The 1,153,433-nt window shown below is 43.6% G+C and overlaps 4 protein-coding genes, 6 long non-coding RNA genes, 2 other non-coding genes and 1 pseudogene across 32 annotated transcripts; 7 read left to right on the forward strand and 6 right to left on the reverse strand.

Annotated features, from left to right (window-relative positions):
* The first annotated feature begins 2,848 nt into the window (after window positions 1–2,848).
* On the forward strand, window positions 2,849–105,324 carry GFOD1 (Gfo/Idh/MocA-like oxidoreductase domain containing 1). Of its 5 annotated transcripts, none has more exons than XM_012101273.5 (2): window positions 2,849–3,841; window positions 97,637–105,324. In XM_012101273.5, exons 1-2 carry the CDS (start codon window positions 3,589–3,591, stop codon window positions 98,554–98,556), a joined length of 1,173 nt encoding a protein of 390 aa, XP_011956663.1. In that variant the 5' UTR covers window positions 2,849–3,588; the 3' UTR covers window positions 98,557–105,324. The 5 variants fall into 5 exon arrangements, with proteins under 5 accessions (XP_011956663.1, XP_042093410.1, XP_042093408.1 ...); XM_042237476.2 differs by lacking the exon at window positions 2,849–3,841 and adding an exon at window positions 28,229–46,030; XM_042237474.2 differs by lacking the exon at window positions 2,849–3,841 and adding an exon at window positions 52,546–68,567.
* Window positions 105,325–121,328: 16,004 nt separating this feature from the next.
* Window positions 121,329–150,893, forward strand: TBC1D7 (TBC1 domain family member 7). 6 transcript variants are annotated; one of them, XM_042237595.2, is made up of 9 exons: window positions 121,329–122,132; window positions 123,613–124,321; window positions 127,233–127,389; window positions 128,650–128,730; window positions 134,566–134,753; window positions 138,545–138,682; window positions 147,602–147,747; window positions 148,950–149,079; window positions 150,106–150,893. In XM_042237595.2, exons 3-9 carry the CDS (start codon window positions 127,278–127,280, stop codon window positions 150,190–150,192), a joined length of 882 nt encoding a protein of 293 aa, XP_042093529.1. In that variant the 5' UTR covers window positions 121,329–122,132; window positions 123,613–124,321; window positions 127,233–127,277; the 3' UTR covers window positions 150,193–150,893. The 6 variants fall into 6 exon arrangements, with proteins under 6 accessions (XP_042093529.1, XP_042093528.1, XP_011956665.2 ...); XM_042237594.2 differs by lacking the exons at window positions 121,329–122,132; window positions 123,613–124,321 and adding an exon at window positions 125,409–125,700; XM_012101275.5 differs by lacking the exons at window positions 121,329–122,132; window positions 123,613–124,321 and adding an exon at window positions 125,409–125,656.
* Window positions 141,735–141,841, reverse strand: LOC114109775 (U6 spliceosomal RNA). Its single transcript, XR_003586350.1, has one exon. It is a non-coding gene; the product is annotated as a U6 spliceosomal RNA (small nuclear RNA).
* An 8,511-nt stretch (window positions 150,894–159,404) lies between the features above and the next one.
* On the forward strand, window positions 159,405–173,611 carry LOC121817406 (uncharacterized). Its single transcript, XR_006057298.2, has 3 exons — window positions 159,405–168,535; window positions 172,476–172,571; window positions 173,236–173,611. It is a non-coding gene; the product is annotated as an uncharacterized LOC121817406 (long non-coding RNA).
* Window positions 173,612–174,210: 599 nt separating this feature from the next.
* On the reverse strand, window positions 174,211–696,902 carry PHACTR1 (phosphatase and actin regulator 1). Of its 10 annotated transcripts, none has more exons than XM_060403782.1 (15): window positions 696,660–696,902; window positions 694,748–694,902; window positions 670,908–671,054; window positions 370,464–370,628; window positions 270,565–270,645; window positions 247,748–247,915; window positions 245,663–245,869; window positions 233,756–234,077; window positions 215,645–215,895; window positions 213,355–213,511; window positions 188,077–188,132; window positions 183,400–183,461; window positions 178,988–179,128; window positions 178,110–178,186; window positions 174,211–177,283 (listed from the first exon to the last, which is right to left on the reverse strand). In XM_060403782.1, exons 2-15 carry the CDS (start codon window positions 694,848–694,850, stop codon window positions 177,268–177,270), a joined length of 1,953 nt encoding a protein of 650 aa, XP_060259765.1. In that variant the 5' UTR covers window positions 694,851–694,902; window positions 696,660–696,902; the 3' UTR covers window positions 174,211–177,267. The 10 variants fall into 10 exon arrangements, 8 of the variants coding, with proteins under 8 accessions (XP_060259765.1, XP_060259766.1, XP_042093186.1 ...); XM_060403783.1 differs by having other exon boundaries at window positions 695,298–696,902; XR_006057296.2 differs by lacking the exons at window positions 670,908–671,054; window positions 694,748–694,902; window positions 696,660–696,902 and adding an exon at window positions 411,839–412,123 and having other exon boundaries at window positions 174,211–176,097; window positions 176,727–177,283.
* LOC114109730 (uncharacterized) lies at window positions 179,087–182,593 on the forward strand. 2 transcript variants are annotated; one of them, XR_006057297.1, is made up of 5 exons: window positions 179,087–179,200; window positions 180,074–180,262; window positions 181,149–181,323; window positions 181,507–181,694; window positions 181,775–182,593. It is a non-coding gene; the product is annotated as an uncharacterized LOC114109730 (long non-coding RNA). The 2 variants fall into 2 exon arrangements; XR_003586310.2 differs by having other exon boundaries at window positions 181,507–182,593.
* TRNAC-GCA (transfer RNA cysteine (anticodon GCA)) lies at window positions 464,854–464,925 on the forward strand. The gene has a single exon. It is a non-coding gene; the product is annotated as a tRNA-Cys (tRNA).
* On the reverse strand, window positions 584,459–590,580 carry LOC121817408 (uncharacterized). The gene is made up of 2 exons (XR_006057300.2): window positions 586,252–590,580; window positions 584,459–584,650 (listed from the first exon to the last, which is right to left on the reverse strand). It is a non-coding gene; the product is annotated as an uncharacterized LOC121817408 (long non-coding RNA).
* On the forward strand, window positions 670,916–720,382 carry LOC121817407 (uncharacterized). Its single transcript, XR_006057299.2, has 4 exons — window positions 670,916–671,023; window positions 693,578–700,747; window positions 704,867–704,994; window positions 705,846–720,382. It is a non-coding gene; the product is annotated as an uncharacterized LOC121817407 (long non-coding RNA).
* Window positions 702,398–729,481, reverse strand: LOC105603863 (uncharacterized). Its single transcript, XR_003586311.3, has 3 exons — window positions 729,336–729,481; window positions 702,661–702,693; window positions 702,398–702,449 (listed from the first exon to the last, which is right to left on the reverse strand). It is a non-coding gene; the product is annotated as an uncharacterized LOC105603863 (long non-coding RNA).
* Window positions 729,482–906,024: 176,543 nt separating this feature from the next.
* Window positions 906,025–909,259, reverse strand: LOC132658275 (uncharacterized). The gene is made up of 2 exons (XR_009597662.1): window positions 909,019–909,259; window positions 906,025–907,649 (listed from the first exon to the last, which is right to left on the reverse strand). It is a non-coding gene; the product is annotated as an uncharacterized LOC132658275 (long non-coding RNA).
* Window positions 909,260–1,064,178: 154,919 nt separating this feature from the next.
* On the reverse strand, window positions 1,064,179–1,071,169 carry EDN1 (endothelin 1). Of its 2 annotated transcripts, none has more exons than XM_012100436.4 (5): window positions 1,070,791–1,071,169; window positions 1,069,061–1,069,226; window positions 1,067,556–1,067,714; window positions 1,067,290–1,067,403; window positions 1,064,179–1,065,391 (listed from the first exon to the last, which is right to left on the reverse strand). In XM_012100436.4, the coding sequence occupies exons 1-5, from the start codon at window positions 1,070,852–1,070,854 to the stop codon at window positions 1,065,289–1,065,291; spliced, it is 606 nt and encodes a 201-aa protein (XP_011955826.2). In that variant the 5' UTR covers window positions 1,070,855–1,071,169; the 3' UTR covers window positions 1,064,179–1,065,288.
* A 69,601-nt stretch (window positions 1,071,170–1,140,770) lies between these two features.
* LOC101115581 (filamin-binding LIM protein 1-like) lies at window positions 1,140,771–1,143,183 on the forward strand (annotated as a pseudogene).
* The last annotated feature ends 10,250 nt before the right edge of the window (window positions 1,143,184–1,153,433 follow it).

A 1,153,433-nucleotide genomic window follows, 5' to 3' on the forward strand; every position in this document is an offset into this window, starting at 1 on the left:
GGACATCTGAGCAGAGACCTGGGTAAAGTCAGTGAGTGGGCCACACGGATACGTGGCGGAGTGGGGGGTGCGAGTGGGCAGAGGAGTGGCGAGTTCAAAGGCCTCAGGGAAGAGGACAGGCTGTCTGTGGAGTGCACAGTGAGGCAGCCAGTGTGCTAGGGTGTAGGGTGTGGGGCAGAAACTGGGAGGAGACAGATGAGGTGGGGTTGAGGGGGTAGGGGGGATAGGGGGCGGGAGGATGGGTGAGTCCAGTAGAGCTTTTCAGGCCATCCTGAGGCCATGGGAGATGATGAGGCCATGGGAGATGTTAAGCCTGGTGGGAAACGGTCTGACTCATCTTTTAAAAGATCACTCTGGCTGCTAAGTGGCGCATACAATGAGGAGCAAGAGTGTAAGCAGGTAGAGCATTGAGGAGGCAGATGGCGTGGTCCAGGTAGTGATGATGATGAGGAATCAGGTTCCCCGTGATGGCAGAGGTACGGTCAGACTCTTAAGTGCTGTGTAAGAAGGGCAGACATGTGCTGATGCTTGGCTGTAGAGCGTGTAAGAGAGGAGTCCTGAATGGTTCCAAGGCTTTTGGCCAACTGGTGGGCTGGCAGTGCCATTTATGGAGATGGGGATAATTGAAGGAGCAATAGTTTGGGAGGTGGGTTGGAAACGAAGCCTTCTGTTTTAGACTGTTAAGCTTGAGTTGCTGCCGGGATTCAGTTTTATCTTCTGTGAAATGGGGGTCGTGTTTATTTTACACGTTTCTTATGAGAATCAAATGTGATCATTTTCTTTTCATATCATGTAGATGGAAGGTTTATTTTTATTCACACAGCAGCTAGGGATAGACTTCCCTTTAAAAGAACAGAATCACAACTTTTTTTATTGGCTAGATGTTGCTGCTCATGTACAAGCATGTCTCACATCACATCAAGGAACGATGTTGATAAAAGACCACTCTCCACATTCCTTTAACATTTATGTAGCGCTTATTATGTGCCAGGCAAAATTCTAAGGACTTTATAAAACTAGCTCATATAATCCTCCCAAATCCTTAGTAGTCTATACCATGATTTCTCCCATTTCACAGAATCTGGCCCAGAGAGGTGAACACCTTTGCTTCATAGCTAATTAATACTCTAGCCAGGCACCAACCCCGGGTGCTCCAGCTCTGTTTCCAGCCCCAATGCCAAGCCCCATGTCCCCTGTTGCCTATGAGTGGTGCCATCTTTGATGAGTGACCTGGCCTCTGGGTACTCAGCTGCCAGATCACTCAGTCTGTCTCCTGTCTAACCTCAGTGCCTGCCCCCCTGCCACCCCCTGCACCTCCCCCTCCCCCGCCCCCTCGGGCTTGCCTGCCTTGTTCTTGGAAAACCTCTGCTCTCAAGAAGCCTGACAGTATTGATGGCCACACCGCTTTCTTCTCAGCCGCCCCAGTCCTGTGCCCTGCGTGCATTTCTTCTAATGCCCTGAGGTCAGCCTCCTCCCAGCATTGTTACAAGCTTTTTTTTTTTTTTTTGGTATCCTGCTCTCTCCAAGGCACCCGGCCTCATTGCCAGTTGTTACAAGCTGTTTTTAAAGCTTCCGAGTATTATGCTTTTCACTCATGCGTTCAGGCGGACCTTGTGCCACGTTGAATGCTGAAGACGAAATTGACAGGATGCCCGACCTTTCCAGAGACTTTGAACTAGAGGCCAGGTCCCATGCCTTTCAGCTTGAGTCAACCCTCCTAGCACCAGGTGGGCGCAAAGTGGGTATTCAGTGAGCATTCACTCATTCATTTACCAAATGTTTATGGAGCGCTTACCACCAGCCAGGCAGGCCGAGTGAGGGGTGTCGAAGATAGGGCCTGAAACCACACACGCGCAGGGTCCCCACCGCTCATGGGGCGCGGGGTCAGCCTCGGCCTGCCCGCCACGGCTATTCCACGAGGGCTCCGGGAGGCAGCTGAGGGTTGAGGTGGGGGGGGGGGGGGGACAAGCGAGCGGAGGGCCCGGAAAGGAGCCAAAGCGCGAGGCGAGAGGCTGGCGAGGCCTCTGGCCGAGCGACCCACTCTTGTCTCCAAACCCAGACGCGACATACAAGTGCCGCAGCCGTTTCGGGGACCCTTTTTTTCCCACGGCGGGCCGCCGGCCCCCCAGGGAAGCAGAACTTATCAAGTCGAGACTGTCTGGGAGGCAGGTGGCTGGACCTTGCGTGTGCGGCCTGGAGAGGGTGGCGCACGATCAGAGGCCCTGTTGGAGAGGAGGAGAACGCCCCCGGCTCGCCGCCCAAGCTCCGGAGCCAGGATTCCATCTCCAGGCCTGTGGTTTACCTGTTGTGCAACCTTGCGCGAGTCCTTGATTCTTCCCAGGACTCAGTTACATCATCGGTTTTATGGGTTTCCCTATAATCTTAGGGTCGGTGTGGGGATTAAGGGAGCATGCGAGGAGAGCTTGTCCGGCGTGGTTCCCGGAGCGGAGGTAGTAATGACTCGCTGCTCACACCTGACCGCCTCCCCTGGCCTCCCCTCGGGGCTCCGGCGCCCTCTGCTCTCTTCCAAGGCACCGACGACTAGCCTGATGGGGCGCGCCCTGCCTCGATACACTTATTTTGGCTTGTTCGGGGCGGGGTTTGGGAAGAGGCGAGGATAGGATGAAAGAGGTGGCGGAGGGTGAAGAAAGCGGAGATGAGCGAGGCTGGAGGCGAGCGAGGCGGGGCCGGGGAGGAGCCGCGCGAGTGCTGGCCAGGGCGCAGCGCGCACCCGGGGCCCCGGCGGCGCGGGGGCGGGGGCGGAGCGCGGCGGCCAATGGCGAGCGGCGCTGTGGCGGGGGCGGGGCAGGCACCCCCAGGGCCCCGCCTCCCTCGGCCGCTGACAGCCAAACTCACCAACTCCGCCCTCGCGCCCGCGGGAGCCGGGAGCCCGGAGCCCGGCCCCGACCAGCGAACATGGCAGCAGCGTGAGAAGGCTGGCGCCGGGTCGTGGCCGCCGCTGCTCTGCCGTTCCGCATCCGCGCCCGGCGCCCTCCGAGCCTCCTGCTTAGCCGGCCTGCCGGTGGCCGCCGGTTTATTTCCTTTGGAGCGGCGGGCAGCGAGGACTGGGACCCCCACCCCCCCCGCAGCCTGGCCGGTCCGGTCGAGGCTTGTGCGTGCGACTCGCCGGCTGCGGTAAACTACGCGCGCGGGGGAGAGAGCCGGTCCCCGGCTGCGGCGGCGCGGGCGCGCGGGGATGAGCCGGCCATGGAGCGGCCTCGGCGGGGCGCACGCAACCGGCCGGCGCTGCCACGGGGGAGCCGCCTGAGCCCGGGTTCCGCGGGGCTTCGGGGCCTCTGGCGTCCCGGCGGGGTGCCTGCCGCCGCCTCTGGGAAGGACCGGAGCCTCGCGTGGCTGACACAGCAGCGGTCACCGAGCTGAGACGCCCGAGCCCGCTCCTTCTGCAGCTCGGTGCGTTCTTGGGCACCCGGGCGCCCTGCCCGGTGCACGGTGGCTGGCGCACCGCGGCGAGCCGGGTGCCAGACTGTCTAGAGGGGTGTGTGTGTGTGTATTTGTGTGCGGTGTGTGCGCGCGCGTGTTCGAGCGGAGATCCCGAGCTAACGCCGAACCAGGCGGATCGGAGCAGCCATGCTTCCCGGGGTAGGCGTGTTCGGCACTAGCCTCACGGCCCGTGTCATCATCCCGCTGCTGAAAGACGAGGGCTTCGCGGTGAAGGCGCTGTGGGGCCGCACGCAGGAGGAAGCGGAGGAGCTGGCCAAGGAGATGAGCGTCCCCTTCTACACCAGCCGCATTGACGAAGTGCTCCTGCATCAGGACGTGGACTTGGTGTGCATCAACCTTCCGCCGCCCCTCACCAGGCAGATCGCCGTCAAGACTCTGGGTGAGCGACCCCTCCCCACCTCCCTCCAGCCCCTTCTCGCCTTCCCTCCCCCGCTGCTTTTCTCCCCCTCGCCCCCTCTTCATCCCGGAAGCTTACATGGCACCTACAGCGCCCTCGGGGACCCGAGATCCCACATCCCACTCGGAGCTTTCGCCGCCGTCATCCCTGGCCTTCCCCACACCTACGCTTCCCTCCTCCCTTCTGGCACCACTCGGGCGCGCTTTCCCACGTGCGTGGCGCGGAGGCTGGAGGAGGCGCGGGTTCCGGGGAACTCGATCAGGCGGAGGAAATGCTTAGGACTGGGGATGAGCCGCTCGCAGGAAGACAAAACTAAGTCGCCAGCTGTGTGTGTGTAGCGCCCGAATGTGTGTGTTTGCGTGCGCGCCTGCGAGAGGCGGGTGCGCGCCCAGGAACGCCTGAATAAAGGGCCGCACACGTGTCTCGGGTTTTCCTGCGGGCAATAGATTACCTGACTGTCGGTAGCTGTGGCGCCCTGCTAGGATAGTTTGTTTCTTTCTGCGGCGTTGTTAGTTTAGAGGGAGATTAGAGATGTGACAATCAGAGAATTATTTCCTCTTTGCTAGGATGGTGGGAGTGGTGGGATGGGGGTGGGGCGCGTATCTTTTAGGACGTCTGGGAGTTACTTGATAAAACCAGAAAGACTTAACTTTCAGGTGCTGCTGCCCAATAACTGACTTCCGCGCTGTTTTGGAGTAGGATCTTAGTAATTTAGGGCTTCCTAGGTGGCTCAGTGGTAAAGAATCCGCCTGCCTATGCAGGAGACTTGGGTTCGATGGAGGAGGAAATGGCACCCCACTCCAGTATTCTTGCCTGGAAAATCCTTTGGACAGAGGAACCTGGTAGGATGCAGTCAGTTCAGTTCAGTCGCTCAGTCGTGTCTGGCTCTTTGTGACCCCATGGACTGCCAGCACGCCAGGCCTCCCTGTCCATCACCAACTCTCCGAGCTTGCTCAAACTCACGTCCATCCAGTCGGTGATGCCATCCAACCATCTCATCCTCTGCTGTCCCCTTCTTCTCCCGCCTTCAATCTTTCCCAGCATCAGGGTCTTTTCTAGTGAGTCAGTTCTTCGCATCAGGTGGTTAAGTCCGCGGGATGGCAAAAGAGTCAGACAGGACTTAGCGACTCAACAGTAACAGCTTAGTAATTTAGGGATGAATGCAGTAGTTCCAGAGGCTGCCAGCGTCACGTGGGAACATGCAAGGGGCCCTCCTTAATTCCTGGCAAGAGTAGTTCCAGGGCCTGGTGACAGGCAGGTTGGGGATGAGCTTAACAGCCATCACCGCTGGTTTCCCCCACCTAATCCAGGCAGACTGGACCACCTCCGAGCAGAGTATCAGAGTCCCTGACGTGCCCAGAGGAAGAAGTGCATGTTTTGCTGTCCATCAGCAGTTCTTATATGAACCTGGATGGTTGCTCACTCCTTTGTTGTTCTTCAGTCGTGTCCGACTCTGCTCGCTCCTTAGGGCCTGAGAAGATGTCATTGCCCACCCTTGAAAGTTGGAATTTTTGTTGGCCAGGAAAAGAGACGCAGCTTAGAGCCCAGGATGCCATGTTAGGGAAGAGCTGGAGGAGCAGCCCTGGGAAGGAGCAGAGACAGCATCCAGAGACCAGTGGGAATTTATGCAATCTTGGAAAGAATGTTTTATTTTTAAAAACAGGCATGGATTTAGGGTTGGTGACATGTACATATATTTTAATTCTATCTTTCCAGAACTATGATCAGATGTAGAACACGCTCTCCCTAGAAAACCATGTTTATCAGGCCATTCCGTTGTTGACTCAGATGGGACATCTGATAGGATATCTAAGGAGGCTGTCCACGGCTGTCAGTTTTCACGTAAATTTTATTAAGTTTCTGACTTTTGTTGCCTGGTTTCTTTGGTTTTGAATGTAATGTCATTGGGTTCTGGCCAATATTCCTTTTCTGTTTGATCTAATATATATGTTGGGTAGCTAGCCTCTGTGGTCACGATGGAGCTGTGCATATTCAATGGATGATAACTGTCTTATAGCATAAATCTGTAAGAGCAATACATACAAAACAGATCCGTCTTGAGCCCTGTCTCTGTTCAAGGGCTTATGACTGATCACATCAGAAAGACCTTGTTGTAACACTGTGCCCCTGCCCCCCCGCACCCCATGGCAGCTCAGCACTGAAGGTCAGGCCCACAGAGCAACTGCAGAGCATGGCTCCTGGAGGGCGGCAGTTTGGGGAACAGGGATGTTCTGGTTTTCTGGCTTTGAGAGAAGTGGCACAAATGATACATTTCTGGATACTTCTTCTGTTCTTATTTTTAAAAATCCCTGTGATTTTTTTTTTTTTCCTTGATGAGACAGAGATGGGTTACCTTTTCAGAATGAAGTGTCAGAGGCGAAAGAAGTAGACTTGGTTTAATCATGCCTAAGGAAGAGGGGTGTGTTCATATTTTCATGGTAAGTCTTGGCCATTTAAATTATTTAAAATTCCTGATTTCACAGGTAATCAGACCACCTGCTTTTGATTGTAGGCAATGTGGAGGCTCTGGATTTAGAGATGATTGGATTGGGCTCATTCGAGGCTTCATCTTCACTGGAAAATCGCTAGACTTGACTTCTTTCCATTGTACCTGCGTGTGCCCGATGGGTTGGTCATCTCGGTTTGCTGCACTGTCACAGTTGGAGGTTGAACGCATGCAACACAGGAAGTGAAAAACCCCAAACAGCTATGGGGCCAGCCTGGCCATTGAGGGTTTGTAGACACTAGTGTTTGCCTGGAATTGAAACAAGCCAAGCTTGGTTGGTCCTGGCCTCCTCTTCTTATCCTTCTTTGAGTTGCTTGCCCAGCAATGGCAAGAGATCTGTGCCCTCCATCCATACTGGTCAGAGGTGAGGGGCAGTGGCCAGGATGGAGACGCAAAACTTGCAATTGATTGAACCACAGCATCCTCCACTGATTTCCAAAAACTGACCTGAAATCCCTACCTTAGCGAACTTAGCGTTTCTCTGTTGGAGACATTTTTCTACAACGTATAATTTCTACAGCGTCCGGGCTGCCTCTTGTCACATGCCTACTATGTGCAATGGGGTAGGTGTGGTCTATGACGTGTTTCATTTCATGACTAAAATAATCCTCTAGCTTGACTATTGGCCCTACTTTACAGAAGAGGCTGGAGTCGAATTTCTCAAGGACATACAGCTAGAGATGTGAACCTCCCACTGTGCTTCCCCCACCTCCCCAGAAGTAGTCATGCCTTCCTCTCCCATCTCCTAAATTTGCTCCTTTGCCTCACTTCCTTCTTAGAGAGTGGCAGCCCAGGTGAGATGGTTGGCATTATCCTTTATTTGTGTCTACCCCTCTGATGGAATCAGTTCCTAAGTCTGGTTGATGCCGACTCCCCACTGTTCTCACGTCTGTTGCCTCGTCTACGTCATTGCTTCCCCTGAAGAAGGAACTAGCCCCTTATCTCATCTGAATTAGGCTCCAGTCTGCCCACCTCCACCCCTGCCTCTGTCCACCTTCCACGCTGCTGCTGGAATAACCTCGAAGAGGTGCAAACTCCCCGCTTTCATCACTTCGAAGAAAAGCCCCAACTTCTTGGCACAGCAGGCAAGACCTTGCCTCTGTCCAGCCTCATGTCCTGCTGGTGGTTCTGGAACCCCATGCCCTGCAACTAAACCAAACTGCGGGTTTCCTGGAAAGATCCTCTTTTGTTCCTGCGTCCACGCCTCTGTCAGGAACTCCCTTCTGCCTCATGTGTGTGATGGATGCCTGTTTCACCCTTCCAGGTTCAGCCCCGGTGGTACCTCTTCCTGAAATCCTGCCCCTTCCTCAATCTTGACCCAACCCCCACTCCCCGAGTCTCAGCACTGTGTACCTCCATCTTTTCTTGCACTCACATTAAAGCATCTGTGTAAAAACTAGCCTTAATTCAGTTATTTTAAGTAGGTTATGTATTCAGATGGCACAAATTTGAAAAGCTCTAACACATTCAAAATAGTACACAATGAGGAGGAAGTGTCCTGTAATCCCTGTCATTCAACTGGTGGTAATCATGGTTATAAGTTTTTATGTCCCTTTTGAAGATTTTGAAAGTCTACACTAGACTTCCCAGGTGGCTCGTGGTAGAGAATCCACCTGCCAATGTAGGAGACACCAGTTCAATCCCTGGGTGGGGAAGATCCCCTGGAGTAGGAAATGGAACCCCACTCCCGTTCTTGCCTAGAAAATTCCATGGACAGAGGAGCCTAGTGGGCTACAGTCCATGGAGTCGAAAAGAGTAGGATATGACTGAGCAACTGAGCGTGCACACATACATACATATATGGGAAACTCGGTAAAAGTCCTGGTCTTCCTGTTTTTGGCTGCATGGCATTTCACTGTATGGATAAACCAGAATTTATTTAAGCAGTTCCCTGTGACTCAGGAGAAGGCAATGGCACCCCACTCCAGTACTCTTGCCTGGAAAATCCCATGGACGGAGGAGCCCGGTAGGCTACAGTCCATGGGGTTGCTAGGAGTCGGACACGACTAAGTGACTTCACTTTCACACATTGGAGAAGGAAATGGCAACCCACTCCAGTGTTCTTGCCTGGAGAATCCCAGGGATGGGGGAGCCTGGTGGGCTGCCGTCTCTGGGGTCGCACAGAGTCAGACATGACTGAAGTGACTTAGCAGCAGCAGCAGCGTGACTCAACATTTCAGTTGTTTCCTACCTTTTGCTTATACAAATCTGTAATGAATAATCTAGTGCATATGGCATTTTGCTTGCAGGCCAGTGTGCTCAAAGGATAAATACATGGATTCTTTATCAAAGGTGGTGATAATCTCTTTTACGTGTTTGCTTATTCTTCTATTTGCTATTTGTCTGCGCAGTTAGAATGTAAGTTCTTCGAGGTGGTAGGGCCTTTGTCTGCTTGACTCACCGGGTTGCCTTATCTCCCCTAGACGGTGCCAGGCACTGAGTCACATCATAGGCATGCTATAAATATTTCTTGATTGCCAAATGAATGCCTTTCATCGAATGAATGAATGCTCTGCTTATCAACAGGATGTGTCGGTAAATACAGAACATTTTTGTCCGGTGTGCAGTAGCCTGGTACCTTGCAAACATTAATTTGTGGTTGGGGATCTTGTCAAAATGCAGATTCCAGGGTGGGACCCAAGATGCAAAATTTCCATCCAGCTCTCAGGTGGCACGGATGCTGTAGCAGCCAGACACAGAAGTGTGATGGTTCTCTGCCTTTGGGAAAACAAGGCGTCCCCCACCATGAGTTGTTAAGCTGGCAGGGGAACTGTGTTAAAATACCTGTTGCCTTTACGTGTCACAAGGCAACATCTGTTCTCATGGTCCCTGCCCCGATTTTTAGAGAAAACAGTGCAGGCTCCTTTGGGGAGGTCTCCCCCTGGGATGGATGCTGCTTTAAATAAGGCTGTAGGGTTTCATTGAGCCTTGAACTTGCTCCACTCTGATCTTGCCCCAACTTGTTTGGCATCATTAGCTGCGGACTGGGAGCACTGTGTCCTTTTCTGCCCTACTTCACAGTGTCAGCAAATTGCTCAAGGTTGAGGAGGGCTGCGGGGACAGGCCTGAGAGAGTGGGGAGGAAACAGGGCCCCCTCGGTCACCGTTGCCACACGAGCAGAGATACGGCTGCAGATAACCACACGGTGTACTTGGAGTTGATAGTAACCGTTCTGAAACTCCAGCAAACCCTCCATTTCCTGTTTTTCCTTCAGGGTCTGTTCTCCATCTATTCCTGTCTGAAGACTGTAGTAAAGGCAATTGCATTTTCCTCTGAGTGTCTGCCCCTGAGCACAGAGAGAAATTATTTCGGTCTATTGATTTGGTGTAGAGTTGAGAAAGCTCTGGGGCTTTATGTAAATGAAAGAAATGACTCTATTTACTGTTAGGAAAAGTCAAGCATCACCAGCCTCATTTCATCTAACTGAAATTAGGCTCAGGTGAATGATTGTTGATGGTATCTGGCTTTGCAAACGTACAACTCTGCAGAAGTTTATTTTGGAGCGGGGAGAAGCCAAATGAAGTTGGACATTTTGATACCTGAAACTGGGAAAGAACCTCGCATCCCCCCCCAAAAAAAGTGAAAGTAAATAGCGTGTTTTAAAGGTTTCACTGAGAAAGAAATAGGCAATTAGTTCTCTATTTTGATTCAAGGACATCCTGATCCATCAAAGAGCCTTATGATTTAAGATGTGGTGATACATAAAAGTAACCAATGTTGGGAAAGGTTGGCAGGTTACAACTGTGTGGCTTTGGCAGAGGTAACACCCTTTGTGAGCCTCAGTTTTTTCATCAATAAAATGGAGTTAAGGATACTATCATATAGAGTTGGTGTGGCAGTTTAAATGTGGGAGGCAAGATAAAGACTTAGTCCATGCTCACTGCACCCCCCCACCTCCCTTTGTCTGCGTCAGCTCAGTAAATGTTGGTTCTACCTCACCCCAGTGTGGTCAGTAATTTAGACAGTCCCACGTGGTATTTCTGGAGATACTTTCCCCCTCATTTTCTGATGAGATGACTCCTTCCTGCTAGATTCAGAAAGTAGAGTTTGAAGTTTCCTTATTTTAAAAAGGGAATGTGCATAAACTAGGCTTCCGATGGCGTCCGTGCTGAAAATCCAGTCCTGGCTTCACAGATATGTGGTCTCCAAAGTGCTGATGGTGTGTTTCCAGGCGCTCACCGTCCTCCGGGAAGATTTAGCATCACTTGTGGGAAGGATGCAGGGCACCTCATGGAGTTCGGGGCAGGGATGTTGCTGGGTCTCCGTAGGTACCTGGAACCCACGAACTCCTGGAATTTCACCATTTTGAGTTCTGCTCTTCTCTGTGTGTTGCCTTTATCAAGCATTTCTCTCTCAAGCAGCCTCCTCTGCCTCCTGCGCCCATGTAGTGGGTGCAACACTGTCCACATGCAGCTCCCAAACACAAAAACTACTTGTCTCGCCGCCTGAAAAGGGAAGTCCTCCCCGCCCCCAGGTGTTCCTGTTCCTGCCTGATGCTTTCTCCTGACCCAGCCTTTTTGGCGGTTCTCTCACGATGTGGAGGCTGCACCACAAAATGCTGCAGGGACCAGTCTACTGAAGGGCAGAGGTGGAGGGATTATGAGTGGTCATTCTGAGCCAGTCCACACTCCACACAGGTGCTGGTGATAAGAACACAGATTTGGTTAAAGATTTTACAGCTGTGGATGTTTCTTGATGATGGAGGTTCTTTATCTACTTTGTCAAATTGCATATTTGGCATTTTGGTGCTGTTGCAATGACCATGGTAAAACAGTAGAGAGAAAAATATATATGGGGATCAAATGATGCCAACCTTGTCATTATCACTAAATTTAGGATGCACATGGGTTTAGGTAGGTAATGGGAGAGTAGATGAACATGACCATCTCCATGGAGTTTTATGTAGGTTTGCAGGTCTTCACGGAGCACCTCTTGCATGGCGTGTATCAGCAGAGGACCACCAGGAGGCAGAGACCCTTTGAGTTCAAGTATTAGCTTAAGGCCTCGAAGGAGTCAGGAGTCAGGAAAGACTGAGGCCCCCGAGAAAGGAGCATTTCTGCTTTCAGACCGCTTTCCTACTGGAAATGGCAACATCAGCTCTTCCCCAGTTTCCAGCCTGCTGGCCTGTCCTGTAAATTTTAGAACTTGCCAGTCCTCTTCATGGCATGAGCCAATTCCTTAAAATTAAACCTCGCTCTCTATTTATCCATATTCTATTGATCCTGTTTCTCTGGAGAATTCGGACAAGTACAGATTTCAGCTGGACCAAGGCCACCTGGCCAGGGTATTTGGGCAAGGAGATGCCTGGCAGACCTGGCCAGAATGTGGGTCTAGAAAGACTAGGAGAAGCTGCTGTGGGGAACTCGGCTGATAGGTGTGGATCCCTGGGGCTTCCCAGGTGACGCTAGTGGTAAAGAACCCATTTGCTAATGCAGGAGACATAAAAGATGCAGGTTTGATCCCTGGGTTGGGAAGATCCCCTGAAAGAGGGCATGGCAACCCACTCCAGTAGTCTTGCTTGGAGAGTCCCAGGGACAGAGGAGCCTGGCCGGCTGCAGTCCATAGAGTCACAAAGAGTCGGACACGACTGAAGAGACTCAGCACACACGCACTCACTGAGCCTTGCTCAGAAGCTGGAAGATGTTGGGTGGGTGCGGGGGAGTTCCTTGCTGTGAAAAGACTTTTCCCACACTCCCGGCTGGGAGTCTCGTGGACCCCTCGCCCTAACAGCCCTCGACCTGTCAGCAGGGCTGTGGGGGAACTGGTCTGTCAGGTTTGGGCAAGTCTGGGATGCCTTGGGGTTTAGACTTTATTTTAAAAAAAGTTTATTTATTTATTTGGCTGCTCTAGGTCTTAGTTGCGTCATGTGGGATCCAGTTCCCCAACCAGAGATCAAACCCAGGGCTCCCTGCATTGGGAGTGTGGAATCTTAGCCACTGGACCACCAGGGAAGCCTCTAGACTTTCCCTGAGAATTGTTAGTGAGTATGAAAAATTGCGGGAAAGTAACTTTACATTAAATGATATGAATTGTTTTTTAAATTTCCAATTTCCAACTAGAATAGCCCTTAGGGTACTGAGATGCTCTCTTAGTTAGCTTTAATATCCATAAACTGAAACTATCCAGTTTTGAAGCCCCAAATTAAGTTGGTTTGCAGCTTTAGCATTACTTAAAAAAAAAAAAAAGGCAAAACAGCTTTACTGAGACGTGCTTTATATTTAATCATAAATTCACCGTTGTAAATGATTTTATGATTTTTAGTAAACGCAGGTTTTAGTAAATGTAGGTTTGCTTGTGAAACTATCACTACCAAAAGCTTCAAACACTTCAACATCCCCCGACATTTCCTCATACTTGTTTTTGGCCAGTCCCCCTTTCCCACCCCTAGCACCAGGCAACCACTGATCTAACAGTTTGCCTTTCCTAGGAATTTCGTATAAATGGAATCATATAAGTGTAGTCTTTTAAGCCTGGCTTTGTTCACCTTGCATGTTTTTGATATCCATCATTCTGTTGCATGTATCAGGAGTTCATTGTTTTTTCTAATTGCCGAATTATATTGTATTATATACGTAGAACACATTTTGTTTTATCCATTCACCATTTGATGGGTATTTGTATTTCTAGTTTTTAGCTATTATAAATAATGCTGCGATGAACATTTGCATAAAAGTCTTTTATAGACCCATGTTTTCATTTCTTTTGACTAGATATCTAGGAGTGAAATTGATGGGTTACATGGTGGCTCAGACAGTAAAGAATCTTCGTGCAATGCAGAAGACCTGGGTTCCACTCCTGGGTCAGGAATATGCCCTGGAGAAGGGAATGGCAGCCCCCTCTGGTGTTCTTGCATGGGAAATCCCATGGACAGAGGAACCTGAAGGGCTGCAGTCCATGGGGTCTCAAAGAGTCAGACACCACTGAGTGACTAAGCATATGTGCATAGTATGTATATTTAACTTAAGAAACTGCCAAAGTATTTTCTAAAGTAGCTGCACTATTTTATATTCCTACCAGCTAGGTGGGAGAATTCTAATTTCCATACATCATCACCAACATTGATATTGTCAGTCTTTCCACTTGTCGCTGTTATAGTCAGTACATAATGGTATCTCGTGATTTTGATTTGCATTTTCCTAATGACTAATAATGTCCGGCACTTATTCATGTGCTTATTAGTCATATGTCTTCTTTGGTGAAATGTCTATTCAAATCTCTTGACCATTTTTAAATTGGGTTGTTATCTTATTATTGAGGTGGAAGCAATGGTTTTATGATTTTGTTGTTAACTTAGGGTAGGTTTTGGGGAGTTTTAAATGCTACTCTTTATTTTTGATTTTGAAACTAGATACAGCTGAACTAATTCTCCAACCCAAGTGAAATTAGCTTTGCCAAATATTCATTGAAATGGTTCATTATTGAAAATAGCGAGACAGTCATGTGAGCAGATGCTGATGATGAGGGCTCCTGAGCTGCCCAGGGCCCTGATGGTACTCTAAACATCCTTTGAGGACCTTTCCGAATTCAAAGATTTTTTTTTTTTTTTTTTTTGAGAGGTGCGCCAGGAACTTTCAATCATTTATTTTGCCCAGTGTCTGGAGAGAGAGTCCTCCCCCCAACCATTTCTATTTAATAAGTGCCTTTGAATGGCTGTAGCTGTGGTGAGCAATACTCGAGATAGTAAGATACAATCTTTGTTCTTGAGAGAAGATAAGCCTTTGCAAGGACACAGAAATGCAACGAAGTATGTGATTAAGTACAGAACGAATCGTTACCCTGCAGCAGCAGGGAATGTTTCCTTCAGGCCCGTGAGTAACCCCAAAATATCAGCACTGGATTAAGGGCTGGCCACCTGGGTAGCTTGCCGGTGCCAGTCTATAAAGAGTGCTAGAAGAAAGGGGAAAAGCAGAGGACGTGTTTGAAGAGGATTCTCTTCATAGAACGTGCGGTGTGGGTGGAATAGGAGATGCAACAGAGTGGGACTTGGGAGGGGCTTCCTCTCATCCGGGCTGAAGTCCTGCCGTCTTCTAGAAGCGCTGGCCCCAGTTCACTGATGAGCTTTTGTTTGGCTGAGGGAGGAGCTTGAGTTTGAGGTTAGAGATCAAATGCATGGGGCGGTGAGAATAGACCACACTGGTCCCCAGTGCCCTTCCCCTTGGGCAGCCTGGGCCCCTGAGGAGGTGGCCTTGCAGATAATGGATGCTGCCTGAGAGCTGAGAACTCCAGATTACTCCTGAGGGTGAGATGGTTTGGAAGAACCTTTGGAGGAGGTGGGGCTTATCCTGGACCAAGAAGAGGGTGTTAATTGCTCAGTCGTGTCTGACTCTTTGTGACCCCAAGGACTGTAGCCCGCCAGGCTTCTCTGTCCACGGGATTTCCCAGGCAAGAATTCTGGAGTGGGTTGCCGTGCCCTCTTCCATGGGATCTTCCCGACCCAGGGATCAAACTGGGCCTCCTGCATTGCAGGCAGATTCATTACCGTCTGACGTAAATAACTGAAAGGAAGTTGTAGAACGCTCTATGAAAATCCTCTTCAAGGAATCGCTTGGCCCTGTAGCAGCACTCTGGGAAAAATTGTTTCCTATGAATTGATTTGCCTCGGAGAAAGAGTGGCTTAAAAATGTCCAGAATTTAAAAAATTTTCTTACCTAGAGTTAAATATATATATAGTCAGCAAGTCTTCCCCTCCCACTGTCAGGAGTAAGTGCCACTTTCCTCTTGCCCTCGGATTCCAAATGGTGACAGTCACAGATGATACAGCTCTGGGGGAGGCAGAGGAAGCAGCTTGGTGGGGGGCCACTGGGAAAAACCCCATTGAGAGAGACCCAAGGGGCCTTAAGAGGTGGGAAGCAGCTGGAACTGTTGCGAGCCTGGGTGCTCCCAGTGTGATGGGACTCTCCCTGTGATGGAGTGGGGCGGGGCCTTGCTGTGAGGGAGGGGAGGGTCAGCAGAGAGGAGGACGGAGCTGGCCGAGCCCCTCTTCTGGTTTTGTGCTTGCGTCGGATGGTGATGTCTGTCTTCTTCACTTTCTTCTTCACAAGCTCTAACTTGCTTTAGTTTTATTTTTTTTTAATTGGTATATAATTGCTGTTACAATGTTCTGTTAGTTTTCATAACCATGTGAATCAGCTGTATGAACACATCTGTCCCTTCCCTCTTGACCCTCCCATCCCACCCATATCGGTCATCACAGAGCACCAGGCTGAGCTCCCTGCGCTATACAGCAGCTTTGTGCTACCTGTGTGTTACACACGTGGTAGGTAGTGTATAGATGTCAGTGTTCTTTCCACCCCTATAGTTAAGAGCTTCCCTGGTGGCTCAGATGGTAAACCACCTGCCTACAATGCAGGAGACCTGGGTTCAATCTCTGGGTCTGGAAGACCCCCTGGAGAAGGAAATGGCACACCACTCCAGTACTCTTGCCTGGAAAATCCCATGGATGGAGGAGCCTGGTGGGCTACAGTCCATGGGGCTGCAAAAGAGTTGGACACGACCGAGTAACTTCACGTTCTTTCTTTATGGCCCAAGGGGTGAGGCAGGCCTGGGGCTGTGAGTCACTGGGTGAGAGGGGATGAGTGATCTCCTTGGAGAAGGACACTTCAGTGCTTGAGAGGTGGATGTGCCTATCAGCCTTAGGAGGTGAGAACCTCCTGTGATGACCTACATAAGGACCAGGAGGCAACTGCAGAGGAGTCGGCTGTCGTGGGAATTGATTTCACGGAGCAGCCCCAGTGGTGGGATGCACCGTTAATTCTTGACTGGGGACCCAGGAGGTCCTTGCTCGGTCAGTGCACTGTCTGGCTAGGCTCTTAAAAGGTCCCCAAATGTGAAACACTGTGTATTCGTTGCTCTCTTTCAAAAGGAAAAATTCTTTCCAAGTTTCCAAAAAAAAAAAAAAAAATCATTGAATCTGGTGTCATCCTGTTGAAATTAAAGTGCAGTATCGGAATGCTTTTGTCATCAGTGGAAAAGTTGACTAGTTTTTTAAGAGGCTGCCTGTCCTCCTGTGTGGGGTTGAGTCTTGGCTTTACTACATTTTATGTGGCTGGGGCTCCTGCACTTTTCTGAGCCTCCTTTTCTTTATCTGTAAAACAGAGATGATAAACATACCTAACTCAGAAGGTCATAGACTTAAACAGGGATTTGTTTAAAGTGGGTGCTCAAAAAGCGTGGGAATCCTGCTTAATCAGGACTTAGGATGGTGAGTTAGTGTCCATTCATTCTTCCCTTGAGCCAGTCTGTATTGAGCACCAGCTGTATATCAGGTGGGGCTTCCCTGGTAGCTTCAGATGGTAAAGAATCAGCCTGCAACGCAGAAGGCCCAGGTTTGATCCCTGGGTTGGGAAGATCCTCTGGAGAAGGAAATGGCTACTGGCTCCAGTATTCTTGCCTGGAGAATCCCAGAGCTTGGTGGGCTAAGTCTGTGGAGTTGCAGAGAGTGAGACATGACTGAGCGACTAACATGATATACCAGGCACTCTCAAGGTCTTTGCATTACTGTAGTCACTAACCATACATGGCTCTTTAACTTTGTATAAATTACAACTAAATAAAGAATCCAGGTCCTCAATTGCTGTAGCCACGTTTCAAGTGCTCAAAGGCCACAAGTGGCTGGCCTGTGCAGTGTAGAACATTTCCATCACTGTAGAAACTTCTGTTGGACTGGGAAATTTGGCTGTGAGCAAAGCAGTCATATATTCTTGATCTGAACAGGGATTTTTGAGAAATCCAAACTTTTGCCTCTGTTTCCTTTTCTCCTAGGAATGAGGTGCTAATGATTAGTGGATGCTTAATGATGTGTAGGTACTACCTCCCATATTTGTTAGTAAGGACTCTGTCATTAATAAGAAGTCCTGGGGTATGTCTCCTAAAATCCTCTTTAGAGGTCAGAAATGGGCAACCAGAGGTAAGTGACGTAACTCCCCCGGGGACTTTGGGTGGCAGGTGGCCCCAGAGGAGGCTGAGTGACACCAGGGCAGGAATGCAGGTTCCCCTTGCAGGAGACGCTTCCTTAAGCCTCTCAGCAGCCCTCTGAGGTTTTTCTCGCCTTTGGCCAATGAAGAGCCCAAAGCACAAAGCAGCAGAGGGACTTTGGAGTCTGCATCGAGGGGCTGGGGGAGGGCCGAGATTGATGCCCCTCGATCTCGCGAGAACCGTGCAGGCCGGCCTGGGACTGGGTGGGAGAGTATCCTTCCTTCCCCCTGCACAGCCTCTGCTCTGCAGCTCTGGTGGGGACGTGGTTTCTGACTCTATCCCTCCTCTCCCTGCTCCCTCTGTCCTATCTCCATCCGAGGGCAAAGGCCACACAAGCGCTCAAGCAGATACGCCTCCACGAATAGGTAATTGCTATTTCGGTAATTTTTATTGCTTTCTTCCCCTTTCAAGTCCCATTAACTTTGTGAAAGCAATACCCATCTGTGTGAGCGTTCCTTAGGGAACCGAGACTGTGAAATTCCAACTAATTGGAGCTTGGAGGCAGCAGTGGGTGGCTTTGTGATGTCTCTTGATTCAAGTCAAGGGCGGCATCAGGATTTCGGATGACTTGTCATTTAAATTTGTTATTGGCAGTGCCTCTCTTCTCCTACCTGACTATGAATAATCAAAAGTGGGTGGTAGGAAATGAGATTGTTTCCCTGCCCTTTTCCAGAGGCACTAGAGGAGAAAACAGGAGCTGTAAACATTTTTGGGGAAAATCCCTCCATGCTACGCAGTCCTGTTTGTCTGAACTGTTCTCCTTCCAGCATCAGCCACGTGGGACGTTTGTTTACATGGCACAGTGCAGTCTCAGGCCTGGGGACAGGTTGAGAGCCCCTGGGGACATGGCCTGTCTGACTTCATACGCACAGCCGTTCACATCCACGGCGCACAGGCAGCCCAGTTTTCGCTGGGAGGCCGAGGTACCACAAGTGCTGTGCTGGTCTGTGGACCTGAGATGTGGCCACAAGTGCTGACCCCAGTACAGTGGGCTGCTGTCCACAGCCGGCCCGCGTGCGAGTTCCATGGAGGATGTATACCTGCCATCTGCTTTTCTCCTTTCCAGCCCCCATGACCCAGGATGATACTGAGAGACGCGCTAGACACTGACAGGTCCTGGGGGAGCCAGGGGACTTGCAGCGGCCACACCCTCCCACAGGGGTGCTGCACGTGGGCATACATCAGCTTTCAAACTAGTTTACGCTGTATTCACTATTCATCTATTGGATGCCTAGAATGTGTACGGCCTTGTTCTAGGTCATGGAGGGCTTTGAGAAGAGGTCAAAGACGTGTGAGATACGCTCACTGTTCTGAAAAGAACATCTAACCTATCTAGAACCTACCCACCCCTTTTGGAACGAGAAGAGGAGCTGACATTTTCTTTTTTTGAAATTTGAAATGTTTTGTATTTTTTTAAACTATGAAGGTATGATAACAGATTTGCAGGAGTCTTGGAAAATACAGGACAAAGTTACGTATGAGGAGCTCACATGTTCTCAAGTACTTTGGATCAGGTCCAGGGCACAAGTGTCACTTCATTCCCACCGTACAACCAGGCTTCCCGGTCGGGCATGCAACGTCTCCGTCTTACAAGTGAGAAGTTGCACTGGAGAGAGCTTGAATATCATGCCTCGTTGACGTACCTAGGACACATTTTTTTTTTCCCCACACTTATCATCTAAAATAGGGAACTGACTTATAATTGATGTCAGGTCATAGTTTAATTGGCACCAGCTTTTCTTTCTTGGTAGTAAGTAAAATCACCATTGGTCTTCGCAGCAGTGTCTTCGAGTCCGTGAAAACAGGCTATTTTGTCAGGCTTCACCCAGCAGAGAAGTGGAATTGCAATTCAGCGTGGGAGCGCCTGACTCCAAAGCTGGCGTATCTACCAACACAATGTGCTGCAAAATCCATGGGCCATAGGGCTTTCACAGCCGAAGGATGAAAAGGGGGAAACAGTGACTAAATTGGAGTGCACGTCATCTGATTCCATCCCTGGGGGGACAATAGCTGGGGAGCTGCAGGTGTTAAGCAGGATGCTGAGAGCCTGAGAAATGCTGGTCTCATTGTCTTCCCTTCTCTCCTGGTTATTTTTTATTGTTTAAATAGGACAGAAATAAATGCAAACTCCGGTGTAGACAAGATGCAAACAGGAGTGCTGGTCCTCCATCGGTTCCGCGTACTCTGGGCTGAGGGCCATGTTTGCACCTGCATGGATCCCCTGGGGGTGTGACTAGGGGTCGCAGGCTCAGTGGCCTCTGCTGTCCTCGAGAAGTCTGATAGGAGACTCAGGCCAGCTCCACCACCCGAATGGCAGAATTCTGGGAAGCCCCCAAGTGCAGGCCTGTGTGTGTTTACTGTCAACACAGCGCCCTCTGGTCAGCACACTCAGGTATGAAGCGAGGGCTGTCAGAGTCCATGGCTGACCTGGATTCAGCGCCAAGGACTCGGGGGCGGAGGGAGAAACAGCCACTGCAGCTGCCACAGTTTGCAAGGCCTAGGCTTGGACTGCAAGGTCCCTGCCTGTTTAAACAATTCTGATCTCACGATGAGTGTAGACCAGGTCATTCTCCTGAGCAGCTGATGTGAAAAGAAGGGAGACAGGTGGGTGATTTGGTGTCTCCTGGGAGGCCGTGTGGAATGGTGGACAGAGACACTGATAGGCTTGGAGGGACTGATCCCCTAACACCCAAGGGAAACTGAGTCTCAGAGGAGTTGAGCTGCTGGTTGCTATTCTCACGGCTAATCGCTGACAGCTGAGTCAGGATGGAACCGGGGTCCCTAGAGGCTGTTCGTTTTGCCTTATCAGACATTTAATCACTCCAGGCCTGTGTTTCTCCAACAATTAAAAAAAAAAAAAAAGGGGAGATTGACTTCTGGTAAGCTCTTTGAAGGAAATAACTTCAAATAATAACTCTGAAAAAACCTGCACACACAATAGGGTTCAGTGAAGCCTTATTTGTGTCATGAAACACTAGGAACAAATGTAAATGTCCCACAGTAGGAGAGCAGTTAGGTAAATATAGTTGATTAAATACTAAATAGCCTTTGGAATTATGTATGGGAAGACTAGCAGCATGGGGAATTTTTTTGATACAACCATAGGTTAAGAAAAAGCATATGAAAGTAATTGTATATGATGATGATAACCTTGCTTAAAATACACACTGGCCCAGAAAATTAAAGCCTGGTAGGTAATCAGCCAAAATCCTAAGGATGGTTATTATGGGCCCATGGGATTATGGATTTTAAATTTTCAGTTTTTCAATGGTCTTAATAGAAAAAAAGTACATTGATTTTTTTTTTTTTCCTCCCCCAAGAGGAAAGAGACCATAACATGGGGAAGATGTTTGGCTGAATTGACTCTCCAGTTCTTATATTCCGTGATCCTTAAAATCTGGGACAGTTGTCCCCAGGCACGTGCAGATGTTTGTGATGTGTAAAAACTAGTCCAGCATTGCCCAAAGGGGAGAGATGGTCTTTCAGGAAGTGGAAATGGATGCTTGAGGGCCTAGGAGCTCTGCTGCTGTTCAGGAAGGTACTCGGAAGTGACTCTGAATCCGGGGAGAAGCCACAGGCTCTTGGTTGTAGGGTGATTTCTTTGTAATTCTAACCTTGTGCAGCCAAAGCCCAAACACTGTGGGAAAGAACTGAGGCAGCTCCTTCGTTTTCCTCTTCCTGCTGACCTGGCCCCGGAGTGGGAAGTGAAGCTCCTGTTGGCTTCAGCCTTCTAGAGAAACACAGAGGTGGTGCGGTGAAAATATTTCCAGTTTTCACTTCCCCTTTTCTTTGCAGAAGTCATGCCTTTTAGGCAAACCTGAGCTGGTGTAGCTGGTGCACAGCTTCAGAACCTTTGTTCTGGGAGCTTCCTCACAGTCTATGGGAATCCCTTCCTGGGCTGTGGTTGGAGATGTGAGCAACCAGAGGGTGTTGGCCTGGGGGCCTGGACAGGTGGTTCTTATCCCGGCAGCTCAACTAATTAGCTGTGACCTTGGGCAAGTGATGTCACCTCTCTAGGCCTTTCATTAGCTTCATGGTAAAATGCAGACGCTGGAGTCAGTTTATTAAGTTTCTGCAACACTTGCGTTCTAAGAACTCACTTTAAAAGCTTGGCACTGACCAGACAAAGTGATCTGTATCCGTGTTAGTTGCTCAGTCGTGTCCAAGTCTTTGTGACCCCATGGATTGCAGCCCTTCAGGTTCCTCTGTCCATGGGATTTCCCAGGCAAGAATACTGGAGTGGGTTGCCATTTCCTTCTCCAGGGGATCTTCCTGACCCAGGGTTCGAACCCAGGTCTCCTGCATTGCAGGCAGATTCTTTACCATCTGAGCCACCAGGGAAGCCCTGTGACTTCCTGGTGGAAGTGATCTGGGTCTGGTAGATATTTTTAAGTGCTGTTTTATTCCTACTGCGGTCATGTGGTTGGTTACCCTGACCTATTGTTGTTTTGTAATCTGTTAGACAAACACAGCTCTCTTTTATACCAGGAAGATAAAGTCTCCCCTTTATCTGCAAGGGAGGAAATGTGTTCTGCGGGGCAAAGTGGCCTGACTGGTGTGGCTTGGTGGGAAGGCTATTTGCCTAGGTTTTTGTGTGTGCACACGTGCGTGCCTGCCTGCCTGCCCGCCCACATGCGTTGTGCCGTTGATGGTGTGGGTTCCCCCCCCCGCCTTTAATACCACTGCTGAGAGCTCATCTGCAGGGGTGGCTGCCACTACCAGCTGTCAAGCTAGTAATGCAGTGGGGTTTGGTATGATTTCTGAGCACAAATTTATCGACACAGTGGGTGTTTGGGGTTAGCTTTGTCTGCAGGTGCCTCACTAAGCAGATCGTCCTCCATGGCACTAAGGAAAGATGTAGTTTTGTGCAAGAAGAGCTCCTGCGTTGTCAGCAACAGATCAAAGACATATTTACTCTATCAAGCAGATTCATGTCTCTTCTCCAAAGACATATTCACTCCAGGTCAGAACTTGTTCGGGGGACAGTTTATAGGAGGCGGTGACAGAGAATGTCACCCTGTCACATGTGAGCAGTCGTCTGGATGCAGCCACTTTTCATTCGAGGGTCCGCCCGGGTCTGCGCCCACTGCACGTTAGGCACCCTTCCTAAAACATAAAGTGTATGATGGGAGTGACTGGGCGGAAAACCTGGTGTAACTGATCATAACCCTGGCAGGGGAGTTAGTGGGCTTCACCTGTCCGCGTAAAGTTAAATGCAGAGAGGGTTTGAAAGGAAAAACTCTGTTTACTCTTTTCTCTGTCCCATCTTTTCTCCCTGTTATCTCCTATCTTCAGATGAAAAGTCCGTGCCATGGTAACACTGAGCAGCACAATAATATCAGCTTGAGACTTCCACAGGAATTACACAAGCAAAGAACCAGGGGCCAGGAGAAGATCAAGGCACCAATAGAGGTGGGATCTGTGTCTACATAGGATGTTTTTGGGTCACCCTAGCCCACGGTGGCTCCTGGTCTTTCCCAGCACTAATTTTATACCTGGTTTCAATGTTTGACAGTCATTAAAAATGGGAAGGGTTCCTAAGATCCAGCCTAGACTGAGTGGTTCTTTGTGTTCATAGAACCTGTTCCTACTGGTTCGCTCTATAGAGGAGACGCTTGGTGTCATGACCGCGTTGTGCATTGGCTGTATGTTGGATGACCTAGGTTTTGTTTAAAATTTGCTGAGAGTGCCTATGGATTTTTTCCCTCCCTCCTTAACATTTTTAGGGAGACAGGAAACTTTGGTGGGGTCTGATATTAACTCACTTTGTAGCTTGACCTTCTCTTCACTGGTCTCAATTTCGCTTATAAAATGAAGGGTTCATTTACAGTGGTTCTCAAGCTTAGCTGTACAGTCAGAACCCCTGGGAAGATTTTCAGCATCCTGATACCTAGCCTGCATCCCAGACCAACGACATCAGAATCTCTAAGGGTGGCAACTGAGTGTTGATATTTTCACAAGCTCCTTGGAGTTCAGGAGCTTTGTTCAGAAACAGTGCTTCTCAAACTTTAATGTGATATGAACCTCCTGAGTATCTTTTCAGACTTTCAGATTCCAGTTCCCTAGGTCTGGGATGGGGGTTATGCATTTCTTCTTCTTCTTTTTTTTTAAACTTTTCATTTGTTTTAATTCATTTTTGGCTCCGCTGGATCTTCATTGCTGTGCACGGGCTTTCTCTAGTTGCTGTGAGTGGGGGCTGCTTTTCATTGCAGGCTTCTCATTGAGGTGGCTTCTCTTGTTGCAGAGCATTGGCTCTCGGCTCGTAGGCTTCAGGATTTGTGACCCGTAGGCTCTAGAGCACTGGCTCAGTTCAATTCAGTCGCTCATTCGTGTCCGACTCTTTGCCACCCCATGGACTGCAGCACACCAGGCCAACTCCTGGAGTTTACTCAAATTCATGTCCATTGAGTCGGTGATGCCATCCAGCCATCTCATCCTCTGTCATCCCCTCCTCCTCCTGCCTTCAATCTTTCCCACCATCAGGGTATTTGAAATGAGTCAGTTCTTTGCATCAGGTGGCCAAAGTATTGGAGCTTCAGCTTCAACATCAGTCCTTGCAATGAACATTCAGGACTGATCTTGGTTGGACTGGTTGGATCTCCTTGCAGTCTAAGGGACTCTCAACAGTCTTCTCCAACACCACAGTTCAAAAGCAAGAGCACTGGTTCAGTCATGTGCTTAGTTGCTCCGTCGGCATGTGGAATCTTTCTGGATCAGAAATCGAACCCATGTCCCCTGCGTTAGCAGGCATGTTCTTAGCCAGTGGACCACCAGGGAAGCCTGGGATTCTGCATTTCTAACAAGTTTCCAGAGGATGCTGATGCTGCCAGTTCATGGACCAAACTTTGAATAACAAGATTTAGAATCTAAATCTTAATCATGGTACGAGGCCCAAGAATTATGTTTGCAAAAATGTGGCACAAGGAATAGGCTACAGAAACGAGCAAAGAAGAAGCAATCAGTTTGGAAGAAGAAATCGGGGGTTGCTGCACAGAGGAGGTGGCATTTGAGAGAAGAGAATGCCTTGAACCATGAGGAGGCTTTCTTGGGATAGAATATGAGTGTATGTTAGTCTGAGAAACTTGTTTCTCTAGAGAAGCAAAGAATAGGATGTGTGTGTGTGTGCATGTGTGCAGTTGCTGCTTGAACAGCATGGGGTTTAAGGGTACCAACTCTCCCACAGAGTCAAAAAAATCTGTATATAACTTATAGTCAGCCCTCCATATCCACAGTTCCTCCGTATCTACAGTTTTATCTGCATAGATTCAACCGACAGTGGATTGTGTGGTACTGTAGTAGTAACTGTTGGGAGAAAAACCCAAAAAACTGCCTGTAAGTGGACTCACACAGTTCAAACCTGTGATGATCAAGGGTCATGTATGTGTGTGTGTATTTATGTATGTGTGTATATTCACATATGTATATATGAATGAGAGATTGATTTTAAGAAATTATCTTCTGCAGTTGTGGACATTGGCGAGTCTGAAACCTGCAGGGCAGGAAAGCAGGCTGGAGACCCAGAGAAGAGCCAGTGTTGCAGCTCAAGTCTGAAGGCCATCTGCTGGCAGAATTCCCTCTTTTTAAGAGGAGATCAGTCTTTTTCTAGTAAAGGTCTTCAACTGATTAGACAAGGCCCACCCACATTATGGAGAGTATTGTGCTTTCCTCAGTCTGCTGATTTAAATGTTAATCTCACCTAAAAAATACCTTCTCAGAAACTTTTAGAATAATGTTTGTTCAAATAACTGGGTGTTGTTTCCTAGCCAGGTTGTTTACCACCCCAGTAAGGGAAAGTGAAAGTCGTGTCTGACTCTTGGTGACCCCATGGACTGTAGCCCTCCAGGCTGCTCTGTCCATGGAATTCTCCAGGCCGCAATACTGGAGTGGGTTGCCATTTCCATTCTCCAGGGGATCTTCCCAACCCAGAGACTGAACCCAGGTCGCCTACATTGTGGGCCGATTCTTTAACATCAGAGCCACCAGGGAAGTCCAATCAGGGAAAGGGTGTTCCAGTTTCTTTAGGCCTCCGGGCACAATAGAACTAACAGCCGGAGCAGGAGGAGTGCATGGTCCAAGGCAGCAAGGGTGATTTCTGGGCGTTTCTTCATCTTTACTCTGTTCGGCTCTGTTTGGCTATAGATGTAGCAGAGCCGGACTCCACAAGCCACAGAATCAGTGTTGGCCGGGCTGTGGGTCTCTCTGCCCAGCCTCCCCTCTGCCTCTGCCCACGTGTGGGTCCCGGAGCCCAGACAAGTGTCTCGGTCCTTTCAGTTGCCTGGCTGTGCCCAGGGGTAATGAATTAACAGGGAAGAGCACACAGGGGAAACCAGGTGTGCAGGAAAACCCACGTATGATGCTATGGCACAGACGCTCGGCCTCACTCCCTCGTGATTTGAGTTGTCCTAGAAGAGGGGAAGTTGAGCAGGGTCAAAGGCACATACACACACAGAGTGTCTACAGGCCAGAAGCACACTGTGGTGCAGAGGGTCTAAGTTTTTCTGACCCTGACCACAGGAAGAAATACGTTGTACATCATGGCCAAGTAGATACATAACTATGTTGTTCAGGTGCTCAGTCGTGTCTGACTCTTTGTGACCCCATGGCCTGCAGCACATCAGGCTTCCCTGTCCATCACCGTCTCCCGGAGTTTGCTCAAACTCACGTCCATCGAGTCAGTGATGCCATCCAACCATCTCGTCCTCCGTCGTCCCCTTAGATATATAACTATAAATATATCGATATAGAGAAGATGCATGTATGTGTCTCAATAAAGTGGCATCAAATTGAAACAGTTTTATCCCATGACGCTTCCCCTTATGTCACTGGCACATGATGTTTTCTATTCTCTGCTGTTTCATGAAGAAGAAAAGCTGGTCTGTCCCACTGACCCAGTTTTACAGCGCTCGATAGAGGCACCTGCAGTAAAAGTGAGACCGAAACCTGGGTGGAATGGAAAGAGCTTGGGGAGTCTTGTGACCTGAAGGGATGCCGTCCAGTAGAATTTCTGTGCTGATGGAAACATTGTGTGCTGTCCGATGTAGCAGACGCTGGCCCCATGTGGCTTTTGAGCACGTGAGATGCAGCCGGTGCAAATGAGGCACTGAATTTTACATTTTATTCCATTTTAATTAATTGAAATGAGAATCTTCTCATGTAGCTGGTGGCTCCAGTGGTGGACAGCACAGATCTGGGGGACTGCCCTGCCCCTGCCTCTCACTAGCTCTGTGGCAGTGAGTCTCCATGATCACTGCACCCCTAGGACACCCACCCCCACAGGCTGGCCACCTGCAGCTTTCTGGAGTCTAGTGGGCAGGAGAGCCCGGCTTGATGGGGGCACACGGTTAATTAAGTGCCCGAGGCGGTGTTACAGATAACATGCTTTGCATTTTTAAATGGTCCTTAGGAGACCTTTCCCTTCTTCCCTTTCAGCTGCTTGATTGCTCACCTGTGTGACTTGCTGGTTTGAAAAGAGAGATGCTTTCTGCTTAATGAAATCTTAGCCCATCTTCACCGACTTGGTGGCATTTGCGACCTGAACACAAGGTGCTTTTCTTCCATTGCTTGCTTTCTTGACTTTCTTCTTCCCAAACAGGTGTAATAGCCCAAAGGAAGAGGCCAGTGGGAACTGGGAGGCAGAGGTTAACCATCAGACTGGGTTCTTTTGCTGCTGTTGTTATATGTAGTTTGCAAAGCTGGTGATGACATTTGAGGTTTGCTGGACCGATTTTGTTTAAATTCTAGCAGTTAGAATTGGAAAACATCCATTACTCCACTGACCTCAGGGCTCTGCTGGAAAAGATTAGGGGACCCAGGAAAGGATAGGGGAAGGGTGACTTCATCCTCACTCTCCAAAAAGTTCTGGTAATAAGAATCAACCGTGACTGAGCTGGGGTTTGGCAGGATACATATGTCAGCTTATTTTACTTCATAGCATCAGTTTCTTCTCAAGCAGGGCCTCACAGTTGACCAGACTGAAGGTGAGTTGGGTGAGAAGCTCAAGCCTATTGCTTAGTGTTGAACCCAGAAGTGAGCTGAGATGCTCTGCCAATTCATTTTGGCTCCAAAGGGAGGGGTACAAAGAGGGATAGAAATTCTAAGTGCTTGTTGCTCAGTCGTGTCTGACTCTCTGTGACCCCTTGGACTGTAGCCTGCCAGGCTCCTCTGTCCACATGATTTCCTAGGCAAGAATCCTGGAGTGGATTGCCATTTTCTCCTCCAGGGGATCTTACTGACTCAGAGACTGAAGCCAGGTCTTCTGCAGTGCAGGCAGATTCTTTACTGTCTGAGCCACCATCAGTATAGAAATTCTAGGAAGAGCCTTAACTCAAGACTTTCAAAAACTGGGAACAAAATAGCCAGCCCCTCAATTGGAATTATTGTAAATGGCCCAGGCCCCTAAGAGTTTTTATCTTATTTACTTGTTGGTAAATAATATAATGTTTGCATTTTTAAATGGTCCTTAAGAGACCATTTATACAGAGACTCTCTGTATAAATAATGTTAAGTGTTAGTCGCTCAGTCGTGTCCAACTCTTTGCGATCTCGTGAACTATTGCCCACCAGGCTCCTCTGTCCATGAAATTCTCCAGGCAAGAATACTGGAGTGGGTTGCCATGCCCTCCTCCAGGGGATCTTCCTGACCCTGGGATTGAACCTGGGTCTCCTCCACTGCACGCAGATTCTTTACCATCTGAGCCACCAGGGTGTAGATAATGAGAGGAGTTTTAAACGGGTCCAACGATAGCAGTGAAGATGAGCGATGTCAGAAGCCACTGCACAGAAATGCAGCCCTTTTTGTTAAAAGTACCTTTGTCGTGTGCCAGCCATCTCACTTAATTCTTACCACTGCCTTCTGAAGAAGTGACGGTTTTTATTTCTAGATGGAGAAACAGAGGGGTTAAGTCACTTGCCCGATGTTACACAGCTAGGAATTGGCAGTCGGCCCCTGGGTCTGCTGTTGGGACTTTAAGCTTCAGGCCTGACAGGCTGAAAGTGGCCCCACTGTGTCCCAGAGTTTTGGTGACTCATTGGTACACACAGATGCCCCGATGGCATACAAGAGGCGTCCTGGGTGACCATCACTCCCGGAGCTGGGAAGACCGGTCCTCCGCTCGCTGGCTGTCTTGGTGGAGACGGCCCGGCTCCCATGTGTTCTGAGAATAGCCGATTCTGGGGTGAGGTGGGGCGATGGACTTCTCTCTAAAGTCAGAGAGAGGGAACGCGTGGTGAAGGAGAGCGTGCACCCTACGCATACCAGATGCGGTGGGAGAGAGCCGCTGGCCCTCGCGGATTCAGCTGACCGGAAGCAACTGCCAAAGGAGGGCTGGCAGTTCAAGGGCAGAGTGGCACTGCCCTGCCCTGGAGGGTGGAAGGTGTGAGCGGACACAGGATGGAAAAACAAAACGGGGAGGCGGCCCTGGTTCGCTCACCGACTGCTGGAGGAATCGCAGCTGTGGCGGCTGACTCAGGAGACCCAGGGCGCTTCCCACGGCCTCGTGGCGAGGGTCTGTGCAGGGCCGTGCCTGTGAGGGCAGGTGCTTCCCGCCCCCTCGGAACCGGGGCATCCTCCCCTCTCCCCAGCGGCTCTGGCTTGGAGACAGAGATGCCAGCCTGTGGGGCAGGGGGCAAAGGGGGCTGTCTGTCGTCATCATCACGGGAGCAGCGTTGATGGAGCTTGCCTTGTACCTACAAGCTACTCAGCCAGCGGCTGCAAAGGAGACTCAGAGTGTGATGAGATGGAGCCCCTGCTTCCAAAGAACCAAGTTGGGAAATGAAAAATAGACTCGACACAAAAACAAAGGGCTTCCCTCGTAGCGCAGTCAGTTGAGTCTGCCGGCAATGTAGGAGACCTGGGTCGGATTCCTGGGTTGGGAATATCCCCTGTAGAAGGAAATGGCACCCCACTCCAATATTCTTGCCCAGAAAATCCCATGGACAGAGGAGCCTGGTGGGCTACAGTCCATGGGGTTGCAAGAGTCGGACACAACTGAGTGATTAAACCATCACATACAAAAACAGGTCACACACACAAAAAAACAGAACAAGACAGAAACTCAGAGACACAATTTGAACTTGCCCTTTGGCCCCTAACACAGCTCTTCTGAGTTGCCTCTCAGCTTCAAGCATGACACATTCAAGGGGACTTGCTGTGCCCCACAGGATTTGTCACCCCTGACGTCCCTGGAACCCATTGATGTGGGCGGCATCGGTGTCCCCCATCCAGAGAGGCGGGAAACGAAACCTAAGGCAGATTCTGGTTGAATTCCCAGGACTGATAGAATTCCCATTTTCTTTCCAAAAACTCTTCATTCAACACTGGTCATCTGTGGCCTCTGGGGAGGCCCACTGGAATTGCTGAAGTTCAGCTCAGCGACAACTCAACAAAGGTTTATTTTGAAGCTATTGGAAGCAAGGGAGTGGGGTCCCTGTCTTCCAGGAGCTTGCAGTCTCTTGGCTTCCAGAACGGGGTAGGCTGCTGGGAAGGAGAGAAGCCACCCCCAGTTGAACCACTCACCTCAGTCTGAGCTCCAGGAATCTCATCTGGAGCCTCTGCTCTTGCCTGGATAGAAAATGCTCCTTGCTTATGACTGAAGGCTGTCGCTAAAGGAGCCCAAGTAAATGGTGCAAGGGCACTGAGGACAGGGCCTGCGAAAGCTCCGAGCTCACTTTTCTAGTGACAGCCACTTCCAAAGAACACACGTTGTAGAGTCCAGTTTAGAACTGCGTTGAGGATGTCTTGCTGACCTTGAATCACAGCCAGCTGCAGGCATTTGTTACAGATGGTTGCTGACAGTGGGAAATAGCTACTCTCCATCAATAATCAATAATGCTCCTGGCATAAGGGAAGTATCAACTGTAACGTCATCCAGGCTCTAGTTCCCGCTCCAGCATTCCCTAGGCTTGTGTCTTTTTCTTTTTCTGCATTAGTTTCTCAGTGTTTCTATGGATCTGTTGGGGGTGCATGAGGGACTCATTAAAAGTGGAGACCCTTGGGACTTCCCTGGTGGTTCAGTGGTTAAGAATCTGCCTGCCAATGCAGTTGGTGTTCAGTTGCTCGGTTATGTCGGACTCTTTGTGACCCCATGGACTGCTGCACACCACGCTTCCCTGTCCTTCACCGTCTCCCGGAGCTTGCTCAAACTCATGTCCATTGAGTCAGTGATGCCATCCAACCATCTCATCCTCTGTCGTCCCCTTCTCCTCGTGCCTTCAGTCTTTCCCAGCATCAGGGTCTTTTCCAGTGATTTGGCTCTTTGCATCAGGTGGCCTAAGTATCGGAGCTTCAGCATCAGTCCTTCCAATGAATATTCAGGACTGATTTCTTTTAGGATTGTCTGGTTGGATCTCCTTGAAGTCCAAGGAACTCTCAAGAGTCTTCAACACCACAGTTCAAAAGCATCCATTCGTTGGCTCTCAGCCTTCTTTATAGTCCAACTCTCACATCTGTATGTGACTACTGGATAAACCATAGCCTTGACTATACGGACCAATGTGCCAATGCAGGGCACACGGGTTTGATCCCTAGTGTGGGAAGATCCCACATGCCAAGGAGCCACTAAGCCCGAGAGTCCCGTGGTGTCTGTCTGGAAATGTCCGCAGAAGGCTGACCAGGCAGATGTTACATGATGACCGTCTCGGGGAGCAGGTGAGGCTGCCTGGGAGAGTCAGGGTCCCTTCCCCATGAGAGCAGGTTCCAGCAGGCGGGTGGACAGACGCAGATGTGCAGAAAGGCCACGGGGCAGTTTGACCTGTGCTCTTCCTGATCTAATGTGGTGCTTTGTGTGGGTGTCTACTGACGCCGGAGAAGGCAGTGGCAACCCACTCCAGTACTCTTGCCTGGAAAATCCCAGGGATAGCAGAGCCTGCTGGCCTGCCGTCTATGGGGTCGCACAGAGTCGGACATGAATGAAGCGACTTAGCAGCAGCAGCTGTGGTGAATGCAGCTGAGAAGTTTCTGCACGGGTTTCCCTGCTTCCAGCAGGATGCGAGGTGGCCCAGGCAGGGCCCTGCTGACTGGCAGTTAGCAGGACCTCTAGTTTGTCCTGTTGGGGCTGAAGGAGACCCCTTTGTCTTCAGTTTCAGCAATTTCCCGTCAGTCTGTGGTGTATTATCATAAGGATTTTCTCTTGACAAATAACCTGTGTTATCATCTCTGGGGTTTCTACAACCATTTTCAGTCCAGAGACAAGGTTGCTTTCCCTACCTGTGGCAGCCTGCCTGCCTGGGACAATTCTCCACGGCTTCTGTGAGCTGGGGCAGCAGGAAACAAAACCCTGATGGGTGTCTGGAATTACCACGGTGATGTAGTGATAGGGACCTCTGAGAGAACCAACCCTCAGCATAAAACTCAGTCTGGATGGAGTCAGAAACCTGACCACTATCTCGGGGTGTACATGCTCACTGCCAAGCTTCCAGAATCCCTAAGGATGCTGGCAGGGGCAGGGGCCTGGGCGGAAGGCGGGGTGGGGGTGGGGGGCGTGTGTGCGTGCGTGCAGGACCCCAGTGTGATGGGTGCACATGCCCAGAGATTCTGATCAGGGAGCCTCAGATGACTGAACCCTAAACTCCACCAGGAGCTGCAGTATTGGATGGTATAAAATCTCACCCCAGTGCACGGATACTCTACTTGAGGCTTTGTGTCGGGGTAGCAGATAGGAGTGACAATCAGAGGACAAAGCCAGGTCCTGGGGTCTCCCATCTCCCTCTTCCCCAACTCTGTTCTGGTGTCCCATGTGGGGGCTACCTCTGTCTCTGCCAGGCAACCCCCAGAGGGACCGGGAGGTGTCAGCATCTGTCCCCAGCTGTCACTTGTCACCTCTGAATCACCGCAGGCCGAGCTCCGTGGGAGCTGGAGAGTGAGGCAGTGTCTTATGCAGTGGGGAGGGAAGAGCTGCTTTGTGACGGGGGGTGGGTGCGTGGGTGTGTGCAATGATGTGCTCATGGGCGGGGTGGGCGTGGGTGAAGGGGTGGCTGTGCTGTTGCTCATTCTGGGGAGCGACTGGGTAGCACAGAAGAGTCTTCTCTTGGTTTGATTTTAGAAGAAGTAGTCACTGCGAGGCCAGGAAATAGGATTCAGGGACATGCCTGTAAACAAGAAACCGCACGAGCATCCTGTATCTGTCGCTGTCTGGTCCAACATGTGTGCATCATGGTGTCAGCAACTGTTACTGCAGGACAGTCTCTGAGAACGAGACGTCAGCCTTGCTGGCTCCAGCCTCGTTTTATTAGCTTGATGGGCTTCTATTAGCTTCCCGGACCTGCCCTTCCAAGGCTCAGCTGGGCGGTGTAAACAACAGAACGTAATTTTCTCACAGGCTTTAGAGGCTGGAAGACTGAGATCAAAGGTGCCGGCAGGGCTGGTTGCTTCCAAGGGCCCCGGGGAGCACCCATTCCAGCTCTGTCCCTCAGCTTCTGGTGGGTCGCTGGCCATCTTTGTCATTCCTTGGCTTCGCGAGCATCCACCCATCTCCGCGTTCATGTTCAGCGGCGTTCTCCCTGCATCTGAGTCTGTGTCTATGTCCCCCTTTTGATCAGGACACCAGTCATGTTGGGGTAACCCACTCAGTTACCCCATTTTAACCTGATGGTCTGTGAAGACCCCCCTTCCCAATAAAGTCACCTTCGCAGGTACGGGGTTGGGACTGTGTCTTTTGTGGGTGTGGGGGACACAGGTCAGCCTGTAACAGGGGCAAAAGGGGTTTTGTGCTCACCTTACAGGCGAGGCCATGGGAATGTGTGTTATAGGGTTTGATAGCCTGCGATTGACAGCTGCCACTTGGTAGCTGTGTGTTCCTGAGCAAGTTATTGGCTTGCTTCCTTTTAGTAAATTGGGCGACTTAAAAAAAATGGTTGATGGATCAGATAAGTTAATACACGTAAGGTTCTTTAAACAAGACTTGGCACATTTAGCTCTCACTAAATATAAGTTGCTTCTGCTATTACCTCTGCTATTCACTTGCTTGTTTTAAAGTTGCAAGCCTTTTGTGTTATTGAAGATGTTTTCAAAAGGGTGAATTGAAAGTGTTACAGATGTTAGCACCTGAATTTCTAGGTTCTCACATCTTCAGATGATGAAGTAATTGTCCCCTCCAGGGAATTTGCAAAGATCCATTGTGTTTTGAATACTGAAAAAAAAGCTGTCTTTGAAACTAGGTTTATTCACTTAACAAACATTTATTCAAGCCTTGCTATGCGCAAAACACTTTGCTACGTGCTAAGGTGGATGAAACATGACTAAGATGCTATCTGCGTTTTAAGGAGCTTGCAGCCAGTGAGAGAGACATGGAGCAAGGTAGTCAGGCGGGTGCAGGCCTTCTGCAGAGCACTGTGCCTGGATTAACCGAGTTATCCACCCAGTTAGCTGATGAGATGGATTTAGGACTATGATCCCTAATCCTCAATTCTAGGGGGAAAAAAAAAACAAAAAACCCAAACCCAAAACTCAACTCCAAAAATCGAATGTTTTCTTTGGTTGGTGTAAACTCTCTTGATTACAGTACCTGAGCTGAACGCGTGTGAAGCCATTCATTTATTTTCTCCCATCATGTGCATATTTGCACGTTTTGGGGCAAAAAAGCATGGGGGTGATATGTGACTTCCAGCAAACACATCATATTACCTTTTTAAAATCTGGGAATCTGGGACCACTGATTTTGGGAAAGGCTGGTGGGCCTGTTATAGTCAGACATTTTATAGACAAGGAATGCAGAGGGTTGGTTAACTGTGTGGTCAGGTCTGAAAACTCTAAAGGGATGCAGTCTGTCTTCAGCCTGGCTCCAGCACCCGAGCTGAGGACCAGGCCTGGGGAGGTGCTGAGGGTACACGTCTCATCCGACGGGCCCGGCCATCCCTGCCCTTGGGTCTCCAGACGCCTTTCATCTGGACCATTCCCACAGCCTTCCTTTATCATAGTGAAGGAGCAAAGTCTGGTCAGCTGTTGCTACCTGCATTCCTTAAGCCTGTGTTTCTTGCAGGTCCCAGAAACCATCTCCAGGAGTGGATCTAACGGGGCTGGGTGGGAGAGCTGTGATTCGGGGATACGGTGTCTGCAGAGCCCCAGACGGAGGGGCCGTGGCTCAGCCTTGGGAAGGATTCCAGCCAGGGCCCTAGGGGGCTCTCTGTCTCATTTCCCATCAGAGCTTCTTTTTTTACTGTTGCTTTTCCTGTTTCCCAGTCTGCACATTAGAAAGCAGCTACCACCACCCGAACCTGCCTTTGTTGTTGTTGTTTAATCACTCCGTTTTGTCAGACTCTTTTTTTGATTTCATGAACTGTAGCCCACCAGGCTCCTTGGTCCATGGAATTTCCCAGGCAAGGATACTGGAGTGGATTGCCATTTCCTTCTTCAGGGGATCCTCCTGACCCAGGAATCTGACCCATGTCTCCTGCGTCTCCTGCACTGCAGGCAGATTCTCTACCACTGAGCCACCATGAAGTCCAAACCTGCCTTTCTATTGCCTCCTCGATTTAAGAGAGCAGCCAGGCAGAGCCAGGGTCTCTTTAGCCTTTCTCACATTCCCACGTGTCTGCCTCTCTTCTGTGAGTGAGAATGAATTGAGGTTTAAGAAAGCAGCACATAGGCGCCCTCCCTCCAGGTGGATTTGATCTGGGATGATCATCAATGACCTTGGGGGACCACCCCCTGACCTTGCTCCTTACTGCTCCAGTCTGGTGCCGGTCCATTGCTGATTCGCATTTCAGCTGCTTTGGGATGACAGTCCGTTTGTTTGGAGCCAAGGGACGCTGCTTGGCCTTTGGCTGCCCTTGACCCCCAAGCTCCTGGCCTCAAGCCAAGGATCCCCTGGAGCTGTCAAACCACTGCCTGCCTGATAGCTGCTCGGAGGACTCCGCTGATAAAATCTCAGGACACTTGCAGGCAGGCCTCGTGTGGATGGGGATGCACTGGACTTCATGAGCTGCATGCCCCGTGTTCACCAGGACTGAACTGCTAGGCAGCCCTCCCCAGGCCCCGTCACACAGCCAGGCCGCTCCCTGGGCCCAGCCCGCCGCGTTGCTCATCTGTTTCTCGTCTCTTCGGCCTGTGGGTCGTGGCTGAAGGCCGTGGATCAGGGCCTGCTTAGTGTCAGAGGCTGGGAGAGTCTGGCAGAAGACAGGCTTTCAGAGGCAGGCTTGATCTGGGCACTTACCCTCCCTAAGGGTCCCTTTCCTCATCTGTATCCTGAGGGGAATGAACCAGTGTTCTTTCAGGGCCCTTCTGGTTCTGAGAAACTTTGTGATGTCCATCAGGGACTCTGGCCAGAGCTGCCAAGGCTGCACAAAGTGACCATCACAGCCGATGGAGAGGAAGGCCTGTGCGTGGAAGCAGCCGGCCTGCAGGTGTGAACCACACTGACATCAAGGCGGGTGGGAACCTTAACAAAGAGGATCCTGGGTTGCTGGGGTCTGGGATGCACGTCCCTTGGGCTGAGTCTTGGTTTACTCGCTGCACAGACCTGAGTCTGCTCCGCTGAGAAGGGCTGGGTGGGGAGACTGACCCTTGGCCGGTATCTGGAAGCTTGACTGGTAAACACTTCGCTGTGCTATTATAAAACCTTCCCTAAGAAGTAATCAGGGCCTACTGCCTGTTTGTGCAAACAGTGTAGTTTATACTGAACACCAGCTTGTCTCCTGGGAGTCTGGGATGTTGGCACATGCCAGGCAGAGGGTGCCTATGTGACCAGTCTCCAATAAAACCCTGGACACTGAGTCTCTGCTGGGTTTTCCTCCCTGTGGTCACAGTTGGCTGCTGGAGGAATCAAGGGCATCCCATGTGGCTTCACTGGGAGAGGACTCTCGGAGGCTTGAGCCTGGTGTCCCCCAGATGTCACTCCACGTGCCTTTGCTTTGTGCTGTTGCTTGGTACTCTTTTGCCACAGCTGTGGGTATAACTATATGCTGAGTTCTGGGGATCTTCCTACCAGTTCACTTCCTTCCAAGCCTGGGAGTGGCCTTGAGGAGTCCCGCACTCATGGACTTTTAAGTGATTGAAAGCCAGTGAAGGAAAGCCCCACACGGCAGTGTCGCCCCCAGTGCTAACTCATGGCATCTGGGTTCTGGGTTCCTCTGCTTGCCCTAAGAGCAGCTTCAGGTAAGTTAAAATCGCTGAACGTTGCCTCCTTAGCACCGATGTCCCACCAGCCGCACAGAGAATCTGGTCGTTGCCAGAGCACTTCTAGTCCAGGTGTAAAAATCAGCTTGACTTTCCAGAATAAAGAGGGAATTTTCTGAAACAGTTTGGCTGGCATGCCTGCTCATCAGGGCAACTCTGGCAGCAAGATTCGTTATCAAATAAGGTTATAGATTCTCTGGAGCCAAGTCAGGAAAGCCAGTTAGTCTGATATAAGTGAGAAAAAATTTATGGATGGGGAAAGATCATTGGAGAGGAAATGCAAGGTCTTAACCTTAACATATTTAGACTGTTGATGTGAACTTTGAATAGAAGCCACATGGCTTTTCCTGAATGCTGTAGGAAAGCATTCCGTTGAGAATAGACTTCTCTTCTGGGGAGGTCACATCTTACACCCTTTGTGGCAAGAACCGAAAGTGGAGGAGAGTATGAACTCTTGTGTTTGGCTGTTGTATCTTTCACGAGCCATGAGAACCCAAACACAGATTTGTTTGTCTAAGCGTCTGTGTTTTCTGCTTGCAGGTGGCCTGGGTGGTTGGGTATTTGGCTCTCTAAGGGCAGAAGATCACTCTACCATGTTTCATGTTCCAGCATTTAAAATTAGCCCCTGCGTCCAAAGCCCTTTTGGCTCTGTCTCTAGAGGCAGAGTTGGAAGTCAGCAGCTGCAGGCACAGAGCTGTCTCAGGAGGGACTCCAGGCCTCCAGCCCCTGGAGGGCAGTTACTAGAAGCATGGCTGTCCGAGGCTGTTCTGAGAGCCTGTAAATCCCCTGACAGTTCAGTGGGGTGAGATGCTGCCTTTACCTACATGTGGCCTAAGTGTGTTTCTCCTTATCTTTCAAGAGCCACTGCAAAGCCATGAGTCCTGCAAATAACATGCGAGGAGTAGGCAGACCTTCTGCTCCTCGTGGCTTTGGTGAGGAAGTCTGAGTGTTGCTATGGCATTTGGAAACTTGTTTTCTTTTCAGAATTGTTCACAAGATCCCTCTTTGGTAGAAGACCAATAAGAACACCCTTTCCTTGGGGCTAAAATGGCAGAAAAGAAGGGAAACCGCTGGCCAGTGCTTTTTACGGAGCATCTCCTTTGAGCGGAGAGCTGGCTGTGTCACATGCCTGCTGGGGTGGGCGACGGGCTCTGCGGAGACCAGTCTTCTCCTCTGCCCTCTAGGGCTTCCCTTTGGGCTGAGTGAGGGGGCAGCCTTTACCTGAGTGCAACGATTGGGCACTTGCAAAGCAAAAGTGTCAATTAATGGAAAATACCTGTGTATGTGAACGTGTTCCCCCGTGTAGATTGGCTTGTGGCCAGAGTCAGGTGTGGCCAATTAGAAAAGTTGTTAAGACATTTTTGAAGGAACCATTAAAACCATACCTTTATTCAGAGGCATCTCCTGTTTCCTGCTAGGCCAGCTTCCTTCCCTGCCTCTGTTCAGTTCAGTTGCTCAATCGTGTCCTACTCTTTGTGACCCCATGGACTGTAGCATGCCAGGCCTCCCTGTCTATCACCAACTCCCAGAGTTTGCTCAAACTGATGTCCATTGAGTCAGTGATGCCATCCAGCCATCTCATCCTCTGTCATCCCCTTCTCCTCCTACTTTCAATCTTTCCCAGCATCAGGGGCTTTTCAGATGAGTCAGTTCTTCACATCGGGTGGCCAAAGTATTAGAATTTCAGCTTCAACATCAGTCCTTCCAGTGAACACCCAGGACTGATCTCCTTTAGGATGGACTGGTTGGATCTCTTTGCAGTCCAAGGGACTCTCAAGAGTCTTCTCCACAGTTCAAAAGCATCAATCCTTTGGCACCACAAGCCCCTCAGGCTCACACTCTTGAGACTTGGAAGCCACCCTAGGTATCTCTCTCCCATATCCCCCCATATCCTACCAGTCACCCCAGAGTTTACTCTCCTCCGTGCTTCATTGCAGCCAGTGCTGTTCCAGTTCAGGCCCTCAGCATCACTTGCCTGACTTTTTATTTAGAATTAATTTCAAGCTTACAGAAGAGTTACAGGAATAAGAAATAGTGCAAAAAACACCATTGATCTTTTACCCCAATTCATCTGCTGTTAACATTTATCGCTTGTGTGTTCTTGCTTGTGCTCTTTGTCTACACACCTTCCCATGCCTCTTTTTCTCGTTTTAATCGTTTAAGGGTAAGTTGCGTACATCGTGGCTCTAACTTCCTAAGTATTTCAGTATGTATTTCCTAAGAACTGGGGTGTTCTCTTCCGTAACCCCCACACATGGATCAACTTTGGTGACTTTAATCTTTGATACAGTGCTTTCATCTGCCTCCCATACTCCAGTTCTGCCAGGGGATCTGGTCACGTCTCCTGTGGCTTTTCCCCCACTAACCCGGATCCAGCTGAGGGTCAGGCACTGCGTTTAGTTGTTACGTCTCTTTGCTGCTGCTGCGTCGCTTCAGTCGTGTCCGACTCTGTGCAGCCCCACAGATGGCAGCCCACGAGGCTCTGCCGTCTGTAGGATTCTCCAGGCAAGAACACTGGAGTGGGTTGCCACTTCCTTCTCCAATGCATGACAATGAAAAGTGAAAGTGAAGTCGCTCAGTCGTATCCGACTCTTTGCGACCCCATGGACTGCAGCCCACCAGGCTCCTCTGTCCATGGGATTTTCCAGGCAAGACTACTGGAGTGGGGTGCCATATGTCTCTTTAGCCAGTGTCAATTGCAATGTCTGGAACATGCTCAAGCCTTTCTTGGGCTTTTGTGATGTGACATTTTAGAAGAATATGGTTTCTTCATCTTTAAAAAGAATGTCTCTCATGTGGGGTTTGACTGGGTCTCCTCGTTGTTAAATTCAGGTTACACATTCTCGGTGGAATCACGTCAGCAGATCTCTGTCCAGCGTTGGTGGTCTTAGTTTTGATCACGTGGTAAATGTGAACCCTGTGCATTTCTTTGAATAAGGCTGCCATACTCACCTGGGTCCCTGGAGTGGTGCTGTGTTAAGCGATCGGACCTCACTGTGGTGTCCAGCCCGAGAGGCGTAGGATGGACAAGGATGGATGTGCAGACCATGTAACTCAGCCGGACGGACTGTGTCACGTGTGGCCTAAGGCTAACGGTCTCTTAAAGATGACATGCGCCGTTATTACATTGGCGCATCCTCTGGGCTGCAGCATTAGAGTGTTTCCCAGAGCACACCTCTTGTGTGCCGGATTAAGGGAGAAATGTTACCTTTCTTTTGAAAGCAAACTTGTTAGGGATAACAGAGATGGCAGACCCAGCGGTCATTCCTGATGGTTCTGTAGGCAGAGGAGTCATCTGTGAGCTTCAGACTGTGGTTTTGAGAGGATGGAACCCAGGCACTGCCAGGGGACATGATCTGCTTGTCTTGGCCTTTGAGAAAAATGTCAAAGGAGAGTTTTGTTTTCCTAAATCGTTTGAATTCTATGGCTATTCTGGCAGGGCGGGTGGGTTTGGAGCTTGGCCTTCTTAAATTCAGGGCCTGATACAAGTGCAGAGCATTAACCATAGTGAACAAACAGGGGGTTGTGACCGGGCAGTCTTGAGATCTCAGTGAGACGCGTATTAGCTCCTCGATATTCACATGTGAATAAAGTGGTGCTCCAGGAACCTCAGGAGATCTGGCCCTTTACAGAGATGGAGTGACGAGAGTTTGGATGGCTGCCTGCTGTCGCCTCCACCAGAATTCTGCTTCCCTCCCCGGTCTCCCTCCATTTCGCCTTCTGCCAGAGGCTGAAGGGCTGCTCTGCCGTGTTTAGTCCCCTCGCCGTGTGCAGAAGACGGGATGTCAGCATGCTACTGGTGAGATGAACGGGCTGTTCTAGGCGGACTGTTGTTTGTGTTATTAACTTAGTGACCTTTGGGGGAGGGCCTCACTCAATAATTAGAGATTGCTTTCTGTAGGGGAGCTGAGAAGATTCAAAGGTAAAGTCTTTGCCTAAAGTATAAAATTGAAGCGAACTCTGAAACATTTGCCCCTTTGTCCTTGGATACACATGCGTCTGTGATGAGGGCTGAATTTTGCTTGAGAGACACCCATCGTTTCCAGAGATCTCAGATTTGCTGTTTTCCAGGAAGCTTTTCACCAGAAGCCTCACTGGTTCAGAAAGAGGAGGTTGAAGCCTGTAGGATGTGGCGGCAACAGGCATGTCGGGTGGACACAGGAGGAGAGGGGACACCCATGCTGGTGCCCACGGACCAGTGGAGCTGGAGGGGGTCTCGGAGTGCTTCCAGAAACTTGGGCTTTGGGTCTTAGGTAGCTTGCCTGAGGTCACAGTGGGTGAAAACCCACAATAGTTGGTGAGATAAAGGTCCTGGCTTCTCAGCCCTGTGGAGTCCATGACGCCATGGGGTTGGCTGGCTCCCTGTGAACAGGACGGAGCATATGAACCCAGGAACGCACAGTACTAGTCTGGGCTACATCCCCAACTCACCTCCGCATCCAAGGAACTGACATCAAGTGTGTTTCTCTTCAACACTGAGGGCACATTGCTGCCCTCACTCTGGAGGAGGAGGGCTTAACGCTAAATGCTTACCATGCAATGAAATAATATTAACATTGGCCGTCGTGGATTGTGGAAGGACTTCCCTGTGATGGTCTGATTACTTTCTGAATAGCTGATGCAGTCATCAGTGTGCCAGGCCAAATTCCACTCTTTACTCCTGTCCATCTGAAAATCCAGAAGATTGCCGTGGTCCTCGTCTGTCATGTGGGGAAGATCTGTAGAGAGGAGAAAAGGAGAGAATGTTTTGAGAACAGGACGGACGTATGCTGGGACCGGTTTGGCAAAACTGAAGCTTTGTTAGTAGATGACATAAGTGCTTATTTTAAAGTATTTAAAGGGCTTTGCATTTTTTACAAACGAAGTAGAGTTGTTTGGGTAATAACCCAAGGACTGTTGACATAGAAAGCTGTTCTCTAATTTAATAGGAAACAGATCTGGTTTTGATTTTTGAAAACATTTGTTGGTAGAATTGCTTCCAGAAGACCAAGCCAGTCCGGGGATGGGAAGAAGTCTCAGCTCTTGGTTTTCTAGAAATGAGGAGAGCTGCCCAGGGAGAGCTCTGAGAGCAGGTGTCTGAAGACTGACTGATTCCAGTCTAGGAGGGAGGCATGGTTCACGGAACTCGTGCTGATCCTTCAGTTGGAAGGCCTGAAGCTGGATAGAAGACCTGGGCAGCCTGGATGGGAAGAGTCGGTCTTGTTTAGATTTCTTGTGACAATTATTATTGTTACACATAATGGTCTTCATTTCAGTTCATTTCCCTGGTGGCTCAGATGGTAAAGATTCTGCAATGCAGAAGACCTGGGTTCAATCCCTGGGTCAGGAAGATCCCCTGGAGAAGGGAATGGCTACCCACACCAGTATTCTTGCCTGGAGAATTACATGGACAGTGGAGCCTGATGGGGAGTCCATGGGGTCACAAAGAGTCGGACACGACTGAGTGACAGACGCTTTCACCGTGGACGGTCCTATAGGAAAACAGGCTCTAGAATCAGAGAGAATGGGGTTTGAATCCTTCCTCCTCCATTTACTTGCCCTGGTGCTGTTGTTCTGTCTTGACTGTGTGTTAGAATTGCCTGGGGAGCTCTTAAAACTCTGGATGTCCAGGGTACATCCTAGATCATAAATAGGCATGGAACATAGGCACAGATTTTTTTTTTTTTTTTAAGTATTCTCCTTCTCCCTGTCGTGGGTAGCCTTGTTGAGAACCATGGCTCAAATAAGACTGTGGAGAAGTTTGAGAGCTAAGTAGCTTTGTGTTCTTGCCTATGAAGTGGGGCTAACATTATCTAACATGTATGGCTCCTGGGAAGATAAAGAGAGATAACACAGCCCGGTGCCCAATATATCATTGGAGCTCAGTAAAGGACAACTTGTATCACTAGCTCAGCCATTCTGCTTGCCAAGAGAACTCTTGAGATGCCGATGGGACATTTCTCAAATCCATAGAGGAAGGCTCAGAATGACAAGTCTTGCACTTATTTGAGACAGGCAGGCGTCCTCTAAGCTGGCAGCGGTTGCTGGGGATGGTTGAGCACCAGAGCCCTTGGGTTAGGTGTGCACAGGACAGCCATACTTCTGTGGTCTGACTTTCTCAGAACTGCAGGCAAACCAGCTCCATTTGAAATCACAGAAACCCATATTCTTCTTTGATTTCCAGTTGTTTATTCTCTTCCCTCTTCTCTGCCTCGGTCTGCGATGACTGCTTAAAAACCAATCCTGTGATGTGTTTGACTGGCAGTAGTCTCCAAAGGCCAAATATAAGGCGAACATCTTAACCTCTTTAAGCTTCAGCTTCCTTAAGTGTGTTAGTCAGGTTGTGAATATTAAGCAGAGTTAAGCACATACAAGGTTTTAGTGCAATGACTGGAAGTAACTTTTTGAAAAAGTTGGAAATCGAGACTCCTTAGGGTGGATGTTCTGATGGAAGGGAGGGGTCCTCTTTGGAGAGGAGAAGGTGGCGTTGGTGGAGTTTGTAGCCATCCTGGAAGGTGATGAACTAAATACATAGGATAACTCTTTTCTGTTCCGCTCTTTGAAGAAAGATGCTCTGTACTAACCCACTCAGTCCATTTCATGACACACTATTGTGCTGTGCTCGGGTCTGGTTCTTCCAGAAAGTTCTGGGCAGAGAGCTGTTTTTAAGAAGCCCAGTGTCTGAGTTAAGGGCCCAGGGCAGCAGCTGATTACATTTCTAGCCAAGCTTTTTGTATCAGCAGTACCTGAGTGACTCCAAGATCTTGGCCAGCAGGAAATATCCATCTTTCTGCTTGTTAGTTCCCTTGTAGTGTCTGAAACCTTCCTCCTTTGCATCACAGAGGCAGTTGGGCAGTTTTTGAAACATCAGCAAGCTAGCTGAATGTCCTGGTTGATGGTATGCAAAGGGACCAGCTCCCGAATGCAGCCACCCTTTCATTTCGGTGCAATGCAGCCCTTTGGGAGTGCAGTGCCTGCCATGCAGGGATCAGCTTTACCCTGCAGACTTTTTGTCACTTCCCGGCCTAGGCCAGTGACTGGGAGGCGGGTTGTGGCCGGCCAGGGCCTCTCATTTTGCATGGAGATGCCCTTGCTTTTGTTTCTTTCCTGGAATGAACAGACCCTCCCTCCGCCTCAGTCCCTCCTGGGTCTTTCCTCCGTGTTTCATTTGTGAGGCACCCATGAGCACTTCTTTGTATGGTCACGTCTGGGCTCATGTTCTTGGGATCTTGTCTGGGTTTCTACCGAGCTGGCATCCCACACTCTTTACCAACCCACTCAGTCCATTTCATGACACACTATTGTGTTGGGCTTGGGTCTGGTTCTTCCAGAAAGTTCTGGGCAGAGAGTTGTTTCTAAGAAGCCCAGTGTCTGAGTGAGGGGCCCAGGGCAGCAGCTGACTACATTTCTCACCAAGCTTTTTGTATCAGCCGTACCCTAGTGACTCCACCAGGGACCCTGGTGCTCATTAGAATGTTTGTTTCCACGTTTGGGATGATCGAGAAGATGGATGTCTTAACGTGGTGCTTATGAGCCAGGTCAGGGAAAAAGCAGAGACGTGGCCCCTGGTGGACCTTGTGTATTAAGTAAATAATTGGAGAGTCCTCTGCTTCTGATGGTGGACGGCAGGGACCCTTGCAGCTCAGAGCTGTTGCAAGAGGCATGCATAGACGGTGCAGATAATGGAGGGCAGGGCCCCTTTCCCTGCCCTGGGAGGAGGCCCGAGGATTCCCTCAGAGAAGGTTCTTGGCTCTTCTGTTGGATGTAGAGAGAGAATTCTGCTGGTTCATCAGCTTCTTGATTTAAACACTGGAGTCGTTTTTTCCTTTTCCTTGAAGTGGTCTTGCACGTACGGGTGTGAAAGGCGGGGGAAAGAAGAAGCTGGCGCTGTCACCCTGGGTACCGGAGATCAGAAGGTGACAGGAACATGACAACGTCAAGTTTGCGTTTCCACCGCTGGCCGTGGGCTCCCGCGGCACCTCCTCCCCCTCTGCTTTCGCACGCTCCCCACTTCCTCCCCAGCCCCCGGCTTTCACACTGCTCACTGATGAGCGTCACCCCGGACCGGGGCTCACCTTCTAGCCCAACAGGCACTAAAACCAGAGCCAGGACGTTCAGCCGGGCTCGAGAGCTGGGGAAGGGACCAGCCGTCTATAGACACATGGTGGGCTGGTTGCCTTCTTCTAACACTAAGAAGAAAAGGGAGTTCAGCGCTAAAACTTGGCTGGTAGCAAGGGCAGTCTGTTTCCACCTGGGTTTCCCGCCTGTTTGGTGCTCCAGAATTCTCAGCCCCGTGCGTGTAAATGTCGATCACGCTGCTGTAGGTTCGTGCACTCCCAGGCCTCTGCTCTCGGTCCGGCCAGAAGCTGTCATCAGCTTTCCATTAGGGACCAGTCATTGTTCTCTTGGGGCAGAGCTGAGCTCCAAATGTCCCTTCCCAGGCTCGGGGGCTGCAGCATCCTGAGGCTCGTCTGGTGTCCAGAGATGGAGAGGTGCCCCTCAAGGCCCCCAGCATCCCCGAGGTGTGTGGTCCAAGGGCTCCTGGCCAGGCAGGTGGTGGCACCTGCCTTCCTTTATTATCAAACGTGATGGTGACATCTGTGAAATGCAAGTAGCTCACGCATGTGTCAACTGAGTGTCCCAAGGACATCAGAGGAGTTTGCTGAGGAGCAGTACTTTGTGTGTGTGTGTGTTGGAGTATAGCCCATTAACAATGTTGTGATAGCTTCAGGAGAGCAGCGAAGGGACTCAGCCATACATAGACATGTCTCCATTCTCCCCCAGACTCCCCTCCCATCCAGGCTGCCACACAACACTGAGCAGCGTTCCACGTGCTGTACAGGAGGTCCTGTTGGTTATCCATTTTAAATAGAGCAGCGTGTACATGTCCATCCCCAACTCCCTACCTATCCCTTCCCCTGTTTTTCCCCTGGCAACCACAAGTCCATTCCCTAAGTCTGTCTCTTTCTGGAGAAACAGTACTTTTAAAAATCGTGTTTTTAACTCTTCTCAGCTCACTCTGGTCTGTTCCCTCCCTTGAGCCTTGCAGTTTGTAATGTGGATTTTTGCAGTTATCGGGTTTTCTGATGGCTGAAGTCTCCTCCTTGTACTTCCCAGGCTCGTTTTCTCTTCCAAGGCTTGAGGTTGTGGGAGACCCATGGCCTGGGTCCTGGGCAGCCCCTGCAGAGTGTAATGTCAGGATGATGAAGGCAAACTGGAGAAACTAAATGCGCTGTGAGCCCTTGCTGTTGTGAGCGTGTTCTGTGGGTTCCCACATCACACGACATCAGGGCCATTTCCAGCTTGCTGTGGTTTCAAACCCTGCTTTCCCAGGGTCTGCTCCTCACAACAACCGCACAAAGTAAATATTCTCGTCCTGCTTTGCAGGGGAGAAACCTGAGGCCCAGAGACGGTAAATAATCTGCTCTGAGACACGGAATAAAAAGAAATTGTTGAACTTAAACCGCAGCCCCTGGCACCAGTCTCCCTAGGAGACTCAGCCGCCTTCCCCAGAGCAGGAGAAAGATCCAGAGAACTTGTTGCCTTCAGTGGAGGGCTCTCGGCCCCCGACTCAAGCTTACTTCCAGTCCCGTCCAGCTTGTCAGGTGAGGAGTGGTCCCTCTGGGGTCTGCCGTGCCCGTCCCCCCGGAGCTTTGGGGGCGCTCCCCTGCCTGCTCTGGGCTCTCACTGTGACCTGCCCTCTTGTGTGCCTGCAGAACATGAGCTGGATGTTCATTCAGCATCGGGCCAGGGATGGGGGTGGTATGCAGTACGCAGCTTCCTGTGCTCTAAAGGGGCAGACAGTGCCCCAGCGACCCTTGGCTGCTTCAGTAGGTCAGAGGAGAGGTGGCAGTCATTTTACTGGGAGCTGGCGGGTCTGTGTCTTGCCCCTAGTTGGAGCTTCCATGCCAGTTGTCACACAGGAGACACAGTAGGAGCTGGGGAGGAAGGACCAGGGGTCTGTCGGACTCTGAGCCTCATCTGTGGCCGTTTCTGTGGCTTCCTGGTGCTCATACCTCCTGTCTCTTAGGAGCAGGCAGGGCGGGCCTGAGGCTTGCCTTGTGTGGGGCCTTCTTGGTCCGGAAGCCTCATGCAGGAGGCAGGTGGGCAGGAGAGGGCTGGGTGCCAGCTGCAGCCTGACTCAGCTGCCCCCCTCATCAGATGGTGCCCCTCAGACTTGGTGCCTGTGCCCACAGCTGTGTGAGCATGGTGGCCCAGACCCTTTTCCTCTTTTCCAGGAAGACGTGGTGAACATGGAGTTCTTTTTTATTTCAATTTCTAGAAGAGCCACATGGAGCCTCTTTCTAGTTGGCTTTCTCTTGGTAGGGGCCAGGGCAGGTGTGCTCAGGTCGTGTGTACTGGTCAGGAGGACGCATAGCATGGAGATCTGCAAGCTTTCGGACCCAAAGCAGGACTGCAGCCTAGTTCTCTCTTGGAGCAGCCCCACAGGCTCACACTCTTCAGATGGTTTTTATCCATTTTGATTTTTTTCCCCAGATATTTAAAAACTGTAGTAAATACGGTTTTTCCAGTGGTCATGTATGGATGTGAGAGTTGGACTGTGAAGAAAGCTGAGCGCCGAAGAATTGATGCTTTTGAACTGTGGTGCTGGAGAAGACTCTTGAGAGTCCCTTGGACTGCAAGGAGATTCAACCAGTCCATCCTAAAGGAGACCAGTCCTGGGTGTTCATTGAAAGGACTGATGCTGAGGCTGAAACTCCAATATTTCGGCCACCTCATGCAAAGAGTTGACTCATTGGAAAAAACCCTGATGCTGGGAGGGATTGGGGGCAGGAGGAGAAGGGAATGACAGAGGATGAGATGGCTGGATGGGATTACTGACTCGATGCACATGACTTTGGGTGAACTCTGGGAGCTGGTGATGGACAGGGAGGCCTGGCGTGCTGTGATTCATGAACTGAACTGAACTGATGCATAATATAAAAATTACCATCTTAACCGATTTAAGGGTACTGTTCAGTGATATTCACTATATTCATAATGTACAACCATTACCACCAACCATCTCCAGAACTCTTTCATCTTGTAAAACTAAAGCTCAGTTCAGTTCAGTCGCTCAGTCATGTCCAACTCTTTGCGACCCCGTGGACTGCAGCATGCCAGGCTTCCTTGTTCATCACCAACTCCTGCAACTTGCTCAAACTCATATCCATCGAGTTGGTGATGCCATCCAACCATCTCATCCTCTGTCGTCTCCTTCTCCTCCCACCTTCAATCTTTCCCAGCATCAGGGTGTTTTCAAATGAGTCAGTTCTTCATATCAGGTGGCCAAAGTGTTGGAATTTCAGCTTCAGCATCAGTCCTTCCAATGAATATTCAGGGCTGATTTCTTTTAGAATTGACTGGTTTGATCTCCTTGCAGTTCAAAGGACTCTCAAGAGTCTTCTCCAACACCACAGTTGAAAAAAATCAGTTCTTTGGTGCTCAGCTTTCTTCATAGTCCAATTCTCACATCTGTACATGAAAACCATAGAAACTACTAGAAAACCATAGCTTTGACTAGACAGACCTTTGTTGGCCAGTAATGTCTCTTTTAATATGCTAAGTTGTTAAACTAAAGCTCTGCCCCTAGTAAACAATAACTCTCCATTTCCCTCTCTCTCCAGCCCCTGGCAACTACTAGTCTACTTTTTCTCTGGTTTTGCCTACTTTAAGCAGCTCACATAAGTGGAATTGTATAACATTTGTGCTTTTGTGACAGGCTTGCTTCACTTAGCAGGATGCCCTCCAGGTGCCTCCATGAGGACATCTCATGCTGTAGCATGTGTCAGAATTCCATCTCTTTTTCAGACTAAATAATATTTTGTGTGTGTGTGTGTATGTCACATTTTAAAAATCCATTCATCTGTTGATGGGTATGTAGCTTGCTTGTACGGGTGAAATCAGTCTGTACAAGTCACTTCAGTCGTGTCCAGCTCTTTGCGAGCCTATAGACCACAGGCTGCCAGGCTCCTCTGTTCATGGGATTCTCCAGGCAAGAATACTGGAGTGCGTTGCCATTTCCTTCTCCTGAAGAGCAACAGGTTGCTTGTACCTCTTATGAGTAATGCTGCAGTGAATATCAATGCACAAATACCTCGTCAAGACCTGGTTTTCCATAATTTTGACTATATACCCAGAAGTGGGTCAGATGCTTTTCTGCTCCTCTGAATCCTATCTTAGCTCAGCTCTGGTGTAACATGAGCCTTCAAGTCATGGCCAACAGCCTGACCCCTGACGCCAGACTGCCTGCATTTTAATCTCGGCCCTGTCTCTTATGAGTTTTGGGGCTTTTGGCAAGTGACTTCATCTTTCCAACCTCAGTTTTCCCGTCTGTAATGTGGTGACAATGTCAGGGTTGTGAAGAGGATTGAATGTGTTAATAAGCATCAAGTCCCAAGAATGCTGCTTGGCCTGCCGTAAGTTATTTAAGTTTTAGAGCTGCCACATTATTGTTGTTATTACACTTGTTATTAATATTATAATCTTCATATGGGTGTGCTCACAGGCAGTTCCCTAGATTGGATGGTGAAGTCCAAAACATTTAAAAAAGAAAAACTTGGTAAAACTTCAAAATGATGCAGATATATGAAAGGAAGACATTTTTCTAACACTGTCTGCATTAATCAGAGGTGATCACAATTTTCCAGCGGCTCAGTGGTAAAGAATCCACCTGCGATGCAGGAGACCCAGGTTTGATCCCTGGGTCGGGAAGATACCTGACCTAAGAAATGGCAACCCACTCCAGTATTCTTGCCTGGAAAATCCCATGGACAGAGGAGCCTGGTGGGCTACAGTCCATGGGGCTGCAAAAGAGTCGAGCATGACTTAGGGACTAAAAACAAAAAAGGATCACAGTTCTTCTTTGTATTTCCTTCTATACATTTTCAAGACTGCTTTCAGCAGACCTTCTGTGAGAGGAGTGGTGGCCCCTCAGACACCACTTTTTTGTGAGAATCACATTTGTTCCCATGCATGTGCTTCATCTAGGAGAATCTATTATTTAAAACCGCATTAGATGTAGGGGAAATAGCCAGTTAAAGCAAGTTGTATTTAAACTAGTTCCTTGGGTAAAATCTCTAGTCACACTCATTCACACAGTTCGTCCTGCGAGCTGACTGTCCGGAACTGTCAAATCAGGGTATGGTCTTCCCACCAGAGCACCTCCTGTTTCCACCAAGAAGAAAATTCTTGCTAAGAACCCTTGGCCTCAGCTTTCAGGAAAGCCTTTTGTTTAAACAAAGGAACCAGCCCACTGGTATCTGGGTGAACACCTGCTTCCTTCTGGGATGGAAATGATCTGAATTGAAAGGAAGGGGGCTTTCTTTTCTCTTTCTATGTTCGCATCCACCTGGAGCAGCGCGTGACTTCCTTGTGAAAGGCCGCCGTGTATATCTGTATGAGTTGCTGCTTTCTGGGGAGTGTCTGGTTCTGTCCAGGGAAGACATTTAAACTAAGTTCTGAGCAAGTAGGGAAGTGAGAGGATGAAGCGGGATGTTTATTGGGTGGCTTCTGGGGTGGGAGCTCGGGAGGACATGGGGACTCTGTGTTGTATCTTGGGGACACTGAGCATCACTTGCTAAACCTCAGCACCCTCCTCTGTGTTGGGGGCTGGTCTCTCTGGTCCCTTCTAGCTATGACATTCTCTGCTGTCTTTTACTCTTCAGAGCATCTCACCGGGCGGCATGAGTTCCATGGACCTCTGGTTCCACCTGGGGTTTTCACAGCATCACAAACCATAAAGATGAACTTAATGTTCTTTTTGTCGTCATTTCAACCTAAGGACTGACTCACAGCCTTAACTGCAGGAGGGCATGGTTAGTGAAAGTGGAGACTGTGCGTGTGTATCTGTGTGTCTGTGCACATTGTGTGTTCAGCTGTGTGCTTGTGTGTGTGTTTGCGGGTGTGTGATTGGCGTGTTGGTGAGCAGGTCTGTGTGTATGTGTGTGCGTGTTCTGTGTGTATGTGCAGAGGCGACGGAGGAGGGTCCCAGCCAACGCCTAGTTTTCTGAAAGCCTATTGATCTGTGCTTTTCCTTCCTTGGGCAAGAATACTGGAGTAGGTAGCCATTCCCTTCTCCAGGGGGATCTTCCCAATCCAGGCATTGAACCCAGGTCTCCCACATTGCAGGCGGACTCTTTACCATCTGAACCACTAGGGAAGCCCATTTCTCCTCAAGGAAAGTATAGCTTATAATTTCAGATTTTGCCCCCTGATATTTCCCAGAGGAAGAAACCTGTCGTTGATTGTCTCACCACAGGTTGCTATGTCTGATTGATTGACAGCCCTGGAGAAAGGCTATACTTACCCAGCAGACCTTCTGGACTCTCACTGGAGACCCTCTGCAGACAGGAAGGGCTTCTGACCCAGTAACCTAAATAGTCGCTCCTGTGACTTTCATCTCAGTGAAGGCACAAATGTGTTAGATGCTAAAAATGCCAGTTGAATTGTGGAATGATTTTTTTTTTTAATCTGCCTCTCAGAGGGAAGGCTAACGAAGACTGATAAGGCAGAAGCACAGGTAGAAGGGACAGAACTTGTGGGTGGACAGCCTTTTGTGCACTTGCAAATACAGGGCTGGGGGAGGTAGGAGAAGATAGATGGGGCGTCTCTGAAAACACAGATGCATGGACTGTCTCCTGCTGAAGAGTAACTGTCTAGTTTTCTTTTCCTTGGATTTTTATAGGCATGTGACTGCACTAATATGGGGAGGGAAAAGAAAGCTTAAAGTATCCATCCTACAGTGTACCACACTTTATTTACTCACAATAAAATGTTACATATATATTCCTTATGGAGCACTTCCTGTGTGCCAGGCACTGGGCTAAGAATTTTTGCTTTTATGATTTTTGAAAAATGTTTATTTTGTATTAGTTAATGGGTGTTTTTATGTGTCTTTGGTCACGTCCAACTCTTTGGAGCCCATGGACTGTGGCCTGCTCGGCAACTCTGTCCATGGGATTCTTGAGGCAAGAATACTGGAGTGGGTTGCCATGCCCTCCTCCAGGGGATCTTCCCGACCCAGGGATTAGACCCATGTCTCCTTTGGTCAATGCAGGAGCATCCTTTACCACTGAGTCACCTGGGAAGCCCTATTTTGAATTAGACTATCATTGATTTACTACGCTGTGTTACTTTCAGGTGTATAGCAGAGTGATTCAGTTAGACATAAATTGTATCTATTCTTTTTCAAGAGCTGTCCCCATTCGAGTCATTACAGAATGCTGAGCAGAGTTCGCTGCTGGGCTGAGAATTCTATGTGAGTTATCAGTCCTAGGTTGTCTCCAGCTTTTTTCTATTCTAAATTGTACTTAGATGAATATCTAAGCAAAGAGCTTTTTGCCTGGTTTGTACATCCTGTTTAGAGTGAATTCTTCTAAACACAATTACTGGGCGTGGGATTTTAAAAAAACTACTCTTAAAACACACTGCTGTGTTGCTGTGGTACCATGTCACACTTCCACATGGAGGAGGGTGGCCCCGTGCCTGCTTCCTCCTAAAGACTCGGAAAGTCGGCCCCTTGGTTGAAGGAGAGGTGTGTCAGCCTGCTGTGTAAACTCCTAAAAGTTTAGATACCTGACCAAGTTTATTCCAGAGACTTAGAGAGACGGACACGGCTGAGCGACTTCACTTTCACTTTTCATTTTCATGCATTGGAGAAGGAAATGGCAACCCACTCCAGTGTTCTTGCCTGGAGAATCCCAGGGACCGGGGAGGCTGGTAGGCTGCCTTCTATGGGGTCGCACAGAGTTGGACATGACTGAAGCGACTTAGCAGCAGCAGCAGCAGCAGCAGCAGCGAGAGCGCGCAGCTCTTTAATTCCATTTCTATGTGATACAAATCAGTGGCATGCGCTTTTCTGGTGGCCCAGTGGTTAAGAAGCTGCTTGCTAGTACAGGGGATGCGGGTTCGGTCCTGGGTTGGGAAGATCCCCTGGAGAAGGAAATGCAACCCACTCCAGCACTCTTGCCTGGGAAGTCCCATGGACCGAGGTGTCTAGCGGGCTACAGTCCATGGGGTCACAAAGAGTGAGCTCCACTGAGTGACTGAGCACAGCCACATTGCAACGAGAAAACACACACACCCTTGCTCTCATGGAGCTGGGATGTGGAGCCCCGGAGGCCCTGCCCCTCCGGGAAGTTAAGGTCTGATCTTATCCCCTCGGCCTCCCCACCAGGCCTTGCAGCCGTGTTCCCTGAGGCTTGGCTGTCACCCTTCAGATGCAGGGCTGTGTGGACAGATGGAAGGGTCTTTATTCGGAAACAGGTCTATGAACCCAGAGGACCCAACTGGCCTTGGATTCTCTAGTGAAAAATGGTCTTTTCTTCATCCAGACCTAGTTTTTTTTTTTAAGGTGTGGGTTCAGTTCCATGCAGGCCAACAAGCCTTCTGCGTGCCCGTTGTCACTGGAGACAAGACAGCAGACAGACCAAGTCCTGCCCACCTGGAGCTGAGAGCTGCCAGGGGGGAGGAGGAGCCCCGAAGGGGTGATTGCAGCCCCTCAGCTGGCATGGGCGCCTTGTCTGAGAGTGGCACGGGGAGGGGTCAGTGATGGGGCCCCTCAGGCCCTCCGACCCTCGAGTGGAGATCTGCAGGAAGCCAGACCTGCGACTGCCTGGGTACGTTCACAGGTTGGATGCCGCGGGTGGGGCACAGTGAGCACAGAGGGGTGGGAGCCAGTTTCAGATGCTCCATGACAGGGGAGCCCAGGGGGCACCAAGGGAGTGAGCGGGGGAGAGTCAGAGGAGGAGGGTGGGCTCTGGGGGAGGGAGGCACCGTGGACGCCCGGGAAGCACGGTGGCGAGCACTCAGATTCCGCATTAGCCGCGCTGCAAAGCCGCCGGAGGGTCAGTAGCAGGATGGTGACGTGACCTGGTGCCCTGCTTCGTGCCCTGGGTTAGCAGAGGGCAGGGGTGGAAGCGAGGAGAGCGACAGCTCCCGGGGGGCAGAGGATGGTGGCAGAGTGGGACGTGAGGAGTGGTCCCCGGCAGCACACCGAGGAGGAGCGAGTTCAGACGTCTCTTGCCTTCACGCCATCCCTCGGAGTAGACCTCCGGAAGCTTTCCCTCCCCGCCCCGGGGAAGAGCAGGGACTTCTAAAACCGTCTGTTCCCTCTTTGGAATCATCATCTTAAAACCTCAGCCACATCCATCGCCTTTTGGAAGGACACCTTTCTCTCAAATTGTCACGAATCTTTCTTTCCAAGTTCTTTCTTCAACAGGAAATGCAGGAGAAGTCCAACACGGCAGGCCAGGCTTGAGTCTGAACCATCTGTCTGTTTCCCCCCACGCCAAGCCTTCTGCTGGATGGGAACTTAAGAAAACACCCCACAAAACCAGGAACCACCTGCCAGAGCTCCGTAACTATATAGTCCGGCCAGGAAACACACAACAGACAATCGTTGGGACGCATTTTGAATGCCCCGTGAGCTTCAGCACCTGTCGGGCTTCCTCCTAGGGCTCTGCATTATTGATGAGCTTAGTAGAAAGGGCTGAGAAACAGTTCCCAGTATTCAGGAAGATGTCGTAGAACAGGGCTCAGGAGTCCTTGCTGTTCTTTCCAGCTCTGCCAGATGTGTGCCTTTCGAGCATCATCCTTGCTGGGTCTGCTCCTTCATCTTGAATAGGAGCCCCGGACAGCTTGGTTTCTAAAATACCTTTCAGCTTTAACATCTTTTGATTCCAAGGAAGCGCTGAATAAGAAACAAGAAGAGGTGGTGACTGAGGAACCCAGTACTGTGGGCTTTAGGAGAGAGAGTCCTTCCAGTGGTGGTGTGGGTTTGAATTTAGGCAAACTTCTCTGTGCTACTTTTTAGGGCATCTGCATTAATGATTTTCAAGATGTCAGGGGCTGCCTGACTTGGCTTATTCTGTTAAAGGAAGGATGAGCAAACTGAGCACAAGGGTTAAAAAAAAAAATTTCTTCTATGCTAGGGGAATCATTCACATGGCTGCATATTCCGCAGAAAGACCTAATTTGATCAGCTTTGTGTCAGTCAGATTCTGTATCTGGGTTGGACTTCTGCATCTCAGAAGAGAAAGTAATGAGACAGGGACAATTATCCACCCAAGAAGTGACAGTTTCCTGCAGTTCCAGCCTTCTTTTTTTTTTTTCTGTTCAATTCACTATTTCCTTATTTATAGTCTTGCCTGTCTCCTGCAGTGGCTTTGGTGTAGATTTTAGAGTAGGTGAGTGGCTGGCTTCTAAAAATGACAGCCTTAGTCCAGGCCTGTGGCTGCAGCCAGATCAGGAAGCCTGACTGATGCCTTTCTGTCTCCTTGCCTACAAGTCAGACCATCCTCCCAGGCTCGAGAGGATGGGGTACCCAAGGCATTTGTAGGAAGTCCCTTTCTCTTCTCCCTTTTTTTTCATTTCCTCATTGTGCCCGCTGCTTACTGTTATAAAATTCACCTGTACATTGACAAGTGTGGTCCACCTTTTCCTGAATGTATCCTTACTAAAATGAGTGTGTGTGCTCTCCACTGAGGGTAGATTATACTCTTTCAACTTAATCATCTCCCGGCAGGCTCCCAAACCAGACACATGTTATTGTTTCAACAGTGATATGGCGACGGGTGGCATTATTCAAGCTGTGCTGGAAAGAACTCCATGTCCCAGGATTTCTTTACCTGCTGCATTTATGAGAAGCTGTCCCTGGCCTGACAGCTTTGTTGCTGTTTTGAGCTGACCTTGTCCTGGGTCTTTGTCTGATGGGCTGCTTGACACCATAAGGACCCTTCCAGGCTGAGTAACGCCATCTGTGCTGGTGGCATCGCTGCATTGGTAACAGCACTGGTACTTGGTGCCTCTAGGTTTGTCTCCTGGCTTTGTTCTTGGTTGTTGTTGATGAGTCATTAAATCATGTCCAACTCTTTGCAACCCCACAAACTGCAGCATGCCAGGCTCCTCTGTCCTTCACTATCTCCCAAAGTTCGCTCAGATTCACATCTGTTGAGTCGGTGGTGCTATCTAACCATCTCATCCTCTGCTGCCCCCCTTCTTCTTTTGCCTTCAATCTTTGCCAGCATCAGGGCTTTTTCCAATGAATTGGCTCTTTTCATGAGGTGGCCAAAGTATTGGAGATTCAGCATCAGTCCTTTCAATGAATGTACAGGGGTTGATTTCCTTTAGAATTGATTGGTTTGATCTCCTTGCAGTCCAAGGGACTCTCAAGAGTCTTCTCTAGCACTACAGTTCAAAAACATCAATTCTTTGGTGCTCAGCCTTCTTTGTGGTCCAACTCTCACATCCATACATGATTCCTGGAAAAACAATAGCATTGACTATGTGGACCTTGGTCAGACTTGCCCTTGGAGCTGCCTTAAATCAGTTGGACTACTGGGCAGTTGTCAGGTTGTTTTGGAAACTATTTCTAGTCTCAGCCATTGGCAGTAGGAATACCTAGCATGGAGTCCTAGAGTATGCTGGAGTGCAGGGTAACCCAGCACATGCTTCATTTTGAACATATTGTCCTTCAGAGTGTCACGTTTATAGTTGGTGCTTTATAAACAAGCTGACTAATTGAGTTAATCTTGTCCTTTGGTTAAATGACAATCGTGGAGATGATAATTACGATTGTGGAAGTAGTTGGAGAACTACTGCAGTGGCCGTGTCTGAGCTGGTTCTTCCCTGGACCCCATTCATCCTACCAGCAAAGCCTAACCACTCTTGACTCTCATGTACATCTCCAGCCTGTCCACCTTTCTGTCCCCTAGTACCCATCATTGCCGTATTGCTTAGATAATGCACGTAAAACTCTTACTGCAAAGCCTGGCACATGTGGAGTACTCAATAATGGATAGATAGAAATGTTTGCTGTGAATAATTGAAGAAAGTATAATACAGCTATTAAAACCTTTCAGAACCTTCCCATCACCCTTAGGATCAGAATCAAACCTCCTTCTGTGACCGACAGCTCTATCTGCTGCCCGCTCTCCCCCTTCACTTAGGGACACTTGCCTCTGTGATGACTTACCGGCCAGACTGACTTACTGTCATTTTTTGGACCCGCCACGCTTTCACACAACCCAGGACCATCCTGTGTGCTGTCTCTCCTCTCTCACTTTTTCTCATCCTTAAGATTTTAGCTTAAATGTCACTTCAGCGAGGGCTTCCCTGGTCTCACTATTGACAGTACGTCCCCTCTCATTATTCTCTGTCACAAACTGCGTTTGATTACTTCCCAGACCTTCCACGACCTGAAATGCCATCTCCTTCTGTTCACTTGTTTCTCAACTGACTCCCCAACGAGACCCTAAGTTCCAGGAGGAAGGACAGGCACATGTTTGCCTGGCACATGGTTGATGCTAGAAACACAGGGTCAGTGTTTTTGAATGAATGAATGAATAGAAAACTGAACATTGATCCTAATAAATGACGCTAATGATGGGGTAGACGAGTGGCCTTCATGTGCCAAACACTAAACCACGTGCTTCGCGTTCATCATCTCGTTTAGCCCTTTCCATGGTCCAAAACAGATCTTCGCCTCCTGAGGAAGTGAGCCATCAAATCAGTCAACTTGCCCAGGTATTGAAGCCAAACCCCACAGGTTCTGGTCTGTTACTTAAAGCCACATCCTCCCTACTCCATTGTGGTCCCAGACATGGACAGATGCCCCTCCTCGAGGGAAGATGAGGATGGGAAGGTATCCAAGGTCTGCAGGGCTGGACCACCCCTGGTGGCATCCAGGTGCTGAGAGCTTTGTGTTGTGTTCTGAGCTTGGGTGGCCAAGACAAGGTGGGTAGAGGGGGTGGGCTGACTCTACCAGGCTGCCTTTATGCCCATAGAGAGAACACCCCCCCGTGGAGGGGATGTCAGGGATGAAAGTTCTCAGTGGGTGGAAGAGCAGGGCAGACAGGCTGCAAAGAAAGGTCACGTTTCCCGTAAGCGGGCATGTGCTAGAGCGATCTCGTGAGGAGACATGTGTATTCAGGTTCTGGGAAGAGTGGAAGAGGGGCAGGGGATCAACTCTTAAGAGGACATGAGAAGGGAGGTTGTCTGGGTCCAGCCCCTGAGGCATGCTTTAAGTGTCCTTCCCAAGAAGGGCCACAGCACTGGGGAGCGACCTGAATCCAGGCCGTGAAGAGCGAGTCCTTGTAGTAGACAGGTGGGCTCCTTCCCTGCCGCTGGGTGCCCTGGGACATCATCCCGGTGCCCTTTCCCTTCAAGGCTGAGTCTGTTCCCTGCCTGGACACTGCAGCCGCTGGTCACCCGCAGGCACAGCAGGTGGCCTTCTGCTTCTAACCACGTGAGCTGGGATGACAATGGCCGACACTGAGTTACGGCCTTTTCTGGCTAACACCTTATTCATGGCATTCTAGGGCCTCTCCCTCCCTTGCCTTTTTTTTAAAAAGAGAACTGTAGTTAATTTACGATATCACGTTAGTTTCAGGTGTACAGCAAAGTGATTCAGTTATACATATATATATTTATTCTTCTCCATTGTAGGTTATTATAACAGACTGAATATAGTTCCCTGTGCTATTCAGTAGGTCCTTGTTTATTTGATACCTAGTGGTGTGTATCTGTTAATCCCAAGCTCCCAGGTTATCCCTCCCGACTCCCTTTCCCTCTGGTAACCCTGGTTTATCTTCTTGACTTGGTTTTCTATGTCTGTGAGTCTGTTTGTGTTACGTAAATAACCTCCCTCCCTTGTCTTGTTTAAAATTAAAATTCCTTGCTCTTACTGAATCTATCTCCTGCCTCAGACTGAATATCCTGATTGCTGGCATCAGCTGAGTGACACCCTGTACAAGTCCAGGCCCGTGGTCTTGACAGCTGACGTGTATCAGGCGCTTCCTGCGTGCCAGGCCCTCTCCACGACCACCAGTGACGTGGATGCTGTTTATCCGTCTCCACGGACAGCTGAGGTTGGGGAGGCCCCGGGGATCCTGTGAGAAGGGCCTGAGGTCACGCACGTGGCAAGTGGTGATGTCAGAGTTTGCTCTCAGGCTGGCTCTCCCCGACCCCGTGCTGGGAAGGGTGTCAGGCCAGAGACAGCCGTGACCACGCTGGGCTGCCAGACGCCCCTCCCACCCCGTTTCAGAGCAGCGGCTTGGCTGGTCGGCCTGTCCAGTCTCTGCTGGCTAGCTGTGTTTAGCTGGGTGGATGTGCGGCGGGGCTGGCTGACTCCGGCGCTCTCCAAATTCTTAAGCACTGATGGCGGTGTCACGCGATCTGGGCCTCCTTCCTGTGTGACCGCACTGCCATCTCCAGTCATTCCCAAATATGCACATGCCTTCTTCCCGTCCACAGGGCAAGATGCTAATGAACAGGGTCATGCTTTGTCTTTCTCTGCTGGTCTCCCCAGAGCCCCTGGCATATTAGGGTGTGCTTAGAAATAGTTTAATGCCAGTTAGCCTGACCTGGGGACAGAGAAGACTCCTCTTAGGTGGAAGGCTTCTACAGGTAGACAAAAGCTGCATCAGACTGGTATTAACAAGTCCAGTGATATTAACAAGTATTGGGACTGGTATTAACAAGTCCTTCTCTGTCTGTAGAACAAATGTGGTTTGCTTTGGCAACTGTTAAGCAGAGGAAAACATCACCTGTAGACCCCAGAACCTGATTTCTGGGATGTTTTAGGGGCTGATCCATCTCATGCCTTTTCTTTTTTTAATTAAAAAAAAAAATAACTTATTTGGCCACACTGGGTCTTAGTTGTGGCACCCGAGATCTCATTTCCTGACCAGGGATGGAACCTGGGCCCCTGCATTGGGAGCGTGGAATCTTAGCCACTGGACCACCAGGAAAGTTCCTCTTACACCTTTCCTACTGGCCTCTTTGTAGTGAGCATCTCTGTGCTGCTTAACTCCCAAAGGCACTTCTGTTCTCAGTAATCTGTTTGAAAGACAGAGCCAAACTGAACTCTGAGATTGAACCTGGTTTGCTCAGTGCAGTCTTGGGGGCTGATCTGCCAGGTTGTTTGTTTGCTTCTGCAGTGGGTTGGTTCACCCACGTGCTTGTTTGAGGGGAGTGTAGGCTGTCGGACAGGCTGGGCGGTGGGAGCCGGTGTGGCCTTGGTGAGAGTGGACAGTTGCATGCTTCAGGGTGGTGTTTTCCTTCCCACCCTCAGTTTGGCCAAAGAATGCTCAGACATTCTTTTCAGGTTGCCTCACCCTTGGCTTACTTTGGATAACAAGAGTAAAGAGCTGAATTCCAGCCATGTGGGAGCTCCCAGCGCTTCTGGACTCAATGCCTCCGTGGGTACCTTCCATTAGAAAAGATTTTGATCGTTTGTCTTGGACCAGACCTCCTCTTTTGATTATCCTTGGCTGACGAATGCATGGTTGTTACTCTTCATTGTCCTGGCCGATTCCGGCCAGACTCGTGTACCTTGGTGGAAGGAGAGAGAGTGGAGACCACTGACAGCTAAACAGTCCCCAGCAAGCGGTGACCTACACCCCCACCGCCTGTCCCTGGGAAGATTTGTGAGCTTGAAAGTTCACCTCTGGTTCCCTTCTCCAGCTGCCCGAGGGAGTGTGAAAGGGTCAGGGCACCATGGGCCAACGCCCCACCAAACCATGTGGCTGGAAACCTACGAGAGAGAGAGCGTGCCAGGAGACAGCAGAACGTAGTCTCGGGGGCAGACTTTGAGGGGACGTGATGGCCAAGGCTAATGGGATGGCAGAGCCTGGGCGGAGGCATCAGCCTGGGTGCACTCGGGGCTCTAGTACAACGTCTGCCCAGTTCAGATTTTCCTGGGCTTCTCGTGCATACTGTGGCTGCCACTGAGGCTGCCTAGAGGACTGAACGGTGCTGAGCAAACAGAGCGTGCTTGTCGTCATAGCAACTGCGTCACATCTCTCAGATGCTCCGCTCTCCGAGGCAGACAGGATCCCAAGGGCTTCTCAGATGCAGGTTTGGTGGTGGCCTTGCTCGGAGGAGCCCCCTTCACCTCTTCACTGCTGCAACTTTCATGCTTCAAAGACAGGAGGCAGAGGTACTCAGATGTTGCGGGGCTCTGGACTGTGTGAGCCCAGAAGAGGGGGTAAGATGAGGGGAGTGGAAGGCAGACACGTTCTCATTGATTGTGCATCCAAAGGCTGATTCTCTCACCCAAGGCCTGGCACCACTGGTATAAGACTAACAAGAGGTGGGGAGGGGGCAAATGTTAAAAATACTTTATATCTGATATCACCAATCAGATGCAATGCTGGCTGTGCTTCCACATGGATTCACACTGGCTGAACATCAGTTCTGCTAAAATAACAGTCAACCTTTGTGTGTCTTAGTTTGCCAGGGTTGCCATGACAGAGTCCCGTAGATGGAGTTGCTTCAGCAACAGTTACTTCCTCACGGCCTGGAGGCTATAAATCTGAGATCAAGGTGTTGGCATGGTTGGTTTCTTCTGAGGCCTCTGCTCTTGGCTTGTAGACAGCCACCATCTCCCCGTGTCTTCACGTGGACTTCCTTCTTTACACGCCTGTGTCCTAATCACTCCATCTTTTAAGGACACAAGTCATGCTGGGTTAGGGCCCACCCTCGTGACCAATTACCTCTTGAAAGACCCTGTCTCCAAGTGCAGTCGCATTCTGGGGTCCTGGGAGTGAGGACGTCTGCATCTGAATTTCCAGGGACACAGTTTGGCCCCTAACACACATTATGGGCTCAGTGATATTAGTGGTATTAGTGGTCCTTTTGGCCCTTCCTGGGTCCTGGCACTGTGCTCGGCACTCCTTGAGGACCTTCTCCTCTAATCCCTGCAATAGCTCTAAGGTAGCTATGAGTATTCGCCCCATTTTACAGAGGAGGAAACAAGGGCACGGAGAACTTGAGAACGCGGCAGAGCCAGAACTGGGCATCCTGGTTCTAAAGTCCGTGTGCTGAGCATTTCTGTGCAGCCTTAGAAACAAAGGCTTAGCCCAGCTCTCTGACCAGAGGCTGTCGGGGGGAGGTCTCACTTTAATTTGTTGGGAGAAGAAAACACCGAGATGCTCTTTCACCCGCAAGCATGGTTCCTCCTGCAGGCTGGGAGGACAAGCCTTTATCCGTGGGGCCATCTGCTGACCTTTCTGTATGGCAGGAGGTCAGAGGAGAACTGTAGTCTGTGCATCCTCACCCTGTGGAGGACGAGGCGGGCCGATGGCCAGAGGTGGGCCCGGAGCTGTTCTCACAGCTGACTTCTCTGGTCCTAGGTGTCCCTTTGCCTGGAACCTTCCATCTGTTGCTCCTTGCTTCTTCTGGCAGGGCTGGAAGGGAAGGGCAGTGGCTGAGAGGGCTACACGTGAGCTTGGCTGCTGGGAGGGTCCTAGCTATGCCTGGTGAGAGCTTGAGGCCTTATTGTGCCAGAGGGTATGAGGTCCTGGTTACTTTGAAAGCATTTCCGCTGTTGCCTTCAAGTCAAGGTGCTTTGAAGAAAGATGGGCGCTTAGTTGCCCAGACAGAGGGTGAGGGATGGGGTTGGGGGGGTAGGTAAGGTTTATAATTCTCAGTGTCAGGGCAGCCAGACATGTCTTTTCTTCCCAACCTTCTCTTCCTCCTTCTCTCTTTCTCTTCTTTTTCATCCAGACTGGTCAGACCTCAGCTGGTCTCTCCCGGGAGCCTCCTGACATGAATCCTGAGCTTTCGCACTGCTCCCCACTTTCCTCCTGCCAGCATCCTCGGTGACCAGCACCCTCCTCTCCATATTCCTTGTTACTGTCAGAATTTACCAGCACTGTGTACATGCTCCCTTCTTCAGAGGTCAGCTAATCCACCCAAATGCAGGGTGAACCACTGTGGGTATTAGAGCCTAGCCCTGGGCAACTGAATCCAGAGCACACCTCCCTTATCTCGACCAAAGGGATGTCTCCAGAATGTCAGGGAAAAGAGTTCAGACCTCTTAGGCCCCGGGATTTTATTTTCCTGAGTTACCTGCCTTTTAAAAGAAGCCCCTGATGGCTCAGTGGGTAAAGAATCTGCCTACAATGCGGGAGACAGTTTTGATCCCTGGGTCAGGAAGATCCCCTGGAGGAGGAAATGGCAACTCACTCCAGCATCGTTGCATAGAGAATCCCTTGGCTAGAGGATCCTGGCAGACTGTAGTCCAAAAGGTCACAAAGAGTCGGACATGACTGAGTGGCTAACCACACACCTGCCTTTCTGACGTCATTTGCCTCAGTTGGCCTTGGACGCCCATCCTGCCTTCAGAATCTCGCCAGTCTCAAAACGTGAATCTTTTCAGGAACTCAGCAGGTTCTGTTTCATTTCAGTTTCTTTCTTATCTGTCGAGTTCCAGTACTGGAATCCTTTTTACTAAAGCTGCTGTATGGTAAACTCCACTCTTAAGCTATTTCTTACCTATAAATCTACCCCTCTTCCTACATAAAAACACCACTGGATAGCAGTCATGTAACTTAGTGATAGGTGTTTGATGGGACTCAGAGTTTCATTTTCTTCTTTGGGTGTTTCTGGGTTGTTGACAAAAACAAATTAATAAATATGTGTCATTGCACCAAAAGCCTTAAAAAGCCCCTGATGCTGGGAAAGATTGAAGGCAAAAGCCAATAAAGTCATCCCCAGATAAGTGAACATTTCAGTAAGCAAATGTCTCAGCCCAACCCAGGCGGACACTGAAGACGCTGAAGGTGAAGAGCCCAAGGTCTGTGCCGGCCTCACACTGTCTGCCATTGATGACATCTCTCATTTGCTTGTGGCAGGATTTCATTCTGACCCACTGTCCTAGTTCCCTTCATTTCCTGAGTTACTCTTCTGAGCTCCTTCTCGTGGCTGCCTTCTCTTTCCTCCCTGCCAGGTTCACATGGGCAACTCTCACAGGCAAATATAAACCTTTACTGGAAGAAAAAGTAGCAGTAGACAAAATACCTTCTCGTCACAATTAACAGTGGTTTTTCTTCTTCTTTTTTTTTTTTTTTCTGTAAGCAAAATGTGCCCCTTATCAAACTTCTGCTTCAAACCAGAGGGAGAAACTAGAGGAAGCTGGCCTCAATGCCCGAGATAAGGTCCTTGCTGTATTGTGCGGAAAATGTAATTAGGCACAAGTAGATGATGGGCCCTGCCTGCCTCCAGCCCGAGGAGGAAAGGCAGTTAACCTCCGCCTGCCTAACTGGGGCCCAAGGTCATGTTCAATTGTGTTCTGACCGGGCAGCTATTTCCCCAGCTGGAGAGCGAAACTGTCAGTTCAGAAACATTCTCTACCTGGAGACAAACGCTCCTGGGGGGCGCTTGGCGGCTCTCCCTTCTGTGGCGTCGGGTAGCGAAGGGCACGCTTCTCGCATACCTTCCCCGGATTACAGTTTATCTGGGAGCAAAGCCAAGCACTCCATCCTTTGGGAGCTGACCCAAGAAGAGAGCTTCTGTGAACTTCTGCTCTCTGGTTGGGCAATCTTGGAGAGTCAGTTGGGAGGGTGTGAGGAGGGAGTCGAGTCAGAGTCACCCTATCTGTTTCATCACCAGCCACGTTAGACAAAGGGTTTGTGTCTGCAGTTCTCTCCTGGTGGAGCTCAGTGACTCAGGAAGAGCCGTCTGACTAAATCCTGTTGCAATAACTTATCCTCTGAACCCCATTGGTTTCATCATAATTTTCCTCCAAATTAATGTCCCCCCAGTTTTCCTTTTGCTACATAGAGCCTCCTGGCTACACTGAAGGTATTTATTCAAAACCCAACCTCTGCTTTGAGAAGGTTTTGATGCTAAGATAAGCCATCTGAACTTGGCCATCTTGGACAGTATTCTTGGCCATTGCAACAGGGTGTTGCAAAGACACTCCAAAGAGAGGGGACAAACGGCTTTGTTTTTAATATGATCCTTTAATCAAGTGTTTAAGTCAGTCTGGCCAAGAAGTGCTTCTCTGTGTCCAGCCTGGAGTAAGCAGCGTATAGAGGGAGGTGGAGACAAAAGTAAGTGAGGGAAAAAGATGTATCTCCGCATCCCAGGGGCCTGTAATCTTGTCAGGGATGTGGGATTCTTCAGCAGTAAGAGAGGTAGGAAGAGCCAGAGGCTGGCTTCTCAGAATGAGAGCCAAATAGTAGCTGTATGAGGGTTCTCTGAAGAATCAGAACTGATTGGAGATAGATTTATATCTGTGTCTATATCCATCTATATCTCATAGTATGGTGGAATTAGACAACGCCTTGTCTGTTTCTGCATTGACCATTGACAGGATCACTTATTACACACCACTTTTATCTCCAGCTTCTGGAGATAAAACCCTGTCTCAGCCCATGGGTCTCAGCAAATATTATAGGTGTAGCACAGACTCCTGGTTATCCCTCTCCTCCCCCAAGTCAGTTCTCTCCTTCTTCTCTAGTCACAGAACCATAAACTTTAAGCCGGACCCATGGTTGCCAAGAGTTAAGAAAGAGATAGCTCATAGGAGATTAGGATACGCAATTACAGAGGCCGAGTCCCAAAGCTGCAGTCAGTAAGCTGGAAACCTGGCAGAGGCAATGATGTAGTTCCAGTCCAAGTCCAGTGTAAATTTTAATCTGAAAGCCAACAGGCTTGAGACTCAAGAAACATTGACATTTGAGTCCAAAGGCAGGGAAAACTGAGGTCTCAGCTCAGAGAGTCAGGCAGGAGGAGATCCCTCTTACCCAGCATTCAGACTGAGGACTTCAGTTCATTAGATGAGGCCCACGCACATTAGGGAGGACAATCTACTTTGCCCAGTCCAGTTTAGAGGTTAATCTCATCTGGAAACACCCTCCCAGATACCTCAGAATAGAGTTTGCCCTTATGTCTAGGTGCCCTGTAGCCCAGTCAAGTTGCCACATAAAATAACCATTGCAGCCGGTTCTCTGTTTTAGGGATATTGTCCTTTCTTCTCTTCAACAAATCTAAGCATGTAATTTTAGCTGCTGCTGCTGCTAACTCATTTCAGTCATGTCCAACTCTGCGCGACCCCATAGATGGCAGCCCACCAGGCTCCCCTGTCCCTGGGATTCTCCAGGCAAGAGTACTGGAGTGGGGTGCCATTGCGTTCTCTGGTAACTTTAGCTACCATAACCCAGTTTTCCAAAATAACAGTTTGTTCTTACACAGCAGCCCCTCTGAAAGAGGTCTGATGTTCCATGCTGTCTAGGATCCAGGAGCCTCTGTCTTGTTGCACCATCATCCCTGGGGAGTTGTCTTTGGCTTCGAGGCCCAAGATGGCCTCTCCTCTGTCAGTATTCACACAGGAAGGGGAGAGGTAGAGAATTGTACCATGGGAAATTTACACTTTGCTTCTACTCATATCCTATTGGCTGGAACTTAGTCACATGGCCAAGTTCCAATTTACTGCAAGGGATACTGGGAAACAGTTTTTATTCTTGGCAACAGAGGAATCTGGCAGGCTACAGTCCAAGGGGTCACAAGGAGTTGGACACGACTAAGCAGTGCACACAGGCTTTGCTGAGACCTGTGCTTGGGGCTGGAGATGGAGGGGTGAGTGAGATACAGTCCTGCCAGTGGTCAGCGGGGAGATAGAGCATGTTGTGTAATAAGTCCAACCACAGGGGTAGACTCAGGCAACCCAGCTAGAACATGGCAGTTGAAGAATGCTTCCTGGTGAGCCGCTGCATGTCGTTTTAAAGGGCAATTGTGTTAGGCCCGATGGGTTGAGAGTTCATTTTCTTAAACCCCAATTTCAGATGGATGTGTATTTTTCCCTTCTTTGCCAGTCACAAGTCTGAATTCAGAAGGTGAGGTTCAGATCTTGGCACGTCTTGTCAAATAAGGGGGTCAGAAATATTCCTGGAAGTGGGAATCAAAAAGAAGTAGGGTTCCTTCCTTTTTCCATCTGTGTCTGTCTCCTTGCTGCCTCCCCCGACCCCCTGCATGGGTTTAGTCTGGGATGAGGGAGTTCTGCAGTCCCAGCAGGAATGCAGGGGTCCTCTCTGTGCATGGGGGGCTTCTGCTGGCTTTGTGCAAGATGCCCTGTAAAGGGTTTCAAGGTGGGGGCTGGGGTAGGAGTGGTGGGAGTGAGAATTCTTACATAACGTGGCAAACAAACAGCAAGTGGACGTTTTGTTTTCCATTAGCCAGGGAGGCGTTCTGTTTCCACTAGAAATGGGAGCAGACGTGAAAGCAATTAGTGTTAGTGGCTTTACCGTGATGTCCCTGGAGCCAGCAAAATCCTGGGGCCAGATGTCTGTATTTTCCTGATTCTTTGTTCAGAGAACATTCGTGAGTTATTTCCGCCCCTGCCCAGCCCACCTCCTGCCAAAAAGACCCAAAATATCACAGTTGGGAGAACATAATATTCCTTGAAGAGCAGAGGCAGAAGGCCTGTCTTTGGAGCTAGAGAAGGTACCTCAGAAGCTGGGGAGGGGAGGTCAGGATCGGTAGGAAGATCCTCACCCCCAGCCTGTTCAGGCACTGCTGAGTGGGGCCCCAAACTTGAAGCGGAGATGAATAATGGGAGTGGTGATCGCTCAGCCTCACCTACTCTTTGCTTTTCTTTCGACCCTGTCCTGTTCCATCCCTGACATGCATGGAGTTGTTGTTTATTTAGTCGCTAAGTCATGTGTGACTCTTCAGCGACCCCATGGACTGTAGCCCACCAGGCTCCTCCGTCCATGGGATTTCCCAGGCAAGAATACTGGAGTGGGTTACCATTTCCTTTCTCCAGGGGATCTTCCCAACCCAGAGATTGAACCCTGAATTGGCAGGTGGATTTTTTACCACTGGGTCACCTGGGAAGCCCATGCATGGAGTAGGGAGGATGGAAGTAGAAACCATAGCAGAAAAGAAAGCTCTGAATATCATCTCTTCTCCTGTGCACTGGAATCATATGATCTCAGGTTCACTCCATCTCAGACTTCAACATGACCCTTGTCACCGCCGTGACCACCAAAGCCCTAGAATCTGCCACTTAAATAGTTTCTAATGTTGATGTTCTTTTCCTGTATAACCCCACTTCTTCTTTTAAGATCTCACAGTGCGTGGTTTGTCATTGGTTTTTTGTACCTGTGCCATCCAGTTCGCAAGCCACTGACCATGTGTGGCTGCTGAGCACTTGAAATGAAGCCATTCCAATGAAGATGTACTATAAGTGTAAAATATGCACCAGATTTCAGGCACTTCATTTGGAAGAAGACTATAAAACATGTTTCTTTTTAGCTTTTTTCATGAGACTATTAGAAAATTTAAAATTCCACAAGTGGCTTGCGCTTGTAACTTGTGTGATACTTCCATTGGGACAGGGCTGGTCTGTGTTATCTTTTAAAATATTTTAGAAACATATTTTTTAAGTTATTGAAAGTATTAAAAAGAACTTTAAAGTCTTCCAAAACTTTAAAAGTCTTTAAAAAAAAAAAAGAGGCTCTCCAGACATTTGTAAGAAGAAAGTTGGACAGTCAACAAAAATTTCTCTGCATTTGAGATAGAGCATAGAAACTTAATCACCCTGAAGGACCAGACAGTGATGTAAACAAGTGAGATATGCAATAAAGGAGGGCTTCCCAGTGGCGCAGTGGTAAAGAATCTCCCTGCCAGTGCAGAGACGCAAGAGATATGGGTTCGATCCCTGGGTCGGGAAGATCCCCTGGAGAAGGAAATGGCAACCCACTCCAGTATTCTTGCCTGGGAAATCCCATGGACAGAGGGGCCTGGTGGGCTACAGTCCATGGGGTTGCAAAGAGTCAGACCCAGCTGAACGTGCACACACACATACATTAAGGAATGGTGGGGCTTGTGGTTCGCTGGGATGAGGTACCTGATGTGAAAGCATCCAGATTCGAACATGTTAAGTGCTGGTCGCTCCATAGGCAATGTCTTCAGGTAGAATTTGGCTCAGAGGACTCCAGGATGCTATTTTTGGGCCCTTCGAAACAAGCTGTTTTACACGACAGATTCCATCAGAATTATCCATTGTGGAGAATTCAAACCAAGTTTTGTACATTGGAATTTCTCTTTTAAATCTTGAAGTGGCCTTTTACATTTTGCACCCAAGTCCAGACGTACACTCAGTAGCTTACGTGTTCTTGTTCCAAGAACATGGCTGACAGTGAACTCACATGGCCTGAGTTCATGTTTTGGGAGATGCCAGGGTTGCCTCATATAGTTTTTTTTAACATCCCCATGAGGCTGATTGTATCTTCATTTTCAGTGAAATTCAGCCAAATTAAGCCATCTACTTGGCCATAACAAGGAAGTGGCAGAACCGAGGTTTAAGTCCATGGAGTTTGGATGCCACGGTCATATCCTGCTAACACAAGGGTGAGTTTTAGCTTGTATACTTAGGGCTTTGATTCATTTTGAGTTAATTTTTGCATGAGGTAAATGTCCAACTTCATTCTTTCGCATAAGTATATCTAGTTTCAACATCACTTGTTGAAAAGACTGTTCTTTCCCCATTGAATGGTTTTGGCATCACTGTTGAAAACCAGTTAACCATAAATGTGAGGGTTTCTTTCTGAATTCTCAATTCCATTTCGTTGATCTGTTTGACTGTCCTCATGACAGTACCACACCATCATCATTACTGTAGTCTCAAGTTTAAAATCAGTGTATGTCTTCCAACTTTTTTTTTCTTTTAAGATTGTTTTTGCTCTTCTGGGTGTATTTTCATATGAGTTTTAGGATCAGCTTATAAATTTTTTAAAAAAGAGGGAGATTTTGATACAAATTGTGTTGAATCTATAGATCAGTTTGGATCTACAGTATTGCATCTCAGTAATATTAGGTCTTCTGATCCATGAACATAGGATATCTTTCTAATTACATAGGTAATTTCTAATTTCTTTCAGTAGTTTTTTTTTTTTTTGAGTTTTCAGAGTACAAGGTTTGCATTTCTTAAATGTATTTCTGAGTATTTTATCCTTTTTAATGCTGTTATTAAGACTTGTTTTCCTAATACAATATTCAGATCATTCATTTTTCAGTAAAATTTTAACTATTTAAGTAACATCCAAAGTACTGATGTGACATTCTACCTATAAATACCTAAGTTAGCATCTGTTAGTTCCCTCCTTCCCTCACTTTCCAGTTAGCCACCAGGCCACTATTAGACCGATAATAATTAAGAATTGCTTGCTCTCATTCACTACGCAACCCAGATTGACATTTCTTTGATTCTCCCTAGAACGTCTCCTCATGGCTGGCCTTTTCAAATGAGGATTCAAACAAGTCCTCCTCTTAAACGTGGCAGTCATATCTTTCAAGTCTCCGTCCTTCTCGAATGGCTCCCCTTTTCTCTTTTTCTGGAACTGAGGATTTAAGTCTATCTAATTCAGGCACAGTGAGTCTCTGACCTCATACAAAGCTAATATCTACAGTCAGATTGCTGTTGTTCAGTCACTTAGTTGTGTCTGACTCTTCGGGACCCCACGGGCTGTAGCCCACCAGGCTCCTCAGTCCCTGGGAATTTCCTGGGCAAGAATACTGGAGTGGGTCACCGTTTCCTTCTCTGGGGAATCTCCTCCCCACAGGGATCAAACCTGCTTTAGGTGGATTCTTTTCCACTGAGCCGCCAGGGAACCCTAACATCTATAGTCAAATAATCCTCATTAAATAGAACCAGAACCCTCCTGCTTCATTGCAGATAAAGAAACTTGAAACAGAATGATTTCCTCTGGCAGTAGGTCCATGGGTCTGCACAAGTGTGTGATGTTGTTGTTGGCTCTCCAAGCACCTGTTGAGAAATAATCCCTACTGAAGATACTGGACACACCACCATTGTTTCCTATCCCTCCCCCCATACTTGAGCAACAAAGCCTAATTGTTCTAGGGGGTGATACAGAAGGCTGTCGCTCATCTCACTTTACTTACTAGGATGGAGAGTTAGAGTTCCCCTTCCCTGGGAAAGAGTTTCTTACTCAGGGCCTCTTGTGTTCCCACTTCTCCTCCCTGGCCTCCAGTTACCAAATGTGGTTTTCTCTCTGTTCTTCCAAGTTTCTTCCCTTTTCTCATCATTTAAAATATTGGTCTAGAAGGGATTTCCCTGGTGGTCCAGTGGTTTAGAATCTGTCTTCTAATGCAGGGAAGGTAGGTTCAATCCCTGGTCAGGGAACTAAGATCTCACGTGCTCCGTGGCGTGGCCAAAAAGTAAAAATTAAAATATTGATCTGGGAGTAAGATACAAGTCTGCATTTAGGGTCAAAGCAGGGCTCACAAGTGGAAAAATCCCTTAAGAGTACGGCATGTGGCTAAAAAAAAAAAAATCCTGCTTTTGTGTTTTTCCATTGGCAGCATTCCATTCTGACCAGATGTGTATGCTTTTAATCACTGTATGTTGGTGGATTACTCCTGACTCATACCATTCCTGTGGGGGAGCCATTAAAATATTTCCCCATCCAAAGTAGTCAGGCACCAGTCCATCAGCACAGAAGCTACCTTGGAGCTTGGCCGTGGAGCTGCCAAGCCTTCCACTTGCTGGACCTTCAGAAGGTGGGAAAGGGTCCTACAGATGGGGAGATACTCAGAAATCTCAAGGCAGAGGCTAAATTTGCATGACTGTGTGCTCAGTCATGTCCGACTCTTTGAGACCCCATGGACTGAAGCCTGCCAGGCTCCTCTTTCCAGGGAATTATCCAGGCAAGAATACTGGCGTGGGTTGCTTGGGGATCTTTCTGACCCAGAGATCAAACCCTTGTCTCCTGTGTCTCTTGCATTGGTAGGTGGATTCTTTACCACCATACTACTTGGGAAGCCAACTGATAAATACATGTTTTAATTTCTTTCTACCTCTAATTGGCCGAGTACTGGCAAAATATTGGCCCCAGCATTGTGGCCACTTCTATGTCCTAGCTTGTGCTGTGTCTATTCTAGAGCCTCCACTTTTTATCAAGTCTTCACACTCTCTGCGGTAGATTAGGAGACCAGAGGTCTCTCCTCTGCATGAAAATCTGCATTCTCACGGTTTCATAGATGATAATGCCTTTAGGGTGAAACTCAGCTTCTTAATGATTACTTGATTTACTGTGTAGAGGATTTTAGAAGAAAGAGAAATGATGCCTTGGCCTACCCGACGGGGAAAATGCTAAAGACATTACACACACACATCCTTCTCTTTCTTTGTCCCTCTGTTTCTCTCTTTACTTAATGGATGTATGCTTTACATACAATAAAATGCATTCATCTCAAGTGTGTAGTTTGAGTTTTAATAAATGTATGTGCCTATGTAACACCACCCCAGTCTCAGAATATAGAATATTTCCATCACTCCAGAAAGCTTCAAGTGACCTTGGAGTCCATATTCCACCCTCCCAGCCCCAGCCTGGTACCCATTGCTGTGCTTTCTGTCATGACAGCTTACTTTGCCGATTGAACAGGCTCAGATAAATAGTCCTAGAGTGTGGACCCTTTTCCATCTAGCTTCTTCCACTCAGCCTAGTGTGTCTGACATTTCTCCATCTTTTTCCATGTCTCGGGAGCTCATTTGTTTTTGTTTTTTTTTTGCTGAGTTGATTCCGTTTTATGGGTGTACCACAATTTCTTTATCCATTCAGCCACTAGATGGACATTGAGTCGTTTCCAGTTTGGGGCTTTTGTGAATAAAATTGCTATGAATGTTCATGTTCAGGTCTTTTGTGTTGCTGCTGCTGCTGCTAAGTTGCTTCAGTCGTGTCCAACTCTGTGCGACCCCGTAGACAGCAGCCCACCATGGTTTTATTTCTCTTTGGTACATTCCTGGGGGTGGAGTTGCTGGGCTTTAGGACTGATGTATGTTTTACATTCTTAAAAATCTGCCTGCTTTCCAAAGTGCCTGTGCAGCCCTTTTCTTTCAAATGCCTGACATTATTACTCACTGGCTCATGCTTTGCGCTAGAAAGAAATAAAGAGAATGAGCAGAATCGACTAATGTCTGCAGCTTTTTTGTCAATGAAGAGATTTTTTAAAAAGATTCTGAGCCCCTGAATGCCCCTTGATGGTTCTTGTTCTGGGGCGCTGGTCTGAACTCTGGCTCATCTGAACCCTGGCTGGCAGGAAAGTGAGAAGTTTCCATTAACTGAGAACCTGAGGAGGGCTAATGTTTTATATAGATATATGTGTGTATGTATGTTTATATATATATATATATATATATATAAACACATACATATGTATATTATATATAATACATAATACTACATATTATGTGTGTTATATATACTGTATATATTATATAATGCATATTGTATATACTATGTATTATAGGTACAATAAATATTATATCACATAATTTATAACAATACAGTAGCTAGCGTGATACAGCTAGTGGCTGCCTATGCCAGGAGTCAAAAACAGCTGTGAAGACTCTAGTGCTGGCAGGTTTTCCTAAACCCAGCTTCTCGGGCTTTCTCTGAAATGTTTAAGAAAAGGGAATGCATCCTTAAGGAGACAGAGGGAGTATTTGGGGACGTGATTTCTAGGAAGACATTTCTTCTTCTAAAAATTAATACAAAGTGTGTATTTGTTTCCACATGTCTGTGTTTATTTTAATATAAGATATACTTAATATACAAATGTTCATACCCCACCTCCCCCCACAAATGGTCCAGTCAGAGTGCTCCAGGGAGAGGCCCATGGCCAGTGTGTCCTGGCATGTCCCCCTCATCTTCTTGCGATGCGTCCCGCTCAGGCTGAGTTGTGCTTTGGCCAAGTGTGTTTCCTGTTCCCCACCTGTTCTCCTGGTCTGCCTTGTGGCTTCTGACGTGGCGGGTGGAGGTGAACATTTGCCCTGCCAGGTGCTGTCAAGGCCTGCAGTCTCTCCTGGGTCCCCTCTGGGTTTTATGATCTGTTCTGCCTCCCAGCCTGCGGGCTATGGCAGGGGCTGCCCCGAGATGATGGAGGGCCTGGGAAGTGAGGAAGTGAAAGCAGGCAGTGGCAGGGTGGGTGAATTTCTCACAACGGGCTGGCTATCCTCCAGTGGAGAGCAGAGAGGCCTGAAGCCGGACACCCCTCTTTCCCTTTGAGGCCAGCTTCTGCAGGGCCCACAGTCCCCAGTCACTGCTGGGTTCTCCTCTGGAGAATTCTTCCTGGTCAGTGCCCCGAGCTGCTGATATGATGGCTGCAGGTGCCCTCGTCCTTGTTTCAGCTCTTTTCTCAGTGGGCCTCTCTTGAGCTCTGAAGGTGGGGTCTCCCAGTGCATCACTGCACCCCTGTGATCACTGCCCATCCAGAGCGTTTCCCCTCCTTCTGGGAGGTAAGTCCTTCCTCTGACATGAAACACTGGGTGTGTGCTTCCTATGGCTGCTGTAACAAAGAGTCCCAGGGACTCAAAACAATAGGGATTACTCTCAGAAGTGAGACATCTGAATTCAAAGTGCTGACAGGGCTGCGTTCCTGCTAGAAGCTGCGGGGAGAATCCTTTTATCCAGCTTCTAAATGCTGCCTTGGTCGTATTCCTTGGTAATGACTTTCTCACATCCCTCCGACCTCTTGATTCTGTGACATGTCTCCCACCACGCATTCTGATCTCTTTCCTCCTACAGATAAGGACCCTATGATGACATCAGGCCCACCTGGATAATCCAAGCTAGTCTCCCATATCTAGATTCTTCCCTTTGTCCTGTCTGTCAAGTCCCTTTTGCCATCCTATAAGGGAACGTTCATAGATGCTGGGGATTCAGATGTTGACCTTTAACCTATCACAACAAGAGACACAGCATCTTTGGTACTAACTCCTGGGAAAGGCTACGTGTCCTGTAGGAGACTGCTCCTGGTACACCCTGCAGACTCTCAGGGTGGCATGCACTTTGAGAGGAGCATTTGAAAGCAGGTGGCCACTCAGACTGGAGTTGACATCCTGACCTGTGACCTCTCTCAGGTGAAATAGACTGTCTCTGAGCCTCCACTTCCTCATCTGTAAAATGGAGGCAGTCACCTAACTTTGCAGGGAAAAGTAAAGATAAACACCTTTACTGTGGCCAGCAAACAGTAGGTGCTCAATAAAAGATGCCTAAATTCATCTGGAGAATTTCTAGTGAACTGCCTAGAACAGGGACCGATACTGCTCCTCAGCTTGGTTTGCATGTTGAGGAGTTTCCTAGGTATGTCCGTCTGTGGTTGTGAAAAACGTACTAAACATATAAATGCTGTTCCCCAGGCTCCCGAATTCTTAAATCCACTTCTGCACGTTTGAAGCGGGCAGGCGATGGTGACACTCTAGGATGACCTTCCTGCATTCCCCGCTGCCCGCCCTTATTCACCCTAGGGTCAGCAGCTGGCACATTTAGTCCCAGAGTCAGATTTTTCTAGAATAAATGAACCCCAAGCTCGGCCTGGAATTGTCCCACCGCGCCCCCTCCACCCTCCACCCCCGTGCCTAGATGCCAGGGATAACGCAAGCCAGAGAGGGCCCGCCCCAGGGAAGGTCCCCGGCTTCCCCTGCTTGTGACTGTGGACTTGCTCAGCTGGGAGTGGCGCTGGCTGGTATTTACACCCAGAAGTTTCTTTTTGGGGGAGCACAGCCTAGGGACCTCAGGATGGCTCCCCCCGTGGTGGTGGCTTCTGGGTGCTTTGTCGCTCATTCACGAGTGAAGACTGGTAGCAGGGCACTTTCCACGACTGTCTTTATTTGCTCCTCGGGGTATTACTGCCTGCATTTTACTGATGAGGAAGCTAAACTCCTGGGAGGCTGACGCTCTTATCTGAGTTTGCACAGCCACTAAAGGGCAGGCCTGGCGTCTACCCAATGCCTAAGCCTGTCAAGCCTGTAACACCGCTTGCAATCTGAATTTCTGGATAACTCCTGAATCTCTTCTATTACAGGGAAGGAAAAACAAAATTCCTCTATCAGAGGCCAGGCCATGATATGTGAGTTTTATCAAGTGATTTATAGGCTCCTTATCACATGCCCCGTGCCTCTTGGCAGAGGGCCATGGCCAAGGCCACGGCTGGATGTGCCAACTGCTGGGTGAATCCCAGTCGAATCTCTCCTGACCCTCCTTCTGGAGCTTAGGCCCCCAACTCCATCCAAAGGATATTGAAAGGCTTATTTTTTTCCTTTTCAAACAAAAATTGTAATTTTATCTAGTCCTCTTAAAATTTGTGATGCACTTAAAATTCAGAGAGAACAAAAGCCAACACTCTGAGAAGCTGCCCTCCCATTTCCTGCCCACAGGCCCCCAGGTCAGGGTTCCCTTCCAGAGATATTTTACATAAATACAAGCAAATATATATAGTTATCTATGTCTTTCTATACAGATGATATTATACCAGGCTTATTTTTCTGCATCTTGTCCTTTTTGTATAACTTTCCATATCCTGCATGAAGAGCTATCTCATTTTTATGTGAAATACAAAATTTACATAAAAATTGTGAAAAAGATCATATTTAATGATAAACTAAGTCTTTTAAAAATAGGTTACATGTTTATCAGTTAGCCAGCTAGCAAAATACCTATATATTATTCCTTTAAGAAACTGGCCAAGGAAATTTACGTACTATTTTGTAGAGTCCAAATTAATTGAATAAGTAATGATGCCCACAACACGAAAAAGTTGTTTTGAGTCAATTTTTTAAAAAAAATTTGAAATTCAAGCAGCACAACTTGGTGCTTATTATTAAAAAGAAATGCTTCAATAAGTGTTAGTGTCATTAGATTCCAGAGAAACAAGAGAGGGAGAAGATGGTGTTTTGGGGGAGCCCCATTCTCCACCTGGATGGAGAGCTGCGATGCAGCTGTGTTCCCGCAGGGCTGCACAGGACTGGTCCATGGGGGCCTTTCCACAAGGATGCTGAGCCAGGGAGTATGGGCACAGAAAGCCCGTGTGGCTTCTTTACTTGCCTGAAAAGCTCTCTGACTTCTTTGTTCCTATTGGTGGCTCAGACGGTAAGAATCTACTTGCAATGCGGGAGACCTGGGTTCAATCCCTGGGTGGGGAAGATCCCCTGGAGAAGGAAATGGCAACCCACTCCAGTATTCTGGCCTGGAGAATCCCATGGACTGAGGATCCTGGCAGGCTACAGTCTACGGGATCACAAAGAGTCAGTGACTAACATACTCACCACTTTATCTACTCACCCCCTCCCCAGTATGAAATGAGTCAATTGTCTGAGAGAACCTGGGGCAAAGTGCACTGACCAGTGTCCACGCAAACATTAATGGCTCATAGAAGTACTGCATCAGAGAAAACTTTTGCTGATGGAGAGGGTGATTGCAACTTCTCCGTATTATTGTGTGCAGTGCCTGGGTAACAGGGTGCTTAATGTTTTAAAAACCATCAAAACTGAACCACACGCCAGTACTCGGGATGAGGGGTGGTGACTGGCACATTGAACCTCTGCTAGGACAGTGGGCAGTGAGATCTAGGCTGGACGTGAGGATGGAACACAGGATGAAACTGTTTCATGTTTTTAACAAGCACTTCTTGCCCCTAGAATCCTTTTCTCTTGCTCAGCTCGGACATGAGGCAGATGAGGAAATGCACAGGGGCTGGGCTGGGGTCTGGGAACAGGATCCGCATGAAGTCTCCACCCACCCCTGTCCCCCGCCTCGTACCCACAGACACTGACTACTCACCCCTGAGAGCAAGGTGTGTGTGGAAGGGGACGCTGCCTGTGAAAGCCATTGGGCAGAGCAGCAGAAGGTATTCGGTGAGAAGGGCTTTCTGGGGCTGGCACACTAGTGGGGGAGTGTGTGATAGCCCCCAAGAGTGGCTTCTGCCAGGTGAATGATGCTTCTACTGGCTCTGGGTGGCAGGGGACAGCCCCGTGTTCCCCAAGGAGTATAAGGCTCCTCTGCAGTCTGGCCGGGGCCACTGTAAGTCAGGTCTCCAGACAGTGGCCCTGGAACTGCTGATTCTCGGGTGTGTGTCCAGCACAAACACAATGCAAGTTTGTTTGAGCTTAAAAATGGGAATTGGGGTGAGATGGAGGCTCCCTGGGACATCAATGTAATGACCTTTTGGGGCCTGGGAATAAAAGGAGGACAGAGATCCATAAACACAAAGCTCTTGTTTGAAAAAATTAAAGGATAATGGCGCAAACTCACTCCCCTAAGGTAACTGATAAGAGCAGTCTTATAAACTGCTGTTTGATGGGAATGGGGCATGAAAAAATCTAAAGGAGACATCAGCTGCATAGATGGGGCAGACATGACTAAGGGGGGAATAGTTCATGACTTTATTCTTGCATATTATTATTTATTGTTGTATTTGCTACTTATTATCATTATGCTCTGTGAGTGCTTTAACTTCACAGAGACCATTCTTCAGGCTTTAAGCCTTTGAAGAGGCTGACTGGCTCTTGTCTTAGACCCAGTTCTTTCCCTGCCCCTCACCTAGATGACTACTTAATACAATTCTTCCCTCTCTTCCCACTCACCCCCAACAGAAATTGACCTGCTTTCAAAAGTCTCTCAACTATACAATGAGCTAACAGGACAGTTCACAAGTTCTACTCAGAAGCCCCTTGATGACTATTTAACCTACACCTAAAGGAAAGAAAAACTCTGTTATTTCCTTTTCCAGCCTGGCAGGAATGCATGATTGGAGACTTCTCTGAGCCCCATCCCGCTATCTTCCTGTCTCTAGCGCCAAGCAGGACTTAGCCACTTTCCTTGTTGCAGAGTGATCGGTCTTAACAGAAGGTCCCCACCATCACCACTTGCCAGTTTTGTTATTGTTGTTCAGTTGATAAGTTGTGTCCGGCTCTTTGTGACCCTATGGACTGCAGCATGCCAGGCTTCCCTGTTCTTCACTATTTCCCGGTGTTTGCTCAAACTCATGTCCATTGAGTCAGTGATGCCATCCAACCATCTTCATTCTCTGTCTCCCCCTTCTTCTTCTGCCCTCAGTCTTTCCCAGCATCAGGGTCTTTTCCAGTGAGTCAACTCTTTGCATCAGGTGGCCAAAGTATCAGAGCTTCAGCTTCAACATCTGTCCTCTAATGAATATTCAGGGTTGATTTCCTTTAGGGTTGACTGGTCTGATCTCCTAGCAGTCCAAGTTTTAAAGACCATTTAAAGATAGTTCCATGTGCTCCAAGGGGGCATTTTTAGCTTGGTGATGTCATCCACAGTTAGTTAGGACCAGAGTCCTGTGGGAGTGCATGCCTGGGTGAGTCCCCTCCTGCCAGGCCTCTCTGGAGATGCTGGCGTAGGCCTGAGATGGTAATGTCAGCCTCACCGTGGGCCCACGCCTCCTCTGCTCTACCCCCACCCCCACCCGTGAAGTGGCTGCAGCTGTTGCTAAGCAACCAGTTTATCTGTGCTGTACTGGTCAGCAGATACAGAAGCAACTCCTGCTAGAGAGTTCCAGCTGGGAGACACCCAGGCGCTGGAACGTGAACTCTGCTAATACCCACCACCTCTGACCCTCCCCTCTGTGCTGAGAGCCCCTCCTTCCTGGAGGTGTGAGTTTGCCTTTGGAGACTGGAAAAAAAAAAAAAAGATCTAGATCATTGATGTGCTAATAAATTCAGCTTTATCTCAGAAGTTTAAAGTGATTTATACCTTAAGTTTATATCTTCACGTGTCTTCAAAACCCTTAAGAGGCAGTTGATTGTATTACCCTGCATCAGAGAGTTCAGAAAATTGTGTTTATTCTCTAAGATCAAGAAGGTGCCATGCACGACGCTGCCCGCCCCAGCTGGTGGGACCAGCTTGACGTATCCGTAGCCCCCATTTCACTCATGCTTGGCTGGACCTCTGGATCTTTAAGGGCTTCTTCAGGTCAGGTCCAGATTCTTCAGAGTCAAAGTTTTGTGAGGATCGGTGCTAAAAAGTATCTACAGCAAGCCACTTCTATGCCAAGGAGAAACCAAAGTATTAATAAGATGGCCTCTGCCTTTAAAGAACTTTTTTTTTTTTTTTTCCTTTTTCAAACTTTAAACTTCTTATTTTGTATTGGGGTCTAGGTGGTTAATAATGTAGTGGTAGTTTCAGGCGAACAGCAGAGGGACTCAGCCATCCACACGCATGTGTCCATTCTCCCCCCAAACCCCCACTCCCATCCAGGCTGCCGCGTAATACTGACCAGAGTTCCATGTGCTATCCGGTAGGTCCTTACTGGTTTTCCATTTTGGATATAGCAGAGAACTTCTAATCATGAGTTGAGGAGGGGCTCTACAGAATGCTCTGAAACAAAAGTTCCCCAACATTCTCCATTCATGGTGCCCTTAATGTCTCAGTAGTTTTTTCATGGTGCTCCTAGATCTGGCAATTCCATTTAGTAAGTCCAAATAATAAGACAGATTTGTCCCAGATGCTTGAAAAAAAATAGCACCTAAATTGAAGGAGTAAAAATATTTGCACTTCATTCTTAAATGATCAGAATCAGTTACACTGGGATACGAATGCATCAGGTACCACACAGCTTCTCAAACCACAGAACCAGCTAGAACACTACACCCTCATTTCCCATCCTGCCTTGAGTTTTGCCTGATATTTTTGACTGATTGTTCAGCTTTTATCACTGCGACTGTTGAAAGCCAAGCTTCACAGAGATGGGATGCCATCAAAAGGCAGATAGTGTAATTCAGGATTGAAACTGTGAACCTTCTGAGGAGTAGCTCCCGCAGCGTCCAACAGATGTCAAGTACCGTTATTATGTTTTCCTCAAAAATTAAAAATACACTGCCGTTCCCCAGCAAGTTTGGTCTGGGACCCCTGGATACCTTGGGTGAAACTAGTCGTGGAAACTACAAGACCAGGCAGAGCCTGGGCACCTCCTCCCATTGCTTCCTCAGGAAAGCCTTCAATAAGTGTTCGTGGATTAAATGAATAATTACATGACAATCCATGCCGACAACTGGATTCCTTTGCAGTCACATTTTACTGCCTGTGAAGTTGGCTTTAGAATTATAATGTACTTATCTTTTTCCTTTTTTTCCAGTTTATGAATTTTTAATGTGTTTATTTTAATTGAAGGATCATTGCTTTCCAATATTGTGCTGGTTTCTGCCATGCATCAGCATGAATCAGCCATACATATACATATGTCCCCTGCCTCTTGAAACCCCCTCCTGCTTCCCACCCCATCCCACCCTCTAGGTTGTCAGAGAGCCCAGTTAGAGTTTCCCGAGTCATGCAGCCAGTTCCCGCTACTCTCTCCATTTGTCCCATCCTCCCCTCCCCGCCGACCCACTTGCCCCAGGCCCACAAGTCTGCTTTCTGTGTCTGCATCTCCTCTGCTGCCCTGAGAACAGGTTCATCAGTACCATCTTTCTAAATTCCATGTATATGTGCTAATGTACGATATTTGTTGTTCACCTTCTGACTTAGTTCACTCTGTATGTTAGGCTCTAGGTTCATCCACCTCATTAGCACTGACTCAACTGCGTTCCTTTTTATGGCTGAGTAATATTCCATTGTATGTATGTACCACAGCTGCTTTATCCATTCATCTGTTGATGGACATCTAAGTTGCTTCCATGTCCTAGCTATTGTAAATAGTGCTGCAATGAACATTGGGGTACATGTGTCTTTTTCTATTATACAGCGTATATGCCCCGTAAGTAATGGGATTGTTGGGTCATATGGTAGTTTTATTCCTAGTTTTTAAGGAATCTGCATACTGTCTTCCGCAGTGGCTATATCAATTTACATTCCCACCAACAGTGCAAGAGGGTTCCCTTTTCTCTGCATCCTCTCCCAGCATTTATTGTTTGTAGATTTTTTGGTGATGGCCATTCTGAGAAGTGTGAGGTGATATCTCATGCAATGTACTTTTTCAAGATGAGTCACAGGCACGTGGAGGGAACCAGAATATGGTTTGAATCCTGGCTTTACCACTTACTGGGGTGTGAATTTGGGCATCGATTCTTGAGGGTTTGGCTTTGCGGTTTGTGACACGGTGATGACAGCGACTCTCCAGGGTGTGGGGAGGAATTGATGAGCGTGGCTGCGCCTCACCAGGTGCTTTGTACCTCGGAATCCTTTCAATCAGTGTAGTTGTTTCTATAATCCTTCTTCCTGGGATGGACAAGCAGACTTCAGTGTGATCAAGCGTGACAAGCTTTTCTCAGGAGAGGTGTGTGAGAGTTGACTTGGAGGAGGGAAGGGAACAACCCACAGCTGTCTGCTCTCTAGGGGTCTTAATGACACCCTGCCCCACTGTGGAACAGAGCGAACCAAGCCTGGGTCTCTGTCCCTGTTCTCTGTCTGCATCTGGCACGTCTTTAGGGCTTCTGCTCTGTCTTAGCATCTGGGCATCCCCCGCAGTCCGGTGCAAGTCTGCTGAATGGCCAGGTATTTAGGAGCCCCAGGCCAGCCTTATTCCAGCGCTGTGCCCTGCAGAGCCCTCTCTGGGGGTCAGTAAGAATCCCTTCCACTCAGGAGCATCCTCAGGATGTATGGAGAGCCTTCAGAGCCTTTATCACCCGTCTGCCTGTATCCCTGCCTCCTTCAGAGTCTCCCAGTGTTACGTGGAAGAGAGTATTAAGACTTGACTCAGCCCACTCTTTCTTCTGTAAAATGAGCTTCCCTGGTGGCTCAGAGGTTAAAGCATCTGCCTGCAAGGCAGGAGACCTGGGTTCAATCCCTGGGTTGGGAAGATCCCCTGGAGAAGGAAATGGCAACCCACTCCAGTATTCTTGCCTGGAGAATCCCATGGACAGAGGAGCCTGGTAGGTTACAGTCCATGGGGTTGCAAAGAGTCGGACACAACTGAGGAACTTCACTTTCACTTTCCACCTGACATCACCAGGCAGCCCACGAAACTTCTAGCTTCTCAGGCTTCCAACTAGCATTGCTCAGGCAGACACAGACCCAGATGCACCCAGTTTTCTGGAAGTTGTTGCCAACTAGGTTTTTGCCTTTAAAAGAGTCTGCATTGTTTACAACTTGTTGCCAAAACAAAACAACAAGACCTCCAAAGCTCTAAGACTCACCCTAGCCAGCACCTGGGCCTTTCAGCCATGGTTGGCTAAACCTGCTGAAACCTTCATGGGCTCAGTTGCAGGGGGTTGTTGACTGGTCCAGAGATGAGAAATTGAACACTGTCTCTTTAGGAGAAAAGGCTGGGGCAGGGAGGATGTGGCTGGCATCTGGGTTGCTCCAGGGTGGCCTGGATCTCTGGGCCCAATTAAGAGCGTTGTAAACTTTCCCCTGCCACCCTCACCCTCTCCAAGTCTTGCCCATTTCTAAGTTTCTGAGCTATGTGGACAAGACCGTCATCCTAGTGATGATGGGAACACAGATGTGTGCAAACATCAGCGGCAACCAAGGGTGAGGGGCGGTTCTTGGGAAAGAAGGGTTCTGATCCCCAGCCTAGATCACTGGCTGAGCTTCAGTTATTTACAGGAGCAGCTGCTAAGGTACTCAGCTGAATGTCTCACACTGGCTTTGCCTTTCCGTTTCCCTGTCCTTGTCTCCCTGGGCCTCACACAGAGCCAGTAATGCCAGGGATGTGCCCAATGTCAAGTGAATCAGCACCCCAGCCGGTGCCTGTCGGCTCTGCCCTTTGTTTTCATTCATGAGAGTGCCCAGCATCCAGCCCTGGGATTCCAGGCAGAGAACAATGCAGCAGATTTGGTTTTTCAGGGGACACTTTACTGCATCTCAGCAGTACCTTCATTCTTGAATTAGATTTATTTCTTTCTGCAGACTTTCCTAAGTACTGTTCATTTCATGTTCTCATCAGTCCTCTCAAACTGGAAGGGCCAGATGCTGGTTGTTCAATCACCAGGTCGTGTCTGACTCTTTATGGCCCCATGGACTGCAGCATGCCAGGCCTCCCCGTCCCTCACCATCTCCCGAAGTTTGCCCAAGTTCATGCCCATTGCATTGGTGGCGCTGTCCAACCATCTCATCATCTGTCACCCTCTTCTTCTCCTGCCTTCAACGGGGCCAGATATCAGCCCCATTTCAAGATGGTTTGCACATGGCATCAGGGGCAAAGCCAGACTTAGGACACATTTTGATTTCAAGTCTTGGCACCTTACCCGCCCCCTTGGCTGCCCTGTACTTATCTCCCTGCCCACCCCATCTCTTTTGAATTTTTGTTGCTCTCAGAGCTGACATGGGCAGCTTTTATCTGGATGCATTATTAAATTCAGCTGACATTTATGAGCACTTTTCATCTGTCAGGATAGTACCTATATGTCCTTTCACCCTCAAGGCAGCCTTGTGAAGAAGGCGTTATTATTCCAATTTCATAATAAGGGAACCGAGCTCCCTCAGTGTCAGATGGCTTGGGTCACACCGTTCCAAATGCCAGAATCTGAACTTCAGTCTGCATCCCCCGACCCCCATTCCATTTCCTCGCTCCAATAAATCACATGGGATCTTGGGCTGCTTTATTTATAGACTCTCAGTGCCTCCTCTGCACTGAAATCAATCTCAGAAAGAAGTCCAGAAAGCTTGTAAACCTGTTGTACTAGGGAAGCATGTTAACTGCCAACCACAGAAACTGCCTGGCTGATTTTATCAGAATGGAATTTTTCTAAAGGACATTAATGCATCACAGAAATGTTCAGGAGCTCGAGGAGACAGCCTTGGAAAACAAGAAGAACAAAGACAGACTATGGCAGCTGGAATCAGGCCAGATGAGACAGAGGAACCCCCGAATGTGGAGGGACCTGGTTGCTTGCATTGATGCTGGTCCTGGGCTGCAGGGGCCATCCTTGGTGTCACTGTCACTGCTTTGGAAGTTGAGGTTGCTACCCCTCCTGCTGGCCTGGACTCTCCACACTTCAGCTTCTTTGGGTACCAGGCCCAGGTAGTATCCCTGGCTGGCCAAACCCAAGTGTGCTTGTGCTTTAGCTGCAAAGGCTGCTGGGAAACAACCCCCGGCTTGGCTTCCCTAATGGGAAGATGCTCTGCTTCCTGCCGAGATGCCCAAAGCGGGAAATTCCCACGTGGAGCAGGCTGATGCGGGTGCATGACAGCCCCTGAACGTCACAAATCTGTACCACTCCGCCCTAAACGCACACAAACACCCTAGTTCATTCTAGGTTGCTTTTCTTTGTCTAATCCTCACTACCCTCCCCACCCCTTGTCACAGACTTGGTCTAAGACCTGGAGAGTGCTCTGGGAAGTGGTTTGTTAATGATTATGCTGACCTGCTAGTACTCAGCCCTGGCTCTGGATTGCCTTCTGGCTGTGGGAGGGGTTTCTTTGTCTGGTCCCATCAGCAGAAACAGGAGCTCTTGAATTAAAGATGGTCCCACAGCTGACTTGTTCCCTCTGCTTTTGGCCAAGGGGTGAGATCCATTGTTTCAGGGTATTGGGCTGCTTTCCTTTCCTGGGAAGCTTTCTGGCTATGTTTATTGTTTATTTCTGGAGGTGTTTATTTCTCCAAGGGTCTGTGTTCCTGGACTTCATGGCAGGGCGGGAGTGTAGCCCCACAGTGGTTTGGCTGCTGCCTCTGTAAAGTGTATGGCAGGTGCCTGCGTGCAGAAGGCTGGGGCCCTTGAGGGCTTCCTTTGTTCAGTGTGGGAACCCAGTCACCACGCCTGTTCCCTCCTCCTCTCTCCTGATATCCTTCAGTTGCTCTGCGAGTTCACTGCTGTCGACTAAAAAAAAAATGTCTAACTCGAGAGTTGTGAGTTAAGCTTTATTTGGGGCAAAATGAGGACTGCAGCCCGGGAGGCAGCATCTCAGATAGCTCTGAGAGACTGCTCCAAAGCGGCAGTGGGGGAAAGTCAATATATAAGGTTTTGGAGAAGGGGGAGAGTTCAATACCATGAAGCGCTCATTTTACAAAAGGGTTTCTGTTAGTCATGAGGATCTGATGTCACCAGGAAGGGATTGAGTGCTTCTCTAGATATGAGGAGATGCAAGGATTGAGATCATACATCCAACTATCTAAAGACCTGTCCTATCAGATTCCCTGGAGCACAGAGTGCCTCACTCCACCCTGAACTCCCTCAGGACTTGTTGAAGGTCAACAGCTTTAGCAGCTGTTCAATCTCCGCAGAGGCAGATGGCAAATGCCTTTGTTGTTCAGTCATTGGCAACGCTCTTGGTAAGGGCCAGTTTGTAGCTGACACTGCCCAGGTGTGTCTACCTGTCCAGGACGACAGTGGCTGTGGTCCTCCCAGGCAGAGCCACCAGCCCTCCCCCTCCAAGCAGTCACTGGCTTCTGCCATCCCCCCATTGCCTTCCCTGATGGCTTCTCAGCTCTGTGCTGGGCTCTAGCTGGGCCCAGAGGGCTTGGGCTTCTTTTCTCAACCCACTTGGTGCTCTGAGGTTCAGTCCTTTAAAGCTGCTCCCACCCTCCCATCGGTGGCAATTCCCAACATGGAAAATAAAAGACAGAGAGCCTTGGGATCACAGAACTGAATTTGCAGGCAGACCTGCCACCTGTCTCTGGTCTTGGGCGATCCCTCTTAGCCTCTGTCCTCTATTCTGGACAAATGGGGATAATGATGCCCGTGTGATGCTTAACTGAGCTGACAGGAAGCCTGAGCACCTGGTGGGTTCATAACTGTTTCAGCTCTCCTTCCCTTCCTTGTGCTTTTTCCAGCCCCACAGAGACCACGTCTGCCACCTTCCTGGCACTGTTCCTGTTACCGCTGTCTACAGGGAGCCCTGAATTGAGGACACAATCTCCGTGGTAATGAGGAGACTAATAATAGATTGTAAAAAGCCTAGAGTAGCTCACCGAGTCCTATTTGATGGAGTAAAAACTACTGCAAGAGCATAAAAGCAAAGGGAGGTCTGGAAGGAATGTTGGCACGTGTCTGAAGCCCTTTGCTTGGAAAATACTTGAGAATCTTTCTCTACTTGGGTCTTTCTTGGGCTTGCAGGCAAATTAAGGAACTGGGATGGAGTCATTTGAGTATGACATTCGCCCTGATCCGGGTGGACCTAATCTCATTACAGAAGTCCTTTAAGGACAGAGTTCCCTCTAGCTGGTGGCCGAAGGGGAAGCCAGAGAGATGCCAAGCGTGGGAAGAATTTGCTTCCACGTGGTACTGTTACTGGCCTGACGATGGTGCCTCTAGAGGCTGCAAGGAAAGCAGCAGTGACCTCAGGCTTGCAGCCCCAAGGAACTGAATTTGGCAGACAGTCTGAGCTGGGAAGCCTGTTCTTTCCAGGAGCAGCCTTATGAAACCCTAAGCAGAGGCCCAGCTGCGCCCGCCTGGACTTCTGATCTAGAAAACTGAAAGACAGCAAATAGGAGCTGCATTCAGCTGCCACGTGTGTGGTCACTTCTTGGGCAGCAGTAGAAAGCTAATATAGCCCAGCTATAGGGATTGGTAGGGACTGTGGTCTATTGCACGTGAACAACCACTGTTCAGCTCCAACTGCTTATTGGTGTGCAGGAGACTCTGGGGGAAGAAATCCAGTGTTTCTGGATCTTTTTATCTTTAAAACAGTGTGAAGTATACTGTTTTTTTAAAGTGAAAAAACATCTGCTGGGTGAATATACCTCTGATCCCTTCACTAAAGCATAACTCCTCTTAGATGGAAAGCGTTCGCTACTTTTTTTTCTTTGAGAAGTTGCCTAGTTTAAAGTCTTGTCTTCCATTCATATTACATATACAGGGAGGACAGTATTTCTCTGAAGAGTGTTGACTTGCTGTCGACAATTAGGGATGGAGGTTTTGTCGGGGACTCGGGGGAGGTGGCTTTGGGAGCTAACAGGCATGTCCCATGGTTTCGGGTGTGTGGAGAGAACTCCCACTATAATTAGGAAAGGGAAGTACAGATTCCTTTATTTCTCTGCAGCTGTCCTGATTACCATTCTTTAGGGAGGGAGGTAGGAATTAGAATGATAGTGAATCTGGTCATCTCACCCAACCTGATCACTTATATTTTCTTTTAAGTACCTTGGTCTCTTTACATGAATCGGGTGGCCCAGTAGTTCAGCCCTCTGCCCTTTGCCCGCCACTAACTGCAGAATGGGACTGCTTCTATGGTGAAAGTGAGGCTTAGGTAACTGGCTGTGTTCCCTGGATCCAGATGGTGCCTCTGACTCCTGGCTTGTCCACATGTGTGGTGGTGGTGGTGGTACAGGCCACCCCCCAGGATAATAACCACTGACGTGCGGTATGTGTCATTTGGCTCTTTGGGACCAGCACAGCAGGACCTACGGTCCTGGCTGTTTCCCTTTGTCCCCAAGTCCTGACCATTGCAGCCACTGCATCCAGCCCCAGACCTCTGTCCCCCCAGGGACCCTCTTACCGCCTCCCTGCCTCTCTCACATGGGTGTCTGCACGTGCCACCTCTAGGCAGGGAGGTTGGGAAACTTGCGTCTAGCCTAGAAGGTCTCAAGCTCCCGCCTACCTACCTGCTGTTTCTAAACCTCTCCTCTTGGTCCCCTTGGGCTAGAAGTGGTAAGCTTTTCTTTTCTCCTCTGGGGATGTCCAGGCTGGAAGGAGCTAGAAGGAGCTGGCTAGAAACTTCCTGAGGTTATCTCCTCAACCTGTATTAGCCATAGTGTTGGTGTACACGTGCGTGCTCAGTCCCTTGATCATGTCTGACTCTTTGTGACCCCATGGACTGTAGCCCACCAGGCTCCTCTGTTCATGGGATTTTCCAGGCAAGAATACTGGAGTGCGTTGCCATTTCCTTCTCCAAGGGATCTTCCCAACCTAGGGACTGAACCCCCATCTCCAGAGTCTCCTGCATTCGCAGGTGGATTTTTCACCACTGCACCACCTGGGAAGAGATGTGTGCAACTGACCAATGAAAGTGAAAGTCGCTCAGTCATGTGCGACCCTTTGCGACCCCATGGACTATACAGTCCATGGAATTCTCCAGGCCAGAATACTGGAGTGGATAGCTGTTCCCTTCTCCAGGGGATCTTCCCAACCCAGGGACTGAACCCATGTCTCCCACACTGCAGGCGGATTCTTTACCATCTGAGCCACCAGGGAAGCCCAAGAATACTGGAGTGGGTAGCCTAGTCCCTTCTCCAGTGGATCTTCCCAACCCAGAAGTCAAACAGGGGTCTTCTGCATTGCAGGCAGATTCTTCACCAGCTGAGCTACCAGGGACTAATAAGGAAACCCCAAATTAGAAGTGTGTCAGGAGCGCTCTCCCTGTTGTGGGTATTATAGGAGCTATAATTAGAATATACCATTGTATGTGAAACCATCTGAGAAAATCTAACCCCTGACAGGGGTTCCTGTGCAAGAGGAAGACTGACGACAAGCCAGAGTAGTGGGGGAAAAGTCCATAGAGGTTGGTGGAATGTGGGGTGGGCTGCAAGGGCAGGTTATATACAGAACAGCACGTAAACGTCTAATTCAGTTCAGTATCAAGTCCCATCCTTATTAACCCCCATTGACCTCCTTTCCTTGGCTTCCCCCAACTCTTTCAGAGCCCACTGACAGCATCCTTGACAAAAGGAGCTGAAGACGCACCACCCTGACCCCTTTCCCTCTCAGGTGTGAAATTAGAAGTTGCTGTGGGAGACTTTGCATCGTCATCCGGCTGGGCATTGGGCGCCCTCGGCAGCCCCACCACTGTTTCCCAGTTTCTGGTGCTCACCACGGCCAGTTGCACCACCTCCTGGGAGCCCCCCTGTGGTGCCCTGGGCATTGCCCCTCTGTGACAGGCACGTGGGGCCAGCTGGCCCGGATGGGAACACATGTCTGGGATCAGATCCCAGCTGTCCTTACCACTGAGTTGCGGTGCCGCGGGCAAGTAGCTTCCCCTTGCAGAAGCTCGGTTTCTGCGTCTGTGAGGTGGGGACAGTGTTCGTTTCTGCCTCATGGGGTTGTGTCCATGAGAAAAAAAGAAAGGGTGTGTAGAATACACAGCCTCTGCTGGCACAGAGCCAGTGTTCTGTGAAAGGTGGTGGTTGCTATTTTAAATTCTGTCGGGAGTATTGAGAACGCGTCAGATTAGGGCTGTGAGTTGGGAAGTTGTTTGTCAGGAACTGTCATGGGGATTGAAGATGAAAGATTTAACCTCTCCAAGGGGGTTCTGCTCCCAATTTATACAGAGGAAGGCCTAGAGGGCAGAGTGGGGTTTAGATAGGTCATTTCTGCTGATGTGCATTCTCAGCGAAAAGAAAACGTGTGTGTGTGTGTGTGTCTGTGTGTCTGTGTGTCTGTGTGTGTGTCTGTGTGTCTGTGTGTGTTGGGGAAGGAGATATGGCCGTAGGATGGGAATAAGGAAGGAAGGGACTGAACTGGACTAAGTGGAGTGTCGCAGTCAGAGGGTGAACCTGACCAAAGGCCCCGTGTCTCTGAGTACAGGAAGGTAGGATTTCAAGTAGCCCTGTCTGTTCAAATACCTAGTTCTGTTGAAACCAGAGATTTAATCTTGGTCTTTAAAAACTTTTTTCGTCACTCTAAACGTTAGCTCTGCTTGATTTCCTTTGAATTAGAGACCCTTTTAAGACTCCATTGACCCTCTTATTCAGAAAATTTAATCTCAGGATACACACAGTTTTTTGTAAGTAGTCCAAGTTTTGTGATTTCTCAGACCCAGGTTAAACATACTTTAACAGTGCAAATCTTGTTTAATTCAAATTGCATCTCAAAAGAATATTTTTAAAAAACACTGTTATTTTAGACCATTTTCTAAATGAGACCTGAAGCTGCTGAACAAACAGGTGAACTCTTACATATGCTTCAGAACCCTGCCCAAATGTTACCTCTCCAGCAGAGCTTTGTGTCATATCCAAGTCAGTTGGGCAGCCCCTCCTTCTGCTCTCTGTCCATCCCTCTATTAGATCCTATAATCTATTAGATCGCATAACCACTCATTTCCTGGTTGGTTTCTTCTACTAAACTGTGAGCTCCTTTTCATCTTTTTCACTCTTTTTCTGTGTGTGCCTAACACAGAAATATTGAAGGAATGGAATATAAAGGAAGAGAATGAGTTCCCCACTGGAAATGCAGGGAAAGCCCTCTCTTATCTTGTGTGAAGGGGAGAGAGAATTAGGAAGCCGTATCCTATGGGACTTCTCGTGGGGGCTCTGCCAGCCTGTAGGACCAGCATCCACTCTGGCTTTCAGAAGATTAGGGGCTGTCAACAGAAGTGGAATCACCAGGAAGAACTGGTGGGAAAGGAGCACTGGCCTCAAAGATCAGATAAGATAAGGGAGTGTGTGATTGGAAATGTGCTGGGAGAGAGGGATGTTTTAAAGTTCCAGGCTGATTATGCTAAAGAAGGGCTCCAAGTGGCCGGATGGCAGTGATTCTCTGGGCATCCTGGGATAACCTACCCGATCCAGGGCAAGAGAGCACAGCTGCTCTGTGGGTAGAAGAAAGCATGTGTCTTTCCCCAGAAGTGTCAATGGGGAACCCCTTACCCTACTCCTGGGGGCAGTTTCCCTGGGATGGAGTATCAGCTCCCATAAAAACTCTGGTCTCTGGAAAGAGAGACAGGTGAGTTCTCAGCCATAGTGTGGAGACCCTGGGCTTGGAGGGCGTGATGGCGCAGCTGCCCGAATTCTACTTTAGGGTCCTTTGGTTGGAAACTCCTTCCCTGTGGCACTGAGTCTTTCCAGGGTGTGGATGTTTAGGATTGGTTACATAGCACACATGGGGGCTTCCCAGGTGGCACTAGTGGTAAAGAATCCACCTTTGGATTCCATGCAAGGCAGGGAACTCAGGAGACTTGGGTTCGGTCCCTGATTCTGGAAGATCCCTTGGAGGAGGGCAAGGCAACCCACTCCAGTATTCTTGTCTGGAGAATCCATGGATAGGGGAGACTGGCTGGTTATAGTCCATAGGGTTGCAAAGAGTCGGCATGACTGAAGCGACTTAGCACACACGCACACACTCAGAAGAAAAACTCTGTCTCCCCACGAAGGACTTCAGGATGGCAGTAAAATGCCCTCAGTGATTTCATGTAAAAGCTCCTAACAAAGAGCAGGCGTACTGCCTTGCACATGGAACCTTCACCTTCCAGAAATTTACCATCATCTCATTTTCTCCTCAGCTTTAGCTCCGTGACTTGGGTGAGAAGGCATTAATCTTACCACCTTAAGCACTGGGAGCTCTTGCTTTATTTGCTGACAAGGGGACCTTGAACTTGATAAAGTAAGTTGGTTCCCATCCGAAGGCTTCCAAAAGACCCAACTTAAGTTCTCTGTCGTCATGCAAAGGGGCAGATGGTCTTCGTGGAGGTGGGTTAGGAAGACTTCCCCACAACATCCGGACCAGTGCTGCGTATCTTCTGCCACCCACCAGAGTCACGTTGTACCCCCTGACAAATGCAGCAAGGTTCTTAGACAGCTGCTTTTGGTGTCGCCACAGAGCCCTGTGTGGAGCGGGCTGAGCATGGGGCCCTGGTGTTGCTGGAGGGAACAGCAGGGTGACCTCCGACTGCTACAGTCACGAGTGTCAAGAAAGCTACCGCTGTTCCTCTACATCACTTTGAGCACAAATGTTGTTGTTCAGTCATGTCCGACTCTGCAACCTCATGGACCGCAGCACACCAGGCTTCCCTGTCCTTCACATCTCCTGGAGCTTGCTCAAACTCATGTCCATCGAGTCAGTGATGCCATCCAACCATCTCATCTTCTCTCATCCCCTTCTCTTCCCTTCAGTCTTTGCCAGCATCAGGGCCTTTTGCAATGAGTAGGCTCTTCTCATCAGATGGCCAAAATATTGGAGCTTCAGCTTCAGCATCAGTCTTTCCAGTGAATATTCAGGGTTGAAACTCTTCCGCTGCTCAGCAAATGTCTGGGCTTTGGCCAAGTACACAGTGGTTTTTTTCCCTGGGCACTCGGGATTGCCCCCAGTCCATTTCACACCTCCTGTTTATTCGGAGTGGAATCGGGTCCATGTGTCTCAAGTCCCTTTGTTTGATTCTCTGCTGCATGCTTTTTTTTTTTTTTAATGTTTGTTTTTGTTGTGGTAAAGCTCAATATAAAACATTTTAACCATATTTAACTGTACAGTTCAGTGGGGCTAAATACATTCACATTATTGCGCAACTCTCCTCATTATTCTCTCTCAAATTTTCCACTTTCCTAAACCGAAACTCTGTCTCCAGTAAACACTGAGTCTTCGTTCCCTCTCCCCACCCCCGGGCCTCTGTCTGTTGCGTGATTTTTTCTAAGATTGTTTGAGGCCCTAAAGTTTTGGATGTTTTGCTTTAGAAGGACACATCTTGCCACAAGACAATAGGAACCCCAAACCTAAAGGAAGTGTGTCTGTGGTGCTCTGAGATACGTGTGGATGCAGGGCTGTGGGGTTTATAAAACGGAGCCCAGGCGGGTGATCTTCCCCTGTTAGGAGTCAGCATGGCTGCCTTGGTGGCGGGCAGCCTTTGAGGGCAGGCAGCCCTATGCCTCTTCCTGACCTCCTCAGTTCCTGTCTCCCTGGGAGAATCTACTTACTTTCACAGCAAAGGAAGGTCAGAGCCTCGGGCTTAGGGAGGTGCCTCTACTTATTATTTCCTTTCTAACACAAAATGGGGAAGGCTTTTCTCTCAAGAGCCCACCCCAGCACTTTCCCTGGGAGTGGCAAGAAGGGAGAGGTGCTAAGTCATGAAAATCAGGAAGGCACCAGGGACCTACGGTATTTCCGGAGAACCAGACCCAAAGCCCAGGCTGACAAAGGTGATTTGGAGGGCAGGGACCTGTCTGCTTTCTTTGGGAAAAACCCCTACACACAGTCAGTGGCATCTGACACACCAGACTATGGGCCCTGCCTCCACTCTGCATAGATAACAAGGCTCCCTTCACATGGCACATGATTCTGGGGGTGAGAGGAACGCTCTGTGCCACATAGATGCACACGCAGTACACACACACACGTGCACACACACGTGTACACACACGTGCGCGCGCACACACGTGCACACACACACAGTATCTGATGACTGCAAGTCCACGGTTAGAGTGGTATTCCTTCAGCCTATGTCCTCGATTCTTGTTAAACTGCTAAGGACATTGGAGTTTCAGGTTCTGGGCATTTTGGAAGGGCAGACTTTGATGGGGAAGAAAAGAAGGCCAAGAAAACCTAAGGACTTTGAGGGTGGGGTCCAAGGAGTAGGGTTGAGGAAAGATTGTATAAAAGAGAGAAAATAAACTGTGCTTTATAGATATGTGAGGGGTCTGCTGGCTCTGAGTTAGGGGTTCCCTTGAAGTTGGAAGCAATATCTTATTTTTTTAACAATACATTAATCCAGAAAAGAAGGGATATATGTATACGTATAGCTGATGCACTTTGTACAATAGAAACTAACAATACTGTAAAGCAACTATAGTCCAATAAAAAGAACCCAGTACGTTATAAGGGTTTCCACAGGGCTTCCTGGGTAGCTTATTTGGTGAAGAATCCACCTGCAATGCAGCTTCAATCCCTGGGTCAGGAAGATTCCCTGGAGAAGGGACTAGGCTACCCACTCCAGTATTCTTGGGCCTCCCTGGTGGCTCAGATGGTAAAGAATCCACCTGCAATGTAGGAGATCTGGGTTCAGTCCCTGGGTCGGAAAGATCCCCTGGAGGAGAGCGTGGTAACCCACTCCAATGTTCTTGCCTGGAGAATCCCATGGGCGAAAGAGCCTGGTGGGCTACAGTCCATGGGGTCGCAAAGAGTTAGAGGCAACTAAGCAGAGCACAGGAGTTATCTTATGACTTACGGTGGAGATACCTATCCTGCAGAACCCTAGGGGGCCATCCATGAGCTAGGGATATGGGTACAGTTTTGTGAATTGATCTTATTGAGAGAGTACATAGCCATCACCAGAATCATGGAGTCTTGGGGAAATGGATGGGAAGACCTGGCAGTGGAGCCTGAGCCTCAGCAGCATCACAGGTTCAGGGTTGGTGGGGCCTCTCCCAGCTCCCTGGGCACAACGGGGGCAGGTCCGAGAGCTCTGGGACCTTGGCTTTGAAGGGCCCTTCTGCCATCACATGAAGTCTTTATGACTCCTTTGGCCCTAAAAAAACCCCAGTGTTTCTCTGACCATAAGAATACAAACTTAGAAAATGGTAGTGAAGAAAATAAAGATCAGTCTTGATTGTATTAATTAATTAACCACTGTAAACATTTTGATGTATTCTCTTTTTTTTCTCGTCCTTTTAAGAGAGAGTTGAGATCATAGTATGTCTATGAATAGAGCCCTTTCACTTAACATGACCTCATAATCATTTTGCTTGTCACTAAAAAGTCTTTATGAGCATCGCTTTCAATGGTTGCACAATCTTCCATTATGCGGCTGTATCACAGCCTACTTATACATTCTTCTATCGTGGGGCACTTGCATGGTTGTTAGCTTTTCACTTTAATAAATAATACAGTGAGAGGCATCTTTGGGCAAGAAGCTGTGATCGCATTTTAGAAGATTTCTTTACAACAGATTCCTAGAAGTCTCTTCTGATTTTTGAAGATACAGTATTGTGTGTCAAGACATTGTCAAGACCCATCTGTAAAGTCTGGACATTGAAAAGGACAGTAGGCAGAGACATGGGGCCAGACAGCAATGCTCACTGGTTTCTGGCACACACATGCATGCCGCTAAAGTGCTGTGGGCATCGTGGAGACCTAAGAAATTAGAATGCCCAACCTTGTTCCCTGAGGAAGCTGCTGTCTCTTGTGGGACTACAATATACTTAAACAGTGCAAAGGAAGAGATGCCTATATCTCAGAATCTTGGGACACCCATGCATGCATTTTTCTGGAAAGGGAGTCAATAGTTTTCATCAGTATCTTTTCATCTACAAAGCTTCAAAGAATTACCCATGAGTTGATTGCTTTGGGTATGTGGAGGGGAGTGGATTATTTTTCTCAATTTGTGTTTTCTTTTACTATTTTATCTTATAGTTCTAATAGTAGAAAAATCAGGTAAACTTCTTTTTTCATGTGTCATTAATATGACCGGTAGCTGAGAAGATGGCCATCAGGGATCCTGGTTTTGCAGACCATGAGGTAGGGTATAGGAGCGGCCACAGCCTGTACCCAGCAGGTGTGAGGCAGATTTGGGCAACATTGTGTCACCTGTACCTGTGGTGGCCCACTAATCTGTTTACATAGAAATCTGCTCCCGCCAGCAGGAGTCCAGTGCCGATAGGATCATATTATCAGAACACGATGTCACACAAGTGCACAGGGCTTTTGGTAACACAACCCAGTGTTGCCTTATCTCTCTGCTGGAGCCTCAGTCTTCACCTGGTTGCTCAGAGTTCAAGAAGCTTCTTGCTGCTCATTCACAGTCATCAGGAAAGCCAGCCCAACTCTGCTAATATAGAGGAGGCCAAGAGATGGGGTTGGTGTGTGGGCTCCATGCCTTTCACTTGGGGCCAGAATTTGATGTACACTTGGAAACTGACAGCCACCGATTGTATTTATTTTCTCCAATCTGTGCTGGACACTTCCATTGCTCCACTTGCTCTTCCAGTGGGAAAATGAGAGCCCCATGTGCCTATAACCTTGCCCAGGCATTTCCACCAGACAGACACGCACAGTCATAGGTCTTCCACAGGACCCTCTTAGCTCAGATGGAGGGCAGTGTTCATGGATTTTGTCAAGTCAGATTCCCGTGGTCAAGACAACCGGGATGGGTGTGGGTCTCATTGTGCCATCTGCCTTGTGGCCTGTCCCTTGTCTGTGGCTGGCGTGCTCCATAGTGGGGGTCTAGGTGCAGAACATGGCTGCACAGCAGAGACCTCATAGGAGGCAAGGTGCCTTGTTTCAGAAGCTCCCCAATCTGGCTTGCTAACAAATCTGTATAATTTTTTAAATTATTACTTTATTTTTTTAAGTCCCAGATGACTATTTCTCCAGGTTCAGCTGAATTTTTCTTCCCTGACCTTTGACTTTCTCTTGGAGTAAATTCTCTTCTCCCTTCACTCTCCTAGCCTTTGATCCTTTGTCTTCTCTTGATCCAGAACAGCTTAGTTTCCTAAAGGGCATCATCTCCCTGGAACTCACGTATCCAGTATAGTCATGGTGCATGCGTGCTAAGTCACTATAAGCATAATTCTTACTTAGTCTCAACTCCATTGCCAGAGGCGCCAACACCCCCAGTCTCCCCGCAACCAGACAAGATGAGGGCTGAGTCACCACCACCCATGTCTCAGATAGAAGGAATATCCGCTCTTCCCATAAGGAACTGGAAAACATTAAACAAACACATCTGTGACGGCTGCCAGCCCTAACCCATAATGCAAAATAAACAAGAAAACACACAAAACATAATCCCTTGTTGGTGGTTGTAGGAGAGACAGGTAAAAACTTAGACTTTTGAAGTATACGATTAAGAAATTCTTCCTCATACTTTATCAGACTCACATTGGTCGTGATTTCATCTTTATTCCAGTTCTGTCCAGATAAAAATACTATTTGCTACATGTATTTTTAATAAAAATTATATTTTACAAATAAAAATATATAAAACATTGCACATATAACTTTTGACAAAATATATTTTATATGTAAAACCCATATTGTGTACTCTAATAGAACATTTTATATTTAAATATTTTAATTTTACAAATAAAACTATATATGAAATGTTACAGATTAATATAAATAAAATATTAAGTGAAACACCTGATATTGGCAAATATTTAAAAATATTTGTAAAGTATAGGCTAGTTAAATGTATGAAAATAAATCTTAATATTTAAATCACTGTGATAGTTTAATACTAAAGTAATTTGACTTTAATATTTAAAGTAATGCTGAAATATATAGAATGTTACTTTTGTATAAATAAAAGGTATAAGAAGATGTTTTAAAATTGTAATAAGAGTAGTTAGTCATACAGGGAGGTCAACCCCAGTGCTCTCTGTCAACCTAGGGGGGTGGGATGGGGTGGGAGGCGGGAGGGAGGTTCAAGGAGGGGGCATATATATACCTATGGCTGATTCATGTCGATGTTTGGCAGAAAGCAACACAACTGTTGTAAAGCAATTCTCCGCCAATTAAAAACAATAAAAATTTAAAAGATAAATAAAACTTTTAAAAAGGATAATAGTAGCTCAGCTGGTAAAGAATCTGCCTGCAATGCAGGAGACCCCAGTTGGATTCCTGGGTGGGGAAGATCCCCTAGAGAAGGGATAGGCTACCCACTCCAGTATTCTTGGGCTTCCCTGGTGGCTCAGATGGTAAAGAATCCGCCTGCAATGCGGGAGACCTGGGCCCGATCCCTGGGTCAGGAAGATTCCCCTGGAGGAGAGCATGGCAACCCACTCCAGTATATTTGCCTGGAGAATGCCATGGACTAAGGAGCCTGGCGGGCTACAGTCCATGGGGTCGCAAAGAGTCAGACACGACTGAGCGACTAAGTGCGTGCGCGCACACATACACAGAGACACACACACACACACACACACACATACACACAGACACACACACACCCACCCACACCCACCCACCCAGACCCAGGCAAGAGTGCTGGAGTGGGTTGCCATTGCCTTCTCCAGACACACAATAGCGACTACCAAAAAAGAGTAGTCCCTTTCGCTTCCTGGTGCATGAACGCGGACGGGGGCCCACAGCGCCCCTGTCTGCCGCTCGGCGCCAGCGTCCTCACGTGCTGTTTCTGCTCCGCCCACAGGCATCGGCAAGAACGTCATCTGCGACCGCGCGGCCACACCGCTAGACGCCTTCCGCATGATGTCGGCCGCCCACTACTACCCGAAGCTCATGAGCGTCATGGGCAACGTGCTGCGCTTCCTGCCGGCCTTCGTGCGCATGAAGCAGCTCATCGAGGAGGGCTACGTGGGCGAGCTGCTGGTGTGCGAGGTGCAGGTGCACGGCGGCAGCCTGCTGGGCAAGAAGTACAACTGGAGCTGCGACGATCTGATGGGCGGCGGCGGGCTGCACTCGGTGGGCACCTACATCATCGACCTGCTGACCTTCCTCACCGGCCAGAAGGCCGTCAAGGCCCACGGGCTGCTCAAGACCTTCGTGAAGCAGACCGACCACATCAAGGGCATCCGTCAGATCACCAGCGACGACTTCTGCACCTTCCAGATGGTGCTGGAGGGTGGGGTGTGCTGTGCCGTCACCCTCAACTTCAACGTGCCCGGCGAGTTCAAGCAGGACGTGACCGTGGTGGGCTCGGCCGGGCGCCTCCTGGCCGTGGGCACGGACCTGTACGGCCAGCGCAACAGCGCCCCGGAGCAGGAGTTGCTGGTGCAGGACGCCACGCCGGTCAGCAACTCCCTGCTGCCCGAGAAGGCCTTCAGTGACATCCCCTCGCCCTACCTGCGCGGCACCATCAGGATGATGCAGGCCGTGCGCCAGGCCTTCCAGGACCAGGACGATCGGCGCACTTGGGACGGCCGGCCGCTCACCATGGCTGCCACCTTCGACGACTGCCTGTACGCCCTGTGCGTGGTGGACACCATCAAGCGGTCCAGCCAGACGGGCGAGTGGCAGAACATCGCGGTGATGACCGAGGAGCCCGAGCTGAGCCCCGCCTACCTGATCAGCGAGGCCATGCGCCGCAGCAGGATGTCCCTGTACTGCTAGCCCGGACTGGGGGGACCCGGACTGGGGACCCGGCGTGACCCAGGCCTCCAGCCAGAGGATGGGGGTGGGGGACACTGGGGGGCGGGGTGGGGGGAAGGGAGAGGTGGCCTCGAGGAGTCTGGGGTCTGGGAAGCGGAAAGGGGGAGTGTGTGGGAATGGGGTCTGGGAGGCCAAGCCCCTACCCGGATGAGGGGCCCCAATCAAGAATGAGTTGGGAGGCTGCCTCTCCCTGCCCTTCAACTGTGAGCAGCCAGGAGGGATGGCTGGCCTCTGTACTACATCCATCGCGCCACCAGCTCCCCCCCCACCCCTAACCCCATCTTGGCCTCCTTTGCAAGCCAAATGCCCCTTTGCAATCAGAGCCCCTGAATCCAACAAGTGAGCTCAGCGGGCAGGAGAAGGTGCATCGTTAGGTGGCCACGCCAGCCCCTTGGTCTGGGGAGAGGCAGGATCAGTGGCTAAAGAGAAAGTTCAGATTCCAGGAAGCCACTTACAGGGTCTGCGGGGAGATAAAGTACTTGTAGCAAAGTATACAGCTTTCTTGAAGGTTGGGCCCCCTGAAGCTGAAGGGAGGAGATGTCTTCCTAATTGACTTATTGCCCTTTTCCTGGCCTGAGGCCAGGTCAAGGAGTGCCAAGAAGGGCCAGCCGAGAATCGTGCTCCCTGGAGCCAAAAGGTGAGGGCAAGGGCCCCAAAATAGACAAGGCAGAGAAGAAAATTTCCCTTTGGATGTGTCAGGATTAAAAGCCCACAAGGAGCCACCTTGTAACTATTTCCAGTGCAGTATAGACATGGTCCTTTCAGAGGACCGAGGAGACAGCCAGATGGACCCAGGACCATAAGCTCCTGGGCTGTTGTCCAGGCCCCGGGGCAGCTGTGAGCCCCAGGCTTGCAGGGACAAGTCCCTAGCAGAAGGGAAAGTGAGCCACCCCTGTGCCCATCTCTCCTGGCAAGCTGGGGAAGGGCTCCTAGGAGAGTCCCCCACTTTGTGGATTTTAAAAGGGAAGCCTTCAGGTTCACACAGATATAATCATCTTCCCTTTGGGGGAGAAAAATGTCAAGGCTCTTTTCCTTAGTTTGGACCTTTGTTCTCATGCATCAAAAAAGTGAAAACTTTTGACTAGGTATTAAAACAAAAGGACAGCAAGGAACATTATCTTCAGTATTTCTAAATGGGGTTTTAGAACCCTCTGAGGTGTATAGTTTGCTTAGGCTTGAGAAAGCTAATATAGGAAGAAACATCTTCTCCCTCCTCTGGCCTCCTATCCCTCTTATCTTAACGCCCTCTGCTTATTGAGCTTTTACTGGAGATGGCAAACTGTAGGCTTGGAGCAGGCGGTGCCAGAGGGAACGGCCAGAGACAGACAGACAGACACACATGTTTATAAATGCTCTCTACCACCTTGTCACTAAAATCCCTCTTGGGAATTCAGACCTGGTCTTGAAAGAAAGCTTAAGTCAAATACATTTTGAAAATGAGGGCTTATCCTATTGTTTCCTTTTCTTAATTCTTCACCACACATAGGATGTTTGTTGAGGTTGGCTGTTGAGAGGATTACTTGTAAGTCTACGGAGTCTGTTCACAGTCACAGAAACCCAGCTGTTGTCTTTGGCACACAAGTAACATTTGGAGTCTTTTCAGACGGCCCGCAGTGGAACTGGAAGGGAATTTAAGGGGCTGAGAGTGCACCCCAGGCTCTGAGCAGGCAAAGTCTCAAAACGAACTAACTGTCCGATCAGTTGCTCCTCCATCCTCATAAGCTATGCATCCCAGGCTGACCCTGGGTGCGGCAGTGCTATGTCCAAACACCCCTGGAATGTTGGTATTTTCTAGCACAGAGGAGTAGGAATCATCTTCCTAGAAAGAATTTCTCTGCTTCCCGGGCCTTCCTGCCATGTGGGAAGGTTAGTCGGCTACAACTCTCCATCATATCATTTGTTCCTTCTCCATTGACAGAATCAGCATGCCAGCTTTTGTAGCTAACAGCTCAAAACTAGAAGTTTGGTGGTATGGAAGCCTTCCAGTGAGAGTTTGAGTGGAAGGCCATGCCATGGACTTTTGAGGTTCCGATTCTCCTAAATTTCTCTCTGGATAAATAGTTTTTGTAGAAACTGAGTGGAAAGAATTTTTTTTTTTTCTAGTTAGCCCAAAGGGTTGGGATCGAGGATGAAAAGAAAGGAAACTAGTGACCCTATGGGTCTCGTTTTTCTAAGTCATTTATAATCTAAGTAGGGCTGTTCCTGGGGGTTCAATTTTGTTTCTGTACTTTAAATACTTGAAAGTTCTTTGCCCCACAAAGATCTCTGAGTTCTGTGATGAATATTTAGTGTCTAAAGCAAAAATTCTCATTTGAGGCTGGGGTATATGGAAGAATATATATTCTTAAAAAGCAGCATGAAAAATAGTACATGTACTCAAATTTTATCGACTGAAATGCATGTGATAGGTAGATGCAGGAACAGGTAGAAGAAAAGGCCTAAACGGTTCATTTTGTTAATAGAAAAGCTACAGTACATGGCTTCGTTAGTGCTCCTTTGGCCCCAGACCTGTCACTTGCAAAGACTTTGTTAGGAGCCACAATATAAACTTGAAATCTCCAGCTCTCAACAACATTCTCTAGGACTTTGCCCCAGCCCAGCACCCCTAGTAGTACCTGCAGGGGACTGGGTGGGTACCCTTGGCTGGATTGGAGCTTAGATGAAGCTTCTGGAGTCATCCAGCCCCCTTTCTCTCTGCCTTGTTGAATGTTTCAAGGGTCCAGCATGATGGAGGCTCCATCTCAGGGTCATCATAGTTGGTCCCCACTTGCCTGGTTTGTCCCCATCATTGTTCTGGGGGGCCTCTGATGTTTGGCTCATGCCACTGGTGGCCTCAAAAGATGTTCCAGATTCTGAGAGAGGGAGTGTAAGGGGTGCTCACCTGGTGCCCACAAGTGTTTGGGAATGCCCTGTGCTTATTTGGAAGGTTTGGATTCTCTGAGTTTTCTCTTGGAGAGTTGGTGACCCCTGTCAGCTCCCCCTATGACTCCTCCTCACCCCCCTGGGAGAGGTGTGGCAGGGGACCTCAGGGCCTCCTCAGCCCACCTTGGGCCTCTAAGGGCAGTCTTGGCCGACTCCAGCTGAAGCGGAAGTTCTCCCAGGCCCTTTTTCCCTCTGCAGAGAGCCATCTCAGTCCTCTCTATGTGCCCACATTTCCTGATCATCTGCTGTGTTTAAGGTATTTTAAGTGTGGTGGTTTAGTTGCTCAGTCGTATCTAACTTTTGCAACCCCATAGACTGTAGCCCACCAGGCTCCTCTGTCTGTGGGATTTTCCAAGCAAGAATACCGGAGTGGGTTGCCATTCCTTTCTCCAGGGGATCTCCGGCTCAGGGATTGAACCGGGGTCGCCTGCATTGCAGGTGGATTCTTTGCCAACTGAGCTAAGTACATTCTCTTACTTAATCCATAAAACCACCCTATAGTATTGGGTATTGTTAGTCCCATTTTATACATGAGAAAATTGAGGCTGAGAGGATGAGTTACCTGCCCCAGGGTCACAAAACTATGAAGTACAAGAGCGAGGGTCACCTGAATCCAAAAACCTTCCTTCTCTTCCAAACCTCATGGCCTCCCACAAAGGAAGGTGTGTACCTCTGCAGTTCTTTGCTGGGCAAGAAAGCACTCCTTGTTGAACCCTGTCGGGGACTGTGGGGCCACAGTGATTCGACACTGTGCCCTGTGTGGGGCTCCCCTCTGTGGCTGTCAACACCTCCCCGTGGAGCTGGGTGTCACATTTGCTATTGTGCCAGAAGTTTCCTTGTAGAGCTGCAAATAGAAGAGTTGATTTTTCTTCCTCTTCCAAACTGGAAATATCACTCAGCTTCTTTTAAAATCAACTTCCTAAGTTGATTCTGATGGTAGGCGATGCAGCCAACCGCAGAGCTGGGGACTTTTAAGAAGTTGTTGGCTGATTATTACAGGGTTGTGCTCTTGCTGATCCTAATAACATAGGAAAATGTCTCTTCTCAGGGAGCGGGGCATTGACAGTGCATCTGACTTGGATGTTAGCTGTGCATGGCATTTGTGCCTTTAGACTCTCTTAGTTCTTGATCTTGTCCCGTAGCCGCAGCTGTTGAATTGGACCTGTGGTCAAAGATGAGGTTTCTAATTGCATCACCTTTATCCTGGTGGGTATGGTGGAATGGGGGAAATTTAGCATTGGTAGGGGTACCCTGGGGAGAAAGTAACTCCAGCTGCAACTGAAGGGACTTCAGAGCCAATATATTCAATAGTTCCTTTTGGATCTCCAAGAGGTGGTGGTTGTTGCTATTCAATTGCTAAGGCATGTCCAACTCTTTGCAACCCCATGGACTGCAGCACACCAGGCATCCCTGTCCTTAGCTATCTCCCTGAGTTTGCTCAAACTCATGTCTGTTGAGTCGATGATGCCATCCAATCATTTTGTCCTCGGGTCAACCCCTTCTCCTTCTGCCCTCATTCTTTCCCAGCATCAGGGTCTTATCCAATGAGTCAGCTCTTGGCATTAGGGGCCATAGTGTTGGAGCTTCAGCACCAGTCCTTCCAATGAATATGCGGGGTAGATTTCCTTTGGGATCGATTGGTTGATCTTCTTGCTGTCCAAGGGACTCCCAAGAGTCTTCTCTAGCACCCCAAGAGGCTAAAGTGAAAGTGAAGTCGCTCAGTCGTGTCTGACTCATTGCGACCCCATGCACAGTAGCCTGCACCAGGCTCCTCCATCCATGGGATTTTCTAGGCAAGAGTACGGAAGTGGGTTGCCATTTCCTTCTCCAGGCTAAGTAATGTAAAAATAAAAGAACTGAATATGCCATTTCTCAGCCAGGACTGAAACCCCAGTTTTCTGACTTAGAGCCCCATCCTGCCTTCCTCAGCATCTCAGAGCTTTCAGATGGGGAGAGGGAGGCCCACAGGAGTGACAAGACATGCCCGAGGTCCCAGGGCTAGTTGGTAGAAGAGTTGCACTGAGAACTGGGGCCTGCAGCTGACCGTATTCCCTGAGCTCTTAAGCTGAATTCACCTTAAAAAAATTATGTCTCAAATGTAGTCAGAAGACTAGCTGTTTAGAATTTCCCACTGTGACTGTAATGTGAACAATGGTCTATAATTTGTATTGTATCTGGCGAGGATGGGGAACATACATTCAGATGCTCACCACTGAGATTCCCTGAGGCCATCTCTCCTAGGCCCCGCCCCGTGGGTCCAGATCTAGGCCTTGACCAGCTTAGGCCTCCTGTTCCACCACCGTCTCTCTGTTTTCAGGCTTCCAAAGCCTGCGGGTCACGGGGCAGAGGCCACGACCCTGGAGAGTTTTTTTTTTTTTAAATCAACTCTCAGAGCCCCGCACTTCAGTTCCCTTTGGGGACAGTGAGACAGGTAATGAGATAATGCTTGTCTGCAGCCCCCAGGCGCCCGCCCAGCCTGCCACAGCCCCGGCAGAGTATCATGCAGGGCAGCGCCCCAGGTTTGAGGGGACAACCCTGAACTGGCGTTTAGGACTTCTCCCAGGAGGTGTGCAAACCTTCAGTGCTGCTCTCAGAGGCGATGGGCTCAGTGGTGTCGTCAGAGTTTGGAGGTGAAGTCAGTAAGCACCGCGGACCTGAGTGACCACACCAGTTTCAGCAGCAGAAGGTGGTGGCCTACTGACTTTTTCTCTGCTACATCGCGGTTCCTATTTGCTGGAGCCCTTGAGAGGGCCACCCGAGTGTCTGGCTCTCAGTCAGGCTCCTAGAGCACTGCACTACTGAATGCTCTTGAATCCGTCGCCCTCGTGTGTGCACGGCAATAGTGAGTAGAGGGATGACAAGACCATGTCACGGGTAGGGGCTCTGTGCTTGGCGTGGTAGCCAAGCTTGCCGGGGTGGTGTGAACAGGGCTCTCAGAGCAACCCTGGTGTCTGCGGTCTTTCCCCGTCTGGGTCTCTGCTGGCCCCTGCAGCCATCACAAGGGCTATTTTGCTGTTGGCGGAGCCCTGAGGTTTCTCCCCATAAACCTGATGACTGCTTGGTAGTTCTTGTCCGCGGCTGGGAAACAAAACCCAAGCTGGCGACCTACCCTGTTCCTTTGCTGCCCTTTTCTCTGTCCGGCGTCCAGCCGTGTTTAGTATTCTGGCCCTGTGCCTTGCCCAAGGGAGGCAGAAGTTTCTAGTGATTACGGCTTTCTGTTTGTTGCCTGGTGCTTTTACTGTGTTTTATTTTTTAACCAAAATTGCATCTGTTTGGTTGTCAGTGTTGAGTATGTATTTATTGTGTTTTACAAACATGAGAATATATATATGTATGTATATGTATAAAAAACTTATCTATGAAAAGTCAAGGCATGTAAACTAGATATTTTAAAGAGCTATTTATCAAGGGGAAAAGATGTGTGTTATAAAGTAAACAGAGTCTATATTTTATATATAATGTAGATAGCAAAACATAGCTTATAAATTATAGAAGGTTTGGGTTTTCTTTTTTTATTATTAAAGCAAAAAGAAAAAAAAAAAAGACAATGAATGCAACTGTTCTTAGTGTTTTACAAGCTCAACTGCTGTGGGTGGTGGCCTTCCCTCCTGGGCCCTCGAGATGAACAGTCTGTGCCCCTGGCCTGATGCCTGTGTTATGTCTGTGATGCTCTGGGGGCCACGGCTTACCATCACCCCGCCAGCTGGCATGTGCCACTTCAAATGTGGCTTCCTGCTGTCCTTCCCAATTGACGTTGGTGGGATAAAGGAATGGAAGTAGCAAATAAAGATTGAAGAGAAGATGTAACTCCAGCTGCTTTACTGTTTATTAGATGCGGGTCCTCTAGCTGATGACCTAGGTACCCGGTCAAATTGTGGGCTGTGAGGCAAGAATGGGGGTGGGAATGATGATGGTGCATCTGGGTTGTGGGTGTGTGTCTAGTCGGGGAGGGGGGATCTGTTCTGGTGTCAGCACCCATGAGACTGAGCAGTGGAATCCACTCTGCCTTTTTGATGGTAGATGTATTGGAAGTTAGAACTGGAGGCACTTTGGAACATCTGGCTCAAATCCTGATTCTAATTTTGAAAACGTGGACATGGAAGGGAAATAACCTGCCTAAGGCCACTCAGAGTGTGTGTGTGTGGTGTGTGTGAAAGCTCAAACCAGGCAAACAAGATGACAACAGAGACCTTAGACTGGGGAGCAAATTTTAGGATTCTAGGATTCTCTGGTTTACCAAGATCTTAACCTAACACCTCCCACCAAGCTCTATAAGACACATTCAAACAGGCTCCGTTGACTCTTTACAAGAGCATCTTTGCTTTGTTCTTGGCAGCATTTAAGGGCCACCATCGTGGACTGAGGTCAGCCGAATCTGAGATTTGTGTGGATGAGGTCTCTTGTGGCTAGGCTGGCCTTCCCACCCTCTACTGTCTTAGAGAACACACAGGTAATTCTTCTGGTCGATGCTTTCCCTTCACGTAAAAACAGGAAATAGGAAGAAATTGACAGAAGCTGAGATCTCATTGTTCATTTCTTCATGAGCAGGTAGTGATGTTAATGCATTCAGAACACAGCCCATCCATTAAGATAAAAAGGTACAGCGAATGCCTCTGTTCACATGGATCCTGACAATACACGTGTAACATCTCATCCCTTGGACAGTGCAGTAAGTCTGAGATCGGTTCTGAAGAAGGCAGTGAGAGGGACTTCTTTATCAAAGCTGCAAGTGCCATGTGCCCAGCTGTAAACTATTGTGCTGTGGGGTCCAGTTCTCTGAGCTTCTTCTAGCCACGTGGCCTGGGAACCAGCCCCTGGTGAAAGACTCCACGCTCCTGAGCATTTATGTACATTTTCAATCCAAGAGCACGTTGTTCCTTCACAGGTTTGGAATTTCTTTGTGATGCTGGTTTCTCTCAATTTAAGCTGATTTCTTGTTACAGAAACGGGATTATGCTGTGTCCTACTGAACCACAGGATGTGATCACAGTGCTTTCATAGTCTCTGGACTGCGGTTTAAAAAGAATAGTTGTAATTACATTGCAAGTCATTCAGGTTGTAGTTGATGGAACAAACAAAGAGAACTCTGTGTCCCCCTGTGCCTGTCAGCCTCCCCTCCCCCCGCTGCCCCACCACACACACACACACACACACACTCACACACACACACACACAGAACCATTTTCTGTTTTGATCTCCTGCTTCTTTAATCTTGTGTATTTTTAGTGCCTGTTGTGACAAGTTTGTGTGATACAACCTGAAAGGCAGGATGACTGCTACAATTGTTATGAGAATACGCATCTACAAAGTATGCAGAAGTTTGTATAGAGATGAAAAAATAACAATTCCACCTCACTCTAAGTTGTGTGCTCCCATTTTATCTTCCTGTGTGCATGCTAAGTCACTTCAGTTATGTCCAACTCTGTGCAACCCTATGGACTATAGCCCTCCAGGATCCTCTGTCCATGGGGATTCTCCAGGCAAGAATACTGGAGTGGGTTGCCATGCCCTCCTCCAGAGGATCCTTCTGACCCAGGGATCGAACCCACATCTCTTACGTCTCCTGCATTGGCAGGCGTGTTCTTTACCAGTAGCACCACCTGGGAAGCCCTTTATCAACCCACACTTAACCTTAATCTTGCCTAAGTAGAAAAGATCCCTCTGCCTAGATAGATATTCCTGGCCAGTGCCTACATGCACTGGTCAGTAGCAGTGCCCCCTGCTGGAAGGTTGGCCAGGAGGTGCAGAGAATAGAAATGGAACCAGACACCACCTCATAGAGTTTGAGCCATGTTACAACCACTTAAGACAGCGTGACAGCTTACTTGAACCAAAACTTTGACAAAGAAGCTGATGCGAAACATTCAGAATTCTTTGCCTTGTTCATTCAAGGTCAGGGTTCCTTTCGAATCCTGTCTCTGAGTCTCCAGCTGCTGGTGAATTGCTGAGAGGTGACTTGCACTAGAACAGCCTTTGCAGGTTTGCTGTGGTCCAAGCACAGCCCTGCAGGAGGAACTCACATCTAAGCTGGTGGTTGGACTTTCTCCAGAAACACCCCAATGCAGGGAGCACCCTTCTCTCCTAAAGTTACACAGATTGTGATCACCTGGGGTCCAACCAGACTCTCCCTTTTAGCCACAAGGGAGGATGAAGGACTAACTTTAGGAGCAACTTCTTGGGCAGTTACAGATTCATTCCTTTCTTGATTGATGGTGTGCACATGGATGGGGCTCAATCCCAGAATTACCGTCTGGGGTGTACACGTTCGGAAGTCCCATTGTCTCTGACCCATTCATCACTGGCCATCAGCGCCTTGGAAGAAGAACGCCCTGGGGAGGAGGAACCCTAAGAGGGCTGTGAGCAGCTGCAGTGGATGTGGAGATGATGTCTACAAGCCCACGAGGCCCCAGGGAGTCCCCAGTGTGGCAATTTGCCCCCGAAAGTCACTACCTCCCTTTTAGAGTGCATTGAGAGGTCTAAATCAGGCAGAAGCCAGACCAAAGCTGTTTGAAGCTTCCTGGGGAGTCACTCCAGACTCTTCAAAACCAGAGACCAGGCAGGCATAATAGCTGGCAAAACTACAGGCAGGGAAGCAAGGCCAGAGGCCCTGCCATCTTTCCAGACCTTATGAGGCAGCTTGTTGGGGATGCGGTGGCTAACAGGCGAGCCTGAAGCACCAGCCCCCTTATGGTGCTGAACTCAGGGATCTGCCTTGGCACTCAAGTTCTGCCGTGAAGCAGAAGGAAGCCAGCCTGGGACAAGCAGGTCTGCGTAGGCTGTGAGATGCTAACAAGCCTGGATCACTGAGGAAGCAAGTGGGTGGGGAGGTATGGGGAAAAAAGAGAAGGAACTGGGGTTATGGGATTGGCTGGGGAACAGGGGGAGTACAGGGCAGAAGCAAGAGTGGATATTGATGCCAAGGGTAAAAAGAGAGGAAGAGGGAAGAACTGGAGACAGATCAGAGGCATGCATTTGAGATATGGAAAGTTCTGGAGATAAGTAAAGGGTACACGAGATATCTGAAACGCAGTTGCTCTGTGGCTGACAGGCCTGATCTGTGCTCTGAGAACAGCTTGGATGAGGAGGAGGACAGCGGATGAGAAAGCATGAGGGCGGAATTCTTCCAGAACTTGGCAGCGTCCGGCTGACTCACTTCTGGAGCTGTGCACGGCGATCCAACCGTCAGCATTTGCTGGAACAATTTCCATACCAGCCTCTGTGTTAAGTGAGCACGAGACCCCAAGTGCACCCTGCACCCCTCCTCCACTCATGTTGCTGTTCCTGTTTGCAGTCCCCATGCCCCCCTGCCTCAAACCTGAAGTTTTCAAGGATTCACCAACTACCATTTCACCCTGTCCTTTGATACATTCAGGAATCTTCCAGATAGCTTTTTCTTTTTCTTTTTTTTGAACACACAGAATCTCTCATCCCTCTTCAGCTTTGAGTCCCTGCCCACCAGACCATCACTACAGCCTGCTTTCTCCTCTCCCACTGGAGCTTTTCTGATGACAGTCTCCCGAGGGAGCAGACTTGCTCCAGGAGGACTGATAGTTGTCAACTGCACCCAGCCCTGACCTATGCTGTCTTGAGCCCCACCTCAGTCCTCGGATCTCTCCCGGGTCTCGTCATGTGGACGGGGACATCCAGGCAAAGGCTGATTCCTTTCCCTCCTCTGGCTGTGTCTCAGCCCTTCCCAGCCTGCTCTCATTCCCCAGCTGGACTCTCTCCCTGTCCACTGAGCTCTCCCTTCATCCTTCAGTTGGGCCAGAGTCTTTGAACTTGGATAGAAAGGAAAAACAAACAAACAAACAAACAAAATCAGCAAAATGCATCTTCATCTCCACTAACTCTAACTGAAACTTGGCATCTTCTTCAACTGTGGCATCAAATTCCAGTCGGAGAAGCAGTGCCTGTGACTTTACCCACACTGAGAATCACACTTATTTTCAGATCTCATCATTGGATTTTGCAGATATCTTGAAACACCATGTATCCTCGTCACTTCTCTAAAATTATGGAAATCATTAGACTATCACCAGATCTTTTTATTTATTAACAATACTTCAATAAAAAGCTCATACCTTGGCCTAGCACAAGTTTTAAAAATTGGGGGGATAACTATGATAACATAATTTGTTACTTTGTAGGCATAGGTACCTTATTTTATACATTCAAAAGCATTATTCCAGGGGTTAAACACATTATCCCAAAAAGGGATCCATCGGCTTCACCAGATTGCCAAAGATACGTGAGACACGGAAACGCTGAGAACCCCCGAGTGTGGCAGAAATAGCCTTGGCATGGCCCTTATTCTCAACTATAAAATCTTTCCATTGAATATTATTGAATATGATTTAAATAATACACAATTAATTGAAAAGAGATGCTCTGAAATCTGAAGACCCCTTCCGGGTGTCTAAACTCTTTTCTTTAGGAAGTTCTTGCTTCAAAGCCCTGTTTCCCAGACAAAGCAGAGCATCAGAACCAGAAGGGTTCCCTGCACAAAAAACCACCTGAACTGGTCTGGGGGCAGAAGAGATTTTTAAAAATGTGAATGACACAGGCATCTATTAAACAGCCCACTCTGTTCAAGGAGGTATTATACAATGAAAGTTCAAATCCGTTTCATCCCAGGCCCTCATTCCACTTTCTAGAGGTAACCCCCATTCACAGGGCTCCCCCAGCGGCTCAGTGGTAAAGAACCTGCCTGCCAGTGCAGGAGACATGGGTTTGATCCCTGGGTCGGGAAGATCCCCTGGAGAAGGAAATGGCAACCCACGCCAGTAATCTTGCCTGGAGAATCCCATGGACAGAGGAGCCTGGCGGGCTGCAGTCCACGGGTTTGCAGAAGAGTTAGTCATGACTTAGCAACTAAACAACAACCTATTCACAATTTATACCTTTCCCTGGAATTATCCCAATACATATACCAATATGTGTGCTGTACACACGGTGGCATCTTGTTCTTTTTTTCTTAATGTATTTTTGACCTCTTTCCACAGTAGCCTGTATCATTGACTTCATTCTTTTTCATGGCTTTGTCGAAAAACTCTACATGAAAAATTCTAACTAAAAAATTTTAAGGCTCTGAAGACAGATGGTGATGGTTACATAATCATGCGAATTTCTGAGAACCAATGACCCACCCACTTAAAGATGGTTAAGATGGTAAGTTCTGTGCTTTGTCGAGGCTTCCCTGGTGGCTCAGTGGTAAAGTGTCCACCTGCCAATGTAAGGGACATGGGTTTGATCCCGGGGTCAGGAAGGTCGTGTGGAGGAGGAAATGGCTACCCGCTTCAGTATTCTTGCCTAAAAAACTCTCATGGAGAGAGGAGCCTGGGGTCCATGGGGTCACAAAGAGTCAGACATGCCTGAGTGATTCGGCATGGCACAAATATTTAACCACAATATATATAAAAAAGTTAAGCTCTGCAGGTAACGGAGCCGCAGCCCCCCAGTTCCTATCCCACCGCCCCTCAGGTCAGCTAGCTCGACATCTTGGAAACGCCTCCTCTTTTTCGCCTCTTTGCTGCCATCCAGAGTCCCCTTGTCCCTATTTCTTTTCGGAAGCAAAAGCTCCCTTTTCCACAGGTGCCTGTTACCGGAGTGAAAGTGGATGAAAGTTTCTGTCCTAATCTTGTCAGAAGTCAGCAGACAGCTGGCATGGCCACGGACAGTCCAGGCTCTGGTGGGGACCGAATCCTTTTCAGCTCTGGAATGCCTTTCATCCTCTGTGTTGAAAGCTTTGCGGAAATGAGGCCAGGGCTTGTGAAACAATTCAAGCCTGGTTGCAAACCAGCCCCAGAGTCTATGCTAACGCTTCCTCGTATTTTTTTCCAGTGGCGTTTTGACATCCTTCACCCAGCTAAAGGGTTCGGAAAAAGCCTTTTCATGAGGAGCCTATGCAAATAAATTCAGTTCAGTACAGCCACTCAGTCGTGTCAGACTATTTGTGATCCCATGGACTGCAGCACTCCAGGCTTCTCTGTCCTTCACCAGCCCCCAGAGCTTGTTCAAACTCATGTCCATCGAGTCAGTGATGCCATCCAACCAACTCATCCTCTGTCGTCCCCTTCTCCTCCTGCCTTCAATCTTTCCCAGCAACAGGGTCTTTTCCAACAAGCCGGTTCTTCGCATCAGGTGGCCAAAGTATCGGAGTTTCGGCTTTAGCATCAGTCCTTCCAATGAATGTTCAGGACTGATAGCCTTTAGGATGGACTGGTTGGATCTCCTTGCAGTCCAAGGGACTCTCAAGAGTCTTCTCCAATACCACAGTTCAAAAGCATCAATTCTTCGGCGCTCAGCTTTCTTTATAGTCCAACTCTCACATCCATACAAAACTACTGCAAAAACCATAGCCTTGATTAGATGGACCTTTGTTGGCAAAGTAATGTCTCTGCTTTTTAATATGCTGTCTAGGTTGGTTACAGCTTTTCTTCCAAGGAGCAAGAGTCTTTTAATTTCATGGCTGCAGTCACCATCTGCAGTGATTTTGGAGCCCCCCCCCCCCAAATAGTCTCTCATTGTTTCCCCATCTATTTGCTACGAAGGGATGGGACTGGATGCCATGATCTTAGTTTTACACGCCCTGAAATTCAGCACCATGTGGGGGATCTGTAGGGTTTACGGTACTCCCATTGATTCGTGGACGCTGGAGCAGTTCAGATGAGAGGGAACAAGAGCTGGCCCAGAGCACAGCCTCACGGACCTGTCACCCCAGGCAGGTTCTCCCAGAGGCTCCGTCCATCAGTGTGACATCAAGTCCGTGGGGAGTATTGCCTTGGCTACAGACAGACTCAGGGTACCAAGGTGCACAACTTATTTTAGTCACCTGGAGGAGTTACTGAGGCACCGAATTCTTGTCTCTTCCTGTGAAGGGATCACTTAAACTCCCGTTTTTATTGTAAAAGCCTCCATGCCTCCTTCCCACATTCAGGTGGCCTGGCTCAGGGAGTTTGACCCAGCCTCATCAATAGGTCCTGCTGTGAGGTGACTCCAGTGAAGAGGAGGGTTTTCCCACGGCTCTGTCCCTCCCTGGAGGGCTTGACTGAGTTGCTGCAGACACCAGCATTTCAACCTTTTGGAGAAGGAGGCTTTGGTTTGGTGAGGCTTGGCCCTGAACTTGTAACTTCATTGGAGATGCTTTGCAATTTTCGACTCCCTACGTTATTACTAACACCTGCTTCTCTGGAAGGTCTCATTGGGCATCACTCCACCTGACCACCCCACAACGCCCCCAGCACGGCCTGTCCACCCGTTCATGAACTCTGTGCCCCCTCTATCAGACTTTTACCAGCTCACACGTCCTTTCTATGAGCCACTGTGGCCTCTCCTGGTCTGGGCATAGATCGTCTTCAAGACAGAGAATCCATGGAGCCTCAGAGGTCTGGCTGGAAGGCTGGCCCCATCCATGGTGTTTTCATTTCACTGCTGCCTTTCCTCTGAGATCAGATGGTTCTCAGACCTCATTCTGTGACTGAGGTCCCGGCCATTACCCTATAAGGTGAAGTAAAGGAGTCAGGGCAAGCCCCACAGAGGTCAAAAGTCATCCTCCTGGCAAGCTGGGGTTTTTGAGATAAAGCCCTTGCTCACAGTTGCTGGCTTGCCTGAGTGCCTGATAACAGACCATTTCGAGCCATTTTAGAACTATCTCCTGAAAATTAACTAGTTCTAGGATGAGTTTCAAGAGACTTGATTTTCAGCTAAGGAAAGAAATATAATCGGCATTCGATTCTGCTTTGTGTGTTCTGGGTTGTTAGTTGGCAGCATTTTTCTGCAGGACTCCTGAGAGATGACACCAACTACAATGGGAGCTCTATGATCATTTTTGCTGGGATTTTAAATCAGAACCACCCTGTCCCTGTCCTGTGCTCCCTGAGCCCACTCTAGGGGGTACAACAACTCGCTCAGGCTGGGGAGAGTTTGCAAAGTTACCTGTAGAACAGTGGCTCTCAAAGTGTATTCCCTGACTCAGCAGCATCACAGGGTGGGAGGGGAGCTTGTTAAAAACACAACTCCTTGGTCCCATCCCAAACCCTAGAAACACTGGGCCTGAGCCCAGCAAGCCCTCTAGGCCAGTGTGGGGCATGCTCACTGCATCGCTGCCCTTGGTGACTCTTTGTTTTCCATTATCCCCATTAAGAATCATGGTTCCAGACAATGGGTCTCAGCCCTGGCTGCATCTTAGAATCACCCCCTCCCATGCCCAACACATCTCCCCAAGGTTCTGATTTAACTCACCTGCCAGAGGACTCAATCACAGCTCTTTGAGTGATTCTAATGGCCAGCTGGGTCTTAAGAACCATTCCTGCTGTTCTCCTTGTAGATTTCAGCAGCCTTGTGGGTGACCACCTGTCTATTCCCCACGCCCTCCTCCCAGCACAGAAGGAATTCATTCCTCCTAATTCATCGTGATCACTCATCTGCCAAAGAGACAACAGGAGGTAAGACAGAGCATTGCCAGAAGGGGACACTTGGATTTCTAAGCCCTGCTCCACCTCACTTGCTGCTGGACTTCAGTAAAGTTAAATCCTTTCATCTTTCTAGGGCTCAGTTCCCTCATCTCTCAAATGAGATTCAAAATTCCTTCCTTTCTTCAAGTCAGAGAGCTAGTTGATAGTCTCTTAAAGCCTTTCCCAGCTCCCCCCACCCCCAAATTATCTTAGATTCTAAGAGCTTTTAAAAGGTTGGAACTGCTCTTCAGCATAGAATTGCTAATATTAATGTTTTGATTTTACTTCCTCCAGGATGAACCAACTCCAGACTGTGAGCTGTTCAATTTTGTATTTGTAGTATTTACAAATATGAGTCAAGCCTAAAAGGACCTGTTACTCAGACAAACAGATGCCAAAAAGGAAGCACTATGGTGATCTGCATTCTTTCTTTGCCCTGTAGTGCTCCAGTGGGCACTCAGAAGTCCATCTTGGAGGGCAGCCCACTTGCAGGTTCAGCCCAGTGCCCCCACGTTCACGGACCTCTGATTCTTTTCACTTCTCCTTAGCTGCTCACCTTTCCTCCCGACTCCTTCTCCCAATCCCCACTTTTTTTTCCTGACTCTGCACAGATAGTACAACAACCAGCCTGCGATGAATCTTTACGGGGCTCATCCACCCCACCATGCTGATGTAAAGACTCCTGTAAAAAAGAAAAACCAACAGAGTGAGCCAGGATGGAGACAGTGTTTCCTGAGTCAGTTGCTTATTTATTTATTTTGGTATGCTCACTTTCTTCTTCCCAGAAAACAAGGCAAGTGTTTTTCTCTCTCTCCCTCTCACCCTCCGTCCCTAACAGTGAGTGATGAGATTAGGTGGCTGAGGGAAGATGGGGAAATGGTTGCCAGGTGATACCAGTATATCAGCAGTACTATGTAAACAGTGGCAGAGCTGCACAAAACGGCCCTGGAGGAAGCCATCTGTGAGGGGGTGTCTGGTGCTGCTACCTGCCAGGCGCTGGCACTGGCTGTCATCCGCTGCAGGAGCCGAGCTCTGTAGATGGCACGTACAGTACAACTTACTGTTCAGAAATGCTCACCAAAATCAGCAGAAGAAACCCTTTTGTGGTGGTGGTGTTGATGCAGCGTCCTGCCAGGGCTCTCTGCTAAGAACACTCAGTATCATGCCAGAGAGCAAAATAAAAATGTTTACAGGGTTCAGCTCCATTATCACAGAGCAGACACTGAAAAGTGGATTTGGAGCTGAGAGGAGCGTCTCTGACATCTCCAGACTTGTGATCAATCATCTACGTGACATTGCCGCTTGGATGTCTGAGAGACGTCTCAGAATCACTAGGTCCAAAATTGACCAGGGTTCAGATTCTCCCCCCAAGTCTCTACCTGCCCTCTTCCCCATTCTTGCAGGTGCTCAGGCTCAAACCTCCAAGTCATTGCTGACTCTCACTTCTTGAAAATCTTATGACATGGATGGGTGTCTCTCTCTGCAAGTCCGGGCAGGTACTCCCGAGTCAAGGCAGAGCTGAGCATTTTCCCCCTTGATCTCCTTAAAGAAGGAAGACATCTGCCAGTGAACAAAGGACATTGTGTTTTTCTCCCTCTTTCCCTCTAACACATTCCATGGCGCCATTTAAAAGCGTTATGTCTCCCTTAACAAGCTCTTGTTTGTCTCTGTTTTCATTTTCCTCTGAGAAATGCCATTTCTCCTAGAACTCTTCTCCCCCACATTCCTAGATAGCAACTTTTTGATGCTGAAGCTTGAAAGAGGCCAAGGGCTGTTCTTTCACCTGAAAACCAAGTATTTTTCATGCTATGTGACTAGGGATAAATCAGTGTGAAACCTGGTTATTTCATGGATGTCTGGATCTTCTGCTGTATCAAATGTACGTGCGAAAGATGCTTCGGCAACACCTAAGGGCAGGTGTTGAACAAAAAGATTCCACGCGCCATCTGTTTCTTTATAATTTTGGGGTTTTTCCTGGGTCCTTATCAGAAATGGGGAGGATCCTGTTCCTCATTATGAAGACTTAATAATAAAAGTCTTATTAAGGAGCGTTTTCCTCCCCTCCTTCTCTCCATGTTCATTATTCTCCTCCCTCCTCTACTTCTACCTCCTCCTTCATTGTATTTTAATCATGACCATCAGGGGAGCTGCTGGAGCATTTACCGGAATAACTCCTCCATGTTCCATGTTTTAATCCTTGCGCTGTGTGTTCACTTCCCCGGGTAAAAGGAACAGATCTAAAATCCTACAGACTTTTATGCCCGTGTTATGAACTCCACTGCTCTCTTGCAGTCTTGTGGCAAAGAACCAGTTTTTGTTTTTTTTTTTTAATTCCTATCTGTTGTGGACTTACGTCTTCTCAAATGCAATAAACATGGGTTACTATAAAATATGAAATATAAAATAAAAATGAAAATGAAATTTAAAAGACATACAAATACAAGCCTTCAATTTTTATTATTAGATTCAACAGGCGTAAAACGACTCTCTCAGACTGGTGTCAGTGTCTGAGGGTATGCTCTGAATTGCTGTACTTACTGGGTTGCAGACCATCACACACAGTCTGCAGACCAGCACTAGTCAGAGGACCGCCCTTAAAGTAACTCTGGTCCAGCAATCTTGTTACTGCCTTACAGGATTTTAATAAGAAAGATCAAAAATACCTGCAAGTTCCTCACCTTACCCTAAATCTAAACAGCTGACGAAAACTATGCACCAAAGAGCAAACACACCACACACACACACCCACACACACACCAGTACTACTTCAGAGAGAGGTTAACACAATGTAGGTTAAGTGTGAGAATTCTAGAGCCAGATAGCAACCATTTACAAGCTGCATCCACTTGAATTTATTTCCTATAAGATATGGAAGGTAATAATAACACCAATTGCTTCCTTTTTTAAAGATACTAGTTATTGGACATAGGAGGCATACAGCTCTCAGAACATGAGGCACCCAATGCATTTAGCTATGATTCTTTTTACTTGAAGGAGTAAAGAGGTCTTTGTTGCCTTGTTCAACCTTTCCATCAACACGAAGATAGATCTGCGGTCTGCCTGACAAGTGGGGATCCATCTTGCCTTCCTCAACCCCTGGAAAGCTAGACTTTGGTGGAAACCCAGCAGAACCCCAGCAGCTGCTTAGGCATGAAGTTCCCCTCAGCTCAGAGTGAAACAAGTATCCCAACCGCCTGCTCTTGCTGCCCTCTGCTGTTTCTACTGAGAATTGCATTGAGCAGAGTTTTCACTGCAGAAGACTGGCAACACCTCACCCTGAGTGGGGGGGAGTTGTCCTTCTCTACCTTGTGCAGGACTTGATTGAATGTCTTAGAGTTTGTTCTTCATGGTGCCTTTAACCTCATGGCTTTGCATTTTCATATGGCATGCAACCCACTCCAGTATTCTTGCCTGGAGAATCCCATGGGCAGAGGAGCCTGGCGGGCTATAGTCCTTGGGGTTTCAAAGAGTTGGACAAGACTGAAACGACTTAGCACGCACACATAGAGTCTATAACTGCTTCTGGACTTTCCATCAAATGCAGACTTGTGTTGCCTCAAGCTCTGCCAATTTGCAAGCAAGTGTGGCCAGTTGGCTAATCTGCTCCTGGCTGACTCCCTCATTTTGCTTCTTCATGCGCCCGTATCCAGGTTCACTCTTGAGCTCCAGGCTAGCTGTGGCCTCTCCGATCCTCTCAGCTGCTCTGCACCTCCAGAGAGAGGCCCTCCTGCCTCCAGCTCTCTCCCCCTCCAGGTCTCTGACGCCCATGGTTACCAAGTCTTTCTCATCTGGCCACACTTGGTCCCAGCTCTTGGACCTTCTCCATCTGACCCTTCCTGCCCTCAAGCCGTATCTCTTATGACACCCACACAACTACCTCAGGTGTTGAGTCCTGCCCCCAAGGCCACCTCTGAAGCTGACTTCTGAAGCTGACCCTTTGTACCTGTTGCCAAAGACCCCTGATCATTACAAACTTCCTGACCCCCAATTAGGCAAAGATGCCCACTCCCGCAAACATTCTATAGTGCCCCAACCAATCAATCATCTAACGCCAACCTTCCAGCAGGAGTTTTCTGTCTTGAGGCTTTAAAACTTGGCTATTAACCCATGAAAACTGTTGACCCTCCTTGGTCTGTCGGGAGATCGGCTCACTGTGCTCACCATGCCCACGTTATTTCTGCTCTTTGTTCTTAATAAACTCACTCCCTTCTGAAATGCTCTATATCTGGAAATTCTTTTCCGACCTGCGTTGGGACTGCCTCAACGTTAGGCCGGCTCCCATTCTCCACAGACACACTGTCATTTCCTTTGTGGTTAGTGGGTACTGTTTGTTTTGTCAAAAATACCCTCATTTCTACAAAAATACTACTCAGCTCAAACGTCCTTCCCTCCACGGTGTCTTCACCTACCACTGCAGGCAACAGCACTCAAGTGCTACGGCCTTTCTTCCATGCTGCTCAGGCTACCTTATCAAATGCACTGATGCTTGGGTAAATTTCTTCTTAAACTATTTTTCTAACAAAACTTTTTGTGGAAATTTGGAGACTTAATCAAGAAAGTGATAAGATTAGAAATAATTTGGGGCCCTTTGCCTCCAACCGAGACATGGAACAAGAAGGACAGGTTTATCTCCCAGCCATGATCTTTTCTGACCACAGTGGTATGAAACTAGAAATCAATAACAAGAGGAAAACAGGAAAAAAAAAAAAAGGCACAGTTATATGGAAATTCAGCAACACACACTCCTTAATAATCAATGAGTCGAAAGTGAAAGTGAAGTCGCTCAGCCGTGTCCGACTCTTTGCGACCCCCGTGGACTGTAGCCCACCAGGCTCCTCTGTCCATGGGATTCTCCAGGCCAGAATACTGGAGTGGGTTGCCATTTCCTTCTCCAGGGCATCTTCCCGACCCAGGGATCGAACCCAGGTCTCCCGCATTGCAGGCAGATACTTTAACCTCTGAGCCACCAGGGAAGTCGAAGAAAAACTCAAAAGGGAAATCAAGGAATATCTTGAAACACATGAAGATAAAAACAGCATACCAAAACCTATGAGATTCAGCAAAAGTAGTTCTAATAAAGAAGTTTACACTGATGAAGATCTACACTGAGAAAAAGAAAGATCTTAAATAAACAACCTAGTTTTACACCTATTTCAGTTCAGTTCAGTTCAGTTGCTCAGTCGTGTCCGACTCTTTGTGACCCCATGAGTCGCAGCACACCAGGCCTCCCTGTTCATCACCAACTCCCGGAGTTCACTCAGACTCGTGTCTATCTAGTTGGTGATGCCATCCAGCCATCTCATCCTCTGTCGTCCCCTTCTCCTCCTGCCCCCAATCCCTCCCAGCATCAGAGTCTTTTCCAATGAGTCAACTCTTCACATGAGGTGGCCAAAGTACTGGAGTTTCAGCTTTAGCATCATTCCTTCCAAAGAAATCCCAGGGATCATCTCCTTCAGAATGGACTGGTTGGATCTCTTTGCAGTTCAAGGGACTCTCAAGAGTCTTCTCCAACACCACGGTTCAAAAGCATCAATTCTTCGGTGCTCAGCCTTGGACTAGCAAAAAAAAAAAAAAAAAAAAAAAAAACCACACACACCAAAAAACCAGAACAAATCCAAGGTTAACAGAAGAAAGGAAACAATAGAGATAAGAATAGAAATTAATGAAATAGAGACCAGAAAGACAGTAGAAAAGATCAATAAAACTAAGATCTATGTTTTTTTAAAGATAAAACTGCCAAAACTTTAGCTAGACTAACAGTAAAAGAGAGAGGACACAAATATTATAAAATCAGAAATGAAAGAGAATATGAACAATTATATGGCAACAAATTGGACAGCATAGAAGAAATGAGTTCCTAGAAATATACAACCTACCAACCTATGAAGCATAAAGAAAAAGAAAATCTGACTTTATGTGCCATCTTGACACAAAAGGGCCAAAGATTCATGCAAAATATAAAAGAGGGCAAAGGCCAAATAATCACCAGTGGTTAATGGATTCATTATTTGTTAAATAAAACCATAGCAATATCTGACTTCTTACCAGGGGTTTCCATATACCAGGAAGTCTATAATCACATCTATGTAATAATATGCTACGTTTTGACAGGTAAAGTAATATCCCTGCCCTCTAACAAAACAGTTCTGTATACAGTTATATATCCCAAAAAAAGGGTCATGAAACCACACCACCAGAGCCAAATGATGCAAGAATAAGGTAGGCAAAAAAAGAACAACAACAAAAAAAAAATAAGTAGGCTTGTGTGTGTTAGTCGCTCAGGCATGTCTGACTCTTTGCAACCCCATGGACTGTAGCCACCAGGCTCCTCTGTCCATGGAATTCTCCAGGCAAGAATACTGGGGTGGGTTGCCATTTCCTACCCCAAGGGATCTTCCTGACCCAGGGATTGAACTCGGGTTTCCAGCATTGGCAGGTGGATTCTTTACTGTCTTAGAGCCACCAGTGTGGGAAAAGCAGACTTTATTAGAGGAAAATTTTACAAGTAGAAAATAGTGCAGCATATGCAATTCTATTCCAGTTTAGGTGAGGCTTAGAGGGTGAACAGGCACTGTGGCCAAGATTGCAATCAAGCAAGGAGGGTGGGTGTGGGGAGCTGTGCCCTTAATTTTTCACATATTTATAGTGATGGGGTTGGGGTGAAGCACAGATCTGCTCTGACACTAAGGGGAGCTCCCTGGTCAGACAGGGGAGCCTCCGGGCCCTTTAGCTGGTATCTGTCTATGTGATTAGCTAACACAAAACTGCTGAACAAATTCTCCACCCAGTAGCCAAAATGAAGGCGAAAATGAGCCTCCAGAACCACCCAGATTCGTCCCTCTTCAGATGCTTTGGAGATGTGATTTGATATGTCAGTTACCTGAATTCATATGTTCCCTAATCATGCTTTAATGGACTTTTTTTTTACTATGTTAATTTTGGTTACTGCTCAAAATGAAGACAGTTGTCTTAGATCTATGACCTCACTGGGTCTCCATTGCCTTAGCTCTTAAAAAAAGAGGGGCAGGTGGTTGAGGTTGACGGTAACTGCTAATTGCTGCCCTACCACAGGTGAATTTAAAATGATGCAATGCTGTTCCTGAACACTTTCTGCTGCTTCTGTACCCTGAAGTCTTAACTCTCAGGCCCATCATATTGAATGGAACGGGCTGACCTCCAAGTCCCTTTTGATCTTGAAGCTGGATTGTTCTGTGCAATTATTTTCATCTTCTTAGTAAGAATAATTAACCACCAGAGGGCAGTCACGTTACAAGGCAGTAAAGGGTGAGGCTGGCAAGGGATCCATTCAAACGAAGTGCACCTGTGACTTTTAAAATTCTTCCAATCCCACAAAATCTTACTGCATTGCTTGTGAAGATAAAGATCAGTGCGGCAGAAGAAAGGAAGAGTGGAGGTGAGTGTGGGGAGCTTGAGATTCTGGTAATGGGTTTGCCATTTGGGGGTAGGGTGGTTGGCATGGGACTTTGGAGGGGACGTTTGATCAAAATTGAAGTGAGGGAACAGGCTGCTGTGGCTCTCTGGGGACACAGCATTTGCCCAAGGAAGAATGGATGTGAGAAGGTCCTAACACAGTAGGGTCCCCAGTATTCAATAGGGTAAGAGGAGGAAGATGCAGAGAGGACTGGTCTTTGCTCTGAGCCAAATGGGGCTAGCACAGGATACTGAGCAGGGGAGGGCTGTTTTTAAAGGGTCACTCTGGCTGCCGGGTAAGCATAGCCTTCAAGGGACTTAGTTCCTATGTATGTGTGCGTGGTCGGTCGTTCAGTTATGTCTGACTGAGGCCCCATGGACTGTAGCCCGCCAGGCTCCTGTGTCCACGAAATTTTCCAAGCAATTAGACTGGAGTGGGTTGCCATTTCCTATTCTAGGGGATCTTCCCAACCCAGGGAATGAACCGGCGTCTCCTGCAGCTCCTGCCTCAGCAGGCGGATTCTTTACCACTAGCGCCACCTGGGAAACGCATACATTCCGCTTATCAGCAAACAGCGCAGCAAATAGACCGTTCAAGGCCACCAGGTTCTGTCACCACTTAACTAATAGCAGGTGATTCCCAGGCACCGTGCCAAGCATCTCACACACCTTCTCATTTCATCCTTTCAATGCCTCTATGATGTCATCACCACTGTCGGCTCTATTTTAAAGGTAAGAAAAAGAAGATTGTAAAAGTTAGTGACAGGTCCAAGGTTGAGATGAAGTACATGGAATTCTTAAAAGCTAAGACTTGAAGGAGCAAAGCTCCTTCTACTTGTTAATGTGAAGAAGCACTGCCTAAGCAAGGGTTAGGACCCCAGAGCTGAAGAACTGGTGATGGTGGAGGGTGGAGTATCAACGTGTGCATTCAATCATCACACGCTTCTTTAAAGTTCTGTGTAGCCCTTACACTACAAGCTGGCTGACCCCGTAACTGGACTGACTTTTGCGCTGATGATTTCTAAGATGCCCTCTAGAGCTTCTAATCTAATCTTTTATCTAATCTTCCCTCCTAGCTGTCAGTAAAGAATCTTCCTGCAATGCAGGAGACTTGGGTTTGATTCCTGGGTCAGGAAGATTCCCTGGAGAAGGGAACGGCAACCCACTCCAGTGTTCTTGCCTAGAGAATCCCATGGACAGAGGAGCCTGGCGGGCTACAGTCCATGGGGTTGCAAAGAGTCAGGCATGACTTAGCGACCTCTAGAGCTTGGCCCCTGTGTGCTCTGCTGCGTACATATTTGGGCTCTTAGGGAAGCGGCTCCCTTCATGGGACTGACTTCTCTTTAGTAGTAGTGAAGTTGCTCAGTGGTGTCCGACTCTTTGCGACCCCATGGACTATATATAGCCTACCAGGCTCCTCAGTCCATGGAAACTTCCAGGCAATAGTACTGGAGTGGGTTGCCATTTCCTTCTCCAGGGGATCTTCCCAACCCAGGGATCGAACCCAGGTCTCCCGCACTGCAGGCAGATGCTTTACTGTCTGAGCCACCAGGGAAGCCTGACTTCTCTTTAGTTGGACTGAAATCACGGGTCAAGTCTGTTTCACCTGTCTTCACGTTTCAAGGTCGTTTTAAGGCCTGTGCATCCTCCGAGCATCACGTGGCCCAAATGATGACCTACTGGGGCAGGGCTGGCACGTGGTACTTCATGCAGGCGCAAGACTGCCAGTGAGCGGCTGTTAGAGGTTCCGCTCTGCCAACCGTCAGCATTGCGGTGGTCCCTGGGGCAGCAGTCACCCTGAGTCTCAGTCCACAGGACAAGGTCCCCTGTTTAGGGGTCCTAAGGAGTCTGAGGGCTGGCTGGGTGCTGGGCACCTGGCTCCCTCAGAGATGACAGCTGGGCAGGGCCTGGGGACCTCGTCACGGGGGCACCATCAGCTGAAAGCTGCCCCCTTAGCTAGGCCTGGGGACTGGCAGGACCCAGACTGGGTGCTAGACAAATGCTCCCAGGCAGGGTACACAACCACGCAGGGACCCCCTCCTCTTAGCCAGGACCTGGACTTCAGACTGCGAAAGTGGAGCCTTGGGACCTTGAACAAGTAAAATGCAGGGTAATGATGCTGCTTTACTCACGGGTCTTGTTACCTTTAAGAGTGTTATACCTTTAGATAAAAAGCTGTAGGACAGGATGACTTTTGTTACCTGCCTGATAGAGGTTTACAGGAACATCAAGACCTGACCTGCACGGACAACTGCAGGAACTAAGGACCCCACACCAAGAAGCTTTCCACGAGCTTCGTCCCTCCCTCACCTTCCCTCTAAAAGCACTTTTTAAGGTATGAGCCACCTGTCTCTTTGCATGGCCCTGCAATAAACCTTTCTCTGCTTCAAACACTAAGATCTCTGTGTTGTCTGGCCTCACCGTGTACTGTTCAGCACACTGACTTGTGTTGTAATAATAAGACGTTTGCCCGAGTTGTTTTGTAGGAACTTGGAGTCAGCTGTGTCTACTTTGAGCTGAGCTGGTTAAGACTGGATGGGACCACCGACCCTTCAACTGGGCTTGTGTGTGTCCGCCCTTTTGAATGTGCAAAGGCCTATAGCTTAATTACACCTGGGCAGAATGACCACTCCACACCTTTTCCCAATCACCTTTCCCTACGTTCCCCGCCTCAGTCCACCTTGACTCTCTATTTTTTAGCCCCAGGCACCCCAAGCCTCTTGCCTTCAGGGAAGGAGTCTGACACTGGTGGTCCCTCTCCCAGCTGCACACCTAGGTGTCTCAGTGTTTGGCTTGATGAGTGTTGAGCAAAACAAACCTGGCTCAGTAACAGTTCCTCTCAAACCCAAAGAGTTGAAAAACCCACTCAGCAGATGCTGCTTACAGGGGTGTCCCAGAAATCAGTGCTGGACTGTGACAAGGTAAGCAGAGAACGTGTTTATGAACTTTAATAGCTATATTAAAGAGTAATTTTGTCTGTGGAGTCTAAAACGTTGGCGTTAGTTTACCTTGTTTATTAAACTTCATTTTTCATATAATTCATTTTTATAGTGTTTTATCTTAGAGGCAGAATATACAGACTGTGGTCCACCATATATAAAAGCAGAAAGTGAAAGTGAAGTCGCTCAGTCTTGTCCGACTCTTTGCGACCCCATGGACTGTAGCTCACCAGGCTTCTGGGTCCATGGGATTCTCCAGCCAAGAATACTGGAGTGGGTTACCGTTTCCTTCTCCAGAAGGAAACCAGCCCCTTAACTACAACAAACCTAGGAAGTCAGCCTGACTGGTAGCTTTCCTCACAACCCAGGAAGCTTAACAATAACTACTGTTAACAACTGACCTGGGCTTGATTAATAACTTACAGCTTCCCTAACCTGTATCCTTGCTTTCAATTTAGTAACTAGGGAAAGCCAGGTACGGCTAACGGGGGATCACACAGGAGGCCCGGCTTCTCATCTACTTGCAGCTCCCCTGTGCCTACAGCCTCCAACGAGAGCACACCTGGAGTCTTCCCCTTTCCCCATTATCAGCCTTTCCCCTCCTGCCTTTGTGTTTCTGCCAAGGGAAAAACGGCAGTGGGGACTCCCTTGTGTAGCAAATTCTCAGGAAGCTGCTTTGCACGTCTCATTTGGCGAGTCATTTTATTTCCAGATACAGGGAAGGTGGTGACAACAAGGCAGAGTCTGCCGCTGCAGACAGATTAAGGAGCACCCTCCTGGGGTTCTGTGATCACCTCCAGAGCAGGGTTAGAAAGAAGCATCCCCGGCACGCACAGACCGGTACAGCGGGAGAAAGGCAGACGCCAAATTCTCCGGACTAGAAATGAGTCGGGGGAGCAGAGCGGTGCCGTAGCGGGCGAGGGGCTTGAATTATTAGTCGTACTTGCCCCTACTCTTTTCCGGGTCTGGGACGCAGTCGACTGCCCTAAGGTGTAGGAGGAGCGACGGCGGTGCTCTCGGCGCATGCGCGCTCTCGGCACTGCCCTCTGACGCCGAGGTAACGTCACGTCCGGAGCGGCGGCGGCGTTCTCGGCGCACGCGCACTCTCGTCACCGCCCCTGACGTCAAAGTGACGTCACACCGGCGGCGGCGGCGGCGTCTCTCAGGCGCGGGAGTTCCTGACGTCTCCCTCCGCCCGGCTGCCGGCCCCCTCAGGTCGCCGCTTACCTGCCGGCCAGTCAGCGTGTCGGGCTTGGGTTCCGCGGCCTCCCCGGACCTCTTAAGTCTCAACCCGGGTGTGTGTTTCTACTCCTAGAGGTGAAGCATGTTAGGGAGAGTGGGACCCGCGGTCTTGGCCTAGGGTGTGTTTCTTTCATCTCCTGTCAGGTGGGCGCCCCTGGGCGGGAAGGAAACTTAAAAATTATGCCTTCCCGGAGGACGCGTTTGCTGTTGCATTGCAGTCGGAGGATGGGGGTCCTTAGATGGCAGACACCGAATCGCCTTGCAGCTGTTTGGATGCTGCTTTTAAATAAATCCCACCTTGTGTAGCGTTTTAATGCTTTGGAATTAAGCTCTTAAAAAACATTTATTTGATCTTAAATGTTCAGAGCCATTTAGACGTATTCAATTTGCGCGCACGCCAAGTTGCTTCAACCGTGTCCGATTCTGTGCGACCCTGTGGCCTGTCGCCTGCCAGGGGATTCTCCAGGCAAGAACACGAGTGGGTTGCTGTTTCCTTCTGCAGGGGAGCTTCCCGACCCAGGGATCGAACTTTCATCTCTTATATCTGCATTGGCAGGCGGGTTGTTTTGTTTTGTTTTGTTTTTAATAACCACAAGTGCCTCCTGGGAAGCCCAATTTAAACGAATTCTATTTTTTACTGTGCCCCAGGCGACTCAGTGGGTATCTTGTCAGTAAGGAAAAACTTGACTGTCTAGCAATTCAACGCTCCCCTGGTCACATCTAAAAGTTTCTCAAACCTGAGGGTTGTAGTCTTTGCACCAGTGCTTTAAGCTCTTGGGTCGTGCAGTGCTACACGTTTTGGAAACTGTGTTACATCCACTCTGTTCTTAAAACACAGACCTAATTTATTAGACCATTTCTTGATGACTTCAATCTACTGAAGGTTATTGTGGAAGAACCTGGAGACTCCTGGACTTTTTGAGTTCTAGTGTCAGATTTTAAGTTATTTTGTCTCCAACTGTGTGGAATTGCTTGTCAACCAGGCTACATTCCTGCCCCTCTTCTGGTTTATAATTTAATGCTTAATCTGTTGTGGGTTTTTAATTTTGACAATTACATTTGATAGAATTGTGTTTAAAGGAAAAGTGAGTGAGGAACTTAGGTTTTTCGGGTTTTTTTTTTTTCCTCTTTTTGTAACTTAGTTTCTTGTTTCACAAAACACCCAGTTTAGAAAACATGGCTAAGCCAAAGAAAATTAAAATCATCTGGAATCCTGCTGCCTAAAGATAACCACTGTTAACATTTCAGAATAGTTTACTTTTTTAAAATACATACTATTTTTAAAACAAAACCAATTGTATATATTTGGTAGTACACTTTGTGTGACATTTTGTCTGTTTTCCTATTTCACTTTTTTCTTTGAACACGTTTAATGGCTGCAGAATATACCATTGTGCTAGGTTCTCTAAGTTATGTAGGAATGCTAGGGCATGAACCTTGTGCCATCTGTTTGAGCAGCTCGGGGGACTTCTGTTTCATATCTTGGTTTTGGGCCAAGGTGCATAGGTGAGGTAGTATTAGGGTTATGTAAACAGGAAGGTTTAATATTGAGTCCTATGCAAGGGCAGACCATTTGTCATAGTGTATAAGATTCATGGAAGAGTTGGAGAAAATCATGGAATTTTTCTCAATTCTTATTTTTTGTTTCTAGGCTCACTTTTTTCCACTCCCTATTCTGTCTCTCCAAAAATGAAACATGACTGAGGACTCCCAGAGAAACTTTCGTTCAGTGTATTATGAGAAAGTGGGGTTTCGTGGAGTTGAAGAGAAGAAATCATTAGAAATTCTCCTAAAAGATGACCGTCTAGGTGAGTTTTATAAGTTAAACCTATTGATTCTCAGTCATCCCAGATGTTCTGAAGTATTAACTTATAAGATGGCCAAGGACTTGAGTCCCTCACCTTTTGTCAGCTTCCCCGGTGGCTTGTATGGTAGTCCAGTGTTTAAGATTTTGCCTTCCAGTGCACCGGTTGTGGGTTTGATCTGTAGTTGGGGGGTGGGGGGGGGTGGGGTTAGGATTCCATGTGCCTTGTGGCCAAAAAACCAAAATGTTAAAAAAAAAGGAAGCAATATTGTACCAAATTTAAGAAAAACTTAAAAAGTTAAAAAAATTTCCAAAGGTATGTTACCTGCTGTATATGTATTATATATGTATATTTATTTTAGTGATAGAATGATAGAATGGTATATTTTGGGAGGAGCTAAGGTCTTTTCAAGTTTATACTTCGCTGAGTCAGAGTCAGACCTTTTTGAAAGGCCTCTTAAGTTAGTAATATTTTTTCTCTTATTAGACCCATATAATTTCTTAATTTTTAGAGGTGTCATCCTAGCTTCTGGGTAAATTTGTAGCAACTCTTGCTGTAATTTTCTCTTATGGAAATACTGAGACTGCATGATGGATTAACATTTTTATTTCTTCTAAGCCAATCGTAATAAGGTCTTTAATGTGTCTAATTAAAGTAGGATAAACTGAACCATAGTTAAAAATAGTAGTTTACATGCACAGTGTTTTTTAAAGTTTCAAAAACACTTCCCACCTGATCTTTGATCCTCACTATTCAGGCTGTGCTTTTTACGTATTACAGTTCTCACTTGACAAGTAGGGGAATTGAGGTCCAAGATGTGGTTGAATGTGGTTTATTGGTGAATATGGGAGTTTGCAGGCTGACTGTGCTCCTTGCCAGCGATGTTAACTCAGTCCAGTCACTTAATCTCCTCTGAGCTTCAGTTTCTGCATCTTTAAAACGACAACTACCCAACAAGCTTGCGGTATGAATAAATGAAGTAAGTTCTATAAATAGTAAATACCACTGATGTTATGGTGAATGTAGTAATAAATATGCAAAGTACATCTCCTCCGCTGTGAAACACTGATTGTTTTTGAATAGCTAGTTGGAACACCTGGGCTGGAAATCAGTCTAGTGTTGCCTTTTCTGGATTTGCTCACTGTGCAGCAGCCTTCCTCTGAAGAGATGTCTTACTCTAATTTCAGTGTTAAAAGATAAAATGCGTTTTTACATATCATGATCAGCATGAAAAGCATCTATTTTTTTTTTTTCTTCCTCCAGATATCGAGAAACTTTGTACTTTCAGTCAGAGGTTCCCTCTCCCATCCATGTACCGTGCGTTGGTCTGGAAGGTGTTACTCGGTATGATTCCCAAGAGTTGGGAACTTTTATCTTCAAAAATGTCGAATTGATGGGGTCATTGATATCTTATCAGTCAGAAATAGGATTTTTTTTAGGACGTTTACTGGGCGCTAACCTCAGAGCCTGAATCCCCACTCACTTTGGAAACTCTGGAAGAATGTGACTTCAGCACAGAGCCCTGAGTGTCTCTCTCAGAGCATCAGGGCAGCAGTTCCCAGCCTTTTTGGCACCAGGGACTGGTTTCGTGGGACACAGTTTTTTTTCCACAGACTGGGGTAGGGAGGCTGGCTTCTTGATGATTCAGGTACATTACTTTAATTGTGCACTTTATTTCTAATCAGATGCCGCTGCTGATCTGACAGGAGGTATGGGTCCATGGCCTGGAGGTTGGGGACCCTTGATTTAGGGGCGTTAGAAGAGACAGTGAGGCAGACTTGTTTCCCTGAAACAAGTTACGGGAAGAGCATTGAGCTGGGAGAAAGGAGAACTGGTCTGAGCTTTATTGTCAACTGGGTCACCTTGAAGACCCCACTAGCCCTTTCTCGCTCTTTTTTTTTTTTTTGCGTCTGTAAATGAGAATATTGAGTTAATTAACTCCTAGGGTTGAGCTCTTGATTTGTTATTCTATGACTCCCAGCTGCAGAGGTATAACTTCCTAATGAGTGCTATCAGAGTCAAAAAAGGAAGTGTTTGCTTTGAGAGTGTTTACTTTGTTGAAGCACAAATAACTTCCAGTGAAGATGCCTGAGAGAGAAGGAAAAATGACCTTGCTTGGTTTCTTGTGAAAGAAAAAGTATATTAGGTGCCTGAAGTGACTGGCAGCATCCCTTCTGAGTCAAGGATCTTTTTTTTTCCTGTTATCTCTGAGCCTGTTAACACCAAAAATACCTATCCATTACCACCCTCCTTTTCTTTCTTCAAAAAAAAAAAAAATCCTGGAATTCCCTTGTGCGGCAAGTATTAGTATTCCAATTTTACCAACGGGGGAAAAAGACTGAGGCTAAATAATTTTCCTGAGGGCTTGTAGCCTGTAAATGGCAGAGCTCAGGTTTGTAGAAGCCTTTTGAAGTTAGGCTGGATTATAGACCTTGTTTTTTTTCCACAATGTACTGTATTTTCAGGACTTGAAAAATCCTTAGAACCAAGTCTGATTATGTAATGAGGCGGTGAGGGAATGCATGCCATGCTGGAGACCACTGACTGCACAGTGCCTTTTCTGTTGTGTATCTTGTCCGTCTTTGTATACTTACATTTCTAGTAGGTGACTGTACAGTTAAAATATAGAGAATTTGTAAAAAAAAAGATCTGTTTTTCCCAGAGCATTTCTTAAATCTTACTGTTTCCAGTATCCAGCGAAATAAATGCCTTCTAAGGGTGCCTTTTGGGTGGCAGTGCCTGTAGTGTTTATTTCTGCTGGGAAATAGTGCATCTTAATAACCAATAATGCCTGTGGATTTGTGTGAGATGGACAGTAATACTTTGCAACTGAGCACAAGGCCTGTCGGGCTGCTCATCAACTCTTTTTTTCCTGGCTTGGTTTATTAGGTTCAATTCAGTTCAGTCACTCAGTTGTGTCCGACTCTTTGCAACCCCATGGACTGCAGCATGCCAGGCCTCCCTGTCCATCACCAACTCCCGGAGTTTACTTGAACTCATGTCCATGAGTCAATGATGCCATCCAACCATCTCATCCTCTGTTGTCACCTTCATCTCCTGCCCTCAATCTTTCCCAGCATCAGAGTCTTTTCCAGTGAGTCAGCTCTTTGAATCAGATGGCCAAAATATTGGAGTTTCAGCTTCAACATCAGTCCTTCCAGTGAACACCCAGGACTGATCTCCTTTAGGATGGACTGGTTGGATCTCCTTGCAGTCCAAGGGATTCTCAAGAGGTTAAGTCTTCCTTCTTTAGTTACGGTGCAGGGGTTTAGTTGCCTTGTGGCTTGTGGGATCTTAGTTCACCGACCAGGGATCAAACCCACATTCCCTGCATTGGAAAGTGATTCTTAACCACTGGACCACCAGGGATGTCCTGTCTTCCCTGCTCCTGAGGTTAATGCACTGGAGATTTAGAGCTGCCATGCTGTGGTGGAGTTCTGGTTCTAACATTAAACTGGCACGAAGCTTATCCAAGTTGTGTTTCCCAGAATGTTCTTTAGAATACAGGATCTGTGGTTGTTTGCACCAAAGAGAGCTCCATGATCAAATATACTAGCTAATACTTACACGAGCTTAGTATGTGCTGTGTACTGTGAGTGTTTTATGTATATTAATTTGTTTATTCATCATTACAACTGTGTGACATGGGTGTTACTCTTCCCATTCTTCGGGTGGAAAAACTGAGGCACAGGAAGAGCAAGTAAGTTACTGAGGTTCACCCAGCCAGTTCACTATAGATTCAAACCTGGGAACTTTGACTCCGGAGCTTGTGCTGCAAAATAGTTTCTTTAGGTTTGGTGAAGCCAGAATAAATAAAGATGTTTTTCTTTAGAGCAAAACTTAAAGCCTTAAATTCATTGTTACCGCTTCACAAATCTGTTCAACTCTGGTACCCTTTTTATCACACAGACCTCAAGGGCTCATATTCTGTGCAGAACATTTGGGGAAATGTATAATCATCCCATTTCCCACCTCTGGCAGAGGAGGAAACAAGTGCCAGGAGAGACATCTGAGAGTCCGGGTGTTCTAGTTGATTGAAGCCCCTTCCACTGCTCTTTCCTCTGTGTTTTCTCCATGCCTTTGTTTGTTCTTGCCCCAAAGTCTAAATATATTAATGACTATAGAATGGCATTGAAATGTAAGGTCATTTCATCAGTGAAAATTGGAGGTGTTTGTTCTCGTAAAGGTAGGGTACTTTGTGACCAAGTTTTAGTTGTTGGCAAAGGAAAGGATTTGTCCAGTTCGTGGTGGTTCTGAGATGAAAGGGGCTTGTTGTCAGCCAGGGCTGCCTTGAAACACCACAGACTGAGTGGCTTAAACAACAGTTTACATTCTCACAGTTGTGGAGGCTGGGAAGTCCAAGACCAAGGTGCTGGCTGATTTTGTTCCTAGTGAAGCGTCACCTCCTGGCTTGCATGTGGCCATCTTCTTGCTATGTCTTTACATGGCAGAGAGAGAGAGCTCAGTTCAGTTGCTCAGTTGTGTCCAACTCTTGGCAACCCCGTGGACTGCAGCACGCCAGGCCTCCCTGTCCATCACCAACTCCCGGAGCTTGCTCAAACGCATGTCCATCGAGTCGGGGATGCCATCCAAACATCTCATCCTCTCTCATCCCCTTCTCCTCCTGCCTTTAGTCTTTCCCAGCATCAAGGTCTTTTCCAGTGAGTCAGTTTTTCACATCAGGTGGCCAAAGTATTGGAGTTTCAGTTTCAGCATCAGTCCTTCCAGTGAATATTCAGGACTGATTTCCTTTAGGATTGATGGGTTTGATCTCCTTGCAGTCCGAGGGACTCTCAAAAGTCTTCTCCAATACCACAGTTCAAAAGCATCAATTGTTCAGTACTCAGCTTTCTTTATAGTCCAACTCTCACATCCATACATGATCACTGGAAAAACCATAGCTTTGACTAGATGGACCTTGTTGGCAGAGTAATGTCTCTGCTTTTTGACAGAGAGCATGCTAATTCCTATGTTCATTTTCCTATAAGGACACCAACCCTATTGTATTAGGGCCTCACCTTGTGATCTCATTTAACCTTAATCATGTCCTAAAGGCCCTGCCTCCAAATACGATCCCATTGGGGATGAACTGTGAGGGGGACAATTAGCAGATAAGCACAGAATCTGGAGATCGGCTTCTAGGAGCTGAGGGTGGCCCCAGGATGACAACCATAAACTTGAATTAAATCATGCTAGTTACAATAATGATTTATCTTGAATTTATGTGGCATATTTATTCAAAGGCTTTATGATGTCATTTCATGCAAAGATGGGCACAATAAAAGACAGAAATGGTATGGACCTAACAGAAGCAAAAGATATAAGAAGAAGTGGCAAGGATACACATAAGAACTATCCAAAAAAGATGTTCATGACCCAGATAACCACAATGGTGTGATCAGTCACCTAGAGCCAGACATCCTCAGATGCGAAGTCAAGTGGGCCTTAGCAACCATCACTACAAACAAAGCTAATGGAGGTGATGGAATTCCAGTTGAGCTATTTCAAATCATAAAAGATGATGCTGTGAAAGTACTGCACTTAATATGTCATCAAATTTGGAAAATTCAGCAGTGGCCACAGGACTGGAAAAGGTCAGTTTTCATTCCAATCCCAAAGAAAGGTAATGCCAAAGAATGTTCAAACTACCACATAATGGCACTCATCTCACACACTGGCAAAGTAATGCTCAAAATTCTCCAAGCCAGGCTTCAACAGTATGTGAGCCGAGAACTTCCAGATGTTCCAGCTGGATTTAGAAAAGGCAGAGAAACACAGAGATCAAACTGCCAACATCCGTTGGATCATCGAAAAAGCAAGAGAGTTCCAGAAAAACATCTACTTCTGCTTTATTGACTATGCCAAAGCCTTTGACTGTGTGGATCACAACAAACTATGGACAATTCTTGAAGAGATGGGAATACTAGACCACCTTACCTGCCTCCTGAGAAATCTGTATGTAGATCAAGAAGGAACAGTTAGAACTGGACATGGAACAACAGACTGGTTCCAAATCGGGAAAGGAGTATGTCAAGGCTGTGTACTGTCACCCTGCTTATTTAACTTCTATGCAGAGTACATCATGAGAAATACTGGGCTGGATGAAGCACAAGCTGGAATCAAGATTGCTGGGAGAAATATCAAGAACCTCAGATATACAGATGACACAACCCTTATGGCAGAAAGTGAAGAAGAACTAAAGAGCCTCTTGATGAAAGTGAAAGAGATGAGTGAAAAAGTTGGCTTAAAACTCAACATTCAGAAAACCAAGATTATGGCATCTGGTCCTATCACTTCATGGCAAATAGATGGGGAAACGATGGAAACAGTGAGACTTTATTTTTGGAGGCTCCAAAATCTCTGCAGATGGTGACTGCAGCCGTGAAATTAAAAGACGCTTGCTCCTTGGAAGAAAAGTTATGACCAAGATAGACAGTATATTAAAAAGCAGGGACATTACTTTGTCAACAAAGGTCCGTCTAGTTAAGGCTATGGTTTTTCCAGTAGTCATGTATGGATATGAGAGTTGGACTATAAAGATGAGTGCTGAAGAATTGATGCTTTTGAACTGTGGTGTTGGAGAAGACTCTTGAGAGTCCCTTGGACTGCAAAAAGATCAAACCAGTCAATCCTAAAGAAAATCAGTCCTGAATATTCATTGGAAGGACTGATGCTGAAACTGAAACTCCAATATTTTGGCCACCTGATGCAAAGAACTGACTGACTGGAGAAGACCCTGTTGCTGGGAAAGATTGAAGGCAGGAGGAGAAGGGGATGACAGAGGATGAGATGGTTGGATAGCATCACCAACTTGATGGACATGAGTTTGAGTAAGCTCTGGGAGTTGGTGATGGATTGGGAAGCCTGGCATTCTGCAGTCCATGGGGTTGCATAGAGTCAGACTCAACTGAGCGACTGAACTGAATTGATGATGTCATTTTATTTCTCATTGATATCAGTGATGCAGTTGCCATCCAGTTATTGATTGTATTGATATTTAAAACTTATTTTATAGTGTAAATTTCTAGAACTATGTGTATAGTAACTAAATACTTGTGATTTCTACTCTAATTGTGGTAGGTAGCATCTCATAGGGTTCTTTCATACAGGAGGGGTTCAGATTGGTGCCTCTGTATTTTACTATCTTTATTCCCTGTCCCCCACCCCGGGGCTCTATAGGAATCTTGCCTCCACACCATGAGTCCCATGCCCAGGTGATGATGTATCGCAAGGAGCAGTACTCTGATGTCCTTCACGCCTTGGAAGTCATCCGCTTCATCAGTGATGCCACCCCTCAGGTTGAAGTCTATCTCTACATGCACCGGTTGGAGTCTGGGAAGTTGCCTCGAAGTCCCTCGTTTCCACTGGTCAGTGGTGCTTTTGTTGGACCCTTGGCTCGACTCCTGACTGCTCCATTGGCCAGCCTTTGATCACGTCATGTTTTGCCTTTGAACCTTTCAGTGGCTCTTCTTTGTAGAATGAAAGCATAGCCCTATACAACCTGACCCAGTCTCCCTAATTTTTTAAAATTTTATTTTGAAGAAGTAATTTCAAAGTTACAGAAAAGTTGCAAGATTACTACCAAGAATTCCCATTTAACCTTTATCACAGTTCCCTAGTCATTAACATTTTACCCCACTTGCTTTTGTCATTTTTCCTATATGTGTAGACCTGTTTTTCCCCCAAAGTATTTGAGAATAAGGTGTAAATGTAGCATCCCATTATTTCAGATTCTTGCAGTATATGCTTGCTAAAGATGAGAACACTTCCCTTGGTGACCATAGTTCTGTCATCAACACCAAGAAGTTGACATTGATACAGTACTAACATCTTCACTCCATTTCCACTTGACCAGTTGTCCCAATAATGCCCTTTATCATAAACAATAAATTGGTTCAGAACTTATCAAACTTTCAGCCACTAGTTTACCATTTGTTGATTATTTTTTAAAAAATTTCCTTATGTTTGAACTCTTCAATTTAAAATCATTTTAGATGTTGAGAAAACTTCCATAAAGAGTAGTGTTCACATTTACCTTCACCTAGCATCCTCTATGGAGAAGGCAATGGCACCCCACTCCAGTGTTCTTGCCTGGAGAATCCCAGGGACGGGGGAGCCTGGTGGGCTGCCGTCTGTGGGGTCGCACAGAGTCGGACATGACTGAAGCAGCAACAGTGTCCTCAAATGTTAGGTCTCAGTTGTACTCTGGTTATTTATCAAAACCAGAAACATTCATACAATGCCATGAGCTAATAATCTGTAGCTATTTCGGAAATTTTGCTGACTCACACCAGTGTCCTTTTCCTGGTCCACGATCCAATCGGGGATCTTGCATTACACTTACTTTTAGTTGCCTATAGTCTGGATCAGTCCCTCAGTCTTTGTCTGTCTTTCATGACCTTGCCAGTTTGGAAGAGTACTGGCCAGTAGGGTTTCTCATTTATTTCCTCATGATTGAAGTCTAGTTGTGAATTTTTGGATACTTAACTGCTTTTGCTGCTTTGATCACTCAGTTAAGGCTATGTCTGGGAGGCTTCTCCTGCATGGTTGCTATTTTTCTCTTTGTAATTAATGAGTGACTTGTCGGGAAGGTACTTTGAGGCTGTGTAAATATCAATCCTTGAATAGTTTTCGCTCTGCTGATTGCCAGATGGTGACCTTCTGACGCCTTCATTCCTTCTGCATTTATTAGATGGCTTTTTGATAAGGAAGAGTTTTCCCTTCTCTCTTATCAGTATGAATTTACAGATTTCTCTTTTATTCAGTGGCCTATAAGTCATTACTGCCACTATTTTGATGTTAACGTTGTCCCAGATTGGCCTAGTGGGAGCCGCGACAGGCTGACTTCTGTGTCGTCTGGACAAATTCCCATCATTTTGAGCCCTTCCTTACTTTCTGGAGCAAAAAGATACTCCAGGTTCATCTTATACTATTCCCCAAACCTGGGATAATCATCCTTTTATCTTTTTATTTTAATTTTTAAAAATTGTTGTTAGAAACCAAGCACAGGGGGCTAGATGTGCTCTTTGTCCTTGGTGTGTCATTGCTTGTAGGCTCCTTCAGGAGACAGAGCTGGGAAATATACACACACACATATGCTTATCACTGTATTAAAAACCGTTAATGCTAATTAATGCTAGTTAATTAATGTTAATGCTAATACTGCCAGTAATCACAAGTTCATTCTAGCTCTCACCCTTTCTATACTTGCAGCTTCCTTCTCTGGCAGTTACAATGAAGCTAATGGAAACCTCTTATTTGTATTTATTTCTTTGCTCCTTCCTCTGTAACCAACATAGTCAGCCACATCTTTGGCCCCAGCTTGCAGGCACCAGAGGCCTTGTGGTCATTGACTGCCACTTGGCCTCAGCTTCACAGGCTCCAGCCTGCTTTATAGGCTTGATCTTTGACAGACTGCTCACTCTAGTTACTAGGATTGCTTATTGTTTATAAAGGGAAGAGAAGGGGTAAGTGGAGGAGGGCAGGCAAAGTAATGACTATAGCTCTTGGGTTTTGGCTGCAATTCACATAGGCATTGTAACTTTTGGCTAAAACAGAGTGAATTGTTATGAATAGGGATTTGTCTGCAAACTATGCTATTCTATATTTTTTTCATGGTGGAGGTAGATTTCAACCTGCTAACAGCAGTGTGAAGCTTTGACTTGCTCTCTCTCTCTTTAAAAGCATTTGTTTTTATTTATTTGGCTATGCTGAGTCTTGGTTGCGGCATGTAGGATCTAGTTCCCTGACCAGGGATCAAACCCGGGCCCCTTGCATTGGAAGCAAGGAGTCTTAGCCACTGGACCACCAGGGAAGTCCCTTTTTCTTTAACTTTTTGAGGTTGCTGTGGGTCCCATGGACAGATCTTATGTTGTTCACTTTGATAAAGTTTATCAAGAGAGAACATCCCAGGAAATAGTTGGAACCCTTGAACGTCTTTAAATCTTATTTCTCATTGACAAAATACAGTTAGTTGATGGTACTACACAAGTTCCTGAACTATGTATGAAGTTAAGTTAGATTATCCATTAGCTCAAGGTCTAAATGTTTCCAGTGGCCTTGGGCAGACATGCTGTCCCAAGTGTTCATTTTAGGTGTGTGTCTCCTTGGCCTCCAAACCCCAGTCAGCTGTATTTTTCTTATCTTTTAATAAGACTGTGTAGCAGTGCTGTACCCACGGCTGGGAACATAGAAGCTGACTTCAGCTGAAGGGCGCTGGTCCTCTTAGCTGCATCTCAGAGTAGCTGGGAGTAGCACTGAGCTGCTGGATTCAGGACCACGAGCCCAGGGCCAGGCGGGAGTCCACGAAAGGAGCCTTTCTGCTGCTCTTGACATGTTGTGGAAAGTTAATAAGTGGAAAGGAGGCCTAAAATGCAATTCTTCTATTAAAATAGGAAGTTTGATTTAACTTGTGACTTCTTAAGAGGAGTAGAAAGAAACTTTTTCTTTTCAATGTTAAAATCCTTTAGCTGTTAAATCCTAGATGAAAACGTAAAGCTTTTAGTATAAGGTGCAGTGATTGAAAACAGATTTTTCAAGTGGATTCCAGTTTTTATGAGACTTCTTTTGAAATTTACTTGGTTTACTTTCATGTTCTGAGTGTTGACACAAGGTTTGAGAAATGCCATTCTTCTGATTCCTAAAATTCTGATTCTAGGGGCAGTTTTAGCTTTATAAGTGCTTAAAGATAGAGCAAAAATTTAAAGATGTGCATGAATACTTTGAAATAAAATGCTTACTAGTCCTTTTGTGGTCATTTTTGCAAATTACCATAGTGACAATAATTGTCTATATTATTTGTGCTGTTTTATCACATCTGTTTGAAAGGAATTCTCTTCCAGCACTGAGAATACTTTTGGGTGGAGAGTCGTCCTTTGCTTCAGGTTTATGTTGACTCTTTGGGCTTAGCGTTAGAAGCTAGGAAATCCATGAATGTTCAGCCTGAAGCCTGAGTGTTCAGAAGCCACACTGCCTCAGATTCCCTGGTTACTCTTCATCTCCCGTCGGTTGTCTTTTTAGTGATGGACTGGGTGCTTTTGGTCCCACTTTGACTTATTTTGGCTCCTTCAGAATTTAGGCAGTAAGGCTTCATTTTTATTAAAGAATCCTCTATTTTTCTCTTTTGCCTCCTTCTTGAGAGTTATTATTAATTTTTCAGGAGCCAGAAGATGAAGTATTTCTTGCCATTGCGAAGGCCATGGAAGAGATGGTGGAAGATAGCGTCGACTGTTACTGGATCACGCGATGCTTTGTGAACCAGCTGAATAGCAAGTACCGGGACACTCTGCCCCAGCTGGTGAGGGGTGACATTGTGGCTGTTGTGGGCTGGGGCTGAGCAGTGGTGGTGGGGGTCTTCAGGAAATGCCTTTACCTCCTGGTGGCGCTACAGCCACGAGCGGACCCTCTGGTGGGGGTCAGTAGTAAGAAGCCAGGAAGTGAATATCTCCAGCTTGCTGGGCCAGGCGGTCTCTGTGTGCCTGCTGCAATCACACAGCTTTCCAGGCAGCACAGTGGTAAAAAATCCACCTGCCGACGCAGGAGACCCAAGAGACTTGGGTTTGATCTCTGGCTTGGGAAGATCCCCTGGAGAAAGAGGTGGTCAACCCACTTCAGCAGTTTTCCCTGTAAAATCCCACGGACAGAGAAGCCTGGAGGGCTACAGTCCATGGGGTCACAGAGTCAGACACGACTGAGCGACCGAGTGTATACACACACACACCCTGGTCACACAAAACAGTAATGCATAAATGCATGGCCACAGCTGGATTTGGCCACTGCAGGCTGTGGCTTGCCCACCCCGGCTCTAGTATTCTCTATCTGATCTAGAATTTTCGCTTAGTACTAAGGTTTAAGTTCGGCTGTATGTAATGGGAAGCCCAAACAATAGACGCTTTACTGTCTTCTCTCATGTAAGCAGAAGTCCAGGGGCAAGGCAGCCCAGCGCTGGGACATCCCCCGTGGTATGGGCAGGGACCCGGGTCCCCGTCCTGCTCCAGCGCTCCTAAGGGTGACGGTCCTCTTGTGATCACGTGATGGTGCTGGAGAGACAGCCCTGACATCCGTGCTCTGGACAGGAAGGGAAGGTAGAGAAGTGCCAAGCCTGGCCAGCCTGCCCCCCTTTACAGACTTCATTTTGCATGACTGTTAGTGACGAGGGTGTCCCCAGGTTGCCCCGGTCTGCAGGGGAGCCTGGGGAATGTGGTTGGTTGGTTTTGAGCCGGGCACGCTGTAGTCTCACATTGGAACAGGGACTCCGTTCCTGAGGAAGGAGAGGGGAGTGGACATGAGCTGGGCAGCCGGTGGTCTGCCGCGCTGACTGGGGAATCGAGAGAACCAGCACTTGGGTCATCCTCGTATCAGGGGTCCTTTGCCATTCTCTCTCCTCAGCTTCCCCCCCCCCCCATTTCTCTCATTTTATAAAAATGAGTCTTTTTTCTTAAGTCATTGAACTGTCTCATTTGGAAATTCTGCTGAAAGCAGTAACCACGGTACAGAGTGCAGGGTCAGGTACAGGGCGCAGGCTGGCCACGCCCTGGGGAGCCCCGCTCTACCCCTGTGGCGGGCCAGGCACTGCAGCCCTCAGCTTCCCCGAGCCCTGAACAGGAGTGTTTTTTATGTGTTTCCATTAGGTAAAGTTCGATTCTTAGAATTTTAAAACTTCACTTAATGAAGCATGGCGTTGGAGCATATGTGAATGGAATGTTAGCTGCCTAATTCAGTCAGGAGGTCCAAACTTGTACCATGGTTTCATCAGCCTTTCTTAATATTGGAGTGAATGCTATCACATATTGATGGATTGTTTAAAAAATTCATTATTTTTAAGAACACAAGTAACAGATACATTCTGGGAGGATGAAATAATCCAAATGAATCCACAGTTGCTGTCGACCTGCCCCCATGCTTCCCCGTCCCCCACTTTCTAAGGTGTAAGGTCACCAGCTTGGTGTGTGTTCGTCTAGACTATTTTTTTTTTTTTAAATGCATGCAGTTTATTCTCTGAAATTTTATCCCCATGAAGTTGTTATTAAGGTTGTATTTTATTTTATTTTATTATTTTTATTATTTTTTTATTTTATTTTATTTTTTTAATTTTAAAATCTTTAATTCTTACATGCACTCCCAAACATGACCCCCCCTCCCACCTCCCTCCCCACAACATCTCTCTGGGTCATCCCCATGCACCAGCCCCAAGCATGCTGCACCCTACGTCAGACATGGACTGGCGATTCAATTCTTACATGATAGTATGCATGTTAGAATTCCCATTCTCCCAAATCATCCCACCCTCTCCCTCTCCCTCTGAGTCCAAAAGTCCATTATACACATCTGTGTCTTTTTTCCTGTCTTGCATACAGGGTCGTCATTGCCATCTTCCTAAATTCCATATATATGTGTTAGTATACTGTATTGGTGTTTTTCTTTCTGGCTTACTTCACTCTGTATAATTGGCTCCAGTTTCATCCATCTCATCAGAACTGATTCAAATGAATTCTTTTTAACGGCCGAGTAATACTCCATTGTGTATATGTACCACAGCTTTCTTATCCATTCATCTGCTGATGGACATCTAGGTTGTTTCCATGTCCTGGCTATTATAAACAGTGCTGCGATGAACATTGGGGTACATGCGTCTCTTTCAATTCTGGTTTCCTCGGTGTGTATGCCCAGCAGTGGGATTGCTGGGTCATAAGGTAGTTCTATTTGCAATTTTTTAAGGAATCTCCACACTGTTCTCCATAGTGGCTGTACTAGTTTGCATTCCCACCAACAGTGTAGGAGGGTTCCCTTTTCTCCACACCCTCTCCAGCATTTATTGCTTGCAGATTTTTGGATCGCAGCCATTCTGACTGGTGTGAAGTGGTACCTCATTGTGGTTTTGATTTGCATTTCTCTAATAATGAGTGATGTTGAGCATCTTTTCATGTGTTTGTTAGTCATCCGTATGTCTTCTTTGGAGAAATGTCTATTTAGTTCTTTGGCCCATTTTTTGATTGGGTCGTTTATTTTTCTGGAGTTGAGCTGCATAAGTTGCTTGTATATTTTTGAGATTAGTTGTTTGTCAGTTGCTTCATTTGCTATTATTTTCTCCCATTCCGAAGGCTGTCTTTTCACCTTGCTTATATTTTCCTTTGTTGTGCAGAAGCTTTTAATTTTAATTAGATCCCATTTGTTTATTTTTGCTTTTATTTCCAGAATTCTGGGAGGTGGATCATAGAGGATCCTGCTGTGATTTATGTCTGAGAGTGTTTTGCCTATATTCTCCTCTAGGAGTTTTATAGTTTCTGATCTTACATTTAGATCTTTAATCCATTTTGAGTTTATTTTTGTGTACGGTGTTAGAAAGTGAAAAAAATATGGAACGCTTCACGAATTTGCGTGTCATCCTTGCGCAGGGGCCATGCTAATCTTCTCTGTATCGTTCCAATTTTAGTATATGTGCTGCCGAAGCGAGCACCGTCTAGACTATTTTTTAAAAATATGTGCTAGGTCTTTATTGCTGTGCCTAGACTTTCTCTAGTTGTGGCAAGCAGAGGTTCCTCTCTAGTTGTGGTGCTGGGACGTCTCATCTGGGTGGCTTCTCTTGTTGTGGAGCACGGGCTTCCATGCTTGTGGCACTTGGGCCCTAAAGCACTGGCTCAGCGGTTGTCCCGGGCTCAGTTGCTCTGTGGCATGTGGAATCTTCGAGGACCAGGGATTGAACCTGTGTCCCCTGCATTGGTGAGTGGATTCTTAGCCACTGAACCATCCAGAAGTCCCTTGTCTAAATCATTTCATGTGCATTAGAGTGGATGGGGGTGTGAGTGCATACCCATGGCCATGTGTGTGTGTGTGTATATATATCTTATACATATTTTTACATATATAATTTTTTAATGTATTATACTGTTCATACGGCCCTATGATTCTTCTTAAAACTTCATGTGTTGAAGTTTTTCCACGTCACTACACATGGGTGGTTTTCAACCCTGACTTCCTGTTAGTACCACCTGAGAGTTCTTAACAATGACCAGAGCAGTGAAATCAGAGTCTCCCAGGGTGGGGCCTCAGAATTCTAATTTTTTAAAACTCAGTGACTCTGAAATGAGGCTAGGGTTGAGAGTCATTCATTTAGAACCACTGAAAAAATTCTCATGGGGTGGCAAAGAGTCGGACACAACTGAACGACTGAACTGAACTGAAAAAGTTCTCATAGTCTTTCTTGTTAAGAATTTGCCCTAATTTAGTGTAATGGCTCCATGATGACAGCACTCTCCATGTATGTGACATGTTCCTGTGTGTGTGTGTATGTGTTTCTCTAGGGTGGATTACCTATACATTAAATGCTCTAACGCAACAGACGTATTTAAATGTGTTCACTACCAGGTTACTCACCCAGAGGTTGGACCAATTTTGCTTCCCCCACCAGTTTGAGATTTCCTGTTTTCCACCCCATTGCCAATAATTGATAGTATCAATCTCTTAAAATTTTGCTGACCTGATACTGAAATGGTAGCCTGTTTTAATTTCCATTGCCTTAATTTTGAGGGAAGCTAAGCAGCTTTGGAGGTATGTTTCTTGGTCATATTTGTCTACCTTTCTATTTTGTGTGCATCTTTCCATTTTGGGTAAGAATTATTGCTATATGCTGCATGTTTATGTAAGTTAAATATTTTCTCTGAAAATATTTCTTACTGTTATATAAAGATATGAAGGTGATACTATTGGTTTTATCAGTATTTTTTTTTCTTTTGTATCTTCGTTAGAAAGGCCTTTCTAATGCCAAGGTTTTTTTTTTTAGAAAGCTTCTAACTTTTAAAAAATTTTTGAACATTTTAAATTTTAGTCCTTTAGCTGGTGAGGGGCTGAATCTTTGTGACTGGTATGAGATGCAGACATGACTGTTCGTTTTGTTGTGAACTGCAACGTAACTTCAGCCAGCAAGCGCCCCACTGCCCTCTCCCCTCTCCCTGCTCTGGTTAAGCTCTAACAGCTTTGCACAGTGATGTTAATCAGTTCAGTTGCTCAGTTGTGTCTGACTCTTTGAGACCCCATGTACTGCAGCACTCCAGGCTTCCCTGTCCTTCACCATGTCCCAGAGTTTGCTTAAACTCATGTCCATTGAGTTGGTGATGCCATCCAACCATCTCATCCTCTGTCATCCCCTTCTCCTCCTGCCCTCAGTCTTTCCCAGCATCAGGGTCTTTTCTAGTGAGTTGACTCTTCACATCAGGTGACCAAAGTATTGGCCGTTCTGATGAATATTCAGGGTCGATTTCCTTCAGGATTGACTGGTTTGATCTCCTTGCAGTCCACGGGACTCAAGAGTCTTCCCCAACACCACAGTTCTGTATCACTCTCTAAAAACTTATTGATATGTCATAGGTCAATAACGTTTGCATAAGAAAAGACGTACTGATGATACCTCCAATCAATAACGTGTGAAGAAAAGAATTTTAGAACCAGCAAGATACTCAGTGTCCTTATGTCCCCTAAACCTTAATTTCATCATCATAAAAAATGATTTTTCACAAGTACATTATTGTGTCTAGGACATAGTTTTTAATAGTTGCAAAAGTTCTTTTTAAAAGTTCAGAATGTATTAATATAAGAAAAGCTACATTTCCTTTGTATTGCTATTTCATGTAGCCATCAAGTGACTTAAAAAAACTTTTAATATTTTTTAAAAATTTATTTGGCTGTGCAGGGTCTTTAGTTGTGGGGTTATGGGGTCTTTTAGAGCCTTTTAGGAGATATTTTCATACCATTTTTTTTCCCCTGCCCTTATTTAGGTGGTTATATGCTTTTTCTCCTTAGGTTGTTAATGTTATTGCATTGTTTCTATACATAAATTTTCTTTCATTTCTTTTTTAAAAAAACTACTTGGCTGTGCCAGGCATTAGTTGTGGCGTGTGTGATTCTAGTTCCCTGACCAGGGATTGAACCCTAGCCCCCTGCATTGGAAGTGCAGGCTTGGCTGCTGGGCCATCATGGAAGTCCCAACTTAATGCTTAAAGTCAGGTTTTTAAAAAAATTCTTTAGTTAAACCTTGTTAAATCTAGCTTGAAATTTTTGTTGTTGTTGTTGTATATTAGATCTCTTCTGCCCAGTTTTTTGTTAGAGTTTCTGTAATCTTGTCTGTCATCTTTTCAGATGTTTGTGGTTTTTACCAAGTTTGTTATCGCAAAGCATATGTTGCTTCATAATCCTAGGGAAATGTGCATGTGATGCGCAGTGATAGACTTTTGACATCCAAAGAATATTTCTGGCGATGACGCCTTTATGTTGTAGTGTTCTGATTTATAGGAGAGGAGAGCTTTCCTCTCCATCAAGCTTTCCTCTCCAAGACCTTTTGGAAGGTCTTTTTGATGAGGCCCCTGATTGCCAACGAAAGTGGAGGCCAGCTTCAGTGGTGTGATGTGGGAAGCCTCTGTTAATCTCTCTTCAGATCAGACTGTCTTTAAGCCATCTCAGTCTTGGCTGTATTCTGTCATTAAAGGGTTTTTTTTTTTTCCTCGCCAATGACACAATTTTTAAAAGCTGTCCTAAAGAGAGGGTTTTTTTGTTTTTTTTTTTCTTCCTCTTAAACAACACTATTAGCAGCCTCTTTCTAAGTTTAGTATAAATTCCTCGGTTAAATCTCTTTTGTCAGATTTTGCCTTTTGTTGAGGTGTGCTTTCTTTTCTTTTTTTGTAAAGATTTATTCATTTATGCCTGCGCTGGGTCTTGTTCCTGCATGCAGGCCCTCACTAGCTGCAGTAAGCGGGGGCTACTCTTCGCTGCGGTGTGCAGGCTTCTCATTGTGGTGGCTTCTCTGGTTGCAGAGCACGAGCTCTAGGTGCGTGGGCTTCAGTAGTTGCAGCATGCCGGCTCAGTTAGCGTGGTGCATGGGCTTAGTTGCCCCGTGGCACGTGGAATCTTCCCAGACCAGGGATCGAACCGTGTCCCCCGCATTAGCAAGTGAACTCTTTACCATTGAGCAACCAGGGAAGGCCACTTTATTTTCTTAAAGTAAGAATTGAAGGTCATGGAAATATTGGAAATAACCTAAAAGTTTTACAGGAAAGTGTAAAATCGGCTGCTTCCCAGGTGACGCTAGTGGTAAAGAACCCGCCTGCCAATAGGTGAGAAACGTGAGTTCAGTCCCTGAATGGGGAAGATCCCCTGGAGGGGGGCATGGCAGCCCACTCCAGTGTTCTTGCCCGGAAAATCCCAGGGACAGAGGAGCCTGGTGGGCTACAGTCCATGGGATCACAAAGAGTCGGACATGACTGAAGCAACTTAGCATACACACAAAAATAAAATTATCACATCTACCATTTGCTGTGTCCTCAAAATGTCAGTGTAAATGTCATCTTCCACTAAAAGAAAAAAGCACACGTGGATATGTATTTATAGTCACGCTGTCAGATTTAGCACTCACATCTGACACACATTTCTCTTCACCCTGCTTTTTTTTTAACCTGATTATGCCATGAGCAGTATATAGAGACATTCCTTATTCTGTTCGTGGCTGCATACCACTCCATTCTAGATTATTCAGCCCTTCTTTAGTGTTGGCTGTTTGAGCTGTTTCCAGTCTTTTGTTGTTACACCATGTTACAGGTGAATAGCTTTGTGCATGTATCCTTTAGTATATCTGGGGGGTAGACTCTGTGGAAATGAATTGACTAGATCACACGTTACTAAGTAACACGTTACTTAGGTTTTTTCAGATTCCCCTCTGTAGCACTCATACCACCCTTTTGCATCCTCCTGACCAACAGATGCGGACGCCTGTTTCCCTGTAGCCCCGCTGACCTGATGGTGTTCTTGCCAGCCTGATAGGTGAGAAGAGATGCCTCAGGATAGTGTGAGGTCGTGTTTGTTTTGTTCTGGCCAGCTTGAGCATCTTTTTATATGGGTTAGAGCCATTTGCATTTTTTCTTGTAGAGTTTTTGGCTTTTTTCTTTTTTAGAAGCTCCTTTATGTAGGGCTTTTGACCCTTTAAGCGGGATCAGATATTACTCTGTGGCCCTTTTTGCTCAGCCAAGTCGTGTCCCTGCTCATCATGGGCCAGTCAATCATCAGCTCTCTTGGGAAACTGGTTCTGGGTTAAGATTTCCACCTGGATGTGCCCAGCGTCTCCTGCTCATTCCCATGGTAGCTTTATTGCAGCGTGTTGTAGTCAGCCCTTTGCAGGTCTGTCCCAACCAGCTTGGAAGCTCCTTGGAGGCAGGGATGCTGCCTTTACATTTCACTCCCTTTCTCTATGGAGCACAGTGTCCGGCTGCAGTGGATATTGTAAGGGTCATGAATTGCCTCTTCGGTGGAAGTAGAGGTGCAGATGTTAGGTTGGCTGAAAAGTTTGGGTTTTTCCATAAGCCTGAACGAGCTTTTGGCCAACCCAATATTTAGTTAAAAACTAACAAAATATTTGCGTTTGCGTGGGTGATACATTGATCTGGTTCTGTCCTTCTGGATGGAGAGTGCAGGCTTGAGGGTTTGACCTGTAGGGTCCATGCTTTGCCAGAGGACCCTGTGAGTACAGCAGTCCTGTCTGGGAGCCAGCTCTGGTAGCTCCCAGTCTTCCAGTGTTGGCTGCTGTGGAACCTTCCGTGGGAGAGGCCTCCAAATGGGACCCTGGAGCTTTGTTCCCCTGTGTTCCTCCTGTCTGCCTGGAGTTCTCATGCACACCTTGCTGGGGACAGCGCTCCTCCTCCGGATGCGCCTGTTGTCTGACCCTCCCTGCCAAGTGCAGTGTGCTCCATGGGGTCAGCCAGGGTTGTGACTGGTGACTGCTGGGTCCTGTTCATTTCCTCTCTCCCTAGTTCCCTCTCTGCACCTAGTCCCACCATGTGTTTTTGGTCTTAGCCTGCTTCTTTCTGTGAACCTATAATCTGCCCTGGAGTAGCCAGCACATGGACCTTTCTTGGCCCTCCAGATCAACTGAATTTTGCTCTGGACTTTTGTCTTAGGTTGTTGAATCTGCTTAGCACAATTAGGACTAACCAGCGTGACTTAACTGTTCCTTAGCTGGAGACTGCCCCAGAAAAACCACTCCGTCCTGGACAGTTGGTTACTCTGGTTAGTTAGTGCTGATCTGGAGACTGTGGCATCACCAGTGGCTTGAATGAGTCTGAAGCTTTGTTTCCTAGCACTTCTTGCTTTCAGTATGTATACTTTTTCATCACAGCCTATAAGGTATGGTAACATTAAGTCACAGGAAGTGAGTAATCTCTTCCTCTTCGATCATTAGCCAAAGGCTTTTGAACAATACTTGAATCTGGAGGATAGCCGACTGCTGAGTCACCTGAAGGCCTGCTGTGCAGTGTCCACACTTCCCTACGAGCTGTGGTTCAAGAAGTGCTTTGCCGGGTGCTTGCCTGAGTCCAGCTTACAGAGGCAAGTGTTTCTTTCAAATATGACTGAAAGCACAGAGTCAGAAAAATCCCATTTTTGTTGTTGTTGTTGTTGTTTTTAACGTGATCATCTCGGAAGATAAATTTGCTTTAGAACCATGCAGTCATTTGATGCTAACTTCTCCAGCAGCTGACATAGCAACTGGTGATTTTGCGTATTATGTATACAATTAGAAGTGTTAGAAATATTGAGTATTAAATATAAAAAATGTTAGGATATATGGTTAGAGAAATTGAAGGGCCTCAATGTGTTAGATGCTGTTGAATATTCACATCTGAAGTAGTCTCCAGGAGTATATATGGATGTGGACTTTTCCAGAAATGGAGCAGATCCTAGAGAAAGATGTTTATTTCTTAGACCCCTTATGACATCATTAAACTAGCTGAAGGTTAGACTGTAGACTCAGACTCAGCTCTTCCATCAATTTCAGGTGTGTTATGGGTATTTTGGAGTCCCGTCTTGCTCCCTCCAGGACTTAACACTTGAGGAAAAAGGCAAGACATAAAGAATATTACAGGACAGTGCTTAGTTAGCGTATTAAGAATGATATTGACTATAAGAGCTATTGGAGTTATCAGAACAATGATTTTAGAGTATATTTAATTTAGAGTATATTTAATAGCTAGCTCCTTAATTAAGGAATTTACTGGAAAATGAAATTGAATTTCATATTTCATTTCCTCTTTTGGTCTTGTTCCCTAGTATGTAACGGTTATCTTAGCATTACAGAATGTTAAACTTGAAGCTTTGGTTTTTAGGAACTTCCTGCCCTAAAATGTCAATTTTGAGATATTAATTGGAGGATGTCTTCCCGGAGGACAATGTCCTCATTAGCTCTTCTCTGAAGCTTATGTAGTCAGCCATCTGTCTCCACAGTTGCGCATCTCTGGAGTTAGCCAATCCCAGATCCTGGGCTGTGTTTACACTTGTGGCTGGTCGAATCCTTGGTTGTAGAATCTGTGGATGCAGGGGGCTGACTGCACCACCTCACTTTATATGAGGGACTTGAGCCTCCACGGATCTTGGTATGCACAGCAAGTGAGCCCATGAACCACTTCCCTGGGGATAGTAAGGGATGATGGTACATAAAAGAAAATGTAATTTGATTTAATTTTGAAACTTGAGCTGTTTAGGTGTAAACATCAACTTCAGACTTGTAATTTGATTACATCTTTCTTTCATAGGATTTGGGATAAAGTTGTAAGTGGATCCTGTAAGATACTAGTTTTTGTAGCTGTGGAAATTCTTTTAACCTTTAAAATTAAAGTAATGGCGCTGAACAGTGCAGAGAAGATAACGAAGTTTCTGGAAAACGTAAGTGTGCTTTGCTTCACTTGAACTTTGACTCTAGAAAGGAATTCAGTTTACCAAGCCAGATTTTTCTATGGCATTAAATTATTTCAGAGACAGTATAATATATTTTTGCATTATAAGAAACGATTTTTCCGTGGTATAAGTTTCAGCTTGGTCGGTGGGTTATAGCCCACATCCTTTGTTTGGGGGTCACTGTTCTGAGCAGCAGGTCTGTCTCCATGAGTGTGTGTACCTGGGACCAGAGTGACCACTAGCAGGCCGTCAGGAAACAAGGAGGTGAGATCTGTCGCTTTAGGACGAGCGATCCCCGTTAGTGGAAAAGGAATGTTCTCGGGGATTTTGCTCATAAGCCCTTTTATTTCTGTTCCTGTGTCTGGTGGAGTCCCAGCTGAATTTGTTAATGTGCTGAAGTGTAAACTTGAGCATGTTGAAAAAGGTCTGAATGAATCTGTTTTTCCCTATCTTTGTATCTTAGAATACCCTTAACCAGGCAAGAAGAGGTCAAAATAGAGAGAGACTCAAGCTTGACTAAATTTCACTGGACCCCAAATCTATTTTAATCAGTCAGTGTTAACAGTTGAACAGTGGCCCAGTAGATAAGTGCTTAGTGAGTGTGTGTTGGATCAAAGAGCCCTCTTTGTTGTAATAAATAGTGGCACACACTGCCAGGGCCCCTGCTAAATACTTTTTTGTGAATTACCTCCTGTAACCCTGTAAAGAGCACTGTGAAGTGGGGCTATCATTTGCCTCATCCCAGATATGGGGATCTGAACCCAGGGAGTGTAGGTAGCCTGCCCAGGGCTCCACAGGGAGTGGGCAGGGCAGGATTCGAACCCAGGTGGGTGACACCACACCCCTCAGTGTGGCCTCGGGGGGTACGTGACACGCATCTGGCAGCAGCCGCCCATGCAATCACTTTCTGAAAAGCAGCGAAAACTCCAGTGGACACGAGTTTTATGCCACAGTGAATGAGAGAGAGGATGAAGTCAGAATCATGCCTTTCAGAGTCTGTCTGCTTGTTCACAGATCCCCCAGGACAGCTCGGACGCTATCGTGAGCAAGGCCATCGACTTATGGCACAAACACTGCGGGACCCCAGTCCACTCTTCCTGAACATTCCCGACGTTGTGGACAGCAGCCAGGCCTGCTCAGCGCCTTTATTTTTTCCCCCTTGGGACGTGACCTACTGAACTGATAATAGGGTTCTTGCTTTGGTGCTCGAAGTGTAATTGTTTTTCCAGTAAAATTGCTTAAGATAATGTCACTGTGGAGTCACTGTGTTGTGGAATGGCATCTTCTGGTTATATAGAAATACAGGATTCAACTCTGAATAGCATTTAGGAAAACGTTTATGGAGGTGTAGTCTATTTACAATGTTGTGTTAATTTCTGCTGTATAACAAAGTGATTCAGTTGTATATACGTATATATTCTTTCTCGTAATCTTTTCCTTTATGACTTAGCACACGATATTAAAGATAGTGCTATGCAATAGGACCTTCTTGTTCTGAATAGTACTTCAAAAGGGTTGTTGGAAATAGCTCTCAGCTTGTAAAGCAGTTGAGTCAGGGTGGGTGGGTGCTTCAGTGAGCTGTGTGTAACCAGGCCTGCCCTGCTGCACTTTAATTAGCACCAAGCTAGTTACTTTCTAAGGTCCATTTCTGGAACAAAGAACAACTTCCTTTTATTGATGACTTTTGTTGATGCAGTACCTGTTGAAATCTAAGCTGACTTTCTAAATCTTTTGAAATCTAAATCCACTTTCTGATACTTTTGCTAGATTGGTTTAAATAAAGGCCTTATTATGTTTTTTTCCCTCTTTGTGCTAGTTGGGATGAAATATTACTGAACATAAATGTGTCTACATATACCTGCTGAGAGAGGGCTTGTTGATGCTTTGCTGGAACCATGCTTTTTCTTGATGGGTCATTAGATGTAGGGTGGGCGTCAGAGGACTCTGCCACCCCTGCAGGCACAGTGGAAAGGGCAGGTTCCGGTATATAGCTGGGTGGGCGTCAGAGAGGACTCTGCCACCCCCGCAGGCACGGTGGAATGGAGCAGGCTCCAGTTAATAGCTTAACGCCTCCCCCACAGCCATGGTGTCCCCTGATGGTAACTTGATGGTTGGACAGTTGCAAGGCTTTGAGATGGGGCCCTTTGTCTGAGACTGACTCATTCAGCTGCCAGACCTGCAGGAGCCCGAGTGGTGAGTTGGGTCCTCCACCCCCACAAGGAGGAGGAGATGAAACTATGAAGCCGTCACTCTGAGAGTTGAGTCCCTGCCTGACGTGTTCAGAGTTGTTCAAACCGAGTGGCGCTTGTGACAGTAACATATTCAAGAGTATTGAATTTCTTTTTTCTTTTGAACTTTTTATTTTGTGTTGGGGTATAGCCAGTTAATATTATGTTGTGACCGTTTCAGGTGAACAGCAAAGGGCCTCAGCCATACATGCACGTGGGTCCACTCCCCGCAGCCTCTGTCCCCTCCAGGCTGCCATGTAATGCTGAGCAGAGTCCCCTGTGCTCTCCTCTAGGTCCTTGCTGGTCATCCAATCCTCATATAGCAGTGTGTACGTGTCCGTCCCAAATGCCATACCTATCCCTTCCTGCATCCTTACTCCCCTGGCAACCGTAAGTTCGTTTCATAAGTCTGTGAGTCTTAAGAGTATTTAATTTTTTAAAAACACTCATAAGAAAACTTCCTGAAGCAAACTCTGCTTACAGCTAATACTTTACATTTATCCAGTGATCGCCTCTGCCCCTGAAGAACTTTGACTCCAGCAGGGGACGTGAGCAAAAGTGCGTGAGAAGGAGTTCCTGCCGTCGTCGTCTGCTGGCTAGTGAGTGAACGTGGGGCTTGAGTGGAATCCACGGAAAAGTCATAGACGTTTCACTTCCGTCTCATTCATGAGCCCCGTACCATTACAAACCATATAAGTTTGTACAACTTTTCAGTAGAATAAAGATTATAAATAAAGTTGAGTGATGTCAGTGAGTCCCAGCTCCAGAAAGGAGGAGCGTCCTCCCCACAGGAGCGTGGTCGAGGTAAGTGCTCCTGCCTCCTCACCGCAGCGCTGGGAGAAGGGGGCGCAGGCCCGCAGAGCAGGGGGCGCGGTGGGGAAGGGGGTGCCTGGGGCTCTGGGGAAGGAGGGGGCTCCAGGGGCTGGGGTTCCTCTGAAAATTCTGGTGAGAGTCTCAACAAGTGGAAAGGGAAGACAATGGCCCTACTGCTAAGCGGTCAAAATTAAATGCTCTGCAGGTATATTCTGTCCAGCCCTGTTTGGTAAAGCCTTGCCTGCTATATAGGGTGTCATTTTGGGCTGTAGGGTTTGGTTTGTTTTTTGAATCAATCGGATTATCAAGAGTTTTCCTTATTAGAAACTGCTCCCTCTGGAAACAGCAGGGTTTAAGGCCGACTAGGGGGACACAGAGTCAGTGAGGATCCAATTTCCTTTTAATATCAGAATTTTATATTACTGAAAGCTCAGTATTTTGAAAATGTTTCTGTCCACCACGTCCTGTGAGAAGCACAGCCCCCAATGAAAACACCCACTGAAAATATCGCTCTGTTCCCTTTTTTCAAGACGTTTTGTCGAGATCGTGCAGAAACCTGGGGTTTGGGTTGTGACTAGTATATGAGGTTCTCCCCCTGCCTTGGAAAACCGGGATTTAATGTTATTACACTGAGTTCCTACTTGGTCCCTCCTACAGTGTTGCCTGAACACCTGGAGGTGTCCTCCAGGTCTGAGGAGGGGGTACCGCTGGAGTGGGCGTGTGTGGCTTTTGCCTGATGACAAGGGGAACTGACAGATGGTGCCTACGCGGGCGTGTGTGTGTGTGTGTCTGAGACCACTTCGGGAAATGAGGTCAGGGTTCAAGAGAATAAAGGGCTTTTTTTGTTGTTGTTAACGGAAAGTTTGCCTGCAAACTGTTGTAAACCCTTGACTCACATGGTGTGTGGAAGGAGCTCTGAGGCCTGCGTCCTTTTTCGCTCCGGGTGTGAGACACTGGCCTGGTGTGAGATGCTGGCCTGGTCTTGAGTTGCTGAGTGTCCGCCCTTGACTCTGACTGGCCCGGTCATGTGGTCAGCAGGTCCCCCTGGGACTGTGGTTCGGTTTCCCCGCCCAGAAAATGTGGGACGCGGAAGGACGTCTGTGCAGGCGGGAGGGTAATGACAGAGCCTACGTGCCCGGGACTGGGTCCCAAGTGGCAGCCTCTGCGGGCGGGTGGGCACCACGAGGTCTGGGCAGGAGTGGGGAGGGGGGCTTCGGGGAGGGGCGGAGGGTGTGGACGGCCCGCCAGAGGTCCCAGAGAAGTAGTTTTTGTCATCAGCTGGGTGCTCTAGAACTAGAAGGGCCAAAAGCCACTTTTTTCTGCCTTGACGGGGAAGAGGGCATTTTTGCAGTGGGACCTGGTGGCCTTGCCTCTGGTGGATGGAACAAAGCCCTGTTTCTGCTTTAGAACCGGTGCCAAGTGAGACTGCCCGTGGCTACTGGCGGGAGGCCAGGTGGAGGGGGCGAGGAGGGCAGAGGGGAGGAACTGTCCTGGAGGCCTGCAGGCCAGGGTGGGGCCGCGTTTCCTTCTTCCTCAGCAGACTCTCCCTTTCCTCTCTGGTCTGCCAGCCTTTCCTTCTGGAGGTTGTAGAGTGAGTGGACAGTTCATCACTAGGCGAGGTGACAATTCCTCACTCCTGGGAGCTGGCCTTATTGCAGGGCCACCACCTGGGGTGGGGGTGGAAAATATGTTTGTGAGGACATGGGAAAAATCCTTCCAGAAGCTTGTCCTGACCGAAGAGAACTCCCAGTAGAATATCAGTGTTCAGACCTCAAAATCACCCCTACAACATAGGGATCACTTGGGAGTTTACCAGGAACTTACACACACATGCTCGGGCCTGCTGGAGCTCACGCTGACCTCTCATTTGGACTCTCTTTGGTCATCTCTCCCATCACCCTTCTTTCCCTGGAGTGTTAACAAGGAGCAGCCGGATGTTGCTGGAAATGTTAGCACCTCTGCCTTAACCACCTGCTGCCCTCTGGATTTAACGGCATGAGGCTTGTGAGGGCGGCAGCGAGGAGGAGAGCTTTGGGTGGTTTGCTTCCCACTGTCAGAAGACAGCATCCTCACCTTCCATCTCTTCCCCCTTGCTTTCTGTCTGGTTCACTGGTTCTGTTTATTCTCATTCGGTCGTGAAGTCCATTTGAGCACCCTCCCAATTATGGCCCAAATACGAGCACCTTCCCAATTAGAGGCCCAGCTTAATTGTTGAGGAAGCCGTATCTGCTCCACTGGAGCTCGTAAGCCCACAGGGAAGACAAATTTGGAACAATACATGTTTTGTCTTCTCCATCTTGAGGCCCTCTCACTCCTGAGCTGCCGCGCAGGGTGGAGGTGGCCTGGGTTCGCCCAGAAGGTCCCGAGGAAAGTTACTCTGCGATGCATGGATCTTCATTCCCTCCTCTTATCTGTAGAAGAGGTAACGAAGGAGCCTTGGCAGGGAGAGTGTTGGGGAGGCTCTGAACCTCTGCCAACTCGTCAGTTCTGTGACCGAAGGAGACCACGCAGTCTGTGTCTTGTTTCCCCATCACCAGGCAGGAAAGCACTAGAATGGCTGTAGTCCTCACCTTGCTTGTGAGCATCAGATGAGTTCAGTGTGAAAGCACTTCAAGAAGCACAGAGCTTTTTGACATTTTGACAACGTGGCTCAGGTTCCGCTTCCGTCTGTGTCGGCTCTGTGCTTCCAGGCCTGTCTCTGCTCTGCCCGCTCTGAAAAGCGCCCCCTCGTCCGTGTCCTGGCTGCAGGTGTCTTTTCCTGCCTCTGAGCTTCTGTAGTCTTTCACGTGTGGTTGTTCAGAAGTCCTGGGTTAGATCTTGAACTTGGATTCTCCTCCATGTGGTTTCTCTCTAAAAAGCCGGCTTCTTGCTTGCAAAAGGGCTGCGTCCCCTTTTGCACACGTCTGCTTCACCTAGTAGAGTTCCTCACGGGTGTTTTCTCCCTGAAACCATGCTGTGTCCCCTCCCCTGAGTCCCCAGCAGCAGCGGGGCATGCCGCTGTCCTCGTGGTCGGAAACACAGTCTCCCCACTGCAGGGCTGCATCCTTCCATTTCTGTGATTGAGCTCAAGCACCCCCTCCTCCAGGAAGCCCTCCTGGCTCTCTGCCCCTTGGCTTCGGCCCCAGGCTTGTTTGCTTCCGTGGTACCCTGTGCCCTTTTCAGCACATTTAATACATTGATTTATTATAACCTGTTTATATCCCACACTTAGCTTCCCTGGTGGCTCAGTTGGTAAAGAATATGTCTGCAATACAGGAGATTGCCTGAAGGAGACCTGGGTTCAGTCCCTGGGTCAGGTGGAAATGGCAACCCACTCCAGTATTCTTGCCTGGAGAATCTCACGGACAGAGGAGCCTGGTGGGCTACAGTCTATGGGGTTGCAAGAGTTGGACAGGACTGAGCGGCTAAACCACCGCCACATATCCCACACTAGCCCATGAGTCCCCCGAGGGTACAGATTGTGTCTTATTCTTTTCTTTTCTTTTGGTGCCAAGCACATCTCGGCCTGCCTGACCTTCCCCTGAGTGACCAGGTGAATACACGAATGTCTGACTCCTCTGGTGACAAGTGACAGAATCTTGGTTCTGGAGCTAGCTCACTTAAGGGGACTTGATTACAAGGCACAGGCGTGAGGCCCAGAGCCTGCTGGGGGTGGGGCAGGGACCTGGGCCGGGACTCCAGCACACACTGGCTATGTGTGTGCTCACTTCTCTCTCTGCAGTTGAGAGTACTCTGGTGGAAGATGCCTCCCACTGTGGTCCTAAGTGTGTGTGGTACCGTCCAGCCTTGGAGACAGGATCCTGGCCCCAATTCATAAATCCCTGGGAAAGGGCCTGTCTCTGCCTTGGGTCTGGTGCTGGCTGTGGATCAGTCCTCCGTCACTATGGAGACAGACTCATAGCCACCAGGAGCCTCGGGTGTCCGTGGCAGTCTAGGGTTTGTGAGTGAGGGATGCTGCCCGGGGCCACTGTGACGGGGAGACACTCCTTGGCAAGTCTGCCAACCAGGCTGTGTGCCCTGCAGAGGTGCCAGGAGCGTACAGGCGCCTTCCACTGTGAGCTGAGTCTGAGCGGTCTTCCTTCATTGCTTACTGCTGGGTTCTGCCAACCAGTCTGAGGGTGGCAAGGTCAGCCCTCTCAGATGAGGTGGGCAGATTGGTAATAACCCCACAGGCAGCTTTGGCAAATAATGTCTGGCATGGCCAGGTGTTTCCTTGGGAACATCTCCTATCAAGTCTATTTCTGGAGGTCTACAGGAAGTCGGCTTTGCCCACCTCCTTCCCCTGTACCTTGAGTCCAGTCAGCAGGGGGTGGTGAGAGTGGCTGGCAGCAACTGTGTTTATTTGCCTCTGATTGCTCAGGAGGAGGTATGTGGGTCTTTGGAGCATCTGGGTCTCTGGACCCAGTTGGGCTCCGGCCAGGCCTGGCGGCCCTTGGATGAACCTGATAAAGTCAGGGTTGGTGGCTGCTAAGGCCGACTGACTTCAGGATCAGGGTGGCGGGGGGTCGTGCTTAGACTTGAGGAATGCCAGCTGGAGGAAAGCCTGCCAGTTATCTGGTCGACTCCCATCCCTGATACGCAGATAAGAAAAGTGAGGTTCCGGGTGGTGACGGGGCGGTGGGGAGGGGGAGGGGTGCGTGTCATGCAAGGTCACCACTGGTAGCCGAGCAGCCTTTAGAAAGAAAGATCCCAGGCATCCTGGCTCCATCTCTGTCTAGAGTGTGCTTCACTGATCCAAGCTTCTCCCTCCTAAACACTGCCCCTCCCTGTCCTCTTAACACCCCTTCGGTGCCTCCCGGGTGGGTACCACGGGGCAGTCTCCTCCTGTGCAGCGTGGGAGTGACAGCGGCCACTGTACAGAACTGTTCAGAGCAGTAAGTGCAGGACACACAGGCCCCTCGCCTAGGGTCTGCACAGGAAGCACCTGGTAAGTGATAGGTGTTACTGCATCATGAGCATTAATAGAACGTGAGCTCTCGTTGGAGAGGTGACACTGACTTACAGTCTCACTAAACACTCAGCATCTTAGAGGCGATGCTTCCTGGGAAATGTTCTAGGAGATCAGAGGGCCCATTGCAAGAACTTTAAGTCATATGTTTGAGTGTGGCTTCTTAAACTTTAACGTGCACGGGAACCCCCTGGGGCCCCTGTTAAAATCCTGATTCTGCTTTAGTAGCTCCAGGGTGGGGCCTGAGTCGTGCGTTTCTAATATGCTCCATGATGATACCAGTCCTTGGGGACCAGAGCTTGAGTAGTAAGGACCCCAGGGAATGTAGATTTCAGGTTGCAGCTAGTTCGAGGCCTAAACCTGTTTGCTGAAGAAAGAAGCCACAGGCATGCTGCCTGCCTGTGCCATTTTATCATTTTAGATTAGTCTGACTTCATTTCTAGGTGATGGGGATATTGCTAAAAGTTTAAAAAGCACATGATCAAAACCTCAATGTAATTTATCAAAATCCGAATCTCAGTACTGAGATGCAGATTTCTTCTGTGAGTAGTTCCCTCTCCTTGCTGGGTCAGAAGTGGTTTCACTAACCTTACCACAAATCAGTACCAAGAATAGCTCTGTGGCAGCCAACCAACCATATCCACCCTCCCCTTCCCTACTAACCAAACCTTAATTTTATTTGAGGCAGGAGTATATTAATAACACTTCATTTCCCAGTCTCTTGAGCAGAGAGAAATACACAATAAGAAGCCAAAGTCATTAGTTAGAACTTACATAAAAGGTTTTTATTTAAAGTGGATTTACTCAGCTGGCAGGTTACCTTTTCTTTTTACTTCTGCCTGGAATACATAAATAATGACTGGCACTCCAGCAGCTATCTTGGAACATGAGGCAACCTCAAGGATGAAGTCACATGGTGAGGATGATGGTGCAAAAAAATAGAGCTGTGTCACATCTCTGGTGACGCAAGCTCTTTCCTGCTTTACTCCAGACTTCCTTTATGTTAAAAACCAACCAAACAAAAAAACACCCAGCTGTTTCAGTGACTATTTGGCAGGTTTCTTACTGTGTGAAGGCTGCTGAACCCAATGTTAACTGACCCCACCAGAGCAGGTGCAGTTTAGCAGAGCAATGCTAAGTTGCTTCAGTCATGTTCAACCCTTTGTGACCCCAAGGACTGTAGCCCACTAGGCTCCTCTGTCCATGGGTATTCTGCAGGCAAGAATACTGGAGTGGGTTGCTATGCTCTCTTCTAGGGGGTCTTCCTGACCCAGAGATCAAGCCCACGTCTCTTATGTCTCCTGCATTGGCAGGCAGGTTTCTTTACCACTAGAGCCACCTGGGAAATCCTTTGCAGGGCAGACGTGTTTAAATCTGGCTACAGCTGTCATCTTGAGCACCTTCCTGGAATTCCCTAGTCATGTAGAGGCAAGGGAACTGGATTGAGGGTTTAGAAGCGTGGGGAGTCTCTTAGTAGCTTTGCCATTTCCTAATGGTTTGATCCTGTTCCTTCAACCTCAGTCCCCACACCTGTAAAATGGGGATGACGGATTAGAGAGTCCAACTTAGTGTGAGGTGCAGAACTCATTCTGCTGGTGTTGGGGTAGAATGGGGCTCAAGGATGATGGGAAGGTTGCAAAGATGCTGGTGTGAGCAGCAAGGGGCTGTGGGGGGTGAAGCTTGGAGACAGGCACTGATGCCCCTTTCAGTGCTCCCATTAGAGGTGCCCCGAGGGCAGCACCACAGCTGCTGCTGGAACCAGAAGGGCTTGGACTCAGGGCCCGAGCAGCATCAGCGAGAGTCTGGTTTTGTTGACAGGAAGGGCGACAGCAGAACTAGCTTTCAGCTGGGCCCTGAGAAGCCTGCCTCAGCTTTCCTCTGCCAGCTTGTGACCTCTGAGCTGAGGCCTGCGAGGTGGCCCGGCAGCATCTCTGCACCCCCACTGCTTTGCAGTTGAAACCCGGATAACGGCACTCCAGCTCCTTGCTTGGAGCAGCCAGCTGGGCTGGGGGGGCAGTGGTCAGTGTGTGTTCTCTCTCCCGCTGCCTGGAGCCTGCAGGGAGGCGTTTCCAGCCACAGCACAGCTGTCCACTCCGCTTTCATCCAAATCAGAGCCCCTCATGGCTGTAGATTTCTCTCAACCATCTTCCAAACCTGAAGCCAGCGCTCTGTCTTCCCGATCCCAGTTCCCTAGTTCAGCACCTGCTCCGTGTACACTCAGTGGGGCCAGCTGGTCCCGGGAGGGCACAGACCAGGTCCTGACAGTGAACTGAAGCTCTCAAGACACATCCTCTCTGCCAGCGCGGAGAGCAGAGGCCCAAACAGGAGTGCGCGGGGGGAACCTTTCACTGCTGGGCCCTGGGCGGGGGGGTCCACTCCTCCGACCAGCTGCTAGACAGTCTGAAAATGCCTGCATTTCCTCACTGTGGCCTGTCCCTAGATTTTTAAATTTGATATGATTGAAATAAGGTCTGTCTGGGTGGATATGGAACTCATGGGTCAGTTCCCTTGTTCTGGGATGAGAAAGGTAACCAGCACGGTATGTACTTAAAATCCCCCGCCCCTCTGTAAAACAATGTAATTGTAACCAAAGTAAGGGGACAGGGCTATGTGCCTGTGAGGATAGAAGGCAAGCAGGACAGGAAGGTATGGGACACACGGCCAGTGTCCCCCACCCTAGCCCCAAGTCCCTTCTTCGGAAGCAGCTTAGACGTGAGTGTGGTGTTGCATGCACTTTCTGGTGAAAGGGACACCACAGGGGTGAGTCCTGCCTGGCGTGGGGCTATGATAGCCAGGTTTAGGGGAGAGAACTGAGGAAGACCTGAGACATTTAAACTGTGATGAGGGGCTTTTTCCTCTGTTGCCCTGGCTGGGAGGGTCTGAAGCAGAGAGGTGAGGCAAGAGTTGTGGAGGTGACGGGAAGCATGTAAATGCTGGCTTGGAACAGTGTCCCGGCCTCCCAGCATCAAGGCAGCACATAGTGTGTGAACGAGGCCAGCCCCCAAGGCCTTTTTATCCTCTTTGTGTTGTGTGCGGAGTTTCTGAGATAATTAGCTCATGTGTAAAACATTTTTTATTTGTGTAGCTGAAGAGACGGGCTTGCCCTCTCCTGGGTGGAGACTGCTGAATCACAGGCCCTGTAAGGATGTACCCTCTCAGGGACCTGTGAGATGCCTGCTGGACAAGGTGTCAGTGACGATCATCCTGCTCCAGGCTGGTAGTATAAACAAACAGAAGGGAGTTTTCTCCCTCCCTCCCCTCATTTGGTCTTCGCTGTTTTTTCAATTTAACAACAGCAACGACATGGTATCACCGTGTGGGAAACAGAACCTCTGAGATCATGAGATGCAAAGTCTATTTGGAGAAAAGCAATGGGCATGTGGAAGTCCAGCTCAGAGCAGCACGCGTCTTAGCTGGTTGTCACAGCCTGGGAGGAGAGTCGGTAAAATTCTGCCTTTGGGATTTACTCTTTCTCTGCAAACGGGATTCAGGAGTTTGGCGTTAACCTGCGGTGTTGCCCCACGAATGGATGATCATGGCTTCCTATTATGAAATGAGAGCATTTTTTGTTTGATGGCACATAAAGAGCTGAACCATTTTCTTTAAAATCAAGCGTGGCGCACAGGAGAGGGCCTGGCTGCCCACCCATGAGTGATTTAAGGGTCCGATGTGTTCTCTCTCTGTGGAGCAGGCGGCACGCTGATCTCACCCTTCGCCACAGCTCGAGGTGAACCTGTGCTGTGCAGGGACCTCGTTCGACGTTAATTCCCTTGCAAGAAGTCATAAACACTGGCTGACCATCTCACCAGGGGAGGTCCCCACTGGTGCGCACAGACAGGCAGTGCAAGGCAGTGGGGAGGGAGGGGCCGCGTTAAGGAAACAGTGTCTCCCGACCTGACGGCTGGGAGGCAGTTGCCTATCTTTCCTGGTCTGTGATGTCACCTGTGTCAGGGAACTGGAGTGATCGGATGGAAGCTGAGGAAGTGTGAACTCAGCAAAGTGGCAAAGCGGTGTGCGCATTGGCCCAGCAGGGGAGGGTGGGTGATGCTTTCGAGTCAAACACACTCAGCTTTGGAAGCCGTGAGGCATCGTGAGGATTAAATAAAACTGTGCGTGAACGGGGAGCTGAGCTCGGTGCTCTGTGAAGACCTAGAGGGGAGGGATGGGGTGGGAGGGAGGTGATATATGTGTACCTATGGCTGATCCACGTTGTCGTACAGCAGAAACTAACACAAGTTGTAAAGGAGTTGTGTCCCAATAAGACAATAACACACAAAATTGTGCGTGAAAATTGTGCAATGTGGTGGAGCCAGGGGTGTAGTGAGTGTATTTGGGAGCTGCAGGAGGTGGCGGCAATCAGGAATCAAGCGCCCAGACAGTTGGAGTTGGAAACGAGGTACCACAGGGCACAACTGGCGGTGCACACGGCTTGTTGTTCTGTTGGTGGTGGTTACGCGTGAGTCGTCTGGCTCCTCCTCATGGTTCCCAGTCACCAAAGTGAGACCTCTCTTGGACTCCATTCAGGGAAGCTCCAGTCCACATCAACACCTGCCTCAAAGGGCTCCTGAGTCACACACCCCATGGGGGTCGGCTCCCGGACCCCTAAGCAGGAGAGCTGGCCACGCTGATTCCAAGGATGGTGGGCTGGAAAACAGGACTTTACTGCTAAGACAGCGGGCCCCTGCAGACGTCAGACAGGAGAGTGGTGCCCAGAAGCTCGTGTTTGGCCAGGGGGCTTGCAGCAGGACTCCAGACAGTGGCTGTGCACGCCCCGGCATTGGAGCAGTGGAATAGCTTCTAGAACTAGTCAGCAGGTGTTCACGGTCCACTGGAAGGTAATACCATTCACTGAGAAAGGAAGTAAGACAGGAGGAAGTGGCCTGGGGCAGAGAGGGGTGGGGTTTAGAAAGCAGGAAAACAGGAGCCTGGGACAAACGGAGTTAGAGGCGTTCTGAGACAGATGTGTCAAGCAGTGAAGTGAAAGTCACTTGGTTGTGTCTGACACTGTGCGACCCCATGGGCTATACAGTCCATGAAATTCTCCAGGCCAGAATACTGGAGTGGAGTAGCCTTTCCCTTCTCCAGGGGATCTTCCCAACTTGCAGGTGGATTCTTTACCAGCTGAGCCACAAGGGAAGCCCTATGTCAAGCATTAGAGCTGGCATTTAAAGTGTTTTGGTGCCCTGTGTTAAGTTGCTTCAGTCCTGTCTGACTCTGGGCAGCCCTATGGACTATAGCCTGCCAGGCCCCTCTGTCCATGGCATTCTCCAGGCAAGTATACTGGAGTAGGTTGCTCTGCCCTCTTCCGGGGGACCTTCCTGATCCAGAAATCGAACCTGGGTCTTTTACGCCTACCTGCCTTGGCAGAAACGTCTACCAGTTTCTTTACCACTGGCATCATCTGGGAAGCCCCTGGAAGTTTTTTTATGGAATATCAATTCATTGGAAGATTGTATAAGATGAAAAAATTAAGAAACTGTTCATGTAAGAAGGCTCACTGGAAAAGTAGAATGTAAGTGTAAGCACATTGGAATTAATAGTTTTGAAAAATAGAGATGGTAAAACTTGGTAGACAATCAACCTTCCTGACTTCAGACTATACTACAAAGCTACAGTCATCAAGACAATGTGGAACTGGCACGGAAGTAGACATATAGACCAGTGGAACAAGATAGAGAACCCAGAGATAGACCCATGCACCTATGGGTACCTTGTTTTTGACAAAGGAGGCAAGAATATACAACAGGGCAGAGACAGCCTCTTCAATAAGTGGTACTGGGAAAACTGGACAGCTACCTGCAAAAGAGTGAAATTAGATCGCTCATAATGCCATACAAAAAGATAAACTCAAAGTGGACTAAAGACCTAAATGTAAGACCAGAAACGATTAAACTCTTAGAGGAGAACACAGGCAGAACACTCAACATAAAGCAAGATCTTCTATGACCCACCTCCTAGAGGAATGGAAATAACAAAAATAAACAAGTGGGACCTAATTAAAAGCTTTTGCACAGCAAAGGAAACTACAAGCAAGGTGAAAAGACAGCCCTCAGAATGGGAGAAAATAATAGCAAGGGAAACAACTGACAAAGGATTAATTTCCAAATCATACAAGCAGCTTATACAACTCAATACTAGAAAAATAAACAACCCAATCAAAAAGTGGGAAAGGGACCTGAAGAGACATTTCTCCAGGGAAGACATACAGATGGCTAACAAGCACATGAAAAGATGCTCAACATCATTTGTTATCAGAGAAATGCAAATCAAAACTACGATGAGATACCACCTCAACACCAGTCAGAATGGCCATCATCAAAAAGTCTACAGGCAATAAATGCTGGAGAGGGTGTGGAGAAAAGGGAACTCTCTTGCATTGCTGGTGGGAATGTAAACTGATACAGCCACTATGGAAGACGGTCTAGAGACTCCTTAAAAAGCTAGGAATAAAACCACCATATGACCCAGCAATCCCACTCCTAGGCATATACCCCGAGGAAACCAAAACTGAAAGACACATGTGCCCCAGTGTTCACTGCAGCAGTATTGACAATAGCCAGGACACAGAAGCAACCCGGATGTCCATCAACAGACACATAGATAAAGAAGCTGTGGTACATATATACGATGGAATACTACTCAGCCATAAAAAGGAACACATTTGAATCTGTTCTAATGAGGTGGATGAAGCTAGAGCCCATTATTCAGAGTGAAGTCAGAGAAATATCGTATACTGACACACATATATGGAATCTGAGAGATGGCACTGATGAATTTATTTTCAGGGCAGCAGTGGAGAAACAGAGGACAGACCCATGGGCAAGGTGGGAGGATAGGAGGGAGAAGGGGGAGAGGTATGGAGAGAGTAACATAGAAATCTACAATACCATGTGTAAAACAGATAGCCAATGGGAATTTGCTGTATGACCCAGGGAACTCAAACAGGGGCTCTGTGGCAGGTGGGGTGGGAGGGAGATGGGAGGGACGGGACATGGGTGTACCTGTGGCTGATTCTTGTTGATGTATGACAGAAAACCACAAAATTCCATAAAGCAGTTATCCTTAAATTAAAAATAAAATCTAACGGGAAACTACAGATAATTGTTTTCTGGTAGGTTTGCTTAGTGTTAGAAATTTTACATTATTTTGTAAGGAAGTCATAAACCACAGTTGCTAAATATAAGATAATCAAGTTTGAAATTTAAAATCTAAAGACTTTTCTTTTTATAGTCAAGAGACTCATGTCTTTGAAGATTAATTAATTTTTGGTACCTCTCAACCTCCCAGTTGCTCCTCTTCCCTCTCCCCACTGGTAACTGCTGCTGCTAAGTCACTTCAGTCGTGTCTGACTCTGTGTGATCCCATAGACAGCAGCCCTGCTAGTGTGCTAACTCACTTCCGTTAGTCTGTTCTCTATATCTGAGCCTATTTGTGTTTTGTTGTAATATAAAGATTTTACATTAAGTCATAACATATATTTGTCTCTTATTTCATACTACCTTTTGGGTCCATCCATCCACGTTGTTACAAATGGCAAAACGTCACTCTTTTTTTATGGCTAAGTAGTAGTCTATTATATGTGTATACATATACATATAGTATATATATAATATATATACATGTATGTATATAAAAATATACATATATATGCATACATATACACATATATTTACATATTATATCATCTTTACCCATTCATCTATTGATGGATATTTACATCGCTTCCATATCTTTGCTATTGTTAATGATGCTGCTGTGAACATTGATTGGGGTACATGGATCTTTTCAAATTAGCATTTTCATTTTCTTCATATAATTATTTCATATAATTTAATATATGATAATTTCAATTATTTTATATGATAATATCAATTATTATTATTCCATTTCAATCATATAATTTTGATTATTTCATATAGTTCCCTACCTGGGAGTGGAATTCCTGGATCATATGGTAGTTACATTTTTAGTTTTTTGAAGAACCTCCATGCCACAACACAAAATACTGGCATTTTACCACAGTGGCTACACCAATTAAAATTCCCACCAACCATGGACTAGGGTTCCCTTTCCTCTACATGCTTGCCAGCATTTGTTATGTGTGGTCTTTTTGATGGTAGCCACTCTGACATGTGTGAGGGGATATCTCATTGTGTTTTTGATTTGCATTTCTCTGAGGATTAGCAATGCTGAGCGTCTTTTCTTGTGCCTGTTGGCCATTTGTATGTCTTATTTAGAAAAATGCCTATTCAGGTTGTTTGCTCATCTTTTAATCAGGTTGTTTCATTGATCTTGAGCTGTATGAACTGTGTACATATTTTGGATATTAACCCTGGACCAGTCATATCATTTGCAAATATCCTCTCCCCCATTCCTTCCTTAGGTTGCCTTTCTGCTTTGTCAGTGGTTTCCTTTGTTGTATAAAAGCTTTTAAGCTTAATTGGGTCCCAGTGGTTTATGTTTGCCTTTGTTTCCTTTACCTTAGGAGACAGATCCAAAAAATTATGCCCCTTTTATATTGAAGAGTGTCGTGCCTATGTTTTCTTCTAGTTTTACGGTTTCTGGTCTTACATTTAGGTTTTTTAATCGATTTTGAGTTAATTTTTGGAGGTAGTGTGAGAAAATGTTTTCATTTCATTCTTTTACATGTGGCCATCCTGTTTTCCCAGCACCGTTTATTGAAAAGACTGTCTCTTCCCTGCTGTATATTCTTGCCTCATTTGTCAGAGATTGACCGTAATGTATGGGTTTATTTCTGGGCTCTCTTTTCTGTGTCTGTTTTTGTGTCAGTCCCATGCTGTTTTGATTACTGTAGCTTTGTAGTATATCCTGAGATCAGGGAGTATGATACCTCTAGCTCTGTTGTTCTTTCTCAAGATTTCTTGGATTATTCAGGGTCTTTAATATTTCCATTCAAATTTTAGGTCTTTTCCCAGTTCTGTGAAAAATGTCTTTGGTATTTTGATAATGATTGTATTTGATCTGTAGATTACCTTTGGTACTTTGATTATCTTAACAATGTACTTCCAGTCCATGAACACAGTATAGTCTTTCCATCTGTTTGTGTCTTCAGTTTCTTTTTTCAGTGTTGTATGATTTTCCAAGTACATGTGTTTTACTCCCTTGGATCAGTTTATTACTAAGTATTTTATTCTTTTTGATGCAATGGTAGATCGGATTGTTGTCTCAATTTCTCTTTGATAGTTTGTTGTTAGTGTACGTAAATTCAGAAGATTTCTGTATATTAATCTTGTACCCTGTAGCTTTACTGAATTAATTGATGAGTTGTAGTAATTTTTTTGTTTCTTTGGTGGCATCTTTAGGATTTTCTAAGTATAGTGTCCTATCATCTGCAAAACAGTTTTAGTGCTTCCTTTCCAATTTGGATTTCTTTTATCTTTATTGTCTGATTGCTTGGCTAGGACTTTCAATACTATGTTGAATAAAAATAGAGTGGGCATTCTTGTCTTGATCTCAGAGGAAATGCTTTCAGCCTTTTACTGTTGAGTATGATGTCAACTGTGGATTTGTCATGTATATCCTTTATTATGTTGAGGTATGTTCCCTTTATACTCACTTTGAGAGTTTTTAATAATAAATGAATGATGAAGAAGTAAATGGTGAATTTTATGCATCTATTGAGATGATCATATGATTTTTATTTAGTTTCTTGATTTTATGAACAGTTTCCTGATTGGTTATAGGATCATCTATTGAGGTGATGATGTGATTTTTTATTCAGTTTTCTAATTGATTTTAGGATATTGAACCATTCCTGCATTCTTGGGATTCTTGCAAATCCCACTTCATCATGATGTATGATCCTTTTAATGTTATTGATTCAGTTTGCTAATATTTTGTTGAGGATTTTTTGCATGTGTTCATCCGTGATATTGGCCTGTACTTTCCTTGTTTGTGTGTGGTATTTTTGGCTTTCATATTGGGATGATGGTTGCCTCATAGAAAGTTCAGAAGCATTCTTTCCTCTGCAATATTTTGGAAAATTTGAGAAGGATAGGTGTTAATTTTTCTCAAGATATTTGTAGAGTTATCTGGCCCTGGACTTTTGTTTACTGGGAGTTTGTTACTCAATTTCATTTCTAATAATTGTTCTGTTCATATTTTCTATTTCTTGTTCACTGTTAGAGTGTATATTTCTGGGAGTTTGTCCATTTCTTCTAGGTTGTGTTATTGTCATGTAGTTGTTTGTAGTAATCTCTTATGAGCATTCGCATTTTTGTCATATAGGTGGTAACTTCTCCTTTTTCATTTCCGATTGAATAACTTTGGCTAAAGGTTTAGCCATTTTATCTTTTCAAAGAACCAGCTGTTAGTTTCATTGGTCTCGTCTGTTGTAGTCTGTCTTTATTTCTGCTCTGATCTTTGATTTCTTTTCCCCTTCTACTAGCTTTCAGTTTTGATTGTTCTTTTTCTAGTTCCTTTGGGTGTAAGGCTAGGTTGTTTGAGATTTTTGTTTCTTGAGGTAGGTTTCTATCACTATAAACTTCCCTCTTAAACTGCTTTTGCTGTATCGCATAGATTCTGGATTGCTATATTTTGATTTGTCTCAGTAATTTTATTTGATTTTCTTCAGTGATCCACTGTTTAGTAGCATATTGTTTTAGACTCCACATATTTGTGTTTTTTTGCATTTTTTCTTGTAGTTGATTTCTTATTTCATAACATTATGGTCAGAAAAAATGTTTGATATGAATTTCATTTTTCTTAAATTTATCAAAACTTATTTTGTGGCCAAGCATGTCATCTGTCCTGGAAAATGGTCCATGTGCATTTGAAAAGAATGTGGATTCTGCTGCCTTTGGATGGCATCTATAAAGTCTTACCTGTTTTAATGTGTCATTTAAGGTCAGTGTTTCCTTATTTTCTTCTAAAAAATTTTTATTGGAATGTAATTGCTTTACAATGTTTTAGTTTCTGCTGTACAATGAAGTGAATCACTATATGTGATTCACATACATCCCCACCCTCTTGGACCTCCCTCCCACTCCTCACCCCATCCCACCCTTGCAGGTCATCTCAGAGCACCGAGCTGAACGTCCTCTGCTTTACAGCAGCTTCCACTGTCTGACACTTGGTAGTGTGTATATGTCAACCCTAATCTCCCAGTTCCTCCCACTCTCCCTTTCCCCTCCTGCACACATTGTTCTCTATGTCTGCGTCAGCATTCCTGCCTTGGAAATAGGTTCATCTGTACAGTTTTGCTAGGTTCCACATATATACATTAATGTACAATATGTGTTGTTCTCTTTGACTTACCTCACTCTGTATGACAGACTCTGGCTCCATCCACACCTCTACAAATGACCCTGTTTCCTTTCTCTTAGTGGCTGAGTCATATTCCGCCGTGTATCTGAGCCCCATCTTCTTGATCGATTCCTCTGTGGTTGGACACTTAGGTTGTTTCTGTGTCCTGGCTACTGTGAACAGTGTGGCAGTAAGTATTGGGGTCCATGTGTGCTTCTGAGTTACAGTTTTCTCAGGGTATATGCCCAGAAGTGGGACTGCTGATTACTGGTAATTACTAGTAATTACAAAGGGATTACTGTACCTTTGTAGTATAGTTTGAAGTTGGGGGTGCCTGATTACTCCAGATTACTGTAGCTATTCGGGGTCTTTTGTGTTTCTGTGCAAATTGTAAACATTTTTGTTCTAATTCTGTGAAGAATGTCATTTGTAATTTGATAGGGATTGCATTGAATCTGTGGAGAAGGCAATGATACCCCAACTCCAGTACTCTTGCCTGGAAAATCCCATGGACAGAGGAGCCTGGTGGGCTGCAGTCCATGGGGTCGCTAAGAGTTGGACATGACTGAGCGACTTCACTTTCACTTTTCACTTTCATGCATTGGAGAAGGCAATGGCACCCCACTCCAGTACGCTTGCCTGGAAAATCCCATGGGCGGAGGAGCCTGGTGGGTTGCAGTCCATGGGGTTGCTAAGAGTTGGACATGACTGAGCGACTTCACTTTCACTTTTCACTTTCACGCACTGGAGAAGGAAATGGCAACCCACTCCAGTGTTCTTGCCTGGAGAATCCGAGGGACAGGGGAGCCTGGTGGGCTGCCATCTGTAGGGTTGCACAGAGTTGGACACGACTGAAGTGACTTAGCAGCAGCAGCATTGAATCTGTAGATTACTTTGGGTAGTATATTCATTTTCCCAGTATTGATTTTTCCAATCCAAGAACATGGTATATTTCTCCATCTATTTGTGTCATCTTTTATTTATCAGTGTTTTATAGTTTTCTGAGACTACAGGTCTTTTGCCTCCTTAGGTAGTTTTATTCCAAGGTATTTTATTCTTTTTGTTGCAGTGGTAAATGGGATTGTTTCCTTCATTTCGCTTTCTCATTTTTTGTTGTTAGTGTATAGAAATGCATGAGGTTTCTGTGCATCAATTTTGTATCCTGCAACTTTACCAGATTCATTGATTACCTCTAGTAGTTTTCTGGTGGCATCTTTAGGATTTTCTATGCATAGTATGTCATCTGCAGACAGTGACAGTTTTATTTCTTCTTTTCCAATTTGTATTCCTTTTCTTTTTCTTCTCTGACTGCTGTGGCTAGAACTTCCAAAACTATGTTGAGTAACAGTGGCAAGAGAAGACATCCTTGTCTTATTCCTGACCTTACAGGAAATGCTTTCAGTTTTTCACCATTGAGAATGATGTACGCTGTGGGTCATTCATGGCCTTTGTTATGTTGAGCTAGGTTCCCTCTATGCCCACTTTCTGAAAAAAATTCTGAAGTTTTTAAAAAATCATAAATGGTTATTGAATTGTGTCAATAGCTTTTCCTGCATCTATTGAGATGATCACATGGTTTTTATTCTTTAACTTGATAATATGGTGTATCACACTGATTGATTTGCATATATTGAAGAATCCTTGCCTCCTTGGGATAAATCCCACTTAATCATGCTATGTGATCACTTTAATATGTTGCTGGATTCTGTTTGCTACTGTTTTGTTGAACAGATTCTTGTCTGTGTTCATCAGTGATATTGTTCTATAACTTTGTGTGATATCTTTGCCTGGTTTTGGTATTAGTGATGGTGGCCTTGTAAAATGAGCTTGGGAATGTTCCTTCCTCTGCAGTTTTTTGGAAGTGTTTCAGAAGGTTAGGTGTTAGCTCTTCTCTAAATGTTTGATAGAATCCTGTGAAGCCATCTGGTCCTGGACATTTGTTTGTTGGAAGACTTTTAATTGCAGTTTCAATTTCATTACTTGTGATTGGTCTATTTATATTTTCTATTTCTTCTTAGTTCAGTCTAAGAATTTGTCCATTTCTTCCAGGTTGTCCATTTTATTTGGCATGTAGTTTTTGTAGTAGTCTCTTATAGATCCTTTGTATTTCTGTGGTGTCAGTTGTTTAATTTTATTGATTTGTATCCTCTTTTTTTCTTGATGAGTCTGGCTAAAGGTTTATCAGTTTTATCTTCTCAAAGAATAAGCTTTTAGTTCATTGGTTTTTGCTATTGTTTTTCTTTGTTTTTCTTTCTTTCTGCTCTGATTTGTATGATTTCTTTCCTTCTACTAACTTTGGGTAGGTATATATTGTACTTATTGGCATTCTTTTAATCATTTTGAGGCATTTTTGTAGTTCTTTTTTTGTTCCTTCTTTTCCCTTGTGATTTGATGATTATCTTTAGGGTTGTGTTTAGATTCCTTTCTCTTGTGTGTATCTGTTACAGAGTTTTGGTTCAATGGTTAGTTACCATGTGGTTTATATATAGCAATCTATATATATATATATATGTAATTAAGTTGCTGATCTCTTAATTTCAAATACATTTAACAACCCAGCATTTTTACTCCCCTCTCTCACATTTGCTGTTTTTTGGCATCATATTTTACAACTTTTGTGTCCCCTTAACTACCTATTGCAAATGGTTACTTATAGACGATTTTACTGTACTTCTCTTAATCTTCCTACTAGTTTTATATGTGATTGATTCACTACCTTTACTGCAAGTAACTGCCTTTACCAGTGAGTGTTTCCTTTCTTAATTTTCATGTTTTTAGGTGTGGCTTTTTCTTTTTCGCTTATAGAAGTCCTTTAATATTTCTTGTAAGGTTGGTAGGGTGGTGCTGAACTCTTAGCTTTTGCTTTTTTGTGTAACTTTTGATCTCTCCATCAGATGTGAATAAAAGCCTTGCTGGGTAGAGTATTCTTGGTTAATAGATTTTTTTTCCCCTTTCATCACTCTAAAAATATTATGCCACTATCTTCTGGCATGCAGAGTTTCTGCTGAAAATTCAGCCCCATAGGCTCATGGGAATTCCCTTGTACATAACCTGTTTTATTTCCCTCCTTTTAGTATTCTCTTTCTCTTCAATTTTTGGTGTTTTAATTACAACATATCTTGATATGATCCTCTTTTGGTCCTGTTTGGAACTCTTTGTGCTTTTTGAAGGTAAGAGGCCTGTTTCCTTTCCAAGTTAGAGAAGTTTTTAGTTATTACGTCTTCAAATGTGTTCTCTGCCCGCCCCGCCCCCTTCCTTCTATCATACAAATGTTAGCTTATTACTGACTGGGGGGATTTTTGCAGAAACTAATGGCTGTGGCCAGTGATTTTATTTTGGCCGGCCCTAAATTCTGTCATTTCGGTGACGTTTTGTGGGTCGTTGCATTTGACAGGTATACCTGACACCCCTGGAAAGTCTTCTCCAGCACTGTGAGTTTCACTTTTACTTCCTGTAGCAGAATCAATGACCTTTTTTGGAGCCCCTCAGGCTCTTCTGTCCTTGGGGTTTCCCAGGTAACAATACTGGTGTGGGTTGCTATTTCCTTCTCCAGGGGATCTTCCCAACCCAGGGATTGAACCCACTTTTCCCACTTGGCAGGTGGATTCTTTGCCACTGAACCACCTGGGAAGACCCTTTGGGGTATGAGTCTTGACTAAACCAGACTCTGTCCCTCCTAACCATCTTGTGCTTCTTTCTTTATATTTTTAGTTGTAGAAAATCTTTTCCTCTAGATGCCAGCCTTTCTCATCAATAGTTGCTCTGTACAGAGCTGTAATTTTTGGTGTGCCCGTGGGAGGTGGTCAGGGTCTTCCTACTCCACTATTTGGCCAAGTCTTCAAGAGCTAAAGTTTAGTAAGGCCTAACTCTTATGTCAGACCCTGTGCTGAGCACTTAACACATTTTATTTAATCCTATCAGGCTTATAAAACAGGTGCCATCATTCCCATTTTAGAGATGAGAAAGCTGAGGCACAGTGAGATTAAGTAACTTGTCCGAAGTTGCTCAGCTGGTAGGGGCTGGAAGAGCCAGGGTTTCCGCCCAGGGCAGCAGTTTGACCCATACTGCTGCTTTGTGACACCTGGACACCTGGGGCAGGAGCTCAGGTGGGATCTGGGTTTTAACTGTAGATATGGAGTCATCTGAGGCTGGGATAGCACTGAGGCCTGTGGAGCCAGCCAGGGACCATTCCGGGTGTCAAACTTGTCCTTGGATGAATATCAGGGGTAAGTACCCACATCACTGAGGTGTCCTTGAATTTGGGGTGCTATAGGGGACAACAAACTGTTATCTTAAGCATCACAGCTCAAAGCTCCAAGGCCCCTCCAGGGTCCTTGACCCAGAGGAAGGGGGAGGTGGGATGGTGTAATATGGTTGAGAGCAGCTTTAGGACGAGCCCCCACGAAGACACCTGAGCACGCCAAGCAGCCCCCCAGGAGCCCAGCTCCAGGCAGGGAGGCATAGCAAGTGTGGCATCCAAGCTGTTCCCCAAGAGCCTTTCCCAGCAGCACTTACACAGAGCTCACTGGTCCCAAAGGAGTAAGCGTTTTAAAAATTCAGGTAACCCAAATCTTAGATAGCTGATATCCTTAAGGACACTACAGGACCCCTAGAGTTCAGTGTCCCCACTTTCCAGATGAGGATATCGAGGCCCAGAGAAATTAAGTGACTCGGCCAAAACTGTCCAGTTAGAGGTAATGGCGGGGCAATAATTTCTGTCCTATGATGACCAGAGGGTGGACACAGCAGGCCCTCTACCTATTGAGAATGTGTAGCCACGACCTTCTTTACTGCGTAAAGGGCTTTCTCAGGATGATGGCCCTTCTCCTTCTGTCCTACAGGACAAAGCCTGTTGGAGCTTTTCTTACTCTAGTCCTTTGGCTCCCCTAGGTAACTACCACCAAGTTCTGACTTGTTAAGGTCAGAGAATTCTGGAGTGAGGAAGACCGCAGAATGACACAGAACTTGGCCTGCAGTGCTTTCTGTAGACCACTCAGCACCGCTGTCTGCTGGGGCCTTGGCGTTCCTCTTCCCACACAGGTGAGGGCTTGTCCAGACCCCTGCCATGATCCCGCTGACCTCCGGCAGGGCTTCGCCACTGCTGCTCAGCAAAGAAACGAGCAGTGCGCCTGGTCCCCTGGCCCACTGAGGATGGAGGCTCCCTCTGGATAGATCTCCTAAGCACTCGCTGCTCAGCAGCACGATGCCCGGACCAGCAGCATCAGCATCTGCACTAGGAAAGGACACCCCGGTGATCCCTGGCAGTGGCGCAGGGGGCGGCACCGTGCTGGGTCTTCTTCCCCACACCACCTTCCTTTGTTAGCAGACCAAGGGCGTCTTCAGTAGTGTCACCACCTGAAACGCAGCCAGCACGCCCTGCAGCACTTTGTGCTTCCCATAAAACCTCCAGAAAGACACATTGGGACCAAAAGGTTAAGCGATAAAAGGTCTTGGCTTTTTTACAGGATGAACACTCAGGTTGCTCAAGAAAGGAGACAGATGTATGTATGCCCAAGAGCAAAGTCTTCTGGGGCTTTTGCTTGGGGACAGTAATTTATATCATTCCCAGATTACTAAAGGACAGAAAACTGGAAATACATTTAGATATTCTTTAAAATATGTTTAGAAGAAAAAAAAAACTTTTGTATGCTAGAACTTACCTAGAAAGTTCATTTATGTATGTGCAGCAGTCTTTCCCTTCCCCATCAGTACCAGTTACATGAGGTGGTTCTGTGTTTTCATAACTCTTGTTCTTTTGCTGATGAGCTGACCTACCACCTGCCCCCCCCCCACCCCCACAACCAATCTAAGAATTTTCGGTGGTTCCTGCTGGTTGTCAGTAAAAACACACAGGAGTCAAGGAAATGTTTTTTTTAAGACTTTTTTTTTTTTGGTTTGTTTTTAAAGAAACTGCATACATCATCAGAGACAAACAATAATTTAAATACCATGCAGTTTCTGTCTGTACAAAACCTAGGCCATAGAGCTCCAGTTTAATTTGTATTCTATTTACACTGTCTTCCTCATACAGCCGTCGTCGGTTAAAGCAGAACACAGGAGTGCGCTCCGGTGCAAAGACAAACTATGGACAGACACCCGGGAAGCAACCAGAGAAAAGCAACCATTTGGGGGATCAACAGACAAATGGGAGGAAAAAGTCGTTTAAGGTGACCTTCGCCCACTGACTGTGCACAGGGGGAGCCTGAAATTCCATTCACCGCAGCACACATCACGGTTTTCATTCGGCAAGTATAAATACACGTTCATAGGCAGGAGAAAAATAAGCTCGGAGGTTTTCATCACATCCACCGTCACATCGTTTGGTTTTTCTAATCTGACATAAAGGCTAAAGTTTTACAGAGCTTTGAGGGCCTTTGGGGAGGAATAGGTCAGCGATTTCCAAGGAGCAGGTAGGCCCAGGGCAGTCTCCTCAGTCCTGGATAGGGTGGGGACCTTGGGCAGTGTTTGATTGATCAGAGGGAAACATTTTGATTTGAGAAATCTCAGGTGGTTCTTGTGCTAATGCAAATGACAAGCTCAAACTGTAGCTTTTTCAGAAAAAGCGGCACACTGTAAACCAGCTAGCCTGCCTTTTTCCCACCGCCACCCGCCCCCCCCATCAAATCGTCGTTTTGGAAAGAAACACATTTTTTTCAGTTGTTTTAACAATGTGGCAAAAAGGAAATTTGGATAGATTTATGTAAATACCTCAAGATTTCAAGAAAGGAAAGACAGCAGAGGGTCCATCCTGTGACCTACAGAGGTTGCTGAGCCACTTCCAATGGGCTCAGGAGAGCCCAGCTTGGGACAGTGACACGGGAGGGACACCTTCAATTTGCAGGGAGTTACTTCCAGAAAAAGCTACTCTGCAGGAGAAGCAGAAACTGCATTCAGTTTCTTCCATGTGCAAAGTGGCTGCAACAATGGGGCACTTTGGGTGGGAACCCCGCGACCCCTGGCAGGTGGGCTGCAGGGAACTTGATTGAGGCATCATGTTCCCAAGAATCTGAAAGGCCTGGAACCCAGGCCAGCAGAGAAGCCCCTGGCCTGTGTGGTAGGCGTCCAGGCAGTGGAATGAGGTCCCTTAGGACTCGCTCTTGGGCCAGGAGAAGGCTGACCATCACAACACTAGAAGCCCAGGCTCAGACCCCGGCCAGGCGGGCACCTCGGCAGGGAACACGTGCCACGCAGAGGAGTTACACGGAAGAGCCCCGCATCCTTCATCACACCATTTGCACATTCAAACGTCAGTAAGTCTTTCGGGAAGACACTGTTTACAGCCACGCTAAAATCCTGGCCACATTTTCCCTGAACAACGCCTCCACCCACGGCGGTTAACTATCCGGATTCAACATTCAAAGAAGAGAGGAAGGGGGTGACGCGTCTTCCCAGGGCTGGGCGCCAGGTGCTGTGAGGAAAGCGTGCGCCAGCTTGGCACCAGCCGGCGGGCACCACCTGGAACACCGCCCGAGCTCCCCTGCCAGGTGCATGGTGACACCGCCCAGGGGAGCCGTGAGCGCCAGCAGAGGAGCCCGCCCTCACCCATGGTGATGGCGGGGCAGCCCCAGAGTAATGTGATCCCACGCGGCTTGGGGTGGGAACTGGTTACCTCTTTTTTTTTTTTTTTGGTGAAGGCCAAGCTGGCATCTTCCTAAAGCCTGGGCCTGTGTGGTAGGGCTCTAGCCATCACCGGGAGAGCTGGTGGAACAACCGAGATCACGGCAGGAGGCCAGGCGGAGCTTCGCGGCCAGCCTGGAGGGGAAGGAAACCGGAAGCAGCTCAGGCGGCCCCCTGCAGAGAGCGGTCAGGGTCTGGAGCGGCCCTTCCTCTGCCACACCCTGTCCCCACCGCTCTCCTGTGATCACAGGTGAGGATGGACAGAGATCCGACCTCTGTCACCCTCACCAGCCTCCAGACGGAGGAGGAGGGATGCTCCCTGGAGAAGCAGGTACCTCCCGGTGGGCGGGGCCGGCGCCTGCCCCCACCCTGGGGCTTCTGCAAGGACACCTCCGGGCGCAGCCAGCCTGGAAGGGCCTCGGGTGGTTGTGGAGGACCTGCTGGGGGAAGCCAGCCCTCCAGGAATGGATCCTGGCCTGGTCCTCAACTCGGCCGTTAAGGGCCCTGCCACCCGGTCCCCAGCCCCGGGGTACACGCAGAGAGAATGAACATCAGCCAGGCGGTTGGTCACCCCAGCCTGGGTGCCTTCCACAGCGGCCTTATGCTCGCACGCATGATGCCACTGAGACAGCAGAGGCTGCTGGCATGCGTAAGATCCCCTGTGACTCTGGGCTCGTCTAATGACAGCCTTTCCCTGCGATACGAGAGCTTCCTGGAGGGCAGCTGGCTTGGCCCGAGAGGATAGGACAGGCACTCATGCCCACCTTCTGCACCTGGAGCGCGCGCACGCACTCTGAGGATGGCCCGGCGACCACAGGCTGCCCTAGGGAAGGGCTCTCCCCTTAGTTCACCACGTGGGTGGTGCAGCCTCCTTCAGCAGCCTCCTGATCGGGCGCCACCCCCGGGCCGCCTGCTTCTGCACAGTCGTCCCAGGACAGATCCACCGGCTCGGCAGTCTCTGGACTCAGGTGACAGACACTTTGGCGGTACAGGCTGGAGGGAGCCTCAGCGAACGCAGTACCTGCCGGCCTGAGGCCCAGGGCCGCTCTGAGCACAGGCAAGTCTTCAGTGCCCCTGGCCTGGGATGGGGCACAGTCCCTTATCCGCGGCGGTGCCGGCAGCTGAACTGTAACCATCGTGTTTTTGCAAACAGAATCCTGTTTCCTTTTCTTTTTCTTCTTCTTTTAAAAAAAAGGCAGTTCATAAGATTTACATCGTAATGGGGAAGTGAATAAATACCAGCACTTATGGTTCTTATAAATTTATGTTTTGAAGACAGCATAGCACTCAAGAGGAATTCGACTGTTAAGGTCGGTGAAACCTAGGAATACAAAACAACTCAGTCAAGACCCAGTGGCTGCCCATGGTGTTGGACCTGATAAGGCCAAGCTCTCCAGCCTCCATCCTTGTTTGTGACAGCCACAGGGAGGCTTAAATCTCCAACCAAAGGCAAATAAATCTCCACAGGACCCCTGGAGAACTTGAGGCCCATCCAGTGCACCCCTAGTTTTGGAGAAGTTTAGTCTTGAGCTCCCCACGGGGGCCGCAGCCCAGGTAAGGACTCAGCAGCAAGGCAGGGACCCCCAAGCTCCTGTCCCCGAGTCAGGTACTGTTTCTCCCAACGTTCAACCAAGGAGAGAGGCAGGAGGAGGGAGCTAATGGCCTGTCACTAACCAGCCCTGTGACCTTGTGTAAGCCCCTCCACTCTCTGTCTGATTCAGTTTTGCCAAGAAGCACCACACAGGACTGTCTGGGAAAAGTACACCGAACCACAGGCGTGACCCCCACATAGAAGTACCACGTGGATCTGGTACCCTGCCCCGGTTTGGTCTCTGCTGTAATCAGCAATGACCTTTCCTCCTCAGCTTATGTTTTCATAAATACCCACTCCGTCGTCCAGCACTCAGCAGATCTTTAGTCTGCAGGCTCTGAGAAGGCTGCATTCAGCCCAGACCTCACACACACTCCTCTGCTTTCAGTAACCACGGTGAAACCTGTGGATCCTTCCATTTGGATCTTTCGTTTATCTTCCCCCCTCACCGCACCCACCACTGCACTGCTGCTCCAGAAGCAGCGAGGACAGTTCAGTCCAGGGGTAAATATAATTTGAAGCAGGGAAGAAAAAAAAGAAACCTCTTGATACTAACCTTGTTAAATGTCTACTCAATTCATGAACTTCCATTTCAGTGCTTTTAAATTCGTTGAGCTCCTTCCGAATGGCAGCCTAGAAGAAGGAGAAGCCCGTGAGTGTGCGGAGGAAGCAGACAGACAGCAGCTCACCTTCTATTTTATTCCTGAAAACATCAGGAAACCTCTTCAACAAAGTCAGATAGGTGCGTCAAGTAGATTCTTGCCACTGGGAGAAACAGTCACCCTGAGATACTCTTTAAAAAGTGGAAATGTTAGTCACTCGGTTGTGTCCAACTCTTTACACCCATGTGGACTCTAGCCCACCAGGCTCCTCCTCTGTCCATTGAATTTTCCAGGTAGGAATACTGGAGTGGGTAATCAGTCCCTTCTCCAGGGGATCTTCCTGACTCAGGGATCGAACCCGGGTCTCCTGCATTGCAGGCAGATTCTTTACCATCTGAGCCACCAGGGAAGCCCCTTTAGAACCTACGAAGAATCCCCTCCCCACCAAATCTAAGATGCAAACAGTTCGATTTGGGGTTCTGCCCGGATCTGTTCATCTGGGCAGCGAGAGGGCCCGTCCACCTGGCCCACATCCTGGCGTCCCTGGTGCACACTGAAAGGTCAGCCCCTGGTCTTGCTGCGGTGGATCTAAGCTCAGAATGCACAGTGACGCCTCAGGATGGGTCCTTCCAGAGCTGGTGGGTCAGATTCCCCAATCAAACTAAGGGAAGGAGTATGGCCCTTCGCTGGAGCCTGCCTGCCAGGCCGTCCGCCTTCAGTGCCCACCCAGGCACCGCGGCTCTGCTCCAGGGCTCCGTGCAGGCTCCCAGCAGCATGCTAGAGACCCAGCGCCCAGCCGCGAGGCCCGGGCAGCTCTCCCCACCCCTCTCACTTTGTCGGCAGCAGTGAGGCGGGTCCAGGGCTTATCAGCCCTGCGGTCATAGTCCTGAGCATCGGCCACCTCCACGTAGTCGCTGAAGCGGATAAGGATCTTCCGTTCCCGAAGCTCCTCCACTGTGGGCCTCTGGCTGAGCTGTGGGAGAAAGACATGGACGCGGTCAACCAGCCATGTTTTAGATCACTTGGTCCACCCGTGACTATACAGGTGAGAACCCGAGGTGGAGAGGCGCAGCTGACGCATCACATACCGGGGAGGGTAGGGCCCGGGGGACCCAGGGCTCCTGATTCCTGGCCCCGGGGCTTCTCCAGACTCTGTGACGGAGTTGACTGTCTCGTGAGCCGCCTCCAGGACTATGCAGACAAGCAGCCAGGCTGCTCAACAACGCTGCAGTGTGTCTTTCTGTGTGGGTGTGGTGGGTCTTCCCACATGTACCTGCCTTTCCCATCAGGCGAACCGAAACCTTACACAACAGGTTTGTATTATTCTGGATTCATGAACTGACCTGTGTGTGTCAAATTTAGTGCTCTCTGCAAGAAGGGTTTGTAATCTTTGCGTTTCAGACACACAAAAGTACATGCAAACTCTGGGGTGTGCAGGAATTAGGAGTATGTTGGTTTTTGGGGTCATGGAGACCCTGCCCCTCACTAGCTCAGATGAAAGGTGCGCCCACAAAGGCAGAGCGAGGCCGCGTTGATGCTGAGGAAGACTTGGGACAGGTTCTCTGGAGAAGTCTGCGGTGAAGGAGTGAAGCAACTGAGTCACTTCGCCATCTCCCGTGTCACCCACTAGCATCCTCCCTTTGTACTTTCACAGCTCGAGGCTGACGTTCCTATTATCTCTTCCTGTCACTAGGTTTACTTCTTCTGGAGCAACACAGTTGCTCTCTCTGTAGGATGCTGTCAATTCATGTTCAGCCAATGTTATTTAAAAGCAGTTTTTCTCTAAGCCCTAGACTGTGTTTAATTCTATTAATAGAAGATGTAGTCAAATAGAATCTTAGCACAAAGGCCTATAAAACAAACACGGGCAAGCAAATCCAAACCACCTCTGGCTGTTCTGACTCTCTATCTTATGCAGCTGCCATACACCTTAGGCTGGTGCCAGAATGTTCCAGCTTGCTACCACATGGCCTACAATCGAAGAACATTAGATGACTGCCTGGCCAGCACTGAACAGAATGGTGACACCGACTGCCAGGCTCCAGATGGGACCCAAGCAGCCTACTGCTACCCCTCGGCCAAGGGAGGAGAGACCTGGGGATCACAGGTATGTTGGGTGTGACTGGTCCCCTGTCTAGACCCTGTGCAGCTCCCCCTGCGAGTGGCTCCAGTCTCTCCTGGGTTTCCCAGGCATTTTGGTGTCAGCGGTGGCCTCTTGCAGGAAACCAGAGGTTTCCCGGGCTCGATGGTCAGGGTTTGCTGTCGGCAAAAATGGGGGTCTGTCCTGACTCAGAAATGAGTGCAGGGAGCTTCGTAGTGTCATTATAATACAAAGAGACATTTACCATAATACGCTCAGTTGTGTCCGACTCTTTGCAACCCCATGGACTGTAGCCCGCCAGGCTCCTCTGACCATGGGATTCTCCAGGCAGAACAGTGGAGTGAGTAGCTATGCCCTCCTCCAGGGGATCTTCCCGACCTAGAGATCGAACCGGTGTCCTGCATTGGCAGGCAGATTCTTTACCATCTGAGCCAACTGAGTACTTCGTTATCATGATAAATGTCTGTCTGCATTATAAAGACTCCTACTCACAGCCTGGTTTGTGTTTCTGACTGGTAAGGTTTACCCTGGGGTGGCAGACAAACAGTACTGTTTGTTCAGTGTGCCATGCAAGCATGGAATTTCTAATTTAAATTTCTGGAAATTATGGTCTGGATTTTGCTCATAGCCTGTCTATGGTAGAGTCTGGAGTGAACAGAAATCTAGAGATTGGCTCTGAAGGTAAGGGACTCTTTTTCATGCCTGAATCTGATGGGGATGAGGAACTGGGCCCAGGTGCTACCAGGGAGTGAGCGAGGAGGGCCCTGGGTTTTCCTGCTGGGAGAGTCTGACTAACCACCACTGGGATTCCGTCATGAGCAAGGGCTCACAAGCCTAGCCATGTGGGCTGAGGAGAGGCGCCTTTGGCTCACAACTGGCTCTCACTTTCCAGGTAAAGTGAACCCCGGTTACCTGCCTGGATGCTAAGGAAATAGTCTCTGCAGCCAGAGTTGGTTTTCCGGGAATGACAGGCTGCAGAGGTTGGCAGCAAAAGTGTCACTTGCAAGCGCTCAACAAAGGGGTACACGTCAAGACCCAGATTCCACTACTAATACGACCTGACCCAGGTAAAGTTCTTCCCTCCCTTATTCTCACCCATCCATCAAGCTAGCCGGCAGTTTTTTGGAAGTGGGAAACAGGCCTCTACTAAAAGATGAAGCATATGGTTTCTTAGGTCCGTCTCAGTTTGGCAGAAGAGAATGCCTGGTCTGTGGCGATCAGCATCTGCTACTGTGTTTTCTTTCTCTCAGGTCTTGACAGAAGGATATGGAGGCAATCCTGGGGCTGAGGGAAGGTACGTGCCCCCCGCCCTCTGGCATCTGGTCTTGCTGTGATAAAGGCTCCTGAGGAGCAGAACGTGTCCAGGGCCAGGAGGTGGTACAGCTTCCCTACCAGCTGCCAGGCCCCACACCTCTGTTCACAGAGCCAGATGTGAAAGGTACTTTCAGTCTCTCTCTCCCTTATAAAAAGCAGCCTGTCCCTTCCCTCAAGCTCATTATCTCTAATTCCCCGAGCCAGTCCCAGGGGATGGCAGATGCTGAAATTACAAGGCACTTTTTCTGGGAGAAGAGAGAGGTAACTGAGAGGAGGAAGAGGCATTTATCTTGAAGACTTGCAAGAACTATGGGTATTTGGGGACCCCACCCCCTTGCTCTCCCAGGGGAGATGGGTGTGGGAGGAAACCCTCTTCTCTCACCCCTTCCTGCCAAATTATGCAGTTAGTCAAGTTTTCCCCTGCAAGATCATATACTTATTATTTTTTTTTTTTTAAGGAGAATTAACTTCATGTCCAAATCTTTCCGTTACTAGCTTTCAGCAAGAAACCCTCAAGTTTAGGAGAATTGGGGGTGGGTACCAGCAGTCAACTCCCATGAACGTTACAAAAATCTGATTAAACGTTTGTATTAGAAACATGGGGTCATTACCAGTCTCCTTTTGACACCCTCATCATTTCCAGGACCCACTTAGAACAATCTAGTATATCTCCCCTCGTCCCTGGTCCCCTTCGCTGCTCAGTCTCAGGAAACACAGTGCCCTGCGTCCAAAGGCTAGGTGATCTTAAGGATGTAAGAACCAGACCTGGACTCGGGAGAGGGCACCTGGGTGAAGTGAGGGCCCGAGCTCTCGTGGCTCTCAGACCCTTGCTTATCTTACTCCTTTTAACTGGGATGGCCTTTGGCTTGTCACCAGATGTTTGGGGTGCTCTAAGGGTGAGAAAGCACTGAGAAACAAATCATCACCTTAGTAACTGGTATGGTATTTCAGGATCTCTGAATTTCTTCCTTTGCATAATATGTCCATAGAGAAAAATCCATTAATAAAAACTTTAAAAATTAATTTTGATGTGCCTCTTGTCTTTAAGCTTTGAGTATCTTTCTCTCAAGATGGTCACTGTAGGAGAGTGATTAAAAACACTCTAGTCAGACAGAATAAAGTATTTTCTGTACCATCAATTATTAAATTTCTCAACATCCCCCAAGAATAGCCTCAAATAAAGAGCTTCGTATCAGAGAGGTTACTCCAAATTAGATCTGTGTGGGTCTACACTGCATTGCCAAGCCATCTATTTTGGGGGTTTTTATGGAAAAATATATAAAAATTCTATCTTCCTGAATTTTATCTAAGTGCTTTTCAAACATCTCCATTAGTTTATCAGTATATTTGACATTTTCCTAATTAATTGGATTTAGCATAATAAATAGTTCTTGAGTAGTAGGTCAGGAGCAGTTATCAGGGGAGACAAGGAAAACTTGTATTTTCCAGGGTCATAGCAAATAACTGATACATTTTGAACTACTGATGTTGATAGTGAATTTCCAATTGAGAGATGGAATTACAGTGAATTTTTAACCACAGAATATTTACTGTAACTGCAAATATAATACACCTGCCATCAAGTTGCTTGGAGGGGTAGGCCGCTGTCACAAAACGAAGCAACATAGGATGTCACCAGCCAACAGGACTGAGGGTTGTGAAGCTGTGTGACCACTGGCCCCCGGAGAGTCTAGAGAGCCATGTGTCCCGACACCCGAGGAATAGAACCACTGATGTCACCTCCAACAGGCCAGGCAGTGGGGAAGGCCTGCACCCGAGGGGCAGGCGGCCTGCTGTCCCAGCCCCATTGGCACAGAGAACCCTCTCACCTTTCGAGTTAACCTCCTCTTGATCTCTCTCTTCTCCTCTTGTTCCTCTTGTTCATTCCGAGCTGAAAGAAACAAAGAAGCTTTAGGTTTTGGTTGCAGCGTCCCCCAAGGAGGCGCCCTCTGAATCTCCGCAGGTTCTAGGCCAAGCAGCTCACAGTCTTAGGAGGAGAGTTCCCCGTCCGGACCGCAGCCACCCTTCTACTCCTGGGGACACTCTCCAAGCGCCTGCACTGTTTCAAACGGGGGGGTGAGCGGGTCAACCTTACTTCACTTTCTTCATGTCACACGGGGTTCCTTCGGAGTCTGCAGGCAGAGATGCTGGATCAGGAGGTGGGTCCTGAAACAGTGGGTGCTGCTCACAGTGACAGGTATGTCCTCGGAGCAGGGAGGCGCCCTTCTCTGGACAAGACCTGGGCCTCACTCAGCTCTGCCTTAGGCCTCACAGTGACCTAAGGGGTCTCATTGTGAGGTGGTCCGGGGCACCCGGTGCCCCGCCTGGAAGGAACAGAGGCCAGACCCCCACAGAAACAACACAAGGCATGGCTGATGCCAAACACAGAGGCTGGATCTGCAAAACGCTCACCTTTCGTAAGGCCTGATTCCATCAATTCTTTGAATCTTCCAAGAAGTCCACAGAGCATGTGGGAGGCCACAGTGTGGGGTACAATGGCCTGCATTTCGACTTTTAAGGAGTGTCTTAGGGCAGACTTGAGAGCTTAAATGTTCTCAGCGCAATATGGGGGCGGGGGGGCTTAGCATTAGGTGTGTGCAGGTAAGAGGGCCTGGGGAAATGAGCAGAGACGTGGTGGGCAGAGAATGTGGGCACATCTAAGTAGCCGGATGGTGGGGGTACCTCACTTTCCTCCCAGGCCTTGGGACGGACGCCCAGATCGCAGCCCAGTACTGTCTGATTCGAGGGAAACCATGAACGTCAGCTTGGGCCCAGTGCCCCATGTCTCGTCTACTGAATTGAGGATGCCTTCAGACAGAGGCCACCACGGCGACTTGACTTCAGCACCGTCTGCATCAAGAGGGCCCATTTGAAACCACTGACGTAAATGACGTTTCCATAACTCCACTGACTTATCGTATCAGGACGCATTTGTCAGTCAGTGGTCTCAGTAGAGCCCAGATTTTTAAAAGTGCGACCCCCTCGTGCCTAGAAGTGGGGTCCCCCCACCCCTCCTTGCCAGCAACCACAGCCTTCAGCCAACTCACACTGCAAGTGGCAATGCCTCCCGCCAGGAGGAACAAGGGTGAGTCAGAGCACGACTCAGGCCCTCACGCGACACCCCCCTCTCCCCGGGGACACGGTGTGGACACTCTGACCGCCTGTGAGGATCGGGATTGTGGACTGGGCAGCACCAGAAATGCCGACATCTGGCCCTTGGCTGAGGTCCCCAGGGGCCCCCGCGGTCCCAAACTCTACACGAGAGTGCCTTCCTTTGAAGTGAAAGGTCTTCCCTCCCCTTCCAGAGTTCCTTTGAAAAATGTGAATTGCTTCAGGATTAAAAACCCATTCAACTAGTCTTACCACCTTTGTACGAACGAATCTCTCCGAGATAAACTGGGAGTCAGCCAGTTAGACCCAGAAGAAGGGTGTCCCTCCCCCTCGTCCCCCCGACAGCTGCATTTGCAGATGGCAGGGACAGACGGAAAGGTCTAGAGTGGGTGGTGAGCACCCAGGAGGCAGCTCAAGGGCCCTGGGTTAAAATGGACAGACTCACAGTGTATTAGAGCCAGCAGAGGCCCAAGAGACCACCTAAGCTACTGCTCTTTGGCTTGGAAATTGACAGACAGGCCCAAGGGAACTGAGGGGTGGGCTGCAAATTCCATGGCTAATACGTTAGACACACGGTCCAGCTCTTTCTCTTGCTCAAACACACCGCCTCTTCCCAATCCGATTTTGCTTGGGGGCCAGCCCTCCTCATTACTGGTTACTTGCCTCGGACTCCACTCGGGGGCCTCCTCATCCTACAGGCCCCCTCCTGGGCCATGAAAGTCAGTACCCTGCCCTCTCATCTCCTACATGTGTTCCTGAGGTCCCTCTGATGGGCGTGGGCCCTAACCTATCACCAGTGGAATCTAGACTTTTAGTTCAAAGCCATTTATAAACTCAGGGTCATGAATTCTCAGACAGTGGGTACCAAGACAACCTCATTAGGCAAGTGGAAAAAGGGAGACCAGGAAAAGCCCTCGAGGTCATCACTGCCGCCACCACCAGACAGCTCATTGTGTGCTCAGACAGGCCTGAAGTCTCATTGGCTGCCCCCGGTGGAGCAAGTATCACCCACAGGGCTGGGCAGGCGGGGGCTCTCAAAGCTCCAGCACCATCCCCACCCCAGGCTGCCCACGCTGGTGGCCCACCCTCCTGCAACCTTAGAGACATGCTGCCTCCCGTGACTGAAAGCCCAGATGATAACTCTCAGAATACACCATTTGAGGGTATCTTCTGATGCCACAAAACATTTTTTGTTTTACAATCATGATAGATTTTAAAAAAGAGAAAAAAATACACACACACCTATTTCAGAAAACAGAGTTTCAGAACGTGGGAGAAAACAAAGAACCAGCAGGAAAAATAAATCTTTCCAAAAAGTTTTGAAACTGCAAAATGATGACCCTGTTTGAATTTGGTCAAATGGTCCTTCAATTTGCAGCTATTCACACAGGACACGACGGAAGAGGCCAGAGAATGAAAAGGAACCATGGGGGCAGCTGGGTACTCTTTACTTCCCTGAACCTGAGCCCACAGGCTTACACGACACAAGCAACCAACTCTACAACCCCAGCATCTTTCTGGAGGGTGAAAAGAAAGCAACTCGAGGGCCTGCTTATCGTCTATCGGGGATCTGGGCAGATGAGACGCGGGAGCTGGTGCCTCTAGGGAGCCAGGTGAGCTGGGGACTCCCTGCCTTCTCTTTCCAAAACCTCTGTCGGCAGGTTCTGAACACATCTTCTGAAACCTGAACAAGTCCCCAGAAGGGTTCAGCTTCTTCACAAGTAAGAGTCAGGTTAGGACCAAGGTACAACGTAGCCCGTCAGAACACAGAGTCCTTCGGTAACCACGGAGGTGTGTGAGGCGGGTGGCGGGGCAGAGGAAGGAGCAAGCACGCTCACCGGATCTCTGCGTTTAGAAATCAACGGCCACCTGTTTGTTCTTCCCTCTGATGTGGACAGTTTTTAGTGGGTCAGGATTTAGTGGGGACAGAAAGGGAGACACAGAAGCCAAACGTTTCCCCAACCAGGGAAGTCACCTGAAAGAGTTCTCAATCTGTTTCAGCTCAAAGTAAACTCTGGAGAAACTCTGAAAGGCACCCCTGGATTAGGAAGAACATAATCACATACACAACCTCCTAGAGATCTGGGGAATAGATCAGGTGCCCTGAGGCCCGAGGAAGGTCAGGGCTGAAGGTGCCACCCCGGAGGGGTGAGGGAGTGGCCACAGCTGAGAGCAAGGGGCAGGATGTGGGCACAAGGGGGATGCTCTGGGCCACACCCCCACCTCAACAACACAGCCTCCCCAGGGGAAACGCAACAGCCAGCCACACGATACTGACCAAGTCACAGGACCACGATGAGGAAGGAAGAAAAGGAAAATCAAGAACATTTTTGTTTGGTTGCGGTGGAAATACCCAGTCACTCATGCAGAGGCCTCACGTGACACGTGTGTGTGTGTGGTGTGTATGTGTGTGTGGGGTGTGTGTGTGGGGTGTATGTGTGTGTGTGTGGGGTGTGTGTGCTTTGTAAAACTGCATAGCATAAATTTCTCTTTTCTGGAGAGAGAAAGGGATGGGTGTGTGGGGAGAACGGGTCTGAATTAAACTAAAAACATCTGTTGACCATCTAGAGGGCAGTGTTGATGACAGTATCCTGCAATGAAGCAGAGGGGTTTTATTTTTCAACTATTGAATATCTCCCCCCCTAAACTGAGGAATGCTTGTTGGTGTCCGTGAGATGATTCCTTTTAGCATTTTTAAAACAAATATTTTAAGCACCACATGGATTTTCTCTACATACTCAAATTATCTCTGTGTCCTAAACTAAACAAGAGGCTCGTTCATTTTTTTCTGTCCACAGATAAGAGTGACAGCGAGACTTTCTGAAAAGAGAGCTTCAGCAGCTATTCCAGCAGCTGGCTATGGGAGGCCCAAGAGGAGGCCAGAAAGGATTTCCACTGGAAAATGCTTTCTTAGACTTTCAACTGACTGCTCAGAGGGAGGGGGGATTTTATCAGCAGCAGCCAGCTGCAGCAGAAAGTCATATCCTCTGGTTCTAGTTTTCAAATGGCTATCTGCCCTATTTTAGCCATCAGTATCATATTTGCAGTTTTTAAGCCAATTTGGCTTTAAGGCAACCCCAGCTCTCATTCAACAAGAAGTTATCTTGCTCGAACTTTCCAGCTTCTCTGACTCTGCAGCCCACTCAAGGGCAGGTTTTTTCTTGGAGACCCTGAGCTCCTCATGAACCAAGTGGATTCAAAGTTGCTTTCTCTGTGGGGAGGCTGTCTTGGGGGGTGTCTAACACACAGGGGTGAAGCCTGCAGCACCAGAGAGGGTCTCGATCCTTTCCACACACACACACACACACACGGGAGAAGCCCAGCGGCTTGCTGTGATATACCATCACCAAAGCGATCATGAAACCTCAGCATTTGCCACAGGCTCTGTCACTTACGTTTCAAAATGTTCCTCTGCTCCAGTTCCTCCGCGGTCGGCCTCTGGCTCAGTCGCCTGCGGAAAAAATCCAGGAAAAGTTTTTGGACCATGTCATAGCCTCCCTGGGTCATTAATCTCCCCGGCCGTCGCAGATGCAGGAGGCAGAGTCAGAGGCTGGGGTGCCTGTTCCATCCTGCGCTCTCAGAGACTGACGCTCACCACCAACGGCTCCTCAGTTCCTCAATTTCAAGCCCAGGAAAGCCACTCGGTGTGATGTCACGTGGAGCTGACCCTCCTCCCTCTGGCGGCCCCTCCCCTGCCCTGTTCCCCCGGCCTCTAGGCCCGTGAACTCTCATCACAGAAGTCTCATTCTTTCGCTGGGGCCTCCTAACTTTGAGATCATGGCCTCTGCCTTTCTCCCCTGACCCTGAGGCTAGAGCTTGCCTCTTGCCATGTCTGTGCAGACTCAAAATACAAAGAGGCCCATGGCCCCGGGGAGTCGGGAGAAAGCAAGTCTGTCTGCAGAGAACAATAGCTGCTCTTCTGATCCCCACCCATCGCCACCAGAGCCTCATTAGACACGGGATGACAAATGAAGAGGAACAGGGGTGACGCTTGGTGCCCGCATGTAATTTAGCCATAGCAAGTGAAGCGTCACAGCCGGGATGTGAACTGGCTATGATGCCACAGCAGGGGGCGGGGGCGGGCAACAGGCGGGTCCCATGCAGGACGGAGACTGGGAAGGACACCCAAGAGCAGACACATGTCCTCAGAGACGCTTTAGTGGATCTGACTCCAGAGGCAAGGGACACAAAAGCAAAAACAAGTGGGACTACCTCATCCTAGAAAGCTTCTGCACAGCCAAGGAAACCATCATCAAAACAAAAGGCAACCTACTGAGCGGGAGAAGACAACTGCAGATCACATACCTGATGGGGGTTAAAATCCAAAATATATAAAGATCTAACACACATCAACAACCAAAAAATCAAGTGATTAAAAAATGAGCAGAGGAGCTGAACATTTTTCCAAGAAGTCACATGGACGGTCAGCAGGTACATGAAAAGATGCTCAACATCAGTGATTACCAGGGAAAGGCAAAGGAGAACCACACGGAGCCATCACCTCACACACGTCCGAACGGCTGTCACCGAAGAGACCACACAGGACAAACGTTGGCAACCACATGGAGGAAAGGGACGGTGGCACCCTGTTGGTGGGAATGTAAACCGGGGCAGCCATTGTGCAGAACAGTATGGAGAGTCCTCAGAAAGTTAAGAATGGAACTACCATACGACCCAGCTAGCCCACTCATGGGTCTTTGTCTGAAGAACACCAAAACACTAACTCAAAAAGATAATCTGTGCCCCTCCGCTCACTGCCCTATTATTTACAGTAGCTAAGTGGTGTTGGAGAAGACTCTTGAGAGTCCCTTGGACTGCAAGGAGATCCAACCAGTCCATTTTGAAGGAGATCAGCCCTGGGTGTTCTTTGGAAGGACTGATGCTAAAGCTGAAACTCCAGTACTTTGGCCACCTCATGCGAAGAGTTGACTCACTGGAAAGGACTTTGATGCTGGGAGGGATTGGGGGCAGGAGGAGAAGGGGACGACCAAGGATGAGATGGCTGGATGGCATCACTGACTCGATGGACGTGAGTCTGAGTGAACTCCGGGAGATGGTGATGGACAGGGAGGCCTGGCGTGCTGCGATTCATGGGGTCGCAAAGAGTCGGACACGACTGAGCGACTGAACTGAACTGAAGATACGGAGACAACCTCAGCGTCCACTGATGGGCGACTGGATGAAGAAGGTGCGGCCCATCCACAGTGGAATATTATCCAGCCTTAAAAAGTATGAGACCTCGCCATTCATGACATCACGAAGGTAGTATTCTAAGTGAAATAAGTCACACACAGGCAAACACTGTGACTTCACTCCTACGTGGAATCTAAAAGACTCCCAAACAAATGAAGACACACAATAAAAACAAAACCAAACAGATACAGAGATCAGAATAATGGTTACTGGGGGGAAGGGGACTGGGGGTGGGCAGAATGGTGAAGGGGGTCAACTGTACTGTGACAGGTGGTCACCAGACTTGTGGTGGTGATCACTCTGCAGTATATACAGATGTTGGATTATAATGCCGTATGCCTGAAACTTACATTAAAAAAAAAAAAAGAAAGAGGAGGACTACATGTCCAGATGAAGTTCCAGGAAAGATCACACAATGGGCTTCAGCATCACAGATATGTTGGTATTTTTGAGACTCTTGGAAACTATTTAACAATCCTGCAATTAATTATTCAGTTTTCCACATCCCTCGTTGGGATGAGGTATGTGTGAGGTGAGAACACTGTGGAAGGAGTCTGAGGGGCCCCCGAGTCCTTCCAGGAGAACTAAGGGGTAGACAACAGTGCTGTTCTAGCAGCAGAGGTCACAGTCCCTCCCGAAACATCAGCAACCGGCGTCTAGAGCTGGCAAGATGTTTACATCACGGGGGCTTCCCTGGAGGCTCAGGCAGTAAAGAATCCATCTGCAATGTAGGGGCCCTAGGTTCGATCCCTAGGTGGGGAAGAACCCCTGGAGAAGGGCATGGCAACCCACTCCAGTATTCTTGCCTGGAGAATTCCAGGGACAGAGCAGCCTGGCGGGCTACGCTCCAGGGAGTCACAAAGAGTCAGACATGACTGAGCGACTAACATTTTCACTTACATCATGGATACTAAGAGAGACCAGATTCAAAATAAAGTCCATGGAGTTGCCAAGTATAACTGTTTTAAACCCAGTGCTGACAGCTGATTCTATGATGTTCCAATATCGTTGCCATATAGGCTGCACACAGGGAGTGGGCCTCAATGACAGAGAAAGGAGTTTTGATAGGATATCTGTCTTCAAGGCGCTTGGGAGCACCTTGGAGACGGCTGGAAATGGTTAATCCCAAAGTGTTCTCAAGTTTATAAGAACATTTTCGCATCTATTCTTCATTTTCTAAAACATCCCATGAAGGTATTATTTATCTGCATTGATAAGGGCCAGCTGGGTATCTGGAAATTCACAATTCTCGAGGCTCTAAATTTGGACCCCACAGTCTTCCCGTCCTTTCTAAAACAGCATTCTCCAACTGCAGGGGGGAAGCTGAGATTACACAAGTGAGCAAGTCAGTGTCATAGGTCTGGGATGTAATTCCTGACTCCACTTAGAGTGAGCTTCTTAGAGTCTCTCCCTCACTTTTCCATTTATTTTTCTGCCAAATACGAGTTCCTTTTGTAGGGATGCACAGCCACCTTTGTGGGACCATTTTGGAAAATCAAGGTTTCACAGGAAGCTAGGGTTTGGGGATAGTATGTTTTGAAGAAGCCCTTCCAGATTCAAAAGTGGGGGTCAGTGTTTTAGAATCTTATGCCCTAAAGTGTCTGCAGAAGGTTCGCTCACTGGCTTGTGCTAAGCAGCCCATGGATCCCACGAGCAGATGCCTTGCCTGGTTCTTTGCTGGCCTTTCTGCTTTTGTTTTTCTTACACATCATGTTTGGAGGGGACGAAACAATGAGTGACTGAACTCTAACCAGAGAAAATTCTGCTATTAACTAGGCAGCCTTATCGTTAAATACACATGATTTCACATGAGGCCCTCTATTTATGTTTCATTTCTCTTGAAAGGGTCTGAGAATAATATCCAGGCTAATCACAGCTATAAAATGCAGCTAAGTCCTCCCAAAGGGCATGTGCTATAGTTAGTTGTTTTGACTTTGAAAATGAGATTTGGTAGGAGAATGATATTGTGGCTTAATGACAAAGTGCTAAACAGCTCAGGAGTTAGGGGACCAGGGTTCTACTCCGGGCTCCACCCTGAAGCCACCTGGACAAGGTAATGGACCTATTCAACTCTCTGTTTCTCTCTCTGCAAACAACAGGAGTAACTGAATAAGCTAATGCTGACTTAACGCCTAACATGTACAGGCATGCTCTAAGAAGCACACACACCAATTCGTTTAATCCTCAGGTCAGCCCCTTGAGATAGCACTACCAGCATTTCCACTGTACAAAGTGGGAAACTGAGGCACAGAGAGCTGCGTACCTTGCCCTGGCTGGGTGAGGGGATGAACGTTTCAGATTTACAACATATCACACTGTTTGCTGTACAGAGAATGGGCTGGGAGATGCAAGAGGCAGTCTGAGGAGGAGCCCTGGAGGCTACTGCACGCCTGGTATTGGACGATGGGCACCTGGGCTAGGCTATGGAGGTGGACGTGCAAGCTCTCTAGGGGTCGAGTTGACAGGCCATGGAGATACAGCGTCTGTGGACACTGGGGAAGGACGTATGCCACATAGCTCTCAAGTTCCATAACTTACGCGGCTTGACGGACGGTTATGCCATTCACTGAGAAGGTGGGGAACACTGGAAGGAAACCGGGGCATTTGAGGATGGGGTGAAGGATGGAAGGGGACCATGAATCTGAGTGTAGACCTGTTGAGTCAGAATGACTGCACATCACAGTGGACGTGTCCAGTAGGCAGCTGGGTCTACTGAGCTTGGTGGAGAGGAGAGGGTTAGGCCAGCGACAGAAATTTCTGGCTAGTCTGCAAAACAGATATTCTCTGAAGCCAGGGGAATGGAGAGAGCATAACATTAGGAGAGGAGAGGGCCTGGGATGAAGCCTTACAGAATTCCAATAATTTAATGCTAAGATGAAGGCAGACAAATCTGCCAGGGGGTTTGAGGAGGGGCAGTGCACAGAGGCAGAATGCAAACTAGAAACGTGGCACCATGGAAGCGGAGGAAGGAGACGGGCATGGCCAACCAAGTGGCTGGCACGCTGAGAGGTCAGAAGAGGCCTGAGGAGCCTGCCCTCGGGGCGGAGCACCAGGGAGGCGATGAGCAAGCTCACCCAGAGCTCTTTCGGGGGCAGTGGGGACGGAAGCCGGGCTGCAGTGGGTGAGAACAGGGTGAGGAAACGGACCCAAGAGGCACGGGGGACTCTGCCACGAAGCCGGCTTTGAAGGGACCAGAGCGCGGGAGGGGAAGGGGGCTCAGAGGATGTTTATAGTTTCTAGTGACTAGAGACTGCCTGTATTTAATGGAAAGAATCCAGGTTAAGAGGGAGTGGTGGTGACAGTGAGGAGTTAAATAGATACGGAGGGAGAAGGCTCTCTGGACAGTGCAGGAGTTCTGGGAAGGCAGGAAGGGCTGGGGTTCTAGGGGCAGAAAAGACCTTATCTTTCAGACGGAGGAGGGACAGCTCTTCGCTGTGATAGCAGGAGGTAGGAAGGAGGGTGATGTACGGAGGTCTGCATGTTTCGTATCAGAATTAAAAAGGGCGTTGCCAATTGACAGCTTTGACTTACTCTTTCAAGTTGGACAACAATAAGGATGACTTGCAATAGTTTAAAATATTACTTTTCCTTGAAGGGTTTGTCTTTGATCAGAGCCAAACTCACAAAGCAAAGGGATAAAGTTCTAGCTTCAGAATTCACCATCGGAATTTTAGGGGAGTCCCCCGGGCAGCCCACCATCTTTACCAAGTAAAGCACCCATCTGCTTGGTTCCTCTTAAGCTTGTGCAGAAGTGTTGGTTAGTAGCTGAGCACAGTTACTGTGCTAATGAAGAGGTCAATTTTACGAATAATCCTGAGGAGCTAATTTCGAGAATATAAGTAGAGATGCCCTCTGAATGCATTAGAACTCTTACACTATCCTCACCTTGACAGACTCAAGTAATTTTATCTAATTTTAGACTAACATTAAATTAAAATTCCTCCTGATATCTAGACACGACCCTTCATATGCTAGATGACACAGAAAAACTCCTACTTGGGGAGTTTAACTTTTATACAAAATGAATCACCCAAAAGTAAAACTTTAATGTCCTTTTCAGTGATCTATTTAATCAGCTCTATTATATAGGTGACCCTGGTTTATACAACATCTCTGAGCAGCGACACTGTTTCCACACCTCAGATGACTTCCTCTTTGCCATGGACCACAGCTTAGAGATCTCCACTTACTGTGAACCGAAAAATCACCAACAGAAAGTGAAAGTAAAAGTGACTCAGTCGTGTCCGACTCTTCGTGACCCCATGGACTATATAGTCCATGGAATTCTCCAGGCCAGAATACTGGAGTGGGTAGCCTTTCCCTTCTCCAGGGGATCTTCCCAACCCAGGGAACGAACCCAGCCCTCTCACATTGCAGGCAGATTCTTTACCAGCTGAGCCACAAGAGAAACCCACTTGAAAAATCACTGATTCCCATTTTAATGCCATTTGCCATCCATTGCCATGTATGAGCCTTCTATTTTTCTTCAAAATGTAAAAATGGATATTATTGTTATTTTTTATCAGTCTGAACAATTCCATCTTTATCACCAACCACAAGAGAAGAGCAAACAAACTAACATTTTCCTGTGAACTAAACACACCCATCCCCAAACAAAGGGCGTTCGGTGCTGGCCTGGAAGGAGGAGGCTGCCAGCAAACAGCGGCGAGATGCTTTAACACACGCAGAGCAGCATGACAGCGTCCCCAGAGAGGTGACACGGGTGCTGGCGGCTTGGCCGGTCTGACGCCAGCAAGGGTTCGTCCTGCCTCCCAGAGCTAATGGGTTTTCCACAAGCTTTGGAATGGCAAGGTCACAGCTTTCATTAGTCTTTACAACCGCTTATTGTTCTGAGGGCCCTGATTTTCAAGCCTGGATTTCTAAAACTGTGTCTGCATTTCAGGGCAGGGGGCAGGGTGAGGGGGTGGAAGCTGAATTGACTTTGGTTTCTTCGCCGCATCTCAGCCACGGAGGGAGGCAGCTGCCTTTTCAGATGGATGGAAAGAGAAAAGCGCAGAGGTGCTTGTGGAGAAGGACAGAAAGCAGGGCCCTCTTTCCTGAGGCAGGAAGGAAGAGATGGGGTTTCCCGAGATGGGACACAGGACAAGTGGAGACAGGCGGGGTGGGGCCAGGGGCAGGGGAGGAGCTCTGAATCCTGTCCCCTTGGAATCTGTCTCTCGGAACCTTTCTCTAGCACTTGTCAGGGCCATGTGGGCTGGGGCATTTCTGTCTGGGCCCTGATCATCACTCCGTCCCCAGTCCCTAGGCAAGGACCGAGAACATAATAGGTGCTCATTTAGTCATTATTAAACCCAGATCTGCCCACACACGCTCCCTGGATGATGTCCTCAACACTCATGACGTCAGTTAGCGTCCACACGCCAATGACTCCAGATTCGACATCCCTAGCCATGTTTCTGAGCTTCAGATCACCTTTTCAATCACCATTTTAGACTCCTACAGGCTGTCAAAAGTAACGGGTCCCCAAAGAATTAATTTACCTTCCTCTTCTGGGTAGGTAGTTTTGCCAGCTGGATAAATTATTTTGTCCACCAATAAAATCCCCTCTCCTGCCACAGTGAGCCACCCAGGAAACTAGGAACTATCCCCTCCTCTGCACTTCACTCTTGGTGGCCACTCAAGCACCAAGTCCAAATCATCTCTCATCCCATCCCACCACTGGCCCCTCCAGAAAGCATGCTGCCAGCCTATCGAGAATGGTCTTTGTGAGGGGTAAATCTGATCACCCCACTCCCTGTGTGAAAGCTATGCACGCCTTCCTGGAGTCTGAAGGAAGGACTCAGAACATGCAACGTCCCATAAAATTCTTTATGATCTTCCCACTTGCGGAGAATCTCCCCCATCCTGTCCTTTAGACATAACCACCTCCTCTTGGATTTGCAGATTTGCATGCCTTTCCTTATGTTTGAGCATTCTTTCTCTTCCTCTTTGTCTGGCTAACTGGCAGTAATCCCCAAGACTGCAGCTTAAACCTCAAATGTCACTTCCTCTGTTCACCAGCCTTTTGGTTAAGGTGCTTCCACAGCGTGTGACAATAGTCTTGCATCTCCTGCTATATCCTGGTCCTTGTGATTCTTCCATTTATGCCCATCTTGTCCCCTGCAGCCCAGGGAAGGTGGGACCACACGCCCCACTCACCAGCTGGGCTGCGTCATGAGAGCATAACCTCGAAGGGGCACAGAAGCCCCCACTCAGAAGGGTCCTGTGCTAGTCAAGACAGACCTAAGAATACAGACTTCTTCATCCACTCATTCATTCACAAAATACCGAGGGTCCGGATTCCCCCAATGCTCTGCTTTGGTGGGCCTCAATATACAACATATACAACACCTGGTTACTCTTCAAAGCGAGGTGACGGACGCGAAGCTGGAGGTCGGCCCAGGACGCCTCGGCTCGTGCCTGCTCTGATGAGACACCTGAGTGACTCCAGGACCCACAAGGGTCTGTGCAGCTCACGCTCTTTTCCTGTTCCCCGCAAAAGCCTCCCGGCATCTGGGGGCCATCAGCACCTCCCAGGAAGGGGAGGCTGAAGGGCCTGGCTGACACAGAAGCTGAGAGGCAGGCGCCAAGCACCCCTGACCTCCTCTCTCTTCCTTCTCCAGGACCACAACTATTTTCTCACAGCTGCTCTTGGGGCCCCTTCTGAGCTCCTATTTCTGGAAAAAAATCACAACTCGAGTTCAGATGAGACTTCATGCTGTTTAGAAACCTGGAGATGGAAACACAAAAACTCCCCAGGGAATCTCAAACGTTCACGTGGAGGGGATTTCGGTCACCTGATTCTGCCAAGTCTTCTGTAATTCCCCCTTTGTTCAAAGTCTCATTTCCATACTGTTTCCTGGTCTGTGATGCTACAATTTTAATGTATAGCTTCATTTTAAACCAATAGCTCTGTTGAATGAAAGACTGGTAAAGAATGTAGGTATTCTTATTAAATTATAAGTGCTTTCCTAAGGCTTGATAATATTTCACAAAATACTACGACTTCCACATCTACCTATCTTTTCCAATCTGTCTCATATATGTATATGTATTTATATAAAAAAGTATATATATACCCTGTCTTTTTTCTCCCAGCAGCATGGTAGATTTCAGGAACGTCGAACCACTTTGGATTTGCCTTTTTGCACTTTTGGAAAATCTATTTGCTAATTCAGAAAGAATCAGAAAAGACGGAGTTCTAATCATATGTATGCGTGTTCAGTCACTCAGCTGTGTTCAGCTCTGTGCAACCCCATGGACTGTAGCCCACCAGGCTCCTCTCTCTGTCCATGGGATTTCCTGGGCAACAATACTGGCATAGGTTGCCATGTCCTCCTCCAGGCGATCTTCCTGACCCAGGGACTGAACCCAGGTCTCCTGTTTCCTGCACTGGCAGGCGGGTTCTTTACCACTGCACCACTTGGGAAGCCCAAGTTCTAATCAAGGAAAGGGTTTATTTTTCTAGGAATGGATCTACCAAATGGGAAAGGCAAAGAGGAAAGAGAATGCAAAAATGGAATGTGATATGGTTGCTTCAACAGGCTTGACCTTCACCATACAGGAAATGAATATCATCGCCTTTACTCATTTCTTGGCCTGATCTATGCAGCGGATTGGGAGATAGATCACTTGTAAGAAGAGACTATATCCCATCCAGTATGTTCCCAAAAACAGACCATGAGTTCATAGCACATATCGACCACAGCATCCTCAGCTCCCAGCCTGGGGGACAGCAGGCCTGTCTTCTCTCTCACTGTTGTGTGTGTGTTACACACACACATACACATCCTGTTTTTTTATTTCCTTGCATTCTGTCCACATCAGATATTCAGCATACACACACATCACCCACACGTGCAGCTTTACTCGCTTCACGTGCACTTGGGCATGTGAGAGCGGAGGGAAATCACAAGCTCACAGCAGCACCAGCCAACAGGCAGGGAGCTTCTCAACACCAGCAGGCATGGGGGAAGCCCGGGCAGAATCCGCCAGCAGCGTTGCCCATGAAGGCAGGTCTGTCACCGGAAGTGCCAGCAAAACCAGCTCCTGGGGCACAAGAGCGGCTCCCACGTCCATCCGGAGGGAACCGGCTGACGTAGACCCGCCCCCTCAGGGAGGCCTGATCTCCTCCTCCCAGCAGAGCCTGACCGTGGCCAGCAGCCTGACCAGCGTGTCTTTAAAGAGCGCTAGCTGTACTTTCTGAGCTTGTCTGGAAGCAGAATCCTATACACGGTGGACAGGAACACTCGGTCACTCAGAGCCCTGAAAGCCATCCTTCCCAGCCAGACCAGCCTCCCCGGAGAAGCAGGTGGAAGGTTCTCAACCAGAGCCACAGTACCCTCTCCAGAAGACGGACATTCCTGACACTGTGTGTCTGTGTGTGCGTGTAGAATACAGGTGTCTTTCCTTCGCGCAGTAAGTGTTGTGTTTACACACACCCCACACATCCACAGTTCTGAAATCTGCTGGGACCGCGGCCACAATATCCCTTCATACCCGCGTGAAGCTCGGTTCAGGTACCACCCTGTCACCTGTCCTGAGGCTAGCGATGGGTGAGGCCGGCCCGGCACCCCAGGAGTCTGTGCTACTAGTCGACTTTCATTGGTGTTCCTCTCACTAGCCCCCAGCTCCTCCTGTGGGGCTTGGAGTTTAGCTACAACAGCGAAAACAAGAAGACACTCACCACCCCTGTTGCTACTGATGTCCAAACTAGGCTGGCCTGGCAGGGCGTGTGGCCTTCCTTTCTTGAGGACAACGCCCATCTTCTGCTATAAAATGATTCCCTCTGAACCCTGTCTGTGGGGCCAGGCCCTTCCACACTGGCCACCAGCAGAGCGACACTGCTTTTGATGCTACCTGGGTGTCCTGCAAGTAGCTTTTCTACTTGCTCCAGTTGCTGCTGCTGCTGCTAAGCTGCTTCAGTCGTGTCCGACTCTGTGCGACCCCACAGATGGCAGCCCACCAGGCTCCCCCATCCCTGGGATTCTTCAGGCAAGAACACTGGAGTGGGTTGCCATTTCCTTCTCCAATGCATGAAAGTGAAAAGGGAAAGTGAAGTTGTTCAGTAAGTGTCCGACTCTTCATGACCTCATGGACTGCAGCCTACCAGGCTCCTCCGTCCATGGGATTTTCCAGGCAAGAGCACTGGAGTGGCATCCCTGGTATAATTTCTAGCATAATATGATGCTTCAGGGGCTTCCCTTGTGGCTCAGCTGGTAAAGAATCCACCTGCAATGCGGGAGACCTGGGTTGGGAAGATCCCCTGGAGAAGGGAAAGGCTGCCCCATTCCAGTATTCTGGCCTAGAGAATTCCATGGACTGTATAGTCCATGGGGTTGCAAAGAGTTGAACACAACTGAGCGACTTTCACGGTGCTTCAGACTTGGACAAGGTTGTATGAATTTACAGCTTCTTCATGGGAAACACCTGAGCATTCTGAGTGATGCTGTTGACTGTGGGGTGAGAATCAGATTTCACGGGTTGTGGCCCCAAATGGCCATGTGTGGTTGAACACTGTCAGGAGGGAGCGCAACACGACAGGAATGAGATGGAGTGATGCTCTGAGGATGCGGCAGGCTCCACCGCACTCAGCTCCCACAAACCTCAAGGAAGCACCTCCCAGGTCACTCAAGAGGGCGTGCCCAGGGCTTCCCTCGGATGGGACATTGCCTGGGCCGTGCAGGGTGGAATATGCAGATGGCAGGCTCATTGGTTCAACCAAATTTGGGGAGGGGAGCTCTGCAGGGTCTCATTTTAATGAACCTGTCTCAGCATCTTTTAAGAGGGAGCCTAATAAGTTATAACATGAAGATAAGCATCCCCCATGGCTCAGTGGTAAAGAATCCGCCTGCCAATGCAGGAGACATGGGTCTGCTCCCTGGCCCAGGAAGATCCCCTGGAGAAGGAAACGGTAACCCCCTCTAGTATTCTCGCCTGGGAAATCCCATGAACAGAGCAGCCTGGTGGGCTACAGTCCACGGGGTCGGAAAGAGTCAGACTCAAGACACTAAACGACAACAACACAAGGGCTCACAACTGTCCAGAGGAGGGCTGCATTTACTGCGGGCAAAATTCTCAACATCCTGATTACCTGTCAGCACCGTGCTTATCTGTCTGCCTACTTTTTTCCCAAAGGCACTAACAAGGCTGCCCGTTTTGAAGAACTATTGTTTTAATGGTTCAGTGGGCATAGAACATAAAATTTTCATGATCACACTTCCTAAAATAGAAGCGCATTCACTTGTATTTCAAAGGAATTGCCTTCAGAATCAGAGGGAAAAGTGATTTTCCAGGGTTTGGGTCTTTGGATGGTGATTTTTCCTGTTTATATTCTGTTCAAATTACTATTTCGTTATTAGCATATATGCAATTTTCAAGGCTATTATAAAAAATCTTTGCATTCTAAACCAAGAAGAGGGAAATGGATATAATGCAGATAAATAAAATGAATTACTCTTATTAGCATTTTGCATGAGAGTTTTTTTGTTGTTGTTGTTCAGTAAACAAAGATGGTTCAGGGACCCATGAAAAACTGGTATACTGCAAACATCTTAGTTGTAATCCAGTTCTGCTATTTAAATATTCAGGATTACATGCCAGCACTAATAGGAGAGCTGCAGAAAAGTCACTGACAGCCAAACCGGTGGCTAGATTTGGTGGATGAGGCAGAAAGAGGGCTACACACCATGGAGATTATTCTGGAGACCAGAAATGTCAACTTCACCAAAGAACGAAGAAGTCTTCTTAAGTATAAATGACTAGAGCTTCATTTATCATCTGAATGACAGAATCGCTAGAATATAGCAACCCCAAACTAAGGCATCAGCTAGAGAGTCTTCTCAAGTGCCTGCTCAATCTTCAAAGTTACTAATGAGACTTTCCCAGCTGTGAGTAACTATGAAGACAGGACCTCTCTCACACATGGGCACTTTATTTAAATGTTCCTGTAGCAATATGGGACAGACCAGGAAACGATGTCCGTGAAAGAAACTACCTGGAGAGAATTCAAGGATGCCTTACTCATGGGCTTTTTGATTTCTGAAGATGTTTCTTAAAGATTTACTCCAAAACTTTTGAATCATTTCTCTTTCAGACAGGAATTGAGAAAATCAGCTAAGGCCTATGACTTGTTATATTTTCCAACAAATAACTGGCTTGTTTCTTCCAGTTTGAAGTGAATTTATTTCTCCTCTTCCTGATGGTATTAATTTTAGCACTGGCTGGGGTCAAAGGTCTTGGATTCAGATCCCAGTATAACCAGGTTAACTATGTGAACTTGGCTAGCAGCTTAATTTCTTCTGATCTCAGTTTAACTGTAAATTGAAGGATGTTAGAGGTGTGATATGTGAATGTCTGCTGCAGCTCTAAAGTGCTCTAATTCTATATTTCTTCACATCCAGAAAATGCAGTTGTGAAAGGAGTGAAGAAACTCACAAACAGCCTGCTTGTGATACAGGTACAAAGCCCACTGTGGAAAAAAAATGAGCCTTGATCTGCTTATTGGACTAGGGGAAGTGATGGGTGTATTGACGACACCGTCTCCCCCAGCTATGGAGCTGCTGGAGGCATGGATTCTAGACGCACGTGATGACTATATGGATAGAAGCTACCTGACCCACATTAGGCTTTACTCCAGTGAAACATACACTTTTAATGGCTTAAACCACTGGAATTCAGGCTTGTCTGTTAGGGCAGCGAGCATTACTTATTCTGAATAACAAGTCTGGCAGAATACGGCATTCAGCTTCACAATGAGAGACAAGGGACTAGCATTCGTTATCTGCCACAGTGTGGAGAATTACTCATCTAGTGCTCCTAGATGACGGCGAGTGCAAAGTCAGTCTTACAGGGAGAGAAACGAAGGCTCGCCACAAGCCTGACTAGTTAAAAGACGGATGGAGCTGTCCCTCTCAGGCCTGGCTTCACAGTCTTTGATTGCTCTCTATTGTACCACTGCTTCCCAGACTGCAGTGTGCACCAGAATCAAGCTTGTTAAAAAGCTGATTTCTGGGCCCCACCTTCTGATTCAGAGTCTGGAACCTGAAAACCTGCATTTTACCAGGTGATGCTGATGAGCCAGGGACCACGTTGTGGGAACCACACACACTACTTCTCACACTGCATCAAGTACCACTGTCTTGACAGCCAAACCTCGGTGTTAAGTGTTTCAGGGCTTCCTACTCATTTCAGGGAAGCCCCAGGAATCCTGGAGAGGGTAGCCGTTTCCTTCTCCAGGGGATCTTCCTGCCCAGGGATTGAACCTGGATCTCCTGAGTTGGTAGGCAGATTCTTTACCATCTGGGCCATCAAGGAAGCGCACTTATTATGGACAGAGCTACTGAAATGCAAGACAAAGCCCAGTTCAATCCAAGATGGAAGAATATCTCCTATTCCTTCTTCTTTCCATGGCTTATCTCTCCCGTGAGCACATTTGCTCCCATGAGCCTAGCCACTAGTTCAGGACTCCACTCTCCCACACAATCCCCACCCAACCACAGGCACCCACCGCTACACAAAAACGAAACCAAAATAAATGTCAGCGTGTTGGCTTAAAATAGAAGGTTCTGGATTTGGAAGGTGTGTTTCTCTTTGCTGCTCTCTATCTCTAAGGGTCACAGCTCAGCTTCCTCACCTACAATGACGAGTCCCAACTGCAGCCACCTTGGCAGGGTTGGCGAGGAGGTGGTCAGATGAAGTGAGGCTGGAAGAGCATTTTCTCAACAGCAAAGGTTCCAAAGTCTTAGACAATGTTATGTCAGGACCAGCACCCCGAGGGTAGTCTCTAAACATACAGATCTCTTTCTCAGCCAAATATTCTAAGAAACAGGATCTTTCTTTCTGACACTGGCTAAGATGAACAACAAACAGGAATCATCATTGCAGATGACCCCAGCAGGAGGAAAACCTGTGGAGAACTAAAAGCTCTTCCTTTATCTAACTCTTCCGGGTGAAGAGAAACCTCTTAAAATGTGGCCATCAGCAGCCTATTGGAAATATTAACATGGCTGCAATCCAAAGTCTACAAGCAATAAATGCTGGAGAGGGTGTGGAGAAAAGGGAACCCTCCTACACTGTTGGTGGGAATGCAAACTAGTATAGCCACTATGGAGAACAGTGTGGAGATTCCTTAAAAAACCGGAAATAGAACTGCCTTATGACCCAGCAATCCCACTGCTGGGCATACACACCAAGGAAATCAGAATTGAAAGAGACACATGTGCCTCAATGTTCATTGCAGCACTGTTTATAATAGCCAGGACATGGAAGCAACCTAGATGTCCATCAGCAGATGAATGGATAAGAAAGCTGTGGTACATATACACAATGGAGTATCACTCAGCCATTAAAAAGAAAACATTTGAATCAGTTCTAATGAGGTGGATGAAACTGGAGCCGATTATACAGAGTGAAGTCAGCCAGAAAGAAAAACACCAAGACAGTATACTAACACGTATATATGGAATTTAGAAAGATGGTAACGATAACCCTGTTTGCGAGACAGCAAAAGAGACACAGATGTATAGAACAGTCTTTTGGGCTCTGTAGGAGAGGGAGAGGGTGGGATGATTTGGGAGAATGGCATTGAAACATGTATAATATCATATAAGAAATGAATTGCCAGTCTAGGTTCGATGCAGGATACAGGATGCTTGGGGCTGGTGCACTGGGATGACCCAGAGAGATGGTATGAGGAGGGAGGTGGGAGGGGGCTTCAGGATTGGGAACACATGTACACCCGTGGCAGATTCATGCTGATATATGGCAAAACCAATACAGTATTGTAAAGTAAAATAAAGTAAAATAAATAAATAAATAAAAGAAATATCAACAAAATGCAAATGACACCACTCTAATGGCAGAAAGCAAAGAGGAACTAAAGAGCTTCTTGATAAAGGTGAAAGAGGAAAGTGAATAAAGCTGGTTTAAAACTCAGCATTCAAAAAACTAAGATCATGGCACCTAGTCTTATCACTTTACGGCAAATAGATGGAGAAAATGTGGAAACAGTATCAGATTTCATTTTCTTGGGCTTCAAAATCAATGTGGATGGTGACTGCAGCGATGAAATTATAAGACTCTTGCTCCTTGGAAGAATAGCTATGACAAACCTAGACAGTGTATTAAAAAGCAGAGACATCACTTTGCTGACAAAGGTCCATACTATAGACAAAGCTATGGTTTTTCCAGTAGTCATGTATGGATGTGAGAGTTGGACTGTAAAGAAGGTTGAGTGTCAAAGAATTGATGCTTTTGAACTATGGTGCTGAAGAAGACTCTGGAGAGTCCCTTGGACTGAAAGGAGATCAAACCAGTCAATCCTAAAGGAAATCAACACTGAATATTCATTGGAAGGACTGACGCTGAAGCTCCAATCCTTTGGCCACCTGATGCAAAGAACTGACTCAATGGAAAAGAACCTGATGCTGGGAAAAATTGAGGGCAAGAGGAGAAGGGGATGACAGAAGATGGGATGGTTGGATGGCATCACTGACTCAATGGACACCACTTTGAACAAACTCAGGGAAGTAATGAAGGACAGAGAAGCCTGGCGTGCTGCAGTTCCTGGCGTCACAGAGTTGGACATGACTGAGCGACTGAACAGCAACAAAGCCGCCTACTCAGGGCTCGCCCATTCTCTGCTTGGTCTGCAGCTGAAGACAGCTGTACTCTTCCTGCCCCTCTATGCCCTGAATTTGAAAAGCCACTAGAATAATCAGCCATTTAAAAAATGTATTAAAAAAAAAAAAACAACCAGGGACTTCCCTGGTGAACCAGTGGTTAAGACTCTGAGCTTCCAATGCAGGGGTGCAGGTTCAAGCCCTGGTCGGGGAACTAAGATCCCACGTGCTGCATGGTGTGGCCAACACCCACCACCTCCCCCCACAAATAACCAACAACGAAACAAACAGAGAAACCTAAGACTCCCCATCCTCCAATGATTGCCACTTTTTTAAAAAAACCCTTTGCAAGTTTTAAACACGCATTCGGATTCTATTTCTGCTGGACAAAAAGCAGCTCCTTGGTCCTGCACAGTTGTCGTATCACTGGAAACTGCACAGGTGAGCAGGGCAGCCGCGAGTCCGAAGTGCAGAGCACCGGAAGGGCCCGCAGACGTGGCTTTATTCCTTGACATCCAGTGCGGAGCTTGCAAACTGACTCTTCCCCTACACCACACACACACACACGCACGCACGCACGCACGCACACTGTCGGGGCTCATCGCTGGCGACAGGATGGCAAGAACTCAGTCTTCACTGCATTTCTTAACAGCTGGAGGCTGAGACAAGAGGGCAAGGCTGCAGAAGTCTCTGCAAGGCTCTGAGACACGTTCATCAGCTGTGGGTCCCTGTGAGACGGGCTGGGACCTGCGACCCTGTAACCGAGCGCTTGCGCTTACACCTGGACAAACATCTCCTCCAGCAACAGCATACAAAGAAACTATCAGGGGCTCAAAGTAACTGCACGCGTGCTCAGTTGGGGCAACTATGAACAAGATGCAAAAGGGCCACAAATCAACATCCATCTCAGAGGTGCTAGGAGCCCAAGCAGGGTCTGGGCATGATCCCTGCACACAGCACCACCAAGAGGGTAAGTAAACCACCTAAACCACTCCTCTCGTCCAACCTACCCATCTGCCCTACCCTCATCCCATTTAAGGAACCAGCTCGGCCCCCACCTTGGCACCTGTTTCTTGTTTTCGCTCCCGTGGGTGCAGCATGAGTCCCAGTAAAGCCTTGCCTGAACCTCTCAGCTGGCCTCTTAATCAGCTTCTATTGATTACAGAATTCAAGGACCCAAGTTGGCAGTATCTATGATAGGCGTGGCTTCCCTTGTGGCTCAGCTGGTAAAGAATGTGCCCGCAATGCAGGAGACCTGGGTTTGATCCCTGGGTTGGGAAGATCCCCTGGCAAAGGAAACGGCTACCCACTCCAGTATTCTGGCCTGGAGAATTCCATGGACTGTATAGTCTATGGGGTTGCAAAGAGTCAGACAAGACAGAGTGACTTTCACTTTTCATGATGGGTGTGGCTCACGCCTCAATGCCACAACCTTTACCCACATGGTCCTGAAGTTTTATTCCACCTCCTCCTAACACACCTCACTTAAATCTTTCTCAGGACAATGTCTGAACCATTCGTTGAAATGAACATAAAACCAGCGTGTAGCTTCCCTTAACTTTCCATTGTCAGGTCGTGCTGTAGCCTTGACTCAACTCAGCACCTTTCAGAAGATGTCAGCCTTTCTGAAGGGCTTTTAGAGAAGATTTTCTATTTTGCACAGTGAGTTAATGGGAGGTGTCGAATGATCTGAAAGCAGCTGAGCTGCTCAAAGATTCCACGAGTTTGTTATGCAAATACTTCAGGATTCAATAACTCCATTCCCGTCATATTTTGCTCAGATTTAGCTTATTCCAATCACTCAGTTGCAGCTTGGTGGCTGGTATCTAATTTCAGTTTTGTTTACAGGAGGGCTCAGAATCCACAGAAAAAGCCCACCAACCTGAGCCATTCCCACCCATGCGCTGCGGATGTGAAGGCGAGCGGATATCCATGCCCTCTTCCCGCTCCCCTGTGGTCCCCTGGCTACTCTGTCCCTCATCACAGCCCAAGTAGTGAAGAGGAGGATGCGAATGCTGCTGCAAGGCTGCAAAGCCAGACACATGAGGAAGCTCCTTCAAAACTTCACGCAAGTCTATTTTCCTCCCCTCTTTCTACCAAGTGAGTCACAGGGGTGTGTGTTTAGGGCACCCTCAAGTCAGCCAAAGTTGAACTGAATTCCTAGCGTCTTTGATTGTTATTCTTAATTTTAGAAGGTGCTTTTTTTTTTTTTTTTTTTTTTTTGCAGCAGAAATTACCTGGCCTGGGAAGGTACCAGCTTACACTCGGCATCAGCCCTTAGGTCTGGGGGAGATGCCATTTGCCACCTTGGAACTAGACTCCTAATGCTGATTTTCCCAAACCGCAAACCGTATGCAAGCTCTAGTCAGAAGACAGGATTTAATACTGCTTTTATTGCCTGTGCTACGAGCATGAAAAATGGATTTCAAGTTTCTCCCTTGAACATTATATGACGATTTAAAGCCGCACATAATCCTCTGTATATATTATTTTATATTCTGCCTGTAGTGTGAACTACTTAGGAGCATAAAATACAGATTTAGAATACTGTCTCTTTCTAGCATATTAAATTCTATATAAGAGAAAATAACACATTAGGTTTCATGGGAACGACCAGGGCATCATTCCCCACCTCCCCTATCTCATTCCCCACACCCCTGTCAGTGTAAAGACAACAGATTTTAAAAGAGAGCAAGGACTTCGCTGGTGGTCCAGTGGCTAAGACTCTGAGCTCCCAATGCAGCGGGCCTGGGTTCAATCCCTTCTCTGGGAACCAGATCCCACATTATTCACACAACTAAAGATTCTGCAACAAAGATCAAAGATTCTGCATGCTGCAACCAAGACCTGGGGCAGCCAAATAAATAAAAAAAAGGAAATAGTGAAAAAGAGAGAGAGAGAGAGAGAGAGAGATGACAATGATAAGTATCAAGGAGGAGGCAAGAGGGAGAGTTCTGGTAATTTTCAGAGGGGGGCGCCTACATCTGATGCCCCGTGATGCATGGTGCTGGATCTCAGGCCGCAGGTACAGAATCAAACTATCAACAATGACCAGTGCTTTACCCTCACATCCTTCTGATTCTGAGACTCATACACATTAAAAAAAGCAGCTACAGCTATTTCAACCAATTTCTTCATTCATCTTAATGTATTCTTCCACAGTCAATGACAAATATTCTGAAAACCAACTGACTATAAAGTCCTGAAAGAGAGCTGGGTCAAAAGTTTTTTTTAGGGATACAGTATATTTCTTTAATGATTAATCCCCATAACCCCATTCAAATTAATTGGAATCCTAGAAGATGCTAATTCCCAGTTGCTACAGATTTGGAACAATGAACTAGTTCATAATTGGGAAAGGAGTATGTCAAGGCTGTATATTGACACCCTGCTTATTTAACTTATATGCAGAGTACATCATGTGAAATGCTGGGCTGGAAGAAGCACAAGCTGGAATCAAGATTGCTGGGAGAAATATCAATAACCTCAGGTATGCAGATGACACCACCCTAATGGCAGAAAGGAAGAGGAACTAAAGAGCCTCTTAATGAAAGTGAAAGAGGAGAGTGAAAAAAAAAACTGGTTTAAAACTCAACATTCAAAAAACTAAGATCATGACATCCAGTTCTATCACTTCAAGGCACATAGATGGGTAAAAAATGGAAACAGAGACAGACTATTTTGTTGGGCTCAAAAATCACTGTGGACAATGACTGCAGCCATGAAATTAAAAGACACTTGCTCCTTGGAAGAAAAGCTATGACAAACCTCGACAGCATATTAAAAAGCAGTGAAAGTGAAAGTCACTCAGTTGTGTCTGACTCTTTGCAACCTCATGGTCTATACAGTCCATGGAACTTTCCAGGCTAGAATACCAGAGTGGGTAGTCTTTCCCTTCTCTGGGGGATCTTCCTAACCAAGGGATCGAACCCAGGTCTCCCACGTTGTAGGCAGATTCTTTACCCAGCTGAGCCACAAGGGAAGCCCAAGAATACTGCAGTGGGTAGCCTATCCCTTCTCCAGCGGATCCTTCCGACAAATCGGGGTCTCCTGTGTTGCAGGCAGATTCTTTACCAACTGAGCTACAGGGAAGCCCATTAAAAAGCAGAGACATCACTTTACTGACAAAAGTCCGTCTAGTCAAAGCTATGGCTTTTTCCAGTAGTTATGTATGGATGTCAGATTTGGACCATAAAGAAGGCTGAGCACCAAAGAATTTATGCTTTCCAACTGTGGTGCTGCAGAAGACTCTTGACAGTCCCTTGGACTGCAAGGAGATCAAACCAGTCAATCCTAAAAGAAGTGAGTGAAAGTCGCTCAGTTGTGTCCAGCTCTTTGCGACCCCATGGACTATACAGTCCATGAAATTCTCCAGGCCAGAATACTAGAGTAGATAGTCTTTCCCTTCTCCAGGGGATCTTCCCAACCAAGGGATAACACCCAGCTCTCCCACATTGCAGGCGGATTCTTTACCAGCTGAGCCACAAGAGAAACCCAAGAATACTGGAGTGGGTAGCCTTTCCTGTCTCCAGGGGATCTTCCCAACCTAGGAATCGAACCATGGTCTCCTGCATTGCATGTGGATTCTTTACCACTCAGCTACAAGGGAAGCCCATCCTAAAAGAAATCAGACCTACATCTTCATTGAAAGAACTGATGCTGAAGCTGAACCACCAGTAGATTGGCCACCTGATTTGAAGAGCTAACTCACTGGAAAAGACTCTGATGCTGGGAAAGATTAAAGGCAGGAGGAGAAGGGAACAACAGAGGATGCGATGGTTGGATGGCATCACTAATTCAATGGACATGAGTCTGCACAAACTCTAGGACATAGCGAAGGACAGGGAGGCCTGGCATGCTGCAGCCTATCGGGTCGCCAAGAGATGGACATGACTGAGTGACTGAACAACAGACAGACACACAGACATGTCCACATTTATCACCCACTGAAGAATTCAATCTCATGTCACCAAAGCGTACAGTGCATGCCCACGGCATTTATGATATCCTGTAGACAGGAAAAACTATGATTTCCAGGTCAGAAATTCAATCCAGGGGCACAGGCTGAGACATGATCCCGGGGCTAAATTTAGTCCATAATTATATTCTGCTTGGTCTGTACAATGTTAAAAAACTTGAAATTTTCATTAAAAAGAATTCAGATGTTCTTTCATAATATCAGATAAACGGTTCTTCATTTCTCCACAACAACCGGGGGCTGAAGCTGAAGAGAGGTGACCCCTTTTGATAAAGAGTGGACTTTTCATCTCACCCCAGTTTCCAGCACACCATGATAATATTAGAACTGCCTGCTTTCCTTATGTTCAATACCCACCTGGCTCCGGGCATGCATTTGAGTTTCTGGCTCCTTTTCTAGGTAGACATACCTTATGCTTCCCCAATTGGTATGGTTTGAATTGCATTTCCCCAAAATACAAATGCTGAGGTTCTGGGACTTCTCTAGTAGTCTAGTGGTTAAGATTCCACCCTGTAGTGCAGGGGACTTGGGTTCAATCCCTGGTCGGGGAACTAAGATCTCACATGCTGTGTAGAAATTAAGTCCACAGGATACAACTGCCGAGCCCAAGCACTCCGGAGCCCACGTGCCACAACTGAAGAGTCCACGTGCTGCAACTGCTGAACTACCGAGCCTACACACAGCTAGAGACCGCAAGCTGCAACTGGAGAGGCTGTGTGCTGCAAGGAAAGCTCCAGCACGAGGCAATGAAGATCCTGCGTGCTGCAGCGGAGACCCAGCGCAGCCAGATAAACACACTGAAAACACAGCGTGAGGTCCAAGTCCTAATCTCCAACACCTCAGAGTGTGAGCCTATTTGGAGACAGGGTCTTTTTAGAGATAATCAAGTTAAAACAAGTTGACGAGGGTTGGGTCTGAATCTAAGATGACTGGTTTCCTTCTAAAGAGGCGAAATGTGGACAGACACACACAGCAAGGGAGAAAGCTGATGGAAGATGAAGGCAGAGATTAGGATGATCCATCTACAAGCTGAGGAAGGCTAAAGACTGTCTGTAGCCACCAGAAGCCAGGGAGGGGCCTGGAATGGATTCTCCCTTGCAGCCCTTAGAAGGAACCAACCCTGCTGACACTCTGATTTCAGACATGCAGGCTCCAGATGGTGAGACCATACCTTTTTTATGGGTAAGTCACTCGCTAGTGGTACTTTGTTATGGCGGCCCTAGAAAGTGAATACTCTCAGTGGCTGAAATAAAGGCAGTATCTCCTTTGATCATGGGGAAGAAGCATAGGTGAGTGGCCTGAATCACCAGCTACTCTGGTCTAGGAAAAGCACATCACAGGGAGAAACATCCCTTCCAAACCCAAGCAAGGTTTCTAAGGCTTCCCTAAAGGGATATTCCCTAATGGTGATATTGTAAGGGTGAAGAGATGTTTTAGAGGAACAAGTGTCAGAGAGGCAGATTGCCCAAATCTTCATTTATTCTTGAGGTTGATTTCGGGCCTACGTATACTGCAAGGCACCTCCCATTTTATTCTCTTTCCTAGGCTGTTTCTCCCCTTATATGATCCAAAGCTTGCAGAGGTGCTGGAGGGGACTGAGGAAGGGATCTCAGTTGGAGAGCAATGGGCAGCTGGGTCTGAAAAGCTGACTGTTCCCCAGAGGAGGCCCTGAGTAACTGAACAGATCCTGTTTCAGAGTCTGAGCTCCTTTCTCTTAAAATCAGTAGTCCTTATACGAGGTACCTAGAATAGTCAAATTCACCCAGTCAGAAAGTACACTGGTAGACGCCAGGAGCAAGGGGGGAGGGGAGAATGCGGAGTTAGTTTTTAAGGGGGTCAGAGATTCAGTTTAGGAGGGTGAAAAAGTCAGGAGATGGATGATGGAGAGAGTTATACAACAATGTGCCAGTTAAATATGGCTAAAATAATATATGATTCACCTTCTAAAGGATGTTTCTGAAGCAAAAGTATGACTCTTTCAGGCATCAGACTTCTACTTGGTCCCTCAAAATCCCATTCCAATGGGCCCAAGAACCACCTTCTAGGTGGCAGAGGAGGGGAGGTTTACTTTAATGCTCCAAGCTGGGAAGTGAAGCAGGGCCAGATCAGCTGTCCTCTGGCTGATCGAGAGGTCACCCTCACTATGAACTCAGAGAAGCATGGCTCCGTGTCTGATTTTTTAAATTATGATTTTTTTTTTGGTATGGAGTGGGGCAAGACGGATTTCAAATAAATAAGATGGAACTATGTGGGCTGACTACTAATCTTAGGGGAGTAAAATGCTTGGTAAATGAAGGGAACTAAAGGTGGGTTGGATAGCCAAGATCACACAGCCTGACCACCTCCTGGGGTTCATGTTGAAGCGCCCAGACCCAGAGAAAGCAGTGGCATCTTGCATCTGGGGGGCTCTGGAGGGGTGAGGCAGTGTCCTGAGGTCTCTACATTTCCACGGACTAGAGGTTCCTGGAGAAAAAAAGACCTGCTCATGTGGCTATGAGATGGGACCCTCAGACCTGTGGATTTGAAGCTTTCGGAGAACTCAATTTACTTTTTAAAGCACATACCCCCACATATGCCATTTCTTTATCAATAAGTTATGTATAAGCACTGCTGCATGACATTTCCGGAGAAGGCAATGGCACCCCACTCCAGTACTCTTGCCTGGAAAATCCCATGGATGGAGGAGCCTGGTAGGCTGCAGTCCATGGAGTCACAAAGAATCGGACATGACTGAAGGACTTTACTTTCACTTTTCACTTTCATGCACTGGAGAAGGAAATGGCAACCCACTCCAGTGTTCTTGCCTGGAGAATCCCAGGGACGGGGGAGTCTGATGGGCTGCCGTCTATGGGGTCGCACAGAGTTGGCCATGACTGAAGCGACTTAGCAGCAGCATGGTATATATGTATAATACAGACATGATTGACTCAAAAGAAGAATGATGTAAAATAAATTTAAGTTCCAGCTCTATTTCATCTACCACATACCCCAGTGGATGGCCAAGTTGGCCCCGATTCTCTGTACCTGCCCCGAGTCTGTATACATAAGGCAGAGCAACACACACCCAGCTGATTGTGTTCATGTCTGAAGGGCAGCCCACACCTCTCAAATAACGGTTAGTTGAAATAGTTATTCATTATCAAAGCATTCAAATGACTGAGGTTTAGGAGAGTCTGACCAATAGCATCAATGAGAAAACATTTTTAGAAGAATACTATTTTTGCATTTTTAGGTGGAAACTCACGTACAGATGTGAGAGTTGGACCATAAAGAAGGCTGAGTGTCAAAGAATTGATGCTTATGAATTGTGGTGCTGGAGAAGACTCTAGAGAATCCCTTCAACTGCAAGGAGATCAAACCAGTCAATCCAAAGAAAATCAATCCTGAATATTCATTGGAAGGACTGATGCTGAAGCTCCAGTGCTACAGTCACCGGATGTGAAGGGCCAAGTCACTGGAAAAGACCCTGATGCTGGGAAAGACTGAGGGCAGGAGGAGAAGGGGACAACAGAGGATGAGATGGTTGGATGGCATCAGTGACTCAATGGACATGAGTCTGAGCAAGTTCTGGGAGACAGTGAAAGACTGGGAAGCCTGGCGGGCTGCAGTCCACAGGGTTGCAAAGAGTCACACATGACTTAGTGACTAAACAACAACAGCCTTAACACTAGACATCATTTTACTTGTTTCTGCTCCCTTCCTCCAATTTGGGATTATTCTTAGAGTGCCATGTTATATTTTTATGCTATTAAAACCATCAGGATAAAATTATGTTTTACATTGTGCTCACTCCATGAGGACCGCAAACATGGTCATAGGCTTTTCAAAGAGAATGAGATTTCGAGTACACCTCAAACAGTCCAAGGAAGCCACTGACCTACCTGGTGAGCTTGGTGCCAATCTGCTGTCGCAGCTCCAGTCGCTCCTCATCCGTCTGCCGGGGGAGGATGTTCTTTTCTTCCAGCTCTCGCTTGGAGGGCCTGTTGCTGAGCTTGATGGCTAAGGAGTCCTTCCTGCACACCTTCATGGCCAGGGAGCCTGCAGGAGGGGAGAGATGAGTTAATAAAGTCATTGCCAATCTGAGGTCCGGGCTCCCCTAGAGTCAGCTGTGGCCCACAGGGTGCAAGACAGGGAGACGGATATAATAGCCGAACTCCTGAGAGAGGTCAAGACCTCAGTCCAAGGAGGAAAGTGACTGTATGTCACTTTCATAGTTTCTGCCATCGGCATGTCCTGTCTGCCTCTTAGTGTGCTGGGCACGTGAGGAGCACATGGGCAATCTGTGACGGGATCTCTGCTTCCCCAGGAACTCCCCACCTGGTGGGAACATCACAAAGGAGGCCAGGACAGACTATGCAGCATAAAGCAGACTGTGAAGGACGGAGGACGAGGGGCTGGCATGTGCAGGATACATGAGACTGACAGGCAGCCGGCTGGAGTGCATCTGCCTGTATGAAGGCTCAGAGATGATGTGTGATAAGCCAGGGAATCACAAAGAGAGATCAGCTACAGTGGGGCTGGGGGTGCGGAGCAAGGTAAGGCTGGGCAACTTGGGGTCAGCGTCGGGTGGGAGGGAGAACAAGCTCATGGAAAGGCAATATTTGGGCACTGCTTTTCAACACAGGAGGTTCTGAGCACCTTCCATCTGGAATAAATCCATGCTTCTCAACCAGGAGAGATTTTTGCCCCCCAGGGGACATTTGGCAAAGTCTAGAGACATTTTTGGTTGTCAAACTGGGGTCTGATGGGGAGGCTGCTACTGGTATCCAGTGGGTAGAGGCTATGCAACACCCTACGATGCACAGGGCAGCTGCCATGACAATCAGTCATCTGGCCCAAGATGTTACGAGTGCTGAGGCTGGGAAACCCTGATATAAAATGCTCCGTCATCTGGGCAGAAAGTGATGGGCAGAGGCTGGACAGCATGGGCCCGTGGCTGCCCCTTTGTGGTTCTCTCCTCAACAGCAGCACTGTTTCCGGTTCTCAAGTTTAGTTTGCTACCTGAAGCCCAGTATGTGAGACAAGAGGAAAGGCCTGGGAAGCACCAAGTTTGGGGGATCCCTTTGGATTCTGCATAGTAAGTGCTTGTCTTCTTTCTTCTGCTGCTGGTTTTAGAACATGGGCTTTGGAGTAAGGCCCAGGCAGCTTCAGCTCTCAGCGCTGCCTCTTAGCAGATGTGAAGCTCTGGGCAAGCTCCTGGCTGCTTCATTTCCTTCCGCCCCGCACCGACGAACCCCCCTCCCCCAACCTCCCCCATAAAAGGAATTTATGCCCCTGGGGGTTGTGAGATGTAGATAAGAATGAAATCTTAGTCTATTGTCAGGCACACAGTAAAAGTTTGCCATTATTTAAGTTCATGCATTAAAGGTTGATCAAATATCAGTCAATATTCATTCAATTGAAACATTCATTTTTTGTACCCAGAATGACAGATTTTGAACTTTGCTTTCTTAGTTTTTTCCCTTCTTAGCACACTGAAAGGCCTTAGAGAAGAAATTTAAATTCAGGACTTCTGAAGTGGTTGAGGTATGCTTAAAAATGAATTTGTTCCATATACAACAGTTAGTACTTTAGTGTATTCTGTAGACTGGAACTGAATTTTAAAGTGCTTTCTTCTCTTTGCTTTTTTTTTTTTTTTTTGGATGGGGCTTTCCCTGGTGGCTCAGATGGCAAAGAATCTGCCTGCAATGCAGGAGGCCTGGATTCGATCTCTGGGTTGGGAAGCTCCTCTGGAGGAGGGCATGGCAACCCACTCCAGTATTCTTGCCTGGAGAATCCCCATGGACAGAGGAGCCTGGTGGGCTACTGTTCGGGGGTCACAAGGAGTCCGACACGACTAAGCGACTAAGCACAACACTGCACATGGCACCCCACAGGAAGCAATCAGAGAAAGAACATCTAAAGAGGTAAGAGATGGCAGCATGGTGCTGCAGTTTCTAGAGTTGTGATGTTCTTCAGAAGACCCTTACCCTTTCATTTTACTAATGAATAAATAACACTGGACCTCAGATTTGAATCTACAGAGGTGAGCAGCTCCTCGCTCCCACCACAACCCCCCCGCCCCGCCCCTGCCCCCGCCATGCCACGCCCCCGTGCCCGCCATGCCCCGCCCACCCGCGCCCGCCATGCTCCCCTGCACCCGCCACGCCCCAAGAGTTTAGAAGTACCTACTGGTATACAATGAACTGTCGTCATCCTCATCCTCTTCCTCCTCCTCCTCCTCTTCTCTTGTGTACAGGCAAGAAGAGTCTTCGTAGTCTGACTCATGAGGCACATTTTCTTTATTGTCATCACATTCAATCACAACAGTTGGCACTTGTCTGATATCCGGAAGGCCCAGAGGCCCTGCTTTTGTGACACTGTCACCCGAGTGCAAACCAGAGCTGTGGTAAGAAGCAGAACAGGGGACCCGCTGCTCAGAGCTGTTTAAAAAGAAAGAAAAGAGGGCATTCATTCCGGCTAAGGTGTCGTATAAATGCCTGGGAATACCTTTTAAAACCCTGGCTGTCCTGCACTCGGAAGCGAAAGGTCTACGGGGCAATTTGAGTCCCATTTCTCACCTCCAGCTCAACGTGCTGGGACCCCAGAGTGACCTGGTGGTGTCAGCATCTGCTCTCTTCTGACTGTGGGCAGACTGTTAACTTTTCTGAGCCTGTTTCCTTGGATGAAACTGGGTAAATCCTATCTTTTTAGCAGGCCTGGTGCATGTGTGCCCCACCAGCAGGGCCTCAAAGGAGCCCCATACTTGTTATTTCTAAAAAGGGCCCTCCAAGTGGTTTCTAGACATTATCCATATCAGTCTGTTCTCCAGGACAGCTTTTGGAAACTCAGATGTGGCTATCTCGTCTGTTAGAACCCTGAGTGTCTTCCTAGTCTACAAAACCAGTGCTCCAAGACTGATACAGAAAAGTTGTCAAAAAATCCACACCGCAGGCTATACCATTCATAACAAAGAACTAAATTAACTGAAACGTAGCTTCTTATTACATCTTGCCTCCACCTCTGATGGCCAAGGGCAGGAAGGGAAAAACCTTCTGGAATGGTGTGGTCACTTAGAAGATGTGCTCTAACTAAATAAAAGGTCTCACTGCCAGAGGAGAGAGAACCATTAGCCTGGAAGCAGCAGTTTAAGCACAGCCTGACGTGTAATACCTCGTATCGTCTGCCCCAGCCTTGTCCCCCTACCCTTGTCCCCACACAATTCACCTCCTTCACATGCAACTACGCAGTGCACACTCCTGGCCTGGGATGTGCTCCCACCTCACCTTCACCTTGCTCATCTCTGTCTACCTTTCAATACTCATCTGAGGCAACACTTTGCCCAGGTTCTCGGGAGATTCCACAATTTTGAAAACTGGGAACATCCATTTGCTTACTGGATGGGGAGGAGTTGCCCCCGCCAGCCAAGTGCTAGATGTCTGCAGGGGCAGGGACTGTGCCCTCTTCACATCTGCAGCAGGTGCCTGGCACCGTGGCTGACAGTAAACGAGCACTCGGTCAGTGCTGATTGTCTTTGCTGGGCTGGAATCCCTGACATTTAGGTGCATTTAAAATGGCTGATGAGTCATACTCAAAAGTATTAGTGAAGAGATCAGTCCTTAATTTTCAGGGAGTATTTTTAGTGTACTGCAGAGCTATACATGCCCCTGACCTGACTGGCACTTTTAGTAATGGCTTAATGACCAAGTCAAATATGTGGGAGAACTGAGGCAGAAAAGCAAAAAGCGAACAGTTATTGAATGTGTCACCCACTGTGCTGCAGACTTCCACATCCAGTATCTCACTACCTTGTTAATAACAACCCTGCAGGAGAGGTGTCAGTTATCCTCCTTTTAATAAGCAGGAAATGGAGGCTCTGAGAGGGTAATTAATAAGCCCATGATGGCACAGGTGGTCAAGGAGCCAGTTAGAATTTGAACTTGCTCTGTTTCAATATGCTGTATCCAAACACTGAATTGTGATACTTGTAAGATTGTGTATTTTGGTTGAACGCAAACCCTACTAACCATGCACAAATATGCACGCAAGGCGGAGGAAACATCACGCTCTGTCAACAACACGTGTACCAAACACACATCGTGACTCTGTAAATGTTTTAGATGTTACTAACCAGGGTAAATAATAGTGTCCCCTCTCCTGTCACGGTCAGGTCACAGGGCATTGAGTTTAAAGGATACGTCTTAGACGCTGGGTTTAGAATGGTCAGGACGGGGAAAGGACTCGAGTGTTTACCTATTGTCACAACGACCTTTGCACCAGAATGGCAGTGTTGAGAAGCTGTAATAGAGCCTCATATCTTCAGTATCCATTCCCCACACCGGCAGCCCCCAACCCGGTGGTTGTGCAGCATGTGAGATCTTAGTTCCCTGAAGTGAAGTGAAGTTGCTCAGTCCTGTCTGACTCTTTGTGACCCTATGGACTGTAGCCTACCAGGCTCCTCCCTCCATGGGATTCTCCAGGCAAGAGTACTGGAGTGGGTTGCCATTTCCTTCTCCAGGGGATCTTCCCGATCCAGGGATGGAACCCAGGTCTCCCACATTCCAGGCAGACGCTTTAACCTCTGAGCCACCAGGGAAGCCTAGGAATAAAACCCATGCCCCCTGCATTGGAAGCATGAAGTCTCAACCCCTGAACCATCAGGGAAGTACCAACTGTTCAGTTCTTTACAGAAAGAGTTTCCTGACCCCTGATCCAAATGAATATTTCTAACCTCTATCATAAGGGGACAACAGAGGATGAGATGGTTGGATGGCATCACTGACTCAATGTACATGAGTTTGAGCAAGCTCTGGTGATGGACAGGGAAGCCTGGCGTGCTGCAGTCCATGGGGTTGCAAAGAGTCGGACATGACTGAGCGACTGAACTGAACTGATCATCCCTCACCCCTTAGCTTTTCTGTGTGAGCTATATTTGAAGTCCACTAGTTTTATGTTAATTATGTGTTTACAACTTATGTTAAAATAAATATGCACCTATTAAAACTTTACATGGCACTGGGTAGCATGGTCTAGTGGTCTAAGGTGCTGGATTAAGGCATCAGGTTGTTTGGGGGCATAGGTTCGAATCCCACTGCTGCCAAGGAGCATTTTCCCCTTCAAGGATCACAGTCTTGTCGTGGTGAAGGGACTTGCTTAACTCAATGAAGCTATGAGACATGCCATGCAGAGCCATCCAAGATGGACAGGTCACAGTGGAGAATTCTCACAAAATGTGGACCACTGGAGGAGGGAATAGCAAACCAGTGTTCTTGCTGAGAGAATCCCATGAACAGTATGATAAGGCAAAAAGATACGACGCTGGAAGACGAGCCTCCCCCCACCCCCCAGTTGGAAGGTGTCCAATATGTTACTGGGGAAGAGTGGAAGGCAATAGCGTAGGTACGCCATGTGAGATGCCTGGCTGGATGAATCAGAAGCTGGAATCAAGACTGACCAGAGAAATATCAATGACCTGATATGCAGATGACATCACCCTTATGGCAGAAAGTGAAGAGCTAAAGAGCCTCTTGATGAGGGTGAAAGAGGAGAGTGAAAAAGCTGGCTTAAAACTCAACATGCAAAAAATGAAGATCATAGCATCTGGTCCCATCACTTCATGGCAAATAGAAGGGGAAACACTGGAAGCAATGACAGTTTTTATTTTCTTGGGCTCCAAAATCACTGTGGACAGTGACTGCAGCCATGAAATCAGAGCAGGCTTGCTCCTTGGAAGGAAAGCTATGACCAACCTAGACAGTGTATTAAAAAGCAGAGATATTGCTTTGCTGACAAAAGTCCATCTAGTCAAAGCTATGGTTTTTCTAGTAGCCATGTATGGATGTGAGAATTGAACCATAAAGAAGGCTAAGTGCCGAAGAACTGGTTCAAACTGTGGTGCTGGAGAAGACTCTTGAGAGTCCCTTGGACTAGCAAGGAGATCAAACCAATCAATCGCAAAGGAAATCAACCCTGAATATTCATTGGAAGGACTGATGCTGAAGCTGAAACTCCAATACTCTGGCCACCTGATATGAAGAATTGACTAATTGGAAAAGACTCCGATGCTGGGAAAGATTGAAGGTAGGAGGAGAAGGGGACGACAGAGGATGAGACGGTTGGACAACATCACTGACTCGATGGACATGAGTTTGAGCAAGCTCTGGGAGTTGGTGATGGACAGGGAAGCCTGGCGTGCTACAGTCCATGGGGTCACAAAGAGTCAGATAAGACTGAGCGACTGAACTGAACTGATGCTGAAGCTCCAATACTTTGGCCACCTGATGCGAAGAGCCAACTCACTGGAAAAGACAGTGATGCTGGGAAAGTCTGAAGGCAAAAGGAGAAGGAGACAGCAGAGGATGAGATGGTTAGATAACATCGCCAATTCAATGGACATGAATTTGAGCAAACTCCGGGAGATAGTGGAAGACAGAGGAGCCTGGTGGGCTATAGTCCACGGGGTCACAGAGAGTCAGATGCGGCATAGTGACTGAACAAAAACAATAATAACAACAATTAAAACTTTTAAAAAGCTTGTCTTAAACTCCATTAAGGTACCACCAATGATGTGTGCATATATATATATATATACACACACACACCACATTTTGATTAAATCAATCTTGGCATGGTTGACCTTTTGGCCTGGGTCCTTCTTTGTGGTAGGGGGTTGTCCTGTGTATTGTAGGATGTCTAGCAGCAAACCTGGTCTCTACCCACTAGATGCTAGTGGCATCTCCTCTGGTGGTGACAACCCCGAGTATCATCAGATATGGTCCAATGTCCTCTGGGGGGAAAAGCTGCCCATTTGGGAACTAGTGTCCTAGAGTATAGGGCTTCCCTGGTGGCTCAGACGGTAAAGAATCTCCTGCAATGCAGGAGACCGGGGTTCGATCCCTGGTCTAGAGTATGCAGACAGCTCCGCTACCTGCCGCATCCTCAGAGTTGTACCACATGAGTCTCCTCTAATGCAGCCTGGGTATTAGTGCTCAGGAATCTGCAGTATTCACTGAAGGGTGAACTGCTCAGATCCCTTGACCTGCTGTGTATCAGGGTGGCACGCTGGGGGCGGTACCAGCCATCTGACATCGGGACAGTTTGGCTGAGTGCATTATCTCTGCTCCTGCTGTGGTCCCAAAGCAGTTACCCTGTTAACACAGGTGCTCTGAACCCATCGGAGGGAAGCAGTTTGGCTTGTTATGTGGCCCAGATGGGTGAGTTACAAAATGATACTCTAGCAGCCTGAAAGAGTCCCCACACCTTCTGGAGTACCTGTCAACGTTCCTGAGGCAAAGCTGACTCATGTAAGCAGATCTATTCTAGACCACTCAGGTCAACACTCTGGGGATTAAGCACTGAATTTGCTCCCAAGTCAAATGGATCTCATTTTGAAATAGAAACATGTATTTTAAGTGCTAATGAAAGGTAAATGAAAAGCACTTTTAAAATGTGTGCAGTATACTTATTTTCTCTAAAAGAATCATCAAATAAATAAATTGCCTATAATGGAAGTGATTTATGAGCAAGCTAGTTTGGTCAGACATTATACAGATTTTGGGTTTCCCAAGTGGCGCAGATGGTAAAGAATCTGCCTGCAATGGGGGGAGACCTGGGTTCGATCTCTGGGTCGGGAAGATCTGCTGGAGAAGGGATTGGTTACCCATTCCAGTATTCTTGCCTGGAGAATTCCATGGACAGAGGAGCCTGGCAGGCTATAGTCCACGGAGTCGCACAGAATTGGACACAACTGAGCGACTAACACTTTGTAGGAACTTTGATATACACAGAATGCTTTGTTGTACTTGTGAAATTCTCTTGTCGAACCTGAATTTACACTCCATGGTGATAACATGGTAAAGTGAAAGTGAAGTCGCTCAGTCGTGTCTGACTCTTTGCGACCCCATGGGCTGTAGCCTACCAGGCTCCTCTGTCCATGGGATTTTCCAGGCAAGAGTGCTGGAGTGGATTGCTATTGCCTTCTCCAGGGGATCTTCCCAACCTAGGGATTGAACCCGGGTCTCCCGCATTGTAGACAGATGCTTTACCGTCTGAGCCACCAGGGATGTCAACGTGGTAAACACAGTGTCATTAAAGTAGGTGAACATACACAGAAGAGAAAAATCACACCTGGGTTGTGTCACTGTTTTTCCTCCAGGTGAGCAATTAAGGAGCTAACTAACACTCGAGGTAACCATGGAGCCCTTCACCCTGACCTCATAGAGGGAGTCTCCCTAACTCTTCCTGGGCCACTGCCTGTAACGGTGATGAGAGCTGATGCTTTCAATGCTCACACAGCACCAGAATAAATCCATGTAAGCCTCACAGCCACCCTGTGAGATCAGAATTACTGTTATACTCCAATTTCAGAAAGGTAACGTGAGGCCGCCGGGCACGGTCACAGCGAGAGGGGTGCAGGCCTTACTGAGCTCAGACAGTAGGGCTGGTAGAGCCTGGTCTCGCACTGATGTCACCTGGGCAGCAGCAGAGCCCTGCAATGGCTTCAAGATTTGCTTTTTTCAGAACTTTCTCTCCTTCTCACCACCACCCACACAACTCTTTGCTGCTGTCAGACAGGTCTGAACATGACATTCCCTCAGTTAAAAGACCTTTCAAGGGTCTCATTGTCAACTGGACAAACCTCACCCTCTGGAATCCGACAAGGGGGTGCCTTGCCATCTGTGGCCCTCATTCCTTCCAATCTGATTTGTTACTGTTCTTTACCATGTACCCCAAGTTCCAGCCACAGAGGCCATTTGGCTTCCAAAGCACACTGTCTGGTTCCAAATGTTGCTTCTTGACCTGCATACAGATTTCTCAGGAGGCAGGTGGTCTGATAATCCCATCTCCTTAAGAATTTTCCACAGTTTATTGTGATCCACACAGTGAAAGACATTGGCATGGTCAATGAAGCAGAGACAGATGTTTTCCTGGAATTCTCTCGCTTTTTCTATATTGTCAGTTAGAACGGGACATGGAACAATGGGCTGGTTCTAAATTGGGAAAGGAGTATGTCAAGGCTGAATATTGTCACCCTGCTTATTTAACTTATATGGAGAGTACATCATGTGAAATGCCAGGCTGGATGAAACACAAACTGGAATCAAGATTGCCGGGAGAAATATCAGTAACCTCAGATATGCAGATGACACCACCCTAATGGCAGAAAGGAAGAGGAACTAAAGAGCCTCTTGATGAGGGTGAAAGAGGAGAGTTAAAAAGCCGGCTTAAAACTCAACATTCAAAAAACTAAGATCATGGTATCTGATCCCATCATTTCATGGCAAATAGACAGAGAAACAATGGAAATAGTGACAGACTTTATTTTCTTGGGCTCTAAAATCACTGCAGATGGTGACTGCAGCCATGAAATTGAAAGACGCTCCTTGGAAGAAAAGCTATGACCAACCTAGACAGCATATTAAAAAGCAGAGACATTACTTTGCTAACAAATGCCCATCTAGTCAAAGCTATGGTTTTTCCAGTAGTTATGTACGGATGTGAGAGTTCAACTGTAAAGAAAGCTGAGGGCCAAAGAATTGATGCTTTTGAACTGTGGTGTTGGAGAAGACTCTAGAGAGTTCCTTGGACTGCATGCAAGGAGAGCCAACCAATCAATCCTAAAGGAAATCAACCCTGAATATTCATTGGAAGGACTGATGCTGTAGCTGAAGCTCCAATACTTTGGCCACCTGATGTGAAGAACTGACTTATTGGAAAAGACCCAGAAAATGGGAAAGATTGAAGGCAGGAGGAGAAGGGGACGACAGAGGTGAGATGGTTGGACGGCATCACCGACTTGATGGACATGAGTTTGAGCAAGATCTGGGAATTGGTGAAGGACAGGGAGGCCTGGTGAGCTGCAGTCCATGGGGTCGCAGAGGCGGACATGACTGAGCGACTGAACTGAACTGTGAGCTCTCCTGCCATCACTGCACCGCAGAACTAGGCCCTCAGCGTTTGGCTGCAGCAGCCCACCCAACCTCAGGGAGAGCCCTGATGCCGTTTCTTTTGAGCAGCCTTTCCTGATTTTTCAGTGGAAACCAGCCCCTTCTGTATCCACAGCCTCTGTTCCAACCTCTTTTTAAGCACCTGTCGGGTTATATTATAATCACATATCTAAGCATTTACTCCCTGCCCCCAATGACTACAAGCCTTTCAAAGACAGAGGCTGATTATCATTCTCTTCATATCCTAGCCTCGTTTTTGTCCACATTTTAGGAACTGATGGAAAAGTCAATCAAATATTTGAAGTCTCTAGGAATCAGAGTAGTCATAATACAGTTCCCATCATTTAATTCACTCAAATAATCATCCTTGACCCTTAGATAGTCTTCCTGTGTAGAGAAAGTGTCCTATGAACAGAGAATTAAAGATGTGGAAATAGCGAACTAGGGTTCTTAAGAAGTTAATGCAGAGAGATAAGGCAGAGAGATCTGTGCAAGGAAGGAGGCCAGGGTACCCAGGACAATGTGAGCACAGAAGGTATAACAGAGAGCTTATTTTTCCACCACATTTTTCCCAACTCTACGCTCACAGGCTCTCAGGCCCCTTCAGTAAGATTGTTCAGAGTTTCAGGCTGCTTTGTATGGTGAGCTAGTTGGGCCAGGAGGTTTCTTCTCATGTGACATTCTACAATGAATTGATATTAACACCAAAGGGCCTACATTATTCTCCAGGGGCGGAAAAAAGAGATTCTGTTCCCTCATCTCGAAGGCTCCAAATGATGTAACTCTCCTGAGACGTGTTACGAGTAAGAAGAAGAGATGCAGTGGGTTTCTTGTTGCTGCAGTGAGGGTGCAGCTCCCGGAGGATGGAAGGGCGCCACTATCGTAGGCGATGCTCACTCCCCTGCTTCGTACCTCCTCCAGTGGACAGATGTGGGTACACAGCATCTAACACATTCACAGGCGCATCACCTGCCTCCTCCAGTGAAAGGGAAGCCTGGGAGGATGTCCACTTTGCTTTGTCCTCACTTTCTCCCCAGAGGATGGAAGTGCCTGAATACCTTCCTTCAGGAAACAACTGAATAAGCCAGGAGGAACAAACAGAAGTTTACCTAAAATAGGAGGCCTGCCATTCAGAGACACACGAAAATAGGATTCAGGAAGCTTGAGAGTAAAACGGCAGTCCTAAGTCAGTAAAAAGCACGCGCTGCAAACTCTCTTCGCCTTCACTCTGTCCCCGCGACATGTCAGGGAAGTCCAAAGCTGTCTCTTCTCCCCTTGGTGCTATCTCCATCCAAAACAACACTGAGCCAGTCTTCTTTTTGGGAAATCCAACTCTCCAAGCGGGCTACTGAAAGAAGTAGGGGGCTTCCCTGGTGGCTCAGTGGTAAAGCATCTGCCTGCAGATGCAGGAGATGTGGGTTCAATCCCTGGGTCAGGAAGATCCCCTGGAGAAGGAAGCAACAACCCACTCCACTAAGTATCCTTGCCTGGGAAATCCCACAGACAGAGGAGCCTGGTGGGCTACAGTCCATGGGGTTGCAGAGAGTCAGACATGATTTAGTGATGGAACAACAGCAAGCCAAATAGGAGACACGTAAACTGAGAGCACAGGGAGCTTCCCTGATGGTCCAGTGGCTAAAACTTCACACTTCCAACACAGGGGGCCTGAGTTCAATCCCTGGTCAGGGAACTAAATCCCCCATGCCACAGCCAAGAGTTCTCATGATGCAAGTAAAGACCTCACATGCCACAACAAAGACTGAAGACCTCGTGTGCCATGACCAAGCCCTGCTGCAGCCAAGTGTAAAAAAGACAAAGAACACAATGGCACCCCATCAGGCCCCCATCCCACTCATCACTCTTTCCTATCACTTAAACAGTCACATGTTTCTAAGAAATCCACAGACTTTGAAAACTGAGACTGTTTCACCTTTCCTGTTCATGACTGGGTGAGGGAGAGGCAGCTTATTTTTAATAATTCTTTAAGAAATGCATGCCAAGACATCCGTGACAACCAGGGTCATTACATAGCTGGCCCCCTTTCAAGGGAGCTTAATAACCATCACTGTATCTCAATCACATGAATAGGGAGATGCATATGGAGCTCTGTGAATAATCCTGGGCATGGGATTACCCGCCATCAAGCACCTTTGATACTCTCCTAGGAAATCAGGGGCAGGTTTTGAAATTAAAAATCACTGACTATTTTAAATCCTTCATCTTCCCTGAAAATACCTGGGAATCATTTCACCACTATTTTTAAGGAAAAATGTGTCATAAAGGGACATTGCTTTCTGGCATCTGATTTCATATGCAACCATTGTTAAAATGCCAAAGGGAAAAAAAAAAAAAAAAGACGATGACATTAACGTCCTGAAAGGACAGAGAAAATTTATTCCCCTCCAATAGGATGCTGAAAATGACATCAAACTTCAACAGGAACGGCTTTTGTCATTCAGACTGCACAGAGTCATAAAGAGAATTTTCAGAGAGAGTTTTCAGTAGGACGTTTCTTCTTGGAGCCCAAAAACGTGTGAGAAATTATGCTACAGATTGCAGTGCCTGAGGCTGGAAGATGACAGAAGTAACCACTAACATCCTACTGCGGCTGCTGCTAAGTCACTTCAGTCGTGTCTGACTCTGTGCAAACTCATAGATGGCAGCCCACCAGGCTCCTCCGTCCATGGGATTTTCCAGGCAAGAGTACTGGAGTGGGGTGCCACTGCCTTCTCTGACTAACACCCTAGAAAACAGTTAATCAGCTTCCCCGGAGGAAAGCAACCACGCATCGTGGTGCTTATCACAGCCTTCTAAGATAAGCAACTCGACACTGGAGATCTTGTGTTTCTGTTGGACTTTAGTCAGCAGGAAATGATGCCATTCTATATACAGAGCAGGGGACTGAGCTTTCCTGAGTGGAGAATGTGTTTTCAGTCTTTTTCTCCAGTGGTGGTAATGAATGCAAATGAATGCATTTACATCCCTTTTTCTGTCCTTCTAGGGACCAATGGAGAGAAGGCAATCGCACCCCACTTCAGTACTCCTGCCTGGAAAATCCCATGGATGGAGGAGCCTGGAAGGCTGCAGTCCACGGGGTCGCTAAGAGCCAGACACGACTGAGTGACTTCACTTTCACTTTTCCCTTTCATGCATTGGAGAAGGAAATGGCAACCCACTCCAGTGTTCTTGCCTGGAGGATCCCAGGGACGGGGGAGCCTGGTGGGCTGCCATCTCTGGGGTCGCACAGAGTCGGACACGACTGAAGTGACTTAGAAGCAGCAGCAGCAGGGACCAATGACCCACATTTCTGAGATGGTGTCTGGGGTCAGGATGTGGTGAATAAAACCATGTGACACCCAGAGTCTGACCGAGAGCATTCTTCATCTCTCACGGAGGAACCAGACAGCGGTGGCTCTTCCACATGACTTTGTCCCTAGACGTCAGCCAACATCCCAGGTCATGCTTGTCTGGATGTGGGGTCAGGAGGGCGAGACCTGGAGGGAGGACCATGTTTGGGTCCCAGCTGAGCCACTCATTCGTAGAGCATTTTGCCTTTTCAGTTCCTCATCAGGTAAATGGAGAAATCCTTCTACCAAACCCAGGCTGCTGCAAGAGCGGAGAGCAACGACTTGTAAACGTCAATATCGGTAGTTGCTGTTTCAGCAAGGGATGTACTTAAAGCTCAGCAGTTTATCATAAACCAATCATTATGGATATTATCCATTAGTTTATTGAAACACTTCCTTTAGCCTTTTCAATAACTTTGGCCTGCACAATCTTTCTGGATAAATGGTTTCCAAGAGGATCAAAGAATCGTTACTTTATCATCAGGCAAGGGTGAGATTTCTACTGAGGCACACATAAGAAAATTCAGTCGCAGATTCACTTCTGAAAAACATACTTCCTTTTTTAAATCCCTTTAAGACTTCGAAAGATGTTAATGAATCATCTAGTCTCATTTTAACCTTCCTCTGACCAGCTGGCTCACCAGCCTTGCAGGAAAGGATTTGTCTTGCTCAAAGTGACATTACCTTGCTCTGAAATCTCATCCTACCCCTTAAAATAGCAATTATACTGCAAAACATGATCTACATGCAGCCACTTACAGATGATAAATATATGCTGTAAAACTGAAGTACTGGCCTAAAGTAAGAGATTGATAACTCTGGCCTCAAAGGGTCAGAGACAAATGTCTCACCAGAATCGCAAAAGATTTTGAAGAGATGGTCATCAGTGTAAGAAAGAGATGCTTTCCCTGGAAACACATTTCATTTGAAAATATATGCCATTTGCTAAACGATGAGCAAAATACCAAACTTCTTCAAATAAACGCCACTTCACAAATCAGATAACACGGGTATTCTAGGTTCATTTTTGCTTGGTACCAAGGCATACCTGCTCACCATCACATGAACGCTCCGACTCGCAGGTGGAAACTCTGACAGAAATTCGTGCAGTAATTATGTCAGACTGATAAAGCCAGAAGAAACCCAAGGGCCCATCTAGTTCAGGACCAAGAGTTATTCTTTTCCCATGACCCTGGAGGCCACATAAAGAAAAGTAATTGTCACCTCGAAATGTTTTAATACTGATTGTAAACGAACTGTGATCTTTGAAAAGTCTATAGATAATGATAGAATAATAGAATTAATGAAGATCGAAGGGATTTTTTTTGGGGGGGTTACTGATTTCAATTTCTTCTGTCCAATGTTGAAACTGTCCCTTTTTCAATAATCTGGACAGGCAGTAATGTAATCCCTAGCTAATGTATGCAGTACTCAGTATTTTACTGAGTAATAATTTTACATTATTATTGTCCTCATTAATAAGAGTTCAAGATGGTTCTGGAAGCCTTTCTGGGTCTGGTTGGTCATTGTTGGTCTGGACTATCTATAATTAACACAGATATACAACTCCTCTGGGAAAGCCATTCCATTTCTAAAAATATTCACATTAGGGTTAATTTCATGACATGGAATTAGAGGGTTGACCAGGACATCAGCAGACGATCTCACCTGCAGGGTTTTTCTTCATGGAGCACATGAGTAAACCGCTTGGAACAGCGGCCAGCCTGATGTTTTAAAAAGATCTCCTGTATTCTCTCCAAAGGTTCCTAGGCTCTCCTTACGCCAGATGACAATCTTCTGTCATTTCCCTTATTCTCTGTGATTGGTCCTCTAAAAACCTGGCGAATAACTGTCAACTTCCTGCCTTTTCTTATTAAAAATCTCATCGCCCAGCTTGGAGTATCACTCCTTCCTTTAATATGCCTAGCATATTCATTCACTCATTCTTTTCCCCATCTTCTCCCAGTTCATTTCAGTTTGAATGCAGCTCTCCAGAGAAGCCCACCGGTGGACCCCCTGCCCTGCTCCCTGGGACGCCCCCACCTCCTGCACCCTTACAGGTACTGGCCGCCCAGTGTGTGCTCCCAGCAGACTCCAAGCCACTCTGAGGGCAGCACCCTTTATGTTTCGTGCAGGGCGGTACCACCAGCAGGGCAGCAAGCTCTGAAGATTTTGAGGGTAAGGAGCTCCAGGAACACTGGAGGTGGAGGAGGGAGGGAAAGAGACCCAGAGGACCTCCTGCAGCACCACGGTCACCAAGGTCTGGATGCTCAGCGGCTCCTGGCTCCCGGGGCAGGATGGGGCACTCTGAGCAGGGCTGGGCGTAGCGGCGGCCTGCTGTCCCTGACTCACTGGGCAGGCTCACCATGTGCCCCAGCAGCACCTCTCCATCCCCGCCAGGGCAGGGGTATCACGGGTGGGCAGCAGCAGTGGGAGCAGGGCCTCTCACACCACATCCACCACCATCCTCCCCAGCTCCCCTGGGATGGGCTCAAGCTCTTTCCTTGCGGGGAGGAAAAGCAGCTGACAGTGAGGCTCCTGGCCAGGCTCACGCCTCAGTCCCTGTCGAAGAAAGAGAACTAGGACAGAAGGGGTGGACCTGGGAGGCAACCACGCTGCTGTGGAAGGAGGCCCTGGGGCCACCCTGTGGAGTCACCTTCAGAAACGGTCTGACTCACCAGTGAAGAGAAAATAAACAAAGATGATCTAACGCTGGGACACCAACTCAAAATTTCCAACGAGATTGGATCAATCTGCAATATGCCTTCTAGGGGCACTCAAGGTTGACTTTGTGTGTTGGAGAAGGCAATGGCACCCCACTCCAGTACTCCCGCCTGGAAAATCCCATGGACAGAGGAGCCTGGAAGGCTGCAGTCCATGGGGTCGCTGAGGGTCGGACACGACTGAGTGACTTCACTTTCACTTTTCACTTCCATGCATTGAAGGAAATGGCAACCCACTCCAGTGTTCTTGCCTGGAGAGTGCCAGGGAATGGGGGAGCCTGGTGGGCTGCCGTCTATGGGGTCGCACAGAGTCAGACACAACTGAAGTGACTTAGCAGTAGCAGCTTAGCAGAATTTTGCTTAACTTTCACTATCATTTATTTACAGACATTTACTGTATGCTATGTAATAAGACGACTGACGTGGACCGATTGTCATTTGTTCCTCATGAACAACCCTATCGAGGTTGGTGGTATTATTATTAACCCTGTTCTAAAGATGAATCAAAGGCAAAAGGAAGTGTGATCTCTCAGACTGAAACCCGGCGTTTAGATTCTGGAGCCCATGTACTTAGTCGTGATGCAGGAACTGCCTCCAGCCTGGCCAAGCCGCCCAGTAACTTTGATAAACACAGAAGATGGTCTCCAGTTGCCTCCCCCAAATCTAGTGAGCCAGCACCACATCACTTTGCTTACAAAGATCCATCTAGTCAAAGCTCTGGTTTTTCCAGTAGTCATGTATGGATGTGAGAGCTGGCCCATAAAGAAAGCTGAGTGCTAAAGAACGGATACTTTTGAACTGTGGTGTTGAACAAGACTCTTGAGAGTCCCTTAGACTGAAAGGAGATCAAACTAGTCAATCCTAAAGGAAATCAACCCTAACTATTCGTTGGAAGGACTGATGCCAAAGCTGAAGCTCCAATACTTTGGCCACCTGATGCCAATGAGTGGCTCACTGGAAAAGACCGTAGGAAAGACTGAGGGCAGGAGGAGAAAGAGGCGACAGAGGGTGAGATGATTAGATACCATCACTGACTCAGTGGATATGTGTTTGGGCAAACTCTGGGAGATAGTGGAGAACGAGGAAGCCTGGCATGCTCAGTCCGTGGGGTCACGAAGAGCTGGACACGACTTAGCGGCTGAAGAGCCACCAAGCACTGTAACTAACTAAAGTGACTTTAGTGTCATCAGGCACAGGTTAGGGTAACGGAAGAATCTTCACTCAAATCAAAACAGATTCAGAGTAATTTTCGGAGAACAAGACTAAGACAGAAAAGGGTCTAGAAACCATCTCAATACATGATCAATGAAATTATTAGCCTGAAAGGGACAAACCACTGGATAAAGGGAATATTATCTATCTTCAAAGATTTAAAAGTCTCTCATAGGAAAGGAAGATGAGAAATAAGACTGGGACAAGGGAATTATAAGAAGAAAGATATCTGCAGTAATCAGATCTTCTGGACAATGAGGTGAGTTATACTGGAATCCGTTCTTCTGATCTCATCCACCTGCAAAATCCCAATATCTGCCTCCTTCCCCACTTGCTCTCTGATTCATTTCAATAAAGAACTTGATCTGGTATAGGTCCAACAGACCTATTCATTGGCCTCCACGCGAATGGAATATTCTACAAAGACACAGGGAACTCAGGAATACCTTGTAACTTATTGGTTAGTACTTTTAATGGAGACATTTCAAATGGCATGCTTTAAGTGGAAATGTACCTAGTGACATCCTATTATTATGCTGGGTGACCATCTTTTTCAGACGTCAGATATTTCCAGAAGAGATGCAAAAATGTTCTCGGGGTTACAGGAGATATGAGGAAACTGTATTCACTGCTAGTGGTCTGTTTTTTTTTAAAATTTTTTGATGTGGGCCATTTTAAAAGTCTTTATTGAATTTGTTACAATAGTGGTTCTGTTTTATATGTTTCCGTTTTTGACCCCAAGGCATGTGGGATCTTAACTCCCTGACCAGGAATCGAACCTGTACCGCCTGCTCGCGAAGTCTCAACTACTGGGTCACTAGTCTTCTTTACGAAAGCAGTTGCCAAATTGCTATGAAACTATATACAAGTTTGGTCTCAATTTCTGTACAATTTCTGCAGATGGGCACTGAGTTTGTGACTACTCTTTTGAGTAGCTGGTATGAGGGAACCCAGTATTCCTTAGGTTCTTTGCTGACTAAGTCTCCCTAAGTGGTGTGAGGGTTAAGATGATAATAAAGTATGTAAAATAAATGACTAAAAAATGCCATCCAAATTTTACATTACTATTGTCCTCATTAACAACAATAGCAGTAGTTGAGGGACTTCCCTGGGGGTCCAGTGGATAAGACTCCACACTCCCAATGCAGGGAGCCCAGGTTCGAACTTTGGTCAGGGAGGTAGATTCCACTTGTCGCAACTAAAGATCCTGCAGGCTGCAACTAAGACCCGGTGCAGCCAAATAAATAAGCAAAGACTTTAAAAATATGAGACTCATTCATTAAAAACAAAAAAGAACAGTAGTTAAAAATGCTGGCAATGGGCCAAATATAATTTTTTTCCCTAGTGAGGGGTGATATTAATGTGAACCAATCAAGTCAGAATTCTCAGTGATAACAACTTCCCTGGGAGTCATTAATATCCCAAATGTAGACTACTTGGCTGAGACAGAGGGAGGGAAAAAGCCACTGAGAGGCAGGGAAATCTGAGAAGTGAAAGTTGCTCAGTTGTGTCCGACGCTTTGAGACCTCATGGACTGTGGCTCCCCAGACTCCTCTGTCCAGGGAATTCTCCAGGCAAGAATATCGAGTGGGTTGCCATTCTCGTCCCATGGGGATCTTCCTGACCCAGGGACTGAACGGGGCTCTCCTGCACTGCAGGCGGATTCTTCACCGTCCGAGGTACCAGGGCAACTGTGACAGAAAGCTCCCAACGGTGTCCATCTCGTCCCCAGCTCTCTGCCTGGCAACTGACCGAGCTCTTGAGGCTGAGGCTCAGTTGCAGCCCGTCTGCAGGACCCAGGTGACTAGCCTGGGGCAGGCACCCAGGACCCCAGCCCAGGCACAGCCTCATGCGAGACCACAACACTTCCTTCTGGTCACGCCACAGAACAAAGTCAAGCAACACGCCTTGGAATCACACTGGGAAACGGCCACCTCTTGGGCACAAGCAAAATAGTATTTGAACACACACACGACCAATTCAGAACCAACACAAGAGCTCTCCCTGGGTGGAGGGGGGTTAGGGCCGCTTCTACAGGCCTGTCCTTGGATTCCCCCCGGAGGCAGAATCTGATGAAAGAGGAGACTTTGGTGGTTGTAGGTACTGATTCAAGGCTCAAGCTCGGATAATCAGACTTCATCTGCCGCTTCCTCTATCAGTGAGAACAAGGCGCAGCTCTTCCCCTTTCTTTGCTTTTCTAGCACTGCTCTAGCCGTGATCATCTTTTCTTATCCTACATCTGCATTGCTTTTCACATCATAAAAGTAATATACAAAAAATAAAAAATTAGGCAGTACAGAAAGAGACGAAATACAAAAGATTTTCTCCCATCTCCCCGACCTTGGGGTTACCACATTAATAATGATGTGTATACATTTCCAAAACATGTTAATGCCTACAGAAGGACAATACGTACTATCCATCCATCCGTGCGTGCATCTATTCACCTATCCACTCACCCACATACACACACACACACATATACACACACTACCTCTTGATAAATGTGATTGTTCTAGTCTGGCAACTGGCAGAATGGTTTTTTTCTCCAAACTTCTCTTGACATTCAGATTTTGGTCTGATTTCACTTTCAAGCTGCCCTGCCCCTGACCTCCTGCCCCATGCTGGCAGGAGTGCCAGCCCTTGAGCTGGTCTTCCTACCCCTTGGCTGTGGTCAGGTGCCTCAATCCCCCCCAACCCCCGCTACCCCCTCCTGCCCCCCCCCGCCCCTTGCCCTTCCCCTGACCTCCTGCCCCATGCTGGCAGGAGTGCCAGCCCTTGAGCTGGTCTTCCTACCCCTTGGCTGTGGTCAGGTGCCTCAATCCCCCCCCACCCACCGCTGCCCCCTCCTGCCCCCCCCCTTGCCCTATCCCTGACCTCCTGCCCCATGCTGGCAGGAGTGCCAGCCCTTGAGCTGGTCTTCCTACCCTCTGGCTGTGGTCAGATGCCGCAATCCCACTTGGCCACCTCAGACAAGCCCCCCCTCCCACCCTTCCACCTGCCCCCCCGCCCCCCCTCCCGCCCCCCCTTCCCCCTCCCATCCCCCGCTCCGGTCCCCCCACCCACCCCCCTCACCTTTCCAGCCTCTGCATGGTCATGGCCAGCGTTTTGTTCAGCTCCTCGATCATCCTGCAGCCTGAGGGGTGCAGGGGCAGGGAGCCGGTGGCGGAGGGCAGGTGCTGGCCCAGGCTGCCATACTGCAGCTGATGCTGGATCTGGGAGGGCAGGACGGTGTGGTGGTGCTGGGCCCCGCCCTGCGGGCCGCTCTTCTGGGCAGCGTAGGATGCCAGGGAGAGCTCCGGCCCCCCCACAGGCATACAGATCATGACTTTCTTTGGAGGTAGCGGAGGCGACAGCTTCACTGGCAAGCAAGGCAATTTCACGGGGGCACCAGGATCTGCGGCGGAAGGAAGGCGAGAGGCAGATGTGAGGTCAGGGGCATCAGGAGAAACCTAGAACACCATGAGTGCCCACCTGGGCCTGTGGCCCTCGGGATGGGGTCCTGAGATGAAATGCATCAGCTGAAGAACCGGCAGGTGAGTGTCACTCAGCGCACTGTGTGAGTGGCACTCAACTGCCGGCTCTCACTTCCTGCTCGAAGCACGCTGGGACTCAGGTGCTGGGGGCAGGTGCCACCCCGCTGTCAGACTGAGGCTCACCAGCAGAAAGGGGGGACATGCTCTCCTGCGTATGGAAACCCAAGGATCTTCAAATAGACTTTTTTTCAGGATATGTGCAATGCCAACAATTTTGCCACTGTAATGGGAAAATAGCCTCTTGGCTGGCACTTTCTAATAGGCATGGGATTAGAAGCCAGGCTGAGGTTCAAGTCCACTAAGAGTGTGTCCCTCCAGAGGTAACTGTAATGCCACTAGCTTTAATTCCCTCATCATCCCATGCTTTTTAGGATTCAGGGTCACAGAGTGTGACCAAGAAGCCCTGCTGCTCTGCTAAGACATCCCCTGAGCCTCAGTTTTCCCACCCATAGAAAGGGAGTACTGTCTACCCTCTAGGTCCATTATGAGAAGTAAATAGATTCACGTCTACACCATCTCCATGTGACGGGATGAGAGGGTTGAGTCATCCCAGAAGAAGGGGCAGCTCTGTGTAATCAGTTCCTCCAAAGGACACTTAAGAATTTTACAAAACCTCCAAACAAGTTAGCAGAGGGCTTGAGTATAAAATACACCCAATATAGTCCTTGATAGGTAATATCTGCTTGCTTGCTTAGTCATGTCTGACTCTGCAACCCCATGGACTAAAGCCCATCAGGTTCCTCTGTCCATGGAATTTTCCAGGAAAGGATACTGGAGTGGGTTGCCATGATAGGTAACAAATGTTGTCTTAATTCATTCTGAAAAAAATAATATATACTAGGATTCTCCCATGGGTTGTTGTGAGGGTCAGACAAGATAATGTGGACATGCTTTGTAAACTGCAAAGCATGACATACATCTGAGTCCTGTCGTGAATAGGATTCTGGCCTGATCTTTCCCAGCCTGGGAGGCAGAAGATAGAAGCTGAGAAAGCAACAGAGTGCGTGGTGTTTCCTTATAGGTAGTTCAGTTCAGTGGCTCAGTCGTGTCCGACTCTGAGACTCCATGGACTGCAGCACGCCAGGCTTCCCTGTCCATCACCATTATAAGTGACTTCCCGGACACCCACTGTGAGTAAGTGGGCGAAAAAACCTGGTGACAGTAAGTCAGGGAGCACAGAGGCTTCCAAGGCACCATCCTAGAAGTTTGCCAAGTCTAACATGGCCCTATGGGAAGGGAAAATGGCAAGGTCCTCCAGCTTCCAGCATGCCATTCCAATGTGCACAGCCCTGCGTTAGTACTGAGACCCCGTGGAGAGGATGCAGAACCAGGAGTTAGAAAACCTAGATGCTCTGCTATTAACTGTGCGTGTGTGGGGGTCGTTGCTCAGTCATGTCCGACTCTTTTTGACCCCATAGACTGTAGCCTGCCAGGTTCCACTGTCCATGGAATTCTCCAGGCAAGAATACTGGAGTGGATTGCCATGCCCTCCTCCAGGGGATCTTCCCGACCCAGGGATTGAACCCTGGTCTCCTGCACTGCAGGCGGATTCTTTATCGCCTGAGCCACCAGGGAAGTGCTCTGCTATTAATTAGCTATGAAATACATCTATGCTTCCAGGGACCCAGGCACTTTTATATCTAAAAATTCAGGGGTTAAAAATGCCTCCGTTACCTTGACAGCATCTCCCTGAACACGACACTCTGCATCTTCCTCATGCATGATATTCACGGGTGATGGGAGGACACACAAGACCTCCTGCATTGGTAACAATAAATGGGGTACAGGCAAAGCTCTCTGCTTGCTGACTTAGAAATGGATGGGTCTTCTGCAGCCAGACTGATCGAGACGCAGTATATTCATAAATCTGTCTCCGCTGATGGAGTGGAAAGAGCAAAAACCAGTTCCAGAGAACAAGAAAAATAAACCCCAGCTATGCCACAGAGCTATAAAACCCAAGAGGACTGTATTTCCAAACCTGACACAGCTCTGGCTTATGACTTCAGACAAGAAAATGAAAACCCCAGATGACTTCTGTAGTGGAGCCTGGAGACAGAGCACTGGAGTCTATGCATAGAACGAGTCTGAGCTAAGTGGATACACCCTGAGCCTCTCTCCTCACCTTTTCAGTTAGCACCAGCTGTAGCACCTACAGAGGCATTTGTAACTGCTTCTGTATCAGACAGTGTCATCAATGATAGTAGCACTTAGCATCCTAATGAACAAAAGTGATGTAAGAATTTCTCAGTCATCTGCCACCTGGTTCCAGTGAGTCAGAATCTCCGACCTCCTTTCGTGAATACAGGCATCCATTCAAAAACATGAAGAGTTTATAAGAGGCATACTTAAGTTTATAAGAAGAGTTCAGAATCCATTATCACAAACTGGAAGGCAGAGCACCAAAGAATTGATGCTTTCGAATTGTGGTGCTGGAGAAGAGTCTTGAGAGTCCCTTGGACTGCAAGGAGATCCAACCAGTCAATTCTAAAGGAAATCAGTCCTGAATATTCATTGGAAGGACTGATGCTGAAGCTCCAATACTTTGGCTACCTGATGTGAAGAACTGACTCATTAGAAAAGACCCTGATGCTGGGAAAGATTGAAGGGAGGAGGAGAAGGGGGCGACAGAGGATGAGACGGTTGGATGACATAGTTAACGACTCAATGAACATGAGTTTGAGCCAACACCAGGAGACAGTGAGGGACAGGCAGGCCTGGCGTGCTGCAGTCCACGGGGCTGCAAATGGTCAGACACGACTGAGCAACTGAACAACACCACAAACTACTGAATCAGATTCCCTGGGCTGCAAGAATGGCTCCACTCACCCCTTTGGGCCACCTTAGGGATTGTAAGGTAGTCTGGGCCTTTTTTGGTCAAATGCCTGGAAAGGCAAAAATGTGTTGACTGACCCCTCATGGTGAGAGGGACAGAAGAGAAACAAGTGATTAGGTTTCAATGTCATCGGCCTGCCTAGATCTCCTGAACTAGCCTAGTATACGGAGACCACAGTGGATACCTGACGTGGTGAGGACCAAGTCCAGAGCCTGCCGAAATCCTTAAAGAAGGGCCATTATCACATAGGCACCCCCAGGCCCCGACTTTGTTTCAGAGCCACTTTGCAAAGATACAATTTTGTTTTTAAGTGGACCCTTCCTGTCATCTCTCCAGGTGGCCTCGCTGAGATGCTGGTGACACTGGGCAGTGGAGGGGCTGTTCACCAGCCAACTGGGTCACTTGGGCACATCACCTCTCCTGCAACTATAAAATCGATCTTGTAAAAGTCAAATGACATGTCAGGAAAGTGCTCTCAGAATCAGAACTGCAGATGTCTCTATAATCATGAGAACACACATTTGTTCCTAAGATCAGTATTCTGTTAAGAAATGATTTTTAAGTTATGGACAAAAACACATCCTCTGGTCTATTTTTGCACCAATGCTGACTTGTGCTATTGCTCCCAGGGAGACCAGGCAACGAGAGGGCCAGGAAATTGCTATCTGGGTGGTTGAACCCGAGCTTTCCACATGACAGGTGTAAAGGAAGGTGAGAGGGTCCGGAGGTGGGCAGCGGAAAGGAGCCTGCGTTGGCTGTGCCCACCAGGGAGGACTGCTGTTTGTGACCATCCAGGCAGAGGCTAGGAGGGAGTCAAATCAAAACCACAAAGTCCTGGAATGAAACACACACATTCGGGTCTGGTCTCAGAACCCTGCAACCAGGGGCTCTCTCTGTGAGGTTCAAAGGCAATAAATTTAGATCCCAGACAACAAAAAACTACATAGACTATCTCCCTATTAAGAGGTAGTACAGCAGAAAGTAACCCCAGTCCCTGACAGTTCAGATGGGAAAGAATCCGCTTGCAACGCAGGAGACACAGGTTCTATCCTCGGGGCAGGAAGATCCCCTGGAGAAAGGAATAGCAACCCACTCCAGCATTCTTGCCTAGGAAATCCCATGTACAGAGGAGCCTGGTGGACCACAGTCCATGGGATCTCAAAGAGTTGGACATGACTAAGCAACTGACTACACACTACACATCAGATACTAACATAACACTGTGAATCAATTATACTCCCATTAAAACATATGTATTTGTGGATGGAAGATATCTGGGGTTTGATTCAAAATAATCCCATGGGAGAAGACTGTCAGAGGGTTAAAGATGAAACAAGACTGGTCTAACCAAGGGGTACACAGAGGTTAACCATAATAACCTCTTTACCTATGTATATGTTTGGAAGTTTCCATTATAGAAACATTTTTAATAAAGGAAAAAATAAACACTGCTTGAAACACACACAAAAAAAGAGGTAGTACATTCATGGTTGAACTAAGAGGTTCAAGCTAGATCCATGTTTTAAGAAGGAGAGAAGGGGATGGCCACAGTTCATCTCTAACTCTCCATCCATCTGCTGCTCAGTATTTATTCACTGTTGGAGGACATGCTCAGATTTCTTCCATTTATAGTGATGGCAGTGGCTGGTCTAACCATCTGCAGAGCATCCCCACTCCCCCATGTGATTCCCAGCGTACTTGCTGACACCTAAGGCCGGACTGCAGGTTTGCCTGATGGATGACTCTGATGTTTAATTGCTGCTCTCATGAGGGGTGGCCTTTCTACCTAGGCTATCACATTTCCTTTAAATACTACAGAACCTATGAGAATTAGATCTCATTTTCAGCAGCACTCAGAGATGGAGAACAATGTGCACAGATTCTCCTAAAGAAGCAAATAACCTGCTATGAACTCTTGGGCAAACGATCATCGAGCTCCTCCTTCATCACCGCTGCAGTGGGGCACTTTGCCTCTCGCAGCCTGTTGTCCTGCTGCTGAGGGGCAACGGCCAAGGACCCTCAGGGAACAGAGCAGACCAAATCCCCACTCCGAAGGGAAACCTGCCCCTGGGACATTTGAACAATGTCCAAGAGGAAGAGCCAAGGGCAGTAACTCGGTGCCCTCTTCATTTTCAGGGAGCCTCAGTCACATTCGTCCATGCAGTTGTAAATCCACCCAACAGCAGCAGCATCCATTTTATCCAAGCAACGTCAAGGGGACAGGCTTGGATGAAGTCAAGCAATTGCAGCTAACAGTCCTCAAAAGAGGTCCACTTCCTCCTCCAAAAAGTTACATCCCTCACCACAGCTTTCAAGGTTCTCCAGTTTCCTTTCAACCCATTGCTGGCCCAATCTTTCTTGATTTCCCTAGCAGAATTGCACTTTCCTGCCAAGCTGAGCCATTTGCCATGTTGTGAACATCCTATGCCTCGCCTGCATGAGCCTCTCTGAACCCTGCTTCCTACCTCCTGGCAACCTTCCCTCTGATCCCTACTTGTCTTGTTCATCTCTAAGGCCTGTCTCAAATACATCCTTTTCTACCATGCTTTTCCTGACTCTTTCAAAAGGATTTGATCTCTTACTATTTGAATTTCTTTAGAACCATGTTTATGCATCTTCAGATTAAACATTTTCTGTAGCTTACAACCATCTACAACTCTGAGAGCTGGTAACAGAGCACTTTTTGTAAACTGTGTCAGGGTTGGACGAGTACTTTGCTCATAGTGCAAAAAACACACAAAGTATAAGCACCATTCAGACTTAACAAAGGACAGAAATCCACGTGAGCCACAAAGTGGATTAACCTTGAGGATAACATGCTAAATGAAAAAGGCCAGCCACAGAAAGACAAATCGGGCTTCCCTGGTAGCTCAGATGGTAAAGAATTTGCCCACAGTGCAGGCGACCCAGGTTCGATCCCTGGGTGAGGAAGATCCCCTGGAGAAGGAGATAGCAACTCACTCCAGTATTCTTGCCTGGAGAATCCCATGGACAGAAGCGCCTAGCAGGCTACAGTCCATGGGGTTGCAAAGTATCAGGCACAACTGAGCAACTAACCATAGCGAAATTCACAGAAACAAGGAGTAAAAAGGTGGTGACCAGAGTTAAGGAGAGATAAAGGGGAGACTGTTTAATAGGCAGAATTTCAGTTTTGCAAGATGAAGAAGTCCTGGAAATCCACTGGGCAATGTGATTATATATAACATTACTGACTATACATTTAAAAATGGTTAAGGTGGTAAATTTTATATGTTTTCAACACAAAAAGGAAACTGCCGAGTGAATTAAATCTGCACCCTAACAGCACTACCAAAAAACAAAAGGTACTCTGCTGCAATCTCTGCCTTCATCACAGAGGTCAGAGCAGAAAGCATCCTTTTAAACATGTTTCATCAACAGACAGCCCTTAGCTTCACTAAGAAAAGAATTTCTGTATTTTGAGAAAAGACAACCAGGACCAGAATACTAGGGAGAAATGGGTATAAAGATTAAACTCAGGTAAATTTCCCAGTTCTTCAAAGTATCAGGTATCCAGAGACTGTGACCCCTAAACTTCTTCAGGAGGCTTCTGAGTCACTATCTATTTTTTTCTGTTTAAAAGCACAGTTGAGGTCCAGGGTCCCGATGCTCTAGTCATCCGTTTTCTTGCACTTTCTGAGTAGAAAGCCAGGAAGGCAGGCAGGGACAGAGATGAAAGGAGCTGGGGGATTTGGGAGAGTTGGAGAGGAAGCTGAAAGAGGAGAACAAGGAGGGTGGGATGGGATATTCTGGGGCAGAAATGGGGCCAGAGGATCAGACAGCAACAGAGACACCCCGTGAACTGACAGATCAGAATTTGATTGTAGAACAACCCACTGTGGACACTCTCCTCAAAACGAGAGAGACAGGCTCTAAATAGAAATACTGGTTTCACCTTGACAAGCTCTGGAGAGAGGATTCTCATTAGACACCTGCTGGGGCTGAAAAAATACCACAGGGCATGGATGCTGTCTGGCAGGGAAATTTGCAGCTACAAATACTTCGTAACATTGAAGCTAGCAACCAACCAGTTCTGGTAATACAGTTAAGTTTCCCTGTGTTTCAGGCTCTCAAGACAGTGCCACAAAGTCACACTGGCAGAAGGACCTGTTTTTGAGGATCAGTGAGAGTTCCCTTTCTTTGCTGAACTGTACATTTCCAACGATGGTCAAGTGCTTCCCATGCGATCTGCCCCATTCTTGATCCTGACTGTCTCTTTCTAGTATGTGCTTTGAAACCCAACTCGACTACTTTTTCTCTTTATAGTCAACTGCCTTTAAAAAGTTATTTATTTTCAAAGGACTGAATTTGTCTTTGAGTTATTAAAAAAAAGCAGATTTTCTAATTTCTTAAATAGATTAAAAAGCAAGGAGCCAAAAACAGCCAACCAAAACAAACAAAACCCGAAGAAGACTAATGATTCCATTGTCACAAATTTTAAGAATAGGTATCTTAGTGGAGATAGCATAAACTGATGGTGACAAGTGAGGATTCTGGAATAAGACAAAACGGATGGAGTCTATCTAGCTATGTCACCATGACTAAGTTATTTAACTTCTCTGAATTTCCTTTTCCTCCTCTATGAAAAAGAAAGAATAAAGATGCTAGCACTGTAAATTTTTCCAAAAATGGCACCTGCCATTATTACCTAAGTGTGATTGTCAGACTGTGAAACTCAGCTATCACATAAACTGATTATCCTTCATTGCAGTGGCTCCGGTGGGGTACCTAATCACAAGTACCTTATGCAGAAGGAATAGATTATTCAGGCAAGTTTAACATTTGATTTCTGGAGCCAGGATGGCAGGAGAGGTGACTGCCAAAGCCTCAGAAAAGTAGGAGACAATATTTTTTTGCTTCTACCCCCCTTTTCTTCTGGGGTCAGCCATCCTTCTAAGGATACATTGGGAAAATTATTCATCTCAGATCATATTGGTTATGCAATGAGCTCTGCTGGGCACTGTCCTTCCAGAATGGAAAGGAAGTTAATGCCCAGCAACTCCTGATCCTATATTACATCCGCTGCGTGCATACTGATGTTGGAGATAAGCTGGATGAGGACAACAAGAGAAAAAGAAAGATAGTTTGGGGGAGCGAGCGGGCTTCTATCCACTGGCTGAAGAACAGAGAAAATGCATGAGGCAATCTCCAAGTTAATTATGGTTTTCTGGATTAAATGGAAGCAAATGCCAAAGCAGAGGTGTTTCTGCATATCTCTCCCTGCATGGACCTAGCTGTAGTCCACGCCCAGGTTCATGCTTCCTCCAGCATCCACCGGACCATTAACCACTGTCACTTTCTATTATTCATGCATGGTGTCTTTCAAACTGTCGTCTGTTTCCTTTTAAAAATGTCAACAGAACAACAGATACTGAGAACACGCTAAAACTCCTAAGTCTCAATTTAGAGTTCTGCTAGAATTCTCAGTTTATTAATTCCTTCTGACACAGCCCAGATGTCTCTAGAGTAATTAGTAACAGAACAGGGTTAATGTGGCTGCTTCGTGGTGATGCAGATTCACTGTGACGGATGGTTCACTTACAGAAATGAAGCAAGTTCCGTCAAGTTTAATCCCCAAGGGGAAGCACCACCCTTGCCCCCCGTACACATCTGTGCCTATCTCGTCATCGTATTTAAGTGGCTACCAGGTACAATACGGTAAGAGATCATCAGCTTTCACATATTTTTTTTATCCATTTGGCCCAAGCTCTATGGACGTGAGATGTACAGATAATGGGTAAAATTCATTCTCTTGGGGAAAGAACAAGGGGAGCCAGAGAGACAAGGCTAACAGAGCAAGAGAGTCCTGGTAATGCCAGGCTTGTGGCTGAAGTTCTTAATTAGGTAAATAAATTATAGGGCAGTGTTTGTTTGAAAAAAAAATACTGTCAATTCTTTTATATATATATATATTTTTTGTAAAGACTTCTGCTGTGGACCGTGTTTAAAGTCTTCACTAAATTTGTTACAATATGACTTCTGTTTTCATGTTTTGGTTTTTTGGCCAAGAGGCATGTGGGATCTTAGTTCCCTGACCAGAGATTGAACTCACACCCTGTGCCCTGGAAGGCAAAGTCTCAACCACTGGACAGCCAGGGAAGTCCCTGTTAATTCTTCTTTTAAAATGTCTTCTCTACTCATCCGTTCTCTCTTTTCCCATTGCCATCAGTTGATAATTTTAGCTTCTGTTTCAACAAATGGAGCGGGCTCTGAAAGTGTCTCCGTGCCTCAAATTGTTCGATTTAATTCAATTAGTGCTTCTGGAGAATGAGGCATACAGGCGGCTTCCCTGGCTTCTCAGTTCGGCTGTCAACCTTCTCTTCTGGTTCATTTTACACAATGACCCAGGAATGTATTTTAAAGTCTAGTTTTCACCCTATCACTTACTCCCCAGCTCACAAACCTCCAAAGGCTCCCAACTGCCTAAAATCTAAATCCTCACATGGTAGACAGGCCTAGTAAACCCCCTCCCTCAACACAGCCCAAGAGGGCCCCTCCATCCCAGCTCTGCCTCCTTGTCACTGGCCCGAAGCAGGGCCACCTGCGAGCCTTTCCTCATTCTCTAAGTCCTTCATGCCTTCAGGGTGGGCTCAAGTTTCAGGCTCTCCAGGAGACTTTTTATCAGACTGTGCTGAACTGCAAGGATTACACCTAACAGTAGTTATTCTGGCATTCTACTTCTGGAAACTTAATGAGGATATATTCATAATTGCATATATAATCATATACATGTATACTAAACTGTCATATTTTGATACCTAGCTTTGATACCTAGCACAGTGTTCTGCCTACAGTTAGGTGTGCTGAATAAATATGTACTATATATGAGTTTATTTTTTTCAATATTGAAGCTTTCTCAAGGGAAATTTGGCATCTCAGTCTTAAAATGTACATAGACCTTAAAAGTACATAATTTAGTTCTAGAATCAGAAAGAGCAATTCTCATACCAGGAATAAGTGAGGAAAAACTCAGAAATGCTTACAAAAATATATGCACATTGTTGAGATATTGAGTTTTTTTATAATAAGGAAGATAGAAACCCCTTAAGGGGTCCCTCATTTAATTGGGATCCCCTACAATGTAGCTAACAAAATCACTTTGTGGAATATTTTAGTAACATGAGTACCAGTTCATTAGACATCAGTAAGGGCGAACAAAAAGTAAACTTGTATTTCACTTTTTCTGTTAGATAAATGATAGACAGTGGTTATCTTTACAGGGAGGCTTAAGAAATCTCTTTTCCTTTGTGGTTTTCTCTGCCTTTAAATTTGGGAACACTAAAGCATTACTACTGTGTTGAATGGCTTCTTTAATTGGAAACTTGCTCTTTTGAACCACAAACACTGACTTGGATGGGTATGTACTTTGATAGAGGAGCTTGACACAAACTCCTATTTGAATTGTAATCTAATAAGCCTCCGCATCATGTGAGAGTCATCCTGTGACCCTGGAAACAACAGTGATTGATTTAGGAATCAGGAAACAGGGTCTAATGTTGGCTTTACTGCAGAATTCCCACCAGCCCTGGAAAAGTCACTTCTTTTCTTGAAACTCAGTTTTTTAATGATAAAATAAATGGATATTCTTGCACCCTCATTCTACCTTACAAAAATGTATAGAGAGCAATTAGGAACTATTTATAAAATAGCAAATATATTATAAAAAGGAAGTCAATCAGCATTGAGTGGGATTATTATCAAGGTTGGAGAAACATCCCTCTGAAATCCTGAATCTCTGGTTACACCACAACTTTAAATCACAAAGTGGTACCCAATTCATGTGCTAATGTACAGCATAGTGCAATTCCACTAAACACCCAAATTTAATAACTGTAGCTGCATTTATTAACATTGAACAATGAATTTTAAAGTCATTTCAGGTTATTACAAAATATTGAACACAGTCCCTTGTGCTATACAGTAAATCCTTGATGCTTATCAAGCTTATTTATTTTCTGTAGAGGTTTGTATCTGTTAATCCCACTGATAATCTGAAAATATATATACAACTGAATCATTTTGCCATACACCCGATTTACAACAGTATCATAAATCAACCACACTTCAATTAAAAAGCAGTCATTTAAAGACAACATTCCCCTTTCCACAATATTTTGCAAATTACTATCTTTGCTTTTTTTTTTTTCCTCCCAAAGAGAACAGCACAGGTATACATTTTAAAAGAAGAAATACACTGGGCTTCAGATCAAGTACTCAGAGACCAAAAATTGAACACTTTAGCAAACTCATGATGAAGAGAATGGGAGCTCCTCCATTTCTATGAAGATTTGGACAGTGAATCTACCCCACCTAGACGGGCAAACACTCTTGACTTAGCGACATCAATGCAACGGGCATACTTACCGGTGCACACGACTGGAGGCTCTGAGCATGTGGCTGGCAGGTGTATACTGCATGCCTCCAAACACACACACACACACAAACCCAGGTCACAACGGCGTGTACCAAGACACACACAGAAACACCCAAGTGTCCCACAGGGCGACCTCGCCAAAGGTTCTCAGGTAAAAAGCAAGAAAGGATCCCGTGAAGGGAAGGCAGGGTGGCGGGCCCCCAGAAGGCGTGCTGACTCACCTGGTAAGTGGTTGCCAATCCTGGCAGTGGGTTTGGGAGGCAGGGCGGGGGGCTGCTTGAGGAGAGAGAGCTGCTTCACGGGGGTGTCCTCGTGGTCTCCGGGGGAAGCAGCAGGTTTTTTTGGGGGCAGGAACAGGACTGGTTTGGCTGAAGGATCTTGGGACAGGAGGGCTCCAGACTCACTGGCAGAGGGACTCTCTTCGGACACTGAGGGCACAACCACATGACACACGAGGACATTACACACACGCGGCGCAGGCGGGCCTGGTGGCAGCCGCGGGGCGCAGCGCAGGCTGGCGACACGGCAGAGCGCTTACGGCGCGCGTTCCAGGGGCGCGCCAGCACCGACTCACGGACCACGGCGACAAGCAACAGATGCGCAGGCGCAGGGGAGCAAGGACCAGGACTTGGGGTGTGTCTGCCCTTTGCTCCCGGGTCTGAGGGCAGCCTAGGGGCTGACACTGGACAGGCGACCCCCACATCCTGGGGCGGCTGCTCCTCCAGGTTCGGGGCCGTCCAAGCTGTGCATCAGTGTTCAGGGGGCACGCTGCAGTTTCAGGGGCACTGGCTCCTATACACCCGGACAAGGTAAAGGATGCTCCAAATGATCATTCTTTTTGTTTTCTCTGCTCCTCTTTCCTACCCTCACCAGAAGCATGGTTTTCTCATTTGGATTCTGCCCATTCCTTATTGCTCCAGGCCCGCCTCTTCCTCTTCCCCTGAGGGTTAGGGGGGCAGGACCCAGACCAGCTCCAGTTAAGAGCTGTCCTGGGCAGTAGCAGAGGCCCTCTCATCAGACTGGTGACCTGGCCGAAGACTGAAGGAGACTACGACTTCCTAAGGGCGACAGATCTCAGAACGACAAATCAAATCCGTCTGATCCCATGTCACAAGGAAGGCTGGAGAGAAAGCTCAGTTTACTGCTTTAGTTGGGACAATCTCTCCAGCTGGGAGGAGGGGAGGTTGGGAGGGAAATGCAACTCAGATGCATACTTCCCCCTACCATCACTGCTCCAGTAAGAAAGCCTGTACACGAATCCTCCCCTGCCTCCTCCTTCCTCCCTAATCCGGGCAGCAGTGCTCCCGGCAGCACCAAAGCCTTGCACATCATCCGCAGGAGAACCAGGTTCTCCCCTGGCTCAAGGAACAGTGGTGTTACCAGTGCTGGACTCACTGATGGAGCAGTGACTCACAGGGTCCCAAAGTGAAGCAGGGCACCGACTCTGTGAACTGCCATCACTCCCACCTCCTGCCTGAGCTCCATGTTGCAGACTTTTGCACACGGGGTAGACAGAGGAAGGACGTGGCCTCCTTCCCCAGACTCCAGATATTCCCAGAGGTCCCTCCCCGGAGGCTGGTCTCCTGATAGCAAGGACCTCTCCTTACTGGCTGTCAGGAGCGCGCCACCATCTGGCTAAAGAGGACCACTCTGCAGTCCTTCTGAGGGACTGAATATTGGCGAATCTGGACCAAAAAGGGAGTGACGATCAGATGGCATCACAAATCATCTGTCAGCAGGATACAACTTAACTGGTTAAGTTGTAGACAATTAATACATCAATTTTATATGGTAAATTGGTACAGTTTTCTAAAGTGATGTAACAGTTAACTGTTATATTGGGATGAGGATTCAAAGGCATACCAGGGCTTTGTGACCAGGTGACTTAGACAGACATCCTACAGAAGCATGTGGCTCAGCGTTAGCAGAAACGAATGTTAGAAAACAAAACGATGACATTTTAAATCGTCTATATTACAAAACAAGACCTATCTTCTTTAAAGAGATTAAGGTTTTTAAAGTGTTTTTAAAAGATTGTAGAAAAATAATGGCTATTTCCTCCATGTTTTTATACTCAGCATGTACTGGGTTGGCCGAAAAGCTTGTTCAAGTTTTCTATAACGTTTTATGGAAAAACCCAAAGGAACTTTCATGACCAACCCAATACTAAACTGGTCACTTCCATCCTCATTTCCAGGAGATCCTTATGTTCAGGGGGCTTCAGAACAGAAGCCCAAGTCCATCCAGTCTGAAGGCCCACCACACTGCATGCTGGGGACCAATTCAACGTCTATCGGGGTCATTACCTGTCCCATCCATGATGTCGGCAGGCTGGAGCACCTCATACGAGCAGGGATCCCTGGGCATCGGGACTGGCTCCATTTCGGACAGGGCAGGCAGAGACAGCTGGCTGGAGCTCAGGGACTGCCCATTTTCCAGGGAGTCATCTTCATTCGATATGGAGAGCTCCCCGTCTGTCGGAGGGAGAAAGAGACGACCGCAGAGTTAGATACGCCTGCCTTGCAGGAAAGAGTGACACTTATTGCCTGCTACCCGAGTCTAGACGCTTTTGAACAATCTTCATCAAGACCAGAACATAAAGTCTACTCTCGTTATTTTGCTTTTAAGGCATCTAACCACCAGGGAAACTATTTCCAGTGATCTGCAGGAGTGTGCCTGTTTTCTCTCCATCTTTCTAATCATCGACAGATGAATGGATAAAAAAGATGTGCCGTGTGTGTGTGTGTGTATGTATGCATGTGTATATACATCTATATGGAATACTGTGAAAGTGAAAAGTCGCTCAGTCGTGTCTGACTCTTTGCAACCCCATGAACTGTAGCCTTCCAGACTCCTCTGTCCATGGAATTTTCTAGGCCAGAATACTAGAGTGGGTAACCATTGCCTTCTCTAGGGGATCTTCCCAACCCAGGGATCGAACCCAGATCTCCTGCATTACAGACAGATTCTTTACTGTCTGAACCAGCAGGGAAGCCCATATGGAATATTACTCAGCCATAAAAAAGAATGTGGGAACGCCACACACAGCAACATGAACCTAGACAAAACCTAGACATTGTCACACTAAGTTCAGTAAGCCAGACTGGGAAAGACAAGTCTGATAATGCTTATGTGGAATTAAAAAGAAAAAGATACGAATGAACTTTTTTTTTTTTTACAAAACAGAGACTCACAGACATAGAATGCAAACTTATCATTACCAATGGGAAAAGGGAGCAGAGAGGAATACATTAGGAGGTTAGTATTAACATATACATTCTACTATATATAAAATATGTAAATAACAAATAAGAACCTACAGTATAGCACAGGCAACTATATTTTTGCAGTAAACTATAAGAGAAAAGAATCTGAAAAAGAGTATATGTATATACACACACACACACACACACACACACATATATGTATCACTTTATGTCTGTGCTGTATACCTGAAACTTACACAATATTGTTAATCAACTATAATTTAAAATTTAAAAATATTTACAAAATTTTTAACATTTTAAAAGTGTTAAAAAAATCATAATATACCATGTTTTATATTTGTTCTTTAAACAAAAATGAAAATCAAATTTTCTTCATAATATTTGAAAACCTGGAAACACTGAGCAGGACTCAGAGATGGAAAACAAGGTCAGGAATTCCTACTCTGGGGAGCAAAAGGCTTCAAGCACTCAAAAAGCATGGGGACCTGGGACGTCAAGGCACTAGGAAAGACTCACCCTGTCTTCTCGGCACCTCTGCCCATATCCAATCTCTCAAGCAGACACATGTTTAGGGGTCTCTGAGCTCCAGCTGCAGGGCTGCAGCGGTGCAGAGTCACTGGGAGGTGCCAGGATTCTCCTGGTGCCCATCAGTGATTCTGCCGGGCAGGGTACACACTTTGATCTTGTCAAAGCTCAGCAAGACAAGGAGCAGCCAGTTAACACCACGGTGGAGGATCAAAGGCTCCTACACAATGGCCGTTTGTCAAATCAAAACTCCCTGGGTGTGATTTCCTCCTAGCCCAGGGGAGTCCTAGATAGCTAGACATTAAAGTCAAATTAATTTTTAAAGAGGACTGAAAGCTGTTCCAGCCAGATGAATAAATATCCAGATGAAAGGCTCTAAGTTATGTTTGGGCAGAAACACAGAAACCAGCAAAGCAATTACCTGCCTTACAACGAGAAGATAGATGATTTACTTGCAGAAATACAACAGTGAAATGACTCCATGGTTAATCATGGATAAATAAGCTTTTCCTTTTGCTGTGTTCCTCCCAAGGCTTTAATTTTCTACACAATGATGATACGGCAGCAAAAGATTCCTCTACCTACCCCCTCTTCATTTAGAACTGGCCTGATGAAATGCATGCTCAACAGAGCAATTTATAAACTGACAGGCTTTAGGCAGCATATGGTTCAAGGGCTTATGATATTTGACCTGAAATTTTATACACACAGAAAAAAAAATATAATGGACACCAAAAAGTCATTTAAAGCAGATAATTTAAAGCACTAATCTTTGAAGACTGTGGGTTTATTTTTTCTTTCTTTTCACTTGGCCTTAAAAAAATTTTTTTAAATTGGTTTTTGTTTGCTGTTGGTCATGCTGCTTAGCACGTGCGATGTTAGTTCCCCTGCCAGGGATGGAACCCATGCCCCGTGCAGTGGAAGCGCAGAGTCTTAGCCCCTAGATGGCCAGGAAAGCCCCTCATGCGGCCTTTTTATATATCTCAAACGGAAGCAGTAGTCACTATAATCGTGATTAACAATATGGCTATGACGTCTCATTCCTAAGAGAAGAGCAGACTGCCAGGCCAAGGCTATGGGAAACACTCAGCTGAACTGAGAGTACCCAGGATGGGAAGAGCCGTGGTTGTGAGCATTAACGCAGCACCATCCCGTAGCAGGCAGTTCCCGTGTCCTTTGTTTACTTTGGCTTGTTCAAACTGGCAACATGGGAAGCACCTCTGCTTCAGGTTCCCAGCTGGTGGAATAATGATGGAATGCCATCAGGTTTACTACATCTCTGAGAAACCATTCTGATTTTGGATGTTCTGGCACCCCACTCCAGTACTCTTGCCTGGAAAATCCCATGGATGGAGGAGCCTGATAGGTTGCAGTCCATGGGGTCGCGAAGAGTCGGACACGACTGAGTGACTTCACTTTCCCTTTTCACTTTCATGCATTGGAGAAGGAAATGGCAACCCACTCCAGTGTTCTTGCCTGGAGAATCCCAGGGACGGGGGAGCCTGGTGGGCTGCCGTCTATGGGATCGCACAGAGTCCCATCGACTGAAGCGGCAGCAGCAGTGTAGTAAAAGTACTGGCTTAAAACAGCCAGAGGAGGAGGGGTTTCAGGGTTGTTGCCATGTTTTGCTTCTTTGGGGCAAAGATGTGATGGAATGATCACTATATATTTTAGCTACTTAGACTACTTATGTCTAAGAACTGTAGATGCAACATTAGGGGAAAGAAAAGATACAACAAAAATTTACCTCCCTATGGATTAAAAAGTACCTTTGCGAAATCACAAAGGCCCAAATCATTTGGGAGAGGAAACAATCTGGTGAATTCCACCACTGCAACTTCTAAATACACATCTCATTAAAAAATGAAATTAGAAAAAAGGAGAAATACGACATGAATCATATTTCTACCCCAACAGAAAAGTTCTTTTTCCATACTTAGTTGTATGTATTAAATTTTATTTTGTCTTGTTTTTTTTTTTAATTTTATAAGCATTATAATTCACATAGTTATCATCTTAATGATTATATTTAATCTCTCTGTGGTTGGTCACAAACGGATTTCCAATGTTTTATGCTATTATGAAAACAGAAATCTCTGCCGATTACCTTCTGGTATAAATCTTCTCTGCAGTTAGAATTCTCCCCCTTTAGAAGAGAGTCCAAAAAAGACATTTACGTGTATTAATATTTTAATGTCTACTGCCACAGACCTGGATATCATTAAGTCATTTTTCTATAGGGTTTGTCAATTTACATAGCAGCAATGTACAGACCACACAGATTTCTGGGCTTTTGGTCATTTCTCCAATATTAACATTGATAATCATGTTTTATCTATCGACACAGCTACTTGCTAAGTCACTTCAGTCGTGTCTGACTCTGTGCGACCCCAGAGGGCAGCCCACCAGGCTCCCCCATCCCTGGGATTCTCCAGGCAAGAACACTGGAGTGGGTTGCCATTTCCTTCTCCAGACATAGCTACTTACCTACATATATATGCACACATCTGGTAGAAATAAATTAAGACCATGCAATAAGTACACATTATTGATATCACTTATGACTAAGATAGATGATGACAAAAATGAAATCTGACTTGGATTCATATAATACGGGGATTAAAAAGATGCCACTGTTAAAGTAACTGTTATTTTTTAAATTCTTATGATGTTTTCAAATGTACACAAAAGTGGAAGCATGGATGTAATGAACTCCATGTACTCATCATCAAGCTATGAGGAATTAGCTGGGGATTCCTAATGCTCAGTAACTTCAAGTTTGACTCATCTAAAGACTAATTTATTGATGAATAGTGGATTCACAATGTTGTATTAACTTCTACTGTAAAGTGATTCAGTTATTATATATAATATATATACACACATGTGCATATATACACATATATGCGTGGACACACACACGTATGTATATATACATATACACAGGTATATATACACATTCTTTTTTCATATTCTTTTCCATTATGGTTTAGCACAGAATACTGAATATAGTTCCCTGTGCTATTAGACAGTAGGACTCTGTTGTCTGTACATCTTATACATAACAGCTTGTATCTCTGAAGACTGTTTAGGCTCTCCATGCCTTTTTACTATTTACCAGTCCTGTTATCAGCACATTACTAGCATTTTTAAAATAAGCATCATTAGAAAAAACCGTTTTCCCTCCCAGGAAGAATTTAACTCTCCTGAACAAAATGAGTCTTACGGACTATTTCTGCTTTCACCTATCAAGATCTTCGCAGTTTCTTAGGTATTTTACTCTTTTTGATGCAACGGTGAATGGAATGGCTTCCTGAATATCTCTTTCTGATCTTTCATTGCAGTCTCTTGTTACTACAATCGAGCAAAAGCTCATTGAGTATTGGAAATCATTTTGATGTTTCTCATACAATAATTTTCAAAATGGTACAATTACCTCCAGGTATTAAGACATTTCCTACTAGAATCAATAAAGTGTGGAAAGGAGGAAGGGAGAAGGCAGGAGGAGACCAGACAAGTTAAGGCAGTGGTTCTCAGACTTTCATGGGCTTCACAATTTCCTGGTGGGCAGTGATAACACAGATGCCAGGGCCTCACTCCCAGAGTCTCCGACCCAGGAGGTTTGGCGTGGAACTGAGAATATGCATGTCTCATAAACTCTTGGATGATGCCAAAGCTGCTTTTGCTGCTCAGGGTTCCACACTTTGAGAACTACTGGACTGGAGGTAAGGAACCCAAGCAAGAGAACCCAGAATAGCAAAAGTGCCTTTTCATAGTGAGGTTTAGGGCAGGAAATGTCGTTCATGGGGCTAACACGGAACAGAGGCAGTTGGTTTAAATCTCAAAGAGAAAGCTGGAGGTTGCGTGGTTTAACCATGGATTATGAACTTGTCACGAAGGGTGATGGGACTGGAGAGAGCACCAGGGCGGGGAAGAAAAGTAACAGATGAGCCAGGTGCAGACGTGCCTAACGGGAGCATCCAGTCACAGAAGCGCAGAGAAAAGAATGCAGAGGTGAGTGCAAGTCAGAGTCAGACAAATGGTGAGACGTAGAAAGCAACGGATTGAGATGGAGACCTGGCCAGCCACTGTCTTCTCTTCCCTGTGAGGCACAAGAACTGAAAGATGCTGGTAAGTCAGGCTTACACCAAGTTAAGGAGAGGGAGGAGAGAGGTGAGAGTGAACGAATTCATTGACAAACACCTACTTGGACTCTACTGTGAACAATGTGGGACACACCCACCGAGCCTCACAAACAGATCTGCTGGTAGCTCCTTCCCATACCTGGAGAAACGACCGTCAGGGCGGCTGCCTCCAAAGGCCTGGAGCTGAACCATACTCTGCCCTGCCCCTCCTGCCACAGGCCAGGCATTGCGCTAAATGTTAAGGAGGAAACAGACACGCCTTGGGGAAAGATGAGGCAAGACGGGGTGCAGAAATGCAGACAGGGAGGAATGTGGCATACGTGAGCTGGGGTGAAAGGTGAGGAAAAGAAGCGTGAGAAGTTAAGTCCCAAGAAACAGAAGAAAAATGAGAGGCGAAGGAAGGGAGTAGACGTGTGTTCGGAACAGATGGAGATTCACCTCTTATCTTGCATAAAATTTTTCTTAATGTTCTAAGAGTACAAACTACTGGTTGGTCAAAAAGTTCATTTGAGTTTTCCCATAAGATGGTACGAGAAACTGGGATGAACTCTGTGGCTAACCCAATATATAAAAGCTGTGTTCCAGAGAGTTGGCTTGAAAGATGTTTCTAAAAATATATACTTTTTTGTTCTAATTCAGTTTATTTAGGAATGATATCTACCTATAACTGGATGTCACCTATGCGACAATATTCCAAAAAATTTTGTTATTGTTGCTTGTTTTGCTTTAAGACACCCTCTGGTTTTAGGGTGATTGACACGTATATACTCACAGACACATTTATTTATTTAGGGTGCATAAGAAGGAAGCCAGAAATGTGTTAACTTACTCATAAACTGTTAGGTTGTTAATTCACAAAATAAAACACTGTACAACCAGTATAAGGGAGAAAAACCAACATGATGGGGGAAATATGAACCAAACATAGCTAATAAAAGAATGGCTATTCCAAGTATGTGGAGTATTTGTACAAATAAATAAAAATTCAGTTCCAGGTGCCACTTGTGAAATGCACAGCCTGGCTGGGAACGAAAGAAATGCAAATGAAATGACCCTGTGGGTGACGCTGACCCCTAACCGTGTGCTTGAAACAATGTCAAGTGCAAAAGCAGGAATGGAGAACGAGAGGCACATGTTGATTATGATGCCCTCAGGAGGAAATATGCAGGCACGCTGGCAAAGTTCTAAAGTGAACCTGGCATGATACGAGTACAGCTTGCTGCTGCTGCTGCTGCTGGTAGCTTCAGTCGTGTCCGACCCTGTGCGACCCCATAGATGGCAGCCCACCAGGCTCCCCCGTCCCTGGGATTCTCCAGGCAAGAACACTCGAGTGGGTTGCCATTTCCTTCTCCAATGCATGAAAGTGAAAAGTGAAAGTGAAGTTGCTCAGTTGTGTCCGACTCTTAGCGATCCCATGGACTGTAGCCTACCAGGCTCCTCCGTCCATGGGATTCTCCAGGCAACAGCACTGGAGCGGGGTGCCATTGCCTTCTCCACGAGCAGAGCTTCAGTTTAGTTCAGTTCAGTTCAGTCGCTCAGTCATGTCCGACTCTTTGCAACCCCATGAATCGCAGCAAGCCAGGCCTCCCTGTCCATCACCAACTCTTAATGGTCATTAATGTTTTTTCCAATGGCGATGCTTACATGTACAAAAAAATATAACAAGCACTGGCATGTTGCCTTGTTCAGTTAAATGAAAACCTAATAATTCTTGTTGGGAGGGGAAAACCCCTTCCTTACTCCTCAGGTTTCTTGAATAGCTATTTTCTCTGAGCCCAACTTTTTACCCCTTCTCCACAGTTACCGCATTGCTAGGATGCAAATTCTGAATAAAAGACTTGCGGTAGAGGAGAATAATGAATGTCATGAAATCACGGTTACATTGATGCTTCCAACTAGAAGGAAAAATGATTACGAAAGTGAAGCACCCTGGAGAATTCTAGACTCAAAACATTAGGAAGTGTTAGCTACACTGTATCCCCGTTGGTAACGCAGTGTGTAGAATTCACACATGCAGACCTATGAAAACTAGCAATCGCCAATAGCTATAATTAGAGCAAAAAGTGCAGCCACCTATGTTAAAGCAAATACTCATCTTTGTGAAGACATGGAAGAAGAGCTCTACTGCGAGTATTTGCTAACTGTTTTTTCCCTTTGAGACAGAACTGCTGTTGTAGCTTTCAATATGTGTCCTTTGACCAAAAAGGGCATCTCCGCTGAGTGGCTGATGGGGACCCCATAGAGCCGAAGGTGTTTTCCCAACAAGTGTCACTGGTGATGGGGAGCTATGAAACAGGACTTCATCTGATGTCTTTTTTTTTTGTTTTCTTTCTTGACATTGATATACTTTTTCCATTAGAGTAGGAAAAAAGTTCATCCACTAAGGGGGCACTGCTGCTGCTGCTGCTGCTAAGTCGCTTCAGTCATGTGCGACTCTGTGCGATCCCATAGACGGCAGCCCACCAGACTCCCCCATCCCTGGGATTCTCCAGGTAAGAACACTGGGGTGGGCTGCCATTTCCTCCTTCAAAGCATGAAAGTGAAAAGTAAAAGTGAAGTCGCTCAGTAGTGTCCGACTCTTCGCGACCCCATGGACTGCAGCCTACCAGGCTCCTCCATCCATGAGATTTTCCAGGCAGAGTACTGTAGTGGGTTGCCATTGCCTAACCCACATAGGTGTCATTTCCACAACAATATAGACAGCTTTGAAAAGCTTCTCTTAATCCCAGTAATCTTCTAAATCACCGTCCTCAAAGCCACTGGCTGCTCTCATTGTCAGCCAAATGATGTGCCATCAACCACAGCTCTAAGGATTTCACTGAAAGATGAAAAGCTCTCAATCTAAGTCGGAAATGGCTCCATGGTCATTGGAGTTTGCTTGAATTCAAGGAGCTGAAGTCATTAGACTAAATGGTGCTACAGATGTCATTGTGTAGAATTTTAAACATATATTGAAAGCAACACATTTCTATTAACACTGCAGATTTACTAATTATTCTTAATGTTTTTGAATCTTGGGCATTGAAAAAGACAAACTGAGAGTCTTATTCACAAAAACTAAAACTACAGTGTGTATGTGTGTGTCTCTCTCTCATGTCTGGTACATTTTCTTTTCCAGTGAAGAAAAGGCATTGTCAGTGTGTGATCCTGTATCTAAAAGTATCTATATGCCACCAGAATTGTGAGCAGACATTGCAGGACTTTGCAGGATCACTAAACCTGTATTTTCGGAATCCATATCTCAGAGATTCTTCTAGTTTATCTTTCATGCCTATTTGCGGCCAGAAGTCTTTGGATTATTCAGACTAGTCTATACGGAAGAATGAATGTGCAAGGGGCATGAGGTTTCTTTGCGTCTGACACAGGCATCTTGGTAACTCACAGAATCCTTTCGACCCTAATAGCTTGAAAACCTATGCAAGATGGATTTCAATCTCAGAATGTAACTGATTCTGTGATACTGAGATTGGATGACTTTAAACATGGAATGGAATGGTATATGTTTTCCTGCTTGGAGAATCACCTTACTTTTTTTTAAAAAAAATAGCTGCTATTGTTCTGGATTTAATATCCCATTTTGATGCTAATAGTTCCTGTCTTGTACAAAGGACTTTGCTGAAAACCCTGAAGTGTGTGAGTTGCAGTGACTTCCTATCACAAAAGTGGCACTGACTAAAACAAGTGCGTAGCTTTAGTTGCAGTTCCCTGTAGCTGTTCCCTGATGGATTTATCAGCATTTTCTGCCTTTAACTGGACTGCACAGTCAGCAAACCACAGCTCACATGGCTTCTCGGTGGCTTCCTCATTGCAAACACCTCCTCATATCAAACCGTGGTGTCTGTCTCCCAGAGGTGTTTCTTTCATCTGCCTGGGTACAGTTATGCTTCCTCAGCAGTCTTTATACCCGAGCCCATTGGTTCTTACATGATCTATCCTGATGAGGTATGATGGCTCTGACCACTATTTCCAGATAATGTCTCTTGACTCCAAGGTTTTCCGCAGAAAGAGGATTTACCATCTTGCTATTCCTAAGCATTCTGATATCAAAAATGCAACTGGGGCAGAGACGGAATATAAAATGAATGGGATGACACAGTTTCTCCCCTACGCTATTACGCAAGAGTGGAACTCTCACAGAACCATATATCGCTGTGCAGTGGGCCCTTCACAGTTAATAGAGAATCCAAGATTTTTTAAAAAAATCTTTAATGGCTAGAGTAGGAGAAAGAAAGTCATAGGGACTTGTCACTGCAGAATGTAAGCAGTTCTGTTTCTCTAGCTGAGCTGCTCTCCAACATACGGTTATGAATTAAATTAGTTAAAACTAAACAAAAACTAAAACAGTTCCTCAGTCAGCCTAACCACATCTGAGGTGCTCGATAACCACACGTAGCTGATGGCTACGATGCCCATTGCTGGCTGGCAAATACGATGGAATGTTCTTGTTATTGCTGAAAATTCTGCTGGACAGCCCCGCTCAAAATAGACTTAAAACTCACAATAATGAGCCTAATGAATATGCAAAAATGAACCCATTTCTGGCACTGGGAGATTCAGATGGCATTGCTAACCTGGTCCACATCACAACAAATGGTCGGTTCAGTGGATAATATTTGCTTTAAAGAAGCTGCAGTGGTGAGAAGGAGGGGACACAGGGACAAAAGATGTATCTGGGGCACGTGTGGATGGTGGGACCCAGACAGCAGCAAGACATAGCTCCAGAAGTGGGCGTGGCCTGTGGAGAAGCCCTGATCGAATCTCAGCTCTTCTGGGTAGAAGCAGAGAGTCTAGACTTGGGTAAAGGGGAACCAGGAAAGGGAGACAGGCATCAAAGAACAGCAGAGGAGAAGTCCAGGTCACATGTCTGGTGGAGACCCTCGCTGACATTTACTGAGCGCTTTCTCTGGGCAGAAAAGGCTGTAAAGCCCCAAATGGATTATGTCCCCTGATCCTCCAGCAACCCTCTGGGAGGACAAGCCAGGGCAGAATGGAGTTGAAGAGTACGAATCCAGGGGTGTTCCCAGAGACTCCAGGAGGACCAGCTGCTTGGTAACAGACTGTCTTCAAGCAAGCAGGCTGGAGGCTCGGAGCAATAAGAGGGATGAAAGGCAAGCATGGCTTTGCCAGCTGGAGCCAACTAGGATCCTGGGGTTCATTCAAGCAGAAAGCAGAGTCCAGGGAGATAAGAAGCTGCCCTGTACCTTCTACAGACAGAAGACAAGGGAGCTGGGACCAGCGCTTAGGGCTCTGAGGAGAATGTGGTTGTTTTACAGATTTGCGTGGGGCTTAAGGCTTCAATACACCTGCAATGCAGAAGACCCAGGTTTGATCCCTGGGTCGGGAAGATCCTCTAGAGAAGGGAATGGCTGCCCACTCCAGTACTATTGCCTGGAGAATTCCATGAATTGCCTGGTGGGCTACAGTCCATGGGGTGCAAAGAATCAGACATGACTGACCAACTAACACTTTCACTTAAGGCTTCAGTGCCCTGCCGACTTGCCTAACTCTACACGAGTCCTAGGCAAACGTATGAAGTCAGGAAAGCTTTTCTAAGTGTGATTAGCATCCCCTCTATTAGCTGTTACCTTCCAGAGTTTGACTTGTTTCCTCCTTATAAACGTCAGTGCAGGTCGGCGGCTGAGGCATGATCAGGCATCAAAAGTGGGCAAGGATGTTCATCATGCCCAGGGTACTGTGCCCCACCCCGGTTTCACTGGTGGGGTCGAAGAGAGGCAGTTAGAAGGGCGGTATTGTGGTGGGTCTTCCAAGGATAACTTATACTAGGTAGCAGCTCTTGGGAGCTGACTGTACTTACGACCCACTGGCTTATGGAAACATCTGTCAAAATGAGGGGAAAAGGTAAGGAGTTATCTCCTAAGAATTCTGGTCAATGAGAAACAAGAGTAATTCTGGAGAACCTCTGGGGCAAGGTTTTCTTGCTCTTAGAAAGCAATACCAAGAAGGGAAACAGGCTTGTCTCTCCCCTCTGGATGTTGTGTCGGCATGTAATGCTGGAACTACTGCAGCCACCCTGTTACCATGAGGGGTTAGAGCCTGAGGATGGCATCCTTTTGCCTGGTTATTGAGTTACTGAACTAACCAGTTCTGGTGCTGCCCCACCACTAGATTTTACGATGTGGGATTCATTCATTCACTCACTCACTCATTTATGCAATACATATTAAATGAGCACTGATAAATGCCGAGCATTGCCTAAAAGGCATGTGGGATCCTTTAGAGGATAAAACACAGGAAGATCTTTGGCCTAAATTTTACTAGTTTAGCCTCCTTGAATTAAGTTTTTTGTTTTCTGAAACCTTAAGAAACTTATGGTTTAAGAACCATTAGTTCTTGAGAACCATGTTAACTTACACCCTGATGACTGCACACTGGCTTCACAGGGAGCTCAAGAGCCTACAATTAATAGCGTAAAAATAATCAAAAGGACATGCCTTATGTGATGTGTCTGTAATCGGTGCTTTGGAATCATTTTTCTCCCTGATCTGAACCACTGTCTCTCGGCTGCCACAATGCTACACATTTTTGGCTTACTTCCTATTTTCCTGTCCACGTCTTAATTCTTGAGTGCTTTCTTATTCCCAGATTATTTTAACTTCCAGATCACTCAGGGTGGGAGTACCGAGGGGTTTTCTATCAGGGGCGCTTACTTTCTCATGCTATATCTTCTCGGAGAAATACCATCAATCCTCATATCTTCATGACCCTGTATCCACGGACAATTCCAAACCTGCCATCTCCAACCCAGCTCTCCCTCTTGAGTTTCAAATCTGTACAGTGAGCGCTCTGCTTAGACATTTGGATATCTCACACACAGTGTGGTCAAACCATCGTGATATTCCCTTCTCTATACTTGCTTCTCTTCCATCCCCAGCTTAGGAGACAGGCACCTGCCCTTCGTCCCTGTCCACCAAGACTCCAAGCCAGAGTGCTGAGTGTCAGCCTTCACCCTCCCCTTCACTGCCCAAACCTAAGCGGTCACGGGCCCTCCTGACTCCATCTCCACCTCCTGTAATTCTCCAGCCTCTCCTCCCCGCCCCCACATTCCTATTTCCCTCATTCTTGCTCTCTGCCATCACACCATCCAAATCCCAGCGACAGTCCACTAGCTGGACTCCCTGACTCGGGCCTTGGTCTCCCTCCAAGACCTTCTCCCCTGTAGGCACAGTGATGAGGCTGCATATCTGATCACGCAGAAAACCCTTCCAGAACTCCTCGCTGCTCTCGGGACAAAGAACAAGCAGCTAACATCATTTTCCTGCCTGCAAGCTCTGCCCCGACTCCCCCGATCATACAGACACGCTCTTTCTTGCATTATCCCCAACCTGTGCCTCCTCATGTGAGGGTCCCTCTACTTAGAACACTCCCCCAATGCATCCCACCTTCTCCATGACAATCCTCACCATCCTTCAGGTTTCCTCTAAGACATCATGCCTTCCAAGATGCTATCCCTGAGTCTCCAGGCCTGGATAACGTGTCCAAGACACCCCACCCCTGAAATATCTTGTACTTTCCTTGTCGCAACCATCAAGCACCTGAACTCATTCTGGGACTGTAAGTTCTATTAATCAGGGGAGCTCACTTGCCCCTCCTGGTATTCATGACGCCCAGAATGATGCCTTCAACATAACAAGCATTCATTCAACAAACACACAAGAGATGAATCCACTTGCTGGGGAATGTCTGCTCACAGCTATAATAAAAACTACTTTCTTAATTTTGTTCACTTGGGATAGTGATTTCCCGAAAGAACAGTGATATCTGAAAGAGAATCTAGAGCACAATTTCTCTTCATTCTTTATCATTTAATCTGCTTTCCATTTACCCCACTAGGGCTATCTACCACATTAGGTGCCAAGGTGCTATATAAATGATTTTATGTCATTGAGGCCAAAGTAAACATTCTTTTCATTTTCACACAGTTACTCCAAATCACAGCTTCCAGAAGATGCCATCTCTAGGTGAGACATCAGAAACAGCTAAAAATGCGACAAAATAACAGTGCCTGGGAAAGGCTGTGAAAAGCACTACTTCCCATAAACTTCACGGCTTTAAGAATCTATGCACCTGGGACGCCAGATAGACAACGAGACTTAAAAGGCTCAGGTGGACAAATTCGTCTCCTCTGATATAGGAGAGAATTGTTATTTTTATTTTTAAAAGACGACGACCTTTTCATTTAAATACCAGGCTTTTTCGTCATGAATGTCTGAGAGTGGGGGGGTGGGGTGGATATAGACTCCGCATAAGAGAGTCATCCATTTCAAGGAGGTTCTGTTTGTGTTGATAATTAAAAATAACACCTTCCAAAATGCTGCTCCAACTCGATGAAGGGGGGGAAAAAGCACACCTCAATGCACTTTCTTATTTGTCGTGAAATGTTATCGCTAATTCCCAGCACACAGGGGAAAGGGAAGACTCTCGTTGGCACACGGTCACACTTCCCCTACACCCCATCCCACCTACCCTCCCTTCTTTCTGCGCTGGTGGGATTATGGATCTCCTCCCCACAGGTCTTGGTGTGACTGTAGCAAGCAGTCCCCTAGTGACCAGGGAACTGCATCGGCCTCAACTCCATCCCTGCACACAGCCGCACATGCCAGCTCCCTGCTCCTGTTTGGGGACTGAATGCATGTAATATACAGGGGCAAGAGCATGTCATTTCATGGAGAGAGAGGGTCTTCTTTCCCTCTCCTCCCCTCCTGATCAGTGATACAAACTCACTGATTGAGTGAGTGAAACACACTCATCCATTACAAAGCACGTGACAGGACTATCATAGAACTGAGGTTTCATCGCAAAACCCAGTGTTGAAAAATACAGACCATTTGCCACTGTTATCCTGAATGTTCTTCATGTACAGCATCATGCTTATTTGTAGAGACCATTTGCAATAACCACTAGGAGCAGTACTTATCAGTATCCTCTGATAACCAATAGGTAATATATTACAAAGTTTTGTGTGTGTTCCTGTAAGTTCCAAGTGCTTCCCAAATGGCTCAGTGGTAAAGAATCCGCCCGCCAATGCAGGAGATGCAGGTTCAATCTCTCGGGTTGGGAAAGTCTCCTGGAGAAGGAAATGGTGACCCACTCCAGAATTCTTGCTTGGGAAATCCCAGAGACAGAGGAGCCTGGTGGGCTATAGTCCATTGGGTTGCAAAGAGTTGGACATGACTTAGTGACTAAATAACAGCAACATAAATTCCAAACAAAGGACAGAAGGTCTAGGCAGAGTTTTCCAGAGTCTACATTCACTGGCTGTGAGCCCTTAGGCAAGGCTGTAACCTCACTGGGCCACAGCTGCTTCATTTCCACGTTAGAAAAACAACAGAGGCCAGGCCAGGTGACCTCATGAGATTCTTGCTAAGTCTGAGAAAAATTGGCACTATTTTACTAACAGCCAAACAGCTCACTGTTTTCAGGATATTCTTCTCTGTAACACTTAGAAGGCACTATTTGTATGTAGAGTATTTGGCATCCATATACATGAATATAGGAGCTTCCTTGGTAGCTCAGATGATAAAGAATCAGCCTGCAACGCAGGAGACTTCAGTTGGATCCCTGGGTTGGGAAGATCCCCTGGAGGAGGGAATGGCAACCCAAACCAGTATTCTTGCCTAGAGAATCCCACGGTCACAAAGAATCAGATAATCAGATACGACTGAGCGACTAACACTTTCTTTCTATACATGAATATATACCCAAGATAATGTTTCCTATTTAAATAATTGGCAATAAAGTTTCATGTATCATCAGTTCAGTTGTGTCCAACTCTTTGCAACCCCATGGACTACAGTACTCCAGGCCTCCCTGTCCATCACCAACTCCCGAAGTTTACTCAAACTCATGTCCATCGAGTCAGTGATACCATCCAACCATCTCATTCTCTGTCATTCCCGTCTCCTCCTGCCTTCCATCTTTCCCAGCATTAGGGTCTTTTCAAATGAGTCAGTTCTTCGCATCAGGTGGCCAAGGTATTGGAGTTTCAGCTTCAACATCAGTCCTTCCAGTGAATAACAAGGGGGATCAGAGCTCTAGTGTTCTGGATTTTGCCAACACGGATTAACAGACCAAGTCACATATATGTGCAGACAGTCTCAAGCTGGCATTTGTTGTTCTTTTCAGGAAACCTACACCGAGCATCGACTATGTCCCGGCACTACTGCGGGCAGCAGGACGCCTGTAAGGTCCATGAACAAATCAGACAGAGATGCTGTCCTACCTGCTGGAGCTCACATTTCAGTGTGGAGAGACCGATGAGGAAAAGGCTAACACAATATATATGTAATTTACAGACTGCAGGTGACAACAGACAGAAGAAAAAAAGGAGAGAAAGAACACAGTGGCGCAGGGTCAGGGGACTATGGACCTATGGAAGGAGGCAACAATTTAAAATCCAGAGCTTCCAGGGAAGGTTCGTTGAGAAGGTGGCATCTGAGCAAAGAATTAAAAGAGCAGTGAACCATGTGAACGATGTCTCGGGGAAGAGGGTGCTGGGAAGACAGCGCAGCCAGTGCCAATGTCAGGGGCTGGAAAGCAGGTGAGATGTCACAAGAGGAAGTTATGAGGAGGCACTGCCCAGGAACTGAAGCAAACTTAGGGGATGGAGGGCAGGTTGCAGAGGGTTTGGGAGGCTGCTGGAGAAACCTGGAACTTCTCTGAGTAGGGGGTGACATGTTCGGATTTACAGAGAACCAAGCGAGAAGCAAATGCAGCCCAGAGGCTTTAATGCACATACCAAGACAACTTAAGGGTCCAAGAATTAGGTTACACGTTGTTTAGAGTTAGCAGTAGGACCGATGCTCCTGTTTCACGGCATTTAGGTCTCTGTGTAAAATATCACCTCCTCCAGAGGGCCTCCATGACTGCGTTGATAAAAAATCACGCCCCCAACCCTGAGTTTATCTCCTTACACTACTGCTTTGTTTGCCTGCAGAGAATTCATCACTCCTTGACAGGATATCCTATGCTTATTTAATTATCTCCTGACTCCTTTGGAAGAATGTAAACTGAGAATGTGAGGGTTTTACTCTTGGTTATCACTATAGCTTGACACCTGACCACCTGGCCCAGAGTGGGGAGTCAGTATCAATTTCCTGAATGAATGAACATTCCAGGAGTTTAGGAGAACCCTTAAGTTCTCACTAAAAAAAAAAAAAAAAGATTACGAAATTGGTGAATAGTTAAAAATAAGCTGTCTACAAAATGATAGGTTATTTTCCATCATTAGTTGGTTTCACATTTTTATTCTTCAGACTGATGATGGTCCACTGTAATGTTTACGCTGTGCTTTTCACAAAATTGCTATATCCATATTGTGAGAAATGTGGGAAACGGAGGAAAAAGCATTTAAAATGTTATGTTCCTACTCCATCATGATTAAACAGTTTAAATTTTTCTTCATAGTTTTCAAAGTTTGCTGCATTTTTATATGGCCTTGATAAATCCAGAGATCAAACACTTTTCTGATTTTTAAGGTTTTATCTAAACTTTCTTCTGAACTCTATACTTCCATGATTTGATAGGGAAGCCAATAAAAAATATGAGCCATCCAGCAGCTCCTGCTCATCACACCTGCATTCCATTAAGTGAAGGATTCCTGAGCTAGTTTCTACAGATATTGATAAAATCTCTGCTCTTCAATCTAAGCTCTCATTTTGCCTGACTTAAATTTAGTGACCATTTTGGGATTTTAACCTGCTAAGAAAAATATACTCCAGTATTATATATGCAGTATAAAAAGAATACTCCAGTATTCTTGCCTGGAAAGTCCTATGGACAGAGGAGCCTGGGGGGCTACAGTCCATGGGGTCACAATAGTCAGACATGATTTAGCGACTAAATCAACCAAGAATAAGATAAGCAATTTCTAGGAGAACTGTCAGAATAATCCAAAGTGTTAGTTGCTCAGTCGTATTCAACTCTTTGCAACCCCATGGACTGTAGCCTGCTAGGCTCCTCTATCCATGGAATTATCCAGGCAAGAATACCAGACTGGCTTGCTATTCCCTTTTCTAGGAAATCTTCCTGACCCAGGGATCAACCTGGGTCTCCTGCATTGCAGGCAGATTCTTAACTATCTGAGCCCAGGGAAGCCATAAGAAAACCTCAGTAATTCTGAGTTCGCTTTGCCTAAACAGGTGCACTTCTCACATCCCTACAGCTTATCTTTACACTTTCTATAAACAAGTAAGGCGTTATTAAGCAAAATCAATAACAAAGAGCTGGAAGAGAAAAGCTCACCTACTAAAGATAAACTGCTTTCCGCATTAGCAATATCATATCCAAAACACTGTAACTGCAGCGTGAACCCAGGCCGGCCCTGGCAGACGGGCTGACAGTCGCTACAGACCACTGGGCAGCTGTCAGGGACTGAATCTGTGCTGGACAGCGCTTTGCTGCCAGATGACCAGACTCAGGTGCTAACAGACTCGGTGCCAAATGAGGACTGACCAGCCAGGCGACAAGGAAGGACGGCCGAAAACCTATGAAATTTATCTCTGAAACGAACAACTTGGAAAAGGATGCAAGGCTCTTGGCCCCTTGCTGTTCACTCAGGTTGTGGCAATCAAAGTTTGTCTGTTCTACTCCCTAGGCTCTCAGACACAGCCGCTGACTGATGCTGTAGAGAAGGGAAGGATGATAACAAGCAAACAGCGTATTTAGAGGCTAAGAGGACGAGAGGGGAAGGACGAGAAGGCGATGAAGTCAGACATCGAGGGGCTGGGTTCTCTGCTACCCACATGGTAAGACAGTCGTGAAGGGGGCTGAAGATTCCTGAACCTGAAAAGGGACAACGATGTCCCTTCGTAACCCTGAAGGGGGCCTGAGCTAGAACAGGAATGTCAAGGGTTTCAAAAAATACGTACGATGATGACGATGAGATTATTACCAATAGAGGTTTGTTAACAATTTCTCAAGGATTTATGGAATGACTGCCACCAGTGCACTCTGCACGTTGTTACAGACGGAACTGTGTCCGTCCCCGCCAACTGTCCACATTTACATGTGAAGCCCAAACCCCCAACGGGACTGTATTTGGAGATGAGGCTTTTAAGGAAGTAATGAGGTTAAATGAGGTCCGAAGAGTGGGCCTTGGTCCAACAGGACTGATTTTCTTGTGAAAAGAGGAAGACACACCAGGACTGCACGCACGGAAGACCACGTGAGGTCACAGGGAGCCAGCAGCCGTCTGCAAGCTGACAGGCGGCCACACCAGAAACCAACCCTGCTGGCACCCGGATCCTGGACTTCCAGCCTCCAAAACCACGGGGAAATGCATTTCTGTAGTTTAAGTCACCAGCCTCTGGTTGTTATGGCAGCTTTGGCAATCTAAGGCAGATATGTGATCTCACGTCATCCACATTATATTATCATCCACACTTTTAAATACAGAAACAGAAGCACCAGAGGTGTTCAGCAAGTTGACTAAAGTTGCACAGCTCTTGCGAAGTGGAACTAGAACTGAATCCAAGCAATGACTTCAGGACTCATGTTCCTAACAGCTGATGAAACAGAATACAAGGTCATATGATTAATATCTACAGTGACAAAAAAGAAAGAAAAACAACGCTTTTATCAGAAAAATCTACAGTAAATACAATTTACTTTGCAATTTTACTTCTCCCCTTCTCATCATCCAAACAGTAAGTATTCTGGTGAGTAAGCCTGTCTCAAGCTTCTCTATCTGAGGTTTGGGGGGGTCTGGCAGCAAGCCTACAAGGTCCATGTTCTCTTGGAGTTAACAGGCCAGTGAGGAAGCCCAGTCAACCACCGAATGGAAAAAAGCAGACACTGATAAGCGCAAAGACAGAAATAAAACTGGAAGTTGTGGTGACAGGTGGGGGCCAGACCGGTCCTTTTCTCCACAGCCAGTGACTGAATGCATGCCATGAGATGACCTCAAACAGGACCCAGCTCCTAATTCTGGGGCAGCTCCTAGTGTGGGCTGGCAGCCCCCAGACTCAATGCACCCCCCGTTTCTTCCCCTATAAAGTAGGCCTTTTGCTCTAATGGTCTCAGTTCAGTTCAGTGGCTCAGTCGTGTCCAGCTCTTTGCGACCCCATGGAATGCAGGACGCCAGGCCTCCCTGTCCATAACCATCTCCCAGAGTTTACTCAAACTCATGTCCTTTGAGTCAGTGATGCCATCCAACCATCTCATCCTCTGTCATCCCCTTCTCCTCCCGCCTTCTATCTTTCCCAGCATTAGGGTCTTTCTTCTCTAATGGTCTACGGCTTCCTTGATTAAGTCAGAAAGTTATTTAGGCAATATTTACCCTAACTCAGTTATTAAGCTAGAGAAGGCAATGGCAACCCACTCCAGTACTCTTGCCTGGAAAATCCCATGGATGGAGGAGCCTGGTGGGCTGCTGTCTACGGGGTTGCACTGAGTCGGACACGACTGAAGCACCTTAGCAGCAGCATCAGCAGCAGCAGCAGTTATTAAGCATAATGGAAATTATAAAGACTATAAAATGTATTCTCTCCTTCAGAGGATTCCTGAAGTTTTCCAGTGAGAGACTCAGAGGTTGCAGGAAGAACGGAGGGAAGGGGAGGGATCACTGAACTGGATTGAACAGGCTTTAGTGCTGACAGTAATAGCCCCTGGATGCTGACTCTGGAATACCATACCTGCAGTCAGACGCTTCCCATCTTCACTGGAGAGGGAATGTGGAGAAAGGAGTTTGAGATGAAAGAGGCAAAGTTAAGATCAACAAAAGGGTATGTTTGGGGGACCTTAAAGAAGGCTGTGTGCTGAAGAATTGATGCTTTTCAAATTGTGGAGAAGACTCTTGAGAGTCCCTTGGACTGCAAGGAGATCAAACCAGTCAATCGTAAAGGAAATCAACCCTGAATATTCACTTCAAAGACTGATGCTGAAGCTCCAATACTTTGGCCACCTGATGCAAAGAGCCAACTCATTGGAAAAGACCCTGATGTTGGGAAAGACTGAGGGCAAAACAAGAGGGCGATGGAGGATGAGATGGTTAGATACCATCACTGACTCTACAGACATGAGTTTGAGCAAACTCCTGGAGACAGTGAAGGACAGGCAAGGCTGGAGTGCTGCAGTCCATGGGGCTGCAAAGAGCTGGACATTACTGAGCAACTGAACAACAACAGAAAGTAAGACGTTGGATAAAAGTGACAAACTTATGGATTCTTTTTCTCTGGAGAGCCTATTCAGCCAAAGAAACTGTCTCTTGGCGTGGCTTGCTCAGAAGTAGAAGGCCGGCATGGCTCACCCATGAGGTGCCAGAAGGCTATAATTAATGAAGAATTAGTCACTCAGTCAAGTCCAACTCTTTGCTGTCCCATGGATGGTAGCCTGTCAGGCTCCTCTGTCCATGGAATTATCCAGGCAAACATACTAGAGTGGCTTGCCATTTCCTATGCCAGGGGATCGTCCCGACCCAGGGATTGAACCTGGGTCTTCTGCACAGCAGGCAGATTCTTCACCACCTGAGGCACCAACTAATCCAGGAAACTTGAAATAATACAACTTCACACCCTACCAGTGAGTGGTGGTGAAGATTTTTTGTGTATTTAGTGAAATATACATGGGAAGATCATGTGTGTGTTTGGGGCTGTGGTATGACTGTTGACAGGGTACACTTGAACTCCTGGTTTGCCTGACCGAAAATATTCCAGAGGCCTTTCCAATACATTCATGATACATGACAACTTAGTTTTATTCAATAAACTTTACTAATTCAGATTCATTTTTTAAAACCCTTAAGAGCTGGCTAAAAATAAAGATTGAACTTTAAAATGTGTTAAAAATAGACTGGGTTTTATTTCATTAGTTTTAGAACACTCTAAATTGACACAGATTTTTCACTCTAATTGTTGCCTAGGAGATCTTATTACATACAAGGCCCTTACAACTTGCAGCATTTCAGAGTGGCAAAGTGTTGTAAAAATACTTTAAAAGTGCCATCAGGATGCTCCATGACAGGGGTGAATGCGGTGAGTCGTACCAGAGGAATAAGGACCAACTCACTGAGGACAGCAGAATCAGAGGAAAACACCCAGGTTAGAAACACACCTGCCTTTCGGTGTCAGGACACAAACTCACTGCGCAGAGGACCTATGAAAACGTGGTGAACTGTCAGAATTACAAGATCCCTTTGATGGTTAGAGTGGACCTTTAAAGGAGAGTGTGTGATTTAATAGTCTGGCCCAACAAACAACACTGGCATCAAATAGTAAGACCTGAAGAGTACTGACGGCCGTAACAAAGCTGGAATAAGAGTATGTCATTTCTCCTAAAGGACTTCCCTGGTGGCTCAGAGGTAAAGAATCTACTTGCCAATGCAGGAGATGCAGGTTTGATTCCTGGGTCAGGAGGATACCCAGGAGAAGGAGACAGCAACTTACTCCAGTATTCTTGCCTAGGAAATCCCACAGAGGGAGCTGGTGGGCATCAGTCCATGGGGTCGCAGAGAGTCAGACACGACTGAGTGACTAAGCACAGGCAAGAGACTAAACAACATTTCTCGTAAAGCTTTAAGTGAAGGGTGATGAGGGGAAGGGTGGAGAGGAAGGAGACGGGTTGGTGGGGGGCCGGTGATGACTAGTTAATATGCTGTGTAAACCATTGTGTAGCTTTGTATTTAAAGGCAGTAGTTCAACCAGCAAACGACACATGATAAGTCACTGGCGAACACTTGTGGACACATTCACAGAGCATTTGTAATCATTGTAAATATCATTTGAAATCTCTTACGTGTACATTTATATTTTATCATTTTCTTCACTTTGATTCTCCTACTGCTGGGAGAGGAACTGCCCAAAAAAAGCTGTTCGGGATATTCTAGAGCTTGTGGATTTTTAACATTTGTCTTGGGAATCCCTGGTGCCTGAAAGAACCGAAGCAATTAAATTCACCCCAGCTGTGTGTGTTCAGACACCAACAGGCTCACCCCCAGTACTGACACCATTCCTGGGGCCCTATCACTTTTCTTAGCATCCCGTGGTTTGATTCCAAAGCTGAGAAAAAGGGAGGGTTCACCTTCGCGACAATACCAATCACTTCAGCGCTGTCAGCTCCATTCTCTGATCTCTCCAGAAGTGTCTGGAGTTTTACAGGTTCAAACTCTGACAAAGCAATGCAGAGAACGAAATCCTGCTCTGAGAAACACACACACACAGATTCCAAGCATGGCTTCTTTCTGGCCCGTGGAGCCTGGAGTGGTCCCCTTACCTTTATCATAGATTTCCTTCAAGACCCCTCGTTTTATCAGCTCCTCTCTGCTTTGCCTCATGGATATTTTCCTTTCCAGGGCTGTAAGCAACACACAGAGAAGCAGGTGTGAGTCGGTAACAAAGACCATTTAAAAAAAAAAGCATATTTTAAGATGTACTAAAATATAATGCATGGGAAAGCTTCTGTAAATCATACATGACTAATGTAAGCTAATGATACCAGTGACCAGCTACTATGATCAGCATCTTAATCTGCTTATTTCATTTTATCTTCAAGACAATCCAATTACCTATGACGCAGGCATTTTCACTTCACTTTATTTAATCGTGATGTATGGTTGAGAAAACTGAACCACAGGGCAGCTCGACCACCTCTCAGAACCACACTGGGAAGAGGGTCTAGCATCCGAAGCCAGAAACGCTAACTTCATCCTCGGTTTAACTTCTGCATCACATAGCATCTTCTAGAGTGTGACCCTTCCTCAGAAAGGGATTCCTCAAAAGGGGTTCCTCTTTTAATTACCTAGTTCATACAGATCATGTCTTACTGTCTTCTTGAGGATTTAGTCGCTTCTCAACTATTAAAAGGTGGTATGAAAACATCTCTTCTAAAGCTCCCTGGATTGGTACCCAGGTTCCCGAGGAGAGACTGAAGGGGCAGGGGGAGACCTCCGAGGGACACCCACCTGTCTCTCTCGGGTCCCAGTGAGGAATGAAGGAATTATTCAGTTGCCAAACGTCCCTCTACGAGGACCCAGCCACTCACCTGAGCCAACCGCTCGGGCAAGCAGGGGCTGGGGGAGGGAAGAGGAAGCATTTCCTCGGATCAGTGGTGTGATGGAGGGCAAGTCAAGTGGGAACAGAGCCCACGAGTGGGGAAGGGGGGCGCGGTACACAGGGCAGGCCAGTGGCTCCAGGCAGGATGGGGGTAGGGGGGATTGGCAGGGCCTATAGAGGAAACAAAGCTATTCCAGCAAAGCTATTACATCTAGGAAGTACTGAGAGGAGGAAGTGAGAAGTGGTTGTGGTCCCTTCGGTCAGCTTGAGATTCTTTGCCTGCTTTGGTTACACAGTCATCCAGGTTGCGGGGGCGGGGGGTCAGAAACATCAGTTATAAAATATGAAAACAATTTTATGTAGATAAATTTAGATACAGTTTAATTAAACACACACAAGTCTCAACAGAATTTAATGCAAAAAATATATGAGTAAGAACTAGAAAGAAAGCAAGGAAACAAGAATTGTGATTGAACTCTGTTACCCACTAGCTGTCCGATCTTCACCAAGTCACTCTGCCAGTCTGGAAAGACACTGATGCCTCCCCTGCCAACATTTAACAGGTCCAGCCTGGGACCCGACAACTATATGACAGTAAAAAGCTCTCTGGGTTATCCTCAAGCATATCAGGACCGAAAATCCCTGATTATCCATTTTGAAACTTATTATTTTAAAGATGTATTCTAATGCCCTCCCTTAGATTACCAAGAATTCAGTGGTATGAGAAGGAAAAATAAATGTTAGCCCAGGCAGACAGCTTACTGAGAACATGTTAATAAGAAGATGGATGTATATAAACCTATAGCCCCCAGAAGTGAGGGCAGGAAGGCTGTATGGAAGGATAAGGGTTAGAAGTGAATGGGGAAACTATTAGGCAGTGTTCGCTTTGGGAGGTAAAGGAGTTTTATGTCCTGAACCAAAGGACAAGATATGGTGGGAAGAGGGCAGAATGTGCTCTCGTACAGAAGGGGGATGCCCGGGGAAGGGGAAGAGAAGTGTGTGCCGTTAGGTCAGAAAGTTCTGCCTGATTTTAAAAAACATTTGCTCAGCAGCACAATAGGAAAGACTGAATAGGCAAGATGAAGTGGGGGTTTTCAAGGTAAAAGTTTATTAGCAACCTTCCTGATGAATAAAGTGTCGCCCTGTCCTGAACCATGTAAATGAACAGATTTCCCTTCAACAAAACAAGTTTCCCAGGGGCTTTTCAAAACCGTGGAGTAAAGCAAGTGAAGCAGAGCCACAGACAGAAACGAAGGACCTGCAGGTAGGTGGGCAGAGCCCTGGACACGGAGGTCCGAGAGCTCCAGCACCAGCAGAATATGGACACTCTCAGGCCAACCACTGTTATCCGGACCTCAGCTGTCTCTCCACACTCAGGCAACAACTGAGGACTAGCTGCCCACAGTGCAAGGGACTCCATCTGGGCTGGGGATGATGGTAAGCAGAGGGACAGCCCCTCCCTCCCAGAGATCACAGGCTAAAGTGTGATTCAGTCATCAAAGGAGACGCCACCTCATCTATGATTGCAAACTGAGATGGGCCTCTGCTTCCATCAGAGCATATGCCAAATAACCTCCTCCACGGGGGAGCTGGGGCTTCCCTGGTGGCTCAGCAGTAAAGAACCCGCCTGCCAATGCAGGAGACTCGGGTTCAACCCCTGAGTTGGGAAGATCCCCTGGAGAAGGAAATGGCAACCCACTCTAGTATTCCTGCCTAGGAAATCCCACAGACAGAAGAGCCTGGCGGGTTATAGTCCATGGGGCTGCAAAAGAGTCGGACACGACTGAGTGCCTGAACAACAGCAACAACTGGGGAATTAGAGAAGGCTTTTCTCAGGAAGAGACCCCCAAGTTGGGTCTAAAAGCTGAATATATGTTATCTTAGCTCAGGGCAGTCAGGGAGGAAGTGGAAAACACTCCAGACAGAGCAAGCAGGGGGGATCAGGGTGCCGTGGACAAGCAGAGAGGAAGCCAGTGTGACTCACAGCCAACACCAGCTGGAGGACGATGGTTTGAGATGGCAGTCAGAGGGGAAGGGGGCGCTGGGCCATGCAGGGACTTCCTGACCACATTCTCCTAAGGGAAACGTGAAGAAACTGGTCAGGTTTCAGTTATTTGACAGACCAATGTCCACTTCAGCATGGAGGATGGACTGGACAGAGGCCAATTACTGGATGATTGCAGAAGTCTGGGCAGAAGATGAAGGCAGCTACACAAGGATGCTGAAGATAAACATGGAGTGGTTAAGAAATGAAAAAAAAAAAATAGTGACCACAAGAGCAAAACCATCAGTTAAAAACAAAAATAGTAAATCTAAGCAGATGATTAAATTAAACTTTAGCCCACAGTAAACGAGAGGGCAGCATTAAAATACAAGGATTAGATATAAAGCATATATCTAAAGATATATGGTGAAGATATCTTAAGATATAAAGGTGAAGGGGCTTCCCCAGTGGCTCAGTGGTAAAGAATCTATCTGCCTGTGACACAGGAGATGCGGGTTTGATCCCTGGGTTGGGAAGATTCCCTGGAGGAAGAAATGGCAATCCACTCCAGTATTCTTGCCAGAAAATCTCACGGACAGAGGAGCCTGGCGGACTACAGTCCCCAGTGTCACAGAGTCAGACATGACTCAGCAACTGAGCATGAGCATGGGCACATAAAGGTGAATTTCTAAAACCAATTATTTTAACCTCTAACACAATAGAACCAAAACAGAAAAAGCAGGAAGCTGACTTCCCCTGCCAAAAGGAAAATACAGGTTAGGTAGCAACAATGCAATTCCTTGGATCTTCAGAAAAGAACCAAATCTCTGGGCTGCAGTAAGTGTAAAACACTGTAAAAGGCTTTCAAGATAGTCGTGTGGCAACTGAGACACCAAAATAAAGTTGCATAAACAAGCAAGTGTGCAAATGCTAAAGCAGTGATATCCAGTCTAAAATTCCACACCAACACATGAAACAGCCTAAGAAGGACAAGGGGGGAAACGACTGATTGCCTTTTATAGACCAACAAAGAATCAGAAGAGTAGATCCAAACAGCTTTTAAAAAGCTTCACATATCCCCCTCTTTCTTGCCTAAAATGAGTGAGAGAAGGACTTCTCAATTACTGTACCCAATACAGCTCCCAAAACATATGAAAAGGTTAGCCCATCTAAGGAAGGCTCTCTAAGCTTGTCATTAAACAAAATATTAATGTAAAAGTCATCCAGGAAACCTTGAAAAGCATAGTTATTCTTGCACTTTTATCAACATCTTTTTATTTTCCATTTTTTTGATCTGTTGACATCTTGGGGCCACGCTGATCCTAGACTGGGCCCCTCGCGGGGAGCCTGCCTTTCCTATGCAAACCGACCTATCCAGAGCCCCACCCTCAACCACCTCCTTCACAGAGTCCTTACAGCAAATAGGCCATTCTTCCTCTGCCCTAATCACCACAGGGCCAGGTGCCAGACAACTGGAGACACTCCTTAAGCCCCAGAGTCCACTACAATGAGTCAAACCAGCCGGGTAAGCCCATTTACCCTGTCCTGCCCATTGCTTCTTGTGGAAACCACAAAAAAAGGCTCTTGCCCACCTTTTCCTCCCATTCTTTCTGCCTCCTGAACAACCCGTTTTGGCCCTCTATGGCCTGGCATGCCCTTTCTCTTGCAAGCTGTGAGGATAACAAACTCTTCAATGGCAATCGTCTCGATCTGTTGGCTTCACTATACCTGAATAATGAGAAAACCTACATTTAAAAACATGCCTATCATTGCACTGGTTTGTAAACAAAGGTAAAAAACTAAGGTTATTTTTTTCCCACAGCTTTATGTTCCATTTTATTGCTCGGAAGTCTGTTTACAATTGAGTGAAAGCTTTATAAATAGGAAGCCTGGTGAAAGAAGGACTCTCAACAGTAAATTCTATCAAAGCCCAGAGACCAGCTCTGGTAACGGAATAACAGCAGTTTTAATCACTTTTGTAAAAATTTTTTGAGCCAGTACTGCAGTTTATGCCATGTTTACTAAAAGCCAGTTCCTCATCACCTCCAATTAATTTTTTCAGTTTCCCTATACATTTGGATTTGTGCTAAGCCAAGGAATCCTATGCTTCTTTGACATCGAAGAATTAAAACTGGCATCTTGGAAGGGCTTGTTCTTGTTTAGTGAATGCCTGGGCTGGATAAATTTGTTAAAAATAGCTAGAACATTCTCTTTTTATTTTCTGCATGTGCAAACATGCATGCTTTTTTGAAAATTTATGGAAATAGATGAAGCATTTTAACAGTAAATAATTTAAGAAATGGAAAACAAACTTCTTTTTCATTGTCCCTCCTTACAAACACCCAGCTCATCACTTCTCACCACTGCCTTTCTTTGGTAATGTCCTTCTCTCTTTCCTCCGTCTCTCTCTGCTCCTTCTCCACACACTCCCACATGATATAAACACAGTTTTTAAAACCACAAATGGGAGCATTCTGCTCACATTATTCCACAACTCTTTTTTTCTCCTCTCATTTATGAATATGTTTTGGAAATCTTCCCGTTGGTACATACAAGAAAACACCTCATTCTTTTTGAGTACCGCCTACCATTACATGGATCTAAGTGCCAAATTCAGATTTAAATTGAAGAAAGTAGGGAAAACCATTAGATCATTCAGGTGTGACCTAAATCAAATCCCTTACGCTTATACAGTGGAAGTAACAAATTCAAGGGATTAGATCTGATAGACAGAGTGTCTGAAGAACTATGGAAGGAGGTTCGTGACATTGTACAGGAGGCAGGGATCAAGATCATCCCCAAGGAAAAGAAATGTAAAAAGGAAAAATGGTTGTCTTAGAAGGCCTTACAAATAGCTGTGAATAGAAGAGAAGTGAAAGGCAAAGGAGAAAAGGAAAGATATACTCATTGGAATGCAGAGTTCCAAAGAATAGCAAGGAGAGAAAAGAAAGCTTTCCTCAGCGACCAATGCAAAGAAATAGAGGAAAACAATAGAATGGGAAAGACTAGAGATCTCTTCAAGAAAATTAGAGATACCAAGGGAACATTTCATGCAAAGATGGGCTCGATAAAGGACAGAAATGGTATGGACCTAACAGAAGCAGAAGATATTAAGAAGAGGTGGCAAGAATACACAGAAGAACTACACAAAAAAGCTCTTCATGATCCAGATAATTGTGATGGTGTGATCACCAGCCTAGAGCAAGACATCCTGGAATGTGAAGTCAAGTGGGCCTTAGGAAGCATCACTACCAACGAAGCTAGTGGAGGTGATGGAATTCCAGTTAAGCCATTTCAAATCCTGAAAGATGATGCTGTGAAAGTGCTGCACTCAATATGAAAACAAATTTGGAAAACTCAGCAGTGGCCACAGGACTAGAAAAGGTCAGTTTTCATTTCAATCCCAAAGAAAGGCAATGCCAAAGAATGCTCAAACTACCGCACAACTGCACTCATCTCACATGCTAGCAAAGTAATGCTCAAAATTCTGCAAGCCAGGCTTCAACAGTACATGAACCATGAACTTCCAGATGTTCAAGCTGGTTTTAGAAAAGCAGAGGAACCAGAGATCAAATTGCCAACATCCACTGGATCATCGAGAAAGCAAGAGAGTTCCAGAAAAACATCTATTTCTGCTTTATTGACTATGCCAAAGCCTTTGACTGTATGGACCACAACAAACTGTGGACAATTCTTAAAGACATGGGAATACCATGAGAATACTTGAGAAATCTGCATGCAGGTCAGAAAGCAACAGTTAGAACTGGACATGGAACAACAGACTGGTTCCAAATAGGGAAAGGAGTATGTCAAGGCTGTATATTGTCACTCTGCTTATTTAGCTTATATGCAGAGTATACCATGAGAAACACTGGGCTGAATGAAGCACATGCTGGAATCAAGATTGCCGAAATACCAGTAACCTCAGACATGCAGATGACACCACCTTTATGACAGAAAGCGAAGAGGAACTAAAGAGCCTCTTGATGAAAGTGAAAGAGGAGAGTGAAAAATTTGGCTTAAAACTCAACATTCAGAAAACTAAGATCATGCGTCTGGTCCCATCACTTCATGGCAAATAAATGGGGAAATAGTGACAGACTTTATTTTTGGGGCTCCAAAATCACTGCAGGTGGTGATTATAGTCATGAAATTAAAAGACTCTTGCTCCTTTGAAGAAAAGCTATGACCAACCTAGACAGCATGTCAAAAAGCTGAAACATTACTTTGCCAACAAAGGTCCATCTAGTCAAAGCTATGGTTTTTCCAGTGGTCATGTATGGATGTGAGAGTTGGACTACAAAGAAAGCTGAGCACCGAAGAATTGATGCTTTTGAACTGTGGTGTTGAAGAAGACTCTTGAGAGTCCCTTGGACTGCAAGGAGATCCAACCAGTCCATCCTAAAGGAAATCAGTCCTGACTATTCATTGGAAGGACTGACGTTGAAGCTGAAACTTCAATACTTTGGCCACCTAATGCAAAGAACTGACTCCCTGGAAAAGACCCAGAAAATGGGAAAGATTGAAGGCAGGAGGAGAAGGGGACAACAGGGGATGAGATGGTTGGATGGCATCACCGGCTTGATGGACATGAGTTTGAGCAAGCTCCGCGAACTGGTGATAGACAGGGAGGCCTGGAGTGCTGCAGTCTATGGGGCTGCAAAGAGTTGAACACGACTTAGTGACTGAACTGAAGTGGCAGAACTAATTTCACCATCCGAAACTGAAGGAAGTTTAAGTTGCTTCACCTTTTTGGGCCTATAATAAACATTGCCAGTGTGATTATATCTGTTCAGGCACCCACATGAACAGGGATAAGAATTTTTCTAGTATGTATCACTAGACTTACTGGGCAGAGGGTGCTTTTGATGTGCTCCAGTACTGATGGAAGAAAGAAACTCTTATATTTCATAAAATGAGGAAATGGGGAAAAAAGCAATATCAATTCTTTTTAGTCATCTGCTTCTTCTCAGAGTACCAGGGCAGGGAGCTATTCATGTATTTCTCTAGGATAATCTATCTTTGTTTAATTCTCTGCACAACTGCCTTAAATTACACTCTGTATGGGATAGAAGTTTGAAGGGGAAAAAACAATTGATAAATGATGAAATCTACAGTAGCTTACTGCAGAGCCTTATGCCTTCAGCAGTTAAAATAGTCAGCCTGCAAGTACTGGGTTGGCCAAAAAGCTCATTTGGGTTTTTCTGTAAGATGGTGTGGGGAGACCTGACTGAACTGTTTGGTTAATCCAGTAAAATCTGTAGCCTTCATCCCTTTAAAATTGGACAGCTCCAGTGAAAGTGGATTTAGGCTAGAGACCTACAAGCAACAAATGGAATGAGCCTCCGGAACCCGGAATCTACCTCTACTTCCCATGTGACATCGTAAAAAGGAGGATTATTAATATGCTGCAACAATTACAGCCTAGGAAAACCCAACATGAAACAATCAGCCCACAGTTACATTATTTCCATCTTCTTTAAGATGAAGAGAGTCTCCAAGTTAAGTGCATACAAACAATATATAAAAGAGAAAGAAAAGCAAAGATTTGGAGGAACAGAATAAACCCAGAAGTCTTCCATTTCAAAAGATTAGAGAGACAATGCCATTTATCTCTTATTTTGTAAGAAAATAAATGAGAAAAGCAACAACACTGTTGATCTAAGTGGAGGAGGAAATGGCAACCCACTCCAGGATTCTTGCCTGAAAAAGTCCACGGTAAGAGGAGTGTGGTATACAGTCCATGGGTTGCAAGGAGTTGGATACAACTGAGCATGCATGTCAATCTAAATGCCGTGTTGAAGAAAGAAGTAAAAAAAAATTCAATCCTAAATGCTTAGTTTTAGACAGAATCGTATGATAAACACACTCAAGAATTTCTGTTAATCTAGAAGCTATCTGTGTAAGCACCAAATTTTTACCAACTCAGATGATTTCAGGAGTCCTATGCATATCTAAACATTTTGCTAAGTGTAGAGTCACTAGGCAAGAAGGTTTTTCCATTGATTATCCAAAGAAAAGCTTACTGAACCTAATTCAAGATGCAAAACATCTTTTAAAATATTTCATAATTAACATCAAATGATCCTCAATATCAGAGACTGAACAACAAGGTCTTACTGTATAGCACATGGCAATAAATCCAATACCCTGTGATAAACCCCAGAGGAAAAGAATATGAAAAAGAATGTGCGTATATATATATAAATGAATCACTTTGTTGTACAGCAGAAATCAACACAACATTGTAAATCAATTATATCTCAATAAAATTAAAAACAAAACAAAACAGAGGCACTGTTGAAAACTCTTTTCCCTCTAAAAATCTAAAGCATGTGGAAATTCCACCTAAAGGTTAGAAACTAGCAGTTCAGTGTCTTCATCACGTAGGCATAGCTCCATACTTCCCCCATTGTTACAATATGAACTTCAGCGACGGTGCAAGTGGAGTGAGTACGTGAATGAAGTTCCTCATTTCCAGCACGGCAACCCACCCACTGTACTTGGCCAACGCTGGTAGCTAGCTTAGATAAACTCTTCACAGCCCGTGAGGCAGGAGATGAGATTATTTGTTTACTGTTGCTTGTGATCACACCCAAGTCATCTAGATCAGCACTTCCCCCAGTCTGTTCTGCAGAATAGTAACCCCCAGAGATGCTCTGTGGAAAGGGTTTGAGGACAGTAATTTTGGGACATGCCATGTACCACTAGAGAACCACTGTATTCATTAGCAGGAGAGGACCTACAGAAACCAGTTTAACCCAGTGTTTCTCTCAAATTCATTTGACAATATAACCCTTTCATAGAGGACCATGGGGACTTTTATTCTGAGGAAAATCTTTTGGGAAACACCGATCTAAATGTCAGGCTGGGACTTCCCTGGTGGTCCAGGGGTTAAGAATCCGCCTTCCAAGGCGGCGGATGTGGGTTTGATCCCTGGTCCGGAAACTAAGGGGTTTCCCAGGTGGCTTAGCGGTAAAGATTTCACCTGCCAATGTAGGAGCCGCAGGTGCGACCCCTGGGTCAGGAAGATCCCCTAGAGGAGGAAATGGCAACCCCTCCAGTATTCCTGCTGGGATAATCCTGCAGACAGAGGAGCCTGGATGGCTACAGTCCATGGGGTCACAAAGAGTCAGAGGCGACTGAGCACGCATGCAGGGAACTAAGATCCCACATGCCAAGAGGCAGCTGAGCCTGCGTGCCACAACTAGAGAGTCTGAGCCACAGTGAAGGACCACCCATGATACAACGAAGATCCTTCATGCCACGGCTGGGACCCAATGCAGCCAGAAAAATAAATGTTAAAAAAAAAATAGATGCCAGGTTGCAGGAAGCGTATATTGTAAAAAGGAGCCAGGGAGGTCAGCTCTTCCAACACAGCAGGGACACAGAGGGGTCAAGATTTTTTACAAAGACCTTTCTGGTCAAAGTTTGAGTCAAACAGAACTGAAAACCCGAAATCCTGCCATATTAAATGAGCAAGGCATGACCAACCAGAAAAATCCGCATGGAGCAGAGTGACCAGGCATCCACCTGTTTGTCTTGCGGTTCTGGTAGGAATTTCATTTGGCAGACATCTGTATTCCAGCGGTCTCCCTGGATGGGCAGCCTACTATCCATCCCCCAAATAAGTAAAGACTAGACATAGCCTTGATCAGCTCCATACTAAAGTGAAGTCTCTCAGTCGTGTCCGACTCTTTGCGACCCCATGGACTGTAGCCTACCAGGCTCCACTGTCCATGGGATTTTCCAGGCAAGAATACTGGAGTGGGCTGCCATTTCCTTCTCCAGGGGATTTTCCCAACCCAGGGATCGAACCCGGGTCTCCTGCATTGCAGACAGACGCTTTACCATCTGAGCCACCAGGGAAGCCCAAAATAACAGCTTGGCTTTGGACATAATTGGTTTTCTGACAGTAATGCAGACAGTATAATTTCCTCTGGAGTCAAAGAGCATGAAAGTTGGACATGTCATTAGCACAGATGAGGCAATTTATTTTCCTCTTACTGTTGGAGAAGTGCCTGCAGCCAGGCCCCACCGGAGCCTTATCTACCCATGAAGTGTAGGAGAAAAAGGATGACAGGCTTGTTTTTAAGCTGTAAGTTGTGTTGTTAACAGCACGTTTCTCATGAATCTTGATTTGGATCCTGGTTTGAACAAACTAGCTGTAAAAGTGTTTGGGGGAGTCAGTTGGGAAAATGTGAATATTAGATGATATCGTGTTGTGCTTAGTTGCTCAGTCATGTCCGACTCTTTGTGACCCCCATGGACTGTAGCCCGCCAGGCTCCTCTGTCCAAGGGATTCTCCAGGCAAGAATACCGGAGTGGGTTGCCATGCCCTCCTCCAGGGGATTTTCCCAACTCAGGGAGTGAACCCAGGTCTCCCTCATTGCAGGCAGATTCTCCACCATCTGAGCCACCACGGAAGTTCTAGACGATATTAGGGAATTACTATTAGTTTTGCTACCTATGATAATGGTCTTGGAGTGATATAGGACATTTTCCTGAGTTTTTAGAGATGAATGATTAGAGATGTCTGTTATTTATTTTGATTAAAAAAACCCATGAATATGGCCATATCTTAGTAACTCTTAGGCTATATAACTACACAATTGTACAATGATATCATCATATGATTCTCTCATGTTTGAAAATTCTCAAAATAAAAAGTTAACACACAAAAATGAATGAATCCTACAAGTAATGCTGAGTTAAAAGAGAAAGACAAATGAACACACATACTGTGATTCCATTTACATACAGTTTAAATGCTGGAAAAACTAAATGTATGGTTTAGAGATGTATGTTCTCTAAACTCAAAACTACAAAGAAAGACATGATGAAAATACAGGACAGTGACCACCTTTGATGGGGAGGAAACCTGCAATCAGAAGGCACATTAAGGGATTCCCAGATGCTGTCTCTCTAGCTTTCTCTCTCTCTCTCTCTCTCTATATATACACACACACACACACACACACACACACACACACACACACACACACACACACACACACACAGACTTGGCAGCAGTTATATGACGTTCGCTTTAAAACCATCTGTTAAACTATACATTGAGGTTTAATGAATTTTCTCAATGTATGTTTTATTTTCCAAAGCAAAAACATTCAAAGGACCTTCTTACTAACTCTGCTTCTCTTTTTACTGATCCACTAGTCTCTGAAGGGGAATAAGAACCCCAGCCACCATATAATGCAATTATACAGCTGGCCAGCAGACTAGAAAGAAAAGATGATCGTAAGACAATAAAAGCCACAGGTTCTTTCCTGGTCATTTCTTTAAATAGTTCAGATATTAACACAGATGATTTCTCCTAATGCCTTTCAGTATCTGGACAGCAGGTGAGAGACCGTAAGTTTTGGGGGGAAGAAAGCTGACAGAAAGTTTTAGAGGTGAGTAGTTTTGCAGAACTAAGAATTCAGATTTTTGAAAACAGGATAGACTATTCTTGAGGTCCATGTGCTCTTGGAGAAGGACATGGCAACCCACTCCAGTGTTCTTGCCTGGAGAATCCCAGGGATGGGGGAGCCTGGTGGGCTGCCATCTATGGGGTCGCACAGGGTTGGACATGACTGAAGCGACTTAGAAGCATTCTTGAGGTCCATCCTGGAAGCAACATGTAAGAAGCCATTTAGGGGAGTGTTGCAATGTATGGATGTGAGAGTTGGACTGTGAAGAAGGCTGAGCGCTGAAGAATTGATGCTTTTGAACTATGGTGTTGGAGAAGACTCTTGAGAGTCCCTTGGACTGCAAGGAGATCCAACCAGTCCATTCTAAAGGAGATCAGCCCTGGGATTTCTTTGGAAGGAATGATGCTAAAGCTGAAACTCCAGTACTTTGGCCACCTCATGCAAAGAGCTGACTCACTGGAAAAGATTGATGCTGGGAGGGATTGGGGGCAGGAGGAGAAGGGGACGACAGAGGATGAGATGGCTGGATGGCATCACTGACTCGATGGATGCAAGTCTGAGTGAACTCTGGGTGTTGGTGATGGACAGGGAGGCCTGGCGTGCTGCAATTCATGGGGTCCCATACAACTGAGCAACTGAACTGGACTGAACTGCCAGGCTTAGGCTCAAAGCTCTGGGGAGGGTGCTAAGGAAAGTTTGTTACAGTTTGTAGATTCCACGTGCTCTCTCTCGCTCTACTCTAATTTGCTCTACTCCAATTTGCAGAGGAAAAGTTCAGACCAAATTGTAACAGAATATCCATCAGTTTTGTCTTCTGAGATTTATAAGACACAGCAGAAATAATTCTTTCTCCATTTAAAACTAAGATCTGAAAAATAATGTATGTTAAGCCCTGTTTACAACCTTCACTTCATTCTTTCACCTATAGATCACCCACTATAAGGGACCTTTCTCATTAAATGTGGAAGAGGTGGCCCAACAGTGATCGAGAATGCAGTGGAATGAAAGTATTTATGTTAGAAATAAAGGTTTGATGCTTTAGGGTTTGTTTCTATTACTCAGAGGGAAGTATGTCCTAAAATCTAATTTTTTTGATTGTGTAAGCTAAGCTAAGTCACTTCAGTCATGTCCAAGTCTGTGTGACCCCATAGACGGCAGCCCACCAGGCTCCCCCATCCCTGGGATTCTCCAGGCAAGAACATGAGTGGGTTGTCATTTCCTTCTCCAAAGCTACAATTCACTTTTCCACTGGGTTCTCTGCTACCTCTAACACTTCCCTTGCCCTCCCAGGAATAAAAAGAAAATCCATTGATTTTGAGTTAGTTAAGTGAGTTTCTCTTCCGGATGCAGGGAGCGTAATGCTACACTGTATTTCATTTCAGACACCTAATTATTATTGATCGCTTTATGATTGAAGAGTGCTGCCCAAAGCACTGAAGAAGGAAATCTGAAATTCTGCCCAGAACAGTTTAACACCCCCCAGCAACCACCTGTTACCTAAAAGATAAGAGGGCACTTGTTCAAAGGGCTGTGTAGTGCCAAGTTAGCTTGTTTTTCCACTCATGGTCTGATCAACTCTGATGCAATGAAGTTTCCAGAAGGCAGTGCTGCGATGTAAATCTTCCTTCTCTAATGCTTTCTAAGACAGAGACGACAGTGTTAGATTGAGGGCTTTTATTTGTTCTTATTATCTAGTCAGAACTAAAGTCAACATTTTTGAACAAAAATTTTGAAAATACTATGTATAGTTATGTCAAATGTCTATTCAGATGAATATTTTGCCTGAAAGGGATATTTTTATGAAGACTCGATTTCTCCTTTCCATTGCCATGGTAACACTCACACTGTATAATATTAGGAACTACTCATTTCCATGTAGTACTTCATTGTAAGTCTCACAACAACTCTAGAGACTTCGGACTATTATCACTATTTTGCAGATAAAGATGTTAAGCAACTTGCCCAAGGTGAAAAACTGCACTTGAACCCAAGCTGCATGATTCCAGTGTGTGGAAGCTTAAGTGTGGTATTAAACTACCCATCTACGGCTCTCAAAGCCAGGAATATGCCTGTCAACTTATCCAGACTATCTGTAAATAAACAACCGTGTACAGACAGGCTACAGTGCATACATAAAGAACGAAAGATGTAACATTCACTCACTTCTGGCCAAAACTTTGTCGCTTGTAAGATCATTTCTCAAATCATCTTATTAAAGCTTAGCTGTGATTTAGCTGTCACCAGATGAGGTTTCACAAAAGAAGACAAAGCATCCGGTCTTGCACATAAAACTTGATAAACTATGATTGTTTTTAGAATCCCACTGAACTTTAGGAAAAAGTTAAACCAGCCAAAGGAAATACAGGGTCACACAAAAACTTATCATTTCACTCTTTTCTTTGATATGAGTATGATAAACGATGTTCATGTTTAGGAAAGTCAGCATTGACTCAGTTACTTCTCATTGATCACTTCTGATGGGGAGAACTATACAGGTAAGAAATGTGCGGTTTGCTATGTCCTTGAAAAACTGAGTTACATAAAGACTTTTATGCCAAAGCAAAACAGAAGTGCTCATGAAGAAGAAATGCATAATAATCACATGTATTAAATAATAAAACCTTGCAAATCTAAGAGAAAGTCCCAGTAACTTAGGACTCTCCTTTCCTTTTCTGCACACCAAACGTACTTTTTCATTTCCATTTCAATCTTCTCCTCTTGCAAGGTAAGATGCTTCACCCAGAAACAAACGGTTTGGGTATCCTTTTTCCAAGCATTGACCAGCTAATGATAAAAACAATGTGGCCAAATAGCCATGACCTTCAAATAGGAGAAGAGAATTATTCATCTGTATTAGGAGGGGAAAAAAAAAATCAACCTTCAGTAGCTAGCTACTATTCCCTAAAAAAAAATCCCAAAATATCTGAATAGCAGGTGTGTGAATTGAACATTTACCCAGGCAGCAACTGGAAAAATTGAAAAACATAAACACTGCCAAAAGAAGAAATCTCAAAATAAATGCAATGAAGAAGAAAGGTCCAGAAGCATGGGGCTATTCAGAGCTCTCCCTGAGGCTCTGCTTGTTCTTACAGACGCTATTAGTCCCCCCCCCCCCCCCGTAATGACAAGGCAGTGAGATGACAAGCAGCACGGTGTGCCCTTAAATGAATGCTCAGCTCTCCATTCATCTTTTGTGGTTGCAACTTCTGAGTTTTGTTTCTGATGGGTATTTTTGCACTCCTTTGGAAGTAACTGTTATATGCACAGTGAAAGCTGACAAACGAGCAACCTTTAATTCACCAATGAAAATAGCAGAATTCAATTTCCTTCTTTGCTTGGGAATGATTCTTTATGACATCATGTGTGGATCTTTTTTTCCACATAACACTGTCTAGCAGTTTCTCATTTCTAGGGATTGACTCTCAATGATGAGCTGATTTGAGGAAATGTCTGGACCAGGGCAGCAATTTATTTTTTATTATTTATTTTTATTTTATTAATCGGCTGCACCAGGTCTTAATCGTGGCATGCAAACTCTTCCTTGCAGCATAAGGGATCTATTTCCCTGACCAGGGATCAAACACTGGCCCCCTGCATTAGAAGCGTGGAGTCTTAGCTCCTGGACCGCCAGGAAAGTCCCCTAGAATTCAGATTTAATGATCATTAGTACCATCTCGGGCTTCCCAGGTGGCGCTAGTGGTGAAGAACCTGTCTGCCACAGTGGGAGACATAAGAGATGCCGGTTCGATCCCTGAGTCAGGAAGATCTCCTGGAGGGGGGTTCCAGTATATTTTGCCTGGAGAATCCCATGGACAGAGGAGCCTGGTGGGCTATAGTCCACAGGGTTGCAAAAAGTTGGACACGACTGAAATGACTTAGGATGCACATACGCAGTACCATCTCAGCTTGAGTGAGTGAGCGGATGTAGTGTTTGATCGCCGTGGTCTTGCCAGGAATCCAGCTGACCTCAACCGTGCTCACAGGCCAAGTAAATCATCAACCCCTTTTCTTTCTTCCTCACAAGCCCACAAAGTGGCTTCCCTGGCCTTGTCGGCAAGTTAATAGAAAATCTTGCCCAAGGTTGTGTCTAAACAATATTACAGGAGTGAGTGCTGAAAACAGATCAGTCAGCTTGATTTGATTTCTTTCCCTGTTAAAACATCCTGTCACCTCACAGAGCTAACGCGATGAATTAACTGCTGTGAAAGCATGAAGACAGGGCCAGAACAAACACTTTCCGTCAGAACTCTCAGCTCAGGGACTCCATCAGCTTAGCCTTATTTAAATTGTGGTAACATACATAAAATCAACCATCATAACCACTTTCAAGGGTACGGTTTGGCAGTGTTAAGTATATTCACATGGCTGTGTGACCAATATTTTCATCTTGTGGAAACGAAACTCTGTACCCACTGAACAGTAACTCCCCCTTCTTCTCCCTGCTGCACAGCCCTTAGGAACCATCCTTCTACTTTCTGTATCTGTCAGTCTGACTACTCTGGGTACCTCGTATGCGTGAAATCAGACAATTTGTCTTTTCTCTGTGACTGGCTTGTTTCACTTAGCAAGGTCCATCCATGTGGTAGCATCTGTTGGGACTTCTTTCTTACAGCTGAATAAATATTCCGTTTTATTTGTATAACAGTGTATTCTGCTTATCCATTCATCTGTCGACGGGCCCTTGGGGTTGCTTCCACTTCCTGGCTATGGTGAATAACCCTGCCATGAGCATGCGTGTGCAAATATCCTTTGAGATCTTGCTTTAGTTCTTGTGGGTGCATACTCAGAAGTGGAATGGCTGCACCATGTAGGCAGAGGTTCTGTTTACTATTTTTAGGAACCACCATACTGTCCTCCAGAGTTACTGCAACATTTTACATCCCCAGCAAAAGTGCACAGGGCTCCAATCTTTCCACATTCTCACCATTTTTGCTTTTTTAAAAGCAGCCATCCAAATGAGTGTGAGGAGATGAGCTTAGTTTGAAGAGGTCAAAACTCAGGGGCAGGAAAATTATAAGAATCTAGTATCTAATATCTGGCTATGAGCTTAAATGCTTTTAAAAGTTGCCATTTATTCACCTCAGGGCACAGAAATATTACAAGCTAAAGGCCTCCTTTGACCCTCTGGGATTATAAGACTTGATTTCTTTACAGGGGAAAAGTAAGGATACATTTTATGGCAAAGATGAATAAGTTAAGAAGGAAGGTTATATTTTTCAGAGAAAGAGATAAAGGTTTCATTGTTATTGTCACTTTTATTTTCAAAATAGAAACTTATCCAGAAATTTCTTCACAATTCATGAAGGACAGTAACTTCACTGCAAATTCTTGTATCTCTCCACTGTGTGTGATTAAAGTCTTTCTACAGAGTCAACATTTCCAGTTTATGAGGAAACCTGGCTACTTGGTATGTACTTATTCTCTTTGAAACTTCTATGGGGCTTGAAACAATGCTGTCTACTCAACCTGAGTTCCTCAAATGAAAATTTAGGAGGAAATACAATTGCGTCCAAAGGTAGTAAGTATAGACTTTGTAAGGTTTTCTACTCTACGCTTCAAACAGATGGAGAATATATTTATAATGAAAAAAAAGAATCTGTGACTATGTAAAACAGGTATTGACAGACTTTTTCTGTAAAGGGCCAGAGAGCCACTGTCTTTATGGAAACTATAATACTCAACTCTGTCACAGCAGCTCTAGACAGCATACAAATGAATAAGGCAGCTGTGTTCCAATAAAGCTTTATTTACAAACACAGGACTGGAGCTGGATTTGCCCTGTGGGTCATAGTTTGCTAACCCCTGCTCCAGAAGACCCAAGAAAAGGAACTTTACAGAGTTTTCCTGTCAGTTGAAAGAGGAAGAACAAATCTTCAAGCATTGTGGCAAAAAAAAAAAAAGGACAAACAGCAAAAGAAACCTTGACAACATTTCTTTCAAAACTAAGTACAAAACTGTGGCTTTCCCGTAAAAAAAAAAAAAAAAAAAAAAAAACATACCTCAGGGCTCCAATGTTACTTTCACGCCTTTGATCCTTGATCTAAAGAAGCTTATAATACATGAGAATCGATATAACCTCAGATGTAGAAACCTGGGATCCTAAGTCGCTCGAAAGCTAGAGTTTAGCTTTACAAAGAAGAAAATCTCAGGTAGAAATGGCCCGATTCATCACAAGTAACTTAAATTCTTGCTGTCAGGAGAAGGAAATGACATTTTCCTCATTAAATGCAATTGGAGGCTCCCAGGTAACCACTGGAAGGGAATGCTGGACCAATCCCTCTCACGTCCACCCATTTCCCCCTTGTGCTTGGCCCAAAGTGGTGACAAAGACTCTCTCCTTGACCAAACTCAAGTCTAAGTCTAGAGGTTTTCTCTGAACCTCTTGTTGACCTGGCCTCCACCTGGGCCTGTGTGTGTGTGTGTGTGTTACGTCACTCAGTCATGTCCAGCTCTTTGCGACCCCCGTGGACTATAGCCCACCAGGCTCCTCTGTCCATGAGATTTCCCAGGCAAGAATACTGAGGCGGATTGCCATTTCCTTCTCTAGTGGATCTTCCCCACCCAGCATCGAACTGGGTACCCCTTATTGCAGGCGGATTCTTCACTGTCTGAGCCTCCAGGGAAGCCCCACCTTGGCCTGGAAGAAATCAATTTTCAACACAAACGATTTTATCCATCCCTCCCCCGCCCCATCCCCCACACTAGGAGGCTTGAAGAAACACAGTTTCCAGCAGCTCAAGACTGTGTCCCTGGGGTGATGACTCTAGTCCCCCGAAAGTACCTGACTGAAGCTCAGTGCTGCCAAATGAAGGGGCTGCTTGTTCCAGGCAAAACCCGACACAGGCTCCTGGCTCCCTTTTCTTAGGGCATTTACTTTAGAAAACTGGTAGGAGTAGGTCCTTTCTCTGTCCCTTCAAGACAGACACAGATGTTCATGTGCCTTCTACAACCCAGGAGCATCTTTCTCAGGGATGTGGAAGCCAGGCCTTTGAAGCCTAATCATGAAAAACGACAGAACCCCTGTCTCTGAGGCTCTGTGGGAGGCTGGGAGCCAAACTTCAATAACAGCCTGCGAATAGACACAGACGGCCTGCTCACAGCGCTGACCGGCTCCGGGACCTTTAGCAAACCCAGAGTTTAAAGGCGTCTAGCCTTTTGTTTGCATGAAGCTGAGCTCAGGTCACACGGGGTACTACCACTGAATAGTAAGGACTAACATCTGTCTCACTGCCTGCAACTAATGTCCAGCTTTCTCTGTGACTATGGTTATTGCTCCACATTGCCTTCAAGAGACACGGTTCCATCTTCAATGCTCAGGCCCTAAGAAGGACAAAACTCCCTCCTCTTTTTTTTCGTTAGCAGGTGGGAGACACATCGCCTCTTCAATCTTAAGGGGCCCAATCAGCCTCTGATGCTTCACAGGCGAATCCAAGAGACGCATTTTCCTCTCCCACCACCTGGAGCCTGCTTGACCCCTTTCAGGTTTCTAGAGAGCCTGGCCTCCTTGTCCAGGTGGATGACAACAGGAACGGGCTCACTCAGTCCCAGTCCCCACGTGCACGGACCATCTGTGCAATACAACCATATCTCAGTACAATACAGCAGCAGAGAAGCCAAACCACAGGAATTCCCAAATACAGAAACCAGAGTTACTTTATTTTCATTTTGGACAAATAAGAGGAGGGGGAAAGGCATACGGATGCCTTAATCCCAATGATTTAAACCTACCAGTGAGACAACTCTTGAAAGTACCACTGTATGTAGCACCTCTGAATTCAGATGGTTTGTGCCCAAATCTAGTTTACACGGTTATTCATTTATTCAGTTACCAAAAACTGAATATCTTTATAGTTAAGGTACGGGACTAGCTTCAGATGGTGGGCACATTCCATTAACATTCCTCAGTACACCTTGAAAAATTAATTTTTGTCTTCTGTACTTTATGTGTGTATATATATGTAGTGTTATTGATATACTGTTTAAATCAACTTCATTTCTTTTTTTTGTCTGCTTGGTTTAGTTTATGGGAAATTCTGAAATCCCTGAACTTGTCAAATTTTGTTTTTTCATAAGTACTTTAAAAGTACTTATGGCCTGTTTTATAAGTATTTATAAATTCATAGTCAATAATATCTTCTTGATTAATATCTCTTCATTGCTATACATGCTTTTACATTGAATGTAGTTTTGTCCTTTTAGTTAATAGTTGCTGGATAGTCTTTTCCTTTTTTTCTTAATTCACTACTCTTTTTTTATATGTTATAAAATACAACACATATGCTAAGTACGGTAAAAACCATAAATTTCAAGTATAATAAATGATTATAAAGTGAACACCCATGCAACATCCAAGAAATAGAACATCACCAGCACTCCGAAATGCCTTCCCCACACACCATATGTGTCTTCCCCCAAGAGATAATCATTAGCTTGGCTTATGTTAATCATTTACTTGTTTTTTCTTTTTTTAAAAAATAGTTTTGCCAGTTTTGTGTGTATGTCTAACCCAAGATAGTTGAGTTTTGCCAGTTTTGAGCTTTATAAGAATAGAATCATGCTGTATGTTCTTAATTCTGTTGTTCAATATCATGTTTGTACTGTTTATCTATATTGTTTTATGTAGGTCCAGGTTATTTGTTTTCATTGGTGTCTAGTGTTCTTCTATGAATGTTCCATAATCCATTTGTTTGTTGTTCTAGTGGGCTTCCCTGGTGGCTCAGAGGTTAAAGCATCTGCCTCCAATGCAGGAGACCTGGGTTCGATCCCTCGGTCGGGAAGATCCCCTGGAGAAGGAAATGGCAACCCACTCCAGTATTCTTGCCTGGAGAATCCCATGGACAGAGGAGGCTGGTAGGCTACAGTCCATGGGGTCGCAAAGAGTCGGACATGACTGAGCGACTTCACCTTCACCTTCTGTACTTTCTAAAGAAAAACAGAGTATATACACTGGGGTGCAGACACATGTACCCCAATACCACTGCAGCAGTATTTACAATAGCCAAGACATGGAAGCAACCTTTCATCAACAGATGAAAGGACGAAGAAAATGTGGTACAAATACGCAACAGAATACTGCTCAGCCATACAAAAAGAATGAAATAATGCCACTTGCAGCAACACGGATGGAACTAGAAGTATCATATTAAGCGAAGTAAGTCAGAAGGAGAAAGACAAATATATATGTAGAATCTAAAAAAATAATACAAAAGAACTTATTTACAAAACAGAAGCAGATTCACAGATAGGGAAAACAGACTTATAGTTACCAAAGGGGAAAACTGGAAGGGGAGGGATAAATTAGGAATTTGGGATTAACATAGACACACTACTATATATTAAATAGATAACCAACAAGGATCTACTGTATAACACAGGGAAGTATACTCAATATTTAGTAATAACCTATTACTGGAAAAAAATCTGAAAAAGAATATTTATATATATATATATATAAATACATATAGAACTGAATCATTTTGCTGCACAGCTGAAACTAACAGCATTGTAAATCAACTATACTTCAAAAAAAAGGGAACTCAAACCAGGGCTCTGTGACAACGTAGAGGGTTGGGATGGGGTGGGAGGTTTAAGAATGAGGGGACATATGTATACCTATGGGCGATTCATGTTGATGTATGGCAGACACCAACATAATATTGAAAAACAATTATTCCTCAATTAAAAATAAATTAAGAAAAAAATAAAAAAAGAGAGGAAGACAAAACCAAGCCAAAATCTATCATCTCATACTTCCAGAAGTATTTCACATCCAGAGTGCCAAAGACTGTCCACTGATTACCTTGGCAGCCTCAACTGCTAATTTTCTGTAGTGCTTCCCAAAGACAGTGATTCCCTTTTAATAAAATAGATTGTAATCAACATTACTACGTTATCGGCCACGATGTCATGGACACCTGTCAATATTACTACGCGTGGGCTGTGGAAGGTAGTGGGAGGCCTCAATGTTTGCAGATCGTGCAGGGCAGATAAGGGCACAGGTCTCTGGGCAGAGTTTTCAAGCTCAGGGCCGAGTGAAGGGGGGAGACAGCAGGGAATGCTGTGCGTTCAGAGGAAGGACGAGTCACCAGGTAGGCGATCCAGGTGGGACCTTGGCTGGGATCAGACGGGAAGGCAGAAGTCAGCTCTGTGAGAACCTGAGCCGGGAAGGCCCGCTCGTTAATCAGAACTAGAACAGAGATCTCAACCAATTCGCCCACCAACTGATTGTAACCTCTTCTGAGTTAATGATTCGAGAGGTTCTTTGCAGAGGGTTACCCACATGAACCTCTACTTTAATAGAAGAAACTGATGCATGCGATGAGGGGCCATTTGAATTTATTTTCTAGTTTCTAATTGTAGTTGATTTACACTGTTGTGTTCGTTTCAGATGTACAGCAAAATGATTCAGTTATACATATATCCATATCTGTTTCTTCAGATTCCTTTCCCTTATAGATTATTACAAAATACTGAGTATAGTTCCCTGTGACACACAGTAGGACTTTGTTGGTTATCTATCTTATATTGAATTTCCTTCCTTAAAAGGGAGTCTAGCATACTATTTTACTTATAGTGGTTCTTGGAAAGGATATTAGAAGAAAGGAGATTAGGGAATTTCAAGAAACTCAAATTTTGAATGACATCTGAGTTTAAGCTTCTTTTTCTAAACTTCTTGCTTTTTAAAAGCTCCTTCAAATATTATTAAAGCAACAGGGGAGGCTGTATGTTTGTATGTGAGGTTCAGTCACATAATTGAAATGAATCCCTAAAAAAAAAAAAAAACACAGGTCTACACAACAGATCTAACAAGCTGAGGAAGCTTTTAAACTATTTTAATTATCATTTTAAAAGCAGAATGCTACATGTTACCAAATTAAATGAAGTTAAAATTCCACAAAAATTTGAATAGGCTTTTGAAATGGAAATATTAACTGGCGGGATTTTAAAATAAAACTTGTTCTTGACTTAATTGAGAGTTATAGGAATTAAACAGAGCATCTACACAGCTTGTGACTGGTGTCATTTTTAGAGAAATGCAAGGTGCCGTACATCTCACTGAATGTGCTCAATCTCAATGGAAGATTTACCCCAACCAGAAGGCAGATTCTGCTCGGCCTTCCATGCCCAGAGACTTCATAGGATTCTACACTAACAGGAAGGACAACCAAACCTCAACTGTCTCCTCTGCTTCAGGTCAATGAGCAATTTTTGAATATTTTATCCATGGATTTCATTCATCTTTTTTTCCAATAATGTTTCTTGTTATGTTTTGATTTTAACCCATCCTATGTTCCAGGCATACAGGTAGGCATTGGAAACGGAGTGGAGAATAAGACATCTAATCTGGTCTTAAAAACCGTGGCTAATCCTGCTCTGCCCAAGTACTCTGATTTTGGAACCCCAGTTTTAGTAACTAAGTCCTTTTCTCAGTTTCCTCTTTGAACTCTGTTCTAAGGGACTAAGAGTCTCCTGTTTCTTCCACTTTTGGTAAGTTGCTGTTGTTGTTTTTCCCCTGAGTATTTCTGCTTGGGAATGCAATGCTGAGTTTGAATCAACAAGCCTGCTCCTATCTAACTGTATTCAGATAACTTTCCATTACCTTTTCATTCTCCAAGTGATGTAAGTGCCTCATTTCTTATATCAAATCCCTTCCTGCACTGAACTCAACTGATGCCCCAATCCTGATAGGGAGGTAAGGAAGGGGTCTGACTTTGGGCTGGGAGTGAGATAGATTCGTCTTTTGAATGAGTTAGGATATCCCAATGAAAATGTCTTACGGTCAAATCAAACATATGCAAACTGGAGAACTGACAAGAAATCTGAAGCAAAGGGACAACCAAACAAGTCTCAGTATAAAATCAAGGGAGAGAACAGGCTTCCCGGGGAAATGAAATTGGACGAGAAACCACAAAAGGACAATGAGTGAGCCTTAGAGACAAGACATAGTGATGAAGCTGGAAGGAACACATTCAGAGAAGAGAGAGGGAAAAGGCAAAGCTGTTGGGAAGTGGGCAGTAACAAATTTTAGGTATTTTGAAAGTTATACGTAAGAAGTAGTACTGCTTTATTTCCCAGAGGTCCTCTATTTCATGCAAGGGTTGTGTAACTATTGCTTGAACAATACCTTAAGGATTTCCTATGTCAATTCTAATTAAAGTAGAATTTTTACCTTCTTAAATATTCATGATAAAGTTACCCTCATTTCTTAATTTGCATAGCTGAGAGAAAAGCACCTTAACTTTACCAATAAGAAAATTACACCTTCAAAACTTTTATGTATCCACCTATGAATGGGCTTCCCTGGTGGCTCAGACGTTAAAAAATCTGCCTGCAATGCAGGAGACCTGGCTTCAATCCCTGGGTCGGAACGACCCCCTGGAGAAGGGAATGGCTACCCATTCAAGTCAATTCTAAAGGAAATCACTGGAATGATTCCTGAATATTCATTGGAAGGACTGATGCTGAAGCTGAAGCTCTAATACTCTGGCCACCTGATGAGAAGAGCCGACTTACTGGAAAAGATCCTGATGCTGAGAAAGATTGAGGGCAGGAGGAGTAGGGGGGTGACAGACCATGAGATGGTTGGATGGTATTAGCGACTGAATGGACGTGAGTCTGAGCAAACTCTGGAAGACAGTAAAGGACAGGGAAGACTCGTGTGCTGCAGTCCACGGGGGTCACACTGAATTGGACTCAACTTAGGGGCTGAACAACAACAACCTGAAAGTGTTTTAATCACTAAGTTGTGTTAGACTTTGCAACCCCATGCACCATAGCCTGCCAGGATCCTCTGTCCGTGGCATTCTCTAGGCAAGAATACTGGAGTGAGTTGCTATTCATTTCTCTAGGGGATCTTCCCGACCTAGAGATTGAACCCGGGTTTCCCGCATTGCAGGCAGATTCTTTACCATCTGCGCCACTGAGCATTAGCCTACAACTGATTTATTCAGTTACAAAGAAAATTCAGAGTTGCATTCTCCTACCAAGAACCCCTCAAAATAAGAAACTGATTTGAAGAGTAAAAAAGGGTTTTAAAAAAATCTAAGTCTCAGCTTACAAATTTGAGGTGGGAATTTTATAGAACTAGCTTAGAGCATACCAGGCTTTGATCATTTAGAATACACCTACAAGGTTATTTTCAAATGCACCTACCTAAAATCACAGGTTGGATGAATTTCCTAATGAGGTCATTAAACTATTTTCAAGTCTCATGTTGCCACTTTATGAGAAGGTTCAGCTAAAATTTTAACTTGCCTCAATGGAATTGCAAAATTTATACTGGGCTCACGGTTGCTCAGCAAAAATATGCAAGAAGAGAAAGGCTTTCAGGTTGGGAGCTGAAGCTAAATCTTCCATACCTGTCAATTCCTTCCCAGTTTAAAAAAACCACTGGAATAGCAGGCGAGCCAATTAAATGGGTATGAATCTGAAACTCAGGTAATACTTTTTCCTTTATTTTGATGTATTTTAACTTAGAGAACTTTCACCTTTACTAATGATTCGAAACAAATTCAACGAATTGTCCTCTCGAGAATCCAGGCATTACTTTGAAATAGTTGCTAGAGTTTTAAGTCACCACAGCATTCACAAATCTAAATTGAAGTCAACTTTCTAGCCAGCAAGAAGCCAAAAAAGCAATGCAGCCAGCAGAATGGATGGCACAAATCCATGCATTAAAACTCACGCAGTTAAATCATTCTGAGGGCTCCCCAAGCTCCCACTCCCAGCTAGTTTCCTTTAATTTTAGTTACAATCTGAATGGGCTTGGTAGTCTGGTTTTCTAGACCACAGAAACATAAATCAGAAAGCAAGAAGCAGCCGGACAGAAGTAGCATCATAGAGAAATGGAGATGGGGGAGGGGATTTTAAAGCAAAAAAAGACCAAATGGCTCTATACCCTTTAATAGCCCCTGTGAGCATCATTATTCAGGGCATGCATAGTAAGAAATGTTTTAATAAGGACCCTGAAGCATCCCGAAAGTATCAAATTAGGTTTACTGTACTCTGAGGAGAAATGGGAAAGCACATATTTCGAAGAGAAATTGATTTTTTAAATTCTCTAAGGCATCGAAGAGAGAGACTCTTTTGGTAAAATGACTAATACAGAACACCTAATTTCCTAATGCTTAACAAAGTGTTACACTATTTCCATAATGATGTCAACTGACATAAATCACAGGGAGACAGGGTTATGTACACAGCTCAAGGAGGCTGTGGGCCTGTGCTTGGCTAAAAATACCGAAGAAATTAACAATGCAGTAAAGGTATACTGATGTTATTGTTTTCTAAGCACTTCAACAACCTTAATCTGTATTTCTGAAGTTCAGAAAATACACATTACACCTTCTAAGTGACAAAGCCAGGACACGGTTCTAATTCTACAGTATCACGCTTATCAAGCCTAGTTTGTTTAAATCTAGATTCCTAGAGGCCAGTGGGAATTAAAATTTCTGGGAGCTGTCACTAAAGCCATCTACCATTTAGAAAGTAAGAAGATGTTTTGCAGGGTCCCACTGGTCTCTGATTCTGAGGACTATCTTCTTTGGTCAAACACAAAAGAATGCAAAAACGGCTCCAAATGAGCCATAATTCATATAAGCCATTCAACCCAAAGATGGGACGAAGTCTAGCGCAGAAAAAAAAAAAAAAACCCTAAAACCATCGCCTTCAAGCATAATGAATCATCCACACAATACATCAGAAGTACACCTACATTTATATTCTCATACACATACATTACTTTCCATTTTTTCTATAGGTTATAAACTAGTGTCTGTATTTTCAAGTGGTATGCTGCTGCTGCTGCGCTGCTTCAGTCGTGTCCGACTCTGTGCGACCCCATAGACGGCAGCCCACCAGACTCCCCCATCCCTGGGATTCTCCAGGCAAGAACACTGGAGTGGGTTGCCATTTCCTTCTCCAATGCATGGAAGTGAAAAGTGAAAGGAAGTCGCTCAGTCGTGCCCGACTCTTCACGACCTCATGGACTGCAGCCCACCAGGCTCTCCCATCCACGGGATTTTCTAGGCAAGAGTACAGGAGTGGGTGAAGTTGTACGAATATATGACAAATATCAAAGAGCTAAGGAATCAAATATTTTTATAAATGGATGAGAACTCAAGGACTTTCTAATCTTCTAAGAGACAGAAGCCGGAAGAGATTCCAGTGATGTATGCACTCAATGTTCACAGTCAGTCACTAAATCCAAAAGCTGAACTCTAGGATACTTTCAGTCACGTGGAGAATCAGTATCAGGAAGATCAGACGCATGTCATACACAAACCTCTCTTACTTTGCATTTTCATTCCTTGAGTCTTATTCCCTCAAAACAGCCAGATACGCACTTCATATTGACCTTCTATCAAGGAGTCAGGTGGGAGAAATGGAAAAAGAAGAAGGATTTTCCAACGGTTAACAGTTAAAATTTCTGCAGGTAGTCAATATGTGCCAAAATTTAAAAACTTCTGGTCAGACGATTCACTTCTATAGTCAACTTCTATATGATTCTTTAGAAATAGTGTCAATTGTTTGCACTGTATAAAACATTAAAAAATATACACATCAATTTATATGTCAGCACCTACTAGAGAGAGAAAAGGCAAATAAGAATATTGATGCTTATCTCCAACAATTCAGACTCAAACCCAGAAATACAGGTTGATGCATAAAGTTTTAACATTTGGTAGGGAATACAGATTTTGGAGTCCAACAGACCTGAGCTCAAATTGCATTTCCACTGTTTACTAGCTGTGTGACCCTAGACAAGTTACTGGGCCTCTCTGAGCCTCACCTTCCTTGTTGGTAGATCAGAAATGATGATGTGAGCCACATAATGTGGCTGTGATGTTTAATGAGCAGGTAGATACCAAACACATGCTGGACATTCAGCTTAGATACTACAGTGGGTTACACATTTTGGTTCTAGGGCGAAAAGGCTTATTCAAGGCCGTTCCAATCTTTAGTGGGAACCAGCCCTCAGTCTCTAGGTATAAACCAGTCATTCATTCTCTTACCTTGAAGTCTAACCAGCATTTAATACACTTAAAATTAGCAAGTAGTCTTTTATAGGCATCTGTGGTTATTTTCTTTCCTGCTCATTTGAAGAATTGAGTAGTTTTATTCCTTTTTTTTATTGTCTCCCTTCTCCCCCCTTTTTTTTAACCTCCCCCATCCTGCCCAAAACACTGATCTGGTACTTACTAGATTCAGGATACATTGATATTTATTATTACTTAAACATAAACACAATAATGTATCTTTACCATTTAGTAGATTGAGATAATTTCTAATTCACATACACATATAAACAGAACTAACTCAGTCATAGCATTATGCTCCTTTTGTGTCTTTTTTTCCTTCCTGCATGGTTATACGGTGGTATGAATCTCGAAAAGGAAGTCTTACTTGAATACGAAAAATGTTTCTTAAATATTATTAAATTCATATTAGACATTAACCAGACACAGATGCAGAATCTGGACATTTTCCACGTAGAAATATCTTCACATGAAAAGCATTTATTTAACCTGGACTATGTTCAATGTAATATTTTTTAAAATACAAGAACTATGCCTCTAAATATCGGGATTTTTCTCATTTAAATCCTTAGTCACAGACTCAAATTTTCATGAACGTTTAGGAATGATATATTTCTCTCTTTGTTGGATGGAGATAGTCCTATGAATCCATAGGACTAGCAATTATAAATGATTTTTCAGTGGGTTACTTCCATTGATGGAGAAAGAAGATGAAGCCATAGGACTAACCATGATAAATGATTTTTCAGTGGGTTTCTTCCATTGACGACAGTAACATTAAAAACGACTCAAAGGTGGATTTCCCTGGTGGTCCGGTCATGAACAATCTGCCTGCCAGTGCAGAGGACACGGGTTCAATCCCTGGTCTGGGAAGATTCACATGCTATGAGGCAACTAAGCCCGTGCACTACAATACTGAAGTCCACCTGCCTGGAGCCAGTGCTCCACAACAGAAGCCCCTGCAATGAGAAGCCAGGACACCACAAGAGGCAGCCCCCGCTCGCTGCAAGCTAAGAAACCCGCGCACAGCAACCAAGACCCAGCACAGCAAAAATAAATAGTCAACTTTTTTAAAGAAAACTGCAAAGTAAACGTGAACACCTCAAAAAGCTGCCGGCCTTGAAAACAAAATAAAATCAAGGTATGAAGATAATCATACTAGAAAGACTGCCACTGAGGTTACTAGTTACTAAGAATACAAATAAAAATCAGAGCAAGTACATAAGAATGTTCAAGAAGACTACTCCTAAAAGTACCTAAAACTAGAACAGCAGGAAGTAATTACAGTCAATGCCCGCTACTTGCTATGTTCTCCAACACTGGTAAGAATACTGGATTAACGAACACTCGACCATTCTTTCCAGGGGAAACACAGGGTTAGGCTCCTTCAAGCCTCGGGTCACAGTACTTTTGTCAAAGGATCAACACATAATTTTCTTTCACACGTTTTTTTTTTTTTTTTTCCTCCCCCAGTTTTATGGATGTGTAATTGACAAATAAAATTTTAAGATATTTAAAGTGTACAAAGTGGTTGATAACATGTACATATAGTGAGAAGATTTCTCCATTGCATTAATTAACACATCTATCACCTCACATATTTATTTCATGTTGACTCATTAACCTTGAACTCTGCCAACAGCACTGTGACTCACGCCTGAACAAAAGCTTATCAAACACATGCATTTCCTCCATAAGGCACAGCACAACCTTCCCGCAGTAAGAAACACCAGACAGTGCTTCAACACTGCGTGTGGGCATCATTTTAAACAGAGAAACCACCAACAAAGAGCCTGAAAACACAAAAAACACGGCACTACGTAGACTGAAAAAGGGCACTTAGTTACACACGAGAACCGAAATAAGACGGCAGATGATTGCCTTGTTTTGTCTCAGCAAGGAAGGCGCGCTTTGTCAGCGAGCTCAAGCACTTCCCTGCTCTGCAGATGACTGCAAATGCGCCGCAAGCCCTGATGTTGGGGTTACAAGTACATGTCAGCAAGCAGGTGAATTCGGAGACGTCAAATCTGTGAACAGTTCTTAACTCTACTCTTGTTTACAGATGAAGCCACAGCAGATTGATAATCACATTGCCCTAGTGCCTTAATTATAGTACCTGCCTATAGGAACAAGATTTGGAAGGAACTGTGCCTTTTTTAAATGTGTAAGATGAAGCCCAAATCTATACCCACATAAATATTAACACATGGAATTGGCAACCCAGATGCAGGATTACTTACTTACTCATGGACGACGTTACACTGATGCAAAAACATGGAAATCCAGCTGTGGGGGCCCGGGTTTGAACATAAGGAATTAGAATAAGATCACTGATCTGCACAGTAAGTGTTTGTCTGGCAGAAAGGAAATTCCTTAGGAATTGTCTGGTGGGTATAAAACTTAATACCACTGCTTCAGTGAAAATTGAGGCCAGAACCTTTAGAAAAACAAAGTCAAATTCTCAGTTTTCCTGGCTCATGCCACCCATTATGGTAGCCCCTACCCACCCCACCCCCAACCCCCCACCCACCCCCCACCCCCATGACTATTTAAGTTCATAAAGTGAAGTGAAAGTCGCTCAGTCGTGTCCAGCTCTTTGTGACCCCAAGTTCTATACAGGCCATGGAATTCTCCAGGCCAGAATACCAGAGTGGGTAGCCTATCCCTTCTCCAGGGCATCTTCCCAATCCAGGGATCAAACCCAGGTCTCCTGCATTGCAGGCAGATTCTTTACCAGCTGAGCCACCAGGGAAGCCCAAGTTCATTAAAGTCGAACACAAATATAAACCCAGCTCCTCAGTCTTACCACCCACATCTCAAGTGCTCTGTGGCTGGGGTCGCATGTGCCCAGGGTCACTGTACTGAATGGTACACAGTGAGGTATCAGGTGAGGGGCTTCAGGTGGAGACCCTTCTGTTTAGTGGAGGATCCTAGACTGTCCATATCTGGGAGCTTTTCCAAAGCCTGAACACATTCCCTAGTTAAGAGTCCTCTAGTCTCCTTGGAAAACACCAGCCTTGGCTGCTGGCATGCCTAGCTCTCAGGGCAGGGATGGGAGAAAAGATGGGCCTCATCACAGGTCCGCAAGCAGTCATACATTATTCATTACGGAGCCCCGCTCCCCCAGTGGGTATGGTCCCCATGGCCATAACCACATCGGTTCAGGCTCCACAATGGCTGAGCTCCACTTCTTTTGCCAGGATTTGAAGCAGGGAGCAGTTGCTTCTGGGCATGGGGTGAATGAGGGGATCAGAGATCTAATTGCTTCTTACATGATCTTTTAAAGCATCCACCTATTCCAGCCCCACCTGCACCCCCCACCCTGTCTTTAGAGCTGCCTGAAGCCTCTGGCTCCTGAAACTTTCTGGGGTTCTGTAGCATAAATTTTCTGGCCCATGGCTCGCAAACTGTGAAGAGTTCGTTTTTAGCGTTCTCTGGTCTGTTCAATCTGTTGATCTGCTTTCCAGCTTTGAAAGTTCTGCTGAATTTTATTTCTGTTATTCTGCTGTTATTTCCTTTGTCCTAGTAGCTTCATATGTCTATTGCCCTTTAATATCACTCACTGGTGTTTCAGGAGGGCGTGGTGACACAGTCATGGACTCAGTCCACCATATTACCTGAACGCCCTCAAGGTGCACTTCCAGATCTGGGTCTTGATGTGGACGAATATTTGTGTCTCCTCCATCCGTCCGCAAGTTCATCAATGTGATGGTATTTGGAGGTGGGCCTCTGGGAGGTAACGAGGAATAGATGAGGTCATGTGGGCAGGGACGGTCCCCATGATGGGGTTAATGTCCTTACAAAAAGAGGCACCAGGAACTTAGTCGCTCTCTCTCTCCACCACATGAGAACACACTGCGAAGGTGGCCGTCTGTAAGCCAGGAAGACAGTCCTCATCAGAACCCAACCATGCTGGTACCTGGATCTCCGACTTCTAGCCTCCGGAATTGTGAGAAAGTAAATTTCTGTCCGAGTCACCCAGTGTGTGACATTTTGTTACAGCAACTGGAGCTGCCAAATATAAGATCCTGTCTTTCATCAAAAGGTCTCTCTAGATATACATGAGACAGAACACGGAACTGCATTAGTGGCCACGAGGCACAGAGGTGACTGGAGTCCCAGTGACAATAAACTGACCGAGAGACGGCGTTCGTAAAGAGCCTGCACGCTGGACTAGCACGGACATGTGCCTGAATGGCCTCAAGCGGTTTCATTTCACAGAGAACACACAACTATTTCATTAATTTAAGAAAACACATGGAAACAGGCATTACAAATGCCTTTAATGAACTGAACCCCAGGAAATACTACTGGTCAGGGAATTCCATGGGATGGGGAGCCATGCTCTGATTCTTCCAAGTTGGCTGGAGGAAGCCCTGCCCAGGCATGCACACCTCCAGGTCCCAGTGGTAATGTGTCTGGTTAAAACTTGGGGAGAGGGAGACCTCACAGATGCTCACAAATGAGCTCTCTGTGGCTCAACATCCCCAGACCCTTTGATGAAAACCCTGCTCAGCCTTTTAAATCCTGGGGCATTTCCTTGGGTTATTTGAAGATGTGAGGACCGGTTCCCCGTCTTGAACCTGAGACAGCAAGCTCTCTTGCCCCTTTGAGATTTGGGCTATCTGACCTTTAAGCACTGCCTTCATTGGCAAATCTGCAATTTACAACACGGCCCCTCAGGGCTATCTGAGCCCCCCAGTCCCTGACCACATGTCACTGTGATGGCCTGAATACAAAGTGACCTCTACCCAGTGTGGGATGAAAGTAACGAAGGGGATGTGATGAGGGCCAGCGTTTCTAGCAACACCTACAGACGTCATTCATAACTGTTTTCTTGATTTCGACTTGATATTCTTTTATCTGTTTTAGAGGAATGGCTAGGGATGCTGGAACTCTTGTCAAAACTTCAGCGATGAACAACAGAACACCCCACCTAGGTCCAACCAACCCTCCTCAAACCGCCAAGGACAGACAGAGGTTGGCCAATGTGATGTTCCCCCACCAGAGCTGGCTGTAGGATTTAAATTTAAGTGGCCTTCCAGTTCTCATTTTAAGAGACATGCACCCGTTATAAGCGCCTAAATATTTCCTGCTTTGCACCTGGGGAGAGAGAGGCACAAGCTATTAAGCTTCCCTCTCCTTGTCCTTCATTTAATTTCTGGTGACAGCTCTCTCCAGGGCTCGCTATTCTTCCAATCATGAGAATATGCAGATTTGGATTCTCCCAACATCTTTAGAATGTTCCCACTACTAAATCGGATCCCTTGGGAGCTCAGCTGTAATCTGGCCACTCAACAAAAAAGCAGTAAAGCTCTCTTCTAAATCATCATCCACACCCAGGAGCTGGGGACAGGCTGAGTTGGCTTTAGGTGAAATTAAGTATCAAAACTACTTATTCTTTCACCTTTTTAGGTCCTTTTTTTCTCCTTCCAAGATCTGGGAGCCACTGTCCTCAGGCAGCTTGCTAAGTTCTTTATCTTTAGGTCACTTTTTCAATGTTCATCCCATGAGTTGTTTCTTGAGAGGCCTAAACGTCACACCTCTGGCTTCTAAAGGAGTCTGTTCATTAAACAAGTGAAGCAAACCAAAGCAAACTGCTGCTGTCTAATGAATACTTCTGGAGCACTGTGTAACTCACAGGTTCATTTTCAAAAGGGCTCAAGGCATGACTTTCACTGATGGAGTCGCTCAGCCTGGTGGGGACATCACTAGGCTGAAAGGATAAACTGTCTTTTCCAGTGGCCTTAAACCATGCCACATTCTCTCTTAAGAATGGTTCCTAACAGCATCTTCTAATTCCTCTCAGTGTAATTCTCCTTAGAAACCAAAGGAAAAATGAGAGCTTTTAAAAGTATTTTAAAGTGGAGAAATTAGTACCATGTAGCCGCATTCTAGACTTCCCTGGTGGCTCAGGCAATAAAGCGTCTGCCTACAATGCAGGAGACCCGTGCTCAATCCCTGGGTCGGGAAGATCTCCTGGAGAAGGGAATGGCAACCCACTCCAGTATCCTTGCCTGGAAAATTCCATGGACCAAGGAGCCTGGTGGGCTACAGTCCATGGAGTTGCAGAGAGTCGGAAATGACTGAGCGACTTTACTCACTCACTCAGCCCCATCTATGCATTCCCTGTCTTCAACAAGTGTCACTAAAATTCTTACCAGGTTGCTAAACAGGTTAGCACATCTCTAGAGTAAAAGCCCCATACCTGAGTAGAGAAACAGTTTAACACTGTCAGGATGTCTTAACCTGTAAGCTCTATGTTGATGTACATGAGTGTACAAGTTGTTAAAGCTTGCCTGCTTTCTTCTGACAATTATAAAGTTCTTTTTAGATCAGGTGTGGAGGAAGCTCATCACACCTTCTCTTCATTAGTCTAATTAGAGATGGAACTGGAATATGTATTTGGGGGTTAAATCAGTCACAGGTCATGCAACTCTAATTAAAACTAACTCATACAAGGCACCAAGATGCAAAAAACAAGTCCTTATGCACTGAAACTTTTCAAAGTGATTTTTAAGGCATCATTTTAATTGTCACTAGATTTTTATTTTTCTTTACTATTTGGAAAAAGCTGGCAAACGCTTCAACGGGAGATGAGTTCTTACGGAAGAGGGGTGGCCCCAGTAACAGGCTGCTCCTCGATCACACTGAAGCAAACACAGGATCACACCATAGACACACGGCGGGCCATAACACTGCCCATAACTTTTCTTACAACACTGACTCTGTATATGGATACATATATACACAGACACAAATGTAGACACATGCATAGATGCCCATGGGCTTCCCAGGTTGCGCTAGTGGTAAAGAACCCACCTGCCAATGTAGGTAGATGTAAGGGACTCGAGTTCAATCCCTGAATCAGGACGACCCCCTGGAGGAGGGCATGGCAACCCACTCCAGTATTCTTGCCTGAGCACCCATGGATAGAGGAACCTGGTGGGCTACAGTCCATGGGGTCTCACAGAGTCAGACACGACTTAAGTGATGAAGCATGCACGCACACAGGTGCACACACACACACATACAGGCGTGTGTGTTAGTCACTCAGTTGTGTCCAACTCTTTGTGACCCCATGGACTGGGGCCCGCCAGGCTTCTCCATCCATGGGTTTTCCAGGCAAAAAGACTGGAGTGGGTTGCCATTTCCTTCTCCAATGCAGGCATGTAAATATACATATTTAAAGCCCAGAGTTGCCTTGAACTTCATGCTGCTGGATATAAATCTGAATCCACTAAGTTCCCCTCTGCCCGCTTCCCTCATCTGCTCGCTGTGGAATCCTGTGATCTCCATCACTTTAGCCATAGCCCCGTTCCAGGCAGCTTTGATTACCAACCTTTTCACACCCTGTCTGGACAGAAAGAGACATTTGACGTGTCTTCCTGTCCCCATTCTCACCCTCACACTGCTGCCAGAATTATCTTTTAAAAATCATGTCAGACCACATAAAATACACCTCGAGCCCCTTTTGAGTCTCCCCACTGCTTACAGAATAAATCGACATGCATCAGATTAGCATATTAGGCCCTATGCCATGGAACCTGAAGTTATAATTACAAACTGTTATAATGTATGTGAGGAGGGCACGGCAACCCACTCCAGTCTTCTTGCCTGGAGAATCCCTGTGCACAGAGGAGCCTGCGGGCTACAGTCCATGGTGTCACAAAGAGTCAGACACGACTGAGCGACTAAGCACAGCACATACTATATGTGCGTTTCATAAAATTATAATTATTACATATCATATAATCAATAAAGTAAGATCCATGACACATTAGAGTGCTGACTCTACAACAACTCTATGAAGGAGGTACTATTATGTCCATCTTACTGATAGGGAAACAAGCACAGAGAGGTTGAGTAACTTTCCGAAGGTCACCCAGCTATGAAGTGACAGAACCAGGGGCTGAGCCCAGGCTGTCCAGCTCTGGGGTCCCGGTTCTAACCACCACTCTCTCCTGTCTCCCCACCCAAGTCTTCCTCTTGGTGCCTCCACCCCTAAGCCAGTCATTCTCTCTGAGCACAAGGATCTTCTCTGTTGGCACTGCCTCTCTCACCTGGGAAACATCCAGTGTGAGTAAGATTTCTCTGGCCAGGCTCCCGCAGACCTGAGTAAGCCTCATCCTCTCCCACTGAGAGCTCCCCAGCTCCTCTGAACCTTCTCTGCTTCTGCCCTGCGTTGCCGTCCACTGCACACCTGTCTGAACACTCCACAACGATCCGTCCTTTAGTCTAGGGGAAGCTTGACTTATTCTTTATCACTTGGAAGACTGGCTCTCAACTACTGGTTACTGATTTGAATTACAAAAAGGGGAAGAAATGGGATGACCTCACAGGCCACAATGCTGGGTAAGTTTTGTCCCAAAGCAGCAAACGCAGACTTTAAAGTCACGTGGATAACAGGGGCTACATCTGTCCTGACAGAATGTGTCTTATCTTTCCTCCAGCCCTGACTGCCCCACAAATGACCTGATGGTGCCAGGGAGACAGGCCGGGTAGCATGTCCTGGGCTATCAAGGCCATCCATGTCCTGCAGGGTTAAACGAGAGACGCACACAGGAAGGCCACGCCACCCTCCCACATCCCTACCCCATGAGGACAGAAGCCAGCCAGCAGTCCTGACTGCGCTGAACGCACTTCACGTTGGTATTTTCCTAGGAACCCCCTACATGAAGGAACATCTCTTGTTTCTCAGAGGCATGGGTGTAGCATGCGCCAATGGGGACACCTCATCACTCAGCTTTGCCGGGTCTTCCGTTTCCCTAGTTTGTGTAAACGGGTTGATTTCCTTTCAGGAAAGGAGGCCAGAATAGAGGGAGGGAGGGAGAGGTTCTTTGAAGGCACTAGACTGTAGACCGCGAGAAGAGCCCTTTATTCTATTTCTGCATTTACCCTTTATATGTGGGAACAATTCTTAAAAGATCTGTACAGCCCTGAGGCACTGCCGGGGGCAAGTGCTTCCCCCACGGGGAATGGGAGAAAGAACCAAAACTAAACAGGAGCTAGGGTTAGAGACGGGTCACGTGCCCTGGGCCCCAAGTCAGTGTTAGCTGCAGACCACGTGCACTGTCACTAAGCAACCTCCTCATCAAACGGAGGTGGGGTTTGACTTGGGTGACTCCGTACAAGAAAGATCCTTCAGCACACTTTCCCACTTGGGGTTTCTGTCTCTGAGTCTAGATTCCTGAGATGACACAGGCAATAATGAGAGGGGAAATGAAAAACATAGTCAGCTTTTCAGGGAAATGTCAGTTCTGCTGGAAGTGTTCCTGTAGCTCAGGGTGTGGTATCTGAGGTCACAGGCGCTAAAACTCTAGCACACGCAGTCATCTGAGACTTCTCTGTGGGAAGCAGAGACAAGAATGCAGCCAACCATGTGCTCCAAGCTGTTGCTCCTGCCTTGATCCAGGGACCAGAGGAGCTGCCGTGTGCGTCAGACAGCATCAACTTCCTCTGATGTGAGGACCATTCACTTTAGCATAAGATAGGCAGGACTCTCCTGGAGCCTCCCAGCGTTAGGAGAAAAGTGACAGATGATCGTGAAACTGCTCATCTTTATCACTGAAAAAGCTCAAGTCATTTCCAAAGTCAACTGGTGTTTTCCAACCAGCAGCCCAAGCTTAACCTAATCTCATCGGGTTATCACAGACACACTGCAGGACACTGGCCTTTCACTACAAGAGACATTCTTCCTCCCATGCACCAGGCCCCATCTGCTGTCTTCTCCTATATGGATAATAAGCTGTGGAAGAATAAGGGATGTTGAAAAGAAGCGCCTCACTCTTCCTAGTGACTCAGAAAAAAAAAAAAAAGAGAAAGCCTGAAAAGGAAAAACAGGGAAAGGAAGTTTGTTATAAACTCTCTAATAAGGGGAGAAGAACAATTTGTTCAGAGCCTATTTATGTTGTGTGTGTGTGTGTGCTTAGTCATGTCTGCCTCTTTGCAACCCTATGGGCTGTAGCCCACAAGACTCCCCTGTCCATGGAATTTTCCAGGCAAGAACACCGGAGTGGGTTGCCATTTCCTTCTGCAGAGGATCTTCCCCACCCAGGGATCGAACCTGCTTCTCTTGCGTCTCCTGTATTGGCAGGTGGATTTGTTACCGCTGAGCCACCTGGGAAGCCCTATTTGGGGCCAGGTGCCTTTAGTTCACAGGTACCCACAGTACCACCATTGTAAGTGCTCTAGCTCCCACTTGATGGACGGGGCATCTAAGGCTCAGCCCTGCAGGAAAGGCGACAAAAAGACTGAGTCTGGAATGTGGCTGGCCAGAGGGCCACCCTGGTGGTTCCAGCTCCAGCGCATGGGCTCTTTGCTCTGTACCACTGTCCTCTCTGAGAAGGGGCCCTGCTGGGGCATGTATCCGAGCAATGACCTCTTGGAGAAGTACAAAAAGCCACCAGGACTTGGGTAAAAAACCCAGGCAAGTGGCTTCTCGGGTTCTTGCTTCCATGAGGCCAAACGCCTGAGTTCCGGCCTTCCAGAAGAATGGAAAGGAGCCGCAGTGCTTGAGCGTAACTGATGGAGAACATGTAACTCTTCATCCACATTCAGGAAGCCTAGGTGCTTCCGGGCAATAAAAATGGACAGAACAGAACAATCTATCATATCTTCAGGTCATTTTTTTCTTTTCCATGTTAGAAAAGTTTAAAATACTTCTCTGAAGTTCTGATGCATAGGTGGAAACTGACTGAATCTTGAATTTGATTCCGTCCAGCTTCGAGGACCGGCACTGAGGGCTGCAACCTGGTCTAAGGAAGAGGGTAATATGAGATTCTACACACAACATCAATATTTAAAATTCTCCTCCTGTTCATATAAAAATCAAGCATTGAGTGGAGAGGCTCTGGTGTGCATTAATATATTTGAGACATCTGTTGAGTGCTTACCAGGTGCAAAGCTCAGTGTGAGCTGTTAAAAGGGTGAGGAGAAAAGGTAGGGAAAAAGAAAGTAGCTAAAAATGATTACAATACCCAAAGGGTGACAGAAGGATTAGAGTGCTAGAATCATCAGTGACAACAATCGAGAAGCGCTGTGATTTGCGTGGGCTAAGATTACAAGGTGAATTACTGAAAATTCTGTTATATGTCAATTTCAAAGCCCACCCCGGTAGGATTTCAAATACATTTGCACATTCACACATACCCCATCCTCCCAACTAAAGGCCACATTTTTGTTAAACTTACACACTACCTAGTCACCAGACAGATGCCAAATACAAGCTTGCTTGATTGCATAAGCATGTCAGATGTGACTGGCATTCAAATTTTAGCCTTTTAAGAGCTAAGGATGTATTTTAATTTGATATTTAAACTGCCCTTTATTAACAGTCATCTGAGATTATTCAGATACACATTTCACAAACACAGCCACGTGACATCAGTATGAAAGAAGAGATCATGTGAAAAAAATGATCAGACCTGACACAGGACAGAAAGGTTATCAACTGAAACCAAATCCCAGACCCATTCAATATGGCACCCTGCTCGGGAAGGGGGTCAAGTCTGGAGAAACTCGATTAAGGGGTCTCTTGTCTTTGCAACTACAATTAACTAGTGGCTTTTAATTTAAAGGAAACCCAAGAGATGGAGAAGAGTGGCTGGTTTCTGCAGAAAAATATCAGAGGCTCTGAAAGAACATGGTGACAACTTCTTCCATGGGGCACTGAGGCCCTTTGCTCTTGTCCCAGTGGAGCTTTGAATACAAGCTACCTGCTCTCTTTGCTTGGTCCTGCAATAAACCTTTCTTTGCTCCAAACCCTGTCTCAGTTTGCTTGACCTCACTGCGCTTTGGGCACATGAACCGTATTCAGCAGTGTGACTTAAGTAATTTGATCTTTGTGCGCCTTGGTTTTCTTACTGGACAACAGGTATAATAATACTGTCACCTACTTCATAGGAAGTCCCAAGGATGAAGTGAGATAACGCAAACAGTAGCCTTACCTGTTTCTTACTATTATTCTCTCCTCCACAGAAGCTATAATTTTTGTATCTAGTCATTAAACAAATGTTTAATATTTTAACCTTTCAATTGCAAAAGGTCATGCGTTTTAATAAAAGGTACATACAGCATGAATGTACTGCATATTATGCAGAGCACATCTCAATAACCACCACTTGGAAATAAGAAATAGAGCCTTGTCAGCTCCACAGGAGATCCTCACATGGCTCTCCCCCAGCCCAAGTGCCTCTATGCTCCCTGAATATACATTTTCTAACCATACTCTCTCAAGGTGGCCTTAAAAGACTTAATGCACGGTAAGTGCTCAATAAATGTTGGTCACTGGTTTTTAAAGAAAATACGAGCAGTTTTCTGCTTCCTTCTATCTCATTCCAAAATTGCACTGTGTAATGCCTCTCACCCAGCCTGTCTCAGGGAATAACCAGGTTGCATCTGTCATTCTGGATATGGCTTTCAGACTTCACAGCACACCAGGTTTGTAAAACTGTGTTAATTTAAAGCACATCCCTCCAATTTCGGTCTAGTTAAGTATGATCCTCAAGAGCAGCCACGAGGAAATGGAATCTTAATGATTGCCTTTTGTTCTTGGATTTGTCCAGAACTTTTTCAGAAAAACCAGATAATTCCAGGAGCGTTTTGAAAGAAAAAGGAGAAGAGATAATGTATCCAGAAGAAAGTCTGCCTGCAGTACACCAACCACACAGGGACCCATCTGATCATATAACCCTGAGCGCTCCCTGGTACACCAGCAGGCCTTTTTCTATTTATCAGAAGCAGAAGAATAATCAGGACTTAGTGGAGAAAGTACTGTGCCTCCGCTGCTCTGTCACTGCACTTGGTGAGCCTTTCAGACAAAACGGGTTCATAGCCTTGGGCCCAATTCTGAATTCAGCTATAGCTGCAGAGTGCAGTTCCATGTGAACTCGGGCCCAATGTCACTGAAACAATCCCTTCTCAAGGGTACACACTCATCTGCATCGTCACACTCTCTGTCCCAAGCCATTTATGTTCAGCCCAAGTACAAGTGCAGCTTGAAATGGGTGGACCTAAAGCAACGGGTACAGGAGCTCCCAGTGCCCACACTGGCAACCCAGTTCAGTGAAGTTGCTGTCATTTCCGACTCCTTGTGACCCCATGGACTGCAGCAGGCCAGGCCTCCCTGTCTTTCACCAAATCCTGCAGTTTACCCAAACTCATGTCCATTGAGTCGGTGATGCCATCCAGCCATCTCATCCTCTGCCGTCCCCTTCTCCTCCTGCCTTCCATCTTGCCCAGCACCAGGGTCTTTTCCAGTAAGTCAGTTCTTCACATGAGGTGGCCACAGTATTGCAGTTTCTGCTTCAGCATCAGTCCTTCCAATGAATATTTAGGACTGATTTCCTTCAGGATGGACTGGCAGTCCAAGGGACTCTCAAGAGTCTTCTCCAACACCACAGTTCTAAAGCATCAATTCTTCAACACTCAGCTTTCTTTATAGAAAGAAACTCTCACATCCATACATGACTACTGGAAAACCATAGCTTTGACTAGATGGACCTTTGTTGGCAAAGCAATGTCTCTGCTTTTTAATATGCTGTCTAGGTTGGTCATCTTTTCTTCCAAGGAGCAAGCATCTTTTAATTTCATGGCTACAGTCACCATCTGCAGTGATTTTGGAGCCCCCAAAGAAATAAAGTCTGTCACTGTTTCCCCATCTATTTGCCATGAAGTGATGGGACCATGCCATGATCTTAGTTTTCTGAACGTTGACTTTTAAGCCAACTGCTTCACTCTCCTCTTTCACTTTCATCAAGAGGCTCTTCAGTTCTTCTTCAGTCTCTGCCATAAGGGTGGTGTCATCTGCATGTCTGAGGTTATTGAGATTTCTCCCGGCAATCTTGACTCCAGCTTGTGCTTCTTCCAGTAGCGTTTCTCATGATGTACTCTGCATAGAAGCTAAATAAGCAGGTTGACAAAACACAGCCTTGACGCACTCCTTGGCACCCCAGTAACATGCCTTAATATTGGCTTTTCTTCCTGACTTTGCCTCATTCCTGAGCTCACCTCCCAAATGGAATATCTGCACCCAAACCCCTGCCTCAGGCTCTGCTCTCGAGTTATCCCAAACTAAGAAATGGGTGGAAGGGGAAAGGAGGAAAAGCTTCAAGGATATTCCTTTGTGGTGACGGAATCAAGTTTCATAAGGACGGATACTTGGGCATGTGTGATGGGGTGGGGGAACTTTCTCAGTTCCACCTTTAACCAGCCTCGTGGCCTTACAGGGGTCACTGTAGGTTAAGCCAAGTATTAGGACAACAAGATCTTCCATCAAACAGATCTCCGGCGGCATAAAAAGAACAACTCCTGGTAAACCTGTCCCGTGTCATGAGAACATTTAACTACAGCGACTGACCAAGAAGCAAGCTTACATTAGAATCCCACACTGGCCCTAACCCAGGAGGCAAGCAAGCCTCCTTAGAAGTTCTGGCCATGGGGTTAGACATATCAGTTTGAATTTCACCTTTATCTTTTAGTCATTGGGTAATCTCACAAAAGTTTTTAAACCTCTTTAAGCTTCAGTATTCTCATATGTAAAACAGGAATAGCATCCTCCTCACAGGACTAGCTGCAGAAGTTCCAGGAGAATATATACAGGATTTACTTAGCATGTGTCTGGGATATATAGTAAGTGCTTAATACATGTTCACAGTTATTATGGTGAAGATGGTTTAGATTTATAACTTTTGGAGGAACTGAATTATAGCAGGGTTTCTCAACCTCAGCACTATTGACATTTTGAGGAATATCATTGCTTGTCAAGGTCTTGTGTTGTAGGATGTTTAGCAAGATTCCTGGCCTCTATCCATCAGATGCTAGACGCACCAACACCTACCGCCACCACCCTCTTGAACTGTGACAGCTAACAGTGTCTCCAGACATTGCCAAGTGTCCCCTGGGGGCAAAAATGCCTCAGTTGAGAACTAGAGCTAGAGAAATTAGATTCTAATTCTAAATCTGTTGATTGGACTTCCCTGATGGTCCACTGGTTGGGAATCTGCCTGCCAATGCAGGAGAGAGGGGATCAAACCCTGGTCTAGGGAGATTCCACGTGCGGAAGCTCACGCACCACAACTACTGAGCCTGCTTGTTGCAACTACTGAAGCCCATGTGACCTAGAGCTGATGCTCTGCAACAAGAGAAGCCGCCGCAGGAGAAGCCTGTGCACTGCAACTCGAGAGTATCCGCCACTCGCCGCAACTAGAGGAAGTCCAACGCAGCAATAAAGAACCAGCACAGCCAAAAATTAACTAAAAAAGTAAGCCTGTTGACTACTGATTCTGCAATTAATCATGTAACAAAATGTCTTCTTGCTATGTGCGGCTGTATATATACATATGTCTATGTTTGTTTCTTAACACTTTAGTATTCAGCTTTCCAAATACTGTACAAATGTCAATTTCTATTGAAATATACCTGACACGAAACATTGTATAAGTAACAACATATAGATTTGATTATTTAGATTGCAATATGATTGCCCTTGTAGCCTCAGCTAACAACAGAATCGAGTCACATCATTTCATTTGTTCTTGAGGTTGCTGTTGTTTAGTCATTAAGTCATGTCTGACTCTGCGACCCCATGGACTGCAGCCTGCCAGGCTCCTCTGTCCATGGGATTCTCCAGGCAAGAATACTGGAGAGGGCTGTCATGCCTTCCTCCAGGGGATCTTCCCAACCCAGGGGTCAAACCCGGTCTCTTATGTCTCCTGCATTGGCAGGCGGGAACTACTAAGAGCCACCTGGGAACAGCTAAGATCTAGTCTCTTGCATGTGTGTGAAGTCGCATCAGTTGTGTCCAACTCTTTGCAACCCCATGGACCATACTCTTGGCAAGCTTAATGTTCATAATACATTTTAATATTTACAGTGTCTTGATTCTCTCATCCTCTAATAAGATATTATTTCCCAGGGGTAAGGGATTTAGGTAGATGCTCTAGATCAAGTCAGAAAGGAGCACCTGGGCCCGGAAAGACCAAGCAATTACTCTTGCGCACCTATCAATACCAGGAGCTTTAGGGATGAACACAGACCAGATGCTTTCCCCACTCCAGAGGCCGCTCTGAGATGTCTCAAGGGAGCAAGAGGTTTTGGAAAGAACTGTAGTCTTTCCTGTTCTTCAGCTAATCCAGAAGAGTAGCTAAAGCAGGTCCTGAAAGAGGGAAGAGAAACTGAAGCCATCAGGAAGACTCTGCTGATGGAACTACTGGGGCTTTCCTGGTAGCTTAGATGATAAAGAATCTGCCTGCAATGCAGGAGACCCAGGTTTGATCCCTGGGGGTCCCAAAGACCTCCTGGAGAAGGGAATGGCAACCCACTCTGGTATTCTTGCCTGGAGAATCTCATGGACAGAGGAGCCTGGAGGGCTACTCATGGGGTCACAAAGAGTCAGACATGACTGACTGACTAACAGTTTCACTTTAACGGAACTAGAGGACACGAAAGCCAAGCCTGGTGATACCAGCAACCTCTGCTTGGACTCAGCTACCTTCAGGATCAGACATTTGTGTTGTGTGTGGCTGTTAATGAAATGTTTTTGTATATCTTTTTATTTCCATTTTTTATTTTCTTAATATTTTTGTTTTTCTAAAATTAACGGAGTTTTAAATTGCTTTTTATCTAGCTGAAACCTGGTTACTTACAGCTTCTCTTGGCTCAAAACTTTTATAATTTCTAGTAATTAGTCTAGAAACTTCATGTCTGTATGTGCGCTTACCTAAACTATCGTATAATCTACAAACAATGACAGTTTGCAGCCTTTTTATCCTCATAATTTTAATATAATATTCTTACTACAGTGACTGAGGCCACTGGCACAATGATGAGATAGAAGCCTGAACAGTGGGCATCCTTGCCTTTTTCCTGATTTTAAATGCTTTTTAACATTTCAGCAAAGGAGAAGCACATAATTGAATATGCAGAGAGTGGCTGTTTTCATTTTAAGAACTTCTCCACTATTTGATGCTTTAAAACATGTAGAGAATTTAACTTGATGGGATTTAAATTAACAAATGGCCAATAGGTATTATGCAAATTCAAGCATAGCAATAATAAAATAATGAATGTCCAGATGAGTGACTTTTCAATAATAAGATATCAATTTTTACTTAAACTGAAGATTAAAAAAAAACATTTTAATATCCAGCACTAACAATGTCATGGGGATATGCACAATCTCATATAGAGGTGCTGAGTGTAAGCTAAAATAACCTTTGTGGATGGAAATTTCATAATCTGTGCAAAGAACCATGCAAATATCTACTTCTTTTGACATAATTTCATTTTATCCTATGGAAATAATAGAAAAAATGTACATTAATATTAAGTACTACAATTGGGGCCATTGTTTTTATGTAAATTATGGGGGATTCTAATGTAAATGATGGTATATCCACTAGAAAAACTGTTCTCCAGTCAAAAGAGAATTTCTGAAAAGCATGGAAAATATTTCAAAATATAAAGGGAGAGAGAGAAAAAAATAGGATACAAAACTCTGCAGAAAGGGCAGAATTTCAGCTTTTAGACAAGACAGAGAAATCCAACTTGACCTCTGACAGTAAAAAAACCGGAAATCTGCACGGAATTTATAAAATAAATGTTTCAGATAGTTAAAACATGTTACACTGGGATCTATGAGAAAAGGAAAAAACTCCCAATGAGATGAGCCCTGTGATCTCCCTGGCTTCCTGTCTGGAAGCATTTTACATATGTGATACTGAGATGTGGTATCAAGTATTGCTCAGCGGTCCTGTTGAGTTGAAGAGAGAAATTGAGGCAGATGGAATATGGAATTAGAGTACCAGAGATGAAAGAGCTACAGAGTAGAGGTGCAGAAATTCTCCTGAGTTTTTAGCTGATATTCAAAGCTCTGTGCAAACTACAATTTCTGGGGAAAGAAAAATGACTGGAAAACCAGATTCATTTAAATTCTGATCATTAAGAATAGGGAAAATTCATTGAACACTGGCTGCATTCTGTATATACTCCAGAATGCTGTAGTAGAAGGGCTAAACAAGCCCTGGAGAGGAAAAAAAAACACCCTAGAATCATCCAAAACACACTGTGAAAACTGTGCAAATGACTGCGAGCTAGCGCAAAATTCAATACTCTGTAATGGCGTAAAACAAAATCCAGAGTCTACACAATGCTCAGTATTCAATCAAAAATTACCGGGCAAAAGAAAAAGGGAGAGAATGTAAAGTAAGGCCAGGAGAAAGATCAATCAACAGACAGACCTAGAAATAATGGAGATAATGGGATATACAGACAAGTACCCAGGTGATACTACTTGTAAAGAAGCCACCTGTCAATGTAGGAGACGTAAAAGACACAGGTTCGATTCCTGGGTTGGGAAGATCCCCCAGAGGAGGGCAGGGCAACGCCCTCCAGTGTTCCTGCCTGGAGAACCCCATGGATAGAGGAGCCTGGCGGGCTGCAGTCCTTGGGGTCATAAGGAGTCGGACACAACTGAAGGACTGAGCACACGTGCACAAACTTACAACTGTTTTATTTACGCCAAGAATTGAAAAGGAAGTATGAATATATAAGAAACTGAGAAAAGAAAACTTAAGATCTAAAAAAGAACCCATAAAACTTGTAAGTTAAAAATACAATATCTGAATGGAAAGTCTCACTGACTGGCTTTAACAGAAGATTAAACAAATGCAGAAGAAAATATCAGTTAACTTGAAGACACAGAAATAGAAATTATCCAAACTGAAAAAAAGAAAAGAGATTAAAAAAAAAACTTGAACAGAGCTTAGAAGTCCTATGGAGTGATTTGAAATGTCCTAGTATACATATGAATTCCAAAAGACAAAAATAAAGGAGAAGGCAGAGATAATTTTTATAAAAATAAGGTTAAATTCTTCCAAATTTGATTTTAACAACTATAAAATATTTAAAAACTTAACAGCCCAAGCAGGGTAAAATAAGGTAACACCAAAATACATCACGATCAAATTATTGAAAATTAATTATCAGGATAAAGTCTTTTAAAAGTAGCCACCTAAGGAGATATATCACATACAGGCAAACAAAAATAAGAATAACCCTTAACTTCTCACCAGAAACAATGCCATCTAGAATTAGACAATGGATTAATACCTTTAAATTTAAAAAAAGAAAAATATTCTACAGAACTGAAGGTAAAATAAATTTTCAAATAAGTAAAAGTTGTATAAATTCATTGCACGCAGGCCTCCACTATAAAACATATTCAAGGAAATTCTTCAGGATGAAGAATATCAATATCAGATAAAAATTTAGATTTGCACAAAAGAACAGAGTGGCAAAATGGAAAAGATTTCTTGTTCTCAGTTTTAAATTATTTAAAAGGTAAATACCTATGAAAAACTAATAAAAATATATTGCGGGGTTTATAATATATGTAAGAATAAAATGTACTTCAACAATAGCATGAGGATTAAGGAGAGAAATGACAATTTACTATTTTAAGGTTCTTACATTACACATAAAGTAGCATAAAGGTAGTTTGTAAATATACTAAATCCTAGGGCATTCAAAAATAATAAAACAAGGAAATATAGCTAGTCAGCAAAATTAATGTTAGAAACAAACTCAATCCCAAAAAAGGCATAAAAATGGGACAGAGAACAGATGGGAAATAAGCAGCAAGAATGGTAGATTAAATCCAACCATAATGATAATTCCACTAAAATAACATGCTAATTAACATGCTAATTAAGAGGCAGAGACCCACTATACGCCATCAACTACAAACAAAACACACTTTAAATGTAAAGACAAAGATTGGCCAAAAGTAAAAAAATGAAAGAAAGATATATTATTCTGACACAAATAGTAGGAAGCTGGACCAGCTACATTGCAGCAAATAACATCCATGACAAGGAAGAGTGTCAGGTATAAAGAATGCCCTTACATTACAATACGAGTCAATGTTTGAAGACAACATGTTTAACAATCCTAAACAGCAGAGTCCCAAATTACATCATCAAAAGTTGACACTATGACAGACAAATTCATAATTTTTTTGAAAATTTCAAAACTCCAGTGGCCTTATTTCCTAGAATAGTGGATTTACAAAGCAAGCAAAATATGAACAACACTATCAACCAGCTTGACCTGTCATTTATAAGATAATTTGCCCCAGACTGCAAAATGCACATTCTTTTCAAGGGTATGTGAAACATTCTCCAAGGTATTCTATATATGGGACTATAAAGCAAGTCTCAGTAAATGTAAATCAGCTGAACTCCGACAGAATGTGTTCTGTGATCACCATGAAACTAAATTTTCAGTCAAAACCAAAGATATTTTAAAGTAGTTTTTATACAAAATTAATACCAATATATATAACTGATAGGCCCAAGAAAAAACCATAAGGAAAACCAGGAAATGTTAGAAAGTAGGTAACGATGAAAACACAGCCTGTCAATCTTGTGGGATGCAGCTGACACAGTGCTTAAAGGGAAAAGAATGAAACTTAAAAAACTTAAACTATAGAAAAAAATCAATGACATAAACTTCACATTTTAAAGGAACTGGGGGAGCAAAACTGAACTGAAAAAGTAGAGGAAAGGAAACAATAAAGACTGGAAATCAGTGAGGAAAAAAATGAACAAGACAAAAATCAAAACTAAAATCCAATTCTTTGAATAGACTGGTAAAATGGATAAGTCTCTAGTAAAACTGATTAAGAATAAAAGAGAATTTATAAGTTATCAATATCAGGGATGAAAGAAAAATTAAGGGACATCAGTACAGATACTATAGACATTAAAATACCCAAAGAATATTATGAACAATTTTAGGCCAATAAATTCAACAACTTGCATGAAACAGATAAACTGCTTGAAAGACCAGTCATAACATATAAGAAGATAGGAAAAAATGCAAACAGCCCTATATCTATTAAAGACTCAATTTGAAACTGAAATCTTTCCTACAAAGAAAACTCTGGTCCAAATAGCTTTACGGCTGAATTCTCTAAGACATTTAAAAAGGAAATTAATAGTAATTTTAAAAAATCATAAAATAGAGAAGGAAACCTTTTTCAACTCATTTTACAAGATCAGCTCGATGCTGATAATAAAACCAAACAAAGACATTTCAGGAAAAATACAGACTAATATCTCTCAGGAACATAAACATGAAGATGCTTAGTAAGTACAGGAGTATCTAAAAAGTACAATAGAGCATGACCAAGTGATATTTATCCTAGGAAATGTGAGGCTGCTCTAACATTCAAAAGCCTTTAAAGTGCAATCTATCATATTAACAGAACAAAGAGGAAAAATCAAATAATTATCTCAAAAGATGAAAAAAAAAGTGACAAGAAGCATCCATTTATGATTTTTTAAAAAAGCTCACACAAAATTATGGCTAGAAGGAAACTTCCCTAATAAAGGGCACTTAGGAATAAGTTACAGCTAACATCACAGTTAATAAAGACTAAACATATCTCCTCTAAGGTCAGAAACAGACAAGGATGTCCACTGTCACTATTTCTATTTAACACTGTACTGTATTATAAAATGTGCTTCAAAATATCCTAGGTAGCCAGTACCACAAAGGACAAAAAAACTAAAAGGAGTACAGACTGGAAAGGAAGAAATAAACCTTATTTGCAGGTAATATGATTGTATATTTAGAATATCCTAAGGACAAGGTCAACATGTAGAAATTATTTGCATTCCTATATACTAAAAATGAATGGTTGGGAAATGAAGTTTCAAAAACATGATCTGCAACAGTATCAACATTAAGTACTTGGGGTAATTTAACAAACTATTAAAAAACTATAAATTAAGCTCCAATACTGTTTAAAATGCAGAGAAAAACGATAAAAATGTATACAAGACTATTTAGTGGTATTGTCATTGTGTGAGCAGGACCCTGTGGGGCTCTTGGGCATGGAAGCCCTTCTGTGCCCCGTTTCTTGTCTGCAAGGAATAGATTTCAGCCTCCATGACGTTCCTGGAGTTCCAACGAGCAGGTTCAAACAGCTGTTATCAGGGAAGAGAGGATGCAGAGACAAGGGAGGAGCAAAGACAGCAAGGAGATCCAACCAGTCCATCCTAAAGGAAATCAACCCTGACTATTCACTGGAAGAACTGATGCTGAAGCTCCAGTACTCTGGCCACCTGATGCGAAGAGCTGACTCACTGGAAAAGACCCTGATGCTGGGAAAGACTGAAGGCAGGAGGAGACGGGGACGACAGAGCCTGAGATGGTTGGGTGGCATCACTTACTCAATGGACATGAGTTTGAGATAGTGAAGGACAGGGCAGCCTGGTGTGCTGCAGTCCACAGGGCTGCAAAGAGTCAGACACGACCGAGTGAATGAACAACAAGGTGGGTGCCTGTGCCCAGTTGCTCAGTCATGTCCGACACTTTGCAGTCCTATGGACTGTAGCCCGCCAGGCTCCTCTGCTCGTGGGGTTTCCTGGGCAAGAATGCTGTAGTGGGTTGCCACTTCCTACTCCAGGGGATCTTCCTGATCCAGGGATCAAACACACGTCTCCTGTGTCTCCTGCACTGGCAGGCAGATTCTTCACTACTGCACCACCTGGGAGCCCTAATTCTCATAGGACCGTAGTCATAAGTGCTTTCCTGAGCTCTGGAATCCTTCAGGAAAATTACTAAACTACAGAGGGGCACCCCTGGATTTGCAGGCACTCGGTCAAAAGTACAGGTGGCGGGTCCCACTTGCTGCTGGCCTCTGAAATCAGGCCAACTGGGTGGATTCTGCCCTTAATTTGTGGGGTCAGAGGTAACTTTGGGGGGTTAATTTAGACCTGAATTGGAGTACACTCAGTTGGCATCAGAATAGTTCAAACAGAATGGAAGAATCAAACAATGTCTGTGGAACTGGGGTGTGTGCGTGTATCTCCATTCAACAATTGTTTACTAGAAGAGGTGCAACATCCTGAATTCCTCCAAGTTTACCCACTGGGCTATGTTCATAATCCTCGTGTGTACACGTGACTGTGGTGGGAGCAAACAGGCTAGGCTAAGAGGAACAGCTTACGAACGGTTCAACTGCTCTCCAAAATTGTATTTTAGTAACAACTTTAAGCTTCTCATACAATAAAAACCTATCAATTTGAATCACTAATTTGAAATTTGTAGAATATGGGCAAGATTCTGTTGTGGTTTATCTTTGCTTAGCCAACACTTTTTTCACTTTTCTATAATTAAAAAAAGGTAAGATACTCTTAGGGAGAATATTTAAGAAAAAAATTATTTTTTGAAGCTGAAGTAATCTACTACATATAAATAACACTTCTGCTAATTATAAATTAGCCTTTCCTGTAATAAAAAGATCCCCTAGACAACAATTAGAATGAAAAATTTGTATCAACTTAGAGCTTTCTAAAACTAGTGAAATAAAACCCAATCTATCTTAAATATATTTTAAAATTAAAATTCAATCTTTATTTTTAGCCAAACCTTAGTGGGTTTTTAAAAAATTAATCTGAATCAGTAAAGTTTATTGAATAAAACTAAGTTATCATATCATTAACATTTTAGAAAGGCCCCTGGAATATTTTTGTTCAAGCAAAACAGAAGTTCAAGTGTTTCCTACTCAATGATCATACCCACCATCGAAAGAAAACACACACACGATCTTCCTGTGTATATGTCACTAAATACACAAAAAAATCTGCTTTAAGATACATTTTTATGAAAAACACAAATGAAATGCTATAGATTACAGGAGACTAAAAGAAATATCAACTCAATTCAACTTGACGGCCTAGACAGAATCCAGAAAAGAAAATCAAAATAATGGAAAAGTAGGTGAATTTCAATAACCTGTAGCTTGATTAACAACATGACACCAATGTTAATATCCTCTCCCTGATTATGTACTATGGTTATATAGCAAGTGAGTGAAAGTGCTATTCTCTCAGCTGTGTCTGACTCTGTGACCCTGGAGATTGTAGCCTGCCAGGCTCCTCTGTCCACGGAGTGGGTAAGCCATTCCCTTCTCTGGGGAATCTTCCTGACCCAGAGATTGAACCTGGGTCTCCCACATGGCGGGCAGATTCTTTACTGTCTGAGCCACTAGGGAAGCCCCATGGTTATATAAAATGCCAACATTAAGTAAAGCAAGGAAGGATAAGATATAAGGAATCTCTGCAAGTGCTATTTTTGCAACTTTTCTTGAAGCCTAAAATTAGTTCGAAATTAAAAGTTCAAAGCAAAGAAGCATTTCCACCCCATATTAACATTTTTTACAGCTTAAAAAAGCTCAGTTGGTCTGGAATGAGAAAAATCCATTTTAGGAAGCTACTATAGGTCCTGGGGGTGTCAGGAAAATAATAGTAGTCCTATAAATTGTATCACTTGCTATTTCTACCATGATTTATTACGAAAGTCATATAATCACCCTTCCAACTTAGTGAAAAGTATTTGTAAGTTCTCGCAACAATTAACCAACCACTGCTAGGGTTTGTGCTTGCATCCCTCCAGTTTTTCCCTGGAAAAGAACTCAGACACTACCTCTATCTAAAGCTGGTATAGATCTCAGGTTCACAGTGGTCACGTCTAAATTATAGTATGCAGCCAATTAGGTCTACTGCTTAACACTAATACGTTTGCCAGAAAAGTAATAAAATTAACAGCATGGCACTTTTTCCCAACAGGGCAAAATAATTTACATAGAATGTTTCCAAGCCATGTGTGTGCTAAACCTTAATAGGCAGAGTTAAGTAGAAATTTATATTTCTTTGGTTTTGATGGTATCATAAAATGAATTCCAGCCACATTTGAGGCTGGGCAGACTGAGCCGCTCCATGAAGACATAGCATAGCACAGCGTGGACCGGCCGGCTCTGCAGAGAGAAGTTAAGGTCACGAGCTCATTTAGCGAGTACCCTTCTTGGATAGAGGCTGACTGGCCAAAAACTAGGCAGTGGGTGTCCATCCATCTGTCACTTTAGAGATTGCTTTAAAAGGCACGGTTTGCTTATGAGTCATGTATAATGAAACATCAATTACATTCTTGGGGTAGTATACACTGCTATTACATCAGGATGTTGTGTGAATTTTTCAAAATAGGTTTTTGCTGCTAAATGCAAATATATATAAGGAAACTTTATTTTTCCGCCTCCAACCCAATTCTGTACAAACTCAAGGCTGCACTCAGTCTATCCAGACATCTACGACACATGTGGCAACAGCTTTGGCTGCTCTGCAATGTTCTCAAGCCAAAAAAAAAAAAAAAAGAAGAAGAAAATACACATACTTCTTCATGTAAATACGGTAAATGAACAGGCTATGCTGTTAAATACTAAAATTCTCCCTGCTTTCCCATTCTAATTACAAAACCTACTGCAGAGATTACAATTTTTATTCATTCCATTTTTGATCCTTTGAGAATAAGAAAATATTCCAAATTGCTGAACCATGGTTTTTCACACTGCTGATGACCCTCACCACCAAACCCAGAAACTCCCATACTCCAAGCCAAGGAGAGCAGTTTTAATGAATCACTGGAACAATTCAGTCAATGTTGAATTCTGATGATTAGTTTGAGGCTTAATTATACTTGCTTTTTCCTCCAGCCCAATCAATAGCTCCTTGCATGGGGCTTGTTAGAGGCTGCTTGTTAAAGACTTGGCAACTGTTTCACCCCCAGGGAAAACAAAGGAAAGCGCTAGTCTAATTGCAGAGGTGCAGGCCTGGGTCAATGAGCAATACCAATGTTTTCCCAGCTAGCCCAAGTTTGACAAGCATCCTCTAGCTGGTATGCAAAGCCTTTGCAAAGGCTCTCTGGGGTATCGAGGGAGTGGACATCCATCTCTTTGAAACATGGTGGTAATAACCCATGGGTAGCAGGGAACCCCCTCCCCAAGTAAACTGAGCATTCTAAGCATCTGACTTTACCCAAGGAAGACCCTTCAAGGATAGGGTGATCCTCCAGTGGGTCGAGAACTCTTCATTGATTTTAAGCATCATCACTGAGCCTTACCAAGGAGTTTGTGATTGGCATTCTTATTGCAAAAGTTAAGCGACATGTTTTGTTTTGTTTTTTAAATCTTTTCAGAGATATCTTGTGCTTTTCCACCTACTCAGATTCTGGCAACATACTTTCTGCATCTGGATACACAACGTAGTTTCCTAGAGATCACCAGGAAATAGCATTGTTACTCAATGAAGTGAAAGTGAATGTGTAAGTTGCTCAGTCATGTCCAGCTTTTTGCGATCCCATTGACTACAGGCCACGAGGCTCCTCTATCCATGGGGATTCTCCAAGCAAGAAAACTGAAGGGGTCTGCCATTTCCTTCTCCAGGGGATCTTCCCGACTCAGGGATCGAACCTGGGCCTCCTGGATGACAGGCAGATTCTTTACCATCTGAGCCACTGATAAACTCATCACTACTCAATACACTGTTTTAAATTCCATGCCCACCATATTCTGAGCACACAACTCTGTGAGTTATATGACTGGAGGTTCTCCTAAATTTTCTCAGCTCTTCCTCTTCCTCTTTTTAACACAAACGGATTGCAAAGGTAGCAAAAAGAATGGAGAGAGGATCATCATGTGTCGATTGCTCCTGCTGTTGGCTAAACTAAACCAGCTCTACTCAAAGTGTGATCAGACCACCAGCAGCAGCAGCATCTGGAAGCTTTCAAACATGACCATATACGGGCCCTAGGTAGTATTTACTGAGTCAGGACCTTTACTGGGTTGGGGGATGATGAAGCCCAGGAACAAGCGTTTTTAACAAGATCTTCAAAAGATTCAGATGTACACTAAAGTTTGGGAGGAACTGGGTTAAACAAGCTAGAACCATTGCAACTGCAATCTGGAAAGCATCTCTTCACCTACCCTTTTCTTTATCCCAGTGACCTGAGCCTTAGTAAGTAACTGGGGAGGTGTAAACAGTGTTCAAGCATGTTATCTTCCGCAGAGGCCTTCCCGACAATAAACAGCTGCACAGAAAGTGCTTGACAATTGATGAGTTCAATCTACAGAGGGTTTCCTTCAGTTGGTAATCACACACTGTAGAAGAACAATTATGTTAAAACACCAACCAGCTAGCTAGTTCACTATGCAGGATTTAAGACGCTGAGAAAAAGGAATGTTAAGAGTACCACTGTAGAGTAGAAGAGGAATCTGTGAATAAATACACAGTGCATACATACGGGGCTAGGGTGCAGGGACATAGAGTTTTGAAGGTGAGTATGTAGAACTGGAAAAAGAATTTTCTCTCCAAACTTTACAGAATAGTGTGTCTCCATTGTTTTGTGATTTATCTACCATAAGCAGACAGTGTCAGGTTTCAGGGCTGGGAATTAAACCACTGGCCAGGTCTTTTATTGAGGGTAGTAGTTCTTTTTTTGCAAATCCTAGAAAAACATTTTATTCCAAGATCCTGAGATTTCTAATGTGACTGTTCAGAGGTTAAACATGGTATCTTGGCTCAATTCCTCGTATTAAATGAGACAGGTGGAAAAAAGATTCAGAAAAGAAACAGTCTGAAATTGTCACAACCTTGCTTAATCAAGGAAAATGAAATATTCTGCTGGTGAGTGGCCTTGAGTATAGTGATATTGCCAGTGGCTTCAGTCTCCTCCATTAGTGAGTGAGTGAGTGAGTGTGTGTGTGAGTGTGTGTGTGTGTGTGTGTGTGTGTGTGTGTGTGTGTGCGCGCGCGCGCGCGCACTAAGACGCTTCCGTCATGTCCAGCTTTTTGCAACCTTGTGAACTGTAGCCTGCCAGGCTCCTCTGTGCATGGGATTCTCCAGGCAAGAATACTGCAGTGGGTTGCCACGTCCTCCTCCAGGGGATCTTCCCGACCCAGGGATGGAACCTGCGTCCCTTACGTCTCCTCCTGGCAGGCAGATTCTTTACCACAAGCTCCATCTGGGAAAACCTGCATTAGTGTAGCTTCCTTTTATTAATTTTATTTTGATTCCCTCATCATCAGGATTTTATGGCACAATGTTCACTTGTGTAAATATAATTGGTTATTATATAGAGTAAAACTGACCCTGATTGTGACATTAAATCAGCCACCCTTCCTAATTTACCATCTTCCATAAGACTGAGAAATTACAGGAGACATTCACTGGGGCGGGTGCTAATTTTCAAGTGTCTGTTTTATTTCTTTTCCCAATTGAAAAAAAAAAGATCATGATAAAGTAAAAGCTGAAAAATGTGTTTGCACATGAATAGCTTTTGTTGAAAGCTATTGCCATTTTACTGGGTCAATATACCTATGTTTGGATTTTAGCAGATAAGTTATCTTGCATGCCTATTTAGAAATCCTTAAACCCTCTTCAGAGGCAGAAGGTAAAAGGGTTCGCATGTAATATATAAACAGATTGTCTCTATCAGGAGTGATTTTTGATGAGAAGCAGGAACCCTCACAACTATACCTCAGACACAGCCTCATGAGAACAGGACTTGTTCCGTCACCAGCAGCTCCCAAGGCTCCAGTGTGAACCCCTGGTGTCTAGGTCACTTCCGTGGGGATGTTTCTATTCATCACTCACTGATTCATTCAACAACTATCACTGGGCACCTATTACAGGCCAGGAACATCTAGGACTGAGGAGACAGAGGGCCTATAGCTTGTAGTCTACTGGGGGTGACAACTGTTAGGTCCTTAGCAGGGGAGACATGGCAGCGAGCTGAAAAAGCTCCCTTGAAACAGAAGGGTATGATGAAGTGCCTGATGTAGGCTGGAGGATATCTGAGCGAGGCACACGAGACGAGACTAAAGGGATACCTAAGAGCTCACTCGGATGAAGACCAGAATAACATGTGCCAAGGTGATGGGAGAGAAACCAAGAGCACACGGTAGGCTGTGTAGCTGCAGTGATCGAGTGAAGGGGTGCAGAAGGCTTGCAGGCATGGTGAGCTCGAGCAGGGCCTTCTGGCCACACCCAGGACTCAGGTCTCTATAAGTGTATTAGAAGCTACCAAGATGTATTAAGGAGGGAATCTGACCATATTTTTTACTTTTATATCATCGCTGTAGTTAGAGGGCAGAGTTGTTGTTCAGTCGCTAAGTCTTGTCCCATTCTTTGAGAACTCCATGAACTACAGCATGTCAGCCTCTTCTTTCACCATCTCCTGGAGTTTCTCAAACCCATGTCCATTGAGTCGGTGATGCCATCCAACCATCTCATCCTCTGTCAGCCCCTTCTCCTCCTGCCCTCAATCTTTCCCAGCATGAGTCTTTTCCAGTGAGCTGGCTCTTTGCATCAGGTGACCCAAGTACTGAAGCTTCACCTTTAGGGTCAGTCTCTCTAATGAACAGTCAAGGCTTGATTTCCTTCAGGGTTGACTGGTTTGGTCTCCGTGCCATCCGAGGGACTCTCAAGAGTCTTCTCCAACACCACAGTTTGAAAGTATCAATTCTTCGGCGCTCAGCCTTCTTTATGGTCCAACTCTCACATCTGTATGTGACTACTGAAAAAAATCATGGCTTTGACTATATGGACCTGACTACTGAGTGCCAAAGTGCACGCAGAAATAGATCATAGGAGGGTATTGTGAAATTCCAGGCAGAACACAGTGGTTGACCTAGGAAGCAGCCACTGGAACTAAATAAAAGCGAACATGACCTTCAAATAAACAGGAGCTGAAATCAACCGGATTTACAGATTGACAACGTGAGAGCATTGTACTTATTAATTCCCATCAACCTGGATACAATTTTCTTAGAAACAAATTCATCTGTAATAGGTACAATGCTTCCCATTCTCTATGGAAAACATAAAAAGAAATCCAGTAGAACATTTGGAGATTTAGAAACAGCATTCCTTGGCTAGAATCCCAGCAGAGCTCAGGGGAACTCAAATTGACCCTATCTGCAACCTTGTGGATTGCAAAGAGTTAATACCTTTGTTCTGGAAAAATAGTATGTATGCCTCACTTGTCTAAATTTGCATTGATAGGAAACACAGTTTCCAAGTATGAATGCTAATGACAATGCAGAGGCTGTCTTTTCTACTGCATAATATCGCATTAGTTCTTCCCTATGCATCTACAACTTATGCTATCCTGCCTTTATCTGCCATCCCTGTTTTTTCTTTTGGAGCACAAATGTAAGAAAGGGCCTTTTCACTATTCCAGAGGTCATGCATGACATCAGGGAGAAACCACATGCCTCTTGAAACTATTCACAGAAGAGATCCAACCTCCTTGTTATGTTTCCTGGCACCTCTATGTCTGCAGCCCTTCCCTAAAAGTAACATAAAATCTACACTTAATAAACAAATCTGTCACAACACTGACTTATACCCCAGATCAGAATATTTTAGAAACAAATAAAAATGACCAACCTGTACAAGCTTCAATTCTCTCCGTTTTGACATGTCCTCATATCTTTGTACTTGTTCTTTTCCATGCAGTGATCATCTTTTTTTTTTTTTTTACAATGTCCACAACCTCACAAGTCTAATTACTCACATTAATTTACACCCACAGTGTCATCATTTGATCTGCTTTCCCAAGAAACTTCCTAAACAGGATCTGCCTATGTTCAAGAGTAAAAATGATGATACATGCGTAAGCAGCCTTCCCTCTTCAGGTTATGCTTTCTAAGGGCTAACGAGTTCTAATAACCTGAGTACTTGAAGGATCTGACACGTTAATCTCCAGCCAGAAGAGGAATTTTCACTTTAGAGTCTTGTGAAGGAACCCATCACTTACTTTCTCTTTGGATAACAGCATTAATATCAGGGGAGCGGGAAAGACATGGCTATACTTATTTCTTTAACTTACCAATTGATTTCTGTCCAGAAAAGCATGTTGGTAGAAAGAGGGGGAAATAAAAATGTGGGTCAGAAACACTCTCATTTTAACCTCTGGAGGTAGCCTAATCCACTGGCTGACTGTGGAGTGGCATAAAAAACCTCAAACGTTCACATCATTTGTGGGGGTGAGTTTTAAAACAGAGAGAGCACAAAGGAAAAGAATGTCACCTGCCTCTGTGATTATTTCAGACACTGGCTATTAGAAGGCACACGGTTCAAAGAAAGGACACGCAGGTCAGAGGAGTTGGCCCTTCAATATACCTCTTGAGTTTCAAAAACTGTAATTGTTCCTGCCCACTCAATTTCTTGTACTTACATGACTTAACGCACAGACACGAAAGAAGATATACCAATAGATAAAACCTAATTCTTCTTGATAAGTCATCCAGTTACGTTTTAAGTCTTTGATCTAAAAGAAAGCTTCAATATGATCCATTTGAACTGTTAACGTTTAGTATCAAGCATATTTCCAAGTTAAGTTCAAGGTCAGATCTTTTTCTCTACTCTTCACCTGCATCCTCCACACATGGAAATCTTTGGAAGACCTTCCCCCTTGGGGGTATGTTTATTTATTTGTTAGTCTCTCTATTCCTGCATAGGAATGCCACAAAGTCAGGATATTCTGGAGACCCTATACCTAGGATCTCCTGTGTATTCAATGACTAAAATAAACCAAAACTCAAAGAAGGCAGAGCCCATGCCTGTTCTAACTTACATCCCGAAGACTGAGCAGAGCATCACCCAAACGGAGCCAGTGTCGAGGGTGGTATGAGGGTTACCGCAGACATACAACTTAGACCACACACGCTGAAATATGCTCAGTTCTTTGTTTGCTTATTTCAGGACTTCAGTATATGAATTTGGAGGGACACAACATTCAGTCCACACGGAGAAGAGAGAAGGGATGAAGCAACGCTGCAGACCTCTGTGGTACATAATCATCAGATGTATATAACTTTACACTCTCATCTGCGTCAAAACTTCGCAGTTGATCTGTGTTCTCCAATACACATTATCAATTTGGTGCTTCATCTCTCTTATCTTTAGACTTTTTTTTTCTGGGCTCCTTACCTCATCCTGATCCCTTCTCTAAACCACAAAGCTACATTACCATTTTAAAAATACAATCATGGGGAACATGTGTATACCCGTGGCGGACTCATGCTGATGCATGGCAAAACCAATACAATATTGTAAAGTAATTAACCTCCAATTAAAACAAATAAATTTATATTAAAAAATACAATCATGGGGAACGTATGATGCAGTTAATACGTTTTAATTTTATTTATTTTTTTCTTTTTTTTAATTTTAGTTTTTATTTTTAAATTTTAAAATCTTTAATTCTTACATGCATTCCCAAACATGAACCCCCCTCCCACCTCCCTCCCCATAACAACTTTCTGGGTCATCCCCATGCACCAGCCCCAAGCATGCTGCATCCTGCGTCAGACATAGACTGGCGATTCAATTCACATGATAGTATACATGTTAGAATGTCATTCTCCCAAATCATCCCACCCTCTCCCTCTCCCTCTGAGTCCAAAAAGCTTGCTCAGCTAACTTGAATCTAAAATAAAAACAGCAGTACCTGCTGGAAGAATCGCTCTTCAAAAGCAGATTCCGCCTTGCCCCCAAGCCCATTTACTGGGGCATTTTAATTTCCTTTCTGGTTTTCAGTCCCCAGTTTGTCCTTGCCTCACAGAAGTGCTATTCATCAATGTAACATTAACAGAAGAACCTGACTGTTACAGACTAGTCAGGATACTGACTGGAACACACTCAGTGTTAAGACTGAAACACATTTTAGCCACAACTGAATTAATCTGAGGCATAGAGACCCCTGTTTTCAGTCTGTTAGTTTAATGTCTTATTTCCACTAAGTTGGACAAATTAGCATTGAGGGTATAAAGTGAAGTCGCTCAGTCATGTCCGACCCTTTGTGGCCCCATGCCATGGACTGTAACCTACCAGGCTCCTCTGTCCACGGGATTCTCCGGGCAAGAATATTGGAGTGGGTTGCCATTTCCTTCTCCAGGGGATCTTCCCGACCCAGGGATTGAACCTGGGACTCCTGCATTGCACGCAGATGCTTTACCCTCTAAGCCAGAGTAAACTCTTCACCATTGAGGGTATAACTGCTAATAACTAAATTGACCTAAAACATGTACATAACTGTGGTTTCCCTGTCTTGGTGCTTGGTGTGCTGTGCTGGCTGGAAGGGCAATAACGGGGGTGTGTGTGTGTGTGTGTGTGTGTGTCAATTGCTCAGTCAGGTCCGACTTTGTGACCCCATGGACTCTAGCCTCCAGGCTCCTCTGTCCACGGGATTCTCCAGGCAAGAATGCTGAAGCGGGTTGCCAGTTCCTTCTCCAGGGGCCCTTCCCAACCCAGGGATCTAACCTGGGTATCCCACACTGCAGGCAGATTCTTTACCATCTGAGCCACCGAGATAAGGTGAATGAATGATTGTAACAATTGGGTACTGACCATTTCTAATAACTGGAAAGACAATTTGTTCACATAACTTTTAGCTTCACTGTCTCTTTATGGACTTGGATACATTTGGTATTCTTCTGGCTAAATATACCTAGATACTAAACATTTTCTTAAGCTGTTGCAAAAAATATAAAAACATAAGACCACATGGCTGGCTCAGAAAATATCTCCTCTTTGTAATTCATATGAATATACTCTGAAGTAAGTGTAATAAAAGTGAGCTGCTTTTGATTTACTTATTAATATATCTCAACCAGAGTTCCACAAAAATCTCACATTTTTCAGCACTGTACCACCAGTTTCTGACAAAGAGGATGCATATTACTCAGTATCACCAAGCACTGTCAATCATAAAAAGGTGAATCAAGCTAGGACAGACCCTGAGGGGTTTCCTAAGTTATCACTCAGAGATACAAACAAGATCCTGGCTAAACCACCTTAGGCTAAAGGGTCTATTTTAAAGCTCAGCAGCTTTAGAATCGGAGACTATTCCATAATTTCCTCTAGATTTCTATTTCTAAAGCCTTTTAAATATGGAAATGTTACTTCTCATGTGAGCCTTCAGGCTGTAGTTCACCATTTTCTTAATGAAGATGTAAACCGTTTGCCATATTCAGTGACGAAGCATCCAGCATCTCCACCGTGGTTTGCCCAGTAGAGTGCATTTGTTTACTCAGTCATCCCTTTTCTCTCTCTCTCTACAACTTTATTTATTAAAGTACAGCTGGTTTACAATACTGTGTCAGTTTCAGGTAAACAGCTCCAGATTCTTTTCCACTACAGCCTATTAAAGATACCAGTTTCCCATGTGCTATACAGTAAACAGCACAGTTGCATTTATTTGTATTATTTATTACAGTAAATGTTTGTTGTTTATTCTATATTGTGGTGTGTATCTAATAATTCCACAATCCTAATTTATCCTTCTTCCTCCCCTTTCCCCTTTGGTAATCACAAGACATGGAAGTAATCTAAATGTCCATCAACAGATGAATGGAGAAAGGAATATTCTACCGCACGCGCGCGCACACACACACACACACACACACACACACACACACACACACACACACACACACACAGGAATACTACTCAGCCATAAAAACGAAGGAAATATGCCATCTGTGCAACAAGGATGGACACAGAGATTATCACACTAAATGAAGTAAGTCAGGTAGAGAAAGACAAATGGCTGTTATCACTAATATGCGGAACCTAAAAAAGTAATACAAATCAACTTATTTACAAAATAGACACAGACTCAAAGACACAGAGTTCCCTTTTGTTTCTTGGTCTACCAGGGGCTTCCTAGATCTCAGTTCAGTTTTTCACACACCTCCCTACCCTCTCGAAGGTCTCATATAATTCGCCCCAACAGACTGGAAGCTGCTTAAGAGCAGGGACTGTATCTGCCTTGGTTACCTCTATATTCCTAGTTCCTAAGACAGGACCTAGCATATACCAAATTATTTAATAAATATTTGTTGAAAGAACAATCAATATAAAATGAAAAGAGATTCAAGCTATCTTCGTCCTTCTCTTCTCACTTGGCTAAAAATACACTCAGGAAACTACAGCTATAGCTTTCAAGAATGAGCAATGGCTGATCTGTGATGCCAAGCTGGATCCAGTATAGGATCCATGGGGATGTTACTCTGGAGGGCTCTCTGAAGGGATAAGATGGATTTTAAAAGAAGTCAACAACGCAAAGCTATTTCCTTCCACTGTATTACGTGGTTTCTGGCATTTCAGCCCATCAGATAGTCCACTGGTGCCCACTTCTGATTCTGAAAGACATAACCCATTCATCCCATGGGAATTTATTATTTCACAATTAGGAGAAACTTAAACTCTGTAGATGCTTCAGGACATATGGGTGCATCTTCCTCTGCCCTTCCCACATGAGTCCCTTCCACTGTGGTTACAATATACAAATTTTGTTCACTAGCAACACAGTTTTTGCTAAAAGCAAAACTATTTGGAAAGCATTTGGAAACTATAGTGATAGGCACTGAACACAGAGCTAGAAGGACAGGAACGAGAAATACACCATCTGGTCTCTGGAGAAAGACCTGAGTTTCTAATACATGTTTAATGCTGACCCATTATATGACTACCGGCAAGTCAGCTCATTTCTCTGGCCTTGGTTTCCTCGGTTAATGAAAAGTTTGGATAAGAAGGTCTCTTCAAGTTCTTACATGTTATGATTATACCTAGAAAGATGGCAATGCATTGAGTCAGAATTCTTCAGGAAACAAGTTGATGTATGCTTGTTGTAGAAAGCAGAGAAAGCCTGTCCTAAGCCTGGTGCCCAAGAAGAACAACTCTGCTCCTCCATACAAGCTGTCGGGGCCAAGGGAGTATGTCCACCTGAAACCTGCATCACCATTTAAACCCCACTCTGGATATTGGGTACTTGGGAGCATTTATTTCCTCATCCAGATGGCCAAGATCTTCTAGAAGATGGGTCTTGAACAGGTGTGCTGGTGGGTGTCCACACATATGCCTCAGAGGCTCCTTGCGGCTGGGGGGATGGGCCTTAGGTAGGAAGAGATGCTGTCAAACTAAGGGCCAAGGGGGAGGGCGGCGGCATTTGCACTCTTATCCAGTCCTGGTAAATTTCAGTGGAGGTCACTTTATGACTGAACAGTGACCGCGAAGGGAAAACAGAAGGGATAAAGCAGCCCCTTCCCTACCTGCTTGTGGAGAATCTAAAAGAAATCACTCTGTTTTCTGGTTCTCTGAAGCTCTGTATAATCCGCTTGAAAATATAATTGGCACCATGTTTTCACAAGACTCTCTGTTAGGCTCAAGCGACGCAGAGATGAATGGTGTCACGCTGTCCTGGCTCTGTGAGCACATGAGGAAGTATTTTATTATCTATTATGTTGTGTCCTCTGTCCTCCTGCAGACAAGGCAGTCATTTAAATGTCGAGTTGAGCTTAGAGGCCTTTTTCAGGATTACTGTGGGGACAATATTATGATATCCAAAAGGCTCAGAGTCAAAGATGGGCAAAGTTTGGGAGGAAAGACTGTTATACACAGAAAGTGGGGTCACAACAATGACTATCTGATCCATGTTTAGAAGGCTCCAGAGAACCGACGTAGAGAGGAACTTTTCTAGATCTAAAAAAGTGAACTTCTTAAATAGGTGCTAGATAAAAGTAAGCAACATAGTGAAAGGGACGTCGCTCAGTTGTGTCCGACTCTTTGCGACCCTGTGGACAGCAGCCTACCAGGCTCCTCGTCCATAGGATTTTCCAGACAAGAAAGATAGCAGTGGGGTCCCATTTTCTTCTCCAGGGGATCTTCCCAACCCAGGGATCGAACCCGGGTCTCCCGCACTGTAGGCAGACGCTTTACCCTCTGGCCACCAGGGAAGTCACAAGTAACATCGTAATCACTTTATAAAGGTTTGGGAATAAAATGAAAGGAGTCAATATATCCACATACAGAGCACAGAACCTGGAAACAGGTTATCTGTAAAGTCAAAAGATTCAGGTCCTTTAGGGGTGAACTAGAGAATCAACTATAGAAACCAGAATCACAGCTCCCAGTGGTTCTGAACCCTGCAAAGAATAGTCTTTTTAAAAATTATCATTGTATTTTCTTATTACTTTTAGCTGGCATGTATGACCTCTATTGATTACATAGTGATATTATATGACCTCTATTAAATACACACCTTACTAATCTTATATTCAGCAATCTCACCAAATCTTCCAATCAGTTCTGAGTGCTCTAGAGTCTCTTCCACATAGATTCTCTGTAGAACTCATCTTCTCATTTCTCTAGGTAGGACCCCTAGGCTAGGTTAAATAGAAGCAGTGAGAGTGAATAGTCTCCTCTTAGCTATTATCATAAAAAATTCTTCCCGTGTTTCACCATCAGCATGGTGTGTCGTGTAGGTGCAGTTTACCAGGTTAAAAAAGTCAGCTTTTATTTGTAACATGCTACCTTTTTTCTTTAATATCATGAATAGATATTAAATTTCATCAAATGTTTTGCTTCTTCTTTTGAGCTAATTATAAGATTTTCTTTTTAATATGCTCATATAACAAATTACATTAATACATGTTAACCAATGTATCTAATGTTAACCCATCCTGGGATAGGTAAGCCCTAGGACGTGATTGTTTTCCTCAATTACTGGTTTTTGTTTGGTGATATTTATACCAAACCTTAGTCTGGTAATATGTATTCCAATAAAGTAAATTTATTTACTTTAACTTGCAAGTAAAGGTGACCTACAAATTTCCCTTTCTTACAATGTGTTCTTAGCTCTGTTCGTGATTATACCACGAAATGACTGGGAGCTTTCTCTCCTCTCTGTGTTCTGAATAATTTGCAGTTGTTTCTTGAGAGTTTGGTAGAATTTATCTAAATAACCATCTAGGTCTAAAGATCTTTTCTATAGTTTAAAGAAAGGTAACTATAAACCACTGTATATAAACTTTTAACTGTAACAAATTCAATAAAGACTTTAAAATGGTCTACATAAAAAAATCTTTAAAGAACAAATCATTCTGTATCCTCAGCAGTCAAAAGAAGTTTACTGTAATCTAACTTTTTTAATTTTTAATTTTGTATTGGGGTATAGCCAATTAACAAACAATACTGTGATAGTTTCAGGTAAACTGCAAAAGGCCTCAGCCATACACAGACATGTATTCATTGTCCCCCAGACTACTGCATGAAATTTCTATCCAGAATATATAAAGCAACCTGAAAATTCAGTAATAGAAAAACAAACGGCACAAATGGTTACAAGATTTGAACAAAGATATAAAAATGGTAAGTAAATAAGAAGATGCTTAACATCATTAATCAGGGAAATGCAAATTTAAACCACAGTGAGATGTCATTCATGCCTATTAGCAGGGCTTAAGCAAGAGAAGGGCTTCCCTGGAGGTTCAGACGATAAAGAATCTGTCTGCAGTGTAGGAGACTCCTGGGTGGGGGAAGATCCCCTGGAGAAGGAAATGGCAACCCACTCCAGTCTTCTTGCTCAGGAGAATTCCACGGACTGAGAAGCCTGGTGGGGCTACAGTCCATGGGGTCTCAAAGAGTCGGACACGACTGAGCGACTACCAAACCAAAGAATGGACAATACCAAGTGCCAGTGACAATGCAAAGCAGCCAGAACTCATTACTTTGCGAATGGTTAAGGCAAAATGGCACAGCCCCTTTAGAAAACAGGGTGGCAGTATCGTATGGAATTAAACTCACCCTCAGCATACAGTCCAGCAGCCGCACAGCCAGTCTGCACATCCACGGACCCGTCTCCGCGTCCCAGGCGACATGGAGACACGTTTATATGTAACTGTCAAAAACTCGAAAAACAAAACCCAAAAGCCCTCCAACTGGTTCAGTGAATAAAGTGTGGCAAGACCATGTAATGGAATACTGCTAATAAGGAGGAAGAAAAAGATCACCGGGACACAGCACGAGAGAAATGAATCCGAATGCACTTTGAAAAAGCTACAAACTTTCTGATTCTATTTATGTAACATTCTGAAAAGGATAAAACCATGAGGACAGAAAACAAATCCAACCATTGTTGGGCCTGGGGTGGGAGAGAGAACCCTCTAAAAAAGGGCAAGAGGAAAATTTTTAACAGCAATAAAGCTGCTCTATGTCTTAATTGTGATGGGGTTTATATTTCTATACATAATTAACTAAACTCATTGAACTGTACACGAAAAGGGCTGAAACTTACTGTATGTAAACTATATCTCAATAAAAAAAGTTTTAGAAAAGGATGATTTTTAAACCACTGATTTAATTTGGATACTGGTTATTTTGATAGTTTATTCAGATTTTCTATTTCTACTAGCTCCCATTTCAGTAATATATATTATCTTCTAGGAAGTCTCTTTAATTTAGGTTTAAAATTTTTAGTATGAAATAGTTCAGTTTTTTCTTCTGAATAAAAAGCTCTAGAGTTATGTTCTTTTTATTTCTGATATTTTAAAAAATTTGTCTTTATTTTATATAATTACTTTTGTTAGATTTTTTATCTATTTCAGAGGTCTTTTGTTTTTAGGTTTTACAGATCTTTTTACTGTTTCATTGTTTTCTGATTCACTGACTTTTCAACCTTTCTTCTTTTCTAAAGTTTGCAATTAAGGTTATATATTTCCTTTCACTGCTTTAGCATTGTTTCACATATATCTGTGCAATATATTTTCAGTCAATTCCAAATATCTGGGATTCCCTGGTGGCTCAGATGGTAAAGAATCTGCCTGCAATGCAGGAGACCTGGGTTCAATCCTTTGGCCAGGAAGACCCCCTGGAGAAGGGAATATGGCTACCCACTCCAGTATTCTTGCCTGGGAAATCTCATGGACAGAGGAGCCTGGCGGGCTACAGTCCATGGGGTTGCAAAGAGTCGGACACAACTGAGCAACTAACACAAATATTTAATAGAGTAATTTATTTTTTCATCTATAAAATTTTATTTAATCCAAAAAATATAACTCATAAAACATCTAATCCATAAAATAATCCATGAAATATATTAATTTTCAATTTCTAAACTTAAGATGGGCTTTGGCCATCTTACAGCTTGTTAATAGTGTATTTTTGTTTTCTACATCCTCCTTTTTTGTTGGCCTAACCTATCAATTACTGATAAGTTTATTCATTTATCTTTTTGTTTGACCAACTTTTGCTGTATATATTTTGTGACTATGAGGTTAAATATATATTTTAAATTGTTATATCTCCCGAACAATTCCTTTCATCAATACATAATGATCCAACTTTATACATGTTTCTTGACTTAAAATATTTTTGCCTGATATTAATGTATATAAATAAGCAGGGTGACAATATATAGTCTTGATGTACTCCCTTTCCTATTTGGAACCAGTCTGTTGTTCCATGCCCAGTTCTAACTGTTGCTTCCTGACCTGCATACAGGTTTCTCAAGAGGCAGGTCAGGTGGTCTGGTATTCCCATCTCTCTCAGAATTTTCCACAGTATTGTGATCCACACAGTCAAAGGCTTTGGCATAGTCAATAAACCAGAAATAGATGTTTTTCTGGAACTCTCTTGCTTTTTCCATGATCCAGAAGATGTTGGCAATTTGATCTCTGGTTCCTCTGCCTTTTCTAAAACCAGCTTGAACATCAGGGGGTTCACAGTTCACGTATTGCTGAAGCCTGGCTTGGAGAATTTTGAGCATTACTTTACTAGCATGTGAGATGAGAGCAATTGTGCAGCAGTTTGAGCATTCTTTGGCATTGCTTTTCTTTGGGATTGGAATGAAAATTGACCTTTTCCAGTCCTGTGGCCACTGCTGAGTTTTCCAAATTTGCTGGCATATTGAGTGAAGCACTTTCACAGCATCATCTTCCAGGATTTGAAACAACTGGAATTCCATGACCTCCACTAGCTTTGTTAGTAGTGATGCTTTCTAAGGCCCACTCAATAACCTCAGATATGCAGATGACACCACCCTTATGGCAGAAAGTGAAGAGGAACTAAAAAGCCTCTTGATGAAAGTGAAAGAAGAGAGTGAAAAAGTTGGCTTAAAGCTCATCATTCAGAAAACGAAGATCATGGCATCTGGTCCCATCACTTCACGGGAAATAGATGGGGGAACAGTGGAAACAGTGTCAGGCTTTATTTTTTTGGGCTCCAAAATCACTGCAGATGGTGACTGCAGCCATGAAATTAAAAGACGCTTACTCCTTGGAAGGAAAGTTATGACCAACCTAGATAGCATATTGAAAAGCAGAGACACTACTTTGCCAACAAATGTCCGTCTATTCAAGGCTATGGTTTTCCAGTGGTCATGTATGGATGTGAGAGTTGGACTGTGAAGAAAGCTGAGCACTGAAGAATTGATGCTTTTGAACTGTGGTGTTGGAGAAGACTCTTGAGAGTCCCTTGGACTGCAAGGAGATCCAACCAGTCCATCCTAAAGGAGATCAGTCTGGGTGTTCTTTGGAAGGACTGATGCTGAAGCTGAAACTCCAGTCCTTTGGCCACCTCATGGGAAGAGTTGACTCATTGGAAAAGACTCTGTTGCTGGGAGGGATTGAGGGTAGGAGGAGAACGGGACGACAGAGGATGAGATGGCTGGATGGCATCACTGACTCGATGGACATGAGTTTGGGTGAACTCTGGGAATTGTTGATGGACAGGGAGGCCTGGTGTGCTGCAGATCATGGGGTCGCGAAGAGTCGGACATGACTGAGTGACTGAACTGAACTGAATGTATACAAGGGCTTCCCTAGTGGCTCAGACAGTAAAGCATCTGTCTGCAATGCACGAGACCCGGGTTAAACATTCTTTTTAAAAAATAACTGATTGGTGTATCTTTTTGTGTCCTTTTATTATAAACTCTTTCATATCTTTATGTTTGAGGTATATTTCATAAAGAACTTATATCTTGATGTTGTTATATACTTTTTAGCAACCCCAATCTTTAACTAGTATATATAGACCATTAATGTTTACTGTAATCGCTGATATTTGGGTTTATTTCTACTCTTATTTGTACTAAGTATCATGATTTTTCACTTTTCCTTCTTTTAAACCATGAGGTTTCTTTTCTTTTTCCTTTTCCCTCTAAACTATTTTACGCTATGTATCTACTTCTATTCTTTTAATGGTTAGCCTTGAATATTTAATATGCTTCCTTGACTTTGAAAGTTCAAAATAAATCCTTATCCTCGCCTTCCAAATAATACAGTGAGGTTAGACATCTTCACTCAGCTCTTATCCTCCTGCTCTATATGTTGCTATCTAATATACAAGATATAGTAGACAGATTTTATTTTCTTGGATTCCAACATCACTGCTGATGGTGACTCTAGCCATGAAATTAAAAGACACTTGCTCCTTGGAAGGAAAGCTATGATAAACCTAGACAGTGTATTAAAACACAGAGATATCACTTTGCCAACAAAGATCCATAGAGCCAAAGCTATTATCATGTACAGATGTTGAGAGATGGACCATAAAGAAGGCTGAGTACCAAAGTACAGATGTTTTCAAATTGTGGTGTTGGAGAAGACTTGACTGCAAGGAGATCAAACCATTCAATCCGAAAGGAAATCAAACCCAAATATTGGAAGGACTGATCCAGAAGCTGAAGCTGAAGCTCCAATACGTTGGCCACCTAATGCAAAGAACTGACTCATTGGAAATGACCCTGTTGCTGGGAAAGATTGAAGGCAAAAAGAGGATGGGGCAGTAGAGGATGAGATAACATCACTGACTCAATGGACATGAATCTGAGCAAACTCCAGGAGACAGTGAAGGACAGGGAAGCCTGGCATGCTGCAGCCCATGGGTTTGCGAAGAGTCAAATGCGACTTAGTGACTGACCACCAACAGCAATCTAGTATACTAGTTCTGCTTTTATCTAATTAACCCTCCAACGATTAAGACTTTTTATTATTTTATAAATAATAGGCACTTAAAAGTTTGACCAATTTTTGATCCAAAAAATTTATGATAAATCAATGATTTATTTGATCATTATTGCTTCCAACATTCTATTCTTTTACTTTCTTTTTCCTAAATTATATCTTTTTCATTTCTTTTGAGATTATCTGTTTGTGGTAAACTCTTTTAGATTTTTATCGCTCAAAATATTTTAATTTCACTAGTTCACCCAAGCACAAAATCGCTGGTTAACAGTATTCCTCCTCAGGACTCTAAAGATACTATTGAAAACTGTATACTCTAAAGATACAATTTTCAATAGTCAGACATTTCCAGCATGTTGACATAAAGCAAATTGATGCTTTCTGAGAGCCATCGGTGACTGGTGGAGGAGAAAGAAAACGTGGAGAGGATGGCAGATGAAGAGGAGGGGAGGAAGGGAAAGAAGGGCAACCTTATGATAAACAGGGACAAGAGGCAGAATAATGTGGGGTGCATGCAGACGGCTGTCAGCGGTATCCCCACAAGTCTGTGCCTGGGCCTAAAACAACTCTTTCTTGGCTCCTAAGGGTTCTTTTTAAATAACATCTGCTGTGGCTCAAAAGCAAAGGTGGTAAGAATGATCTTACCTGCAATTCTTTATGAATTGTCAGTTACTCTCGGAAAAGAACTGCAAGGACAAGTGGGCCATCAGGTGTTGTCACATTTCTGAATTCCCTGTAAGGGAAGTTACCTGCTACAGCATTTACAGGGCCAAACCACACTTCTTTTCGGCTTATTTATGGAAGTCTTCAGATAACATCATACAGCCTTTTCCAGCAATTATAGCCTGAAACAGTGGCTGGGGAGGGCATTGTGCAGGAGAGATATTTTGCTAACAGAACAGGTAAATACTCTGTTCATCATTTCTCCTGTTACTATATTTGACTGCAACAGAAAACTTAATAAAATTTGACATGTTTTTTCCCGTATGTGCTGATTTAAAACCAAAGAACATGAGGGCTGGCAGGGGCCTCAGGGACTGTCTATTTTGAATCCTTCACTTTATGAACTCTTTCATCCAGGAAAAAAAAAATCTCATTCAGGAAGGAAAATGGGGATACACCAAGGACATCAAATACTGGCAGAGCTTCACTCAGAATAATTACTGCTATATATATTTTTTTAATTTTCAACACTTTTGGGGCACATGAAAAGTGACACTCAGGACTTTCTTACCCAGCTATTTTAAATACTGCACGCTATCCTACCCTCTCCTCGGGGGGAGAAATAATCCATTGCTATTCAACACATTCTGATTTAATGTTGATGTAACAAATTCTCTGTACTCCCTGTGCTTGCTGTATTTTTCTAAAAATATTCTCATTTTTAGCTCAGCTTGAAAACTCCTCTGGTTTTCTATTAGTCCGGGAAGCAAGCCATTAAAAACTTTTTTCTTTCACAAAAAGTTCTAACCTAAGAGGACATAAAATTTAAGTGGAGACAGTTCTAACATCACTGAGCTACCCAATCCCTAATACTTCCTTATCCTCTTTCTACCAGGTTTTCTGTTGATGTTTTCTCTCTCGTGACACATTGTTTATTGTTCTCAAGGACAATATAAGGGAATTTGTTTTCAGACAGCATTTCTGGTTCCTGATCAAAGGTTTATTCCCAAGATAATTACTTCTAGATATCAGATATAGGCAGTGCACGGTGACGAAAATAGTGGGGGGAAAAAGCAGTTATCCTATTTCATTCACTGAGCATTTGAATTATTAGTTCTTAGAGGACTACCTATATATTCAGAAGGTTGTCTCATTTTAGAGGACTTTGCAGAAAGAAACCACAAGCATTAGAGTTAGTTAGTTTAGCATCCTGAAAGCCTTGTCCGTTTGGACCCTGAACACACCCCAGTTTCAACGAAGGCAGTTGGTAAAATTTCCAATAAGGTTAATTTTACCAGTGTAGCGAGTTCGTGCTTACTAAGACTGCAGGCTTATTACAGAGGTCTCTGGCCCACTCCTGTCCCATAGAACCTTAAATTCTAGCATTTTATCTGCCTTTTAAAAAAGTCCCTAAAGAAAAGTGTTCAGTCTTCTAAATCAGGAGGGAAGGCTGTGTGGGCTCCAGTGGGGAGGAGGGCAGGGAGGGTCAGGATTCTCAAGACAGCTGGCGATGGAGCAGTTCTAACAGAACGGTTTCCATGGGGCATGTTTCTTACATAAAGCTGGATGCCAGAGAATATTTTAGCCTTCTAACACATAGATTCTGTTCTTGGCTAGAGTAATGGTGACAGGGAGAGAAACTGGTGAAATGATTTTCTTTATACTCAGAGAGAAGAATGCCCAGCTGCTGTCAAAGTGGGAGAAGGCTTAGATGTAACAGACGCCTGGATGTGGTCCAATCTAGCCTCACACATTGAAGATGAACTTGTCTGTGGTCACACAGTTAGTAACAGTTAGATCAGTGACCTTGCTAATATAGGGCACTGCTACTCTTTCGTTAACTTTTTATTTCGTATTGGGTTATAGCTGATTGACAATATTGTGAGAGTTTCACATGAACAGTGAAGAGACTCCGCTATACATATACGTGTATCCATTTTCCCCTAAGCTCCCCTCCCATCCAGGCTGCCATATAACATTGAGCAGAGGTCCCTGTGCTATATACACTGGGTCCTTGTTGGCTATCCATTCAGCACTGTTACCCTTAACAATCAATGTTTTAAAAAAGAGCAAATTAGTGCACACCGTAATACTGGGATATAGTGCAACTTTCCCAAGGACTAATGGGAACCCCATAATTAGAGTGCAACCAGGTCCTGGGCATTTCACTTATCAAAAGTCTCTGAAGGTATGTTGCTGAAACTTATTGCTGGTGCAGAAGTAACTCGCCAAGCATTTGCTGGCTTGCAACCCCAATGCTGTGTATCTGTGCGTCTCCCGCAGGGAGAGGAGTGAAAAATTAATGAGGAGCTCAGAAAAGCTCATTTTCAGGGCTACAGAGATTGGAAGGGTAATGAAAATTGGACGTAAAGGGAAAGGTTTAAGCTATCAGCCTCAAGCTCTGGCAAATCATATAAATGGAGAGTAAATGTAAATATACCAACAGAAAAATAGAAACCCACCAGAGTCATTTAGGGAAGGACTGGATTGGAATTACAAACACCCAGGGTAGAGTTCTTTGAGATTCATTCCTGGGTGTCCATCCATCTGAGATGCCCAAACTTATAGCCATTGGACATACAGAGCACAGCCCAGGTCTCCTTGGGTTGGCATTTCATGAGGAAGGACCATGCATGTTGATCCAAACGTGTTTTCCCTCTGATCCTGCTTGGGTACAACAGCCTATAAGTCTGATGAGGATGAGGGTCAACTTGGGAAATCCAGGTACCTTAAAAACTTTTTGGAGGATTTTTTTTTCCCAACAAGGCGATATAATTCATTTTCCAAGGAGAAAAAAATCTGAGTTAAAAGCTATACGTGATTTTGTTGACAAAGTTTGATGTCCAAAGCAGAACAAAATGGGCAGAAACCACTTCCTACTGGGACTAACTGTGGGGCTCTCTTTACACCTGAACACCCCAAGCCCTCCCAGCTGGGGCTCTGGTTCTCCCCTGTCCTTTTCCTGGAGCAGTTTATTCCCAAGTGAGAATACTGTAACCATCAGTCTTGTGCTCCTTGCAATGAACTACTCTTCCTGCAGAAGGACTTGGAAGAAGGACTGTCACTGCTCAGAAGGGCTTTAGAGCTGAGAAACCAGGAGGATGCTGATTCATGAGAATAACTAACATTCTTCTGCTGAATAAAAATATTTGCAAGCCCAGTAAGGAGTTGCCACGAGACCTCAGCTCTGATTGACATGGCCAAAAATAAAAAAAATTCAAGCCAATAATAACTTGCTCACAGACCTCCAGAAGAAGAGAAACCTGGTTATCCTTTGAGAGCAAGAAGGCCTTCATCTCATGCACTGTTGATGTGGGTTTAATTGTTATTCCCGCCCCTCACTCCAACCAAATTCACATGTCGAAGTCCTAATTCAGTATCTCAGAATGTGACATTATTTGGAAATAAGTCCATTAAAGATGTAACGAGTTAGATTAGGATGAGAAGATGCTGGAGGTAGGATGGGCCTCTAATCCCATCTACCCAGAGTCCTTGTAAATAGAGGAAATTTGGACACACACGCACGGGGACAGCATCACGTGAGGATGAAGCAGAGGACAGGGTGATGTACCTGTAAGCCAAGGAATGACAAAGGTGGCCAGTAAACCTCCAGGACTAGAGGATAGGCAATGGGCCAGAGCCTCTTTCACAACCTCAGGAGGAACCGACCTTCTTGTTGGTTGCGTTGACACCTTGATCTCGGTCTTCCAACCTCTAGAAACTGTAGGACCATAATTCTGTCATTTAAACTCACTTTGTTGTGGGAGCCCTAGTAAACACACACCACTGCCTCGTGCGATTAAAACTGTGCTCTCTTTCAAGACACAACAGAACCCAGCCTGGGCTCCGCGTAGTCCCCGGAGATGGCCCCTCCCTCCATGTGTGACGGGGGCCTCAAGGGGTCTGTCAAAAACAGAATGCCCAGGGACTTCCTTGGTGGTCCAGTGGCTAAGACTCCGTGTTCCCAAAGCAGGGGACCCAGACTGATCCCTGGTCAGGGAACCAGATGCCACATGCTGCAACTAAGACGCAGGGCAGCCAAATAAATAAATATTTTTTTAAAAAAAAATAAAAACATAATTGTTAACAAAACAAAAAACCCAGAATGCCCCTTCTCTCATCTCCTAATCTGAACTCTTACCCATTCCTGTTAAAAAAAAAAAACAAAAAACAAAAGAAAACAAACAACGTAGTCATGAGTCACCCAGGGTCAAAGCTTCAGTGCTACCTCTGATCGCTCCTTCTCCCTCAGCCTCACATCCTGTCTCCCAAGTCTTGTCATTTCTGCTTCCTCTGTGTCTCTCAAATCCCTCCTCTCCTTTACCTCCTGATGCCACCACCCCCTGCAGGCTCCAATTATCTTTTGACTAGCCTGTTACTAACTGGCCAGCCCTCACCAGGCTCTCGACTGTCCTGATTGGTTATATCTGTAACTGCCAGTGAGTCACTCAAAGGCCAGCTGTGACTGTGTCACCTCCTTGCTCAAAAGTCTGCAAGGGAAAAAAAGCTCAGCTCTGCAGTCTTGACTCTTTTCCACAATCTAATCTTAGCTACATCCCAGCACCTGCCTATTATGAGCCCATGCTCCAACTAAGTCAAACTTCCAGAATGCACTTTTGATTTTCCACTGCAGTGCTTCTGTTTAATCCCATCTGCTCTGTTTGGAGTAGTCTCTTGCTTCATTCCCTCTATCCAAAGTCTAGTCATTGTTGAAGGACTGTGGCTGCACTGCTACGGTTAAGTTTTCAGGCTCTGGAAGACGAAGAGCCAGCTCGATCTTGGCCCCATACTCACGGAGATGTGACATCAGCAAGATATTCAACTTCCTCCTGCTTCACTTTCCACAAATTCAAAATGAGGATGTAATGCCTTGTGGGGCTACATCGAGAACTAAACAAGACAATGCACAAACCACATTTAGAACAGTAGCTTGCAGATTAAGTACTCACTGAAGTTCATCTAGGATTCACAAACACTTTGGCGGGAGTTAAAGGTAACAGCATTCTCCCCTGACCTTGCTGAGCATTCCACCTAATCTGCTCTTGGGACACTGAAGTTTCTTTTATCATTTCTTTTGGACCTGCCTCTCCACAACTTTGCAGCATTTCTTCCTGTATCTGGAAAATCTCTTCTCTCTTACAGAACTTCAACACCAGTTCCAAAGTCCTTGAAGAATCTCTCTGTCTTCTTGGCTCCTCTGTGTTCATTATAATTTCTCCTCCTGTACCAGCGGGGCGAGGCCTGAGGCTCTAGGGGTAGGAACCAAATTTTTCCATCTTTCTGTCCAAGTCAGCACTTAACAGTAAGTACAAAATAAATGCTCATAAAACAAACACAAGACCAGATGCTGAGCGCCTTGAAGAGTGAACATCCCAATGGGCTGTTTTCTATCATACTCTTCTCATGTAGCTATCAGTGCTTACATTTTTAGATGCTACATAAGTGTTTGCTGCACACATGCACGCAGAGGTAAAGGGCTGAAATAACCCAAGTATTTCCCAATGGAAACTTCTGGTCATTTCCCCAAGCAGTAATTCTCAACTGGAACTAAATTAAGAGCCAAGGAACTACTTCTTTTGTGCTTCCAAGCACTGTGTATATCTCATGATCACTAATCTGGCAGCCTTGGAATTACTGGTTGCCAATTCTCTTTCTTCCACAGGGTGTGTTCAGCGTGGGCAGATTTTTGCCTTATTTAACTCTCAATTTTCTATGCCTGGCATTTAGGAGATCTTAGGTAAGTATCTGTTGAACAAAGGAATTTTCAGGAGAAACCTTAGCTACACAACGATGGGGCACCGTGAGCCACTGAGTGAAAGTGAAAGTTGCTCAGTTGTGTCTGACTCTTTGTGACCCCATGGACTATACAGTCCATGGAATTCTCCAGGACAGAATACTGGAGTGGGTAGCCTTTCCCTTCTCCAGAGGATCTTCCCAATCCAGGGATCAAACCCAGGTCTCCCACATTGCAGGCAAATTGCTTACCAGCTGAGCCACAAGGGAAGCCTAAGAATACTGGAGTAGGTAGCCTAGCCCTTCTCCAGCAGATCTTCCTGACCCAGGAATCGAACCGGGGTCTCCTGTGTTGCAGGCGGATTCTTTACCTACTGAGTTATCAGGGAGGCCTGAGCCATTGAGTAGCACTGGACGAAAAGAGAAAAAACTCTTAAGATGTATTTTTCTTATCTTGCTGGCCCTGGACCTAGCTTAACTTACAGTATTTTGTTTTCTAAGCCTGAAGTAGGCAGTCAGAGAGCGGAAAGACCCTTTGGCATATGACCTTGAGTTTTTAAAGCTATGGGGCAGCCAGGAAGCTGAGGCTGGGAGCCTGCAGCTTTAGATGATAGAAGACAGATGTGAATGTGTCCTAGCCCATCTGTTACTGGGGACTCACAGCATGTCTGGAGGGGATCACTCTGTGGATTTCCCTTTCGGAGAGCAAAACCAGGGTTGATAAAGAGGAAGGAGGGGCTTCCCACCTTATGTGGTGGCCTCAGTGCAGCAGATGAAGGCTGAACAAATCCTGCATCTGAAAAAGAGGCACGTGTTGGAACAGAGGCCAGAAATGACTTTAATCTCTTAACAAATAAAACTGTTTATAGGGACTGAACAAAAACAATTTCAGTTTGGTAACAATCAATGGTATCTATGGGTTCCCAGGGGCTCAGTGGTAAAAGAATCCGCCTGTCAATGTAGGATTTGGTAGGAATTTGGTAGGAATATATCCTTTGTAATTATCCTCTGTAAAAGTAATATATACCTGTGGCAATCAGTCAAATGCAAAAAAAGGAATACAATGAAATGCCAAGTTCACCTCTTTCATCTAGCCACAATATCCAGTTCTATTCCCCAAAGTCCATTACACTTCTGCTGCTTCCGTATTTTTGGCAGAAAAAAATTTTATTCAGAAACCAACCTGTCTACATATAATCTATCCCTTAACAATACCATATTGAATACTGAAAATTTGCTCACAGTAAATTTTTGGCACTCTCATCACACAAACAAAAAAATGGTAACTATGTGAGATAAGTTAACTAGCTTGATTGAAATAATCACCTCGTTACACGCAAATCATGTCGTACACCTTAAATATGTATAATTTTAAATCTTGAAAATAAAATTAAGATGAAATGTAGCGGCTTCCCAGGTGGTGTTAGTAGTAAAGAACCTGCCTGCCAACGCAGGAGACAGAGACACAGGTTTGATCCCTGGGATCGAGAAGATCCCCTGGAGGAAGAAATGGCAACCCACTTTCAGTATTCTTGCATGGGAAATCCCATGGACAGAGGCTCTGATGGCCTACAGTCCACAGAGTCGCAAAGAGTCAGACACAATGAAACAACTTAGCATGCATGCAAGACAAAAACAAAAGTAAAAAAAATCAAAATAGAAGTAAAAAGACAAAATAATCATGAATAAGATAATACACCTATTGTTTGCATCTCACATGGCTTTTTGTACTTAACTGTACATCCTAAGGTTCCCTTCATATCTCGTCAAAGATGTGGTTTTTTTTTTGTGTGTGTGGCTCATTGGCACTTTTTGTAAAAAGACCCTGATTTATATAACCAGCCCTCCACTGAAGGCTTTTGTCTTATTTCCAGTTTTCTGATATGATAAACAATCTGTAACCAACAACCTTACATATCCACCCTACTGCAAGCATACACGTGGGTTAAACCCTTGGAAAAGTACAGTTCCTTCCGTGCCTGCCCCTCCTCGAATCTGTGACTCGGTAGCATCTTCTGTCTGGAGTGTTCTTCCTTGCTTCACCATCCTCTGTTAGGATGATGAATTGTAAGGTCAAGGGTAAGTGTGTTTAGAGCCCAAAATGTCCTCTAAAAAGCGCGCACTGATACATCCTTTCACCCACAGCACACGGGAGTGTCTGTTCCATACTCTACTCTCGTACCAGCTGACCCCGTGTGGTTATCAATTTCTTCTCTTTGCCAACATTATAAGTGAAAAATGGTAGTATCTCACTCATTTCAATTTGTGTTTCTTTAATTATGAGTGAGTTCAGTTCAGTTCAGTTGCTCAGTCGTGTCCAACTCTTTGCGACCCCATGAATCGCAGCACGCCAGGCCTCCCTGTCCATCACCAACTCCCGGAGTTCACTCAGACTCATGTCCATCGAGTCCGTGATGCCATCCAGCCGCCTCATCTTCTGTCGTCCCCTTCTCCTCCTGCCCCCAATCCCTCCCAGCATCAGAGTCTTTTCCAGTGGGTCAACTCTTCCCATGAGGTGGCCAAAGGACTAGAGTTTCAGCTTTAGCATCATTCCTTCCAAGGAAATCCCAGGGCTGATCTCCTTCAGAATGGATTGGTTGGATCTCCTTGCAGTCCAAGGGACTCTCAAGAGTCTTCTCCAACATCACAGTTCAAAAGCATCAGTTCTTCGGTGCTCAGCCTTCTTCACAGTCCAACTTTCACATCCATACGTGACCACTGGAAAAACCATAGCCCTGACTAGATGGCTTAAAGCTCAACATTCAGAAAACAAAGATCATGGCATCTGGCCCCATCACTTCATGGGAAATAGATGGGAAACAGTGGAAACAGTGTCAGACTTTATTGTTTTGGGCTCCAAAATCACTGCAGATGGTGACTGCAGCCATGAAATTAAAAGATGCTTACTCCTTGGAAGAAAAGTGATGACCAACCTAGATACCATATTCAAAAGCAGAGATATTACTTTGCCGACTAAGGTCCATCTAGTCAGGGCTATGGTTTTTCCAGTGGTCACGTATGGATATGAGAGTGGGACTGGATGCCATGATCTTCGTTTTCTGAATGTTGAGTTTTAAGCCAACTTTTTCACTCTCCTCTTTCACTTTCATCAAGAGGCTCTGCAGTTCCTCTTCACTTTCTGCCATAAGGGTGGTGTCATCTGCATATGAGTGAGAGTGATATGCTTTTATATTTATGGGACATTTATATTCTTCTTTGATTCGCGAGTTACTTCCTTTGCCTAGTTTGTTAAGTTGAAAATACAAACAGTGTTTAAAACCCTGATTAAACCCTTTAATGGTGACCCATTGCCTACAGGATAAAGTCTGGAATCCCTATTGTAACACAAAGGAGGCTGTGTTCTGGTCCCTCAGAAGCCGCCTCTCTCATGTACTTGCTCCTCTTGCCTAAAAATTGAAGATCTAGTAACACCCAGTTGCTTGTGGTTCCAAACCTGTATCATATCTTCTTTGATAAAGACTCCTGTGACTGGCTGAAGGAATTCCACTTTTCATACAATCCACCTTAGATAAAGGACTATTACAAAACATCCAACTATTTCCTGGCGCATTTTTTTTCCTTATTAATCCCATTATCAGAGACCATTTGTAAATAATATGTCTGTCACGGTTTCTGCTGTTTAGACTGGTAATATCTAGATATCTTCCAGCAGGCTCTCACTAGATTCTCACCAAAGTTCCATCATTCTGATGGGAAGATACGCAACCACAAGTGGAGCGCAACATTCACGCCAGGAGTTTAAAATTAACCATAAAAGAAATTGGTGCAAACGGAGGCCAAAGATCACAACAGCTTACCCGAGGGCCACTCTGGACACACTGTCCCGTGCTAGAATATCCTAGATACACATCCTAGCATACTCTTCCCTGCCTGATTTCTCCCTGACCACACTTAAAACTTAACACCCCTACACATCCTTATATTCCAGCCCTGCTTAGGGCAAAGTCATTACCCTCCACACCACATTACAACCTTTCTGGAATGCAAGAGACAAAAAATATTTACCCACAACACACTGTGCCCCAGAACCAATTCTCTACCCTAAAGAAAAAGGTACAAAATAAAGAAATGCTACACAGATTATCGGTGGCAGGGTTATTTATAACAGCACACACCCAGGGAAATGTTTTACAGTCATTAGGAAGCTGACATAGCTATGAGCAAGAGTTCTACGATGACCCAACATTAAGTTTAAAAATTGAGAGTGAGATACAAATTAACTCCATATTAGATTTTTTTCTTTAAACTTCGCATTCTATTGCTTTTGCTTTAAGGATGTTGCCTGAAATACACATAACATTTCTTTCCAATCATATAGAGATAAAAAGTTGCAGTGCAGAGAATAACGTTTGTCCTCTTGGAGGTTTACAAGACCTATGTGGACAGCTGCAAGAACAAAGGAGTCCCACACCAAGAAGTTTGGGGCAACCAACCACACCCCTCCCTCACCTTGCCTTTAAAAATGCTTTGCTGAAATCCTAAAAGAGTGTGAGATTTGGGGGGCACGAGCCACCCATTCTCCTTGAATGGCCCTGCAATAAACCTTTCTCTGTTCCAAAATCTTATGTTTCGGTTTGTCTGGCCTCACTGTGCATCGGGCACGTGACACTGAGTTCGGTAACATTTGTATTTTGATTTCACCTTTGTGAAGTTACTTTGAATGAATGTGAGCAGATATATATATGTAAATGAACATAACTGATAAGCATGTAGGATACAGGGTGAATTTTGTATTTTCAAACTTTAATGGAAATTTTTATTAAAAAAAAAAAACTCTCAAGCTGTCTTATTTAGAATCTAGACACAAAATTACAACACTAATTTCCTTACATGGGGAGACAGTTTGTGATAATACCATGTCGACGACTCTTTTTAGAGATATTTATATATCTTCCATTAGCACTCAACACACGAGAGCCCACTGGTCTTTACAGAACAACCAGCAACGGATGTGACTGCGGCCATCAGGAAGGTCCGTTATCATGAGCACCTCTGTAAATACTGACCTGACCCAAATCTATGAAGTGAAGTTTTAGCCATTCATGCAGCAGGCAAGAAGGATCCTCATTGTAATGGCAAATTTTCTGTTAATAAATCTTTCCAGTTGTCCATGCATGAAATAAGAGTTTTGTGCCACGGTGGAGAAATTGTATAATTTTTTTCCCCCCACTTAGGAATACATTATTGTAAAATGCCAGTTCATAATCGCTTCATAGAATCTTCACAGAAACACCTGGAAATGTAATTAGCATGCTGTTCAAACTACTGCATTATACAAGCCCTTCCTGGAGGCTGGGAAGCATTCAAAGACCCTTTACATGGGTGCCCTTGACAGCCAGGTGCAGGGGTAGCAGGCAGCTTCGTAAAATTGCAGAGCCTCTCAAGGCTCCCAAGAAGCCAGGCACTATAAACCCCAGACCAACAAACAGAGCAGCCTTTCCAAGGACACAGCGAAGCTGCTAAGACCACAGAAGGGACATTCATTCTCTTTAGAAGCTCACACTGGGATAACTGGAGGACAAAAATAGATGAAATGTTACAATAGTCTTCTTCTATACTGAAACGACATCTGCATCTGAACATCATCGGCTCTCTGCTCTGACTTCTATCCCACAAAGCCCTCTCAGAGCGCTGCTGACTAATAACTCACGGGGACTAGACAGGGAAGTCCTCTGTGGCATCTGAGGTTATCACCCATGGCCTCCTTCCCCAGGTCAGACTCAAGGCAGGTTCTTGGTACACACTTCTTCCTTTCATTCACAGGATTTCATGAATAGTTAACACACATTATATTCTTGCAATGCCCCCACCCCAACTCACCCCTGAGCTAACAGAGAGAAGGAAGACCTTTAAAACTGACCTTCAGAAATGATTCGATTCATGTGTGGGCTTACCATCTATTTTCCTATTAAGGTTATTTGAAATTTGTTTTAGTCAAATGAGCCCCAAATCATAATTGATTCACTGCCTAATGTCATTCCTCTATTTCCTCTAACTGTACAAGGAAAACCAAACACCAGTACAAATCAACAAACACATAAGTCATTTTTTTTTTGAGACAAGTTAATATATATCATGTAAGTATCATTCCCTGCTTAGGAATGCCAGCATTAATCACTGAATCATCAAGTCTTCTTTCTCATATTATTTTGTTTTCTTAATGGGTTCTGCTTCCTGAATTCAAGAGTGTTTAACATATCTACCTAGATATACACACATCTCAACCTTTTCACTCTTTTGACTGCTTCAAGTCACATGTAACAGTGATATTTCTGAGCAAAGAAAGCCTAGACGACTTTGGCATTAGATGGACTTGCATTCAAACCCTTTCAGTTCAGTTCAGTTGCTCAGTAGTGTTCAACTCTTTGTGACCCCATGAATTGCAGCATGACAGGCCTCCCTGTCCATCACCAACTTCCGGAGCTTACTCAAACTCATGTCCATTGAGTCGGTGATGCCATCCAACCGTCTCATCTTCTGTCATCCCCTTCTCCCACCTTCAGTCTTTCCCAGCATTAGGGTCTTTTCAAATGAATCAGTTCTTCACATCAGGTGGCCAAAGGATTGGAGTTTCAGCTTCAGCATCAGTCCTTCCAATGAATATTCAGGACTGACTTCCTTTAGGGTAGACTGGTTGGATCTCCTTGCAGTCCAAGAGACTCTCAAGAGTTCTCCAACACCCTTAAGGGCTTTAGCATTAACCAGCCAAGTGGCCAGGGGAAGTCACTGACCCTAGACCTCATATTGTCTTTATCTATAAGACAGGTATTAGCAGTAACTGTTCAGTAACTGCTCAAACAGATATTAGGAGGAACTGTTGAGGCTCTAAGAGCTATATCACAGCTCGTTGAGTGCCATGCAGTGGGCACTCAATTACCCTCTGTTACCACTGTTATTGCTAGTGCTAACACATTATTACTATGTTTATAGTGAATAAAAGTCCAAGAAGAAAAGGTTAAAGAATTCTGGGGAAACACAGAAGATGAGTATCTACAGGCAGACCTCAGAGACATTGTGGGTTTGGTTCCACACCACCGCAGTCAAGGGACTATCACAAGAAAGCAAGCCACATGAATTTTTTTGGTTTCCAAGTGCATATAAAAGTTATGCTTACACTATATTGTGGTCTATTAAGTGTCCAATACCATTCGGTCTAGGAAACAACCTACATACCTTAAAGATATTTTATTGCTAATAAAATGCTATCATCTGAGTCTTCAGCAAGTTGCAGCATAACATCGAAGATTCCTGATCACTATAACAGATTAAAAAATGCTTGAAATACTGTACAAATGAGCAAAGTGTGACACAGAGATGCAAAATGAGCAAATGCTATCGGAAAAATGGCGCCGATAAGACTTGCTCGATGCAGGGCTACCACAAACCTTCAACCCGCAGAAAATGCATCATCCTCAACGCACAATAAAGCAAAGGATGATGAAACAAGGCACATATTAAAGCGACGGTGCAGAAAGGAGAAACACATCATAATGGGAACGGGTAAGGAACTAACATACAGGCTGGATTCAAAGTGTCCCCAAACTGAATGGTGATTCGTCGCATAGTCAAGGTACTTCTGGACTGGAAGCCTGTTAGGGCAGAAATGAGGCATCTGGTGCCCACGTACTTATTTGGGAATAAAAGTGGGATGGTCCAGCTGAGGGCTGGCCTCATCAGGGTGGAGGCTGGACCCGCCAATGGAGATGTGAGTCCATGGAGCCAGCAAATGTCTGAGAATGTAACTGAACTTAGGAGGCATCAGAGCTTCAGAGGGGACAAACGAAAGCTTCCAGAGGAAAGGATGAGGAGGGAATAGAGCTGAGGAAGGGGAATAAAGAAAGAAGGATGTTCTGAGCACAAAGGGGAAGTTCTCAGGGCCAGGGGAGCTCGCTGTCTGGTCCAGCGAGAGGCTGCAGCACAGCATGAGATGCCTGGAGGGGCTGGAGGTGGGAAAAGCGTCCTTGCGCCTGCTGGCCCAGGAGCTGACGACAGGCACAGTCAAGAACTGTGGGGAGAGGTGCTGAAGGACGAGAGAATCCATGATTAGTGGAAAAAACTGGCCCTGGGACAAAATTTCCAATCAAGACATTCAGCAGAAGTGCTGAAGAAAAGAGACACAGTTGAGGGCTGCAGACAGACATTGAACTCTGCAAAGATGTAGAGACTCCATGACGCTGATGAATTCAACTGAGCTGGCAGACAACGAGGGCCGTGTGAGTGTTCTTAAGAGTTTCAGTCCCAGTGGCCCCTTCCACTCTCCCTTGCAAGTTAACTGGTATGTCTGCTGTGTTTGCACAGCGGAACTGGTCTCAGGGCCTGTAGCTTCTGTCCAGGTGGCTTTGCACAGAGTCACCATGCTCCCCGCCTTGCTTGGCACAGACCCATTTCATGCTTGTTGTCCTGCCTGAAGTAGTAATGACATCTCATTTTACTGTTAAAGATGTCCAGGTTTGGAAAATAAAGTACACGGTCGGTTATCCTGCCTATGTCTGTGTCTACTTTTGAGCGTCTGGACTTGCCACAGAGATCTGATTTTCAGGAGATTACACCTTCATTGTTTTTCCCCCAAGAGTACCTCATTATAATCAGTATTTCTGCCTGTGATGTAGCAAAGAAGAAACCGGATGAAGCACTTCCTCGGGGGCCACTGTGTGTGTTCACTTGATTGTAAATTCACAGAGAAGAGGAAATACTTTAGTGAACTAACTTGTGGGCACCTAGGAAAACGCGGGGTAAACTTCAGCTGTGTGGAACTGTACAAGGTGTCTGAAAGCAAACTCTTACACCCAGTACCCAGACAAACATTCCCTGGTGGTTCAGTGGTAAAGAATCCTCCTGCCAACGCAGGAGATGAAAGAGACGTGGGTTCGATTACTAGGTGGGGAAGATATCCTGGAGAAGGAAATGGCAATCCACTCCAGTATTCTTGCCCGGGAAATCCCATGGACAGAGAAGCCTGGCAGGTTACAATCCATGGGGTCGCAAAAGTTCAGACACGACTGAACACACACACACACACACACCTAAGAGGAGCTCATCACAACTGTCTTCTGATACATACATCATTCAAAACTGAAACTATGAAATAAGTATTTCATTACTCTTGGATGTTTCTTTGCTTTCTAAAGCACTTCTAGGAAAAAAAAATAATGGCAGGTAAACTTACAAAATACTTACTATGTTCAAGGTATTATCCTAAGAGCTTCCACAACTCCTTTTTCAATCTTCACAGCTTTATGAAGTGTTGGTTTTATTCCTATTTTAGCTGAGGGAACTGAGGTCAGAGACTACAATGTACTTTCTTGAGATACCTGAGTAGAGAGGCTACAGGGTCTGTGCCGTAATCACTGCTTCACACCACCTCGTCACAGGGAACTTCTGATTGCCTTGGAAGTCAGTGGCCAGGCAGACACCTTATCACAAATGCTGTAAAGCTGTGTCCTTCCAGAATCAGTTCTGCGGGTGTCCAGCCCTAAAACAAGCACTTGCTCCAGAGCCTGTGCTGTCAATGACTGCTTACCTAATCTAGGCATCTTTTGTTTCTACGTGCCATATAGCAGAAAGATGCCATGTTCCAGGGCAAACAGAAATGCGATGGTTTTGAATGGTATTTGCTTGGAGCCAGTTCAGTTTATTCTTTCTTAGGCAATAAACAAACAAACCATCTGCCATGTACATGACACTGAGCTAGATACTGTGTGATGCAAAGATGGGTAAGCTGTTAACCCCTGCCTCTAAGGGCATTCAAGAAAGAAATAATCATTTCCAGTGTCTGTTTATTGGTGAGATTCTCTCCCTTCACATTTCAGCTTTCTAGAGATAAGTAGGAAAAGGAAAGGATCCTGTAACATCCCTTTAGTGCAAATGAATGGTATGTTTTAGCATCTAAATTATGAGTTCCCATATTCATGGATCCAAAATGCAACATAAGTGACAAGATGCCAGGCTTAAGTTCCTACTTTGCCATTTCTAACTGAAAAATATTTAGCTGCTTTAAGCATCAGTTTCTCCACCTGGCAAATGGGCCTAATAACGGCATGTAAGTCTGTTGTGAGAGTAAAGTAATACGGCATGGAAAGGGCCATGCATATTTCACATTCACAGAAAACCCAATAGATTATAACAATTTCTCTTGTTATCAACAAAACTGTTACAGCACATTATACATGGAAAGAAGGAAATAAGTAGCACTTGCAGTTTTCTTACACCTTGACAATGGAGGTTGCTGGCTTCCAAAAACAGCACCCCATGAACCATGCTCCTGGTACTCACACTCTTGCTCGGTTTGCTTCAACAAAGAGTCTGGGCTGTTCCAGTGACTCGTTTTTAAGCAACAGAACCCTGCAAATGGGATACTGGGCCAACTCTGGACAAGAGTCTTAACTGGCCTGGCAGCTTTTATGTTTGCGTTCTTAGGGGCCCTGAGTCATCCTGCTGGACAAACCACAGGAAGAGACCTCGTAGAATGGCTCTGAGAGGACCCGGAGAAGGAGGGAGGCCCCAGAAGCCTCCAGTCCCATCTGTCTGCAAACATGTGAGAGGCCCTGGGGGAGACCGGCTGAAGAACCATCCAGCTGAGCCCAGTCACAGGATGTAATACAACTGAGTTTGTTGCTTTAAGCCACTAAGTTTTGGGGGTGTTTCATTCCAAGCAACAGATAACCCAAGCAACAGTACTGCCCAGATAACCTGACCTATGAACTCTGGTAAACTGAAAAGCAATCATGGAAGTTCTTCCAGGGCTGGCACCTTCTGGCTTATGCTTCAATCGCTGCCCTCACCTCTCCACTTTCAGACTATTAGAGGACCTCAACAATACAGCTGGCCAGCCACTGCACTTGGGTACTCAGTATGTGAGGTGCTCTACCTAATGCTGGGGGTCAGAGGGGCAAAGGTATGCAGGACTGCCATCATCAAAGACTTCACAGTCTTGACATGTAAGCAAAGCACGCTGCATAAAGCTCACTTCAACAGGAAACAATGATTTCCATACAGTCTCCACTCCAGGTGGGGGCTGATTTTCACAACCTTTAGCCTGTCCCTCCTCGAGCTGTCCTTTAAAAACAGGACCACTAAGTCTACTTTGCCTTCTAACCCCTAGATGTTCCCTCTCTGGGCCATGATGGGTAGGCGGGAAAGAAGATTCTGTACCTGTCCATGCTCAGCCTTTTTGCTGCTGTTGTTGAAGAAACTGAATTTTCCAGTCATTCAAGGAGAACCGTGATCCAGCCAGGTGCTGAGAGCAGCACAACTTGATGATTTCTTATTAAAATCAGATGCTCAATAGTGCTCTGATTATTTGCATGTTTGTTTTTCCTCGTCAGGAGACTTGTCATCACTGAAAACATGTGTGGAGACACACTTAATCTGCCTCCACGGTCACTGCGCTGACGTTTCCGTTTCCCCTGGAACGCTAAAGCCATGTGAAGGCGAAGTTCACATCTTGACACCATCCAATCAATCTCAAAACACGCTTCCCTTAAGCTCATACCCCTTCTGGTGATTACTCTGTATTTCTCCTCCCTTCTAGCCAAACTCCTTAAAAGAAGTCTGCTTCCTCAACGCTCATTTACACCTTAACCATATGCTTTCTAAACTCCAAGCCATATGGATTTTCTGAAACTGTTCTTCCCAAAGACACCAGGGATGAGTTGTTACTGAACACAACAGGCACTTTTCAGTCCTGACTATCTCGTCAGGTCCTGGCAGACTGGAGCCCCCTCCTTTCTTGAGATCTGGACAAGGAAGCCAATGACCCCTTCTGGTTTTCCTCCCAACTCTAGCGGGCCTCATCGACCTTCTCCATAGACTCCTCTGCCTGTGTTCCTGACTTACAGGTCAGGGGACCTCAGGGGGCTCCAAAAGCCCCTCCTTGCTTCCCATGGGACATTCTCCTTTGGACTTCTCATTCCATGGCTTCAACAAATATCCAGGTCCACAACTTGCAGATCAGCATTTCCAGCCAGACCTCTCTTGATTCCAGTCCTCTGTATTCAGTATCTTCCATCTATATTTAATATCCCTCCAGCATGCCTCTAAATATATGCTCAATTTTCCCCATAAACCCCATGTAGTAAGTGGTACCTCCATCCATCTGACTGGCATGTCACTGCTCAAGGGAGAAACCAGAGCATGCTCTTTACGCTTCCTTTACTCTCCACATCCAAGCTGTAATCAAGCCCTGCTCATCCTGTCTCCTAAATTATCTCCAGCAACTGTCTCAGTCATCTTCATTTCTCGCTCACAGTATAATCAACCACTTGCTAACCAGTTTCCTTGTTACCAGAACTGGAGACACTTCATATTCCTTTGGCTGTGATAGCAATGAGGTCTCTTAATTCTCTGGCAAGGATATCTTCTCTCATTACAAACACAAATATAGAGAAGCTACATTAACAACATTGGGTACCTCTGCAAACTTTCCCCATCATATAGAAAAGGAGCTTTCAAAAAGGCAGGTCTTCCGATAGCTTCCTTAGGATAATGCATCAGGAACAAGCCTGATGAGAACTCCATGACGTTCTCATGAGAAGCTCTAAGAGCAGACCCTTGCCCACCTCGTCTTCCTCTTCTCCCATTGCTCTGAACACCTCTCAGCCAACAGTCCTTTCCCAACCACCACCTCTCTGCCAGCTGTAGACAGCCAATCTCTTCTGTCCTCTTTTCCAGGCTTCCTTCCACTGGGAGAGAAGATTCCCTCACCCCTGTTGCCTAACTCCTTAGTTAAATGCCCCTTTCTTACTTTCCTGGTAAGTTAAGAGTGCAGTTGGCTCTGTCTCCTTTGAGTTCCTGGAGCTCTTGTGCGTCTCCCATCACTTTTACTGGGCTGGCCGAAACATTCATTTGGATTTTCCCATACCATTTTATGGAAAAACCGGAACAGACTTTTTGGCCAACCCAATGCTTTGTTGTAACTACTGGCTTCATTACTTGATTTTCCCCTAAGGCCATAACCTTTGGGAGACAGGGGGACACGTCTGTCGTCACCGTTGCCTTCTTTAGGGACAGTGGCAGTGCTTGGGACATATACATAGGTGCAACACGCCAAGCTGGTATTATTTCTGGACCTGCTATGGTTTACAGAAGTCTGAAATTCTAACCTCTGGCCAGGTAGATAACATTACCTTGTCAGCTGGGAAAGCGTGGCTCCAAGAGAACATTAAAGTTAGGGCATAAAGTCCTAAACCAGCTCTCTTCCAAGCACACGTGTCTATTCATGACCACTGATGTTTTCAACCTATCAGTTTCAGCTCTCGGCCTGAATGGGAAGAAAAAAAACCTTCCAACTCAAGAGTGCCAGTGATGATCCAGAGGGTCTTCGTAGTGAACATAGCCAGTCTCGTGCTGGATCTGAGGCAATGATTCCACTTATGAAAGGGATTTTCAGTTCTATACCAGAAAAGGATGTCACGATAAGCCTGGAGGAAAAGTTTAGGGTTTCATTCTCTCTTCCAGGAATTGCAGGTCTTCCCTGGAGACTCAGATGGTAAAGAATCTGCCTACAACTCAGGAGACTGGGCTTCGATCCCTGGGTCAGGAAGATCCCCTGGAGAAGGGAATGGCAACCCACTCCAGTATTCTGGCCTGGAGAATTTCATGGACAGGGGAGCTTGGCAGCAGTCCATGGGGTTGCAGAAGAGTCAGAGACGACTGAGCGACTAACACTTTGCCTCAATCACACAGCATGCTAGGGATCCCTAATAGACAGGAATCAGCAGGTGGGGCTAGCAGGGGGGGCAACTGTCCTGGGTATCAGTGACAGACTCTCCCTTCAGAGCCAGGAAGCCAACACACCAGGTCCAAAGGCAGAATCCAATCTATACTGTCTTCACTATCTTCCCTGGTGGCTCAGAGGTTAAAGCGTCTGCCTGCAATGCAGGAGACCTGGGTTCGATCCCTGGGTCAGGAAGATCCCTCTGGAGATGGAAATGGCAACCCACTCCAGTATTCTTGCCTGGAGAATCCCATGGACAGAGGAGCCTGGTGGGCTACAGTTCATGGGGTCGCAAAGAGTTGAACACAACTGAGTGACTTCACTTTCACTTTCACTATCTAAGCAGTTTTATTTGAAGAAGAACAATTCTAGAGACATGGGCTACCCAGGAAGGGACTCTTTGAAGCCAGTGGTTGCTAAAGATATCAGTAACTCTGCATGAATGGATGGAAGAAATAAAGGAAGTAGAGTCTGGCCCTGAGGGAAAGGGGCGGCTAGAAAGCAGCTGAAGTAGGGTTGGCTCCTGCTCTGGGGCGGGGCAGTGTGAAATAAGCAAAATCTACAGCTGAAGGGCAATCAGTCTGGGGACCTGATGAGAAGGCTGGAGTTCCATACTCACGTGACTCCCTAAGCATCTCCTACCCACAGTTGTATTCATGTATACAGAAAAACACTGGGTAAATCACGCAGACTGTTCTTGGATCCTGTTATTAATATGAACGGAGCTCCCAACACATTTCAGGCCTGGCCTTTCCTCACTGCTGGCAGTTGGGTGGGGCTGGAGCCAAGTAAGGTGGCGCTGTGAAAAAAACCCGTCTGCCAGGAGACATAAGAGACGTGTTCTCAATCCCTGGGTTGGGAAGATCACCTGAAGAAGGAAATGGCAACCCACTCCAGTATTCTTGCCTGGAGAATCCCATGGACAGAGGAGCCTGGCGGGCTACAGTCCACGGGGTCACAAAGAGTTGGACAGGACCGAACGACTTAGCACTCACGGAGCAAACAAAACCCAAGGGTTGGTTGGTGCTCAGGCTCCCAACTGTGCGGCAGGCAGATGGACCACCCACCACTCCTGCTTGACAGTTTCTGCCTTATTGCGACACAGCTTGACCTGTGCTAGATGAGGGTTTGTTAATAGCAGGAGTAAACGTTTAAAAAGCAAACTTTGATTTTCTGTGAATTAAACTGCAGTACTTTATTGGCCTGGAATTATGGGCTGAATCATCTAAACTGGAATAAAAGAAACAGAATCTTTCCAAGAATGTATCAATGAGCAATTAGTTGAACAGTAGAATCAAAGGACAGTTCCTTTCATTACTTGATTGAAAACAGGAAATTAAATTGGCACAAGATTTTGTGATAAGAGAGATATATAGGGTGTTTGCCCTACGTCTGGGACTGGATCATTTCTCACATTCTAAATAACTTCCTGACCTATGCCTCCACCTCAGCCACCCACTTCCAAAGCTTCAGTCTGCCTTTTGTCTCCATAACTTTGAAGATGGCAAGTTCATCAACGCCGTTCTGAACGCACGAGCTCCTGTCCTTCCAGCTTCCTTCTGGCAACCGATCCCACTGACCATCTTAAAATTCTTTGACTTCTTTGGAACTTAAAGTCAAGTTTTTATTAGAATTATTTCTTTTGTTTAAATTACACAAATTTCAAATATATAGAAACAGCAGAGAATAACTCATGAATCCACCACCCAGGACACACATTAATACTGGACCTTTTTGCCTCATACTGTTTAAAAGAAATAAAATGTTACAGTTTCTGTTGAAGTTACCAGGAATCCTTCCCATTCCCATTCACTGTTTTCAGGGCATATATACTGCCAGTAAAAACTATAACATATCTTATTCTGTGCATCCTTCTATAACTTGGTTTCATTCATCAGTGTTTTCAAGATGGATTTTTTAAAAATTCTTTTCAACCCACTGGACCTCTCCTTTCCTATCCAATGTAAATTCCAGGAGCACATTGGGATGAATTGTATCCCCTCAAAAGATCTTCAAGACCTAACCTTCATCAATGGAAGCTTACTGAGAAATATGGTCTTTGCACATGTAACTAAGTTAAGGATCTCTGGATACAGTCATCTGTCTCAGACAGTCGAAAGCATCAGCTCTTCCGCCCCCAGCCTTTTTACGGTCACACTTTCACATCCATACATGACTACAGGAAAAACCACAGCGTTGACTATGTGAACCTTTGTTGATGAAGTGATGTTTCTGCTTTTTAATATGCTGTCTAGGTTTGTCATAGCTTTTCTTCCAAGCAGCAAGCATCTTTTAATTTTGTGGCTACAGTCTATGCTTTTGAACTGTAATGTTGGAAAAGATCCTTGACAGTCCCTTGGAAATCAATACTAAAGGAAATCAACCCTGAATACTCACTGGAAGGACTGATGCTGAAGATCCAACAATTTGGTCACCTGATGTGAAGAGCTGATTCATTGGAAAAGATCCTGATGCTGGGAAAGATTGAGGGTGGGAGGAAAAAGGGAATGACAGAGGATAAGATGGCTGGATGGCATCACCGACTCAATGGACATGAGTTTGAGCAAGCTCCGGGAGATAGTGAAGGACAGGGAAGCCTGGTGTGTTGCAGTCCACGGGGTCACAGAGAGTTGGACAGGACTGAGAGACTGAACAACAGCAATCCTGGAGATGGAATGGATTCTTTATGCAATGTCTGCGTCCTCCTAAGAGAAAGGAGCCTGAGATTTGAGACAGAGAGACCAGGTGGGATGAAGACCATGTGAAGACTGAGATTCAAGTCTGGCAGCTACAAGCCAGGAAACACTTAGGGCTGCCCAGTAGCCACCAGAAGCTACAAGAGGCATGGGATAACTCTCCCTGAAAGCTTCTGGGAAGAACCAACCTGCCAACACCTTGATATTGGACTTCTGGCCTCCAGAATTATAACAGAAGAGTTTTCTGCTCTTCTCAGCCTCCAAACTTGCAGTGATTTGTTACAGCAGCCGCCGGAAACTGACATAAATAATCCCCTTTGTCTATCTTGCCCTTTTATCCATTTGGCAAAACTCCAGCCATGGACAGACCCAGCTATCTGCTTTGTCCATAGCTGTGCTCAGAGAGCCATGCAGACTCACCACCATCGACCTGAAGTGGGCCTAACTATGCACGTCTTCTCGTCTCCTCCCTGGTAGGAGATGATCTTCTTTATCACCTCGGAAGACTCAGGGTCACTTCCAACTTCCTACCTGACCAGGAAACCAGGCCCTCTGACTCCCTCACTTCACTGGAGGGGGCTGTTTAGCCCTTTGCGGATGCTAACTCTCCCATCGGTGCTCTATATCCCAACTAGCCCTGTCATCTCAGTCCTCTCACCGTTTTGGTTTCATATTTTCTAACTCTTTCTACTCGATTCCTCACACTGGCTCCTCCCACTTCTGTCCCCTTCATCATAAAATGCCAGCAACAGATTAGAAGGCACACACACAGTCCCTCCCAAGCAAAATGCACACACACAAGGCCCTGAAGACACATTCGTGTTCTCCACCATCCACTCTGGTCTTGTCTGTCTTCTCCACTTGACAGCCATTGTGAGAACCTATTCTTCCTCATTTCCTGCTAAATTCTCACTCCACACTCATTTGGCACCTACTCCCAAAGAATCCACCTCTCGCTAAGTTCATCCAGTGAACTCTAGACAACCAGAACCACTGATGCCGATGGGCATTTTTCTGTACCTCTTTCATTTGACTTCTTCATGGCAATGAACACAGGGCATCATTCCCACGCCTTGAAACGTTTCTTGTCTCCTGGCTCCTGTCTCCACATCCTTCTGGTTTTCCTCCCTCTTTCTTCCCCCTGCACAGGTTCAGGCCGCTCTGTCTAGTCACTAGCAATGACATTCTTTCTCTGTCTACAAGACAGTCTTCAGCCCCGTTTTCTTCCCTTTCCCTACTCACACCCTCGCCAAGCTCATATATGGTCATCGCTCTAATCAACACACGATCCCAAAGTAAATCCAGAGCAGACCTCTCCTGTCTTCTGTATATTCAACACCAACACTGGGTATCACAAAGTCCACTTGAACACAGACCTAAAATTAGAACCGTTTCTCCTGCACTCCCCCGCCCTGCCTCCGCTCCTCCAAACCTGTCACTCTCCCAAAGGACTCATTTTTAAGGCCACACCATATACCCTAGATCAACATTGGAGTGTCAAATGTGACCCTTCTCTCTTCTTCCACCAACTGATCCGTTGCTAATTCCTGTCACTAGTTTCTTATGACATCTCCTAAATCCACCCATTATTCTATCACCAAATATCACCAACCTACCAGCACCTGTATAGCAACCTCCTAACTGGTCTTCCTGCAGCCCTGCCGACTCTTGTCTAATTTTTTCCTACAGGATACAGGACCAGTGAGGCTCCCGTCTCTGTAACCATTCCAGCCTCAGTCCATCCCACACGCCTTGCTTCCCATTCTCTAGCCACTGTTCTCGCTTTCCTAGCTTGCTCACGCCTGCTCTGTCCACCACAGGTCCTTTGCGCATGTCATTTCTGCTACCTGGAATGCTAATTTTCTAAATTCTTACTCCTCCTTCAGATCCCAGCTCAAATTTATCTTTCTCAGGAAAGTCTCCGTGCTCCCTCAAGCTCCCCCTCTCCATCATTCTTTTGAGTACCTTCCCTTCACTGTCCTATCACAGGTGTGATCTCAACCTTTGCTCCTGTGATCTGATCATCTGCCTCTTCCAGCGACACCACGCATGCCAAACCCACAAGGTCCGGTTTCGGCTCAGGCTCATACTCCACGGCCGGTGTCAGCATGTGGATGGCACTCAGGACAAGGTTTTTATTATTATTTTTTTTATTGTTGTTCAAGCCCTAGGGATGCAGGAAAGCTTCAGAAGCACAAAGGGAATGTTGGCACATGGTAGACTTCCAGGGCCAACTCCTGCAGCTTATGATTTTCTGTCAAGAGGAAACAAAAGCGTAATTCGGTGGCATCTTCACAGTCTATTCCTGCCAGTTCTGCTTTTCTATAAATACAGTCCTCATTTTCAAGCAATCTGGAGACGATGGCTGCGGTTGACTATTTTGGGGGGAGGCCCTCTCAATTTTGGATGGGATGCTGTCATCTGTCTCTGCTCCTGGGGCAGGTGTGGAGTGAGTGGTGGACACCTGTTGCTGATTCTACAGAAGCCAGACGTGTCGGGCTGAGTGCTTCGCAGGACCTGGGCAGGGCATCTGAGGGCAGGTCAAAAGGCATGTCAAGATCATCTCCATGAGGACCCATTATTTGGTGTTCTATCCATTCCTGTTTTATTCCTACCATCGTGTAATGCCAGATGCTTCTGAGAGAAGCTCCCTGTCCTGTTGGGCTTTCACCACCATCCAAAGTTCATGCTGAAGACCTTTTAAGGATATCAGCCTTCAGCCTGGAATACAAAGATGTTTGAGCAGCATGGAGTGCGGAAATAGGTCTTTGATAAACTCATGTAATTGTTGATGCCAAGACTGAGGAAAATGTTGAGATCATCATTTTCCAATGTGGTTCTCTTATTGCTAATACAAAGCAAGATTTCTGGGTGCACCTTTGAAAATGCTGGATACACAGACACATGCATTCTTGAACCTGAGTTACAGGGTAACTACAGTATAGCTAATTCTAGTAAATTAGAAATGTAACTCACCATGGAAATAACAATAGGCCAAGTATACATTGTATTAATGTCCTTTTGTGTAATCAAGAAAGCACACAAGTTTAAATGCAAATACATAATATAAATGTAATCAGTTCAGTTCAGTTGCTCAGTCATGTCCGACTCTTTGTGACCCCATGATTTGCAGCACGCCAGGCCTCCCTGTCCATCACCAACTCCCGGAGTTCAGTCAAACTCACATCCACCGAGTCGGTGATGCCATCCAGCGATCTCATCCTCTGTCGTCCCCTTCTCCTCCTGCCCGTAATCCCTCCCAGCATCAGAGTCTTTTCTAATGAGTCAACTCTTCATGGCATGAGGTGGCCAAAGGACTGGAGTTTCAACTTTAATATCTAGGCTTATTCTGTGTATTTAAAATTGTGGAAATTGTTGTACATATGAAAATATGTTACATACACATATACACACACACGACAAATATTTGCATAATGGTTAAAATTGATCAACCAATTAACATTCCCACAATCAGTCAGTTCTCTTGTATATTTAATACTTGATGCTTAGCCATGCATAGGAAAGTTTGTACTTCAAAGTACTACTTGATCATATGCACAAATTTATCATGTTAAACATCCTTTAGTTGTCAATAATTTTTTTCTCTGTGAAGCTAAGAACTAGCATAGGAAGGCTCTCCTTATTTACAAAAATCGGGAACAATATTTCTTAATCCAGTTAAGAACAAAATATACTACAGTGCCCACCACTGACTTAAACTAAAAAACCAGATTAGCTGGTTGCAGCATATAAGCCATCCATTTATCATGATTTACAGAGAGCCCATAGCCTATCTTCTATTTTCTCTAATCCAGCAGCTGATTGTCCTTTAAAATAAAGACACACAGGGACTTCACTGGTAGACCAGGGGCTAAGACGCCACGCTCCCAATTCAGCGGGCTGGGGTAGGGTCGATCCCTGGCCAGGGAACTAGATCTCATATGCCACAAGTAAGATCCCACACACTGCAATGAAGATAGAAGGGCCCACGTGCCATGACCAAAACTTGGCACAGCCAAATAATAAAACATATTTTTAAAAAATAAATAAAATAAAACACACAGAAATATTACACTCATCTGCCAAATTAATCAGTTTGGCCACTGAGGTTATAATAACTTGCTAAGAAGAGTTAATACTAAGAAAGATTAAAGTTGCAACTTTGCCTATCTCAGGTCTTAATTCTCTCTCTCTCAAGTTTTTTTTTTCTTTTTCTTTTTACTTTATTTTACTTTACAATACTGTATAGGTTTTGCCATACATTGACATGAACCTCTCTCAAGTTTTAAACGAAAACATTTTCAGACTTTAATGGTTCATGAGTAGTTTGATGCCACTGGATTCGCACCCATCAAAGGACGAGTTCTCTGACACCTTAAAGAAGTCAGCACAGCGGTTCAGGTGCATTTTTGCACAAGAAGCATCGGAGCTTCGTCTTACGGTCTTGCCAAATGGACCAAGCCAAGCCCGTGACTGTCCAGAGGAAATGCATCCAATACAGCATCATTCAGGAGTTCATGTGACACATGGCAATTATTTAAATGTATTATGTTGGATTGTTTCATTATAAGCTGTTTTCACAGCACAGTCAGGAGGACCACAAAGGAACCTGTGGAATCTTTATTATTTTTTTCCAGTGCTTCCAGAACACTCCCTGTTTCTTTCGTGTTCACATCTGACCCCTCACTTTGCCTGAGAATATATTTCATTTAGATTTCTCTTCTCCAAGGCAATGCTGTAAGTAAGTGCCCTTTTTCTGTTTCACTCTGGGGGGATATAGGAGAGCCATCCCTTTAGAGTTTTGCTTGCATGAAAATCTCTCAGAAGTGTTTAGAGATATGTAAATGACCTACACGCTTTATGACACCTTAACAAGCCTGTATAGTGATCAAAAGCCAGAGAGAACACATTCAGGTGAAGAGAGCGGGGTGACAATTTAGAGATTCATGAAATTCACAGGTTCATTCTAATCTCAGGAATCAACAAATGATGGCAACAGGACATTGAGGCTTCCATCTCAGAAACAGAAAGCAGCAACTGGGGATGACTACATGAAAACTGGTACAGATTTCAAGACTTGGCAACTTTTCTATCTCTTTTCTCTTTCATTCCTCAAAGCAACCAGCATGAAAATTCTCAGATCTGTAGACAAGGTACGAGAAGCAGATTGCCTGTTTCACACTTTGGGAGTGAGCCACAGCGGGAAGAGGACCAAGAAAGAGAGAAGGTGATGATTCTGAGGAGGAGGGAGAACAGGACACGGGGTAAGAAGGAACTAAAAGCCCCAGAGTGGCCCTGGATGACCTGTGTACTTGCGTATCAAAATCAGAATGAAACAAAGAGAATGAATCTGCATGGCTCCTCCATCATCTCATCTCAAACCCAACAGAGTGAAATCAGAACTCTTAGCATTTCTTTCCTTACACTCTGCTCTCTGTAATACTCTTATTTATTTAAAAAAATATGCACATAAAGTGCCACCATGAACATCCTACTAATCTCAGTCATGTAAGGTACCATTCTCACCCCATCTCACAAATAAGAAAACTGGGGTACAAGGGTCAACCAACCAAGGTCACGCAACTAACAAGTTTCAGAGCTGAACTTGAAGCTAGGTCATCTGACTCCAGAGTCAGTGCTCGTCATACCCCAGCCATACTGAGTTTACCCAGATTCCTCTGCTGTCGACTAGGCTATGAACTAGAGAGTTATCTTTGTCATTTTACAATGATGCTTCACTTATTCAAGATTTTTCCTCCATAAAAAAAAAAAAACCTATTCCTATCTGCCAACGACCATATACAACTTACTTTCTGTTCTGTGTTGATTTTTAACCAGAGAAGGGAAAATAAGCATGAAAAATAAGAAATGGATTGTCAACGCAGGAATGAAAGCAGTCAAGTATGGGCAAGGTGGAGCGCTAAGTTCAGATATTTATAGATCAAATCAAAGTGGTGGCTGTATAAACCGAAAAACAATAACAAAAAACCCGAGACGCATGAAAACACATAGGATCTGAAAGCCATTTTCAATCACACTGAAGAATTATTCCACACGAGAGCAATTCCAAGGCTTGACTTTTTTCCCTTTGGTTCAGGCAGCCAACTGTAATTAAATTCCACTAACAAACCTACCGAGCTGAAGTCAACAGATGCCCAGTGAAAAATCAAGGCAAACAAATAATCTTACCTGCAGACGTGTGTTTGAACTTTTCACTTTTCTTCTTCCTCCATTTCCAAGGCTTGAAGATCCTCCCCAGGTTGGCAAACTTACTTCTCCTCCGGATGGGTGGGGTGTGGGTACCTGGGACAAGGGAGTCAGATCGCATGGCCGCCAGCCTCTCCACTTCCTCAGCTTGTTTTCCCGAGAAGGAGATGGAAAAAGGAGAAAGAAAAGTGTTAAAATGGGAGCCTCACAGATGGCCAACGTTTTCCATGGTTACAGATAACAGAAACCACATGACTGAACTTCCGTTTCTCTTTTTGCCTTTTGGAATGGAAGTCACACCAATGTGTTCTAAAGGCTGGCAACAGTCAGCCAAAGCCTAGGGGATCTGGAGCACCCAAAATGGATTTGGCCAACCTTGACCTAGGCTCGAGAAGGAGGACGAGGAGGAGCAGAGCCCTCCTGACACAGACTCCCAACAAGGCCAGGACAGGGCGTGAGAAGAGTCAGATGACAGTCAGCGTAACTACTGGTCCAGCACTTTCTCAAGTAAGACTTGGCAGACGCTGTCACTGTAACACTGTCTGCTGAGAAAAGAGGGAGAAACATTTACCAACTGTCCGTTCCAATGTCAACATTTTACACCACCCACGACGCTCTCTCCTAGGACGATGCTTCACCCATATGGGCATATTGAATGAGTGGCTCCACCTTAAAATCCAATTGACTGTTTTCAGAATCACACTTCAGTAGATCTTATAATTGCTTTAATTCCTCTAGGTCTTTTCATTCCTGGTGCTTTGCTTTAATAAAAAATTCTTAGAAACTGAGAGTTGAGGGTGACAGGTACCATCTAGACTCATCCCAACAACCTGACATTTGAGGACATGAAGACCTTCAAACTCATAATGCCTCAGGGACCCTTTCTTAAGGGCCACAATCACTCTAACCCCTTTTATCACTTGGGACAAAACTCTTTTCCAGTGTACTTGAGCATCTATAGATCTCAGGGAGGTAAAGAAAAAGTAACCTCGTTGGCAAAATCAAGGCAGGCGGGATGGACCTGCCTTTCCAGAAAGTCCAGTTACATCTAGAGCTGAGGCCAATGCAGAACTACTCTGCTGAGCCTCTAACATAATCCTTCAGAAAAACTCCTGGACTTCACAACACAGGCTGATCTCTAAGCTCGGTCTTATAGCCTGATGTTCTACCTGCTGTCATCCAGTATGGTTTGAACTCAGGAGATTCAATTATTCAACAGAAAGAGAGAGAACAGCATTGAAACATCTACACTGCCATGTGTGAAGTAGATACCCAGTGGCAATTTGCTATATGATGCAGGGAGCTCAAAGGGGACATATGTATGCCTATGGCTGATTCCTGTTGATGTATGGCAGAAACCAATACAATACTGTAAAGCAATTATCCTCCAATTTAAATAAATGCAAAAAAAGAAAACAGACCTATATATGGGACCTCAACCATGTGCCAGGCAGTGTGCAGCAGTGACAGATGATGGCAGGTTGGTAAGGGCTGTGGGCAAGACTGAAAGGAAGCGGATGAATTTTAGAGACGTCTGGGAAGCCAAGTCAACAGGACCCAGGACTGACTGGGTGGTTGAGGGGGAGGAGGCAGATCATTCCTGATGTCCCATGGATCATGTCAGTGGAATGGCCCCCTCCATTCATGGAATCAGGGAACACTGTTGGGGCATCAGTTTGGGGGATGGTGGTGAGCACCCAATGACTTCAACACGTTGCATAGTGAAAGCACTTAACCCTTTGATTACAGGGTTCTGCATGGGGACCCCTCTCTTCCATCACTGTCTTACGTGACCACTCAGTAGTGAGCCAGATACTGATCTTTCCTGGAGCAGATATACCGAAGAACTGGACATGGTTGGGCAGCGTCTAGAGGAGAAGACAGTGGCATCAGTGTGGAAAATTCCGCTTTCGGAGGAAACTGCCAAATTCAATGGAGGCAAAGAGGACAGACGGGCGGACTCTTCTTCATCGCTGGAGAAGACCCCAGGGTGTGCCATTTGGAGCTGGATTTGAGAGAAGGAACCGTTCTCCCTACACAGGGAGGAGGAGAAGTGGATCTCTGGAAGGAGAAAGAGACCCAAAAGGAACAGAGCGGGCTGAAAGAATATGGCGTTGCCTGGGAGCTGTAAGAAACCCAGGGAACCAGCGGAGTCAGCTACACTGGGTGAGACAGGGAGTCAGTGCTGAGAGGCGGGGATAGGTCTGGAGCCAGACTCTGCGAGCCTTCGGAAAACTGGGTGTTTGGGTTTCATCCTATTTGCAGAAGGAGACGGATGGGAATCTGAAAATGGGAATTGACATAATTACATTCAACGAATACTTCCGGAATGCTCACTGTGTACCAGACACTTGGGCTATGTCAGTAAACAGGAGATAAAAAATGATCTGATAAAAATACCAGTGTAAGCTATGACGGAGCTTAACTGGGGGGTAGGGTGGAGAGCAGACAACACACAGCAAAACTTAGTAAACCGCACAGCATGCTGGGAGACAGCTACTGGAGGGAGAAAAGAAAAGGTAAGTACGACAAGTAAATGATATCAAGGGTGTCTAGGTGGGGGAGGGGCTCAGTTCTAAATAGCCTGATTGAGAAGACATACGATCAGGACACAATCAGATTTGTTTCCGAGAAATATTATAGTGACAGCCAATGGCATCTTGAACTGGAGTGTAAAAAGACAGGTGGTGGAGCCTAACAAAGGAGGCCAGCAGACACATCTGGAGTGACAGAAGGGACACGGAGAAAAGATGTGATCCAGCAGAGAGAGAATCAGCACATCATGGTAATTTTCTAGATCCACATGGGGACAAGCAAGCAAGAACGAAGTTTTCGCTTCCCAAGACCAGGGAGATAATGAAGACTTTACATGTTTTAATGAACTCTGACTAGAAAGGAAAGCAGCAGAAAAGGATGGCTGCTCAAGGACAAGGGCTTTGAAACCAAATATTGAAGTCTTTTGTTGTTGTTGTTGTTTTCCTTTAGGGAGCTGGATTTTATTTCTTAAGCTCACGGAGAACTACTGAAGAAAGTTTGTCAGGAAGGGATGGGAAGACAGGATCACATTACTAGGCTGAGCAGCCAGCACCAGTGGAGAGCAAGAGATGGAAGATGCAGGGAAGAGATTGAGAAGTTTGTGAAACAGGGTTCTTAGGGAGAAGAGGTGGGATCAAAAGTACTTCAGAAATTAGTCATCAAAGACTTTACTCTGAGCTACGAACATCTGAACCGAGGTCTGTGATCACAAATGGCATGGATCAGATGTGAGCCTTAGGAAGATGAATCTGGCAGCAATAGATAAAGTGGATTGTGACTGAAGAGACAAAGATAAAGATGGATAAAGTGGATTGTGACTGAAGAGACAAAGATAAAGATGGAGGAGACTTTAAGTAAGCCTGGGCTACAGAGAGGCTGAGCAGACTGGTTTAAAAAAAACAACTGCAATGAGGAAATAGAGGCCGAATGGAGTAAGTAAACAGCCTCTGGAGCAATACTGATTTTGGAAATTATTCTCTTTAAAGGGTACCAGCTGCTTGAGTTGGTACCCTCTTGAGCGTACTAAGTCACTTCTATCATGTCCGACTCTTTGCAACCCCATGGATTGTAGCCCACCAGGCTTCTTGTCCATGGGATTCTCCAGGCAAGAATACTGGAGTGGGTTGCCACGCCCTCCTGCAAGGGATCTTCCCGACCCAGGGATCCAACCCGAGGCTCATGTTTCCTGCACTGCAGGTGGATTCTTTACCACTAGAACCATCTGAATGCCCCCTCAACAATGCCCAAAAGCTGGAAAGAGGCACACAGTGACAACTGTGGGAAGCCACAGCAAGGAGGTTTTGAATCCAGGATGGAAACCAGCTCGACAGTCTTGTAACCTGATTCCCACAAGATCGCTTTCTCTTTTGTAGCCATCACCTTTTCAAAGCTTCTTACCTTAGCTGATAATCTCAGCTTGTCCAGATTTTGCACCTACCTTCCTAATCTAGTCTCCTGCCTTCAAACTTACATGTTAAACTGTTGCTAGACTACTTTTCTCAGAAATTTCCAATGGCTCCCCATAACTTCGAGTAGAAAGTTCTAGTTTCTTGCTTTGCCCTTCAGGAATCTCCGTCTGAGTTCCTGCCCAGAATGATCTTCTAGTATTTCCCTATACAGACTCTGCAGCCCAAATGAAACACTGCCTGGACCCAACAGACTTGGGGAGTGGGAATCAAACCACTGAAATTATATGCAAAATTTCATGTCTATTTGAGTATCTGCATTTGGCTGGAGGAGTTCCCATCGTTTGAGTCTCCGAACAGTCTAAGACACAAGAGGTAAAAAATTTAAAGCATCCAGGGGCTTTCCTGGTGGCTCAGAAGTAAGCCACCTGCGAAAGCAGGAGTCACGGGTTCGACCCCTGGGCTGGGAAGATCCCACGTGACTCAGAGCAACTAAGTCAAAGCGCCACAATTATTGAGCTTGTGTCCAGAGCTCGGGAGCTGCAACTACTGAGTCCACAAACCACAACTACTAGAGCCCTAGAGCCTGTGCTCTGAAACAAGAGAAGACACTGCAAAGAGACGCCCACTCCCTGCAAGTCGAGCAGCGACTAGAACCCAGCACAGCCAAAGATAAACAAACAAAATTATTATTTTTTTTTAATTAAAGCATCCAGGTTGAGGCCTTTATGACTTGAGCCAACTTAAATCATCTTCTGCTAAGGGGTAAAGGGAAAGGGTATACACTGAAGCCAAAAAAAAAAAAAAAACCAAAACAAAAAAACCCAGATACGAGTTATTCAGGATTGCCACAGAGTTAGCTCTCATAGTTGGTGCTTCCTAATGGTCTGTTCAGCCAGTAAATGAATGAGGGCACTGACCCCACTCATTCGCACCATCTTGAGAGGTATGAAACTCAGCATCCCTATTCGACTCAGAAAAATGCACCGCAAGGACCAGAAAGCTCTTTCACAATCACAACTTTCAGAAATGAACAAAAGTCATTCTGAAATTACCATGCTAAAATAATTATAAGAAATTAGGAGTGCCTTTGGAAAATTTAGAGTGGAAAAGAGCTGACAAAACATTACAAAGGCCTAATTATAACTCCATCGTTAAATGAATCCTTATGAAGTACATTATTAAACCCAAGATGTTTAGTCCTTAAGTCTAGATTTATGTTCTAATCATCACACGACTTCTTCCCCTCTGTTCATCTGATGGAAGGGGCTAGCTCTCAACCTGTTTTGCCCCTAGACAATGACCTTGGAAGGCTTAAGAGTGAAGAAAGAGACCAACTCTGAACACAGTTTGAGGAGGAAGAAAAACAAGAAAACAGAACAAGGCTCAGAATATAGTGGCCTCTGTCCAACCAACCCCAGGGACAGGAGCAAACAGGATGGAGCCAAGTAGGTGAGGAAGGTCTGTTCACGAAAATAGCCTTCTTTTGAAACACATCAAGAAAAGGCTGCTTTGCCCAAGCCCACTGCTCTCAGAGGTGGCTTCCTCTTGCTGCTGAGAGAGGAGACAGCTGTCTGGAGAGAGGGCTCACTGAGACACAAATCAGCTTGAATGTCAACGGCCAGAGCTGAGAACACCGACCCCCGCAAGGTGGGAAGCTGGGCAGCTGAGCTCATTCAGAGGGCTGAGGGAGGAGGGGAGGTCTGGATCTCTGGGGTCTTCCCTGAGCATCTATCAAAAACCCCCTCCTAACAGACCAGGTGGGCTGGGCTCCCTTTCAGGACATGACTGGGATGGACTGGCTTTATCAGACAGCGGGGCCTGTCTGGGAAGAGGTGGCTTTTCATTCTCTTTGGCAAAGCAGGAGACAAAACACCTGATAGATGCATGATTTTAACACATTATTGACCAGGGGATTTTTGCAGAAGCTAATGCCTGTGGCTGGTGATTTGTTATGTACGTGAATATTGATACAGTCTGGTCAAAAACGTTCAGGGTAACAAATACCGGAGCATTAATACCTCTCTGGTCAATAAGTTGTTAATTACCAAGAACCCAAGTGGCTGTGTCTGTGTGTGCTCTGGAGTCACACACCACCACCCCCAACCAGCTCCCCAGGGTGGCCAGGCTGCTCCTGGTGGGCTCTTAGAGCCTATGGGGGATGGGGAACAGCAGGGCACTTCAGCGGGCATTCCCTTGCGTTGGTTATTTCTCATGGTGGCTCAGCTTTCAAAAGGCTTATCAAAAGGAAGCACCAGCTTTGGTGTCCTGCTGGCCTAGAATGTGTTAGTCATTCAGGGTCCCCCTGAGAAGTCTGGACAGAAGGGAGCCACAGCGTCTGTGTTGTCTGATGTCTAGACAATGGGCGAGGCAGAAGGGCCAGCCCATCTGGGGCCTCCACTCCACATCTCTCCACGTGCCAAGTGCTCTTGGGATTTCTGAACAACTTGAGAGGCTCCCAGGTTGGACTCTTGCTTCTCAACCCAAAGCGAACCCCAGAAGAGAGTGCTTAAGTAGCAGGATCTGGGAACATTCACTTCCCCTTCTAATAAGATTGCAAGGGGTTCTGTTTTCATGACATCTCACCAGCCTAGGAATGGGAGCCCAAGATGGGGGTGGAGAGCTGCCAGTCAAGTACACTGAGCTGCCCAAGACACAAAACTGCCTCTTTTCTGCCTCAGGCAGGATGACCTTTGCTTACGGCCGCAAAACAAAGTCACACAGGTCCCTGGCCATTTAGGAAGTGCTCAATGACTATCGCTTTCCCCTTTTAAAAATGCAATTTCAGTTCCAAGCGACACCTTATCACAGGGTCATGAAGAGTAGTTACGAAGCATCGGGCATAAGAGGGCCGTGGTTTCCCTTTTTCACTCCAAAACTATCATAGCACAGTCTCCTTTAGAGGCCAGATCTCTTTTGAAGAGTTTCTATCCAACCTAGGACTGATCTGTGTTAACTACCAGGTGTGTTTAAAAAAAACAAGAGTGATGCATTTTTATTCTAAAAATCAGGACCCACTGCCTAGTTCCAGGAAGTGCTGAATGGGAGGACTGGGCATTAGAGGGGGCAGCCATGAAGGTGAATGGAGGCTCCATTGCCCAGAAAAGGTCGCCTGGTTTAGGGGACACACGGGAGCCGGTAAGGGCTGGGAGGCAAAGCAGAACTGCCACATTGCCCATGGAGCTCCTAAAGGGTTCAGTGCAAACACAAATGTGATTCCTGAAAACACGCCAGGGTTAACATCGCTGAGGACAAAGATCTGTGGTGTTCACACCTCTTCTCGCTCTAGCCTTCCCTGTCCTTCACTGCCCTCGCATGTCCTTCCACCCTCTATGCACCACCTGCCTCTTCCTCATCCCTCACCAGCAAGTCAAAGATGGATTCAATATTAGAATTAAGGTACGAGCACTGATTCAGGCGTGTGCTGTGTGCTTAGCCTCAGTCGTGTCTGACTCTTTGCAACCCCATGGACTGTAGCCCTGCTGGCTCCTCTTTCCATGGGGGTTCTCCAGGCAAGAATACTGGAGTGGGTTGCCATACTCTCCTCCCAGGGATCTTCTCAACGCTGGGATCGAACCCAGGTCTCCTGCACTGCAGGCGTATTCTTTACCATCTGAGCCACCAGGGAAGCCCATGAATACTAAAGTGGGTAGACTATTCCTTCTCCAGGGGATCTTCCTGACCCAGGAATCCGACTGGGGTCTCCTGCATTGCAGGCAGATTCTTAACCCGCTGAGCTACTAGGGATGAACACAGGTTCACTGAACAAAGGCTTTCTCTGTCTTAATCCAAAGGCTGGTTAATCTGAGTGATGCAGGCTCCAGTGAGGAGGGGACAGAGTTCTGGAGACGCTTGGCTACTTAAGACACACAGGTGGCTTCCTTTTCTACCTGGGACTTCCTAAAGGAAAAGCCAATCATATGCCCACAAACTTCACCCCTACTCCAGATCCAACCATCACACACCGCTCAGCCACTGTGCCTCTGGAGAGACAGAAAAATGTTTATATTTAGAAAGCAGCTAATCAATAATCCTGTTACAGGAAGGGTATTCTTCCCGAGGGAAGAACCAATAAGGGGTGCGCCTTACAGTCCTGAGGGCTAGAAATAGATAGAAAAAGTCAATCAGGCTGCATGTACCCAGGCCAATGAAAAAAAAAAGTGAAAGTCTGTTGCTAAACCGTGTCCAACTCCATGTGATCTCATGGACTGCAGCCCACCAGGCTCCTTTGTTCACAGAATTTCCCAGGCCAGAATACTGGAGTGGGTTGCCGCTTCCTTCGACCCAGAGTTCAAACCTAGATCTCTAGCTTGGGAGGTGGATTCTTTACCATTGAGCCAGCGCCAGGCACTGGCCAACTTCCCTTCTGGCTCCAGAGATTTCTGCCTGGCAGGGGGCCGTCCCACCCACTGGCAGGAGCTGGTCTTAAAGGGCTTTCCCAGGCTTGCCACTGTCTTCAGCACTCTGAACAGCCACCCTTTACTGGCACCTTGGCAAAGGCACACCAGGATGCTATGACAACAGATGGAGGAGAGAGGGGAATTCACGGATCCCATGGGACCAAAGATGGCCCAAGACATGTTTGTGTTAATCTGCTCTTGAAGCACTAGTTGAAATCCAAGAGGAACAGGAGACTATCCCTAAATCCTAGGCCCTAAGATGTACTTTTGAAGATGAAAAGAGGGTAGCTCTACTGGTTCTGAACTTTGGAGGTCATTGTATAAGCAGCTATATGACTAACATGAACTCTGCAAGCTCTGAACAGGATATGAGTCCCTTGTAACAGGAAGAGAGATTTTAATCAGGAGGTGCTTTGTGAATGACAACCATGACGATGATGATAATAGTATTATAACAGTGACCAGTTTTTAGACACAAAGTCAGCCAGGCACTTAACCTAAGCACTCGATACATAACACCTTACACAATCCTCACATTAATCTTATGAGTTACTGTTGTTATTCAATCTCCACTTTACAGGTGGGAAAATTGAGAAACTGATGAATAGGAAGATGTGATTCTCAGCAAAGAGAAACCCAGGCTTTAAATGAAGAGTTGTCTATTTTCAAGAATACCTTCCCACACTATGAAAACCTGGCTCTTCAAATCTCTGTGTTAGTGACTAATATAACAGGGCTTCAGTGAGGAGGGAGAAAACAAGCTTCTTTTTGAAAAGGCTACAAAACAGATGCCAGTGTAAGTTAATCTAGACAGCATATTAAAAAGCAGAGACATTACTTTTCCAACAAAGGTCTGTCGAGTCAAAGCTATGGTTTTTCCAGTAGTCATGAGGGCTTCCCTGGTGGCTCAGAGGTTAAAGCGTCTGCCTGCAATGCGGGAGATGTGGGTTCGATTCCTGGGTCAGGAAGATCCCCTGGAGAAGGAAATGGCAACCCACTCCAGTATTCTTGCCTGGAGAATCCCATGGATGGAGAAGCCTGGTGGGCCACAGTCCACGGGGTCGCAAAGAGTCGAACACGACTGAGCGACTTCACTTTCATGAGGAGTGAGAGTTGCCCCATAAAGAAAGCTGAGTGCTGAAGAATTGATGCTTTAGTCCCTTGGACTGCAAGATCAAACCAGTCAATCTGAAAGGAAATCAGTCCTGAATATTCATTGGAAGGACTGATGCTGAAGCTGAAACTTCAATATTTTGGTCACCTGATCCCAAAGAACCGACTCATTGGGAAAGACCCTGACACTGGGAAAGACTGAAGGCAGGAGAAGGGGACGACAGAGGATGAGATGGCTGGATGGCATCACTGACTCGACAGACATGAGTTTGAGCAAGCTGGAGTGCTGCAGTCCATGGGGTCACAAAAAGTCAGACACGACTGAGCTGAGCAAAAGAAAAGTGACGTCACTGGTCTTATCCTGCGGCTGCTGCTAAGTTGCTTCAGTCGTGTCCGACTCTGTGAGACCCCACAGACAGCAGCCCATCAGGCTCCACCGTCCCTGGGATTCTCCAGGCAAGAACACTGGAGTGGGGTGCCATTTCCTTCTCCAATGCATGAAAGTAAAAAGTGAAAGTGAAGTTGCTCAGTCGTATCCGACTCTTAGCGACCCCATGGACTACAGCCTACCAGGCTCCTCTGTCCATGAGATTTTCCAAGCAAGAGCACTAGAGTGGGGTGCCATTGCCTTCTCTGGTCTTATCCTAAAATGTCATAAAACATACGCATATATAAAAATAGACAAACTAGGATTGTCTATTAGGCCCTAAACCTGGTCAAAGCAGGGGCCATAAATTTGAAAACCTTCTCTCAGACTTGGTTAAATATTTTTTAAAAAAGAATTTCTAGGGCGCAATGGTAATTCACATGCTTTGGAAGAAAACAATTCTATTAAGTCGAGTACTTTCTATTTTCAGAGTTCTGTGCTGAGAGGATATTCACATTCCAGGATCACAGACAGCCAATGGACAAAGAACATTGCTAGCAGACTAGACAGGAGAGGAATTTAAATTGATAGAAGTGTTTCTATTCATTGAGATAGTAGATGTTATCCACAGAATTCTTCCTGAGATAGTCAAAACAAAGTTCCTGTTTCATCTCTCAGGAATCTAACCTTCAACCACCAAAGAATGTAACAACTACAAAAACTTATAACACATTCTATTGTTCCTTTAATCTACAAATTTGTGCTGGGAATGGAACCTTTGCACTTAAATCGTAAAAGAACTCTCAATCCTTTGTTAATCCAAAGTGACAATCAAAATAATGTAAATTCTGTGCTCATCCTAAAACCTCATTTCCTTGGGTCCCACGCTCTTCAATAACTACATAATGCCACTCACAGCTTCAAATTAGACCTCAACGAAACTTGGTTTCTCCTGCAGGGGTCAGCAAACTCTTTCTGTAAAGCCAAATCATAAATATGTATGTTCAGTTGCTCCAGTCTGTCACAACACCTTGTGACTCCAGGGACTCCAGCCCACCAGGGTCCTCTCTCTGTCCATGGGATTCTCCAGGCAAGAATACTGGAGTGGGTTGCCATGCCCTCCTCCAAGGGATCTTCCCAACTCAGGGACTGAACCTGCATCTTCTGAGTCTCCTGCACTGGCAGGCAGGTTCTTTACCACTGTGCCACCTGGGAAGCTCCAATATGGGCCATTCACTTCTGCTGCAAATACTCAATTCTGCTGCTGCAACATGAAAGCAGCCTCAAACAAATGTACACAAGTGGACATGGCGTGTTTCAAAGACTCTTATTTACCCAAACAGGCAGCCAGCCTTTGGGACCACGTCAACCCTTGCCCTGTAGCATGGAGTTGCTGGTAATCTTTCTGCCATCTCGAAGGAAGAGCCCAGCTGAGTATTGAGCCAACAGAGAAGAAAATAAAAGGTTGAGCGACGTATTGCTCAGGTTAGCCCCTGAATCACTTGGGTCCTGGATCCAGCCATGCCTGAAACCATCCTAAACCCAGACGGATGAATTATATGAACCAATGAATTATCCTTGTCACTTAAGCCAAGGTGGGTTGGGTTCACTTTCACTTGCAACCACAAGAGTTCTAACAAATTAACTGTGTGATCCCCAGCTTGCTCTCCTATAAAAAAAGGACAATATTGACTTGCAAGGATTAATAGGTATATACTTAAAAGCACTCATTGTAGTACTTAAAAGTCAGGCAGACCACCTGGCCAATGAGGGGTCAATCTAGGGGTACAATTCCTTACCTCTTCACCCTAGGATGTCCCTTAAGGAATTAGATGATTTTTTTTTTTTTTTTTTTTTTTTAGTTTTGGAGGCTCTGAACTATGCTGAAACACTCCAGGTTGATGTAAGAATCAACTGAAGTAAGTACCAGCGCAATTTATTAAATCACTGGTTTGCATATTAAACCTGTTGAACCAGAATGTGAATGTACAATAAGCAGCCCAGGGATTTCTGATGCCAGGGTGCTGAGAATCACACGTGAAGAAACAGACTAGCTAGGGAATTCCTACAGAAGCCTAGAATCCTACTCCCATCTCCCCAGTTAAATCTATAGCCTTCAGGAGGCTAAGGAGGACCATCCCTAGTGCAGAAAACTAAGTCATGCTTCAGTACCATCAGCCAGCCCCCAAATCCTCAAGTCACTAGAATTTTTTGCTTGCTTACTAAGTCATGTCCCTATAGACCACAGTCTGCCAAGCTCCTCTGTCCATGGGATTCTCCAGGCAAGAATACTTGAGTGGGTTGCCATGCCCTCCTCCAGGGGATCTTCCTAACCCAGGGATCAAACCCATGCCTCTTACATCTCCTGCATTGGCAGGCAGCTTCTTTACTACCAGAACCACCTGGGAAGCCGAAGATGCTTAATGTCCATGGAGTGCTTTATTCTTTCCAAGCGCTTTTACCTCTGTCATCTCATTAGATTTTCAAAACCTCCCATTTAGGCAGGTAGGGCACCAAATTTCCTAACTCTGTTTCCCTGCAATTATGATTAACATCCTATTTTCTCAAATACCACAATTTAGCCTTTCTGAGACCTAAGAAGGTCCATGACAAATGTTTTAATTCTTTATTTCCCAAGCTTAATTTAACCACAAATATCGTTGGTGTTTCCTGGTGGATCATGATTTTGGTCTCATCAGAGACTAATGTTCACAAGAACAAAATTTGCAAAACGCCAAGGCAGTGTCTTTTAGATGTCCCCTTTCATTGCTGCAAGAAGTTAAGACATTGAGGGGTCAACTGACGCCCAGAATGCGGCAGCTCAGAGGAATTAAAGTGGTCCAGGGCTTCTGAGTCCAGAGACGGTCAATTGTCTTGCATATCTCTTATCTACTGGATGGCTCGAGAATGCTCAAGACCAGGCTATGTAGGTTATTGATTCATCTATTTTCAAACAGTCTTTCCCTACATTAATACTGTCAAGGTTCACACACTTCTCAATATTTTTCCTTCCTAGAGCTCATTCTCGGAGAAGGCAATGGCACCCCACTCCAGTACTCTTGTTTGCAAAATCCCGTGGACGGAGGAGCCTGGTGGGCTGCAGTCCATGGGGTCACTAATAGTTGGATACGACTGAGCGACTTCACTTTCACTTTTCACTTTCATGCATTGGAGAAGGAAATGGCATCCCACTCCAATGTTCGTGCCTGGAGAATCCCAGGGACGGCAGAGCCTGGTGGGCTGCCGTCTATGGGGTTGCACAGAGTCGGACACGACTGAAGCGACTTAGCAGCAGCAGCAAAGCTCATTCTAAGATCTCATAAGAATAGTCACTCAGTTATTACTGAATACAGGATGACAGACAGCCTTAGGAAACCTCACATTCCACTGAAAAGAACCATTTCTTGAGTCTACTTTCTCTTACGCTCAGATTTCTCATTCTCTTCCTCTGATGATGTTAGTTTCCCTATTTGCCTCCCATTAGTTCACGGACCAGCCCCTCAGGACCATTTGTCATTTGTGCAGTGATTGTGTGAAATCTAAACATACCTCTGGAAAAAACACTTTAGCAAGAATGTTGCTTCCTTGCTAAAATATGTTTTCATTCCCTTTCCCTGTGTGCGTTATTCCATCAGTAGCTCTACCTTGGGCCTTGACCATTACTCAGAAAGTAAGAAATTTTGCTGATATATTTTTTGAGACTTTCACAGGGAATTCTTAATTTCACTTGCTTCAGAAAACAGACATTAAGTGCCATTAGTCTTTTTTTCACAGGTAAATGTCCTATTTTGCTTGTCCTCTCAGTAATTTCTTTGGGGACCTTTTATTCTTCTTCTCCAAGAAAAGACATTCCATTTTTAAAGAGATCTCAGCAAGAAAAATCACTAGTTCATTTTCCCCCATAAGGTGAGAATTCACATTTAATTTAGTTTATTTTAGAATTCTTATTATTTTTTCATATGACTACTTATATTGACCTCAGAGCCTTAGAATTTGGACTCTGAAACCACAGTCTAAGTGCCAGACGTCAGTTTGCTTTGAGACAATGGGCAAGTTAATTAACCTCTCATAATTACATTTCCTTCATTGCAACATGGGGATAATACCTACCTCTCTGGTTATATAATCATTATATTAACACATATAATGAGTTTAATGTATTAAACTCTAGAATAATAACTGGCACTTACTGTGTGTTCCTGACATACTTCTTAACTTCAAGTCTAGGGGTTTGAATGATTTTGGATGATTTGGTCTGTGACTCTCTGAATTCATTCTTGGCTCCATTTGAAACTCATCTGGAGGTAAGGAAAGGTGGAGGGCTACTAGGTCTTAGCTGGAGGGTAGCAGAGAGCAGAGTTAATGACTATCAAACAGGACTCCTGATCCAGAACAAGGAAGCTAACTGGACAGTACCAGGTCTAAGGGGGAAGCCTCAAGTTCCTGAAGTTGAATCATTAGAGTTTTGACATAGACTATGTCAACCATTCTCTCCTCCACCCCCACTTTACTTGCAATAAGTGATTTTAATTGATAAGCATCTTTTCAGTCTGCCTTTGAGGCTATATAATAAAACTTATCATCACTAAATTAACTCTAATTGTGCTAGTCTCTCTCCCCTTTCCAAAGTTGTCTAGGCACTAAAGGATAAAGCATCAGGTCTGGGAAAGGAAAAGAGGGATGTCATAAGATACAGACCGAGCTCAGGCCTCTCTCCTGTCTGTCCCTTCTGGCACCTGAAGAAGCACCAAGGCCTGTGAGCATGTGAAGTTACAATGCATTAACTCGGCAAACATTTGTTACACATGCATCATACAACTCAAGTCGTGGGATGGGGATTTAAGGAATGAGAAGATGAAGTTCCTACTATTTAACATCCTAAAATGAAAAGTATCCTACAGAAGCAAACCCTATTCCATTTTTAGAGGAATCTGAAATTGATATGGACATATTGAAACACATACCGAATCAGAGATAATAGAAATTCCTTGCTCTGTGTGACAGAATCATCTTAAAGGTCATTATTTGGTGCAAAAGTGTCATCTATTTCTGGAACCAAACTCAAAATATAAAAAGCAGAGCAACACTCACAGATAATTTCTGACCATCCTAGATTTCAACAGGAAAAAGGGCTTACTTGCTTTTATCTGTACCTGAATCTCCGGGTACAAAAGCTACGGTATCTAAAATGCCCTGCTATCTTTGCATTCAGTTTCTTATATGATCATGGCAACTAGTATCTGAACGATAGAGCCATTCCCTTAAATGCATGAGGCACCTCAGGCGGAATCCTCATTATACTACAAATAAGTCAAAATAGTGAGGACCAGGCAGGTTAACGACACGAACTGCTGTCCCGACTGATCACTCTCCTGATTTATCAGACAGCATTCCTGGATAGAATGTCCAAGTATTCCTTGGACAGTGCATGAGTTCAGCAGATACCAGGCAACACTGATGAGACATTTTGCTGCGCAGCTAATCAAATATCAGCCCTGGATAGTCTGAAATTGATTCTGAAAGCAAAGGAAAGCTTTGCCATTGAAATGCAAGATGTGTAGAAAAATTCACACTTCCTGCTTCTGAACCTAACAAAGCAATGGAAAATCTTAACTGGTTTCAAGATTTTCTCATCCAAAATACAAAAATCTACTGTGTGCAAGAGGAGTTAATGGTCATTCTCACAGCAACAGTCTGAACAATGTTTTATCATTTATTAAGCACTTGCCTTTTATCACATCATATCCCTACAACAAGCCAACAAGAGGTAAAGTGAATATTTTATTGCCATTTCACAAAAGAGCAAATTGACAGTGGCAGAGATGGCTGGCTGCCTGGTTTCCCTTCCTCTTTAGTGAAAGCTTCTTGGGGTTTTGCCCAGATGAAGACTGTTTCCTAGGCTCCTCTGTGGATAGGTGTCGCTACATTATCAAGCTTTGACTTGAGCTATACGCTAAAGCAACTCCTGGGAAATCTGCTTGAAGGGAAGGGATGTGCCATTTCTTTGGTCCACTTTTCTCTTCATCCAATTTCATGAAGCAAAGAGGTGATGACTGGAGCTTGGCAGCCACTATGAAGACAAAGGCCACCTCCTCATAGTAATGAAGGAGCAGTAAGCTAGGTGGCACCATGGTCCTTAAAACCTTTGCAGAGCCATCATACACAGTAGCTTTGAACTGATTGCCTCTGCACTTTTCTGTAAGAGATAAATAAGACCCGATCTTGTTTAGTCACTACTATTGAGTTTATGTGGAGAAGGCAATAGCACCCCACTCTAGTACTCCTGCCTGGAAAATCCCATGGACAGAGGAGCCTGGAAGGCTGCAGTCCATGGGGTCGCTGAGGGTTGGACACGACTGAGCGACTTCACTTTCACTTTTCACTTTCATGCATTGGAGAAGGAAATGGCAACCCACTCCAGTGCTCTTGCCTGGAGAATCCCAAGGACAGGGGAGCCTGGTGGGCTGCCGTCTGTGGGGTCACATGGAGTCGGACACCACTGAAGTGACTTAGCAGCAGCACTGAGTTTATGTGTTTTATGCAGCTGAATCTAATCCCAATATAAAGAATAGCTTGCAGATGTTTATACAAACTATAGTGTTAAGTGGCAGAACACCAAGTAGTAACATATATTATGTAGTAAGTATGCATATTCTCATTCCACACTCTCTGGTGGAATTTTAGAACCTTTCATAATCTGTTTCTTGGTTTGTAAAGGAACCAAATCCTTTCATGATTTTTAACACTAATATTCATTTTCAAAAGCCAAACTAGGGACTTTCCTGGCAGTCCAGTGGCTAAGACTCCATGCTCCCAATGCAGGGGGCATAGTTCAGTCCCTAGTCAGGGAACTATGATCCCACATGCCACCCAGTGTGGCCAAAAATAAATAAATGAATAAAAAATAAAAAGCCAAACTTTACGAAGATGTTCTTCCTCCCTGCCCCCTTTCCCCTCTCTTCTATTGTATTTTTGTGTCTCTCAGATTTTTTGATTTAAATCATTAGATTTCCCAGGGCTCAGCTCTCCCTAGACAATGTCACTTACTCTTGTGGCTTTAATTAGCATTGATAAGCTGAATATTTCTAAATTTATAATGCATCTGAGAAGGCTCTTCTAACAGACACCACATGTACTAGCTGTGTACCTCTGGCCAAGTTACTTAACTTCTCTGGGTCTCAGTTACCACATCTGTAAAATGGGGATAACGGCATCTACTTCATTGGGTTATTGGGAAAACTCAGTTATTTTACACAAATAAAAGGCCATGAATGGCTCCTGAACCTACCCTCTATTGTTACTACTCTTCCTCTCCAAATAATATTTCACAGGCCTTTATTTAAGATGAATTATTTTTATCCTTGGTCTGCTCATTCTTCAGTAATGGCAATGCCAGTCACCTAACTGCTCAGGGAGAAATCCATGAGTCAGCCTTGACACCAAGGCTTCCGTCACCTCCTCTAGATCTAATTCATCACCAAAACAGGTCAAAACTACCTCTTAAATTATGTCTCGACTCTGCCCACCTCTCTCCTCAGGTCAGCCCCTTTTCCACTGCACCATCAGAGGTCCTTCGCACAGTAGCCTGGGAAGCCCTCATAAACATCAATGGAAGCACGACACGGCTCTGCTCCAACCCCCAGTGAGGCATCCTGCCCTCAGGACAAGGCCCCAGTGTCTTCACATCAGCTCAGAGGGACCGTCCACCTGGCTCGCTACTGGCTCCAATCCTGCTCACTTTTTGTTTTCTTCAAACACAAGAAACACATCATTTCTGCATCAAGGCCTTTACACAGCCCATTGCCTCTGCCTGGATGGTTACTTGCTGCACTTCTGAATGCCAGTTTCCCCTTTAACAGAGAAGATTGCACCTCTTTCTGCCCATCTTCCTTCCTAACAGAACCCAGATCATCAAACTCAGCTGTCTATTCCTTTCCACAAGATCACAAGCTTCCTGGAGGCTGGCCCCGCTCCCAGCATTAGTGGGTGGATCTCTGATCAGTTATTAAAGTGTGGGTAGCGCACCCATATCTGGCCATTGAGCTATGTAAGGGGTGCCTGTACAGGTGGTCAGGCTTCTAAGAACTGCTTCTTTGCTTTTAGAGAAAGATACCAGGAGGTGGTCCTATTTCTGCCTCTGATCATGGTGGGCCTGTAATGTAAGGCCTGAATGTTTATAAGCATCTCACAACCAGCCTGGGAATGGAGTCCTGAAGCAAAAGAAGGCAGGGGAGAGAACCTCAGGGCAATGGATTCGGGCTTGAGCCTGCCTCATTTAAGGATTTATGATGTTAGGCAATAAATAATCTAATTATTTAAGGCCAAGATGTCCAGGGTCTTCCCTTATACTGCAGCCAGAAGCAGCATAACTGACCTGTCCATACTAGAATCCTGGAGACCCGGGTTCAATCCCTGGATCTGGAAAAATCCCCTGGAGAAGGGAACAGCTACCCATTCCAGTATTCTTGCCTGGAGAATCCCATGGACAGAGGAGCCTGGCAGGCTACAGTTCCTGAGGTTGCAAAGAGTCCAACACAACTGAGCAACTAACATTTTCACTTTCACTTTTCCATACTAGATAGAGAGCAGGGACCATTTATGACACATAGGAAATGATCAATGAATATTTTTGAGTGAATAAATGAATGAACGTTTCTCAGGAAAAGATAAGATAGGAAATATTATATATACCCAAACCAGAGTGTTTCCTGAAATGTTCAGAGTCAGGAAAAACAACTGTGGTTGAGACTCATTCTTTCTTTACTTGTAGGCAGAGCCATGGCTGGAGGTGGGGCTGTGGTGTAGGAGACCGGCCATTTCTAAGATGTAGGAAAGAAACGACACCGTGAATTCTCACATTTTCAGCAATTGAGAGAAGAGAGGTTTTCATGTCTCTTAGAAGAGTTGTTTAGTTCTTAAGTGTTCTCCCAAATCTTCCCGAACTGAGACTTTATTTCAACTCAGTCACTGCTTTTCACAAAAGTTTGTCCCATAGGCCAAATATAAATAAAAGATTTGCTGACCTAGACTGAATTTCATACATTTTTGAAGGGTGACATCACAAGCTGAACTCCATTTTCCCATTTGCAACTCAACAGCATTAAAATCAGAGTAACTCAAACGGCCCAACCAGGAGGGATTAATTAAATTAAGGGACAATCACTGAGCAAACAACTGTGTGGCCATTAAATACAACGATGGGCATCTCTATCAACATGAAAACTGCCACAGTTTCTTGTTCAATGGAAAATAAATTGCCAAATATTTTATGTGGTATAATTTGATTTTTCTAAAAGAGAAGTTTTCTACTGAAAAATGGAAGTACAGTCTTTACAGACTAATAAAAAACAAAAAACACACCAGCTGGTTAATAAGACATAGTTAAAATGAACTTTTGTCTTGGGGAAAATAATGTGAGTTTTTAATCTTAGCACTAAATTGACCACAAAAGCAAAGAGTAATTCAAATATATTCTGTTATGCAAAGCTCAAAGCAAGCACTCTGTGCATCCTCTGAAGGCTATAGGGATGTGTATGTAAATAGGAATTGCCTGCGACCTGGGGGTAGATCCACTAAGCCGAAAGAAATCTGATACCACGAAGTCGATATTTTCACAGGCTTCCTAACATTATTTGCTATTTGTTGAACTATCCTTCAAGAAACATTGAGGGTAATTTCTTCATCTATTTCCCGTCTCTTTGCTCCCCAGAAAAGTAAATGTTTTTGCCATTCATACTGGCTCAAATGCAAATATAACTGTTCTCCTTTATGCTTATTTAAAAATTCGATGCAGTTACAGAATTGAATGGATCTGAGAAAGTCAACTCAGGAGGACAAGTCAGGTGAAAACAATACTTATTTGCAAATGGAGAAGACATAGGATATTTAAGTCTCACAAAGAAATCCTCTCTGTAACACTCAAGATACTCACAAGCACAACCCCAAAGCCAATAACAGGATTTTTTAAAAATATTATCAGGAGAACTCAGCTACATACCCACTGGGGGAGAAAAAAACCAGCTGTTTATTTTTAGATCTTTCTTAGCAATAACTGAACTTGTAAGATAAAATATGAGGGGAAGTGGTTTGGAGGGGAAAAATTCTATTTTAAGGACTTTAACAAAAATTCGTTTCCCCATCAAACCTTTTATGAATTCAATTCACCAACATTTATCAAAAATCTGCACTCTCTACAGCTTTGTGAATTAGACCAAGAGGAGTCTCTGCTCTTCAGACATACTTGGAATACTGTAAGACACACAGGGTCATCTAATGACTTAGACAAGACACGGAGAAAACAATTTTCAGGTTTTCTTGAAGATAGGATCATGCAGAAATGTCAGCAGAAACATATCTTGGGACCATTTTTGCTCTCATATTTAGTATAAGGTACACACAATTTTATTAAAAAACAAACTATTAACAGTACTTTGTTGGACATGAGGCAGACAAGTAAGCTCTATCTTTATAGCACCAAGAAAGTTCTTTTCTCAACAATTCAAACCAGACAAGTTGAGGCAGAATAAAAGTCAGATTTGTATGAATTAAGCTTCAAAACTTCTGACAGATTGAACCAATACCATATACAGGATTTTTCTGCTGGTTCTGGGCTTGACCAACGACATTCAGTGCAGAATGTATCTCTTTAATAAGTGGTAAATATAGGTGATGCTAGTAGTGAAGAACATGCCTGCCAATGCAGGGGACACAAGAAATGCGAGCTTGATCCCTGGATCAGGAAGATCCCCTGGAGGAGGGCATGGCAACCCACTCCAGCATTCTTGCCTGGAGAATCCCATGGACAGAGGAGGCTAGCGCCTGCAGTCCATAGAGTCACAAAGAGTTGGACATGACTGAAGCGACTTAGCACAGCACAAACATAGATTAGGCCAGGAAAAATTTGACAAAATTATTCCCAAGCTATAGAATGTCAGAAAAATAAATTCATGGGTAATTATTCTACAGTACTAGGTAAAAATAATGTATTCCTGAATTCCTTTAACCTGATGCTGAAATCTGATATTGCATTAAACTAGTAACTATTCCATAGGTCTCAGAATAGCAGTACAGAAAACTATATACCTGTTCTATCATAAATATTTTCAAGCTACAATCTTAAAACTGACACCTTTCTCAACAACCCCCTATAACATCCTATTACAGGTTAAACAACCTCATAATCATGCAGAACTTGATGTAAGATTAAGAAGTGCAAAGAATGATTTCATTTTTCTTGCTACCTTTGCTTGGGCAATGGTGAGTTAAAAAGAAAGCTGGTAGTTTTTGAAACTTATTTTAAAGACATGAGGAATGTCCACACAGTGGTATGCACCCTAAAAATAAATGAACCTGCTTCAGGTGATATAACCAACGTGCCAAAAATTACCTGGAAAGGTATCTTAGCAGACAGGTAAAACAATCCTTTTCTCACACACTCCAAAAGACCGTCCCCTCCCAGCCGCACATGAAAGGGACTAAACCTTAGCTTTAAGGCTTTACTTTAGAAGGCTTTACCTTAAAAGCTAGCACCAACATGGGGGTGGGGGAGAGACCAAAATATTGTACTGCTCTGCTTATTTAAAGGTTAAATGAAATCTGCTACAAGTAAACTAACCGCGGACTTCTACCACTTTAGGATACAGTAACATTCTATGTCCTTCACCTGTCCAAAGTGCATGGATTTGCCTAAGCAGAAGACTTAATGTGAATGGGGAAGCAATAAACGTATTCAAACTTTGTGTGTGCTCAGGCGAGTTCGACTCTTTGCAGCCCCGTGGACTGTAGCCCTCCAGGTTCCTCTGTCCATGGAATCTTCCAGGCAAGAATACTGGAATAACTGCCACTGCCACTCCAGGGATTGTCCTGACCCAGATATCGAACCCAAGGCTCTTGTGCCTTCTGCATTGCCAATCTGATTCTTTACCACTAGAGCCACCTGGGAAGCCCCATTCCAATGTTAAGGGCCAAATAAGACAAACATCCGTAGGGACCATCACTGTATTTCCAAATTGAACATAATTTGCTGACGTGAGAATATTTGAAATTAAGACTATCCTGAGAAATCAGGCTTTTATAGGCATAAGTTATTATTGCCTAGGTATGTTGGACCTTAATGTCTCTAGGTGCTGTTTAACCATCAGTCTACACTTGTGGTTCTCAGTTAGGGGGAGGGAGGGAGGGCGCCGGGGGAAGACATTGGTAATATCTGGGAGCATTCTGGTTGTGACACTGGGGTGGGGTGGGGGGGTGTTACTGGCATCCAGTGGGTGGAGGCCAAGATCTGCTAAACACCCTCCAATGCACAGGATAACTGCCCATAATGAAGAATTATGTGGCCCAAAGTATCAATGGTGCCAAGGTGGAGAAGCCCTGTTCCCTATAATTCAAAACGCATGACTCAGAAGAAGCCAGGCCTGTCAACAAGCTCTGCCTTCACCTCTTGAACGTATTACTATTGGGTTATTGGCTCAGCACATCCATGACTGTTCACTGGGAGTGCCCGCAATATGTAAAACAGACTGTGCTACAGGACCAACAGACAGCCGTTTTGCTTGTGGTGACTTATCTTGTTTTGGCTATAATATAAACAGATTGTTTGGAAAAGCAAATGCCTTGACTGGTTTTAAAGTTCCTAGTTTATGAACAATGGATTCCACTTTAGGAAATCATTGATTAACAGAGCCAAGCAGCTAATTGGTTCCAAATGTAAAAAAAAAAAACAAAGTTATTTACGTATGCTGAATGCTAAGATCTCCCCCATCAGAATTCCTATTTGAGATGCAGCATGATTCCTAAGTAATAAGTGAGTTATTTTATATTCTTCTTCCTTCATTTAATTTAAAACTTTATTTTAAAACCTCACATTTTCAACTTTTCTTCCTATTAGCTGCAACATATTGAGTGGCACATCCCAGACACCGTGTAAATTATCACTGCACGTGAAGTCTGTACTTACAACGATCGTTGTAGGTAGAAACTACAGATACCATCATTATTGCTATTCTTTAAACTCCAGAAGTCTACAGATAGAAAAGGAGGGCTGCACACAAACATCTGACCATAGCACTCACCAGCATGAATTCATTTCATACAATGCAGAGCAAGAAGAAAAATCAGGAGGCTATAAAAAATACTATAATAATTGCAATAATGGACACCATGTATTGAGTGCTTACTTACTATATCTAGGATCAGTGCCAAATGCTTTATTTATACTGTCTCATTTGACCCTCCCTCCAGTCCTAAGTAGTGAATGCTATCAGAGTCACCATTTTAGAGATGCAGAAATTAAGGCTCAATCTGAAGAAGACCCCCAAGAAGTGGCCCAGCTAGGAACTGGGCCCAGTGACACTTGAGAGTTTATAGCAGGGGTTGGAAAACCATAACCCTTGGTTTAAGTCCGGATTGCTGCCTGTCTTTGTCAATAAAATGAGACTTTTCGTTTATATATTGCCTTTGGTTGCTCTGGGACTACCGCAGCAGAGGCGAGGGGTTGCAACAGAGATCGTATGATGAAAGCCTAAAATGTTTACTGACTGGCCCTTTATGGGCAAAGTTTGCCAACGCCATCTAAACTCTTCAACAGTAAGTCACATCATCTCCACACTTGTGCTCATACTCTGGGGCATGGAAGCCCTCTGCTTTCTACTGCCTAGGTAAGAAGCTTCCTTTCCTTTCGATAGGACCTCCTGCATCTGTTTTTGTGGTCATCCTGAAGGCTCATACTATGCTTTTCTTCGGGAAAAGAGTTTATTCAAATCATGGTAATGTTATGCCAAACGCAACTTACGAAATCTAATTTCCTTGGCTTGAAGTCATTAAAAAGCAAAAACAAAACAAAATTATTGATCTTTTACTGGGAACACATTATGTGCCAGGAATACAAAAACATATAAAACAGCATCTTGCCCTCAAGGAGCTCACAGATGAGGGGAAATAGGTTCACGGACAGCAGAGTGGCTTCCTGTGGACAAGGCTCTGGGCCCTGGGACTTCAAAGGAGAGGGTCTCTCTTCCTGGGCCAACCAAGGTCTCAAAAGGAAGACATTTGAAAACCCATTTCTTTTGAAGAAAAAGGTCTCTGTTATAATGAATAACAGAATTAGGTCTGATTTGCCTAATAAGTAGAACTATCATTCAGACACAGTGTGAAAGAGATAAACAGGATGTATAAGCTTAGCTTCTGCAGGTCACAGGTGAGAAAACCAAGAAGTACGTAAGTGTACCCAGTGATGAGAGGAGATAATGATGCTAAAAGGCCTAGCAGCTGAGTGTTAATAATGTGCTCCAGAAGCTGCAAAGCTGAGTGCTTGGTGACTCTGGCACATATGTGCCATATTTGTGGCAAGATATCGAATCTTTCTAAGCCTCAGTTTCCTCATCTGGAAAATGGGGGCTGCATTCAGAGGTCACCATGGGGAATGAACTGATGTATGGAAAGTGCAGAGAGGAGAGCCTAGATCGTAGTGAGTGTAACAGAAGTATGCACTACTATGAAAACTAAAAATGAGGCATGGAGAAGCGAAAGTGTCCGTCGCTCAGTCGTGCCCAACTCTTTGTGACCCCATGGACGGCAGCCTGCCAGGCTCCTCTGTTCATGCAATTCTCCAGGCAAGAATACTGGAGTGGGTTGCCATTTCCTCCTCCAGGGGATCTTCCTGACCCAGGGATCAAACCCAGGTCTCCTGCATTGCTGGCATATTCTTTACCATCTGAGCCACCAAGGAAACCATGGAAATGAATGAAATGAACCAAAATCTTTAAGTGGGCCCATATTCTACCCTGTTCCTAAGATCCCAGCCTGACTTTCTATGACACCCAATGCCCTTCCCGTTGCAGAGAAGGCAATGGGAAGGGAGCATCGGTTTTCTAGGCTTTTGTGTTAGACACTATGGAGTCACTTTCTCTTCTTTATCCCTTCAGCCTTTCCTTGCTACTGTCAAGAAACGTCTCTGACACCCCTTTCTGCTCCAGTCCTATTGAGACTGCTGCTGCTGCTAAGTCACTTCAGTCGTGTCCGACTCTGTGCGACCCCATAGACGGCAGCCCACCAGGCTCCGCCGTCCCTGGGATTCTCCAGGCAAGAACACTGGAGTGGACTGCCATTTCCTTCTCCAATGTAGGAAAGTGAAAGTGAAGTCGCTAAGTCATGTCCAACCCTCAGCGACCCCATGGACTGCAGCCTTCCAGACTCCTCCGTCCATGGGATTTTCCAAGCCAGAGTACTGGAGTGGGGTGCCGTTGCCTATTGCGACTACCTTTGGCCAAGTACAGATCATCACCACTGTATTGTTTGATCCTGTTCAGCACCACCCCACCCCACCTGCAACCCACTTGCTCATGCCTGCTGCAGAGCTGATACCAGGAGACAAACCAAAATACCCTTTCCACATGATCACCCCTCTGCTGAAGAATCTACCATCATTCCGTGCAGCGCATCTGTGTAAGTCCAGACACTTCTGCCTGTCATTTATTAAATATATCTTAACTACCTTGTGATAAAAAAGAGACCTGATTTCAAATCCTAACCCCACCACTCACTACTGGTGAGGCCAACCTGTTGCTTAATCCCTTGGAGGCTATTTTCTTTTCTGCCAAGCTGAGATAAACAGTACTTAACTCATGGGGCTCTTTAGAAGATTAAACCCACATAGCCCGTCACTGGCGCTGGGCTTGGCATACAGCAAGTGACTGAGATGTCCTTGTTGTTATTATCTAGCAACGTATATACTCACACTTCCTTCCCCTCCTTGTTCCTGCTCTCTGAATCCTCCCACTTAGGATTTCTGCCTTCCTGACTTCTGCCAATCCACTGCAGCCCCCTTCACACAGATGCCCCTCCTGGGCTTTAGTCCACACTGATCTGAAGCTTTGGTGACCCCACTCAGGGTTGGCACCTCTCACCTTGGCCCTTCATCCATGATTCCTTTTTATTAAGATTTTTTACCTGTGGACCATTTTTTAAGTCTCTACTGAATTTATTACAATATTGCTTCTTTTTTTCTCTTTCCTCTTAGGCATGTAAGGGTCCTAGGTCCCTGAACAGAGATCAAACCCGAGCCCCCTGAATTACTGGAAGGCCACGGCTAAACCACTAGACTGCCAGAGAAGTCCCCTTAATCAGCTCCCCCTAAACCCAGGAGCAACTCTGCCCCCTTTCCCTTGGGGGAGAGGGCAGACATTTGGCACTATCTGGAAACATTTTTGGTTGCCACAAGTGGGAAGTGGGTGTATGAAGGCTGTGTTTAAATATTTTCTGTATTTGATGATGCTCTGACATCCTGGGGCCTGGAGAGACTACCCCTCCCAGAACTAGCTAATTCCTAGAGATAGTAAGCAATTTGCCTGCCAGAGCACCTTTCCAAGGCAAACCCAGTAATCAAAAGCTTATCCCCCAACCCTCTCCTGGATCTAACTCTCACACACCAAGTGAATATTTCCTCTGCCCTCAATCACCCCAGGGCCAGGAACTGAACAACTAGAGACCACCTTTATAACCATGAGCCAGTCAAAATCGTTCAAACGAACCAATCCCAAACTCGCTCAAAGTTACCTATCTTGATTTGCCTGTTCTTTTCCAGCAAAAAGCACAATCAAGACTCTGGGCTATAGCGTCTCTGGGTCCTGCCTCCTGACCCTCCCTGTGCATCCCTGGGGACACCCAGCATAGCACGTGGCATGCTGCTTGCTCTCAGGAATGCTAATACTCTGTTCTCTCAAAGGCAGTTACCTTCTTTGTCCTCCTACCAAATTAAAAGTCCCAGGTGCATCTGAAGATGTTAGTACTGGATGCTACTGGTACGTAGTGGACAGAGGCCAGCGTGTCTGCACTCAGTCGTGTCCAACTCTGCAATCCCGTGGACTGTAGCCAGCCGGGCTCCTCTGACCATGGAATTCTCCAGGCAAGAATACTGGAGTGGGTTGCCATTTCCTTCTCCAGGGAAACTTCCCAACCCAGGGATTAAACCCACGCCTCCTGCTTGGCAGGCGGATTTTTTTTTTTACCACTGGGCCACTTGGGAAGCCAGAACAGAGGTCAGGAAAGCTGCTAATATTCTACAGTGTACAGAATACCACTCCCCCCCGCCCCCACCAACAAAGGCATATCCAGTCCAAAATGTCAATAATCATGAGGCGAGGAACATGGGCCTGAAATGTTCCACATATGGAGACCCAGATCTCTAGAAGCTCTAGCTCTGCCGTACGGTTCAACCTTATAGCCTAACTCGGGAAACTGAAAAAGTACCTAATTGCTGGACTGACTGAAACGAAGGTATAGTAACTTGCATTCATAGCTCTTTTAGTCAAAAATCACTGAATAATACGCGTTCAGCAAAAGTGAAAGTATTTCTTTGCAGTTACCATGAAGCTTAACACCAGTAGCTTCTGGTCAGAAAGGAAAATTCATGACCGAAACTCATTGTTTTGTAGGATTCTGTATCTTTCACAAGAGGGAAGCAATTCATCAATGCAGCATTTCTATGGGAAAATTCTGAAGCCACACATGAATTCTTCCCTAGGACATTCCTTACCTGTGATGCTCCCCACCCACCAAGGAAAAAAAAAAAGAAAACCAACAACACTGTGTATGATGAAATCAATCTGGGTAAATAAGTATAAACACTCTGTTCTTGAAGTTCCTCTAAGCACGTGGGCACACCAAGGCTCAGAGATTAAACCAATCTACTTAACTTTGTTCAGCTCAGTTTTTTCCAAATTAGCTTGGTCTTGAAATTTTTTACATACCATCTATTACCATCCCATGGAGCATGTGTTCTGTGGGACACATTCTGGAAAACATCTCATTAAAACTGACAACAATTCCTAACACTGAAGGTCAAGACTTGAGTGCTAAAGTTTCTTACGCTGTAATCAGAGCTGCTTTGAGAAGTTCAATAGCAGAGGTGCGTGAGGCAGCCTCCTTTATGGGTGGAGGTCTTTGGCAGGAAGTTCAGTGGTTCTGTGGGTCTCTGCTGGAAGGGCACAGACCCTGGAATCTGGATGGACTGTAATTTCCAAATGGCAAGGGAGACCTTGTCTTTTCTGCCTTATTACCGTCTAAAAAGGACAGAGCTCAGTATGTGTGTGCTCCAGGCAGAAAATGTGTTATTTTCCCACAAGCGATACAGCTAATTTAAACTTTGTGTGTCAGGAAGAAGTAAATAAAATGGACCCTGCATGTCCGTAAGGAAGGAAAGGGAGTAAATTAAGAGCCAAGGCGGAGGTACCGAGCACCCCGATTAACCCATCTACTAGCTGAAAGTGAAAGTGAAGTCGCTCAGTCGTGTCCGACTCTTTGCGACACCATGGACTTAGCCTACCAGGCTCCTCCGTCCATGGGATTCTCCAGGCAAGAATACTGGAGTGGGGTGCCATTTCCTTCTCCAGGGGATCTTCCTGACCCAGGGATCAAACCCAGGTCTCCCACATTTCAGGCAGACACTTTAACCTCTGAGCTACCAGGGAAGTACTATCTACTACCTGACTAGTCCATAATCTCCGCTCTGACCGCTTTTATCCCCAAGTCACAGGCATATTTGTGCACTTAAAAGTCTGGGATACCTACGGATTCAGCGGGACAGCAGAGGACTGCATTCTGAAGAGGCTCCTCCTCCTTGGGGCCTTGGCCCACCCCTCTGGCCTGACGGGAGAGCCTTGGTCTTTTGAGAGGACCAGCCGTGGGCAAGGCACTGGGGTCTCTGGCCTAGCCTTCAGGAGCTTTGCTCTTCTGAAAGCACACTGCTCTGTGACCTGCAAGTCTGCAGAGGGCTCGGCTGGGTGTGCGGGAGGCCACACACAGCCGGAAGCAGATGGCAGAGTCATCTGTTCACGGAGCTCAGGGAAGCCCTCCGCTCTTTCACCTTGAGAGAATGTGACAACGGTTCTCCCAGCCTCGCAAGCTCCTCAGCCTGCCTGGCTTACATCCTTCCACCAACCATCACCACGGACCTCGGAGAGGAGAATACGAGGAGAAAAGACAGATGCAGGCCCTTCATCCCTTTTGAATGTGGGAGCTGGCACCACGGACTGAAAATCACAACACCAACCCCCCGGCCCCCCCGCCGTGTTTTCTATTCTTGAAAAATTTCCAAAAGCCTTCTGAAGATTCTCGAGACCCTCTGGAAAAACAAGCATGATCCGCCTCTCCTTTCCTCACTTTAGCAAGGAGGGAAATCGAGGCCAAGACTGAATTTGTTTGAGGCCAGTTTGTATCGAGGCTACTGGCACCAGGACTTGGGAGCTGGGTTCCCAGAGGGTGCTTTGTTTTCCTAACCCTCCCCTGGAGGCTGCTAATTCCTGCTGTCTGGTAAACACTGCCAGGAATTACACTCTTAGATTCTGCAATAAAAATAAGCCGTGTTTGCTTTCTAAAAGCATAGTGGAAACACTCCCAGTTAAATCTCACAATAATTTATGGCTATGATATTTTCAAAGTAACTTGGTGTCATTTCATTCATGGTGAATTATGTACTTTGAGCGAGTCATACACAGTGACCCATCTACTTATGGTTTAAATGCTAAGTGTCATTCCTATTTGGTCCTCAACGTTTGCTGATAAATCTAATGGTGAATTTCAACAAGTTTCCATCAACAATGTTAGAGACAGATATGTGCTCAGTCGTGTCTGACTCTTTGTGACTCCGTGGACTGTAGTCTGCCAGGCTCCTCTGTCTATAGGATTTTTCAGGCAAGAATACTAGAATGAGATGCCATTTCCTCCTCCAGGGGATCTTCCCAACCCAGGAATCAAACCCATGTCTCCTGAGCCTCCTGCATTGGCAGGAAGATTCTTTACAACTGAGCCACCTGTTAGTTCAGTTCAGTTGCTCAGTCGTGTCCGACTCTTTGCGACCCCATGGTCTGCAGCACACCAGGCCTCCCTGTCCATCACCAACTCCTGGAGTTCACTCAAACTCATGTCCATTGAGTTGGTGATGCCATCCAACCATCTCATCCTCTGTCCTCCCCTTCTCCTCCCGCCTTCAATCTTTCCCAGCATCAGCAGTCTTTTCAAATGAGTCAGTTCTTCATATCAGGTGGCCAAAGGATTGGAGCTGCCTGTTGGAGAGGAAGCAAAGAGGACTGCACACCTGGTCCAATTTCATTTTGAGCAGTTGTCTTTTTTACATAGCTGACTGCTAATGTCGACATGAGATTAAACATTCTTCTTGAAATAATCTGAAGCTAAAGATTTTTCTATTAAAACCCATTTATACATAATGCCATGCAAATCTTCACCCAATATATACATTTTTCCCCAAATTAACTCTACCTTAGGAGGGACCATACATAAACACACACAAAAGAAACCGATACCTATTTGGTTATCCCTTATATATGTCAGAAGCTGCTCTAATAGATGCTTCATCATCTTTATAAGATAAAAACTGGGGCTATATAATGTCCCCAGTTATGAGTTGATGTTTATATTCTAAAAATGCAATAGCCACTCTACACTGTATATCTCATGTAAATGGAGCAGAGCAAAGAACAAGTTTTAAATGGGAAAGCTTCAAGATTCCCTGGTGGTCCACTGGCTGAGACTTTGCCTTTCAGGGCAGGGGGTGTAAGTTCCACCCCTGGTTGGGAACCTAAGATCCCACATGCCTCGGGGTCAAAAAACCAAAACATTAAAACAGAAGCAATACTGTCACAAATTCAATAAAGACTTTAAAAATGGTCGATACCAAAAAAATCTTAAAAAACAAAAGAAGTCAACTGGAAAGCTTTAGGACTCTAGGGCACTCTGAGGGTAGCCCCGCCCAAAGCAGAGCCATCCCCCCTCTTATCTGGTTTATACACGAAGGTCTTCTAAGATACTCACAAGTTTCTTCTTCCAAAGGGTAACTCTCGTCCTTCTATCTCTGGTCTTTACTTTTAGCTCTTGAACACAGATGCTCCTTTTCCTATGTATTCCCTCTTCTGTATTCTTGGAAAACGTTGAAAAACTGACCTAGGCACACAGCCCAGTGACTACAACACTCGCCAGTAATCCAAGTTACATCTATCGTCTGACCACAAGACACTGGCATTCACGTTCATGATTCCGCCTCAAAGACCGGGAAGAAGGATGAGAGGGGTCCCGCAGCTCATTACTTCTGCTCCCCCTGCAAAGGGCGCTGTCAGCTGCAAATATGAAAACCTGTTCCTTTGTCTTCCGTTTTACTTCAGGCGGTGGCGTTCTGACCACAGGCTGCTTCTAGGGCATGAATAATTCATACCATGGCTAACTGGAAATTGTAGCGTACTCTTCAATGTGGATACGCAAATAACAGGGCTCTGGGCCAGGAGAAAGGTTCACTGTGTGTTCATCTCGGGGATGATAAGCTTCTGTCTGGGGACTGTTTGGCTTCTTTAGTGAGCTCGGGAAGGGACTCATGGATCAGTGAGTCACTGAGATTTGGAGATATGCAGCAAATCCATCATAGCACCCATAGCCAAGATCAGCTGCTGGAAACAGCCTTTCATCGTGGGGGAGTAGCCGAGTTCATCGGAGGAGTAAGTTTCCAAACATAAAAACATTAACCACAGTATCTGCTGCATATGGCAGACAAACACTTGCCCATAAAAGAAATAACCCCCAATTCTGCTCTGTGGCCAGCCTGTCAGTGATGGACGGTCATTAACCATGTGGCAGATTGCATTCCTCTCACTGTGCCAGGGAATCCTGGAGCCAACTCTCACTGAGAACACTTTCAGAATCTGGAGGTCTCACTACAGAGCAGCTCCCCAAAATTCCAGCCCAAACCAGGTATGGAGTGTGGTAGGCTGTGACACCCTTTTAAAAGTAGATTTCTTATCATTGGAAGAATTAATCCAGGCTTCACTTTTCCCTCTTCTTGCTCGCTCCTCTTTCTGCTCATAACCTTGGAGCAATACTACTGTTTAAGAAAACCGCCTCAAGAGTAGCTGGTGTGTCACTGAAGACTGCTACTGAACTTGACATTAACACAAAAACGGAGGGAAAGAGGCAAGAGAGGCAGACGGTGACAGTCCTAAAAATGAAAACTAAAGAACGGAGCTTCATTCCCCTCCCAAGAGTCATCGCTGGGGTTACAGCTTGTTTAGAAGCTAATTATTTGATTTTATAATTACTCTTGTGGGTTGCAAAATAATTACCGTGGAGGCAAGTCTCCATGTGCCAAAACAGCAGAGGCGATTGTTCTGAAGTTCACACCGAAACAATAACAGCGTCAAGACAGCATGCTCTTAGGTGGGGATTAGAAATACATCCCCTTTGTCACATGTGCTTGCCTGAAGCCCACATAAAGGTCACGGTGGGGGTGGGGAGTGCAAAGATACTCCACAAACCCAATTCGGATGAGTTGTTTCTTTTTAGGTTGATTTTCACCTTAAACCTGTCCCTCTGCCAACACCAGGACACCACACAGCCTTTGAAAAAGAGTAAAACTGCGGTTCTGGTGAACAATATAGACAAGTGATTAAGTCCCTTTCAATCCTAAGATTAGATGTGTTGTTAAGATGGTCAACAGCAGTACTTCCTAATTACAGGAACCGGAACCGTGATGTATCAGGCGTCAGCAACATTCTTCTGATAAAGGCCAGAGTAAATATTTCAGGGTCTGCAGATCTCTGCTGCAGCTCCTCAACCCAGTAACTGTGTAACAAAAGCTACTGTGGACAGTACATGCACAATCACACATGGATGAGCTCCAGCAAAATTTTATTTACGGACACCGACATCTGAGTTTACTGTAAATGTCTTACATTGTGGAATAGTCTTTTTCTTCTGATTTCTGTCAGTTGTTGTAATTGTAAAGAAAAAAAAAAGAAAGAAACAAAAAACCCTTCTCTGCTATGAAAACAGAGGGCTCACAGACCACAGTTTACCAATCCCTGATGTAGTTGGGTTTCAGACAACTCAGCATCTTCAGGGAGGAGAAATAATGATCTCACAGGTGGAAGAAACCCAGGACAGAGGTGACTCAAGAGCAGGTAGAGGATAGATATCATTATCTCTCTTAATAATCCTCCACGGTGATTATCATCCAAAACACACGTAACTTCCTCTTTTGCTTTTCAATGAATTCAGTTTGTTTTCCATGTTCTTTTCTTCCTGAATTTTCCAGAAGCAATCACTTTCACATTTCATAAATCACTTTAAGAAATGAAACTTCACTGGCTAGAACAAGTAGCCTCGTGTGTGTGTGTGTCTGTTAGTCACTCAATTATGCCTGACTCTTCGACCCCATGGACTGTGGCCCACCAGGCTCTCCTGTCCTTGGGATTTCCCAGGCAAGAATACTGGAGTGGGTTGCTATTCGCTTCTGCAGGGGACCTTCCCGACCCAGGGAGTGAACCCGCGTCTCCTGCATCGGCAGGTGGGTTCTTTACCACTGAGCCACCAGGGAAGCCCAGTCTCCTCTTAGAAGTTCACATCTCAGAAGGAGCCAACCAAGGCTGCAGAGGGCTAGCCCAAGTGCAGCAGCATCAGCGGGTGATGTGGAGGAAGACACGACCACTGCTGCTGTTTCCTCTTCCCTAAAATGGGCACAACAGAATTTTCAGCCCTAAAATGTTCTCATGATTGCAAGGAAATAACACGCGCAAACTTTAAAGTCTAACATAATGTATGTAAGTGTCTAGGTTTTCTCAACTTACTGGCTTTAAGTTGACTGAATCAACACTCTTCTTGACCACCGAATCTCACTTCCTCTCTTAATAATCCTCCAGAGTGACTACAATCCTAAACACAGATAACAACAACCATTGGAAAGATGTAGTGGAATAGGACTTTATCTTCGCTGCTGTTGGGAATGTACAAGGGTGCAGTCACTTTGAAAAAGAAACAGGCAGTTCCTCAAATGGCTAAATAAGGTGTTAACGTATGATCCAGCAATTCTACTCTCAGGTATATACTCAGAAGAAACAAAAACAGGCGTCTACATCAAAACTTGTATGTAAATGTTCAGAGCAGAAGTATTCATCACAGCCAAAAAAATGGAGAGACCACAAATCACCATCTACTGACTGGTGAATAAGCAAAACGTGTCTTATCCATACAATGATTCAGTGATAAAAAGAAATGACATGCTTAGGCATGTTCCAGCATGGATGAACATGGAAATGTTATGCTAAGTGAAAGAAGTCAGTCAAAGAACTACATATTGCCTGATTCCATTCATATGAAATGTCCAGAATAGGGAAGGCCATAGAAACAAAGATAGATTAGTAGTTGCCTAAGGTTAGGGGAGACAAAATGATTGGAGAGATTCACTAAGGGGAGTAGGCTTTCTCTCGGTGGTAATGAAGATGGCTTAACACTGACTGTGGTGATGGATTACCACCTTGTGAATATACTAAAAGCCATCAGATTGTACACTTTAAATGGGTGAACTTTATGGTGTGTGAATTATATCTCAATAAAGCAGCTAATACTCCAATGACATTTTTCACAGAAATGAAAAAAAAAAAAAAAAAACCACCCTGAAACATGTATGGGACCACAAAAGACCCTAAGTAGCCAAAGCAATCTTGAGAAGGAGGAGCAAAATTGAAGGGACACTTCCTGATTTAAACTGTATTACAAAGCTACAGTAATCAGAACAGTATGGTACTGTCATAGAAACAGACGCATAGATCAGTGGAACAGAAGAGACAGCCAAGCAATAAATCCATGCATATTTGGTCAGTTACTTCAAGACAAAGGAGCCAAGAGTATACAAGCAGGGAAGGGCAGTCTCTTCAATAAGTGGAAAACTGAACAGCTACATGCAAAAGAATGAAACTGAATCCCTGTTTTATGACCTACACAAAAATGAAACCATCTTGCCCCCTCTCTGCCATGTCTTAAAACTCTAAACACCTATTCATGTCCAAAATATTCTTACCATTCGTATCAACTACAGGAATGAATGTTGGGGGACGAGCAAATAGGTTCTGATCCTTGCCCTCTCAATAAAGTTATATGTATATATTTTACCTATTGATCTTTTTTTTAATCTTCTTTAGACATATGGGTATATTTTAAGCTATAGATTTTTACAACTATTTTAAAAATATCTTCTCCTAAACTGAGTGAATATTTATAGATGTCAGTGAGTCAGAAAGATATTAGAGCAGAAGGAGAAATTAGCAAAACTACTTACAAGTTCAAAGTCATGCTGAAAATAAGGCAAACTGAATTGCTGGTGCTTGAAACTGTTACTGGGCCTTTGTATGCATGTACCAGAACAGCAGAGTCTTGGTCTTTTGACACTTGCTGCTCAAGGTCCTGAAATGGCCATTCTTGGTTATGAGTGTCAGATCCAGATCCCTTCTCGCCCTGTCCCTGCTTAAGCTCTGTCAGCAACACCATCATAAAACATATACAAATTTGCTTCAATATAATACAGGACTGGGGAAATATGTGAGGAAACTCTTCTGTCCACATTTGCGTGTGTGCAATTTTTCATAACAGTTTCTAACAAGGTAACTCCATCATGCTGCTGCTGCTGCTAAGTCACTTCAGTTGTGTCCAACTCTGTGCAACCCCATAGATGGCAGCCCACCAGGCTCCCCCATCCCTGGGATTCTCCAGGCAAGAAGCTTAAAAATCCCTGTACTACCTTCAGTGTTGCTGACCTAAAACAAATAGACTGCTGCTAACTTCTCCAGCAAAAAGACAGATTCATTCAGGATCAGCAGAGAAATGCACCTGGAAGTCTACAACCTGTGAAAGTCTCAGAAAGGGGGCCACTTTTACAAAAGGGGAAAGGAAGTTGGGAGGACTTAGCCAACAAAGAGTCCGTGGCTTTTCACTGGCTGAATCCCCGCCAGGAAAGAAGAGTCTGTCTTCTCCCTGCTGGGCTCCGCTATCCTCCCAGGGTTTGAGAACTCCCCAGTTTGGTCTCCCAAGTCTATTTCATTGAGACTTCTGTTTATTAATAAATATTCTTACAGTACTCCCTGGATGAAATCTGAACTCCTTCGTAAATTGTACCAAGATTTTCCGATTTCTCTCTTGCCCAAGTCGGGCCTGACACTCTCTACTTTCTGCCTCCAAAACAACACCTGCCCTTCTCATAGACTTTTTAAAACTTCTGTGCGTTTATCTGTCTACCTACCTCCCTGTGCTACATTATAAGTTCTTTGAGCACAAAGACCATACTGTCTCACTGATTTTTATATTCCCAACGCTTAACCTGGCACATAAAAATGCTGCACAAATATATCACTGGAAAAAAATGAAGAATTGCCCCCAAATGTTTCTGGACTACCTCATGTCATCTCCGCCACATTCCACTAATTCTACCTGCTGAACCTCTCCCCGTTTCTGAGCAAGTTATGCATGCACGTGTGCTAAGTCACGTCAGTCGTGTCCAACCTGATGTGACCCTACGGACTCTAGCCTGGCAGGCTCCTCTGTCCATGGCATTCTGCAGGCAAGAATACTGGAGTGGATTGTGCTCTTCTGCAGTTTAAATCATTTGCACATTGTTTTCATGACAAGGCCTTCCTTCTTTACCTGAGAAAACACCTCCATTAGGTTCTTGTCCAAATATCACCTCCTCCAGGAAGCCCTCCTGCCTTACTCACACAGTTAATGGCTTCTTCCCACTTAGCCATTTATTTTCCTGTTGCTCTAAGATCCAAAGGCAATAGCTGGTTATTGTACCTATTGGTATCTGCAAGGGTCCATCACTTTCAGCACACACGCTGCTAATTCTATAATAAATGTTTAAGAGAATCAATCAATAGCTCGGAGGAATTCAGTCCACCCTCTGTATCGCAGATGCAAAACCCACATATGTGGAAAGCAGATTGCATTTGTTGCCCTAGGCCATTTTATACAAGGTACTTGAGCATCCCTGGATTGTGGTACCCATGGAGGGTGCCTGAAACCAATCCCCTGCAGCTACTGAAGGATGACTGTATATGATACTTTAACAGAATTTGAACAGCCCACCTTTGTTAGAATTTCAAACCTGCTTTATACACCCCTTCCTAACCCCCCACCAAGTCCTTCTTCACGTCTCTTCACTACTGTCTCAGCACATGCCTTTCTTTTCAGGGTTCCAGCGTTTATACACCCTGCCCAAGTTAGAGCCTCCCAGGCCCTCCCAGCTTTACGGAGGCGGATGCCCATCTCTAGCCCTTGCTTCAGGCCATGCCTTCCATAGTTCTCCCTTTGCCTCTCAGCATCCTTCGGGCCCACATCGATAGAATTCTCCAATAACTACTTCATCCAGCTGTTTACGTTTCCTCTTCAAGATCTCACCTTGCCTATCTTTCTGATTACTGACCAAAAAGTGCTCAGTCATTGTAAATTCAGACGTATGCATGAGCCCTTTCATCCAGAACGAACAGGCCATGACTGTTAAAACTCTAAAACCACCACAGCAGAATAATTTTGAAGTGCACCAACGCTGAAGGGGGCTCTTCTCCAATCTCACTTTTCCTTGCTTTTATTAGAAAGATATGTTTTCACTGTTAAATACAGAGTAGAATTGGTGCTTTCATCTTGGACCCAATCCAGGGATGTTTAATTACAGAAGAGACTAAGGAACGCACAATAGGAGGAGGAAAAATACAAGACAAAATTGAACTTGGCGGTAACAATACAGATGATAGTGATCACAGCTAATATTTCTCCAGCACCTTCTCTCGCCAGGCACCATGTGAAGTGCTTCGTACCAACTATCTCATTTAATCCTCACAACTCCATGCAGTAGATAGTATCATGGTGTCCTAAAGTCACCCAGCTGGCAAGGGGAGGAGCCATTATTTGAAAACAGGCAGTGAGGTTCCAGGAGTCAGCTCTGGACCACTATTAGAAATTTCTTGCTTCATCAAGGGACAGGTACTGTTAGCAACCCCAACACCAAACGGTTGGATCTCGGGGGACTGCTCACCTCTTCTTTATGCACCTCAGTTTCCTCGTCTGCAAAAGGAAGGATTTGACCCACAGAAACTCGTAAAGCACTGCTTTCCAAAAGGCTGTCTTATGGAATGAAACTTACGGAGTAACTTAGAAGTATTAGGACAAATTGTTTTTGTTCTAAAAGTTCACACTGGAAGCCATTAGAAGACACGTTAAATAATTCTAATCCCCAAAATAAAGTTTGGAAATGCATCTAGTAAGTCACTGGATTAGTGATTTTATGTACGAATATTTGAAGAATAGAAATCATATTTAGTGAAGTGAAAACAACCTTGAAATATTGATCCATCACATGTAAAAGTCATGGAGTAGCAGTTACAATCAATGTCTTGCTTCCAAATCTACTATTTTTCATTTGATTGCTTTGTAAATAGGCCACTATAAGACAGAAGTTTCAAAATATTTTTAAAAATTCTTCAAAATGTTTTATTTCTATTGAAATTATATCTTAATACACAATTGTTCATGGCATAATTCTATAATTCCTCACTAACAGACTCAAAAGTAATTCAAAGGAGAAAAGAAAACATGTATGAAATTATATACAGCATAGATCCTAGATTTCCCCCCAGAGTTTTTACCTATTTGTAAAATCAAATTCTCCTACTGACTTCCAGTAAAAGTTCAGTGGTAAGGAAGCTATGTCTCTTGGAGCTTTACAACATACAGAACTTATAATCTACCCATCTAAAAACTTCTCCCCCTCTATTCCTACTAATGACAACCTCTCTAAGTAGGAAAAGCAGGTAAAATTAAATATGCTGGGGAACTGTACAATTCCTTTCAGCTCAGTATCTTAATAAACCTGGCTTATCAGGACTGTACATGTATATATCACAGGCATATTATACACATCAGAATACTTAATTTCCTACACTCAGTATAGGTGCCATAAAAAAAAATAATCAACTTGAAGGCACAGTGGGAAGCACTCCAGTTTCAAAGACAGACAAGAATTTGAATTTTTTCTACCATTCACCCACTTGTGGCCTTTACACTGAAATACTATGGTAGCTTGTTTCCACATCTAAAAAATGGCTTCAGTATTGAACCAGAACAGCAAAAAATTAAAGAAACACAAACTACCTTGGGCCATTAAAGGTGAACTACATTCTACAATTTTAAAAATCATTTTCTGTTTAAAAATAAAGTCAGCCAAATATCTTTAGTTCTAGTCAGTGAAGACCAGGAACTCAAAAAAAAAAAAAAAAAAAAAAGACAAACTCTTAAGTAAAAGGGCAAGCGCTGAAATGCAATTTCACTTTTTACATATGTTCACTGAGCCAGGGATCTTTTTTTCTTTTAAAGTTTATTCTCTATCGGCCAAATAGTTTTATAGATTGTCTTTAGACTGAGTTATAAAAATGTTTAAATATATCCTATATATGAGGAAGTTAAGATTGAGCCTCAGTGGGCAATATCTCTATAAAATTCTCCCCGTGTAAAATTTCAGGTAAGGACTTTCCACTTGGACCAGAACTTTCCTTGGTGGCTACTAAATGACCTCCCTGGTGCTGAAGGAGAAACCTAACACATTTAGGGTACTGGACACAACACAGGCACACTCCACCGTAAGAAACGTCCTCCTCTGTCGAGTCCTACCGAATCTGTTGGCCTTACTACAGTCTTTACTATACACTTCCATTAAAATAGCTGGCTCTTCCTGGCATGCACGAACAGATGACTCAAACTGAAAAACAGCTGCTGGAGAACTTCACTCACAGAACCTCCACCCAGGACGATGGATGATTCAAGGTCAGTCTCGGCAGAAAGTGAAATGTATCTGAACTTCCTTTCCTTCACAGCGGGCAGTGCTGCTTTGGGTTCTGGCAGTAAAAGGAGAAGGGTGAAGCTCCTGACTTCATTTTCTCAGTGACTAAAGAAGTGTACCACACACACTGGAAGGCAGGATTAGCCGGGGGAGAACTTGGCAGAAATTAAGCACCCCCACATGAGGTTCCCCCTACACAAGAATCCTTTGAAATGAAAGGCTTTAGTCCCGTCAGGTGGTGTGTGAACATCCACAAAGACAACTCCGTAACACATTCTGGGGCATTTGAGGTTGTGGAGATGATCGCAAGCAGAGCATCGTGTTTGTAGTCACACACATGAACCCATATCCTTCAGTGTGGGTACAGACCTTTCCTTACTGCAGTAACATTCAGAGATCCTAATTTAAATCAATTCCCCAAGGTTGTGGAAGTAGCCCATTTGGGAAGCAATTCCGTCAACAGAATGACTCATTTAATAAATATTTTAGCGTGCATCTCACGCTCTATCATAGTAGACAGTAAAAGACTGGCTTTAGATGATCTCACTAATCCATTTATATATCCCATAGGTGTCATCAGCTTATAGGGTAACCAAAGGACCAAACGCATGTCAGTGTGTGGATATCCTCCCCCAGACCTACCAGGAGTGCTGCCCCTGTGCTGTGTGCCTGCCTTTCTCCAGCATGGTTTTCCTCCTGGATGCCTACTGCCATCCAGCACAGCCTCTCTTGCAGTTTAATCAGAGAAAAGTATAATTATGCTAGCAGGACTCTTAATTTTGAAACGACATTAGCCAAGCCAGTCACTTCATTACGCTGCACTTCAGAGGCCAGCAAGAAACCAGAGAAAGCCCTAAGTAGTAAGTGTTCTTACAAAGGGAACAAGCGAACCCTGCCTGGGGTTGGTAGCAGAAATCTGCCTGCCCAAGCAGGTGTGTGCAGCGTCAAGCCAGGCAATGAGCTTCAGCCTGGCCAATAGCTAATGCTTTCCCTGCAAAACCCCGCTGCCTGAAACTTTTTCCAGACCTTCAGGGGCCCTCCGGAGTCAGCTCTGTGAGCTGCTTCCAACTGCCCGGGAGATGCTGGACCGTTACACAGGCGCGCCCACAACTGCAGAGCTTTCTGCAGTTTCTGCCCGCTCAGGACTCTCCCTCCTGCTTGGCTCCTTCTGCCCGGAGTCGCCGAGGCCCGGTACCCTTTCACCGCCCCGCTCGGATCGGTTTGGGGGGAGCTCTTTAGTTCGAACAGGCTCACCTGGAGAGAGCCGCTGCCGTCTCTTCCCCACCTCCCACATTTGGCCACTAGGCATCATTCCAGGAGGGACCAGCACCAGCACTCCAAAAACCACGGCCATGTTTCACTCCGAACGGACATCATTCCACAACTCCACAAGTCTCCAGGGCGCAGGGCGCTGTGGCCGAGGCCAAACCACCTCTCCAGAGTCAACCCACCCGACGCCCACATCTGTAACGCTGCCCAGCAGAGCTCACATCCTATCATAACGCAAGGGTGAGAGAATACCTAAGAAGCCCAAAAAACTAGGAGAGCAGGTGGAATCGTCTCTTGAAAGCTAATAATGTTGCCCCTTATGAACCCCCTAAAGCGCCACCTTCCCAAATCCCAGAGTTTCCCCTTTAACGGTTTCAAACCCCTCGTCTGGGGGGAGCGTTTGCATCAATGGTCTAAGCACGGATGCGGTCCGGGTTTGGCTCTGGGCAGCGCTCCGCAAAGTGCCGGCTGGGCGGGCGTCACGCCCGGTTAGAAGGAGGATGTCCCCGCAGTTCTCCGGGTAAAGCCGCCCGCGGCGCCCCCAAACTGGGACCGGCAGGGCCGCCTCCTCTCCTCCCGCGTTCGTCGCCGCCCCGACGCGCCCCGACACTCACCGTCCCGGGCGTCCTCCCCACGACTGCAGTTGCTGCAAATGTGTTTGATCTCCTTGCCCAGTTGACAATGGATCACAAAGGACACGTTGTTGTTGTTGTTGGGGGCGGGCTCCTTCAGGGGCTTCATCCTCAGCAAATAAAAAGCTTTCCTTTTGGGTCTCTGGGCGTTCGCGCCTGGCACCGCGCCCACCCTGCAGCGCGGCGAGCGGAGCGCAAACCTCTCTGGCTCCGCGGCGCGCGTGGGCTCCGCCATCCGGCCCCCGGGCGCCCCTGGTCGGGCGCCGCTCCGGCCCCCGCGCGCTGCCCCTCGCGCCCCGCCGCCTGGCCAGCATGCCCCCGCCACGCCCCGCAACCCGCGTGTCAACTGCCGCTCGACCGTGGCAGGGTGGATCAGAAGAAGGCGCCGAGGGGGTCTTGACCTTGCCGACCTCCCCGCCTGAGCCAATCGGGATCCTGAGGCCGGAGGAGGGCTTCCGGAAAGCACTCCCTGGTCCCACCTAGGATGCTGCGCCCCCGCCTCCCTCGGGGCCTCTTGCGCTCATCCTCGCCGGGCAGCCCCACCCCTCTGCGCGTCTCAGCACCAGCCACTGGAGCCTGCCGGGTTTTGCAGCTACCTTCACTCTCTCGAACTGCAGGGCAGAACGCCAACCTCCCCCCGCCCCCCGTTTCCTCCAGCCTCTTGCTGCCTATTGAAAGCAGGATGGGCCACACCGAAGGCCGCTGTGTTGGGAGCCCTCGAGGTGCACGCGCCTCTCTGGGGCCAGAACACGTTACCATTCTCGGGCGGATCCGCTCCCCATCCCCCCCCCCCCCCCCCCCCCCCCCCGCCCCAAGCCCTTGACTTTTCACTGGAGTCGACAACCTGTTACAACGGAATTGATGTTTTCGCATTCAACAGAAATTCCCTGACCTGAAGAGGGCCTTACACCCAAGTCATTAAAACTTCAAGAGCGAAAAGGAACAGGAAAGGTTGCTTTCATCAATCCTCAGAAACAACAACTTGGAACTTTGGGATCCTAGCTAATTTGGGTGAAGATTCTCCAGCTGAGTTAGCACAGTTAGGCTCAGCAAGGCAAACGACATCAACTTGAGATCTCTAAAGAAAAGAACAGTATCTTCAAGAAGGCAAATCTATGGCTCAAGAATAGTAAGAGCTACAAGTTTATCCAGGCTTTGATCTACCTGTTTGTTGTTGCTGTTTTTTAAATGACACTATATCTATACCATAATCCTGACTGCAGGTATCATGAATCCTACCTCACCTTTTACAGAGCTAACGCTAAGAGAAGCCTCACAGCACAGTCACCTTCTGTGTTTATTTTAAAAAGAGCCTTTTCGGCCCCCAGCGGAGAGATCCTGGTTTAGTAGCTCAGTGAAAGGACCAGGAATCTGAACTTTTAACAAGCTCCCAGGTGATCTCGATACAAAGCCTAAGTGGGCAAATGTTTTTACAGCCAGGTGTGTCTGACTCCAAGCTTGTTTTTCCCTCCACGCCCCATTCCTTGTGAGCCCTTGTCCTCTTTTCTGGCCAATGAAAACAGTATCAGCTAAAGGACGCGCTACCACCACCCGCTGTTTCCAAGAACTTCTCCAAAGTGAATTTCATAATAACCTGCGTCTTGAGCGCATGCTCAGTCACCGGTCCTGTCCAACTCTTGGCGACCCTATGGACTGTAACTCACCAGGCTCCTCTGTCCATGGGATCCTCCCGGCAAGAATACTGGGGGGGCTGCCATGCCCTCCTCCAAGCGATCTACCCCGACCCAGGCAGGGATCGAACCCATGTGCCTCCTGTGGCTCCTGAATTGCAGGTGGGTTCATTACCACTGGGCCACCGGGGAAGTCCCGCCCGGTTGTCTTACACCACCGCAAAAGACAGGTCACTGGGCAAATTCTCGACACATACAGCTCACCTCATGGGGAATAGGGTCCACCACCCACTGGGGATATTGAATTACTGTGTTATAATATGGTTCTGATCACACCAGCTCTCCCACTCATTTATACTACTTCTCACATGCAAAGCGTTCTGTCCAAGTCAGCAGATTTAGAGCTTCATCTGCATTCTGTATTCAGGAACACCAGGTGTCCAGCTGGCATGGTCTGCTCTAGAAGGAGATGTCAGGGAATCCTCAGTTGGAGTTCTGTTCTCTTTAATTATATCACAACCCAGTCTCCCCTAGTGCCCAGTGGGGCTTTCAGGGACCTCTCCCTTCTCACCTGGATTACCAGTCAAATCAGCTACAGGTAAATCCTAGTTTCTTTCCCTGTCATATTCATATCACATGGTCCCTGGCTGACTAATAGCCTTATCTTGGAGGTGGCCAAGGGCTTTTCAGGTGGCTGAAAGACTGAAGGCTGAAAGTGTTAATCGCTCAGTCATGCCTGGCTCTTTGCAACCCCATGGGCTGTAGCCTACCAGGCTCCTCTGTCCATGGGATTTTCCAGGCAAAGAAACTGGAGTGGGTTGCCATTTTCCTTCTCCAGGGGATCTTCCCAACCCCAAGATTGAACCCGGGTCTCCTGCACTGCAGGCAGATTCTTTACCGACTGAGCTCCAAGGGAAGCCCTTCCCAGGTGGCACTAGTGGTTTAAAAAAAAAAAACAACCCACCTGCCAATGCAGGAGACGTAAGAGACATGGGTTTGATCTCTGGTTTGGGAAGATCCCCTGGAGGAGAGCATGGCAACCCCCTCCAGTATTCTTGCCTGGAGAATCCCACAGAGGAGCCTGGCGGGCTACAGTCCATGAGGCTGCAAAGAGTCGGACAAGACTGACGTGACTAAATACGCACAGAGGTGGCCGAGGAGCCATTTGCTCTACTGGAGGAGTGTACGAAGGAATTTATTGCATTGTGTTATGGGTCAATATTTGTTATTCTCTTTTTCAAATACTCGATCCCTCTCCCAAACTGTGTCACCTCTTTAAGTACCTTCTGAGCAAAAAACACAGCTTTAAAAAAAATTTTTTTTAAAAATTGCAAGCCTTTTCCACCTTACCCTCTGCCCACAGATCAGAATAACAGAGCTGCACAAACTCTGCCTGGTCTTGTTAAAACAGTGAAGCCCACAGCAGTCTTTTCTCACTGAATATGAAACCAGACCCAAGAGCTCAAGTGTCTCTATCTTAACTGACCAAGTTATCAATACATTGTAGTAGAGAGAATACTGACATGACCGCCAGCTTAGTCTCAAGGTGATGCTCTGCAGCTGTGGGGGCTCTTTATTCAGGTTTAGCGTGTAGAGGCCTAAGGTCTTGTTCAGTGGTTCCTTTTCCTAAACAGTCTACCCTGAGTTTGAGCTTGTAACTATGCTGGCCAATAATGGTATCAACTAGCTGCACATGGCTGCTGCTGCTGCTAAGTCACTTCAGTCGTGTCTGACTCTGTGCGACCCCAGAGACAGGAGCCCACCAGGCTCCCCCGTCCCTGGGACTGTCCAGGCAAGAACACTGGAGTGGGTTACCATTTCCTTCTCCAATGCATGAAAGTGAAAAGTGAAAGTGAAGTCGCTCAGTCGTGTCTGACCCTTAGCGACCCCATGGACTGCAGCCTACCAGGCTCCTCCATCCATGGGATTTTCCAGGCAAGAGTACTGGAGTGGGGTGCCATTGCCTTCTCCGCTGCACATGGCTATTTACACTTAAATAAATGAAAATGAACTGAGATTAATTTTGGTGCCTCGGTTGCACTAGCCACACTTCAAGTGCCCAACAGTCACATACACACGGTGGCTACTGTATTAGATGAACAGTGGTAGGACGCTTTCATCTGAGCTGAAAGTTCTATCAGACCTTACTCTTCTCAGAAGCTGCTTCCCAGATGGCTCGGTGGGTAAAGAATCTGCCTCTAATGCAGGGGAGATGCAGGAAACGTGGGTTCGATATCTGGGTAGGGAAGATCCCCTGGAGGAGGGCATGGCAACCCACTCTATTATTCCTGCGGAGAATCCCACTGACAGAGGAGCCTGGTGAGCTGCAGTCCATGGGGTTGCAAAGAGTTGGACAGGACTAAAGCAACTGAATACGCACTTCTCTTAGAAGATGTATGAATGTTTGTGTCTCAGGCTGAATTTGGAAGCTGAGACGCACAGTCGTTTATTGTTATAAGAGAAGGTGGGTAGAGAGGGGACTACCCACCTCGGTGCTGCTGGAAGAAGATGCTGAGTGTGATGTCTGCTGGCACCCCCTTTTCTCTGACCCCTGGAAGACAGCATAACAGGAGTGCACACCCATCTGGCATTTTTCTTGATCCTGCTCTGTGCCCTGAATGCCACCTCCGTGAAGCCACCTTCTGACACCTATTACTCTAATATCCCTACAGCTCTTGATGCCAGGACACGTCTTATACAGAGTCTGTGTTAGTCTCATCCCATAAGACGAACCTGTGTTTAATTAGGATCCTTGTAATTATGGCTCAGCTCTGTTGCTGCCTTTGATAATCATCTCCCTGCATTGACAATGAGACAAAATGTTCATGCTATGGCATTCTTGGAAAAATAGATAGTATTGTGGGATTTTATTTTTTTTCCACTTTTAAGAGGAAGGAAAGAACCACTGAAGGGAAAGATAGTCCAGAGCATTTCTATCACTTACATCAGGGTATCTCAACACAGAGCCAGTGCAGCTTGAGTGAGATGTTCACCCAGATGATCTAAATGGGAAAGAAGAAACGCAGCCTGTCATGCTGTACCCCAGAATCTGCATCTGAACAGGACCGCCAGGTGATTCGGGGGCACTTTAATGTTTGAGGAGCACCAGCCTGGGAAGAGTATTAACTGCCTACCAGTGGAGAACACACTTTGGTTCTGGAGAGAGCGGCGGACAGGACCCTTGAGCTTGCAGGGCTTAAAACAGAAGGGAAAGAAAAGTGAAAGTGTCTAGTCGAGCAGTCCTGTCCAACTCTGCGATCCCATGGACTGTAGCCCACCAGGCTCCTCTGTCCATGGGATTCTCCAGGGAAGAACACTGGAGTGGGTTGCCATTCCCCTCTCCAGGGATCTTCCTGACACCACGGATCGAACCTGGCATCTCCTGCACTGCAGGCAGATTCTTTACTGTCTGAGCCAGCTGAGAAGCCCTAAGAGAAGAGAGGATGCTCTCAAAACACAGGCAGCTGAAAACTCATGTGTAAATTTGTAATTCGGAGCAGCCATGGAGAAATATGCATTTGCTATCTGACTGGGAGCCGTGGGTAAAGGGAGTGCTGCAGTGATGAACATGGCAGAGATGGGGCTGACGAGGGAGAATTTCCCTGGGAAAGTTGATCTGCAGCCGTTGGAGGCAGAGAGGGGGTGGGAGAGGTTGTGGCAGTGAGGAGAAAACAAGCTCACAGGCTAGAAGGAGTTCACGGTAGGTGTGGGGTCAGGCTGGTGGGAGACTTACACCCAGCAAGGCAGGGCCTGAAGACTGAGCTTTCCAGGAGATCTCACCAGGATGATGATGTGACGTCAACTGCGGACATTGAAATTCCATGCCATCGCTTGGAGCCGAGATTTTGTTCCGCTTTCTGCTTGTCTGTGCTCCATCCTACTTTGAACACTTAACAGCTCTTAGGCTCAAAGGCAGTCAGAATCAAAGTTAAGGGTAGAAATTTGGAAATGCTCATATAATGCTTTAACTCTTATGAAAAAGAGAATCGAAATACAAAATAGTAATGTTGATACGAGGCAAAGCGGCAGAATCATTCAAAGAGAGGTGTGTGTACTTCGAAAAATAGTACTACACATATTTGATGTAAGAAAAGATTTTAAATTTTTTTTCTTCCTCAATGTTTTTTCTTTGATTTGAACTCAACCTTTTTGTTAAATTTTCTTCCTTTCTTGTTCCTATCTTCCCTATAGTGTGTTGAATAGTGGCCCTCAGAAGGTATGTCCATGTCAGGTTCCTGGAACCCGTGAGTTGATGTTATTTAGAAAAAAGGTTCTTTGCAGATGTCATTAAGTTAAGGATCTCATGCTAAGGATATCTTTTTGAATTACCTGGGTGAATCCTAAGTCCAGTGGCAAATGTCATTATAAAAGACACATGGAAGACAGACAGAACTCTTTTCCCAAACAGCAGTTGGACAAATGTCTGTTGTAAGCCACTAACTTTCTGACAATTTATTACAGCGGCCCTAGAAATCTAATACACTCCCTAATTATTCACTCACATATAAGAAGAGCCTCTATAATTTTTCTCACAGAATGGCATCTATTTTTTCTAAGTTTGATCGAAATGTGTGCTATGTTAAAGCCAGCGTTGTAGGCTAATCTACAAAGTACACATTTAAGAACAGCATTAAAAATTGCTTCCAAATGGTTCACGAACGCAGAATTGTGCTACACTACTTCTGTGTTTGAGTGTGTGTTGTTTTTGTTCTTGAGTTTTGTTTTTATTTTGGCAGATGCTGGAATGGAAGCATGAAATGGAATGTGTCATTTAAGAGAGGGCTACAGCTTCCAGGCTTTCTTATATTTAGCATAAAGCATTTATATTCTGAGCAAGAAGACGTGATCAGAGCTTGCTGTTGGGAGGCTGTGGAAATTCTTTAGGCGATTCAGTCATGTATCAGCAGAGCTCACATGCAGTTCTTGTGCACTGGTACAGCTGTATGGATTGATTATGGCTGGCATCTGTTCTAATAGGCCTTTTTGACTCTTGCAACTCTAGTTATTAAATATTTTGAATGTCATTCCTGCAGATAAAGGTTAGAAACCAGCTGTACAATTGGCAAGCCTTGATTCTCCTCATAGAAAGGCTTTCTACCACATGTTTTCCTTCAAACTGTGTTTTAGAACCCATAGCAAAAGTTCTTTTGGCCCAAGCTTTTATCTTATTATTTCTTAATCCAGCCTGACAGGTTTTTGATAGATGAGCCAGGGAGTGGTCATTGGACAGTAGGTTTGAAGCAACAATTTCATAGCTGTTTTTAGAACTAACGTTCTTAAAAATATAATTGAGACATCTGAATGATGTGAGCAGTTTTTTGGTGTGTTTTTTGTTTTAATTTTAGCCAAGAATTTGCTGTTTTCTTCCTCCTAAAACTTTGACTAGAAAGCAATTTTACTTTTAGGGTTGCAATAATTATGCTTACTAAGGGTTTGTTCTGTGCAAATTGTGAAAACACTTGGCAGATAACAATGTGATGGGAAGGGGCGTTTGGAAGCAGTTACACAAAACAGGTAGAGAAGGAGGTAACTGAGGGGAAACCATCTGAGCAAACTCCTGTAGTTTCTTGATAGCAGTGTTATCTTGGAATGTTTCTTTTCCTGCGTTAGCATAAATGGGAAGAGGACTGGCATGCTCCAGTTCTTTTGCCCAAATAACAATCTTCTCCATAACAGGCCCGTGCTTTGTGGCCCGTGAATAGAATTTTTATGACAGTGATTAAAGACGGCAGGAAATTTTCTGCAAAGTCTTGTCTATGTCAAGCATCTTTAAAATCTCTATTGCCAACGGTTAAGGAAGGCTCTTAGTATAAATTTCAAAATTTGGGATCGAGTATTCCTGCTTATATCCATGGTAAAAAAGAGGATAGATTTGGTAGAGGTTGTGGGTTATTAAAGATTAGTAAATGAGAGGTCTGTTGTTCCAAACTATTTAGTTTCTTTACATTTCGCCTCAAATGACAAATCCCATTTAAATTGAGATTTATAGCCTTATACACATATCCTTTGGAGAAGGAAATGGCAAGCCACTCCAGTATTCTTGCCTGGAAAATCCCATGGATGGAGGAGCCTGGTAGGCCACAGTCCACGGGGTCACAAAGAGTCAGACACGACTGAGTGACTTCACTTTCACTTCACACATATCCTTATGATTTGCTTTCTGAATCAGGTGAATTCTGGCAGATTTAGATATTTCTGGATATTTATTTTATAGTCAAAAAAGCCCTAGAGAATAAAGACATTATAAATATAACATGGGTGTGTTTATATTTCAATGAAATAAAATAAAGTCCAGCAATAAAGAAACGACTGCTTAAATTATAGTAGGTATCTAGCACGATGCCACTAAAGTAATGCGTTATATTTAAACAAGTTGACTTGGAAGGATTTCCACGATGCACTGTTAATAAGAAAATTAACATTCAGAACTGACCATAATACTGTCTCATTTTTGTAAAACAGATATTGTAGGCATTAATATTGTTCTCCAAATATTTCTGATCTCCTGTCTTCTGGTACGTGGTAGAGCTGCAGTCTGTACGTCTAGATCCCCTGGAGGTGGGTGGAACCAGGTGACCAATTCTGATCTATGTGTGATAAACTGAAGTTCAAGGTGATGGCTGCCGCTTCCCTTCGGGTTCTGGAGTGAGCCAAACCCACCTGCTGACACACCAGGCTCATGAAGTTTGTGAAATGAACTTGTGTTGCTTTAAGCCACCGACACCTTGAGTTTTGTTTGTTTGTTTTTTTACTGAAGATTAATCTAGCCTATCAAGACTAATACATCAATGACAAATGTGTGTGTAGCTGTGTGGGGATGCATTTGTATATTATAGATCACCTTATTTAATCATCACAGCAACTCTGTAAGATGGAACTATTATTTCCATTTTATGCTTCAGGAAACAGAAGCGCAATACAATTAAGTAAATTCCCCGGGTTATGCAATTAGCATTCTGCCAAGGAGAAATCAGATCCAAAGTATGTTTAATGGCCAAGCACACCTCTCCTCCTCCAACCATCCCACTGACATGCAGAGAACTGCTAGGCAGTTTTTCTTCAGAGGACCCTCAATACTATTTTAGGACAGAAGCATATGGCATCATGAAATCCAACCAAGAAAGGTTATGAGACTGCGGGCACAGGACACAGAAACCTTGCCTGCCATGCAGCACTTAGCTGCTGGTGGTAAAGAGAACAGGGGTAAAAATAGGATGCACAGAATCTTATCTATCATTTCTACTGGCACATTCGTGCCCTTTCAATCTTGAAAACAGACAGCAGCTGATACTCACAGTTATCCTTTTAGGGCAGGTTGGTATTAACAGTGTAGTGAGCCCCTCCGGGCTGTTTGACAAAAGCTCACAATCAGCTTAATGATAATTGGCCATTAGGACAGAGTCACAGTTGTGTTTGTACAGAGCAGGTGCAGGAACAAGGTAACAGGATAACGTACCACTGGCAAGAAATGCAGGTTGGCCCTTTATCCAAGTGGGAGAACTTCAGTTATACATGAAACATCACTGAGTGTGCGGGGGTAGCTGTGAGTAGCCAGCGATGGGGAGCTTGTAAGTGGGTATCGCGGGTGTATAACTGTGTAACATGCAAATTACTTCTCCCACGGAAGAGAAGATGGTCTAATTCACTGAGGGAAGCATTACAATACGCACTAAGACTAGTGAAGTGAATGATCAAAAGGATATCTTTGCTTCTAACAAGCCAGTTTGTACTCATTTTCCCAGTGCGCCAAGATCATGTCATCTCAGGAGTTCCAAAACAGTTTAAAAAAAAAAATAATAATAGGGAAGCCTGCTGAAGAGGAATTCTATTTATTTCTATACATTTTATGTCAATAGAGCTTTTTCCTTTGTGATGCATATTTTATCCATACAAATTATTGTATAATAACAACAGTTCGTTGCCATCTTACATGTAAGAGGGAATTTATTTACAGGAATGGAAGGGGAAATTAAAAAACTAAGAAGAGTCTAAAGAAAGGATCATATTACAGTGTGCTATTGGGACTTACTGGAGGAGGGCATGGCAACCCATGCCAGCATTCTTGCCTGGAGAATCCCTGTGGACAGAGGAGCCTGGCAGGCTACAATCCGCAGGGTTGCAAAGAATGGGACATGACTAAGCGACTAAGCTCAGCACAGCACAGCACTGGGACTTAAGAACAGAATAGATGCACAGTATATACAGATAAAGGTATGCTTTAAAACCCATTCACTCAGTGTCACAATGATTATTTTGCCAGGGAAGACAGTCCATTGCAGGCAGGGAGGCAGAGAGGGACATGTCACTTGGTGAGCTTCCAGTGTGTTTAAGAAACTCTGCTGGGCTTTTTACTGATGGGTATATTAAATGTTTATATGTATGCATTTATTTGTAGAATGTATTTACCTAATAATAAACTCCAGTATTCTTGGCTGGAAAATTCCATGGACAGAGGAGCCTGGTGGGCTGTGCAGTCCATGGGGTCACCAAGAGTTCGACACGACTGAGCAACTGAGCACACAAATATATTAAATATTATCTATGAAAATTATGTCACATAAATTATATATATGTATTTTTAACTAAAAAAGCATTGAGTCTTGACAATAATTCTAAAGGTTGAGGTGTTCTGACCACCACCTGACAAGAAGGCAGAGAGATTAAAGAAGTGGCCCAAAGCTGTTGGATGTGGACAAGGAAGAGTCCAGACCTGAAATGAAGGCAGATCTTCCCATTCAGAGACCAGTCACAACCACGATTTCATGCTACTGTCCAGAAATTTGCACACAGGAGAGAGGCTATATTGAAGGTAAGAATATCTTTCCAAGCCAACCTTGGAAGAAATTCCTAGAGGACTGCTTAAAGGATGAAGGGCAAACCTGTAACATTTACTAGGATCTACTGATTTACAAATGAAGTAAATCTATCTTTCCATTTTATGGATTAAAAAAATATTACTGAAATGAAGATTCTTTCATTTTCCAATCTGTAAGTAATTTATTTTTAAGACCATGTAAAAGCATGTCTTTTTCCCCTTGAAACTCCACAGGTGAAAAAACCAGAATTAAACAAACCTTGACAAAAATGATCAGTGTTAAGCAAACATGTGAGTTATGACCAAAAAAATGAAGGAGATATTCAGAATCTATGAATATTAAGTCAGTATATTTTTATATTTTACTAAACCTAATGAATATAAATTATTTAAAGTAAATTTTGCAAAAATTTTAAGTACATGAATTCCTTTTTTTTTTTTTCCACACTCCCTTTCTCTTCCTTTTCCAAAATTGACAATATGTCAAGGGAGCCCTGGAGCTCCCAAGTTACTTTTCCCTGATTTCAAGAAAACAATGACAGGGACTTCTCTGGTGGTTCAGTGGCTAAGTCTCTGCACTCCCCATGTGGGGAGGCCTGGGTTCAATTCCTGGTCAGGGGACTAGATCCCACATGCCACAGCTAAGAGTTCACATGCTGTGTGCTGTGGCAGGTCGCTCAGTCGTGTCTGACTCTGTGACCCCATGGGCTGTAGCCTGCCAGGCCCTCTGTCCATTGGAGTTCTCCAGGCAAGGATACGGGAGTAGGTTGCCATGCCCTCCTCCAAGGGATCTTCCCGCCCCAGAGATCGAACCCATGTCTCCTGTCTGCATCTCTTGTGTTGGCAGGTGGACTGTTCACCACTTGAGTTCTCACGCCACAACTAAAAGAGCAAAGATCACCCATGCTGCAACTAAGACCCGGTGCAGCCAAATGAATAAGTACTTTTTAAAAAGAAAAATAGGCTTCCCTCATAGCTCAGTTGGTAAAGAATCTGCCTGCAATGCAGGAGACCCTGGTTCGATTCCTGGATTGGAAAGATCCCCTGGAGAAGGGATAGTCTACCCACTCCAGTATTCTTGGGCTTCCCTTGTGGCTCGAGCTGGTAAAGAATCTGCGCGCAACGTGGGAGACCTGGGTTTGATCCCTGGGTTGGGAAGATCCCCTGGAGAAGGGAAAGACTACCCACTCCAGCATTCTGGCCTAGAGAATTCCATGGACTACACAGTGCAGCCAAATAAATAAATATTTTTAAAAAAGAAGACAAGAAAATAACCATGTCTTCTCAGACTTGTCCCCCCTATCCTGCAAATCTGTTAATTCCTTAAAGGCAAAGAAGCCTTCTGCTCTTCTAAATCCTAATCTCAACTTTACCTTAAAAATAAAACACTCTTGCTTTGCATGCAAGAGAATAGTATAGACACTGCTCTATAGCCTGCTTGATGTTCTAAAATTCTCAGAAAAGCTCAAAGGTATCTAATGCATATGAATTACAAACTTCAATCATACAGCTTTCCTGCTAATATATTCCTGAGCTCATCATATAGAGCACACTAGCATATTTGTATATTAGCTTCTGATAATTTTGTTTTAAATGGTGCATATTAAGTCAACCTGTGTTCTTCAGAACATTTTGCACACAGTTTGGGAACTATTCCCATCATTCATTTAGAGTGAACGCCCAAGGCAAGCACTGGCAGCACTAAGGTTAGTTTTGGTCTTTTATTAGCTTAGTTTTTGACAGCAGCACGTGATGAACCAATACCTGACATAGTTTCAGTCTTAGGGATCCTTTCCATCAGAGATAGGCTTTGTGATTTATCTCACTGTGTTTTTAAGAATGAGAGCTACACATGAAACACACAAGGCTCACGGGAAATACTTTCTGCTTAAAATTTCCCTCAAGTTTTGATAATAAGGAGCCATACAGATATTTCCACAAGTCATATTGGAATCAAAAGAGAGCTGAGCTTTTTTTCCCTACAAATAAATATTGGCAGCTAACAAGGAGAGTTAGTAGAAATGTATAGAATGCTTTGTAGTGCTAAGCCAAGACAGAAACTGGATAGCTAACTAAAGCAGTGAGCATTTTTGCCTTTACCTGAGACACTGTGTTGGTTTGCTAAAGATGAGCAGTGTGCTGCTGTGTCCACCAAAATGACCTTAGCTCAAAATTGTATAAAAGAGGAGAGAGATCGGTAACCCAGGAAGGAGTGGGTCCATTATCCACAAAGGTATAGTTCTGGATGTTAGTTATAAATACAAGCATAAGTTTGATAATGTGAAGAGACAGCCCAGATTGCTGAGATCACTAACTGTTGGAGCAAAGAAGGATTGAGTCAATAAAATCTTCATCTCAAACCAAGATTCATGCTACTCTCCGCATTAATCACCTGTCAGCGTCACCTGGAAAAGACCCTGATGCTGGGGAAGGTGGAAGGCAGGAGAAGGGGATGACAGAGGATGAGATGGTTGGATGGCATCACTGACTCAATGGACATGAGTTTGAGCAAGCTCCAAGAAATGGTGAAAAACAGGGAAGCCTAGTGTGCTGCAGTCTGTGGGGTTGCAAGGAGTTGGACTCAACTGAGCAACTGAACAAGTGTCCCCTGGACCACTTCTTCCGTGATGGTAGTTTTATAAATTAGAGAAATTCTGCACAGACATTTTGATTTATATATGGCTCAAGCATGACATGAAGGATTAGAAAACAAAGATTTCAGACCAAAGTGAGATGAGAGAAGACCAGAAACAAGAGTGCACTTCCCTAAAGTGAGGACTTCCTATTTAATGGATTTCACTAGACTGCCAAATTTTTCTTGAGAGACGGAGTCTGAATCAAGAAAAGGAGGAGATTGTCTTTTTATGGCAGAAATCATATTTCAGAACATTACACAGAATCCTTGAGAAAGACCTGATGATGTTTATCTGAGCTATCGTAAGCTGTAGTGCTGGGGAAGGGGTATGAATCATTGGGGTGTACAGTCATATTCTGAAATTCAATAGCCTGAACTCAAACTATTCTTGTTGCCAACTCATGCAAACTGCGGCTCCTTCCCAGGTCCCCTGTTCCTCCCAGTGACCTGAACTGGAATCCTCTGTGTGATCTACAATCTTCATATTCCACATAGAGTGACCAAGGCTTACATTCTTTGTCTTAATTCTCTCATCTATGATTTAAAACAAAAAATCCCCAAAGTTGGGAGTAGAACGAAATGGTACCCCACCTCATTCTTCAGCAAATTCATTAAAGGGACTTCTTTTATTAATTTTCATAATTAAGAAGTTATCAAAATAATTTATTAAGCATGCAGCTTAGACAGTATATTAAAAAGCAGAGACATCACTTTGCTGACAAACGTCTGTATCGTCAAAGCTACATTTTTCCAGGAGTTATGTATGGATGTGAGAGTTGCACCATAAAGCTGAAGGCTGAAGAATTGGTGCATTTGAATTGTGATGCTGGAGAAGACTCTTGAGAGTCCCTTGGACTGTAAGGAGATCAAACCAGCCAATCCTAAAGGAAATGAACCCTGACTATTCATTGGAAGGACTGATGTTGAAGCTCCAATACTTTGGCCTCCTGGTGGAAGGAGCTGACTCATTGGAAAACACCCTGTTGGGAAGGACTGAGGGCAGGGAAGGGGAGGGACAGGATGAGATGGTTAGATAGTGTCACCAACTCAATAGATATGAGTCTGAGCAAACTCTGGGACATGGTGAAGGACTGGGAAGCCTGGTGTGCTGCAGCCTATGGGGTCACAAAGAGTTGGATGTGACTTAGCAACTGAATAACAGCATTAAGCACACATCTATATATATCTCAGTATTACTCTCATGAAATCTTCTACCAATGAACAACTTCTCTGGACACAGCCTTTCCCCAGATTCTTCCCTAAATCTGCCCTAGGAATTAGGTCTTCCAAAAAGCCAACTGAGTTAACTTGGGTTGCAAAGATGAAAACTTTCAGAGTGGTTTGTCCTCCAAGAGATCAATACATTCTTTGGTGGATAAAACAAAAGGATTGGCCCAGTAGATGATTGCTAAGGTCATTCAAAAAATGCCGTTCTCGTACTCTAATGAAGTTAAATTGCAACAAGCAGAAGACTGGCAAGAAACATAAAGAACCGACTGTGTTCTTGATAAAGAAGTTAAGAGCTTTCAGTGAACATTTAAGCTTTCTAGGATATCAAATCTCAGCTGACAGCTGAGACAGGTCTGAGCTGTAGCCACATCGTCTATCGCCTCGTGCGTCTCCTGCCTCTTCTTGGTCAGCTACTCCAGGGCACTCACAGTTCCCACAGTACCGTGCTGCCTCCTTCTGCTCCCGGACCTTGCCCTCCCCTCCCAGGAGCCTCTTTCTCATTCTGCACATCATAGCATTAACAGTCCTCGGCACTCGGCCAGACAGAACTACCTGCTCATTGCTCAGGGCTTCCTCGGAACCTACTGCTGATTGAATTCTCACTGTAACACCCTTAAATGTAAGTTCTTGCTTGTGATGTAGTTCAAAGGTACAGAAAAGATAGTGGATTCTATACTGTCCAAGTGCGCATCACTCAGGCTTTAAAATGTTAGCACTCTATCCTAGGTGCCTTTGTGCTTTAAAAAGAATATAAGGGGATAAAAATTAGAGCTATTGCAAAGACCATCAATCTTCCTCCCCACTTCTCTTTCCCAGAGGCAACTACTATCCTAAAATTGATGTTTCTGTATCCCAACTATTTTTTCTATTTTCACCATACATTTGCAAGTATTTTGCAATACTGATTTATGGGTTTCCAGGGTACATAAGGGGTTATCTCATTTTAAGAATCAATTTGTGATATTCTCTATTTAACTCAACATTATGTTTTAGGATTGTTGCATGTGGATTCATGTCCATCTAGTCCATTCATATTTCCTGCTGGTATTCCAATGTTAAGATTATAGTTTATGAATCCCTCATGAAAGATTATTTAGCTGGTATCTAAACTTTTGGCAATTACAACAGTTACAATTGTTTGAATTACAAACAATTCTCCAGTGGGCGTCCTGATAAAGTTCTCTTTTGTGCTCTTGTGCAAGTTTCTCTAAGAAATATAACTACAACTGGGATAGCTGTGTCATAGGATATGCACATCCTTAGCTCAACTAGATATTAACAGGTAACTCTCAAGATGATTGTAACAACTACCATCTCACCAACAGTATATGAGAGCTTCCATTTCCACATCATTGTCACTTGGTATTACCAGTCTTTTGCTTTTCAGTATGCTGGCTGTGATTTAATCACTATATCCCGACTACCTGCTATATATTCAGATTTCTTCTTCTTCAAATTGCTTGCTCATATTTTTGTCCATTTTGATCCATTGTTTATGGTGGGGTTTTTTTTTTCTGTTTTGGGACTTTTAATTCTTTCCTATGATGAGGTTATACAACTGTCTTTAAAATTCACATTATTTGGGCTTTCTACTTGTCTTTGTACTTCTTGGTCTCTGATTGATAGATTTTTCTTTATTCTTCTCCCTTTCTTTGGTTTGGAAGTTGTATGCTTTATTTCTATTTTCTTTATAGCAACCATTAAATATTTAATATATTCTGGTTTTACCTATCAGGCCAATATATCTATCAGGTTGATCTATCCAGATGGCTCAGCAGGTAAAGACTCTGCCTGCAATGCAGGAGACACAGGAGATATGAGTGCCATCCCTAGAAGATCTCCTGGAGCCGGAAGTGGCACCCCACTCCAGTGTTCTTGCCTGGGAAATCCCCTGGACAGAGGAGCCTGGTGGACCTCAGTCCAAGAAGAATAGGCCGCAACTTAGCAACCAAACAACAGCAACAAACTGAAAAAATATGCAAAGGCTTGAATCTGATCACCCCTCTCCATCTTCCATGTTATTAAAGCCTTGCTTTTGCCTTGTTTTTATAATCCCCCTTATTGCCAACACATTCAGACACTCCAGCATTTTTGTTTTTGTTTCACTTGTACAAACATACTTGTCAACTTCACATCTGCTGCTTAAATTTCATTCCTTCTTTCTTGGTTCAGTTTCTTTCTTTCTGAATAATATGTGATTAGTTCATTTAGTAAAGGTCTGTGAATAGTATACTCAGGGTCTGTCTGAAAACATCTTTAGTTCAACATCAATCTTGTATAATTGAATTATAATTATCCAAGAAATGCATGTAAATAGCTTACATTTTTAATGGTGCTAAATGCAGTCATCTAATTTCCCTGGAAATAACAATTTTCAACTTGTGAAAGTGAAAGTCGCTCAGTCATGTCCAACTTTTTGCAACCCCATGGACTGTAGCCTGCCAGGCTCCCCTGACCATGGAATTCTCCAGGCCAGAATACTGGAGTAGGTAGCCATTCCCTTCTCCAGGGATCTTCCCAACCCAGGGATCAAACCCTGGTCTCCCGCATCACTGGTGGATTCTTTACCATCTAAACCACTAGGGAAATTTTGGGGGAATATTATCCCTTATGGTATTTACCTCCATGTTTTTAAATAGTGTGCTTGTAATACTCTCTTAATTCACTATAATATTTTTTATTAATGACCTACTATGGTAGACATGAATTAAACGCTAATGATTTATCTCAAAGATACAAAACCAGGGTTCTAAGAGTGAAAAAAGGGAGGAGTAAGGCAAAGAAGGATGGGAAGTGGTGTTAAATAATGCATTTATTTAACTACTACTATTGGCTACTGCTTCCCAATAAGCCAAAAAGAGATAGTGCAGGTGGATCCCAGGTGCGTATGGAGAAATGAGGCTTTGGAAGAGTTCTTTGGGAAGAAGATACCTGGTTCCCTTCTCTCTCCCAATTCCCATCTCTTAACTTTGCATGGGTTATCTCATCTGTAAAACCGGGGCTAGTAATAGTACCTACCACAGAGGGTCATTATGAACCTTGGATGAATTAAAAGATAGATAGAAAGATGGAAGTCACTTAGTCGTGTCCAATTCTTTGCAACCCCATGGAATAGTCCATGGAATTCTCCAGGCCGGAATACTGGAGTGGGTATCTGTTCCTGTCTTCAGGGGAATCTTCCCAACGTGGGGATTGAACCCAGGTCTCCCACATTGCAGGCAGGTTCTTTACCAGCTGAGTCACCAGGGAAGAGAAGCAATATGAACTGAGCCTGGTATACAGTAAGGACTTAACAACCATTAGGTATTATTGCTATTTTCCATGTCTCTTAATATCATATTTTCCTTATTCCTCTGGGCTTCCTTCTGAGTGATTTCCTCACATCCTTCAGTGTTTTGATTCTCTCTCTGGCTGTGTCCACTCTGCTGTTTAATCCAAACACTCGGTGCTTAATGTCAGTGACTATATTGATCACTCACTTCTAGATGCTTTGCTTCCTTTTCTAGTCTGTCTTTTGTTTGCTTGTTTTTCATAGGGGTCTCTTCTTTCATGATGGCTTCTATTATTTAATTTTCTTATTGTAAGCATCTATATTTTATAATAACCGTTAGCTTTTCCTCTTATTTCTAGCTCTGCCTTTGCTGCATCTGCTGGTTTTCCTTATTGTGGTCTCTTTCTTCATGGGATTTGGAACTTGTCACTGTGAATTTATGCTCAACAGAATGGGCTTTCATTCCCTACAGAGTGGTTTTTTATTTGCTTCTATCAGTATCTCAGTGATTCCAACAGTCCAGGGGAAAAAAGTTACGATCATTTTTGGTGCTGGGTTTCCTGAACCCTATCAGCAGGATATATTTGAATTCCACATAAAGAGGGGCACAGGCTTGCCATCTGAGTTTCTCCCAGGGTCCTTCCTCTCTCTACTCGCATCCTAAGAACGAAAGTTTCTCACTACCTCCCTGCCCTTACGGACAGAGTTTCCTTGTCTTTGTTTCCCTATTCTCCAGTTTAAGTGAAGCCAGACCCTTCACTTCCCTTCCCTTCAGCAGAGCCTTCCCTTCATCAGAGTCTTAGCTCATTGCTTCAAGCAAGGCAAGGACACTGCTCATGGCCCTGAATTGGGCATTGAGACTCCAATCCTCAGCATCTAGGGTGTACATCCAGGTCAGGCATCCCAGAGGAACATCAGTGTGGCCAACTGTGCTGCTAGAAATTCTAGTTAACTCTCTACATCTTGTCTCCCTCCCTGGTCAATAAGCATCTCTCAGGCAAGGACCACAGTTTATTCCCCAGTCCCTTTGCTCTGCTCTGCTCTCTCAGCTTCTAGCATAGTTCTGGCACTTGGTAAACAGGAGCTCGGTAAATATGGGACGGGTAAATGAGCGAATGAATGAATGAACAGCTATAATTTGGGTCAGTTTAACAGCTCCATAAACATTTCCTACAACTTGTCTCTTGAAGCACAAGGTTGACTATTTCCAACACACAGATAAGAGATGTATCTGAGGATTCGGAGGCCTGGAGACACTTGGAAACGTATGTAGCACCTACTTGTTCTGATGGGATCTTCAGCTAGTTGTCTTCCTCACTGTTTGAAACAACACTGAAATTAAATAACTGAAACTGTATTAAAACCCAAGAATAGCACTCAGGCACTATATATATCTTCTGGCTACCTAGTTATATAGTGCACTGAAATGAGGCAAGAAGCTTTTGGGCAATTTAATTAACATCTTTCCAGATCTTCAATTTCTTAAAAATACCAGGATGCTTCATTTTTGAGTTGCTTATAGTGCAAAAGAAAGACACTCTGATTAGTCTTTCCCTATCTATCATTGAGAGGTTGAGGCAGGGAATTGGAAGAGGGAGAAAGAGAGAGGAAAAGCCTTGTCCTTTATAACCTGCTGCTGCTGCTGCTGCTGCTTCAGTCGTGTCCGACTCTGTGTGACCCCATAGACGGCAGCCCACCAGGCTCCGCCGTGCCTGGGATTCTCCAGGCAAGAACACTGGAGTGGGTTGCCATTTCCTTCTCCAGTGCATGAAAGTGAAAAGTGAAAGTGAAGTTGCTCAGTCGTGTCCGACTCCTAGCGACCCCATGGACTGCAGCCAACCATTATTAACCTAGAACATGTCTTTTTCTTGAACTTACATTTTGAATATGGTAAATAAAAATGCATGTGTTGTCAGCTAATTATGCATGGCAAAAAATAGCAAAAGTAATTAGGGTCAAAAGACCTTTAATGATAGTAACACACACACACACAGGAACATGCGTGTGTTCCTGTTTCTTTCATGAGAAAGACCATGCATTCTGCTGTGAAATTTGCAAGGTTTATCGCATTAGTGTCAACACTTGATGTTTTTATTATCTGAGATCCTGAGCAAGCTTTTAATGAAGTGTGTGTAGAAAATATTGTTCTTGTGATTCCCTTCCCTTGGCTCCAATATGATAGTTTAATCTGATTAAACTAAGTTCATTTCCTTCTCAGGCTCACCCTAGAGTGCTGGCCACTTTTGATAATATGCCTTGTCATCCAAGTCTCGGATTATTCCTCTGAGGCCAGCCAGCTCCATATGGCAACAAAATGCTGATGAAGTAGTTTGAGTTCTTTAGTAGTTTTTTTCCTTTCTGTTTTTCAGAAGAAGAAAAAGAAGTACAAACAGGACTGTGTCAGAGAATAAACCAAAGAGCCAAATGGAATAGTCAAAATGAGATCAGAGAAATGGCAGAAGATTACTTTTCTGGATTGTTGGCCTCTTCGGAAAGTATGCTGGTGGGCAAGTATTTTTGTCGTAATGGAAAGAGCTGTTGTAATTACTGGTCAGCTCTGTAAGTGGATGATTTTCCCGTGTGGGGCAGTCGTGTGAAGACAAATGCTATTGTCTTGCAAACCATGGCCATCCCTAGAGCGTGCAGGGTCCTTGTCTTAGAAATTATTGGAGTCACTGCAAATCAGCATGTCCACACTGGTCTCACCTGATTCACAAAAGAAATAGCTAGCTGGCCAGGGGGAGTGACCTGCTAGATAGGCCACGCTCCTGGAACAAAGGACAAACCACAGGGCCCACCACCACCCATGAATGCGAGTTTTGAGCTCCTTGGGACATCTGGTCAACCTCACATGCCAGACATATGGTGGGATGGAGTTCAAGGATTGGAAAATATATCAAAAAGGAAAAGTAGGCATCTAGGGCAACATGGGTTCTGGTCTAGGTCCAGGCCTCCCCACTCAGATAGCTGCTACCCCTCCAGTCCCAGTTACCTAGTGAGGTCTTAGAAAACATCAATAAAAATGCTCCAAAGAGGGGGTCATGGGGTAGGAGACTGAGGGGATTCTCCTAGGATGGAGGATGCAAGTCAAGAACCAGGAATTTCATTGCTGTAAACAGCCCACAGTCCTAATATATTTCATCTAGCTGTTCTCGCAGACACTGGCATGAATGGCAGCTCAGAGGTCATCTCCCAGCCGAGACTTTCCTGCCCAGGTAGAGGGTGACTCATTCTTCCCTCTGCGTTCCCACAGCATCTTCTTCATGCCTCAGCTCTCAAATGGCTCTGTGATATGTGGTTCTCTCTCCCTCTCCCCTCGTAGGCTTGGAGACTCTGTGGAGAATAATTACATATTGTGTTTCTTTATGTCTGCAGGGCCTGGACACCTGGAAGAGCAGCGATGTTTGGAAAATGGAGGAATGAATGCCTTGCCCACCTTCCGGTCACCTCATGTAACGTGTATTCCATATACTGATTGCGAATTATGTATAGACACAAAACTATGGCAGGCATTGTGATGCTATGTTAAATATTCATACTAAGTGATTAAAAACAGGAGTTTCCTTTTTAAGTCTTTACTGCAGCGGCAGGTTGAGCCACAAGCACATTGTTCTAGGGTATCAATATTCCTTAGTGGGCTGTGGGGAAGTTCAAACATGTATATGGGAGCTTTCCATACTAGTCACACTGATGGTGTCTTGAATTTGAACCTTGCTTTCACATCCATTATCTCTGTGAGCCTCGCAAAATCCTGTAAGATGGGTAGGCTCTTTCATTTCACAGGAAAAGAAAGCCAGACAGACTGATTAACTGATGCATCTCTGGTCCCCAAAATTTCCAACATGACTGTCTTGACCAACTTAAATCTTTTTCCCCCCTATACATTTGCTGTCCTGATGCTGGCCAAATCATTTAACCTCTCGTCAATCTTTTTAGACTTTTTATCTAAAAAGAGGGAAGATGTACTCTGCACAGTGGGGAAGTAAGATCCAGGAATTAAAGGGATGCTTAAATACTTTGTAGATATTCTTTTGTGTCTTAGTGGTGGCGGCGGTTGTTTACTGCTCAGTCGTGTCTGACTCTTTGCAACCCTGTGGACTGTAGCCTGCCAGGCTCCTCTGTCCATGGGGTTTTCCAGGCAAGAATACTAGAGTGAGGTGCTATGTCCTTCTCAAGGGGATCTTCCCAAGCCAGTGATTGAGCTGTGTCTCCTGCTTCGCAGGTGGATTCTTTCTGAGCCCCCAGGGAAGCCTGTCTTGGTGGTAGTTTTCCACAACCGTGTCATGGACATGAGATCCCAGGTGCCATGACTAGGACCTGCTGCTGCTGCTGCTAAGTCGCTTCAGTCGTGTCCGACTCTGTGCGACCCCAGAGACGGCAGCGCACCAGGCTCCCCCGTCCCTGGGATTCTCCAGGCAAGGACACTGGAGTGGGTTGCCATTTCCTTCTCCAATGCATGAAAGTGAAAAGTGAAAGTGAAGTCACTTAGTCGTGTCCAACCCTTAGTGACCCCATGGACTGCTGCCTACCAGACTCTTCTGCCTGTGGGATTTTCCAGGCAAGAGTACTGGAGTGGGGTACCATTGCCTTCTCTGACCTGGAGCAGACAAATAAATAATTTTTTTTTTTTTAAAAAAGACTAGACTTGGAGATATGCCCTGTTATCAGATAGGTTTGCACTTTCCCATGGTCATAGGCTAAGTGACGCTTTTATATATGTGCACCCTGGGCCACCAAAGGGCCTCAGCAGGAGAAACAGTGGCTGACCCGATCCAGCACGACTGCTGAAAACATCCAGGACGTTCACGCCCACATTCTGGGGATGGGTGTTGCCCCTTTCATGTGACCGGGACACATGACAGTTTCGAGCACTCTTCAGGACTCTAGCGTTCCATTCTCCAGCGACAGCGCCGTCAGCCCTCTGCTCGCATTCAATCTCTAGCCAGGCTCCACCCATTCAATCGATTTTTAATTTTAAAACCTGCCATCTCTGCTGCCACTGTCACCACCCGCGTGGAGATTATCTGTGCTGCTCCCACCCCTTCTCCCTGAACGCTGCTGCCGAATGAGCCTTATTTGTTCAAGGACTATTTTTATCCCATCCTTCTCCTGCTCTAAAATCTCCCTTGGCTTACCCAATCAAGTCCAAACCCTGCCTTCTGGAACTAGAAGCTGTCTTAATCTGCCATGAGTTCACCTGTGTAGCCCAGATCTCATTATTTCCAAACAGAAACATTTGTCCTCATCACTCTGCTCTTGCTCACACTTTGCCTCAGCCTAAAATGTCCTCTCCCCTGTTTTTTCCCCTCTGTCTAAACATTACAAATCTTTTCAAGATGAGCTCTGATTCCTTGACTTTCCTTACAGCCCATCATTCACATTCTGGTCTGCAATGCTCTTATCTACATCATACGTGGACAGAACACATTTTGAAGTTGAATCCAATACTGTTCTGAATCATTCTGTTTGTTTCACTTTACTTCCCTAGTGGCTCAGACGTTAAGGAGTCTGCCTGTAATGTGGGAGACCTGGGTTCCATCCCTGGGTTGGGAAGATCCTCTGGAGAAAGAAATGGGAACCCACTCTAGTATTCTTGCCTGGAAAATCCAATGGATGGAAGAGCCTGGCGGGCTACAGTCCATGGGGTTTCATTTGATAATTTGCTCTTCTTAAAAAGGCCTTTCTCATTTCTTATTTCCCTATAGAATAAAATTCAAATCTTTGGGAGTCTGGATCCTTCTTAATCCAGTTACAACAGATCACTGACTGTGACCCAATATTCCAAACCACATTCCCTTAAAAATCATATATACAGATCAATTTTTCTCAATGTGAAAACAGTACATTCTTATTATAGAAAATCTGTAAAGGATGTGTATGCACGCTAAGCTGCTTCAGTCATGTCTGACTCTTTGCGACTCTATGGACTGTAGCCCACCAGGCTCCTCTGTCCATGAGATTCTCCAGGCAAGAATACTGGAGTGGGTTGCTGTGCCATCTGCCAGGGGACCTTCCCAACCCAGGGACCGAAACTGCATCTCCTGCAGCTCCTGACTTGCAGGCAGATTCTTTACTGCTGAATCACCGGGGAAGCCCGTATAAAGAATAGTGTTAAACAAAGAAGTAGGAAAAATTGACCCCTCCAAAACAGCCCCATTTAGCACTCCCTCTGAAAGACACAGTCCTGCTAGGTCCTCTCAAATGAGCATGACTCAAGAACTGTCCAAATACCACCTCACCTGTGAAGCTCTCCTTAAGTCTCATCCTCACAGGCAAGACTAATTCTGCTTCCCCACCTCGATCTTCCATGGGTTTCTAACATACTGACATCATGTTGTTCAGCTCAAAGTGACTTGGCAGTTACTTGAACCCCATCTTTGGCCACCTGATGTGAAGAACAGACTCACTGGAAAAGATCCTGATTCTGGGGAAGACTGAGGGCAGGAGGAGAAGGGGGTGACAGAGGATGAGATGGTTGGATGGCATCACCGACTCAATGGACATGAGTTTGAGCAAACTCCGGGAGATAGTGAAGGACAGGGCAGCTTGGTGTGCTGCAATCCATGGGGTCGCAAAGAGTCAGACACGACGGAGCGACCGAACAATGACAAAATTGTCTGCATCCCTGGAATCCACTTTCCTGCATCTATTGGTCTCTTTTATCTTCCCAAATCTCAGTAAGCCTCTTTTCCTGATGGTCTTTGGAAAGAGATTAAATGTTACTTATTAACTTTCTACATGATCACTACTTTTGATTTTGTCATTCTCGTGGACACTAACCAGGTTATACCCTTCATTTATAGAATATGAGCTAAAATTAGTTTCTAAATATGCTTTCTAAATATGCTTGCATATCTCTATGGAGATGAATAGCATATTGAAAGGCACTTTTTTGGAACACTGGAAGGACAGATTAGAAGTGAGCAATGACATATTTCTAAGGTTAGAACTATGAACTTACATTCAATCCTGACATGGCATGGTCCTAACATTTGCCCTCCTCTCTCCATTACCGCTATCCATACCCTTTGGCCATTTCAATACAACCTAAACCAAATTTTTAGGTATTAAATTATCTCATACCCCCAGTCTCTTTCAGTATCCGAAATGCCTGTCCGTTTACCTAAAGGGCCAAAACTCTTGACCATATGGCTCCAAACTGTTTATGTTTTTAATCTAAAATTCAGACATATTTCCTAAGAAATTCTAGGTTCTACTTAACACTAGTCTCTTTTGTGGGCTTCCCTGGGAGCTCAGAGGGTAAAGAATCTGCCTGCAATGTAAGAGACCAGTTCACCCCATGCACTTTCAAGGCTCTGGTTTCACTTTTGTAATTTCCTCTGCCTGGGATGTACCCACTGTTCCCTTCTTCTCCATGTGTCCAAACTTTTCAAAACATCAAGACCCCATTGACATACCATCTCCTCCTTGAGTTAGGAAAACTACACGCAAATGTTTCCCTTATTTAGCACTTCCTTCATCCTGCCTTGTGTTAGTTAGCTGGCGACACATTTGTCTCCCCTATTTGTTCATGATCTTTTTCAGAGCAGAAACCAGGCTTTCTTTCTCTCTGCTCAGTGCCTAAGATGGTTCCTTGCCGTGAGCACTAAATAAAGTTGTATTTATCTGAAACCTCAAACTTGGAATATTGTTTAGGAAAAAACCCAACAGACTGGAAATTCGGGGGCATGAATTTTGTTCTTAGCTTCAGTGGTAACTGTCTTCTGATTGTGGGATCTTGGGACACCATTTTTCTCAGCTGTAAAATCAAGAAACTGGTCTTCATGTTTCCCCAGTGGCTCGTCAGTAAGAAATCCACCTGCAATGCAGGAGGCATGGGAGACAACGGGCTCAATTCCTGGGTGGAGAAGATTCCCTGGAGAAGGAAATGGCAGCCCACTCAGTATTCTCACCTGCGAAATCCCACTGACAGAGGAGCCTGGTGGGCTATAGTCCATGGGGTCACAAAGAGTTGGACACAACTGAGTGAACACACACACACACACACACACACACACACACGCATCTTTAGGGGTCCTAACTTTAGTGATCAAAGAAGAAATTTGAAACCCCTCATTTACACTGAATTTAAGATCTCCACTTACACTGTTACTGGGAATATACCCTTAATTTGCTGCAGGGAGGAAGGAAGAACGTCTTTTGAGAGTCACGAGTTGAGCCACTGGACAGATGAGAAAATAAAGGCTCTAACAGGGGTAAAATCTGGAGTTTGGGCCCAAACTGGTTGATTTCAGTTCTACTGTTTTTTATGCAGGTAAACTCTCTCTTGAGATGAAACCTAAAAAAGGAACCTAGATAAGTTAATATTTGAAATGAATAAATAACTGACAGGCCATAGAAAAGTCATCATTCATGCCTCAGAGGAAAGAACTAAAAATAGATTTAAGCAGTGGTTGGAAAAAGTTGTGTTGGGGAATGAAATCTACTCATTCCAGGCAGAAGAATATAAGGTGTGTGGTTTGCAAAAGCAGCAACATATAGCAAGAAGAGGCCAGATTACTCAGGGGAAGATGCACAAGGAAAAGGCTTAAGAACAAGGATGCTGGGATAAACCTAGACACACAATATATAAAATAGATAACCAACAAAGACCTACTATATAGCACAGGGAACTATACTCAATATTTTGCAATAGCCTACAAGAGAAAAGAATCTGAAAAAAATAGGTATATGTGTATGTATAACTGAATCACTTTTCTGTATACTTGAACACACCATTGTAAATCAACTATATTTTAATTTAAAAAAAAGAAAAAGAAAAGAACATGGAAATTTGGACCTGCCACTTAGATGAAATATGCCTTTTCAGTTACCTCAATTTCAAGTCAATATGCTATCATTTGACCTCATTTCAAAGACAATCAAGGAAAGATGCTTATTGAGATTTGGAAAGAGAGAGGAGAGGCCGATTAGACATAGGAACATGAATTCCAAGGATGCCAACAATTTGATGGGGGTCAAATAACTGCCAGATTGTTCTGACCTGGACAGAGCCCTGGCAGTAAAACACACAGAACTAAAAAAGCATGTATATAAACATATGTCAAGACAAGTTGGGGTCCATGATAAAGCTACCTGCTATGACCGTGCATTTACATGCGGTTTGTACTCTGAAGTTCCCTCCTTCTGTAGTTCAGGAGCTTTTTGGTTCAGTCAGTTCACTGGTCATGAAATTCCCGAATGAGGACTGGAAATGAACTTGGGCCAAGACAGTTATCCAACAGTAAGATTCTGAACTGGAGAACTCCTAACCCTTTAATTGGGAGCATAATGTCTAGAAGTTAAATAACATGTGAAGAGAAGCATCTATGCCTGGAGATGCTTTGAATAATTTTTCCTACATAACCAAAAAAGCAGTCTTTCCAAGGTGAGTTTTTCTCAGATGGCTTAGATTCTATTAGGAGAAAGAAGGGATACAGAAGTCATTTCTTTTAGTCTAGAGGTTTTCCTCCTCTTCAAGGGAAGAACCAGGAAGAGCCAAATCATGCAACAATAATCAGGCGTGGCTGAACAACTCATCTTCGTCTGCTTTGCAAGGGAGGCCGAGGTGGGAAGTAGCCTTGATGGTATAGTCTTTAGAATCCTCATTCAGATTACTTTTTTAATGAGTACTTTATGCAGTTAGAGTCACAAAACCTGCCTGAAAAATCAGACTTCTTGGCAATTCCAAAATTAGCCATGGAAAATGCCAAATATTGACACTATTTTCTAAATGTAGCTCTTATGCAGGCCCCACTGTTGCAGGTTGTGGCTAAGGACTCCCGATGTGTAACCCTGCTGGGTAAGCATTCCCACCAGGAACCTCAGGGGAAGCTGGCCAGGTTTCCATCAAACAGAATGGAAGCACTTCCCCAGACATCTGTATAACCTGCACACAGCTCAAGAAAGCGGAAGGAGGAGTAGGTGGAGCTATGAATACTGATGCGCAAGTTTAATTTTAAAGAAACTGTGTAGGCAGATTCAGTCCTACATGGGAATTTCTGAAAAATTAAAATAAGGCTAACGAAAACTATTTTAAAGCATATAAATGACAGTAAGACGCCGTCCTGGCCACCTTTATCTTTGGTCTACACCCGTGTCTCTAGGAAACAGTGAAAAGAATTTGTGTAAGACTTAGGAGATGGGAGTCTCAAATAGACAGTTTTCACAGAAAGAGACTCACAGACTTAGAGAATGAACTTATGGTTGCTGCAGGGGAAGGATGGGTGGAAGGGATAGCTAGGGATTTGGGGATGGACATGCGTACTCTGCTATATTTAAAACGGATAACCAACAAGGACCTCCTGTATAGCACAGGGAACTTTGCTCAGTGTTATGTGGCAGCCTGGATGGGAGGGGAGTTTGGGGGAGAGTGGATACGTGCATATGAATGACTGAGCCCTTTCATTGTTCATCTGAAACTATCACAACACTGTTAAACAGCTACACCTCAGTAGAAAATAAAAAGGTAAAAAGATAGGCAGTTTTCATCCACTCCAGTATTCTTGCCTGGGAAATCCCACGGACAGAGGACCCTGGTGGGCTGCTCAAGAGTTGGACACGACCTAGCCACTAAACCACCACCACCACCACCCACAGACTTGCGCTGGGTATATTTTTTTTTCCAATCTGCCCACTTCATCCCTTCCCCCTGCTACCAGCACACCTAGAAGTCATTCTGTTTAGGACTCAAAAATGGCAAGTCCAAACTCACCACAGTTTCAGCCCCTAACGCCTAACTACATGCTCAGTCTAATGTTTCCAGGGCACAGCTAGATACATGCCAGGCATGGCATCATGCTCTCTGGTGGCAGAACCCGGGAAGGCTCATTCCCTTCCAGAGTGTACAATATTAAAATGATAAAGCAACCAGGAGAATAACCGCAGGGCAAAGAATGACTATGATTAATTAGCATTGTAAGAAAGACCCGAACTGACTGTTACTAGAGGGAAAAGCCTCTGGCTTGGAGGATCAGTACATAATCCCCGGGGAAGGTCACACTTAGGCCTGGGCCAGCAGCAGGTCTAGGAGGGCAAGGGGATTCTAAGTGCGGAGCAAAGTGTGAGCAAAAGCAGAGAGGTCTCCAGGTACAAGCATATCCCCTTCTATCAGTTCAGTTCAGTTCAGTTGCACACTCGTGTTCGACTCTTACTAACCCCACGGACTGCAGCACACCAGGCCTCCCTGTCTATCACCAACTCCCGGAGCTTACTCAAACTCATGTCCATTGAGTCAGTGATGCCATCCAAACATCTCTTCCTCTGTTGCCCCCTTCTCCTCCTGCCCTCAATCTTTCCCAGCATCAGGCTCTTTTCTAGTGAGTCAGTTCTTTGCATCAGGTGGCCAAAGTACTGGAGTTTCAGCTTCAGCATCAGACCTTCCAATGAATACTCAGGACTGATCTCCTTTAGGATGGACTGGTTGGATCTCCTGGCAGTCCGAGTTACCACACGGCTATGGTCCGTACCTGGCTCTGCTGCCAGGGGTACTACGGTTAGGGGGAGGGTGAGACGGAGGAGATGACGAACGGTCCTCTCAGCCTGCTCACCGTAAGGCCTCTGAGGGGAAGGACGTGACGGAGCAAAGAAAGTGAAAGAGGAAAATGATGGACCCTTCTAGTATTTATCTCACGTGCGCATGCACACACACACAATTTATGTTTTCTTTCTATAAGCTTGTAGAGTCCCCAGTGTTTTCACATTGTAAAAAGAAACTCTGTTACGAAGACTTCTCCCACCTTCCTTTTGCTGCGACACAAAACAACTCTCCATCATCTGACCAGGATACCGGAATCACGTCACCATTTTACCCGCAGCCCACTGAACACTTCTTTCTATCTCGCCACTCATGGCTAAGAAATCAAGCTAACTGTGAAAATCATTTCGCTCCTGGGCAAACAGAAAGAAACCACTTGGAAAGTTCTCCTCGGAAGGAGAAACAAGTCTGAAGTCAGTCATTTCCAGATCGGCTGTGTTATTTAGCAAGGATTTGCTATATAGGATGGGCGCACTTTCACCCTTGGATCTGTCTTGGAGAGATTCAGGGTGTCTTACAGAACTGCCAGAATATAAACTCTAACACAGGTTGCGTGAGCTTGTATGGTGGGGGTCATTCACTTGAAAGGACAACTGGCTGTCTTGGATCTCCTCCATGCACAAACATAGAAAGGGAATGTTTCTTCAAACAACAATGCCTTGTGTGGGGCTCACGATGCTACTCAGTTTAAGTCAGCACAACACAACGTACGCAAGGAACGCATGCAGGTGAAGGCAGGCTGGATCCACTGCCGGTCTCTGGGCAGGCGGGTAGGCAGAGTCTCTCCCCACATCCAAGGACCCACTGCCAGCTGCGGAGCAGAGCTCAGGAGGGCCCCTGGACCCAGATGACTTCTCTCTTAAACACATGTGCACTCTGAGCTCCCAGAGGTAAGATCCACAAGCTTCTCTGGGTTCTTAGGTTGTGCCTACAGCAGCATCGCCTAGAGAAGGCAATGGCACCCCACTTCAGTACTCTTGCCTGGAAAATCCCATGGACGGGGGAGCCTGGTGGGCTGCCGTCTATGGGGTCACATGGAGTCGGACACGACTGAAGTGACTTAGCAGCAGCAGCAGAGCAGCATCGCCACCTTGAGAGAAAGGCACTTACTGGATTCAGAAACACATTTGATGATTATCAGAGTGATTAGAAGGAATCAGGGCAAAGGGAGAAACTCAGGGGCAAGGAGAATTTCTCAAGTAACAACAACAAAAAAAGGCTCAATCTCCGTCTTCGCCCACCTGCAGAAAGAGAAATACAGCTTCCCTGGCCATGGCAGAGCCTGGTCGCCCAGGAACAAGGAACTCCATGGCCAGGCTGGAGGCGGGGAGGGGAGATGGCCATCTGTCTCGCCGTTCAGGTGAGATGTCTCCAGGCCACTCTCTCCTTCATCTTAACTCCTGTCCTCGAGCTTTGCAGGGGACAAGATGGCGAAGCTCACGGGAGCACTCAGGTGTCCCAGAGTGAAGACCTGGGTGTGTAAAGGTGAGGGCAGGAGGGGCCACCTCTACTGGGGGGGAGGTCCTGGAGAGCCCCCACCAGCAGGTGATGTGGGAACAGGACAGGCAGGTATGGAAGAGAAGCCCCAGAACCCGGCAGGCACGGAGGCAAGAGAGCCTGCCCTGCTTCAGGAAGAGCGGACACTGCGGATGGCTGGAGTGTGGAGGTGCAGCTGGCAGGAGAAAGTACGGAGAGGCACGTGAGAGGGGCTGGGACCTGGGGCCCCTTGCTGTGGGGCTTGCATCTGGACAAACATCTCCTCTGGCAACTGAACGCAAGGAACCTACAAGGGAGTGAAAATTGCGGCACGCATGTGCAGTGGGGGCACATTATGAATGCCAAGAGACAAAAAGACCAAAAACCCAACTGCCACTTCTGGGGTTTGGGGAGCAAAAGCAGGGTCCTGTGCATGATCCCTGATGCATGATCCCCCACCACCGAGGGGGTGGGAAGACCAACTAAGCCACTCCTCCACCCCTACCGTCACTCCATTTAAGAGACCAGCTCACCCCCGTCTCAGGGAGCAAGCAAGGGAAACTATTGTTGGCTTTTGCTCCCTGGTGTGGCAGCATAAGTCTCAATACAGCCTTGCCTGAATGCCTCATTTTGATCCCTTTCTTATCAATTTCTATTGTCTAAGAACCTGGGTCAGTAACACAAGGGCTGGCTCCTTCTGAGAGCCTCGGTGCCTTTAAGGAATTGGGGCTTGTCTTTAAGATACTGGGGAGTCGAGGGAACTTCACAGGAGAGTGTGACATGATTTGATTTAAATCTTGAAGACTTACCCAGGCAGCCAGTGGGAGAAGGACCCATGAGTGGATGCCAGGCAGGGGACCAGCCAGGGCTGCTGGCATCAACAAGTAAGACAGGATATGGGCAGATTTCCTGGGGTAGAAGGGAACATCTTGGAGGATACTGGGATACATGGGCAGATATATCCTGAAGGTGATGATATGCTTAAATTAGGCACAGGCTCCTTCCGCGGCCCTGGGAAGGGATCCAGCAATGAGTTCACAGGGGCATAGCATCTCCTCCATTTCCCAAGTCAAACATTTTTGCATTTTTTCCCAAGAAAGACCCCTTCAAAACAAGAGGTATCAGTCAGACACAGGGAGACGGAGGTTCAAAGATGTTGAGAACAATGACATTGGAGCGGATCAGGGAAAGAGAAGCAGGATAGACGATACAGAAATATCGCTTTTTTTATTTTTTTAAACTAAATGTTGGAGGGAGGGAAAGATGGCGGAGGAATAGGACGGGAAGATCACGTTCTCCCTCACAAATTCCTCAAAAGAACATTTCAACGCCGAGCAAACTCCACAAAACAACTTCTGTAGGCTGGCAGAGGACATCAGGCAACCAGAAAAGCAGACCATTGTCTTCAAAAACAGTGAACCTCTCTGAGTGTCCCTCAAGGTGGAGAAACTTTTCATCTTTAACCTAGATGTTTTATCATCGGTGCTGTATAGATGGAGAAGTCTAGAGGCTACTGTGAAAATAAAACTGAAAACCAGAAGCAGGAAGCTTAAACCCAAAGCCTGAAAACATTAGAGAACTCTTGAATTCAGGGAACATTAAGCAATAGGAGCTCATCAAATGCCTTCATACCTACACTGAAACCAAGCTCCACCCAAGGGCCAACAAGTTCCAAAACAAGACATACCACGCAAATTCTCCAGCAACACAGGAACACTCCCCTGAGCCTCAATATACAGGCAGCTCAAAATTATCCCAAAACCTTTGATGTCTCATAACCCATTACAGGTCACTCCACTGCACTCCAGAGAGAAGAAACCCAGCTCCACCCACCAAAACTCCAACACAAGCCTCCCTGACCAGGAAACCTTGACAAGCCACTGATAGAACCCCACCCAAAGTGAGGAAGCTCCATAATAAAGAGAACTCCACAAATTATCAGAATATAAAAAGGCCACCCCAAACACAGCAATATAACCAAGATGAAGAGACAGAGGAATACTCAGCAGGTAAAGGAATAGGAGAGTTGCCCACCAAACCAAACAAAAGAGGAAGAAGTAGGGAATCTACCGGAGAAGGAATTCCGAATATTGATAGTGAAAATGATCCAAAATCTTGAAATCAAAATGGAAACACAGATAAATAGCCTAAAGACAAGGATTGAGAAGATGCAAGAAAGGTTTAACAAGGACCTAGAAGAAATAAAAAGAGTCAAAATATAATGAATAACACAATAAATGAGATCAGAAACACTCTGGAGGCAACAAATAGTAGAATAACGGAGGCAGAAGATAGGATTAGTGAAATAGAAGATAGAATGGTAGAAATAAATGAATCAGAGAGGAAACAAGAAAAACGAATTAAAAGAAAACGAGGACAATCTCAGAGACCTCCAGGACAATATGAAACGCTCCAACATTCGAATTATAGGAGTCCCAGAAGAAGAAGACAGAAAGAAAGACCATGAGAAAATCCTTGAGGAGATAATAGTTGAAAACTTCCCTAAAATGGGGAAGGAAATAATCACCCAAGTCCAAGAAACACAGAGAGTCCCAAATAGGATAAACCCAAGGCGAAACACCCCAAGACACATATTAATCAAATTAACAAAGATCAAACACAAAGAACAAATATTAAAAGCAGCAAGGGAAAAACAACAAATAACACACAAGGGGATTCCCATAAGGATAACAGCTGATCTGTCAATAGAAACTCTTCAGGCCAGGAGGGAATGGCAAGACATACTTAAAGTGATGAAAGACAATAACCTACAGCCCAGATTACTGTACCCAGCAAGGATCTCATTCAAATATGAAGGAGAAATCAAAAGCTTTACAGACAAGCAAAAGCTGAGAGAATTCAGCACCACCAAACCAGCTCTCCAACAAATTCTAAAGGATATCCTCTAGACAGGAAACACGAAAGGGTGTATAAACCCGAACCCAAAACAATAAAGTAAATGGCAACGGGATCATACTTATCAATAATTACCTTAAACGTAAATGGGTTGAACGCCCCAACCAAAAGACAAAGACTGGCCGAATGGATACAAAAACAAGACCCCTCTATATGCTGCTTACAAGAGACCCACCTCAAAACAAGGGACACATACAGACTGAAAGTGAAGGGCTGGAAAAAGATATACCACGCGAATAGAGACCAAAAGAAAGCAGGAGTGGCAATACTCATATCCGATAAAATAGACTTTAAAACGAAAGGCTGTGAAAAGAGACAAAGAAGGCCACTACATAATGATCAAAGGAACAATCCAAGAAGAAGATATAACAATTATAAATATATATGCACCCAATATAGGAGCACCACAATATGTAAGACAAATGCTAACAAGTATGAAAGGGAAATCAACAATAACACAATAATAGTGGGAGACTTTAATACCCCACTCACACCTATGGACAGATCAACTAAACAGAAAATTAACAAAGAAACGCAAACTTTAAATGATACATTAGATCAGTTAGACCTAATTGATATCTATAGGACATTTCACCCCAAAACAACGAATTTCACCTTTTTTCAAGTGCTCATGGAACCTTCTCCAGGATAGACCACATCCTGGGCCATAAATCTAAACTTGATAAATTCAAAAAATCGAAATCATTCCAAGCATCTTTTCTGACCATAATGCATTAAGATTAGATCTCAATTACAGGAGAAAAACTATTAAAAATTCCAACATATGGAGGTTGAACAACACACTTCTGAATAACCAACAAATCACAGAAGAAATCAAAAAGAAATCAAAATATGCATAGAAACTAATGAAATGAAAACACAACAACCCAAAACCTGTGGGACACTATAAAAGCAGTGCTAAGAGGAAAGTTCATAGCAATACAGGCATACCTCAAGAAACAAGAAAAAGTCAAATAAATAACCTAACTCTACACCTAAAGCAACTAGAAAAGGAAGAGTTGGAGAACCCCAGAGTTAGTAGAAGGAAAGAAATCTTAAAAATTAGGGCAGAAATAAATGCAAAAGAAACAAAAGAGACCATAGCAAAAATCAACAAAGCCAAAAGCTGGTTCTTTGAAAGGATAAATAAAATTGACAAACCATTAGCCAGACTCATCAAGAAGCAAAGAGAGAAAAATCAAATCAATAAAATTAGAAATGAAAATGGAGAGATCACAACAGACAACACACAAATACAAAGGATCATAAGAGACTACTATCAGCAGTTGTATGCCAATAAAATGGACAACGTGGAAGAAATGGACAAATTCTTAGAAAAGTACAATTTTCCAAAACTGAACCAGGAAGAAATAGAAAATCTTAACAGACCCATCACAAGCACGGAAATTGATACTATAATCAGAAATCTTCCAGCAAACAAAAGCCCAGGTCCAGATGGCTTCACAGCTGAATTCTACCAAAAATTTCGAGAAGAGCTAACACCTATCCTCCTCAAACTCTTCCAGAAAATTGCAGAGGAAGGTAAACTTCCAAACTCATTCTATGAGGCCACCATCACCCTAATACCAAAACCTGACAAAGATGTCACAAAAAAAGAAAACTACAGGCCAATATCTCTGATGAACATAGATGCAAAAATCCTCAACAAAATTCTAGCAATCAGAATCCAACAACACATTAAAAAGATCATACACCATGACCAAGTGGGCTTTATCCCAGGGATGCAAGGATTCTTCAATATCCGCAAATCAATCAATGTAATTCACCACATTAACAAATTGAAAAATAAAAACCATATGATTATCTCAATAGATGCAGAGAAGGCCTTTGACAAAATTCAACATCCATTTATGATAAAAACTCTCCAGAAAGCAGGAATAGAAGGAACATACCTCAACATAATAAAAGCTATCTATGACAAACCCACAGCGAACATTATCCTCAATGGTGAAAAATTGAAAGCATTTCCCTAAAGTCAGGAACAAGACAAGGGTGCCCACTTTCACCGCTACTATTCAACATAGTTCTGGAAGTTTTGGCCACAGCAATCAGAGCAGAAAAAGAAATAAAAGGAATCCAAATTGGAAAAGAAGAAGTAAAACTCTCACTGTTCGCAGATGACATGATCCTCTACATGGAAAACCCTAAAGACTCCACCAGAAAATTACTAGAGCTCATCAATGAATATAGTAAAGTTGCAGGATATAAAATCAACACACAGAAATCCCTTGCATTCCTATACACGAATAATGAGAAAGTAGAAAAAGAAATTAAGGAAACAATTCCATTCACCATTGCAACGAAAAGAATAAAATACTTAGGAATATATCTACCTAAAGTAACTAAAGACCTATATATAGAAAACTATAAAACACTGATGAAAGAAATCAAAGAGGACACTAATAGATGGAGAAATATACCATGTTCATGGATTGGAAGAATCAATATAGTGAAAATGAGTATACTACCCAAAGCAATTTACAAATTCAATGCAATCCCTATCAAGCTACCAGCCACATTTTTCACAGAACTAGAACAAATAATTTCAAGCTTTGTATGGAAATACAAAAACCTCGAATAGCCAAAGCAATCTTGAGAAAGAAGAATGGAACTGGAGGAATCAACTTGCCTGACTTCAGGCTCTACTACAAAGCCACAGTCATCAAGACAGTATGGTACTGGCACAAAGACAGACATATAGATCAATGGAACAAAATAGAAAGCCCAGAGGTAAATCCACACACATATGGACACCTTATCTTTGACAAAGGAGGCAAGAATATACAATGGAGTAAAGACAGTCTCTTTAACAAGTGGTGCTGGGAAAACTGGTCAACCACTTGTAAAAGAATGAAACTAGATCACTTTCTAACACCGCACACAAAAATAAACTCAAAATGGATTAAAGATCTAAATGTAAGATCAGAAACTATAAAACTCCTAGAGGAGAACATAGGCAAAACACTCTCAGACATAAATCACAGCAGGATCCTCTATGATCCACCTCCCAGAATGCTGGAAATAAAAGCAAAAATAAACAAATGGGATCTAATTAAAATTAAAAGCTTCTGCACAACAAAGGAAAATATAAGCAAGGTGAAAAGACAGCCATCTGAATGGGAGAAAATAATAGCAAATGAAGCAACTGACAAACAACTAATCTCAAAAATATACAAGCAACTTCTGCAGCTCAACTCCAGAAAAATAAACGACCCAATCAAAAATGGGCCAAAGAACTAAATAGACATTTCTCCAAAGAAGACATACGGATGGCTAACAAACACATGAAAAGATGCTCAACATCACTCATTATTAGAGAAATGCAAATCAAAACCACAATGAGGTACCACTTCACACCAGTCAGAATGGCTGCGATCCAAAAATCTGCAAGCAATAAATGCTGGAGAGGGTGTGGAGAAAGGGAACCCTCCTACACTGTTGGTGGGAATGCAAACTAGTACAGCCACTATGGAGAACAGTGTGGAGATTCCTTAAAAATTGCAAATAGAACTACCTTATGACCCAGCAATCCCACTTCTGGGCATACACACCGAGGAAACCAGAATTGAAAGAGACACATGTACCCCAATGTTCATCGCAGCACTGTTTATAATAGCCAGGACATGGAAACAACCTAGATGTCCATCAGCAGATGAATGGATAAGAAAGCTGTGGTACATATACACAATGGAGTATTACTCAGCCGTTAAAAAGAATTCATTTGAATCAGTTCTGATGAGATGGATGAAACTGGAGCCGATTATACAGAGTGAAGTAAGCCAGAAAGAAAAACACCAATACAGTATACTAACACATATATATGGAATTTAGGAAGATGGCAGTGACGACCCTGTATGCAAGACAGGGAAAGAGACACAGATGTGTATAACGGACTTTTGGACTCAGAGGGAGAGGGAGAGGGTGGGATGATTTGGGAGAATGACATTCTAACATGTATACTATCATGTGAATTGAATCGCCAGTCTATGTCTGACGCAGGATGCAGCATGCTTGGGGCTGGTGCATGGGGATGACCCAGAAAGATGTTATGGGGAGGGAGGTGGGAGGGGGGTTCATGTTTGGGAATGCATGTAAGAATTAAAGATTTTAAAATTTAAAAAATAAAAAACTAAAAAAAAAAAAAAGAAAAAAAAATAAACTAAATGTTGTATGGCATACAGTGGAGATCAAACAGAGACAAGGTCTAGAAAAGACGGTTTCAGTGAAAACAGCCCGTTTATCGATCTTAGCGGCGTGCTCCCTCAATCTCTGTCCTTTAGTAACCGTCAGTTATTTTGTTCTCAGGGTTAAACAGATTCCACAGCACAAATCCTTGCAGACCTTATTTGGCTAGAGATTTCAATGTTTTAGGTTTATCACCGTAAAGCCAAGGGCAACTTTATAACTTTCCTGGGGTGTGGGTGCGAAGCTGTTACATGTAGGGATAAGGTAAAAGAAGGAAATCCCAGATAGCTGTCCTTTCAAGTTAAGCGTTTTGTTTGAATGAACTTCATGTGCATGTGTGAGAGAGAGAAGGAGGGAGGAGGGAGAGGAGGAGGAGGAGGAGGAGAGAGAGAGGCATGTGGTAGAGCAGAAAGAACTCTGGAGGAAGTATCAGAAGTTTGTTCTCGTTCAGTCACTAAGTTGTATCCGATTCTTTGTGACCCCATGGACTGCAGCACGCCAGGCTTCCCTGTCCATCACCACCTCCCAGAGTTTGCTCAAACTCATGTCCATCAAGTCGGTGATGCTCCAACTATTTCATCCTCTGTCACCCCCTTCTCTTCCTGGTCTTTTCCAGAGTTGGCTCTTCGCATCAGGTGGCCACAGTATGGCAGCTGCAGCATCAGCCCTTCAGAATACTTGGGTCCATAAGCTCGGTAATCCTGACGATGAATCTCTGAATGTTCAATGTCTTGGTTTCTTCTTGAGTCAAATGAGAGGTTGGAATTAGGTGCTCTAGAAGGTCTGTTCTTATTTTAAGATTCTAAGTTTCAGGTAGGTCAAATCTTGCCTAATATTCACCCAAAGAGTTTCACTTTTTAACCAGATTGACTATTTCCTTAAAGGGTTACACCTATACTTGGCTTTATCAGAATACTCAATATGCCGCTCGCATACTGCCTCTCAAAGGAAATCTAACAGTCAGCAATCCTGCTCTCTTGTGCTGAAATACAAAATGACTGAAGCTTAGGGATGCTTGGCCAGCCTCCCTCTTCCATCACCTTCTCCCCTCGTGATTGATTGCTAAGCCTCCTCTATATTTCATAGATGTTGGCAAGTCACGGTCTTAGAAATAAAGTTCAGAAGGGGAAGAATGAATTGGATTATCCTGTTCCTCCCATCCCACATATTTCTAAGAGCATATCTGAATACTGCAGCTCTTTAGGAAGCAAAGGATGATCCCAGAACCAACTGGCCCATTTTACACAAAACACTGGCTTTCACACTAAAGGAAAGACCCACAACGCAGAAGGGAAGGCTCTTGGTCCACTGAACCATGGATACTAAGTAAGCAAAAATGAGTTCCTGGTTAGTTACATTGTCACAGTATTATAATGCTTTAATACATTTTCCTTAAAAATGGGTAGGAGAGGAAATGTCACTGCAGATTTTCTATGTAAATAATATTAAAACATCTGTAATTTACCAACATACACCCTTTTCACTCTGGGTAGTATTTTGATGAGCTGTTCTTTCATGTTTCTGACTCTCTGTCACCCCAGGGACTGTAGCCCACCAGGCTCCTCTGTCCATGGAATTTTCCAGGAAAGAATACTGGAGTAGGTTGCTACTTCCTTCTCCAGGGGATCTTCCTGACCCAGGGATCGAACCAGCATCTCTTGAGTCTCCTGTATTGGCAGGTTCTTTACCACTGTGCCATCTGGGAAGCCCTCTTTAACGTTTAGCTGCAAATTTATTCTCTTGTCCCGTGCCTACCTCGAAGGACACAGCAGGCACACACGGCTAAGCATTATGGAACAATGGCTTGGAATCTCTGGAATCTTCATGGCAAGTTTATAAAGAACCAAAATATCAGACCGCCGCTTTCCCTTTTACCAGTCGACCATTTCTTTCCCATGCTACCCCTCACCTCTCGCACACATTGTGACGTAGTCAGCACCCCACCCATATCCTATTTCCATAATACGAAAGCTTTCTGGGCACTGGGAATGCCAGCAGCTGTACACAGAGGATTTTTTTTTTTTTTCTAAATAAAGGAAAAAAGGAGCAAGAAGTGCTGCAGAGATAAGACCTCAGACTGATGATGGAGACGGAGTCCACGAATACGCAGGTTCCAATCTCTCAACTGGAATAACTTGAAGGTGTGTTGCATGGCAGTAACTGGCCTGATAATAACTTTCATTGCCTTCCTTCTCTTTTCTGTCTTATTTCCCCACACCTCTACCAGTATTTCCTGAATGTACCTCTCAAACTACTGGTACTCAAAATCTTATCTCTGGGTCAACTTCTTGGAAACCCCAAACCAATATCTAACCCATGGCTCCCATAACTACTAAATGTTCTGAGCTTCTGAGATATTAGAACTGAAAGGCATCTCACATCCTATTAGACTACCCTGATTGGTTTGGCTTTCATAAAAAAACAAAAACAAAAAAACAAAAAAAAAACAAACAACACCTGAGATCCAGACAGACTGACCCCAAGGTCACCTAAGCAGTCAATGGCAAACTGCAAATACCTTGAGTCCCCCAGGATTCTATCAGAGAGTTAGGCTTAAACCTGGCTAAGGATTTAGGACAGTTTGGAACCAAAATACTACTTTTAGCAGAAGTCTGTCATGGGATTTGAATTGAAGAGAAGAAAAAGTCCATGGTGATATGCTGACTCTAAGAGACTAAAAAATTAAGAAGATGATATATTCTGTGCAGATGACAGGAGTTATAGAGAAAGGCATCATCAGTAGTCAAAGAGAGATGAGAATATACAGGAAAATCTTCCTAAGAGCTAAAGGAACAACCCCATCCTCTTCAACTCCCAAATTCCTACCATGCAATATTTTGAATGTACATCGAAAATATGGTAAGATTTCCCACCTTTGGGAGAACAACCGTTCCAAGCTCTGGACCCTTGGGTAATAGTAGGTAAATCCCCTTTGCTATACTCTGCTTTTGGTCAGTGGGGGGAAGGATTTGCTCTTTATCTTCTGTTGTAATTTGGTCCTTCACTTTGACAATTTCAGATGTTGCTGTAGGAAGTGAAAACTAGAGCAATAGATACACAAAACCTTTGAAAAACAAGACCCTGACCTTTTTAAAAAGTGCCTTATGAAGCACATAGTTGTCTTAAATGACACTGTAGAAGAGAAAGCATGCCTCAAAAAGGTTTATGAGCAAGATAAATACTATCCTACATGTGCGTTTGTTCTCATTTGTCCAAACATCCACGTTCCTTTAAAGTGAAATCTCTCTGAGGGCTTGACATATTAAAGTAATACTGCAATTTATTGACTAATAATACAGCTTCAAAGGAAAGTAATATTCTTAATGGCACCTCATCAAGTCTATTATTTATTTTATTCCTCTAAAGTTTCAAGAGACAAATTGGAGACATACAATTAGTACTATTTGATTCAAGTCTTGATTTTGGTTGTTATGAATAAAGAGCAGCTTTTCTGTTCAAGGTTAAAATAGGGAAGGTTACATTTATTCCAAGACTACAAACATAGGCTTCTAGAGTGGGAGTATGGTAGGCAGAATAATGCCTCTCCCAACTAAATTCACATTCTAGTCCCCCAGCCTGTGAATATGTTACCTTACACATAGAAGGGACTAGGGCTCTTGAGTTGAAGAGATTATCCTGGGTTATCCAGACGGGCAATGGAATCACAAGAGTCCTTATAAAAGGGAAGCAAGAGGGTGAAGTCGGAGAGAAAGGCCATGTGGTGACAAGCGGAAGTTGCAGGGGTCCCATCGCAAAGAAAGAACCAGAGGCCAAGAACACTGGTCTCCAGAAGCCAGAAAACACAAGGGCCTGGATTCTCCCCAAGAGCCTCTAGAAGGAACCAAGTCTAACTTTAACCTATTGAGACTGATTCTGGTCTTCTGATCTCCAGAACTAGAAAAGTATAAATTTGTGTTTCTTTAAGCCACTAAATCTGTGGTGATTTGTTACATCAGCAACAAGAAACTAATCCAAGGGGGGTGTGAAAGTATTAATGCTGACCAGTCTACCAAGTGCTTCAATCCCAAGCATCCTAACTGTCCCGATCTCAGGGAAGCAGGGTAGAATAGAAAGAGCAAAGCCTCAGATCAAACAGATCTACATCCCTTGAGTTCTGATCCTGGCTCTGCCACTTACTGTCTGTGTGCTTTGGGGAAGTTATTTCCCCTCTCTGAGCCATAACTGTTTCAGAGGTGAGGCAGTGGTTGTCTGCATTTCAGATCCGATAAAATTACATCTCTATAGCAACGGCAATAAATCATCCAGCTAGAGTAAAGGTACCAGCAGGTTGCCATGAGGTTTAAATGGGATGATGTGTCTAAAGGGTCTGTGCAGCATTTATCGCCCAGCCGACGCTCGGCAGAGGCCAGTTTTCTTAACCTCACCCCATCCTGCACAGCAGCGGTGTGTATAATCCTGTAGGGAGCTTGCCAAAATGCAGGTGGTGCACGAATCTACACCATCAATACCTTCCCACCTCACCTGGGAAAGCATCAAATCTTCTTAGCAGGGTTTGCAAGATGCCTTTTTAACAGCTTTATTGAGACATAATTTATATACCCTAAAATCCATGCATTTTAAGCATACAATTCAGTGAATTTCAGTGTATTTACACAGTTGTACAACCATCACCACAATCTAATTTTTAAATATTTTCAACATCCTAAAAAGCAAACAAGTGCCCATGTACCATCATTCCTTGTTCTCGCCCTGCCCTACACAACCACAATCTGTATTTCCTCAGATGGATTCCAAATGCAGTTCGCCCTTGCTTCAAGAATATTCAAAATTTTAACAAATAGACACCCATGAGCTTATTGACCATCACGTCAAAATTCCACATCAGCTTTTCTTTTCTCAAAAATGAAAACAGGGTCTACCTAAACAGTTTCCCTGAAGGGAACTGGGTTTTATTGGTCAGAACTTCCAGTATTACCAGAAACTGAAATTTAAAGGGTACACTTTCAAATCATGATTTTTAAGGATGGACAAATTTAAATGCTCCCTTTTTCCTTCTCAACTCCCACTCCAAACCTCCAGTCTCAGTGGTGAGAAGACACACTGTTATAGAGATGCATATAAATGGACCCAAAGTCTGGGGCAGGGTGACAGGTAGGGCAGGAATCGACTCCCCTAGTCTACGGAAGCTGACTCCCAGCCCCCTTTCCTTTCCCTCCATACTACCTGGGCGTCTTCAGTGATCTGAGTGCCATATCCTTTCCATTTTGCTTACCCCAGGCTTCCCTGGTGGCTCAGATGGTAAAGAGTCTGCCTGCAGTGTGGGAGACCCAGGTTCGATCCCTGGTTCAGGAAGATCCCCTGGAGAAGGAAATGGCAACCCACTCTAGGATTCTTGACGGGAGAATCCTATGGATGGAGGAGCCTGGTGGGCTACAGTCCATAGCGTCACGAAGAGTCGGACACGACTGAGCTACTTCACTTCACTTCTTATACCCCAGGCTTCTAGGTGCTCTGGTGTATTGTTGCTGACGGGTGGCTAAAGTTGTCACCATGGGAGTGGGATCCTTGGGGATGAAGTTGGGCAAGAAATTTCTCACCAGGAATGTAGTGTGTGTTGTAAGTGATAGGGTGGCCAACTCTGCATCTGTGACAGACTCTGAAATCGAAGTACTGACCGGAACACAGGTAAAGTGTGGTGTGCAAAGAGGCCAAGAGATGAGTTTCAGGCCCCAGGGTACTGGGAGCTGCGGGCAAGCACTGGAAATGCTATTGGAAATTAATGAAATCAGAAAGGAAACAAGTGAGAGGGAGACAGGCTGGGACCTGAGACCCTCGGATGCAACGCTTCCAGGAGCAACAAAACACCAAGAAACTTTAAGGGACTAAAAAATAACTGCTTGCATGGGCAGTTGGGTGGGATTGTGGACAAAAAAGATACAGAAAGACAGAAAAACCCAACTGCCACTTCTGAAAAGCCATACAAAAGCAGGTAAGGAACGAGGTTGCCCTCCCTCCCCAAAGCAAGCAAGCATGGGAAACTATTTGTTCTCGATCTCTCATGATCAATTTCTATTGATTGAGGAAGCCGAGAACCCTAGTCAGTAACAAAATGGATCCCAAAATATTTCCTCTAGCACTAGCCGGTTAGTGCTGCTCACCCAGGAACATGAGCTCACTGAGTTAATTCTAAGGGAAGAGCCCCTAGAGGACGGCATGGCAACCGGCTCCAGGATTCTTGCCTGGAGAATCCCATGGACAGAGAAGCCTAGCAGGCTACAGTCCATGAGGTCACAGAGAGTCGGACAGGAGTGAAGCATCTGAGCACACACACACACGAGCCAGGGTGGAGAGCACAGGGGCTCACATCAGCGGATGTGCTGCACGGAAGAGCGTGAAGCATCTCTTCCTGCCTGTCCCAGCCACCTCCTTTCTGTTCCCCCTTCTATTGATTGTTACCACACAGTTTCAATTCATGGAGACACGGTTAAGAAGACAAGTTTTGCAATGATCATTGTGTCCATTATTCTTAGATTCATGCCCATGAACTACTCATAGCATAAAAAGAGCAACATTTATATGGCATCCAAAATCTTCATGCTTTATTAGCCTGTCATCATAATCAGTTCAGTTCAGTCACTCAGTCGTGTCCGACTCTTTGCGACCCATGAATCACAGCACGCCAGGCCTCCCTGTCCATCACCAACTCCCAGAGTTCACTCAGATTCACGTCCATCGAGTCAGTGATGCCATCCAGCCATCTCATCCTCTGTCGTCCCCTTCTCCTCCTGCCCCCGATCCCTCCCAGCATCAGAGTCTTTTCCAATGAGTCAACTCTTCACCTGAGGTGGCCAATATTGCTGGCCAAAAAACTGAGGTGGGAGAAGCATGGCTTTGGGGCAGATTAATTTAACTTCTAAAACAGGCTGGGCACTTAGGTTCCCTTCGTTTGGGTTTAACATTTAAGTAGCTTGATACAGTTATTAGGCAAATTGCTTCTGTATCCATCTACCACAATAAACAAAGATACATCCATTTCTACTTTGCCATAGATTTTTATTTTTAATCAGAAATGAGAAGAGAACTTCAGAAGAAACAGCACCTGTTGGCTAATTACTGTGAGGAAGAGAAGTTCAGCATCAATTAGGCTACAAATGAAATAATTGTATTTGGCAGACAGTCTCCAACGTTTAAGTATACAAAATTTAATTACCCAGCCACACATAGCACATTCAGCTACTTACGGGTGCTTACGGGCGCACTTTGAAAGTGACTCATCCAAAAAGATCCACTGGGGTGCAGTTATAACCAGAATCATATGTTCCACAGAAGTCAGATTATGTTTATTTTATGCTGGGAGACAAGTGGATGGTAACATCTGCTCTTGACATCTTTAAAGCAAAATTTTGTGTGTGTGTGTGTGTGTGTGTGTGTGTGTGTGTGTGTGTGCAGGGTTCTGAGTTCTCAAATATATGTCTAAGTACTCAAGCATTTTTGTTGGTGTATCAATGCTGGTCGTACCCCTAGTTATATGTTATATCTGTAGCTCACTTATAAGAGTAAATAAGGAAGTTAAACATTTTTAAAAATAATAATTAAAAAAACTGTGTCAAAGAAAAGACAGTAAGAATGGAGAACCTCTGTGGGGGAGAGAATACAAGAGCAGTTGGTAAATTTTCAGAGCTAGATGCTAACTCTGTCTGCAGTCAACACAAGAGGAATCTAAAGCTTCTAACTCTCTTTTATCAGCAACATAGAAATAGGCACTTCAGCCTCTTACTAGAGAAGTCAAGTATGAATTCACCGCAGTCTGATACTCACCAAAGACTCCAGCAAGGCATCTGACTTTGAGAGAGGTGGCCTAGAAATAGGAACTCTGCTTTTCTAGGTTAGAGCATCTCAATGCTGGCTACAAATTTGAATCACCTGAGGTGCTTTAAAAACACCTATGCCTGAGTCCTAGCCAGCACGTCTGATTTAGAATTTTTCAAAGGCTTCCCTGGGTCATGAACCACTACTCTAGAACCTTGCTTTTCCAGCATTAGCATCTTCTGGAAGACTTAGAAACGCAGTACCTCGAGCCCAGCTCTAGACCTGCCTAATCAGCTCTTTAGCAAGATTCCCAGGTGATTCTAATGTATTTGGAAGATCGAGAACCGCTTCTAACAAGGAGGTTCCATGAGTTCTTCGTATTGTCAGCTCATCACAGAGTAGCACTCTCTGCTGAAATGCTTTCACTGAACCCAGCTTCTTGATTTGCCTGAAGATCAGTATAGTCAACAGTCTCCATTACACAATTCTCACCAAAGACGTTTTCCCCATGATACGCTCAATATACTTTAAGCAATTGCATTTAACTGTGCAATGAAAGTTCTCTCACATTTTAATGACAGAAAAAGCTCACGTCACCAGATGTGTTTAGTTCCTACTTACAAATCATTTTAAAGCCTGAAGACATTCTAATCCACGAAAACCTCTGAAAACTGTAGGTATTCTATATATGTTGGCTTGGTGGTACTCCTATTTTATAAACTAAATCTTGCGGAGGCCAGTTACAGAAACTACTTCATTTCTTCAGCCATGAACAATGGTCTATAGGAGTTTACACAGATCATATCCCTGTTAAGTCCTTGAAACACACCCTCAAGTAATCTGCTTTAATCTCTCCTTTCCACTCAACACTCTTGGGCTCCAAAATCACAGCAGATGGTGACTGCAGTCATGAAATTAAAAGATGCTTGCTCCTTGGAAGAAAAGCTAGGATAAACCTAGACAGCATATTTAAAAGCAGAGAAATTACTTTGCCAACAAATGTCCATCTAGCGAAAGTTATGGTTTTTCCAGTGGTCATGTATGGATGTAAGAGTTGGACAATAAAGAAAGCTGAGCACCGAAGAACTGATGCTTTTGAACTGTGGTGCTGGAGAAGATTCTTGAGAGTCTCTTGGACTGCGAGGAGATCCCACCAACCCATCCTAAAGGAAACTATTCCTGAATATTCATTGGAAGGACTGATGCTGAAGCTGAAACTCCAATACTTCGACCACCTCATGCAAACAGTTGACTCATTGGAAAAGAGCCTGATGCTGGGAAAGATTGAAAGCAGGAGGAGAAGGGGATGAAGAGGATGAGACGGTTGGATGGCATCACCGACTTGATAGACATGAGTTTGAGTAAGATCTGGGAGTGGATGATGGATAGGGAAGCCTGGCGTGCCGCAGTCCATGGGGTCGCAAAGAGTCGGGCACGACTAAGTGACTGAACTTAATTGAACTTCTACTCAATGGTGAGCCAGTGGTGAGGACGGGGAAGAGTGTAATGGTTCTCCAAGTGGGGTCCCAAGACCAGCAGCATCAGCTGGGCACTTGGAAGAAATACAAGTTGTCAGGGCACACACCCAGACTGACTGAATCAGAGACTCTAGGGCGGAGCTCAGTGGGAAATCAGAGACTCTAGGGGGTGGAGCTCAGCGGGAAATCACTGAGGCCCTCAATGACTCTGACATATGGGTAGTCTGAGAACCCCAGGGAGCAGTCAGTGTGAGGTGGGCTCAGAGAATCTTCATTTCTAACAATTTCCCACTTTAAACTGATCAGGAAACTTACTTTAAGGGGCTTCCCTGGTGGCTCAGAGGGTAAAGCATCTGCCTGCAATGTAGGAGACCTGGGTTTGATCCCTGGGTCAGGAAGATCCCCTGGAGAAGGAAATGGCCACCCACTCCAGTACTCTTGCCTGGAAAATCCCATGGACATAGAAATGTGGAACCACTGAGGAAGAGCAATGAGAGAAAAAAAAAAAACAGCATAAACATTATGTAAAGCCCTTCTAAGAGGTTTAAAAAAAATTCTTGAGAATTTTAGTTTATTTTTTAAAAACTCCAAAATAAAGAGAAAAAGTGTTTTCCTATTAATACATACAATGGCTCCTTTGAAGCTGCTGTTTTCTAAGAAATTCGACCTTTGGTTTGTAAGGACTAAGATCTTAACATAATTTTGGTAGAGAAGTTACCTCCTGAATTATCATTTAGCAAACGGCCTTCCCTGGTGGCTCAGACAATAAATAATCTGCCTGCAATGTAGGAGACCCAGGTTTGATTCCTGGGTCAGGAAGATCCCCTGGAGAAGGGAATGGCAACCCACTCCAGTTTTCTTGCCTGGAGAATCCCATGGACAGAGGAGCCTGGTGGGCTACAGTCTCTGGGATTGCAAAGAGTCGGACATGACTGAGTGACTAACACACAAATGGAATATGGTGAAAAGGGCATGAAAGAGAATGAGTTTGAGTGGAAATCATGGAAGCGTACAGTCACCTTCCCTCTTCCTCTTGGGTTATCACCCCTGAAGGATTTCTTTATTTTTAGTGAGTGGAGACTCCACAAAGGCAATATGGAGAGCTCTGCTCAGGCATCTGCTAGCTCTTGGCAAAACAGGGCTTCCTGTTTTCAAGATAATGTTTTAAAATGGCTCATAAAAGGTTTCTTGGACATAACCAGTCCCTGCAAAGCAATATTTTGATGATTAAACTATAAATAAATCAGAAACATATGGAGCTAATTTCCCTGGGGTTTGGCAAAACACTTTGGACTTTATTCCATCCAGAATATTTGAAGGATGGTTTCAAGTGTTCGTGGAATCAAACATGGCTTCATGTTTTCCCAGTTCCCTTTCATGCCCTGGCAGTTTAAGAATAGGACCAAGATTCCTTAAGGTTTCTTTTTCTTTGCCTTTGTTCCGAAATTACCAGATCTCAATACAAACAGAATTTGCTCACCTAAGCGTCACAGTTGACTGAGTATATGGAACAGTTCGCCAGCAGTATTGAAACCCTCTCTGGGTTTCAGAACAGTTCAGGAGGTTTGTTTCTAATTTACAAAGGAAGGGTTTCAGACTTGCGTTATTTCAAAGAATAGCAGCTCCTTTGTAGGTGAACTCTTTCCCACTTACCTACAGAGATTCAGGCTATCTGTTCTTACAACATCCAGCCTTTGAACTCTGTGAGCAGAAATGTTTTGATGGAGTTCACAGCCCTGGGAGGCATCTTCCGTGTGGCCAGAGAGAAAGCCCACCTTCTCTATATCTGAGGGTGCATTTTAGAAAGAGAGCCGGAGCCTGAAGATTCTGAGAGGAGTTTTTTTCCCTATTAGATGCTGTTAATATGTTTGCTTGTTTGCTTTTTAACATAATAAACAGCTCTGGCACTTTTTAAAAGAAAGATTCTGTTTTTGGAAACTATTCTATCTCCAGGCACAGTACTACTAGGAGTCCTGTGGAAATAACCCTTAATACCTAAGTGTTAAGGGAAGGGTATAATTTCTTAATATCACAAGGACATAGGCAAATGAGTCTCGGTGATACAGATTTGGGAAACTTAATGAGAGACTCTATATCTTTAAAAATGTTCAAAGGTATCTGATATCCAAGATGCAACGCAAAACAAGGAGTATGTCATTTTATGTCAGGTTATTCAAATCTAATACACAAACAGCATAATCATATTTCCTCTATTAATGAGAACATCTGTAAATAAACCATAACACTATTAGTGTGAAATGAAAAGAGTGATTAGAAGAACAATTCTTCCTTTTTAAATTGAAGTATAATTGACTTACAATATTATATTAGCTTCAGATGTACAACATGGTGACTAATATTTTTATACATTGCAAAATAGCCACCAGGATAAGTCTAGTGACCATCTGTCCCCATGCAATGTTATGACAATATCATTGACTACATGCCCCATGACTCATTTGTTTTATAATTGAAAGGTTGTACATTTTCATCTTCCTCATCTTTTTCACTCATTGCCCCACTGCTCTGGCAACCACCAGTTTATTCCCTGCATCTCGGAATCTGTTTCTGTTTTATCTGTTCATTTGTTTTTTAGAGTCTACCTGTAAGTGAAACCATGGGATGTTTGTCTTTGTCTGTCTGACATTTCACTCAGGATAGTACCCTCTAGATCTATCCATGTTGTTACAGATGGCAAGATTTGATTCTGCTTTATGCCTGAGTAATATTCGGAGAATAATTCTTAAGTAACATATATTACATTCTAGGAAACCTTGAAATGTTCAAACTTTTAAAATTAAATAGCACAATATAACATAAAGTGTTCAATTTCTGCACCTACCAAATAACTTTACCCCCTTGCAACATTAAAAAAGAAAGAAAGAAATCTAAAACCTCAGAGAGAAGAAGAGCATTCTTGGGGGAGAGAAGAATTTGAGCAAAATAACATGGAAAGTAGGAAACCACGCAGTGTAAAGATGGGATATTGGAAAAATTAAAATTAAAAAAAAGAAACTAGAAAACAAGATAGGGTACTATTACCATTAATGGAGCTCTTTCTCCAAGATCTTAAACCACAAAACTTGTCTCTGTAATTACAACTTCCAGGGTCATTCTGCCTGGGTCTGAAACCTCTGCTCTGTTTTTTATAAGCAGGGAGTCCTTGGGCAAGTTACTTTCCTTCTTTGAGCCTCACTGTCCTTATCTGTTAAATGGACATAATAATCTCTGTCTTATAAGGCTTTTGTGAGGATTCAATGAGATCATTCAGCTAGACCCTCTTAACAATATCTGGAAAATAGTGAGTGCTTCAAACATAACTGGCATGTCTGTTTTCAAGCCCGATCTTTAATCCCAGTTCGAGAGATAGTGAAAGATAGGGAAGCCTGGTATGCTGCAGTCCATGGGGTCACAAAGAGTCGGACACAACTAAGCGACTGAACAACCACAATAATCACCACATTATTGTAAACTGGTTTTGTGCCTGCTACTACACGGCCTCGGACAAGGTCATTATCTCTTCCAACCCCAGTCTGCATCTTTGTGGAAAAGTGATTCCCAGTGTCTTTCTGATATGTGCGGTAGATCTATGAAGTCACCGTACATACTGAATTAGTGAAACGCTGAACTGCTGTTCCTAGGGGAGTATAGAGTTAGGTTTCTGAGGCTCCGCTTCCAATGGTTTCATCAACTGATCATTGATTCCTTGTCTTAGGTGTGTTTCTGTTTAAAGACCTCTTGTGTGTGTGCAAAGCCACTTCAGTCGCGTCTGACTCTTTGCGACCCTATGGACCATAGCCCACCGGGCACCTCTGTCCATGGGATTATCCAGGCAAGAATACTAGAGTGGGCTGCCATCTCCTCCTCCAGGGGATCTTCCTGACCCGGAGATAGGACCGACGTCTCCTATGTGTCTCCTGCAATGGCAGGCAGGCTCTTTACCACTAGCGCCACCTATATTGTTGATCCATTAACTTTGAACTTGTGGCCAACACCACAATGAGACATCTGAACAAGGCATGTGTAACACACACTCTGTCTCCACAAAGCACATCACAGCCCTCGCGCACTTAGGAACACCACACACTTCAGTACTACACATGGGGACTATTTTAAATAGCAAGGTCCCCACCAAAAAGCAACAACAACAACAAAAAGCGCAGAGCATGAGCCTAAACAGACCACAAAGATGACGCTTGTTTACAGTATGAGCTGAAAAGAACGGCAGCTAAAGGGGCAGCTGCGAATGGGGAGGGGGTGAGGTAGGAGGGGGCACCCCCACCCTTATCTGTGTACATCTGTGAATCACCTGCTCTTCCCTGACTTTCTGCTTCAAGCCCTTTCAGGCCTGTGAATTCAGAAAAGGCATCAGTTCCCCTCAGTTCCCATGTTTGTGTGGATATCTCAGCGATGAGCTGGGCTCCCTATTGCTTTCTCTGAAATCAAGGATCTGAAATTCAGAAAGGAAGTAATCGGTACATATCACTTACAAATCATCTTCCTCTCCACTCACAAATTCTGTCTGTAGAATAAAGAAAGGTGTGTGTGTATGCACATGTGTGTACGCTTCAGGCAGTCATGTCACTGAATATCATGGTTCCTACTGAATGGGACCTGGGAAAGTTGGAGACTGATTAGGGAGACAGTGAAAAGTGCACATGACCAGCTGGGCGCAGGAGAAGCTCACGTGGTGGGGCCAGTCTTAGATTTCCTTAAGGAGACAGAACATTGAAAGCAAGTAGAACGCTGAGCCCATGGAATGCCATAATACTTTTGACCTCAGAGGAGCATCCAATCCCAAACAATGTTAAATCCATCCTCCAGGAACAGCTGTCACCATAGACATGTAGCCCTGCCAGCAACAATCCGCTAGTTCTTTACAGAACACTCAGGTGGAAGTGAACAACACAAGGTCCTCGTTCTCCCTCTTAGCTGAAATATGCCAGGGAGGGCCAGCTTCTCTTGACTCTTGGCCCCTGTCTACCAGGCTGTCTTCCAAGGCATGATCCCCCTATGGCAATTAAGACATCATTTTCCTTTTGAGAGATGCCATCTTCTTTTACAAATCTGACAAATTCCTAGAACAAGAATATACCTTTTAATTGATAGGTGTTATGCAGATGGTGATTGCAGCCATGAAATTAAAAGACGCTTACTCCTTGGAAGAAAAGTTATGACCAACCTAGATAGCATATTCAAAAGCATAGACGTTACTTTGCCAACAAAGATTCGTCTAGTCAAGGCTATGGTTTTTCCTCTGGTCACGTATGGATGTGAGAGTTGGACTGTGAAGAAGGCTGAGCACTGAAGAATTGATGCCTTTGAACTGTGGTGTTGGAGAAGTCTCTTGAGAGTCCCGTGGACTGCAAGGAGATCCAACCAGTCCATTTTGAAGATCAGCCCTGGGATTTCTTTGGAAGGAATGATGCTAAAGCTGAAACTCCAGTACTTTGGCCACTTCATGCAAAGAGTTGACTCATTGGAAAAGACTCTGATGCTGGGAGGGATTGAGGGCAGGAGCAGAAGGGGACAACATGGCTGGATGGCATCACCGACTTGATGGAGGTGAGTTTGAGTGAACTCCCGGAGTTGGTGATGGACAGGGAGGCCTGGCGTGCTGCAATTTATGGGATCGCAAAGAGTCAGACATGACTGAGTGACTGAACTGAACTGAACTGATGGGGATGAATTATGTTCCACCCAAGTTAATATGTTGAAGCCCTAATCCCCAGTACCTCAGAATGTGACTGTATTTGGAGATGGGGCCTAGAAAGAGATAATCAAAACTAAATGAGATGAGAAGTCATCTCTGGTGGTCCAGTAGTTAAAAATCCGCCTGCCAATGCTGGGTACACAGGTTCAATCCTTGGTCAGGGAACTAAGATCCTATATGCCTCGGGGCAGCTAAGGCTGTGTCCTTAATGAAGATCCCTGGAGCCTCCACTAAGACCTGAGCCATCAATCAATCAGGTCATATGGGTGGGGTCCAAATCCAATAGGATGCTGGGGTGGGGGAGTTGGGGGGGGGGTGCTTCCCAGGTGGCTCAGATGGTAAAGCGTCTGCCTGCAATGCAGGAGACCCGGGTTCGATCCCTGGGTCGGGAAGATCCCCTGGAGAAGGAAATGGCAACCCTCTCCAGTACTCTTGCCTGGAAAATTCCATGGACGGAGGAGCCTGGTAGTCTACAAGCCCATAGGGTCGCAAAGAGTTGGACATGACTGAGCAACTTCACTTTCACTTTTTCACTTTCCTGATAAGAGGAAAAGGGACCCAGCGAGACAGTGACCATTTTCAAGCCAAGAAGAGAGGTCTCAGGAAACAACAACTCTGCCAACATCTCGATGTTGGGCTTCCAGCCTCCAGGGCTGCAAGAAAATAAATTTCTGTTGTTTAAGCCATCCCAGCTTACCCAAAATAGTGGTATTTTGTTACAGAATTCCTGGCAGACAAATACAGTGGTTACCGGTTATCCGCTAGCTATGGATTATCTAAAGTGATTTTCTTCTGCATTATTAAGAAGGAAACTCTGTTTCTTAGTAACACGGAAACTATATTAGGTGCTGCTCTATTCACATACTATTTCATTTACTCCCATACAACCTCCCAGGAAAGTACTTCACTATCCCATTTTACAGAGGAAGAAACCAAACCTCAGAAAAGTCAAGAAACTTGCCCAGGCTCACTCATTGAACAGATGACAGAAATGGGTTGAGACCCAAGTCAATCTGAACACAAAAGTCTTATTCTTTCTTTGAGGATGAGATTTTCAAGAGCTTCCCAATTTTACATCTTCTGACCAGCTGTCCCGTAAACTATTGAACTGTCCCAGAAGTGGACATCTGAACTGCAACTTGGCATCTGAACTGCATTTTCCAAACTCTCTTATACTGAAAGCACTTTCTCACACAAGTCCTTTGTAAGACTACAAGCCCTGGTTCTTGGTGTGGAAAACGTTTGTTATTTAGTCAGTCGAGTCTGACTCTTTGTGATCCCATGGGCTATAGCCCATCAGCCTCCTCTGTCCATGGGATTTCTCAGGCAAGAATACTGGAGTGGGTTGCCATTTCCTTCTCCAAGGGATCTTCCACCCAGGGACTGAACTTGAGTCTCTTGCTTGGCAGGCAGATTCTAGCCTGTGAAAAAGTAGGCACTACAATTTAGGCAGATTACCAAATTTTAAAGAATTAGAGAAGAAGAAAAATGCACTCAAAACTGAAACTATTCAGAGCATGGTGTTCTCTTCTGTGATTTGGAAGGCGCCGATGGCTCCTGCAGTGTCTGGAGGTCATCCTTAGCAAATTCCACCCTCATTATATTATTGAAGTGCAGAAATGCAGATTTCCAGCAAGTTTCAACCAACAGAAATCTTGATAAAAAAAGAACTCAGCGTGCTGACATTAATTATTTAAGTGGTGCTTCCCTGAGGGACTGACATGGCTTGCAAAAGGGGCTCCATAAGTCGTTTTCTTCTATTGTGAATATTTATAATATTATGCTATCGATCATATTTCCAAAGTGGGCTTTAATTAAGAAACCTCATTATGCTACGCCGTTTGGCTTTGTTGTCATTGTTTAGTCTTGTTTGTTGAGCATCAGAAGATGGTTGTCTGGCCACAACAGAGAGAGGAGTCTAGAAATTCATCATCAACTAAGTCTTTTCGATTCCCAAATACGCTACATAAGCTCAAAGATTTAAGAACCACTGACTTGGGAAGGATGGTGTGGGATGAACTGAGAGAGGAACACTGAGGCATATACATTAACATACGTAAAACAGATGTCAGTGGATTTGCTGTATGATGCAGGGAGCTCAGATCAAGTGCTCGGTGACAACTTAGAGGGGTGGGATGGGGTCGGAGGAGGTTGGGGTTCAAAAGGGAGGGGACATATGGGGTATGCCTATGGCTGATTCATGTTGATGAATGGCAGAAACCAACACAATATTGTAATTATCCTCCAATTAAAAATAAATTTAAAAAAGAAACCCCTGGCTCAAGATCATTTTTATTCTAGTACCCGAATATCCTTTTGCAGTGATAATTGTATCAGTCTAAGGAGTTTTTATAAGATACATCCAAATCATATAATCTGCCCCAAACTGGGAGCAGGATGAAGAACTGGGGGAGGACAGCAGAAACTTGATAACATCTCTATAGGCATTATTCTGAGCACACTTTCCCTTTGATTCTGACATCCCCATATTTTGCTTAGCGCATCTCCTGTGGTCAAACAAAATAGCAGTTAGTGATGAACTCTTCCAAATTCACACCCTGCCTATTTCTCAGGTTCTGTAGAAGTCGGGCCGGGCGGGGGTGGGGGGTGGGGGGTGGGGGGGTGGGTGAAGATCCATTGTAGCATTTCTCCGGGGGCTTGGAGAAGATCCATTGTAGCATTTCTTATTCAAAACAAGTGAGCTGTTATCAGTTTGCTGATTGATTTTTATCTCTATGCTGTAAACCTCAAAATGCCACAGCCCAACTGGGATCCCACCAACCTGTTCCTTTACTCATCCTGTCATTTTCTTAGTCATCCTTCTTTTTGATCCTTGACAACGTTTCCCTGCACCCACCTTCCTGGAATTAACTGCTGGTTCGATTTTTTTTTTTTTTTTTCCCTTTCCTGTCTGTTTAAGTCAGAAACTTCCTGAGGTTCCTAAGAGCTGGCTACCTCCGCAGGCGTCCAGGTCTCCCAGCAAGTCTCCATGGCAGTGAGATTTGCAAACGAATCCCCCCAGATCTGAGAAAACAGCAGCGGTTGTCTAATCAATCTCTGACTTCCAGGCTTCTACCAGGGCACCAGTGGGTTTCGAGAGAGCCAATGAACCAAAGTCCGAGGATTGAAAAACCCAATCAACTGATACTGGCAGCTCCAGAAAGGAGGAAGTCCCCAAACGGAACAAAATATAAAACCAATACTCAATCCAACTAACACACAAACAGCAATTAAATTATTTATGATTCAAATGCCTACCTCGCAGATTTCCCAGGCTCTCTGCTCACACATGTATCTTCCTCTGCTCTCTGCCTCCCCAGAGGCTGTGCTTTCTCAGCCTGAACAACAGCCTTCTCAAGAGTCAGGCTCTGAAATACACATGCTACACACGCCCAGACAGCCTTTCGGTGCCAGGCAGCCCCTTCTCCATTCTTCCCAGCCCCAGGCCAGCTCATGCCAGCTCCCAGACAGGCAGACCAACTCCTCCATGGGATGGAACTGGGGCAGGGGAAAAGATCAGACAGGAGTTGGGGATGAACTTAACTCATCAAGGACCGGGTGGCCGCCCATCCAGGCAGGAAGGGTCCATCTTCATCCCTTTCCTAACCTTAAAACCCCTCACAGACGGTTTCTCCAGCTTCCTTCAGATCCCAGAACAAGTTAGTAGACTCCTCCTGGCTCGTTTCCTCCTCGCACCCAGACCACTCCCAGGAGGCAGCCCCCAGCCGGCCGCAGATAGCTTCTTACCTTCGCAAAGCCCCGGTTCTTAAAAGCCTGGCTGGCGTCTCCAAGGAGTCCTGCGTTTTCCTTGGCATGGGGAGTCACCAGTTTCAGAAACAGGGCACATTTCGAAATGAAACAGAAAGTAACCCGGTGATCCAGACAGGAGCCCCCGACCTGCACTTAGCTTTGGCTCTCCGCAGCCTCGGGAGGCCTGGGACTCTGCCAGCTCGCCCAGCTGTTTCAGCTCAGAGAGAATTCAGAGGAGGCTGCAGCTTGGAAGTCTGGAACTCACAGCCTGGGCTCTGCTTTTTTTTTTCTCTTTTCGGAGTATTTGTTGAGCTTTTTAACATGCAGTTTGTCTCCTTCTGCAGGGAATTACTCAGTGAGCCTGTCACCTGACTCCCAGCGGCTCCATTATATAATTCAAACAGTGCCATTTGAGTTGTGATCAGAAAACCACACTTCTCCCTACCCACCACGACCTCCCTATCCCTTCCTTAGAGCGGAGGGCAAGACACTCAAAACACCAAGCAAAGACAATCACCCTTTCTTGCAACTTCAGCAGAGCCACTGGATTTCTGTAGTGTATTTTTTATTTCCCCTGAGGTTTGAGTTTTCTTGGGCAGTGTACATGCTAAGTCACTTCAGTTTTGTTCAACTCCTTGTGACCCCTGGACTGTAGCCCGCCAGGCTCCTCTATCCATGGGATTATCCAGGCAAGAATACTGGAATGGGTTGCCATTTCCTTCTCCAGGTTTAGGACCTTCTGAATGTCAATGCTGAGTTAGGGGATTTCTCAAAATGTAACATCTTGAGATGTAGCTGTAGCAGTATCCTTGATTTTCATTTAGGGTGGTGGTTTGTAGATTAGATGAATCAGTGAATGGATTTGCAAATGACAGAGCTCATCATCAGTTGACAGAGCTCATCATCAGAGCTTCACACAGATTTAATGACACCTGCGCAAATGAAATCCAAAACCTAGAATGTTTATTACTTTAGCCACAATATCTAAGTTCCTTGAAATCTCAAAGAAGTAGATTGAGTGGAGAGGTCATTGAGCATCTTTAGCCAAAAGCCTGCCCTGACTCCAATCATCAACATTCCTCCTCCAGCTACCTCAAAGAAGCATGACATCCAACTGAAAACTGCAAGCTTGATGTGCAAACACCACTTCATGGCCAAACCCCCAGTCTCTACTATCAAGCACGTGGAAATTCTTAAAGCCAATCTATATAAATATTTGGAACCAGCACTGTCCTGTGTGAAGGTAATAAAAATCAGTCCTAATTTCCCTTTCTTAGCATCAGTTATCTCTGTTCAGATGATGTATATTGATTGGCAAGTATGTTAAGACAGAATTGACCCAGGAATGAGAAATCTTTGAGAAACTTGGGGGGCATAAATGAGCATAAAACTTCAAGTTCATTGCTCAGTCATGTCCGAGTCTTTGCAACTCTGTGGACTGTAGCCTGCCAGGCTCCTCTGTCCATGGGATTTTCGAGGCGAGCATACTGGAGTGGGATGCCATGCCCTTCTCCAACATGCCCTTCCTGACCCGATCAAACCTGGGTCTCCTGCATGGGATGCAAATTCTTTATCGTCTGAGTCACCAAATGATCAACATTAAAAAAATTAATAAATACTCCAACCTATTTGCTTTTTCCTTGTCAAAGCCAGATGAACTGTATCCAGTGGTGGCTCTGGGTTCCTAGTCTCCTCCCAGCCAGTGGAGATTTGTTGCTGAAGATGGGAAATGCTCCAAAAAGACTGTTAAAGTCTAGGGAACAAACGCTAACATGGACACCTCCTTTTGGCTTTTCTTGGTCTCACCTCTTTTCTCCCTTTTGCATTGCCTCACTCCTATTGGCCAAAGGAACTTCCCCAGCCCTTCTTGCCTGCCTGCAACAGTGTATTAATAGTTGATACTGCGGCTATACTAAACCATGTGACATTAGACTGATACTCTGCCCTAAGATGGGACTTTCCCAGGTGGCACAGTGGTAAAAGAATCCACCTGCCAATGCAGGAGACAGAGGAGATGCAGGTTTGATCCCTGGGTTGGGAAGATACCCTGGAGAAGGAAATGGCAACCCACTCACTCCAGTATTCCTGCCTGGAAAATCCCATGGACAAAGGAGCCTGGTGGGCTACAGTTCCCAGGGTCACAAAGAGTTGGACACGACTGAGCATGCTCCTGCCCTAAGAAAAGTTTGTAAAATTCTCTGTAACTACCCACATATCCCTCTGAAGTGGGCATGGGGTAATTATTCTTCTTATCCAGACCCAAAGAAAGCCAGTGACATAGAAATTAGAAGTCAATTTTCCTACACTCAGAGCTCCGTTTTGCAAAGGAAGACACAGATATACATTAAAAAACATAACTGTATAAACATGAGTGACAGATTGATGTCTGTTTATATCTCTCCCTCCAGGTGTGATAAATACAGAGTGTTGTAGCCGTTGCTATGGTAACTGCTTGTTTATTAATGAGAATAAGGCTACATAGTAAAATATAAGAAAACATCAGGTGGTGAGGAAGAAAAGCAATAATGCAAAATAAATACTTGGTCTCTGTACACTCCTTCAACAATGACACCACAAAACTCCAACTTCCTAGACCAGTGTTGTCCAACAGGAAAACACCATAAGCCACATATGTAATTTAAAATTTTCTAGTTGTTGCATTTAAAAAGAAAAAAAAAAACTAGTGAAACTGATTTCGGTAATATTATCAGCTTGACAAACACCAGCTGTCCAGCTGAGAGGCTCATTCTGCCTCCTACTTCAAATCCAATATATTCAAAATATTATTTCAGCATGTAATATTATAAAATTATTAACAGAACATTTATGTTCTTTACTTCAGTCTAAGTCTCTGAACTCTGATATGAATTGTACATATTTAACACTCACATCACATCTCAATTAAGAGTAGTATCTACATCTCAAATGCTCAATAGCCACAAAGAGTCAGTGGTAACCACATTAGATGGCCAAACTTCAGACTATATTTGGTCATTTAGGCTTGAAATTTGTTCTCTGAGTACACATTTGTCTGTCCCTACTTGGAACTTTGAGAAAAATGAACTGAATTCATTTGACTCTAGCTTTGTGGCATAATTCAAGTGGTGTTCTCTTGGGTGGAGCAAGAAAATATCAAATAAGCTTGAAACTGAAGTAGTATTAAAGATTCAGCTTCTTTCATGCCACCGGAGGATCATGAAGATTAAAAAAAATAAATCTCAGGTTTATAAAAATTCCTTTCTTGGTTTGTCCCATTTGCCCAAATTACCCAGAACCATGCTTGACTGCACTGTGTGCCCTCTCCTCTCGGCACCCCTAACAGATCGCTCAGTCATAACAAGCCTGGGGGTCTCTGCCTGGCCTCCCTGCCCCCACTCTCCGCCCATTCACATGCATGTTCTCGCCTGCCTTCAGCACGAGCACGCATTGAAAGCAGACGTTAATCACGGAGCTTCTCAACTTAAAGCGTTTAATAGCAACCTGTTATCTTTTGAATAAAATCCACACTCCTTGTCTTTACATACTAGGCAATTGTCAGCTGGCCTTTAGGGAACTTTCTGGCCCATCTCCTGGCTACCCAATCTTTGATTTTACAATCTTGACTGTGCCATCATCTCCATGACTTTGTTTAAAGTCTGCTCCCCCTGCCTGGAATGTCCTTCCTTGAAATACCCACCCCTCACCAAACAGCAAAATCCTTCCAACCTAGTTCCAATATTTACTATAGCTTTTTTTTTTTTTTTTTGGTGGGGGGAGCGTGCCCTATAGACATGTAGGATCTCAGTTCCTCAACCAGGGGTCAAACCTGTGCCCACTGTGGTGGACGTGTGGAGTCTTAACCACTGGACCAGCAGGGAAGCCCCGATTGCAGCTTTTCTCACTCTTGTAAGCTTAACAGCCAACTCATCTATGTTCTCAGGCCACTTTTATAAATAGATGTGCTATAACATTTATCATGTTCACTTATAATTATATGATAATGCTAGAAAAGGATTTCCCCAGAAAGGGGAACCACATACCATTTACTTTCAAGTTCACCTTAGGATATAACAGGATCTCAAGAAATGCCTGAGGAATTCCAATACTCTTTTCTTTCCAGTTCTCTTTCTTCTAATTGTCTAACCGCTTGGTACAATTGGAACCAAGCCTCAATTTTTTAATAGCTGTGGTATCTCAAATGCCATTTCATTCAACAAGTGTTTTAAGGTCATTCTTACAAACTCTGGTTATGACAAGTAGATATACAGTTATGCCTCTAAAGAATGCAAGATTACATACTTGTTTGTTAACTCCTTTGTCAACAGGCTAATGTCTGCGTCTTTGGTTTTACAGTTTCGGTCTCTCCATCTCTTCAAAGCTTCCAGCTGTTAGCAGGTTGGGAAACCAGAACACCTGTATTTTGTGCAGAATAAGAGTGTGGTGGCTTTGAGTGAGGGCATAAGGAACACTGCCCCATCGACATCACAGGATGTGGCATTTAGTTCTGTTGCTCAGAGAGTCATTTTTGGCTTTATGTCTGGCTAATGGTTTCCACACAATTAAATAAAGTTGTGGTTTAAAAAGCAGAGCAATCTACACCAAATGCTGCTAAGGACATGGAGCCACTAGAACTCTCGTTCATTGCTCCTGGGACAGCAAAGCAGTACAGACGCTTGAGAAGACAGAGTTTAGTGGTTGTTCTCAAAACTAAACATAGTCTTGCCTTCAGCTCAGTTCAGTACAGTCGCTCAGTTGTGTCCAGCTCTTTACAACCCCATGGAGCGCAGCACAGCAAGCCTCCCTGCCCATCACCAACTCCCGGAGGTCACTCAAACTCATGTCCAATGCATTGGTGATGCTATCCAACCATCTCATCTTCTGTCATCCCCTTTTCCTCCTGCCTTCAATCTTTCCCCAACATCAGGGTCTTTTCCAATGAGTCAGTTCTTCACATCAGGTGACCAAAGTATTAGAGTTTCAGCTTCAGCATCAGTCCTTCCAATCAATATTCAGGACTGATTTCCTTTAGGATGGACTGGTTGGATCTTCTTACAGTCCACGGGACTCTCAAGTGTCTTCTCCAATACTACAGTTCAAAAGCATCAATTCTTTGGCATTCAGCTTTCTTTATAGTCCAACTCTCACATCCATACAGGACTATTGGAAAAAACCATAGCTTTGACTAGATGGACATTTGTTGGCAAAGTAATGTCTCTGCTTTTTAATATGCTGTCTAGGTCGGTCATAGCTTTTCTTCCAAGGAGCAAATGACTTGTAATTTCATGGCTGCAGTCACCATCTGCAGTGATTTTGGAGCCCAAGAAAATAAAGTCTGTCACTGTTTTCATTGTTTCCCCATCTATTTGCCATGAAGTGATGGGACCGGATGCCATGATCTCAGTTTTCTGAATGTTGAGTCAGATGCTGCTAAGGATGTGGAGCCACCGGAACTCTCATTCATTGCTGCTGGGACTGCAAAGTGGCACAGACACTTTGGAAGACAGTTTGGTGGCTGCTTTCAAAACTAAACATACTCTTGCCTTACAACCCAGCAATTACACTCTGAGGTATTTACCCAAATGGACTGAAACCAAATCCACACAAAAACCTGCACATGGATGCTTAGAGTAACTTTATTCATAATTTCCAGAACTTGAAAGCAACCAAGATGTCCTTTGGGAGGTGAATGAATAAACTGTGGCGCATCCAGGTAATGGAATATTGTTCCATGCTAAAAAAAAGAATGAGCTGTGAAGCTACAAAAAGGGAAGAACCTTAAAAGTCCATGACTAAGTGAAAGCAGTCAGTCCGAAAGACTCCATAAGGCATGATTCCAGCTATATGGCTTTCTGGGAAAGGCACAGCAATGATGACAGGAAAGAAATCAGTGGTTGCAGCAGCTGGGAGGGCTGGAGGGATGAGTAAGTGGAGCGTGGGGAGATTTTTCAGGCAGTGAGACTGCTCCATATAATACGATAATGTAGGTCATTATACATTTGTCCCGACCCACAGAGCGGACAGTGCCAAGGATGAAACTTTATGTAAACTAACACTGTGGTGACAGAGATGTATCAACATTGTAGTACTATGTCAATGAAGATTCATCAGTTGTAACACGTGTAGCAGTGTGGTTCCTGATGCTAATCGTGGGGGAGGCTGTGTGTGTGTGGGGGGCAGGAAGTATATGGGAATTCTCTACTTCCTGCTTGATTGTGCTGTGAGCCAAACTGCTCTAAAATATAAATCTCTCTCTCTCTTTTTTTTTTTTTTTAAATTGGAGGGACCAGAGAGTGGCTTGCCTGTGGGTGCCCAGGGACTCTGCTCGCTGGCTTCTGGCTTGATGTACAAGTTGTTTTCCTGCTAGGTTGTCAGTTGCTCATATTTATTCATTGCTTTCTCCACTTTGTTACCAACACACCACTAAATAAACGGCATGTACTTAGGGACTAATAAATTCTCATTTAAATGAAATGAAGGGAAAACACACTTAAGGCTTCGAATAATAAATACATATTTCCACCCACAGGCACAGCATAATGGCCTTAGTGTCAACAGAAAAACTCTTACTGAGACGGTTTCTGGAGGTCTGGAGCCTGGGACAGTCTTAGGTTTGGAGGAGGGGTTCCCCTGGGAGGCCTGCTGAGAAGGCCTAGAAGAGCCACTGAGATGGGAAAATTTAACTCTCGCTTTGACTCAATCCTGGACGTGCTTTCTGTGCCCCCAGGGACCAGCCCTTGGTCACACAACCTGGCAGATTTACCAAGACGCTGCTCAGAGCAGGGCTAACACTGTTGTGCAAAGTACTTGCCGCAGCGAGCCTCAGTTTCCTCATCTGTAAAAGGGGGATGAAGATATCGTAGGTTATTGCGGGAGGTCATGTCTACAGTCACCCTGACGTGGAGTGATAGTGGCACGTGATGGGCCGTGCTTATTCTTAGTATTACATATTATTAGATATCACACGATACTGATAAAGCATTGGCAGTGCCATGAGGGAGCTCAAATCATGACGGTGCCCATGTGAACCCCTCTTCTGCTATCTCACCACACTTTCCTTCTACTTAATTTGCTGTTGGCGCATATGAAGATGGTGACTTTACTGCCTTTTTTGACCTCTGTCTTCCTCCCTTCTTTGTTTCTTAATTTTTTTCTTCCTCTCCCACCTCTTCTCTTTCTTTCCCTTTTTCCCTTTATTATTTTTAAAGTGAGTTTATTTTGTCCCTTGCTATTCTTGGCCAGCCAACTAAGACTCTTTGTATCGAGGTCTTCTTGCCAAAGCCACATTAAGCTCCCCAGGTTGCTAAACTTAGGCCAGCCTGTTTCTGCTCTCTTGGAAGGCCTGCGATGCCATAAATAAGAGAGGGAGCAGGTCAAAGGGTGCTTGTTCACAGCAAAGGGGGCTGCTTCACACAGAGCTTCCCAGAAGGAAGACAGAGCCTGAGAGGAAGAAGAGCTCAGGCCTCAGGCATCATCTATATAACAGAGCAGCTAAGGCCCCACTCCCTGCCAAGTCACGGCGACTGCCGATCTCAGAAGCCATCATTCAAATTGCTTTTTGGCCAGTTCAGCATAGTGTCCTCATGACGGCTCTACTCTGGGAGAACAAGAGAAAAAGGCAGTTTCCCGAGGAGAAGGCGGCTTCTTTTTCTTTCTGTGAGATACATAGCCTTTCTTTCTCTCCAAAGCACCATGTGGAAATTATGTGATGACCTGTGTCCAAGAAAGACACAAGAGGGGAGATGGGAAAACACAAATGGCCCAAATAATGGGGCAAGTGAGCGAGGTTTTGAAAGGCGGAGAATGCAGTGGAGACCAGCCCTGGGATTGAATTCTGGTCCTGCACACTGCTCACTGCTCACTGGAGGCAAGTTAATTGGCCTCGGCTCTTCCTGCCTGATATGCTAATAGTAATATTAAACTGGGGAGGGGGTCTGGGGTGACTCTGTTAGCATCTGCCAGGTGGCCTGGTGTACAGCAGGTGCAGAATGACCTGGCCAGGTGGGTAGAGCCTCCATTCTTCATGCCCAGAGTGTAGAGAGACTCCAATGCCCCCTTTGCTAAAGTTCTTTGACGGAAGTTAAATGAAACCTCCAGCAAAGAGTAGAGACCACGTGTGCGTGTCTTCCCACGTACAGCCCCACCCCCGGCACCCCAATCCTCCAAGCTGCAGACATTTTCCCCAAAGATGGACACAAGTGTGTCTCCCATCCCCCATACTTGTTTAGATCCTCGCCACTCCCCTGTCAAGTGGTGGGATCAAATTCCTCTCCTTATGAACCTGGGTGGGCTTGGAACATGCTTGCAGCCTCTGCAGCAGAAGTCGTTCTGTGGACCCCAGAGGATAGGTCATAAACGGCAATGTATCAGCTGGAATCCTTGCTCTTGAAGCTGGCAGGTAAGCAGCTGACTGCATTGGGGCTGCCATGTTAATGAGGAAGCCTGACCTGGTCCATGTGGAAAGATCCCAGAGAGAGAGTTCCCAGACACCACCCCCCACCTCCATGTCACTGTCTCTCTGCAACCTCAAGTGAGACTTGGAGCCAAAACCACTTATCTGAGCCCTTGCTCAACTGCTGATCTATGTCAATGAAATGTAGATGATGAAACACAACAGAATCCAGTTGGGGGGCTTCCCCAGCAGTCCTTCAGTCAAGTCTCCACCTTTCCACTGCAGGCGGCATAAGTTCGATCCCTGGTCAGGGAACTAAGATCCCACATGCCTCATGGTGTGGCCAAACAAAAACAAAAAACCAACTGGAAGAGAATCATAGCCTCTGTTACCTTCTCCTAGAGCACCTTAACTGGGGTATAAGGGTCAGACCTGGGGAACTGAGGAGAACCAGGGTTTAAATCGACCCTACTGCTTCAGCTTGTGACCCTAACAAATCCACATGTCTAAAAAAGTGATAAATGTAATGCATAGGTCACAGGAGTAGTATCAGGGTAAATGAGGTGGTTCACGTCAAGTACTTAGCATCGTGACTGGCACAGAGCAGACACATCTTAGACGTTCGTTTCTCATCACCCTTATCACCACCACCAACTCTGTTTCAATCATTACGCCAGGTTTTGCTTCCAAGACATCCTAGCTGGCTGGATTTTCTTTAATCACACTTCCTTCTATTTAGACAAGTTTCCTTCAGCCCATAATCTGTATTTGTCAGGCTTCATGCTGATGTCACAATCATGAGGAACTGTTTCAGAAAATCCAATCAGTCTTAGCTGCTTCATGCAGCTCACCCACAATCAGCCATCGCTTTGCCCTCAACGTGTTTGGCTGTCTTAGTCATCGTCACGTACGAAAGGCCAAATATTCTGCAGCAGGAGGTTTGTTTTGACTAAGGATGCAGAACCATCTATCTAAGTCTGTTGGGCCATTCAACTCAGCTTTTCCTTTAGTGATGTGGAAGGGCTCCTCAAGTTCCTACAGTGAGCCAACAGAGGAGAAAATTAAGGCTCAAAAAAAAGATTGGAAACAACATTATAGCTTTCATTGTTCATTCACTAACCTGAGTATTCATTTCTAGCTATCATAAAAAAAACCAAACAGCTATTAACAGGTTACTCTGTGCCAGCCTCTGGACATTTAGATGTGAACAGTCACACTACTTCTGATTTTTATTTTCTCCCAAATCATTAATTCATCACTCATTCAAAAGTAAACATTTTGTTTTTCCATGTGTTTTTTTTTTCCCCTCATAGTCTCTGCTGCTATGAAGCTTATAGTTTTCCCTGAAGGGCAGACTACGAACATGCAACAACAGTAGCGTGTGCTAAGAGCTATGTGAGGGGAAATAGAACGCTGTGCTTACTCCCCCCACCCTGCCTGGTTTTCTTCTTAGTTTGAGGGAATGGTTAGGGAGGGCTTCCTGGAGGAAGTGGTTTTATATGGGGACTGAAGGAAAGGTGGGAATTAGCCAGATGGAAGGTGGGCAGAAAAGGAGAGTGATGTAGGCAGGGTCAACTGCTTATGTGAAAGTCCTGAAACCAGAGTGAGTGTGAAAATGACCGACGGACTAGAAAAAAATCTCAACCCAATGTCCACCAGGAAGTCTTCAGTATCGCTTTGAAATCCACTCCCAGAATTTTCCTCTGTCCTCCTACTCTATCTGGCTTACAAAGTGCATGTTTAGTAAATGCTTGGTGAGTTGATATTTCCCTTATCATAATCCTTTAAAAAAATCTTTACTGAATTTGCTACAATATTGCTTCCATCTTGTGTGACAGTGTTTTGGCTATCAGTTATGTGGGATCTTAGTTTCCCAACCAGGGACTGACCCGGCACTCCCCGTGTTGGAAGGCAAAGTCTTAACCCCTGGACCTCCAGGGAAGTCCCACCCTTACAGTAAACTGATAGAACTATTATTTTAGGGAGACAGATATGGTTTTTGAAGCACACAGCTCATATATATGCATAAATACACACACCCCAACACTTTTAATAAATTCAAAATATGGGAGTTATGGTCAGTTCATATAGTTTTTAAAAGCTCATGTTTATAGATGTCATTATCTTAATTCTACTTTATTTTTTAATTAAAAAATAATTTGCTTAATTAACTCCATTTCTGTTTAATCCTCTTTAGTATGTTTTCCATTTTCAGGCAGCCTGCTTTTGTGCTTTTGTCACTGAGCAAATAGGTAAAACTGTAATTGGGCAGATTGAACTAGACGCTTAGAACTGAGTGTAGCTAAGAGCTCAGAAGTTGGCACCAGCCTGTCTTCTTAAAGCCACTACATTGGGATTTCTGCTCTCTGTCGCTACCTTAATTCCTAGACATTGTGATGTCTGCCTTTCTGTGGCTGCTGTCTGGTAATAAAAGGAGAGCTCTACCCTTTGTCATCTATAGAACAGAGGGTAATGTTCCTTAATTAACGAAAGGACGTGGTGCAATGTACTGAGAACACTGCAATTGTTTCCAATTAATCCCACACGCAGTTTGGCAAAGTTAATAATCCATAAAATGACCTAGGATCTAAATGTGGAGAACAATCAGCTTTTATCAGTCATTTTTCTATATTTCCAGCACCAGCAAGAAAATTCCAAGGCCAGATGCAAAGATGGTCTACAGATTTACAATACCATATGTTCCTGAATATAATCTCAAATAGAAAAGAAACTTACATGTGCCATTCAGATCTTACAAATTCCCCAATGTTTTACAATCTCTATAATTCACCACATATTGACAGATGTCAGCTCAACTACCAATGGAGCAGTTATTTGACTGTTTATATCACTAGGCACCAAAGCAAATGGAAACATGAAGGTCATAATCATGGAAGAGCGTGGTGTTTGTCCACCTGATACTTTTCCATCTGATGTTTCTAAAACCTAGGACAGAGAAGGTATCACATGTACCCACGAACACCTAAAAAATGTCTCATGGAGCATCTTACCCCAGCTCCAAATCTTTTTTTTAAAGAAACTGGGGTAAAATACACAGAACATCAAACTGACCATTTTAACCTCTTGAAGGTGTATACTTCAGGGCCTTTTAGTACATTCTCAAAGCTGTGCTACCATGCTGCTGCCGCTGCTAAGTTGCTTCAGTATTGTACGACTCTGTGCGACCCCATAGACGGCAGCCCAGCAGGCTCCCCCATCCCTGGGATTCTCCAGGCAAGAACACTGGAGTGGGTTGCCAGTTCCTTCTCCAATGCATGAAAGTGAAAAGTGAAAGTAAAGTCCTTCAGTTGTGTCCGACTCTTTGCGACTCCATGGACTGCAGCCTACCAGGCTCCTCCGTCCATGGGATTTTCCAGGCAAGAGTACTGGAGTGGGGTGCCATTGCTGAAATAGTTTGATCAACCAAAAAGGAAACCCTGTATCCAATAATCACTCACTCCTCATTCCTCCCCCCTACCCTGCCCCGACCCTGGCAAGCACTGATCCACCTTTTGTCTTTATGGACTTCTCTACTCTGGACACTCCATGTAAACAGAGTCATACACTGTGTGGCCATTTGTGTCTGGCTTCTTTCCCTTAGCATAAAGTTTTCGAGGTTCACCCATGTTGCAGCTCATATTAGTATTTTTTTTCTTTTTATGGGTGAGTAATATTCCATCACATGGCTATACTATGTTTTGTTTATCCACTCGTCAGTTGATGAGTATCTGAAGCATTTCCAGAATTTGGCTGTTGTGAATTATGCTGTTATTGAACATTCTCATACAAGTGTTTGTTTGAACACTTATTTTCCACTCTTTTGGGTCTCTACTTTGGAGTAGAACTGGTAAGTCATATAAAAATTCTGTGTGTAATGTACTGCCACTTTACTTGCCTCCTGAGAAATCTGTATGCAGGTCAAGAAGCGATAGTTAGAACTGGACGTGGAGCAACAGGCTGGTTCCAAATCAGGAAAGAAGTATGTCAAGGTTGTATATTGTCACCCTGCTTATTTAACTTATATGCAGAGTACATCATGCGAAATGCTGGACTGGATGAAGCATAAGCTGGAATCAAGATTGCTGGGAGAAATATCAATAACCTCAGATATGCAGATGACACCACCCTTATGGCAGGAAGCGAAGAAGAACTAAAGAACCTCTTGATGAAAGTGAAAGAGGAGAGTGAAAAAGCTGGCTTAAAACTCAACATTCAAAAAACTAAGATCATGGCATCTGGTCCCATCACTTCATGAGAAATAGATGGGGAAACATTGGAAATAGTGTCAGACTTTATTCTGGGGGCTCCAAAATCACTGCAGATGGTGACTGCAGCCATGAAATTACAAGTCACTTGCTCCTTGGAAGAAAATCTATGACCAATCTAGACAGCATATTAAAAAGCAGAGACATTACTTTGCCAACAAATGTCCATCTAGTCAAGGCTATGGTTTTTTCCAATAGTCCTGTATGGATGTGACAGTTGGACCATAAAGAAAGCTGAGCGCCAAAGAACTAATGCTTTTGAACTGTGGTGTTGGAGAACACTCTTGAGAGTCCCTTGAACAGCAAGGAGATCCAATCAGTCCATCCTAAAGGAAATCAGTCCTGAATATTCATTGGGAGGACTGATGCTGAAGTTGAAGCTCCAATACTTTGGCCACCTCATGTGAAGAACTGACTCATTGGAAAAGACCCTGATGCTTGGAAAGATTGAAGACAGGAGGAGAAGGGGAAGGCGGAAGATGAAATGGTTGGATGGCATCACTGACTCGATGGATTTGAGCTTGAGAAAGCTCCAGGAGTTGGTAAAGGACAGAGAAGCGTGGTGCTGCAGTCCGTGGGGTAACAGAGTCAGACACAACTGAGCGACTGAACTGAACTGAACTTACTGAGGAACACATAATAATTTTTTTGTGAATACTATCAGAATTCTATAAAGGTTGAATCGGGTTGGAAGGGAAAATTCACCCCTGATGAAATGCCCTGATGGAAGTGCAATAGGGCATTGGAATTTACATGCTTACATCACAATGGGTCAGGAAGATGTCTGTGGGTATCTCATCTCTCTGCTGGCCCACAGCTACTTTTTTTTCAGTCAAGTTTTGTTGACAGGCCCTTGGGCACTGGAGTTGGTATGTCTCTTTCAGTATCAGGCAATTATGACCTAAACTAGTTCCTTAAACTCTAAGAGTTTCATCATTTGTAAGTGGACGTAGGTGTAATCTCCAATATGGCTATGATAACTTTAAATAGGGAGGTTTATTTTAAAAGACTTAGTATGGTGGTGGTTTAGTTGCTAAGTCATGTCCGACTCTTGTGACCCCATGGACTGTATAGCCTCTGTCCATGGAATTCTCGAGGCAAGAATACTGGAGTGGGTTGCCATTTCCTTCTCCAGGGGATCTTCTGAGGCAGAGCATGAGTAGCATGTGTATTTCAGAGCCTGACTCTTGAGAAGACTGTTGTTTAGGCTGAAAAAGCAAAGTCTTTGGGGAGGCAGAGAGCAGAGGAAGATACATGTGTGAGCAGAGAGCTTGGGAAATCTGCGAGGTAGGCATTTGAATCATAAATAATTTAATTGCTGTTTGTGTGTTTGTTAGTCGGATTTAGTATTGGTTTTATATTTTGTTCCGTTTGGGGACTTCCTCCTTTCTGGAGCTGCCAGTATCAGTTGATTGGGTGTTTCAGTCCTCGGACTTTGGTTCATTGGCTCTCTCGAAACCCACCGGTGCCCTGGTAGAAGTCTGGAAGTCAGAGATTGGTTAGACAACCGCTGCTGTTTTCTCAGATCTGGGGGGATTCATTTGCAAATCTCACTGCCATGGAGACTTGCTGGGAAACCTGGATGCCTGCGGAGGTAGCCAGCTCTTAGGAACCTCAGGAAGTTTCTGATTTAAAGAGACAGGAAAGGGAAAAAAAAAAAAAAATCGAACCAGCAGTTAATTCCAGGAAGGTGGGTGCAGGGAAACGTTGTCAAGGATCAAAAAGAAGCATGACTGAGAAAATGACAGGATGAGGAAAGGAACAGTTTGGTGGCAAGATACCTAAGGTATGTTGATTGCAACCTTACATACCAACAGTTCAAGTGTATATCACGAATATCAAGCAGAGAGACACACAGTGGTGAGAGAGCAGAAGCGGGATGCAGGTCTCAGGCAACTCTAAGAACTCACCTCTCCTTCTGTTTAAGGTCAGAAGTGCATCATGAATTCTAAACTGAGTTCAGATCAGCCATCTCTAAAGCAATTTTATCTCTCCTGAATATTTCATCATCCGAAATAGAAACTCTTCCAGCCTATTACTCTGTTATTTAAACTGTTATAAAGAAAAGTCGGGTGTTCCCAGGTGGCGGTAATGGTCAAGAACCCGCCTGCTAATGCAAGAGATGCAGGTTCGATCCCTGGGTTGGGAAATTCCCCCGGAGGAGGGCACGGCAACCCACTCCAGTATTCTTGCCTGGAGAATCCCATAGACAGAGGAGCCTGGCGGGCTACAGTCCATGGGGTCACACAGTCAGACATGACTAAGCGACTTAGCACAAGCACACACAAAGTCACTCTAAAACACATATATCGAGGCTTCCAGGAGTTAGAATGCAAACCTCTTACAACTGTATTCTGTGTGAGAAATTCATCTTTTATCCCCGAAAGATGAAAAGGGCAGTTTTACAAAGCCTGAACAGTTCCACCCTACACCATGAATTACTTACTTGTGGTAGGAGTACAGGTACCCAGAATCACTCCTCTATCAGTCCCAGCCTGAAACAGCAGTTGTTACGTGTGTGAGACTGGAGTTGATGCAGGGGGTGGGCCTATGGCACCATGTGGCAGAGACAGCCACACTTTTCAGGCTTTATTTTTAAAGTTCGGGTAATTATAAACTTAAACCAACAGCAGAGGGGAAATGAATCATTGATTTGTCTCTCTTAAACAGTTTCTTTCCCACCAAAGTGTTTCCTTTTTTGCAGCATTGACCTAGCTTGTGAGGGGTTACCCTGTGTCCTGAGGACTTCAGCATCTGCACTTTGATCACAAACTGTATAGTAAACATACGTGGACAATATTGCCAGTCTAATTCATAATCAAATGGGAAAAGAAACCACACTCCTTTCATCCGGCACTTTGCTGATATAAAACTTGAACAGGAACAAGCAGCAGTTTGGGGTAGAAGAAACAGTTCCGCACCCAATGTCCAGACACCAACTCGGGCCGCGCCGCCTCTCACTCCCTGGGCCGTGGTTTCCTTCCATGCTTTCTCGGGTTGCACACTGCTCTGAGATGCTGAAGCCCGACATAGATGGGCCCGAGGCTGAGCAGCTGGAGTTGTCCCCTATGGACAGATACTCCAAGATGCACCACATATTTCTCATTCTCGAAATCAAGGAGACCTTCTCAATATACATGTGCAGAAAGGCTCCTTGAAAAGGGGGAGTGACGCCAAACAGGGAGTGACGTCAACCTATTTGGGCTTCCCAGGTGGTGCTAGTGGGAAAGAACCCATCTGCCAAAGCAGGAAATATAAGAGACCCGAGTTCAATCCCTGGGTTGGGAAGATCCCCTGGAGCAGGGCATGGCAACCCACTCCAGTATTCCTGCCTGGAGAACCCAGGACAGAGGAGCCTGGTGGGCTACGGTCCACAGGGTCACAAAGAGTTGGACATGACTGAGCACGCACACACACACAGGTCCATTAATGGATGAATGGAGAGACAAATTGGGCTGTATCCTCTACAACAAAACACTACTCAGCAAGAACAGAGAACTGTCCAGACCTGCGATGTGGATGAATCCCAAACTAATCACGCAGTGAAAGAAGCGAGACAAAAAAGAGTTCATACTATATGATTCCATTTGTACAAGATTGTAGAAAATGCAAGCTAATCTATAATGTCAAATGGGAGTGTGGAGAGGGGTGGATGAGGGGGTGGTTAAAAGAAGGCTTGAGGAAACTTAGGGCAGTGAGACGCACGCTCGTCATCTTGATCATAAGATGCTTTTGTGAATATACACATATGCTAAAGATTTTCAAGTTGTATGCTTCAAATATGTGCAGTTTGTTGCATACCAATTATAAACTCAATTCAGTTATTCCAAAAAATAAACCCCTCAAAACCTCAGGGGGTCTGGAGTTGATACCCAACTTCATGATCTACTGACTGTGTAACCCTGAGTGAGCTACTAACCTCATCTCTAGGAGGAGGGCGATAATCATTTCTATCTCACAAGGCTGCTGTGAGGATTAAGTGAGTTAATCTTTGGAAGGTACTTAATACAAACTAGCTCTTAGTGTTGTTTTCCCAGAACCACCAAGAAAGGATTCTGTTTTATCTTTAGCATCTCATTTCCATAAGATCTGAATTCATTAGACTACTTAAGGCATATTAAAGGCAGGCTCATTCATGCAAATTTTTCAGATCTCTGTTCAGCACTCATTGGGGAGCTTTGTCCAGACCACATTCTAATAAAAACACTCCCCTTCCCCAGTCACTCCTTAGACCTCCCCTGGATTCCTTCTCCTTCCTGACACTTATCACTGTCTGACACTACATGATACACTGCTTTTTATCTGTTGACTCTGTCTCCCTCCACTGGAACACAAGTTCCCTGAGACCAGGGACTTCTTCTGCTTCTGGTTTTCTGGCATAAAAGTCACTCAATAAGTATGTGTTGAGTGTTGAATAAGTGGATGACTGCATTATCTCCAAGCACCTTTGCAGGTGATGGTAGCAGGGAGGTGGGAGCTGGCCCCGTCACCACAGCACTGGGGATAGTTGCAGTGGGCACACAAGTCCATGTCCCCTGTGACCGGTGCAGCGGGTCTAACCCCAGAGAGAGCTGGGTCCAGGGAAGATCTGAACTTGGTCAGATCAGTGAGGTCCTCATCTCAGTCATTCCTGGCTCTGCAGGAGTAAGAGGCTGCAGAGACTGAATAGGCTATTTGAAAAAATAAGGTCAGGGCCTGGGACTGTTACTAAAATGATAAAGAATAGAAATCTAAAGCTTTAGAAAGTTGCGAACATGTAGGCTTTGATGGGATCCATCCCTAGACTGTTTCTCGATTGGCAGTAAGAACAGAAATTGGATTAAAATTGGGTCCAAGGTACAAAGTCACCCCTGCCTTCCAGATGCTCTGTAAAGTGAGAGCAACTGGGTTTCCCAAAGTGAAATCAGCTGGTTTCACTTTGGGAACTCAAGACCTGCCCAGACTGTCTTTCGTCCCCCTTCTTTATAACTCTACGAATGCAAGTAATATAGCTAAGCCTCAGAGAAGTCAAGGGTTGACTGACTGCCGTTTGCCTCTCTTGTCCTACTGCTGTGTCCTTCAAACGCTACTTCTGCAAGTTGGACACTTTCAAGGAGGTGTCAACACGGCATTAATATCAGTTCGTGTAACATCTTCTAAAAAGACAGGTCTAAACAACACTGTGGAAGGTATGCTTGGACCTGCAACTGTACTGCCATCCGTCCTTGTGTGGGTGCGTGTACTTGCTGCCTTTGTGTAAGTAGATCACAGAATGTATTCTGCCGTGAACTCTCTCCTTAGGAATCTCCAAACAAGGCCTCATAAATAAGGAGCACATGTTTCAATGCATACAAAAGACTTCTTGAGTTAGCATTTGTCATCTTTTATGTTTTAATTATCTCATTTGATCTCTTTGTTGTTGCAATTACATTCTAATTTTGTGTGCAGATACTCGAGTGCCTTGGGCTAGATTAATCAATTAATAATATAATGATTATGATAGCAAGAGAAATATAAGTGGATAGGCCACTCCAGTAGGTCCAGAGCCACTGCTTGAACTCTGAATAAAGGGAGTCTGGCTGTGGGAAATTCTTTCAGACTATTTTGAAGTAAAAAAATTTAGATTCTTCCTCAAATCCTAAAGGCACATAAGAGGTTCGGATTATTTTTCTGGTTTTGTTTTAGTTCTAAGCCAATACTATTTTTTTTGGGGGGGGGCTGCAAATATGCATAGTTCTGTAAGGAACAACACCACTGTCTCTTTGTCCTGAGTCTGAATCACAAGGCAGTGGCTTTGACCAATGACTCTCAAGGAACAGGGAGTTTGAGCAGGTCGTCAGACTTTGTTGTTGTTCCATTGCGAAGTCATGACAGACTCTGCGACCCATGGACTGCAGGATGCCAAGCTTCCTTTCCTTCACCACCTCCCAGAGTCTGCTCAAACTCATGCCCATTGAGGTGGTGAGGCCTTCCAACCATCTCATCCTTTGTCGTCCCCTTCTCCTAATATTGGGCTCCCCTGGTGCCTCAGAGGTTAAAGTGTCTGCCTGCAATGCAGGAGACCTGGGTTCGATCCCTAGGTTGGGAAGATCCCCTGGAGAAGGAAATGGCAACCCACTCCACTATTCTTGCCTGGAGGATCCTGGCAGGCTACAGTCCACGGGGTCACAAGGAGTCGACATGACTGAGCAACTTCACTTTCTTTCTCCTCCTAAAGTCAGGAATTTAGGGTCTAGGAATAATTTTCTCAGACAAAATAAGGAGGCTTATCGCAACCATGGGGTGACCTTTCGGCTCAGGGCATAATTCTAAGAGATTTCCAGAAACCCCTTGCCTCTCACCAAGGCACACAGGCTGGCAGACACCATGAGTGCAGGGCCCAACACAGAACTGAGTTCATTCTTGCAGTTATGCAGGAACCCTATGGTTAGATGCAAGCAAAAGGAAGAAGACAGGGTCCTACGATCTTTTTCCATCCCAAGAAAGATTTCATCCTCCAGATTACTGCTCCTGTCAAACTACCCCCAAACCAAATACACACGTACAGAGTTCCCACATCTACACACTCACATGCAAACACACACATGCCATAGATCAGATAAGAAATCAATATCTGAGATGCTCCTTGCCTTTGTCTGAAAGTCTATAGGATCAATATATAGCATCCTGTGCTTTTGGTTATTATTTGTTCTCTAAACTATGGGTGCATTTTGTCCACACAATGGATTGAAGTCACAGGTAACATTTACTGAGTCTTTGCTGTGGTCCACACAGTGGCTCTTATCTCATTTAATCCTTGTAGCAACCCTGTGAGGAAGCTGCTGCAGATAGGGAAACTGGGGGACAAGAGGGGTAGGTAACCTGGTGAGGTACGGATGGGTTTTGTACATCCTGAGGGTCCCACAAAGAGCAGTCCAGACACACACAAGGTGACCAGCAGGAAACCATGTAACTAGGAAGCCATGTAACTACAGATATCATCAAGTTAAAATGAGGTCATTAGAGTGGGTCCTAATCCAATCTGGTGTCCTAAAGGGAAGAGAAGAAAGCCAAAACAGGCATGTACAGCGGAGAGAGAACTCGAGACCCACAGGGAGAAGGCCATGTGATCACTGAGTCAGAGAGTGCAGTGATCCGCCTACAAGCCGAGGGACACGAAGAGTGGCCATTTGCCACCAGCAGCTAGAAGAGGCGAGAAAATTCTCATCCTTAAATTCTTCAGTCAGAGAGCAAGGCCTTGCTGGCACCTTGATTTTGAACTTCAAGCCTCCAGAACTATGAGAATCAATTTCTGTGGTTTTAAGCCATCTAGTTTGTGGAAACCAATATACACACCAACCCATATTTTCACTTTTTATATAACATCAAAGAGTAAAAGTCCTCTCTGACTTCTGAAATCTCCTTTAACAGGGCTCATGCTGAGTAAACAATTGCTCAGCTGCAGCTGGGGCCCCAGTAGGTGTGGGCTAATGTAGTTTATGTAGGAGCTCTCTTGAGGAGTCCATGGTTTCCAGGGAATGCAACTCTAGTTGAAGGATCCATTCAAGGTTTGGCACTGTTGATCCTGAAACTGAGCAGGAACCTGTGTGGCTCCTGGGCACAAAACTTTCTGTATCCACATGTCTTGATTACAGGAAGTAGGCTTCATCCAGCCTCCTTTACCTTCCTGAGTTCCACAGAGCAAGTTCAATTAGCAGTTGTTAATTAGGAGTGGCAAAGAATTTATGCTTTTGGAGAAGACTCTTGAGAGTCCCTTGGACTGCCAGGAGATCCAACCAGTCCATCCTAAAGGAAATCAGTCCTGAATATTCATTGGAAGGACTGATGCTGAAGCTGAAGCTGCAATACCTTGGCCACCTGATGTGAAGAACCAACTCATTGGAAAAGACCCTGATGCTGGGAAAGATTGAAGGCAGGAGGAGAAGGGGAAAACAGAGGATGAGATGGTTGGATGGCATCACCAATGCAATGGACATGAGTTTGAGTGAACTCCGGGAGTTGGTGATGGACAGGGAAGCCTGGTGTGCTGCGATTCATGGGGTTGCAGAGTCGGACATGACTGAGTGACTGAACTGAACTGAACTGAAATAGGGAAGGGAGAGGATGCAGAGACAAGGAACATTCCAGAAACAATAGTGCAGCCTCGGGGCAGGAGCCTCCCTCCCCCGAGGGATACACAGAACAATACCTTTGAGCTGTTTTACAGAAACCCCCATCAGGTGGATGAAATTAACTTTATCTACCCACAGCACATAAATCCCTGAACAGTTGGAACCAGAAGGTTGATGATGCTGACTCCTGATTACCTCACCACCAGCCAGTCTGAAGAATGTCCACGAGCTCATCACATCTTCATGGTCTCTGAACCATGCCTCTAAAACTCCTCACTACACCTCTGCAGGTGGGGACACACAGTTCTGAGTGCATTAACTGGCTGAGGCTGTCTTTGTCTTGCAGAGCAATAATGTTATTCTTTTCTATCAATACTTCACCCCAAACTCTGTCCCCAAGATTTAATTTGCTGTCTGAGTACAGAGGCTGGATTTGGCTTCAGTCCCATCCTTGCTTCATACATGTTCTCCAAAAGGGAAAAGTCTGGACCTTGTGAGAACTCGAAGATATTAAGGTGTGAATCTTGATCAGGGGGAGAGAAGTTATCCTGAGGTGTAGTCAAGTATGGAAGATCCTGGCATGAACTTCATTTGTTGGCTCTTTCTGATTTGACTCAGGAGTTCCAGACATTGGCTTATGCTGGTTCCTTAACAATCTTTACAGACCTTTAAGAAAAACAGTCCTTTGTGGAAAATAATTTTTTTCATTCTGAGATTATGCCCTTTCTATTTTTAAAATATTAATGTGTCATTTGTTTTGTGAAGTGAAGGTGAATCTAAATAGTAAGGTGGTTTTTTTTTTTTTCTTTTAATATCCTTCCTGAATAAAATTAAGTTGGCATTTCTATGTCAATCCCTGTTTTGGTCCTCAGACTTGAACATGAATCAGAATTTTCTGGAGGCAAACTTAGCACAGATTTCTGGGCCCCTATCCCCAGAATTCATGATTCAGTAGTTCTAGAGGTCGGGCCTGGGATTGGCTTTTCTCAAAGTTTGCAGAGGATGCTGATATAGCTGTTCTGGGGACCAGAGAAAGGGATTCCAAGAGGGGAAGATGCCTATTGTCTGAGTGATGTCTGAATGCCAGGATAGTGGCCTGGGTCCCAGCTCACTGAATCTCCCAGTGATGAGAGGCTGCGATCACCATCAAAATGAGTGAGCAGCCCTCTCCTCTCTGTCCTTGGCACACCCCTGCCCACCTCTGCTGGCCTGCACTTGGCAAGAAGTATACCAGGGCAAGCCAAGATGCACACTCCTATGTCTTGGTGCTTATGTGAATCCATCTGTGTGGGATTCTACTTTGTGAATATCACCCCTATTTAACAGGAGTCTCTGGAAGCTCACAGGAGCGGTTTCATTTCATTCATCCCTTTCCTCATTCACCCATCAATCCAGCCTTTGAACATGTCCTCGGTGTTTACAATGTGCATAGTTCTATGGTGTGTGTTGATTTAGATTCCACTACCAGTCTTCTCCTGGATTTATTTGGGGTCTCCGGACATTTATACTAATTTGCTATGGTAGACACTGCTGAGCCCTTTCTTTAAGAGAATCCCCTGAGTTTAGTAGGACATAGAGCCATTCCAGAGAAGGAAATGGCAACCCACTCCAGTATTCTTGCCTGGAGAATCCCATGGACGGAGGAGCCTGGTGGGCTATAGTCCACGGGGTCACAAAGAGTCGGACACAACTGAGTGACTTCACCTTCACAGCCATTGTGCTCAAAACTAAGTTTTCCAACCATCCATGTTTGACCATGAGACTAAATTCAGGCCAAAAGAGGGATGAGTCAAAGTAATATGTGTGCCTTTGGGGTTATCTTCTGTAATGAGAAAAGTGCTTCTCCAAACTTCCTCTCTCCTGCCCCGCTGTCTGAAAAGTGACAGTGGCTAGAACAGTTCTGGAAGCCACAGTCTGAAGATGGCAGAGCCACTACGCCAGCCCTGGGCCACCCCGTCCTAGGCTGTTATACTGTTGTTGTTCAGTCGCTAAGTCGTGTCCAACTCTTTGCGACCCCACAAATGCAGCACACCAGGCTTCCCGGTCCCTCACTACCTCCCTCAGCTTGCTCAAACTCATGTCCCTCAAGTCAGTGATGTCATCCAACCATCTCATCCTCTGTCATCCCCTTCTCCTCCTGCCTTCAGTCTTTCCCAGCATCAGAGTCTTCTCCAATGAGTTGGCCCTTTGCATCAGGTGGCCAAAGTATTGGAGCTTCAGCTTCAGCGTGAGTCCCTCCAATCAACATTCAGGGTTGATTTGTTAAAAATAGATTTCTATCTTGCTTAAGCCATTGTGTTTCGGGACCTCTTTGTTACAGAGGCTTAGCCTTTACCTTAACTAATACAATGGGGTTCATGACTGTCTTTAGCATTTGTCTGGATTCAAGATTCAGCTCAAACTTCTAGAGTCATGATACTGATACATCCTTTCTAATACCTAGTACTGGCCTTAAATTGGTATTTGTTTCCACTCCTTCCCATCAGAGTCCCAGATTGAGTTTCCTGTGTCTCCTCTGCAAGTGACGTACAACCTAGAGGGCTTGTCTGAGGGAAAAATAAATGTTGAAGGACAGATGTAGCTGGCAATCCTGATATACAAAAACTGCTATAAGAATCCAAGCAAAGACAATGATTACCAAATACTTGAGTAACTGAGGCCCGATCATCAGCTCTCTTTCTTTTTGTATAATCCTAAAGAAGCCCTCCAGACACACAAAGCAGCTCCATTTGAAGGGAGTGTTCGGAGTTTCACCCATTGATTAGAAAGTCTTTTATACTTGCAGCATTTTGGAGATAAAATATTTTATTTAAAAAACAAAAGACTGTGCAAAAAATACATATATATATTTAAAGGGTGGTAAAAGCCTTGCTGGTGACTCAAACGGCATTGTCCTTTGCATCAGCATTTTAAAACAACGATCACTCACCAAGAAGTGTCCAAAGGCATCTACAGAAAATTAAAAGGATTACTGCTGACAAGTTTGAAAGAAGGAACAGTCTCAGCAGAGGCCGGTCCATCAGAAACTATTCAAGAATATCATCTGGGGATCCTCGATGTGTTTTCCTAAACTAAGACAATATAGTGAAGGAGCTGAAGAAGGCTCTGGCTGTGAATAAACAGTCCTCAAAAGAGGCGTGCTTGGCAGGTGTTTATATGGTGTGACATGAGTCACTGGTCCTTCAGACGTGCCTGTCTCACACCGGAGAGGGTCACTGTGTCGCCTCAGTCTTTCTCGGATGAAGCCCCTGTCCTCCACATCCTTCCAATACAGGGACAGGGCATCCTTTGCAGATAATATTTTGGCTGGGAAATTTTATCAATACCACCCTTGCTACCAGTAAATCCACACAGAGTGTTATAGTGGGGAGTTAGAAGAATTGGAGGATCAGGAGTCAGGGACCCCACAGCAGAGCCCAAGCGGGGTTTCAGGCGTTTGGCTGGGAAATTTTATCAATACCATCCTTGCTACCAGTAAATCCACACGGAGTGTTATAGTGGGGAGTTGGAAGGATTGGAGGATCAGGAGTCAGGGACCCCACAGCGGAGCCCAAGCGGGGTTTCAGGCGTGGGCGACTTGCTAGGTGAATGCTTTCAGGAGAAAGACTGAGAAGGGGCTTCCCTGGTGGCTCAGACAGTCAGTAAAGAACCTGCCTGCAATGTGGGAGACCTGGGTTCGATCCCTGGGTCGGGAAGATCCCCTGGAGAAGGGAGTGACAAGCCACTCCAGTTCATGGACAGAGGAGCCTGGCGGGCTACCGTCCACGGGGGTCACAAAGAGTCAGACACCACCACTGAGTGACTGAGAGGCAGGTTAGGGCGGGGAAAGGGTTAAATACAAGGCTATGACCTCAGCTAGAGGGCAGTGCCATCCTGACCCATGACCCAGGAAGCTCTGAAGCATGGATTGCTCTGCAGAATTGGTTCGACCTTTAGGCCAGGGGCCAGCCCTTTGTGCCGTGGGCTATGCTGCCAGCTGCTCTGGGTGGGACATGAGTGGACAGTGAGTGGATGGGCATAACCTCCCAGATGAAGCCGGTCTGCATGGTTCAGGGCGGGTTTCCAAAGCAGTGCTTCTCACACTTTGCTACACATTGGACACTCCCAGAGATCTTTAAAAAAAAATAGCTAGCCACTGTACTTCTTACATAATCAGACCTCGTGATTTAAAGCACTTCCGCCTGAAACTCCCTGACGTCCCCCTTTGTCCCTACAAGCCTCACACACCTTCCTTTGGACAGCTGTTCTGCAGCCCTGCCTCAGATGGGGAAGACACATCAACTCCGCTCTCTTCCAGCCCCTCCGCCTCTCCTTGTTACAGGATCTATCACTCTCTATGGAAGCGGTCTTTCTACCCATCCACCTTGCCCACTGGGCTGGTCTCTCCCTGGAGGATGTGGACAGTTTTAATGTGTCTCTCTCCTGGCTCCTATCCACTGCCTGGCACAGAGGACAGTGTCGGCGTTTGTTACATGAATGAATGGATGGGCACAACTGCAGCGCTTCAGATGGGTGATACCGACATGAATGCTCCAGGGTCTCCGAGCAGGAAGTAATCCTTCAGGGACAGAGCAGGCTTTGAGGGAAAGGGGGAAGTTAAGCCAGGATTCTGAAGAAAAAAGAAAACCAAATCCCTGTAATGTCCTAGTTCTCCATCATTCTAGGACCCTGGGGGCTAATTTCGAGCCAGCTCTGGGGGTAGGTTGCAGGACGGAAGGTGAAAGAACCAGGCATTACCAGTGCTGCTCTCTGCCGCCTGGCAGAAGCTCTAACCATGGTTTTAAGCACATGAAGAGAAAAGGGCTTTGGAAAGAGATCTTGTCCTTCCCCTGCGGTCACCTGAAGATGATCACTCACCCATCAGCGGGCCTTCCTCTCAGGAGGCATCTGTCCTTCTCTTGCTCAACATATTAAAGAATCCCGGATGAAATGGTGGTGTGTATGGGCCTGGAGCCATTCCCCGGCAACGATCAATGGCTCTGCGGTCCCTCCTCATCTGAGCCTGACAGAGGGGCTCCGAAGCGTCCACAGAGCCTGCACGTGGCCAGGACTCGAATGAGAGCCAACAACCCTGCTGAGGTTCACAATTGGTGAGAGAGAAATGATGCTCGAGGCAGGGACAGGGCAAGAGACGCCTGCAGGCAGCATCAGAGGTCTCACTCTCTTAACTGGGAGATTTGCTCACCTGCCGGGATCGCGTTCCCTGGAGACAGCAGGGGCTGTGCAGAAAGGTTACATCTGCCTTCTTACAGGCAGGCTTCTGGATGTCACTGGGTTTGCCTTTCATCACACTGCTCTCCACAAACACACTTTACATTCTCCGATGGTCCTGAGTCCCAGGCTTTGTCATCAGGGCATTTGGTGTGTGCATGCCAAGCTGTGACACAAGGTGATGTTAGTGGTTAAGAACCCACCTGCCAATGCAGGAGACGCAAGAGACATGGGTTTGATTCCCAGGTCGCGAAGATCACCTGGAGGAGGAAATGGCAACCCACTCCAGTATTCTTGCCTGGGAAATCCCATGGACAGAGGAACCTGGTGGGCTATGGTCCATGGGGCCGCAAAGAGCTGGACACTACTGAGCACAGAATGGCACGTCCATGATACAGTATAAATGCATGTGCCTGCTCTATCCACTGTGGCGTTTAGGTCTAGAACCAAGCCTGGATTCAAATCCTGGCTGTGTGACTAAGCAAAAACAGTTTCTTTGAGTTCCAGTTTTATGGTCTCTATAATGGAAGTAATAATAGTATCTTCTTCATACTAAAAAGTGTGTTAACTAAGTGAGATTATCAAAGCAAAAACATTTAGAGTTGTTCTGACAACAGAAGAAGGGATTTAAAATGCTGATGAGTGGGCCTTCCCTGGTGGTCCAGTGGCTAAGACTCTGTGCTGCCAGTGCAAGGGGCCCGGGATCAATCCCTGGTCAGGGAACTAGATCCCACATGCCACAACTAAAGATTCCGCATGCTGCAACTAAGAATTTGCATGTTATAACTAAAGAATGCCTGAATGCCCCAACTAAGATCCGACACAGCCAGATAAAGAAAAAATTTAAATGTTGATAGTATTTTTGTTATTGTTATGATTAACCTTACAAAACTGACAGCCTTTAAAAATCTATGCAAGAGACTGGACTATGCATTGAGGATAAAAAGTCCAAGTCTCAAGACCTAGTTCTAAAGAACTCACAGTCTAAAGGGGCAGACATATTGCAGGGCACTAAACGGAAGTCCCTATTTGACGCTGGGTCACCACTCGCCTATATTGCACCTTTATGTGAATTAGAAAAATGGATGCTCCTTCCTGCCAGGCTGGATTTTAGACCCTTGCCCTCTTGGCCAGGTGTCCTTGCTCAGTGAGGAACCTTAACAGCTGTACATAATGACTATGTGTGTATATATATATATATAGGCTTTGCCAGCAGCATTAGCAAAACTCTGATTATTGGATTTGGGGGTGGGAAAAACAAAATAAATTTTCACAGGCATGGTGGTATCTGAGCTGCATCTTAAGCAATGAGTAGATTTAACAGGGCTTGCAAAATTTGCTAGCAAGAGCAGTGAAATAACATCACAGAGGCATAGAGGAGGTTGGTAACTTCCTAGGCTAGAAACCGTCGTGGGACCAGAGTGTAAAGAGACTTGAATACCACACAAAAAAAGAGGCTTGTCTTTTGTCTCTAAGCACTGTGAGCTCATGATCAGCTCCGTGTGAGCGCAGTGCCTGCTGGGTATTTGTGATATGCATTTGTGAACAGAGAGTAGAGAAGCCACTCTACAAATCCTGATAAGAGGAATGACGGCCCAAAGCAGGTTGTGAAGGAGAAGTAACCAGAGCCGGAAATGCTGAAAAGGAAGAATCTTCAGGATTTGATAAGCAAATTTCTTTGGTGATAAAGAATATGAGTCTAGGGTGAGTCTAAGTCAGCTAATCCAGAAGGCTTGATGGATGCAGGATAGGGCAGAAAGCAGCGGGGGCATGGATTAGGGGCAGGGTCTGGAGGAGTATAAAGTTTGAGGCACCTGTAGTAAATCCAAATGCAGATACCGATCTGGAAATCAGGTAAGGATCAGGGCATAGATTTGGAAGTCATCCGTTCAGAGGCAGAACTGAAGCAATGGGAATAAATGAGATTCACCAGGGACAGTATACAATGACGAGAGAAGATGATCCGAGACAGTATCTTGGAAACAGGAATAAAGGACTAGAAGGGAAGAAAAGAGACAAAGTTGGGGAGGAAGTGGATCCAAAACGGTAGAGAAGATCCAGGAAAGAGATCAGAGGAATGAAAGGCATCAAAGTGAACTCGAAGCTGGTGCAGTGGACAGCCCAGAGGGATGGGATGGGGAGTCAGGGGGAGGGGGTTCAGGACGAGGGGACACATGTACATCCATGGCTGATTCACGTCAATGAATGGCAAAGACCACCACAATATTGTAAAGTAATTAGTTTCCACTTAAAATAATAACAAAAAAGACTAGAAATTTTTTTTTTTTTTTATGAAAGTGTTAGTCACTCAGTCATGTCCAACTCTTCGCAACCCCATGGGCTGTAGCCCACCAGGCTCCTCTGTCAATGGGATTCTCCATGTAAGAATACTGGAGTGGGTAGCCATACCCTTCTCCAAGGGATCTTCCCAACCCAGGGATTGAACTCTGGTCTCCTGCATTGCAGATGGATTCCTTACCATCTAAGCCAGCAGGTAAGCCCAGGGAAATTATAATTCTAGAAGAAGTTAGGCCGATAGGGTTAACAGCTGCAGAGTCCTAGCAGTATGAGGTCAGATAGCATTTAGAAATTCATGGGGACCCAACCAAAGATGCTTCAGGAATGAAGTAAGTCAGGAGCCACGCTGCAGAGGGGATGACGTGAACTTAAGAGAAGAAAGCGGAGGAAGCAACACAGATGGTCTTTTCAAAGGTATTAGTGAAGAAAGGAAAAAGAGACAGGTGACAATAGCTACAAGGAAGGTAAGGTTTGTCAGGATGACTTTGGAGATCGAGACAAGAGCACGTCTCCTAGAAATGGATTATATATTTCTGCTCTGAGTAGCAGAGAAATGGGAGACCCTTTACTGGAAAGTGGAAAAATAGGTCATTTTTTTTTTTGTTTGTTTACCTTTGGATTTCAAGTCTAGGCTCCTGTAATTCCCATGCAGTTGCAAGACAGGATGCTATTTTCATGTGTTTTTCTAGTGGCAACAATTGTCAGCCAACTCTAGGACTTTCAAAATCAACTATGAATTCTAACTTTTAAGGAGATTAGGGAAAATATACCAATATTTATTGCATATATGCTAAATCCTACTCCATGGGCTAGAATTTTTACGCACATTATCTAATATGGTCTTCAGAATCAAAATCTTCTATGGGGTAGGAATTTTCCTCTTAGAACAGGAGTTCATAACTTACAAATACATTTCATTAAACTTTCTCTGGACATTTATGTGCACTTAGAGGAATGCTCATAGCATTCATGAGATGACCGACATGGTCCAGAAAACTAGAAACTGTTGACTTATCCCAGACAGAGTAAAACGTAGTAATGAACATCGTTTCTTCTTGTTTACACTGATATCCTTCCAGAGTAGCTACTATATCCTATACCCCCTTCTGTGCCCTGCCTTCCACAGTCACGAGCAATCAATATACTCTCACTGCTTACTGATTAATTAATAGACTCTTGTGTTTACTCAAATATATTTATAATCTGTAGGAAAAAGAGAAAAATTTCACTTTCAACCTCCAGCGGATACCACAATTTAACTGTGGTATATCAATGGGTTAGTTGAGCCTTCATTTGAAAGGTGATAAAGTTGTTGGGAGCTATCTGTGTTTGGAATTTGCATCACAAATTTCCTATGAAATATTTGACTGCATATAAAATAAAAATGACATCTGCCGTGCATCTGTATTAGTAGCTACCGCTAGGAAAGCATATGCCAAGATAAAAAACCAACTTAGGTGATGGATCTGAAAGAGAATAAAACCCAGAGAAACAACTCATGCTGGCATAATGAGCTTCTCACAGATGACTTCCATCATAAATGGTACATTTTGAAGGGTAATGCAAGAAAGAAATGGCTTGAAAATGTCTATTTCCATTGTGATCATCAACTTGTACTATAAATACATAATAAAAAGCACTTCTGCATTTTAAAGATGGGTCCAAATGAGCGTAAGCAACTGCTCAACATGATGACTTACTGTAATTTAAGAATTTTCATTTCGCTTTGTATCTCATTAAGAATTCATGGAAATTAGTGCATTGTCAAAAGCTTGGCAAATCAGTGTTAATGAGAAATTTAACCAGTTGGGTGTGGTTGTTTATAGAAACACACAATAAAACCAATAATGAAAACTTATATTTTTATTTGTAAATGGCTTAAATAACCTAAGTATGAATGTACACATGTTGGTATCTATGTGTGTATACTCATATACACATCTGTATCTATCCAAATCCATATCCATCAAAATATGTGTATATATGTATATGTTTATATACATACACATAACCTAGAATATATAGTTTCAATAATCTACATCATTGGTCAATTGAACCTGAAGGATAAATCTTTTATATATTCTAAAATACTTCCAAGAAAATAGAAACCATAATTTGTATTTGGTGATTATATCTTTCAAGACTGAATTAATAAATTAAAGAGGTGCTCCTTATTAAGACATCTGGGGTGTAAAATTTAAGGAGGAACTCACTCTCCAATGGCAACTGACACAAACCTGAGAACTGATGCCTCCTTAAATTTTGCACCCGGGGCACCTCATCTGCCCCTGCTGAGTCCTGGTTTGGACCTTGGACAAGTTCCTTCATTTCTCTAAGCCTCTTCTGTAAAATGGATTAGTTAGCCCCAAACTCAAAATGCCAAACTCGATGTCAAACTCAAGGAGACGCCGAGTATTAAGGAGTTTCTCTGCTTTAAGGAGAAAACACGGTTACCCCAAATTGGTAACAATTAGTACCAGGGATACTATTTTCAGGTTCCTTGGACTTGAAAACATAATTCTTCCCTCCTTAGGTTTCATAATGCGTCCAACAGGAAATCAACCCTGAATATTCACTGGAAGGACCAATGTTAAAGCTGAAGCTCCAATACTTGGCCACCTGATGAGACTCATTGGAAAAGATCCTGATGCTGGGAAAGATTGAGGGCAGAGAAAAAGAGGGAAACAAGAGATGGTTGGGTGGCATCACTGCCTCAATGGACGTGAGTTTGAGCAAACTCTGGGAGACTGAAGGCCAGGGAAGCCTGGCATGCTGTAGCCCGTGGAGTCACAAAGAGTTGGGCATGACTTAGCAATTGAACAACCAATATGTTTTAGGCACTGGCCAGTCAAGATTTAGGGAGCCTGCTCACTGATGACACTGTAACATGTTGTCTTATGCTCAGAATGACATCACATAAAATTAATAAAATCTAAAAGTACAGTCAGACACCCTCTATATGCCAATGGAGTAATAATAGATAAGCTGTGACAGCTCTCATAAAACATGGCTAATTTTATGTACAATAGCAGAGCAATGTCAACAAACACAATTATAAAAGCACTGCCAAAATCTTAGCTCAACTCCTTTCACTAAGTGGAGGTGTAATTATGTATAAAACAAATTATGTCTGCAATTTAACATTACGGATTTGTGAGCGTGAGGACAATGGCTACCACGTGAAAAGTCATTCTGGGCTGTTTAGCAGGACTGATGGGGCATTTTTAAACGTCAACCCTGTGTCCTCAGTGCTGTCTGACAGTTCCTAGATGAGGAGGGGAGGGGATTCTTGGCTGGGCCAAAAAGACAGCCTTCCCACTGAGACCCTGAACAAGTGCTGTCTGGTGGAAGCCACCCTGTGGTTTCTGGTAGAAGCGATTTTTCTGGACTGACTCATAAAAGTGGTCCACTGTGCAGTGCTCCCGTTTGGCCGGGGGTAACAGGGCACACAGCGAGAACAGGGAATGAAAGCTCTGAGCAGATGTGCTATTCTGGGACCTGATCCTATCATAATGGGTGATGCTAAGCTTCACGCCCTACAAGGCAAGATCATGTTTTTGTAGTTATCTTTGCTTCCCCCATCAAGCACAAAATTGAATTCTATTTCTGGTGCTGCCATCAGAATAGTGATGCCTGGATTGCCAGTCACCTCTGCGTCCCTGGGTTCCTGAACACTGGCTCAGTGGGTGAGGGTCGGTGTTGAAATGAGAGGCAACTGTCTTTCATCTGAGGCTCTGTCCTTGGAGCTGACCAAAGGCAGCAAGTTCGCAATGAGGACGGATGAGTCTGCCGTGGCTCAATCCCTCCTTAGGGTCGACCTGAAAGGTTGTAGGTGTGAAGCTGGGCTCCAACCTATCCTGTGCGGTGGCATTGGGACAAGAAAAACCCAGTCCTGCCACCCATCTCCGGGAGACAAGTTCACTCAAGAGCAGCAATGAGCACTCTCACTCATAGAGAGGCTGATCTGAAAGTAATACACTGGCATGCTACCTGCAGAACTATCCCTGCTTGTGGATAACGGGCTGATTAAACCAGTGTGAGAATTAAGGGAGGGAATCCATGCACAGTACCAAGTTCCTGGCACAGGTTTTTGTAAATTGGAGTATAGTTTATTTTCAGGGTTGTGCGAGTTTCGGGTTACAGTTGAGGGATTCAGTCATGCTCTCCAGGCAAGAATGCTGGAGTGGGTTGCCGTGCCCTCCTCCAGGGGACCTTCCCGACCCAGCGATGGAACCCACGTCTCTTACGTCTCTTGCATTGGCAGGCGGTTTCTTTACCATTAGCACCACCTGGGAAGCCCCATACATATATACATATGTATGTATCTATATTCTTTTTTAACATTCCTTTCCTTTATAGGTTGTTACAAGGTATTGAATATAGCTCCTATGCTATATAGTAAATTCTTGCTGTTTATCCAGTTTGTATATGGTAGGGTGTATCTGTTAATCCCATACTCCCAATTTATCCCTCCCCTGTCCCTTACCCTTTGGAAACCGTAAGTTTGTTTTCTATGTCAGTGCATCTGTTTCTGTTCTGTAAACAAGTTCATTGGTACTACATATTTTTTAGATTCCACATCTGAGTGATATTATATAATATCTGTCTTTCCTGTCTGACTTACTTCACTTAGTGTGATAATCTCTAGGTCCATACATGTTGCTGCAAATGGCATTCTTTTATTCATTTTATGGCTGAGTAATACTCATTATATATATATATACACATACACATATATACATATCCCATATATATATATATACACATACACACGCACACATATATCTTTATACATATACACCACATCTTCTTTATCCATTCACCTATTGATTGACATTTAGGATGCATCCATGTCTTGGCTATTGTCAATCGCCGGCGCCCTTACTTATTATTAGTGGAAGTTAGAATTATGATCACAATTGTACGTACATTCTGCTGCTTATTGTCCACCTAAACTGAAAAAGGTAATAGAACTAAAACCACGCCGTGGGTGAAGTGTCACCACAGCCTCTAAAGCTGATACATTGAAAGTAAAAACCACGAGTCGCTTTATCACTTTGACGATTTATTCTACTCAAGAGCCCAGGAATAGACGTGTCCAAGTCTCCTGAGATTTATGAGTTATTAATCATGTTGAGTTAATAATTGTAAACTGACTGACTGTCAACATTATACTTTTATTAAAGGTGCATAGAAAGGAATGCCTAACTCTTTTATTTGGGCCTGTTATTTCCCCCACAAGATACATATCCTGACTCCACAGATGATATCGCTCTCCCAACTGCACAGACAGGGCAATGAACGTGCCACACAGACTCCTGATGCTCTTCTCACCGTCTATTCATTCCCCATTCATCATTCAACGAACATTTATTGAGTGGTCTCTCTGCCCCAGTCACTGTAATAGGTGCTAGAGATAAAGAGCTGAATAAGAAACAGTCCCTGCCCTCTGGTTTGGAAACAGACGACAAAGGCTGACATGGAAGTGGGTAATTTAAAATACTGCCTGTGAAGAAACAAAAGGAGAGCAGCGGGAAATAAACAACTGGATGGCCCTGGTTGTCTGGAAAGGTTTTTCTGAGAGCGGACATCTGAGCTGGAACTTAGAAGGACGAGTAGAAATTTTCCAGGGGAAGGAAGCAGGAGAGGAAACATACACGGAGGCGGTGCCCTGTTTTGAAGGGGAGCTGGGGAGATTCAGGGCTTCATATGGAAAACTCAGTCTGATGAGAGCGGAAACGTGAGGCTGCATGGCATGAAGGTTGGGGATGGCCTGATGACAAGAGAAGGAGTTTTGCAAAGGAGGGCCACAGGGGTAGTTTTTTTTGGAGGTAGGGTGGGATATACTATGTTATTAACATTTAAAATTCAAGAGTTCAAGTATATGCTGGCCTTATTTTCAGATTTTTTTAAATGAAGATTAAAACAAAGCTTTAAGGGCGCAATGTATTGGACCAATGTATTAACCAGCTAGTGAACTCCGGGAGTTGGTGATGGACAGGGAGGCCTGGCGTGCTGCGATTCATGGGGTCGCAAAGAGTCAGACACGACTGAGCGACTGAACCGAACTGAATTGAACTGAGACAACCTAAGCGGTGGAGTAACTGTTTACTAAGTAACTGTTTACTAAGGGGTGGAGCACACGTACAAGGATGAGCCCTGGAATTGGAGGGAAAACCCACCCTTCAGTTCTTGGCTGTTGACCGAATCTCCCCTTGATTTCAGAGTTGAGGTGAATCCAGGAATTCTGTCTGTGTACAAAACTCACTGAATTCAGGACCAACAGTAGCAGGATAGATTGGCCTGACCAAAGCCAATTTGGATTGTGGGGGCCCAGGGTTGGCTGGAGACTGGGAAATGTTGCAATGAGAAGCCCAGGATCAGTAGAGAGCAGCCATCTTCTGAAAATCACTGATTTCAAACAAGTTCCTGAGATGCTTTTCAGAAACAGGGCACAGAGGTAATTTTTTTTTTAAAGTTATTTGTTTCTTTTAGAAAAATTTTTAGGAAATTGAGTAAAAAGTACAGCAAATCTTCATATCACCACCTTAGCACTTTTTCCTGTTTTTAACATTTGGCATCAGCCAATTCGCTGGAGAAGGGATAGGCTACCCACTCCAGTATTCTTGGGCTTCCCTCCCTTGTGGCTCAGCTGGTAAAGAATCCGCCTGCCATGCAGGAGACCTGGGTTCCATCCCTGGGTTGGGAAGATCCCCTGGAGAAGGGAAAGGCTACTCACTCCAGTATTCTGGCCTAGAGAATTCCATGGGCTGTACAGTCCATGGGGTTGCAAAGAGTTGGACACGACTCAGCGACTTTCACTTCACTTTCTATCAGCCAATTAGGCACCAGAGGTTTGGAAGCAAGAGTGTAAGGATGCTTTTGTGATTTTAGGAAGACACCTGGAATCTGTGTGCTGACGGGACTGGAGTCAGGATGTACCAGTGGCAGGAACACCAGTCACAAGGCCATGACCAGGGTCCACGTATGGTGAGGATGAATCCAGGCGGAGGTGTCAGGGGTAAGAAGGAGGATGGATTTTATCCTGGAGACTTTTACCTGCTAAGGAGCTAGCAAGATGTGCCACCTGAATGTGAAGGAGTGAGTGGGAGGCGGGAGTCCAGTTTGGGCAACCATTCCAGCCATCCGTGCATTCCAGCCATCATCCATGCATCGCCTCTCTGCTCCAGGTTCACCTCCAGTACTGGCCGTGGCAGAAGGAACTGGCCTCTGTCTGCACTCCTCCTTTAGCATGTGAGAGGAGGGTGCCGGATGACACTGCAGGAAGAAGGAAGCTTCTCTTCCCGATGTGATACGCTGAGCTGTGCTTTTTCTCCCTCTTGTCGCATGGCCGAGCCATGGTTCAGACATATGGGGACATGCAATGGCTCCCTGCCCGAGATGCACACCCAAGATATGCAGTCCCTGGCTTGATCTGGTACCATATTGCTGTGGCCCTCCCTAAGCATACATGACCATGCTCTGGGTCTCGTGCTAGTCATGATGTCCTGACTCTCTGTGGTCTGCCATCAGACGGGGCACCCCCGCACCCCAGAGGGTGGGTTCCTGCTGCCCAGTGACTGTCAACAAGCTCTGCCATGGACACCTAGTCAACTCCTCCATCACCCAGTGGGCTTCAACCACACCTTCTCCAGTGAGATCTGAAACCCAACCTAGGGAGGAAGACCTACTTCCAAATGTGTCCTTCTGTGCATACTCCACCCGCCCCAGCCTTAATTATATAATTGCTCAGAAGACTGCCTGCAATGCAGCAGATGCAGGTTCGGTCCCTGGGTCTGGAAGATCCCCTGGAGAAGGAAATGGCAACTCACTCCAGTATTCTTACCTGGAGAATCGCATGAACTGAGGAGCTTGGTGGGCTACAGTCCATGGGGTCACAAGAGTCAGACACGACTTAGCGACTAAACTACCACCACCTCTACCAGAGTTTAATAATTCTTATATCAAGCTTCCTCCCTTCAGTTACTCTGAGGTTTTTGTCTCGTGACTGGAATCCACCGGTGGAGCAACTGGGTGGATGGTGGCCCTAATTGAGACCGAGGAAGAACACCTTTTGGGAGTAAAGATAGTGAAGTCGTATTTGCAGTGGCTGCATTTCTGGAGCTTGTGGGACTACCAGGTGGAAAAATCAAATAGCTAATTGGGACAGGAATCTGGAACTCAGGCAGATGTCTCGAGCACATATACAGTGGATGAAGTGAAATCATCCAAGACATGGAGAGTCTCAAAGGTCAGAAAGACCAAGAATGGAATCCTTAATTTTCCCAACGTCCAGGGACGAGGCAGAGCCAAAGAAGACCAAGGACCGGTCCTAGAGGAGGGAGGAGAACTATCAGAAGCCAGGGAAGAAGGCCGTGATAAGATAAGTCAGACCACTTAACAGAACCGGCTCGTTCTCAGAGTTTGCTTGGAAGTTCAGGACGTTCTCAGGAACAGCATCCCTGAGAGGGATGTGTAGCATGTAAACCTGTCAGCTCCGTGAACACCTCCCGCTTGCTAAGAGTGAAATGGCATCAAGGAATGCTGGCGTGTAGCTGCCTTTGCTTCACTGGGAACGCACCCACAGGCTCACAGGTCGCGGTGTCTCTGGACTCTAAACGTCACTCAGATCCCTTGGGGCCCGAGGCCCTGAAAGCCTCTCCGACGCTGAGAAGGCACTCGGAGAGGCAGGGGAAGCATTTTGCTCCTGCAGAGGTGGAGTTTAACCAGGACACCGGAAAGATAATTCCACCCCTTAGGAGTTTCCTTGGACTTGAGGGCATGCAGGCTGGATCTGGAGTCAGTTGGGGCCCCCTAGCATGATCTGAGAACTGTCTGATCGTTCAGACATTTCCTGGGGAGACGCAGCCTTAGATGGAAGCCATTGGCATTTGATCAATCGCACCAAGTTCTAAGCTGTCCGGTGCCTAACGGGCATTCGGCTCTTGGATTTGTAACGAGAGGGTCTTGGGACTTTGAGTGATAAAATTTGCATGCAGTTTTTGACATTTTATGTGCCCTTGGGACACAGTGAGAATTCATGGTCAATTTGCCTGGCAGCCTTGGGGCATACCCAAATCACCTGACAAATCTCTGGATCTAGTGCTGGTCTGTATTTCATATGATCTCTTTCCATGGACGGCTAGGAAATCCTCTGTGCTCTCATGAGACGGGGCCGTCTGATTTTTATGTTTTGGTCATATGTCTGCATCGGGTTTTTCTGTAGGACATTCAGTACCTAACTTGATATGATAAACTGTGCTTCCCAGGGACTAGGTGGATAGATATGAAGCCTTTTGAAGTAGGATGGATCCATCCTATGAAACATATTTATGATGACTCTAAATGCCATTTTTAAAAAACTGTCATTTCTTGATATACAAGGACTAAACAGAAACTATCTATTAGAGAAAGCCAGCTACTGGGACGGGGGAGGTTGAAGTTGTGGCCAAGATGAGCTGGGCATGGACATTATCTTCTTCCCTAGCACTTTCTTTCTTTTATGGGTATTTCCTAACTTTATAGACACACATAGAAATTACAGCTGCTTTTGCTTGCGCTCCAAAATCACTGCAGCCATGAAATTAAAACATGCTTGCTCTTGGAAGGAAAGCTATAACAAGCCCAGACAGTATACTAAAAGCAGAGACTAACAAAGGTCTGTATAGTCAAACCTATGGTTTTTCTGGTAGTCACATATAGATGTGAGAGTTGGATCATAAAGAAGGCTGAGCGCCAAAGAACTGATGCTTTTCAACTGTGGTGTTGGAGAAGACTCTTGAGAGTTCCTTGGATGGCAAGGAAATCAAACTATTCAATCCTAAAGGAAATCAACCCTGAATATTCATTGGAAGAGCTAAGGCTAAAACTGAAACTCCAATACTTTGGCCACTTGATGTGAAGAATTGACTCATTGGAAAAGACCTTGATGCTGGAAAAGACTGAGGAAAGAAGGAGCAGAGGGGGACAGAGGATAAGATGGTTGGACGCATCACCAACTCAATGGACGTGCATTTGAGCAAACTCTGAGAGAGAGTGCAGGACAGAGGAGCCCGGTGTGCTGCAGTCCATGGGGTCGCAAAGAGTCAGACACAACTTAGTAACTCAACAACAACAACAACAAAAATTACAGCTGACAAAAACCTTTTCAAAACCAAACAACAGATTCTCTCTTTGGATAACACAATCTGTGTATGTACCACAAATAATGAAATAAAGTCACTCACAGGGACCCGACCCTCTGATTAGTTTTAGAAATGAGGTCCCCTAAAAGCCTGCACTTGTCAACTCTTGAGAGTAAATGCTTGCTGGGGAAAGACAAGACTCATAAAATGTCTCTTTGCCCTCATGGTACGCTTTCCTTTGACCTTCCTCTCTCATCTGTTGGTGTCCAGGCCATTGAGTTAATAGAGCTACGAGGAGAGCATTTCACATTTGGGGGTGGAGAAGGTGAGCTGCCTTGAATCCTGTTGAGGTTACTATGTGAACATGTTTGCAAAAGGGGCAGAAACAGTAATAAAGGCGCCCACTCTAAACCCTTTGAGAAATAGCAAAACACCAGGCTACTGTTTTTCAGCTGGGATCCCAATGGGCTTTGTGGATTCTGTTTTTTAAACAGCAGCCTATTTGACCATCTCAGAAGCTCTGGACCTTGCATTTGAACTAAAATCAAACCAACCCACCAAACAAAATACAATATAAAAGCAAATTTGTGTCATTTCCCAGAAAAATAGCTGCATTATTATTTAACATATATTGCCCTCTAGCAGATGACTCAGTATTGCAAGCATTTTATTCAGAACGTTTTTCCTTACCAGCTCTCTCGCATACATATTACATCTGTATTGTAGACCTCGAGCTGGTCGAGGAAGACGTGCAGAAGGGAATCTGCCCTCTTAGCTGGCCTGGGCTCCCAAGTGTTCGGTAGAAAGGCTGGACTGGGCCCTAATCCACGCAGAACTGAGGATGCAGACCAAGTGAGATTAAGCAGCTCCGTTCTACAGAACTCACTGCTGTGGCCAGTGTAAGGGCAGCATAGCTTGCCAGGGCAGGGCTGGATGGGCTGAAGAAAACTGGCATCTTAGGCTGAAGGGCTGGGAGGGATCACAAACACTTGTTTGCTTTATTAGAAGTGGGAGGCATCACGGGGGTCCTGACAATGGGCATGCGTGAGTGGTGAGCTTAGATGCTCCCAAGCCTAACTCCTGGGGAAATTTCAAGTATGCTTTGGGGATGCTTGAGGGAATGCCCGCAAGTCTCAGCAGGACAACCAAGATGCCCTCCTCATGCTTTGGGCATTGGTCCATTTTCAAAGTGACTCTCATGAAGACTCCGCACGGCAAATGCACGGAACAGTCACTGAACTTGGAGGCAACGCCTGGGTTATTGTATCTACATCGCACTATTACAGGTGAGCAAGGTTCATTTCAGTTACTGGTAATACTGATTTCTTCAGTCTACTGATTCTGAAGATATTGCATCAGGCTCAATGCCATGCCCTTCATATTTTTCAATCCACTTCCATGTTCAATTAACATGATTACAAAAGTAAATTTAAAATTTATTATGCCTGCATATAGTTCCATCACTCACAACTCAGCATTTGCAGATACCGGAAGCCATAGCTATTATGACAATAGTTCCTAATAGCCTGGAAATGTGACTTAATTGCAGTTTAAGTTGACCCCACGATATAAGTAGTGACACTGCTATCATTTCGGGATCATTACTCTGTGAGGAAGAACAGGATGCAATCAAGTTATGGTAGAAGGGTCACAAGGTTGCGTCAATATCAAGACAGTAACTGAAGTGCTGAGGAGATGGGAAACAGTTATGATGTGGAGTGGTTGCAACGGCTGCAGTCTAAGAAATGAAAATCTTTCTGAAAATGCATTTTACTGACATCCAGTTGGTGCTGGGTCCCCAGGATTTTACCTGTGTGATAAGCTGGGCCCTGCCTTGCCTCTCCATCCCCATTGCCCGGGTACTGCCATATACAGATCCTCGGGCCTTTCTCCCAGCCCTCCATCCCTTCTCTCTACACAACCATCTGTCACATTTTACTAAAGTGCAAATCTCACAGCATCATTTCTCTGCTAAAAGTCATTCAGCAGCTCTTTCTGACTTGAAAGATAAGAGACTCTCACATTGTCAAGCAAACATATCAGGACCTTGGAGTCACTGCTGCCTTTGTATCGTGTAGCATCCCCTCCCTCCCTCCCTTTCCTACCGCTCAGGTGTGGACTTGCAGCTGCATGAAAGCACTGTCCATAACCCCACCACCTGCCCCGACCTGCGACTGCATTTGCCTGTGCACCCTCTGTGTGGAGAGGCGTGCGTGCTAAGTCGCTTCAGTCATGTCCCACTCTTTGTGACCACATGGACTGCAGCCCTCCAGGCTCCTCTGTCCATGGGATTACCAGGCAAGAATACTGGAGTGGGTTGCCATGCCCTGCTCCAGGGGATCTTCTCAACCCAGGGATTGAACCCATGTCTGTTATGTCTCCTGCACTGGCAATTGGGTTCTTTACCACGAGCACCACCTGGGAAGTCATGTGGAAAGGCAGCCAGACTCTTTTCCCAGCCAACCTCCAGCCCGTAGTCACCTGCCCAATTCTTATCTGCCTTTCAAGACTCAGTTCAAACTCATCTCCTTGCTGATGCCTTGCTTGAGTCCTCCAGGGAGCGTTATCTCCTCCATCTTACTACCACACAGCATCCTGTTTTTAATCTCTGCAGTTGCACTTATCATATTTTAAATTCATTTTAATCATGCATTATGTCCTTCACTAAACTATACACTGTTAAATATAGTCACCCATCTTTATGCCAGAACTCAGCTCACTGCTTGATCTATAGGCAGTCTCTATAGGATTTTCAATTCTATTTTTGATAAATAAAAACTCTGGTCTAAAGAAGAGATGGTCAAGGACCTGATAACTCTCTTGGAGTATCTGAAGGGTTGTCTTATAAAGAAGGATTTGAGCTCATTCTACCTGGTCCTGTGTGTGAAGCTTGGTCGATGCATGGAAGATACCATGAGACAGACAGTAGATCAATATAAAGAATATCCTGAATGTCACCTGCTCAAAGAGAGAATCAGCTATCTCTTGAGACAGGGAATGAATATCTGACAACTGAGACATTTAGGCTAAACTGGAAATTTTGTAAAAATTTTTCAAGTACCAAGTGGATGAGCATACTTGCTGTGTTTTTATTTTTTTATATAACAATCAGAACATGGCATGGATGTCCCATTATCCAAGTTGTCTTTATATCAAAGATAATAAACCCACAAATGAAACTATTGGGACCCAGATCTGTCTATACCATTCGCCTGAGATGCTTGATACTAGTTACTGAGTATTAAAGATATCAGTACTTGTTTTTACCAGGATATTCACTGAATACATGATGCCAATCCAGAAAGTTTGTAACATACTTTAACATTTAAGATTTTGATTTTTTCAAAGGACATTTCTTGTTTACTGGGGTGTGGTCTATTGATTCTTGAAGATGAAAGTGAAAAGAAAGTTTTCACTTTCCTAACTTGATTCCAAAATAGCAACAAGATTGTGGTTACAGTTTTTATTTTCAATTAAGAGCCTGAATTCATTCAAATGTTATAAGAGTTTACCTGTATATTTTGAGAAATAATACTAATTTATACCATGAAGTTTCCAAAGACTTCATTACAGTTGTAAAAGATCCATTACTATGCAAGATTTCTTGTATTACATCATTTTATTCATTTTATGCTGCTTTTGTGTTTTTCTGCAGCAGTATGAAATGGATGAAATGATTATGGTGAATTTGAGATGCTGGACCATAATGGTAGTACGAAGCTAATTGATTATTTTTCCTCTTTTTTATAAACTCCAGTTTTATTGCAGCAGCCAAACCTTATCCAGTCCCAAATTAAGCTTCTTTATATTATTACAACCACAGAAGAACAAATTTCTATTACCTAAATAAAGCCCCAGAGGAAATTTGACTCACACTAGTTGGCAAGTAACCTCTTAGATGCCTATGGCTGCTTGAAACGTGATGTGCCTGAAAATTCATTTTGCCTGCAAATTAGGCAAAGTCCTTCAAATTAAGCTCAGGACAAAGAAACTGGCTTTCTGAATGAAGTTTGCTGCATTATTGAACAGAACACTACCTGTGTCTTGCCATTCTCTAGTCAATCTAGTAATATACCACCGTACTAGAGAAACATCTCTCAAGAGTCTGAATCTGCCAGATCACCAAGCGGGCACCAGCCAGATGGTGGCATTTGATGTTTACTTTGTACCTATTTTTGCTTTATTGACTATACCAAAGCCTTTGACTGTGTGGATCACAATAAACTGGGAAATTCTGAAAGAGATGGGAATACCAGACGTCCTGACCTGCCTCTTGAGAAACCTATATGTAGGTCAGGAAGCAAGAGTTAGAACTGGACATGGAACAACAGACTGGTTCCAAATAGGAAAAGGAGTATGTCAAGGCTGTATATTATCACCCTGCTTATTTAATTTATATGCAGAGTACATCATGAGAAACGCTGGGCTGGAAGAAGCACAAGCTGGAATCAAGATTGCCGGAAGAAATATCAATCACCTCAGAAATGCAGAGGACATCACCCTTATGGCAGAAAGTTAAGAGAAACTAAAGAGCCTCTTGATGAAAGTGAAAGAGGAGAGTGAAAAATTTGGCTTAAAGCTCAACATTCAGAAAACTAAGATCATGGCATCCGGTCCCGTCACTTCATGGGAAATAGATGGGGACAGTGGAAACTGTCAGACTATTTTTTGGGCTCCAAAATCACTGCAGATGGTGACTGCAGCCATGAAATTAAAAGATGCTTACTCCTTGGAAGGAAAGTTATGACCAACCTAGACAGCATATTGAAAAAACAGAGACATTACTTTGCCAGCAAAGGTCTGTCTAGTCAAGGCTATGGTTTTTCCAGTGGTCATGTATGGATGTGAGAGTTGGACTGTGAAGAAAACTGAGCGCTAAAGAATTGATGCTTTTGAATTGCGGTGTTGGAGAAGACTCTTGAGAATCCCTTGGACTGCAAGGAGATCCAACCAGTCCATTCTAAAGGAAATCAGTCCTGGGTGTTCATTGGAAGGACTGATGCTGAAGCTGAAACTCCAATACTTTGGCCACCTCATGTGAAGAGTTGACTCATTGGAAAAGACTCTGATGCTGGGAGGGATTGAGGGCAGGAGGAGAAGGGGACGACAGAGGATGAGATGGCTGGATGGCATCACCAACTCGATGGACATGAGTTTGAGTCAACTCCGGGAGTTGGTGATAGACAAGGAGGCCTGGCGTGCTGTGATTCATGGGGTCGCAAAGAGTCAGACATGACTGAGTGACTGAGCTGAGCTGACCACATCTACTGACCTCTAGGAACACATGACTCCTTTGTGCCACCACCTATGAGTCTGACCACAGTCCAATCAGCAAGAGAGATGTCCATCTCAAGTTCAGGGCAATCACTCAACAGAAATGTATGGAAGTGACAGGATGTTAAGGCTTATTTCAGGGTTTCCCTGATAGCTTAGCTGGTAAAGAATCCACCTGCAATCAGGAGACCCCTATTTGATTCCTGGGTCAGGAAGATCCCCTGAGAAGGGATAGGCTATCCATTCCAGTATTCTTGGGCTTCCCTGGCGGCTCACATGGTAAAGAATCCGCCTGCAATGCAGGAGACCTGGATTTGATCCCTGGGTTGGGAAGATCCCCTGGAGGAGGGCATGGCAACCCACTCCAGTATTCTTGCCTGGAGAATTCCATGGACAGAGGAGCCTGGTGGGCTACAGTTCATGGGGTCACAAAGAGTCAGATACGACTGAGTGACCAAGCACAGCAAGGCTTATCTTAGGAAAGGTTACTGTTAAGATGTATTAGGATAGCTCATGATTTGGGTAGGTATGTAAAGTGTTAAATCCTTTTCACCTGTTTCTCAGTTTCTGTGAGGTTCTATGTGTCACTCATAAATCTATTTTCTCATGTAGTGATTTGCAGTTCTTTGGACTTGCTTCTCCATCATACCACCATTAAAAAAATATTTATGCAACAAAGTCCAGACACTATTTTAAGTTGTGTAACAGAAAGGTTTCACTGAGTCAACTAGTTAACTAGGTGAAATCCATACATAAAGAATGGAATCAGATGTATATATTTTACATGTAGCTCAGTCGGTACAGAATCTGCTTGCAATGCAGGAGACCTGGGTTTGATTCCTTGGTCGGGAAGATCCCCTGGAGAAGGAAATGGAAACCTGCTCCAGTATTCTTGCCTGGAGAATCCCATGGACAGAGGAGCCTGGCGGGCTACAGTCCATGAGATCACAAGAGTTGGACGTGACTTAGTGACTAAGCCACCACCACCCCCACGTATATTGTAGAGGTTACTCTCTATCTGTCTAGCACCTATCACCTATCTATAGTCTAATCTCCTTGAAAATGATCTTTTAAGGCTAAAATTGGAAAAATAGTGTCCAACGGGTTCCATGATCATTTCTAAAGAAGAATACACCAGCAGAAGGGATATAGTAGATGTGAACCTTAAAAAAAAAAAAAGAATTAAGAAAAGGAGAAATTGAGAGTTAAAGAAGGTTCCCTAACTAGAGGCTTAATGATCCGATCGATCCACAGACAGGATAGAGAGGTATCAAACTGGTCTAGACTGACACTACTAACCATCAGGATTATCCTGGGAGTAGGTCTTGCTAATGTTTCATGCCCTCCAAGTGACACTGAAATTAAAATTCGGCTTCTCCTAGAAAGTTCCTCTGAGAGAAATCACTGACTATCCTTTCTCTTTGAAGGACCACCGAAAACAGCAGTTCTGTTTCAAATATTAACTGAGGACTCACTTAACTCTGTTCCAGTTTCCCAGGCTAGAAGTTCATTTTAGATCCACATTTTGAATGTGGATATTGACTTATCTACTTCAGTATGAAGAACGGGTCTAATAAGGAGGAAGGGCTGAGTCAGGATATCAGGAAAGTAGAATCATGGTCTGGATTAGAGATTATGAGAGTCTGTATACAGTAGAGGCAAAAAAGAGAGGATAAAACTGCAGGGTGGTGGGGAGTAGGGTGGGGGCGGGTATTAAGACAGAATTAGGAGGACTTGATCAACATGGATATATACATGAATCAGGGTTTCAAGAAGATTCTCGGGTTTCAAGAAGATTCTCAGGTTTCTTCTGTGAGTTTGGTATTACCCAGACTTGGAGATACTGATAATGCTTGAATGTATTGGGGGAAAACAAAATTTGTGGATCCTCAAAGCTGAAGACTATACTTGGACCAAATTTGACTTTCCCAAAGTAGTTCTATCATGTTAGACGAGAATGATTTTTAAACCGCAATAACTATGTGTTAGTTGCTCAGTCGTGTCCAACTCTTTTCGATCCCATGGACTGTAGCCCACAAGGCCCCTGTCCATGGAATTCTCCAGGCAAGAATACTGGAGTGGGTTGCCATTTCCTACTTCAGGGGATCTTCCTGACCCAGGGATTGAACCTGGGTCTCCTGTATTGCAGGCAGATTCTTTACTTTCTGAGCCACCAGGGAATACAGAAATACAAATACACTAACAACCTTTCATAGAAGTTTTATATAATGAAGAGGACAAAAATAAAACTGTTTATAAGTTTCAACTTTATCTCTTTCCTTCCCACAGGTAATTAGGTTTGGTTTATTTATTTTTAATTCATAAAACCATAATTCTTTTTTTCTGATATATTAGTTCTATGAACTACTAAGAATGTTCTCATTAAATAAATAACCAAAGAGTTTGTCATGTTATAGAAAAAGCCTATTGTTCACTGAAAACAAATGTGTCAGTAGCTGAAAGGATTTTCAAAAGGGAAGAAGTCCCACTAAGTATAGGAAATTTTTTTATTGGATCTTTGTTTTTCACTTAGTGGAAATATTAACATTTTGGAGGCAGAACAAGAGAAACACAATAACACCGTGGTCACCAGGAATGGTCATCTGTTAACTTGTCTTTCCCCAAGTCATTTCTCAAGGGAATTACCCTTTCCCCTTCATTGTGGTTCTGGCGGGTGGGTCCATCAAGGGTCCTATTTCACCACAGTGGTGGAGCCAAGGATAAATCTGAAAACCTAATTTCCCTAGACACTGTGATTGGTTCAGAATAGGCACATGACCTAACCAGGGCCATCAGGGTTCTTTTTGGGACTTGGAAGTTTTCTGGAGAGAGTTTCTCTTTCAGAGACCATGAACTGTATTTATCTTAGGGCTTTGGACCAGGCTTCCCTGGTGGCTCAGGCAGCAAAGAATCAGCCTGCAATATGGGAGACCCAGGTTCAATCCCAGGGTCTGGCAGATCCCCCAGAGAAGGAAATGACAACTCATTCCAGTATTCTTGCCTAGGAAATCCCATGGACAGAGGAGCCTGGAGGGCTACAGTCCATGGGGTTACAAAGAGTCCGACAGAACTGAGTGATTAACACATCAAGAACTCTCCCTCTGTGTAGACATACATTGCTAGGGAATAAAAGAAACCGAGAGATGAAGTGACCCAGACAGTCTTAATGATATCAATTGAGGGCCTGCATTCATCTTTGCCTGAACTATTACTATCTACTGAGCCAACAAATTCTCCCATTTTTTACAGTTTAGTTTGAATTTCAAAGGAAAGCATACTGGATACTTATATACCCTGCACTGAATTGTGTTTTTCAGCTCTCAAAGTTATAACATACAGATTATCTGAGGGAAGGAACGACCTTAGTTTATTCCCAATAGCATTTCTAATTTACAGATCTGAAAGCATCATTAAACACGGGAGGGAGTAAAAAGGACCCCTGAGTAACCTAACTATATGATAAAAGGAAAAGAGAACTTGGAAACAGAATTTATATGGATTTTATGTTGAGCATCAATTCTGCAATGCTTTGATGTCCTTTCCAATTCCTAAGTTCAATAATTTATGGTCAAATACCACTGAGAATGGGAAGTAATATATATTTTTTAAATCATTCTGACTCAATGGTTAAAATCAGAGCTGTCAATAGGCCAACTATCTGGGAATTGATTTTATTAGTTCAGTTCAGTTCAGTCGCTCAGTCGTGTCCAACTCTTTGCGACCCCATGAATCACAGCACGCCAGGCCTCCCTGTCCATCACCAACTCCCGGAGTTCACTCAGATTCACGTCCATCGAGTCAGTGATGCCATCCAGCCATCTCATCCTGGGTCGTCCCTTTCTCCTCCTGCCCCCAACCCCTCCCAGCATCAGAGTCTTTTCCAATGAGTCAACTCTTTGCATGAGGTGGCCAAAGTACTGTAGCTTCAGCTTTAGCATCATTCCTTCCAAAGAAATCCCAGGGTTGATCTCCTTCAGAATGGACTGGTTGGATCTCCTTGCAGTCCAAGGGACTCTCAAGAGTCTTCTCCAACACCACAGTTCAAAAGCATCAATTCTTCGGTGCTCAGCCTTCTTCATAGTCCAACTCTCACATCCATACATGACCACTGGAAAAACCATAGCCTTGACTAGACGGACCTTAGTCGGCAAAGTAATGTCTCTGCTTTTGAATATACTATCTAGGTTGGTCATAACTTTTCTTCCAAGGTGTCTTTTAATTTCATGGCTGTAGTCACCATCTGCAGTGATTTTGGAGCCCCCCAAAATAAAGTCTGACACTGTTTCCACTGTTTGCCCATCTATTTCCCATGAAGTGATGGGACCAGACACCATGATCTTCGTTTTCTGAATGTTGAGCTTTAAGCCAGCTTTTTCACTCTCCTCTTTCACTTTCATCAAGAGGCTTTGTAGCTCCTCATCACTTTCTGCCATAAGGGTGGTGTCATCTGCATATCTGAGGTGATTGATATTTCTCCTGGCAATCTTGATTCCAGCTTGTGTTTCTTCCAGTCCAGCGTTTCTCATGATGTACTCTGCATATAAGTTAAATAAGCAGGGTGACAATATACAGCCTTGATGTACTCCTTTTCCTATTTGGAACCAGTCTGTTGTTCCATGTCCAGTTCGAACTGTTGCTTCCTGACCTGCATACAGATTTCTCAAGAGGCAGGTTAGGCGGTCTGGTATTCCCATCTCTTTCAGAATTTTCCACAGTTTATTGTGATCCACACAGTCAAAGGCTTTGGCATAGTCAATAAAGCAGAAATAGATGTTTTTCTGGAACTCTCTTGCTTTTTCCACGATCCAGCAGATGTTGGCAATTTGATCTCTGGTTCCTCTGCCTTTTCTAAAACCAGCTTGAACATCAGGGAGTTCACGGTTCACCTATTGCTGAAGTCTGGCTTGGAGAATTTTGAGCATTACTTTACTAGCATGTGAGATGAGTGCAATTGTGTGATAGTTTGAGCATTCTTTTGCATTGCCTTTGGGATTGGAATGAAAACTGAACTTTTCCAGTCCTGTGGCCACTGCTGAGTTTTCCAAACTTGCTGGCATATTGAGTGCAGCACTTTCACAGCATCATCTTTCAGGATTTGAAACAGCTCAACTGGAATTCCATTACCTCCACTAGCTTTGTTCACAGAGATGCTTTCTAAGGCCCACTTGACTTCACATTCCAAGATGTCTGGTTCTAGATTAGTGATCACATCATCATGATTATCTGGGTCGTGAAGATCTTTTTTGTACAGTTCTTCTGTGTATTCTTGCCACCTCTTCTTAATATCTTCTGCTTCTGTTAGGTCCAGACCATTTCTGTCCTTTATGAAGCCCATCTTTGCATGAAATGTTCCCTTGGTGATCTCTAGTCTTTCTCATTCTGTTCTTTTCCTCTATTTCTTTGCATTGATTGCTGAAGAAGGCTTTTTCATGTCTTCTTGCTATTCTTTGGAACTCTGCATTCAGATGCTTATATCTTTCCTTTTCTCCTTTGCTTTTCACCTCTATTCTTTACACAGCTATTTGTAAGGCCTCCCCAGACAGCCATTTTGCTTTTTTGCATTTCTTTTCCATGTGCAAAAGTAGGAAGTCAAGAAACACCTGGAGTAACAGGCAAATTTGGCCTTGGAATGTGGAATGAAGCAGGGCAAAGACTAATAGAGTTTTGCCAAGAAAATGCACTGGTCATAGCAAACACCCTCTTCCAACAACACAAGAGAAGACTCTACACATGGACATCACCAGATGGTCAACACCGAAATCAGATTGATTATATTCTTTGCAGCCAAAGATGGAGAAGCTCTATACAGTAAGCAAAAACAAGACCAGGAGCTGACTGTGGCTCAGATCATGAACTCCTTATTGCCAAATCAGACTGAAATTGAAGAAAGTAGGGAAAACCACTAGACCATTCAGGTATGACCTAAATCAAATCCCTTATGATTATACAGTGGAAGTGAAAAATAGATTTAAGGGTCTAGATCTGATAGATAAGAGTGCCTGATGAACTATGGAATGAGGTTCATGACATTGTACAGGAGACAGGAATCAAGACCATCCCCATGGAAAAGAAATTGATTTTATACTCAGAACACAACTGACCTTTCCCCTCTTCTGTGTCATATACAATCGATGAATTCCAGGCACATAAAAGCTGTCTTCATTCGTCTACCAGATAAACAGAAGTGCAGGAATAGATTAAGAACAAAAAAAGTTTGCAAAGTCACTCTACCTGAGTTGTAGGACTTTGAAAGTTAGAAACAATAGAGTATAATAAGGGTGCATAAGCGTGTTAGTCACTCAGTCTCGTCCGACTCTTTATGACACCATGGACTGTAACCCTCCAGGCTCCTCTGTCCATGGGATCTCCCAGACAAGAGTACTGGAGTGGGTTGCCATTCCCTCCTCCAGGGGATCTTCCTGACCTAGGGATTAAACCTGGGTCTCCTGCATTGCAGGCAGATTCTTTACCATCTGAGCCACCTGGGAAGCCCCAGAAACAATATTAGGAATCATTTGTTCAACTTTTAAAAACATTATGTCAGGATATTGTCACACATATTTCCTAGGAAACTGAGTTAATGGGATGCTGTCGGATAGTTATTTTCTAAACTCTTATTTTTCTACTGCTATCCCAAATGTATAACAGGTGTCCACAGAATTAACTTCAAAACAAAGCAATATTAATCCGTGGTTGTGATATGAAAACAACCAACTCTCCTTCCCACCTGTGCCACCAACATCCTGTCTTTGGACCTCTCTTTCCTGTTCAGGCGATTCCCATTCATCCCTACTGTCACCTCTGGATACGCTCTCAGACCCTCCCCTTCCCTAATTCTGGGCCGGTGGTCCTTCCCCAGTGCTCACAGATGTGGGGACACGTCACGCACAACTGTCACTGTCCTTGAATTTCTCTGCTAGACTGGAAGGCACATGAGCCAAAGACTGTGTCAGACTGAGTTCTGGATCCCAGAAGAACAGCACAGTTCCTGGCACATGCGTTCAATGAATTATGTGTTTGAATGAACACATGAACGTTGACTCTGGCTCTAAAATCATCACTGAAGATCTTACTTAAAAGATATTCAACACACTGCATGCAAATGGATCTCACCATGAAACTGTGCTTAAAGGGTTGTTTACCATCAAACCTCTGACTTAGCAGAGTGTGAGGACATTAGGTCTTGATCACCTGTTAGTTCTGCAGTTATTAGCCCCGAATGGTCATTAGAATCCCCTGGGGAAACTTTAGAAACGTATAGATCCATTGTACTCATTTACACCAGGCTCCCTGGGGGTGAATGCCAGGCATCAGAATTTTTCAACAGTTGGCTAAGTGATGTTAACCTTTAGCCAAGGGTTGAGACATGCTGAATTAGCTAATAGGTGGGAAGGCTTTCCTGTGACATTCCTGCTATTTCTCTGGAGGTTACTGGGATCACGGCCTAACAAATGGCATGGACTGAGGGCTCACCATGTGCCAAGCACTTTCCATACATTATCTTCACCAAATCCCAACTGCTTCCATTTACATTAAGTAAATGAGGCTCAGGGGGTTATGGAGGAACAGAGCCTGAATTGGGATACCCTTTTCTCAGAAGCCAGACTGTGTCCTTTATATAATAGCACATCATGCAGCTTGGATGGCCTTCGGATTATGCTCGACAGAGAACTGGTCGCTGACCTCAGGTATATAATTGGTTCACCCTATAGGTAACGAGCTATTTATCCTTCCCTGGGTCAAAGAGGTGTCAGAAAAATGAAGACAGAAAGTTTGATGTTCAATGTGATTCTCAAGCCAGCAAAACTACATGGATGGGCAGTTTCTTTCAAAGAAGCTAGCTAAAAAAGCACAGCACCAGCACAATAAAACCCAGGCTATGGCTTTTCTTGACTTGCTAATTTCTGTGTATGTTTTATTCATTCAACAAACATAACTGAAATGTCTTCTTTGTTGCAGATGCCGTATTATGTGCTGAGAATATAAAAAAAGAATAGCTTGATTATCTCCTCAGTCCTAAAATAAATGTAGGTATGCTATTAATCAACAAACTTTCCTTTTTAAAAAATATCTATCTGAAGGTTGAAAGCAAGATTTTATTCTTAAAAGTTTGAAGGCGGTTACCTCCTTCAAAAGATGTTAAATGATGAAAACGTGGTATCATCAGAAAATGAGAAGAAAACAAAAATCCATAGATATGACAACTGAATTCTTGACCTATTTAGAACTGTTTAGGAATGCTAATAGGCTGAAATCTCTCTTCATTCACTCCAGGCTTCTCACGCATTCTGAAACACAGCTGGGGAAAAAATATCACAGTGGCCAAAGATTTTAAAACTCTTTTGTTTTATATGAACTTTGGGGATAGCTGAATTTCTTCCCATTCATAAAATAATTAGAATTTTCATTTGTGGTTCAGAAAAACAGATGTGCTGAGTTGGAATGGGAAAGCCACGTGCTCCCCTGGGGCCAAGGGAGACGGTGCCTTAGAAAAAGGCACTGGGAAGCTTAGCGTACACAGTGTCCTTGTCCATAAATAGCAAGGAGGAAGCAGAATCGACAGGAAGTAGGGAAGAGTCCAGCCCCATTACCCTTGTGAGGAAGTGAAACTCTCAGCTTTGCACTTGACCTTGGAGAGGGGTAACCTTTCATTGTGCTGAGCCATTCGTAATGATGCTGCCCAAGGGAGGTACTGGTGACAAGAACACTCACTTCTTGGCTACTAGCTCATGGCACATCCTCCCCCTTGACTCACCTCTCCAGGCAGTGGTGGCGACTGCCCTGTTCTAAGCTCCGCCTGGTCCTGGCTCACTGGAGCCTCACGGTGAACATGCAAAAATTCTCCACTCTACATATAAGGACCCCAAGGCACAGATGGGCAAAGGAAAGGGCCCAAGAGCTGGGCGCGGATGGCAGGTGTTCTAGCTTCAGAGCCCACATACTTCACTCCAGCCTCCATCTCCTCCCACTAGGATCTCTGCTTCCTTTCGTCCGCAGTCCCTTAGGCAACTTTGCCTCAAACCTGTGAATTGAGTGCACAGAAGCTGGGGCTCTTCAGAGCTGGTAGAAGAAAGTAGTCACAGAAGGCCTACTCGGTCTGGAAAAGCGGAGCCGTGGTCCTTAGGAGGCTCAGGGTTCTCCAGGGCTGGGCTGTGGGGAGAGACCCACTGGGACGGGCAGTGGGCTTATCGGGCTCTTGTCAAAGCACAGAGCGTCCATTCTGTGCAGTGAGAAGACTGTGTTCCCCAGGCCAGATACGCCTTCTCAGTGAGAATAGGTTGATTGGACTATGTACGTCTTGAGAGGAAGAAGCTGATGCTGGGCAGAGAAAGTTGGGGTCTAAGCTCCTTGGGCTGGGCAGGCATGTGGAGAAATAATCTGTAGAGAAATAAGAGGGACCCTGGGACATTCGAGACCTGGCTGGGTGATGGAGCCGACACTGCGTTCACCAGAGGGGACTTGGAGGGGTGGGGGCAGTGGGAAGTCGGCAAATGGGAGTGAGGACAAGTCCTGCAAGAAGGGAGGAAGATCGTGAGTTAAACTGTCTTTTGTGCGAGGTTTCTCAGCCTCGGATCTACTGGCATTTGGGGTGGGGCTATTTTCTCTGTGTGTGGGGACTGTCCTGTGAAGTGTAGGGGATTTAACAGCATCCCAGGCTTCTCCCATCACCAAAAATGTCCCTGGATATTGCCAAATGTCCCCTGGGAGGCGTTCCAGTCATCTCCCCACTTGTTGAAAACCACTTCCTTCCAGCCTAGACACTGGAGTTTAGTTTCCGGCGACTAGGTCTATCTGAGTTGCTGACAGTCTTTTTCCTCTTAGGCTGCGCAATAAGAAGCTTGATATGAAAATTCCAGAAACTTCACCTTTATTTATTCCCTCCCTTTAACGCTTCATTCTTCCTTCCTTTGCATCGGCTTACCTCTCCCCTCTCTTTGAACATATTACCATCTCTGGGGGAAGCTTATGAGAGCAGACTCTTGTCCTTAGCCCTGGAGAGGGAAAGGGCAACCCACTCCAGGACTCTTGCCTGAAAGACCCCGCAAACAGCCCTGTGGGCTACGTCCACGAGGCACAAAGAGTCAGACGTGACCAAGCGACTGAGCTTACTTGTCCTTCAGTTCAGTTCAGTTGCTCAGTCATGTCTGACTCTGCGACCCCATGAACTGCGGTACGCCAGGCCTACTTGTCCTTAGGTCTCCTCGACTTTCTTCACTTCCTGTGAAGACAAGGTGCAGGTCTCTAAACTGAGATTACCTATAACCATGTTCATGGTCCTGATGTGTAGATATTATTGCAAAGTGAAAGTCGCTCAGTCGTGTCAGACTCTTTGCAACCTCATGAACTATACAGTCCATGGAATTCTCAGGCCAGAACACTGGAGTGGGTAGCCTTTCTCTTCTCCAGAGGATCTTCCCGACCCAGGGATTGAACCCAGGTCTCCCACATCGCAGGAGGATTCTTTACCAGCTGAGCCACAAAGGAAGCCCCAAACTTCTCTTAGAAATCAGAACCCTCATTAGTTAGCTTCCCAACTTGGAGTGTTGAGGTCTCCGAGAGCCCCTTCTTTGCCTCACTCCTGACTCAACATCCTGTCTGTCCTCATCACGCAAAGAACCGAAGTGAAGGGGAGACGCTGGCCTGGGCTCCTGCTGTCCTTCCCTCTGCTTGGGGGAGGGCGAGCACCGCGCTTACTCTGCTTCTAAGCACAGGGCAGCCTTCTGACGGCCGCCTTAATCAGCACGCCTCTTGTATTGCTCTTTGTAAAATAAGAGGAAAAAAAATAGTTTAAAAATAAAAGCAGGGGCTTCTTTGGCAGTCTAGTGGTTCAGACTCCGTGCTTTCACTGGGGGAAGTGCAGGTTTGACCCCTGCTCAGGGAACTAAGACCCTGCATGCCCTGTGATGTGGCCAAAACAACAACAGAAAGATATGAATATATAAGTAAATAAAAATAGAAGCTAATGCTTGTCTGAACAGTATAAGAAAACCACAGTGAAGCAGACTGACAGGCCAAGTTGGCAAGTAAAATGCTGAAGTACAATGAAAACACAGACAAGAGCTAGGGACGCTTAATGAGAAGCAGAATCCCAGGGATGGGGGAGCCTGGTGGGCTGCCGTCTATGGGGTCACACAGAGTCGGACATGACTGAAGTGACTTAGCAATAGCAACAGCAATGAGAAATAGACAAAGGAAGAACAAGGAGAAGAAGAGTCCATTTTTGGAGTCAAACATTAAAAACTGGCCTTCAACTGAAAAAAAAAATGATAAAATGGTAAAATAAGTAAAGATCGTGAAGATCAGTCAGTCAGTCCTAAAGGAAATCAATCCTGAATATTCATTGAAAGGACAAATGCTAAAGCTCCAATACTTTGGCCTCCTGATGCAAAGAGCTGACTCATTGGAAAAGACCCTGATGCTGGGAAAGATTGAGGGCAGGAGGAGAAGGGAGCGATAAGAGGATGAGATGGTTGGATTACACCACCAACTCAATGGACAAGAGTTTGAGCAAACTCAGGGAGACAGTGAGAGACAGAGAAGCCTGGTGTCCCACTCTCCATGGGGGGTCACAAAGAGTTGGACATGACTTCGCGACTGAACAACAGCAGCAATAAAATGTTTATAAAATGTGGGAAAAAAAAGGGCCAATAATGTGAGTGACCAGGAAATCTAAAGCCCGAAAGCCTCGTAAGTGAAAAGATGAGAAGTCAAAGTAAGGCTAAAATAATAAGTCACTAGATAAAGTGATCAGAAACAAACAAACCAAAAAAACGGAAGAAATAAAGAATGAGGGGAAAAGAGTGCCCCAAAACAATTCAGAGAAAGTCAAACGAGGACTTCCTTGGTGGTCCAGTGGCTAAGGATGCACTCCCACCCAATGCAGGGGCCTGGGTTCAACTCCCGGTCAGGGAACTAGATGCCACATGCCTCAACTCAGGCTTCATACAACAACAAAGACCTGGCACAGCCAAATAAACAAATATTTTTTAAAAAGAAAGTAAAAATATGAACTAAAAGCAAAGAAAGAGGGAGGGATTAAGACAACACATTTTCAAAGGTCCAAGCAATTCAAGAGACTAGTAGTGAACTTTAAGAGAAAAAAATCAAGTGGGTTGAAAACTTGAAGCCAGGCAGCATCAGGTGACCAGAAGGTGGTCCCGCTGAGTCCATCAGAGATGCACTGGCCAGATCAAATATTTGCCAGAGAGTTGCTAGATCAGGCAACCAGTCCTCTAAAAGGGCCAGCCAAGGAGAGGTCCAAGGCAGCTGCCTTGATTTTTCAGCTGCCAAGGCAGAGGCCACTGTGATGAGAGGGTGAGGACTATGTGCCCAGGGACAAGGGCTGTGTAGGGCCCCCTGGAAGCCCACACCTCTCAGCTGGAGGGACAGAAGGTGAGCTCTGGGGTGCAGACCAGGGAGGGGGCTTCCTGCACAAAGAGCTGGCTGGATGCCACAGGGCAGCAAGGTCTCCTGACTAAGGGCGGCGTTGCACACTTTCCTCCCCCAGTTTTCAGCCACTCATTCTCATCTAGGAAGTCAGAGTTGATGCGAACCTAGAACCATGCTTTTCGGTGGGTCCTAGCCGTTCCTCTGTTGTTTTCAGTCGCTCTGTCGTGTCTGAGTCTTGTGACCCCATGGACTGTAGCCCTCCAGGTTCCTGTGTCCATGCGATTTTCCAGGCAAGAATACTGGAGTGGGTTGCTATTTCCTTCTTCAGGGGATCCTCCTGACCCAGGGAGTAAACACGCGTCTCCTGCTTTGCAGGCGGATTCTTTACCACGGAGCCGCCTGGGAAGCCCCAGGGAAGCCACCAATCAATCATTCCTTTTGTCTTTTCCACACTTAAGCTATTCTCAGTCCATCCGGAAGAGGGCGCAGTCATACATGCGTTTATCCGTAAGAAACACTAGCCTGCCTCCTTCCCCACTTGGTGGCTTGATAACTGTAGTGTAAGAATTTTATGACTAGTTTCAAGTACCTACATAGAGAAATACCTTTAATTACAATCTCATCTACTTGGGCAAATTAAATGAAACATGCTTGTTTGGCTATTTTAGCAGTTAATGGCATACAGACATGATGAAAAATTACATTAATTAGGGTAACAGGAGAAGGACTGATTTTTCATCTTTCTTCTGGGGTACTTTCATTTTTATGTCTTTAAAATGATCGTTTCCATCGCGATTCCTCATACTATCCCAGCACTAGGAAAGGAAAATCATGCTGCATTTATTCGTATGATATTTATCCAGCATTTACTGTACATCAGGCAGAGGATAGACTTTGTGTGATGAATGAGATTAAGACTCTACCTTGGGACTTCCCTGGCAGGCCAGTGGTTAAGACTTCGCACTCCCAGCGCAGGAGGCGGGGGGGCCGGGTTTGATCCCTGGTCAGGGAACTAGATCCCACAGGCTGTAACTAAGAGCCGGCACAGCCAAAGAAATAAATAAATAACAGTAAACATTCAAAAGTCAAATGAATGAAATTTAAAAAAAGACTCTATGGAATTTACAGTCTTGTTGAAGTAAGAACACGCAGAAAAAGAGCCCATTTCAGCTCAGTGTAATAGACTATGTGGTAGAATGGCGCATGCGCGCCAGGGGTGAACACAGCCAGGAAAGATCACAGCCTTGGGGAGGAGGGGAGGTTTCACTGGGGAGGCCGCAGGTGAGCCTATGCAGACTGCAAGTAGGCAAAGCTGTAGGATGGATGGGGGAGCTCTGCTGGAGAAGGTGTTTCAGGCCCAGGAACAGCAAATGCAAAGGGCTTGAGATGAGACACAGTAGGAGTCCCCAGCAGGAGGCAGAGGAGACGCAGGTTCGATCCCCGGGTCGGGTGGATCCCCTGGAGGAGGAAACAGCAGCCCGCTCCAGCATCCTTGTTGGAGAACCCCATGGACACCGGACCCTGGCGGGCTACAGTCCACAGGGTTACAATCACACATGATTGAAGTGGCTTAGCACGGTGCACACAAATGAGACCCCAGAGAGCTCCCTCATCCCTTCCATCATGTGAAGTTGTTCTGAAAAGATGGCCATCCTGAGACCTGGGAGCAGGCTTTCAGGAGATATGGAATCTGCCATCAGACTTGATCTTGAACTTCCCACCCTCCAAAGCTGTGAGAAATAAATTTCTGTTGTCTTATAAGCCATCCAACCTTGGTATTCTGTTACAGAGGGATGAATGGACTCAGATAGGAGCTAAAATGAAGAGAGGAGTTGTGTCTGAGACATTTAGGAAGTAGGCTTGACAGGCAGGGTGGTTTTGTCTTCGAGAATTATTGCCAGGTTTCTAGCTTGGCAAGTGGGCTCTTGGCGTCATCCACTCACAGAGACAGGGCATGTGGAAGTGAGTGGGCAAGTTGAGTTTGGGACCTGCTGAGATCGTGGGGTCCAGTGGATACACAGCTGTGGGGCACAGGAAGATGATGAGGGCTGAAGGAGAGTTTGAGAGACATCAGCTCCCAGCTGGTATTTGGAGGTGTGTGTGTGTGTGGGGGGATGGAGCCCCCAGGCAGAGACCCTGCAGAGAGAAGAGAGAAGCATGGAGGGCCAGGCAGTGAGGAACCACACGATGCAGGGGGCATAAGGAGGCACAGGGGGCAACAGAGGAAAGTGGGGAGGAAGATCCTCAGAGAATGCGGTGGCCTCAAGTTCAGGAAAGTGCTGTTTCAAGGGGAGAGTGCTCCACAGCGCTTGATGCACTGGAAAGTCAAGTATTAAAGACACCACAGCGCCTGCTACATTTCGGAACAAGGACATAAGGGGTGGTTTGGGTGGAGAGGCCTTGGAGGAATGATAAAGCCCGAGGCCAGATTGAGGGTGTAGCTGATGAAGGGTGTAAGTGGTGAAGGATGTAAGGGAGGGAAGTGGGCACAAAAATTAGGTGAAGTGTATGTCTGTCTGTCTGTCTGTCTGTCTTGGGTAGGGGTAGTTAGGCTGATAGCCCATGGTATTAGTAATAAGAGGATGGCGGATTGAAGGGGGTTTTATATTTAGCATAGGAGGGACCGGGCATATTTAATGCAAATCTTCTAGAAGAAAGGAGTCAAAGGAGAGGTTGTGAAATATTTTGCGAGTCCACTGTGTAGCAAAGGGACACAGAAATAATGGCCGGCGTGACTTTCATTTATTGTTCAGTTCAGTTAGAGGCTGTTCTCAGAAATGGCTTCTTTAAGAAGAATACACGTGATCATCTTGATTTGAGGACTTGTATCTGAATCCAGCTTTTCCACATCTGCTGCTCATCCAAGTGACTGGATTTAGGTGAAATTCACTATGACAGCGCACTGCTCAGGAAGGCATAGTGGGACCTTACAGTTCAAGATCAAGAAGGCATCAGTAGAACTTTCTGCTACTTTCCTTTGAATTCTACCCTTAGCCCATAGGAGACAGGCTCAAAACTGACCTTTCCAGTTCTCTAGAGTGATCTTCCCATCACTCCCCCAAAACACAAGAGTGGTACTTAAAAGCCAAGAAAGAACTGCAGAGATCAAAACCAACTGTGTAGGCACAAAAACATATAAGGAGCTGTCAGTTTGCTGGAGTTTTAAAAAGCGAGACTTTTATTCCCTAAAGAAATATGGTTAGAACTGTTTTCGGCACTGAAGAATGTTTCTCCGCTGTTTGCTTTTATTTTTAACTACAGGCTCCCAGGGAGTACAGACTACCTCCAATGCCTTTATCTCGTTTGGTCCCAGGGGACTGTCTGGCATTTTGTTTCCCTGTGAAGTGTTCATCGGACCTTGGGTGGAGCAGGGGGTGGGGTAGGTGACCTGGGCCTGCTCAGTTCAGAAAGGGGTGCTCAGAAGTCTGGTACACGTAAAATAAGAACAAACAGTAATCAGGCCAAGAGAATCGTGCAAGGAATATGTGGTCCCTATTTCTAAGGAATCAGAGAGGAGAAACTTCCTCATACATCTACCAAACGGTTCTAAACCAATTACAACATTTGTGCCACATGCAGTTTCCAGGGTAATTTCCTCTGCCTTGAGACTGCAGCCTGCGTTAATACTCACATCGAGTTACATGATAATGTCTGCGGATGGGTTTACTACATTGCAGTGGAAAGATGCAGCCTACATCCTTATGTACACAAGGGTTATGACTGCTGCGCATGAAGTCACTGTGGTACTGGAGGTTACCTAATACATATTTACTCAACTTGCATTATTAATATTCTGTTAATTCCCTTAAATACCTCTGAGCGGCTCCAATTAACATGAGGATGTAGAACTTCCTGCATTGTCTCTGAGGAAGAAGAACGTCACGCCAGGTGGTCTGGGTTCATCTTCAGGCACACACTTTTCAAGGGCTTCTTTTTATTAGGCTGTTTCCCCTCTCATGAGGTCTCCCTACATGAACTCTGCAGGTAACTCCATTTAGAGTAGAGTTTTTCTCCACCCTGGCTGCACATTAGAATTACCTTGGAGTTTTGGAACATATACGAATAAGATCTACCTGAGACCCATTAAATCACCATGTCGGGGACTGGGACCTGGGCATTCTGAGACTTGAAAATCAAGGATTAAAGTTCCAAAGAAGATGCTCTCATGTTGATAGGGAGAGCTGCATGAACACAGACTCTCCTGAACTTGTATTTTAACAAGGAAACCATCACCACTGGGATGGAGGCTGGTTGGCTGAAGGACCCTTTTATCACCATCGAGTAAAACTCAAAACTCCACTGCTCTTGCTTATTATAGTTGTATTCATAATAAAAATAAAAGAAACATTATCAGATGAGAGTAAATAAATAGAGGGTAGCCCCAAAGTGGAAGGTTATACAGGTATTAATAGCAATTATACAAATTACTTATTCACTTTCACTTCTTTAACAAGCACTTTTGAGACCCTATTCTATGTCAAATATTGTTCTAGGCTCTAGCTATTGTAGCAAGCAAGAAAGAGGCATTAATAATTTTTAAAGAGGAGTATAAAAATAACATTCATGTTATGATTTTATTGTGGCATATATGCATAAAAATACGGGAGATCTACATTAAAATGCTAATTGTGATAGCTATCTCCGTGTGATGGGATTAAAGATGATTTTAATTTTCTTTCAGGTTTTGGATTTTTTCTATGTTGGGCATTTATCTCTTATGTAATTTATGTATATCAGGTATATTCCATTCTGTTTTTCAGCCCACAAATCTAATGGGAGCACGTTAAATGACTTGTCACATAGCAAGACTTGTTCTGTAAAGTCGACAGCGTGGCTGGGCTGAGGTCAGCTAGAGTTTACAGAATTTTGATATCTCTTTAAACCTGATCATGCAAACCTGACTGCTGAGGTTTAAAGCATATTAAACAATAACTTCAGTAATAATCATAGGCTTTCTGACTCTTTACCTTTATCAGCTTGCTTTTCTGTGCAAATGTCTGCGATATTAGAGGCTTATTCTTGCCAGGAGAATCCCAGGGATGGGGGAGCCTGGTGGGCTGCCGTCTATGGGGTCGCACAGAGTCGGACATGACTGAAGTGACTTAGCAGCAGCAGCAGCAAAGTACCTGTAATCTGCAATATTGAAAGGAGCCACGAGATGGCGATAACATTTAAAAAGTAAAAACTAAAGGCTTTTTCAGTGGAAATTCTGCAAGTCAGGAGTGGGAGACGTGTTCCCAGGCAAATTGCCATCAGCGTGAGCAAATTGTCCCATGTACTACCTTTCTGTCTGGGGTCTTCCCTCCCTTGCTCCAAGCTGGGCAGAGGGCACAGCTGGCCTCAAGTAACTAGGAAGGTAGGTTCTTGAATCTTCTCTGCCTGGAGCAAGGGGGTTACTTTGAGGAATCTGGAGGCCCTTGTGACCTGATTCGGAAAGGGGTTTTAGCCTCGAGTGAGCTGCCCTTGTAGGGAGGACCTCAGCTATTTTGTCCCCAAGGCTGGAGAAGATGGAAGGGTTTCTCTGATCAGCCTGAGGCTGGAAAAAAGAGGCTGACAGTGGGTTGAAAGCTACCGGTGTTCTCATCACACAGGCTGCAGTGGCCCTGGGCACAGCAGGTCACAAGCAGGAGGGATGAGGGAGACCCCAAAACAGTTAAAAATCATGTACGTAACGATGAAGGGTTCCAAGGGCCATCTTGACATAACTACAAACTGTCCAGGGATCAGCAGACCAGTTTATGACATATCTCTCTACTTACATGTCTTACATATCTCTTAACTTTGAAGCCATTTTGTTGTTCATATCATCCTGGTAGCCATTCCTATGGAGAATCTGGAAAGGTAGGGAGAACAGGAGAACCTAAAAGCAGCCGTTTTCTACAGCTGACAAATCCAAGTTTGTTGAAAGATAACAGCAAAGTCACTGTATATCCCTGAGATAGACATAGATAGAAATACAGGTGTAGCCTCATCCATCCAGCAAAATAGGCTTACTGAAGGCCTGGGAGTTCAGTAAACCTTCCTTTCCTCCTCCTTGTCCCCTTGCTGGTGGGAAGAGTACATTCCCACCCCACGGATTTTAACCTTGATGTTGCAACCTGCCTTGGACAATGAAATGTGACTCCGGCACACACCTCGTGGAGGCACTTCAAGAGGCATTGCGTGTTTCTAGTAGTGCTCTTACTCTTTCTCTCTCAAAAGGTCAGCAAAGCCCAGATGCCTTCCCCATGGGTTCTGCAATCAGAAGATACAGGGAGCAGAGCTACAGCTTATAAGAGAGCCCACACGTAGCGTGAGTGAGAAATAACTGTTTCAAGCCACTGAGATCTTGGAATTACTTGTTACTGCAGCCAAACTGACTAATACAAGGTCATTCTGGAGGAGTTCATTTTCTAGATAGCTAAAGGGTTTATTTCTTAGCATGAAAACCTAATTAAAAACACATGTTTTATTCACAGCCTTCAAAAGGAGTCAAAGGGCTGAGTTAAAGAAAACTCCTTTTTTGAAAGCTTTGGGTTTTTAAACTTTATGATTAATTATAATGTGCTAAGGCAATGGCAACCCACTCCAGTACTCTTGCCTGGAAAACCCCATGGATGGAGGAGCCTTGTAGGCTGCGGTCCATGGGGTCACGAAGAGTCTGACACGACTGAGCGACAGGAAATGGCAACCCACTCCAGTGTTCTTGCCTGGAGAATCCCAGGGACGGCGGAGCCTGGTGGGCTGCCAACTATGGGACTGCACAGAGTCAGACATGACTGAAGTGACTTAGCAGCAGCAGCAGCAACCTAGATATAGTTGATTAAAATTTTGATTTCTGTTCAAAACTTTTTTATTAAATGAGAGATTTCTTGAGATTAGGAGTAGGGTAAGCGCCATCTCTGTCTCTCTGGCATCTAATCTAATGCCTGGCACATACTGGACCCCATACATGTTTGTTAAAAGCACGTGCAAATGAATGGAAGAATAATAATAAAGAGCTAATGTCACACTTTCAGTGCCGGAGAATTGCTTCTCTTTCAACTAGAAAGGTTTGGGCGGTACAGGACGATGACAGTCAGTGATGTAGAGGAGGAGAGAGGACGGGAGTGCTGAGCTTTGCTGGTGGTTTTGGATTAACAGTAAGACTTGGGGCGAGGAAGAACACAGCATGTAACTGCAGTGCTCAGTTCTAGGGACCCAGCAGCTTCACTGTCTGCAGGCACTGGGTGTTCTGGCATGGAAGTCTCTTCCTTCTTCCTGCTGGTGCATGGTCAAAGAGCCCCAAAGTCCAAGAGAAGAGGGGCAGGTGGACATGAGCTTGGGGAGCCCAGGAGATGGCTTGATTTCCCAAACTTGGACAGGAGGAATGATTAAACCACAGGAAAACCCTGGGGAAATGATTCATGAAACAAACCCCATAGGAGGAGAGAGAAAGAGAGAAGGAAAACGCATCCCGGCCATTTATAAAGCCAGACCACAATTTTAAGCCTTCAAGTGAAACAAAAGGCAAAGCCCCAAACACTCCCATCCCAGCTTACTAGGAAACCAATTTCCCAGATAATAGGAATTCTGTGATCAAAGGCAAACAGGCATTTCCCATCAAATGGGTCAAACTGCCTACATGAAACACCCAGGTTCATAATTCTTCAGCATTCTGAGAGGCAGGGCAGGATTTGGATAGCTTGAAGGCAATCGTCCCCAAAATACTCCCCCAAACAGCACCAGATCAAATAGGCTACTTGAGAGGAGGATGAAAGTGTTTCTTTAGCACAGGGTTGTGCGGTCCTGATGCGAGGAGATTCCAAGGAACCTCCCTGCACTCCACAGGGATGTGTGGTTCTCTCGTGCCGTCTGACACCAGCGGTCACCGCAGATTTGCACTGTCCCCAGGTGAGTCGAAGGAAGCGCCTATTCATCCCTCAGGACCAATGCTTAGTTATCAAGGGAAACCCAGTGGCTCCTTTATCCACCACTTTTGTTAGAATATGTCAAATCATCCTGTAATTAATTATGTATGATTAGTCTTTTCTTGGGCTTTCCTGCTAACTCAGCTGGGAAAGAATCCACCTACAACGCGGGAGACCTGGGTTCAATCCCTGGGTCAGGAAGATCCCCTGGAGGAGGGCATGGCAACCCACTCCAGTATTCTTGCCTGGAGAATCCCATAGACAGAGGAGCCTGGCGGGCTCTAGTCCATGGGGTCACAAAGAGTTGGACACAACTGAAGTGACTAAGCACAGCACAGCAGAATCTTTTTTAAAAAACAAAGCCAAGTTACTAGAGAACAGGGATGCGTGTGTGTGTGTGTGTGTGTGTGTGTGTCTGTCTGTCTGTCTGTCTGTCTGTACCCATGTAATGTGCAGTGTAATGTGTAGAGTGCATACTGCCTGGAGATAAGAGGTACTCAGTGATGCTGAATGAATGAATGAATGATGCATTGGTGCCATTTTGAGGTATATGAATTTCCAAGAATTCAACAATCTAATTCTGTAACTTTCTGGAATGAGTCATGAGGCTCATCTCTGTGTGCATAGGATCCCTTTAATGAATGTTGTGCTAATTCACAAACGTATAAAAAGAAATGGAAATAAGATCCATAACGATTCCTGTCTGTCTGGGCATAGCACTGGGCCAGGTCCCGGAAGGTAAAGATGTCTGGCATAGGTCCCTGCCTGGAAATGCTCACGATCAGCCGTGAGGATGTGTGCAGCTGAAGACAGAGACAGTGACCTTACAAGACAGGGCATGATGGGGCCAAAGGGCGGGTACGGATGAAGAGACAAAGATGAGATTTAGGGGGAGAGCGAAGGGAGGAGGAGAAGATACGGAAGCAGAGAGAAACAGTGGGACGGGCTCACCATCAAGATGCCATAATCCGCCAGGCCTAACGCCCCAGTTTCATCAACCTGAGCCAGGGCTGTCCTTGTAAGGGGGGAGGGGCAGCAGGAAATGGACCACCCTCAAGAGCAGCGAACTCTAAGAACTCAAATCCCTGGGGGTCTGGAGTTTGGGGCACTTTTTTTCTCTGTTGTGCATTTTTTTTTTTTTAAAGATTCTATACTTAAAAAAAAAAAACAAAAAACAAAAAACAAAAAAAACAGCCTGACATTCTTGTTTTGGTTTATCTGAGAATGCAGGCTTCTGAGCTGGCTCTCCCTCAGGCAGGGGCTGGAGTGGGTGTCCTCGGTCAGGCTCCATCTCCGTAACTGATCTGGGTAACCTGGGAGGACCCCGCGGCCGGCTGGGGGAGCTGGATCCCTGCCTCCGGGGCAGCAGCCTCCCGAAGGAGTCATTAATACTCCCACTGGTCCAGCACCTCCTCCAAGCAGGTGCTCTCAGAGTTCTTTGCAGAAGGCTGCTGGGGAGCCATCAATCACCTCTCAGAGGGTGCTCACAAAGCTGTCCTGGTACATCTGGGATAAGAAATCGCTTCTAGGCTTTCCTGCACCAGCTCGCATCCACTTAGAACATAATGCTAAGGGCCTGACAGTGTCTTACAGCGTTTCCACTGAACCTCTGTAAAAACCTTTCAAGGAAGGTAAGAGATCGGAAACCATCCTGTTTTCCAGAATGGACGGCCACAGCTCTGGGAGCCCGAGGAGCTTGCTTCCACCAGGAAATGCTGCCAAGAGTCCTGGTATTTCTCTTTCCTTTCTTTGGCTATTTTCTTTTTTCTCGAATTGTTTTCTCAGTCTGTTTCTGAGGCCTGATTTTGCCCCTAATATTAAGCAGGTGAAATTTTGCTTTCCATACAGCAAAGGCTGTGGTTAGCATTTGCTTTTATGTGTCTTCACGTTTCTTTTCAGAGGTCGGACTCTATGGTAAGGGGACCAATCTCCACAAGTCATAAACAGGTCGCGACGTGGGTTTTGGTAGTCAGTTTCATGGACCTGCTAAGTCTGTCTTCCTCCCCCGTGGGGAGACATCCTCTTCTTATCGCTGTCCCTTTCTCTCAAGCATCTTCAGTCTGTCCCTTTTGATGCCTAGTTCTCTCCTGTCTAGGAACTTCTGCTTTCTCTTACATCTTTCTCCCACAAAGCTACTATCTATCTTTTCCCCGCTGTTTCCCATTCAAGGATTCCCAGGGATTGGCAGGTAGCAGGGCCTGCCTCCCTTCATCACACTTGTCTCCCCCACCTATCAGGTGTGTGTGCAGCAGTCAGTGGGGACCCAGCCGCCAGGAAATGCCTCATTCTTACAGCTCCTTTTCTGTGACACCTCTGCAGCATTTGACCATGTCGAATTTTGTATCTATTTGCTGGAGAGGGGGACCAAACTGGGTCCTTGGTCTGCAGTACACTTCTGTATCTTACTTCTTTTCCTCCCTTTCTGATGTTTGAGTCTGTTGTGACCTCATCCCTGCCTCCCGCATCGCATGGTGGGTATTTCCAAGGCATTGGATGGTAACCATCTGCTATTCCCTCTCTTCACCCTCTGCCTGCACCCAACACTGTAGTCACATGTACTCATTTACTCACATGCTTGTTGTTGTTCAGTCACTCAGTTGTGTCCGAGTTTTTGTGACCCCATGGACTGCAGCATGCCAGGCTTCCCTGTCCTTCACCATCTCCTGGAGCTTGTTCAAACTCATGTCCATTGAGTCGGTGATGCCATCCAACCATCTCATCCTCTGTCGTCCCCTTCTCCTCCTGCCTTCAATCTTTCCCAGCATCAGGGTCTTTTCCAATGAGCCGATTCTGCACATCAAGTGGCCAAAATATTGGAGCTTCAGCTTCAGCATCTGTCCTTCCAATGAATACTCAGGATTGATTTCCTTTAGGACTGACTGGTTTGATCTCCTTGCAATCCAAAGGACTCTCAAGAGTCTTCTCCAACAACACAGCTCAAAAGCATCAATTCTTCAGCTCTCAGTCTTCTTTATGGTCCAGCTTTATATCCATACACGACTACCGGAAACACCAGAGCTTTGACTATACGGGCTTTGTCAGCAAAGTGAAGTCTCTCCTTTTTAATATGCTGTCTAGGTTTAACAGTGTTTAATATTGTTTACACTCACAATTACACTCACAAGTACACAATTGCACTCATCTCACATGCTAGCAAAGAAATGCTCAAAATTCTCCAAGCCAGGCTTCAACAGTATGTGAACCATGAAATTCCAGATGTTCAAGCTGGATTTAGAAAAGGCAGAGAAACCAGAGATCAAATTGCCAACATTCACTGGATCATTGAAAAAACAAGAGAGTTCCAGAAAAACATCTACTTCTGTTTTATTGACTATGCCAAGCCTTTGACTGTGTGGATCACAACAAACTGTGGAAAATTCTACAAGAGTTAGGAGTACCAGAACACTTGACCTGCCTCCTGAGAAATCTGTATGCAGGTGAAGAAGCAACGTTAGAACTGGACATGGAACAACAGACTGGTTCCAAATCGAGAAAGGAGTACATCAAGGCTGTATATTGTCTCCCTGCTTATTTAACTTATGTGCAGAGTACATCATGAGAAATGCTGGACTGGAAGAAACACAAGCTGGAGTCAAGATTGCTGGGAGAAATATCAATAACCTCAGATATGCAGATGACACCAAACTTATGGCAGAAAGTGAAGAAGAACTAAAGAGCCTCTTGATGAAAGTGAAAGAGGAGAGTGAAAAAGTTGGCTTAAAACTCAACATTCAGAAAACTAAGATCGTGGCATCTGGTCTCATCATTTCATGGCAAATAGATGGGGAAACAGTGGAAACAATGACAGACTTTACTTTTCTGGGCTCCAAAATCACTGCAGATGGTGACTGCAGCCATGAAATTAAAAGACACTTACTCCTTGGAAGAAAAGTTATGACCAACCTAGACAGCATATTAAAAAGCAGAGATATTACTTTGCCAACAAAGGTCTGTCCAGTCAAAGCTATGGTTTTTCCAGTAGTCGTGTATGGATGTGAAAGTTGGACTATAAAGAAAGCTGAGCACCGAAGAATTGATGCTTTTGAACTATGGTGCTGGAGAAGACTCTTTGAAAGTCCCTTGGACTGCAAGGAGATCCAACCAGTCCATTCTAAAGGAGATCAGTCCTGAATATTCATTGGAAGAACTGATACTGAAGCTGAAATTCCAATACTGCGGCCACCTGATGTGAAGAACTGACTCATTTGAGAAGACCCTGATTCTGGGAAAGATTGAAGTTGGGAGAAGGGGACGACAAAGGATGAGATGGTTGGGTGGCACCACCAACTCAATGGACATGAGTTTGAGCAAGCTCTGGGAGTTGGTGATGGACAGGGAGGCCTGGCGTGCTGCAGTCCATGGGGTCGAAAAGAGTCGAACACGACTGAGCGACTGAACTGAACTGAATACTATTTACTAAGAATCCTGAGTCTCATTGCATCCCAGATTCCTGTCTAGGCCCTGGATGCAGCGGGGACAGGACTGAGCCTGCTGCACGGAGCTTACACCCTCCTGTGGGGCCGCAGATTGTGAACAAGTAAACAGACACGTGGCAGCCGGTGAGAGTCCTGAGCTAAATAAAGCAGGTAATGGGGTAGAGAGAGAAAGGACTGCTCTCCCACCTTCGGGCCAGGGAGGGCGCCTCACATCTGAGCTGAGCCACGAGTGATAAAGGAGCCGTGGGCATCTCCAGGGGAAGGGTATCCTGGAGGTGGAGCAAGGACAGATGACATCTATACAGATGACCCCGAATGAGGGCCATGGTTCATTCCCTCCCTCCCCGCCTCCCGCTGCCTCTCGGCTGTCTTTGCTGTCACTGCAGGTACCACTTGTCTGGGACCAAGTCAGCTCTGCCCAAGAACGGGCTCTCCCTCCTGATTTCTGTGTCTCTTCTACTAGAGCCAGTCCGGCTGGTCGCTGAGGAGCCACCCAGCAGAGACCACCGTCCTGTCTCTAGCATTCAGTGTCAGTAAGCATCCCAAGCGCCCTCTGCTTCCTCACCCTCCACCCTTTCATGCAGTCCCCTGATGCCAGGTTCCTTCCTACACAGCTTGGCCCGTGACCACAGACAGACGAGTGAGCATCATCTATTGCGAACTCAACAGTATTCCAGGCACGGGCTGGGCACTTTGCACACACTGGCTCACACCACCCACACAGCAATTTGAACGACTCTCTTTTACAGATGGAGAAACTGAGGCTTAATAGCCCCTAGATCACGGCCTTCTTTACGTCCTATCCTTTCTTTAAAAAAAAAAAAATCATCAAGGAAAAGACCACATTTCCTAGCTGACAAATAAAGGCCCCCAATTCCCTACTGAGCCATAGCTCTCCCACTCTTCTCAGCATGAAATCTCTGACCCTCCTAATCAATAAATCTATTTCTCTTTCATCTGTCATGTTTTCTTGCCGTGACTTCCGTGTCTGACACGCTTTGCCCTTCTTGTTTTGCTTGTTCACATCTTGCCTCATCTTCCCTCCTCTCCTCAGTGATACTTTCTCCACTCACTTCGGCCACAACAAGGGGAACCAGTTCTATCAGTTGTTGATTGCACATAAATTTCCTCGCGGTAACTGTGGGCAGACCCATCAAGACAGAGCATGACGTGTGAAAATGGAACTCTGTAGACAGTCTCCGGGTTTGAGTCCCAGATCTGTCCCTGAGGGGCCACACGATCTCTGGGTTCCATTTCCTCATCTATAACCTAGAGCTTTTGCTAGCAGTCCTGCCTCAAGGGGTTGTGATCAGGTTAAATCAGCGAATGCGCAGAACCATGTGGTTAGTCTGGCACAGAGTGCATACTCAGTGTTTGCACCCCAGACTAGCATGGTATTTGGGGGATAATGTGTTTGCGGCCTCAATGGGAGAAGGCAATGGCACCCCACTCCAGCACTCTTGCCTGGAAAATCCCATGGACGGAGGAGCCTGGTAGGCTGTAGTCCATGGGGTCGCTAAGAGTCGGACATGACTGAGTGACTTCCCTTTCACTTTTCACTTTCATGCATTGGAGAAGGAAATGGCAACCCACTCCAGTGTTCTTGCCTGGAGAATCCCGGGGACGGGGGAGCCTGGTGGGCTGCCATCTCTGGGGTCGCACAGAGTCGGACACGACTGAAACAACTTAGTAGCAGCAGCAGCAGCAGTGGCCTCAATGAACATCTTTTCAATATTGCTTCATTCAAATCAATCAATATACGCTTGTGTGTGTGTTTTGTCGCTTAGTCATGTTCGACTCTTTGCAGCCCCACGGACTGTAGCTCTCCAGGCTCCTCTGTCCATGGGATTTCCCAGGCAAGAGGTGGGTTGCCATGCCCTCCTCCAAGGCATCTTCCCAACCCAGGGGTTGTCCCAGCATCTCTTACACCTCCTGCATTGATAGGTGGGTTCTTCACCTCTAGTGCCACCTGGGGCAGTCTTCTAACTATTAGTACTATGAAAATGGAGAGAAGTATAAGAACAGAAGAATTGACGCAGGGGACCAGAATCATCACCTGCTATTCATGGATGAAGTGGGAGAGTAATGTGGGGATTGTGGGTTCTAATCCTGATGCTTTACCTCTGTGTCGCTTGGTTTTCCCGTCTGAAAATTGGGGACAATAATAGTATCTGCTTCAGAGAGTTCCTGTGAGGACCTGGTGACGATGATAAGTGTGAAATACTTAGTGCTCAGTGATTGCTGGTTCTCACTATCACTGTGGTTGAGCCAGCCCTGCACACGTCTCTGACGCAGAGGTTCTGAGGGCAGGGTCACAGGTCAGACTTGAAGGAAGTCAGGAGGAAGGAAAGAATTAGAAGCTTCTGGAGGAACCCAGGGGGTTCTGGGAACCTGGGAAAAGTGAGGGGAGGATGCAGAAAGGAGCCTCTCCGTCACTTGACGCAGAGGCTTCCTTGCATGGCTTACATTTAAGTGCGCTGAGTAGCCTTGGACAAGGACACTCCTCTCAACTCCACCCTCTTGCTCAATTTCCACATTCAACTGGACAAAAGAGACCTGGGCTCTCTCCCCAGAGAACTTAACCCTCTCCAGGTCTCTCCTCTCCCACACGCCCACTGCCACGGCCTTGTTTCTGATCCATAGTTCAAGTTTCTTGTTCAGACGATCACTCCAGATCCCGACACTCTCTATGGCCTCCAGTCACGCCTCTGTAATCCTCTCTGCACTTGAGTGAAGTTAACCTGTGCAAAAAACATGACTGCAAGCAAGAAGTGTATCAAAATATTGAAACCGTGAACCACCGCATGGCGTCTCCAGACTATTATTAATAACAACCCCCTGCTGCTACTCATGTCATCTCAATGCTGTTGATACAAGAAGAGGCAGAGGTGAAATTTCAAGTGGATGAAAGACGGAGCCAGTGCGTCTGAATCTGTCTCAAACCTCTTTAACCACCACCTCCTGTTTTAGACAATGGTTCTAAAGGATAATATATAATACTTTCAGGATCCAGGGAAATTAAAAGGGAGAGAAGACTGTGAAATGAAGCTGAGCAGTACACGTGTGGTTTAAATATTTTAGAAGGGATTCAGTTCTCAGGGGTTTCCTCTAACATCCCCAGGGCAACCACATTACCAGGCTGAATTCCAACTGCACTCGTACTTGTTGGCTCCCCAATTAGCCCCTGGTTACACACAGTATTCCGCGTGTCAGTTAGCTCAAATCTGGTCCCTGCAAGATGGTAAGTTCCCCAAGGACAGGAGACTCACTTTCTTGTTCTGGCTGTCCTGTCCAGTGCTCTATGACCCTGGAAATAATTTCAATTTCCCCTCTATTTCTTAGATACAGGGATTGAATTATCTCTATAAGCCCCTGGTAAATAGCAGTGCATACTAAGTCGCTTCAGTCGTATCTGACTCTGTGCGACCCTATGGACTACAGCCTACTAGGCTCCTCTGTCCATGGGATTCTCCAGGCAAGAATACTGGAGTGGGTTGCCATGCCCTCCTCCAGGGGATCTTCCCAATCTAGGGACTGAACCCTAGTCTCTTATCTAACCTGCATTGGCAGGCGGGTCCCTTACCACTAGCGCCACCTGAGAAGCCCATGGTAAATAGCAGAGGTCTTTCGTAAATCTCTATAATGGTGATTTCCAACGTCAGCCCAGAAAACAGAAGAGCAACTGAACAACACTCAGGGGCTGTACTTAAAGGTCAAGTTGGACCAGGCCACGCCCATTACTGACCAGTCAAGCACAAGATAATAAATGGAGGGTTTCTATTCGTTGGGGCAGCACAGAACATCGAAAAAGCCCTCGAGTTGAGATCAGAAGGCTGAGTCTGACTCTTGGCTCTGTGTGGCTCTGGGTGATCTTGGGTAAATCTGCTAGACTCTGCTCTTAGAGCTAGAAGGGGCCTCAGCAGTCATGGTGCGGGTATTGAGGTGGTGAGTTGCCAGAGGTGACTTGCCAGATATAACTGAATTAGTGACAGAGTGGGGACCCTCACTCAGGGCTCTTGGAAAACCAAGAACCATTTGGAGTCTTGATGAGGGATAAATAATTTTTCCAGATAAATTGTAACACGCACTGAACACACTAAGTATAAAGCCCATGTGTAAACGTTTGTGGGAATTCAGTCCTTATGCTTCTGAGTCATTTGGTGTTAAATCATCTGAATGCTATTGTTCTGAGAGCTACTGATGTCCAAAGTGCCCTTGGTTCTTTACTTGTCTTTTTTTTTTTTCTTTCTTTTTTGATGAAAAAATAGGAAGCTCTCTGCCAGGAATAAACACATTTGAATGCCAGATGATTTAAATTTTTCTTTCAGAGTGAATATCTGCCAAATCTGAGTTAGTTCTAATGCTCTATTTTAAAACAAGAGGATGGTAGGGGTTGTTCCCAACTTCAACCATCAGAACATCAAGCTGAAATAAGTAAAGCGTAACTTAAGTCATTCAAGTAAATGTTCTTATTTTAGTGTAATGCTTATAAGGATTTTGGAAAGGGGCATGCCTAGAGAATCCCCATGGACAGAGGAGCCTGGTGGGCTACAGTCCACGGGGTCGCAGAGAGTTGGACACAACTGATCGACTAAGTATAGGACAGGTAGATAGAAGCATTGTTATTCTGCTCGTTATGGTTCAAAGTAGAGACCCACTGATTTACTTTTCTACTGTTTTATAAGAGGGCCTTTTACTTTGATACTACGTTTGGGGAAATGTCTGAGCACCATATTATTGCAGCTAAGAGAGGGATGTAGATGAGTGGTCCAGTGGGGATGAAGTGCATCTGAGGGGTGGGGGCTTATGTGACCCCCAGAGGAGATCTTTAGCCAAAAAGGAATAGAAGCTGAAAGAATGGATGCATCAGGGTACTCCAGTGTTGCTTTGTTATCAGCATGAAGAAAGACATGATTGATGACCGTTGCTTTCTAAAACTCTTCTTCTAATAGTTTAAACTGTAGTTACTGAAACAGAGCTTTGCATCTCAGTGAACTGCAGTGAGTCAGGCTGTATCCAGAAATGAGGCCAGCTCTGTCCACAGCCTCAGCTCTCAGATGCTTTCTGATGGACTGTCCTTCCAGAAGAACAAGCCCTGAGAATCCTGGGTCTCTCTAGACCTTTACTACTCAGAGTGTCTCCAATTGTCTAGCAATGTTGGCATCACCTGGAAGCTTCTTAGAAATTCAGAGTTTTAGGTCCTCTTAGCGCTATTGAATCAGAATCTGCATTTAGACAAGACTGCCAAGTGATTTGGGCTCCTCTCATTGGAAAAGACCCTGATGCTGGGAAAGACAGAAGGCGAAAGGAGAAGAGGGTGGCAGAGGATGAGATGGTTAGATAGCATTACTGACTCAATGGACATGAATTTGCACAAACTCCGGGAGATAGTGAAGGACAGACACGGAATCCTGGCATGCCGCAGTCCACGGCATTGTAGAGTTGGACACGACTTAGCAACTGAACAACAAAAAACAACCGCGTGATTTATATGCACATTAAAGTTGGAGAAATACTATCCTGGAAAAGAGGTGGGGAAACTATTTCCATAAAGGACCAGATAGTAAACATTTCAGGCTTTGTACACCAGAAGGTCTCTGATGCAAATACTCAACTCTGTCATCACAGTACAAACAAATTGGAGTGACTTTGTTCCCATCCACGTTATTTACCAGGTGGGGGCTGGATTTGACCTGGGGGACGGAGAGTCACAGGCATATGTTGTTACAAGCAAAACAGAAAACCACGTCTCTTCCCTTCTTTGTCTGTTCTTACTCTCTGCCTCTGCGGCCTCACTTCCCTCTCTCTAAATAACCCTCTCCTCTTCTCTTGATTCCATTCCCTTTCACTGACTGGGGAATTCCCATCCAAGTTTAAGGCTCATTCCACATACTATTTCTTCTCTAGGCTTCTATTCAGTGCTTCCTCAGAATTAGCTGGTCCTCCTTTATGTTTCAAAAACTCTTTACAGGAGCTTCTAATGCTGTGCTGGTACTTGACATGGAAACTTTTTTCCCTTCCACCATCTTCCTTTTAGAACCAACACCCAAAAGAGATGTCCTTTTCATTATAGGGGACGAGAATGCAAAGTAGGAATTCAAGAAACACCTGCAGTAACAGGCAAATTTGGCCTTGGAGTAAGGAATGAGGCAGGGCAAAGACTAATAGAGTTTTGCCAAGAAAATGCACTGGTCATAGCAAACACCCTCTTCCAACCACACAAGAGAAGACTCTACACATGGACATAACCAGATGGTCAACACCAAAATCAGATTGATTATATTCTTTGCAGCCAAAGATGGAGAAGCTCTATACAGACAGCAAAAACAAGACCGGGAGCTGACTGTGGCTCAGATCATGAACTCCTTATTGCCAAATCAGACTGAAATTGAAGAAAGTAGGGAAAACCACTAGACCATTCAGGTATGACCTAAATCAAATCCCTTATGACTATACAGTGGAAGTGAGAAATAGATTTAAGGGCCTAGATCTGATAGATAGAGTGCCTGATGAACTATGGACTGAGGTTCGTGACATTGTACAGGAGACAGGGATCAAGACCATCCCCATGGAAAAGAAATGCAAAGAAGCAAAATGGCTGTCTGGGGAGGCCTTACAAACAGCTGTGAAAAGAAGAGAGGCGAAAAGCAAAGGAGAAAAGGAAAGATATAAGCATCTGAATGCAGAGTTCCAAAGAATAGCAAGGAGAGATAAGAGAGCCTTCCTCAGCGATCAGTGCAGAGAAATAGAGGAAAACAACAGAATGGGGAAGACTAGAGATCTCTTCAAGAGAATTAGAGATACCAAGGGAACATTTCATGCAAAGATGGGCTCGATAAAGGACAGAAATGGTATGGACCTAACAGAAGCAGAAGATATTAAGAAGAGGTGGCAAGAATACACAGAAGAACTGTACAAAAAAGATCTTCACGACCCAGATAATCACACTGGTATGATCACTCATCTAGAACCAGACATCCTAGAATGTGAAGTCAAGTGGGCCTTAGAAAGCATCTCTATGAACAAAGCTAGTGGAGGTGATGGGATTCCAGTGGAGCTGTTTCAAATCCTGAAAGATGATGCTGTGAAAGTGCTGCACTCAATATGCCAGCAAATTTGGAAAACTCAGCAGTGGCCACAGGACTGGAAAAGGTCAGTTTTCATTCCAATCCCAAAGAGAGGCAATGCCAAAGAATGCTCAAACTACCACACAATTGCATTCATCTCACACGCTGGCAAAGTAATGCTCAAAATTCTCCAAGCAGGGCTTCAGCAGTATGTGAACCACGAACTTCCAGATGTTCAAGCTGGTTTTAGAAAAGGCAGAGGAACCAGAGATCAAATTGCCAACATCCGCTGGATCATAGAAAAAGCAAGAGAGTTCCAGAAAAACATCTACTTCTGCTTTATTGACTATGCCAAAGCCTTTGACTGTGTGGATCACAATAAACTGTGGAAAATTCTTCAAGAGACGGGAATACAAGACCACCTGACCTGCCTCTTGAGAAACCTGTAAGCAGGTCAGGAAGCAACAGTTAGAACTGGACATGGAACAACAGACTGGTTCCAAATAGGAAAAGGAGTACGTCAAAGCTGTATATTGTCACCCTGCTTATTTAACTTCTATGCGGAGTACATCATGAGAAACGCTGGGCTGGAAGAAACACAAGCTGCAATCAAGATCACCGGAAGAAATATCGATAACCTCAGATATGCAGGTGACACCACCCTTATGGCAGAAAGTGAAGAGGAACTAAAAAGCCTCTTGATGAAAGTGAAAGAGGAGAGTGAAAAAGTTGGCTTAAAGCTCAACATTCAGAAAACAAAGATCATGGCATCTGGTCCTATCACCTCATGGCGAATACATGGGGAAACAGTGGAAACAGTGTCAGACTTTATTTTTGGGGGTTCCAAAATCACTGCAGATGGTGACTGCAGCCATGAAATTAAAAGACGCTTATTCCTTGGAAGGAAAGTTATGACCAACCTAGGTAGCATATTCAAAAGCAGAGACATCACTTTGCCAACAAAGGTCCGTCTAATCAAAGCTATGCTTTTCCCAGTGGTCATGTATGGATGTGAGAGTTGGACTGTGAAGAAGGCTGAGCGCCGAAGAATTGATGCTTTGAACTGTGGTGTTGGAGAAGACTCTTGAGAGTCTCTTGGACTGCAAGGAGATCCAACCAGTCCATTCTAAAGGAAATCAGTCCTGGGTATTCATTGGAAGGACTGATGCTGAGGCTGAAACTCCAGTACTTTGGCTACCTCATGCCAAGAGCTGAGTCATTAGAAAAGACTCTGATGCTGGGAAGGATTGAGGGCAGGAGGAGAAGGGGACGACAGAGGATGAGATGGCTGGATGGCATCACTGACTCGAAGGACATGAGTCTGAGTGAACTCTGGGAGTTGGTGATGGACAGGGAGGCCTGGTGTGCTGCGATTCATGGGGTCGCAAAGAGTCAGACACGACTGAGCGACTGAGCTGAACTGAACTGAACTGAACTGAACTTCCAAGCTACTTAAATACACTGTGTGCATCTGTTGGTCTACTTGCCTTCCTTCCCCTGAATTGTGCTCTCTTGGAACAGGCCCTGTGTTGTGTTCATGTTTGCACATCTGGTGCCCAGCACAGTGATATGTGTGCTTGGTTGTTAAGTCATGTCTGACTCTTGGTGACCCACGGTCTGTAACATGCCAGGATCCTCTGTCCATGGGATTCTCCAGGCAAGAATACTGGAGTGGGCTGCCATGCCCTCCCCCAGGGGATCTTACCCACCGAGGGATCGAACCTGAGTCTCCAGTGCTTTCTTCTTGGCAGGCAGATTCTTTACCACTAGCAGCACCTGAGAAGCCCACAGTGATATAATGTATACTAAATAAATATGAATTACTTTCTTATCTCTGACCTAAGCTGGTCTTACTTTAAGAAATGTATTTAGAATTAAAGGGAAAAACTGACCTAGAAGAACTGCACAACCATGGGAGTGCCAAGCACTGAAGATGCAAAGCTGTGTGTCTTCACAGCCCACCTCAAGAAAGCTGTGGTCCTGCCCACCTCGAGGTTGATATATTGCGATTTTTCCATCAGCCATCATGGGAAAATCCAAACGAACTTTTTGGCCAACCTAATACTTGGATCCAGCACATACAAAGAACCACAGTGAAGAACAAGAATGATAAAGGACTTCAGAGGCATCTTCATAGCATCAGGGAAAGAAGTTGAACTAAGAGAGTCACAGGATTGAAATAAATCAGGTTCACAATTCATTCATGTATAATAGGGGCTTCTCCTTTGTAAGGATTAAAATACTCACGTCTTGTGTCCCCCTATTTTCTTCCTTGTATCAAAATCCTGGGAGAACTGACTAAGATGCTGCTCCATGGACATGAAATCAGAAGGAAAAGTGAAAAGGTAGGGGGGTGTGTGTGTGTATGTGTGTGTAATATAACCTCTTTACAAAACTTTTTATCATGAATGAATGAAGTCGCTCAGTCGTGACCAACTCTTTGCGACCCCATGGACTGTAGCCTACCAGGCTCCTCGATCCATGGGATTTTCCAGGCAATAGTCCTGGAGTGGGTTGCCATTTCCTTCTCCAGGGGATCTTCCTAACCCAGGGATCGAACCCAGGTCTCCTGCATTGTAGACAGACGCTTTACCGTCTGAGCCACCAGGGAAGTCTCTTCAAACATCCAGTAAAAGTGGAATAAATAATATTAAAAGCATGCCCATCATTCACTTACAACAATGCTTTCCAAACTTTTTTTCATCTCTCTACTGTTAAAAAGATTTAGGATCTTTAAAACAAATCCTAGCTACCATGTCACATATCACTAATATTAACACTACAGTGAGCACCTTTAACAGATGAGTTTTCTCTTATTAATAATGTACCCACAACACCCTTATGTATCTCCTAGCTCTGTCCAATGATAAAGCTTAGAAACAATGAAGATCCAGTAGTAACGAGCACCCCTAGCATCTAGATTGTGGTTTTTTAAAATCACTTCCCACTTAAAATGGGGTGAAGGCTCCTTGGAGAGATGGATGACACTGGGCCCAAGATGGGAAATGTACAAACGAGCTATGAACATCTTATCGTACCAGAAAGCAAGGATGCTATCAGACTACCGGAGCCAATTCAAAAAGCACAGGAGCTAACTTGCAGGGCTTCCGACCGGCCAAACATGACACAGTTTGAGCCTCAAAAGGAACAATGACAGCAGAGAATTAAAACAGGCTTGGTATGTTAAAACCCATGTGGTCATAATGGTACAAAAACTCACTGGTCACCAGCTCATTATTCTGACTACTTCCCTAGTAGCTCAGCTGGTGAAGAATCCACCTGCAATGCAGGGGACCCTGGTTTGATTCCTGGGTCGGGAAGATCTGCTGGAGAAGGGATAGGCTACCCACTTCAGTATTCTCGGGCTTTCCTGGTGGCTTAGCTGGTAAAGAATCTGCCTGCAATGCGGGAGATCTGGGTTTGATCTCCGGGTTGGGAAGATCTCCCCTGGAGAAGGGAACGGCTACCCACTCCAGTGTTCTGGCCTGGAGAATTCCATGGACTATTCCATGGGGTTGCAAAGAGTCAGACATGACTGAGCAACTTTCACTTTCATAAATGAAACGTGATGAATCATATCACCTGCCTTTCATACATCCTGAAATTATATTTTGGGGTAACCAAATGTTTGATAAGGGAACAAGCATCATCAATGGTTGTTAAAATATTTAGATGCAAGTTTGATGAATAACTTCAGAATGGATGACAATACCTAATAACACCTGACAACACCAGGCTGACAATACCTGAGCCAATTAATCAATCTTAACATCACTAGAAGTGGGACAAGCAAGTATTCTATGACTACCCACGAAGTACTCCTTGGCAAAGGACTGCACCTAAATCTAAATCTATTTCCTGCCTGTTTACAGGAAATGTGGGGAACAAAGCAACATGTTAAATGATACTATGGGGCTGAAATGAACTAAATCTAGCATGTGGGGAATTCTACAGATGAAATGACCTGATTAGCTCCACAATAAATGCAATGATAAAGAGGGGATCTTATGGATGAAATGGGACTTATACACTAAAGGCAATGTGAGATTTTTAAAAAAGTCTTTTTGTTTGTTTGTTTTGGGTGTTTGTTTGTTTGTTTAGAACAAATCAACGGCAAAAACAAAATTTGTAAGGCAGTTAGGACATTTAAACACAGTGGGGAGTTTGAGGCATTTTGCTGGGGGAGGCCGGAGGCATGTAATACCGCAGTCCAGGGGTGTCAGGTCTATAGACTCACGGGCAGACGTGCGCTGGCTCCCGGAGCTGCGTGAGTGCTGACCAGTTCTTCCGCTGTCCCCGTTCGCTTGAATCTGGCTTCCCTCTGTCAGGAGGCTGTTCTTTTTTGTCAGGCTTCGGCTTTGGTAGTGGTCGTCATGTGTCCTTGACTCCTCTCTGGATTGAGTCAATGTGGGTCTCTGCATTTCAGCCACATATTTACTGACAGTCTCCCGTGACTTTTGGGACCTCTTCACAAACCTAAGTTCATTCCTTATGGAGGATAATTGCAGTTCTGTTCCTAAGATGGTAATTTTATTTCCTGGGTCTAAGAACTCCTTTTCCTCGGGTACAGATATTAGCAGTGGGTTTGATAGTGAATTGGTAAAGAAAATCACTTCAATAAAGATCTTTAGAAGCTGAGAAAAGCCACCTTCCAACTCTCCCATCATGAAATGAACACGGGTTGCTCTTTACTTTCAGACAGAAAGGACTGTGTGTGTTAGGAGGTTGTAGGTGTTATGAGGATGGGGTTCTGAAGCTTTGATGTACTCAGAAGGGGAGGCCTTGTGCTTCCCCATGCAAAGAAGGAGAAAGAGAAGAATGCATGTCTGTGTATGTGTGTGAGTTACGGAGGTACCTGCTGTAGACCCTCCAAGTAAAATTCCCAAGGAATCAGGCTCCAGTGTGTTTTCTGGATGATCACTTTACACTTTTCAGAGGCTGACATTTTCCAATAAAAATCATTCTACCAAGTCCTTCTCCCAAAAGGGGATAAAGCCCCATTGATGAAACATGTAATCATACAATAACGAATCTTCCATTTAGATGAATTGAATCAGGCTGAACGGCGACACGCTGAATAAAACGGGGGAAAAAGAAAGCGGAAAGCATTCCAAACAAGATACACATTTCTCTGAAGGCAGTGTGTCAACGAATCTCTTTGAATTGATAGAGCAATGTGTTATTACTCCTACACATGCTGCCACAGTCTCTGACATCTTATTGAAGAAAATGTGTATGTTTTCTTTGAGCTAATTAGGGATGCTGTTGATGCATGGGACGCGTCAGAGTTTTTGCTGTGCCTCGCTTCAGCTACGATGATCATTGAGCCAGCTAATTTGCTTTCCCCCTTTCATTCTATCCAACAAAATGTCCTGAGGGTCTGTTACTGGCACTTGGCCAGATGCTCCAGGAGTATATAAATTACCAGACTATAAAATAAGGTCATATATGGCCATGTCTTCGTCGTCTTATAGTCCCAGCCCCTTGGACAATCCTTAGCACAGAGGAGGAGCTCAGGGATATTTTGTTAAATGAATCTGAGGCATTGCAGTCATGTTCCCCTTTCCAATCTTGTGTATGTGTGGAAGAGATACAAGAACGCACAAAATTAGAAAAACAGAATATACTAAATCCTCCAAGCAAGTAAGTAAGAAGAGCCACAGATAGAGAAGGAGAAAGGGGAAATTTTGATCCCAAAGAACTCATGCACCTGGTAAAATTTCAAGAACAGAAGGTATGAAGGGCATTTTAACAGAGTAAACATTATTAACAAAGGCACCACAGCTGGCAGGAAGGAGGAGGACAGGTTTGCTATACAGGGAAGAGCCCAGTTTAATTGTCATGAAGGCATAGGGCTGAAACTCAGTAGAGTTTCAGGGGATGGGAGTTAGGACCAACCGGTGGAATTGCGGTAGGACCATCATTGTGGTACAAGAGGAGGAGGTGGGACTAAACAAGAAGAGAGAGGAACAGGAGTGGGAGGTGGGCTGGGCTCTGGGGCAGAGGTGCAGGAGGCTGCAGATAGGGCTGGATTATCAGAGAAATGTACAAAGGACGGAAATAGCACTGGACCGCCGGGGAGAGGTACCAGGGCTGGAGATGGGGCTGGGACATTGTGGGGAGGAGATAAGGTAAAGGTGCAGGGGGTGGGAAACAGGACTAGGTGATTAGGTAGAGGTCCTGAGAATACGAGACTGGCCTGGACTATTAGGCACATGGCGCAGGGCTGGGAAATAGGGCTGGGAACTTGGTAGTAGTAGTAGCAGTGAAAGTTGCTCAGTCGTGTCCGACTCTTGGCGATCCCCTGGACTATACAGTCCATGTAATTCTCTAGGCCAGAATACTGGAGTGGGTAGCCTTTCCCTTCTCCATGGGATCTTCCCAAACCAGGGATCGAACCCAGGTCTCCCACATTGCAGGCAGATTCATTACCAACTGAGCCACAAGGGAAGCCCACTGGGAAATTAGGTGGAGACAGATAAGAGAAGGACCCAAGGTCACAGTAAATTTGCTCCTCATTCTGGATGCCCTGGGGAAGTGCTGTCAGCTCCAGACTGGGATTAGATCATACCCTGTGAGTCTCTCTCCTGGCTCAGAGTGATGACAGCTGAACCACAGTCACAGCTTCAGATCTGAAGGAGGTGGACGTGGATCTGAAGGAGATGTGGGTGGCGCTGGGAAGGGGCTTGCATGAAGAATAGAGTAGGCTGGACTCTTGCTATGACTATATCATGAATTCATGGCACACGTTACTCGAGACCTGGATCTTAATAGGAGGCACATTCTAGGCTACTTTCACTTGAGAGAGGTTCTGTGGGCAGGATTGAGGTGCCTGGCCTTCAGTGAGGGGCCACTGAGAGATGCTCATTTCTCACTGTTCTAAATGGACAGGATGCCTGCCTGGGGTCTGGACCCTGGGCACGTCTTACACTGTCCTTGTGTTTTCATCCATTTCTAACTCTCTGCATGGTCCTCTGGGGACAGACCAGGACATGTGCTTCTTGGTATTTTTAGGATGGTAGAAAGAATGTGATAGCTTTCTTCTATTTTTCCTGCCCTGCTTCTCTCTCTTTCAAGCTGTATTTCTATTCCGTGCATCCATTATCTGCCTTGGTGCTATGTTGGTGAAAACTGGAGAGAACGTTCTTACCCACACGTCTTGTTGACTAGACTGCCCCCACTCCCTCAGGGTTTCATGGCTCCTCCCCTCCACCTCTCTATTGAGTTTGCCATCTCCAGAAATGTCTTTTCATACAGAATACAACTTCAGAATGTAGATTCTGATAGCAGCATGAAAAAAGAAGAAAAAAAAAGATGGTAATCATTCTTTGAGGAATTACAGAGATGCAGAAATGTTCCAGGGGTCCTCTCTTGCACATGGTCAGCATATAAATTTATTCCCACCAAATCTGTCATCTGAGATGGGAGCATTCACTGCTGTGGGCTGTGTGGAAATGATAGTCTGAAAACAAGAGGGCCTGGCATATAGACTCTGCCTTGCCCTCAATTCCATGTGAATCGTGGGCCAGTTCTTCCTCCTCCTCCTTCTTCTTTAATTCCTCTAATAATCTAGCTAAATCAAGCAAGAAACAAAGGAAATGAAAAAAAAAAAAACAAACAAACAACCCCATAGCTCTGTTTTTCCCTTTGTGCAATGCAGGTCACTATGACTCCAAAGCTCTTACCACTGATAATGACTGTGAATTCCAATTTTGTAAGGAGCTCCTCTGTGCCAGGCATTGGAAAAGGGCTGAGATAACTGACTGGGTGTCTTCAGGGATCTTGCTGCAGTTAAAATTCTAACTCCTCCATTTCCTAATAGCTTGTTCAACGACACAGTAATTAATCTCTGGTACTGGTCAGCTGCCCTCTTTGTACCTCAATGTCCTCATCTGTGAAGTGGGGACAATGACTGAGCTGGAATCATTACTGTTCCTGTGAGGATAAGTGACTTAATGCATGTTAGGCACTTAGAATTGATGCTTTCGAATTGTGGTGTTGGAGAAGACTCTTGAGAGTCCCTTGGACAGCAAGGAGATCAAATTAGCCAATCCTAAAGGAAATCAACCCTGAATACTCTCTGGGAGGACTGATGCTGAAGTTGAAGCTTCAATACTTTGGCCACCTAATGTGAAGAACTGACTCATTGGAAAAGACCCTGATGCTGGGAAAGATTGAAGGCAAAAAGGAGAAGCGGGCAGCAGAGGATGAGATGGTTAGATAGCGTCATTGACTCAATGGACATGAGTTTGAGCAAACTCCAGGAGATAGTGAAGGACAGTGGAGCCTGGTGTGCTGCAGTCCATGAGATTGCAAAGAGTCAGACACAACTTGGTGACTGAACAAGAAGAAGAAGCACTTAGAAGAGAGCATGGCAAAATGGAAGGCTCAGTAAGTATCTGCTAAATGACTTTTCATTTAATCCTCGGAAGAGCCTGGCCAGTTAGGTATTGTTACTTCCAGTTTGCAATGAGCCTGGGGAGATTTGGCTTTCCTCTGGCCCCTGGAAGAAGCCAGCACCATAGACCCCAGCAGACATACGGGATAGAGCATGCCTATATGATTGGAGAGCTGCACACAGGATATGGGACCTACATTTGGATCTTGTCCTCCAGACTGAAGACCAGAGGGCCACCAGTGCAAATGTCCAGACTGATGGTCAGAGGGAGCCCTGGACCAAACATGCTGCAAACTCCCCCTCCTGGGGGTCTGGTTTTGATTTTGTTTTCCCACCAGTCCCTGAAGCAGCTTAGCAGCCTTGCAGTTCACTGTGGGTAACATGTGAGTCCAGACAAGCCGTGAAATCATTCCTAGATTCTCCTTTCATTTCACGTATAAAAGCTGGTGGTTAAACTAGATTATTGTTGTTTAAGATGTGTCCATCTCTCTGTCTTTACAGACCCCATGGACTGTAGCCCACCAGGCTCCTCTGTCCATGAGAATATTCAAGTAGGTTGCCATTTCAAGAACTCTCCCCTATAGAATCCTCTCCCAGGAATCTTCCCGGCCCAGCGATTGAACTAGATTACCTACTCCTTATATTCTGTGATCCTCCAGCCTGTTACTTATATAAGTCAAGGTCAGTACTTCCTTCCGGTTTACATCCCATCTACCCTGCCCAGAAGGGCTGTCCCCACAGAGGTCACCCGTCATCCCCAAAAGAGGACATTTGTGTCCCCGTCTTGCTCGCTCTCCTTTCTTCTCTGTCTTATATTTTTCTCTTTCTGTCTCTGCATCTCTTTCTCTTTATCACTCTCTGGATCTTTATTTTTCCTGTCTCTCTGTCTCTACCTCTTTTTCATTCTCTCTGTGTATTTTTCTCTTTCCCTGTTTTCCCTCTCTGTATCTCCATGTTTCTCCTCTCTCTCTCTGTATCTCCTCCCGTGTTCCTCTCTCTTCTTCCCGATGTCTCTGTATTTGTCTCCTGTGTTCTCTCTCTCCACTACCAGTTCCTAACCATTAGCTACACTCGAGATTCATTAAACACCACAGGCAGTGGTGGGAGTGGTGGGGAGAGGAGAAACAATAGCCTTCTGCAAAGTGGGACCTGTGAGGGACTACATGTTTCCTTTAAAAGCTCTATTTTAGTTCAACAGCAATGAAAGGCAGAAAGGCTAGTTCAGTACCCACGACCACTTGACTCCCGAGCATATAAGGCTGCAGAAAACACCTCCATCTATTGTTGGTGGCTTGTGTCTGTCACCAAAGCTCAGAGTCTCTTCTCAGCAAGGCAACTTGCAGAATATTTTATTTGCAGAGGGAAGTTAGGTGCCCTGCAGGGGCTCCTTAACATTTGTGAACACAAATGGAACATTCCGAATGCGCCTTTTCAATTGCCCCAGCTCAACCTGCAGAAACGTGGCAGGTGTGTGGGAGGTGAGAAGCTGAACCGGCTGAGCCTTTCAGGCAGCAATTCTTTCAGCAAGAAAGAATAGCAGTCCTGGGCTGTAGGGGGAGAATTCTTGAAACTTTTCCACTCTCTCTTGGGGAGAAAGGAACTGATGAGAGAACTTCAGAGTTGCAGGGAAGCAGTCTTCATGGAGGATGAGGGTGAGGGAGAGTGGAAGAGGTTAAAATAGCCCATGAGAGAACACTGAAATGCAAGCAAAATATTTTTCTAATTTCTTTCCTTCCTAGGAAAAGCTCAGGTTTTACAACACATGAAATCTGCTGGCCATTTGTTCTAGATGAGAAGAAGTGAAAAGCTTTGAAGTCTGCAGTCACGAACCCCACCCTCAGCTTGAATTACTCAGGCATAGCAAGAATACTCCAGTGTTCTTGCCTGGAGAATCCCAGGGACAGGGGAGCCTGGTGAGCTGCCGTCTATGGGTCGCACGGAGTCGGACACGACTGAAGTGACTTAGCAGCAGCAGCAAGAGTACACACTCCTGGTGCATTTATCAAAAGGCTTCTTCCCCCAAACTGTGGTTTAGGCTGAAACTTGCTGGGTACAGTGCCTATTCACAGATGACATAAAGCAGAATTGAAAGAGCTGTGTATCTCCTTCATTCAATCGGAAAGAGAGTAACTCAGAGCCTCCCACCCCGCCCTGCCTCAATTTTCCTGAGAGTTCCTTTCTTAGGGTGATGGTAGAGGAGTCAGTTCAGTTCAGTTCAGTTCAGTCGCTCAGTCGAGTCAGACTCTTTGCGACCCCATGAATCGCAGCACGCCAGGCCTCCCTGTCCATCACCATCTCCCGGAGTTCACTCAGACTCACGTCCATCGAGTCAGTGATGCCATCCAGCCATCTCATCTTCAGTCGTCCCCTTCTCCTCCTGCTCCCAATCCCTCCCAGCATCAGAGTCTTTTCCAATGAGTCAACTCTTCCCATGAGGCAGCCAAAGTACTGGAGTTTCAGCTTTAGCATCATTCCTTCCAATGAACACCCAGGACTGATTTCCTTTAGAATGGACTGGTTGGATCTCCTTGCAGTCCAAGGGACTCTCAAGAGTCTTCTCCAACACCACAGTTCAAAAGCATCAGTTCTTCGGCGCTCAGCTTTCTTCACAGTCCAACTCTCACATCCATACATGACCACAGGAAAAACCATAGCCTTGACTAGATGGACCTTAGTTGGCAAAGTAATGTCTCTGCTTTTGAATATGCTATCTAGGTTGGTCATAACTTTTCTTCCAAGAAGTAAGCGTCTTTCAATTTCATGGCTGCAGTCACCATCTGCAGTGATTCTGGAGCCCAAAAAAATAAAGTCTGACCCTGTTTCCACTGTTTCCCATCTATTTCCCATGAAGTGATGGGACGATAGAGGAGAGAAGGGGCAAAAACTAAAGGACGGAAGGAAGGGTCCGGAGTTCATGTTCTCCCACTGAACTTCATTACTGGGTCATTTGCATTCCTTAGGGAATAGGATCACAAGGTTTTATAGCTGCAGGAAAACAAAACAGCAAACTTCCTATACCCAAAATTGCTCCCACAATCTAACCCCACAAGGCTATTTGTTTGTGGGGACAACTTAACAAGCTCTCTGAAAGTGGAACCATCCTGGGAAGTCAAGGAGTCAAAAACTTGAATTTTATATCTTTGCAAACTATGATATTTTAATTGTACTGATAATCAGAGAACGAGGACTCTGCTTTCACAATGCTGCTTTACAACAGCTAAGGCTACCAAGCAACAACTGCCTGCAAGAATAGCATGCAAAGGTGCCCATTCAGTTCAGTTCAGTTGCTCAGTCGTGTCCGACTCTTTGCGACCCCATGAATCGCAGCACGCCAGGCCTCCCTGTCCATCACCAACTCCCGGAGTTCACTATTAGAGACAGTAAAAAACCCAGGGGGCTGAAAGTGAGAAAAACTTGGAGAAGAGGGACTGTCTATTCACACGTGTACCCATTAAGCAACTGCATGGTATTTCAACAATAGCGTCACCCTGGAGTCCAGTCGGAAGGCAGCAGGCATGACCTTGCTGGTATTTGTCAATTCAGTTCATCAGGACTGAAGGATATTGTTCTGCTGCCATGACACCATCGTCAAAGGGCTTCACCAGTCCACAGCAGCAATACCGGTATAATGGTGGGATCAGCCCGTTATCCTCCCTTCTCCCCACCCTCCCCCAGGTCACTGGCAAGTTTCTGTTAGCGTGACCAACCGTCCTAGTCCGCCTGGGCTGAGGGGTTTCCTGGGATGGCAGCAGTCTGAAAAGCCTCCAGAACTGTAAGCAGCAAATGTCTGTTGTTTGATGCACTGATCTGTGTAACAGCCCTGGGCTGACGGACACATGTGCAGCCTCCAGACCAGCTCAGGCTCATCCTTCTCTGTGGAGAACAGGATGTCCAGCTGTCTTGCAGATACAGCAGAGACAGAACTGCAAGTGGTAAGCGGGGTATGGCCAGAGGAGGGAAGCTTCAAGTAACATTCAGAATCCACAGCTCATGCCCATGGAACCAGGAAAACTGGAGCATGACCCTGAGCCCTTTCAGAAACTAGGCTCTATTATCCAGGAGATCCAGGGCTGAAATCCACCATCCCATACCTCACTGGCCAAGTTTAAAGCCCTCCATTCAAAACTTGCCCCGCATTTCTTCATACCAGCCTCTCCTCCCTAACTCATAAATATGTGACTGAATTCCAGATCCAAAAGACAGATTTGAGCCCTGCCTCCTATCTCCTTGCCAGGTGACCTTGCAATAAAACTCCTTCTTTTCCTAAAAGTCAGTGCAATAGGGTTGGCATCTAAGTGATTTGAATGCAAGCCCTTGCTGGGTAACCCATACGGTATAACTTCTCTATCTACACTGGTAGTTGGTAAATGACGCTGACAATGTTAAAACTTTAGACTTCATAAAGCCCTTTCATGCATTATTAGGAGCCTCCATTTAATGGTAAAAAAAAACGGGGTTCTTAGAGCTGAATGACTTGATCATGGACACAGCTGATAAGGGGTACCACTAGGGTGGAACCCATGACTTTAGAAGCAAAGGTCACTGTTCCATCCACCATAAGAGTTGTTTCAGTTGCATATGGTATAAAATATATATTAGTGTCTATTATATATTAGTATTGATATGAACATGCAAAGTATTATGTCTATATATATGTGTGTAGCATTTATGTGAAGTATAATTATATATACATTCATATATATTTACAAATATGTATATTTACATATTACATATTTATTTCAAATTGATTTAATCAAAGTTAGCTACTACGGTATAGGGCCAGTTTTTGGCTCTGGTCAAAATGTACATTTGAATCCTGGCTTGCCAGAAAAGATGATGTTAGTTCTCATTATGTGTACATTGAAGAGGATGGTTAATTGTGGGTTTAAAGACAAGGTAAGGAAAGATATAAGCATCTGAATGCAGAGTTCCAAAGAATAGCAAGAAGAGATAAGAAAGCCTTCTTCAGCAATCAATGCCAAGAAATAGAGGAAAACAACAGAATGGGAAAGACTAGAGATCTCTTCAAGAAAACTAGAGATATCAAGGGAACATCTCATGCAAAGATGGGCTCAATAAAGGACAGAAATGGTATGGACCTAACAGAAGCAGAAGATATTAAGAAGTGGCAAGAATACACAGAAGAACTGTACAAAAAAGATTTTCACGACCCAGATAATCACGATGGTGTGATCACTCATCTAGAGCCAGACATCTTGGAATGTGAAGTCAAGTGGGCCTTAGAAAGCATCACTACGAACAAAGCTAGTGGAGGTGATGGAATTCCAGTGGAGCTGTTTCAAATCCTGAAAGATGATGCTGTGAAAGTGCTGCACTCAATATGCCAGCAAATTTGGAAAACTCAGCAGTGGCCACAGGACTGGAAAAGGTCAGTTTTCATTCCAATCTCAAAGAAAGGCAATGCCAAAGAATGCTCAAACTACCAAACAATTGCACTCATCTCACACGCTAGTAAAATAACGCTCAAAATTCTCCAAGCCAGGTTTCAACAATATGTGAACCGTGAAGTCCCTGATGTTCAAGCTGGTTTTAGAAAAGGCAGAGGAACCAGAGATCAAATTGCCAACATCTGCTGGATCATGGAAAAAGCAAGAGAATTCCAGAAAAACATCTACTTCTGCTTTATTGACTATGCCAAAGCTTTTGACTGTGTGGATCACAATAAACTGTGGAAAATTCTGAAAGAGATGTGAATACCAGACCGCCTGACCTGCCTCTTGAGATATCTGTATGCAGGTCAGGAAGCAATAGTTAGAACTGGACATGGAACAACAGACTGGTTCCAAATAGGAAAAGGAGTACGTCAAGGCTGTATATTGTCACCCTGCTTATTTAACTTCTATGCAGAGTACATCATGAGAAACACTGGGCTGGAAGAAACACAAGCTGGAATCAAGATTGCCAGGAGAAATATCAATAACCTCAGATATGCAGATGACACCACCCTTATGGCAGAAAGTGAAGAGAAACTAAAGAGCCTCTTGATGAAAGTGAAAGAGGAGAGTGAAAAAGTTGGCTTAAAGCTCAACATTCAGAAAACGAAGATCGTGGCATCTGGTCCCATCACTTCGTGGGAAATAGATGGGGAAACAGTGCAAACAGTGTCAGACTTTATTTTGGGGGGCTCCAAAATCACTGCAGATGGTGACTGCAGCCATGAAATTAAAAGACACTTACTCCTTGGAAGAAAAGTTATGACCAACCTAGATAGCATATTCAAAAGCAGAGACATTACTTTGCCGACTAAGGTCCATCTAGTCAAGGCTATGGTTTTCCAGTGGTCATGTATGGATGTGAGAGTTGGACTGTGAAGAAGGCTGAGCACCGAAGAATTGATGCTTTTGAACTGTGGTGTTGGAGAAGACTCTTGAGAGTCCCTTGGACTGCAAGGAGATCCAACCAGTCCATTCTGAAGGAGATCAACCCTGGGATTTCTTTGGAAGGAATGATGCTAAAGCTGAAACTCCAGTACTTTGGCCACCTGATGCGAAGAGGTGACTCATTGGAAAAGACTCTGATGCTGGGAGGGATTGGGGGCAGGAGGAGAAGGGGACGACAGAGGATGAGATGGCTGGATGGCATCACTGACTCGATGGACGTGAGTCTGAGTGAACTCCGGGAGATGGTGATGGACAGGGAGGCCTGGCGTGCTGCAATTCATGGGGTCACAAAGAGTGAGACACAACTGAGCGACTGAACTGAACTGAAGGAAAACAACTGAGAAGGAAAGCTTGTGTAAATTACAGTTTTATAAGGCTTCCCTGGTGGCTCAGAGGTTAAAGCATCTGCCTGCAATGTGGGAGACCTAGTTTCGTTCCCTGGGTCGGGAAGATCCCCTGGAGAAGGAAATGGCAACCCACTCCAGTATTCTTGCCTGGAGAATCCCATGGATGGAGGAGCCTGGTGGGCCACAGTCCACGGGGTTGCAAAGAGTTGGACAGACTGAGTGACTTAACTTTCACTTTCAAGCTGACTTAAAAAAACAAGGGCTTCCCTGTGGCTCAGATGGTAAAGCATCTGCCTGCAATGCAGGAGACCCAGATTTGATCCCTGGGTTGGGAAGATCCCCTGGAGAAGGAAATGGCAACCCACTCCAGTACTCTTGCCTGGAGAATTCCATGGACTGAGGAGCTTAGTGGGCTACAGTCCATGGAGTCTCAAGCAGTTGGACCGGACTGAGCGACTCACTTTCACTTTTAATAAAACAAAGAGGACAACTGTATGTATGTTCTTTGCATGCAGCACAGATCCCCTATACTCTTTCAATAGTCTTATTCCTTTCACAGCAAAATAGCTCATTTGTCTAGAACAGTGCAGCGATGGGAACTCACTGGGTAAAATGCCGGCTCAGCTTCTCTGCTTTTTCATTTCATCTCCATGTATACTTTATTACTAGTGGCTAAAATGCTTTTTTCAACTTGAGGTTTGTGCATCAGCTGCTCTAGGCTCAGGAAGACTGGGAGTTGGCCTTATTATCATTGTTTTCCTGTGTTGGTTTAACTGGAGCCATGAGCAGTCCAAATAAGGTCCCCACCAGCAGGTCACAAAGCATGCTGCCTTTCCTCTCCTGCACACGAGAGTTTGGTGACCATTTTTCAGCCTCTACATGAGGGACCCGTCTCTCAAGAAGTCAGAGCCACAACATTTACTCAATGGGCAGGTTCCTGAGGCTCAAGAAGTTCAATGTGAGACAGGCTGTGCCCACCAACTTTATTTTTAAACTCCTTGTGGCTGTTTAGTCACTCAGTAATGTCTGGCTCTGTGACCCCATGGACTACAGCACACTAGACTTCCCTGTCTTTCACCATCTCCCAGAGTTTGCTCAAATTCATGTTCATTGACTCGGTGATGCCATCCAACCATCTCATCCTCTGTCATCCCCTTCTCCTGCCTTCAATTTTTCCCAGCATCAGGGTCTTTTCCAATGAGTCAGCTCTTCGCATCAGGTGGCCAAAGTACTGGAGCTTCAGCATCAGTCCTTCCAATGAGTATTCAGGGTTAATTTCCTTTTGTTTTGATGAGTTTGATCTCCTTGCTGTCCAAGGGACTCTCAAGAGTCTTCTCCAGAACCACAATTTGAAAGCATCAATTCTTTGGCGCTCAGTCTTCTTTATGGTCCAACTCTCACATCTGTGCATGACTCCTGGAAAAACCATGGCTTTGACTTCACACGACCAAAAATGTTGATGTTTTGAAAATTCATTTCTAATAAGTTGAGGAGGTAGTTTTCAGTCACCAGCATGTCAAAAGTATGCGTCATGTTTGGGGAAGAGAGGCATGGCCCCCTGTGACGGGCTTCTGTGGATCACATGTGCAGGGTGACTCTTTTTGTGAGTGACCTGGAACTGTAAAAGTACTTTATAATGTTACCTTCCTTGTCCAACACAACTGGTATCGTTTATGTAATACACCAACATCTGATCTTGTGATTGTCAAGCAATCCTTATACCATAACCTTTCGAGAATGGTGCACTTAAGATACCATTCCTAACCAACAGTCAAGAATTTTTATAGAAAACTCAATGGTGCCTTAGTGATTGTTGATATCTCCTAGCTCTCAAAGCTGGATCTAATAATACCAGCAACTTTTAAGAGGGTCTGTCCAGAATTATCATCTGTTGTCCTCATGTACTAGACTCTGTGTTAATTAATAATGGTGAACACATTGGTTCTGGGCAAGGGTACAGAGAAATGGTTGATGGGGCACCATCCATAACCAAGAGGAGAGCTCAACAAGCATTCGTGGGATAAGCAGGCTACTTGGGTGATGCTTTAATTCAAAGCCCTGCTCCCTAAGAGTAAACTCTGCACCTTTGGTTCTTAAAGTATGTTTGTTGCTGCTGTAAACCCTAGACTGCTATTGTCTCACTGCCCCTGGACTTTTATGCCTACATAAAACCCACCATAGCATTGGATTTAGATACCATTTAGTAAAACACTACTACTGAATTTGTAAAGTATACTTGAAATATACGAGCCATGGCAATGCCTCACCAATATGTACCAAGCAGGAAGGAAAAGCTCTAAATCACTATATAAACAGTATGTGTGTGTGTATTCAATCGTGTCCGACTCTTTGGGACCCCATGGACTGTAGCCTGCCAGGCTCTTCTGTCCATGGGATCCTCCAGGCAAGAATCCTGGAGTGGGTTGCCATCTCTTTCTCCAATATCAACAGTGTAGATCCACCATATCTAATACATACATTGGCTGTAGATATTATTCACTAATGTAAAGCAGGCATGGGACAGCGTTTTAACGGTTATATCTCAAGTGCTATACATTTCCATAGGCAAAAAAGTAGGTGCAAGAGCCAAAAAAATAATAGCCAATAACTTGTGACAGTATTCTTGCCACCTCTTCTTCGTATCTTCTGCTTCTGTTAGGTCCAGACCATTTCCGTCCTTTATTGAGCCCATCTTTGCATGAAATGTTCCCTTGGTATCTCTCATTTTCTTAAACAGATCTCTAGTCTTTCCCATTCTATTTTTTTCCTCTATTTCTTTGCACTGATCGTCAAGGAAGGCTTTCTTATCTCTCCTTGCTATTCTTTGGAACTCTGCATTCAAATGGGTAGATCTTTCCTTTTTTCCTTTGCTTTTTGCTTCCCTTCTTTTCACAGCTATTTGTAAGGCCTCCTCAGACAGTCATTTTGCTTTTTTGCATTTTTTTCTTGGGGATGGTCTTGATTCCTGTCTCCTGTACAATGTCATGAACCTCCATCCATAGTTCATCAGGCATGCTGTCTATCAGATCTAGTCCCTTAAATCTACTTCTCACTTCCACTGTATAGTCATAAGGGATTTGATTTAGGTCATACCTGAATGGTCTAGTGGTTGTCTCCACTGTCTTCAATTTCAGTCTGAATTTGGCAATAAGGAGTTCATGATCTGAATAAGAATAAGAAGAGGTGGCAAGAATACACAGAAGAACTGTACAAAAAAGATCTTCATGACCCAGGTAATCATGGTGTAATCACTCACCTAGAGCCAGACATCTTGGAATGTGAAGTCAAGTGGGCCTTAGGAAGCATCACTATGAACAAAGCTAGTGGAGGTGATGGAATTCCAGTTGAGCTATTTCAAATCCTGAAAGATGATGCTGTGAAAGTGCTGCACTCAATATGCTAGCAAATTTGGAAAACACAGCAGAGGCCACAACTGACTGGAAAAGGTCAGTTTTCATTCCAATCTCAAAGAAAGGCAATGCCAAAGAATGCTCAGACTACCACACAATTGCACTCATCTCACACACTGGTAAAGTAATGCTCAAAATTCTCCAAGCCAGGCTTCAGCAAGACATGAACCGTGAACTTCCAGATGTTCAAGCTGGTTTTAGAAAAGGCAGAGGAACCAGAGATCTAATTGCCAACATCCGCTGGATCATGGAAAAAGCAAGAGAGTTCCAGAAAAACATCTATTTCTGCTTTATTGACTATGCCAAAGCCTTTGACTGTGTGGATCACAATAAACTGTGGAAAATTCTGAAAGAGATGGGAATACCAGACAATCTGACCTGCCTCTTGAGAAATCTGTATGCAGGTCAGGAAGCAACAGTTAGAACTGGACATGGAACAACAGACTGGTTCCAAATAGGAAAAAGAGTGCATCAAGGCTGTATATTGTCACCCTGCTTATTTAATTTATATGCAGAGTACATCATGAGAAACGCTGGACTGGAAGAAGCACAAGCTGGAATCAAGATTTCTGAGAGAAATATCAATAACCTCAGATATGCAGATGACACCACCCTTATGGCAGAAAGTGAAAAGGAACTAAAAAGCCTCTTGATGAAAGTGCAAGAGGAGAGTGAAAAAGTTGGCTTAAAGCTCAACATTCAGAAAACAAAGATCATGGCATCTGGTCCCATCACTTCATGGCAGATAGATGGGGAAACAGTGCAAACAGTGTCAGACTTTATTTTTGGGGACTCCAAAATCACTGCAGATGGTGGCTGCAGCCATGAAATTAAAAGACACTTACTCCTTGGAAGAAAATTTATGACCAACCTAGACAGCATATTCAAAAGCAGAGACATTACTTTGCCAACAAAGGTCCGTCTAGTCAAGGCTATGGAGAAGGCAATGGCACCCCACTCCAGTACTCTTGCCTGGAAAATCCCACGGATGGAGGAGCCTGGTGGGCTGCAGTCCATGGGGTCGCCAAGAGTCGGACACGACTGAGTGACTTCACTTTCACTTTTCACTTTCATGCATTGGAGAAGAAAATGGCAACCCACCCCAGTGTTCTTGTCTGGAGAATCCTAGGGACGGAGGAGCCTGGTGGGCTACTGTCTATGAGGTCGCACAGAGTTGGACAGGACTGAAGCGACTTAGCAGCAGCAGCAGCAGCAGTCAAGGCTATGGGTTTTCTAGGGGTCATGTATGGATGTGAGAATTGGACTATAAAGAGAGCTGAGTGCTGAAGAATTGATGCTTTTGAACTATGGTGTTGGAGAAGACTCTTGAGAGTCCTTTGGACTGCAAGGAGATCCAACCAGTCCATTCTAAAGGAGATGAGTCCATCCTAAAGGAGATCAGTCCTGGGTGTTCATTGGAAGGACTGATGTTGAAGCTGAAACTCCAATCCTTTGGCCACCTAATGCGAAGAGCTGACTCATTTGAAAAGTCCCTAATGCTGTGAAAGATTGAGGGCAGGAGGAGAAGGGGGAGACAGAGGATGAGATGGCTGGATGGCATCACCGACTCGATGGACATGGGTTTGGGTGGACTCTGGGAGTTGGTGATGGACAGGGAGGCCTGGCGTGCTACAGTTCATGGGGTCGCAAAGAGTCAGACACGACTGAGCGACTGAACTGAACTGAACTGTGAGAGTAGTGCCTAAAACCAGCGATTATTTTCCTCAGCTTTTCCTGTTTCTTGCCACATCCTATTAAGCCATTCTTGTAAAGGTGTTTGCAGTTAATAAAGTTCCTGCAGCATGGTTTTATCATTTCATGGGACATTGTACACTTTGTCTCTAACACCATGTGTTTTAGAGCAGCCACCCCAAAAAGTTGTCTGTGAAGCTGATTCGTTGTGTGATCTTGAATAAGTTATTTAAATTTTCTACACCTCGGTTCCCTCTTTTATAAAATTGGGAAAATAATATCTGCATTTTAACACAGAAGAAACTAGCAAACTACATAAAGACACTGAATAAAAGGATGCACGTTAGGACTTCCCTGTCAGTCCCGTGGTTAAGATGGTGCGCTCCAGTGCAAGGGGTATGCGTTTGATCCCTGGTCAGGGAACTATGATCCCACATACCTCACACTGTGACCGAAAACTTTTTTATAAAAGAATGCACGACAAGCACTTAGTTCATATCTTGATAGCTAGACTTGGATTTCCAAACCTAGCCACATACTTAAGAGGCAAACAGGGCTGTATTGTCATCATTATTATTGCTATGCTGATGGATAAGAAATTAGATGTCAGGTGCGATTATCCAATTCTCTAGGTAGTTACTGGTTTATGTGTAAATTAACACATAGTTTTTGTGATTTATGTACTTCAGCCTTCTCAGAGTACAAACAGCAGGTATTGGTTTCCCGGACTCTGATCAGAATAAGGACTGTGACCAGAGAGAATTTCTAAGCCTGTAATGATAACAGTGACATGCAGGCTGTTGGAGAATTTATCAGTATTATTGTTGCCTTCTAAGCCCCTTTAGAAACTCCTCCCAGGCTTCCCAAGCTCACTCTATGCCTCCCATGCCAACTGCTATAACCTCTATTATTTTAACTCTCATATTGCAGGGTAGTTGTGTATCTGCGTCTTCGCTCTACTGTGTATGTACTGAGAAGAGCCTGTATCTTTTCATCTTTGCCTGTCAAATGCCTAGCACAGGAGCTGGCATGGAAGAAGCACTCAATACTTGTCTGTTGAATGACTGAAATGACCTGACCAAGATTACAGAGAATAAATGATGAATTCAGGACTGAAACCTGTATCTTGCGACTACAAATCGCTTATATTGCTTCCATAGACTTTAGCTAAAGCAGCGTGATTGAGTCTCATGTCTCAAGAGTGGGAGATTCTACCTACTCCTCATAGAAATTAATCCCAGTAAAGGACAGAAAGATACAGCCTAGGCTTGAGAATATTAAAAACCCCAAACTACAAACTAATATTGTTAGCAGATTCAGTATGACGTTTTTTTATATCACCAGCTGAGTACTATTCTTGCCTAGGAAAATGCCAGTGTGACAGAGTGTGTGTGTGTGTGTGTGCACACGTGTGTATACATGCTTGCACACGTGCACATGTGCAACTACATTAATCTGGCTCTAAGTGCTTTAAGTGTAATTTATAGTTCTTTCTCTTATGATAACATTTGACCTAATTTTTGTCTAAGCAAAAACTTCCCAACTAACAGTGGCCCTATAGGCAGGAAATAGCTAACAGAGCAAAGAAGTACATTTTTTTAATAGAATCAGCATTTGGTCTTCCTCATACACAGAACTACCTACGAGAATAGGAGACGGTTGTCAGGTTCTGTGTTTCAGAAGCATACTTTTCTCAGTTGGCTCCTAGGTCTGTCTGAAAAACAATATTCCTCAAACAGACTAATTCTCAGTTTCAGCAGAGAATGAAAACGGCTCAATTTTAACAGGCTGAGAAGGACTGTGAGGCTTCATTATTCCCACCAGGCCCTTTCCTGAGGTCCCACTGCTTAGGAGAGCGAATTCTCTGGTTACTAGTGAAGATGAGACTGCTCAGGGCCCTCGGGGCTTATTTCTCATATAAACGCAGCATTCTGTTGAGAGTTTGTCCAATCGTGTGCCCTGCTCTTTCCTAGATGCTCCTATGAACTGGTCGAGGCAAACAGCCAAAGCAGGTGGAAGGTGGGGCCGATACAATAAAAATCCAGCAGGAGATGGGATTCGTGGTAATCACAGGAACATCTCTTGCATATCTGGTCAGTCAGAAAGGAAGACTTGCATTTGTGCAGGTTTCTTTTTAAGATAATTCAAGAATGAGTGAACTTTTGAATTAAACCTAAGTAGATGGCGACTTAATGAGTTGAAGATACAGAGCCGTTATACTCCCCTGGGGATCCGAGAAGATAGGGCAGTAGCTGAACTCAGATTAGCTGAGCTTTTCCACTAATAGCTTCGCATCAAACCCTCATCATTAAGAAGATATTTCACCTTTAGTCACACTCTTAATCCAGTTTAGCAGCTTTTGATTGTGACTATTCATTCCAGGCTTTACTAAGTGCTGGTCTGTAAGGCTCTGGAATTCGGAGAAATCAAGAATCTACCGTAAACCACTCTGCCAGGAAGCAGCCGAAGTGATAAATGTGTAACTCGTATCTTCATTATCATGTCACCATTGTTCTCGTGTCACTTTCAGATTCCGAGCCAACCTTTAAAAAATTAGGTTCACGAAGCCCTTGGACAGATGCCATCCATCAGAGTGATACTTCCGTGGGCACACAGCAAAGCGCTCTATCATGATTTGATAGAAACAAGGAAAATGATAACAAGGTACAAAGATCCTTTGAGATAAACAGGTCAAACCAAAATACATCCTACTAGCCTGACCTACTACCCTACATCTGCGGAAATGAAATTAAAAAAAAAAAAAGAAGCATACACTCTTCCATGGCAAAACTTTACGTAGATTTTGGAGGATCCTTGCATTTGGTTGCTCTTTGGAGAAATGGGTTATTCTGATATTTATGGTCCTATTTTAAACGAATTGATTAAAGTAATATGTTGTTATTTTCCCTCAAAACACTGCCATTATTTCAGAAAGAAAAAAGTTAAATCTCCTAAGACACTAAAGGTCTTCCATGGCATGACTCTAAGTTACTTTTGGGTTTCTACTATATCTTTATATTGGAGAAGGAAATAGCAACCCTCTACAGTATTCTTGCCTAGGAAATCCCATGGACAGAGGAGCTTGGCGGGCTACAGTCTCTGGGTTCACAACAAGCTGGACATGACTTAACATCTAAACAACAACAACATATGTTTATATACCCCCAGTCTTAAGGAAAACTCAGTGCACCTAGTTCCATACACAGGCCCTATAAGCTTTGGTTCCTGATGTCGTCCCAAGCTCGAATGTTCATGTACCAAGTATCTGTCCGCTGACATCATATTCATTCTAGAAAGTCTTCCTTAAACACTTTCTCTTATTTGAAATGAGTCTCAATTCAGCATTAAAAAAAAGCCATCATGGGGACTTCCCTAATGGTTCAGTGGCTAAGACCACCCTACCAATGCAAGGCGCCCAGGGTTTGATTCCGGGTCGGGGAACTGGACGCCACACGCTACAACTAAGAGTTCACACGCCTCATCTAAAGATCCCACATGCAGCAACAAAAATCAAAGATCCTGTATGCTGCAACTAAGACCCGAGAAAACTAGGTAAATATCAAAAAAGAATTCATCATGAGTCATTACTGGTGACACCCAATAGCAGTTAACAAGTAGATCTTATCTCCTACGGCAAACCTATTAACGTCTTTTGCCTGCCTAGATGTTGTGTTGGGGATTCGGAAACTGCCCACCAGTGGAAAAAAAACTAAGTTAGTAATTAATTAATAATTTCTGCAAGGGACACTGGAGCAGGGCAGCCATAGTCTAGCCATTTCTGCAACAGACTACACTTAGAGATGTTGGTGTTATTTCTTATCTGATCCTGTATGCTCTACAATGCCTTGCTTCTCTACATTTAGTAGGTGCTTAAGGTATGCTCTTTGGATAAACTACATTGCAAGGAGAAATGCTGTATTCAGGCTGGAAGCAAGGATAGATTGCTGGCTATTCAGGTTGTAATAAGATAGAAAGGTTTCTGATAGATGCCAAGGATTTTCTGCCTAGAGATTTCAGGACACAGGTTACAACCCTTTTATGCAGGATGCTTTACATCCAGTTCTGTTGAAGCAAGGTGATATAGTCATCTCTTGGATACTTTTCACATCAAAGAGTCAATGATTTCTAGAGTTTCGGAAAATCATTAAATATTGCGCAGACTATAATACTTATGAACACAATGTTGGTGTCAGAGCTGCTGAAATTTGACCTGTCCCAGGCCTCACTAGCTCCAGTACAGCCCTGGGAACATAGCAACAGCAGCAATTCAAAATTCCCCAGCTCTTATCCTTCCTTCTCACATGGAGTTTCTGGCCACTTGAGCTTTACCCTGTTATTTCTAGGAACCCACAGACTCTCCCTTGGACTGCAAGGAGATCAAACCAGCCAATCCTAAAGGAAATCAGTACTGAATATTCATTGGAAGGACTGATGTTGAAGCTGAAGCTCCAATACTTTGCCCACCTGATGCAAAGAACTGACTCCTTGGAAAAGACCCTGATGATGGGAAGGACTGAAGGCAGGAGGAGAAGGGGACAACAGAGGATGAGATGGCTGGATGGCATCACTGACTCGATGGACATGAGTTTGAGTAAACTCCAGGAGCTGGTGATGGACAGGGAGGCCTGGAGTGCTGCAGTCCATGGGGTCACAGAGTCAGACACGACTGAGCAACTGAACTGAACTGAACGGACTCTCCTATATTCTTTCTCTTCAGATCTTACCTATAATCCATATTTCCACTGGGTTTTGCCTGCAGCCCTTCTCCACAGGGGATCATAGACCATCTGTCATTATCTTCAACACCCCCCCCACCCCAATCTCAGGGAGCCTCCTCTTCCTGGCAGGTAGGGGTCTGTCTGTGCCCTTACAGAAACATGCCTGTCAGTCTGGCTGACTATGTCACCTACATGGGACCTCACTACAGCTAAATCTAAGTCCATAGGGGCTTGTTGTTGAGTCTTACAGAACCACCAACAATCGGGTGGGGCCCTCCTAACTGGTTCATCCTCTCACACACTCCCAAGAAGTGTCTGTTGTTGCCCACAAGCTGGAGGAACTGTAGCATGTAACTGAGTGGCCTCTTCTGCCACACCTGGGACTTCCTGCTGGAAGAAGCAGCATCCACCTCACTTTACAGAGGATTACATTGTAGGATAACTTATAAGCAGAGTACATCATGAGAAATGCTGGGCTGGAGGAAGCACAAGCTGGAATCAAGACTGCCGAGAGAAATATCAATAACCTCAGATACGCAGATGACACTACCCTTATGGCAGAAAGTGAAGAGGAAATAAAACGCCTCTTGATGAAAGTGAAAGAGGAGAGTGAAAAAGTTGGCTTAAAGCTCAACATTCAGAAAACTAAGATCATGGCATCCAGTCCCATCACTTCATGGCAAATAGATGGGAAACAGCGGAAACAGTGGCTGACTTTATTTTTCTGGGCTCCAGAATCACTGCAGATGGTGACTGTAGCCATGAAATTAAAAGATGCTTTCTCCTTGGAAGAAAAGTTATGACCAAACTAGACAGCATATTGAAAAGCAGAGACATTACTTTGCCATCAAATGTCTGTCTAGTCAAGGCTATGAGTTTTCCAGTAGTCATGTATGGATGTGAGAGTTGGAATATAAAGAAAGCTGAGTGTTGAAGAATTGATGTTTTTGAACTGTGGTGTTGGAGAAGACTCTTGAGAGTCCTTTGAACTGCAAGGAGATCCAACCAGACCCTCTTACAGGAGATCAGTCCTGAGTGTCCACTGGAAGGACTGATGTTGAAGCTGAAACTCCAATATTTTGGCCACCTGATACGAAGAGCTGACTCATTTGAAAAGACCCTAATGCTGGGAAAGATTGAAGATAGGAGGAGAAGGGGACAACAGAGGATGAGATGGTTGGATGGTATCAGCAACTCAATCGACATGAGTTTGGGTAAACTCCGAGAGTTGGTGATGGACAGGGAGGCCTGGCATGCTGCAGTCCATGGGGTCACAAAGAGTTGAACAGGACTGAGTGACTGAACTGAACTGAACACTGTAGGCACCATCTGCAAAGTGATGTGAGTTGTAGTAAAGAAGCATATTCCCTGTCTTGGAAATCCTAGCCAGAACAGTCACTGATAATTGGGGGGCAGTCAGATTAAATGTGCTTTGAGACATTACGAAAAAAACTCTCCATTTCCTTGGCATTTTAGTGGTTTTAGTGAATTTCCTTTAGCTATTAATCCAGAATCTTATTGCACTTTCTTTAAAAAACTTTTTTTTTTTTTTTGCTTCCTTTAAATTGAGGTGGATTTCTTTCTCAGGAGAGTTCATATAAGTGTTTTCTGATAGAAAGCCATTTGAAAATAAGTTTGGAAGCAGAAATCTAGCTAGTTTCCTCATTTCTACTGAACTTCACATGTCTGGTTTTCAGAGTGATCAGTTACACTGAAATGTTTATAAGGATGTGGAAAAGAAAGCTATTAAATGTCATTTAAAGTGAGATAATCCTCAGGCGTGTGGCAAACCAATTGTCTTAAGAGACCTTTTATTAAACTCCACCATCACTCTCCTTTCTGAATGAACTGCTATTAAATTTCCAAATCAATGTCTCTAACAGTTGCATTTTTAATGGAAATGAACTGACACCTTGATTCAGTCCAATGTAGCCTGAACCGGCTTGGGGAAAGGAGATGGCAGAAGACAAGAAAAATGAGACTACTGCTCTTATGTGTATTTGGAGAAGGAAATGGCAATCCACTCCAGTACTATCGCCTGGAAAATTGCATGGACAGAGGAGCCTGGTAGGCGACAGCCCATGGGGTCGCAAAGAGTCGGACACGACTGTGCGACTTCACCCACTCACTCACTCACTCACTCAGCTGGTAAAGAATCCACTGGCAATGCAGGAGACCTCGGTTCAATTTCTGGGTTGGGAAGATCCCCTGGAGCAGGAAACAGCTACCCACTCCAGTTTTCTGGCCTGAAGAATTCCATGGACTATATAGTCCATGGGGTCGCAAAGAGTCGGACATGACTGAGCGACTTTCACTTTCAAAATTTTATATGAGACAGTTAGATAGCATCACTGACTCAATGGACATGAATCTGAGCAAACTCTGGGAGATGGTGAAGGACAGGGAAGCCTGGTGTGCTGCAGCCCATGGGGTCACAACGAGTTGGACACGACTTAGTGACTGAACAACAGCAAAACCTTATGTATTTAAAACACATGTATGTACATCTATGTATAAGACCACACACAGAAAATGGACACAGCATTATCTTCATCAGTGAGTGATCATAGTTATAGATAAACACGTGAGCACACAAGCCTGATATCTGTGTGAGTGGGTAGCTCTACACTGTTTATAACCAGTATGTGCTATTGGTTTAGCTTAAAGTTGAAAGTGAAAGTCACCCAGTCACGTCTAGCTGTTTATGACCCCATGGACTATACAGTCCATGGAATTCTCCAGGCCAGAATACTGGAGTGGGTAACCTTTCCCTTCTCCAGGGGATCTTCCCAACCCAGGGATCGAACCCAGGTCTCCTGCATTGCAGGTGGATTCTCTACCAGCTGAGCCACAAGGGAAGCCCAGCTTAAAGTTATGAGTGGATTAATGAAAATACAGGTGTGCTGCTTTAAGGATAATAATTATTAAGGATAATTTATTGTACTTTTCTTCCTTTTGTATATAAGGCATGTATAATAGCATCACCCAATGATTAGCTGCTGTTCCCAGAACGTGTTCTCCTATCCCCATTAGGATGAAAAGATATATCAAAGTTCAAATGAAAGGTAATGTATAGAAAATAGTGAATACTATTTTCAAAACCTCAGATAAATGTTGTCATAGAGGAATATTGAAGAATATAACTTTGTTCCTTTAAAACCTCACTTCAATTATTTAAAATCAATTTTAGAAGGAAATATCTCCAAATACATTAGCTATTTCCCTGCCTTTGAAAACAGAATACACATCCTGAATATAAAGTAGTGCCTTAAAAACAGTTTCTTACCGTGATGATCTGCCACTGAAACATCTTGGGACAGACTTCGTAATTCTTCCTCTTGTACTACATGCTCTCAGACTGATGTTCTCATTGAGGTTTTATGCTTGTTTCCATCATTTTACTGTTTCTTTCTTGCCAGGCTAGTAAACCCTGGCCATTATCAATATCAATATTGATACTAACACTGATACCAATAACCAAGTATGTTCAGTTCAGTTCAGTCGCTCAGTCATGTCTGACTCTTTGCGACCCCATGAATCACAGCACGCCAGGCCTCCCTGTCCATCACCATCTCCTGGAGTTCACTCAGTCTCACGTCCATCAAGTCGGTGATGCCATCCAGCCATCTCATCCTCTGTCGTCCCCTTGTCCTCCTGCCCCCAATCCCTCCCAGCATCAGAGTCTTTTCCAATGAGTCAACCAAGTATGTTAAAACTGTACATAAAATAAGAGTAATAGATCATGATGGAGTACTGAGAAGTACTTAATATGACTAAGATACATGAGCTTTGTGTCATAGAGTTTAGCTATTAAAGCTCTTTATTCTTTTCTTGGTTTTTGACTCATCAATTTGTCATAGATGAGGTTGCTGAATGTTTGATTTCCAAACAGTTGAGGGGCTATTATTTTTTCATAGCTCTTTATTTGTATTTGTTAATATATACACATATATCTTTGTGACCCAGTGGACTGTAGCCCACCATGCTCCTCTGTCCATGGGATTTTCCAGGCAAGAGTACTGGAGTGAGTTGCCATTTCCTTTGCCAGAGGATCTTCTCGACCCAGGGATCGAACCCAGGTCTCCAGCATTGTAAGCAAGACGCTTTACTGTCTGAGCCATCAGGGAGGTCCTATACATGTATATAGCTGAAGTTAAAAATGACATCACTTAACGTGATTATACCAGAATTATCTACAACTGTGCAGATTACACAGCAACATAAAATGCTTATGATGGAACATTATCTTAAAAAAGAAAGCAAGATGCTGAGTGGTATATAAACTATAACAGGAATTATAAAAAATTCTCTAAGGCTGTGGAAAAAAGACCGAAGAGAAATAAGTGAAAAGAGCATCCATTACTAGGTTAAGGTGATGGCATTACACTGTTCTATATTTCCAACCCTGAGCAGGGTTGTATGCTCAGTCACTCAGTCATGTTTGCATCTTGTGACCCCATGGACTGTAGCCTGCCAGGCTCCTCTGTCCATGGGATTCTCCAGACAAGAATACTGGCATTAGCATTGCTAAATTAATTAAAGAAGGAGGTCATCAGCATGAGGTGGTTCTCATACCTTAGCAGCCTAACTTAAACAAATGAAACCTAAGCCCAAAGTGCATCACTGGGATGACCCAGAGGGATGGGAGGGGGGTTCAGGATGGGGAATGCATGTACACCCATGGCTGATTCATGTCAATGTATGGCAAAACCACTACAATACTGTAAAGCAATTAGCCTCCAATTAAAATAAATAAATTATAAAAAAAAGTTTTTTAAGAAAAAAGAAAAACTGGAAACCAAAGGATGACCAATCACAAACAGCTAACCAGGCTTTCTCAAATAATGCAACTGCTAAAGCTGTAGCCAATCAAATACTTCCTTGCTTTGCTTCCGCCTCTTTTTTATAAAAGTCTTGCCCCTACCTCCCACTTCCGGTTTGGCACTGCCCAATTAAAATCAAGTTTTGCTCAAAAAAAAAAAAAAACTCTTAAAATTTTTCAGAGGCTTCAGTTTATCTTTCAAGAATATCATTTCAAAAGTTAACAAGCAAAGGTATAACAGAAAAGTCCAGCACGGGGCCCACAGTTCCTGCCACACTCCCCTCACTAGACATTTGGCTTTCATCAGTAAGCGTCAGTGCATGCCTCGCAGCTCTGAATCTTGGACCCAAGGTCTACCCAAGGCTTTGTCAGAGAAAGCATCCTCCCATTAGGTTCATTTACCTAGCAACAGGGATCCTTACAATGTGAAAGGAAATTGGGCTTATTAGGGAACAGAGCCCTTAGCACTCTTTCTTTTTTAATTTTTTAAATTTTTGGCAGTTAGTGAGGGATCTCTTTAGTGAGAAACCTATATGCAGGTCAGGAAGCAACAGTTAAACCTGGACATGGAACAACAAACTGGTTCCAAATAGGAAAAGGAGTATGTCAAGGCTATATATTGTCACCCTGCTTATTTAACTTATATGCAGAGTACATCATGAGAAATGCTGGACTGGAAGAAGCACAAGCTGGAATCAAGATTGCTGGGAGAAATATCAATCACCTCAGATATGCAGATGACACCACCCTTATAGCAGAAAGTGAAGAGAAACTAAAGAGCCTCTTGATGAAAGTGAAAGAGGAGAGTGAAAAAGTTGGCTTAAAGCTCAACATTCAGAAAACGAAGATTGTGGCATCTGGTCCCATCACTTCATGGGAAATAGATGGGGAAACAGTGTCAGACTTTATTTTTGGGGCTCCAAAATCACTGCAGATGGTGACTGCAGCCATGAAATTAAAACCGCTTACTCCTTGGAAGGAAAGTTATGACCAACCTAGACAGCATATTAAAAAGCAGAGACATTACTTTGCCAACAAAGGTCTGTCTAGTCAAGGCTATGGTTTTTCCAGTGATCACGTATGGATGTGAGAGTTGGACTGTGAAGAAAGCTGAGAGCCAAAGAATTGATGCTTTGGAACTGTGGTGTTGGAGAAGACTCTTGAGAATCCCTTGGACTGCAAGGAGGTCCAACAAGCCCATCCTAAAGGAGATCAGTCCTGGGTGTTCATTAGAAGGACTGATGCTAAAGCTGAAACTCCAATACTTCGGCCACCTCATGCGAAGAGTTGACTCATTGGAAAAGACCCTGATGCTGGGAGGGATTGGGGGCAGGAGGATAAGGGGATGACAGGATGAGATGGCTAGATGGCATCACCAACCCAATGGATGTGAGTTTGAGTGAACTCTGGGAGTTGGTGATGGACAGGGAAGCCTGGCGTGCTGTGATTCATGGGGTCGCAAAGAGTCGGACACGACTGAGTGACTGAACTGAACTAAACTGAGAGATCTTAGTCCTCCCACCAGTGATGGAACCCAGGCCACAGCTGTGTAAGCACCAAGTCCTAACCACTAGACTGTCAGGGAACTAACAACTATCACTATTTTTGAAGAATATTTGCAATATAATCCCAAGAGGAGTATCTTCTGGCACCAAATTAAAATTTTCCATTTCCATAACATTTAAGAATACATTTTGCATTTAAGATCTTAACCATTTAAGATCTCCATGTCAGTTGTGAACATCAGTCCAGTCCCTTAGCATGTATTAATTAAGCTGTTACTGTGTGCCAGGCAGTACAGCACACACACTGAACAATACTCAAATAGCAACATGGGGCTAAATTCATCGTTCTGTATAAAAGTCTTCATTCCACAGTTTTGGCCTCAGTTTTGTTTTGTAAAAAATAGCTTCAACAAGGGCTTTGGTCCTCTCCCTTCCATAGTTCTCCCTTTCGCTATCAGCTAACAAGTTACGTTTAAACTCTTCTCCTTGCCGGCTTGATTTTGGAATACAGTAGAAAAGAGAGAGACAGACTTTCCACAGACAGATGAGGTCTGCTCACAATTAATTGCTTACTTTGTTGGATGAAATTTAAGGACAATACAGGTGCTGTCTTAAAGAAGTCAAAGTGACTCTTGCAGACTGAGAGAACTCTGCCTTCTGGTGAAACAAATGGCCTTTTAAAAGGAATAAGATAATGTTTATTGCAAGGATGCATGTGAACAATTCCATATCAGAGCCAAGAGAAAGAACTCAGTAAGTTGCAAAGAGCTAGTATTCAGGCATGTGGAGAGCATGCTAAACAGATGCATTAACCTCAGCAGTTATCTTCCTTTCAGAAGTACTTTTTTTTTTTTTTTTTTGGCAAACAGTACACAAAAGCCATATATATGATAATAATCTCAGCACATTAGACCTTCTCCATGCTGAATAGAAATACTAATTCCTGAGGTGAAATAGCTGCTGGGCTGTGGATGACAATACTGCCATCTGATGCTACAAAGCCGCAGAGGTGATGCTCAGCATTCAGGGGGATTTTTCACGGTGAAAAATGCACTCCACTCCATTGTCTCTGCAAAAGGATGAGCAAGCACCTGGCAGCAGAGACTCAACTGCAAAGGGGAGAGTGGGGAAGGACCTAGAAAAGATCTGAGGGCGTATGTGATGGGAAGAGCTATGCAGCACGCGGGCTGGTCAAGAAGAAAGGAGACCAAAATAACTCGGGGCATGTCTGTGCTTTCCCTCATGATGTATAAACACATCAAGCATATAATCAAACTGTAAATTAAAAAACCACAGTTTTGAGAAAGACTCCCAGATGCAGCTGTATGTAAATATGCACAAACACACACACACACACGTCACACATACAATATTATGGTTTTTTTTAAAATTTTTTTTTTTTCTCAAAAATCTTATCCCAGGAGAGAATTGAGACAAAACAGGTGTAACCTGTAACCATTTGTGGTTGCCTGGGAGAAGGGGGGGTGGCCTCAAGTCTTCAGTGTAGTTACTTGTTTGCACCAACAGAGGGCTAACCACTTCCCCTTCGATGCCTTAACTGCGGTCCAGTGCCCTGAGTGCACTGAGAACTGTTGCTTTTGTTGTTGTGTCAATCTCTTGACAACCTCATGGACTGTAGCCCGCCAGGGTTCCCTGTCCTTCATTATCTGCTCCAGAAATGAAGCAGCTGGGCCAAAGCAGAAACAACATTCAGCTGTGGCTGTGTCTGGTGGTGAAAGTAAGCCCAATGCTATAAAGAACAACATTCCTAACCTGGAATGTTAGGTCTTTGAATCAAGGTAAATTGGATGTGGTCAAGCAGGAGATGGTAAGATTGAACATCAACATTTTAGGAAGCAGTGAACAGAACAGAAACGGGCAAATTTAATTCAGGTGACCATTATATCTTCTAAGGAAGAAGAAGAAGAAATGGAGTAGCCCTCACAGTCAATGAAAGAATTTGAAATGCAGTACTTGAGTGCAACTTCAAAAAACAACAGAATGATCTTGGTTCATTTCCAAAGCAAACCATTGAACATCACAGTAATCAAAGCCTATGCCCCAAGCTCTGACGCCAAAGAAGCTAAAGTTGATCAGTTCTATGAAGACCTACAACATCTTTTGGAACTAACATACACACACACACACACAAATGACCTTTTCATCACAGGTGATTGGAATGCAAAAGTAGGATATCAAGAGATACCTGGAATAACAAGCAGGATTTGCCCTAGAGCACAGAATGAGCAGGGCAAAGGATAGCAGAGTTTTGTCAAGAGAACACACTGGTCATAGCAGACACCCTTTGCCAACAACCCAAGAGACAACTCTACACATGCGCATCACCAGATGGTCAACAGCAAAATCAGATTGAGTATGTTCTTTGCAGCCAAAGAAGGAGAAGCTCTATACAGTCAGTAAAAACAAGACCTGGAGCTGACTGTGGCTCAGTCATCAGCTCCTTACTGCAAAATTCAGGCTTAAATTGAAGAAAGCAGGGAAAACCAATAGGCCATTTGGGTATGATCTAAGTCAGGTCCCTGACGATTATACAGTGGAGGTGACGAATAGGTTCAAGAGATTAGATCTGGTAGACAGAGTGCCTGAAGAACTATGGATGGAGGTTCATGACGCTGTACAGAAGGCGGTGATCAAGACTATCCCCAAGAAAAAGAAATGGAAGAAGGCAAAGTGATTGAGAAGGCTTTACAAATAGCTGAGGGAAGAAGAGAAGTGGAAAGTTAAGGAAGAAAGGAAAAGATACACCCAACTGACTACAGAGTTCTAGAGTATAGCAAGGAGAGATAAAAAGGTCTTCTTAAATGAACAATGCAAAGAAATAAAGGAAAACAATAGAATGGGAAAGACTAAAGATCTCTTTAAGAAAATTGGAGATACTAAAGGAACATTTAATGCAAGGATGGGCACTATAAAGGACAGAAATGTTAAGGACCTAACAGAAGCAAAAGAGATTAAGAAGAGGTGGCAAGAATACACAGAAGAACTCTTTACAAAAGAGTTCTCAAGGACCCAGATAACCATGATGGTGTGGTCATTCACCAACAGCTAGATATCCTGGAGTGTGAAGTCAAGTGGGTCTTAGGAAGTGTTACTAGAAACAAAGCTAGTGGAGGTGATAGAATTCCAGCTGAGCTATTTAAAATCCTAAAAGATGATGCTGTTAAAGTGCTGCACTCAAAATGTCAGCAGATTTGGAAAATTCAGAGTGGCCACAGGACTGGAAAACATTCAATCTCAAAGAAGGGCAATGCCAAAGAGTGTTCATACTACCATACAATTGCATTCATTTCACATGCTAGAAAGGTTATGTTCAAAATCCTTCAAAATAGGCTTTAGCAGAATGTGAACCAAGACCTATGCATTTACCTATATGACTGTATGATCACTAATCCTCATAGATGCAGAGTTGATTTTTATAGTCAGATTTTTAATCTCATTTTACATACAAGGAATCTGGGATTCAGAGACACCAACAACTTTGCACAGGGTCACAGAGCTAGTGAGGACAGAACTGATTTTCAGACATTTTAAATTTCTACTACAATATACTTATTCAAAGAAAGAGAGGGCTTTTATGACCATAGAATATTTTATACAAATATAAATATCAAATTGCCCTCTTAATGAAGGACAAAGGGAACTTTGCCTATTGGATGTCTTACAGGTGTCATACCCAGTATGGAACCTGTTACCTATGATACCTCCTCCGCTCAATGTCAGCTCTTCATTAACCATCTTCTGAATGTCTGCAAAGCTCAGATGTTCAGGTAAGACTGAAATCCTTAATCTTATTCTCATTGGCATTGGAAAGCAGTTGTGAATTTATGATGCATGGTTTAAGACATCACTTATAAGGAATCAATGGTTTCCCAGCAACTCCTCAGGCTTCAGAAGATGTAGGTGTTTCTAAATAAATCCCGCTGAATGTGAGTCTATGTGTGTGTTGTAAGTAACTGCTCCTCCACTCTCCTTGCCCTGCTCTCCCCACCTGCTACCCCCACCTTCACCAAATTCTATGGCTTTGCATTTGTGCTCCCTCTTTCCTTCTAGGCATCCATAAAATTGTCATTGGAACAGGAGCAGTGAAAAGAAGATGAACCAAAAGACTAGCAAAATCAAACTTTGCTGTCCAAATTGTCAGAGCTAAAATTCCTGAGAAGAGCTACAGAACACTTTTATTTTAATGTCTTCAAAGATTGACTCAAACTAATTATTGCTCTTAGTAAGTAACAGGAACGTTTTGAATATTCTTTTTGCTATAGGGGATTTTTAACAAAAGAAAGGGTGCCACCAGCTAGAACTTCAAGATATGTGGACCATCAATACATCACCGTAAACTCTTTCTACATTTGAGTGACCAAAAGCCCCTGAAAACATTTATTTGAGATAGCATGTAAAGAGGAGAAGATACGTCAAACTGTAACCCAGAAAACATATATAACTCTGTGCGAGTTGTACACCTTACGGTACACTGTGAAACTGAAAGTTGTTTGGTCATCTCTGACTCTTTGCAACCCCATGAACTGTAGCCTGCCAGGCTCCTCTGACCATGGGATTCTCCAGGCCAGAATACTGGAGTGGGCAGCCATCCCCTTCTCCAGGGGATCTTCCTAACCCAGGGATTGAACCCAGGTCTACATTGCAGGCAGATTCTTTACGGTCTGAGCCACCAGGGAAGCCCTATGCTACACTGAAGTTCCTTAAATTGTCAATAAGTGCAGTATATTAATGTTGACTTTTGAAAAATTCAGAGAAATACCTTTACTGTTTAAATGCACTTATTGAAATGTGTTTTACTATTTAAAATTATCTCAAAGGTTTAAAAGTAGATCCCTTCCATTTAACAGATCATCATTAATTAATGACAATGAACCACTGTCAGCCTCAAATAGCCCCCTCCTTGCAACAGTGTCCTTACAAGAAAATGGGACACACTTCTTATACTCTACTTTCCTCAAAAACATGTGCAAAGCTGAAGCCTGATGGTGTAGCATATAATACTAAGAAATGTGATGTTCATATGTCACGACATTATGCTTTAAATAGTTAGCTAAACCTGAATAAAGAAAATTGATCATCAGCTTGTTTTCAGAAATGTTTCAATTACACAATTACATTTAAGGGTAGCACACTGAACAAACAGCATTTTTCCTAGTCAAATATAGTTTTTCTTGCTGTTATTTTACATATGTATTTTTATTTTTTATTTGTATATCTCTCTTGTTAAAGGGTAGAAAAAGAGTGATCAGACACGACTGAGTGACTGAGCACACAGCCTACACACATGCTTATCACAGAATAAAACTTATTTCTAGTAGCATAAAAATAACCACTCATGATTGCTTAGATGCCAGGAATATGAAGTAGACTGTCAAGATAATAATGGTGGTGGTGGTTTAGTCGCTAACTCGTGTCTGAGTCTTGTGACCTCATGGACTGTAGCCTGCTGGGCTCCTCTGTGCATGGCATTCCCAGGCAAGAATACTGGAGTGGGTTACCCTTTCCTTCTCCAGGGGATCTTCTGGACCCAGGGATCGAGTCTGTATCTCCTGCATTGCAGGCAGATTCTTTACCTACTGAGCCACCAGGAAATAATAAGAGATTCTAAAGAGAACTTTTTTATTTTTTAAAATAAAGGTTTAAGAAGCCTTCAGGCAACTGAAATAAGCTGCTTAATTAAGTGATAATATCAGGGAAAAGAACACTGTCAGAGTCTAATGACTCCCACAGGAGATTCACCAGGTACAGCCAGATAATTCCCAAAATGAATTTTGGTATAAAATTGAGATGTTTACAGGACTCCTTCTTGGCCTCTTTAAATAGAGTACTTATTTTTAAAACCATCATTTTGAGCCTCCCTTTTTGGGAGTTGGATGGCTACAGTCAACAACGAAATGCTAAATCATCCCACCTGGTTAACACGTCTTCCCAAGCATGATGGAAATTTTATTTTAATCTCATCAGCAGCAGATCAAAATTAATCTTATTAGCCTAGTCCTATAACAAAAAAGAGAATTTTGATATCTGATGCCTTCATATATATCACACTCTGCTCGTAAGGAAAGTGCACAGAGCTGTGAAACTGTGAAGTCAAGCCAGTTTTAATTTTACTGATCGTCTCCTAGAAGTTGGCAAGTTCAAAGCAAGTAGCCTCTCCTATCATTCTTGGAAAATATTGCAGGGGTGCGTTCTTGATCTTCAGTAGGATGACTCCGTGCAGCTAAGGAAAGCAACAGGGAAGTAACACACTGGCCTCGCAAAGTGGGGTCAGTGCCTCATCTGACAACATATGAGATGTCTGACCTTCACTGTGTCATGTAACTTCTCCAAATCTCAGTTTCCTTCTCTCACGCCTCAAAGACTTGTTGTAAGGATTAAGTGACACAACTACACGTAAGAGCTTAACACAGAGCCAGCCATGCAACAGACAGTGAAACAGCAAAGTTAGTTCTCATCACATTTCTCGGTATAATTCACTCTAGTGAAGCCAGGGTACCTGCGCCTACAGTGTCACCTGTTGAAGGTCTTGTCTGAGCATGGCTGAGAGAAGGACCATGCCATCCACTCAGTAAGTTCAGCTGCAGAGCCTGCAGCATTATTTCCTTGCCAACTCAATGCAGCAGCATTTATTAAATGCTTCCTGCACACACAGTCCTCTTTTCATAGCATAGATAACACCTCTGGAAAATATTTTTAAGGCAAAAAGAAATGGTCACTGCCTTTGAAGATATATAAACTTGTGAGTGCAGGGTACAGACTTCTGTATCTTATTTTTGGGCAGAAATAGTGATATAGAAAATATAAGCAAGGGTATAGAAAACCCATGCCTATATTACTCATTGTGTGTGTGTGTGTGTGTGTGTGTGCTAAGTTGCATTAGTCGTGTCCAACTCCTTGCGACCCTAGGGGCCATAGCCAGCCAGGCTCCTCTTTCCATGTGGTTCTCCAGGAAAGAATACTGAAGGGGGATGCCATGCCTTTCTCCAGGGGATCTTCTCGATGCAGTGACTGAACCTACATCGCTTACGTCTCCTGCATTGGCGGGCGGATTCTTTACCACTAGCGCCACCTGAGAAGCCCTTATGACTCGTTAATATAGAGGATTTCTCTCAACTCTGCATTTTAAGGGAGTCCAGAAAGCTCCCTTGCTGTTGATACGCTATTGCTTCTCTCTGTGGCTGAGGAAGCAAATCCAGGCAGCAATGCGGAGGTCTCTCTGCATGTTCAGCTGTCTGAAAGTCTGCTTCTGCAAGGCAGCCCCTGGACATAAGCTTTCCTGGCCCCTTTCTCATGCACAAAAGCTCCTTCTCTGTTAGGCTTAGACTGTGAGCACGATGGAGCAAGTGCATGGAATGAACAGCAAGTATTTAAAGAAAACAGATTAGACATGCCAAAATAACGCTTGACTAAAATCAGTTATTCTGCATTTTTAGATCAATTTCTATAAAGGTCTATACCATGCATTCATGAAGGAATTAACAACAAAAAGAACAGAACACAAGTGTTTAAAAATAATGTTTTAAGTTAGTGAGGCAGAACCGGATCTCCTTGAAGTCTCCTACGGGACACCCACACAGAAACTGTGTGTGTGATTTCTCATCAATACATATACATAACTCCTCTACTCTGGGGCTGGGAGTAAACTCTGGTAACAAAAGTCTCAGGTAATGATCCCTTGTTCTTGCTTGGTAGTTGAATTGCACCTACATTCTTGCCAAAGACCTTTAATGTTCCCTTTTGCACAGCCTACCCTCACCACGTCTGACTGAGGTGCGCCGCCCAGGATACTGCCAGCTGGTCTTACTTCCTTCATTTCGGTCTCATGAGCTGTGCATCGTGTGACGGGGTTGCTCAGTAGTAAGGAACCCACCTGCCAATGCAGCAGACACAAGAGGCGAGCATGTGATCCCCGGGTCGGGAAGATCCCCTGGAGAAGGAAATGGTAACCCACTCCAGTATTCTTGCCTGGGAAATCCCATGGACAGAGGGGCCTGGCAGGCTTTTGTCAACTGTACCCGACTTTGGTATCAGGTTGCGAGGCTGAGGCCAGGTCTAAGCGTAACCTGAGTACACACCCTTTGGGCCACCGGGACGAGGTAGAAGAGCCCATAGGACCCATGAAGTATTCAGGGAGTTCAGTTCAGTCGCTCAGTTGTGTCCGACTCTTTGCGACCCCATGGACTGCAGCACACCAGGCTTGCCTGTCTATTACCAACTCCTGGAGTTCACCAAACCCATGTCCATTGAGTCAGTGATGCCATCCAGCCATCTCATCTTCTGTCGTCCACCTCTCCTCCTGCCTTCAATCTTTCCTAGCATCAGGGTCTTTTCCAATGAGTCAGTTCTTCACATCAGGTGGCCAAAGTACTGGAGTTTCAGCTTCAGCATCAGTCCTTCCAATGAATATTCAGGACTGATTTCCTTTAGGATGGACTGGTTGGATCTCCTTGCAGTCCAAGGGACTGTCAAGAATCTTCTCCAAGACCACAGTTTAAAAGCATCAATTCTTCGGCTCTCAGTTTTCTTTATTCGTGAAGTATTGAGAGGGGCCAAAAAGGGCCCTGGCTACTCTGCTTGCTGACTCTTACTGAATCTTACTAAGGACTTCAGATGCAGTCCTGGCCCATTCCCTACTGGCCGACTCTGACAGAAGGGGTACCAGCTTGCTGATGCCAGGGTTCATATTCTCAGCAGCCAGGATGGGGTGAGAGTCAGAGCAAGGGCTGACATCATTCCTCAGCCACAGGCACAACTCTGATCCACTCTCAACAAGATAGTCCTGTAACATTTTGAAGAGAATATTTGGACCCACCTTCCACCTTCTTGATTGTATCTTAAAGCTCTTAGTTTTTCACAGCCAGTTCTGAGGTTCTGAGATTGGATTCTCTATGGTTAGAATCCAGGCCCTTGCACTTCCTCGCCACGTGATCTTAATCTCTCTAAGGCTCCGTTTCTGCATTTGTGAAATAGGGTTAATGATAGTTCCTTTCTCACAGGGTTGTATTAAGTTGCATATACAAAGCAATTCAGAATAACTGGCATGTGATAAATACACAGTAAATGTGAGCCATCACTATCAGCAGCAGCAGCAGCAGCAACAGCCTCATAATTATTAAAGTCCCTACCATCTTTGGATGACTCTAGTGCCCAGAGACTGCAAAGACCAGAGATGCAGGTAGGCTACACCAAACGTGGCCAAACCACCCAGGATTGCTAATCCCTGCACTGATGCCATTCTGCCTTATGCTGGGGTTTGTGGTTATTTTTAACCACATTTAGGAGAATTAAATCCACAGCCGTTTCTAGGCTAATTAGTAGAATTATTTTTTCTAGTGCCTGTGTTTCATGAGTACTTTTGTACTCATTGATTTAGACTTGCAATTATTTTCTGAACACACTCCAGCAAAATGGCATCAAAAGCATAAACAAACAGGAGAAAACAAAAAGCCTTTTGTTTTATGAGATTTTACTTAACAATTAATTTTACTGAATACAATTTCACGTGTTAGAAAACACTGATTTTTATCTTTTCCATTGCAGGTTGTCTATTTCTATCTCATTTCTCTGAAATTCTAAAGTACTGTCTAGTTACTTAGACAAAGAAGATGTTGATGAGCAGCCAGAAGTCATGGTCTCCTCACCTAAGAATCAAAAAAAGGAAGAAATGCTAAGATGGGTAAGGAGGAATTGGGTATTGCACACTGTGGTGGGCAAACCCAAGGTGGAGCCCTGATTCATGCCTTCTGGTTTTCACACCCTGTGTGATCACTTCCCCTTGAGTGTGGGCAGGAACTGTGACTTGTTTTTCCTCAATAGAACATAGCTGAGGTGACGGGATGTCATTTCTGTGATTGGGAAACACAGGGAGATTCTCACCCTTGCTGGTTCGATAAAGTATATAAACTTTGTTGGGGTGGCCCACATGGCAAAGAACTGGGGGCGCCCTCTGGGAACTAGGAACTTAAGATCTGTCCGTCAAGAGTTAGTAAAGATCCGAGCCTTTCAGTTGTACAACTACAAGGAACTAAGCTCTGCTAACAACCACATGAGCTTGGAAGTGGATCCTTCCACAGTCAAGCCTTCAGAGGAGACTGTGGCCTTGGCCAAAACATGATTACAGCTTTGTGAAACCGTGTAGCAGAGGACCCAGCTAAGCCAGGCCTGGACTCCTGACTATAGAAACTGTGAGATAGTAAGTGTGTGGAGTTTTTTAAATTCAATTTTATTTTTTATGGGCGTATCATTGATTTACAATGCTGTGTTCATTTCAGATGTACAGCAAAGTGATTTAGTCATGTCTGACTCTGTGCAACCCTATGAACTGCAGCCCTCCAGGCTCCTCATCCATAGCCATCTCCAGCCAAGAACACTGGAGTGGGTTGCCAAGCCACTCAGTTATACATATACTCTCAATTATACGTATACATATACACTCTTTTTCAGATTCTTTTCTCATACAGGTTATTTCAGAATATTGAGTAGAGTTCCCTGTGCTATACGGTAGGTCCTTGTTGATTTTTAATTCACACTGAAAGTTGTGTTACTTTGGCCACCTGAAGCAAAGAACTGACTCCTTAGAAAAGCCCCTGATGTTGGGAAAGATTGAAGGCAGGAGGAGAAGGGGACGACAGAAGATGAGATGGTTGGATGGCATCACCAACTCATGGACATGAGTTTGAGCAAGCTCTGGGAGTTGGTGATGGACAGGGAAGCCTGGCTTGCTGCAGTCCATGGGGTCACCAAGAGTCAGACACAACTGAGCAGCTGAACTGAAACGTTGCGTTCCAGCTTAACTTGAAATTTTTCTTTTTAAAATTCTGTTAATTTTTATATATTTCTCTTTTTTTTAATTGGAGTACAATCGCTTTACAATGTTGCATTGGTTTCCACTGTAGAATACCATGAATCAGCTTGATTGGATTGGGATTGATGGGAGCGATTGGATTGGATTGGACTGAATTTTTTATGTAAGTTGACTGATTTCATTTGGTTTGGTTTAGTTTGATTTGGTTTGATTTTATGTATTCAGTTTGATTTGACTGGATAGAAAATAGGCCTTTAGTGATGTGGTGGTGAGTTGTTGGGGAGAGAAGGCATTCTGCGGGCCTATGATGAAGACTCAGTCTTTAGTGAGGTCATGCCTTTGGACTGTGAATTTCACAAGTTTCTCCTTTTTTTCCCACCCCCTTCAGGTGAGACAGGATGGCTAGATTACACTGGCTTTGGGCACAGGCATACATACCTCAGAGGCATTACAGGTTCGGTTGCAGACCACTGCAATAGAGCAGATATTTTAATAAAATAGTCACATGAATTCTTTTGGCTTCTCAGTGCCTATGAAAGTTGTATTATACATATATCCCCTCCCTGTGTGTTGTTTTAAGCCACTAAGTTTGAGATAATATTGTTCTGCAGCCCCAGGTAACTAAGACTGACATCTGTTAGTGCCAGTCACTGGATTCTTACTTCCACATATAGGGCTTCACAGTGCTCCCAATAATTCTGGGAAGATGGCTTATTCATAATTTCAGAGAGAGAAAATTGACGTTTGGGGATGTTAAATGCCTTTCCTACAGCTACTCAGCTATACTGAGCTAGGGTTATAATTCATAGAAAGAGATTTGTGTGATTTGTCTTTCTCATTTTGATCAAAATGTGCTAAGTTAGGTAAGGGCTGTCTCTTACTTTTATTCTTCATAAGTAAAACGAAAAGGATTTAAAAATATCTGTTCCATTAGAACTAGTAGGACTGATGAGACAATGCCTTCAAGAAACTCCTTGCTCCTTGGAGTAAAACTTGTAAATGCAGATAATATTTGAAATAACTTAAAAAATGTTAAATTATAAGTGAACTACTGAGGAAGCACTTGCTTTCTGAGAACAATTATTTCTTCTTTGTAACTAAAAGATGGTGACTTAACAAGAATGTAATTTAGACTCTAGCAATATTACACAGAAAGTATTTCAACTATCATTTCTTGGAATGGACATGGAAGGTAAATGAGTCCTTTTCTGACACACACAGAACTTCTTTTTATCATTCTTTATGGCATTTGCTCTGCAAAATTTGCAAAAATGATTGCTTATTTAGTACTCGAGGATACTTCTTTACCTTTCTGTCCTCTAAACATTGTCGGAGACTTTCTACTCTTATATTTAGCCTAAAATCTTGCACATTGAGCTAACGGTATTGGGTTCCAATAAAGGGACAGAGAACTAAGAACCGGACAACTAGGACTCAAAAGAAAAAAAGGTTTTGATTTTGCTTTTTAAAATTCACCAAACTGTGCTGCCGGAAGTATCCAGATAAATCGTCTGGTCAATGGAGGAAAGTAAGATATGAATAGAATCATTCAGTAGAATGTAAATAATACTTATCCTATCTGCCTTACAGGATGTTGATATCATAACATGAAACTATGTTAAAGAATAAAAAAGCAAAGTGAAAGTGTTAGTCACCTAGTCATGAATGACTCTTTGCAACCCCATGGCCTACAGCCCACCATGTCCATGGGATTCTCCAGGCAAGAATACGGGAGTGGATATCCAGTCCCTCTTCCAGGGGATCTTCCCTGACAGCGGGATGAACCCAGGTCTCCTGCACTGCAGGCAGATTCTTTACTGTCTGAGCCACCAGGGAAGTCCATGGTAAAGAATAAACCACTATACAAAACATAGTGCGTTTTAAATATTCAATCTCTCCCCCATCATGTATCTTTAAAGTGGGGATCTCCCATCAGGCTCCTCTGTCCATGGAATTTTCCAGGCAAGAATATAGGAGTGGGTTTCCATTTCCTCCTCCAAGGGAGCTTCCTGACCCAGGGATCCAACTCAAGTCTCTTGCATCTCCTGCACTGGCAGGAGAATTCTTTACCACTGTGCAACCTGAATATTACTCAGCCATAAAATGGAACAAAACTGTGCCATTTGCAGAGACGTGGAGGGATTGGGGGCAGGAGGAGAAGGGGACGACCGAGGATGAGATGGCTGGATGGCATCACCGACTTGATGGACGTGAATCTGAGTGAACTCCGGGAGTTGGTGATGGACAGGGAGGCCTGGTGTGCTGCGATTCATGGGGTCGCAAAGCGTCGGACACGACTGAGCGACTGAACTGAACTGAGAGACTGTCACACAGAGTGAAGTAAGTCAAAAAGAGAGAAACAAATATTGTGTGTTGTTGTTGTTCAGTCGCTAAGTCTTGTTTGACTCTTTGCAACCCCATGAACTGCAGCACGCTAGGCTTCCCTGTCCTTGACCATCTCCTGGACTTTGCTCAAACTCATGTCCATTGAGTCAGTGATGTTATCTAACTATCTCATCTTCTGTGTATTGACACATATATGTGGAATCTAGAAAAATGGTACAGATGAACCTAACTGCAAAGCAGAAATAGGGACACAGACATAGAGAACAAATATATGGATACAAAGGAACCAAGGAGGGGAGATGGAGGTTAGATGAACTGAGAGATTGGGATTGATATGTATGCACTAATGGGCTTCCCTCGTGGCTCAGAGGTTAAAGCGTCTGCCTGCAACGCGGGAGACCCAGGTTCAATCCCTGGGTCGGGAAGATCCCCTGGAGAAGAAAATGGTAACCCACTCCAGTATTCTTGCCTGGAGAACCCCATGGACAGAGAAGCCTGGTAGGCTACAGTCCATAGGGTCACAAAGTGCTGGACATGACTGAGCGACTTTACTTTCACTTTCATGTATAAAATAGGTAACTAAGGAGAACCTACAGTACAGCAATGGGAACTCTATTCAATGCTCCATAGTGACAAAGAGGGCATATATGTATAGATAACTGATTCACTTTACTGTACAGCAGAAACTAGCCTAACATTATAAAGCAACTAAAGGCCAATGAAAAATAAGCAAAATGAAAGCCAATAAAAGTTTAAAAAGAATGTTTCCTCCAGTTCCTTCCGTGAGGCTTGGCAGGCTGAAATAGCCACCTCCTAGATAGAGGGTAAGATAACCTAGCAGTTCAAACCCCTTCTACCTTATACTCGCCTGTCCCCAGAGTCTCATGCCTCTTGCTCTGACACCAGCATCTCCAGAACTGTCTCATTTTCCTTTGGCCAGATTCCTTCGATGGGTTGAAAAGAAGAAACGTCTTCATCATTTGGCCTGACCTGCTCTACGCAGCCCGACTTCTCACTCCTCTAACAGGCGTACTCTTCCTTCCAGCACCCACTCCAATCAGGCTCTCCTCTGCCCACAGATTCGCTCCACTGAGTTTGCTCACCTACCCGCCCCACCCCCAACTCCCAGCTCCTCACATGTCCTCTAGACCCAAGCTTCATGTCATCTGCAGAGCTTTCCCCGCTAACTCACCACTCCCTGTTTCTGAATTCCTTTGATTGCTAGCTGGTAATGAGGCAACGGCAAATTATTTCACCTTTTTGAGGATCAAAATCTTTGGGAAGCAGGTATTTGAAGAAATGGAGATGTTTCCGCTGCCGATAGCCCATCACTCTGTACTAGGATGCTCTAAGTTGTCCTAGCAACTGATTAGAAACCAGTCACCATCAGGACTTGATTCAATCTAGTTGCCTGCAAGTGGAAAACTTTATGACTCAGACGATCTGACTCATTCTGTGGTCTTATCCATTGTGCCACTGGCCCCTTAATTGTTCTGACTCATTCTGAAAACAATATTAAGAGAACCATTTATTCTGACTTCCGATTTTATAATCTCATTTCCTCATGGCTCTGACCATCATACTCCTAAAGCAAGGATAAACTCTGAACTATGTTAGTATTATGTTTTGCTTGAATTTCTAATGTTTTTGTTTCCATCCATTATTCTAGTTATCTGGATTTAAGAGTGTACTGACAATATTTTTTCTACATCTGTGTGAATTCTGTCTTAATCAGATGCCGTTTGCGTCTGGTCTGTTACTGGGTGTCTAATTTGAGAGGTATGTGTACGTGCTGTCCCTCAGTCATGTCCAACTCTTGAGACCCCATGGACCGTAGCCTGCCAGGCCCCTCTGTCCAGGCCCCTCTGCCTGGGTTTTCCAGGCAAGAATACTGGAGTGTGTTGCCATTTCCTTCTCCAGAGGATCTTCCTGACCCAGGGATGGAACCTGCATCTTTTCTGTCTCCTGGATTGGCAAGCGGATTCTTTACCACTGAGTCCCCGGGGAAGCCCCTAATTTGCAGATAGCTATATGTGATCTAAAGGTGTAAGTTACATTGAGACCCCTTATGCCCTCTATTTTAACTTCTGGGTTAACACGATCCCATCTCTCCATGATTTTAAACCCATGTAACTGCCCAATCTGCAGAGGGTTCAATTTCTAGAACCAGCTGTCATTAGGTCAGGCCTCTTCAGGGAAGAAGGTTGAGATGTTTCTTCTAGTATCTATGGTTCTACTACACCAATCAGCTCCCAGAGTTGACTAAACTAAATTGATTCAGCCAAAGGGAGCATATTTTATTCTCTCCAGTGTTTAAAAAATACTAATAGAGCAACTGCTATGTGCTGGGCACCGTTCTAGTCATACATCAATGGAAAAAATAAGCAAATCCTTCATTTCTGGGTAGATGGGAATACAAGAGGCAAACAAGTGGATATGTAAAAAAATATGTTGCTAATGCTGAGGTGGAACTAAAGCCCGATGACCGAGTGGACAGTGACTAGGGAATACAGTCAGGATGTGTGGGTTAAGAAAGGCTCTTTGAGGACAGTGAGCAGAAGGCAGGCTGTGACTGAGACACAAGATGGACCCAGACATGTGATGTTCAGGGAAGACTATTCCCGATAGAGGAAGCCATTCCTGAAAAAGCCCTAAGCTGAGGATGAGCGCAGCGTGTTTGAGAAAAAAAAAAAAAAAAAAACACAAAAAACAACAACAGAAAAAAAGCCAGAACAACCAGGCCAGGTGAAAAAGGGCAGGAAAGCAGGAGGAGAGGGAGGCAGGGAGCTGGTCATGCAGGATCTTTTAGGCGGTCTAAGGGGTTGGGACCTTATCTCAAGTTAGCAAGAGGCCATTAGAGGATCTTTACATAAAAGTGCTGACTCTAGTTACCATATAGTGAATAGATTGTGAAGTTGTCTCTCTGGGTGTGTGTGTGCAAGAGTAGAGGCAGAAGATTAGTAAATAACTCAGAGGAGACAGAGGGCGTTTGCAAACACGATGATAATGGTGAAGACGGAGAGAAGAAGACACACTGAGATGTTGTTATTCAAGAGAGGTTCCTAGAATAGGGATTATCTGGCATATCAAAGGGCATCTTAGATGTGCCCGGCTTTAACACGCATAAAAGGAAGCAAAAAACCAAAGAGCATGTGGAGGGTTACTTTACAGCAGCATTTTCAAGGTAGAAGAGATCTCAGGTCACTTAACAGATGAAAATACATTGATCCTTTTACATAGACAACTTCCTCAAGGACATACAATTAAGTGACTCCAGAACAAAGACTACATCTCCTCATCATCTCTCTTTCTCACCATATACAGGCTCATTGCTAATTCGGAATTCTTCATTTGTATCACACTATACAGAGTTGATATTATAAAGCTGCAAGTTACTTAAAGAAAATCTCAGAAAAACCATTTATATACAAGCACCTCATATGTTCTAAGACCTTGATTGGTTGTGATTGAAAATAAGTCAAGAGAGAGAAAGTACTTTAGCATTTAGCATAGTCAGAGGTCTGCCTACCTTTCTACATCCCTGAGTCTATTTCTGGTACTTCTGTGTGCCTGCAAACAGAAGAACTTTATTGGTCTAATAAAATGAATTTTGTGTATTATCTTCAACTTTCTGGAAGCATTTGAAAAGGATTGATATTAATTCTTCTTTACATGTATGGTAGAATTCACTGACTCAGTGAACGAGTTTGAGCAAGCTCTGGGAGTTGGTGATGGACAGGGAAGCCTGGCGCGCTGCAGTCCATGGGTCACAAAGAGTCAGACACGACTGAGCGACTGAACTGAGAACTCACCGGTGAAACCATCTAGTTCTGGGCTTTTCTTTGTTCAAAAGTTTTAATTACTCATTCAATCTCCATCTCCTCATTCATTAATTTTGGATTTAATGAATCTGTTTAGATTTTTTATTTCTTCATGATTCAGACTTGGTAGGCTGCATATTTCTAGGCATGTACCCATTTCTTCTAGGTTTTCCAGTTTGCTAGGAGGATTACATGTAATACTGTGAGAGCATTAAATATTGATGGTTTTAAATCATACAGTGGTTGCCAATCTTATGTCAAAGGATACAATAGAACATAGAATAAATCTAGACCCTAAGAGATGAGAAACACTTCAAACCACATCTGGAGCATCCAATGTGAATTCAAACAAGGAGCAGACATCTGATCTATGTCTCTGTACCCAATTATGGACATAAAGTTAGTTTTGAGATGACAGACAAAAGCTTTCTCCGATTTTAAGGATCTCATCACCAAAGTGCAAGCCATGTGAATATATATGTGAACTTCTTTCTGGATGATTATCCTCATTTTGGTACCATGACACTCTCTATTCCCTAACAAACTTCATGTTTATAAATTGCAAAGATTGTATTCCTAAGTGTTCACATAGTTTTAAAAAATGCACCATAACTTTATTTGCTCATTTATCGAGTTATTCAGTGGATATTTGCTGAGCACCTACTATGTGATTTTTAATCAGAATATATGGAGAAACATTTCAACTTTATTTCCTTTCTCTGGAGGAAACTCATATTTAACAGTTCTTTTATACCTTCATAAGATTAGGTTTGAAAAATTTAAACTTTTCAAACTGCTGTTTATGCCTTAGAAGAAATGACTGATCAGTTAGTATATATTGCCATTAGGTGATAATATTCGGTGGCCTAAAATCCATGCTTTTTGTTTTTTAGTTTTTGTCCTTTCTCTGTGTGTCTCTATCTCTGTGTCTCCATCAATTCATTAGTTTTATTTTACATATTCAATACAGAAATGATCAATGTCAGCTTTAAATATGTTGATCCCCAAAAGCGGAAATTTAAAGAAGCAAATATCTTACTATCAATACGTTTTTCACAGATTCTTTTTTTCTAAGGCCAGTGAATTCTGTTTTGAGGGCAATCTACAAAGAGAATAGAGTAAGATTCTAGGAAAGCAGGTCAGCTAGGTACCAAACTTAGAGTTTTTAGTGTATTTCCAGTTTTTAGATTCAGTCAGTTCTGAAATAAATAAATGGTGTATCTTAGATTGAATGAATTAAGGACACCTTTAATTTTCTTTTATAATCTTTTATTCATCTCACCCACACCACTCATAAAACTAGAGCCCAAATCAAGATCTCTTCTGGGCCATCATAAAGAGTCTCTACACCTTAAACTCATTCTTCTATTACTTCATTCCCCAAGCCATTAACCCAGGCTTTCAGATTAATTTTTCTAAAGTATAGCACTAATATTATCACCCATCTACTCAAACACTTCCAAATTAATTCTCATTACTTCCTAAATCAAGCACAAAACTCCTTGGTCTTGTACTTAAAGATATAATGTAGTCTCAAATTCTTCTATTAAACCTGCTAAGAGTCTCTCAAAGCTATATTAGGCCGAGATTCAACTGCGTGTAAATAGTTCTCTCTACTCCAAGAAAGGCACCACCAGAAGAGCTTTTTCTCCAACCCCTAAACTTGTGTTTTTCCTTTTTTTTTTTTAGTTTTTTATTTTTTTAATTTTAAAATCTTTAATTCTTACATGTGTTTTTCCTTTTATTATTTTTTTTCCAGAAGCCCATCTCATACTCCTTTAAATCAGGCACTGTTTTGCCTGGCCTCTGTAATGACCCCCTAGCTCAGGGCTGCCATGTAGGTCTTGCCTCTATTCCAAATTGCTTTTTAAAAGGACTCACACCTTTTGCAATAGAGCATTATTTTATCCCCCAGATGAAGTTTCTTTTGTTGCTCTTTTGCTCATTACAAAAGCAATGCATTTCCATTACAGTAAAATTGGAAAACAAAGATAAAGGAACACTGGGAAATAGAAATCACCCATAATCCTACTTTTCCAGAGATAGCTGCAGTTGAATTCTCATGTATTTCCTTCTCCTTTTGTAAGAATATTACGCTTTACAAGGTTCTCAAATGTAGATTTAAGGTAATACTAAGACACCAATGGTTACAAATAAAAGAAACAAAAATGAACAGGAACTCCAGCATAGAGTACCCATGATTATCTACTTCTCCTGGCTGTTTTCTTATAAAAAGAACACATCCCCATAAAATTTACATCTTTTTATACAGTCTAAATTTACTTCCATCTCTAGGTTTTCTCAAGTGCAATGGTTTTGTGCTGAATACATACAAATATGCTACAGAAAATGTACAATCTCAGTTCTAATAACATGTAAGTAGGTAACTGCAAAAACTCAGTGGCAAATCCTAATTAGTAGGAGAATAGAGAAACATAATGTTCTACTTTAAGCTGAGAATTTCATGACGTTCTATAAATAAATCTTTGGGACTCACTGGCATCATATGTAGCAAAATTACAGAATGACAACTCTATTGCCTACCCACTCAGTCAACTGTGATTGGCTAAGAAGTAACTGAAGCCCACGGCTGGTTACTTCTTTGTATAGATAATTCTAGCTCTGATTAACCTGACAAGCACATTCCAAAATTAAGTTTTCTGCTGGAAAAAAGACATTAAACAATTGTTTGAAACCAAAATGACTAACGAGTACCAAAAATGTCTGATTATTACATCATAATGCTGCTGCTGCTAAGTTGCTTCAGTCGTGTCCGACTCTGTGTGACCCCACAGACAGCAGCTCCTCTGTCCCTGCCTAACTATTCTATTTATTGCAAGACCTGCTCCTTCACAGAAGACAGAAACTAGAGATCTTCTTACTTTGATATTGTCATGCAGTGTGGATGGGAGGTTATATTAGAATCCACTTCCGCCTCTCATATCATTGGTATGCTTGCTGAGGGCTAGTCTTCTCAGGAAGGGTGGACAGTTTTAAGCTGGCTTTTGCTTCCATGAAAATACTGTATTTTGGCAGCTTCAGGATTATTTCAGTCACAAAAGTCAGGTTCTGTTAATTCCAGTAAATCGGATCTTCATCTATGAAGGTATTTATGTTGCCTTTCATGTGAATGAAAGTACATTTACTGTCTATTGACATTGACATGCAGTCATTTCCAGTTAATTCCAAGAGCAAGATTTTCCATATGGATGCTCTCATTTCTGTGCACATATCTTAAATAATCAGAGCTAAGTTAGAACAAATGGAATCTTTGAGTTAGAGGGCCTTTGTGTAGGCTCTAGGATGATCTACAAAACCTCCAAAATCACAAATAAAATTTAATGTTAAGAATCTTGGTGTACTGTTCTTGGGAAGGGGTCTATAGCTTTCATCAATTTCTTGAGAGTTGTAACCCCCAAATATCTGAGAACCTCTGCACTACATTAAATACAAGTGACGGAGTTTGTTTTCATGTTTGTACAATAAAGTTACAGCAGCTATTTGGATAGTACTTTCTAAAGTGATTAATCAAAAGGTAGAAAAAGTTTTTCAAGAAAAAAGATAGGAATTTTACCCTATAACATTATTTCAAGATGTGGCAGTTTCCTACATAACTGATAGCTTAGTTGCCATCAGTTTTATGACCATAAAGAGTTAAGGCAGATGACAAGCGACGAAATGTAGGTGTCCCACAGAACTGCCTTTAAATAGGTGCTTATTAGAATATTATTGGGCTTCCCTGTTGGCTCAGTGGTAAAGAGGCTGCCTGCCAATGCAGGGGATGCGAGTTCCATCCCCGAGAGAGGGAGATGGCAATCCACTTCAGTATTCTTGCCTGGGAAATCCCATGCACAGAGGAGTCCATGGGGTTGCAAAGGAATCGGACAAGACTTAGTGACTCAGCACAGCACTTGCATATTTACATATATAGTGAAATGATCACCGCAGTAAGTCTAGTTAACCTCCATCACTATACATAGTTACACTATTTTTTCTTATAAGGAGAATTTTTAAGACTTACATTCTTAGCAACTTTCAAACATACAGTACAGTATTGTGAACTATAGTCACCATGATGGACATTATATTCCCAGGCCATATTTATTTATAACCGGAAGGCTATACCTTTTGACTACCTTCACCCACCTCCCATCCCGACCACTGGTAACCACCAATCTGTTCTCTGTATCTACGAGGTTGGTTTTGTTTTGTTATTTTAGATTCCACAGCATGCCATTTTTAAGGCTGTTAAAATAATTAGTCCAATGGAACTTCTTGATACTTATGTCAGGAGGTCATGGAGAAAGCTAGTCACTGCATCAGAGGGAGCTCATTTCAATGAAAAGCCCCAGGAGAAATTCCCACTTGACCTTGGTTTCAAGATTAATTTTCCTTAACTGAGTCATTATTTCCTTCTTATTGATTTATGAACACTGAGAATTGTGCAAACCTGGAAGTTCTCTAGCATAGTATGTTTAAGACGTATTGCAGGTGGTTTTGATTAGTAATATTAATTAATGAAGTTTATAAATTATGTACTTAATAAATAAATTAGAGAAGATCTAATGATATCCTATATCACAGTCATTTAAAATTCCTATATATTTTCTTCTTGAGTGACAGAGAGAATAAATAACAAATAGCAAACCGGCTACAGCTGGGTCCATCTCTCCTATAAGCAGGGCTTCCTGGGTGGCGCTAGTGGTAAAGAACACGGCTATCAATGCAGGAGACATAAGAGACGTGGGTTCGAAGCCCTGGGTCAGGAAGATCCCCTGGAAAAGGGTACGGCAATCCTCTCCTGTATTCTTCCCTGGGAAATCCCATGGACATGAAGCCTGGCGGGCTACAGTGTAAAGGGTTGCAAAGAGTTGACACAACTGAAGCGATTTAGCTTGCCCTGTAAGTTGATGCAGAGGATACATTGGGAATGTTACTAAATCTGATCAGTTTTCCATTTTTCTAGCCAAATACATACAAGTCACCAGCTGAGGTCACAGAGGTAGTAAGTGGGGATGGAGCCCAGATTCAAGCCCTGGTACCCTGGTTCCCGAACTTGTGGTTTCATAATCACTACGGTATGTGATTTATTGAAATACACATGGACACAGCATGCATGTTAATGCTAATACTCTGAAATATCAAAACTCAAGTATATTAATAGACTCCCTTACTACGACCAAGAAGGGATTCAGTGTGCAATGAAAACAAGGCCCTGAGACAGGACAGCCTCATCTATTTCCTGTCCAGCCTCCACGCCTGCCTTCACTACCCCTCCAAACCTTCTGAATTGCATCCATAAACCTTCTTCCAGAGAAGTAGACTGAGAATGAAAAGTATTTTACATGGTGTATTTCTTCTTTAATAGTATGCAAATATATAATCCCATTAGGGATACCAAGCAGGCAACAGAATTTTCCTTTCCCTGGAAGGAGAAATGAATAACTTTTGCTCAAGTTATGTTCCGAGGGTTAACTTTTCACTTCCTTTTCGTTGGAAAGAAAATCTGACAAAGGTATTTCAGGAATGCATCAAATGAATAGTCACGCCCCAACAAAGCAGCAAATGACCCCAGTAGGTAATGAATTTAGCTTGTATTTGTCGGCAAAATAAGGAAAGAAAACAGATATGATGAATGAACATTAAGAAAAAGCTTCTGAAGTGGTAATAAATGATTTTGATGTATTGTAATAGCAGTCAAAAGCCTTGCCAGAACCAAAATAGAGAATGAACCTTGAAGTTTCAGCTGAGAAAGAGATTTTATAAAACTCAATCACTGAAAGTCAATACAACACTGTGATCTGCAAATGAAAGTGGGTCAACCTGCTTCCAGGATGTCCACACACATCTCCAATCTTTCAAAAACCGGCAGGACAGATTCGTCCAAACCCAGAGGTGCACTCACCACGCTCATAGTAACTAACAAAATACAGTTAACTCAATTTCTTTTCCCCCAGGTTACTCAAAAACTTCCATGCTTCTTATTGGTATTTGAATTAATGGAACATTTCTTATATTTTATTATTTTTAAACTCATCGCTGACCTAAGGAATGGATGCTTTCAAAAGTAACTTCTTGGGTTCACTGTGCTGGTTTTGGGATTCCCAGGTGGCTCAGGGGTAAAAGTTCACCCGCCAATGCAGGAGACGTAGGAGACGAGAATTCCATCCCGGGGTTGGGAAGATCACCTGGAGAAGGACATGGCAACCCACTCCAGTATTCTTGCCTGGAGAATCCCCATGGACAGAGGAGCCTGGCGGGCTGCAGTCCATGGGGTCACAGAGGCAGACATGACTGAGCATGCACACAGCTTGCTAATTGTAATAAGTTCACTTAAAATACCAAGTTAAGCGCTTCACATGTGTCATCAACTCTTCTAAGCACTTTAAATGTTTGAATTGATTCCTCTCCCAAATCTTATGAAAAAGTGACATTATTCCTTCCATTTTGCAAAATGAACAATCTCTAAGCATAGAGAACATAAATAACTTGCCCAAGGTCATATCAAAGTCAGTAAGTGACAGAACCTGTAGAATTAGGTAGTGTCCTAATTGTGATCAGATACGAGGCGATCTGTATGCAGGTCAGAGAGAAACAGTTAGAAATGGACATGGAACAACAGACTGGTTCCAAACAGGAAAAGGGGTACATCAAAGCTGTATATTATCACCCTGCTTATTTAACTTATATGCAGAGTACATTATGAGAAATGCTGGGCTGGATGAAGCACAAGCTGAAATGAAGATGGCCGGGAGAAATATCGATCACCTCAGATATGCAGATGACACCACCCTTATGGCAGAAAGTGAAGAGGAACTAAAGAGCCTCTTGATGAAAGTGAAAGAGGAGAGTGAAAAAGTTGGCTTAAAGCTCAACATTCAGAAAACGAAGATCATGGCATACTGTCCCATCACTTCATGGCAAATAGATGGGAAAACAGCGGAAAGAGTGGCTATTTTGGGGGGCTCCAAAATCACTGCGGATGGTGATTGCAGCCATGAAATTAAAAGATGCTTACTCCATGGAAGGAAAATTATGACCAACCTAGACAGCATATTAAAAAGCAGAGACATTACTTTGCCAACAAAGGTCCATCTAGTCAAGGCTATGGTTTTCCAGTGGTCATGTATGGAGGTGAGAGTTGACTGAGAAGAAAGCTGAGTGCTGAAGAATTGATGCTTTGAACTGTGGTGTTGGAGAAGACTCTTCAGAGTCCCTTGGACTGCAAGGAGATCCAACCAGTCCATCCTAAAGGAGATGAGTCCTGAGTGTTCATTGGAAGGATTGATGCTGAAGCTGAAGCTCCAATACTTTGGCCACCTGATGTGAAGAGCTGACTCCTATGAAAAGACCCTGATGCTGGGAAAGATTGAGGGCAGGAGGAGAAGGGGACGACAGAGGATGAGATGTTTGGATGGCAACACCAACTCAATGGACATGGATTTGGGTGAACTCTGGGAGTTGGTGATGGGCAGGGAGGCCTGGTGTGAAGCAGTCCATGGGGTTGCAAAGAGTCAGACATGAGTGAGTGAGTGAACTGATAAGGCAATCAGATACAAGCCTATCTGATGGGACTCAGAGATGCTGATTATCATAATATTGTTCAGTAAATCCACTGCCAAGTCACCGTGAGGTTTTGTTGATGAGCCACTCCTATCCCCGATGGAAATGTTATCGTTAAAGAAGGACTTGAGGGAGGTCTTGAGGGTGGCATCAAAGGTACTCCCCTCCCCACCCCACATTCGCTCTTGGAAACGCTCTCTGTGGATTCATGCTCATCTACCTCCGCAGAGGTAACAAACAAAGCAAACATATCTTTTTCTCACTTAAACCTTGAAATAGTCTCTATTCTATAATTAGAATGTCTGGTCTGGTCTGTTATCCACATGCTGAACATTAGTTGAAGTCAAAGCTATGAGCCAGGGCTGTTGCAGACGAGAAGCCTGTCCTGGGGAACAGAGGCTTATTTATTTTTCTTTTCTGAGCTGAGCTTCTTGGTTTTTGGTGATGATATCTTTTTTTTTATAGACCATTTATACAGGTAGTTCTCATATTGTAGCATTTCATTTTCTATTTTTAATTGGAAGAAGTACATAAGAATATTTTTAAGAGTTTTAAAAAATAAAGAATTCAAATATTAAATGAGTGTTTAGATCTTTGAATGGGCTTCCCTCATAGCTCAGTTGGCAAAGAATCTACCTGCAATTCAGGAGACCCCAGTTCAATTACTGGGTAGGGAAGATCCCCCAGAGAAAGGATAGGCTACCCAGTCCAGTATTCTTAGGCTTCCCTTGTGGCTCAGCTGGTAAAGAATCCACCTGAAATGAAGGAGACCTGGGTTCGATCCCTGGGTTAGGAAGACCCCCAGGAGATTGGAAAGGCTACCCATTCCAGTATTCTGGCCTGGAGAATTCCATGGACTGTATAGTCAGTTGGACATGACTGAGTGACTTTCACTTTCACTTTGTAGACCTTTGATCTCAAATTAATTTCTATTTTCCCCTGCCAAAGTGGAAGCTGTTTCTTTGGAAATCTCTCTGGCAAGCAACCCTTCTGTAAGGGTATGGTACTCAAAGCTCGAAGTGGAGGTAGGGGAAGGAATGGAGGAAAGGGAAAGCATACGTGTGAGGATTACAGCAGTATTGTATAAAATGTCTCTGTTCTAAAAATATTTTTATCGTCTTTGGAAACATTAAGAATACTTGTTTGCTGATGACATCCTGACAGAGTGAACAGGTGATCCTGGGTGCCAAAACGGTAGGGAGATATAGGCAATTTACAGGCAATTTACCCTCACAGGAAACACTCATCCCTACCCCATCCCCTCAAATATTTAGGTTCTCATTGCTTGCTTGCTTTCCCATCTCTGAAACAAATACTGCCAATGTGTAGAGTGGCTACCCAAGAAATGAGCTGCTGCAAGTCTAGGCAGCAGCTGAAAGCAAGTAATCCATCATCTGGATAACTAGTCTCTAAATAAACAGAAAGTTCTGGCACTCTAAAAATCCCAAGAATACACTGAAAATACCAAAGGGCAGTAATGGTGTGTGAAAAATCATCATCTTTAGACCACTGCACAAGTATGACTAAACTTGTCCTTCTCTGTCGATAAGAGAAATCACATTACCACCATATTTTAGGCATACATACATACAAGGACACACACACTCACACACACACACACACACACATGTGCTTATCTCACTTCTTCTTTCTCTTCCTTCTTCAGTATAAATTATGAGCATCTCCTGAATCACTGTGGTTTTTGCTTTTGCATTTTCTCATGGCTAAACCCAGTGGGAACACCCGAAGCCCTTTGACACTTTGGTAACATACCCTTCTGACTACCCTCGTTTGTTAACAGCATTGGGATGATTTTTTAAAACAGCAACAACAACAAATCAAAGACTCTTTGGGGGCTGTGGCTATTGCGATCTATAAAGACAAAAACAGGTTTATTGCTTTTGGAAAAATTGTACAATAGAGTTGTGAGGCTAGGAAAAAAGCTGTCAGACATGATTTCCCTGGACAATGACACACAGAGAGATGTCTCTAAATCATGATGTAATATAACGCAAGGACCCAAGAACCTGTCTAAGAGTAATCACTCTCCCCTGGGGAGTGAGCTTAATCAGGCTTATCTCTCCTTGACAGGAAACCCAAGGCACATACCCACAGAGTTTAATTATATAAGTCTAGAAGACCAAAGAGAATGACTGAATTTACCTTAGAGAGAACTTCAGACTAAGAGAGGGATAAAATGTTTAAGAGATGACATCCATTCTTTGAAAGGAATGGTCTGATGAGACATCTCTCATAAGACAGTAAGTGTTTCATCTCTCTTTTGAATATAGCAAGTGCTATCAAGTATATTAAGAAGTTGACAGCTTCTTCATGTAAATGCCAATGTTCATGAATCTCTAAATTAGAAACCATTTAGTTGCAATTCTGCATTGATATGGAGCCATTTAAGGCAGCATGGATGGAAGGTTCTAGAATATAATAATATTTAGGTTGTTTACATTCCCAATAGGGCCCACCCTCAGGGGTGAAGAGATGTGCTCACTCAACTTTCTTTTGTCCTACCACACTGGAGAGATTCTTCCCCTTGGATATTGAGCACTGGCTCAGGACCACTGACATACACAAGGAGAAGGGAACTAACTTCCCTCATGGAAAGCTTAAATTTCTTGCGGAAGGCTCTGTATACTGTTAGGTAATAGAAGTAGGCTCGGCCAGAAAAGAGACAAAGGGACAAAAGAGACAAAAAGACAAATGAAGAAAAATAAATAAATGAAGGACAATTAAAGGACTTTCTCATTTATTACTTCCCCTAAAGGCTGGTATCCTGTTTGGGATGTGAGCTGAAGTTTCTGGAATTTGACTTAATTTGGGAGAAGGTGAAGTTGAGTAGATTGTTTCTGCATCCCTGCCTCCTCCTTCCCACACAATGCCAACCTACACTCAGCAAAAAGGAGAGAATTATTTTCTTTCTTTTCTAAACCACAAGTTAAGAGCAATTTCACTAAACCTGGAAACAGATTAATTTGTCACATTCGCTAGTTAGTAGCAGTGACCTGGCTTTAGAGCAAATGATCAGAACAGGTAAGTTCTCTTAAGGTGTAGGAAGATCCACGTGGAGAAAATTTGAAAATGTATATACAGTTTTCAGTGGGTTTCCCTGGTGTCTTAGTGGTAAGGAATCTGCCTGCCAATGCAGGAGACGCAGATTCAACCCATGGGTCAGGAAGATCCCCTGGAGAAGGAAATGGCAACCCACTCCAGTATTGTTGCCTGGGAAATCCCATGGACAGAGGAGCCTGGTGGGCTATAGTCCATGGGGTCGCAAAAGAGTCAGACACGACTGAGTGATTAAGCAACAACAACAAAAAAACAGTTCTCAGTTGAGAAGGGAATCTTGGATAGCGTGAGGGGAGAGGCAACCCTGGGACATAGGAACAGAGAAAAAAGAAATTCTGGTCACTAAGGAAAGCTACTCTTCAAATCTCCCTTGAGAGGCTCTGGAGAGAAAAAGCAGCGTCTGTAGGTTGTTAAAATTTTTCTGACATTGCAAACAAAGCGTGGTGGCCCTCCTATTGCATGGGTGATGTGTCTGTGTTGAATTATAATTCAAAGCCAGGCAATTAGAACAGATTCCTTGAGCATGATTTTTAATTGTCTGCATGGGAGACTGTATCATTACAATGACAGCTGGTACCATGATGGATAAACACAAAGTACTGAAGCTCAAAATTAATCTTTTCATTTTGTCACAGAGGAATTTGCAACTGTGCTCAATGCATGTTAAGTGCGTTGTGTTTTGAGACAAACTTAATGGAGGGTATCTCACAAAGGACCGAGGATTTGGGCTCTGGGTTACCTAGAGCAGCCATGGCAACTCAGAATCACTAATGGAGGGGGATTAGTATGCTCGGAAGTAGAACAATGAAAGTATATTTGTCTCAAGGGACACCCTTCAAGAGTTTGACTAATTCTGCCCAGGATGGCTTTTTTTTTTCCCACCATTTGTAGACCATCTGGTGGATGACAGCTGCCTCTGGGAGGCAATACATAAAATGACACAGTCAAAGAGGATCTTGAAGAACTCAGTTGTGTCCGTCTCTTTGAGACCCCATGGCCTGTGGCCTGTCCATGGGATTTCCCAGGCAAGAACACTGGATTGGATTGCCATTTTCTTCTCCAGGGGCTCTTCCTGAACCAGGGATCAAACCCAGGTCTCCTGCACCTCCTGCATGGGCAGCCAGATTCTTTACCACTGTGCCACCTGGGAAGTCCATGGTGGCCAAAGACTCATTGTATAGGTTGGGAAACTGAGGCGGAAGGGACTTAAATTCACACAAAACTAGGCAAAGCCTGAATTGAACCAAAAAAACAAATCCAACAGCTCCTAATTCAGCCCCCTTTCCAGAACTGAATAAGATGCAAAACCTCAGTTATACAAGATATATAAGATGCGTAAGTTCTAGAGATCTACTGTTCAGACTGGTACCCACAGCTATCCGCGCTGTAACTTTGAATAGTTATTAGTAGAGGAACTCTATAGTGGGAAGAAGAAAAACCAACATGAATCCGGTTTACGACCCCAAGGTTAAGAAGGCCACCCTTCAGCTCTCAGAACCGGTGTTTGGAACCCATATCCCAGAACAAATACAGACAGCACACATCTATAAAAAATAAAAACAAGTTTCACTGAAGTGCAATTTATAACTATTTAGCCATTTATTGAAAAACAAAATAATCAGGGCCTTCCTGTCTGTTTTCATCTTTCTCTGCGCTGTTAATACCCAAACTCCACCAAGTTTTACATTTTTAAAATACACGTAATTATTTTTACTATTTCCTAGTTGACAAAGCTTCGCAACCAATTAGAGAAATAAATCAGCCTAATGAATTAATGATTAAAATCCACCTCAGATACAGTGGCCTTTGTGAAGCTCGAACATATTTAAAGCACCCCCTTTCCAATAGTTTAAAGAGACCGTGAAGAGGCATTCTTCTCTGTTGATCGCCAGGTGATGACGGAAAATTGCTTCAGGCTTTAGCTGGATGAAACTCCAATTACACAGCACTGGAGTGCTATGAGAATTTCTGTAATCTCATCAGTATCTGTAGTGAGACCTAATGCATGTGATTTCAAACAAGCAAAACCACAAGCAAGGATCTGTTTAGCCCACTCTGTAATGCCAGGCTGTATCACTCATGTCAGCAGGCAATGGAGAGGCAGACGTGGATGGGAGGAAAGGATCCCACAGATGGCGGGGCTGGACGAGCTACAGACACACAGGAGCTGGCAAGAGAGACAGCTTGGGGCAATGAAGCGTTGCTGAGCTTGGGGCCAGGAACCGGGGTCCTCGACCTGGTTGACTGGTTTGCTCACTTTATAAACGTGGGCTGGACAAAAGACTTCTTTGAACTTTAGCTTCCAGGCTGTATAATAGGGATAATAATACCTATATTTCAGGGCTGTTACGGTGCTAGTTGCTCTCTTATGTCTGACTCTTGACTCATGGATGGTAGCCCACCAAGTTTCTCTGTCCATGGGACTCTCCAGGCAAGGATACTGGAGTGGGTAGCCATTCCCTTCTCCAAGGGATCTTCCTGACCTGGGGATCGAACCCTGGTCTCCCACACTGCAGGGCTGTTACAAGGACTCCATAAGGTTGCACATGGAAAGTGGCTGGCACACTAGTGCATTGTTAGCGCTCAAAAATGGTAGCACTTTAGCCATACAAAGGAATGAAGCACTGATACCTTGTGGATGAAGCTTGAAAACATACTAAATGAAAGAAGCCAGACACAAAGGGTCACAAATTGCATGATTCCATTGATATGAAATGTCCAGAACAGGCAAAGCCATAGAGACAGGAAGCAGAACAGTGGTTGTTGAGGGGCGGGGAGACTGCTTAAGGGACACAAGGTTTTCTCTTAGAGCCATGAAAATGTTCTGGAACTAGATAAAGGTGGTGGTTGCATAGCATTGTGAGTGGACTAAATGCTTCTGACTATATATTTTGAAATGGTTATTTTTATCTTGTGTGCATATGTGAAAAATAAAAATTAATCAATGTTCATTAATTAAAAAAATTAGTGATTGCTCATCTGTTCCCCCCACACACTGTAGGCCAGTTTTCTCTTTCAGATAAAAAGGAAGGGCCATGGATCTCTATGGTTCCTTACCGTTCTGGCATTTTTCTGACTCAGTGTGTCCTTAATGAATCCTTCTTATGAGTTAAGTCCTGAACCGGCTGCCATGGAGACATAAAGAAAAAATAAAAGATGGCACCTGCCTTCAGAAAGGGTACTGCTAAGTAGGCAGAAAGAGACAGGCTCATGAGTCATTTAAACAGGGGGACCCAATAAAGTTCCTTTACTTTGCCAGTAAAGGTTCATATAGCCAAAGCTATGGTTATTCCAGTCATATATGGATGTGAGAGTTAGACCATCAAGAAGGCTGAGCACTGAATAACTGATGCTTTTAAACTGTGGTGTTGGAGAAGACTCTTGAGAGTCCCTTGGACAGCAAGGAGATCAAACCAGTCAATCCTAAAGAAAATCAACCCTGAATATTCATTAGAAGGACTAGTGCTGAAGCTGAAGTTCCAGTACTTTGGCCACCTGATGCAAAGAGCCAATTTGTTGGAAAGGACACTGATGCTGGGAGAGACTGAGGGCAGGAGAGGGGGGCGAGGATGGGATAGTTGGATGGCATTACTGACTCAACAGACATGAATTTGAGCAAGCTCGGGGAGATAGCGAAGGACAGGGAAGCCTGGTGTGCTGCAGTCCACAGGGTTCGCAAAGAGTTGGACAGGACTGAGCGACTGAACACCACCACCCGATAAAGTCAGAACCAGACCAGGGCTTGTTAGAGGAAGTGACCGGTATAGGGCAGGATGACAGGGAGAGAATGGAGGGCAGTGTGGGGCGTATTTAGTCTAGAGCCCCAAACTGGAGATAATTTGGTCCAGACAGGCATGAGTAGTCAGAAATAAAGTATGTGGTATTCTTCCAATATTGGGGGCTTCCCTGGTGGTTGAGATGGTACAGAATTTGCTTGCAACACAGCAGACCCAGGTTCGATCCCTGGGTTGGGAAGATTCCCTGGAGAGGGAAATGGCAACCCACTCCAGCACTCTTGCCTAGGAAATCCCATGGACAGAGGAGCCTGGCAGGCTACTACAGTCCACGGACAAGAGAGTCAGACCTACTGACTGGCTGAGCACAAAGCCCATATCCCCAGGGTGTCAGGTCTTTGGGAAGAGCAATGTGAATTATTTTGGGGAAAGACTATGCAGTTGCAGGGACAAGATTAAATTGTTGTAAATTAGGCAGAAGTTTGGCCTTTTTTTAAAAAAAAAAATTAAATATCAATGAGGAAAAATGAGTTTAAAAATGCCCAGATTGTGAAATATGTGTACCTTATAAAGAGAGAAATAATCTGAGGAAACATTTCACTTTTAACCCAGATAGATTTCATTTGATTAGTCCTAGTCCGTACCCTTCAAAACTGAATCTATAAAGACTTCAAAGAATTCTTGAGAAGCAAATATGATTGGTCAGGCAATGGAAGCAGCTGTCTAGATACAGGTTTTAAGTAAATCCAGTGCATTTATTCCATGTTTCATCTATTGATATTAGGGTCCCAGACCACTCTCTTTCCACGGGTGAGGTCTTGGACTTGAATACCAAGAAGATAAGAATTATTTTAATATATTCTTACCATTAGTCAGAAGAATAATCATCACACTGTTGGCTAGCCATGAAAGACAATGTTTGATAAACTTCATTATTTTGTGAGGATGGAGGAAATGTTCTAATCCATAGGCCTTTCCATCTGTATCCGATCTTATAAGAACAATTGAGGTATAAAGCTTATTTAAAGCAGTTTTTTTTTCTTCCAGAAAAGACATCTGTCCTCATATCTACCGTCTGATTTGTCTATATTACTTCCCTGGAAGTAAAGAGAAGTTTTTACAAATGGAGAAATTAAAATGTTCCATTGTATAAAAAATCGAATGTAAAGAAGATAAATCTCAGTTTCTGGGAACAGTTTTGTTTTGTTTTGAGTAGGGTTGACACACGTTTTATGTCTCATGACAACTTGGATTAATGGACAATGGCTGCCAGGAGTATTGTGTGGAGGAAAATTGGGGTTTTATCAAGGTTACTCAGGGCAAACTGCTGAGAGTGGGGAGCGGTGCCTGCTTGGGTGTGGAATATATATTGTTCCTGCACAGGGAGGGGGTTTTCCTTCTTTTCATGTGAAAGAATCTAATTATCAATGAACGCTTTTATCTTCCTTATTACTAAAGCAATCCCTGTTCATTGTGGAAAGTTAGAAAATACCGACAACTAAGACAGCAGAAATTGCCATTCTATCACCTAGAGATATGACAACAACACAGACAGACATCCTCTCCCCTTTTTCTGTCTACATGTTATTTTCTAAAAGAGAGGTTGTGCTCATGCAGTTCTGCAGCCTCATGTTCTAGCCTTGATCATACCTCATGATAGCTCAGTTGGTAAAGAATCCACCTCCAACGCGGGAGACCATGGTTCAATTCTTGGGTTGGGAAGGACCACTGGAGAAGGGAAAGGCTACCCACTCCAGTATTCGTGGGCTTCCCTTGTGGCTCAGCTGGTAAAGAATCTGCCTATAATATGGGAGGCCTGGGTTCAATTCCTGGTTTGGGAAGATCTCCTGGAGAAGGGAAAGGCTATCCACTACAGTATTCTGGCCTGGAGAATTCCATGGACTGTATAGTCCATGGGGTCATAAAGTTGGACACGACAGAGTGCCTTTCACTTTCACTATACCTCATGAAAATCTTTCTATGTCACTTAAAATATCCTCCCTCTTTTCTATCGTATCCGTTCACCACTCTTATTGCATATTATGATGTTCTCTAATTTTAATAATCCCAATTCCATGAAACTTATGTAGCTACATCTTTATTACATCAGGATAAATTTTCATGAATGGAATTACTATATTAAAGAGAGTGTAAATTGGTTTTGATGTATATTGATGAATAGCCCTCCTGAAATGCTACAAAAACGTATTCTCTACCAACATTTCAAAAGCTGAAAGTATAGTTTAAACGTGCCCGAAGACTGAATAAGAATCCCAAGATTTAAGAGACTGACAAAGAATTGTGCCATGTAGCAATTAGCTGTCTAAAAACTGGTTTCTGCACACGCGGTTACAATGAATCACTTTAATGTCATGTTTGGAAATGTATGGGTAACAAAACACTTTTTTTAAAAACACAAAGATATAATGGAGGGGTTAGCTGCTTGTCATGAATCTTTGGACTCATTAGGTGGGTCAGGACTTGGTACTGAGCCCCACTTTGAGATGTCTCAGAGAAAGTAAGAAAAATTTCCTACAAATAGGAAAGGCAGACCCCTGTATTGAGACCCCTGCTTTCAGTATGACCTGGTATATAAATTAAAACCAAACTAAACCTACTAAAATTATGGAAACAATTCCGCAGCCTCAATGGAAAATTCAGTCACTGAAGATTATACTTGTAGACTATAAATCTCCTTAAAATAACTGAGGCTGAAGTGTAAATATCTACCATATTTACCCTTCTCAGAACAATTCAACAAACTCTACTGGGCATCCAAATTATGCCCAACACAGTGGATGTTCAAACATGTGGACTCTTCAAACATGGTCTCACCCATTAAAGCTTATCACAAGGCTTCTGGGAGAACATTCCCTGGTGGCTCAGACGGTAAAGATCTGCCTGCAAGGTGAGAGACCTGGATTCAGTCCCTGAGTTGGGAAGACCCTCTGTAGAAGGGCATGGCAAGCCATTCCAGTATTCTTTCCTGGAGAATTCCATGGACAGAGGAAACTGGTGGACTCCAGTCCGTGGGGTCTCAAAGAGTCAGACACAACCGAGCAACTAACACTTCACATAAATGTTTGGGGACTCAGAGTAACAAGTACAAGGACAGATGTAAAATACAAGATACAGGGATGAATGGAAACAACATGCTAAGACCTGCGGGTCATTAGTGAAGGCTTTATAAAGGACAGATAGTTTAAGACAGATTCCCGAGGAAGACAGTGTTGGTATGAGAGCTTTGATCAGAGTTTTTGCCTGTTCTTTGTAAGGATTTCACATGCCTCTATTCTAGCTAGTCTGCTGACAAAGTAAAATATCTGAAATCACACAGATCAGTGGCATCTGGCTACACAGTATCCATCTTTTCTCAGCTCCTTGTGTTTCCTTGGGTTGACACAAAAGTTAACATGGACAATCAAGCTCTCCAATGCACACCAGTGTCTTTCTTGGTTTGAAACTCTCCAGAGAAACACTATTCTACCTCTTTCATGTTATCAGCCTGGGAGAAGAAAAGAAACTGGCATCAATATTCTGATTTTTCTTGTCTAGTTGCTATCACACATACACAATCACTTTTAAAAGATACGGTTAAAAATCCAAATATTAAAATTCACTCATCCATTCACGAGCCACTCATTGGGTACCCACTCTGTGTGAAATTTTTTAAAAAACCCATCTCTACAGGATAATTAAGCTTTGGAAAATCTAAGGGAGACACATGTGGTACAACATCATCTTTCAGAATCAGACTTTTCATGTTTTGAGAAAAAAGAGATTTGTTTGCCAAAATACTGTAGCATAGGAAGAAAAAAAACAAGAATCTTTGTGGTTTTAACCACAACAGCTGCCTTGAAAAAAAAAAAAAGTCATCATAAAAATAGTTGAGCAGGGAATGGTAATTACTCAACTTGTCATCTGATTGCTAGATTAAAAAACTCCAGATTTGTAATTGCAGTTATCATGCAAACAAATTCACAGTTCTGAAAATATGTCCCACTGGCTATGTTTTTTAAGGACAGTCATGTTGCTCAGGGAACTTGATGTGTGGGAAGTATTTGAATCATCCTAAAGATATAGTTATTACTTGTTAAAATGTATAATGCAGACCTGACTTACAGGATTTGTTGACTAACACTATGAAAATAATTTCTAGTATTAAAATATGGTGTGTGTGTGTGTGTATGTACATATACACAACACACACTATTAAAAGAATCCTTTGGGCATGCTGCACAGCATGTGGGATCTTAGTTCTCCAACCAGGAAGCAAACCTGTGGTCCCTGCATTGGCAGCACAAAGTCCTACCACTGGACCATGAGGAAAGCCCCCACAGGTCATATTTTTAAAAGACTTGTAAAAATCCAACTAGCATCATTGAAAATATTCCATTAGCCACATTTCTGCTGTATAACAGACCATATGTCTATATTCCATTATACAAACATTCAGAAGATGTGAGGTGATGTCTTCCAGGGATCCTCAATGTTGAGGACCAGCTTTGAGCTTCGAGGATCCATAAAAAGTGGACAGGAGGAGAGTGCAGTCAACTTCAAGCTGCATCTCAGAAAACTGCTCTCACTGGGGTACTGAGATTAGTGTCTTGGATCTAAGAGTGCAGCTCTATTCAGTACCCACAGGCCCAGAGGGGAGTAACTCATGGATAAAAGGAGAGCCGAGGATGCTTGCATAAACACTCAGCCGCTGCCTACTGGGGACAAGTTCGCACTGTGGTGAGTGTTGACCTGAGCTGTTCTGAGTCTGTGCGTGTGTCCTAAGTCACTTCAGTTGTGTCCGACTCTGTCTGGCCCAACAGAATGTAGCCCACCAGGCTCCTCTGTCCATGGGATTCTTCAGGCAAGAATACTGGAGAGGGTTGTTATGCCTTCCTCCAGGGGGTCTTCCCCACCCAGGGATTGAACCCACGTCTCTTACATCTCCTGCACCGGCAGGTCGGTTCTTTACCACTCGTGCCACCTGGGAAGCCATTCTCAGTCTTTGAATTTCTTTAATTGAACTTCCAGCATGTCTAGAATTCAAAAGGGCTGCAAACACAAGAAGGCTGAGCACCACTGGAGCTGATCTTTTAAGGCGGTCACAGGAGGTTTACGTTGAAGGGTGGATGAGTTTCATCAGTGCAGCCTGCAGAACCTGAACGAGGGCCTTGGCCTCCCTTTGCTCAGGCATCTTCATCTGCTAGACAGTGATTAGTATCCCCTTTCTCAGAGCTTTTAAAAATTAAAGCACCACTTCTAAAGTGCTGGATGTGGAGTACATACTCTGTGACTTTTCTAATTTAGAACTCATTATCTTTAATTCTTTTTGATCAATCATTAGAAAAGCAAATTTGCCACTACTTTAACAGCCCAGTCAATGTCGAACAAAGAAACAAACCAAAGCAAAATTTTCAGCAACTTATGGCTTCATTTGAAATTATGAAGTGGTTATCATCACCTGTGTGATACCACCAGATCCTACTACCTTCTGCCTTTTATTTTTCTATCCCCCCAATTCTTCTCCCCAACTGAGAAAACTGGGCCTGTATTAGTTTATATTAAATGTGCAGGCACAGTCATAGTGACTCAGCCTTATGAGTGAACAGTACTTTAAGTGAATCAATAAATAGTAACTGTACAAAATGGAATAGTAAGAGTTTGAATCACAGATGTAGACAATTGGATTAATTTAGATGTATTAGTTTTAATATTTAAATTTCATGCCTGTCAGGGAAATTTTCTGTCTCCAGACACCCCTTTGGATAAAACAATTGTGAAAATAGCAACAGTAGCTGTGGACTTCATGTGGAACAAGGCACATTCTGAAAACACAACTTCCGGCCTCTGATCCAACTGTGCAGTGGAATTTTTTTTCACAGAGATCAAACAGTCCAAATGGTCTGAAGTCAATACCACAGTATCAGACAGGCCTCTCATAATTGAATAAGCATGTGAGATTAAAGAGTGGATTTATTTTATTAGAAAATTAAAGCTACCCTGCCAAATTTTCAGTGGTATTTCGTTTCTCCTGATAATCTTCCAGATTCTGATGAATTATATCATTCACTAATTAGAAAAGGTTTATTCATTGCTTTCAATTCTATTTTTAAAAAACAGAAAACAAATGACAAAATAACTAGGCAAGCAAAGTAGAAAACACACACACAGACGCACACAGGCACACACACAAGCACTCTCTATCCTTGAGCTTAGACTCTGCTAGAGGAGACCAAAAATGTGCACATGACGGAGAAACAGGGAAAGGCGTGGAAAATGGTACGACAGAGACACAAGAGGCGGTTATGAGAGCAGGGCAGAGACTCAGAGAACACTTCATAGAAGAGTTCATATTTCAGCAATTTTTCGAAAGACAGAACATTTTAGCCGGGAGAAGAGGAAAAGGTATTTCATGTTTTAAAAATGTTAGCAGGCATTAGAATCACCTGGAGTGCTTATTAAAGCACAGATGGCTGGACCTTACCCTCAGAGGTTCTGATCCAGCAAGTGTGAGGTCGGCCTGAGAAACTCCATCTGCAGCAGGTTCTCAGGGGCTGCTGGAGCTGCTGGTCCTGACACAACACTGTGGGGACCACAGTGTAAGCAGAAGCACAGCAATGGCTCAGATGGAAAATACTCAGGGAATGGTGAGTTGTCTGTGTTAGCCGGTGCAGGGCATAGTAGATGCAGGTAATTGAGGTAAGAAGGCTAAAGGCACTGGGACCTCCCTGGTGGTCCAGTGGCTAAGACTCCAAGCTCCAAAAGCAGGTGGCCAAGGTTCGATCCCTGTTAGGGAAATAAAGATTGCTGCTCCAACTAAAAATCCCCATATGCCCCAGCTAGAGATTCCACATGCTGCAACTAAAGATCTTGCATGCCACAGCTAAGACCCAGCACAGCCAAATAAATATTTTTAAAAACAAATCTTAAAAAAATAAAAGTAGAAGGCATTGAATGCTCTGAGGGCCCACTGAAGGTTTTTGAGCATGGGATAGGCATGACCATCTCCCATTTTTTATAAAGGAAGAGCCATTCTTTATATATGGTAGGTTCTAGAAAGAGAAGTGGAGAAGGAAATGGCAACCCACTCCAGTACTCTTGCCTGGAAAATTCCATGGACCGAGGAGCCTGATAGGCTACAGTCCATGGGGTCGAAAAGAGTCGGACATGACTGAGCGACTTCACTTCACTTAGAAAGAGCTTGTAGGAGAGATTAAAGGGAGAAAGAGGGGGACAGAGGCTTGAACTAGGAACTGGAGACGGAAGGAAAAAGGGAAGGGGTATCAGAGACATGATAGAGCATCTCCTACCTGATTGGCTACTGATACAATATGTGGCATGAAAGATAAAAGGAGGCATTGAGACTTCCTTCTATATGTAGCATCTGAATGATGGCAAGACAATGGCGCTCTCGTGAGACTAGAACAGGAGCGTCTACAATAGAGGGGATGGCAGACCTGGGTATACAGCTGGCGAAGACTGAGCCCCATGCAGCTTATAGAATGCAGACCAGGAACTCCAAAGATATATATTTGGGGGGCAGGTTCTAGAGCCTTGAGACTGGACAAAATTGCGAATAAAGAAAATATACATGGGGAATAGGGCCAAATAGATAACCTGGAGATGTATTTAGAATTCCACGAAGAATCTCATGGACAGCAGAGCCTGGCAGGCTACAGTCCATGGGGTCGCAAAGAGTCCGACATGACTGAGCGACTTCACTTTCACTTTCAGATGTATTTAGAAGGAGGTGGGGATGGGAGACTGGGAAACTGGGATTTGGGAAGCAGGAGATGGAGAGGAACACAGCATTACAAAGCCAAGAAGTGGAACTGTAGTCAATAAACGCTGCTAATCTTCAGTTCAGTTCAGTCGCTCAGTTGTGTCCGACTCTTTGCGACCCCATGGACTGCAGCATGCCAGGCTTCCCTGTCCATCACCAACTCCCGGGGCTCACTCAAACTCATGTCCATTGAGTCAGTGATTAGAGAGAAGCAAAGAAGAGGCCATTCATGCTGACAGTCAGTCACTGGTGTCTTTCAGAGAATGGCACCCAGGGTCAGAACCTGGGGACTGAGGTACAATGGGAGGTGACCACGGGGACTGCTGTGTGCTGCAGAGGGCTGTTTGAGAGAACATGAGCCAGAATTTCAAGCAACACAAGCGTTTCATGCTTTCATAAAAGTGAAATTTTGAGGCCTTCTGCTTTTGACCTCAAGCAGATCAAATCACCTAAGAAGAGACTGATTCAGCAAAGAAGTTGAAGAGTTCGACACCCCCAAAAGCACTGTTAAATAACTCCCCTATAATGTGTTAATTGATGAATTCCACGTGTCATAATTTCAAGAGCACAGATGAGTCATTTTCTTCTTCAAGATAAAATTTTCTGACTTAACAAGATAACTTAATAGATTTACCCTCAAATTTACCCTAAAATGTTAAAAAAAAAAAAAACCCAAACAATCCATGAGTAACCAAAAAGAAAGATTCTTTTGCCATACATCAGTTGAGGATAAGAGGGGTGATACTGTGAATAGCATATGATGTAGTGATTGTTGTTACTGTCCAATGCTTAAGCAGTAATCACATAAATTAGCGTAATATTTTTGGATAAATGTCCTGTGAAGGTGGTGGGCCTGGTCAGAGTTAGCTCAGGTGCAAGGGAGGAAGGGAAGACATGGAAAAAACAGGCCAACCCTGCAAATCTCACTGAACCCCTCCCAGCTCTGAGGTTCCGCTCCTGGCTCTAGGTACCAGAGTTCCATGATCAAATAATGGGACCCAACAAGCTCAAAGGAGCACAGATAAGACAGTGCAGCTTGTTAACAGTTCACAGTCTAATACAGAAGCTTTGAAAGGACAGCCTGATATTTAACATGTGTGCTCATCTTTAAACCATTATGGAATGTCTCTACCTCCCTAAAAAAAGCCACATATATTAGATATCTTCACATACTTTTTATTTTGTCGTTCTTATCATCCAAGAGCAGAGAATGGATTTAATTGATTTTCTTTTTGAGAAGGGCTTGGTGGGGGGCGGGGGGCGGGGGGCAGAAATTCATGATCACTTAAAAAATTTCTCTCAGAATAGAGAGATGAAAATCTCATGTGTGATCGGGCTTCTCACTGGGAAAGTCATCAAGTTTAGAGAAGTAGTCAGTTCCTCTGTGGTCAAACATAAGATCTCATATTTCATTGATTTTACTATATGCAGTTAAAAAAACAAACATTTTAACACTTGAGAAAGTAGGATGCATCTTATAATTGAGCTGATTAAGAAGTTTTGTGTCATGGTTTAACTGGTTTTCTCCCTTTCTTTTTTTGGTGCACATAAAATAATGGTACATCCTACAGCTGATGACATTGTAGATTGAATGAAACAAAATAAATGTTTTCCAAATTTCCTGGAATCATCTGGATCAGGCAGGTCATCTCTACTATTGCTCCTTTTTTGATGCTTGTGGGTACATTTCTTTTAAAATATTTTTTGCTTCTTGTTCAGCTTCTATTTTAGCCTAGTTATATATTCCATTTTCCAGCACATAAAAATGATTAATTCTGTGTGTGTTTTTTGTTCCTAAGACCGTTTTTTTTTCCATTTATATTATCATAAATTGCTAATGAGGACTACAAACTAATGAGCACTATAAACTAATGAGCACTGAAAATATTTATGTTTTTCAATAAATCAGTTGGCTGGAAATAGAGTAGGGGCAGAAGTTTGTGTCTACTCATTAATGTTGGCTTTGTATTTGTTTAGTCGTTCAGTCATGTCTGACTCTTTTGAGACCCCATAGGCTGTAGCCCACTGGGCTCCTTCTGTCCATGGGATTTTGCAGGCAAGAATATCAGAGTGGGTTGCCATTCCCTTCTCTGGAGGATCTTCCAGACTCAGGCAACGAACCCACATCTTCTTCATTGGCAGGTGGATTCTTTACCTCTGAGCCACCAGGGAATCCCATCAACTGGCTATATACATTTTACCATAATTACATAAAATAATGCATAACTCAATTTTCCCATGATTTTAAGGGTTGTATATATCCAAAGGATTGCATGAGGTTAAAGTCATACCAGAACCTAGAAATGCTATTGTCTCTACCCAGTTCCATCAAGTTGAATCCAGTGAGGCTACCAATATGGTGTAAGCAACACTAAGCTAGGATGTCAAAAGACTGGACTGACAGTTTATGAAGTCACTTCTTGGAAGGTAGTTCTTGATTTATGTAAGCACAGATACTGGCTTAAGTGTTGCAAAAGAATCTTCTAGTCTAGCATTCTAGAATATTTGGAAAGAACTGAGGCAGACTTTCTACTTTGCTCAGTAAGTCAAAGTCACTCAGTTGTGTCCAACTCTGCGACCCCATGGACTATACAGTCCGTGCAATTCTCCAGGCCAGAATACTGGAGTGGGTAGCTGTTCCCTTCTCTAGGGGATCTTCCCAACCCAGGGATCGAACCCAGATCTGACGCATTGCAGGTGGTTTCTTTACCAGCTGAGCCACAAGGGAAGCCCAAAAATACTAGAATGGGTAGCCTATCCCTTCTTCAGCGGATCTTCCCGACCCAGGGTCTCCTGCATTGTAGGCAGATTCTTTACCAACTGAGCTATCAAGGACAACAAAGTTTTATTAAATAGTCTCATTCACAGGAGGTTTTTCTTGCTTTTTTTTCTCGTTTCCCCAGCTTAATTTAGCCTCATTGATTCCAACTGAATCTCCAGATGATCTCTAAGATGCCTTACAGTTTTAAAACTCCAGGATTCTGCTAAGTGCTTCCTACCTAAGCTTCTACAGTCTTCTTAGCTCCTTTTTTGCTATTAATTCTTCCCTCTTCTGCCATCCATGTCCTGGCACAGCTGTCAGCCAAGCAGTGTGGATACCCTGTTCTCTTTTTTTTCTCTCATGTGTGAACCCCTGTAAGTACTTTTGCGGCCTCATGTTGAACTCATCCTCCTTTGCCTACATTCCCACACACACCTGGGATGGTGAAATCTGTCACCATTAGTCCAAGAGGGCATCGGCTCCCACCCTGCAGACTAGACCTTCAGTCCCTCGGCCCTGCTGACCTTCTCACTAATACGACATGCACAATTGAGTTTTATCACCAAATTAGACTGCGTTTTCCTGTATTTTACTTGTACCCATCTTTTTGGGTTTTTGTACATTCTCCCCCCTAGACTATTGTCAGACTATATCAATATACTCAAAATCCTTTTCCAAATTACTTTACTAATACAAAGTATTAAGTCAAACCTTTACACTTATTAAGTCACACCATCACACTTGTTGTTAGCTTCGGTATCTTAAATACAACATTTAAAGGCCCTAACGAATCCCAATACATAATTACTGTAGGTTATCTCTCCAGTAGCTTCACCTTATTTTTCAAAACGCATACACTCAAAACTGAATTGTGGTGGAAGGCACCCGAGGAAATGAACTACTCTAATTGGCTTTTAAGCTTTAACTCAGTATTTTCTAGATCAAAAAGCACCTTTTGTTATGACTGCCCTAATGAGTTACAATATTAACATTAGGATTCACTCTGTTGACGTTAAGAGGAAAAAAAAAATGGCACACAATGAGACATAAAATCAATTTGTTCATCTTGAACCTAAGAAATGTTTGCACAAAATACCAAAAGGGTCAAGTCAGTCTCCCTGCACGTATTACCCACTTGACAGGGAAGCCATGGAGTTGCAAAGAGTCAGAAACAACTTAGTGACTGAACAACAACATCCTTCTTAGGTTGTAGCTTTTTGCTGAGATGTCCAGACTATGAGGATTTTCTCTTGCACACATTGAATGATGATCTCTGGATTAAAAAAAAAATTGATGCCAGAAAATTATATCCCTTAAAACTCATTCCAAACAAAGAAAAGGATAACCAGCCTGGAGATGGTAAAGTTAAGGAGTTTACATTTTTTCTTTCTCTATGCTTCTTTCTTCCTTCTCGATGGAGTAATGGAAAGAATATAGGGTTGGAGAAGAAACAAAGGGTTGGGTCAGAAGACCCTGGGTTTTAGGGATGTGTCTATTTATTGATTTTGGCATCAAGGTTTTCATAGATTAAATAGAAATAAGAATATTTTAAAACTTGCATACAGTGTTGATGGAAACAGTAAACACAATATTATATGTGGAAAATTTTGGTCAACTGCAAAATAGTATACCATGCTCTATAGCATTAGAACATAATGAGCTCCAAAATATTATTACTGTTATTACTAGAATCATCTTCAGCCTTTGACTGTAAATGGCCACTTGGATAAAAGTCTGCCCACAAGCAATTCTATCAAAACCCCCTTTCCTTTATTATTTTCAAGATCATATTAACATCAGGTTGACCTGATGACAAAAACATTGACACCAGATGGTCATTATGTCTAACTACACAGCTGTACAGCCTGGCCAGGACCATCAAGGTAACTGACACTTCAGGAATTTGTAACTTGTTGATTTCTAGTAATGAATCTGAGTTACATGATGCAGGTGCTTCTTTATGGGTCTCTTTTCCACTCCCAGAAGAAAGACAGTTAGACTTTTTCCCTTCCTGTGGAATCCCACAGAAGTATTAGGGCACGTAGGATTATGAAACGCCTTTTTTATTATGGGCTTCCCTGGTGGCTTCAGACAGTAGGAAATCTGCCTGCAATGTGGGAGACCGGGGTTCAGTCCCTGGGTTGGGAAGATCCCCTGAAGAAGGGAATGCAACCCACTCCAGCATTCTTCCCTGGAGAACTCCACAGACAGAGGAGCCTGGTAGGCTAGTCCATGGGGTCGCAAAGAGTTGGATACAATTGAGGGACTAACACTTCCACTTTTTTTATATAGCAAGAAGACAACACAGTTATTTTTCACCCAGAAAAAAAATTATGAAAAAATCTAATGTTTTGTGTGTTCAGTAATTGGTTCTAGCTTTGAAAGCTGACAATTGTCCCCTTTACATCTGTATTTTGATTTTGGTGGTATTACACAAGACGTTACATGAAAAGATGTGAAGGTGAATTCTTTCCAGATGAGTGTCCTCTATAGTGTAACTTCAGCTTAACGCTTGGCCTCAGCTTTCATCATACTCCAACATTTGGAAAACATGCTTTCCATACATCATGATGAAATACTGCACTGGTGGAGATCCTTTTATAAATCTTTTATGCAATTGACTTAATGAAGTGAATCACACGTACCAAACATGTTCCCAAGAAAGGTCAAATTTAAAAATGGATATTGTTTTTCCCAAAGTAACTATGGTAGAATATGACATTTAGAAGGTGTCACTCAGCCTTTTCACACAATTTGACATAATCTTAAATCAGTGAAATGCTCCAAGTTGCTACCTGGAGACCTTCACAAAGGAAAGAAAAGAGAACAATTTTAGAGCAGAAAGAATTTGAATAATTTTCTGAGTGGGACTGGCGGAATTTATTTTTGGAACGAGGAACCAACCAGAATAAAAGAACAAAGAGATCAAAGACTGCCACTCCTCAGATTCAGGAAAGGGTCATAAACTGTTGACATTTTGAAACCACGTGAATTTGTTCTAAACACTGTGCATGATACATTTGCTAATCAGGTATCAAAAATTACAAGAGAAAGGTATCATTTGAAAATTAGCTCAGCATTAAAAACATCTTCCTTAGTGATACACTGATCTTTTAGGTGACCACCCAGAGTGTACAGGACAAGTCTCCACTCCATTAGTTAGATAGCAGGATATGTAATCTTTATGAAAACCTTTGAGATGTAAACAGCGTGGTCACCTCAGCACTGGCTTTAAGTTGGTCATTTGCGATATAATGCTTTATGTACTTTAGAGTTAAGGAGTGATATGCTTCCCCGGTGGCTCAGTGGTAAAGGATCCGCCTGCCAGTGCAAGGGATGAGGGTTCGATCCCTGGGTCAGGAAGATCCCCTGGAAAAGGAAATGGCCACCCACTCCAGTATTCTTGCCTGGGAAACCCCATGGACAGAGGAGCTTGGCAGTCTATCATCCATGGGGTCAGAGTCAGACATGTTCTTCAGTCTCTCAGTTGTGTCCGATTCTTTGCGACCTCATGGGCTGCGGCATGCCAGGCTTCCCTGTCCTTCACCATCTCCCGGAGTCAGATATGACTTAGCAACTAAACAACAACACCAACAATCTGGAGGGTGACCCAAGCCTAGAATGCCAATATTTCCAATTACTTTCCAACATTCAGTAACTTTGTTTGTTTTGACCACGCTGCTGGCATATGGGATCTTGGTTACCTGACCAGGATGGAACAATTTTAGAGTGAAAAGAATCTGGAAATTAGAATAGAAAGGTATGTTTCTCAAGTAGAATCTTCAACCTCATCTACTTCATTGTATCACTTGCATCCGTTATATATCGCAGCTCCCCCTGATCCGCTCACTTGCTTTATTCAAAAAACATCCACTGAAACCTCACAACGATTAAGTAAACTATGCATTTTAAAGCTTTAGATTCCCAAGGAACAGATGTATATATATTGGAATTCTTCTAATTTAAAATATTCTTTATTGAATTAAGTTTACAGAATGGCCAAGAAGCATTTGGAAATCTTTAATGAATTTTGAAAACAATAATTTATGTTTCTTCATAAATGTGAAGATTCATTTTTCTAAGTTCTGGCTAAGAGAAGATAAGCTTTCTATCAAGAATTTTCCCTGAAGAAAATTCTCACTCTTTTACTGAGAGAAAAAAGAAAAAGTCAACACAATGGGCTAATTTCGTTTGCCCTTTTGAAAATAGAGGAATAAAAATATATAAAATAAACTTCAGAAATCATGATGTAACTCTCCATACCAATCAACTGACCTCCCGTATTATTTAATTTATAGGGACACAGCAAAAAATTGACAAGCTATGTTGCTACCTCCCCCCATCACCCACACTCCCCACTTTTACATGGGTAATTTTGTTACAGTCCTGTGATTTCCAATTCATTTATGAATCAAATTGTCCTGCCCCAAGAGTACTAAATCACAGGCAGTTTGTGCTGAAAATGTCTTTATCCTTTTAACATGAGTTAATGTTTCCTGAAAAGGTTAAGAAAATTGAAATGCAAGATAACAGTTGTCATTAGCATCCTTAATTGACACAGATAGTTACCTGGGAATGGAGATCAGTGCTAAGTAGTATGTTCTGGGCTGTAAAGTAGTAGTGTCATTTGTTTACATTTTGATTATTTTTTAAAGATTTTTTTTTAATGTGGCCATTTTTAAAGTCTTTGTTGAGTTTGTCACAGCATTGCTTCTGTTTCATGTTTTGTTTTTTTGGCCAGGAGGCATATGGGACCCTAGCTCCCCAACCAGGGATTGAACCCACACCCCCACACTGGAAGGCAAAATCTTAACCACTGGACCACCAGCCATGTCCTTATTTCTTGACTACTAACTAGGGTTTCTCTGTTCTAAGTAAAATAATCCTTTACATTATTGTCTACTTTGTATTCTTGATCCTTGCTACACAAAAGAGGAGTTTCAATAGACAGTGGATTAATATCTCATAGCAGCTTGTTAGAAATGCAGAATCTCAAGCCCCACCTCAGACTGAGAAAGTTAGAATCTGCATTTAAACAAGATCTTCAGGTTATCTGTGTGCTTGCGAAAGTTTGAGAAGCAAAAGTCTACCTAGAGCTTTTGTGACAGGCTCCTAAGCAATAGCCCTTTCTTCACAAGCCTCCTGCACAGTGATCTTTGTTAATTACAGGTCTGGTTACATAATTCTCCTGCTTAAACATGCCAAGCCCATTTCCATAGCCTGGTTACACTTCTGGCTCCTGCCTTTCTCTCTTATCCTTCCTCTCTCTCTCCCCTACCATCTTTCTCCTTCACACCACACCCAATTACTCAAGGGTCCAGGGCAGTAGCCACCAGCCACATATGACTATTGAGCATGAGCGTAAAATGAGAGGTGATGTAAGTGGGGAATCTACATTGATTTCAAAAGCTTAGTATGGGGAAAACAATGTAAAATAGCATTTTAAACTTTTACACTGATGACATGTTGACATAATACTACTATAGATATATATCTACATAAAATAGAGCATCAAAATTAATTTCCACTGTTCCTTTTGCTTTTTTAAAATGTGGTTTCTAGAAAATTTAAAATATCACTCATTTCTACTGAACGGCACTGCTCTGTGCCCAACACACTCAGGCTTGTGACCTGCATGGACAGTTCTCCTGATTTGGAATTTCCTCCCTGACCCTGTCTGCCTGGAAAATGCCTTCCTGTTTAAATTCTCCTCAGAGTTCCCTGACACTTCATTCAGGATAAAGCAAGGACGCACTCAGCACTTCTGCAGTAACTCACTGTAGGGTTTTATCCAATTGTTTAATGTCACTGACATCTCTTCACAGTGTGGTCTCTCTTACCAGACTGGTTGATTTCTGAATTAAAGGAGAGGGGTGTCTCTTGCATGAAGGGAACTAGGCATTTTACAAAGTGTCATGTTCCATTTTGCCCTCACAAGTAGGCTAAGTGGAGTGAGGCTCAGAGAGGTTAAGTTATTTTTCTAAGGTCACACAGCTAGGATTCAAGCCCAAGGCTCTCAACTTTGAATTGCACCCTTTCCATCTTATATCTCTTTGTACCTCCAGGACTTAGGACAGTACCCAGCATTTTGTTGGTGCACAGAAAATACTTTTTGGATTAAGTTTATTTCTAGTTCACATGAATTCACACATTCAACTTCTATGAACCAGTCCATCCTAAGGGAGATCAGTCCTGGGTGTTCACTGATGATGACTGATGCTGAAGCTGAAACTCCAATACTTTGACCTCCTCATGTGAAGAGTTGACTCATTGGAAAAGACCCTAATGCTGGGAAGGATTGGAGGCAGGAGGAGAAGGGGACAACAGAGGATGAGATGGCTGGATGGTATCACCAACTGGATGGACATGGGTTTGGGTGAACTCCGGGAGTTGGTGATGGACAGGGAGGCCTGGCGTGCTGCAATTCATGCGGTCGCAAAGAGTCAGACATGACTGAGTGACTGAACTGAACTGAACTGGTCCTTACTCGAATTACTAACAGAAATAGGTTAGTTTGGGAGGAAGCTTTGGGAAAATGATATTGACTATATAGGAAATTTGATGATTCATTATAGAAAACAGAAATATATTTCTGAATATACCTTAGAAAAGCTAAGTATACCTTAGAAAAGCTGATTTACACTATTCATTTCTTTTTCCTTTGTCTTTGGAAAATAGAGTATTATGGTTGAAACACCACTAAGTTGGTAATCACAGATCCTGGACTCTGATGCGGCTTCTAATTTAACTTTTAAAGTTGGGGGGGTGGGTGTGTGTGTGTGTGTGTGTGTGTGTGTGTGTGTGTGTGTGTGTGTGTGTGTGTGTGTGTGTGTGTGTGTGTGTGTGTGTGTGTGTGTGTGTGTGTACGCTCGCACGTGCGCTCAGTCATGGTGTGTGTGTGTGTGTGTGTGTGTGTGTGTGTGTGCCGCACGTGCGCTCAGTCATGGTGTGTGTGTGTGTGTGTGTGTGTGTGTGTGTGTGTGTGTGTGTGTGTACGCTCGCACGTGCGCTCAGTCATGTCCGAATCTTTGCAACCCCATGGATTGCAGCCCACCAGGCTCCTCTGTTCTTGGGATTCTCCAGGCAAGAATACCGGAGTGGGTTGCCATTTCCTACTCCAGGCGATCTTCCTGACCCCAGGATCGAACCCATGTCTCTTGTGTCTCCTGCATTTGCAGTCGGATTCTTTACCACTAGCACCCTCTGGGAAGTCCCTTAAGTTGTATACCACTAACTTAACTTTGAAAAGCCATCCACCTAATGGGTTTGGGTTCTTACATGATACAATCAGAGTTTGGAGCACTAGGTATCTTCCAGCCCAAAAGTTCATAAAAATTTTATTTTCTCTGTGATTTTGTATTTTTTTGAATCTTGAAGCATACAAAGGACATTATATTGAATTTGCTTGTGTTAACCTGTTACACAAAAAGGATAAAGAAAAAGATACAAGAACCAAAATTTTGCAATATCTCATTGAGGTAAGCCTTGTCCCTTACCAAACAGCTTTCTTCAAAAAATACCAATGACAGAAAAAAGAAAAAAAAAAAACAAATCTGAATAATGGAAATATTACAGGCAAAACCTTGAAGTTACAAGATTTTTTAACTCAAGAAAACTCTAGAGTCAGTGTTGGTGGGAAAGGATGCCAACCCTCACATAAGAACTGCCAACTTGACATATGTTCAGTTTTGATTATAAAACACTCATAAAATACTGATTAATAATCTCTTATCAGAGAACTTAAGAAATAGCACAACAGAGAAGGAAGCACCCCATGTGAATGATACCTAATAATTGTCCTTTCATTTATTTTTTTCAATATGGGCAAGAGTTAGTTGATAATGACCTTGATCATGACCTCAGGGTAGAAACACAAATTTAAAGATAAAATGACAAATCTCACAAATTTGTCTAGCAGCAAGAAAAGTCTAAAATCTAAGCAACATCTTTGACTAGGAGGGAGCTTGCCAAAAATAGCAAGCATGTAGGTGTAAAGATAGAAAAGCTTCAGAATCCCTGTGATTACTCCTTGGGGGGAGAAAAAAAAACCAGCTTTTTGAGATACAAATAAAGTAGGAATATCAAACTTCGGGAATGCACAGCTCTGTTTAACATCCCTAATTCTTAAATTCCATCTTAATGAAGTCTAAAAAGCCTCAGAGTCCAAAAGAAACCTCGCTCAAGTTACACATTCAGGATAGTAAACAGAAATCGTAACAGTATGATTACAAGAGACTAATTTCAAAGACACAAAAACATTGCCATTTTCACAACCATAGATATATATATGGGCAAAAGTGCCTGCAGTGCTGTATTTACGCTTTCTTGGTAATAAAAACGATTCCATGGATTTAAATTTTTTCAGGATGATGGCAGAATTCTTCATTCTTCTATTTCTAACCATAACCTATGATGCAAATATATTCATACTTGTAGTTACATGTGTAAATATACACATTTTTATATATGTCTATCTCTACTTTCCTATGCACATATACATTTACACATGTATATTAATACCTCCTTTGGATCTCTGCTCAAATGTCACATTATCAGAGAGGCCCTCTTTGACTCCACCCCTTCATTAAATGTTACCCATTTTTACCCTATTACTTTCTTCTTTTTTATTTTTCAGCAGGAGAAATATTTACTTTAGTAGAAGAGTACGTTGTGTTTTTTTTTTTTTAATTTTCATTGGAGGATAACTGACTTACCGCGTCGTGGTGGTTTCTGTGGCACACAATAGTGAACCAGCTATATGTGCATCTATCCCACTCCTTTCTATGCCTCTTGCTTTATTTGTCCATTTATTTATTTATCTTTTCGTGACACCACCACCAGCACAACATGGAGCATATTATGCTTTTCCTATTGTGGTGTAACTTCCAGGAGAGGAGCAATTATTTTGCTCTTGGTCATCACTACACCCAGAACGGAAGGTGGACACAGAGGTCTTCAGCAAACATCCGCTGAAAGAATGAATAGGGACGCTGCTTATTTTGCGTGTGACGCTATTGCTAGCTGTTCTGCGCAACAACGTTTGGTTTTATTTAGTCTTCGGGAAAGATTATGACCTTCGCCTGTTATTATCTTCTTTTTAGGAGTGATAAAAAGAGGAGGGAACTTTCCCAAGCACATTCCACCGGCTAGTGCATTCAACCACTCAACTCTTCTGCATCCTTCCTCGGTCCCTTTGCTAAGGTCACTGCGCATGCACCTTCTACGTGAAAGGGTCCAGGACGGGACAAGGACTGTGAAAGGAGAATGGGGTTAAGTCATCGGTGACTTTGGAGGGAAACCAGAAGAGACAGTCCTGCAGGCCAGGCACTCGGGGAGAGTTTGCCAATGGGAGGTGGGGAGGCGGAGAATGGCGGGCTCCTAGTGTCTCAGACAGTGCGGACAGGTCTAGAAAGACTAGAGGTAGGAACTGACCTTTATTTAGATTTAATAAGATGGAAGGTCTTGGTGGTCTTGGCAAAGGCAAAATCTAGGAGATGTGAAGGCAAAAATGTTCACTCAGGAGGAAATGAGAACAGATCAACTGGGGACTGTAAATATTAATGAAGAAGAACCAAGGAAGGATTGTTCGTATCATCCTGAGAACGTTGACGGAACAGTAACACAGCCATTCAGTTCCCGACTTCTTCATTTCTACTCCAGATACTCACTTGTACACTTAAAATTGTGAACTTTACTGTATATAAATCATGACTCAGTAAGTCTGACCCTTCACAAAAACAAACCATGTAAAGTATGAGACTTAACTATCCACATGGCATTTAAAATCTGAACATCTGTTCTGTTCTTACTAACGAAAGCAGAGATGCTCTTGCTGGTGAAAAATACTTAGCTCTAAGGCAGGCCCAGCATTAGAGGATGTATAATTGAATGTGGAAAATAAAATGATTTGAAAATTACATTACTCATTTTGTGTGGATTAAGAATAAAGTTTGATTACAATATTTCTAAAAATCCAAAGAACTTTATAAAAATAATTGCCCTGTATGCATCAAAAATACTAAGATCAAGAAAGGCAAGGAAAAGCACAGAAAAAAAACCCTTCAGATTAAAGGAGGCTACAGAGACAAGAAAACTAGAAATATCTGATTCTGGATTGAATGCTAAACAACAACAAAAAATAGATAGCTATAAATAACAGTATTGGGATAACTGGCCACATTTGAATTTTCAGTATAGATTAGATAAAGAGTATAGTATCAATGTTATATATTCTGGATTTTGATAATTGCAATTGTGATCATTAGGTGAATTTTCTTGTTCTCAGGGAAAAAAAAGTGGAAAAAAGAAATATTTTGTAAAAAAAATACTCTCCAGTTTCTATCTTTTTTCAAAGGCCAACTCATGTTGCCCCTCTTGTCCCTGAAGATGTGTTTTTGCATTTTTTCCTATGCCCTCAGTGTAGCATTTAATCAAATTCTACTTCACCATTGTTACTTTACTCTTTTCTCATAGGTCTTATCTGTCTCCAAAATTATTAGCTCCTGAAAGACTGAAGGAAGGTTTAAATGTTTTTGGTGTTCTTATAAATGAGTACTAGAATATTATCAACACAATGGGCACCTGTCAAGGCCTTGGCTGCTGTTCTCTGCCACATTAATTTATATTCCGATAAGTTAACCAATTTCCTCACTTTACTAGTATTTTGATAGATAAGAATAATATGTACAGAATTAATATTGGTATCTCATTCCATGTCAAAATCAGAACAGTGTATCAACATGAAGTAAAATTTCATAAATAATCATATATCCTTAGTGTCATATAGCCTCATCTATCCTTAGTGTCATATAGCCTCATATATCCTTAGTGTCTTGATGGAATTCTCTCACTGGTTATATTTTCCTCCTCTCCTTTGACCATGAAGTTCTCACTAAAAATATGAAATTTCATCTCATCATTGCCAGGTCAATGAGGGGTCTCCCAGGTGGCTCAGTGGTAAAGAATTCACCTGCCAATTGCAGGAGACACAGGAGACGCTGGTTTGACCTCTGGGTTGGAAGGATCCCCTGGAGAAGGAAATGGCAACCCCCTCCAGTGTTCTTACTTGGAGAATCCCATGGATAGAGGAGCCTGGTGGGCTGCAGTCCATGGGGTCACAGAGTCGGACACAACTGAGCACGTGCACACGCATGCATGCACACCTGCACGTGCACACACACACACAATCCCTAACACATGCATGCATGCACACCTGTGCACGCACACACACAATCCCTAACGCATGCATGCATGCACACCTGTGCACGCACACACACACACAATCCCTAACACATGCATGCATGCACACCTGTGCACACACACACACAATCCCTAACACATGCATGCATGCACACGCACACACACAACCCCTAACACATGCATGCATGCACACCTGTACATGCACACACACACACATACACACACACACACAATCCCTAACAGTAGCTCTGATAAGATAATAGTCCTCTGTTGCCCATCCTTTCTAGATTTTTCTTCTGAAAACAAGCAGGAGCTTCATTCCTGCAAAGTCCACATCTTGCTAAATGGTGCAAATTTTCAAAAGAATCACCGGGACTTACACCAGTGGATGTAGCAGGGAAGGTGGGGAGGTAAGACTTGGCTGTAACTGTGTGGAGTTTCTCTCATTTGTTTTGTCTCATCTGCTGTTAATGGACCCAGATGCCCTCTTGAAACCCCAGGCCAGGCCAGGGCAGAGGTGGTAGTCGTGGGCTCTGAAGTTTGCTCCCTTACTCATCCTGAGGTTCCTGTCTAGAAAAGTCACTCTGGGTACAGAACTGCAGTTGATGAAAGCCCTGGGACCCTCAAAAGGGACAACAACCCAGCCTTGTTCCTGCTGTGATATAGCATCTGACCCCAGCCTGATAGGCCATTGAGTCTGGGCAGCATCTGCCGGCCTAGTGATAAATCACAAATAAACTGAGCTTTTGCTCACTGCCTTCTGAACCTTTGTGTAAAAGCAAGCTGGAATAAACTCCCCAAATACATCTCTGTTCTTTGCTTCGATATTCTGGGAAACTATTTTCTCAGGAAATAGTATATCTTTTCCATCTTTGTCTTAGATATTTAAGATTCGTTCCACCTAATACCTTTTGCTTTTCACATTCAAGCCATGGGAGAAGGCTGCTGCTGCTGCTGCTGCTAAGTCACTTCAGTCGTGTCCGACTCTGTGCGACCCATAGATGGCAGCCCACGAGGCTCCCCCGTCCCTGGGATTCTCCAGGCAAGAACCCTGGAGTGGGTTGCCATTTCCTTCTCCAATGCATGAAAGTCTAAAGTGAAAGTGAAGTTGCTCAGTCGTGTCCGACTCTTAGCAACCCCATGGATAGAGGCCCACCAGGCTCCTCCATCCATGGGATTTTCCAGGCAAAAGTGATGGAGTGGGGTGCTGTACTGGTGTCTTTTTCAAAGGAAGTCTTTTTTGGGACTTCCCTGGCAGTCCACTGGTTAAGACTCAGCACTTCACTGCACGGGGCATGGGTTTTAGGAAACTAAAGATCCCGCATGCTGCACTGTGCAACCAAAAAGTCTTTTTCTACAAAGTTTAACTGCACTGAATTGAAGTAAAAATTCAAAATTCTCACACTTTACAACTGCTTTTAATCTCATACCTGAATTCTAAACTATAATAATAGAAACAAATTCTAACTTAAAAAGTCAAGGTCATTAGTAGAGTGAAACTGACAAATTCTTCCACTCTTGCATCTAAAGTTGGCTGATCCCTTGATTCACGGCTTCCCAAGTGGCTCAGGGGTAAAGAATCTGCCTGCCAATGCAAGAGATGCAGGTTTGATTCCTGGGTTGGCAAGATCCCCCAGAGGAGGAAATGGCACCCCACTCCAGTATTCTTGCCTGGAAAATCCCATGGACAGAGGAGCCTGGTAGCCTCCAGTCCATGGGGGTCACAAAAAGTTGGACACAACTTAGCAACTAAGCACCCAGTCAAGCACAAACCCTTGATTCAACCTTATATTTTCTTGTATCACTGTCTCCTTGGCTGTAAAATGAAGGCGTGATCTCTAAGCTCCCTTCTATCCTAATGATTGATAAGAACTCTCCATCAAATTACCTCTTTTTCAGTAAATTGAAAAATCATCCTGATTTTCAATGGTTCCGTTCAATTCAGTTCAATCAGTCATGTCTGATTCCCCGAGACCCCATGAACTGCAGCACGCCAGGCTTCCCTGTCCATCACCAACTCCTGGAGTTTGCTCAAACTCATGTCCATTGAGACAGTGATGCCATCCAACCGTCTCATAATGGAAATATTTTCCTTGGTAGTGGTACTCCACTCATACCGTAACAGTTGATTTTCTAACTGTTCTGAATTTATATAAAACTTATAATTTTCCCGCAGTTGTAAAGTTAGTGCATAGAGTCTGTCCCACCCTCTGTTTCCCTAAACTCACTGCCATGGGTGATTTAACCTGACAGTTTCAAAACATGCAATTTCACAGATGGAATATTTTTATACATGGCCATCATTTCGAGTGTGCCTTTTTCTGTTACTGGGGCTTAGCTAAGTGCTTCTAAAGTAGGAGGAAAAAACAAACAAAATGACTACTTTTATCAAGACTGATGATGGTGGGCACCGACAGGCATGCTCTTCTGCTCAGGAACTGGCTGTCACTTTGAACTCAGCTTCAGAATAGCAATTTCCAGACCAGTGACTTCCAGGACACTTCAGTATTCCACATACTGTGGCAAGGGAGTCTGACAGCTAACACTAGTCCCAACAAACCTGAAGCACGCGTGCACAGCCACTAACAACTGACATTTTCCAGAAACAGGGAGTTCAGTTTTTCCCCCTCGTTTTACTCTTCTTTGTGCTTAGTTGCTAACTTGTGTCTGACTCTTTGTGACCCCATGGACTGCACCCCACCAGGCGCCTCTATCCACAGGATTTCCCAGCAAGAATACTGGAGTGGGGTGCCATTTCCTCCTCCAGGGGATCTTTCCGACCCAGGGATCGAACCGTGTTTCCTGCACTGTAGGGGGTTTCTTTACTGCTAAGCCACCAGTATTCTCCCTACTTGAATACTAATTTCTGAACCTTAGACTGGATCTTGTTGCAAACTCACACTCTGGACTGTTTCAAGCCTTATATTTGATGCTTTGAAATTAATTACTAACAAACACCAGAATTTATAAGAATTATTTTATTATTCAAGAGTCACTTTAACCTGTAACTTATATAACATTGTATATCTATACTTTGATTAAAGATATTAATAAAGTATATTTGTAGAACAAAAAGAGACACCTTAGAAAGCTATATTTATAATGCTGGCAAACACACACAAACACACACACAAACTAGAAGTTCTTGGTTTTGGATGACCATCAGCTTAAGGGTAGCATAAGAAGATCAGTCACATTCCTTTAAGATAGAAGCTTATGTTAAGACACTAAAGGCCATGTGCTCAGAACATTATGTCAAAGGTCCTATTTAGTGGAAGAATATGTAGTCTCTCTCATCACCATGTTGATATGCTAATATTTTGAGTTCCCACAGGTAAAGGGGAAAATTGCATTAAGAAGAAAAGGTTTTAATTGCCCTTCAACTAGTGGTTTTAAAATCTCAAAACTACTATGCTGTTACGAGCACAACACAACCCTTGACTCTTGAAGGGCTGTTTTGTTAAGTAAAAACTACTTTCAGGAATGTGAGAACAGACATCAGCAATAGAATGAGTACAATCAGTGAAATATACCCCCACTACATGCAGAGTACATCATGAGAAACACTGGACTGGAAGAAGCACAAGCTGGAATCAAGATTGCTGGGAGAAATACCAATAACCTAAGATATGCAGATAACACCACCCTTATGGCAGAAAGTGAAGAGGAACTAACAAGCCTCTTGATGAAAGTGAAAGAGGAGAGTGAAAAAGTTGGCTAAAAGCTCAACATTCAGAAAACGAAGATCATCGCATCTGGTCCCATCACTTCATGGCATAGATGGGGAAACAGTGGAAACAGTGTCAGATTTTATTTTGGGGGGCTCCAAAATCACTGCAGATGGTGACTGCAGCCATGAAATTAAAAGATACTTACTCCTTGGAAGGACAGTTATGACCAAGCTAGATAGCATATTAAAAAGCAGAGACATTACTTTGCTAACAAAGGTCCGTCTAGTCAAGGCTATGGTTTTTCCTGTGGTCATGTATGGATGTGAGAGTTGGACTGTGAAGAAAGCTGAGTACCAAAGAATTGATGCTTTTGAACTGTGGTGTTGGAGAAGACTTGAGAGTCCCTTGGACTGCAAGGAGATTCAACCAGTCTATCCTAAAGGAGATGAGTCCTGAGTGCTCATTGGAAGGATTGATGCTGAAGCTGAAGCTCCAATACTTTGGCCACCTCATGTGAAGAGTTGACTCATTGGAAAAGACCCTGATTCTGGGAGGGATTGGGGGCAGGAGGAGAAGGGGATGACAGAGGATGAGATGGCTGGATGGCATCACCGACTCAATCAATATGAGTTTGGGTAACTCCTGGAGTTGGTGATGGACAGGGAGGCCTGGCGTGCTGCGATTCATGGGGTCACAAAGAGTCGGACACGACTGAGCAACTGAACTGAACTGAACTGATCCTGCACAAAATAGAAACTCAATGGATATTCGCTGAATGAATGAGTCAATAAATAAAGCCATGAGGAATGATTAGTGGGTAAAAACATAAAGATATGTACTCAGTTGTGTCCAGCTCTTTGCATCCTCATGGATTGGAGCCCACCAGGCTCCTCTGTCCATGGAATTTTCCAGGCAAGAATGCTGGAGTGGGTTGCCATTTCCTTCTCCATGTATACCTATATGTATAAAACATAATATAAATGAATAAAACCATATTGGCAAATGTGAAAACAATTTACTCTGGGAGAAAAAAAAAAAAGTGTATTAAGACCGAGGAGATCAGGCCTGCTTTAAGGACTTCTTTTCTTGACATCCAGATCCTGAAAAACTTCCAAGTGAGTTCTGCAATGTCATAGAGTCTTGGCTAATAGTAAATGTACTGTTGCTTCAAACACAAGGGAAGAAACCTGAATCTCCCTCCCATTTTTCTGCTGCACACAGAGACCAGCCCAGCAGGTGTGCAGTGATCTGGTCAACCCTGTACTGCTACTGTATGTTGCTTCGAGAAAGCCAGGAATAAGACATAACTGTGATCAAAGGTTTTCTTCCTGAGCAAAACACAGAAAAAACTACCCATATATGTCAGTCTAATACACACACACATGTATTATGCTGCTTTACATCTCTCTTTGGACTAGCAGTTGAGACAAAGGGAGGGGGTGGATCCTGCAGCCTCTGCTATTTAATGGCAACATACTCAGTTATAGTTGGTGAGGTTCAGTACTTGTGTCTGTATCAGCTCTGGTTAAAACACATTTTTTTTTTCCATGGGTATGTACTATATTTCTTCTTTGAACATAAACTCTAGGAGGAATTTTTGTTTTCTCTTTTTCTTTATAAATCTATGTATGTGTGTATGTTTATACCATGATGACTTGTATTTGTGTCATTTATGTGTGTGTATATATGTGCATATATATATCATGTATATGTATATAAATATGTGTATATATAGCCTATGTATGTGTTTGTGTCCTAGAAAACATATCAAGCAAATACAAAACTAATTCATCTCTTGTGTTGATTTTTCCTTTCTCTGATTTTCTAGGGTAATTGCTCATATAACTGCTATTTATTATTAGATTATTTTATTTATTTAATATGATATAGTAGAAAAAGTTGGACTAAAAGTCAGATAACCTGAATTTGAGTCCTATGTCTGGCTTTTGGGCTTGTCATTTAATCCTGTTGACTCTTTAATTTCTTCCTGGTTAAAAATGAGATAGTAATTTACAATGTTTTTATACAGTTAGAAATACATGTAAAGCATTTAGCATGCAATAAATGTTCATTGTGATGACAACTGTGTTTTTATGATTGCCTTTGTCCACGATTTGATCAAAAGCTCCTTGACGATAAAAAACGCAATTTTGAAATCCACCATGGATTTGTTTACCAAAGCAGGAAGCACATGCTGGCACTCTATAAATACGTGTGTATTACACTGAACTACAAGGTAAGTATAAAGATAGAGCACTGTCCTAAGAGCATAATCAAAGCCCACTCCCACTCTCTATGACTTTGTTATCTCATCTTTTCACCTTCTGAGCACACCAAGAGCAAATAAGTATGTCTTTAACAATGGCAGCCATGAAATTAAAAGATGCTTGCTCCTTGGAAGAAAAGCTATGACCAACCAAGGCAGCATATTAAAAAGCAGAGGACACTATTTTGTCGACAAAGGTCCATCTAGTCAAGGCTATGGTTTTTCCGGTGGTCATGTATGGATGTGAGAGTTGGATTATAAAGAAAGCTGAGTGCGAAGAATTGGTGCTTTTGAACTGTGGTATTGGAGAAGACTCTTGAGAGTCCCTTGGACTGCAAGGAGATCCAACCAGTCTATCCTAAAGGAAATCAGTCCTGAATATTCATTGGAAGGACTGATACTGAAGCTGAAGCTCTAATACTTGGCCACTGGATGCGAACAGCCAACTTGTTGGAAAAGAACCAGATGCTGGGAAAGATTGAAGGCAAGAAGAGAAGGGGACAACAGAGGATAAGATGGTTGGATGACCTCCCTGACTCGATGGGAGTCGAGCAAGCTCTGGGAGTTGGTGATGAACAGGGAAGCCTGGCATGCTGCAGTCCATGGGGTCGCAAAGAGTTGGACATAACTGAGGGACTGAATTGAACTGAAGCACACTGAAAAATTATTGTTAATACATATAATTCTCATACTTTGAACCTACACTAATCAAAAGGTGGATTTGATCTCTGTAAAGGTGAGGCATTGATCCACACACACTCTGATCAGTGTCTTCCTAATTACCTTCCAGGATGCACAACATGAGAAAATCTGCATTTGGTGCAACCCACCGGAACAATGGATGCAAAAAGATAACAAGATAACACCGTGACCTGAAACCAGGTTTCCTGACATTAAAAAGTAATAATATACAAGCAAAACAGCAAGCTTTAACAGCCTTTGCTTTTCAGTCCACAGCTCAGACATTCTCATAAGTCATGTAAACTCTGTGTTTCATCTACTTCACCTAAAACACGGCTTCCCCTGGTGGCTCAGATAGTAAAGAATCTGTCTGTAATGCAGGATTCGATCCCTGGGTTGGGAAGATGGCCTGGAGAAGGGAATGGCAACGCACTCCAGTATTCTTGTTTGGAAAATTCCATGGACAGAGGAGCCTGGCTGGCTACAGTCAATGGGGTCACAAAGAGTTGGACACAGCTGAGAGATGAACACTTTAAAGCATGGCTACAGTAAGTATGGGGGAACCACAGTTCATATGAAATATTCAGAGCTGAGTTTTTGCAAATATTTACTATGACTTGACTCCAAAAATGAAACAAGTTGAGCACAAATATTTATTTATTTTTCCCTCTCTATCTCCCAGTTGAGTTTCCAGCTGGCTATACATCTCATAAAAGAATAGACACTAAGATAATTACAATGTCCATTGAATAATTTTTCTTTTGGATAGCTACATGGCCCCTCATTTCCTATCATCAGGGTGCCATCCAGAATCATTATTTTCTGTTTTCTGATACTCTGCCTGTCTAGTTAATAGTACTTCCCCTGGTAAATTCTACTGCTGGCCACTGTCCAGCCTTGTGGAACATTCCCTAAAGGCTACACACATCTCCTCTCAGTTCTAGTAAATTGTTATTACTGCTTTTCCTGTAATTATCCCACATGCATCACAGTTCAAGAAAAGCAAAATATGCTAGATTTACAGACTCAGGTGGAAAAAATTTGTGTCTGTCAATATTTTGAGGAAAAACCTTAGCCATATCCTCAAATAGATATCACAAATCCATATGCAAACACTAGAAGCAGTCTTAGAAACTGGATTAGACACATATGCTGATTGTATTTCGTCCTTATGAATACAGTCATCCTGTGGTTTAAACCACACTTTACTGGAAGGGTCAGTCATGGTACTTGCCGCATGTAATGTGCTTTCTGAGGACATCAGTTGCTTTCCTGCCTTGCTGGGGAAAGCATCCGTAGGCGGTACCCTGTGCAGGAGTTCACGTTTGGTGCCATGTTTCAAACCTCCAGATCTATTGAATTGGACCAAGAAGAGGCACGTGACTGCCAAATCCTAGGTTGACCAGAAACCTATGGGAGGGAGTCAGTTTGTACTCCAGTATCTCAGAACTTATCCATTTAAATTCATATATCTTTTTAGAGTTTTGGGGATCCCTTTCCAAAACTTTTGTTTAGATGTGTTTAGGTGACTTTAAGATAGCTTCAACGAATGCATGCAGACTCCAGGAAGGCAGCAATATAAACGTGCCTGCCTTGGGTGTGCAGAAGTGTGTGGTTATTTATTTGCTTGACCCAAGCAGGCACTATGTATGCAACTGAAAGTATTTCGGATACAGTCAAGGCTTTGACTCCAGGTAGAAGGCAGCTCAGAGAAGGCAATGGCACCCCAATCCAATACTCTTGCCTGGCAAATCCCATGGACGGAGGAGCCTGGTGGGCTGCAGTCCATGGGGTCGCTGGGGGTCGGACACGACTGAGCGACTTCACGTTCACTTTTCACCTTCATGCATTGGAGAGGGAAATGGCAACCCACTCCAGTGTTCTTGCCTGGAGAATCCCAGGGACGGGGGAGCCTGGTGGGCTGCCGTCTATGGGGTCGCACAGAGTCGGACACGACTGAAGTGACTTAGCAGCAGCAGCAGCAGAAGGCAGCTCCTAGTGCTCTGCGCTTTTGCAGGGATCTGAAAAATTTATCCTGTGATGAATGGCTATAATCCACTAAGTAAAATTGAGTCCACATAATTCAGCTGGGTCTGAAGCTCAGAGAAGAGAGGATTTACTACATAAACTCACAATCACATAACAGCAATTATCTGTTTCTGTATATCAGGCCCTGATGCTCATATAGAAAGCTGCCACTGCAGGATGTTTACGTACGTGCTCACACACACACAAAATGAAATGGTTTCTCTCTCTCTCTCCCCGTCACCCCTCCCCCATTCAAAATGGAATGCTTCCACTGCTCTATCTTCTAGACATTGGGCTCTTATTAGGAATACGCCTATTAAATATTTTAAATATTTAAATAACAACATTTTTTATTTTTAATATTTAAAAAATACTTTTACAGTCAGCTTCTTGAAATCCTTCATCTTCTTAAACTTCCTGAATTCTACTTCCTGGTGTCATTGGTGGGTTCTCTGCCATAGTTTTTTTATACATTTCTCTTTTCCCTGTTCTCTGGGCTGGAGCAGGGTCGGAACACAAGTGGGCTTGCACATTGAGAACTGAGCTGTAAATCTCTCTTTAAAGCTCAGTGAGTAACAGTCAAGATAACAGTATTACATAATTCTCCATGAAGTATTCCTGTTTGAAATGCAGCATCCCAGGTGGCTCAGTTGAAAAGAACTCACTTGCCAATGCAGGAGACATGGGTTCAATCCCTGGGCCAGGAAGAGCCCCTGGAGAAGGAAATGGCAACCCATTCCAGTATTCTTGCCTGGAGAATCCCATGGACAGAGGAGCCTAGTGGGCTATGCTCTATGGGGTTGCAAAGAGTTGGAGATGACTGAAGTGACTGAGCAGACACACACATGTGTACACACACACACACACACACATATACATATATATATAGAGAGAGAGCGCACGCAAATGAGAGAAAAAAATATATATCTGTATTGCTTCTGGGAAACACTGTCATAGAAGATAGTAAAAACATTTGTTTCTAGACCCTATTATATAGTAAATTCCAATGTGTGGAAGGGGGTTCCCCCACACCAATAAGCAATGCTTGGACACCAGCTGGGTGCTGGGTATCCTACAATTTACTCCAAGGGAGGAATATCAGATCCCATGAGCTAAGGGCTCGGACTTATAAGACTGTCCCTCCTCCCCTGTGTCCCACCAACTTCAGAGGGAGTTGCAAGGCCAGGTTGTCACCTGTGTGTTGGACTGACTGGCTACAGATCGGAGTTCAACAACCCCCTCTTTGGGTTCAATTAGTTTTCTAGAGAGGGTCACAGAACTTAGAAGTATTTTACTCACTGGATGACCAGTTTATTATAAAAGGTCATTATAGGGCTTCCCTGCTGGCTCAGGGGAAAAGAATCTGCCTGCCAACGCAGGAGACAGGTCCGATCCCTGATCCAGGATGATCGCACATGCTCGGAGTGACTAAGCTCATGCACCACAACTACTTAGCCTGTGCTCTAGAGCCAGGAACTGCAACTAACGGGGCCCGAGAGCCCTAGCGCTTGTGCTCTGCAACAAGGGAAGCTACTGGAATGAGAAGCCTGCACACTGCAACAGAGAGTAGCCCCCACTCACTGCAACTGGAGAACACAGCAACAAAGACCCCGTACAGCCAAAAAGAACCAAATAAAATTATAAAATTAAAAAGGGCGTGATAAAGGATGCAGATGAACATTCAGATGGAAGAGGCTAACAGGCAAGGCTATGCGGGAAAGGGTATGGAGCTCCCAAGCTCCATCTGAGTTTGCCAGTCTTCCCAAATCTCCATCCTCCCCAAGTCTCCTCCAACCTGGAAGCTCTCTGACCTCTCTCCTTTTGAAATTTTTTGTTTTTTGATAGGCAGAGTGAGTTTGTTAGCATAGGATGCTTGTGAGAGAAACAGGTGGGCTAGCATGGAGTATAGCAGCCACAAAAACCAAAGGGGTTGTCTTTTTGAGTTTTTATACAGGCTTCATTGCATAGGCTTGGTTGACTAAATGGTTGGCCACTGATGGACTCAACAGGTCTCCAACCCTTCTCCCCTTCCCAGAAATGGGACTGAAAGTTCCAACCCTCTAAATGCATGGCTCTCTTGGCAACCCCCACCCTTAGGTTAAATGAAAGACTTTCCAGAAGTCACCTAATTAACATAACAAAAAATATCTTTATTGCTTTTATCATAGGAAATTTCAGGGGTTTTAGCAGCTATGAACCAGAAATCCTGAACAAAGACTAAATATATATATGAGAAATATATTTTGGCCATCTGAATGGCTGAATATATATTTCTTATAAATCATAAGATAACAGACGTCAAGGAAATAGTCTCTTCAATAAATAAAAAGCAACCATGAAGGGACTTATAATTAGGGTGGACTTCTTAGTCAATTATATCAAAGGGGGAAAAAAATGGGAAGAATGCAATGAAATTAGGGAAATTCAGTTCAGTTCAGCTGCTCAGTTGCGTCCGACTCTTTGTGACCCCATGAATCGCAGCATGCCAGGCCTCCCTGTCCATCACCATCTCCCAGAATTCACTCAGACTCACGTCCATCAAGTCGGTGATGCCATCCAGCCACCTCACCCCTCTGTCGTCCCCTTCTCCTCCTGCCCCCAATCCCTCCCAGCATCAGAGTCTTTTCCAGTGAGTCAACTTTTCTCATGAGGTGGCCAAAGTACTAGAGTTTCAGCTTTAGCATCATTCCTTCCAAAGAAATCCCAGGGTTGATCTCCTTCAGAATGGACTGGTTGGATCTCCTTGCAGTCCAAGGGACTCTCAAGAGTCTTCTCCAACACCACAGTTCAAAAGCATCAATTCTTCGGTGCTCAGCCTTCTTCACAGTCCAACTCTCACATCCATACATGACTACTGGAAAAACCATAGCCTTGACTAGACGGACCCTAGTCGGCAAAGTAATGTCTCTGCTTTTGAATATGCTATCTAGGTTGGTCATAACTTTTCTTCCAAGGAGTAATGCAATGAAATTAGGGAAATTAGTGGAAATGAAAATCATAGTTAGAGGTGTCTTTTATTTAAGATGAGGCTGTGTGCTTGCTAAGTTGCTTCCATCACATCTGACTCTTCGCAACACCATGGACTGTAGCCCGCCAGGCTCCTCTGTCCATGGGATTTCCCAGGCAAGAATACTGGAGTGGGTTGCCATGCTCTTCTCCAGGGGATCTTCCAGACCCAGGGACTGAACCCATGTCTCTGGCATCTCTTGCATCAGCAGGTGTGTTCTTTACCACTAGCCCCACCTGGGAAGCTAGATGAGGTTACCAGGGATAATTTCCTGAGGGAAACTGCGTGGATTATCTCCCAGGGCATTTGCTTTAATTAACTGAAGTAAATACAACATTACAAAGAAGGTTTAGCTTAGCTGATGAGTCAATCTGAGAGTCAGGATTTCTTTCTTTGGAAAAGAAAAAGAGGAGGATTCTGGCTTCCTTAGGTTTTTAATACACTGGGTCTACCATGCACAGTTGTGTAGGTTACTGAAGCATGAAGGCAGGGAGCCAGAGGGCAGATCCTGGTGAAATCCTGCCTGGCCCCAGGGGCTAAGGCCCTGCTTGAGGGTGTGTCGGCTGGGAGGGGCATCTAGTTCTAATTTGCACAAAGGAACAATATGGGTTAGCAGTGAACCTACAGTATACTACATGGAAAAATCAAATTGCATTTAAATGCTTTATAATATGACACTGAATTTCAAATGTTTATGCTATTTTTACAGAGATTACCCTTTCACACAGTACAGGTTAAAAACAAACAAACAAACAAACAAAAACAGGCCCAAAGTGGAATCATTTCTGCTAAGCCCCACATCAGCAAAATACCTAATCTAACTGCAATTTCAACTTCTCCCAGAAATGGAAGCTTTAACCAGACAATCTTGAATTTTCTGGTCTGTACTAGTGAGGTAATCTTCGTGACAGACCCCTTTCTTGTTCCCCAAAGAAAGTTGAGGGAATCTACTCTTCCCTGCCCCTTTGTGCCAATAAAAGTCTCCATTTTAAACAGCTTTTTAGAGCTCCCTTTGTTTGCTAGATGAGATGTGCCTGACTCACAAATTGTTGAATAAAGCCAATTAGATCTTCAAACTTACTCAGTGGAATTTGTATTTTTAACACTATCTTCTAGGTTACTGGTTTCAGTCAGGTGTCTGTGCTCATGGGGAATGGGAATTAGGGAGCTCTTGGACATGTTTTTAAGATTCTGCAAATTTTCTGCAGGAACTGGTTTGATTTCATGGTAGCTCAGACAGTGAAGAATCTGCCTGCAATACAGGAGACGGGTTTGATCCCTGGGTTGGGAAGATCCCCTGGAGAAGGAAATGGCAAACTACTCTAGCATTCTTGCCTGGAAAATCCCATGGCCAGAGGAGCCTGGCGGGCTACAGTCCATGAGATCACAAAGAGTCAGACGTGACTGAGCAATAATACTTTCACTGTCACACTCTCACTTAGATGCAGTCTAAAAAATAACATATTACTCTCTTTCGCGATAGGAACAAGTAATACTAAAGAGGCCTTTGAGATGAACCCAATAAACCAATGGCTTGTGCGTAACACGTGAATCCAAAGAAGAAATGGAGGTTTTACTTTGCTATATCAAAACTATCACCTGGCCCTTGCAATAGCCGGGCATGCTGAAATCTAAATTCCCATTGCCATAGAGTTGATACCATATTCACATTTTGAATGGTAATTTAATTTCAGCCCAACAACATGTTTTGCCACATTAAATTAGTTTTGTTAATTTGCTTTTAATTGATTTTATAACCTCTACTTGATTATTAATTTGTTTTGATTTTATGGTTAGACAAGGGCTCTGAGTGTAAGGAGTTTATAACCAGGTTTGCATTATGTACAGATTTAACATGGTATTAGGTTGCATGTGTACATAACAAAAATAATTTAAGTCATTTTCAGGGGTCCAATAATATTTTTTTCTTTTAAAATGATCTATATATTACTGAACCCAGAGAAACCCCTTTACACCTTCAATACTCCTCCCAATGGGAACACAGAGTTATGACAGTCATCCCATCCATGTGTGTGTACCAGGCATTAACTGTAGTCTGAATAAATCTCAGAGATGTCCTTGTTATTATTCCTCAGATGTGTGCAAATACCACTGTTTTGAATGAAGTAAAAAATGTTTGACTCAATTCTTCATCATTTACACTGATCAATGGATACTTAATACAAATCTTATATACATCTTTACAGTGGTGTCAGGGGAAACTTTGAAAATTTCTAACTTTAAAAGTGAGTCTTTCTATTAAAATGAAAATTATTATTTTGGGAGCCCATTGGCTATTTTGTGGAAAGAGCGTGGGTCATAATTTTATTTTGCAATAAAGGTGAGATTTTCCAACAGGCTGTATCATGTAAATGACCCTTCCTGGTTTTTCTCCTTTTCTAAGGAATCTAGGAATCTTTGATATTATTCTACAGTCCAATATCTTATTGCCTTAATCTATGAATGAGTGGGAAGAAGGAGGTAAAGACCAATTTGATGATATAACTAGTGTTTAACATTTCTTATGCTCTTAAGTTAGTGAAGACTGTGGATGATTAATGAAAATAGAAACAAACTTTAGAATAATATGTCCACTTTGTTGAAATAACTCTGTTTAATGGTTGGGCAGGATTTTATTCACACTATGGGAAAATGGAGCAAGAGAACTGATTTTAACATACACAAAGCATCTCTGATTTTCCCTAGAACCGGAGCTGACACCTGCCCAGTGACAAACGCTGTCTGATGCTTTTCAAAGCTGAGCGCAGATCTTTTCGGGATGGGGCTGTGCACATGCCAGGACCACTGGGCGGGTCAGGTGGACAAGATCCGACACCTGCTTTACCAGAGGCTGCTGAAAGCAGTGGCTCAGGTTTCTCAGAGTAAGCATTTTCAGCTCAAGTAGAAAGACTGTTTTCTTATTTGGGACTAACTGAAATCTGTAAATGGTAATGAGGCATTTGTTAAGACAACAGAAGAAATTCTCACTTTTTCCTTCTATCTATAAGTAAACAGGAAAAGGAAAACAAGACAGTGTTGGCTATATAACCAATATTGTCTTCTGTTGATGGGGATATGTATAGCCGAAATAAGTAAACATTTATAGCCAAAATTGGAGAAAAATATTCTTTTTTGGTTAAAATACTGCATATGCATTTTAAAGAAAAAGATCTTTAGGCAACAGCCCTTTTAAAAAACAATTTGCATGCATCACTTGAGTGTTTTGACTAAGGTGACCTTTAAGATTTTAAGAGCCATTAGAACAGAGAATATGAATGTCTTTCTACCTTCTAGAATAATGCCTGGCATAGACTGAGCATGCAATAAATAACTGTTGAAGTAATTATTTTTAATTATTTATTTTTAACTGATTTAACATAAAAATTGATGAATGGCTCCTTGTCCCAAGAATCTATGAAAAGAGTTGAAAATCTCTTGTCTTCTATCAGATCTAGAGGTAGGTCAGCCTGGTGATACAGTATACTCTAGTCAAAACCATTGGCAGGAGAAAATCTGAGACTCTGAGATCTTAAAATACCAAGCTTCTAAAAAATTTGCTAGAGTAAGAGCAAAAGAAAACCACCTGCTCCTGAACTCCCATATGTACAAACTACATTCCATCCCGCTTTGCATCTCACACGAACCTGCATATTTTCTCCACCACAGAAGATTTTAAAAAAACCCACACATTGAGTTTTATTTTAATTTGGCATTTGGCAATCACAAAAAAGCAACATATCCCAGAACCAGCCTTTATTATCATAATGCAAATTTATGCTGTGAGTGGTACTATGAAGTCACATTAGGTCCCATGCAGGCACATTAATCACCCATGATTAATGAATTCACTGAACAGAAATAGATTTATGTCCTCATATTGTGTTTGCTACATTACTAGTTAGCTATGTGGCAACAGATGGCCAACACCAACTTCCTCTAAATAAATGGTGTTGTTTTTTTTTTTTAAATTTAAAACAAGACCACTAATTTGGAAAGATTTTGTGCAGTCCAATGTTCACAGCAGCATTATTTACAATTATAAGATAAGGAAACAAGCTAAATGTCCATCAAAGGATGAATAAAGAAGGTATGGTGTGTGTGTGTGTGTGTGTGTGTGTGTGTATACACATACATATAATGGAATATTACTCGGTTGTGAAAAAAAGAAAAAAATTCTGTCATAGCAAAATGGACAGTCCTGGAAGTAACATAAATCAGACAGAGAAAAAGCAATACTGTATGATATCACTTATTTGGGGCTTCCCTGGGGGCCCAGCTGGTAACAAATCCACCTGCAATGCAGGAGACCGGGCTTCGATCCCTGGGTCAGGAAGATCCCCTGGAGGAGGGCATGGCAACCCACTCCAGTATTCTTGCCTGGAGAATCCCCATGGACAAAGGAAGCTGGCGGGCTACAGTCCATAGTGTCGCAAAGAGCCAGACACGACTGAGCGACTAAGCACACATCACTTATATGCAGAATCGAAAAAACACAGCAAACTAGTGAGTATAATAAAAAAGTAGCATACCCACTGATACAGAGGAAAACCCGCGGTTACCAGCCAGGGGTGGGGAACAATACAGAGGTGAGAAGTAGGAGGGATAAACCACTGGATGTACAACAGGCTTAGGGATATACTGTACAACACAGGGATTAGCCAATATTTTGTGATGAAAAAATTTTAAGTTTTAAAAATTAAGGTATTTATTGTAACTTTTCAAAATAGGAAGCATCATTTCATTAGGGGAGTTTCTTGGGAGCAGAACATTGATTTACCCTAGGGTCACAAACATTAGGAAACTGGTTTTTGAAAAGTTGAATAAGATGTGATATATGATAGTATGGGGGTTCCTGAGTAAATAATGTATTAAAAAGTTTAAGAGACTGGGTTCATCCTGGAGAGGACACTGAATGAAATCCCTGAACACTTCTCTTGCTCACTGTTTGTTTTTTTTTTTTTTGCCACACCAGTGTGGAGTCCTAACTACTGGACCACCAGGAAATTCTCTCTTGTTCATCTTTCTAACAGGCTACCTGGGCTAGTGAGGACCTTAGAGGGTCTTGCCTGGTGCTCTCATCCCTTCAGCATGCCCTAAGGAGAAAGTCTCTTTGGAGACTTGGAGAAAGTCATGGGTCCCTCAGTTGCAGACAGACTCTAACAGTGACTCAGGAACTTAGCAACACTTCCCTCACTGGGAAAAGACTTTGATTTTGATGTCAAGGCCAGCACCTCTTTCTAAGACCCTCCACTAAAACTGACTATATGTCTGTGCTGCAGGTGAGATGTTGCATTTCAATATGCCACAGATACCTAACTGCTCAAAGAATTGTTGGTTTGATTATATTCAAATCTCTGTGAAGTGTCAGGGAACTACAGACATGCCCCGGGGTCTCCAGGAGTTTACATTGAAGTAGATAAGATGATAGAATAAAATAGGATAATATCTGACAGTGCTTTGTAAAGTGTAGGGGGTTATGCTGACATTCATCATGAATATTACATAAAAGGTAGCTAATAATATCAAATATATAGGTAAATATAAGACAGACTATTTCCAGTACAAAAATATGTATCCAACCTCATCTGGAAGAAATGATACTGTCTCAAATATTAAATTTTATTAATTCTCTCACCTTCCAGTTGAATCTTTTTCTTTTTACCCACTACTGCTTTCTCTTGTCCTTTACTTCTATCTATACTCTTTAATTTCCCAGAGTAATAAAAGTCTTGAGCAAAAATTCTGAGAGGAAAACGGTTTTTGTGTTTAGCATGCAATTATCCAATCAATGCAAAATGAATGACAAGTATGTTCTAGCCTAGAAATGGAAAGAAGAAAAATGAACTCCCCAAACAAAAAGATATCTGACTCTCAGAATGGGATAAAATTGGATGTTTTAGTTAAAGTTTGCTATTTTTAAGTATTGTATGAGAAGTAGATATTCTGGCAAAGTGAAAAGTCCATGTGGTCTAAAGATTTTTTAAAATGTCAAGTTGATGCCTGAAGCAAATATTCACAGCTCAGATATTATGAGATCTGTGAAATCTGAGGTTTTATATTAGAATTGAGACAGGAGTTTAACTGACAGCCTTCTGGGTCTACTGCACATGGTTCTTAGGGCTAGTTTGAAATGTGCTGTTTTTCAAGTATCTGATTTAAACTAGGTAATAGAATTAATCCCTGGGTCGGGAAGATCCACTGGAGAAGGAAATGGCCATTCACTCCAGTATTCTTGCTTGGGAAACCCCCTGTGCAGAGAAGCCTGGAGGCCTACAGTCCATGGGGTTGCGAAAGTGTCGGATACGATATACTGACTAAAGAGCAACACAGAATTAATAAAATTGTATTTTTCATTCGTCTAAAAAGGTGAAAAAATTGTGTAAGTCTGAACAATATACTAGTGATTGAAATGAGCCTAAATGGCACAAGTTACGTTAACCAGAAGTTAATTGGGGAAAGGAGAACCATTTTTCACAGCACTCAAGTATTAGCTGATGCAGAGTATACAAATACATATACAAGGGTCAACTCCTAGATACAAAACACCATTAAGAAATCTTAGCATAAAACAGAATGTGGCTGAGATAACCAGTCTTTTTATTTGCAGATTTAAGCACTGTTTATGGGGTCGCACAGAGTTGGACACAACTGAAGTGACTTAGCAGCAGCAGCAGCAGCAAGCACCTTTTAATACCTACCCCCAGCTTCATTTCAGGAAAATGTAAACAGAAACCACCACATACGAAAGACTATGTACTTTCAAAATCTACTAGCAAAAGGCTTCTGAGAGGCTTCCGCTCAATCAGCTCACCAGATTTTAAAGATCTTTTTATTACTTTGAAGTGAAGTGAAGTGAAGTGAAGTGAAAGTCGCTCAGTCACGTCCAACTCTTTGTGACCCTGTGGACTATACAGTCCATGGAATTCTCCAGGCCAGAATACTGGAGAGGGTAGCCTTTCCCTTCTCCAGGGCATCTTCCCAACCCAGGGATCAAGCCCAGTTCTCCCACATTGCAGGCGGATTCTTTACCAACTGAGCTATCAGAGAAGCCCAGGGCAGATTTTCTTACTCAAAGGTCTCTTTCTTATCACGTCCATATTGTATCTTTATATAAATGTCTGGAAATCCTGCTAGGTTTGGTACAAGTTTAAATTAAAAATGGGACTTGAAAATAGGGTCCATTTGCTGTGATCTGTAATCAGTTTTAACACTTTTCTGAGCTTAAACGATACATCCGAGTACACACAGAGCTTTAAATATGTTTGCGAGCAGAGGGGGCACCCTTTACCCAATATAAACCAATATATACCTTTTAATTTAAGAGTGAAGGTGGGATGTTATTTTTGATCAACAAATAGTTACCCGGGAAGAGTTGATTTCACGCTCAAGTCTAAGTAGTATATTTGCTTGGTATTCGAGAATGATGAGACCATCCCCAAGCACCATTTACTCCACTGAAAATAAGTCAAAACACTACAGAAGGAGAGCATATGGTCCAAGTACCATGGTAGAGAAAATGTTACTTAACAGATGAATGTAGGAGAAAGGCCAGTGAGTAGAGAAAGCTGGGCACAAAATACTTGTTACATGTTCAAGTAAATCCAGATAAAAGAAGAGAAAGAACATATCTATTGAATCACAATACTTTTAAATAGGTTCATTATTGTTAGGTTCGCTTCACAAAATCTGCTTTCTCCCCTAATGAAATGTGTCTATACGCCTATTTGCAAATGTATTCAGGAATTAGATCTGAAATCGAGGCACACATAATGAATGTTGTTTGAATAATTCTGTGACAAAAATCAGCATGTGAACCTGCGTACCCTGAATTAGCACCTGGACTATGCATGCTCTGCGCCTTGGGAACACAGTGGCTTCTTTGGGGAGCTTATAACCTAACCAGGTAAATCAGATTCGCTACACTTCTGTGCATAAATGGAAAATGAAACCAAACCTCTCTGACGTTCACCCCACTCTAGCTGGCTAGGGGACTTGTTCTCACCTTTCTTTATTGGCTGATACCCTTGAATGATGAAATCAGTGTCCAGTGCCTCCAGATTTCTGCCCTGTTCACTCTTAACAGTAACTGGGCTTCTACCTCTTGATCAACAACCTCTGAAAAAGGCAGCAAAGGAAAGAACCAGTCAGTTCTCCCTGGGACACTCTGCTGCTGCATGTGAACTTGTTGAACTGTATTTCCCTAGAAAACCCTCTCTCCCCAGGCTTCCTCTTGATGCCCCTCTGCCTCGGTCCTACGGTCCTCCTCGAATGCTAGTCTGGCTCCTATTCTCTCTGCACCCCTTTGAAAATGGATGTTCCTTGGGGGTGTGTTGCCAACCCTCTTCTGTCTCTAACTGCAATTTCCCTAGCATAAGGCTCCCTTATGTTCTGCCAGGTCATACAGAAAAGATATGTTCTGCCAGGTCAATACAGAAAAGGCTGGTAATGGATGTAACTGAGCTTATGGTGTTGATCAATTCACAATATATACATGTATCAGATCATTACGTTGTACACCTGAAACCAATACAATGGAGTTGTTGTTCAGTCGCTAAGTCATGTTCGACTCTTTGTGACCCCATGGACTACAGTACACCGGACTTCCCTGTCCACTATCTCCCGGCATCTGCTCAAATTCATGTGCACTGAGTCAGTGATACCATCCAACCACCTCGTCCTCTGTCATCCCCTTCTTCTCCTGCCCTCAATCTTTCCCAGCATCAGGGTCTTTTCTAGTGAGTCAGCTCTTTGCATCAGGTAGCCAAAGTATTGGAGCTTAAGCTTCAGCATCAGTCTTTCCAGTGAATAATCAGTCCAGAATGGTGAGGGTACCCGGATTTTGGCACAACGCAATCACTGAGGAGACACTGAATAAGAATCTTTGACCTGGGAGTTCTTTCCCACCTATGACTTTAGTAAATACGAACACTTCTCTCTAGCTCTGATCAGTGTATTCACTTCTTAAGGGGTCATCCACTAGGGTGTCACACAAACACCCTCTCCCCTCCCCCCATGTATGCAAAAGCCCCTTAACTTGTCCCATGAGTGTCTCCCAACATCTGTCCCCTGAACTGGTGAACAGAACTTAGTAGGTCAAGGGAGAAACTTAAAAGGGTCTCCATTCCTCATCCTATAGTTCTATAGTCAACTGGTTACCAAGTCCTGGCTATCCTATCTTTTAAAATATCTTGATTGTAAAATGAGTGTTCCATCCCTGCTATTACTGCCTCAGCTCAGGCCTCTATCATGTTCTGCGAAACTTTTAAGATAAACTAAGTACCTCCCAGCCTCCAGCATTCACCTTTGCCAGCCCACTGTCCTCACTGCGGTTGAGTATCACAGGAGCACAGCATTCTTTGACCCTCCCCAGGTTCCCCTCAGCAATTTCCTGCTCACACAACATGCTCCCGTCCCATCTGTTTTCTTGCTCTTTGTGGTGTGAGCACACAATGTGCCTTCATGTCTCCACACTCATTCTTTCCTCTGTCTTCCTGGGGGACACTGCTCTTGAGCTCTACTCAAGCACCGCCTTCTCCAGGAGCCCCGCTGGGTCCCAAGGCTCTGCCGGCTGAGACCCCTATTCCTGCTGACCGGTAGGGCACTTGTTACTTCACAGTCTCCTCCCCCAGCTGCCTTCTCTCTAGTCTGTTGTCTGCAATGGCAGAGATGCCCTGATCAATACTGCAAATCATGTATCATCATTTAAAGATGAAACCTAAAAAGCAAATGCAATTTGTAGCGATGGATTCCTCTGATTAGAAGCTCTTCAGTTCCTGAAACCTTTCCCCATATGCCTCCATGCAAGGTTTCATCCACGAAAAATCCTCCTCCTCCTCCAAGGATCAGCCCAAGCGATCTCAATAAGGGTTCCCGAACTGTCCCAGGCAGGGCTGGTCTTCACTGTCTGTGTCTAAACTATGACACTGCCCTTTGCATTGAAACCATCTGTTTACTACTCCTCTACCTAAGCAGACTTGAGCTCCTGAGAGCTAGGAGTTTGTTCCCACCTATCTTTTTGTTCCAAGTGTTCATCCCAGGGTCCAGGTGTGGGGGACGCTAAACAGAGGTAGGGTGGGAAATAGTTGTATTAACACCGGGAACACTGGCTCCACTATCACCCCTCTGGGATAATTGCGAAACCAAGTTTAAGAGTCTCCACAGTGGGAGGACACACCAAGGAGGCTTTCCAAATGAAAGGGCAAGAGGACGAAGTCGTCGCTGACTCATACCCTGCTTCCCACGTCTTGTGGCATTTCAAATTGCATAATCATCTCAAGCAGTTAGAATTATAAGTGACTAAACACTGGTATATCACATTTTTTACCTGCCTACCGAGTTAAATACTTAGCCCCATAAATTGCTTAAATTACCTAAAAGAGGCTTGAATCTTGAATCTCCTTAGTCACAGCCTGCGCAATGGCTTGGGGCAGGTGGCCTTAGCCAAGAGACTCAAACTAGGGGGTTAAAGAGGTTTTCCTCTGAGCCTCTAAGCAGATCTGTGCAGAAGAGGGAGCAAAGCAAAAGCAGCAACTCACAGAGGGATCTCACAGCTGAGCCAGCTGGCTCTGTGCGCATCTCCCAGCAGGTGCTGAGTCTCTCTCAGCAGGTGCAAAGCTTAATTTGCATCCTGGGCTGACTGGGCCTGCAGTCCCTACTAATAATACCAGTGAACATTTGCCAAGTGCTTACTAGGTATCAGAAACTCTTTCAGAACTTTACTCCTATTGCCTCATCTAATCCTCACAACTATAAAAATAGATGCTATTATTATTATCTCTGATTTACTGGAAAGCAAGAAAGGCATAGACGGGTTCAGCAACTAACTCAAGTGTTGTTCAGTCATGTCCAACTCTATATGACCCCAAGGACTGTAGCCCGCCAGGCTCCTCTCTGTCCATGGAATTTTCCAGGCAAGAATACTGGAGTGGGGTAGCCATTCCCTTCTGCAGGGGATCTTCTCAACCCAGGAATCGAACCTGGGTCTCCTGTATTGCAGGCAGATTCTTTACCATCTGAGCCACCAGGGAAGCCCCAACTAATTCAAGGTCCCATTCTTAGTAAGGGCTAGAACAGGAGGCACACTCAGGGAGTCCCTCTCCACAGCCTGTGATCTAAGCCAATGACGCCAACCAAGACCAAGATAGGGACTCACTGCTTTCTCAAAGAGAAGGTGAAAAGAAAGGTTTTGGCCATCCATACAAATTCATCCTACCAAGATCTTCAGTTCAGTCGCTCAGTCGTGTCCGACTCTTTGCGATCCCATGAATCGCAGCACGCCCAGGCCTCCCTGTCCATCACCAACTCCTGGAGTTGACTCAAACTCATGTCCATCAAGTCGGTGATGGCATCCAGCCATCTCATCCTCTGTTGTCCCCTTCTCCTCCTGCCCCCAATCCCTCCCAGCATCAGAGTCTTTTCCAATGAGTCAACTCTTTACATGAGGTGGCCAAAGTACTGGAGTTTCAGCTTTAGCATCATTCCCTCCAAAGAACACCCGGGGCTGATCTCCTTCAGAATGGACTGGTTGGATCTCCTTGCAGTCCAAGGGACTCCCAAGAGTCTGCTCTAACACCACAGTTCAAAGGAAATCAATTCTTCGGCGCTCAGCTTTCTTTACAGTCCAACTCTCACATCCATACATGACCATTAGGAAACAGTACGGAAAAATCCTATCTCTTCTCAGGATCTTTTGCCCAAAAGGGTTTGATGGTGTTAGTTGTTCTTCCCAGGATCTGTTCCCTAAAAGGGATCTGATAAGCATTCTAAGTAATTTGTTCCTATAGAAAGAAACTCTATTGTACCAAGTCACATAAAATTTGTCAAAATCAGGTAATTACAGTTCCCACTTGATGTAGGTATTGTTCAAACCCACCAGGTCTCCCTCTTTATATCAAAGAAAAATGCTAAGCCCATTAGGTGATAATTTTTGTCCACATAACATTTACATTTTCTGCTTGATTTATGTATTCGGCTAGAATATGTTTAAGTAATTCAAATAGGATTTCTTAATGCTTTTTAAGTTTGTCTTATCATTTTTCCTGGAATCTTCCATCCTTTGGCCACTTTCCTAATTAACAACCTCTCATTTCAAATCCCTTTATACATTTTCTTCTATATATCAGAATGGTCAGAAATGACCCAGAGAGCCTTAAAACACACCAAGAGAGCAAATGTTCTCATTTATTACCATATACTGCCCTGATGCATAGATTCCAAGGCTCTGCTTTGGTTTCTTAGTGTACATATGCATATTCCTTTATGATGGTCATTGAACCACATTGTGAAAAGAAGAGTGTAAAGGAGTTTCTCAAATCCCTACCACAAGACAGGTTCTCCTCTGGGAGGCTCATTTCATTTACAGCTCCATATACTATCGATTAACAACTATTCCAAAAACAATAAAAAATCTTTCTCTCCACTGCTTGAAAAATACATGTGAGCTGCAGAAACCAAAATACAATTTTAAAAGTGTCTCTTTGGAAAGCCTGCATGTGATGACTTAAAAACATTTTTTGTTGTTGGAGTTTAGAAATTGTGCTAAGGACAGTAAAGTGAAAGTGAAAAGTGAAAGTGGAAAGTGAAAGTGAAAAGTGAAAGTGAAAAGTGAAAGTGAAAAGTGAAAGTGAAAAGTGAAAGTGAAGTTGCTCAGTCGTGTCTGACTCTTTGTGACCCCATGGACTGTAGCCCGCCAGGCTCCTCCCTCCATGGGATTCTCCAGGCAAGAGTACTGGAGTGGGTTGCCATTTCCTTCTCCAGGGGATCTTCCTGACTCAGGGATCAAACCCAGGTCTCCTGCATTGCAGGCAGATGCTTTAACCTCTGAGCCACCAGAGAAGAAAACAGTAAGGCGGGGAGAATTCTAAATAGCTGCTGCCTCTTGCTTCAAGATGCACCTTTCCAGTTGGCAAGGCTAATATGAGGACATTATAACTGATTCACCACTAATTTAATTGAGATTAGATTCCAAATCTAGTTAGTGTATTATAGTAACTGTGAAAATGCTGCATTGCTAACTACTTGATCTTACTATTAAGCGGACTGCAAAAAGAAATCCACTTTCTTCTTCGTAAGTGTCCAAATGACAAAGTGATAAAATATTTTCTTTGAAAAACTGTTAAATTGTATCATAAATATATCTATTTTAAAGATGAAAGCATATTTTCAGCAGACATATCTGTAGCTCTCATCTTAGCCATATTGATTTTTCTATATTAAAATAACAGTGAAGCAATAATATAGTAATTTCACCTATCACCATGTTCCTAGAGCCCCTGAAGTAAATAAATATTTGAATGTTAACTTGTCAGATTAAACTGAGCAAGCAAAACCAGCCTGGTACTTTTCCTTTGATACTTTCAGCATTTAATAAAGCATGCCTCAACCACTTATATATTATACCTAGATGGTACTTAAAGTATGCCGATCAAATATTAGGCTCAACTCTGTGAACTGAACAGTGCTGTGCTTGTTCAGCAGCGGTGTAAACGTTTAACAACCGGCTCTCTCAAGAAAGTTCCTTAGAGAGAACTTTCTCTTAATTAATGTCCTTAGTAATTTGTAGTAATGCTTGCTGATTTCCAATACTCCCTCCAGGGTTGATTTCAAATTATAGATATGATGTCACTGACCACGAAGTTGAGAAGGGTGTCTCCCAGTTGGCTCTTACGACCCTATGTGAGCTGGAACTAAGCTACTACTTTTAAATGTCTAGATTTCAATGAATTTCCCTTTCTCTGTCTTTTTTTCTCTCTCTGGGGATCACAGAGTTCTCTGGGACATAATTTTCCCAACTTCAAGATAAATTAATTAAAACAAACAATCTCTAAACTGAGTCCAATGCTAAACAGCAAGGATTCAGGTGCAAATAAGGGAGAAACAGTTCCTCCTCTTAGGCAGCTTGGAGTCCAGTGGATGTCAATGTTCCTACAGATGGACTGAGCTGTTGATGAAACTGTTCAATCTATATTGAGCCTGTGATGAATGCTTGTCATATTGCTACTTAATGAAACAAGTTATAATAAACCATAACAAGCCATCCCTTCTTTTTCTAAAATTTTGTCCAGGTTTGAGAAGGGAGCTTTGTAAATCTAATAAAATATTTATCACTGTGATACAACATAGAGATTTTATGTTAATTAAACTGAGAGTGTTTCTTGCTTGAAATGTTTGAAAGGTGTTTACTGAGTACCTACTATGCCAGGCACTTTGCTTTATATCCCCCTTTCATGGAGTTTTCACATAATTTCTCAGTCATTCTGAGAAATCAGTATTCCTGTTGTATAGGTGGAAATGGCAAACCACTCCAGCATTCTTGCCTGGGAAGTCCCATGGACAGTAGCCTGCAAAGACTAAAGTTCATAAACATAATAAATTTGCCCTAAAATTGCCCAACAGAATCCGAATTCATACCCAGGTCTGTCTGACCCAAGCCCATGGTTATTCCTCTACACACAATGTTTCCAGAGCTGTCAGAAGGGTTGTGACCTCTTATCTGACCAGAGATTCCCACAAGAGCCAATACTCCTCAGACATTTTTCTCCGTCTACGTTTGATGATGTGTTACAAATCTGCAGGTCCTCAGGGAGATTTATCCCTGGGAAGATCAGAGCTCTGCCTTTTCCTTGCCACCGTACTTCCTCATCTGCTCCTAACTATATGACCTCTAGACCTTCATCCCAGGGACACATTTTATTCTAACACTAGACAGAGCGAGGAATGTAATGGGTGAAATTATGTGAACCTACAGGCTTGAAACTGTTTTTCTCAGGGGAAGAAGATAATGAACCCCAGCAACAGATTTATGGAAACTGGGGCTTCACGGGGAAAAAAGAGTATGTTTTTATGAACTCATATAAATAACACAATCATTTTTCCTTTTGAACGAAAGAGCAAGCACGAGAGATGAAAGGAATTATAATTTTAAAAAGACAGTAGCATGCACTCAAGATTCAGTGCTGTTATTGGACCGGAGTTGAGGTTTCTAGAGATTGACAGAGAACAAAGCCCACTAAGAACCAGCAACTGGAAAGAGAATCACACCACCTTTAATAAACAGTGGTGCTGAGTGTTTTTGCCCAGTTGCAGTGAATGCACTGCAAATCTGATTCAAATCCCAGGGACAGAGGAGCCTGGTGGGCTACAGACCATGGGCTCGCAGAGAGTCAGACACAGTGGAGCAACTAACACTTTCACCTTTCAATAGCAACCATAACATGCTTCTCATTTTCCCCCAGTTTTGAATGATGCATTGTGGCTGCAGGAAGCTTTTCATTTGAACATTACATCTGTTTCTCTACTTGATCCCTTTCTAGCCTTTATCATAACATATGTGATTTCTTCTCAAAACCAGTATCACCACTTGAACCTGTCTGAGATAATAAAGTTAATATGAATCCTTACTGGTCTGAGCCTTGGTATAAAGTTAAAGGGCTTCCCAGGTGGCTCAGTGGTAAAGAATACGCCTGCCAATGCAGGTGCTGCGGGAGACGAGGGTTTTAGCCCTGGGTCAGGAAGATACCCTGGAGAAGGAAATGGCAACCCAGTATTCTGGGTAACTCCAGTATTCCTGCGTGGAGAATCCCATGGACAGAGAAGCCTGGTAGGCTGCAGTCCATGGGGCCTCAAAGAGTTGGACATGACTGAGCGAATGAGCACGCACACGTGAAGCTAAAAGGAATCAGATCTTTCACAACTGGACTTTTTCCCCCCAACAATACATTTTTATCTATTATTAATTTATATATTTTTATGCATTGTATTCTTTTTTCCACTCTCTGGGCCTTGCCACCAAATATCCTAGCTATCAAAGTACTATGATGGTTGAATTTAAATGACATAGCCAACTAATGCTTTTGAACGAAGCATGCACAATTTTTGCAAATCAGTCAGTGATACACTGAAAATGCATTCATATTTGTGTACAAAGTGCCTGCTTACAGCTTCTCTTTAGACAAATCACCTATGATAAATGAAGTTGACGACACAGCACTAAGAGAGAATGAACCGTATGGTTGGTTGAGGGATTATACCAGCCTTTCCTGTGCTGGCTAAATTCTGTCATTGTTTCTTTCCACTTCAATATTTCCACTTCAGTGTCTTTAATAAGTGGAATCAAGGAGGAGAGAGAATGCAGATCCTAGCAGCTATAACTCTGCTGAATTGTTCCTGTAATTGGGTTTACGAAAGGACTCTGTAGATGATGTATTTCTTTACGAGGTAACTTTACAGCAGAAATTGTTCATACAGATCGTATTATATGAGCTGTAACCGAGAGGCCGATGAAGTGAGTTTAAGGCTGATTTGAGCTTACTTTGGCTTGACCTGGCATTATTTTTATGGATGGTTCTAGTTGGTCTGAGACTTAACACACACTTCCGTTTATGTGGTTTTGCCATTCATGAGACAAGTGGTGACATGATTTGACTCAGACGTGGGGACGAGAAAAATAAGAGCATCTTTTTTTATTTTGAAAAATGTAAGTGTTCTTAAGATACCCAAAAGGAATATGATCTGAACTATAGATTCAAGCATATGAATAAACTGAAAAACAAAGAAGAATTTTTGAATTAACTAAACAAACCAAGCATTAATTATGGTGACTGTTGACCATGCTCTCGTGTTTGCCTCATAAAAGAGGGAGGGTTTTGTGGTGAGAACTGAGTGGCACATGGGGTAATAAGGACCATCTTGGTTAAAACATCAGAATCCACACTCATGATTTATTCCTGCATATTTAGAATGAATTACTTACATGAAAGGATGAAAGAAAACTATTTTGCAACTTGAAGAAAAGATTTAGTCACTGGGAAGTTTTACAGAATTGTAATAATGTATCAAGCATTTAATTTGCTTAAATTCTATTAGCTAAATATCTTTCATGTTAAAATACAGTAAAATACACTCATGAAAGTCACATGGTATCATAAATTACATATAAAGGGAAATCTATGATTAACCAAACTTTGGTGTGCTCTGCATTACCATCATAGCTCCAGACCCAGATATGAGCTGAAAAACTTTGCTTCTATATGAATAAAATCCATAGCTTAGATGGAGCCTCCAAAGTGCAAAAGTTGAAGACAAAAATGAATTAAAAAAAGCCTTGTCACTCCTAATTTTGTTTCTGCCTGTTCTGTTTCCATCGAACAAAATGAACTTGGAGAAATTGTTTCCAGAACGGTTTGACAAGTTTCCTTATATGTAGGGCAGCTCTGAGGTGTATGCCAAAACTGCTGGCAGAAGTCACTTTTCCTATTGAAAATTTGCTTCTTAGCTGATTACCGTCAGCGTCATGACCAGATATAGCAAGGATGTTGCTGGAAAGCAGTGTGATGTGAAGTCTGTAGTGAACGCAGGGCAGCTGGCTCCACAGCTGTGCAAACTGTAATTGTATGGTTGGAGTGGGAGGTAATGAATTGCCCTAGACTTCCACAGATAAGCTGGGGACATTTAACCCTCTCTCTCTGAGATGAGGGTTCTGCCTTGAAACCTCTGGTTCTATTTTTTAAGGCTAAAACACATGAGTAGGACATTTAGTTGGGAGAAGAGTGAGAATGTGAAGAAGAGGGGAGAGGAGATTGTGAAAGAAGAGCTATTTGACTAAGAGCCTGCTGAAGGCTGGGGCTTGCTGAGCGGCAAAGACCCCCCCCCCCCCACCCCCATGCAGAAGACATGAGTTTGATCCCTGGGTCAGGAAGATCCCTTGGAGGAAGGCAACCCATTCCATTATTCTGGCCTGGAAAATCCCATGAACAGAGAAGACTGGTGGGCCACAGACCATGGGCTCACAAAGAGTCAGACATGACTTAGCAACTGAACAACTGCTGAAGGCTGAGTCTGCTGAATACTCCACCTGGCATTGGCTAGTACAGCTAGTGTGCAGTACAGTTACTTGTAGCTTGAATATGATAAGTACCTTCTCGAGGACTGTGGTCAAGTAGGAAGTTGGAGTTAGCCTTGAACTACACTAAGATGTACTCTTTTTCTACACTAATTTCGGGCTCTTGTTGACTATGATGGCTACTCCATTTCTTCTAAGGGATTCTTGCCCACAGTAGTAGATACAATGGTCACCTGAGTTAAATTCACCCATTCCAGTCCATTTGAGTTCACTGATACCTAAAGTGTCGACGTTCACTCTTGCCATCTCCCCTGTTTGATCACTTCCAATTTGCCTTGATTCATGGACCTAGCATTCCAGGTTCCTATGCAATATTGCTCTTTACAGCATCGGACCTTGCTTCTATCACCAGTCACATCCACACCTGGGTGTTGTTTTTGCTTTGGCTCTGTCTTTTCATTCTTTCTGGAGTTATTTATCCACTGATCTTCAGTAGCATATTGGGCACCTACCAACCTGGGGAGTTCATCCTTCAGTGTCCTATCTTTTTGCCTTTTCCTACTGTTCATGGGGTTCTCGAGGCAGTGATACTGAAGTGGTTTGCCATTCCCTTCTCCAGTGGGCCACATTCTGTCAGACCTCTCCACCAGGACCCGCCCATCTTGGGTGGCCCTGCACAGCATGGCTCACAGTGACATTGAGTTAGACAAGGCAGTTTTCTATGACTGTGGTTTTCAGTCTGTCTGCCTTCTGATGGAGAAGGATAAGGGGCTTCTGAAAGCTTCCTGATGTGATAGACTGACTGAGGGGGATACTGGGTCTTGTTCTGATGGGTGGGGCCATGCTCAGTAAATCTTTAATCCAATTTTCTGTTGATGGGTGGAGCTGTGTTCCCACCCTGCTATTTACCTGGGGCCAAACTATGGTTGAGGTAATGAAGAGAATGGTGACCTCCCTCAAAAGATCCCATGCATGTATTGCTACAGTCTGTGCCCTCAACCCTGCAGCAGGCCACCACCAACCCATGGCTTTGCCAGAGACTCCCAGAAACACACAGGCAAGTGCAGGACAGTCTCCTGTGGGGTCACAGTTCCTTTCTCCTGGGTCCTGGTGCACAAGGTTCTGTTGTGCCCTCCAAGAGTCTATTTCCCAGTCCTGTGTAAATTCTGGCAGCTCTATGCTGCTGCTGCTAAGTCACTTCAGTCATCCGACTCTGTGCGACCCCATAGACAGCAGCCCACCAAGCTCCCCCATCCCTGGGATTCTCCAGGCAAGAACACTGGAGTGGGTTGCATTTCCTTCTCCAATGCACGAAAGTGAAAAGTGAAAGTGAAGTCGCTCAGTCATGTCTGACCCTCAGCGACCCCATGGACTGCAGCCTTCCAGGCTCCTCCATCCACGGGATTTTCCAGGCAAGAGTATTGGAGTGGGGTGCCATTGGAAGCTCTGTGGTATGGGCTAATGGCAACCTCCTCCAAGACCCTGATGCTGGGAAAGATTGAAGGCGGGAGGAGGAGGGGACAACAGAGGATGAGATAATTGGATGGCATCACCGACTCAATGGACATGAGTTTGAGTAAACTCTGGGAGTTGGTGATGGACAGGGAGGCCTGGTATGCTGCAGTCCATGGGGTCGCAAAGAGTCGGACACGACTGAGCGACTGAACTGAACTGAACACTAAGAAGTGAAAAACTCCTGCAATTCACAAACGCTTGTATAAATTCAAGCACTTTGCTTCTTATGAATGGATAATGATATCCTAGGGGGACCACATGTCACACAACAATGAGATTGACAGTGGAGGCAGAAACACAATAGCCTCAGTTTATAAACAGCTAGATGCTGTACTCAGTCATTCTAGACCACTAGGCTGTAGTAGTTGAATATTTGGCCATGACAGAGGCAACATTTTAGATTAGAATTAGTCTATTTCTTGCATTTCTATTCCTGTGCTAGAGCTAGACATTTAAACTGTCCCATTCACCCAGACTTCATCTGTTTCTTGCCTTTTTATAGCATAGAGCTACGGGCAAGGCATTTTCACATTTGGTCCTCAAAGTGACAATGAACATTAGAGCGTGTTATCCCTGTCTTATAGGTCTTGATGATTGAGCTCATAAGTAGCAGACAGATACTGAAACGAGCAAATCTTCAAACCCATCACAACACTGTTGTGTTGATTACTCAGAGATGAGAAGGTATTCCTCTTGACTCTCAAACGTCAAGATTCTATGATTTTTGATGTAATCCACTGATCTACATGGGTGCCTTTTTCAAAATGAGTAGCTTTGTTTTCTCTCTCTCCCTCTCTGTCTCACTCCTTTTTTCCTCATGTATATCTTTCTCTGCTCTTCTTTTTTCTCTTTCCCTCACAACATCTCCTCCAAGTTCAGAGGATTCTTGGAAAGTCCAGTAGGTTTTTCCTAGGTAATAATTTCCATGTGGTCATTTGTAAAATACATTTCAAAGGTGATCCATTCCACTCGACTCAGAGGATAGACTATTTTCAATGTAAATTTCCTTAACTTTCAGAGTTTGAGAGTGACATTTTTTCTCATCTGGGGCAAGTCCCATTCATTCTGTAGTATAAAACTAAGAAGGAATGAGTGGACTAAAATTTAGTTAGGAAAATTTGTTCCTTATGTGAGACTTTCTGAATCTGTAGCTCATCTGGTCTTCTAAGATGTGGTACCTACCTAAAGGGGCATCTGGTCTTGTACAACGTGGTACCTAGAGAGGCATCTTTTTTTGGTGGTATTTTAGAAGAATAGAACACAGGTGAGGCAGAACAGAGAAACATATGGAATAAAGGAGCTCATTCTTCACTCTGTGCAGTGAATAATCACGATGCGGCAGGAATTATTCTGTTCTTCCACGTTTAATAAGTTAAATACTCTTTAAAACAAACGTCCAATGTGGTCAACATTGTTAGTCCCATTTTACAAGTGAGAAAATTGAGGCAAGGTGAGGTTAAATGTCTTGCCCAAGGCCACACAACTAGTAAGTGATAAAGTAGGGATTTGAATCCCCAAATCCTAGTTCCAGAATATATCCCAGAGCCACTACTCTGCATCAAAAAGTAATTTTTTCTCACTGCTTCTCTCTCTACCTTTGTAGAGCTCCATTGTGACTTTCGTAGTTCCTAGGCATGAGTTTGAGAAACTCCAGGAGATGGGGAAGAACAGGGAAGCCTGGTGCGCTGCAGTCCATGGGGTCACAAAGAGCTGGACACACTGAGTGACTGAACAACAAAAGCATGTTTGTCTCTGTAGGCTCCTCGTACCACAAAATTGTTTTAAACTATATTTTAATAAATATTACAAAATATTTATATGTATTGGTATAAAGAAAGTGAAAGTGAAGTGTCTTAGTCATGTCTGACTCTTTGCCACCCGATGGACTGTAAAAGCCTACCAGGCTCCTCCGTCCATGGAATTTTCCAGGCAAGAGTACTGGAGTGGGTTGCCATTTCCTTCTCCAGGGGATTTTCCTGACCCAGGGATTGAACCTGGGTCTCCGGCATTGCAGGCAGACACTTGACCATCTGAGCTACCTGGGAATAAAGACATATGTAAAATAGCCTAGATTAAATTTACTTTTTCTTCTGAGTTTAAAAGAAACTAAAACATTTTCAAGGGCCTCTAAATGTATCTGGAGTCTGAGCTCTGTGTCTACAGTGTCCAAGAGCTAAGTTGGTACTGACCTTGGGAGTTTTCTTGTTTACCTTGACTTACCTCCAGGTAAGAGAATGAACTGCCCATACTCTTAGCGGGATAGCAGAAGTACTAAAGAGGCATTTCCTTGCAAAAGCTTTTTCTGAGTTCAGAGATCACTTCTAGAAAAAGATCAATCAAGGAATTTTTTTAAACTGAAGGTTATATTATACAATCATTTAGATGGATTAAAAGGAGCATTTTCATAACAATAATAAGTTAGAATAAAAAGGCATGGGAAGGCATGAAACAGAAGACATCAGAGTATATATGGGACTTATATGGTACTTTGAGGAACATTTTGGGGCTTCCCTGGTGGCTCAGACGGTAAAGAATCCACCTGCAATGCAGGAGATCTGGGATGAATCCCTGGATTGGGAAGATCCCCTGGAAAAGGGAACAGCTACCCACTCCCGTATTCTGGCCTGGAGAATTCCATGGACAGAGGAGCTTGGCAGGCTACAGTCCATGGGGTCACAAAGAGTAGGACACGACTGAGTGACTTTCACTTTCTTTAAGGACCATTTTATTCCAATTTTTGATATGCATGTGAGGTGATATGAAGTGCACTTCTTATAGTGAATCCCAGCCAAACATTTTTTAAAATAGTGAGCTAGGATGCATGCCTAGTTCCACTTCTTTCTTTCCCTTAGCCATGTTCAGCTTTCAATGGAACCTCAAAGCAAAGCTGATAACATAAGCTTGCTCTCTTGTAATAAATCATGGCCATTAAAAATATAGATTTTGATGCCATATAAAACATGATCTGAATTCCAATTCTTCCTCTTATTCCCCTTATTAGCTTCATACCTTTGCTAAGTTATTTAAGCTCTTTGTGACTTAGTTCCCACATGGATAAAATAAGAAGAGCAATAATCATGCCGATCTCATAGGGTTATTATAAAAAGATAAGTGAGCAAATGCTGATAAAGTCCTCTACAAGGGCCCTATGTACGTTGACAACTCAATTATTTATTTCTGGACTAGATCTTATTTGAACCTTAGGCTTGTATAACTGCTTATTGGATACCTCCACTTGGATGTCTGGTTGACATCTCACACTTGTCAAGTCTGTCTCTGAATTCTCAATCACTCACCCACCCATCCCCTACCCGCCACAACCATATTCTTAAAAGGTCCTTCTCTCCTTCTGGTTGCTCAAGACAAACCTTGAGGTACTCTTTGCTCCTCTCCTCTCACAGCCTACATTCAATCCACCATGGAAGCCTATAGGCTACACCTTCAAATACATGCAGAATCTGACTATTTCTCACTGCTTCTGCTGTACCATGCTGCTGAGACGGCACCACCTCTGGGTTGCCGCAGAGCTGCCAAACCAGCTCCCTGCATCCTCCTTGCCCCACTGCAGCCTATCCTTACACAGCAGCCCCAGGGAACCTTCTAAAATCTATTTCAGATCATGTTACTCTTGTGCTCAAATCCCTGCCTTGTACCACATTTCAGCAAGAGAGGGCAGTGGCCCACAGGCCCCTCTGTAATCTGGTGCCCATTCATTCCCTCCGACCGCTTGATTCACTCCCCTGCAGCCACACTGGGCCCCTTGCCAGCCAGGTCCCAAAGACACTTGACTTAGGGCTGTAACGCTGGCTTTCCCTCCGCACTCTCTGCCTTGTCTTCTACGCCACATTCATATTGCTCATGTTCCTCTTCTTTGGAGAACTTTGTTCGCATTTCCTCTTCTCAGTGTTGCTTACCCTGCAATCCATCCCTTTCTTTGCTCCCATGTGCCTGACATTCTTATTTTGCTGAATTTATTTTTGCCTTATCAGTTAACCTATGAAATACTATACAATGTACTTACCTATTGTACTGTTTATTGTCCATAACTCACTTTGAGAAGTTAAAATTCATGAGGATAAGAAGTTTCTGTTTTAATCAATAATGTATCCCAAGGGTCTAAAATATTGTCTTAACTTCTAAATTAATATTTGTCAAATGAATGAATACTATATATTATTATTTCATCTCACCTTCCTCCATCCTCTCCCCCACCCCTCAACCTCTAAAACAAGGCCCAGATGGAATAAGGGATAAATTCAAACAGAGTAGAGTTTCTTTTATATTTTTAATTAAGCCATGATGGCATCTTAAACCAACTTGTTGTCCTCTGACTGATAAACATTCAGAAAAAATGAGCTCTCTCTTTCTCCAAGTGTGTGCTCAGTTGCTCAGTCATGTCCAACTCTCTTGTGACCCCAAGGACTGTAGCCCACCAGGCTCCTCTGTCCATAGGATTCTTCAGGCAACAATATTGGAATGTGTTGTCATTTTCCAGGAGATCTTATCAACCCAGGGATTGAACCTGCCTCTCCACATCTGCGGTTGGTAGAATCCACCAGATGCAGAACCATGATATAAAAGGTCAACTATATACTGAATCCTCACATCTACAATTACAGCCCAGGTATTTACTATTCAAAGATTATGTTACTGTGTTGTAAGTAGAAGGTATATACATGTGAAAAGATCAATAGGAAACCTACAGGCTTTTACACAAGACTTGCCATCATAAATGTTAAATAACCACTAGCACGAGATTATTCCTGGTGCCCTTTGATAACTTGAGTAGAAAATCATGTGAATGAATCCATCATCATTCAAAAGGCCACAAAATTGATTTTGTCTTTTATTTTAACCATCCTTCATTATATAAAAGACTTATAAATTAAAGCAATTAAAATGTCAAAATGGCCCACACCCCCTGCCAATCATATTCACTTTATCACTGATTAAAGTGGAGGGGGAGAGTTATGAAACAAAATATAAAAATTCTAGAATTTTTCTTGTATCATGCAATGATACAAGATATCTATTATTTGTTCCTTCAGGCCTTCTTCCACTGGCTATAATGTATGTCTCCTTTTTCGTCTTATTAAGTCAAAGAGGAAAAATAGCTCTATAACTTATCATCTCTCTCTACTTGAATTTTAGTTGTTTCACTTGTACAATAAATAATGATGATAAATTAAAGTTGCATATATTAAAGAATAACTTCATAAGTAACTTTAAAATATCTTTAATCAGTATGAAAAGGTATGCATAAAAATCTATCTGTGCACCTATTCTGACCAATAGTTTATCTGCCCCCATCAGCTTATATGCCTGTGAAGAAAAACAAAACAAGTTCTTCATAGTTCATGGTCAAGGTTTGTAACAATGCTGAGAAGTTAGGAATTCCAAAAGGGTACATTTCACCTTGACTGAATCCTGCCAATTAGCTAGTCTGCATATGTATTTCCCTTCCCTGGTAATTTAAAAGGATAAAGGGAAAATATAGATCTTATAGGTATACTCATTTCATTTTAATTACAAAACAACAGGATACAAGACTTAAAATGCCAACTGGGAACTGGGTTAATATTTAGTTTTCTGACTGTCCATTTATTGTTAAGATTTCTCTAATTCTGTATTTGATCATACAACAAATACTTATAGAGCATCAATTCTGTTAAGGATCCTAATCCCTGGATATTCAAATTTAAAATATTTTATTAATATGGTGCATGTAAATATGCCTTCTAGCAATTCTTAGTTATTACCGAAGTTATTTTAAATATTTATATTATTTTAGTTAAACTTATTTTAATAACTTAGCTTTGATCAAATGTTTTAATTCATATTGAAAATTGTGCTCTTCTATATGTTTTATACCCTGGAGAAGGAAATAGCAACCTGCTCCAATATTCTTGCTGGGAAAATACCATGGACAGAGGAGTCTGGTGGGCTACAGGCCATGGGGTTGCAAAGAGTCAGACATGACTTAGTGACTAAACCACTACCACCATACGTTTCATACCATAAATAAGACTGTACATAAAATCAGTGGCATAGTATGTATTCATTAGTGCAGACAGAAGTACTAGTTAGTACACACTATTTTTTTAGATAGGATGGGACTTCTGAGATTTAAGTCTCAGTTCAGTTCAGTTGCTCAGTCGTGTCCGACTCTTTGCGATACCATGGACTGCAGCAGGCCAGGCTTCCCTGTCCATCACCAACTCCAGGAGCTTAAATTCATGTCCATTGAGTCAGTGATGCCATCCAACCACCTCATCCTCTGCTATCCCCTTCTCCTCTGGCCTTCAATCTTTCCCAGCATCAGGGTCTTTTCCAATGAGTTAGTTCTTTGCATCAGGTGGCCAAAGTATTGGAATTTCAGCTTCAGTGTCAGTCCTTCCAATGAATATTTAGGACTGATTTCCTTTAAGATCGGCTGGTTTGATCTCCTTGCAGTCCAAGGAGTCTAGCTTTAAATCTAGTTTAGTCTAGATTTAAGTCTAGAGTGGAGTGAGTCAAACTCAGAAAGGTTAAATAACTTGCCTACAGTTTTAGAGGACGAGAGGCAGCAGAATCAAGTTCTTCTGACTCTTGATTCTAATTTTTCATACAAAACACAACTCCATCACCTTCCATGAAATTTAAAAAATGGGCATATACAGATAAACCAAACAAGAAACTTAGAATTCAGTGCTAACAGCAAATACAATATTAAGATGTTAAAAAAACACATTTTTTAAGAATGCCCAGATCAGATCCTAAGACAATTTAACCTGCAACTCATATTCTGTATTTGAGTTATCTCATAAATGTATGAATTGCTGTTGAAACAATTGCTTGGCAAGCAGCTAAGCTAAATATTTATGGCAAAGAGTTTCCCATTTCCTCTTGGCATTAATTACTCACTTTTCTGTGCTTTGTGTATTTTATTTATGTTACCTGGAGTGGTTTTCATTAGTACCACTTTAATGCATGACATAGTGAGATTACCAGGTTAGCTAGTTTTCCCAATGACACAGAAAGAGGGCAGGCACTCAGAAAGCCCCACAGTCGAGGCCACTGGTCAGTTATCTGGTTAGCCGCCTGGATTCTGGCTGTGAAGTGAAGTAAGTGTTAGTCGCCCCGTTATGTCCGACTCTTTGCAACTGCATGGACTGCAGACTGGGCTCCTCTGTCCATGGGATTCTCCAGGCAAAATACTGGAGTGGGTAGCCATTGCCTTCTCCAGGGGATCTCCCTGATCCAGGGATGAAACCCCGGTCTCCTTCATTGCACGTGGATTCTTTACCATCTGACCCACCAGGGAAGCCCCTAATGAATGCTAAAAGCAATACTTTAAAGGAGATTTTGGGCCTACCAAATAAAAGCAAGGCCCATATGATCTGCTTTCAATTTGGAATCAGTAAGAGAAATAACGTGTGGGATACATACATTGTCATTCTTCAGGGAAAGCTTGAAGGGGACGTCTACCAAGACCTTCACACTAGTGAAATAATCTTGGTTCAGCATGGCAGTGTTCACAGTTTTGCCTAGAGATAGTCCTCACGGCTAAAGGATAATAGCACATTCTGGGATGCCACTTCTCAATATCAGAGACATTTCTAATTCAGCTAAAGGATAAAGGTTCTTCCTCCTCAAGAAAGGTAGGAAAGGGATCTCAGCTTAAACTGTAACATACTGACCCATCCCTTCCTGTAGGTAGTCAGAGAAAGCTAAGTTTGATTGCAGTTTTCTTCTGGGCCTGAAATAGTGGAGGAGATCAATGGAAGTCAAAAACGACTGTCCCTGGCTTTAGTTCCTAACATCAGAAACTAGAACAGATCTCAGGCTTCCAAAGAGGATAAGCATTCTGAGGTTGCCCGTGTGATTAATTTAAAATCTCCTCCATACATACAAAGCAATTCTGCAATGTCAACAGAGGTTAAACGTACTCATGATTAGAGAAGTACTTATTTTCCTAAATAGTGCAAAATACTGGCTTTGTGTTTTAAATAATCCTAAATCATCAGGATGACTAGCTTTCCTTCTTTTGACATCCTTTATAGAAGTTTTAGATGTGGTTAAATCTTTTATTTATTATAATATTTTCATTCATTTGGTGTGTAATTATGGAGAACCTTTCCATTTCAGTATCTTCTATGTATCAAACATTCTTTTATATATTGTTAATACAGAGATAAATAAATACAATAGAATAAACTGGCCCAAAGAAAAATATTTGCCAGATGAGCTGCAACTCCACATTGCATTCATTTCATTGCAGTGAATCAGTGACCTCACAAGGCAGAGCAAGTTCTTACAAGCTAAATGTCAGTAATGTTCATTGCTGAGTGAGAACACAATTAGAAATACTTGCTACTAATAGTGTGAACATACTCTTCTGTTACACGATGTCCTTTTAACACATTTTAATTTCTCAGGAAAAAACTTCTTCCAGGGTTTTAAATGAGGTCTAATGTGTCTGGGTTACTTTCAGCAAATACATTGGCTTAATTCTCTCTAACACAGCAAACAAGCATCTATCAAGGTTTGCGTAATATACTAAATGGTAAATAGAAGTTAAAACCTACAAAAGGGGCTCTTTTAGAAAAATAAAGTCATGGTTCAGAAAAATTTTTGTTCTCTACACTCTCAATTTAGGCTGAATCTTGAAATTAGCATCTTCATAAAGTGCTGAAAGACCCACATTTTGGTGCTATTCTTTGACTGACTTGGGACTGTAGGTGAGGGATTATATCTTTCACTCATGCTGTGAAGTTATTTCTGAAATGATGTTATTAAGTACCATCAAGGACAAGGTGTAGTTGAAGAAATGCTTAAGAATTTAATCAGTATTTAAAATGCGCCAGTCTAGTTTATCTGGCAAGTGTACACATTAGTTTTAAGGGATTTGATCCCCAAATGATTTCATGATATCCAAATAAAATGAATATGTATATATTTATTTCCTTGAGTGATTACTAAGCCTCTCAAATATTAAATGTGGACTTACATAAAATGAGTAGGTGTAAGAAGGCGAATCCTAAAGACAAACAGTTTAAACCAATAAAGAATTTCTCTGGAAAGAATAAAGAGTAAGTGACTAGGGGTAGGAGAGGAGCAGGAATAAAGGGCGGATGAAAGCTTCCTCACTTAATCGTTTATAAATTGTTAAGAGACAAAATTCTCTCTATGCCCAGATTATGTAATTTATCCAAAGTGTGCAGGCTCTTCTGTTCAGCAGTGCTGATAACGACACTAATAGTTTAATTACAACTTGCTGCTCAAGGAGATAAACAAGGCTGTTTGCTTTTTAAGCCAGGGGTTATAATTACTTTTAAGGGAGGGGGAAAAGAGCATCTGAGAGTAGATCTTATTGTGTCAGGAAAGTAACTACAAACCAGCTGAAAAACAAAGCTCTGGGAGTAAGCAGCCACCACAAAATTAGAGCAAAACCTCCCGATCTGAGCAGTGGAGCAGTAGGCGGGAGGTGGAGTAAACACGCGGCGCACGTAGGTGGGCAGGGATAGAAAAGTTTTTGGAGGCCAGTCAGTGTGCACTTTCCCTGGGATTCCATCACCAAGGCACTAAGCACCGTTCCCCCACACCGCCCCCCCCCCGCCGCCCCACCCCCTCCTCAGCTGTCCAGCTCCTTGTCAGGTCTCTGTCACAACAGCCCCCAGCTTCAGCACCACCAAGAGGACAGCTCCCCAACGGAAGAACACAGCCCTCAGCAACCACCCTCCCTCATTGACAAACATCCTTCCCACCACATTTCTTCCTTACTGTTGTCTTTCTTGACACTGTGCTTTTAAGGGGATTTTCTAAAGGACATTTGGAAGGGACTGGGAGCTTGTTTGGCCTGTTTATTTCCAGATGAAAAGGAGACAGTCCTCTCTGAGAAGTCCAGTCTTTTCATTGGCCTCCAGAGCAATTTAACCAGAATAAAAGACTGCAAGTCACTGGCTTGAATCTGGTGGCAGAATGGTACCGCCTAACCCAGCACTAACAGAAACTTGAAACTCTTTTTTCATGCTTTATTTTGTTTTGTTGTAAAAGCACCAGTAGTAAGTGGACAACCTTTATTAAGTGTCTCCTTAGCCCCTTTCCTTCTCTGCTAAGCCAAAGATGTTAAGGGAATATACAGGAGTTTGTTAAAAAAAAAAAAAAAAAAAAAAAGGAGTGATCCTTAATATCTCTGGGTTGGAAACAACCTTTATCCTAAAAGGAACTCTTCTCAGTCCTTTCCAAGAACCCTCACAGTCATATTCTGAATCTAGAACACACAAGTGAAGGATTAATAGTTCCAAATGGAGACCACAGTCTACTACTGTATGTCACAAAAACTATCAAATCTTCCTCCAATGAAGTCTTCTTTTCCCCAGTTACAAATCCAGAGGCAAACATTCCAGAAGTGACAAGAAAACAAAGGGTTAAAAAAAAAACCCCACATCACCAAAATAGGAAAAATTACACTCCAAAGAAGTTGGCTACTTCGGTTACCATCCCACCAGTCAGAGGCTATGGTTCTTTAGCAAACACATCTTGTTTCTCTATGTAGAGCTTTCTCCTTCATTCATACTTCTCAGGAGTGAGGAAAATAGTCATTATTTGAAGTTTCTCTTTGCTCCAGCATGCACATACACGTATATACTTTGCTTGATTCAGTTCCATTTTCAAGGGTTTAGTTTCCTAAAGAAAAAGGTATCCTTTTCTTCTTAAACTTATTTTGAAGGAGGATTTTCAGGAAAATGCCCTCACTCTTTTTGCATTGGAGTTGCTAGAATAGTAAGGAATTCTAGAACGGAAGAGACACACACTTGGCGGGTGGGAGGCAGGGGGACTTAGCGTCTTTTAGAAAAGTTAGTGGCGAACAACTTCCTCCTGGTGACAGGGACCCTGTACTAGGATCAGGAGGGGGCAGGGGCGGTCTGCCCCTGAATCTGGAGCAACAGCAGCATCAGTGGAGACAGCGGACACTGGCGCGTCCTTTCAGGCAACCCTGACAGGTCTCAGCGGACACAGTTTGACTCCCTGAGTCCCTCAGTCCTTCCTGTGGCTCCTTTCTTCCTTCTTTCCTCCGTCCTCCCTTCCTTTTCCTTCCCATCCTTCCTGTATCCGCCTCTCCTCTCCCCCTTGCTTCTTTCCCTCCCTCCTCCGCCTCAGTTACCCTTTTCACTTAATCCCATCTGGGCCACCTTGGGTACCAGTACCACTGACAGCTTCCCGTCACCCCACGTGTATCCCACAGACCATCTTATCACTATCATCACGATGGTTGCTTGCCAACTGCTGGGTCCGGTTCCCAGCTGTTAAACCCCACCCCCTTGTCTCTCCTCACTCCAAAGCCGCAGCAGTGGTATCAACCCAGCAGAATCACCAGAGTCTGAATGTCACCAACAAGTTCCACCCGGAGGTAGCAGCCCCACCAGCAAACCACACCAGCGGAGCCTGGCCAGCCCCCTCCGCCCACAGCCGGCGGCTCGGGCAAGCTGACCCGCGCTCCAGGCTACGCCTACGATCTTTGTTATCGGTGACAGCACTCTCTTCTCTTCAAGGAAGGGGAAAGCCCGGCGTGTGATTCCCCAGCGGATGCAGGGATCCACGCGCTACCCTCCCCCACCTCCGCAACACACATACACACACACACACACCTCCTCACCCTGCACACAAAGAGAGCGAATGCACGCCCGGGACCAGCTGGGTAGGAAGTGGGGCGGGATGGGGGCGGGGGGCGGGGTGGGGTACCAAAGGAGGGGCTGGGGGCTGAGCCAGCCGGGGAGGAGGGAAGGGAGCCGGGTCGGGGAGAGAGCCGCGCTCCGTCCTCACCTGCCCCCAGGTTAAAGGAGATCCTGGCCTCGGCGAGGTACGGCGTGTCGCTCTTGGAGCGGACTCTTCTGATGGGCCGCCGGTCTATATCGTCCTCCGAAGATGCCGCCATTAAGGTGGGAGGCAGGAGCAGGGTCGCCCGGCGAGCTGAGAGGGAGAAGGAGATGGAGAGAGAGAGGGAGAGAGGCGGAAAAGGGGAGGAGGGGGGAGGAAGAGGCTCGCACACAGGGAAGGGGGGAGGGGAGAGGGGGATGGGAGAGGGAGGGAAAGGGAACGGGGGAGGGAGGGGGGAAGAGAGGGAAAAAGGAAAAAAGAAAAAAAAAGGAGAGAGAAAGAAAGAGAGCAAAGGAGAGAAAAGGGTGAAGGGAGAGAAAGAAAACCCGTTAAGGATTTGTGGACTGGAGCAGAGATCATGCTCTCCCTGGCTGGCGCTCGCCCCCACCCACCCCTCTCACCCCCAGCTCCTCTCCCATCCCCAGGGCCAGCGGGTCGGTGCTGCAGACGGACTGCCACCCCGCCTCCTTCCTGCAGCCCCAGGTTGCAGCTCTTGGCCCAGAGAGGCGGATGCGAAAGGGAGGACTCCAAAGATGCCCAGTCAGCACTGTGTCCTCTCCCGCCAAATGCACTTACCCACGCGTCTCAAGTGCACACGAGGGTCTCCTTAACCCCCAGGATTGTCTGGTCCAAGGATGCCCAACCAGACAGCCTAGCTTCAGCTTCCCTTGCATGCCATTATTAGTCCTGGGGTGCAAGCCTAGTCCCAGCTGGTCAGGGAAGAGAACAGGACAGGCGAGAGTACCCCCTGCGCACCCTCTTTCCCAGCTCTGGAGCTCAGATAGAGATGGAACCCGATGTGGAAGCATGTACAACTTTAGGGGCAGGCTGCCTGTAAAGTTTCTAGATTTGCTATTTTGAATGTAGACAAGCATGTGCTTAGGCGCTCAGTGGTGTCCAACTCTCTGCGACCCCATGGACTGCAGCCTGCCAGGCTCCTCTGTCAATGGGATTCTCCAGGCAAGAATACTGGCGTCGGTTGCCATGCCCTCCTCCAGGGGATCTTCCCAACCCAGGGATCCAACCCAGGTCACCCACATTGCAGTTGAATTCTTTACCATCTGAGCCACCAGGGAAGACTAGGTATATTCACCAAGAATTGAGTGGCTTTTCTTTTTTTTTGATGTGGACCATTTTTTAAGTCTTTATTGACTTTGTTATAATATTGCTTCTGTTTTATGTTTTGGCTTTTTGACTGCCAGGAATTTGAGATCTTAGCTCTCCCACCAGAGATCAAATCTACCCGTACCTTGGTAGGCAAAGTCTTAACCACCAGCTTGCCAGTGAAGTCCCCCAGTGGCTTTCTTAGCACTACTGATTTTTAGGATATGTTTATCTCTATGGAAGTACCCATTCATTTTCACCTTCAAGATTTGATTTGGTGATTTACAGCATGCACAGTGGTCTTTGGATTGGACCTGTGGTCTCTGTAACTCTGTATCATTGTTTCTGAAGGACAGGCTGAAGATCAAGGGCACCTCACATTTCTTTGAATGTCTGCACTGCAACCTTCCCATGTTATATAGTAGGAACAGCTAGAAAGGTTTCTGGAGTGTGAGTCAGAATGGTTTTGATGCTCCTACTGAACCTATTGATGGGCTCAACTCTTTGATGTTTGTCTTCTGGCAGCTTCAGTCACTCGGTCTTTTGTGGCCGGATGTTGCCACATTTCTTTCTAACAGGAGCCCACCTGGAGTACACAGATAAATGCTACCTTCATCCCCTTCCTGCTACAAAGGAAATCTCAGTGTCAAGTCATGCCCTTCAGTCTCAGAGGATGAAGTGCCGCTTCGGCTCTGCAAAACGTCCCTCTCCACTCCAGCTGTCAGTTCTAACTCTCGTCCTGTATCCTTGTGCCCACCCTAGACTCTTCGGCCTCTTCACATTGGTCTCTCACTTCACACATAGGTAGTAACTCTTCATCTGCCTTCTCCTTGATGCTTCTTCAGTCCCCACTGCACGATTTCTCTCCCAGTCTGTTTAACCTTCCCATGGAACTCTTGGCCCCAGAGGCTCCATTTTTTCACTCCTAATCCCCTCCTTGTATCCCTACCTCTACTTTTTAGTCCCACCACTCAGTCACAGTTACTTTAAAGGTCATCAGTAGCCTTACAACAATTAGGTCCATTTCTTTCTTGAGTAATGTATCCTTCTTGAAATAATCCTTTCCTTTGGCTTCCCTGTACTAGGCTACCTTCCTAATCACTGAATTTCTCATAGTTAGCCAATTCCCAGCATTTAATTTTAAATTACTTATCCTGGCTTTCAGGGCCCTTTACAACCTGATTCCCATCTGTCTTTCCTAACTCATCTCCCATTGTTTCCCTCCAGTCTGTTCAGAGTTGTCCCCACAAGTCTGACTCATTTCTTCATCTGGACCTTTCCTTGTGTTGTACACCACAAATTTCTTCCCAATAAGCTTTTCATGTTCTCCCTCAGGAATGCGAGATGACTGGCCCACTAGTCTTTGGCATGAATCCGGTACAGAGTAAATGCTCAATAGATATTTTTTAATAAAAGAAGAGAGGAGAGAGGGAAAGGGAGGGAGGGAGGGAGGAGAGAAGAGGGAAGCAAAGAGTAAAGGAGACTTATACAACTAATGGGTCAATGAGTAGCTGAAATGGGGACAAAACCCATTTCTACCTGGTTTCAAATCCTGTTCTTTAACCAGTATATTGATTTGCTAAGTGCACATATATATATAGGTTGACTATCCACATTTTAAATTCATTTTTCTATGATATTTGTCTCCTTATTATGTCCCATTTGTCTCTGTTAAACATAGACTAAAAGTGGATGCCTCCCATCCCAGGAGGCACAACAGGGGTGTTTGGCTCATGAAATAAACAACCTAAATGAAGGTTGATGCTTTTAGATGACTAATCAGGCTGCAAGCCAATATCATGATCATAACATGTAGGCTCAAGCTCTTGAGGAAGTGCAAAAGTAAGGAAATACACTATGTAAACTATACAGTGTATAGACTATGCACACAGGTACAGTTGCTTCAGTCGTGCCCTACTCTTTGCAACCCCGTGGACTGTAGCCCCAAGGCTCCTCAGCCCATGGCATTCTCCAGGCAAGAATACTGGAGTGGGCTGCCATTTCCTACTCCAGGGATCTTCCCAACCCATACCTCTCTTTGAATGAACGCAGTGCTATTTTTATTATTATTATTATTCTGCCTGCGCCACATGGCATGGGAGGGGCCTTAGTTCCTTAACCAGGGACAGAACCTGTGCCCCCTGCAGCAGAAGCCCCGAATCTTAACCACTGGACCGCCAGGGAAATCCCTACTGCAGTGCTGTTTGATTACTCATAAAGCTTGGGATCCCCCACCCTCTCGACTTTTCATTCATCAGCGTTGCCTTTATCTAAAAACAATAAAGTCATCTTTAGCTTTTCTAGTCTTAGCTTTCTCTGTTTCTTTGATATTACTTAATAATGGTTCTTGACATCGAGAAATACATCTTTGAATTTCTGCTTCTTATTCATTTGATGTTCCAGAGGATTAGGAATGTAATATTGCTACTATCTTAAGTTTACTTTTCTTCAAAAGAGCTTAAATATGCTTTTATATTATCTCTATCATGCGGGCCAGTATTACTGAAATAATTCTAGATAGATATACTTTTTACAAAAGGGACATTAAAATACTACCTCCATCCACATGCGCGTGTTCTTGAGTTATTTTATGACATTTTCATTTCTGACTACTACCTTCCATTGTTTGGCTTCCAAAATTTGCAGTCTTCTTTGTCTCGTCTATGTTTTCCCATTATCTCTTTTCACTTTGCCACTTTTATGTCCTCCCATCTTTTGAGGGAGGACATCCTTTTAAGAATTCCCTTACAAAGTCAGTCCCAGCTCAAGCATCTCTCTCTTATCCTGTATGAAGGATTCACTCCTCTATGAGAGCTCATTCCAGTGTTTCCACAGTTTTCATTCTCTGTGAATCCCTTCACAAACATGACTCTTGTCATAAAATATCTGACTGACTAACGTCAGGGGAAGAGCCCTGGGGTGTGCCTTAGGGGTGGTGGGTGTTGCTCCCAGTCCGACCACTTCTGCAATGAGTACCACTGGGCATTTCACTGTCACCTCAGCTATAGAAATGCAAGGGTCGTCCGGCACAAAAACAGAGACACGTAGGTCAATGGAACAGAATAGAGCGCCCAGAAATGGACCCACACTTACACAGTCAATTAATCTATGACAAAAGGGGCAAGAATATACAACAAGGGAAAGCCAGTCTTTTTAAGCAGTGTAGCTGGGAAAACTTGAGAGCTACCTGCAAAAGAATCAAACTGGTCTACTTTCTCATACTATCTAAAATAATAAACTCAAGATGGATTAAAGGCTTAAATCTAAGACCAGAAACCATAAAACTCCCAGAATAAAACATAGGAGGTATGGCCTTTGACATCAGTCTCAACAATATTTTTTTGGATATGTCTCCTCAGGCAAGGGAATGAAAGCAGAAATAAACAAATGGGATGGCACCAAACCAAAAAGCTTTTGCATAGTGAAGGAAACTATCAACAAAATGAAAAGGCAGGCTACTGAATGGGAAAAGACATTTGCAAATGATATGTCTGACAATGGTCCCAAATATACAAAAAGCTTATACATCTCAACATAAATAATCAACTCAATTAAAAATAAGCACAAGATGTAAACAACAGATACTTTTCCAAAGTCATACAAATAGCCAATAGGCCCATGGAAAGATGCTTAGTATTACCAATCATTATGGCAATGCAAGTCCAAATCACAGTGGGGTATCACTTCATGCCTGACAGAGTGGTTTTTACTGGGGAGACAACAAACAGCAAGTTTTAGGAGAGGATATGGAAAACAGAGTGAAGTTTCCTCAGAATCCCGTAAGCAGAGCCACCATACAGCACGGCAATTCCACTGCCAGGCATTGGTCTGAAGAAGGCAAAAGCGTGGCTTCGAGGAGACACGTCCAACCCTGCGTTCACTGCAGCGCTGTTTACAGTGTCAAGAATGCGGGGACAATCTGGGTGCTCATCAGTGGATGAATGGAGAGAGAAAATGTGCTGCATATATTTAGTGGAATACCACCCAGTCACGAAAAAGAACGAGCTCTTCCCATCTGTGACAACGTGGATGGACCCTGGCAGGAATGAAGAAAGATAGATACCAGGGGATCTCGCTTACGTGTGGAATCTAAAAAGCAGAGCAAATGGACGAACTTAAGGAAATGGAAGTGGAGGAGAGAGAGGTGTGGCTTGTGGAAAGGGATGCGGGATGAGAGAGGCGGGCGAGGAGATTAAGAGGTACAAACCTCCAGCCACCAAACAAATGAGTCAGAGTAAGAAATGTACCTTGTGGGGAATATAGCCAGTAACTGCGTAATACCTTTGTATGGTGACACACTGTGAATAGACTTATCAGCGTAACCATTTTGAAATGTCTAGAAATGTGGAATCACTATGCTATACACCAGGAACTAACAGTGTTGTGAGACTGAAGTCACTCAGTCATGTCCAACTCTTTGAGACCCCTTGGACTGTAGCCTACCAGGCTTCTCCGTCCAGGGGATTTTCCAGGCAAGAGTACTGGAGTGGGTTGCCATTTCCTTCTCCAACAGTCTTGTAGGTTAATTATATTTCACAAATAAACAAGTGAACTCATAGAAAAAGAGATCAGATTTGTGGTTACCAGTGGTGGGAGTGGGAGAGGGAATTGAATGGAGGTAGTCAGAAGGTACACATTTCAAGTCATAAGATAAAAAGTACTAGGGTCGTAATATACAACATGAGAGATATAATTGACATTGTTATAGCTCATATATGAAAGTTGTTAAGAAGTAAAATCTAAGAGTTCCCATCACAAGGAAAAAAATTCTTTTTAACATATATACTTTTGCACTCCTCTCTGGATAGAGCAATTGATCCATCTGTCAATAAACAGATAGGTTAGGGACTGTACAGACAGAAAGCAAATGATAATCAAACGAGGTCAACAGGTGAATCTGCATAAAAGCTATCTAAACGTTCTTTGTACTATTTTATTTTTACAAATTTTCCATAAGTTTTACATTATTTCCAATAAAAGTTTAAAAGTACTAGCAAAAATATGTTTCCTTCTATTTGCAAAAGTTTCCAAGGATTAGAGATGACATCCCATCATTACTTTAATCTTTCTGAAAAGTTATCATGTCAGCCATTCCCAGAGGCTGCAGATAAATACAGTAATGATCTTAAGGGTACTCAGTTCTACATTTATGCTGGAGGTGTTTGAATTTTTGTTAAAAAATTTATTCTAGAATAGTATTGTCAAACAGATTAAAGAATCAGGGCTGCATAGATTAAGTATACATGTTATACTATTTTGCATATCTAACACAAGTTAGATATATAAGAACCTTTACACCCTGCAATTAAACCAAGTTAAAATCAGTGTGATGTCACTAAGCAGAGTGATGGTACTGAAAATCGTTTATGTAGAAAATGCAAAATGCCAATAATGAAGATGAATGTTATTAACTGCAATATCAAGCCAAGATTGCAGCAGTAACTTGCATAGGCTTTAAATAGGCTTAACACAAATGTACCAAAAAGGCTTTTGTGCTTTTTATTGAAACTAAATTCAGTATGTAGCTGCTGAGATATTTTTTCTTTTCTATACATATGTATGCTTTGCTAGATAACCAAGAATCTGAGGAGCTATTATTGGCACATCTTAGAGCTCTCCACTTAAACTTGTAATTAAAGGAGCTGTCCATTCTGCACAGTTCTGCTATTTATTCCTATTTCTATGTGGCTAATTTTGTGAGGCCCACAAAGGAGAGGGTACAGGTGCCTAGTTTTTCCCACTGCTTCCCAGCATTCTATCTCCTTGGTATTCAGTGTCGTGCAACTTCGAGCAGGGATACACCATTCACATCACAGCCCATATACGTAGAATTATGGAACTGTGAAGGGCACAGCTTGTGCAGCCATACCCCAAAGGTGGTGGCTTCCCAAAGAGATGGTTCCATGTCTGGGCATTCTGACCAGCCCTGTTCCCTGTAGCCACATGGGTCTCACACTGACTTTGCTCTGACTCTTCCTTTAGGGGTTCAGTACCTAGGTCTGATGTCTGGATGAAGATGAATACAATCCTATTTAATACTATTGAATAGCTAACATTGCATACTGGTTTCTCCCCCAGAAGGACTAATATTTTGGTTTATATAAAATTGTGCCTTGTTTTCAAACTACTTAAAAGATATAAGATACACTAAATAAAAACTGTTTGCATATAGGAACCATGTTCTCTGTGTTTTGGAGAAGTTTTCTGCTTCCCTGAATACTTGTATGTTGTGATAGCCAGCCTCCAGATGGCTCCTAGGGATCCCCAACACTTGGCATTCACATCCATGCCCTCCCACACTCAATCAGTGCTGGTCTCTGTGACCATTAGAATATGGTGGAAGCGATGGTGTATCAGGAAATGCGTTGCAGCTTCGGTCCTGCTTTCTTTTGGAGTCTTGGGAGAAGCCAGGTGCAGTGTCACAGGGACACCCAAAAAGCCAGTGAAGAGGCTCCTGTGGCAAGAAACTGAGGCCTCCTGCCAAGTGCCATCTGCATGAGCCATCTTCAGAGCCCCAGAGAAGCCTTGGAACTGATGATGACTGCAGCTCTGACCAGCATCCTGACTCCGAGCCACCTCAGACTCCGAGCCACAGCAACCCAACTAAGACATTCCTGAGTTTCTGACCTTTGGAAACTATGAGATAATAAATGTTTGCTGTCTGAAGTCACTACATTTTAGGGTAACTCAATATGCGGCACTAGATAAGTAATACACATGGGTTCTCAGTGGACTGAGAGCGTCGTTCATGAATGCTTCGATACCATCTGTGGCTACCAGAAAACCCAAACCTTAACCAGTTTGATGGATTAATTGGCAAATTGTGAGAAGATTCAAACAAAAATTAGGGAAACAGTATCAAATGACAGTACAAATTTTCCCACTGGGAAGCCTTTCTTTTCCTCCTCTTCAATCATCGCCTGTCTAAACTCTGCCCATCTTTTATGGCTCAAATGTTTTTATTTCCATCCCAAACCTAGCATCAGTGTGAGAATGTGGCATTTTCCACTCTCTCTCTACCTGTGGCACTTTGTAATTTGTACGACTGTGTAAATAATGTGGAGGCTATTTTCCTTCCAGACAGTATGAAATAGAAGTTAACTAGCTACACAGGCTTTGAGGTTTATACCTCAATTCCATACTTAATAGTTGAATGATTTCATGTAAGTCACTTGTCCCCTCTACATCTGTTAAGATGGCCCTTACATAGTACCTACATCTTAGGGTTGCCATGAGGATTTAAACATGTAATCTATGCAAAGTCTTTAGCAAAAGAAATTCCCAATAAACATTCATTATATTAAAACTATTATTCCTAGCCAGCTCCAAGTAAAGCTTGTCACTGTGAAATTAAACCTTGGCATAATTCCCAAGCTTAATGCTTATTAGATCGTGGAAAAAAGTTAGTAAGCTCTCCAAGCTTTAGTTTCCTTATATGTAAACTAGAAGTAAAATAAACTCTCTCACTGGGCCTTGGGAGGATAAAACATTATATAACAAATGTAAAACACCGAACACAGAGCCTGAAAAATGGTAGGCGGGCAACAAATGTTCATTGCTTCCTTTCCTCTCAGTTTCTTAAAGTAGATACTGTGCAGGGTGGCTGGGGGCTGGCTGCTAAAACATGCTAGATGCAAAAAGGAAAATGTGTTTCAGGCCTGGTATGTTGGATTGAGTCGGACATAAACCTGAACAGCTTTCTGTTGTTGAACATGCCTGGTTAAGACATACAAGTCACTTTCCCCATCTTATCTAATAGCACAGGCAATGTTAAACCTTACTTACTTTTACTTTACTTTCATTTATTTATATTTCCTACATGGTCAGTTTTCAGTTGTTGCTGTAATTAATGACATCATTTGAGATCTAAAGATTCTAATATTTCTAATTCATGTTCATTGAAAGAAAGGGTGACATACACTTGGACATACCTTTGTGTGGCAAACTACTGGCCTTGGTCACTTACAAAGTGATCTTAGGGGCAAAGACAATGGGTCTGAGTTCCACTGGAGCCCCACGCACAGTAACAGGATGCAGATGTGCAGGCGTCAGACTAGACAGTGGGAGACCAGTTTCCAGCCCCAGATGCTGTTTTAGATAAATTACTTTTTTCCAGAAGGGCAGGCTGTTGCAGGGGACAGGGAGTCAGTGTTCAGTCAGTTTGAATCCTCACTCTGCCTCTTCAGAGTTAATAATTCCACTGAGCTTTAGTTTCTAATAAATTGGGGGCAGTCCTACCTAACTCATAGTTTTGTGATTTTGAATCAAATAAACACATGTAGCTTCTAGTACATGGTAGGTATTTAATGAACAAATGCTTGCTTTTCTTTTAGTCTCTGACCCTCAGTTTCATCATCTGTAAAATGGGCCAGTTGAATTAAGTTATTGCTGGTTCTAATGTTCTGTTACTATAGGAACTACACTATTAAATGGCACTTGCCATTCGAGTGCAATGAAGTGCTTTATCTGGCTATAATAAGAACAAAAGCATATTGTGGTGGTGTGGAGAAGGGAAAACACAAAAATTCCTACATGTATGTCTCTAAGAAGAAGGCCTGCCCAGTACAGATTCGGTAATTATTTAATTTGCATTCTGTTGTGTCTACAGATGGGCCGATGATAGCAATCAAATCATAGGGTATTAGTCAGAGACTCTGTATAGTAAATAGCAGCAGAACAGATCCAGTAACATCAAGCCAGCTGGCAAAGTCACCCTTTAGGCAAAAACAATGTGTGGTTGCTTGACCTTTTCCTCTTTTTTTCCCCCCAAATCATGTCCTGATTATTTCCTAAGTTAGTTAGAATCAACTACCCCAAGACATAAATTATTTACTTCTTTTAAACTAAGATAGAGAAAATGAAAGGTAATTAATTCAAGGAGCTTGATTTAGGTTGAAAAAATGTGTGTGCATGAGTGTGTGTGCCCGTGTATATAAAAAGAGTGTAAGAACATTCAGTCTTATACAGGTTATAAAGAAGCCTTATTTTTATTAATAGATGATGGGCTAATTGAGTTTTTTGTATGTGTTTTGATGTTCACCTAACTTTTCTGTAATTATTATATGCTACAGGCTACAGACCACAAGGTGGCAAAGAGTCAGACATGACTGAAGCGACTTAGCATGCACGCACCTTGGTAGTGAGAGGGAAAATGAGTTCTAAGTATAAGAAGCTCCCATGGGACGTTAGGCGGGCTCCCCAGGTGGCAGTACTGGTAAAGAACCCGTCTGCCAATGCGGGAGACCCAAGAGGTGTAGTTTCGATCCCTGGGTGGGGAAGATCCCATGGAAAAGTGAATGGCACCCCACTTTAGTATTCTTGCCTGGGAAATCCCACGGACAGAGGAGCCTGGAGGGCTACAATCCATGGGGTCAACTGAAGTGACTTAGCATATGGGGACTTAGGCAGATTCCCTCCCTCTCCTCCACCCACTCCTGCAATTCAACCTAAAGGTCAGAGGACCTCACCATCCCCTTGTGACAATTTCCCAAGTAAATAAGGCAAAAATTCACTTTAAGAAACTGAACCTAAGGGTCTAGGTACACAGAATGACTCTGTTGCCACATTTGTATCTTGTAACACTGATGCCTTCTAGCATTTGAAATCCATGAACATCTTTGCATCCTTGTACCACTGCTCCTGGAAGTCTTCCCTCTTGCTGCCATGGACACCAGTATCCTACAGTATGGAGTAGGAAGAGTCACAGGCTCAGGATGATAATTCTAGCTCCATTCCTAATAGCTGTGTGGGTTTGGGAAGTGACTTGATGATTGGAAACGTGGGTTACTTCACCGGTGACATGGGGATAATAACAAGTATGTCACAAATTTCCTATTCCAGGGGTAACTGAGACCATAAATACCAAGCCCCTGGCACTGAAAATGTGGGTCTTCTTTTCACTGTCATTTCCTCTTGTAACTTCTGGGTACACATGTGTCCAGATTACTGAGAAAGCATAGGATATGGGGCAAATGTAAAAAATCAGCTGTCCGGGATGATGTGTGAAGTGGGATCTTGCTTTCCAAAGACAAGGATTAAACTGGACTAAGCTAAGTAATATTTTCTCCACTTGTGACCTATCAAATTTAGTCACCAAATAATGCATAATCAACTACATGGAATAGAAGATCTTACTGTGTAGGTTCGAAAGAAAAGTAAGGTCTGTTTTTAACTAACTGTAGCTGAATCTCTTTTTTTTTCTTCCTTTGCAACATTCTGTGACAGTATATCTCTCTAAAATGATTGAGCTGCGTTGAGACTTTTTTTTTTTTAAACAAACTTGTTTTCTTTAGATGCTCTCGTTAAGTGTTAACTCGGAATTTTCTTCTTATAAAAACACAAGCCTGAATTTGAATAATATTGCTAACTTTAGACATTTGGTTCATGTAAATATTTCAGATGGACTATTAATTTTAAGTATAAGGGAGAAAATATTGTATTTACAGGGAAAACTTCTAATTTAGAAAATAAATGTTTCCTTTAAATAACCTCCCAATCCTTCAAATAATATGAAAGGAAAATTAAAGGCCCAAATGAACTACACTTTCCGAGGCAGTTGTAAAACATGTTAGTGAAATTATTTTAGGAATTACCTAGGTACATAAAATGTTTTAGATGGTTTTCCAAACTTTATAGAACCACCTGGGAATCCCTCCCTCTCCATCTTTACACTCTTCCCTTTTCTTCTTTTTTAGTGAACAGCTTCATTATCCATCCAATGAGGATGACAGTTAATCTGCCTTTGCAGGCTTAGGAATTCCAAACCTGATATTGAATCCCTTAGGATATCTAATGCAGAGGAGATCTGTTGTCAGATCTGTTTTTATCTTTTCTTGGACACTAACTTAGAATCACATCTTTCTCCCCACAGGAGCACGCACGCGCACACACACACACACAGCCCTCTCATTTGGATACCCTCATCTGTGCTAACACAACTCCCAGTGTGCAGATTCTCCTAGCATTTATCTTTCGGGACTGAAATCATTGCTTTATCTGCCTCTGTATTAGACAGCTAACTACATGAGGCCAGGGGATGTGTCTGTTGAGTTTGAATCCCCAGCCTATAGTTAGTGTTCCAAAAACAGTGAATTTTGGATAAATATAATCGAATTTTTATTGCATTTCATTCATTTACCTCTCTAGGCTCCATTTTCCTTATTTATGAAAGTAAAGAATTAGAGTAGTCAAATTCTACACCCCATACTGTTTGTATTAAAAGCATCTGAGAGCTGCCAAAATAAAACAAAACCACCCCTTAAAATAGGAAAACTCATATTATCTCACTTGACTCTCAAAGATTCTGATCTGTATACCTGGGCAAGGGCTGTAGAATTTGCTTCTGATATGTAACAAGGTTTGGAATCTGGAAGCTCTTTGAGCTCTAGAAATCATTCAAATGTCCTGTACTTCCTAAGGAAGAGATGCTAAATTTCTGAATCTGTTGCTTAAGGTCTCTTTCTTTGAACTCTACTTAGTTTTCCAATCTCAGGTATCACCTTCACCTTGCATCTTCAGATCCAGTCGCACTGAATTGCTTACAGAAAGACCTATCCCAGCTGGCTTTTTGTGCAATGAATGCACCGCTATTGTGCTGACTGAAGCATGAAGTTTAGGTACAAACTCTTCCAAAAACATTTCTCTGATACTTTCTCTTCCCTTTTAGACCCTTTATTTTGCTTCTATAAAGGTATTTTTTATTGTACTATATCATCTTTGAACTTCTTGAAGACACAGAACAATTATTCAACTAGTGCTCTTTCCTTACTGTGGCAAATTATTCCTTAAACAAGTATTCACTGAGAATCTGTTATCGAAATTTACATCATTTTATACTCATACTAATAATATTGCAAGCATTGTTAATATCTTGCAAATGGGGAAACAAAGGCTTATAGAGGTTCAGTCACTTGAATAAACAGCCACATGGCTTGTTTACTAGTTGGAACTGAATTAGCTTCCAGGATTTTCTGATGTCACTTTCTTCACATTACCATGTTTTCTTAAAGGAACAAAAGAATCAAGAGAAATATGATTTGAAGTAGATTCTCTCAAATCTATTTCCTTATTCCTAAGTAAATGTGGACTCATTTTTTAAATTGAGGTGACATTGGTTGATAAGTTTTGTGGTTGCAATATTATATTTCCACTTCTTTATACACTCTAGTGTGCTCACCATGAAAAGTTTGGTTTCCATTTATCACCATACAGTCAACACCCTTTATGCATTTCAGCCTCCCTAAAACTGATTCATTCAGATCACCTCTTGGAAGCCACATTTGGATAAACTAGAGTTTCCTGTAAACTCAGAGGAAATCAGTAAGTACAGTTTAGCCAATGTTGCTGTTGTTTTTTAAATTTATTTAAATTGGAGGCTAATTACTTTTTACAATACTGTGGTGGTTTTTGCCATACTTTGACATTAATTAGCCACGGGTGTACATGTGTCCCCCTTCCTGAAACCCCCTCCCACCTTCCTTCCCATCTCATCCCACTAGCCAATGTTTTAAGAGAGTTTGCAGGAAAAAAATTCTCAGTAGTAAAATCATAGAGAGGATTCCTTTGGGATTTGTTAGCAACTTAATTTAAAAATTGAAGTTTTGTTGCTTTTCTTGTTCTTGCGTTTTAAGGCTGTTCCACCCTGCCAAGGGGCTTCCCTGGTGGCTCATATAATAAAGAAACTGCCTGCAATGCAGGCGACCCTGGGTCAGGAATATCCCCTGGAGAAGGGAACAGCTACTCACTCCAGTCTTCTTGTCTGGAGAATTACATGGACTGAGGAGCCTGGTGGCTACAGTTCTCGGTGTTGCAAAGAGCCAGACACAACTGAGCGACTCATACTTTCCCTTCTTTCACTTCGCGTTCACCTTGCCAAGGGCTTGGAAATTTGAATTAGGAATAAATGGTGGTAGAGAAGATCAGAGATGGCATAAAGGTTTTTCTTGGGGAGCTTGAGGCCCTGCCACTTTCCTCTAAGGCTTGACAAGATGAAAAGATAATTAACATAAGAGCTAATATTTATTAAATGCATATTAGGTACTTGACATTTTGCTTACTGTTTTATATTTATTTGTTGAGGGTTTCCAAATGTTAATCATTTCGATATCACTTGTATGGATTTTGCAAGCTTTAATGTCATCTACACTATTATTTACTTAATGTTTTTCCTTCAGTGGATTTTACTCATTATTTTTCCCCTTTGTTCTAAGCCATGCCATGCTCAGTGACGTCAGTAATGTTTGACTCTTGCGACCCCGTGGACTGTAGCCCACCAGGCTCCTCTGTCCATGGAATCTTTCAGGCAAGAACACTGGCGTGGGTTGCCATGCCCTCCTCCAGGGGAATCTTCCCGACTCAGGGATTGAACATTCACCTCCTCTGTCTCTGGCATTGCAGACAGATTCTTTATTGCTGAGACACCTAGGAAGCCCTTTATTCTAAGCAGTAGACCATAAATATGAAGTCTGGTTACATATTTCTATATTTCAATTAAATAGTTTTCAATTTACATCTTTTCTAAAACACAATAAAATGAATTATTATTTTAAAAAGTTCAAGGGTTACCTGAAAAGCATATTGGACCATAGTTTGGGAAACACTGTTTCGTTTAAACCCTAAAAGAACCCTTTGCATTGAGAACTTATTATCATTTGCATTCAAAAGGGAAAAGTGAGGCAAAAGAGTAAATAACTTGCCTAATATTACAAGCTGAAAAGTGAAAATCACAGTCTGAACTCAGATCTGTGTTATTCCACAACCCAAGCCCTAAAATATTATGACATTCTTCTCCAGCCTTGGGAAAGATTTCAGTCATACCTCCAATTTTGCATATGCTATAACTGTAATTTTGTAAAAATATGAATGTGCTTGAAATTGAAAGTAAAATAAAAAATTAAAATAGATGTGTAGGGTTGATTTTCCTTTCCATTTCCCCCCAGACACCTTAATGTTTTACCCCTGCTTTGCTTTTGGGTTTCCCATGGGGTGCTGGTGGCAAGGAACACACCTGCCGGTTCAGGAGATGCAAGGGACGCGGGTTTGATCTTCCTGTGGGAAGACCCCCTGGAGGAGGAAATGGCAACCCCTTCTAGTATTCTTGCCTGGAGAATCCCAGGAACAGAGGAGCCTGACAGGCTACAGTCCACAGGGTCACAAAGAGTTGGACTTGACTGAGCGTCTGAGCACGTTTTGCTTTTATGATTGAAAAAATGTATAGAGATCTCTAAGAGAATCTCTCTGATCCGTCCTAACTTTTCAGAGGTCCGATTTAATACCAATATTCATCCAGTAATAGTAGTAGTCGCTCAGTCGTGTCGGACTATTTGTGACCCCATGGACTGTATGTGGCCCACCAGGCTCCTCGATCCATATATAAATGTGTGGGTCTAATTGCTTATTAAAATATTCTCAAAAATATTTAAAATGGTATTGTCCATGAGCTGATTTTGATGCATTAGGCTCTCTGTCCTTGCTTCTGCCGGCTCAGTTAAGAGAGGGTAGTACTGAAAGCTTTTAGATTTGTTTGAGTAATGAGGAGTGAGAATTTTTTCCAAGCACCTGTGAATTGTTTATGCTAATTGGGTCATAACTGACGCTGCCTGTGTGTGGGCTGCGTCTTTAGCCCACTCTCTATATGCTGTATGTGAAAGCAGGCATTATTAATCAAGCAGAGTTATTTTATTGTATTTTTGCATGATTTTCCTCCTCTCTGTGGCTCATCCTCTCATCTTTTCTCTCTTGCCTCTTGTTCTTATGCCCTACTTACGAGCCCTGAATCGCAGTATGTGACAAAGCAGGTGCTTGCTGGGGGCAAAGGCACAGAAAGCGATGGAAAGCCACGTGCATGTAAATGGACAGCACCAAGAAGGCTACTTTGTGTGCAGAGAAATGTTCTGTTCAAAGGCTCATCCAGAAACGGAAGCTTGGGCTTCACGGTCATCTATATATGCACAGAATTGGCAGGCTGGCTATCTCCACAATATCTTCCCTCTTGATCTGCCTTCACCCTCTCCTTCACAATGTTCCCTGCATTAAACACAGGTTTGGAGAGCCTGAATGCGAGCAATTAGAGGTCTAAAATGGAGTGTGTGGGAGGTTAAGAGGGAAGGCTTGGTAGTTAGCTTGTCACCCATGAGTGAAGCACAGCGGGCTGCTTCCTGGCTAGAGCTACAGAGAGAAAAAAAAAAAAAACCAACCAGAAAAATGCCCCAAAGTGAGTATTTGTTGAGGGCAATGACTTCAGCATAATAGAGACAAGACTGGGAACCACATAAGAAAAGTGTCACCCGAAGCACCTCTCAGAGACAAGGGTCTGAAAAGTAGTCTGATGACATGTTAACTACTTGGTTAAGGACATCATCACCACGAAGACACAGGAGAGATACAGCCTGTTTTGCTGTGCTGGTCCTAGTGGAGCCCTGAGGGGCAGATGGGTGAATGGAAACGGTTATAATCCAGCTGGCAACTGTGCCCTCCGCGAGGACACAGTTGCTTTAGAATCACTGTTTTTGCCTCAGTCCTGAAAGAGCGAATTATGAGCCACGTGTAAGAAAATTTCAGGGGACAGATGTGGAGAAGGAAGATAACCTGCTCAGGTGTGTGGCTCCCATGTAGGGCTTAGGTGGGTATCCACGGCCACCTTCCAGGAGTGTGAACGGTAGCCAGCTTGAGGATTAAGCAGTCCCAAAGTATAAAGACTTGCCTAGGTAGTAAAGGTCTGAAGAAGGAAGGAGAAAGGAATCTCAACTAAAGGACAGCCCAGAGCTAGTTTCTGGAACGTGTTCAGAGCAGCTTTTCACTTGATCTCAAGTAAGTGCATCAGAGTACATGTTGAGGAGCTCAAGCCTCCCAGAATTCTACTTTTTAGACAAAATAAAAACTCAGCCTTCACAGACTATTGTATATTAAAAAGTCCTTCTAAGAAGGGTATTATTCAGGAACCCCTGGAAATCAATTTTAAAAGGTTAATTCTTTTCAATAGTGCACCAGCTCCCTCCTGCTGTATTTTCTCTTTGCTTTTGCTTTTTTTCCCCTGCTTTATAGAGGGTACATCAGAGTTGATGACTTTCTTCCATTTCCTGCTTCTCTTTGTATTTGAAAATTAATTTTGCCTGTCCCTCCCCTCAGCCTTAAGCAGAGTCTCTATTTCCAACTAAAGATTTTAATTATTTAAAGGTCTTAGGGAGTTTTTATTTTCTCTATCATGAATTGTCAAAAGTCCTTTCCTTGAGTCCCAAGTTTCTCTTTGTAATGCAGATTTAAGCATTTTCATTCCTTTAGCTCCACCGAGACCTTTAGTAAATCTTAATATTTCCACTGGATATCAAGGATGGTGCTAGGCATCCAGAATATGGTATTTAAGATCACCACCATCTATGTAGGTAAATAACAAAACAAGAGCTTCAGTAACTAATCAATAATAACAATGTACCAAGCACTTCATAAGCACACCTCCTTCATTCTCAGAAACCCCTATGAATGTGGATCTAATATTATATGCATTTTGATTAGGACGCTGAGGCTTAGAGAATTAAAGCCATCTACATGAACGCGTGCATCTAGTAAGTGGTGGAGGCAGAATAATATAAAATGCTAGTGGCTAGAACAGCTGATCAGAATATGATGGGAGAAAGTCCTGGAAAAGTCAGGCAAGACATCACAGAGGGGGCGACATTGGAGCTGGGTCATAAACACCAGGAACGGAAATAGCAGGCACTGGGGAATTCCCTGGCTGTCCAGTGGTTAGGACTCTATGCTTTCTCTGCCAGGGGTGTGTGTTCAATCCCTGGTCAGGGAACTAAGATGCCACAAGAAAAAAAAAAAAGAAAGAAAGAAAGAAAAGAAAATAGCATGAACACTTTCTGTGCAGATGACTGTTGTTAACAATTTGCAAACAGCTGAGTGCAACCAAATGTCTTGTGTCTCTTGGGGCCACGTGAAGAAGTCCCAGGGGTTTAGACTTTAGGTTTACAGTACATTAAACTCAAAGCTAAAGACTGAAAAAGACTTCCCTCATAGCTCAGTTGGTAAAGAATCCACCCGCAATGCAGGAGACCTGGGTTTAATCCCTGGGTCGGAAGAGCCCCTGAAGAAGGGAATGGCAACCCACTCCAGTATCCTTGCCTGGAGAATCCCATGGACCGAGGAGCCTGGCAGGCTACAGTCCATGGGGTCGCAAAGAGTCAGACGCGACTGGAAAACCAGCTGTTCTGGCAGATTTCACAGGGTGGAGAAAAGAGGAGCTGGAAGCTAGTTGGGGTGGGGGACAGGGCGGGAAATGGTGGAGAGAGGAGGTTTTAGATGAGTTTCTGACTTAGCTGCTCACCAGGGCATTCATCAGTCGTCAAAACTGGCATTTTCCTTTGTCGAACAAGATAATGTAGACGACAGAAAAGGCGCATTAGGATGAAGTAACCACGACTACAGCACCTGGTTTCAGTGCCAAGAGTGATTTAAAATGATAAAAGAGGGGGAAATTGTGAGCAGGAGTCATAAATTTGATCGTTAGTAACATTAGACAAATGGCTGCCTTTTAATGTATTTTCCCTTTTGAATATCATTTAAACACCCAAAGATATTGATGGTTTTGGAGGGAAGAAACTGAACACAATAGAGAGGGCATGATTGGTGTGGTAAGAAGAGACCTACAGCTCCATCCAGGAGATCTTTAGTCTCCTCCACCTTCTCAGAATGAGCTCTGTGATCTGGGCATGGGGCTGAACCACTCTGAGCTTCACCATCTTCAGAAGTGTGATTTGGTCACAAACATTGTTTACTGCCTGTGGGGTTGATGGAGTCAGATATCCTCAAATTCAGCTTCTGACTATGCTATTATTTAAATGTATGAGTCAAAGTGTTAGTTGCTTAGTCGGGTCTGACTCTTTTCGACCCCATGGACTGTAGCCCCCCAGGCTCCTCTGTCCTTGGCATTCTCCAGGCAAGAATACTGGAGTGGGTAGCCATTCCTTTCTCCAGGGGATTTAAATGTACAGTCTTTTCTAATCTGTGAAATGAGCATTATAACTCCTCCTTTGCTAAATTTCTTTGAGGATTCACAGATACAATGAATATGCAGAGTGTAGCACTGATGTGTAGTCCAGTTTTTGTTTTTTTTTTAAAAAAAAAGCCCACATGCACCTTTCCAATGGTTTGGATTTCTTTAAAGGGAAGGACATAGATAAAGATACTCAGGCAAGAATAGCTGCATGATTGTGCTGAAACCTCCTTTCCTGTAAAATGGGAGGTCAGAAGTTCATAGCCCTGGTTGCACATTGAATCACCTGCATAGTTTGATAGATTCCCAAGTGTGGGACTCACACCAAGGATTCTGACATAATTGGTTTCGTCCCGGGACTCCAGCCTTGAGGCCACAGAAGCTTACCAGGTGTTTCTAATGTGCTCTAGGTTCAATCATTGCCGCTCAAATTTTAGCATAAATTGCCTCACTATCTTGTTAGCTTTAGATTCCGATTCTCTAGGTCTAGGATGTCTGAGATTCTGGCATTCTTAACAAGTTCCCTGATGACACAGAGGCTGCTAGTCTGGGGCTGAGCTGAGTGATTAATGCTTCATAACGCTAGTTCTCAACCTTCAGGGTCCACCAGAATAACCCAGCAGCTTGTGTAAAATGTGGCACCGGGACCTGGGTCGGGCCCTTACCAATTCTGGATTGCTTGGTTTAGGGCAAGGGTAGAGAAAAATCACTGAACTATAGTGTTCATTTCAACCTAAAATCCTGTGATGCCAATTTTGTGATTTTATGATTTCCCTCCCAGCTTATGTAAAAAAAATTATGACTCTGAAGCTGAGTGTGTGGGAGATCATTGTCAGAAGCATGAAAGATGGGTGATCGCAAGTTACGTGATGTCAAGACATGACTGGTCTTTATATCATGTGCATCTTCAGCCTCCACAATTCTCCCTTAGCATTACTGGGGACTTTTGCAGGACTCTCTGTGTGAGCAGTATTTACTGTTAAAGAAGCATCACAGGTGAACCAGGAGGGCATCCTTCATCCTTCACTGGTGGGAGATGAACAGGATGACTCTGGACTTTTTTCCTGCTCCTTGTTAACACATCACGCTTTCTACAGCAGAAATCCCTCAGGAGAAGCAGGCTCATCTTCCCTACCTCGAGATCAAACCAAGGGAAAATGGAGATGGGGGGAAATAACATGCCTGCTTTATTCAGCAGAGCAGAAGACTGGCTTTTTAAAAACTCTTTGGGAATTTCAGCAGAATCTGTCCCAGAACAGATTTTTTTTTTCTTATTTTTCTGGATTCCTCTTGCTTTTAGTAGCTCAAAATATCCTCTACCCAGGGACAGGCTTTTTGCCACTTTCCAAGAGAAAGTGAAAAACAGCCATGATGGGGTCACAAACATTGCAATTCTCACTGTTGCTTTGGATAACCATTCTTCATGTAATTAATATAGAAGGGCTGTTTCCCCAAAAGTTTATGAATTTGGACCCCAACTGATGCAAGGATAGTAATGTGTGGAAAATGAAATTATTTTCTTGGTTTCCCCTTTAAAATACTTATACCTGTCCTTGATCAGTCTATTGACAAGTGTGCATTGCCTCAAGAATGGACAACCCAGTAAAAGGCAAAAATCATACATCAGTTTAGCCAACCAAATCCTAGGTCATCCACATTCCGTGTACTTAATACGGTATTTCCATGTGGGCCTTCTTTATAGAAGAGGGTACCCACTGGGGGCTACTCGACCTCACTAACATCGCCCCGAGGCTGGGCTGGGCTGGCCGTGGAGGAAGCTGCTGTGTGTTGGAACGTAGCAGCAGCACAAGGCCCTGATTGCTTCACGTGCCTTTCTCAAGAGCCAGCCACCGTCCTGCCTTCCTTTCCCTGGTCCTGGGGGCCTTGCCATTGGCTTTAGACATCCACTCCACCACCTGTGCCTTTGGTTCAGAAAGGAAAGGGTGTGAGCCATGGTCCTCAGCCCTCTGCCCATTCACTGGAGTCCCTTTTTCGGGCTGAGGACCTTCTGATCCAGGGGAGGCAGTGTCTGTGCTGAGTGGAAGGAAGCTGCTGTGAGGGAGCTGGAAAAACGCAGTGACAAGTCCTAGCGGCAGCAAGTCACTCCCCAGCCAGGAGGCCCGGGGGTGACTAGTCCTAGGTGATGGGGCCCTGGGGAAGGTGTTGGTGGGAGAGGGGTTCTCAGTTTTAAAGTGAAAGGAAGGATAGAATTTTCTCTTGGTGCTCCCTGTTTTTCGGTTTTGCCCCCAGTTAGCTTCTGATGGGACAAGAAAATAATCACCGTGTTTTAAAATTTACTTAAAATTAACTTTGTGTGTGTGTGCTAAAAAAAACAGGAGGTTCACTCTTATCAGGTAGCACTTTTGTTTGTAAGGCAGTGGCTTCCTTTCAAATCTCAGAGAAGGGACAGCCTTTTGCAAAGATGTTTATTTTATTGCTTGGCTCATGTATGGTGTTTCCCATGTGGCGGTTGAAAGCATTTTCAAATCTTACCTCCTTAGTGCTCTTAACAACTCATGAACTGGGCCTATGCATGACTGAAGGGCTGAACAACAACACTGTTCCCATTTTTCAAGGGACATTGAAAGTCAAAGAGGTTAGTTTTCCCAGGTTGACTGTGGCAGACCCAGGGTTTGAACCTAGGCAGTCAGGGTCTGGTTGTAACCACTGTGTCATCCTGCCTCTAATGGTGAAGAAAGTGGCCCCGTCCTGGGGTGGAAGGAGAGAAATCACACAGGATGGACTGGTTCTTCAGTGTTGGTCCTCAGAATAGTGGGATATCTGGGTAATCATCATTGGACCTCTTACTTAAAATGCAAACTCCTAGGGCTTATACTTGGATTTCTGATTCAAGAAGTCGGGGGGTTTATGAAAAACCCACCTGGATGTTGTTTAGGGAGCCCCCACTCTTACTACAGATCCACGGCTCCTTCATTGGAACATCATTCTGACTATCCCCAAATGAACGTTCTATCAGGGAGCACAGGCAGCTTACGCTACCACCTCCCATGCACTTTCCAGCCTTTCCAGCTCTGGTGTCTAAACCACAGTCACCGATGGCGACATTTCTGACCACTCCACCCCCGGCTCCATCTGCTGACAGCCACCAGGCCGCCTTGAGTCCTCTGAGCCTCCCACACCCTGACTGCTTTTCTTCTGTCAATGCCTGGAGCCCACGCCTCTTAAAGGCTTAAACCGTGGCTCCTGCAAGGCAAGATGGGCATCTTTAGTATCTGTGATTCGCTCCCTTTCTCTGCTCTGCTAACGGAAGTGCAGCTCCGGTGCATGTCCCCCAAGCGCCAGCATTATTCTCCTGTTCAAATGGAGTGGACAAGACGCAGCAGTGTTCAACACAGAACCGGAGACGGGATGGAGCCCTGCCTCAGCTCCCCCGTTTCTTCTGGCCTCCGTCTCCTTCTGCTCCTAGCAGCTTCTTACTTCCAGACCCAGAAGGCGCTGGAGGATCTGGCCAGTGTCTCAGGCTTCTGCTAACTCAGTAACATTCTCATGTCTCTTTCAGTGGCTGAGAGGAGCGATGCTGACTGCACATACCCACAGGGATGAGAAGAATTAGCTGTTGCTGATGTGCATACTGACCCAAGCCAATCAACCAGATAATTACCAGTCTCTGGATCCTATCGAGGAAAATGGAAGCGGAGAAGGAGGAGGCTTGCAAGCCACTGAAGTTGCCGTGAGAATTTGGCGTGAGAGCCAGGTAAAACCAAATCAGAAGAGACAACTGGGAAACCCAAGGCAGAAGTCATCAGGGCCCTGTGTGAAGTGCCCATTACCACGTAACAGTGAAAGATGCCAGCTTTGTCCAAACAGCATCTATCCTTTTTAGTTCTCCTTCGTGACTTCCAAGAATTCAACTACTTCTCTATTTAAGAACATGGACATTGCCTTTCTGTGTTACTTGTACCATTTGGGATATGCCCACGCTCAGGTTTCCTGACTACCTTAAATATTCCATGGAAAAGGAAACATAGGCTTTAAAAAACTCTCCTGCCTGTCGAGAGAGTCCACGTAATATCCCAGCCTCATTCTGTACTTCAGAGTGCACGCACAACCTGCTAAGTGCACCCTGGAACAGAAGAACAAGCAACCTGGAGCCTAATTGACCATCTTAAAATCTATAATTTAAATGTATACATCAGCCACACTTCACAACAGGCATATTCCTTTGTGCTCCCCAAGGACACTGCTGATTCCTCGAGTCTGTAACTGAATTCATCTAAAATAGATAAGGCTGCTGTTTGTAGGAGTTCAAAGCCTCTCTCAGGAGCCTCTCATCCAGCTGGATTTCAGACAGAGAGGTCAGGGTGCCCTGGATCTTCTCCAGTTCAGAGGCTGAAAACTCCACCTTTTCCTGGGGCTAAAAGCATCCTTGAAGTCTTTCAATCTTACACTTTGGTTGCAACGAGGTGGGGGCATCATTTTCTAACATAGCTTTCCAAGGGGGCATTTGTACAAAAGCTGGGTAGGTTTCTTTTGAACCAAATCAAGAAGTTTAGGTTGATTCATTTTGCTGTATGCCTGCCTCCATGCCAGAAACAGCTCGGCAGGGGTTACCAACTGAGAAATCCCAGTAGTTGAACTCTCGCAGCAGAGCTTACACTGCTGCAGGTCACAGGGCATTGTTAATATAAAACCAACATGCAAATGAGAGGAGTTTCCTGTCTTTAATTACCTTGAGCTCCTTGGCTGTAGAAGAATCTCTGAGCTGACTCAACGTCCAAGAGTCTAGGAGTAGACTCCACATCCAGAAAATAATCCATTTTGGGATAATCCATGCTTGATGTTCCCGAAACAAGAGTTTTAAGGCAAAATAGTCACTTGTATTGCCTATGGGAGAGAAAAAGAAAACCCACAATATTTTAGATTGTCAAATATGATTTGGGGATAAGAAATATCCCATTAAATATGCCATTATTTGACTGACATTTCCAGTTTTAAGTCCATCTGTCAACAGAGCTTTCCTACTGTATGAGAAAATGAAGCATTTCACCAACATTTATTAAAAGTAATATATTCTGCTCAGAAAATACAGGTGATCCAGGCTAAAGAGAGATAACATACCAGTTTTTCTTTGTTGTGTATTAACTGGAAAATAAGCTTTTAAATTTTCATGCTGTTTTCAAAAGGTCTGATAAATGACATCATTAAGTATCAGCTGTTCTGAACAGTGATCCTTAATTGATCCAGGGAGTTCCAGTCCCCCTTGAGCAGTGAGCACTAACCTGGGAATCAGAGCCTCCACTTACGGATGCCTTGCATTTATGACACATGCTGACATGTTTGCTGTAAAAATGCCTCGTGTTCCTTCCTTGTAGTGATTTCCTCCAGCACGTTTTATAAAGTGCTAAGGACCATCACCTGCTTGCCTCTGACACAGGCTGCTTGTGAGAAAGTAATCTGGTTTGCCGAGCACCAGCAATTATTTCCGAATTGCAATGATCCCCATAATATTATCATGCCTGTCAGGAAGCTAATATATATATTAAAAAAAAAAACTCAGCCTGTTAGGTTCTTTTTAGCATATGTAGCCTTTCTCAGATACTTGCACAAATGTAGCATCTATTTCTGCAGGATGTTTTTGGAAAGAAGTAACAAGACCAAGTCATTAAAATCAAACCCAGAAGGATAATCTAATTCGTTTTTCTTTCTAACAGTGCATATTTTAAGAAGCCAAGTCTGCTAGAAGGAAACTTTTAAAAATATCCAAAAGCTACCCCAACAGCAAATCATACTTACTGCAAAAAAAGAGAGGAAAAAAAAAAAAAAACCTCAAGGGTTAACTGCCGGCAGTAAGAGCAATTTCAGTCAGAGTGTCTTTGATCTCACTAAATATTCCCGGTGAAAGTAAACAATTTTGATTGTTTGATTAGATCGGCGATGAATAACATATACCCGTCTGCTGGACTTCTTTATCAGATAAAATGGCCAGAGCATGTTACCTTAGCAACGGAAGGTGACGCCAGCCCCAGCCTCTTTGTATCCTCCTCTGTGAAGGAAGAAAATGACCAGCTTCCCGTGTAAAACTTTGGCAGAAAACCATCACCATCAAAATCTACATGTCACCATCAAATGGGTCCAATACCCCATTTCTCCCTCCCCATCTCCACCCCGATCCCCACCCCCGGCCACCGCCACTCATCCTCAGGCAGAGAACTGTCATAGTCATTTTAAAAAATGGCTTTGGTTTAATTATTTTTAGAGCTTCAAGCTCCAGTTTTATCTGCAATTACAACAAGAATATACGATTAAACAGTTAATATGGTAGAAAAGTTGTCGGGGTTCCAGTCCTTACCCTAATGCTGGCTGAGGGTGGTGGGGACAGGACATCTTAGCTGGCATCTGTTAAACAGTCCCCTGTTATAATTAATACACGGATCAGTCACCAGCATCTAGGCTGAAAATAACTCTCTTTTCCTTCTGCGAATCAGTCACTGCAAGAAGCTTGAAAAGCTGTCTGAAATTTCCTAGGTTTTGCGAGCTGCATTGTAATGTAAATCTTTTGGGAGATTTCCCCCTTCCAAAAGGTAAATGAAACCCCCAAAAGATAAATGAAAGGAAGAGTCTTGAAGTTAGCAGGTACTCACCAGCACTTGTTGGCCCCTTTCGACAGGACACGGCTGAGCATAAAACGAAGCTGTGCAACGCTGCTGAGCCCAGAAGCCCAAATGAACAGCTTCTAATTTTCCCTTCAATCTCAATTCAAGAGCACTGAGCAGAGGCAAGTGACAGATCTGCCCGTTTTATATTGTGATGAAATGCAACCCCTAAGACGAGATCTGAGGGGAGCTGCTCTTTAGAACACATTAGACTGCTAATTTAAGACAACTGAAAGGTTTTGTTTTACTGTCTTTTATGTGTTCTCTCTGCTACCCCCTCAGTTTAATTTGCATTTAAAATTGCGCTCGCTCGTGTCTCCTCGGTTCTCCAAGGTGTGGAGTACTTTCTAATCAGGACAGGCTGCTTGGGTAGGGTTTGGTGCAACGTCACTTTTATTCTGAGCTGCAGAACAAGGTGGGTAATTATAATTGCGGGCTGTTTTCTGGGGTAAAATACAGAGTGAATGCTGGATTTCACCCCCTCCCTCTTTCCTGGCCTTTCTTCCTCTTCCACCTCTGATTGTTTGGTCAGATTTCCTGCTGGCATCATGTCAGTTTGCCTAAATGCAATCTTTTCTGTCTGAATGTAACAAACCTAACAGAAAAAGAAACTTTGTTTGGATACCTGAGCTTATTCTGGTGATACAGCCTCCCTACCAAACCTCAGGAAGGATTTTTAGGCACAACACTTTGAGATCTGCTCATCAAAGCCATAATGGTGGTCAAATACGAGATCTCTAGTGGGTTTTCCATGACCCTCTTGTACCCTTTGTTGACAAGCAGAATTAGCAAGAAGTGTGGTGTGGTGTGTGCATATTGGATTGAGAAAAGAGGAGCTGCATTTAAGAAGTTACTTCAGGTTTAATAAAATGGGTATTCCCACAAATATAAAACAAAACAAACCAGAAAAGAAGCCTTTGGAGGATGACCACCAGATTCCCTTCTCCCATACCCACAGCTCTGTGGGCTGCTCCTAAGGCAAACCTGAACATCTCCTTCGGTCTGTCTTATGGGTTTTCCCACCCAATGAGAGGAAGTCAGACGCCAATCTGGTGCTGCAGAGTTAAGCCTAATTGATGAGAAAGGAAGCTGAAGCTACCGATCATAAACCCTTACAGAGAAAGCAGACTTCAGACTCAGAATTCTCGGAGCTTTGCCCAGACCCAAAGACTGATTTCCCTAAGGTTATATTTCTGTTCAGCCCCCAGTGGAGGCATGCTGAACACTTGACATTTACGAGAGGAGAAAGCTGTCTTCTGGCTCCTTAGCTCCCAGGGAGATGTGGGCGACAGGTTCTGAACTCTATTGTGAGCCTACTGAAACTGTGATGACTCAGGGGTGAGCGCATGTGTGTGTGAGCACAATCCACTGCTGCTGAGCACAGATGAGTATGTGATTGAAAAGGAGATGATAAACTGGAAGCTTGAAAAACAGAGCTGAACCCCGGGGGTTGGAGGATGGGTTTGGAATCAGTTATTTCTAGAGAGTGGACCAAGAAAGGGAATTTGAGGTCTTACAAAATGGACAAATAGTGTGAAAGGACCATGCTTTAAGAAAACTCTGAAAATTTTGACTTAAATGTATCTGGGAAGGGATGATTGATTATTCACCTGCAAAAGGGACTTCATTTTACTAGGTTTACTAGAGAACGACTGAGTTCTCTAACATGCCGTGACCAGGTTCTGAAATAGGTTTTCAAAAAGTGATTTTACTCTCTGGGGAGCATAGCTGTAGCTCATGTGTAAGAATAGCTGTGCAAGGCATTATTTTTAAAGGTGGGGAAGTATTGTAATGTTCAAAAGTCAATGTCAAAACCTGATCAGCTCAGGTTTGTTTTATAACTTTCATCTACTCTAAAGAAGCACTCACAATGGCCCATTGTTCTGAGACATAGAACCAGACAGAGAAGAAGGCAAGGTTAGAGCAAGTATTCAGAATAACTCTTATGTAGCACTGAATGATTCAACCCAAAACATCCTTGAGATGTCAGCTCTAGAAGTTAACTCAGACAATACTAACAAATCTTGGTGAGCTAGAGATAAAAAATTATTAAAAAAAAAAAAAGAAAAAAAGCTAGAGTTGAGACTGCCCTGGTGGTCCAATGGTTAAGAAAACATGCTTCTAATGCTAGGAGCAGGGGTCAATCCCACTGGGGAACTAAGATCCCACATGCTGCTTGGTGAGGCCAAAAAAATTAAAAAATAAAAAGCCAGAGTTACATCTTTTACACTGATGACATTGCAATATGAAATTTTAGCACTGTAAGGCTGAAATAAATAATATAGTGTTATTTAAAATACTGATTTGGCAGAGATGTTTATACTTTTCTATTGAATAGGTGGTAAGAATAGGTGTGGGCATGTTCTATACACAAAAGAAGTGTTTGATTAAAAATGGAGGCATATTTCAAGATGGAGTCTGATCAGCAAAGGTATCAGCTGGTATCAATTTATCTCGGAGGCGTACTTATTTATATGATTGGATAGCATAAGACCCAAACAATCTAGGAGTTGCAGTTAGACAGTTTGCTCCTTTCATATCATCCAAATAATGTGCATCAGTGTCAGCCTGGGTTTACTCTGTTTGCTAAGAAATAAAGAAGTTTGTGTTATTGACAATTTTACAATTTTTCATTCTTGTTTAATTGCTTTACCATATTCCAGAGATCTCCAGAAAACTGTTTTTATTTATGTTGGACTGCATGAAATTCTGCCTGCTACCTGCATGAAATCTTGGGAAAGTTTCTCTTTTCCCAACAGACCCAACTAACTTTAAAAATACTAGAAGCTCTCAAAGTGTGTGGATATTTTGGATCCCTTGGGGGTGCTAGTCTGAAGATCTTTGGTTAAGTACTAGTTCACTAAACAAAGGAAGCCTGTTCAGTCACTTCAATCCTGGCTGACTTCTGCAACCTATGGACTGTTGTCCACCTGGCTCCTCTGTCCATGGGATTCTTCAGGCAAGAATCCTGGAATGGGTTGCCTACAGGAAGGAGACGGGGGGTCCAATTTCTGGGTCAGGAAGATCCCCTGGAGGAGGAAATGGCAGCACACTCCAGGATTCTTGCCTGGAGAATCCCATGGACAGAGGAGCCTGGTGGGCTACAGTCTATGAGGTCACAAAAGAGTTGGACACGACTAAAGTGACTGAAGTAATTTAGTACTGAAGTACTCATCACTAAATAAATATATGCAAGAAATAATATATTCACTTATCTTGCAGATAGTTGACCTGAGAACGATATATTCAGTAGCAGTGTTTTCCCTTTGCTTGGCAAGTCACTCTCATCCCCTCATTCAAAACTCAAAAGAAATTTTTCCTTCTCTCCTCAATAAAGCTTGTCATTAGATGGTAGGAGTACTGCACACACTTTATCTGGGGCTTTATTTTTATTCAGATCTCTCTGGGGAAGGAAACACTTTCAGCCATCACCAATTACTTTTATCAATACTTTAGTATAAATTAATTTCAAGTCTTTTCTTGTGAGAAGGTTTTGATGATAGCTGGAAAGCTAAAGAAAACTGAGAGGGTTGGAAAAGCAGATGGAGGTGGGGATAAATAGTCTTACAGGGAGGAGGAGCCTAATTTTATTCCCTATAGTCATGTAGTCATGTTTATTTCATGTAGTAATGTTTTGAGGGCTTACTTATGTATAAGATGCCAGGTATTTGGCTAGAAAAAAAGGAACGTTAAACCTGTAAACATTTCAATTTGGACCAGGGCTTGAAATTGCCTTAAAGGACCAGAGGCAGACTCTGAAATCCTATTTTAAGAACATTCGGTGAAAGGAGTTTCCCCTTTGGCCCATCCTTGGCTAGCAGGAAAATTCTTCAAAACAAAAGCCTGCAAGCTTCTGCTTCTGAAACTGCATTCAAGAGAGAGACCCTAGGAGAGAGCCCACACTGGCCAACGTGGTGAAGGCTGGAGTCAAGAGGAGGGAAGGGGCCTTTGGTTCCACTAACTGCCCCTTCTGAAAATGTCCTTTCCCCTCTTTTAATACTTTGCACAAGGGTCAATTCACAGAGTGAAGAACAAGAGTTCAAAATGTCATCCTTCCCTCTGCCAACTGGATTCTAGTAAGCTGACCTTGCTTATAATGTGGAAATTTCTTGGTTTGGCAGAAAGAATGTTCATAAATTATGTCTCTATCTCAGTGTTTATCTAATTGACCTGGAAATAGGAAAATGAAGAAATGCTGAGTTGGGGGATGAGGGGTTCTCAAGCAATGCTCTGCTGAGAAGAGAGCATCCCTAAATCCCTAAATATGAAGATGGGAAAGTGGCCAACTAATGATGGAGAATGTGTTGACAGTGGCAGCTCCTTTTTAAAAAAGCTCAACTGTGATGATATATAATAATGATATTCGACTTCATTCCCTCTGGTGAGAAAATCACATTGCCCTCAATTCTTTATGTGTGGGTATTTGTGCAGTTTGTTTCAGCTTTCCTGGAGGGAGCTGAAAAAATTAATCACAATTTCAATTGCATTTTCCTAGTCCTCCTAAAAATCCAGATTGCTGTTGTTGTTTAGTCGCTAAGTCATGTCTGATTCTTTCTGACCCCATGGACTGCAACCTACCAGGTTCACTGTCCATGGAATTTTCCAGGCAAGAATATTGGAGTGGGTTGCCATTTGCTTCTCCAGGGGATCTTCCTCACCGAGGGATTGAACCTGTGTCTTACCAAGTACCTATTATAAACTAAAGTAAATTTTATTTATTGACATGAAGTATCTCTTTGATAAATTACCCAATGAAACAGTAAGCTGGAAAGTCATTGGGTATAGTAGGGTACCATCAATACAAAACTGTGTATTTTTATATGTGATAAGATTGCCTGGAAAGACAGAGCTTCAGAGTCCTGGTAGCAGTATCTCTAAGTACTTTCCTCTTTATATATGTTTAAACTCTTTGAATTTTCTATAGGCGTCACATGGTATTATCTTAGAAGAAATAACAAACAAAAACAAAATAAATGAAAACAGGTCCAGCCACATTCTTCCCCTGGGTATGTCGCAAACTGAAAAATATCCCAAAAATGTTCAATAAAGAAAGAATGATTTCTGAGGGCCATAGGTCTTACAGACCTTACACAGAAGATATGACCCCTGAACTTCCAGAGCACATTTAGGAAAATAGGATTGGCTATAGCAGTGGGAACCCTCAGGCAGTGAATTGTATCAAAAGAGTATAAGTTATTTTTAGGCCTTTGTGAGATCATCTTTACAACCCCACATTACTATGCACAGTGAAGTCTGACAATAGATACATTAGAGAGATAAGCATAGAGGGAGATGTAGAGATTAGAAAGAGACAGAGATGGAGACAAGGATAGGGCCAGAGCTATATAGAAGAAAACGATCAAAATCGATTCAGGCTTAGTGGTGACTTTGAACTGCCTTTGTCCTGTTCCCAAATGCGAAGGTTGAAAAACCAGTTTTAGTCAGAGGAAATTTGGTAACGGCTTCATTCCTTTCAGGTCTTGAATATACTGATAAATTCTACAGCCAGGTCTATGTGCTTAAATATTAATACTAAATGTTTTCCTTAGGCATGGGGTATTTGATGTATATATTTGCATAAGAATATTATTATTCATGATATGGTCTCTGGGCTAATTTCAGAGTTAAATTTCTTTAGTCTCTGCATCACCTGAAGTCACTGAGTATCAAGTTTCCAAGTCAGCATTCACTGCTGCTCCTAGTGAACAGAGGACAGTAGAAACTCACCTGCTCTGTGATGCTCGTAAAAGAGGCGTGATGGTGGGTGGGGGCTTGCTTCTGAAACAAAGAGAATCTTATTGGTATTCACTGAGTTATAATTTCTCACAGGCATTAATAATATATGGGGCAAATGTCATATTCAGCCTCACAACACTCATTGCTGCATGATAAATACCAAAGAAATGTTATACAGGAGATGATGCAGTGAAAGAGCTAACAGGATTGGCTTGGAAATCCAGGTTTTGCTGCTTCCAAGTAGCAAGCTCACCTCTTTAGTCCTCAGGTTCCAGCTCTGTAGAACCTGGAATAAAAATAAGAATCAAAGGAGATAATCTATGTAGACAACACAGTACCTAACACACAAGAAGTATTTAGGTTAGGTATTATTTTTAAATGTGTTTAACAGCTTAAAAATGCAAGGAGTTGTGGGAGTAAGATACTCCACCCTGACTGCGTCTGTTGCACGTATCAGTTGAAATATTACCTCTGTCGTTCTGATTGCAAGTAAGCTCCTGATCCTATGAGATCCCATGGTATTTTGTCTAGATTTCCAACTTGTATTATCGTTAATTCTGTATATGTGATGATTGTTTTTTTTTAATCAATCATCAATACATAAATTTATTTAAAAGAATATGTTAACTGGGTGTTCATTGGAAGGACTGATGCTAAAGCTGAAACTCCAATACTTTGGCCACCTCATGCGAAGAGTTGACTCATTGGAAAAGACTCTGATGCTGGGAGGGATTGGGGCAGGAGGAGAAGGGGATGACAGAGGATGAGATGGCTGGATGGCATCGCCGACTCGATGGACATGAGTTTGGGTGAACTCTGGGAGTTAGTGATGGACAGGGAGGCCTGGCGTGCTGCGATTCATGGAGTCGCAAAGAGTCGGACACGACTGAGTGACTGAACTGTACTGAAGTGACATTACCAACAGTTTTAGAGTGGTTAGCTCTAGAACCAGGAATGAAACACTGTTAGCCATTCTGTGTATCTGTGTATTTTCTTTTCACATTTCTTAAATCACAAATAAAAATATACAAGATACTACAGTGAAAATACAATTAGAGTTTCTCTCAAATAAATTAAAAAAGTGCACAGTCTGGGGAAAACTGAAGCCCAGTCTACTGGCTTACAAAGGGGGCGTATTATAAAACTGGCGTTCAAGTTTAGCAGTTGGCCAGTGTCTCCACCCACCCCACTTCACTGCCTTTTTGGATTGTGTTCTTCCCCAGAGCCCTAAGCTTCTCACCCACCCTATTAGTTATTAGGATTAATGTCTAAAATGGTTTAGATTAGTGTCGAAAATAGTACGTACCCCCGCCCCCCACCTCCAGAGTATTACTTATAATTATTTTCGCTCACAGAGAGCTGATGGCTCTTAGTGAGCTCTTTAATGTGTGTTCTTTTTCTGGACAGTCATGCAAAGTAGGGAGCCTTGAAGACCCATGTCAAGACAGCATTTATTATTCTTTTTACCCCTCTACATTCCTTAGAGAAGTTGGCAGCAGGAATTACAAACTAGGATAGAACTTTTTCTACTCTTTTTCATAAGCTCATCTTCGCTTTCCTCAGCCAAATGAAGCGTGGATGCCAGGCACAGATCAGACCTTTGTACTCTGCAGTACCTTTGTCCACTAGGTATTGCAGAGCCCAACAAACGTTTCTGTTCTTCTAGGAATGGGTCACAGTTGTCTGATCCAAGCATTCCGTCGCTCTGTGTTTATTCACAACTGTTTATCAGCAGTTAATTATTAATCGTTCACTACATGCCAGGCATTGCATGAGTTGCTGGGGGTACAATAGTAGACTTGACCAACTCCTCAAGGAGATTACAAGTTAGCTGAACTTAAATTTTCCCAACTTTTTTCGTATTAAAGTGTGTACTGAAATGATCATGTTCGTAATTGAGCAGGCCTGTCCAGAGGCAGTATCAGGGGCCCAGCATGGTATGCCAGTTGGGAAGCTTTATGTAAGATGCTCAACTTAAATAAAAAATTATTGGGGTATAGTTTATTTACAATGTTGTGTTAATTTCTGCTGTACAGCAAAGTGAACCAGTTATACATATACATATATCCACCTTTTAAAAAAGATTATTTTCCCGTACAGGTCATTACGGAGTACTGAATAGAGTTCCCTGTATTATACAGTAGATTCCTATTAGTTAACTATTTTATATATAGTAGTATGTCTATTACCCCACTTCAGTACTCTTGCCTGGAAAATCCCATGGACGGAGGAGCCTGGTGGGCTGCTGTCTATGGGGTCGCACAGAGTCGGACACGACTGAAGCGACTTAGCAGCAGCAGCAGCAGCAGCAGCAGCAGCATGTATATTGGGCTTCCCTGGTGGCTCAGCAGTAAAGAATTTGGCTGCAATGCAGGAGACACAGAAGACATGAGCCTGATCCCTGGGTCAGGATGATTGCTTGGGGAGCAAATGGCAACCCACTCCTGTATTCTTCCCAGGAAATTCCCATGGACAGAGGAGCCTGGTGGGCTACAGTCCAAAGTGTCACAAGGAGTCGGACACAACTGACGACTGAGCGCCCAGTTTCAATCCCAATCTTGCAGTTTGTCTCCCCCACTGTATCCACGTAAGCACGTTTGTTTTCTATGTCTGTAAGTCTGTTTCTGTTTTGTAAATAAGTTCATTTGTAACCTTTTATGTTCCACATATGTGTAATATCATATGATATTTGTCTTTCTGTGTCTGATTTACTTCACTCACTGTGACAATCTGTAGTTCCATCCATGTTGCTGCAAATGGCATTATTCTGTTCTTTTTTAGGGTTGAGTAATCTTTCCTTGTATACATGTACAACATCTTTATCCATTCCGCTGTTGATGGACATGTAGGTTGCTTCCATGTCCTGGCTCTTGTAAACAGTGCCGCAATGAATGTTGGGGTGCATCTATCTTTTTCAATTATGATTTTCTCCAGGTCAACTTTTAATGTCTTTAATTTCTCCATAGTTTCTTGACTTAGATAAATAGTACAATACAGTGTCTCATTGGAGGTAGGGGGAAGGGAGTAGTAGATACTTTAAACTTGGTGCAGTGTTGAAAGCTGAATCTGCAGGTTGGTACTTGCTGTCAGAACTTTGAATTAGCAAAGAAAAGGATTAGAGGGCTAACTGGTGGAGGAAACATAAGTGGCAGGGATAGGGGGGCCCTTGTTGTAAACAATCTCTAAAATGGTTTCAAGACTCACTGGTTTTAAACCAATTCTTTGGTTTTTAAATATTCTCCTACCAAAGTTTAATGATAATTAACTTGGTTGAGTTACACCTGTTACAGTCATATATTTCACAAATCCCTTCTGGAGAAGAAAATATCAAAACTATATTGTATTTCCCTAGTTTGGAAGTTGTGGGGCCCAAGATAATGGAGAAGTCCATGTTCTTTAGTTGTTTGGGCCTTGAAAGTGACATTTTTTTTTTTTCAGGTTACTGTAACCTCCTTTGGCAGAGTAAACATATGCACTTTTAAAAGAGCCCTGATTTAAAAAGCTGGTAGCGGTGAACAGCAAGAATCCAGTCACATTTTTTAACATAGCTCCAGAGGAACTATGGTTTAAACTCGCAAGTCTTCTCATTCCTATGGCAACCACCAGCAGTGTTCAGCCGATGCTACGCGCTGTGTCCATTAAGCCATGCGTTGTGCACCTCCCCCACCTTCTGCTGCCTCCTCCCCCTACGAATTCATCCTCAACTTCACTAAACTGTCTACCTTGAAAAAGGCTCTTTTCCAGACTCAGAGCTGCTTTCCAACATGCAAGCAATCAAGCCCATGAATCTAAAGGGGGAAGACTCCTCCCAGAGGAAACCTTTACAAACCCAGAGGGGAAATGTACCCCAAAATAGAGACACCGTCTGCTTGCCTGATTTGACAGGTTTGAGAGCTCCTTGTTTGAAAGCCAGACGTGAATCTGTGAAGAGATTCCCTTGAGTTACAACCCTTTTTTGGGAGCAGCTTCCATGAAGATAACATATGTGGTGAGATGGAGCCAAAATGCACCCACTGGGCAGCAGCGCAGCTCTGGGAACGTCTCTAACACGTTCTCAGGAAGCTGGAGCGGTTAGTCACAGGGATGGAGGAAGAGCCCCTCTGTGGCGCCTGTCTCATGGAGCAGGGGGCTGCCTGTCACCGTTACTGCCTGCTCTTCAAGGAGGACTCCAGGGGTTCTGCTCTCCTGAAGGGCTTCTTCTTCTAAAGAGTGAGAACCCAAAGCCGGGGATTCAAAGATGCAAAGGTCAAGTAAAGGCAGGCTGGATCTTGGCTGAGTGTTTTTAAAATTTCAGAGAAAAAAAAAAAACATTTTTAGGTGGAAATGGCCTGGGATGTTTTGCATACAATCTTGCTTAGTGTCTAAGATATGGACCAAATATGGACGAGTCATTCACTTCTATTCCTTGAGGAAGGTTCAGAGGAACATTCTGGATCAGAACAAAGCATGAGGCCCCAATTGGCTTCTCTCTAAAGGCCATCGTTGTCCCTCTGCCCCCCATGTTTCCTCAGTTAGGATGCTTGCTTAGTGGGGAGTTGGGTTAAGGCTCTGTGGGACACTCAGATGTTGATACCGGATCGGCTGCTCTGTGATGTCAGATGTGGTGCTTATCAGCTCCAGGCTATTCTTCCGCTCACTTGAAGATAGAGATGCTAAACTATTTAGTCTCTAAGTCTCAAGTATCATATTGCTTAAAAAGTATAGTATTTCCAGAGCTAAAGACAATAGAACTGGGATCTGATTAAAGCTTTCTGACTTTTTTGTTTGGTAAAGTGGAACCAAAATATTTAGAAGTGGGGACATAACGGTGAGTCTTGCTCCTCAAAATATATCTTTACATGAGCAGCATCAGCAGTACGTGGGCCTCCAGGAAGTGTAGAATCTTGGTCTCCACTCTAGAGCAACTGTTTTGGAATCTCCGTTTTAACCAGATCTTCATCTGGGGCTGTTGAAAACCACTGCCATAGAGTACTGAAGAGGCTGTTTCTAGTGATAAATATGTTGACAGCAAGGTGAACTGTTTCCAGTTCCATGATCCACCCTCTTCTCACCCCTTGTTTCTTATTCCCACTTAACAGATGAGAAAACCAAGGTGCAAAGAGATTACATCGCTTGCCTTTTTTGTTACTGTTGCTTGGTCACTCAGTCGTGTCCGACTCTTTGCAACCCCATGGACTGCAGCAGCAAGGCTTCCCTGTCCTTCACCATCTCCTAGAGTTTGCTCAAACTCACGTCCATCAAGTCAGTGATGCCATCCTGCTATCTCATGCTCTGTGGTCCCCTTCTCCTGCCTTCAATCTTTCCTAGCATCAGGGTCTTTTCCAATTTGCCTACAGTCACACACTAAATAAACTATTAAGTGATGAAATCAAGACAAATTTAAGGTAGACTTGCATGTATAGCCAGTCAACTAAGAGGGGGATGGAGTGTCCACTAGACCTTCTTCAATGGTCTACCTTAAATTTCCCTTGTTTATTAACAGACTCTCCTGGTATAGAAACCCTTTGTCAGATCTTACTCATCTTCCAACTTGACAATTGCATTTTTCAGTTTAAAAATCATCACAAATGATTTTTATGACAGCAACACCCAGAAATCAGAGGTAAGATTATTACTTAATTTTACAGAAGGGGTCAGACTAAACTGACTTGTTTGAGCTAATAAGTCACAGAGCCTATGGACATTTGGGTGCCATGCCCAGCGTTACATTATTGACTTCAGATTGTGCTTGATTTAGAATATTTACTGTCTTCCTTACTTGCTTATCTGTGTTTGTGCTAACTTCAAAGATCAGAACAATAGATAGGTCTTCTTGGTGATGTTCTTTTAAAATTAAATATCAATTTGATATACATAAGATAGGGCTTCCCTGGTTGGCTCAGAACAGGTAAAGAATCTGCCTGCAATGCAGGAGAACTGGGTTTGATCCCTGGGTCAGGAAGATTCCCTGGAAAGGGGAATGGATACTGACTCCAGTATTCTTGCCTGGAGAATCCCATGGACAGAGGAGCCTGGCAGGCTACAGTCCATGTGTCACAAAGAGTTGGACGTGACTGAGCGACTAACACACACACACAGACATTGTAAAACATGAAATTCATGGAATAAATGCTGGCTTTCCTTTCAAAAATTCCAGCACTCTTAAATGGGATGTTGCCACTTCATGCGAAGAGTTGACTCATTGGAAAAGACTCTGATGCTGGGAGGGATTGGGGGCAGGAGGAGAAGGGGACGACAGAGGATGAGATGGCTGGATGGCATCACTGACTCGATGGATGTGAGTCTGCGTGAACTCCGGGAGTTGGTGATGGACAGGGAGGCCTGGTGTGCTGCGATTCATGGGGTCGCAAAGAGTCGGACACGACTGAGCGACTGAACTGAACTGAATGTGAAGTAATCTATTGAGTATTCATTCATTAAATATTGGACCATTATTAGGTTGAACAATATGAAATTGATGATATTGAACCTCTTTAGGTCTGTGAAAGCATCAAGCATTGGTGAGTTACCTTAAGAAATGATTAAAAATAAGATCATTGCATTCAACGAATTCATAGCCTATTGAAGTGAACTGACTCAAAAATGTGATTAATATGATTGTTCTATGGTACAGACAGGTACATGGTACCTTGGGGGCAAACAGAATGGAGGGATTAACTTTGCTTCAGGAGGAATTTGACTGACTGCTATTCATCAGTAGGGGTACATGTTTTGACCGAATAATCTACACATTCTTTTCTGGGCTCTCAAATTCATTTTGAAGGTGACACCTGATGCAAAGAGCTGACTCATTGGAAAAGACCTTGATGCTGGGAAACATTGAGGGCAAGAGGAGAAGGGGGCAACAGGGGATGAGATGGCTGGATGGTTATCACCGACTCAATGAATATGAGTTTGAGTAAACTCGGAGATAGTGAAGGACAGGGAAGCCTGGCGTGTTGCTGTCCATAGGGTCACAAAAAGTCAGACACGACTTACCGACTGAACAACAGAATTCATTTTGAAGATGATATCATCAACAACCTTATGCAGAATGACAGAGGAGAATTACCTAGGAATGTTTTCATCATTTTCTCATGAAAAATTTTATTCTTCTGTCCTTTTAAAAACATTCATTTGGAAGTCCTTTAGTTTTCAGCAAGAAGTCTGTCATCTAATGGTTCACGTAGAACCAAGCAATGATGTTGTGCTGTGGCAATCAGCTCTGTAGAGTCACACCCAGATCTAAGGTGCAGAGGCCTCTTCTAATTACCTGGGATTATTATAACAAATCCCGAATTGTGTTTCTTGGGAGATGACTATAACCTTTCTTTATGCCCCTATTTTAGCCATGCACATGGGTTTACATCTGTTGGTGCCAGCAGGTCTCTTAATCCTTGCAAAGAACTTCCCTCTTTAAAAAATTACATGAAGAAAAATAAGCTGAAGAGAATACATTCTAAACATTGAAAAGTTTTAAACACCTACTCACCTTTTAAAAAAAAGAAAGCAATTACACAGCAAACCTGCTGATGTCACTTTTCATGAATGTTGACGCATTTAGGTTGTCAATTCTATTTCTGTTCACTTAACCATAGCCTCCGATTTCCACTTATAGAATTTAGCTTGGAAATTGGGCTTTGTTCAAACTGTGATGGCTGAAAAGCCATGGAAAGCATGATACACTAAAAATATTCTTGAAACCACCTCACCTTTTTTGGACAGATCTTGAGCTGCTTTTATGATGATAAACATGGTACTTTTATCTGTGGCTAATTGCGGAATGAAGGGTACAGAGACAAGCAACTACATTACTTAATAGTAAAAAAAAAAACCTACCATTTGTGCATTAGAATTCATCCTAATGCACAAATATTTATTTTTTATATTTGCTAAATTGACATCTCTTAACTCTTTTGCTCTCTAGGGCAGCTAAGCAATCAGTTCAAGTTTAAACAAATGTTTATTGAATGAAGCAAACAAAATCTGAATTCTTTGAGTCAGAGAAGGCAACATTAATGACGATTTAATGTTACCCTTTCATTTCACAATTTCTATAGTTGATTCAAGGATTTGTGTTTAACTAACAAACTAGAGAGTTCTTTTCTTAGTGCAGAGGTGGGTAGGGGACTCTAGGTCCATTAAAAAAAAGCTTCCTAAAACAATAACGGCAATTCAAAATTTAAAGGGATTTAGCAGAGACATGGAAGAGGAAATCTGACTGACTAACCTTGACCTTTCTCTCTCAGAGTCACTCAGCTATGTCTGACTCTTTACAACCAGAGGGATTGTAGCCCAGCCAGGCTCCTCTGTTTATTGAGTTCTCCAGCGAGAATACTGGAATGGGTTGCCACTCTCTTCCCCAGGGGAATCTTCCTGACCCAGGAATCGAACCCAGGTCTCCTACAATGCAGGCAGATTCTTTACCATCTGAGCCACAAGGGAAGCTCACCTTGGGCTTTAGAGAATGTTTAAGAGCAGGTGATATTTAACCTAAGTTAACAACTGAGCAGGAGTTAAGTGGGGAGATAAAGAGAAAAGGGTTGTAAGGCAGAGGAGGAAGCTTGAGAAGGGCCTGGGAACAAAGACGAGCCTAGCGAATTTTAGGAAGAATAAGAGGGAGAGAGACTCCACCAGAGGACAGGTTCAGGTCCCAGTAGAGAAGGATGAAGAGAGGTAAGCAGAAGCTACACCCTCAAGGATGGTCTTCATTCTCCAGCCCAGAATCAGGGAATCCTGCTAAGGGGCAGTTGACAAAGTCCAGGCAAACCCTGATGAGGACTTGACTTAGGACAGTGGGATTCAGTTGGAATCACTTTGAAATTCAAATCTGAAATTCAAGAGTAGGCATTTAAAGCGGAAAGAAGAAACTTGGTTCTAAAGGGAGAGGTCACAGCTATAGAGACGGATTCTCACTCAGCATCTTTGGAAGATGAAGCAGTGAGAATGAGGGGTTCACTTAGGAGATGAAGTGTTCCACAGCCCAGGTCTCAAATCCCCCAGCACTGGTTGGAAATGTAGAATCAGGCCCCACCCCAGACCGACGGCATCAGAATCTGCATTTCCCTTTGAGTCACATATGAGATCCATGTACGTGAAGTTTAAAATCCTGTTTCGTAAGTTAGCTGACCAAGATCCTGCCATTGCACAGATCGTGGGTCATTTTTAGAAGATAATTGGGCAGATCTGGACAAACCTAACCCCAGTATTCCCTAAATTGCAAACAGTAGTTTAAACCCTGGCTGCACATTAAAGGAAACCTCATAACTTAAAACTATACTGAAGCTCAGCCTTCTCCCCTAGAAATTCTGATTTGTTCTGGGGTGAGGCCCAGGTATTAGAAGTTTAAAACTCCCCAGGTGGTTCTAATGTATAACTAGGGAAAAGCGTACGTGCTAAGAAGACTTAAAGGCAAGCAAAAATCTAAATTCAATCAATAGGATTTTTTAAAATAATGAGATACAATGCTAGGAATGTATTATTAATAGAAGCCTTAGTTGCTCCGCAGCAGGTGGTATGAAGGTAATTTCTGGAAGGTATGACTGATGACATAAAAGATGGCATACTCTTTAAGAAATCTTTGAGTTCTTATCAAGCTCTTGCAAGAGTTGACTTAGAAAACTTACACACTTTTTTAAAGTTACTGGAGACAGAATAAAAACTTGCGAATGTTACAGTAGTTTGGGAGACAGGGAGGGAGGAAGAAATCAGGAGGAGGGGTATTTTTCTCTTGCTGGTAAAGGGCTGCATGCCTCAATTTGCTAAACCTTGAAATGATGGCATTTTGTAAGACTGAAAGACTTTGTGTAGGTGTAAGTAGAATGTCAAGGATGAGTCAAAGATTAATACCTAAATTATAGAGTATGATGCGAATTTTATGCCTCTGCCTTGGAAATCAAGTTGGGGGAGAAGGAAGTATTGACTGATTTTGAAAGTACTACTTCTCTTGGGTTATAATTTAATCAGATGGATCATACTCAATTCTGAGAATGGAGAAAGACTCAAGCCATGTATTTTTAAATAGTTCTGTAAGTTCTGTCAAGCATATAGCTTATCCACTGGCAGGCTAGTTCCAACTGTGCAAAAAGATTGCAAAAGTTTGGGAGTTCTTTATCTCAGAATGCATTGCTCACTAATCAGGATAAGATTCTTCCAAATACCCAACTGCTTTGATTATAGTGGTAATCTCAAAAGTGACCTATCAGTATAATGATTCTTTATGAAACACGTCATAGAATGTCTGCAATTTTTTGTTAAGAACTGCTTGTTAAATCCTTCAAATTACCCTGGGTACCTTTGGATGGTATGAAAGAATTTCAAGAACACTCTGTCTGTCCTTAAGGAGCTTAAACATTCAATAAAAACTATCAAGAGTTGTGCATCTAGGGAAAATAGTTTATTTTCAAGGTACAATAAAATTGCACTTAAAAGCTGAGAGAATCTGTAAAGTCATAAAGTACAATGTTCTAAAAATTGAGTGACAGCAATAACACTGGGAATGCAAAATAGCTCCAGATGGTGCAATATTTTAAAGAAATCATTATATCAGCTTAAGGACACAGAATACTGGCTTGAGAAGTTATATTATCCTATAGTTCTCTTTAACTTAGAACATAGGCATAATTATCTGCTCACTCCAATTCTTGTAATAGGGTAGATACAAGCATTGCTGTATTTCTCACCTGAACAGTTTAATTTTGCAAAGATCTAAAGGGAGCCAATTCTGTAATATAAACCCTGCACCCTCTCTGTTTCCTGGTATTTTGTGAGGGTGAATGCTGCTGCTAAGTCACTTCAGTCGTGTCCAACTCTGTGCAACCCCATAGACTGCCGCCCACCAGGCTCCCTCATCCCTGGGATTCTTCAGGCAAGAACACTGGAGTGGGTTGCCATTTCCTTCTCCAATGCATGAAAGGAAAAGTGAAAGTGAAATCATTCAGTCATATCCGATTCTTAGGGACCCCATGGACTGCAGCCCACCAGGCTTCTCCATCCATGGGGTTTTCCAGGCAAGAGTGCTGGAGTGGGGTGCCGTTGCCTTCTCCATTGTGAGGGTGAATAGGAGTGAATTTATTTACTTTAGAAGTGAACAGGCTATTGCAAACGGAAGAGAGTTAAATGTATGATAGACATACATTCTGTCATATGATATGTATGATAGACTAAAATTGCATGATTACTCTGTGCTCCACTTTCAAATAAATCCATTTCATTTCATTCTCAGAAAAATCCTTTTGGGTGATTTACAGGTGAGACTTGGCAGGTTGAAAAAACATGAAGCTCAGAGAGATAAAGTTACTTGCCTAAAGCCACACAAGGGAGAGTTTTAAAACCAGTTTTTTAACCTGAATTCCATAAAGGAGATAACATTTGTTCCCTGGGTTGTAGAACATTGCTACATGATTGAAATGCAAAAAAGTGAATCAACTTTCAAAGGAACCCAAGTGTGGTTCAGGGTTCTCAGCTTAGCAACTCTCCTAGGGTCTTCCATCACAAGTTTTAAGAGTCATGATTATAGTCCCTGATTCAGATTTTGGCTTGGCCATTTATTAGTTCTGTGACTCTGGGCAAGTCAAATAATATTTCTTATTTAACCTCTTTTTACTTTCTTATGAAAAGAATGAATGATATTAATAGCTTCAATTTCAAATGTATGTTGTGAGAATTAAGTAGGCAATACACAGGAAATGCTTAGAACAGTACCAGGCATGTGGCAAATAATAAATATTAGCTGCTTTTATCTTCATGATTCTCAAAGTTTGATCTCCAAACTAGCTCTCCTAAGCTATACACTCATATGTCTTCCTGGTGCTGCTAGTGAGGGCGTTTTCCTGGATAGTCACAGACCTCTCAAACTCATCATGTCCAAAATAGAACTCACCTTTGACATAATACAAAGAAGTTGTCACAATGAGTGGTGAATAAGCACTGAATAAATTTTAGTGGTTATCATTATGTATTCCCAAGCTATTCTCTCTCCTGTATTCTTTTTGTAAAGGGCACATCATCATCCAGGGAATCTCATCCAGAAAGTTGAGAGGAATCCTAAATTCCTGAATTCTCTCTTTTATACTTTCCATTCCCAACGCCACATCTTTTTTGCTTCAGTTATTTGAACAGGTTTCTAATGGTCTCCAGGAACTAAAGCATCTCTCCCTCAACATAAATTCTTAAAATTCAAACAGCAGGCCATTCACTCGCTTGAAATCCATCACTAATACGTATCCAATCAGCAGGGTGTGTCTGTCACTCCTTTCTCCCCATGGTTAACAAAGCCACCTTCTGCTCCAGCCTCACTTCTCAAATGTACCAGATGTTGTAGCCACATGGTCTTCTGAAATTTTCTGTAGATTCTCATTCCTGAGGGCCATTGCAAATGTTTTTCAAACTTAGAATAGGCTATCCTCATCATGGTGAAGAAATATTTTCATCCAAAAGGTTGAGAAACAATGATTATTTGAATACATTTTTAAAAATTCAAGAATGTGAAATCAAATGCAATATAATGACTTTTGGAGGAGCTAAAGATTTGCCAAGAGTGGGTGTACATAATTCACATAGGAGATGCTTTGCAAAGAGAGTAGAAATTGTTATTACTAACAGCTTTCTAAGTAGAAACTAGTATAATCCTTTGGATGACAAGAAAACAATAATCAGACAAAATCTCTTTGTCAAAGAATTATGAACCCTGAAAGAAACCCAAACCTTAAGCATTAAACTGATGCCACTACCATGGAAAGGACAAAACATTCATGCATAACTGAAATATGTCAGTCTCTCCTTGTCGCCTAGGTGTCTTGCAAAACCTGCTGTTAGATTTTACACGGGTTTCACTGGCATTGATTCAAACTACATGAATGTCTATGACCACCCTCCTAGAAAATTACCCCTAGTCTCTAGAGAGGGACCACTTGGATTTGATCTTGAAAGAGACTATTAGGCAAAATGACAATTGATAAAAAAAAGAAAAATTGGTTTTAAAAAATCCAGAAAAGGGTGATTATACCACAAATTTTGAGGAAGAGAAGAGGCAAAGTTCTAAGCATCCCAGTAAGTGGTTGAGTAAAATATTTCCCATGCACAAATTCAGTAACAGGTCATCTGTGCTGGGTCAATCTGTCTTTTCATACACAGCTTGTGAGTGTAAACCTAGGTCATTCAAAATGTGCTTCCTTTCAGAGTCTTCTGTCTTAAACAGGCCCCTATTAAGAAGCCATCTGAAAGCTTCAAAACAAAGATTTGGGCCTGGCTTGGGCACGGTGATCTTTGGCGAGTCACTTGCTAGCATGGCACACATGACCTCTAGATCATTTCCTTTCAGGGTTTTCCCATGTCAGTGCGTCTCCACAAACATCACCCTTGTAGTCAGAGCAATATCTCTGCTTTCTAGAGCCATACTGTTTTTTTCCTGCCAACCTGCCTGCCTTTGTACATGCTTTTCTTCTGCCCAGAGTCCTCTTCTCTCCTCAAATAAATCTCTTTCATCCTTCCACACTCTTACGATTCTTAAAGATGGAGTTAACCTCCTGCTGTGTCTCCATCTCAGATCCTCCGCATAATAGGCCATGTTTCCATAGTACATAGACTCTACTATAATGATGAAGAAGAAGATGATGGTGATGTTAGCAAGTATTGCGTCCTAAACTGTGGTCTTTTTGCAATGAGGGCTGTTTCATTCTTTTCTTTATTCTCAATTTCTAATTCAAGATCTCAGCCATAAAACTGTCTATAGAATGAATGAGCAAAGAAAGCATCATGGTATTTGCTGCATATTTGCCTTTTAGATGGCCTATATTAAGAACTGCCTTTAAGATATATGGTAGGCTTTCAAGTATTATTCACTTACAATGGTCTTCAATCCAGATACATGTCTGATAGCATGGTTATAGCATGTCTGATGCATTATCTTGTCTGTCTTGTGTGCAATTTATGCTTGGTCCCAGTGTTTGGCTAAAGCTTCTGTCATCATGGTGCAAGTTTTCCTGTGCTTTGCACCTTTCTTTTCCATCTCTCCATCAGCACTGAACACAATGGTATAGAGATGTCTTCTCCTCCACAGCCAGGCTTTGCACAACCTCTGGGGAACCAAGGTTCAGCTGTGTGGGGTCACTTGTTAAACTTTTAGGGTAATTTCCTCAGAGGATTGGAAATAAAAGGGACTCATGGACTGCCACCCAAGACAGGATCCCAGATTCCTCTGACCTAATATAACTTATATAATCAGATAAACTAGAAAAATATTGATGATAAGTTTGTTATTAGAACTATATGGAAAAAATCTTATAGCAAGAAGAATACATACAAAAAGGAAAATAGCTTTGCTGCAGTAATGCAGTAGTTATTTACAAATGACTGTGAAACAGCTTATTTATTTCTTAAGCTGATTAACCTTTAACAGAAAGTAAGAAAGATGTTCACAGTTGTAGCATCACACTATAAACTAGAGCTTCCACGAGGGGAGATGTAGCCTTCTTCCCTCTGGGCCTTACGAAGCACTCTCCCCTTCTTACCTCCCCATCTGAAGCCTAAACAATCTTTGTAGCTATTTAAGCAAGCAAACACAAAAAAAGGAGTAAAAAGTTTCCCTGGAGGGCAAGGTAATGAGAGATGCAATCATTCTGATCTTTTTTTCAGACATTTTAAGTCTTCCTTGGTGGGTCAGATGGTAAAGAATTTGCCTGCAATGTAGGAGATCTGGGTTTGATCCTTGGGTTGGGAAGATCCCCTAGAGAAGGAAATGACAATCCATTACAGTATTCTTGCCTGGAGAATCCCATGGACAGAGGAGTCCAGCAGGCTACAGTCCATGGGATCGCAAGAGTTGGACGTGACTTAGCAACTAAACCACTGCTGCTTCTAAGTTGCTTCAGTCGTGTCCAAATCTGTGCGACCCCATAGACGGGCAGCCCACCAGGCTCCCTCGTCCCTGGGATTCTCCAGGCAAGAACACTGGAGTGGGTTGCCATTTCCTTCGCCAATGCGTGAAAGTGAAGTTGCTCTGTTGTGTCCCACTCTTTGCGACCCCATGGACTGCAGCCTACCAGGCTCTTCCACCCATGGGATTTTCCAGGCCAGAGCATTATAAAGATAAAAGATACCTCTGGAGGCCAAATTTATGTTTATTTTTAAGTTTTTATAGTGCATCTTGCTATGTTCAAATCTTTGCTCTAACAAGCTGAAGAGAAGTAATGGTGAAAATTTTGAGCCATAAGAAGGAAGAAAAACACACTTTTCAGTGCAAATGTATCACATCTATCCTGGCTACTGGTCTCCTTGGGGCATTTTAGTAGAATGTCACATAAGTAATGCTGTTCTATACTTACAGTGATGGGTTTATAACTTGAACGTTTCACTATCTGTTGTAAAATTTCATCTTTCTGCAAATAGGTTTTAGACTTGAGCAATGACTAAGGCAAATGGATACATGAACAATTCGCAGGTAGATCACACTTTATGGCTTAGTTTAAAAATCACCAAAAGGCTCTTTCTATGAAAACTGTCTTAAGTGGCAATCAGAAGCACAAACTGGACTGGCATCCTCGCTTGGGTGCTGATTGATGGTAAGTTACTGTCTTACTACCTTCTGAACCACTCTGTCTTCAGTTACAGGGAGAATGAGGTTCTCTGGCGTTATTTGTTCTCTCCTCCCCACCCGCCCCCCCGCACAACCTCTGTCCCGTGTACCCAAGAGTGGGCTTGTGCCTTGGGCTTACATAGACTCAAATCTTCCTTTGTACACACACAGATTCATTAAAACCCTCTGCTGAGTAGTGGTCCCTCTTCTCCAGGCATGCTTGCTCTTTCCTTCAATTTTTAAAAGTGGAAGAGAGTAATATAAACATTATTTCCTAGCTAATAAGATTATTAAAAACCAATCCTTTCTTTCTTCCACTCAACCAACACAGAAAAATGGATTTCAGGACCCATCTTTTCCCCATTCCCTCCTCTTGGAGTGGGTGAAGTGCCCCTCTTCTAATCTAGGCTTTTCCCTTTGCCTAGTCTCAGTCCTATCTGCTTTCATCTCCTCAGTGACTTCCATCTGTCAATCATCCCTCTCCTCTGCTCTAGCTTCTCTTCTGATACTTTCAAATTTATAGAAATGTGGTAGGAACAGTATGCAATTGTTTACATTTTGCCCCATCTGCTCCCCTCTCTCTTTTCATAAGGAATCTCAATTCATCAGGAATCATTTCAGATACACTGGAGCAGTACCATACTTCTTTTCTCCTAAATACTGCAGGGTATATTTTCTCAGACATTCTCTGACTTAACCACAGTTTGACGATCAAAATCATGAAGTCTAACACGGAGAACAACACCATTACTTAATCCATGACCCGTATTCACATTCCATCAGTTTCCCTAATAATATCCTTTATAGCTATATTCTTTTCCTGGTCTAGGATCCAGTCTCAGATGACTTTCACATTTAATTGTCATACCTCTTTAGTCTCCTTAACCTGGAAGAGTTCCTCACCCGTTTTTTTCTTTCTTGAGCTTCACAGTTTCGTAAAATAAGCATCAGTTCTTAGAATGTCCTTAAATTTGAATTTGTCAGTTATTTCCATATTATTTGAAATCAGTTTATCAGGAGGCCCATGATGTTGGTTGTCCCAATATTGGTAGTATTAACTTGGCTATAGTGCAATCTGCCATATTTCTCCACTGTAAAGGTATTACATGTCCCTTTGTAATGTATCAGTTATCTGTGGGGAGACAATTTGAGACCAGTATTTGACTCATGAATTTTAGCATCCTGTTATTTCTATTCCATAGAAAATTGCCTATTATCTCACTCTGTTTTCTATCCATGTGGACTTATGGATTTTACTTTAAAAAAATGGTTTACTATTTCTATCATGATTTATTTTAATGCTCAAATTTTCAACACTTGGTCACTGGTAGTCTCTTTCTTTTATCTTTAACCCTTTCAGCTTACCATTTTCCACCAGCATTTAAAGCTACTTAACTCTTGTCACGTATGGATGTGAGAGTTGGACCGTGAAGAAGGCTGAGTGCCGAAGAATTGATGCGTTTGAACTGTGGTGTTGGAGAAGACTCTTGAGAGTCCCTTGGACTGCAAGGAGATCCAACCAGTCCATTCTGAAGATCATCAGCCCTGGGATTTCTTTGGAAGGAATGATGCTAAAGCTGAAACTCCAGTACTTTGGCCACCTCATGCGAAGAGTTGACTCATTGGAAAAGACCCTGATGCTGGGAGGGATTGGGGGCAGGAGGAGAAGGGGACGACAGGGATGAGATGGCTGGATGGCATCACTGACTCGATGGACGTGAGTCTGCGTGAACTCCGGGAGTTGGTGATGGACAGGGAGGCCTGGCGTGCTGCGATTCACGGGGTCACAAAGAGCTGGACATGACTGAGCGGCTGGACTGAACTCTTCCTAGACATGCCTCTCTCTCTTTGGCCATGTCCGTGCTTGCTTTCCCCATTTCCATCTTTCTCATCCATTCTTCACCCTACTACAATCTATCGTTCCACTGAAACTATCTCATTAAGGCAAAAATGACTAAGTTGAGAAAATTTAGAAATACTCATTGTCAATAACACCTCCCCGCCTCTCTCTCTCTCCACCCCTTTCTGCTTTTCTGGCCATGCCGTGCAGCATGTGGGATCTTAGTTCCTTCACCAAGGATCAAACCTGTACCCCTTGCAGCAGAAGCTCTGAGTCTTAACCACTGGACTTGGCGACTCAACAACAGTAACAAATACAAACAGTAATTTAGACAGTGTTATGGATTATTGTGGACTTCCTGGTGGTTCAGATGGTAAAGAATCTGTCTGCAATGCAGGAGACCCACCAGGTTTGATCCCTGGGTCGGTAAGATCCCTGGGGAATGAAATGGCAACCCACTCCAGTATTCTTGCCTGGAAAAATCCATGGACAGAGGAGCCTGGTGGGCTACAGTCCATGGGGTTGCAAAGAGTTGGACACTACTGAGCAAATAACATTCTTACTATACCTTTTTAGGGAGAAGGCAACGGCACCCCACTCCAGTACTCTTGCCTGAAAAATCCCATGGACGGAGGAGCCTGGTAGGCTGCAGTCCATGGGGTCGCTAAGAGTCTGGCACGACTGAGCGACTTCACTTTCACTTTTCAGTTTCATGCATTGGAGAAGGAGATGGCAACCCACTCCAGTGTTCTTGCCTGGAGAATCCCAGGGATGGGGGAGCCTGGTGGGCTGCCGTCTATGGCGTCGCACAGAGTTGGACATGACTGAAGCAACTTAGCAGCAGCAGCACCTTGTTAGTGTTCTGAGCTCCTTTTTCTACCAGTCCCTTAAATGTTGGAGTTTCTCATAGCCCTTTGCTCTTCTAACTTTATGGATTCTCTAGGTCCCTGTAGAAGTTTGTATACAATTTTAGTGTACGTGCTGCTGAGGCAAGCACAGGAGCTTGTATACAGTCTCACATCCTTCATTACCACCTGCTGCTGCTGCTAAGTCGCTTCAGTCATGTCCAACTCTGTGAGACCCCATAGATGGCAGCCCACCAGGCTCCCCCATCCCTGGGATTCTCCAGGCAAGAACACTGGAGTGGGTTGCCATTGCCTTCTCCAATGCATGAAACTGAAAAGTGAAAGGGAAGCCGCTCAGTCGTGTCCAACTCCTATCGACCCCATGGACTGCAGCCTACCAGGCTCCTCCGTCCATGGGATTTTCCAGGCAAGAGTACTGGAGTGGGGTGCCATTGCCTTCTCCTCATTACCACCTAGATTCTGCTTACTCCAAATTCTGTATTTCCAACAATGACCTGCTTCTTGAGCCTCAGATGTATGTATATCCACTTGTCAACTGGATAGACCCATGGGGCATCTTCCAGGCCCTTCACATTCAAAATATTCAGAATGTAGCTGAATCTGGCCTCTTTACATTGACACCAAATTAAATCTCAGAGACAGAATTTTGTGTAAAGTAGAAAAGAACAGCTTTATTGCTTTGTCAGGCAGAGGGGGCCACAGCTGGCTGGTGGTGGTTTGGTTGTTAAGTTGTATCTGACTTTTGTTACTTTTGTTAGCCTGCTGGGCTCCTCAGTCCATGGAATTCTCCAGGCAAGAATACTGGAGTGGGTTTCCATTTCCTCCTCCAGAGGATCTTCCTGACCCAGGAATAAAGCCCAGATCTCCTGCATTGCAGGCAGATTCTTCTATGCCCTCAAAACTGTGTCCCAACCTGGAAGGAGTTGTGAGGAGCTCTATAGTAATGTTTCAGAGAGGACATGATCAGCTTGTGGACATTATTCTGACTGGCTGGTGGTGAGGTAAGTGGAAGTCAGGATCACCAACCATCCTACTGGTCTGGGGTCTACCTTCTTGTGGGCAGCATACAGTTAACTTCTCCCACCTGGAGGGGGTTTCAGTATCTACAAAACAACTGAGAGATTGTTATTGTATTCCTTGGGGCACTGCCCCAAGGCTGCTCTATTCTTTCTTTTGACTGCTCCTATCTATTCTCCACATCCCCTCCCTTTCCTAGTTAGCAGCTGTTTGAACCTTCTGGTTGGAACTCAGGAAAGACCCTGGAGGCTGAATGAAGCCTAGTTCCCATAATCAAGAAATGGGGGACACAGAAAGGTTTTTGTGTCCAGGAGCCCCACAGGGTCCTGCTTGTTATCAAGAATAAAGTTAATGATCCCACTGCATAAACAACTTCCTTCCCCTTGTACCCTGGTCAGTAACAAGTACCATACTCATCAGTTTGCTCAAGCCATAAGTCTGTTATTTCTTCTTTCTCATCTAAAGCAAACTAGTCCTTATCCCCTAAGTATTTCTCAAGTTTTCAATTTCTCTGTGCTCCATTCTCCACCCTAAAACAGACTGTCATCATCTATTTCCTTTTTTGCTCAGTTGCTTCAGTCATGTATGACTTTTTGCGATCCTATGGACTGTAGCCTACCAGCATCCACTGCCCATGGGAATTTCCTGGGAAGAATATAGGAGTGGGTTGCCATGATCTTCCTGACCCAGGGATTGAACCTGCATCTCCTGAATTGCAGGCAGATTCTTTATACACTGAGCCACCTGGGAAGGCCATCTGTTTCCTAGAATACTGCACTATCTTCCCCAAGCCATTCCCTGATCTCTAGAATTGCTCTCTACAGACATGTATTGGGATTGTGATAGGTAAGATAGAAGCATTTCTTCCTGTTTCTCCCTTTCCTTCCTTTTATTCTCTGAGACTGAGGACTAGATCCGGGTTGGAAAGAAGTTTAAAACACAGGTGGAGCTGCAGTTTTATGAAGTTATGTCACCAGAGGAGCACATCTTTAAGTTAAAGTAAGTCAGCTTAACTTAAAAAAAAATGTTTTCAGAAGCTGTGGAGAGAAAAAATTTACAAATCGGCTATATTATATATTGGCCTCATTTGCTTTTAGAACAACAATTAAATCTGTTTTAAGTACATTAACTGTTGACAACAGTGGTAGACTTGAACAGCTGGGTGACATTCAGGTCACTGTTACCAAGCCCAAGCTTGTTCTGCTTGCCACACAACAGACCAATAAATCTCAAGGTGTTGGAACAAGGAATAATGACTTTATAATCATCAGGCTAGCAGGTCGAAAAGATGACAGACTAGCTTCTCAAAAAACCTCTCCGTCAGAATTTGGGCTTTTATATACAAGTTGGGGGGGCGGGGTCCACTGTGGCACCAACCAATGGCTGAGCAGGACCGTTAACGGTCACTGGTGGACTGTTGCTCACTAACGGTTGCTTGCTTGGGGGAGGGGCCCCCTGTGGTACCAACCAATGGCGGAGTGGCAGCTCCTGCCTGCATTGCCCCTATTACACCCTGAGTAGAAAGGTGTGACAAGGCTTCCCAGGTGTGTGCAGTGGCAAAGAGTCTGCTGGCCAATGCCAGAGGCAGACAAGACTTGGGTTCGATCCCTGGGTTGGGAAGATCCCCTGGAGGAGGAAATGGCAACCCACTCCAGTATGCTTGTCTGGAGAAGCTCATGGACAGAGGAGCCTGGTGGGCTACAGTCCATGGGGTCGTGAAGAGTAGGAAGTGACTGCACACACACGTACACTCTCTCTCACTCTCTCTCTCTGAAAGGTGTGACACCAGAGAGCTGTGGAATCTGAAGAGGTACTGGGTGCTCTAGCAACTTTATCCTCTAGCTCTTCTTTTCTGCCAGTTTACTGCCGTATTTTAAGTTTTTTTTTTTTTTTTAAGGCAAAGTTACAATTAGCTAACTATTCTCCATCATTAATTCATTAACCATGTTCATGAGATTTGACTGTCATAAATCTGGGACTTTCTTCTCAGAGTTGTCCTCTGTATTTCTTTTGTCTACTTTAAAAAAAGTGCACAGCATGAGATTTAGGTTTTATTTGGGGCAAAAGTGAAGACCATATCCTGGGAGACAGCATTTCAGAATAGCTCTGAGAACATGCTCCAAGGAGGTAGTGGGGGGAGGTTAATAATATCTGGTTTTGGTGAAGGGGGAATACATGCAATCAAGCACATATTTTTGCAGAAGAATTCTGCTAGTCATGAGGAGCAGATGTCACCATGAAGGAATTTAGTGCTTTTCTAGAGATAAGGAGATGTAAGAATTGGACTCATAAAATCAGCTCCTGATAATGTCTAACTATATGAAGACCTCTCCAAGTTTTTCCAAAGCCCTCATTTCTGCTCTCCACCAACCCTGAACTCTCTTAAGGGGATGTTGAAGGTCAGCAACTGCAGCAGCTCATGGGTTAATCCTTGTAGAGGGAGATGGCAGGTGCCCTCGTGAAAGTGACAGTCTCTCAGTCATGTCCGATCCTTTGTGACCCCATGGTCTGTCCATGGAATTCTCCAGGCCAGAATATTGGAGCTGGTTGCCATTCCCTTCTCCAGGGGATTTTCCTGACTCGGGGATCGAACTGGGGTCTCCTGCATTGCAGGCAGATACTTTACCATCTGAGCTACCAAAGAAACCTGGCAAACACCCTTGGCAAGTACCAAGTTGCAGTTGACACGTTGCCACTCTTGCCCTTCTTCCAGGAATACCACCTTCTTTGCATTTCTGCCTCTTCCTCCCCTTGGTTTCAATTTCTCCTCTTCTGTCCTCTTACCTCAGCTCTCTTTCCCCTCACATTCTTCACTATGCATTGGATTGGCCACAAAATTCGTTTGGGTTTTTCTGTCAGCTCTTATGGAAAAACTCAAATGATCTTTTTGGGCAACCCAATATTTCTTGATTTTTTCCAATTTATCTCCAGACAGAGTACTAGGTTTTCTCACACTTAAAAAATGTTCAGGGCTTCCCTGGTGGCTCAGTGCTGAAGAGTCTGCCTGCCAATGCAAGAGACACAGGTTCGATCACTCATCTGGAAAGATCCCACATGCCACAGCGCAGCTATGCCCAAACACCACAACTATTGAGCCTACGCTCTAGAGCCTGGAAGCCACAACCACTGAAGTCTGGAAGCCTGGACCCTGTGCTCCACAACAAGAGAAACCGCCACAATGAGAAGATTGCACATCACCACTAGAGAGTAGCCCCTGCTCGCTGCAACTAGAGAAAGAAGTCCGCGCATCAGTGAAGACCCCACACAGCCAAAAATAAATTTTTAGAAATTATAAAAAATGTTCACCATTCACAGCCCTTTTTTTTCTTATTGACTATCATATCGCTTCCTAATCCCCGCTCCTATTCTTTCCCCTGCCTCATATTCCACTCAGGTCTTTCTCACTAAAATCCCCATAGAAGCGGAATTCACGGCTTGACTGCTTTATGGTCCGCTTTAACTCTTCCGCACTTCCACTCCATTTGGGGGTGTTTTCCTTGGGTTGCTGCTATGACTGTTTCTGTTTCCTGACGGGACGCTCAACAGGCGGGCCCATCACCTCCCAGCACTCGGCTGTCCTCTTACGCTTGTGTGCAGGAAGGAAAGAAGGCCGTCAAGACAGGGCTGCGCTTCCACGTTTTACAGCTGAAGGGAAAGTCACAGGCCTCTTAAACCTTGGTGGAGGACGATGGTCTACTTGCCTTGTTCATCCTTCCTCTGCACACTGTGTTTCCAGCCTCTTTTAAACCACCCCGTGGACCCAGTGCCTCAATTCACCGTTGAGCAGAGACCTCCCCCTCTTTCCTACACTGGACACTGGGGGGCCAAGGTCCTGTCATTGCTGGCACTGTGGGTTGGCATGGCCTCCTGGCACTTAGTCATCTGATCTGGGCTTTCCACAGTTGGAAGACAGCAGGGATTGGGGTGGAAGGTGGGGAGGTGTGTGTGTGTGGAGAGGGGGGAATGATGATTTAATTGCTGCCTGGAACACCCTCACTGGTAGTGGGATTGCTCTGAGTCTCTACATAGCTTGATCTTCTTGTGCCAGGAGACCCTACTGGGCACCATGCTGCTCTTTGCTGTACCAGCAAAGAAAACCAGAGGGGTTGATATTTCTTTTCCTTCTTAACCCACAGGACCTGAGCCAAGAAAGTGGGGGAAAAAAACAAATTTCGAAACTTTTTTTTTCCTCCCTGGGGACATTCATTTCACATATAAATTTTTCTGCATTTCTTAACCAAGTGGCAAGTGATGTCCATTAAGAGTTGCCCCTTGCTCAGTTTGAGATCTCATGCAATTCCTGACAAAGGAGAATAAGTGAACAAACCAGATGGAGAAATAGAAGAATGCTGTCCTGAAGCCAGGGGGTACGCTGAGCATCAGAAGTTTGGGACTTCCCTGGTGGTGCAGGGGTTAAGCTTCCATGCTTCCAATGCAGGGGGCATGAGCTTGATCCCTGATCAGGGAACTAAGATCCCTACATGCCGTACGTGGCCAGGAAAAATAAATAAATCCAAATAAAAGAAAATAAATTTCAACATAGGAGCAAAGCACTGAGAAGCTGTCTGTGCTTTGTAATTTTGTCACGACTCCCAGAAAGACAGCAAGAGGGGTCCTGGCTGGACTGTCCCACGCAGTCCTTAAGAGTTCACCCTACACTGTTCTGGCATCCGATAAGAGAGAACAATTTTTTAAATCACCAAATTCCTCAAATAGCGTCTTCGCCTTTGTTTCTGGATTTTAAAATCGTAGGCTTCAAAGTCAATAGATTAATAGTCCCAACTAATGTGCTGCAAGTCTGCAATTTAAAAATTATCGGTCTCCTGTGACTGGTGTTCACCAGCCTATCACTTAGTATCCTTCCCTGCCTTTTTCACTGGAGATCCAAATGTTTATTTTGGATGCTGCTCAGAAAAAGAGGGACAGAAGTGGAGAAAATGACTCTTACTGTCAAACATCAGTTGGTGTGAAAGCATCTGTAAATCTCTCTCAAAACAGAAAGTGAAGAAAAAGTACAGGAGTGTGAGGCACTTAAGTGTAATATTGATAGAAAAAGGGATGTTCGCTTCTGTTAATTTCTTGTCAAACACACTTCTCTCTCCTCCTTTTTACTCTAGTTTCTTAATTCATGTTTATACGGTATATCTGGAACCATAATCTGAGTTCTTTGCAAGTTCCAAAATATGTGTTGTCCTTATACAGGAAAGACAGCTTGGGTGGGTCTGTAATTCTTGGGTCATGCTCTTAGGTCGGCAGAGAGTATGCAAAGCCATTAAACACAGCAGGATATGCAGAGACCAGGATATAAACCTAAAAGCCTTTTTATATGGCCTGGGTTTTCTGTAACTGCCTCTTTGCCTGGGTTGCATGGAAGACTGTCTATGGGAGATGTCTTAGTAGAGAACCAAAGGCCACTGGCCCAGTGATCTGCTTTATAGCAATGCTGACTGCAGAAATCAGAGTGGACACATGGCTGGCTGCTGTATTTTAATCAACCTTGTGAGGCACTTGCTTAATCGTCCACATCGGTCGGCCAGCTTGATCCATCTTAAGAACACCTGCTACTGGCTGGGTCTCATTATCTGAGGGAAGGTGAAGGTCAGGGATCACGGGATGGCTCTGATGGGGCTGCAGATGGCTGGCAGACAGGACATTGCCAACTCTGCAAAGCTGGTTTTACATCAGCTCCCAAGACTTCTGGTCCTGTTCGATCACCCATGTGCTCTCCACCTCCACCAGTCCAACTCCTTGGAAGAACTGACTTTACGCTTGCAGGCACTGCTCAGTTTTCTGAAGCTTTGCTTCTAGCTTTCTTCCCCACACACTGACGGTCATATTCAGTGACTGTTTTCCAGTCTTCTGATTGGCTATATCATACACTCCCTCATTTTAAACCTTATACATTTCTGAACGTTTTACCTGGGGGTCCTGTATGTTTTTGTTGTTCAGTCTCTAAGTCATGTCTGACTCACTCTTTCGTGGCCCCATGGACTGTAGCCCGCCAGATTCCTCTGTTCGTGGAATTTTCCAGGCAAGAACACTGGAGTGGATTGCCATTTCCTTCTCCAGGCATGCCCTACATTGCAGGTGGATTCTTTACCATTGAGCCACTGGGGAAGCCCCAGCGGTCCTCTATACAGCCTTTGTTTGCCTCCCCACCCATTACAATTGGTGTACCCTTGTTCTAGTTTCGGCCCAGTGTTTTCTCATCATATCTTTAACATAATGCCCCAATTCCTATGAGCACAACCAACTTTGAGGTGCCGATGGGACCCAGACCTGCCCAGCACAGAATCTTCAGGCACTTAACTCTCGATGCACCTGAGCTCCACCCGGTATTGGCTCCATTATAGTTAAAATCCGCTGGGCCCACACTGACATCATCTTCTTTGGTACCCTGTATTTCCCCTAGGTTGACAGTATCTCCTAGGCAACAAAACGTGGGAGCCTCCTTAACTGCTCCATCCCTCTAAGTCTCCCACAGAAAATAAATCTCTAAACCCAATCAGTTTTTCACTTTCTAACTGTTTCTCACGCTATCACATTTTCTGTCACCTGACCAGCCCTATCCTAGGACAGATACACTTTGGCAGGGAATATCATACCAGTTCCAAGATCACTTTGCCAGTCTTGGGCATTTTTCCCTCGCAAATTCATCTTTTGCAAAGTCAGCGGGATGATCTTTCCAAAATATTAAGCCGACCATGTCATTCTACACCTCGGAGTCTTTTGCTGGGTTTCCAGGACCTGCAGATGAATCCAGAACTCCCTAAGGTGGGACAGGTGTCCCACTTCATCCGGCCCCATGCGCCCTCCAGCATCTGCTTCTGTATTTCATACTGAAATGACACTGGTGGTTTCTGAGCTCACAGACCACGCCTTGCTTTCCCGTGTTTGCTCACGCTATTCATTTGCCTGCAAGGTTTTCTTCCTTATTCTCCTCATCCTTTAAGAGAGGCTTCAAGTCCTACCTCCTTGGGAAGTCTACACAATTTCACCCTTGCTGCTGCTCACATCCACTCTGGTAGGTGACTGGATCTCTTGCATGCGTGCCTGCTAAGTCGCTTCAGTCATGTCTGATTCTGTGCAACCCTGTGGACGGTAGCCTGCCAGGCTCCTCTATCCATGGGATTCTCCAGGCAAGAATGCTGCAGTGGGTAGCTATGCCCTCCTCCAGAGGATCTTCCCAACCCAGAATCAGAGCCTCTTATGTCTCCTGCATTAGAAGGCAAGTTATTTACCACTAGCGCCACCTGGGAAGCCCCATGAGATTTCTGGGGTTCCCATAACTTGTTTTCTCCCCTCTACTTAAACTGACAATAAGGCCTTGGGCCTTTTATGCCTCTCCTCCACTAGGCTTTGAGTTCCCTGAGGTCAGATTCTGTTACTTTCATTTTTGCACGACCAAGCACAGTGCCTAAGGGAGCATGCTCTCCGTTACTGATTGTTGAAAGACCAGCTTACTCAGTATCTCTAGCTTTCAGTTTTCTTGGGTAAATCAAGATGTAGGAAAGAATAGAAGAGAAGAATTTCACTGGAACAGTCTCATTTTGCCTGATCCACAGCAAGCCAAAATGCTGAGACCTAGAGGCTTCCAACAAAGAGCTTGATTCCTAAGGCAGCTAAGCTAGAAGACTTAGCTTATTACTTACCTCATTCTCATTACTTAGGAGAACATTCTCCAATCCACTTCATGGAATGTAAGGGGCTGGAGGTATTTACAGATGAATAATAAAGGAGCAGGGCAGTCTCAGACGTGGACAGCTTGGGGAACGTGCGGAGCATGGGGAAGTGTGATGGCAAAAAGGTGTGGTCATCCTAGTTCTATGCAGGCATAATTGGGCCACGGGCCTCTCCACGTTCTTAGGGTGGAGTTTTCGGCCCTCTGATGGAGAAAACCTGACCTTCACGCGTGCCCGGTTGGAGAGTTGGTGATCCTATCCAGTCTGAACTGGCTCAGCCTGGACTTGATGCAGCTGACTCCAAGTTCTTAGAAAACACTTGGGGAAAACATGCCATTTGAAGGGCACGCGAGTCTTAAAAACGACCTTGATTACTCAGGTGAAATGGATTTGACTAATAATTACCCACAGTTTCAAGAATGCGCCATGTATATTTGCTACACCTGATGGTAAGTGTAATTGCTTAAGAGACACACAAGTGAGGGGGTAACACAAGATTGAAAGCAGGAGGAAAGGGGATGGCAGAGGATGAGATGGTTGGAAGGCATCACTGACTGGATGGACATGAGTTTGAGTAAGCTCTAGGAGTTGGTGATGGACAGGGAGGCCTGGCGTGCTGCAGTCCATGGGGTCTCAATGAGTCAGACACGACTGAGTGGCTGAACTGAACACAAGGAGGGGATTGAAGGTAGCAGGGATGGGAGATGGGTAGGAGAGAGGTCAGGAAAAGCACTAGGAGGACCTGACATTTAAGTGGGGGCTTGAGAAAAGGGAGCAAGAGGTCTGGCTAGTAAAAACCAACTCTGGAGCACCATCTAATGGGTTCTCTTTTGTTTATAATAAAACAAACAGCGTTACAAACATAGTGACAACAACAAAACCCACTGAGTCCTTTGCTTATTCCAGCAGTGGTCATGTATCAGCTAGTGAAGTACTGGCTTCTTATCTAGGGCAGGCAATTTAGAGAGGGAATTACCGTGAAAGGAGAAAGAAAAATGGTAGCCAAGTGCCCTAGGCAGAGATTCACACTCTTAGATGGAAGCCTGTCCCTACCGGTCATTACTAGGTGGGGAACAAGCTCACTCACTCCAGGCCATAAGCCAGTCCTGCTTGCTCTCTGGATGGTGTCAGTGACTCAGCACCTTGGAATAAGCAAAGAGCCACCACCCATCAAAAGTACAAAATGAGATTCTCTCCAGGTAACCTATGCAGTCCTCTCACAGCCCATGGACCCCGAGGCCATCAGCTCTCCTGGCTTAGTTCTGTTAAGGAGAAGTTTTCCAAAAGCAGAAGTCATTGGAAAGGAAGGGAAATCTTATTCCAAACAAGGAATATCAGGGGGCTTGAAACCGGAAGAAGGTAGGTAACAAGCCATTTAGTCTGTGGAGCGTGAGAAATATGGGAGATGCAGCTGAAACGTTAAGTGAACTGGTATGATATTTGAACTCTGGATTTTTCCTCCAATGCTCTGTGTGGGTAAAAGGTCAGAACTGGGTGCTGAAGTCTCACTGCATTTGAGTCAGATAAGGACACGGCTATCGCCACCAATAAAGCAATCTATGCCACAGGCTGGGTACCTGCTGGCCCAGCACTTCTACTGCGCCCCTCTGTGCATTCGCCACTGTGGGCCCTGAAAATGCAGAGCAACTGTGCCACCGCCAGAGGCGCCCTGTGTGGACATCTTTTCATCTTTAGCTCCTCCTTCCTGCTTGAGTGGGTGCCTCTGATGGTTCAAGCTTTCGGTGTGTGACAGGCTTTCTGCCAAGGGAGCCTGGCAAAACAAATGTTGCCCGTTTTCAGCTTTTACTTTGCCTCTCAGAGAGCTTATCTGGTGGGGGTTTCCCCAAACACAGACGGAAATAGGCAGGTTAAAAAAATTTTTTTAAAAGACAAATTCCAACATACTATTATTTGAATCAAACTTTTCAGTTGTTGTAATTATTCATTTCCTCACTAAAGTAAGATTAGAATTGAAAGTAATACATATCAATTACCCACTAACTCAATAATATCACAAGCTAATTTTAGTTTTACAGTCAAGGCAATTGCTAACCTCAGAATAGGTTTTTTTTTTTTTTTTCCCCTACAAATTTTCACTTAAAAATCAGTTTGGGGCTCTTATTTTCCCCAAAGAAATAATTTTTTTTTCACATATAATTTTCTGGGCCAGGAAACAGACTTCAGTCTAACTCCGCATGCATCAAGGGTAACAGAAAGAGGGAGGGATGTAACAATGAACTTACATGTCCACTGTTTTTTCAAATGCGCATCTCATTCTCTTTTTTGCAATAGCTTCTGAATGTGTTTCATGCAATATGATTGGGGCTAGAATCCTCAAGTTCATTGCATGTTACAAAATACTTGTCTTTGTACAGAAGAACAGCTTAGCAGGGTCTGTAATTCTTGGGTCATACTTTTTTCCTTTGAGGACTTTAGGGCAGAACTCCGTGTTCTAACCCTGTAGCAAAGATTGAGACCAGTCTAATTCTTTTTCTCGTAACATTTTTACTTGCATGTTAAAAGATTCTTTATCTTTGAGGTCCAGTAATATTACCAATTATTTATCCAGTGTTGGCTACATCAACTTCTGCACCCTCAAATTACCTTCCACGTTTTCCTCCTCCTCTTCAGAAGGAAAAGTGAAGCTAAGTTGTGGGTATCCAGCCCCATCCCCTTCACCTACCCTTGGACCTTGTTACGCTCACCTGACTTGTCCATATCCCCTTCTCTGTGGGGGTCCCTTTCTCCTGAGTCATCAGGCTATCTTCTCCACATCATTAAAAATGACATTTTCTCTGACCCCGATAAACCTGCAAGCTTCTGTCTTTTCCCTCCCTTCGCATCACCACCAAACTCATTAGAAGAAAAATGTACAATCGTTATCTAAATAATGAGACCTTGCAACTCATGTATCCAGTCCATAAATGACGAACATATGAAGAAGGGAAAAACCCAATATGTTGCAGAGGAAGGACTGTTTTGCCTCAGAAGCACCCTTCAGCATTTACATTTGTAAAATCTGTTGGAAGACACGGAAGGTAACTCAAAAAATAACCAGCTAAATTAAGGCCGCCAAACACCTTACGTTCCACTTTTACACCTTTCTCCCCTGCATGACTGAAAATTTCTTCATTAAACCAGAGCTTCCTTAAAGTTCAGGATTCCCCAAGCTCCTAACACACTGCTCGCTCTACTCGCGTAGGATTTTGTGTCTGAATCGTCACAGATATTTATTCAAAATTCAGACCTACCCCAGAATTCTCGGTGGCCAATCCACTTCCATTAGCTTGAAGTCAGCTGACCTCCTAGGTGAAGAATAAAGAATGAGCATATGACCACGGACAAAAGCAATATATTGCAGAGGAAAGCCCTGCTTTGCTACAAAAACATCCTCCAGTAATTACGTTTGTAAAATCTGTTGGGGAATATGGAAGATAAATGAAAAAATAGGCAGCTATTTATTTGGAGTTATCCAACTCCACTCCGCCCCATCCCCACTTGCTTTTCCGCTTTCCTCCTCCAGGGCAAGTCAGCCCCCGGGGCCTCTGTTGTCACCTTGTTCCAGGCAGGTGACGCCCAGAGTCCTATCTCTGACCTTTCACACAACATCTCTCTCTTTTTCAGCCTGATATCCTCATATGGGGGTCCTAAATTTCAATATGTCAAAATTTCCACCTCAAACTCATATAAAACCAGTTTCTACCTTCCTTTTTTTTTTTTAAATACTTTTAAGTGAAATATAGTTGAATTACCATGTTGTGTTAATTACTGCTGTAGAGGAAAGTGACTCAATCACACATACATATTTATCCCTATCTATATATGTATGTATTAGTTTTCTTTCTTTGGGGGCTTCCCAGTTGGCGCAGCGGTAAACAAACCCACCTGCCAATGCAGGAGATGAAGGAGATGCAGGTTTGACCCCTGGCTCAGGAAGATTCCCTGGAATAGGAAATGGCAACCCACTCCAATATTCTTGCCTGGAAAATACCATGGACAGAGGAGCATGGTGGGCTACAGTCCCTGAGGTTGCAAAGAGCATGACACGACTGAGTTTGCAGGCACTACATCTTTATCCATTCATCTGCTGTCTCCCTCCCTCTTAACTCCTCTATTTTCATGACCATTTTTACTAGCCTCATGATTACTCAAGCCCCTGCCTTCTTCCAATGTGTCTCTCAATACAATCACTTGCCAGGTTATTTTCTTCCACTTTTGTAATAGCCCTTAAATCACTTTCCTCCCTCCTATTCTCATAGACATTATGAGGCTTTAGGTCCGTATTTCTCCTTGGCGTAGATATTAAAGCAGCATCTCCTGCCAATCCATCTTCCCAACATTGCATATACATTGCTGTCAGAATAATCTTCTCAAAAACACTGTGGCTCTCTATTGCCACCAAATGAAAAAGAGAGAAAAAAAAAGCAGAAAACAGAAGCAATAACAAAATGAAAACTTTCTCTGGTTTCTAAGGGATTCTGCAATATATTATTTTATTGTTCTATCTATCATGTCCTCTAAACCAAACTATATTCAGTGTTCCTGCTCCTCCCCTGAGCAAGGGTCTGTGTCGGGAATGCGTTCTATAGAGTGTTTAGAGAGAAACTGCTCTTCAGTGCTCAAGACTAACATCACCTCCTTATCAAAACCTTTCTTGATTTCCTCAGCTGGATGTGTGAGCTTTTCCTCTGAGCTGTCTTAGAACATTACTAGGGCTCTTCTTGTGACATTTATCTGTTCAAAATATATTCTGGCAATGAAAGGAACTGTGATATCTCCCACAGGGGGCTGGTATCACTGAACCCAGGAGTCACATCTGATATATGCCTACATCGGCCATGATACTTCTCCTTGAATACACGTATGTGTCTGATAGAATGAAAGTGGGAAAACACACATCTCTCTCCAAATCATTGTTTTTAAAGAAGCAAAAATACTACATAATCAAGGTCATTTTTAAAAAGATTGTTACCTAGTGTTTTAAAGAGATTGTTCCAAACAGTTTCCTTTGAGAGTTACACTTGGATTATTTAAGGATATTTTTTGTTTGTTTCTGTCTTCTCTAAGTGAATTGTGAAATTAAAGACAGGTGGAATGGAGGAAGCCAAAGCGAGCTAACTCAGCCAACACTGGCAGCTATCTGTCACTGGAGCTTGTTGCCTTGAAAGAGGAAGTTGTTTTTCCATATTGCACGAGAAAAACAGCAATGCAAACACACGATGGGAGGGCTATCCCAGACATAGGAAATTACTAGAAGGAATATTTTTCCTTTGCATCCTTTTCTGATGGTCCTAAGAATAATGAGGTCATTTGAATAGAGAATGAAAGAGAAATTAAATTTATGTAATTATTTGAAAATATTTTATAAATGTCTATTTGGTGGTTGACAACAAGGATAGTAATGAAATTCATTAATATTCAGTTATCCCAAACACAAGACATACTTCTCAAATTTCCAGAGAACAAACCTCAGCTTTCATTTTAGTAAGGTTAGAGTACAATTTGGACAAACCAACATTTTCCCAGTAAATACAATAAAGCTCCAAATGCCTCTCTTTGTTGTTGAGTTGCTAGCTGTTCAGCTGTGACCCTGTGGACTGCAGCACACCAGGGTTCCCTGTCCTTCGTGATCTCCCAGAGTTTGCTCAAATGCCATGTCCATTGAGTCAATGATGCCATCCAACCATCTCGTCCTCTGTCAACCCCTTCTCCTCCTGCCTTCAGTCTTTCCCAGCATCAGGGTCTTTCCAATGAGTCAGCTCTTTGCATCAGGTGGACAAATTATTGGATCTTCAGCTTCAATATCAGTCCTTCCAATGAATATTCAGGGTTGATTTGCTTTAGGGTTGTCTCTCGAAAATATAATTTTGTAAACAATCTTTCAGATTGTATCTCAAGTAGATATAGGCTATTTGTACACTTAGACATGGGCTTCTAACATAAATTGGATTAAAACTCCATTGAAGAGAATTTACTTTTTTTTTGGCACAACACTTTAGTTTTATAACATGTAGGACATTTTTGAACATTTCAACTTTCTGAAAAAATTAAAAGAATTTTGCAACAAATGCTGATATGCATCAAGACTCTACCATTAACTGTTACTATATTCACTTTATCACCTATCCATTCTTCTGAAAATGGATCCTTGGAAGAAAAGCTGTGACAAACTTAGCATATTGAAAAGCAGAGACATTATTTTGCCAACAAAGGTCCATATAGTCAAAGCTATGATTTTTCTAGTATTCATGTATGGGTGTGAGAGTTGGACCATAAAGAAGGCTGAATGCCAAAGAACTGATGCTTTTGAAATGTGGTGTTGGAGAAGACTCTTGAGAGTCCCTTGGACTGCCAGGAGATCCAACCAGTCCATCCTAAAGGAAATCAGTCATGAATATTCATTGGAAGGACTGATGCTGAAGCTCCCATAGTTTGGTCACCTGATGTGAAAAGCTGATTCATTAGAAAAGACCCTGATGCTGGGAAAGATTGAAGGCAGAACAGACGAAAGAGGATGAGATGGTTGGATGGCATCACTGACTTGATGGACATGAGTTTGAGCAAGCTCCAGGAGATGGTGAAGGACAGGGAAGCCTGATGTGCTACAGTCCATGGGGTCGCAGAGTCGGACACAACTGAGCAACTGAACAACAATCCATTCTTCTAACCTTCTAGAGTACTCCCCCCACCCCAGAAAGCTCCTTCATGCCTCTTCTTGCGCATCCCACCCCCTCTCCACAAAGGCAGACTTTAGAGTTTCACCCACCTTAGACTTAAAATTCACATTTAAATGTCTCTTAAGTACTTCTTGACTGCTTACATCATTTTGAAGTAGTTAGAAATTCACATGAGCCCTTTAATTTTAAAGTTAATCTGTGTAATGAATATTCTGCTTTCTAGACAAAAAAAATTCAGAACCCACATTCCATGAAGAATCATGTCTTTAGATAGAACATGTCTGGGTGGCATTCAGCATCATCATTTTGGGTAAGTTCATCTCTTTAGGGGGTCAGGTCTTCATCTGTTAAATGGAGTTATAAATACCAACTCTACACTCACCTCAGAACTGTTGTGAAGGTGAGAAGCAGCAGCAGTTAACCTTTCCATAGAGATGTGCAGTGTTCATACCTGTGTAATCAGGCGAGTTGTACTTTGCAGGTGTAGCCTTGGAGATCCATCCATGCTTTTCTAAATAAACATTATAAGCCTTATTTCTGGGAGAATTTGGTAGAATCCCGTCATTGGCTCAGTGTGCTATTGTGCCATTTTTCTCGTTAAAGACATTCAAATTCTCACACAAAGCGTGTCACTATTTTCCGCAATGGCCTTTAATAATAATATGTTTATTTTTAGTGCACTCTACTAATTCAAATCAACTTTATTTTTTATTGTTAATTAGATGGGGATTTAAGCATAAAAGAACGTTAAGGCTTTTCCCCTCTATCCTAGTTACAGGTCATTTTTGAATTCTTGCTTCAATGCCAACAAAAAGAACTGACAGCTGATCTTTGTGATTCAAAGCAATTTCCACCCTGCTAAATTATTCTGGGTGTCAAGCACATGAAGCATCTCAGATAACAGTTGTTAGAAAATGAGTAATATAACCATTTTGTGTAAATATCTAAATAAGTAGCTTTGATTAATTTTTTATTTCTCAAGTGAATATTCCATTGGTGGTCCATATCTATGTATAATTATGAATTCTACAGCAGTGATTTCAATCTTGAGATCTTCAATATGAAAGTTAAATTAACTCAGATGAAAACTTAATGAATTTTACTGTTTGAAGATCATAGAGTTCATTAGGATGGAGAAAATTGAAAACAACCGAAATATCCAACCACAGAGAAGGATGAAGTAATTTATGGCATATCACACAATAGGATATGCTATCGCCAGCACATTCAGAGTTGCCAACCTATGCGTAATTCTCTTACAAGTTAGCGTAGGAAAAGATAGGGAATATGCATTGTAGTATTAACACTGGTTAGGGCAGGATCATGGTATTATAGTGTAGATATTTGATGATCAAATTTCTTTCTTAAATTGGAAACAGTGACAGACTTTATTTTTTGGGGCTCCAAAATCACTGCAGATGGTGACTGCAGCTATGAAATTAAAGGATGCTTGCTCTTTGGAAGAAAAGTTATGACCAACCTAGACAGCATGTTAAAAAGCAGAAACATTACTTTGCCAACAAAGGTCTGTCTAGTCAAAGCTATGCTTTTCTCCAGTAGTCATTGTATGGATATGAGAGTTGGATTATAAAGAAAGCTGAGTGCTGAAGAATTGATTCTTTTGAACTGTGGTGTTGGAGAAGACTCTTGAGAGTCCCTTAGACTGCGAGGAGATCCAACCAGTCCATCCTAAGGGAAATCAGTCCTGAATGTTCACAGGAAGGACTGATGCTGAAGCTCTAATTCTTTGGCCACCTGATACGAAGAACTGACTCCTTTGCAAAGTCCCTGATGCTGGGAAAGATTGAAGGCAGGAGGAGAAGGGGACGACAGAGGATGAGATGGTTGGATGGCATCACCAACTCAATGGAATGAATTTGAGTAAACTCCGGGAGTTGGTGATGGACAGGGAGGCCTGGCGTGCTGCAGTCCATGGGGTCGCAAAGAGTCAGACACAACTGAGCAACTGAACTGAAGATATTTGATGACCAAATTTCTTTCTTAAACTACTTTTATTTATTTCTCTCAAGTTAACTACAATGCTTGCAATAAACTACGCTTTGTACTGGAAATATTTCCATATTTTTTCCCTTAAACTATGAGCTCTTATTCAAAAATACAAACATTATAGACATGCATAACTTAGAAAATAAAAAAATCTTATAAGCTGGTATTTCAGAGACAATGGCTATGTTTTTTATTATACACACACACACACACACACACACACACACACATCACATCACATCACATAAAGATTGCTGCTGCTGCTGCTGCTAAGTCGCTTCAGTCATGTCTGACTCTGTGTGACACTGTAGACGGCAGCCCGCCAGGCTCCCCCGTCCCTGGGATTCTCCAGGCAAGAACACTGGAGTGGGTTGCCACTTCCTTCTCCAATGCATGAAAGTGAAAAGCGAAACTGAAGTCGCTCAGTCGGGTCTGACCTTCAGCAACCCCATGGACCGCAGCCTTCCAGGCTCCTCCGTCCATAGGATTTTCCAGGCAAGAGTACTGGAGTGGGTTGCCATTGCCTTCTCTGCACATAAAGGTTAAGAGTATGGAATTAGTCATACCTGAGTTTGATTTCAACAATGTTGTGTGGTCTTAGGAAAATTATGTAATCACTTTAGGCCTTATTTTTTTCATGTGTGAAATAAAGATGATGATAGTAAGACATTTCATAAAGTGCCTAACATTATTTAACAAAATTAGTTTGCATATACATATATACATTTTTAAAATAGAGATGGAATATTTTACATGCTTTTTTTAAAAAATCTTCTTTTCCTATACAATATATCTTGGACAATCAGTTCAGTTCAGTTGCACAGTCGTGTCTGACTCTGCGACCCCATGGACTGCAGCACTCCAGGCCTCCCTGGTCACCACCAGCTCCCGGAGCTTGCTCAAACTCATGTCCACTGATTCCGTGATACCATCTAACCATCTTGTCCTCTGTCGTCCCCTTCTCCTCCTGACCTCAATCTTTCCCAGCCAGCATCAGGGTCTTTTTCAATGAGTCTGCTCTTCGAATCAGGTGGCCAAAGTATTGGAACTTCAGCTAGAGGTAAGGGTAGAGAAGATAAAAGAAAATCAAATAGATAAGCAAGATCAGGTCAGGGAGGAATAATGGTGAACAGGAATCAAAAGACTTAATGTAAATCCTGGATTTACCTTTAACTAGCATTGGCCTTGGGCTGATCTGTCACACTCTGTCTCAATTTTCTTTCAGGTTTAAGATCCTGTAATTTATTATTTATTAGGTTAAAAACCTAGGATTCATGTATTTATGAATACTTGTTGAGTTGTTATTTTCAAATGTGCCTGGCACTTCTTGGAAATCCCCACCCTGAAGTGGTAACACAGAACTTTCAAGTAAGGTGGTCTTTAGTTTCCGATTTCTCATGTAGATATTACAGTCTTTAGACATCTTAACTAGAGCTGGCTGTATGCATCTCTGAATTGGAACTTCGTATGTTCTGGAGGATGGATTTGTCCAGGGCATGGTTTGCAGCAAGGAGTTTGGGTTAGTTCTTGCTCTAAGTCAACTCCTTGTCAGCCCCTCATTTCTGCTCTGGAATGTGGATCTTTTCTGTTTCACTTTCTATCATTCTCTAACCTCCATTCAGTTTCACATTTGATCAATTGGCAGAGAAAATCAGGAACATAGCATTCTCCAGGTCAGTGATTCACAAGATTTAATGCATCAAAAATCACCTGAGATCTTAGTAACAGCAGTTCTGAAGTGGGACCCATACCTCTGCATTTCTAATAAGCCTCAGGGAAGAACTAGGCTGCTGTGTCACAAACCACAGTTTAAGTAACAAGGAGCTAAGTCAGTCTAGAAAGGAAGTGAGAACAAGGTGTTCCTTAAGCACAATAGCCTACCAGGGCATTCTTGCCACAACTGGTCAAATTCAACTAACTGAGCAGTAACAGGTCAAAAATATAATCATTTCTTTTCTTGCCCTTCACCTCGCCCTGGTGCATTTTTCCCTCTCCCAGGCAAAATGACTCAAATTCTCAAAGGCTCCTGCTGTCTTAAATCTCAAGGTGGGTAATCAAGAATGAGGTTTTAAGCAATCAGCAGTAGAGAGAAAAAATAGAGGAAAAAAATGAAACACCCACACACTGAGAACAGAGAAATCAAGAAATCACTTGGAAGGACCAAAAAAAAAAAAAAAAAAAGGATCCTTTGCTCCTACAATCCCCAAATTTTAATTTTTAAATTTCTCCCCAATTTTAGTTAAATTAATAACATGCTTATCATTAATAATTTGACCAGCAATGAAAATAATAACATAAAAATTACCTAAAATCCTTATTTTTACATATACTACTGCTAATATATTAGAAAGCATACTTCTATGTCAGCCTGACTGTACACACACACACACACCCTATTTAATTTTACATAATTAAATGCATTTTTCATGTTGTATTACAAATTGTCTATTTTTACAAAATAAATTTACCTATTAATGTCTTACTGCTAGTACTTTATTGAATAAATTTGAAGTATAACATTGGGTAAATTTAAGCTGAACACATATTACTTTGATATTTGTATATTATAATAATTACTGATGTAGCAATATTTATCACATTACACAATTGTAGTACGATATTATTATCCATATTGATTAGAGTGTGCACTAGGCCTCTACACTTATTCACCACACATTAAAAGTTTTTACCCCTAAATACCATCACTTTTACTACTGTCCCCCTCCACTTGCCATCCCCGAGAAGCCACCATGTTACTCTGTTTTTTATAGGTTTAACTTTTCGATATTCCACATGTAATTGATGTCATACAGCACTTGTCTTTCTCTGCCTGAATTATCTTGTTTAGCATAATGTGCACAAGCTTCATCTGTGAGGTGGCAAATGGGAGAATATCTTCCTTTCTCAAGGCTGAATGATATTCCATTGTATATCCATGCCCCATCTTTTTTATCCATTGACTCACTGATAGATTTGGGTTGTTTTGTATTTTGCCTATTGTGAATAATATTGTGATAAACATAGATGTGTATATATCTCATTGAAATCCTGTTTCCATTTGCTCTGGGTATATAGAAGTGGAATTGCTGAATAGTATAAAGTCAAGTCACTCAGTCATGTCCGACTCTTTGCAACCCCATGGACTGTAGCCTATCAGGCTCCTCCGTCCGTGGGATTGGGATTTTCCAGGCAAGAGTGGTGGAGTGGATTGCCATTTCCTTCTCCAGAGGATCTTCCCGACCCAGGAATCGAACCCGGGTCTCCCGCATTGCAGGCAGATGCTTTAGCATCTGAGCCACCAGGGAAGCCTAGATCTATTTTTATTTTTTGAGGAACATTCACATTGTTTTCCATAGCAATTAGGCCAACTTACAGCTCCAATGACAATGTATAAGGGTGTCTGTTTGATCACATCCTCGACAAGGACCTGTTGTCTCTTGTCTTCTTGATAATAGTCATCGTAATAGTCAGCAGTAGTGCTTTAAATCAGATCAGTTCAGTTCAGTTGCTCAGTCATGTACGACTCTTTGTGACCCCATGGACTGCAGCAAGCCAGGCTTCCCTGTCCATCACCAACTCCCAGAGCTTGCTCAAACTTATGTCCATTGAGTCGGTGATGCTATCCAAACATTTCACACTCTCTTGTCTCCTTCTTCTCCTGCCTTCAATCTCTCTTTAAATAGCTGTTTTAAATGGTTGTTTAGTACTTTAAATAGCTGTTTTAAAATTCCTAGTATTGATGCAAGCGGAGAAGACAATGGCAACCCACTCCAGTACTCTTGCCTGGAAATTCCCACGGATGGAGGAGCCTGGTAGGGTGCAGTCCATGGAGAGTGGGACATGACTGAGAGACTTCACTTTCACTTTTTACTTTCATGCGTTTGAGAAGGAAATGACAACCCACTGCAGTGTTCTTGCCTGGAGAATCCCAGGGACGGAGGAGCCTGGTGGGCTGCCGTCTATGGGGTTGCACAGAGTCGGACACGACTGAAGCGACTTAGCAGTAGCAGCAGCATTGATGTAAGAGAAGCATGTTTTTCTTTTTTTTAATTAGTAGATACTGTAAAAGAATATTTTATTAATGTTATAACCTTACTAATCACATATGTTCAAACAATATCTGTCATCACAGAGCAGAGAGCAAGCTATCACTCCAAATTTGACTGTCTGTAGTACCTTCTCTAATATTAGGTGAGTAGCATTCCTGAATATTTTCTATGTGTATAGGCACAGTTTAAAACATAGCCAAATAAAAAAATAATTTTTATAAAAATGAGATTATGATATGGATACTATTTTAATTAGAACATTCCAAGTTGAATTATAATAGGGGTGAGACAAACTGAAGTCAAAGTTTATGGAACCAATTCTATAAACTCTGATTTCACAACCCATTGCAATATTCTTGCCTGGGAAATCCCATGGACAGAGGAGCCTGGTGGGATACACTCCATGGGGTCAAAAAAGAGTTGGACATAACTCATTGACTAAACAACAGTCCAGTATCTACTACCTAAGTTTCTATAGGAACTTGGGCAAGTTATGTAATATTTCTGTGTCTCAGATTTCTGATCTGTAAAACAGGACTTATAGTCCCGAAATCACATGATGTTATCAGGATAAAAAGAGATAAATAAAACATTTTGAATGGTTCCTAGAATATAGTGATTAAGAAATACCATTATTTTTATATTAGCTCAACTATATAGATTTATTTTATGAAAAACTGGTTAATGAAAAGTATTGGAGATAGTAATCAGGTTTTTGGGTTAGGTCCATTGAAAAAAAATTCATAGCTTTTTCCTATGAAAGGTGGAGAAATGTATTATTTTTTTTCTCCCTCCTTCCAATCACATTCTGACTTCCATTTTATTATAGTTATTTAGCTAATAGTCTTAACATCTGGATTCTGTTCTACACCCATAACTCTAATAGTTGTCTCTGTTTCTGAGAACTTTATTTTGATTCATCTTCTGCTTGCATGAAGTCACTTTGGAGTAATTGCTTTTAGCAAAGTCCTGTAGGTCCACTGCCCCTTCTGAAAGTGGGAGTGTTAGCTGCTCAGTCATTTTCAACTCTTGCGACCCCATGGACTGCAGCCCACCAGGCTCCTCTGTCCATGGGATTCTCCAGGCAAGAATACTGGAGTGGGTAGCCACTCCCTTTTCCAGGGAATCTTGCCCACCCAGGGATCAAACCTGGGTCTCCTGCTTTGTAGCTGGATTCTATACTGTCTGAAAGAATGCCTATCTCTTAGTTTAATTCTTGAGCAAAAATGTAGGCTGAGTAGTATATTCTTCAGTAATACTTTTCCTCTGGTTTGGTTTTTAAATTTTTTTTATTTATTTAGGCTGTGCTGGGTCTTTGTTGCTTTGCTCGGGCTTTCTCTAGTTGGGGCAAGTGGGGGCTGCTGTTCCTTGTGGTGTTCAGGCTTCTCACTGTGGTGGCCTCCCTTGTTGTGGAGCACAGGTGTTAGGGTGCACGGGCTTCAGTAGCTGGGGCCTGTGTGGCCAGCAGTTGCGGCTCGTGGGCTCTAGAGCACACGTAGAGGGGTTGCGGTGCACAGGCTTAGTTGCCATGCGGCATGTGGGATCTTCCCGGATCAGGGACTGAACCCGTGTCCCCAGTACTAGCAGGCAGATTCTTATCTACTGTGCCACCAGGGACGTCCTCTGATTTTTATAAATGTTTCTATATCATCCTCTGGAATTTAATAGCAGTGAAGCCAACAGCTTCCATCTTCCTAGACAGTTTTTATGTTTTAAACATACACACCTTTTCTCGAATCCATTGTTACTGGGTGTTCCTATTACATGCAGACAAAACTGTCCTATACAAGGTTAAATCAGTTTTTCTATCCACCAGCATTTTATGAGCACCCATTTCCCCACACTATTGCTGACACCAAATATTGTCAGTCTTTTAAACATATTTTCAATCTAGAGGACAAAATTGGTATCTCATTGTTTTAAATTTTAGTTTTCATTGTTGATGAGGTTGACCCACTTTGCATACACTCATATCATTTTTTGTTTTTGACTTATGATTGATATCTATTCAAACTCTAGGAGATAGTGAAGGACAGGGAAGCCTTGCATGCTGCAGTCCTTGGGGTTGCAAAGAGTTGGCCAGGACTGAGCAACTAAACAGCAACAAGCATCAGTTACATATTTTCTATTGGGTTGTCTTTAGGGCCTAGCAAACACTAGGATTTTTAGGAGCAGGTTACGTTGCTTCTTTTTCTCTTTCTGTGTTTCTTAAGGCTGTAGCAAGCATATGGTAGTTTCGGTGTTCATTAACACCTTTACCAGGCGGTAGATTGAAGGAAGAAGAGAAGATGAACTCCGGTCCATCCATCTGTGGTCTTGCTGCACGAATCTCACCACCCTCGCATGCATTGCTAAAGAACTTTTTGAATTCATAGTGCAAAGTAGAGTTGCTTCTCAAATGGTTCTGAAAAATGGTTCTTATGCGATCCAAGTGTAATGCTCAAGTGAAAAGAGTAGAGACCAAAAGTAAAATAGCATATCCCTCTCACCAAATAAACACAGTGCATGCGTGCGCTTGTTACAGCTATAGGCGTGTTTGAAAACAGTACATACTTAAAAAATACGTGCTGGAAAGCACTGCTTTCTATTGCTATGTGCAGTGGATAATACGTTTGATGATAATGAATATATACAGGCTTTGTTATTCAGTTGCTAAGTCGTGTCTGACTCTTTGTGACCCCATGGACTGTAGCACGCCAGGCTCCTCGGTTCTCCACCATCTCCCCAGAGTTTGATTGAATTCATGACCATTGAGTCAGTGATGCTATCTAACCACCTCATCCTCTGCCGCCTCCTTCTGTTTTTGTCTTCAATCTTTCCCAGCATCAGGGTCTTTTCCAATGAGTTGGCTCTTGGCATCAGGTGGCCAAGATACTGGAGCTTCAGCTTCAGCATCAGTCCTTCCAATGAATATTCAGAATAGATTTCCTTTAAGATTGACTGGTTGGACCTCCTTGTAGTCCAAGGGACTCTCAAGAGTCTTCTCCAGCACCACAGTTTGAAAGCAATGATTCTTTGGCATGTAGCCTTCTTTATGGTCCAACTCTTACAAAGTAATAAATATGGTTCTTTGTATTCTAAAGTTCCTATTTATAGTCGAACTTCCTTATTCATGGCCTCTTTCCCCTCCAGCCTTAGCTAGACCTAGTTAATTCAATTTTCAGAGCAAAGAGATACACCTCTTTTCTTCAAGCTGTTACATCTTTTTATTTTTATTATGTTGAACCAGGGGAGGATGGGGAAGGCACTCAGTACTTCAGAGTCTGGGAGGCTGTCTTTTCATTTATAGAGAAAGCAAAAAAAGTAAAGTTTTATTCTTTTTTAATTTTGGTATTTAAATTTGTGATAAAGATGGCTATTCATAGGCTATTTTGGCTTTAGAAACTGTGAATTTTTCTATTATGTAAGTTTTCAAGTATCTACTGAGTTCTTGCAAGGTTTCTATAGAATCATAGCACTGCAGAGCTGGAAGGGATTTTTACAGTCCCTCTAGAAAAATTCATCACCCATTGTAAGAATCCTTTGTGTGCACAGACTTCAGTCGACTTTATGGACTGTAGCCCGCCAGGCTCCTCTGTCCATGGGAATCTCCAGGCATGAATACCGGAATGGGTTGCCATTTCTTTCTCCAGGGATCTTCCTGACCCAGAGACTGAACCCTTGTCTCTTGCATTTCCTGCATTGGCAGGTGGGTTCTTACCACTAGCACCACCTGGGAAACCCTACGAATCCTTTCTAGAACATCACTATTCGGTGATGATCTGACTTTGTCTTGAACACCTGCAGTGATGGGAGCTCACTTTAGCTAAAAGCAGATGGTTTCACCATCTCACGCTGGTCAGAATGGCTGCTATCAAAAAGTCTGCAAACAATAAATGCTGGAGAAGGTGTGGAGAAGAGGGAACCCTCTTACACTGTTGGGAATGCAAACTAGTATAGCCACTATGGAGAACAGTGTGGAGATTCCTTAAAAAACTGAAAATAGAACTGCCATATGACCCAGCAATCCCACTGCTGGGCATACACACTGAGGAAACCAGAATTGAAAGAGACTCATATACCCCAGTGTTCATCAGAGAACTTTTTACAATAGCTAGGATGTGGAAGCAACCTAGATGTTCGTCAGCAGATGAATGGATAAGAAAGTTGTGGCACATAAACACAATGAATATTACTCAGTTATTAAAAAGGACACATTTGAATCAGTTCTAATGAGGTGGATGAAACTGGAGCCTATTATACAACATGAATTAAATCAGAAAGAAAAACACCGATACAGTATATTAATGCATGTATACAGAATTTAGAAAGCTGGTAGTGATGACTGTACATGTGAGACACCAAAAGAGACATAGATATAAAGAACAGACTTTTGGACTCTATGGGAGAAGGAGAGGGTGGGATGATTTGAGAGAATAGCATTGAAACATGTATATTACCATCTGTGAAATAAATGACCAGTCCAAATTTGATGCATGAAACAGGGCACTCAAAGCCGGTACACTGGAACAACCCAGAAGGATGGGATGGGGAAGGAGTTGGGAGGGGGTTTAGAGATTGGGGACACATGTATACCTGTGGCTGATTCATGTCAATGTATGGCAAAAACCACCACAATATTGTAAAGTAATTACCCTGAGAAACGCGGGGCTGGAGGAAGCACAGGCTGGAGTCAAGATTGCCGGGAGAAATATCAATAACTTCAGATATGCAGATGACACCACCCTTATGGCAGAAAGTGAAGAAGAACTAAAGAGCTTCTTGATGAAGGTGAAAGAGGAGAGTGAAAAAATTGGCATAAAGCTCAACATTCAGAAAACTAAGATCACGGCATCTGGTCCCATCACTTCATGGCAAATAGATGGGGAAACAGTGGAAACAGTGTCAGATTTTATTTTGGGGGACTCCAAAATCTCTGCAGATGGTGATTGCAGCCATGAAATTAAAAGACGTTTACTCCTTGAAAGAAAAGTTATGACCAATCTAGATAGCATATTCAAAAGCAGAGACATTACTTTGCTGACTAAGGTCCATCTAGTCAAGTCTATGGTTTTTCCAGTGGTCATGTATGGATGTGAGAGTTGATGCTTTTGAACTGTGGTGTTGGAGAAGACTATTGAGAGTCCCTTGGACTGCAAGGAGATCCAACCAGTCCATTCTAAAGGAGATCAGTCCTGGGTGTTCATTGGAAGGACTGGTGCTGAGGCTGAAACTCCAGTACTTAGGCCACCTGATGCGAAGAACTGACTCATTTGAAAAGACCCTGATACTGGGAAAGATTGAGGGCAGGATGAGAAGGGGACAACAGAGGATGAGATGGTTGGATGGCATCACCAACTCCATGCACATGAGTTTGAGTGAACTCCGGGAATTGGTGATGGACAGGGAGACCTGGCATGCTGCGGTTCATGGGGTGGCAAAAAGTCGGACATGACTGAGCAACTGAACTAACTGAATAAAATAAATAATTTAAAAAATAAAAGCAGATTTCATGAAATGAACAAATGTACATTATAGCAATTTGTTTTTCCTTCCAGTAATATTCCTTGTTGGATCCTAATATTACCCTCTGGAGCAACTAATCTGTTCACTCTTTCAACATGTTGCTGTTGTTCAGTAGCTAAGATGTGTCCAACTCTTTGTGGCCTCATGGATTCTAGCCCGCCAAGCTCCTCTGTCCATAGGGTTTCTCAAGCACAGATACTGGAGTGGGTTGCTGTGCCATCCTCCAGGGGATCTTCCTGACCCTGGGATTGAACCCATGACTCCTACCTTGCAGTCATATTCTTTACTGCTGAGCCACCAGGGAAGCCCCCTGCTAACATGACAGATGGTCAAAGTTTTGAAGCTCATTATTGCGTATCCATTCAGTCTTCCATTTCCAAGCTTAATACTACAAGCTTGTTCTGTCAGTCCTCATGAGCTCTGGCTTCCAGATTGCGCTATTCTGGCAATGCTACTTCATATGCACTTCTGTTATTAATGTCATCTCACAGAGAACTATCCTATTCTGAGACCCATGCCCCCAGACACAACCTAAAGAGCACAAAATCTTGAAATACTGGGACCTTGTCTAGAATCCTGGTGGTTAGAGATGGAAGATGGAAGTAGCTGTAGAGAATGATTAATGACCTAATGTTTCAGAGGAAGACATTGAGATCCAGAGAAACTGTATGACTTGTCAAAGGGTCATCAAATAGTTAAGTGGCAGAATCAAAGCGACAATCAGATGACTGGAAGTGCAAAATTAAGCCTAGAGATCTCAATGGTAAGTGCATTCCCTTGTTTTTAAAATGAAATATGGTTGATTTGGGCTTCCCAGGTAAAGAGCCTGCCTGCCAATGCATGAGACTTTAGAAATGCAGGTTCGATAGCTGGGTCAGGAAGATTCCCTGGAGAAGAGAATGGCTACCCACTCCAGTGTTCTTGCCTGGAGAATCCCATGGACAGAGGAGCCTGGCGGGCTATAGTCCAAAGGGTTGCAAAGAATTGGACGTGACTGAGGCAACTTCGCACAGCACACAGTTGATTTACAATGTTTTGATAGTTTGAGGTGTACAGCAAAGTAATTCAAATATTTATGTACATACATATGTATATCAGAGAAGGCAATGGCACCCCACTCCAGTACTCTTGCCTGGAAAATCCTATGGATGGAGGAGCCTGGTAGGCTGCAGTCCATGGGGTCGCTAAGAGTCGGATATGACTGAGTGACTTCTCTTTCACTTTTCACTTTCCTGCATTGGGGAAGGAAATGGCAACCCACTCCAGTGTTCTTGCCTGGGGGAGAATCCCAGGGACGGGGGAACCTGGTGGGCTGCCGTCTATGGGGTCGCACAGGGTCGGACACAACTGAAGTGACTCAGCAGCAGCAGCATATGTATATTCTTTCTCTAATTTTTTTCTTTTATAGGTTGTGCTTCTGTAAATTCTGCTTAAGTTCCATGTCCTTTATTCTTTTAATATTTTTAATAGACACATAGCGGCTCTTTATCACTTAACATCACTTTGGGGAAATCATATTTGTTGTAAATATTTTTCTCAAAAATTTTTCTGATATTTTGGATATTCAAACATTTAAATTTTATATAGCCATACTTTTCAGTCTTTCCATTTGAATTCTGTTTTTCAGCAACCAAACCACAGAGGAGTCAGAAATGTACTTATATTAAACACAAGTAGAAAGGAGAAGCTTACACCAGCCTCAGGCTTGCAGTGACAAATATTTTAGTCACCTTTTGAATAAGATATGAGTGATAGTTTTTAAAAAGAGGAATGTGGAAGAGAAAAGATGTTAAATGGCATTTTAGCATAAGCCACTCCTTATAAACAAGAAATACAGATAAGGAGAGGGGAGGCTAAGGTTGGGGCATACCTGTTTAAGATCAGATGCTTGAAAACTCACCTGAATGGGTCCTAGGGAACTATTACCAGTGTATATGGACCTCATCATCAGAGTGATATTTGGATATTGCTAACATTACTCCTTCCAAGAAGCTAATATAAGAAGAAAACAGTGAACCCGAATTTCAGAGACTATTGAGCAAACCATGACCTAAGTTTGAGCAAGCAGCCCATGATGTGTTGTTCAGGAATTGAAGATGCTATGTTAATGGTGCCGAGTGCGTTAGCGTGAATGTGACCACAGAGATCTTTCTAATCTGTGTGTGAGCACCGCCTACTGGCCACGGTTGGACAGTTGGACCCTGGAAAAGGATGAAAGCATCAGTCCACACTCAAAATACCATAGTCTTTAAAGTAGTAGGGCTTTCTGCAGATTATAGTGATGATTCACTGATGTAAGAGATTTTTTTCTCTGAAAGTGTCTTGAAATACAAGGTTTTAGGAATCATTTTTGTAAAGTGGAGCAAGTGTAAAGAAAAGTTATTCTCATGAACTGTTTACAGGAGCATAGATTGGTTTTATCTTTAGGAAGTACACTTTAGTAATGTATATCAAAGATTGAACTCCCAAATTCTATTGTTAGGAATTTATCCTAAATAAGTAATTAGAAAATTTAATAGAGATATATTGCAAGGGTCTTCTTCAGAGCATTCAGAAGTAAAAAATGATGAGGGGAAAAACCAAACTAAACCCCATCTCTGTGAAGAGATCAGTTATAACATCTATGGAATACTATGCAGCCATAAAAAGGACGTATGCATTTTTACATGTGTTACTATGGAAAGTTACCTATGATTTTTCACTAGGGGACCAATGCTAATCTTTAACAGCCCTTAATGTGCTGCAGACTTGGAGTCAGGCTACCAAACTAAACCCCATCTCTGTGAAGAGATCAGTTATAACATCTATGGAATACTATGCAGCCATTAAAAGGAGGTATGCATTTTTACTTGTTTAATATGGAAAGATACCTATGATTTTTCACTAGGTGACCAACGCTAATCTTTAACAGCCCCTAATGTGCTGCAGACTTGGGGTCAGGCTACCTCACTTCACATGTTGACTTTGCCACCTCTTAGTATTTGGCTTTGGCTTTTTTTTTTGCTTGTTATTGTTGTTTTCAAAATTTCTTCATCTCTAAATTGGAAATAACAGTACTTACCTTTTGAATGGCTTTTAGAGTTAGAAAGAAATTCAAATAAAGTTCTGAAGCACACTGCACCTAAGGTACAGTCAGTTATTCTCCTTGTACTTTTGTGTTCATATATAAAGTTCATGTGTACATATCTAACTACAAACAGAAGCCCAGAAGGATATACCAACATAATGGTAAAATGTACTTCACAATGTTAGGATTAAATGTAACTTTTCTACATTTCCTTTATAGCTTCTAATTTTTACTTTGAATATGAATTACGTATAAAATAATCAAAGCTATTTCTACATCAAAAAAGAAAAGTAACCTTCTTATACTGCAAGAACAGTAAGAATATTGTTAACAGCATGCTTGTTTATCTGAAAGGGATCCAATTGGAAATTCCATATTGTATTTAGGATATCATATCATAATAGGCTTGGTCAATGGCCTTTGTATTTACTGAAAATCTTACTTTTCTACTGAAATTCTTATTTTTCTAGCATGAAGTAGCCATAATAATTGGGGAGACAAATTGAATTCTCCAAAGAAATACTTACCTTGTAATCTGTATGTTTTAAAACAAGGTTAAAACATGTATTGTTGATGTGCATGTGACTATTATAATAATGAGATCCAATTGAACGCTGTTTATACATAATGCTCTTCTGTCATCTGCCATTCACGGAGAGGAAGACATAAAGGAAGAGAAGGAAAGAGGTCATACATGCCTAAATAATTTCATTAAAAATTTTTTTTTTATTGTGGTAAAAGCTGCATAATATAAAACATGCTATTTTAACCATACTTAATTGTACAGTTTAGTGGTGCTAAGTACACTCACATTGCTGTGAGTATACTTAAAACTCTCATCCTCATCCATCTCCCCAATTTTTCACTTTCCTAAATGAAGCTCTGTTCCAATTAAACACTAAGTCCCCATTCCCTCTCCCCTCACCCCTGGCCCCTACTAGTGTATTTGTCTGACTCTGTGAATTTGACTATTCAGGGTACCTCATAGCAATGAAATCAAACAGTATTTGTCTGCACCTACTGTATATTGAAATTTAAATGACTGATTTTTATCCTCAGTGTTATCTCATTTGAATTTTGATGTCAGAGTGTTGACATAAGAAATTATTTTAACATGAAGTTCCCAAGGTTTCTTCTGTGTTTCTCTAAAGCATCCTATTTCACAATACTCACTTAGCAAATCTTACTGTCTGCACATTCCCTCACACTCAAACTTGGCAGCAAGAAGCAATTTCTTTCAAGATTACCCTTTGTAAAAACTCTGTGCTTTTACAACCCGAAGGACAATCCTTTCATAAAATTATTAACCATCTTATGGATCAGTATCACAGTTGGGTTTCTACGATTATTAATGTTCACGGTAGAACATGGACTTACCCATTTGACCGTATGCACGAATTCATTTTGTTTCCCATCAAGCAAATTATCCTGACTATCCAGTTTAGGTGGCAAAATGTCTCCTTCCCTGAGCCCCTTTAAATAATTAATAGGAGCTTGCATGGCCACTGGGAACTATGGATTTGGTATAAGATCTGAAGAATTTATGTGAGAGGTGGTGAAATAGACCCAGATTGATGAGAGCTATAAAGAGTGATCCACACCACTCCTCCCATTAAAGGGCAATGTTCCCAGGTGTGAGTAGAAGAGATCCTGACAAACACTGGCTAGCCTCCAAAAAACTCAGAGGAGCAAGGCTTGGAGACAAGCAAGATCTATTCGGCAGGATTTGCATCCCACCAGTTAAGCTCCATTGTAAGATGTCAAATGGACATCATCAACTCATGTGTCAGCTCCATTGATACTGACTGCCCCTTTGAGAAAAGCTTAGAGCTGTTATTGGGATGAGCAGTAGGTTTGGCAGATAAAATACAGGAGGCACAATTAAAACCGAATTTCAGATAAACAATGAATGGTTTTCTAGTGTAAGTTTTCTAGTGTAGTTCCAAATTTACTCAGGATGTAGTAATATTGCAAAATTATGTGTGCTTTGTTCAAATTTAACTGGGCATCTTCTATTATTTTATTTCCATATCTGGAAACCATATGGAGTAGCAAAGAACACACTAATCATTGGTTTTGTCTGCCATGATTATTGAAAACAAAAATGGTGATTAAGCACTCGTAAGGACATGCAGGGTTTTCTACTGTGTAGCATCTATCCATAACACATGGAGAAATAACATGGACAAGATTGATGGCTGGGGCTGTTGTGGTGTGCACATTTTGCACGCCCACCCCACCCCCACCCCCCCCAGCCAGTACTCAGGACAGCTCAACCAACAGTGTAAATTTATTCTAAAAACATTACTTACTGCCCTTGTTCACCGGAACCCAAAGAATTGTTAACAAGGACACATAACATATCTCTCACAAGCTCATCTTCATGTTGACCTGACTATAACTCATATGGGCAGCAATAAGTTGCTTCTGGACAATCTGTATATCACATATCCTGGCAAAGATAAAACATTTATTTTAGGTTAAGCCATATAAAACTGCCATGTTCACACATTTCAAAATGGTTAGAATCGGGGTCTTCAATGGTGGTCCAGTGGCTAAGACTCTGTGCTCCTGATGCAAGAGGCCTGGGTTAGGTCCCTGGTCAGAGAACTGGATTCCACACGTGTGCACATGTGCACAATCAAATAAATGTCAAATAATGAAGACCTGGCAGTGTCAAATAAATAAATTGGTTTTTTCAAATGGCTAGAATCCTAGCAATTTTAAATGTGAACAGCTCTGAAGAATCAAAGCGAATGCTTCCCTCTGAAACAGACTTGCCTCAGGAGACAGTAGGGGAAAAAAGTTCAGTGGTTCCTACTGTGCTTTGTGAGCCTCAAGATAATTTGCATTATGAATTCAAAATAAGTAGTCATGAAGTTCTAAAATCAGAGTGGTATATATAGAGATGTAAAACACAAGTGTTTAATAGAAACCATGATGTCTACAATGAATAGTAGATTGGATATGGAAAAAATAAGCTTTCTGAAATGGAAGAGAAACTCAAGAATTTTTCCTGAAATTAGATATTAAGACTATTCCTGGAAGTATAGAGATAAAAATGGAAGGGAGGAAGAAAAGGAAAAGGGGGGAGCAAGGCAAAGCATAATCAGGAGCTCACACTGATGCAGAACTGAATTTCCAAGGAGAGGCTGCTGCTGCTGAACCCGAAGCGGTGATCAAAGAAGAGAAAAGAACATTTTCCAGAATGCTGGAGCCTGCAGATGAGAAGAACACACCACGTACCAATGATAAACAATGCAGATGCCTACTGGTATTTTATGCACAAAGGTGATGAAGGACGCACTTGAGTCTCTGTCAGGCTAGCCAACTGAGCAAGAAATCAACATAGAAAATTGGAAAATGTGCAAGAAATAAGAAATGGCAATGTCCGGATGCACTGAAACTAACTAATCCTAGAGATGCCGCTAACTTACAAAAGCATGTGCATACGATGAAATAAGAAATGTCAAATTCCTAACAGGGGGACGATACACTATTGAAAGATTAATAATTAAACAACTTAGTGAATAACAACTGCATAAAAGTAAGGCTGGGTCTAAAATTCCAGATTATATCAAGGATAGGAGGAGGTAATTCTCATATTTTTTCATCTCAACCAGGAGTAATTGAAAGATTTTTTTCCTTTTCAATGTTGACTTTACAGTGTAGAGAAAAATAAATTTAAAAAAATGTGATCACTAAGAAAACACAGCAATATAAAGATAAAGTACAAGAGAAAGAGAGAGAGAGACAGAAACAGTACCTTTGGTAAAAGACTAAAACAGAAAGAAATAGCAATGAGGAAACATGCTAGAAGGGTACATGGTTTTAATGCCTTGTTAAGTCTCTCAAATTAGAGGGAAAATAAAATCCAGAATCAAATTATGTGGAGCATTGAAGCCATAGATTTAAAGTAGTAGGACATGGCTAAGTCAAAAATAAAAGTAATGGACAATAATTTGGGGGGTAAATGTAATTAAACTAAATAGCAATGGCACCCCACTCCAGTACTCTTGCCTGGAGGGTTCCATGGGAGGGGAGCCTGGTGGGCTGCAGTTCATGAGGTCGCTATGAGTCGGGCACGACTGAGCGACTTCACTTTCACTTTTCACTTTCATGCATTGGAGAAGGAAATGGCAACCCACTCCAGTGTTCTTGCCTGGAGAATCTCAGGGACGGGGGAGCCTGGTGGGCTGCCATCCATGGGGTCGCGCAGAGTCGGACACGACTGAAGCGACTTAGCAGCAGCAGCAGCGTGCACATATGGAGCTTCCCAGGTGACTCAGTGGTAAAGAATCAGCCTGCCAATGCAAGAGATACAGGTTTGATCCCTGGGTGGGAAAGATCACCTGAAGTGGAAAATGGCAACCCACTCCAGGATTCTTGCCTGAAGAATCCCATGGAGAGGAGCCTGGTGGGCTGTAGTTCGTAGAGTTGCAAAGAGTCGGGCATGACTGAGCGTGTGCACACACACACACACACACACACTCTTGCATATATAGATACATATATTAGGAAAGATACAAGCCAGGTATTATTAGTGGTTATCTCAGGGTGTAGATTAATGTGAGCTTTGCTTCTGCAACGTTTCTTCTTTATATTTATTGATATTTGCTGATTTTTTCCACAGTGACATGTTCTCTTTTATCATTCAAAACAGTTATGGTTACCTCTACCTAAAAATGAATTTAAAGAATAAGGATAAGCCAGTCTCAACATTGGCACATTTGTAAGGTGTTACTTTCTTTAATATATGTTAAGTTTTCAAATCAATCAGAGAGAAAAAAAAAGATGAATGGTTGTTTTAAATTTTGGGTAAATGGATAGTTTAAAGCAGAGATGCACATGTTCAATGATTTGGCGTATTACAATTTTAGTTTTTAAACACATGCATGTCATGGTGGTATAGTCACTAAGTCATGTACGACCTCTTGCGAACCCATGGACTGCAGCCCGCCAGGCTCCTCTGTCCATGGGGATTCTCCAGGCAAGAATACTGGAGCGGGTTGCCATTTCCTTCTCCAGCGGAACTTCCTATCCCAGGAATTGAACCTGGGTCTCCTACATTACAGATGGATTCTTTACCGACTGAGCTATGAGGGAACATGCATATATATGCATTGCTAGAAGCCTTGAAAGGAATGTTTTAAGATGTTCACAATGGTTTTGTTAATTAGCTTCTGTATATCTATCTGTGTTCTCTAGAAATGAGCATGTATTATCTGTATAATCATAAAATACTGTGAAAGAAAATAATCTCTCAAAGGACAAGAAAAAAAAAAAAAGAGCAATGTGTCCTGCAACTGAAAGTAAGTTTGTGGAATTTGAACAAACTTGCTTAAAGCTAGAGAAAGATTAGATCTGGGATTGCTCCCATTCCTTTAGGATGTTCATCCGCCTTTCCCATCCCAGCCAAAGCCTCCATGAATGCCAGCTGGTCAGGAGCCTGGCTCTGTCTACCAGTTGAACAATTAGCAGTAGAAGTGAGATTAGAGGCCTGATGTGCTCTGAAACTTAAGCAGAATAGATCAGATCGTATTATTTGGAAGAATCTCTAGGAAGGCACATTCAATTGCTGGTGCCTTCCTGAGAGGTACTCTTCCTGGAGCTTTAAAATGATCATGCATTTTGCATCTCTTTTAAAAATCTTTTAATAATGTCTTTATTCAGAGACACCCTGAAGAAGAAAGTGGCAACCCACTCCAGTATTCTTGCCTGGAGAATTCCGCAGACAGAGGAGCCTGGCAGACTACAGTCCCTGGGGTCGCAAAGGGTTGGACATGACTAACCAGCTAACACATTCAGAGACAAGATTGTCATCGGCATCTCTCCCTAGGGCTGACTGAAGTTCTCAGGTGTCCACACACCAATGAGAATGCAGTAGCAATCGAAAGGAAAATCATTCCTATCAAACCATGGGACTGGGTCTATCTTTTAGGAGTGGCAGACCCTGCGTGACCCTTCTCTGTGTGTACATGCCTTTCACCATGGGAAGTGTCAGGCCCTATATCCAAACCCACTGCCAGGAATTCCAAGTTCAGATGAAGACATTTTTCTGTTTTTATAAATAGCTAATTGAGAGCCTCAAATCTAGAGCTGTATATTTGTCTCTTCCCCAAAAGATTCACCAGCACAGATGGCAAATAAGCCAAAGATAGATGTATGTGAGTCCTAAAGAAAGAAATGAGATTTCTCGAGCTACTTCCATTTTTGCAGCAGGCATTACTAGAACCAGTTCTGTATTCCCTGCAAGCTCCTACAGAGCCTGCAGGTAGAGGAGGACATGAGCAAAAGTCATGCACGGATTCTTTAAAATGGACACTGCTTTTTTCTAGGTCTCAGTAAAATCTTAATACGCAACACGGATAATTAGGTAATCAAATTCGGACACTCTATCCTAGGCAGTTCTCAGTTTAGAGCTCAGATGTCCAGATGTGCCTCCGACCAGAACAGGAGACCAGTCATCTGTTAGCAGCCAGACGGGACAGCCAGAAGGGATAGAAAGACAATATCCCAGGTTTCGGAGAAGGTCGGGAAACATTTCCACAAAAGCGATAGTTGAGTAAAAAAGAGAAGCAGGCGTAACTTAGCGTTTAAGGAGCATTTTGTAATTCATAATACTTCACAAATATATTTCAGCTCCACCAGGACTTGTGAAGAAGGCTGAACTGAAGTCCCCAATCCACAGATATGAAAATTTACTTGGAGAGGTTAAGTGACTTGCCCAAAGTCACACAGTCAGTAAATGTTGGAACTTCAAATTCTTTCTGTTACCTGAGAGTCATCATTCCCTTGCTAATTTTTTGTCTCTCTCCAGCTGGAAGATACTGAAATTGCTCATTAGGATTTCATCATTTTAGCTGGAGACTGCTGCTGCTGCTGCTGCTACTGCAGCTGCTACTGCTGCTTAAATACCTCTACAGACGCCTATATGATTGCAGAGGGACATGATATGAAATAACAGAAGAATAAGACCTTTTGGGGGCTTTAGCTTAGATATCCTACCACGATTATAAAGATTTCAGATTTGTGTTTTGTCTTTACAGTTCTTAGTTTCTTTGCAATCTCAATTTATAAAGCCATGCTTGTTTGAAATATGAATACAAATTCATAATTACATTCAAGAAGATGCACCATATTTTATCCCTAGACTGCATACTCTGGCAGACCAAATATACTCATAAGATTGAAGGTACCCACACATGAGAAGCTCAGACATTGTTTTCTCTTTAAAATTCAGCTATCACTTTATGGGGACATACACTCAGATAAAAGGAGGTTGGGATTAATACGCCAATTTCAGTAGTTATTTCTAAAGCAGACTTGGATGGGTTAAATCAGGTAGGTGTACAGACACAGTTTTCTTTGTAAGACTGGAGAGAAGATAGGAGGTGGGATGGGGGGGTGTGCTAAGAAACAGATTGGGTAACTGGACTCATGATTTTCTCTAAAGGCAACCCTGAGTACATGTCCCTGGTAAGCATGACTCAAGAGAAAAAGGTGTTCAAACACCTTGATCCATGTAAAAATAATTTTACCAACAGGTTATAGAAAAATGAAATCATATCCTCAAGCATTTAAAAGAAATTACAGTATTAAAATACATAAAACCTGAGCTGCCTTCTCTGTAGTAACAGGTGTAAGAGACAGGCATATATTAATTCATAATTTATACTATAACTGTTCCCTTGACTGAAGCTATTGTTGCTAACATATTTGAAATAATCATGACAACCAAAACAGATAAAAATCAGACTACTTAGACTTTTATCATATAAAGTATATATTTTTAAAAAATTACAGTCTCAGTGTCCCTTTGTTGTTATTTAGTTGCTCAGTTGTGTCCAACTCTCTGAGAACCCATGGACTGTAGCACTCCAGTGTTCCCTGTCTTTCACCATCTCCCAGAGCTTGCTCAAACTCATGTCCACTGAGCTGGTGATGCCATCCAACAATCTCATCCTCTGTCATCCCCTTCTTCTCTTGCCTTCAATCATCTTTCCCAGCATCAGGGTCTTGTCCAATGAGTTGGATCTTCACATCAGGTGGGCAAAGTATTGGAGCTTCAATCTCAGCATCAGTCCTTCCAATGAATATTCAGGATTGATTTCCTTTAGGATTGACTGGTTAGATCTCCTTGCAGTCCAAGGGACTCTCAAGAGTCTTCTCCAACACCACAGTTCAAAAGCATCAATTCTCAGCCTTCTTTATGGTCCAACTCTTACATCCATACATGACTACTGGAAAAACCAGAACTTTGACTAGACGGACCTTTGTTGGCAAAGTAACATGCCTGCTTTTTAATCCACTGTCTAGGTTTGTCATAGCTTTTCTTCCAAGGAGTAAGCATCTTTTAATTTCATGGCTGCAGTCACCATCTGCAGTGATTTTGGAGCCCAAGAAAATAAAGTCTATCACTGTTTCTACTGTTTCCCTATCTATTTGCCATGAAGTAATGGGACCAGATGCCATGATCTTAGTTTTTTGAATGTTGAATTTTAAGTCAGCTTTTCACTCTCCTCTTTCACTTTCATCAAGAGGCTCTTTAGCTCCTCTTCACTTTCTGCCGTAAGGGTGGTATCATCTGCGTATCTGAGGTTATTGATATTTCTCCTGGCAATCTTGATTCCAGCTTGTGCTTTATCCAGCCCAGCATTTCACATGATGTACTCTGCTTAGAAGTTAAATAAGCAGTATACAGTATCACTTAGAAGCTACTGTAGTTAGCCCTGGGGTTTTCTTTTTTTGTTGTTGATACCATAGGATTAGAACAATAAAACATTATTTTGTCATTATGCATGGATTTTATATTTGGGTTTTAAAAGTACTAAAAATCTCATCCTTTGGAAGGAGAACATATCCTTTTCTGACAACAGTGATCTGGGGCAAAAAATAGCGCCACCATATTGTAACAAAATACCGCCCCTTTTACTCTTCACAAGTTGTCTCCTCTCTCTGATAACTCCCACTGACGTGGGAATCTTCAGAGCGGTGATAACCCCTCAAACGCAGTGTTCTGATGACCCACCTAAGACTTGTCTGGTTTGTGAAGAGTGAGGCAGGACACAGACTCCACTGAGTCAGAACACAGCTGGCATCTCCCGTCCCCTCCTTTCTTACTCTCTTGCTGCCCACAACAAAAATGGCACCGGTGCCATAGATGCCAGCTCAAGATCCTATTGGGTTGTTGATTCCTGCCCAAGGTGTCCACCCTGAACCCTGAAACTGCCTTTTCTCAAGAACATTGATGCCTGATGGCAGAGGCCACTGATGGCCACCCTCAGCTACATGAATGAAGTAATAGCAGTAACAATAATAATAACAGAGATAACTAGTGTTTATAAAGCATGGGCTGTACTGGGCACTGTTATGCCCGCTTTATACTATCAACTGTTTAGTCTTTGTAATAACCCAATGTTGTGGTCCTCACGTTTCTTGTTTCTCTGCCATCGCTGGTTCCAATACTGCTGATAACGTTCTCCTTCATTTTGGGGGGAAATTTTGCAGCAATTGCTCACTTGGGTTTTGTTATTTTCATTTCAGTCCCTCTGTTCTAAGGGAAGAGTTGGAAGATAATTTTCTTCCTCTTGACTCAGAGTTTTCTCTCCATTTCCCATGAATCAAAGTTGTTTGCCTGGAATTTAAGAGTGGAATATCCCCTCTGGGGTTTTTCCCGGATCCTGAACCCCAGTACTCCTGCTACATAGTAATAAGGAAGGAAAACTGAGGTACTAAGGTGTTGGTGCTTATTCAAGAACAAGGAACCTCCTATAATTCCCCATCTTGAGACTCATCACACTTTTATAGTAATTACTTGCTTAGTATATATTTTACTGTTGGACTGTAAGTACTGCCACGTGAGTGAAAGAATAGTAATAACATAATAACAGAGATAACTAGCATTTATACAGCATGGGCTGTACTAGATACTGTTATGCCTACTTTATATTAACAATTTGTTTTGTCTTTGTAATAACCCAGTGTTGCTAATTGCAAATGAGGAAACTGAGGCACAGAGCGATTCAATTAGTAAGTACTACAGCCAGAGCCAGAGTCTCAGTTTAATCAAATGAAAATAAGTTCTTAGCTGAAACCTTAACCTTCCCAGGGTAAAAGTCACATTATTTCTTGATTTCTTATCATTCTAAAGAACAACATTGTAAAAATGTCCACACATAGAGGTCAGTTAATTTAAAAATTGCTTAAAAAAGTAGGAATTCTTTCATTCAAACCCTAGCTGATTGGGACTTTTTGTTCATTATTGTTTGATTGCATTAAATATGATATATTTAATTTTCATAAATGTATATATATGTAAATTTCTGAATCCTTCTTTGGGTAGATGCAATCCAAATCCATTGCAATTGACCTCATGCTGCTAACATCTTCCTATTATGGTCACGATGGCAACTGTTACAGATTGTCGTATACAGCATGCGTACAGAGAATGGTGTATATTTATGCTATAGAATCACTTCCACATTTTCCCAAATCAATTCAACATTCATTTGTTGAGAGTTCACTGGGCCCAAGAATTACTGTCAGGCACCTCCTTGTGGGAGGTGCATTTGTAATGCCAGGATCCATGCAGGCTGGCTGGCTGCAATTTAAGCTGAATCCTCCCAGAGTCTGCAGGCTGTGTTGCTATTGTCAGGATGCAAAAGGCAAGCTCATTCTCAAATTATTTCTTGGACCATTTGTCTCGAGTAGATAAAAGATCAAATGTTCTTACATCTCAGTTGGAAAGCCTCTTTTTCTTTGATTTTCTCCAATGTGGAACAGTTTACTACCAGCTCCCATCTCCTGTTCCCCTGCTGGGGTTCTGAACTCAGTCAGATAATATTTGCAAAGCACTTTGTGCTCAGAAGAAAGGCCACACTTAGAAGGGTAAGTATTATTCCCCTGACTGCACCCAGGGCAAATGTTGTCACCGGCCAAACTTTCTTCTGCCTTCATATGCCATGTACCAAAGGCGTACGTAATAATAAGAAACTCACTTTTCAAGCTCAAGCACAAATGAATAAAGCAACTGTTGTGCCCAATGGAGCCTTGGAAGGCATGTGAAATAAAGCAGAAAGCAGAGGTTAGTTTTGCAAATTGTTAGAAAAAATCATCAGAGCACAATATTCGTGACAGGCAGTAAATAGCATTGGCCTTATCCAGGCTTAGAGTATGCTTGTAACTCGCCACATGTCGCCTTTGCAAACAGTTTTCCTTTCTCTGCTCTGTTGAACTGGAGATTAAAAGAATCAATAAGATAACTGTTCAACCTCTCTTTGGATGTTAATGAATGGCAGTCACAAGACCATCATATCGCTACATCATTAACCACTTTTGAGAGTTCAACACATTTTTATCATGAACGATATTTTTATCATGAATGATATTTTTATTATCATTCATCGCATAGGTTCCTGAGATACAGACATGAATAAAACAAAGAGTGACTTCATTTATTAAATAAGCAGACATCAACTGAGCAATTTAATGACTTCAATTATTTTCACAGCCAAGCAATATTATCTGTAGCATGAGAAATGGATTTTCAATTGGCCATTAGCACAGCTTTAAAACTATGTGCAGTGCTTTCTGTGGTGTCTGGCACATAGAATGTGTTCAACAAATGCTAACTTCTTTGGTTTCTTCTAAAAAACTGGAATCTTTGTCATGAGCTCCCTGAGCAGAGTTTCTTCTTCTTCTTTTTTTTTTTTTAATCATTCTTTCTCCAGCATTCAGCACAGTTTCTGGCAAGAGGTAGATGATCCATAATATTTTCAGACTGAGTGAGCCCGTCACAGAGTGGTAAATGGACATTCAAATGATTTCTTAGCGCAGCTTACAGTGAGAGCCTAATCAATAAGGTAAAGCACAGGAAAACAAAATATAGGAATTTCTTTTAGTTCTGAGCCATCTTGTTATTATTTTTCAGTTATTATTTTATGGCTGTGGTTGCTAATGGACATTTCATCTCGTTTAATGTTGATGAAATAAATCTAAATTTTCTTTAAAATGAGTACCAACAAAGGCATATTGTAACAGCTTTATTGAAATATAGTTCATATTCCATACCATTCACACATTTATGGTGCACAATTCAATGTCTTTTAGTGTATTTAAAGCATTCTATAGTCATCACCACGGTCAATTGTGAAACAGTGTCATCACTCCCCAAAAGACGTCACAGGCCTCTCAGCCATCACTGCAGGCCCTCCTGCCCATCTCCCCTAGCTCTGTGCACCCATGATTCTGCTTTCTGTATCTGTAGATTTGACTCTTCTAGACATTTCACATACAGGGAATTATTCTGTGCCTGACTCCTGCTATTAATACTTAGCATAATATTTCCAAAGTTCATCCTTGTGGTAGCATGTGCCAGTACCTCATTTCTTTTTATTGCTGAATAATATTCCATTGCATGAATATCCCACATTAAAAAAAAAATCCATCATCAACTGATGGGCAGTTGGATTGTTTCCACTTTTTGGTTATTTGAATAGACCATGCTGCTGTGAACATTAGTGTATGAGTGTTGTGTGGACATACTTTATTTTCTCACCCAGGAGTGCAAGGGCATACTTATAAATACAAGGAAAAGGAAACAAGTAAAACAAATGCCACATCCATTCATTTACTAGAGGAAATGGGAGAATTTTAGGCAGAGGAGAAGGTGCATTGACTAGGAGTCTGTCAGGAGCCCAGGCACTAACTCTAGAGCTCTCAGTTCCGCAACTAATGCGGCGCGTGACCTGAAGGAGGGACGCCACCTCTGCTCTCTTGTGCATAAGTGGTGGGGCCCCTACCCTTATCTCAAAGGTCAGCTTGCATTGCAGGTACTCAAAAAATCTAATGTAACAGTGGCCCAGAGTCAGATTTAGTTGAAATTTAAGGAAAAATCCAAAAGTATTTGGTCAAAAAAAAAGAAAAAAAATAGTGTATATGAAGAACGTAACAGATAAAAATACTCCCTCCTCGCCTTTAGGGATAAATAAAAGTTTTATCAGAAAGAAGGAAAAAAGTATATTCTGATCATCTTAATAAGGGCTACCCAAGCGGTTTAGTGCTAAAGAATCACCTGCAGTGCAGGAGACACCGGTTCAGTCCCTGGGTCAGAAAGATCCTCCGGAATAGGAAATGGCAACCCATTCCAGTGTTCTTGCCTGGGAAATCCCACGGACGTGGGAACCTGGCAGGCTACAGTCCATGGGGTCACAGAGAGTTGAACATGACCGAGTGACAGCATGCACGCATGCATCTTTATAAAGCAGTGATAAGTGACTAAAGAGAATTGAGTAAACATTGATTCGTAAAAATAAAACAGTCTTGCTTGTTAAACAGCACTATAAGAAATGCAGATAAAAATTGTATTTGCAAACCTACCTTTTTTTAATCTAACAAAACTCTTTCTTTAATTACAAAGAAAAAAGAACATGTTATGAAAATAATTGAAGATATAATAACTATCTCAAGAAGGGGCTATTCAAGAAGTGTCTTACGATTTTATGAGAAAATGTCGAAAATTTAAAAACATCCATGCTTAATATTTCCTTTGTTCATATTACCTAGTGATAATATCCAAGATCCCAGCAAAAGATGGCAAACAAATGGACTATCTTACCTTTCCTCTTACTCTTTCTTACTTAGCCTTTCTTACTCTTTCCTCTTAATTAAAAGCTGTCTTCACCCAGGGGTTTCCCCTCACCCTTTCTATTCTTTAATTTCACTTCATATTTTTTAACTTATTAAAATGTGGATAAGCAGAAATATAATAGAACCTGTATTTATTAGATGAGAATGTGGAAAAGTGGTTAGACAGATTTCTGTTTAAAAAGATTATGCTTAGTCAGTGGCATAAATTAACATCCTCATGCCTACAGCATATGCCTTTTTCTTCCCATGTGCTCAGAAATAGGCCATCTTTGGAAGGTATGGGGGTGCTTTTCTTTCCCATATAGGTTCCAGGCGTCGCCTAAGTGACTTGCCTATCACTCTAGTAAGAAGAGAATGAGATGGTCTCACTGCCATATTTATCCAAGCCTTAATGCTTCCCCGTCTTTAACACTCATACACACACACACACACACACACACACACACACACACACACACACACCCTCTGGGTAAAGAGAAGTGGCAGACGGGGGCCGTGAAAGAAGAGGGTTGAAGAGGGTAAAGGTAATTCCACCCCACTGCCTGTGTGCTGTGCTCACCCCAGCTCGGCTCCGTCTTGATTTTCTCAGTTCGTGAGTCTCACCTTCTTTGCCTTCACTTTTCCCTCTCCCATCACCCAACGGCCTCCGTGGGTCATTGCCTCAAGCTGTCTGGTCACTTGAGACAGTAGAGTTAAGGTAGACGGGAAGTGGGGCTGGGAAAGCTGATCCAAATCTAGAGTGCTTTAAGCATCATTTTTGGGACTACTTTTTTTCATTTTTTAACACCAAAACATATGGCATTCGTTTTCTGAGAAACCAGGCATTTGGAAAGAATGATTTTGATATGAGGTTTTTAGCCTATCTAGAATAAATTTCAATCTTTTTCAAGCTTTCTTTCTATTCAAAACACATATTTTTTTAAAAACTGAAAAAAGTGAAAAATATATATGTTAATCAACAATGGGATGGATAGATAATGGTATATTTTTATAATTGACAGCTATCGCAATGAAAATGTGACATTGAGTCAAAGAATTCAGACACAAAATAACATATACTGATGATTGTACTTAAACAAAATTAAAAAAAAAAACAACAACTTGTAATGCATACTTAGATGGTGAAGCTATAATGAAAAACCAGGAAAGTGATTGCCATAAAACCCAGGATGATGGTTTCCTTTGCAGAGGAGAAAGTGGACAGTGATTGGAAAGTGGTATGAAGGTGCTTTCTAGGGTTTTAAAATATTCTCTATTTTGACTTAGGAGGTAGTATCATAGGTATTTGGTGTGATAATTCCTTAAAGGTATAAGGAAGTTATAATTCCTTGGGAGTATAAGATAAGAAAGAAAACAAAACATGCATTCACTACTATTTGGAATAAGGTGTGTGTGTGTGCAGCGTGTACTCACATGCTCTCACTCGGTTGTGTCCGACTCCTCGTGATGCCATGGACTGTAGCCTGCCAGGCTCCTCCGTCCATGGGATTTTCCAGATGAGAATACTGGAGTGGCTTGCCATTTCCTCCTCCAGGGGATTTTCACGACCCAAGAATCGAACTGCCTCTCCTGCATTGGCCAGGAAGATTCTTTACCACTGAGCCACTTGGGAAGTCCATTTGGAGTAGAGGAAATTCAATTAAATATTCAGTCAATCTAGGCTGTATCCCTCTGGCTCAATCCTCTGAGTTGCGGCCGATGATCTCACTGGTGGTTCAAAGGGTGGGAGGTCCACCAGTGTTCCAGCCTTGGGAGTTCATCTAGATCAGAGCTAGGAAGACGGTTTTCAGAGTGTCCAAAATAGATGTTATTCAGGCTATTAAGCTAGACTGGAGCACAAAGGGTTCTTTGGCTGTATGTATTTTTCTTATGAATGTCGTGTTTCCCAGTAAAAAATCTTAACGCTTTTTGTAAACAAGTACAGGCGTCATCATGCACAGGGATGCAAGCTCCTAGTTACTTTTGCCTACATAGCACTATTCTAAAATCACTATGATTTACTATGTGGAACCTTCTAAAGTGTGTTCCTTTTGACATTCACCCCACGGGTTTATCCAATAATCCTGAGAAAATATACTTAAAGGTTTTCTTTACTGCAGATCCTTGGGAAATGATAGAAGGCATATTTGTGAGTCTCTGTTTTGCTATATGAATTCATTTGTTCTATTTTTTAGATTCCACATTAAGTGTTATCATATAGTATTTCTCTTTCTAAGAGACTTTTAGCTAAGACTGCCCTAAAGTCTACCGTGTAAGGCAGTGTGATACCATAAGAAAGAGACTTAAAGAAGAGATGCTCTCTCACAATAAAGGACACATATCTCCTGATTTTATACATTAAAAAAAAAGGAAGTTCCAGGCCAGTTAAGGAGCTTGATTAACATAGAAAGCTAGTAAATGACAAAGCTGAACCTCTGCTGAAATTTATTTCTAGTGCCTGAACAGAAAGCTTAACCAAGAAATGGTTCTCAGTGTCTGTTGATGAGATGTTCTTCTCATTGCAGTTATGCTAATTTATTAAATTATAGATTTTAAAGAGCAGAATAGCTTTAAAAAAACATCTTGTCTAAAGATGTCAGTTTAAAACTAAGGAGATTAAAACCCAGATATGCAACTGAGGTAAAGTCTGGCTGGTCTAGAATTTCAATTTTTTTAACTTCTCAGCTATTAGTACTTTGCCTGTAAAATACAGATGTAGAAAAGACACCAAGCAGTGTTACCACCAATCAGAACCAGACCTTTGAAGCAAACTGCTATTCCTGAGTTTCCATTCAAGTGATAAACACATTAAGTGCCTGTTTGGTGCAATGCCTTATGCTTGATGCGAAGGAGAATATGGTTCTTGGCCTGAAGAAGTCTTCATTCTTTTATTTATCAAGAATTTACTGAATATATGTGCTGTGAAAAGCACTGTGAGGGACAGAATGATAAAACAAACACAACCTTCGACCTTGAGGGCCGAAAGCATTTAGAAGCCACCATAAGACATATATAGAAAGAATTAAAATTAGTGAGGATTCGGTAAAGCAAAGAGAGTGGGGGAAAGTATTGTAGGTATTTAGAATAAAGAGAAGTTAGATCACCATGTGGACACTGTGAGGTACTTTTTTTAAAAACTGAAGTATATTTGCTGAACAGGATTATATAAATTGTTGCTGTTATTTAGTCGCTAAGCCTTGTCTGATTCATCTGAGACCCCCATGGACTGTAACCCTCCAGGCTCCTCTGTCTATGGGATTTCCCAGGCAAGAATGCTGGAGTGGGTTGCCATTTCCTTCTCCAGGGGATCTTCCCGATCCAGGGATCTAACCTGTGTCTCCTGCATTACAGGCAGACTCTCTACCACTGAGCCACCCGCGTAGCCCATTTTATATGTTCAGTTCAGTTCAGTTGCTCAGTCGTGTCCGACTCTTTGCGACCCCGTGAATTGCAGCACACCAGGCCTCCCTGTCCATTACCAACTCCCAGAGTTCACTCAGACTCACGTCCATCAATTCGGTGATGCCATCTAGCCATCTCATCCTCTGTCATACCCTTCTCCTCCTGCCCCCAATCCCTCCCAGCATCAGAGTCTTTTCCAATGAGTCAACTCTTTGCATGAGATGGCCAAAGTATTGGAAATAGAAAGCTTTAGCATCAGTCCTTCCAAAGAACACCCAGGACTGATCTCCTTTAGAATGGACTGGTCCTGCAGTCCAAGGGACTCTCAAGGGTCTTCTCCAACACCATGATTCAAAAGCATCAGTTCTTCAGTGCTCAGCTTTCTTCACAGTCCAACTTTCACATCCATACATGAGCACTGGAAAAACCATAGCCTTGACTAGACAGACCTTTGTTGGCAAAGTAATGTCTCTGCTTTTGAATATGCTATCTAGGTTGGTCATAACTTTCCTTCCAAGGAGTAAGCGTCTTTTAATTTCATGGCTGCAATCACCATCTGCAGTGATTTTGGAGCCCAAAAAATAAAGTCAGCCATGGTTTCCACTGTTTCCTCATCTATTTGCCATGAAATAGATGGGACCAGATGCCATGATCTTAGTTTTCTGAATGTTGAGCTTTAAGCCAACTTTTTCACCCTCCTCTTTCACTTTCTGTTACAGGTATACAAATAATGATTCACAATTTTGAAAACGACGGAGGAGCCTGATAGGCTGCAGTCCATGGGGTCACGAAAAGTGGGACATGACTGAGCAACTTCGCTTTCACTTTTCACTTTCCTGCATTGGAGAAGGAAATGGCAACCCACTCCAGTGTTCTTGCCTGGAGAATCCCAGGGACGGTGGAGCTTGGTGGGATGCTGTCTATGGGGTCGCACAGAGTCGGACACAACTGAAGTGACTTAGCAGCAGTATACTCCATTTATTATTGTTAGAAAATGTTGGCTGTATTCCCTGTGTGTGGTACAATATATCCTTATTTTATACCTAATCCTTGTTTTATCCTAATCCTCATTTTTTTTTATTTTATTTTATTTTTTTTTAGTTTTTTATTATTTAAATTTTAAAATCTTTAATTCTTACATGCATTCCCAAACATGAACCCCCCTCCCACCTCCCTCCCCATAACATCTTTCTGGGTCATCCCCATGCACCAGCCCCAAGCATGCTGCATCCTGCGTCAGACATAGACTGGCGATTCAATTCACATGATAGTATACATGTTAGAATGTCATTCTCCCAAATCATCCCACCCTCTCCCTCTCCCTCTGAGTCCAAAAGTCCGTTATACACATCTGTGTCTCTTTCCCTGTCTTGCATACAGGGTCGTCATTGCCATCTTCCTAAATTCCATATATATGTGTTAGTATACTGTATTGGTGTTTTTCTTTCTGGCTTACTTCACTCTGTATAATCGGCTCCAGTTTCATCCATCTCATCAGAACTGATTCAAATGAATTCTTTTTAACGGCTGAGTAATACTCCATTGTGTATATGTACCACAGCTTTCTTATCCATTCATCTGCTGATGGACATCTAGGTTGTTTCCATGTCCTGGCTATTATAAACAGTGCTGCAATGAACATTGGGGTACATGTGTCTCTTTCCATTCTGGTTTCCTCGGTGTGTATGCCCAGCAGTGGGATTGCTGGGTCATAAGGTAGTTCTATTTGCAATTTTTTAAGGAATCTCCACACTGTTCTCCATAGTGGCTGTACTAGTTTGCATTCCCACCAACAGTGTAGGAGGGTTCCCTTTTCTCCACACCCTCTCCAGCATTTATTGCTTGCAGATTTTTGGATCGCAGCCATTCTGACTGGTGTGAAGTGGTACCTCATTGTGGTTTTGATTTGCATTTCTCTAATAATGAGTGATGTTGAGCATCTTTTCATGTGTTTGTTAGCCATCCGTATGTCTTCTTTGGAGAAATGTCTATTTAGTTCTTTGGCCCATTTTTTGATTGGGTCGTTTATTTTTCTGGAATTGAGCTGCATAAGTTGCTTGTATATTTTTGAGATTAGTTGTTTGTCAGTTGCTTCATTTGCTATTATTTTCTCCCATTCAGAAGGCTGTCTTTTCACCTTGCTTATATTTTCCTTTGTTGTGCAGAAGCTTTTAATTTTAATTAGATCCCATTTGTTTATTTTTGCTTTTATTTCCAGCATTCTGGGAGGTGGATCATAGAGGATCCTGCTGTGATTTATGTCTGAGAGTGTTTTGCCTATGTTCTCCTCTAGGAGTTTTATAATTTCTGATCTTACATTTAGATCTTTAATCCATTTTGAGTTTATTTTTGTGTGCGGTGTTAGAAAGTGATCTAGAAAGAAATCAAAGAGGACACTAATAGATGGAGAAATATACCATGTTCATGGATTGGAAGAATCAATATAGTGAAAATGAGTATACTACCCAAAGCAATTTACAAATTCAATGCAATCCCTATCAAGCTACCAGCCACATTTTTCACAGAACTAGAACAAATAATTTCAAGATTTGTATGGAAATACATAAAACCTCGAATAGCCAAAGCAATCTTGAGAAAGAAGAATGGAACTGGGGGAATCAACTTGCCTGACTTCAGGCTCTACTACAAAGCCACAGTCATCAAGACAGTATGGTACTGGCACAAAGACAGACATATAGATCAATGGAACAAAATAGAAGGCCCAGAGATAAATCCACACACATATGGACACCTTATCTTTGACAAAGGAGGCAAGAATATACAATGGAGTAAAGACAATCTCTTTAACAAGTGGTGCTGGGAAAACTGGTCAACCACTTGTAAAAGAATGAAACTAGATCACTTTCTAATCCTCATTTTATCCTTATTTTATACCTAATAGTTGGTACCCTTGAAAGAGAAGTTGAGATTGCCTTTGAAAATTGGTAGATTTTCAAAATAAGGTGATAGAGAACAAAAGAGATTTCTAGCTAATGGAATAGAATGAGGAAAAGCCTGAGATAGGAAAACTTCGGTTATATCATTGGGTCAAAGTGATGGTGCAGCTTATGTGGAACACAGGTGGAAGCAATAAGAGATAAGCGGGAAGGAAGGTTGGAAATGACTGAACAGCTGTACAAGGAGTTTGGAGTTTATTCTAAGACCGAGGTTCTCACATGGCAAGGTGCATCAGAATCCCCAGTAGGGCTGTTAAAACAGGTTCCTGGGCCCAAGCTCCTGAGTGTTGGTTCGGTAGGTCTGGGGTAGGGCCTAAGGACCTGCATCTCTAGCAAGGTCTCAGGTAGTGTTGAGCGACTGGTCCAGTGACTGAATCCCGGGAGGACAATGGGAAGCTGGAAGTAGACCCAGCGTGAGCAAATGAGGCTAAACAAGGGGATGGGAACAAACACTCAAAGGATGAAACCGACAGAAGACACTTCGTGGAGGTGTGGAGATGAACGCAAGCTAACTGAGAAAATTGATGTACATTGTGGGATACTGTTTACAGCTCACTTTCTCTCTGGCTAGTTCCTCCATCCCTTCCCAACTTCTCTCTGTGTTTCTATTTCTCTCATATTTATTGGTTAAATCATTGTCACCTTTCTAAGCCCTCTAGCTGAACTACCTTATGAAAGGTGATTGCGTGTCTTTGGGCTTCAATTTTCTTGACTTTAAAATGTGGGAGTTGGATTAAACCCATGCTTTCCATTCCTTTTATTTTTTTAAAAGAAACAGAATAAGTTGGACTGTTTGCTTAAATTGGCTTAGGCCCCCTCTGTATCTGTTTAAGATGTAAAGGGCTTCTAGGAGCAGAGTTTGGAAACCACTGTCTTTTTCAGGCCCCACATAAATATAATATCTGAATTATACTTATGAACTGATAGAATTCTTACCTAAAAAAAGACTATAAGTCAGAGACTCTGGGTGCTCAGACAAAAGCTTCAGAAGAAACTGGCCTAGTGTATTAATTATAAAATAAACAGATTTCAGCATTTCCTAAAATAGATATTGCTTTGGTGTTATTTATACCTATGGAGAGTTAGAAAGAAAGGGAGGAATATTTAGGTCAGAGCCACACTGATAGTTAATTTCCAAATGATTAAGTAACTGATCATCAGTTTATCTCTACTTGATCAGAAAATTAGTCTAAACTAGGTTTTATATTTTTAAAATGGAGATTTAGGTTAACTTTTAGATTTAATTTGAAAGCAACTTTTTGCACCTTGACTTTGGAATTGAGAGGCTTTTTAAAAGCCTTTTTTTTTTTAAACTGAAGGGTAATTGCTTCACAATATTGTGTTGAGAGCCTCTTAATACTTACTTGTATGTTTTACTTAGCGATTGAATATTTGACTCTTTTTAACCAGTGTCTTGATCTTTGCTTTTTTTTTCCTGTCATCATAGCTTGATATAATTTAGCTTGTTGTCTTCAGAAAGAAATACTGAAAAATTAGTGTCATATTTGTTACTTTATTTTTGATTACTAGAAAGCACTGCTGTCCTGGGCACACTGACGACAGTTATCATATTAAATGCCCAGGAAAGCAATTGCCAAACACAATTTAATTGCCTCTAACACCAAAGCTGAATTTGGGTGCCAATTGTCTCTTTTAGAACTGTAGCTCTTTTCATGATAGAAAAGTACTTTAGCAATAACAGGTTTCAACAGAAGCAGTGCATGCGTGGGAGGAAATTGACAACAGAGAGAGGCATAACATTTTATTGTGGGTGGTTTTTCCCTTTCCCCCTACATGATGTCAGTTCTGTATGAACTTAATGGCAGCACATTACCTTTCCTTTGCGGGTTTTCATGTCTTTTAAAACCCACCTGCTTGCTAATGTCAGTTCTCCTTTTTTTTAAAAAAGCACACTTGTGAAGACTTTGTGATGCTTACTTGAAAATGTTCAAGTCCGCTAAGTTCATATGGGGGCAACTGAAACTTGACCCTAGACTTTGGCCAAAGAGATCATCTCAAACTGGGTACATCTTGCATGATGAGAGAATTCTTAGAAATACAGGATTATTATCCTTTTCAAAAGAGCCCAGTGATGACAACCACTGTTAGACACAAAGGGGATTTGAAGGAGCAGTTCTTTACTTAAACTATTCATGTTGTAAAGAAGAAGCTGAGTGTTGAGTAACTTTCAGGGGTCACTTAGAGTCACACAACTACAGAAGTAGAACATTAACCTTCTAACCAGTATTCTCTGTCATCATATGCCAAAATGCAGCTGAAAGATGGGGCACACTGCTGTACCTTTTTAACATGCACTCATGCTGATAAAACACAGATCACCAAGAAAAGATGGGGAAGGACTCTGATGCATGTGGCGCAGTGTTTCATAAATATGACATTTACCCAGTTTTGTTTCTTTGTCTAAGTGTCACCCATCTTCCAGTATCTGTCCGACTTAATTGCTCTCTAATGCCTTCAGGTAGTTGCTTTTTACTTTTTGTTCAGAGTTGATAGTTACTGTCTGTGTGTGGACTGGGCTGGCAGGAGCCACGTGGCTGTTACCAGAAGCGGAAGCCTCTCGGGCCCTGAGGTTTTGCATTGTGTGCATTCTTGTTACCTTTCATCTGAAACAAGATATAGAGAACTTCCGACTCCACAGAGCTTTTCTTTCTGTCAATTCAGTTCAGTTCAGTTCATTTGCTCTGTCGTGTCCGACTCTTTGCGACCCCATGGACCACAGCACGCCAGGCCTCCCTGCCCATCACCAACTCCCGGAGTTGACTCAACTCGAGTCAGTGATGCTATCTAACCATCTCATCTTCTGTTGTCCCCTTTTCCTCCTGCCCTCAATCTTTCCCTGCATCAGGGTCTTTTCAAATGAGTCAGCTCTTCGCATCAGGTGGCCAAAGGATTGGAGTTTCAGCTTCTGCATCAGTCCTTCCAATGAACACCCAGGACTGATCTCCTTTAGGATGGATTGGTTGGATCTCCTTGCAGTCCGAGGGACTCTCAAGAGTCTTCTCCAACACCACAGTTCAAAAGCACTAATTCTTCGGCACTCAGCTTTCTTTATATGCCAACTCTCACATCCATACATGACCACTGGAAAAACCATAGCCTTGACTAGACAGACCTTTGTTGGCAAAGTAATGTCTCTGTTTTTAAATATGCTGTCTAGGCTGGTCATAACTTTCCTTCCAAGGAGTAAGCATCTTTTAATTTCATGGCTGCAATCACCATCCACAGTGATTTTGGAGCCCCCCAAAATAAAGTCAGCCATGGTTTCCACTGTTTCCCCATCTATTTGCCATGAAGTGATGGGACCAGATGCCATGATCTTAGTTTTCTGAATGTTGAGCTTTAAGCCAACTTTTTCACTTTCCTCTTTCACTTTCATCAAGAGGCTCTTTAGTTCTTCACTTTCTGCCATAAGGGTGGTGTCATCTGCATATCTGAGGTTATTGACATTTCTCCTGGCAATCTTGATTCCAGCTTGTGCTTCTTCCAGCCCAGCGTTCATGATGTACTCTGCATAGAAGTTAAATAAGCAGGGTGACAATATACAGCCTTGACGTACACCTTTTCCTATTTGGAACCAGTCTGTTGTTCCATGTCTAGTTCTAACTGTTGCTTCCTGACCTGCATACAGGTTTCTCAAGAGGCAGGTGAGGTGGTCTGGTATTCCCATCTCCTTCAGAATTTTCCACAGTTTATTGTGATCTACACAGTCAAAGGCTTTGGTGTAGTCAATAAAGCAGGAATAGATGTTTTTCTGGAACTCTCTTCCTTTTTTGATCCTTTCTGTGCAAGTTCACCTTTCCTCTCCAGCACTATCTCATTGCTAGAGCCGTTGAATAGTTATGTCTGAGTATGAATCTCTTATACGTGGAGACACAGCACCCGTAGTCATTTCTGCGCAGCTTCATTCAGTAAGACACTGAGATGCATCCAGGCTGCTGTGTGCGTTGGTAGCTCTTTCCTTTCTGTTCTGATTCCTGTTCTGTTAGACGGGTGTGCCACAATCTGTGTGTCCATTTCCTTGTTAAGGAGCACTTGGGTTGTTTTCAGTTTTTGGCTTTTATGACTAAAACTGCTATGATTATTCTTATACAAGTCAGTCTTTATCTAGGCATAGTTATCATTTCTCTTATGTAAGTACATAGGATAGGAGTTGCTGTTTTTCAAAGTACCATTTATTAAACACTCCATCAGCACTTGATGAGCAGTCCAGAGGCTCCACAATCTTGCCAGCACCTCGTGTTATCAGAGTTTAATTTTAGCTATTCTAATGAGTGTGACATGAGACCCTATTGATTCTAAACTACATCTTACTGATGGCTCATGATGATGGCGATTTTTTCACGTGCTTATTGTCGACTTGTATATCTTCTTGGAAAAGATATCTATTCAAAACTTTTACCAATATTCATTGCATTTTTAAAATTAGTTATTTGTAGTCATTTAAAAATATATTTTGTGTATGTGTCCTTGGTCAGTTGTGTTTTACAAGCACTTTTCCCTTAGTCTGTGGTGTGTCTATTTTCTTAATGGAGTTTTCAAGTAATAAAATATTTTCAATTTTAATTAAAAAATTCAGTTTATCAGTTTTTTTCTTTCATGGTAATGCTTTTTAAATTCTATTTAAAAATTTGCATATCTAAGATTCATTTCTAATCATACCATTGAAGATTGGTAGGCTTTAAAATATTTTTTCCTTCCTTGAAGCTTTGAAATTTTGCATGTTGTCTTTTTAACCAGTGAAAATGATTTTTTGAGTTAAAATAGAATAGGTTTTTTTGCAGATTTTTAGGGTTTTTGGTGAGACAACTGAAAAATTAAATGGTGTTTATGCAGTGACTTACATGAAAAGATATTTAATAGATGTTTGCAAAAGTAAATCAACTTACACTCCCAGTAGCAAACCTCATTCAGTGGATTTAAAATTTCTGATTTATCGCTGCACAACTATGTGTTGATGTACTTAGACTAATCCAGGAGCGCTGATGTGTGCAGCTCTTGTGCCAAGGCCTGCAGGGCTTAGCACTGAATCTTATAGACACACCAACTCTGCCAAAACATATCCAGAGGTACCTCACCTTTGCTCTTGCTTAAAAGATAACAACATTTTTGCATCAATGACAATAGTGTAAAAATAAAATAGCAGTCCCTAACTTTATGTTCTTGCTGAGTAACTAGCCTCTTACCTCAATAAAGTAGCCAAACAATGTCCAGTTAAAAGTACCTTATGAGATAAACAGTGGGAAAAAAAAGTACCTTATGGTATAGGGATTTGGGATGGACATGTACACACTGCTGTATTGAAAATAAATAACTAATAAGGACCTACTGTATAGTGCATGGAACTCTGCTCAATGTTATGTGGCAGCTTGGATGGGAGCGAGGTTTGGGAGAATGGATACATACATATCTATGGCTGGGTCCCTTTGCTGTTCCCCTGAACCTACCCCAACACTGTCAGTTGGCTGTATGCCAACACAAAATGAAAAGTTTAAAGTTTGAAAAAAAGGACCTTATGTAGATTGAATAATAGATGAAATTCTAGATGTGCCAAATTGGGATATGCCCAGTGGGTGATGCAAATTTGCATTTGCCAAGACGGCACTGTAGTTCACAAGGTTGATTTTAAGCATGATTCTTGCAGACCGACTTTGTGCCCATGAGCTCTGCTTTCTACAGTGCCTATACGACTCACACACACACACACACACACACACACACACACACTCTCTCTCTCTCTCTCTCTCTCTCTCTCTCTCTCTCTCTCTCTCTCCACCAGGGCCATTTGGAAATGTTCCTGAGCTGCGATGGGCCACAGCAGAGTCACTCTGGTTTAGGGCGATGTCTACCTCCGCAAAGTCTCAGTCACATAGTTTCCCAGCCTCGCTGTGCCAGCTGGATTTGAAAGAAGCATTTTGCTCTTGAAGTATTTGATTCATCGTAATTCCCAGTCTTTTTCTACTTGTGTTTTCAGCAAAATCTTCTCCTATTCTATCTTCCGTAGTGTTGTAACACTCTCAGTAATGGATAAAGATGTAGTCTCGATACTTCTTGCAAATTATCTCTAGATTCCCATGCAGTAATGCTAGGTATAGATTCTTATGCCCATTTTACAATTAAGAAGTTCAGATTCAATATTCTATAATAACCTAAATGGGAAAAGAATTTGAAAAAGGATGGATATGTGTATTTGTATAACTGAATCACCTCACTGTACACCTGAAACTATTAATAATACAATGTTGTTAATCAACTATGTGTATGTGTACTGTACTCATTTGCTAAATCATATCTGACTCTTTGCGACCCCATGGACTGTAGCCTGCCAGGCTCCTCTGTCCAGGGGATTTTCCAGGCAAGAATACTGGAGTGGGTTGCATTTCCTCCTCCAGAGTAAAATAAAATTTTAAAAAAGAAATTACCAAAGCTACCCAGCTGTTAAGTGGCTGTTTGGGAATACACACTTCAGTTTGTCTGTCTGCAAAGCATGCGTCTTTCCCACTGCACACCATGCTATTTCCCTGGTTCAAGGGCAACATAACATTTACTACAGTGGAAGGAAATTCCAGAGTTTCAACTATTGTCAAGATAAGTCACTTATGTAGTCTTATATTAGTCAACTTGACAAGTTGTAAACAGCTTCATAGTTACTTCCTGTTGTCTCTCTATGGTAAACTTTGACATACACATTTATAATTTGTCTTTCTGGACAATACCATGTTTCTTCTCCAAGGGGAGACTTAGATACGTCACTAAGTCCTTTCCAGTGGAACAATGAAGAAAGTCACTTTTAGTCTGATTTATGCAGGGTTGGATTGAAAATATTGGGCAAAGGGGTTGAGCACGTAGAGACAGAAATTTAAAAATACACACACACACACACACACACACACACACACACAAACCCAGAAATGGCTAGAAGAAACAAGAGTGTTATCTAGTTTGGTTTATTTTCTCAAGTTGATTATTTGTGACTAGCAGTCTACAGATGAAGAATTTTAATGATCAGAACCTAGAAGTATGCGTTGTGCTATTTTGAGCCCATTTCATTAAAATATAAGCTTGCTGGAGGTATAAAGAAAAAGTTTTTGTTGTTTAAAATAGCATACAATATTGATCATCTCTTCAAAGGTGCTCAAAATTGCCATTTAACTCGGGGAATTTTATATCCTGATACCAGAAGATATGGTGATGCTTTTCTCTTTTATTTCATTTTTTTAACAGATAAAACGCAACAATACACACTGTCCATGTGTCCTTTCATTCTGCGCCATGGCAGGAAATTAGCTAACATTCTTGGAATGTGCAGTCTTTCGCTGCTCAAGGTTTTTGTTTTCCATCCTTTTACAGAAAGGATTGTTCTTAACATCCTACCAGGGGCACATCAATAGAGTCACCAACACAACTGGTGGATATTTTCTGTTATGTTGATGGAACAGTGTGCCAAAAATAATTCTCTGGCTTCTTCGTGTAATACTGCAGGTGTCAATATCTGCATGTTTTAAACCTGAAATAGATATTTCATCATCATCGGGCTTGTTATGAATACCAGCAACTGGTAACTCAAGCTCTGTCCCAGAAAACTATATTTCGGGATGACTTTCTCGCACAAAGAGTTTTGCTTTGCTTAATATTTAAATCAAGATTCTTGTTCCTGGCTTTAGTACCTCTGTAATATATATTTGCATTATTTATCAAAGTATTTAAAGAATCCACCTGCAATGCAGGAGACCCTGGTTCTATCCCTAGGTTGGGAAGATCCCCTGGAGAAGGGATAGGCCACCCACACCAGTTTTCTTGGGCTTGCCTGGTGGTTCAGATAGTAAGGAATCTGCCTGCAATGCAGGAGACCTGGGTTCAATCCCTGGGTTGGGAAGATCCCCTGGAGATGGGAAAGGCTACCCACTCCAGCGTTCTTGCCTGGAGAATTCCATGGACAGAGGAGCTTGCCAGGTTACAGTCCATGGTGTCACAAAGAATTAGACATGACTGAGTGACTTTCACTTTTCACATCATAGGTTTAGCAAGCTATCCTTACTGAGAATGTCATCAGACACCTAGGGACACAAAAGAGCCAGTAGGTCAGAATAAATTCTTCATCCAAAATCCAGTCTTGCTTCACCTAGCCCAATACTTAATGACCCTTCCCTTTCCTAGAAGCAAAACTTGGTGAGGCAGTTAAATAAAAACATTAAAAATCATAAAAATAAACAGAAATTTTATGTTTGTTCTGTTCACAGGTCATCTGTGCTACACTCCAGCATTTTAAGTCTATATCCATGTAGGAAATGGGTGAGGAAGATGGGCAGTCAACTGGGAAATTTAATAAATAGAAATAAAACATATAACTGTAGGTTTAAAAATAATTCAGTGGTTGTTCTGCTACCAGGAGAATGATTCTGGGACATATATTTCTTTCTTTTTTTAAAAAAATAATAAAGCATTTCCTCGCTTTCCCCCTTCACTCTTCAGAGATAACCCCCATTACCAGATCAATCTGTATTTGAATTCTGTTTTTAGTGAAGAAGCATTCTGCTCTGCGTCTATCCTGTTGATGTGAGGATGATTAAAAGCTTGGCAACTGGACACACAAGGCAAGGACAAATTGATGAGGGCAGAAGGTGTGTTGAAATGCATTCTCTTCTTGGTGGAGTCACAAGATGCTGCTTCGTCCTTTGCCTAAACCAGTGGGGTATATATTTCTTGCGGAAAATAAAGAGGAGAAGTAAATAAGTGTATTTATTTCTGCATCTGTACATAAACAGATATGCGTAGGAACTGTGACAGAATCAGGAGAGAGGGGGCTTCCCTGGTGGCTCAGTGATAAAGAATCCGCCTGCCATGCAGAAGGCCAGGGTGTGACCCCTGGGTGGGGAAGATCCCCTGGAGAAGGAAATGGCACCCCACTCCAGTATTCTAGCCTGGAGAATCCCATGGACGGAGGAGCCTGGTGGGCTGCAGTCCATGCGGTTGCAAAGAGCCGGACACAACTGAAATGATTAAGCAGCAGCAGCAGCAGGAGAGACAAAAGGGCCAGATGAGAAGGGAGAGAGGTGTTAGTACGACCAAAGCAGTGAGGCTGAATCTTTTCCTTCTCTTTCTTGTTGCCTTAGCTCATTCTTGGCTGTGAGTTGCTGAGGCCCTTGTTTTGTGAGTTCTAATATTGTGATATTTCAGTAGAGTGGGGCATATGACAAACACGTCTTGGCTTATGACTAGACGGATTGCTGAAGAGGACTTCTGACAAGGGGCTTTCCCACATTCTGAGAAAGTCAGCACTGCCCATCAGCGTGGCCAAGGCTGGCCTCGGCTCTTGGGATCTACAGTAGAGGCTGATGCTTCCAACCCATCCTTAGTCAGAGCAGGCAATTCTGTCCTCCCACCGTTGTTTTTTTTTTTTTTTTTTTTTTTACTGATAATACATTCCTTCCCCTTCAAACACTTCATCTTCAGATTTTGAGAACTTCTGCCCAGTTTAACTCCCATCAATCAGATGTTACATAACAGCACCGTGTTCTCTTCCCAAAATGAAATCTATTCTTCAGAACAGCTATAAGTGGATCAGGCTCAGAAAGAAAGTGGATGTTAAACGCAATTTGTCATATCCTAGGAACAACTAGGCTTTCCGAAGAAATAATTGTAGCTAGATGTAAATGGGAGATTGAAGTGGAGGAAGTCTACAATTTCGTGGACAAAAGAAAGAGAAACTGCCTTTCTTCTGGGAACTCACATTCAAAAGGATTCTTAAAAATGGAAGACCTCATGAAGAAATGCAAATCCCTCTGAAATTCTACCCGATCTTTTGTGGTTCTGTTAATTAAACTCATGTGGTAGGGCTGAGGCTATGAGAATTCTCATAATTAACTTCAAGCTCTGAAATTCGGATGCTTGAAAATGTGTAAGATGGTTTTCTAAGTTAATCTGGAAATGGAACTGTCCCCTTCCTCCACCCCTCAATTCCTATTGTGAGATATGTATTAATGAGAGTTGAATCTTGAATGATGGCATTACTGCATCATCCCAGATGGCGCTAGTGGTAAAGAACCCGTCTGCCAATGCCAAAGATATAAGAGACGCAGGTTCAATCTGTGGGTTGGGAAGATTCCCTGGAGGAGGAAAATTGCAACACACTCCAGTATTCTTGCCTGGGAAATCCCACGGAAGAGCAGCCTGGCGGGAGACAGTCTATGGGGACAGTCTATGGGGTCACAAAGGGTCAGACACGACTGAAGCAACTCAGCACGCCTGTGGGAATCATTATCACGTGACCCAGGCACGCCGGTTTTTGCGAGGTGTGCCCTCTGGTAAGTAGTGTCCAGTTTGTTCTTTGGTCACCAAACCTGATTGAATAGGAGACAGTTCTTACTGGACACTAGGTGGCAGCAAACTGTTGAGCTGAACAATTAGCCAAAGGACAAAGACGCTCAAACCTCTTCATGGTTTTCAAAGGCAGGTGATGCAAATGGGTGTGGATGAAACCGAATGGTACGAAAGAACAAGCTTGCTTGCAAGTTTCAAAGGTATAACTATAACTGTCGTCTCTCCCAATATTTTCTGAGGCTTCTTGAAGCCGCGTTGACTTATCTTCACACTATACGTGTGTGTGCAAGAGTCAGTATGTTAAGTGTTAGTCACTGAGTCGTGTCCCACTCTTTGAGACCCCATGGACTGTAGTCAACAAGGCTCCTCTGTCCATGGGATTCTCCAGGCAAGAACACTGGAGTGGGCAGCCATTCCCTTCTCCAGGGGTCACACTATATAGGTCAGAATTTTACACCCAAAAGACTAACCCTAATGAAGGCCACATTCAGTTTCATTATTTCTCTGGAGTCAAAATAGATATCCATGAAATTAAAAGATGCTTGTTCCTTTGAAGAAAAGCTACGACCAACCTAGACAGCATATTATAAAGCAGAGACATTACTTTGCCAACAAAGGTCTGTCTAATCAAAGCTGTGGTTTTTCCAGTAGTCACGTGGATGTGAGAGTTGGACTATAAAGAAAGTTGAGTGCCGAAAAATTGTTGCTTTTGAACTGTAGTGTTGGAGAAGACTCTTGAGAGTCCCTTGGACTGCAAGGAGATCCAACCAGTCCATCCTAAAGGAAATCAGTCCTGAATATTCATTGGAAGGACTGATGCTGAAGCTGAAGCTCCAATACTTTGGCCACATGATGCAAAGATCTAACTCATTGGACAAGACCCCGATGCTGGGAAAGATTGAAGACAGGAGGAGAAGGAGATGACAGAGGATAAGATGGTTGGATTGCATCACTGACTCGATGGACATGAGTTTGAGCAAGCTTCAGGAGTTGGTGATGAACAGGGAAGCCTGGAATGCTACAGTCCATGGGGCTGCAAAGAGCTGGACATGACTGAGCAACTGAACTGAACTGAGCTGTAATATCTTAGCTGCTGTCTGTCACGAGGGGTTGTCTTTAAATCTGTGTCACCAGTTAATCTCTTTCAGTTGTTTTAAATGGTAATATTTAAATAATTACTAGCAATATAGAAAAAATATATTTCAGCCCAATGCTTAGTACAAATGGTTAAAAAAATAAATTTAACCTGTTCAACTGTGTACAAATCACCATTCAATGATGGCTAAGAATATTAATTGCCTGTGAAAGATGATTAGATCGTCAATAGTTTTAAATGTAAAACAAATAAAAATTGAATCAATAAAATTTGACAATGAGAAATCAGACTCTACAGAAGTAGATAACATTCTAATTTTCAACTTGTGTTTTTACCTATAGATCATTTTGTAATATTTCTTTGTAAATTATCCCATTCTATTTTATATGCTCATAACTGGCTTCTAGTGGTCCATTCTGCACTCCAGGAATGGACATAAATGATGCTAAATACAAACCCTAAAAAGAAACAAAATTCTCAGTGATGGAATCCAATGTTTCAGAAAATTCTAGTGACATTGTAATTATAGTGATTCCTCTACATACTATTACCAAAGCAAGTTGTTATAAAAAGAAAATTGAAGTTTTGTGAATTGATTTTGAGGCTTTTAGATTGAATTAGGCTTGAGGAATTTCTAAATTTCTGCCAAGTATCAATAGTTCTTTGTGGTAAGGTCATTAGCTTGTCAACTAGACACCATTAAAAGTCTTCACAAGAAGAGAAACAAGAGATAATTATACTTTGCATGGGAAGTTGGATGTATTCTTTAGTTTCATATAGTCATGAATAAAAATGATCAAAGGATGATGTTGTATCAGAGTGCTAACATTCTCTTTGGAAATTTTACTTCTTTAGACTAGACTTATATTGCCAATCTTCTACAAGATAAAAAGGGACCTGACAAAATATTTTTCTGACTTGTGAACTTAGTTATATGAAAATTTATGTAAAGGCACAAAAATTATCATTTGACTTGCTTATTTAATGTCTTGCTTTCTAGAAAGCAGTAAGTTTGAGAGTTGAATTACCCAGAAAATGAGTGAGATATGGCTGCTGAATTAAACAAAGCAAATCTTAAATGACTGCTTTAGATGATTTTGAAGTCTGAAATTTGCTTTAACATTGATTTTTTTTTTAATCATAGGAGATTACTTTTCTCTTTCAATACTGGGATCTACTCTTGGCTAATATCTTCCAGCCCATGAGAGAGAATTCTTTTGTATCTTAAGAGATACACATGCCTTATTCTGCTTTAGTGTAAGAGGGTCTGTTTCTTCTGCTATCAGAAAAGGAAAGGTTATCTATAAAGCCAGAAAGCACCAAAGGGTGGAAATTCTTTGTACTCACATCTACTTTAGTATTTTTTTAGTACGTTTGTCCCTCCTCAAATCCCCAACCGAATAAGAAGCTCCTTGAGGGTAGGGACCTTGCTGTCCTTCATCTCGCCATGCCGCTTTCTGTTTAGCACAGAGTCTGACACTCAGACCATAATGTGAGTGAATGACTCCCTTGGCTCAGTAGAAACAGACAGAAATCCAGTTGGAAGTGAGAGTGTGCTGGTATTCATAAGGGATTATTGAAATCATCAGGAGGGTAAGTTCCTATTGGGCTTCCCAGATGGCTCAGGGATAAAGGATTCACCTGAGGTGCAAGAGACACGGGTCCAATATCTGGGTTGGGAAGATCCCCAGGAATAGGGAACGGCAACCTGCTCCAATATGCTTGCCTGGAGAATTCCATGGACAGAGAAGCCTGGCAGGCTACAGTCCAGGGGTTGCAAGCAGAATCGGATATGACTTGGCGATTGAACAACAACAAAAACAACGAAGTTCCCAGTAATCAATCAGTCGATTCAAGTAAACTCTACATTTTTTTTTTCCATTTAGTCACCTTCTGAATTTTGAGTTTACAAGCAAAACAGTAAGATGGTGCTAGTAGTGGCCTTGAATGTTTTTTTTTTTCCCCCAGAATGGAAAATTTGATGCCACTAGAGGTCACTCCAGTCATTAGCAACAGAATGATTAGCCTGGTCTTTGTCTACGGGTAAGGCAGCTCTTGTAAAGCCCTTAACATTTACCGTCAGCAGGAGTAAAGTAAAAATTAAACACTCACAAATGGTCAGGGCAGACATAATGATTTGTTCTGTCTCTCCTCACCATCACGGTTTACCTTCCTCTGTATCATTTCTTTTGGCTCCAGCTGGAGACTGGCTAGCCAATAATAACCAGGTTGTTTACTGTGTGCTTATTACGTGTCAGGCAATGTTTTAAGCACACTGCAGCAGTTACTGTCACCAATTTACAGAAGGTAAGATTGGAACTGAGAGACGTCATTTATCTCATCAGAACTGGGATTCAAACCCAATGCCCGTACATTTAACACTAATCTGATACCATTGGCAGCAGCAGAGTATGTCTGCCTCTCCTTTCCTCTTAAGCAACAGGTTTCAATGTCAGAACAGGAGAAAAGCTTCGGAATACATATATGTGGCAGCAGAAATATATTGGCAGCATGGCAGCATATATTCTGACAATATATTCAGCATATATTCTGGCATCCCTCAAATTATTGTATAGGTCAGGCAAATAACCAGTGTGAGGAGGTAGTGTGTGTGTGTGTGTGTGTGTGTGTGTGTGTGTGTGTGTGTGTGTGTGCGCGTGTGCATATGTGCTTGGGAGGGAAGTTGATTTAGGGGAGAGTATGAGAAACAAATCTTTCAAGTTAATGGTAGGATTTGCTGTTCAACATAGTAGAAAAGGCCAGCCCAGCAGATCCATGAGTTTATCATTTCAGAGTGATTTATCAAAAAGAAAAATAGGGATTTCCCTGGTAGTCCAATGGCTAAGAGTCCACACTCCCAATGCAGGGGTTCAATTCCTGATTGGGGGAACTGAGATAGAGCATGTTGCAACTAAGATCCGATGCAGTTAAATAGGTAAATAAATAATGTTTTAAAAAGGAAAAAGAAAACAGATGTTTTTCAACCCTGCCGTTGAAGGAAATATCCCTGGTTCTGAGCTGCAGCTGGGACCTAGGACTCTGACTTCCGCCCTATCCTATGCAAAAGAGTGCCCTGTTGGCTAAACAAGGCATTTACTTGTCAAGAATGATGATATCTATGTGTTTATAGAATACCTGTCCCCATGGCATAGCCAACTCAATAGATGAAGACATGGAGACAGAGGGAGTTTAAAGATACTTTCCTCAGCTCCCCAAGCAAATGAACACAGAATAAGTGTAGAATCCCCAGCCTTTGAACTTTCACTCAATTCTTGGGTTAATGGGACCCTGTTTTGTGCTTGTTTGCACTGAGCTTGGAAATCTTCCTTGTTGAATTTTCTTACAGGATCCCTTTTTACCCAAGGTGACAAAGGCTTCCAGCTTACCCTAACCAGGCAGATATCTTCACCTCATAATGCAATCTTCAGGAAACCCCCCTCTGCTTTCACTCGGAGCCCCATAAAAATCAGTAATCAGGAATGCTCCTCATTTAGGCAGTCACTGCAGTTGGCACCTGTACTGGCGTGTGCCTTTGGAATGGAAAGTCAGGATGGTTTCAAAGTTCCATATACAATAACAGGAAAAAAATTAAACAAAGGAACATTTTAAGCAGCAGTCCCCACCTCTAAGCTGTTTCTTTCCTATCTCAGCCAAAGCACTGCATACTTAAATTCCCCTGAGAGTAGACAAGACTATAAAACCGACATTTGAGGTTTTCTTTGCCCCACAGCTGAGGAAATACAAATTGTTATAAACTTTCTCTTCTAGCATAACTTGCTGCCTTTCAAAACATTCTAGAATGGCAAGTAGAGACAGTTGAAAAGGAGGAAAAAACTGAGCTCCAATCTATTTATCTCACACCCTTTAGTATGAGAAGTGATGTTTTCTGGAAATATGTTAAAACAGCATTTGCATTTCTGGTCAGCCATCACATTTTAGCTTTAACACATAAGGGACAGTAAAAGCAGCAGGTTAAAAATGATTTCTAACTTCATGGATGGGGAAGTAGGATTTAAGGAGGAAGAAGCCTGGTAATACATTGTGTCATGAAGGGTTAGCCACTCAGTTGTGTGTGACTCTTTGTGATCCCATGCAGATTCCTCTGTCCATGGAATTTTCCAGACAAGAATACTGGAGTGGGTTGCCATTTCCTCCTCCAGGGAATCTTCCCGACCCTGGAGTCATCCCAAGTCTCTTGCATTGCAAGCTGATTATGGCAATCTATTAGATGAGTGGTTTATTTCTTGTTAAAACTCAAGAGCCTTTCTATAAAAAAAAATCACTACTCTTATTATGAAAGTACCATGACTGGAGCTTACTGTGGTCAAACAGGCACTGTTTATGATAGAAATTTCTCTGGAGAAGAAATTGTAAGAACTTAAACTTAGCTGCATGACAATTACTCCAGGCATTGGTTTCTTCATTTGTAAAACCTAGGTAATAATACCATATTAATTGTTCCTTTCTCATAAAACATTTCATATCATAGCAATTTTGTCAGGATGAAGTGAGCTTTTTAAAGTAATATAAGATGCAATTTTTAAAAATTATATCCTTCAATGAAAGCCTTTAAAAAATCTCTATTTGTATATACCATTTGCAAATACGTTTTCTAATGCAGAAGAGATCATGTTACATTACTTGCCTTAAGTTCCCCACAAGTATCATACCAGTCAAATTATAACTGCCAGTACATTCTTCGGTTTGCCACAGCAAAAGCCACACTCTTAACTTTGATTCCTTTCCTTCTCTCACCATCCGAGTTCATGCCAATAGGAAATCCTGTGGGTACTCCTTACAAAATGTACCCGGAGTCCAACCACCGCTCACTGCCTCCATTGCTACCTGCTTAAGGCACTACCTGCGTTATTGCACCTTTTAAACTGCAAGCCTATAGAGAAGTCACAAGTGCACTGCAAAGACTTTTGTTCCCTGGTGCTATTTGAGAATCTGTTGCTGACCTCATGCCCGACAACCCGAGAATAACTTAGTGTATCTTTTCTACACACAATACATTCTCCTATGTAACCACAACATAGCCATCCAACCCAGGAGATGACCCTTGGTACCTTACTGCCACCATTGGTTCTAAATGCTTCTGCATGGGCAGATTCTCTGCCAACTGATCTACGAGGGAAGCCCGTCTACGGGGCATGCCCTCAAAAATCTATCCTCGACGACAGCCAGAGGGATGCCTTTAAGATGGAAGTCTGAACGTGTTCCTTTTCTGCTTGAAGTTCTGCAGTCCCTCCCCATCACCCTCAAAGAAACAGATCTTTTCAATGGGTTGGTTACAAGGCTCTGTGCATCTGGCTCCCTGCTAACTCCATGACCTTCTTCTGCCCGCTGGCCTCCCTGGCCTTTTGCTGTTCCTTGAATGCAAGCTGGGCTCCCACCTCATGTCCTGCACAACCTAAGCCCTCTGCCTGGATATTGTTCCTCCAAGCATCCTCATGTTCACACCTCATCGCTTCCACCTTCTCAAGCGTTTTTCCAAATGCCACTCCCTCTGTGAGGTCTTCTCTGAGCATCATCTTCGAAACAGGAATCCACCTCTAACCTGACTCTCTCCCCTGTTTTATTTAAATTCACTGCTACCCTACTGCCTTCTCATCTTCTAATACACCCTTTACGTCTTTCTTTTGTTTGCTTGCTTTTCTCTCCCTGCATTCAAATGTCAGCTCTTAAAAGGAAGAAATTTTTTTCTTTGTGCTCTCTGCTCATCCTCATACTTGGAATAGGTCTCCCCTCATAGTAGGTATTCAATCACTGTTTGCCGAATGAATGAATAACACAGTAGCGGTGCAAATACCTTGACCTCATAGTGGTGTGGCTTCTCCTAAGAACTAAAGCAACTACTGTTTCACTTACCACACTTAATCCACAGTCTCTTTGTGAGGCAGATGTTTTTTACCCTGCGTTACTGGAGAATATGAAGCACCAGGTGGCTGTCTTCCTCTAAGTCACATAAGCAGTTAGAGAGGAACTCTGATGAGAGACCTAAGCTCCTTCCAACTTTTTCACATCCTTCAGTCCACCTTCTCCCCAAAAGGACAGGGTAATTTGTCAAGTTGAGCTGGTACCTTTCTTTGTGCATCACATTCTTTTCCCATGAAAGCTACAGCTTCCATACTATATTGTAAAACAAGTGCTTACAGGAATTTTATTCAGAATTTATCCAGGACATCTAAATTCTTTATAAACAGTGTTCTTTGCACAAGCACGTGTCTTACTATATTTTTCTTAACTGATACATAGTAACTGCTCAGTTGGGTTTTCCAATGCCTGCAATTCGAGCGAAATAGATCTCCCTGGGTTTGTAGCTATATCTTCATTTCAATTTCCATTTTAGGAAAGATAAAGTTCTTTAGATCTCAAAAGAACCTTCATATTTGGATTGATCTTCAGAAAGATCTTTTGATTGAACAAGTCCACGAAGCACAATAAATTCATTATTATTCTGTTGGCCACAATAAATCACCTCTCAGGAAGCCAAGCACTCAGGTAACTGTGGCCCTTTTTAAAATGTTTCAGTTTATGGGACAGCCCTAAAGATATTCTGTTTATCCAGCTTTGAGGATGATAGTAAGACTGAACAGTATGGAGATGTCTCCTTCAGGAATGGTGCCTAGTGTGCAGTAAAAGAGATGCTGTGTTTTTTTTTTTTTTTTTTTTTCCTGCTGCAATTCCCTGGGCAGCTTTTAGAAAACAAAGGCATCAGCTGTGTGGATTCTGTGGCGAAGCAACGGTGAAAGAATGTATTCGCAGAGTGGTGGTGGGACAGACAGAGGCTTTCAGAGTTTATCAGATTTCTTTCTTTCCCTTCCTGCAGGAGGATGACAGTTCTTACTACATGGTATGGAAGACGGCTCACTGGCTCTAAGTGGTCTAGGTCAAATGGTTTTTCCAGCTGTGACATGAACTATGCATGCCGTGCAGGGTTAGGACCTTAATTTCCCAGGAGGAACACAGCTATCATATGACCCTGGAACAATCTGCTAAGGGCTGTAGGTAGTGGAATGAGTTAAGTATTGCAGAGAAGGAACTGTAATTAACTTGTCTGGAGGTGAGTTTTTATAGGGTGAGAATCCGGAGGAATATCAGGAAATGTTTTAGAGAGGATGTATTTTTTTTTTTATTTTGCAGAGCAAGTATAATTTTTCCAGGTTGAGAAATTCAAGACAGATATTCTAGGTTCAAATTTAAGCAGAAGCAAAGGCATGAGGTGTGAAAATCATGGCGTGGTTGAAAAACTTCACCAAATTTTGGAAGATAAAGAAGGGGAAGAGACATTAGAAAAATAGATTGCGACAGATCTCAAAAGATTTTCTGTGTGACAAGGAGAACCTTCAAGGGGAACAAAATAAGATTTATCACTTAGAAAGATCACTCTGGCAAACTGTGGAAAAAGACTTAGAGGGTCGTCAGGATAGAGACAAAGAGATGCATTAAGAGATTTTCATTCTAACTCAGGTGAGAAATAAGGCTGGCTTACACTGAACAGTGACAATAAGTTGGATGTTGAGAGTTTAGAATTGATAAATACCATGAAGGAAGATCTAATAGGGACTTCGCTGGTGGTCCAGGGCATAAGATTCTCTTCCAAGGCAGGGGACAAGGATTTGATCCCTGGTCAGGGAGCTAAGATTCCACATGCCTCCAGGCCAAAAAATCAAAACATGAAACAGAAGCACTATTGTAACAAATTCAGTAAAAACTGAAAAAGAAAGATCTAACAACTTTCTGTTGCTTGAGCATGGGAATTCAGAGACAGTAAACCCTAAAAGTAAATAAAATTACTTGGAAAGCTAATGGAATTAGAAACAAGTCAAGAGCTGAACTCTGGAGTCTACAAACTTTTAAAGGGGCAAAGAATGATCATAAATCTAGAAGGAATATTTAGATGGAGAAGAGAACTGGTAAGAAATTAACATTTTAGAAGACAGAGCATTGCAAGAGGGAAGAGATGATTGCATTTTGAGAAGAGTTCATTGACTCAGCAGTGAGGAGATTAATAAAACAATTTAAGAACAAGTAGAGGCTGCTGTCCATGGGGTTGCAAAGAGTCGGACATGACTGAGCGGCTGAACTGAACTGAGAGGAACAACAGACTGGAATTGCTATTAAAATGTGTGTGTGTGTGTGTGTGTGTGTGTGTGTGTGTGTGTGTGTGTGTGTGTGTTTGCTTTCTAAGAGGGAGAAGAGCTGAACTTTTTTCATGCTAAACTAGGGTGGGGGGGAAGATGGAGATATAGGAGAAGGCTCCAGGAGACCAAAAGCAAGGAGCTACTCTGAGGAAGAGTGAAAGAACTACAAGCAGTACCTGAGCATCTATTGGACTGGACTGACCACAAATTACCATATCTGGCTACACACTAATGGCACCCCACTCCAGTACTCTTGCCTGGAAAATCCCATGGACAGTGGAGCTGGTAGGCTGCAGTCCACAGGGTCGCTAAGAATGGGAAACGACTGAGCGACTTCCCTTTCACTTTTCACTTTCATGCACTGGAGAAGGCAATAGCAACCCATTCCAGTGTTCTTGCCTGGAGAATCCCAGGGACGGGGAAGCCTGGTGGGCTTCCGTCTATGGGGTCGCACAGAGTCGGACACAAATGAAGCGACTTAGCAGCAGCAGCAACTGCTACTCTTGTGAATTCTTATTTATTCTTCAAGGCTCAATTTTGATGTAATTTCCTCTGGGATATATTTGTGTTAAAGGCCATCTATATGTCGTGTTCGATTTTCAGTTCAGTGCTTGGAACATAACAGGTGTTTAATACACATTTGTCAGGTGAATGGGCATTGTGTGGCCTTGCACGAGCTCATGCCTAGAATGGCCAGAGCCAGTTCAGATCAAAGTTATTTATATTTTTTAAAATTAGTCCTTACTGGTGCACAATTGCTTGACAGTGTTGTGTTGGTTTCTACCGTACAGCAAAGCGAATTGGTTGGGTGTATACCTATATCCTCTCTCTTTTGGATTCCCTTCCCATTTAGGTCACCACAGAATGCTGAACAGGGTTCCTTGAGCTATACAATAGGTTCTGATTAATTATCTATTTTATACATAGTATTAATAGATCAGATATCAGATCAAAGTTTTCGATCAGTGAAATTAATCTTCATGTTCTCCTCTTCCCGCTTCTCTACTATCATTTTCTGTCTCCTGACGTCCTTGCCGTCTCTCTTCCTCCTCTACCTCTCACACTCATTACTAGCTGTCTACTCTACTTCTGAAAAAGTCACCCTTGCTCTCAGATGGCTATATACTCATTTCTACCAAGATACCACTTCAAAATTAATCCAGATGTCAACAACACTTAAAATGAAGAGTCCTCCCAAGTGCATTTGCTTTAAAAAGGAGAAACAGTGACTGTTGTCTAAGAGAAGCAAATAAGCTGGAATATTAAAGAGAAAACCCAGTCCCAATGCGTAGAAGCCTTCTTTCTGGGTGACTCCCCTTTGGCCTCTCTGCTAATAGGCTCAGCTAGTTTCTTCAGAGGAAAGTCACCATCACCACCTTCTCCATTCTGGGAATGAGCCAACCTCACCCATCATTTGGAAAAGGAATGGAAAAGAGAGATGCTTGGCACACTGCCTTAATAAAGATTGAACAAGTATGTATATCCTTAATAAAGATTGAACAAGTATGTATATGGTGGACATCTATGCTGTAAAACACAGAGTGCACACCTCTCTTCCCTGATCCAAGTTAAACTCTGTCATTACCTTTTACATTACTGAAAAGCTTCTACTTCCCAAGTTATTAATAATTACTATGACATTTATTGGAGTCTGTGTGACAGGGAGAAATTCTTGTAGGTTACCCTGTTTTTCTCCTTGATGTTCATAAGTTTGAATACTGGTAAATATTCTTTTTGTCATGAAATAGCCAGGGGTAGCCTAATATGTGACTTCATGACTCCCATCTCTTTCTGAGCTGGGATTAAAAGGAAGAACTGAATTCCCTATGAAGGAAAATGACAGCCTTAAAACCAAGAAAAATGAAGACATAATTGATAATGTTTAGAGAGCCATTAGAGTTGGCAAGAATTTGCTTGAACTTGGGTGGTATGAGTCTTTTTGCTGCCAAAGATGTTTCTTGGATATAAAAGCAGAATTTTAGAATATTTGAGCGATCCTCCTATGCCCAGAGTCTGAAATACCTGGAGCCAGTAAATAAATTCTCCCTTTTATAGCCAAACCATAATTTCATTGCAGTTATTCATTTTGACACCCATGAATAAATTAGCAGATACCTTTTTTTTTTTTTTTTCTTGCCTAGGACTGGTCTGATTCCAAAGTGGGGAAACTGGGCATTTCTTCCTGTTTATTATCTTGAGTGCAGTTAGATTGCCCCTCTCCTAGTAACTCCCCCATTCATGCTTCTCCGAAGATGCTGAGATATACCCATGGTTGGGTTTGCCTGAGCAACACTGAAACCAGATCATTTGAATCCCATTTTTTCCCCAAGCGTTTCCTTCCTGGCCCCATTCCTTACCTCCTCATCCACAAACCCACAAAGACACTGCACCTGCAGATCCCAGTCAGATCTTACCCACACCAATTCAGGCACTGTTTGGAAAGAAAAAATCCAAGAAGAAAAATGAAACAACCACCTCGTAACTTGTAGTTTTCCAGTTTCTGTGTTAACCTTCTTCCTCTGTTTTATCTCTCTGTCCTTCCCCTATTTTTCTATAAGCTATTATTTACTACAGGGTTATATGCAAATTGAGATTTTTGAAAGAAAAAGATAAACAAAAGCTTTGTCACTTGGTCCTCTTAGGACAAGGTTTGCAAAACAATGACTTAAGAGCTGAGACCACGTAGGAAAAAGAGCCTCTAGGGACCACTTTGCAGAATTGCAACATGCTGGGGATGGTCTGGGTTTCACCTTCTGTGGTCATCACACCTAAAAATAGTTTTCTTTTGTTAATAAAATTGGAGAATGTTGATAAATTCAGTGGAAAGTGTCAAAAGAGGAAGGCTCATGAATTATAGCATTCCATTAACTACTAAAGCCACAAGAATGCGTGTTGGGAAATAGCAAGAACTAAGGTCTGTGATGAGAAATAGTAAGCCCTAAGGTCTGTGATGAGAAAGGAAGCTTCCAACCTCCTCTCCACAGATAAGACAGAGGGCTCAACATGGACCCCTCTTAATGTCCAAATCAACCCTGATAATCCAGTTCCCAGGTCTCTTTCTTTTACTCATATAGGATGAAAAGGGAACTGACATGAAAGAAATCCCAGGTACATGCTTTAGGAGCTCAGAACAGAAGAAAAATCGGTCAAGGAAATAATTGCTACCCACATTATATTTCTTTTTTGATCTAAACAAACACACAAATCATTCTCCTCCTCCTTTTTCAATTCTCCTCCTTCCCATTCTTCCTTCCTTCTTCTCCTCCTTTCTTCCTTCTCCCCCTCCTCCTCCATCTGTTTCTATCTGTCTCTCTCTGATGATTTAACTTTTCCCTCCATTCTAAGCCCCAGAGTTTTCCATTTCACAATGTCTTTCTGGATGAGCCCACCAACTCTCGCAGCACCATGAGATCTTTTCCTTTATGCATAGAGTGACCATATATTTTATTGTCAAATTGGGACACTTCTGGGAGCAAAAGGGGGTGCCACGACTAGTTATTCTGGAACAGAAGACATGGCTGAGGCTCTAGCAGGCCCAGCAGGGTGCAGCCACCCTACTTTCAGGGGTCTATCTAGGTGATGTGCTGTTTTACATTTGCTGACAGGCTGCTTTTGGAATCTTTCTCAAGTTGCTTCTTGTGGGCCAATTGGTAGCAAACTCGGTGGCTCCTCTTCTGCTAGGATTCCTGTCCCTTCTCCCCGAACTCATAGCATCACAGCCAAGGCATGTTATTTATCCAGGTCAGGGGAAAGCATTGAAAACGTCTCTCCTGAAAGATGAGTATGCAGAAAGGTTGAAATCTGAAAAACAAACAAACAAACAAACAAACAAACGGATAGGTGTACAGAAAAAGAAATCTCTCGCACACTGGCCTGCTTGATTCTGGAACCTGCTTTTTTTGGGGGGAGGGTCCTCTGAAATTGGAGGATTCTCTCTGCTTTTCTATGTATCTAGATAGAACTTCAGGTAACGTAAATCGATTGAAGCTGCATTGTGGTGGCGCTAGTGGTAAAGAATCCACCTGCTCGTGCTAATGCAGGAGACACAGGAGATGCAGCTACGATCCCAGGTGGGGAAGATCCCTGGGAGGAGGCAATGGCAGCCCACTCCAGCATTCTTGCCTGGAGAATTCCGTAGACAGTGGACTCAGTCCATGGGGTTGCAGTCAGTCAGACATGACTGAACACATGTACCAAAGGGTACAAAAGCTTTAGGTACAGTTTAAAGAATAACAAAAGGAGTAGCGATGTACCTATCAACTACAGCATGAAATAAAATACCACCAGTATTTGAAAACTACCCCCTTCACCCCGTATATCTCAGTGATCGTCTTCCCCCATCCCCTTGTCAGAGACAACTGTGCTCTTCGATTTCCTGTTAATTATTTCCAGCTTTGTTTTATAGTTGTACAAATATGTATGCATCCCTAAACAAAATCTCGCTTATTTGGTGTCAGAAGGTACTTTCATGTCATAAGGAAAGAAAACACTGTCATTCTTCCTAGTATGGGAACAAACTGTACTTTTTAGGGGGAAAAACTGAAATATGATGTGCTTTCCAAATACTTAACTGAGGGGAACGTCAACACATGTGGAAGGGAAGACGTTCAGGGAGAAACCCCAGCACTTGCCTTCCCCTTCCCAGGCTGCCTTTGTGTTCCATTTCCTTCTATTTTGTGATTAAAATCCAGCCTTCCATTATTCAGAATTTATATGAACAACTAATGTCACCAGGGAAGTGGTGACTGTTGTGGAATTTCCAACCCATGGCAATTTGGCAGGCAGGGACAGGACTTGGAGAAATCACCCACCAAGTGAAGCATGTCGACAATGGTGCCCACTATATTTCTGTCCTCTTGCCCCCAAGACCTCCCTGGGCAGCCAGTGGCCTCTGTCAGTCTGTATCATCTCATCATAACAAAACTTAAAACTCATTATTTGCATTAACTTTAAGACAGGGCTTTTAACCATTTCCTACCAAAATGGTCCAGTGGCTAAGAATAAGGTATCTGGGGAGTCTTTGGACATGAACAAGGTGAAGTAAACCATAGATTTACTTACTTTCATTGTGAAGAGTATCTCATATACACAGAAGTGTCTCAAATACATCTTTATGATAGAGGATATCAATAAAATGAATTTCTGCCTACATACCGCTCAGCTTTAAAAATAGAGCATAACCTATAGCTTAAATCTTTCTACAGAGACCTCAGCAATTGCTTCTGCAACATTTTATCCTAAATCTGCTGCTTCTTGTCACAGTTTTGCCTGTGTATGTGTGTAGCCACTAGTTGCATCTGACTCTCTGCAACCCCCTAGATTATAGCCCACCAGGCTCTTCTGTCCATGGGATTTCCCAGGCAAGAATACTAGAGTGGGTTGCCATTTCTTTTAACAGAGAATCTTCCCAACCAGGGATCAAACCTGTGTCTCCTGCATTGGCAGATGGATTCTTTACCCCTGCACCATTCGTAAGCACACTATAGCTTGATTTTACTTTGGGGGGAGTTTATATAAATTAGCTATTATATTTTCTTAGAATTTAATCCTTTTGCTCAAAATTATGTTGTAAGAATTCATCCACAAAAATGCTGTCTGTAGCTCATGATTTTTGCTCTTTGCAGTGTTTCATTACATAGATTTATTTACGCTGCTTTTGACAGACAATTGAATTTATCCATTCTGCTTTATTCATTCTAATTTTGATCAACACAGTTTTTTTTTTTCTAGTTTTTTCTAGAGCACTGATATGATTATGGGAACTTGTCTTCTGGTGTACGTGTGCATTAGTCTCTGAACTAGAATTCCACCTAGAAATGGAACTGCAGAGTCATAAACCATGAATATTCAAATTTCTAGGCAATTCCAAAATGTTTCCCAAAGTAGTGGTACACATTTAAATACCGACCGGATGTGGATGAGAGTTCTCATTGCTCAACATCCTGTTTTAACATGCTATTTCACCATTTCCCCCTCAATCTGATGCATTGCGATCTTATCTTCTTATTTCAGTAATTACTGAAGAAACTGAGCATCCTCTCATTTATTATTATAAGCTTTATGCGTTTCCTTTTCTTTGTAATTTCTTTTTGGGTCTTTTGTCTATTTTTCTATTGGGTTGTTTCTCTTTTTTTTTTTTAATTGATTGATTGAGTGAGTGAGTGAGTGAAGTCGCTTAGTCGTGTCCGACTCTTTGCGACTCCATGGACTGTAGCCTACCAGGTTCCTCTGTCCATGGGATTTTCCAGGCAATAGTACTGGAGTGGATTGCCATTTCCTTCTCCAGGGGATCTTCCCAACCCAGGGATTGAACCTGGGTCTCCCGAATTGTAGACAGATGCTGTACCATCTGAGCCACCAGAGAAGTCCTTTTTTTTTTTTTTTTTTAATTGATTGGAGCTCTTAAATATCAAAGTTGGTATAGTGATAAGCAATAATTTTAGCTATTAATATGTACAGTTTATTTTTATAAATTTATGAAAGGTAATTATCTCTCCTCACTCCATATCTAATTATTTCACTCTTTTTGGTGGGCTCATTTGACAAGGAACAGTTCTTAATTTTAAAGTCACTACATTCTTCAACCTTTTTCTTTAGAGTTTGTGCTTTTTGAGATTTGTTTCTAGGTAACTCCTACAGTCTCTTCTTGGAACTGCATAATTCTGACTCCCACATTCATTTATTTATTCCTTTTTCAATCTGCGTTTTGTATATAGTGTAAAGAGGGGGTGAATTTCAATTTATAAAATTTGAATGCAGCAGACATTGAACAGTTCATCTTTTCCTCATTTATTTCAAATACAATCTCTGTCATAAGTCAAGTGTCCAAATCCAAGTGACTGTATTTCTAAATTCTCTGTTCTATCCTTTTGTCTATTTATCAATTAATGTGCAGTATCACATTAATCACATGATTAGTATCATGTCAATTATTATAGTAAAACAAGTCTTGATATCTAATAAGACAAGTTCCTTCTTCTTACTTTGTTTCCTTCGGAGTATATTGGCTATCCATTACCTTTTTATTCTTTTGTATGAGTTTTGAAATCAGCTTGCCAAATTTCATGAATAACATTTTGAAATTGGTATTCTATTTACTGCTTAGATCTACGTGAGTAGAACTGACACCTTTATGATATGACTCTTCTTATTCAAGAACATAGTGTATTTTTCCATTAGTCGAGTTCTTTAATGAACTTAAAAACTTTCTAATTATGCATGCCTTGTATAACTTTTGTTAGATTTATTCCCATGTGTTTATGAGCTTTATACACTTTGTTGCTTTTGCAAGAGACGTTTTAAATTATATTTTGTATCTGAACTTTTTCAATATCTAGAAATGCAGTGGATTTTGTTTGCCAAATGATTTGTTGCTAATTTTTAGAATAAATGTACATAATGCCTCTTTTGATATTTTGGGTTTCTCTGTAGATAATTCATCTGTAAATAATGAGAGATTGGCTCCTGTCTTTGAAATTCTTGAAATATTTATTTGTTTTCATTTTACTCTGATGATTGGGACTTCCACCCCAATGTGGGAAAATGTGACAACAGTGCTCATTTTTGTTCATGATTTTAAGAGAATTGTTTCAAGCTCATACTATTTTGAATGATGTTTGCTCTAGAGGTTGATAGGTCTTCTTTATCAAGTTGAAAACATTCTATTCTTACTTTGCCAAAAGTTTTATCATGAATGGTTATTGAATTTTACTGGATATCATTTTGCTATCATGGGTATAATTATGTGGTTTATCTCCTTTCACTTGGTAAGGTAGTGAATTACAACAGTTCTGACCTGTAATTTTCCTATTTTATTTTGCCCTTAGCTAAATTTTATATTGTGTCATCTTGTGAAATATTTTGGGAATTATTCCATCTTTTTCTATTCCCTAGAAAACTTTGTGTGAGAAATTTTTGGTAGAATTCACAAGTAAAATAATCTTGCATGTTATTTCTTTTGTACTACAGATTGAATTTCATTTTTTAAGTTGTAGGGAATTTCTATTTCATCTTGAGTCATTTTTATACTTATGTTTCTTAAAAATTTATATATTTCATCAATTCATAAACTTATTGGACTAAAGTTGTTTGTGGTATTTTCTTATTTCTTTTTACATGTCTGTGGGAAAAGTATTTATTTCCCCCTTTTAATGCTATCTGTTTGCATATTCTCTTCTTATGTTTCTTAGTAAATCTGTCTTTTTAAACAACTTTTATCTTTTTGAATATTTATATGAAATTTTACCTTCTGTTCTGTTTCTATACTTATTTTGTTTATCTGTTTTTCTCCTTTCTTTGGGTTTATTCTGTTTCTTTTCTAATGTCTAAGAATGGATGGCGAACATTTAATTTTAAGCCACCTTCTTTTTTAAAAAAAAAATCCTTTTCCTCTTTTCTAATGTAAGAAGTGTAGACTGTATTTTTCCTTGTAAAAACTTTTTTGCACTCCACATATTTTGTATTAGTTTATATAATGCACAGTGTTTTTGTTAACTGCATAAATACTGAATAAATAGAGCAATTACCTGACATTTTACTTACATGATCTGACAATGTGTTGAGAGCATTTAGGGCACAGAACATGGCTTTTATAATTTCTGATGTATGTGTTTGTCTTAACCAAGATAAATAAGATAACCAACCCCCAATAAATCGCTCCATAATTTCCTTCCTCTTTTAAGTATGCATATCTTAACAGGGTGAAAAATAAAATTACACAGTTAAAAGCAAAAAATGTGTCTACAAAGGGCCAGTGATCTTTTGCATTTCTGCCACCTAAAACAGAGAAAACTGAAGGTTTTGTTCCCCATTAGGCACCACTACCCTTGCCTTCATGTTCTTCAAGGAGCCATATTCTTAGAGCCCAAGAGCTTGGTTTGTTATTTTGTCCTTTTAAAATTTGTTCATGTTTGGGAACGCATGTAAGAATTAAAGATTTTAAAATTAAAAAAAAAGAAATAATTGCTGGATGAATGAAAATAAACTCAATTAAAACTGGAAAAAAAAAAGAACTTTACTCTTTTTAGTAATACATAATGATTCAAACAGCTGGAGTTCCTTCCTTTCAATAAAAGCCACATCCATTTTTGGTCTCTTCAAAAAAATAAAAAAATAAAAATAAAAAAATAAAATTTGTTTTAATACTGAAGCCTTCATTGCTCTGTACCTTTAGTAAGCCTCAGTTTCCTTATTTGTGAAATAAACATCATAATATCAGTCCCGGTATTTTTCTGAGGATTTAATGAATGTGGAAGCATGTTTTAAAAAGTGCTAAGCAAGTGTAAGTCACTATTTCTCTTCCTACGGCAGGATGAATCTTCAAATTTTTATCCCTCAGTCCTTTTCTCATCTGTGCCTTTTTCTGCTTCTCTAGGAAGCCTTCAAGCTCTCTCTTTATAGAATCTTCTGTTCTAGAAGCCACATGTTACAGAGCTTATCTTTAAAGATGTGAAATCCCTTAGAGGCCATATATTCAAAGCTCCTCCATTTGCAGATGAAAGAACAAAGGTTTTTTAGTCCAGGGAATGCTTATCCCAGTGTCTATAAACAGCAGAGGTGAAATTCCCTAGTCATTCGTGCCAGAACCAAAACCAGAGTGAAGATCTCAAGACTTCTGGTCTTGTGTTTGCTATCATATTCTTACCTGATGAGTGCCACTTCTCATTTTTATTTAGTATTGAGAGTTTCCACCAGTAATTACTACCACTTATGAGGCAGTTATGCTCTCCCCACTACATCCGATAATAGCCCTCTAGGATCTGCTTGAAAAAATCAGTTTTACCAAAAGACTTAAAGATAGCTGTGTGATTTTTGCCCAAAGCATACTCATTTATTTAAAGATGAATCTCAAGATGCCGATTTAAAAATAAAGTGAAATTTATTCAACAAAGTACAACTCTCCATTGGGAAACCAGATATCTAAAACAAGTATCGCCATCCATAACACGGGGCTGGATGAGAAGTGCCTCAGTGCGGTCCATTTATTTTCCTACCCTGGAGGAAACAAGCCCTGTGGCAAGTCACTTAACATACACACTTTGAGGCCTCATAAACTGGCCTCCCAGGTGGCTTAGGGGAAATGAACTCTCCTGCCAAAGCAGGAGATGCAGGACATGCAGGTTCGGATCCCTGGGTCTGGAAGATCCTTAGAGGAGGAAATGGCAGCCCACTCCAGTATTCTTGCCTGGAAAATCCCATAGACAGAGCAGCCTGGCGGGCTACAGTCCGTGCGGTTGCAGAGACGGACAAAACTTGGTGACTTAGCGAATACTCAGGCTTCATGGCGTCTGTACTGATTGATCTGACAGAGACGATCAGCCACCGAGGTTTACTCAGTCCTTGTGTGTAAGAACATCGGTGCTCTCACGTTTCCCCTTAAGGTGCCATGACATCGGTGCACAGCATGCGGCTCACTCCAGAAAGTTCATTGAGCCTGGAGAGCAGTGGGTGCTCCTAGCTGAAAGGATGCAGTCCAGACAATGTGACGGCTCCAGCGTCCTTAACAACAGGAGCTATGGATTATCACGTGTTCAAGGGCTTCAGCATCTTTCACCAAGAGGCAGCTAGAGGCGGTCTGGTCAGTCCTGTCTAGCTGGGCGGCTGCAGTGAGATGTGGCGGGGTTGCAGAGTGAGGGTCACCAGCCACACGGCTGCCTCTGCACTGGGCGTCCTGAGCAGCTTGGGCGTCCTCTGTCCCCTCCTGCAGCCCTGAGCCCAGCGGCACCAGGAATCTCTATTCGCTGCAGAGAAATCAAAGAATTCCAGAGCGAGGCCCTGGAATGCCTGGCTGCCTCCCAGCTCTCTCACGAAGAAGTAAATCCCATTGTTGTCTCCCTCTCCTTTCCGCACTCTGGGAATCGGCACTAGCGTAACCCAGCACCTTTCTCCCTCCAAGGAGACGGCTCGGCTGTATCAGGAAGCACAGCAAATCTTATAACATCAACTCAGAGCGCTGCCCACATTTATCTTCCACCCTCGCACCCGTCTCTCCCATCGGGGGGCCGGGGGCTTCGTGACTTTCTCCACGTGCTGGCCTGTCGCGTGGTGCCTGCTGTCGGGGACTCTTTGAACTGAGCCCACGCCCGTGTCGGAGAAGGGCTTGTGATGGATCCCCGGTGCCGTCCTGAGCAGACCGGGATATCGCACCTCTAACTGGAGGGCCTGGTAAACAATACAGCGTGTACTCAGCTTCATAAACACTCGGCGTTGTTACAAAGGGCCTTGCAAACGCTGTGTGATAGGACTTGACCTTAAAAGCTATAGACAATCTCGCGGAGCACAGACGGTTTCATAAAGTACAATCACTTCCTGGAATTCTTGGGCCAGTGCAGTCGGAGCCGTGCAAATCCTGTTTTGCTTGCGTTGTTTCCTGCATGTGAATATCATCAGTCTAGCAGGACCGTAACCATGGCACTTGTAAATAGCCGAGGGGCGACTTCTGATAACGGCGGTACAGGTTTTTTTTTTTTTTTTTTTTTAAGACAAGCCTGAATCGTACCTCACAAATGCCATATGGCAACAACAAAGTTGACAAATTGCCATTTCAAAAATGTATGTGTTCAGACCCAGATATGTGTTTAAATCACCGAAGGAAGCAAACTAGATTCCCATAGTATTGACAGTAGCATGGGTTGTTTTCACTTGTTATAATGTGTGCTAAATCACTTCAGTTGTGCCCGACTCTTTGTGACCCTGTGGACTGTAGCCAGCAGGCTCCTCTATCCATGGGATTCTCCAGGCAAAAATACCGGAGTGGGTTGCCATTTCCTCCTCCAGGGGATCTTCCCGACCCAGGGATTGAACCCGTGCCTTTTAACATTTCTTGCATTGGCGGGTGGGTTCTTTACTGCTAGTGCCAGCTGGGAAGCCCTTTGTTACAATGTAAACTTATATAAATCCTTACATGGTGAGCAGCGATGGACACTGACCAGAATCATAACTGATCCTTTCCACAGTACGGTTCCTTTTTCTAGTGAACAGGTTTGTAAATTTTAACTGTTTGGCTCTTCAGTTCAGTTCAGTTCAGTTCAGTCGCTCAGTCGTGTCCGACTCTTTGCGACCCCATGAATCGCAGCACGCCAGGCCTCCCTGTCCTTCACTATCTCCCGGAGTCCCTTGGACTGCAAGGAGATCCAACCAGTCCATTCTAAAGGAGATCAGCCCTGGGTGTTCTTTGGAAGGCATGATGCTAAAGCTGAAACTCCAGTACTTTGGCCATCTCATGCGAAGAGTTGACTCATTGGAAAAGACTCTGATGCTGGGAGGGATTGGGGGCAGGAGGACAAGGGGACAACAGAGGATGAGATGGCTGGATGGCATCACCGACTCGATGGACGTTAGTTTGAGTGAACTCTGGAAGATGGTGATGGACAGGGAGGCCTGGCTCTTAGTTTCTCAAATCAGTACTAAGAAGGAAAAACATTAATGCTACCCCTTGAAAAACTCATTTTGAAACTCTGACTCTTCAGAAATTTGACGCCACTGCTGGGCAGTTCTGCTCTGACTTTGTCTGGTATCGACGTGTGTCTGCGTGTGCACGTGCACACTCATGCTCAGCCGTGTCTGACTCTTTGTGACCCCACAGGCTGCAGCCTGCCAGGCTCCTCTGTCCGTGGGATTTTCCAGGGAAGAATACTGGAGTGGGGTGCCATTTCGTTTTCCAGGGGATCTTTCCCACCCAGGGATGGAACCCGCGTCTCTTGTGACTTCTGCTTTGGCAGGCGGATTCTCTGCCATTGCACCACTTGTGAAGCCCACTTTTACACCATCTCAGTCCACGGAGATGGTATAAAAGTAGAGAGAGACCAAAGCAGGCTACTTTAACCTGCACAGAAAATCCAAAGTTATGTCTTCCAGATTTGCTATAAATGCCTCAGTATTTAAAATGGGGACCTGCTGAACCAATCTTGATTGTTTAGCCTTTGTTACATGATTGAAATGTTTATTGAGCTAACATTGTAAGTTAAATTTTTAACAGATACAAAACATGATGGGTATTGGACAAATGTTGACAAAAGTGTTTAAGTTTCCAACAAAGATTTCCTTAGAGAGAAATAAAGAGGAGCTTGTAAGACGCTCAGTTATGTTTTCATAGATGCTTATGTTTGATTTTTTTAATACCTAAAATTCTAAATTATTTCTAAAATAAGTCATGGATGCAATGTACAACATAGGGACTATAGTTGAGAATATGGTGTTGTACAATACAGTTGAAAGTTGCGAAGAGAGCAGATCTTAAAAGGTTTCATCACAAGAAAATAAAGCTTTAGTAACGATGTGTAGTGATGGATGTTAATTAAATTTACCATGGGGATGATTTCATAACATATATAAATATCATTATGTTGTACACTTGAAACTAATATACTGCTGTATGCCAATTAACCTCATAGAGGAGCAACAAAAATTTTAATTATTTCTATTTCTAAATTTCAAATTAAAATCAGTAATATCTGACCAATATTTTCACATAAGTGTTAAGGATCGTTTGAAGTCTTTAGACAAAAATAAAATCTTTATTTTTCTTATGCATTATACATAGTAAGTGCTAAAAATCTTAGGATGGTAATTAACAAAATACTTCCATTTTAATCCTTCATCTTAAAAAAAAATTAGCACCAGTATTTTCAATGTGTTGATTTGCTCAAGATATATCTTAGAATAATGATCTGCTTTCATACCCTCAGGTTCTCTGAAGTGATTCTGGATTTCTGGTGCTCTCTTATAAAATCTTTCAAAAACTGCTTCTATAAAGTAAACAAGACTCAGAAAGCTCTTGTCTAAGGCCACACAGCTCACAAGCAGCAGAGTCAGGATTTGAGCCCAGGTGTTCATGGCTTCAAAACAATTTTATTTAACCCAACAATGCAACTGCACTGACGACAGTCATCAGACAAAAATATTCTGAGGAATTCTGGAGAAATAGGAGAGTCAGACAAAACTGATGCACGTGGGGGGAAGAGGCTGTGAGTTAGGGACAGGAAATACATGGGATGCTTTCGTCATGAAGCAATACAATTTCAGCTTGACTTTCCTTCTTCATTGTCCTTTCTCATTGTCTAGCTTATAATGTGGTCATGGTCATGTTTATGTCCAGTGGCTACATTCCTGAAGATGTATTTGGTTTCCTCATGGGAGAAAAGTCATTCCTGATTGATTTAGATGGAGAAATAAATGCCAAACATTCTCCAAATGTCAGTACCGTGGAGGCAAGAACCCATTTTTATTCATTTATTTCTTAAACTTTTTATTTTGGAGCATAGCCAATTAACAATGTTGTGATACTTAAGCGTGTTAGTTTTAGGTGATATATTGTGATATATTACAATAACTATATTGTAATAGTTTTAGGTAGACAGCAAAGGGACTCAGCTGTACATAAACATCTATCCATTCTCCCCCACACTCCCCTCCCATCCAGGCTGCCGCGTAATATGGAGCAGAGTTCCCTGTGCTATATAGTAGGACCTCATTGGTTATCCATTTTAAATATAGCAGGGTGTACATGTCAATCCCAAACTCCCCTAAACTATCCTTTGCCCTCTTCTCCCCACCCCCCAGGCAACCGTAAGTTCATTCTCTAAGCTTGTGAGTCTGTTTCAGAGCATTTTTAAATTGATGTATCTAATGGTGTCACCTACATGAGCTGGTGATCTGAGGCTAGTTCTCAAAGGATCTGACTTCTCTTTATGCTATTAGAAGCTCCCCCTGCCTTACAGGCCAGGTAAAGAACACCTTCCCAGCAGCCAGTAGGCTGGGACACCGTGTCTTGGTACATCCTGTTGGTAAAAGCCACTGAATGGAGTCTTGTTACCATATTGCCTGCCACCTAATAATGGCACACCAAATTTGGTTCTCTGATAAGCATGAGTAACTTCCTCTATGGCCAAAGGGAGGTACATCACATTACTTGGGAGCCAGGCTGGGCTTTATATATTGTATTTACTTTGCAGAATTCATTTACGGGCATAGGCAGGGAGACAAAACACCTCCTTTTCATGAGGGTCCCAGAGGGAGAGCAGGCGTACAATGTCTCTCATACCACGCAAACAATACGGCACAGAAGACTCCTTCTAGCATAATAAACAACCCACAGTCTACAGTCGCCGTGGTTTTGGTATTGACAATGCTTTTTAAAGTTAGATCAAAAAGGTACTTGGGCTTTTTTTTTTTTTTTTTTTTTTTTAAACTTGGTGTCTGTCTGAACAGGGCAAAAATTCTGCCCAATTGTTGGATGCAACAGACCTGAAAAATGTGATGATCAAAAGGAATTGTGCTTCCAGCATTTTTAGGGCAATTCTCCTTGAGAGCTATGAGGTAGAAAGAAATTTTAGGTTTTTATTGTATCCATTGGGTTATAGGACATCACTTTTCTTTTGGCAATTTCACTATGCTTGGTAAGAATAGAGGCCAATTCAACAAAGAAATGAAAGTTTTCAGAGTATCCCTGGAGAGATCTCAGATTTGTAGTCTCAGTTAACTATTAACTCATAATACTTTTAATAGGATTTTCAAGATTTTTTTGAAAGATGAGAAGTGATTGGCTCTTCTCTTTGAAAAGAAAACAAGCGTCAAGAGGAAATGAAAGCCAGATATGAGAGAAATATCAAAATGTTTTAAAAAGTCAGCCTATCTCACTTTTTTTGTCTGTCCCTCTTTATGAAATTTTTTGAAAGCCCTATGATGGAAAAATTTCCCTAAATTTAAATATCACTGAATTCAGAAATAGGAACAAAGGCATTCCCAGTCCTAAGGGTTCATCTACAATTGTCAATGTGTAGACATGTGTCTTTCTATTTAGAAAAAAAAAAAAGAAACATTCTTAAAACAGAATCTATTTATACTTATTAAAAATTCATTTACCGAAAGTATGTGCTATTACTCCTGAAGAGTAGTAATGAGTATGGGAAAGTAATTTAGGTCTGTGTACAGTCAACAAGGAGATCACTGCCTGGAAAAAAAAAGTTAGGGCATAAGTACATGCATGACCTGGACACAAATCCAAAGAGATAAATTCCAAATGACATACATGAAGTGCTAAGGGAGGCCCCATTTGAATATTAATAGACTTCAATGATGGAGAAGGCAATGGCACCCCACTCCAGTACTCTTGCCTGGAAAATCCCATGGGCAGAGGAGCCTGGTGGGCTGCAGTCCATGGGGTCACTAAGAGACAGACACGACTGAGTGACTTCACTTTCACTTTTCACTTTCATGCATTGGAGAAAGAAATGGCAACCCACTCCAGAACTCTTGCCCGTAGAATCCCAGGGAGAGGGGAGCCCGGTGGGCTGCCGTCTGTGGGGTCACACAGAGGCGGACACGACTGAAACGACTTAGCAGCAGCAGCAGCAGCAGACTAAAATGAGGCTACCAACACACAGTTTCCTCAGATGTCAAAGTGTTTCAATCCATCAGTATCTCTTGCACAGAATTCCCAAGATACTTGCTTTAGTAAGTTCAGTTCAGTTTAGTCACTCAGTCATGTCCGACTCTTTGCAACCCCATGGACTGCAGCACGCCAGGCTTCCCTGTCCATCACCAACTCCCGGAGTTTACTCAAACTCATGTCCATTGAGTCAGTGATGCCATCCAACCATCTCATCCTCTGTCATCCCTTTCTCCTCCTGCCTTCAATCTTTCCCTGCATCAGGGTCTTTTCAAATGAGTCAGATCTTTGCATCAGGTGACCACCAGTCCTTCCAGTGAATATTCAGGACTGATTTTCTTTAGGATGGACTGGTTGGATCTCCTTGCAGTCCGGACTCTCAAGAGTCTTCTCCAACACCACAGTTCAAAAGCATCAATTCTTTGGCACTCAGCTTTCCTTATAGTCCAACTCTCACATCCTGCTTGCAAAAACAACCAAGATTCATTTTAAGTATGGCTTCTTTCCTTTTTCATAATTGGCAATGTGGAGCTTTTTACATAGACTTCTTCTGAAAAATCCATTTTGCCCCAATTCAAGGAAGATGGAGTCCATGTTGTAGGCAAATTATGTCTGGATAAGCTTGATGTGTTTTCATGCAAATAAATACATTGCTCCAAAAAGGCTCATAATAGGAAATCTCTTATTTCAGCCATCAGAAATACTTCACTGATGTCATGGTTGTTAAAGAACCATTTGGACAGCTGTGATCCTGACACATAAAGGTCAATAATATCCGAGTACCTTGCAAGAGTTGTTCCCAACCACCCTTATGATCAGCCAGAGCATCATCACAGTTCCCTGAGATGGATGACTGAAGTTCAGAGGCAGACCCAGGCCTACTGAGAAAAGCTAACCTCAGCAGGGTGTTTCTCTTAAGGTAGGTGGAGAAGAAGCATCACCTGGTTTTCCCACAACATTGATCAACTCAACCCACACAAAAACAGAAACTTTCCACTGTTCACAAGCTGTGGCATATTTTATCCATGTGTCTGCCTTCAGTAATTCTTTCCAAGGGGTAGGGAAAAAACACAAAGAGAGTTTCTTTCTTCCTTCTTTCCTTCTTCCCTCTCTCCTTCCCCTCTCTCTTTCTTCCTTTAAAAATTTTTCTGAAGGCAAAGGCAAACGCTCTTTGAAAATCATAGGTGGGCCTTGTTTACATCATTTCACTGCAGAAATAGAGACTGTTACCTTCCAAGGTGAGGAGCAGTCAGCACTATGAAGAAGCTGGCCCACTACCTGTCTTCTAAGAGGTTTCATCCCCTTGGGGGCAAGATCTTTCTTGGAAAGTCAAAGCATGAGATGGCAATCTCTACAGATGTTAGAATCTGGGGAAAAAAAATAGTGGTTGGGCCTCAAAACATATGTGTAAATTTTAATTCTGAGATTTTGAAGAAGAAAGGGAATGTTTCCACATTTTCAACATTTATTGCTCCCCAAATGGTAATTATAGAATAAGTGATGATTTATCAGTGCTAAGATTAGAGTCACCCCAAGCAAGTGCAAAAAATTAGATGGAGATTCATAAGACAGATGTTCTTTGAGATAATTCCTGCCAATGACCACAGATTTGGGCTTAATCCAAAAGGCAGTCATAAACAGACTTGGAATTAGATAACTGAAACTGGGGACAATGGAAGGATTATGAATATTCTGGTGTATCATCTTTTATCTGAAAGGCTTTAGATCTTACTAATTTTTTCTTTAAGAACAGTAGATAATAATGGTGACTCACTTGATTCTCCACTTCAAATAAATGTAGCAGTCAAAAATAGCTCTTGTAATTTCATGGTGACCAGGTCTATTCTATATGGCTTCATTAATGCAATTGCTATTTGCAGGCTAACAAATTGTACCCAGCTCCCCTGGGTTTGTTTTTCTTTGAACAACATTCAGAACAAGAAAAAACAAATATCACTGTCGAGTGATGGACTGGATTTAGTCTTGGCTGATTCAGGCCTGGGCGATGGCTCTAAAATTCCTGCCTATGAGTCTGAACTTGTGAGTCACTGAAAATCAGCATTGCTAGGGTGCTATATGCTGGCATTGTGCAAACTCAAAGCCATTCTAGGACCCAGAGCAAGAAAATATTATGCTCTAGGTTGCCTGGGAAATGAGTACACTTCAAAATGCCTAGACGTGTACCTAAAAATGGGAGGGGTCTTCAAGCTTCTTAATACTGCCAACTCTTCTGCTGCTATTTTTAAACATTTAATGGAAGTTGTGTTTTATATTTTCAACTTTTTATTTTGCACTGGAGTATAGCCAAATAACATTGTTTGATAGTTTCAGGTGGACAGCGAAGGGACCTAGCCATATGAATACATGTATCCATTCTCTCCCAAACTCCCCTCCTATCCAGGCTGCCACACTGAGCAGAGTTCCCTGTGTTCTACAATAGGTCCAAATTGGTTATCCATTTAAAATATGGAAGTGTGTGCATTTGCTGCTGGTGAGAAATGAAAATAGATGGATGGATATTTCTGGTGTTTTTTTTTTTAAAATCAAACTGACAGCTGATTTGCTGGCTCTTAATTTAATACCAATAGAGTGAGAACTGCCAAGAAGATAAAATATTAGAGTCAAGGTATAGTTTAGGTAATTAAATTCTCTTGACTTCATTTTTTAAAATCTGGGGTAATTTTGTCGTTTTGACTTAATAGACATCTTAGAAGTTTGTGGTATATGGTATAAGTTACACTTGAATAACCTTACCTACACCATCAAAATCTTACATGTACATATTTCAGAAATATTCAAGAGTTTGGTGTCAACTCTGTGTTTTTTTTTTTCGTTTGTTTGTCTAGCAGCAGTTCTTACCAAGAAACATATCAAGCATGAAATTTACTTCTAAAAAATTCAATTCCTTGTTCAGTCAATGACTTATTAGATTAAGTCACCTATATGAGGCAAATATGCTCAGAAATGACTTACTCCACAGGGTCCTGGAGAAGGAAGCATAACATAGATTTGCCTTGAAAAAAGGATGCACCTCAATTTGTCAGCCTAGAATCCTGCACAAATTTTACACTGAATGAATATGCACATGGATATGGTTTCATTCTTTCTCTGTTGAATCGGCTTCTCCTGTACTGTGCTTAGTCGCTCAACTATGTCTGAGCCCGCCAGGCTCCTCTGTCCATGGGGATTCTCCAGGCAAGAATACTGGAGTGGATTGTCATGCCCTCCTCCAGGGGACCTTCCCAAGCCAGGGATTGAACCCAGATCTCCCACATTGCAGGCAGATTCTATACCATCTGAGCGCACCAGGGAAGCCCAGCAGTAAAAACCAACCCTGAATATCCAGGAGGACCTAACAGCCGATGTTACTCAGTGCCACCTCTCATTATAGAGTATGCAGTGTTTTGTGGCCTTAGGGAGATTACAGAGCCAAGTATTTTGTCCTCCTTCTCCTCTTCTTCCTTCCTTTATTTTTTAGGGAGACGGTGGGGGCAGTTAACCGAATGGTGATATAACGATGGGGCAATTTTAAGACCTTTTTCAGATCCTTTTTCTCTTAGCATCTGAGGCAAAGAAGCAGCCCTGTTTTTGTCTAAAGAGTGTGGGTTAGCATCTCCAACCTGCCCCCGGGCAAGGAGTGAAGGACGAGAGACTGGCAGCTGCAGAGAGCACTTGGACTCACCCAGGAGGGGCAAAATGCTCCTGTGAATTCCTTCAGATCACTGAAGCTGCCTGTCAGGTTGAATCTGAATGTTCTGGCTCATCAATCAGAGCCTCGGGGCAGCCCCTGTTGCCAGAGTCCTGCGCCACCCAGAGCCACAGCGTCAGGGAGGCCGGGCCCCCAACTGTGAAGAGTTTCAGTGGGTCTCAGGTCTCATGCCCTGCGGTGGACAGCCCCCTGGAAGGGGAGACTCTGGGAGGGAATGGGCATTAGATGAAGAGAAGGGAAAGAGGCAGCAGAGAAAGGAGGAAGAGAGGGGTGTGAGCAGAGGAGATTAAAAAAAATAGCTGGACATTTTGTCTTAGGAATGAAACCCATTCTCATGCCAGCCTTCTAAGACTTTTTTTTTTTTTTCCAAGCTTTAAACTTTTTATTTTGAATTGGGGTGGAGAAGGAAATGGCAACCCACTCCAGTATTCCTGCCTGGAGAATCCCATGGACAGAGGAACCTGGTGGGCTACAGTCCATGGGGTCACAGAGTCAGACATGGCTTAGCAACTAAACAGCTGCATAGCTGATCAACAATGGTGTGGTAGTTTCAGGTGAACAGTGAAAGGACTCAGCCACACGTATACATGCATCCATTCTCCTCCAAAGCCCGGCCCCAACCAGGCTGGCACATAACACTGAGCAAAGTTCCATGTGCTATGTGATAGGTCCTTGTTGATTATCTGTTTTACATACAGCAGGGTGTACATGACCTTCCCAAACTCTCTGACTGTCCCTTTCCCCCGGCAACCATCAGTTTGTTTTCTAAGTCTGTGCATCTCTTTCTGTTTTATAAGTAAGTTCATTTGTATCCTTTCTTTTTAGATTCCACGTATAAGGGATGTCATGTGACATTTCTCCTTCTCTGTCTGGCCAGTCTCCTAAGATTCACTCATCCAGGTATCACGGTACTTCTGCCACCAAAGCAGAGCTTCTGCAAACAGTGATATAATGTATGTCTTGATCTGGGGGTATGCATTGGAGGGCAGGGGGTGTATCACCCAGAGTAATTCTCCCCATGACTTGCCCGTGAAAGTGCTTATTCTGAAAAGTTGTATCTTGAACAAGTGCTCATAAGGATGAAAGAAATACTTTTATGTCTCCTGAGGACTGGGCCAACAAAGGTCAAGGCTATGGCTTTTCCAGTGGTCATGTACGGATGTGAGAGTTGGACTGTGAAGAAAGCTGAGCCCAGAAGAATTGATGCTTTGGAACTGTGGTGTTGGAGAAGACTCTTGAGAGTCCCTTGGACTGCAAGGAGATCCAATCAGTCCATTCTAAAGAAGATCAGTCCTGGGTGTTCACTGGAAGGACTGATGCTGAAGCTGAAACTCCAATACTTTGGCCACCTCATGCAAAGAGTTGACTCATTGGAAAAGACCCTGATGCTGGGAGTGATTGGGAGCAGGAGAAGAAGGGTACGACAGAGGATGAGATGGTTGGATGGCATCACCAACTTGATGGACATGAGTTTGGGTAAACTCCGGGAGTTGGTGATGGACAGGGAGGCCTGGCATGCTGCGGTTCATGGGGTTGCAAAGAGTCAGACACAACTGAACAACTGAACTGAACTGAGGACTGGGATGGCCATTTCCATGGGAAAGGAGAGCAGCACACACAAGCTTGGTTTTAAAAAGAACTTAATAATTTTAAGGGCTTCCCTGGAGGTCCAGTGGTTAAGAATCCGCCTTGCAATCCAGGGGATGCAGGTTCGATCCCTGGTTGGGGAACTAAGATCCCACATGTCGTAATGTAACAATTAGAGGAGCATCACGAAGAAGACCCAGCACAGCTAAATGAATAATTAAAGTTCATTTGTTTAAAGGAAAATACAGTATTTATAACAGAAAGTAATGAGTGATAGTTATTTTTAAAAACAGAATTTAATAATTTTAAAAAGGGTAAAGATCTCAGTCAAGGTTAGTCATCTAAATAGTGGGAGCCTGAAACCAACACCAACAACATGATGTTGATAATGATTTATCAGCATAATGTTGATAACAATCCAGACTTATATCTACACATTCATGTAGTATACATATGAACACATATACATATACACGTGTGTATACATATGCACATGTAGTGTACATGGATATACTACGTACATATATATTGTATCCACATCTACCTATACACATACAAGCATATATATACACACACATACATAATACACATAATCTACTTACTTAACCAAAATCATTACATTTTTCTTCTTATTAAAATCTTTGAGATAGATGAAAAATTGAGTAATATATTATTATTTTAAGAGTTCCAGGTCTAGTAACTTCTTGAAACTAGTGTGTAAAAATATGTAATCAGGCATGTTTTTTCAATCACACATGCCTTCTATCCCCATTTAATAGTAAAAATAGATCAGGACTAAATTCTATTAGCAAATCATGGTTATTTATTTTCATTTGTGTGTTACATGTACTAGTCAGAAGAATAATAAGATTTCAGGAGATTTGGTAGAGTATTCTTCAAACTTTTTGAAATCACCAGTTCTGTTAGAGAATTCCACAAGCATGAGTTCTTACACGAATTTGAAAGTACAAGGATTAATGACCTAAGCATTTCAGTTTTAGCTTTAAGTCTAAAAGTGGAAAGAGACCCACCCATAATTAATGAAGTCATGGTGACTTAGAGAAAAGAACTACATCAGTTTTAAAAACATAACTCAGGATTCACCTATTCAAGAAAACTTGGTATATGAAATCCAAATGTTAAAAAAACAAAAGAAAACATCAGAGCTTGATGTTTCACCAATCAGATTCCTTAACTTTATAAATAGTTTCAACATGGGATTAAAATAAATATTAACTGATCTCACTCATTTACTTAGAAAATGATTCAATTTTCAGAAGTGATCTACTCTCAGACCTGAGGAATATCACAACTCTATGGTACAAGTTCTATCCAGAAATGCTGAAAATTCAGTTTTCCAAAAGATGCAATATAATCAGTCTTTGAAGTTATCCTAGAATAGAAGATAGCAAAACTTTCAAAATTTAAAGATGGAAGCCAATTTCTAACCCCTTTTATATAACCAATATAGAATTAGGGCAGGGAAGAATTTTTTTATAGAAGAGGCAAGAGGGAATAATTTGAATCTTATTTTACTTCTGTGCCATCTATGTGCTGATGCCCCCCATTTAAATATTTTTGGCCATTTTTTTTCTGAGTTTGACCTTGCATATGCAAAGGCCAACTTTCATTTATCTCCACTTGGATGTCTCATAGGAATTTCACATGTAATATCTCCAAATTATTGAATTCTTACTTATCCAGAATGCTGCAAGAGCTTCCTAAAAATTATTCTGATTTTTCATTTGACTCTTTCATTTCTGTTTTCCATGTAGCAACCAGAGAGATCTCAAAAATCCTTGAATAACTTCCTATTTTACTTGACATAAAGCATTACCACCTTCCGTGCTCATTCCCTTCAGCCATGTCTGACTCTTTGTGACCCTCTGGACTATAGCCAGCTATGCTCCTCTGTCCATGGGATTCTCCAGACAAGAATAATAGAATGAGTTGCCATGCCCTCTTCCAGGGGATCTTCCTAACCCAGAGATTGAAACTGTGTTCCCTGTGTCTCCCCATTGCAGGCAGATTCTTTACCCACTGAGACACCTAGGTAACCCTTATCACCTTAAAATGACTTATATATAGGGTGACCATCTGTCTTGGTTTGCCAAACACAATTCTGTTCATATCAGTTGACTATGTTTTTGTAAAGACCATTCACTTTCATTGCAAAGTGTCCCTGTTTGGATGATAAGTTTTGATGACTTTAATTATCAGGTCCTGCATGATTTGGCATCTGCCCCCTCTTCAAGTCAGACCATCTGGCCCTTGCTCATGCTACTCCAGCCCCACAAATCATCATCTTTCCGCTCCTCAAATATGGCAAGGTCCTCACTAACTCAAAGGCTTCCCAGGTGGTGCTAGTGGTAAGAACTCACCTGCCAATGCAGGAGACATAGGAGATGTGAGTTCGATCTCTGAGTCGGGAAGATCCTCTGGAGAAGGAAATGGCAACCCACTCCAATATTCTTGCCTGGAGAGTCCCATGGACAGAGGAGTCTGTTGGGCTACAGTCCATGGGGTCTCAAGAGTCAGACAAGACTGAAGCGATTTAGCATGTTTTTACTAAGTCAAGGTCTACACACTTCACTTTTTCTTTTCATCTTTTCAGTTTCAGCTTAAATACCATACTTGGAGGGACTCCTTCCCTGATTATCCAACCTATCAAAAGAAGATTGTCCCCGCCTAAACACCTCTGACCTCTGTTCTTTTCCCGGAGTAACACACATGAATATTTACAAGTATACATTTATCTGCATATCTTTTCAGTCTTTTTCAGTACAATAGAGTTTTCTTTATAGAAAAGTTTCTCCAAATGGGAAGAGAACATGTCTGTTTCTTTCATCTTTGAAAACTGTATCTAGTCCAATGCCTGAGACACAGTGAGCTCTCGGTATTTGTTTTAATGGATGATTGGGTGAATAAGTATATGAAATGGATGATCTGTGATCATCACTTAGGAGAAGTTAAGACTGATTCAACTTTGGGGGCAATGGGAAGAAAACCAGACACATAGAATGAAAGCTTCTTAAAAATCAGTCATAGACTTACCTTTGATTTGTGAACAATTATCAATTATCTTGAAGCACTGAGATAGGGAAGGAGGTTACAAAAGTGAATAAAATACAGTATCTTCTTCAGGAGTTGACAAGCCTTTTGAAGAGATAAACATAACAGTTAGTTCAGCACCATTTGGAGCTCAGAAAAGAAATAACCTAATACTGACTAGAATTTGAGGAATCCTTCCTCAAGGAGGTGGCTCCAGAGTTGATTGGGTCAGATGTAGATCAAATGTAACACTATTATTTTTTAAATAAATCATGAATGAATAAATGCATTAAATAGGTGCGTGAACATCTGTGTGGTAAGGAGATGATAGCATTATAACCTTTAGATGGAAAGTTTACAAAGTTTCTAGTCTCAGGACCACTTTACATTGTTAAAACTGATTGTGGGTCCCAAAGAACTTTAGATTATACAGGGTACTTCAGTATAGAAGTCTGTATCTTCTATTAGAAATTACAGTTCAGGCATCTAAAATATTCACCCATTCACTTAAGAAAAACAATAAATGTATTATATGTCAACACAGATAACCTATTTTTATGAAAAACAGCTGTATGTTTCAAAACAAGAACCAAATTCGCTAAGAATGTGGCATTGCTTGACATTTTTGCAGGTCTTTTCTCTGGCTTAAGAGAAGACAGCTGGGTTCTCATAGATATTTCTGCATTCCATCTGCTGGATTATGTTGATTTTTTGAAGTGTATGAAGACATTCCAGCCTCACAGAGATAAATCTTTGCAAAAGTGAGGACTTCACAAACCACCTGAAAGAGAACTGGTTCTGAGACTATAGCCTCCCTTTGGATTTTGGCTGGTAAGCATGACGCAAAGAAATGACTTGACCTGATTTGTGTTTTAGATAAATTAGTTTAGAAGCTGTGTGGCCAATAAACTGGGATGAGTGAGGCCAGGTATTTGGAGACTAGTCCGTGGAGAAATGTAATGGAGATGAAAGGGTCAAGTCGCTCTCAGCTGTTGTAAGTGAGGGAAAGAAGAGGCTGAGTGCATGGTGGTGGAGCGCAGATTTCTTTGGGGAATGACAGAGATTGTAATGTTGCCACCAGCTGACTAAAGATGATGTTTGCAAGATTAAATCTTTGTGAGGTAGAGGAAGGAGGGAAAGGGGGATAGGAGGAATAGGGAGACAGGGATTGACACATATTCATTGACTGATCCTTTGGATAAAATAGGTAACTATGAAAACATATGGTATAGCACAGGAAAGTCTACTTGACACCCTGCGGAGCCCTGAATGGGAAGGTAGTCCAAAAGGGAGCGGGTGTAGGTGCAAGAAACCGATTCATTTCATTGTAAGCAGAGACGAACACAGCATTGCGAGAAAACTATGCTCCAATAAATACTAATTTACAAAAGTACTTTGTGAATGTGCAGGGTGTAAGGCCATGTGGAGCATCCAGATAAGGGTGTTGGGAAGATATTGTATCATGTGAGTCTGAGATACAGGCGAAATGCTCCTGGTGGAGACAGGCAACTGCAAATGGTCAGTTAATAAGTGGAGGCTAAGTATTAGAGAATGGAGTGATTTTTCTAGAAAAAAAAAAAAAAAAACAAACAGATTGGGAGGAGTGAGCAAGAACAGACCCCAGGAAATTAACAAGGTTAGGGTTGGTTGGGCATGCAGACTCTCACAGAGTGTCCAAGAATGAGAATCATCAAGCAGGTGTAGTGTAACTAAAACTGGGAGAGTGGAAAGTTCAGGAAAGCCCCGACAATAGGTCAACTACAGTGGAAAGACTGAGACAATAACGGAGACATAGCTATTGGTGTTCTGAGGACAGAGTTAGTGGCGTGGGTTGGAGAACAATGTCATTTTAGATCTCAGCTGTTTGAAGAGCAAATTGGGGTGCAAGCAGAATGAGCTTACATACGTAAGGACGTAACCTTTCTTAAGACTTTGGTTGAGAATAAAATGAAGACCAATGCTATCAAACAGAGCGAAGAGACTCCTTCTGATTAGTATAGATGAGATTGTATTTGCTTATGGGGTGAGGCAATGAAGCTAGTTGAGGCAAAATATTGCAGACATGTGCCATTAATCATTATAGAATATTCAGGAGGATAAAGGAAAATATATTATTAAGAGAGCAAGGAGAATATCTTTCCATTTCTCGCTTTCCCTAACACATCGCAGAATACGGATGTTTCAGAGAAAATACAAAGTCGTGAGGACTAAGAAATTCAGCAACAAGTTATCTATGTAGTTACCAATGGTTAAGAACTTTTCTACATTTACTAACGTGGGATGAGAAACAAGAAACATATACTCCACCCCAAAAAGGATAGACAAGCCTAGAGAATAGAATAGAGAAGAAAAGATAAAGATAGGATAGATTAGAAACTCTTTCCATGCCCCACTGGTTATAAGGCCCTTCTTAGAAAGGAGAGGTTAGCCATGATGCAAGGTGATGCTAGTGGTAAAGAATCTGCCTGCCAATTCAGAAGATGCAAGAAATGCAGGTTCGATCCCTGGGTTGGGAAGATCCCCTGGAGGAGGAAATGGTAACCCACTCCAATATTCTTGCCTGGGAAATTCCACTGACAGGAGCCTGGCAGCCTGCAGCCCATGGAGCCACAAAGAGGTGGACAGGACTGAACACAAAATGGCACAGCTGTAACACGACGCACCTATGTAGAGTCAGCTGCATGCAGTTCTCATGACACAAAGCAAGTATGACTTGTCTCAGTGAATCCTTTCAGTGTTCTCAAAAATAACTGAGTTAAAAAAAACTCTTTAGGGAATTTTTCTATATTGTGTTCCTTGGAACATTAGTATTGTTTGAAATGTTAATAAATCATTAAAAATAAAAGAGGGTGGTGGTCTTCAGGCAAATCCATTTGGAAAACTTCTAGTTAAAGCCAAGCAGATTTCTTAACAGAAAGACTTCTCAGAATCATTACTATAGTTACATGCATTGGCATTGGGAGTTATTCAAGTGAGTGATACAGTAGACACCATTTCCCAAATGTAATAATTGTTTTCATTGAACTATTGTTTTCATTGAACACTTACTGACTTCTTGCCAGAAACTGGTGCGTTTGGGAAACACTGCTCTAAGGTATTGTTAAACTCAGTAGTATCTACCTGATTAATTGGGGTCATGATTCTTGTGTCTAGAATAGTTAAATTGATAAGATACCCTTTTTAAACTTTTTATTTATATTCAAGCATAGCCAGTTAACAATGTTGTGATAATTTCAGATGGACAGCAGAGGGACTTAGCCATACAAAGATCTGGAGAAGGAAATGGCAACCCACTCCAGTATTCTTGCCTGGAGAATCCCATGGACAGAGGAGCCTGGCAGGCCATGGTCCATGGGGTCTCAGAGAGTCGGACACGACTGAAGGGAGCAAGCATGCATGCATACGTGTTCACACTGCTGTATTTAACACGGATCACTGACAAGGATCTACTGTATGGCACAGGGAACTCCGCTCAGTGTTACGTAGAATGGATACCCCCTTTTAAAAAGTCATTAACACACCCCTGGGATTTCTAGATTTGCTGTTATTGATGTTCTGGTTTTGATTTTATAACACCTACCCGCTTCTGAAAAATAGTCCATGGACAGAGTGGACTCCCAAAAACAATGTTTTGATTGATGGCTTTCTATTTTAGAGTTTTGAAGTAGTTTTGCTTTTGACATCCAATAGGAAGAGAAAACCAGAAGAAGGCATCATCAGTGTTTGTGCCCCAGGAGGAAATGTACATCCAGGAAGCCCCAAAGATAGACCAACAACTGCATTTCTCATCCAATAAATGTTTTGTCATTTGATTCCAATAAAAACCGGATGAACTTGTGGAAAATGCTGCATCTTGATTTTTCTTAAGTTCGTAATAGCCCTTTATAAGAAGAACATCACATGGGCTTTTGTTCATTCAGAATGGTTTTGAATTCCAGTTCAGTCTAGATGCTGTGGAAATTACCGAGTAAAAGGCATGGTCCCGGCTTGCATAAGGTTACAGCTGGCTTCAGTAGATGAGAGAAGAAATGAGAAAGGTAAAATAATATAAAAATTAAAATGTGTTGTACTTTAAATATAAAGACTCATAGGATAGCATATGATTAGTTGAAATCAAAAGATAGTAGACCAGGAGACAAGGTAGTATGTAAAGGCATATATGGGCATGAATTGAATTATCACCCACACATATATGTCTTCCTAGGCACATGTGATACCCAGTATGACAGTCAGCTTCTACTGTTCTAGGATGCTAAAGAGAGTGTTGAAACACATCTTCTCCTTCCACAAGTCGAGTAACAGCTGAGAGCACAGCAGTACATGTGCATCTCTGGAACACACCAACCTCCACCTCCATTGACTTTGATCTCAAAACGTTTAAGTTCAGGTCTGGACTACTAAAGGATAGGCTCCATCCTGCAACCTGGATCTCAAGAATCTGACCTGACACCCAACCAGACATCTGGTAAGAGCCAGGCATTCCTGACATGATTGCTTGATGAATCATTTTCAGAACTCTCAGATTTGTGAAGGGCATTGCTTTATTTTCATTCTCATTTTTTTTTCCAGCTAGAAAAGCTTCCTGGCATTGCTCTTCCTGTAAAAACATGATTAATATTCAGACCTAGATTAGATCCGAATTTCTATAGAGGGCGATGAACAGGTTGTTTTGTTCTTTCTCTCCAGCTGAGAACTCAGGGAATAAACGTCATTTAATGATTCTCAGTGGCTTTGTCCACTGTGTTACAGACTTCACAGGGATGTGCCCTATGCTTTCAACGCAAACTTGCACTCTAAATCCCTTATGAAATGAGCCAGAAAGAATACATATTAAAGAAATTTTGGGCTAGTGAGAGTTGAAAGATTGTAGTTTTCAACCAGCAGCTCAATTTGATAGCTCTTCCCGCTACACAAGCTGCTAGCCTTTGGTAAAATGTGTAAAAATTTGGGATGGAGAGTTGCTAAGTGGGCTAAAATTCCTAGATATATTAGAATTAGATATGCAGGGTATTGAGGCATATTCAGGACATGATGGGTCTAGACAAAAGTGAAAAACTAAGAGGAACTGATATACAAAAGAATACTGTTCACTGATGTATATTTCAGGCATCTACTTTCAATAAAATATTATCTATTGTGATTTTAGTAGCAAATATCATTCCCTCCTGAGAAATCTGTATACAAGTCAAGAAACAACAGTTAGAACTGGACATGGAACAACAGGCTGGCTCCAAGTCAGGAAAGAAGTACGTCAAGGCTGTATATTCTCACCCTGCTTATTTAATTTATACGCAGAGTACACCATGAGAAGTGCTGGATTGGATGAAGCACAAGCTGGAATCAAGATTGCCGGGAGAAATATCAATAACCTTAGATACGCAAATGACACCACCTGAATGGCAGAAAGTGAAGAACTAAAAAGCCTCTTGATGAAAGTGAAAGAGGAGAGTGAAAAAGGTGGCTTAAAACTCAACATTCAGAAAACTAAGATCATGGTATCCAGTCTCATCACTTCATGGCAAATAGATGGATAAAAAATGGAAAGAGTGAGAGATTTTATATTTGGGGGCTCCAAAATCACTGCAGATGGTGACTGCAGCCATGAAATTAAAAGAGGCTTGCTTCTTGGAAGAAAAGCTATGACCAATCTAGAGAGCATATTAAAAAGCAGAGACATTACTTAGCCAACAAAGGTCTGTCTACTCAAAGCTATGGTTTTTCCTGTGGTCATGTATGGATGTGAGAGTTGGACTATAAAGAAATCTGAGAGCTGAAGAATTGATGCTTTTGAACTGTGGTGTTGGAGAAGACCCTTGAGAGTCCCTTGGACTGCAAGGAGATCCAACCAGTCCATCCCAAAGGGATATTCACTGGAAGGACTGATGCTGAAGCTGAAACTCCAATACTTTGGTCACCTGATGAGAAGAACTGACTTCTTGGAAAAGACCCTGACGCTGGGAAAGATTGAAGGCAGGAGGAGAAGGGATGACAGAAGAGGAGATGGTTGGATGGTATCACTGACTCTATGGACATGAGTTTGAGTAATCTCTGGGAGTTGCTGATGGACAGGGAAGCCTGGCATGCTGCAGTCCATGGGATCGCAAAGGGTTGGACATGACTGAGCGACAGAACTGAACTGAACTGATCACTCCCTGACCACAGTGAAGCTATATCCTATAGATATATAGCACTTTATTGTGATTCCTATTTTATTTCCTGGGTTTATTTTCATGTACTCTTGCCTGGAAAATTCCGTGGACAGAGGGGGCTGGTGGGCTAGAGTCCATGAGGTGGCAAAGAGTCAGACATGACTGAGCCTATGGGCACACACAATCAGGATAGATTGCCCACCAGCTGCACAGCTGCCTTCTTAAATATCAGCTTGTCAAAAGCCAGATCCATTTTACCATTACTGGAAGGAAGATGATATGGGACTGGGGGTTAGGAAAATTCAATTGCAGAACATTCTTAGCTGCTTCTAATATTAAGTACCTTGCTTTAAACGATGTAATCAAACAATGATTTCTTGACTTTTAAGGTTGTCCATTAGTTATTGACAATTTTTTTCTCTGGAAATAAAGATATAACATTTTTACATGCTTCCCTACCTTTTTATTTTACTTTGCCAACAAAGTTCTGCACAATCAAAGCTATGGGTTTTCCGGTAGTCATGTATGGATGTTGGACCATAAAGAAGGCTGAGAGCTGAAGAACTGATGCTTTTGAACTGTGGTGTTGGAGAAGACTCCAACTGTGGTGTTGGAGAAGGAAATCAGTCCTGAATATTCATTGGAAGGACTGATGCTGAGGCTGAAGCTCCAATACTTTGGCCACCCAGTGCGAAGAGCCGACTCATTAGAAAGCAACCTGATGCTGAGAAAAATTGAAGGCAGGAGGAGAAGGGGATGATAGAGGACAAGATGGTTGGGTGGCATCACCAACTCAACGGACATGAGTTTGAGCAAGCTCAAAGATGGTGATGGACAGGTAGGCCTGGTGTGCTGCAGTCCATGGGGTCCCAAAGAGTTGGACACAACTGAGCAACTGAACAACAACCACCCTTTTAATATGCTGTCTAGGTTTGTCATAGCTTTTCTTCCACAGCGTATTAATTCCTGCCCTCTTCCTACTTATCAGTAACTGAACTATGTAGAGTATTATGATTGTACTTTTGTTTTTTGTATATCTGATCATTTTTCCTGGAGTTCATTATTGTTTTACTTTTTGGTTATCTACGCAGGTAATACAAATTCATCCCCAAACACACCCAATAAAAGAGTAAAACCCCTTTTCATGTACTCAGATATGTCAGTTGAGCCTCTCAGTTCCATCTTTTTCTGGGAGTCAGTTCTTTTGAAACTTTCTTGCTTCATTCTGGACAGATTGTCCTCCAGGCCTGCTGCAAAACCTTGTTCTTGGAATATTCTTCCTCTGTGATGGGAATATCTTTCATTTCTCTTATACATTGGAATCCCTGTTTCCTAGATCCCACATCTTCCTCCCTCCTTGGATACCTGCTTCTTCAGTAATTCCTCTAATGAGTTTCTGTGAATCACTGTAGAAAGTTCAGCCTAGAATAGAACCTGGCATACTACAGCCTGTAGACCAAATTCATGGCCTGTTTTGTATAATCCATGAGCTAAAAATGTTTTTTTCTTTATTTGCATATAAAAAATGTGGCTAAAAATTAAAACAAAAAACCAACAAAGAATAGTACATGGCAGAGATGACATATGAGCCATAGAGTCTAAAATATTTACTATCTTATCCTTTGTAAGTGGGTGGGCATCATTTGATTCACTGATGGCCCAAATGTATCAACAATGCACAGAAAGGGTGAATTTGCTCTCTCTGTTGGAGCAGATACCTCCATCTTCTTTTGCCCTTGGACACGAACATGCCTTAGTTTTCATGCCTTAAGACTCAAACTGAGACTTACACCATCAGCTCCTTTGGCTTCCAGGACTTTGGACTTGGACTGAATGATGTCACCAACTCTTCTGGTTCTCCAGTTTGCAGATAGCAGTTTGGAAACTTCTCATCTTTCATAATTGTGTAAGCAAATTCCCATAATAAATATCTTATTGGGTCTGTTTCTGAAGAACCCTGGCAGATATGTACAGTTACCCACTGCCTTTGCCCTGTTACCTAACATTATAGAACCTTGTCCTCTGTAATCCCAAACTACCCCTCCTTGCTTATATACCATTTACCCTCATTACATTTTTGTTCTTTCTTGTGTATTTTAACAAAGTTAGAAATTATTATTGTTATTTCATGCAAGATCACTTCTTGTGTAAATTGCTCATATAATTTATCAATTTCTTTACTCATCCTTTCTCTCTTCCATATATGATTGCTTACTCTTGCCTAGAACTTTCTCAATATTTTATTAAATATTATTAATGGAAAATGCTCTCGGTTTAGTCTCGCCTAAAAATATCATTACTAGATAGTTTTTCTGGGTATACAGTTTTAGATCAATAATTGTTTTTACATAGTACTTCGATACCATTCAAGCTGTTTAAGCTTCTATCATTGCCAATGAGATATCAATTAATCAAATTGTTTGTCAATATTGTGTTTTCTCTTAGACAAAATTTCAGATTATTACTTAGTCTTCAGTGTTTGTCAGTTTTACTATGGTGAGTATAATTGCAGATGTTTTTATTTATCTTACATAGCATTCTTTGGACAAAGCTGGAAGCACAAAATTGGGTAGCAAAGATATATGTGCCAGAATGTGGTTATGAATTCTTCAGGGAGATTTTTTTCCCTTTTGTCCAATGCCAAGTTCAGAACAGACACATTTCCTCCATGTCTCCTTTCATGTGGGAATGAATATGCCTTGATACGCCAGGTCCCAGTACTTGTTCGCTGACTATTGGCTACCTCACTTATGTATAAAAGTCATCTTTTTCTTAAATGTTGGTACATGCACTCCAGTACCAGAAATGGTTGTTTTGTTGTTAGTAGAAAGCTCCTTGAAAATTAGAGCACAAAAGCTTTGTAAGCTGATCTGAGGCACATTGTAGCTCAGGAAAGTATTAGCTTTGCCGGACGACATTCAGTCACATCCTTCCCCATGGAAATGACCTTCCTTTTTTTCGTTGGATGTTTCATGAAACATGAAACAACCGGGTCACAAGGACAGTTCTAGAGAGCGTTGTCATCAGTTTGAGCTATCGCTATTGAAACAGCTTCCAACCACCAACATCTTTGAGGTGAGACGTGTGAGGGACAGTGGGCCAGGCTTTCCTTTTTTCCTGCTGGTATTTGTTTTTGCCTCTGATGGTATTCCCTGCTCAGTAATATATGCTTTGACTTTATGACCTGTCTTCCTGCAATAATTCTTTGGTGGAAAAATCCAATAATACAGCCAAGAGTTAGTCCTTCCTCTGGCCCCACGTGCCTGGCCCAGAGATCAGTTTTTTGGGTTAACAGACGCAGACGTCTAGCTGGGTTACTGTGTTAGTCATTCAGGACGTTTTTCCCCAATGCTGGGTCGGTGGGGCATCATTCTGTTTCCGAGTTCAAGATTTTGGTTAATTTATGGATAGTGGAGGATGAATATAACCTGACATGAATAACAACCAAAGAGCTGGTATACCAACTTCTACCTTTTTGCAGTACAAGGCAAGGTAGTGGTGCCATGCAAAAGCAAAAGGAGAATTGAAGAACCCAAGAAGATTTATCCTTTCAAGGGGTAGAGAAATCTTTTGGCTAAAATTATCACAGAGACTCTAATGGAGATCATCAAACATTGCGAAGACAAAAAATCGCTCTTGCTTGTTTGCTTTTCTTGGGACTTTTGATGTAATATATAGAATGATATCAGGCATTCGACTGTGTCAAGAAGATCCATGGGCATGTTTTGTATTATCTCTGAGTCTTCAGCATATGTCTTGGTTCCTGCATATATAATATTATCAATTTTAGAGTATTTAAGAATTAAGTTTGACCTTCATGCACTGACACCTTTATGGGAATCTAAAATGTAAAGTGGTGCAACCATTATTAAAAACAACATAGGAGTTCTTTAAAAATGAAAAATAAAGCTGCCATATGATCCAATACTCTTCCTTCTGGTTGTACATCCAGAATAACTGAAAGCAAGGTCTTGAGGAGATAGATGTATACCCATGTTATAGTATCACTATTCGCAATAGCTCAGAATGGAAGTAACCCAGAGCTTACCAATGAATGAACAGAAAAACACCAGTGAGGGACTTCCCTGGTGGCCCAGCCTCAGTATTAGTCATGTGTCAGCCAAGCTTAGGCAGGACTAGGACATTCGACATTCCAGCAGAGATTAAAATGTTCTTTCTTGTTTCCAGTTCATCTTCCATCTTAGGATTTAACTAGATGTGGAGCAAGTTTTCAGTATGAAAGTTCTTAGGTTTTCCCTAACCTTCAGAGGCTGAAACAGAGCACATGCTTTAGAAGACTTTGGGAACTCTGGCTCCTAACTCACTGCTTTTAGTAACTCCTAAAACATCCTACAGCAGTTGGCTGCTACGCCTATCCCATGGTTGTCCCAGAAACGTTGACTCTTGCACAATAGACATGTTCCTGAAAAGTTGCATGGAATCTAAACCACATTTACATGCTAGACCAAAATCTAAAGGAATCTTATGGTGAATCTGTCATTACTGCAAAGAATTGGCCTCTCCTGCAATGTATTTATTTTGAAAACAGATTTTCTGATATCAGAGTTTACATATAGTGAGGTTTATCTGCCTATGGCTTATGGTACTCCAAGCTTCCTTTTACTAAATGGTAAGGTAAAAGAGTTACCTCAGTCTGGGGAATGACAATACTTTTTATAAATAGTAAAGGGAGGGCTTCCCAGGTGGTACTAGTGGTAAAGAATCTGCCTGCCAGTGTAGGGGATGCAGGAGACTGGTGTTCGATCTCTAAGTTGGGAAAATTCCCTGGAGGAAGAAAGGGCAGCCCATGCCAGTATTCTTGCCTAAAAAATTCCATGGACAGAGATCCTGGCCTTCCCAGTCCATAGAGTTGCAAAAAGTTGGACATGACTGAGCACTCGAAACCTAAGAATCAAAACACCAAAAATTTAGGAAGATAATGCTTTTTCATTAACAAAAGGCTGAATCTGGTTATCACAATAGAGCATCTGTGAAGGGCTCATTCAGCCATACTTTTTTTGTGTGTGAAAACAGAATTAAGTCAAACCACATCACTGCATACTAGAAATTTTTGAAAACACAATGGAACATTCCAAGATGAAATATTAGGTCATTTCAGGGCTTGAGGTGGGGTGCAGTGAGCTACATTGGTCCTCAGATTTTTTTTTTTTTTTTTTGAGAGCTAAAATATGTGTTTGAGTGGGAAGAACATGAGAAATTGTATCAGGAATCCATAGATCTATCATTCAGTAAGTACCATGTGCCTACTGTATGCTTGGCACTGTGTTAAATCTGGAGATAATGGTAGAAAGGAACAGACAAATATCCTGCCTGAATGGAGCCCACAATCTTGACTGTAAACCTTGCTCTGATCTACTAAGAGAAGTGAAGTGAAAGTCGCTCTGTGGTGTCCAACCATTTGCAACCCCATGAACTATATAGTCCATGGAATTCTCCAGGCCAGAGTACTGGAGTGGGTAGCCTTTCCCTTCTCCAGGGGATCTTCCCAACCCAGGGATCGAACCCAGGTCTCCCGCATTGCAGGCGGATTCTTTACCAGCTGAGCCGCAAGGGAACTGATCTAGACTAGGGGAGGGTGATTTTGGTCTAGTCATTTAACTGTCTGGTCCTTGGTTTGCTCGTTTCTAAAATGAAGTTGTTAGATTAGATGACCTTTCTCTGTCTTTTATAGCTCAAGATTCTTTGTCTTTGATTATTTAATCACAGACTCTTTCTCTGATAATGCAAAAGATCTAGAGGGTCCAGAGCTTCTAGTTTTAGGGTACCAAACTAATTGCAAGGGGGAGACTGAGAAACTGATGGTAGTACTATATTTCTACAGGCAAGACAGTGTTTAATTGCGATTGAGTGCCATTTAGATAATACACAAATGGAACACAAACCAAGGCTCTAGTCCCCAGCCTTCTTAGCACTGCTGTTTCTTTCTACCCTCCTTTTCTTAATTCCCATTTAGTATGTGAAACAACTAAATTTGAGAAGATTAAAACTAGCAAAGTCAGAGTTACTTTGGAGCAGGAGAAAAATGAACACGTTCAGCTCCATTTGGGGGGATAGAGTGGGAAGAAACGGGGGTGTGCTCCGACTTCAGAGTCCATTGACGAAGAAAGAGGGAAAGCCAACACACCCCCACTCTGTGTGATCTTGAGAGCTGTCCCGACCCAGGACAAGAGCAGGGGGTCCAGGAAATTTCAAACAGGGACAGCACTTTTCCTTCCTGATGTCCACAGTAACATCAGGCTAAAGAGACTGGAGAGAATCTTCTGAACCTAGACGCCCTTTATGTTGGTAGTCCTAATGCCGTCCAATTTTATCCTAGTTGGAGGAGAACATCTCTGGTTTTTTAAAGACTGCAGGAAGGTGATAATGAGGATGGTAATTACATCCTTAACCACTTATTTTTGGTGTTGGGAAAGGCTCCCTATTTCAAATCTCCTCCTCTTTTGTTGATTCCCATTCTGTGATTCCCTTCTATGTTCTCCTTCTGCTGTTTGCTTTACTGCCTGAAGAAAAAGGAACCCACCATACCCTTCCTCTCTAGTTAAGCATTGTACATGGTTCTTTGGAAAAAGAACCACAGCTGTGCATTGTTAATCTAGAGACAGCATGGAGTTCATTGTAAACTCCAACTGATTTTCTCCGATCCTGTGATTTTCTGTTTGTGTGCATTGCCTGGAACACGCCCGTAAATTCTTCACTAAATTCTTCTCCCACATTGAATAAAGTCATTCTGAATTTTAATTTTCTCTGGGTCAGCCTGGGGTCATCTATTAACTTAATGAACTCAAATATGTTCTTGGTGCCATCCCTGAGTTGTTGCTGAAAATATGAAACCCCTACAGACCTAGGACCTACCCAACAGATATCACTCCTTCACATTATCACATTTCCTTCCTGGACTCATTTGCACTTTATAGCTCTCTTGTTTAGGAATTGCATTGCTAGTCCCTAAGGCTCCGGACATCTGTTTTCTTAACATTAATTTCATGTTCCTTTCCATGTCCCCTAGGTTCTTCTTGCAAAGGATACGCCTTGACACCAGGGAACACAGTCCTTAGGATGGGCGTGATGGTTTAAAAACGCTTATTTTTAATTCTTTCAAAGGTTTTGTGCAAACTTCTTTAAATCTGTGCAAATATCACTGGTTTGCAGAGATTCCCTTGGGACTTGTTATGGAGCCTGCTAACAGTTTCTGCATAGAAAAAGAACATTGCGTTATGTTTGCGTCTCTTAAAATCCAAAAGGATGAATCAGCTCTACATAATATTTAATAAAAACAGCAACTCATTAAAGAGTGGTTACTTCTAGGCAAAACTGTCTGGAAAATCATTTTGCCTTTTGTCAATTGAAACAGAATGCTTTGTTTTAGACAGTGGCTCCATTCTGTCCCTTTGGTCAAAGTTTAGCAAGCTGACAAGTATCAGACAGGGTCAAAAGACGACAGTAAATTATCTGTGGTTCCCAGTTGGGCAGATGGTGCTTTGGATGACTTGAATGGGCTCCCTAACCTGTGAATACCTGCTGCCCATTTTGATAGCAATGGAGAGACTTCTGATGAATTCCTCTCAATTTCGCACCAGACTTAGAACTCAAATAGAAGTCCTACATTTACTTCAGCTGGTACTTCTTTAAAGGTTGTTCAAAACCAGCTAATAGGAAACTTTCAGACTTGAAGGTATGGGAACCAAGGCACAAAGAAACTAAACAATGATTTAATCCAATAAGGTTTCAGGTAACCTAGGAAATAAAGGGATTCCCTGTGGCTCAGATGGTAAAGAATCTGCCTGCAGTGTGAGAGACCCAGGTTCATTCCCTGGGTCTGGAAGATCCCCTGGAGAAGGGAACGGCTATCCGCTCCAGTATTCTTGCCTGGAGAATCCCATGGACGGAAGAGCTTGGCCAACTATAGTCCATGGTGTCGCAAAGAGTCAGGCACAACCGACTGACTACCGCTAGGAAAAAAATACAAGTTTCTTGCCTCATAATCCACAGTTTACCATCTCACTAGGGTATCAGTGAGAGAGGCATATCAGTGTTCAGATCCCAACTATCGCTTGAAGATAACGTGACCTTAGATAAGACATTTCTCTGAATTTCTGTTTCCTTATCAATTAAATTGTAATTAACCCTCTCTCAGAGAGTTGGCGTGGAGACCAACAAAGAAATGATGTACCTTGAGGACAGCGTCTGGAACATAGCTAGGTGTACGAAAAACGGTAGCAATTCCATCAACACTCCTTTTTACATATTTTTTCAGTGATTTCCTTTAAAAATGAAATAAATAAATAAAGAAACTTTAAGCATCACTAATTTCCAGGTGTCTAATGCTACATACACCAAAGAGACAGGGGCTATTGAGCTGGGGACCTTGCAGTGAGAACCGGAGACCTCAATCTTGGACCCAAATGCAAGCCTAATTCAGAGTAGATGGGAGAAAGCAAAGCTTCCGGTGTCTCCCTCTTTCTCTGCCTTTGTCTTTTTGTCTTTTCCCTCATATTCTCATATCCTAAGTTTCCAGTCACTACTCACTGCTGATATTATATTGTCATACTTAGTTTTCTCGATTTTTTTGCCCATCATATATATTCATTGTATATACTTTTCATGTCTGAACTCTTTTCCCGTTTTTGTCCATTCTCTGCAAATATATTAAGCCATAAATGGTGAGGTCATGATACTGGGATTCCATATCCCAGAGAAATATTTCACACTTTCTTGATATAAAGAATCATCTTATTAGCAATTTGTATTCCTGGACTCTAATCCGTATCGAATGAGTCAATCTGAAGTGAGGGGTAGGTGAGCAAATGTAAGAATTTATACTTTAAAAAAATGCCCCCCAGTAATCCTTCTGATCTAATACACTTGTGGCTAGGTGACTTTACACAGTTTCCTGGACCCAGGCAGCCATCACTAACATCATGAGCCAGAAAGAGCTGGGTGAGAAAGTGTGTTCTTTAATGCATATCCTATGGATTTTTGTTTGGAGGAATCATCTTATTTTTTGTACAGTATGTTATGAAAGCTTTACAATATACACCCAGTAATACTCAAAAGATTTTATTTTTTACACTTGAAATTTTTTTAGATTCTTATTAAAGAAGGTGCATTTAAACCATAAAAACCAACTATTTTTCTTACATTCTAGTTGGTCCTTTACTTGTTGCTGTAGTTGTTCAATTTCACTTGGTTTTTCCAATTGCTGGCTTCCATCTTGGCCTCCGTTTCCTCTAGGGAAGACAGAAGTTAAAATGCGGTGGGTCCCAGTACAATTTACAGCTTCATTATCCTTTAGCTTTGTGTCTAAAAATCCACTGGATAATGATGATTTTCACAAAGAGACACTATCTCCTTAGAGGTGTATTCAAAGATCTTTTGAGAAGTTGTCCATCACCTTTTTCTTCAGGCACATAAAAGATCCTGACTATCTTGTAAAGTTAGTTTCCTTGCTTCATGACAGATCCATAATTTTCACACCCAACTTTGAGGGGGGGGAAATTTTAACTCCAACTTAAATCAGTTAGAGTGAATTTTGAGAGACGGCCTGCACTATGTGAAACCTGTTTTCACCCTAAATAAGCTCACCTCAATGGTTGACTAAAGCTCATCTTGTCAGTGAGAGGTACTGAACCTCAAAAAGGAAGCCCCCACTCAGCTGCTTTTGACGACGGATTATTAAGAAGAGTGCGTTAAAGGCCACTGCCAGTAAACTGATCGGGGTCAGTGCAGAGAAGCAGCAGCACATGGAAGCAAGCCAGTCTGTTTAGCCAACATGAGCTATGTTAACCAAATACTGTTCTGCTGGGAGAGCCAGAACAATAGCGGCGCCCGCCCTGTGGGGCCGACCACACACACCTGGGATGCCCTGTCGGCAGCTCAAGGAGATTCCATTCACACGTGTCACCAAAGAAAGAGCTTTAATTTCTGAACATTTCTAGAAGTCAGCTCATGCCATTGACTCCAGCGGAATGGCAATCAGCCATACTGGAGAATATTAAACAGTTCTTTCCAGTCTCAACAGTGCCTTATTGTCTCAGCATAAAAACATTCGTTTAAATATTAAACAGTGAAATCTTGCCTGGTCATTAAAACCCGTAAGGAAAAAGAACACGACGGAAACTGGTTAATATAATAATCTTAGACTTTGGCCAAGCGAGTGGCATGGCTAGAATGTCATTTGTCTTGGTGGCATGTCACCCACCCAGAGGAAGCTCTGGACATCACAATCCCAGTTTCATTCTCAGACAGTGTTTACAGTGCTCTTGTGATACGTGCTTTTCTTCGCATAAAACGTGCAGATGCTGAGCACAATCATTTTCAGTTTTCCCAAAGGCTGCCTTAAGGAACAGTGAGACAGGATTCTTAATTTCCTTTTTTTTTTGAACAATATTCTGATCTCTAATGCAATTAATTATTTAGTAAATTGCTACCAACTTTATATTTTTTTAACTAATTTTTATTGGAGTACAGGGCTCCCCTGGTCCCTCAGATGGTAAAGAATCTGCCTACACTGCAGGAGACGAGGGTTCAATGCTTCAGTCAGGAAGATCCCCTGGAGAAGGAAATGGAAACCCACCCCAGGATTCTTGCCTGGAGAATTCTATGGACAGAGGAGCCTGGCACGCTACAGTCCATGGGGTGGCAAAGAGTCAGACACGACTGAACAGCCAACACACACAGTTGCTTAACAATGTCGTGTTAGTTTCTACTGTACAGCAAAATGGATCGGCTACACGTACATGTGTGTCCCCTCTTTTTTAGATTTTCTTCCCCTTTAGGTCATCACAGAGGATCGAGTAACCTCCAGTGTTACAGTAAGCTCTCATTAGTTGGGATTCTTGATTTCTATTGACCAGGCACAGTGTTTGATCTGGGAAAGAGAGAATAAAAGTGCTTCTTAAATCATACGTAACTCAGTCAAAAGTTATCAGGATGCTTTTAATGGAAAACTCAGTTCCATTCCAAAGTATTGGTGGATATCCACAACGAGCTTATCTTCTGCTTAACAGGGAGTAGGGAGGGGAAGGTACAGAAGAAGTCTTCTCTAACACACACGCCACATATTATCTGACCAGATGAGACGACACCTTGGGTAATGTGTCATCCTAATCCGAATGAGTTTTTCCTGAAATGGCTGTACTAACTGGAAAGACTAGAGATCTCCTCAAGAAAATTAGAGATACCAAGGGAACATTTCATGCAAAGATGGGCTCGATAAAGGACAGAAATGGTATGGACCTAACAGAAGCAGAAGATATTAAGAAGAGGTGGCAAGAATACACAGAAGAACTGTACAAAAAAGATCTTCATGACCCAGATAATCATGATGATGTGATCACTCATCTAGAGCCAGACATCTTGGAAAGTGAAGTCAAGTGGGCCTTAGAAAGCATCACTATGAACAAAGCTAGTGGAGGTGATGGAATTCCAGTGGAGCTGTCTCAAATCCTGAAAGATGATGCTGTGAAAGTGCTGCACTCAATATGCCAGCAAATTTGGAAAACTCAGCAGTGGCCACAGGACTGGAAAAGGTCAGTTTTCATTCCAATTCCAAAGAAAGGCAATGCCAAAGAATGCTCAAACTCCTGCACAATTGCACTCATCTCACATGCTAGTAAAGTAATGCTCAAAATTCTCCAAGCCAGGCTTCAGCAATACGTGAACCGTGAACTCCCTGATGTTCAAGCTGGTTTTAGAAAAGACAGAGGAACCAGAGATCAAATTGCCAACATCTGCTGGATCATGGAAAAAGCAAGAGAGTTCCAGAAAACATCTATTTCTGCTTTATTGACTATGCCAAAGCCTTTGACTGTGTGGATCACAATAAACTGTGGAAGATTCTTCAAGAGATGGGAATACAGACCACCTGACCTGCCTCTTGAGAAATCTGCATGCAGGTCAGGAAGCAACAGTTAGAACTGGACATGGAACAACAGACTGGTTCCAAATAGGAAAAGGAGTACGTCAAGTCTGTATATTGTCACCCTGCTTATTTAAATTATATGCAGAGTACATCATGAGAAATGCTGGACTGGAAGAAACACAAGCTGGAATCAAGATTGCCAGGAGAAATATCAATAACCTCAGATATGCAGATGACACCACCCTTATGGCAGAAAGTGAAGAGGAACTAAAAGACCTCTTGATGAAAGTGAAAGAGGAGAGTGAAAAAGTTGGCTTAAAGCTCAACATTCAGAAAACGAAGATCATGGCATCCGGTCCCATCACTTCATGGGCAATAGATGGGGAAACAGTGGAAACAGGGTCAGACTTTATTTTTGGGGGCTCCAAAATCACTGCAGATGGTGACTGCAGCCATGAAATTAAAAGATGCTTACTTCTTGGAAGAAAAGTTATGACCAACCTAGATAGCATATTCAAAAGCAGAGACATTACTTTGCCGACTAAAGTCCATCTAGTCAAGGCTATGGTTTTTCCAGTGGTCATGTATGGATGTGAGAGTTGGACTGTGAAGAAGGCTGAGCGCCGAAGAATTGATGCTTTTGAACTGTGGTGTTGGAGAAGACTCTTGAGAGTCCCTTGGACTACAAGAAGATCTAACCAGTCCATTCTGAAGGAGATCAACCCTGGGATTTCTTTGAAAGGAATGATGCTAAAGCTGAAGCTCTAGTACTTTGGCCACCTGATGCGAAGAGTTGACTCATTGGAAAAGACTCTGATGCTGGGAGGGATTGAGGGCAGGAGGAGAAGGGGACGACCGAGGATGAGATGGCTGGATGGCATCACGGACTCCATGGACGCGAGTCTGAGTGAACTCTGGGAGATGGTGATGAACAGGGAGGCCTGGCGTGCTGCAGTTCATGGGGTCGCAAAGAGTTGGACACGACTGAGCGACTGAACTGAACTGAACTGAACATGGCTTTCCACCCCTGTACTCATCCCTATACATTCCCGAGAGTCTTTCAACCGCTTCTGTCAAACACAGTGTTGGAAAGAAAGATGCCAGGCTGTGCTTTTCAATCAATGACCTACCCAGATTTCTGCCTCTTTCCCCCAGATTTGTGGTACTCTCTGTAGAATGAGATACTGTTACCAATTTCCTGGTAAAAACTTGCTGGTTTCTTTAAACACCTTAAAAGTAGTCATTCAATGGATAGTATATAGAGGAGATGGTTATTTTATTAAAAGCGCTTAATATTTTTGCATTGGAATGTGATTGTTTGGATTTAATATGAACATATTTTTCTAGTGAGCAGTCACATTACATTTGATAATAGCCTGTCCACAGTGGTGTGAATTTATTTTGTGTTGCAGATGAGGTTTGATGCCCCAGTCTCCTTCATTTAAGTGGTGATTTATGGAGCACCTACCAAGTGACAGGCACAGTCCCAGGAATGAACTCTGACAAAAACCAGAAGTCTCAGGGGAGTATGGCATCATGGAAACCAAAGGAAGAGGGAATGTCAAGAGGATAGAGCAAGTATCAGCAAACCAGATGCTGCTGCTGGTAAGTCATGGAGTGTGAGGATTAAGAGTTGAATATGGATTTAATGACAAGGTTATTGCTGTTCCTTTGAGAACAATTTTAGTAGAGCAAGCAGTTGGAGTGGCAGTTGGGAGGGTGAAGACCTGATGTGAAAAAAATTTTAAGGGAACAGAAAAGAGAAATTGAAGAAAGTTCTGAAGGCATTTTACTTTAAGGAGACATTAAGAAGCAGGGCCATAAAGAGAAAGTTTAGTCAAGAAAACAGATTTTGTGTGTGTGTGTGTTTGTTTTGTTTGTTTTAAGATGAGAGAAAATAAAAGCATATTTGTAAGCTGATGGAAATTAATCAGTAGAAAAAGAAAGATGGTGCAGGAGAGGAACAATTGACTTTTATTCCTTGTATGATTGCTTGTGGATTCAGATGGAGAACAATGCAAAGTGATCTAATAAACTAAGAAGGAGAGATACAGTGCGTATCATAAAACCATAGCAAGCAACTGAAGTTGTACGAACAGAGGACTGTAAAGCAAAATTAAAACATAAACCATGTTTTATTATGAATAAATCTGAGTCCACAACCAGTATGTAGCTTTTAACTAGGACAAATGGAGCTATGCTCTAGAGATTGTATTGAATACAATAGATTACAATAGAGTACAATATTCTCACAAGATTTTATTTATCCAAGATGTTTGGGGAATGGGATGTTTTGGCTGAGAGAATTGTACTAAGTTTACCCAAAGTGGATTTGAATGGTGTGAAAGATACTTAATTCTAACACTTCGCCAAATAGACTTAAACCTTTTATGATTTAGATGATACCTTAAGAGGTTGCAGAGGGTCTCAGGGTTAATGTTATGGACACTTTGATATATTGAGTGTGTATAATGCAAAGGCAGACAGATTCATTTACACTAACACTTTAATACTAATCTGTAAAAGGCCAGATAGTAGATAATTTCAGCTTTGCAGGACATGGGGTCTCCATCATTATAGCTTGAATGTAACCACAGACAATACACAAAGGAATGAGTGTATTCTGATAAAATTTTATTTACAAAGGCAGACAAAGACTGGATTTGGACCATGGGCTGTAGTTTTCCAACCCCTGCTCTGGAAGATGACAAAAAATCCCTTAATGTTCAGTTCAGTTCAGTTCAGTCAGTTCAGTCGCTCAGTTGTGTCCGACTCTTTCCGACCCCATGAATTGCAGCACGCCAGACCTCCCTGACCATCACCAACTCCCAGAGTTTACTAAAACTCATGTGCATCGAGTTGGTGATGCCATCCAGCCATCTCATCCTCTGTTGTCCCCTTCTCCTCCTGCCCACAATCCCTCCCAGCATCAGGGTCTTTTCCAGTGAGTTAACTCTTTGCATGAGGTGGCCAAAGTATTGGAGTTTCAACTTTAGCATCAGTCCTTCCAATGAACACCCAGGGGTGATCTCCTTTAAGATGGACTGGTTGGATCTCCTTGTAGTCCAAGGGATTCTCAAGAGTCTTCTCCAACACCACAGTTCAAAAGCATCAATTCTTTGGTGCTCAGCTTTCTTCACAGTCCAACTCTCACATCCATACATGACCACTGGAAAAACCATAGCCTTGACTAGATGGACCTTAGTTGGCAAAGTAATGTCTCTGCTTTTGAATATGCTATCTAGGTTGGTCATAACTTTCCTTCCAAGCAGTAAGCATCTTTTAATTTCATGGCTGCAGTCACCATCTGCAGTGATTTTGGAGCCCCCAAAAATAAAGTCTGACCCTGTTTCCACTGTTTCCCCATCTATTTCCCATGAAGTGATAGGACCAGATGCCATGATCTTCGTTTTCTGAATGTTGAGCTTTAAGCCAACTTTTTCACTCTCCTCTTTCATTTTCATCAAGAGGCTTTTTAGCTCCTCTTCACTTTCTGCCATAAGGGTGGTGTCATCTGCATATCTGAGGTGATTGATATTTCTCCCGGCAATCTTGATTCCAGCTTGTGTTTCTTCCAGTCCAGCGTTTCTCATGATATACTCTGCACAGAAGTTAAAGAAGCAGGGTGACAATATACAGCCTTGATTTACTCCTTTTTCTATTTGTAACCAGTCTGTTCCATGTCCAGTTCTAACTATTGCTTCCTGATCTGCATATAGGCAGGTCAGGTGGTCTGTATTCCCATCTCTTTCAGAATTTTCCACAGTTTATTGTGATAAAATGAAGAGGAACTAAAAAGCCTCTTGATGAAAGTGAAAGTGGAGAGTGAAAAAGTTGGCTTAAAGCTCAACATTCAGAAAACGAAGATCATGGCATCTGGTCCTATCACTTCATGGGAAATAGATGGGAAACAGTGGAAACAGTGTCAGACTTTATTTTTGGGGGCTTCAAAATCACTGCAGATGGTGACTGCAGCCATGAAATTAAAAGATGCTTACTTCTTGGAAGAAAAGTTATGATCAACCTAGATAGCATATTCAAAAGCAGAGACATTACTTTGCCAACTAAGGTCTATCTAGTCAAGGCTATGGTTTTCCAGTGGTCATGTATGGATGTGAGAGTTGGACTGTGAAGAAGGCTGAGCGCCGAAGAATTGATGCTTTTGAACTGTGGTGTTGGAGAAGACTCTTGAGAGTGCCTTGGACTGCAAGGAGATCCAACCAGTCCATTCTGAAGGAGATCAGCCCTGGGTGTTCTTTGAAAGGAATGATGCTAAAGCTGAAACTCCAGTACTTTGGCCACCTCATGAGGGGAGTTGACTCATTGGAAAAGACTCTGATGCTGGGAGGGATTGGGGGCAGGAGGAGAAGGGGACGACCGAGGATGAGATGGCTGGATGGCATCACTGACTCGATGGACGTGAGTCTGAGTGAACTCCGGGAGTTGGTGATGGAAAGGGAGGCCTGGCGTGCTGCGATTCATGAGGTCGCAAAGAGTTGGACACGACTGAGCGACTGAACTGAACTGAACACAGTCAAAGGTTTTGGCATAGTCAATAAAGCAGAAATAGATGTTTTTCTGGAACTCTCTTGCTTTCTTGATGATCCAATGGATGTTGGCTATTTGATCTCCGGTTCCTCTGCCTTTGCTAAAAGCAGCTTGAACATCTGGAAGTTCATGGTTCACGTATTGCTGAAGCCTATGTTATATTATGGTTAAAGCTTCGCATCCCTGGGGAGCCTTTGGCATCACACCTTTTTGGAAGTTGTGCATCTGACACAAGTGAATCCCTGACATGGAAGAGTGAGTGCGTGAAAGTGCTGGTCCCTCAGTAGTGTCCAGCTCTTTGCGGCTCCGTGAACTGTAGCCCACCAGGCTCTGTTCATGGAATTCTTAAGAATACTGGAGAGGGTAGCCATTCCTTTCTCCAGGAGCTCTTCCTGGCCCAGGGACTGAACCTGGGTCTCCCGCATTGTAGGCATATTTCTTTTACTGTCTGAGACACCAAGGAAGAGTATTACAGCATTAAGTTATCAGGTTTTAGGGCCAGTGAAAGGTGATCTGGGATGATCTCAAGCAGGTTGCTTAATCTCTTTAGGTCTTAGGTTTCTCATCTGTAAAATGGGGATTAAGATCTATTTCATGAGGTGTTGTGAAGAGTTATGAGGGTTTTTTGTTTGTTTGTTTTTTTGTCATTGTTGAATGTTTATTTTCCCTACATCACCTTGTTTTCCTGGATGCTGGCTCTTTGTCATTCATGTTGAACATGAAATTTTTCTCTTAGAATTTTTCTAATGTCTGTTACTTGGATGCCACATAGGTGGCGGTTTATTGCAGATCTCTTAGAAAAGATATCTCCCTCCCAACTCCACCTTCCATCTCCCCAGATCTCTTCATTTTATCTTGATCATCTAGATGTAATGAAAAATTTTAGTCTTAGTGTGGAAGTTTCTCACAGTTAGTGACAATGTCTCTGAAACCGTTTGGTCAGCTTGAGTTCTTGGGTTCACCTGCATGGCAAACTATTAAAGTCAAATCCACATTCAGGGTCTTCCTCTGTCTGAGCTGCTGTGTTGAGATGTGGCAACTTGAGATGTAGCCAAGGGGTAGGGGAGCCTGTTTGTAAAAGTGGCACTGGCAAATTGTGAGAATTACAGCTGCCTTCTTTGCACTTGGATCTGTCTGGACATAAAACACTAGACAAAGGAATGTTCACATTCTCATGGCTTCTAGAGTGTCTGGAGATTGAGTGAGCCACATGTTGCCCAGCTGGAGAGGACTTGAGACATTTTGGTCTAACTTAACCCGACCAAGTGCTGGAGGCCATGGGGAGAATCAGTCCCAATAAGTGGAGAAAACCCAACTCTCCTTTCATTTCTATGATAGGTACCCACCCCATTCAGCACCGGGAGTCCCTGCCACTCAGGGAACAAATGGGCAATCCCCCTGAACTCACTGGGCCCATAATGAGTCATGTCTAGAAAACAGTTACTTTAAGCCAGGATACAATTCATAAGATGCTGTAGAAAACGCTATTTTTGTCCCCATGTTACAGATAAGGGAACTGAAGTACAGAGATATTCATTATCTTACCATGTTAAGGAAGCCTTTGATTATCTCCTGTTTAAGATCATACCTTTGAGGTCATTACACATAGTGGGTCAGTTGCTTCCTCTTGAATTCTATTGTGCTTGCAGATTTCATTATAACTGACTGTTACCTTGGGTTTAGTAGAGTGTCTGATGCTTCTTAAGGGTTCTGTCAACTTTTGATGAGTACATGTAAGAATTGTTTAGTCGCTAAGTCATGTCTGACCCTTTTTTGACCCCATGGACTGTAGCCACCAGGCTCCTCTGTCCATGGGATTTCCCAGGCAAGACTACTAAAGTAGGTTGCCATTTCCTTCACCAGGGGAATCTTCCCAACTCAAGGACTGAACCAGCATCTTCTGCACTGGCAGGCAGATTCTCTACCACTGGGCCACCTGTGAAGCTCCACATATAAGAATCAGTGTCATTAGTAATATTAAGTAAAAGTACCCATGCAAGAAGAGGTGGCTGAGATCATACTTAAAGAAGAATACTTGTCTTAAACTCATCAAGATGACTACATTAAATGTGTACATATTTTTGGCATGCCCACCATACCTCAGTAAAAATAAAGGGGAGCCATTTCCCCAAGGAGACTCACTGATAAACAGTGCATTTTATTTCAGTTGTGTTCAGCACTTCCCAATCCCACCCATGGTAAAACTCTATTACAAAATAAACAAACTCAGAAAATGGCAAAAAAAGGCAAGAAGAGGGGCTAGTAGGGACAGAGGGAAGAAATTACCCCAAGCCTTTTTGTGTTGTCCTTTCCTCTTTAATTCACTCATTTTTTCCAAGTTATTTCTCCTTCTAAGCAAATGAACCAAGAGGCTCATCGCATTTCCCTCCTGTTGTTACTTATCTAGATGGGTGGTAAGTCCATTGGATAGAGGTCATGTCTACACTCTACAAACCTTTCAAAAAATATTTACATTATAAGTGGAGGCCAATCCCTGTTCACAAGCCTGACCCACCAGAGGGAAAAATGCAGAGTCTGTAAGAACCAACCAGCCTCCTCCACATGTGCTCAGGTTAAACTTTTCATCCTGACGCCAGACCACAAAGGACAGAGCGCCCAGAAGCTTCCTGGAAATTGGGCAGCACTGAGATGACCTTGAGGCAGTGTTGCCTTGGAGACCGTTGCAATGTGTTGGAATCAGCTGTGGGGCCGTGTCTCTGCTGGGGGTTGACCTTGCCAAAGGGAAGGGCAAGGTCAAAAGGCTCAGAAGAAACATTTCTGTGTGGCATATTAATTTGGGAAAATATGTTTACACATTAAGCCTCTTTTTTTTTTTTTTTTTTGGTGTTTCCATTTTCCAACTAAATGATCTCTTCTGAGTTACAGCACAGTTACTTCTGCTCTCAGAGAAGTCTTACATTATGTCAGATGGGAAGGGCAGCTGTGACTGAAAACAATATTTCCATATCTGTGAGTTAGGCATTAGAGATATGATCGGATGTCAAGGAGAGAACTTAGCTTGCCTTTCATGCCAAGCCAAGAGTGTTTTCTGTCCTCTCCTTCTACACCATGAAAAGAAGACTGGGGACTTCCTTGGTGGTCAGTGGTTAAGATGTGATCTTCCAATGCAGGGGATGCAGGTTCGATCCCTGGTCAGGGAGTTCTAAGATCCCACATGCCAAAAAAACAAAACATAACACCGAAACAATATTTTAACAAATTCAGTAAAGAACTTCAAAAATTGTCCACATAAAAAAAAAGAAAGAAAGAAAGAAAGAAAACCAAACTGAATCTCAGCACAGTCATACTGTTGTTGGATCTAAAATTCTACTTACTGTTCCCCTGCCTCAAATGAAACCTTGGAAATCACAGTCTCGCTGGTTGTAAGTGGACACTTGGATGCTTATTATTTATTCTTAAACATAATTTTTACTCTAAGGGGAACACTTTGCCTCCCAGCCATTTCAGATGGGATTCCTGAAGGGGACATTCTTTCATTCTTCTCTTCCTACAGGCGTAAACATTCAGCATTTTAAACTTGAAACATACAATGTTATCTACTTCTGGTGTCTTATGTAACTTTTCAGGAATGTTGCAAGACTTTCCGGGCTTCAGTGATGTTGGGATGGGGAAAGGAGAGAAAGCGGGCTGAAGGTATGGGGGGAGAAAAAAAAATCAAATGTTTCCATACATCATGGCACTGGCTGTTTGTGACAAGAAGTTATTGCAATTAAGATACAAGCCGGATGTGTGGGCTAAACACTCAGCTGATATCACAGGCATTTATTGATAATGAAGACTTGGAGGAAGGGAACTGGAAAATTGCTGTCTTTAGTGGTTTCCGAGGCAAGAGGACAAACCATATGGATTAATCAAAAAATTACTTCACCTTATCTAGGAGAAGAGAAAACTGTTTATTTTACTGCAAAAGGAATGTTTCTGTCAAGTTTGAAGTGTCAATCTTCTAGGTTTGGGCTTTACATTGTACAGTTCACTGCATAAGCACATTGTCTAGCTTTAAACAATTTGGAGTTGCTGAATGACCTGGCAAACAGTCCCGGCTATAAGCAACAGGAGAAAAACATTCCAGTGAGCTTACATCCAGAAAGACTTGGCTACCTGGGCCACTTTAATCCAACTAAATCTGAATTTACCTATCAGGAGAATAGGTAGATATCCCCCGAGACTTCACTCAAGCAAAATGGTTTCACTTGAAATCATGCTATTTTCAAGCAAGACATTATCAGGAAAAAGCCTAAAGAAAAATGTTCCAGAATGCCCTTTGGAAATGCAGTGCTAAGTTAATGGAATAATTAGTGAAAATCAGAACCCTTAGGAGACTAATTTAAAAGTGAAATATAAGAACAGAGTATCTTAGATAGATGCTCAGCAGAGAGTAAAAAAATATCTGGAAATATTAACATCATGTACAGAAAAACATAACGACAGAGTCGAGAAAGAGCATGAAACTCGCCAAACTTTGAGATCTTTTATAAAAAATACTAAATGGTGATGTGAAACGGGCTTTCATAATTAAACCATATCTTCTTTGCCTTCCTAAAGAAGGCACTTTGGAAATTTCCACATTTCAGATTTTTCTTGGCTGAGCATGTCGGTCTGTTCAGTATATCATCATTTATGGCATGAATAAGAAAATCAGGTTACTTATCACCAATGAAACAAAAATTGGATGAAGATGGTTCCTTCAAGGGTGCTGACGTTTATGAAAAATGTTGGCCTTCTGGGTTATTGAATTATCCCACACATGGTTTCATGATTAGAAAAATGGGGCAATATCTCATTGGGATTTTATCAAACTCTAAATAGCCCAAATCTAGTATGCATCAGCTCAAATACTCTTTAGAAATCACTCAAGTAACTTGTTTGGGTTAGAACAAATCCAAAGTTACAGACAGAATTTCAGAAAGACCTTCCAAACTAACTGAAGGTCAGGGAATTTAGATGAGTGGTCCCAGCTCTAAAGATTTATACAATTTTAATATTAATTCTGGGGCTTCTCTGGTAGTAAAGAATCTGCCTGCAATATAGGAGGCCTGGGTTCAATCCCTGGGTCAGGAAGATCCCCTGGAAAAGGAAATGGCAACCCACTCCTGTATTCTTGCCTAGAGATTTCCATGGACAGAGGAATGTCAATTCTACTTGCAGTAAAGCCTATGTTAAATTTACCTGAGTCAGAAAAGTATGATGCCCACTTAGAATATGAAATGCATACCTATCAGAAATAAATAGTTAAGCTCTCTAGGTGTCTGGAGAACTCATAGGAAGGCGTTCAGGAGACAGGACCTGTTAGTGCCACCTGCTCTTTGTGAAGGATGGATTGTTCTCCTCCAGCATTGCTTTCCCTCTTTCCATCAACAAGTTCTAATCAGGTAACCAGATATGGTATTCTATATCTGGCAAACAATCAGCTGACAAACAGGTTTGCACAATAGACGCATATGAAGGAAATGACTTTCTTGGATATAAAGAGATTCATGTGTGTTGTAGACCAATCAAAAGACCCAATAAGTGGGACATGGAATCTTAATGCAGCTGCATTCTGTGAGGCCCTCTGTTTCCCTGGCAACAGCAGCTCTGCAGATACCAACCTTAGGTTCCCTTTAACGTTACAGAGAAGAACACATAAGCAGCAGTAGAGGGGCTTTTATCTGTTTACAAAAATCTTCCTATAGTTGCCCTCTTTCAGGGGAAGAAAGAGAAGACGATTGATAACATTTCCTAGATATGGAACATTTAATGACACAGTTTAGAGGCAATTATCCCACTGTGTCTCTAATGGGCTAACCCACTAGTGAAACCCATGCCACTGGCCATTTACATGTGTGTACGTGGTAAAGAATCTGCCTGCAAGTGCAGGAGATGAAGGAGATGCGGGTTCAATCCCTGGATCAGGAAGATCCCCTGGAGGAGGAAATGGCAATCCACTCCAGTATTCTTGCCTGGAGATTCCCACAGACAAAGGAGCCTGGTGGGCTACAGTCCAGGGGGTCACAAAGAGTCGGACATGACTCAGCATCCATGGATGTATGCAGACTGGCCCAGAGATAGGAGCATACGGACTTCTTGGGTGGCGCTAGTGGAAAAGACTCCTCCTGCCAATACAGGAGACGTGAGACGTGGGTTCGATCTCTGAGTCAGAAAGATCCTCTGGAGGAGGGTATGGCAACCCACTCCAGTGTTCTTGCCTGGAGAATCCCATGGACAGAGAAGCCTGGTGGGCTACAGTTTGTGGGGTCAAAAAAGTGTCAGACATGGCAAAGACTGAATACAGGACATGCTCTTCAGGAAACAGAAGGCAGGGAAGATTCCACAGCTGTCCACTCAGTGTGTTACTTCCTCTTTTATACCTAACACAATTTCCAGAAAAGAAGTGAACGTCATTTATGTACTCCTCTTCAGTTCTTCCTGCTCAGCCTCACCTTACCGGGCAAATGCCACTACTCAGAATTACACAGTTTCATGTGCTTTGCTTGCCTTCTTAACCCCTAGTCTGGGGTAATCTGTCATCTTGCCTTTCACTTATTCTCTGCAGAATAAATTACACCTGTGGTTATTTATTTACTTTTTTTGTGGCTCGCAGAATAGCAGAATAGGAAGTAGCCTTAGATACTATCTGCTCCAATATTGTAACCTAACTATGCTACAACTCCTTTACCATCAACCACTCTGGGTAGACATAGAACTGTAGCGTGTTCCTACCAATGACAGGGAGACCATTTCCACATTTAGCAATTTTAATTTTAAGAGAGGTCTTCTGTGCATCTAAGCTTGATACTCTGAAACTAGTTTACTCTTTCTTTCAGATCAGGTTTTTAAAAATTAATTTTTATTGGAGTACAGTTGATTTACAATGTTGTATTATTTTCTGCTACACAGCGCAGTGAATCAGTTATACATACATCCATTCTTTTTTAGATTCTTTTCCCAGGCAGGCTATTATAAAGTACTGAGTAGAGTTCTCTGTGCTATGCAGTAGATTTTTATTAGTTATCTATCATAGTGTATATATGTCCGTCCCAGTCTCCCAATTTATCCCTCCCTCCTCACTTTCCTCCTTGGTAATCTTGTTTTCTATATCTGTGACTTTATTTCTGTTTTGTAGATGGGTTCATTTGTACAGTACTTTAAGTATTACATGTAAGTGATATCATATGATGTTTGTCTTTCTCTGTCTGACTTACTTCACTCCACATGACAATCTCTAGGTTCATCTGTGAAAAGTCAAAGTGTTAGTCACTCGGGAGTGGGACTAACTGCTGGACCCCATGGACTGTAGCCCGCCAGGCTCCTCTGTCCACGGGATTTCCCAGGCAAGAATACTGGAGTGGGTTGACTTTTCCTTCTGCAGGGGATCTTGCTGACCCAGGACCGAACCGGTGTCTCCTGCACTGGCAGTTGAATTCTTTACCACTGAGCCAGCTGGGAAGCCCTGTGTACAGTTAGTCGCATCCAAATGTTTACATTATTTAACATGCCTTGAAAGAGAGTGGAATGGATCAACATCTTGTTTTTTCTCCATATGAAACACATCAGGAGGAAAAACAAAGGTTGATGTCTACAAAGTGTGAAATCCTTAGTAACAAACATTTTATACTAAGAATATATGGACCTCTGATGTGGAGATACAGTTAAGAACTAAAAGGTCAAATGTATAAGAATGAGCTGACTCCCTAAAGTAGAGCAGAAAAACTAAAAACCTCAGCAGATATCCAAGATTGGAATCAGAGTGATTCTACTCCATTTCTGTGCAGTCTGGGCTTGAAGCCAAACTCAAAACAATTGTAATCTCAGAAAGTCCCACCCTGAAAGAAAGGTCGAATTTTCCTCTGGAGAATGACTAAGTCTGAAGACGTGGGAGGATTGACAGGCCATTTAAAAATAGATCTTGTTGGTTTGGTCACCCCATCTTTATAGGCATCAATGGTCTTTGTAATTCCAATGAAAATTCCACACAGTAGCCAAACTGGACAATGTATTGTCCAAAAAAAGCTTCCAGAAATGAACTGTGGGTATGCAATCTCTCCCACATCTTATGGGAAAGTTAAACAACGTTACCTTTGCATCTTTACCTGAGTCACTGACTCAGCAGAAAGGCCCCCCAGCGAGGACATGCATGCACAAGGGTCCACGCAGGAAGACACACGTTTCTATTCATGTCCAAAACAGAAGACAGCACAATGGAAAACAATGCCTGCTGTAAGAATCTATGTTTTGTTTCTGGAGATGCCTGTTTTTGATTTTGTATTTATTTTTACCTCCATTTATTATTATTTTCATTTCTGGTTACACTTTATGAGAATTTTTTTTTCATTTAAGCATTTGTTATGCAGAATTGCATAGGGGGCTTCCCAGGTGACGTGGTAGAGAACCTGCCTGCCTGCAGGTTAGATCCCTGGATTGGGAGGATCCCCTGGAGTAGGAAGTGGTAACCCACTCCAGTATTTTCGCCTGGGAAATTTCTTGGACAGAGGAGCCTGGTGGGCTATTGTTCTTGGGACTGCGAAGAGTCGGACATGGCTGAGCAAATGAGCCATGGAGAATTGCTATTTACCAAAGACAAAAGAAAAAAAATGGAAACATTCATTAAAAAAAAAATCTTTATGATGACCTTAGATTGGAGGCTTTATTTTTGATGATTTTAAGAATAGGCATTGCACCTATCTTAGTTTGGTTTCTAAGAAACCAAATCTATAAAATCATGAGAAAGAAGCCAGAAGAACAGTTAAGTGGGTATTCTTACTTTGTGAAATTGTGGTTATTTATTTAGTAGTTAACATCTGTCCTACAATTTTCCCAGGATGGTTGTTAATATGAAATCAGATGACATATGAAAAGCACCTTTGCAAATTAAAAGTGCTATAAAAATGTGCTATTATGGAAGCTTCCCTATAACAGACTATTTGACATGGTATAAAAGTGAAGTTTACTACAAAACAGAAATCTGAATAGCAATCTTTGAAACCCATTTCCAGAATGACTGTGATACCAGACTTTCAAAATCCTTTTAGCTGGAAATGTATTAAAGAAAAAATACATGTTTTATTATAAGATAAAAATACATGTTCTATTATGTTCTTCATTCCCATCTTTATTTCACTAGCAAAGTTAGAATATCTCTGAAGGTTTACCAGTACAAAAGTCACTAACGGCTAGCTGCTAAAATTGAATTTATAAAGACCAAACTCTCTTAGAGTGATAGGATTTGTGTGGATTTCCAATCTGTTCCCCTCTCCATTGTCATTCATTCATTCAGAAAAATTTTTATTTCATAGAATTGACTTCCTCGTAAGTCCTCAAGAAATCAACATTAAATATTATCTCCTTTCACTTAGGAAAGAGGAAATATAATGTCCTCTGCCAACAGATAGTTACACAATAAAAATTCAACTTAAAAAAAATCAACAAGGCATTGGCAACAGGGGGGAAAATGGATCTCTAGATGTTTTGAGAATGTAATGGGATACAATGAAAGAAATATTTTTTTCTTGTGTCATTTTTTACTTTTTAAAGCTATTTTAAAGAAAAATTGAACTTAAAGAACAGAGAATTTCAATAACCTCCCTCTCACTTGTACTCATTTCCCCCTATTATTCACATTTTTAATTATTGTGGTACATTTGTTATAACTGATGAACAATATTGACACATTCTTATTAAGTCCACTGTTTACATTTAGGGTCACTCTTTGTGTTTACTGTTGACAAATGTATAATGACATATACCCACCATTACAATATGACACAGAATAGATTCATTGACCCCCAAATTTTCTCCATGTTCCAACTTTTCTTCCTTCTTTCCCCCCCAACCACAGGCAACCATGCATCTCTATATCATCGCCATAGTTTTTATTTTCCATAATGTTATAGAGTTGGAATTGTGTAGTCTGTAGCCTTTTTAGACTGACTTTTTCACTTAGCAATATGCATTTAAATTTCCACAGTGTCTATCCAGGGTTTGATAACATTAATTTTCATCTCTGAATAATATTCCATTATATGGATATAACATGGTTTATTTTTCCATTTACCTACTGAATGACATCTTGGCTATTTCAAATTTTTAGCAATTATGAATAAAGTTACTATAGACATTTGTGTACAGGTTTATATGTGGACATAAGTTTTCAATTCATTGGAGTAAACACTTAGGTGTAAGATTGTTGAATCGTATGATAAGACTATGTTTACATTTGTGAGATACTGTCTAACTGTCTTCTAAAGTGGCTGTATGGGAGAAATATTTTTAAACTATTTTTGGAAGCAGCAAAATAATGTACATCACATGATAGGAATTCATTCATCATTAATATATTATACGATAGGAGAAATAAATCATATAATAGAAAAGAGCTTGATTTTTTCCTTATATTAAAGGAAAGCCTAATACTATTCACATATGAAAAAGAAACAAATATATATTATCTTAATTTGTTACATAATCTTTAATGTAACCAATAATTTCCACTGCATTTCTAGTCCTAGAATGGTGCCTGACACAAAGCTAGCAAATGATAAATGACTTTATTTGCAATACACATATATTATTAATATATATGTATATAAATATATTATCCTATATCCTTCCTGAATCTCAAAGTCCTTTGAAGTGAAGTCGCTCAGTCATGTCCAACTCTTTGCAACCCCATGGACTGTAGCCTATCAGGCTTCTCCATCCATGGGATTTTCCAGGCAAGAGTGCTGGAGTGGATTGCCATTTCCTTCTCCAGGGGATCTTCCCGACCCAGGGATTGAACCCCAGTCTCCCGCATTGCAGGCAGACGCTTTACCGTCTGAGCCACCAGGGAAGCTCCCAAAGAGCCCCCTTCCATTGTCATGACATCAGCACTATCTATGCCAAAAAGCCAGGAGAATGCTGAGTGTACAGGTGACGCAGGCTATGCTGTTCATCTATGGTTTGGCTGGATCCAGATGCTTGACCTAAGGTAAAATCACCCATGTGACTGATTCCATTGTTGCTGTAGGGATCAACCTTTCGATTTGTCACAGTAGGTAGCAGCCTCCGCTGCTTTCCAAACTCAACTACTATACTGTCCCCTCTATAACCCCCATCCCTTCCATACTTCTTGGGAGTAGAACTTCCTTTCTTTCTCCATTTCTTCCATCTTGCCTTCTTTCTTAGTCAGTCGAATGGAGCTTAGTAGGAGGCTGCTGCTGCTGCTAGACATAAATAAGACACTGCAGTGTCTAGAACATCCTGAGTTTCATAGAGAAGGACAAACGCGTAGCTAGAAAAGCGCAGGACCGTGTGTGAAGTGAGATATGCGGCCAAAATACATTCGGATCACATACGAAGGTGGGGCAAGACGGAGTTGGGCCTGGGGCTGTGGAAGGTAAGAGTGAGTAAAAAGTGAGTCCTCCTGATTAGCGTATCCTGCAGCGGAAGTTAAAAGTAGCCGAAAGATGTAGTGATATGGAGGAAGGGAGGAACATTTTAGAATGTTCTCACATGGCCTTCCCAAAGAACGAGAGACCCAGCACAGATGGAGCCCACTGAGGCTGGCAGGGGGTCTGCTGGTAACCCCCAATACCTTGAGATGTGTAACTGTCCACGTGTGAGGGTAACTTACTCTCTAACTTTCTAAATAGCTGTTCAGCTATTCTGAATAGCTCAGAATATGGGATTGCGGCAATCAATGGCTGGAAATCTAAACTAAAAAGAAATAGTCTTGGTTCTTCAAATGGAAGAATGAAATCAGTGCTGTAGATTCCTGGACCAGCACGAATAGTATCACGAGGACCTTGTTATAAATGCAGATAGCTGGGCTCCACCCCGGATTTTCTGGATCTGAGACTTGGAGGTAGGGCCCAGCAACCTATGTTTTAACAAGTTCCCCGGGGACTTCTGACACCTGCTAAAAGTTTTGGAATGGCTGCCTTAGACAACTGTAGTTGTCCATGTGGGGAAGACTGAAATATTAATCAAGGCTTTATTTCTAACTTTAATAAACCAGATTCTAGCTAAAGAAGAAACATATGTAAATCTATGCAGGCACAGTTTCAGGATTTTAACTCAACTGGTGCTAAGTAATATATTGATAGTTAAACTAAACCAATGCTAAGGCTTCACTTTGTTGATATAAAGCAAATCCTCTGGACTTATGCAAGAGTGTAAAAGCATAATAAAGGTGACTGTTCTGTAAAAATTTACAGTGCTTTATTTACCCATGCTGACACGTCAGTTGTAAATGTTTATAGCTCTTTAGAGACCGCATGAGAAAGCACACCGTTCTGCGTGACATAACAGTCATCAAGGCTCGAGAAATGCTGGCTGGCAGGGGCTGGGGGCTCATTGCAATAAAGGCGGTTGGGGTGGGGGGTGGTGGGGGGAGGCTCGGGGCCAGGCCGTATTGATAAATATTTACAAGCAAATCACTGAAGAATGAGAGGGGGTCTATTATAGTCGAAAGGCGACAGGTCACTTTTGAATAGTGGCATCTGAAACTGGAAACAAATTTGTTGCTGAAATACAAATTGGAGGAAATTGCTTTTGTGGGAAAACATTTCCTCTCCTCAGTGGGTTTCTCTTTTGTGTTCTGCCTGTTCTACTCGTGGAATTTCAGAGGCAACTGGAATCTCCTGATAGGGGACTGGCTACTGTTCAAGCTCCACACTGTGGCCTTAAGAGAGGTGCCTTGCCCCCTGGGTCTGCTTTTTCCTATTAGAGATGGTTACTTTACCACCCAACTCTCTCTCTCAAGATCTTCAGTAAGAGATCTGTAAGATTCAGTAAGAGATCTCTTTCTCTCTCAAGATCTGTTGTAAGATCTTCAGTTGATTGTTTTCAAACAGAGCATCAGAAAAAAGTTCAGCCTGATGAGTTCACGACAGTCCTCCCAATCTTCTTCTCCTTTCATGATGAGCTCCAAATTCTGAGGAGTTTAAATCCTGTCTCTGAACTTGGTGAGGTCAGGAATATTTTTCATCACATAAGAGAGTTTGTGTCTCTGAAAAATATGAACAACAGGAAACAAAGACAGCTGTCCTTTTCTCGAAATAATAATACTGAGCACAGGTCGGTATCTTGCATGGGGACTTTTGAAAAAACACCCACTGAGTTCACCTCCTTGGAAGTTATCCTTCCTGGTCACTGGAGCAGAGCCTGGAGTGACATCTCAGAGTGAGGAGGAATGGAAAGGTGGGAGACCATTGTCTTCACCCACGTATCCAGGGTGGTGACTGTCTGCAGGGGTACACCATGTTCCACCATGGCAGTCAACGCCCTGGGGGACCTCAGCACACACACATGGAAGGTTGGGGTCTTTGGGGAGGGACAAGACAACAGGGTTTACTGCCCAGGGCTGACAGTGACATGTCACATTGTTTGTTAGGAGATGGCAAGAGCCAGGGGCCCATCCTACACCAGCATGGAGGTTGTAACCCCTTGGAGACTGTCCATCAGCTGTGGGTTGGAGAAGTGGGAAGGAGAGATTGATTTCCCCACCCTAGTCCAGGCTCACATTTTCACTTTGTCCTGGTTTCCAAAATTATGCAACCCACATGTACAGGACTAGTAAGTGACAGATTACACTTTGGTCCAAGTCTGTCTTACTCCAAGTATTAGTCACTCAGCCGTGTCTGACTCTGTGACCCCATGAACTCTGGCCCACCAGGCTCCTCTGTCCGTGGGATTTCCCAGGCAAGAATACTGGAGTGGGTAGACATTTCCTTCTCCAGGGGACCTTCCCAACCCAGGGATTGAGCCCAGGTCTCCTGCATTGTAGGCAGACTTTTTTTACGATCTGAGCCACCAGGGAAGCCCTGCCTTACTCTAAAGCTCCCACTTTTAACAACAGTTATATTTAAGGCATTGTACTGGATTCTAGAAAGCATACAGGTAAGAACAAATAGCAGTTCCTTACATTAGAGAGCTTAGAATGATGAAAAAATTACAACCTCGGCCATCACATAAAATATAGGTGGAAGAGGTAAAAGTAAGTAAAAAGCAATACAGTGTGGCAAAGGCAAGTAAATTCCCATGCTGCGTGACAAAAGCCCAGAGACACATAAGCATAGGTACTGTGGAAGAATAGACGTGGGGGCATCTGAGCTTTTGGAAGTCAGGGAAGGCTTCTTGGAAGAGTTGACTTGGTAGCTCTAATCTAACTGATAAAATGGATAAAACTAACTAGTATAAGGGGCAACAGAAACAAGGACTGGTGACATACAGTGTGTTTGGGGAACATAAGTAGTTCAGCGTGTCTCTAGCTTGGAAATGAGATCTGGGTTTCGAGGAAAGGATGGTAAAAAAAAGCTGGACGCAGCATGAATGGCCCTAGAGAGTGTCATACTGCATGAAGTGAGTCACACAGAGAAGTGTTGTATGACACCCCTTACATGTGTAATCTAAAAAGAAATGATACAAATACACTTACAAAGCAGAAAGAGACTCACAGACTTAGAAAATGAATTTATGGTTACCTGAGTAGGGGGCAGGAAGGGATAGTTAGGGAGTTGGGGATGGACATGGACACACTGCTATATTTAAAATGGATAACCAAAAAGGACTTATTGTACAGCACATGGAACTCTGCTCACTGTTGTGGCAGCCTGGATAAGAGGGGAGTTGGGGGGAGAATGGGTACATGCATATATATGGCTGAATCCCATCATGTTCACTTGAAATTACTACACTGTTAATCGGCGATAGCTCAATGAAAATAGAAGTTTTAATGTTTGGAAACAAAAGAACAGCTGGACAAGGGGCAGTCACTGTTTGAAACAGAGGAAGGAGACTCACTGAGACGTTTTAAGGAGGAAAATGATACAATAAGATTTACACCTGGAGGAAATCATTCTGATGATCAGGAAAGCAAACTAAATTCAGCTTCTATTTATCTGCAAGTCTCCAAATCCATGAACCAGCCAGAAAGATGATAGAAGGGGAATAGATCAATAATAACATGAGGAAACAAAGAACAGTATCACTGGTAGACCTGAGAGTTTGAGGAATTCATAGAGAGTAGAAAGTGTCACGAAAACATACTTTCCTAGAGAAGTTGGAGCAGCTTTGGGGAACTCCTGAGTCAAAGGACCCAAGGAGACAGCCTCACAGAGCTCACCTAAGAGCTGTGATCAAGGCCTCTGAGACTTGGATCCCAACCTGGTCCTTCCTCATTTGGGCAGCTGGTGAACAGTCATGGCGTGTTGGCCATGTTGAACCAGTGGAGGTGGTCCCTGCAGCCAGGAAGATGGAGACCTTGACTCTCAAAGGGGCAGGATTCTTTTTCTTTCTGGCTTACATCACTTAGCAAAATGCTTCCAGATTCATCCATACTGTCACAAATGGCAGGATTTCTTTCTTTTTTATGGCTGCATAATGTTCCTCTGTGTGTGTGTGTGTGTGTGTGTGTGTGTGTGTGTGTGTGTGTGTATTTATGGCTAAACAATATTTCACTGTATACACACACACGTATACACAGATACATCCTACATTTTTCAATCTGCTCATTCATTAAAGACAGATTGTTTCCATATCTAGGTTTTATGAACAATCCCACAATGAACATAGGGGTGCAGATATTTCTTCAAGATTCTGACTTCAATTCTTTCAGATATATATTCAACAGTGGGATTGCTAGATCTTATGGTACTTTCATTTTTAATTTTTTTTTTTGAGGAACCACCATACTGCTTTTCATAATGACTGTAGTTAATTATATGATGTAGAGTACTTAAAAGTTGTTAAGATTGCATCTTAAGCATTCTCATCACACACAAAAAAGCGTTACAAAAAAGTAATAAAGTAAATAAATTTTTTAAAATTACGATGTTAACTATTGAGGTGATGGTTATCTTAATTATTTTGATCTTGGTAATCATTTTACAATGTACACGTATCAAATCATCACACCATACATTTTCAGTTCAGTTCAGTTGCTCAGTCGTGTCCGACTCTTTGCGACCCCGTGAATCGCAGCAGGCCAGGCCTCTCTGTTCAACACCAACTCCTGCAGTTTACACAAACTCATGTCCATTGAGTCAGTGATGCCATCGAGCCATCTCATCCTCTCTTGTCCCCTTCTCCACCTGCCCCCAATCCCTCCCAACATCAGGGTCTTTTCCAATGAGTCAACTCTTCACATGAGGTGGCTAAAGTATTGGAGTTTCAGCTTCAGCATCAGTCCTTCCAATGAACACCCAGGACTGATCTCTTATGGTGGACTGGTTGGATCTCCTTGTGGTCCAAGGCACTCTCATGAGTCTTCTCCAACACCACAGTTCAAAAGCATCAATTCTTTGGTGCTCAGTTTTCTTCACGGTCCAACTCTCACATCCATACATGACCACTGGAAAAACCATAGCCTTGACTAGATGGACCTTTGTTGGCAAAGTAATATCTCTGCTTTTCAATATGCTATCTAGGTTGGTCATAATTTTCCTTCCAAGAAGTAATTGTCTTTTAATTTCATGGCTGCAGTCACCACCTGCAGTGATTTTGGAGCCCCCCAAAATAAAGTCTGACACTGCTCCCCATCTATTTCCCATGAAGTAATGGGACCAGATGCCATGATCTTAGTTTTCTGAATGTTGAGCTTTAAGTCAACTTTTTCACTCTCCTCTTTCACTTTCATCAAGGGGCTCTTTAGTTCCTCTTCACTTTCTGCCATAAGGGTGGTGTCATCTGCATATCTGAGGTGATTGATATTTCTCCTGGCAATCTTTATTCCAGCTTGTGCTTCTTCCAGCTCAGTTCAGTTCAGTTCAGTCACTCAGTCGTGTCTGACTCTTTGCGACCCCGTGAATTGCAGCACACCAGGCCTCCCTATTCATCTCCATCTCCCGGAGTTTACTCAGACTCACGTCAACCTAGTCCGTGATGCCATTCAGCCATCTCATCCTCGGTCATCCCCTTCTCCTCCTGCCCCCAATCCCTCCCAGCATCAGAGTCTTTTCCAATGAGTCAACTCTTCACATCAGGTGGCCAAAGTACTGGAGTTTCAGCTTTAGCATCATTCCTTCCAAAGAAATCCCAGGGTAGATCTCCTTCAGAATGGACTGGTTGGACCTCCTTGCAGTCCAAGGGACTCTCAAGAGTCTTCTCCAACACCACAGTTCAAAAGCATCCATTCTTCAGCGCTCAGCCTTCTTCACAGTCCAACTCTCACATCCATATGTGACCACTGGAAAAACCATAGCCTTGACTAGACGGACCTTAGTCAGCTAAGTAATGTCTCTGCTTTTGAATATGCTATCTAGGTTGGTCATAACTTTCCTTCCAAGGAGAAAGTGCCTTTTAATTTCATGGCTGCAGTCACCATCCACAGTGATTCTGGAACCCCCCAAAATAAAGTCTGACACTGTTTCCACTGTTTCCCCATCTATTGCCCATGAAATGATGGGACCGGATGCCATGATCTTCGTTTTCTGAATGTTGAGCTTTAAGCCAACTTTTTCACTCTCCTCTTTCATTTTCATCAAGAGGCTTTTTAGCTCCTCTTCACTTTCTGCCATAAGGGTGGTGTCATCTGCATATCTGAGGTTATTGATATTTCTCCTGGCAATCTTGATTCCAGCTTGTGTTTCTTCCAGTCCAACGTTTCTCATGATGTACTCTGCATAGAAGTTAAAGAAGCAGGGTGACAATATACAGCCTTGACGCACTCCTTTTCCTATTTGGAACCAGTCTGTTGTTCCATGTCCAGTTCGAACTATTGCTTCCTGACTTGCATACAGGTTTCTCAAGAAGCAGGTCAGGTGGTCTGGTATTCCCATCTCTTTCAGAATTTTCCACAATTTATTATGATCCACACAGTCAAAGGCTTTGGCATAGTCAATAAAGCAGAAATAGATGTTTTTCTGGAACTCTCTTGCTTTTTCCATGATCCAGCGGATATTGGCAATTTGATCTCTGGCTCCTCTGCCTTTTCTAAAACCAGCTTGAACATCAGGGAGTTCACGGTTCATGTATTGCTGAAGCCTGGCTTGGAGAATTTTGAGCATGACTTTACTAGCATGTGAGATGAGTGCAATTGTGCGGTAGTTTGAGCATTTTTGGCATTGCCTTTCTTTGGGATTGGAATGAAAACTGACCTTTTCCAGTCCTGTGGCCACTGCTTAGTTTTCCAAATTTGCTGGCATATTGAGTGCAGCACTTTTACAGCATCATCTTTCAGGATTTGAAACAGCTCAATTGGAATTCCATCACCTCCTCTAGCTTTGTTCGTAGTGATGCTTTCTAAGGCCCGCTTGACTTCACATTCCAAGATGTCTGGTTCTAGATTGGTGATCACATCATCATGACTATCTGGGTTGTGATTATCCAGCGGATGCTGGCAATTTGATCTCTCGTTCTTCTGCCTTTTCTAAAACCAGCTTGAAAATCTGCAAGTTCATGGTTCATGTCTTGCTGAAGCGTGGCTTGGAGAATTTTGGGCATTACTTTAATTGCGTGTGAGATGAGTTCAACTGTGTGGTAGTTTGAGCATTCTTTGGCATTGCCTTTCTTACCATACATTTTAAATATATACAATTTTATTTGTGAATTATTCCTCAAGAAAAGATAGGGTTCTTTAACACGTTTTTATGGTTAACATTATTTTTCCCCCTTTTCCCTTTCTTAATTTATTTTTCCTTCATTTATTTTTTCAGCACACTTTAACCATGATGCACTTTTTGCCACCGTCCTGTCCTCACCAAAATCAGCTGCTGATAGCTCAAAAGGAGCCAAGCAGGGACTCTCAAACACAAAGCATAAAACATTAAGCTATTTGGAAAGAAACAATAAAGATCTAAGATTAAAAAATAGACTAAATATTAAAACATAAACTGAAAACTTTCCCAAAGAGCAAAAATGACTAATTAGAAAATGTTTTGGAAGAAAAAAATTCCATTTGTAATAGCAAAAACAAAACCAGAAGACTGAGTAATATATCCAAGAAATGTCCAAGAAACCATATAAAACAAAAACATAAAAGTGTAGGAGCGGGTATTTAAAAAGACCTGAATAAAGTCAAATCATGTTTGAAAAAGTGAACAATTTCAAACTAGAAGCCAATACATAATGATTGTCTCCCAGAGAAGCCCTGAATATAAGATAACTTTTAGTTACTTTGTCTTTTATTAGCAATGTTTGGGCACTTTCATTTTATCTTTTTTAATGCTATTTTTAAAGCAACAACAGAGATAAGAAAATATCCTTTACTCTTGCAAATATTTTTAGCATGGTCTTGTTTAGTTACTAAGTCTGACTCTTTGCCACCCCATGAACTGTAGCCCACAAGGCTCCTCTGCCCACGGGATTTTCCAGGCAAGAATACTAGAGTGGGTTGCCATTTCTTTCTCCAGGAGACCTTTCGAAACCAAGGCTCGAACCCACCTCTTCTGCGTTTGCAGGCAGATTCTGTACCACTGAACCACCTGGGAAGCCCCAAAGAATCTTAAAATGGACCCAAAAAAGTATGTATTGCCCAAATACAGAAACAGAGATACTGTCAATAATATATCATGCTTAATATCTCTGAAATTGCTAATTAAAACAATAACTGTCATATTTTACCATCATAATTAAAAGCATTTAAAAGACAAATGGGCTTCTCAGGTGGTGCTAGTGGTAAAGAACATGCCTGCCAATGCAGGAGACATGAGATGTGGGTTCCATCCCTGGGTCAGGAAGATCCCCTAAAGGGCCTAGCAACTCATTCCAGTATTCTTGTCTGGAGAACCCCATGGGCAAAGGAGCCTAGTGGGCTACAGTCCTTAGAGTTGCAAAAAGTCTCACATGACTGAAGCAACTTAACATGCACGCATGCAAAATATAAACAAAATTGGTTGCAGAAAAAAGCAGTTTTGGTGAAATTTCTAACAGGTAAAGAATTCTTATAATAATGTTCAGTCGCTCAGTCATGTCCAACTCTATACAACCCCATGGACTGCAGCACACCAGAATTCCCTGTCTTTCACTATCTCCAGGAGTTTGCTCAAACTCATGTCTGTTGAATCAATGATGTCATCTAACCATCTCATCCTCTGTTGCCCCCTTCTCCTTCTGCCCTTAATCTTTCCCAGCATTAGGGTCTATTCCAGTGAGTCGGCTCTTTGCATCAGGTGACCAAAGTATTGGAGCTTTAGCTTCAGCATCAGTCCTTCCAATGTATATTCAGGGTTGATTTCCTTTAGCATTGACTGGTTTGATCTCCTTGAGGTCCAAGGGACTCTCAAGAATCTCCTATCAAAAATGAGAGGATTCATACTCTTTTCTCAGCATTCTACTTTTAGGCAGTCTGCTTTATAGAAATAGGTACACAAATAAAGCATTTTTAAATTTAAATTTAAAATTTTATCTATTTATTTTTTTGGCTATGCCACACACTTGCGAGACCTTAGTTCCCCAACAAGAGATTGAACCTGGGCCTCTGCAGTGAAAGCATGGGGTCCTAAACACTGGACTACCAAGGAATTCCCACTGCAGCATTTTTTAAAATAGCAAAGAACTATGAAAAGCTTTAACGTCTATTGATAGGTGAATCACAGTATATTCCTTCTACGAAATATTTTAACAATAGTTAAACAAGATAAGGTAGAGTTTACATACCTAAACAGAAAATTCTCCAGAACAAATTTTTAGGGGGAAAACAAAGCTGCAGGATAATACATGTGGTATAATCACGTTTTTGCGAGCAATAACAAAGGAAGAGATGTATGGAGGCGTGTGTGTCTGTGTGCGTGAGGAGACTAGAAGGAAACTAGAAATTTAGTCTAGAGAAAATGTAGGGAAGTGATATTGGAAGGAGGGCAGGAAGGAGGTGTTTGGATAATTTGATACCTGAATTTTCTACATTAAAATATAAATTTATATATTTATACGTAATATTGGGTTGGCCAAAAGTTTCGTTTGAGTTTTTCCATAACATCTTAAAGAAAAACTCAAATGAACCTTTTGGCCAACTCAATATACAATACCTAATTGTAAAATTAAACAATTTTAATGAAGAATCATGGTCAAGGCATTTGTATGGATTGGGGGCTGCAGTGGGGTGATATGGGTAAGCAAAACCAGAAGAAAGGAGACCATTTAGAAGAGTAGCTCAAAGCTGAATTGAGAGAGTTTCCCCCGAGGCTGGGGAGGTTGGCTGGGGGAGGTTGGCTGGGAAAGGTCATTTCTCAAAACAGACAAATTCTGAAGTCAGGAGGAAGGCAATATTGAAAGGCAGAGGCGGCTGAGGATGAGACGTTTAGATAGCGTCACAGACTCTATGAACGTGAATTTGAGCAAACGCCAGGCGATATCCGAGGACAGAAGAGCCTGGCGTGCTGCAGTCCGTGGGGTCGCAGAGAGTCAGACGTGACTTAGCGACTGAAGAACAACAGCAATATTGAAAGGACTTGGTGATCATTATATCCAGGTGGACTTGGGGTCAAGTTTGATTCCAGCTTTCTTGAACCTCCCTCTGTGCCACTTGATGACCTCACACATTCCCCATCCTAGGTTCCCTCCCCAGAGGTAATACTATTAATGGTTTATTATGAATCTCTGCAGTCTTTCACTTTAATTTTCTCTGCATTTTAACACACTCACACACCATTTTATTCCCTTCTTTCTTCCCTCTTTAGTTTTTCCTTCCTCTCTTCCTCTATTTTCTCTATCTCTTTATTTTCTCTCTCTTTTTTCTTAATGAGGTTTATACTTTATGTGTTATCCTGAAAACTGATTTTTCACTTAACAAGATGTGTTGGAAAATGCTATCTATCCACCCATCCATCCATTTATGCTTTGAGTTCAGAGAAGAAGGCCAAAACAACCACCACCACCGCCACCTATGAATACTTGCTGCCCTGGTTCCAGCAAGGACCCTTGCCTTGGAATTTACTGTAAAGCGAAGAAGGGAGGAGCAGCTACACCTCGCAAATATGATTTAGTGGCCACACTGAGAAGCCTGTGTGAAACAGCTGTGGGAATTTTTGAATGAGGTTTATCATTTCTTGTCAGGGGATTATTTTCATTGTCAGAAAATGCAAGACACTCAACAACTGTGTCCCTGCACCACACAATCTTCTTAGCTGTCTGCAGAAGTACTTTCATTATTTCCCATTTACTCAATTAGAGAATTATTACACAGGATTTTTCAGTGTTAATTCAGCTTCCCTTGATAATGGTGGGAAGAAGACACATTTGATTCTCTCTGTGAGTGTTCATTTGCTCTAAGTCTATTTTAATTTTAAGGAAATCACAGTAGTTCATTGATCTCACACCATTTGTGGAGTAAGATATTTTTTCATCTCATTGCATCAAATACTTTTGAGCTCCAAAATGATAACAATCTTTATCTTTTATCTTTGAGCATAGTTTATCTTTCTTTGACTATCTCTGCATTTATAATTTGAATGTTATTGAGGGTAATATGATGTCATATACCCTTCTGATTTCTTTCCATTTGTGATGTTTCAATCTTCTAAATTTTTGTGCTTGCCTTTTTCAGTCTTTCCTACATATTTCTAGTTTCTGATCAAGTTAATGAGAAATTATAATTTCCAATTTGTTTGAATTTCATCTTAATGAGCTGTCAATACCCTGAGCAGTTAACCAAATGAGAGCACAAAAAATGAGATCTTATGAGAATTATTTGAGTGCTGTTCAAAGTCTCTTTTATCCCCAAATCTTGAAATGAGGAGCTATAAGCAGGACAGCTGATGATAAGAAGGAGTTGACCGTTGAATACTGGAGTTGGCTGTATTTAACAATATTGGTGTAATGTGTATAAATTTCATGCCTAATGTACACTGATAATGATAAGAAAGTGAAAGTCATTCAGTCACGTAGGACTCTTTATGATCTCTTTATGCAGTCCATGGAATTCTCCTGGCCAGAATACTGGAGTGAGTAGCCTTTCTCTTCTCTAGGGGATCTTCCCAACCCAGGGATCAAACCCAGGTCTCCTGCATTGCAGGTGGATTCTTTATCAGCTGAGCCACAAGGAAGCCCAAGAATCCTGGAGTGGGTAGCCTATCCCTTACTCCAGCAGATCTTCCTGACCCAGGAATCAAACTGGTGTTTGCTGCATTGCAGGCAGATTCTTTACCAACTGAGCTATTAGGGAAGCCCCAATAATGATAAAGTGAAGTTATATTTCCTAAGGAAGTCACTCCTAAATATTCTCTCATGAATTTGTTGGGGAAAAGGGCCTATGAATTATGCAAAGACTGAAGAATAAAATCATTATGTAGATTCTGAGTTGAGAAGCCCTACCATATCTTCCTTTTCTTTGTATGTCGTATCTTTTTATAAAATCTTCTTACCAATGAAGTTGATACGCACTAGAATCTAATGAAGTTTTAAGTATTATATGATTGAGAAAATAATACCATTAAAGCATATATAATCTAATACCTTTGATGATGGTTATAATAAATATATTTATATTTTTCATGAGTAACTTTAATCATCCCTTGATGATTAAATCCACTAATAATAGGTAAAATTGGTTACCAAGGTAAGAAAGAAGCTTAAAATCTAGTTGGGGTTGAATGGGTTTGGGGAAACTAATATTGAACATCTGCTCTAATCTAGGCACCACAAATTTATATAATTTATCCAGTTTAACCCTCATGGCTGCCTTGGATGGTTGGAACCACTAGCCTCATGTGTATTTATGAAGAAACTAAGGTTAGAGAATTGAAATACCATCCCCAAGATTACATAGCTATGAGAAGAGGCCAGCCCTAGGCTTGCACCACTTGAGAAATTAAAGTCATCCTTTTCTTAGCATCCTAGAAAATTATTAGGAATAAATTTTATATCAAAGATATTTTAGCATCTTAGCTATCAGGAGAGCATTTCTCAAAGTAAATTCTAATCTAGTTAAGTTAATTCTATTTCACACAAAAACAAGTATTTTTTGTAAATAATGTGAAAATAAAGTCTTGATGGGAGGGAAAGGAAGACAGTTATCTGCCTTGAAATGTTGATGAAGCCAGTATTTTGTAGCCCTAAAAAAATGTTTATCTAGCTACTTCAATTAATTTAATTGCTTCATATTATACAATCCCTCCATAAAGCTCTATCTTAGTACACTTAAGAGACTCAGTCTGAAAGTCACATAGTTGCTTTTAAAATTAGAGTGTAGAATTCCTCCACACAGGTTTAGGGAAGACTGGGTGTGTGACATTCTTTACTGAGGTGTCCTTCCCTTCTCCCTAATCTTTTCATCCCGCCCCTGTGGTAACATGTGAAATGACTAAATACTATCTGTGCTCTCAATACCATAAATCTTCAGATAAATAGCACTGAGCTTAGCAAAGACAAATAGCAGGGTTTTTGAGTAGTTTTTTAGTAATGGTGCTACTGTTGCTAAACCATTTGCTTTTCATTCTTTTTGCTCAAAGGGATAATTTAATTGAAATACAGAGTCAATGAGTGAACTTAGTGAATGCATCTTTAACTGGAAGAATTGTGGTCCTATAACTAGCTTCCTGCATCCCACTGGGCAAGAATTTTACGGTCTTTTGTAACTCACTCAATGTTCTTGATAGGGCCTTATTTCATTGCTGTAGGAATCAAGGGTTCTTAAGGAACAATGACGCACTGTTTGAAGGACATAAAAAGGCAACTTCGTGACATCTTTATGATGAAATGTGAATGTCTCTTGTAGACTGTAAGCTATATAATTAGATTTACTCCAAGGAAAGCAACTTTACACTGTGTTTCCAATTTATCACTTATGACCCCTAATAATATTCTTTCTTAAAAGGATGTGTCCTTGAATCCTTGACTAGTCACCATCTGTATTTCAAAAACACGTATAGGTGGAATCTAGAACAATGGTGCAGATAGAACCACCTGCAGGACAGGAATAGAGACAGACATAGACAACAGATGTGTGGATGCACTTGATGGGGGTCGGGGGGACTGGGATGAATTGGGAGACTGAGAGAGAGACACACACAGCTCAGTTCAGTCCAGTTGCTCAGTCGTGCCCAACTCTTTGCGACCCCAAGGACCACAGCACGCCAGGCCTCCCTGTCCATCACCAACTCCCGGAGTTTACTCAAACTCATGTCTATCGAGTCCGTGATGCCATCCAACCATCTCATCCTCTGTCATCCCCTTTTCCTCCTGCCTTCAATCTTTCCCAGCATCAGGGTTTTTTCCAATGAGTCAGCTCTTTGCATCCGGTGGCCAAAGTATTGGAATTTCAGCTTCAACATAAGTCCTTCCAATGAACACTCAGGACCGATCTCCTTTAGGATGGACTGGTTGAACCTCCTTGCAGTCCAAGGGACCCTTAAGAGTCTTCTACAACACCAGAGTTCAAAAGCATAAATTCTTCGGCACTAGGCTTTCTTTATAGTCCAACTCTCACATCCATCCATGACTACTGGAAAAGCCATAGCCTTGACTAGACAGACCTTTGTTGGCAAAGTAATGTCTCTGCTTTTTAATATGCTGTCTCGGTTGGTTATAACTTTCCTTCCAAAGAGTATGAGTCTTTTAGTTTCATGGCTGCAGTCACCATCTGCAGTGATTTCAGAGCCCCCAGAATAAAGTCAGCCACTGTTTCCACTGTTTCCCCATCTATTTGCCATGAAATGATGGGCCCGGATGCCACGATCTTGGTTTTCTGAATGTTGAGCTTTAAGCCAACTTTTTCACTCTCCTCTTTCACTTTCATCAAGAGGCTCTTTATATACATACTACCATGTGTAAAATAGATAGCTACTGGGAAGCTGCTGTTTGGTGCAGGGGGCTCAGTTCTGTGGTGACCTAGAGGGGTGAGGTGGGCTGGGTGGGTGGGAGGGAGGTACAAGAAAGAGGGGGTTTCTGTACACATGTAGCAGAATCATATTCTGCTGATTCACTTTGTTGTACAGCAGAAACTAACACAGTCTTGTAAAGCAACTCTACCACAGTCAAACATTTAAAAAATAAAAACAAATGAGTTTTAAAAAAAACTCTACTGTAAACAATTTGAGTTTAAAAATATAATAAAGCTCCATGGATGTTCATTACTGTGTGTAACTATAAATGTCCACTGAGGCCTCCTGAGCAAGAAGTTCATGGCAGAATACAGGGAAGAAGTTAGATTTTAGGAGCTTTTTTTTTTTCTCCTCCTAAGTGTGTGTGAATGTGCTTAAATAGTCCATCATCCTGGCGGGCAGAGCTTATAACGTTCATGACATCCCCAAGTGAACTCAGCTCACACAGATATTATACATTCCACAAGCAGCTAGGAAGTGGCAGTCCCATTGATAAGCTTCCCCAGTTCACAGAAATCAAGCCATAACATTCCCATTAACTTTGTTTGGAGCAATGATTAATGATAAAGGGTAGAGACAAATCCAAGTTAATATAGATAGGGAACTGTTATTTTCCTCATCCTCCGAAATTTGGCTATCATTGGATAAACATTCCTCTGTGGAAGCTTTTCTTTTTCCCTCACGCTGGCATGCCAGTAACGTGGTGGACACTCTACAGAAGGGTAAATCAGGAGTTGGGGATTAACATGCACACCAACATATATAAAATAATCAGCAAGGACCTAATGGAGAGCAGAGGGAACTGTACTCAATATTCTGTAATGACTTGTTTGGGAGAAGAATCTGAAAGAGAATAGATATATGTATTTGTACAACAGAATCACTTCACTGTATGCCTGAAATTAACGCAGCTTCATGGGCTTCCCAGGTGGCACTAGTGGTAAAGAACCTGCCTGCACAGGAGACGTAAGAGATGCAGGTTTGATCCCTGGGTCGGGAAGATCCTCTGGAGGAGGGCATGGCAACCCACTTCAGTTTTCATGCCTGGAGCATCCCATGGACAGAGTCCATGGGGTCACAAAGAGTCGAACATGATTGAAGCCACTTAGCACACAGATAGTGCAGTGTTATAAATCCACTATACTCCAATATGAAATAAAAATTTAATTAAACATTTTAAAAAGAATGATAAATAAAATAATAGTACGATGGGAGTTTTTAAGAGACGGATATAGAATCTATCTTCGCCTGACTCGATGCTCTCAACCCTCCAAAACAGTCTCCCCTCTGCAAAATGATCATCTCAATTTCCCCAATATCCACCTTCAATTTCAAATACTTTGAACTCACACAGTATCTTAGCTTCCCTAGAATAAAAATACAAAGAGGATGGTAGGAATTTATAACAGTTCCCACATGGTGATATCTGAAAATTGCCTCTAAGGGAGCAGACCAGCCCAGTGACTGGCCAGGAGTGCCCCAGAGAAATCACCTACCGGGGACCCCCAGCCTGACTTTCAGCCGTGAGCACTCTGACTTCAGGTTTTGTTCATGCAGTGACAGCAGGCAGATTTGGACGAACCAAGGCAGAATATCATCCATATGTTTTCAGTGTGTTAATTTGCAGTGAGAAATAGTCTGTCATAGACCTGAAATACTCATGCTGGCATCTTTAGCGAAATTTCTCCCTGAAGTCAGACCTACATGGGGAGACAAATCACAATCAGAATTCTCTTGGACTCAGACCATGAGGAGCTCAAAGAACTGTGGGTTAAAATATATCAAGCTCTCAATTAGGTGGTGGGGGAGAGTCTGAGCTTAGTAAGGATTTCAGTATTTAATGCTACACTTATTGAGAAGACTCCCTAGTTTTGCTGAGGCATGAAACTTGAATTATATTCAGCTGGGCAATTGCTTTCTGATTATAGCATGTAGAATGTTGTCAAGACTCAATTTCAACTAAAAGATAATTCCCAGGCAAATAAAAAGGTTTTCAAATTGTCCACAATTAGACAGGAAAAAATATATATATAAATCAAACCTATGAGGCTCTGACAAATCAGAAGTTAACCCCAAAAGGTAGGTCAACCCAGTTGACTGAGCGCTGCCCTCACAAAAGCAGAGCATCGAGTGTAATTCCCTACTTTGAAGCCTCCTGACTCTGCATAAAGGAGAGACAATATCATCAGATCTCCATTCCCCTGTTGACCGGAGAGACCAAGTCCTAGAAATGCCACATGCCAGTGCAAATAAATAGAATAATAAATAAAAATCATGGTTTTCATGCTCTATGGCTTTTTTTCCCCACATACCCTCACCATTATGGGGTTTGATGGGTACATGCCTGCTCAGTCGCTCAGTCGTCTCCAACTCTTGCGACCCCATGGACTGCAGCCCGCCAGACTCCTCTGTCCATGGGATCTTCCAGGCAAGGATCCTGGGTTGGGTTGCCACTTGCTTCTCTGGGGGATCTTCCTGACCCAGTAATGGAAATTGAGTCTCCCATGTTTCCTGTGTTGGCAGGTGGGTTCTTTACCACTGAGTCACCTGGGAAGCCCCACAGGGTCTGATAGATGGTCTCAATAGGTATATTCATCTTGCCAAATAATATAGAGAAATAACAGAAAATGTTTAGCCTAAAGGGCGCTTCCCCAGAAGGTAATGACCTAGAGGTAAACTTGAGCATTGCTCTTGCATTTTACATCATGTGTAATTCATGTTAAAAATAAAAAAGCTTCCTCGCTGAAGATGTTGTGTAGAACAAGTCACTGCAGGCAGCCCAATCATGGGTACTTCTTTCTAAGGTAAGATGGGGCACATGAAGCGTCAGAAGTTGGAAATGGATTTTATTCTCATTCTCTCCACATGCTTATCCACATATATGGAAAATTCTCCTTAGCCACTGCCAAAAGACTTTTCTAAAATGTTTAGTAATGCCCGGTTGCTTAGAGACATTTTATTTCAAAATAAATACTGCTGCCTTGTCCAAAATGTATACACACTGCACTCAACATAGATTTTTGGCATCCTACAAGCCTCCAAGGTTGACATTGCAAGGCCTGCTTCAAATGCACTTTTGGCAAAACCACATCTTAATTATTTTTGAAAGAGTGACATGTCAGTAATGCACATTCTGTCTAAAAAATACCCTAAGAATATAAAGACCTTTCTCCTGACATTATGCTAGGACTGCTAGTTTGAATTGGAGGAGCTGTGCAAGAACTCTGAACCATACACAGCAATGAACCACCCTTCAGGCAACTGGCTCTCACTCCCTCTGCGGCTTACAGGACTTGTGCAACGCATATACACACTGCACTCATGTGCTGAAGGAGGAAAGTTTCATGCTCTTTCTTGTAATCAGTGTTGCCACTGATAATAACCCGGGATTATTTTGCCCCTCTATCACTGTATGAAAATGAGCCTGAGGAGCCCTGGATAGAACTGACAAGTCTTTATGTCTTAACAACCAGAAACAGATTTTAAAGTGAACACAGAATGTCTGAAGAGAAGCCATAGAAGTCAGTCTGGGGATGGGACAGTGTCTGGGAACATTTATCCTGGTTTGGACACAAGAAAATACCAATTTGAATATTTCTACCAATTCCTCTTTTGGTTCAGCTATGGAAAGACACAGAGGCATTAAAACAGCACAGTTATGCAAAGCAAACTGAGCTGGATGGACTCACAGTTCAGTCTTTCAGTACCCCCTGCCACTCCTGTTTATCTCACATACTATGCTGGATGAAAAGCAGAGAGACTGGTTGCAACTTATCTCAGTTGGGATAATTTGTCTTGACACCAAATGCAATTTTACAATTGTGATGCTTCTCAGGCATCTCTTCTGGGTTGTTTTTTTTTTTTTTAATCACTTTTGCCCATCCCTTTTTGGAAATCTTTTTTGGGGATTGAGAATAAAGATCTCATTAGCTTCAAACATGATTTCTCTGTTTGCTGTGAACTTTTTTCTTCTTTTACTTCCAATGAAATATAAATTTCACTTCCAATGAAATATAAATATAAATAAATAAATATAAATATAAATTTCCAATATAGCAAAAATCTGAGTACTCTGTGTTCATCTCTGAGCCCTGTGGTCTCATGTTTTTAGACTTCAAAATAGCCTAAATAATTACATAATATGAAATCTCTGGCTGATTCAGAAACCAAGTAAGCTTACCTCCCAAACAGACAAGCACATCAATTTGTGAGCATGGATGGCTGCCTACCTCACTGGGATTTCTACCTTCAAGGCTCATGCCTGGTTAACTAACAGTGGAGACCTATAATTTGTCTGATGCTCAATTTTTCTTTTCTCATCTTCTGTTCTGAAAGTTTCCCAGTTTTCTTTTTTTGACAAAATGAGAATGGTTTTAGAGTTCATGCTTGTATCAATGTGTTTCTGATTTACTGATTTTAATTTGATTCTCTCTTTTTTAACCTTTGCAACTTAAGCAGGCCATTTCTATGTTTTAAACAATAGCCTTCCTTTCATGTGCCTGCTTACATCACCAATGTCAGTAAGAAAAAGTCACTGGCAACACCAAGCCATGGCTAAACAGAGTTCGTGTAACCAGTTTGTTTTCCATTCGCAAAATGCAAACTTATCTCAAATTGATTTTCCACTGGAGTCTGAGTGTTCAACAGATCTGGAAGTGTTTCTGTGTTATGGTCTTGTTGTCTTTGTATGAAATAATTATAATCAAATGAGGTGATGGGGGAATACTTGAAGTGAGGTGGTGATATGACTCGCCTCCTGAATCGGGTTGACCAGAATTAGGATATCTGCAAGTGTATTTACTCTCTACATGATCTTGTGTAAGTCACTGAACTGTGAGCCTCAGCTTCCTCCTCTGATCAAAGGATAAAACCATGTGTTCTGTATCTGTTAAAGAGCATTGGCAGGAATCATCATCTTCACCTAGTCACACTGTGTGTTAGTGTAAATGGATAAAGGCATCTTTGGGGTAATGCTTGATGAAACTCAAATACACAATTAAGGTCAAATTAAAGTTGAACAGCCTTCTTCATCGCAGAATTTCTTGCTATGTTGATACAATAACATCAATCTCCAGAGCAGTTGTGGAGAACACCGCATTATCCTGACTTTGGGCTTCCCTGGTGACTTAGATGGTAAAGAACCCGCCTGCAATGCAGGAGACACGGGTTTGATCCTTGGGTTGGGAAGATCCCGTGGAGAAGGAAATGGCAACCCACTCCAGTATTCTTACCTGGAGCATCCCACAGACAGAGGAGCCTGGTAGGCTACAGTCCATGGGGGTCATAAAGAGTCGGACACGACTGAGCAACAAACACTTTCACTTTTCATCCTGACTTATTTGGAGACCCACAGGGTATATATTCAGAAGAGTGTATCCCCCTTCCTAATGTGGCTGTGGCTGTGATAATGAACCATAATAATGTACATCAAATGTTTAGCTCAGTATCTCCTGCATAATAAGCGCTAACAATTAACTGACCACAGCTGTCTGTGTTGCTGTGTTGAATTGCCATGATAGCAATCCTTAGAGGTAGGAGGTATCTCACTCTTCTCTAGAACCTAGAGATATTGACCAACTGCCCAGGGTTATATGCCAAGGAATTGACAAACATGGGGTTTTTTGACACTGAAGATTCTGTCTGATCACACTTTAATACACGCCGCTTTCCCTGGCTCCTCTGTCTCTTTAGCTGGCCCTGTGACCAACACTGCACCATCATTTGAGCTTTTGTCAGGGTCGGCATCAAAGTCAAGGTCCCCTGGAAGAGCACTGTGTTTTTTTAGACCTTATCCAGAAACGTTGTTAGACAACTCCAGGCCCCACATTCACTCAGCCATCTTTTTCCCTTCAACAAATACATATTAAGTGTTTACTGGATATCAAGGGCTCTAGGTAACGTGGGAATAAAGACAAAACTGGATATCAAGGGCTCTAGGTAACGTGGGAATAAAGACAAAACCCCTGAGCTCACGGAGCTTATACTCTACTTTGAGCAGACCCAAACCAGCAATAAGTAAAACACACAAAGATCATGGTGATAGATACTATGTAGAAAAAGGAAGCGGGGGGGGGTGGGGGGGGGTGGGGAAGGTACAGAGTGCCTTTTTTTTTTTTTTTTTGGATGGTGGTGGTTGCCATTCTAAGTAGGATTGTAACAGGGAAGCCCAGGTGAAACTTGTGCAAAGACCTGCAGGGATAGAGCCGGGGCCATGATATCATTTAGGGGCGGAACTCAGGACTGAGGGAACCATCAGTCGAAAGATTCTGAGGTAGGAGCAAGTACAGTGTGTTCAGTTCAGTTCAGTTCAGTCACTCAGTCATGTCCGACTCTTTGCAACCCCATGGACCACAGCACGCCAGGCCTCCCTGTCCATCACCAACTCCCAAAGTTTACTCAAACTCATCTCCATGGAGTTGGTGATGCCATCCAATCATCTCATCGTCTGTTGCCCCATTCTCCTCCTGCCTTCAATCAATCTGTCCCAGCATTGGGCGGGTGGGGGGGGGGTGGGGGGAAGGGGGTCTTTTCAAATGAGTCAACTCTTTGCATCAGGTGGCCTGAGTATTGGAGTTTCAGCTTCAAAATCAGTCCTTGTCATTCCAATGAACACTCAAGGAGCTGCAAATTTCTCTCCCTAATTCGATTTCAAAGTGATGCAAAAACGTGTGGTCAGGCAGATACTGTTCAGGCCAGCTCATAAACCTACCTTCTGCTTGAAAATGAAAGAACCATGCCATCACATTTATTCTTTACCTGGAGGAGAGATCTGCTTAGAGACACAAATTTTACAACTAATGAAAAAAAGTCTACATGCAAAACAATTGTGATTTTTTTTTTTTAATGTGGCTGTATTTCAGGGTTTCTGGTATGCTCAAATACCACAAAATTCTCCAAAGTTCATGGTGATGAATATCATTTATGAAAGTATTTGCAAACTGTTATGTAAATGCTCAATATAAGGGATTATTTTTATTCTTAAAGAATGAACTCTAAAAAACTGCCTGAAATGTTACTGTGGCTATAAATTCGAATATTTTAAAAGTCTTAGCATTTATTAGTAAAGATGTCATTCTCCATTTTGTCTTACAAATACATCTCAATAGGTTGTCTTTAACACATGGTCTGTTTCAGTTCAGTTCAGCTCAGTTCAGTCGCTCAGTTGCGTCCGACTGTTGGCCACCCCATGGACTGCAGCACGCCAGGCCTCCCTGTCCATGACCAACTCCTGGAGTTTACTCAAACTCATGTCTATCGAGTCGGTGATGCCATCCAACCATCTCATCCTCTGTCGTCCCCTTCTCCTCCTGCCTTCAATCTTTCCCCAGAATCAGGGTCTTTTCAAATGAGTCAGCTTTTCATATCAGGTGGCCAAAGTATTTACCATAGTATAAATTTTCATAGGACAATGTTCCAATTAAAGAAAACTAAGTACATTCTCGTTTACTTTCATAAACTTCTGTTGGGGTATAAATTGGTACAACTTTCTATCAAACAGTTTGGCAATATGCATCAAGAATTCTCAAAAAACGTATTTTTTTGACCTTGTAATTTCACTACTAAGGATCTTGAGAATATCATAAGTCTAATAAGGAGAGACACATTTGCAAGGGCATTTTACCCAGAATTATTTATTTTAAAAAACCTGCAAACAACCTTGATGGGGCCAATTATGATAAGTTCATATAAAATGGATGCATTTGTGAAAATAATCTTTGCATAGTATTTTAATAGCATAGGAACTTGCTTATGACAAAGTTAAGAGGAATAAAAACAGGATGCAAAATTGTGGATAAATGTTGTCTGATGTAGGTAAAACATAAAATGCAAATAGAGCTAAATGTGAGCAGTGGCTGAACCTGAGTTTTGGGATTTGAGGGCATTACTTTGCATCTTTGCGGTTCCCTAATGTTTATAACAGTAATGCATTCAGCAATTTCACCCTCTGGTATTCAGTCTCAGTAACATTTCACAACTGTTGACATAACCTCATATTAAAAATTCTTTTCTCTGTGCCTGGTCAACAATGGATGACATCAGTGATGTCTTAGCAAACAAGGAAACTTCTAATCACTTGACATGATTAAAAAGATGAAAACCATCCCCAGAAAAGAACCTTCACATTACAACCTAAAGAATCCCTCAAGATACTTATTTCGATACCAATATGTGCTTCAAAGATGTGTTTTGAGACTTTTGTGTTTCAAATGACCTACTGGCTTTCTGACCTCACTCTCCTGTCTCTTTCAAAGCTACTAAAGATCAACTTTAAAATGAAACATATGCACTCTCTATGTTTGTTGTTACAACATAACTTGAGAAAATTTGGGGAAGTATATCGAAATAGGTCAGCTAGCTCTTGTAACTGAACTATAACATATGTGATAAGCAAATATGCCTTGGATTAAACTTAGGAAGGGATCTCCTTGCATGTTCAAAGGAAAGATCCCATAGAAGGCTACTGGCTACTCTTTTATCTTCTAGTCTTTGAGAGCATATGACCCGCAGTATCTCAGTGTCTGCTGGAAATCATTTCCAACTACTTGTAGCCTAGCCCTTGCCTTGTTTCAAATGCATTCTCTAGAATGTTCTTAGAGAGAAGTGTCTCCACATGACCAAGGCTGAATGGCTACACTCTTAGCAATAATGTCTCTTCTGTTAACTTGTCATTTTTTACCATTTTTTTTTCTGGAATAATGACAAATTATTGCCTCCCTTGCCAGAAATAGAAGCAACAATGTAAGTCACTCAGTCAAGACCATGCAATAGACAGTAATTTATATGTCTTTAACAGTATGTGTTACATGCCTTCAAAAAAAACCTACTATTCAGTTCTTATCTGGCAAACTACAGAAATAGGAGTTTCGTTTCCTGTTATTGCAGTACTTGCGGAGTTGGAGAAATGCTCTTGATTTCCTTTCATAAAGTTTTCTTTCTGAAACAATCAGGATTGTAGTAAACACTGACCCAGAAAAGAGGGTTCATTTCATGGATTTCCAGTAATGCCCATACTCTGAATATTGTTTTTTTCACACAAGATATGAAATTTTAATTATTAATGTCACAGGGATGTTTCATTTGTTCCTAATATTTTCATCCAACATTTCCCATATCCCGAGCACTGCTGTGTCCTTGGAGAAACAGGTGGGCAATGCCACACTTTCTGAGCCCACTGCCTCCACGATGAAGTTAATCAGTTTAGAAAAGACTCAACTAAATTGCCTTACACTGTGAAGTAATCCCCAGGTACAGCTTCCTACAATCTGAAGGTGCTGAAGAGTTTTAGGCTTTCCCTACTAAGCCCAAGCGTTGTGTTTATTCTCGATGGGGTTACGCCCACCTGATCATTGTTTGTTTTCCTTGGCACTCAGACTGAGTTTTCTCTTTTAGTCTCTTAAGTCTCTCAAAAAGTTATAGGAATCCTACTGGAAAGCTCAAGCCACCTCTTGGTTTTAGCCCTAACATCCTTGACGTCTCTTAGTAGACCCGGCAGGTTTCCACGGTTCCATGAGATTTCAGATCTGTTAACTAGCTGCAAAGGCTGAAACCCCTTCGTGATCTACCTGATCTGGTTTGAAGTTTTATCATCCCTGATTGCATTTCTCCCTCTTCTTGTGTGTGTTTTTTTTTTTAATTATTTATTTATGTTTTGGCTGTGCTGGGGTCTCCATCTCTTCTCGTGGGCTTTCTCTAGTTGCCGAGAGTGGGGGCAGCTCTCTAGTTGTGGTATGAGTGCTTCTCATTGCTGTGGCTTCTCTTGCTGCAGAGCCTGGGCCTCGGATGCACAGGCTTTCGTTGTTGCGGTTTGTGGACTCGGGAGCTGTGGGTCCCGGACTCCAGAGCACAGGTTCAATGGTGGTGGCACAAAGGCTTGGTTGCCTGTGGGACCTTCCAGGACCAGGGATCAAACTTGCGCCTCCTGCCTTGGCAGGCAGATTCTTCCCCACTGAACCACCAGAGAAACCCTCTGCTTGTACTTAATGTCGAGATTTTTATGAGTACTTTGTCAAAGCTTTGCCACTCTGCTTTCAGCTAATTTCTCTTTCCCTTTTTACATTCCTTACAATTTCACCATCTTATACCAATGTCTCCTCAGCCAAGGGCCCACACCTTTTCTAACATGATGTTCGGTGTGTGTTTTCTTTGATGGCAGTGGAGCTAAGGTAACAGGAAAATATTAAAGATAACACTCATCTTACTGGGGGGGAAAATCCATGAGCTTTCTTCCCTCCAAATCATACACTTACAATGTAAAACCTCCCTTTTGCTGCTAATGTTCCAATCATCATATCAGAATTAGTCCCATCCACTGGTTTGAAATTCAAACCGGTCACATCTGTCTTGCTACTGCTGCGGTTCCCCTAACCCTTGTCTTCTAGAGCTCCAGTCCTGACTTTCTTTCTGGGGCGCAGTGGGGGTGGGGGGTGGGGGGATAATCAAATCTCCATCTTGATAACCAGTCTGTTAATCCTAGGGTTTCTGAGAGTAGGGTCTTACTTAGACTTCATGGGTCCTGACAGGCAATAGCCAAGTCCGAAGTATCTGGGTCCTTTTCACGGCCTCAAACTCCAGACTCAACCACACAAATGGGTCCCAGGGAGCCAGGCTGGGATCCTTGCCTGAATGGCACCCTCTTTTGCTGCAGAGCTCCACCTGCTGGTCTGCACTGCTTCCTGTCACCGGTGGCCATCACTGCCCACTTTCCACTCAGGCCCAATGGACACATCCAGCCTTCAGGTTCAGATCCTCCTCTCGGAGTGCCAGCTGAGTCTGGATTTCTGAAAGCCCTGCCGTGGCTGTGGGAGTCACTCTCAGAGTGTGGGTGGTTCAGTCACTAAGTGGTATCCAACTCTTGTGACCCCATAGACTGTAGCCTGCCAGGCTCCTCCGTGCATGGGATTTTCCAGGCAAGAATACTGGAGTGGGTTGCCATTTCCTTCTCCAGGGGATCTTCTCCACCCAGGGATCAAAACTGGGTCTCCTGCACTGCAGGCAGATTCCAGAGCTACCAGGGAAGAAAGCACTACCAGGAAGAAAGAGCTACCAGGGAAGTCCAAAGTACATGATTTATCTTTGTGGTATGAAGGTGACTTGGCCCTAAAACTCTCCCACTGATGAACCACTGCCCCCAAATTCGCACCATTAAAGTCTTTGGGGGTAACACATGCGTGCTCAGTCACGCTGGACGTTTTGCAGGTCCATGGACTACAGCTTGCCAGGCTCCTCTGTCCATGGGATTTTTCAGGCAACAATACTGGAGTGGGTAGCCATTTTCTTCTCCAGAGGATCTTCCCGACCCGGGGATTGAACTGGTGTGCTCTGAGTCTCCTGCACTGGCAGGGCATGTTCTTTACCTCTGAGCCACCTGGGAAGCTGAGATCCTTAAACATTAATCTTTAGAAAAGGCTGCTTTGGGATGAAGTATTAAATGAGTTCTGATTAATTCAGGCCATTACAGTGAGTTTTCAAAAAAAAAAAAAAGTGTAGTTTTTAAAATTTAAAGAATTTTCTTTGAATATGAAACTAAAACCTTTCCAATATTTTATCTTAAAATATCCTTGTTGTAGAATTTTGGTGATACTAAATTAAATAGTAGTTGTGTTGTGGCTATTTTGAAGGGTTCTTAACCTATCAAAATAAAATGCTTAAAAACCCTAAACCAGCCTTTATTTTTCCTCTTCTCTTTTCTCTTCTTTCCCCTTCTCCCCTCCACTCCCTTCATCACTCACACCTTCCACTCCCCTCTCCTCTCTCAAGCATCTTCTCTTTCACTATGAAAACCTCAAAGTCTGAAAGCCACAAGATTAAGGGATATCTTTTTTGAAACATCATTAGTGTCTTGTCTGGTAACAAATAATGCTCAGGTTAGTTCATATTAGTCATCAGTTCTCCTGAAGGTCTTTAGAGTTTAAAGCATAGTGTAGACCATTTTGGAAAGGAGAGAGGGGAAGATGCTTCATGTCATTACTCAGGTGCAGGACATCAGGGCCGGACAGCTTGGGATGCATATGGGTTTTGGTGGACAGTGGGTAGAAAGGGAAAGAAAGCAGGACCACAGAAAAAAGAGAGGCCCCAAATGCAATGTATCTGAGTTCACAGTCTTATCCAGTACCAGACCAACTGGAAAAGTATGATGAAATTACTTGAAATTGAGGGTGTTCAAAAAGCATCTATAGCTTCTTTCTCCAATTCACATTATGACTCATGCCAGCCTCATTCAGGACTGTCGACTTCTTCTTTTTAGGGAAGATAATGTCTCCTTCAATGAAGTCCCCATGAGAGTCTTCCCATGTACAGTGAATGCCCATTTCTCTGTATCTCCAATACCCCCGTAGGGAATCACCACCCCCCACCCCCGATCTTTAATGGTACCTTTCAGTCCAAGGGATTTAGGGGGGCCCCAAGTCTCTGTCTTTGCCCAACTACCCACTAGCCTTAGAACTGGACACTTGACTCTGTTCTGGCCACACAGAAGCAATCAATCTTGCTGGCCACAAAGACGGACGGGCGTGTGATCCAATCCGAGCTCATCTGAGCCCTCCCTTGAGCCTTCCAGAGCTCTTGAAAGAGATGGTATCTCTTCAAAGATGGTATCTCTGAGATCCCGAGTCCAGAGGTCTGTGTAGACTCAAGCTTGCTGGGGACCGGTCTGTGACCGTACGTGCAGACCAGGGTGGTGCGCTGGTGAGGACCGCTTTCAAATCCAGAGTTCAGTCATGTCTAGACGTCTAGGAAATTCTTTTTCCCTTATTAAGCCAGATTGAGTTAGGCTTCTGCCCCTTGTTACCAAAGGCCACAGAGGAATGTCCAGTTTTGGTATGAGGCCCTTTCCTCTGAGAGAAAGGGAAGTGTGACTGAGATCTTTGGGATCTCGGGGAAGACAGTCAATTCAGATTCTTTCATCTGTATCTTCAGCACACTCACCTCCTTGGAGTCCCATGAGGAGGGAGACTAGGAAGCAGAGTGGAGAGAAACAGGTCTCTCCCAGGGACACCTTCCATTTTCACTGGTGTCTGGTTTAATCATAATGGAGAATCGTATCAGGGCCAGTAACTCGGAGGACCTGTTAGAAAGCTGGCCATGTACAAAGCTCATGACAGACTAGACAGGGACTGTTACTGTTTTCTTCTGCTCCTCTCTAGATTATTTATACTTCACTGAGGGCTGAGAGGCTATACTCTCCTTGCTAATTTCCAAATCCCGTACTGGAATGTGCCCAGCCTGCTCTTGGAGATTTCCCTGGGAAGGCCGAGGAGCCGTCGTCAGAGACAAGACCCGATTCTAATAGAATTCAGAGTTGGAACAGTTCTCTTCCCACTGACGGTTGTCTCTCAGTAAACAGGCAGGACAGCTCCAGACTGCAGACGCCTTGGTGGCTTGAAACTTGGAATGCATGTTGCTGCTGCCTGACTGAAACATTCCAGTGAATCTTTATGGGCTCTACCATCCCCAGAAAGAATAAGTCTTAACCACAATAAAATGTATCCTCATGGATCCTCACATCAAAAATTTCTCAAATGCTTTATCCAAGATCAAAAGTGAAAACAGGGCTTCCCTGGTGACTCAGTGGTAAAGAATCTGCCTGCCAATGCAGGAAACGTGGGTTCAGTCCCTGGTCCAGAAAGATCCCACATGCCACAGAGCATGTGAGCCTGAGAACCACAACAGCTGAGCCTGTGCAGTAGAGCCTGGGAGCCACAATGCTGACGGCTATACATGCCTAGAGCCTGTGCTCCTCAGCAAGAAAGGCCACTGCAATGAGAAGCCCGAGCATCACAACCAGTTTCTGCAACTAGAGGAAAGTCTGCACAGCAACGAAGACCCAGCACAGCCAAAAATAAATAATTAAAAAAAATTTTAAGTGAAAACAAAAAAACATCCCTGAAGGAAAAGGTGAATCGTATGGCCTAACATTAGGATATTGTTTCTTGGTGTCCACCTCCAACATATGGTAATTTTCAATGACTGACAGATGAAATGACTAAGAGGGAGACGGAAAATTGTTTACTCCTGGTAGCAGGGACAGAGCTCTGTTTACTAAAAGTCTTTAAAAAGGACATCAGGCTGTTTCGCAATAAGAAAAACTTCACTTGGAAAGGAAAGCAGCTATAATTCTGAAACCTAGAACATAAACACAAATGCACAATCAAAAAGGAACATTAGAATAAAATGCGTAAATGGCTTCCCAAAGAGAACCTAGTCTTCTACTCATTCACGCAAGAAATCTTTGCTTGTATCTGACATTATTTAGGGACCTGCTAACAAGGTGGTGATGGGAAGAGGAAGAAGATGGAGAGGAAGATAAAAATGAGGAAAAACTTCAGAACTCTTAGTATTATTGACTGTGGAGAGCATTTTTATTAATACAAGATAATATATTTATCTAGAAATTAAAAGCATGAAAGCGTAATCCTCAAAATATTATCTTGATTCACTCTGCTGTTAATAATGCCTAGAAAATATTTCAATGATAGCAATAAATTAGAAGTAATAATAACAGATCTGGACTGATTTGGACTCAGGTTTTTGTGTTCGTTTATTTGGCTATACAATATTTTTTCTATCTATAAGTTTCAGGTGTACAGCATTATAATTCAGCATCTGTATATATACAACAAAGTAACCGCTCCCACAAGTCTAGTTACCATCCACGCGATACAGGTGACTCCCTTCACCCATTTAGTTCACCCCTCACCCTCCTCTTGTGATAACTGCTAATCTGTTCTCTATATCTACGAATTTGCTTTTGTTTTATATTGTTTCCTCTTTATGTTTCACGCATGAGTGAAATCATAATGGTATTTGTCTTTCTCTGTCTGACTTATTTCACTAAACACTATACCTTCCAGTACTCTTGCCTGGAAAATCCCACGGACAGAGGAGCCTGGTAGGCTGCAGTCCATGGGGTCGCTGAGAGTTGGACACGACTCAGTAGCTTCCCTTTCACTTTTCACTTTCCTGCTTTGGAGAAGGAAATGGCAACCCACTCCAGTGTTCTTGCCTGGAGAATCCCAGGGACGGTGGAGCCTGGTGGGCTGCCATCTATGGGGTCGCACAGAATCGGACACGACTGAAGCGACTTAGCAGTCGCAACAGTATACCTTCAATATCCATTCATGTTGTTGCAAATGGCAGAATTTCATCATTTTTATGGTTGAATAATATTCCCTGGTATATAGACCACATCCTCTTTATCCACTGATGGATGTCTAGGTTGTTTCTCTATCTTGGCTCTTTTAAATTCTATTACAATGAACCTAGGCTTGCACATGTCTTTTCAAGTTAGTGTTTTCAAGTTCTTTGGACAAATACCTGAAAGAAAATTGCAGGGTCATATTGTATTTCTAAATTTTCTGACTCATCTCCATACTGTTTTCCATAATAGCTGTACCAGTTTAGTCTCACCAATAGCATCTGTGGGGTTCCTTTCCTCCACTTCCTCTCTAACACTTACTATTTCTTGTCTTTTCGATCATAGCCATTTTAACAAGTGTGAGGTGATATCTCATCGTAGTTTTGATCTACATTTCCCTAATAATTAGTGATGTTGAACATCTTTTCATGTGCCTGTTGGCCATTTGTATGTCTTCTTTGGAAAAAAAAAGCTGTTCAGATTCTGCCAATTTTTAATCCAGTTGCTTATTTTCTTGTTGCTATTGAGTTGTGTGCATTCTTTATTTATTCTTGATATTAACCCACATCAGGGATATATTCACAAATATCTTCTCCTATTCCATCGGTTACCTTTTTGTTTTGATGATGGTTTCTTTCACTGAAACCAGAAAGAAAAAGAAAAACAAACACTGGGTCTCCCCTGGCTCCCTCCAACTTGAGTTGCATCTTTGGTAAACAGGACCAGTGCTGAAATCTAACATCTGGGCCTTGAAAAGTCCAAATCTTCATACTGAACGTCTGACTTCAGTACCTATGTATTTTCATTTCACAGGCTTCAACTTTAACATTATAGACAGTGTCTCACATGTACGTCTTCTACCAATCTTCTTTCTCCAAACCAATTACTTTTTTCCAAGCCCTTTTTTATGAGCAGCTTATTTTCTGCTAAAGCTCCTAAAACAGGCAGGGTTGTGTATTATCATCGTGGAACCACCACCGTGACAGGAGAAAACAGAAAATTCAGTGATTGTGTTTCCCTTGTCAGATTTCTTCCTGTGTTACATTTGTTAAAACTCTGGGAGTCTGTAGCCATTCCCTTTCCCAACAAACGGCCCCTTTAAAATACAACAAAACAAAGCTATAATTCAAGCTAAGACAGTCACAGAGATGAAAATTAGAGAGCATGTTTGAGGATTGATATAAAGAATTACTCTATTTCTTAAGCTCTCAGAGGAGAGATGTATGTATGAGCCTCCTTGTTTATTTCTTTCTCCCTTTGCCACAGAATTTTCAATGTCTGTACAAAGTCTAGGAATATTTTTCTTCCATTCTCAATCATCTTGCGCTTCTGATTCTTCAAACTATGTTGCCCCTGACTGCTCTGTAGGCATCAGAACTGTGCCCCTGGCTATGAGAGTGTATCTACATAAACCAAACTCAAGATTGCAGTTAGAGGAAGAGGAAAGACTCTGAAGATTCCTCCAGCACTGTCGACAGATTTGGGGAAGGAGGTGGTTGGTGTGTGTAGGTAGATGTAGTTTTCTCTGTCTTTAATCAGGCATTTTCATAATTATCAGACTGTCGGGAAAGAGAATCTGTTGATGTTGCCTTTGACGGTAGGAGAAATGGAAACACAGGAAGATAAAGTTATTTGGCTCAGTGTCATGAAGCAAATTTACCATGGCATGCTTCTCAGCTAAAACTGTTTTCAAAGCCCTCACACTCTTTTTTTTTTTTTTTCTTTCACCTGCATCAATAGAAAACGATCATATGTTCCTTTTGGCTTAGGAAATGTAGTGGAATTTGATGAGGAAGAAAGCTGACATAATTATGCATGGTTATCAAGCTTCCAAAGTAAATGAAACCCTGCAAGTAAATAAAAATTTAACTCATACCAAACTTAAAAGGGTTTGGGTTTTATAACTTCACTGACCAGCTTGGACGGTCACCTGAGTGCCCAAAGAACTGCTTACTTTTCGGAATGTTTCATACTTGTAAAAATTGATAATGTATCACTGTCGGGTCTAATTTTCTTTCCTGTTCTAAGAGGAAAGGTCAGTCCCCTCCTTCTTATTAAATTTGAAAAATAAATTACCACAGCAGTATCTCAACAGACTTAATGTGTTTATTTGACTCGGAAGAATGTGAAATTATTGAGCAACAGCTCATGGGAGGGGGGGAAGACCAGTTTGTTTTGTTTGAGAAACTAACTTCTACTCTATCTGCTGAAAAGATGGTTATTGACAGTTGTGTATCTTGGTCATGAGCACAGACCTAAAACTTTATCAGGAGGAAATAAAACTAAAGTTGAAGTTACAGTTGATGAAATAACTTTTACCTGCATAGGGCGATTGCTTCAAAGAAAACGTCAAATGTTTGAACTCCCTATCCTTTTGTTATTGGACAGGGAAGAAGGAAATATTTCATAGAGAGAAACTACTCTGTTGAATATTGAAAGAATTTAAAACAAAAATATCAGTATTGACATAATTTTAGATACAGAATTATAGATTAGAAAATATTTACCCCCTTTTTTCATAGTTTAAGGGAAAAAATCATTTTTCCAATATCAGTGATTCAAATGCATTAAACATAAGATAGGAAAAGTTCTTTCTATTCTCTTCAAAAGTGAAGACTATTTTCTTTAAAATGTAACCTAGGATAGTGGCTGCCAGGGCCTGGAGCGTGCAGGAAATAGGGAGATTTGGGGCAAAAAATGCAATAAAAAGTTGTAGTTATGCAAAATCAGTAAGTTCTGGAGACCTAAGATATAGAATGGTGACTGTCATTAACAATACTCTATTGTATTCTTGAATGGGTTGCCATTTCCTTCTCTGGAGGATCTTCCTGACCCAGGGACTGAACCCATATCTCTTACATCTCCTGCATTGGCAGGTGGGATCTTTACCACTAGTGACACCTGGGGAGCCCCTGAAATTTGCTGAGCGATCCTAAATGTTCTCACCACACACACCACACACACACACACACACACACACACACACACACACACACACACACAAATGGCAACTATGTGAGGTGATGGATATGTTAGTTAGCTTGATTGCAATGTCTACATATCACAATGTCTGCATATAGCAAAACATGACACTGTCCATATTAAATATATATAAATTTGTTTGTCAGTTTGAAAAAGCTGAAAAAAATTAAAAATAATAAAAAATAAGATGCAACTTAACCTTTTATGATGAATGAGACTGAGTAAGGAAATGTTAAGGGAGAACTTTGGAACAAATTATCCCTGAATTTCTAATGTATAGATGACTCATCTGTGATGAAAGTTAATTACTATTATTAATTATAATTATGACTTTGAGGCAGTGTTTTGAGAATCTTCCAGGGCTTTCTGATTCTGACAGCACCTGTCAGAGGGAAGTACTGGGGAGGAACTTGTCTCCAAGGAAGAAAGAATTTCTGGGATTTGTCAGAGGTCACACAGTCCCAGAGGGAACTGGAAGGTCATCCATAATTTCCCTCCAAGCCACCCTCAACTCATCTGTGAACGTAGATTCAGTCGCGGAGGAGAGGTGAGGTCAGCGGACTAGAGCCGAATAGGATTCCTACAGATAACAGACCTATGACCCAGAATGCAGTTTTCTGCCAAAAATATCAGCTTGTAAACGCGTTATCTCAAAGGAGAGCTGGTGTCAGCAGGTGGCCTGTGGCTTGATGATGAAACTGGAAAGTTGAACTATTGCATTAAGAAAAAGAACCTAAGAACTCATGTGGGATTCCCTGACGAGGAAGCTCCCTGATTTCAGTCCCAATCTGTAAAACACAAGGGAAACCTGAATATGTTTTTTTTTTTTTTCCCAGTCTGACATGATTGATTATTATGAAGTTCAAGTTCTGTGAATTAAAGAACAACCAACTGTAGTGTTGATGGTGGTCTTGACCCACCACCAATCACTGTGCTCCCAATAAAATGCTCTTATCAAAAGACTGTTACACTTAAAGCATTTTCACCAAAATAAAACTGCGCCTTTCTCAGTCTCCCATAAAGACAAATTGACATGAAGTTACAACAGGCCAAACCAAAGACAAGCCTGAGACTCTACCTCTTTCTATCTCAGCCCAGGAAAAAAGGTAAGAAAAATCACATGCCCGTGCTCATGGCAGAGCAGTGATGTAATAATAAGAATAACAACAAAAGCAATAACAGCAATAATATCTATCATTTAGTATCAATACTGAGACCAGAATGGAAGCTTTCTTGTAAGCCCCACAAATAGTCTCATTTGTACAGAGGTGGAAGTTGTGTAGCTTTCCTAAGCTACAAAATTACAAAGCTCAGAACACGACACAGGAAGGGGATCAAATTAGATACTGTCTGATACTGGAACCAAACCCTTAGAGAGAAGAGGAATCTTTGTGATTCTCGTCTGGATATGAAAAGATGAGGAAACATACTGCTGATGCTTGGACAGCATGAGTTTGAACTGCATGGGTTCAAAACTCCACTTACGTGTGGATTGTTTCAATAAATATATTAGAACATTTTTTTGGAGATTTGCAACAATCTGAAAAAAAACACACAGATGAATGGAATAGCCTAGAAATATTAAAAAATTAAGATAAAGTTGGATATTACATGAATACATAAAATATCTGTACTAGACACTAGTATAGTCTGCCTTCTCATTTCTTTGAGACACATTCTGAAGATATCTGCTAAAATAACTTTCAGCAAATGTAATTCGTGTCTTATCAGATTCTTACTCCAAGGACACCCCTGGCCTCCTACTCCCCATAAGAATAAAGCCAAGGTCTAGGTCATGAAGCTGTCTCTTTCCCTGGCTTTTTCCCAGTTCTCACTTTCCTGTATGATCTGTATGCTTCTTCCAACAAAGCTTCCTTTACAAGCCACTCTCATGAAGCTCTAGTCCAACGACTAACATGGAGCAAAATGTTAATAATTAGACTTTAATTCTCACTATCCTTTCCTACCCTTAATCGGTTAACGATTAGCAGAGCTCCATGAAACACCATCCTCAATAAAACTATGACTTGCTCTCTTTTACCATCTTCAAAATTCAAACATTTCCATCAGCTCTTACTTCAATTAGAGTAAAATGTTTACCACCTGCCAGGGTTTCAGAGCCCTCCATGGTTTTAATGAGCTTCCCTGATGGCTCAGATGTTAAAGAATCTGCCCGCAATGTAGGAGATGCAGGTTCAACCCTTGAGCAGCGAAGATTCCCTAGAGAAGGGGATGGCAACCCACTTCAGTATTCTTGCCTGAAGAATTCCATGGACAGGGGCGCCTGGCAGGTAACAGTCCATGGACTCTCGAAAAATTGGACATGACTGAGCAACTAACACTTCCACTTTCACTCTTGATTTCCTACTTTTGTATTCTAATCCCCTATAACGAAAAGGACATCTTTCTGTTGGTGTTAGTTCTAGAAGGTCTTGTGGGTAGTCACAGAACCGTTTAACTTCAGCTTCTTCGGCATTAATGGTTGGGGAATAGACTTGTATTTCTGTGATGTTGAATGGTTTGCTTTGGAAACGAACCCAGATCATTCTGTCATAGAATGGATTACATAGGCCAAGGGCAATGCCAAATGGCAATCCATTGGAGGTTTATTTTGATGAAAAGATTAAAAGGATGTGGTATTAGAATACTACTTAGAATGGAATTGGTATTTTGAAACTCTGAAAGCATTCCTTTTGGAGCATTGTTTATTCTGTCCACGTTGGCAGATATTTTCTTCTAAGGGGAAGCAAAATTGCCTGCAGTGTAGTCCTTGTCCAATAATGCCAAGTGTCAGTGGGGGATGGAAGAGAACAGTGAGGTTTCTTTATCTAGGTCAGAAAGAGTAGAAAGAACTCCTTCTGTTGGGTAAAGCATTCACCCATTGTGATAGAATTCATAGTAACCCTGACTGATTTTCATAGTCAAGACAAATTCCTTCTGCCTCCAGCAGCTAGTCAAATTACCTTATTATTTTTTAAGTTCATGGCTCTAAAGAATTAACCTACAACAGAAACAACCAAAGGTGTTTTCTCCAGAGTGCAAAGGGCTCCAGTTTTGCAAACTGTTACTCTTCTTGTCCCTAATGCATATACTGCATTTTCTACCTCTTTGCTCTTATCTGAGATGTGGTGGTGGTGGTGGCGGTGGTGGTTTAGTCACTCAGTCGTGTCCGATTCTTGTGACCCCATGGACTGCAGCCCATTCAGCTCCTCTGTCCATGGGATTCTCCAGGCAAGAATACTAGAGCGGGTTGCCATTTCCTTCTCCAAGGGATCTTCCTGACCTGTATCTGTCTTTTATGCATTTCCAGTCTTCACTCAACTTTCAAAGAGTAAATTGATTTCACCTTCTTCCATGAGCACCCCAGGTTCAGGGGTCTTGCCTTCTGGAAGTTTTACAGCCCTCATTCTTTTGAATATTCACTATTTACTCACCCTCTGGTTGTATTTCTGTGTGTATTCCATGAACCTCCCTCCAAATATCTGTAAGCTCCTTCAGGAAGGAGAATGCCTTTGCTTTCTTTTTCTGGAATCACTAATTACTTGGAATTTTTTTCTGTGGGCTAGATTCGTATTTTTAAAAGATGGCAATGTCCCACTGGTGGGCCCAAGGACCTGGCAGTCTGTTTTAGAGATGAATAAATCGAGGCTCAGTACGTGGACTATGATCGTGCAAAATTCAATAGAAGAGTCTTGAGTGTGCAAACACTGCCCTTCTCATTTTTATCCTAACTTGCCACCCTCCGTATGACCCTCATGACAGTTTGAATCACAGTTTTTCTGCCTCTAAATGTCTTTAGTCTCTGGTCTCTGTATTAGTTTGCTAAATCCTCTGTAACTAATTACCGCAGATGGAATGGCTAAAACAACAGAAATGTATACTCTCCATTCTGGAGGCTAGAAGTCCAAGATCAAGGTGCTGGCAGGGTTGCCTTCTTCCGAGGCTTCTCTCCTCAGTTGGTAAATAACGGCCTTCTCTCTCTGTTTTCTCCTTCCCTGTCTTTAAGTGCCATGTGTCTGATTTTCCTCCTCTTATAAGGACACTTGGGCTTCCCTTGTAGCTTAGCAGGCAAAGAATCCACCTGCAATGTGGGAGACCTGACTTCGATCCCTGGGTTGGGAAGTTCCCCTGGAGAAGGGAAAGGCTACCCAGTCCAGTATTCTGGCCTGGAGAATTCCATGGACTGTATAGTCCATGGGGTCATAAAGAGTCAGACATGACTGAGCGTCTTTCACTATAAGAACACCAGTCGTATTGGATTAGATTAACTCCCCCTCCCCCTCCCCCCAATAGCCTCATTTTAACTTAATATCTTCTGGGAAGATACTGTCTCCTAATATGGTCACATTCTGGGATACTGAGCTTTCCTGGTGGCTCAGATGGTAAAGAATCTGCCTGCCATACAGGAGACCCAGGTTCAGTCCCAGGGTCAGGAAGATCACCTGGAGAAGGGAATGGCTTCCCACTCTAGTATTCTTGCCTGGAGAATCCCAGGGAAGGAGGAGCCTGGTGGGCTTCAGTCCATGGGGTCACAAAGAGTAGGACACGACTGAGTGATTAACACTTTCTGAGATATTAATCTAGGGCTGCAGTGCATGAATTGAGGGGTGGGACTGGGAACCACTGTGTTCGTAATAGTCCCCTTTCGTCTTTTTTCTTTCTTCCATTTACTCTGTGGTGGAGGCTTCCTACAGCTATTAAAATTAATCTGAACTACACATATTAGTTCCTCTCCTTTGAAGTCAGATCAGTATCAATACTCAATACTCTGTTATAACCTATATGTGACGAGAATCTAAAAAGGAGTAGATATATGTGTCTACATAACTGATTCACTTTGCTGTACAGCAGAAAATAACATTGGAAATCAACTATATGACAGTAAAAAGTAGTTAGGGAAAATCAGCCTGTGAAAGTTCTGCCCATGTGATTGTCCTATGTTTCTTCTGCCTTGCTAAAGCCCCTTTAGATATTTATATTGACTGAAAATATGTTTAAATCATTCGAGCCTAGAACCTAATGCTCTTTCACAGATAAACCAGTATTTTTGCAAGATTTGAATGAAACATTTTTAGCAAAAACAAAAAAAAAAGAGAGAGAGAGAGAGAAATAAACAGAAAAGAAGAGTTAACTTTCTCAACAAATTGAATTTTTAAAAAAAGAGAGAGAAAGAAAATGGGTCCTTCACAGTTTAATAGAAACAGCAGTGCCATGACAGCTTTAGAAAGTTCTCTGACATTTTTCATTTCTACTGAGGCTCCACCCACCCTCTTATTCACAGAGTTCTCAATGCCAAGGAGCTACGCCACTGCCATTCCCAATACTGGCTCTGCCCCCAAAGGAGATCAAGTTACATTTGGTTTTTCTTCATAGCTAAGTTTTTGGTGAGGTATCAGGCAATTGCCAAGACATGTCAGAAAATATCTGTCTGGTTACCTAAGTCTACACTCAATCAGGCAGTGAAATAGAACATCTAGAGTAGCTACGTGGAATTAAAAATAAGACATACCCTGGAGACAGCCCTTTCTACTCAAGAGCTTTCTGATGAAATGACGCAACAAATAGATTTCACCCAAAGGCGACGGAGGGTAAAATCTGCGGATCAAAATAGCTGGAACGCATGACTCTGAGTCTTAAATATAAGACCTCAGTGCAATTAAGTTGCATGTAGTTCTATTTTTCATCCCGTATAATCTCAAAGGACATTATTGTAACTGGGTGCATTTTACTTTCCATCTTAATTATCCATCCTTGCTTAGGGCATGGAGCTGTCTTGTTCTATCCAGAAGGCCACCACGACAGTTGGGCAGGCAGTTTTTGACATGTGGAACACATAAAATAATTTTACTTCGATGGGTACTCTTAGTAATGGGTCAAACAAAAAATATTTCCTCTGAAATCTTATCTGTAAGTGAGATCTATTTTTTTTTCAAATCGTATTTCCAAGAAGAATGAATTACACCAGTTTCACAGCTGACTTTTCATCCTAAAAGGTCACTCGTGAAATATTCTTGCAACTATGAATAGTTATTTTTAGAGGTAATAAAGGGAAGCAGGGAGATGACACACACTCTGAAAATCCCTTCTGCACATTGGCTTTCATCTTCTTATGATGAATGTTCCCTAAGCAAGTAACCTGCCAGCAGAAGAACACTCCAGGCATTCTCAAGCTTGAGAAAGTGATGCAAAACAGGAGAGGACTAGCTGTTGATCTTTTTTTCAGGTTTCTGATCATTGTATTAACACAAGGAGGCTTGGGATCCAACATCAGATAACAGAAAAGGGTGGAGATCACAAGCCTGCATATTAAGAAGGTGAAACCTTTCTTCCCTGAATGATATCCTGCTTGGGAGAAGTACACTTCATGGCAGTGTTCATAGTTACAAGCGAGGGACTTCACTGGGAGTCCAGTGGCTAAGACTTCACCTTCCAATGCAGAAGGTTCGGGTTTGATCTCTGGGAGGGGTCCTAAGATCCCATAGGCCACATGGCCAAAAAACCAAAACGTGAAAGAGAAGCAATTCTGTAACAAGTTCAATAAAGACTAAAAATGGTGCACATCAAAAAAAATAAAACAGTTAGGAGTGGCCAGTATTAACTGAGCCTCTCCTTTGTTACTTGTGTTGCTCATATAGCCATCAACCAGTTCCCCTTTGTCTTCCTGAGCCAGCAGGAGAGAGAGGCAGTAAACGGAGAGTGTGTGTGGTCATGGGGAGAGTCCCTTCCAGTTAAATCCAGGGCTTCATGTGGGAGCCACATTCCACTTAAGCAATGTCATTCAGTTCAGTTCAGTTCAGTCGCTCAGTCATGTCCAACTCTTTGAGACCCCATGAATCGCAGCACGCCAGGCCTCCCTGTCCATCACCAACTCCCGGAGTTCACTCAGATTCAGTCCATAGAGTCTGTGATGCCATCCGGCCATCTCATCCTCTGTCGTCCCCTTCTCCTTTTGCCCCCAATCCCTCCCAGCATCAGAGTCTTTTCCAATGAGTCAACTCTTCGCATGAGGTGGCCAAAGTACTGGAGTTTCAGCTTTAGCATCATTCCTTCCAAAGAAATCCCAGGGTTGGTCTCCTTGAGAATGGACTGATTGGATCTCCTTGCAGTCCAAGGGACTCTCAAGAGTCTTCTCCAACACCACAGTTCAAATGCATCAATTCTTCAGCACTCAGCCTTCTTCACAGTCCAACTCTCACATCCATACATGACCACAGGAAAAACCATAGCCTTGACTAGACGGACCTTAGTTGGCAAAGTAATGTCTCTGCTTTTGAATATGCTATCTAGGTTGGTCATAACTTCTTCCAAGGAGTAAGTGTCTTTTAATTTCATGGCGGCAGTCACCATCTGCAGTGATTTTGGAGCCCCCAAAAATAAAGTCTGACACTGTTTCCACTGTTTCCCCATCTATTTCCCATGAAGTGATGGGACCGGACGCCATGATCTTTGTTTCCTGAATGCTGAGCTTGAAGCAATGTCATTAGGGTTTCCCAAGTGGTGAAGTAGTAAAGGATCCGCTTGCCTATGCAGAAGACGTGGGTTCGATCCCTGGGTTGGGAAGATCCCCTGGAGGAGGAAATGGCAACCCACTCCGGTATGTTTGCCTGGAGAATCCCATGGACACAAGAGCCTGGCGGGCGACAGTCCATAGGGTCGCAAAGAGTCAGACATGACTGAGCACAGCGCAGCAGTGATGTTACCTAACCTCCATTAGAATGCTTCCTTCTCCTCCTATTTATCAGTGCTCCGAAGTCCTATTTACAACCCTCTGCAGTTGTTTCATGACCAAAATCTTCTAATGAGGAGGGAGAGGGGAAAAAATGGCGTTCACATAATTCACTGCACTTTTCAGGACTGAATGGGACTCTTTCTACCTAGCCTGCTTCTCTGAATTGCAGCCTGCTCCTCTTAAGAACTGTCTCATCAACACTCTCTTCATCCACCTGGGAGAGGCTCCAAACACCCAGATCAAGAAAATAACCTCCAACATGTGGCTACAAATAAGGTAACGCTGAGTCACAGGCCGTATTTACTGGCTCGTTGCGCCGAGTTACCTAAGGAGGCCCTCACCCGCCATGCCCCTAAGCCCCTCCCAGTTACCTCTGGGATTCCCCTGGTGCTTCTCGTCGGTGCTCAACCGCCGAGGGACCTCTGCTGTTTGTCCACATAGGCCTGGGCGATGTCTCCACCTACCTCTGCATTCGGATCCACCGCCAGGGTATAAATCCTGAGCTTCTCCCAGCTGTGGGCCTGTGGGCACCTGTACCGCGGTGTTTACCGCCTGTAAACAAGCAGAGGCCTCTCCTCACTCGGTGCTGTGTGCTCTGCTCAGTCGCTCCAATCATGTCCAACTCTTTTTGACCCTATGGACTATAGCCCACCCCATGGACTGCAGGCCATCAGGCTCCTCTGTCCATGAGATTCTTCAGGCAAGAATACTCAAGTGGGTTGCCCTGCCCTCCTCCAGGGAATCTTCCAGACCCAGGGATAGAACCTGCATCTCTTATGTCTCCTGCCTTGGCAGGTGTGTTCTTTACCACTGGGGCCACCTGGGAAGCCCCCTCCTCATTCTGTTTCTGCCCTAATATGTGCTGTCCTTTGTCACTGAGGGGCTTCCCTGTGGCTCAGCTGGTAAAGGATCCCCCTGCAGTGCGGGAGACCTGGGTTCAATCCCTGGGTTGGGAAGATCCCCTGGAGAAGCGAAAGGCTACCCACTCCAGTATTCTGGTCTGGAGAATCCCATAGACTACAGCCCACGGGGCCACAGAGTCGGCCGAAACGGAGAAACTTTTACTTTGTCACTGAGGCCTCGAAGCACTTCTGCAAGAGCATCCATTTCTCTCAATTCCCCTTTCAGTTTCTGTATTCAGTTCCTCTTTTTTAAAATAATAAATAAATAAATAAAATTCCGTTCCTTTTGTGAGAAAGGGCTTACCTACTCCTCAGGCCCCAGGGTCTGGCCACCAGCTTTCCCTCACCTCTAACTCCAGGCTTTTTTTGTGCAAATCTCCTCAAACGTCCTTCCTTTCCATGCAAATCAATATGCAAACAGGCCTGGAGGCTTCTTCTCTACCAGCAGTTCAACATTCCTGATGGTAATCATTTGAGTACAGCATCCCTGAAACCTGAAATGGTATTTGGTAATTAATTCTTGTGTCTTTCACAACCACCACCACAGAGCTGGGAATGGCAGTCAAACAGGAGACCCAGAAAATGCCTGTTGACTGATGCTGGGTCACAGTCACTCAGTCGTGTCCCCATGGACTATAGCCTGCCAGGCTCCTCTGTCCATGGATTTCTCCAGCAAGGATACTGGACTGGGTTGCCGTCCCCTTCTCCAGGGGAACTTCCTGACCCAAGGAGCAAACCCAGGTATCCTTCATTGCAGGTGGATTCTTTACCATCTGAGCCTCCAGGGAAGCTGTTGACTGATTATTTTTTTCAATTAATGCCTCTCTTGCTATGAATGACCACCTGTGGAAGCTGGAGGCCAGATCTCAGTTATAAAACTACACACCTAACAAAAAGGTCTGGAACTAAAAGGTCTCAGGTCATTTCACTGTTTCTGGAGAACAGAATGAACCTGCCTGAATCAATGTGACACAGAAGAGCTCTCAGTCACTGATATGACTACTGGGTTGTTGGCTGGTGTATAAAATCTTAGCTAGTGTTTGTCCCCCAGTCCAAGTCATCTGAGTCATTGCGGTTGTACCGGGTATGGCATCCCAATTTGGAGATGCCTGCTTGCCTCTTCGTGTACAGGCAAGCAGTCACTAGTTGTCTCATCTCCCTCAGGAAAAGCATCTCAGTTGGGCGTTGGGACTAAATATGAGCCAGAGGGAACATTCTGATAGCAGTTACATGGGCTTCAGCTGTCTAAGGACTTTGGGAGCAGCTAATTGTCAATGAGTCAGGAGGTTGCCAGGGCCCCCAGCAAACTGCTCTTTCTGGTAAGTTAGCTCTGCCTCAGGTCCAAGAGGGGTTATGAAAGAGTTGCAGGTTAGAGAAGGAAGGTTTCCCCTTTCCCTGATGTTTATAGAAAAGCTTTATGATGTTAAAGCTTTTCTACTCATCCAAGGAGAGAAATCTGAGCTAGCTAAAGAGTTCTACTCTGAATTATTTGGAAATAGGAGAAATGGAAGCAGAACATATGAAACAAGATGATACCGGATAGGAAAAAGTTAGGACAAAGACAAAAAGAAACATTCCCTTCCTGGGGAGCCTTTAGGAACACATGGCCATGAATTCATAGGAGTGAAAAGAATTTATTTGAAAGGTTTTTGTAGCTACTTCGTTCAATCCAGGAGATGACTACAATTCTGTTGAACAAGTGTAATACAGTAAAGAATATTAGAATAAAGTGTGAAGATATCTCTTGAGTCTCCATCTGATTGTGTAAACAGGAAATCTAACTTTCCCAGTAGTCAGTGAAGAACGTCATCCAGGGATAGGAATCAGTGCAACGTGTAGCTTTTGAACACTTTGTTTTGTTTGTCAGTGTATGGAAAGATGCGAAATATATGTCAGAATGAGGTTTCTTTTAAAAAATGTTTTAGAACTATGCTGCTTAAGATTGTTGACTATTAAGTTACAATCTTTTATGGCATCTAACAAGCCAGGAAGTCTGTCTTATTGCTAAGGTGTTAACTAAACATGTAGGGTGTTTATTTACTGTCATAGACAACACATACACTCAGAGATGATGCTCTGAGTTATTGATGGGCCATGACTTCTTTTGCTGCTCCTTCTTCATCCCACGTTTGACCATTTGGATCTCAGCAGTCCCCTTCCTGAGGCAGAGGCCACTGGGCAAGTCTGCACAGACAGGTATGAGAGGCAGGTGGCATCTTCTGCAGATGGAGCTTCCATTGAAAACTTCCCCTGAAGGAGGTTCTGGCTTTTCTGTCAATTGTGTGTCTTCCCTCACTTCTGTTCTCTGTTTTGATAGTTTCACCTCTGAGCGCCTTAGTCAGCTGAAGCAAGAGATACAACCTAAAAGAGTTCTACAGTATTTATAAAGCACATGCTATATACCAGACACTATTGCTGGTCCTGGGGATATACTAATGAACAACACAGCCTAGATATCACTTATTAAATTATCTTAATTTATTACCTATTTAGCCATACAATTAAAAGTATTCATGCATGCATGCATGCATGCTAAGTCGCTTCAGTCAGGTCCAGCTCTGTGCGACCCCATAGACAGCAGCCCACCAGGCTCCTCTGTCCATAGGATTCTCCAGGCAAGAACACTGGAGTGGGTTGCCATTGCCTTCTCCAATGCATGAAAGTGAAAAGTGAAAGTGAAGTCGCTCAGTTGTGTCTGACTCTTAGCGACCCCATGGACTGCAGCCCACCAGGCTCCTCCATCCATGGGATTTTCCAGGCATTAAAAGTATACACGTGTATAAAAATGAGTGTATATTCAGCAAATTGCAAGGCAGAAAAAAATCACAAAGGTTAGGATGATAGAAAAAAATTAGAAAGGCCAAGATTAATGGATCTGACTATATAAAAAATTTAAAGTTCTCTTCGTACAAAAATTAATCAAAATTTAGCCATATTTCAAACTCAGGTATTCAATAAATAAGTGGTGAATTTCATTATTTTATGAAGAGTTCACATAAATTTTATAAGAAATATCAATGAAAATTCAATGAAAACAAGCAAAGAATATGAACAACATTTTTAAAGGTAGAACTATAACCAGTTCACAAAAGTGGGAAACCGCTTTCACTATAAAGAGAGGAATTGAAAAAAGAAAGGAAATAAATATTTTTCACCTATAAAATTAAGTCTTTTATGGTAATGCTGACAAATACTAGCAAGGATACCTAAGAAAGAACAGTTTAACTTTTGTCATTGTTGTTAGTTATGCAGCTTATTATTGTCTATATTCCAGCTATAATTGCTCCTTGGCAAAGGCTTTTGCTTTTGCATTAGATGGAATTCAAAGTGGCTGTTTATGTACCCAAGAATTTTGGCCGTGCATAGCAAAATCAGCACAGTGTAATGAAGTACACCTGGAGCTCCTGGAAGGCCTTTTACTGCCTTTCGGTTAGTTTTGAATAGGCTTATTTCCTCTTCACAGAAATGTACACGCACATGGAAGAGATCCTAAAGATAATGCATTCCTGAAGATAATAGCAAACAATATACTCACAATCCACATTTTGTGTTTCTGAAGATTTCTATTTCATGTTCAGCTGGAGAGCAAAGGAAGGTCCTTTAACCTGTCACTGATGGTTAGCAGTTTCTAGGCAGGGGGATCCCAATCTCGATGTCTGTTAGAGCTCTGCTACCAGTGCCTGGGGGCTCCTCAGTCTGCACATGTGTGACTTTCCCACTCACCCAGCCTCCTCCTGGTCTGGAGAGTGGTGCCTTGGAAGATCATATGGCCTGTTCCAAGCAGGATGTGTCCTGAGAGTCCCATTGGAAATACCATCCCCCTTGCCCCCGCCAAAAGACTTTTGCCCTTATAAGATCTGCTATATGTTTCTCATTTGCACATAAGAAGGATTTTTTAAGAGTGGTTTTGAAATGTCATTTGAAATATCTGCTTTATTCTGATGAAAGTTGTTAAGAGCTTTGCTGGATACCATTTAGTGAGAGGCAAGTTGACTTTGGCAAAGAGTTAGGATTGGACTGGTTGGGAAGTGATATTTCCTGGAAACTTCTACAGTGATCCATTTGGTCTTCATAATAAACAAGAGAGACCAATTTACTTACCTAAGAAGATTTTACAGTGCTGTATAAAATATACATTCAGCATATGGAGAACAATTCTTTTACTAGAAAACAAAAATACCTACCAGATATAAAGTTCCATCATTTCCCTTTGGGATTTCTCTTTCCATCTGCCATCAAACTTGGATGGCCAATGACCTTTGCATTTTCAGCCAGGAAAACAATTTCTGTACATGATATAAATGTGTTGTCCCTTGAGAGAAATTTATATGTTGAGCAGTTATTCCTAGAGAGAAAAGACAAAGCTGCTTCTGGACGGTCAGCGTGAGCATCAGGTGTACCATTTCTAGCCATGGGACTTACGTTGAGTCATTTAACTGCTCTGAACCACGCACTTTCAGTTGTAAATTGGGAAGAATCATCTCTGCCTTGCAGAGTTATTATAAAGGTTAGAGAGAGCACATAAAAAGCACCATTGCGGGTATTTCAGAAATACTTATTGCTTTCCTTATCATTAAACGTGATTGAAACCAAAAGAATATCTCTGATGGGAAATGGCACAATATCATATTATGTATATGAGGGAGATTCTTTGAAGTAGGTAACATCTCAAGTTTCTTCCAATTCTACTGCACAAAGGGATTTGTTGGCAGGAATTTGAGATCTACAGTCCCTATTTTTTCAGGTGTAGGACCCTGGATAAGTCACTTACTCTCTTTGAGCCTCAATTTCCTTGCCTGCAACAATAGAAACCAGTGTTACAAAAGTGCTTTGTAAACCATGAAATAGAATCATGACCATGAGCGGGAGAAGATTATGACAAGTTTATTAAGAATTAACATCTAGTGTCAGGGATCACCTGTGTCCTTCTAGTTCCTGGAGCATCTTACCTAGTGAATTTGCACACACGAGATGAAATTATTACTGAAGATGTCCTCCAAATGAACCTATCTGATCATTCAGGGCAGCTTTGAATGAGCCTTATTTTTAGATCCTTGGATTTTATCTGTCAGTCAGTTGTCCCTGCCTGAAGGGAATGCTCCATCTTATTCTTTTGCTGACTGTGTATAACTTTTTTTAGATACAGAGAATACTGTACATATTTCAAATTCACATACTTTCACTCTTTTAGCTGTAAGGCATTTGGCTAATGTTTTGCAGCACTGCTTATGGTGTGTAAGCAACTTCACTTGCTCTTATCTTTTGAGTTTCCATGACTAACACTAGGTATGTGTTAAAACTTTGCATTTTTCATCAAAACTGGTGCTGCCAACGTTTAATACCAGGCCAGTTCTGTTCACAGAAGCGTCTGTATCTGCAGAGCGCAAAATTAATTCAGCTGGCGTGGACACTGGGCAAGCAAACATGATACCTTTCCACTAAGTTGAATTTTCTATTCCTAATCATCTTTATTTTACAGCAACCTGAGATTTCTGTCTACTCTAGTTGAATTGCTCCCAGAAAACACTCCTTTAAAAAGTGGCACTGAGCACTTAAGTTCTGGTTTCTCAGCACACCTTAAGTATAGTGTAAGCCTAAGGCGCTCACAGAGAATTGGGAAGTTAATTCAAGTGGAAAAAAGAATTTGAAGATGGAACAGATAAAGTGGGTGAAACAGTACCATGAAGAACTTGGCGTATCTAGTTAAGACAGTAAATTCTTGAAGATTATTTACTTCCCAGTAAGGAGCAGCCATATTCTTCTATTCTCTTTTCTTATTGACATAAATTTCCAAGAAACTCTAATGTGGTTTTTGCATGTTTTCCTCCAATATTGCATGTTTGTGAAATCTTTGGCTCTAATTTGAGAGAACAATATTAATCCTTTCAGTTTCTCAAAATCATCCCTATGAAGTTGTCCCTCATAGTGTTATACACTATAGGGAAAGCAACCTAAAAGAAAATACATAATGGTATTTTGGTGAGGCAGAATGTTGCCTCATCATTTAAGATATGTTTACAAATAATAAATGATTACATCAGAAGACATTTATGTTGAATAAAAATAGATGAATGGGAAAGGATTAGTATAAAATCATCTGAATTTTCTGTATATAAGTGTGTGTGTGTATACACAGAGAGAGTGTACATTCCATATACATGTATACATTTGTGTATATAGGTGCATGTATAATAGGAATACATATATAGAAAGAAGTTTAGAGGAAAATCAGTACAAATAACATTATAGTTGCTTTTGCTGAGCTGTATTAGATCTGTGTTTATCTACACATTTCTAGATGGTTAAGCCTATATAGAAATAGCAAATGTGTTATTTCAACTCATTTATATGTGTGTGCGTTTATTCTGCTTTACTGTGAAAAGGATTCACAGTGGCTAGTTTTAGGTCACTAAAAGAATCTAAAATTGAGCACCAAGAAACTAAAATGTTTCACAAACTTAAAAACAAAACAAAACAGAGTTTCAATGACCACCACCTAAATCCCCTCCGTCAACACAAACACACACACACAGAGCACACACACAGACGTGTGTGTAATGCACATATGCACACATGTGCACACACACGCACACATACACACACATGCACATATACACACAGCATACACAATTACGTGTATTTTCAAGGAACAAGCAATCCTCCATTCTAGCACTGATAGATGGAAATTAAACAATATAAGTTCAAATATGGATTAGAGAAACATTTTTGTGCTCTGCTGCTGCTGCTGCTAAGTCACTTCAGTCGTGTCCGACTCTGTGTGACCCCAGAGACGGCAGCCCACCGGGCTCCACCATCCCTGGGATTCTTCAGGCAAGAACACTGGAGTGGGGTGCCATTGCCTTCTCCAATGCATGAAAGTGAAAAGTGAAAGTGAAGTTGCTCAGTCGTGTCCGACTCTTCGCAACTCCATGGACTGCAGCCTACCAGGCTCCTCCGACCCTGGGATTTTCCAGGCAAGAGTACTGGAGTGGGTTGCCATTGCCTTCTCCGATTTTGTGCTCTATGGTGACCTAAATGGAAAGGAAATCCAAAAAAGAGGAGATACATATGTATGTATAGCTGGGTTTCCCTGGTGGCTCAGCAGAAAAGAATACACCGGCAAAACAGGAGATGTGGGTTCAATCCCTGGGTCGGGAAGATCCCCTGGAGAAAGAAATGGCAACCCATTCCAGTATTTTTGCCTGGGAAATCCCATGGACAGAGAGAGGAACCTGGGTGGGCTACCATCCATGGGGTTGCAAGTGTCGGACACGACTTGGCAACTAAACCACCAACCATAGCTGATTCACTCTGCTGTATAGTAGAAAGTAATACAACATTGTAAAGCAACTATACGCCAATAAAAAAGTAAAAAAAAATTGTTTTTTAATAAAAAGACAAGATAACAACAAAAACAAAACAAAGAAACTCTAAAATGTATTTTTTTATTTTCATGTACATAAAGAAATGCAGGCAAATTTAGCAAAATATTTCCAGGTAGAAGTTTTATTCTTGTTAAAAGAAAATCAGACCAGTTTAGCAGGATTTATTCGCTTTCAAACAATGGCTGTGTCTTCAAAATTCTTCCTTTAAGTAAATTCACTATTTCTTTATCTTACTCTTAAAGTCTATTTAGGAAACCTTCTATTCATGGAGTGAAAAGTTTAACTCCAGCGAGACCTGAAATTTTCATAATTGCCAAATAACTGAAATTCAATGCAGAGACCCACACAGACAATATTATACAAAGAAGCAGACAACGTAATCACAGCTATGACTGAGAAGAAAGCAAACGCGCATGGCATACAAAGTACTGGGCTGACAATTTGAATTACAAAATTGTACTACAGATTAAAAAAGCACATGGCAAAACAAACAAGCAGGCACCACTCTTTTCAGCATGAGGAACACTTGGCTCTGAGCTAGAAGCGGAAAACACACAGCGGAGAGAGAGTATCTGCAACGTATTAAAACTAAGATGTCTTCACTGACTCCTGCACTGAAATGACAGACGAGAACACAGCCTGTGTGCAAATGATGAAATGTCCTTAATCCCTGTCTCACAAAACCATCACCTCACTAGTACTGCCAGGTTGACAGACAAGGCCTCGGACTTCCCTAGTGAAAGAAAACTTTCCCAACCCACAGCTGAGGAAGAAGAAAACCAGAGATGCTACTCCTCTAAATAGTCACAGAAAACTATGGAAAAGTTAAACAAGAGCAGAGACTAATTAATTAATGAAATCCAAAGGTATCCAGGATTATGTCAGCATGATTCTTTGTGACCATGGTCTTTCCATGGGATTCTCCAGGCAAGAATACAGGAGTGGGTTGCCATTCCCTTCTCCAGGCGATCGTCCCATCCCAGGGATCGAACCTGGGTCTTCTGGATTTCAGGCAGATTCTTTACCCTTGGAACCACCAGGGAAGCCCATGATTAAGCAACAGTATTGGAAATATCAAAATCATATATTAGGAAACGCAACGGGTCCTCCTGACAGTACTCTACCATGGAGACCTTTGTGTGTGATGTCTGACTCTCTGTGACCCCGTGGGTTGCAGCCTGCCAGGCTCCTCTGTTCATGGGATTCTTCAGGCAAGAGTACTAGGGTGGGTTGCCATTCTCTTCTCCAGTGGATTCTTCATGACCCAGGGATCAGACTCAGTTCTCCTGCATTGCAAGCAAATTCTTTACAATCTGAGCCACCAGGCTAGGTCTGTGTATAATATACCAGCGTTTATCACTTTGGATTCTGACCCGTGCTCTTGTTTAACATATGAGTGCATGAGTGCAGTGGCAAATTGATTGAAGATTGCTCAATCATTCATCTCGCCGACCATTCAGTGGAAATGCATTTACTTATTTACTTATACATTTTTGACAATTCTAACTGCATACTTTTAATTGTACAAGGTGATGAGTTGATATACATTAGGGAAAGATTACCAAGATCAATATAATTAACACATCCACCATCTCACCTACCTAGTTTTTGTGTGTGTGTGTGTATTTGATGAGAGTGCTTAAGATCTATTCTCAGCAACTTCCCTTTTCTTTGTCGGCCTTGCAGCATGCAGAATCTTCCCCAACTAGGGGTCGAACCTGTGCCCCTGCACTGGGGGTGCATAGTCTTAACCCCTGGACCACTAGGGAAGTCCCAACTCTCAGAAACTTTCAGGGTTTCATTCCTGCTCAGGGAAGTAGATCCCATATGTTGAAACTAAGAACCTGGTACAGCCAAATAAATAAATAAACGTGCTGTGCTCTGCCTAGACACCCAGTTGTGTGGACTTGTTGTGTCTTCATGGACTGCGGCCTCCAGGCTCCTGTGTCCATGGGGATTCTCAGGGAAGAATACAGGAGCGGGTAGCCTATCCCTTCTCCAGGGGACCTTCCCCACCCAGGAATCAAAATGGGATCTCCTGCATTGCAGGCAGATTCTTTACTACCAGCTAAGCTGCCAGGGGAGCCCAAATAAATAAAATTTTAAATTTTGATTAAAAAAAGAACTTTCAGGTTTACAGTATCATGTTAACTATATTCACCATACTGTACATTAGATCCTCAGAACTTATTCTTATAGCTGGAAATGTGTGCCCTTTGACCTGTATCACTCCATGTCCCCATCCCCCAGTCTTTATCTTTCTGGCTTATTTCATTGAGCATGTGAGCGTAGTGTCCTCCATTTTATAGTAAGTGGCAAGATTCCTTTTCTTTTACTGAATAATATTCCACTGTGTGGGTGTGTGTTCGTGTTTTCTTTATCATTTAGGTTATTTCCATACCTTGGCTATTGTGAATAAGGTTGTAGTGAACATGTGTGTGCAGATATCTTGTCCGACTCTTTGTGACTCTGTACAGTCCGTGTAATTCTCCAGGCAAGAATGCTGGAGTGGGTTGCCATTCCCTTCTCCAGAGGCTCTTCCCTACCCAGGGATCGAACGCAGGTCAATTATCCATTCCCATTATAATGGCTTTCCAAACTAGACTGAATTAAAACTTATCAAAATAAGGATCTGTGCATGAGTGTTGTCCCACAGCAGGCAAGAAAGAGTGCAAGAGTTCTGCTGCAGACCCAACTAGCAGATGAGGTTCCATGGGAGGGTCTGTGTATCTGGCTTTGGAGAAGCATTTGAAAAATTGGGAGCAGGAAAAGACTCGAGTGAGAACCTATGCTTCCCTGGAGAGTAAGTCTTCATGCTGTCTGACCATCAAACAGTGATTTCTTTCTGCTCAGAACCACAGGACAAGACAAATAGCCCATCTGGCTCACTGAGAGCAGTCAAAGGAGCCACAGAGAAGACCACAGAGGTCTGAACATCAGTACGTGGCTGCAAGACCTGAGGTCAAGCTGCTTAGTACAGACTCTGCTCAGGCAGCCCGGGGAGCCAGGATCTGCTCAGTGGGGCTGGGGACTGAAAAAAAAAAAAAAAAAAAAAGACAGACTAAAAATAATGAGGATGGACCTGGAGAAAATTAGGAATTTGATGAGTGAAGTCATCAGCTGCGTCCCAGGGTGGAATTCCTCAGAGGCTGTTAAGTTAGGAACCTCCCTTTTCAGGGCCAAAAAAAAAAAAAAAAAGAAGAAGAGTAGCCTTCAGTGAGGACTGGGGTGCTGTCTGTGGCAGAATCAGGACTAACATGGAACAACACAGCGCTCACAGAATGGCACCATTCCATCCAGGTAACAGTATAGCACCGTTCTGGGGAGTAGAGTGCATGATGACGCTGAAAACATCACATTTCCAGCCTGTTCAGAGGGTGCAGAGAGCTTTGACATCAAGACGGTAAGAACTAGACAAGTACCCCAGAGGTTCAGTTCAGTTGTGTTTGACTCTTTGTGACCCCATGAACTGCATGCAGCACACCAGGCTTCCCTGTCCATCACCAACTCCTGGAGCTTGCTCAAACTCATGTCCATTGAGTCAGTGATGCCATCCAACCATCTCATCCTCTGTCGTCCCTGTCTCATCCTGCCTTCAATCTTTCCCAGCATCAGGGTCTTTTCCAATGAATCAGTTCTTTTCATCAGGTAGCCAAAGTATTGGAGCTTCAGCTTCAGCATCAGTCCTTCCAATGAATATTCAGGACTGATTTTCTTTAGGATTGACTGGTTTGATCTCCTTGCAGCCCAAGGGACTCTCAAGAGCCTTCTCCAACACCACAGTTCAAAGCATCAATTCTTCGCACCTCAGTTTTCTTTATGGTCCAACTCTCACATCTATCCACACATGACTACTGGAAAAACCATAGCTTTGATTAAACAGACCTTTGTTGGCGAAGTAATGTCTCTGTTTTTTGAATATGCTGTCTAGGTTTGTCATAGCATTTCTTCCAAGGAGTAAGCTTCTTTTAATTTCATGGCTGCTGTCATCATCTGCAGTGATTTTGGAGCCCAAGAAAATGAAGTGGAGGTATGGAGGCAAAATCAAAGCACTGTCATCAAAGAAACACATTAGCGACTCCAACATCTTGGTGTGTTTGTCAAAAGGACTCCCTTCCTTAGTGAGAAGAGATGGTATATGGGAAGGAGAAAAGGAAGGAACAGGGGAATATGAGATGAAAGTCACATGTAAGTAGCTGGCATTATTTACAATGACTATAACCCAGCACTGTAAGAGGAAATATTCCTGAGTTGAGAACACCTGTGCAGTCCAGCAGTTAGAGCACTGATGCTTCCTGGCAGATTGCCATGGAAACGACACCTGCTAGGATGATGGACCCGTGGAGCCTGAGCAGATGCTATCACCAACCTGGGATTTCCAGTTCCACATACCAGAAATCTTCAAATCCCATTCCAGAGCTGCTGTCCCCTAAAGTTACAACCAATGCTCACTTTCTCAGGATCTCACATTCTTCTTTATTAAAAATGCAAGTCCAGGGTAATAATGAGACTCACACAATCAATGGGGTTTCATTAAGAGGAAAATTAGAGCATACAACCTTAATAATCAGGTTAGTATTTAAAGAAAACCTCTTGAAATGGGTCAACATATACACTGATCTATTATAATCCAGGGAGGCCAAAGACATTTTATTTCCTACAAGTCCGATTTGGTCCAACGCTTCACGTGCAAAGACTCTAATGTAAGAATCTCCTTACTTTTAACTAATTTACTCGGAAGATAGAAATGCTATATTATTTTTCATTTCCAATGCACGATTCACATTGGCTCCTCATTACATCTAATCACGAAATGAATTAAGTCAGGAAAAGAGTCTCCAAGTACGGACGACAGCTGATGGGAGGGATAACTCAGTGAGAGACCAGAAAGGCAGCTTCGGTGAGGGCAGGAGTTTCAGTATTTTCCAAATCTGTCAGCCTCTCAGTAACAGTTGAGTCATGACTCCACTTCAATTACTTCACAAAAGAAAGAGAATCATACGTGACAGTCGACCATGAACACCCTAGAGCTGCTAAATCTGCAAAAAGAAAGGGCAGGGATTGTACACTTTATCCGTAATGTGGTGAAGAGCACCCCGTTGTTTGAAAGGCAGGTGTGAGGTGTGTTCTGTGTGTGTGTGTGTGTGTGTGTGAGAGAGAGAGAGAGAGAAACGAGAGAGACAGATAGAGACAGAGAGAGAGAAGACATGGAAAGAGAGAGAAGAGAGAAGAGAGAAAAGGGATAAACAGAGAACAGATGGAAACAAGAGAGGGACACAGAAGTAAAAACAGTCAGTTCTAGTGACATCGAAACACTCTGATGGTCAGTAATGGTTGCTACGCGTCCAGCTAATTCAGGGGAAATGTTGGTAACAGTAACAATGATAATTATTATTACATGAACAGACAAATGGCTGGACGTTGGATAAATAGAAGTCTGAGACAGTAGGTGTTTGCCTCTCTGACAAGGTGAATAAAGTGCTGAAGGGATTCGGGGATCCACAGTCTGCAAACCATGGAGCAGTTAGTTTTCCTTTTGGAAGAATGAATATCTAGTTCAGGCAAACTCAGTTACACAAGCAAGAGTTCCCATTTCTGTGACAATGCCTGCTACCAACTAGTGGCTTGATAAATACCTTCTATCATGAATCCCTAAACTAAAGGGAGGCTTCAGCCTGATTCTTCCCAACCTGGTGGGAGGGCTCTTAGCCCAGTGACATGCTTAATGCTTACTCACTTGCCCTGTTCTTTCCTTAGCATCCAGCTTAAAATCACCCAAGGGCAGACTTGCTCTTCCCAAGCTAGGAATGACAGAGCTCATGTTAGTCAGGTGATGTGAAATGTGTCAAGGGCATTCTTCAGGCTCCAGGAAAATCCCTGGAAAGCCTCTCAAAATTTAAGAGCAAAATATCCTTCCGGCTCAGGAATGTGCATTGGGACCAGCGGAGGGTCGGGGTGGGGGTGGGGGGACGGGGGAGGGGGGAGTTTTCCTCTTGATCTCTAAGTTCTCCCAAGGCTTTTGTCTCTCTGCTCCAGGCATCTGACAGCCAGCTCCTATGGTGACAATAGACAAATCTTCACTCATTCAATGGATGTACTTTGCTTTCATTTACTGCTTGACTGTTTGTTTTTGTTTTGCCAATTTCAGACCCCATTGACCCAACTGAAAAATAAAGGAATCCATATGAGAGAGCTGAATATTCAATTCAGGAAAAGTAATGAGCTTAAAATACTTGATTGCTGATCTGATGTTGGGCAATGCGTCTTTTCCCCACTCTTCAAGTGTACAGCCCCGTGTCACACAGATATAAACTGCCTCCTACTCACTTGTAGACATGGACGAAAGTTAGGACCATGAGGAACACCACAGTGGATAGGAGGATTCTAATTTACGGACATCTTAGAAATGATGATAAGCTGCTGCTGCTGCTGCTACTGCTGCTGCTGCTGCTGCTAAGTCACTTCAGTGGTGTCCGACTCTGTGTGACCCCATAAATGGCAGCCCACCAGGCTCCCCTGTCCCTGGGATTCTCCAGGCAGGAACACTGGAGTGGGTGATGACAAGCTAACCTGAAGGAAAGACAGCTATAATGCTCTTCTAAAGGAAGGAATTTCTTTGCCCTGAAATTATGGGAAAAGTCACAAAGAAGGATGAGATCTGACATGGTGAAAAATTTGAAAAAATGAAACGCATAACGAAATCAGTGAGCACACAGTAGACTGTAAAATGCGTTAACGGCAGGACAAGGAGCTAATATCAATATCCTTAATACATAAAACATGCTTAAAATAAGTTTTAATAAGTGAGAAAGCACAGAGGCATGTGTGTGTTTGTATCTATCATTGGTGGGTAACATGGAATTCAGAATGGAAGCTATTTTATATATTGACAGGCTTTTAGTATTTCATTTTCCCACTCTGCAAATTTCCTTTCACACCTTCACCCCTCTAGTCATGTCACCTACACCCCTGTTCTTGCCTCACTCTCATGAACGGCTTTGCCTCACACATTACATAGGAAATTCAAAATCTTCAATGAACCCTCATTAGCAAATTCTAACATATTTGTTTTCCAGAAAGGAATTTAAATATTGTCTCCTTTAGGTTTCAATGACTCCTAACCTCAGCTATGTTTTATTTTTTATTTTTAAATCAATTTTTATTGAAGTAGAGTTGCTTTATGAGGTTGTGTTAGTCTCTCCTATATAACAAAAATGAATCAACTATGCTTTAGACTCTTCCTTCATATTGCATTTTAAGAGCTGATAAAGAACCTAAAAAAGCACCATGTTGCCTTTTCCTAGTCTATTAGTTAGAAACATACTTTATTAATATGTATTGAATAATAATATGAGCTGCCAACTGTAGATGATATATGCACATTAATTTTTATACACAGGATCTCAATTCTCATGATAGTTCTCATTATGCACACAGGATGGTTTTCAAAAGCCAGCAAAAAATATAATTTATCTATGTAGAGACACCAGCAATTTACTTTTTCATATTAATGAAATTCATATAAGTATCGTTAGGGATGAGTAAATTATACCAGCATGCCTTCATGGTGCCATAGCTAAGACCCAATGTTCCACTGGGACTTTCTGTGCTTCATAGAGGGTCATTTATCTATTTTTTTTCGGGGACTATATATGTAAGCCAAGGGGTTCATCTTGTCTCTGAAAATAGAAAATGATGCGTTGTTGCATTTCAGTTTTATCCCCTTTAGAGATGGTAATCACCCACTGGAAAACAGTGTGTGTTTGGTTTGGAGCAATTAAAACTGATTTCTGAGTTCCAAGTTTAAGAGAATGAACAATTTTTTAAGCCAATAGTCATTTGAATTGGTGGAAGTAACTGACATTGTGTTAAAAGATATAATTTTTCAGGTATAACTGGCTAAAATAAATGAATACAGCCAAGTTAGAAATAAATGAATAAATTCTTTTGAGAAGATTGAATTACAAACCCATGAAGTAGATCAGAAGTAGGGATACATTTCTTTAAATGAACCTCCTTTTGTGAGGTTGCTTACTCACTTGTGCCTTGACTCTCCAGGAGACCACACAGGTGGAACCAATACAGGGTGGGTGGCAAGGTTACACAGATCAGCCAGGTCACCATACAGATCGTATCCTTCAGCCAGAAGGAATTCACTCCCCTGCTATCTTGTTCGGAGAAGGCAATGGCACCCCACTCCAGCACTCTTGCCTGGAAAATCCCATGGATGGAAGAGCCTGGTGGGCCGCAGTCCATGGGGTCGCTAAGAGTCGGACACGACTGAGCGACTTCACTTTTCACTTTTCACTTTCATGCATTGGAGAAGGAAATGGCAACCCACTCCAATGTTCTTGCCTGGAGAATCCCAGGGACGGGGGAGCCTGGTGGGCTTCCGTCTATGGGGTCGCACAGAGTCAGACACGACTGAAGCGACTTAGCAGCAGCAGCAGCAGCAGCTATCTTGTTAGGATGCTCTGATACAAGAAAGCCCTTCTTCATCGTGAGGCAAAGCTACCACCCAGGACCTTCCAGATATTCCTTCAAATTCTCTGAAATAATGGTACCTACTCTCTTAGTTCAAGCTGCTGTGAAAAAATACCATAGACTGGGTGGTTTAAACAACAGACTTTTATTTTCTCACAGTTCTGGAATTTAAGACATCCAAGGTCAAGGCACCAGCAGGTTGAGTTCTCAGTGAGGACTTTCTTCCTGGCTTACAGACGGCCGCCTTCTCACCATGTCCTCACGTGATCTTTCCTTGGCTTGCACTTGGGAAAGAGGGCTCACGTGTCTTCCTCTTTCTGTTTGTTGTTTAGTTGCTCGGCCATCTTCAGTTTTTTGTGACCCCATGGACGTACACCAGGCTGCTCTGTCCATGGGATTTCCCAGGCAAGAATACTGGAGTGGGTTGCCATTTCCTTCTCCAGGGGATCTTCCCGATCCAGGGATCAAACCCACATCTCCTGAATCTCCTGCATTGGCAGGCAGATTCCTACTGTTGTGCCACCAGGGAAGCCCTTCTTCCTCTTTTTATAAGCGCACTAATCCCATGACAAGAGTGCCACACTCACGGCCTCATCTAGCCCAATTACCAAAAAGGTGTACTTCCCCAGTGGTCCAGTGGTTGAGAATTCATCCCTGGTTGGGGAATTAAGATTCCACGGACAGCTAACTCTGCACATCACAACTATTGAGCCCTCGTGCTCACACTCTGCAATGTGACAAAGCCAGCAGATCACAGTAAAGAGTCCACGCACCGCAGTGAAGACCCAGCACAGCCAAAATAAAAACCCAATTACCTCCTGAAGGTCCCACCTCCCAACACCATCACATTAAGGGCTAGGGTTTCAACTTATGAATTTGAGGGGACATAAACATGTAGTCCCAGAGAAGGCAATGGCACCCCACTCCAGTACTCTTGCCTGGAAAATCCCATGGACAGAGGAGCCTGGTTGGCTGCAGTCCATGGGGTCGCTAAGAGTTGGGCACGACTGAGCGACTTCACTTTCACTTTTCACTTTCGTGCACTGGAAAAGGAAATGGCAACACACTCCAGTGTTCTTGCCTGGAGAATCCCAGGGACAGGGGAGCCTGGTGGGCTGCAGTCTGTGGGGTCTTACAGAGTCGGACACGACTGAAGCGACTTAGCAGCAGCAGCAGCAGCAGCAAACATTTAGTCCATAAACCTATCATCTGCCAGATAATTTTCATACCAGTCTGTTAATCCCCTTAGGGCATAGGATTATTCTCATTTTATATACATTGTAAATTATTATTCTCCCTCCATATATCATGAAATTAAAATTCTGATAAGGTAAAAGATTATCCAGCTCCACACAGCTAGAAAATGATGTGACAAGTCCAGTTCTGATTGCTAAATGAAATGTTCCAAATTAACTTAACACTTCACCATGTCAGTTTCTCTTCTCTAAATACACTTCATGTGGTCAATGTTCCCTTAAAACATCCTACCAGGAACTGGGCACACAACTCCAAGAAAGCTCTGACTAGGATCTGGATGGGACCAAAATGTACCTTGTTACAAATCTTATACCTCTTTTAATAGAGGATAAATGTGACTGGCTAAGAGGGCGTCGGAGGATAAGATGGCTGGATGGTATCACTGACATAATGGACATGAACTTGGGCAAACTCTGGGAGGTAGTGAGGGCCAGAGAGGTCTAGCGTGCTGCAGTCTTTGGGTTTTTGCAAAGAGTTGGATACAACTGGGCAACTGAAAAACACCAAGAAAATGTGAATGAGTTGTGCAGCAGGCAACATGCAGCTGTCCATAAGCATATTACATGATTTTGCCAAATGCCTTGCTAACGCTTGATATCCAAATTTTATAAGAATCTTCTAGGTATCTCAGTTCAGTTCAGTTCAGTTCAGTTGCTCAGTCGTGTCTGACTCTTTGCGACCCCATAAATCGAAGCACGCCAGGCCTCCCTGTCCACCACCAACTCTCGGAGTTCACTCAGACTCACGTCCATTGAATCAGTGATGCCATCCAGCCATCTCATCCTCTGTCATCCCCTTCTCCTCCTGCTCCCAATCCCTCCCAGCATCAGACTAAGCTTATTGGCTAACTCTATCATTATCAAGGCTTCCCTGCTGGTTCAGTGGTAAAGAATCTGTCTGCCAATGCAGGAGATTCAGGAGATGTGGGTTTGATCCCTGGGTCAGGGAGATCCCCTGGAGAAGGAAATGGCAACCTACTCCAATATTCTTGCCTAGGAAATCCCAGGGACAGAGGAGCCTAGTGGGCTGCAGCCTATGGGATCACAAGAGTTGGATATGACTTAGCGACTAAAACAACATTATCTATCAAAGTGAAGTTCATTTTTCACTTTTCTGGCAGTTAGGCGAGATTCATTTTATTATCTGTCTCATCTCAGAACTGAAACTGTGTCACTATACACAAATCGTTTTCACCCTGGAAGAGTCATCTGACACTAGAAATAGTATGCATCCTGCTGCTCGTCTTCTTACGAGTGATGAAACGGGGGAGATGTAGGTGACAAAAACATTTCAACAGCTGAGTCATCAACGCAAGGGTTTTTGAGCAGAAAAAAAATGTCATGGTGTTTTGTTTTAGAAAGATGACTGATAAAAACAAAAATTACTGCTTCTAAGCTGTCATGACCCTTTGGCTTAATCTAAAAGCTACAATCCTACGCCAAAAGAGTAACTTCATACTCAGAGAAGAACCATAAGGATCATTTTCTCAAATAAGCCATTTGTTCACTGGAAAACTATTTTGGCAAGAAAACAGAAATTATTGCACTTATTCACAGAGGCCTGGAGAAAAGTCCTAACTAGTGGACTAACATCTCACAAGTTAAAACCAGCATCTGCAAGATACTCCCTGTCTCAATTAGTGACAGTGAAATTAATCTTGAGATAAAAGTCATGGGTTCAATGTAGATATTTGCAAATTATCAAAACAAAATAAATGAATCCTATAGGAGTTCTCACTGTGTATCAGATTCTAATAAATCAGTGCCGTGACATGAGAGCCACTCCAGTGAAGTCAATTTGTCTATATAATGTAATTACATCAAAAAAAAAAGAAAAAGAAAGAAAAAATATATTGTACTTACATCCTGGTCCCAAAATTCACTGCAGAAAAGTCCATCTCACAAAGTTAACCCCAGGGACATCTTCTGCATTTACATGGCATAGACAATGTGCTTTGAAATCTACAAGGGGATGACAATGGGATAAAGATCAATCCCTTAAAAAGAGAATGAAAACAATCCAAGAATTGGACTTCATATTGCCAATCGTGCAGATGACTCCTTCGGAGTTAACGTGCCGCCTGTCAGCATCCTTGCCCCAGAGTGCATTGTCTGAAAACTCAGTCTGGCTGTTCTATTCTGAAGGAACAGGAAACTCTTCAACAGTTTGCCCTATAGGGTATCTTGATAACATCAGCGCTCAGAACATTGAGCACACGCCTCCCGGTCACATACACACACCCCAGATGAAAAAGTGACGAAGGCAGGCATTCTTCTGTGTTCTCATCAACAACAGAGAGACATGCGTAAGCAGCAGCAGCAGAAGGATAACTTTGGCCATGGGATTTTACAGGGCAGTGGGAGAGAGCAGCCTGTTTTCACTGCAGGCAGAAGAAACCAAGTCACGAGGAGCCTTGACAAGTTGCAAAGCCTGGTCTGTCCACCATGCCACCCTCTCTGCCTGGCTGCTTCTTCACAATTCTTTCCTCTAGTGAAAAAGGAAAGTCCAGAAAATAGACATTTTGAGGGTAATTCCCATTCTTTCTCTAATAAAATAGTAAGGAGACACTGCAAATGTTCAGAGAAATACATAAGAAGTGAAGATCTAAAAAAGAAAAGCAGAAAATAAAAACCTCTATAAATTACCTACAAATCACCACTAACCTTGAATAATATGGGGCTGTCTATTGTATTCCCTTAAGTGGAAGACACCCTTGCCCTGCTGCCTGAACTGAAGCAGAAACAGAGCAGTATCGTGGGAGGCAGACCCTTTGTGTTCCTTAAACTACAGATGCATTATACAACCTCTGATTCTGTTTTCACATGAAATTCCCCTTGCTTGTATTCAAATGTCCCTCTTGCTTCAATGATATCAGTTAATCCAGTATTAGCTTATCTTACAGAGAAGGCAATGGCACCCCACTCCAGTACTCTTGCCTGGAAAATCCCATAGACAGAGGAGCCTGGTAGGCTGCAGTCCATGGGGTCGCAAAGGGTCAGACACAACTGAACGACTTCACTTTCACTTTTCACTTTCGTGCATTGGAGAAGGAAATGGCAACCCACTCCAGTGTTCTTGCCTGGAGAATCTCAGGGATGGAAGAACCTGGTGAGCTGCTGTCTATGGGATCGCACAGAGTTGGACACGACTGAAGCGACTTAGCAGCAGCAGCAGCTTATCTTAACTTGATTACATCTGCAAATATCCTATTTCCAAATAAGGTCATGTTCACAGATTCTAGAGGTTAGGACTTCAATATGCTTTTTGGAGGGTGGACACAATTCAACCCATATCAATTCATTTAAATCACTCAAAAGCCGGTTAGCAGTATTGATATAACTCTTCGCAAGCTTACCAGAGTACGTATTTTTGTATCAGGACCATGGACAGTAGCTCATGCTCCTTCCACCGCCTCCCCTGTCCCACCCCAATATTAGTTGTACCTATACCTATGGAGAGTAATGCCTTGCACTAAGCAAACTTTATTAAGGGACGATTATATTGTTCATTTAACTACTTCTCAACTTGTATTCTGTAAATCAACTTATCTCACTGTAACTTTGCCTGGTATGGTATAAAGATTATGGTCGTGGAGAACAGTTCTTTGGCTTATAAAGGCTGCTACTATCTTTCTTTAATCTTTACAGTTCTATTTTCACTGTAAAATGAACCTAAATGCTCAGCTTAGTGAATGATGACATGATAGGGAAAAATGGCACTTACAATGTAGACTTATTCAGAACATGTTTGTTCCAGAAAAATCATGAAATTATCATATGACACCTAAGCTATAAAACTTACATTTATGTTGCTTTTCTAGGATGAAGTGTGTTAAAGCAATGCATAAAGAAATATAAAGGGATCAGACTCAATATCATATTAAAGCAGAATGGGAGGATGGGAATAGGAAAGGAAAAGGAAGTGGGTAGACTGGCCGTATCAAAGGGGACTAGGCCTCTTCTGAGGAGCTTAGACTTTGGAGAAACCGAAGAGCTATGCAAATCCTTTAGGGAAGAGTGATCTGGTTAAATTTGCATTTTACTGAGATAATCTGTTGATTGTGTAAATGATGAATACGAGGTTGGTAAATGAGAGGCAGAGACATGTAACTAGGACAATGATTACAAAAACAGGAGAATGAGGTGGATTTTTAAAAAATGTTTAGAAGATGGAATCAGTGAGTCCTAGTTATTCAGGTACCAGAGCTTCCAATATGACTTGAATGACAAAATAGGAATTGGCTTTGCTGGGGGAGAGGTGGGCAGCAAACGCGCTTCTGATAAGTTAAATTTGAATTGCCTTTTGGAATTCGAAGTCTGTATCCCCGTAGGCTTGGCTCCAAAAGCATTGCCCTCTTTCCTAAATCCCTCATATCAGTGCTTCACACTGTTCTTTCACTGTTCCATTGTGAACTCTGTGAAGGTTATCTGCCCAGGTCCAACCTTGGATTACTTAGAGCCTGAGAAAGCGCTTGCTTGCAAACCGTTTCTGGTGCCATTCCCCATCCCTAACTGCTTTAGGTAGAAGGGTTGAAGAATTCATTTTTAACACTGGTGGATTCTTATTGTTTTCGTTAAGAGGAACTTGAGGATCTAGGACAAGGACTTTATTCTAAGGGCTGCAGACAAAGAGAAAGGCTGAGGGCACTGGGCTTCCTATACTTACTAAGTTACTGTTACTGACAGCATTTAAAGGCATGTTTCCTTGACACACTCTATATGCGTGTTGTGACTTCAGGTTGTTGGGTTTCTTCTGAATTTCGGAGATTAGCGTGCCCCTGATAGAGTAGGGCAGTGTCTGGTGCCTCTCTAAGGAGGACGTAACAGCTTAAAATGGCAACCTACCCATTATGAGATTTACATTTGACAGTCGCATGTTATCCTGGAAATGCCCACCCAGGCAGACACCTAACACTCAGATACAAACAATCAAGGTTGCCATGACGAGACAGATGGCTGTGTAGGTGGAGATCAGGCTTCCTGGTGATTCACATTCCCACTCTCTCATCTCCACGTATTGGTGGGGAGAATGGAAAACCATCTCTATTTTTAGATCTTCCCATTCTAAGAAGCAAAAGCAAAAACGGGTCTTTCATGTATTTTACTATTAGAAGATACGGCGGAAACCATCTGGTTTTATACCTTTATTTTAAATATGGAGAATCTGAACCAGAAAAACAGAATGAAGTTCAAGGTAGAAACAAAATTCTAATCAGAATCCAATTCCTTTTGTTTATAGAGCAAATTTCTTTCCACTTCACCCTATTATTGATATTTCTTATGGCTTCTATCCTCTTGTAGTTGGATACAGGGCAATATTAGTCAGGAGGACTTCATCTAGTTATTTTAATAAGCAATTACATGCTATATTAAGGAAGATCATTGCAATGAATGCTTAGTTTGGGGAATTCCTCAATGACTTAACTTTTTATTATTAAAATCCAGTTTTCCATATAACTAAGGCTATGCCTCATTTTAACATTTTCATTTTGGATCATTTTAATATGTAAATCTAGATTCAATTTAATTATAATACATATTTGCATGTCTTCTTATTGGATTTAAAACGTTATTCCCTGTAAAATATTTAGTTTATGAAGCACTTACCCATATATGGCTTTTTTTTTTACCACTGGTACTGCACAAATAATTTTACTCTCAAGATAACTAGAAAACAAATATTAAGAGTTTAAATGGCTTCTCCCAAGCGATATTGTTAGGACATAAACTCCCAACTGTCATTCTTTGAGAATATCCTGCTTCTATATGATGGACACTTTCGTTTTTTTCCCTGAGAAAATCAGTTATAATTGATAATTGATATGCATACATTTTAGGTAGCTTAGTTCAGTTCAGTTCAGTTGCTCAGTCGTGTCCGACTCTTTGCGACCCCATGAATTGCAGCCTGCCAGGCCTCCCTGTCCATCACCAACTCCCAGAGTTCACTCAGACTCACGTCCATCGAGTCCGTGATGCCATCCTGCCATCTCACGCTCTGTCGTCCCCTTCTCCTCCTGCCCCTAATCCCTCCCAGCATCAGAGTCTTTTCCAATGAGTCAACTCTTCGCATGAGGTGGCAGAAGTATTGTAGTTTCAGCTTCAGCATCAGCCCTTCCAATGAACACCCAGGACTGATCTCCTTTAGAATGGACTGGTTGGATCTCCTTGCGGTCCAAGGGACCTTCAAGAGTCTTCTCCAACACCACTGTTCAAAAGCATCAATTCTTTGGGGCTCAGCTTTCTTCATAGTCCAACTCTCACATCCATACATGACCACAGGAAAAACCATAGCCTTGACTAGATGGACCTTTGTTGGCAAAGTAATGTCTCTGTTTTTCAATATGCTATCTAGGTTGGTCATAACTTTCCTTCCAAGCAGTAAGCGTCTTTTAATTTCATGGCTGAAATCACCATCTGCAGTGATTTTGGAGCCCCGAAAAATAAAGTCTGACACTGTTCCCACTGTTTCCCCATCTATTTCCCATGAAGTGATGGGACCAGATGCCATGATCTTAGTTTTCTGAATGTTGAGCTTTAAGCCAACTTTTTCACTCTCCTCTTTCACTTTCATCAAGAGGCTTTTTAGTTCCTCTTCACTTTCTGCCATAAGAGTGGCGTCATCTGCATATCTGAGGTTATTGATATTTCTCCTGGCAAATCTTGATTCCAGCTTGTGCTTCTTCCAGCCCAGCATTTCTCATGATGTACTCTACATATAAGTTAATTAAGCAGGGTGACAATATACAGCCTTGATGTACTCCTTTTCCTATTTGGAACCAGTCTGTTGTTCCATGTCCAGTTCTAACTATTGCTTCCTGACCTGCATAGAGGTTTCTCAAGAGGCAGGTCAGGTGGTCTGGTATTCCCTTCTCTTTCAGAATTTTCCACAGTTTATTGTCAAAGGCTGTTCCACACAGTCAAAGGCTTTCCCATAGTCAATAAAGCAGAAAAACATGTTTTTCTGGAACTCTCTTGCTTTTTCCATGATCCAGCAGATGTTGGCAATTTGATCTCTGGTTCCTCTGCCTTTCCTAAAACCAGCCTGAACATCTGAAAGTTCACGGTTCACATATTGCTGAAGCCTAGCTTGGAGAATTTTGAGCATTACTCTACTAGCGTGTGAGATGAGTGCAATTGTGTGGTAGTTTGAGCACTCTTTGGCATTGCCTTTCTTTGGAATTGGAATGAAATCTGACCTTTTCCAGCCTTGTGGCCACTGTTGAGTTTTCCAAATTTGCTGGCATATTGAATGCAGCACTTTCACAGCATCATCTTTCAGGATTTGAAATAGCTCAACTGGAATTCCATCACCTCCTCTAGCATTGTTCGTAGTGATGCTTTCTAAGGCCCACTTGACTTCACATTCTAGGATGTCTGGCTCTAGGTGAGTGCTCACATCATCGTGATTATCTTGGTTGTGAAGCTCTTTTTTGTACAGTTCTTCTGTGTATTCTTGCCACCTCTTCTTAATATCTTCTGCTTCTGTTAGGTCCAGACCATTTCTGTCCTTTATCGAGCCCATCTTTGCATGAAATATTCCCTTGCTATCTCTATTTTTCTTGAAGAGATCTCTAGTCTTTCCCTTTCTCTTGTTTTCCTCTATTTCTTTGCATTGATCACTGAGGAAGGCTTTCTTATCTCTTCTTGCTATTCCCTGGACTCTGCATTCAGATGCTTATATCTTTCCTTTTCTCCTTTGCTTTTGGCCTCTCTTCTTTTCACAGCTATTTGTAAGCCCTCCCCAGACAGCCATTTTGCTTTTTTGCATTTCTTTTCCATGGGGATGGTCTTGATCCCTGTCTCCTGTACAATGTCACGAACCTCCATCCATAGTTCATCAGGCACTCTGTCTATCAGATCTAGTCCCTTAAATCTATTTCTCACGTCCACTGTATAATCATAAGGGATTTGATTTAGGCCATACCTGAATGGTCTAGTGGTTTCCCTTACTTTCTTCAATTTAAGTCTGAACTTGGCAATAAGGAGTTCATGATCTGAGGCACAGTCAGCTTCTGGTCTTGTTTCTGTTGACTGTATAAAGCTTCTCCTTCTTTGGCTGCAAAGAATATAATCAATCTGATTTCAGTGTCGACCGTCTGGTGATGTCCATGTGTAGAGTCTTCTCTTGTGTTGTTGGAAGAGGGTGTTTGCTATGACCAGTGCGTTCTCTTGGCAAACTCTATTAGCCTTTGCCCTGCTTCATTCCGCATTCCAAGGCCAAATTTGCCTGTTACTCCAGGTGTTTCTTGACTTCCTACTTTTGCATTCCAGTCCCCTATAATGAAAAGGACATATTTTTTGGGTGTTAATTCTAAAAGGTCTTGTAGGTCTTCATAGAACTGTTCAGCTTCTTCAGCATTACTGGTTGGGCCATAGGCTTGTATCACCATGATATTGAATGGTTTGCCTTGGAAATGAAGAGAGATCATTCTGTCGTTTTGAGATTGCATCCAAGTACTGCATTTCGGACTCTTCTGTTGACCATGATGGCTACTTCAATTCTTCTGAGGGATTCCTGCCCGCAGTAGTAGATATAATGGTCATCTGAGTTAAATCCACCCATTCTAGTCCACTTTAGTTTGCTGATTCCCTGAATGTCGACATTCACTCTTGTCATCTCTTGTTTGACCGCTTCCAATTTGCTTTGATTCATGGACCTGACGTTCCAGGTTCCTATGCAGTATTGCTCTTTACAGCATCAGACCTTGCTTCCATCACCAGTTACATCCACAACTGGGTATTGTTTTTGCTTTGGCTCCATCCCTTCATTCTTTCTGGAGTCATTTCTTCACTGATCTCCAGTAACATATTGGGCACTTAGCGACCTTGGGAGATTCCTCTTTCAGCAGCCTATCATTTTGCGTTTTCATACTGTTCATGGGGTTTTCAAGGCAAGAATACTGAAGTGGTTTTCCATTCCCTTCTCCAGTGGACCACATTCTGTCAGACCTCTCCACCATGACCCGTCCGTCTTGGGTGGCCCCACTCAAGACACCCCACAACTAAGTTGCTTCAGTTGTGTCCAATTCTGCAACCCCTTGGACTGTAGCCTGCCAGGCTTCTCTGTCCATGGGATTCTCCAAGCAACAATACTGGAGTGGGTTGCTCTGTCCCTCTCCAGGGAATTTTCCTGACCCAGCGATCAAACCCACATCTCTTCTGTCTCCTGCATTGGCAGGCGTATTCTTTACCACTAGCGCCACCTAGGACGCCATGATAATTGATATAACTTGATAAAATTCTGCAGTTATATCAAGATGATCCAGGACTTGCTCAGAGATATACGGATATTTACACCTAACTTTTGTGCTTTTTGATATACTTATATGCACTTTCAAAATAAATTTGCTATCTTCTTACCTTTGGGTATGGCTTATGCAATTAACTAAGCATTGATTGCTTATCCAAGCAATCAATTGTAAAGAATCTGCTTGCCAATGCAAGAGATGTGGGTTCAATCTCCCCACTTCACAGCTGCTGTGAATAATGTTATGGGCTGATTTATAGAACCTAAAATTTATATATTGAAGTCCTAACCCATAGTACCTCAGAACATGATTATATTTGAAAATAAGGTCTTTAAAGAGGTGATTAACTTAAATGAGGTCCTAAGGGTGAGCACTAATCCATTATGACTGGTGTTCTTATAAAAAGAGGAAATTTACCCAGACATGCACACACATACCCTGAGGAAAGACCATGTATGGACAAAGAAAAAAGACAGCCATCTGCAAGCGAAAGGAAAAATTCTCAGAATGAATGAAATCAGCTCTGATCTTGGACTTAACAGAATCAGGCAAATACATTTCTTTTGCTTAATTCATCTTTCATTTAATCAGTCTGTAGTACTTGTTATGGCATTAGCTCACTAACATGAACAAGAAACAGAAAATCGGTAATTTTTAGAATAAACTATAAACAACTAGATCTTGAAGGCGGGCTTGTCACTGAGTGGTGCTCTTGAGCTTAGTGCGTTAACATGGTGGTATCGATTTTTAGCTGGAGGTTACACGTTTGTCTTGGTTTGTGAATTCAAGCTATGTTCTTGAGTGGGAGGAGTTACAGGAGATATGACTATCAAATAGGTGCGTTCATAGCTCCCCAAACAAGGAGTTATAAAATGTATACCAAGTGGTTCTTTTTTTAAAAATGCTCCATTTAATTTTCAGAGACATATAGAACAAAATGCAATTATTGGAGGACAATTGCTCTATACCATTGTGTTGGCCTCTGCCTTACATCAGCGTGACTCAGCCACAGGTTTACATAAGCCCTGCTGCTCCTAAATACCCCTCCCATTTCCCATCCTTCGAGGTTGTCACAGAGCACTGGGTTGAGCTCCTTGCGTTGTACAGCAAATGCCCACTGCATATCTGTTTTACATATGGTCATATATATGTTTCCATGCTTCTCTCAATTCGTCCCATCCTCTCCTTCCCCCAGCGTGTCCGCAAGTCTGTTCCCTAAGTCTGCATCTCCACTGCTGCCCTGCAAATAGGTTAATTGGTGCCATCTTTCTAGATTCCATACACAGGCATTAATATACAAGATTTGTCTTTCTCTTTCTGACTTACTTCACTTTGTAGTATAGGCTCTAGGTTTATCCACCTCATCAGGACTGACTCAAATGCACTCTTTTTTTTTTTTAATAGCTGAGTAATATTCCATTGTCCAAATAGTTCTTTAAATAAAAAAATTTTTAGCTTAATTAGACTGTTGTTTTGATATGATCTCCTGGTCCCTTGAAAACACAGTTTAACATCCCAAACCTTAACCTTCTCACACTCTTTCAAGTACATAGCAGTGGTAGATAGAGCGCATGCGTAGATTTTATTTTTTCTTTCCTTCTCTCAGACTTCACAGGTAGTTGCAAGCATCATCCTCTCACGATTCCTAATGCCTGAGGTTCCAGTGATTGTAGAAACGAAATCTTCGGAAGTTCAGAAATGCTGACTAAAGTTCACTTGCCGCGGAGCTCGTGCTTCCTTTCCGCCCCAGGACCGCTTCAGCATTTTGGATGGAAATCAGAGCCGTTTATGCAGCAAGGGAAGAACAAATGCAGTAAGTGCATTTCTGTAGTAGTAACGTCGACCATTAAATAGACCGTAGCAGACAGGAAAGTCTATACGGGTTTCAAAAATAGCACCCATCTGTCGGTGAGCTGCTAAAAAAAAAAATGGATGTTAGACCTTGGAACATAGCCCTGGAAGCAAAATCTGACTTAAATTCTGGAAAAGTTATAGAGGAGCTCCACAGAGAATTACAAAAACATGTACCTTTTGCATTCCAAGAATAATAACCGGGACAGAGAGACACTCAGTGCCAAGTTTCACATTTAAAACAAGCAGCAAGCATAGAGTTGAGAGTTGAACTTTGGCCCTTCCCAGGTGGAATGCTGGTAAAACATCGTTCCTAGGTTCAAAGGGCAGCGCTTACAAAGGCCTCTTGACAAGCCAGGCATGCAACCATCTGTTTGGGACAAATAAATTAAGCATAAATGAATAAAGAAAATAGTTTAGATGTCTCTATCTATATATCTATCTACCTCAGCATATTGATATACATGCATATGCATTGTGGAATATGAAAATCGAGGGTAAAACCCTAAGAAAACATGTTGGCTGGGTTTGACTAAGTCAAAGGCATTCTTTGGGGGGAAATAGATAACCCCATGATGTTTTATCAGAAATGAATTGCCATCATATTCCTATTCCTGGCAATTTAGAAAAAAGATTTCATTTAATGTCTGTTTTGTAAAGGACATGTGGCAAAAAAAAAGTGTTCAAGATGTGGGTCCAAGTAATTTGCAAATCCAAATTTCCTTCAATTTTGTTATCTCTCACCTCCATATACAGCAAAAGGAAGCACCGTATCTATTTTATGAAGTGTAAAGATGGCTGAGGATAAAATATCAGAATTTGCATGTTTATGCCTAATTATTCAAAGCTTTTTGCTGTGGCAGACATCCAGGTAAAAATTATTTGGCTGTTTTACTATGCAATGAAAAACTAGGATGAAGTATTAATATCATTTTCTAATGGAATAACATGTCAGGTTGAAAGAATATCTTTAAAGGCAAATTCACAAAAGAAATTCTCATGTCTCCCATGTGGTCATAACATGTATGAGAAGTAACAGCAAAGTAGAGCATAATACATACAGTTCTTGCTTTTGAAAACTTCACAGACAGGTGTGAACATTCTGTACAGGAATACATAATAGAAAAGGGATAATGATCAGGCTTAAGATGTAAGACAATCAGGTATTATGATCTGAATATCTAAAATCTCTCATCACAGGCAGTCTGGACTATTGGGACTTTGTATGTCTTGGTAAAAATCCAATTATGATATTTATCAGCTGAGAGAAATACAGACCATATTTATTCTGTTCACGATAGTGTCTTCTGCTCTTGGCACATATCCTGGCACTGGAAAAATTCACAATAAATATCATTGAAATGAATGGAAATAGATCCTGGGACATAAAATATACAGCTGAATTACTGATACCATTGGTTAGAAAATGTGGACTGAAAAAGTAGAATAGCTCATGAGATGCTATCTCTGTTGGGAGACAATTTTCCATAGGTCTCTCACATGAGAAAAGAGGCCTTCATTCTAAACTCTCTCTTCAAGAATCTACACAACAAAAGAGAAAGAAATAGTATTTCCCTCCACAGAAAAGGCAAATAGACTTCCTGCTCATGATAAAAGTTTTGGCTTTCTTAAGCTCAGGGTTGGCCTAAAACACAGCCCACTGCTTGTGTAGGTATCACCAGGCCCTGTTTAGTGCCCAATAGAACTGATGTGTGGAGGACTTCTTTGGTGGTTTAGCGGTTAAGCATCTGCCTGCTGATGCAGGGAGCGCTGGTTCAATCCCTGGGGTGGGAAGATAACACATGCCGTGGAGCAACTAAAGCCATGCTATGGGGCTGAGCAACTAAGCGCCACAGCTATGGGGCCTGTGTGCTGCAACTGCTTAAGCAGCTATGGAAGCCTGTGCGCCCAGAAGCCACAGAAATGAGAAGCCCGCACACCACAGCTAGAGAGTAGCCCCCAGCTGCTGCAACCAGAGAAAGCCCAGGCGCGGCAACAAAGACCCAGTAAGCCAATCAAAACTTTCAAACTTTAAACAAGAATTGGTGTGTGGGGAATGAGCACTAAAAGGATGATACCTTCAGTTCAGATCAGTCAGTTCAGTTGCTCAGTCGTGTACGACTCTTTGCAACCCCATGAATTGCAGCATGCCAGGCCTCCCTGTCCATCACCAACTCCCGGAGTTCACTCAGACTCACGTCCATCGAGTCCGTGATGCCATCCTGCCATCTCATCCTCGGTCATCCCCTTCTCCTCCTGCCCCCAATCCCTCCCAGCATCAGAGACTTTTCCAATGAGTTAACTCTTCGCAGAAGTGCCCAAAGTACTGGAGTTTCAGCTTTAGTATCATTCCTTCCAAAGAAATCCCAGGGCCGATCTCCTTCAGAATGGACTGGTTGGATCTCCTTGCAGTCCAAGGGACTCTCGAGAGTCTTCTCCAACACCACAGTTCAAAAGCATCAATTCTTCGGCGCTCAGCCTTCTTCACAGTCCAACTCTCACATCCATACGTGACCACAGGAAAAACCATAGCCTTGACTAGGTGGACCTTAGTTGGCAAAGTAATGTCTCTGCTTTGAATATGCTAGCTACGTTGGTCATAACTTTTCTTCCAAGGAGTAAGCATCTTTTAATTTCATGGCTGCAGTCACCATCTGCAGTGATTTTGGAGCCCCCCCCCCCCAAAAAAAAAACTCTGACACTGTTTCCACTGTTTCCCCATCTATTTCCCATGAAGTGATGGGATCAAATGCCATGATCTTCGTTTTCTGAATGTTGAGCTTTAAGCCAACTTTTTCACTCTCCTCTTTCACTTTCATCAAGAGGCTTTTTAGTTCTTCTTGACTTTCTGCCATAAGGGTGGTGTCATCTGCATATCTGAGGTTATTGATAGTTCTCCCCGCAATCTTGATTCCAGCTTGTGTTTCTTCCAGTCCAGCGTTTCTCATGATGTACTCTGCATATAAGTTAAATAAGCAGGGTGACAATATACAGCCTTGACATACTCCTTTTCCTATTTGGAACCAGTCTATTGTTCCATATCCAGTTCTAACTGTTGCTTCCCGGCCTGCATACAGATTTCTCAAAAGACAGGTTAGGTGGTCTGGTATTCCCATCTCTTGAAGAATTTTCCACAGTTTATTGTGATCCACACTGTCAAAGGCTTTGGCATAGTCAATAAAGCAGAAATAGATGTTTTTCTGGAACTCTCTTGCTTTTTCCATGATCCAGCAGATGTTGGTAATTTGATTTCTGGTTCCTCTGCCTTTTCTAAAACCAGCTTGAACATCAGGGAGTTCACAGTTCATGTATTGCTGAAGCCTGGCTTGGAGAACTTTGAGCATTACTTTACTAGCATGTGAGATGAGTGCAATTGTTCGGTAGTTTGAGCATTCTTTTGCATTGCCTTTCTTTGGGATTGGAATGAAAACGGACCTTTTCCAGTCCTGTGGCCACTGCTGAGTTTTCCAAATTTGCTGGCATATTGAGTGCAGCACTTTCACAGCATCATCTTTCAGGATTTGAAACAGCTCCACTGGAATTCCATCATCTCCACTAGCTTTGTTCGTAGTGATGCTTTCTAAGGCCCACTTGACTTCACATTCCAAGATGTCTGGCTCTAGATTAGTGATCACATCATCATGATTATCTGGGTCGTGAAGATCTTTTTTGTACAGTTCTTCCATGTATTCTTGCCACCTCTTCTTAATATCTTCTGCTTCTGTTAGGTCCAGACCATTTCTGTCCTTTATCGAGCCCATCTTTGCATGAAATGTTCCCTTGGTAGCTCTAATTTTCTTGAAGAGATCTCTAGTCTTTCCCATTCTGTTGTTTTCCTCTATTTCTTTGCATTGATCACTGAGGAAGGCTTTCTTATCTCTCCTTGCTATTCTCTGGAACTCTGCATTCAGATGCTTATATCTTTCCTTTCCTACTTTGCTTTTCTCCTCTCTTCTTTTCACAGCTATTTGTAAGCCCTCCCCAGACAGCCATTTTGCTTTTTTGCATTTCTTTTCCATGGGGATGGTCTTGATCCCTGTCTCCTGTACAGTGTCACAAACCTCCATCCATAGTTCATCAGGCACTCTATCTATCAGATCTAGTCCCTTAAATCTATTTCTCACTTCCACTGTATAATCATAAGGGATTTGATTTAGGTCATTCCTGAATAGTCTAGCGGTTTTCCCTACTTTCTTCAATTTGAGTCTGAATTTGGTGATAAGGAGTTCATGATCTGAGCCAGTCAGCTCCTGTACTTGTTTTTGTTGACTGTATAGAGCTTCTCCATCTTTGGCTGCAAAGAATAAAATCAATCTGATTTCGGTGTTGACCATCTGGTGATGTCCACGTGTAGAGTCTTCTCTTGTGTTGTTGGAAGAGGGTGTTTCCTATGACCAGTGCATTTTTTTGGCAAAACTCTATTATATTTGCCCTGTTTCATTCCACATTCCAAGGCCAAATTTGCCTGTTACTCCAGGTGTTTCTTGACTTCCTACTTTTGCATTCCAGTGCCCTATAATGAAAAGGACATCTTTTTTGGTTGTTAGTTCTAAAAGGTCTTGTAGGTCTTCATAAAACCGTTCAACTTCAGCTTCTTCACCGTTATTGGTTGGGGTATAGACTTGGATAACTGTGATATTGAATGGTTTGCCTTGGAGACGAACAGAGATCATTCTGTCGTTTTTGAGATTGCATCCAAGTACTGCATTTCGGACTCTTTTGTTGACCATGATGGCTACTTCAATTCTTCTGAGGGATTCCTGCCCGCAGTAGTAGATATAATGGTCATCCGAGTTAAATTCACCCATTCCAGTCCATTTTAGTTCGCTGATTCCTAGAATGTCGACATTCACCCTTGCCATCTCTTGTTTGACCACTTCCAATTTGCCTTGATTCATGGACCTGACATTCCAGGTTCCTATGCAATATTGCTCTTTAGAGCATCGGATCTTGCTTCTATCAATAGTCACATCCACAACTAGGTATTTGTTTTTGCTTTGGCTCCATCCCTTCATTCTTTCTGGAGTTATGTCTCCACTGATCTCCAGTAGCATATTGGGCACCTAATGAGCTGGGGAGTTCCTCTTTTGATATCGTATCATTTTGCCTTTTCATACTGTTCATGGGGTTCTCAAGGCAAGAATGCTGAAGTGGTTTGCCATTCCCTTCTCCAGTGGACCACATTCTGTCAGACCTCACCATCATGACCCGCCCATCTTGGGTTGCCCCGCAGGCATGGCTTGGTTTCATTGAGTTAGACAAGGCTTTGGTCCTAGTGTGATTAGATTGACTAGTTTTCTGTGAGTATGGTTTCAGTGTATCTGCCCTCTGATGCCCTCTTGCAACATCTACCATCTTACTTGGCTTTCTCTTACCTTGGGCGTGGGGTATCTCTTCACGGCTGCTCCAGCAAAGCACAGCCGCTACTCCTTACCTTGGACGACGGGTATCTCCTTACCGCCACCGTTCCTGACCTTCAACGTGGGGATAGCTCCTCTACGTCCTCCTGCGCCTGAATAGCCACCGCTCCTCGGGTAGCTCCTCCCAGCCGCCACAGACCTCGGACACAGGGTAGCTCCTCTCGGCTGCCGTGCCTGACCTCGGACGCTGGGTAGCTCCTCTCAGCCTTTCCTGCGCGGTCGCATCCTGGCACTCTAGTCTGCTGCCCCTGACCTCGGACTTGGGGTAGCTCCTCTCGGCAGCACTCAGCGCGCCGGCTCGAAGCCGCCAATTAACCTTTGTCTGACTCAGAAGTCTCAGATCTCCGGTCAGCGTCCATAAAACAAAGGCAGACTACCTACTTAGTTAACCTGCAAGTAGGGTAAAATCTCAGACTCTTCAGTTTTGACAGTTTCCTATGCAAAGAACGTAATGAAGTTTCCTATTCACAGGAAGAGAATTTTGCTTCCTTCTAGGAAACAATGACAATAAGAAAAAACTCTGACAAGAAGAAAAAAACCTGGATAAACTATAATATCAGAAGTTTCCTTGTGGTCCCGAGGGAGCTAAAGTTTCAAGGCAACCTGACGTCTATGTAGAAACAGACCCTCCAAAGAGACAGAATATGGACACTGGTTAAGAAAATTATGGCTGAAAAAATTTCAAACATTCAAAAAGTTATCAAACCACAAATCCAGGAATCTCAAAGAACCTTAAGCAAAATAGCCACTAAGCATCCTGCACAAACACACATACCTAAATATATCAGCTGCAAACTTCTGGAGGCCAAGGCGAGTAGCAAGCCAGGGAAAAGATGCATTCCAAACAGGGGAACAAAGACGAGAAACACCAAATACTTCTTGTCAGAAACAGAGCAAACCCAAGATGTGGAGTAAAATCTCTGAATGCTTGAAAAAAAAACTGTCAATCTAGAATTCTTTACCAAGTGAAAATGTCCTTCAAAAATGAAGGCAAAGTAAAGATTCTTCAGGCAAGCAAAAACAAAGAATTCATTTTCAGCAAACCTGGATAATAAGACATGTTGCTGCTAAGTCACTTCAGTCGTGTCCGACTCTGTAAGACCCCATAGATGGCAGCCCACTAGGCTCCTCTGTCCCTGGGATTCTCCAGGCAAGAATACTGGAGTGGGTTGCCATTTCCTTCTGCAATGCATGAAAGTGAAAAGTGAAAGTGAAGTTGCTCAGTCGTGCCCAACTCTCAGCGACCTGGTGGACTGCAGCCTACCAGGCTCCTCTGTCCATGGGATTTTTCAGGCAAGATTACTGGAGTGGGTTGCCATTGCCTTCTCTGAAGACATGTTAAAAAATGCTATTCAATAACCTATATGGGAAAAGAATCTGAAAAACAGTGTATGTATGTATGTATGTATGTAGGCTTCCCAGGTGGTGCCAGTGGTAAAGAACCTGCCTGCCAATACAGGGGATATAAGGACACAGGTTTGATCCCTGGATCGAGACGATCCCCTGGAGGAGCGCATGGCAATCCACTCCAGTATTCTTACCTGGAGAATGCCATGGACAGAGGAGTCTGGTGGGCTACAGTCCATGGGGTCGCAAAGAGTCAGACATGACTGAAGCAACTTAGCATGTACATAGATACGTATATACGCTCACTTTGCTTACACCTAAAACTGACAAAATGTTGTAAATCAACTATACTTTGATAAAATTTTTAAAAAGAATGTTATTCAAGTAAAATAAATATGATAGCAGACAGAAATTTAGGTTAAAATAGAGACTTTAAGATTTCCGGGAACTATTAAAATGAAAGCTAATGTTAACCTATCTAATCTAATTGCCATCTATAGAACATCCTATCCAACAACAGAAGAATGTAAATTATTTTCAAGGACATAAATATAGGTCATATTATAAGCTATAAAACACATTTAAAGGACAAGAAGTCATACTGAATATGTTTTTTTTAATACAATGGAATTAAACTAGAAATTAAAAATAGAAAAAATCCCAATTATTTGAAAGTTAAACAACACCAGTAGGTAGCTAATGGGTCAATGAAGAATTTATAAGAGAAAATAGAAAATATTTTGAGTTGAATGAGCATAACAACACAATATATCAAAATATAGATATTACAACTAAAGCAGTGCTTAAGGGAAATTTGAGGTGCATTCTATCCCTACTGGAGAAGGCAATGGCAACCCACTCCAGTACTCTTGCCTGGAAAATCCCATGGATGGAGGAGCCTGGTGGGCTGCCGTCTATGAGGTCACACAGAGTCGGACACAACTGAAGCGACTTAGCAGCAGCCGCAGCAGCTATTCCTATTAGAAAACAAGGTTTTTAAATCAATAATCTAAGCTTTCATCAAATAACAATGAAGTCAGAGTATTTTAAGGCATTTTAACTTTTAATTGTTAAAAGTCTTTATAGAGGTACAACTTACAAACATAGCATACCAATCTTAAATATACATACAGCTCAACAACGCTTTTATGTAAGTACTCAGCCACGTGAATGCTGCCAGCATCAAGAGATAGCCTCCCCACCTAGATACTGACAGACACAGAAATGTAATCAATACAAAGTCAGAACATTTAAACATCGATTTGAAAAGATTTATACCGTCATTTTACCACGTGTCTAAATTCTTCAGTTTTAGTAGGTAGTACTGAACTATTTTTTTCAAAGTAAACAAACTCCTTGAAATTATATGGAGTCATTTGTTATCAGATTCAACTACCAAAACATTGACCATTTCAGGAAACACCCTCATTTAAGCAATACACAATTTGTCCTAAGAAACTTTGGAGACAGTGAAACCTGGGTTTAGATAACATCCCTGACTGAGTCATATTCCACTGTGTATGTGGACCACATCTTCTTTACCCATTTTTCTGTTGATGGACATTTAGGTTGCTTCCATGTCCTGGCTATTGTAAATGTGTTGCTATGAGCATTGGGGTACATGTGTCTTTTGGAACTATGCTTTTCTCTGTGTATATGCCCTGGAGTGGGATTGTTGGGTCAAATGGTAGCTCTGGGCTTCCCTGGTGGCTCAGATGGTAAAGAATCTGCCTGCCGATGCAGAAGAACTGGGTTGATCCCTGGGTCAGGAAGATCCCCTTGAGAAGGGAATGGCAAGCCACTTCAGTAGTCTTGCCCAGAGAATCCCATGGTAGTTCTTTAAGGAACCTCTATATTGGGAGGGATTGGGGGCAGGAGGAAAAGGGGATGACAGAGGATGAGATGGCTGGATGGCATCACCGACTCGATGGATGTGAGTTTGAGTGAACTCCGGGAGGTGGTGATGGACAGGGAGGCCTGGCGTGCTGCGATTCATGGGGTCCCAAAGAATTGGCATGACTAAGCGACTGAACTGAACTGACTGAACTGATATTGCTTTCCATAGTGGCTGGACAGTAGAAAGTAACACAATATTGTATTAGTGTTATACTAGACACTATACTGGAGGCACTATACTCCAAGAAAAAATAATTTAAAAAATAACATCCCTGACATTTAATTGCTAGGTCTCTTATCCAAGCCTCTGATGGTCCTCCACCTACCTAGTAGACTTGCTATGAAAATAGAATGAGACAGCAGATACAAAATGCTCGTGGAATGTTCCACACATACAGCTGTTAACTAACATTAATACAAACCCTATTTATGTGGAGTTATTGGTCCACCAGTGTTATTTTTGTTGCTTCTCCAACCAGCAGGTAATTACTGATCATATGCGTGCATGCTCAGTTGTGTCTGACTCTCCTGCCATCCCATGGACTATAGCCCACTAGACTCCTCTATCCATGGAATTCTCCAGATAAGAATGCTGGGATGGGTTGCCATTTCCTTCTCCAGGAGATCTTCCTGACCCAGAGATAGAGTTGGCATCACCTGTACCGGCAGGCGGATTCTTTACCACTGACCCACTGGAGAAGCCCAGTACTGATCATGAGTCTGCGCTAGAAAATCAAGGCGTGGGTGTCAGGAATCTAAGACTTGATCAGGCTGAATAACATGGCCTTGGAAGCAGGGACTGAAGCCTTTCTGTTCCAGTTCCTGAGTATATGCATCAAAATGTCCTCAGATGGCCTTGGGCTCTTTGAAATGACTGTAGAATCTCATTATGGAACAAATCTCCAAAGCACGTCAAGAACGGCCTCCTTTATCCCTGCTGGGCTATGCCGAGACCAGCCCAGGGTACCACTGTCAGCACTGAAGCATTGGTTGAGGAAGGGGTTTCTATAATGTGTTTGGACAGAAAGCCTGAGTTACTGCCGGCTACCTATGCCTTATAATAGGATTACTTATAATACATCAAAATGGAAATAAATAATGAGGTAAGTTAAGGCTCTTCTAGGAATGCATCTCTTTCTGTCTCATTTTTTTCAGCCAGGCCATGCAGCATGTGGGATCTTAGTTCCCCAACCAGGGATTGAACCCGCACCCCCTGCATTGGAAGCACAGAGTTTTAACCACTGGACTACCAAGGAAGTCTCTGAATGCATCTCATTTCAAACTAATAAAATCTATGTAAACTCAAACCAAATTTGCCAGTTGAGGGAAAAGCAGGCCACTTCTAGGGATTGTTTAAAATATATTTATGATTATTCCAAGTGAGACTTCCTCTCGCTAGATCTTGTTTTCTTCTCCACCCACTCTGAGTGCTTCCGCCAAAAAGAAAGCAGTTGCAAGTTGTGAACATAGCAACCAGATTTCACATCCTCTATGTTGATCAACATCAGACTTACTCAGAGGAACACGGTGATAACGGCTTGATGGGTGCATTTTCGACATGGCCTCAAGGGGCCCAGTTGGCTGGAGGGGGGCGTGATGTTTATACAGAGGAGGAGAGATACCCATGACTTCGTGGTGTTCGTCTAACACAACAGTCAGCATGGCAATGGTCCCTTTTACATACTGCAAGTTAAATAAAAAACATAAACCTGGTGGATTGTTTGCTAAATTCTGTTCTACATGCTCAAGGAATATGAAGATATATTTGTGCTCAAGAAGCCCAAACAGTTTAGCTGAGTAGACTGAACATGTAAACATAAAAAACTTAACTAACAAGGCAGAGCAGTTCATAGTAAACCCTAGAATCGCAATCAAGACAATCAGAAGTTGTAGATATCATCAAAAGGAAAGAGAACCTGAGTTGGAAAAAAATATCCCCCAAATACCAAGGCCAGAGTTGGACTTTATAGATGGGAGGACGGAGAGGGTTAAGATGAGAATTCAGAAGGAAGTAGCAGTTTTAATTAAGGCAAAGGTTAGGAATGAACTAGCCTGATTTATGTCCACTCTTCACATACATTCCATAAACTTGCATAGCTTCCAGGTGCTTTGCATATATTCCACTTGTTTGCACACATTCCAAGCTCATTTTTAACATTCCATTCACAAGACTTCATTTAATTGATGTATTTTATTTACATCCAGACTCATTCCAATAGGGACTTGAAGTAGCTAACATTCATTTTATACGAATAACAACACTAGACAGAACTGTTACTCTCTAGTCCCTACAGATGAAGAAAGGATAAGTTAGTTGTTCCAGGTCACACAGAGCTGGGATTGGAAACTAGGCCTTAAGGTGAACTGGGTCTGTGAAAGGAAGACCATCTTCTCTTTTTTTGCACTCCTCTCATCTCTGCATGCTAAGCTTCAAATGGAAGCTAAAGAACAGGTCAATTTTGCCCTCCCAAGGTGATACCAGGCTGTGGAAGATCTTGAAAGATAAGTAGAACACTTCTTCTTGTAAATGAAAGGCAATAGCAACCATCATAGACTAAGGTCCATCTAGTCAAGGCTATGGTTTTTCCTGTGGTCATGTATGGATGTGAGAGTTGGACTGTGAAGAAGGCTGAGCACCGGAGAATTGATGCTTTTGAACTGTGGTGTTGGAGAAGACTCTTGAGAGTCCCTTGGACTGCAAGGAGATCCAACCAGTCCATTCTGAAGGAGATCAACCCTGGAATTTTTTTGGAAGGACTGATGCTAAAGCTGAAACTCCAGTACTTTGGCCACCTCATGTGAAGAGTTGACTCATTGGAAAAGACTCTGATGCTGGGAGGGATTGGGGGCAGGAGGAGAAGGGGATGACTGAGGATGAGATGGCTGGATGGCATCATGGACTCGATGGACGTGAGTCTGAGTGAACTCCGGGAGTTGGTGGTGGACAGGGAGGCCTGGCGTGCTGCGATTCATGGGGTCACAAAGAGTCGGACACAACTGAGCGACTGAACTGAACTGATAGACCCTCAGCAGGAGGGACATGATTAAAGTGTTTAGGAAGATGGTGAGGATATATTGGAAAGCTGTAAAAAAGAATAATTGGCAGGCAGATGGAAGACTCAGAGGGCTATGAAACGGCTGATAAAAATAATAATGCCCAATGCTGATAACATTGTAAACGTGACAAGACTATTCTAAGTGTTTACTTCTCTAACAAGTCTATGAGACGGATACATCTCTATCTGCCTGATGAGGTAAAGGAGATGCAGAGAGATGGTGTGAGTTAGTCAGAGTCACATAGTAAAGAGCAGAGCTCGAATTGAAACATAGGTGGCCCACCTCCAGAGCCTGTACTCTCATCTCCTTTGTGTGCTAACACACAATATTGGCTATTAAAGGCCTGGCCAAAGTGACAGCAATGGGAAAAAAAAAAAAGGAGATAGACATGAGAGGCATTGCAAAAAGGACATATGCAGTTCATTGTATAATAATAGTAGTCGAGAGAAAGAATGAAAACTTAAAGATAGTGCTGTGATTCAGCACGTTTCCCAATGACAAAAACACTAAGTCCAGAAAAGGAGCCAGGATCGTGAGCAAAGACGGCGAGGTCCATTTCAGAATATGTCCAGAGTCCCCGTGGTGAAGTATGACATCCAAGCGGAGCTATTCAGAAGGCTGTTGGAAACAATTAAGCTCAGAATACCAGTGGGGAAAGGGGAGGGAGAAGCATGGTCAGACGTGGTCACAGATTTGGGGATTGTGAGGCTGTGGATGTTTGACTGAGATCCCAGAGAGAAAGCACAAAACAGAACAACTGAAGACCAAGGTTTAAAATATGGAAAGAGCCCCTAGGGAAAGATGCAGAACCAGGGAAAGAAAAAAAATGACCAAAATTAACTTCCTACAGACAGGAGAGAGCTTCATAACAGAGGACGTCACCAGCAGTCAAACGTCAGAAATGGCAACGCTCTCCAGGGTTGCATACACACCAAGTGTGCTATGTCTGTGTTACCAAAGGCTTCGGGAATAATAGCTCCTGAGAGTGGCAGAGTCTGACGTCACGTATTAGGGGGATTACAGAAGTGAAGGGGCCAAGAATGAAACAGAGAAATTGTCATAATAATAATGAGGGATCGAGACTTAGAGAATGGACTTGTGGTTACCGGGGGAAGGGTGGGGGGAAAGGATAGTTAGGGAGTTGGGGATGGACATGTCCACACTGCTATATTTAAAATGGATAACCAACAAGGACCTACTGCAGAGCACAGGGAACTCTGCTCAATATTGTGTGGCAGCCTGGATGGGAGGGGGTTTTGGGGGAGAATGGATGTATGTGTGTGTATGGCTGAGTCCCTTTACTGTTCGCCTGAAACTACCACAGCATTGTTAACCAGCTGTGTGTTTGTGTGTGTGTGTGTCAGTCACTTAGTCGTGTCCGACTCTATGTGACCCCATGGACTGTAGCCCACCAGTCTCCTCTGTCCATGAAATTCTCCAGGCAAGAATATTGGAGTGGGTGACCAGTTCCTGCTCCAAATCATCTATGAAAGTGAAAGTGAAATTGAAGTCGCTCAATCGTGTCCAACTCTTTGCGACCCCATGGACTGTAGCCTACCAGGCTCCTCCCTCCATGGGATTCTCCAGGCAAGAGTACTGGAGTGGGTTGCCATTTCCTTCTCCAGGGGATCTTCCTGACCCAGGGATGGAACCTGGGTCTCCCGCATTCCAGGCAGAAGCTTTAATCTCTGAGCTACCAGGGAAGCCCAAATCCAGCTATACCTCAATACAAAATAATAATAATAATAACTGTTAAAAAAATATTGAGTAATTGTTCCCTTGTGCATCACAATGTAAAATAGCAGAGTACTTGGCCATCATGTCAGGTGGAAAGAAGCGTAAATGTGAGGATTTTCTGAGAATACACAGGTTACGAGATAATTCTAAAGGTAACCCACTACCACCATCAATTAACTCAAACTGAATCTACATTCACACTCTTACCTTCAGCCGGGCATGAGATTGATGCCAACACTGAGCACTACCCAAAGCAGTGGGGATGGGTGACTTCAAGCCTCTGATGTAGCTATTGCATTTTCCCATCTCACTCCTGGACTGCCTACAGAATGAACCCACTTCCCTCTGTGACTCCAGCTACTACCTGTAATGATCCAGCTCTCAAATCCCCTCTCCTCCGGCCCAGGTACCTGTCCTCACGTGCTTATCATACATCTCAAACTGGAGGCACCATTGGCACTTCAAATTCGAAATATCCAGAACTGAACTAACCATTTTACCTCTAAGCCTGCGCCCCATGTTATTTCTCCCATCAAATGGAATGACAGTCAGCAGTGCCCCAGGCAGAAAGCTTCCTCTCCCCCATATCCAGTGATCACCACGTCCTGAGCCTCAGCATCCTGCTCCTGCCATTTGTCCCCACGGCCTCTGCTTTGGTCCCGGCATTGCTCATGCCCTGCCCACATCTATTCAGTCTCTAGGCATATCCTGATTGAGCATTTACTATGCCAAGCACTCTGCTATGACTTAAGAGATACAGGGAAGAAAAAAACCAAAGCTCCTGACTTCATGGAGTTTAACTTTCTAATAAGGAGACAGATACTAAACAAAATAATACAAAATATTAAGTAGGACTTCCCCCAACACAGGACACGTGGGTTCAATCCCTGGTCCGAGAAAGATTCCACAGGCTGTGGGGCAGCTAAGCCCGTGCGCCACACCTACTGAGCCTGTGGACTACAGCCCACGAGCTGCAGCTACTGGGCTCATGTGACGCCACTATTGAAGCCTGCTCACCCCTGAGCCCGTGCTCTGCACCAAGCGAAGCCACTGCAATGAGAAGCCCACTCGGCACAACCAGAGAAAGGCCCTGGGCAACAGTGAAGACCAGCGCAGCCACGAAGCGAAGGGAAGCGTAAATCGCTCAGTGGTGTCCGACTCTTTGCAACCCCATGGACCAGACAGCCCATGGAATTCTCCAGGCCAGAGTACTGGAGTGGGTAGCTGTTCCCTTCTCCAGGGGATTTTCCTAACCCAGGGATTGAACCCAGTTCTCCTGCATTGCAGGCGGATCCTTTACCAGCTGAGCCACAAGGGGAGCCCAAGAATACTAGAGTGGGGTAGCCTATCCCTTCTCCAGGGGATCTTCCTGACCCAGGAATTGAACCAGGGTCTCTTGCATTGCAGGCAGATTCTCTACCAGCTGAGCTATCAGGCAAGCCCAGTGCAGCCATAAATAAGATTAAAATACACACACACACACACACACACACACACACACACACATATATATATATATATATATGTATGTATGTATTAGTGCTTAAGAGACAAAACGGGGTGGTAAGAGGGAAAAAGAATGGCCAGGGGAAATTCTGGAGCCTGAATAAAATAAAGAGAGAGACATGTTACTGACTGGTGATAAAGCATTATAACCAGAAGGTAAGCAATGTGGATGCCCTGAGGCAGGGACCCATTGGGTGAGTTCAAGACCAACAGGAAGGTCAGTGCGGACAGAGGAGACGGTGAGGAGAGGAAGGTCAGAAAGAATCCAGAAGGCAGCCAGGGACTTCGCTGTGGATAGCCTTGGGCCATGATGGGGAATTAGAGCATGAAGGAAAGCCATCAGAATATCCTAAGAAAAATCAATCATAAATGTAGAGTTTTAAAGGGCTACTCCAGACGCTGAGTGTAAAACAGACTCCAGAAAGGCAGGGAGCACGGGGTAATCAGTTAGGAAGCTATTCTAATAGTCAAGGCGAAAGATATGGCGCTTTTGACTAACGGTAAAGGTTGTAAGAAGTGCTCCGATCTGGCTGTTTGGAAAGCAGATTAGTAGTATGCGCAGATGGACTGGATGGGAAGTGGGAGAGGAAGAAGGTTCTAGAATAATTCCAAGGTTCAGTCTGAGTGTCTAGGTGAAGTGGGTGCTCTTTACTGAGATGGGCGTTTAGGAGGATGAAGACAAAGAACCCATGGTTAGGTGTGGTGGCGGTGAAGACGCTGAGACCCCGGCAGGTGTCATTTCAGTGGAGCAGGAGGAAAGCCTGGTTGGGATTGAATAAACAGAGCCCAGGCGTCTCTTCCTCTGGAAAGTTCTTCCAACATCAGAAACGTCACTTCTCCCTGCACACAAGGAGTGCACACATCTAATGCACCCATACACATTTATATCATGCCCACTCATTCCATACCTATACACTTCACTCACACGCACAACTTATAACACAAACCCCAACCACACTCACATACATGGACAGCACATACATGCTTACATATATATCATATACAACCACACCATGCACACACACACACACACACACACACACACTCCCATTTCACTCCCTATGATTAGACCCCCTTCTTCCATGCTACCTGAGCTCTTGGGTTTGTTTGTTGTTGTTTTTTTTTTGCCTTGTGGTTGTTGTTCAGTTGCTAAGTCGTGTCTAACTTTGCAACCCCATAAACTGCAGCACACCAGGCTTCCCTGTCCTTCACCATCTCCTGGAGTTTGCTCAGACTCATGTCCATTGAGTCAGTGATGCCATCCAAGCATTTTTGCCTAAAGTCACTCAATTTAGTATTGGTCACCCACCCCCAAGGTGGCTGTGGTCTTTCGCTCTGGAAAGCTCCATTCACGCAAACTGGAGTGGTACCTTGGGGCCCAGTGGTGCAAGTCTCTGCCTCCGTGCGCCCATCTGCAAATCAAAGTGAGAGACTGCTTGTTATTCATTGATATGCTCACCTCCTGGCCAATGTGGGAACCTAGGAGACGTTTGTAAATGATTGTTAAAGAAAAGATTATTAGACAAACTTGCCACAGTCCATATTTCTCCCTTTACCCCCTCAACATTCTCTAAATGTGGATCCTAAAGTGCAAACAATAATATCATATTGATGAAAGTGAAAGTCGCTCAGTGGTGTCTGACTCTTTGTGACCCCATGGACTATACAGTCCCTGGAATTCTCCAGGCGAGAATAACTAGAGTGGGCAACCTTTCCCTTCTCCAGGGGATCTTCCCAACCCAGGGATCGAACATAGGTCTCCGACATTGCAGACAGATTCTTTACCAGCTGAGCCACGATGGAAGTCCAAAAACACTGGAGTGGGTAGCCTATCCCTTCTTTGGGGGATCTTCCCAAACCAGGGATTGAACCCAAGTCTCCCATATTGCAGGCAGATCATATTGATGTATACACTGCTATATTTAAAATAAAATGCCTTTCCATAAAAACCAATAATATAAAATTCAACAAGCAAAAATAGTCACAGCACCATTTTTTTTTGCATATTATAGGCACCAAAAGACATGCTTTCACATAGTTCATTCAATTGACTTTACAAGTTGGAGTAGTACTTGAGGATCAATAAGAGTTTAGAAATTCAGTCATAAATTTCAATCCAAATCTAACCAGAGAGGACAAATAATTCAGTGAAATATCCACCAGTGCTCAAAGTGGATGCCTTCAAATATATTCACTATATTCAGTATAATTAGTAGACCAACCTACACTTTAAAAAATGTATTTATCTATTTATCTATTTTTGGCTGTGTTGGGTCTTGGAGGCCCAGGGGCATGTGGGATCTTAGTTCCCTGACCAGGGACTGGACCAGCATTTTCTGCACTGGGAGAAACCAGTGCAGGGACCCCCAGGGAAGTCCTCAACCTACGCTTTTGAGTAATAAAAAAGTAGGGTTGGGGGAGTGCATTTTTGGTCACTGAAATTCTACAGGCATTTCATTCCTGGTATAAAAGAGATGGCAAGAACATATACTCTGGCAAAGAATGATTTAAGAGCACCCATACCAGATGTGACTATGTGATAGATGGCAGTCCCCAGTAGTCTTCTGAAGTCTCAACATACATACACATCTCCAGAGGCCCTTGTTAAAATTCAGATTTCTGTTCAGTAGGTCTGGAGTGGAGCCTGAGATTCTGTATTTTTAATAAATTCCATTAATGTTGATGGTGCTGGTCTACGGGCCACAAGACTTCACAGAAAAAGCTCTAATAGTAAAGTTCATTCTTACTCCCTATCTACACTGAATTGCCATGTTTATTACACACAGAATCTGCTTTAACAAACTGGGGTTAGTTTTTACACGTGACATCACTTTATAACCACCAACTTGAAGGGGGTTTGTGTGCAAGGGACAGATTTCATCAAGTTAGCACAAATGAGGCAAACAGATCTCCTCTAAGGAAGCACGTTTGTTAGGGAAAAGTGACTCCAATTCCTCCAGAGTCAGAGGCACTGTCTTTCTAAAAGCTGTCCCTGGCCAGGACCGATTCTAATCACATTTCATGCCTAACACTATAAGCATTTTTTCCTTAATGAGTGAACTTGGCAATGAAGGCAGCATCCTCGGTGTGATTTCCAGAGCTCCTTGGCTCAAGCCAAGCTAAAGCCAGCTCTGATGTGTTGTTACATTCCCTACTGAGTTAAAATAGAATTTTACAAGGGATGGGTAGAGATCGACTCCGGCAGAAACATGAAGCGAAGAAAGAACCTGAACCTATCAAAAAAGAACCGTAAGTAAGAACTATTAGTCCATGATGGCAGAATTGCAGAGCCAAGTAGCAGTAGTGGTTAAGAAAGAAGTGAAGGGAAATGACAATAACTCTGTACCACAGAGATATTAACAATACCGACCTTACTGAGCTGCTCTGAGAATCAAGCTGGATGAAGTTATTGAAAAATGCATCAACCGTTTTAAAGAACTAGACAGATGTTTACACGTTTTATAAGATCATCATCATTTTCAAATTGTTCTTTTATATTCAGGGTGCTTCAAGGCATAAAGCTTGATCATAGACATGCAACTGGGCTTCCCAGGTGGCTCAGTGGTAAAGACTCCACCTGCCAATGCAGGAGAAGAGGTTCGATTCCTAGGTTGGGAAGATATCTGGAGAAGGAAATGGCAACCTGCTCTGGTTTCTTGCCTGGGAAATCCCATGGACAGAGGAGGTTGGTGGGCTATAGTCCATGGGGTTGCAAAAAGTTGGATACACTTAACACATACAGGCATGGCTCCTATAAACGTCATTCTGGCTCCTCCTGGAATACCTACCTGCATAGCTGCCCGCAGCGGGGCTGGTGTTTGGGAAGTGGTAGCAGCTATTATACTAAGAGCTAAAATTGACTGAAATTAACCACAATTTACCATCCAAGTCTTCCTCTGGAAGTTCCAAGCCTTCAGTAGACTCCACAGTTCCAAAACAGTTACATCAGACTGATTCTGCCAGTACAGCTATTGTCTAGCTGGGGAGAGAATGTCCCCGCAGAACTCCAGGAATAATGATTCTTACAACCACAGAGTCCGAATCTCCTTTCCCAAGTTCCCACATGCATTTCCTGGCAAGTGAAAGCCTTGCTTTATGGAAAAGGGGACTGAGAAACAAACTGAATTAAGGCTAGCCACTGAAAGAAAATATTTAAATCTTCCCCTAAAATGTCTAATTTTTCTTCCTCATTAATAAAAAAAAAAAATTGCTATACATTCTTCAAGAGATAACTGTAGTTCACATTAATCACAGGCATTTTAAGAGCCTGGCCCAGAGATAAAATATCTGCACAGGTGAAATAAAAAGAAAATATGCTTGCATTTTTATCAAATAGTAAACCATTATGGGGAATGGTTTTCATAACATTAACTTTAAAACTTGATCACCATAATACAAGTGTTCTGATCCAACCGGGTATATTAAGTAGATAGAGTAGCTGTGAGCCTTGTTATAGTATGAGTTATTAAAGTATGTCTTTCTCCACTGTGAAGTTCAACTTGATCTCCTCTTTATATGTCAAATTAGGGAGTACTTGTACAAAATAGGATGATTTTGATTATGCCATTAAAAATAGAATCTTTATTGTGTGAAAAATTATACCTGTTTTCACTATGGCGTGGTGGCAGTCAGTGTGCTGAGTGCCTTAGATCTGGCTATTCAGCCTCTGCTGACATTCAGTCCTCGTCATCTCCCCAAGTACTGGGTGGCTTGAACATCTGTCATTGCTATGGGTTAATCTTTTGTTTTTGTGATTTATTGTTTGGTAGTAAAATTTTATAAACTCTCCTAATTGTAAGTTCTTCAAGGATAAGAATTATGACTTCCACTTCCTGTACAAAAGTCCCACAGTACCAAATAACAATCCACATAAAAGATGGTGTTGACCAAATTACTCATCTGGGGATGAAATTAGATACCAGTTTACGGCATCTATGAAAATAATATTTATTCCAGCGTCTTGACAATAGTTCATTACAACTTCCTTGTGCTTTATTTCTTCTTCTTTCTGATGACTTAAATCAAGCATCTATAATTAAAATGTTAGTAAAGAAAAAGAAAGCATTCCAAGTAACAGAGCATACAGCATTATGTAGATAAATATATTAGAATAACCGACTAGAATTTATTTAGCTTTTATTAGGTGATTTGCATCATTTTAATAGAGCTTTGGCTCAGTCTGATTAAGATGATCAGTTCCCGTTTCCCTTCATTCTAAGAAAGAGAGGTTATAAAACAGAGACACCTAACTAGTTTTCTTAAAGGACATATGAGAAAATAGTTACTGGAGTCCTAATGGCCCATTTGGCTTGCTGTCAAGTCCATACATTCTCCTTTTACGTTCTTAATTTTTTCTTATTTCCGCAAATCAGTTGCTGTATTCTTCATGGGTAATATGGAAGCTAATGTTGTCATAGTTTTGTGCTTATGTTTGCAAGTCAGTTCTGAGATCCTTGATAAAAGGTACTATCACAAGCTCAAAATATTTTTCTTTCATTACTAGGCAACACAAATAAAAATTGTTCCACAGAGTCACAAAGATTGTAACATAAAGGTATTAATAAGCTGCACAATAGGGGGAAAACAGAATCGATGAAAGGGCAAATCTGTTGCCTTCAGGTTTCATTGAGAGTCTCACATTCAATCTCAAAAGGGATTGGGGTATTAAAAACAAGCAGGAAGTCACATTTTTGGCAAATGTGAAGAAATTCAAATCCTGAACAGTGGTCAAAATTCTGCATTCACAAAAGCTGAGTGGGCTCTCAACTTGACAAACATGTGATTTCAGCCCCTTTCAAAGAGAGGGAAAAAATGCTTTAAGAGGCCAAAAAGCAAAAACATCTTGGACATTAAATAGTTTTTTCCCCCAAATAAAGACTCTGATGAGTTATGTGTAATGGAATCAGAAACACATGGATAAAGCTTTACTTAAAACAAACATAGGTTTAAGCATGGAGAGAAAGCCGTAAGCAAAGTCTGCTAAGAGCTTCTTTCAATCACAAATATTTGCAAACAGGGTTGACTTTTCCAGCACATCACAGATTTTCTATATCTAGTGTGATGGCATCATTCACTGGAAATTGCCATTTACCTCGTTTTTTTTCTGGCCCCAATATGGCTGCCATTCGCTCTCTATTGCTCATCTTCCCCAAACTGCAATTGTCTAGGCCACACATATAAAGACTCACACAGAGCAGGCAGGCAGCCCCATGCTTTTGAATTTGAGGAGTGTTCTGTGCCCAAACAATACCTAGAAACTTTACCAGGGGCATCTTAATAAGCACTGTTTCCAGAATGGCCATCTCACGATGCTTTCTGATCCTTCTCCAGCCACTTTGGCTAAATTGGTTTCATGTGCCATTCACTCGAGATTTGTGGCAGGCTGGTTTTTCTCTGGCCGTGGGTGACATTTTCCTGGCCCGGCAATCACATGCCTAGGAGGTTTCTACTCTTGCATGAAGGCAAATTCCGGCCAAAGGAGCCTGGCTGACATGCTGGAGGCTCAAATCCTCCAGACACACAGGGTGTAGATGGGGAACAACTGGCGCCATGCTGCGCGTTCCCACCCATCTGCAGCGTTTCCAGCACATGAGGGCGAGTCAAAGGTCTTCCCTCTGTTTTCAACAAGTGAAATTGGGTCTCCAGCATCTAAATGCTGTTGTTGGAGCTCAGCTCATGGAGAAAATGGGAAAAATTGGAATATAATAATCTAAGTTAAATAATTAAAGCAGTGGGTCTCTAACTTGACTGTGTATTAATATAGCCTAGGAAGCTTAAAAAAAAAATTCTCATGTCTGGGTCCCATGAAACACAGATTGGGATAGAATTGGCCCAGTATGTAACCTGAAGGTCCAGATTCTTTAAAGTTCTCCAGATGATTCTTAGATATGTAGCCAAGGTAGAGAATCTCTCAACTAGGGCTTCAGGGTTGATTATCATGAGGAAGCTAAGTATTGCTGTAGAAGCATGGTACTCAAACCTGGCTGTATATTAGGATCACCTGTGGTGATTTTGGGGCTTCCCAGGTGGCACTGGGACAAAACCTAAGATCATGGCATCCTGTCCTATCACTTCATAGCAAATAGATGGGGAAACAATGGAAACAGTGACAGACTTTATTTTCCTGGGCTTCAAAATCACTGCAGATGGTGACTGGAGCCATGAAATTAAAAGACGCTTACTCATTGGAAGCAAAACTATGACCAACCTAGACAGCATATTAAAAAGCCAAGACATTACTTTGCCAACAAAGATCCATCTAGTCAAAGCTATGCATTTTCCAGTGGTCATTTATGGATGCGAGAGTTGGACTATAAAGAAAGGTGAGCGCCAAAGAATTGATGCTTTTAATCTGTGGTGTTGGAGAACACTCTTGAGAGTCCCTTGGACTACAAGGAGATCCAACCAGTCTATCCTAAAGGAAATCAGTCCTGGAAATTCATTGGAAGGACTGATGCTGAAGCTGAAACTCCAATACTTTGGCCACCTGATACGAAGAACTGACTCATTGGAAAAGACCCTGATGCTGGGAAAGATTGAAGGCAGGAGGAGAAGGGGACGACAGAGGATGAGATGGTTGGATGGCATCACTGACTCAATGGACATGAGTCTGAGTGAACTCCAGCAGTTGGTGATGGACAGGCAAGCCTGATGTGCTGCAGTGCATGGGGTCACAAAGAGTTGGACATGACTGAGCGACTGAGCTGACTGAACTGAGGTGGTGCTAATGGTAAAGAACCCGCCTGCCAATGCAGGAGACATAAGAGACTGGGTTCAATCCCTGGATTGGGAAGGTCCCCTGGAGGAGGGCATAGGAACCCACTCCAGTATTCTTGCCTGGAGAATCCCATGGACAGAGAAGCCTGGCAAGCTACAGGCCATAGGGTTGCAAAGAGTTGGACACAACTGAAACAACTTAGCAAGTGGTGATTTTTAAACTGTAATACTAATGGCCACTCCTGAAATTTCTGTTTATTTATATAACATTTACTATGGTCTAAGCTCTGTTGTGGACTTCCTAGGTGGTGTAGTGGTAAAGAATCTGCCTGCCAATGCAGGTGACGCAAGAGATGCAGGTTTGATCCCTGAGCTAGGAAGATTAGTTTTGAGAAGGAAATGGCAGTCCCCTCCAGTATTCTTGCCTGGAAATTCCCGTGGACAGAGGAGCCTGATGGGCTGTAGTCCGTGGGGTCAGGAAGAGCTGGATATGACTGAGCAACTGAGCACACAGGTGAGCGTGCACGCACGCACGCGCGCGCACACACACACACACACACACACACACACACACACAAGCTCTCTTCTAAATGTGAGGTATACACACACACAACGTATTATGCTCTACCTAAGTGTTTTCTTAGCTGTTGGTCTGAGCTCTGTTCTAAGTGGATACACATATATCTTTGCAAAAAGCCTATGAACTAGGTGCTTACAGTATCTACCTCCAAAATGGCCCCCACTTCCTGACAGAAGGGTGTAGTCTCCTTCCAAACTGAATCAAGGTTGGGCTGTGTGACCCACAGAATACTGTAGGAGGGGTGGTGTATGACCTTAAGGCTAGGTCATAAAATGCATGGCAAGTTCCACCTTGGTCTCTTGGGTCATTTTCTTTGGGGGAAGTCAAGTAGCAAGCCGTGTGGACTCTCAAGCAGTTCATAGAGTTCCCCACTTTGTGGAGAAAAGTTGGAGCTTCCTGCCGACAATAAGCACCATTTTGTGATTTCATGTGAGCAAACCACCTTGGAAGTAGATCTTCCAGCCCTAACCAAGCCATCACAAGGCTGTTGCCTAAATCCTGGCTTAGAGAAACCGTGAGCTAAAACTGCCCAACCAAGCTGCTTCTGCATTCCCACCCAGAAAAACTGTGAGAGATCTTACGGCATGAGTGCTTTGGGTGACTCAGGCAGCACTGATTTGATACCATTATTATTCCTATTTTATAGGTAAAGAAACTGAGTCATGGAGAAGTGAAATAACTTACTTAAGAGTACACAGCTAGAGAGAATATATTTGGAAACTGAATTAGGTAGTTTATCCCAAAAATCTATGCTCTTGAAAATGATGCAAGGAAGTCACCCAGGCATGTGTTAGGTAATACCTGTAGGAGAAGTGAAAATGGCAATGATAAGCCCAAAAAGTTGACTCATGTGAATACCTGACATATTTTATGTGCTTTATCCACTGTTTCAAAATTATTAGACCATCAAACTCCTATCCTTCTGATAGTCACCCTACACTTTCATTATTTCTTTCAGCACATGGCTTTGAAGGAGCTCTCAGAGCATCGTCCACTCCAGCCCTTTGAACTTATGACCAGTACTCCAACATACAGACTTTGGAGTCTATGTTCAGATGGATCAACAAATATTTCCTCATATCTAAATTCTTTTCCACTTTAAGCTAAATCTTCGTTTAAGTTTTTGCAGTCTTTGAGAACTAAGCTGTTGTTTATGTTTTAAAGAGGTCCTTTCCATGCGGGTGAGGGGAAGTCCAGATGTTTAGGAGGCAGAGAGCCTTTGGCTCAGCCTTTGCTGCGTGGCTTTGGGCAAGCTACTGGGTGCTCGGGTGTCACTCTTAGTGCTGCTGATTCAACTGTCCTGGGAAGAAGCCTAGGTGTGAGTCTTTTTCAAGCTCCCCACTCCAGTATTCTTGCCAGGGAAATCCCATGGACAGAAGAGCCTGGGGAGCTGCATTCCATGGGGTTGCAAAAATGTTGGACATGACTTGGAGACTAAACAACAACATACAATGTACAGGGCTTCCCAGGTGGCTCAGTGGTAAAAAAAAAATCTGCCTGCAATGCAGGAGATCCCTGGGTCGGGAGGACCCAGTGGAGAAGGAAATGCCGACCCTCTCTAGTGTTCTTGCCTGGGAAATCCCATGGACAGAGGACCCTGATGAGCTACAGTCCATGGGGTTGCAAAAAAGCTGGACATGACTTAGCAACTAAACAACAGCATAGAATGTACAGGGTTTCGAGGTGGTTCAGGTGGTAAGGAATCTGCCTGCAATGCAGGATACCTGGGTTTGATCCCTGGGTTGGGACGATGCCTGGAGAAGGGCATGGCAACCCACTCCAGTGTTCTTGCCTGGGAAATCCCATGGACAGAGGAGTCTGGTGGGTTACAGTCCACAGGGTTGCAAAGAGTTGGACACAACTTGGCAACTAAACAAAAACACAGACTGTACAACACCAAGTATATAAACTGTGGACTTTGGATGATAACTGCACATCAATGTAATGATGAACTATAACAGATGTACTGCTCTGGTGAGGATGGTTGATAATGGGGAAAGTTATTACAGTAGGTGATGAGGATGAGAGGCACATGGGAAGTCTTCACGCCCTCTGCTATTTGCCTGGGAACTTAAAACAGCTCTAAAAAAAATTAAGTTTACTTGAGGAAAAGAGTAGATTGATTAGAAAGTAGATTTAAAATTGCTTGAAGTTTAAAGATGAAACATTAGACTTAAATAGAACATCAGACATCTGATGAGCTTCTTGGGATTATACTCCCTGATCATGAATAAATAATTTACTTTTCTCTCCATTAGAAGTGCCTTCTTGGAGACATAAATTTTAGATTCCAGTTTATTTGCATTTGGGCATCAGGAGACGTGTATTCATGTCCTAGGGGATGTCATTAAAAACTACCATAAATTGGGAAATCTGTTCTCTCACAGTTCTTGGGGACTTTTTAAAGGTTTTTTTTTTTTTTATGTCAATCATTTTCAAAGTCTTTATTGAATTTGTGACAATATTTTTTCTGTTTTATGTTTTGAGTTTTTGGCCTTGAGGCATGTGGGATCCTACCTCCCTGATCAGGGATCAAACACACACCCTCTGCATTGCAAGGCTAAGTCTTAACCACTGACTGCCAGGGAAGTCCCTCTCTCAGTTCTTGAGGCTTGAAGTCGACAACCAGTGTGTCAACTGAGTCATGCTCTGCGGGGAGGATTTTCCTTGCCTCCTCCATCTTCCTTAGCCTCAGGCTTTCCTTGGCTGGCAGCTAGATAGTTCCCTCTTCACACGGCTGTCTTCTTACAATAATACCAGTCATATTGAATTAGGAGCATGTTATACTCCAATATGGGGAGAAGGTGATGGCACCCCACTCCAGTACTCTTGCCTGGAAAATCCATGGACAGAGGAGCCTGGTAGGCTGCAGTCCATGGGGTCGCACAGAGTCAGACAGGACTGAAGCAACTTAGCAGCAGCAGCAGCAGCAGCAGCAGCAGCATACTCCAATATGATTTTCACTTAATTACGGCTGCACCAATCCTAATTCCAAATAATGTCACATTCTGAGAACCTAGGGGTTAGGACTGCAGGGGTGTCAGGGGCGGGGGACAATTCAGGCCATCATGAGAAGAAAGATACAGGACACAAGATATGCTCATGGATCTTGGTTGACCGAAGAGACATGGGAATAGGTGTCTGTCCAGAGATGCCCTCAGTTGTTGTCAGTCTGGACAGTAGTTAGCCCAGCTATTAAAAGGCATCCAATTCCTTTCATAAGAGCATGATATCAGTAGTTGTAAGATAACATCACTAATATCTAGGCTAATATCACTCTGGATTTTTGGCATCTTTGAATCCTCACTTAATTAGATGAGAGAGTGGGACCACACACCCACTTTAACTGCAAATCAAACAAAGAAAATCCCTACCCTGATGCTATCTATTTAAAAACTCGAGGGACTGACACACATCACTAGTGTCTCTGTCACGTTGGAAACTTTCTTTCTGTACTACACAACCTCCTAGCAAGCCTGAAAGCTTTCATACAGATGAAGTCACTTTTGCAAATTAATATCTGATTTAAAAAGAAAGCTTTTAAATATACAAGTCCTACTCTAGTCCCCTTCCAGAGAATAGAGTCGCTTTGAACTTGTTCCTAATCTGAAGGACCCATCAGGCCAGCACAAAATGGGTATTATTTTTGGCTACTGTGGTGTGGATGTTTATCCATCACATACAAAGTTAAAATGACCTGCATATACTTTTGAGAATGCCAAGAATGATTGTCTGGCTGAATGAGAGTGAGGGCAATGTTTCAGAAAACACATTGAGACCCAATAAGTTTTAAAAGCTCCTTTCTTCAGATACGAGTAGAGGCTTCTAGATAAACAGTCTTAGTGAATCTTTCAAAGATACTATTGTGCCAAAATAATCAACAGATATTTAGGAACTAGGAAGAAAGGAGATGTAAAAAATGATTTTAGAAGAAGAAAAGAAGGAAGAGGAGAAGGAGGGAGAGATTGAGGAGACAAAATATAAACAGCATACAATAGATAAAGACTCACAGGGGTTCAGAAATAGTTATGAGACAAACTTTAAAATAGTCATGCTTACTATGCTCAAGTGATTAAAAGACAAGATCGAGAATTTCAGCAGAGAAGTGGAAAATACTGTTGATTATAAAATATTCTTTTGCAAAGTATTGTAAGATATTATTTACTATAAAGCCAACTAGTATGATTGGAGATAAAATACATTCTATGCCTTTAAGCTGTGTCACTCAAATAGAAAATATCACAAGAGCAAGAATAAATGAAACCTCTTTCTTTCACCATATGCGAATTTTTCACCACCTTGAATTCTTCCAAACCATGCCGAGTGTTTGCTTGCTTCATAATTAGATTATAAATAGGTTATAAAAATGTAGGTTTTTCTTGTAGTTTCTGTCAAACTTTTCGTTTTGTTTTTATTGGAAAAAGAAATGTAAACCACCTTTATTACTGATACATGAATGAGATGGCCCAATTTCTTAATCACACCATTCTGTTAAATGTATAATATTTTCATTTTGAAAACTGCTTTCTCTGAAGAACAGCTACTCATGTTCAGACTTGGACTTAGTGTTTTCTTTGCTGTGTGGTTACCACCTAGTAATTCTACCATGTACTGACTTAGCTCCTTTCTCTCTTCAACTCCATGTTCTTTTTTATATTCTTCTCTCGTTTTGCTACTTTATTCTCATTACAACAGCGGTGCCTGGGAGATAAACTTCCTAAGTCTGTGCATTTCTGAAAATGCAGAATGCGTACATCCATAATCGTCTTATTATTTATTCTTATTATATAGTATTCTGATTTTGGTTTTGCTTCCCACCCCCCCATTTATACACTTAGTGTGAAGACTGATAATATTACAACTTTTCCCTCTTAGATGATTTCTTTCCTTCATCTTCTCTTTTTTTCATTTTTGGAATTTGTATCAAACAGATGTTAGATATATTAAATTCATTTTTCAAATCTTCTAATTTACTTTATTTCACTTTTAATTGTTATTGAAGAACAATTGAGTTGCAATGTTATGTTAATTTCTGCTGTGCAGCAAAGTGATTTGGTTATACATATATAAATACATTCTTTTTTGTATTCCTTTTAATTATGGTTTATCACAGGATATTGATTATAGCTCCCTGCTATAGTTCCAACCATGTTGTTTGCCGTTCTATATATAACAGCTCACATCTGTTAATCCCAACCTCCTAATCATCCCTCTGTTTCAAACAGAAAAACATTTGGAAGTTGGCTTGCTAACAATGGCATCTTAAAGGATCAATAGTAAGAAAAACAGTGCCCCCAGACTGCCTTGATAATGTTCTTTGAGTTACAAATATGAAACTAATGTTTTAAAAGTCTAGTTTCACTTTATGATTTAATTTTCACACTGATTTTAATGTAAAATTATTTCCAGATACATTAAGATATATTTAGGACAGTTCTATGGGTGCAGTTTCCTTAATCATATAAGTAATCTCATCTACCCTCCTAGACAAACTTTAGAGGTCGAGGGTTTTTCTTAATGGACACAAATGGACACCATGATTCACAAAATCTAGGTAAATTAATTTTAGCCAGTAAGACCCATTTCTCATCCTTTTAAAAGACTTTTGATCCCAACTGTTTGATTATAATTTTCAAAAATTTGACTGAAAATACTGAAGCTTATTAAGAGTACTTAGTTAAAGGAGGGAGCTAATAGCAGTGGATTTCAAAGAACTAAAACTGGTCCACTCTTGCTTTAGCTATAAAACATCCCACCGTCCTGCCCCAGGTACTATTTCATTAGTTGCTAAGTAGGTGTCTCTAGAGTTAATCTTGTACCTTCCCATCCATTCCCTTCTTAAGTCACCAGAGTAATTCTTTCTACTTGAAAACCAGAATCCTATCTGTGAAGGAGGAGAAAGTCACTAATCAGATACTGAGCAAAGTGTAAACCTTTGTATTAGATCAGCAGTTCTCAGACTCTAGCACGTATCAGATTCATGCGCAGGGCTTTTTAAAACACATATAGCTATCCTCTCTCCCCCAGCCTCAAATTCCTGATTCATTGGTCTGGGATAGAGCCAAGAATTTGCATTTCTAATACGTCCTTGGGTGATGCTGGTGTTACTGATAGGGAATTGCATTCTAAGAACCAGGGCATTAGTGCTCCACCAATGTGCCAGATTGGAGAGTAGCTGAATTTGAAACATTGCCCCTGAGTTCCCAGTTGTTGTCATTGTTCAGTCACTAAGTCATGTCTGACTCTTTGTGACCCCATGGTCTGCAGCACACCAGGCCTCCTTGTCCCTTGCTGTTGCCCAGAGTTTGTCCAAGTTGCTTTCCCTTGAGTTGATGATGCTATCCAACCATCTCATCCTGAGTTCCCAGGAGGGGTAATAAAATCCTAGTAGGCTATTGTACAGACAGGTTAGGAGCTAGAGGAACAGGTCAGGTTTAGAGATAAATTTTGGATGTCAGCACATAAGACTTGCTATAAATTAAGCCATGGAGATAGGTAAACTTGTACAGGTAAAAATGTGTACAGTGAGAATAAACTAAAAAGAGAAGAAAGCTAACTAATCTTCCTGAAATTTTTTTATCAGGTAACTTTTTGAAAAACTATAATTGCTTCCTACTTTTGACCATGTGGTTCTCAAACTCTTTAATCTAATATCTTATAGTATTCTTTATTGATATAATACAACGTTAGTACATTTAGGGCTTCCCTGGTAGCTCAGTTGGTAAAGAATTTGCCTGCAATGCAGGAGACCCTGGTTTGATTCCTGGGTTGGTAAGATCCCTGGGTTGGTAAGATCCCCTGGAGAAGGGAATGGCTACCCACTTCAGTATTCTGGCCTGGAGAATTCCATGGCCTATGTAGTCCATGGGGTCACAAAGATTTGGACATCAGAATTGGTGACGGACAGGGAGGCCTGGCGTGCTGCGATTCATGGGGTTGCAAAGAGTCAGACACGACTGAGCGACTGAACTGAACTGAGTGACTTTCATTCGCTAGTACATTTAATTATGGTATAATATGAGGGACACTTTTGCTACAATAAAATAATCACAGTTAATACCTATTGATGGCTTCTGTGCCAAGGATCATCCAATAAACTATACACACATACATATATATATATATATATATATATATATATACACACACACATACACACACACACACACACACACAGGGCTTCCCTGGTGGTTCAGACAGTAAAGGGTCTGCCTGCAATGTTGGAGACCCAGGTTCAATCCCTGGGTCAGGAATATCCCCTGGAGAAGGAAATGGCAACCCACTCCAGTACTCTTGCCTGGAAAATCTCATGTAAGGAGGAGCCTGGTAGGCTACAGTCCATGGGGTTCCAGAGTCGGACACAATCGAGTGATTTCACTTTCACTTTTATATATATATACACACACAATATGCATTTTATACTATACATTTACATCTATGAGATAGGTGTTATTACCACCACCACCACCACCATCATCTTCTTTATTTTGTATAGAAGGCTGAAGTACAGGTAAATAAAATAACTTCTTGAAGGTCTATATTGTTAAGAGGTAGAGCTGGGATACAATGTCCTCTTACTCTGAGTCTGTTTTTTTTAGTTATTACACTGAACAGCTGCCCTATCTGACAGTAATAAATATTTTTGACTGAAAAATTAGAGCCCCAAGCACAGGTTTTTTCTTAAAAACAAAGCAAAATGCAAGCTGTCAGATTCCTAGTTATTGAATGGTTCTTTTACCCCTTAAAGCTTTTAGAATTAAGCTAGCAAACAATCCACAGCAGTCACCACAAGTTTCAGGAAATTTGGGGTTAAATATAAGACAGAGAATGAGATAATTTTATCTCCCTCCTTCCTTCTGTAATGGAATTGAAAGAAAACATCCTCTTTCACTAGGAGTGAAAGGCCTTATTCAGCTGGGGCTTCTCCAGCCTTCTTCAGGATTGTATGGGAAGCAGCCATCCATCTAATCTTTATAGATTCTTCTGTCTAAATGTCAAAGCCATCACCTGGCCACATCTTAGCTACTGATTCGCTCTTGATCTGCTTGTGTCTGCTGTTCTCCACTCTCCTCCAGTTAGGGAGGGTTTTCTGTTTGCTTGCTTCTTTTGAATGTTGTTTTCTGTTTCTTTGTTTGATTAAGTGATTGTTTCTCACTGGCCATGAACAGATTGGCCCCTTTTCCACTTCTGTTGCCGTCAAGCTTTTCCATAATGGGATCCACCTCAAAGAGCACATCTTTGGTACTTTCTCCCAAACATTCCCCCAGGGTTCTGATTCCCATTTGTGTATCTCCTACCCTAAGTGTTATGACTCTGAATCACTCAAGGTCCATCTTTTGCTTTATTAAGTCACTAGTAGGTGTCTTCTTTCCCTACCAAGATGGAAAGCTCTTTGAGGGTCTGGAAAAAACTTACTTCCTAATATACAAAAGAGTAATTTAATTAGCACTAGGCTGAGTACAATGTCAGACTTTATTTTGGGGGGCTCCAAAATCACTGCAGATGGTGACTGCAGCCATGAAATTAAAAGACGCTTACTCTTTGGAAGGAAAGTTATGACCAACCTAGATAGCATATTGAAAAGCAGAGATATTACTTTGCCAACAAAGGTCCATCTAGTCAAGGCTATGGTTTCTCCACTAGGCATGTATGGATGTGAGAGTTGGACTGTGAAGAAAGCTGAGCGCTGAAGAATTGATGCTTTTGAACTGTGGTGTTGGACAAGACTCTTGAGAGTCCCTTGGACTGCAAGGAGATCCAACCAGTCCATTCTAAAGGAGATCAGTCCTGGGTGTTCTTTGGAAGGAATGACGCTAAAGCTTAAACTCCAGTACTTTGGCCACCTCATGCGAAGAGTTGACTCATTGGAAAAGACTCTGATGCTGGGAGGGATTGGGGGCAGGAGGAAAAGGGGATGACAGAGGATGAGATGGCTGGATGGCATCACCAACTCGATGGACGTAAGTTTGAGTGCACTCCGGGAGATGGTGATGGACAGGGAGGCCTGGTGTGCTGCGATTCATGGGGTTGCAAAGAGTCGGACACGACTGAGTGACTGAGCTGAACTGAACTGAACTAAGTACATGCTCTACAGATAATTGTAAACTTTTAAAACTTTCCCCAGGTGGGTGAAGCTGGGTGCTTCTTGTGCATTAATTTTGCTTCCTTCTGCCTCCTTCAAAATGTAAAGACAAAAAAAAACAAAAAAAGTGATTGAAACTCGACTACCTAGAGAACAAATTAAGTGGGAAGCTTATCTTTTCAATTCTAATAAAATGTTTAAAATAGTTAATATGCCAAGCAAAAACTATTATTCTGTCATGAAACTAGGTTATAATATTTGATTTCTAAATAATACTTTTTATTATTAAAAATGTTTGCAAGAAAAAGAAATCTTGTACCAAAAATGTATATAAGTATCAGAAAAATTATTTTACTTTCAAAATAAGTGACTAAGTACAATTTTGCTCATTTATTTGATTCTAACAGAAGGTCAGTCATGTTCTGTCACTGAATCTGGATTATTTAATTGTCACTGGAATTTTATGCTAATAGGAAATATGCCACATATGGTGAACAGAAAATGGAGGAACTTTATGTTTACCAAATGTTACAAAATGCAGAAATGCAGTCCAATCCCTTAAACCCTGCTTTATTATCACATTGTATTAGAAGGAATCACATTAGCTATTCTCAACCATTTCAAAATGTCGCAATCTCCTCCCTTTGATGATACTGACCTAGAGTTTCTAAGGCATTCATTTGCCTCCAGCTGTTTCTTCTTATTTGGTGACTGTTAGGTTGCAAATACTTAAGCTTAAATTGAGTGAGTTATACCAAGATGTTGAAACATTACTATGATTCTTGAAGATATGTGTTGTCAATAAACAATTCTGTCCTTTCCCCACCAAGTTTACCTTTCTGAATTCTAGCTGTTCTGTAAATCTACTTCTGGGCTGTCTTCTATGTTTTTGTCCATTTTTGTGACCTTCTGAGAGACACAGGAAACAATAAAGAACTTACTATTCCAGGCTGATTTCTGATTAACCACAAATATATAATTAAATGGAAGCAGTGAAGACACATAGGTCAAAAATTTCTTCAATAGGACAGTTCAAACCCCACTTATGTAATGAAAGCGTTCTTTAACCTCACAGCCTGGGGTGTTCTCTGCTAGACCTTAAGCCCCACATTTCCAGCAAAGAGTTTTGAGCAGCATTTTGATATTTAAAAATTAATTTTCTATCTTCCTGTGACTTGCTTCTTTATATATATATATAAATTTATTTATTTTAATTGGAGGCTAATTACTTTACAATGTTTTATTGGTTTTGTTGTACATTGACATGAATCCGCCACGGGTGTACATGTGTTCCCCATCCCGAACACCCCTCCCAACTCTGTCCCCATCCCATCCCTCTGGGTCATCCCAGTGCACCAGCCCCGAGCATCCTGTGTCACGCATCGAACCTGGACTGGCGATTCGTTTCACATATGATAATATACATGTTTCAGTGCCATTCTCCCAAATCATCCCACCCTCGCCCTCTCCCAAAGAGTCCAAAAGACTGTTCTATACATCTGTGTCTCTTTAGCTGTCTCGCGTACAGGGTTACCATCTTTCTAAATTCTATGTCTATGTGTTAGTATACTGTATTGATGTTTTTCTTCCTGGCTTACTTCATTCTGTGTAATAGGTTCTAGTTTCATCTGCCTCATTAGAACTGATTCAAATGTATTCTTTTTCATGGCTGAGTAATACTCCATTGTGAATATGTACCACAGCTTTCTTACCCATTCATCTGCTGATGGACATCTAGGTTGCTTCCATGTCCTGGCTATTGTAAACAGTGCTGCGATGAACGTTGGGGTACAACGTGTCTTTCAGTTCTGGTTTCCTCGGTGTGTATGCCCAGCAGTGGGATTGCTGGGTCATATGGCCGTTCTATTTCATAATATTTAAATTCATTGATGGTATGTGAGATGCCTTTATTTCCCTGCTATAATAAAATGCTTAGTATAGTACTTGATACATTGTACACACATAATATAAAGTTGTGAGGGGTTTTTTTGTAAGTTTTTTTTTTTATGTGGACCATTTTAAAAGTTTTTATTGAATTTGTTACAACATTATTTCTGCTTCATGTTTTGGCTTTTTGGCCATGAGGCATGTGGGATCTTAGCTTCCTTACCAGGGATCAAACCTGCACTTTCTGCATCAGAAGATAGAGTCTTAACACTGGACTGCCAGGGAAGTCATTATACACACGTAATTAATACAGTTGAGTAGAGGGTCAAAAAGAAGAGTTTTGTTTCAGCCAACAGACATTCCTACAGATGGACATGTAACTTGAAATTTATTTAATTACATGTTAAATAAATAGGAGTTGCTCTTATTTAAAGAAGTAATAGAAAAATTGATCTTAGAGTTGGCATTTAAAAACCATAGAGTGTAGTTTCCAACCCACATAAACATACACCTCAAGAATGTTCTTATAAATGGGCATTGAGTCTCTTGAAACTCTCCAGTGAAAGAAAAAAAGCTATGGCACCAGAGTCTGAAACATTTCTAAGATTTCATAAAACAAAGTATCATTTTTAACCAACCCTTTAGAAAAGAATGAGGCTTCCCTTATGGCCCAGCTGGTAAAGAATCCGCCCTGGTTTGGGAAGATCCCCTGGTAAAGGGAAAGGCTACCCACTCCAGTGTTCTGGCTTGGAGAAGTCCATGAACTGTATAGTCCATGGGGTCACAAAGAGTCGGACACAACTGAGCAACTTTCACTTTCACTTAGAAAAGAATCTAATGGACTTCTCTGGAGGTCCAGTGATTTAAGACTTCACCTTCTAATGTAGGGTGTATAGGTTCGATCCCTGGTCTGGGAGCTAGAATGCCACATGCCTCGTGGCCAAGAAACTAAAGCATAAAACAGAAGCAATATTGTAGCAAATTCAATAAAGACTTTTAAAAAATGGTCCACATCAAAAAAATCATTAAAAAAATAGAAAAGAATTTGAATTTCTAACACCTTTATTTAAATCTACCCCTTCTTGAATCACAGACAACATTGTGCTTGCTCACGTGATTCTCAGTCAAATAGATTTCCCTGAAACACTGAGATAGTTCAAAAGTCTTTTTGAGCAACCAGAGATTTATAGCCGCCAGTCAGTCGTGTGAGAATCAGCCAGCTCTAAGACAATATCTACAACAGCCCACTAAGTGCTCGTGGCCTCCAGGAGTGAAGGAACAATGTCCTCTCTTGGCAAGGAGTCTGGAGGAGCTCCGTGGAGCCACAGGTAGAATGCAAATCTGGAAAATTGTGCTGCCAACATGCTTCAGCTGGAGAAAAATCTGTCGTTAGATGCTTATCAGACATCCTTTTATTGTCTCCGTAACAATGGAGAGCAGTTCCACAAGCAGTCATTTTGCATGCCCTTCTCAGCAGAACAGAGGTTGCCAAATAATAAAAAGAAGAATACAGTAATGCACAATGGGAGGGTCCCCAGCAGGAAGGCGATGGGGAGGTACCAGGGTCAGGATGAAACTGGGCGGGGTGGGCGGGATCAGTGATAAAGATGCTATCTAGTATGCACCCACCTTACTTCCTCTCTGCGTCTTAAATCACTTGAAATAAGACCCATTTTAAATGTGCTGCATTGAGCACAATGATTCAGCCCGAAAGGCTTTTTTTTTTTTTTTTCCATTGGTATTATTGTTCTGGCTAACAATTTGCTTACAGGAATCTTGCTCCAAACATAACTATTTTTTATGACAGCTTGTCAGGAAAGCTGAAAGAGGAAAAGTGGAGCCTGAGGAGGGTAAAAAGGAAAAATCTCTCAAACTGGGATGAGTTTTGGTTTTGATACCTGTGTGCTGCTAATGCTTCAAGAGCTCTCTTCCCATTTCATCCTGATTCTGTCAGTGACTGGATTCGCTCACAGCTCTGTTATAACAAGATGCTCTCAAGGCTTCTCGTGCGGTTCCCTGGGGGTCCTCAGGTCATTCTGACCGGCCAGCCAGCTTCATGTCTCATCCTACCAAGTGAAGGACAGGCTCAGGCACAGTAATAATGCGCTTCATACGGGACCTCATTGCCAGCATTGTCTACGTAGGCATTTCATGAATGTCCATCTTTCTTGTGCTACTGTCACCAAGAGAGTCACTTACTCCCAGTGGTCACAGGAATAGAAAGAACGCCACACCTGGCTACCAATTGAAGGATTTTTCTTTAATCAATTGGGCAAATAGAAAAATTATTTGTTTTTACTGTGTTTTATCAGAGGAAATTCTTCAGCTGTTTTCAAGTGATATTCCTTAAGCATGCTAAGGGCTGGGCCCCGAAATAAAAAGATTAATAAGTTGGTCTCATGCCCGAGTGGACTACTGTGTTTCCCTCAGGAAGAGCCAGCTTCACTGCCAGGGGGCAAGTGCTGAGATGCTGGATTCCCACCGGGGGTTGCAGAAGAGACAGGTAGGCAGCCAGGCTGTGCTGCACTCAGGGATGACTTCCTGTGGCTGACGGCCTCTCTCCATCCCCGTGGACACAGGATTAAGGACAAAGGGAACAGAAGTTCTAATAGGAGATACAGTAGTTTTATTTTTACTTAGTAGAACAGTATTTCATATCTTAGCCCTCATTTTTATTCATTTATTTTTCTAACATTAATTGTATATGGTATTTTTTGGTTTGTTTTGTTTTGCTTTACAATGTTGAGTTAGTTTCTGCCGTACAGCGAAGTGAAATAGCTCTATGTGTACACGTACCCCCTCTCTCCTGCACCTCCCTCCTACCCGGCACCCCACCCCTCTAGGTCATTCACAGAGCACCACACTGAGGTCCCTGCGCTATGTAGTAACTTTCTGCTAGCTATCTATTTTATGTATGGTACTGTATCAGCTGCTTATCATCCTGGTCATAACTTCTCTCCTTCCTCTTGGGTTTCTTTCCTTGTGGATGGCTTGTTGCTTTCTTCTCTCCTCATCTGACTCTAAATCACAAGGGCTGAGATGAAATAAGACAGCAAAAGTACCGTGTTCCATCCAGGTAACTTTGGGCAGCTCAGATTTATGCCTTAGGACGTTCCCTTTCCTTTGAGGTGTATGTTTCTGTCCTTTTCTCACAAAGGACAGTGTGCAGTGGCTTAGAGATATATTGTGGATGAGAAAGATGAGTGCAACCACAGCTAGAGTGGGACAGAGTCACAGAATTTGGAATATGGACTGGTTCTTCTTAGAAACGTGACTTTCCACATCCCAGGTATTGTCGCATCTACTGATGGTTTGTCCCAACGGTGAGAATCAAAACAGCCATGTTGCAAATTCTGCTTCTAATGCTACTTAACAAGCACATGGGACATGATCCCTTTGGGACCCTGTTGGTAAGTGGTTTATTGATTTACTTCCATCTTCTTCAGGTGCAAGTGAGAGCTGAAAGAGTGCCAGGGCTCTGGCGATGCTCAGGGGAGCTGCCAAGATGTCAGGAGTAGACATGAGAGTCATTCTCCCTGCACAGCCCTCCCCTGTCCTACTTGGCTAGGGTGAGCGGAGGAAGGGGGTGTGGAAGGGTGTTGGTAGCACTGGAAGATGATGTGTCAAAGAGATACTACAATGGATCGAATGTTTGTGTCCCTCCCAAAATGAATGTTCACTGGAAAAGACCCTGATCCTGGGAATGATTGAAGGCAGGAGGAGAAGAAGGTGACAGAGGATGAGATGATTGGATGACATCACTGACTCAATGGACAGGAGTTTGAGCAAACTCTGGGAAACAGTGAAGGACAGGGAAGCCTGGTGTGCTGTAGTCCATAGGATCACAAAGAGTTGGACATGACTCAGGAACTGAACAACAAAAAAATTAATATGTTGAAAGCCTAATCCCACTGTGATAGTATTAATATTTGGAGGTAGGACCTTTGGGGTAATTAGATCATGAGGATGGAGCCCCCATGAATGGGACTAATACCCTTATAAGAAGAGGCCACAAAAAAAAAAAAAAAAGAAGAGGCCACAGGGCTGGCTAGCAACAAGGAGTGGGCAGTCAGCAACCAGGAATCAGGCTCTTCTGAGACCAGGATCTGCCAACACCTTGATCTTGGACCTCCCAACCTCTAGGACTATGAGAAATAAATCCTGTTGCTTAAAAGTCACTCCGTCTATGGTAGCCTGTTAGAGCAGCCTGAATAAGACAGAGACAGACAGGGAAATGGGAGCATCGATGTCAGACATCAAGTGGAGATCCACAAAGCCTGAGGCCCATGCTGTCCTGAGCTGCAGAAGGCACCGCCATATCCGATTCTTTCTTGGATGCTGTGTGATCCTGCCTCTCCTAATATTGTATGCCTCCATAGAATTAAACCATCATCTCATCCCTGACGAGTCTCAGTGACCAAAGGTGAGGCAACGGGCTAAGAGGATGAAATATACTTAGATGGTCCCACGTTGACTTTGGGGCCACACAGAAGACTCTAGAAATGACCAGGAACTGAGTCTAGCAAGAAAGACAGACACATAAACACACAGTTGTAACATTAATGTGTGATCTGGACTAAGACATCCCTCAGCCGATGGAGCTGTGACTGAAATGTACGTTGCCTTCGTAGGATTTTATGGATTAGCTTTATATTAGTTCAGTCGCTCAGTTGTGTCCGATTCTTTGAGACCCCATGAATCGCAGCACACCAGGCCTCCCTGTCTATCACCAACTCCCGGAGTTCACTCAGACTCACGTCCATCAAGTTCGTGATGCCATCCAGCCATCTCATCCTCGGTCGTCCCCTTCTCCTCCTGCCCGCAATCCCTCCCAGCATCACAGTTTTTTCCAGTGAGTCAACTCTTCGCATGAGGTGGCCAAAGTACTGGAGTTTCAGCTTTAGCATCAGTCCTTCCAAAGAAATCCCAGGGCTGATCTCCTTCAGAATGGACTGGTTGGATCTCCTTGCAGTCCAAGGGACTCTCAAGAGTCTTGTCCAACACCACAGTTCAAAAGCATCAATTCTTCGGCGCTCAGCTTTCTTCACAGTCCAACTCTCACATCCATACATGACCATAGGAAAAACCATAGCCTTGACTAGACGGATCTTAGTCGACAAAGTAATGTCTCTGCTTTTGAATATACTATCTAGGTTGGTCATAACTTTTCTTCCAAGGAGTAAGTAAGTAAGTAAAGTTACTCAGTCGTGTCCGACTCTTTGTGACCCCGTGGACTGCATTCCATCAGGCTCCTCAGTCCGTTGGATTCTCCAGGCAAGAATACTGGAGTGGGTTGCCATTTCCTTCTCCAGGGGATCTTCCCGACCCAGAGATCAAACCCGGGTCTCCCACATTGGAGGCAGACACTTTAACCTCTGAGCCACCAGGGAAGCCAAGTAAGCGTCTTTTAATTTCATGGCTGCAGTCACCATCTGCAGTGATTTTGGAGCCAAAAAAAATAAAGTCTGACATTATTTCTACTGTTTCCCCATTTATTTCCCATGAAGTGATGGGACCAGATGACACGATCTTTGTTCTTTGAATGTTGAGCTTTAAGCCAACTTTTTCACTCTCCTCTTTCACTTTCATCAAGAGGCTTTTTAGCTCCTCTTCACTTTCTGCCATAAGGGTGGTGTCATCTGCATATCTGAGGTTATTGATATTTCTCCCGGCAATCTTGATTCCAGCTTGTGTTTCTTCCAGTCCAGCGTTTCTCATGATGTACTCCGCATAGAAGTTAAAGAAGCAAGGTGACAATATACAGCCTTGACGTACTCCTTTTCCTATTTGGAACCAGTCTGTTGTTCCATGTCCAGTTCTAACTGTTGCTTCCTGACCTGCATGCAGACTTCTCAAGAGGCAGGTCAGGTGGTCTGGTATTCCCATCTCTTTCAGAATTTTCCGCAGTTTATTGTAATCCACACTGTCAAAGGCTTTGGCATAGTCAATAAATCAGAAATAGATGTTTTTCTGGAACTCTCTTGCTTTTTCCATGATCCAGCGGATGTTGGCAATTTGATCTCTGGTTCCTCTGCCTTTTCTAAAACCAGCTTGAACATCGAAGAGTTCACTGTTCACATATTGCTGAAGCCTGGCTTGGAGAATTTTGAGCATTACTTTACTAGCGTGTGAGATGAGTGCAATTTGGTAGTTTGAGCATTCTTTTGCATTGCCTTCCTTTGGAATTGGAATGAAAACTGAACTGCGGCGAGCCGGCACACTAAGCATGGCCGAGAGGAGCTACCCCACGTCCAAGGTAAGGGGCAGCGGCTTAAAGTGCCAGGCTGCAACGGCGCAGGAACGGCCGAGAGGAGCTACCCTGCATTCGAGGTCAGGGGCGGCGGTCAAGAGGAACTTTGTATTAGCTGATTGATTATGTCCTCAAGGCTTTTCATTCCTGTTCTCTTTCTTTTTCTTTTTTTGTTTTTAGTATTGCATGCTGGGGGTTTCCTTCCCTGGTAACTCAGGGTAAAGAATCTGCCTGCCATCGCAGGAGACACAAGAGGCATGCGTTTGATCCTGGGGTTGGGAAGCTCCCCTGGAGGAGGTCATGACAATCCACTTCAGTACTCTTGCTGAGATAATCCTACAAACAGAGGAGCCTGGCGGGCTATCGTCCATGGGGTCGCAAAGAATCAGACACAACTGAGGGTGCGCACACACACACACATACACTTTGTGTTCTCAGAGAGAATTTGGTTCTTGCCTTGGGGCACTGGTTGACATAGGACACAAACCCAGATTAATAGGTATGGAACATGGTGAACCAAGCCAGACATTAACTGTGTTAGAAGAGCAGCCGCGGGAAGGAAATGCACTGGGCCCATGCTTCCTCTTCTGAACCAAGACAACCACGTAAGACCTAGGAGGGTTCCTACAGATAAGCCCCTGTCCTGGGGTCCCTAAATGGCTGAAGTGACAAAAGATGGCTTGCTATTACTTCATTGTGCTTCATTGCTATCACTTCAATTTGAAAATAAACAAACAAAACCAGAAGCCTCACCTATGGACAGTATTCAAAGTTCAGCCCTAATCCTTTGCTCCTCAGGCCTCAGAGAGGAGCAGTGTGGGGGCTCAAGAGTGATTTCCGTGTGTCAAGTACTCTTCTAAATGTCTTTGTACAGTACTTTTATCTGGAACTCTCCTGAAAGATGGTACCATTTTTATTACACCCATTTTATAAATGGGGAAAATTGAGGTGTGGCTCTTTTAGGCCACTTGCCCAAGGACTTCCTTATAGCCTGGAGAATATAAGACATGGCAGAGGCACTTCTGCATTGGCCTAACTTCTTCCCTGGGGAATAAAAAAGAATCAGAATTCTTTGTTGGAAGTCCTCTGGCAGACAGTTGGCAGTAGCCATGGAGGGTTTCCAGTTTGAATTCACACCTTTCAACCACAGCCCTGCAGTGGGTCTTATCCAAGGAAGGAGCAACCGCGTGATTTCAGAGAATCTGAAAAATCCCCCCAGTCCCCAAAGTGTTGCTCCCTCTCTGCCAGGGACACTACCTGCTCTGTATCAGCTGAGGGAAGCATGAGAATGATAATTCCATTCAGAAAGGTAGCGGTCAGCCTCAGTCTAGACTCAAATGTCAGGCAGCAATCGGCACACTTTCTAAAACAAGCTTGTGGGCTAAGTCGCTTCAGTCGTGTCCGACTCTGCGACCCCATGAACTGTAGTCCGCAAGGCTCCTCGGCCCATGGGATTCTCTCAGCAAGGATACTGGAGTGGGTAGCCATGCCATCCTCCAGGGGATCTCCCCAACCCTGGGACTGAACCCATATCTCTGTGTCTCCTGCCTTGGCAGGTGGGTTCTCTACCACTAGCTCTATCTGAAAAGCCCAAAGCTAGTTTGGGTAGAAAGAATTAAGATGACTTAAGAAGCTCAAAGGGCTTTCCTGGTGGCTCAGACAGTAAAGCGTCTGTCTACAATGCAGAAGACCCGGGTTTGATCCCTGGGTCGGAAAGATTCCTGGAGAAGGAAATGGCAACCCACTCCAGTACTCTTGCTTGGAAAATCCCATGGACTGAGGAGCCTGGTAGGCTACAGTCCATGGGGTCGCAAAGAGTTGGACACGACTAAGTGACTTCAATTTTCAAGAAGCTCAAAACGGTGTAGAAAAGACAGCCGGAGGGCAGGAGCCAGAAGACAAACCTCACCGACGTCCAAGGGTGCCAAGGCCTGACTCATGCTGACCAGATTGCTTCAGAAGTTGTGGGGCCCCTGCAGAGGCAGGAGTGACCAAGGGCATCCCTAAGTCTGGTAGTCCTATTTAGCCTCAGGGCCTGGCCCAGCCACACAGCTAGAGCCTCAGCCTATTGCAGTCTCAGCGCCTGTAAGATCCTGAGGTTGCCAGACCTCTGCTACCATTCCACTGTCCTCTGTCCCTGGAGGGAACCATCTGAATTGTCAGATGACATCTGACAAGCCAAACCATTTGCAAGGGGAAGGGGTCATGTAGAGCCCTTTCAGATGTTGGAATTAATACCCTCCACCCCACTGCATAAATCACAGCTAGTTCTCAAACACTCTGAAGGCCCAGGCATCACTGTGCCTGTTTACTGGTTAGGATTCCTAGGTTTTTCTTCTTGGGCCTAGTTAGGAATTTTCTCACAATCACTAATTCCCTGAAGATAGAGGCTATTAGAAAGATTCCAACATCTTCTCTTTGTTTTTAAAACTCTAAAGCTCCCCCTTTATTTCTTTGGCATACAGATGCAGAGCAACTGGAAAAGGAAATTAATTTCTCAGAGATGAGAGATGGCTGTTAAGAAACCAAGAAAATGAAAAATTACCAGGAAGAAAAAAAAAATAAATAAAACATTGGCATGGAATATTCTACACAACCAGCCTGCTATTTCTGTTACTACTCTTCCTTGAGCAGGAAGAGGGCGATAGTAACAGAGAAAAGAGTTGGGGGGCGGGGGGAGAAGAAGAAAAAGAAATATAAGGAGAAAAACTTTCTAGATTTTTGGATATTCCAGAAGAAGCTCTTGATCCACCCTCTGGTCCCGGCAGAGGCCCTGGGTAAACCAGTTAACCACATTCTTACTCATTTCTTCAGTTTATATTGGTTAAGGCTTCCCTAGAGATTTACCTGGTTGTTCAATGGTTAAGACTTTTGCCTTCCATTGCAGGTGGTGCCGGTTTGATCCCTGGTCAGGGAACTAAGATTCCACATCCCATGTTTTTTTGGCCAAAAAGCCGAAACATAAAACGGAAGTGATATTGTAACAAATTGAATGAAGACTTTCCAATGCATGAAAGTGAAAAGTGAAAGTGAAGTCGCTCAGTCGTGTTCAACCCTTAGTGACTCCATGGACTGCAGCCCACCAGGCTCCCCATCCATGGGACTTACCAGGCAAGAGCACTGGAGTGGGATGCCATTGCCTTCTCCATTAAAAAATATGGTCTACATTAAAAAAAAAATTTTTTTTTAAAGAATCCTCTAAACCCACAGTGATCAAAAGGGTTAACCTGGGAAATGGGTGGCCCTCAGACAGAATGCTGATTCTAAATGCTATTTGCTCTTGTTTAGTCACTAAGTTATGTCCGACTCTTCTGCAAGCTGATGGACTGTAGTCCACCAGGTTTCTCTGTCTGTGAGATTTCTCAGGCAAGAATATTGGAGTGGTTGCCATTTCCTCCTCCAGGAGATCTTTCTGACCCAGGGGTTGAATTTTCTTCTCCTGTGGTTTCTGGATTGTAAATGGAGTCTTTACCACTGAACCACCAGGGAAGCCCCGATTCTAAATGAGTCCTTCCCTGAATTCTTACAGGCAGGCGACAAACAGGCGGCAGTACAAGGCCATAGATTTCCATTTTGCATAGAGCCAGTCTGCTCAGTTAATGATCAAAAGTTATATAAACTTCACAATCATAATCCAAGAATAGCCTATTACTGGATTTTACTGAAAATTCTGACCTCACATCCACACACACACACAAAATAGAGCCTCACGGCAGCTTTGCCCAGGCCCTACGACACAGGCATGCATGCTGCTCTCTGAAATCCCACAGTTCCTGAGAAGGTGACTTTCACAACAGTGCCTCATCATTTTTGTTTTGGTTGGTTGGAGTTTCTAATGGCTATCAATCTTGCTCTTCAGTGATAAATTACTCATGGTCCAGCAATATTATTATCCTAGCTTGATGTAATTTATTTGATTAACCCTGTAATGTGGAGTGATGCATTTTTGCATGAAGTTTATTTTTGCCCTATGATTTCCTAGTTGCTAAACTAAGACACCTGTGTGTTCTGGTTCAAATATGACTCTCCCACACCCGTGTGCAAGAGCAAATGTAAGCCCCAAATTCGACTTGAATAGTATCACCTCCAGGTATTATGTGTCTTCTATGCGTTTGTTCTAAGTCATTGGCAACTTACTAACAAGATAAATGTAGTAACACTACTGGGTTAGTTTAGATTTACTTGACATGCTTCACAACTTTCAGTCATGCATACACGCTCATGTGATTTTCACATAAAGTACCTCTTCCATACTGCCAGCAATTATGTTACTGCAATGTGTTTCATTTTGCTTCTCTCTAAATTGATACAACCGGTGGAAAGTGGAGAGGGTAGGTCATGGAGACTTTCCCTGCTTAACTGGGCTTTCATCTTAAGAATGTTTGAGACTTATTGCCTTTAGGTAGTCTAGAAGAAAACATTAAAAAAAAAGAAAATCTTGTGCTTGATGAAATTTACAATAAACCCAAAGGACTGGAAACACTACATGTAACAAATCTTCAGAGTACGGTCCTCTCTGTTTTCACCATTGCACCCCCTTGTAAAGTCTAGAGTGCCACCCTATGTCTTCAGCTTTTGGGGACTACTTCAGAAGCACAGTGAGGAAAGAAATCAGACTTTAAAGAGTACTTCTGTCTCAGGACAAAAGCAATGAATGTCCTTTTTCAGATTTTTCAAAAGTACCGTCAAATCCAAAGACAAAAGTACCAACAGCCCAAGGACTTCCCCGGCAGTCCAGTGGTTAAGACTGTGCATCCCCTGAAGAGTGTGTGGGTTTGATGCCTGGTTGGAGAACTAAGATCCTGCATGCTTTGTAGTGTGGCCAAAAAAAAAAAAAAATATATATATATATATATATATATATATATATATATATATCAATGGCCCAGTCGTTTGATATACTGGAATATTTAATCTGTCTTCATTTTAAGCAAAAATAGGTATAAATGTAGATTCTTATTACAAACTTAGAATCATTCTGTATAGTTTTCCTGAGCAGTGTATCAAGAACATTTTCCAGGTTTTTCATTTTTTTTTCTCTTTTCCTAAAACACCATTTTAATCATTCTAAAATAAACATACTTATTTTAGAAAAATATATATATATATAAATATACTGCCATTTATTTAAACAGTTCCCCAGGTCCAGGATCGTGTGGTTTTAAAAACAATGTCGTGCTATCGTTGCAGCTAAATCTTTGCCCTTCTCCAGATTTTCTTCATGATTAATTTCTACAACCTGGGATCACTGAGTTAAAAGTCATGAATATTCACTAACTTTTGAAACCTGTAGTTAAATGCCTTCAGAAAAGGAACCAGTCCTTTTCTGTACTTTAGAGAGAAATATGGGATGTCGAGTGGCAGAAAGCCCAGTTTCCGGGCTCCCTTGGAAAGTTTGTCCTATGGCTGGGCTGTGGGAGAACTTGCCAGCCTGCTTTGTGAAGGCGACTCTAAATAGTCGTACCATGACCTTGAACTATGGAAGGACTGCCTTTGCTGCAGACCCATTGTTGGGAATCTAGAAGGCAGTGGGAAGGGTCCCCGGTCTGGAGACAGGATGTCTGAGTTCAGGTTCTGAGCCACACATTAAACAGGTGACCAAACGGAGCAAATAATCTAATATCCTTTACCTGTAAAATGAAGGATTTGTTCTAATTGATCTCTGTAATGTCTTATAACTCAAAAAGTACAAAATTCTGTTTTTTGTTTTAGACAAATCATTGATCTCTTCACTAGCACATGGAAACTGTGAACTGTGGACTTGGTCTCTGGGAAGTTTCAAGTCGGGGTCCCCTAAGAGTGTTGACCGTAAGAGGGGGTACACAGTGAACTTCAGGGGGATAAAAGATGTTTCATGTTTCATCACATGAATTTTATCACCTCCAATTGGTGATACTGAGAAATAACCAGATTTTGGAGCCTTATTAAAAAACAGCTGTGTAATCTGTATGGAATTCCTCTATTATGGGACATTCTGAAAGCTACTGCTTATAAACACTTTATGCTATAGGATAATGACCTGAAGCACAGGTGAGAAGAGAAATCCTGTTCAGGTCAGTGAGTTGTCCCAAGGGGGCAGCCAACTTACTCACCCTAAACAGAGGCACCACATTCTTCAGTTTTTCAACTGGAAAACAGCCCAGAAATAGTACAGCCTCTTAGCCAGATTGGCGTGGAAGTCAGAAGGAGGTGAATGTGAATTGAGATCAACTTTTATTCTTTGCTATCTGTGCTAACTTATTATTCTCACCAAATACATAAGCTCTAAGGACAAAGATGCAACCTGCCAAGAGGTGGAGATGCAGGTTGACTTGTCATCATCACTTGGCTTATTCTGGACTTCAGCTTCCCAGACTAAGAAGAAGGGAAAACTGTTTAATCATCTTTAATCATGAGAACTATCATTTATTGTGAGCTTACTACATCCTAGAGCCTGGACTAATTACTTTCCAACATTAGCTGACACGGTGAAAACAACTCTATGTGCAAAGCCCAACTGCCCTAATTTTAAAGACAAGGCAACTGGGCAGAAGGATGCTAAATAATTTTCCCAAAGTCCTCCATATAGGGAATGGTGGACTTTGGATCCAGATGCAGGTCTGACTTCAAAGTCAATAATCAGTTTACAATGGTTTTAAATAGAGAAGAAAAGGGACTTATAAGAGAGGAAAGTGCTACCAATTTCAAGGCAAAAGATATTGGAGTCTATAAATGAAACAGAATATTTTCTAATCAGTTCTGTAATACTTATTATTCTGGTTTATCTGCATGAGTCTTATTGTGCTTCAGCCAGACATTAAATTTATTTTATATTGAATAAAAATTTTCCCATTAAATATGAAAATAATTTTCATGTCAGTATATAATATTAAAAACATTTAACCCTTAAGGTGACGTGTGATCCCTTAGGTCAATATTTCTCAAAATGTTCAAGCTCTATGTACCGTTAGGAATAAATCTTATATTGTGATTTAGTACGTATCCCCACCCATACATTTACAAAGCAAAATTTCATGAATAGGTATGTCTTCTTACCTATTTACCAAAATACACCATGTTTTCTATTTTGTTTTATTTTATTTTTTACTGCTATTTGTGATGTAATAAACCCATTCATGATCTACCAGTGGGACCTGTAGTTTGACATACCTCCCTACACACTAAACATTCAATTAATAGTGAACATTTGCTCAAGGCTGAGTGGCTGATTCTTTCATTATCTCCTCTGCCCTCCATTCCCTCCTTTTCTGATGCTCACCCTCCAAGAGAATAACCCAACACTTCATATCAAATATTTTAATTTCTCAAGACTCTCCTTCGCTTTCTACTCCAAGGGAAGTCTGCCCTCTAATGATACAAAAGCACTATTGATCTCAAAGACTCATCTAGCAAGTGAACAAAAGAAGGAAATTCTGAATGTAAGATGGTTGAAAAGGACCTTAGTGTTCACTTAGTTGACACTTCTTGCTTGGAACTAAGAGAAACTAGGAGGCCCAGAGGCATCTGCCCCATAGACTCAGGTGCAGTGGCTGCAGGTGAGAAGAGGGTGCCATCTACATCCCAGTGTGGATGAGGAGGATGTTCTCTGGACCCCAGAACTGTCTGAGAGCCAGGTGCATCAAACAAGGAGAAGTAAGGACAGTTACACACCAAGGTCCATGCCTGATGGAAACCAAAATCTAATGCATACTTTAAGAAAGATCTCTTAATTTGGACTTATGAGAGCAAAATAGGAGGATGCATTTCAATTTAATACTGAATCTTTTGATCAAAACTTTTAATATATCTGATAATTCTCTTAAGGGACTCCAACAAATGGTTTGCTTTGTTGCTGTGGAAACAATAGCAAGAGAAGACTTCCTCTTCCCTTCACTGAGGAAGGGCCCAAGCGGAGGCAGCATGGAAGTAGGGGCCTAATTTTCCTCATCTTTCTACTTGCATTGTGTGCTGTGCTTAGTCGCTCAATTGGGTCTGATTCTTTGTGACCCTGTGGACTGTAGCCTGCCAGGCTCCTCTGTCCGTGGGATTTTCCAGGCAAGAATCCTGGAGTGTGTTGCTGCTTCCTCCTCCGGGAATCTTCCTGAAACAGAGATTGAACCTGCATCTCTTGTTTCTGCAGGTGGGTTCTTTATCCACTGAACCATCGAGGGAATGTGTTGCTAAAGTACACCGTCCCTATTCTTTTTGCTGGCTTCAGTCAGTCAGTTCAGTCTCTCAGTCATGTCTGACTCTTTATGACCCCATGGACTGCATGCAGTGTGCCAGGCTTCCCTGTCCATCACCAACTCCTGCAGCTTGCTCAAACTCATGTCCATCAAGTCAGTGATGCCATCTAACCATCTCATCCTCTGTCGTCCCTTTCTCCTTCTGCCCTCAATCTTTCCCAGCATCAGGGTCTTTTCCAATGAGTCAGATCTTAGCATCCAGTGGTCAAAGTATTGGAGTTTCAGCTTCAGCATCAGTCAGATTATAATTTTTTTACTTGTCTGTAGTTCTTAAACAACTATATCACCTTGTTCGATGAACACAACCAGGTCCATCTTATTAATCACTATATTCCCAGTGCTCAAGCAAGTTTTTCTGGGAATGAATGAATGAATATTTAAGCAGGCCCATACTGTGCCATATGTATTTGGAAATGGTAGTGGTGGCTTAGCCTCTGAGTCGTGTCTGCCTCTTGTGACACCATGAACTGTAGCCCGTCAGGCTCCTCTGTCCATGGGATTTCCCAGGCAAGAATACTGGAGTGGGTTGCCATTTCCTACTCCAGGGGATCTTCCTGACCCAGGGATTGAACTCTTATCTCCTTCTTGGCAGGCAGATTCTTTACCTCTGAACCATCAGGGAAGTCCTGTATTTGGAAATAAACACCTGCTTATTTCCTACTTGTCCTTCACAATCCAACTTAAATATCATCTTTTGTAGAAAAAGATCCTCAACTTGCTCAGAAAGAATCAGAAATTGCTCTTCTGGACTGCTTTTCCACTTTGTATTAATATAAGCCATGCTTATAGCCACTAGATTATTCAGGCATCTTTGTTCTACCATTTAACATCAAGAAGAATAGAATAAAAGTATAATTTGACCTGACAATAAAGAAATGATTCAATAATACAAGTTGAGTGCAGAAAGGCAGAAGAAATGGCTTGGAGCTGTCACAAGCAAAAAAACCCAATAAAACAAGAAAATACAGTGTGTAAAGACTTAAAAAAAAAGAATAATTGTTAAATATAAGCCATGCTAAGTCTGAATGCAGAATTCAGAAGTCATCCTATAAATCTAGAAAGCTAGCAGTTCAGATCCAGCCCCAGTTTCTAGACTATTCAATCTGTTTTTCTCTGGAGTCACTGGGTTGCATGGTGTCTGAGAATGACTCTGAAGAGAATCTCTTTCACATTTGTGTCTATGTGTGTGTGTGTGTACAGCGGGCAGTACCGTTTAGGTGGGACAGCCAGGAACTATCCCCTCAAAAACATTTTCAAAAAAATCATAAAAACTCTCCTGGGATCCACTCAGCTGTTCTTATTTGTGATTGGAACAATGGACCTTTTCAAAACAGATTTTATCAGCTGCCCTTCTCACAGCAGGTATGGGGACATGTCTAAATTATTTGGGGGGAAGCGGGAGCTACCCAGTCCAATCCCGGTAGGGCTGGCTAAACCGAGAAATAGTCCATTGTGAGCAGCTACAGTAAAGCTCACCTCCCTCAGCCCAGGCAGAGCAAGGACTTGCCCAGCCCCCTGCCAGACAGCGTCTTAGAAAGGCGAAAGGAATTCGGTATTATCAATGTGCTGGTTTATCAGATATGAATTCATTTGTTTTTCTCGAAATGACTTATCAGCCTGCGCAGAGCTGGCTGACCAACGTGTGAATTGTGCTCCAGCCTCGGGCTTCTGAGTTCCTCAGAGCCCAAGAATGTTTTATCTCTCGGTTTGGTTCCCCTGTTTGTTTGTGTTTTTTTTTAAGAAACTTCTTACCTATTGAGGTGCATTTCTGGGTCAGGATTCCTGTAAAGACACTAGGAAATAAGTGCTGCTGCAGGAAATGCCCAGCGTAGGCTGTCCGGGGGCCAGGGTGTCGGGTAGCAAGTCAGCTCTCGTGGGAAAAGAGCAGACAGTAGGAAGTAAGATGGATTGCCTGGAGTTGGCTCCTGGGCTGAGCCTCGGGGTCCTTCTTTCTGGGACCAATAGCCCCCTCTGCCTCTCTGTGCACAATGGAAAATGTCTAACAGAAAAGACGGCAGCCTGTATGCTACAGCAACACGCCAGGGGAGAAAGGGAGCTTCCTTCAGCCTAATCCCATTACCTGCCTCACCTCACCTCTGGGGGCCCTGCATGACACAGAGCAGTCTGACCAGGGCTTGTCCCTTCCAGACTCTTCGACGTCTGTCATCGGTTCACCTTGTTCTGTGTTTCCAAGACATGCTCTCACCTTACACCTTTCTGGGCCCCAAGGTCAATCTGTAGAAGTTGTCACCATGACCTGCACACAGAGGTGTGAGGGGAGGCTTCATTCAGCAAAGCCTGACTTGTTTCCAACCCCTTGAACAAGGGCTTCCCAGGTGGCGCCAGTGGTAAAGAACCCACCTGCCATGCAGGAGACATAAGGGACGCAGGTTCAATTCCTGAGTCGGGAAGGTCCCCTGGAGGAGGAAATGGCAACCCACTCCAGTATTCTTGCAGGGAGAATCCCATGGACAGAGAGGAGCCTAGCGGGCTACGGTCCATGGGGTCACAAAGAGTCAGGCACAACTGAAGCCACTTGGCATGTGAGCACAATTTAAAGCTCCAGAAATCTCTCCAAAGGTGAAATAAATGATAAGGGCTGCCAATGCAGATTGCTTACTAGAAACATTGAGCGGTTAGAGGAGAAATGGAAGTGCTTCATTTTTGTGGTTCTTGCTTTAGTCTGCATCGTTGTAATTCTACATTCCTTTTTGTATTTCCAAGACTTACATTCACACAAACATGACACATCTCCTGTGAGGGAGACCTGAGACTGAACCTGAGAGGAGATTGTCAGAGATGTTTGTTACCCACAGAAATTCTTTCTTTCCAGCGTGGCCCCTGTGGTTTGCAGCAACAATGTTGGTGAGGGTCATAGAATTACAGGGACGCCTCTGAGGCCAAGGCTAGACGCGCACTATCTAAGCAAGTTTATTCAGCCTTTCTTATGAAAACTTCCCAAGGAAGTGACTCCACAGACCTCCATAATGAGGTCTTACTGGAGTGTGGGGGTCTGAGAATGGGAGTGAAGCGAGGAATTCAGAGGCGAGGTCAGGACTAGCGAGTGGGACACCTGGGTAGGAGTGTCCTCCTGGTTTAATGCCAGCAGGAGCCAGGTGTGGGAACTCAGGTGGTCAAGGTCAAAGGCCTACAGCAGTTTTGAGAGGTCAGAACAGGAAAGAAAGGCAGGGATCCGAGGTGATCAGTCACAGGTCATTGGGAGGACAGGGAGCTGAGGTTCAGGCAGGGGAAATGCTGAAAAGCTAAAAAGAAAGTCAGGTGAGACCACCTGCCGGTGGATAATGCCGATATAACTGATGCTTAGACAAGGTCAAGCACAAACAGGGGTGGCCTGTTATGGGCCTGGGGGTGGGGTTCTGGTTAGCATGTTCAGGGGAGCTGTTTCCCTGGAACTACCTGGTGAGGACAAGGACCCTAACTTTAGGCTTCCTTACAAGCACCAAATCTCTCCAGAAATACAAAAACCACCTCACCTCCTTCAGCCTCTGTTTCCATTTCTCTAAACTACTGAAGTAATTAACACCAAATCCCATCCTGATTAGATTTTTCTAGAATGGCTGCTATCCAAGTTCACGACACCCTCTTACTCCATGAAGCTATGAGACTGAAAAACTTAACAGGGAAGATACCAAGTTTTCTTAGCTGCAGCCAAGCTCCTCACCACCACCCACCCCCTTAAAATTCTGAGTCAATTTGTTTTCTTGAAGTTCATTTTTAAAACAAGCTACATTTCTAGGAAGGGCAAGGTGCTTCCTCTGCAAACCCAGCCAAACTTAAGTAGTCTCTTCAGACTTGGAGGTTGAAAATCCATCATTGTAGATTTAGGAAAAAGCATGGGCCTTTATAAACCATATTTTAAAAATATATTTTAACATTGTGATAATTCTCTACACAGCCAAAAATTAAATTTGCTATTGGTTTTTGCTACTCCCTAAAAGGGGTAAAAATTAAAAAAAATTCTGCATGTGGCTTTCAGCCACTAAAATATAAAGAAATCTCAGTTATTTTGTATATGTTTTGATTGAAGGAGAGATATGTGTTGTGTTAAGCAATTCAATGACTTTTTCCTGTGAGTTTTTAAAGTCCTTGAAAATAATTTAGAGGCTTTCTACATGACTCAGGATAGATTTGAAGACCTTGGAAAACACTGGTAATTAGTGCTGCCGGAGGCTGTCCAGGGGCCAGTGTGTCGGGCAGGATTTCTGGTCTCATAGGAAGACACTGGACAATTAGGAGTGAGATGAATTGCCTGAAGATGGCTCCCGAGGCTGAGTGTCTGGGGCCCTTCCTCCTGAAGCCATTGTCTCATTGTTTTTTGGCTCTCTCTGGGCACCAGCTTGAAGACAGAGCCTGGGCCAGCTGTCTTGCGAGCTAAGCCAGCATAGAATCAATCACTATACCCTAATTCTCACGTTCATTGCAGCATTCGTCACTCTTAACGGCACTTCTTTCTACGTCTGTCCTTAACTTGTGGCTCTCACATCACTCCGTGATTCTGGAAGTCTCTGGTGAGTGGGTTAGTTCTATTACTGTAGAGTTCAATGTTGTCTACAGGATAAAACGAAACCGATTCCTTTGGCATTCTAGGCCTCCTTCCTCTGCTAAACTAATCTCACTGTGTGTGTACCACACAAACTAATTGCTATACCCAGAACACATCCAATAGCTCTCCATACCTGGGTCTTTACTCCTATCTCTACCCAGCTAGGGAGACCCTAACATCTTCTCCAGTTACTGAAATCCCACTCATTTCTCAATACATAGATCAAATCCAACTTCCACCAGGAAATCTATTTAGAAGTTCATGAGAACTTATCATCTATGTCCCACCTGCTGGGCATTTATTATCCCATGTTAATATTTCGACTAAATTGTATATTGTTTCCTCACCTACTTATTAAGGTTCTTAGGGACAGAGACTAGGTCTGAATTTTTAAATCAACCTTTCATTTATCAGCTGAGCTATTCACCTATCTAAGAAGCTTTTACTGAGCATCTAATATGGGCAAGTAGCACGTTGTAAGGAAAGAAAGATGCATTAGATACAGCCCTTAATTTCAAGGATCTTCAAATGAATAAGAGAGCTCTTTCCATATAACAAAGTTTAAAACCTAACAAAGATTATTGATTGATGACCATTAAAAGAAGTCATATTTCATGGTTAACAAAGAATGTAGAAGTATCTTGCATCAGAATCATAGAGACAAGATCCCATTTTTGAAATTTAATACATGCATGACATCATAAAAGATTAATTTTGGCCAATCCAACAAGACTATCAAAAGAGACTGTGTATCCCATAACAAGTGTCTCTACCTGGGAAAAGTCAGAAATAAGTGAGGCCTGATAGCAGGGCCTTGAGAACTTGACATACTTGTTCTATAAGAGCTGCTGAAAGATGAGGTGCTTGGGAGGAACCTCTTTAGGGCAGAAGGAAAGCAACTGCTTGGCTCCTGTTCGCAGTATCTCAGTTGTGTCCTGGAAATGTGTGACCTCAGGAATGTCCTGTGAGATGATAACTGGGGCACGACCTCTGTCCTGAAGGCCTTCCTTGCTGATAAAACAGTGGTAAGAACAGAGCAGAGGAAATAACTTAGAGGCACCATCGGCCCCATGGGTTCTGATTTCCTCCATTACCTTGAGGCCAGAATTAGCTTGATTCCTAAGAGAAGAGAATATCTGTGCTGTCAGTTCCCTTAAAAATGAACATTTTCTGTGAAGACTGGTAATAGTTCTGATTGTATTTCTGCAGATGGTCTTTACTTCTGATAAAACCCTGCTTTTTGATCATCCCCCCAGTCCTCTCCCCTTCCAAAAGATAGATTATTCCATAGGAATGAAATTGTTCCCAATGCTCATGGCTTACTGAAGTTGATGTTATCCTAACACCGCATCTCTTCTCTGCTGCTTTCCTTAACATGTCTTTTTCCCTCAGTGGGTTCACCCAGTCACATTGCTTCCTAGATTGTCCCACGGCATCTCTAAAATTTAATTTTTCCAAAAATCAGGTGTCCTGATGATGCTTCAGGTATTTTCCTTCTAGTTCCTTTACCTGGGCAATAGAAAATCAATAAAATCATTCCTTTGAGTTCCAATTCTGCATCCATGAACTTACCTTCAGTAAGGACTCTGAGCAGTAGAGACGATCTGAGCATTTTTTAAACAAATATTCTAAGTAACAAATATATTGAAAGAGAATTCTTCTAAATATATTTCTTGGAATTTTTTAAAGATACATATGTCTCCCAAGTTAAATATTGTATTTGCTGAAAGCCCAAATTATTTCTGGTGAAATCCTTTGTTCTCATCTCAAATATGATGCATCAAAACAATAGTATTGATCCCTTCCAAGGAGTCCTAGTCCTTGAGTGAACCGAACCCCCCTTTCCATATATTATAAAACTAAAAGAGTTACATTGTATCATAGTTAAAAAGTCCCCTGGAGGAGGGCATGCCAACACACTCCAGTATTCTTGCCTGGAGAATCCCATGGACAGAGGAGCCTGGCGGGCTACAGTCCATAGGGTCACAAAGAGTCTGACATGGCTGAAGCTATTTAGGGGGCACGCACAGTTAAATGATAGTTAAAATTCACTGAACTAACTTTAAGGGCAACAAACTATATATCAGTTCACTTCAGTTCAGTCGCTCAGTCGTGTCCGACTCTTTGCGACCCCATGAATCGCAGCACGCCAGGCCTCCCTGTCCATCACCATCTCCCGGAGTTCACTCAGACTCACATCCATCAAGTCCTTGATGACATCTAGCCATCTCATCCTCGGTCGTCGCCTTCTCCTCCTGCCCTCAATCTCTCCCGGCATCAAAGTCTTTTCCATTGAGTCAGCTCTTTGCATGAGGTGGCCAAAGTACTGGAGCTTCAGCTTTAGCATCATTCCTTCCAAAGAAATCCCAGGGCCGATCTCCTTCAGAATGGACTGGTTGGATCTCCTTGCAGTCCAAGGGACTCTCAAGAGTCTTCTCCAACACCACAGTTCAAAAGCATCAATTCTTCAGCGCCCTGCCTTCTTCACAGTCCAACTCTCACATCCATACATGACCACACGAAAATATATATAAACATATATATAGGTATATGTATTTATTTATTCAACAAACATTTATCAAGACTCAGTATGTGCCAGACAGTGTCTAGGCCTTTGAGATAAATGAAAAGTTCTGCCCTAATGGAGTTTACTTTGCCCTAGAGGAGGATAGACATAAAACAGATAAATAAGATAGTATATTGGATGGTGATAAGTGTCTAGGAGATAAATAAAGCAAGAGAAAAGGATGGGAGCAAATCTGGTTGGTCGATAAAGGACTCATTAAGAACGTCATAACTGAGAAAAGACCCAACTAGGTCAACGCATTAACGATGTGAAAATCCTGAAGCGATGAAAACCTGAGGGAGGAGCTGCCTGCCGTGAGTGGAGAGCAAGGGGCCAGGGAGGGCACAGCAGAGTCTGTGAAGGTGAGGAGAACTGTGGTTGATGAGGCAAGAAGGGAGAGTGGTGTGATGTAATCAGCACGGCTTTGGTGGCCTTTGAGGTGTCCAGCTGGGAAGGCAGCGGAGAGTGTGGAGTAGAGGTCTCATGTGCTCGGCCCTGGTTGTTGTTCAGTCTCCCAGTCGTGTCCGACTCTTAGTGTCCGACTCTTCGTTTCATGGTATTGCAAGGTTGAGATGAAGTTGGCCTGACTGGCATTTCCCACTTAGAGAGGAAAAACAAAATGGAGATGCCACTGAAATTAGAAGACATTCTAAAGAGAAAATCACGGGAAAGAAGACAAAGAAAATTCCTTTTTACTCTGTACCACAATTTTTAATTGTTCCTAATATAAGTTTCTGTGAGAGCATCCTGCTATTTCTTCTTCATCTCAAAGACCCCACTTCTAGCATCTATTTTGGCCATTTATTCCTATCTATACAAAAAGTACTAGACAAATCCATCTACATCTGCACAGTTCATTATTTTAAAATTATACATTTATATCTGCATCATTATGACTATAAAGTATAAATTTTAAAGGAATAGAATTAAAATAAAATATGTTCTTAAAGTAATTTTTATTTCTCATTGGTACTACTTTGTTATATTTTGTTCTCTATTTATTAATAGTGCCAAATAATTTTTTGTTGTTGTTTAGTCACTAAATCTTGTCTGACTCTTTTGTGACCCTATGGACTGTAGGCCTCCAGGTTCCTCTGTTCCCCAGCAAGAATATTGGATTGTGTTGCCATTTCCTTCACTGGGGTGGAGGGGTGGGTAGCCTTCTTGACCCAGGGATCCTCCCTGGATCTCCTGCATTGGCAGGTAGATTCTTTACCACTGAGCCACCAGGGAAGCCCCTACCAAATAATTTTTAGCTTCCACTTAAAATATTAATAATGTTTGAATTTTTAAAAAACATCTCTCTAATTGCAATGATTGATACAAACTGAGGTTGAGGGCTGAAGTCCAGAAGCAGAGCTGGCCTAGAATGCAGGCCAGTCCTTAACATCCAGGCCTGGCTCCCAGTGGGGTGAAAGGAATGGTGACTGAGGTTGGTGGGCCGGGTGAGGGGGGGTGCTGTTTAGGCAGTGTGAGGCGAGACACTCCAATTACCTTTCACACTGCTCTGTGCGAGAAGGAACTTGACTAGAGAACTCTTTTAGTTAAAAGAGTTTAAAAAAAAAGACAAAAACTGGGAACTACAGTGCCAACTGCTGAGAGAACAAGGAGAAACTAAGAACTCAGAACAGCTTGGTGTCCCAGGAACAACTATGAGCGTGTTACCCGTCCAGTTCAGTGAGCTGAACAGAAAATGAACAGAAAAGCAGAGAGGGTCATGGCGACATTGCTGAGAGAGAATGCCAGGAGTGAGGGAGCCCCGGGGGAAGATGAAGACCAGAGAGCAACAGGAAGGGGCGGGGGAAGGCGGCCATCTTTAAAGGCAGCCGGACACGGAAACCCCCTCCGAGGAAAGTTCTCTAAGGAACCTGGGCTTCCGGTGACCTGCTAGTGGGCACGAAACTGTAGATTTCTGTTCTGTGGCTGCTATTTATCAGCCTGAGGCTGTTGAGATGTAGGAAACTTCTTCAATAAGGGTTTTCTGTGAGAAAAGTTACTCTGGCTTTTCTGAAGAACTAGTAGAGAAGCTTAATGAGTATGTAAACTTCTCTCACTTTCCTTCTTAATTTAAATGTAGGATGGAAGCAGATACCCGGCTTTAGTCTAGCCTAGATTTCGGAACTCTGGAGACAGTCTAGCATAGGGGTTAGAAGCATGCGTGTATCTTGGGGCCAACAGACCCAAGTTCAAACTATTCACCAGACCTGAGATTGAGGCCAGGGTGATCTCTCTAATCTTCAGTTTTCTCAACAGCAGAATGGAAATTGTAATACATTGCATACAACTCTTAAAATAATTGGAAACTATAAATGATAAAATACCCTCAGTAAACCTAGGGTATTAATCATGTGGAGCATACAAAACACCAGTAAGTTGAAAGGAGGCAGCCCAGATAAGGAATAAATGTACAAATATGGCAAACCAGACTTTCAACAGTGCCAAGTAAGGACAGCCCCAGAAAGTTCACGACACAGACTGAGTAAGCTAGGAACCTGGGAAGTCTATGCTGCTGGTTCTCTATACACAACCAAAGATCTACTGTACTCATTAAGCTTCATCCATCTTAATTGTCTTCAGGGCAGACTCCTAAAATGCTCTTCCTCTTTTCAACACTTCAACTAAAGCAGTCACAAATAGGCTCTAGTATAAGGAGGAGGCGTAGAGCACAAAATATGTTTGGGGAAGAACAGAATTCGCCCACTGCCTAGCCCTTGAACTAGTGCACTCTGAGTGTGCCCACAGGTTTGTGCATATCTGTGTTCTTAAGTACATAACTTGTGTGTGTGTGTGTGTTGTGTGTGTGTGTGTGTGTGTATTGGTGGGAGGTAAAGAAGATCATGGCAGCCAGTCCCATCACTTCATGGGAAATAGATGGGGAAACAGTGGAAACAGTGTCAGACTTTATTTTTTTGGGCTCCAAAATCACTGCAGATGGTGATTGCAGCCATGAAATTAAAAGATGCTTACTCCCTGGAAGAAAAGTTATGAGCATCCTAGATAGCATATTAAAAAGCAGAGATGTTACTTTGCCAACTAAGGTCCATCTAGTCAAGGCTATGGTTTCTCCAGTAGGCATGTATGGATGTGAGAGTTAGACTGTGAAGAGGCCGAAGAATTGATGCTTTTGAACTGTGGTGTTGGAGAAGACTCTTGAGAGTCCCTTGGACTGTAAGGAGATCCAACCAGTCCATCCTGAAGGAGATCAGCCCTGGGATTTCTTTGGAAGTAATGATGCTGAAGCTGAAACTCCAGTACTGTGGCCACCTCATGCGAAGAGTTGACTCATTGGAAAAGACTTTAATGCTAGGAGGGATTTGGGGCAGGAGAAGGGGATGACAGAGGATGAGATGGCTGGATGGCATCACTGACTTGATGGACATGAGTCCGAGTGAACTCCGGGAGTTGGTGATGGACAGGGAGGCCTGGTGTGCTGTGATTCATGGGGTCGCAAAGAGTCAGACACGACTGAGCAACTGAACTGAGCTGAACTGAAGCATATTTCAGAGAGCATCTTTAATAGTATTGTTTTATAACCTGGAATAACCCAGGTAAACTTAATCCCTGGTGAAGGTAAAATAGGATTTTATAATCTCCACAGGACCACCTTAGACTCCCTCTGATAGGTTAAAAATGAGTAATTAGGGGACTTCCCTGGTGGTCCAGCGGTTAAGAATCTGCCTGCCAATACAGGAGACATATGCCAATGGAGGTTAGATGCCCAGCCCAGGAAGATTCCACATGCTGCCCATGGGCCACAACTACCAAAGCCCATGTGCCTAGAACCTGTGCTCCACAATGAGAAGCCCACACCCTGCAACTAGAGAGCAACCCCACTTGCTGCAGCTAGAGAAATCCTGCAAGCAGCAGTGGAGACCCAGGTAACCATAAATAAAAAAATTAATAACCAATAAACTTAAATGATGGATCTTAAAAAAAAGTAATAACTCTGTGGGTAAGAATAGCTGTAAACTTTCAGGGAATGGATGAAATACCAGCAAGTAGATGAATTCCCTATAATTTATGAATTCAAGACAGAAATCTGAGCTATTAATAGTTTCCATTAGAGTTCAATTTTCCACGGTTCTTTAAACTTTGAAGAATTTACATGCTGGTTTCACAATATTTCATTTCACTGTTATTACCATCAATTTACATTTGTGTTTTGTTGTGAGTATGTTTATTTTCTGAACCCCTACTTAGAGTGAAAATGGTGTTAATAATTTCCCAAAGACTTGTCCTCTCATGGAGCAGTGTGTGTGTGTGTGTGTGTGTGTGTGTGTGTGTGTGAAAGAAAGATGAGGTGCTGGCTGTTTTTTCAAGACTCCAGTCTAACTCAGTATGCATAGGTTATAATGAATATACAAAGCTATATGCACTTTGTTAAAATAAATTTGAAGGGGATCAAGGGAAAAACATTCCGAGTTTTATCAGAGTCTTAAAAATACATATTAGTTTCCATTGTACAGGGACCCCATGCTTCTTACTATCTGCTTTTCTTGTGAATGCTCAAACCTGATAAAAATTAGAAGCTTGTGATTCTCAAAGGGGCCCCCCAGGACAAATGGACAGGTCTTGAAAGAAACCAAGAGAGGATTTTTTATAAAAGTCAGAGCACACGTAAAATATAAAAATAGGCTTTTTGGAGAACTAGACGTGTAGAGAATAATTATTTTGCCCAATGGTAGAGACAGAGACCAAGACAAGACTTAAACATGTCACTGTGCTTGGTCCAGTACTACAGATCACAAATATCTGCTTCTTGCCGAAAACATGAGATGAACCCCTCATATGTTGCTACAGTTTACAATAGCTCCATTCTTATTTATCATTTCTGAAAAAGGATTATGTTGACCAAAGTGAGAAGTAGGCAGTGCCACAAAAGTTAAAGAGAGGATTAAGATGATTTGAAACTTAGATGCCTAGAATTTTTATATTCTATACAAATTTGAACAAAAATAAGAGTCACCACACTTGGAGCTCCACGAAAAACTGGTGCTGAGGATGAAGACGCAAGCAGCGTTGCGTTGTTTCCAGTTCTAGCATATGAACACCTGCAACACTATTGTCTCTACTGACGGTGGACACCATGAAAATTCTGACCTCAGCATCCAAGCCCCCAGGAGAAGGCATGGTTGAATAAAGGCTTTTTTTGTGAAAATACAGGAATTTCCTAATTATGTTGGTTATTTTATCTCAACACCTGGGAAATGACCCTAACCTAAACAAATTGGAGGCAGCAAGAAACTGCTGTTAGCAGGACAGTGACGCTGATTACCAGGAGGATGACAAAATTCAGACCTGGATTTTGGCCGGTGAATTTGGACATGCCCGCAAGGAAAAGTAGGGCTTCCCTTGTGGCTCAGCTGGTAAAGAATCTGCCTGCAATGCAGGAGACCTGGGTTTGATCCCCTGGGGAAGGCACAGGCTACCCACTCCAGTATCCTGGCTTGGAGAATGGACTGTATAGTCCATGGGGTCTCAAAGAGTCAGACACAGCTGAGTGACTTTCACTTTTCACAAGGAAACTGGGGAGGGAAAGGGAGAGAGACATTACCATTGGAGGTCTGGCTCCCGGAATGATTCAGATGTCCCATCCCCAGGCCAGACCAGCCTGGCGAGCCATACGAAGAGAAGGATGCCCCAGTCATGGACAAAACTCCTTCAGCTGGATGGCATGAAGCTACAGCCACTGCTGTGGCCAGCTCAGCACTTCCCCAGGAAAGGTTCTGCGACGTGCGGTGATGCTGAGAGCAGCAGAGCCAGGGTACATTGGTCTTCCTCCAGCTGCTTTGTTCAAACAGATTGGGGAAGCTTTCCAGATGTGCGGAAAGCTGGTTATGCTTCACACAGAGAACTCTTTATGTCTTCCTAACACATTCATGAAGACCCCCTCGGAGAGAGGAGGAAGGCCCGGATCCTTCAACACTCTTATAAGACATGTATCCATGTCTTATACGGACACTATGTGTCTGTATCTTGTAAGCAACCCGAATGGCCTCCTTTGATGTCTGTCTGGCATGACGACGAGTTTAAGAGAGACAGAAAGCTCTCCAAATATTGGATCTGAAAGGACACTTGTCCCAAAAGACAAGGGAAGGATGTAGACCAAGGTGTCGGCCCACCTCCTTCACAGGGTCCCTTCCTAGAGGCACAGGGGAAATGGTGGTGGACAAAATGCCCAGGAGCTTTAGGTGGAGGAGGAAGGGGGAATCCCTGAAAGAGAAAGAAGCTGGCTGGTGTGGAAAGAAGACAATGATGGCATCAGGTTTGCATTTTGGAACCTCTCCCTCAGCAAGCAGAAGTGTGTACATCCTTTTGCAGAATTTGCATGAAAAAATGGCAACTGAACATGTGAAGACAGAAACCACCCATCTCAGCCCCACAATGCCATCTCTATTTGGCAAGGGTCTGCATCAGGGTGCCTGCCCAGCTACGCTCAAGGCTCACAACCTGCTTTGCAAATCAGACTTTCCCAGCGTTTTGTTAGCCAAGTGGAGTTCTCTTTCCTAGGCAACAAATCACCTCCAAACTTTTGCTAACCTTAAAGAGCTTACAGTTTACTTAAGAGTACAAACATGCACGAAAATCCAGCAGACTATCACAGGTGCTATGACAGAGAACCATGGCTCTTTAACCCAAACTCTAATGTGAACTCCAGACGTCGATATTCAGCCTTCTACGTGAGAGCGTCACTGAGACACTGACTGTGCAGCTCAAGTTTACTACGCTCCTCATTCCCTCCCAGAGCTGCTCCTCCTGCTGGATTCCACATGGCAGGAAATAGCAACCCCAACCTCCCTAGTTGCTCAACCTAAAACTTTGAAATCATTTTTAATTTGCTCTCTCTCTCACCCTTTCCACCTCCCTCACAGCTAATCCTTTAATAGATCTGTGGACTCTATTTTCAGAATGCATCCTAAATTCCAGCCCTTCTCAGCACGTCCATTGCTGGAACCCAGGTAGACATCACCATGATATTTTCCTGCTTCCTACCACACCCTGTAATTGGCTTCTTTGTTTCTACCCTAGCTCTCAGCACAGATCCATGGTGATCCTCTTAAAACATGTCAGATCACGTTAGTGTTACACTTGAAACCCCGACAGTCTCACCATCAGATCCAGTTTTTCATATACCATCTCCATACAATGGAGATAGAACGCTAACATTCAGTGGATTAGGTAATACTCGGTTCATTAAAAGATCCGCATAACCGTTTCATCTCCCGTGATCAGGCATAAACTGGAATTGCTTTTTAAATGGAGATTTGTTGGCAGAAAAGGATACATGCATGTTCAGTCCCTTCAGTCGTGTCCGACTGTGTGGGACCCCATGAACTGTAGCCCACCAGGCTCCTCTGTCCATGGGATTCTCCAGGTGAGAATACTGGAGTGGGTTGCCATTTCCTCCTCCACAGGATTTGAAGTGAGGGAAAATCTCCAATGTACTTAAGGGAAAAAATTTACAAAATGTAACCTTGGCGCTTCCCTGGTGGTCCAGTGGTTAAGAATCCGCCTTGTAATGTAAGGGACACCTATTTGATCCCTGGTCATGGAAGATCCCCGGAGAAGGCAATGGCACCCCACTTCAGTACTCTTGTCTGGAAAATCCCATGGATGGAGGAGCCTAGTGGGCTACAGTCCATGGGGTCGCTAAAAGTCGGACATGACTGAGCGACTTCACTTTCACTTTTCACTTTCATGCATTGGAGAAGGAAATGGCAACCCACTCTAGTGTTCTTGCCTGGAGAATTCCAGGGACGGGGGAGCCTGGTGGGCTGCTGTCTATGGGGTTGCATAGAGTCGGACACGACTGAAGCGACTTAGCAGCAGCAGCAGCAGCATGAAGATCCCACGTACCGTGGAGGAACTAAGCCTGTGCACCACAAGTACTGAGCTCACCCTCTGCAACTGCTGAAGCCCATGAGCCTAGAGCCATGCTCTGCAATAAGTGAGGCCCCACAATGAGAAAGTCACACTCTTTGATTAAAGACTAGCTGCCACTCACCGAAACTAGAGAAAAACTGCGTGTTCAGCAACAAAGACCCACCACAGCCAATAAATACATAAATAAACCTTAAAAAAGTCACCCTAGATTTCCAGACTGCATTAAGCTATGATTTAGAAGCAAGTTAAAAATGAAGATATTTTCTTTTATAAGTAGATACAGTGACTAAGGGAGGATTGACCCTTGTTCATTAAACAAGGAAGGAAAAGAGTGAACACTGAAGGAAATAGTAAGCTCCAAAGGCAACAAAGTGGTATAAAGTCATGGCAAGTATAAGGAAATGCTCAATGGAAACATAAATAATGTTGGCAAAACTTTTTTCTTTTGTATTTAAAATGCACAGAGCCTAAGACATACATTGGGCCTCCCTGGTGGCTCAGATGGTAAAGAATCTGCCTGCAGGGCTGGAGACCCAGATTCAATGCCTGCAGTGTGGGAGACCCCAATTCAATTCAATTCCAGGGGTCAGGAAGATCCCCTGGAGAGGAGAATGGCTATCCACTCCAGTATTCTTGCCTGGAGAATTCCATGGACAGTGGAGCCCGGCAAGTCCATGTGGTCCAAAGAGCTGGGCATGACTGAGTGGCTAAACAATTGAGGGGAAAAAGTTAGAGCATGACTCAGAAACTTTACTTCTTTAGGGAGGAGTGTAAGGATACTGAGTAATGGTTTGTTTTGCCTTGTGCGGCCTTTTTTGCATACATGACGTTTATTTTATTCATGAAAATTGCATGTGACTAAGATGCACAATGTGATTCGATACTCATGCATAATCAAATAATTATCAAAGTAATTCACATTGGCATCTTTTTTGTATGTGATGAGAGCACCTGAGATCTACTTTCAGTAAATTTTCGGCATTCAATGCAATATTATTTACTATAGTCTCCAGGCTGTACATGATATCCCTAGACTCACTCCTCCTACATAAGTGCCACCTTCTACCCTTTGATCAACATCCCTCCATTTCCCCTACTTCCCAGTCTCTGGTAACCACCATTCTACTCTCTGCTTCTATGCGTTAAGTTTCTTTAGATTGCACATGCAGATGAGATAATGCAGCCTTTTGTCTTTCTGTGTCTGGTTAATTTCATTTAGCCTAATGTCTTCCAGATTCATCCATGTTGTTGCAAATGGCAGAATATCCATTTTGAAGGCTGACTAATATTCCATGGTGTAAATGCGGCACAATTTCTTTATCCATTTACCCGTCATTGGACACAGCCTATTTCCCAGTCTTGGCTATTGTGAATAATACTGCAATGCACACGAGGGCGTGAGAGTGGAGATGTCTCTTTAAGATGCTAACTTCATTTCCTTTTGGTATATATCCAGAAGAGGGACTGCTGGGCCATATCGTAGTTCTATATTTAGCTTTCTGAGGAATCTCCATTGTTTTCCATAGTTGCTACAACAATTTAAATTCCTACCAGCATACAAGGTTCCATTTTCCTTCACATACTCACCAATACTTTTTTTTTTTTACTTCATTAGAAGATTAAACTAAGCATGTAGGTAAAATTTAAGAATGACCATTGACAGGATTAGATTATAAAAATTAAAATATCTTTCCTTTATGTTGGTGAATAGTTATGGAGAGAAAAGCTACTTGGAGGTAGTTGGAATGGTTCTTGTTGTAACAACTAACAATAAAAGCATTAGTATAACAAAGATAAAGGTAACTTTAAAAATTAAAGGGAGAGAATTGAGTAGTAGAGGTGAAACTATAACGACAGTTTGTAAATAAGATGAAAACAAAACCAAAACTAAAAACAGATCAAACAGATAAAATGTCATAAGTAAGTAAAAATAATAATTAAAAGGGATACAGTACAGAGTTAGCTGAAAGACTCTAACTAGAGAGTTGTAAAAATTGCTAAATATCTAATATTTTTTGAGTGCCTGCTTTGTCTCAATCACCATATAACAACTTTACATGTGATTACAAAGACATTGTCATTTTATTCTTCATCTCAAGGGGAAAGGGTTTAATATTCCAATATTCAGTATAATGTCTGCTATAAGTTTTTTTTCCTGTAGACATATTTTATCAGATTAAGGAAATTCTTTTTTATTTTCTGTTTTTTAGAGTTTCCATTAGATGCTTTTTTTTCTTGTATGTGTTATGATAGTCATTGATTTTCTCAGTACTAATATGGTGAAAAATCCAACTTGGTATGGTATATTATCCTTTACAATATCACTGAGTTTGTTTCACTAAGTTTTTAAAGGAACATTACATATATGTTCCTGAGAGCGATTGGTCTATAATAATCCTTCCTTGTAAAGTCCTGGTCAGGTTTTAAAACCAATGCTATGCCACCTCTTGAAGAGTGTAAGTGTCCTTTCTCTTGCTTTCCTATCTTTTAAAATGGGATATAATTTCATAGAGTGATATGTATAGACATTGACTATTCTGTTTGATAAGTTTTATTACTTTGCCAACTAAGGTCCATCTAGTCAAGGCTATGGTTTTTCCAGTGGTCATGTATGGATGTGAGAGTTGGACTGTGAAGAAGGCTGAGCGCCGAAGAACTGATGCTTTTGAACTGTGGTGTTGGAGAAGACTCTTGAGAGTCCCTTGGACTGCAAGGAGATCCAACCAGTCCTCTCTGAAGGAGATCAACCCTGGGATTTCTTTGGAAGGAACGATGCTAAAGCTGAAACTCCAGTACTTTGGCCACCTCATGCGAAGAGTTGACTCACTGGAAAAAATTCTGATGCTGGAAGGGATTGGGGGCAGGAGGAGAAGGGGACGAGAGAGGATGAGATGGCTGGATGGCATCACAGACTCGATGGACGTGAGTCTGAGTGAACTCCGGGAGTTGGTGATGGACAGGGAGTCCTGGTGTGTTGCGATTCATGGGGTCACAAAGAGTCAGACACGACTGAGCGACTGAACTGACTGACTGACTGAACTGATGTACCCAAAACAAGATATAAACATTGCATCAGTCTAGTAATTCCTCTCCACTTACTCCCACCCAGATGAAGGTTATTTTGTACCCTCAGCATTTGTTATTCTTTATTTCCGTATAGGAAAAGGAGCACGTCAAGGCTGTATATTGTCACTGCTTATTTAACTTCTATGCAGAGTACATCATGAGAAATGCTGGGCTGGAAGAAGCACAAGCTGGAGTCAAGATTGCCGGGAGAAATATCAATAACCTCAGATATGCAGATGACACCACCCTTATGGCAGAAAGTGAAGAGGAACTAAAAGCCTCTTGATAAAAGTGAAAGAGGAGAGTGAAAAAGTTGGCTTAAAGCTCAACATTCAGAAAACTAAGATCATGGCATCTGGTCCCATCACTTCATGGCAAATAGATGGAGAAACAGTGGAAACAGTGTCAGACTTTATTTTTTTTTTGGCTCCAAAATCACTGCAGATGGTGACTGCAGCCATGAAATTAAAAGACGCTTACTCCTTGGAAGAAAAGTTATGACCAACCTAGATAGCACATTAAAAAGCAGAAACATTACTTTTCCAACAAAGGTCCATCTAGTCAAGGCTATGGTTTTTCCTGTGGTCATGTATGGCTGTGAGAGTTGGACTGTGAAGAAAGCTGAGCGCCGAAGAACTGATGCTTTTGAACTGTGCTGTTGGAGAAGACTCTTGAGAGTGCCATGGACTGCAAGGAGATCCAACCAGTCCATTCTGAAGGAGATCAGTCCTGGGATTTCTTTGGAGGGAATGATGCTGAAGCTGAAACTCCAGTACTTTGGCCACCTGATGCAGAGAGTTGACTCATTGGAAAAGACTCTGATGCTTGGAGGGATTGGGGGCAGGAGGAGAAGGGGATGACCGAGGGTGAGATGGCTGGATGGCATCACTGACTCGATGGACGTGAGTCTGAGTGTATGCTGGGAGTTGGTGATGGACCGGGAGGCCTGGCATGCTGCAATTCATGGGGTCGAAAAGAGTCGGACACAACTGAGCAACTGAACTGAACTGAACTGAACATTTCTGTGTTTCCATCTGGAATCCCTTTTTGTTTTTGAGTCTGAAGGATTGGGCTTAATGTCCTTTAGTTTTTCCTTTGGTGCAGCCTGTTTTTCACTAATTATCCAATTCTTTGTCTGAAAATGTATGTATTTCACCTTCATTGTTGAAGAAAGTTTTTTCTGCATGTTAATTTTTTTTCCCTGAATTTAAACTGGCTACTGTTTTCTTTCAACACTTGAAAAAATATTGCAGTTATTAAATCATGATGGAACTGTTGCATCAGTAGACAAATCAATAGAATATAATAGGAAATCTAGATATAAATGCAAAGAGATAGCTACTGGTAGTATGTGATAAAATTAGCATTTTAAATTCATGAGAAAAAATAGAGGTCATTAAGTAATGATGTTGGAACAACTAGAGAAATTTGGAAAAAGAGTAACAGTTCATCCATGCCTTTTACCTTATATCAAAATTAATTCCAGGCTTATCACAGATTTAAACATAAAAATCGAAAGAAAATACTAAAAGAAAAGAAAACAGAAGATTTAAAATACATACTTCTTAGAGTAAAGAGGGCTAAGCCCAAGTCACTCAGTCATGTCTGACTCTTTGCAACCCCAGGGACTATACAGTCCATGGAATTTTCCAGGCCAGAATACTGGAATGGGCAGCCTTTCCCTTCTCCAGGGGATCTTCCCAACCCAGAGATTGAACCACATTGCAGGGAGATTCTTTACCAACTGAGCCACAGAGGAAGCCCAAAGAAGGCTAAATATACGTCAAAATCCATATTGAATTAGAAGCCATAAAAGAAAATATCGACAAATTTGAAAAGTTTCCCATGGTAAATGATGATAAGTTAAAAGTCTCAAAATGCACTAAATTAAGAAATTCAGGGACTTCCCTGGAAGTCCGGTAGTTAAGACTCCTTGTGTCCAATGCAGGGAGTGTGTGGGTTTGATCCCAAGTCGGGGAACTAAGATCCCACATGTTTTGCAGCGTAACCAAAATATAAAAATTAAAAAAAGAAAGAGTATTCATAACTTACATGAAGTAAAGAGCTAATTCTCCTGACATAGACTTCCCTGGTGGTCCAGTGGTTAAGACTATGCTTCCAATGCAGGGGTCAGGGGTTTGATTCCTGGTCAAGGAGCCAAAATCCTACATGCCACAGAGCCAAGAAAAAAAAGTCCTATAAATGAATATGACAAAAATCAATAGCTAAATGGAAAAAAATATACAAATAATCAGTTACTGCAGATTCTTAAACATATGTTGTTTAGAGACTAGGTCATGTCTGACTCTTTGTGACCACATGGACTGCAGCACACCAGGCCTCCCTGTCCATCACCAACTCCCAGAGTTTAATCAAACTCATGTCCATTGAGTCAGTGATGCCATCCAACCATCTCATCCTCTGTTGCCACCTTCTCCTCCTGCCTTCAATCTTTCCCAGCATCAGGGTCTTTTCCAATGAGTCAGCTGAAAAGATGTTTATCTTCACTTGCAATAAAAAGAATGCAAATATAACCTTCACTGACATACCATTTTCAACTTTCTTGTTTACTAGGACCAATTAGTTTACTTACATACAAGCTGGTGAAAATGTCAAGAAATAAGCACTTTTATTGTTTTGGGGAGTATGAACTGGTACAACTTCCGTGGAGGGAATGACCAAGATCATTTTCTCATTCCACAGATATTTATTATGAATATCATTATGCTATTGGGACCAGGGATGTTCTTAGAGATCTTATATTTAGCTAAGAAAATACTAATTGAGCACCTATAATACCAAGTAATACATTTAATGAGAGAGCCATAACTGGATGTCAGGAAGAGTATTCCAAGAGAAACAATGTTTAAGTTGAATCCTGAAAAGAGGATATTAGTTGAAAATACAGATTACTTCTCTACCCGTCTCTGCCTTGCTGTGTGTCAGACAGAGTCACATCTCTCACACCTCTTATCCTGTGGTTGCAATAAGAAGTCAGGTGGGAAGCCAAAGGCAGTTCAGTTCAGTCGCTCAGTTGTGGCTGACGCTTTATGACCCATGGACTGCGGCACACCAGGCTTCCCTGTCCATCACCAACTCCCAGGGCTTGCTTAAATTCATGTCTCTCTCATCCCTTTTTCCTCCCGCTTTCGATTTTTCCCAGCATCAGGGTCTTTTCCAAGGAGTCAGTTATTCGCATCAGGTGGCCAAATTATTAGAGTTTCAGCTTCAGTATCAATACTTCCAATGAATATTCAGGACTGATTTTCTTTAGGATTGACTAGTTTGATCTCCTTGCAGTCCAAGGGACTCTCAAGAGTCTTCTCCAACATCACAGTTCAAAAGCATCAATTCTTCGGCACTCAGCTTTCTTTATAGTCCAACTCTCACATCCATAGATGACTACTGGAAAAACCATAGCCTTGACTAGGTGGACCTTTGTCAGTAAAGTAATGTTTCTGCTTTTTAATATGCTGTCTAGGTTGGTCATAGCTTTTCTTCCGAGGAGCAAGCGTCTTTTAATTTCATGGCTACAGTCTCCATCTGCAGTGATTTTGGAGCCCCCCAAAATAAACTCTGACACTGTTTCCACTGTTTCCCCATCTATTTCCCATGAAGTGATGGGACCAGATGCCATGATCTTCATTTTCTGAATGTTGAGTTTTAAGCCAACTTTTTCACTCTCTTCTTCACTTTCATCAAGAGGCTCTTTAGTTCTTCACTTTCTTCCATAAGGGTGGTGTCATCTGCATATCTGAGATTATTGATATTTCTCCCAGCAAATCTTGATTCTTTATCCAGCCCAACATTTCTTATGATGTACTCTGCATATAAGTTAAATAAGCAGGGTGACAACATACAGCCTTGATGTACTCCTTTCCCAACTTGGAACCAGTCTGTTGTTCCATGTCCAGTTTTAACTGTTGCTTTCTGACCTGCATAGAGGTTTCTCAAAAGGCAGGTCAGGTGGTCTGGTATTCCGATCTTTTGAAAAATTTTCCACAATTTGTTGTGATTCACACAGTCAAAGGCTTTGGTGAAGTCAATAAAACAGAGGTAGATGTTTTCCCAGAACTCTCTAGCTTTTTTGATGATCCAGCGGATGTTGGCAATTTGATCTCTGGTTCCTCTGCCTTTTCTAAAACCAGCTTGAACATCTGGAAGTTCACAGTTTATGTACCACTGAAGCCTGGCTGGAGAATTTTGAGCATTACTTTGCTAGAGTGTGAGATAAGTGCAATTATATGGTAGTTTGAGCATTCTTTGGCATTGCCTTTCTTTGGAATTGGAATGAAAACTGACCTTTTCCAGTCCTGTGGCCACTGCTGAGTTTTCCAAATTTGCTGGCATATGGAGTGCAGCACTTTCACAGCATAAACTTTCAGGATTTGAAATAGCTCCACTGGAATTCCATCACCTCCACTAGCTTTGTTCGTAGTGACGCTTCCTAAGGCCCACTTGACACTGCATTCCAGGATGTCTGGCTCTAGGTGAGTGATCACACCATCATAGTTATCTAGGTCATGAAGATCTTTTTTTATGCAGTTCTGTATATTCTTGCCACCTCTTCTTAATATTTTCTGCTTCTGTTAGGTCCATAACATTTCTGTCCTTTATTGTGCCCATCTTTGCGTGAAATGTCCCTGTGGTATCTCTAATTTTTTTGAAGCGAACTCTAGTCTTTCCCCCTTCTATTATTTTCCTCTATTTCTTTGCACTGATCACTGAGGAAGTCTTTCTTATCTCTCCTTGTTATTCTTTGGAACTCTACATCCAAATGGATATATCTTTCCTTTTCTCCTTTGCCTGCAGCTTCTCTTCTTTTCTCAGCTATTTGTAAGGCCTCCTCAGACAACCATTTTGCCTTTTTTCATTTCTTTTTCTTGGGGATGGTCTTGATCACTGCCTCCTGTACAATGTCATGAACCTCCACCTACAGTTCTTCAGGAACTCTGCGTATCAGATCTAAGCCCGTGAATCTATTTGTCGCTTCCACTGTATAATTGTAAGGGACTTGATTAAGGTCACACCTGAATGGTCTAGCGGTTTTCCCTACTTTCTTCAAGTCTGAATTTTGCAATAAGAAGTTCATGATCTGAGCCCGTCAGCTCCCGGTCTTGTTTTTGCTGACTGTATAGAGCTCCTCCATCTTTGGCCACAAAGGACAGAATCTATCTGATTTGGGTATCGACCATCTGATGATGTCCATGTGTAGAGTCTTCTCTTGTGTTGTTGGAAGAGGGTGTCATGACCAGCACGTACTCTTGGCAAAACTCTGTTAGCCTTTGCCCTGCTTCATTTTTGTACTCCAAGGCCAAATTTGCCTGTTACTCTAGGTATCTCTTGAATTCCTATTCTTGCATTCCAGTCCCCAGATGGTGAGGAAAGGGGAAAAAAAGCTTGGTATTTGCCCCACCTTCTTTTTCTTTCAGTAAGTTCCCAAGCAAGAGCTGCCTCTCCTCCATAGCTCCAGGTCTCACAAGATGTCTCCTCTCTCAGCTTCGGCTCATATTTTAGCATCTGCTTCTGAGATCAAAGAATACCATCTCCTCCTTTGGTTGCCTCCAGGCATAATGCTGGTAACTATTTCTTCTTCGCGGCAGCCTCTGAGTTGTATCACCTCCTCTGCTTGCTTCCTCGGTTCTTCCATCATGTCTGTGACCAGTTCCTTATATTAAATTTCTTTCTGTCTGAAAATACAGTGGTTTTTCATTTCCATCATTGGACCTTGACTGGTATACAAAAGAAGGAGGGCTAATGCTGCAGAGAGAATACACCATGCCATAAAAGTAAGTCTAGCTAGAGGAATAGAGAAAAAAGAAAAAAGAAAAGAAAAATAGGATGGAGGGAGGGGTGGGGAAAGAGAAGTGATATGATTCAAAGTCAAGTTTTTCAGGTGGGATTTTTTTTTTTTTCAGGAGTATCACCCTAGGGGGTAGACGAGAAGACAGGGACTGCAGTGGTCGTTTAGGCAAATGATGATGGTAGCGTGAAAGGAGATGGTAGAGCAGCGGAGATCGGGCATGAATGGGTCTGGAGGTCACAGTAAGCCCCCTACATACGGACGTTCAGGTTTCAAACTATCAAAGGTACAAACGTGCATTCGCACGTCCAGTCCTGTAAGTTCATGTGTCTGGTGCACACCTCAAGCGTGTGCATCCTCTACAAGTGGTTGTGCTTTTGAGTACATTACTGTATAGAGTACAGTTGTGCAGAATCTTTATTTCAGGCCCAGGATGTCCAGAACAAGGGAAAAAGCAGCTGCGAGGTAGCTGATACTAGTGTACTTTTTCAAGATATAGTACTGTTAGATTTAAAATGTCTTTTTTAATTATTGTGTTTGTCTTCTATGTATTATTTGTGTGCAAAGTATTATACACCTATTACAGCACAGTAGTATGTAGCCAATTGTGTTAGTTGGGAACTATGTTGGATTTATAAACAAATTGATGCTGAAGCTCCAATACTTTAGCCACCTGATGAGAAAAGCCAACTCTTTGGAAAAGACCCTGATACTAGGAAAGACTGAGGGCAGGAGAAGGGGGCGATAGAGGAGGAGGTGGTTGGATGGCATCACTGACTCAATGGACATGAGTTTGAGCAAACTCCAGGAGATGGTGAAGGACAGGGAAGCCTGGCGTGCTGCCGTCCACGGGGTTGCTGAGAGTCGGACGTGACTGAGTGACTGAACAACAGTGTACAAGTTTGACTTCCCAACATGTTCTCAGAATGGAACTCATTTGTATGTAGACGACTTATTGTTTTTAGGAATAAGAATGAGTACGGTTTGGTGGTTAATTGAATAGATAGAGAGAGAGAAAGGAATGCAAAACCACTCCCTTTTCCCTCCATTATCTGATCTGATTACATAAAGAGTGTTACAGAACAAGCATTTTTTTCAGCACACTTATTTGGGGATTCCTCTTGAGTTATTCGAAACCTGCCCTAACAAATCAAGTGAAACATTAGGGTATTTCCACATGCATTTTCAAGTCTTTTATACCTGGGATCCTGCAAAAGATTATCAACTTAATACCTGTTGGACACCTGAGGTAGGTTGGTGCTACCTTGCCAGAGATAAATGAAGCCTCTGTTTTGGCCATTGGTTTATTGAGGTTAGTCATACAAAGGGATCCTTGTACAATCCAGACCTATCCATAATAAGGAAAATGCCAAAGTCACTACTACAAAGTTCAATTTAAAAAAATTTATTGCCGCCTGTCCCAACCAGCTTCTAATCATTTATTGAAATTATTCTGGGAAATTGGAGTAAGTAAAAAAAAATTTTTTTAATAAAAAAATAAACAAAAGTAGATAAGAGTGATTCACATTGCAGTTAAGAAAGGAAGGAAAGGGTCACTCTAAAGAGAATAGGCTATAAATCTTCATCAAGCTTCTAAAGTTTGAAAGCTGAAGGTTTGTTGTTTACAATTTGTCTCCCTTTCATAATGAACTGTTGGAAAGAAGTCGTTTGGAAAGGTGAAGGAAGGACAAGGAGGAGTGGTCAGAAACCACAGAAGTCCTGATTTTCCACTGGGAAGCAGCTAGAATTTTTCCCCCGCTTGAAGGCTCTTGAGGGTCCTGCAGTCCACTTCCTGCAGTGATAATGCAGTGGGATATTCAAGAACAACTCTGGAGTCATGCTGCCGGGAGTTCAAATCCCTACTCCACAGTCTGGGAGTAGCATCAAGCTACTGCTGCTGCTGCCGCTGCTAAGTCGCTTCAGTCGTCAAGCTACTACTAATGGGTCAATTTCCTTAACATCTCTCTTCCTCAGCATCCTCGTCTATAACATGAGGTATCAATAGCAAGATTAGTAAATGATTCCATATCCAATAGCATCAAAAAGAATAAAATAATAGGAATAAACTTAATCAAGGAGGCAAGGACTTATACGCTGAAAACTACAAAACATTGCTGAAAGGAATTAAAGACAAAAATAAATCAATGACATTCTGTGTTCAAAGCTTGGAAGACAATATTGTTGCTATGTCAGTACTACCCAAAGTGACCTACAAACTCAAGGCAATTCCTATCAAACTCCCTGTGACCTTTTTTTTTTTTTTTTTTTTGCAGACTTAGAAAAATTCATCCTGAACTTCATATGGACTCCCAAGGAACCCCTGAGTAACCAATCAAAACCATCTTGAAAAAAGAATGAAGTTGGGGATCTCATACTTCCCATATAGCGACAAATATTTGAAAGTGAAAATACCAGTTCAATTGTGTCTGACTCTTTGGGACCCCATGGAGTGTAGTCTGCCAGGCTCCTCTGTCCATGGGATTTTCCAGGCAAGAATACTGGAGTGGTACTAACAGCAGTGTGGTAGTAGCATAAAGACAAACATGTGAAGCAATGCAATTGAGAAAAAACCAACCTTGGAATACAAATGATTTTTGACAAGGATTCCAAGACCATTCAATGGAGAAAGGACTGTCTCTTCAACAACTGGTATTGGGAAAACTGGGTGTCTGCACGCAAAAGAATGAAGATGGACCCTTACCTTACATCCTAAACAAAAATTAACACAAAATGGATCAAAGACCTAAATGTACTAAAACTATTAGAAGAATAGCAAGATTAAATGCATCTGAAGCCTAGAACAGAGCAAATGGTGCAATCTCTGCAAAAATCAAGCATGCACAGCTCCATCAGGCACAGAGATCGGTTTGCCCTGTTGAGCCATGCAGTGCAGAGAAGGAATGTCGGAAACCAAACCGAAGAACTGAAAAAATAAAGTGGAAAAGGATAAAGACAAAGAGGCCACTAAGGTTACACACCCCAAGAATTGAATCAAATATTATAGTTCATGAAGAGGGGGAAGTCCCTCCAAACCCTGGAATAAATTCCCAGTGAAGGGACATTTGCTACCCCACAAGACAATCCAGGATCTCTTTTAAGCTCTAGTTCCTTCTCTGTGTTTCTTCATGGTTATCTGCCTCTCTAAAGCATCTACTATTTGGGAGAGTTCCACTCTCCCTCAAGACAACTTTAATATGTATTTGGAAATATTTATCACGAATCTCTGGACAGACATCTCCCTAGTCTTAGCCAGGAGGCGGACTCAGCTCAAAGCAGATGAGGACTGTGTGACAAAGGTGCTGAAAAGAAAGTTAACACACCATGAACCTATTTTATTGAAGGTACAAGGAAAACAAGAGTCGTCCTGCACTTATCCTGGATTGTCTTGGGGGGTAGCAAATGTCCCTTCACTGGAATTTATTCCAATATTCCAATATTTGGAGGGACTTCCAACTCTTCATGAACTATAATATTTGATTCAATTCTTAGGGTGTGTAACCTTAGTGGCCTCATTGTCTTTATCCTTCTCCACTTTATTTTTTCAGTTCTTCGGTTTGGTTTCCGACAAGCCCTTCTCTGCACTGCATGGCTCAACAGGGCAAACCGATCTCTGTGCCTGATGGAGCTGTGCATGCTTGATTTTTGCAGAGATTGCATCGTTTGTATATCCCAGAAAATAGAGCTTTGTGTGAATAATTGATTGTCTGATAAATCAAAGAATGCAAGAAGGGCAACAAGCGTAAGCAGTGTAGAACCATACAGAAAACAGTCATTTACATTCCAAGCAAAGAAAAAAAAAATCAAGTTAAACATGTCTTAATATCTTTGTTTTAAGTGTCCAAAGGATTGTTGTGGAGAAGGAGTCTTTCATTTTTAAACTTACAAATTGAACCATAAAGGATATGAAATGGCCAAAAGAAGGATCGATCATACATGTTGTTTTAGAGAAGACATCTAAGATACAATGTGCAGAAGTTAGAATAATATAGACCGAAGCTCAAATTAAGGAAATTCTATTCTAAAATTAGAACCAAGAAAGAAAAGTTTTCCCTGAAGATCAAGCTCTCCATTCTTTGCAAGGTCTGTAAAGAATGGAGCGCTTACCATTCCCAAGGTCTTACCAGCCTGCGTCAGGTAAGACCATCCATGTAGTATCCAGCACTGAGATGCTAGGACCATTACTGTCTCACAAGGCAGCTTCTTCAGGTTTCAGAGCAATGTGAGACATTGTACCCTTTTTTTAAACTAAAGTAGAGTTGATTTACAATGTACTAGTTTCAGGGGTACAACCAAGTGATTCAGACAGTTCAGACGGTAGAGATTCTGCCTGCAACGCGGGAGACCTGGGTTCAATCCCTGGGTCAGGAAGATCCCCTGGAGAAGAGAAAGGGTACCCACTCCAGCATTCTGGCTTGGAGAATCCCATGGACTGCATAGTCCTTGGGGTCGCAAAGAGTCGGACATGACTGAGAGATTTTCCGTGTGTGTAAGTTACTCCCAAGTTCCTAATTTATCCCCCCACCCCCACCACCTTTACTGTTCCATACCCATACGTTTGTTTTGGCCTGTGAGTCTACTTCTGTTTTGTAAATAAGGTCATTTGTATCATTGTATTCTGATGAAACTCTTGTTCATCAAAGATTATCTTGGATCATACACATTGATTATACAAAGATTATCCTGGATCCCACAGGGAATGATTTTCATCCCCTTATCCTAGGATTCAGAAACAAATGCCTGAAAGACAAATAAAGAAACTTCCTTTGGCACACTTCCACTCTTATCAATGTGTATTTTTGCTGTATAGATTTCTAGTCACTAATCACATAGAAGAACTCAGTTCCAGACATCACTTCATGGCAAATATATGGGGAAACAATGGAAACAGTAACAGACTTTATTCTCTTGGGCTTCAAAATCACTGCAGATGGTGACTGCAGCCATGAATTGCATAAAGGATGCTTGCTCCTTGGAAGAAAAGCTATGACCAACCTAGACAGCACATTAAAAAAGCAGAGACATTACTTTGCCAACAAAGGTCCATCTAGTCAAAGCTATTGGTTTTTCCAATAGTCACGTATGGATGTGAGAGGTGGGCTATAAAGAAAGCTGAGCACTGAAGAATTGGTTCTTTTGAACTGCGGTGTTGAAGAAGACTCTTGAGAGTCCCTTGGACTGCAAGGAGATCCAACCAGTCCATCCTAAAGGATATCAGTCCTGAATATTCATTGGAAGGACTGATGCTGAAGCTGAAACTCCAATACTTTGGCCACCTGATAGGAAGAACTGTCTCATTGGAAAAGACCTTGATTCTGGGAAAGACTAAAGGTGGGAGGAGAAGGGGACGACAGAGGATGAGATGGTTGGATGGCATCACTGACTTGATGGACGTGAGTTTGAGCAAGCTCCAGGAGTTGATGATGGACAGGGAAGCCTGGTGTGCTGCAGTCCATGGGATCCCAAACAGTCAGACATGACTGAGCAACTGAACTGCACTGACTGAGACATGAGACTTCCAGACCTTGGAAATGTGAGTGAGAGATGTACAGTCTTTTTTACCAAAAGTTTCCTTTGCCACACATGGATGAAATTAAATAATATTGTACTACTGATTCAAGCAATGTCACCAAATTCATAGATGGTCCATGTCCTGTCCCTAAATCACCCCAACACATTCTGGCCACATCCCTGTTTATTGTTCTGAAATGTGGAATGTGGAAAAGGTGGTGTCACTAACCCTCCTCAGCGCACACAGCCCATGGGCATTCTCGTCACCAAGAAGAAGGTCAAAGATAATCACCAATTTTTCAAAATGAAAAACTAAATAAGCACTTAGGACAAATGTAACAGTTCATTACCCTCAGAATATATATGCCTGAAACAGACTGCTGACTCTGTCATGTCCCATTTAGAAAAATTAAGGAGAACATAATACGTAAGTCCATTGCCCTGAGTCTAGGAAGAGGGAAACCATGTTGCTGGGTAGACTACAGTCTCAGGTGGAAACAGAGATGCTCTGGTCCTTTTCCCCTACCCGACCTTCCCAAGACAAGGCTGCTCAGTGACTGTAGGCAACTACTCCCCCTTTGCCTTAGTTTTTCTCAAGGATAACAGAGAAAATAATAGCCCTCTCCTCCTATAGATGTCCCCTTGCAGTATTTGCTAACCAGTCAAATCTTTAGGTGATGGGTTCTTTAATTCCTCTGGTTAAAGTTAACTTATAGAGCTGTAACATTTTCCCCCATTTGTGTGGTACAGGATTGGAATATTTACACCTTAACTCATCTGTGCTTTGTCCAGCCCTCTGTAACTCTGCAGGGCCTCAAGTTCAGGTTATAGGAAATATTACTAATGCTGAAAACACAGGCTTGAGCAGAGTTTATGCCAAATGGTGATCTACTGATTTATTTTGGAAGATCTCAACAGAAACAGGTTGGTTTTAAGAAAATAGTTGGAAGAAGTTAAATTGTACTCTTTGTAGATACTCTGGTTCGGTTACTGTAATATGCATTTTAGCCATATCCTTTCTATTGTAACCGTCAGTAATACATTAAAAAGACATATGTGTTAGACAATCAAAAAAAAAAAAAAAAAAGGAGAGAGAGACTGGATACATTTTGTATCTCTTCTCTTAATCCCACCAAATGGCTTTAGTTGGGCTCCCCGGAGTCCTTTACCTGGCGTACACACAGCCTTAGTATTACCTCTAACCTCTGCACCACCCATGAGAAATCAATACACCTTTCTGTGTTTCCATGAATTAAGCTGAAAACGAGGGTTTCAACAGGGTTCTTGGTGTGCTTGCTGTCTAAGTCTCAGATTTGGCAAAAGGCAACGTGCTGCTGCCCTTAGTGAGCTGAGGCCTCTGATACGGTATCAGGTTAGTAAAGAACTAGCTCCAAGGTCACCTCAATTTCTGAGACATTTATGGCATTTCTCTGTTGATTATTTACCCTGGGCGCTATCTTAAGAGCTGCAGTAACCTGCAGAGTAATATTGGCAAACTGATGATTCAACCTTTTGTCCAAATAAGGTGATCTAGGCAATGCAGGACATTTTCCTAGTGTTTTCACTCAAGCTCAGTTTTTAAGAAGGGATCTGAGTTTCTTAAGTGAGACCCTGCTTCTTCAGTCAAAGTAAAACATGCTCATAGATACACTCGACTCATTCATGGAAAACTCTGGGCAATTCTCACTTCTGCTTCTTGTCTCACTGGAAATAGAAAAAGGGATCTAACTGGGCAGGCTCCCCTGCTGTCATTCATTCAACAAGTATCCATCTGCTCCCTTCTCTGTGCTGAACACTGTGCTACAGGCTGAATATAACTTACATAGAACAGATAGACATGGTTCCTGGCTTCTTGACACTGACACCCCTCGGCGTGCATGTGTGCTAAGCTGTTCCAGTCATGTCCAACTCTTTGCGACCCTAGGGACTGTAGCCCGCCAGGCTCCTCTGTCCATGGGATTTCCCAGTCATGAATACTGGAATGGGTTGCAATGCCCTCCTCCAGGGGATCTTTCTAACCCAGGGATCAAACCCACAGGCGGGTTCTTTACCACTAGGGCTACCTGGGAAGCACCCCCATACACCACTGGGAGGGACCCTTCTGAAAACAGGGAAACAAGTAAGTATTAATTGTGATACTACTAAGAGGTAAGCAAGCAGAATATAGTGCTAGAGAATTAAGGTAGACTTTACTCTGTGTTAGGTTGTCAGTGAAAACCTGAAGGAACTTTAATGCTTGCTACTCAAAGTGTGATCTGCAGACAAGCACAGTGACATTCCCTGGGAACTTAAGGAAAATGTAAACTCCTAGCCCCCAACCTCAGACTCACTGAACCAAAATCTGCATTTTTAACAATCAGGGTACTTGTTTTCATATTAAAGTTGAGGAGCATTGCCAAAGCACTGGTTCCAACCTTGACAGCACACTGGAATCTGCTGGGGAACTTTGGAAAATTATGATGTCTGGGTCTCTCTTCCCCAGAGAAGAGTTTGGAATGAGCTGTAACATGGGCCTCAGGATTATTTTTAAGTTCCCCAGAAGATTCTGAAATGCCACAACATTTGAGAATCAAATGACTCAATCAAATGTGCTTTAGCATGGTGCCTGGCCCACAGTAGGTACTTGATAAATACTTGGGAATCAACGCCCAGATTCTTTAGTTTTCTCAGAGATTCCCTCCAGAGCCTGCAGGTGAGCACAAATGTTACCCTCCTCTGACTTTGTGCCTTAGAAGAGCCACTGTCCCCAGACACACGAAGCCAGACCCCTAAACCAGTTGTAAGAATGAATTCAAGGACAAGTATCCATCCCAGAGCCATCAAACTCTTCCCAATGCTGCCTAACTATTCATTTGGGGCATTTTTTTTGGTGAAATCATGAGTCATAAGGGATCATCTCTCTAGTGGGAGACCACAGGTGAGGAAATGCAACCCTGGGTAGCACTGAGCTTAACTTTTCCAATTCTCTGCACAAATCGGTGGGGAGAGCCCCACACCAGAGAAAAGCCTCTTCAGGCCAGTCTGGTAACATTCTTGGCTAATGATCTCGGGACAGAATGTCCCTTCCCTGGCATTATCAGGGAAGACTTGAGGGAAGGGAGGTGTGAAGAGGGTACAGACTGTGATCAAATCAAAGATGTACAAGATACAGAGCTGTGGGGAAGCCCCTGGGTACATTCTGCACCTGGGGGAGGTAAGACGTACCCAGCCAGCAATGCGTATGTTGGTGAGCACAACAGAACGCCCCAGGTCAAGGACGATTTGGTGACCAGGGACACAATCAGCTTTCCGTTCTCCTAGAATGGCCCAGACACCAAGGAGACTTGAAAGCACATAGAGCAACCCCTGAGCTTGCCACAGGAGGTTGCAAAAGGTTTTCTAGCAAATAAACTGAATTCATTTCCTCCCTGTGGGTGTCCTAGGCTTTCAAGATCTCTTTTGAATAATGCCCTTCCAGGCAAAGGACAGGCAGGCAAGTTGGGTAATAATATCAGCTGACAGCGTGGAGGAAAGGGACAAGAAGGAAATTTCGGTGACACACATCTGTCTCTAAGGACTTCCTCAACCTTATGGGGGAAACAAAAGGTTTTGATTGGAACATAAAATAAGCAAAATCCTGACATAGAGGAGATACCACAAGCCCCAGAAATAGTTGGTTTAACCCTTTCAGGCTTTTCAACAAACTTCTGAGTCAGCAGAATAAACACATTTCCAGTTGGGGGCTGCCCACTGTAGCGGTATGCACTAGATAAGGTCCCCATGCTTTCGGGAACATGAAAATGCTTAAACTCTGGGTCTAAGCAGAGTTGAAAATGACATAGGCAAAGAAATATGTGAATATGTTACTTCCTCAGAGATAAATGTCTTTGAAAACAGGAATGTAGAAATCTAATGTGGGCAGAGTAATACCAAGGAAACGGCATATTCTTTGAGAGTAAATCATTTCCTGTAATGTAAATAATTCAGATCCAGTGAACTTGGTTCATGAGTTTCCTAATGAACTGGCATATCTCGTCCTTCCAGTGGCTGTGTGTACATGGTACCAAACCGCAAGTTCAGCCTCACTGGCTACAGCTCTTGGCCCATCCCACACCTGCACCTGCACCTGCATAGCTAAGAGACCAAAAAAAAAAAAAAGAAAGAAAGAAAGAAAGAAACTCTAATACACTGCCTGGTCCCACACTGCGGTCCTGACCACCAACCCCCGGTTGGATCTCACCACTGCCCGGCTGGCACTCTACACGCTCACGCCCTGTTTCATCCATCATGCTTGCTGACTGTTCCCTGCCTTCTCTCCCCTGAATCCTTCCTCTCTCTGCCTTACTCATTGCCCTAAGCTGATACTTGCAAGGAGATCCAACCAGTCCATTCTTAAAGGAGATCAGCCCTGGGTGTTCTTTGGAAGGAATGATGCTAAAGCTGAAACTCCAATACTTTGGCCACCTCATGCAAAGAGTTGACTCATTGGGAAAGACTCTGATGCTGGGGAGGGATTGGGGGCAGGAGGGAAGGGGATGACAGAGGATGAGAAGGCTAGATGGCATCACTGACTTGATGGAAGTGAGTCTGAGTGAACTCCGGGAGTTGGTGATGGACAGGGAGGCCTGGCGTGCTGCGATTCATGGGGTCGCAAAGAGTCGGACACGACTGAATGACTGAACTGAACTGAACTGAACTGAAGCTGATACCTACTTTGCCTCTTTTTCAAAGTTAATTTTTGTTGGCGTATAGTTGCTTTAGAGTGTTGTGTTAGTGTCTACTGCACAGCAAGTGAATCAGCTCTGTGTAGCCATATATCCCCTCTGTTTTGAATTTCCTTCCCATTTAGGTCACCACAGAGCGCTGAGTAGAGTTCCCTGCACTATACAGCAGGTTCTCGCTGGTTATCTATTTTATACGTGGTCTCAATTATCTGCATATCAATCTCAGTCTCCCAGTCTGTCACACCTCCCACCCCTCCCCCCTCAATGTCCCTGTGTTTCTTCTCTACGTCTGGATCTATTTAATAAGATTGACTATACCGTTTTCCTATATTCCACACACATGCATTAATGATATGTACCTTTTTCTCTTTCTGGCTTCCTTCACTCTATGCGACAATCCCCAGGTCCATCCACATCTCGACAAATGACCCAGTTTTGTTGCTTTTTATGGCTGAGTCACATTCCATCATATCTAAGCACCGCATCTTCTTTATCCATTCCTTTGTGATGGACACGTAGGTGACGTTCGCGTCCCAGCTATTGTGAGTAGCTACTTTGCTCCTTGTTTGGGTTTTTTAAAAGCAGCGCTCGGAAGAGAAACTCCCGCTCTCCCACCATCCCCCCTGCTCGACTGCTGGCATCTGTGGCCCCTGCGTTCTGCTTTCTCTCCCTTCTGCCACTGGATAAACTGCCGTTGCTGCCAACCAAGGCCAACCACAGCACTTAAGCATGAGATTCCATCTTCTCATGTTGTTATCTCAAGGAGGGCCAACCCTTCCCCCTCCACTATCCCCTTGTCTGGATGCCCACGAGTATGCAAACATTCTGTAACAGCCTCCATCTTCTTAACCTTCTATTGACACTCCAACCCTGAGTCCCCCTCCATGACCACCGAATTTCTCTGCTTCTCTTTAGAATAAAAACCTCAAAGGATTTTCAAACAAGTTGTTCCTGTTGTATCTTCAGCACCTAGGACAGAATCTGGAACAGAGTAGGCGCAAAACTTTGTCAAATGAAGGAATGGACACTCGTATGGCTACAGCCACTTTATTCATTGCAGAACTGGGAACATAGTAAGCAAGTCAAGTCAAGCTTTCCTATCAAAATGGTTGTGCATATGGACATAGAGAATTCCACAAAACCAAGAATGCGCTGTATGCTAAGCATTGTGCTAGATAAATGACATTATGAGAAGACAGCAGTTGGTTTTTACTCTCCCTTCAGGAGAACTAAAGATCAGTAGAGAGGGTGGTACACAGATGCAAACCAAATAATATATTTAAGAAAAATATGGCAAATCTTACCTGGAGAGGGTTTAATAACAAAAGTATTTGTGGAGGCCCTGCTCTGTTGTGTTTTTAGCTAACATTTTTTAAAGATTTTTTTTTTTGATGCGAACCATTTTTAAACACTTTATTGAATTTGTTACAATCTTGCTTCTGTTTTACGTTTTGGTTTTTTGGCTACGAGGCATGTGAAATCTTAGCTCCCCAACCAGAGACCAAACCTGTACCCCCTGCTCCTCTAGGCAATGACTTCACTACTAGACCCCCAGGGAAATCCCCTAACATTTATTGAGTTCTTAAAATATGCCAGGAACAATGTGCCAAAATGAGTGTTTCACATTTATTACCTCATTTAAAGCTTACAGCCTTCCCTTGTTGCTCGGCTGGTAAAGAATCCGCCTACAGTGTGGGAGATCTGGGTTCCATCCCTGGGTTGGGAAGATCCTCTGGAGAAGGGAAAGGCTACCCACACCAGTATTCTGGCCTGGAGAATTCCATGGACTGTATAGTCCATGGGGTCACAAAGAGTCAGACACGACTGAGTGACCTTCACTTTCACACTGTCACTTTCTTTAAAGCTTACAAGAGTGTTATGAGAAAAATACTACTTAGAATCCCATTTTACAGAAGACAAAACTGAGTCACAGAGAGTCAAGTAACTGACCCATGATAGCACAGCATAGAATTAGTGTAATTAGATAAATAGTAAACTGGAAATGTTCAAACTAAAGAACAAGAAGAATTTAGACCTGTCGATCATCAAAACAGACCTATTTCTTCATCAGCTACTTAACACATGTACTACACAAAAACAGTCTCTAATAGAGTATCATACTTTTGTATATAGACTCTACCTTCCAGAAACACCACTAATGGGGTGGCAGGGGCTTAGACCACTGCTTCTCAGACCTTATTATGAATAGAGATCAATTGGGGGCCTTGTTAACATACAAACTCTAGGGTATTCCTAGTGGTCCAGTGGTTAAGAATCTGCCTGCAAGTGTAGAGGACACAGGTTCCATCCCTGGGCTGGGAAGATCCTGCAGGGTGCTGGGCAACTAAGCCCATGCCCCACAACTACTGAAACCCGCTTGTCCGTTCCCCACAACAAGAGAAGCCACTGCAACGAGAAGCCGGAGCGCTGAGACTGGAGAAAAGCCTTTGAGCGGCAACAAAACCCAGCACAGCCAAAATAAATAAATAAAATTTTTTAAAATTTTTAAAAAATTACAGATTCTAATTTGGCAGATCTTGGTGGGTCCTGAAGCCCTGGCTTTCTCACAAACTGAAAGGAGAGTTGGATCTGCTGGTCTATGCTTAGTACTTTCAGCAGCATGCACTTAGACAAATTAGTACCTACATGCAGTCTTTATTTAACCGGCCACCCTGTAGCTGACAAGTAGGGAAGTCACCTCCAATGAGGAAAGTATGAGCTATAGTGAAAGATAAGCTCCTTCTGCCTATTTTGACCGTATATCAGAGGGAAAAATCAAGACTTCTTGAAAAATCTCTTTTCAAGTGAACAGTTGTTGCCAATTTTTATGTCATTTATAGTTTCTTTAGAAAAAAATTACTCAGTGATGAAATTGGCTTAATCCCCAGACCTTTAACTTATCTATTGTTCCCACTAGACCAACAGCTAGCTCTTAAAATACCTTCTCAGTTTATCTTTAACCCAGAAGCATGGGGCTTTTCCTGGTCTTTGGCTGGCCCCTTGCTTCCCCAGCCTAAACAGAAGTCTACCCTGCTGTGGTCACCTTTCCTGCTGGCTGCTAAGGGAACTTTAGGGAAACAAAAGCACAGAGGCTCCGTCTCCTTGCATCCCCCATCCAGGAGGCCTTTATGCTTTGAGATTCCGCTGAGAGGCTCCTAAGGTGAAGTTGCCCCAGGAGCTGAGCACCTCCCCTCATACTTCACAGGCACAGGGAGGTTAGAAGGTTAAGACAGCCTGCCCTTCAAAGTGTTTCGCAAAATTTAATCCAGACAACACCCAGCCTCTGACAGAGCAGAGCAACAGGTGATCTATACTCACAAGTGGAAGCTAGCCCCAGGCAGTCAGGGGACTGGGATTTCTACAGACAGGAGCAAATTTCAAGCACAAATTGAACAGCATCCCAGAATCGTGTGTATATGTATAACCATACAAATAGAGTATATTACATATAATAATATAATTACAAGAGTATATTTTATTTTGCTGATTTATTCTATATGTATTTAATCCCATACAGGGGCTTCTCTGGTAGCTCAGTGGTAAAGAATCCACTTGCTAATGGAGGAAATGAAGGTTTGATCCCTTGTTTGGGAAGATCCCCTGGAGAAAGGAATGCCTACCTGCTCCAATATTCTTGCCTGGAAAATCCCATGGACAGAGGAGCCTGGTGGGCTACAGCCCATAGGGCTACAAATAGTCAGACATGACTTAGCAACTAAACAACAACAATCATATATACACTTGTGTGTGTATGTTTGCATGCAGGCTCAGTCGTGAATCATGCCTGACGTTGCTACACCGTGGACTATAGCCCACCAGGCTCCTCCGTCCCTGGGATTCCCCAGGCAAGAGTACTAAACTGGGTAGCCATTCCCTTCTCCAGTTGATCTTCCTGACCCAGGGATCGAAACCAGATCTCTCCATGGCAGGCAGATTCTTTACCATCTGAGCCACCGGGGAAGCCCATGTATGTATATATACATACAAACATGCATATTAGCACGGGCTGAATTGTGTCACCCCAAGACTCATCCTGAAGTCCTAAACTTCAGTACCTTAGAATATGACTGATTAAAATAAACTGAGGTCAATGGGATAGGCCCTAACTCAGTATGATTGGTGTTCTTACCAGATGTGGGAGCCAGGATACAGATGGTGCACAGAGGAAGCAGCGTGTGAGAACAAAGGGAGAAGAGCTCCATCTGCAAGCCAAACAGAGAGATTTCAGAAGAAGCCAACCATGCTGACAACTTGACCTTGAATGGTAGCCTTCATTGTTAAAAAAAAAAATACATTTTTGTCATCAGCTCAGTCATCAGTCGTGTCTGACTCTTTGCTACCCTATGGACTGCAGCATACCAGGCCTCCCTGTCCATCACCAACTCCCAGGGTTTACTCAAACTCATGTCCATTGAGTCAGTGATGCCATCCAACCATCTCATCCTCTGTCAGCCCCTTCTCCACCACCCTCAATCTTTCCCAACATCAGGGTCTTTTCAAATGAGTCATTTCTTCACAACAGGTGGCCAAAGTATTGGAGTTTCAGCATCAACATCAGTCCTTCCAAGGAACACTCAGAACTGATTTCCTTTAGGATTGACTGGTTGGATCTTCTTTCAGTCCAAGGGACTCTCAAGAGTCTTCTCCAACACCACAGTTCAAAAGCATCAATTCTTTGGCGCTCAGCTTTCTTTATAGTCCAACTTTCACATCCATACATGATTACTGGAAAAACCATAGCTTTGACTAGACAGAACTTTGTTGGCAAAGTAATGCCTCTGCTTTTGAATATGCTGTCTCAGTTCAGTTCAGTTCAGTCTCTCAGTCGTGTCCAACTCTTTGCAACTCCATGAATTGCAGCACGCCAGGCCTCCCTGTCCATCACCAACACCCAGAGTTCACTCAGACTCACGTCCATCGAGTCAGTGATGCCATCCAGCCATCTCATCCTCTGTCATCCCCTTCTCCTCCTGCCCCCAATCCCTCCCAGCATCAGAGTCTTTTCCAATGAGTCAACTCTTTGCACGAGTTTCAGCATCATTCCTTCCAAAGAACACCCAGGACTGATCTCCTTTAGAATGGACTGGTTGGATCTCCTTACAGTCCAAGGGACTCTCAAGAGTCTTCTCCAACACCACAGTTCAAAAGCATCAATTCTTTGGTGCTCAGCTTTCACATCCATACATGATTACTGGAAAAACCATAGCTTTGACTAGACAGAACTTTGTTGGCAAAGTAATGCCTCTGCTTTGAATATGCTGTCTCAGTTCAGTTCAGTTCAGTCTCTCAGTCGTGTCCAACTCTTTGCAACTCCATGAATTGCAGCACGCCAGGCCTCCCTGTCCATCACCAACACCCGGAGTTCACTCAGACTCACGTCCATCGAGTCAGTGATGCCATCCAGCCATCTCATCCTCTGCCCCCAATCCCTCCCAGCATCAGAGTCTTTTCCAATGAGTCAACTCTTTGCATGGGGTGGCTAAAGTACTGGAGTTTCAGCTTCAGCATCATTCCTTCCAAAGAACACCCAGGACTGATCTCCTTTAGAATGGACTGGTTGGATCTCCTTACAGTCCAAGGGACTCTCAAGAGTCTTCTCCAACACCACAGTTCAAAAGCATCAATTCTTCAGCACTCAGCTTTCTTCACAGTACAACTCTCACATCCATGCATGACCACTGGAAAAACTATAGCCTTGACTAGATGGACTTTTGTTGGCAAAGTAATGTCTCTGCTTTGAATATGCTATCTATGTTGGTTAACTTTCCTTCCAAGCAGTAAATATCTTTTAATTTCATGGCTACAATCACCATCTGCAGTGATTTTGGAGCCCCAAAAATATGAAGTCTGACACTGTTTCCACATCTATTTCCCATGAAGTGATGGGATCAGATGCCATGATCTTAGTTTTCTGAATGTTGAGCTTTAAGCCAACTTTTTCACTCTCCTCTTTCACTTTTATCAAGAGGCTTTTTAGCTCCTCTTCACATTCTGACATAAGGTGGTGTCATCTGTATATCTGAGGTTATTGATATTTCTCCAGGCAATCTTGATTCCAGCTTGTGCTTCTTCCAGCCCAGAGTTTCTTATGATGTACCCTGCATATAAGTTTAATAAGCAGGGTGACAATATACAGCCTTGACATACTCCTTTCCTATTTGGAACCAGTCTGTTGTTCCATGTCCAGTTCAAACTGTTGCTTCCTGACCTGCATACAGGTTTCTCAAGAGGCAGGTTAGGTGGTCTGGTATTCCCTTCTCTTTCAGAATTTTCCACAGTTTGTTGTGATCCACACAGTCAAAGTCTTTGGCATAGTCAATAAAGCAGAAATAGATGTTTTTCTGGAACTCTCTTGCTTTTTCCATGATCCAGGGGATGTTGGCAATTTGATTTCTGGTTCCTCTGCTTTTTCTGAAACCAGCTTGAACATCTGGAAGTTCACGGTTCACGTATTGCTGAAGCCTGGCTTGGAGAATTTTGAGCATTACTTTACTAGCATGTGAGATAAGTGCAATTGTGCAGTAGTTTGAGCATTCTTTGGCATTGCCTTTCTTTGGGATTGGAATGAAAACTGACCTTTTCCAGCCTTGTGGCCACTGTTGAGTTTTCCAAATTTGTTGGCATATTGAGTGCAGCACTTTCACAGCATCATCTTTCAGGATTTGAAATAGCTCAACTGGAATCCATCACCTCCACTAGCATTGTTTGTAGTGATGCTTTCTAAGGCCCACTTGACTTCACATTCCAGGATGTCTGGCTCTAGGTGAGTGATCACACCATCATGATTATCTTGGTCGTGAAGCTCTTTCTTGTACAGTTCTTCCATGTATTCTCGTCACCTCTTCTTAATAGCTTCTGCTTCTGTTAGGTCCATACCATTTCTTTCCTTTATCAAGCCTATGTTTGCATGAAGTGTTCCCTTGGTATCTCTAGTTTTCTTGAAGAGATCTCTAGTCTTTCCCATTCTGTTGTTTGCCTCTATTTCTTTGCATTGATTGCTGAGGAAGTCTTTCTTATCTCTCCTTGCTATTCTTTGGAACTCTGCATTCAGATGCTTATATCTTTCATTTCCTCCTTTGCTTTTTGCTTCTCTTCTTTACGCAGTTATTTGTAAGGCCTCCCCAAACAGCCATTTTGCTTTTTGGCATTTCTTTTCCATGGGGATGGTCTTGATCCCTGTCTCCTGTACAATGTCACGAACCTCCATCTATAGTTCATCAGGCACTCTATCTATCAGATCTAGTCCCTTAAATCTATTTCTCACTTCCACTGTATAATCATAAGGAATTTGATTTAGGTCATACCTGAATGGTCTAGTGGTTTTCCCTACTTTCTTCAATTTAAGTCTGAATTTGGCAATAAGGAGTTCATGATCTGAGCCACAATCAGCTCCCAGTCTTGTTTTTGCTGACTGTATAGAGCTTTTCCATCTTTGGCTGCAAAGAATATAATCAATCTGATTTCGGTGTTGACCATCTGGTGATGTCCCTGTGTAGAGTCTTCTCTTGTGTTGTTGGAAGAGAGTGTTTACTATGACCCGTGCATTCTCTTGGCAAAACTCTATTAGCCTTTGCCCTGCTTCATTCTGTACTCCAAGGCCAAATTTGCCTGTCTAGGTTGGTCATAACTTGTCTTCCAAGGAGCCAGCGTCTTTTAATTAAATGGCTACAGTCTCCATCTGCAGTGATTTTGGAGCCCCCCAAAATAACGTCTGTCACTATTTGCACTGATTCCCCATCTATTTGCTGTGAAGTGATGGGACCAGTTGCCATGATCTTAGTTTTCTGAATGCTGAGTTTTAAGCCAACTTTTCCATTCTCTTCTTTCACTTTCATCAAGAAACTCTTTAGTTTTTTGCCATAAGGGTGGTGTCATCAGCATATCTGAGGTTATTGATATTTCTCCTGGCAGTCTTGATTGCATTTTGTGCTTCATCCAGCCCAGCATTCTTCTGATGTACTCTGCATATAAGTTAAATAAGCAGGGTGACAATATACAGCCTTGACGTACTCCTTTTCCTATTTGTTTTTCCATGTCCAGTTCGAACTGTTGCTTCCTGACCTGCATATAGGTTTCTCACGAGGCAGGTCAGGTGGTCTGGTATTCCCTTCTATTTCAGAATTTTCCACGGTTTATTATGGTCCACACAGTCAAAAGCTTTGGCATAGTCAATAAAGCAGAAATAGATATTTTTCTGAAACTCTTTAGTTTTTTCAATGATCCAATGGATGTTGGCAATTTGATCTGTGGTTCCTCTGCCTTTTCTAAAACCATCGTGAACATCTGGAGATTCACAATTCACGTATTGCTGAAGCCTGGCTTGGAGAATTTTGAGCATTACTTTACTAGCATGTGAGATGAGTGCAATTGTGCAGTAGTTTGAGCATTCTTTGGCATTGCCTGTCTTTGAGATTGGAATGAAAACTGACGTTTTCCAGTCCTGTGGCCACTGCTGAGTTTTCCAAATTTGCTGGCATATTGAGTGCAGCACTTTCACAGCATCATCTTTCAGGATTTGAAATAGCTCCACTGGAATGCCATCACCACCACTAGCTTTGTTCGTAGTGATGCTTTCTAAGGCCCACTTGACTGCACATTCCAGGATGTCTGGTTCTAGGTTGGTGATCACACTATCATGATTATCTCATTCGTAAAGAGCTTTTCTGTATAGTTCTTCTGTGTATTCTTGCCACTTCTTAGTATCTTCTGCTTCTGTTAGGTCCATACCATTTCTGTCCTTTATCGAGCCCATCTTTGCATGAAATGTTCCCTTGTTATCTCTAATTTTCTTGAAGAGATCTCTAGACTTTCCCATTCTATTGTTTTCCTCTATTTCTTTGCACTGATTGCTAAGGAAGTCTTTCTTATCTCTCCTTGCTATTCTTTGGAACTCTGCATTCAAATGTGTGAACCTTTCCTTTTCTCCTTTGCCTTTCGCTTCTCTTCTATTCACAATTATTTGTAATGGAAGTCCCCTAGTCACTTGTATTTTTGTTACGGCAGCCCGAGCAAACTGTCACAGGAGCACACACACACCCTTGTCCTTTGTTGTTTAGTTGCTCAGTCGTGTCCAACTCCTTTGCCACCCCATGGACTGTGTTCTGCCAGGATCCTCTGGCCATGGGATTTCTCAGGCAAGAATCCTGGAGTGGGCTGCCATTCCTGCTCCAGGGGATCTTTCCCAAGGATCAAACCTGAGAGTCCTGCATTGGCAGGCAGTTCTTTACCACTGAGCCCCCTGGGAAGCACACACACACGGTGACCGCAAAGTCTGGAAAAAGAGACAAAGATATTTCAAAAGATTGATTGCCGTCACATTACCATAAATGATAAAATAATATTATCTAAGAGTCAAGACTTTATGGCCACCCTGTACAGGTATGAACTCTCACACATGTCTTGCCTTGTCCTTGGTCTAGGACACAGAATGGAGTTTTAAAATAAAAAGCCAACTAATGAGGTGAGAAAGGACTCTGGAATCCTACCACATTGCTTTCTGCCCAAATTGGGAGTGGGAAGGAGTGTTCTCAGTCCTGGACGACAACTTCTTTGGAGTTATCTTTCCTCTGTTGGCCCTTGAGTTCTCTTCGACGTTATTCCATTAAGTGGCCCAAACTCACACCTTCACTTTACCTAGATGGGCTCCTTGCCTTGGACTTCTTTGTTCTTTGCCAACATCCTTCCTAAACTCTCTCCAGTGAAGCCTTGGGTTGGGGGAGACTTACTCTGTTTGGGGATGGTTAATCATTTCCAAGAATTTGTGAATACTTTGATCATCATTACGTACAGAAACTGAAATGTAAAAATGAAAACAAAACCCCAGAAATGAGAAGAAAGATGACAGAAAGGAGAATAACTAGGCTTGACCAGTCCAGCTGTGGAAAATATATGACTTTAGAGGAAAAGAAAAAACTTCTTTTCTGTTATAGTAACGATTGTAAAAACAACACTGTCATCATTTTGCTAAATGAGGAAGTCTAAAAATAAGTATTTTAGACTGAGTTACCAACTTACCATGAGATCTCAGGTCACTGAAAGTGAAATGAAGGGAACTCAGATATTTAAAGAATATGTTATGTAAACCAGGGACTTTCTGTAGCTTACCTCATGTAATTGTCATCATAATCACATGAAGTAGATTTCGTTATCCTCCATTTGTACATAAAGAACTGCAGAGAAATTAAATATAGACATTACCAGTTGAATGACTCAACAGACGTTAGTGTTTTCTCTTGCTGCCCTTCATCGTGGAATATGGGAAAGGTAAACATTTGTTTTCTCTCTTATTGTCTCTAGGGATAGCCTGACTGTATGACAAAGTTCTAGTTAATGATATGTAAGCATATGCAGAAGATTACCAAATTGATATAGTCTAGACTTCTAGTCTAAATCCAGATTTTTGTATACAACTTCCTGCTCAATATCCTTGTGTCAGAACCTCGGCCTGACAGGTTCCATCTGTCCTGAGCTTCCTAGCCGGATCTGCCATCCGAGTAAATGCCAACTCTGTTTGCCCACATGCACACACCTACCAGTGTGGTCAACCTTGTGCCCCTTTCTTTCACCCTCCATCCATATCCAATCCGCCTTCAGATTCGGTAGCTCTCCTCACCCCCACTGCTGCTGCCTGCTCCAAGTCAACAGTATCTGTTGCTTAGAAACCTCCTTGCTGTTGTTCAGATGCTAAGTTGTGTCCGTCTCTTTGCGACCCCATGGACTGTAGCATGCCAGGCTCCTCTGTTCTCCACTGTCTCTCAGAGTTTGCTCAAATTCATTTCCATCGAGTCGGTGATGCTACCTACCCAACTCATCCTCTGCCACCCTTTTCTCCTTTTGTGTTCAGTCTTTCCCAGCATCAGGGTCTTTTCCAATGAGTCGGCTCTTCACATCAGGTGGCCAAAGCATTGGCACTTCAGCTTTAGCAAGAGTCCTTCCAATGAATATTCAGGGTTGATTTTCTTTAGGATTGACTGGTTTGATCTTCTTGTCCAAGGGACTCTCAAGAGTCTTCTCCAGCACCACTCTTCAAAATCATCAATTCGTTGGTGCTCAGACTTTTTTATGGTCCAACTACCACATCCTTACATGATTACTGAAAAACCATAGCTTTGATGATACTGACTGTGTCAATGTTTGCATCCTGTCTCCTTCTTGAGTGCTGTCTCAACACAGTACCCAGAGTGAGTCTGTTACATTGTAAATCTGACCACGTCCTTCCTCTGCTCACAACGGTTCCATAGCTTTTTGTCTCATTCACAGTAGAAGCCAAAGTCACCACAGAAGCTCAGAAGTCTCATATAACCTGGCTCCCTCACCTACTTGATCTCACATTGCACCCTCTCCCCATGGCTCGGATTCAGCCATATTGATCTTGCATGAGAACTTTGCACTTAATAAATTCCTTCTCTGGAAAATTTTTCCACAATCTAGTTGCATGTTTCACTCCTTAAATACCTTCTTGTCTTTATTCAAATGTCACCCTCTCAGTGGCTCCTTAGAGGAGCCAAATAGAACTCATTCTATTTAGGTTGCTTTTTTTTGGGGGGGGGCGGGGGGCGGTGGAGGGAGGGCACACCACCATTCGAGATCTTTAGTTCTCTGTCCAGGGATTGAACCTGTGCCCCTTCCAGGGAAAGCTCAGAGTCTTCACTGGACTTCCAGTGAAGTCCTTCACTCCATTTAAAGTGTAACTGCTCCCTGGTACCACCAACCAGAACATGCTACCCTCTTCCTGGTTTTATTTTGTCTATAGCATTTACCATCATCAAGTATTATATATTTAATTTATTTGTCTTATTTACTGTCTGTCTCTCCCCAGTAAAATGTCAGTTTCATTTGGACAAAGATTTGTTTTATTATCTATAGGATCACCTAGAATAATGCCTGACCTGAAACAGCTGCTCAATAAATATATGATTAATTGACTAATTAGTTAATTAATACTAGAGGACTAGGGGGAAGTAACTGTCCCCTTTATGTAAAGGATAGGTAATGGAAAAGCCACTGCTAGCTTTTAAAATGCTGAGAATAAATGAAAAAAGTGTTAGGTCATGTTGTGCCACACAAGCATCCCCTGCAATCTCTTATCTCTAAACATGTCATCATATGAGGAAATTATCATCTTATTCATGTAAACCAAGTGCCAGAAAACTAAGCCCCATGGGCAAACTTTGGTTTCCAGCCTGTTTCGTGTAGATAAAATTTTACTGGAATAGAGTCACACATATTTACATAATGTTTATGGCAGAGTTATATGGCTCACAAAGCCTGATAGATTTACTATCTGCCTCTTTACAGAAAAAGTTTTTCAACTCTTGATGTAAGCAAGAGTTAGCAGAGTTTTATTTTCAGTTAACTGCATTTTGGGTCCATGTGCTGTTCAGCTGTCCCACCATGGGGAGCAAAACTGGATGACAGCCCCAGCTGCTGCCCCTGGATTCATGACCACATGTTTGGGATCCGTGCTTCAGGCAAACTGCTTTTACCCAATGGCTAAGCACAGATGTCATTTTTGCAAGACTCAAGGATCTTCCAACAAGTGACATTGGCTCAAAGACACCCAACTGCATGGCCAAAACTTCCTTGCAAGAGTTCAGGAATTGAAGACTCTTCTGAATCAGACTTTCCTCCTCCTCTCCTTCCCAGGGGTCAGACTACCGCTCTCCCCACATACTCTTCTACCGTCTTTTTCATCCTACACAAGTGCTTTCTCCAATAAATCTCTGCCATGTCTGGTCTTAGTTTGCCTTCCGCTTCTCAGAGGACCTCTAATAGTGTTAGTATTCTTGACCCAATGCTTGTGTTAGTCCAAATCCTTGACTGCAGTCACAGAGCTGCTAAGAAGTGATTTTTAGACTTGAACCAACATGGACCTGACTCAAAAGCTCATCCTTCCTCAATATTGTTCTAATATTATTAGTCCTCTAACCACTAATTTCACTTCCCTCCTTATAGTCATTCATTCAATAAGGAATCCATAGCACCTTTATGGTCATGGACCATATTTTATTCAGTCTCTACTCCAACACCTAGCTGCTGCTGCTAAGTCACTTCAGTCGTGTCCGACTCTGTGCAACCCCATAGACAGCAGCCCACCAGGCTCCCCCACCCCTGGGATTCTCCAGGCAAGAACACTAGAGTGGGTTGCCATTTCCTTCTCCAATGCATGAAAGTGAAAAGTGAAAATGAAGTCGCTCAGTCGTGTCTGACTCTTGTCGACGCCATGGACTGCAGCCCACCAGGCTCCTCCATCCATGGGATTTTCCAGGCAAGAGTACTGGAGTGGGGTGCCATTGCCTTCTCCTACTCCAACACCTAGCAGAGCTTATCAAACAGTTGGCAACTTTGGATTGGATGAGTGAATAAATGGCTGAACAAATATTCATTGGATATCTAAAATGTATGCCTTTGGTTAAAGGTTTTACTATGCATACAATCTAGCTGAAGAAATGCTATACAAACGACCAGGTACAAGAATAACTCAGTTGTGTTGCCTAAAATGTACTAATAGATAAGAGTCTGGCAACAATAGGATCAGCAAGAGGTTATTATAATAGCACTGATAGGATATAATAAGGGGCTGAACTTGGTCACACAATGGGGATTGAATTAAAAGGGACATAAGAGCGAGATCTTACAAAAATGAATGTTCAGCAGGCCATTAACTGGTCACAGAAGTCAAGCAAGAATAAGGAGCAAGATGACTCAAAGGTTCTGAGCCTGGATGACTGGACACAAACCAGTGTCATTTGCCAATATAAGGATTTTTAAGAAGTGGAGCTAGTTTGTTAGGCAAGAATTGACCAATTCTGTTTGGAAATGGGAGGACCGTTCAATTGGAATCACTTAAAAGATGATTAGAAAAGTGAGATTAGCCTCAGGAAGGGCTGACAGGGCAAGAAACAGTCTTGAAAGCCACTCTACTCAGAGAAGACAGTAGTAATTATGACTGAATTAGTTAGGATTGTTATTGTTTAGTCCCTAAGTCATGTCCAACTCTTTGAGACACCATGGACTGTAGCCTGCAGGCTCCTCTGTCTATGGGAGTTCCCAGGCAAGAATGCTGGCATGGGTTGTCATTTCCATCTCCAGGGGATCTTCTCAACCCAGGAATTGAACCCAGGTCCCCTTACTGCTGTGCCGCCAGAGAAGCCCCAAATTCTACGATGGAGTGTATGAAAAAAAAAAATTAAAATCAAGTGTGATACCTACATGTAGGAGATGAGAAGTGGAGAAAAAAAAATAAAGAAAGTAGTAAAGGAATAAACAAGGAAAGAATGAGAACCAAAAATAACGAGGTGGTTCAGAGATCAAAGAAAAGCGAATTTCACAAAGAGAGTAGTCAACGATTGCAAAGAATACAGATAATATGGATTAGAGACTTGGGAGCACGTGAAAAAGCTTAATTAAATGGGAGCTTGAAGAATCAGCATGATCGAGCAAGTTTACTGGTTTGGTTTGGTCTGTTTGTCTTCGCTTTCTTTTTCTTTAAAGAAAAGTAGACTTCATGTTTTCTTGTAAAACCTCTATGGAGGCAAGAAGTTCAGCAGAATGAAAAGGAGATGACTGAGGTAGCAGGTTTCAGAGGAGGAAGGATGGGGTGGAGAATAATAACGAGGAGTCTAGTTTTGAAAAGGAAGATGAATCAACACTCCCTTCAAGTCAGAAAGGAAGGACGAGAGCATCTGTCCTCCACCTGAGTGCTATTCAGCATTGGGGACACACTGACATTTAACTCTGACATTTGACGACCCTGAAAGAAGGTGAGATCTAAACCAACTCCTCACATATGCAGATGACACTACTCTAATGGCAGAAAGTGAGGAGGCACTAAAGAGCCTCTTGATGAAGGTGAAAGAGGAGAGTGAAAAATCTGGCTTAAAACTCAACATTCTAAAAAAAAAGCAAAACAAACAAACAAAAAAAAAACAAAAAACTAAGATCATGGCATTTGGTCCCATCACTTCAATGCAAATAGATGGGGAAAAAGTGGAAATAGTGTCAGACTTTATTTTCTTGGGCTCCAAAATCACTGCAGATGGGGACTGCAGCCGTGAAATTAAAAGATGTTTGCTCCTGGGAAGAAAAGCTATGACCAACCTAGACAGCATTTCAAAAAGCAGAAACAGTGTGTTAAAGACCGTAGTCAAAGCTATGGTTTTTCTAGTAGTCATGTACGGATGTGACAGCTGGACCATAAAAAAGGCTGAACACTGAAGAATTGATGTTTTCAAACAGTGGTGCTGGAGAAGACTCTCGAGAGTCCCTTGGACTACAAGGAGATCCAACCAGTCCATCTTAAAAGAAATCAGTCCTGAATATTCATTGGAAGGACTGATGCTGAAGCTGAAACTCCAATACTTTGGCCAACTCATGCAAAGAGTTGACTCATTGGAAAAGGCCCTGATGTTGGGAAAGACTGAGGACAGGAGGAGAAGGAGAAGGACAGGGGATGAGATGGTTGGATGGCATCACTGACTTACTGAGCATGAGTTTGAGCAAGCTCTGGAATATAGTGAAGGGCGGGGAAGCCTGGAGTGCTGCAGTTCACGGGGTCACAAGGAGCTGGACATGACTTAGTGACTGAACAACAACAAGAACAATCCAACCGTATTGACGCTGAGCCTAACAGATAGATCTTTCTTTTGTATGTGAATATGCCGTGTACCCATGTTAAAAACTTAATGCTCGTCCAGCTAAAACTTCCGTGACTACCCAGATGGAAGTGATAAAGGAAAAAATCAAGTCATCACATATGAATGCAGAAATTGCCTTGATTTCATCAAAAGAAAAATGGTAAAAAGCAGTAGGAAATGGACTACTTTCTGTCTGGATGGTGGATGTCTGAGCAAGTCGCCTACATTTGCTTCTAAACGGTGATCTTACTGATGAACTTTCTGTGGGTTATTTAAAAACAGACATTTTATTCCAAGTCTAAATACCTTCACGTAGACTTCAGGTTGCCATTATAGACAGTCTCAAAGTTACTTTAGTTGGGCAGTTCATATGTTGCTGGAAGTCTTAAACTCTGTTGTGAATTATCATTAATGCCCTTTCTCAAACGTTTCAATATATGTCAGTTTCTCAATTAGTATTTTCCTAATTTTTTTCTTCACTTTTCTGATTTCTTGAACTATTACATTTTGATGTGGGGATGGCCTGGGACATTGGAATTTACATATATACAGTACGAAGTATAAAACAGATAACCAGTGAGGACCTATTGTATAGCACAAGGAATTCTACTCAATGCTCTGTGGTGACCTAAGCAGGAAGGAAATCCAAAAGAGAGGATACACGCATACCCATAGCTGAATCACTCTGCTGTGCAGCAGAAATTAACACAACATTATAAAGCAACGATACCTCAGTCCAAAAAAAGGTTTTTTTTAATAATTTAATGTGGAAGTGTGCCACAATGATGACACAAAGTTTAAGTCAAAACTATTAACCCAACAGACAGATTTTATCAGTGGGGGGATGGGGACAGGCTGGCGAGGAGGGAAATGAAGGAAAAAGACCTGGGAGGGCTTGCTAGTTTACTCATAACAAGAAAATTTTTCAAGAGTAAATACCACCCTCCCAGATTCTTTCTAGTGTTTCCAGTCAGCGGGGTTGTTTTAATGAGCCCGAATTGAGATTAAAGCAATTGCCGCAATTTTGATTTCAAAAGCCTTTGCCAATAACGATGTCTCCATCTGGGGGAGGTGAAGTGGAACAAACTGGAGGTTAGGAATCAAGACCCTTGGATTAGATTCCTGGCTCTGATCACTCACTCCGCTGTAACCTTGGGCCAGCGGTTCTTCCCAGGTACCGGTACACGGCACAGGGGCCCCCAGGAAGCGAGAAGTGCTCCCAGAAGCGCTGCCTTAGGCAAATCGCTTCAATTTTGTGGAATTCCACTTCCTTAAGGCTACCAAGAGGGCATAGGACTCACTGGGTAATTCTGAATTCTTGCCACAGATTTAAAAAACGCCTGAGGCACTTAAAAAAAAATGATGCAGGGTCCCATCCCAGACCGACTGTATCAGAATCTCTGAGGGTGGGGTCCACGCACTGGTGCTTCTTCAGGTACCTCAGGTGGTTCTAGAGTTCAGCCAGAGTCCAGAACCACTGCACTGATGTTCAGGCTTAAATTTCAATAGACTAACAACTTACAAGGGACAGAAAGTAAGAAGAAATCAAACTAGGGGCCTAATTTACGAGAGTGGTTTCCTACATGAGGAGTTTGGGTCTTGAGAGCCTCAGAGAGAGCAGAGAAGTAGAGAATCCAGTGAGTGGAAAGTTCTAGCAAGCCTTAAGGGCAGGCCTCCAGCTAGTCTTGTGAAGTACAGGACAAGCACATTACCTGAGTTGAAAACAGAAAGACGGTGCTGAGCAGAAATTAGCGAGGAAGGAGAGATGTAAAAATGGAACCAGTTGTTGGAGGTGTGAGGTGATAGCCCGCATTCTTTCTCATGTCACTGGACGCACTGCAGACAGCCTTTCCACAAGCTCGCTCCGGCGTCACTGGAGGGCGGAGAGAAGGCTGAATGCTAGTTAAGCGATGAGGAGCTGCTTCCGCCATTCAGACGGGAACCTTTGGGGTGGTTAGTAGTAACCATTATGAACTAGAGCTGACCCATGGCATTTTTTTAGAAGGTGACGGGGATCAAGTTCAAAATCCTACTGTGGATACTGGTATTAATCACACAAACGGGAAACCTGAGACTTGGTGACCAGCTGTAGGAAAAGCTGATGGTTTTACCTTGCTGTTCTTTTTGACGTTCAGCACATTTTCTGTCTGGCATTTGGACGAAAGCAGGTGGCTCAGGGGTAGAGATGTCACGTGCAAATGAAGGAGATGCAGGAGACGCAGATTTGTTCCCTGGGTTGGAAAGATGCCCTGGAGTAGGAAATGGCAGCCCACTCCAGTGTTTTGCCTGGGAAACTCCATGGACAGAGAGCCCTGGAGGGCCACAGTCCATGGGGTCATAAAGAGTCAGACACAGCTGAGCATTCATTCCGCGTGGACGCATTTGGACAACACCAAGTCACCTTCGAAACAAGCGGACCTCAGAGAGGGAGAAAGGAGAGCAAGCCCACTCCCTCATCTGCTCTGAGATATTTTGAATCAGCGAGGCTCACCACTGCCTAAAGCTGAGTTTCCCCACACTTCTTAGGCTCTAGACACATTTCAATGTATACCTAGGCCCTCCAGGAGAAATATGAAAGAGACAGTTAGCACAATCCTGGAGAAACTGGTGGGGCCACCCCTTTCCGATCAGGTAAAGGGGTGTCTGCAGTCTGCAGGTCTGACTGAGCCCTTGTCTGCAAACATTTGAACATCCCTGATTCAGACTCAATAAGCGAGAACCTGCTTGAGAACCTCCCACATCCGGGCATCAGCCCTTAATAGCAGCAAAAGCTAGACAGTGAGATGATTGTGTCTCTTTAAAAGGTGCCAGATGATTAATAACTAGGCTTACATCTTAGTGTTGATATGACAGCAAAGATAAACACAATCAGAACAGAATCTTCAGGAGGGGAAGTGATACACGGTCTAACTTACAAAATCCAGCCATGCCATGGACAGCTGTTATTTCATAATTGCCCAGGGTCATCACTGATGGTCTCTTTTCCCTACATTGTCAAATACTAGAGGCAAAATAGCAGTACTGAAGAGGAAATAACAAAGTCTAACATAATCCTTCTTAGACAGTAGGAGCATACCTTCTCCCTCTTGGGAGTCTCAGCACTTGACTGCAGCTGTGAAAACAACAACAACAACAACAATAATAATACCCTCCAGAATCTGGAGGCGCATAGGCCTCTTGTGGCAGCAAAGCAGGGAATGTTGGAGCTAGGTGACCTTTTTTTTGCCAGGAATTCCTCCAGGAAATTGTTCAGGTAATTTATGTCACTGAACTCTATAAGCTGTCATCTTCTAGACAGTAAAAAACAAACACACACATTTAAAAAAAGGAAAGGAAAGGAAATAATCAAAACAGCACAGAATAATATTCTTTGCCATACAGGATTTTAAATGCTGTTTGCCCCTGTTTTTTGTTTTCTGTTTTTTGGTTTTTTTTTTTTTTTTTTTTAACACAAAATTAAGGACTCCCAATTTATGTGTGTCCATTCTGGCACAATGTTTTTTAAACAGTCCTTTGTCACTAACATGGGACTAATGCATTTTAAATTTGGTCATAGCATTTCTTTCTTCCTTCCTTTCTCTTTCTCTCCTTCAGTTTTCCCTTCTTCTTTCTTCCCTCTTCCTTTTTGGCTATTCCATAATAAATGGCTCGTGCAATGAGATTGGGACTGTTGCTTGGCCATGATTGTATCATGGCCAGACACCCACATCTTTGCAAGCTCCTATGACCAGCTGCATTTGCTAAATGGCAGTGGTAGCCCAGGTTCATGATAAGTTAAGAATCCAGCATTGTAACTCAAGATATGCAACATAGAAATGTGGAAAAATATTCATCATTTCAGGCGTATTTTGCCTTGTACAAGTCAATCTCAGATTCCATTTGGTCAAAATTCTATTACAGCTGAAATAACATTTGTTGTAGGAATTGGCAAAACTATAGCGGACACCAGAGAATATTCCGTGAAGCCTCTTAAGTTATAACTGAAGTTGGGATTAGAGCCAAGAAACACTGTGAAAGAGGCAAAGTGGGTCTTCTGTGCCTCTCTCCTTTCAGCGGGCACCATTTCCAGGTCCCTTTCCATCTTCAGATTATGTCGGTCTTGACTGTGTGCAAGTCAATCAACTTCTAATGATCAGGGCATGAAATCAGGACATTTCTCCACAATGGTGCTCAAGGGATCACTACAGTCCTGCTGGTGAGCAAGAAACATGACCTTGATGCACATGAGTGGCTCACTGCTGATTTCTAGTAAGCTAGGCAGTGTTTTCACGGCTTGGGAAAGAAAGAGCTAAAAAGAAAGTTCGGGTTCATTTTCAGAGTTGATACTTTCAATGTTCTTACATAACACATATGCAGTGATGCCTAGAAAAGACCCTTGTGTAACCCTGTGTACGCCTAATGTTAACATTAGGTGGAGTTATAGGAAAACGGAGAGCTGAAATAAAGAAAAGAGATGGCTAGCGTGTGGATTAAGAGTTTAAAGAGTGAGAACTAAATTTCAGAGGTGTTTTTATGGAGGAGGGAGGACAAGGAAAAGTAATCAGTAGTCTATGTTCAGAGAATCATTCGTAGAGGAGAATTAAAAGATCAATCAAAAGGCTCACTTGCCAATCAGGATAAATTTTAGTCTCTATTTGCAACAACAGAGGATCACTGAGAACAAAAACAACGATAAAACACATGTGTCCATTCACGTGCCCCCAGACTCCATTATTCTTTGTCTCCAGGGAGCTGTCTTTGTTTCCTCCTTTTGTGAGAAGATTATTGAAGTTAAGGGGGGGAGAAATGTGTCCTCCAAGCTGAAGCTACAACAAAACTATTTTCTCACTTTGGTATTTGTGACATTCCTTTATTGTCGTGGAATTTGAGGGGAGTTAAACATTGCATCAGTTATGTCCAGGAATCCCTCAGTAAACAGAGGGGCAAAGTGGACTTCTGGGAAGGGCAAGTCTATTGTTCCTTGGGTGCCAAGTGTTCAAAAAGTAAAAGCCTAGTAAAAATACCTCTGCGACTATGAATAAAACATCCATAAATGTGAGGATAAGTGACCAAACCCACTTTACAGTCTGTGTTATTCAAGTTTCTTGCAAATAACTCTGTGCAGTACGGTTCAATGCTTGCCCGTAAAGTTAAGGTGGGGACATTAAACGTTAAACGTTCTTAGCTGACACTTGGTCAGAATGTCCCATTAGGGTATTAAGAGGAAATTCAGAGAACTCAAAGCCCGTTTAGAAGACAGAGTAGCTCCTGACCTGAGCATCCGTTCAGGGGTTCTGATCCCAAACTGCTGAACACACTGCTGTTTGACTTCCAGAACTCCTCCAACAGCCCAGACCAGCCACAGTCACACCTTCTTTCATTGACTCATTTAACAAATATTTATCGTGCCTCCGGTATGAGCAAGGCACTCTATTAATGCTGTGAGGGTGTAAAGATGAAAAGACACAGAACCAAGTGTGGGAGGGGCGTGCAAATCAACAATGAGAGTGTAGGGTGCTGGCGGGCTGGGGCAGAGGAAGAGACCACACAGGTGAGGGCACCTACCTCAGCCCGGAAGTGGCAGGGAAGCCGGGCATGGCATTCCAAGTATGAATGAACAGAGTCCCACGAGATCAAGAATTCCAGGGGCACACAGTACGTGTAAAGGGGCAACAGGAGATGATGTTGTCTAGTTTAAGGCATCTTAAGAGCCCTGTGCTTCCAAGTGTTTCCTCATTAACTTGATGCTTGAAATGGTCTCATCTCTGATGACTTAAGGTTCAGTTAATATGAAAATGTTTTTGGAAGGAGTAAAATATATGAGTATTATTTGCCACCAGCATTTTGGCTTAAATTAGCAAGCCCTGAGAGAATAAAACATTGGATAAGAAAGGGTCATGGAGGAGATAAAAGAAAGACAAGATTAGCCTAGGCCTGAAAGGTACAGTGAACCAGTTCAGTAGACACCCGGAGTCAGGGAAAACGGTTCTGGATTCCTGAAGAAATCTGTACCAACAGAGAAAAGGAGAGTGTAATAAGAAGCAAATGTTAGTTGTTCAGTTGTGTCCGACTCTTTGCAGTCCCATGGACTGTAGCCTGACTGTAGACTGTCCATGGAATTCTCCAGGCAAGAATACTGAAGAGGGTTGCCATTCCCTTCTCCAGGGGATCTTCCTGACCCAGGGATGGAAACCGGGTCTCCCGCCTTGCAGACAGGACCTTAAAAACAGACCATGTCATTATTGCCAGCTCATTTGAATAGATGTCATGGCATCAGGAAGCACTCACCATTAGCCACTGAGCCGTTGTGATGCCTGAACACAGGGTCAAAGTCATCATATAGCCATTTCTCATTGCACCCTGCCAGGCAGGCAGCCTTAACACAGTGCTTTTGAAATTCCACAGGGAGCACATGGATTACTTCGGGGTCATGTCAAAATGCAGAGTCTGATTCAGCAGAGCTAGGATGCTTGGCAGATTTACCTCTCTCACGATCCCCCAAGTGATGCTGAGGCCACGGGCCCCAAGACCCTGCTTGGAGTCACCAGGGTCGAGCAGACTGACCTCCCTGGCACCATCCACGGCTGTTCTCTTGTCTCCCTCTGCTCTGCTGTTACCTTAGTTCAAGCTCTCTCTGCGTCTTCCCTGCAGAAGTATTTCTGGACCAATCTATTCTCAACACAACCCATTTATATATATCTCACTCTCGGTTGCCCATGTGCAGAGTCCTCACTACTCAGAGGCCAAAGTGGGGCCAGGGGTTCCTATCTGCATCTCCCCTCTTTGACTCCCTAACCCCTCTCCTTGCCTCCCAGAGTCCACGTCGCGTCTGCCCCACCAGAACTCCAGTACACAGTCCCAGCAGACTCTGGATGCATCTTCAGAATTGCCCTTCCCTCAGCTCTCCGCAGTGAGCAGGTGGCAAAGCACATGGCAGGGTATCCTCGGGCAGCCTGGAGGAGGCGTCCCAACAGACGTGAACAGGCTGCTTCTTTTCACCCAACAGGACGTCTCTATGTGAAACCCCAACCTGATTGCCGCAAAGATTTTGGCTGTGTGAGGTTCCTGTTGTCAGATCAGGGTGCTCTCCCTGCGCCCCTACCAGGCCCATCAGCAGAACATTTCCTGCGCAGGCTCACTGTGGGGCCACGGTGCCATCTCAGCTCCTGGGAGCGCCTGGGAGAGCAGCCTCAGAAGGTCTTATCAAACCTCAGCATCTCAAAGCCCCCTGCAGCGCTGCTAACCTAAAGGCAGAGTTAATAATTAGTTACAAGCAGTGAAAAGCCAAACACATCCTCAGCTCCGGTCAACAACAGGGAGCCAACTGGGGGGCTGGCAAAGGAGATGAGAGAAAGACAAATAAGGACGGAGGGAAGATCCACCCAAATCCAGAGACTCAAGGGTGTGAACGCCAGGAAAGTGGAACTTCTATGTCAGACTCACGCAATCTCGTTGTCTCTCTTCCATCAAAATTATGTTAGCAACTGAAATTTTGCACAGACAAGAACCCTGACTATATCTTTCCACACCATGGGGCTGACTGCAACAATGCCCACGGAATCCCCAACTGGAAACAGCTGGGTGTCTCACAGTCCTTTTTCAATCACAACGAAATCAGAATAGGTACACCCAGAAAGCTTTCCAGGTGTCAAACAGCTATAGGTGGACTTTCCTGATTCTCTCCTTAAACCTGCTTCGGACAAACACCCAGGGTTGAATGTCTAAGGCAATACATCCAAGGACTCTACCATTGTACCTGTTTCACCAGGGAGCCAACTTTGCAGCAAATGGTAAGAAGAAGCATGGAGCTTGATATAGCATCCAAAAGAAGCACAGATAACCTCTGTGAGTTTTCTGGGTTGGTGGTTTAATTCTAGGTCCTCCAGGAAAGGAAGGGCAGGTTCTACTCCTGTGAGTTGCAATTCATTACAAGCCCAGATAATAAAGGCTCTGTGTGCTAGAGGGAGTCTTGCTTAAAAAAAAAAAAAAAAAAAAAAAAAAAAACCGTGTTTTCACATGTGGTCTCTCTCTAGCCACACACCACCCTGTGGGGAAGTCGTGTTGGAGTGAAGGAAGAGAAGCCTGAAGATGCCCAGTGGTCTGAGCGTGGCTCTCGATTCCTGGCCCTGGTGCTTCTCCTGTGAGGACTCAATTCAAAACGAAGCTCAAGAAACAGGGAGTGTCACTGGACAAAACAAATCCGAAACCCAGACTTGAGCCAACAGCGGAGTTTGGACCTCTGCAAGTCAATCATGTGTAAGAAGCAATACTGAAGGACTTAAACAATGCTGGTAAACACAGGAAAAGAAATAACATTTTAATTTTCCCCTTTTGATTTTGCTAATTTTTTTTATCATAAGGAGACTTCAGGAAAAAACACAAGTTATGCAGTGAAGAGAGTTCCCTTTCATGTCTTTGATTAACAGAAGCACAGTCTTGTCTTCCCTGGCTGGGTATTTTTTTTTTTAATTAGAATGCAAATAAGAAGGCAGAGGTTTTTAGCAACAGAGGTAAGATATTCGAAAGCATTTTGTATGTGATACAAATGAACTTATTTACAAAAAAGAAGGAGACTCATAAACATAGAAAACAACTTATAGTTGCCAAAGGAGAAAGGGGGAAGGGGAGGGCTACATTAGGACTTTGAGGTCAGCAGATACAAACTACTGTAAATAGAATAGATAAACAACAAGGTCCTACTGAATAGCACAGGGAACTATATTCAATATCCTATTTTGGTAATAAACCAGAATGGAAAAGACTATGAAAAAGAATACATATGTGTGTGTGTGTGTGTGTGTGTGTGTGTGTGTGTGTGTGTGTGTATAACTGGGTGTTCATTGGAAGGACTGATGCTGAGGCCAAAGCTCCAATACTTTGGCCACCTCATGCGAAGAGTTGACTCATTGGAAAAGACTCTGATGCTGGGAGGGATTGGGGGCAGAAGGAGAAGGGGACGACCGAGGATGAGATGGCTGGATGGCATCACCGACTCGATGGACATGAGTTAGGGTGAACTCCGGGAGTTGGTGATGGACAGGGAGGCCTGGCGTGCTGCAATTCATGGGGTTGCAAAGAGTCGGACACGACTGAGCGACTGAACTGAACTGATGTATAACTGAGTCACTTTGCTGTACACCAGAAACTAACACAACATTGTAAATCAACTAAACTTCAATTAAAAAAAAAAAAACTTTAAAGCATTTTATATATTGTATAGAATTTGCGAAGAGAGTAGAATTTGAGAGTTTGAGGGGAGCATAAAGTATTAACCAAGGACTAATAATAGCTCCTAGGGTTTCTGTTGGGTTTTTCTTTTAAGTAATATTTACCTGTTTATTTATTTGGCTGAGCCAGGTCTTAGTTGCAGAATGTGGGATCTAGCTCTCTGACCAGGGATCAAACCCAGGCCTTCTGCATTGGGAGTGCAGTCTTAGCCACTGGACCACCAGGGAAGCCCCTGTGTTTCTGGTTTTTAACAGCCCTGCTCCAGCCACACTTTTCAAGCTTAGAGGCTGTCAACCAAGAATCCCAGCTTCACTCAGCCTTGAGGGAGCCAGAATTTCACCTCCACCAATATCCCACCTACACAAAGCTTTACTGACTGTGGGGAGAGCAGTCTCTTGCTGGATGCTAACATCTATGGGATTCACTGGTCTCTTGATTTAAGAACCGGAGCTGCCAGGCAGGTAACCCAGAGATGCAGCCATTCCCAGGGGCTCTGAGGGGACAGGGAGGAAGTGATGTCTTCCCGATATTCTTGCAGCATCAGGAAAGACCCTTGAGTTAGCCCCAGTGATCTTCACTAGCCCTGACTGCAAAAAGGGGTAAAGGAATCCTTTCTAACCATTTGGTGGAAGCGTTTTCACAGAATTTTTTTCTGAAGTCTACTGTACCTGGCCCTCCCTTATGAAACAGAACACAGCAAACACAAGTAGTCTTTACATGATGACTATGAAAATGGTTGTTTCCATGATAATGTTTGCTCTGCTGGACAGAAGAGCCCCCAGGGCTCAGGTTGGGTAGGAGACCTTATGTCTCTGTCCTCTGTGGAGGCGACAGGTGGCCGTGCCTTTTGAACTCTCCTTCCTGCCCTGGGCTGAAAGTGGAAAAATGCCAGGCTTGTCGCAGTTGTGTTTACAGAAGTGATGGTTGTTGTTCCGTCGCTAAGTTGTGTTCAACTCTTTGTGACCTCATGGCCTTTAGCATGCCAGGCTTCCCTGTCCTTCACTATCTCCCGGAGTTCGCTCAAACTCATGTCCATTAAGTCGGCGATGCTATCCAGCCATGTCCTTCTCTGTAGCCCCCTTCTCCTCCTGTCCTCAATCTTTCCCGGCATCAGGGGCTTCTCTAATGAGTCAGCTTTTTGCACCAGGTAGCCAAAGTGTAGGAGGTTCAGCTTCATCTTCAATATCAATCCTTCCAGTGAATATTCAGAGTTGATTTCCTTTAGGATTTACTGTTTTGATCTCCTTGCTGTCAAATGGACTCTCAAGAGTCTTCTCCAACACCACAATTCGAAAGCATCAGTTCTTTATGGTCAACCTTCTTTATGGTCCAACTCTCACGTCCGTTCATGACCACTGGAAAAAATATAGCTTTGACTACATAGACCTTTGTCGGCAAAGTGATGTCTCTGCTTTTTAAAAATGCTGTCTAGGTTTGTCATAACTTTCTTTTCAAGGAGCAAGCATCTTTTAATTTCTATGGCTGCAGTCACTCTCCACAGTGATTTTGGGGACCAAGAAGATAAAGTACATCTCTGTGATCAGATTCCAAATAAAGGACTGAATAACTGGATACATCCTAGTGGTGTCTAGAGTAAGGATTTAACAGCAATGGCTGTTTAGAAATGTTCTTCTTCCAGCCCTCTGTGGTGTGGTGGAGGTCACTGGGCAAAGCCCCTCAGGATGGCTGAGACACAGCTGGACCTTCCTGCTCGTGCTCCATTGCTAAGTCACGACTGACTCTTTCTGACCCCATCAACTGTAGCTTGCCAGCTCTTCTGTCCAAGCAAGGATACTGGAGTGGGCTGCCATTCTCTACCCCAGGGATCTTCCTGACCCAGGGATCGAATCTGCATCTCCTGCCCCTCCTGCCTTGGCAGCAGATTCTTTACCGCTGAGCCACCAGGGAAGCCCCACTACAGCTGGTTACACTGGAGGAACGGTTACTGACCAGGCCAGCACAGAAGTCACTAGAAGTGGCGAGAAATTTGAGAGTCTCTGCCTGGTAGAACTGTGGACAACAGGGACTCAGATACTCAGCTGGAGTTCGAAGAACCTGCGTCTGGATTTCCTCATTACTGGAAGAGAAATAATGATGAAAGTGACACTCCAGAGCATCCAACCGTTCTCACTGTGGGGTGGGGACCAGGCTGGCAGAAATGCCTGTGTGCTTTCTTAGGTTAAAATGGGAGGGAAATAAAGTCCAAAGCTCATTTGTTCCTCCTATACATTAAAAAACAAACAACAGGACTTGCAGCTTCAGGATATAGTTCAAACTCCTTAGGCAATTCATGGTCTAGCTGTTTTCTGAGCTTCTCTTTTCACCACTCCCCCTCACAAAGAGGATGCTGTGACCTCTCTTCCCAGAACCCCCTCCCCTCCCACCTCACCAACAGCCCCTTCCTCAGCCTCAGGTGTCCATCCCCCACCCAGCTCATGAGGCTCATCCATTTCAGTGGCTGCCAACAAAGGTCTGTCCAGTCAAAGCTACGGTTTTTCCAGTGGTCATGTATGGATGTGAAAGTTGGACTATAAAGAAAGCTGAGCACCAAAGAATTGATGCTTTTGAATTGTGGTGTCGGAGAAGACTCTTGAGAGTCCCTTGGACTGTAAGGGCATCCAACCAGTCCATCTTAAAGGAAATCTGTTCTGAATATTCATTGGAAGGACTGATGCCGAAGCTGAAACTCCAATACTTTGGCTACCTGATTCGAAGAACTGACTCTTTTGAGAAGACCCGGATGCTGGGAAAGATTGAGGGCAGGAGAAGGGGACGACAAAGGATTAGATAGTTGGATGGCATCACCGACTCAATGGACATGAGTTTGAGAAAACTCCGGGAGTTGGTGATGAACAGAGAGGCCTGGCATGCTGCAGTCCGTGGGGTTGCAAAGAGTTGAATACGACTGAGAGACTGAACTGAACTGAACTGAAGCATCCAGCCCAGGGCCTGCCACCCAGATGCATAATTAATGTGGGATGAATGAGTGAGTGAACACACATTTTTCTTCTTGAGAGCAGCCCAAGGGAGCAAAATGCATTAAAATATCACCTTGGGCAGGGGCTGGTCCACATTTGAGATTCCTGGGCCCACCCCCAGCATCAGTACATCAAAGGGGATCTAGGAACAGATATTTTAAATGTGTTCCCAGGAATTCTGACCTGGAGCAAGGCAGAGGGTGGCACAAACCACATTTTGGAAAACATACGGTCTGTGACGGCCAGACAGAGACAATTACTGAGAGACAGGGAAGCTGAGGGCCAGAGAACTTATTTGAGATTATGCGGGAGACTCACAGCATGGCCTGTGTTTCTGGCAGAGGAGGGGGAAGGCTGGAGTCACAGTCATTCATGCTGGCCCATGGTGGGATGTCCAGGGTCAGACCCCCGCCGCAGAGCCTCCAGGATGACAGCCTGATTCACAGGATGGGCGCCTGGTGTCTAAGAGAAAGTGAGGAAGAAAAAGTCCCTGCCCTCCCAGTGCAGGGCCCAGGCGTTGGCAGACCCACAGTCCGAGGACTCACTGGGGAGGATGAAGTCACCCCCACCACCATCCGTCCTCTGACCCGATGGCCATTCTGCCCACTGAGCTGCCCCACAGTGGTGTCGGGCTCACCGCTGGGGCTGACCCAGAAAGATCAAGATCTCGGAGCAGGATCACCCCGGGGAAGGCGTCTTCTGACGGGTGAGTCAGCTGACAAATGGCCAGGCGAGGGCACATCCCCCGCCAGCCCCCCAGCTCCACCTGCGGCATTTTGGTGGCACCTCAAGCAGAACTTTCTTTCTCCACCTGGACAAACCCAAACAGCTGACACATCACCAGGGTGAATGGCCGCTCCGGATGAGCTCTGATCTTCCCAGATGTCTGTTCGTCACCAATGAGAGGATCTCCCATGGAGGAGGCTGGAGAGAGAGGCGGGAGGCCAGCATGCCCCAGAAAAGAGCAGGGTCTCTGTAGCCCTCTGCCCCTCTCCTCTCAACAAAAGACATCCCTCAGATGTCACTGAGGGACCAGAGTCCTCAGCCCTGCTTGGTGCCAGTGCTGGAATCTCAGGGGAGATAGGACTTGAGCCAGCCCTCCAGGTGAGGCTGTGTCCCGCATCACAGACCTTCACTATGGCAACACTCAAGGGTTCCAGCCACCAGTCCACTCAAAATCCCTGATAGCTCTTGTCTACTGAGCTGTCGCAGGCCCAGGATCGACCAGTGAGATGTGATGATGGTGATTCAGTGGTCCCCAGCTTCGCCCTGTTATGCCCGGGAGGCTTACTGTGAGAGGATGAAGATGGTGAAGTTTTTCTAACGCCTGTTGGGTCCTGTTGCACCAGGACCCTGTGCAAGCCACCTCCTCCTCTGAGCTTTTGTCTCCCTATTTGTAAAATAAAAGCTTTGAATTGTCTTTCAATTCACTTCCGGCCTTGCGGGTCTACCCCTCCCAGGTCAGAGACCTTGAAGGTATTTCGTTTTGTTTCTAACTGGGTGCAGACCCGCAGGGCGAAGAGCCAGGAAGGGCAAAGGTCACTCAATCATTCCTGGCAGGAGGGTAGACACCTGTTTATAAGAGTCTTATAAACAAAGGAAAGCTCTTACCTTGTTTATCTTTGCATCATTGGAACAAAATAGGTGTTCAGTAAATGCTTGTAAAATGGTTGTGCAACGCATCTCATAAACGGCTCCGCAGAACCTATTCCTGACCTGCTATCCTATTCAGAGAAGCCTTGCGTAGCCATCAATATATATATAAAAGTAATTACAATCGTTACAGTGTCCCTTGAGGCACATTTAGGGAGGGAAATCTAATTCATGACTCCCAGGAATCCTTAAAGCTCCTGTCTGCTTCCTTCCAGCTCCCTTCACACCTGCTGCTCAGGAACCTCTTGTGTTTTGAGTCCCCACTCACAAGTCACTCACCTGCCTTCCCCAGACATGGCGTCCTCTGACCCTAGCTTTTTTGGCTCCTCCTTTCCTTTCTTACCCCTTTGGGTTTCTCTCAATTTCTGGATCAATTTCTCCCTCTCTCTCTCTTCCCTATTTCCCATCACGAAAAGCAGATGCAAGCAGAGACCGAATTTCCTTTATATATGTGAAGGAGTAAGAACAGAGAGCAAAGGAAAAAGTGTTTCTAGGACACTAGGGCTGAAGGCAGAGTTGGAGAGAACTGTAAGAGGAAAAATTAGGATGCCCTGGTTATCGACTTTTTTCTCTATGATTGAGTCAACATCAGTGTCTGTAAATAGATATCGGGGTGCTTGGCGTCATCAGCCTTGCAAATCTGTTGCCCACACATCCATGATTCTGTAAGAATTCCCTAGATGCTCTGATTCCTGCAGGAGTCAGAAAGTTTCTCAGCCTCTGTTAACTGTAAGATCCATTATTCTGAACATACACCTTCACTGCTTTAAGTCTCCAAGGCTTATGGGCTTCAATTGGTCAGTTAACAAAGGAAGTGACTGGGTGAGGAGGGATGACCCTGATTCAAATGGGCTGCAAGAACGGTCTTGGGAACGTTTTTAACACCCTTAGTCTCAGCCCACTCCTGCATTAAATAGAGAGGCTGAGAGCTATTTGAGATTTCAACCAAATTATAAAATATAAACATTCAGCAAAAGTCTTGGCCCATAGAAAGCAATCAATAAATGTTAGCTGTTATTATTATTATTAATGTTGTGGTTCTGCAACGTTGCTTTGAGTTTGAATGGTCCATGAATCTTTAGCTGTTGTCTGACTCAAACTAGGAGCTACCTGGGTGAAGGTGGCTGGTATAGCAGGCATGGGTAGCTGGATTTACATACAACAGTGCATAGAATGAAAGAGGTCTCATTAAGGGGGTGCTTCACCAACTCATCAATTCTAATCGGAAAGAGAAAAATACATGAACCAGAACTACATAAGAGGAAATAAACATTCAACGTTATTACTGGAAGATTCCCCACTTCACCTGTCGAAAGGTCAATTTTCCTTCCAGGACAATGACAAGGAAAAGTCCTTATCAGCTGACAACTGATCCCACAACACTGCCAAGGTGACAGGCATGGGATAAAGGCCCAGAGACAAGCCCTTCCTTCTTCCCTGCTGTATTTAGAACCATCTCTGTGGCCTTGTGCTAAGCAGGTGAAATGCGGTTGCTTGTAAGAGCTTCAAGGACTGTTTCTAGATCCCCCGCCCCCCCCCCCCCAGGTTTAAGGCCAGCAGGGCTGCGTGAGTGCAGAAGCAGTTTTCAGTGATTTCTTAACTTCCAGCTACTTCTCTGTTCACTCTTGCCTTACGGATTGCTAGTAGAATCTTCTTTGTTTGTTTGTCAGCAGGTATGTGAGATCCAGTGAGTCCTCAGGCAGGCTCTGCCCTGAAGGACTCTTTCGGGAAGAGTGGAAGTGCTCTTTCCTCATTCCAGTCCAAAGAAGCAAAATGGGGAGAAACACACAAATAAGGAACTTTTGAAAGCAGTGAAGACTGAAAGATTGGCCTCTGAAATTGGGACAGCTGGGAAATCTGGACTGCTGAGAAAAAGCAAAATCCCTCAGCCCTCTGCACAAGAAGATAGATCGCCTTTGCTTCTGTGGGCAGGAAAGCTGGGGCGGGATTGGCATCGGCTTGTGGTTTCTCCTCTGATCTCTCTCCAGGCCTCGAGACGCTCGGTTAATCAGTCCACCTAAAGGAAACCCTGGAAGCCCAGAGGACCGGTGTTTTCATTGTGACTGCAGTATTTTAAGAAGCCTGGAGGGACTCTGATAAAAAACACACACACTGTTCACTTTGATAAGTGAACCCCTTGTTCTTATCAAATTTCTACCATCATGAGATAACAGGGTCTAGAGAACAAGGGCTTGGGAATCTATAGGGCCTTGACTACATCCTTCTCTATTTACTAGTTCTGTGAAAGTGAAGACTGAAAAGTGTTAGCTACTCAGTCTTGTCCGACTCTTTGCAACCATCCTCCCGGCTCCTCTGTCCATGGGTTTCTCCAGGCAAGAATACTGGAGTGTGGAGCCATTCCCTTTTCCAGGGGGATCTTCCTGACCCAGGGGTCAAACTCAGGTCTCCTGCATTGGCAGGCAGACTCTTTACCACTGAGGCACCAGGGTAGTTCTGTGAGCCATGGCAAATGACTGAACTTCCCTCTGGCTTCCTAATTATAATAATATATATATAATATAACAGGGATATTATGAACATTGAATCTGAGATAACAGATGACTTGTACTTGGCACAGTGTCTGACCCAGGACAACCCTCCATAAAAGTTACCTATTGATCTGACCTGTGCTTCAGGTTCCAGTGTGTAAGCTGGAAAATGAGACATAAAACAAATGTGTCTTAAGTGGGAATTCTTTCTCTCAGAGGCCAAGTGGCTAAGGAAAGGGGTGATACTATGCCTCACGGGATTAGAGACTATTTAATAGAGAAATGTAGCAACATTCACAGTGTCATTCACCCAACAGAAAATGAGCATCGACTCTACTTCAAGCACCATGCAAGATTTTGGGGATACAAAGCTGAATTGGAACTAAGCATGCTTTCTGGGCTTCCCTGGTGGCTCAGAGGGTAAAAGAATTTGCCTGAAATGCAAGAGACCCAAGTTTGATCCCTCGGTTGGGAAGATCCCCTGGAAAAGGAAATGGCAACCCACTCCAGTAATCTTGCCTGGAGAATTCCATGGACAGAGGAGCCTGGCAGACTACAGTCCATGAAGTCGCAAAGAACTGGACACGACTGACCGACTAACACACACACACACACACACCAAAGCATGGTTGCTGCCGTCAAGGAGCCTGTGATTGAGTCAGGGGCTTAAGCCCACACATAGTTAATGAGCAAGACAGTGGGTGTGAGGTCCACTGTTGTGAGAGCTGTGGGGAAGGGAGACGCCCTGGCACAGAGGCATTAGGAAAGGCTTGCTAATGTACGATAGCACATTTGCATTGGTTCTTGAAGAATAAGTGGGGTTTGTTAGGTAGAAAAGAGGAAAAATGAAAATCTAGGCCGACAGAACAATCTGAAGGAGTAAAGCACAATAGATGCTCCAGGCACAGCAAATGTAGGTGAAGCTTATTATGTGTATTTGTGCCAAACTGGACATGGGGCTGTGGATATGGGCAGCTGGAATGCACTGTGAGAAGTTGAGGATGTTACACTAAGTGAGAAAGAAGAAACAAGTGTAAAAAGGAAGAGAGGTGTTAGGTCCAGGGAACGGAGGAATTTCTTTCAAGACAAAAGTTCTCAGACATTGGTAGAAGTAGGAGAGGGGGCATCTCAGATTATAAATCATTCCTTCATGAACCCCAGGACCAGAGATGAATTGTGCTGTGGAATCTCTCAGCCTTCCCTGGTCCTCCATATACATGTTCATACAAGTTTTTGAATACAGGTTGGAAATTTAATAGCAAGCACAGAAAAATTTAACCTAATGGGGTGCAGGGGATTGTAGTTTTGTTTGGTGTGAGATATTGTGGGACAAGTGCGGGTTTCATTTGTTTTAATCATTAAACACATGTTTTTATAGTTTCTAAGTCGAGTCATATATGTTAGTGCTTAAAATATGAAAATGAAGGCTTGAAGAAGGAAATAAAACTTTCTCTGTGGATTCAGATAGAATATATATACGATGCTCTTTTAAAAATAGTTTCCCTTGAGACTTCCCTGGCAGTCCAGTGGTTGAGACTCCATGCTTCCAATACAGGGGGCTCAGGTCCTTGTTGGAGAACTAAGATCCCACATGCAGGCATGCTAAATCTATGTCCAGATCTTTGTGACTCTATGGGTTGTAGTCCACCAGGCTCCTTTATCCATGGAGTTTTCCAAGCAAAAATACTGGAATGGATTGTCATTTCCTACTCCAGGGGATCTTTCCAAAACAGGGATCGAACCCATGTCTCTTACATCTCCTGCATGGGCAGGCAGGTTCTTTATCACTCGTGCCACCTGGGAAGCCCCATGTGTCAAATATATACATAGGGTTCCCCTTTCAATAGCTCAGATAAAGGTATTCCTCTTCTATTTTCTTATAATCCTTTTATGTTTTTAGTTTTCATGTTTAACTCTGAAATCCATGTTGAATTTATTTTTACAAATGATCGTAGGCAAGGTAACGTCATGGTACAGTTAGGAGCCTTGGACCGCTTCTCCCCCATTAAACTGTTTCTTCATCTTGTCCTTAGTTTCGTCCATTTCCCATTCTGCAGTTGTCAACAGTAGGACATGAGTCTCCTGGTAGTTTTCTTACATTCGCACTAAGGTGCCATTGGTAAAGCCATCCCTTCTGCTATATTACTTCTGTCCTCAAACTTGGTCTTGTGCCCCACAGGCCACCTCCTCGACTCACTGAGCTGTTGCTAGCAGCTTAGAAGTGGCTTCCCTGGGGGCTCCCAGTGGTAAAGAGTCTGCCTGCCAATGCTGGAGATGTGAGTTCAGTCCCTGGGTCAGGCAGATGCCCTGGAGAAGGAAACGGTATGCTACTCCAGTATTCTTGCCTGCAAAATCCCATGGACAGAGGAGCCAGCTACAGTCCATGGAGTCACAAAAGAGGTGGGTACGACTTACCAACTATACAACAACAACAGCAGCTCAAAAACCGAGCCTATTGAAGGGGCCCCCATTTGTTTTCATTGGGAAGATTTCTAGCAACTGCCAGGCACCAGCCATCGCTGTGCTGATCTGTGGGACCTTCCAACCTGAGGATGCAGTGGGACTATCCCAAAAGTTTATCTGACATCCACCCCTAGAGCAATACAGCCCTCCACTCATTCCCAAAGCAAACACTGTGCACCAGATACACGGGTGAATGAGCGTCTGTCCCCGCCCCCAAGGTACTCACCTGCCTTCTAGAATATTCTAGAGGAGCTGCCGAGCTGAGTTACCTCATGGCTGACATCATGGGAATCTACCCAATCTCATTTAATTGACTCAACAAATATTTGCTATGCTCCTACTGTTTGCCAAGAACTGTGCTGGGTGCTGGGTTACAAGATCTCAAGGAGCTGACTGCTGAGTGAGAAACAGACAAATAAATAGGCGTTTCCACACCACGTGATAGAGCTAAAGTAGGTGAAAGCAGAGGCCTCCGATGTTATGGGTTCCTGGGTTATTCATTCTCACCTGCCAAGGATTTCCCAGCCACGTACATCAAAGCATTTCTTTTATATTCAAAGAAGAGCAACTACATTGTACTCTAGTTCACTTTCTTCAGACCCAACTCTTAGAGTGACACAGAAAGTCAGCTCACTGTGAGTGAATAAATGGTTCAAAAAGTTAAAAGAAGTGGGGGATCAGTGAATGATTTACTCCTCTCAGCCGGGAATTTCATTGGCTACTTGGCTGCAGAGCGTCAACCCCGTGGGCAGCAGACTAAGAAGAGATAAAGTAATCCAGGCACCTTGTAAATGTCTTTTCCTTTTATCTCTGGGACCCAAATCCATGGGCCCCTGCTGATGTTTGTTTTGGGTTCTTTGCTCTGAAACCTAGGGCAGCTCATGTGTGGTGAGCTGTTTAGTTGACGAATCTTTTCATGGACGAATGAGCAAGCTTCTTGTGTGGGTCCCTTGATAGGTTAGCAGCCTTCAGCCACACACACAGAACTGGTAAAGAAGCCTTTGTTTTTAAACCCCCAAACTTCGAGCAACTAAATCTTGATCGCTTTATGAGAAAACCTTGGGATAATCTGAGCTCCCTCTCTCCATTTTCCTATTAGGAAAGGGAGAGAAAAGACACAGAAGGAAAGTAAAATAAGAGTTACAAATTTAGCCAACTTTAGCAGTCTTTTCAAACAGAATGGTTGGAGGAAATGAAAACGAAGCTTTTTATATCGTTTTGTTTTTCATTGATACGTCCCCTCATTTCTGGGAACCTTAATGACAGCTAATCAATAGTGGGTTTTAGGGACTTCCTTGATGGTCCAGTGGTCAAGACACCAAAATTCCACTGCAGGGGGTGCTGGTTGGATCCCTGGTTGAGGAACTAAGATCTCACATGTCCTGTGTCATGGCCAAAAAACAAACAAACAAACAAACAAATTAATTAATTAAACTAGTCTGCATAAGTTAAAAAATAATAACTTGTAATCCATTGTCTGTGAGTACAAACCAGACATGATTACTGCAGACAAAAGTTTAAAAGAAAAAGTGGATTTTAGAACCAATCTTTACTTCCTTAGGGTTCCCTTGACATGTTCTCTAATATCGCTTTTTTCTCTTTTTTTAACCCAGCAGCTACTTCAAAGCTTTTTGTAGTCCCCTTTGCAGTTCTAACACCAGAACCTCCTTCCCCCTAAAAATAAATCTGCTTGTGTTTAATAATTCACACTGTATTGACCCAGTATTGTCATTCTAACATAGGGGTTTGGGTAAAGAGGGGTGGAGTGAACAAATGAGCCCCTCCTGCAGCTACCTTGTCTGCTCTCATTAATCTTGGATATTTTCATTCATTCCCTGAACTCCAATCTGCCAGGTGTTTATTAAAGCACACTGTCACACACTACTGCATTGTCAAAGATAATTAGAATCCAATTCTTGGAGCTTTTCTACTTATCTTCAGTTTACTACTGCTTAGAGTAACTATCAACTCGACTCAAGGCTACATTCTTCCCTCTCATCTGCGAGAAAGAAAATAGCAAAGAGAAAGGTTTCCAAGAAACAAAACTTCTAGATTCATTTAGTGCTTCCCAAGCCTTGATTTTTTTCGTATATAAAATGGAGAGAATCCTCATCTTACAATGCTGTTGTGAAAAGTGGGGATAAAATACGGAAATGGTCTTCTACTGAGATTAGTGAGTGGAGGCACTCAGCAATCAGTAGACATTACAGCTGACCCTTGGACAACACAGGTTTGAACTTCATGAGTCCACTTATACGTGACTTTGTTTTCAATATTTTTTAAATTTTATCTTCAACTTTATTTATTTTTAACAAATATAGTGAACAACTTTTTTGGAAATTTGCAGCAATTTGAAAAAAACTTGTAGACAAATTATATGGACTAGAAATATTTTTTTAAATTAAAAAAAATTAGACATGTCATAAATGCATAAAATGTATGTAGATACTAGCATATTTCATATTTACTACTATAAAATAATGTACAAATCAAATCTATTATTAAGAATTTTAAATGTATCAAAATATATGCACACACTTACAGGCTGTACCTGGCACCCTCTATTAGACTAGACTATCACAGAGCAATACAGATTATCAGCGTACGAATGTATGTACCATTTAAGGCAGGACTAATGTATTAATAGGTTGTTGTTCAGTTGCTGAGTTGTGAGCCAACTCTTTGTGACTCCATGGGCTGCCGCACCCCAGGCTCCTCCATCCTCCACTGTCTCCCAGAGTTTACTCAAATTCATGTCCATTGAGTCAGTGATGCCATCCAACCATCTCATCCTCTGCCACCACCTTCTACTCCTGCCCTCAATCTTTCCCAGCATCAGGGTATTTTCCAATAAGTCAGCAGCAGGTGGCCAAAGTACTGGAGCTTCAACTTCGGCATTACCTTCTAATGAATGTTCAGGGTTGGTTTCCTTTAGGATTGACACATTTGATCTCCTTGTAGTTCAAGGGACTCTCAGCAGTCTTCTCCAGCACCATAATTCGAAAGCATCAGTTCTTTGGCGTTGAGACTTCTTAACGGTCCAACTCTCACATCCATACATGACTACCGGAAAAATCATCTGTGTGACTGTCATGCTAGACTCTTTGTGACCCCATGGACTGCAACCCAACAGACTCCTCTGTCCATGGGATTTTCCAGGCAAGGATACTGGAGTGGTTTGCCATTTACTTTTCCAGGGGATCTTCCCGACCCAGGGATCAAACCTGGGTCTCCTTCACTGCAGGCAGATTCTTTACCGACTAAGCTCCCAGGGAAGCCCAGAAAAATCATAGCATTGACCAAATGTATTTTCTCTTCCTTGTAATTTTCTCAATAACATTTTCTTTTCACTCTTATCGTAGGAATGCAGTACATAATGCATTTGTTGTTCAGTCACTCAGTCGTGCCTGACCCTTTGCCACCCCATGGCCTGCAGCAGGCAAGACTTCCCTGTCCTTCACTATCTCCCAGAGTTTGTTCAAATTCACGTCCACTAAGTCGATGATGCCATCCAACCATCTCATCCTCTGTTGCCCTCTTCTCCTCTTGCCCTCAGTCTTTCCCAATATACAAAATATGTGTTAATTGACTGTTTAGGTTATCGGTAAGGCTTTTGATCAGCAGAAAAGTAGACTGTTAGTAGTTAAGTTTTGGGGGAGTCAAAAGTTATACTTTTGACTTTATATGTGATCAACTCCCAACTTCTGCGTTGTTCAAGGGCCAACTGGATTAGCATTATCATATATAGCATCTGTTAGAGAAGGCAGTGGCACCCCACTCCAGTACTCTTGCCTGGAAAATCCCATGGACAGAGGAGCCTGGTGGGCTGCGGTCCATGGGGTAGTGAAGAGTCAGACACAACTGAGCGACCTCCCTTTCAATTTTCACTTTTATGCATTGGAGAAGGAAATGGCAACCCACTCCAGAGTTCTTGCCTGCAGAATCCCAGGGACGGGGCAGCCTGGTGGGCTGTCGTCAACGGGGTCACACAGAGTTGGACATGACTGAAGTGACTCAGCAGCATATAGCCTTTGCAGTGCCTTATTTTCTGAGATTTAAGTTCTAACCCAAATATCTTTGATCCATCAAGAAAACAACCCAAGCAACTTCTGCGTTTCTTCTCCTAGCTGGTGACACATGATAGAAGGGACAGAAGAGAAACGACCCTTAATGGGATTAAACTCTACATCCTCATTCCTATCCCACCTGGCTGGTTGTTTACATGGTACTTATTCCAAATCTGTTCTTGGCTCCATGACTTTCTTTTTTTCCTTTCCTCTAGCTCTTCTTCATTCTCTGCTTTGTTCCCTCAGTTATCACAGTTATTCTTTATGCTCCCAGCCTGAAGGGACCTCTGTCATCTGAAACAGGAAGTGACCTGTGTCTCAAGACTTGGAAGGATAGGCAGGCTGAATGATGGATAACAGCGCACACTTGCCTAACTTCCTCCTCACCCCACCCACCCACCCAGGATTCTCTAGCTTGGAATTCCTTGTCCAGAGGCCAGCTTTGCATCCCAACCCAGGGAGGCGGCCAGACCCACTGTCTCCCTTCTGCCTCCCTCAGCAAAGCTCATTAGATAAAACAAAGCACATCACTGATGTGACCTGCTCCAAGCCAAGAAGAGAGTGAATAAGATTATTTGAAAACAAGTCTCTGGTGTCTCAGTGGTAAAGAATCTGCCTACCAATGCAAGAGACACAGGAGACGAGGGATCCCTGGGTCAGGAAGATCCCCTGGAGAAGGAAATGACAACCCACCCCAGTATTCTTGCAGGGGTAATTCCTTGAACAGAGGAGCCTGGCAGGCTGCAGTCCATGGGGTCGCAAAGAGTAAGACACGACCTAGCGACTAAACAACAATTTTGGATTCTCGAGGAAAACCTGAGTGGCTGGCTAGGTTTTCACTTTGTTTCAAATCTCGCTTCATACTCCATGGCCTCTCCCTGTACAACCTCATTCATTCACTCATTCATTCATTCATTCATTTAGTATTTACTTTTTAGTTACCTACCTTACATCAAGGGACTACTGTAGGATTTGGAGATATAACAACTTCAACAAAACCTATGCTCCTATGAATTTACACTCTACCAGTGTCGGGGTGGCAGACAAGAAACAAGCATATAAACTCTGCAAATTAGAGGGAGCCCGGCCAGGAGTGGGGAGGGGAGTGGAGGCAAGCTCAGCAAGAAAGGGGTATGGCAGCAATAAGGTGACATTTGAGGGGAAAGAGAGGAAAGATGACTTAGGTGGACTCTGAAGGAAGAGCATCCCTGGGAACAAAAAATGAATGCAAGTGGGTGACATGAAAACATGGTTCAAAGCGATTGAGCCACAAGGAGAAGAAAGTCAGATGGATCAGAGTAAGAATCAGGGAGTGGCAGGAGCGGGGCTCAGAGAAGAAGCCAGGGACCCATCCAGGAGGGCTTTGTGGGGGGTGGTTGAGAAAAGGGATTTCATTTTAAATGAAGTAGATACTAGTGGAGAGTTTTGAATGGAATGCAGTCTAACTTAGGTTTTAGATCACTTGAGCTACGGGGTGGGGAAAAAAAATGGGAGAGCAAGGGTGAAAAAGAGGAGATGGGGTCAGGGGCCGGCTTCCCCCGTCCAGGTGGTTGATGCTATTTGTTGTTAGCAGTGATGGAATCCATGCCTGTTGTCTGAACTGATGTTCCTCTCTGGATAGCTCTCTTCTCCTCCCTTCTGAACCCCTACTCCCTATAGACTTAGGGTTTCCTTCCTCCTCTATGTGAGGATACCCATCTCTGCCCCAGATTCCGCTCTCAAAAAGCATGTTATAAAACCCCCACAGTGTTTGGAAAATAAATGACCCCACCAGTTAACAAAATCTACCCTCCCCTCAAGGCAAAGCAGAAGCCATCCATTGGTATGTCAGTGTATGTTTGCAATCTAACTCCCTGCCCCAAATAGTTCATCCAAGCAAAGTGTTTCCTCTAAAAACGAATTTGGCCAGTTGAAATATTCTACACCTCGCCACAGCTATATTTCGCATACGTTTCTTTTAGTCTTTCAGTGAATTTGTTTGTTCATGACAACACCCTTCAATGGACATAAACTTCCTAAGAATAGGCAACCCTGTCTAGCTCTGCACTCCCATCATTACGAGCACATGCCTATCACTTAGCAAACAGCAGTGGAATAGAACCAAATGGCCTGAAGTCTTTATCTTGCTATCATTTTACGAACCACACTGTATGGATCTGGAGCCGACGGATTGGTGCTTTTCTGAGTTTTGCACACTGCCTGTGAACTAACAACGCGGGATTTCAAAGTGGAGTGCAAAAGTTTACTGTCAATTGTTCTTGTCTGAGACAGTAACAAAATCTTCACCTTTCTTCTTTTCTTCCTTCTTCCCTTCATTCCTGCATCGTGCGCAGAGGTTTCCGAGCCTTCCTCTTGCTTTGCCATTTCAAACTCCTGCAGCATTTCCAGGGTGAGACAGGGAATATCAGTGTCCCATGGACGATGGAAACTTCCAGGGATGGGGGCCTACTGCCTTCATGTTCTGCTGTTCAGCACCTGAAACGTGTTTCTCTTACCAACACACCAGGATGGATACTTTCCTGGAAATTTGTCTAATTGCACTGAGCAGAATGTGGATGAATTGATTCGCTAAGTCCCCATGACCTCTCTACACCTGGTTTCAGAGCTTTGCATGGAGGGTGTCTAATAACTACTGTGGATCAGCTGCCACGTGTCCACTTTCACCACCTCCCCATCAGCAACTCAGTGAGTGTAGAGTTGAGGATGGAAGGCAGCCACAAGGTTGGCATAAGAAACCAAAGCGCTGAGCTGTGACCAACCCACAAGCTCATCTATGAGGCCAATCTTTAAAAAAGCAAACTGTGAAGTATAGAGGATCTCTAGCATCTAGCCTGATCTATATAGAATGGCAGGCTTTGAAATTTAGTGTGTTGACATTACTAGATATTTTTATACTAAATAAAAACATCTGGGAATCTCAATTGTTTAGTTGCTCAGTACATGTCCAACCCCATGGACTGTAGCCCACCAGGCTCCTCTGTCCATGCGATTTCCCAGGCAATGAATACTGGAGTGGGTTGCCATTTCCTTCTCCAGAGCATCTTCCTGACCCAGGAATTGAACCTGTGTCTCCTGCACTGGCAGGTGGATTCTTTACCCCTGAACCACCTGGGCAGTCGTTGGAACCTCAGTAAATCATTGAATTCTATGGTCAGCAGATTATGAGCTACATGAGGGTTAAAGGCTGGCTCCAACTAACATTATTCCTCAAAATAACTTTGCATGCTGTCTGTCTCTTGGCAGGTGCTGAATTAACTTTTCTGGAGTGAATGAATAAATAATCCCCTGTGTGCTTCCTCCAAGCTGGCTTTATCTTGCTAATTACAGAGAAATTATGCTTAATCATGTTCTTGAAGATAGCTGGGAAAGACGATCTCACCGTATTTCTTAGTCTTAACAGTGACTGCCTAGGAATTCTTCCTGCCATGAGTCTTTATGATTCTCTGGCACATCTCAGAAGCTACTATATGTTTAAAGATTGTCATATCATCACCCCATTCCCGTTCCTTTCTCTTAAAACACTTTTACAAAAAAAAAAGAAAAAGAAAAAAGAAAGAAACACCTCCAATTCCACTAGAAAAAGCCTAATTAGATGCTGAAACAAAAGTTTAATGAATGAGCTCTTGTTAATACCCTTGGGATGTTGACAAAGTCCCTCCTCAGCTGAATCTCCCACCAGGAGCTGGCAGGGCTCCGACCACCCAGGAAAGTGATAGACAAACTAAATTTAATGCCTTGCCCCGAGGGCTTACCGCAAACTGGGAACACGAGGCAGGGCCGCCTCCAGAGCAATGAGTGGGATAACCTGCCAGGCCTGTGTGTAGGCGGTGTGGGGGGGGGGTCCCTGTGTTTGTGTTTCCTAACCGCATCCTTGCTGAAGGAGCAGAGGAGGAGGTGAAGTCTCAATTAGTCACCGGCAGCTTCAGCCTGTATCTACTGACCTTATCTTCATGACGATCACACAGTCAGAGCTGCAAGGGCACACACCTCTGTTTCCTTTCCCAGCGTAAAGATGAAAAGAGACCCACAGAGAGGGAAATGGGAGACACAGTGATCTGAACCCTGTCCTCCAGCATTCCTGAGTCCAGACCTCGTGAGAAATAAAGAAGACATGATTGCCCCATGATCTCAGGGCGGGTGCATGAAGATCAACAGAGATCCAGGCTTTCGGATTACTGAGTCCCTCTTTCTAAGTCATCACGCAGCCCTGCTTGGCTGAATAAAGAGCGCTATGAGGATAGCAAACACTGTCTCTGACTTCCTTCAGTTCAGTTCAGTTCAGTCGCTCAGTCGTGTCTGACTCTTTGCGACCCCATGAATTGCAGCACACCAGGTCTCCCTGTCCATCACTTTAGGCTGAGTTAACAAATTTTATGCTGGTGAATTACACCTGGGACACACCTTGTCCCCTGAGCCCTCGAGAAATGAGTCATTAGGCACTGAATACCTTTTACTTTCTTGTACTTCTTCCATAGACTGACCTCTTTATTTGAGATGGCCTTTCCCCTCTCTGACTTACATGGTGGTTTGATGATTTAGTCGCTCAGTTGTGTCTAACTCTTGCAACCCTAGGGACTGCAGCCTGCCAAGCTCCTTTGTCCATGGGACTTTCCAAGGAAGGCTACTGGAGTGGCTTGCCATTTTCTTCTCCAGGGGCTCTTCCTGACCCAGGAATGGAACCCAAGTCTCCTGCATTGGCAAGTGGATCTTTTACCAATGAGCCCTCTGGGAAATCCTTCCCCTCTTTGACTTATAGGGTCATTTAAGAGGACTCCATTCATGCAACATATCTGAGGGTGAATACTTTGAGTGGGACCGTGGGCAAATGGACCTGGCTGGGGTCCTATGTCAGGGTGGTTTTCAGGGGAACAGGTATGTGTTCCAAATACTCACCCATGCTGGCCACCTGGCAATGTCACATCCCTACCCTTCCACCAGAACTCTTAATACTACAGCAATTTTAAGAAGGCACCCAGGATATCTACTTTAAAAATCAAATGGGTAATTAGGGGGACAAGAATGAAAAGCCTTCATGAAAAGATGAAGAAATTGTATACCATCTATTCATGAGATTCTCATTATTGATGAGTTTGAGCAGCTTTTTAAAGAAGAAAACCGCTGGAGATTTCTGTGAGAAAGTTGTACGACAACACGCAGAACACAAATTTACATGCCCACACATACACACGTGACTTACTTAAACTGTTTGAGTTGGAATATATTTGACAAACATTTCCCCACTAACTATTCAAGCCTCAGTGAAAAAGCCTCAGGACTCAAGCATTATAATAAATCATCCATTCAAATATTTACATCAGATAACTAGAGCAAAAATAACAAAAATAAAAGCCAGTAACCCACATAAGTCTAACTCATAATACTTCTCTGTCTGGGTACATTGGTGGTAAGACTTGCATTTTATCTCCAGAATGATTTTGGAAAATATATATTTCTTCTGGTAATTGGTTTTAAAAATGCTGTGTTTCAGCAAGTGAGCTAAATTTATCACTCTAGACTATGGCCTAGTCAGTTGTTTATCTTTTCAGGATTTAAACAGTATTTGAGGCGATGCTTTCAGAATAGCCAAGATCAGGAACACGGCTTCACTGACTCGCTTTTCTGTTGAGCAGATACTGAGAAGGATCCCCTAAAGACAAAAATCTGAGTGTGTGCGTGCTCAGTCGCTCAATCGTGTCTGACTCTTTGAGACCCCATGGGACTGTATCCCTCCAAGCTCCTCTGTCCATGGGGATTCTCCAGGCAAGAATACAGGAGTGAGTTGCCATGCCCTCCTCCAGGGGATTTTCCCAACCCAGGAATCAAACTTGAGTCTCCAGCATTAGCAGGCAGATTCTTTACCACTGAGCCAGCCGGGAAGCCCTAATGTTCTTGTAGTTGCCAATATATTATCTCAGGGCCCAACACAGTGGCCAGTCACGAATGTGGAAATGGTTTTGCAAGAACACCCAAACAAAGTAAGGAGATACTTGACCTAGTTAACTTCAAAATTCAGGCCATAACTGTATTAACTCTTGGGACATGTATTTCAAATGCCCTAGTCCTTTAACAAGCACGGGAATGCAGGCACTGGAATGCTTGGGGAAAGGCTTCATAGAGGGGACCTATCAGACGGCAGGTGGCTTCTAAATTTTATCCCCTGAGTCATTCACTCATTCATGCGTTCATTCCGTCAACATTTATGACCAACCTGATGATGGCAAGTCACTGTAGCCAAGAATGTGTTGTGTGTAAATCCACTCAGTTTTCCCGGGATCAGGGAGATAATACAGCTATTTTTCCTTTCTTTCCCATTTCTTTTTTGATTTGCTTGGTTCGGTTCAGTTCAGTTCAGTCGCTCAGTCATGTCCGACTCTTTGCAACCCCATGAATCGCAGCATGCCAGGCCTCCCTGTCCATCACCAACTCTTGGAGTTCACTTGGTAGCCACCCCCAATTGAGAACCACTGATTTCAAAGAGGTGGGCAACAGAAGGTGGTTTGGATGGCAGAGTAGGGAAACATTTCAGAGAAATTAGGAAATAGGGAGTTGCTTTATTTTTTTAATGATTGGTATAGAATTTCAGTTGCCAAATACTTTTTAAATATTATTTTTAGACATTTGCTTCCTGCTGGGATAGAAAATGTAGAAGATTATTGCTTCTACCTTTACAGCAAAACACATCCAGAGAATCTACAAAATTGTAGTTGTCAGAAAACTATGAAAGAACCATGGAGCAAGAAAACCTAAACAAAATGAATTTCAGGACAGGGAAGCCCGTGGCCTTGACTGAAACCCTGGCCTAAAGAGGAGTCTTCTGCGGAGGGAGTGCGGAGAAGTCGGCTGAGCTTTTGAGGGACTTCTGATCCCAGAGGTTAGCTGGGATGGTGGACTGGAGTCTCAAGGAGCCCTAGTCACACACCAAGTGACTCCCTGTCTCACTCTTCCCTCCAGGCCTTCCCCAGGGCCGTGAGGCGGTGCACAGAAGTCTGGGGGCAGGCCAGTGTCCTGAGGGACTCATATGAGACAAAAGGGGGCTTAACTAGTTCAAGGCAGAGGCTGCCAAGGGCTGGAGGCCGGGCAGGAGAGCTGATATGAGCCCAATAACTAGGCCCTCTGGGTTGGAAGCTGGAAGCAGGGTAGGACCCATACAGGATGGACCCCTGAGACACCCCTTGCTAAGAACAGCTCAGTGGCCTGCTGAAGTCTGGAGTCAGGGCTCAAGGACAGAGCCTTTCACGCTACCTTTGCCCGCAGTCACCACCTGTTCAGGTGGAGGACACAAGGCAGAGAAAAGCCTCTTAAAGACCAGAGGAGAGAACCAGAGAGGAAAACCTGAGAGAGAAATCCAGCCTCCAGACTAAAAGGCAGAGAGAGCGATCTCAAGAGTCAGAAAGCTGAGCCTCCAAGCCCAGATGAATAAAAAGTCCCGAGGGTGTCTTCAAAGATTCAAGCCAACGGTGAAGGGAAGCTACGGCGCTCGCCCACTGCTTGAGCCTGAAGGGAGAGTGGGAGAATCGAAGACACTGCCCCCTCCTTCAGGCCTCGTGCCAAGCCTCCGCTGGGAGAGGGTTGGAATCCTGAGGAAGGGAAGGGAAGGTCATGTGCCTGTGTGAAGGCAAAGCCAGAGGGTGAAGAAATTGGTTGAATCCATCTAGATTCCAGAACCCACATGGAGAATCAGGAGGAGCAGCCCACCACCAGAAGGGTCAGAGCATGGAGAGGAACCTCCCTGAAGCTCAGCTACACAGGGCCTGTGGAAGGCTGAGGGAAGAGCCTGGAACCAAGCCTGGACACTAAGGAAGAGGCGCCATTGTCTGCCTGTGGGGTCGGGGCAGGGAAGCTGAGAACGCACAGGTGCAGGAGACCCGTGAGAGCCTACAGGTGGGTCAGAAGAGCTCAGAGAAGCCCACTCACCTGGCTTTACACCAAGTGCCACCCATCACTGGACTAAAGGGGAAATGCTGAGAGAGACGCCTGCTGTGGAGGGACCAGGGACTCCTGAAGTCTGCAGGCCGAACAGGGGCCTGAGGGACACTGTCTGGGTCCCTGGGGTTCATATGAAATAGGAGGCTGCCGAAGGGCCTGGCTGGGAAGGGTGTGGGTTATGGACATAACAACAGCGACTCAGAGCTTAGTCCACCCCGAAGGTAATGGTTACTGACCAAACCGCTCTCCTAGAAGTCTGACAGAAGATGAGACACGCCCTTTCCTGAGCGCAAATAAGTTTGTCTTGGTCTCTTTTTTCTGGCCGCCTGATGTGAAGAGCTGACTCACTGGAAAAGACCTTGAAGCTGGGAAAGATTGAGGGCAGGAGGAGAAGCGGGTGACAGAGGATGAGACCATTGGATGGCATTACCGACTCAATGGACATGAGTTTGAGCAGACTCTGAGAGACAGTGAAGGACAGGGAAGCCTGGCGTGCTGCAGTCTATGGGATTGCAAAGAGTCAGACGTGACCTAGCAACTGAACAACAGCTTGTTCTTTTAAAAAGCACAACATCTGGCATTAAATCTAAGGTTGAACAACATGAAAAAGCAAGAAAACAAACAAGCAAAAAAGAAATCATTGTCAAAAGAAAAGAAAGTCAATATAACTGCTGCTGCTGCTGCTAAGTCACTTCAGTCGTGTCCGACTCTGTGCGACCCCATAGACGGCAGCCCAACAGGCTCCCCCGTCCCTGCGATTCTCCAGGCAAGAACACTGGGGTGGGTTGCCATTTCCTTCTCCAATGCGTGAAAGTGAAAAGTGAAAATGAAGTCACTGAGTCGTGTCCTACTCCCAGCGACCCCATAGATGGCAGCCCAACAGGCTCCCCCATCCGAAGAACATCGGGGTGGGTTGCCATTTCCTTCTCCAATGCATGAAAGTGAAAAGTGAAAATGAAGTCACTCAGTCTTGTCCGACTCCCAGCGACCCCATGGACTGCAGCCCACCAGGCTGCTCCGTCCATGGGATTTTCCAGGCAAGAGTACTGGAGTGGGGTGCCATTGCCTTCTCCGCAATATAACTAGACCTCAAGAAATATTGGTATTTTCAAAAGGAACTGTATATGTATTACAACATACACATAAATAATATATTCAATCCTTAATAAAATATTAGTATAGAATATCTGACAACATGCAAACAGTCATAATTAACAAATAAAAGTCACAGCAAGTAGGTCTTATCCAGAAATGCAAGATAGATGGTTTGACATGGCAAAGTTAAAAATCAATGTAATCTGCCAAATCAGAAGAATAAAGAAAAAGATTATCTCAATAGATGCAGAAAATGCCCTTGGGAAAATAAATCCTCCACTCATGATAAAAACCTACCAGAAACTAGAAATAGGAGAAAACTTGCTCGATCTAATTATAAGCTGTTGTTCAAACTTGTAACTTTGAATGCTTTTCCTTTAAGATTGGGAGAAAGGTAAAAAAATGTCTACTCATAACGCTTCTAACGTGGACAATTCAAAAAAACATTATGCTGAGCAAAATTTAGCCAGACCCAAAAGAATACAAATTGTATGACTCCAGAGCTGTTGAGGAGCCTGGTGGGCTACACTCCATGGGGTCATAAAAGAGATTGATATGACTTAGCTACTAAACACTAGCAACATTAATAATTTGTGACAAGAGAAATCAGAATATGATAAGAGAAATCAATTTGCCTCTAAGTTTCATTGGACATAGGGTGAGGAAAGAAGGGGTGTGTGTGTGTGTGTGTGTGTGTGTGTGTGTGTGTGTGTGTGTGTGTGTGTCACGCATGCGCGCAATTGCATCTAGCCTAGTAGAGACACAAAGTTTCTCTGGCCCTGGGTCAGATAGTCGTGGAATTGACCAAATGGAACGACCAGTGGAATTGACCAAAAGAAAGCAAATGCTTGGTTTGATCTTGAAGTTGAGACCAAACACATATTGCCAAGGGATGCTCATCCTCAGCCCTGGTTTCAGGTCACAGGTGGAGAGAAAGACACTCTTTGGGAGCCTACTTCTGTCAGTGAGTTTTTGGAGTCACATTCTCCAAGCTGCTCAAGGCAGCCAGTGATAGATAACCAAAGAATTGCACTCACACAGGCCAGTTTTCCCTGGTGCTCTTTTCCTGGATATGCGTGTTGATGGGAGTGAGCAACAAAGAGAGCTTAGAGTGAAAACCAAGCATTAGTAAGAAATTAGAGTTGATACATCAGTGTGGAGTGGGTGGGGAAGGAGGGAGTGGGGACTGCATCTCCCATGTCAAGCATATTTCCCATTAGTTACAATGCTCCGTATTCTCTGATATGGCCTTTCCCAGGCAGGAAGTTCTTTGTGAGAGAGGGGGACGTGAGCTAGCTCATGGGAAAAAAATGTCCCAGGCTGTGAGCAGTAAACTGGCTCATTCCCAAGCAGTGTCCTCCAGGTGTGCCACGAGAAATGAAATCACCTGGCTCATCTTACCATCTTCAGGATGGTGTCAAGACCGGACAAACCCAGGCAACACGTACAAGGAAACTAATCTGAGACACAGCAATGGTGCTAGGCAGCCAAGATGGGGACCTTACTCGGAGGAAAAATTGTTAAGGAGACCTTTACTCCAGAAAGGAGAGTGAGGTCATGGACCAACGAAATGAGTTGCATCAAGTGAAACGCACATCTGATGGCCAGACAGAACCAAAACATCTATGCCCCTGCAGCACGCTATAATTCTGGCACCACTTCAAACTATCATTCTGCATATATTTGTTCAGCACTTATTTACTGAAGTAAGGGGGGAAAAAAACTTTTTGCGGGGAGAGAGAAGTTTTCTTCAAGTATAAGACACAGAAAAGAGCATATGTCATAATGGACAGCTCGAATTCCCCCAAAGTCAACACAAACATGTTTTCAGCACTTGAAACAAGAACATCACAAGCCCCTCAGGCTCTCTACCAGTCTTAGCATGCAGTCTTAGCAAGCATGCTAAGCTGCTTCAGTCGTGTCTAACTCTTTGTGACCCTATGGACCGTAGCCTGTCAAGCTCCTCTGTCCGTGGGATTCTCCAGGCATGTATACTAGAGTGGGTTGTTATGCCCTCTGCCAGCGGATCTTCCCAACCCAGGGATCAAATGCACATCTCTTATGTCTCTTGCATTTGCATTGGGTTCTTTACCGCTAGCGCCAACCTGGGAAGCCCCTACTAGGCATGACCACCCTCAAAGCGAGCAATTGTCTTCACTTCTAGCATTGAAACAGCTTTCTTCTTCACGAGGTTGTAAAACCCTTTATGTTCACACATTGCAAAGTTTATCATTTGAACTTATTGGGAATTATCTTCCATTCTGTGGCTTCTTTGGTTGTCCATAGCTAGAGAGTAATGTTTACTCACACTCTTAAGTGAAGGTTAGCAAATAATTACAAAACTTTGTTCCCTAGAAAGACCGTCTCATCATGCTTTGTTTAGGTTCAGAATGGCGGCGGCCTGTTACTGCTGACTCTGGAGCTGGACTCAAGAGACAGCAGTGCCTCGTCCTGGCCCTAGTAATGTATCCATGCATGAAAGTGCTGGAATAGGATGATGTTATTACTTTGTTTTGCATACCACTGAACAACCAAAATTTCTTTGTCAGTTGCGTTATTTTTATGATGAACCATCGTTAGATGTTTCACTATTTTAAAAAAAGTAATAACATGGTATATTAATAAAATATTACTCAGTCATTAAAAAGAATGAAGTGATGCCATTTGCAGCAACATGGATGGTCCTGGAAATTTTTATACTAAGTGAAGTAAGTCAGAGAAAGACATATATCATATGATATCAGTTAAATGCGGAATCTAAAATATGGAATGATTTACAAAGCAGAGACAGACTTAGAGAAGGAACTTATGGTTACCATGGGGAAGGATGGGGGTGATAGACTGGGAGGTTGCAACTGACATGCACAAGACTGCTGTATTTAAAACAGATAATCAGCAACAACGTACATCTAGCACAGGGGACTCCGCTCTGTAATAATCTCCATGGGGAAAGAATTTGACAAAGAACAGATACATGTACATGTATAACTGAATCACTTTGCTGAATATCTGAAACTAACACAGCACTGTTAATCAATTGTACTCTAAAGTTTTTTTTTTTAATTTTATTTTTATTTATTTATTTATTTATTTTTTCTCGAATGACGTTTTTATTTTATTTTTTTTTATTTTTTTTTATTTTTTAGTTTTTTATTTTTTAAATTTTAAAATCTTTAATTCTTACATGCATTCCCAAACATGAACCCCCCTCCCCCCTCCTTCCCCATAACATCTTTCTGGGTCATCCCCATGCACCAGCCCCAAGCATGCTGCATCCTGCGTCAGACATAGACTGGCGATTCAATTCACATGATAGTATACATGTTAGAATGTCATTCTCCCAAATCATCCCACCCTCTCCCTCTCCCTCTGAGTCCAAAAGTCCGTTATACACATCTGTGTCTCTTTCCCTGTCTTGCATACAGGGTCGTCATTGCCATCTTCCTAAATTCCATATATATGTGTTAGTATACTGTATTGGTGTTTTTCTTTCTGGCTTACTTCACTCTGTATAATCGGCTCCAGTTTCATCCATCTCATCAGAACTGATTCAAATGAATTCTTTTTAACGGCTGAGTAATACTCCATTGTGTATATGTACCACAGCTTTCTTATCCATTCATCTGCTGATGGACATCTAGGTTGTTTCCATGTCCTGGCTATTATAAACAGTGCTGCGATGAACATTGGGGTACATGTGTCTCTTTCCATTCTGGTTTCCTCGGTGTGTATGCCCAGCAGTGGGATTGCTGGGTCATAAGGTAGTTCTATTTGCAATTTTTAAGGAATCTCCACACTGTTCTCCATAGTGGCTGTACTAGTTTGCATTCCCACCAACAGTGTAGGAGGGTTCCCTTTCTCCACACCCTCTCCAGCATTTATTGCTTGCCGATTTTTGGATCGCAGCCATTCTGACTGGTGTGAAGTGGTACCTCATTGTGGTTTTGATTTGCATTTCTCTAATAATGAGTGATGTTGAGCATCTTTTCATGTGTTTGTTAGCCATCCGTATGTCTTCTTTGGAGAAATGTCTATTTAGTTCTTTGGCCCATTTTTTGATTGGGTCGTTTATTTTTCTGGAGTTGAGCTGCAGAAGTTGCTTGTATATTTTTGAGATTAGTTGTTTGTCAGTTGCTTCATTTGCTATTATTTTCTCCCATTCAGAAGGCTGTCTTTTCACCTTGCTTATATTTTCCTTTGTTGTGCAGAAGCTTTTAATTTTAATTAGATCCCATTTGTTTATTTTTGCTTTTATTTCCAGCATTCTGGGAGGTGGATCATAGAGGATCCTGCTGTGATTTATGTCTGAGAGTGTTTTGCCTATGTTCTCCTCTAGGAGTTTTATAGTTTCTGATCTTACATTTAGATCTTTAATCCATTTTGAGTTTATTTTTGTGTGCGGTGTTAGAAAGTGATCTAGTTTTATTCTTTTACAAGTGGTTGACCAGTTTTCCCAGCACCACTTGTTAAAGAGATTGTCTTTACTCCATTGTATATTCTTGCCTCCTTTGTCAAAGATAAGGTGTCCATATGTGTGTGGATTTATCTCTGGGCTTTCTATTTTGTTCCATTGATCTATATGTCTGTCTTTGTGCCAGTACCATACTGTCTTGATGACTGTGGCTTTGTAGTAGAGCCTGAAGTCAGGCAAGTTGATTCCTCCAGTTCCATTCTTCTTTCTCAAGATTGCTTTGGCTATTCAAGGTTTTTTGTATTTCCATACAAATTGTGAAATTATTTGTTCTAGTTCTGTGAAAAATGTGCCTGGTAGCTTGATAGGGATTGCATTGAATTTGTAAATTGCTTTGGGTAGTATACTCATTTTCACTATATTGATTCTTCCAATCCATGAACATGGTATATTTCTCCATCTATTAGTGTCCTCTTTGATTTCTTTCATCAGTGTTTTATAGTTTTCTATATATAGGTCTTTAGTTTCTTTAGGTAGATATATTCCTAAGTATTTTATTCTTTTCGTTGCAATGGTGAATGGAATTGTTTCCTTAATTTCTTTTTCTACTTTCTCATTATTCGTGTATAGGAATGCAAGGGATTTCTGTGTGTTGATTTTATATCCTGCAACTTTACTATATTCATTGATGAGCTCTAGTAATTTTCTGGTGGAGTCTTTAGGGTTTTCCATGTAGAGGATCATGTCATCTGCAAACAGTGAGAGTTTTACTTCTTCTTTTCCAATTTGGATTCCTTTTATTTCTTTTTCTGCTCTGATTGCTGTGGCCAAAACTTCCAGAACTATGTTGAATAGTAGCGGTGAAAGTGGACACCCTTGTCTTGTTCCTGACTTTAGGGGAAATGCTTTCAATTTTTCACCATTGAGGATAATGTTTGCTGTGGGTTTGTCATAGATAGCTTTAATATTTAATTAATCAGTGGTAAGTTAACCACAGAGATATTATCTATTGTCATATGCTGGTAATTTTTTGGTTTGTTTTAAACTCTGTAATCCCATAGTAATTCCACTTTGTCAACAAAGGTCCATAAAGTCAGAGATATGGTTTTTCCTATAGTCCTATACGGATGTGAGAGTTAGACCATAAAGAAGGCTGAGCACCGAAGAACTGATGCTTTCGAATTGTGATGCCGGAGAAGACTCTTGAGAGTCCCTTGGATTGCAAGGAGATCAAAACAATCGATTCTAAAGGAAATCAGTCTTGAATATTCATTGGAGGACTGATGCTGAAGCTCCAATATTTTAGCCACATGATGTGAAGAGCCAATGCTTTGGAAAAGACCCTGATGCTGGGAAAGATGGAAGGCAAAAGGAGAAGCGAGCGGCAGAGAAGGAAGTGGTTAGATAGCATCACTGACTCAAGGACCATGAGTCTGAGCAAACTCTGGAAGATCGTGGAGGCCAGAGGAGCCTGGTGTGCTGCAGTCACTGGGGTTGCAAAGAGTTGGACACAATTTAGCCACTGAACAACAACAACCCATGAAAAGGACTATGTCAAGTGCTTTTGGGTCCAGAGTTCCAATGGTGTTGCTTAACAACTTGGAGATCATACCAGTGGGATGAATCAGGATTTCTAGACTCTAGTTGAGAAACAGTTGGATTATGACACTGCTAACTCCAGAGTGAGCAGAATAAGACTGAATTACATAACACTGAATGAACTGATGAGGAAAGACTGTGGTTTTGTTGGAATATAGTTCTAATAACTCTATTTTTTTTAATATTAGTGAAGGCCTTTCTTTTTCCTCTTAAGCTTTCTATAACTCATGGTAATTGAGTAGACTTTCATAAACTGAAATGAAACATTTATACATGATATATTTTCCCTACTGGATTCTTCCAGAATTCAGAAAAATCCTGCTAAGTATTTTTATTCCTATAACAATGTATGTGCATATGTTCAACATGAATGTCTCCTTCTTGTTACTGTGACATAATTTCAATCTTAAAGTATGCAACCAAGGTCTTACCTGGAGTGTCCTATTTGACTCATATAATCAGATATGACCAGATACTTTCAAGGAATGAAGGGAGGCTTTATGAAACCATTATTCACAAGGCCCTCATGGGCAAATAGGTCTGATACTGGCTTACAGATTCCCAGCCTCATAGGTAAGTAAGAAGGTCTCTTCATGGCCGACCAGGAATCTTAGGATATTGAGGAGACTTGAAGAAGACAAGAATTTACCCAAATTTATAGCTACTCCAGGTAAAACCTGGTAGCAAGTTCTTGACTTGACCCTCTAGCTTCAAAAGACTTTCATAAAAGCCCATTCTGAAATTCCTATGAAACAGTCCAGAAAGCAACTTAAAATGGCCTACGTGATACATCACCATTCTTGCCATGCCTATCTAAATATGTATGCTAAATTTAATGAGATTAGGCTGATTTTGCCCTCAAGAATAATCTTTCTTTGAGTTTCTCTTTCATCAAAAGTATGGTGACTGTAGAGGGAAATTTTCTGTTTTAATGGAAAACAGTCTGCTATCTAGCATAAACTTCCAGGATATCAGATTCTAGCTCTGTTCATGGCTTTTGAGGTCTTTTAGATCTCTTTTCAAATTGTGGACAGCTGATGCAGCTGCAAATCCTGTCTTGTCTGGTGGAAAGTTAGTTGACTTTCTCCCCAACTCTGGAAAAATCAGGTTGGGTTCCTGACTGTAAAATGGACTGACTCCTGTTACCATCCCAAATAGTCAACCTTTATCAGATTTTTGATCCTTCAAATTTCCTTCAAGGTCTGACTATAATCTTTCAAACGAATGTTCTCAGTTTTTCTCTCTGATGCCTAATGCAAGTGTCGCTAGAACCAAGATCACATTACCCGAACTCCCTCTGGCATGGTTCCCTAGGACTCGCAGAAGCACTGTGACTGAAAGCCCAATGGCCTGGTGTGAACTTTGAAGGACTGACCATCATATAAGACCATTCACAGGTCTGACTACCCCCCTAGAAAAGGCACTGTCTGGACCACTCAGCAAACTTAGTGGAATTTAAAGGTCCAGGCATGCCCTATAAATGCCAGGACCAAAACCATCAACATCCCAGTTCAAGAGTGCTAAGAAACTCACTTAGCGGTACTGCATACCTGGAAGATATTCCTCCACTGACCTCCTGGAATCCACTGGGCTGATTAATACAATTTGTTACATTAACATTCCCTTTTTTTGTGTGTCTGGCATGCATTGTTTTAAGGAGTCTGATCTTCAGGACTCTAAAACCACAGACTTTTGTCATCACTTTTGTGCAGTTCAGCTGCTTTTACAGTAGCAGCATGAAGTCACCTTGAGAAACTCTGAGATCTTGCTTCACTTCACTCAGAAGGTTTAGGATTATTATCTGGATGCTCAATGATGATGCTTGTTCTTCTTGAACAAAAAGGGGAACAATGTTGAACTTGATCTGAGCCCTGTGTTTCCAAAGCGCAAGAAGTCCCCCTCCAGGATTCTGAGAAATAGCTAACCTCAAATGGCCCTGCCTCTCTCATATTCCCCTCCACCCCTTCTCTGCAATTCAGAGAAGACCATCTCCATCTCTCTCGTGATTCCCATAAGACTCAAGGACAGCTTCCTTGCTTACCTGCTTTGGTAAAATCCCAAGCCTCCTTCCTTTCCTTGAAACACTCTCTCTTAATGAACATTTTCCTTATTGCAGTAGCCTGCATAGAATTGTCTCCTTAACTGCCTCATGCACCGTATCTTTCAACAAACTGAGGGGCATCATCAAGGGCCATTTGATCAGAGCAAAATGAGCCGATTATTGTTGTTGTTGTTTAGTCACTAATTTGTGTCCGACTCTTTGTGACCCCCATGGACTGCAACATACAAGGCTCTTCTGTCCTCCAGTATCTCTCAGAGTTTTGCTCAAATTCATATTCATTGAGTCAGTGATGCGATCTAGCATCTTATCCTCCGCTGTTCCCTTCTCCTTTTGCCTTCAATCTTTCCCAGCATCAGGATCTTTTCCAATGCATTGGCTCTTTGCATCAAGTGGCAAGAGTATTGGAGCTTCAGGTTTAGCAACAGCTTTTCCAGTGAATATCCAGGGTTGATTTTCTTTAGCATTGACTGGTTTGAACCAGTTATGGGGGGGGGGGGGAACAAACCAGTAAGCAACATCCTCGACAAGGTGATTGCTAATGGCATCATAACAAATTCTGCAAGCCTGAAGAAGACATTTAAGTTGACAGGGAGTTAAGCGATCCCTCCCCATAGATCAAGCGGGAATTCTTAACTCGTTGAAAGGACATTTTTGACCATGTGACAAACAGTAGGGAATTAGCAGAAGACTTGAGCTATACAATAAATTCCACATTTGGTTAAGTACAGAGACTTCTAGTGGAATCATTTCATCGTATTAGCCACAAATCTAGTTACATTTTCCAAATTTAGTTGAAATGTATTCAAGTGGGTCTATTTTTATTTTTAAAAGCATGTCCCCAAATTTCACTTGATGCCACTTGAAATTAAGTATATTGCAGTTCTGTTTATTGTTGTTATATTCTTTAAAGATTTTCAGTATCACTGAATTACTTATCCCTTATGGATTTTGTCAGGATAATTTAGTAGAATAATCAACATCACTTAGGAAGATAGAATTTTTATTCTCTTAATGTGGTCATGATGCTGGAAGATTTTTAGTATCATTGAATTAAATATCCTTTCTGAATTTTAGTAGGATAAATTACCTCTTGATGAGATAAATACCTGCTTACTTGCCTTTGTGATGAATCAACCACATGAGCACATTTAGGCTGCCTTCTTCTTATCAAGTCCTCTGTAGATGAAGTATTTTATTGAGACTCTTCCATACTTTTGATTGAGTTATAAAACTCTTGAGTGCTTTCTTGCTTAGGCAAGGGCTCAAGGCCCATCCTCCTAGTCTTTTCCCAGAAACCTACACACTTCCTGTCTTCTCCCTAGGATGTCACTTTTCCATCAACCTAGGACTTGTTCATCCCACAGTGTAGCCTTTATAGCCGAATTCTTCTTAGTCACAAAGCATAGTGAACTAGTTTATCATACCAAGCTCTGCCTCTTAATTTGCTGTCTGACCTTGGACAGCTTACTACTTAATCTGTCCCTGAGTTTCCTCATCCATAAAGAGGAGCAAATGAAAGTGCCTACCTCATTCTGTGATAGTAGGAAGGAAATGAATTGATGCCTACACACCTCTCAGAAGAGTATTTGGCATGCTGTGTAAACATTAGCTATTCCACACATTTGCTGCCTTTGTCTTCATGGGTCCCCTGAGGTCTGGGATCATGTATTTCTCATTCCCTCTCAGTTCCAGACCCACATACCCATTTGGCTATTTCACATTTGACTTGGTTGAACAAAGCCTATCTATACCCTCAACTCACCATTTCCTCACTGAAATATTTATAGATGAGATGGCAGTGATACTTGGGGTTGTTTCGAAGTAATCCAGGAAGGCAGGGCAGAGTCTTAGTAGAGGTTCAACAGTATCAGTCAAATTTTGACAACTGGGACTTCCCTGGTGGTCCAGCAGGTAAGAATTTGCCTGCTAATGGAGGGGACATGGGTTTGATCTCTGATCCAGGAAGATACCACATGCTGCAGAGCAACCAAGCCACAACTACCGAACCTCAGTGCTTCAACCGCTGAAGCCCTGGAGCCCGTGCTCTGCAACCAGAGAACCCACCACAAAAAGAAACGCAAACACTGCAGGAAGGTTAGCCCCTGCTCACTGCAACTAGAGAAAGCTGCAGGAAATTAGCCCCTGCTCACCACAACTAGAGAAAGCTGCAAGAAGATTAGCCCCTGCTCACCGCAGCTAGAGAAAGCCTGAGCACAGCGTCAAAGACTCTTTTTGGCACGGCCAAAAAATAAAGTGGCTCTTTAAAAAAAGGAAAAATGTTTGACGGCTGTTAAACTGTATGATGCGTATGATGGCTTTATTACACTCTTCTCTCACACGTGGGCTATGTTTGAAAATATTTATAAAAAAGAATGAAGAACTCGGAAATTATAATACGGCTTTGCCTTTCTATCTGGTCCTTCTCACTGTCAGTAGACAACATTTTGTACTCTAGGAAGCAGAGAGTGAGCGGCGATGGGAGAGTGTTTGAGGTGGGGAGGTGACATCGATTATTCTTTAAGTTCCTTCTAGCGGTGCATCCACGGCTGTGGTGACTGAAGCGGCTGTGGCTAGAGTGCTAATATCGGGCTGAACCGGAGCACAAAGAAATAGAAAGACCCACCCCAAACTGGGGCAATTGTCACTAAAGTGGAGCCTGAATAAAAGAATATTTAAGCCACACACGCTCCAGAGATCCCTATAAGTGGGTCTTATAAACCTTCTGAAGTCTCATTATTACCTTTGCTTTTCTCTTACTGAACCCTGTCACCCATCTGTACATTTATTAATTCACTGATGTACTGTGCCTGAAAACCTATGCTCAAGGTTGGAGGCACCAGAGAAGGTGAAAGTTCTCTGCCCCTGCCTGGTCTGAAGATAAAGAGATACAGACATCAAGTCTACTTAAACAGGGCCAAGGTCCAGGTTGTCTCTAAGAGATCAAGGTGGATCTGAAATTCTAATCTCCTTCAAGGCTTCTCCTGTTTTAGGGTGATCATACTTCCCAGTTTGCCCATGACAGGCTGTGATCATTGCTAAGAGCATCACCAAGCTCCATTTGACGTGTCTCAGATTTAATGAGAAATTATCTGGCTACCTTTCTGGGTCCAAACTTAATCCAAGAGGCCAAGACCCAATCTTACAAGCAGCTCCTCTTGACAATCCTGTGCCAAGTCAGACAAAGACAAATATCATATACTATCACTTAGGTGCAGAATCTGAAATAATGATACAAAGGAACTTGTTTACCAAACAGAAACAGATCCACAGACTTCGAGAATGACCAAGGGGGAAAGGTGGAAGGGGGAAAGGATAGACTGGGAATCTGGGATGAACATGTACACATGGCTATACTTAAAAGAGATAACCAGGGAACTTCCCTAGTGGTGAAGTAATTAGAACTCCATGCTTCCAGTACAAGAGGCTGGACATTCTGGTAGATCGAGGACCCTACCAAGTTCTGGTGTGAGGCAAACCTCAGTTTTGGCCACCATCAAACTGTCCTGCTAAAAACCTCCAAGGAGACCAAGAACACCTTCAATTATTTCCATTTATACCGGAGAAGATCAGTGTATGAGTGAGGTGGGCATGGGGAGTGAAAGGATGACCCAGAGGGATGATGATGTAGCAAGTTCCCGACCAGGTATCGAATCTGTGCCCCTTGTACTGGAAGCATGGAATTCCAATCGCTTCGCCACTAGGAGACTTCCCTGGTTATCTATTTTAAATATAGCAGTGTGTCCATGTTCACTGCGGACTCCCAGTCTATCCTTCTCCACCCCCTCCCCCCACGTTTCCCCTTTGGTCATTCCCTAAGTCTGTAATTCTGTTTCTGTTTGGTAAACAAATTCATTTGTATCCTTATGTCAGATTCCACATCTAAGTGATAGTATATGATATTTGTCTTTGTCTGACTTACTTCACTTAATATGACAATCTCCAGGTCCATCCATATTGCTATAGACCCCATTATTTCATTCTTCTTAATGGCTGAGTAATATTCCATTGTATATACATACCACAACATCCTTATCCATTCATCTGCTGATGGACATTTAGGTTGCTTCCATTTAGGTAGCTTCTGGGCTATGGCTGAGATATTTACTTTCATAATAGCTGGTAAATAGCCATACAGCGAGGAGTCTAGAAATTCCATCCTGGCTCCCTTCGGCTTCCCCAGACTTCTGGACTTTCCCACACTTGGAGGTTTAACACCTGGCCTAACTGGAGACCACCAGGAGCCTGCTGGAGCCTCGGAGCCGCCCCGTGACTCTGCTCTGGTCTGTTCCAATTGGTCAGTGCCTTTGCCACGCCAATGATTGTTCATTTCATCCCTGGACACTTCCACAGCAGTTTCGGGTGGAGGCTTGGAATGACTCAGAATATAAAAGAGAAAAATGAGCTGCAGAAAGAAGACTTGGCATGTCAGAGTCCGGATGGGCTGCCTCCCAGGGCACGCTGCCTGCCAGGCTGGGAATGCATCACTTCCCTCAGTTGGTGACCCCCACAGCTGAGGCCCTTCTGTTCTCATTATCCAATGGCATCAGCCCTAGATCTTCCTCTGACCATCATCCAGGGCTTGAGGCAACACCACCACCTCTGCCATCACGTTCATCACCATTGCCCTCTCTTCCTGTGTGTTGGATCTTCTAGAAGTTGTCAGGGAAGCCCTCATGGCACCAGATTTGAAGACGGACATTGTAAATTACAGTGAGTTTCTGCCTTCTGTGCATGGGTGTCATGAAGATGAATCAGTGAGCAAATAGCATATAACTGAAATGTTCGGAGCGGGGCTCTGGGGCCCAGCGATGCTCCTGAGAGAGTACTAAGAATGGGTCTGGCAGGCCTCTCCAGGGAGGCTAGAAGGCACAGCTTCTACGAAGAGTGATTTTGCTTCACCACCTAGAACCCTCTCATAAGGTGTGCTTGAGCCTCTGTCTCCACAGACCTCTAATCATCTCTGAGTGATACAGCCCTGCTCAAGGTCTCAGGCTCCACAGGTGCTTGCTGTGTGACCTTGGGTAAGCCACTTCCCTCTCTGAGCCTCGGCTTTTTCATCCGGTAAAACCGAAGATTGCTCTTTCTTTCCTGAGAGAACTCCTGCTTAGTATGATACCAGTGGTTGTAAAAACTCTAGTTAGTTAGTCTAATACCCTGAGCATTTCAGGGAAGCGCGGGCAGGAGAAAGGGCAACGGTTTCCATCACGCAAGAAGCCCATCCCTGGAGTGAGAATGAAGTGTAGTAACAGATGCCTCTCACTCCACCAAAGGCCGCTTCTCCCCACCCAGGATCCCCTGGCCCTTGGAGCCCTGAGATCAAAGCTCTGCCCGCTCCTGATCATGAAGAGAGACATAAACGTGAAGAGAGAAATCTTAAGTGGGCTTCTAGAACTCATGCATTTACTGGAAAAACAGCAAGAAGTATGGCCGACCATCCTGTGAGTTCACCTTTGAGCTGGCATGGCCCTTGAGTAATATTCAACCTTTCCTCTAAATACTCCAAAAATATTGACTTCCTAAAAACCTTCCAGTTTATTTTACTACTGACTCTCATGCCCTAAGAGCGCTGCTTCATGCTTTTTTTTTTTTTTTTTTTAACTTCTCTTGCAGGTTACTGAGGCAGGAAGCATGGAGAAAGAGGATTTAAGAGTCTGAATAATAATTTTTTTTAAGAAAGAAGGAAAAAAAATCTTATCTCTGCTGCTTCCTGTGTTTTACTTTTGCTCAGTGGCTTCTTCCCACGGCAACTCCCTCTTAAATATCTTAGATCCACGTTCTCCGAGCTTGGATCTTCACTATTGCCCATCACCTCCACTTCGTGTGATCTCCGGCTTGCTCTTATGGCTATTAGAGGAGTTCCTCGTTTTCTTCAGTGCACAGATGAGAAAATTCACAATGCCAGGGGATGGAAGGGCTGTTCAGGATTAAGCAGGGGCTAAGTTCAGGCCAAGGCCCTTGTCATTGTGGGCAAAACTTCACTATCCTCTTGAGAACCACAGGCCGAGACACTGTGCGAGATAAAGTGAACTCTATAAGCAATCCCCCCAAAGACAGCAGTGCCTGAGTGCAAGCTCAGTCATGTCCTGCTCTTAGTGACCTCATGGACTGTCGCCCGCTAGGCTCTTCTGTCCTTCTCCAGGGTATGTTCCCTGGAGAACATTTTGTTCTCCGGGGTACGTTCCCAACCCAGGGATCAGACCCATGTCTCCTGCATCACAGGCAGATTCTTTACCACTGAGCCATCTGGGGAGACCCAAAGCCACCGGACTGTCTCCTAAAAACAAAACAGTGAAAGATGAAAAGCGATGCCTGCAAAGATGGAAACCCTGCCCAGGGCACTGGCTCTGCCTACCTGAAGACTGTTACTGAACATCCTTCAGACGTGCCACTGTTGAAGAATAGTAACTCCCGTGAGCTGTTATTTGAGGAAAAACCAGGCATTCCTTCAGGCTTCCCAGGTGACTCAGTGGTAAAGAATCTGCTTTCCAAGCAGGAGACTCGAGTTTGATCTCTGGGTCAGAAAGATCCCCTGGAGGAGGAAATTGCAACCCACTTCAACATCCTTGCCTGGGAAATCCCATGGACAGAGGAGCCTGATGGGCTACAGGCCATGGGGTTGCAAAAGCGTCGGATACGACTGAGCAACTAAAACAGCAAACACCAACACGGGCATTCTTTCAGACCCTGCTAGAGAAAAGCGGTGAAGATTCTCAGAAGCGGATCAAGCTCACATGGGCTTCTGTGGGCAACTAGCATCTGCAAAGCTATTCTCCCCACTGGGTTGGCAGGTCAGCCAAGGCAAAGTGGAGAGAAGGGAGGGAATGAGAAGCAGGAGGGGCCCAGAATCAGCATTTGGCATCTCTGCCTCCATGGGCGTGTGTCCAGCGCTGGGCTACCGGGAAAGAGCAAAAGTACTTGGTGTTCCTCAATAAACAAGCTTCTTAATCTGAGCAAATAAAAAAGCCACTGGGAGCCCTGACTCGCTCTGAGCAGGCCATTTTCCCAAAGCAACTCTGGTGTGGAATGTGTGTAATTAGGTACCTTCAGGGAGGTGGCCTTGCTATCACTTCCTTTAGTTTATTAACATGGAGAAAGCACCTCTCACCACACCATCAGCTTAAACTGCTGGATCCTAGCAGGCCAAGCCAAGTTAATGGATGAAGTCCCTGGAGAGCCTGCAGGTGCGAGGAAGCAGAGAGCGGCTATGTAGGAAAAGACAGAGGTGTGAAAGCCGAATTTTTGTTTTGTGTTTAGCTAAATGCAATGGCAACCCAGTACTCTTGCCTGGAAAATTCCATGGACAGAAGAGCCTAGTAGGCTACAGTCCATGGGGTCACAAAGAGTCGGACACAACTGAACAGCTTCACAAATGCAATCTAAAAGCAACTTTTAAGATATAAATCAAATTCTTGTTGTCGTTAGCGAAGATCCTTTTTTCTTCTGATTGTCACCTTTCCAAGAAACCATCTTTAATCATTCCCCTTTTTGAATCTTACCACTGTGGCTCACCTCTCAGAAATTTCAGAGATGATTCAGAATTAGTACAGTAGGGAAACAAAATATTTATTTTCTAAGGTCATTACCTTGACAGGCAAAACAAAGCATTTTTTCAATTTCATTCAGAAATACATTTAAAAAAATACATAGACCAATATGGCCTGCCCAAACATATATTTAACATGGTAAATATAAGGAATAAACTGTTTGAATATAAATATCTATAAAAATATAAGTACATCAAAATGTAATCCAACCTCTTCCATGAGCCAATAAAGGAAAATAATTTTACTGCTTTAAAGCATCACCAATGTTTACCCTTCAATATCTCTCCACAACAACCCTATACCATTGTGTTTCCAAAAATCAAGGTAAGTAAGGGAAACTCCTGATTCAATTGATCTTTTCATTTTTCCTTAGGGAACAGAGCTAGTAGATGACCATGAAAACGTTATATCTACTATTGATGCATTAGACAGACTTCCACGAGGCTAGGAATTAGGATGGGGTGCTTTTGCAGGGGAAGAGTTTGGGGAGGCAATAATTAAAGGTGGGAAATGCTTTGTCAGAGTGCAATACGGATGAGGTAGTCTCCTATGCATGAAACTCATTCTGATTTTCAGTAGTAACAGTTTCTCTCAGTTTTGCATTTTACAAATTAGAAAAACAAGTCTTTTTTTTCATTTTTACTCGAGTGTTTGTCCTTCGAGTGTTTTCAATTTGTGCATTCCTTAGAAAAATCTTCACGGGGCTTTGGAGTTTCTCCCTGAAATGTGCCAGGCGCCTGAGTGAGACACAAACACTCCCTTCGGACCCTCTTGGGAACTCCGCCCACAAGTGGAATCTCCTCGCCTCCTCCAGTTTGCAGGCCACTGGGTCTCTTTGCCTTCTTTTCGAGGCCCATTGCCACCCCCATGGAGGAGAGACGGATGAAAACAGTCAGCTCGGATGGAGACAAGACTGGCTGGGGGCACTCCTTAACCTTTCCTGGAATGCTTGCACCCAGGGCGCTGGTTCCCTGCCAGTCTGGAACAAGAAACCGTCTGACCAGGCAGGATGCATTTGCCTCGATCCCAGCCGCGTGGGCAGCGCACAGAGTCAGGCCCAGGGCTCTCCGTGGATGAAGAGCTTCAGACAGGCCCCAAAAACCTGCCCTCAGTGAGCACGGTTGTAGATCACTTTCTTATCTCTATAGAGCTGGGCTTTCAGCTTGGCAACACGAAAAGATGTTTTGATGCTGTTGCTGATGGCCTCCAACCTATTAAAACCAGACAAGAGAAAACAAATTTTTTTTTAGAAAAAATTATTCTTGGGCAAAAGAAACATCTAAAATTAGAATCTGGCCCAAACAAATCTAAATCTGGATCCTCAACTTTCACCCTCAACCATGACCGCGTGCTCCTCTACTAACCTCAAATGAAAATAAACTGCCTCTGCTGCCTAGGGTAAGGCAGGGTTCGGTGAGCAAGGAGAGGGGTGATGCGGTCATATCTACAGGGGCTGGGAGTTAAAGAAATTTTAAAGCACAATTTTAAGGTGGACTAGAGATACTTTCTTCTCTTTTTTAGCCCTATTCCAAGCACTGTTCCAACTCTGGTGGGATTGTACGGAGACAGTTACTCAGCAAAGGTTTCAAATTCTCAATCACATAAGGAATTGAAGTGGGCTTCGAGGGGAAAAGGAATTCGAAACAAGAAGGCCTACAGGCAGGACCCAAAGCAAATGTCTTATGGCAATTAAAAACTATCGTTTTTGCAGGCTTAATGTTTTCTTTGGGTGGGAAGAACAGTAACATTGATTTAATAGTTGATGTAATGGAAACTAATAGAAAAAAATAATAATTTCCAAGTCAGTTCAGAAATGGTGGTTTACATAAAATTGCCGTCTGGAGAAGCACTGTGCTGTGCTCAGTCATGTCCGACTCTTTGCGACCCTGTGGACTGTAGCCCTCCAGGCTCCTCTGTCCATGGGGATTCTCCAGGCAAGAACAGTGGAGTGGGTAGCCATGCCCTTCTCCAGGGGATCTTCCCGACCCAGGAGTTGAACCCAGATCTCTCACATTGCAGGTGGATTCTTTACCAGCTGAACCACCAGGGAAGCCCAAGAATACAGAGTGGGTAGCCTATCCCTTCTCCAGGGGATCTTCCCAACCCAGGAATCGAACCCGGGTCTCCTGCATGGCAGGCAGATTCTTTACCAGCTGAGCTACCAGGGAAGCCTGGAGGAGCACTAGTGGCCTGAGTTCATAAACACGGAGACTTCAAGGTCACATGGGAAGCGCTGAGCTTGGCCCCAGACAGTAGTAAACAACTCAGAAGTCGTCCATGACCTCCTGGCCTGTGCTCAGAACACTTGGATCCTAGAACTTCTTGCCACTGGATTTCTAGGAAAAAGTGCCTCTGACCATGACAGGGAATCATAGACCACAGGACAGATCTGAAAGCAGGACTCCTCCCCGCAGCTTGTAAATTTCAAGATGCTTAGGTTGTGGAAGGTTTATCACTACAGAGCCCCTCAGAGCAACCCTGGGGTGTTACTGATCCAGATCCCAGCTCATGACTGATCAAAAAATAAGAAAGCTGTTGAGAATGAAATTGAGTCTCCATTGAATGCATTTCCCTATTAAAAAAGTAAATAAATAAACCTGAGAAATGACATGTTCTAACTCTCACCAACCCTACTTAATGACTTTAGTTTCCCTTTGGCCATTTGAATAACTGCTATGTTTTTGAAGAAGTTGATTATACATGATTTAAAAAAAAAATAAAATTTCCCTGAAATGATGTTTAATTTCTCAGGGAAAGCTGTAAATATATTGACTCAGAGATGCAAAAACTAGATGTGACCAAATGACAGAGGTGTCCCTAAACAGATTTTTGTTTGGATGAGTGGTGTGTGTGCCAAAGGGCAGCACACTGAATTATGTAAACCACTGTTTCTGAACCAACTTGGGAATTATTATTATTTGGTGTTAGTTTCCATTACATCAAAAAACTTTTGAGAAGGATTCTTTGGCTCTTTTAAGTTTAGAGAACACAGAGATTTCTCTTTCCTCCCTTCCCTTCATATTGTCTTGTAAGCCTTTTTCCCACGGAGGTAAGAAGGACTGGAGACTGTTTATAGGTGAAGGGGACCAGCTGTTTATAAGAGTCTTACCTTCTTGTTTTCCTTCCGACCACGAGCTGCTGCTGAAGACACTTCTCTCCTAGCTTAGGACAGTCTTTTCCTCTCTTTCGGTTGTCCCAGGCTTTCTCCATGGAGTCTTGGTCCCTGCCAAAATACAGGGAGGACATTTCAGCAACAGGAACCCTGGTTGTTCTCAGTGTCTCTGTTGCTTTCTTCAAAACAAGAAGAGAGCATCACGAGAGGAAGAAGGTCAGGAGGCCAAAAAGCTGATCAAAAACAAAGGTGTTTCTACTCACTTGAGCTCTTTTCCTGCTTGGCAAAAATTCTGACATTTCTTGTCTGTCTGGCTAGCACACTGGCATCTCTTCCTGTGGACTGTCGCCTTTGTAGGAAAGAAGTCCTTTAAGGAGCGCTTGGACCTAGAAGGGCTTCCGAGTCCATATGGAACAACGTGCCTATTATGGAAAGAGAGAAACAGAAGATATGAGCATAATTAATCCTCTCCAAAGGCTGCATTCTCTGGGGGCAACCGCCTTCCATTAAGACAGAAGGAGAGCCTGCCACAGCATTTGGTAGTGAAATTTAGAGTCAAAAGTGGTAACAGTCAGGACCACGTGCCCATCAATGGCCCTGAGGGTGTGGACCCACCCGGGAGAAAATCACTTTCTGTAAGTCAATGACATTCCGTGTCAACTCTGGACACAGTTCAGTTTCTTCTTGACACAGCAGCCTTGCTTTTTGGCCAAAACTATGACATTTCTGCTTTGGTATCTGTTTCATATTTTCTTCCTTTTCTCTCTACTTAGTTAACAGCTCTTGGGAGGTGGGGGACTTCCATGCAAAACCATGACTCACATGATTTTGAAAACTGATTTTTCAACTCAAGTGATACATGGATATGCTAAAAGGGGCCCCCAGGGAGGCTGGAGGAAACACACTACCTGGAGCGTGGTTCATGCCATATCTGCACACCTCCGGGGATTTTGGTGATTATCATGTGGCTATAGAGGACTCTTTGCCAGAAGGCTCTCCAGTAATTTCCAATGTGTTCATTATGATTCTCACCCAAGGAGTAAAGTCCTCCCCTTAGAAGTATCACCTTACTAAATATTAGGCCTGCCATGGTTTTTGTTTGGTTTGATTTGATTTTGTTTGGATTTTGGTCATCCTCGCTATAACGGGACTCTGCAGGTACAATCAGTGTGTTTTTGTTTACAGTTCTTTCTGGTGAATGAATTATTTTGCAGGGAGTAAGGGGAGAAACTGCTCTCTTCACTCTGGAGGCAGAAGAGAAATCTGATCAAGGTGTTCCTCCTGCCGTCATGAAACTGGCTTTTCCAAAGGGCAAGGACAAAGGAGTCGAGACACTCAAGTTCCAGGTCTCGCTCCACACAAACTCAACCTTGCAAATGACTTCAACAATCTGGGTCTTAGTTTTTTCCAAAAGTAAAATGGGGAGACAGCCTGTAAGTCTCTGTCATCACTTCTGCCTCTCAAGTCTCTACGCTCCCATGAGAAGCACAGGTTAGACTAACCCACAGATGACCTCAGCAGTGGCTTCTTCAAACCCAGGGAATTCGAGAACATTCACCTCTAGGCCTAATACAAAGATGTTCCCCCCAACCCCCGAGATGCATGACACCCTCTGGAGGGGTGTTTTGCCCACAGAGGCACTTTCCTGTGGTCAGCTGTGCTACCTTCAGAGACCACGCCAGACAATAACCAGAGAAACTGGGGCTCCTGTCTCCCGTGGAGCCAGAGGGGAGAAAGCCTAGCGTAAGGATGCCCTCTAGAGACTCACTCTGGAGTGTTGACCCAGATGATGTCCAGGTGGCAGAAGTAGACACACTCTTTATCCATCAGGGACGAGCAGGAGCAGCGCTTGGACCTGCGGGGTCTCCAGGGCGTGGTGGGAACCGGCCTCTCCCCGCCACTCTCCGCTCCCGTGCTGAGCTCGGTGCCCAGGACTGCTGGGGAGAGAGAGACAGCAGGTCAGAGGGAGGTGTCTGCTCCGAGGTCCCGAGGCACACAGGCCACGGCCTGGGTGCCAGAGCCAGCAGAGCAGGGAAAAGCAGATGAAGCACACCGCCAGCCTCCAGCAAGAAACACAGAGGAAAAAGGATGATTTTTTTTTCCCCTCCCTCCTTAACATGACTTCACCTGTGTCGCCACTGGCTTCTCTGCCTTCAGAGAGATTAAACACGTGCAGGGGAAACAACCGCCTGAAAAGGGACTTACCAGCGCCACGAAGGACGTGGCCTTCAAGGAAATACTTAGAAACACTGCTTATGGGACATTTAGCTTGGCTTCTACACGGAACCGCGCGTAGCCTACCGTGGCTTAAAATGGGCTGATGGCCAAAAGAGCCTCAAACTAAGTCAGTCATACTGTCTTTCCCTAGACTCCAAGCCACTTCCCCAGGCGGGATGACCTTCCATTCAGTACCCACTGCTTCCCACCTTGTGTTAAGGCAGGGAGTAGCTCAGAAGAGCGGCACCTCTAGAACTTGGGTGGAAATCCAGAGCTTTGGGGAGGTGATTGGAAAGAGAGAAGTCAGCTGAACAGGCGAACCCCGGATTGAAAAAGCAGCCGCTCTCGGAACCCAGACAAGGTTCTGTGGGCTTTGGATTCTGAATCCTGGGATCAGGAGGGCGTGCGTGGGATCTACCAGCTCCCCCTTCCTCACAGCAGCCTTGCCTCCTCTTACTGACAAGTTAGCCCTGCAGCTTATCTGCCCAATTTTGTACATTTCAAATGATCAGACACATTCCAGGATTTTCATTCCCTTGACATCCTTTTCTCTTCAGTCGGGGTCACAAAAAGACAAAAAAAGTGCATTGACCCTAGAAAGAGAGAAACGGGCAGATGCTCACACACTATCTAAATCCCTTGGTAGCCGAGATTTATTCTAGCTCCCCTCCCAGGACAGGTGAATAACGCTGGAAATGGAGCTCACACTGTTGTGAGTGCCAAAAAGCTGCCAAAAGAAACCCAAAGTCAATAATGACAAATTTTAAAGAAAACATCTGCTTCGCCCTGAAACCGCCTGGAGGGTTTTTTTCCCCAGACTGTTCTGCAGGTGATTTCAGTGTGCATAAACTGCTTGAATGACTTGAATAAAATTCCTTGGCTCTGAGTTGAAAAGTATGAATATTTTACACATTAACACACTATTAAAACAGTATTTGAATAAGATATAAATACCTATATGTCCTTTTACCTGTCTGAACAGAAAGATTGCAGACACACATTTAAATTACATCTTGTCTTTAAGTCATATTTTTAAAAGCCAAGAAACACACTAGGCAATAATAATCATCTCACTTTAATGCTAGAGGAGCAATGGTCTGCCACAGAGGATTCCCCCCCGCCCCCACCTCTAGAAAACTTCAGCAGCTCTGAGCACTAACTCCCCTGCACTTGATTTCTGAGCGGCAGTTGTAAAACGCAGCGGGAGAAACAGAAGCAAGAAAAGCATTAAGGTGGGAAAAAAGACCAGCATTCAAGGATTTTACAAGTCACCGTGCCTACCTGCTTCTGGAGCTCCTTGGAAAGCCACAAACAGCAGAGCAAAAATCATGGGGAAATAATCCATTCTGGGGTGGGGGCAGATTAAAGGAAGGGTTCAAAATCCTTCCCCCTGCAAACCAAACTCGAAGGGAATAAAAAAAAGAAAAAGTGCAGGAAAAAGAAAAAATCAGCTTCAGTTCTTTCCAAGCGCTTCGGGTTCTCCGGATCTCAAAATGGTACTTCGACCTGATTGCGGTTTAACGGGGAGAAAAAAAAAGAAGTCTCTGCCCTGCAGAGAGGCAGAGCGAGCGGTTCCAGGACGCACGCGGCGGCGGCGGCGACGGCGGCGGCGCGCGGACCCTGGAGGCGCCGGTCCCAGCGCGGAGGCAGGAGCGCGTCTGGCCTGGACAGCTCTCGGCCGGCTTTTTATATTGAACCCCTATAGAGTGGGGGTAAACAGCTCCGATTTTATTCCAGCCCCCAGACAATGTTATTGTGTCATTAGTCACCACCAGGCAACGTGCAGCCGGAGATAAGGCCGGGCTCTAGAGGAAATCACTGCTAACTTCAGAGGCAGACGCCGTCTGACAATTCAGGGGCAGGGCTAAGAAAAAGAAAATACCCATTAGAGAGGGACCTTTGGTAAACCTGCCCGTGCGGCGCGCAGCCGTCTGCTTCCCCTTTGCAAGCTGCCAGCCCCGGAGTTCAGGAATCAGAAGAGGGACTCCAGAAAAGTCATACCATTGGTATGAAAAGTATGAGCTCCAGTTTAAATAGATTGTATTGTTGTGTGCGGGGGGAATTTTTTTTTTTTAATTGTTGTTCGCTTCACTTGCCTTTTATGTCTCTCTGATTCCTTAGTGCTGATCAGACCGGGGGACTCTCTCCCTCCGTCCCCTCTCCCCACCTACTCGGGGTCAGTTTATCTTGGCAGATAGATCCACACACTTTTCTCTGACTTCTGATCCCCCTCCCCTCGAGTCTGTTGGGCTCGAGTTCTTTGCTTCCACAGTGGGAAAGATCGGAGAAGGATTGTCAAGGAAAGGAAGTTGTGTGTGTGTGTGTGTTTTAAAGAAAGAATCCTTTTAGGCACATACCCAATTCTTTCAGGATTGCTGATTAGAACCCCGCCATGAACTTTTTATTTTTGTATCCCCCATCTTCGCTTCCCCGGGTCCCCTCCACCTTGGAGGGGGTGGGGCACCAATCTTAAGAAGTAGGCAGAGAGGAACGCCAGGGGGAGACGGAGAGCTACAGGGGCGGATGTTCAGGACAAAAAGGCCCAGCCTCGGCTTCCAAATAAGTAACAGAAGGCAAGGCAGCCACCTGAGGAGGGAGCTTAGGAAGGGAAGGGCTGACGCCTGACGCAGAAAGCAGGCTGCCCCTCGGAAGAGTCTATGCACTCCCTACCTCGGGACATCTTTTCTGGATCTTTGTTTTCCTTTGGCTTTTGCTTGTAAGTCCAAGGGGTGTCCTTGTGCAGGCTTAGGTGAACATGCCATGCGGGTCGTGTTGGGAAGGAGGAAATGCCCTCATTGAATAGGGGATCAGATAATACCTCACATTTAATAATAATGTGTTTATGTTTTCAAAGCGATTTCCTGTCTCCGTAACTATGACATAGCCCCTGAGGCTCCCACAGGGCAGTTATTCGAGGAGGAGACAGCCTGTTGTCATGTGCAAAGGAAAACATGAAGACAAGACACTTGGCCTTTTCAATTAGCCTCATTTTTCAAGTGAGACAGCCGAGGTGCCCAGAATTTCCTGGCTTCCTCCAAGTCTTCAGGGGCTGCGGCTGAGTTAGGCCCCTAGGATAAATTTACAGCATCTTCCCTGCCCCAGAGAAAGACCTGTCTGTCTCACTCCTGAGGACACCATCAAATAGATGCTTCTTCCATTTCCTCATCTCGTGTCACTCTAAATCCACCTCCACACACCCGCCCTTGGGGAGATTCAAACGAGGATTCATTTCTGATACTTAGGAGAATGCCACAGAGCCACCTCCTCCGCCTGCTCTCTGCTTCCTCTGCTCCAGAATCACAAGGACAGATTTTTGTCCCCACACCCAAGCTGTGGACCTGGGCACACCAGTCTCCCTGGACCTCCTTGGGGGGACAGTGGCAGTACAGTATCAGATCCATATAAGGAGGTCTGTCCCCTAAACCAGCCGTTGAAGAGCTGGAGACGGGGCGGGGTGGGGGCAGTCAGGAACCCTCCCTCCCCGCCCCCCTGGAGAGGCCTCCACCCAGGGCTGTCTGCCTGGGCCCTCTGCCTCCTCTCTGTGTGCTGACCTCTGCCCCGCCCTGGGGGCCAAGGAGGGCACAGCTCCCCTCAGACTGGCTGACACCTGGTAGGGAGCCAGCTCTGGCCAGCATCTTCCCACTTCCTCCCACCAGCAGGACCCAGAAGCACAGAGAAGACCTGAGTGGCATTCGCAGGATCCAAGCTTCCCCCAAGGAGGCAGAGGTGCCCTGGGCAATGTGTCGCGGCAGAAATGTATCCCATTCCCTTTTTTTTTTTAACCTCCTGCAAAATTTAACAAAACATTGGCCACAGTTAGTACCTGCCTGTTCTCCCCCAGAAACGCCCGCCCAGCCCCTCCCAGTCTCTCTGGGTCCAGCCCGGGATACCCTCTGGCAAGGAAGCCCCTCTCTTAACCTCCCCCACTTTGGTGAGGCTGCCCATGTGGGTGCCAGAAGTGCCCAGCAATCAGGTGGAAAAGTGAAGCAAAATGCACCTGCCCACACACCTTCCCACAGCCAGCCCTCCGCTCCTTGGCTGTGTCAGCGGTGACTTATTTACATTATAAATACAAAACGTAGGCAACAGCCTCTGCCCCCTCCCAGCACCCCAGACCTTCTGTTCAAGTCAATACATGGGGTCTCAGATCCAGGAGGGTCCCATGGTTCCAAAACCCATTCAGGCCCCATCTCTTTGAATCTGAAGTTTCCAGGATGCACACGGCCGTGAATGTGTGTGTGTGTTTCCATTTTTCTTTGTGCATCTTGGGGAATGGCTGTGTCTGTCCTCCCGCCTTGCTTACTGGAGGAGGAAGTGGGAGCCCCTTCCAAGTGCAGAGAAGGCAGCTATCTGCAGGGCAGCTGCCCAACAAAACATTTTGCCAAGAAGCAAGAGTGGGAGGGAGGAAGAACCCCAACAAACCAGTTTTACAAGCTAGATGCTGCCACTGCTTCTCCCCCTGAAGGCTGCTGGGGAGGGAGAAGGAGAGGAGAAGGTTAAAGTCGCTGGACAAAGTAAGAAAAGGGGAGATCCCACCGCCCTCCCTAGGCCCCAGGCTCCAGCCCAGCCCTCCAGAACCTAGCAGGTCAAAGGCTCTTTGCAGCCACAGTCCAGCTCAGAGAGGAAAGGGAAGAGAAGGGAGAGAGAGGTCAAGAAGATGGCTTTTCTCCCCCAATAGAATAGTTTTCTGTTGCTGTTCTTGTTTTTGATGTTACACTTGAACACTGGAAACTATTTGATAAAGCTATTTTTTGTGTATGTGTTTCTTTGTGTATCTTTTGCTAATGTATTAATAGATAGCTATAAATAAAACACCCTGCTCCCCAAATACAGATGCTACACAGTAGCAAAGGGTACTGTTTTTAGCACTCCTCAGCTTTGCTCTTTCTCAACTTTTGCGTAATAAAATTTGCAACTTTGCCAAGCCAGTAAATTGGGGGTGAGAAGTGGCATTGAGCTCAGCGAAAAAAGAACGGCCGTTAGGTGGCTGGGCGAGCGAACGAGGAGCAGGGAGCTGATTTTGTGTGGGCTCGGTGAAGCTGTCCAGGCCACCAGTTCAGTCATGTATTGTTGACTGTTTTAAGTTCCTACTTTGCATAGCACTGTTATGAAAGACTGCACTGCAGGCGTTACCCTGTGACATATTACAACCTCCGGGAGTCATGAACAAACAGCTTCTCCTTCTGTCAAGATCTAGTGGTATTTAGCACAGGAAATAGGATGGTGCTCCAGAGAGCTTCATCCTATGCATCTGAAAACATAGAACATGAGAGTCGATTGATATGATAGATGAATGCATAATGGTGTGGTGTATAGATATACATGTACTAACTCCACGTGTATATAATGGAATACTACTCAGCCATAAATGAAAACATGGCTAGAATGAGAGGGTATTATGCTACGTGAAGTAAGTCAGACAGAGAAGGAAAATGCCACGTGACTTTATTTACACATAAAATCTTAAAAACAACAAAACAAAAACAGGCTGATGGATGCAGACAGCAAGCTGGTGGTTGCCAGAAGGGAGGGAGGAGAAGGCTGAGTCTAATAGGTGAGGGAGATTGAGAAGTACAGACTTCCACTTGTGGAATAAATAGACCATGCGGATTTAACGTACACCACAGGGAATATGGATAACAGTCACTTTGGTAATAACTTTGTATGCTGACAGATAGTAATTGGACTCATCATGGTGATCATTTTGTAATGCATAAAACTATCAAATCACTATGCTGTTCACCTGAAGCTAATATAAGACTGTAATACAGGTATTTGAAATGTAATATCTACAAAAGAGAAACAGATCCACAGACTCAGAGGATGAACTTCTGGTTACCAGGTGGGAAGGATTGGGGAAAGGGATAGTTAGGGAATTTGGGAGTGACATGTACACACTGCTATATTTAAAATGGATAACCAACAAGGACCTACTGTATAGCACAGGGAATTCTGCTCCATGTTAAAAAAAGAAAAAAAGATTTCTTGTAGAATGGTGGTTTCAGGAGATGGAGGTGAAGCGGATGAGGGAAATGGGAGTGATATTGGTCAAAGGATATAAACCTAGAAAATGAGTAAGATCTGAGGGTGTAGTGTGTAACCTGGTGAATATAGTCAACAATATTGCATTCTATGGCTGAAAGTTTCTAACAGAGTAGATCTCACATGTTTTCACGGCAAAAATAGAATGGTAATTATGTGATGTAATGAAGGTGCTAGCTAACTCTACCTTGGTAACAATTTGCAACATATAAATGTATCAAATCAACACACCATCCCCCTTAAACTTACACAGCTTTATGTGTCAACCATGTCTCTATTTGAAAAAAAGTTTCTTTTGCACCTCATATAGAATGGCAAAAAAAAATAAGCCAAAGTTCCATCCTCATTATCAACTTCTGTGTAATAAAAATCCTTTGGTATCCTGCTGAAATTGATAAAGCTACCCTAAGAAAGTATCAAGAAAAGGATTCATTTGAAACTCATTTTCATATTAGAAATCAGGAAGCTGCCTAGTATTCAATTTCATGTGCACATGTGATAACAGGTCCACATGGCTGCCAAAATGTTATTCTAAGCATTTTGTGCGTTCCAGGTTCAGTTCAGTCCAGCCACTCAGTCGTGTCCAACTCTTTGCAACCCTATGGACTGAAGCATGCCAGGCTTCCCTGTCCTTCACTAGCTCCCGGAGTTTGCTCAAACTCATGTCCATCGAGTTGGTGATGCCATCCAACCTTCTTACCGTCTATTGTTCACTTCTCTTCCTGCCTTCAGTCTTTCCCAGCATCGGGATCTTTTCCAATGAGTCAGTTCTTCGCATCAGTATCGGCCATCAGTTATGGCCAAAGTATTGGAGTTTCAGCTTTTGCATCAGTCCTTCTAATGAATATTCAGGATTGATTTCCTTTAGGATTAACATGTTGGATCTCCTTGCAGTCCAAGGGACTCTCAAGAGTCTTCTCCAACACCACAGTTTAAAAGCATCAATTCGCTTTCTTTATAGTCCAACTCTCACATCCATACATGACCACTGGAAAAACCATAGCTTTGACTAGATGGACCTTTGTTGGCAAAGTAATGTCTCTGCTTTTTAATATGCTGTCTAGGTTGGTCATAACTTTTCTTCCAAGGAGCAAGTATCATTTAATTTCATGGCTGCAGTCACCATTTGCAGTGATTTTGAAGCCTCCAAAATTAAAGTCTCACTGTTTCCATTGTTTCCCCTTCTATTTGCCATGAAGTGATGGGACCAGATGCGATGATCTTAGTTTTCTGAATATTGAGTTTTAAGCCAGCTTTTCCATTCTTTTCTTTCACTTTCATCAAGAGGCTCTTTAGTTCTTCTTTGCTTTCTGCTATACGGGTAGTGTCATCTGCCATCTGCGTATCTGAGGTTATTGATATTTCTCCTGGCGATCTTGATTCCAACTTGTGCTTCATCCAGTCTGGGATTTTGCATGATGTACTCTGCATATAAGTTAAATAAGCAGGGTGACCATATACAGCCTTGATGTACTCCTTTCCCGATTTGGAACCAGTCTGTTGTTCCATGTCCAGTTCTAACTGTTGCTTCCTGACCTGCATACGGATTTCTCAGGAGGCAGGTCAGGTGGTCTGGTATTCCCATCTTTTTAAGAATTTCCCAAAGTTTGTTGTGATCCACACAGTCAATAAAGCAGAAGTAAATGTTTTTCTGGAACACTCTTGCTTTTTCGATGATCCAACGAATGTTGGCAATGTTCCAAGTTCAATGACTTCCTATTCACAGGTCAACAGATAGACATAAGATTAATAAACTCCACTAGGGACACAGCAGCACCAGGGACAGTCATTGACGATAATCAAAAAGACAGTCACTGAGGTGGGAAAGATAAATTTAAAGTGAAAGTTTCTCAGTCATGTCCGACTCTTTGCGACCCCATGGACTATAAAGTCCATGTTTATAGACTGTATAGTCCATGGAATTCTCCAGGCCAGAATATTGGAGTGGGTAGCCTTTTCCTTCTCCAAGGGATCTTCTCGACGACCCAGGAATCAAACCGGGGTCTCCTACACTGCAGGTGGATTCTTTACCAATTGAGCTATCAGGGAAGCAGGGATATGGTGATCCTAGAATAATTCAAGAGCTAATCATGGAAAGAAAGAGGCTAAATGAATATTTTAAAGAATAGCAAAGAGGTCTTCAGAGATGAGAGGGGTTAGGAGCTGTGGCAAAGGGGCTAAGAATGGGCAGAGAATGTTAGCAAGATGGGTTGGTTACCGAATTTACAGTTTCATTGGCTCTAACGATTGATGATGATGTTAAGAGAGCAAGATTGTCCAGGTGACCTATGAAGGTAATGCTAACGTCTCGGCGACGTGCCAGCTTAAAGTTCAACGTCTGCAGGGCTCACACTGCGACATCCTCAGGATGCATACGGGGCACACACACACAAAAAAAGCCACAGAAGCCGTGAGGAGCTCCTTCCTAGTGAACCCACTGATTCTGACAGTCTGTGTATGGACTATGTCAGCACTCAGTTCAGTTCAGTTCAGTCGCTCAGTCGTGTCCGATTCTTTGCGACCCCATGAATCACAGCACTAGTTCTGGATTTTATTTGTATTAGAAAAATATTAAATGAGTTAAAATTATTCCCACATTTTGCAAATCTCCTTTTTTTGGACTCGGTCATTTGCAGGAAGGGAAAGTCTTCACTATAGAGTTAGTTTATTAGCCATTCAGTCGTGTCCAACTCTTTGTGAACCCATGAATGACAGCCCTCCAGGCTCCTCTGTCCAGGAGATTTCCTAGGGCAAGAATACTGAAGTGGGTTGCCATTTCCTTCTCCAGGGGATCTTCCCAACCCAGGATGGATCCTGGGTCTCCTTTACCATCAGAGCCACCAAGAGTTTTAGGAACGTTCTCTGACCACCTGCATTTCTTCTCATCCCTTCCTTTCATGAGAAAAGATTTGGTACAAGGATTATTTTTATTATTTTCATCAGATGCCCACCTACAAGTAATTCAGCTTTCCCTCTTTAAACTAGGATTTTGATGGAAGAACATTTCTCTTCCAATAACATGTTTTCTTAAATATGAGTAGGCATGGATACTGGCTGTCATCATAGGGGGAAAAATTGGGGAAAAGAGGGTTACTTATTTACAGGGGCATTTGGATTCATCTTAAAATGCTAATTCAATTTCACAAGTTCCAGAATGTATCTAATGCTAAGGGTTTGTTTGATTTGGCATTTCCACTTCTTTAGTTTGTTCTATTGATGGGGAAAAAAAGAAAAAGCTTTTTGGACGGGTTACAAGAATAATTTTCCTGGAAATTGATGTCTTTAAATTCTTTTTTTCTGTGAAGCTTAAAAAACATCCATATACTTTTTGTTCATATTCAGTTCAGTTCAGTCACTCAGTCATGTCCAACTCTATGCGACCCCCATGGACTGCAGCGTGCCAGGCTTCCCTGTCCATCACCAACTCCCAGAGCTTGCTCAAACTCATGTCCATTGAGTTGGATGCCATTCAACCATCTTAACCTCTGTCGTCCCCTTCGCCTCCTGCCTTCAGTCTTTCCCAGCATCAGGGTCTTTTCCAATGAGTCAGTTCTTTGCATCAAGTGGCCAAAGTATTGGAACTTCAGCTTCAGCATCAGTCCTTCCAATGAAGATTCAGGACTGATTTCCTTTAGGATTGACTGGTTTGATCTCCTTGCAATCCAAGGGACTCTCAAGAGTCTTCTCCAACACCACAGTTCAAAAGCATCAGTTTTTCTGTGCTCAGCTTTCTTTATAGTCCAACCCTCACATCCATACATGACCACTGGAAAAATCATAGTTTGACTAGACAGACCTTTGTTGGCAAAGATAATGTCTCTGCTTTTTAATATGTTATCTAGGTTGGTCATAGTTTTTCTTCCAAGAAGCAAGTGCCTTTTAATTTCATGGCTGCAGTCATCATCTGCAGTGATTTTAGAGCCCAAGAAAATAAAGTCTCTCACTGTTTCCATGGTTTCCCCATCTATTTGCCATGAGGTGATGGGACCTCAGATGCCATGATCTTTGTTTTCTGCATGTTGAATTTTATGCCAGCTTTTTCATTCTCCTCTTTCATTTGCATCAAGAGGTTCTTTAGTTCCTTTAGCTTGTTCATTTTATTTAATATTTATTGATTATTGTCTTTCTCTGACAGTAGTTTTTACTAAGGACAGTGAAATAAGTCAAAAGGCTTTGAAGGACATTTCTTTCCTACACACAATTCACAAGAGCAGAGAATGTGAAGTGATGCCATTGTGTCTGCTGCTACCTTCTTATGTTGATTTATTGTGGAGAAATACAGGGAAGAGATAAATGGAACAAAATGAAAGCTTTTAGGAGATGTCTGCTTTTGGCTGAATTTCAGGCTATAGCAAGACTCCAGGGAAAGCAGTGTGGAAGACTATTTTTCTGTTGTTGACTTACAATATTATATTAGTGTCAGGCATACAACATGGTATTTGGGCTTCCTTGGTGGCTCAGACCATAAAGAAACCGCCGCAATGCAGGAGACCAGGATTTGGTCTCTGTGTCAGGAAGATCCTGTGGAAAAAGGAATCCCACTCCAGTATTCTTGCCTGGAGAATCCCATGGACAGAGGAGCCTGGTGGGCTATAGTCCATGGGGTCACAAAGAGTCGGACACGACTGAGTGACTTATACTTTCACTACAACATAATGCTTCCGTATTTTTATAGACTACACTCCGTTTAAAATTATAAAGTATTGGCTATATTTCCTGTGCGGCACGATATACCCTTATAGCTTATTTAATTTGCTGAAGTATAGTTCTTTCCAATATCGTACTGATTTCTGCTGTGCAGCTCGGTGATGAAGTTATACGAATATACGTATTAATTTTCATATTCTTTCCCACTGGGGCTTAATTACAGGACATTGGATATAGCTCCCTGTGCTGTAGAGTAGGACATTGTTGTTTATCTGTTCTCCGTGTAACACTTTGCATCTGCTCATCCCAAACTCTCAATCCATCCACCCTCCAGATCCTCTCTGCCGTGGCAACCACAATCCTGTTCCCCTGATCCTTGTGAAGACTCACTTTAAGAGGAGGAAGAAGAGGAGGAAGACGAAAGGCCTCAATCCTGTGGCCCAGTTCTCAGCCCTCCTCCTTCCTGGGATGTGAGGGAAGCAGGGAGCATTAGTTAGAGAATCTTGAAACTGATAATGTTCATGTAAAGCACGTTATCTTGCTACAAAGTGGAAAAGATTTGGGGAACTGCAAAGTAGCTTGTTTAAAGACTTTCTTCCAAAGTTGTTTCAAGACTAGTCAGGGAGGGCTAACATTTGCTAGATTAAAGCCTTTTACAGCATTGTTTCTTTCTGGCTGTTCTTTCTCCCCCAACATCCATTCTATTTTTGTACATTATCTGGAAGAAACTATCTTTTTGGACTAATGACCAGGTCTCTGCACGAGCCGCCTCCTTTTTCTCAATTCTCTCCCATCACCTCCCCGTTCCAAGGAGCATTATGCCACTTGATTGTGACTTGAATTCCACAAAACGGGCCACAGAGTATAACTCCCACAGCACACGTTTCCCACCAAGCACCCACTGCTCCTGTTTGATTAGTTAATATCTGTCTATTTATCTAGGTTAAAACATGGATTCCCCCCCACCACCACCACCACTTTCAAAGGAGGACTGGAAAACACCTAGGACAGTTTAATCCTAATATACTTGTTAGTTTCTTTCCATCAAATCTATACTTACTTTATTCCTTTTGCTAAGGTGATAAGAGTTCAAAACCCTAGTGACATGATCTAGAAAGGATAAATAATTAATAAATTCTTGGTAATTTTTCACAGACTTCCTTCCCTTCCAAAGAACCCTAAATCTGAAAAGTACAGCTGCCCTTGAAATAGCCACCACCCTCCACAGTAAGAGCAGAAGAATAAATAACACACTGGAAAAAGAAAGAATTTAAGGATGGAAAATGACCCAATCTAGAATTTAGCTGGAATGCCAAAACACAAGGATACCCAATTCTTTGGAAAGTGAAACTCAATGATATCGTGGTCCAAATGTAATTTATACAACTTATCAGGAACTAGTATCAACTGAACAACCCCTCACTCAGATAAAGTATTTAGTCTCTGTCTGCCTTTTCCCAATGTAAAATGACAAAATATTACCTGCTGCTTATCTCAAGATGCTGACATGAAAGTTTGACTGAGGCTGCTTAGTTGAGACAAGATGTCAATTGGACAGGTTTAATTAGTGAGGTATACAGAGATCCACGTCAATTATTCTGAAGTCAAGGATTCAGATAGGAAAAAAAAAAGAGCAAGACATGATCAAGATTCAATGTAAATAAGAAGGAAAGAAAAACAGAAGAATAGTTTTATGTAAGCTCTGTTCCTAACAAATAATGGCAAATATTTTCATTTGAAAAGTCAAGAAGGGAAAAAACACTCTGAAACACAGAAGACCATGTACACGGATGTTTGAAAAAGAAGAAGGAAGGATGAAGCAATCATCATAAAGGCATGGTTTCTAGACTGAGTGTATGCAATCTCGGTTCTCGCTGAAAATTTAGGATTCAAGCTATGCCAAGGGCAGTGGAGAAAACATGGCTTGTAGATATCTAAAGTAGAAAAAAAATGATCAGAGGATAAAACCTCTTTCACTTGAAAGGACTGTAATTGTTTCTTTATGCAGGATGGAATTTGTTATAGATGTTTTATATCAGCTTGCAAAGATGCTCAACTATTATATATAAGCAAAACACAAGATGCCTTAAGTGAAATGATAGTGAATGCAAAGTTTCAATTTTCTCATATATGAAAATGTGTTTAAAAACATCAAATACTATTTAAAATAGTAGCATATGTAAGCTGTTCTAAAGTATGAAATTATTAATAATGAAAATATGCTATTAATAAGACCAAGTTATTATAGATGATAAAGAAATGTTCTCTATTGGTCTTTTATATTATTAAAAGTCACAAAAGCAGAGCGGTACTACTCATCCTTACTGAGAACACAGGTATTAACAGAACTTTTTACTACTCTGCTTGAGTGTTTTTGCAAGTTTCAACTCATTGCAGAAGCTAGCTTTTCTTTTATTTTATTGCAAAGTTTTTTGTTCACAGACAGACTAAAGCCATCTGTCCTTGGTTAGATTCCTCTTCTTCCATTTTTACGTAGATTTTTTTTTGCTAGCAACTCCAATAAGACTTCTTCCTGGTTTATTATACAAATGCCTTTTTCCTTTTTTATCAGGATGGCTTCAGATTGGACTTCTCATAGTTAATTAAGCCATATTTTTTAGCCTGCCATTCTTCTTAAACAATTTCCCTTTTAACAATCTTGGAAGTTAACACCTAATTTTTACTGTAAGTTTGGAGTCGACTTTCTGGAAACTAGTGGTTTGTATGGGCTCATTCACGATTTCCCTGCTTACACTTTTGATAGGAGTAGTAGGTTGCAGTTTCATTTAAGGCTCTTCAGCATTTTTATTTCACCAGTCATATTTCTTATCCAGTTCAGATTTTCCTACTGGCATCTTGCTGAGAAATGAGAGCAAGACGATGTAAAACGAAAGACAAGAGGAAATCGGGACTCATACTCCCTGACTTAGCAAAATTTATCCCAAACCAACCCAACTTTGCTCTCTCTGAGCCCTCCTCCCATCCTTCCAGCTTCCCAGGAGTGAGAGCACTCATTTCAGCTCATATCTTGGTTTACAAGCTCCTTCACCCTCCATCCCGACACTTCATCTTCTAGTTCTCAGCTTTAACTGACCTCTAGCTTTAAACTCAAACTGACCCATCCCTCAGGCAGACACTGCACTGCTCCAGGGAGCTTCAGGAGTGGATAGATAAATCTGCCCTTCCCAGTCCATTTCTAGGGACCACAGGACCATGGTTCTAGAATGTTCCTCTTCCTCTTCTCTTTGCCTCTGGTACCCTATATTGCAATTTTTAAAAGAACTTTTTATTTTATATTGCAATATAGCCCATTAACAAGGTTGTGACAGATTCAGGTGAACAGCGAAGGGACTCAGCCATACATAAGCATGTCTCCCTTCTCCCCCAAACTCCCCTCCCATCCAGGCTGCCACACAGCATGGAGCAGAGTTCCTTGCGCTCTGCAGTAGGTCCTTGTTGGTTATCCATTTTAAATATAGCAGTGCGGACATGTCCATCCCCAACTCCCTAACTTTAAAAAGCAGTGAGCTTGAATTGCAAATAGAATTTGCACTGGTGAGTTAAAAAAAAAGAGTACACACACAATTCCTGTCTCTTTAGATCTTTAAGCCAAACAAGTAAACAGATAAAATAAAAATTGACAAATATGGCCAAAAGCTATACAGGCAGAGACTCTGATGGTTTTGTGACACTAAATTGGGAGTTTAGCTGCAAGCACTGCAAGAGAAAGAAGGAGAATATAAAAACAGAAACATTCAGGTGGAAACGCAGTATTCTTTCAGAAAGCAAGCCAAGTGTTTAACTTTATAAAGGATGCAAGGAATCAAGCTGATATTTGCAAAAGGTTTTTTAATATAGAATTTGAAGGAAAAGTAAATATGTGGTGTGAGTGACTAGCCTCCTAAGGGAGAGTGGCCAGGGGTTAAAGACCTTTCGGGACCCAAAGGAGTTGCCCCAGCAGTGCTGTGCAAGGACAAAGACCAGCAGACCACCGCGCCTTCTGGACCTCACAGAGTTCAGGAAAAGGAGAGGGACTGACCAGCTACCCAGTGGCCTGAGAAGGCAGAGATCCCCCAGAATTGATGTGCTGTGCTGAATTTTAATTCAGAGCAAATATTCCACGCAGTTACCTTGGTAATTGTTGCAAATAATAAGGATTGCCAAGAAACTTTGTGAGCTGTGAGCTGTCAAGCCTAACTACACCAACAGAGTGTGTCGGGGAGAAGCTGGGGTCGGTTTCTCCTCCTAGGTACTTTGTAGCCAGTTTTGGAGACAAAATGCAAACCAGTTAATTTTTAAAGTCATTAAGTGTTCCAGTAAAAAAATTCATGCAGGGGAAAGTAAATAAACAGCCAGGATTATAATAAAGGGATGATCTGAATTTTAATGCATAACTAAGTTCCAGTCCCTCTTTCCTTATCACTCCAGATAACCAAGCATCCAAAAATAAGAACCACGTGTCAGTCTTCCAAATGCTGCCGGAATGGCAGAGCGGCAGGAAGCACAGGATGTCTAGAATTCCAGTAAATCCCATCTCCACTTCCTCCCGAATTCCATTTCTGCCTCTGGAAAAAGCAGATGGGAACCCCAAGCTCGGGACCCTTGGCGTCTATCACCCTATTGTCTTCCGAGATCTTCAACCTCTTGGGCTGATCCAACTCTTTCTCTTTCACAAGCATCTCTTCCTCCACCATCTCCTGAAATATTGGAATTTCCCTGAGGTCCTGCCCTTGGCTTTTTGCTTTTCTCACCAACAGATACTTTCTGGGCAATTCCATCCTTTTTTTTTTTTTTTTCCTTTGTCGTCAGTACCTCTATAAACTGACCACTCCTAAATTTGTTTCTTGCTAATTATACGACCTTGGGCAAGCCATTTATCCTTTTCATTTTCCATTTCCTCCTCTCACAAGAGTGGTACTTAATCACTAGTTGTTATAAGAACTGAGCTCCTGTCTGTCGAGCACATAGAATGGTACCTGGCACACAGTTAATGCTCAATAAATGTTAGCTACTGTTTTATCAGCATCCTCCTAGGGGCCTGAGCCAGCGAGGCGCAAGTCATCTTTGCCGCCTCTGTCTCTCCCACCCACTCCTCCCCAGTTGCATCCCTTCTGTGTCCTGGAATCACTGCCACTCCATCCTTGCTCAACAACCTCATGACCAGTCGCCTGTCTCCAGTCTCTTTCTTCATAATCCATTCACCACACTGCAAGACAATGAGCCGAGATCAGCTTTTTTTATAACTTACTAGAAGTTCCAATAAAAAGTGTCATGGGGAGAAAATTAGGCTGAGAGCCAGCATCATATTCGGGGGATCATAGGAACCAACCTGTGTTGCAAGGTCCCCGTCCTTCATCCTTTATCATTCCAGACAATCAAACTCAAACAAAACTCATCACATGCCTTTATTCAGCATGCTGAGATTTACTTTCATGAAATGCAAAATGAATCTTGTACTTTTCTTCTATTTCAAGCCTTTGCTGCTTTCCCACAGCCATCAAGATAAATGGGAAGTCTTTAAGATGGCCTTGCCTCCTATCCTTACATATTTGAGCAGTGTCCTTGAACTTGTCAAGCCCTCTCTTGCTTCTAGCAGCTTTCCTGTGTTTCTCTCCTCTCCCTGCAGTAAAGCTGTCTCTACAGTTCTGCACCAGTGTTTCAAAACTTATTGTGAATGACACCTCCTTAGGGAAGTCTTGGTAAAGTCCACTCCCCCCACATACGTATTTACCCAGCTTGCTCTGACTGCCTGGTTGAAGGCTTGGCACCCTTCAGCTGAGATTAAGCAGAGGTGCCCCTCCTAAGAGCTTCTGCATAACAACTCTGTACAGAGTTCTTGCATAATAGTTATTACACCCAGTCATAATCACCAGTTGTTCTCCTGCCTCACCTTCTAGACTGTAAATTCCTTGGCGTAAAGGAATGTGCTTTATTCATCTTTGTTTCCCAGCCTTTGCCTAGTAACTCACTTTTAGAAGGTACTTGGGAAAATCAGATTTTTAAGCACAAGGTGAGTTCATGATGCACATAAAGTTCTTAACACAATGTCTGCACAGTCTCAGGGTTCCCTTCTCTTTCCCCTATTGGAGCATGCCAGCTGGCAAAAAAAATTTCCCTCCTAGAAATTGTTGTGAAACTATCAACATCTTTGTGTAAATAACAAAACTCTCTGTGTACTAGGATTCTTCTTGTATGCATATACAGGCTCGATCACACGCACACATACACACACCCCCCAACACACAAGCCAAACCCCTTGCACTCCAAGTCCTCACTTTATACCCTAACCAGCTAATTAGGAAGAGTGCTAATTAACAAGGGAACCAACACATGTTGGTTCCTTGGGTGGGAGGCCTCTGCCTTTCAAGTGCCTCCTACAACTTTCCCAAAATAGCATTTGTTTATCCTTCCTGAAGGCATTTACCCTGGACCTTGCTATGAAGGAACTGGGGGAAATTTTCTGTTTTTATGAGTTATCATATTCATGGTCAAGTCCAAAGGTGGGGTGAAAAGTGAATTTTGGTTACAGCAGAGGAGAAAAATACTAACTGTAGATCTCCTGTGTCAAGTGAACGATGTCTATTTTAATTAGGATTTTATAACAAAAGAAATATATGTAACCAAGCCAAGTCTCTCTCTTCAAGGATTCATGCCAAGACTCTGTCCCATCCCTCTCCTGCCTCCTGAGTGAGAGGTGGCTTCAGGGCCAGTGATGACTCACTGGGACAATACTGTCTGTCTGCTCGTGTGACTCTTAAGGAAGCCTAAGTGCAAAGAGGGGAGCGGGGTGCCAGCAGCAGGCAGTTAGGCTCAGGGCTCTGAGCCCAGTGGTCCACCTATAAGCAAGAGCTCTTGGGGGAACTCCATGGATACCACTGCAGGGGCTCTTGGGTTAGAAGTTTTTTTAATTTTTTTGGTTGTGCTGGGTCTTCATTCTTATGCACAGGCTTTCTTTTGTGGCTTTTCTCTTATAAGCTTCCCTTGTAGTTCAGTTGGTAAAGCATCTGCCTGCAGTGCAGGAGACCTGGGTTCAATCCCTAGGTTGGGAAGATCCCCTGGAGAAGGAAATGGCAACCCACTCCAGTATGCTTGCCTGGAGAATCCCATGGACAGAGGAGCCTGGAGGGCTGCACTCCATGGGGTCGCAAAGAGTGGGGCACGACTGAGCGACCAGCACTTACTTACTTCTCTTGCGATGAGCAGGGGCTTCTCTTTGTTATGAATCACGGGCTTCTCACTGCATTGATTTATCTTGTGGAACACAGGCTCCAGGCTTCCAGGCTTCAGGAGTTGCAGCACGCAGGCTTGGTAGTCCTAACGCACGGGCTTAGTTTCTCCAAGGCATGTGGAATCTTCCCAGACCAAGGATCGAACCCATGTCCCCTGCTTTGCCAGGTGGATTCTTACCCACTGTACCACCAGGGAAGTCCAGGATGGAAGTTTCTGAAGGTTGCCTGGCATCTTGGCATATCACTAAACGTTTCGATCTGGAAGGAAATTGACTAGTAACTTATACAGTTTACATCGTGGGTCTTTAAGGCTATACATACCAGCACCAGAAGAAAAACTTCAAAAGTTTTGAGTAGTCAGAATCCAGCCCTCCCACCAAAGAACCAGAAATTATTCCCTAATCCCAAGGTAAAGAGACAATACGGAGAGTGAAAATACAAAGCCTGGGTGGAGGCTATGGCCATCCCACCCTGAACACGCCCAGTCTTGTCTGATCTTGGAAGCTGAGCAGGGTCAGGCCTGGTTAGTACTTGGATGGGAGAAAGCCTGAGTGAAATCCTAGATCTGACATGCACGGGCTGTTTTCTTCGACAGTTAGCCTCTCTGAGGCTCAGTTGCCACAAGGACCTGGGAGAGACCTCCCTAGCTAGGATGGAAGTCAGTGAGACAAAGATTGCAAAGCTCCCCACACAGCGCCTGGCCAAGAGTAGGTGGGGTGATGATTTTAGTACATCCTGGAAATACTTATACAATGTCTCTTATGGACCAGGCTGTGTTCTAGATGCTGGCAATACATTCAATAACCACACAGCCCCTGAACACATATCCTTAAATTCCAACTGAGGGAGAAACACAATTAGAATTTGGGCTGAAATGAAATCAACACTTCGGACTGTCTCATTACTTCCCAGGAACACCCCTTTCTGTGGCTTTGCCCTGCAGGTCAGCAGAGCCGCTACCGCAGCAATGGGACGGTCTGCCTTTTACCTTACAAGGAAGTCATCACAGTTTTCCAGCGTCTCAGTGGGTATCTTTCATGCCGGGATCCCCATTAAATAAACAAGAGCAATTTAGGGACCTATGATAATAACTGGACCAACACCGTCCCAGGACTTTACTCCCAACAACTCTCCTCTGCCTCTTCTTCCATCTCGCCAAGCTCCCTGTCTCTTCACTTGTTTTTGTCTCAAATCTATCTTTCGTGCCCAGGCCCCTAAGAGCACAGCTCAACAATTACGAGCTCGCTTTTCAGCCTTGACGTTTGTTCTGAATTATTTTCCGTGTATCAGTATGAAAATGCAGGAGGCGGTCACATGAATTGTCCCTGACTCTAGATTGCTTGCTCCCCTAACCGAGGTCCAGATTCCATCTCCTCCTCCTCCTCACCGCCCCCTGCCATCCCAAATGTGAAAGTGTGAGCTCAGATGATGTCTCTGATATCTGCCTCCCTTTTGGTACTAGTCAGTTTTCTAGGAAAATCTTCTGTCAAGCAGTGACCGGTTTCTGAGTCACTGGGAAGGGATGGAAAGGGTTCCCTCAAGCTTATACCCATCTCAGTTTGTTTCTGTTCCCCATTCCCCTATGACATATTTATTGAACTTAATTTCTTCATTTCTTAATTTCTTCAACTCTCACCTAGCTTAGTCATTTAGAGTGTTTAAACACAATTAGTTGCTACCATGGGGACAGACAGCAAATATAACCAGGGCATAACTGTCACCTGGAGGGATATTAAATGAGGAGGGTGGTATATTATTTTACCAAGACTGCCATTACCAAGTGCTGCAGAGGGGTGGGTTAAAGATGGTGATGGGTGGGCTGGCAGTTCTAGAGTCGAGACCTCGAGGCTGAGACGTCTGCAGGGTGGTGGGGGAGAGGCCTCTCTCCTTGGCTTGTGGCTGGCTACCTTCTCACTGTCCTCGCGTGACCATCCCTCTGAGTGCACATGCCTGATGTCTCTGAGCGCCCGGTCCCTCTTCTTATAAGGACACGAGTCACTGGGTTAGGACTTTGCTGTTGTTTGGTCGCTCAGTCGTGTTCGACTCTTTGCAACCTCATGGGCTGCAGCACCCCAGGTTTCCCTGTCCTTTTCTGTCTCCCTGAGTTTGCTCGAGCTCACATCCATTGAGTCAGGGATGCCGTCCAACCATTTCCTCCTCTGCTGCCCTCTCCTCCTCCTGACCTCAATCCTTCCCAGCATCAGGGTCTCTTCCAGTGAGTCGTCTCTTTGCATCAGGTGGGTTAGGACCCTAACAATCCTGTCTTACCTTAATTACCTCTTTAAAGCCTTATCTCTAATTACAGTTTCAATCTCAGAGAAGGAGAAATACTGTGTGACTTCTGTTTTGTGTGGAATCTAAAAAGAAATGATACAAATGAAGTTACTTACAAAACACAAAGACACTTAGAGAAAAAACTTACGGTTGCCAGGGGGAAGGGATAGTTAGGGAGTTTGGGAAGTGTGTTCATATACACACTGCTATATTCAAAATGGATAATCAACAAGGACCTACTGTATAGCCCATGGACGTCTACTCAGTGTTACGTGGCAGCCTGGATTAAGGAGGGTTTTAGGGGAGAATGGATACATGTATGCGTGTGGCTGAGACCCTTCGCTGTTCACCCGAAACTGCCACAACATTGTTAACTGGCTATATACCTCAGTATAAAATAAAAAGCTTAAAGTTGAGGGAAAAAAGCATAATAAATAAATACCATCACATTCTGACTAATGAGGAGGGGTAGGGCTTCAGCATATGAATTTGGAGGGGGCACAATTCAGCCTTTAACAGGTAGATTCTTACTTTCATTCAGATAACACATTTAGAAATTAATACACATCAGCCAGGCACCTTGGATGGCATTGGACAAAGTCTGGTCCAAAGCTTCCTACAGCCTGGACAGACCTCCCATCAAGACCTCCCATCACTGTGGGTATCTAGGAGGCTTCCTCCAAAGCTCTGTCCGCCTTGGAGCTGCTGTGGTACTCCAGTCCATGCTCATCACTGACTCTACATCCCCATCACCTTTGTGACAAGGCCAAGAGGTACAGCCCTGTCTTCTCTCCTTGTTCCCTGGGTGCCAGACTTGTCTCTTTAGATAAACGAGATTGCGATGGAGCTAAGTTGAGAGCATGGTTCACAAAGGAAATCCCCAGTTAGGAAATCAAGGGCCCTATGATATCAGACTATCCCTAAAGAGGCCATTATTCAGACTATGAAACACGTGGGCAGAGAAGGCTGCCTTAGTCACCTCTTGCTGTCTTCATCTCCTCCTACTCCCGACTCATCTTCCCTCACCCCTCTCCTCATCCGCGTCTGAGGACATCGCCAAGCCACGCCCGATATCTGAAACATCCTCTCTTTACTGACCCCCACTTCCAACCTGCTCACTGAAGTGAAACAAGACCCTCGAATAATATCCCCTCTTATATACTCTTCCCTCATCTTTAGAAAAGTAGTTATCCTGCCCTTCGACACCATTACTTGGCTTCCAACTTGTCCGCGTCTCATCTCTGCCTACACACACTGACACTCAGGGAGGCTAAGAAACTTTTCAAGTTTATACAGCTCTTGGGGTGATGGATTAAAGCTCAAGTTGGTCTCTCACTCCTTATCATGATACTCTGCTTCTAATCACACTGCTTCAGGTACCTGGGTTTTCTCACTAGACTCATTGGACCTTTGATGAGCAGAAACTGAACCATGAGAAAGATGAGAATATTCATACCATTATCAGAGCTTGCATACAGCTCAATGTTGCTTTAGAAATTGCTCTTTAAATTTTTTTTTTTTTTTAGTTTGGCTGTGATGGTCTTAGTTGCCTCATGTGATCAAGCTCCTTGCCCAGGAATTGAACCTGGGTGACTCCTGCCTTAGGAGCTCAGAGTCTTAGCCACTGGACCACCAGGCAAATCCCTCTTTATCCTTTACTCAATAGAAATTCTTGGATGCTGCAGGTAAAATAGTTACATAAGAACTGTTGTTAAATGGTATTTTGTCTCTTAAAAGAAAATAATACTAAATGTTTCAGTGAGTTCCAAAGAAAAAGTTCAGTCTCATTAAGTCTAAGATTAAGGAGACTTAGACTGTCACGATCACTTCTCCTTTCACTCATTTTAGAAATCAAGGCAACAGAGTTTCATATGCAAAGTTCAGTTTACAAAGACAATTTCAAAGAAACATTCTTTTTTTAACAAACACCTGGAAAGGACAGAGAAGATGATTGCACTGAAACTAAGAAATGGCTCGGAAATGGAATACACAGTAGAGAAATGTGAGGAGCATAAAGATGTCCAGCGTAATCCATTTAACCCCTCTTCCAGGATCTCCTGGTGTTTGCGTAACTTCAGCCCAAGCATCAGTAACAATCAAGTTGATTTATGGCGGTGAAAGATTGTTTTTTTCCATGAGAATGCTGATGATGGAAGTCCAGTATTAGGAAGACAGAAGCCTCTGTACAAACCCAGAGTGGTGGGCTGGACAATGTCCAACGGGTGAATGCCCACAGCCTGGGTGAGGGCAGAGGTAACCAGGAGAACTTGGGTGTATTTTTGTTCTCCTTCAGTAATTTGCAAATGTGCATCCTTTGTAACAGATTTCTTTTGTGTTACTCCCACAAGGAAATTGCTTCCACTGGTTTTGATGGATGTGTTTGTAGACAAATGATGCAGAATATGATTTATTTGGAACACTGGACAAACTCAGTGCTGTAGATTGACCAAAGCATATATTTGGCAAGTCAAATTCAGAAAGTCAAGTGCAGTTGCTGGGGATTCTGGAATGATGTTACAGCTGGTCCAAGAGGGTGTGAGCTGCTCTGAATCTTGGTTGTCAGAAGACTCAGTGCATTCGCTAATATCTACAGGAACCATTTCTTGAAAGGTGAGCCAACAGAACATGAAAAGTGCTAATGATTCCAAGGTTGTAGGACTGTCTCCTGCACAGGTATATGGTTACTCTAAAGATACTTGTGCACACTGACTCTTTACAATTACCCAGACAGAAATAAGAAAACATCTGTAAGCAGGCTCACCTCCCACAACCCCACCCACTTTGAACTATGCCCAGGCTAAACATAAACACTTGGGGAAGTGGGGAACCAAAACTTTCTCAGGTGGGTAGTTGGAACTTTCGTGTGTCTGCTTCTAAAGGGTGAATCCTTTTTGTTCCCTTTTTTCTCTTCCTTCACTATTTAACTCTTGCCCCCTCAGTTTAGTCCAAAATGATAGCCATGTCTTCCAGATGTTTCCCTCAACAGTGGGGTAAGATTCCTTCTGCTAGGAAGCCAGATCCATACCTTGCTCCACCCTGACCCAGAACTCAGCCCAGATTTCACATCATCCTGGAACATTCCCATGCCAGCACCCAGCCTGTCCCAGCTCTCTTGAGCCAATGTTGGATCTTCCATCTTTACCTGGTGCACCTTGAACACTCTCTCGTCTGTGCTTTTTGCTTTAAAAAACACATAATCCTAAATCCATCCTCCTTACAGCTTCATTTTCTTGCAAAGCATTCTTTCAAATGACTAAATCATAGGGCTTTCCCCCAAATATTTGTGCATGAAGTCATGCTTAAAATCCTAATAAGCAAACAGGTGGACCTGAGCGAGTTGAAACAAAAGCCTGTGGAGGCATTTCCACAATTCATTCCAAAATTTCCTTTGTAATCCTGGGGCTGTCAGTTACACCCGCTTAGTTCTGTGGCTGCCCTGCGTCTTTCCCCCTCAACTCTCAGAATGTCTCATCTTCAGCATTGTTAAGGAACAAATTTCTGGTGTCTCTGCCCTTCATTCCGTGCGAAGGAACCTGACTGTCCTGTAGGACATCCTCCCTTCTGATCCTCCCTCTACCTTGTTCTGAGAGCCAAGAAACTTTCAGAAATTTGGAAATGTTGCCTCAACTACACACTCCTCTCCCTCATCCCAGCCGAAACCTCTGGATTTCCCCTGATGACATAATTTCCCTCGTCATTCTCAAGGTGCCTCATTCCCCACACACCCTTTCCCCAGAACCTTAGATCTGGGCCCATTGTTTGCAGCTCCCTGTGAACTTTCAGCCTTTCTCCGATAATACCTTTTCCCTTCCTTGTAAGTTTCACATACCTACCAAGCTCCTCATACCCGTTCATTCTCAGCTGTCTTCCTCATTGCTTGGAAGCCTCACCACCATCATTACATTATATATATACATATATATATATATATATATATATATATATATATATATATATATATATACACACACACATACACACACACACACACATATATATAAAGCCCCTGAAACTCATGTAGGGCATGCATGTTACAGAGGGTTACCCATGTGAGTAGCCATGCTGTATTAATTCAACACTTGGGACTTTGCAGTGTGTATGCTTGTATCTTTTGATTTGCAAACCGTTTTGAGAGCAGACTTTGCATCTAGGTCTTATGAAGATGATGTGTGAAATATGGGCAAGCTGGTTGACAATCATGTGGTTTTCTTTCTCCATTTCCATTTATTACATCCTCGGTTTTAGATGTGTGAAAATAGCTACTTCTCTCTTTGAGGTGTTTCCCAAGCATAGATTTCAAAAACTGTTCTACCAATAAATTTCAAGAAATACAGAATACTCCACAATCTGATAACAAGTCATGAGTAAATGGACATTTAAATCACTCCCACTATTTCACATAAATATCACTGAGTAGATATCCTAGAGCATAACTCTGTATTATGTCTCGGGTTGCTGCATTAGGAGAAATTTCTAGAAGTAAAACATGGGGTCAAAGTCTTTGTTTATAGCTCTTGACACATATTGACAACTTGCTCTCAAGAGCGGTTGTAGCCATTTACCCTCCACCAGCACTATTTGAGTGTCTCACCACACCCTTTTTTTCTACACAATCTTTTAAAACAAATCTTTGCAGAGGAACCAGCACAGACTGGAGGAGAAAATTCCAGGATACTAGGAGGGTAGTTTAAGTTCAGGCGAGGATTTGCTAGCATGCTTTGAAAGGACAAAAAGTTAAAAAAAAACAAAAAAACAAAAAAAAAAAACCTTGGCTATGTGATAAAGGCAATTAGTGCTATAAAAAAATAAAAGCAATCAGAAATTCCAGGGGATCAGGGGGCAAACGACTGTAAAAGACATATAATCATAAAACATTCCCTGGTTTTGCAGGGAATGATACTTACACGGTCATAACGATGTAATGATTTAACTTTAAAAGTGATATAATTGCGTGGGTAAGAGAGGAGAAGAAAGTGTATCGTAAGAGGGCTGAAATTATATTTGTCACAACAGAGATCAATAACTGAGGTATAAAAATAAAAACAGGGAAAGCAATTTAAGCTCATTGCTCAGAGATTTGAACATAAATATGAGAAGAAAGAAAGAGTTAAGTGCTTGCCTTCAAAGAGTGGGACCTGGAGGAGGGATGGAAAAACAAGAAGCATATAGGTTTTAATTGCTGTATTGCGTGTTCAGTCGTGTCCAAATCTTTGCGGCCCTCTGGATTGTAGCCCACCTGTCTCCTGTCTCCATGGAATTTTTCAGGCAAGAATACCGGAGTGATTTGCCATTTCCTCCTCTAAGGGATCCTCCCGACCCAGGGATCAAACCTGCATCTCCTGTGTCTCCTGCACTGCAGGCAGGTTCTTTACCGTTGGAGAAGCCCTTGATTTTAATTATGAGGCCTTTTGAACCAGGAGCATTTTCACTTTCATAAAATAGGTTTTAACAGTATTCTAACATGTTGAGATTATTGGAAATCCTTATCGGTTTTTAAATTTTTTATTACTTTGAATTAATGTTTTTATAAGTGTCAAAATTTCATATTTCTTTTGTAACTTGTCTGCTCATTCATTTAGCAAGAGATGTTACTGGTTTTCTTATTGACTTTTAAGAACTTTTAATATATTTGTTTACATAGTTTCTAGGAAATATTTTACCCAGCTTATTGCTTCTTTTGTCTTTTGTTTCTCCTGTTGAACAACATATCACCAAATTTATTAATGTTTACACTTTTAGACCACCTGACCTGCCTCTTGAGAAAGCTGTATGCAGGTCAGGAAGCAACAGTTAGAACTGGACATGGAACAACAGACTGGCTCCAAATAGGAAAAGGAGTACATCAAGGCTGTATATTGTCACCCTGCTTATTTAACTTATATGCAGAGTACATCATGAGAAAAGCTGGGCTGGAAGAAGCACAAGCTGGAATCAAGATTGCCAGGAGAAATATCAATAACCTCAGATATGCAGATGACACCACCCTTATGGCAGAAAGTGAAGAGGAGCTAAAAGCCTCTTGATGAAAGTGAAAGTGGAGAGTGAAAAAGTTGGCTTAAAGCTCAACATCCAGAAAACAAAGATCATGGCATCCGGTCCCATCACTTCATGGGAAATAGATGGGGAAACAGTGGAAACAGTGTCAGACTTTATTTTTCGGGGCTCCAAAATCACTGCAGATGGGGACTGTAGCCACGAAATTAAAAGACGCTTACTCCTTGGAAGAAAAATTATGACCAACTTAGATAGCGTGTTCAAAAGCGGAGACATTACTTTGCCGACTAAGGTCCATCTAGTCAAGGCTATGGTTTTTCCTGTGGTCATGTATGGATGTGAGAGTTGGACTGTGAAGAAGGCTGAGTGCCGAAGAACTGATGCTTTTGAACTGTGGTGTTGGAGAAGACTCTTGAGAGTTCCCTGGACTGCAAGGAGATCCAACCAGTCCATTCTGAAGGAGATCAGTCCTGGGTGTTCTTTGGAAGGAATGATGCTAAAGCTTAAACTCCAATACTTTGGCCACCTCATGCGAAGAGATGACTCATTGGAAAAGACTCTGATGCTGGAGGGATTGGGGGCAGGAGGAGAAGGGGACGACAGAGGATGAGATGGCTGGACAGCATCACTGACTCGATGGACGCGAGTCCGAGTGAACTCCGGGAGTTGGTGATGGACAGGGAAGCCTGACATGCTGCGATTCATGGGGTCGCAAAGAGTCAGAAACGACTGAGCCACTGAACTGAACTAATAGAAATTTCCAACTCAATTTATATTTTCCTTATTTCTAAGTGTTTGATGCTTTATCTCAGGTGGTATAGTAGTAAAGAATCCACCTGCCAATGCAGGAGATTTAAGAGATGTGGGTTCAGTCTCTAGGTTAGGAAGACCCCCTGGAGCAACCCGATCCAGTATTCTTGCCTGGGAAATTCCATGGGCAGAGTAGCCTGGGGGGCTACAGTCCATGGGGTCACAAAGAGTTGGACACAACAGAGCATCCACGAGTTGCTGTTCCTGTTCTTATCTTGACAGCTTATGCTTTGGTTTTTATTTTTTTTAATAAATACTTATGAAACTTACTATGTGCCAGACATTATTGTAAGATCTTCTTAAACATTGATTCAATCAATGGTATATAAGAGAGAGGAGGCTCTTAATTACTTCTCCCCAAACAGCTAATCTTTCTATGGTGTTTACCACAAATATCATCCCTTCTCCTTAGATTTGAAATATATTTCCAACAGTTTATTTTGTTTCAGATTTATTTTTTCATTAAAATCATACTATTCTACTTAATGTTACTTTGTAATATAGTTTATATGTGAGAGTAATTTCTTCCCATCACTTTAATTTTTAAAAAAATTCTTAACAATTTACCCACTTAATCTCTAGCTAGTCTTTTGACATTTTAAATGTAAAAATAAGTTCCATTGGAATTGTGACCAGAACTTTGTTAAGCCAACAAATTTAATCAAGAAACATTTACTCAGGACTGCCCTAGTGGTCCAGTGGTTAAGAATCTGTCTTGCAAAGCAAAGGATGTGGGTTCAATCCCTGGCTGGGGAACTAAGATCCCACATACAGCAGAGCAACTGAGCGTGCGCTCTGAGAGCCACAACTAGAGAATCCATGCACCCTCAATGAAATATTCTGCATGATGCAATTAAGACCTATGTTGCCAAATAAATACATTTTTTTAAAAAAAGAACATTTACTCTTTATAATGCTAGTTGGTCTCAGAAGTTAAAGTTATATCTTTCTAATTATTGTAATCTTATTTTAAAACTCTAAGCTGCTAAAATTTTGAGTTGCTAATGAACTCAAACTCTCGAGTTTGAGCAAACTCCAAGAGATAGTGAAGAACAGGGAAACCTGGCCTGCTGCAGACCGTGGGATTGCAAAGAGTCAGACATGAATTAGCTACTGAACAACAGCAATGAACTCACACGAGTCTGAGAATATTTCAGTTGGTGCATAGATTTTCTGCCATTATATTTATGCCATCTGTAAATAATGGTGGGCTTCCCTAGTGGCTTAGATGGTAAAGAATCTGCTTGCAATGCAGGAGACCTGGGTTCAGTTCTTGTCAGTAAGATCCTCTGGAGAAGGCAATGACTTCTTGCTGCAGTATTCTTGCCTGGAGAATTCCAAGGACAAAGGAGCCTGGGTCGCAGAGTCAGACATGACTGAGCGATAACACAAATAATATTACCTCCACTACTTCAGGAATTATATTTCATTTCTATTTAATGATCTAAGGCATTAGCTAGTATTTTCTGAACCATATTAAATAGAGGGATACTGAATACACAATTTGGATGACTGTAGAAAACCAAATGTTAAAAATTGTTGTTTGCCCAAACCATGGCAAAGTCATATATCATCAACATCAAACAAATTGCAGGAAAACAAAGTTAATCTGAGATTTTATTTAAAGCTATCATAATGTTATCACTAACATTTTTAGTAGTCAATTACAAATTTGATATTATGATTTAAGACTGGTGATTCCGCAGCCTGGCTAGACACTAAATTACTCCTGTGGGTATCACACTGCACATTGATGATAATAAATAAATGCTCTGTTTCAGCAAAATTGGCAGAGGAGAGAAATTTTCTGGCTAGTTATACAAGAATAGTCACTGCTTATAGGCACCACCAAACTTTCCTTCGTCTCTGACAGTAGCAAAGTTGGTTTCCTTTTCTCTAACTCCTAGCCTTGCAGATTTGATTGATGGTGAAGTAGTTTCACCTAATCAATGGCCCCAACTTAAGTTGTGTACACTGCTGGAGTAACAGCTTTTGAAATACTTTCAGAATCACACTCGAAAATTTTACTTTCGCTTATACTGTCTTTCTAGTAGGCTTTACATTCAAATAAGTCATCTGATAAAAATTTGTTTGAACCTAAAAATGGGAAAATGGAATGTAATCAACTTTCAAGATAATAGAATCATCAGTCTCTGATTTTCCCTCTGCATCTCAGCTTCTATTGCCTATAAAGAAATTGTTGTAATCTTTTCTGGAGTGTAGTGATAGGAGTGTTTTTATAATAGGAATCATGTGAGAAGCCTTTGCCCTCAAGTTTCACCGGTTTGATTATTTCGTGAATAGGCTCCAACGAACAAACTACTTTCCCTGAAAAAGAACACAAAACAAACAACGCTGGGTGGCTGGTACATCCTGCTAGGCTGGTGCGGTTATTTGTCTCCTGTAGCACTGACGCTTTATTTGGTTCAAACAGCCTTTTTACACATAATAGTTACATTCCTACTTTTTTTAAATATAGAAAGTCCATTCCAAAATCTCTTATCACCATGAAGTTTGTCTTTGATTAAAGAATAAGAGGAGTCTTGTCATCTTTCTTCTTGGGTAGGTAATTCTGTTAAAATACACTGTGCTCGAATTAGTTTTCCAAACACAGCTGAGGGGTATGAATAAGAGAGTGTATGCCCATGATTTCAAACTCAATTATAGCCTTTATCGTGTTTGCCCATCATGGATAATAATTACCTTTACTGATTTTCCATTCATCAGATTCATTATCTGTGTCCTCAAATCTCTTATTCAGCACATAAAAGAGAAACATAACTAATTCATTAGGAACCCACCACACTGTCAAATTTAAAAGGACTTCCGGTGGGTTCTACATGTCTCAGTGATTGAGACACAAGGTATAGAAATAGCATATTTTAAAATGTCAATCAATGTACTTTTGCCCACAGTAAATGGAAGTTAGGAAAATATTTCTTAGTGATATACATACCAAGAGTGGATTTTGTACCTAGGATTCATAGATTGTACGAACCTGAATCATCCTTCGTTTTCAACTCCTGAAAAGGATAACCAGTCTGCAGCAAACATTTTGACAAGTTTTAGAGTAAAATTTTTACCTTTGAAGACTCAGAGATATGAAGGACTATCTTCTTAGAGTATTCTTGTGAATACATTTTCGGAAGGTAGATTAGCAACGTCAACTGTGGCTTAGCTCCTCATTTTTCTCTTACCCCCTTCTCTCATAGTCTTCACTGTATCATTCTAAACCATCAGCATTATTGTTGGCCACAAGTTTGGAGACTTACCTCCCTGTGAAAATTTAAGGCAGTAATGTTGACATTCTGCTGTTAACTCATCTTCACAAGAAGATGAAGAATTCCCAAGCAGCATTACTTTCCTGAAATACCCACAGCTGACGCAAAGTTAAATAACTGAAAATTCAATACAGTAAAGATGATTTTATTCCATGAGGTGAGTACTGGCATGCAAACAATCCTATGAAGATTACTAGCACTGTGTAGTCTAATTCCATTGTTCTCATGCTCTTATCTCTTGTGTAGATAATACAGTATCTTCTGCTGTTATCTATTGTATTGTGTAGACCTTCATTGGTTCAGAATGGATATTACCATGTCACAGACTCAGGTAGACCACGGCCAGCATCACTGGGTGAAGGATGGAGCTCATGCAGAGAAAATCTGCAGTTTCCTCTCCACCCTTGTGGCATCTTGGGGATGGTGGATGCTCTCCCTGGTCACAGCCTCACGCACCCCGGAACTGTGTCCCAGGAGAGGGACTCCGTGCCTTGCTACTCTCTCTTTGAAGTAGGGACGCATATTTTGAGTTCCGATGACAAGCAGTTTCATTTCATACCAACCTTTTAGGGGAGTGTAGGAAAACACTGGTTTCTAAGCACCCAGGTGAGAGAAATTTAGGCACAGATCCCCTCCTTAGCACATGCACGTGTGTGCTAAGTCACAGTCGTGTCTGACTCTTTGCGACCCGGTTAACTGTAGCCCACCAGGCCCCTCTGTCCACAGGCTTCTCGAGGCCAGGAGCCTGGAGTGGATTGCCATTTCCTCCTCCAGGGAATCTTCTGACCCCAGTGACTGCACTTGTGTCGCTTATCTCTCCTGTGTCGGCAGGCAGATACTTTACTACTAGGGCCGCCTTAGCACACCCCTGCCAGCAACGTCTGGTTCACGCGTGAATTTCTGCTCATCTCCGCAGATACGATGTCTTCCCTGAAGTTATTTAACAAACCATTTCCTCTCAATTCTTATATTAGACTAAACCATAAAAAAGGGTGACGTTTGCTCATTTTGTCATACCAAATGAAACTCTCATAGGAGTTAGCCCAGTGTTAACTGTGAATCCCATCTTTGACTAGATGTGATGATCATTTACATAATCAAATAATTTTCTGATTGGGCCAGATCTCAGGATGCCAGAAATCCAGCTGACGCAGGTATTTATCTATTCAGGCTTCAGAATCCAAAATCAAAGAAAAACATACTAGCAGATCTTGGTCAATTATAAGGCAAAAGTGATGCTCAGAGCATTTCGATAAATGTCAGTGCTGATACTGGGCCTCATAGTACTAATGCTGATTTTAATGGGAAAAACCTCTGCTGTTTAGCTATCAAATATTCATTAGCAATTTGAATAACTCATGTTTGTGCTTTTGTTTTATGAGAATATTTGTCCAGAATGATTTTGAAGTGCTTTTCTGAGCTTTACTATTTTTTTCCCTCATTAGATACATTTATGTAATATGCTAACCTATTTCTCGCATTAAGTCACTCTTGAATTCAGAATAAATTTGGCTTGGGTGCAGTAGGTGGGCAACTAAGGTGTTGTTTTATTTGGATTGTAATTTTTAACATTTTTAAAGATTTCTGTAGTTGTGTTCAAAGATGAAGCTGCTATTCAATGCAGGAGTTTTGAGCTATTTATTCAGCTTTTTGGCGCAGTCATTTCATCGTCATAAGATGAATGTGATAGCTTTTTAATTTAAGCACAGAAATGATCTGCACGGTGAAAATCTGTAAAGCTGTCCAGCTTAGTATCCTTCTTATAAACATGATTTTTTGAGAACTTTTCCCATTTTTTCCATAGTATTAGAGTTATCAGATTTCCCACTTGTTAAGACTATTTTGGTCACCATGCTTATCTAGGAAATCTGTCATTTTGAAAGACGTGCTAACTCTTGGCCATTTTTGCTGTCTGTTGTCTTCTCTCATGTCAAATGCTTCGGTCGCACGCGTGCTTTTCCCCTCGGTTGTGTTTTCCACAGATGTGCGCATTTCATGTAGCTCATGCTCCTTTCCAAAGAAATATCACCTTTCTGATATTTCTTTATCATGGCTGAGTCCTTCTGTTAACTTACTTTTGCACATTTTATTATTCTCTTTTCAGGATTCTTAAATTCTTGCTGCTTCTTCTTTTTTTTTTTTAGCATTTATTTATGTATTTGGCTGTGCTAGGTCTCAGTTGTGACATGTGGATTCTTTCAGGTGTAGTATGTGGGATCCAGTTACCCCAGTCGAAGATCGAACCTGGGCCTCCTGCATTGAGAGCTCAAAGTCAGCCCCTGGGCCATCAGGGAAGTCCCTCTTACTTCCTTTTCCTTCTTATTTAATAATAAAAGCCCTTCATGGCTGAGCTTTAGCCTTGGGGAAGGTCCACCGTTTCTTGGGGTTTATTAATATAATCTAGTTTGGCTTGCAGATAAACCAACGGGCTATTCTAATGAGAAAGGTGCTCTGACAGGGCAAGTTCCAGGTTCTATCGGAAGACTCAGAATGGGAGCTCACCCAGATCTGCTAGAGGGTGAGTGACGTCAGCTTGGAGAGGTGATCAAGAAGCAAACCATAAAGGGTGATGTCCTGGAGTCTGGACAATGGAATGTCCATGGAATTTTATGTTTAAGCATGACATCGTCACTTTTTGAAATGACTTTTTTACTTTAAAAACTTTTGAATGATTACTTTGATCTCCTTGTTGAGGAAGCCAACTTTGGAAGATGACTTTGATCTCCCCAGGAAGAACAGATTTGATGGAAACAAGACAAGAATCAGTTTGGAGACTGCTTGTGGTAGAAAGTCAGATGAGAAATGGTGGTGCCCTAAGTGAGCAAAGCAGTGGTGAGCATGGAAGGAAGAGACAGTTAAGGTGTATGCAAAAGACGGAAAAACAGAACTTGGAAAGGGATGAATTGGGAGTGTGGAGTGAGGGGCGGGAGGAGAGGGAAGAATGATGCCAGGTTTTAGCCTTTGGCTTTGGGGCTGTAGGGCCCTTCTCTGAGTCAAGGATGCAAGAGCAGAAACCAAGTCAGATGAAGAGAAAGGTTGACTTGGGATACTCTGACTTGTATTATTCTTTATTAACATAAATTGTTCTTTTGTCCCACTTGGTGCTGTTTACTTTGACTTCTACTTTATCAAAGAAATAATTTTTCTGTCCTTTGTTTGGTGTGTCCACATGTGTGTAAGTACCTGAAAGTAATCAAAATTTTTTCTTGTCTCGTAAAAATGAAGAACTTATCCCCCTTTTGCTCACTTCTTTTTTCTCTCTCTCTACCTATCTATCCTTTTCCATCTATATTCCAATTTGGGTTAATAAAATCTCGGGTATTGAGCCTAAATTGTTGCTATGGTGCTATTTTGTGTGATGCTGTTCACTTATTTTATCTTGCTCATTTCCTCATTCTTCTGCTAAAATATAAACTCCAAGAAGAAAGAGCTCACCTTCTATTTGATTTTTGTCCCTTTAAGTTACTGCTCTAATCTGTGTAGAACAATGTCTGCATTACTTGAGTGATCTGCCAAGAACTTTATTTTTCCATTATGTATCTTTTATTTCTCTTTTATGACCGTTGCATTCAGGTTTTAAATCACTAAATTCCCCATTCATTGGTAATCTGCTTCTCACCCAATTCAAGCTCCAATCTTATTCAATTCTTGGTTGCCTATAGTATGAGCTGAAGCATGTTTTTTCCTCTCAAAGAGAGGGGGAAAATATTTTCTGATCTCCACCAGAATGACAACATGTAGAGTGTGGTTTGGTCACAATCCTATAAGTTGCTCCATTGTCTTCGGCATTTAGAGTTTTGAAGAAATGTTCTGAGGTTGCCTGGATGTCATTTCTCTTTTGTAAATTTATTTTCTTGAAGTAGAGTTGATTTACAACGTTCTGTTAGCTTCTGTGTGTGCTCTCAGTCACTTCAGTCATGTCCAGCTCTTTTTGACCCCGTGGACAGCAGCCCACCAGGCTCCTCTGCCCATGGGATTCTGCAGGCAAGAATACTGGAGTGGGTTGCCATGCCCTCCCAGGAAATCTTCCTGACCCAGGGATTGAACCCATGTCTCCTGCATTGCAGATTGATTCTTACCTCTGAGCCACCTGGGAAGCCCGGTGTTAGCTTCTACTGTACAGCAAAGTGATTCAGTTATATATATATATATTCTTTTTCATACTCTTTTCCACTGTGGTTTACTACAGGATATTGACTATAGTCAATACTATAAGTATTGATCACACCTTTTTGTTTATCCACTCCATATATAGTAGTTTGCTGGATTTCATTTCTTTTTCTTTTTCTTCATAGATACAATTTGGGTATTTGGGTATTTTTCTTTATCTCTTAAATTTAAAATTATTGGTTCCTGGAGGACAAGTTCATTCGTGTTTGTATATCTGGCATAGCGTGTGGCTTCTGATATGGGTGGAGAGAATATTGGCTAAACACACACATGAATAAAGACATAAATTATGTTTGGGAAAACTTGAAGCCACACCACCATTTCTCTTCCTGACTATCAATCTCAAGTTCAACTGACATCGATACAACTTAAGAGAAGTCAGGCCTGCTACCTTATCTTCATGCAGAATTACCAAGACCAGAAAGTTCTGGAAAGTTCACCACTATTGGAATTCAAGTCAAATTAGCCCCTCTTTCAATACTTTTATTAGCTAATAAACTTCAAAGGCCTGCTCAAAATGCTTAAGATTTTACCTTAGAGTGTTGACATGATAAGAGACAGAAATGGAACCTAATTTCTACTTTATTTTATGATTTGGGTGAAACAAAAGTATTGCCAATGATGCAAATTATGTGTGAAATGACAATATCTTTCTCCTGTTTCTTTTTTTGATCCTTCCCTTGGCTGCCCCAAAGCTCGTTTCTGTAGTAGGTCCAGGATCCCATTGGAATCGGCAGCAATCATTCATATTTACACACTATATCAGGAACACTTATGTTAGCGCCAAGTCTTAGGAGCAAGTCAGATGGAGAACAAAGCAAAAGGAATCCAAATCAACTAGCACCTAACAGGTATACTGATCTAGCCTAACATAAATGCAGAAAGTAAAAGGATATTTTAGTTGCATAGTTATACCTACACAATTAAACACATGCAAATTAATTTTTTTAAAGATTTTTTTGGTTTGGACCATTTTTAACGTCTTTGTTGAATATGTTCCAGTATTGCTTCTGTTTTATGTTTAGATCTTTGGGCAGCAAGGCATGAGAGATCTTAGCTCCCGAAACAGGGATCGAACCTGCACCCACTGCAATGGAAGGTGAAGTCTGAACCACGGAACTATCAGGGAAGTCCTTAAACACGTGCAAATTTAAGATGCATTTCTGTCAGTCACCTAAGAGTGCACTTGTTTTAGACAACGTGATAATCTCTTTGGAAATTCAGAAGACAGAAATTGCAAGTATGTCTTCATCAGTAACACCTTGAGTTTGGAGAGATATCCATCAAAGGAATGTGATCCACGTAAATAGTGTGATTCTTGATTTTACTTGATTTATTGACTGCAGAAAAGCCTATGTCATTTATTGCTTTCATCATGTAAGACTAAAATGCTCCTACCAAAGGTATTTATCACCGGTCTATTCATTTTATCAAATGGTGAAAAGACTGTTAATAGCCAACTGACTAGGTTTTATTGAGGATGACTCAACAAAGAAACACCTTTTGCTTTGTTTCATTTTAATATCCTTCGAGTTACATGTGAGTATTGTGATGTCTGCTTTTTCAGTATCCCTCTAATTAACTTTAGAGGCATAGCAGCAAGGGTTGATCTCCCCTAATTCTGGTTTTTTTGCTGGTATGTGCCTTTCATCAGTCCAACATCCCTTTATTTTGCATTTGCAGTAATTTTAGAGACATCTGCCCTCATTAAATTCATGCTAACCTTTCAGTCTCAGAAAACATGACTTGTCCTATGTTACATCAGTTAGACAGAAAATACTTGCTGGATTTCATTCTGCATTTGAATCATATTATAGGCAATGATGGTATGGTATAACCTGTTGGTATGTACAAATATGCCAGAAGACACTGGAAATTCGTGCTTAGGGACCATTGGACTTATAGAACCACAGCAGTAATTGGCCTCATTCTTTCATTCCACCTCTTAGAGCAGGAATCTTCTGAAAGAAGCCCTTTAAAGGGGTATTATCTTTTAAAGAAGATTTTTATGATGAGTCAAAAGGAGTATTTTTATGGTAAAATGTAATCTGGACATAGAGAAGATTAAATGAATTCTTGATAAACCATTGAAAAGGTTGCTTAGATGTAGGCAGGAACAGGCATTCCCTACATTATGCAACATGAAACTGCTTCAAAACTCAATCTTATCCAAAATGTTTTCCATGGAACATAACAATTTTTAGGAATGCTGAAAGTTTCTATTCATTGATAATGGCAAGAAACCCAGAAATTTGGGATTATTTGAGCTAAGAGTTGAAATAAGCTGAGCCTGAAAATACTTCTCCAAGTCAACTATCTGCCAAATTTTTAGCTGTTTTCCCTGCTGGCAGGTGCCATAAACACCTGTATCTTTTATATCAATACACAAAAAGAATACTGTATATCTCTTATGATTTGGATGAAGCAAAAGTATTGTCAATGACACAAATTATGTGTGAAATAAAAATATCTATCTCCTGTTTTCCTTTTTCATTCTTGCCTTGGCTGCCTCGAAGTTAGTTTCGGTCATTAAGTATAGAATTCCATCAGAATCAGCAGCAATCATTTATGTTTACACAGTATAACTAAAAGTTACATTGACAAAATTCCAGGGTCGTCTAATTTACAAAAGAAAACAAAAGCAGAGAATACTAAGCAAAACACACAAAAGAACTGGCACCACCTTTATCCAACTTAAGCCACTGACAGCAAATGTGGCATGATGGTATTTCCAACACTCAACATCTGTGAAGCTGATTTATCTTGTATACTTCTGACAAATCTTGTTCAGTAGGAGTGGGAAGGTAAAGCACATTTTTAATGTCAAAAATGCTCTTGAATTGTAACTTTACTTTATGAATTATAACCTCTTACCTGCTACACATGCATACATGTGTATGCGTATGTACAGGCATGAATATTCCGAAAAGGTAAGGAAGATTGCTTCATGGAAGAGTTTTAGCCTTCCCTTGACCTCTGGTAATTTCCTTGCTTTGCCCACAGGCAAACCTGGTTCTGGCAGTCCCTAGTGTCTGATGGAGGAAGGTCCCGAGAAGGTCCTGAGAAGGTCCCTGATCAGCCATAGTCTAATCAGCAGTAAGAATTTGCTTGTCCTAAGTCACAGGGAAATAAACAATAGCACACCCACGTGCTTACCAAATCTTGCAAATAAGGACTCCGGCTTTACTAGCTCTTGCTAAACTTCTCAGTGCCTCTCCTTCACTCCAGGAGGCACCCAGTCATAAAATTATGAAACAAACTTCCTGACCATTTCTGAAACCAATTTCTCACCTCCGATGAAGGACAATTTGCAAAAGAGCTGTATTGCTAGCCTTGGATGAGCCATGCTTTCTCAGTGGCTCTAATACCATTAACTCTGTCTTGTCTCTAAATGTCCAGAGTTCGAGAGCCCCTAATAGGAATGCATCATTATATATCACTGGGGAGACATTCATTACATATCTCTGAAAATCTGCTTTCTGGAAATTAACCAATCAGTCAGCATTAAGCTCATGTTTATGTCAAGCATTTGAAGCTCAAATCACTTTACAATCCCTATAATGTAGCTCTTCCAAGAAGAAGGTTTGGACCATTCTTAGAGGGGACGTATGATATACTGCCAAAGAGAAGACCAACTCAAGCTCACGTGATATTTTATTCATGGAAAAATAACATGCACCTCAACATTGGGTCTAATACACAGTAAATGGAACCTTTACTAGATCGGCAGCAGCAGCAGAAATAGAAACTCAGAAAGGCAGGATCTGGGGCTCCATCCAAGACCCACCAGGTCAGAAACTGTCTTTTAACTAACCTTTCAGGCGATATGTAAGAACACTAAGGTTTGAGAAAGAGGTCATAGGCTAACTTTGACTCGTTCACGTCTAACCTTTTTAATATTTGTGCTAAATAATAAAATGACTGTGGTTTTCCCCGATGGTTCAGCAGTAAAGAATCCTTCTGGAATGCAGGAGACTTGGGTTTGATCCCTGGGTCTGGAAGCTCTCCTGGAGAAGGAAATGGCAACCCACTCCAGTATTCTTGCCTGGAGAATCCCATGGACGGAGGAGCCTGGCCGGCAATTGTCCATGAGGTCTCAAAGAGTCAGACACGACTTAGAGACTAAACAACTACAACAAGAAGAAGACTGTGGCACCACTCTTTCAAAAAAAGATTAAAGTTAGAGAATTAAACTTGAGCTCCAAAAGTTCATCCTTCACACTTATTCTCTCACCATGTTATAAAAGAAGCGCCTTTATCACTCTCCTGTGCAGATACGCTAGCCATACCACCTCGCTGTGACTTCAAATAGTAACAGCAATGGTGTGAATATAGTTGGTTTGTCACAGCCAACTTTGGTTTAAAAAACCTGGTGCAACAGAAAGTCATAAACCTTATGCACGTGGTTTTCAGAAAATTCCACAGGGTGACTGAAATAACCCACACCCGGTAACTCTCCTGAGATTTAGTGACATATACCAAAATTAAAATTGTCTCCGGACAGGCAGGTAACAGAACCGCTCTCGACAATCTACTGTCATTCAGTGAACTGTAACTCTTCTCCTGGCTTCCATTCTGCTTGGATCACGAGGATATTCAAACATATATTCAATTCATGCCTGGACTGCTATGTGGCTTTGCACGAGGGGTGGAGGCTGAGCTATGGATTGCAGGCCAAGAAGTGAGCCAGAGAGACTGAAAGGAGGGGAGGAGAGTCTGAGCCCAGGCTGCCGTGACAAATTCCACAGACTAGGTGGCTTAGACAACAGACACTTATGCTCTCACAGATTTGCAGGCCTGCGTTCCCAGATCAGGGTATCAGCCAGTTAAGTTCCTTGTGAGAGCTCTCCTTCCTCACTTGCCAACAGCTTCTTGAGTGAAGCCCACATGGCCTTCCCTCTGTGGCCCCCAAATAGGGCATTTGCAGGAAAAAGGGTTTGGGAAAGAGAGAGACAGTTGGTGTTTCCTTCTCTGCTTATCAGGACGCCGGTCCCGTCAGATTGAGATCCCATCCTTATGAACTCATTTAACCTTTATTACCTCCTTATATTTTCTGTCTCCAAATCCATTCACCCTGGGAGTGAGGGCTTCAACATATTAATTTGGTATTGGAGGGGATACAGTTCGGTCTGCTTCACCCTCTGGCCTCCCACCACTTGTAACTTTCTCACAGGCAAAATACACTCACCCCATCCCAACAGCCCCAAAGTCTTAATTCCTGCCAGCCTCAACTTTACAGTTGAAAACCCAAAGGCTCATCTAAATATTATCTAAATCAGTTACGAGTGAAACGAGATGTGATTCATCCTGAGACAAATTTCTCTCCAGTTATGAATGGTGTGCGTGTGTGTGTGTATGTGTGTGCGTGTATGTGTGTGTGTGTGTACGTGCGTGTGCAGCTGTGCTCAGTCATGTCAGACTGTTTGTGACCCCTTGGAATATAGCCCGCCAGGCTCCTCTGTCCTGTGAAACCAAACTGTTTGCCCCCTTCCCAAATACAATAGTGAGATAGGCATAGGATGAACATTCCCATTTCAGAAGGAGAAAATCAGGAAGAAGAAAGGGATGCTGGGTCCCAAGCAAGACGAAAACCTAACAAGGCTAAACTCCATTAGATAGTAGATGTCAAGAGTAATCTCTGGCTCCATGCTCATCCTTCTGGGCTTACTGGGGCAACAGTGTCATCCCCATGGCCTTTGTTGGTGGCCCTGTCCCTGAGACTCTGGCCTGCTCATACCAAGACGCAGCTCCACCCTTTGAAAACAAGAAGGAATGAGCCATGCTCCCTGGGCCTCTGGTGCTAATCCTGATGATCTCTGAGTCATCTTTGGCACCATTCTTCCCTTTTCTTGAAGGATAATTTATGTTTACAACTGGATAGCTCTATTGTCTGGTCCTGTGTATATATAAATATATATATATATATATATTTTTTTTTTTTGCAACATCGTGTGGCATGTGGAATCTTAATTCCTTAACCAGGGATCAAACCCACACCCCCTGCATTGGAAGAACCAAGTCTTAACCACTGGACTGCCAGGGAAGTCCCTGTCCTGTCCTGAAGAATCCCAGAAGTCTGACAGTCTTCCATCACTCCTGTTTCCTCTGTTTCATGTAGTCCCAGCTGGTTGTATTTCTGATGGTATAATCCCATCTTTATTCCGGGTTTCTGCTGGAATGGCTCATTAAATTTGTGGTTTACACCCGCACTAATCTTATCAAATGAACAAGAACACCTTTGGTATTCTCTTCAGAATGCCTTCCTCATTTTTTTTGCAAAATGAATGAGCTGAGAATTGTCCAAGTTTTTAAGCTCCGGTTCCTTTTTGGTTAACAATTCCTTCAACTCATCTCTCTTTTCTTGCATTTTACTCTAAGCAGTAAGAGAAAGAAAGATACTTCTTCATCTTTGCTTAGAAAGTTCTTCAGCTAAATATCCAATTTCATCACTCACAATTTCTACCTTACACAAAACTCTAGAACATAAATCAGTCAAGTTCTTTGTTACTTTATAACAAGGATTGCCTTTCCTCCGGTTTCTAAGTTCCTCGTCATTAGATCAGCCTTTAATGTCCATATTTCTACCGGCATTGTATTCATGATAAAGCATGTCTTCCCTAAGAGAATATTGGGTTGGCCAAAAAGTGCCTTCAGTTTCTAAGTAAAACTAAAAGATACTTTTCGTTTTCACCAAGAACTTTGTTGAACAATATATTCACTGTTTTGTTCACCTACCTTCTGCCAAGTTCCAGGCAACTTTATAATTTCATCTTCCCAAAACGTTTTATCTTTGTAAGCAATGAATTACTCTAGGTGCATTTGCAGTCATACAGGGAATTGAAATTTCTTCCATTAAAATGGTTTTGTAAAGACCAAAATAAATAGAAATCCAAAGGTGCAATGTCTGGTGAACAGGGCTGATGAATCAGAACTTCCCAGCTAAGCCCTAACAGTTTTTGCCTGCTCATGAAAGAAGCATGTGGTCTTGCGTTATCCTGATGAAATATTATGCATTTTTTGTTGACTAATTCTGGAGGCTTTTCATTGAGTGCTGCTCTCAGCTGGTCTAATTGGGAGCAGTCCTTGTTGAAATTGATCATTTGGCTTTCCAGAAGGAGCTCATAGTAGAGGACTTCTTTCAATCTCACCATATACACAGCATCACCTTCTTTGGATGAAGACCAGCCTTTGGTGCGGTTGTTGGTTGTTCATTTTACTTGCCCCATGATCTGCTTCATTCCTCTATATTGTACAATATCCACTTTTCATCACCCATCACATTTTGTTTTTAAAATGAAAAGTTTTCATTACATTTGAGCAGAAAATCACAGGTGGAAATACTGTCAAGAAAGTTTTCTTTGCTTAATTTATATGGAACCCAAACATCAGTGATTAACATAACCAAGCTAGTGCAAATGATTTTCAGCACTTGATTGGAATATTTTGAGCATGTTGGCTATCTCTCACATGGTATAACATTGATTGTTCTCAGTGTCTCAGTTTGATCTCTACTGACTTCAACTGGTCTGCCCAACTGTGGAGAATTATCTAGAGAGAAATCTCCAGTACAAAACCTTGCAAAGCATTTTTGACGTGTTCGATCAGTCAAAGCACCTTCTCCATACAATGCACACATGTTTTTTTGAGTTGCAGTTGCTTTTTTACCTTTCTTGAAATAATAAAGCATAATATACTGAAAATGTTGGCTTTTTCTTCCGTCTTCAATATTAAAATGGTTACACAAAAGTTCTCCAATTTTGACAAGTTTTTGTTTTTTTAGTGCACCGTGGTCCAGAGCCCTTTCCTCTCTTCTGTAAGATGCTTCTATCCTTCCTAGATTTTATATCACCCTTCATCCCAAAGGGCTCACACTTTTAAACTGAGGATAGTAAAGCGATGAAACAACAGAATTGAGATGGGTGGGGAGGAAGTCAAGAGATTATATAAAAGGAGTGAGGGTGGGGGAGATAGGAAAACCAAATAATGGCAGAATGATCCCAGTATTCCTCCTTGACATTTACACTAGCACCAAACACAGGGATTACAAATGCGTGGATGGGCACGCCCAGGATCTCACCTACCTTTCATGGGAGAGGGACTTTTGGACTGATTGATATTCTTGGCACAAAAGAGCAATGTCATTGCAACTCCTAGGCAAATCACTGCCTGAGAAAATGGTTTTCCACCCAGGCAAGCTGTTTTTCATCAGTAAGAAGTGATTGCATCCGAGTAACGTGTATTCTTGTGATCTCTCTCTGACCCCTGAGACACGAGGTAAGAGAAGAGGACGCTCAGCTGGCTTGGGTCGAGCGGGCTCCACTCAAAAACACTTCCTTGTGCCTTCCTTTCCAGGGCTAGGACATAAAGAGTGTAGAGCACGATGGAAATAAGATGGGGAAAAAATGAATATTTTCAAGAGAAAATGACTGCATGAAGAAGAGGAGGGAAAACAGTCCCTTGTCCCTACATACCACTGGAGGTCTACATGTTTCTTTGAGGATCTTCCTCTGCCTTTGGGAGGTAAAATATGGGTCATATGAATACAGCATTGTTATGGCAACTACTCAGTGGTGACAGGTAGGGAAGATTCTGTTACCTGTACCAGGCTGGGAAATACAAAGGCGAGGTTTTAAGACTGCTTCTGCTCATGGCACGGCCGGCTCACATTTCATTCTCTTCTACTCATCACTGGTCCCCACCCACATCCTCTTCCCCTTCATCACTTTCTGCCTAAATCTCCAAATAGTATCCCCCATCACTCACAAGAGGCAAAGGGCAGCAGACGCCTTAGCCAAGTTTCCCCTCCGGTTCCAAAGAGGAAGGAAACACACATGAGTAGTTTCAGAATGAGCCCCTCCAGGACACCAGGGATGGAAGGCCCTGTCATCCGAGGGTGTTTCTCTAATCTGGAACTCCAAATTTAGCCGGTGATCCAACCCAGGCTGAGAGAGTTTCTTCCTTTCTATACACTTCAGCCTATCAGCAGAAATAGAAACTGGAAAAGCTCAGGGGAGTCACACTGTCCCTTCAGGTTTTCAGTTATTTGGCAAACTCTGCCTTAGGGATTTCTGCAGTCTCTGAGTTTATTGGAATCATCTCTCTTTATTGAAGTGAAACATGCCTGCAGAGGCCAGATGGACCAAGTGGTTCAGAGTGGTAAAAAAATGAAAAGGCTTTCAAATGTTAACCAGGGAGAACCCCTGGTGGCTGGGCTTTCCAGGAGGCAGTAGTGGTAAATAACCCACTTGACGAGGTAGGAAATGTAAGAGAAGCGAGTTCGATCCCTGGGCAAGGAAGATCCCCTGGAGGAGGGCATGGAAATCTATTCCAATATTCTTGCTTGGAGAACCCCATGGACGGAGGAGCCTGGCAGGCTGCTGTCCATAGAGTCGCAGAGTCAGACATGACTGAAGCGACTTAACACACACACAGAAGGAAACTCTGGTTCCACCACCCTTTTCCTTTGTGACTGTAAGTGAATCTCATTTTCTTAGACTCTTGACCTGCAAAATGAAGGGGATATGAAGTCCTGCACAACTGCATCACAGAGCTTTTTTCAAGTTACAATAAGCAATGTAGGGGAATTCCCTGGTGGTCCAACGGTTAAGAGTCTGCCTTCCACTGCAGGGGGCACACGTTCAGTCCTTGGTCGGGGATCTAATCTCACGTGCTGCTGGGCAACTAAGACCCAAAACAGCCATAATTAAGAATAAATACATAAATAAAAATTTTTGATAATATAAATCTTTAGGAAAAGAGCTGCTGAAAATGTACCCAAAGGAGATTTTGTACTTCTTCATTATTATTATTATATCATTATAGGACTATTACTGTCACCTCTAAGATTCTGAAATGTGTTCAGGGATAGAAATTTTTTAAAAGGTATTCTGAGACTTTTTTACATTAATAATTATTGGTAACATATTTCTTGTATATTGACCAGTTTTAGATTATAGCAGTCATCATAAATGTTTATAACATTTTTCTCCTGGTTTATTTGTTCCTGATGGGAAAGACAGTGCAGAAAAGACAGTTAAAAGACCCTATTACTGTAAACTTCGTCCAGTGATGCTGATGGGTCTTAATTTAATACTAGAAACTTCTATCATAGCCATTCTTAAAGTGTAATCTGATTCCCCCAGGTATTCTCTGAGATCCTTGTTCTGGTCCAGAAAAGGAAAATGATTTTCATAATAATACTAAGAAGTCATTTGCCTTTTTCATTGTGTTAACATTTGCACTAATTGTGCAAAAGCAAAATTAGGTATAATAGCTGCTGCCTTAGTATTAATAACAATCGAGGCAGGGGCTCGAGCCTATGTCAGTAGTCACTCTATTTTTTTTTTTTTTGGTCATAATGAACTCACAAGGAAAGTGGCGGGCGGGGGAGAGGGGAGACTATCTCATGTCCTCGATAAAACAGGAAAATGATTAACTTAGTTAACCTTGACCCTTGACCAGATGTCTTTTTCAATATTCTATGTGATAAAATAGGGCGCGTGCATAAAGCACTTTAACAACTATACCCCAGCACATATGCAGTTCTGAGTTGCAAGCTAAAATAGCCTGCTCTTTCATGGAACACCATTTTTCTCTGAAAGACATGTGTGCCCAATCACTCAGTAATGTCCAACTCTTGCAACCCCAGACTGTAACCCACCAGCCTCCTCTGTCCATGGGATTTCCCAGGCAAGAATACTGGAGTGGGTTGCCATTTCCTTCCCCAGGAGAAGCTTCCCAACCCAGAGATCAAACCTGTGTCTCTTGCATGTCCTTCATTGGCAGATGGCTTCTTTACCACAGCGCCATCAAGACAGTTGACAATAAACTGTTGTTATTTGAACTATCTTTTTGACAGAATTTTTCTTGAGAGTAAATAAAAAGAGCTTGTCACTTCAAGGAAAATGACAGACATTATTTCTGCCAAAGATAAAAATTTGAGCTTGATAACCTCCTGATGCATAAAGATTTTTCTAATGAGCTCAGTGATATTAATAAATGTGATTTTTTAAAAATATTGTATATTCAATATTTGGAAGCTCAAATATTCACCCAATGAAGCAAAATTTTCCAATGATCGAGTCATTATATGGCAAAATCACACTTGGGCAAAAGATCCATTCAGAAAACATAATTAGTTTCATTAAAATCAGTTATTTTTTGCTAAAAGTTGCACAGTTTATCAGTTATTTTTAAACAAATATCTTAAATTTCTTTCAGTTTTGACTTCACTAAAATTATTTTATTTTAATGTATTGAGTTTCTCATTGCTATTTAACAAAAATTAGTATTTTAAATATTTTCAGTATTAGTTCTAATATTTTAAATATAACCTACATAAACAAAAGCTTTTGAGGAGCGGTTCCTCAAAAAATTTTAAGAGTATGAGGGATTCTGGGCTAAGTCAAAGCCCCTCACCACTATTTGTTATGTCCACTTCTGCTCCTGAGTTGGAAATCAGCCTGGTGAGCACAGGCTGTCAAATTGCACCATCTATTGAAAAACATTTTCCAAATTCCGAAAGATTGCTTGCCTTGGGAAGGTGCTTGGTATAAGATGAAGAGTTGCAGTTTTCCTCCTGTGTCTCACCTGATGTCTCAGGGACAGCTTTGTAGCAAGGGGAATATACCATTGAGGAAAACCTTTCAAAGCTGAGTCTTTCCCTTCCTCATTCCAGATAAATGATATCAATGCACAGCCTATTACCTAATGGGATTGCGGTTTAACTTCCTTTTCTCAGGCCTTTTATGGGAAAGCACTAGAGACAGGGGCAGCCCACAGTGTACAGTGGACTGTTCGAAGAGCGATTCCCACCACCGCACCCTGGCTTTCTCTGCTTTATGAGTTTAAATTTGTACCAGGCATATGTGTTGAAGCAATTTGCAAATGTGGCTTAAGATAAACCTTTGCTGGGGAATGTAAGAGAGTAGAAATGAGGATTGAATCTTCAAAGAGGTGTTACTCATGTGATTGTCTCCTATGGAATGATTAAGAAAAGAAAGACCTGGTTTCCATTGTGAACTGCATTTCATTTCTGAAGAAAGAAAACAGATGAGCAATTATATTGATATTCCACCAACCGTAGAGCATTGGGCAGTCTCATCAGGGAAAAATGTAGAACTATGACTCTTGCAAATAATTTCTATTATGTAAGAACCGAGCCTGCACCCCTTCCTTTTGCTGAGCCATCTCTCCTCCCACCATGACTTTCTAAGACATCTACTCAATGTGTATATCCACAGTTTTTCAGAGTGGAAATGTTTTCCTGAAGAAACTGGGATCAGGTTCAACTGAGAGTGATTGAAAAGTTAGAATAAAATTGGCTTAAATGAGAGGAACATTTGTATAATCTCTTATGCGAATGTGGCTGATCCAGGAATGATGAGACCATCGTAATCAGGGCCCCCAATACTTTCTACCTTCATGTTCCATTATTCTCATCAGGACTCAGCACCCGCCATCATATCTGTATTCCAGGCAGCAGGAGATACAGAAAACAGGAGGCAGAACAAGGCTACAGCCTTGCCTTTAGTGACACTTCCTAGATATACACACTACTATTTATAGCCCTTGATTCTTTCCTTGAGGATGATGGGGAAAATGGATATTGGAAGGCAGGAAGACTATTTTTCTTCTAGGTGGTCGCGGCTGCTAGCATTCAGAGGTTTTATGATGGAGGGAGAAGAGGAACATAAACTTTCCGCAATGATCAGCAGGTCCATGTACATTTTAAAATGAGTTTAGGGGAGTGAACAGTGATTATAGAGCCTGTCATGTGTATCACAGCAAGAAAAGAGCAAGCATTGAGGTGTCATTCTGAACAAGGTATGTCTTATTTAACTGGCCCCATTCTGTGCCCAGAATTTAACAGCAAATGTTGATTGGGGTTCTTCAGCCAATGTGGGTCCTGCCGTGCATCAGCCTAACTGATTCTGAAAAAGTTTCTAAAAGTTGAAGTTTTATACCAACTACTAGAAGATCAATTGAGGATGACTCAGCAGACCCAAGTGAGACATACGCTTCTTCAAACAATTGGCCTCTGCACTGTATACATAAATCAAGAAATGAAACAGAGTATTGTTCTCGTGTAAGTTCTAATTCATCTTCACTGAGGAACTGGGAAACCTTTAGTCAGGCGGATCTGAAGGTGATGCCTTGTTGCAACCCTTGCTGGCACTGTTTCATTTTCGATACCACTTCGGTGTTCACACTAGCAATTGCCTCAGCTCAAGGCTGACTGTAATCAAAGAATCTCAGTATCTCTTCCTAGGAAAGCTACATGTCCCTGCTTTCCCCACAGTTGGCATCAACCAGGTTCTCAGAGGAGGGGCCCTCTCCTACGACAACACTCAGCCGCCTGAGGATGATATTAGCCAACCCTGGAAAAGGTTTGCTCTTCGTGTGTGTTTTTTGGTAACTCTGACAAATGCTGTCCACCAGCTTCTTCATGCCTCTGATGGTCTCCAAGTCGCGGGCAGCTCTTGTCCAATGATGCGAAATATTCCCTCCTCCACTGCAGCCGCTTGAGTGGGCGGGGTGTGGGCTGGAAGGGGCCTCGGCTTCCTCTAGGGAACCAATGACTCAGGGCTTGGGAAGTGACCCTGCTGGGATCTGAGCTGTTTCCATCATGGTGCAACTGTGGCTTCAGACCCCAGTGAAACCTCTCCATCCTCTCCTACACGCAGTCCCCTATAAAGACAAAATGCCAGGAAATTGACATGGACAGACTGCTATATGTAAAACAGATAACCAACAAGTCCTGCTGGGCAGCGCAGGGGACTCTGCTCAATGTTATGTGGCAGCCTGGATGGGAGGGGAGTTTGGGGGAGGATGGATGCTTATATACGTATGGCTGAGTCCCTTTGCCATCTACCTGAAACTATCAGAGCACGGTTAGTTTAGGACTTTCCTCATGGTCCAGCAGTTAAGAGTCCACCTGGCAGTGCAAGGGACAGGGGTTGGATCCTTGGCGGGAAGACTCCACATGCCAGTGGGGACAGCTAAGCCTGTATGTCACAACTACAGAAGCCCTCATACCCTAGAGCCTGTACTCTGCACGAAAAGAGAGGCCAAGGAGGTGAGAAGCCAGAGCACCAAAACCAGAGGGTCGCCCCCACTGGCCACAGCCAGAGAAAGTCCGTGCGCAGCAATGAAGACCTGCCCAGCCGAAAATAAATGAACAGATGTATTTTAAAACTTCGAAATAAATAAATGTGAGAATAAAAAAAGAAGCATGGGCTGCCTTTGTTTGTTTTCTGCAGCACCTTGGTTCTAAAATTGATTTCCATTCATTTGTATTTGAGTACAGCTGCTTGATCTCAGGTAATGTAGTTTGGGGGTCTTAAGTCACTTTCTGGAGTGGAAATGATTTTATGCACCAAGGTTAAAAGTGTAGGAAGCGTCCTTCAAATAGAGCTCTGGTCCCTAGGGTAACAGTGTCTGCATGTTGTCATCATAAAGCCAGGACCGGCCCAGAGCAGCAGGCCATCATGTGGTCCCCTCTTGAAAACTTTGTCATGGCCAGGATAAGCAAAGACACTGAGGCACCGCTCCTTCACACAGGTGACAGTCAAATCTCTTGCTTGCTCGCTGTCACCGCGGATTTTGAAATACCTCAACGTGCCTTCTCGTAAGAGCTTCCATGCATTTCTCAAAATTGTTTACAGGATGCTTTTAGTCTTTTCTTCCAACACAGGAGTCACTTTCTCAGGACTGTTACCTATCTGTCAGCCTCTTTATATTGGTGGAGGATAAAGGCTTTATTTTGAGATTAATGGATATGATGTTGCCCAATGCTTGTTCCAGTTGAGAAATCCTGGGCTAATTAATTAGAAACATACTTGGAATGTAAAGTGAGCTTATTTAGGATAGGAGTTATATAATAAAGCATTGAGAATTTCACCAGTTTTTTTGTTTGTTTGTTTGTTTGTTTTTAGTTTTTTCTACAGTCAAATATTTTAGGGGAAAATACACCTATGTATAATTCCTACTTCAAAGGATAGGATCTTTTTTTAAAATTTTATTTCACTGTAGTCTCTTTTTTTGACATGTACACACTGCTTATATTTATTTATTTACTTGCTTATTTGGCTGTGCTAGGTCTTTGCTGCTGCACACGGGCTTTCCCTGGTTTCAGAGAGCAGGGGTACCCTCTAGTAGCGGTGCACAGGCTTCTCATTACAGTGGCTTCTCTCGCTGTGCCGCACAGACTCTAGCGTGTGGCTGTCAGTAACTGTGGCTCAAGAGCCCCGGAGCATGCAGGCTCCAGCAGCTGTGGTGCGCAGTCTTAGTCGCGTCGTGGTATGTGGCATCTTCTGGATTGGGAATCCAACCTGTGTTCTCTGCACTGGCAGGCAGACTTTTATCCCCCACACCACCAGGGAAGTCCTAGGATCTATCTTTATCATTAAATGTTTGACACAAAAAATATTCACTAGCTGAAAGACATTCTAAGATCACATTTAAATTTGATTACTGACTGGAAAAAAAAATCTACAGCCTAAGAAAATACTTCTCTTTCTTCTTAAAATGAAAGAATAAGTTCTATTTCTATGGACTCAAGCCAGGATTTATTTTCTATCATTTAGTGTAAAATTAAGAAAAAACTCAGTTATCTCAAAGATTGTGGTTTTTCAGTAGCTCAAGTGTCTGACTCTTTACGACTCCATGGACTGCAGCACACCAGGCTTCCCTGTCCTTCACCATCTCCTGGAGCTCACTTAAACTCATGTCCATTGAGTCAGTGACACCATCCAACTATCTCAAAGATAGACTGCATTTTACAAAGACTGATCCCCCATTATATTTTTAACATCTTGTTTTCAAGAACACAGAAAAGCATATATGACCCCCCCCCCAAATCATCATCTTTTAAAGGTCTGCTTAAAAAGCCAGGATTAAGGATAACTCCCTTATAATATATCCTTGACAACCTAGAAAAACCACGAAGTCTTCCAACGAAGATCTGTGTTATAACATATTATAACTCTGTACTCATTAATATGATAACAACAAGGCATATGTGAAGTTGCTCATTCGTGTCCGACTCTTTGCAACCCCATGGACTGTAGCCTGCAAGGCTCCTCCATCCGTGGGATTCTCCAGGCAAGAGCACTGGAGTGGGTCACCATTTCTTTCTCCAGGAGATCTTCCCAACCCAGGGATCAAACCCAGGTCTCCTGCATTGCAGGCAGACACTTTACCATGTGAGCTACCAGGGAAGCTCAAAATGAAAGTGAAGTTGCTCAGTCGAGCAACTTGAAGACCTACAAGACCTTTTAGAACTAACACCCAAAAAGATGTCCTTTTCAAGGCAATCTCTTTAACAAGTGGTGCTTGGAAAACTGGTCAACCACTTGTAAAAGAATGAAACTAGAACACTTTCTAACACCATACACAAAAATAAACTCAAAATAGATTAAAGATCTAAACGTATTTAAAAAAAGAAAAATTAGAAAAAATAAATGTCTTGAAAAAAAAGATGTCCTTTTCATTATAGGGAACTGGAATGCAAAAGTAGGAAGTCAAGAAACACCTGGAGTAACAGGCAAATTTGGCCTTGGAATATGAAATGAAGCAGGGCAAAGGCTAATAGAGCATTGCCAAGAGAATACGCTGGTCATAGCAAACACCCTCTTCCAAAAACACAAGAGAAGACTCTACACATGGACATCACCAGATGGTCAACACTGAAATCAGATTGATTATATTTTTTGCAGCCAAAAATGGAGAAGCTCTATATAGTCAGCAAAAACAAAACTGGGAGCTGACTGTGGCTCAGATCATGAATTCCTTACTGCCAAATTCAGACTTAAATTGAAGAAAGTAGGGAAAACCACTAGACCATTCAGGTATGACCTAAATCAAATCCCTTATGATTATACAGTGGAAGTGAGAAATAGATTTAAGGGACTAGATTTGATAGATAGAGTACCTAATGAACTATGGAATGAGGTTCGTGACATTGTACAGGAGACAGGGATCAAGACCATCCCCATGGAAAAGAAATGCAAAAAAGCAAAATGCCTGTCTGAGGAGGCCTTACAGATAGCTGTGAAAAGAGAAGCAAAAAGCAAAGGAGAAAAGGAAAGATATGAGCATCTGAATGCTGAGTTCCAAAGAATAGCAAGAAGAGATAAGAAAGCCTTTCTCAGTAATCAATGCAAAGAAATAGAGGCAAACAATAGAATGGGAAAGACTAGAGATGTCTTCAAGAAAATCAAAGATACCAAGGGAACATTTCATGCAAAGATGGGCTCAATAAAGGACAGAAATGGTGTGGACCTAACAGAAGCAGAAGATATTAAGAAGAGGTGGCAAGAATACATGGAAGAACTGTACAACCAAGATAATCACGATGGTGTGATCACTCACCTAGAGCCAGAGATCCTGGAATGTGAAGTCAAGTGGGCCTTAAAAACATCATTACAAACAAAGCTAGTGGAGGTGATGGAATTCCAGTGGAGCTATTTCAAATCCTGAAAGATGATACTGTGAAAGTGTTGCACTCAATATGCTAGCAAATTTGCAAAACTCAGCAGTGGCCACAGGAACGGAAAAGGTCAGTTTTCATTCCAATGCCAAAGAATGCTCAAACTACTGCACAATTGCACTCATCTCACATGCTAGTAAAGTAATGCTCAAAATTCTCCAAGCCAAGCTTCAGCAATACGTGAACTGTGAACTTCTAATGTTCAAGCTGGTTTTAGAAAAGGCAGAGGAACCAGAGATCAAATGGCCAACATATGCTGGATCATGGAAAAAGCAAGAGAGTTCCAGAAAAACATCTATTTCTGCTTTATTGACTGTGCCAAAGCCTTTGACTGTGTGGATCAAAATAAACTGTGGAAAATTCTGAAAGAGATGGGAATACCAGACCACCTGACTTGCCTCTTGAGAAACCTGTATGCAGGTCAGGAAGCAACAGTTCGAACTGGACATGGAACAACAGACTAGCTCCAAATAGGAAAAGGGGTACATCAAGGCTGTATATTGTCACCCTGCTTATTTAACTTCTATGCAGAGTACATCATGAGAAACGCTGGACTGGAAGAAACACAAGCTGGAATCAAGATTGCCGGGAGAAGTATCAATCACCTCAGATATGCAGATGACACCACCCTTATGGCAGAAAGTAAAGAGGAGCTAAAAGCCTCTTGATGAAAGTGAAAGTGGAGAGTGAAAGAGTTGGCTTAAAGCTCAACATTCAGAAAACGAAGATCATGGCATCTGGTCCCATCACTTCATAGGAAATAGATGGGGAAACAGTGGAAACAGTGTCAGACTTTATTTTTTGGGGCTCCAAAATCACTGCAGATGGTGATTGTAGCCATGAAATTAAAAGACTCTTACTGCTTGGATGGAAAGTTACGACCAACCTAGATAGCATATTCAAAAGCAGATACGTTACTTTCCCAACCAAGGTCCATCTGGTCAAGGCTATGGTTTTTCCAGTAGTTGTGTATGGGTGTGAGAGTTGGACAGTGAAGAAAGCTGGGCGCCAAAGAATTGATGCTTTTGAACTGTGGTATTGGAGAAGACTCTTGAGAGTCCCTTGGACTGCAAGGAGATCCAACCAGTCCATCCTAAAGGAGATCAGTCCTGGGTGTTCATTGGAAGGACTGATGATGAGGCTGAAACCCCAATACTTTGGCCACCTCATGCGAAGAGTTGACTCATTGGAAAACACCCTGATGCTGGGAAGGATTGGGGGCAGGAGGAGAAGGGGACGACAGAGGATTAGATGGCTGGATGACATCTCCGACTCAATGCACATTAGTTTGAGTAGACTCCAGAGTTGGTGATGGACAGGGAGGCCTGGCCTGCTCCAATTCATGGAGTCGCAAAGAGTTGGACATTACTGAGTGACTGAACTGAACTGAGGCATAATGGCAACTTAAATTAAGATTTAAATAAACTAAAATTAAATAAAATGAAACATCAATCCATGGGCTTACGAGCCTCATTTCAAATGCTCAGCAGTCACCTACAACTGGTGGTTGTTGACGGACTACCACATTGCAAAGCACAAATTCCATTTTCAGCATTACACCAAAGTCATTGGACAGTCCTGGTCTGGGGTCTACTCTAGTACAGACGATCTGTTTTTTTAAAAGGGCTCAACAAAGAGACCTCCAGAGTGAGAGCACAGGAAGGAAAAGAGAAGGGGAGAGGCTATGAAACAAACAGGCTCTGCCTTGATGTCACATAGTAACCTTCCAAGGAAAGCCATCTAAAGCAGCGCTTCCTCTTTTTACAGAACTTCTGAAATCACTGCTTGGATTTCCACTGTATGCAAAGGGACTAGGAAGTCATTAATTGTGGGGATTTACCGCCTCTGGAAAAAGAGAGACTCGTGTATGCCCCCAAATCGTCATCACTAGAGGATGCTATCAGACTTCTCTGTGTGCAACTCACTGTGAGACCAAAATTAGCAGCAGATTTAGTTGAGAACAGGAAGAAAACAAGGGCAGGACAGGCTTTCTAAGGAAATGGAGAAGCTGAGGTTCTCCACTCAGAGTTTCCACGGTGGTGGTGTGCTCTATTTTAGAATAGCTACCTTTCCGTCAAGTCCATCCCCCTGTTCTACAGATGAGATCACTGAGGCCCCGAGGTGAGGAAACGACTTGCACGAGGATGCTCACACTGTCCCAGGAACAAGACAGGGTCAGGTCTCGTTTCTATAAATATTTTATCCTTCTTACTACTACCTGCTTACCTTATACACCAGTCAGACAGACACTCCAACCCTCCCTTTAAAACAAACACTATGACAAAATAATTGCTTCTTAAAGAAGCTAAAATATGGTTCAGGAAAGTACTGAAATGGTAAGCACTCTAATGGTACAAGCAAGTGTTAGTTAAATATCACTTCCTGGTTTTATTTCTTCATAAAATGATATAAGGTCTGGTTGCTGGCTCAGTTGCTCTCTTACGTGAAGTGAAGATGTTAGTTGCTCAGTTGTGTCTGACTCTTTGTGACTCCAGGGACTGTAGCTCACCAGGCTCCTCCTCCAGGCAAAAATACTGGAGTGAGTACCCATTCCCTTCTCTAGGGGATCTTCCCAACCCAGGGATCGAACTGGGGTCTCCTGCATTGCAGGCAGATTCTTTACCAGCTGAGCCACCAGGGAAGCCCCAGGTGCTCTCTGCCCATCCTCAAAATCCCTCCCCTCTGGACATCTCAGACAGTGGATGGGCACCTGTGGATTCTCTGAGTGCAGAATTTCCTTACCAAAGAAACTTGAGGAATAGGTTACTTCCAGCCCTCTGAGTGAACTTAAACTAAGACTTCAGCTGTTTTAGGGACTGCCCTGGTAGCTCAGCTGGTAAAGAATCCACCTGCAATGCAGGAGAACCTGGTTCAATTCCTGGGTCTGGAAGATCTGCTGGAGAAGGTATAGACTACCCACTCCAGTATTCTTGGGCTTCCCTGGTGGCTCAGCTGGTAAAGAATCTGCCTGCAAGGTGGGAGACTTGGGTTCGATCCCTGGGTTGGCAAGATCCCCTGGAGAAGGGAAAGGCTTCCCACTCCAGTATTCTGGCCTGGAGAATTCCATGGACTGTATGGTGCATGGGGTCACAAAGAGTCGGGCACAACTGAATGACTTCCACCTTTCAGCCGTTCTTGCTTTGATTTAGAGCCCAGAGCCACAGCCCCCTATGAGAGTGAGCTTGAAGTAGACCTTGCCCTTGGTCCTGGTTTGGGGATCAGCAGAACAGTGTTTAAGAGCAGAGACTTTGTGTCCAAAGGGCTTGACCTCAAACCCAAGCTCAGCGCTAAGGGCAGTTTGATCATGTAGTGACCTCAGCCTCAACCTACAAAGTTCAAATATCAAGACCTATTTCCCTGTGGTTTTGAAGGGATTAAATTGGTTCCACTATGTAAATAACACAGTATTTTAGTGTCAGAAACATGAAACTCACACCCTGGAAGGTGATGCTGCTGTTACCTGATCCAAGAATTCGCAGACACTCGGGGCTCCAGCTTCCCATCAGCCACCTTTGAGTCAGTGTTCAGACCTCGGCTTCTCTGCCACCAGCTGGGGGAGCATTTCCAGTCTCAGCTCTCAGATTTTGCCACTTTAATAAATGCATCAGACCACAAGGTGGTGCTTTATTCTAATGTTTGATATTAGGAGGATTTTTCCAACCACAAGAAGTGAATAGCAAGGAGCACTCAGCATCATTACTCAGTGTCAACTCTGTAACTCTAAATGCAAACGTCTGGGTGACTGATCCTGTGACTGATCACTGAGGAGCAGAGAGCTCCATGGAGCAACAGGTCCTCCTTGTTCTGCCCCCAACTAGGAGGGAGAAGAGAGCCCCAGCAAAGCTGATGCCTTTCCTGGGTTTCTCTTTCTATAGTGTTATGTAGATTCCTGTCAAACCTACGCACCCACTGTGTGGCTTCCTCAATTTTTATCTTACTCCCTCTCCTGGTGAGCAATGGTTCACAGAGTGCAGTGAGGAGGAGGAGAAGAGGGCGTCTTGGTGACGTCTGCTCTTAGATGGTGAGATGTCCACTTGCTCCTTGTAGAGTATTGACCAAAGCCTCTGGCCACAAGTAGAGATCACTGGGCTCTGTGTGCAAAGCAGCCACCCACCCCTCTTAAGGTATAGCTTGCCAACACATGTGCCACCCCAGTCTCATTCCACAGCAGCAGTTTTGCCCACTGGGTTAACTATATTCAATTGGCAGAGCAGCTTAATGATCTAAAGGACTTTATAACCAATACCCAGTCATTATTAGAGGCCATAGAGAATTAGCAATTCTGAGTCCTAGTCTAGGCTCAGCCACTACCTGGCTGCATGAATTCAGGCAATTTCATGGATTTTGTTCACCTTTAAAATTTTTGTTCACCTAAAATCCAATTTCATGGATTTTGTTCACCAAGAAGGTAGGAAGACCACATGTACATGCTCAGATGCTCAGTTGTGTCCGACTCTTTGCTACCCCAGGAACTGTATCCCTCCAGGCTCCTCTGTCCATGGGATTCTCCAGGCAAGAATACTGGAGTGGGTTGCCTTTTCCTCCCCTAGGGGATCTTCCCAACCCAGGGATCAAACTTGTGTCTCTTACATCTCCTGCACTGGCAGATGGATCCTTTACCACTGAGCCACTTGGGAAGCAGGCAGGTAGACCAGATGGTCTTTATGCCCATCCTGAGGTCAGTGTCCTTTCTCCCTTAGAAGAGGTCGTGCATCTGCTGAAGGTGTGAGTTGCTGTGGAGGCTGGGAAGGCTTTACGGGGAATCCCAGAGAACACCCAGCAAAGACAGTAAAAGGTGAGAGAAAGGCAGGAAATGGGCAGAGTGAGGAAGGGCTAGGCTTGGAGACTGGAGGATACTGAGAAAAGGGGAGAGAGCTGGGGAAAGAGATCTTGGATCCTGTAAACTTGGGTTAAGCCATCAGGGCAAAGTGAGAGGCTTTTGTGGAAAATGGCTGCTGTAAAGGAAAAAGGTGGTGGTGTGGGGGGAGAGGGGAAAAAAGGTAAAGCGCTTTCTTTGGATCCAGGCAGAGGATTAGCCTGAGGATGGTTTTCTATTATCCCTGATCCTCTGATAACAGCTTTCTAAAGGCTTGTGTAGGCGTCCCTTCACCAAGACCTTTGACCCTTTAATCCTTCTGAAAGCGACCTGCCCTCTCTTTCCCCTAATGAGAACAGAGACAAATAAAAGAAAGTTTGCCAGCAGTCATTCCAAGAACATTCTGTTGATTTTCTCATTCTGCTTTAAGGCTGCACCCAACAACCTTCCATTATAAGATAATGAAAAAAAAAAAAAAAAACCTATCCATGAGTCACAACGGCTATGGTCAATAAGCTGCCTCGCCAAGTCACATCTTCGGCCTGTTCATAGTCTGAGTGAGAGAATCAGGATCTGTTAGGCTCAACTTCATTTTCATAGACTCACTTTCCTTTTAATTAAGAAAGTCATGCATTTTGCTTCGAAAGATATAGCACTTGGTAGAAGGCGCAGGAGATGAAAGACAGCACCAGGCAAGATCATTACGTTCCACCACTTACTGAATCTGGAGGAGCGCTGCGTTTGTCCTCGTGAAAAGATCTGACTCAGCTCCTTTGAATTTTATAAGTACTCTGGTCATGTTATTTGAGACTCATCCGACCCTTATTTATTTGTATTAGACATTTTATTGTTTGGGAAAAAAATGAACTCAATTACTACAAGTATGAACAGACATCTGGAAGAGTGATCTAGTCGAGTATTAATGGAGACACTTATTGTGTTACTAAAAGTTATACACATTGTATATATTAAGATATACAATGTATTAAATATATACTGTATATATTAAAAATACATAAAATTTTAAATATATTTGATGTTATATTCTGAAAGATTATATAAAAACGGTGAAGAACTGCTCTCTCTTGGAGAAAATGTTGGGATTTTAACCTTTCTCTCTTTAGTTCAAATGCTAATGCATTCTTTGTGGTTGTAAGTCTATGAATTTTTTGGAAAAACTTGTTTCGATCCAAATTCATCACTGAATACATCAGAATTTTGTGAGAGATAAAAACTTACCAAAAAGAAGGGTTTACCATTGGTGTGTATGTGATGTCTCTAAGCAAAAATTAAATGAATAAATCAGATGAGAATATTAGTCCACAAAGCCAGGGTCAGGGTTACAGTGTCTTTAAATTTCACCCATTCCCTTTCTGTTTAATAAAGTAAATTTATAGCTTTAACCTATGACTCCACAGATAGCCAGTGTTTTCTTTTGCAATGGTTGTCGAATAAGCCCCTGAAATATTTTCATTTTGCTTCTGTTCAGAGCACAACCCTGGAAGGATCTAGAAATCAAATTATAGGCTAGTTTGAGTGGAGAAAAAAAAATCATTTTTAATAGTCAGGCTGGAGCAACAAGAGCCTATGGGAACCACAGCAGCACATGTTTTGGGGGGATTTCAGGATATGACTTTTCCATTAGTTTTTAGATTTTTAAATCAGTGATTTTTGTCATGTTCTGTTAAATATGGATTTCACTTTTGATTTATCAAAATTGGAGTTTTGATGCATCACTGGTCCTTGAAGTGAAAGTGCCAGTCAGAGAAGGTGGCTCCCTGAAGCCCTTGCACCCCGCTGTGGGCAAGTGTGTTCCCATCAACCCCTCCCTCAGGAACCCAGTACAAGCAGGAGGGCCAGGGTTTGATGGCTTCGAGTTCAAAGCAGCTTCTGGGCCACATAATCTCATGGCTTACTGTTGAGTTATAGATCTATTTTTTATTAAAATATAATTGTGTGTGCAGGGTGACAGTGCTCACATTTTATGTGCAAGCCATTTTTCACACAAGGAGGTCTGCAGATAGACTGCTGGAGGTGCAAGGAATTCTGTTTCTCCACCTTAGGCTATGAGCTACTGTCCAGGTACCATATCTCTCATAAATTATTTTCAACAGTCTCGGGTCTCCAAAAGATGCTCCGTTCCCTCCTTACACCCTTTTCCCTGCCATCTGGAAAAGGCCCCCAACACTTAATAGGAACAGACACAGGCAAATCCACCTACTTGCTGAAATGTATTTGTAGCCCCCAGATCAATACTCACAGCACTTTCACGATGATTTATGAACATGTGCCGGATGAGGAAGCATATGAATTACCAACAGGCATGTTCCCAGCTTCTTATTTCAGCTCTCATGCTAATAAAGTCTCCTCTCTGCTGTCTCCTTGGGGCCACATTTTTTGCATTTCTGTGCTCTTTGGAGTGATTGTTTAAAATGGCCCCCAACTCCACCTTGCAATGCAGGAGACACAGTTTGGATCCCTGGCCCAGGAAGATCCCACATGCTGCAAAGCAGCTGAGCCCGCAACTACTGCGCCTATGCGTTAGAGCCCAAGAGCCGCGACTATTGAGCCCGTGTGCTACAGCTGCCGAGGCTCCTGTGCCTAGAGCCTGCGCTCTGCAACAAGAGCAGCCACTGCAAAGAGACGCCCACGCACCCCAACTAGAAAGTAGCTCCGGCTGCCACCACTAGAGAAGGCTCACGTGCAATAACAAAGACCCCCCACCTGCCAAAAAATAATAATAATAATAATAATACTAAAATGGCCCCCAAACATAGTGCCCAAACTTAGTGTCTCAAGCACAGCGGCTGTGTGAAATGCCTTGCGGAGAAAATCTGCATGTTCCATAAGCTCCATTCAGGTGTGAAGTCTAGCATCATTGGCTGTGAATTCAACGCTAATGCATCAGTGTGATACATAACATTAAGTGCATTTCAGCAAAAACACACAGACTGTAAAATAGGCGAGGTGGATCAGAAGATTCCCATCCCTCCTATCACCCTTCTTTAAACAACAGCGCTTTGACATGTACACATGCTTCAGTGAAAATGGATAACCAACAAAGAGCAACTACCTAGCCCAGGCTCTGCTCAGTACTACGTAACGACCTAAATGGGGAAAGAATTTGAAAAAGAGTAGCTACATGAGATACGTGTGTAACCGAATCACTTTGTTGTACACTGAAACGAATACAACTTTCTAATCACCTATCAGTTCAGTTCGGTTCAGTTCAGTCGCTCAGTCGTGTCCGACTCTTTGTGACCTCATGAATCACAGCACGCCAGGCCTCCCTGTCTATCACCAACTCCCGGAGTTCACTCAGACTCACGTCCATCGAGTCGGTGATTCCATCCAGCCATCTCATCCTCGGTTGTCCCCTTCTCCTCCTGCCCCCAATCCCTCCCAGCATCAGAGTCTTTTCCAATGAGCCAACTCTTCACATGAGGTGGCCAAAGTACGCTCAGCCTTCTTCACAGTCCAACTCTCACATCCATACACTCCAGTATAAAATAAAGAGGTAAAAAGTTAAAGTAGAAAAGAAAACAACAGCAAAACCTCCAAAACACACATAAAACGAGGCTAGATGTTGGTCGACTGATGCAAATGTCACCAGCGGCTCATAGGAACCCAACCTTTATTTCCGCTGGGAGCACTGGTTCTGTCTTCATCAATTCTATGTGCAAACAGCAACTCTGTAGTTGCTCTGTACCTCCAATAACAAGAATCAGTTGTAACTGCTATTGCTGTCTTTTCTGTTTCCCAAAATGCATATGCCTACTTTTTTTTTCAGAAAGGAAATTGGAAACAAAACAATTCAGAGAAGAGAAATGAACACTTTATAAAGAGAAAAAATGAATCCTAGGGTAAACTTTCAAAGGAACTGGGGTTCGCTGAGGTCACAGAAGAAATGCGCTTAAGATCCTTTCCAATCTCCCTTCCAACAGAGGGCCAAAGAAGGGAGAGATGGACCCACACTCACGCAGATAAGACGGAGCTGGAACCCGGGGGAACATTTTACCGGTCGGGGTCATGAAACTTCAGAACACAGAGTTCCTCCCCTAGACAACCTCCAGAGAAGAAGAGAAAACTGATATTCACAAAACTGCTCAACTGCATTCGAAAGTTCCAAATCAGGCACTCAGACTGGCTTTTTACAGCTCTGGGATCCTATGAATAGCATTCACTTGTGAGGGGCCCCTGCTAAGCTGAGAGGCGAGGTCTGTGATTATGGAATGTTTTTACCCAGAACAGAATTCACTCGAATGAATAAGCCTGTATAGGGTTTAAAGCTAGGCCACTGGCCATACTCTGACCAATATTTTCCAGGCTGCATTTTCTGGAAAGTGAGGCTGTATTTCACGTGTGTGTGTGTGTGTGTGTGTGTGTGTGTGTGTGGTGTGTGGTGTGTGTGTGTGCAATTAGTGGTTTGTCTTTCTTATATTCACATTTTAAATTTATGTAAGGACACATTAGTCAGCATTTTGCCTTTTCTCTATGGGATTTATGATCACATAGATAACAGTTTAAAACTATCTGATCTTGGGTAAGTTATTTGACCTCCCTTCCTTCTGTTTTCTCATCGGTGAAACAGACATCCCCATGTCTGCCTCACCAGGTCCGTTAGAAGATTTTCTAGTTTAAGTGGCTCTTTCTCCCTCCAGCTGGCCCCAAAGCCCATTTTCTCACCAGTAAACTGTAGGTTCCACCAGGATGGATACCTTATCAGTGTGAACCTCCCCCTTAAGCAGGAGCTCAAGAAGGGCCTGCTGAATAAAGTTCTGTTGGAGCATCATTCTCAAGTTTAATTCCTTCAAAAAGTCATCACTGCTCACAGAATGAAGCTCAAATTCTCACAGGGTCAGAAAAGCTGCTTGTGAATCCGCTTGCGCTTATTAAAGACAGGTGATCAGTTCCGATCATCCTCCTCCCCACTCCCAAGGCTACTGGACCAGCTGGGCAAGTGGCCTGGACACGGGGAAGACGGAGTGCACGGTGGAGAGACTCGATCATGCTGGAGGAAAACTCCCTTTTTTCTAGTTGGTTGGCCTTATGCACCTTGTGATGACATTGTTTTCTGTTTCGTCCTGAAGCCACAGTGGACAGAGCAGCCGCTCTGAATGCCAGGCGCGAGGTCCGCGAAGTCCGCGGTTTCACCGGATGCTCTGAGCAGCCTTGCCTCCAAGTCTTTAAACCAACTGCTGTTTCTTTCTTGGGCTCCACATCATTTCCCTGGAGGATTCAGCGTAAATACCACTTCTTCCGCAAAGCCTCCCTGACCCCAGGAATAGAGTTCATGGTCCCTAACTCTCCACGCTTGCCTCTCGCCTAGGGCCCAGTCATTTCCTTGCTCAGATATTTAGCAATTATTTATTAAGTGCCTGCTGGCAAGAGGCCAGTTCAGTGAGTCCGCAGGAGGGACTCGAGTCCTGCCTCTTGGACTGACGGTAGATCCGGGGAGGTAGGCATTAAATACAAAGAGTTTGGTTTTAATTTTGAGGAGACCCCACCCTGCTGTACCCACTCCAGTGTTCTTGCCTGGAGAATCCCAGGGACGGGGGAGCCTGGTGGGCTGCTGTCTATGGGGTTGCACAGAGTCGGACACGACTGAAGTGACTTAGCAGCAGCAGCAGCAGCACCCTGCTGTGAAAGTGTCTATTAAACTGGAATAACATCACACTTCTCAGACTGCGTGGTAACTGCCTGATTTCTTGTGTATCCCTTTAGGAGATGACAGGGTCTGTGAGCTCTAAATTTCAGTTTTTCTCAGAGCTGTAGCCCCAGACCTGAGCGCAATACACTATATGCATTTAAGACACTATAAATGCTGTCACGGATGCTGTTCAGTTCCTAAGTCGGGTCTGACTCTTTGTGACCCCATGGGCTGCAACACCAGGCTTCCCTTTTCTTCACCATCTCCCTAAGTTTGCTCAAACTCACATCAGCTGAGTCAATGAGGCCATTCAACCATCTTGTCTTCTGCCACCCCCTTCTCTTCCTGCCCTCAATCTTCCCCAGCATCAGGGTCTTTTCCATCGAGTTGACTCTTCGCATCAGGTGGCCAAAGTATTGGAGCTTCAGCTTCAGCGTCAGTCCTTCCAATGAAGATTCAGGATTGATTTCCTTTAGGATGGACTGGCTTGATCTCCTTGCATACCAGTAGCCATGTTGCTGTCTGGAAACTGCTTCTAGAAGGCTCTGCGATTGCTCACTTGTCCAACACAGGATTTGGAGTATGCCTGTCCACAATCTTCATGTGTCCCTGAATAGATAGACATAAGGGGCACAGATGTCAAAAAGGTTCCGTGAAGCTCAGCTCAGGGCATTTGCTTTTAGCGTGTCTCCCTGGCCCCTCCCCGGGCCCCCTGGCACCCACAGAGCTGGCACCACATGTGCTTTGCCTGAAGCCCATTCATACCAGTGTGCCACCTCTCTCCGGCAGCTGCAGTTTTAGCTTTCCTTTCAGTGTCTAGCATGAAAACTTGTGTGCTCTGTAAAAGGAATTTCAGATTAATTGGGGAGTTAGTGGAAACTGAAATACAAGGTCCCCCACGGACATGTGAACCTCAAGCCTACTAGCGTTTAGGTTGTAATTTGGTGACAAAACTGACTTGGGTTGCCTACATTCCTTTGCGTGACTTGAATACCACAAAAAATACCACTTTGACATGAAAAGAATGCGAGAGCCTGGAGGCAATATTGGTTTAGCCATTTCCAAGGTAATGGAGATGTGATGGCTTGGGAATCATGAGCCGCAGGTGCTGGAGAACAGCTGGCTTAGCGCCTCCCCATCAGCCTTCACAGCCCCCTCCCCTCCTGCTCCCCTAGTTCCCAAACACCCCAGGCTCCAGGGCCCAGGATCCCTGCGCCATCTGTTCCGTGTCCCCATCTTTGTGTCTGAGTCTCACCTTCCCTCCTGCGCTCAGCCTGTGTGCGTCATGGCCCCAGCCAGGCTGCTGAGAACTCTCTCTGGATTCCCAGGTCCCTGGGCAGCATGGACTCTTAGGGATGGGTGGAGTCAGTGTGTTGTCTGGAGTCATGTGCAAGAACGTGGGTGCAGAGGGAGGACAAGAGTGGACGCAAGTTCCTTGGCTCTGGGTCACAAGGAAGAGCATCAGAACATCTCAGGACTGGGAAATCTCAACTCTTGGTGGCATCAAATGAGGATGTGATCACCTGTGTATATTGGAAACTCCTAGAGTCAGTAGGGGGCTTCCCTGGTGGCTCAGATGGTAAAGAATCTGCCTGCCAGTGGAGGAGACTAAGGTTTGATCCCTGGGTCAGGAAGATCCCCTGGAGAAGGGAATGGCAACCCACTCCAGTACTCTTGCCTGGGAAATCCCATGGACAGAGGAGTCTGGTGGGTTACAGTCCATGGGGCCACGTAGAGTTGGACGTGACTGAGCAACTAACACTTTCTTTCAGAGTCAGTACAGATTTGGGACATCAGTGCCAATTACAGATATCAAAGAAGTGATAAAAAGAGAAGAGAAAATACATTACTGATATGCATAAATGAGCTCTACATCATATATGCCTACTGTATGTAGGATGAAATGTACTGTGAATTATATCAGACTGAAACAGTAAAATCGATATATATTAATGTAACTTACAGGTAAATAAACAGAACAGAATTAAACACGAGCAGACTTGGTAGAAGTATGGTTTCTTCCAGCTAACACCAGTCTTTGAGCAGGGACATTTGGCCACAGTGAAGAAACACAAACCTCTGTTTTGCCTTGTCTCCTGGGGAGATGATTTTTCTGGAAGGCTTTCCTGAGGTCTGTGGTTTTCCCCCTTTCTCCTCTGTCCCCTTGGTTCCACTCTCTCCTCTCTAATGATTTTCATGGTGGGAGTAAGTCACCCAGGAACAGTTCCAAACAATGGACAACTTCACAGAGTATGAACTTTCCATTGAAATACCAGATAGAAGCTGGAAGAACAAGCTCAGCTACAAGGAGGGAGGACAAAGAGAAAAATAGATACAGTCATTTGCTACTTTCAGGAGTTGATGGAAAAATCCACATTGGAAGAGAGAGCCTACTACAATTAAAGAAGATTGTGTAGCTGTTAGAAGATACATTTTTACATGTGTGAGACAGGGATCATGCCTGAGCGACTGAACTGAACTGAACACCAATGAGACAAAAGGGGTATCTGATTCATTAATGTGACTAAACACTAATTTTAGTCCTTTATGAAACTCCTCAAAATTGATGCTTAAAGAGCATGCAGCACCTGCTGTTTGCAATAGCATACTAAAAACAAATATCATGCATAAGAAAGCTAAAACAATGGTACTGATTAACTTATTTGCAGGGCAGGAATAGAGACACAGACAGAGAGAACAGACTTTGGACACAATGAGGAAAGAGAGGGTAGGACGGAATTGAGAGAGTAGCATTGAAACATATATGTTACCATATGTAAAATAGGTACCTAGAGGAAAGTTGCTGTATCTATCGAATTCATTTGGTTACTGAGTGCTGATTGTATTCTAGGAAGCATCGAGAACAGGGATTACGTGAGCCAGACATGGGTTCATGCCCTCATGGATCTGACTGTCGATGGCATGCCTATGTCTCATCAGGGAATCGCCCAGGAGAGAATGTGAGGTTGTATCTTCAATGATGAGTTCCATGGTACTAAGCCAGCATCTCAGATCAGAGTGCAACTTGTCCTCCTGTTGTTGTTCAGTTGCTAAGTCATGTCCAACTCTTTGTGACCCCATGGTCTGTAGCCTGCCAGGCTCCTCTGTCCATGGGATTTCCCAGGCAAGAATGCTGGAGTGGGTTGCCGTTTTCTTCTCCAGGGAATTTTCCCTACCCAGGGACTGAACCTGTGTCTTCTGCACCGGCTGGCAGATTCTTCACCACTGAGCCACCTGGGAAACCCAACTTGCCCTCTTGCGAGGTATCAAAAAGGGTCATGGAAATCTCTCTGAGTGAGATTACATTTCTTGAGACACAAAACCATTATGGTCAGGATTATTCTTTCGTAACAGGGTTTATGTCCGCTTTGTTTCAGTTTTTTTTAAAAAATTTGCCTGTTATGCCATAAGGCTGCCAGGTGAAACCTGCAAGTTGGAAATTCATTGTAAATGTTAGCTCCCTTCCAAGACAGTATGGTACTGGCACAAAAACAGAAATACAGACCAATGGAACAAGATAGAAAGCCCAGAAATATACCCATGCACCTATGGGTACCTTATTTTTGACAAAGGAGGCAAGAATATACAATGGGGCAAAGACAGCCTCTTCAGTAAATGGTGCTGGGGAAACGGGACAGCTACATGTAAAAGAATGAAGTTAGAACACTTCCTAACACCACGTATGCATGTATGCTAAGTCGCTTCAGTCGTGTCAGACTCTGTGCGACCCCATAGGCGGCAGCCCACCAGGCTTCCCCCGTCCCTGAGATTCTCCAGGCAAGAACACTGGAGTGGGTTGCCATTTCCTTCTCCAATGCATGAAAGTGAAAAGTGAAAGTGAAGACGCTCAGTCCTATCAGACTCTTAGCGACCCCATGGACTGCAGCCTACCAGGCTCCCTCGGCCCTGGGATTCTTCAGACAACACTGGAGTAACTCACCTCCTAGAGTAATGTAAATAAAAACAAAAGTAAACAAGTGGAACCTGATTAAATTTAAAAGCTTTTGTACAGCAAAGGAAACTATAAGCAAGGTGAAAAGACAACCCTCAGAAAGGGAGAAAGTAATAGTAAATGAAACAACTGACAAAGGATTAATTTCCAAAATATACAAGCAGCTCATACAACTCATACCAGAAAAACAAACAACCCAATCAAGAAGTGGGAAAAAGACCTAAACAGACATTTCTCCAAAGAGACATACAGATGGCTAACAAACACATGAAAAGATGCTCAACATCGCTCATTATTAGAGAAATGCAAATCAAAAGTACAATGAGATATCACCACGCACCGGTCAGAATAGCCCTCATCAAAAAGTCTACAAACAATAAATGCTGGAGAGGGTGTGGAGCAAAGGGAATACTCTTACACTGTTGGTGGGAATATAATTTGATACAGCCACTATGGAAGATGATATGGAGACTCCTTAAAAAAAAAAAAAAAAAAAAAACTAGGAATAAAACCACCATATGACCCAGCAATCCCACTTCTAGGCATATACCCTGAGGAAACCAAAATTGAAAGAGACACATGTATCCCATTGTTCACTGCAGCACTATTTACAAGAGCTAGAACATGGAAGCAACCTAGATGTCCATCCACAGATAAATGGACAAAGAAGCTGTGGTACATCTACACAGTGGACTATTACTCAGCCATAAAAAGGAACACATTTGAGTCAGTTTTAATGAGGTGGATGAACCTAGAACCTAATATATAGAATGAAATGAGTCAGAAAGAGAAAGATAAATACGATATTCTAACGCATATGCAGAATCTAGAAAAATGGTACTGAAGAATTTATTTACAGGGCAACAATGGAGACACAGACACAGAGAATCGACTTATGGACATAGGGAGAGGGGAGGGGAGGATGAGACCTTTGAAAAGAGTAAAAAAAAAAAAAAATGTTAGCTTCCTGGCTTTTTAAACATGGCTAGATTTTGAAATTGGAGAAGGAAATGGCAACCCACTCCAGTATTCTTGCCTGGAGAATCCTGTGGACGGAGGGTCCTGGTAGGCTGCTGTCCATGGGATCGCATACCATCGGACATGATTGAAGCAACTTAGCATGCATGCATGCATTGGAGAAGGAAATGGAAACCCACTCCAGTATTCTTGCCTGGAGAACCCCAGGGACAGAGGAGCCTGGTGGGCTGCTGTCTATGGGGTTGCACAGAGTCGGATGCGACTGAAGCAACCTAGCAGCAGCAGCAGAATTTGAAATATCAAACATACGACTTCAGGGCTTCATATTTTCTTATGACTTTACAGGCAATTTCTGGGTTTTTTGTTTAAGGTTTTTTTACTTTTTTTGATGCGGATCATTTTTAAAGTCTTTATTGAATTTGTTGCAATATTTTTTCTGTTTTCTCTTTTGGTGTTTGGCCACAAGGAATGTGGGATTTTAGCTCCTTGACCAGGAATTGAATCCCCAACCCCTGTACTAGAAGATGAAGCCCTGCACTGGGCCTCCAAGGAAGTCCCGTGCAAGGTCCACTGTTTTCAGTCACTAATTCACCTGCTCAACCAGTAACTCTGACCCTAGACATGTGCTGCACCTGGTGCTGAGTATTCAGGGCACAGAAGTGAGCAGGAGATGCCAGCTAACAAGGCCATGTACAAATAGATACAGAATTAAAATCACAGTGAGGGGACATATGTATACTTATGGCTGATTCACTTTGTTATATGGCAGAAGCCAACACAATATTATAAAGCAATTATCCTCCAGTTAAAAATAAAATTTAAAAAATGTTATAGCTGGCTCACATTTTAAAGAGACCTAAAGAAATCCTATGGACAGAGGAGCCTGGTAGGCTACAGTCCGCAGGGTTGCAAAGAGTGGGACATGACTTAGGGACTAAACAATAACAAAGAAACAACCTCTAGCAAAAAATGATAATATCAGCGCCCCAAAGTGCATTGCAAAATGAGTCGCTTCAGGGAGCTGCTGCCTTTGTCAAGGTGAGAGTCACATCTCCTCCTCCAGGTCCCCTGCCAGCAGATAACTCCTCCACCCACCTGTCTCTGCTCATGCAACAGTGTGGGAAAACCACCTCTGTACATCTGATAGGCAGAATCTCAACTCCATGTAGAACCCAGTTCCCAGGAGCCTGGGAAAGGCAGTCTCAGCCTCAGTCCTTGCCCTTCCAGGAGGAAGTTGGAACACTCATCGAGTGGCCCTCCCCACAGTCAGCCGCAGTCACCGAGGGCAGAGCAGGGAGGTGTCACCAGCCATAGTGTGCGAGATCTGCTTTAGATTGGGTGATAAAGCAAAGCTGTTATGAAGAAGCCGCCTTAAAGCTTAAAGTTGTATGTAGAAGAAGGAAGAGGACACAGTCAGTGTGTGCAAAGGCCCTGTGGCAGATATTTGACCAGGACAGAAAACAAGGAAGGAAAGGAGAATGTGAGGCAGGAACACAGAACAAAGCCTGAGAATCCTTGGAAAGGTGGAGGGGTGATGTGCAGAGCCTGGTGGGTCCAGGCAAGGACTCTGGACGTTACTCCACCTGCAGTGGAAGCCCTCCAAGGGGTCTATAAAGGAGAATTGGGATTGTACATTTCATTACTACACGGCCTAATATGTTGTGACTTATTGTCTATACTCTCTGCTGCAAGAAATAAAATATCTGACCAAAAGAGGCTTAGACAAGTTCCTTTCTTACCTAACAAGAAGCCTAGAGACAGGCATTTCTAAGATTGGTTTAGTTGCTTGGCAATGTCCAGGCTTTGGGTCAGCATCTTCGAGATCTTGGGGCTGTTCCCACATGGTCACAAGACAGCGGCTGCAGATCCAGGAATCATATGCCTTCCCCATGGAAAAGAAAAAAAAAGACAAGCAGAAATCTCTCTTCGGAAATCAAGAGAAGAAAGGTATCTTCCTGAAACATTCAAGTTCCTTTGGGCACAATCAGGTGCCATTGATCGGCTGAGCTGCAAAAGACACCGGGAAAATGGCTCTCTGCCACGGTCAGATTCTACGGTGGGAGGAAACCTCTGCCAAGAAAGGGGAAGGATGGAGTGGTTTTGATGGGGAGCTGGAGCGAGTGCCAGAGCTGGATTTCTATTACAATAATACTCTCCATACATGCCCATGTCACCCACAGGGGATGAGCATCTCAAGGTTAGGGATGACCAAGAAAAAAGTGGTGGTAGCCTAGACTCACCTAGGGGTGTGTGTGTGTGTCTGTGTGTGTCTGTGTGCTCAATTGGGTCTGACTCTTTGACCCCATGGGCTGTAGCCCACCAGGCTCCTCTGTTCATAGGATTTTCCAGGCAAAACCACTGGAGTGAGTTGACATTTCCTTCCCCAGGGTCATCTTCCAACCCATGGATTAAACCTGTGTCTCTCACATCTCCTGCATTGCAGGAGGATGCATTGCCACTGCGCCACCAAGGAAGCTCCTCACCTAGCTGGAGAAGGGCATGAAATGGAATGGTTCAAATAAATCCACACTTGTATAAATCAGTCATTTTAGTTTCTTGCATAATTGTGCTACTTGGAAACTTTGTTCATAAATGTATCCATAGGACTTCCCAGGTGGCCCAGTGGATGAAAATCTGCCTGGCAATGCAGGGGACATGGGTTCAATCTTTCAGTCCGGAAAGATTCCACATGCCGCAGAGCAATTCATTAAGCCTGAGTGCCACAACTACTGAGCCTGCAAGCCACAACTACCGAAGCCCGCTTGCCCCAGATAGAGCCCATGCTCCACCACAAGAGAAACCACCACGAGAAGCCTGAACCCACAACTAGAGAGTCGCCCCCACCTACTGCAACTAGAGAAAGCCCTCACGCAGCAAAGAAGACCCAGTACAACCAAAAATATAGAAATAAATAATTTTTAAAGAACAGTGGCATTAAAAGTAAATAAATGTATCCATAAACATAGTGGTAGGTGATGCAAATCAGTGATGCGGTATTTGCAATACACTCTTCTGGGCAGGAGCCTTAGGGTGGGGCAAGGCCAGCCTGACTAGCACTCTGTGTCTGCCTGGGGGTGTGCAGATGACGCCCCTCAGTCTACTGCGCGGCCGTCTGACCACTTGGGTGCTGGACGTCCTTCCCCGTCTACCTGCCAGGACGCCACGGTGGGAGGATCCTACCCGGACGATTGTACGTTTTGCAGTTGGTCTTATGAAAAATGGATATTCCCTTTCTCAATCCAGGAACAGCATTTTAACCTCCTCATCTAGCCCCATTCTTTCATCATCTCAGAACCCCCATTCTTTCCAACATCTCAGTTCCCTATTTCTCCCTCCCCCATAGGGGAGGGAGCAAAGTCATAGTTTCCTGTGGTCGTTTGCATGACAGAAAGGCAGACAGGCACACCCTCTGATAGACACTCTGTTCTGTTTCTTTCTCCTGCTTATTGGAAATATGTTAATGACTGTCAGACTCCAAGGCAATGACAAATCTGGAAGGCTACACTCTTGCCCACTGAGATGGAGCGGGGACTAGTCATCTGCCTCTTTTGTTCTCATTACAGACTTCGCCTATTGTATTCCCAACGCCCTTGACCAAATCCCTGTTTGGGCTGCTCTCCATCTGGGAAAGCAAGGTTTACAGACATCTCCGCGCTCTGACTGCGGTTTTGTGACCCCAATTGCAAGAGGGGTTTATTGTTAAGTAGAATAGACTCCATGCCCAAGATTTGTTTGCGAAATGTCCAGTGGAACATGTAGAGAAAAGGCAAGAGGCAGAGGGACTGATGAGCAGAGAGGAGAATTTCTACAAAGCCCTTCAGCTAAATAAGAGATCAGGTGACCAACCAGAGCGGGCGGCTCCGTGGAGCCGGCCTGAACGTTGGGGACCTCGGCCTTCCTAGGAAAATCCAGATCCCAGCCCCACCAATGGCCTCCAAGCCTGAGAAGAGGGTCGCCTGGTCTTTATCACCCTGGTGCCCCCACATCGAGATGAGGCTGTGGTTGAGGAGGTGAGGCGAGCAGCTTGGGAGGCCCGGCCTGGCCGCCCCTGGGAATCTCCTGGGCCCACCCAGGGCGGGCTTGGTGGGAAAGCTCCGTTCCTGGATGCCCCCTGGCAGGTCTGCAGCCCCAGGGCCAGCTGTTCCACCTCAGCTCTCCAATGGAGGGTGTTCGCTTCCTCCTCGCCCCTGGATGCTGACGATGCACTTCCAGACCTGGACATCCTCCCACCTCCGCCTCCGCCCCCTCCATCGGACCTGCCCCCTCCTGACGAAGAGCCCCCCTCTGCGATGGGGGCATCACTCATTTCAGACTAGAGCAGTTGCACCTGCCCCCCCCCCCCCCCCCCCCCCCACAGGCCCTGGTGGAGGGGCCTCCACTGCAGCCTCGGCCCAGTCATGTCAAGCCTGCAGAGGAGGAGCTGCCCCCCCCCGCCCCGAAGAGCCTGTCGGCTTCCCTGGGAGAGAGGCCTCCGCAGACATCTGTGCCTTCTGCCACGGGACTGTGTCCCCCCGAGAGCTGGCCGTAGAGGCCGTGAAGAGGCAGTACCCGCCCAGTGCTTCATAGACGTGTCTGCTGCCACCAGCTGGCCGGGCAGAGCTTCTACCAGAAGGATGGGCGGCCCCTCTGTGAACCCTGCTACCAGGACACCCTGGAGAAGTGTGGCAAGGGTGGCGAGGTTGTCCAGGAACACATCATCCGGGCCCTAGGCCAGACCTTCCACCCCTCCTGTGTGTGCCCTGCGCCCAGTGCACTGGGGAAGAGAGCTTTGCCCTGGACAGCCAGAATGAGGTGTACCGCCTGGACGACTTCTAGAGGAAGTTCGCCCCGCTGTGCAGCATCTGTGAGAATCCCAGCATCCCCCGAGACGGGAAGGATGCCTTCAAAATTGAGTACGTGGGAGGAAACTTCCATAGAGTTGCTCCCGGTGTGAGGACTGCAGGGTCCTTCTGTCTGTGGAGCCCACAGGCCAGGGGTGCTACCCGCTGAACACCGGTCTCTTCTGCAAGCTGTGCCACATGAAGCGGGGTGCTGCTGAGCGCACCGCTGAGCCAGGGGGTGCGGCTGCACACTAGCCTTGCTTGTCGGGGCCCCTTCCCTAGCTTGTGTCCCTTCCCGACCTGTTCTGGCATGCTTTCCTTCCAAGCCACACGCAGGGACCAGCTTGCAGCTCCACCCATCACTTCGGCCGCTGAGCCCTGGCCTCCTCCCAGCTCAGAGCACCCTTCAGACTCTCAGAGGTTCCTTCTCTCCTCTGGGCACCAGAAGGCTTTCGTACTGTGAACGTCATGCCTGGGGGTCCCACCTCCACCACTCTGGTTCCTCTTGAGCACTGGCCTTGACCTCCATTTCCAAGGGTCAGTTGGGTGGGTCTCCAGCGGGCACCCTGTGTCCATAGCAATGATCCATGAGCTCTGAGGGGCTCAGCTATTAGAGTACAACCCCAGAGTCCTTTCAAAAGCACTACTTTTAACATTTGAAGGTTAAATGATGAGAAACATACTTTGGATTTTGGGGAAAGGTGGGGAAATACCTTCCATTGTGCATAAATGTACAAGACAGTGACCCTCCTGGTGGCACGGACTTCCCACCTTGGGGCCATGTTGACATGGGGCTCAGGGCACAGCAGCGGCAGGAGCAAAGGATGACATGCTGACACCCAAGGACGACGTCAGCAACTCCTCCACCTGCCTTCTGGTGGCGCCTCCCGTGTGCAACGGTGATTCTGCAGACACAGATTAAGTGCCTGCTGTTTGCCGGGGAGCGGAGCACAGGAGCCCTTGGGTGTTCCTCCTGCAGCCTTGATGGGGACTGTGCTCACACACACACACACACACACACATACTCCTCCAGGACAGTAACAGGGGTGTTACTTCAGCCCAGGCTGCCCTGTGACCACTGCCCACTCAAGGCCACACCTCTAAGATTCTTTTCCCTTTTAAGAAAACATCACTTGTTGCTTTGTAACTTCTAAGACATCGTAGGGCATGAACACAGGAACTAAAAGGTGCTTTCCTCCCTGGGGTCCTCTCAATGTACCACGTGCTCTTAGGAGGATTCTCGGAGCTCCAAGTGCCTGGAGGGTTTCTGTGTAGGGCCCCTTAAGGGCTTCAGACCAGAGCAGAGCTTCTTGCCCAAAGCTTAGGGCATGGAGTCCCAAACTCCAGGCTTTCCCATAACCTCCACAATTTTTATCATATGAGGACCTCCTGTTCTCTCACTTCCTTAATATTTTAACTGAACATCCTTTTTCTTTTTACTCACTTACCGATCTAGTCTTATGCTAACTAAGCAATATATCCACACAGGCGTATGTTGATGTGCTAGTTATACATGAAAATGCATAACTATATCCAAAAAATAAAATAAATAAATAAGGGATCAATTTATGAGAATATCATGCTGTGTTTTTAATGTTGTAAAGTAAGTGATAGCTCTCCTGCTTGCTTTCTGGTTGCTGCACTGAGATTTGGAGCTTTAATGCTCAAAACTTAAACCTATGCCCCCCTCTTCTGCCTGCCCCCGCCCCCCATACGCCCCAGCCCCACCACCATCCTGCCTCTGTAATTCTGGAGGCTGATGTGAATGGTGAAACAGGGGTAGGAAAAAGCGAAAGAGAAACTGGAAGAGAGATGAATACAGAAGGGAAAATCAAAGGACTTTAATTAAAGAATATAGTCAGTGAGCACCCCACTCCAGTACTCTTGCCTGGAAAATCCCATGGACGGAGGAGCCTGGTGGGCTGCAATCCATGGGGTCTCAAAGGGTCGGACACGACTGAGCGACTTCACTTTCACTTTTTACTTTCATGCATTGGAGAAGGAAATGGCAGCCCACTCCAGAGTGCAAACTTTTGGACACGACTGAGCGACTGAGCTCAGATGCACATTTCCTTCATGTCATATACATATATGCATGGTATTTATAAATGTTCAATATTATCATATAATAGATAATGCATATGTATTTGTATACATACAGAAAGCTTATAAATATAATATATGTAGAGTTTGTTTTTGACATCCAAATCCTGATACATTGTTGCATTACAGAAATATAGTCTCTCAAGCAGAAATGAGGATGGTGAAGGTACAAAGGGGATAAGGGGATGATGGAGGCACGGTACCCATAAACCGTGATTGTTCCATCACGTGACTATGTCACAGCTTATTTAGCTCAACTATTACTCCAAGAATTTAAGCTATTTCCTTATTTTTTGGTTATAAATATCAGTGCAACGAAAATTGTATTTCCTCCGATAGTTTACCTAGGAGTAATTCCTAGAGGCAACTTAAGAAAGCAAGAATATAAACATTTTCATGAAACAATTCAAAATGCCCTTTGACTTTCAAATACAATGTACACGCTTAGGTTTCGCTGTTTGGTCGCTAAGCCATGTCTGACCCCTTCACTTCCCCATGGACTGCAGCCTGCCAGGCTCCTCTGTCCATGGGATTTCCCAGGTAGGAATCCTGAAGTGGGTAGCCACTTCCTACTCCAGGGGACCTTCTCGACCCAGGGATTGAACCTGCATCTCTTGCGTCTCCTACATTGGCAGGTGTGTTCCTTACCACTGAGCCTCCTGGGAAGCCTGTGCTCCCTGGTAGGTGATTCTTTCCTATGTCCCTTTCTGCTCTGCTTTATGTCCTGGCAAGTTCACCGGTGAGAACTTGATGATGTTGCTGAGCCTTTTTGTATAAACGAGAAGTTTCCATGGTCTATTTTAAAAGAATAATGAAAATGATGACAGAAAATGGAGGCCAATGGGTTCACAATATCTCCTCTCCTGGGTTCTGGGGTTTTGCTGCTTATTAGCTGTGTGTGCGGAGAAGGCAATGGCACCCAACTCCAGTACTCTTGCCTGGAAAATCCCATGGACAGAGGAGCCTGGAAGGCTGCAGTCCATGGGGTCTCTAGGAGTCAGACACTACTGAGCGACTTCACTTTCACTTTTCACTTTCATGCATGGGAGAAGGAAATGGCAACCCACTCCAGTGTTCTTGCCTGGAGAATCCCAGGGACAGGGGAGCCTGGTGGGCTGCCATCTATGGGGTCGCACAGATTTGGACATGACTGAAGCCACTTAGCAGCAGCAGCAGCAGCAGCAGCTGTATGTGACCTTGAGTGAGTTACTTAACTTCTCCATGCCTCAGTTTACTCATCTGAAGAAAGGAGATAGGCCTACTTCTTATGATGATTTAGGAGGATTAAGAGAGAAAATATATATGTATAAGTGCTTAGATAAATAGCTAGCCCCTGGCAAGCATGATATAAATGTTAGTTGTCATTATTATCATTATCATCTTTTTCTGGAAAATTGCTCAAAAGATTGGGAGACATTAGATGATTCAAAGCACTCAACTGAGTTAATGGAATGAGTAAATCAAGAACTAGAAAAAATTAATTGCTACTGTCTTGTTTCTTCTATTGAAATATTAATATTAATGAAGCATTGATTTAATCATTATGGACTTTCCTTCTTATAGGGAATCGACAGCTTCTTCAGAAGCCAAAAGAAACTATACTCTTTATTATTATTATTATTATTATTGGGGGGAAGTAATGGCTTCAGGGTCTTCCCTGGTGACTCAGCAGTAAAGAATCTGCCCGCAATGCAGGAGACTCTGGTTGGATCCCTGGGTCAGGAATATCCCCTTGGAGGAGGGCACAGCAACCCACTCCAGTATTCTCACCTAGAGAATCCCATGGACAAAGGAGTCTGGCGGGCTGCAGTCCATAGGGTCGTATAGAGTCGGACACAACTTAGTGACTGACACTCTGGTGTGGTGAAATCCGTCTTCAGCAGGCGCACTATGTCCCAGTGTGCATGCTACGGAAATCGTTAGTGGGAATTAAGACCTCAGGCTAAAATGAAACCACACAACCGGCAATTAAAATGAGGCAGCACACAGGCGATCCATCCAGGTGCTTGGCAATCTCTACTCATCAAGGATGATTTGTTGTACTTAAAAAGTCAGCTGAATCAGAACAGACTTTTTTAAATGCTTCTGAAAATTTGATGTGACATTTTTTTCACAGACTCCAATTTCCTCAGGTTTTATTTGATCACTGATGGCAACCCCCTAGGTTTATTAACAGGCGGTGTTGCTGGGTTAATTACGGGAAGAAATGAGTGCAAATCAGAGACCCAGGTGAGCACGTCAACATGCAGTCACCTTAAATCGCCAGTGATTTGCTACAGCTTCTCAGTCAGCTGCTGGGCAAAGGGTTTGGACAGCAGTGGAGCTGGATGCAGGGGCTTCCCAGGCGGTGCAGTGGTAAAGAATCCGCCTGCCAACGCAGGAGACACAGGAGACACGGTTTCGATCCCTGGGTGGGAAAGATTCCCTGGAGAAGGAAGTGGCAACCCACTCCAGTACTCTTGCCTGGAAAATTCTATGGACAAAGGAGCATGGAGGGCTACAGTACCTGGGGTCACAAAAGAGCTGGACATGACTTCACAAGAAACTAGGCAACAGCAACAATGAAATGCAACATATTAGCTTCCTGTACACGCTGTGTTGCTTCAGCCAAGTCTGACGCTTTGCGAGCCCCTGACCTAACTGACCAAGGCAGTAGCTCAAAACTGCCGTGCAAAATATTTTAAAGAGTTCTTTTAAATTATATTATTTAATATATATTATATTTATTATTTAATATTATATTTAATAAATATATTTAATAAATTGGTAGTTTACAAATACTGATTTATAGAATCCTCGTAACAACCCTGAGGGGTCAGTAAATTTATCACTCAGAAGGCACACAAAAGTAACTCACCCTCTATCACACAACTAGCAAGAGGGACGACTCAACATGGGCAGCCTGGCCTCAGACGTAAGGACTTCACCACTGTATGATGCAGAAGGTCACATCCTACTTGCCTTTGCTAAAAAACTTTTTCTGGCTTTCCATTTGAGTCAGAGGGAAAGTCTAGGTCCTCATCAAGAACTCCCGGACTTCAGGAGGGCTCACTCCTGTCTTCCTTGTGACCTCATTTCCCATCACCCTCTCAACCTCCCTGCTCAGGCTAAACTGCCATTCTCAACCCCCAACCACTTTGACTCATCTTTGCCTTTGCCCTTCCCTTGACTTTTATGCATGTGAATGCATGCAAATTATCCCTCAATGAAGACTCAGTAGCGTACAAAGGTCCTGGCCACAACCCGTGAATAGACTTCTGGCCCCACTAGTGGGTTACAACCTTCAGTGTGATAAGCATTAGCTCCAGGGACTTGCAGCGTTGCGAATATGAGCACAAGGGTCTAATTTAATCCTCCAAGTCTTGGAGAATTTCTCTTTCTACAATTTTATAGAACTTTTAGAGAGGAACTGAACCATAATTTCAAAGGCGACTCTTCTCTCTTTTACTTATTTAGCATCACTGGACACCTGTAGTCTATGTGGTCAGCACTGAAGAGGCAGAATTGACCTGGCTGTCAACAAAGTTCCTAGAACACCTTTCCCCTTGGCTTCCGCAAGACTTGCTCCGGTCTGTTCCAAAGGCAACCATGTCTCCACCGGCCACTCTCTATGTACCTTATACTGCGTTTTCTTCCTGCCATTCATTACATGATATGTGATAGATGTTTACTGACCCATCGTTTGTATATCGCTTCTCTTTCCCACCCCCAGAGCTTCATGAGGACAGTCTTTGGTGTTTATCTATTGCTGTAATCCCAGAGTTTAGTGGGTAACAGGGGCACGGTAAATATTTGTGAATGGAGAAATGAAGCAATGAATTAGCTGGCTACGACTGGGCCTGATCATGCTGAATAAACAATCACTGCCAGGTTTAAAGTGCAGAAACTAAATGTATTCAAAGTAGCATAGAAGGGGGCTCAAAATAAATTTCTTTGGCCAGGGGGCTTTTTTTTCTCCTTAAAATTAGGAGGATGTCTGTGCTGAAGGGCTTTCCATGTGGTGCTAGAGGTAGAAAACCCAGACATAAGAGACGCAAGTTGAATCCTTGGCTCGGGAAGATCCCCTGGAGAAGGGCATGGCCACCCATTCCAGTATTCTTGCCTAGAGAATCCCATGGACAGAAACCTGGAGGGTTATAGGCCATGAAGCTGCAGAGAATCGGACACACTGTTGCTGAAATCCACCCAGCATGAGGCTCTGCAAACTTTTCTTGGTCACAGTACCTGGGAGAGAAGGAAAGGAGCGGGGAGGTGGGAGAAAGGACAGAATAGGGTGGGGAGGGAGGCAAGGACTGCAGAGGAGGAAGAAAGGGAAGGGAGCAAGTGTGAACACCCACCCTGAGCAGAGCAGTGCAGTGAGCAGTGGCGACAAAGACGGAAACCGGGGGCGCCTGTGAGAAACCCGATGTCTAACAGCCGGGGATGCAGCCTTGTCCCCGACGGTACAAAATGGCAAGGCCACCCTACTTTCTGGTGGGATGAGCTCTCTCGGTACCTCTGTTCTTCGTTCTCATTTACGAAGAGAGAGGATTTTCTCTGAACCCCTGAACATCACTTGCCCAGTGATGCGCAAGTGAAGCTTCTAGACGAGAGGTCACCTTCAGACGCGTGTTCTGTCCTCAGGACACATCGCTCAGCCCCACGTCAGTTCATTTGCTCATTGGCTTGCAGATGTCCAAATAAATTATTTTCCAAAGGGCTTTTTTTGCCTCCTCCTGCTGTTCTCAGCAAAGGAAGCAATAGCTCGCTAGTGACTCTGTGTGCCTGTGTCAGCCCTATGATAATAAATGGCCACACTGAAAGGCTAGCAGAGGCTCGCTCAACTCCATGGGGTACATATTGGCTGTAATTCCAAAGGTCTCAAAGAACAATAAGCGCAGCCCAGGTCCTAGTCCATGATGAGTGAAAACTCAGCCTGCTGCTACTCTTCACTGGCCTGAAATAAGGACCACGTCTGATGGGTGATGGTGCTGCAGCCTCCTTCCTCAAGCTGACCCCAGCATCCCTCCTTCGGTGGAATGTCCTTATCAGCCTTCAAAGTCACCACATTCCAAACCGATCTTTCCAACGCAGGGCGTGTGAAGCGATGCTACTATATAAGGTCCTTTCCAGCTGCCGAAGTGGTGCCTTCAGTGCCAAAGCTTCATGTGTCACCATCCTCCCCAAAAATCAAGGGCAAGAGGGGGAGACTTCTTGGATGAGATTTTTTGGGAGCTGGACAGCAAAATGCAGAAATGTGCTGCAATCAGAGATGTCTGACATCAATGTAAATTTGACATGCAAACACATATGCCCTGTTTTGGAATCTACAAAGTCAAATCTTTAGGAGAACCATACTTCACAACTGTGTGGTCTGTACTTACATTCATTATAGATTAGAAGGGGTGCACCTGTGATTACTTCATTTTCAGAAAATTGAAGGAGGAGAGAGCTCTGATTTTCAGGTACTTTCCTAGGAACTATAACTTGTTTGACATTTAACTCAAGGTTCACAGTGTAGATGATGGATCGTGGGAGACAGAGAGATTGGCATCTGCTATATTTGATAAAAGTGGTGGTGGAACACACTCACCTTCTTTGGAATGTGTTTTTAAACTTAATAATTCAATGAATCTGCATATTCCAGATAGGCACCAACTCTTTTATATTCAACCAGCATTTATCTGCCACATACTCTGCTGACATAAAATGTTTGGAAAGAAACAGAAAATTCAGGAAGGGGAAAAATGATCCAGAAATATCCTAAATCAATTATGAGAGGGGGTAGAATTAAAAATGGACAATACCTAGAACTGTCAATAAGTTTGCATCTTCAAACTTTCTCCTTTGGTCCTTTCCTCTCAGTATTAAAAAGACATCTTCCAGAGGGTCCATTTTAATAAAACTAAACAAGACGATAGAAAGTGAAAGTGCTAGTTACTCCGTCGTTTCTGACTCTTTGCAACCCGGTGGACTGTAGCTGGCCAAGCTCCTCTGTGCATGGGATTTTTCCAGGCAAGAACACTGGAGTGGGGAGTCACTTCCTTCTCCAGGGGATCTTCCTGACCAAGGATCGAACCCAAGTATCCTGCATTGCAGGCAGATTCTTTACTATCTGCTGCTGCTAAGTCGCTTCAGTCCTGTCCGACTCTGTAAGACCCCACAGACGGCAGCCCACCAGGCTCTCCCATCCCTGGGATTCTCCAGGCAAGAACACTGGAGTGGGTTGCCATTTCCTTCTCCCATGCATGAAAGTGAAAAGTGAAAGTGAAGTCCCTCAGTAGTGTCTGACTCCTAGCGACCCCATGGACTGCAGCCCCCCAGGCTCCTCCGCCCATGGGATTTGCCAGGCAAGAGTACTGGAGGGGAATCCCTACACAATACAATACACAATAGAGACCACCCACAAATCTCTCCGTCGGGTCCATCCTCAGAGAGCGTCTTACCTGACCACTCCCTACCTGGGTGATGTCATCAACCCAGGGTTCCAGCCATGATGTACACACAGGCCGTGTCGGTTTACAGCACGCTCTCCAGCCTAGGCCAGTCTTCTGGAGCAGCAGATCCTTTAAGACAACTGTCCAATATGCTTCCCAGCACCACTCCCCATGTTTCACAAATGTCTCAAACCCAATGTTTCCAACACCAAAGCCACTGTTGCTGTTTAGTCACCCAGTCACGTCTGACTGTTTGTGACCCCATGGACTGCAGCACACCGGGCCTCCCTGTCCCTCACCCTCTCCCAAAGTTTGCCCAAGCTCATGCCCATTGCTTTGGTGATGCCATCCAGCCATGTCATCCTCTGATGCCTTCTTCTCCTCCTGCCCTCAATCTTTCCCAGAGTCAGGGACTTTTCAAATGAGCTTCAGTTTCAGCATCAGCCCTCTCAATACGTATTCAGGCTTGATTTCTCTTAAGATTGATTGGTTTGATCTCCTTGCTGTCCAAGGGACTTTCAGGAGTCTTCTCCAGCACCACAGTTCAAAGGCGTCAATTCCTTGGCATTCTGCCTTCTTTACGGTCCAGCTCTCACTACCGTACGTCACCACTGGGAAGACCATAGCCTTGACTATATGCACCTTTGTTGGCGGAGTAATGTCTCTGCTTTTTCGACACACCATCTAGGTTTGCCATCGCTTTCCTGTCAAGTAGCAATTGTCTTCTGATTTCATGACTGCAGTCACCATCCGCAGTGATTTCAGAGCCCAAGAACAGGAAATCTGTCACTGCTTCCACCTTTCCCCCTTTGATTTCTCATGAAGTAATGCGGCTGGATGCCATGAGTTTAGTTTCTTTAATATGTAGTTTTATGCTGGCTCTTTCATTTTCTTCCTTTACCAAAGCTATTATCGTTCCCCAGAACCTACCCTTCTCGTGTATTCTCTGTATATGATAAACTTGTCCAAACAACTTGGCCCAGCCAGAAATTAAGATTCACTTATGCCTCTTCCCTCTTCTTCATCCCTGCAGACATATTTCGTGTTCTTTCACCTCCTACATCACTCTCCAATCCACCCTCTCTTGCAGCGTCCCATTCAGAGCCCACCCCTTTTGTTGACGTTACTTCCCACCCCATAACAGTCCTTCTTTCCTTTTGCCTTTTCCCTGCTGTCTTAACCCCCCATGGCTGCCAGGAGTGGTCCCTTCAATACGCAAATCAGATCCTGTAGTACCCTAGCCTAAAACTCTCCCTTGACTCCCCACAGCTTTATGAAGTAGAGGTTAAAGCCTTCTAGGACCTCAAGTCAACCTACCTTTCTCACCTGCTTTTCTACACGTCCCTTCTGCTCTGTACCCTCTAGGCACCAAACAGAAAGCGGTTCCCGAAGCTTCACCTCCTCAGACCTTCTTGCCTTCATGCACACGGACACTTCTGCCTGGAACACCCATCTCCCTTTTACTCACACAGCCCACTGGTGCTTATTCTAAGCACTTACTGTGTGTAACTCTCGTGTCTAGATGGTTTAGCTCTTCTTTCTGTGAGCACTCACTGCATCACCTATGTGCTTCTACTAGCATCTAGCATCTCTGACCCTGAATTGAAATTGATTTACTCACTAGCTCCATCTCCCCAAACTTAGCGTTTTTTGAGGACAAAGAATGTGTCTTTATATATTTTTATCCCTCGTCCTTAGCTCTATTCCTGGCATAAAATAAGAGCTTAATAAATCTTATTGAAATGAAATAATTGCTTTTCTTGTCAATTCCCAGCACAGCATTAAGTTAAATAAATCTTAATTAAATGAAATAAGTGGATTGTGACACTCAGAGCAGTTTGAAGTTAAGTAAAAGACGGAGATACTTTCACCAGAAGCCTGGGAAGCAGTTTCCACCACTGGTTCCCTATCTCCACCAGGGTAATGCTTCAGAAACTGAAAGAGCCATTCAGAACTGTGATGGGGATAGCGAGTTAGTGAAGGAGAAGGAGGAGATGAAGGAATGATTTGGAGCAGGGAGTTGTGTTGATGTGAAAGCAACTCACCCCAAGGTCAGTCTCATGTCAGTTCCCATCAGCAGGAAGAATAACAGAGCAGCAAAGACGGGGCTTCTCTGTAGTTCAGACGGTAAAGAATCTGCCTGCAGTGCAGGAGACCTGGGTTCCATCCCTGGGTCAGGAAGATTCCCTGAAGAAGGGAATGGCTACCCGTCCCAGTATTCTTGCCTGGAGAATCCTCTGGACAGAGGAGCCTGGTGGGCTATAGTCCAAGGGGTCGCAAAGAGTCAAGCATGACGGATCGACTAAGCACACACAATGTTCCAACGCGCTGTGATACCGAGAACAGGGCCAGTGGCTGTAGAGAGCGGGAGTGCTTCCCACGCAGAACCTGATTGACGCCGGAGAGTCCTTTTTGCGGTCATGATGCAAATGCGGAGATTGCGATTGTCCTGATTCTTTCTTGACGGCAAAAGAGTGAAAGTTTTCATTTAATGTGGGCATAAACATACATGGATTAAATGCCAAAATATAGCACATTGAGATCACTTGTTCTACGGGAGGAAGAAGAAGTAGAAAAAGCAGAAGTGTAAATGTGAGGATATAGGCTACTAGTTCAAGTGTAGGAATTAATATAGAATCATGTGACCGCATGGGAATGGTATTATTTCCTCAAAGACGTTGACATTTTTTAACACAAAAAGATCAAGAACAGAGCTCTATTCCACATGACTTTCTGTTCATTTCACATCATCTCATTAATTCACACCACTGGGATCTGTGGTTTCACACACTACTGATTGGTCTGAATGTCATAATCCAGCCTTAGTTGCAAGACTATTATAAGTGACCTTATCAAATGCCCAGCTGAAGTCTGATTGCTTGTTTTTTATGGCAGTGAAGTATACTATTGTGTAACGGCAAATGCGCATGGCTATTTAGATAGTGCTCTGAAACTCTGGGTCACCCAGAATTCCACTGGTGGTGGTGGTTTAGTCACTAAGTCGTGTCTGATCCTTGCGACCCCATGGACTGTAGCCTGCCAGGCTCCTCTGTCCATGGGATTCTCTAGGCAAGAATACTGGAGTGGGATGTCATTTCCTTTTCTAGGGGATCTTCCGACCCAGGAATTGAACCCGGGTCTCCTGCCTTTTAGGCAGATTCTTTACCCACGGAGCTATGAGGGAAGATCCTAGGGGATTCCACTAGGAACTTCTTTATATATTCAGATTTGGGATAAGGTTTCACTGCTTA

This window comes from Ovis aries, chromosome 20, assembly GCF_016772045.2.
Source record: "Ovis aries strain OAR_USU_Benz2616 breed Rambouillet chromosome 20, ARS-UI_Ramb_v3.0, whole genome shotgun sequence".
NCBI lineage: Eukaryota > Metazoa > Chordata > Mammalia > Artiodactyla > Bovidae > Ovis > Ovis aries.

What these genes read in the sequence shown, in the direction of transcription:
- EDN1 (XM_012100436.4), bottom strand. Translation starts at nt 1,070,854, where the DNA reads ATGGATTATTTCCCCATGATTTTTGCTCTGCTGTTTGTGGCTTTCCAA. An exon ending in ATCTGGGTCAACACTCCAGA is followed by an intron (nt 1,067,715 to 1,069,060) that starts GTGAGTCTCTAG and finishes TTTCCATAATAG; the next exon opens with GCACGTTGTTCCATATGGAC. An exon ending in CAAGCAGGAAAAGAGCTCAA is followed by an intron (nt 1,067,404 to 1,067,555) that starts GTGAGTAGAAAC and finishes GTATTTTGGCAG; the next exon opens with GGACCAAGACTCCATGGAGA.
- PHACTR1 (XM_042237249.2), bottom strand. Translation starts at nt 412,091, where the DNA reads ATGGCGGAGCCCACGCGCGCCGCGGAGCCAGAGAGGTTTGCGCTCCGC. An exon ending in GTTCAAACACACGTCTGCAG is followed by an intron (nt 270,646 to 370,463) that starts GTAAGATTATTT and finishes TGTTGCTTACAG; the next exon opens with CCCTGGAAAGGAAAATATCC. An exon ending in GCCTCACTGCTGCCGACAAA is followed by an intron (nt 178,187 to 178,987) that starts GTGAGAGGGGTG and finishes TCCTTCTTCTAG; the next exon opens with GCTGCCATTCGGAAGGAGCT.
- GFOD1 (XM_012101273.5), top strand. Translation starts at nt 3,589, where the DNA reads ATGCTTCCCGGGGTAGGCGTGTTCGGCACTAGCCTCACGGCCCGTGTC. An exon ending in GATCGCCGTCAAGACTCTGG is followed by an intron (nt 3,842 to 97,636) that starts GTGAGCGACCCC and finishes CTCCGCCCACAG; the next exon opens with GCATCGGCAAGAACGTCATC.
- TBC1D7 (XM_042237595.2), top strand. Translation starts at nt 127,278, where the DNA reads ATGACTGAGGACTCCCAGAGAAACTTTCGTTCAGTGTATTATGAGAAA. An exon ending in GGGACACTCTGCCCCAGCTG is followed by an intron (nt 138,683 to 147,601) that starts GTGAGGGGTGAC and finishes TTCGATCATTAG; the next exon opens with CCAAAGGCTTTTGAACAATA. An exon ending in CCTGAGTCCAGCTTACAGAG is followed by an intron (nt 147,748 to 148,949) that starts GCAAGTGTTTCT and finishes TTTCTTTCATAG; the next exon opens with GATTTGGGATAAAGTTGTAA.